This window comes from Chelonia mydas, chromosome 2, assembly GCF_015237465.2.
Source record: "Chelonia mydas isolate rCheMyd1 chromosome 2, rCheMyd1.pri.v2, whole genome shotgun sequence".
In the NCBI taxonomy this organism is placed as follows: domain Eukaryota; kingdom Metazoa; phylum Chordata; order Testudines; family Cheloniidae; genus Chelonia; species Chelonia mydas.
In genome coordinates, this window is record NC_057850.1 from 4202069 (window position 1) to 5345749 (window position 1143681).

General features: G+C 49.4%; 16 protein-coding genes and 4 long non-coding RNA genes across 44 annotated transcripts; 9 read left to right on the forward strand and 11 right to left on the reverse strand.

Moving 5' to 3' along the window:
* Positions 1–35363: 35363 nt before the first annotated feature.
* On the reverse strand, positions 35364–37722 carry LOC122464198. 2 transcript variants are annotated; one of them, XR_006288138.1, is made up of 2 exons: positions 37301–37722; positions 35364–35711 (listed from the first exon to the last, which is right to left on the reverse strand). It is a non-coding gene; the product is annotated as an uncharacterized LOC122464198 (long non-coding RNA). The 2 variants fall into 2 exon arrangements; XR_006288139.1 differs by having other exon boundaries at positions 35364–35714.
* A 14415-nt stretch (positions 37723–52137) lies between these two features.
* GFUS (GDP-L-fucose synthase) lies at positions 52138–68712 on the forward strand. Of its 2 annotated transcripts, none has more exons than XM_037891874.2 (11): positions 52138–52341; positions 55224–55386; positions 58320–58434; positions 60124–60252; positions 61613–61686; positions 62086–62219; positions 65016–65080; positions 66001–66067; positions 66422–66501; positions 67217–67316; positions 67858–68712. In XM_037891874.2, the coding sequence occupies exons 2-11, from the start codon at positions 55235–55237 to the stop codon at positions 67911–67913; spliced, it is 972 nt and encodes a 323-aa protein (XP_037747802.1). In that variant the 5' UTR covers positions 52138–52341; positions 55224–55234; the 3' UTR covers positions 67914–68712. The 2 variants fall into 2 exon arrangements, with proteins under 2 accessions (XP_037747802.1, XP_043394901.1); XM_043538966.1 differs by having other exon boundaries at positions 52264–52375; positions 55223–55386.
* A 1238-nt stretch (positions 68713–69950) lies between these two features.
* Positions 69951–95066, reverse strand: LOC102943563 (protein brambleberry). 3 transcript variants are annotated; one of them, XR_006288329.1, is made up of 14 exons: positions 94235–94430; positions 92236–92505; positions 90785–90913; positions 87216–87401; positions 86746–86968; positions 85553–85669; positions 83349–83528; positions 82256–82462; positions 81435–81597; positions 79775–79839; positions 79490–79680; positions 78652–78743; positions 72393–72879; positions 69951–69962 (listed from the first exon to the last, which is right to left on the reverse strand). XR_006288329.1 is itself a non-coding variant. In XM_037891873.2 (13 exons), exons 2-13 carry the CDS (start codon positions 92482–92484, stop codon positions 72744–72746), a joined length of 1938 nt encoding a protein of 645 aa, XP_037747801.1. In that variant the 5' UTR covers positions 92485–92505; positions 94985–95066; the 3' UTR covers positions 72112–72743. The 3 variants fall into 3 exon arrangements, 2 of the variants coding, with proteins under 2 accessions (XP_037747801.1, XP_043394900.1); XM_037891873.2 differs by lacking the exons at positions 69951–69962; positions 94235–94430 and adding an exon at positions 94985–95066 and having other exon boundaries at positions 72112–72879; XM_043538965.1 differs by lacking the exon at positions 69951–69962 and having other exon boundaries at positions 72112–72879; positions 94235–94977.
* A 75-nt stretch (positions 95067–95141) lies between these two features.
* Positions 95142–104094, forward strand: PYCR3 (pyrroline-5-carboxylate reductase 3). 2 transcript variants are annotated; one of them, XM_037891875.2, is made up of 6 exons: positions 95143–95286; positions 96152–96216; positions 96680–96859; positions 98404–98616; positions 99278–99370; positions 100884–104094. In XM_037891875.2, the coding sequence occupies exons 1-6, from the start codon at positions 95202–95204 to the stop codon at positions 101064–101066; spliced, it is 819 nt and encodes a 272-aa protein (XP_037747803.1). In that variant the 5' UTR covers positions 95143–95201; the 3' UTR covers positions 101067–104094. The 2 variants fall into 2 exon arrangements, with proteins under 2 accessions (XP_043394902.1, XP_037747803.1); XM_043538967.1 differs by lacking the exon at positions 100884–104094 and having other exon boundaries at positions 95142–95286; positions 99126–99370.
* Positions 104095–114132: 10038 nt separating this feature from the next.
* TIGD5 (tigger transposable element derived 5) lies at positions 114133–117979 on the reverse strand. Its single transcript, XM_037891877.2, has one exon. The coding sequence runs from the start codon at positions 117823–117825 to the stop codon at positions 115600–115602; it is 2226 nt and encodes a 741-aa protein (XP_037747805.1). The 5' UTR covers positions 117826–117979; the 3' UTR covers positions 114133–115599.
* Positions 117980–118261: 282 nt separating this feature from the next.
* EEF1D (eukaryotic translation elongation factor 1 delta) lies at positions 118262–156573 on the forward strand. 7 transcript variants are annotated; one of them, XM_037891881.2, is made up of 10 exons: positions 118349–118414; positions 120232–120283; positions 132291–132414; positions 134500–134571; positions 147492–147563; positions 151935–152034; positions 152328–152431; positions 153692–153961; positions 155227–155421; positions 156476–156573. In XM_037891881.2, the coding sequence occupies exons 2-10, from the start codon at positions 120258–120260 to the stop codon at positions 156512–156514; spliced, it is 1002 nt and encodes a 333-aa protein (XP_037747809.1). In that variant the 5' UTR covers positions 118349–118414; positions 120232–120257; the 3' UTR covers positions 156515–156573. The 7 variants fall into 7 exon arrangements, with proteins under 7 accessions (XP_037747810.1, XP_037747809.1, XP_043394906.1 ...); XM_043538970.1 differs by lacking the exon at positions 147492–147563 and having other exon boundaries at positions 118355–118414; XM_027825760.2 differs by lacking the exons at positions 118349–118414; positions 120232–120283 and adding an exon at positions 126995–128262.
* A 4225-nt stretch (positions 156574–160798) lies between these two features.
* LOC122464376 lies at positions 160799–164564 on the reverse strand. Its single transcript, XR_006288331.1, has 3 exons — positions 164342–164564; positions 163613–163741; positions 160799–161667 (listed from the first exon to the last, which is right to left on the reverse strand). It is a non-coding gene; the product is annotated as an uncharacterized LOC122464376 (long non-coding RNA).
* A 56-nt stretch (positions 164565–164620) lies between these two features.
* Positions 164621–191486, forward strand: NAPRT (nicotinate phosphoribosyltransferase). Of its 6 annotated transcripts, none has more exons than XM_043538972.1 (14): positions 164621–164897; positions 171275–171402; positions 173314–173396; positions 174263–174393; positions 174506–174621; positions 175103–175296; positions 175844–175984; positions 176892–176976; positions 178467–178547; positions 179990–180092; positions 181220–181377; positions 182727–182837; positions 183697–183752; positions 189929–191486. In XM_043538972.1, exons 1-14 carry the CDS (start codon positions 164687–164689, stop codon positions 190053–190055), a joined length of 1725 nt encoding a protein of 574 aa, XP_043394907.1. In that variant the 5' UTR covers positions 164621–164686; the 3' UTR covers positions 190056–191486. The 6 variants fall into 6 exon arrangements, with proteins under 6 accessions (XP_043394907.1, XP_043394908.1, XP_037747812.1 ...); XM_043538973.1 differs by having other exon boundaries at positions 182730–182837; positions 189929–191482; XM_037891884.2 differs by lacking the exon at positions 189929–191486 and having other exon boundaries at positions 183697–184190.
* A 1531-nt stretch (positions 191487–193017) lies between these two features.
* Positions 193018–194189, reverse strand: LOC114020798 (heat shock protein 30C-like). The gene has a single exon (XM_037891888.2). The coding sequence runs from the start codon at positions 194066–194068 to the stop codon at positions 193406–193408; it is 663 nt and encodes a 220-aa protein (XP_037747816.1). The 5' UTR covers positions 194069–194189; the 3' UTR covers positions 193018–193405.
* A 7006-nt stretch (positions 194190–201195) lies between these two features.
* LOC119565539 (heat shock protein 30C-like) lies at positions 201196–202201 on the reverse strand. The gene has a single exon (XM_037891893.2). It carries the CDS (start codon positions 202109–202111, stop codon positions 201449–201451), a length of 663 nt encoding a protein of 220 aa, XP_037747821.1. The 5' UTR covers positions 202112–202201; the 3' UTR covers positions 201196–201448.
* LOC119565537 (heat shock protein 30C-like) lies at positions 201196–218739 on the reverse strand. 2 transcript variants are annotated; one of them, XM_037891890.2, is made up of 2 exons: positions 213427–214196; positions 201196–201359 (listed from the first exon to the last, which is right to left on the reverse strand). In XM_037891890.2, exon 1 carries the CDS (start codon positions 214176–214178, stop codon positions 213516–213518), a length of 663 nt encoding a protein of 220 aa, XP_037747818.1. In that variant the 5' UTR covers positions 214179–214196; the 3' UTR covers positions 201196–201359; positions 213427–213515. The 2 variants fall into 2 exon arrangements, with proteins under 2 accessions (XP_037747818.1, XP_037747819.1); XM_037891891.2 differs by lacking the exon at positions 201196–201359 and adding an exon at positions 218458–218739 and having other exon boundaries at positions 213245–214003.
* LOC102945149 (heat shock protein 30C) lies at positions 202979–204008 on the forward strand. Its single transcript, XM_007052857.4, has one exon. It carries the CDS (start codon positions 203073–203075, stop codon positions 203733–203735), a length of 663 nt encoding a protein of 220 aa, XP_007052919.3. The 5' UTR covers positions 202979–203072; the 3' UTR covers positions 203736–204008.
* An 815-nt stretch (positions 218740–219554) lies between the features above and the next one.
* Positions 219555–222694, forward strand: LOC119565538 (heat shock protein 30C-like). Its single transcript, XM_037891892.2, has one exon. It carries the CDS (start codon positions 219590–219592, stop codon positions 220250–220252), a length of 663 nt encoding a protein of 220 aa, XP_037747820.1. The 5' UTR covers positions 219555–219589; the 3' UTR covers positions 220253–222694.
* A 245-nt stretch (positions 222695–222939) lies between these two features.
* On the reverse strand, positions 222940–246298 carry LOC102946483 (ubiquitin carboxyl-terminal hydrolase CYLD). 3 transcript variants are annotated; one of them, XM_037891883.2, is made up of 15 exons: positions 246137–246298; positions 242399–242893; positions 241502–241783; positions 241199–241274; positions 239707–239915; positions 238179–238332; positions 236712–236847; positions 233349–233459; positions 231424–231515; positions 230124–230190; positions 228763–228895; positions 228316–228424; positions 227964–228082; positions 227133–227352; positions 222940–226561 (listed from the first exon to the last, which is right to left on the reverse strand). In XM_037891883.2, exons 2-15 carry the CDS (start codon positions 242873–242875, stop codon positions 226377–226379), a joined length of 2370 nt encoding a protein of 789 aa, XP_037747811.1. In that variant the 5' UTR covers positions 242876–242893; positions 246137–246298; the 3' UTR covers positions 222940–226376. The 3 variants fall into 3 exon arrangements, with proteins under 3 accessions (XP_037747811.1, XP_043394903.1, XP_043394904.1); XM_043538968.1 differs by having other exon boundaries at positions 246141–246288; XM_043538969.1 differs by lacking the exon at positions 246137–246298 and adding an exon at positions 244320–244341.
* A 1385-nt stretch (positions 246299–247683) lies between these two features.
* On the reverse strand, positions 247684–334989 carry LOC102946940 (1-phosphatidylinositol 4,5-bisphosphate phosphodiesterase gamma-1). Its single transcript, XM_037891894.2, has 32 exons — positions 333533–334989; positions 289479–289628; positions 288464–288557; positions 288014–288061; positions 281332–281416; positions 280088–280168; positions 279612–279646; positions 278725–278797; positions 277561–277662; positions 276645–276763; positions 275664–275749; positions 274491–274611; positions 273633–273801; positions 272987–273106; positions 270819–270926; positions 269987–270174; positions 268110–268310; positions 267037–267156; positions 266034–266217; positions 265161–265238; positions 263659–263762; positions 262031–262127; positions 260586–260652; positions 258889–259052; positions 258134–258230; positions 257450–257674; positions 256636–256784; positions 255223–255337; positions 254183–254344; positions 253668–253756; positions 251810–251994; positions 247684–251457 (listed from the first exon to the last, which is right to left on the reverse strand). The coding sequence occupies exons 1-32, from the start codon at positions 333750–333752 to the stop codon at positions 251406–251408; spliced, it is 3888 nt and encodes a 1295-aa protein (XP_037747822.1). The 5' UTR covers positions 333753–334989; the 3' UTR covers positions 247684–251405.
* A 14799-nt stretch (positions 334990–349788) lies between these two features.
* On the forward strand, positions 349789–371689 carry MROH6 (maestro heat like repeat family member 6). The gene is made up of 14 exons (XM_027827984.3): positions 349789–350556; positions 351367–351516; positions 352117–352271; positions 353150–353294; positions 356681–356868; positions 361988–362125; positions 362249–362363; positions 363194–363337; positions 365239–365418; positions 367716–367871; positions 368471–368590; positions 369886–369988; positions 370969–371034; positions 371332–371689. Exons 1-14 carry the CDS (start codon positions 349789–349791, stop codon positions 371559–371561), a joined length of 2658 nt encoding a protein of 885 aa, XP_027683785.3. The 3' UTR covers positions 371562–371689.
* Positions 371690–373795: 2106 nt separating this feature from the next.
* LOC122464377 lies at positions 373796–381333 on the reverse strand. 2 transcript variants are annotated; one of them, XR_006288333.1, is made up of 5 exons: positions 381210–381333; positions 376246–376295; positions 375825–375881; positions 375496–375610; positions 373796–373962 (listed from the first exon to the last, which is right to left on the reverse strand). It is a non-coding gene; the product is annotated as an uncharacterized LOC122464377 (long non-coding RNA). The 2 variants fall into 2 exon arrangements; XR_006288334.1 differs by lacking the exon at positions 381210–381333 and having other exon boundaries at positions 376246–376408.
* A 4274-nt stretch (positions 381334–385607) lies between these two features.
* On the forward strand, positions 385608–726032 carry ZC3H3 (zinc finger CCCH-type containing 3). 5 transcript variants are annotated; one of them, XM_043538978.1, is made up of 13 exons: positions 385731–385808; positions 387645–387747; positions 388842–390279; positions 391155–391348; positions 509475–509631; positions 588201–588394; positions 610972–611056; positions 613798–613953; positions 618400–618469; positions 629436–629567; positions 673773–673957; positions 680273–680475; positions 719090–726032. In XM_043538978.1, exons 2-13 carry the CDS (start codon positions 387726–387728, stop codon positions 719119–719121), a joined length of 2868 nt encoding a protein of 955 aa, XP_043394913.1. In that variant the 5' UTR covers positions 385731–385808; positions 387645–387725; the 3' UTR covers positions 719122–726032. The 5 variants fall into 5 exon arrangements, 4 of the variants coding, with proteins under 4 accessions (XP_043394912.1, XP_043394913.1, XP_037747825.1 ...); XM_037891897.2 differs by having other exon boundaries at positions 385748–385808; positions 387724–387747; XM_043538977.1 differs by lacking the exon at positions 387645–387747 and having other exon boundaries at positions 385608–385808.
* Positions 726033–763590: 37558 nt separating this feature from the next.
* Positions 763591–767024, forward strand: MAFA (MAF bZIP transcription factor A). Its single transcript, XM_043538980.1, has one exon. The coding sequence runs from the start codon at positions 764069–764071 to the stop codon at positions 764954–764956; it is 888 nt and encodes a 295-aa protein (XP_043394915.1). The 5' UTR covers positions 763591–764068; the 3' UTR covers positions 764957–767024.
* Positions 767025–954519: 187495 nt separating this feature from the next.
* On the reverse strand, positions 954520–956003 carry LOC122464199. The gene is made up of 3 exons (XR_006288140.1): positions 955972–956003; positions 954690–954747; positions 954520–954559 (listed from the first exon to the last, which is right to left on the reverse strand). It is a non-coding gene; the product is annotated as an uncharacterized LOC122464199 (long non-coding RNA).
* Between the last annotated feature and the right edge of the window lie 187678 nt (positions 956004–1143681).

Below are 1143681 nucleotides of genomic sequence, written 5' to 3' on the forward strand. Positions count from 1 at the left end.
AGCCAGGATGGTCAGAGGTGGTGTCCCTGGACTCTGTTTTCCAGAAGCTGGTAGGGTTGCCAGCTCTCCAGGATTGTCCTGGAGTCTCCAGGAATTAAAGATTAATATTCAATTAAATATTATGTCATGTGAAAAAACCTCCAGGAGTACATCCAGCCAGAACTGGCAACCCTAGAAGCTGGGAATGGGTGATGGGGGAACGATCACTTGATGAATACCTGTTCTGTTCATTACCTCTGAAGCACCTGGCATTGGCCACTGTCTGAAGACGGGATCCTGGGCTAGATCGACTTTTGGTCAGACCCAGTATGGCCATTCTTATGTAAAGCAGTCTCTGATTTGACAGTTCTACAGTCTATACAAGACAGATAACAGATGGTATAAAGACACAAAGTTACTTGCACAAAATCACAGTAGCAGAGCCATGAACAGAACCTATGTCTCCTGACGCCCTGTCCAACATGCTAGCTGCTAGATCACCCTGTAATTTGTTAAATTTCTTATTTAATGAGTTCTAGATTTTATCTACAACATAGCTATTTATCTAATCAATTTCACTTATTATCTTTAATCAATCTAGTTTTGTCTAATCCAGTCAACTTTTTATCTACTATTTCCAGTCGATTTTATCTAGTGAATTTCTCATTTATTGTTTTTATTTTTGAGAATGACAGTCTTTATTATTAATATTGATTATGAATATTTTATGTTTCAAGAGCATTCATCCCAAAAGGTCCAAAAACACATCACAAATTACACATATGCAGAACCACTGAAACACAGCCATCTCTGGGCAGAGGGCTTCAGCCAACTGACACAGCTCCTACCACACACTGAGTGCCAAATTAGTACATTTACTATTAATATTAAATTGCAATCTCCTTGGGGCAGAAACCAGTTTTCTATGGCCCTTCTGCAGATACATATACCCGTGACTAGATGCATGTGATTAGTCCCACTGAATACATTGGGAATATCTGTATGATCAAAGTTACCCCTGAGTGTAACTATTTGCAGAATTGGAGTCCCTGCCCCCTATCTTGCAAACACTTAAGAATATGCAAAAGATTATTTATGTGAGTAGTCCCAGTTTAATCAATTAGACTACTCACGTGAGTAAAGTTACGCACATGCTTAAATGTTTGTAGGATCAGTGAGTATGTTTGTAAACTGCATAATACAACTGTGTTCCTGCTTCATTCAGGGCCTTTGGGTACTAGCACAACATAACGTGCCACAGCATCAGGAGAGGAGAAATTTTAGCCAAAGAACCGAGACAAACACTCTGCTTTTACATAAAATGCTACGGACTTTTTGATGGTCACCCCGGTGACACCTTGTATTTGTTTCAGGTCTCATGCAAAGATGTGCCCATGAGCAGAGAAAGGTGGCCTGATGGAGACAGCAGAGGTCAAGCTTTGTAAAATTTGTGAGACAAGGATCACTTTGGGCTGCGTGTTTCCTCTGTAGGCTACTCCCAGGCCAAGCTCTTCTTTACCCTGTGGCCTCTTTAGACCCATCCTATAAACACATTTTATTTGGGGTTCACTTTGCCTTTGGAGAAACTGCATCACCTCTAACTGGACTCAGGAGCAGACCAAGCAGCTTCCCAGGGCTTTTAAACCACACTGGTTCTTTGGCAGTAAAAAGAGGACTTTAGCTACTAAGCTGAGAATGGCAGGATTTCCACACATACTCACAGTTACCTCCAGTGAATTATCTCAAAGCCCTGTTCAACAATAGTGAGTTCAGCCTCTCAATGGTAGGTCACTAAAATTAGCCCTATTTTACAGATGGCATAGAGAGCAAAACTGAGACCGGATCCCAGATTACCTCAGTCCCAGGGGTGTGCATTAACCAACCATCCTTCCTCCCTATTATCTATGCCACTTGAGATCAGACACATGTATTCCAGGGAAGAAAGTTCCTGTTCTAATAGCACAGCTGTGTTCCTGCCCCAGCCTGGAGTCCCCTCCTGCACCCTGAACCCTTCCTTTCTGGCCCCACCCCAGAGCCCGCACCCCCAGTTGGAGCTCTTACCCCCTCCTGCACCCCAGCCCCCTACCCCCTGCCCCAGCACAGTGAAAGTGAGTGAGGCTGGGGGAGAGCAAGCTGGGGGAGAGGGAGGGGGACTGGAGTGAATGGGGGCGGGGCCTCAGAGAAGGGGTGGGGCACGGTGTTCAGTTTTGTGTAATTACAAAGTTGGCAACCCTAGTTAGGTCACCGTAGATACATTGCTCAGGGGATGTGGATTTTTCACACACTTGAGCAATGTAGCTATACTAACCTCACTTTTAAGTGTAACCGAGGTCTAAGGCCCCTTCACACTGCTCTGTGTCTGTGTGTGAGAATTTCATTTGCACTGCCAGATCGGTGCAAAGGGGCCTTAGCCTAAATGAGAATTAGGCCCATTATCATTATAAAGACTGTTTGTTAATGAACAGAGAAGAGGATAAAAACATTTGTTTTCTCTTTGAGTGAATCTATCTTTGTTCTTAAGGCAAGAGCAGAAATTTCACTAGCAAAACAGCGGAGGAAAAGATACAATACCTTGCAAAGGTCATTATTGTGTTAGTAACCAATGTGATTCAGTCTACGTGCCTTTCAAACCAATGACAGATCAGATTTAGCAAAAAAACACAATGAAAAACAGCACAGAGGCCCCAATTCAGCAAAGCTCTTGAGCACATGCTTAGGTCCATAGGTATTCAGGAAAGCATCTAAACAAATGCTTAACTTTAAGCACATGCTTAAATTCTCATTGAAGCCAATGCTTATGTGATTTCCTGCATTGTGATGCTTTTCTGAATCAGGACCAGAGCAAAGAACCTATAACATATGTCTGCTGGGGCTTTAAACCTAGAGCAGAGAGTTTGGGAATTAAATTACAAAGGAGAAAGGAGTAGGGGGAAATGTTATCAGGGAGACATCGGGACCAGCAGCACAGCAGGGAAAGTTAAAAATCCTATTAACCAGCTGTTCTGGGATACAGGTTCAGGAAGGGGAAAGGCACTGAAACCAAATCAGGTGACAATATAATTACTGGGGAGGGAAACATTCATGCTCTTTATTAGCCTAAAGATGATGTAAGTGAATCTCTAAATGCAAATGAGGAGCTAGAGGATGAGCTATTACCCCTCCTGACAGGTACTGCCAGCCACTAACTAAACACAAGGCTCTCTTAGGACTCAGTTTAAAAATGACAGAGGAGGAGTATTGTATATGTAGCTACTTAACCGTCAGGACTTAGTTAAGGAGCCTCACTGCAGTTGCAGTTGCCATTTTGTGACGCAAAGCTGGTGCAGCTTGTTACAAAGGAGACACACACACTGTGCTCCCTCCAGAGACTTTACTTCTGTTCTTTCCTATAGTGCTCTTTTTCCCTTACTATAAATGAAAAATAATTCAGACTGAATGTATACTGAGTTGTTGTTCTTTGTGTCTGGAAAACATAATATCTGTTTTAGTTTGGGACCAGGGGCCACCTGGGGTATCTAGAAAAACCCAGGATGCAGAGAAAGTCCAGCATTTTTATTCAGTGCACAAGCACTAATCTCAGTCTGAGCCTGCTCAGCCTTCTGGAAACAGTTAGTTCACACTGGGCGGTGTTCACAGCATCAGTACAGACCCTGATCCAACCACAAGAGAAGTCAATGCGAGTCCTCCTGTTGACATCAGAAGGCTTTGGATTGGGCCTAAAGTCATTTCCATACTGGTAGCTTGACACTTAGCTTCCCGGGGTCCAGGGATGGTAGGTGCTAGCAGAAAGAGGCGACGTTTTAGGAGGGATTTGAGGAGGAAAGCGATGCTGCTGCCTGGTGCACGGTGGGAGGCATGTTACAGGCAGAGGGGTGGCAGGAGAAAAGCTGCCGTCATCCATTGGAGATGGAGACCAGAGGAACAATGTGGAGAGTTGCACTGCCAGAGCAGGGCACAGGGCACCAGATGGGGCACAGTGGAGATGTGGGCAGGGCAGAGGGGTGAAGCCTAGAGGAGGCACCTGAATGAGATGGACAGGGAGACAGGAAGTTAGTGCAGGCACTGAAGGGGGGAGTCAGGGGGAAGAGATGGTTTTAGCAGCCGCACATCAGTTGAACTCAATGGGAACAGTGTGAGAGCCAGGGGGAGGTCACCGCAGTTGAAGCCAGAGGTGAGCAGGACAGGGACCAAGGTGTCTGCAGTGTGGAGGGAGAGAGGGGTTTGGAGATAAGGCCCTGGAACGTTCACCTCTCACCGATCTCAGGCCTGCTAGCTGACCAGGAGCATGGCAGGACCCCAGGACTCCATCCTAGCCCTTGCTCAGGTATTTGACAGCTAATTCACCCTTTAGCTGCCAGATCAAAACATTGTGCAAAGTGGATCGCTAGTACCAATATTAGCAACAATGCAAGCCCAGCTGGTGTCACTACCACCCACTGCCAGGATCAGAAAGAATGTCCTTGCGGGGGCATGCAGGCTCCGTGGGACGGAGAGCAGAATGCTATGGCCAGCACGGCATGCGTCAGCTGCTCCAGTTCTCTGTGGCCTGCACTTGGCACCGTCATTTACACCAGTGCACAGTGGGTGCTGCAGTTCTTCCATTCTCATTTGGTAGCTGTAACCAGGGTGCTCTGTCCCCTTTAAGGGCAGGGGGGACCTGGAGCTAGACAACCCTGTAACAAGGGGCGACTGGGACCAAGCTGGGAATGGGAAAGAGAGGTGGGGCTGGGGGAGGGGAGAGGGGAAGTGCATGAGTCATGTGACTACTGGGGATTATAAGACAGTGCTCTTGGCTCAGGCAGAGGGAACCCAAAGAAACCTGCTGGGAGAATGCCCTGTGATAGACCTGTGATGGTAGGTTGGGGAAGCCCACCAGGATTCAAGCATGGCTTCAAGAAGGGTTATGGAGACTGTGATGGGGTGTTCACCCCACACTGGAGAGGGAGGAGTTGATGGAGGACTCATGGGCCTGCCACACCCTGTCCCAGAAAGCAGCAGGGGAGGGGAGTCTTCCCAGTGGCCTCGGGAGGCTGTGCAGGAAGGAGCCAACCGGAGGAGGCTTCATGGAGCAGACAATCAAGGCCCAGCAAGGTCACATAAAAGGAGCTGCAGGGCAGAGCAGAGGTCAGTTGCTGCTGGGAACTAAAGGGGTGAGGATGGAGCTTGATAAGTTTATGGAGGGGATGGTAGGCCAGGACTGCCTACAATGGCATGTGGCCCATCAGCGACTGCCGGTAGCAAAAATCCCCAAAGGCTAGAGACAGGACACTAGATGGGGAGGGCTCTGAGTTACTACAGAGAATTCTTTCCCAGGTATCTGCCTGGTGGGTCTTGCCCACATGCTCAGGGTCTAACTGATCACCATATTTGGGGTCAGGAAGGAATTTTATCCTGGGTCAGATTGGCAGAGACCCTGGGGGGGGTTTGCCTTCCACTGCAGCATGGGGCCCGAGTCATTTGCAGGTTTAAACTAGTGTGAATGGTGGATTATCTGTAAGTTTAAAGTCTTTAAATCATGATTTGAGGATGTCAGTAACTCAGCCAGACGTTAGAAGTCTATTGCAGGAGGGGTGAATGAGATTCTGTGGCCTGCAATGTGCAGGAGGTCAGACTAGATGATCATGATGGTCCCTTCTGACCTTAAAGTCTATGAGTCTATGACTGTATCTCTAGCAGCCTGAGACACCTGTGACACCTTGGACCTAGCAACTGCTGACAGGGACTGGGGGAGCAAGAGTGAGCTCCTGGCTGGCTGCTGGGACTTGCTGGCTGAGGCTGCAGAGAAGTGGCCCAGGGAATTGAAGCAGCAGAGATGGAAGTTAAAGAGGTGCAGCAGGAGTCCCTGGAGTAGTGGGTGGGCCCGGGTCTCCCCCCACCATTCGCCACTGGGGAAGTGGCTTGACTGGTGGACAGTGATACCTAACCCCAGAAGGGGAAACACAGATGGTGACAGGGCCGGAAGGCCAAGTCATAGAATCATAGAAGATTAGGGTTGAAGAGACCTCAGGAAGTCATCTAGTCCAACCCCCTGCTCAAAGCCGGACCAACACCAACTAAATCATCCCAGCCAGGGCTGTGTCAAGCTGGGCCTTAAAAACCTCTAAGGATGGAGGTTCTACCACCTCCCTAGGTAACCCATTCCAGTGCTTCACCACCCTCCTAGGGAAATAGTGTTTCCTAATATCCTACCTAGACCTCCCCCACTGCAACTTGAGACCATTGCTCCTTGTTCTGTCATCTGCCACCACTGAGAACAGCCGAGCTCCATCCTCTTTGGAACCCCCTTTCAGGTAGTTGAAGGCTGCTATCAAATCCCCCCTCACTCTTCTCTTCCGCAGACTAAACAAGCCCAGTTCCCTCAACCTCTCCTCATTAGTCATGTGCCCCAGCCCCCTGATCATTTTCATTGCCCTCCACTGGACTCCCTCCAATTTGTCCACATCCTTTCTGTAGTGGGGGGCCCAGAACTGGATGCAATACTCCAGATGTGGCCTCACCAGTGCCGAATAGAGGGGAATAATCACTTCCCACCATCTGCTGGCAATGCTCCTACTAATGTAGCCCAATATGCCGTTAGCCTTCTTGGCAACAAGGGCACACTGCTGACTCACATCCAGCTTCTCTTCCACTGTAATCCCCAGGTCCTTTTCTGCAGAACGGCCTCTTAACCAGTCGGTCCCCAGCCTGTAGCGGTGCATGGGATTCTTCCATACTAAGTGCAGGATTCTGCACTTGTCTTTGTTGAACCTCATCAGATTTTGTTTGGCCCAATCCTCTAATTTGTCTAGGTTACTCTGGACCCTATCCCTACCCTCCAGCATATCTACCTCTCTCCCCAGCTTAGTGTCATCTGCAAACTTGCTGAGGGTGCAATCATCCCATCATCTAGATCATTAATAAAGATGTTGAACAAAACCGGCCCCAGGACCGACCCTTGGGGCACTCCGCTTGATACTGGCTGCCAACTAGACATGGAGCCGTTGATCACTACCTGTTGAGCCTGACGATCTAGCCAGTTTTCCATCCACCTTATAGTCCATTCATCCAATCCATACTTCTTTAACTTGCTGGCAAGAATACAGTGGGAGACCATATCAAAAGCTTTGCTAAAGTCAAGATATATCATGTCCGCTGCTTTCCCCATAACCACAGAGCCAGTTATCTCATCATAGAAGACAATCAGGTTGGTCAGGCATGACCTGCCCTTGGTGAATCCATGTTGACTGTTTCTGATCACCTTCCTTGCCTCCAAATGTTTCAAAATGGTTTCCTTGAGGACCTACTCCATGATTTTTCCAGGGACTGCGGTGAGGCTGACTGGTTTGTAATTCTCTGGGTTCTCCTTCTTCCCTTTTTAAAATATGGGCACTATATTTGCCTTTTTCCAATTGTCTGGGACCTCCCCCGATCGCCACAAGTTCTCAAAGATTGCAGAGCCATTGGTCATAATCACATCAGCCAATTCCCTCAGTACCCTCGGATGCATTAGATCTGGACCCATGGACTTGTGCATGTTCAGCTTTTCTAAATAGTCCTTAACCTGTTTTTTCATGTCCTGTGTTGCCCAGGACAGCAGTGTGGGAGCTGACCTTGTCACGAAGAGGATGCTGTGGTACTTGGACTGAGGTGGGTCTGCAGGCGGAGAAGACTATGGAAGAGGCACCAGCTGGCAGAGCTAATCCCTTTGATGGCCAGCAGGTGGCGCTGCTGTGGTGAGCGGGCCCCGTGACAGAGACCCTGCCCCAAGGGAAGGAATCTAAGCCCAGGAGCTGGGTCTATGAAAAAGACCAGGAGGGACTTCTTCCTAGAGAGGCCCTGGATCTGGAGCAGGACTAGCAGAGCTCTGCTGCTCAGAAGGAAGTGGGGGAACCAAGAGAAAGCCAGGGACTGAGGAAAGAAGGGTTTGAGCCTGGAAGTGCCAGAGGAACTGTGAGCTCATTTGGTGGGGATTCAACAGATTTGTCCCCCAAAAGGGGCAATGTTCCTGTAAAACTCCTGGGTGCATGTGAGTGCATTGGAGAACCAAGAGAAGAAGAGGTGGGATGGGGTGACTGCAGTGCCCAGCCATGGAGTAATGTCCTCTTGGACCGCACGCTGTCACCATAGCACTTGGTGCATGTGTAAGTGACGACACAAGGTGCAGGGCAATGGAGAATCTATCCCCTGGGCTTTCTCTGCTATGAAAACGTGACCTTCAGTGGCCAAACAGGTCAACATTAGCCTCTTAGTAGGAAACCCAGAAATAATCTATAGGATAAATACCTGGATGAGCCCAAAGGCAATTTCCCCTGGGCCAGTGTGGGTAGGAACTGTGTTAAACTCCTCTCCATCGGAAACTGCCCTCTCTGCATCAAACAATAAGATAGAAAGAAATATGGCTCCAAAATGCAGGTGTTAAATTACAGCTGACCTTAAATAATGTCTCCTAAGCAAAGCAGATGTGTTGGTTTAAGTCAGTAGTGCCTGACCTATGCAGCACTTAAGCTTCTTGGAGCCTAAGAGGGTCACACCTAATTTGCATGTAATTTTCTTTAACTGTAACTCCACTTGGGATTTTTCTTGAAATCTGCTTTGAGGGTGACAGAGTGAGGTGTATTAGTGAGGACCTGGCACCGCTCTTCTCCAAAACCAGCTCCTTGATGTCAGGCTCTGCCTTCGCGATGGCCATGTGCATTATAGATTGAAGGTGCAGGTCTCTCCATATTTGGATTTGTGATGGGAAAGGGCCAGTTACAGAGGCAAACCCTCCCAAAGAGGCTTCGCTAATAGCTGAGACGGTGACTCGGGAGAACTGTCACTTCTTGGCAGGCTGGTATAGAAATTCAATACATCTTGCCAAGGAAACTTGCATCGGGAGATTGTTGTCAGTCAGTTCCTGGTGAACTTCAGCCTTGGCTTTGGAGGGCGGAGGGGGATCAGCTGAAACTGAGAATCTAAATGGCTTTGTTCATGCCAAAGTCTCCAGGTGGAGTCCTGCAGGGAGTGGGGAGCCCCGCCGAGCTGTCTGCAAAGCTCATTCTGCAACTTGCAGCTGCCGCTGTAACTCCTGCCTATCTAGCACACAGACATACTCTTTTCCCTCCTTCCTATCTCCTTTTGCTGGTACTGTGCCCCTCCAGGAACATACTGAAGCTGAGGGAAGCCCAATGGTCAGGAGACCAGAGCCTGAGATAAGCTGACCCTTATTATGAGGGGTATCCTTCACCGGACACCCAAACTTGCCTTTGCCCCATCCCCCCACAGATCTGCTGTGACTGAGCTTGGTTTGCAATGGTAGCGAGGGTTCATCCTACGGGCTCAGTGTTTTCATAATATCAGAGTGCAGGCTTATCAGTGCAGTGACTGTCCGCTGCCCCATAACCACCTTCTCCCAAACCCTAACCCACTAGCCACCATGTCCCCAGGAAAAGAGATGGGCTTTGCCGTGTGTTGGGAAGGCGGACAAATCCGAGCTCTGGCAGCCCATGGGTAGGCAAAGCGAGTTTAAAAGGCAAAAGCCCCTTATGGAAGACATGCTACCAGCAGTTCCCTCTCTTAAATTGAGGGAGCTCCAGATCAAATGCCCCCACTGATCACATCTGTCCCAGGATCACATGGAAGAGAGGCATCTCGGGGAACCTGATGTCGAACTCTTTAGGGCCTAACTGGTCAAAATGGACACCTTGAATTCCAGTTAGCAGCATGCAGGCAGCCAATGAAGATCCCCAGAGCATGGGACCAGTTGTGTGATGGTCTTGGCTTGACATGTCACTGAGTAAGTGAGCATTCCGCACTTGCTTCAGTTTCTAAGTGGCCCCATGCAGCACTCAAAGGTCAAGGTGACAAGGGGTGGGCAACGGTAGCAAGACCCACATCATAATCCCTCCCCCCTTGCCAGCTTTAGATGGAACAAAGCGACTTGCCCATGGGTCTATCTGTGTCGTATCTTCCCAGACTATATAAAATGTTTCCACCAGGAATGCTGACCCTCTGAGAGAGAGAGGCGATGGGAAAGAGGAGTTAGGTTCAGGGAATCCATCCAGTCTCAGGGTCCCTGGGGTTTCATCTGGGATCTTTGCCCTACTGCTCTGAGATCTTGGAAAATTAAAGAAATGCCATCCATTTAGTTTGATCCCCAAACTGTGGCTTTATTTCAAACAGGGATAAAAACCATGAGAGGAATCAAATTCTTGGCCATAATTTTGAAACCGTAAATGTTGTGCCACCGCCCATCTTCTGATGCATGGGAAATGTCTGCCCCAATCGTAAGAAGATCTGTGGATCCTGGATCGGTCTCATTAGCCACCTGCAGATCCACCAGCAATAACTGGCTATCATTTTATGGAAGACCATCATCCTCTAACTCCGAGGGGTCGCCGACGACAACAAATCCTCCATCATCCTGATGCAGGCAGGCTTGCAGAACCTGCCACTGCTCCCCTCCATTCTCCAGAATGCAACAGCCTTCTCACTGTCTGTCCCTTCTCATCAACTCCATTCTGTGTCGAGTCTCAGCAGGGAACATCATTCCTCCCTTGGTTTATCTCTTCATTTTGCTCTCCTCCTGCTCTTGTTAATGAACTCTGTAACAGTTCTGACTCCGATCATTGAACCAACCTCTGGATGTCTGCTGACAGCTGGCTGGTCACATGGTGCTGGCTCCTCCTCCTGTCTTCCAGTTGCTACATCAGATGAAAGACAGTGAAAAATTAATTGCATACTTTCCTAGTGTTACTTTTCCATGTCTCCAAAGTGTGCAGTTGCTGCAGGGAGGTTCTGCACTGGTAGTCGGTGGGATGCTGGACCCTGTGATTGCAAACGGGAGGGGAGGTGGGTCCACAAGACATCCTTTTGCTAAGACGTGGTCCATACTATGGAGAAGTTAGAGATGTTCTCAAGCCTCTTGTGATGCAGTTTGTTTGGTGACAAAACCTTGGTCATATAGGACTTACAGCTTGCAAACTGCAGCCACTCAGAACTTCACAATGACAGCAGAAGCCTCAGACTCCAAAAGTATAGCCCCTGCCACTTGAACAAAGGAGAATCTTCTTTAAGTTCTAGCAGTATAAGGCATATGCCACACAGCTGAGCAGTTCTGATTCCATCCAGAAGAGGGCAATGTTTTATATACATACACTCCCCGTCCCGTCATTAAAGTGTGAAAGAGGCTTTCCAAATAAGGTGTTCTGAATCATAAAGTGACAGACTAAACCATTATGGCCAATCCCAAATATTCAAAAATTGTGAGTCAGGCCCCAAAATCATGAGATTTAAAAAATAAAATGTGGATTCTTTTTATTAACCTTCTGCTTACAGAGCTTTTCAGGGGTACCTGGGTCATGTTTTCAAGCTTTTCTCTGCTACCAGGAGGGCTAGAAATTCCTTTTCATTTTAAATTGAAGCTGGGACTCTCAGCTAATCACTTGACTCCAAGAGCTGGGTCTTTTAGTAGAACATCAAATAGTGTGAGACTCACAGTGAAGTTGCAAGAGCCGGCCACACAGTAAACAGAAATGTGAACTGAGCAACTGGGTTATATACAAGCAGCAAGAGACTGTTGAAATGCTGAAAATTATGGTGGATTTTAAAGTTCTCTGTTCAATCATTTAAATATAATATGTATAGGTATCCATGCAGCGTCCCTTTACACTCCATTGTTTGTCAGTTATGTGCCCAGGGAAGAAAGTGATTGTTCCCAGAAAACAAGTTGTGTTTTGTTTTCTCCACATAAATATTGCATTGCAAGAGTGAATTACTGAGTCTCATAAGCAAACTGTTATCGCTGGCAGGTTTGGATGGCACTTGCATCGGGAAAGACATGCGAGAGAAGTGGCTGGGTTTGAAGGAATCTGTTTTTTCATTGTAGGAAGGAAGGAAGCAGGCACCTGTCACTTTGAATGGTCTGTAAAGCACTAGGCACGCCTGTGGGGCTGGTTAAATCAGCATGGGGATTTGCCTTCGTTCCCTGGGACAACAGGATTTTAAATCCGACAGACTGGGTCCAAGAAGGCAACTACCCCAGGGCCTCAACAGAATCCAAGCTGCGGATCAGCTGTGGATACCCTGCAGGGAATCAGCGTCTTGGGAACCTTTGGTGGGGGGGAAGAGCAAGTGAAGGACACAGCTACAGAAACAAACCCTCCCACCCCAAATAAGAACACACACATCTGCAAAGAAAATGGGTCTCGAAGTCCTCCTCCCTCTCTGCACATGCCTCAGCCCTTTGCTCAGGAAATCGGGTTCCCAGGGTGGGAAGCGGGGCGTGGTGTTAGAGCATCGCTCAGGACCCTGCTTGGTGCTGCAGAGGAGAGCTCTTCAGCAGGCTGTGCAGGGGCTGTGCCCGCGTACCCAGCTTTGGGGTTCATTTTGCTTCAAGGGAAGCCACTGCAACTTTTCAACCAGCCTTGCTAAGCAGAGTGGAAGATCTTAGGGAGGCAGCAAGGTCCAGCAGATGGAGCGTTGGAGTGGGACTCAGGGAAGCTGAGATCTAGTCCCAGCTCCACCACTGGCTTTCCATGTGACTGTGGGCTAGTCACATTGCTACTCTGTGCCTCAGTTTCTCTGATAGGAAAACAGAAATAGATTCCAAGGCCAGATGGGAGCATTGTGATCATGGAGTCTGAGCTTCTGTATATAACCGAGCCTACCCCCCCTTGTTTGGTGATTCGAGAGCTAGGAATAAAATGGCATTATATAAGGGCTTATTAGTGGCAGGGGTTTTAAACCCCACCCTGCTACTGATGGGTGGGAGTTGTTGTTGATCTGCTAATATTATACCCAGGGCTAAGGGATTTTCATAACTCCATCTTTACCTAAGGAAGGCTAGGGTTATGACAATGGGAAAGGCAGATAAAGTTCTGCATGTTAGAGAACTAGTCAGCCTGTGGCACCAGTGAGGGCTCTGAATTTCCTGGGGGTGGAGAAATCACCATTAGTGACTCTGTTTTGTCGGGCATGGGGATTTCCTGAACCTGTTCAGACCCCAGGAAGTCCTCAGTTTGAGTTCAGGTAAAGGTTCTGGGAGGTCGTGTATCCCGGCTGGTTTGCCCGTAGCTGCTGTATCTATTACCGGCTTGCCTGAAATGAGAAGCACCATGAGCAGTGAGCCATGGGCTGGCTCCTTCCCTGAACCAGACCTGCCAGTTGAGCCCTGCCGAGAGTGACAGAGTCCGTTATTTTTATTTCAGGGCCATGTCCTTCCAGGCTGCCTTCCCCTGCAGAGCAGAGGATATGGATTTCCCATGAAAAGAGGGATCTTCACAGCGCCTTGATGCCCTCCTCCAGTTTCAGCCATTTGACAGTCAAACTTTGGAGCTCATGTTTTTTAATTTAAGGATAACTCACAGGGATGCTACTGGCCCTGACTTGCCCCTATAAATCACCCCGAAGCAGCCTGGCTTTGTGAAGCATGGAATGGTATGTGCTACAGATCATAATTCTTTGGCCTTTGCTGAGACACTTTCACAGCAGGGGGAATCTTAAAGCTCTTAATGAAGAATAATTAACTTAGTCTCTTTGAAAACCCCAGCCCAAGGGAGTTGGGCACTCAACCCCTACTGAGGGGCGGAGATCAGGGCCAGAATGTTCAGCACCAGAATAAGTCGCCAGATTTACATGCTGGGTGCTGAATTCTTTGGCCAGTTTGGTCTCGCCTATTTAAGGGGCAAGGACCCAGGTGAGAACAGGGTCGTGACAAGCTTTTGCCGAGCGCACAAAGAGCCACCCAGCTTTAGAGAGGGAGGAAGAAGTGTAGGGTAGGGGTTAGAGCATGAGTGAGGGCATTCTCAGACCCCTCCCCCTACGTTCTTGTGCCCAGTCAACTGTCCCACCCCCTGTGCTGTTCGGGAAAGAGGTTATTAACCCTGTATTTATTTCCCTCTTTTGAAAGTGGGAAAGAAATGTCTGGAAGAAGGTGACAGGTTGCAGCTGTCAGCGATTTCTATCCCAGTCAGACATAAAGCAAGGCTGGCTCTGGTCACTCCCACAGCCCGGCATCTCTCTCCCTGGGAGGGATCGGGATCGTTGCTTTCTTCCCAGAGAAGATCACTCACTCACTTCCAGGATTTTCTCTCGTTTGAATGTCTGGGATGCTTCTGGTGCGCCAGCTAGAGGTGAGTTAAATAAGCTGCATATCCTCCCTTCCAATGGGGCAGGTGAGAGTTATCCCCATTTACAGATGGGGAAGAAGAGGCATGGGGGGAAGCCTATCGAAGGTCACACTAGATATCTGTGGCAGTTCCTGGACTAGAACCAGCAGCTCCTCACCTGGACTAGAGCCAGCAGCTCTAGTGCTCAGGCTACGAGACAACACAGCCTCCCTGCCAGGAGGGATGGAAGTTGGATCCACAAGTAGCCAAGCGACAGCACAATCTCCATTAGCCACGTATCTCGCTGTTGCGTCTCAGAGCCGTGAGCCCTTACATCAGAAACATCTCCCCTTCCAGAGGCTTGCAGGCTGCGGACTGGGACTCCGACTGCAGCTACATCTCTGAGTGATGTCCTCTGGGAACTTTGAAACGAATCACCCTGTCTTTAAACCTGTGACTAATGCGAGATGCCAGCGCCTTCTGCCCACAGATATAAGGTGTCTTTGTTGTCATGGAAACAGGCTCCAAAGCGGGGGGGGGAGGCGCTTTTTAATTTTTATTGCTGTATAAAGGCTTAAACACTTTTTTGATTCTCCCAGCCAAGAGATCGGGGCTTTCCTCACCCCGCCATGGAGGTGTGTTTGCAAAAGTATCTGCAGCACCATCACCAAAAAAGCCCACCGAAATTAAAAATCTCTCCTCTTTCTTTGCTGCATCGGAGGATGGAAATGCCAAGCATTGGGTGAGGAGAGCTCCTCACCTCATTCTGTCAGCAGCTCTTCAAGATCAGACCAGGCGGGACCTTGGAGGACTGGAGCTGGCTGCTGGCACGGACATCCAGGCCCTTCTCCTTGCTGTTCTTGCAACCCTGACCAGATCCCCCATGGCTTAGAGCTGGGGAGGAGCAGGAATATGGATCTGGTCTCCCAGCTGCCTGGAAAGGATATCATTAGAGAGCATGGGCTTAGCCAGCCTGGCACGGTGCAAATCTGCAAATTAAAGACTCAGTTCATGTCTATCTCTCCATGGACCCGGCTTCTGTTTTTATTCAAATGGGTTTTCTGCTTCCTGCTGCACAAAAGCTCTCCCTGGCTCATTCGCTTCAAGGCCAAATGGAGGTGAAGCACAGCTGGGAAAAGATGTAAGACCAGCATACGCAGTCACCCGGGCGAGCGAGACCGCGCACGCCAGGGTGAGCAGGTGGAACGGTGCATGCGCAGGCTTGACTGGGGTGGGGACCCACACCCAGGAGTCTGAGCAGGCTGTCCCACACGTGTGCAGGCGGGGGTTGTTCCACGTGCACCAGGCTGATTGGCCAAATGGGGGGTGAGCAGAAGTGACTTTTTTCCAACCTGCAGCTGCTGGTGGGATCCTGTCCTCTCCTCCCTGCTGCAGACCCAGGCACTGTGATTACCACTGGTATTATGGTACATGTGGAGGGCCCATCTGAGATCAGGGCCCCATTGTGCTAGGTGATGTACATGCATGTAGCACGTATACCCCTGTAACCCTTCTGCCCGTCAGAGTTGGCAGCAACAAGGGCCAGGTTCGGTATCTAGGGGTTCCACTCCAATAACACAATGGAAAACCAGCTCAAGCCCCACCCAGTGACCTGGGACAAATATATACCACCCCCGCTGGGCACCTCCAAGAGGCAATACTTCCCCTCTCGCAAGCACAGAGTCAGAGTGTAGCAAAAAGCCTTTTAATAACAGAGAGAAACAATGTGGCACTATGTTGGGGAAACACCACCAACAGGATTCATAACACAACCCATGAGCAAAAAACCCACCCCAAGCAAATTGGGCCGTGTCCTTTCCCTTTGGTTCTTGAGTCCAGCAACCCAACAGTCCCCCAAAGTCCCAAAAGTCCAACAACCCAAAAGTCTCTGTCTCTGGTCAGTGCAGCGCTTGTCATTGCAGCCCTAGAGTTCGAAAGTTTGTCTGCAGAGTTTTACCTCCCAGCCTGGGTGGAAATGTGGGGGTTAAGGGGCACCTTACATGGTCCAAAGCCAACTGTCCCGCCTCTCTGTGAGGTTTCACTCCGCTCTGCACCACCAGCCGTCCCACGAATTGCTCTGCTCCGCCAGCCGCTCCACCAGCTGTCCCACAAACTGCTCCGCCAGCTGTCCCGTGAGCCGCTCCACAATATATCTTCAGGCCCCCCCACTACTTAACACAGCACTCAGTGATTTCAGCTTTTAGTAATTTTAGCTCTTTAATGATTTCACCTTGTAGTAGGGGAGCCTCAGTGCTAGTGCTCCATTGACCCAAAGTGAATTCAGCTCAGCAGCCTGTAACTAGACGCCTAATGGAATCAAAACTAGCTCTGATATCCCACAGTGGAGGGAGGAGAAGGGGCAATTAGCATTTAGGGCCATCACCATGGCTAAGATCTCAGTCTTTTGGCTCAGATCAAGTGTAAGTAGTCTCTTGGCCTATCTAAGGCTGTGATCAAGTGTCTTGATGTTTTTGGTATTTTGGCCTCAAGATGAAAACCTTTTCTGTGTCTCTTAGACCTTGTAGTGAAAAAATTATCTAAGTTATACCGTCCCCAGCCTTTCTCAATTCACTGGGTTTTGGAAACCATGACCCTTGCCTAGCAAGTGCTGCTTAGTTGATGGCGAGTCCCTCCATCATAACAAAAGGCCAAGTACAGTTCCACTGTCCTTCATTCACATAATCAGGATAATAACAGTTTATTTCAGACCATGAGGGGGATGGGCAAATCTTACTTTTTGACTTTGCAGGGGTGAAAAGCATGGCTGGGTGAATGTTTTAGTGAATGAATCTGCACCAGGTTAACGCATCAAAGATCTGAGTTTGTGGTGGGGATGAACCACTTCCCAGTGGGCTGAGCATGGATATAGGCACCAAGCTACCCTCCCCCATCTTACACACAGACACACACACACAAAAGAGATCACTTGATTACTGTCTATAAGTAGCTATGAGGGGAACAAATATTTGATAATGGGCTTTTCAGTCTAGCAGAGAAAGGTCTAACACCATCAAGTGGCTGGTGGTTGAAGCTAGATAAATTCAGCCTGGAAATAAGGCATGAATTTTGACAGTGAGAGTAATTAACCAATGGGACAATTTATTAAGGGTCGTGTGGAATTCTCCATCACTGGTCATTTTAAAATCCAGATGGGCTGTGTTTCTAACAGCTCTGCTCTAGGAATTACTTGGGGGCAGGTCTCTGGCCTGTGTTACACAGGGGGTCAGACTAGATCAGAGGTGGGCAAACTATGGCTCGCGGGCCACATCCGGCCTGCAGGACCCTCCTGCCCAGCCCCTGAGCTCCTGGCCGGGGAGGCTCGCCCTCGGCCCCTCCCCCACTGTTCCTCCTCCCCCGCAGCCTCAGCTCACTGTGCTGCCGGCTCAATGCTCTGGGCTGGGGGGCTGCAGAACCGCAGCCTCACCCGGTGCTCTGGGCTGTGCGGTGCATGGCTGGCTCCAGCCGGGCGGTTCAGGTGTAGCGCCGCCAGCCACCGGTGCCCCAGGCAGCGTGGTAAGGGGGCAGGGAGTGGGGGGGGGGTTGGATAGAGGGCAGGGGAGTTCAGGGGAGGGTGGGGGGGTGGATAGGGGTTGGGGTGGTCAGAGGGCGGGGAACAGGGGGGTTGAATGGGGGCAGGGGTCCCGGGGGGGCAGTCAGGAATGAGAGGAGGGGTTGGATGGGGCGGCAGGGGACAGGCAGCGGCGGGGGGTCCAGGGGCAGTCAGGGGACAGGGAGTGGTGGACGGGGCAGGAGTCCCAGGAGGGCCATCAGGGGACAGGGAGGGGTGGATGGGGTAGGAGTCCTGGCGGGGCCATCAGGGGGCGAGAAGCAGGGGGGGTCGGGAGCCGAGCCACGCCTGGCTGTTTGGGTAGGCACAGACTCCCCTAACCAGCCCTCCATACAATTTTGGAAACCCAGTGTGGCCCTCAGGCCAAAAAATTTGCCCGCCCTGGACTAGATGGTCACAATGGCCCCATTCTGGCCTTGGAATCTGTGAATCGCAAACACACACTGTAGTCAATCGAAACAGGGGAAGGCAGGAGGATTCCCGAGCTAAAAACATTTAGTGGCCGCGAAACAAATTCCCCGCCCTGGAGGAAGAAGCAGACACCTAGGCCAATGGTCCAATTCCTTTTTACGAGCTTTTCCCCTCTACGTAATACAAACAAGTTAATAACATCCCAAAGAAACCCAGTCAATCATTCAGGAAACCCACTGGCATCTGTATCAGCAGATTATACTTAGAGCTCCGAGTACAGGGCAACCCATCTATCTTCAGACTCCCGTAGCAGTGAGATCCCAGTAATCCTGTCCTGGGAGCCACACTGGATTTCCTTTTAGGAAAGACCACGAGGAGTCCCTGTGATACCTTAGAGACTAACAAATTTATCTGGGCATTAGGAAAGTAGATTCTTAGCTACCTGGGATTCAGGAAACCATCAGATGCCCAGAGAGCATCAGATGCCCTCTCACATAGCTGCTCCTCAGGCCAGAGTTCTTAGGACAGAGGACCCCAAACTGTGGGGTGCACCCCCTGTTTAGGGGGGTGAGGCTGGGGCCTGGGCCACCCCTCACGGAGGGTGAAGAGGGAGTGCCCCCCTGCTCCGCTTTTGTCCTGGCCCTGGCTGCTGGCTTCGCTTTGGCTGCCGGCCCCGCGCCCAGGGTCCTGGCTGCTGGCCTCGGCCCCTGGTCGAGACTCCGCTCCTGGCCCAGCCCCTGCCCCCAGCTGTGGCCCCAGCCTCGGCCTCTTTACCCTGTCTGCGTCCCCCCTTCCCGGAGCTGTGACCCCACTCCCGGCCCTGACTCCGGGTGGAGGGGGGGAGGGAAGGGGGCGCAGACAGGGGTAAGGAGGGGTGTGAGGTAAAAAGTTTGGGGACCGCTGTCTTAGGGACAGGGATGGTAACATAGATAATAATTCATAATAATAATAATACAGCACCTAGCACAATAGGGCCTCTAGGTCCTCTGGTAACATAAATAAGCATAACAATGTTGTAAGCTGCTGTTGCAAGATGAATGGATGAGTCCAGGCTCTTAACCCTTGCAACGCCATGGACAAGTATGCAGCAGCCCCCTGTTAACTGGTCTCTTAAACCGGCACCCCTCCTGTCCTGACCTTGTCTTTCAGCCGTAAACGCTTCACCCAACCCCCTCCTCCCACCTCTCAAACCCTCCCCTGCCCAAATGTTCCCCAACTCCCCATCCCAGCTCTCAAACCTTCCCCTCACTTCAGCCAACCCCTGTCCCAGCTGTGTTCCCCCACCCCCCACCAACTCCTTATCAATTCCTCTCCAGCTGGTATATCCTGCCACTGCTGTCTGCAGAGAGCTCACAGCCTCCAACCCTGCTCCCTCCCTGAACATTCCCAGGGACCCTGACCTGAAAGGCAGGTGGTTGAACTTGTGCAGACTTTGCTAACTGATTTTTAAACCCCCTCCTCCCCCCATTCCACCTCAGTCCTGTCCTCGCCTGTGGAGTTCACAGTGCCCGAACGCTTCCCCCTCCAGAGCCAAAGATCCCAGGGATTTCCTTGTTGCTTTCAAGTTTGGGTCCAAAGCGGATGCTGGAGCAGGAATGCAAGAAATTCACGGTAACCCCCTTCTGCACCCCGGCCTGGCTCAGCAGCAGGCTGCGACTGACAGGGCCAGACACTGGTGCTCTGTGCAGGAGGGTTTGGAGGGATCAGAGGGAGACAGCCAGGGAAGGGAGCTAATTTGTGTATTTCAAATGTTGCTGCATTGGAAGCTCTTACTTATCTGTGGCACCTTCACACAGTAACTAGTGGTTTGGGAGATTCTTGTCGATTTCCTGGTTTTAGAGGAAACCCATGTGTGCTTCAGAGCCAACAGAGCTGGGGTGCTCCCCATGGAGTCATAGTAACTACAGGGATTTTACATTTATATGGCAGCTTTCCACCTGAAGGACCTCAAACAAACTGTGCAACAGATTCAAGAGAACCCTGCACTGCTGCCCAAATCTCACATCCACACCCCCTTCATGTGAGCTATGGGGAACCCAAATCACTCACTTTCTCTCACACACGTACCCCCTTAGTGCGAGCACTGGAGAACCCATGCTGGGAGGTAGCACCTTGCAGGATTGGATTGTTCTGAGCAGCTGCACACAGTCCCTAGAGAAAGCTGCATGGGAGTGGAAGGTGCGCACAGAGGTCAGGATAGGGGATATTATCATATGTGTGTTGCACGAGTCCACTAAACTCCCATAGTCCTGTCCCAGCATGCAATGGGCTCAGCATAGTGATGCATGCTGTGATAGGCAGTGTGTTGTTTGGTTGCTGGTCAGACATGTGCAAGGGATGGCCCCAGGAGGCCATGGGATCCACCCAGGAATTAATCGGGTTCTGGCATTTCTAAGGCCTTATCTCCCTCCCGGAGAAATTTGCACTGGTTTCACTGCAAGTGTGATGTTCATTCAGTTTAAACTAGGCTGCGTTCAGTTGCATTTAAGATGATTACAACTGGCTTGAGCTAAATCAAAATAAGCTACTTTTAAACCAAAATAGGTGCGTCTACACAGATAGCCCTGGTTTAGCTAAACCAATGGATACAGTCAACTGAAAGAGAGAATCCCACATGCGTTCCCCACTCTCCACCTCTTCATGCTTCCAAGGGGGGATTTTGGTTTGGTTTTTAGGAAAGGACCTTATTACTAGGCAAAGGCATTATCCTCTGAAACTTACGTGACTCCAGCTGTGAACAGATGCTCTCAGGAATTTGAACTCCAGCTGGGCAAGAGGCATTCTGGTATGTTTCTTTTAATGAATATTTCAGTGCTGCTGAAAGCCCTGGTGACCAAACTCTTCTGTTTAGCCACAGCACTCACCTGTTTTGCAGGAGTTTCCCTGCAAGACAAGGAATTGAAAGAAAGAGCAGAGCCTAACTGTGGGTGATTTTGTGGGGATCGCAGAAAAGGGAGCTAGGGGAGTTTAGTCTCCATGGATTTAATCTGTCCTTGCCTTTCTGCAATTGCCAACAGGGGTACCAGTGGCGATGGGTGTTTACCAGTCTGTTGATTGAGACCCATCATGTCATTCCACCTGCACCACCAAACAGCCATCAGGTAGTGAATTGAGGTTGCAATTACTGTGGGCTGGATTTGAATGCTTGACTTGCAAGGAAAAGGCTCTAACACCCAGTCTCTCCTTCTTAAGCCATCCAGTCGCGCACATGCCCTTCTGAACTCCACCTGGACACGCGCACGATCCAGAAGCTCTGGAGTCTTGTTTCGTGTGGCTAGGCATTCGGTCCTTCACACAGAGAGTTACGGGAAGAAGGGAAGGGATCAATTGTTTATGTTTTCATCAGTTGGCTGGACTTCCTCCAAGAGTCCAGCCTAGCAGAGGGACCAGTTCCTACAACACAGCAAGGGTGACAGTAGCAGCAAAGCCAGTGACCCTTCCTGGGCTGGATGTTACCTCCACATTTTGTGAAGAAGCAACAGGTTGATTTGAGAACGCCAGTGTCACAGGGACTCAGAGGCATCCACAGAGAGTGATTAAACTCAGGTACTTGGAAACTTGGAGATCCAGTGAGCATAATAGATGAACAGCTCTGTAGCACAAGGTAGTGGGGTTCAGTGGGCGGAGCACAGAGTTGGCAGTCAGGAGACTAGGGTGACCAGATGTATAGGGACAGTCCCGATTTTGGGGTCTTTTTCTTATATAGGCTCCTATTACCCCCCACCCCGTCCCAATTTTTCCACATTTGCTGTCTGGTCACCCTACAGGAGACTTCTGTTCCCCAACTTTGCCAAGTGCCCATGTTTTGCTGTGTGACCTTGGGGAAGTCACGTGATTATCTAGCCTAAGTCTTTATTACTATGGCTTCTAAACACGGATTGCTCTGTGCCTCAATTTCCCCATCTGTAAAATAGAGATAATATTATAATGAACTACGGTCTGCATGTGTGTGAGAGAGTGCACAACAGTGCCATCTACTGGACAGAATCAGAGCTGTTCTACTATATGTCATAGGCTTATAATGCTACTACCTAACAGAGATTCTCCTTTGGCTAAAGAGGCAAGCCGCAAAGTCCCGGTGCTTCTGTAGCAGTAGGATTTGGGTCCTTTGCTGTGGAGTTCAGAGAAGTCCAGCTGCACAGCTACGTGATAACTTTAACAGTCCTAGACAGTTCCTTGCAGGCTACAGAGCTCATGCCCCTTTGTTAAGGGTATTGGGCTCCTCAGCTGAACGTGCAAAGCATATGATGACCAGGGTGTTGTTCTACCCCACGGGCTACTCTTCACACCATCAGCAATGAGATGGAGCCTCAGAGATGTGTGCCGGGAGTGCTTCCAGAGAATGCCTCTTGCGTTTTACTTGCCATTGTGTAAGGTTACATGTTTTTCATTTAAATTGTCTTCTGTTTATATTTCATATGCCAACAGAAGTCATATCATTAGCATGGCTGTTGCGATCTGTTTTTCTGATGAGATGTACAAATTAGCCTTTACCCACTTATGGTCATTAAAGATCCCAGGACATTATTTTGCAAGAGTAGGGGTGTCTGGACGGAATATTTGCCTTCTGCTCCCCTCCATTCCTCCTTCAGTTTCAGCTGGAGACAACGTTCTCCTTTTCATCTTGTACTAAACTGCTGTGGAATGTTGTTGTGTGCTGTTAAACAGCTGCTATGTTCCATCCGAGAGGTGGCTGCATTTCAGTGGGTGAAATGATTCTTGTCTCTATAGGGTCTGATCCAAAGCCCATTGAAATCAATGGGAGTCAGGGAGTTTGCCTCAGCTCATAATTTGTCAGGCACTTGCGGGATGGACAAATGTGAGATCAGGCCTGACTATGATTGAATCATTGTATTACATTAGGGTAAAGTTAAAGTGATGATCCATAGAGCTAGGCTTCTGAAGGTCTACTCCTTTCTAAGTCAACTCCCCTAGTGTCCTGCCATTGCTTTGATTGGCAACTCGTTCACGAATTACCATATTTAAGTCCAATGCTGTGACTACCCAATTACCATCACGCTACGTAAGGCTGTCCAGCTCTGCCGTTTGCCAAAGGCTTTAATTACCGGACCTCTCCCTTCGCTGTTCTGGTTACGTGAGCTCTCGAGCATTCAGCCCAGTGCTTCAGGAGCAGAAGTCGAGTCAAGGAAAGGACTGCTTCGCAGCCAACCACATGGCTAAGGGCTATGTGATCCAGACTGAAAAGCAAACCGTAGTTGGATGGACATGGCCCAAATCCACGGGGGAGGACCCGGGTTGGATTGCACAGTGGGGAATGCTTCCCTGCAGCAATTTCTGTTTTTACTTGTCTATTTGCAGGCAGGCGGGTGCAGTCAGGTGCCGGTGAACTGGGCTGGGTTGACAGCTTGGAGACTTGCAGCAGGGCAAGCTTGCCTCCGCGCGTCAGGGCTTCCTGGAGAGCCCCCTATTAAGGTTGAAGGGCTGGCTCGTTCTCCCCCAGGGCCTCTCTGATGACACTGCTGCTGGATAATTGCTGTTTGTCAATGATAGAAACCCCACTTGGCAGTTCTGGCTCTGGTGAGTTGCTGTTTTGATACTTGCCTGGCCTTGTTGCCAAAGCAACCACGCATGGAACGTCTCCTCACAGCACCTCTGTGAGGTGGGGTAGGGCTGATGTCCTGACTTCACTCCTGGGCACTGAGACACCAAGGGACTAGGGGTCAGGCCCAAGGTCACTCAAGGAGTCTGTAGCAGAGCTGGGAATGGAAGGCAGGTCTCCCAGCTCCCACTCCTATCTGCTTGATCATCCTTCTTGCTCCATTTATTCTGATCCTTTCTCAAAGTGAGCCTGGAAAGTAGTGAGGGCTCATCTCTGTCTTCCAGAGCCCTCACCTGTGGAACCCGCCCCCCAGCCTCAGTCTCTCCCCCCCGATCCTATCCATGCCCTAGATGACATCACCAATACAGCTTCACCCCAAATAGCACCATGTCCTTCTCACCCCCTACCCCAGGGCCTGGAGGGGATCAGTGACTGGAGAATCATAGAATCATAGAATATCAGGGTTGGAAGGGACCTCAGGAGGTCATCTAGTCCAACCCCCTGCTCAAAGCAGGACCAATCCCCAATTAAATCATCCCAGCCAGGGCTTTGTCAAGCCTGACCTTAAAAACTTCTAAGGAAGGAGATTCTACCACCTCCCTAGGTAACACATTCCAGTGTTTCACCACCCTCTTGGTGAAAAAGTTTTTCCTAATATCCAACCTAAACCTCCCCCACTGCAACTTGAGACCATTACTCCTTGTCCTGTCCTCTTCTACCACTGAGAATAGTCTAGAACCATCCTCTCTGGAACCACCTCTCAGGTAGTTGAAAGTAGCTATCAAATCCCCCCTCATTTTTCTCTTCTGCAGACTAAACAATCCCAGTTCCCTCAGCCTCTCCTCATAAGTCATGTGTTCCAGACCCCTAATCATTTTTGTTGCCCTTCACTGGACTCTCTCCAATTTATCCACATCCTTCTTGTAGTGTGGGGCCCAAAACTGGACACAGTACTCCAGATGAGGCCTCACCAATGTCGAATAGAGGGGAACGATCACGTCCCTCGATCTGCTCGCTATGCCCCTACTTATACATCCCAAAATGCCATTGGCCTTCTGGGCAACAAGGGCACACTGCTGACTCATATCCAGCTTCTCGTCCACTGTCACCCCTAGGTCCTTTTCCGCAGAACTGCTGCCTAGCCATTCGGTCCCTAGTCTGTAGCTGTGCATTGGGTTCTTCCGTCCTAAGTGCAGGACCCTGCACTTATCCTTATTGAACCTCATCAGATTTCTTTTGGCCCAATCCTCCAATTTGTCTAGGTCCCTCTGTATCTACCACTCCTCCTAGTTTAGTATCATCCGCAAATTTGCTGAGGGTGCAATCCACACCATCCTCCAGATCATTTATGAAGATATTGAACAAAACCGGCCCCAGGACCGACCCCTCGGGCACTCCACTTCATACTGGCTGCCAACTAGACATGGAGCCATTGATCACTACCCGTTGAGCCCCGACAATCTAGCCAACTTTCTACCCACCTTATAGTGCATTCATCCAGCCCATACTTCTTTAACTTGCTGACAAGAATACTGTGGGAGACCGTGTCAAAAGCTTTGCTAAAGTCAAGAAACAATACATCCACTGCTTTCCCTTCATCCACAGAACCAGTAATCTCATCGTAGAAGGCGATTAGATTAGTCAGGCATGACCTTCCCTTGGTGAATCCATGCTGACTGTTCCTGATCACTTTCCTCTCATGTAAGTGCTTCAGGATTGATTCTTTGAGGACCTGCTCCATGATTTTTCCAGGGACTGAGGTGAGGCTGACTGGCCTGTAGTTCCCAGGATCCTCCTTCTTCCCTTTTTTAAAGATGGGCACTACATTAGCCTTTTTCCAGTCATCTGGGACTTCCCCCGTTCGCCATGAGTTTTCAAAGATAATGGCCAATGGCTCTGCAATCACAGCCGCCAATTCCGTTAGCAGTCTCGGATGCAACTCGTCCGGCCCCATGGACTTGTTCACGTCCAGCTTTTCTAAATAGTCCCTAACCACCTCTTTCTCCACTGAGGGCTGGCCATCTACTCCCCATGCTGTGATGCCCAGCGCAGCAGTCTGGGAGCTGTCCTTGTTAGTGAAGAAGAGGCAAAAAAAAGCATTGAGTACATTAGCTTTTTCCACATCCTCTGTCACTAGATTGCCTCCCTCATTCAGTAAGGGGCCCACACTTTCCTTGGCTGTCTTCTTGTTGCCAACATACCTGAAGAAACCCTTCTTGTTACTCTTGACATCTCTTGCTAGCTGCAGCTCCAGGTGCGATTTGGCCCTCCTGATTTCATTCCTACATGCCCGAGCAATATTTTTATACTCATCCCTGGTCATATGTCCAACCTTCCACTTCTTGTAAGCTTCTTTTTTATGTTTAAGATCCGCTAGGATTTCACCGTTAAGCCAAGCTGGTCGCCTGCCATATTTACTATTCTTTCGACTCATCGGGATGGTTTGTCCCTGTAACCTCAACAGGGATTCCTTGAAATACAGCCAGCTTTCCTGGACTCCTTTCCCCTTCATGTTAGTCCCCCAGGGGATCCTACCCATCCGCTCCCTGAGGGAGTCGAAGTCTGCTTTCCTGAAGTCCAGGGTCCGTATCCTGCTGCTTACCTTTCTTCCCTGCATCAGAATCCTGAACTCAACCAACTCATGGTCACTGCCCCCCAGATTCCCATCCACTTTTGCTTCCCCCACTAATTCTTCCCGGTTTGTGAGCAGCAGGTCAAGAAAAGCTCCCCTCCTAGTTGGCTCATCTAGCACTTGCACCAGGAAATTGTCCCCTACGCTTTCCAAAAACTTCCTGGATTGTCTATGCACCGCTGTATTGCTCTCTCAGCAGATATCAGGAAAATTAAAGTCACCCATGAGAACCAGGGCGTGCGATCTAGTAGCTTCTGCGAGTTGCCAGAAGAAAGCCTCATCCGCCTCATCCCCCTGGTCCGGTGATCTATAGCAGACTCCCACCACTACATCACTCTTGTTGCTCACACTTCTAAACTTAATCCAGAGACACTCAGGTTTTTCTGCAGTTTCGTACCGGAGCTCTGAGCATTCATACTGCTCCCTTACATACAGTGCCACTCCCCCACCTTTTCTGCCCTGCCTGTCCTTCCTGAACAGTTTATAACCATAAAGAAGCTGAACCCCAGCCAGGGTTCCCCAGCCCCCGAAACTCGGCTGCCTTTCCCCCAGACTTTGCAGCCCTTGCAGGCCCTTCAGAGCGCTGGGCCCCATTGAAGCCCATACTTGTGCGTAACAGGCAACGAAAGGGCAAAAGAAGGGAATTAGTTAAGGCAGGAGGAAGGATGCTCTGGGTGCCTGACAAGTTCCACCAAGCTCCTCTCTGCTCCCCAGCCTGGTGAACCTTACTCTCAAAGGAAACGCCTTCAGAGGAGGTTGCTATGGGGAGAAAGACAGGAGGGGTGGCAAAGGGACCCGCTCAGACACAGGAATCCCCACTGAGTCAGGTCTGTGCTTCCAAACAGCAGAGCTCAGATCTCCTAGAGCCGCTAGGGTTACCAACTTTGTAATATATATAAAAACCTGTCACCCCAGCAGGAGTGCCAGAACCTCCCCGCGCACCTCTTCCCTCGGGGCTCACCCCTGCCCTGCCCCTTCCCCTGAGGCCCCGCCCCTGATCCACCCCTTCTTCCTGAGGCCCCACCCCCTGTTCACTCCTTTTTTCCTCTCCCCCATTCCTGCGTGGGTTGGGAGGGACTCGCCTGCAGAGCCTGGGGCTGGGAGCTGCAGCCGCCCGATGCAGGTCGGTGGTGGCCTTGGCTGAGTACGGACTGGTGTGGGTGATGACCCGGCACCTCCCCGCCTCCCCCGCCTGCAGTAACTGGACTTTGAGTTTCCAGTCAGTAGATCTGACACCATCAGGTCTCCTTTTCGACTGGACTTTCTGCTCAAAAACCAGACACCTGGTCACCCTAAGAGCTCCCTTGTTACAAAGCAGCAGGGCTGGGGATGTCCTGACACCGCTGCTAATGGGGCTTCCCCTGCTGAGAAGTCAGTTACATTTCAGCATGAAGCATGCCAGGCAGAGATAGGAAAGCCTGGGCCCACCCCCTCTGAGCCAGCCGAGTGCTTTCCTCGGGGCTTTGTCCCCTCTAAATTTCTGTTCTCAGGCAACACACAGTGTCTGCCGCATCCCCTGGGAGGCTAGAGATAACCCTACACCTCCAGATTAGGCTTCATACCGTGCATGTCTACATAACACGGTAATTCAATTTATAGGCCACAACCTCCCCTGAAGGCCTTTCATTAGAAGGGGATCTCTGGAAAGGCAGCATACAGTTATTTCATTCAGACTCCAAACCCTGCACAGATCCTTCCCCCATGACTTTGCCCTTTCCTCAGTAGGCCCTGGCTGGCTCAGGGCTCTCACCTCTCCATGACTAGTTTGTCCCTGTCCCATGGCAGTGACGGCCCAAAGCTGAAGCCATCTTGCCGGGCGTTGCAGAGGGCAGCAGTGACTAGAAGGTAGGCATATCCTGAGAGCAGGGCCTGGCGGGAGCAGATGAGGTGCCAGAGAAGCCTGCTTCAGAGGAATTATTGCTACTATCACCCTAGCGGGCGCCCCGCCCTTCTCTCTGTCTGTTGTACCGTGAGCTCAGCCGGCTGATGTGGGCAGTGTACCGTCTCCTGGCCATTCCTGGGACACGCAGGAGCCTCTGGAAAGCAGAGTTCTTGCTTCGCCATCCCATTAGCTTTAGCACAGCAATGGCCGGCGCACCTTTTTGAAAATGGCTAGTGGTTTTGGGGAGCCCCTTTAAGGTGCCTTAAGACAGACCCTTTAAAGGGACCCAAAGCTCAGCCCAGACTCCAGGACTCCTGAATCCCAGCCCACCTCTAAGCACTAGCAACTGCTTCAGTGAGCCTGTGTCTGGATGAGACAGGGACTCATCCAGGCAGGCACTGACCCAAATTTTGCTTTTGGGGAGCATCGCAGGGTGACGCTGGCCCTTTAAGAGGAAGCAGGGCCGTGCACCTGTGACCCGTCAGCTGACCCCAGTTGAGCTTTAAAAGGGGGAGCTGGGCTAAGCGAGACACCCCGGTCAGGCTGAGAGCTGGTTTGGAAAGGGGGCAGAGACAGGACATAGGGATCTCACTGCCTGGGAACAGGGAGCTCTCCTGAGCTAGGACTGCCAGCGTCCCCTGGCAGGGGAGGCAAAAGGAACCTGAGAACAAAAGGGGGAAAGCCCCTGGGAGCTGCAGCTCAGGGTGGGCTGAGGAACTGTGATTTGGTGATTTGACCTAAGTTTGGGCAATAAAACTGCCTAAAGGCGACTGTGCGTGGGTGACTGGGGAGAAGCAAGCCCCAGCTTGTTGTTATACCAGTTTAAATCCAGAGTAACTCCAGTGACATTTACACCAATCTAAGAGCAGAGTTTGGCCCATTGACTGGCCAGTGTGAGTAGGCAGGTCCCAAACACTAGATCATGTGTAGCCTTAAGTCCCAGCTAGGCGCAGTCCCTACAGAAAGATGACATTGCTGAGAACAGTGTCAAGTCTCTGGGCGGCAAGCACCATGAGCTCAGAAACGTGGCCCGGCTGGGTCCCGGTTGAGGGTGTTTATTAATCTTGTTGTCCCTGTTCTCCAGCCCCTGACGAGAGGATTTCTCTGGATGGGTCTCTAGCCAGGGCTAAGCCAGTCCCTGCCCCCAGGCCCCGTTGTCAATGGCAGTCAGTGACAGAGATGCAAAGGAATGTGTGCGAGCTATGGGACGAGAGGGGCTAGAGGATCACCCTCTTTCCCTCTTCCTTCCCTCCCTCCCCCCACACAGACATCAGTGGCCTTTGTGCAAACAAGAATGGCTCCTTTGAAGGGTGGGCGGCTCCTCTCTGGGCTCCATTGTACCGTGCTAATAAGATGCACTTCCCACTTATCAGCCCCCACAGAGAACTGGGCTCAGCCATTCAGGGCTGGGACCTGACCTTTCCCATCCCAGCAACCTGCTCCCTGCAGCCGAGGGCCCACAGGTCTCTCTGCTGCTTAGCAAAGGTTGAGCCATCCAGCGGCGTGCTGCCTGCTAGACAAGCGTGCTCCCCCTGAGTGAGCTGTCCCCTCATGCCTCCAGCAGTTATGGTGGAGTCACGCCACCCTTTTATTTGGTAAAACAAATTAAGTGAGATTAGGGCAGATGCAAGGAGCCAGTTCACCAGGGAAGCTCCACAAGCGAGGTACAGCATTGGTCTAGTAGTTAATGCACAGTGCTGGGACTTTGGAGATCTGCTCTGCCACTGATTCACTCTGTGCTCTTAAGAAGGTCATTTAGCCTCAGTTTCCCCATCTGAGAAGCAATAATTTAATAAATCTGCAGCCACCTACCGTCACAGTCATCACTTTGCTACAACCATGGCTGCTCAGAAATCCACAACAAAAACAAGACCAGAATTCAGATCCTCCTGCTCCAGAAGTACAGCCCCACTCCCACCTGAGCTAAAGGAGAATCTTCATTAGCAGTACAGGGCACAAAATCTTGCACTCCTAATTCCGTCCAGTTGGAGGGCAGTGGTGTTCATATTAAATAGCCAACACATTCCTTACCTGCAGCCTGAGGCACAACTTCAAACCGCTGCGTATTAACAGGCTAGCGTGAGGCCTTCTAGCCCAGCTCTGTCTACGTGGCAGGGCCGGTGGTAGGGAAAATGGCTGCCTGGGCAAACTTGTATTTTGCCCCCCCCCCCCCCCCATTGCCTCTGGGCTTTGTAGGCTCCCCAGGCTCCCGAGCCTCCTGTGCCCCTCACCCCTGCATCCCCCTGCTGCACCCCTAGCCCCTGCACTGCCCCCTTTCCCCACATGGGGAAAGTAACCTGGATGCACAGAGCCCTGATGTTGCTCCTCACTCCCCCCTCCACAGCCCCCGGGGGGGGCACAGAGGAATGTTGAGGGGGGGAGGATCAGTATCTGTGCATCACCGCTGGCCCCCCTCCCCTAGGAGAAGTCTGGGTGCCCCCCTCCCTGCAGCGGTCCCTGGCCAGCCAGGAGCAGTTTCGAACTCTACACCAGCAGTGCTCACTTCTGTGCTGCTGCACGGCGCCCCCTTGACCATGACGCCCCGGGCAACTGCCCAGGTGGTCCCCCCCCCCCCAAGGCCGGCCCGCCTAGGTGGCTTGCTTCAAAACGCTGCATAAGACACCCCCAAGGAGGCCCCGATCCTGATTTCGGCCTTTGGCTGCTGCTGCAATGCAAATAACAATGGGCAGTGCTAAGACTTGGTGTGCCAGCTCCCGTTACTGGCTTCCCTCGAACACAGGTCCCTCCTGAGCTCCGGGAACATTGCACACACACACAAGGATCTCACTGTGGCTTGTGCGTTACAGGCCCCCTGCTGTGCTGAGCTGCAGAGGATGCGAGTCTGTTACAGCCCCCGGCTAGAGAGCCAGGCTCTTTAGCTCAAGCTGTAGCCACTCGAATGCTTAGCTCTGGAGGTCCCCAGAGTGTTGGTCAGGATTGTAGCTGTCTCACACGTACCGGATTGTTAGGAGGCGGTTTTCCCTCACACAACCTCTGGGCTCTGGACAAGCTTCAGTTTCTTTTTGGCACCCAAAATCCATAGAAAGGGAAGTCTTGTGGTTAAGGGGCAGGAATAGAATTTAGGAGATTTGGATTCTAGTCTTGGCACATGAGCTTTTAATAGGACCTTGGGCATGTCACTTAATTGCTCTCTGCCTCAGTTTCCCCATCTGTAAAATAAGGGTACCAGGGTCATGAAAGGATTGTGAGTCTACATCCATTGAGATTTGAGGCATGCAGATGGAAGGTGCCATGGACAGGCAAAGTACCATCCTTCTGTAACAGTGACATTCACCCCAGTGTGCGGGTTCTGCTCTATCTCAGTCTCACTTAAACCAGCAGTGGGATTGAAGCAGGGGATGGATTTTGTGCTGGTCCTCTGCTGAGGGATGAATTCCACGCCACATGGGCTGAACATGGTAGATTCCAGACTAGAGCTCGTCAAAACGTTTTCAGGCGGAAGAGTTTTCTAATGGCTAACGCTGATTCGACTAAATCGAAACATTGTGTGGGAACTTACATGGAGTTTGTCAAAATGTCAGTGAAAAATTATTGAAACATTTAATATATTCAAAGTCAAAATAAAAAGTGCTTTGACCTTATTGAAACAAAACATTCTGATAGTCATTTCGATATTTCCTACACAATTTTTTGGAAATGTCATTTTTTGGGTAAATTTCGACTTTTCGTTCTGATTCAGGACAAGGGGAAGCTTTGAAGTGTCGGAATTCCCTGAAGAACAGAAATTCCAAGATTTGACTCACCCTGCTGCAAATGTTTCCAGATTTAGCCATTTTTGTTGCCCCTTTTGCCATTCAAAAAGGTTGAATATTGGGTGTGCTACTGGGAGAGATTTAGCAACAGACCTGTACTCAGTCATACTGAAATTGTTCTGATAGCCGTGGGTCACAGCGTGTGTTTGCTGGCAGGAGACGGAGTGGTGCCAGTGACCTTCCGGCGCGTGGGAGTCCTGCCCAATACAACTTGAGCTACTGTGTGATTAATGGATTCAGGGTGCTCCCCAGCCGAGTAATTATGTTCAATGAGGATCTGTCAATACAATTTGCTATCCAGTGTCACTTTACACCAAGTATAATGGGATGTGGTCCCCATGTAAATTGAGTGTCACAGGAAATACCCGCACGTAGTGTTGGAGAATGAAAAATACAGAGGAACAAACAGCAGCTGAGCTGATAGAGGCTGAGGGGGTCAGGCCACGGTAACTCCAAAAGGGCAGGCAGGATGGCTGCTAATGAATCTTGGTCGGATCCTGCACGCCTTCTGGAAGGTGCACAGGACTCTCAGTTCCAGCATCTCACAGAATCAAGCCCTTAAATAGTTAGCTGAGCTTCTGTCGGCCCAAGGTGTGAGCAGCATGTCACAGGGTCTGGACTCTCCTATTGTTTGTATTTTGATAGCGCCTAGATAATCCAAGATCAGGGGCTCATGGTGCTGCAGACACATGGTGAGAGATGTTCTTGCCCCAAAGAGCTAACAGTTTCAATAGACAAGAAGGACGAAGGAAGTTTCATCACCCCCATTTTACAGACGGGGATCTGAAGCACATACCAATTAAGTGGCTTGACCAAGGTCACACAGGGAGTCTGTGGCAGAGCAAAGGATTTAACCCAGGTCTCCTAATTCCCATTCCCGAGCTTTAACCACCAGGCCTATCTTTCCACATTCCTTGTTCCCCTCCTATCCGTATGCCGGAGAAGAATCCTCTACTAAAGGTCTGTCAGTTGCTGCTCAGGCCAGATGCTGTTCTCGGTTACACAGGTGTCAATCCGGAATGATCTCTTCATTGACTTGACTGCAGTTACTCTAGATTTGTTAGACTGGGCAAACAATTAGAGAGTGTCCTGTGGGGAACAACACCGCCTGTGCCCCTGGGTGGATGGACTGGGTGAGCTAACAGGCCTTTGCCATCTCTAGGTTCTGTGATTCCAAGGCCCACTGGGCAGCTCCATGGGCCAAGCATGAGCCCCTGTATGCCAGTGAGCTCAGTGAAGTGTTAAAGGGACAGCAGCCGTAAAGCAGGCAGGGATCAGGGATAGAGCGCAGCAGAGAAAGAGGTCCCGGTCCCTGTCAAGTCCATGGGAATCTGTCCATTGACTTGAATGGGAGTTTGATCAGGCCCTTAATGAATTTGCCTGCTTAATCACTTGGCTTCCATCCCTTTGTTCCTCTCTTCCCCCTCACTGCTTCTTGCTTCAAGGCTTTGCACTGACATCCTGGGTAGTGTGCTGTGCTGGAGGAAGGTGCCAGACTGGCATCCCTGGAGACCAACCTCTTCTACTGAGCCACAAAACGGGCTCGGGTAGCAACACCACTGTCAGCCCTCTCCCAGAGAGCCCCCAGAGTTCAAGACCAGAAGGGGCCGATGTGACCATCACAGGCCAGAGAACTTCCCCAAAAGAATCCCTAGAGCAGAGCTGTTAGAAAACAGCCAGTGATGGAGAATCCACCACGACCCTTGGGAGATCATTCCAATGGTTAATTACTCTCTTTCCTGGTCCAGAGGGGCTGCTTCTTTGGGTGACAAAGGATTTCTTCCTCCATGGCCCATTCAATCATTGGCCTCTCTGTGGAAACTCCTGTAGCACTGTAGGGCAGCGGAGAGATGGAAGAGCCCTTGTAATACTGCAGGGCAGCGTGGAGCTGGGGAGCAGAGCACATGGGGAGACAGAGGAGCAAGGGAGCTTGTGTGACACTGCAGGGCAGAGCTGAGGACTGAGGACAGAGTCCAAACAGAGATGGGGATGGAAGTGGAAGAGGATCAACTGAGGGAACGGACAAGTAAGGTAGGAGGGGAAGGAAGAAAGGCCAGTCACAGAAACCCAGTCAAGGCTATGCTGCGGAGGGGGAAGATAGAGGCACGAGAGGCAGAGTGACCCAATGGATAGCACACTGGCTGGGACTCAGGAAACCTGGGTTCTATTCCTAGCTCTGCCACTGGGTAACCTTGGGCAAGTCACTGCCCCTCCTTGTGCCTCAGTTTCTCCATCAGTTAAATAGGGATAATGAGACTGCCCTCTGTTGTAAAATGCTATGAGATCTACTGATGAGAAGAGCTAGGCATTATTACTACTCTGCAAGATGTATCAGATGCTCACAGCAGCTTCTCTTTCCCTCCACCACCTTGTCCCTTTTCCAGGCTCCAGCCCAAACAGCCTCGTTCATTCTTTGCTGGCATTTCTTAGCTGAACAATGACATCCTCTTTTCAATTTCAGCAATGCCAGGGACGAGCTGCCTCTGAGAACACGGGCCTGTGCTCTGCTCCTGCGGCACCTGCTCCCCAGGGGTTCTGCCCAGCTCTCTAAGGGCAAAGGATCTCCAGAAAGCAAAAAGCAAAGCCCTGGCTGTTCTCTCTTGGCATTTGTTGTTGGGGAGGAGATCTGATGTTTTTTTCTCTCTCTCACGAATTGGGGATTGGAAATTGCGCTGGCCCAAGGTCTGGGGTTTACTATATTCAGCTCTGGAGCGGTCCTGAAGGATCCAGACTAGACGGAGGATTCAGTGACTGTTTTAACATTGTGTATCCTGCCAACCACCAATGCTAGACACGCACACGTTACACCATCTGAATGGGAATCTCAGCTTTCCTGCTTAAACCTGTCGTAGGCGCAGACATAGCCTGACATATCAGGCCTCAAAGTCATGCCATTTTGATTAGCATTTTTTTCTTTTCTGTTTCTGAGATGATTTCAGTAGCTGTGGTCTTGACAGCACACAAACTGTTTTTGTTTTAAAGAAAGAAATGCTTCATGCCATCTCCTGGAATCTCACCGTTGGGATTGTATATAGCATTAATCTCTGACCCGAGGGGTGAAATCTCAGCCCCAATGAAATCAATGGCAAAACTCCTATTGACTTCAGTGGGGCCAGACTTTCATCCTAACAGTACATGGGCAAAATCAAGATGCAATTAAAGTGGAGGGGGAGGCCAATCAAGATAGTACTCAGAATGACATGATTCTTGAGATCTGATAGCTCATGACACGCTCCGGATAGGAACCCTGGTGGGACCGGTACAAGCATCTTCAGGACCAGTAAACTTTTCCCAAGCTCTGGTCAGGGACTAGTGATCAGAGAAAAAAGGAAAACCCCAGCATCAATACACAAAGCACAAAACATACTAAGGTTGGCGGTAATTGGATACATCGGGGTGTTTAAGCCCTAATACTAAAATATATTTCTCATTAATCTGAAATGTTGCTCTATCAGAATATGATCATTTCCCCTAATGAAGCCATCTCCATAATTGAATAGAAGTGCTTTGTATACATGCAATAAAAGGCAATTAGCATGAAATCGTAACAGTCAAATCAAGTAATTAAGCTACAGGGCTAAAAGCGACAGTAAAAAAAGTTCCTTTCCATTTTTATTGATCCACTCTCCAACCGTAGCTCTAGTGCAAGGTCATGAAGAGGAATCCTAAAAATTGCTTACAGACTTGCCAAGCAGAGAATGGATTCTTACTTTAATGATCCCATCTGTACGGGATGCGATACCTCCCTTTTGCTGGAAATGCTATTATGCATTGACGTTCTCTTCTTTTTTCCCACCCCTCATTTATTGATGTTCGTGGGATGCCTGACTGTTGTTTCATCTGCTGAAGAATGACTGGAGAATGCCTTAGGACAATTAATTATTCTATGCTGATATAAAGAGAGATCGAGCCTGACTCTCTCTTCAGTTACACTGGTGTAAATCAGGAGCAGTGTTAGCGTAGTCAGTAAGATTATACCAGTGTCAAGCTGAAACTTCAATGGGCTTTGGATCAGACCCAGAGTAAAAAGCAGATCAGACTCACAGTAACGAATGCTGCAGTTTAAGGTTGCAAAATGAATTTGGTCATTATTTAATATTGGAATGTAACACTCTAGTCAATACAGCAGATGGTCCATACAGAGGATAATGGCCTGCAGCAGCTATCAGCTAACTCCTTTAGCTCAAGTGGTACAGGCCTGTGCATTTGGTGCTGAAGCTGAAAGGTTCAGTCCTTGTGGATGTCCCAGGACAGGATTGTTACACTCACAAAGTACCGCATGGGAGTATAATGAGCACAGCTACAGTCTCTGCTCCACAGAGTTTACACCCTAAGTAGGATACTATGATGTGACAGAGTGAGAGACCTCTAGGCTGGATCATTGCAATAAGAACATAAGAATAGCCACACTGGGTCAGATCAATGGTCCATCTAGACCAGTATCCTGTTTTCTGACAATGGCCAGTGCCAGATACCAGCATCCCCTGGCAATGAGTTACACAGGTTGAATTTCATCTGCCATTTTCTGCCCAATCACTCAGTTTTGTGAGATCCCTTTGTAACTCTTTGCAGTTAGCTTTGGACTTAACAACCTTGAGTAGTTTTGTATCGTCTGCAAACTCTGCCACTTCACTGTTTATCCTTTTTCCAGATCATTAATGAATATGTTGAACAGCACTGGCCCTAGTACGTACCCACAAGAACTAGGGGTCACCCAATGACATTAACAGGCAGCAGGTTTAAAACAAACAGAAGTACTTCTTGACACAATGCACAGTCCAACCTGTGGAATTCCTTGCCCAGGGATGTTGTGAAGGTCAAAACTATAACTCCGTTCAAAAAGGAATTAGATAAGTTCATGGAGGATAGGTCCATCAATGACTATTAGCCAAGATGGGAAGGGATGCAACCCTATGCTCTGGGTGTCCCTAAATCTGACGGGACAACAGAGGATAGATCGCTGGCTAATTGCCAAGTTCTGTTCATTTCCTTTGAAGCACCTGGCACTATCCACTGTCGGAATACAGGATACTGAGTCAGATGGGCCATTGGTCTGACCCAATATGGCCGTTCTTATGACCTTTCTGTTTATCTCTCTCCACTGTGAAAACTGACCATTTATTCCTACCCTTTGTTTCCTATCTTTAATCAGTTACTGATCCGTGAGAGGACCTTCCCTCTTATCCCATGACTGCTTACTTTCCTCAACAGTCTTTGATGAGTGATCATCTCAAAGGCTGTCTAGAAGTCCAAGTACCCTATATCCACTGGATCACCCTTGTCCACATGTCTGTTGACCCCCTCAAAGAATTCTAGTAGATTGGTGAGGCATGATTTCCCTTTACAAAAGCCATGTTGACTCTTCCCCAGCAAATCATGTTCATCTATGTGTCGGATAATAGCCTGTTGTCATGGGATGCTCCACTCACCGCTTGTCTGGCACCTCCTCCTGGTCACTCTGATTAGCTCTTGAGGTAGACTCCCCCATCCGCAGTTTGCTGTCGCTGTCTCTCTCACTGGTCTAAAGCTCCACCCTGTGGCTAGGTCATTCAGGGGTCACCCTTCTGGGGTACAGTCCATCAGCAATCCTAGGCAGTCTTCCCATTCACTGCCCCAGTTTGATGCCACACCCTTGGTGGCTGGCAGAAGAACCCGGGCCCACCCTCTTCTCTGTATTCCAATCCAGGGACCCTCAGCTCAGCAGTTCCAGGCTTCCTCTCTCTACCCTCACTGTTCCTTCCCTGGACTGCTTCCTATCACTCTGGTTCCCTTCCTGGCTCTGGGTGTACCAGCTCCATACCCTCTTCTCAAGGAGTACCTGCTTGCTGTCTTACTGTCTGTCTGCAGTCTTTCCGAGCACCCTCATTAGGAGCCCACTACCTGGCTTTATAGGCCCCATCTGTTCCTGCACAGCTGGGCCTGCTCACAATCACTCAGTTCCCTGCTTCCCAGCTCCTCCAGGTGCACCCTGCGGAGTTGATTGGCCTGCCTGACTGCCTTAACTGCTTCCAATCTTGTGTGGGATGGACACCCCACCACACCTGTTGTGACCACGGAAGCTCTGAGATAACTCATGCTGGTGCAGAACTAGGCAGCCTGCTTGCTAAGCACCCCAGGACCCTGATCCTGTGCTCGTTGGTGTCAATGGCAAAATTCCCAGTGACTCTGGAGGTGCAGGAGTGGAGTTTGATATTTACAGAAGAGGACACATCACCTTGGTGATCCAGCCCCCATATTGGCTCCCCGCTGAACCCCAGGTCAAACTCAAGGTGATGGTCCTGCTTTGCAAAGCCTCCTGCGAGCTGGGACCAAGCTACCCAAAGAATTCCTTCTCCTCCCATGGACTCCTAAGGACAGGGGAGCCGTCCACCGAGGGAGTGATTGCTGGGCACAGAGCTTTCCTGGGGAGCGGCATAACAAGCTATGGACCGGCCAGGGGGGTCTGAGGGTGCCTGGGCAGAGGTGCCTTGTCAGGGTTCTCTCCCCACTCTGAACACTGGGGTACAGATGTGGGGACCCGCATGAAAGACCCCCTAAGCTTATTTCTACCAGCTTAGGTTAAAACGTCCCCAAGGCACAAATTCTTTGCCCTTGGAGGGTATGCTGCCACCACCAAGTGATTTAACAAAGAATCAGGGAAAGGACCACTGGGAGTTCCTATTCCCCCAAAATATGCCCCCAAGCCCTTACACCCCATTCCTGGGGAGGCTTGAGAATAATATCCTAACCAACTGGTTACAAAGTGATCACAGACCCAAACCCCTGGGTCTTAGGACAATAGAGAAATCAGTCAGGTTCTTAAAAGAAGGATTTTATTTGAAAAAAAAAAAAAAAGGTAAAGATCACCTCTGTAAAATCAGGATGGAAAATAACTTTACAGGGCAACAAAGGATTCAGAAACACAGCAGAACTTCCTCTAGGCTTAATTTCAAAGTTACAAAAAACAGGAATAAACCTCCCTCCAGCAAAGGAAAAATTCACAAGCAGAACAAAAGATAATCTAACACACCTTGCCTGGCTTTTACTTACAATTTTTGTCATATGAGAGACTTTTAGGATGGTTTATAAGGAGAAGGAGTTTTCTGACCTGATGCTTCGCTGCTTCCCAAGAGAACACACAAAACAAAGCCTCTCCCCCAAGATTTGAAAGTATCTTCTTTCCCCATTGGTCCTTTTGGTCAGGTGCCAACCAGGTTATTTGAGCTTCTTAACCCCTTACAGGTAAGGAGGAATTCTAGGCTACCCTTAGCTGTATGGTTATGACATGCCTCATGCTGAGTCTCACCACCACCAGGGCCTTGTGGGATAGGGATGGTTGCTCTCTCCTCTCAGGTAAGGGAGTGGGCAGTGCCACACGCCACTGTCTCCAGCCATTGCCTGCCTCTTGTGTTTGCATTGACGGTGACATCACGGGTGTCTTGGGTCATGATGCACCGCATGTTTAAATTCAAACAGAAGCAGCATCACTGGGGAGCCAGCAGTTGTGTCTTTTGGCGTTTACACAACAAATGTCGCATGACGGAACCACAGGGACACAGCGGGTCCCAAATAACCATGCTTATTAGCTGTATGCAATATGCCAGGTGTAGCTACATAGATTCTGGTGTCCTGCCGGCTTTCCTTAACATAGAACACAGGGAGTGCCACTAGAAGCTCCCAAACTCTTTCAAGGGATACTGCCCAATTCCTGTAAGCTACCGGACCCCATTCCTGTACCTCCTGGCCATGCTCTTCTTCAGGAGAGGGCCCCCCCAGGTGGATCTAACATTCTGTCAGTCTCTGGGCCCCCTTCCAGCCAGGCTCAGATCCACAGAAGTGTGTGTAGGCCTTGATTCAGCTGAGCCCTTAAACACGTGGTTAACTACAGCATGTGTATTCCTATTTAACGAAGCACAGAGTCAGTAAGTTAAGCGCATGTTTAAGTGCTTTGCTGAATCGGGGCCTTAATCTGCCACTGCTCGGATAGGTTGGTGAGGGTGGAGGGGTGATGCTGGCAGATCAGGTGCCAGCTCCGGCCAAGGTCCTCACGTTTCAATTGAGCCCTGACAAATACAGAGCTGGAGTCAGTCTGGCTCTGCTGTGTGTTAGTATTGTTAAAACAGGTATTGGAATTATGAGAGTGTTCAGTGTTTAGCCTTTATGGATTGCTTGTGAGTTGCTGCTGGCATTAATCTCACTTATAACATCTGTGTCCCTTATTGCAAGAGAATATTTGCACGGTTATATGATGAGCATCTGTGACTGGGTAAATCACCAGAGAGGAGATTGCGATTAATTAGTGTGAAGGGCTGATCTTCAGCAAAAAGTGGTACACCCTTCCCAACAGGAAAGGGCCATCCACACCAGAGGACCAAAGACTTTTGTTACTCTTCTGCCTCCTGCATGAAGATGAGTCATGCAACAGACTCCGCTCATCAACCCAGCTTTGCAGCCCAAAGCATGTGGGAAGAAGAGAATAAAACCCCTAACAAGAAGGAACTGGATCTCTATGCTGCTTGGACTCTGGTGGGCAGAGTGTTTCTAGGCATAAGTTAGACATCCCCAATGCTTAGCCTGGGTTAGCCCTACAGGACATATAGCTCTTGCTGATTATAGAAGCTTCTGTTATCTTTTGAAAGTTAAGATTGTAACTCATTTGTGTATTTATGGTTACCTGCTTTAACCTTGTCAATAACTCTCTGGTTTCCTTTTCCTATTTAATAAATCTTTAGATAGTTTATTATAAGATTGGCTACAAGTGTGGTCTTTGGTGTGAGATCTAGGGTGCACCTGACCTGGGGTGACTGGTCCTTTGGGACTGGGAGTAACCTAACATGGCTGCTACTCTGAAACCTAAATATAGCTGTGGTCCTTGGGATAAAGGACCAACTATCACAAAGGTAGGTTCACCTGGGTGATGAGATAAATCAGATCATCCAAGGAGACTGTCTGTGACTCCATAGTTAGGCTTTTGTAGTGCCTGAGGAATTCACACTAGATAACTGGTTGGTGAAATCTTCGTATTGAGCTCACGGCCAATGTGGGGTTTGTGCCCTGGTTCCTAACAGTCTGCCCTGAGGTTGGGCCTCACGCTCTTGAGTCACTGCAGGCAGTGTTACAGGGGCGTAGTGCCCTGGGACATTTCCCCATAGCCCCGAGGCCAGACTGAACTGGAGCATAACTCCAGTTTTATAGTGGTTACAGCAAAAGGAGAATCAGAAATGTGGAGTCCTGGCTCAAAGTATAGAAGGGCCAGTGCTGCACCTTCTTAGGGCTCATACGAATTTATCAGGCCAGATTCTAACCTCAAATCCAGAGTAACTTCATTGAGATCAGTGAGGTTAATTCAAATTTACACCACTGGGTAAGTAACCCCATTTAAACATACCCTGTGCACGAGAACGCTCACGCCTTAGCCACTCTCTTCTTTCACTCTAGAGAGTTCACGTTCTCAGTTTCCAGGGGAACTTGTGACAGGAATAATGCAGAGGGAGCTGTTTCTCAATCTCCCGTCCCTCCCCCATCTCCCTATCATGGATTCCCCTCTGGGCAGCCGTGCCACAGATGAAATGGAGGATAGACTGAGCAGTTATGTCGCTGGTGGCCTCTGGAGCAAAAGGGTTGCGTATCTTGCAAAGAGCCTCCACGTTTGCTGGGTTCTCTTTACGTTTACTCCATTAATTAAGGGACAGGAGTTTGTCCCGGGGGGTCCATCTGTTAGCCCAGCTCAGCCTCCCACTTGACTCTTTTGATTGCAATGGCCTGCAGTGCTAATGGTTCCTGGAAAGTCTGACGCTGCCCGTAGCAAAGACATCACTCAGCTGCCCCACACCAGCTGGAGCTTGTGAAGGTGAACAAGTGACAGCAGAGACAGCGAGAGGGACAGGAGGGGACAGGCTCCTCCCCATCAATTCTGCCACCCGTTTTCAGCAGCAAAACACTGGGAGCCCATGTTGGGATGGGACAAGGAATTGCAGCCAAAATACCTGTTGCTTGAAGTTGCTCTCCTATGGTTCCATCCAGGACCAGGTCATGATCTCAGTTACACCTGGAGTGACGCCAGAATCTGGGCCAGGTCATGATCCCAGTTACACCCAGAGTGACTCCAGAGTCTGGGCCAGGTCATGATCCCAATCACACCCGGAGTGACGCCAGAGTTGGGGCCAATTCATGATTCCAATCAAATGTGGCATAACTCTGGATTAGGGCCAGGTCATGATCTCAATCACAGCTGGTGTGATGCCGCTGAAGTCACTGAACAATAATGAATTAACTCTCAGAACAACACTGTAAGATAGCTCAGTATTATTATCCTTATTTTGCAGGTGAAGTCCTGAGAGATTGATGGAATCATAGAATGACAGGGTTAGAAGGGAACGCAAGGGACATCTAGTCTAACCCCCTGCCAAAATGCAGGATTTGTTGAGTCTGACCCATCCAAGGCAGATGACTATCCAGCCTCCTTTCGAAAATCTCCAGCGAAGGAGCTTCCATGACCTCCCTAGGCGTCTGTTCCGCTGTCCTCCTGTTCTTGCCATTAGGAAGTTTTTCCTGAGATTTCATCTAAATCTGCTGTGCTGGAGTTTGAACCCACGGCCTCTTGTCGTGCCCCCTGTGGCAAGAGAGAACAACTTTTCTCCATCGTTTTTATGGCAGCCTTTCAAGTATTAGAAGACCGCTATCATGTCCCCCCTTAATCTCCTTTCTTCCAAACTAAACATAACCAATTCCTTCAGCCTTTGCTCATCTGGCTTGTGTTCCAGCCCTTTGATCATCTTTGTCACCAGTTTCTCTACATCCTTTCTGTACATTGGTGACCACAATTGGACACAGTTCTCCAGCTGAAGTCTAATCGGTGCCGAGTAGGGCGGTACTGTCACCTCCCGTGGCTTGTATGCTGTGCCTCTGTTAATGCAACCTAAAATGGAATTTGCTTTTTTTTGCAACAGCATCTCATTGCTGACTCATGTTGAGGTTGTGTTCCACCACAACGCCCAGATCCTCCTCAGCGGTGCTGCTGCCAAGCCAGTTATCCCCCATTCTGTATTTGTGCATTTGGGTTTTCTTCCCTAAGTGTAGCACCTTACATTCGTCTTTGTTGAATTTCATGTTGTTGTCTAGCCCAGTTCTTCAATTTATCAAGATCCCTTTGAATTTTAGCTCCATCCTCCTAAGTGTTTGCAACTCTGCCCCCACCAGCTTTGTGTCATCTGCTAATGTGATCACTATGCTCTCTGTTCCTATATCCAGGTCATTAATAAAGATGTTAAATAACACGGACCCAGAACAGATCCCTGTGGAACCCCACATGAGACCTCCCTCCAATCTGACATCATCCCATTAATAGTTACTCTTTGTTTGCGGTTGTTTAACCAAATATGTATCTACTTAATGGTAGCTCTGTCGAGCCTGCATTTCTCGAGCTTACTTATCAGAATGTCATGGGGGACTGTGTCCAAAGCCTTGCTGAAGTCCACGTATATTATAGCCACCACATTCCCCCATCCACCAAACCAGTTACCCTGTCAAAGAAGGAAATCAAGCTGGCTTGGTATGATTTGTTCTTGGTAAATCCATGCTGGCTCCTAGTGATTAAACCTTCATCCTCCAGGTATTTGCACATTGAACGTTTTATACATTGCTCTAATAGATTCCCAGGGATCAAGGTCAGCATGGGTGGCGCGTATAATAGGCAGGGGAAGGCTGTGTCTCCCCAAACAGCCCCATGTGGCCCTATCCACACTCCGCCCCGAGACCCCCATCTGCTTGCCACTAGTTGGCCTCAGCCCAGGCAGGCTGCTCCTCTTCCAGGAAGCCTGCTGGAGCTGGAGCTGGAGCTGGAGCTGGAGCTGGAGCAGGGCTGGGGGCACTGGGGCCATGCTGCCTGGTGCTCTGGGCCTGTGGAGAAGGGGAGAGCTGCACGCTGCCCACCTGGGGCTCTGGGGCTGGGGGGGTACTGTGTGCCATCTGCCTGCCACCCCAGCACTCCAGGGCTGGAGGTGCTTGGGCAGCCCAGGGCTGGGGGGGGGGGGGGGGGCTGGCAGCCTTGGGGGGTGGGCTGAGGGCTTCGGTGGGGGAAGGGGGTCAAGAAGGGTGGGGCCTCAGGTGGAAGGGGTGGGCCGGGCAGGGGCTAGCTTCCCTGAGCTTGTGGTTCACCTACCGCCCCTGGAGCTCAGGCTGACTGACTGACTGATTGATTTGCCCATAGTCACACAGGGAGTCTGTGGCAAAGCAGGGATTTGAATCCAGATCCCCCGAATCCCTCTTCTCTGCCTTAATCACCTGACCCCTACAGAGAGCAAAATAACCCTGCACCAGCTTTTGTAAAGTTGTGTGGTGGATGCTGAGTGCTGGATAAGCGCCAAGTATTATTAATTATTATGACAACATTGTGGTTAGTTCTGGGCTCCACATTAATAGAAAGATCTGGGCTGAGTTTGTCTCTTTCTAGCAAAATAAAGACACACACGTATTTTTCCAATTTTGGAAAGGGTCAGAGCCTCTCACCCCAGCCTTCCTCTCTTGCTGCTACCAACGCCCTTGTGACTCAGCCACTACTCAGAGCACAGGGCCTGGCTCTCCACCCCGTCTGCAGCTTGGGTCCTTATTGACTCTGGCGCAAAGAATGCCAGCCACTCCGATCTTGGCACTGTAGGGCTGACCCCAGGTGCAGGGCCGCAGAGGATCGAGCTCCTCCAGTGAAAGAGGAGAGATGGAAGACGGGGGCCTGATTCCGACCTCACTTACGCTGGTGTGACTCCACTGACCTCTGTGGAGCTACTCCTGATTTACACCAATGCATGTGAAAGGAGAATCCGGCCCAGCCCGTTGGCATTGCAAGCAGAGGTACTGCACTGGGGGGGGGGGGGGAACGGGGTGGGGGAGGGATGTGCCACTGCATTCCCTCACTCACTGCTGTTTGAAGCCAGGGAGGGGGACAGGGAGAAGTTGGGAATGACATTGCTTCTCTAATTCCCCCTCCCCAAATGAAATGTGCAACTTTCTCTTCAGTTCTCACCTGGGAGAAGGAGGAGGGGGATAAGAAGGGGTGAAAAGCCACAGATCCACTTACCCCTGACAACAATGGGGACTCCTGCTCTCTTTGTGGGTAGGGAAGAGATGGGGAATTTCAGATCCCGCTCTCCCTTCACCTTGTCTTTTTACATGGTCCAGCTTTGCTTAGCAGATATCCCATTGGGAAAACACCAGCTTTGAGACTTTCTGAAGCCTTCCCTAGCCCCGCTGAATCCATCCCCCCCCCCGGCCACTACATTTTAAATCTCAGATTAAGTGTATTAAAGATGGTTAAATCTTGTCTCAATAGAATCCGTTGTTAAGGAGCTCAGATAAGCCCCAGTGTTATGTGAGGAGGGGAATAAATGGGATGGGGAGAGGGTAGAATTTTCTCCCTCTCCCCCAGCCCCCACAGTGACTTGTTAAATGGATTAAGGCGGAGAAGTCATGTTGAAATTAAAAGCACTGGCATCTCCTGAGCCATGCAGCCAGCCCACTGGAATATCACTAGGGTCAGCGCCGCATCTCCTCTGCCCCCGCCGGGTAAACTACCATGCTGCAGTGCGATAGGAAGACACATCCACACAGTGCCATTTACATAAGATACGTCAGAACGGCCACACTGGGGCGGACCAATGGTCCGTCTAGCCCAGTTTCCTGTCTTCCAACAGTGGCCGGTGCCAGATGCTTCAGGGGGAACGAACAGAACAGGGCAATTATTGAGTGATCCATCCCCTGTTGTGCGGTCCCAGATTCTGGCAGCGAGAAGTTGAGGGACACCCAGAGCTTGGGGTTGCATCCCTGACCCTCTTGGCTAATAGCCAGGGATGGACCTATCTTCCATGAATTGTACCCAGTTATACTTTAGGCCTTCACAACATCCCCTGCCAGTGAGTTCCACCGGCTGACTGTGCTTTGTGTGAAGAAATACTCCCTTCTCTTTGTTTTAAACCTGCTGCCTGTTAATTTCATTGGGTGACCCCCTGGTTCTTGTGTTATGTGAAGGGGTAAATAACACTTCCTTAGTCACTGTCTCTACACTAGTCATGATTTTATAGACATCTATCATATCCCCCCCTTAGTCGTCTCTTTTCCAAGGCGAAGAGTCCCAGTCTTATTAATCTCTCCTTATACGGAAGCTGTTCCATGCCCCTAATCATTTTTGTTGCCCTTCGCTGTACCTTTTCTAATTCTAATATACCTTCTTCTGAAACAGGATGACCAGAATGGCACGCAGTGTTCAAGGTGTGGGTGTACCATGGATTTATATAGTGACATTCTGATATTTTCTGTCTTACTAGCTATGTCTTTCCTAATGGTCCCTAACATGGTTAGCTTTTTTCGACTGCTGCTGCACATTGATTGTGTCTGCTGCTCTTTACATAACAAACATAATATGCAGGTTATTAACAGGAGTAGGCTCTTATCCGCTATGCAGGCCAGTCATCAAAGAGGGACACAGTGCATTTGGTCAGTGTGTTAGGCTATGTCTACACTGCAGCTGGGAAGGAGCCTCCCAGCCTGGGTAGACAAACTTGCACTAGCAGGGCTCCAGCTAGCGCCAGTGGCATACAAGCTAGCAGGCTCAAAATAGCCACATGGACATTCCAGGTAGGCCTGAGATGCCGAGACGGGGTCGAGTGAGCTCGAGACCCTGAGCCAGCCCGTCCACATGGCTATTTCTAGCGTGCCAACCTGAACTCTGCTGGCGTGTGTCTGGCTATCTGGACTGGGAGACTTGCTCCCAGCTGCAATGTCGCCCTTCCCCTATAGGCCAACTGCAAACCGAACTGTGGCTTCCACCCTAACTCCCTCTGCTCAGTTGCTCCAAGGTCCCAGGCATGTCCAGAGCCTGCAGGAACAGTACATTCTCCTGGCTGGAGCTATTGTGACCCACACACCCAAGGGCGGGGGGACAATCTCTCCCTCTGAGCCTGGAGCTAGGGGAGGGGAACTTCAAAGGGCCCGGTCTTTATTCCCTTGGTTGTGCAACACCCTCTCCAGCCTTTGCCAGCCAGTCAATCTGCCTGAGCCCTGGGAAAGTTGCCAAAATGCCCAGCACAGCTGCTTAGCAGGAGCCAAGGAGGGAGCTGCAGTGAGTCTGTGACAGGGACTGTCCAGGACTGTGCTCAGCACCCCAGGTGAACTGGGCCACCTGGCGGCATTGATGGAGCCCTGGCTATTCTCATTTGGGGAAGAGGAAGCAGATACCCTCCATCACTACTCATGCCTTGTATCATAGGGCAGCCCCGCATGGAGCGCCCCACTTTGGCAGGCCATGACACTGCAGGCAGGCCTGCCTCAGTGTCCCCAGAAATAGTCCAAAGAGTCTTTCTTAGTGCAAATAGCCCTGGTGGGGTTAATTTATTACCAAAGGAAGCCCCATAACAAATCCCAACACCACCGTCCTGAATTCCCCCAGCAACATCCAGCCCTGGCATCTCCCGCCAGGCGGCAGCTCTCCAAAGCAGTCCTGACGACCCTCGCAGACCCCAGCCACCCAAGCCCTTCCAACTAGAGGGCAATCTCGCTCTTCCCAGCAGAGAGGCTGCGGTGATGGGGTGCCTGCGGGGGTGTCCATCCCTCACTCCCCCAACACGCTCTCCGGCCTGGGGCGTGTCAGCAGATAAGCCCGTCTGCTGCTCTCCTGCCTCCCCAGCCCTTGGCCCCAGTTTGGGGACATCAGCCAGCAAACCCCACTTGCCTTCCACCTTCTTCTTCTTTCCAGGATGTCCTACAGTCCCCTGTTAGCTCTCACCTGCCCGATCTGGTCTAACTCCCTCTCACTAGGCCACTCCCTGAGCCTTTATCACTCCCAGGTGCTGCCCCGACCTCTTAACGGGATAAAAGGGAGAATCTGCTCGGGCCCAGAGGGCCAGCCACCCTGTGACAGGGCATTTTGGTGTAGCCACAACCTGGCTTGGAGCCGTTAGACCATCCATTGTGACACTGGACTCTGTGCAATCTCATCAGGGAGCTGCTGGGCTGGGAGTTATGAACTGTCCTAGGGTTTTAATGGACTTGAGGCCCTGTTGGGTGGATCCTCTGCTCTGCCAGCTCTCTGGGGCCAGGGGAGCTGGAACAATGTGAATCGTCGGGGTGCTGAGAGCCATTGAGCCAAACTGTAAACCCTGGATATGATGGAAATCACTTCCATGGGGGTCATGGACCAGAAATAATGGTTGCTGCCGGCCTCCCACCCGAGAGCTACCAAAACTACGTGTCAACCTCTGGCCAGCTGGCCGCACACTGAGACGACGGGCTCCTGGGCTGTACTGGACCTGGATGAGCGCAGTGGCTGGTGCTGGAAGCTGTATGCGAATGTGGGGTTTGAACCCTGAATTGACCTACATGAATTGGTCAGTGACGTCCAGTCTGCAAACAGGGAATGAGTCGGTGGCAAGGAAATACAGCCCACAGGCACTGTGGGAAGGCACTGGAGGACGAGCAGCTCTCGAATCGCGCTAGCTTGTGTCCGCACTGCAGAGCATGTGGGTTAGCAGCTGATGAGTTATGCTTGCTTGGGCTTTCGCCTGTACCACGGGTCGTGGCACCAATATGAGTTACGAGCACCGCCACACTTGAGGAGGGGGTTTTGTGTATCTCCACACCCCGCAGGAGAGGAGGGGCTCCGCGCCAAAGAGGCTGTGTTCTCTTTTACCTCTGTGAGATCCAATGCAAAGCACGGGCAGGCTCAGAGAAGGGTCCCCACCCCCACCCCGTATCTGGCAGGACAGCTCGGCTCTCCACATCAGCCCTGGAACAGTCCTGTCAAATTTAGCAGCCCCGTCACAGCCGTGAGCAGCGTGGAAGGGTCTGTGCGGGGCTGACACGGGACGGCGAGAGGCTGAGGAGCAACATGAGCTGTCAGGACAATGTGATGAGTCTGCAGCACAGACAAACGGCTTATGACGGTGCCCCACAGGCATGCCCGCTCAGCCTCCAGAGCTGCCCACGTTCTCACGCAACCAGACGCCCGGTGAAGTCAGGGGGAGTTTTGCTTATGCAAAATCGAAGTCAGGGCTGGAGGATCTGGCCTTCAAATAAAGCAGCGGCAGTGGTTCTGCCAGCCAGGCTCTCTGGGACCTGCCCCACGCAGTGCTCCATACACTCACCTTCATCCCAATTCCAGGGGCCGCTCCCAGCTGCTGATTTCACAGAGAAGCAAGAAGGATCCACGCAGAGAAATCAGCTTCACCCTGCCCTTCTCTAGGGCCTTTTAGCCAAACATCTCAAAGCACTTTCCAAACATGAATGATGGGGGGAGGGGCTAACCACCCCCTGGGGGGATTATAATGCCCATCTGAGAATAGGGATAATTCTGTCAGCTGTTATTAACTTGGATGGGATTCAAACTAGTAGCCTAGAGGTGAAAGGCTCTGTAGTTTAGCTCCTCCTCACACCACTGCTCTAATGGGGTGTCACCACTAGGAAAAAGGGTGGCAGTGGGGGGGGGGGTTGTCACATGATCACTGACACTTAGTGATTAATGTGGTAAAAGCACAGGGCGGCCAAGGAAGCTTGCAGTGTTCGCACATGTTAGTGTGGGGCAGGTGGGGTTTATTTCGACCCACTGAAACTACAGCCCAACTTAGAATCATAGAATATCAGGGTTGGAAGGGACCTCAGGAGGCCATCTAGTCCAACCCCCTGCTCAAAGCCGGACCAATCCCCAATTAAATCATCCCAGCTAGGGCTTTGTCAAGCCTGACCTTAAAAACTTTTAAGGAAGGAGATTCCACCACCTCCCTAGGTAACGCATTCCAGTGTTTCACCACCCTCCTAGTGAAAAAGTTTTTCCTAATATCCAACATAAACCTCCCCCACTGCAACTTGAGACCATTACTCCTCGTTCTGTCATCTGCTACCACTGAGAATAGTCTAGAACCATCCTCTTTTGAACCCCCTTTCAGGTAGTTGAAAGCAGCTATCAAATCCCACCTCATTCTTTTCTTCCGTAGACTAAACATCCCCAGTTCCCTCAGCCTCTCCTCATAACTCATCTGTTCCAGTCCCCTAATCATTTTTGTTGCCCTCTGCTGGACTCTTTCCAATTTTTCCACATCCTTCTTGTAGTGTGGGGCCCAAAACTGGACACAGTACTCCAGATGAGGCCTCACCAATGTCGAATAGAGGGGAACGATTACGTCCCTCGATCTGCTGGCAATGCCCCTACTTATACATCCCAAAATGCCATTGGCCTTCTTGGCAACAAGGGCACACTGTTGACTCATATCCAGCTTCTCGTCCACTGTAACCCCTAGGTCCTTGTCCACATTAGAATTTGACCGCATTAGTTACTATGACTCAGCTACTATGTCTCTTTGGGGGAAGAGTTAAGGTTGGGTGGATCCGGACAACAGGCCTCAGCCCTGAGCTGAGGAGGAATTTGGGTCTCGATGGCCCCTTCAGTTCCTGGCCTTTCTGCTGAGATAGGAGGTGACCTAGTGAAAAGCACCCCCACAGTGACCTCCCACCTCTGATCTGGCAAAGCCTCCCGCACACCCATGTCACCTGATTCCTTCTCAGCTGCCTCTCAGCTCCCAATCCCCCCAGCCTCCCAGTGACAAGCACCCCCAAGCCCTGCCTGAGCTCTGACAATCACACACATCACCTGAGACTGGTGTGCCATGCAAGGCTTCCTGTAGTCCCCGAGTGATAAATGCACCTGATCTGACCTCAGCCCCGGGGACAAGTGCCCCCTAAGCCAAGCCCTCTACCCAGATGTCAAAACCCTCCATCCCCTGCCCTGGGGCGACATGAAGAAGGATGCTTCTGGTTTTTCTGTTATGGCTCGGGCCACCTTGTGCAAGCAAGGAGAGTGGGCCTGTGCGTGCATGCGTGTGTCACCAAGATGCTCAGCTGGTGTAACATTCCATGAAACAGCGCCCAGTGAAATTCCAGAACCTTCCGCCAAAGGGCAGCTGGCTCGGGCTGTTCTCTGCCTCTCTGCTGACATCTCGCGTCCAGCGTGAAACGCTGCACGCATGATTGAGAGATCAGGGTTGTTCCTTGGGTACAGCCACTGCAGTTTGTTTCCTGGGGTGCGGGCAATGTTCGAGGGTGAGCAGAAAGGCCTTCTTGGGGTAAGAGTGCCAGGGTGCTCTGGCCAAAGCTGGCTCTGCGTGCAGATCAGAATACAGAAGGCAGGACCGTATTTGCTTCCAGTAACACAAGTCCCCACTGCGGGAGATAAAGAGACAGCATTAACTTAAAACAAAAATCCTCCTTTGGTCTGAAAATCCTTTACCTCCTGTAGTTCCAAACAACTCCCCTAAGACTGCAATGGCTGAAAGGGGCTGAAGAGAAACCTCTGCGTTTTCGGCTGGATGACTGTGCACCAACTGGCCGCACTTTGTGTAGAGCCCTTGTCACTGAGTTCCCCAGGAGACACTGACAGTCAGTTCCCCCCTGCTGTTTGTGTGCCTCTCCAACAGCAAAGGGTGGGGGGGAGAATTAGCCGTAGGAAAATAAAAGACAATAATGCCTAGATCTGCTCTAGCGCTTTGCATCAGTCGATAGCAAAGTGCTTTACAAAGGAGGTCAGCAGCCTTAGCGCTGTTCTTGTGGTTATACAACTATAAAAACTGGCAGCGGGCTCGGGGGAAGATGCGGGGACTGAAATGACTGTAACCGGTTTTTTAAAAAATTCACGAGATTTCCAGTTGACAATGGCCCTCTAAAGAACCAGCTGGCCTGACAGCTCATCCAGTTCGAAGCTGGGGAGTACACACCCAGCCTTAATGAACACGTGCGATTCCATTCAGGAAAGGAGAGCAACACCTCTGCTTGTGCATGTGCACACACACGGCACGTACAAGCGCGCGCACACACATACGCAGGTCCGGCATGGGGGCCAGCGCTTCACACAGACACAGGTCCGACCTATTCCATCCTGCAGGGGGCAGTGTTCTGCAGACACATTTTGTGTGGGCCCAGCTTCTGATCTCAGCTAGACTGGGGTAAATCTGAAATAAACCCACTTTTTAACAGGGCTCCTTGAGACTTACCGGGATATAACTTTGCGCAGAATCTCGATCACGGGCCCCCCGCCCCCGGCTGTCTGTCTGTCCTCTGCCCCCACCTCCCGGCTGTCTGTCTGTCCCACTCCCCCCGCACCCGGCTGTCTGTCTGTCCTCTGCCCCGCCCCCCGGCTGTCTGTCTGTCTGTTCCACTCTCCCCACCCCTGGCTGTCTGTCTGTCTGTCCTCTGCCCCCGCCCCCCCGCTGTCTGTCTCTCTGTCCCACTGCCCCCGCCTGTCTGTCTGTCTGTCCTCTGCCCCCGCCCCCGGCTGTCTGTCCGTCCTCCTCCCCCGCCCCCCAGCTGTCTGTCTGTCTGTCTGTCTGGCAGGCGGGGCCCGGACTCCATTTCCCAGCGAGCCCCGCGGGCTGCGACCTGCGAGCAACCCGGACTCGGCGCTGGCGGAAGCGGAAGCGGAGCCGGGTCCGGGAGGGAGCGGCCGGCCGGCGCGGGACAGGTGGGAGCCGGGGAGCCCCGGGGCGGGGGGCCCCTGGCTTGGGGGGAGCAGGGGGTGGAGGAAGGGGGGCCCCTGGCTTGGGGGGTGGAGGGGGGCCCGGTATGGGGGGTGGAGGAAGGGGGGCCCCTGCTTGGGGGGAGTAGGGGTGGGGGTGGAGGGGAGCCCTTGGCTTGGGGGGAAGGGGGCCCCTGGCTTGGGGGGAGCAGGGGGTGGAGGGAGGGGGGCCCCTGGCTTGGGGGGAAGGGGGCCCCTGGCTTGGGGGGAGCAGGGGTGAAGGGAGGGGGGCCCCTGGCTTGGGGGGAGTAGGGGTGGGGGGAGGGGGGGCCCTTTATGGCCTACAAAGCAGATGGGGGACCCCAGGGCATCTGCAGGGCTGCTCCGCATGGCTGCTGCTGCTCCTCTCCGGGGCCGAGCGTTTCACTGCAGAGGGGGGCTGCTTCCAGGCCGTTACCGATCCCCAATAGGTGCCAGCATTTCATGCGGGCACAGGGTCTAATCCCGTTCCCCAGGGGTTATGGGGGTTTGGTGGCTGATTTCAGCATGAGTAGGATCAGGGTCATGCCATGGGAGCAGGGGTGGGGTAAAACCCACGCACCAATTAATCAGCGCTTGCACAGTGCGACCAGCACTTAATACACTGAAGTTATCAATCCTGCTCTTGACTCTCCTGTGACCTCAGCTAAGTCACTCCATTTCTGTGCCGACGCTTCCCCATCCGTAAAACAGGGATCATAGTACTGTCACCTGTCCGCTGAGAGGTAGCCGCTGTGGGGACCTTGCTAGCCAGCTTCCGGTGGAGGAGAAATCAGTGATCAGTGGGGTGGGGGGGTCTGAGGGCAGGTCTATACTTAAAACCCTTCATCGTGCGCCTGTGTAGCACTTCAGTGAAGGCGCTACTATGCCGACAGAGGGCTTCTCCCGTTGGTGTTGTTAATCCACCTCCCCGAGGGGAGAAGCCCTCCCATTGACGTGGTGTTGTCCTAACCCAGTATAACTGCATCTCTCAATGAAAAATCCATACCCCCCTGCGTGACGTAAGTTTGTAGTGTAGACCTGGCCTCAGTATGTTTGTAACTTGTTTGCGCTCTGTGCACCAGTCCTGAAACAGAGGTGGTCCCAAATGGCATGCAGTCAATCATCTCTTCCAGAAATGTCAGCCCAGATGCCTGTGCCCAGTTTCCAGAAAGCAACTCTACTCCGAGAAATGACTCTGATAGATTCAGGCAGAGAGCAAACTCTCTTGCTATTTGCAACAGCTCCCCCAAATTGAGATGCCATCACAAAGCTAACAACAGTACAACATTTCTTGAAAGACTGAACACTAAGAAAAATAACTTGTAACAGTGCTATTGGTAAAAAGAAAAGGAGGACTTGTGGCACCTTAGAGACTAACCAATTTATTTGAGCATAAGCTTTTGTGAGCTACAGCTCACTTCATCGGATGCATTCAGTGACTCCTGCCATAACTATATTAATTTGCCTCATGGGGGTCGGGGGGGGAGTATGATGCGTAGTTCTTTCACATTCGCAATGCATGTTAAAATTCTTGAAACGGAAGTGCTGGGGAAGGGGCAAGCTGTGATTGATTAATTAGAGATCCTGTGTCTGATTTATTTCTGTCCCTTCATGCAGCTTGAATAGTGAAACTGTCCAGTGTCACTTTCTTTTTTGTGTTCAGGACTCTGCAGGGGCAGATATAAATTCAAGAAAACCCTCTCCCATAAACTTTTTTTGAGAATCTCTTAAAACATTTCTTTTCATACTGGGCTTTAACAGCACTCTCTGCCCAAACAAAACCTACATGCGAGGCCCTAGTAAGACACTGTCAGGATGTTTCAGTGATGCCCTCAACTTGAAGTGTGTCTGGTTTATTAAAAAAACAATTTAAGGAACACTGATAACCTGAGGTTTTTTTTAACCATTTTTAAAAAAATCAGTGCTTTTTTAAAACACTCTTTAACTAGCATGTACAAAATATTTTTTTAGTTGCTTAAATATATTGCAAGGTTTTTTCTGCTTCTCTGATAATATTCGTAAGGGTCTTTTGGAAGGGTCTGGGACCAACATCACCGGAGCCTTGTTTCCTCTGCACACACCTGCTTGCTGCCTCTTACGTTTCAGCTTTGCTGTTGGTGGTAAGGTAAACAGCCTCTTGCAAACTGCTGCTAAACGCACAAAGGAAACAAACTAGAAAAAAGTCTCCCATTGCTTTAAGTTCTAGTGATCGTAGGGGTTACTTGCAACAATAGGAGGGAGATGTTTTCAGGCTGTGACTTCTCAGTGGATGATGTCCCTTTAGTTCCCATAGAACTATCTCTGAGTCTTGTGCTTTTATTAAAGAGGCCTTGAAAAATTATTAAAACTTGTGCTTCAAAACAGCGGAAGTTCCTCCTGCATGTGACCCATTGGCTGGCGTGGGGGAAGGTGGCAGTTCCTTGTTCCATCCTTAACATCAAATAGGTCACTTGTTTCAGTCGTGTGGGGAGTCTTGTAATAGCCTGAGACCCAGCAACTCCAAACAGCCACTGGATGGCAGTGGAGTGACGGAGAGGACACACGTTAGCCAGATCTCTGCCCCACTAACTGTGGTGCAGCTGCCTTGCAGCATCTGTGTTTTCCACTGCCCTCTTGACCTACTCAGGACCCTAGTTTGCCCATCGCCTTCCAAGTGGGGGCTTGATGACCTCTCTGGTGACATGGAGGAAGTGGAAAGCCAGGTTTGCTAACCCTGCCAGAATCTCTGCCCCTGTTCAGCTCACACATGCCCCTGGCTTCTGCAGTTGCATCTGGCCAGGAAGGTTTGCAGCATGAATCTCAGCACCGATCTGGTGCAATGCTTCTGAGATGATTTGGGATTAATTGCCTTTTCTCCCGCCCTGCAGATTTTGTAGCCATGGCGGAGCCGGCAGGAACGAAGCCAAAGCGCATCCTGGTAACCGGTGGCACTGGACTGGTGGGGAGAGCCATTGAGAAGGTGGTCGCTGATGGAGAGGGCAGGCCAGATGAGGAATGGATCTTTGTGTGCTCCAAGGATGCTGACTTAACGTGAGTCCTTAAGAACATAAGAATGGCCACACTGGGTCAGACCAAAGGTCCATTTGGCCCAGTATCCTGTCTTCCGACAGCAGCCAATGCCAGGTGCCCCAGAGGGAATGAACAGAACAGGGAATCCTCAAGTGATCCATCCTGTCGCCCATTCCCAGCTTCTGGCAAACAGAGGGTAGGGACACCATCCCTGCCCATCCTGGCTACTAGTCATTGCTGGACCTATCTTCCATGAACTTATCTAGTTCCTTTTTGGACCCTGTTATAGTCTTGGCCTTCACAACATCCTCTGGCGAAGAGTTCCACAGGTTGACTGTGCATTGTGTGAAGAAATACTGCCTTTGGTTTGTTTTAAACCTGCTGTCTGTTAATTTCATTTGGTGACCCCTAGTTCTTGTGTTATGAGGAGTAAATTACACTTCCTTATTTACTTTCTCCACACCACTCATGATTTTATAGACCTCTATCATATCTCCCCTTAGTCGTCTCTTTTCCAAGCTGAAAAGTCCCAGTCTTATTACTCTCTCCTCCTACAGAAGCCATTCCATACCCCTAATAATTTTGGTTGCCCTTTTCTGAACCTTTTCCAATTCCAATATATCTCCAATATCCTTGCTGCACTGGACTCTTCTTTGCTTGTTCGTTGTTGTCTGAAATGTCCCTATCCATTTTGGGTGGCTTGCAGGGGGAGTGCTCTCACACTAGTCTTTGGAGAGCAGGGTTCAAATCCTCGGCAGACAAGTGAAAATGATGTGTGTGGCATGGAGGACTGTGCCTCGTCTCAGGCCCTGTTACAAAACTCCCACATGGGTCTGGAATGACAGGCGGGCTCTTCTCCAGAGACGCTGAGGAACGGAGCTAGCAATGGGTGCTGCTGGTGAGGAGCATTGGCAGAGCTGTGTGTGAAGCCTTAGTGCTGGAATAGCAGGAAGGTGCTGTACGTTAGGGTGGAGGGGGCCTGGCACAACTGCGTGGCCAGAACCTGACTTAAGCTGATGCTGTCAGCCCCTTACTTTCTTTCTTCCCACTAAAGGTGTGTCTACACAGCAAAAGCTGGCCACGAGCTAGGCTACCTGAGCTAGCAAGCTGCGTACGTACCTAGGGTCAATGCTGGGTTTGCACTCAGCATGCTATGCTGTCTTCGCTGCTATAGTTACCCACTCGAGCTGGATTCCAGCTAGCTCGGGTCGGCTAGCCAACGTGCAGCTTCTGCTGTGTAGACGTCCCCTAAGTGTGGAGGGTAGGAAAACCATGTTCACTTCTGTTTAAACTGGCTTTTGGAGTCGTTGAGACAGCCCCAGAATGAGCCCATTGCGGCTGCCTCGCGTGTGTTAGCGCCAGCTTTGCTCCGGGACGCCCACTCCCCTCCCCCCACGCAGCGTCGTGAGACGAAAGCGAACTGGATGCGTATTCAAAAGTCTGACGTCAGATTAACTGGAGGTGGCCGGCCACACGCTGCGTGCGGCTCAGAGGGTCTGCTGGAGGCCTGGGCCGTGGGGTTGATCAGGGAGCAGCCCTGTTCCAGAAGAAGTCAGGCGGAGGGCAGGGTATGAGTGTTTCTATTTCATGGGCCTCGGGTATAGTGCGCTGGAGACCCTGAGTGTGTTCAGGGTCTGGGCAATGTTGATCCTCACATAGACTGAGGTCAGGAGTATTGTGCCTTTAAAAATGAAAATGGTGCGAGTGCGGGGTGCTGTAGGACCATGCCGGGGCTAGGCTCAGCACGGGCGCTCCCTCGAATGGCTAAGGAGACCTGTCCTTTGGGTCTGTCCGCTGTCTTTGCTCTTGAATCCTCCATCTGCTGGCTTCCTGTCGGCATGCTGTTTTCACTCCTGCAGCTGCCACGTCATTCGGTGCAGCCTGTTGTATCACCAGGTAAGAAGCCTGGCCAATCCCAGCCAAGGAAAGTTAAACGATACCCTCTCTTTGGCAATTCAGTCCTTGCTGTCACCGGCTCCAATCACATTCCCCCAAGTATGCCATGCACCTGAGCCCCGCCCCCTTTCCAGCTGAGAGTCAGCCAGTCCGAGTGACTGAAAAGGTCCTGTCTGGTCCATCCAGGGCTTTCATCCAGTCTGGTGTTAGTGATAGGCAGCGGTGTCGTAGCCATGTTGGTCCCAGGATATTACTCTACACTGAGCTTTTCTTCAGGTCTCTCTCTCCAGCAGAAGTTGGTCCAATAAAAGATATTCCCTCTCCCCTGTGTCTCTCTAATCGTTTTAGTGGTGGCATCACTGAATTGTCAAACCCTCATGAGGCATGAAGACTCATTGTCCTTGTGCTGCAGGTTTGTCTGACGCTCCTTGTGCTAACAGGAGTGGCATTTAATCAGTAGCAAGATCAGTTCACTGCCTCCTGGGAGCCAGGAACTCTTTGAGTTCTAACTCGCCCTGACGCCGACTCCGTCTTTGGCCTTGGGCAAGTCACCATCACCTTTCTGTGCCTCACTTTCTCTGACTGTACAACGCACTGCCTAGGGGTGCTGTGAGGGCCCGTTAGTTACCTGTGTAAAATGCTTCGAGGATAAAAAGAGCTGTGTAACTGACATGCGATGGTGTGTGTTAGAGAAATGGCAGGCAGCAAAGGCCTATGAGATCAAAGCTCACCTCTGCCGGGATAGGTACAAAACACTCCACAATGGTTAGGCAGCTGCTGTGTTGTGTCTCCTGCTTACCCCGCTAATCTGGGACTCGGGAGATCTGGGTTTGCGGCAGAGCAGGGAATTGGACTCCCTATGTCACCTAGGGGAAGTCACTGTGTGCCTGTTTCCCATCTGTAATATGGGGATAATAGCACTGCCCTGCCTCCCAGGGGTTGTGAGGATAAATACATCAAAGGTGCTCAGATACTGTGGTCATGGGGGTCAGATAGGTACGTAGGATGACTAGAATGTGCCCCTGAGGGTTCTGTTTGTTGTTTCCTCTCCCCTGTAGGAATGCTGCTGAGACCAGAGCCCTGTATGAGAAACACAGACCCACCCACGTGATCCACTTGGCAGCCTTGGTGGGAGGCCTCTTCAAAAACATCAAATACAACCTGGATTTCTGGGTAAGGGGCCAGGGTGGCAAATGCAAAGGTGGAATGTCTGGTCCAGCGGGCCGTCACTCTCGCTGCACCATGCTGTGTGGTCCCCCTTTGCCCTTCCTTCAAGGACTTGGGAGCGCTTTGCAGACATTCATGAATTAACCCTCGCCGCACCCCCTGCCTCCAGGCTGTAGGCTAGGCCACCTTAATTGTAGGGACACTGAGGCACCGAGACATGACTTCCCTGGGTCACATGTGGAGTGTGTGGCAGGGCCAGAAATAAAGTCCAGGCCAGTCAGGTTTATTAAATGGGTGGATGAAGTCATTAACCCCTTGGGTGCTGGGCCTTCTGACACTGCAGGTGGGACTCCTCTTGCTGGGTTACCAAGACGTGTGATTACAGTGTATGGGCCCGTGTGAGTGCTGCTGAACTGGGAACCACTTGCCCACCGGGGCTCTTGTGGGGCTAATGAACTGTCCCCAGCACTAGCCCTGCATCCAGAGATTAACCCCCGGGCCTTGGCTGGGATGATTCTCTCCCCAGGCGCTGGTGAGTGACTCTCTAATATGACAGGTTTCAGAGTAACAGCCGTGTTAGTCTGTATTCGCAAAAAGAAAAGGAGGACTTGTGGCACCTTAGAGACTAACCAATTTATTTGAGCATGAGCTTTCGTGAGCTGCAGCATCTGATGCATCCGATGAAGTGAGCTGTACTCCTTTTCTCTAATGTGAAGGGGTGCAGCTTATTAGCAGCTGGTGTTGGACCCCTGCCCCTCTTCCTGAATCACATGCACACCAGGTCAACCTAGCCTGGTTAGATTTCTCGGGGCTGGCCCATGTGGTTCAGCAGCCGGCAGTCATCTTACCTGTAATACAGACGAACAATCCATGGTGACTACAAGTCCCAGCATGCAATGCTCCTCCTTGAGCTGAGCGGTCTTCACTTAGCGCCAGCTGGAACGTTGCATTCTGGGATGTGTAGTCTTCACATGGTGGCTGCCATCTGCTCCTTCCTACGCACAGTAAGTGCAGTCCTTCAGCACCTGGCAAGTTGCTGATGCAGCCCTGGGCTGGATAACGTGTGGCCCTCCTGGCTCGCTGCTCTGTGTGCGCGTCTCCTCCTTGTCTGGTCTCCCTTCACCTGGCTGTGGATCAGAATGGGGAAAGGAAGGGCTGGTCTGTTTCCCGCCCAGCCCAGTAAGTGCCGTGGCTGCGCCTGGGGATGAGCTGGGGAGCGACGGCATGAAAGGGCTGTGCAGATAACAGGTCTGCATAGAGAAGGGGGCCTGAAAGCCCCATTGCACCAACACGAGCAGCTGAACTCCTTGCGTGGGGGGCAGTGAAAGCCCTCTGGCAGGAGCTGAGGGTTGGGGAGTGGGGCCCTCGCTGTGTCCAGAGCTGACACTGCCGTGAGAGAGGTGGAATGCAAGGTAAAGTCCAGACCTGAGTGGTTAGAGCTGATCCCACTCCTGACTCCAGAGACAAGCTTGGGGTCTCCCCCAAGGACTGTCCCTTCAGCCCTCGACCGTTCAACTCTGGTACCACCAGTGAGACTAGCCTGGGAGCTCCACGGCGACCCGTCCCCCGTCCTGAGCCTGCGATGGTCAGAGTCGGGGCAGGTTCTCGACATGCTGGAAGGCCCGGGTGGGTCGTGCAGTAACTGATCCGAATATAACGGGACTCCTGACTCCCTGCTGGACATCTTTTCCCCAGCGGAGAAACGTGCACATCAACGACAACGTCCTTCACTCAGCGTATGAATTCGGGGTGCAGAAAGTCGTCTCCTGCCTTTCCACCTGCATCTTCCCGGACAAGACCAGCTATCCTATCAACGAGACCATGGTAAGGGGCGGCCTTCGGGCAGGGCATGCAGCACCCTGCCTTACAACTTCCGTTGCTCACTCAGCTTCACCTTTGCTCCGCCCAGAGCTGCGGGTTAAGCACAGTAACATCGGTTAAGTTACTGTGCACCTTGGGAAGGGGAGATGGTTGGGGGCTGCCTCGGTGCAGCAGGTGGACAGCCTATTGTGATACCAGTTACGCTGATCTGAGAGAGTGACAGCTGGTCGTCTTGGCTCTGGTCTTCTTTCCCATCCTGGTTGGCTGACTCGGTGGGTGATGGGGAGAGCAGAGCCGACCCCTCCGGCTAACGTCCTGCATGGGCTGGGGATTCCAGCCGCTCTCTGGTGCAGGCTCATGCCGTAACCAGTCAGGTTGGCCCAGTACCTGCATCCTAGTTCTCTGCACCGCTGTGGGGGCCGTCCCTCACTCATTGCACTGATGTGCATGTGGGGTCGGGCAGAGTGGGGAGCGCCTGCCTTGCTCGACAGCCATCCCTCCAGCCAAACAAGGAGCAGGATTGTCCGGTCCAGTGCAAGCCCCGTCCCGTCCTCCTTGGGCAGAAACAGGCGGGCAGCCCTGCAGCACGGGCTCACGAGGAATAAGGGGACCTTCAGGGGACATATTGGATTCCTGCCATCTCTGCCCGCCTGTGGCTTGACTGTGATGCGAGCTGAGCCCAGGGCTGGCAGGTGGTAACAGCTCCTCCATGAGCAGATTGAAGTGCTTCAGGATGCTGCTCTCCTGCTCCGAACGCGGGGTATGTCTAGGCTGCACAGCTAATCTGGGCTCTTACCTGGGTTCTAGCCTTAACACCAGCCCCCTCCTTCCCACTGTCCACATACAGAAAGCTCTGGCCTGGCCTTGGGGGTGCTTTAAACCTGGGCTAGCTGACCCAGCTGGGGGTATAGTATAAGTCAGAGCCCAGGATCTGGGCTGGAACCCACCTACGCTGCAGTGAGGATGTAGGCTAAATCACAAGTGCCGATAGTCCTCCAGTGCTGACAGTCCCTTCCTGAAGGACAGATAAGTTCTCTTGCAACTGACCCGATGGATGGGGGAAAGAATCCTAGAGCGTCTCGGCACAAAGAACCATGGGATACGGCCCCCGAACACACACAGGCAAGTGCAGAGACAGTGAGGACATGTGGGCACAGGAAGAGCTTTGCTGTGTGGATGCTCGCACTCAGGTTAGGCTAACCCAGGTGTCGAGCACCCGGCTTAACTGTGCAGTGCAGACATAACTTCCTTTATTCTCCCTACGCCTCCTTCCCCTTGGGGCCAGGCAGCGGAGGTTGAAACCCCATTTTCACCAGGCTGACGATACTTTTCCCAACCGTGCTGTCTACTGTGTTTTCCCCAGATTCACAATGGGCCCCCGCACAGCTCCAACTTTGGGTACTCGTATGCCAAGAGAATGATTGACGTTCAGAACAGGTATGATCCATCCCCTCCTCTCTCCTCCCCTCCCCGCCCAAGCTGTATGGCTCAGGGGAGGGATTTACACAGTCCGTACATCTTGTAAAGACCTTTGTGATCCCTGGATGAAGGACTGTATAAATATTATCACTGTCACTGTAGGATAATTCCTTCCCCTTGTGCGCTCTGACCTCACCTGGCACAAGGAGTGAGAGGCTGGGGGTGGATGGAACTTGCAGGGGCCGCAGGGGGGTTGGCAAGCCCCAGTTCATTTCCCTAAGTCCTGCTGGAAGAACAGGGTTAGGCCGTGATACACGGAAGGGGGACAGTGACTTGTGCTCACAGCCCTCAGCTGCACGGAACATGCCCCTGAGCTAGTCACTCACTTACCCTGGCCCTCTCTCCCCCTTCTCCCAGGGGGTATTTCGAACAGCACGGCTGCCGATTCACCGCCGTGATCCCCACCAATGTCTTCGGACCTCACGATAACTACAACATCGAGGACGGGCATGTCCTTCCGGGACTGATCCATAAGGTGTACCTGGCAAAGAGTAAGTGCGGAGCCTTCATTCAGCTCTCAGCTTCATAGTCCAGCCAACAGGGTTTTGTTGCTCGGGCAATATGGGCAGCACAGATGGTTCCTGCTGTGGGGAGGGAAGTCGTGTCTTTTTTGCTCCTAATGAACCTGACATTCTTCGCATCCGATCCCTAAACTGTTTGAAAGTGTTGCTGTGTGCTGTTACACAAGTGCCATGTTCCACCCCAGAGCGGACTGCATTTCTGCAGTGGGTGAATGGATCCTCGTGTGTCCCTTCCTTCTTCAAATGTGGGTTACCTGGCTAATGTTAATGAAGCGCTTTAAGATGCATAGCTGAAGGGGCTACTGTAAATTATTTGGTTTGTAAAATGCTTTTCTCTTTCTGATCTTCGCCTGGCTGTCTTGTGTGCCAGTGAGGTTGCTGAGGTGACAGTGTTTCATATCTGCAGATACGTTGATTAGGTACCATTTAGCGCTGGGCTAAGAGGATGGTCGGAGTTTGGTCCATCCAGAATGTTTCTGTATCTCTCAGCGTAGAGGATTGCCATACTGAATTTATGTATGCAAAGCAGTAATGTCCAGGGAGTTTCGGGTCCTCGTTTAGGAAGGGAGTTGCCCCACGAGATGATCAGGGCTCGATAGATCATGGGGCTCATTTCCTCATGAAAGCATTAGGCATTTAGGAAGCATAAGTTGCCCTTGGCTGCAGTTGTAAGTGGTGACGATGTACCTTTCTGTAGAGCTCCACAAGCCCACATACATCACCATTGAAATGCAGGCACCTCTGGGATGGAGGACAGCAGCCAAGTGGAGAACACCCAACTGTGAATGGGAAACGGAGGGGAATTTTATCTAGGACGCTAGGGCAGATCCCTCCTGTATGTGCCATGATTTCATTAATGGACACACACAAAGAGGACCTCAGGTCATGTCTCAAAGACATGTATATACACAGACAGCAAACTGCATGGAACTGATCCTCAGGTAGGGAAGGGCAGGAAATGGGAGGGAAACCCATTGGCACCCAGAATGGTCTGCATCCAGGCTGCAGTGTCACGGTTTGTGGAGTCCATTGGGACCCTGTGGGTTTTTTCTACTGTACAGTACAACTAAACCCCTCTGCCTCTAACGAGCCATGGATGGCTCCAGGCAGCTGTAGCTGCAGGGCTGCCAACAGGGTTTTCTGCTATAGTTGTTGGATGGTAAGTTCCTGAGAGCCATGATGGTTGGATTCCTCACTTGGATCTTGGTTGGGCATTGCCCCTCCGTGCAGGAGTGAAACTAGCAAGTGATTTCTGTGCAGAGTCGGGGAAGGGGTCCAGGCTCAAATCTCAGCCAATGAGGAAACAGAGAAGGACCATTCCGACTCCATAGTGTGACGGGTTCCCCCTCGGGGTGCCACTTGGAACTGGGGTACCACTGAGCTGCCTGACCCACCAGCCTTGGTTCCCCTTACTCTGTGCTGTTGTGACAGGCTCCCAAGCCCCCACCAATGCACACAGGTAGGGACACACCCAGCTGCAGAAACACACACACATGCTGAGATCAGCTCTGTATGGGAAGGCTCAGCTAAGGGATTGCCCAGCACTCAAGGGGATAAACCCAAAATTGGGCTGTCTTGGGCTGCACAGAAAATTATACAGCATAAGATCATAAAATTTGCCCCCTCCCTCAATGTGGAGGAAGATATGCAACAGCTTTTTACTACCACCTCCCCCCCAGTTACGAATTCCATAAAGTGGTTTTAGAGAAAACAAAACCAAGTTTATTAACTACAAAAGGTAGATTTAAGTGATTATAAGGGATAGCAAACAGAGCAAACAGATCAAAGCAGATTACCTAGCAAATAAAACAAACATGCAATAAAATACTAAAGAAACTGGTTACAAGAAATAATTTCTCACCCTAAATGTTGTTTGAGGCAGATTCCAGAGATCCTTGAAGGCCAGATGCACTTGCTTGCTTACAACTTCAAATATTTCATTCACAAGCTAGACAATCTTCCAGCCTGGGCTCAGTCCTTCTCCCCTCATTCAGTCTTTTCTTAGATGTTTACAGCTGTCATCATGGACTGGGATTCAGCCAAGAGGGAACCATGATTATGTCACTCCCTTGCCTTAAATAGGTTTTCCATATGGCAGGAATCCTTTGTCTTCCAGGGTGATTCCCACCCCCGGTCAGTGGAAAAATACTGGTGTGATTCATGGAGTCCTGCATCAGGTGGCTTGCTCACATGACCTTGCAGCCATAACTCAGAGTTGGTTTGGAGCATCCCCAGGAAGAACTTCTCTGTGGGTGATAAACATCTTCTGAGACCTCGTGTTCTCTCTAATGGCCCTTCCTCATAGCAAGCTATCTAGACTGATAGCATTCTGTCTGGTGGGTGTTCTCCAGGTGTAAACACACTTGTAATTGATACATAGTCAATATTCCTAACTTCAGATACAGAAATGATACATAGTCAGTAAATCGGAACCTTTCCAATGACATCTCATGATCCATCTCGCATAAAATACATCATGGATATGCTATAATTATATCACAATATCTCTGAAGAATATAGGGCGTAGTATCACACATGGCTACTTACAGCCCTTTGTGTCAAGCTGGAGCATGGAGTGCTGGGACCTGTAGTCTCCAGGGGCTGTACCTCACTTTAGAGAGGAGGGCTGTGGTGTAAAGCTACCCCGGGCCAGCCCTGGCTCTCTCTTGCACGAGGGTGTTTGGACGGGGAGGGCGGGGGTGGAACCTGTGGCCTGTGCTGCGGTTGGAACATCCACTAATGGCCATTCTCTTGATTGTCCCACAGAAAATGGCACGGCTCTCACTGTCTGGGGGACGGGAAAGCCCAGGAGACAATTCATCTACTCTCTGGTAGGCACGGCCTTCACGGAGTCCAGCCCGTTTGGACTGGGCCCTGAGTTTCCTGGGGCCCAGAGCAGATTTCAGACATCCTGACCCCATGGCTGGGAGCACGGGTTGCCTGGCCCTGGGAGGCTGCAGCAATGCGCAGGGCTGTGAATGAGGGTGCTGGCCTCTGGTGGGATGGGTCCCCCAGTTCCACGTCCGGGAGTGGGAGGAGGTAGGTGTGTTCTGATGGGGCAGGGGTGGGTGGACTTGCTGGCAGAGGGGGCTCTGAAGCCATACAACCCTTTGCAGCCACACGCTAGAACCCTGGCCTGGGTGCGCTGTTAGCTCCCTGCGCTCAGGGATTGCCTGTTGCCGTGATACAAGCCACATACAGCTGCTAAGATGAGCAAGTGGTTCTGACAAATAACGAGCAATAAACTCAGGACAGGTCCCAGACTGCACGTCCAGCCCTGTGCACTAGCTGGGGAGAGGGGATCAGATTGGCCCTGCCTTGGCAGCATGCGGGAGCGTCCTCCCAGGAGCTGGGCCTTGATGGAGGCATCCCTTTCAGAGGTATCATGGTTCTGACTGTTAGCATGGCTGTGTCTACTGGAATGACAGTTTGTTCCTGCCAGGCCAGGGCTGGGGTCCCTTTAAAGGCCATTTGTGGCAAGGCCTGGAGGGATAGTTGCAGAGAGAGGGGGCTGGCAGCTGGGGGAGCGGGAGATTGGAGCTGTTCCTGCTTTGCCCTGCTGAGTTGGAGGCGAAGGGGGCAGCAGCCCGGCAGTAGCAGGCTCAGCTTCCTGGCAAACAGCCCCCATACAACATCCCCGGCCTTCAGCAACGAGGAGCTTGTGTCTGTGCCCTGAGCTGGGATCCTGTGGCTCCCGGGAGGGGAAAGGGAGGAGGCAGAGGGTTTGAGAGCTGCTCCTTTGTGCCCACAGGACCTGGCACGGCTCTTCCTCTGGGTCCTACGGGAGTATGACGAGGTGGAGCCCATCATCCTGTCAGGTAAGGTGTCCCCTCGCCCCTGCCATCTCTCTCCCTCTGACGGTGTCATGACTCTGGCCCTTTTGCCAGATGCCCTCAGCTCTTATTGCAGCGCTGGGAGGGAAAGTCCCATGTCCCCACTGCTCCCTGGGCCATCCCATCTGCTTCTGTAGCAGGGTCAGTGCAGGATACCCCTCTCTGCAGTGCCCCCCACAGGCCGATCTAGAATCCACAGTGGTGGCATGAGGCGGCTGCAGGCTCTGATCCCCCACCCTCGTTTCTCTCTGGGGCGGGCGGCGACGGGGCTTCCCTGAGCGTTGTGGCTGGCACCAGGGGCCGAAGAGCGGCATAGCCTCACCCTGGCTCTCTGTTTAGTTGGAGAAGAGGACGAGGTGTCTATCAGGGAAGCCGCGGAGAGCGTCGTGGAAGCCATGGACTTCAAGGGAGAACTCATTGTATCCTTTTACAAATGTCTGCTCTGATGCCCTGCCTCCCTGAGCTGTGCCCGGCTCACAGGGTCCTGGCCTGGCACCCATTCCCCACACTTGCGTGCACCCTAGGGAGGGGGAGAATTGTCGCATCCGAACATCTAAGGCTTAATTCCCAGCCGATCCAGTGCAAGATTATTCCCTGCTGCACGTTCTCCAGTGCTTGGTCTGGTCCAGGGTTAAGTGGCTCAAGTGATGGTATTCGCACCACTTCCTGTGGCTCGTTCTCTGGCTGGAGAGCTTGTTCCATGGATGTTCGATCTGTGCTTGGAAGTTGGGGCCAACAAGGTCTCTGCGATCTGATGGTGACCTGGGGTCTCCTTGGAGACAGTGTCTTCCATTCTTTGTGCAGCTGAGAGGGTGAACGTAGCTGCTGCTTGCACTGGACGTTCCAGGTGGTGCTATGGGCCCCCTTTGTTAGTCAGCCTCTTCCCTGCAAACAATGGGCACGAGGGATCTCCCTCCTGTGGGCTCTCTCTCCGCTCACCCCTGCGCCTGGCTGTTCAGGTTAAGGTCCAGCTGCAAACCTTACAGAAAGAGACAGGTACAGTAGATGTTTGATACCAAGGCCCCAGCTCTCGTCCTGCCTGGCTGCTACCAGTAGGGGCCGCCCTGGAGTAATGTTAGGTTTGAACTCGGTGGAATTCCTGTTTGTTTTCCCTTACCCCCCCACTGTGTCCAGTTTGACACGACGAAATCCGATGGCCAGTTCAAGAAAACAGCCAGCAATGGCAAGCTGAGGCGGTGCCTGCCCGACTTCCAGTTCACGCCGTTCAAACAAGGTAAGACTCGAAGGCCGCGCTGCTCAGGAGTCGCTCTGGCTCTCCTGCCCCTCGGCGGGAACATCCACCGCACTGCATCGGCTGCCCGTGTCTGATCTCACCTCTGCCCTCCAAAGGAGTCGGGTCGGATTTGTGGGGAAGGCTCCCTCCCTCCCTCCCGCGGGTGCCGGGAACTCGGTCCCACAGCCTCAGGCATCACCGTGGTGCATGCACCAAGAACTCGAATGCAGCGAGTGTCTAAAGGGAGGCTGTGAGAAACCCATGGGAGCAGAGGCAGCAGCTCTGGTTGTAGGGGCAGGATAGTGCAGTGATTGAAGCACTGGCCTTGGGGGCTCGGATCTGTGGGTTCTGTTCCCAGCTCTGAGACAGCGTGTGACTTTAGATGAGTCACTTCATCTCCCTGGTCCATTTCCTCCTCCTCTTGCATGGCAACAATGATTCTTCCGCTCCTCCTAGCTCAGTAAGCAGTGGCACAGCATTAACTGGAGGGAGTGAGCTGCCGCTGTATGGGGATCTAACTGCCTTCCCCCTTCCCCTCCAGCTGTGAAGGAAACTTGCGACTGGTTCAACGTGCACTACGACATCGCCCGGAAGTGACCAGCGCACCAAAGCCATTGTGATGATTGGCCAGCACTGCCCCGGAGGTTCCTCTGAGACTCAGGGTTTTCCTTTGCTGGAGCAGAGGAGGGGACGCGTGAGGGCATTCGGGGCTGTGAAATGATGGTGGAGATAGATACAGCTTTTCCAAAGTAGAATTTGAGAGTGGGGTGGGGAGATCCTAAATGGCCAAATCACAGATAAGCTCAGCAAACGTGAGTGAGAAATACCCTGTCTTTCTCTGTGACACAGGACTCACACTACTAGTCATCTCAGCCAGCCAGGGGCGTAGAACTTCATGGGGTGGAATGGGGAGAAACTCTCTGTTCAGGGATCAAAGTGAATCTTGGTTAAAAGGTTCCAAAAATGCAAAGAATGAGGCTACTCCCCCCCGCCCCCCATGCTTCCAACATTCCTCTCTGTGGTTATATATATCTTAGGAACTGCAGAGCCCCTCAGGTCCAGATCTAGCTTAGGTCAAAAGGAGTTTAGTAAGGGAAGTCTTGCCTAGTCAGAACCCCCTGGGCCTTCCCCCAAAGGCGCTGCCCTGGGAGAGACTGGAGGGTTGGACCTTCCTGTTGAGGTACCTGGAAGTTTACACGCTGCCTCTGCATCATTGACTGAATATTTTTTAAAATAGACAGAGCCCCCTCTCCGTCAAACCTCATCACTGTTCTCGCTGGATCCCTTTCCCTTGCCCGTGCTGATGCCACCTCCTGTTAAGCTGTAATTGGTCAGGCTGCCAATCAAGTGTAAAGCCGTCTATAGTTAGGTTCAGAATAAATCAGAGCTGACTTTCCCCTTGTGTTTATGCTCCCGTAAAAACAAGCTGCGCGGCGTTAATCCTGAACCCAAGCCTGGGCAGCCCAGGGACGTTCCCAGCGTTCCCGGGACGCTCCCTCTCTTGCTGCCAGGGGCTGGTGCTGCTCGGCTGTGGGGGCCGTTCATCAGCATCAGAAATCTTGCCTTCACCCCCCCAGGGTTAGACTGTCAGCGGGGGGCTCTCCTGCAGTGTGCCGGTGGGGGGAAGAGAAGTTTTGCTAGCCAGAGCAGGTGTAGCCATGCCCCTGTAACTACTGTGGTCTCCGATGTTTGGGAGAAGTCAGATGGGAAGGTCTGCAGGCTTTCTAGGGTATCCCCTTCGTGAATTTGTCCCCAAGAGGTTCTGGTGCTTCGTCTTATTTTAAATCAGGTGATGGGGCTTCCAGTGCTCTTCAGCAGAGCAACGAGAGTGAGGACAAGGTCTATTACAGCTGCTACTAACTGTCTTCTGTGAAGGTGCTCCCATCACCTACCCTGTGAGACAACATGCAGTCTCCTGGACTCAGGCAGGAAGCTTTCCTGGGAGATGCCACCACACTTGGCCATGAGTGTCTGCATCCGAGCAAGGGCTGGCTTGAGTGGTGCCCATGTTCCGCTCTCCTAGGCCAACTGCTTTCCCCAAACATATTTCCCCAGGGCCTCTTTTAGAAAGGGAACAGGCCCAGAGGTGGAGCTCTTAAACTATGAAACATTCACTCTCCAGCTAGTTACAGCCTTTCTGTCTACACCAGGAATTCATGGACTGTTCTAACACCTAGGTACAGGCAGGCTTTTTTCGGGGGGAGGGTATTGCCTTTGAGCAGGCAGGCACTAAACCAAGGCACCAGTAAGTTTAGCATTAGACACACTCCTACCCCTGGGCTCTTCCAGTGGCTTTCAGTACGAAGCATATTTGACAGCACAGAGATGTATCAAGAGGCCGGCTCAGCTGCTGGGGCTTTCCTCCCTCCCCTTTGCAAGGGACAGAAGCAGCAGCCTATTGGTTTGCTGTTACCCCTGCACTGGCCCAAGTCGTGCACAAAGCAAGCAAGGATGAGCTAGCAGGAAAAACCTCTTCCATGCCTGCTTTTTAGTTCAGTCTCTTCAGGGATGTTTGCAGGGGGTCACCCAGGAGATAACTAAAGTTGGGCACAGGCCAGGCTTTCTCACAAATGTTTCTGGGGACCTCAATGTGCAGCCACCAACTCTTGCTGGTGGCTGTTCTGACAAACCCCTCTCTTTCCCTGCCTCCCACAGCCCTTCATCATGAGCCTGCCCTGCAGGGGGTCAGGAACTCGCTGGCCACTTGTGGGGTCCCAGGCTCCCTGTGCCCTGGCTGGGTGGGAGCAGTGGAGCTGCCCTGGGGAATGCCCCAGGAACCGCATGGTGCGGCCACCTCTGGTGCCAGGCACAGCAGCCCTACAAGTCTCCAGCGGCGCTTCCTGGAGCCAACAAGGTGGCTGCAGGGTGCTGATCCCTGCCGGTGGGGCCAACGCAGACACCAAGGCAGAGCATCTCTCGCTGCTCTTGGTAACAGCTATTCAGGAGTAACAGCTGGGTGCTTCAAGGAGGGGCTTTGCCCCTCCCCCCCAAAATCTCTACCCATGCTTTAGAGGTGTCATGGCCACAAAAATTAAAATCTGCTAGTGGCCGCATTTGAGAAATACTGGGCTAGAGAATTCGAACAGGTGCCTGTTGAGGGAACAAGAGGTCCCATAGCCCAGCTTTAGCATTGCTGACTGTCCCTATTCTCAGGGCTAGCTAGCATCTTCCCAGCCCCCAGGCTTCACTGCTGTTTGGCTGGAGATATGGGTCACACCAGAGCTCTGCAACCCTGTTCTCCTACCACCCACTGACCAGCATCACCATTACTTTTAACTAGCCAAAGTGCCAGCACATTGGAACAGGGCACAGAGCTTTGGACAGGTGGGTTAGGAAACAGCCACAAGCCTGTTTCCCTCTCCCCCAGGTCAGGTTTCCTACTACCCCCCTAGTGCAGTAAATGAGGTCTAGCCAGGCCTACTTTAATTTAGAACTGACCTACTGGGTAAAGGTTCATGGATTGTCCTACTAGCCTGTCATATAAATTGTTTGAGAAATATTTAAGGAGACAGAGGGAATTAATTTAAACCAGTAGATTCTACAGCTGTGACTCTAGGATTATGTTAAGATCATGGCAGATAAACAAGGTGCAGTGGCCAAAAATCAATGGACTAAATTTGTGTTGGAAATAGGCCTATTTGGCAAACGAAACCATGAGGGGATGGGCTATTCCACCCACCACTCCCTTTTGGGGCCCTTAAATGAAAATACTTGTTTTGTGTATATGGGGGGGAGAGAATAGGCAAGAGGAAGCTGACCACTGACAGGCAGAAGAGGAGGAAAAGCATCAACTAGCTTCAAGGATGCCACCCCCACCAGCTCCTAGGACCCACCAGGACTCTGTTAGGCCTTTGTTGTCCTAGTCCCAAGAGATGTCCTGACGCAACAAGGCCAGAGCAAGGGACCCAGAGGACATCAGCACTGGCACCAGCTTTGGCTAACTCCCAACCACCACCTGAGAGGTGAGGGTCTGTCATCCACCCCCCCCCCCCTTTTTTTCTTCCCCAGCTTGTTTTCTTCTTTCCTATCCCTTTCCTTTTGCCTTCTGTCTAGTAAGAATCTGGCTCAGCCAGCCAAGAGTCTTTAACAACACTGCTGGAAGCCTGACCAGCAGCAGACAGCTAAAAGGAGTGCCCGAAGCAGCCTGAGAGTGGTGTAAGTTTGCAAGGTCTCCTAGTGGCTACTAAAGCCCCAAGCCCTGCCTTGTTTTTTCAGCAGTAAGATTGCAAATAGTAGTTAGCACTGGAGACAGCAGCTGCTTTTTCGGTCTTTGCTGCTCCTTCCTCCCCCCCTTGCGGGTCATCGTCTTGTTGTGGCTTCTAGGAAGGGAGATCGGACTTTACCAGCAGCGATAACTTCCCTTTGACCCCAAAGAACAGTTATTGGCATCTTTCGTACCATCTCAAAGACTGACCAAGGGAGCATGGGGCGATGCTTCGTTCTAAAGCCTCGCTCAAGCTAACGGAAGGGGAACAAGGGCTGGCATGGAAATGAAAGCCTGACTTCGTATTTTACATTTCAAGCCCTTGAACTGTTTCCTTCTGGATCTGTAGCAAAGAGTTAAAAGGATGGTTAGTGGTGGGTTTGCCATGGTGCTAAGCAGGCTGAGGTCTCTGTATACCAAGCTGCACACCTTGGCTAATACTGTTTAATGTTGGACGGTCAGGGTCATGTCAACACGTTTATTCCATCTAAATTAATACAACCCTATCCCCCTTTAGCCAGAGGGTGGAGCCCCTGCCCACAGCCCAGGAGCTCTCAGGTTTCTTTTGAGACAGACATGGAAATCCCAGCAGTAGATCAACGTTGTTTATTAAACCAATGTGCAAACAGCAGATTTCCATATAAAACTTGGCTACCAACATGGCCCCAGGCATCTCTACTGACAAGAGGCTTGTCCCAGTGGTGCTGAGGGAGCTGGAGTCTGTTCTACTCGCTCAGCTAAGCCTGGATGAGCGTCTCAATGGCAGGCAGCGGTGGAGCAGGCCAGAACCACCCTGCTGGAGCAGCTGTGGCCACTAGACAAGCCAACTTGACTTGTAAGCAGAGTCCACTGGCTCCTGAGTCAGTGTGAACACAGAAGCTCCTCATCTCCTGCAGTTTTCATGGGATCCCCAACTTTCGCCAGGGGCTGAAGCATTTGAGGTGGTGAAAGCAGGGTGGTCTATTTAAAATGGGGCTTTCCTCAAAGAGAGCCAATGAGACCCTAGAAAAGCTGCCAGGCAGGGGGCTGCTGGCCCTCGGCAGCCATAGTCCCTCCATTCAAACGTACACATTAAAATCAAAGGCAGTGTTTAAAATAACGCCCCAGAATGGCTGTCGCTGAGACAAGGGGTGGTGTCTCAGCTGCACTCCAGGTCCCTGGCCAACCACCCAAGGTCTAGACTAACCTAGCGGGTGCACAGGCTAGACGGAGAGCCCCAAGGCTCAGCTGGTGTAGGATACTTGTCCGGATATGTGAACGTGGCAAAACTCCTGTCCGGGAACGGCCTTCTTCCTGCATGGCTGCCTGGCCTTGGTGATGCCCTGACACAGGAGTCGCGGAGACATCGAAGAGGTGGACCTGAAAGGATGGTGAGACAGGCTGATTAGACCTGCAGGTCTAGAGCCTTGTGGCTCAAGTGTGGGGTCAGGTCAGGCAACCACCAGGCTCTCACCAGCAGCAGGGGGTACCCCAGGGCTAAGGGGCAGGGGGGGAAGATATCTCTGGGCAGCAGGCTGGGTTTGTTGGTAGTTCCAATGGAGAGCATGTTAAGTTGCTGAAACAGCCACCCTAGGCCAAGTCACCTACAGGTGATCAATGCTTTCAACCCCTCCCTGCTCTCCTGCATCTGACTCCTCCTTGTCCTCATTTACCATCCCCCACAGTTCCTCCCCATCAGCCTTGCTCCTGGCTCTCACTTCCTCCCCTCAGTCTCCCACACTCATCCTCTGGCCCTTCAGCTCCCATGCTGACAACACCCCGCTTACTGCACATTTCCTCGCCCTGATCTCTTCATTCCACCTGCAGCCCTGCGTCCGCTCTCCCACTTGCCCAAGGGCTGTTCACTTAAGAATGCAAGAGCCACCATAGAGCAGCCAATGGTCTGTCTAACCCTGTATCCAGTCGTCTGACTGTGGCCAATACCAGGTGCCCCAGAGGGAAGGAACAGAACTGGGCAATCATCAAGTGATCCATCCCCGGTCATCCACTCCCAGCTTCTGGCTGTCAGAGGCTTAGGGAGAGACTAGTTGCGTCCCTGACTGTCTTGGCTAATAGCCATTAATGGACCCTATCCTCCATGAACTTATCTAGTTCTTTTTTGAACCCTGTTATACATTTGGTGTTCACAACCTCCCCAGGCAGTGAGTTCCACAGGTTGACTGTGTGTTGTGTGAAGCAATACTTCCTTTTCTTTGTTTTAAACCTGCTGCCTATTAATTTCATTGGGTGACCCCTGGTTCTTGTGTTATGGGAAGGGGTCAATAACACTTCCTTAGTCACTTTCTCTACACCAGTCATGATTTTATTAAACTGTGTCATACTCACCTTAGTTGTCTCTTTTCCAAGCTGACAAATCCCAGTCTAACTTCTTCATCTAGTCTTTTTAATCTCTCTCTCACATCTCTCTGTAGCTAAGCTCCCCCATCACCGGGTCTCTTTCAGCACCACCCATCAGCCCCCTCCCTCACGTCCAGTCACGTGGCCTTTTTGTGCCTTCCAGCCCCGCAGTGTTGATGACATCTCATCTGCTCTAAGCCCTCCCCTCTCTTTCTCCCATTCATGTAGTAGCTGGTTCTGTCCATGCCTCCACTCTCCTCCACCCATGACTCTTCTCCCCCACACCTCTCCTACCCCCAGGTCTGTCCCACCAACCCTCAGGCCTGGCTCACCCCCAGCATCCACAGCAGAGTGTCTCTGGCTGGTGGAAATCCCACGACCAGGCTGACTTCCTCCACTGCGGATTCACTCTCTCCTCCTTCGGTTCTGCCATTTATGTAGACAGACTCCTCCACTTCTCAGACGACACGGAATCCCACGCCCACAGTACCAGCTGCATTTCACCACCTTTGACCCAAACCTTCCCTCGCCTGCCACTTCCACTGTACTCCTCCTGCCCAGGATCGTGCCAAATTCTTCCAAGAGAAAACTGAAACAGATGTGACCTTCCCCCTCCCTTCCCCTCCCACATCAGACAGTGTCCCACTCTCCTCCTCTAACCTCTCCACTCATCACCCCAGTGACCTTATCCCATCTCCTGATCTCCCTCCTGCCCACTCCCCTCCTTTCCATCTCCTCCCCCCACAGTACAAACATGCTCTAGCTTCTCCCATTTAAAAAAAAAAAAAAATCCCACTTGCCTGTCCAACTACTTCCCCATCTCCCTTTCATTTCTAAGCTCATTGAATGCACAGTCTAGTATCGCTGTCTGGGGTTCCTCTCTTCCAATTCCACCCTACACCCCACCCTCTCCAATCCAGCTTCTGCCCCTTACACTCCACTGAAACCTCTCTCACCAGAGTCTCTCCTCACCTCTTCCTAGCCTGAGTTCAGAACCAGCACTCCATCCTCATCCTCCTTGACCCATCAGTCACCTTTGCCATGATACTCTTGTTGAAATCTTGTCCTTCTATGACTTCCTACCTCTCAATTGCTTCTTTCGTGTGTCTTTTAGAGCATCCTGCTCATTCCTGTTCTAACTTGCTGTGAGGTTCCACAGGAGTCTGTGGTCCCCTTCTCTTCTCCCTTTACACCCTGTCAACGGGTAGTCTCATCTGCAAACAAATTCAACTACCATTCTTCTGCTAGTGACTCTCAGATCTACCTCCACTCGAGATCTGGCCAGATTACAATCTCCACCCGGCTCTGACGTCTCTTCATGGATGGAATCAAACAATATCAGGCTGGAGAGGCCCTCAAGTACTGCACTGAGGGAGGACCAAGTAAATGGAGACCATCCCTGACAGGTGTTTGTCCAACCTGGTCTTAAAAAGCTCCAGTGATGGTGATTCCACAACCTCCAATGGAAGCCTGTTCCAGCGCTGAACTCCCCTTACACAGTTGGAAAGTTTTTCCTAATATCTAATCAGATGAATGTCTAGCCATCAACTCTGGCTCAATATTGCTAAACCAGAGCTCATAATCTTGCCTTAACCCCCATCCCAAGCCCTCCCCGATCACTGTGGACAACCCCACCATCCTGCCCATCACTCAAGCCCGTAACCTGGGTGGCATATCTAGGTCCTCGCATCCAGGTGGTGTCTAAATCTTGTCAATTATTTCTGCACAACATTTCTAAGATCCGGCCTTTCCCATCCGTCCACACAGCTAGAACTGTCCTCCAGGCTGTCATCTCGATTACTGCAGAATACTTCTCTCCGGCCTTGACAAATACAGTTTTGCCCCGCTCATACCCAGGCAGAACGCTGCTGCAAAGATCATTCTCCTAGCCCATCACTTTGACCATGACACCTGTCTCTTTGGATCCCTCCACTGGCTCCCTAGTCTCCATTGTATCAAACCCAAGCTGCTAGTCTTCACGTTCACCGCACCCTATCATCTCTTTCAGTATCAAAATGCCAACATCAGCTTCCATCACCCTCTTGCTAGATTTTCAAACCAACAACTTTGTGCTTTCTCCCATGTTGCCCCTCGCTCTTGGGAGGAGCTTCCGCAAGCGCCGCAAAGCCACCTCATTATCTTGTCAAAACTCTCCTTTGCAGTGACGTCAGAAAACTTGACAACGAGGTAGTTGGAGCACAGAGACCACTGCCCATCATGCTGACAAATGTAGTCTCATGGCGTCCTTGTACTCCCCTGTTGGTCTGTCTCTAGCCACTAAAGCCAGGGACCACTTAGCAAAGTCAGGGCATCAGAAGCAAATGGCTTCAAGATTAGGAGAGATAATGGAGCATTTAGTCCCTAGAGGGAGTGGCCCAGTTTGTGCCACCTGGAAAGCAAACCATACTCCTGGGGGAATGCTGCGTCACGGTGCGTGTGCAGAATTCATGGCCCCCGCAGATTTCTTTGCTTCCCTGTAGAAAAATGGCTTCTGACAGAGAAAGAAAGGGAAGCCACAAGAGCAGTCATGCGCCCCCTCCCCGGCAGTGCAGGCAGATTGGTTTGGACAGTCAGCGCAGCTGGTAGGGACGTAAATCACCGTGTGTGTGTGTGTCCCCGTCCCTCTGTCCCTCTTGCTTGCTATTGCGGCACACTCGGCATGGAGGGGCAGGGCTTTGGGGTGTTTCTGAAGAGGTAGGCCTGGGGCAGGCTGTTCCCTCAGGCAGAGCAGAATGCAGCAGCCTGCCTGCGTAGTGAATTGTTTCCGGTGTTCAGTGAATTCCCCCAGGAGTATAAAGCAGGTACAAACATTTTAAGGCTCCTCTGCCTTGCCAGAGTGGTGTAAAGGAGCCTTATTGTAAAGGACAGTATGGCCTTATAATTGCTTATGGTGCTTTAGTGATCATAGGATCATAGAATATCAGGGTTGGAAGGGACCTCAGGAGGTCATCTAGTCCAGCCCCGTGCTCAAAGCAGGACCGATCCCCAATTAAATCATCCCAGCCAGGGTTTTGTCAAGCCTGACCTTAAAAACTTCTAAGGAAGGAGATTCTACCACCTCCCTAGGTAACGCATTCCAGTGTTTCACCACCCTCCTAGTGAAAAAGTTTTTCCTAATATCCAACCTAAACCTCCCCCACTGCAACTTGAGACCATTACTCCTTGTTCTGTCATCTGCTACCACTGAGAACAGTCTAGATCCATCCTCTTTGGAACCCCCCATTCAGGTAGTTGAAAACAGCTATCAAATCCCCCCTCATTCTTCTCTTCCGCAGACTAAACAATCCCTCAGCCTCTCCTCATAAGTCATGTGCTCCAACCCCCTAATCATTTTTGTTGCCCTCCGCTGGACTCTTTCCAATTTTTCCACATCCTTGAAGTGTGGGGCCCAAAACTGGACACAGTACTCCAGATGAGGCCTCACCAATGTCGAATAGAGGGGAACGATCACGTCCCTCGATCTGCTGGCAATGCCCCTACTTATATATCCCAAAATGCCATTGGCCTTCTTGGCAACAAGGACACACTGCTGACTCATATCCAGCTTCTCATCCACTATAACCCTAGGTCCTTTTCTGCAGAACTGCTGCCGAGCCATTTGGTCCCTAGTCTGTAGCGGTGCATTGGATTCTTCCGTCTTAAGTGCAGGACTCTGCAATTGTCCTTATTGAACCTCATCAGATTTCTTTTGGCCCAATCCTCTAATTTGTCTGGGGCCCTCTGTATCCTGTCCCTACCCTCCAGCATGTCTACCTCTCCTCCCAGTTTAGTGTTATCTGCAAATTTGCTGAGGGTGCAATCCACACCATCCTCCAGATCATTAATAAAGATATTGAACAAAACTGGTCCCAGGACTGACCCTTGGGGCACTCCACTTGATACCGGCTGCCAACTAGACATAGAGCCATTGATCACTACCCATTGAGCCTGACGATCTACCCAACTTTCTATCCACCTTATAGTCCATTCATCCAGCCCATACTTCATTAACTTGCTGGCAAGAATACTGTGGGAGACTATGTCAAAAGCTTTGCTAAAGTCAAGGAATTACACGTCCACTGCTTTCCCCTCATCCACTGAGCCAGTTATCTTGTCATAGAAGGCAATTAGATTAGTCAGGCATGACTAATGATTAGAACTGGTCTAAATTTTTGGACTGAAAAAATTTTCTATCAAAATGTGCTCCATGAACTGTGTGCTGCTGACCTTCCTGGAGATGCTCAGTAGCCACTATAAATTGTGCGTTTGAGTCCCCAGCCCTCACTTGCTCTTCAGTTGCCTATGATGTAACACTGAGCATATGGCTGCGTATATTTGTTGACTAATAATTAGAAGTAAAGGATCAATACTTGCTATGTTACTATTAGAGGGGGGTTGGTGGTTTCCTCCAATGCTCCCCACTCCCCATCCATTGTACTGTAGTTTAAATAAATTGCCAAAATAATTGAAACCAGCTTGATTATATAGTGTTATTTTGACAACAAATATGCAGAATTTTAAACTATTGCGTGCAGAACTTTTTGGCACAGAATTCCCCCAGGAGGAAAGCCAGCAGCCATGGGACAATGGTGGCCCAGAACGTGCCTGCAGCCTTCCTCTCCTCCGACCACATAGGTCAGGCCACCCTCGCCCTTGACATCAGTCACCCCGTGTCTTAGAGGCAGGGCCGGTTACCAGCAGGAACAACCCAGCCCAAAAGCGTCCCTTGGAGATGCCAGCGGGGATCAGGGAAGCGTTGCACAGAAGGAATCCGTCGGGGCCTGTTCCGAGAGGGGAGCAGCGCTCTATACTCACATGTCGCTCGCCATGGACGGGTCCGGGCTACAGGACCTGAAGTCAGAAAAGGGCTCGAATGTGGGGCCCAAGTGGCGCCTCTCCAGTGTGGCCTGTTTGGGAAAGAGGGAGCCACGTGTCGCACGGATGAGGATGAAGACAAGGTCCCCGGCAGCAAGAGAGAACCAGGATCAGCTGCAGGCCCAATGCCAGGGCCAACCCGTTTCTGCTGAGGATCTGAACCACCAGCTGTTGCTCTTGCTTCTAGAGCAGCGAGTCCCTGCAGGGAAGCGCGCCCAGGGGCTGTGGCTCAGAATTAACGGCCCAGCAAGAGGCTGCAGCACCATGCAGGGTGGATTTAAGGCCCTTTGGCGGTAGCTGCAGGTCTGATCCATCACAAGCCTCAAGGCCTGGCTGTTGGGGGCAATGCGGGGGTCCCCTGGAATCTGCCTGTCCCCGAGCTCCACCTGCCTGTCCCCGAGCCCCACGGCGGGCAGCCCCGGCCCTGCCCCCACACTCCTACCAGCCTTTCCCCGAGCCCCACGGCGGGCAGCGCTGTTCCCAGGGCAGCCCCAGCCCTGTTCCCACTCCTATCGGCCTCTCCCCGAGCCCCACGGCGGGCAGCCCCTGCCCTGCCCCCACACTCCTACCGGCCTCTCCCCGAACCCCACGGCAGGCAGTCCTGGCCCTGCCCCCACACTCCTACCGGCCTCTCCCCGAGCCCCACGGCGGGCAGCCCCTGCCCTGCCCCCACACTCCTACCGGCCTCTCCCCGAGCCCCAAGGCGGGCAGCCCCGGCCCTGCCCCTGCACAGCTGCCCATGGCCCACACCGGGCAGTGCCAGCTTCCCACCACTTACCCGCCTCTCCAACACCTCGTGCCTGGTGGTGCGGCTCAGACTGATGCGGCGCAAGTTCCCGACGGGGACGGAGGGAGCCGGCGGAGCAGCAGATCCCTGCTGTACCTTCCAGCCTGCAGGGGGCAGCGGCACGCCCCCATCACGAAATGGGTTTCCGGTCAGCGGGGACACCCGCCCCAGGCAGGAGTCATCTGGAACACATAAATGGCTATCACAGCTGACACACTGACCAGTTCCCTCCAGGTTCCCCAGACACCCTCCATACAGAACTCTCCTCTCCCTTACCCTGCAGGTAGCTCATCTCCTCCAGCTTGTTCAGCTCCTCCCGCAAGAGGTGGATTTCACACTCCCTGCCAGGGGAAGGAAGCAAGGTTACAAGATTCCATCACAGCTGAAGTTTCACCCCAAGTCCTGCCCAGCTAAGCCCCTGCGCCATTCCCACCCTTCAGAGCACGAAGCTGCAGGGTGTCCTGGCCGGGGGCGCACGTCCCCTACACACCAGATGGCCTGTGCTCTCTCCGCACCAAGCATCTCTCTCACCCTCCTCATCTTCTTCTCGGTGAATCAATTTGTAAGTTTCAGAAGAGGTGTCCCGGGGTGCGTGTGCATTAGGTGACAGGACCCGGAGCAAGAGCAACGAAGAGCAGACTTGCCCCAGACACATGCCCACTCCCCAGCCCCTTCAGGCCACAGCTGGAAGAGTAGAGGTGGGCCTCCCACCTCCATGGCAGATTGATCCTGCCGGACCAGTGGGTGTAGAATGGGGGAGTGAGTTCCAGAGCCAGGGCGCCCCGCCCCGAGGAGAGGACACACTAGACCCAGATGTGCACAAGCATCCCAGCTGACCTCTGCTGGCCGGGCCACACACGGGAAGATCTGGTCCTCGGTACCTGTGGGGGCATCCAAACCGTACTAAACTTCCTACACCAGCACCTGCACCCTGAGCTGCATGCAGAAGGGGGACCCAAGGCACCCACTGGAGAGCTGGTGTGACATGCTTCATGCAGCTAACACAGCTGAGCATGGGCGTAACCTGGGGTCACCCTAGGACACAACTGGGAACCCCCATGCACAAGGGCTATTGCAGGGTGAGCTCTCTGCTGCCGCCCAGAGGCTATTTGGCACCAGTGCACCCCTTCTGCAGCCACCACGGTGACAGGTGTTCACTCCGTCCTGCTGCATGGGGCTGGGGATCGTGCTCCTGCCGGCTACGACAGACGCACTTAGCATGGCTGCGGCCAGCCTCTGTGCACTACGTTAGCCTGCGGGGCTGCAGACGTTGGGGCGCCACTGGTCAGTTTCCCAGTCTAACACAGACGGACCTGTGCAAATAGCAGTCCACGTGAAGCTGCTCATTGCTCTGCACCTTACAGGCCTGGGTGCTCCTGCTGCAGGGAACTCCTGGGTTCCACTCTCAGCGCTGCCACTGAGTCACTGCATGACCCGTGCCTCAGTTTCCCCATCTGAACAGCCAGAGGATGTGGTGTAAATCGTGACACAAACACACCAACCCCCACACTGCCCACAGACCCCCATGGCGGGCAGGGAGAGTGGAGGGTGAGATGCTATATAAATACCAGGCATTCTCACTACCAGCCTCTCCCTCTGGGGTTAGTTGTAACCTGAGTCAACGGACAGTCCCGTGCCTCATGTGAAAACAGGGCCACAAACCCTTCCTGGCACCCGACACCAGCATTGAAACAAGGCAGGCTCTCGAGAGCACATCGCTAACTAACTCGACTGTAGACGTGAATCCGGACACTCCACTAATGCGTGATCACAGTGTGTTTGAAGTGACCTTAGCAGAGACCCAAGGAGGGAAGGCTGTTATATGGGCACATCTGGCCGTGAACCTGTTGTCCCCTGCAGTATCCCCTACACGGCTCCAGATTTACCTTCGTTAGCCCCAGGTCCCCAGGTGCTGGTCCCACCTGCCCCCTCCTACCTGCCAGGGGTGGAGGTGATACGACAGTGGGGATCGTCCTTGAGCTCTGCTTCGGGGCTGCTGGCCCCCGCTGCCCTCTGGGGAGTCAGTGAGAGCGCCAGAGGCGGCTTCCGGCCCCTCGCGCTCCGGGCACAGCAGCACACGTGTGCCAGCAGCCAGTTACCTACAAAAACCATGAGCAAAGCCGGAGCTAGGGTCAAATTCAGAGCAGTGTCCGGCTTGCACAGAAGGTGAGCTGGGGGAGTGGACCGACGGACCTATGGATTCAATATTTTGTTGGAAGAAAATTTACCTGCTTAGAGCCAGGGGTCAGGGCACCGGGGGGCTAATTCTGGCACTACCATGGACTCCCTGTGGCTCTGCATCTCTGAAACGCGGAGGGTTCTGACCTACCTCGCAGGGGGCTGTGGGAGTTAGCACAGGCTGGTGGGAGGAGGAGATTAGATGGCAAATGTAACCCAAGCCGACAAGGTGGCTTTGTTCCCCTCTGGCGGCTGGACTACGCGAGCTTTACAGGTCAGTGGGTGGTTGAAATTGACGGACACCAGCGGCCGCAGGAGCGGTCATGGTCTAGCGCAGGGACAGCCTGATGACTCAGGCCTGTTTACCCAAGCGTGGCCAATGCCAGGGCAGGCTCTCCCTACACTCTGCGCCAATGTCCCCACCTAGTGAGCCCACTCCAGAGCGGGGCTCTGTCTCTGTGACCCATTCAGCCCTTGGCCTCCCTGCTGAGGCTACCCAGGGGTGGGCCTCCGGTGCCAGGTCGGGTCCTGGTTTCAGCGATACAGAGAAGCCAGAGAGGGGGAGCCGGCTGTGCTCACCGGCAACAACAAGCACCAGGAAAACCGTGAGTGACTTGAAGCCCAAGGAGGTGGCATGGTTGAGCTCCGAGAGCGCGTTGGCGACGACCAGGACCAGGAGCACGGCGCGGGGGAGGCCTGGGGTCTGCAGGAAGGTCATGAGCAGAGCCGAGAGCAGGAAGTAGCCGGCGTGCAGGACGCAGGTGCAGGCGGCGCCGAGGCTGACTCCTGCGAGACAGAGGGGGATGGGGAGACGGGCGAGCGGGCGCATTGCCTCATGACAGATCCATGCTCCAGGCTCAGACCAATGCCATCTCCCGGCTGGTTCCTGCCAGCGGCGTGGCCTGGGGAGAGACATCTCCTCCTTTCACTATTGCCCCAGTCTGGGTGGGGGGACACTACACCACCCAGCTTTGCCCAGGGTTTGGAGGCAGGGGGGTCACCACTAAGATAATTAACAAGGGGTAGGCGGCATCTGCCGGACCTGCCCGCGCAGCAACTTGCTCATTCTGTTACTACTCCCACCAGCCTCTGACGCCCACTCCCGTCGTATCGTCTCTAAGCTGGGACCCTCCCACACCAGGGGGCAAACGGCTCAGGCCATGCGACTGGACAGAGGGGAGTCTGCTCCTTTGCAAATGCCTTTCCCACCCTTCCCCGCGACACTTCTGAAACTCCCTCGCCCAAGGCCCACGCTCCCTGCACAGCAGACAACAGCCTGGCGGCTCTGTGCAGCCCCAGCTGGGGAGGAGAGCAGGAGACCAAGTCCAGGTCTCCAATCCAGGTCTCTGAGCAGAGGGAGGAGAAAGGCCCTATGCTGCCTTATACACTGGGCACATCCATCCAGCTGAGCAGTGGGCGGTCAGACACCCTTCGAAGCCCAGAGTCGGTGCTTGGTATCACAAATCTCCTCCCACTGAGCGCAGCTGCCTCTCCAGCACTCAAAGCTGGGATGTGGAGCCCACCCCGGCAGTGCTGCAAGCAGAGACCCAATCCCTTGGCAGGCCAGTTCTCAGCCCACAGCCACCGAGCAGCGTGTAGCCCAGTGAACGCGGATGGGAGGAGGCTGCTCAGCCCCTTGCTGCCCCGAGATGCACATTGCCCCCCCAGTCACCTGCCCAGCCAATGAATCTCTGGATGTGCAGGAGCCGGCCCTCCACACTGCTCTGCATGTGACCCACGGCGTAGAGCACCAGGCCCAGGCTCTGGTTCATCCTGTGCAGCTTCCCCATCAGCTCGTCGTAGTACAGGGCTGTCTGGTTCTGATAGGCCAGGAACAGCGCCTGGTTGGCCTCTGGGCAGAGAGGGGCAGAGAGGATTCAGAGCCAGCGTAGGATCCCTGCTGGAGCTGTGGGGCGGCAGCTGAGAATGGCGAGGAACTGTCGGTCGCGGGCGGACCTGCTGGGGAGAGGTGCAGTCCCCGCAGCAAAGGAGCATCACAAGCCGGAGGGGCCAGAGCAGGATGGCTAGGGTGAAACTGGGCTCTGATTCCCTCTAGGGGTGACAGCCTGGCGCAGAAAAAGCTTCGTATTGGGATAGTAATTTACAGTTTATTAGTTTGCTGAGTGAGTCTATGATGTTACTTTATAGTCTATTATCTTAGTCTATTCTTGTTCCTGCCAAATGTCTGGGTTTTTCCTTTATCGAGTTTAAAACGTAAGGGTCTGTCCCTTGTATGGTTTGCTTCTGCCTCTCCTCGCAGTAGGCACAGCCTAGCTGAGGCCCGGGGCACTGCAATTACTGGGGTTCGATCCCACATTGTGACAATTCCTGGAGGATCTGCCAGCACCTCCAGGAAACTGGGAGGGAGAACTGAGAATACAGGGTGGGTTCTGGAGAGATACAAGGCAGCACCGTTCACCAGCCTCCTCCGGAGTAGCTAGGCCAGCTGTTCTCAGCCGTGGAGGTGCTGGTCTCAAGCTGGATCAGGGCGAATTTGCAGGGACGAGACCGCCAACACACAGGACAGCTGCTAGTCAGGGTGCTCAGTGCGCTACTGGTAACACTCAGATATTACAGCAATAAGTGTGGTATAGGAACAGTATTGAGGGGTATAGTAGAGTGTATGAACTGGAAGTTTTGTTTTTTGTTTTTTTTTAAATGAAGAACCAGGAGGCAGGTCCCTCCTGCTTCAAGGGCAGAGAAGGCCATCCCCACAGCCCAGTTACTAGCTGCCAGGCCCTCTCTACTCCTCAGCCTGCTGCCGGTCTGGGGTTCTGTCCGCTGGCCCCGGCCAGGTGGGGTCCCAGCCGCCGGCCCCGGGTTCCGTCCGTCCACGCCAGCAGCGGGGTGAGTGGGGCCGGCAGCCGGGACCCTGGCTGGCAGCAGAGTGCCACTAAAAAACAGCTCGCATGCGGCCTTTGGCACGCATGCCGCAGGTTGCCAACCCCTGAGTTAGACCCTGAGCATGTGGGCAAGACCCACCAGGCAGACAGCTGGGAAGGAATTCTCTGTAGTAACTCAGAGCCCTCCCCATCAAGTGTCCCATCACCGACTGCTGGAGGTATTTGCTGCTAGCAGTCGCAGGTCGGCGACACGCCATTGCAGGCCGTCCCATCCTACCATCCCCTCCGTAAACGTATCGAGCGCAGCCCTGAAGCCAGTTAGGTTTTTTGCCCCCACTGCTCCTTTTGCCTTGTGTCTAATACGAGTCTGGCTTAGATGGACAAGACTGTATATTTTGCAACACTGCCGTAACACTGACCAGAAGGAGACAGCTAAAAGCAGTGCCCCGAAGAACCCGAGGTGGGTACAAGTTTGCCTGGCCTCTGAGGGGCTGATCAGACTGTGTGCTGGGCCTCTATTTCTCCGGCAGTGAGAGTTAACACCAGAGACAGAAGCTGCATTTTCTATCTTTGATGTTCTTTTCTCTCACCCTTGTGTGTGCTTGTCTTGGCTTTTAGGAAATGGGATCAGACTTTAACAACAACAGCTATAACACCCCTCCAGCCCAGCTAATGTCTCTTCGCCCCAGAAAGGATGGTTATCTAAGAGACTGTCCAACAAGGAGGGGATTTCCTTTTAAAAACCTCTCTCCAGATAAAGGGAAAGGGATGTTAAAATGAAAAGCTGACTTAGTAACTTACGTTGTTTTCCCTTCTTTTTTTGCATCTTGGTTAAAAGGATGCTTAAGGGTGGGTTTGCCCTGGGACCAAGCAGACTGAGGTCTCTGTGTACCAAACCCCGAATCTTGTTTAACACTGGGTCATGTTAACACCTTTGACCCTTGTCCCCATATATTCCAGCTAAATAATATAACAGCCCCACCCACGCTGGCCAGCCGAGGGAAGCCTGCCCAGCCAGCAGCAGTCACGGTACCTATTTTGGAGTAGACCTCCTGGGCTCGCCTTTGCATCTGGGTGAGGTCAGCGAGGATGGCTCTGTGTCCTTGCTGCAGCTCCAAGTCCTGGTCATCTAGGTGGCTGCTCACGTTCTCTGCAGGGGGAGATGGGGCAGAGCTCAGGCTCTGGCAGAAGCTCCTGTGAAGTCATTTCCCATGTTAAGTGTCTTGCACACCTGTGATCTATTCACCCACCGATGGTAAAAGCCTCTTAGCCTAGGTGAGTGAAGATGCTGCAGAGGAGGTCACTGTGCCTTGCTCTTCCAGTCAAATCAAAGTGCCTCCTTCCAAACCTAATGCCCGCATGAGACCTCTACATGTGCCAAGAGAAGGGGAGGGGAGGGCAGCAGGGAGAGGCGGGAGCCACACAGAGACTGCTGGAGGGTCAGACTGCCAGACAGCATCGTTCTCTCCCACAGGGGAGCTGGGCGTATTGGAGCAACTAGGACTTGTGGAGGTTCTTGCTCATCCCCGTTTTACAGCCAGGTTGACTGAGCCACCTAGAGATCCAGCAATTGGACTTGCCCAGAGGTCCATGGCTCAGGTGAGATCAGACATCGGGTCTGTTCATGGCTCCTGGTCCTTTGCTGTAGCTTCTTGGCTAGTTCAGGGAGGGGGAGGAGTAAAGACAAAGGGGGTGGATCCCCTCAGCTGGGAACATGGGTGGAAATTCCTTCTCCAGGGCTCACGAGTCAGGTTTAGCCACAGCAGGCCCAGTGGGGCCTGGCCTGGGGCCTTGAAACTAACGGACACCAGCATTGCCACAGGAGCATCAGACACTCTAGGTCAACGGTTCCTGAATTTGTTCATCCCTTTCCCTCCAGTGTCCCTCCACAATCATACTCCTGTGACTCTCCTTTTCTATCCCAGGTCCCCACCCCCTAGAATCACCCTCGTGACCCCGGCACCAGAATCTCCCTTGACCCTCTTCCTCTCCCATGCATCCTTTCCCCCAAGAACCACGCTCTCTTGACCTGCTTTTTCCAGTCTCATGACTCTCCTCCCCATAAGAATCACTCTTCCATGTAGCTGGGAACCTCCCCCCGCACCAAACTAGTAGTGGGATGGGAAGTCAAGCCCCTCCTCCGCCCGACAGCTGTTTGCAACCTCTGGAGAACCTCTGCTCTAGGGAGCCGGGGGATGCTCCATGCCCTTGTCTCCCTGTTCTCACCCATCCTCTTGGTGATGCCCTCAATGAGCTGAGCCACCTGCTGCTGCCCGCTGGCAATCAAGGCCTTCTCCTGAGTCAGCTGATCCAGGTTGCTGTGGATGGATGACTCCATCTGCTCCTGGCTGTCCTGCAGCTTCTCCTGCTGGAGCAGCAGCTCATGCTGGCTGCTCACCACCTTGTGCAGGGACTCTGCCGTCAGCTCTTTCAGTTCCTCCTGGCCGTCCTGTTAGCGAGACACTGACTCCATCAGCGAGGTACCAGTAGCAATGCAGAGACTGCAGTGGTGCATGCTAAGGGCGGAGAGAGACGACAGGTCCCAGCATGCCGTGCTTCAACGGTGCAGCATTGCATGCTGGGATCGGTAATCTCCCCCTCTGCATCAAAGACCATGGTGGCTGTGCCCTACATTGAGTCTGCCCTTTGCTCATTGGTTCAGACCTCTTTGGAGCCGCCCGCTCGTCACTACCCACCTTCAGAAGCCTCATGGCCTCCAGCTGATTCACGGCGGCGGAGACCAGGGTGTTGACCGTGTGCTCCGTCCGGCGCTTGAACTGCATCTGGCGGGTGGAGTAGCAGACAGCGCGGGCCCGGTTGCTGACGATGTGGTAGGCGTTCCAGGTGTCAGGGTCCATGTCGGCGGTGCATTCCGCGAGAGTCTGGTAAGAAAGACAGCCAAGCCGGATTAGGGTCAATAAGGCCACAGCAGAGGGCCCCTCCCAATGCCCCTCATCCCTCCTAGCCCAGAAACTGCATGGCAGTACTCCAGAGAAAGCAAGAGGTGACCTGATCATGGCGTATCAGTAACTTCACAGGGACTGAAGGCTTCTATAATCTGGCAGAGAAAGGCAGAACAAGAACTGAGGGCCGGGAGCTGAAGCCAGAAGAAGTCCAGTTGGAAAGAAGACCCGTTTTTAACAGTGAGGGTGATTAACCACTGGGAACAAGCTCCCCAGGGATGTGGCGGATCCTTCACCTCTTGGTCTCTTTGGATCCTGACCAGCTGCCTTTGTGGAAGAGACGTTTTAGCCACACCCACGCTGCTGGCCTCGATACAGGTGTAAATGGGTGTAGGTCTACGTGCTGGGACATGCAGAAACTCAGGCTGGATGATCAAATGGTCCCTTTTGGCTTCAATCAGGAAACTATGAGAAGCAGATTGTGATACGGCAAAGCTGTCCTGGGTCCCCACAAGCTAATAGCTTCTACAGCTCGGGACAGTTTAGGACTCAAACATAGGACCAAGGTGGGTGAATTACCTCACAAGCAAAACTGACCGGGGGAAGTCCCGGACGACTGGAAAAAGGCTAATGTAGTGCCCACCTTTAAAAAAGGGAAGAAGGAGGATCCTGGGAACTACAGGACAGTCAGCCTCACCTCAGTCCCTGGAAAAATCATGGAGCAGATCCTCAAGGAATCAATTCTGAAGCACTTAGAGGAGAGGAAAGCGATCAGGAACAGTCAGCATGGATCCACCAAGGGCAAGTCATGCCTGACTAATCTAATTGCCTTCTATGATGAGGTAACTGATTCTGCGGATGAGGGGAAAGCAGTGGACGTGTTGTTCCTTGACTTTAGCAAAGCATTTGACACTGTCTCCCACAGTATTCTTGCCAGCAAGCTAAAGAAGTATGGGCTGGATGAATGCACTATAAGGCGGGTAGAAAGTTGGCTAGATTGTCGGGCTCAACGGGTAGTGATCAATGGCTCCATGTCTAGTTGGCAGCTGGTATCAAGTGGAGTGCCCCAGGGATCGGTCCTGGGGCCGGTTTTGTTCAATATCTTCATAAATGATCTGGAGGATGGTGTGGATTGCACCCTCAGCAAGTTTGCAGATGACACTAAACTGGGAGGAGTGGTAGATTTGCTGGAGGGCAGGGATAGGATACAGAGGGACCTAGACAAATTGGAGGATTGGGCCAAAAGAAATCTGATGAGGTTCAACAAGGACAAGTGCAGAGTCCTGCACTTAGGACGGAAGAATCCAATGCACCGCTACAGACTAGGGACCGAATGGCTCGGCAGCAGTTCTGCAGAAAAGGACCTAGGGGTTACAGTGGACGAGAAGCTGCATATGAGTCAACAGTGTGCCCTTGTTGCCAAAAAGGCCAATGGCATTTTGGGATGTATAAGTAGGGGCATTGCCAGCAGATCGAGGGACGTGATTGTTCCCCTCTATTCGACATTGGTGAGGCCTCATCTGGAGTACTGTGTCCAGTTTTGGGCCCCACACTACAAGAAGGATGTGGAAAAATTGGAAAGTCCAGCGGAGGGCAACAAAAATGATTAGGGGACTGGAACACATGAGTTATGAGGAGAGGCTGAGGGAACTGGGGATGTTTAGTCTGTGGAAGAGAAGAATGAGGGGGGATTTGATAGCTGCTTTCAACTACCTGAAAGGGGGTTCCAAAGAGGATGGCTCTAGACTGTTCTCAGTGGTGACAGATGACAGAACAAGGAGTAATGGTCTCAAGTTGCGGTGGGGGAGATTTAGGTTGGATATTAGGAAAAACTTTTTCACTAGGAGGGTGGTGAAACACTGGAATGTGTTACCTAGGGAGGTGGTGGAATCTCCTTCCTTAGAAGTTTTTAAGATCAGGCTTGACAAAGCCCTGGCTGGGATGATTTAATTGGGGATTGGTCCTGCTTTGAGCAGGGGGTGGGACCAGATGACCTCCTGAGGTCCCTTCCAACCCTGATATTCTATGATCTGTTCTCACACAGCTGAAGCACTACTGTGTTAGACCAAAGTACCCTACCATGGTCAGTTCTCAAGGGCAGATAGATGCTAGATCTTAGGCAGCATGGCCCACTATACAAGGCATTGGACTGCGAATCAGGAGACCAGAAGTCTATTCTTGGCTTCACCACTGACTCAGCATGTGACTGTTCGCAAGTCACATCCCTGTGTGCCTCAGTTTCCCCTTCTTAAAACAGAGCGAGTTGCACTGACCCACCTTTGCAAAACGCTTAGAACACTACAGCTGAAGAGCGCTACGCAGGAGCTGCTCATCACAAACAGACTGACACAGCCCTGGCGTGGGCGCACCTGGGATATTGTGTTTGGTCCTGGACACCATGGGACTGAAAGAGACTGACACTGGAGGGAGTTGGGGAAAAAAGCAACCGAAGTGATCAAGGGCTGGAGGGAAAGGCTGGAATAAATAAGTACGCAGGGCTACGTAGCTAACGGATAGCGAGCCAGGCAGACGACAGGCCTCACGTTTGAAAGGCGAGCACCACAGCGGGAGAGGAATTACACAGGGCAATACCCACCTGTGAGACTGAGGAGGGGATGAGATAAGGAGGGGGAACACACAGGGGGATACTGCATAGCGAGCTCTCCGGGGCTATGGAACCCAAGGCAACTGGCAGGAGACCCATTTTGGGACACTGAAGCGGCTGACTGCACAAAACGCCCCAAGATCCCTCGTAGGAACCAGTCCTGCACTGGGTGCGAGATGGACCAGCCGGCCTACCGGGTCTTCACCTCTCACGCCCAAGAGGTTCTATCGTTGAAGCTACGCAAAGTGCTCTTGGCCTCGCTGTCCTAATATCCTGACTACACGCAATGAGCCAGCCGGGAACATGGACCAAGCTAGCTGTGCAGCCACCCCAGGGGAACAGCACCCCCAGCCTGTCACCGCCCATTTCAATAGCTCCATCTGTGCAGGGGGAGAAGATGTGTGGATCTAGGGGGGAGGGGAGAGGAAGATGATGGCTGGGCGGGGGCAGGAGATGTCAGCAATAGGATATGGAGGCCTCTCCTTTCATCCCCATGGAAACTTGGCTAAAGTCAGAGACGGCTGCAGGTCGTTCCCACCACGCGATGTCCATTTGCAGGCCTAGGGCGATGCGAGTCCCATTCCTGGTGGGCCACCCTGGTGTGAGATGGCTGCCTTGCCCAGGAGCCCGTGCTCCATGGCTTCCTTCACTCCCCAGGCCCGCGTGAGGAGAATCTCAGGCTGCCTGCGCCGGCTGCAATCCTCTCCCCAACCAGCATTGGAGGGTGTGAATTCAGAGCCGCCCCTCGCCGTCTTACCATGTCGGCAGTGCAGGGATAGGTCTTGCGCCCCTCCACGCTCGCTTGGCAGTTAAACAGGGACACCCCCAGCTTGGCCAGTTCCTCTTCCGACAGGTCCGTACAGGAGGAGTGGATCTGGGCAATAACCTGCCAGCAGCAACGCGGAGAGGAAGGAGCGCGTTAGGGCTTGTGGTTTCAGCAAGCTGGTGCCTCCTACCCCCCCAGCCCTTCCCAGGTGCAAGAGAAGGTAACTCATCATCTGCAGGTGACATGTGGCCTCTGCCACTAGATGTGCATTTTAAATCCTCACCCCCCAGCCCCACGATAGGAGAATCATGAATGCTTGGCAGTGACTCAATGAGGAGAGCTCAGTTCCTAGGGTTCACCCTTCCCCCCCCCACCTCCTCCTCCTCCTGCTGCTCTGGTTTCCTCCATGCCCCATGATTAGCTCGGCAGCACCCAGAGGCATGCTAGGCGCCCCACAACACAAGGGGACAATCCCAACCCCCCTGGGCCCCTCCTCACACGGCCCCTCCCTGTGAAAGCGCAGTCAAGCCAGCTGGTGCCCTTCTGTCTCTGCTCCCCTGGAGATGTCCCCAGCCCACGCCTCTTCACCGCTCAGTCCCCTCCTCCCCCGCCCCCCCCCCCGCAGCGGGCAGCTCCTCTCCCCCTATCTGAGAGCAGCTGTTTCCCCTCCCGCCAGGCCGGCTGCCCCTACCCACTTCTAGCTGCTCTGCAAATGTGGAAGAGCCTAGAAGCCTTCAGAAGCAGATTGACCAAGGAGCCTGCACCATGTGCCCCGCTGGCAGCCCCAGGCCAGCAGCAAGGGCTCTGCCCACGAACAGCTACACAGCACGGCACTGTTAATACACTGGACAGATAAACATGACGCGTCTCTCTCAGGCCTCCTGGCAGGGACGAGGGACGTGAACATGCCGAGGTCGTGTGGACTCGCTCCAGGGTTGGGGAGCGTTCCAGGGGTGGGGGTGGGGGTGGCCTGGAAGAACATCTGGAGAGGTTGGTTGGCAAAGCGGACAAGCAGGGTAACCCTCTTCACCGTCAAGGTTCCCCCTCCACCAGACGCCCTTTACAGGAAACGAGCCAGCTAACGAGGGGCGGGGCAGCTGAGGAGAGTTCCTACGGACACCGTACAATTTGTGGCCACATGGAACAGTGACACCATCAGTCTGACCACCCTTGCTTGGTTGTTGGCTCCCTCCTTCCCCCTCCCCCACTCCCTTTGACTGCTGCTCCGTTTAGGGCCTGATCATGCAAACATCTATGCACGGGGAGCAATCCCACTGAGTGCAAGGGCACGGCTCCTGCACACAGGGAAGCGCATGCAGGAGTGCTGGCAGGATCTGGACCTTGGATGGCAAGTGCTTTGGGGCACGGGCCATTCTCTCCTCCCTGTCTGGACAGCCCCAGCCCCTTTAGGGCCCTCCTGCAATGAAGAGATACAGTGACACCTTGTGGTGACAAGAGTCCAGTGGAGACAGATCCAGGTGCCTGGCCTCAGCCAGGAATCGCTCATCCCCCGTCGTCATCTCAAAGGGAGCATTAGAGAGACTCCTTGAGTCCGGAGCTGGTGTCAGGGGGACGGGGTCTCTTCCTGGAGCTGCTCCCTGCCTCAACCAGCCAAAAAATCCAGAGGAGGGAGCGAAAAGGAGGGAGAGGAGGGTAGGAAGGAAGAGAGCCCGGCGGTCCAAGGGCAGCATCTTGGGGCACGGAGGGGGATCCTGCAGGGAGAGAACAGAGAGAGTTTGAACTGAGAGGAGTCTGGGGAGCCCCAGCCGTTGAGTAGCAGCTCCACATCCAAGCCCCCTGCATCCCTCACCACTCCCCGACCTCAGAGAGCTCAGCCTGGCTCGGTTAGGAGGCCACTACACGGCAGGACCTGCACAGAGCAATGGTAAATGGCACGGTATTGAGCTGCAGAGCGGGGCCCATCCAGGAGCTGGCGTGGGACTGGCCCTAACATCTTCCACAAGCGCCAGAAGAGGGGAGCGAACAGCACAGGCCTGATGTTACGATGACAACAGCTATGCTGCTGGTGTGCCGAGGCCGCGGCCTGCCACGCCGACCGCATTGTCTCGCTGTTGCCTTGTACTCCCCTGTCTGTACCCATCTGCAATCTTGTCTCATGCTTAGATCGGAAGCTCTTTGGGGGCAGGGATGTGTGCTAGGGGCTGCCACAAACACAGACAATGCCACATCTGGGGTTCCTAGGTGCTGCAACAATACAAATAAATAACAGAGATGTCTGTGACACTGAGTTGAGAGGTGCCCAGGGGCTTACGGTTCCTCCCTGATTTCTTCCTGTGTATGTCCTAGGGGCATCTGGGAGAGGAAGATTAATGGTCAGATAGCTAGAACTAACACAGAGGGTCTGGGGCTCATGGAAACTAACAGCCCCACCCTGCTAAAGTCCCACGTTGGTACATGCTGGGATCTAGAGTCTCCACAGGCCACACGACTGCATGCACCCGCCCCGGTCTCTCCGTTATACAGAACGTTATGCTCCTAAATGCTGCTGGCAATGTGGCCCTCAGTGAGGTAACATTCGGATACATTCTCCAGATTTTCCTACAGCTGGTTTTAAGCAAACTGAGCCAGGCTGCGAGGGCAGGAGCCTCGGGGAGCTAGCGATGATGGTGCCGCTGCGTACCTGTTATTGCGGCTCTCATTTCACAGATTGGATTGTAACATTAAAGATGCTAAAGCCACCCAGGAGCAATGGAGATCGGCTCCCAGGCTGCACGCTCTTCCCTATCCAAGATATACTTTTAATGAGAAAACTTCTCCTTCTTGGTAGGCTCTGTGCCTCAACTAATTCCCTTAACATTTAACGCCTTTGGATTCTTTTTATCCAAGAGCAGTACACTTCCGGAGGCGGCTCCATGCATTTAACATTGGTCCTGTACAACAGGAGACTCTGGCAAAGATGCAGCCAACCAAGGCAATCTTATCACACAGGCCCTCCACCCCTGAGTAGGGAGCAAAGCCCGTGGTATCAAGTTGTGACATCTACAGAAAGGCATGTTAGGAAAGGATCAGACATATCAATACGCAGGTTAAACCAGATTAAATTAATGAGCCTGTTGAAGTAGCTAATTATTTTCTAACCTCCCCCTCCCCCCAATCTCTGTTGGTTTCACATCCTTTCAGGTCAGAAGTTACCACGTTAGTGTGTAAATTGAAAAGGAGTACTTGTGGCACCTTAGAGACTAACCAGTTTATTTGAGCATAAGCTTTTGTGAGCTACAGCTCACTTCATCGGAAGCTCATGCTCAAATAAACTGGTTAGTCTCTAAGGTGCCACAAGTACTCCTTTTCTTTTTACGAATACAGACTAACACGGCTGTTACTCTGAAACCTGTGAAGTGTGTAAATTGTAGCTCAATGGGTCCTGCTGTCTAAGGATCTCAAAGCACATCCAAGATTAGCGGATTTGTCCTCACAACCCACCTGAGAGGATTGAAGTACTAGCCCCATTGCCCAGAAAGGGAAACAGAGGCCACTCAGGCTCGGGGAGAGACCTTCGAACAGGGCCCAGGAGCCCCGACTCCCAGTCCCCGGCTTTGGCCACGCGACCTGGGGTCTCGGGGGTCTTTGAACAGCGAGGTGACAGAGCTTTTAGGGGAAGAGACTGGCCGCGGAACGAAGCTGCTCTTCGGATTCAGAAGCCGGGACGCCGGCCACAGCCCCGGCCTGAGCCAGCGGCTGCAGGACCAGAGGACCCTTTCTAGGCGGGTGGCAGCAGGGCCGGGGGCGGGGTGGCAGCAGGGCCCGGGGCGGGGTGGCAGCAGGGCGCTCTGGGCGCTAATCCCGGGGCGGCAGCTGCTGCCTCTGTATGGCTGGGGGGCGGGGGGGGAGACCCCGAAGGGCTCCTGCCTGGCACGGGCCAGAGAGCCCCAGGGCCAGTCCCCCGCTCACGGCTGGGGCTTAAATACAGGCCTGCCCCGGTGTGACGTGAAGACTCCATGGGGGGGGGGATCTGCCCCCCGCTTTGCACCCCCCTCCCCAGCATGGGGAGAAGGACCCCGCCCTGGGGGGAGCGCTGGGAGAGGGACTGGGCTGGGGAGAGATGGGGGCGGGGCTGCCACCTCCCCCCCCATTAGCATGTGCACCCCCCCCCATCGCTGCCGACGTGGGGAGGAAAAGGGGGGCAGGCCCCGCCCCCATCGGGACCCCACGTGGGCTAGCCCCGACACTCACCTGACGCCGCCCCCTTAGAGAAGCCGCGCTCTGCCTCCCGGGACCCCTATGAAACCGGCGCCCGATGACATCACGCCCGGCGCGGCCAATCGCGAGGCGGAGGCGGGGTCAGGCCGCGCCCCGCCCGGCGGCGGGGCGGGGTGGTGCGGGGGAGGCAGACGGAGCCCCGCCCCACGTGCCTGGGCGGGGGCTGCGCGCGTGCGGGAGGCGGCCCGGGATGGAGGCGCGCGGGGAGCTGCGGGTCGGGTTCGTGGGGGCCGGGCGCATGGCCCAAGGGGTGGCGCAGGGCGCGGTGCGCGCAGGTAGGGCGCGGGGGGCGGCGCCGGCGGGAGAGGGGTGGGACTGCCCCCCCCTCCCCGCCAGCCCCCCCATGCTAGGGCCCCCTCCCCGCCACTCCATGCGGGGTCCCCGTGTCATCAGCCCCTGCCCCACTGCAGAGGGCCTCCCCCGCACGAGCCGTCCCTGGGTAGCCCGGTGCCTCGCCCCAGAGGTGGCTGCATCTCAGCCCTGGGGTCCCTGCATCCGCGACGGATCCCTGCGTGAGCGGCTGCCGGGCCCAGCCCTGTGTTCCAGAGCCCCGTGCCGGCCGTGGCCACGTCCCTCGGCAGGCCCCCGCTGCACCCCTCCTGCCGGGGGTGGCTGCGCGAACGGTTCCGGGATCGCTGCCCGCCGTGCCCAGCATCAGCACCCCTGCGAGGGGCGTCTCTGCGCAGGCCGGTTACTCCCCGGCGCTGGGATCCGATCCCTGGGGAGCGAGGGCCTGGCAGAGCTGCCTGGTTGTTCCCCTGGTGCTTGCCGCAGAGGTGTCGCTTGTACCAGGTCTGCTGACACCAGTGCCCTCACGCGGTAAAAGTAAGTTCCCTGCAATCCCCTGGCATCGCTGCCCACAGAGCACGCGGCCCCTGGTTGCCCAAGCGTGGCAAGCTCCGCCAGCAGCCATTAGCCTCTCCTCCGGCCTCTTAGCGCTTCACAGCTGTGGGGAATCTCACGCTTGCTGGCGGGCGCACCACCCCTTGGGCTGGTTTCGTGCCCCAGCCCGGTCTGGGTGACGGTTCCAAGGTTCAACCAGGTTTGTCTTGGTCTCTCGTCTGAGTGTGTTGGAGGCAACGCAGGGTTGTCTTGATGCATCTTAATGCAGCTGAGTCCCTCTTTTTTCTGTGTTTTAAGGAAAAGTCAAAGCTGCTAACATCTTGGCCAGCGCGCCGTCTGACAGGAACTTGGGCGCCTTCCAGGTGAGCGAGGGCAGGCTGCGTGCGAAACGTTGAGTCTCTCTTCCATGGGGCTGGAAGAGCTAATAGTGTCTTGATGTCTGGAAATGGGAGGCAAACGCAGTAGCAGGGCTTGATGCCAGTGTTGTGATCCCATCAGATCCTGCAAGCTACTAAATTCCTGTGAAGAGCACCCGGGTGCCCTGGGAAATGGGGCTGGTGAATTAGCTGCGGGGGGCTTTTCCCTTTGCGTCGATGCTCAGCCCGGGACCCCAGCCTTGCAGTTTAAAGTGCATGCCAGTAGCGGATGAAATGATCCTCAAATGGCCCTTCCCCCCCTCACAGGGCTGAGTTTCAGTGTCACAAACCGTGTTAAGAGCAGGCGGGTGCTGAATGCTGCCGTTGGGCTGGTGAATTCCAGCCTGTCCCGCTCTGCCGGCCGGCCCTGTCCAGGCCTTTAACGGTGCCCCATCTCCTTGGGTGGCAGGATTTGGGCTGCAGGACGACACACTGCAACAGTGAGGTGCTGCAGCACTGTACCCTGGTCTTCCTAGCCACCAAGCCTCACCTGCTTCCTGGAGTCCTGCAGGAGATTTCTCCTGCCATTACCCGGGACCACATTATCGTGTCGGTGGCCGCTGGAGTCACCCTTCAGGCCCTGCAACAGGTGAGTGTCTGACGGTCCCTCTTGCCCCCTCCCACCCCCCATTAAACTGTGAGGCAGCTGGCTGGGTGAGTGTCCGGGGTATGCACTTACGCGTGTGAAGGGTTTATATTTGCTTTTATACAATGGCCTGGATAAGAGGGAAAATGCCTGTAGCTAAAGAGAAAAGGAGTACTTGTGGCACCTTAGAGACTAACAAATTTATTTGATCATAAGCTTTCGTGAGCTACAGCTCACTTCATTGGATGCATTCAGTGGAAAAGCATCCCCTGTATGCATTCGATGAAGTGAGCCATAGCTCACGAAAGCTTATGCTCAAATAAATTTGTTAGTCTCTAAGGTGCCACAAATCCTCCTTTTCTTTTTGCGGATAGAGACTAACACGGCTGCTACTCTGAAACCTGTAGGTAAAGAGCTTTCCAAATCCATGCAGCTCTCCAGTGAGTCTGGTGTGTATACAGCCAGGGCCAGAATGTGTGTGGGGGCAAGGGAGGGAGTTGCAGGGGGCATCCATCCCTTAAGGATAGCTACCCTCTCCATCCCAGAGAGGCAGGGGGGGTAGCAAGGGCGGTCCCAGTATTTTCACCTAGCCTGCTCTACTCTTCCCCTTCTGCCATGCATGGACTATTGTTCTTGGAAGGGCGGTGCTTGCTACTTCCAGGTGTAATCCAATCCATTGAGGTGTATGGGGCAGTGCACACCTCTCAGAGCTATTGTCCCAGGCTCTCTGCAGACTCAGGCAGCCATCCCTGTACCTGATATGCCCAGGTAATGTTTTCAAGCTTCCCTTTGCAGTCAAGAGAGCTAGAGACTTTTATTTTTTTAAGTGAAAGCTGAAAATGTGAGATAATCCCATGATTCCAGGAGCTGGGGCCCAGGACATGGGCCTGTCATGCCTATGCCTTAATCCAGCCCTGCCAGGCTGCCATGTCCTGGTTGCCAGCAAGCAGGTCAGTTTGTGCCAATCTCAGCAGAGGAGCCAAAGCCCTGGAGCTCAGCAAAGGCATACGCCAGCCTGCTTGGTGGGATGCGCTAGCCAACAAGCGTAATCCCTGGTGGCTCTGTGTTCCTTGTCATCAATCAGCTGACACACAGACCCCCACCCGGGCTCAGCAAACCCTCCTTCCTAAGTTGCTGTCAATGGTTTTTTCCCCACCCACCTCCGCTCCTCCCTGTACGATGTAAAATGATTGCCACAAACTGAGTATTATCCCCTGTGCCCCTCTATCCTGACCTGCAGCCCCCGTGTTATCCCAGTCCTGGACCACACAGACACACAAACTCCTTTGCCGCTGCCCCTCAATCCTGACCTGCAGCCCCTCGGCGATCTCAGTCCTGGCTTTCCCTGGCAATCATGCTGAGTTCCTGAGCTGCCTGGTGGGTTTCCCACACTGGAAGGGCTGGGTTAACCCTGCCAGGCTCATGTCCCCTGTGACCTAAGGCACATACTACGCCCTGCGTGGGGACCACTGGGCTGTCTCCCAGCCCCTGTCCCCACCAGCAGCAGTGTTCTCCTGGTTGACTGTCACGACCATCTCTCCCTGCAGCTTCTCCCTGCTGGGACCAAGGTGCTGCGGGTCATGCCCAACCTGCCCTGCATGGTGCAGGAGGGGGCAGTGGTGTTTGCCCGGGGGAGCTGTGCTGGGGAGCAGGAGGCCGCCCTGCTGAAGAGCCTGCTGTCCGCCTGCGGGCTGTGTGAAGAAACGCCCGAGTCCTACATCGATATCCACACGGGCGTGAGTGGCAGCGGGGTAGCCTACGTAAGTGCCCTTGCGCTGGGGCCAGCGTTTCTTAATGCTGCCCTCCAGCCCCAGGTATTTCCCGGTTAATCCTCTGCCAGGGCAGGGTTGTTCCCTCCACGCTGGCCTTTCTGCAGCTGAATACAGTGACTCCCAAGCATTGCTCGGGGTTATCAGTCCTGATGCTTGAGGCTTCTCCAGTAGGCACCCTGGGCTCCCCTTTCTCCCTGAACAACGAATCCCTGGTGCCCCTCCCCCCCCCATCTCCTGCTGAGCAGTGTGTGCTCATGCCCATGATAGACCCTCGGCTGCCTCTAAACCATGTGATCTTAGAGTGGGGCAGCTTGTGCCCCTAGTGGGTTAGACAGCACACAGGGGTCCGGGGCTGCTATTGCTGAGCTTAGTCTAGTAACTGGTGCTGTTGCCCATAGAGACTTGGGAATCAGTGGTCTAATGGAGACCAGTTGGAGACCTTAGTCCCTTGCCTGTAACTTGCTTATCGCCCTTCATGGGCGTCTGATTTCTGCCAGGATCCGGATGGTGGCCAGCAGCTTTTGGAAGGGTCTGCTGGCTCAGCACTGCCAGGCTGGCTCCTGTATTGGGATGCCTCCGTGTCCCGTCCTCCGAAAGCAACAGCAGTATGATCTAGCTGTTCCCTGAATGTCGCCTTTCCCTGCTCCAGGTTTACTTGTTTGCTGAAGCCCTGGCGGAAGGTGCTGTGAAGATGGGCATGCCCAGTGCCTTGGCTAATAAAATTGCAGCCCAGACACTGCTGGTAAGTTTGGACTTTTCTCTCAGTCTTCAGATTCCCCTGCTTAACCCACCCCTTAATTGTCCCGTATTCCAGACCTGCCCCCTCCACCAGTCCCCAGTGCACCTTTCTTCTGACCTGCAGTTCCCCCGTCTATTCCAGTCCTGGGTTCCCCAATGCAGCCTGCAGCACCCTCTGCTACTGCCCATACGGCAAGTGCCCAGAAAAAGCCCTCAGTCTTAGGGAAAACTCCTGCATCTCCCCTGTGCCTTGTGACTCCATCTGCCTTTCCAGTAATTCCTTAACTGTTGCTGTCTTGTCGCACCTTGGTTCCTACCTTCTTAGCTTCTCTGACGGACTCTGCCATTTGAGCTGTGCTGTGATCAGCCAAGTGTGTTAGGGCTCCTCTGGGACCCGTAGGGGCCTTGCTGGTTGAGAATCCTGAGTTCCACCAGTTGCAGTCAGTGCAAAAGATTCCTGGGGACTCATACAGGACGCGATGGGGCTGAACTGGAAGAAGCAAAGCCTCTTCGGCAGTCCTAGCATGGCCACCAGAGGGAGGAGGTGGCTGCAGCTGCACCAGACACACCTAGGAAGAGTCAGTAACTGCCCCCAAAGTCCTTCCAGTCAGAGAAACCGAAACCATGGGAGCAGGATACAGCAAAGAGGTAGGATTGGTGTCATGCACAGACTGGGGAAGAGGGCACCTGGGGCCAGCTGCTCCTTAATCTGTGCATTACCAGCTGGCCAATTTCTTGTAGGCATCATACGCTCCAAGGCCAGAAGGGACCATTATCTAGCCTGACCTTGTGTTTAACGCAGGCCAGAGACCTGCCCCCAAATAATTCCTAGCACAGAGCTGTTAGAAACACAGCCCATCTGGATTTAAAAACTGCCAGTGATGGAGAATCCACCAAGACCCTTGGTAAATTGTTCCAATGGCCAATTACCTTAATTGTTAAAAAAATATGACTTTATTTCTAGTCTGAATTTGTCTAGCTTTAACTTCCAGCCATTGGATGGTGTTAGACTTTCCTCTGATAGACAGATGAGCCCATTATCAAATATTCGTTCCCCATGTAGGTACTTCTAGACTGTGATCAAGTCACCCCTTAACTTGTTCTTCATTTAGCTAAATAGACTGACCTCTGTCAGTCTATCAGTGTAAGGAAGCAGGTCATGAATTTGCAATGGGGTACATTAGCTGCATTACTCTGAAGAGAGTTTGACCTGGTTCCCCTTAACTCTTGTATTAATGGCATTCACACCATGTATAACAACCGGAGGCAGCGCTGTCTAGCGATCAGAGCAAGGTGCCCAGGTTGGGGGTTGGGAGACCTGGGTTCTGTTGCAGTGGAAGTGAGCCAGTAGAAGAGTGGGGAAGTTGCTTGCGTCCCTTCCTGGGAAGGGAGCAGTTTGGATGGAGCATGGTCTCCCTCCCCCAGCTTCCCAGATCAGAGGGCAGGGACACTTACAGAACGCTAAGGCACCGCCCCCTGCCCACCCCGCTCTCCTCTGAGCCCGCCTCCTCTTGCAGGGAGCAGCAAAGATGATCCTGGAGACAGGGGAGCACCCGGCCAAGCTGCGCAGCGACGTCTGCACGCCTGGCGGCACCACCATCCACGCCCTGCACGAGCTGGAGAAGGGGGCGCTGCGGGCCACCGTCATGAACGCTGTGGAGGTCGCGACCGTGCGGGCTCGCGAGCTGGGCAAGAGATAGGGGCCCAGCCGGGCGGGGTGTTCCGGAGCGCCTGGCCTTTCTGAGCCACAGAGTTGCCGCCCACATGCGAATCTCTATCCCGTGATGGAAGGAAGTTTCCCAGGTTGTGCAGTGGATGTAGATCCCATTCTTCCCTCCCTAGGTGCCTCTCCCTGCCTGGGGGATTCCCAGCTCCAGGTCACCAGTGATCTCCTCTAGCCCCAGTCCCTCCCCACAGGGCCTGGCTTCCCCACATGTGAGGCAGGGTCCCGTCGTGTTCCTGGCAGTCCCCCGACGGGCAAGTCAGAAGGGAGGGGCTTGACCAGCCCTGCCCCGGCCATGGGGACTTCACATTCATATCCATTCCATACGCATTGGCTGCTCTCTCCGGATGGTGTGTCCCTAATAAATAACGACAACAGCAGGACGTGGGAACTGCTGTCCCTGAGTCGTGGCTTCTGCTCTCCTTTGTTTAGAGACGGTGCCCGTCTTCCGAAGGCAGCCTTGGCGCCAGACTCGCTGTCTGCACGCTGCTGTTGGGGAAACCGTCCCAACCGGTAAAGTGCAGCCTTCCCGTCTGCCACCTGGTTCCCCGGTGACGATCCGATCCGCCCAGCGTCTCACGTGCTGGTGTCTCTGGTCTGGTGGGGGACGGCGTGAGCAGAAGCCTGTTTATAGGATGCTCTTCCTGGGCTGCTGGCTCATGGAGCCTTGATGCAGCCTGCAGCTTCCCTCCCACTTTAGCAGGGAGGTGCAGGTCCCAGCAGCCCCTGCTCCCTCTCAGTGCCTGGGTGAGGGGGGAATTCCCTGTATTCCTGACTGTTTTCACTGGTGGGTAGGAAATAGGTAGCAGCAGGGGCCTGGGAGAGACTTCAAGCTCCAGCTGCCTGTTAGCGGCTGCCCCAGCAGTCCCAGGAGAGCCCCAGCTGGCATGCGGCATAGGAAGCCATGCGTGCCAGCAGCAGGCGGTGAAATAGAGCTGTACTGTGCCCTCCAAGGGTCTGCTGATCTCTTGGCTCCTCTGCAAACTAAAGGGTTAATGGTGAAGTCATCACCACCTGCTCTAGTCCATGCAGGCTGGCCCCTGGCCTGCGGGCAAGCAGCAGTGGGCAAAGTCCTGGCAGGGCTGGGCAAAGCAGAATGCACTGCAAGAGGAGAAGAAGCTGTTCATGGCTGTAGGTTGTGTTAACCCTCCTCCTGCTGGAGCATTTTCAGTAAGGGGGGTTGGCACAAATCCGCCATGCACCGTAGCTCCTCCACTCTGCTGCAGGGCCAAATCCATCACTACGCACTGTCCTTGGCTTACTGTCAAATCAAAGTCAGGTAGCCCCCACAGCTAAATGCTCGGTGAAACCTGCTATTGACAGAAGCAGGGAGGGAGGCGGGTAACTGGGTCTTCTGGCAGCTAGAAGCGGAAAAGGGAATTTATTTCCTCCCTCCTTTGGGCAGCAGTGACAGTCGGGTAGGGCATCAAAGTTTATCTTCCCAGGCCAGCAAACCTGGACCAACAGCTGCGCTGCCCTATTGTCAGCCACTCCGTCTGGCAACAGTACCTTGTCTGGATGTGTGATAAAATGCCCAGCAGTGAAAGAGTTAACGATGACATGCAGAGGTACCTGTCGGGCTGTGTTCCGGCTCCACTCCCACCAAAACCTGCCTACCTGCTCCCTCAGAGAATGCACCCCGCGTGCTTTGGCCATCACAAGCTGATGCACGGAGGGCTTTTCCCTCCGTGGCTCTCAAAGGCTGGGTGGCATGATTGTCCCTATTCTACAGCTGGGGAAACCGAGGCACGGGACGGCAAAGTGACACAAGCCAGGTCGGTATCAGAGCGTAGAGCTCCGATCTCCTGAGTGCTCTGCCTCATCTGGGACTTGAGGCCTGCCACCCCACCCCTGCCTGGTGAGCTGGTCCCAGCAGGGAGCTAAGAGCCCCTCTCATATTAATGCAGGGGAACCCACAGCAGGGCAGCGAAGATCCTTCCTGGACTGTGACCCCCGTTTGCTCTGGTGTGGGGTGGGTAGGTGATGCCAGCTCTAAGCCGAGTGGTGAGCTGCAAACAGAAACCAGCTGTGCAGCAAGTGCGTTTGCCCTCGGCAATCTCTGACTGGCTGCGCTCCCAGCCCCTCAGTGCATGCCTCAGGGTCTGAGTCCGCTGTGCCCCTAGCACACCGCATGGCCCAGGGGAGGAGGATGTGGGTGCCCCTTTTCCAAATGGCTCTGAAATGTGTTGCCTGCCCGGCTTCCCCCCGCACTGCTCCCTCCAGGATCTGTCAGCCAAGCTCCTGGTCCTGGGACTCCAGCTATGTAATGCACCTTGGCAGGTAGGTGCTGTGGCAGGTGGCATCATGCAATATTCATATGGCTTTGGAGAATGACACAGATGTGGCCCGGGCCTCCATTTAGGGGCCTGAATAGATGTCCCTGCAAGGCTAGTTCCCATCTCATGTGCCATCCCCCACTCTGTTGGGCTTGCTCTCAGCCATGCAGCCAGCCGGCTCTGTTCCACCCCCGTTTGCAGCCCTTCAGGCCTGTGCAGGCAGCTCCTGTGCAGGACTCTGAATTGGCTTCAGGTTGAAATAATGAGCAGAGTGAGGGAAAGGAATAAAGGATACAGGAGGTAGGATGCAGAGAACAACACCACAGGTGCTTGTGGGGCTGGAGGGACCGTCTCAGGAGGAGATGGGAATCTGTATAGGGCAGGATCTAAAGCCCACTGAAGTCAATAGGAATCTTTCCATTGGCTTTTGTCAGCTTTGTATTGGGCCACCGAGAGGGGGAATTGCAGGAAGTTTGATTTTTTGGGGTCAGAGCAACACCTCCAGAGTAAGAATGGTGGGGGAGGGGATGAGGATCTATCCCCCTACATCCATCCTCCCCCTCCCATGAGGTTGCACCTGGAGCTGGTCAGGAAATGAAATGTTTTTCATCTTTGTTAACATTTTTTCGAAGTGATTTTCAGGTTTTCATTGAAAAACAGGGTCATTTGGGGATATTGTCTGATTCCCCCCCCCCCAAAAAATAAAATAAAAACTTCATTGAAAACCAACGTTTCCTGCAGAAATTTATTTTATGAAAAGGTCATTTTAAGCCAACACCCCAACCCTGTACCTTATGAATGGAAACAGTTGCTCAGTGCTGGCTGGCTGCATTTCAGGAGAGAGGGGGAGTGGTGAATGGGCTGTGGAGCTGAAGTTTTGTCATTCGGAGGGTCGTGAGCATGGCAGTATTTGATAGTCTTCTGTCTTTGCTGTGTGGTTAAAGAGGGCATCAGGCCAATGAGGTGCCTATCTCATGGTATTTATAAGGAGGTTTGGAAGGGTTCGATTTGTATCGGTAAATATCATTAATTATCAATTTCACCAAACACATAGTTTCTGTCCATTATCAACATTTACTGACAGGCAAAGTTAAAAAAAAAAAAAAAATACTGCCCGAGACTTTATTCGAATTTGAGTCATGGATATTTCCTTTGAATATTTTACCATGCGGTGTTCACAATTTGGGTTTTAACAGTTATGCAGATCTCGCTCTTTGAAGCTCAACATCTACTCTAATTAAATAATTATTGTCTGAGCCCCCTTTGAAACCTGCCCCCACTGATTTCCCACGAATGTGAAAATTTAAATAGATAAAAATTGGGGGAAAAATGCTTAAAAAACTAAACATTGATATGGCCTGTTGAAATTGTAAAAAACCCAGAAGGCTTGAATTCTGCCAAGCTTAGTTGGAAGGCACTTGATCACTGGGGTTGCTAGGTTCTAGTCTCCAGCATTCATTTCTCTGACCCTTGGGGAAAGTTCTTAATTTTTTCGTCTTTAAAACTAAAAAAGTCAAAAGCTTCCCCCTCCCCCATTAAAAACACACACTGACTATTTGAGGAAAGGCAGAAGGATGGGCTGGTGCATGAAGTGCTAGGCTGGGACTTGAGAGATCTGGGTTCAATCCTTTGCTCTGCCATAGCCTCCCTGTGTAATTCATGGCAAATCTGCTCCAGTCCCCATTTGTCAAATGGGGAGAACATGCCTCGTTTTCCCACCCTTCATCTGGCTTGTCTATTTAGATTGTGGGCTCTTCAGGGCAGGGACTTTCTCATTGTGTGTCTGTGCAGCTCCTCACAGGGGTCAAGACTGAATTTCTGTTCTGCACAAAAATTCTTTGACCTCATGAACAAGTTTTTGTTCCAAATTGGAACAGAATCTCAAAAACATGACATTTCCTAGGGAAAAGGACAGTCTGAATTTTTTTCATTTTGCTGCAAAATCAAACTGTGTTGGTTCAGTATCTTTCCGAATGAACTGGAGCAGCCAGCTGACTGGACTCCAGGGGATAGGTCTGGGTCCATAGCTGCAGAAAGGGTGGCCTAGAACTCTGAGGGCCCTGGTGCCAACTGGAGCACCCACTTTTCCTGCTCGGTGGCAGGGACCCTGGAAGCCCTGCAGTCCACCAGATGAGCGGGTTGGAGACCAGGCAGGTGCTTGCCGGAACCCTGCCTGTTGGTTCACTGGAAGTACATCAGCCCACTACATCTCTGCAAAATTGGCATTTTCCAACAAAACTCCTCACCAGCTCTACTCCTAGCAGGATGGGGCCCTGATCTCAGCTGGAATCCTTTTGCCCTGGAAATAATGAGAGGGCTTCTGAATTAAGGAGGAAGTGATGTCTGGTTGCAAAGTGCTGAGATGAAATCAGGGGGATCAGCAGTAAATGGTAACTGTGGATTCTATAGCAAGTAGGGGCTGGAGAGCAGCTTGCAGGCCAAACTCAGCTGGGTCAGAGGAAGAATGCATTCCTTTCTAATTAGCAAAAAGAAAAGGAGGACTTGTGGCACCTTAGAGACTAACCAATTTATTTGAGCATAAGCTTTCGTGAGCTACAGCTCACTTCACTGGATACATTCAGTGGAAAATACAGTGAGGAGATTTAATACCAGCAACCACACAACAGAACCACTAACCCAGGAACCTATTCTTGCAACAAAGCCCGATGCCAGCTGTGCCCACATATCTATTCGGGAACACCATCATAGGCCTAATCACATCAGCCACACTATCAGAGGCTCGTTCACCTGCACATCTACCAATGTGATATATGCCATCATATGCCAGCAATGCTCCTCTGCCATGTACATTGGTCAAACTGGACAGTCTCGACTTAAAAGAATAAATGGACACAAATCAGATGTCAAGAATTATAACATTCATAAACCAGTTGGAGAACACTTCCTTCTCTCTGGTCACTCCATTTCTGACCTAAAAGTGGCTATTCTTCAAAAAGACTTCAAAACAGACTCCAACAAGAGACTGCTGAATTGGAATTAATTTGCAAATTGGATACAATTAACTTAGGTTTGAATAGAGACTGGGAGTGGTTTAGTCATTACACAAAGTAAAACTATTTCCCCTTGTTTATTCCCCCCCCCCTCCCGCCCCTCCTCAGACTTCTTGTTAACTGCTGGAAATGGCCCACCTTGATTATCACTACAAAAGGTTTTCTCCCCCCTCCCCCCCCAACTCTCCTGCTGGTAATAGCTCATCTGAGGTGATCACTCTCCTTACAGTGTGCATGATAAACACCCATTTTTTCATGTTCTCTGTGTATATAAATCTCCTCACTGTATTTTCCACTGAATGCATCCGATGAAGTGAGCTCTGGCTCACAAAAGCTCATGCTCAAATAAATTGGTTAGTCTCTAAGGTGCCACAAGTCCTCCTTTTCTTTTTGCAGATACAGACTAACAGGGCTGCTACTCTGAAACCTTTCTAATTAGCGTTGCCCTGGAGATCCTTGGACACAGGGAGGTAGCTGGTGCTTTAAGGCCCTCTCTTGTTCTGCACTAGACTGAATGTCCTCCAGTGAGAGGCATCGGAAAGCACCAGGGTGCAGGGAGGAGAGGGGGGCAGTGAATGGAACTCCAGCCCAAAGCAAGCACAGAAAGTCTTTCATTTCATAAGCAAACGCTGTGCAGCAGCCTTTGGCTCACACGCTATAAATAGATATAATTGCATATTCCCCTTCTTGGCTTGCAGGCAGGCCAGCGGTTAGAATGAGTTCGATATTGATATTCCAGCCCAGGGGCTGAACGAAAACTCACCCACCTAAAGAAAAATAGTCTCATGAGCACATAAAATCCTGAGGTTTGCGGGGGCGGGGAATCAGCTGCTGTGATTATTTACATTTCCCTTTTAAGGCACCAATCTAATGGATTGGTTCATGGCACGTGCTACCCAGGACTTTGTAATGTCGCAGAGGCAAGTGTCTTTCGGAGGGGAACGGCTCTGGTTCCTGGTGAGATCCATAAGCACCTTCTGCTAAGGGGAAGCGGTTTGATTATTAAGAGTGACACAATCACCCCAGGTTTGAATAGATCTGTTCTCCACATTCCTAGCAGCCCCTTTTTGCTGAACCAAGGACCTTTCTTTTGCAGCATTTAAGGCCAGAGGGGACCCTCGAGTCTGACCCCTATTAAATGTTTATGTCGTTCCCCCTGTATTGACCCCAATAACTTAGGTCTGACTAAAGCATTTCAGTCCTGGGAAGCCTAAACTGAGGCCTGCCGCAGGCAGAGAACAGGAGAGACCAAGGCGGCGTCAGGGCCTGAAACTGATCAACTTCACCACGAATTCTGGTGGGACCTGCTGCTGCTGTTCACGGTGCTGCACGTGACACAGACGTGTGTAGACACATGCTGCAGTTCAGTCACAACTTTTTGGGCTCACTAGCACTCGCTGACACGGGAGGGAAAGAATCATTCCCTCAACATCAGCAATCGCTGGGGGACCTGTTCTGGCCTGCATTCTACAAGAGGTTGGACCTGATAGACATACTGGGCCCTCAGACTCTGAATCAAGAGAGCTCCTGCCCATTATGATCATCTGGTTTCCAGTGCAGAAGGGCTAAACCAGGGGCGGGCAAACTTTTTGGCCTGAGGGCCACATCGGGTTTCCAGAATTGTATGGAAGGCCGGTTAGGAGAGGCTGTGCCTCCCTAAACAGCCAGGTATGGCCCGGCCCCCTATCCGATCCCCACTGCTTTTTGCCCCCTGATGGCCCCCCCCGGGACCCCTGCCCCATCCACCCCTCCTTGTCCCCTGCCGTCCCATCCAATCCCTTCTCATTCCTGACTGCCGCCTCCCCCCCAGCCCCCTGGGACCCCTGCCCCATCCAACTCCCCCTTCTCCCTGACTGCCCCCGCTGCCCTATCCAACCCCTGTCCTTCCTGATTGCCCCCCCAGGACCCTTGCCCCCATCCAACCCCCCTGTTCCCCACCCTCTGACCTCCCTGACCCCTATCCACACTCCCACCCCGACCACCACCCTGAACTCCCCTGTTCCCTGCCCCCTCACCACGCTACCTGGAGCACCGCTGGCTGGTGGTGTTACATTCGCGCTGCCCAGAACACCAGGACAAGCAGCCGTGCCGCCTGGCTGGAGCTAGCCGCGCAGCACAGAGCACCGGGTCAGGCCACGGCTCTGCAGCTGCGCTGCCCGGCAAGAGCTCGCAGCCCCGCTGCCCAGAGCATTGTGCCGGTGGCACAGTGAGCTGAGACTGCGGGGGCGGGGGAACAGCAGGGCAGGTGATGGGGCCTAGCTCAGGGGCCGGACTGGATATGGCCCGTGAGCCGGTTTGCCCACCTCTGGGCTAAACTACCTGGCTGATTTTCCTGCTCACACCCACATTCTCTGTGCTCCACCCACATCCTTGCTGAAGTAGCTTAGTGTCATCCCCATTTTACAATGGGGAAACTGAGGCAGAGAAGGGCAGTCACTTGCTGAAGCTTGTGGGTTCCTCATCAGCGCCTCCCAAATCTATGTTTCTGGCAGTGCAGCAAGTCCCCTGGCTGTGAAAGTGGCATTGAACAGAGTAGGAAGAAAGAAAAGGGGCCTTTCCTGGAAATGAGGTGTATCTTCCAGGGTCTCCCCAGCAAACAACACAGACACGTTTTCCTACTGGGAAGCAGAGAGATTGGCTGCCATTCCCTTGCTCTAATCATTAGATCAGACAACACTGCCTCCTAAAGCCATGAACGCAAGAGTTCAGACCCCTGCCCCCCACTAGCCTACACTCCCTACCAGAGTTTGGTGGAGAACCCAGCAGTCCAGTGTCCCCCCACCACTTAACTCTTCTACATTTCTCCCCTGCCCCCCGCCATAGCCACAGTGATAGGATTAGAACCCCGGTGTCCTGACTCCCAGTCCCAGACTGGACAACTCCCCATTCTACCAGATCACTAAATTTGGATTCTGACAATCCAGTCTCTCCCTAGGCAGAATATTCCTAGCTATATAATTCTGAACTTTGGTGTTCCACAGGGTGAAATACGGGACATAAATGAGAGGCCTTCCCATTCCATGTCTGGGGAAGGGAGAAGTTATTCTTGGGGATGGAGCTAAACTGTATTTCAACCGTATTACTTCACGATAGACCCATACCAAGAGCTTCAAGGTTCTCATGACTGGAATTGCAACACACGTCCTTTACATTTCAGCCTCTGAGAATTATTCTTCACCATCAACTAGCTGGTTGAAGCAGCAGCCCCTAGTCACACTGGATGAACCTCCCAGTGGGTAACAAACAAATTAGAACTAAATCTGTTTGCCACTAAGTTACTCCTCCAGAGACTGCCAATATCCAAAGCACTCGGTGGCAAAGTTTTGAGATGTCAGTGTTACCCAACAGCCCTTATTACTACAACAATAACTTTGATTGGGACCCAACACAGCACTGACACACCAAGTCTGTAATACCGACAGCCTGAAAAAGTAGCTCTGAGATTGTGACAATGCACCTCTATGGATGTTTTTCTAAAAGCTCTGCCCTAGGAATTATTCTGGGGGAGTTCCCTGGCCTGTGACATGCAGGAGGTCAGGCTAGATGATCACCATGGTCCCTTCTGGCCTTGGAATCTATGACTCATCATTGTGCCAATGGTGAGATGGCAACCACATTTAAAAGAGTGGAGAAGCAGCACAAGTTAAAACAAATTGATGCGTGCAGGTGCAAGGTTATGTGACAACAGGATAGGTTTCAGAGTAACAGCCGTGTTAGTCTGTATTCGCAAAAAGAAAAGGAGTACTTGTGGCACCTTAGAGACTAACCAATTTATTTGAGCATAAGCTTTCCTGAGCTACAGCAGCTGTAGCTCACGAAAGCTTATGCTCAAATAAATTGGTTAGTCTCTAAGGTGCCACAAGTACTCCTTTTCTATCAACAGGATAGTAAATAACCAGGTGTGAATATTCACTCATCCCCTCCAGTGACTGAATCTGTACAATTAACTATTTTGCTGCTCATCATCCTAACAGAAACAGCCAAGTTCTCTGGAATTGTGGAAGTAACGTGGGGAGAATACCATCCCTTTTTCCTCTCTTCTCACCCCCTCTCCCCCATGCACAATACAAGGATTTTTTTCATGCTGGGAGACAAAAGCGTGCCTGGGAGATACAGACCCTAAACCCCGTTTATGGGGCAGTAGCTCCTTGGACAGCCTGAAGCATCCACACAGAAGAGCAGACACCCAGGCCAGAAGCAACCCAAGCAGCGATTCCCAAAAGGTGACACACTGAAATATGCCAGGATATTGGTGTATGTGAGTGGGTGAGAGAGAGGACAAGGAGGTCATCATGGATTTATGAAGTGTTGTTTCTGTGCAGCTCACAAGCTGTCCCTCAGTATAACAGAATTTTTGAAAAAACACCTTTCACTTGACTGATGGCTTTATTAATTCCCACAGACCAGGATTGGAAGCAGTAACTAATAGGCTCTGTTGGGACTGGCAGAAAAGATACAGGTCAGAATGAGATTGCTACAGTCAGCCATACTGGGTCTTTGTGGGGGGTTTTTGGGGTGGGGGAGGAAGCAGGGAAGAGACTTTTACAGCAGCTAGTACTGCAAAGCATAGCTGGCCACCCAAAGAGAAGCCTCACGATCAAGGATTTCAAAACAAGTAGGTTCCCAGGTGAAACATACAAGGCCTGACGTTTACCAGTATTTATTTATGTTTCTTAAAAAACAGTAGAAAGTTTCCAGATTGTTGCCTATCTAGAAAGTACATGACTTCACCAACATGCTAAAATGAGCTCCAAATAATTTTTCTATAATCCCTAATTGTGAACATACATACATGGCTTATCGGTGTGATGGTATAGCATGTACCTCCCTTACTTCATCACCTGTTTGTCACCTTCATTCATGTCAGCAAATATTTAGATTGTGGGATCTATGGGGCAGCGATAGCACCTTCTCAGGTCTCCTCTGAGCCACCTGGCAGCTAAAAAACAACCACAATACACCCATTTTCTCCACTCTTATTCAGGTGGTATTAATCATCTCTGGGGTAAGTCACATGACCATGCGGATTTCCTCCACTACAGATTCACTCTCTTCCTTTAATTCTGCCAGCTTTTTCATTTCTCCTCCCTCACACCTGTAGCCCCAACTCATTTTGCTACTTTTGACTCCCTCCTGCCCCTCTCACATCAGATCGTCCAGATTTCTTTAATAAGATCTGACATCACCTTCCAATCTGATCCTTACCTTTCCATCTGGCTTCCGCCCTCTAAACTCCAGTGAGACAGAGCTCTCTTCCAGGCCAAAATCACACTTTTACTCGATCTTCATCATCCCAAGCCTCTCAAAGCCTAGGTACCATTGATTACTCCTAACTTCTTAAATCTTCTCTTCCAGTGGATTTTGCAGCTCCTCTGATGGTTGCTTCACCTTTCAGCTTGCTGCTTTAGCAACCCCTAGTTTCCATACAGATACGTCCCACTTTCCCAAACTTTGCCCAACTGGGACTAATGCTGGCAGCTTGCTGGAAAGCTGAGGGATGAACCTAAGTTACATAAAAAGAGCATTTTACAGCCACTGTTGTTTTTAAGAGGTTCAACCCAAAGACTACCTGACCCAGCATGCAATATTCCATCTTGCCAAGCTCTGAGCTACACTTTGCTCACACCAACTAAAAATTTTAGGGTGGGGTCTTTCCTTTCCACTAGCAATGTGGAAACAAAGGAAATCAGTTCCTTTCCCTGAAACAGTCCATCTGAGTCCCAAGTGTTCACTGTATTTTCCTAATAATCTTTTCCTGGTTCCCTTAATGACACTGATCAGACTGAGGGGAGGGGGTACTTTTAAAATGAGCTTTTAGCAAAATGTTTATAAAAAACGAAGTTAAATCCTTACTGATTTAAGGAAATCTGTTCCAGTTACATTATTTTTTGAACCAGGTACAACTTACTTTTTTGCTGTGTTTACTCCTGATTTTTGTAGTTAAAGGCTCATCCTTTAACAGATCACTTTTCCGATAAACATCCTACACCTCTTAGCCATACACATATAAAGCAGCTCATGAGAGCTGGTGTCTACTGTCACATGCATCATCAACAGATTTGCCAAATAAATTCCAGCTCTGGAATCTTTATTCCTTGTGATTATGCAAAGTAAGAAAAAACCCTGCTTGACTTTCAGATCCTGAGGGAGTCAATGGCACCGGTACTTATAAAATACATCTTTTTACTTGATAATTGAGTCCATTTTATCTGGAGTCACTGAAAGACAAACAGGGATCCCACCGAGGCCGTTTGTGTAGTCACTTTTCTCTTAGCCACACTAATTTCAAAAATAAAGGAAATTAGTAACTGCAAAGTTTAGCCAGCCTGCCACAGGGTCAACAGCGTGACTCAAGTCCTTCACCTTCTTCCATCTTCCTAACAGTCCAGTCCTTTGGAACCAGAAGCTGTAGCTGGTTCATAATTTTAAGGCTTAAGTGGAATCTTTCCCCCATCCCTAAGTGACGTATGCAGCTCCACATGAGAAATCATCGTCTCACAGAATTCCAACTCTCCTTCAAAGAGTGACATTTTAAATCTTCATAGAGATTCACAGACATTTTAGGCCAAAAGGGACTAGATCACCTAGTCTGACCTCCAGTATAAGAGAGGCCATATAATTTCACCACATTACCTCTGTATTGAGCCAAAGACTTGTGTCTGACTAAAGGATATCTTTCAGCAATATACAAATTGCTGACCTATATTCAAGTGATATAGGTAGCTTAGGGCTAAAATTTAAGTTTTGTTAAAAAAATTACAAAACGTAATAGAAATGATTTTTAAATAATCAAAATAAGTAAATCAGTGGAAGTAATTATGTAACTTAAAACTTTCCTATAGTATTCACAACTCAAACACTGCCATACACTTGTGACAGTGAGAAAACTGAAAATAGTCTGATCAATTTCATATGCTGGCTCTGAAGACAGTGCAAATTGAACAGCAAAAATAAAGATAGATATTTTTAAAAAGTCCATATGGCTCCAGTAATCTAAGTGTTTAACATTACTGTAGTGGAATTTACCTTTATATTTTTGAAAAGACAGTTTCCTTGTAACATGAACCCTGCTGTCAGTTTTGTGCTAGTTTTTGTGTCTATTGTTTCCTAAATTAACTATCTTTCATTCGCTAGCAGGCAGTCTTTACCTGTCCCTAATAAAGATACTCCAAAGCAGAAGCTGGAATTCCAGTTTTAAAGGATACTATTCAGAGCTGATTATCCAAATGGAGAAAACCAGGTTTATAAGGCAACTGTATCAATTTATTCACTCTTCTTGGTCTCACGCTATGAGATTTTATTTTGTAAACAAGTCTCAGTATTAGTTCATGGGCTCAGAAGCAAGAGTTGAACTACAAGTCAGGAGATTCTTTTTCAGAGCAGCCAGTGTTTTTTTTTGTTTGTTTGTTTTTTTACAGGTAACTGGATGACTTTGCCTATTGAAACAAATTTAGGAGAATCACATACAGTTAATGCAATTTCAAGGGTTAAATCAAAAGCTTAATTGCCACATCATTTGAAGAAGACAAGTCACATTAAAATCTATTTTGCTTCACTATACATCCTGCTAAGGGGACGATTTACCAAACCCCCCTCTCCCCGCCCCCCCCAAGTGGAACAGAAATTGATTAGATCTTCATAGACTCTGAAGTTATGAGATGGAAAAGATGGCTAAGTATCCATCCCCACCTGCCACAATGCAGGACTGTTCAACTATTTTTTATTTTTGCTAAATAGCCAGACTAAACGTTTTTGTTTTTGTTTTAAATCAGGCCAAAAAAAAAAAAAAAAAGATTCCGATTAGACTCTCATGCCTCTATTTTTTAATATAAATGTTGTGGGCCCCTCCAATTCCTGCCTCACTCCAGCTGCAGGACGGGTTACCAGCTGCCTCACTATAACAGCCTCTACAGAGGCAAAACCAAGAATCTTCTGCCTGCAGAACGTCCCACTGCTGAAGGGAATTTCGTTATCTTCCTAGTCACCAGGCTTAACTGTTTTGCTATAAGAAGATTGCAAAAAAAGGTATTTGAATTTTTAAATAGTCTAAAGGATCCAGGGTTTAAGGGCTATGGCAGCCCTTGTGCACATAAAGTAGCCATGGAGGTTACATTAGCTCACCAGCTCTCGGGGTGGCCTGTAGCTTATTAAGAGTACCCCCCGCCGAGAGCGTACCACTTCTAATCCAGTGCATGTAAAACCCACCCCAGTTTTAAACCCACCCTAGTTTAACAAAAAACCAGTTAGCAAATGGGAAAGGTATGAATGACCAGGCCCCCTCCAGAGTGTAACATTAGTTCTTACAAAAAGATACCGAAGCACGTGGCTGCCAGTTTACATCCTAGTAGCAGCTACAGTCCATTGATGATACGGGTCTGGACAGTGAGGCTGCTGCTGCCACCCGGATTCACTTCCACAGAACTCTGCGTGTGAGACAGCAGCCAAGCTATCCGTTTAGCTTCGTTCCTTGCCCAGCACTTGTTTTCCTCTTTACAACTTGAGAAGAGCCTCTCTAGGCGGTGTATAGACATGCATGGCCCCCTTCCCCTCACAGCAGGATTCTTACTGCCGACCATCTCACAGCTCCGCCATCTTCATCAGTCCCACCCGTGTGAGGGAGAATCCCCTCCTCTCAGTCAAGCTAGGGGGCAGCGTGCCTTCTCTGTCCCACTGATGTCCAGTCCCTCGCCTCAGCCCTTCTCGGGGATGTTGGTTAGTTTCCCCTCAATCCCAGGAGGATGGGGATAAGCCCCTTCCTTGCAGTGACACTGGATACAGAGATTGGTCCCCCTGCCTCTGCCCCATGGGCTGGGGGATCTGCTGATGTCAGGGGTAAGGATTACCCCTCCAGTGATGTTGCTGGGAATTATCCCCCTACGTTCCATGAGTAGGGAATAGCACCTCCCAATGATGTTTTGAGTGAGGACTAGCCCTCAAGTGATGGCATTTTGTGGGGGGTTAGCCCCCCCTTATTAGCCCCAGGAAGTAGGCTTACCCCTCAGTGACATTACAGGGGGGTAGCTCCAGGGGGAGGGACATCTGAGCCCCATGAGGTATTAGACCCCACTCCCTAGCAACGATGGGTGGGGGGGTTAGGTCCCCCATTGTCAGTCCCGTTGCAGAGTGGGGTTAGTCCCCCTCCATCCCATGGGAGTTTGGTGGGGCTACCCCTCCAAAGATGCAGCAGTAGGTGGCTGACCAGCTCCAGTCCCCCTCGCACCCTCTATGAGTCTGAGCTACCCCCTTGGTGCAGCCGCTGGGCCATACTAATGAGGGAGCGGAGCTGCACCAACTTGAGTGGTCCCACCTGTCGGGGGTCCTGGGTCTCCAGCCAGCGCAGCGCTGTCTCCAAGCCCCTGATGGCTTCCCGGGCCGTGGGCAGTGGGGGATCCCCTCCCTCTTCCACTCCACTGCCTCCCACACCTCCGGCACCCACCCCTGCTGCTTCCTCCTCCTCATCCCCCCCACAGCCTCCAGGTCCTTCATCCCCACTATCCCCTTCCCCATCCTCCCCCTCCATGCCTGGCGCCGCATCATCCAGGTGCAGCCAGTCGGCCACCTCCTCAGGTGCCAGGCGTTTGTAGGCCAGAGCAGCCAGGTGGGTGAGGTCACTGAAGACCTTGCTGTCCCCACCGCCTCCATCCCCACCCAGCGGTTCCCCCTGTTCCTCCTCCCCAGGCTGGGGCTCAAAGGCAGCACGCAGCCCCAGCAGCCAGCACTTCTCGATGGAGCCAGCAGGGATGAGGTCCCAGGAGAGGCCAGCCAGGTAGAGCATGTCCTTGAGCAGGAAGGAGCGCACAAAGTCCAGGGGGCCACTCCCGCCTCCGGCTGGGCTGGGCCCCCCTGCTGGGCCGCCTCCCCCACTGGCCACGCAGGACACGGCCAATCGCAGCAGCTCCCGCTTGTAGAGCTGCTTGAAGGCGGACACCACGCCTTGCTCCAGCGGGGCTGGGATCCGGCCTCCCCCTCCAGCCGAGCTGCCCCCTGCTGCAGCCTTGGAGAGGAAGAGGGCTCGGATGGAGCCATCCGGGGTCTGTAGCTGGGGTGGCTCCTCTGGGCCAGCACCGGAGGGTGGCGGGGGGCTGCTGAGGAGCAGCACCGCCTTCTGCTGGAGGCAGCTGCGGCGCAGATAACGCTTGACTCCTGGCACAAAGTCTTCAAAGAACCAGGCCCGGAGGAGGGCAGGTCCGAGCCGGGCCTCAGGACTGTAGCGGTAGCAGGCTGGGAACTTGTCCTGGTTGTGGTGCCGGAGACTGGGTGGGTCTGGGAGCCCCCCGACCACCAGCGGTTTCAGTTTGTGCGAGCCAGTCAGGTTGGCAGCCAGCAGCACGGTGACGCACTCCTTCACCACCAGCCTCCGGCGGGGGGGAGGCTGCAGGCGGGGGGAATGGGCCCGCAGCTCCCCAGCCTGGCCCGGGAGCAGTTTCCAGTAGAGTCCGGTTACATTGGCGTTGTAGATCTGCTCGTCCCCATAGCCTCCCCCGTCCGAAGGTGCCGTGGCAGCTGGAGGAGGAGGAGGCGGGGGCAGGAGCAGCGAAGGGTCCGGGAAGGCGGAAGAGGGGGCCCCAGGCTCCAGCTCAGCCTTGAGCGGCGGGGTCCCCGGAGCGGCGGGATCCCCGCCTCCGCCTTCGCCGTAGATGCGCTGGCTGGAGATGCCGTGCCGTTTCTGCCAGCGCCAGAACCAGCCATGGCTGGCCTTGAAGGTGCACTCGGGCCCGTAGATCTGGCGGGCGAAGGCCTCGGCCTGGGCTTGGATGATGGGCCCCGAGAGCGGCACGCCGTGCTGCCGCAGGGTGAGGAACCAGGTGTAGACGGCCCGGTCGATCTCCTCCTCGTTGGCCAGGCGCATCTTCTTGCGCTGGGTGCCCACCTCGCCGCCCAGCTGGTCCAGGAACCAGCGCAGCTTGTGCTCGTCCTTGAGCCAGCCGCGCAGCGTGCCGCCGGGCACCCCGAAGTCCCGGCACACCGAGGCCTGCCGCTCGCCCTTCTTCACCCGCTCGATGGCCTGCAGCTTGTCCTTGATGGAGTAGGCGCGGCGGAAGGCCATCTTCACCGACAGCCCCCCGGGGCCCCGGCTGGGGGGCCCCCCGCCCCGCCGGCACCGCGCCGCCGCCCCGGGCTCGCCCAGCTCCAGGCACACCGGGGACGGCTCCCTGCTGCCCGGCTCCTCCAGCTCCAGCGGGCTCCGTCCGCCCGGCTGCCCCGGAGGCCCCCGGCGGCTCGGCTCCTCCAGCCCCGGCGAGGCCCTGCTGCTGCTGCCCGGCCGCCCCCGGGGCCGCCGGGAGCCCGTCCCGTCCGGGGAGCGCCTCCTCCGCGGCGGCTCCCGCAGGCCCAGCGCCGGGGGGTCCCCGGCGGCCGGGGGCAGCGGCGCGTCCCGCCCGCAGGCCATGCGGGGGGCTGCCTGCGGCCGCTCAGCGCGCTCGCCGGGCCGAGCCGCGGCTGGATCCATGGCGGGGCCCGGCGCCGGGGCCGCGGCCGCCGGCCGCCATAAACCCGCCCGGCCCTGGACCGTCCCGGGGAGACGGAGGGGCCCGGCCCGAGGGGGGGGGGCGCGTTATAACCGGGGGCGGGGGCGGGGAGCCAAGGTCTTTTGTCTCCTCTCTGGCCCCAGAGAGCCGATAGGGCGGGCCGGTGGCCACAGCGCATGCGCCGTCGCTGCTCCTCCCCCCCCCGAGGTGGAACGTCCTGCCCTCGCCCCCCCCTCCCGTTGGACTCTTCCACCTGTGGTAGGCTGTAATTCCTACAGCCGGCCCTCGCTGGAATGTTCTATTGTCGCAAGAGGGGGTGTCCAATCCCTCGGCCTTTTCCATTCCCCTCCACAGAACGGGCCATCCCCCTCACAGCAAAGAGCCACCCCTCAGCCGGACTGTTCCACTCCCACAGCCCCCTCGGCCGTGCCCCCCCCCCCAGCGCCGCCGCCCGCCGGCTCCCCCTCCCTCTAGCCACTGTTGGTAGGCGCCGCGACCCAGAATCCCCCGCGCGGCCAGCGCCGCTTCCTTTCCGCTGATTGAGGCCGAGTAGAGCTGAGGGCCCGCCGCGTGAGTACGGAGCCCCGCAGGGGCCGGGCGGGCGCGCGCGGAGGGGCCTGGAGTCACGGCCGGGCCGGGCCGGGCTAACACCCCGGGAGGGAGCTGAGGGCAGGGGGAGGCCCCGCACCGCGCGGGAGGGGGTGGGACTGAGGTGGGTTCCCCGACACCCCTCCCCCCCCCTGCCCCCCGTGAGCAGCCCCGTGCTCCCCTCATGGGCAGGGAGCTCGCGGGAGGGGGCTGCTGGCCGGGGGGCGGGGACCTCCCCCGTGGCTGCTGGTGGTTTGGGGGGGGCCTTCATCTGCATCCCTCTGTCCCCCCCCCCCCCCCCCGAGGATCCGCTCCTCCCCGCGAGCAGCCCCCGCTCCTCTCTCGGGCAGGGAGCCCTGCGGCGGGCAGGTGGTGCTGGTGGTGGGGGCAGGGTCTCTGTGCTTCCCCCAAGGAGAGTCCTCGCCTGCCCTGCTCCGTCGTCCTGCCCGTCCTCTGCGCCTCTCCTCGCCAGGGAGCCCTGCGGTGGTGCCCGGGGGGGAGGGGGGGACAGCGAGTGGCGGCAGGGACGGTCTCTCGCAGAAGAATCGCTTTTTCCCCATGCCTGTGCGGTGAGCAAGCTCCTGGGGGGGATCGTACCTGAGCCCCCCAAGACTCCTTCCCCCACCAGTATGAGCGTGTGCTTCCCTCACAGCTGATGAGTCGGCTGTGGATGCAGGTGGTGCCAAGGAAGGATTATAGGTGGGTCCTCCAAAGAATCCTCCCCTGCACCCCCACTGTGAGCATCACCCTATTTGGCCGGTGCTCCCCTCACAACCAGGGAGCTCTTTCTTGTGTGCCGGCAGCCCAAAGGTGAGGGGTGGGTGAACTCTGTGGTGCTGACTCACTTTTCAGCAGCTCTCTCTGGTAACTTCTGCTGGCACTTGAGGCTCTCTGCACTGAAAAACCAAAGGGGAAATATCTGATGGGTCCGCTTATCTGGGAACTTTAGCTCCCTGATGATAGGCCTATTTGTCATGAAGTATCCTTGAGCACTCCCTAAGAAAGGGCCCGATGCAGCAAGCTGCTGATCATCCCCAGCTTCCTCTTAGCTCTGTAACAGCTCAGGCTGTCCTGAACCTTTCAGGATTATGCTCCTGTTCTTGCGTTTTCTGTTGCTGTGTAGCAATCTGACTCCATAATCTCTGATTTAATGCTGATTTATTCTGGTCACAACCACAGTTATTACCTAGAGAGTCGTATGCTTTGTTGTGTTTGTAGTCTGAGTGCATTGCACGCATAAGGGGCTTCTTACAGTCTCCATTCCTTGCATAAGCTCCTTGTGTTCCGTTCTCCAATTCCTCCTCTTTCACAGATTCCTGGCATGCTCCCCCCCCCCCCCCAAATGCTGCTATGAACCGGCTTGTTGATCTGCACACAATTAGATGTGGTTAAAATTGCAGGTTCTGCTAACTAAATGCAGGGGGTTGTGTGTGTCCCCTCTACCCCCTTCTGGCTTTCTGATTTGCACCAAAATGGCTAGGGTTCTGCCCATTGGTGCCTAGAACATTCCATGACATATTGGAATTGATTGGATGCAGCATTCAAAAGTCTATCCTGTTACAGACCAGGAGAAATACCATTGAGTTGCTTGCCTTGGCCAGATGTTCCTTATTACCTTCTCTGGTTATGCACCCTATGCCTCCTTGCTCACTTCTCCTTTTCTTTTAGGTACATATTCTTTTCCCTGCCTGGCTTTCCTCCTTTCCCCCCTCGCTATTCTGTTCATTCTCCGATACTAGTTGATATATTTTTCTTATTAAACTTATTTCTTATCCTTTCCCAACTCTGATTTTCTGCAGCACTACACACTTGTCTGGAGGACCAAATGGAGCCTTTCTTTCCCAGTGACAGGTACCTCCAGACTTGCTTTTCTGTACCTATTAGCTGAGTAACTTTAGGTGCTGCTTATTGGTTGCTAATCACCTGGGGCAGATGTCAAGGTTTCAAGGAATCATAGTTGGGAGGTCCCAACTGTCATTTTGTTGGCTGACTGGCAATCCTTTTGCTCAGTTATGTCCTGAAACGCTCCGTAATCTCCCCACAAAAAGTACTGCAGGTAGCTGGATTGGTAATTTCTTTAGTGAGATCAAATGCTTAAAGTGATTCTTACTTATGTGCACATAATTGAACTAACTACCAAATTTCTCTTTCCACTCTGGGTTTTCACTTGTAGTTGACATTTATTTTCCTTGCTGTTGCTGGGATTAGCTTTCAGTAGATTCTGTTGGGGGATGGAAGTGACATGTGAGATATTGCGTGAGTACTCTATAAATAATCCCTGTTGGCTTTGTCTAGATCAGTAATGCCAAATGGTATAAACAGATTTACATCCAGAATGATGACCTGTAGATGTGGAGAACTGCAAAAAAATATTACAGAACCCATGCAGTGGGAACCACCTCATCATAAAGTTGCATTTTGTAAAGAATCAGAATGACAATTTTCATATTATGTGGCAATGAAGCTATTTGGTATTTGCCTTCTATTTCATTATCGATGGGCTCTACTGTAGGGAGTTACAGTGAACTCATTGGTAATCTTGCACTGTTTAAGATTGTGGATTTTGAAAAGCAGCTGACGTTTCCCTCCAGAAACAACAGCTGCTGTGGAAAAAGTGTTCCGTTAATTAAAAAGAAAAAAAAAAAAAACTTAAAGGAATAATACACTTAAAAAGCTTAAGCCCAAATCTTATTTTGGGTTTTATGAAACATTGATATAAATGTTTTCATCACGTTTTTAACTACGCATTCCTCTGTATCATTGGAAATCCAATGTGACAGCCTTATTTTAGTTTGTGAGAGCGAAAAAGTAGTGATAAGCAGAAACTGAAAATGAAGCTGACCAACTAGGCATTTTCAATTAGAAATTGTTGAAACTTAGAGGGCTTTTAGATGGTTGTTAGTGTTGCTTATGGGAAGTTTTCACTGCATTGTCCTGTGTAACTTTACATTGGGTGAGGGAGGTTGATGACTATGTACTGATCAACACAAATAATACCATTGCCTTTTTGATGTTTTAAGCCTTACAAAATAGCTGGTACACTTTGTGCTGCCATTTAAGTTGCTGCCTGTTATGTTTCAGTGGCATGGATAATACAAAGGCCAGTATCCAACCTGTGCAGGAAGAACACATGTTGTTGCACTTTTCTTGTCTAGTCTGCACATGTATTTTTATAATCATAGAAACATTTTGTACATAGTACTAGTAGTTCCTAGAATAGTTACGATGAATGAAATGCATAAGAAATGAATAACCATATTCAATTTAGGGAGCACGATAAAGACTTATAAGATGATTGTACTTTGCATATAAGTATAGAGTAGCGTTCTTCACTTCTCTGATTTTTACTATTGACGTACTCAGGAATAGAAACTGTTGCAGAGATTATTCATAAAGCACAGTAAGATTATTTTTTAGTTGTAAAGCTTAGTGCTCGTGAAAGTGAAATGAATAGCTCCGGGCAGAGTTGTTACAAAGCACCTACCAGTGCTCTTCCGAGTTGCCTTGGCTACTTAAGGTTACCTCCAGAAGCTAACACATATTAAATCAATAATGGTTTTGTCTACACTAGGGTTTTAACTTGTTAAAATACTTCCCCTAATGTAGATGTGATATTTTTGTTAAATCAGGTAATTGCATTTGAAACTGTCCTATGTGTATAATTGTGCAATTTACATTGGCAATTGTACACTTACATTATTTAAAAATCTGACTTTTAAAAGGTCATAAGCGATGTCTATAGTACAGCATAATTGGCATATTTTAGATCACCTAGGGCTGTGAATAAACCACCCCCCTGAGAGACGTACGTTACACCGACATAAGCACCGGTGTGGACAGCACTATGCTGATGGGAGATTTCTCTCCCGTAGGCTTAGAGCCGTTAGAGAGCTTACAGTGGTGGTAAGCTCTCTAGTGTAGCCGTAACCATAATTGGGTTTAAGAATTAACACTCTGTTGAGATAAAAGGGAACTGACTGTATCTCAGAACTGTTTCGGGATGTTTGTAGACTCTTAATTGGCTGCATGCAGTTCCCATTTGGAAGATTTTCTTTGCACTAGCATTTTATATGTTAAGAATAAATTTTATAAGCTTTATTTCTGCTAAGTTGATCATGCCCGGGGGGCTGATAAATATCTTAAGCAGGCTGTACGTGGCCCACAGGCTGGGTGTTTGAAGGAATTAACTTTTAAAACGTCATGTTTAACAGACATCGAAATATGTATCTTTTCTGTCTCAAAACCACTCTTGACTAAAAAGGAGACCTGTTAAATTCTTAGGGGGACTAGACTTCTTCCAGAAATTGTTTGTACAATCTTTTAATAAACTTCTGCTACAGGCTTGTCTTTTTTTTTAAAAAAAAAAATCCTTGAGTTAACTGCCAGTTAACTCTAGCTAGTTAACATCTCTAAAGGCTATTCTGAATACTCAGCAAACATTTGCAGTTTACCCAAGGCTGATCCCTATACACTGAGGTAACAACTCTAGTGTGTAGTAATTGTATTTTTAGTGTTGACTAGTTAAAAACACATACAGTTGGGTTTTAGATGTATATGTACATTGTTCTATTTAGTTAGTTCTAGACTCATTAGTATTAAACAGCCACAACTTCTCAGTAAATGGTACTGTTAATAATTTCTTTTGAAAGTTAAAATATTTTCTACAAGTAGTATCCTACCTGCTATATGACGTGTTTAACTGTGCTCTCACTAGTTCTGCATCTCACTTTTCCTAACTTTATTTCTTAATGCTGTCATAGGAACTAAAAAAAAGTAAGTACTTACAGGTCAATATCTTGTCACTTCTGCTTTCTTTTTTTTTTTTCAATAAAATCACTGGATTTGCATGTACTGGTGCTGGGATTTTGTTCACCTCGGTTATAAACAGGTCACTGTCAATTTAAGTTTTCTGTCTTCTAATAGAAATGACAATGTGCTTATAGGAATTTACCATTCACCAGTACAACAGTTCATTTTGGTTTCACTTCTTTGGAGAGGAAGATCTCACATCTGGTTTTACATGAGAACACACATCCTGTAATAGTAATAGAGTCCTAAGTACCCTTATTAAATACATAATGCACAGGTACCCCCATATATGCACATCACAATGACTGCTATTCATTGATTAATCAGAGAGGTCATTTGAGGAGTTGCAAGAAACTGTCACTAATTATGTTAAACTGGATTTAAGTAATCTCCCATTTTATCTGCTATGCAGTTGCTTTCTTATAGAATCATAGAATATCAGGGTTGGAAGGGACCTCAGGAGGTCATCTAGTCCAACCCCCTGCTCAAAGCAGGACCAATCCCCAATTTTTGCCCCAGATCCCTAAATGGCCCCCTCAAGGATTGAACTCACAACCCTGGGTTTAGCAGGCCAATGCTCAAACCACTGAGCTATCCCTCCCCCCTAATGTCAGACCTCAATTATAGTAATGCAGACTAAATGTTAAACATGTAATAGCAGAATATTAAGAGCGAAGACTATCTCCCCTCTTCTCTGAAGTAGTTGAGAATTGTAACCAGAAGGTGACCTTTAGATGCAGAGCAAGCACTTTCCTGCCACGGATTCACCGGATACAATCACATGTGACTTTTTAAATGGAAGGCTTTATCTGTTCACTTCTAGCCTATATTTTGTTCTTGGTATGATTTAAGAAAATCCAATCCAATGAGCAACCCCCTTCCATTAATCTAAAACACCTCGTACAAATAGTCATACCCGAAGTTCCCACTTCAGTGTCCTTATTGAGCTATTTCAGTCAATACATTAGAAGTTCAGGTTTATAGACATAACTGTCCTATCCATCTTAGGCGCATGCTGATCTAAGTAAGCATGCACTTTCCCTGCACTTCCACATTTTGTACACTTAAGATGGTCAAAACTAGGTGAACAGTATAATAAAATTATACAACCTTTGCAACATTGTAGTTTAATTTTGAATAACACGATGAAGTGAGCTGTAGCTCACAAAAGCTTATGCTCAAATAAATTTGTTAGTCTCTAAGGTGCCACAAGTCCTCCTTTTCTTTTTGTGATTATAGACTAACACGGCTGCTACTCTGAAACGTGCTTTAAGTAATCACTGGCTGTGAAAAGTCCTAATCCTATTCCTTCTTCAGTCCTAATCCTTTTCAGTATCATCATCCCTTTTCCTCCCCCACCTACTGCTCAGTAACCCAAATTCAGGTTATTTCTTCCTCTGTGGAGGATGCTATTTTTCTGTGGATACAAGGGAAGGAAGCTCCTGTGCGAAACAGTTCCTCAGTGTAAATGGCCAAACACTCCATTCCCTTTAAAAGATTTCTTGTAGTAGGTATTGCTATTCAACATTTGTCTTGTGGGGTAGAGACTGCTCCCTTTTTCTCTGAGTACAAAGGTTAACATGTACAATATTTCTAAGTCAGAAATCTGACACTAAAATAAGTGTGGGGCTATCATGCTTTTACAATGAAAGAGTGAAATGTGGTCATCTTTACATTCTAGAGTACTTTGTGCACCCAATTAACATTTTAGTCATTTTTATGCAACTAGCATGTGTTCTGACTTTGACCTATAATCTGATGTCATCATTGCCTGCTTGGTCACAATGCCAAGGAAGCTGTGACAGCATCGCTTATCCTGAGGGCCAGATCATAGAGTTGCTGCTTTATCCCCACATCGCCATGCACTTAATGGGGCGCTTTGACTTTGAAAGTAATAAGTAGGATTAATTCTCTCTATCTTGGAAACTGGTGGCTTAATGTAATAAGTGTTTTATTAATGTCCATAGGGTAAAGCAGGGTTTCCAGTTTCGATATTTTAATCAAGAGAAATATATTGTTTGTTTCAGTTGGACAAGAGTTGTTCGGTGTCTTCTGTAGCTGATGAAAAGTATCAATTTTTATTTGTAAGCAAAAAAAAAAAAGGGTTCCCTTTAGAAATTGTGATTTTAATACTGTATTTAGATTATAGATATTTTAAAAATATCTTAATGTTAAAATTCCCAAAATAATAAGTGTAAGTTTAAAATGGCAAAGGCACTTATATTTGAAAATACTTTCACCTTTACTTGTCTGCCAAGTCCTGAGATAGGAATTCTGATTTTTTCCCCAACTGTTGGTATCGCCATCTGTACCAATGGAATGCTGGAAAATGTTCAGTTTTAAATGATTCTGATTTGATCACCTGTTGCAGAGTGACACAGAATCTTGAAACTGAGACTGGCAGGTAAGCAAAGAGGGCAGGTAAACAAAAAACTGCAGCTACTTAATTTTAAATTGGATTTGTGCGTTTACTCTTTTACTATCTTGAAACTTGGTAGCTAACCATTACCTGAATTTCTGAGCACTGCTGTAAATCTTGCAGTTAGGAAAATCTCTCCAATATCATGTTTGATAATTTTGATATACTGGAAGCTAAATTTGACTTCATAGTGGATTATAAACAATATTTAAAGCACAAGACTCTCACTCCAAACAAATGCAACATTTGTTCCACTTCCTTTGTATGGGATATTTCAGTTGATTTAAATGTGAAACAATAGCATTTAACAAAGTCTAGCTTAAAGTTATAGGTAGATCTTTCTAAAACTGCTGTGTTTAAAATAAGCTTGTCACATATAATGAAGGTTAAGATATATGAACCCTGAGATACCCTCTTAAAATCTCTTGTCCTTTCCATTTGGCAGGAATTGGTTTTTAACTGAAATCCAATGAGTGTCAAAGTTTGTTGGCTCAAAATATATTTGAGATATTCATGGTTTCCAAGAAAGCCAGGAGCCCGTTACTAACACATAACCTTACTCCAACCTAATAACAGGTGCACATGCCTTCAGTTAAACGAAGCCAAATTCATTTTCAAGAGCGTATTTTATGAAAAAATGCGTAAGCATCCCCTATCTCAGCTAACTTTGTGCAGCTCTGGGAATAGTTTCCTTTGCTCCCTCTGCTGGTTTTATAGCAGTGAAGTACAATACAGCATGTCCTATATTGGCAGTGGCTACAAAAGATCTTCATGAGTAGGGAATTTTTTTTTTTAAACAAGTTTTCCAAAAATACCGGTTTAAGGATATCTAGTTATAACACATTGTTGGTGTTTAACAGACGATGATTTGGAAAATCCCTCCACTATACCATAAAACTTTGAAAAGGATTCAAGTTTGGCCTACACTGCTGACAGCTGTACCTTACAGTGTAAAATGTGAACTACATGTAGAGCCCTGTGGCTTTAGTTCTTGAGGACTTAATGCAGGTATGACCAGAGGAAATGTGAACATGGAAGCAGATAACTTAATTAAAAAGGTGCTTTACAGAGAAATAGATCAATTTTGAACTTGCATTAAACATGTGGACAATTTAATGCCTTCTCACTGAAATGTGTAAACAATGAAATGGAAATTGAATTAAACGCCCAAAGCACCATTTCTTAATATATTAATCGTGACTGAGTGGTGGGTTTTTATGTAATCTTTGCAATGCTTAAGATATGGCTAAAATCTAATGTATGCCATTGGCTTCTTTAGTTATGTTGCAACTACATTACTGTGCTTATCTTTTAATGCTGCCACTATTTGGAAGATGAGGACAAGGAAGCTCCCGTATCCACTAGAAAAGGTCTGGTTGGACAAGCACCTTTATGATGAAGCAGAGAGGCTCCATTATGAAAGAGAAGCCACGTTGGCAGCCTCAGCGTCTGAAAAGTGCCAAGAGTTGGAGGCAATGAACAGCCATGATGATCCTGTCGAGGGCGACTTGAAAGACATGAAAAGAGTGAGAAATGGGAAGAAGCAAAAGAAAAGGAAGCGCTCTCCAAAAACCAAGAGTTTGGTCTCCAAGGTAGATTTCGTCCTGACTGGTTTATTAGCTGATCGCGTGTGGTTTGACAAACCTTTCTTCGATCACGCTGAAAACATGTTCAGAAAGAAACTTGCAGATGACCTGACCCAGAAGGCCCCTGAGACTGAACTGGTTGCTGAGCAGCCAGCATTAGTGTCCTGGTCAGAAGAAGCTGTCCCAGGTGTTCATAAGCCAAGGAAGAACCTAGCAGTCTTGCACTGCACCCATGCAAGTCTGATTGCTTGTCACCATGTCATCCAGAATGTCTGGGTCAACAAGTTCAACTTTGATGATGCAGAGAAGGTGTTTGTTGAAAGGTCTCAATCTTTTGTTCATCCACACTTCCTCGATCTTCCATTGGTACGACGGAACAGTGACTATGGTGATGTTGATCAACGAACTCCAGATGAAGGGTATATAACAGCTCTACCTACTCCTGCAACCCCTGCTACACCACACCTGTCAACAGATGATGTGGTTCATTCTGGTGCATCTTTCATTACCAGTTTGCCCAGTCCTGCACACCAGACAATAAATGGCAAGCCTCAGATATTGAGCTTGCAGGCATTGATCTCGGAGGTGTGGCTGGAGAAACCTATTTATGATGATGCTGAGAAATGTTTCTACGAGAACATGACTGATGGGCATCCCCCAGGGAAGGTGAGGCCACAAGAGCGCAGCCGCCCAGAAGCCTCGAAGAGCAGCCGAAAGGACAAGAAGGGCCGCAGTCCCGGGAAACGAATGAATTCCCGACATGTGGAGTTCACCACCAACCCTTCCCTTTCTAAAGATGCCGAGCACCCTCCACCTACCTGGTATTTCCTGCACAAGGACAGTGAGCCTTTGTGGCTTAGTAAACCCACATACGACAGTGCTGAATCACGATACTATGCATCTGAGGCCCTGAAAATGTCGAGCAGACAAGATAATGCAAGGGTTCCAGAGCTCACGCTCGCAAAACAATCTCGACCTGCTTCTCGTGCCGCAAGCGTTCCCGCATCAGAAACTAAGTAGGAAAAGCTTATTCTGGGGTAACACTCAAACTCGAAAAATTGATGTTTCAGGATTGAGCTGAAATAATTTGCGTATGTAGAAGGCAAGCTCCCTGTGGGTCTTTAGTGCCAAACACAACACTGGCGCTGTAGACGTAACCTCCAATCATTGAGCCAAAGATCCTGTTTAACCTTAATCAGGCTTCGCTTTACCAGCAGGGTTATTGGGGGGCCCTCTTTTTTAAGGTAGCTCACTGTTACGATGAGTTGTAATTAATTCTCAAACACCCCTGGGACATCGGAAGTTAAGTTGTTGTCATTTTATAGCTGGAGCCAGGCAAGTTAGATAATTTGCTCAAGATCACAGAGAACTGAAGTCAAAGGAGGGGTTAGAACTCTTGACTTGGGAGTTCTGATTCCCAGTCCTGTGCTCAGGCCACCCATTTCTTGCACAGAGCCTTTAATCCCAAAGTGCTTTACCGGCAGAAAGGTGGAGGGGATGACCGTATCGTCTGAGCATTGCTTTGGGGGTGGCACAGGTGACTTAGCCCCTCATCATTCTGAGGTTCATAAACTGAGTTTTAGGCAGGTTTAGCAGTAGGCTTTTTTGTGTGGATTAGATCTTTAGAATGGATATCGTGTTTGCAGTGCATGAGTATTAAAGATCCCATTGCATCCTTCACAAGAGAAGGAATTTGTTCCAGTGTCTTTGACCAAAATTTCCCTAGAACTTGCTGTATGTAGGTTTTCCACTGGCTTCCACTGAGAAGTGGATGCTTTTTTGTGGCACTGTGTGTATTCAGTTTGTAGAGGAGCTTTGGGATCCTTTGGGATGAAAGGTGCCATTTGACTGTAAAAGAGGCCCAAAGTTTCAATCTGGAGACTGCAGGTGCTTCCTCTGAACAATTGAGGGAAGCTAGTTTTACTAATCTGATAAACCAGTTTGTCTAAAAGTGGGTGTTTAATCTGGGCGTGTAAGGGAAGGTGAACTAGATTATAACAAATCCAATGAACAAACATTGGAGCTGGGAAGGGAGATGAATTTTTAAAATGCAGAAAATATCCATAGTTATTGGCCCTGTGATTAGTCTAATTAGAACAGTCTAATTTTGTTTCAAGGCTGGAAATGTTTGAAAGCTGCCTGTCTTGGGTGAGTATAGAACAGCATTTTTGTTCCACTGTACATGAAACGATGCAGCTTGTATTTTCATTTTACATAATTGCATTCTACTTGCTGAACCCAAAACTTTTCTACCGTTCAGAGGCCACATTACCTTCTGAGCTGTAGCTCTTCTGTGGGCTTGTTTAAAGGCCAGTACTTAAGTGCTGCTTTGTAGCCCAGCAGTGGGAATTAGATGAACCTCAATAAATTGCACAGAGAATAGGTCTGTCTTTCTCCTCCCTTTGAGGAGACACTTGTGATCCCTTGAGTTTGAATTGCATTCTCTGTGGCCAGATGGAGGAAGGAGAATCTGTACCACACACACTCCCCATGAAATGAAGATTGCGTCAGTACAACATGTACAGTGTGTGATGGATATGTCCTGTGCATAATTAGGATTGTGTGTGGTAAACTGGCTGCATGTAGCCTTGTGTATATGGACAGCATTTCTGGCAGTCACTTGCAGGAATGATGTGAACATTGGGAAGGGGTTACAGAATTTGGAGAGGGTTTTGTAGCAGTCTCTCTTGATCCTTCTCTGCTTTTCTGAATGGGTCAGTATTGGTACTGAGATGTTTTTACAACTGTACAGTACAAAGCATTACTTAGTCAACCAGTGTTGAGATCTGGAGGTGTGTTTTGGAGGATTTGTAGGGCTTGCAAAGGTCTAGGCTTGTTCATGAAGTTATGGTCCTTGGCTTAGGGCATTTGAGTGGTGTAAACTTTTCCTAAAAGATCTTTAAATGTCCTTTACATAAGCTGATATTCCTTAGTTGCTCTGTTCCTGCTTACACGTCTCACAACAGGGCCTTGTCATTGCTGTTACTTCACTGAGATGCTCCTTTCTTGTCTCCTCTTACCCCTCAAACTGACCTTTTGTTCTAAGCTCCTGTACTGTGCCCTTGCTTTGAAATAACTGTATGTCCTCCATGTTAGGTTCTTGTAATAGCCCCATCCCCCAATACACCATGAAGTTAAATAGCCTTTGGAAGCTGTTTAACTGCATGCTCATGTTAAGTTAACCCCTTTGCCTCTGAATTCATTGTTACCACTTACAAAGTAGTAGGTTGACCTACTTTCATAGCCATTTTAGAACCCCTGTGCATTTTAGAACATCCCCCTTATCCCACACATGGGGTGGAATCTCATGATTTCTGACTAACACAATGCACAATGGGAAGGATATCTCCCCAATAGTGTAACAGTTTAATTTCTAAGTGACTACAGGGTCTTCTGAAAATACAGCCCTGCAGGTCCATCTTCGACCCCTCTGTATGCCATCTTCTGAAATACTCTGTGGTTCTTGACTTGAAAGGAGACACTATTTTAGTATCTCTGTTTTGTTTGTTTGTCATGCCATGTACTATTCAGGAGTTATCTAGGAAGACTGGGTAATCTGGTTCTGCAGCACACTCAGTGATATATTGCCCATCTAGAGGGTCTGAACTGCGCTAGCATTAACCATGTAAAATCATCTACTCCTGGGGGCATTCTGTGCCAAAAAATAAAAAATTATGCACACAATATTTTAAAATTCTGCAAATTTTATTTGTCAAAATAACTCTATACATAATCATGCCAGTTTCAATTATTTTGGTAGTTTATTTCAAAATATGTCAGCAAGCATATTTATAACAATATGGACACACAAAAATTCCCCCAGGAGAAGAGCGTTAAAGAAATCGCTATGACAACCCACTTCCTGTTTCTGTGCCCCCTTCCCCTCCACACCCAGAACATGGCCGTGGGGGGCAGACACCCACACCCCCCCCCCCCCCCCCCGAGCCCAGCTGCAGAGCCCCCCGCCCATCCAATACACCCGCACCCCTCCCAGAGCCCAGTTGTAGGGGCCCCCCTTTGCCCAGACACCCATCCTCCCCCCTCCTCAACCCCTCCCCCCCCCCCCCCAAAAAAACAAACAAACCTAAAAAACCAAACAAACCTGGGGATCCAAAGGGAGAAACATCCTGATGCTTGGTACCAGGCTTGCACAGAGTTTCCTGCGTGCCACCCTCTCCTTCCCCCAGGGCATGCTGGGAACTGCAGCTGCCAGGAATACTCTAGCTCCCTCTCCACCCAGCAGTGTCTTCTATGTGCAAGCTGGGCTCTGCTGAGTCCAGTGGCCCCTAGTGGTGACTAGCAACAATGCAGCCCATTTCTGTGGGGTAAAGGAAATTCTGCACGTACGCTGTTAATTTCTGCAAAATTCTGCATTGCGCAGTGGCACAGAATTCCCCCAGGAGTAAATTCTGGCTGGTTGGAGCAGAACAGTTCTGATACAGGTGTGGGCAGGGCTAGAACCATGTGCTCAACTTGCTCCTGTTTGAACATTGCTTCTTAACGTAGATGTAATATGGCTAAAACACTCTGTCCTCCACTCTGTGTTGTGTTACAAGCTATGTTAAGGAACTTAGTACTATTAGTTACTAAGGCTGGCTAGGCATATTTAAAAAAAAAAAAAAAAAGTCTCCGTACGTGAGCCAAAAGTTTTGCGATTCTGTCCAGTTTTTAAAGCTATTGTATTAATTGACCTGTGTGGATTTTTAGATGTCTTGACATTTTGATCTATATATCCTGGTGGAGCTGGCATTTACAGAGGGGAAGGTGCAGACTGTCCAACATTTACAGCTCCCACTTCATGCTGTGTTGCTAAATGCAGGTCAGATCAGGCAGGCAGGTGGGTGGATGATTAGAATGCCCTGCTTCCTTAATAGGATCCCATTTACTTAAAGCTTTTCACCAGAGAGGAAGAAAGATAAAGGGCAGAAAGCTACAACGTAGTCCTGTGGGGTGGGGGGGAATAAGTGCTGTTGCTGATGAACCTGATACAAGCAATTAACCTTAAATGTTCCTAGGTGCTCATAATGTCTCTTCTTATTTGCAGAAAAATGGCAGCTGAATTCCTTATGCATGAGAAGATCTGGTTTGATAAATTCAAGTATGACGATGCTGAGAAGAGATACTATGAACAGATGAATGGGCCAGTTGCCAGTCCTTCATGCCAACAGGTAATACATATCCTCAAGTAGCAAGGAAGTAGTTTTTGCTGTGTGCTACAGTCTAAGGAGCTCCCAGTACTGATAGCAGGTGAAAGAATGACCCTTCTCACCTGTAGGTAGTTAAGGTCTGGTAGTAATTCTCCTATTCTGGAGACCAATTTGTAAGAGATCCTCTCTTGGACTATCAGGTCCTGTCACCAAATTCCCTGTTTGGTTTTCAAAATGTTTCATGTGGGGACCACAAAGAATTGCTTCAGACCCCTCCAGTGTTCCACAGGCTATAGTTTAAGAACCACAGTGTTCAAAATATAGGGTGTATCTGAAGCTGATGTGCCCGTGTACAAGATGAGGGTCAGCTGTGTGAATGCGGGGAACACTGGATTATAGTTTACCTGGTCTTTTCTTAATCCTTCAGGTTACTTGCGCCCTACCTGCAGCAGGGCCACAAATAGGGTCTGTGACCTATCTGTGAGTAACTTTCTATCCCATTCACAAGCTCTGAGAACAAATGTTGAGGTAATATGGGAGGGTGGGAAGTTATGCTCGGGACTGACCTACCTGAGCTATTACGATATCTAGCAATTCCCTGTTTTCCTAGGGAGCCAGTGTTCAGGAGTGTCCTAGCTGCTTTTTTGCCAGGCACATCCTGGAGACCGAGTGCCTGATGGGAATAGAGCGGTGCTAACACTCCAGAGAGATTGTGACCCACATTCCCTTTCTGGCGTTCCTGTAATGTTAACAGGAGGGAATGCTGCAAATATTACTTGTCTGCACCAGAGCAGTGGTGGCTATGCTGGGGGAAGAGAAGGGAAAGCAAACTCCAGTTCCAGCATAAAGTACTCAGGGTGGCTCACACTTCCGTTCCTGAGGTATCTGCACCCCCACAACTGGAGTAAGATTGTAGGGAGCAGTGATGCTCCCTTCCTAAAATGTAGAGGACGGTTAACCGCATATGCATTTAATTTCATAGAAAGCGGCTTGAGAACTTAAATGGCTGTTTTGTGAGTGGCAGGGCCAAGCTTTTAAACAAAGGTCAATGCTTCAGTAGCTTCTAGGCATGTTCTGCTGAATTTCTGCTGGCTACGCTACCATAGCGGGTAGCACAAAGCTCTGTACAACATTTATTTGAAGGGCAGATGTTCCTACAGTAGGTCTAAAAAATTGGAAGTTTTAAGTAAAACATTAAAGCAAATTCTAAAGCACAACTGTGCTCTGTGTAGTAGAAAGGGGAATAATTAGAATATCACATGACACACAAAGAACTTCCAGTGAAGAAGGAAATTTTACCTGCCAGAAGTGGCCTGAAACTCAGCCGACTGAAACTCTTGGAGCTGTTTATTACAACGCTCCCTTCCTAATAAGGAAGTCTTCAGTAAACTTTTTTTAATTTGCATCAAATTTGGAAGTGCCATGCTAGTGTGGGATTATTTGGGGCTGACTGGTGCCCAGTGTGAAATGAGTTTTGGTGCTCAGTCCAGTTTCCAGTGGACAGGAGTCCGTGTCACAGAAATCTCAGCTATAATTGGTGCCCTTGTTGGTAGTCTCAGAGAGCCAAGGAATACTTGGACCCTGGAAACTGAACTCTCGCCCCAGGAGGTGGACCCTCCAGTTTGGGGATGTGGCACATAAATGTGGAAAAGCTAGCACTGCCACAGCCTGGGCTACACCCACTCTTTGAATAGAAGATTTCAGTCTGCAGGACTCTGCCGCTTCACACCAGCATGAAATTCACACACAATCTTTTAAGGAAATTAGCTGCCTAACCGGAGCTCCAGGGGCGCTCTAATGTGATCCTGATAACCTGCCTGAGCGATAGCTATGCCAGCCTGTCAGCGTACCAGAGTGGGGAGAAGCAAAACATTGAGGTCTCAAAACTCTGTAACTGGACACTGTTCTGGAGGCATAGCATGACATGACCAATACTAAGCTGCAGTCATTGCACTCCATGTCTCCAGCTGATGCTTCTTGAAAACCTGCCTCCAATACTCACTCAATCATTGCTAAAAAATCCAATCTTCCCCCTCTTAGCTGCCCACAGCAATTTCTCATGTCTCATTTTACAAAACATCTTGGTTCTTTCTGCGCTGTTTGCAGGAGAACGGAGCCAGCACGATCCTACGCGACATTGCCAGAGCCAGGGAGAATATCCAGAAATCGCTGGCCGGAGTGAGTACCCAAGCTCTCTCACCAGCTGGCTACTTGCAGTCCATTTTTAGCTATGGCGCATCTCACAGATCTCCTCCACTATGACTGATTCCTTAGATTGTGGGGCGGCTTATTTTAAGTTAGAGGAGACTGACAAGGTGTGCAGTGCTGTGTACCACCGGACTAGCTCCGTTTTATCAAGAACACCTGATATTACCAGAAATGCATGCTGTGTAACTGCTTACCTTAGCACAATGATTTTAAAATTAAAGGCCAATTGCACTGGGGCTAAAATTCAGTGGTGTCTTCAGGAGCTATGCATTTCTTACTTTTTCCCCCAGTGGAATGTTTGAGTTGGTTCCAACGATCTTAACTAACACACAACCAATTTAACCATAGTTAAAATACCCCCTGCTGAGCAGCACAGGGACAGCACGTATCTGTCAGCAGGGGCATGTTTGTATACTGGGGTACACTGAACTACCACCTTCACTTTCCTGTTGGCTTTCAGTTAGGGTATGTGCAAAGAAATGGCATCTTCCATCTACTGTTTCTAGGGTACTCGGCTTGGCTACTAGTTTTAACTCTGAACACTACTGCAATAGCTTGGTAATATCCCTTGCTGGAGCTTTTATTGCTGCTGATCCATAATCAGTTTGTCACAAAGCTGGCTATTTTAATCACGGTGATGGTTCAGAATGGAATTTAGCTCCTGTATTAAGAGGTGTTGTGCTGACTTATCGGGGGGAGGAAGGATAGTGACCAGGTTCTAAGATATCCAAGATATCCCTCCTGTTTTCTCATCTGTAAAATGGAGGTGATCGTGTCAACTACTCACAGGAAGGTTGTGAGGCCAAATCAATATTTGTAGAACATTGAGATCCTCAGAAGGAAGATGCATAACAAGTGCAAAACTAGAACTATTAGGTGTCTGGTCCTATGTACTGATGGCCCAGTAATTCCTCCTGAGGAAGGAACCTAGCTATTGACTTGGAATTCAAAATATGCCTGTTATAAGATGAGTAGTGACCCAGATATCTTGGGTAGATAAACAGGAATGAATGGAACTGCTTTTCCCTTGGTCCTCTCATTGGGCCTGCAGTTTTTGTTGTGTCAAGTTCAGCTGTATAGTTCTGTGTTAGAATAACTGAGATCACTTGCAGGAGTAAAGCTGCTCAGCACAGAATTGGTCACTTGGAATTTGATGCAAGGACAGCAGGCAGACTGGGAGAAAAAACAAGAGAAAAGGATTAGATTTGCTTTCTAAATTGGTCCTGAAAACAGGTCATAGGTTTTGGAAGTGAAGAGGGGAAACAACTGATGTTTTAAAAACCTACTCAGGAGGGCAGTGCTGGGAGTAAATCGTTGGATCGTTGATTGACGTGCTGCTGCTGACTGCTTTTCTTGTGATGCTGCAGTTGCTAACGGCATGGGCAAGCTGGGAAATCTGCATTGAAATAACCTGCAAATTTATAATCTTCCATAATCTGCTTGGGTTTTCACTATAAATCTTTATTCAAGTCTTCCATCATAGATTTAAGGTCTAAACATCCTGGACTATGGAGAGTTCAGCCAACAATCAAAGACAAGCTTTTCAGATAGTAATAGAAAGTGGAATGGACTTTGAAAGTGCTTCCTAATGGAGATCAGGCTCAATGTTGATTGTAAATCCTTTTTTCTCTCTTTCCCTCCATGCCCCCAGCTCGTAATAAGAACGAGGGCCTGGTGAGAGTGGGCGGGGAGGGGAGAGAAGGGGGAATCTTGAATCCAGAGTTGCCTCACAAATGGAGCTTGCAACTCTGTTCTGAAGGCAGGTTCTCCGTTTGGTGAATGTCCCCTTGTTTCCCAGAGGGCAGCCTCAGCCTGATGATCTTCACTTGTGCTACAATGGGAGTCCTGTTACAGAAGTCTATTTTATCTAATTGAGGCTTAGATGGGAGGGCATAGAGGAATTTAGGGTTGGGGCAGCCAAGCACCGTAGTCTCAGAGGTGGGGGAGTCAGGGCAAGAGGGCTAGGGAAGCCAAGGCAGCATCAGAACAAAAGTCTTCTGTGAAGATAATGTTGTAGTCTCTGTGGCTTAGAAGCCAAATAATTTGTTTGTATATTGACTTTCTCATATGCTGGGGCTTCCTGTAGTCTCAAGTCCTGTGTAGAAATTTCAACATGTTTGAGGTTTTTGAGAGTGAAAGATTCTAGGGACCTTACACTCCACGCATCTGAAGTAGTGGGTTTTCGACCACGAAAGCCCACACCCAAATAAATCTGCCAGCCTAAAGGTGCCACCAGACTCCCCGTCGTTTCAACAAAAGTGAGTAGGCAGAAAGTGCTATCAAATGCAGTTAATCTCTGGGAGGATTCCCAAAGGGATGGATTTTAAATCTGAGAATTGTGCAGTGGAGACTCTAAAGAGTATGAAATACATGTAGGACACCAGATTGATCTCAATTAATTATCATGCTTGAATTTGCAGTTAAAACTGCCTGAAGTGGGAAAACTCATTGCAGCCTTAACTAGGTAGCTGTTAAGGTGGCTTCATAATAACATAGCACACCCACAACCATTGTGTAACCCTTGAGATATGTGCACTGCTTATCCAAGCGCATGCATGGTATTAATGACCTCTCTGTCCCTCCTTGTTCATCATCTCTTGTTGATCTTGCCTGATATTGGCTTTGTTAGCTCTTTGTGGCAGACACTGCAATCTTAATTTTTCTTGTAAAGCACCATGTGCACCTGTAATGCAACATAATAAACCATCTGTGCTGGTGCACAGCTAGGAAGTATGAGCGGTTGGCTTCCGCTTCTTAGACACGCGGGAAGAGAGACAGGTCTGAAATACCAAATTCCCTAGCTTTCCGTTTCTAAAGGATCATTATAAATTATGGACAGTAACAATACAAGCACCAAAAGTAAACCTCTATCCCGATATAACGTGGGTTCGCATACAATGCGATAAAGCTCTGACATGCTGCTCTGAGCAGCGTGTTAAGGGTGCCGGGCTGTGTTGCTCCTTTTCCTGCTGCAGGTGAGTACGGGGGGCGTCCTTTCCCCAACCTCCCCGCACTCACCGGCGGCGGGAAGTGGAACAGCCCGGCCCCAACCCGCTCCACTCGGCCACCTCCCAGCTGCAATGCTCTGCTTTCTGCCGCAGGTGAGTACGGCAGGCGTCCTTTCCCCAACCTCCCCGCACTCACCGGCGGCGGGAAGTGGAGCAGCCCGGCCCCAGCCCACTCCACTCTGCCACCTCTCAGCCGCGGTGCTCTGCTTTCTGCTGCGGGTGAGTGCAGGACCTTTCCCCAACACTGCCTCCCCCCCCGCCCCCAACCGAGCAACACGGCTGGGGCTGGGGCAAGGGAAGCGGAGCAGGCTGGGGCAAGGGAAGCGGAGCAGGCTGGGGCCATGTCGCTCTGCTTCCCACCACAGGTGACTGCGGGGGGCATCCTTTCCCCGGCGGCGGGAAGCGGAGCGCTGCGGCTGGGAGGTGGCGGAGTGGAGCGGGCTGGGGCCGCATTGCTCCGCTTCCCGCCGCTGCCGGTGAGCGCCTGTTAGGGGGTGGGGATGGGGGGTGGACAGGGGTCGGAGCAGTCAGGGGACAGGGAACATGGGGGTTGGGTAGGGGGTGGGGTCCTGGGGGTGATGAGGGATGGGGGGGTCCCTGGAGGGGGTGGTCAGGGAACAACGAACAGTGGGGGGCAAAGCAAGTTCGATATAACGCGGTCTCAGCTATAATGCGGTGAGATTTTTTGTCTCCCGAGGACCGCGTTATATCGGGGTAGAGGTGTAGTTGTACAGAATAGCATAAATGTGTTACATTGCTTTATAGCCTGATACATGGATTTTGTTCTCATACCTCACAAAACAAACTGTTTTATACTAAATTTGTGGAATGACTTAGGAGGCCTGTTGGTTTTTGTGCTTAGTATCCGGGGTTTGGTTGGTGGTAAAGAGAGTCAAAGTATGGGAACTTCAGCTTGATAATGTGAAGATGGAGAGAACTGTTCTCTGGCTCTGACTAGAGATGGAAAGATGGAAGAATTTCATTTTTCTAGCTCTTTCCTGGTTGCATTTCATGGCTCTGTTGCAAATAGCAATACTGCAGTTTGACAGTCATTATCTAGAAATGTATAAATACGGTGCAGTGGACGGATTTGAGGATCTGAGGTAGTGGTTTGCATCTCCCAAAAAGAGATTTAAAAAAAAAAAGATGCCAGAAACATTTATTTGCACATACCTTTCATTCTGCTTTGCATGGACATGTGTGCTTTTATAATCACTCATTTCAGCCCATCTGTTTGATACTAATATTTTCTTATTATGTACCTTTCATTTGTACACAAAGAACAGCCTTACAGCTGGAATGCATTGAATCATCAATACTGTGTGTGAAATCGAAGGATTTTTTATTTATTTTGTGATGTGACATTAAAGTATATTGGAAGTCCAGAGACTAATGGAGTCTTTGATGCACTTGTTGTGCAAATGTGGGCGATTGTATACATGTATTCCCAGTATTCACATGGGCCTGGGAGACCAGAGACTGCTAGTGTCTTCAAATACACCCTACTGTTTTGCAAACCTTATTTCCCAAAGAGACAATGGAAGGGGCTTTATTATTTGTATTACAGTGGTGTCTAGAGGGCCGAATGAGATCAGGACCACAATGGGCTAAACAGTCTACAGACGTACAGTATGATGCAATTCCAGCCCTGAACAACTTTGTCTAAATAGTCAAGACAAAGGTATGGGAGTTTTCTCAGTTTTACAGATGGGAAACTGAGGTACAGAGGTGAAGCGACTTGCCTGAGGACACACAGGAAGTCTGACAGAGCAGGGAATTGAACCCAGTCTCTCTGTCCATACTGTAACCACAAAATCATTGTTTGTGGTTAAGGCATTGGACTGGGACTTAAAAGTTCTGGGTTCTATTCCCTGCTGTCCTACAGGCTTAGGCAAGTCACTTAACCTCTCTGTACTTGCATTCCCCATCTGTAAAATGGGGTTACTTAACACCCTTTTTTGAGGTAGGATGAGGATGTATTTAGAAATGTTTAAGGTATCCAGGTGATAGTGTTGAGTGTTGTAGGCAACCCTGTACAGCTGCTCTCGTGTGTGTAAGCTGGACTCTGTTCTTGCAGGCCAAGAACATGACCAAACCTTCCAGAGCTCAGTCCACTAGCATCTTCTCTGACATAGAATTAAATTAGGAAGACCACCTGGGTGTTAATTTGCATGAGGGTTTACCCCTAAATGGGGTTGGGTCTGCCTTCTTGGAAACTGTAGGAAAACGCGTGCACATTGAGTTCAGTGACAGCTGTAGCACAAACCTGCTGATAAGACCTAACATGTTGTTGATTAATTAGATGGTGATCCACTGGGGAAGTGGATTCCCCCCCCCCCCCCCGCCAAAAAAAAAAAAAAAGGTGTAGGTGTTCTGTTTACAGCTGTGGGGGTTGGGTCAGCTCCGTGCACTACTGTGATCAAAATTTCTTCACTCTGGGTTGGGCTGGGCTCATATAAAATGAATCTACAGTTCTGGATTTTAAACTATCCCAATTTCCTTTCTTTTCCACTAGTTGGTGCTCCTTTATCTGATTTGAAATATGTTTACAGAGACAAAATTTTAGGCACCTTCCAATCCCTTCCCATAATTCATCCCCCCTCAATTTTTAATGAATTATTAGGTATCTCAGAATAATATCTGGCAGCAAAATGCATATAGCGTAACTGCTGTCTAGGCCTTCCCCATCTAATTCCCCTTTATTATAACTTTTCACTCTTCCTGTACTCAGGTTAGTGTAGTGATAACTATTCATAAGCGGGCAGTTTTATGTTACATTGAAGACAGGCAGGGTAGATTCCTGTATTATGTACGTACTTCTCAGAGTAATACTGAGTAGGTCATTTGTTGTGAGATCCATAGTGCTGTTTTGGAAATGTGACAGTCGGGCCAGATGGCTACAGGAGAGTGATAGAAGGCAGATATATTAGCCCCAGGTTAAGCATGTCCCTTTTCCCTGGGTAAGGTAACAGGGAAGGTTCCAGAACAATCAGGAACTTTCTGGAAACAGTTAAGGCAGACAGGCTGATTAGAACACCTGCAGCCAATCAAGAAGCTGCTAGTCAATTAAGGCAGGCTAATCAGGGCACCTGGGTTTAAAAAAGAGCTTACTTCAGTTTGTGGTGCGTGTGAGGAGCTGGGAGCAAGAGGCGCAAGAAGATAAGAGTGAGAAGGTGTATTGCTGGAAGACTGAGAAGTTCAAGCATTATCAGACATCAGGAGGAAGGTCCTGTGGTGAGAATAAAGAAGGTGTTGGGAGGAGGCCATGGGGAAGTAGCCCTGGGAGTTGTAGCTGTCACACAGCTGTTCCAGGAGCCACTGTAGACAGCTGCAATCCACAGGGCCCTGGGCTGGAACCCAGAGTAGAGAGTGGGCCCGGGATCCCTCCATCCCCCCAACTCCCTACTTGATACCGGAGGAGTTGAACTGGACTGTGGGTTCCACCAGAGGGGAAGGTCTCTGGCCTGTTCCCCAATCCACTAGGTGGATCAGTAGAGACTGCGGGGATTGTTCTTCTTCCTTTCCCCATGCTGGCCAGTGATGAGGCTAACTGAGTGAACGACAGATTTGAGCCACAAAAGTGGCCAAACTGAGGGCTGCCGTGAACCTCTGAGGTGAGAAAATCCACCAATAAGCGCAGGACCCACCAAGGCAGAGGAGGAACTCTGTCACAGAAAGGAAGATCTAAGTTTCTGTGTATTCTGCCATGTGTGCATTGTTAAGGAAAAGTTAGCTAATTCGCAGCAGTTGTGTGCGTGTCCTACCAGGTGTAATTCGCAACAGCATTTGCCTTCTGTTTCCATTGCGTTTCGATTCTGCAGCTGCTTGAGGCTAGAAAGAAAGTGCTGCACTGTCCCTGCATTTTGTAATAGAGGGACGTCTTATTCAGGTTGGTGCTAGGTTTATCATTTTAAACTCCTAATTACAAAAGTATATTCTACTACAAATATCATCTGGAAATGGCCAGATGGTTGAGGCCTATGGTAAAGCTACAGGGCTAGATTCTACAGTCCTCGCTTCATAACTAGTGAAAACTCCCATGGATTTTTTACATGCCTACTTGAGGCTTTTCTAGGCAGGCTGAGATTTCTGCCTTGTGGGATTTTACTAGGCAGGCCGCTGTGCTGCTCTTAGCACTCTTAATTCAATGTACTATTAAAGCTAAGCACTTAACTCCGTTGAAATCAGGAGCTGAAAACTAGGATTCCCGTATAAAAGATATCCACATCTGTAAATATTGCAGGTAACATGGTCAAGTGACCAAGTCAGTGATGCTGTGGGAACCTTTATCTTTGAACGTCTAACTCTTTTTGCATTTGAATTCTCATCCTTAATAGAATCCATTACATTGCTTTTGCCAAGAGGAAATCCAATGCAATCTTTTAATCAAAAGTAAGAGAAAACCACTTGATAGCACAAAGTAATAAATGTACTTGACCATGCGTCCCTGAAAACCTGGAATGTCCCTGTTTTTAGGGCCTGTCCATCAGTTTTTCTGTTCCTGATCTTCGTAACCCTGCAGAATGACCACCTGACAGAACCATGGGCCAGCAGAGGGGCTTTTCCAGGCCTACCTGCTGCACTCCAGTTCTCATTTTCCCAGACTCCTACATTGAGGGGGCACATTTTCCCTTTTAAAAATATATCAGTTTAACATTAAATACAAAACTGTTAATCCAGCAACTTTGCAAATGTGAAACAGGAAGTGAACGTTAACTTGTTCAATTGCACAGCACTGTTTAATCACCTAACTAGATACCCAGGTTGCAGATGTAACTTTTCTTAGCCCACAACTCTCTTTGTGTGGCTTTAGTATTTATATTTGCAACCTTAATGTTGCCTCCATGCAAGTTTTAATTTCCTTGTTTGAGAGGAAAAAAGACTGTTGGAGCAAACTTACTCCAGCTCGGTAGAGCTGCACAGTTCCAGAACTGTTAAATGTACCCACGCTATAAATATAGAGAATACAACCTATGACGCAGTATAATACAAAATGTTTGCAACAGGCTTTAATGTCATTTAAATAATTGCTTAACTGTAATCGCAAACCTTCTTATAATCACTTCATGATCTTAGAATATTTTCCAAACTCTGACTGTTCCTCAGTGAGGACTATGTAAAGTTTGAAGTCCAGTTATTGATCAGTACAAACACTGTGAAACGTGAAATAGGTAAGTACTCCTCTTCCTCAAACCTCTCATACAACTGAATGACTTTCCCCAAAATGAGAGCGATGTCTTGGGATGAAGGTGAGCATAACAATTTTAGCAGAAATGTCCAGCTATCAGTAGTGAAATAGTTAGTAGGACTGTCAAGCGATTTAAAAAAATTAATCGCGATTAGTTGCACTGTTAATAATAGAATATCATTTATTTAAATATTTTGGGGTGTTTTCTACATTTTCAAATATATTGATTTCAGTTACAACACAATACAAAGTGTATAGTGCTCACTTTTTATTTTTTGATTAAATATTTGCACTGATAAAAACAAAAGAAAGTATTTTTCAATTCACTTCATACGAGTACTGTAGTGCAATCTTTATCATGAAAGTTGAACTTACAAATGTAGAATTATGTAAAAAAAACTTGCATTCAAAAATAAAACAATGTAAAACTTTAAAGTCTACAAGTCCACTCAGTCCTACTTCTTGTTCAGCCAATCGCTCAGACAATCAAGTTTGTTTATATTTTCAGAAATAATGCTGCCTGCTTCTTATTTACAATCTCACCTGAAAATGAGAACAGGCATTCGCATGGCATTGTTGTAGCTGGTGTTGCAAGATATTTACGTGCCAGATGCGCTAGAGAGTCATATGTCCCTTCATACTTCAACCACCATTCCAGTGGACATGCGTCCATGTTGATGACTGGTTCTGCTTGATAACAATCCAAAGCAGTGCAGACCAACTCATGTTCATTTTCATCCTCTGAGTCACATGCCACCAGCGGAAGGTTGATTTTCTTTTTTGGTTGTTCAGGTTCTAAGACTTCTGAAAGCATGTTCCACACCTCGTCCCTCTTGGATTTTGGAAGGTACTTGAGAGTCTTAAACCTTGGGTTGCATGGTCTAGCTATCTTTAGAAATCTCACATTGGTACCTTCTTTGCATTTTGTCAGATCTGCAGTTAAAATGTTCTTAAAACAAATGTGCTGGGTCATCATCCGAGACCGCTAGCACATGAAATATACGACAGAATGTGGGTAAAACAGAACAGGAGACATACAGTTCTCCTCCCCCAAGGAGTTCAGTCATAAATTTAATTAACACATTTTTTTAATGAGCATCATCAGCATGGTAGCATGTCCACTCCACTGTCAAGTGGAGTGCCCCAGGGGTCGGTCCTGGGGCCGGTTTTGTTCAATATCCTCATAAATGATCTGGAGGATGGTGTGGATTGCACTCTCAGCAAATTTGCGGATGATACTAAACTGGGAGGAGTGGTAGATACGCTGGAGGGGAGAGATAGGATACAGAAGGACCTAGACAAATTGGAGGATTGGGCCAAAAGAAATCTGATGAGGTTCAATAAGGATAAGTGCAGGGTCCTACACTTAGGATGGAAGAATCCAATGCACTGCTACAGACTAGGGACCGAATGGCTAGGCAGCAGTTCTGCGGAAAAGGACCTAGGGGTGACAGTGGACGAGAAGCTGGATATGAGTCAGCAGTGTGCCCTTGTTGCCAAGAAGGCCAATGGCATTTTGGGATGTATAAGTAGGGGCATAGCGAGCAGATCGAGGGACGTGATCGTTCCCCTCTATTCGACACTGGTGAGGCCTCATCTGGAGTACTGTGTCCAGTTTTGGGCCCCACGCTACAAGAAGGATGTGGATAAATTGGAGAGAGTCCAGCGAAGGGCAACAAAAATGATTAGGGGTCTGGAGCACATGACTTATGAGGAGAGGCTGAGGGAGCTGGGATTGTTTAGCCTGCAGAAGAGAAGAATGAGGGGGGATTTGATAGCTGCTTTCAACTACCTGAAAGGGGGTTCCAAAGAGGATGGCTCTAGACTGTTCTCAATGGTAGCAGATGACAGAACGAGGAGTAATGGTCTCAAGTTGCAATGGGGGAGGTTTAGATTGGATATTAGGAAAAACTTTTTCACTAAGAGGGTGGTGAAACACTGGAATGCGTTACCTAGGGAGGTGGTAGAATCTCCTTCCTTAGAGGTTTTTAAGGTCAGGCTTGACAAAGCCCTGGCTGGGATGATTTAACTGGGAATTGGTCCTGCTTCGAGCAGGGGGTTGGACTAGATGACCTTCTGGGGTCCCTTCCAACCCTGATATTCTATGATTCTATGATTCCTCTGGAATGGTGGCCGAAGCATTAAGGGGCATATGAATGTTTAGCATATCTGGCACATAAATACCTTGCAACGCCGGCTACAAAAGACCCATGCAAATACCAGTTCTGACTTTCAGGTGACATTGTAAATAAGAAGTGGGCAGCATTATCTCCTGTAATTGTAAACAAACTTATTTGTCTTAGCGATTGGCTAAATAAGAAGTAGGCCTGAGTGGACTTGTAGACTCTAAAGTTTTACATTGTTTTGTTTTTGAGTGAAGTTATGTAACACATAAACTACATATAAGTTTCACTTTCAGGAAAAAGAGATTGCGCTACAATACTTGTATGAGGTGAATTGAAAAATACTATCTTTGTCATTTTTACAATGCAAATATTTGTAATAAATATAGTAATATAAAGTGAGCACTGTACACTCTGTATTCTGTGTTTGTAATTGAAATCAATATATTTGAAAATGTAGAAAAACATCCAAAAATATTTAATAAATTTCAATTGGTATTCTAACAATGTGATGAAAACTGTAATTGTGATTTTTTTTTTTTAATTAATCATGCAAGTTAACTGGGATTAATTGACAGCCCTAATAGTTCGCAATGATGATATTTAAATTGCCATCTTTAGGTTTTAATTTTTAACCCCTTGAGGCAAATGGAGCAATTGACACATCTCTGAGCTGTTTCAGTTTGTATGCCTACTCAGGAAGACAACACTGTATTTGTTTGTATCTGGCTCCTGTCTTTAAGGTTCTCTTCATAAACATAAGGGATAGAAAAATCATCTTCTTCTTCTTTTTTTTTTAAACAGGAATGCATATCTGGAGCCAGAGGTGAATTTTGCCGTAAATTCCGTAGCCTCCAAATTGTGGGGTTGTGGGTCAATGAAAGCTGTTTTGCAAAGTAATAGTTTTGGATGCCACAAATAACATACATTAGCTTTCAAAAAAGAGAAAAGGGGTTAAATCCTTTATAATATCTGAAGAGTGAGTATGTTTTCAAAATGCCTCAAATTTATTTTGTTGAATTGGGGTATGTTTTAGACATTGGGCTTTGAAATTTTTAATTTTTTTTTCAAATTGTGAAAGGTCTTCCACGTTAACAAAGATATTGTACCCTCGTTTTAGCAGAACCAGCCAGGTTTATTCTTTAAAGTCTTAATGTACAGTTGTATCCTTTTTCTACATACAAACTATCTTAGATGTTAAATCCTCATCCTTGCCTAATCTTTGTTTTCTTGTGCCTATGACATGAGTGGAGGGGAAGAAAACGGGCTTACATAATGTATGGAAGAGACTACTGTCTTTATTCACTCATTTAATTAAATTAATTAGCTATATTTAGTTCTCAGACTTGTTGGTGTAAATAGAGCAGAAAGAGTTCTAACTGCTGAGGGTTTCAATGAGGTTTAGCCTTGCAAACCTCCTGGTTTACTGAGCTGGGATAGCAGTGGCCTTGTAAAGTGAGTCTGTACTAGGAAATGACCTGGTGCTAACTCTGGTTGTCCTGTGTTTGCTAGCAGTTAGTTTTCAACACCAATTTGGGAAGGTGGGGGAAGCCATTGCTGACTTTTGTCATGTGAACTATTTGCTGAGTAAAGACGCTGCTGTTTTTGCTCTCTGTAGGAGACGAATGAGTGTGGTCTACTGGATTTTGCTTCTGGCTAGGAGCTAGGAACTCCTGAGTTAATCCTGACTGCCGCTGATTGAGTCTGACTTTAAGGAAGTTAGTTAATTTATTTGGCTATGTCTATATGGCATTCAGGAGGTGTGATTGCAGTACATATAAGCATATCTGAGCTAGCTTCCTAAAAATGGCAGTGTAGCTGCAGTGCTCCAGGCTAGCTGTCAGAATACAATCCCACCTGGGTCCCAGGGTACGTACTCAGGCGGCTAGCCCATGCTGCCATGGCTTCACTGCTGTTCTTTGTGAGCAAGCGTGGGTATACCTGCATATGCTTCAGTCGTGCCTTCTGATTGCTTTGTTGACGTATCCTCTGTGTCTTGGTTTCCCATTTGTAAAATGGGGATACTTCTGTCGTACCAGAGTGCTAAGAGTTAATTAGTTGATTTTTACAATGCTTTGACCATAAAAAATGTTACATAATATAATGATATTTAGCACTTATATAGTGCGCTGTCTTTTATTATTTTGCAGATAGGGAAATTGGCCCAAATCACACTGCAAGTCAAGGTCAGGGCTGGTGATAGAATCCAGACCTCTTGATTCTTAGTCCTGTCATCAAGCGACTGTACCCTCCTGGAAAGTACTAGGATATGTAATTAGAAGCTGGCAATATTAATACCTGGCATATAAACTGAATTTTATCCCAGCAGTTCATGCCAAGGCTGACTAGGAAGCTTTAATATAGCGCTGTTTTCCCCCTGTTTAGCCGGTCAGTGGTTTTGGATATGGATTTTGTGAAGATATGGCTCACTGTTCTGATGAATCTGAATGGTTTTCCTGCATGCATATGCGATGCCTGCATTTGAATGCCCCATCCTAGCATGAGTGAAGTCCTTTCATTCCTTTTCATATTATATTTGTCCTGAATCCCCAAACCTTTCACCCTTTCCAGCGCAAGACAGTTCTGGATAGCCCCCAAGAAGCCCCACCTGTCCAATCCAAGAAAAAGTCAGGTCGCCCAACTGTAAGTCCTGTTGGGATGGGGGATAACTAACCAGTGGTTGTCTGTCTTTTGTGAATAAACTGGAGGCAGAAACAGCCCCCGTTTGGACAAAAGCTTCATGCTAAAGTGTATGAGCCCCAGGTGATTTGATGAATTCTTGCAATTCATTTGCCACCCAATGCTATGCCTGTCCATAGGAGCCTGTCCATAGGAGCCTGTCCATAGGCAGACTGTCAGAGTTCACAGTTAAAGTAGATAGGTCTTAAGGACTCAAAAGGTAGCCCTCCCACCTCTGAGCTAAAGGCCCTGGATTACAGATCTGTACCTAGATTTCAGAGCCTGTGCCTATCGCGAGTGGTTTGCCCTTTGGATGAGACTTGTGCCAGCTGGAAGCCACACTGCAGGGGTCCAGGAGTGGGGGTTTCTTCTAAGATCTGCCTATTAACCCAAAGCCTCGTGTCAGAACAGTAATCTTTAGCTGAGGGCTGAATCTGGTGTTCTCCATAGTGTGCTCCTGTGCTCCTCTTATAGCTGGAAGGGTTTGTTTGAAAGATAGATGATGTTCCTCTCTTCTTCCTGCTCCCTTCATGGCAGTCCCAGCCTTTGCTGACCCCCACCAAGCTTGGGAGCCAACCTGTAGCAGGGCAGCCACAAGACTGGTTTGTGCAACTTGAAAAAAACAATCTGCAGGAGTATCCCTGGTGTCCTGGACACAAGACCATGGAGAGCTAATGCAGAGCAGAACACATGGTTCTCATGTTACCTGAACCCCCTGGGCTACTATCTAATTCACTGCAGAGAACATAAGAATGGCCATACTGGGTCAGACCAATGGTCCATCTAGGACAATATCCGGTCTTCAGCCAGTGGCCAATGCCAGATGCTTCAAAGGGAATGAACAGAGCAGGGCATTCATCAAGTGACCCATCTCCTGTGGTCTAGTCCCAGCATCTGGTAGTCAGAGGCTTAGGGATCCCCAGAGCATGGGATTGCATCCCTGACCTTCTTGGCTAATAGCAGCCATTGATGGACCTATTCTCCATGAACTTTAGTTCTTTTTTGAAACCAGTTATAGTTTTGGCCTTCACAGCATCCCTTGGCAATGAGTTCCACAGGCTGATTGTTTGTTGTATGAAGAAGTATTTCCTTTTGTTTGTTTTAAACCTACTGCCTATTAATTTCACTGGGTGATCGCTGGTTCTTGTGCTACATGAAGGAGTAAATAACACTTCCTTATTTACTTTCTCCACACCATTCATGATTTTATAGATCTATGCCATATCCCTTCTTTCTTGTCTCTTTTCCACGCTGAACAGTCTGTCAGAAGCTGTTCCATACCCTTAATTTTTTTCTTGCCCTTCTCTGTGCTGCTTCTATTTCTAATACATCTTTTTTGAGATGTGGCGACCAGAACTGCACACGGTATTCAAGGTGTGGGTGTACAATGATTTATATAGTGACATGATGATACTTACTGTCTTCCTAGCTATCCCTTTCCTACTGGAACCTACATACTGTTAGCTTTTTTGACTGCCCCTGCACACTGAGCGGATGTTTTCAGAGAACTATCCACAATGACTCCAAGATCTTTCTTGAGTGGTAACAGCTAATTTATACATCATCGTTTTGTATGTATAGTTGGGATTTTGTTTTCCAATATGCATTACTTTGCATTTATTAACATTGAATCTCATCTGCCATTTTATTGCCCAGTCACCCAGTTTTGTGAGATCCCTTTGTAAGTCTTTGCAGTCTACTTTGGACTTAACTATCTTGAGTAGTTTTGTGTCATTGGCAAACTGTTTACCCCTTTTCCCAGATCATTCTGAATATTGACCAGTGCTGCTCTCAGTACAGATCCTTGGTGGACACCACTATTTACTTCTCTCCATTCTGAAAACTGACCATTTATTCCTATTCTTTGTTTCCAATCTTTTAACCAGTTAGTGATTCATGAGAGGATTGTCTCTTTATGCTATGATTGCTTAGTTTGCTTAAGAGCCTTTGGTGAGGGACCTTCTCAAAGGCTTTGTGAAAGTCCAAGTACACTATATCCACTGGATCATCCTTGTCCACATATTTTTTTTGACCCCCTCAAAGAATTCTAGTAGATGGAGGCAGGATTTCCCTTTACAAAAGCTGTGTTTGTTTTCCCAACAAATCCTGTGATGGGTTGGGCCACAGAGACCCCCTTGGGACTGCCACCTGATGTGCTGAGACTACCTCTGAGCCCGTTTTCCCTGGCAGCTTGGGACTTCAGTGCCTTGTCTTGGTGAGCCAGACATGCCAGCCTGCTACAAACGCAGACCCAGGTCTGAACCACATCCCTCACAAGTTGCAAACTTAACAGAAAACAGCTTAAGAAGTGCTCCTGTCTCTAGCACCCAGTTCCCAATGGGATCCAAACCCCAAATAAATCCGTTTTACTCTGTATAAAGCTTATACAGGGTAAACTCATAAATTGTTTGCCCTCTAACACTGATAGCGAGAGATGCACAGCTGTTTGCTCCCCCAGGAATTAATTACTTTGGGTCAATTAATAAACAAAAAAGTGATTTTATTAAGTATAAAAAGTAGGATTTAAGTGGTTCCAAGTAATAACAGACAGAACAAAGTTAATTACCAAGCAAAATAAAACAAACCTGCAAGTCTAAGACTAATACAGTAGGAAACTAAATGCAGGTAAATCTCACCCTCAGAGATGTTCCAATAAGCTTCTTTCACAGACTAGACTCCTTCCTAGTCTGGGTCCAGCAATCACTCACACCCCCGTAGTTACTGTCCTTTGTTCCAGTTTCTTTCAGGCATCTCTTTGGGGTGGAGAGGCTGTCTTTTTGAGCTAGCTGAAGACAAAATGGAGGGGTTTCCAGGGCCTTTTATATTCTTTCTCTTGTGGACAGAAACTTCTTTGTTCTCCTGTGCAAAATCGCAGCAACAAGATGGAGTCTGTAGCCACCTGGGCAAGTCACATGTCTATGAATGATTCAGCTTTTTGCAGGCCGACACCATTGTTTACATGTTAGTTTGAACGTTCCCAGGAAAGCTCAGGTATAGATTGGCATCTCCCAAAGTCCATTGTCAGTTAAGTGTTTCTTGATTGGGCACTTACTGAGAATAGTCCTTTCTCAAGAAGCTGGCCAAATGCTTCACGGAGGCTACTTAGAATCAAACAAATAAAATACCAATATTCATAACTTCAAATACAAAAATGATACACACATACAGACAGCATAATCACAACCAGCAAACCACAACCTTTCCATAGACGCCCCACTTGGCCTTCTCTGTACAAAACCTGGTGCAACCATAGAACCCTGCTTGCAACAATGATCTATACGGTCACAGTTTGTCAATAACGTCACATCCTGTTCATGTATGTGTCTGATAATTCTGTTCTTCACTATAGTTTCAACCAGTTTGCCTGGTACTGAAGTTAGGCTTAATGGCCTGCAACTGTCACGATTACCTCTGGAGCCTTTTTTTAAAAACCAGCATCACATTAGTTATCCTCCAGTCATCTGGTACAGAAGCAGATTTAGATGATAGGTTACGTACCACAGTTAATAGTTCTGAGGGAATTCAGATATGAAACTGCAGAGCCCTTGGGTGAATCCCATCTGATCCAGCTGACCAATTACTGTTTTATTTATCAGTTTGTGCCAAAACTTCCTCTATTGACACCTGAATCTGGGAAAGTTTTCAGATTTATCGTCTAAAAACAATGGCTCAGGTATGGGAATCTCCCTCACATCCTCTGCAATGAAGACGATGCAGTAATTCATTTAGCTTCTCCACAATGGCCTTGTCTTCCTTCAGTTCTCCTTTAGCCCCTTGATTGTTGGGTGGCCCCACTGATTGTTTGGCAGGCTTCCTGCTTCTGAAAAAAATTGTTTGCTGTTAGTTTGAGACTTTTGCTAGTTCTGTGTTCTAGTCCTGCCTTCACCACTGATTTACTGAATGACCTCAGCCAAGTCATCTCAGCCATCTCTACCTCAGTTTCCTTATCTGTAATTTGAAGCTCTTTACTTCCTTAGCAGGGGTAATGTTTGTAAATTTTTTGAAGTGCACTAGAGAAGCTTTGCAAGATGCTAGAGATGCAAATATTAAGGTAGCCCACAGTTCGGGACAGTAGACATGTGGTGGTCTTCTGAACCTGCCAGCTCTACCAGAAATTCTTTCAGTGGCAAATGAATTATATTCTAATTTTTGTGTTTAACGTTTGCTTTAAAAGGCTTGCGATCAAAAGTATTCTTTCGTAGATAGCCTGTAAAATCTCTTCTCCTTTTTCCCAGTGTTGTCTCTGCCTTCCTGCTTTAGAGAGGCAGCGTGTCTGTCTTAGTCTTAGAACTGAGTGAACAGACTAGTTTTTCATCTTTGTTTCCCTTGTTGCAGAGTGCAAGCACGACCTCTTCTGCTGGGCCTGCTGGTGACCAAAATGAGCTCCTCACCAGAATAGCTAACCTGGAGGTGGAGAACCAAAATCTCCGCAGTGGTAAGTGAGAGATCTCCAGCAATAAAACACATTGGACTTAGGCAGCTAATAGTAGGCACATCTTGCTGACTACTCAGTGTAATGTTATGAAGCCTTATGAATTGTGTGTATTTTGTTGGTGGTTTTGTTAACATTGGAGCAAGGATGTGTCTCGAGTTGGGATAGATGCAGTTTGCTTGGTAGCCTGCCTTGAGTGAAATCAGACTCATCCTGACCCAACCAAAGAATAATTGCTGCATCTTCTGCCATGTGTTGAACCAGTAAGATGAGAGAGTTCTTTCTCCCTCTTCTAGTTGTTGTAGATCTTCAGCTGGCCATCTCCAAGCTGGAAACTCGCCTGAACACACTAGAAAAATCCTCCACCTCTCACCATCCCTCAGCAACGCCACCAACCCAGGTAATTGACTCCTCAAGGTGCCAGGTCAGTTTAGAATACTTCATGCCACCTACTAAGGAGAAAAGCGATCTCACTTCATCTGTAGCTCACGAAAGCTTATGCTCAAATAAATTTGTTAGTCTCTAAGGTGCCACAAGTACTCCTTTTCTTTCTCCACAAGTGCTAGCCAAGGCCTCTTTAGCAGAGCCTTCTAGAGCTGCTCTTTCTTCCTCATATCAGCCCAAGTGCAGATGCAGAGCACGGATTCTCCTGCTTTAGGTCCAGTGAAGAGGATATGTGATGGGCCAGATCCTCAGCCCAGTCTTGTCAACTGTTGGAAATAAGCCATCCTGATTATCACTACAGAAGGTTTTTTTTGCTCCTGCTGATAATAGCTCTTCTTAACTGATCACTCTCGTTATAGCTGGTATGGCAACACCCATTTTTTCATGTTCTCTGTGTGTGTATGTATATATCTATCTATCTATCTTCCTACTGTATTTTCCACTGCATGCATCCGATGAAGTGGGTTTTAGCCCATGAAAGCTTATGCTCAAATACATTTGTTAGTCTCTAAGGTGCCACAAGTACTCCTTGTTCTTTTTTGCCCCTGTGTATTCTATTCTATAAAGACTCTTATCAGTATCTAAGGGTATGTCTACACAGCCAAGGAAAACCCGTGGCTGGATTGTGCCAGATGACTCTGGTTTGTGCTTCACAGCAATGAAACAGCCCCACAAACCAGAGTCATCTGGCACAATCCAGCCACGGGTTTTTCTTGGCTGTGTAGACGTATCCTTAGCCTGAGCCCCATGAGCCCGAGTCGGCTGGCACAGACCAGCCAGGGGCTTTTCTTGGCTGTGTGGACATACCCTTAAAGCCCCTTCCAATAGGGCACTGAGGAGAGTGAGATTAACCTACGTAACGTGCTTCATTCTCTCTCCCTCCCTTGCTTACAGGAAGAATTGTTTGTGCGCTGGAGCGATTTGTTTTGGGGGTTATTTTTAAGTGTACATGTTGCTATGCTGCTTAGAGAAGGCAACATGTAGATGTATGCCTGGCATTTAGGCTCTTTTAGATATGCTGGGCCCTGGGCTATTGAGTGCCTTGAAGAGAAGGACCAAGCTCCTGGCTGCATGACTTTGAGCTCTTGCCTTTGGATAGTGGCGTAATCCTGTTTTGGCAAGTCAGGTCACAACTGCGACGGGGGGTGGAGTTTGCTGCCTTGTTTTACACTTGGATTTATTTTCTCTCTTTTTTTTGCCCATTGCTTCCGTGAAGCATGTCACCCCAATGAAGAAGGTGGAATCACCTGCTGCTCCCCCAAAGAAAGTAGAACTCCCTTGTGCTCCACCTGCAAAGAAAGTAGAACCATCTGAGGCTGACGACGAAGATGAGGATGACGACATTGACTTATTTGGCAGTGGTGATGAAGAGGAAGACCAGGAGGCTGCCAAAGTTCGGGAAGAGCGACTACGCCAGTATGCGGAGAAGAAGTCTAAAAAGCCTGGCCTCATTGCCAAGTCTTCCATCCTTCTGGATGTCAAGCCTGTAAGCAGTTTAAGCTATTCCTTACCCAACTGTTGTTTTGGCTCTAAAGTGGGGTGCCTGTACTGAGATTATGGTTGTAAAATTGCAAGAGTGTGTGGGTTACATCTAATTGGCAGACTGCAGCTGCCCCATGTAGATCTGGTCCACAAATTACAGAACCTATCAGCATGCAGTTGTTTGGATTGGCATTGAGCATTGCATGATGGGAGCAGTGAGCTGTTCTGCTCCATATTAAAGATGGCAGTTGCAGACGTTCTATGGGCTGCAGCTTGACCACCCCTGGTTTGGAAGATCTTTCTTCTCTTGGGGCTTGTTTACGCGGACAGTTAGAGTGTGGGAAGCTGGGGTGTAAATCTGTAGCTCTCTAGCCTGCTGTGAGCTATCTGGGCGGGTGGGCCCTGCTACCACACACTAAAAGTTCCATAGTGCGCTTGCACATACGGCTGTTTCAGACTTAGTGTGGGGCAGGCTAGAGTATTTGTACGTTCACATCCGGGCTTGCCACTCACAACATCTCTGTGTGGACAAGCCCTTGAAAAAATATGTACCTTTTAGAGCATGAATATAGGGAATAAAAGCCTGAAATACAAGCACCGATTAATAATCAGTAAAGCGCAAACTCTCTCAAGAGCACAAGGAAACAAAAGTGTACAGGATTACCCAACACTTGGGGCTAACTAGATAAGTGCTAAGTAGTAGTTTTACCAATTATCCAGGGCTTAGAGTTAGTTCCTGAAGCTGAAACCCTGAGATGGAAGAAGTAACATGTCACTCCAAGAACACTTCCCCCTAGGTATGCAGAATCCAGACCATCTGCAGTAACTTGGTCTCGCTTCATGCAGAGTCAAACTTGAGAGATGATTCCTCTGGGAAAGGCTTCTTTCGTCAAAGAAAGGACTCCTTAACAGAGACAGATGGCAAAACTGGACGGAAAGAGCTGAATACTGGAGCATCACTGACTAGCATGCTACCTAGCAAATTGGCATGGTACAAGTAGAATTAATGATTTTGTCAGTCTTGTTCTCTGCTAGTATGGAAGAGTTCTGTCTCGCATCTCCTTGCTGCTTTCCTGATCGCAGCCCTATATGACAGTGTGTTAAACCCCTTGTTGCTGACTTTTATGTCTGGAATTGGAATACGTACCACGTTGATCCAGTTCAGCTTGCATGGTTGAGGATTGCAGAGTCCACAGTCCTGATGGACAGTTCCACAGCCTAATATTAATGTAGGTAAACCTACTGAGTTCCCTTTTTGTGCTTTGTTAGTGGGACGATGAAACTGACATGGCAAAGATGGAGGAGTGCGTCCGGTCCATTCAGATGGACGGCCTGGTGTGGGGAGCCTCCAAGTTGGTTCCAGTGGGCTATGGTATTAAGAAGCTCCAGATCCAGTGCGTAGTGGAGGATGACAAGGTTGGAACAGACATACTGGAGGAGGAGATCACCAAGTTTGAAGACTACGTAAGTCCTCCACTTGTGCCCTGCAGTACTTTCAAATATTTGGGCCCTTAAACCCACACCCCAGATTTTGATCCACTTCATGTGTTGGCAGCCTACTGTATATTCAGATTCTGCATCATCTAAACTTTCAAGGGTGGGAGAGGCCTTGACATGGAGTTTTTAGTCCCCATGTTTGTGAAGATAACCTTGAAAACATGAAGAGTATAAGGATGCTGTTCCAGAGCCTGCAGACAGCCTGAAGCCATAGCTTTGAGGTGTGACCCTCCCTTGCCCTTGTACTCATTGGGGTGTCTAGCTCCTGGTGCTTAGTGTGTTGATGGTTCAGGGACAGCAATTCACCATTTTGTTGATTGTTTTAGCAGATGGGATGGGACATGAATGTGGGGTGGAGTGAAGTCTACGGCAGAGGTGGAATTGGAGCTGCTTGGGTGGGGAAGAGAGAAGACCTACAAGGATGGGGACAGGGAGAAACAAAGGGCAGAAATAGTGGCAATCCTGAAGGCTAGTTTTTTCCCACTGAGTGGTGCTGAAGGTGATAAGGCGCACTGACAAATATTAACATAGTTAATTTACTATGTAAAGGCTGTCTCCTACCTTTGATCTGTGCAAACTACCCTTTCACATCCGTGGGAGGTTGCTGTGGATTCAGGGAAGTATGTAGTCTTAAAACTCTATCCTAGCCCATGGACCATAATTAAAAATGGAACTTATCCCCTTTCTACAGGGTGAGTTTGAAACCAGTTTTAATTTGTAAGCTCTTTGGGGTGGGAACTTTTTCTTGCCATTCGTACAGTCCCTAGCACAATGGGGTTCTGATCCTGATTGCCATTAATATTTATATAAGCCCCTAATCTTAAAATATGACCACTCACAGGACTAATTTTTGACTGATAAAAAATGGTCTTTTAATAAAGGATTGTGCTTTATAAACTTGGGGCTGGTTAGGGCAAACTTCTTCTGTAAAGAGACCGTCCCAGGAAGTGTGTTTTCTGCGCGTCTTAAATCCCTGGAACGTGTTGTCTGATCTTTAAGAGCATTTTTTGCCCTATTTCAGGTGCAGAGTGTCGACATAGCGGCTTTCAACAAGATCTAAGAGTGAACGTTTATCCTTTCTGGAACGGTAACTAATAAAAGGTCAAGATTTTGAGTGCAGATGGTGTGCGGTGTCTTTCCTTACAATGTGTGCCAGTTGCACAGGGGATCAGAAGGTGGTAGCCAACATCCCAGGAGTCTCTTGTGCATATTGCTTACAAAACTGCAAAATAGGGGAAAGCCAACTATCATCCCCAATGTCATTGACAGGCTGGTATCCCAAGGGGTCCTATAAAATAGCCCAGTGTGAACAGCCACAAATACATCATACATGGCTGTATTTCATGCTTCCACTTCACCCAAGCAGGGGTTAGGACCCCATTGTTTCCCTTACACTTAAACCCGGTGTACAAACATTAGGTTACTATGTAAGGCTTGTAATTTGTATCTTCCTGAAGAATCTAGATTTATAACTGTTAAATATTGTGCTGAGCCTTGGCCATGAAACGGTGAAGGGTTTTTAGGGTTTCATTTATTTAGAGCTGCTAAAAACAGCTCTAAGTTCAGAAGTGATGCTGGCTTGTTAAGTAACTTTAAAAAGTGGCTGCCTTTATTCACATTAGCTGCTTTAATCATGTTTTTTTAAATCAAATCATCTTTAACATGAAACTGTCCCTTGAATGTCCCTGCCACCTGCAGGGGTCAGGAAGGCACACCTCCCCTTATTTCCTTCCTCTGAAGCATCAGGGATGGCCACAGCTGGAGATGGGACATTGGGCAGGGAAGGCCAGGGCTCTGAAGTGGCACTGAGCACTCTCTCGCCTGGGTGCATGGCTGACTGGTTCTTGCTCACTTGCTCAGGGTCTAACTGATTGCCACATATGGGGTTGGGAAAGAATTACCCCTGGTCGGACTGGCAGCAACTTAGGGGTTTTTCACCTTCTTCTGCAGCATGTGGGTGTGGGTCACTTGCCAGGATTATCTGGGTATATCTCATTTAATCATTGCCCTGCCATTGCGAGGACCTTGGGCACTGGTGTACCTCGGTTCCTCTTATTCTTTGCCTGTGGCACATAAGTCTAGTCTCCTGTGGGTTTTGGTCTAGTTTCGGTTGTTGTGGTTAGTGTGTAGGTGCTGAGTGGTGTTGGTGGCCTGTGAGGTACCAGAGATCTGACTAGATGACCTAGACCAACGATCCTTTCTGGCCTTACACTCCGAGTATGACTCTAATTGGGGCTGTGTGTGATGTGAGGAGCAGAGACTCGGGTATCTGGGGGCTGACTGTCTTAGTGTCTGCATGGAAACTTTTTAAAGACACCCTAATAGAGGCTCAACTTAAATGTGTACCCCAAATTAAAGAACATAATAAGAGAACCAAAAAAGTGGCTAAACAACAAAGTAAAAGAAACAGTGAGAGGCAAAAAGGCATTCTTTAAAAAGTGGAAGTTAAATCCTAGTGAGGAAAATAGAAAGGAGCATAAACTAGCAAATTAAGTGTAAAAATATAATTAGGAAGGCCAAAAAAGAATTTGAAGAACGGTTAGCCAAAGACTCAAAGTAATAGCAAAAAAAAATTTAAGTACATCAGAAGCAGGAAGCCTGCTAAACAACCAGTGGGGTCACTGGACGATCGAGATGCTAAAGGAGCACTCAAGGACAATAAAGCCACTGCAGAGAAACTAAATGAATTCTTTGCATCTCTGCTTTCTGTACATCTTAATTCTCTTCACGGCTGAGGATGTGAGGGAGATTCCCAAACCCGAGACATTCTTTTTAGGTGACAAATCTGAGGAACTGTCCCAGATTGAGGTGTCATTAGAGGTGGTTTTGGAACAAATTGATAAACTAAACAGTAATACGTCACCAGGATCAGATGGTATTCACCCAAGAATTCTGAAGGAACTCAAATGTGAATTTGCAGAACTACTAACTGTAGTCTGTAACCTATCATTTAAATCAGCTTCTGTATCAAATGACTGGAGGAGAGCTAATGTGATGACAATTTTATAAAAAGGGCTCCAGAGGTGATCCCGGCAATTACAGGCTGGTAAGTCTGACTTCAGTACCGGGCAAACAGATTGAAACTATAGTAAAGAACAAAATTGTCAGTCACAGATGAACGTAATTTGTTGGGGAAGAGTCAACATGGTTTTTGTAAAGGGAAATCATGCCTCACCAATCTACTAGAATTCTTTGCGGGGGTCAACAAGCATGTGGACAAGGAGGATCCAGTGGATATAGTGTACCTAGATTTTCAGAAAGCCTTTGACAAGGTCCCTCACCAAAAGCTCTTAAGCAAAGTAAGCTGTCATGGACTGGCAACTGGTTAAAAGATAGGAAACAAAGGGTAGGAATAAATGGTCAGTTTTCAGAATGGAGAGAGGTAAATAGTGGTGTCTTCCAGGGGTCTGTACTGGGACCAGTCCTATTCAATACATTCATAAATGATCTGCAAAAAGGGATAAACAGTGAGGTGGCAAAATTTGCAGATGATACTAAACAACTCAAGATAGTTAAATCCCAAGATGACTGAGGAGGACTACAGAAGGATCTCTCAAAACTGGGTGACCGGACAACAAAATGGCAGATAAAATTCAATGCTGATAAATGCAAAGTAATGCATGTTGGAAAACACAATCCCAACTATACATATAAAATGATGGGGTCTAAATTAGCTGTTACCATTCAAGAAAGAGATCTTGGAGTCACTGTGGATAGTTCTCTGAAAACATCCAATCAATGTGCAGCAGCAGTGAAAAAAGCAAACAATGTTGTGCATCATTAAGAAAGGGATAGATAAGACAGAAAATTATCATATTGCCTCTATATAAATCCATGGTATGCTCAAATCTTGAATACTGCATGCAGATGTGGTCACCCCATATCACAAAAGATATACTGGACTTGGAAAAGGTTCAGAAAAAGGCAAAAAAAAAAATATCGGGTATGGAACGGCTTCCGTATGACTAAGGATATCATTGAGGTCTATAAAATCACGACTAGTGCAGAGAAAGTAAAAGAGGAAGTCTTATTTATTCATAACACAAGAACTGGGGGCCACCAAATGAAAGTATTTCTTCGTACAATGCACAATCAACCTGTGGAATGCTTTGCCAGAGGATGTTGTCAAGGCCAAGACTATAACAGGTTTCAAAAAAGAACTAGATAAAATTCATGGAGGATAGGTCCATCAATGGCTATTAGCCAGGATGGGCAGGGATGGTGTCCCTAGCCTGTTTTCCAGAAGCTGGGAATGGGTGACACGGGATGGATCACTTGATGATGACCTGTTCTGTTCATTCCCTCTGGGACACCTGGCATTGGCCGCTGTCAGAAGACAGGATATGAGGCTAGATGGACCTTTGATCTGACCTAGAATGGCCATTCTTATTGAGAAGTAATTTTATCAATTGAAATAGTTAGCCTAACCTATAAGCAGTGCTGGTATATTAAAAAAAAACTTCTTAAAGCCTTCTCTTGGGACATCCTCATAATTCCTATGCAGTTAATTTACACCTGTACCGACACAGCAGAACCAAAAGGATTTTGTAGAAATGTAGGTCTGGAAGGGACCTCGATAGATCATCTAGTCCAGTCCCCTGCACTGAGCCAGGACTAAGTATTATCTAGACCATCCCTGACAGGTGTTTAACTGATTCTTTAAAAACTTCCACTGATGGAGATTCCACAACCTCCCTAGGTAACTTGTTCCAGTGCTTAACTTCCCTTACAGTGAGGAAGGTTTTTTCCTAATGTCTAATCTAAGTCTCCCTTGCAGCAGCTTAAGCCTATTACTTCTTGTCCTGTCCTCCATAATTAAGGAGAACAATTTGTCACCGCTCTCTTTATAACAGCCGTTTATGTAAAGACTTATGTCCCCTCTCCATTTTCTCTCTTCCAGACTAGACAAACCCAATATTTTCAGTCTCTCCTCATAGAGTTTTCTAGACCTTTAATCATTTTTGTTGCTCGTCTCTGGACTTTTTCCATTTGTTCACATCTTTCCCAAAGTGTGGTGCTCAGAACTAGATGCAATACTCAAGCTGAGGCCTTACCAGGGCTGAGTAGAGCGGAAGAATTACTTCTCATGTCTTGCTTATAACACTCCTGCTAATACATCCCAGAATGATGTTTGCTTTTTTTTGCAACAGTGTTACATGGATTCATATATAGTTGATGATCCACTGTAACCCTCCGATCTTTTTCTGCCGTACTCCTTCTTACGCAGTCATTTCCCATTTTATATCTGTGCAACTGATTGTTCCTTCCTAAGCATAGTACTTTGCATTTCTCCATACTGAATTTCATCCTACTTACTTCAGACCATTTCTCCAGTTTAAGACCATTTTGAATTCTAATCCTGTTCTCCAACGCGCTTGCAACCCCTCCCAGCTTGGTATCGTCCGCAAACTTCATAAATGTAGTTTCTCTGTTACCTAAATGAGCACGTCCTGTTGAGCTTGCCATGGAGGTGTGTCGGGCTCTTGGGACATTTTATAGCTGCTGTATTTAATGAAGGGCCCCATCCTGACAGGTGCCAAACACCTGCATCTATTGATTTCAGTGTGGGTGGGAATGGGGGTGTTCAACACCTCTTGGCTTCATGTTTGTTTTTGCTGGAGAGCTTGTGTATTTGAAAGCAAAGTTCGCTGCGGAGGGCAGCTTCGGGAAGGGTGTCTGGATGCTCTTGTCTCTTTTACTTCGGGATGCAATTCTGCACTGAAATCCAGTTGTGGAAACCGATCTGACCAATGATGGATACATCTGTGTTACTCAGCAGGTATCATCATGATCCACTGAATGAATGACAGTCTTACTCAATGCTCCTATCGAGCTCTGGCACAGGAGTTGCAGGGAAAACTCAGAGAAGAGACATAGGTGCAGGGAGAGCTCTGGGAAGCAGCAGAGGTGGGGGCTAATATATAGGATGGGGTCAGAATGCAGTGAAGATAAGAGGCAGGTATACTTCAGTCGATGGGTCTCAGTTCCTGCAGGGCCTCGTGGTGACTGTAAACTCTCCCTTGCAGGGACTCCTCTGGTGCTTTTATATCCAAGTGATACTTCTCAAACGTAAAGGCAGATACACTCCATCTTCTGAAACAAAGCTCTGTGCGCTTATAACATTTGCGGATGACGCCAAGCTGAGAAGTGCTGCAAGCACTTTGGAGGGTAAGATGAGAATTCAAAATTAGCTTGACAAATTGGAGAAGTGATCTGAAATCAACCAGATGAAATTCAATGAAGACAAGTGCAAAGTACTTCACTTAGGAAGGAAAATCAAATGTGCAACTACACAATGGGGAATAACTGGCTCGGCGGTAGCACTGCTGAAAAGGAGCTGGGGGTTGTAATGGATCACAACCTGACTACACATCAACATGTGATCCAGTGGCGGAAAAGGCTAATATGCTGGGGCATAGTAAGAGGAGGGTTGTATGTAAGACAGGGGCGGTAACTGTCCCGCTCTGCTCAGTACCGATGAGGCCTCAGCTGGAGTACAGTGTCTAATTCTGAGCAGCACACTTTAAGAAAGAGGTGGACAAATTGGAGAGTCCGGAGGAGAGCGACAAAAATGATCAAAGGTTTAGAAAACCTGAACGGTGAAGAAAGGGTAAAAAACTGGGCACGTTTAGTCTGGAGAAAAAATGACTGGGGTGGGGGCCTGATAATAGTCTTCAAATGCATTCAGGGCTGTTCTACAGAGGGTGGGGATCAATTGCTCTCTATGGCCACTGAAGGTCGGACCACAAGTAATGAGCTTAATCTGCAGCAAGGAAGATTTAGGTTAGATATTAGGGAAAAAATTCTAACAATGAGGGTAATTAATCTCCCATGACTTCCAGTGAAGGATGTGGGGGATCCCTGTTGGATGTTTTAAGAACCGGTTGGACAAACACCCGTCAGGATTAATCTAGGTGTATTTGGTCCTGCCTCAGCACTGCGGGGCGGGACTTGGCTTCTCAACATCCCTCCCAGCTCTGCATTTCTAAGTTTCTATGAAGCTGAAACTAGACAAACTCGGACTGGAAATAAGGCGTAAATGTTTAACAGGTCAGCTGAGGAAAAACCTTACTCAGGGTCAGGGTGGACTCTCCACTGAAAATTTTTAAATCACAATTGCATGTTTTTGTAAAAGATACTTCTGTTCAAACAGGCGTTAGTTCAGGGAAGTCTTAACGGCCTGGTATGCAGGAGGCTGGGCTACTAGATGATCTCAGGTTTCAGTGTAGCAGCCGTGTTAGTCTGTATTCGCAAAAAGAAAAGGAGGACTTGTGGCACCTTAGAGACTAACCAATTTATCTGAGCATAAGCTTTCGTGAGCTACAGCTCACTTCATCCATCAATTAATGGACCTATCCTCTGTGAACTCATCTAATTCCTTTCTTGAAGTATAAACGGGTTCAGAATAGAACTGGGTAAGTTCAGGGAAGATAGGTCCATCAAAACCTATTAGCCAAGATGGTCCGGGATGCAACCTCATGCACTGGGTGTCAATACACCAACTGGCAGAAGCTGGGACTGGATGACAGAATGGATAACTAGAAATTACCCTGTTCTGTTCATTCCCTCTGAAGTATCTGGCACCAGCTGCAGTCAGAAGACCGGATACTGGGCTAATTGGACCATTGGTCTAACCCATTATGGCCATTCTTATGTTCAATGGTCTCTTCTAGCCCTATGTGTGAAGATCTGTTGAACAGTGAGGCATGTACGCCTAACAGAGGATTGCTTTTTGAATGGTATGATCCTGTAAAGCTTGTTTTTTACCCTGGTTGGGAATTTACAAAGGAAAACATTTGTCTGAAAAGACTGAAACCTCAGAAATAGCAGTTTTAAGAATCCGCAGATACTAGCTAAATAAAATTAATAAACTTGATCCATTCTGATTAAACAAGAAAATCTAGTATGTATGACTAGGAAACAAAGAAGGTATAGATTTCTTGTGCTGTATTTAGTAGAACTTTCGCTAGTTTTGCCCTTTGTTCTTGCTAGTATCTCAGAAGAATTATATACCTGTACAAAGGTGAGCAGTAAGTTCACAGCTGCTATAAGCAGGAGCCACTCTACTAACTTCAATAGTTATATATAGCAGTGAATTCAGTCTCTCATATCTCTTGTACTCCCTATATTGCATAAGGCAGTTCACTTGTTTCCTCACCTGTACAATGCAGATAATATTTACCAGGCCCTGGGGAACAGAGGACTTGAATTTCAAAGCTTAGGAACAAAGTACAGGTGGCAGCTGTTAGTCAGGTTGCTTAATGCACGCCTGGAAGGCACCCTGATCCTACAGTGAAGAATGTGGTGTAAGAACTTCTCAGTTATAACAGGAGCATAAGTCCTGTGCACTGTGCCTGGCAAGATGCGGTTTGAGCCTAATGTGAGGGAAGCACCTGGGCCCAGATTCCTAAAAGTATTTAGGCTTAGGGTTGCCAACTGTGTAATATTTAAAAACCAGACCCTCCAGCAAGAGTGCTGGAACCTCCCCTTCCCTGCCCCTTCCCCCCAGGCCTCACCCCTCCCCTGCCTCTTCCCCAGAGGCCCTGCTCCTGCCCCTTCTCCCGGAGGCCCGGCCGGGCCCCACCTTCACTCCTCTTCCCCCCCCCTCCCCGTCCCCCGCCTCTCTCTGCACAGACCGGGAGGGACTTGCCTGCGGAGCTGGGAGCTGCAGCCACCTGATGCAGGCAGGAGGCAGCCCTGGCTGAGCAGGGGCTGCTGCGGGTGATGGCCCAGTGCCTCCCCGCCTCTCCCACCCACCGTAACCGGACTCCCGGCGTCCGGTCGGTAGATCTGACCGGACACTGTCGGGCTTTCCAGTAGAAAACCGGGCACCTGGTCACCCTATTTAGGCTCCACCGATTTCCAGGGAAGTCTGCAGCCCAAATACCTTTAGGGCCCCGATCCCCGAGCCAAGCCTTAGCAGGGTGGGCACCGAATCCCTGCGTAGCCCTGCCGCCGGCCTGGGGGAGCAGGTCGCTGCGGCCAAGCCCAGCTGGGAAGGGTGACACAGCATCGTGGCCCAGGCCCCTGGGAGGGGCCGCCCCGCGGCGGGCAAAGGGCGAGCTGCCCCGGGCCCCGGTGGCCCGCAAGCGCCCCACGGGCCCCGCCCGCTCCCGGGGCCCCGCTCGGACTACAACTCCCAGGCGCCCGTGCGGGCGGCGGGGGCTCCCATTGGCTGCAGGCGCCCCTCTGCCCCCACGTGACGCCCCAGGCTTGCGGGCCCGGGCGCGGGATGGAGCCGGGGCGGCGGGGCTCGCTGGCGCTGCTCACCGACCTCTACCAGTTCACCATGGCCTACGGCTACTGGCGGGCCGGGCGGCAGCGGGAGCCGGCCGAGTTCGAGCTCTTCTTCCGCCGCTGCCCCTGCCGGGGCGGCTTCGCCCTGAGCGCGGGGCTGGGCGAGTGCCTGGCCTTCCTGCGGGGCTTCCGCCTCCGCGAGCCAGGTAGGGGCAGGGGCAGGGGCAGGGCCAGGGAGTGTGGGGGGCAGGGCCAGGGAGCGTGTGGGGGCAGGCGGGGGGGGGGCAGGGCCAGGGAGCGTGTGGGGGCAGGCGGGGGGGGGGGGGCAGGGCCAGGGAGCGTGTGGGGGCAGGCGGGGGGGGGGCAGGGCCAGGGAGTGGGGGCAGGGAGCGTGGGGGGGCAGTGTCAGGGAACTTGGGGGCCAGGGGCAGGGAGCGTGGGGGGGCAGGAGGGCAGGGCCAAGGAGTGGGGGGGGCAGGGAGCGGGGGGGGGCAGTGTCAGGGAACTTGGGGGGCAGGGCCAGGGAGCATGTGCGGGCAGGCGAGGGGGGAGGCAGGGCCAGGGAGCGTGTGGGGGCAGGCGTGTGGGGGCAGGCAGGGCCAGGGAGCGTGTGGGGGCAGGCGGGGGGGGGCAGGGCCAGGGCCAGGGAGCGTGTGGGGGCAGGCGGGGGGGGGCGGGGCCAGGGAGCGTGTGGGGGCAGGGCCAGGGAGCGTGTGGGGGCAGGCGGGGCGGCGACAGTGCCAGGGAGCGTGGGGGGGCAGGCGGGGCGGCGACAGTGCCAGGGAGCGTGGGGGGTAGGCAGGATAGGGGGCAGTGCCAGGGAGTGTGGGGGGCAGGTGGGGTGGCGACAGTGCCAGGGAGTGTGGGGGGTAGGCAGGATAGGGGGCAGTGCCACGGAATGTGGGGGCAGGTGGGGTGGTGGCAGTGCCAGGGAGTGTGGGGGGTAGGCAGGATAGGGGGCAGTGCCAGGGAGTGTGGGGGGTAGGCAGGATAGGGGGCAGTGCCAGGGAATGTGGGGGGCAGGTGCGGTGGGGACAGTGTCAGGGAGCGTGGGGGGCAGGTGGGGTGGGAGCAGTGCTAGGGAGCATTGTGGGAGGGCGCTGTCGGGGATCATTGGTGGCAGTGCCGGGGAGCTTTGGGTGGGGTATGCAGGGTGGGGCAGTGGCAGGGAGCCCGGGGAGCAGGCAGGCCAGGGGTCGCTGCCAGGGAGCAGCAGGGGCAGAGCTGATGCTAGGCATAAGTAGACTAAGACTTAGGGCCCTGGGCAGCATAAGGCAGCACTTTATTTGCTTTTTTAGTATGTGTTGTGGGGGGCCCAAAAATTATTTGTGCTTAGGACCCCCAGTGGGCTAACAGCACCTCTGAGTAGGGGCAGGGCCAGGTAGCGGGCAGGCGGAGGAGGGGGTGTTAGTGCAAGGAAGTTCTAGGGACTGGACATCAGTGCCCGAGAGTTGTAGGGGCAGGGCCAGTGGCCGGCAAGGTTTGGGTCAGTGCCAAGGAGCAAAAGGGGCAGTGCCGGGGCCTTGGAGCAGGCAGGGGATGGGTGGGGCAGGGAAGCGTTGGGGGCAGGTGGGGGATGGGTGGCTTAGGGAAGTGTTAGGAGCTGGACGTCCGTGCTGGGGGATTGGTTCTAGGGGAAATGGCTGGGACAGGTTTTGCCTCAGGTGGTGGGTGGGCCACAAACCCCCTGGGCTTCCAGCTGTGTGGCACAAACCGGGGTCACAGCCCTTGCGTTCCCCTCCCCTACCTCTACCGGGAGGAGGGCATTACTAGAGACACTGTACCATGTCTCCGAGTGTTGCTTGCCCAGGGAGTGGGGGAGCATGGGGCCCTCTGTCTAGGTTTTTATAAGGCCACTCCTCCCTGTCATGTGTCAGTGCCACCTTCCTACGCTGCCCACCCTGTAAACTGCCCCTTCCCTGATTCTGAGGCCAGGTCTGCGCTGTGGCACGGCTACGGTGCGTAGCTGTGCTGGCATAATCCCATTGTGCAGAGACAGACTGCAGCAACAGAAGGGGTTTTTCCGTCAGTGTAGGAACTCCACCTCCCCGAGTGACTGGAGTCAGGTCAACAGAAGCAGCAAACCTGCATTGCTCAGGAGCGGGATTTTTCCCACCCCTGAGCGCCAACCTGTGTAGACCAGATCTCAGTGTTCACTAACTCTCTAACTCCTCACAGCCCAGATTGCTTTCTTTGCCAGCTCCCTCTGTCTCTAAGCTGTGCTATTATCATCATTTATCACAGTAACGCCAGGACAGGGCTTTATTGCAAAGAGCATCCCATGAACATGTAGCCAGTGACAGTCCATGCTTCTATAAAAACAGGGCCTCGTGGGGGATAAGACAAACAGGGGAATGAGGAGGGGAGAGGGTGAAATCCCAGCTTCATTCCTGGCTGATAGCAAATCTCCCCTGGATTTCAGCGAGGCCAGGATTTCACCCACGGTGTTTGCACAATTAATAGCCAGTCAGTAGCAGTAATCACAACTCTGTCTTTGTTTGACTTGGGTTATCACTTGTTAAATATTATCCCACCTTGCAGCTTTGACCTTCCTGTGTGGCTTCCTCTCCCTCTTCAGCTGTCCCCAATCAAGGGACTTCACAAATAAACAGCTGATTTATTTCCTTTTTGTGCTTGTGAAAACTTTACCCAAACCTTCTCCTAATTCATCTCCCCCGCCCGCTGTCCAGTCCAAATCACCTTATGTTCTGCATTGCAGAGTTACAAAATGATGAGTTATAAAAACACGACTTGTGTGTGATTTCAAGCCTCTTCTGTTCTAGGCACTGTAAGCCGGGGCCTGTTTCTGCCTTTGAATAGTTGCACGTTCATCGCGCTCTCATTTCTTTCCACTTTAAATTCACGCTGGAGGAAGCCGCCGTCAGTGTGTGTTCCTGAGGTTTGCAATGGCTATGCAGCTGTGACGTGGGACAGTGGCTGCGTCCCAATGGCCTTTCTGTTCTGCTGGGAATTCGTCCTGTCGCTTGTTGCATCCATCCTCCCATGGTTCCCAGCTGAGCCCTCGGGGTACAGCAGTTAGAAGCGTTGTTTGCTCGCTGTAGAAACTGAAGGTTTCCATGGGTGCGTAGGGCACCGTAAACCCCGTAGTGCAGGAATCTTTTAGGATTATGAAGGAAGTAAATGTTTTTGGCAGACAAAGCAATTTCTGTACCCAGAGTGGTGTGATGGGAGCATCATTTCTGCATGGGATAGTGGTCAGATTGGTATGGACAGAGCCCAGGTCTGGGAAGCAGGAGCTCCTGAGTTCCTCTGTTCTAGTATTGTGGTATATCAGAACCGAACACCTCCTCTGCCACTGACTAATTCAATCACCTTGGGCTAGTCACTTAACATTTCTGTGCCTTGGTTTCCTCTTCTTCACCTCCCAGCATATCTTTACCTCCCAGCAGGAGTTGGATTGAGACTGTCCTGATAGTGGCTGATACTAGCACTACTCAAATGGCTCCATGAGTGTCTGCAGAATTTAAGCTTTAATTGTTTAAAATAATACTAACAACAATATTTCTAGCTCTGGGGCTGGAGAAGAAAACCTCCTGAAAGTGCTGCAGTGCTATGTTGTTGCATTTACAAGAGAGACTGAAATGAAAGCTCTGAGAGGTGTGAACTGCTCCATTCAGAGCAATGTCCTGTTAACTCTGAAGTGATTTCAATGTTAGCATTGCTAACTAGTACACTGCTGGTCATTTTATTTGAAACATCCAGTTACTTGGGGTTATGTGTGGAGTTTGGATAGAGAGCACAGCTTCACCCATCTGACTCCTGCTATACAGATGTTAGGATTAGTTAATGTTTATACAGTACTTGGAAGATGTGGGCTATGCACTGGCTAGCAGTTAGAATCAGCACTGACCAAATGTGTGTCATGGGGCCTATATTGCTAACAGCAAATGGAGCTTCTCTGTAGCTGAGAGGGGTCTGTGCTGTTGGAGCAGAAGGACCTGACTGGTCTCTCTGCTGTTACCATGACATTCCAAGTAGCCATGGCTGCAGCAGAGGACAGCCGTGAATCCCCGCCTGGCCACAGATGTGTTAAGGCATCAGTAACTCCATCACAAGAGGCATCGGTTCTTGCCTTTATTTGTAGTTCCGTGTCCCGTTTTGGACACCTCGCCAGCTGGACAAGGGGGAAGCACCAGAGGCGGTTATTGCTCCGGTCAGGATTTATATGTCAGGAGATTCGGCTCATTTAGCCTGGGAAGATGAGTTGGAGAGGGCAGGCAGGACTGGTAATGACAGGCAGTGACTTTCTCCTCCAGGCAGGTGGTTCAAATCCGCTCCTGGTTGGTAGTGACCCAGCGCTGTTACCCCTCAGATGGCTGTTTGGCCTCTGAGTTCACATCACAGAAATCACTGTTACAGTCTGCCTCCTCCTTAGCCTTGGAGGACAAACGCTTATCGCACCCATAGACCTGTGGTGCTGAGGAGGAGATCAGTGAGTTGGAGGGAACCAGCTGCCAGTGTCAGGGACAGAAAGGACTTTAGATACCAGGGCTGGCGCCGTTCACCAGCAATACAGCCATGCCACGTTCTGTAGTCAGAGAGGGACTAGGCGCTGCGTTTGAGCCTAGTGACGCTGGCAGTGGGGTTCCTTGTTACCCTGACCCGTAGTGGGAACAAGGTTGCTCCGAATGAAATGGCAGGTCGACTTAGATCCGAGCTTGACGTGAATTTTGCAGCCGGGGGCCAAGGTGCAGAGCCAGCAAAGGTCTCTGAAAGATGGTGGCTCGGTTTGTAGGACCCCAGCTTTAGACACATACAAAGGACGTCCTTGTGGCGCTGGGTCTGCACTGGGACTAGGGCGCAGAGCTGATGGCAAATCCTCCGACGAAAAAGGCCAATTTATCAAAATGCTGATTTCCATCAGAAACCTGCCAGCTCGCCCTCCCGGCTCCCTGTGCTGAGTGTGGGGGGACTGGAAGCCATGGCTTGCTGGCAGCTCCTCTCCCCAGAGGCCAGAGCACCCCTCCGCATCCCTACATCTATTAGACCAGTCCTTTGTACTTCACCTGTAAACAACATCATTCTCCCCACCACATTGTTCACCGCTCAAGGTTAATTTCCTCTCCTGAAATCCCCTCTGTCTCTTCGATAGCGTTTGACTCAGTGTGTAAACAGACTTCCCTTGTAAGGGTCAGCCGGGGAGATGTCTCCCACCTCCTGTCTGGTGGGACCTGTCTTAAGGCATGTACTTCTGTGTGACCTGCCTTTAACTACAAGGCTCTAAGACAGGGGTGGGCAAACTTTCTGGCCTGAGGCAAGCCCCGGACCCCACTCCCCAGCAGGAGCTCGAGGGCCGGATTAAAACATCTGGAGGTCTGGTTGTGGCCCCTGGGCCATAGTTTGCCCACCCCTGCTCTAAGAACATGATTTCCAATGTCTATGTCTAGCTCCTTGCATATTATCCACACACGCATCTGGCAAGGATTGTGATGACCAGTGTGAGACACAGGCTTTTAGTGGAGACCTTACCCGATGCTTGTTGGTGAACTAGGGTGTAAACACCAGACCAAGAGGATTGCTGTAACCCTTATGTACCCCTGTGCCCTCTGCCAGCTGGCTTCATGAGGTCCTTGGTTCAGAGGGAGGGTTGCTTAGTGGTTAGTGCACAGGACTGGGAGTCAAGTACTCCTGGCTCTGTCGCTGATCCCCTGAGTTATCCTGGTCAAGTCATGTCCCTGCCCCATGCCTCAGTTTCCCCAGGATTCTGCCCTTCCTTCCAGCGTGGTTGTAGAGGAGTTAGAGATCCTGGGAGGGAAGTGGCTACAGAAATGCAAAGAGTTTATTCACCTGCATAAAAAGCTCCATGGCTCCTGAGCGCTTTCCGCTGGCAGATAAAGCTGATTACAGTTAAACCCGAGTCTCTCTCGTTTGGGGTTTCGGTGACCCTATGTATCTCCGGTCAGATGCAGCCATTGTGGGGTTTATACTTTCCACCGAAGCAGCTGGTGCTGGCTGCTGTTGGAGACAAGCTAGTGAGCTAGCTGGAGCCCTGCCCTGCTCTGCTCTGGCCATTCCTCTGCGGTCACTGGGCATTATGTCCATCCTCCCCGCCATGGTCTGCTCACTGAGGCCCTGCATTGGGATCAGAATTGCACTGCCCGCAGCCAGGGCCGTCATTGCTGGCAGGGTGCCATCGCGGCTGCTCTGACCAGCTGCTCAGTCCCATGATCTCGGTCCCGTCTGCTCCCGAGGGGCGCTTGGTCTTATCTGTGGAGCTGGGACCGGCGGTGTGAACTCTCCTCTCCAGTCGTTCCTCAGCCCAGCAGCAGGACTTGGGCCCATGGCTCCCCAGGCGAGAGCCCAGTGGAGCTTGTCTGTGCTATGCTATCCTGCCTTGGAGCTGCAGTGGGGTGGTTCTCGCAGGGCAGATGGAACTGTAGAGGGCTAGTGAACAACATGAGGGTTGGGAAAAAATTCCCTGCCTGCCCTCAGGGAGACCTTGGTAGTGACGTCATCTAAACCCACAGCCCCACCTGCCACCGGGACAGCTCTCCCAGGGCGTGAGGGATGCTCTTCCCACCTCCGCGCTGGGGCTGAACGGCGATCTCTGGCTGCTTTCCAGAAATCGAATACCTGCAGTCGGTCCTGCCCAGCACCACGGAGAAGGCTTTCTTCGATTACCTGCGCACCATGGACGCCTCCGAAGTCACCGTCTCCTCTGCACCGGAGGGCTCCGTCGTCTTCGCCACGGTGGGCATTAGTCGCAGCGGCAGCGCCATTCAGTGTAAAGCAATGGCACGGACGCAGGCTGAGAACCCTCCGGCGGTCTTTGCCCCAAGTGAATTATTCCTGAGTCAGGGCGCCCTGGTGGATAGAGCATTGGACTGAAATTAGAGAGATCTGTATCTCTGGCTCTTACTGGCTCTTCCACGGGCCTGCTTGGGCAAGCCACATGACCCCTCTGTACCTCAGTTTCCCTATCTGTGCAATGGGGATAATGATACTGACATCCTTTGTAAAGCACTTTAAGATCTACTGGTAAAAGGTGTGATATACAAGCTGGTTACTATTGTTGTATAATGTGGGTGGCTCAACCAATGCATTTCACCTGGCTTCTCTTCCACTCCCATCTCTCACCTGTATGTTTGATTATTCACCCAGGGCTCAGAGCTGAGAACAGAACCCAGGAGTCCTGATTCCAAATCCTGTGGTTCTGCTATGAGACTGTCCTGCCCCTTTGTGCTGGAATGGCAGTGTCCTCCGCCATGGGCGGGGTGTGGATGCAGCCGCTGTTTGAATGTCTCAGTCTATAGGCACGTGTGCATTGCACCAGTGGAAAAGAGTGAGAGCTGGTGCAATGAGAGTTCAATCAAATTCTGGCTGCGTTCGCTGAAACCGGCTTGACTTTGGGTTTAGTTCACACTGGTTTCTTCAAGACCAGATGGATGAACTTGTCCTGCAAACTAAGGCGTGCACTGAACGGAGTGTTCTTAGATAAATAAAGCAAGACTCTTTTAATAAGACTCTGGTATATCTGCTCTGACGAATGCTTTGTAGGAAAGGAAGGAGCTAGTCTGGAGAAGATGGAGGCTTCTGAAAAGAGTCAGAGAAAGGTCCCTAGAAGGAGGAGCTACAGAAAGAGAAGGGAAATACAGAATGATTGATGGACTAGCCCTTATATAGCTATGTAGGAATATTCAAGGTGGGAGCTGAGCCTGGTAGTTAAAGGTCTCCAGACTTTGTTCGGCAGGAGCTGAGGACTGAACGTTAGTGAGAGGAGACGGAGTTACCCCAGGTCACAGAAAGGCATCTCTGCACCTTAAGAGGATTATGCAGGCCATCTGAGGATGTCCACCAGTTCCTGGAGAGCCCAGGATTCAGACTTGTGCACCTAGTACTGAAGATCAGTTCAAGGGAGAACTGAGTAAAACCAGACTTAATAAGTTGGGGGGGGGGCTTCCTTTGTCTCCAGCCAGATGTTTCCCCTTGTACTGGAACTCTGTCTGATAGAGAGGAGACCCCCAAGGCTCCTGAAGTCTTAGAAGCCCAGCCGGAGTAATGTCTAAGAATTCATTGACCTTTGTAAAGGGCTTTCTGATTGACAGACAAAAAGTTCTCTATAAGAGCTGGTATATCCAGCTAAGGATCCTCTACAGCTAAAATCTGAAAGCCCCTACAGGAGAAATGCTGGAGAAATTCCAAGGTGATCGCAGCCGCAGGGGCTTGTGTGGGCCAGCAGGGGCCGGGGTGGGCGTCAGGGAGGCTGCAGCGATTGAGGTGGGTGAGTCGAGGGGAAAGGCTGGAGACATTGATGGCAAGGGGTGGGAGGGATTAGGGAGGAGCCAAAGATGTGGGGCTGTGCCAGGGTGACTGAGGATGGTGGTGGAGTCAGCTGTGCTAGAGAAGGGGGGAGGCCTTGTGTGACACAGCCCAGTCCTAGCCCGGGATGGGGCCCGTTGCTTGGAACCCAGTGGCTTGCGGGGCATCGCTACGGTGGCTTTGCCGGCATGACGAAGACGCGGCTACGAGTCCCGTGAGAGCGTCGGCCAGATGTGGGGGCCGGGTGTGGCTTTGAAGCACCGGGCCGGGGGGCAGGGTGGGGGTGAGGAAAGCAGATGAGCTGGGGTGAACCCCCCCTCTCCCACGGCTCTTCCCCTGCAGGTTCCGCTCTTGCAAGTGAAGGGGCCGCTGCTGGTGGTGCAGCTCCTGGAGACCACGCTGCTGTGTCTGGTCAACTACGCCAGGTGAGCGGCTCCGGGACACGCAGCTTTGTGGGTGCAGCATCCCCGGGGCAGCACCTGCTCGTTTGCGGTAGGGTCCCCAGGGCCCTGGGGCGATGCACTGGGTGGGGGCCTGGGGTGGCATGTGCTGCGTTGGGGGCACTGGGGCAGCATGTGCTGAGTGAGGCTTTGGGGGCACTGGGGCAGCATGTGCTGAGTGAGGCTTTCAGGGCCTGTGGGGCAGCATGCGCTGGGTGGGTCTGTAGGGTCCCCTGGGGCAGCACGCACTCGGTGGGGGCTGTAGGGGCCCCGGGGTGGCACATCCTGGGTAGGGGGCACTGGGGCTATAGGGCCCTGGGGCAGCATGTGCTGGGTGATAGATGAAGGGTTCCAGCTGCTTTTGAACGTTTCCTGCCCCCCACAAGGGCAGCACGTGTGTCTGTGTGCTGGTTCCTGGCTGCGTCTCTGCTCTTCCCTCTCCCGTTGGCTGTGGTGCTCCAGAGTCTCCCACGTGTCCTTCAGGTCTCCTCATCCATCTCACCCTCCCTGCCCCTGACCTCTGGAGCCGTGTCCCTCTCCCCCACAGCACCCTCCTCGTCCTGACCCCCCGGGGGGCTGCCTAGTGCTTCAAGCACATATGGCTCCACATTACTCCCCCCGTAACTAAAATCCTTAAATCTGATCCGTCCGCAGCTCCGGTCTGGGCCCTCTGGCTCCCACGTGTTCTAGTCAAACTGATCCACCCTCTGAGGCTCCCAGCACGTGTCCCTGCATCATCTGCCCCTGTCGTCAAGGAGCTCATGGGCATGGGGCCTGGCCCTTCCTGTGCCTTGCTTGGTGTCCAGCTGGGGTTGGTATTCAGGGAATATTTGGGGTTTTTCCTTTTCCAGCCTTGTGGCCACCAACGCTGCCCGGTTCCGGATGCTAGCTGGCCCAGACAAGAAGCTGCTGGAGTTGGGGCTGCGACGTGCCCAAGGCCCGGATGGGGGCCTTTCTGCATCCAAGTACTCCTACATAGGGGGTGAGCTTAGCCCAGGCGTGTCAGCTCCTCGCGGCAGGGCATTCCCTATCCCCTTCGCTCCCGTTTGGTCTGCGTTCCCCTCGCCCACGTGCCCCCGATCTCTCCATTCCAGGCTTTGATTGGACCAGCAACGTGCTGGCAGGGAAGCTGTACGGGGTTCCAGTGCGGGGAACTGTGGCCCATTCCTACATCATGTCCTTCACGTCGCTGATGGAGGTGCAGCCCCGGGTTCGTGTCCCTGCCCGGGAGGAGGGGGGATTTGTTTAATAACTTTGCACGGCATTGAGAGGGGGCGGAACCAAGCACCGCAATAGATGCTGGGGTGATGGGCATGTTATCGGTGCCTAGCACCGTGAACCATCCCACTGCCTCCTTGCAGCATTGCATGCTGGGACTTATAGTCTCCCTGGGGCCCCACCTGTGGATTTCAAAACCGACAGTGGTCACAGTCTTTCTAGCTTCACACAGATGAGGAGCACCCCATGGTCTCCCGGCAGCGGCCACCAGCCCCCTCAGTTTGGTCACTTTGACATAGCTGAATGGCCTTTGTGAATCATCATTGCCTACGTTTAGGAATTATCTCTACTGAGTTTGTGCTTCAGAGCCAGCAGGGGGCTGAGGAATCCCGAGATGTGTTTTTATAGGCCCTACCGAAAGCAGCCATTTTAGATTGGTGATTGGTACCATGGAGGTGCTGTTTCCCATGCAGACCCTGAAGCCCCTGGATGGAGATGAGCCGGTGGATTTCCTGCCCCTTGCTGAGTTGTGGCTGCAGCGGGTGTGCCAGATGCTGCAAGTCCCCCAGGACAGGGTGAACCGCGGGGAGCTGGCTGCCTTCGTGTCGTACGCCATCGCCTTTCCCCACAACTTCCAGGGGCTGGTGGACACTTACTCCATCATGGGGTGAGGAGGCGAGGGGTGGCAGTGGCCTTTTCTGAGCATGCTCCATGCTTCATGATTGTTGCACGGCACCTGGATTCCACGGTGACCGGTGTAAGTGTTGTCCCGTTGACTGCGGGAGCAGAGATGGCGAACGGGCTCAGGTTGGGTCCCAAGGGGCAGGGGGAAGCAATGGCAGGGCAGCTGTTTAGATGCAGGATCTCTGAGACGATGTCTTAGAGCGCATTGCGGTCTCCTAGAGAACCCAGCTAGGACCCAGCCCGTGTGTTCTGTCTCTTCTGCGTGGTGTGCTGTCCTCCATTCCCACATGCTGGGGATAAGACAGCTCTGATGATGCTGCAGAGCCTCTGGTACTGGCTGCCCCGGGGAGTCCCTCTCTCCTGTTCTCTTCTTTGTCCTTGCCTTGATCTGGATGTGGAACCTCGAATCGCCTCCTGCCCCTGACCCAAACACAGCCTGCTTGGCCCATCTCTGCCACTCCATGTCGCAGAGAGTAGGGTTCCCAGGCCTTTCTTCCAGCCGGACCCATCCTCCTCCTTGCTGTTGGCAGGAGTGGCATCCCAAACTTCTGTGCCGTGGCGCTGGCGTTGAACCAGCTGGGATACCGCGCGATAGGGATTCGCGTGGACAGCGGCGATCTCGGCAAGCAGGCGAGGGAGATTCGCCAGGTGCTCCGGACCTGTAGTGCCAAGTGAGTGCCATGCTGCTAAGCAGACGCTATTACCCTTCTGCTGGGAACTCCCTTGCAAGGCTGAGAGACAGAGCCCTTTACATAGACTCTGCACGAGGGCCTCTTGTGTGGGGGCAGTTACTGACCCTGGATGATGGCCCCTCCGTACTCACCATGTGTAAGAGTCAGATGAGTAGTCAGATCTTACCCAACCAAAAGGAGTGAATCTCTGTGGCTGGCTGCCACTGTGTCACTTCACTCAGATATGGAACTGCTCCCATCTGTCTGTCTGTCCGCTGGGCTGGATTTTCAAGAATTGGACCCCCCCCACTGCCTTACCGCTCCCAGCCCAGCTGTAGTTTATAAGCGCTGCACGGCAGAGACAGCGCCATTCTCTCATGTTTTAAAAGCATCCAGGAGATTCGGATATGACCAAACCTAGTAATAAAGGATGATGATGATGATGATGGCACTGCAGAAGCAAGGCAGCTGGATTCCCTTATGGCTTATGTTTCGGTATGAATTGTTCACTGATTCCCGGTCCCGGAGTCAGGTTCTCCATCCTCGTTGGAACCCCATGAGAGACAATGGGGTTGCACAGATGTCACTGAAAGCAAAATTTGGCCTGCAGCTTCTTTGTGATCAGTGGTGCTGCACAAACCAGAAAGAGCCCAGCTTGACTCTCAGATCCCAGGGGCAGTTTCCAGGGTGCCCAGGGGTGGGGGGTGGGCACTTTTATAAACTGAGCAAACTGTCCAGATTTCTGGCTGGGCTGAGAGCCACGAGAGCCACGTTGTCATCCACCCTCCAGGATTCAGATCTAGCAAAGCTTCAACCACCCTGTGCTGTAGGCTCAACCCCGCTGGGGCACCTGTCCCTTGTAAGAATCCTGCAGCTGTTTTTAGCAACTCACTTCCATTGTGTCCAGCTTCCAGGTTCCCTGGTTTGCAGCCATCCCCATTGCTGTGAGCAATGACATCAGTGAAAGGAGCCTGGAGGAGTTAATGCAGGAGGTGAGATGGACTCAGCTGGTGCCAGGGTTTCAGCTGTGGTAGGAGGGGCTCATCAGTTGTTGGCACAGTTCACAGCGCCCCCGGGTGGAATGAATTTGGCAGCTGCTAATGTGTGCTGTTCTATCTTAGTCATGCCCTTTAACCTATCTGCACCCCACTTGAGAGCCGGTCCCAGTACTAACCTGCCTCTTGGAGGTGGTGTTTCAAGCTACAGCTTGTTTGTGAAACTGTCTAGGGGCTTGTCTACACATGAAAATTAATCCAGACTAAGGCAGGGGTGTGAATTTAAGTGGATTAACTATTCTTGATTAACTCCATGTGTAGTTGCTCTTATTCTGAATTAATTTAATCCATTTGATAAATGGATTAATATAATGTGGAATAAAGTGCTTGGAATAAGAGCATGCCCATGTGGTGGTAATCAGGAATAGCTATTCTGGAATAACTGTGTGTGTAGATAAGCCTGAGGAGTGAAGAGAATGAATCTGCTGCCTTCAGACATGGGGGAACGGGAGGGTTCTTAGCAGGGCAGATAGAGAAGCACCTGGTTACCTACAGGCAGACAAGCCCTTAATCTGCATGTTCCCATGAGCTGTCCAGGTGGGCATGTGCTGCTCCCTGATTGCGACCAGCCTGTGGCCTTCCCCACCCTTAGGGAAGAACTTGTAGCTATGCAAGGTAAGAGAGATTAATCAGGCCTTGTGGTTCAGGGATCAGCAGATTGCAGGACGTTCCCCATTGGCCAGCAGCGGCTTTGGGGTGGGAGTCTGCAATCCTCTGGAGCTTCAGGCTTTGCCACTGTCCACGACTACCAGGCTAGTGGCCCAAGGCTCTGCTCCCAAATGGGAAACGCTATTCCTGCCTGTACCCTTCTGGGAACCCAATGGGGAGCCTTCTGGGGCCAGAAATACCATGTTCCTATTCAATGACCATGTTCCCAAAGATGGGGAACAGCCAGAGACCCTGTGATCACAGAAGGGAGGGCAGAGGTGGCTGGTCCAGGACTTGGGCAGGAAGATGATGGGGGTCCTGTCCCCTTCATATGGGGGGTTTTCCTCAGCTGGGACCTTCTCGCTATGGGGTGCTACCTTTGTGAGCCGTGTCCCAGCTCCATGCCAGCCAGTGGAGGGAGGCTCTTCATACAGCACAAGGGAGAAAGAATTGTCCAGTGGTTAGAGCGGGCGGATGTCCAGGTCTCCTGGGTTTGACTCCCAGCTCTGCCACTGACTCACTGTGTGGCCTTTAGCACTGAACTCCCCTTTCCCAGGGGGTGTTGTGGGGCTTGGCTGATGTCCGTAAAGGACGCGGGATCCTCAGAGGGAAGGTGCTAGCAAGGGGAGAGGTTGTAATCTCTTCAGGGCAAGTTAGTACAGCACCTGGCGCAGTGGGGTCCTGGGCCAGGCAGGACTGGGGCTGCTAGACACTGCTGCGATGCAGTCAACGAGTAATAAGGGTAATACCAACTCCTTGTCATCTGTCTCCTCTTCTAGGGGAATGAAATTGACATGATCGGAATTGGGACCAACGTGGTGACGTGCCCACTGCAGCCCTCACTGGGCTGTGTTTACAAGGTAACCTTCTTGCTGGGATGGTCCAACAGGAGCTCATCCACAGGTCTATTACTCTTCCGTTCTCCCCTGCCCCCCAACTGAGCAGAATCCTAGCCCTCCTGGAGTTCAGTGCAAACCTAGCAATTGCACCAACCTGCAGCTTCTTGACGAAACTGGCAACAATGATGTACTAGCCGTTAAGGCTGCAATGCCTGTCTGGGTTTATTGTGTGATCGAGGGGGTGTTGATGTTTTCTCAAATAGCTTGACTCCTCTTCCACTTTCGTTAATAGGGAATGGAAAGAGGCTGCGTGGCCTAGAGGTTAGAAAAGGGAACCGGGCTTCAGAGCGGGGCTCTTGTCCTAGTTTTACCATTGGCTCGCTGTATGCAAAATGTGATCGTGTCAGCTGCTGTAAAGTCTTTGAGATGTTTGGATGGAAAGCTCTGTGTGAGGGCACATCGTTGTGATTCGCTGGAATTATTTTGGTGGACATCCTGTTGACACGACTGAAGAGAGACTGCCACGTTAAAAATCATGGGCCTGATTCTCCTCTCATTTACATGGGTATGAATCCGGAGTAAGGACCATAGTGCATAGGTCTGAAAGGTTCCTCTGATCACTGAGCCTGGCTCCCTGCTATCACAGGCAACCCCCCCAGATCATCCCATTCACAAATTTATCAATCTCCATCTTAAAACCGGTTAGGGTCTTGGCCCCGTTTCTCCTATTGGCAGGCTGTTCCAAAGCCTCACTCCTCTGAAGATTAGAAACTTTCTTTTCATTTCCAGCCTCAGTTTATTCATAGTGAGTTTATGCCCAAGGCAGTAGAGTTATGTTAGGGTAAACTGAGAAAAGAAACAGGCATATATATATATATATATATATATAGTGTGTGTGTGTGTATACACTGTTTGATTCTGTATTGCACTGGACTTGGGCAGTGAAACTGGATTCGTCAGTTTCACTATTGGAGCATCCCGCACAAGCCCTGAAGGCTGCAATGCCCAATGGCAGATGTGCTGTAGGGGAAGGCTTAAATACAAAAAAAAACCCCACAATTTCCATTTTAAAACAATAATTTCACGAGAATGTTTGTTGTTAGTAGAATTTGTAAAATTGCAGTTTTTAACTAACCCTCAATTTTGGGGCCGGAACTCTGCGTCTGATACATTTGTATGTTTATGTAAATCACCTCCCAGAAACGAAGGGGGGAGCTGATTCCTTAAGAAACAGTAGGCTTGCTGCATTGGGCTGAGGCCGGATGGAACTCATGACACAGACCTTTGGCTAGAATGGAGGGCTGTCTCCAGGGGGCACAGGGATTCTAGCCACAGGTGCAGCTACTTGCCGGAGTCTCAGGACGATCCCTGGGCACTGGTTTGAGCTGCTGCTTGCCGTAGAGTGAGATCTCCTACGCGATAGGCACGGAGGACCCTTTCATCTTTGCGCCTTCCTCCTGTAGCTGGTGAAGGTGAACGGCCGCCCCAAGCTGAAGCTGACTGAGGACGAAGAGAAGATGACCATCCCAGGGAGCAAGGTGGTCTACAGACTCTATGATGCCACTGGTGAGACACCGACCCAGCGCTCGCCCTGCAAAATGAGAGCAACATCCTGAGACTACAGACCTGGCTGTGCGAAGGCTGGTCCCCCAGAGACCTGAGACACCGTGTCTTAAACATACACAGCTCACACGCCCAAGTCCTGGCTCCGGATTTGGGGGGCAGGATTGGAGCTGGGACAGGTGGCCATTGCTTGGAGTCCCTGGTTTGAGTCTGGCTCAGGGCAGTAGTGACGCCCGTTACCACATGGAACCAAATTGGCAACTAATGAAAAGTTTAAAACGCCCCATCAACCATGCTAGCCCCCTTGCTGGCAGTCCCAGCAGAATGCCCAGGATCGACTGGCCCTTCCCCCTGGATGTGGGTCCTTCCTGCTCAGGACTGAGAATACAGTGCTGCAGGGAAGCCTGCCTTGCTAGCCAGGCTGTGCCTGCTCTGTGGACTAAGAACAGCAGCCTCCAGGGACGTCCGGTCCCGAGCCCAGCATTTCCCTGTCGCAGCCCAGATCGAACCTAAACGCCTGCCTGTTTCCCTCTGGCCTTGTGTCTGGGGCTGGGGTCCTAGGGGAATTCTGCTGAGCTGGGATTTCTCCTGCCACTGGGAAGGCTCCACCTCAGCAGGCCAGGGTAAAGTCCTCTGGCTACTCACCAGCCCAGGCTGCTGAAGTGGAGCCCCTCCTCTCTCCCTGCCCCCTGGGCTGAGCATCCCCTGGCCTTGCAGTTTGCTCAGCTTCTAAAAGCACCAGGTGTTCCCGGAGCCTGTGGCTGAGGACAGCTGTAGGTGTCAGGATCCCCAGAGGCTCGTCCGGAAAAGCTGCTGTTCCCAGCTCCTGGGACCGTTGACCTTTGCAGCAATGTGACCCCCTCCCCTCCCTACCTGAATGAGGAGATCCTGCAACATCCCCTGCTTACAACCTCTCTCCCCACCCCGCTCCCCACGGCTCAGCTGTGCACCCTCTCACCCGCCAGGGAGCTAGTCTGAGTGTCAAGCGGGGGGCACCGGCTGATGAAGCCACGGTCTTGGTCTGGATCTAAACTGGCACAGCTCCCCTACGAGGGATAGCATTGCTCTGAACCCCAGCGTGCGCACACCCCTCCCCCGGGCAGCTAATGTCTGCCTCCAATTCCTGGCAGGTCTTGCCTTTATGGATCTCATGGCATTGGAGGAGGAGCCCCCAGCCGGGGCGGGGCAGGAGGTGGCTGTCCGCCTGCTGGGGAGGAGTGAAGAGGCCAGGAGGGTGACTCCCATGGCTGTGGAGATCCTGCACCGCACTTACTTTAAAGACGGACAGGTAAGAAGAGGCGTGCTCCCCTCCCTCCTTGCAAGCCGCCATGCTGCTGCAGCCTTGGCCACGTTGCAAGCTGTTCTCTTGGCCTAGCTGATTTCTTGGCTCCCCTGCCGCCAGGACCCTTCCAGCTGTGATCCCATTGACTCTCCGGTGCTAAGCAGGCTGCAGCACAGGCCAGTACTTGAATGAGAAACCTCTAGGGAAGTATTCGAGTACTGCAGGGTCGGTGGCGCTGTTCCCTTCAAATCAGTACTGCCCCAGCAAGATACTAGGGGATGCTGTATCATCTGTCATGGGGGGAGAAAATCAACATCCTGTCTGCTTGGCACAAATTGCAGGAGTCAAGGGGTTAAACCTGGATGTTCACATTACCTTCACCTAGACCCGTCCCCACTCCATTTTCAACTGAGTGTAATAATCGCTTCCTGTCCTACGCTGTTGGGTAGTGTTGCTTTGCGCAGTCGGACAGCTGCTACCTTCCACCCTAGAAGTGGCTGCTTTTGGATGGGAAGCTGTCTACAGAGTTCCTACAGAGTGTAAACATCCGAATAGGCCTTTGGGAGTTGTCTGGATGAAAGGGATAGTGCGGGAAAGTCAACAGCTCAGTCAACCCTCCTCCTGGTTCTGGAGCTGCGTCTCTGGCAGCACCCAGGCTGTTCCCAGCGGGAAGTGGTTCTGCCGATCAGGAATCGGGTGCCCTGGGGAACTGCGAATATGTTTGAATCTGGCGTGTCTTCGTTTTCTGGCTGTAGAGAGCCTTGCAGGCAAACTGAGTTGAACAGCCCCTACTGGAGCTGTGCGTAGGGCATTCTTCACAGTAGATCCCATGCTCTGGTTTGAAAGGCAGCACGTGTTTGGGGGAAGGCAGGTGACCTCCTTGCCTTTGTGGGAGGACAGCAGCCAGTCAAAAGTGGCTCAGTGGGATGCCCCAGCTAGGACTTTCTCATGCACAGCTTAGGGGGTTGGTTCATGACTCACTTTCAGCAGCATCCATGTTGTCGGTAGGTTTAGTCCTGGATTCTCTCTTCTGCTCTGCCTCTGGCTTGCTGCGTGACCTTGGACAAGTCTCTTCCCTTCTCTGTGCCTCAGTTTCCCCCCTACGTGGGGATAATACCTTCTTGGGGGGGAGGGGCTTTGAGAATTAATGTGTACGAGGCGCTTTACGCTTACCACCTCTTATCCTGCCTTTGCAGTGTCGTAACATTAAATCTTAGATGTGGGGAGAAGCAAACCCCAGCTCTGAACTCCCGCAGACTCAGACTCATCTTGGATCCAGGCCCCTGTTCTGCTCAGACCCAGCTCTTGCTTTTAATACAAACCTTTGACCTTCTGTCCTCCTCCCCCCTTCCAAGCAGGTTTGCCAGGCTCTTCCCAGCCTGCTGGAAGTCAAGAGCCATGCGCAAGCCTCTTTGAGCTTGCTCAGCCCTGCGCACAAGAGACTCCAGGACCCAGAGCCTTACCAGGTACGTGAGCCAACTTGGTGTGCACAGGCCATCTCCAACAGCAAGGCATTCTTGATCTGAGCTCTTCCACCTCGACCGGGGATCACGCCTTGCAGGGGCAGGCCTGATCAGTACTTGGCTGGGAGACTTCCAAGGAGCACCCAGGGGCTCCAGGTGGTCCTCTTCCTTCTGAACCCTGCTGTCTGTGCAATGCTCGGGAGGGCTACGCTTCAGGGAGCGACATGAATGGCTGAGTCGATGTTCTCCCCCGTGTCAGTGCTCTCTGTAGTGCCCTCTTGCAGCACTAGGGGGCGGTGTGCTGCAGGAAGGAGTAGGATGCTGTCCCCTCTCTTTGCAGCACTAGGGGGCGGTGTGCCTCTGTGTGGCATCTTTCAGAGGGGATGTAAATCAGGTCCTGACAACCTGTGATCATTGAAGACCCCCTGGCACTTTTTGTGGGAGTTAATCCTGGACTCCTGGCTGCATTCTCCATTCTGTCTCCCTAAACACCCTTTGCAGTTTCAGCTCATGCAGGATTTCTTCTGCACGTAATGCTGCACAGCACTGCTATATGCTGTTAAATGGCTTTCCCGTTCCACTGCAGAGGTGGCTGCATGTCGCTGGTGGATGAAGTGTTTCCTGGCTAGAGTGTGTTCATTGCTTTGTGATGAGAGACGCCCGTTCTGATTATATACCCGACCTTTTCCTTCTGTTCTTCTTCTCTGCCCATCGTCTGGGGTCTCTGGCAAGTCGGGAGCCTTCATCGCAATCACACAAGGCTCCGTCCCTCGCAGCCTGTGATGGGACAATAAGAGAACAAGAGCGGCATCTTTCATCAAACACGCTGACTGGCTTCCTCCCGTCTCCCCTCTGTTTGCAGGTTGCTGTGACTGAGAAGCTGTACTTTCTCCTCAGTGACCTGCGCCGATCCAGCCGGTGAGCTGCCCTGCCTCCATCCTCCCGTCCAGCAGCAAACTGCACCTGTGCAAAGCCCAGGAGTCCGGTGCTGCAAGCCTGAATTAACCTGCACAAAGACCTGGGCGCTCTTAGGGCCTGGGTGTTTCTATTTAATTGTCTAATCCTTTTTGAATGATGATTTTGCTGTAGCTACAGGGCAGTCCAGCTCCATCACGTATGGCAAACGTATCCCCAAACAGGGCCTGTGCAGACGGGAAGGAGATTTTTCTGATCCGATTTGAAATGCAAGGGGAGGCGTTGATGGAGGAAGACATCCAGCAAGGCTGTGCCTAGTTTTACTCTAGTAACGGTGTGGCTTAAGCGTTGGGATCTGCAGCTGTCCTCTGATGCCATTCTTCCACGGTCTCTACTGTATGTTTTGGGAAGTCGTATCTCCTTATGTTGTCCCTCCCAGAGTTTTCTGTGAAAACGGCATTTTCCTCAATGGGCCTGATAGCTGTGTGGCTTCGGAGTCACACTTTCTGACTTCAGTGCCTACAATAAGGGGGTGTTTGTAGTGCAGAGCCATCCCAGCTATGGGAGAATGAGCTGGAGTCCATTCTGGGCTCATGCATCATGACCAGAGTTGTTTAAGAAACAGCAGATTCATCCTAAGCAGAATCAAGCTCTCATCACAGACACATTGATTAGGAAATTCTCTGCTTAAAGTCTAGGGCTATTAATTCTCTTTAGCTTATAGCTAATTTGTGGGATCACAGTAATTGCATCGGACCAGGACTCGTTCTGTATCCTGTCAAATGGTGGCCAGTGCCAGCTGCTTCAGAGGAAGGTACAAGAAACCCTATGGGCTGCATCTAAACGGGAAATGTATGACTAATCATGAAATGAGCTGTGGCCAGGGGGCTCCCAGTGGGGTTCTGCACAGAGCTCCTTGCGGGAGCAGCAGTTTAATCTTCAGTTGTAAATTTAAGAATACAAACTGACCTCTTACAGATGGATCTTTGAGTATGAACCAAACCCATTATTTCCCACAATTCCACTTTGCCTGCAGATGCCAGGGGAGGTCTCGCAGGGTCTTCAGAAACACAAGTACAGTGTAAACGGCATAGGGGCAAGTGATTGGAGCCCCACAGTCTGCTTTGTGGAGCTTTCATGAAATGTAGCAAAAGTTTTCACGAAATCTCTCTCTTAACATGTGATGGAAACGCTTCCCCTGCAGCAACTGACAAACCATTAAATGTTTGGATTGCAAAGGCCCCGCTGTGTGCTTGGTGCTGCATAAAACAAGGAGAGATGTGGCCCCTGCTCTGAAGAACGTACCCAAAGTTAGTGTGTGAAAGCTACAGTGTGAAACCAAAAAGAGAGAGAAATGAGCCTGTCATAAATATAAAGGGAAGGGTAAACCCCTTTAAAATCCCTCCTGGCCAGAGGAAAAATCCTCTCACCTGTAAAGGGTTAAGAAGCTAAAGGTAACCTCGCTGGCACCTGACCAAAATGACCAATGAGGAGACAAGATACTTTCAAAAGCTGGGAGGAGGGAGAGAAACAAAGGGTCTGTGTCTGTCGGTAAGCTGCTTTTGCCGGGGATAGAACAGGAATGGAGTCTTAGAACTTTTAGTAAGTAATCTAGCTAGGTATGTGTTAGATTATGATTTCTTTAAATGGCTGAGAAAAGAACTGTGCTGAATAGAATGACTATTTCTGTCTGTGTGTCTTTTTTGTAACTTAAGGGTTTGCCTAGAGGGATTCTCTGTTTTGAATCTAATTACCCTGTAAGGTATCTACCATCCTGATTTTACAGAGGTGATTCTTTTATTTCTATTTACTACTATTTCTATTAAAAGTCTTCTTGTAAGAAAACTGAATGCTTTTTCATTGTTCTCAGATCCAAGGGTTTGGGTCTGTGGTCACCTGTGCAAATTGGTGAGGATTTTTACCAAACCTTTCCCAGGAACTGGGGTGCAAGGGTTGGGAGGATTTTGGGGGGAAAGATGTGTCCAAACTACGTTTCCCAGTAAACCCAGTTAGAGTTTGGTGGTGGCAGTGGATATTCCAAGGACAAAGGATAAAATTAATTTGTACCTTGGGGAAGTTTTAACCTAAACTGGTAAAAATAAGCTTAGGAGGTTTTCATGCAGGTCCCCACATCTGTACCCTTGAGTTCAGAGTGGGGGAGGAACCTTGACAGAGCCGGTTCGCTTGTTTTCACTGTCCAGGTTGAGAGAAGTACAAAAAGGTAAAAGAATTTTTAATTGTGAGGGTAACTGACCATTAAGGATGGGGTGGATTCTGTGTTACTTGGAGTCTTTAAATCAAGGCTGAATGGCTTTCTAGAAGAACAGCTCTAGCTCAACCAAAAGGTAGGGGCTGGCTGCAGGAATCACTGCATCAGGGTCTGTGACCTGTGCTATGCAAGAGGTCAGACTAGATGATCATAGTGGCCTCTTCTGGCCTTGAAATCTATGAATCTCTGAACATTTCTTTAAATTTTAATCGTCTCAGGTGCGTTTAGTAGCTCAGAAGTTGGTTTGTTTTCAGAATCATATTTGTAACCTGACTCTTGTATTGAAAACTTATTCCCAACTTTCTGGGGCAGTGTCTGTTCAACAGCAGAGATCAAACTTAGTGTCTTCGTCGGTTCCCTAGAACGTTCACACATGTTCTGGGTGAAGAGTTTCTTCTTTAGAAAAGAAAAGAAAACACCACTTGCCTTGAACCGAATAAATGTTAAAAATAAAAGGTACCATTCAGTGAACCCGCGTTCCCCAAAACATCTCTTTGCAGCGTCCAGTCCCTCCCCTGGGACCTTGACAGAAATTAAGTCTCCTGTCTTCAAGGAGACAGAACACACACACACACACACACTAGCCTTTTGGCTCACTGAGGACACGCTCTTTACCTTAATACACAGCACTGAGGTGGTTTATAGTGAAACTAAGAATAAGTTTGTATTAATAAAGAACAATGATTGGAGTGATACTGAGCGAGGGAAAGAGACAGGCCTGGTTTCAAACCAAACAAAAACAGCTGCTTTCTAGGCACTAAACCTTAACTTTAGCAAGTTACAATCTTTGCCATTTTGTCACTTACATGAAGCTTCCTGCCTCTCAGACTAGAGCAGGGGTCTCCAACCTTTTTACACCCAAGATCACTTTTTGAATTTAAGGGCAATCCAGGATCTACCCCGCCCCTTCCCCAAGGACCTGCCCCTTCCCTAAAGCCCTGTCCCTCTCACTCTATCCCCCCCTCTCTGTCGCTCGCTCTCCCCCACCCTCACTCACTTTCACTGGCTGGGGTTGGGGTTTGGGAGGGACTGAGGGGTTTGCAGTGTGGGAGGCGGCTCTGGGCTGGGGTGGGGGTGCAAGCTCTGGGAGGGAGTTTTGGTGCAGGAGGGGGCTCTGGGCTGGGGCAGAGTGTTGGAGTGCAGGAGGAGCATGCTGGCTCTGGGGGGGGGGTCAGGGCTGGGGGGTAGGTGCAGGAGGGGATATGGGGTGTGGCCTCCTGCCGGGCAGCATTTACCTCCGGTGGCTCCTGGTTGGTGGTGTAGTGTGGCTGCCGCTAAGGCAGGCTCCCTGCCTACCCCAGCCCCATGCTGCTCCTGGAAGAGGCCAACACACCCCTGGAGGCAGGGGCATGTGGCTCTGTGTGCTGTCCCTCTCTGTAAGCACCGCCCCTGCAGCTCCCATTGGCCACAGCTCCCTGTTCCCAGCCAATAGGAGCTGTGGGGGTGGTGCTTGCAGGCAGGAGTAGTGCATGGAGGGAGACCCCCCTGCTCCTGGGGGCCGTGCTGGCTGCTTCTGGGAGCAGCGTGGGGCCGGGGCAGGCAGGGAGCCTGTCTTAGCAGCAGCCATGCTGCACCTCCAGAGAACGCAATCGACTGGGAGATCCTCTAGGATCAACCACCACTGGGCTAGAGGGTCCAGCATTCACAGAAACAGAGGGTGCTGACCCCTATATCCCTGAGGGTATGTCTATACTTGGGCACATGAGGCTTGGGCTAAGAGGCTGTTTAACTGTGGTGTAGACGTTTGGTCTGGAGCCTGAGCTCTGGGACCCTCCCTGCTTGCAGGGCCCCAGTTGGAGCCTGAATGTCTACACTACAATTAAACAGCCCCTTAGCCTGTTGAATGGCCATGTAGACATTCCCTAAGCGATGGCTAATGAAGGGTCTTCTCCCCTTATAGTCTGGTAGCCCTTTGAAATGTAGTCGGTTGAAGCGTATCCCCGGACAAAGTTAGTCTCTTTCGGTTGGTTTGATCATGGTGTTTACTGTAGACCAGGGGTTCTCAAACCCAGGGTCGGGACCCCTCAGGGGCTTGTGAGGTTATTACATGGGGGGGGGGGGGTCGCAAGCTGTCACCCTCCACCCCAACCCCGGCTTTGTGTCCAGCATTTATAATGGTGTTAAATGTATTAAAAAGTGTGTTTAGTTGATAAGGGGGGGGTCTCACTCAGCGGCTTGCTGTGTGAAAGGGGTCACCAGTACAATTGTTTGAGAACGGCTGCTGTAGATGTACTTTCCGTGTCTCTGGCTTATGAACTTGACCCTGGCAGACTTGTACAGCCACATTCCCTTGTCTAGGACAAACCTGTTTGTTCGTGCTACTCAGACTGCTCCGTCGGACCACGTGTTAGGAACCTGTTTCCAGCACACGTACATACCTCTTTACACACAGCTGCTGGAACTAGGGGTGCTGGGGGTGCAGCAGCGCCCTCTGGCTTGAAGTGGTTTCCATCGTATCCAGGGTTTACAGTTTGGCTCAGTGGCTGTCAGCCCCCCCATCACACAGTGGTTCTAATGACCAACATGTCGCCACTTCTCATATGACACCTTATGAGGCACGGTTTGGCTAAATATTCTGACAACACTGTGTTGGGTGAGCCCTTTGCCACTTGGCTGTTAGGGTCACAGGTTCCTGTTTGACTCTTCACTGTTTACAACACACTCAGCCACTGGAAAGTAAAATCTCTTTCCTTATTGTGTTTTGCCTCCTCCTGCTCCATGTGGGGTGGAGGTGGCCACTGCGGGTTCTATGCTTGGGGAGCTGTTGTGGGTGCGCCTGCACCTCATGTGGATGAGACCGGCGGTCCGTTGGGGCCATGTGTGCACCCCAGACCACATGCTCTTGAAGAAGGGCAGAAAGGGTGGAACGGCCTAGCCCTCCCTCTGTTCTCTCTTATCGCCCATGGCAGTGAGCTAGAACTTGGGGAGCGTCCGATCCACTGGTACTTCCACGTAGCCTTCAACCTGCCCCCTTTCCCTCAGGAAGTGCCTCAGATTCACAGTGAGGCCCAACCCTTACCCTTACCAGAACAGGGTCCTGCCCTTCAGATACTGCGTGGCATGGAAAGTATTCGAATGGCTAGGCAGCAGTTCTGCGGAAAAGGACCTAGGGGTGACAGTGGACGAGAAGCTGGATATGAGTCAGCAGTGTGCCCTTGTTGCCAAGAAGGCCAATGGCATTTTGGGATGTATAAGTAGGGGCATAGCGAGCAGATCGAGGGACGTGATCGTTCCCCTCTATTCGACACTGGTGAGGCCTCATCTGGAGTACTGTGTCCAGTTTTGGGCCCCACGCTACAAGAAGGATGTGGATAAATTGGAGAGAGTCCAGCGAAGGGCAACAAAAATGATTAGGGGTCTAGAGCACATGACTTATGAGGAGAGGCTGAGGGAGCTGGGATTGTTTAGTCTGCAGAAGAGAAGAATGAGGGGGGATTTGATAGCTGCTTTCAACTACCTGAAAGGGGGTTCCAAAGAGGATGGCTCTAGACTGTTCTCAATGGTAGCAGATGACAGAACGAGGAGTAATGGTCTCAAGTTGCAATGGGGGAGGTTTAGATTGGATATTAGGAAAAACTTTTTCACTAAGAGGGTGGTGAAACACTGGAATGCGTTACCTAGGGAGGTGGTAGAATCTCCTTCCTTAGAGGTTTTTAAGGTCAGGCTTGACAAAGCCCTGGCTGGGATGATTTAACTGGGAATTGGTCCTGCTTCGAGCAGGGGGTTGGACTAGATGACCTTCTGGGGTCCCTTCCAACCCTGATATTCTATGATTCTATTCACCAAATGCCTGGTTGTGCATGTAAGGAGGTAGAAAATCCATCTCTAGGTGACTTGCTGCTCAGAGGCAGGTCCCAGCCGGAGACCACAACTAATCTAGCCTATGTTCTCTCCCTCTTCTCCTAAGCAGGGCTCATCATGATCCACCCCTGATCGGCAGGAGCATACCTCCCAGAGGCCAGGTTCTAGCCTCTCCAATCGATGGCGAATTACCGAAAATTAAATCCAGCAACAGTGTGTGCGTGTCTGGGATTTAGGCCGCATGCTGGTGTGTCCATACGTGACACCGCTTGCCAGACCACATGTGGCTCTTACTGTGTGCTTCCCATGCACGTCACACGGACAAGAGCATCAGAGGCCCACCTCAAACCCTGTGAAAGCTCATGTAGTGGCTAGAGCCAGTGAACGTACAAAAGGGAGGCCGTTCTTATCCCCGCCTTCCGTGCTGACCCTTGTCACAGACCCCACAGGTACTGGTTGGGATGCCCATCGAAACCAGCATTTTAACTCTCAAGGTCCATCATGTAGCAATATCGGCATGTCACACGCTCACATAGCCAAATTCTATCTTCTCACATCCGATGGGATCAAAGTTCCTCAAGAACCTCTTCCGTACCTATCTGCTGGTTAGAGCCCCAGCCCCCAGGGGCCCTCAATACTGTCCTAAAGCTCACGGAGCCCCTTCTGAACCACTGTCAGAGTGCTCCATGCACCACCTGGACATCAGGACTGCCTTGCTGGCTGTCGTTACCTCTGCACGGAGAGTTTGTCAGCTCCACGATCTCATAACCAGGCTACTTTATGCATCCTTCCAAGGTGGTGGTGAGACCTCACTCCACATTCAGCTCCAGGGTGGTCTCAGAATTCCACCTCAACCGAGCAATTACCCTGCCTGCCAAACTTGAAGCTGCATTCAGCGCTAGGAGAAAAGAAGCTATATACTTTGAACATGGCAAGAGTTTGCTCTCTTTGCTTAACTACACCACTCCCTTCTTCAGGCTGTCTACCTGCCTCTTTGTGGCCATTTCTGGCCAAGCCATCTCATCACAGAGCCTCTCTAAGTCGATCTCACGGGGCATTTCCCCTGCTATTGGATAGTTGCCAAGCCTCCCCCTCCGAGTGACAAGATCTGCTCCATCAGCAGCATCTTTTGCCTGCATCAGGCATGGGCCAGTCTCTGCTAGCCGCACTGTGGAGCACCTCACTGCCTTTTGTTCAATGTTATGCTGTAGACGTGGTAGCCAAGGTCAGGAGAGCAGTACTTTGATCCCTGTGTGACTGACAGCTGAAACGCCTCCCTCCCACCATCCAGCGAGGGTGCTACTTTCCAGGCACCTAGATCAGAATCCACACTGCAACAGGGAACTGCTACTTGCCCCACAGCAACTGTGGTTCTCTGGGATGTCATAGTCCATGTGGCTCCCCCAACCCGGCCTCCATTTGGAGACCTTGGCAACACGGGATTTGAATTGTGAAGGAACGGAGGGAGGTCTGTCCACCCCGTCTTTCTGCCCTCTTGTGGGAGCAGGAGGAGGCACAGAGGGCATGTGTGGCCTGGATGGACACCGCTATCACACTCAGTGGCGGATTAGCCACTGGGCCAACAGGACCTGGGCCCAGGGACCCCAGCCAATTGGGGGGCCCTGGAAAAATGGGCACGCCCTGACCTGCTCCACCCGCCCGGCGCTCCTGTTGGGGAGGGGTCGGGGTGCCGGGGATTGTCCCTCTCTACCTGCCTGCCACTCCTGCCAGGAAGCGGGGTCTGGGTCCTGAGGCCAGTGTTCCTGCTGGGGATCAGGGGAAACCCCTATGCCCTAACCCCGCTCCCCGGCAGGAGTGGGGGCGGGGAGGGGCCCTCACTCAGATCTCAGGCCTGTAGCCATCACCTTTCTCTGGGAGGGCAATCACGCTCCTCTCCCTCCACACCAGGACTTTTGGCTGTAATTTCCTCTTGCAACTCACTGTGATCAACTGAGCAAGGCATAGTTCAGCACTTGATGTCCTGTCCCCGCCGGGGCTAGGACCGGGTGATCCTGTGCCCAGCCAGGCTTCATAAAGGAAAGGATTTATTCAGAACGAAAACATAAAGAGAGAGCCTGCCTGTCTTAGCATGTGTCACCCGTCTTCTGCAGGGAGCCCCTGGCAGAGGTCCGTCCCTCAGCCTTTCAGCAGAGCCTGACCCCTTGGCTAAAGTCTCATGTCACTGCTTGGACCAAGTGAGAATAACCCCCCACCCGCCTCAACCCCGCTATCATAGGTTGCCCACTTGATACAATTCTCCAAACTCTGTCTGCTGGGCCTCTTGAACCCAGTCCAAACCAGCATATACAATTCACCCAGGGGCTGGCACTTCTGCTGCCTGGTGACCCATCTAGCCATCTGTGGTAAGTATCGTCTAGTGCTGTTAGTTCCTGCTGGTTCATCCACTCCACCCACCCCTCCATGTCATGCTTTGTCTCCTTTCAAGAAAGAAGTTAACCCTTTCCGACCCAGCAGGTAACAGACAACGAAAGGGGAAACTGAGTCAGGCCCCTGAAAATACGTTCATGAAAATGAATGAGACGTTTCCCAGTTCGGCACAAGAGCTGTTCAGAAACACCCCTAGCTGATGAGCATCAGGCTCACGAACCCCCCGTGTACAGTGGGATTTGCAACGCCCACGCCATCTCAAAGAGCCACCGTTGCTGTAGGGTAAGTGACCTTTCCAGCCACTACCAGATGGGGTTATACTGGGACAGCCGAAAAAATTCCACCCCTTCCTTCCCTCATGCTGCCCTCTTGATGCACCTGGCCTCAGGGCGGCGGGATGCGAGAGGTAGGTTGCACGGGGGGAAGAGTGAGGAAGCCCCGTATACTCCCTGCTCTCGCCCCTTCTCTGAGCCAATTTCTTAAGCTCCTAGCAGTAGGGCTCCTGCTTCGCTCCCTGTAGTTATTTCCCTTTACACTCCAGGGCACAGCCCGCGGGTGGAGGAGGCAGCTGAAGAAGGATGCAGAACAGTAACTCCTCTTTGCTTCTCAAACCCTCTCTCACCAACTGTTCCGCTAAGTCACACCCTCTGCTGCGAGAGGCTGCGCCAGCAGCCCTTGCCCCTGCTCCCGTGAGCTACGGAATGGAGCTGTCCTCCATCATGGGCAATATCGAACAGGTCACTGCCTCTCCCGCCCCCACCCAAGCCCATGGTGTTCAGTTTGGAAGTTGGACTGAACGGGGTGACAATAGAAGAGGCCGAAGAGATGGGTTTATTTGCAGCAGTTACACAGACAAACAGCACCCAGCAACCCAACTGCTATTTACAGTTCTGAAATTAATATTTTTCACAGTAACGACTAGTAATGTTATGAATGTCAGACACCAATGATGAGCAACCAGGGAGGGTTTCACAGTCATGTCTTACAGAGTGAATCATATGGAGTAAATCACACGTGCTGGACCTAGGGGTACAGCTGCACCCCCTGGCGTGAAGGGGTTTCCAGCGTGTACAGGGGGTTATAGTTTGATTCAATGGCTCTTAATACCACCACTATACAAACTGTTCCAGCACTGCTGGAGTAAACTGTGAAAGGCCTGGCCGGTAAGTCCCAGAGTTAGGAGACTTTGATGTTGGTTTCAGGAATCTCTGGGGCTGGTCCCCTCAGTCTCTCCTCCTGTCTCCACCTCGCTGCTCCCCGGCTCCTTTCCCTCCGCGGCCAGGTTCCCGTCTCCTGCCTTCACCCCCGGGCAGACGCTGATGGGAACGGCTCTCCCTTCGGCAGCTGGCAGGGCCAGAGGCGGCGCCTCGATGCAGAGCTGCCCGTCCTGGGACAGGGAGCAGAGCAGGGCCTGCACGTCCACGGCTTCCGGCAGGAGCGTTTCTCGGCGGATCTCTCTGTACTCGTGGGAGCGGACTCCAGCCCCCGACTCCGTTTTCTTCTCCTGCTTCCCCGTCACCGTCAGCTTCCTCCCGGCCAGTCTCACCATCAGCTCAGCTGGGGAGAAGCCGCTCACGTCCAGGGAGAGCTGGTACTTCTCCTTCCCCGGCGCCCGGGCCCCGGGCTCCTTCCCAGCACCCTCGGCCAGGGACCGGCCGCTCTGCCTTGGCGTCGCCCTCCCCTGGCCTCCCCCGCGGAGAAGGGGATGAGCCAGCAGGAGGGAGGGTCTCATTCGCTCCATCTCCTCCAGGGGCGTCGGCAGGTCCCCCACCAGCTGGCCCCAGAGGCTGGGGGGACCCGGCCCCACGAGGCTGGACACGGGGCCACAGCTCGGCCACAGCCACACTGGGAGCGGGAGCATCCTGCCGGGGCCTGGCGCCGCTGGGCCGAGCTCAGCTGCCGGGACGCTGCTGCTGCTGGAGCCGCCTGGGCCGGGCTCCCTGCCGGGCTGCTGCTGCCTGGCTCCGGCGGCCCCAGCGCCGCCCTTTATACCGCGCCGGGCGCTTCGGGAACCTGCCGGTCCGGCTGGGGGCGGGGCCTGGCTCTGCTCGGGCGGGGCGGGGCTGGGGGCGGGGCGTGGCGTGGCTCTGCTCGGGCGGGGCGGGGCTGGGGGCGGGGCGTGGCTCTGCTCGGGCGGGGCGGGGTTGGGGGCGGGGCCTGGCTCTGCTCGGGCGGGGCTGCCGGGCTGGGCTTTGCTGGATCCTTCCCGATCCCGCTGGGGCAGGGAGGGGGCGGGCGGGTCTCAGCGCCGGGGCAGAGGCTGGAGCCGGGGGGTGGCAGAGGCTGCAGACGGGGCGGGGGGGGGGGGCTGTTACATATTTAGTTTCGTTTCAGGAATTGTCAGGGTTTCACTGACGCTCCCCCAGCGATTGATGGGGAAGGAGGGACCCATTCCGTGACCCGCACTCACGGGAGAGATCGGAGTGACTCCCCTGGGGCTGCTGGTGTGAACAGGTCCCGGACGCAGCCCGCCTTTGGGACCGGAGACGAGTCTCTGTTATTGTGTATTACACGTGCGCTGGGGGGGCGTTTGCCAATCTCACGTGTCTGCGCCACAAATCAGCTGTCCCCCCCCCGCCCAGGGAACGGGCACCTCGGCCGTACCGCCCGGCCAAGCTTGTGCCCCGGCGCTGAGACCCGCCCGCCCCCTCCCTGCCGCAGCGGGATCGGGAAGGATCCAGCAAAGCGCAGCCCGGCAGCCCCGCCCTCAGCCCCGCCCCGCCCGAGCAGAGCCAGGCCCCCCCCCAGCCGGACCGGCAGGTTCCCGCAGCGCCCGGCGGAGGGAAAGGAGCCGGGGAGCAGCGAGGTGGAGACAGGAGGAGAGACTGAGGGGACCAGCCCCAGAGATTCCTGAAACCAGCCACCGGCTCCAGTAGCCCTGGGACTCTGGTCCAGCTGATTCCACTCAGCGCAGCTGGAGCAGCCCTTGGTCTGGGTGTGAAGGTTTCAGGGCCCATTCTTGGGCTGCCCGCAACTGTTCTATGCTCTACGTGTCTCTCTGTAGGACCAGGGACTGTGGGATGCTCTGTGACTCTGCTCTTGTTTTGTATCAGCGCTTTGGGCTTTTGTACAACTTTTATCGCTCTCCTGAATTACAAGTAAAGGTTTTTATTTTAACTACAAACTTGTGTCGTGTGATGGGCTCGACTGCCTTGAGTCTATGTTTGACCTGTAGAAATATACCCCCCCGTTTCTGCCAGGCCTGTTCCCGTCCCTGTTTCTAGCCCTTGCTTTCATCTCAAGGGGGTGGACCCAGACCCTGCTGAGGGTTGAGAGGTGTTGGTTGTAGGGTCCAGTCTGAGGCAGGAGAATCACAGTTGTGACAAAAATCCAGTCACTGTTCTGAAGGAAGGTGTCCGTAGGGTGACCGGACAGCAACTGTGAAAAAAGGGACAGGGTGGGGGATAATAGGCGCCTAGATAAGAAAGTCCCCCAAAACAGGACTGTCCCTATAAAAATGGGACAGCTGGTCACCCTTGGTGTGGGTAACTGGGTGGGGACTGGGCACCAGAGACCAGGGCCCTGATCCTTAACGGTACTTGAAGGGGCTTCTCTACCTCTTTAAGCTCTAAGGCCCCTATTTGCACATCTCTAACATTTTCAAAGCAACCCCTCAGCTGCCTCCCCACCCTGTACAACCCTATGGGATTTCAAATTAAAGAGTTTGTTGTTTTTTTTTTAAAAAAGGGGAAGTACACAGTGTGATGCCTGGCTGTCAGTGTCTTTGACTATTGTGTCAGACTCTGGAAATAGACCAGCTCAGTTCTCAGCCTTGAGAGAGAAACCATTTTCTCTTTAAAACAGTGGGGGAAACATGACCCTGGCGCGGGTTCAGAGGTGCTGCCTGTAGGGTCCCAGTCTGATATAATCGAAAACTGGTGACTTAGGTCACTGTTCTGAGAGGGTCAGGCCAGTGGTGCTCAAACTTTTCCAGTCGCTCCCCCTATTCCCAGAAATGGAATCTGTCCACAGCCCCCCTCCCTTACTGAACAGCCAAGGTTTCCTCAGCAGTGGAGCTTCGGCTGAAGGGGGAGCTGGGCTGGGGGCAGAGGGGAACGAGGGCAGAGCTGGGTCTGGAGGCGGAGCTGGTCTGGGGACGGAGCAGGGTTGGAAGTGTGATGCTCCCTCCCTGCCCCCCAGGCTGATTTCAGCCATGCTCTGTGCCCCCTCAAAATGTTCCTCCATCCCCCCTTAGGGGGATGTACCCCACACTTTGAGAGCCAGTGACTTAGCAGTTGGGAACTTGGTCAGGGAGGGGACTAGGAACCAACTAGCTGTTTCTAGCACCCCACCCTGCAATTTGCCAGGTGCCCGCAAGGGGGCAGACCTTGGGGGGCACAGACGAATAATTGTGATGGGAGTAAAATATAAAAGCAACCTCTGCAAACCTCAGTGCCCAGGACAGTCAAGGGGGAGCCAAAACTAGACAAAACGTGGCCTTGTCGCTTATCAGCGAATCCTACGGGAAGGGGCCTGTTTGGCAGGGCCAGCTGCCCATCTTGCTGCCCCATTGGGAAGCCCAGCTTGTTCCTTCGCTCCCAGGCACACAGGGCCTTTCTAGGAGGCTGCGGCAGAGGAATGCCCTGGGTGCGCCAGGAGGGTGGCTCGGAACCTTTCCAGACTACTGGCCCCCTTTTAGGTATCACCTCACTTAAAAACGACTCGCTTACAAAACGGGACATAGAAATACGACAGTGTCACAGCAGACTAGTACTGAAAAATGGATTATGTTCTTCTTTTGACCATATCATCATAAAATAAATTACTGGAATGTAAATTTTGTACTTATATTTCAGTGTACAGTACACACAGCCGTGGGTTCCGGAAGAGCACGGCCAACAGGCCATGGCCCTCCCAGGTTTCGCCATGGGCCTGGCCTCCGTCCCCTGACCAGCCCAGAAGCTGAAGCCTGGCATGCGTAAGAGCGGCCCAGGGACACCGGGAAGCTGTGGACCTGCCACCTGCCTGGGGTAGGGGGGGCCCAAAAGCACCCCCCAGCCTGTGTCCCTGCCCTCCAGCCCCCCACCCAGCATAGATGGAGCGTCTGCAGCTCCCCACAGCTGCCCAGGTGGCTCTTACCCTGGCCCGGCTGCTGCTTTTTGACCCTTGAGGCCCCACCCCCAGGCCAGGGCAGAAGCTGGAGCTGGGTCGGGGTAATAGTCATGCAGGCAACTATGGGGAGCCACAGACTCTCCACCTGCCCTGGATGGCAGGCCAGGAACACAAGCCGGGGACTGCTCTCAGCAATGGGTTGAACTGGTCAATGAAATAATGAGGAGATGAAGGATGCCTCCCACGGCTTCCCTGTTGGGGGTTCTTTAAAGGAGATTTTGAAAAATTCTCACGTTCGTTTTCCATGAGCCCAGGACAGAAGGCACAGAGCAGAGCAAAGGATTTTCTTTCAGAGAGGAAAGACAGCAGCAGGCCTTGCTCTTGCCTCAGGCTGAGGCAGATTACGGGTTTGTGGGGCCCTGGGCCAGAGCAAGTGGGGTCCCCACCCACCTCCAGCACTCCTGCCAGGGAGTAGGGGAAGTCCCCGTACTCCAACCCTGCTCCCTGGCAGGAGAGCCAGGCAGGTTGAGCAGGGCAAACCCCCACACCCTGACCACACTCCCCAGCAGGTGCGCCAGGTGGAGCCCCAATTGGCCGGGGCTCCTGAGCACTGGCCCAGTTGCTAATCCGCACTAGTTTCAAGAACTTTGTAGTTTAACTGTGAGTTCTGGAATTGATCATGGCATCACAACATCCAGCCCTCAGTGGCATAGCACAGTGGTTTGAGCATTGGCCTGCTAAACCCAGGGTTGTGAGTTCACTCCTTGAGGGGGCTGTTAAGTTGATCTGGGGCAAAATATGGGGATTGGTCCTGCTTTGAGCAGGGGGTTGGACTAGATGATCTCCTGAGCTCCCTTCCAACCCTGATATTCTGTGATCCCTGATTGTCAGTACTGAGGGGATTCAGGCACCATCCTAGGAGATTCTGTTCCCAGGTTACTGAATATTCCACATCTTACCCAAATATACAGTCTATACAAGTGCCTCAAAGTCCAAGCCACTTTGCTAGTGGCTGGTGGGGGTGAGGGGCGGGGGAAGAACAACCCAAGCCCACCCTCTGCTCCAGGTCCCAGCGCAGGGACCCTATAGGTAGCAGCCATCCACAATGTCCCTCTAAATTAACTGTGCTGCTACTGCTCTAATTACCTGGGCCACTTCCCCATGGCTCACGCACATTCTTCACCCTTACACCAGGGCCAGCCTGGAACAACAGCCACTCTCCTCCAGCTCTAGCAAGGAACTGAACTGGTCCTGGCCCTGCAGCTCTTCTTATACTGACCTGCTGGGCCCTGATTAGCTGCTTCCCACACAGCCGCTCTAGGCAACTTGGAGGACCTCTCTACTGCCCTTTTCTGGGAAAATAAAATATCCACTGGCTCCCTAGATAGCTTTGAGGAGCAGTGGGCGCTGTCCGGGGTTCTCTGCTCCGTGTCCCCCGCTGGATCCCTGGGATTGAACCTGTGACCTCCACCCCTTGCCCTGTTATTTCTTAGTTGTCCCCCCTGTTTAGTTGTATCCAGGATCCACCGGTCCCTCCCACAAGGCTGGGAGAGGAGCCTTTAGCCACAGGCGGGCTTTCACCCACCCGCCTCCCAGACATTCAATAAGGCCCTTTTCTGGGGCAGGGTGTGGCAGTGTTATGCTTATAAACACACGGGATCTTTTTCAGAGAATATGCCGCATTTATTGAAGATACAACGTTTAGCATATGCATTCAAATCACACACACTGTCCCGCCAGTCGATGTTATAGTTCCCAGTCCAGAGCCCGGATCAATCTAGTGGCCAGCTAGGTTGATCACGGGTAGGTAGGAGTCAGGTTCTGTCGGTTGCGACAGGATGCTCTGGGGAAGTCTTGGCAGGACAAGCCCAAAGTTTCATGGAAAAGCACCCTGTTTATATAGTGATTTTCCTTCACTGGGACCAAGGAGTTTTGCACTGTCATGCTGTAATCAATTGTCCTTTGACGAGTGCTTGTTTTCTTAAGTTGTTCTTCTCATCCTTTATCTTGTTCTTTCATCGAGTTTTTCAGGGAGTTATCCCACGCTGGTTTTGATCACAGCTATCTTGTCCCCATTGATGGCTGCCTGCCCCATCTTTTAGAGTCACCAATCTGCCCTCTTCTGACATCTCAATAGGGGCTTGTTGCAATCTCCTGGCGCCCTTACGTCTGCCCTCGGTTCCTACCTAGGACGTCTGGTCCGGTGATGGCCTTCACACTTATCTTCTAACACACACATTCCTCATTCACACACAAAACAGGATTGCTTTACACAACCCATTTGAACAGGAACATCAAATTGCAATGCAGGAGAAAACAATCATTCCATTCTTTCACTTATTTCAAAGTGCTAATCCTACAAGAAAATGGTGACCCTAAAGGTCTGTCACTGCCTTGAAATCAGCTCCAGACCCAGATTCTGGCTGATGCATCTTTACCAATGGCCCATTAGGCCATTCCATTCTGCTTTCAGAAAGGCTGGCTGGCAGGATATGATCAAATCATACCCTAACACATTTAATACATGCTACATTATTATTTTTTATCCTTCATTCTAAATTATACAAAATACAAACATAAAATCCTACTACTACTCCTACACAAGGCCTCCAGCAGGGGGCCTCAGAGCCTAGTCCACCCCATCACAACCTCCAAAAGGAGAGATTTTTTAGTATGATTTAATTACCTTATTTTCTACAGTTACTCAGTTTGAGTTTTGCTTTCTAGTCCTTCCTTGGGTTTTCAGCAATCAACTTCCAACTTTAGAAGGAGTGTGTCTGGGTGTTTGCCAAGAACCCGAGCAAGCCAGCGTCTCTCTAGAAAGCAAGTGCCTCTGCCCCAGCTCCCGCCCCGAACCTTTGTATCACAGTTTCAATGTTGGACAGTGAAGGAGTTTATAACACCTTTAACGCTGGGGGCCCCTGCAATCGATACAACAGCACCAAGACCATGCATCGCGTGGGGAGTGGGAGGTGCCGAAGGAAGGGCTTGTCCGCAGCCAGACAGTTGAAACTGTCAACCGGATGGGCAGGGACAGAACAGGGGTTTAGGTGTCTGAGCAGCTGACTTGGTACCCCTGGCTGATGGGCCAGAAATCAGTGCCTCCCCCAACTCAGGAGCCTCAGCCTCAAACCCTCTCCTGCAGTAAGGCACCTATGCCAGGTTAGCCACCTAGGTCGCCCATGTCCTACTGGCCGCACCCACGTCTCTCTCTGTGTCGCATGATTCCTCTTGTAAGTGTCAATCCTTCCAGCCCTTCCCTAAGGAGTGGGGCTCCCCTTGGACAGAAGGGCTTGTCCATCTGCTGGGTCAGAAAGAAGGGCCCAAGTCACTGGAAACTCAGGCTATTAATCTAGAAGGCCTTTCTGTCCCTGTTGGTCTCTGGAGAATTCACTTTGAACCAGCCCTTGTGAGTCTCTCCAGGTGGTGCGACGGCTCTGGAGCTATCACAGTTTGAGTGAATTTTCCCCCAATAACCCCGCACTGTTCTTAGTTCCCGGTGGGCTGTGGTCACCCTGCCCCATGAAACTATAGTACAGACAGTCCCTGGCCCACAGCGATGTGATGTAAACTTCATACAATCAGAGATCCCAAGACTACTGCACGGCATTGCCACTTATGTCACAGCTGTTTACAGGAGTACGTGCCTCTGGGCCTGGTGTTCGGTTCCTAGTCCCCTCCCGAATCAGGCACACCCCCACTCCCACTCAGTCTCAGAATGCCCGCCCTTTATCACAGCTGTTCTGCTCTTATCTTAGACCCGCACCCTACAATCAGCAACTCTCAACCCTCAAAACCATCATGTTCCCTCACTTCTAGATTGACAGGGGCCTCTGCAGAGACACATGAGAACTGACCTGGGACAATGGCAGTTTATTGCCAAAGGTGAAACATGAAATAGTGAATCAAGCAGACAGATCTCATCAGACAGCACTGTTTGTATTTACTAGAAAGATTTAATTTTCAAATTCAAGACAAGTATTCTATCAAAAAAAAAAAAAAAGCACAGAGCCATAGAGCATCCCACAGTCACTTCTTACACTAGAGACACACTGACAGCACAGACTAGATTCTGACAGCCCAGGAATGGGCTCCGAAACCTTCACACCCAGACCAAGGGCTGCTCCAGCTGGGCTGAGTGGAATCAGATGGACCAGAATCCCAGGGCTACTGGAGTCGGTGGCTGGTTTCAGGAATCTCTGGGGCTCGACCCCTCAGTCTCTCCTCCTGTCTCCACCTCGCTGCTCCCCGGCTCCTTTCCCTCCGCCGCCAGGTTCCCTTCTCCTGCCTTCACCCCCGGGCAGACGCTGATGGGAACGGCTCTCCCTTCGGCAGCTGGCAGGGCCAGAGGCGGCGCCTCGATGCAGAGCTGCCCGTCCTGGGACAGGGAGCAGAGCAGGGCCTGCACGTCCACGGCTTCCGGCAGGAGCGTTTCTCGGCGGATCTCTCTGTACTCGTGGGAGCGGACTCCAGCCCCCGACTCCGTTTTCTTCTCCTGCTTCCCCGTCACCGTCAGCTTCCTCCCGGCCAGTCTCACCATCAGCTCAGCTGGGGAGAAGCCGCTCACGTCCAGGGAGAGCTGGTACTTCTCCTTCCCCGGCGCCCGGGCCCCGGGCTCCTTCCCCGCACCCTCGGCCAGGGACCGGCCGCTCTGCCTTGGCGTCGCCCTCCCCTGGCCTCCCCCGCGGAGAAGGGGATGAGCCAGCAGGAGGGAGGGTCTCATTCGCTCCATCTCCTCCAGGGGCGTCGGCAGGTCCCCCACCAGCTGGCCCCAGAGGCTGGGGGGACCCGGCCCCACGAGGCTGGACACGGGGCCACAGTTCCGCCACAGCCACACTGGGAGCGGGAGCATCCTGCCCGGGCCTGGAGCCGCTGGGCCGAGCTCAGCTGCCGGGACGCTGCTGCTGCTGGAGCCGCCTGGGCCGGGCTCCCTGCCGGGCTGCTGCTGCCTGGCTCCGGCGGCCCCAGCGCCGCCCTTTATACAGCGCCGGGCGCTTCGGGAACCTGCCGGTCCGGCTGGGGGGGGCCTGGCTCTGCTCGGGCGGGGCGGGGCTGGGGGCGGGGCTGCCGGGCTGGGCTTTGCTGGATCCTTCCCGATCCCGCTGGGGCAGGGAGGGGGCGGGCGGGTCTCAGCGCCGGGGCAGAGGCTTGGCCGGGCGGTGCCGCCGAGGTGCCCGTTCCCTGGCCAGTGTCTGGGCGGGGGGGGGGAACACAGTTGATTTGTGGCGCACACACGTGATATTGGCAAACGCCCCCCCCAGCGCACGTGTAATAAACAATAACAGAGACTCGTCTCCGGTCCCAAAGGCGGGCTGCGTCCGGAACCTGTTCACACCAGCAGCCCCAGGGGAGTCACTCCGATCTCTCCCGTGAGTGCGGGTCACGGAATGGGTCCCTCCTTCCCCATCAATCGCTGGGGGAGCGTTAGTGAAACCCTGACAATTCCTGAAACGAAACTAAATATGTAACACTCCCCCCCCCCCCGCCCCGTCTGCAGCCTCTGCCACCCCCCGGCTCCAGCCTCTGCCCCCGGCGCTGAGACCCGGCCGCCCCCTCCCTGCCCCAGCGGGATCGGGAAGGGTCCAGCAAAGCCCAGCCCGGCAGCTCCGCCCCCAGCCCCGCCCGAGCAGAGCCAGGCCCCGCCCCCAGCCGGACCGGCAGGTTCCCGAAGCGCCCGGCGCGGTATAAAGGGCGGCGCTGGGGCCGCCGGAGCCAGGCAGCAGCAGCCCGGCAGGGAGCCCGGCACAGGCGGCTCCAGCAGCAGGAGCGTCCCGGCAGCTGAGCTCGGCCCAGCGGCGCCAGGCCCGGGCAGGATGCTCCCGCTCCCAGTGTGGCTGTGGCCGAGCTGTGGCCCCGTGTCCAGCCTCGTGGGGCCGGGTCCCCCCAGCCTCTGGGGCCAGCTGGTGGGGGACCTGCCGACGCCCCTGGAGGAGATGGAGCGAATGAGACCCTCCCTCCTGCTGGCTCATCCCCTTCTCCGCGGGGGAGGCCAGGGGAGGGCGACGCCAAGGCAGAGCGGCCGGTCCCTGGCCGAGGGTGCGGGGAAGGAGCCCGGGGCCCGGGCGCCGGGGAAGGAGAAGTACCAGCTCTCCCTGGACGTGAGCGGCTTCTCCCCAGCTGAGCTGATGGTGAGACTGGCCGGGAGGAAGCTGACGGTGACGGGGAAGCAGGAGAAGAAAACGGAGTCGGAGGCTGGAGTCCGCTCCCACGAGTACAGAGAGATCCGCCGAGAAACGCTCCTGCCGGAAGCCGTGGACGTGCAGGCCCTGCTCTGCTCCCTGTCCCAGGACGGGCAGCTCTGCATCGAGGCGCCGCCTCTGGCCCTGCCAGCTGCCGAAGGGAGAGCCGTTCCCATCAGCGTCTGCCCGGGGGTGAAGGCAGGAGACGGGAACCTGGCCGCGGAGGGAAAGGAGCCGGGGAGCAGCGAGGTGGAGACAGGAGGAGAGACTGAGGGGACCAGCCCCAGAGATTCCTGAAACCAGCCACCGACTCCAGTAGCCCTGGGACTCTGGTCCATCTGATTCCACTCAGCCCAGCTGGAGCAGCCCTTGGTCGGGGTGTGAATGTTTGTGAGTCCATTCCTGGGCTGTAAGAATCTAGTCTGTGCTGTCAGTGTGTCTCTGTGTAAGAAGTGACTGTGGGATGCTCCATGGCTCTGTGCTTTTTTTTATTTTGATAGAATACTTGTCTTGAATTTGATAATTTAAATCTCAACCTTTCTAGTAAATACAAACGGTGCTGTCTGACGAGCTCTGTCTGCTTGATTCACTATTTCATGTTTCACCTTTGGCAATCAACTGCCATTGTCCCAGGTCAGTTCTCGTGTGTCTCTGCAGAGGCCCCTGTCAATCTAGAAGTGAGGGAACATGATGGTTTTGAGGGTTGAGAGTTGTTGATTGTAGGGTGCGGGTTAAGACAAGAGCAGAACAGCTGTGATAAAGGTCTGGCATTCTGAGAGTGACTGGGGGTGTGCCTGATTCGGGAGGGGACTAGGAACCGAACACCAGGCCCAGAGGCACGTACTCCCGTAAACGGCTGTGACATATATGGTAAGGCCCTGCAGTAATCTTGGGATCTCTGATTGTATGAATCACAGAATCATAGAATATCAGGGTTGGAAGGGACCTCAGGAGGTCATCTAGTCCAACCCCCTGCTGAAAGCAGGACCAATCCCCAATCAAATCATCCCAGTCAGGGCTTTGTCAAGCCTGACCTTAAAAACTTCCAAGGAAGGGAGATTCCACCACCTCCCTAGGTAACGCATTCCAGTGTTTCACCACCCTCCTAGTGAAAAAGGTTTTCCGATATCCAACCTAAATCTCTCCCACTGCAACTTGAGACCATTACTCCTTGTCCTGTCATCCGCTACCTCTGAGAATAGTCTCGATCCATCCCCTTTGGAACCACCTTTCAGGTAGTTGAAAGCAGCTATCAAATCCCCCCTCATTCTTCTCTTCTACAGACTAAACAATCCCAGTTCCCTCAGCCTCTCCTCATAAGTCATGTGTTCCAGTCCCCTAATTATTTTTGTTGCCCTTCGCTGGACTCTCCAATTTTTCCACATCCTTCCTGTAGTGTGGGGCCCAAAACTGGACACAGTACTCCAGATGAGGCCTCACCAATGTCGAATAGAGGGGAACGATCACGTCCCTCGATCTGCTGGCAATGCCCCTACTTATACGTCCCAAAATGCCATTGGCCTTCTTGGCAACAAGGGCACACTGTTGACTATATCTAGCTTCTCGTCCACTGTCACCCCTAGGTCCTTTTCTGCAGAACTGCTGCCTAGCGATTCGGTCCCTAGTCTGTAGCGGTGCATTGGATTCTTCCGTCCTAAGTGCAGGACTCTGCACTTGTCCTTGTTGAACCTCATCAGATTTCTTTTGGCCCAATCCTCTAATTTGTCTAGGTCTCTCTGTATCCTATCCCTACCCTCCAGCCTATCTACCTCTCCTCCCAGTTTAGTGTCGTCTGCAAACTTGCTGAGGGTGCAATCCACACCATCCTCCAGATCATTTATAAAGATATTGAACAAAACCGGCCCCAGGACCGAGCCTTGGGGCACTCCGTTTGATACTGGCTGCCAACTAGACATGGAGCCATTGATCACTAACCGTTGAGCCTGACAATTTAGCCAACTTTCTACCCACCTTATAGTGCATTCATCCAGCCCATACTTCTTTAACTTGCTGGCAAGAATACTGTGGGAGACCGTGTCAAAAGCTTTGCTAAAGTCAAGGAACAACACGTCCACTGCTTTCCCTTCATCCACAGAGCCAGTTATCTCGTCATAGAAGGCAATTAGATTAGTCAGGCATGACTTGCCCTTGGTGAATCCATGCTGACTGTTCCTGATCACTTTCCTCTCCTCTAAGTGCTTCCGAATTCATTCCTTGAGGACCTGCTCCATGATTTTTCCAGGGAGTGAGGTGAGGCTGACTGGCCTGTAGTTCCCAGGAGCCTCCTTCTTCCCTTTTTTAAAGATGGGCACTACATTAGCCTTTTTCCAGTCGTCCGGGACTTCCCCCGATCGCCATGAGTTTTCAAAGATAATGGCCAATGGCTCCGCAATCACAGCCGCCAACTCCTTTAGCACTCTCGGATGCAGCGCATCCGGCCCCATGGACTTGTGCACATCCAGCTTTTCTAAATAGTCCCGAACCACTTCTTTCTCCACAGAGAGCTGGTCACCTCCTCCCCATGCTGTGCTGCTCAGTGCAGTAGTCTGGGAGCTGACCTTGTTCGTGAAGACAGAGGCAACAAAACATTGAGTACATTAGCTTTTTCCACATCCTCTGTCACTAGGTTGCCTCCCTCATTCAGTAAGGGGCCCACACTTTCCTTGACTTGCTTCTTGTTGCCGACATACCTGAAGAAACCCTTCTTGTTACTCTTAACATCTCTTGCTAGCTGCAACTCTAGATGTGATTTGGCCTTCCTGATTTCACTCCTGCATGCCCGAGCAATATTTTTATACTCATCCCTGGTCATTTGTCCAATCTTCCACTTCTTGGAAGCTTCTTTTTTGTGTTTAAGATCAGCAAGGATTTCACTGTTAAGCCAAGCTGGTGGCCTGCCATATTTACTATTCTTTCTACACATCGGGATGGTTTGTCCCTCTAACCTCAATAAGGATTCTTTAAAATAAAGCCAGCTCTCCTGGACTCCTTTCCCCCTCATGTTATTCTCCAGGGGATCTTGCCCATCAGTTCCTTGAGGGAGTTTAAGTCTGCTTTTCTGAAGTCCAGGGTCCGTATTCTGCTGCTTTCCTTTCCTCCTTGTGTCAGGATCCTGAACTCGACCATCTTATGGTCACTGCCTCCCAGGTTCCCATCCACTTTTGCTTCCCCTACTAATTCTTCCCGGTTTCTGAGAAGCAGGTCAAGAAGAGCTCTGCCCCTAGTTGGTTCCTCCAGCACTTGCACAGGAAATTGTCCCCTACATTTTCCAAAAACTTCCTGGATTGTCTGTGCACCGGTGTATTGCTCTCCCAGCAGAGATCAGGGTGATTGAAGTCTCCCATGAGAACCAGGGCATGCGATCTAGTAGCTTCTGCGAGTTGCCGGAAGAAAGCCTCGTCCACCTCATCCCCCTGGTCCGGTGGTCTATAGCAGACTCCCACCACGACATCACCCTTGGTGCTCACACTTCTAAACTTAATCCAGAGACTCTCAGGTTTTTCTGCAGTTTCATACCAGAGCTCTGAGCAGTCATACTGCTCCCTTACATACAGTGCAACTCCCCCAGCTTTTCTGCCCTGCCTGTCCTTCCTGAACAGCTTATATCCATCCCTGACGGTACTCCAGTCATGTGAGTTATCCCACCAAGACTCTGTTATTCCAATCACATCATAATTCCTTGACTTTGCCAGGACCTCCAGTTCTCCCTGCTTGTTTCCCAGGCTTTCTGCATTTGTGTATAGGCACTTGAGATAACCCGCTGATCGCCCCTCTTTCTCAGTATGAGGCAGGAGCCCTCCCCTCTCACACGCTCCTGCTCGTGCTTTCTCCCGGTGTCCCACTTCCCCACTTACCTCAGGGCTTTGGTCTCCTTCTCCCGGTGAACCTAGTTTAAAGCCCTCCTCACTAGGTTAGCCAGCCTGCTTGAGAAGATGCTCTTCCCTCTCTTTGTTAGGTGGAGCCCGTCTCTGCCCAGCACTCCTCCTTCGTGGAACACCATCCCATGGTCGAAGAATCCAAAGCCTTCTCTCTGACACCACCTGCGTAGCCATTCGTTGACTTCCACGATTCTACGGTCTCTACCCGGGCCTTTTCCTTCCACGGGGAGGATGGACGAGAAGACCACTTGCACCTCAAACTCCTTTATCCTTCTTCCCAGAGCCACGTAGTCCGCAGCGATCCGCTCAAGGTCATTCTTGGCAGTATCATTGGTGCCCACGTGGAGAAGCAGGAAGGGGTAGCGATCCGAGGGCTTGATGAGTCTCGGCAGTCTCTCCGTCACATCGCGAATCTTAGCTCCTGGCAAGCAGCAGACTTCTCGGTTTTCCCGGTCGGGGTGGCAGATAGATGACTTGGTCCCCCTGAGGAGAGAGTCCCCGACCACCACCACCCGCCTCCTTCTCTTGGGAGCGGTGGTCGTGGAACCCCCCAACCCTAGGACAGTGCATCTCATGTTTACATCACATCGCTGTGGGCCAGGGACTGTCTGTACTTTAGTTCCATGGGGCAGAGTGCCCACAGCCCACCGGGAACTAAGAACAGTGAGGGGTGATTGGGGAAATTCACTCAGACTGTGACAGTTCCAGAGCGGTCCCACCACCTGGAGAGACTTACATGGGCTGGTTCAAAGTGAATTCTCCAGAGACCAACAGGGACAGAAAGGCCTTCTGGATAAATAGCCTGAGTTTCCAGTGACTTGGGCCCTTCTTTCTGACCCAGCAGACGGACAAGCCCTTCTGTCCAAGGGGAGCCCCACTCCTTAGGGAAGGGCTGGAAGGATTGACACTTATAGGAGGAATCATGCGACACAGAGAGAGACGTGGGTGCGGCCAGTAGGACATGGGCGACCTAGGTGGCTAACCTGGCATAGGTGCCTTACTGGAGGAGAGGGTTTGAGGCTGAGGCTCCTGAGTTGGGGGAGGCACTGATTTCTGGCCCATCAGCCAGGGGTACCAAGTCAGCTGCTCAGACACCTAAACCCCTGTTCTGTCCCTGCCCATCCGGTTGACAGTTTCAACTGTCTGGCTGCGGACAAGCCCTTCCTTCGGCACCTCCCACTCCCCACGCGATGCATGGTCTTGGTGCTGTTGTATCGATTGCAGGGGCCCCCAGCGTTAAAGGTGTTATAAACTCCTTCACTGTGCAACATTGAAACTGTGATACAAAGGTTCGGGGCGGGAGCTGGGGCAGAGGCACTTGCTTTCTAGAGAGACGCTGGCTTGCTCGGGTTCTTGGCAAACACCCAGACACACTCCTTCTAAAGTTGGAAGTTGATTGCTGAAAACCCAAGGAAGGACTAGAAAGCAAAACTCAAACTGAGTAACTGTAGAAAATAAGGTAATTAAATCATACTAAAAATCTCTCCTTTTGGAGGTTGTGATGGGGTGGACTAGGCTCTGAGGCCCCCTGCTGGAGGCCTTGTGTAGGAGTTGTAGTAGGATTTTATGTTTGTATTTTGTATAATTTAGAATGAAGGATAAAAAATAATAATGTAGCATGTATTAAATGTGTTAGGGTATGATTTGATCATATCCTGCCAGCCAGCCTTTCTGAAAGCAGAATGGAATGGTCTAATGGGCCATTGGTAAAGATGCATCAGCCAGAATCTGGGTCTGGAGCTGATTTCAAGGCAGTGACAGACCTTTAGTGTCACCATTTTCTTGTAGGCTTAGCACTTTGAAATAAGTAAAGAATGGAATGATTGTTTTCTCCTGCATTGCAATTTGATGTTCCTGTTCAAATGGGTTGTGTAAATCAATCCTGTTTTGTGTGTGAATGAGGAATCCGTGTGTTAGAAGATAAGTGTGAAGGCCATCACCGGACCAGACATCCTAGGTAGGAACCGAGGGCAGACGTAAGGGCGCCAGGAGATTGCAACAAGCCCTATTGAGATGTGAGAAGAGGGCAGATTGGTGACTCTAAAAGATGTGGCAGGCACCCATCAATGGGGACAAGATAGCTGTGATCAAAACCAGCGTGGGATAACTCCCTGAAAAACTCAATGAAAGAACAAGATAAAGGATGAGAAGAAGAACAACTTAAGAAAACAAGCACTCGCAAAGGACAATTGATTACAGCAGGACAGTGAAAACTCCTTGGTCCCAGTGAAGGAAAATCACTATATAAACAGGGTGCTTTTCCATGAAACTTTGGGCTTGTCCTGCCAAGACTTCCCCGGAGCATCGTGTCGCAACCGACAGAACCTGGCTCCTACCTACCCATGATCAACCTAGCTGGCCACTAGATTGATCTGGGCTCTGGACTGGGAACTATAACATCGACTGGCGGGACAGTGTGTGTGATTTGAATGTATGTGCTAAACGTTGTATCTTCAATAAATGCGGCATATTCTCTGAAAAAGATCCCGTGTGCTTATAAGCATAACACTGCCACACCCTGCCCTAGAAAAGGGCCTTATTGAATGTCTGGGAGGCGGGTGGGTGAAAGCTCCGCCTGTGGCTAAAGGCCCCTCTCCCAGCCTTGTGGGAGGGACCGGTGGATCCTGGATGCAACTAAACAGGGGGGACAACTAAGAAATAACAGGGCAAGGGGTGGAGGTCACAGGTTCAATCCCAGGGATCCAGCGGGGCCCATGGAGCAGAGAATGCCGGACAGCGCCCACTGCTCCTCAAAGCTATCTAGGGAGCCAGTGGATATTTTGTTTTCCCAGAAAAGGGCAGTAGAGAGGTCCTCGAAGCTGCCTAGAGCGGCTGTGTGGGAAGCAGCCAATCAGGGCCCAGCAGGTCACTATAAGAAGAGCTGCAGGGCCAGAGCTAGTTCAGTTCCTTGTTAGAGCTGGAGGAGAGTGGCTGTTGTTCCAGGCTGGGACTTGACAAGGCCCTGGCCCTGAGGTAAGGGTGAAGAATGTGCGTGAGCCATGGGGAAGTGGCCCAGGTAATTAGAGCAGCAGCACAGTTAATTTAGAGGGACATTGTGGATGGCTGCTACCTATAGGGTCCCTGCGCTGGGACCTGGAGCAGAGGGTGGGCTTGGGTTGTTCTTCCCCCGCCCCTCACCCCCACCAGCCACTGGCAAAGTGGCTTGGACTTTGAGGCACTTGTATAGACTGTAAGCGTATATTTGGGTAAGATGTGGAATATTCAGTAACCTGGGAACAAAATCTCCTAGGATGGTGCCTGAATCCCCTCAGTACTGACAATCAGGGATCCCCACTGAGGGCTGGATATCGTGATGCCATGATCAATTCCAGAACTCACAGTGGAAGTACAAAGTTCTTGAAACTAGTGTCGAATTAGCCACTGGGCCAGTGCCGAGGAGCCCTGGCCAACCGGGGTTCCCTCTGCCCATCCGGTGCACCTGCTGGGGAGTGTGGTCAGGGTGTGGGGGTTTGCCCTGCTCTGCCTCCTGCCTGGCTCTCCTGCCAGGGAGCAGCGTTGGAGTACAGGGACTTCCCCTACTCCCTGGCAGGAGCTGGTGGTGGGGGGGGACCCCACTTGCTCTGGCCCAGGGCCCCACAAACCCCTAATCTGCCTCTGCCTGAGGCAAGATCAAGGCCTGCTGCTGTCTTTCCTCTCCGAAAGAAAATCCTTTGCTCTGCTCTGTGCCTTCTGTCCTGGGCTCATGGAAAACGAACGTGAGAATTTTTCAAAATCTCCTTTAAAAAACCCCCAACAGGGAAGCCGTGGGAGGCATCCTTCATCTCCTCATTATTTCATTGACCAGTTCAACCCATTGCCGAGAGCAGTCCCCGGCTTGTGTCCCTGGCCTGCCATCCAGGGCAGGTGGAGAGTCTGTGGCTCCCCATAGTTGCCTGCATGACTATTACCCTGACCCAGCTCCAGCTTCTGTCCTGGCCTGGGGGTGGGGCCTCAAGGGTCAAAAAGCAGCAGCCGGGCCAGGGTAAGAACCACCTCTGCAGCTGTAGGGAGCTGCAGATGCTCCATCTATGCTGGGTGGGGGGCCTGGAGGGCAGGGACACAGGCTGGGGGGTGCTTTTGGGCCCCCCCTACCTCAGGCAGGTGGCAGGTCCACAGCTTCTCGGGGTCCCTGGGCCTGCCTTACCCATGCCAGGCTTCAGCTTCTGGGCTGGTCCAGGGACGGGGCCAGGCCCATGGCGAAACCTGGGAGGGCCACGGCCTGTTGGCCGTGCTCTTCCGGAACCCACGGCTGTGTGTACTGTACACAGAAATGTAAGTACAAAATTTACATTCCAGTAGATTTATTTTATGATGATATGGTCAAAAGGAACTTAATCCATTTTTCAGTACTAGTCTGCTGTGACACTTCCGTATTTCTATGTCCCGTTTTCTAAGCGAGTCGTTTTTAAGTGAGGTGATACCTAAAAGGGGGCCAGTAGTCTGGAAAGGTTCCGAGCCACCCTCCTGGCACACCCAGGTCATTCTGCTGCTGCAGTCTCCTAGAAAGGCCCTGTGTGCCTGGGAGCGAAGGAACAAGCTGGGCTTCCCAATGGGGCAGCAAGATGGGCAGCTGGCCCTGCCAAACAGGCCCCTTCCTGTAGGATTTGCTGATAAGCGACAAGGCCACGTTTTGTCTAGTTTTGGCTCCCCCTCGACTGTCCTGGGCACGGAGGTTTGCAGAGGTTGCTTTTATATTTTACTCCCATCAAAATTATTCGTCTGTGCCGCCCAGGGCCTGCCCCCTTGCGGGCACTTGGCAAATTGCAGGGTGGGGTGCTAGAAACAGCTAGTTGGTTCCTAGTCCCCTCCCTGACCAAGTTCCCAACTGCTAAGTCACTGGCTCTCAAAGTGTGGGGTGCATCCCCCTAAGGGGGGAAGGAGGAACATTTGAGGGGGCACAGAGCATGGCTGGAGCCAGCCTGGGGGGCAGGGAGGGAGTGTCACACTTCCAACCCTGCTCCGCCTCCAGACCCAGCTCTGCCCTCGTTCCCCTCTGCCCCCAGCCCAGCTCTGACCCCAGCTCCCCCTTCAGCCCAAGCTCCACTGCTAAGGAAACCTTGGCTGTTCAGTAAGGGAGGGGGGCTGTGGACAGATTCCATTTCTGGGAATAGGGGGAGCGACTGGAAAAGTTTGAGCACCACTGGCCTGACCCTCTCAGAACAGTGACCTAAGTCACGAGTTTTCGATTATATCAGACTGGGACCGTACAGGCAGCACCTCTGAACCCGCGCCAGGGTCATGTTTCCCCCACTGTTTTAAAGAGAAAATGGTTTCTCTCTCAAGGCTGAGAACTGACCTGGTCTATTTCCAGAGTCTGACACAAAATAGTCAAAGACACTGACAGCCAGGCATCACACTGTGTACTTCCCCTTTAAAAAAAAACCAAACATCTCTTTAATTTGAAATCCCATAGGGTCGTACAGGGTGGGGAGGCAGCTGAGGGGTTGGTTTGAAAATGTTAGAGATGTGCAAATAGGGGCCTTAGAGCTTAAGAGGTAGAGAAGCCCCTTCAAGTACCGTTAAGGATCAGGGCCCTGGTCTCTGGTGCCCAGTCCCCACCCAGTTACCCACACCAAAGGTGACCAGATGTCCCATTTTTATACGGACAGTCCTGTTTTGGGGGACTTTCTTATCTAGGCGCCTATTATCCCCCACCCCGTCCCTTTTTTCACAGTTGCTGTCCAGTCACCCTACGGACACCTTCCTTCAGAACAGTGACTGGATTTTTGTCACAACTGTGATTCTCCTGCCTCAGACTGGAGCCTACAACCAACACCTCTCAACCCTCAGCAGGGTCCTGGTCCACCCCCTTGAGATGAAAGCAAGGGCTAGAAACAGGGACGGGAACAGGCCTGGCAGAAACGGGGGGGTATATTTCTACAGGTCAAACATAGACTCAAGGCAGTCGAGCCCATCACACGACACAAGTTTGTAGTTAAAATAAAAACCTTTACTTTGTAGTTCAGGAGAGGGATAAAAGCTGTACAAAAGCCCAAAGCGCTGATACAAAACAAGAGCAGAGTCACAGAGCATCCCACAGTCCCTGCTCCTACAGAGAGACACGTAGAGCATAGAACAGTTGCGGGGAGCCCAAGAATGGGCCCTGAAACCTTCACACCCAGACCAAGGGCTGCTCCAGCTGCGCTGAGTGGAATCAGCTGGACCAGAGTCCCAGGGCTACTGGAGCCGGTGGCTGGTTTCAGGAATCTCTGGGGCTGGACCCCTCAGTCTCTCCTCCTGTCTCCACCTCGCTGCTCCCCGGCTCCTTTCCCTCCGCCGCCAGGTTCCCTTCTCCTGCCTTCACCCCCGGGCAGACGCTGATGGGAACGGCTCTCCCTTCGGCAGCTGGCAGGGCCAGAGGCGGCGCCTCGATGCAGAGCTGCCCGTCCTGGGACAGGGAGCAGAGCAGGGCCTGCACGTCCACGGCTTCCGGCAGGAGCGTTTCTCGGCGGATCTCTCTGTACTCGTGGGAGCGGACTCCAGCCCCCGACTCCGTTTTCTTCTCCTGCTTCCCCGTCACCGTCAGCTTCCTCCCGGCCAGTCTCACCATCAGCTCAGCTGGGGAGAAGCCGCTCACGTCCAGGGAGAGCTGGTACTTCTCCTTCCCCGGCGCCCGGGCCCCGGGCTCCTTCCCCGCACCCTCGGCCAGGGACCGGCCGCTCTGCCTTGGCGTCGCCCTCCCCTGGCCTCCCCCGCGGAGAAGGGGATGAGCCAGCAGGAGGGAGGGTCTCATTCGCTCCATCTCCTCCAGGGGCGTCGGCAGGTCCCCCACCAGCTGGCCCCAGAGGCTGGGGGGACCCGGCCCCACGAGGCTGGACACGGGGCCACAGCTCGGCCACAGCCACACTGGGAGCGGGAGCATCCTGCCCGGACCTGGAGCCGCTGGGCCGAGCTCAGCTGCCGGGACGCTGCTGCTGCTGGAGCCGCCTGGGCCGGGCTCCCTGCCGGGCTGCTGCTGCCTGGCTCCGGCGGCCCCAGCGCCGCCCTTTATACCGCGCCGGGCGCTTCGGGAACCTGCCGGTCCGGCTGGGGGCGGGGCCTGGCTCTGCTCGGGCGGGGCGGGGCTGGGGGCGGGGCCTGGCTCTGCTCGGGCGGGGCGGGGCTGGGGGCGGGGCTTTTCTGGATCCTTCCCGATCCCGCTGGGGCAGGGAGGGGGCGGGCGCGTCTCAGCGCCGGGGCAGAGGCTTGGCCGGGCGGTGCCGCCGAGGTGACCGTTCCCTGGCCGGTGTCTGGGCGGGGGGGGGACAGTTGATTTGTGGCGCAGACACGTGAGATTGGCAAACGCCCCCCCAGCGCACGTGTAATACACAATAACAGAGACTCGTCTCCGGTCCCAAAGGCGGGCTGCGTCCGGGACCTGTTCACACCAGCAGCCCCAGGGGAGTCACTCCGATCTCTCCCGTGAGTGCGGGTCACGGAATGGGTCCCCTCCTTCCCCATCAATCGCTGGGGGAGCGTTAGTGAAACCCTGACAATTCCTGAAACGAAACTAAATATGTAACAGCCCCCCCGCCCCGTGTGCAGCCTCTGCCACCGCCCCGGCTCCAGCCTCTGCCACCCCCCCGGCTCCAGCCTCTGCCACGCCCCCACCCTCGGCTCCAGCCTCTGCCCCCGGCGCTGAGACCCGCCCGCCCCTTCCCTGCCCCAGCGGGATCGGGAAGGATCCAGCAAAGCCCAGCCCGGCAGCTCCGCCCCCAGCCCCGCCCCGCCCGAGCAGAGCCAGGCCCCGCCCCCAGCCCCGCCCCGCCCGAGCAGAGCCAGGCCCGCCCCCAGCCCCGCCCCGCCCGAGCAGAGCCACGCCCCGCCCCCAGCCGGACCGGCAGGTTCCCGAGCAGAGGGTGGGCTTGGGTTGTTCTTCCCCCGCCCCTCACCCCCACCAGCCACTGGCAAAGTGGCTTGGACTTTAAGGCACTTGTATAGACTGTAAGCGTATATTTGGGTAAGATGTGGAATATTCAATAACCTGGGAACAGGATCTCCTAGGATGGTGCCTGAATCCCCTCAGTACTGACAATCAGGGATCACAGAATATCAGGGTTGGAAGGGAGCTCAGGAGATCATCTAGTCCAACCGCCTGCTCAAAGCAGGACCAGTCCCCATATTTTGCCCCAGATCAACTTAACAGCCCCCTTAAGGAGCGAACTCACAACCCTGGGTTTAGCAGGCCAATGCTCAAATCACTGCGCTATGCCACTGAGGGCTGGATGTTGTGATGCCGTGATCAATTCCAGAACTCACAGTTGAACTACAAAGTTCTTGAAACTAGTGCGGATTAGCAGCTGGGCCAGTGCCGAGGAGCCCTGGCCAATTGGGGCTCCCCCTGCCCACCTGGCGCACCTGCTGGGGAGTGTGGTCAAGGTGTGGGGGTTTGCCCTGCTCTGCCTGCCTGGCTCTCCTGCCAGGGAGCAGGGTTGGAGTACGGGGGCTTCCCCTACTCCCTGGCAGGAGCGCTGGAGGTGGGGGGGGACCCCACTTGCTCTGGCCCAGGGCCCCACAAACCCCTAATCTGCCTCAGCCTGAGGCAAGAGCAAGGCCTGCTGCTGTCTTTCCTCTCCGAAAGAAAATCCTTTGCTCTGCTCTGTGCCTTCTGTCCTGGGCTCATGGAAAACGAACGTGAGAATTTTTCAAAATCTCCTTTAAAGAACCCCCAACAGGGAAGCTGTGGGAGGCATCCTTCATCTCCTCATTATTTCATTGACCAGTTCAACCCATTGCCGAGAGCAGTCCCCGGCTTGTGTCCCTGGCCTGCCATCCAGGGCAGGTGGAGAGTCTGTGGCTCCCCATAGTTGCCTGCATGACTATTACCCCGACCCACCTCCAGCTTCTGCCCTCGCCCGGGGGTGGGGCCTCAAGGGTGAAAAAGCAGCAGCCGGGCCAGGGTAAGAGCCACCTGGGCAGCTGTGGGGAGCTGCAGACGCTCCATCTATGCTGGGTGGGGGGCCTGGAGGGCAGGGACACAGGCTGGGGGCTGCTTTCGGGCCCCCCCCATACCCCAGGCATGTGGCAGGTCCACAGCTTCCCAGGGTCCCTGGGCCGCTCTTACCCATGCCGGGCTCCAGCTTCTGGGCTGGTCAGGGGTTGGGGCCAGGCCCATGGCGAAACCTGGGAGGGCCATGGCCTGTTGGCCGTGCTCTTCCGGAACCCACGGCTGTGTGTACTGTACACTGAAATGTAAGTACAAAATTTACGTTCCAGTAGATTTATTTTATGATGATATGGTCAAAAGGAACATAACCCATTTTTCAGTACTAGTCTGCTGTGACACTTCCGTATTTCTATGTCCCGTTTTCTAAGCGAGACGTTTTTAAGTGAGGTGATACCTGAAAGGGGGCCAGTAGTCTGGAAAGGTTCCGAGCCACCGTCCTGGCGCACCCAGGGCATTCCTCTGCCGCAGCCTCCTAGAAAGGCCCTGTGTGCCTGGGAGCGAAGGAACAAGCTGGGCTTCCCAATGGGGCAGCAAGATGGGCAGCTGGCCCTGCCAAACAGGCCCCTTCCCGTAGGATTCGCTGATAAGCGACAAGGCCACGTTTTGTCTAGTTCTGGCTCCCCCTCGACTGTCCTGGGCACGGAGGTTTGCAGAGGTTGCTTTTATATTTTACTCCCATCAAAATTATTCGTCTGTGCCCCCCAGGGCCTGCCCCCTTGCGGGCACCTGGCAAATTGCAGGGTGGGGTGCTAGAAACAGCTAGTTGGTTCCTAGTCCCCTCCCTGACCAAGTTCCCAACTGCTAAGTCACTGGCTCTCAAAGTGTGGGGTGCATCCCCCTAAGGGGGGATGGAGGAACATTTGAGGGGGCACAGAGCATGCCTGAAGTCAGCCTGGGGGGCAGGGAGGGAGCGTCACACTTCCAACCCTGCTCCGTCCCCAGACGAGCTCCGCCTCCAGACCCAGCTCTGCCCTCGTTCCCCTCTGCCCCCAGCCCAGCTCCGACCCCAGCTCCCCCTTCAGCCCAAGCTCCACTGCTGAGGAAACCTTGGCTGTTCAGTAAGGGAGGGGGGCTGTGGACAGATTCCATTTCTGGGAATAGGGGGAGCGACTGGAAAAGTTTGAGCACCACTGGCCTGACCCTCTCAGAACAGTGACCTGACTTAAGTCACGAGTTTTCGATTATATCAGACTGGGACCCTACAGGCAGCACCTCTGAACCCACGCCAGGGTCATGTTTCCCCCACTGTTTTAAAGAGAAAATGGTTTCTCTCTCAAGGCTGAGAACTGAGCTGGTCTATTTTCAGAGTCTGACACAAAAAAGTCAAAGACACTGACAGCCAGGCATCACACTGTGTACTTCCCCTTTAAAACTCTTTTTAATTTGAAATCCGATAGGGTCGTACAGGGTGGGGAGGCAGCTGAGGGGTTGGTTTGAAAATGTTAGAGATGTGCAAATAGGGGCCTTAGAGCTTAAAGAGGTAGAGAAGCCCCTTCAAGTACCGTTAAGGATCAGGGCCCTGGTCTCTGGTGCCCAGTCCCCACCCAGTTACCCACACCAAGGGTGACCAGCTGTCCCATTTTTATAGGGACAGTCCTGTTTTGGGGGACTTTCTTATCTAGGCACCTATTATCCCCCACCCTGTCCCTTTTTTCACAGTTGCTGTCCGGTCACCCTACGGACACCTTCCTTCAGAACAGTGACTGGATTTTTGTCACAACTGTGATTCTCCTGCCTCAGACTGGAGCCTACAACCAACACCTCTCAACCCTCAGCAGGGTCCTGGTCCACCCCCTTGAGATGAAAGCAAGGGCTAGAAACAGGGACGGGAACAGGCCTGGCAGAAACGGGGGGGTATATTTCTACAGGTCAAACATAGACTCAAGGCAGTCGAGCCCATCGCAGGACACAAGTTTGTAGTTAAAATAAAAACCTTTACTTTGTAGTTCAGGAGAGGGATAAAAGCTGTACAAAAGCCCAAAGTGCTGATACAAAACAAGAGCAGAGTCACAGAGCATCCCACAGTCCCTGCTCCTACAGAGAGACACGTAGAGCATAGAACAGTTGCTGGCAGCCCAAGAATGGGCTCCGAAACCTTCACACCCAGACCAAGGGCTGCTCCAGCTGCGCTGAGTGGAATCAGATGGACCAGAGTCCCAGGGCTACTGGAGCTACAGGGACCGGCCACTCTCCCTTGGCGTCACCCTCCCCTGGCCTCCCCCGCGGAGAAGGGGATGAGCCAGCAGGAGGGAGGGTCTCATTCGCTCCATCTCCTCCAGGGGCGTCGGCAGGTCCCCCACCAGCTGGCCCCAGAGGCTGGGGGGACCCGGCCCCACGAGGCTGGACACGGGGCCGCAGCTCCGCCACAGCCACACTGGGAGCGGGAGCATCCTGCCGGGGCCTGGCGCCGCTGGGCCGAGCTCAGCTGCCGGGACGCTGCTGCTGCTGGAGCCGCCTGGGCCGGGCTCCCTGCCGGGACGCTGCTGCCTGGCTCCGGCGGCCCCAGCGCCGCCCTTTATACCGCGCCGGGCGCTTCGGGAACCTGCCGGTCCGGCTGGGGGGGGCCTGGCTCTGCTCGGGCGGGGCGGGGCTGGGGGCGGGGCTGCCGGGCTGGGCTTTGCTGGACCCTTCCCGATCCCGCTGGGGCAGGGAGGGGGCGGCCGGGTCTCAGCGCCGGGGGCAGAGGCTGGAGCCGGGGGGTGGCAGAGGCTGCAGACGGGGCGGGGGGGGGCTGTTACATATTTAGTTTCGTTTCAGGAATTGTCAGGGTTTCACTAACGCTCCCCCAGCGATTGATGGGGAAGGAGGGGACCCATTCCGTGACCCGCACTCACGGGAGAGATCGGAGTGACTCCCCTGGGGCTGCTGGTGTGAACAGGTCCCGGACGCAGCCCGCCTTTGGGACCGGAGACGAGTCTCTGTTATTGTGTATTACACGTGCGCTGGGGGGGCGTTTGCCAATCTCACGTGTCTGCGCCACAAATCAACTGTCCCCCCCCGCCCAGACACCGGCCAGGGAACGGTCACCTCGGCGGCACCGCCCGGCCAAGCCTCTGCCCCGGCGCTGAGACCCGCCCGCCCCCTCCCTGCCCCAGCGGGATCGGGAAGGATCCAGCAAAGCCCAGCCCGGCAGCCCCGCCCCCAGCCCCGCCCCGCCCGAGCAGAGCCAGGCCCCGCCCCCAGCCGGACCGGCAGGTTCCCGAAGCGCCCGGCGCGGTATAAAGGGCGGCGCTGGGGCCGCCGGAGCCAGGCAGCAGCAGCCCGGCAGGGAGCCCGGTCCAGGCGGCTCCAGCAGCAGCAGCGTCCCGGCAGCTGAGCTCGGCCCAGCGGCTCCAGGCCCGGGCAGGATGCTCCCGCTCCCAGTGTGGCTGTGGCCGAGCTGTGGCCCCGTGTCCAGCCTCGTGGGGCCGGGTCCCCCCAGCCTCTGGGGCCAGCTGGTGGGGGACCTGCCGACGCCCCTGGAGGAGATGGAGCGAATGAGACCCTCCCTCCTGCTGGCTCATCCCCTTCTCCGCGGGGGAGGCCGGGGGAGGGCGACGCCAAGGCAGAGCGGCCGGTCCCTGGCCGAGGGTGCGGGGAAGGAGCCCGGGGCCCGGGCGCCGGGGAAGGAGAAGTACCAGCTCTCCCTGGACGTGAGCGGCTTCTCCCCAGCTGAGCTGATGGTGAGACTGGCCGGGAGGAAGCTGACGGTGACGGGGAAGCAGGAGAAGAAAACGGAGTCGGGGGCTGGAGTCCGCTCCCACGAGTACAGAGAGATCCGCCGAGAAACGCTCCTGCCGGAAGCCGTGGACGTGCAGGCCCTGCTCTGCTCCCTGTCCCAGGACGGGCAGCTCTGCATCGAGGCGCCGCCTCTGGCCCTGCCAGCTGCCGAAGGGAGAGCCGTTCCCATCAGCGTCTGCCCGGGGGTGAAGGCAGGAGAAGGGAACCTGGCGGCGGAGGGAAACGAGCCGGGGAGCAGCGAGGTGGAGACAGGAGGAGAGACTGAGGGGACCAGCCCCAGAGATTCCTGAAAGCAGCCACAGACTCCAGTAGCCCTGGGACTCTGGTCCATTGACTTTACTCAGCCCAGCTAGTGAGGCCGTTGTAATAGATGTGAATACGTCTGAGCCTGTTCCTGGGCTTTGTCTCTACTCTGCTCACTAACAATTTGTGTGTCTGAGGAAGGTGTCAGTTGCTCTGTGACTGCATGCAGCTGTAGAGCACAGTTGGTGTTCAGAATTTTTTACCTTGTTACTTTGATAACTAAACTCTTTTTACTATAAATACATGGTGGTGCCTGAATTCTGTTTTTCGTGTGATCTCTTCCTACTTTTGCACGTGGTTCAATTTTTCCCTATGATGTAGAATTCATTTTCAACCTAACTTCCAAACAGCAGGGAGCAGGATGCGAGACCTGGTCAGGTGTTAAGAGCCATGGGTTGGATGGGCTGGCTAGAGGAGCAAGTCAGGCCTCTCTCTTCTCCAAGAGGCTGCCAGGGAGCAGAATATTTGCTTGGGGGGGCGGGTGTGGATTGGGAAACAAATAACTATATTTGTAAAGCACACATGGCCTGCCTCCTCCACCGGAGAGCCCGGGGCCTTGCACTGCAGAAGGAAATAACTGTGATGGGGCTGGAGTAGAAGTACATGCTCTAGGTTTTGTTTTGTGTACAGCAGCTGCACACTGCCACAGTATAAGTCAGACATGTTTTCAGAGCAGGGAAGGAGGGAATGGCAGTATAGCGGCAGCCAATGGTGCCCTGCCCCAGGAGTTCTCAGCCATGGGGTCCTGCTTCGCTATCTGGATAGAGAGGCCCAGAGAAGGGCAAGAACTCCATTGCTACAGCTCTGCAGTGAAGTAGTTTTTAAAAAGTGCTTTTTAAAATTGGGAGAGAAGGGCAGAGAGTTGTGGAGGAAGGAGTTGTCAATGGTGAAGCAAGCTTGGGGCAGGGCCGTCTGCCAGCCACAAGGCTGTCTGTCCAGGCTGGAAGGCCCCTTCCCTACTGGGAGGCCAGATTCTCCAGCTCTCCAAGCACACTGTAGGCCTGATACAGATAACAGCAGCTGGGATGAAAACAATGGTGTCAGTTTAAGAAACCCCCCAGAGCCTGCCATGTTCCTACAGGGTGTTGATCCAAACCACTCCCAGCTTTGCCCTTGTGGAGTCTTATGCTAGCAGCATGTGGATCTGTGTGGCCTGGATGGATCCCCTCTCAAGCCTCTCTTCCCAGACCCGAGCCTCTTGGTGAAAGCAGTTTAAAAGGCAAGGGTAAGAGTTTATATGAAGGGGACACGGGCTGGTCCTTGGCAAAGGAAAGGGTTACAGATCTAGTAAGTCAGGTGCAATGGTTTGCAAGTGGAGAGACAAAGCTGGCCTTTGAAAAGCTGTCTGGCCCTTTAGAGCCCTAATAGGGAGTGGATTGGCCCAGGTGCAGAACTAACCCAGCACCACCTCTCTCCATCCCCTTTACCAGTAGGCCTGCTTCCCCTTACAAGCCCTCTCCCCTCTCTGCTGCTGGAAGCCTTAGAAGAGCCTCTCAAACAGATGAAGAGCTTTAGGCCCCTACTGGCCACACCCCATGTAGATCTGCTCCTGGGCTTGATGCAAGGAAGCCAATACCAGCCACTGCTGCATCCCTATGTCAGGAAGTGGGGGTGGAGGGAAGGCTAACCAACTGAACCAGGTTGGGGGTTGAGGCCTGGCTGGCAGAAGGGGGTCTCTAAAGAGGAGTCAGAGCAGTGGTACGGCAGCAATCGGGGATCCCTGCAGGGGATGAACCTCACAGCCCACAGTGGTGCTCCCTGCTATCCAGCACGGCCGAAGACCCACCAGCAGGACAGCTACTGGAATGGAGCTGGGGGAAAGCAGGAGGAAAGAAAAGGGTTCCAGCAGGGGTAGTGTTGACATTGGGGGTAGGAGGGGGCAGAAGCAGCAGCAGCATGAGGTCCAGGCTCAGGCTGTAATGCAAGAAGGGACCCTCAAGTAGAAGGGCCAATGAATCCAAGAACAGTCCTAGCACTAACCCACTCCTGGAGCCCAGCTGGTTGGGATCGCCCTGCAGAGGCGCAGAGAGTGAGGGGTCTGAGAAGCAAAGCTATCGGAGAGCAGGAGCCAGAACAATTAGGGGAGGGGCTACCACCTGGAGAACTGGTCTAGGATTCCCCTGAGATTTGTTCTAAGCACCAGCACGTGTAGGCTCACCAGCTAGTGGGGAATCTCAGCTTTTCCTGACCAGGTCCTCCATCCTGCCCCACTCAGTCTCCTCAAGCCTCCTGTCCCTTCACCAGCCCTATATTTTCCTTCCCTTTTCCTCAGTCTTCTACACCCCTTCCTTGTCCACTATCTCCTCCTGCTTCCCAATCCCTGACCCCTCTGAACCCTTAGATACAGCCAGTTTGCTCAGGGTTATTCACAAAGACCAGGGTGGCTGTTAGTCTGGGGAGTTTGACACATAAATGGCTCCTAGCTCCGTACTGTCAGATGCCCACACTTCGCTTGGGAGCCTAGTTTCCTGAATCACCCGAACACTATAGGAGTGGACGGGGGAGCGGAGAGGGAAAAGCAACCCCCACTATGACAGAGAGCTCCTGCTCTGACTCTAGCTGTGCTCCCACCAATAGGGGACAATATGACCCCCTTAGCCCCACTCTGGGAAAGCGGCTGATTGAAGAACAAGCACACCAGCACTCAAGCCAATGGCTCTATTTGAAGACATAGTCAAATTGAACTGGTATAATTAATTGCATTGCCTGAAAAAAATCAGACCCAGTATTCTTCTCCCCAAATCAGTTTAAGGCAAAGTTACAGCAACCACTAAAAGAAGAGGCATACACATCAATCATCAAAGAACAGAAACAAATCTGTAAAATATACAGAGGTTTAAACAGTACAGAAAACATCAACCAAGCAATATACTAGAACGGGAGCACTGAGGGAGGCCAATGCACATTATTCCTATCTGACTTATCAGGCATCAGAGCAGCGACTGGGTTATTCCAAGTGAAGTCAATCTGATACCCGGAGTCTGGACTTTCCCAGTGTTACGAGCTAGTGTGACATGTCACAAATCATGCAGCATCCATAGGCAAAAATGAATGGCTTCCACTTGTTCTGGCACTAAAACCTTTCCACCTTTAGTTTTTAGGATACTGCATTGACTTACTGATGGACGTTCCTAATGCACAATGAATGGAGGGAAATCCGACTGGATTTGTGCATCCCACTAACTCTTGTCCTGATCAGAGAAATTCATTTCAAAAGTGCTGAAAGCTGCTTTGGTATTTTTGCAATATGCATGGGGGGGGGGGGGGGAGAAAACCGTGGAAACTCTACAGAGCTTAAGGATGTGCCCTGGATCAGCTCTTTTAGAAAGCATGGCTTGCTCTGTCCCCTGTGCAGGATCTATATCACGTCAAGAAGGCACTTCTGACAATTAAAAAAAGGTGTCTTATGCTTAGAAATATAAAGAGAAACAAATCACATAAATATCCGAAGTAAAAATCATCCGATAGTCACCATTTACATTGTAAAATCCCAGAAGAGCTAACTCGCACCCTAAGAAACCACAGGATGGCTCCTTGAGACACAGAACCCCAGCACACGATATACCTGAGAAAAGAGGCCAGAGCTGTTAAGAAATGCCATATGGAAATTGGGCCAGAACAGTTCCTCATGGCTTTGAAAGAGAGCAGACAAAGAGGTTTCTACTGCTCTATAGTTAACAGGGCATTAATCAGAGCAAGTTTACATTAGAGAGCGGGAGAACCCAGCAACCAACACTTTAAGGAAGTTTGATCTTCCTGCCAGAGACATAACTGCAGTGAACAAGAAGGATAAAAGTGAGGAGGTGGGTTGGCTAAAGGAATCCCATTGCTGAGGGAGCCCTGTGGCCCAAAGCTCTCCTGACTTCCTCAGACAGAAGCACCGAATTAGCCATGGTGGAGCTGGGAGCAAGTGGAGGAACTTGAAGTTCATACAAGACCAGCTAAGAGGCAAGAGAAGCACAGGGCACCTGGAGAACACATCCCTGATATGTTAACAGAAACCAGCTATACGGGAGAAGATATTTGGGGCCGGGGTCTGCTGGAGGCTTTCACACCTCCTGTACTCCTGGAGCCCATGTGCTGTACAACACTAAACTAACACTATTACTGTTACCTTAGAAACCGCAAAAGCTTCGCTCCCAGGCATGGGGCAAACATAGGATCTAACACGGATTTAAATAGCAGGTGATGCTGAGAGGGGCAGAGCACCCACAAACCCCATGGCGATGGGAATTATAGGTGCTCAGCACTGGTCAGGATCAGCCCCTAAGGATGAAAACTTCAAAATCAAGGGTGATGTTTTTGAGTCGAGAAGGGGCATCAGCCTCACTCTGAATTTCCTGGCTTGCGTCAGTCACTCTCAGGTTTCTGTGCTTGTTTGGAAAGCCAGCTAAGATAACAGCATTTGCTGTCGTTCTCAAGGCCTTTTGGCAAATCCAAGCTCGTTATGTGGATAATTTTCCCAACAGCTGAAAGGGGCCCTCCACATGGAAACAGAAGAATGTGCTCAAACTGGCATATTAACTCAACAGGCTTTTATCAGCTAACACTCATATTTAGCACTGCACTGGTTAACAACAGAGTGGCAAGAGATGGGCCAAATGCAACCCATTGTGCAATGAACCATGACTTCCCCCATCTGTGCCCAGCTTGACCCACACAGACAGGTTACTCAGATCAAGATAGTGTTACATGCTGTGAATTGCAGCTGCCACGCCACATGTATAAGAGGGCAGCTGCAATCAGCTACCTGTTCTACACCCCTTCGGGGCACCCCTCAGCTTCTTGACAAGTTGTCCATGTGGACTTTGGTTGGGCGAAGTTTCGGCAACCTGGTTCATAGCACAGGCTCTCCTAGGGGCCTCCTACCAGCATTAGGTGAACACAAACTTTGCTGCAGGCTCAGTACCAAATTTGCAAAGGTTAACTTTGCTGTTTTAAAAAAGTTAAAAGCCAACAACGGCCCCCATAAAGATTCTTACCTTTAGTCCTGTTACGGGCAGAAAACCTGAACGTGTTCACTTTTAAAAAGCATTTTTGCTGGGAGGTTTGTTTGGTTCTCGCTGTTCCACATGGATCTCTGGAAACCAGAGCAATGAGTTTTAAAATGATGAGCTCCAGCAAGAAAGCCACACACCGAGCAATCACACAGCCGTTGGGGGAGGACATTCCTATGCTGGTTTTGACTGTATCTGTCCCAGTTTTGTTCTTAAAATTATATTTTTGTTCAAAGTGCCGCTTGAAGTAGCGACACAAAGCTTCAAGTCAAACCATGTCTAAAAAGAGGGGACTTCCAACAAAAAGTGCTACGGCTGTTAAGCAGCATGTCAGAGACATTACTGCTGAACAGGGGGAGTAAAGGAACACAAGGGAGTTATAAATAAGGAAGTGCAGGTCTGCGACCAGGGAATGGGGATGTTCAAAACAGCCCGTTACCGGGACCTCAGCATCATAGTCACATACCCCAGAATTTAGTGCAGATCTGAGCACAATTCCCTTCCTGAGATGTTTGACTCCTGACCATCTAGGAGGCACTTTTGCATTTACATTCAGGAAGCCCATGAGCTGAGATGTCACCCAGAGGCCTCGTGCAGTTCTCTTAAGCTCTATTGAAAATCTGAGAGTCACAACTCATGCCTTGACTTGGGCTTCTTGATTCCTGAGCTTTGGGGAAGAGTTAACTGGGACAAGGGAAGGCTGGAGGGGTTCTGGTGGGCCCAGAGCTGTAGAGAGGGTCTGGAGAAGGAAGGATGATGGAAATCTGAGGAGTGGGCAGGGGAATGGGATGAAGGTGAAGTTCTCTCACTCAGGATATGTGAAAGTGTAAACAGTGGTTCAGAGTGTGGATCTGCAGAAGGTCCAAACTGTCACTCGACTAAAGCCAGCCACAGGCTTTCCACCACTGAATGCTGCTCTTATCAAGAGTCTGACGCTCGAGTTCGGAAGAGGTTAGCAGAGGCAAAACTGAAAGGTCACTTGACCTGGACTCTGGCTGGGTTTTCTCAATTAGCAGCTGCAGGCAGCTACAGTCTGGTTTGAACCAAGCCCCCACTTCCAGTGTCTCACGGCTCCGCACGGGAGTAGCTGGGTCTCTCCCAGCCCAGGCTGGTGTCATTTGTAAAGTGCCATCTTCTTGCTCTGGTACATGTACATGTAGGCATCACAGAAGAGGCGTTTGGCCACGCCTTCCATGTCCCGGGGCTGCTCCATAGCCAGTGCTGCCACTGGCAGCTGCAAGTATTTGGCAACTTCAGGGCACAGCGTTACAATGGGAATGTTGAAGCCATTCTCATCACCTGAATATGAGAGAGAGAGGGGGGAGGGGGGGGTGAGCCCAAGTCTCAGTTCCCAGGGGACAGGTGTCTACAGCACAAAGGAAAACTAGAGCAAGTGGCATTAACTGGGCCCCCAGTTGGCAGTGTCAGCAGAGAGGCCAAGGACTGATTAGGCGAAGGACTGTCTTTGCACGCCTAGAAAAAGAGTCCCTCTAGCTGAGGTTTGAAGCGCACTGGTGGCCAGTGGTGGGGCAGCGTGCTTGGCCACTACCTGTTCTACAGTTACACAGAGGGTGTCAGCCTCCTGAGCTGTCAAGCCAGCACCATTCACCAGCGCTAAGCTCCCTGTAAAACGGTACGTTCATTTGCAATGCTGCGTAGGGAGTAGTTTTACGTATTACTGAAGTGACACCTTTCCATGCTTCCCAGCAGACAGACCCAATGGAGTTTGGACACAGGCCTCCTATTTTACATTACAGATCTGTGGAAAAATTACTCAAAACCGTTGTGCGCTGGGACTGCAATTCCTGAATGGGGTCATCCAGGTGCAAAGGGCCGGCCAGCCTCCACTTCGAGCGGAGCCCCTGCTCACCGTGCCTGTCAGCCATGCTGTCGAAGAACAGCCAGTTCTCTTTCTCCGGCCCGTACTTCACAAAGGAGACATAGTGACTGGTCTCTATGCAGAGCACTGCGAAGAGCTCCATCCTCTCCCGTGGGATTCGGGGGCTGTCCATGGGGCTCCTGCCCTGAAACTCCTCAGGGATATGCAGTTTTGTCGGCCTGTGTGCTTTGCGCCGGTAATGAGAATGAGCCTGGGGACAGACAACAGGGGGCACTGGCGAGTCAGCAGGGCTACCGCAACTTTATATACACCTACCCTAAAGGGAAAGAGGAGGTGTCTGGGGACAGGCTGGCATTCGGTCACCAATTCGTTCTGAGGTCACCTGCTTTCCGCTCAGTTCCTCAGCTGGGTCTTTCCCATGTGCCAGGAGACTGCAGCATGCTGCCTGCCACAGTCTTGATTATTACCACTCTTCAGCCCCACTGACACACACCGCAGCAGGCCGTGTTCTCCATCTGAGCATATCCTGACAGACCCAGCTACTAATCCTGGGCAGCGCTCGGATGGGGACCTCTAAGGAGAAGCGAGGGTGCTGCAGGAAGTGGAAAGGCTCTTCCCTCAGAGCCTGCCCAGAATCAGGGCCCCAGCGTGGTAAAACACATGGATGAGGGGCCATGTATGTGCAAGTTCATGATCCTGCGGCAACTACCCTGCGCGACTGATCCAGTCAGCACTGCTGGTCTGCCTAGGAAGGAGCCTCCCACCTGACTGGCTGCAGAGAACACAAGGGAAGCCAGAGGTTTCAGTCTGTGATCTGCCTCCTGGGGAATCAGTAAACACATGGAGGGGGAAACTGGATACCTGTCTGCAGCAGGACTTGCAGTACTGCTTCATCCCGGTAACTGCAAACATCTTGTCTTTGAAGCACTCGGAACACTCCTGGGTGGCTATGTCCCCGCACACAAAGCACTCCCGGGGACCTGCAGTGAGAACACAAATGTCAGCAGTAGTTGTGTGACAGGAAGTCAGTATGCTCTGGCCCCTGCGCCTGCCATGCAAGTCCCGCTCTGTGCGGAAGAATCACATCACAGTCCTGCCCTTACTGTACCACTTACACTCTAGCTAGGCCAGCCTCGCCACCTGGATCCAAACGAGCCTGCCTTGGTGCCCACGTGCAAGACAGCCCCCGAATCACCAGTGTCCAGGAACTTACTGTCAAGCAGCAGGTCGGTGATGTCCAGCTCCAGGGAGGGAATGATTTTGCTGAACATTTTATATTCCTTCCCGAACCGTGGCATTTGGATAATGAAACAGGAGGGGATCTGGACAAAAAAAAAGCAAGTCACCAAACACGGGGAGACGACGCCTTGCCCTGCCCACACAATCCCCTCTAGGACCTGCTCCCCAGCCCGGCAGCTGGATGACACGTTCTCCACAGCCCACTATCCGTGAAGTGTCCATACCCCCTTTCATATCCTCCACTGCACCCCTCCAGTTCTGGTGGTGTGCTGGGGGGCTCTGCTGCATTCTGATCCTAGGCATAAATCCGCTAACCAGCCTTGCTGTGGAGATAGGCCGTAAAACATTCTAACAAGCAGTCGTGTGCACGGGGCAGGGAATGAAGGCGGACGTGAAAGACGAAAGGGGTCGCTGCACTCACCTCCACTAGCTTGAGATTGGAAGACAGGAAGGAATGTTCCACTAACTGCTGCACATTGGGCACGACCAGCTCCTCTTGCTTGTCTATGAATATCTGGTAACAGTAACACTCCTGCTCCTTCTGGCCTCCAGACCTAGGAGCAACGTTCCAGAGTCAGGGCCCTGGGGCTGCCTCTCCGCACTATCTATGTACCCTTGGTGCCCTGGACGGCAGAGCTCTAACAGGACACAGCCTTTGTGTTTCTAGGACAGCCTCCAACCCTGGCACCAAGAGGCTCCCAGATCTAGCTTTCAAAAAACTAAGCATTTGTCATCTGGAAACATCCAACAAATGCCGTGGGTGACAGATACCGACGAAGCATCATTCTCACTTGCATTCTGCTCTTCTGCGATGGGTGGGCCAGACACACTTTTTTCCCCTTTAATTTAAAAAAGAAGACACTGATTTTCTTGTAAGTCAGCTGCTTTACAGTGTGACCAGAAGATTCCTATATCCGAGTTATAAGGTGCCCGTTTTGTGATCCAGCAGCTTGGAAAACTGCAAAGCAAAGCTTGCTGCATTTCCAAGGCAACTAATAGTGAAAGATCCTCCAGGATCCTTGTGCTCCCCTGAAGCAACAATGCTGGAACAGTGTAGAAAGGATTCCTATTAAGCAGCCCCTAGCAGGAGGGTTGGAGTGAAGTGAGACAGGCTTCTTTGTATGCACTGCTTTTCATGGAGTAGCTCCATGATACAAGCCACTGCACATTCCTCCACGGGGAACCCAGAAAGCTGGCAACCAGGTCTAAACTTCTGAACAATGCAGGTATTTTTGGGAGTCCTCACACTAAGCAAATCTCCTCTTTGTAGAGTCCCCACAAAACAGGGCTTCTGAGACTAAACTCAGTGGATTCCCCGTTTGGAAGCTCTAGGCTCTCAGCGAACTTGACAGTCCGGAAACACGAGACCCTTCAGAGGTATCTGTGATACTAGTCCACAGCCAACCTATTGAAGACTAGGAAGACAAGCCCTGTGTTTCTCATGCCACCATTGACCTTATCCAGGGATTACTCTATACATTTCATCACTCCCTGAAGGTGGCACATCTGGGAATTATTTATAATTCTCATCTTCCAGATACAGCCTTCCTGGAATATGACCACAGTGTGATGGGCAGGTAGGGATTCAGGGTCACAACAGAGAATAGATGGGCACAAAGTAGTGACACACTTTTCCATCTCCTTCATGAACAAGGGAAATTCACCGATCCTCTCCAGTCAGGCCTTATCTAACGGACCAAGTCACCTCCTTCCCTCCCAGTTCTCAGATGTGGGCAGCACAGTCCACTGCATCAGTAAGATCACAGAGAGATGACAACTTACTGCAGTTTCAGGAGTGGCTCTATTCCCAGGATGTGATGCATGATGAGATTGAGAAACTCCTCGGGATCTGAAAGTTGAGAGAAATCACAGATCAGGCCAAAGCAACACACTTCCCTGTCCCACCTCCTCCAGAAAGGGAAAAGCACTGTCAAATACGAGCTGGTGTTCCTCACAATGAGCTGCTTCTCTCTCACTCCAGGTATGGCGCTGGTCTGATTAGGAGCTGAAAACACTTGGTTAGTTTCATAGTTTGAAAGTTCTATGGTCAGTGTAAATACCGAAAGAACCTTCCATAGAGAGATAGGGGAGAAGGAGAGCCCAGAAGCCTAGTAAAAGGACACATTTCTCTTAACACCTTCACTGCTGAATGATTTCTTAGCTATATTGAGGGAAAAATCACATTCATGCATTGCAGGTACATTTACTCCATTCATCTGCACTCAAACAGCCTGGGGAGAAAGATCTCGATGGATGTTTACTGCCAGCACCAAATGCATTAATGGACACTGAAACCAGAGACAATGCTGGAAACTGGAAGAAGAGCAAAAGTCTGGGCTGTCTCTGGGCCAAGATACAAGAAAATATCAAACAGATCAAACTAAAATACTGTTCAGTAAATGACAGGACATGAGAGCAGAAGATTTAATATAACTTCTACTTTTTAATATTTATACAGCCATGATGGTAGCATCAATAATTTCAATAATCCTTTGGCATTCTGCAGCCCCTTTCTTCTGCATATCTTAAAACACTTTACAAATATCATCTCTGAGACAAGCAAGAGACATAAGGCTGTCTACCTCTGGATGGGAATGTGGTAACTGTTCAAACATACGTAACAATTAAGAACAACAAATGAAGATGAAGAATCTGTATCCGACTAAATCTGCAGAGGAATTTAGGCGAGCAAAATGTAATGATGAGACGTGGAATCTGGCAAAGACAACGTGGTTAACACCCCTTGTCAGGCCTACAGAGTTTAACGCCAGACTGCAAATACCAATGGGTCAGACAGAAACCCCCCTTGGGCAAATTCTGCTTTGGTGGTGGTTTCTTCTGAGCAACAGGCCAGCAAGAAGGGACCTAGCAATTCCAATCTTTCCATCATACTTGGGGAACTCTCCTGCATGACCAAACCTAAGCTGACACGTCTGAGGAATTCTCCAGGTAGCAGAACGTTTATTTAAAAACAAGTGTTCTGGGGGAAGACAGGAAACTAGCTTGCAGGGTTGCCTGACTGGGAAAAGGGGAAGATAAGACAGACCACTCTGATATAAGACATCTGCAGAGAGCACATTACCTTTCTCAGACGTGGCAAAGCTCGAGCACTGGCCCTTCTCCGTCAACTGCTGCCTTAGATGCATCACGCTATTAGCGGCAACAAAGCCATTCCTGGGAATGAGGGGAAGCTGGGGATGAGCTCTTTGTGCATTGGCAAACTTACATCTCAGGGCAGAAAATACAGCAAGTGAAGCATGGAGCCCACCTGCCAAAATCCAAGTAAAGATGCACCCTCCCGAAAGGCAAGAAGTTAGCACCAGAGGCCCGACCACAAGCAGCGCTGAACAAACTACACTGCTGTCCCATAAGCACCGGGGGAGGAAAGGGATGGACCAAATATCCTTGATGAAGGCCAGTGGATACTCACTACCCACCATGAGGTTATGTCTCAGTCACCAGCCTTACAGCCTGGCAGTGCACAGGTAACCCTTTGGAGCCTTTCAGTATTTCTGTGAGCCAGCTGTTTAAGTAACATGGATTACTTGCTCCCTGGAGACTTTGCTCCCTTATCAGAATCACTCCCAGCCCTAAGAGCAAGAAATCGGGGCCAAAGATTAAATCAAAGTCCTTCATGTGACAGTGCAGGGCTTGTCTCTTGGCCCAGCCTTTAATTATAAATTTCTTTCCCTCTCCCACAACACCTCGACTGAGAACTCTGAACCCCAGGGATCCCTTCTTTAACCCTCTCACTTTCAACCATGAATCATGACAGCCTCCCTTCTGGCTAAGGAGAGTAGGATGAGGCTTGTCAACACCACTCCCAAGTTCTCTATTCACCCCTCCAGAGCCTTCTCCTGCCAGGGACTCTGCAGCATTCCCAGGACTGAACTCTAGTGAGACTTAGATCCACCTCCGGAGGCCCTGAGGCCAGCAGGCTAAGGAACCAGTTGTAATGGCCCGTTCAGCCATTCCTCTGAAATGGGACATTACTATCTACATGGCTGGCTCCATTCTGTACATATGGAGTCATGATGCTCCAGTACACAACACACCAGCATTTAGCAAAGGAAATCCACAATCTCAGCATTCGCTGGGTTAATATGAGTGGGAAGGAAGAGCAGAAGAACTTTAGAGTTGGCCAAGAGATATGAATCTCTAGGATACTCCTTGTCTGAGTAGCATCTGAACCACGGCTGTCAAGCGATTAAAAAAATTAATTGCAATTAATCACACTGTTAAATAATAGAATACCATTTAAATATTTTTGAATGTTTTCTACATTTTCAAATATATTAATTTCAATTACAACACAGAATACAAAGTGTACAGTGGTCACTTTATATTTATTTTTGATTAAATATTTTGTAAAAAAAACAAATAGTATTTTCAATTCACCTCATACAAGTACTGTAGTACAAACTCTATCATGAAAGTGCAACTTACAAATGTAGATTTTTTTTGTTGTGTTACATAACTGAACTCAAAAACAAAACAATGTAAAACTTTAGAGCCTATAAGTCCACTCAGTCCTACTTCTTGTTCAGCCAATCACTCAGACAAACAAGTTTGTTTACAGTTGCAGGAGATAATGCTGTCCGCTTGTTTACAATGTCACCTGAAAGTGAGACCAGGTGTTCGCATGGCACTGTTGTAGCCGGTGGCGCAAGATATTTGTGTGTCAGATGTGCTAAAGACTTTGTATTCTGCGTTATAATTGAAATCAATATATTTGAAAATGTAGAAAAACATCCAAAGGTATTTAATAAATTTCAATTGGTATTCTATTGTTTAACAGTGTGATTAAAATCGCAATTTCTTTTGTCGTGATTAATTTTTGTAATTGTGATTATTTTTTTGGGTTAATCATACGAGTTAATTCCCATTAATCGACAGCCCTAATCTGAACCGTGACGGACCCAATTCTGGCTGGAAGGAGGTGGTAGCAGCATGGAGTTTACAGAAGAGAGACTTGCTGCTTCCAGTGGTCCTACATATAGTACTCACCGTCGGAGGGGATTCACAATCTCATCCCGGAGGATCTTCTGGACGTGCCCCTCGGGCGGGAGGGAGGGCTTGAAGAGCATGGAGTCCAGCACAGAAGTGCAGGAGAAGAGGCTGGGAAGAGAGAGTGGTTGGTAACAGTGAGATCAGGTAATAATGCAGTGGTTTTTGTTTTAAAACAGGGGTTGCACTAGATGACCTCCTGAGGTCCCTTCCAACCCTGATATTCTATGAAATGAAACACAGGATAGAGATGGACAGATTTAAGGGAGAAAGAGAGAGAGATTTACAGTGTCACAGATGCCAAGACCCGAAGGGTCCAGTGAGATCATCTCATCTGACCTCCTCTATAGCGAGGCTCAGCAGAATTTTGTCAAAATTATAAAGAAATAAAAAATAAAAAATAAAAATAAACATTGATATTTATATTTTTATCAACTTGAATTTTCAGTTGGAGGAAATAATGGGGGGGGGCGGGGGGGCGCCAGACAATTATTTAGTGACAGTAGACATTGAGATTCAAGAAGTTAAAGCTAAAGTTATAACCATTAAAACACAAATTATCAACATCACATGGCAAAACACACATAGTAGGTATCCTTAAATCAAACTCTAATAAGTTCTCAAGCGCATTTGTCTTACTTTGCCTATCAGTAAATTTCAATGAACATCAATGGAAATATTTTTTTGTTGGGGTGTGCGGTGAAATGGACGTTTATACCAACATTAACCAATAAATATCTAGTCCTTCCAAGCCTATCATAACACAGGTCATAGAACTTCCCCAAAATAATTCCTACAGCAGATCTTTAAAAACAAAAACAAACAAAAAAACAGCCAATCTTGATTTAAAAATTGCCAGTGATGGAGAATCCACTATGACCCTTGGAATACTGTTCCAATGGAGTGGTTAATTACCCTCACTGTTAAAAATTTACACCTCTGATGTGTCTAGTTTCAACTTACAGCCATTGGTTTCACGTTAGACCTTGCTCTGCTAGACTGAAGAGCCCATTACCAAGTATTTGTTCCTCATGTACGTACTTATAGACTGTGATCAAGTCACCTCTCACCATTCTCTTTGTTAAGCTACACAGATTGAGCTCCATCAATTTAACACTATAAGGCATATTTTCTAATCCTTTAATCATTCTCATGACTCTTCTCTCTAAACCATCTCCAATTTATCCACATCTTTCTTGAGCTGTGGATACCAGAACTGGACCCATGATTCCAGCACCGGTCGCACCGGTGCTAAATTCGAGATTCCCCCATTTATGCATCCAAGGATCTCAGGCCTGTTTGGCCACAGCGTTGCACTGGGAGCGCATGTTCAGCTGATTATTTGCCATCACCCCCAAATCTTTTTCAGAGTCACTGCTTCCCAGAGTCCTCCATCCTGTAAGTATGGCCTACAGTCTTTGTTTTTAGATGTACAGCTTGACATTTATCCATATTAAAATGCATATCGTTTGCTTGTGCCCAAGTTTACCAAAGAATGTAGTTCGCTCGATATCAATGACTGTTCCTCTTCATTATTTACCACTCCCCCAATTTTTGTGTCATCTGCAAACTTTATCAGTGGTGATTTTATACTTTCTTCCAGGTCATTGATAAAACAGTTAAATTAGCGTAAGACCAAGAACCAGTCCCTACAGGATCCCACTAGAAACACACCCACACGATGATGATTCCCCTTTTACAAACACATTTTGAGACCTATCAATTAGCGGGATTTTAATCCATTGAATGTGTGCCATCTTAATTTGATATCGTTCAAGTTTTTTTTAATCAAAATGCCTTGCAATACCAATTCAAATGCCTTAGAGAAGTGCGTTACATCAATACTATTACCTTTATCAACCCAACTTGTAATCTCATCAAAAAAAGATACCAAGTTAGTTTGACAGCATCTATTTTCTATAAACGCATATTGATTGACATTAATTATGCTACCCTCCTTTAATTCTTTGTTAATTGAGTCCTGTATCAGCTGCTCCATTATCTTGCCTGGGATCAATGTCGGACTGAGAGGCCTATAATTACGTGGGTCATCCCATTACCCTTTTAAAACACTGGCACATTAGCTTTTTTTTAGTCTTCTGGAACTTCCCCAGTGTTCCAAAACTTATTGAAAATCAACATTAACAGTTGAGCAAGCTCCCCAGGCAGCTCTTTTAAAACTCTTGGATCCAAGTTCTCTGGACCTGCTTATTTTAAAAACTCCAACTTCAGTAGCTGCTGTTTGACATCTTCCCACGATACCAGTGGAATGGAAAGAGTGTCATCAACATCATATGACTGTGTCATCTGTTTTTTCCTCAATACAAAGCAAAATATTTATTGAACACTTCTGCCTTTTTTTGCATTAGTATTGATAATTCTACCATTTTCAGCGAGTAATGGACCAATATAATTGTTAGGATTCTTTTAGTTCCTAACATACTTAAAAAACTCCTTAACTCTGCTGGCCATACATTTCTCCTTGTGTCTCTTTACACTGCCTTTTTCCTCAGTTGTGGCTTTTTCAGTACCTAGTAAAATCTTCTTAAACTCCTCTCAATTATCATTCACATATTTCTGATTAAATTTTTCCTCCTGGCTGATGTGACTCATAACTGTGTTCAGCTTTGTGAAATTTGTCCTTTTAAAGCACCAAACATAAATATTACTGGTCTGAACTTCATTCCACTTGGACATTATAAACGCGATCAAGTCATGATCACTTTGTACCTAAGCTACTATTAATTTTTAGATGTAAGGGATGGAAAGAGAGAATGCGTGAAAGTGGGCAGCGTGAAATGAGAAAGTTTTCCATCAATTGTGGATGAGTGAAATCCTGTGGTTTGACAAATTTAGGAACATTTGTAGCTAGGCAGGGTGAGAATCAAATCTTATTCTTCAAGGCTAAAACTGACTGCTTTTGGGGATCACTAAGGGATTTTTTCCCCCACATACAGCACTGTACCATCAGGTAAGTGCATTACTGGAGGTTTCTCTGAAGTATCAGTTTCTGGCCTTTACCTGAGATGACATACCAGACTTGAGAGGACCAGTAATATAATCTAATGTGGCAACCTATGATTTTTCATTACACACAAATGGTGTGTGCTTAGCATCTAAGAACTTTCTCCTTCAGGATATTGGGAGTTGGGACCTGTCATCTCCAGACTGCATCTCTGTATTAAAGAGCAATTGCATTCTACTCTTTGTGCAAATTACGTGTAATCCCTGTGCTCCTGGTGAGCTGCCTGATTCGATGCTCAGTAAGGACCATCATCCCTGGATTACGGACCTCATTTAACAGAGGGAGATGGTCAAGAGAGGCCATTTGGCATGAGGTTAAAGGAGAGTAGTGCCTCCTACCTGAAAAGAGCAGCATCCATGTAGCAGGAGTTGCAGTGGCCTTGAATCCCTCTCATGCGCCCTTGTAAAACATGCACGGCTGTGCCATTCCTGAGAGGAGGAAAATTAGCCAGAACCTGAGGATTATTCATCTGACCTGCAACAGAAATAACAGAAACTGCTACTTTTAGCATCCCCTTGCACTTGGGACAGCTTTGCCCTCCTGGTCCTTTCCTGTAGGGCTAGCCCACCGATAAAGGTCACAACCCACTCTGTTTGTTCTGTACCGTACCCCCCATGCAGTTAGACCGTAACCTCTTTGGGATGGGGACTTGATTGTTTGGCACACTTACCCACTATAATCTGCTGCCAGAGCACAGACCCATAACCTCAGCATGAGAGGGAACCTCTGGGAAATTTGCTGATCACTCGTTTAGCCGCTAGACTTTTTAACCACCACACATTCCCTGCCATCCACACCACCACTACTATCCTCAGCATCATGTCAGCAAGCGCCTGACGCTGAAAGGGCCCACGGTGGAGAGAGCTAGTTTCCTGACACCGAGCTGAACGTAAGCTTGAGATAATGGGATCTCTGTATAAAGCATTCCTAGAAAATCTTCTGCACTGGAAGCGTCCAACAACCAGCTGGAGGGATTCTCAGGGCTGCTGCTGGAAACCGAAGCTGGTAAATTAATGCCCATTCACCGCATTCCTGCCAGCGTGGCTTTGGTATGGATGAGCTGGTCTAACCATACTGGGGGAGGGAAGGAGTGCTGCTCGAGCTCAAGGAAAGCAGCAAATATGCAGATGCATGATCTGTACTTCCCTGCAGGGGCAGTTATTCTGTGGGGTCCACAGCTCTGTCCCAAAGATCTACACCCTCCTCTCCATGCCAGTGTGGTCATCCTACCATTCCAGGTGGCCCATAACTATTTCATTACAGCACAAATAACCTCCTGAAGGGCAGATCCAGCAGGTGACACAAGTGGCAAGGGGATATTAAAGCAACTTTAGCGTGACAACATCCCTGTGTAGTTGGCAAGTATCAGCCCCATTTTACAGAAAGGAAAAGTTAGGCAACAGAGAATTTAAGTGACTTGCCCAAGGTCACAGCAAGTCAGTGGCAAATGTCAGAACAGAACCGAGGAGTCCCAACTCCCAGTCCCCTGGCTGTACCACTAATAGCTGGAAAATGAGGAAACAGAAGGTGAAAGGAAGAAGGAGAGATGAGAAAGAGAAGGACAGAACAAAATGAGTCCTAGAGTCAGTTCTAATGGGGACGGGTGGGGGAATATAAAGTGCAGTAGATTTAGTTGTGCTAGGATATACGTCAGGGCTATTCTTTGGGAATGGAGGGGGGCACCTTGGACTCTCAGAATTATAATTTTACACAAAATGCTGGTTCTCAACACAGAGACTAGCAGAGATGACCCACATATGACCCTCCTGTCCTAGCCGGAGTCATCAGCTTCTAAGGGAACTCACTGGAAGTGCTGGGGTCCAGGAGGCCGCTGCTCACACACTGGAAGCGCATGTCGGGCTGGCATGACTGAAGCTTCACAAAGAGGCCGCGCTTTGGGGGGCAGTGGAAGTAGCGCGTGCCTAGCCATTCGCCATCTGTGACCCCCTTCTCTTCATCCTGTGAAAAGGACAGAAATCCATCCACCAGCAGTTCCAGGCCAGGCTTTCTAGGAATGAGTTAGATGAGCGGTTTCCAACCTGTGGTCCGTGGACTATGACTAAGGGGTCTGCAAAAGGTTACCTTTACCATAGAACACTGGTAATGACCCTGGGGGTCCACAGACTACGTCTAGGATTTCCAAAGGGATCTGCACCTCCTTTCGAAATTTTTTAGGGGTCTGCAAATGAAAAAAGGCTGAAAGCCGCTAAGTTAGACTAAGCGGCGCTTGAGAGCACAGCTATGGAAAAAGAAAAGGAGGACTTGTGGCACCTGAGAGACTAACCAATTTATTTCAGCATAAGCTTTTGTGAGCTACAGCTCACTTCAATTTATTTGAGCATAAGCATCCGATGAAGTGAGCTGTAGCTCACAAAAGCTTATGCTGAAATAAATTGGTTAGTCTCTAAGGTGCCACAAGTCCTCCTTTTCTTTTTGCGAATACAGACTAACGCGGCCACTGCTCTGAACTCTGTGGAAAAAGAGTAACAGCAACAATTTCACCACAAGGGGGCACGATCCACTGAAATGCTACATGTGACCAAACGCACCATTAAACAAATCACGCAGTCAAAGCTGCACATATCTGATGGCTGTGCTAGGGCTGACGTTAGGATGGGATTTCATGACCTGACAACTACATACAACTTTGTACTTATTTTGAGTCATTTTTTCATTTGGTTTAGTTACATTTTAGACCAGTGCATCTGATGAAGTGGGCGGTAGCCCACGAAAGCTGATGCTCAAATAAATGTGTTAGTCTCTAAGATGCCACAACTACTCCTGTTCTTTTTGCAGATACAGACTAACATGGCCACTACTCTGAAACCTGTCATTTTAGACCAGTGCATCCCTTTTGTCAGCACAGAATGAATTTCATGAATCCAAATCCCAACAGCTATTGTCCAAGGATCTCAAAGCACTTTGCAAATAACTAATGAAGCCTCACAACACCTCTGCAGGCAGGTGAGAATGATCCCATTTAACAGATGAGGAAAAAGATAGAGAGGAGACTTGACCAAGCTCATACAATGAGCCAACAGCATGGCTAGGAACAGAACTCAGGAGTCCTGGCTCCCAGGTCCATGCTCTCACCAATATACCCCCTCTCCCTCCACTAAGGAAAGTCTGCGTCCCAGTATCTATATTATCCCATCCACGATCCCAGCAAGAGAGGCCAGCTTAATCTACCCTGACTCTTTAATTAAGCAGTGTGAAATGTTAGCACCCTAACCTAGGGCATGCTGGGAAACAGACACGCTCATGACCCCCAAAAGACAGGCTAGTTCTGACCTTAGTACTCTTAGAGAACAGAAACATAATTTTGCTACTTACTAATTCAACTCCTGCCATTTTGTGCTCAATTTTGGGCATGTACCCCAACCAGCGGATGATTCCAGAGACTGGATTCCCCTTGTCTAAGGTGATCTGTACCATGGAGTTCACATCCAGGGATTGTTTTCTACTTTCCAATTCCTCTCCACTCTCGCTTCTCTCTCGCTTCATTTGTCTCTGAGATCCCAGGGCCATGTCTGGCTCAAATACTGAAAAATCACAATATACATAATAAAACGTGGGCAAGAGCTGTGGGGGTGTGTGTGTCAATCTTTGTTCATTCGAATAAGTGGCTGCCGAATATTTCACAGCGTTGTTTTCCTAACAACAATACAACCTAGGGTTTCTGTGCTTCTCAGACACGGATCTATGAGTATGCAGCTAAGAAGAACTGAAAGGGTAGAGAGGAACTGGAAGAGGTTCAGAGAAGTGCAATAAAAATGATCAAAGGTATGGAACAGCTTCCACACGAGTAGAGACTACAAAGATCAGGGCTGTTCAGCTTAGAAAAGAGATGCCTAAGGTGGAAGAGGACACAGGTCTATAAAATCATGACTGGTGAGGAGAAAATGACTAGAGGAGTGTTATTTATCCTTTCCAACATCACAAAAACCAGGGGTCACCTGAGGAAATTGATAGGAAGTAGGTTTAATACAAACAAGAGGAAGTACTTTTTCAGACAACATACAATTAACCTGTGAACTCATAGCCACAGGATACTGTGATGGTCAACAGTAAAACTAGGTTCAAAAAAAAGAATTAGATGAGTTAATGGAGGATAGGTCCATCAATGGCTATTAGCCAAGATAGCGCTTGGGGCTCCCCTACACCTCTGACTACCAAAAGCCGGGAGGGGAAGACGGGTGGCTCTCTCCAAAATTGCTGTTCTGTATGCTCCCCCTTAAACTCTGGTACTGGCCGCCATTTCAGACAGGGTACTGGGCTAGATGGATCACTGGTCTGACCCAGTATGGCCATTCTTATGAGAGTCAGGAAACTTGGGACTGATTCTCAGCCCAAACTAAGGTCCTTTTATACTGCTCTGGAGAATTCACTGCTTCCTTTTGGTAGTTTGTTCTAATGGTTAATCCCCTCACTGTTAATAATCCGTGTCTTATTTCTAATTTGAATTTGTCTGGCGTTAACTTCCAGACATTGGTTCTTGTTCTGTCTTTCTCCAATAGACAAAGAGCCCTTTAGTACCCTGTATTTTCTCCCCAGGAAGGTATTTATACGCTGTAATCAGGTAGCCTCTCTGTCTTCTTTTCAATAAACTAAATATACTAAGCTCTTTAAGCTTCTCATTGTCGGGCATTTTCTCCAGCCCTCAAATCATCCTTTTAAAAACGTAAAACTCTTCTGTTGTGTGTTAGGCTTGTCAGTCACATTGCAGAGAATGAGGTAAAAGAAAAAGAAAAAACCCAACCCAAAGCAAATCCCAATCCGCTGGGTTCTACACAGGTAGGGTGGCTGTATTTGTATGCTGCTTTACCTGGGGAGAGCAGCCCTTCCTTCACAACAGAGTCCATAGGGATGTCCCTGAAAACATCTGTTGGTCCTTCTTCTTCCTGTAAGTGACAATGCAAGAGAGGGTTACGTCAGCTACATGATCTGTAAGTGGTGGGGTGAGATGAGGAAAGTCTCCCACAGGAAACAATGATTTTGTTTGCCCTAGACAAAGACTTCCCTCCACAAAACCCTACAACAGCACCACGTGTGCAGGACCTTGATATGGCTCCTACCAGAAGGCAGGCTGCAAGGATAACAACGAAAAATGAAGGCAAGTTCCTCTTACCGGGCAAACTTTAACAAGCCACTGGGTTCCCTCCTTGTACACGTCCATAGCTATGCCTTGTCTGAAGACCTCATCCAGGTAGAAGCCAATTGTGTCCCCTGCTTTTACAGGAACAACCTTGTCCACATCCGGTTTGGGCTCCTCTCTCGCTGGGTCGCCGCCCAGCACCGGGATAAACCGGATTTTGTTAAGCGGCAGAAAGAGCCCATGGTTCTGCTTACACTTGAAATACTCAGAGACGTTATAGGTGCCATCAGTGTGGCCTCTGCCTTCACCATCACCCTGAAGAACCAGCAGAAAGGCACATTACATTCTGGGCAGCAACAAGTCAGAGAGAAGTCACCTGACCCTTGGCACGGTGACCTGTCCTCATGTCAGAAATGAGGTACCCTCCCAACCCAATACAAACAACAGAGCTGTTATAGGTTTCAGAGTAGCAGCCGTGTTAGTCTGTATTCACAAAAAGAAAAGGAGTACTTGTGGCACCTTAGAGACTAACCAATTTGATCAGAATATAGACCCACCCCCATTTTACAATGAGGAAGCTGAGTCACAGAGAGACAGGGAAGCCCGAGTCAGACAGGGAGTCTGGAACGGAGCGAGGAACGGAACCCAGGAGTTTTGATCCCAGGCACACTGCTGTTACCAGTGGAAATCAGTGCCTTGCTATTAGGATTCAGAGGCTAAACGTTCAGTGCAATATGATTAGAACTAGCACTTCCAGGGCAACAAGATTTGTTTTCCTGAACACGGGGTTTGATTATAAGATGCAACAGGGTGACAACGCCAGTCCACTGCCCTTGGCCAGACCCCCTTCCGTTGGGCTGAGACGCTGGGCCTATATAAAATTAACTGAGGGGGGGAGAAAGAGCCCCCCTTCCCCCTGAATCACCGTACCTGTAACTCCACCCCAAAGTAGGACGGACAGAGCGGGGAGGACAAAGGGCTCTTGTTGATCTTCCCAATGTAGCGGATGGTGCCAGTGAACTGTTGTTGGTTGAGATCTACCACCACCTGTTGACCCACTGTAGCCTTCACCGCTGCTTCAAGGCTACACCTGTCCAGGAAACAGTTCAAGCGCTCATTGAAGATGTTGATGGCCAGAAGGAAAACAGCTTCCTCCTCCTTCACAGGCTGAAGAATTTCTGGATTGATAGTGGTTATGGAATCGTCATCCAGCATGGTGACCCTCAAGTAACAAGTGGAAGTCGGGCCACAGGCGATACTGTGCAAATAATTCCTCTCTTTGAGGAAGCACATGCTCCCAGCCTGAAAGAGCTTGCTGCCATATGGAAAATCATCTGTCAAGATGTAATAAACATTTCCGTCCCCTTGTGAAGGTAGAGGGCTGCCTGGTAAAACTGTTGTAGTCATCTTCACTTCCACTCCGTCCTGAGAAGTTAGAGAAGCACAACAGGACAGCACAGGGCACATGATTATTATTATGTTTTATGGTAGCACCCTTATGTGCTAGCTGCTTTTCAAACACACAAGCAGAGACCGTGCCTGTCTTGAGGAGATCACAGACTAAGGGGAGACAGGCATCAAGAAAAGGGAACAACTACCCAGATTTTCTATACAAGATCCATACAGGCAGCCTAGCAAGGGTAGGAGTCTTGCAGATGAGTTCAGGGAAGTGAAAACTCGCCTGGGGGTGGGGGTGGGGGGTTGCGGAAGACGGTGATTGAGAGACTGACATAGGCAGATGAGAGTGAAAACGTTGGAGGAGTCAGGAGGGGGAAGGGGAGGCTACAGAAAGGTAAATAAGTAGAAAGGGGCAGAGCTATACAGAACCTGGAAGGTGACCAGGTATCGGGTTCATTTTCAAAAGGGTTAAAAATCATCATTCATAGTGTGGCAAATCTAGACATTAATGCCCTGGGTGAAAACCCACAGTGCCACAAGTAACAAGGGCTGGGGGATTCTGTGCAACAGCCCTGGTCAATACCCAAAACATCTGGCTGTTAGACAATGCTCCTCTGGTGCTCATGGAGGCCAGGACACCTGAACAGGTATTCTACCCAATGAACAATCCACGCCTGGTGAGACAGTTGTCCTGCCAGCTCCTGCACAAGCCTGCCAGTGTGGTTAACCTTGCCATTAAATATAGGAAGTAGATGGACACTACTGGTCACCAAAGGTCTCATCCAAGACTGTGAGAACTATGCTCACTCTAGGTGGTAACACAGAGCCATGCATCCAAATATTCTACATAAGTACACTTCCAAAGCAGCCTGGTATCATCATAGTCACAGCGATGCTTTGTGGGTGTATGAGGTGTCCAGAGTCTGTGATGCATGGAGTCTTAGTCAGGGACTCTGCATTTTAAAGATCTGGAGACCAATCACCTTGTTACACGAACAAGAAAAACCACGTGTCACATACAAGGTACTTTCTTCCATTTCAAATTAACACAACAAAATCTCACCGAGCTTTATACCCTGGCTAAAGGGACACCAACATGAAATCCAGCCAGGTTTAAAAAGTGAATTAAAAGTAGTTTCTGGTGCTGCGCTTGCCAACTCCCCCTGCTTAACGTGGCAGTTTTACAACACTTTTCCGTAAGTTCTCTCTCCAAGGGAAAACAGTAAGTCTGACTAATGAATGCACAAAAGAAAACTGAAAATAAAACATTTATTCCTTCTAATCTCTTTCAGTTACAGTAACCTCATGTGTTACTTGTAGTAATACTGGTAAAAACACATTCAGGCAGAGGTGCGATTTTTAAGTTTGGCTCCTTAAATAGTGCTGTCATTGTCGGGTGAAAACCCTACACGCATTTAGAAACAGCACTGAACTGCCTGGGTTAGTAACATACCAGATTCTTAAGACTGAAATGACGGTTAAGACTAACGTAGGACCTCTGCACTGGTGCAGCTCACAGTGACTTCAACAGGGCTCCAGGTGGGCACAGAGCAGAACCCCTTGCAGGGTCAAGACCCGACTTGGCACCATTGTCGGCTGTTTGCTGTGGGCACGCCGTATACTTTGGACGGTCAAACTGCACGGATGATTTCATGTTTGCTCCTAGTCTGTATCGCTCCCTACTTCCCAGCTCTGTTTGGAGGATTTGGATCCTGACACAGGCAGCTCAAGGTTTCCATATAAATACAGGATTTTCCAACTCCTTGTTGATGAGGTCTGGTAAATTCAGGGGCTTCCTTAAAACCAAACCCTGGCGGCTGGGCCTCAGCTACCTGACCTTTCACTTCTGCAGCACACAGAGCGCTGGGGGGTCAGGAGAAGGGGTGGCCCTAGTGCATTGGGAATGGGGTCCGGTGGCAGTTGGGGGATTCTCTCTGGGGGGTGTTCTGGGGGTGTCCCTACAGGGAAAGGGGTGCACCACAGACTGAGACTGTCTCTGTTAAAGTCACAAATGGGGGGAGGGGGTGTTCCTGACTGGAGAGGGAGGGGCCCCAGGCGGGGGTGTCCCAGAAGGGGGGGGCCCGGGGGGGAGGGGCCCCAGGCGGGGGTGTCCCAGAAGGGGGGGGCCCGGGGGGGAGGGGCCCCAGGCGGGGGTGTCCCAGAAGGGGGGGGCCCGGGGGGGAGGGGCCCCAGGCGGGGGTGTCCCAGAAGGGGGGGGCCCGGGGGGGAGGGGCCCCAGGCGGGGGTGTCCCAGAAGGGGGGGGCCCGGGGGGGAGGGGCCCCAGGCGGGGGTGTCCCAGAAGGGGGGGGCCCGGGGGGGAGGGGCCCCAGGCGGGGGTGTCCCAGAAGGGGGGGGCCCGGGGGGGAGGGGCCCCAGGCGGGGGTGTCCCAGAAGGGGGAGGCCCGGGGGGGAGGGGCCCCAGGCGGGGGTGTCCCAGAAGGGGGAGGCCCGGGGGGGGAGGGGCCCCAGGCGGGGGTGTCCCAGAAGGGGGAGGCCCGGGGGGGAGGGGCCCCCGGCGGGGGGGTCCCAGAAGGGGGAGGCCCGGGGGGGAGGGGCCCCAGGCGGGGGTGTCCCAGAAGGGGGAGGCCCGGGGGGGAGGGGCCCCAGGCGGGGGTGTCCCAGAAGGGGGAGGCCCGGGGGGGAGGGGCCCCAGGCGGGGGTGTCCCAGAAGGGGGAGGCCCGGGGGGGAGGGGCCCCAGGCGGGGGTGTCCCAGAAGGGGGAGGCCCGGGGGGGGAGGGGCCCCAGGCGGGGGTGTCCCAGAAGGGGGAGGCCCGGGGGGGAGGGGCCCCAGGCGGGGGTGTCCCAGAAGGGGGAGGCCCGGGGGGGAGGGGCCCCAGGCGGGGGTGTCCCAGAAGGGGGAGGCCCGGGGGGGAGGGGCCCCAGGCGGGGGTGTCCCAGAAGGGGGAGGCCCGGGGGGAAGGGGCCCCAGGCGGGGGTGTCCCAGAAGGGGGGGGCCCGGGGGGAGGGGCCCCAGGCGGGGGTGTCCCAGAAGGGGGGTCCCGGGGGGGAGGGGCCCCAGGCGGGGGTGTCCCAGAAGGGGGGGGCCCGGGGGGGAGGGGCCCCAGGCGGGGGTGTCCCAGAAGGGGGGGGCCCGGGGGGAGGGGCCCCAGGCGGGGGTGGCCCAGAGGAGGAGGAGGGGAGGGTCCGGGGGGGAGGGGCCCAGGCGGGGGGAGGGGGTCCTGGGGGGCGGGGAGGAGTTCAAGGCGCGGGGCTTCCCGCTCGGGACGGGGACGCTGGGGCCCGCCCGGAGCCGGCCGCCGCCTCTCACCTGCCGCGCGCGCGCGGGCGCCGGGGCCCTTCGCGGAGCGAGCCGGGGCCTCCCGCTGCCACGGCGCTTCCGTGTCTGGGGGCGGGCACCATCGAGTCCCGGGAGGCGCGGGACAGAGCGGCGGCCGCTCCCTCCCCGCACCGCGCCCCCTGTCGGGCCGGGCGCAGAGCCCGCCGGGCGGCACCCAACCGCCCAATCGGGATGAGGGGGCGGGACGTTGCGAACGCGGTTGTCCTATGAGAGGCGGGAGGGAGGAAACGGGACAGAGCAAGCGGCCCCCGCCCCGCTGCTGGGAGGCTTGCTGTGTGTCATAGCCCCGCCACTGCTGCTCCTGAGGGGGAGTCCCCACCAGCCTTCCGGGTGGGATTGCTGCACCTGGGGGGTGGGTGCACATGCTGCCCGGGCCTGGTGGGTGTCTGGCTGCGAAGGGTTGTGCATGGTGCTTCCTTGCCCTGGGGATCCCCAGCTGGGACACTTGTCCTGGTGGAGGGAGGGGTTAGCTTTGGTGGGGGTCAGGGAGGAGGGCACAGGACGGCTAGGGCAGCTGGGCTGGGGGGAGGGACAAGGAATCCCGCTTCCCGCTCTCATGTTGTCTTTTCTTTTTCCTTTACCTTGCTCTTTCCCTGCTCTGGCACTTGTCGTTTTCCCCCCTTTCCTCCTTCTCTCTCTCTCAGCCTCTCTCTGTTCTCCATCACACTCACCCGCTCTGTCCCCAGCCCGCTTGCTGCTCAGGGCTGGCCCCGTGTGCGTGTGCATTCAGTCAGCCCGCTGCCCATGCCACTGGCTCAGCCATGCGGGGGCTCCTTTGGGTGGCCCGTCTGCTGAGGTTTATGGGTTTATGCAAACCTCAGCATGGACACAGTGAGAGGTTCTGCAAACAGAACGAGGAGTACTTGTGGCACTCCTCGTTCTTTTTGCTGATACAGACTAACACGGCTACCACTCCGAAACCCACAAACAGAGTCATTCCTGGTCTGCAGGGACACATGAGCAGCCGAAGCACACTCAGACCCAGGCCAGGGAGCCAGGGGCTGGGTGAGGAGCTGACCATCCCTGTGATGTTTTCCCCATGGTTTTTAGATGAGTGGGGAGAGCACGGGTCACCCATGGAAAATGATGTAAGTTCCTAGTGGTGAGAGGATGGGATGGGGTCTGAGGAGTGAATCTTTCCCAGTGTCTGTCTTCAATATAGTCCTTTTCTCTTCCCTGTCTTCCACTTCTCTTCAGGGTCAGGGGTTGTGTCTAGTGGGACTGGTGCAGTTTCATTAATAACGTATAAAGAGGAGAGTAAGCGGCATGTTAACTGAATCCCCACAGGGGCCAGGAACAGAGCCAGGGCATCTTTCTCTCAGTCTGAGCAACCTGTCTGCTGGGATGGGATTTGAACCTGGAGCTGCCCCTTTTCCTTACAGATGAGGGAAACGATGGGCTGCACTTGGCCAATGTCCTGCTTTGAATCCAGAATTGAGAGCTAGCGGACAGAGACTGTAGAGGTCTCTGGGGTAAGTGGGGCAATGCGCCGACAGAAAACAAGACCAACCCCTGTGTGTATAAATATTGGCTAAATAGATTTATTTTCATACAAAGAATTCACGGCTCTCCCTGCAGTGACACCAGCAGGATGCCGGATCCCCCATAGAGACACCCTATCCTCCTGCATGAGACCTACAATAATATCCTGACCCGATGCCTGCCTGAAGCTGCTGCAAAGACCAGTCTTCCAGCTGCCGGCTCCCTTGTGCTTCTTTTATTAGCCACTCTTGGAAACGTCGGTACCTGCCCTAGTGCCAGCATCTCCTGGCACTTTCCAGGGGCTGACATACAGCTGTGCACCCCCAATATACCAGGGAAGGGGAACCAGCATCTGGCTTCCCCCCTTATCATCCACATGGGTCCAAAACAAATATCGAGTCAGATTCAGCCCTGGGGGAGGTGGGCACAACTCCATTGGCTTCAATGCTTACACCAAGGCTGCATCTGGCCCACTGAGGCACCTCAGGCATTTTCCTGGCATCCCCCCACTTATTATGTTACATTCACAACAATCCCAGAGCTGGGCAGACACGGGGCCCTTCTTCTTGGACCCCTGGGATGCTGAATCTCGGAGCTGAGAGGCTGGACAACCCCTCACAACACAGGCATGAATCCAAAGTGGTTTCCTGCTCTCCTCCTGTTATTTATCCCTTTGAGGCTCTGGCAGGCTGAGAAGTTCTGTCTGGGATTCCTCAGAAGGGGTTTCACGTGCCCCTTCACTGCTCTCAGATCAGAGGTACTGTTTTTAAAAAGAAGGGATTTATGTAGGAGCGATGAAATGGCAGGGATCTGTAGTGGCTGGGAGGGCAGGGGAATCTCAGCTGGGCGTTCGGTTTCTTTCCGGCTCCCTTCTGTAGCAGTGTATGGCACAGTGGATTGCACTGCCAGCAGGAGGGACTCAGGAGACTGGCATCTATGGTCAGCTCTGCCACTGACCTGCCGGGTGATCTCGAGCAAGTCACTTCATCGCTTTGTGCCTCAGTGTCCCCTCCCACCTTTTGCCTGCAATGTCTCTTTAGCAAGTGCTTAGGGGTAGGGACTGCCTGTAACTATGTGTTTGTGCAGCACCTAGCACAATGCAGCCCTGATATCAGCTATTGTCATACAAATAAAATAAAATAATAATAATATAGCACATTTCATCCTGAAGGATCCCAAAGTGCTCTATAGACTGATCCCTGAAATGCAGCCAGCTCTGGGGTGGGATGTGGCAGCTGTTTAACAGCACACAGCAACACCACACAACAGTGTTTAAAGAAGGGCGAGCAAGGATAAACTCTCTGACTGTAACTGCGCTGGGCATGCTAGATTGGCAGAATGTAGTTACCTGAGCTGGAGTTTCGTGCCTACCCTCCTCCTGCCTTTGTCCACCTCCGTCTCCTACTTTCTTCCATCCTGCGCCACATGCCTGGAACAACCTCCCCAGGATCATAGGCCGAGCTCCCTTTGCCTCCACCTTCCCCAAATGTGGCCTGCAAGCTCCAGTGACTGGGTCCCTTGAGTTTAGATTGTCAGCCCTGTGAGGAAGGGGGCTGGTGTCAGGTCAACCCTCCCCTTCCGCCCTCTATTTACGGCACCACAGATGGGATTTGTAATAACAACAACAAAGGAACGTGCCCAGGGCACTTAGTGACTGTGGGTGGTCAGGGCCTTGGTTTTACATCTGCTCTGAAAGGCGACTGTCCCCCGCCCCTGCAGAGTGCAGGTGGAGCTCTGCCCAGGCCTGACTCCCCTCCCTCACCCTGTGGGGTCTCTCAGGGGACAGTGCATCATTTCCACACGCCCTGATAATGAGGCTGGTCGTAGAACCCTCCCCCCGGTTTATACACACATTGAAAAAAGAAATTGCAGCTATTTCTCGAGATCCCCGCACAGTTCCTGGCTCTAAATCTTCCCTGTGCAGCTAAATGGCGTGGAAACCTCAGCACTGGCTCAGTGAGCATCTCCTACCTACTGGTATCCGCTGGAGATCCCAGCTGTTAGTACATGACACCCGAAGGGCGGGGCAGCCTGTGTTCCTGCCCTAGGCAGGGGCTCAGAAGTGGGTCTGAGTGAGCCGGGCTCCTGTCTGTGGTGCCTAATCCTCGTCATTGTGTGATCGCGCCCGCTGATAGTCCTTTCTCAGGCCAACTCAAACTTGCAGGGAGGCAGCACGATCGTTTGGACGCCTGGGTCTGAAGCCACTCACTTGTTGCGTGCCCCCTTCCTTTCTCTGTGCCTCGGTTTCTTGGTTGGTCCGGTGGGGTGAATGATACTGACTTGCCTCCCTGCTGGGGGTTGTGGAGATGTCCGGCAATGGGAAGATGGAAAGCCCTAGCGACGTGCAGAGTGCGGCTGGTTCTCAGTCCACTGATTCCTCATCCCCGTTCCCTGCATCGTTCTGCTCGACGAGCTAACGAGGCGATGGGCAGTGCATAATGCACAGGTGAAAAGCCCTTTCAGCTGCAATGACAAGAATGCCCTGACCTTTCAGCCCTTTCAGCTACACAAGGCAAGGCAGAACCAGGTGCGCCACTCACCAGCGTGGGGCTGGTCAGCTCCGCAGGCTCTGATCTGCTCCAGGAGGAGGGAATGATTCCCTCTGAACACTATCAACTCCAGCAAGGGGGAATGGGAATGTGCCTGTCTGACTGGTGTGGGGCTGGGAAGCCCCCACAGCTGTGTGGCTCCGGCTCTCGGCCATTCAGCCTGAGGCTTCCAGTGATACACTGGGGCCTCTGCCCCGCAATGTGTCCGGTTGACTGGTGGTAGCCTTTGGCTGCCACTTGGGAATGCCTGCAGGGAAATTTAGAGCTGTTTCTCTCGTTGCAGAGCAGGAGCCTGGGGGTCACAGCAGCTCCCCAGGCCCTGCAGGCTCAGGGAGAGCTGCAACACATCGGCAAGTGTCACCCCAACTCTAAAGGGTGGCGGAGCAAGGGATCGAGCACCAACCACCCAATAAATAAATAAATAGGGGGCAGGGTTTCCTCTAACCTTTGTGAGGGGCGACAGCCAGGCAGAGCACAGAGCAGAGCCCCTGCTACCCAGTCCAAGGGGCTCCACACACAGCTCTGCCGATGCCCCTCCATTATAACCTGCAGCCCCCGGGGCACATACAGCTCGGCCGATGCCCCTCGATCCTGCTCTGCAGTCACCCCCGGCTGCCCTTGGAACTCCCAGGGCGCCGGCGCGTGCGGTGGTTTCGTAATGCAGAGAAATGTCACCTAGGGACCCCACCTCAAACACAGACTGGTGAGCTATGAAAGGCTTCGAACCTACAGCTCCTGAGATGTCCCTCTCCCCTCCCCCCATTGGAAGTCTCATGGTGGTAAAAAAGAAAAAATTTAAACAGATGTTGAAGCAGATCAGACTGACTGGGGATAAGGTGGCTGATGGGAAGCCCTGCCCCGGGGGGCTGCTCGAATCCTCTTGAGAGGCATTGCGCCCCCTGGCATGTGACCCCTTTTCCAGCTCATTGAAAAGCTTGGTTATTACAACAGGAAAGGTGCTGACACAGCCCTGCACTCCCATCTTCAGAACCACTGCTAGTTCTCTCCAGGTCCTGCAAGTGCTGCAGTTCTAGCAGCCAATGTCTCTTTCCCCCAGGGCAGCTGACTGATGCAGGGTGATAGGCAGCGAGCCAGCTGGAAAGGTGGATTGTCGGGGGATGGCTGGTATCAGCGGCCAGATCTCCTGCGGGCAAGAATTTCCAGGCTCCCCAACAGAGGGCCCCAGCTGGGAGAGCCCCGCGGCTGGCTCAGTTGTGCTTGTTGGCCATCTGTCGATCTCTCTTCTTTTTCTCCATCAGCCTGGAGGGGGAAAGAATGTGTAAGGTGGCTTTGGACAGTTAGCCATGGCCCCCGGGAGAGGACAGCAGATGTCTGCAGGCTTCACAGCTGCTCTCTAAGGGATTGGGATTTGTCACTGCATGAGAGGACAGTTATGCTTGTCTTAGCAGAGGGAGGAGTGCATGTGTAATCACATTGCCCTCCAGTGGCTGGTCTACAGAGTGGATAAAGGACCTACTATTACTATAGCTAAGGGAGCGCTCCCTTAGCTGCGGGGGCAGCCGCCTGTGTTTTTGATGCTGAAGTAGCTGGGTTCTATCCCAGCTCCCCGGGGTGGGTGGATGGGGTTTATCTACGTGGGGTTGGGACTCACTTCCTGTTGCGCACTTCGGTCAGCTCCATCAGCCGCTCCTTGGCCGCCCGCAGCTCGTCCAGCCACTGCTGGTGGCGCAAGTCACAGTTGTTGCTATGCTCAAAGCTCGAGACCCGGTTGGAGAGCTCGCTGGCTCGGTCACGCAACTGCTGGATGGAGGAGTACAGGTTCTCCTCGTCTTCTTCCTGCGACAAGGAGATGCACAGAGAGGGGTACGTCAGGAGCTGAGCAACCAGCCTGCCCTCCCTGCCCCACCTCGAGAAACACACTCTCGTGAGGCAAGAGAGGCTGTGCCTCTGGGTAGCCCAGGGGCCAGGAGTCCACTAGCCCTCCAGAGCTAGACGGCTGGCTTCAGAATCACTTTCAATCACAAGCGGCATGAGTTTGCCAGCCTCAGCATAGTTTCTAATAGGGATCCATGTCCCAAACTGCCCCATCATTTAGTGACATGCATGCTCCTTCCCGGTCAATTAACCCAATGCTTTAATTAACCCTCACAGCCCACCCTGTGAGCTAGGACAGCAGTTGAACCATTCTCCCCATTTCACAGATGGGGTAACTGAGGCAGAGAGGGGAAGGGCCTTGTCCAAGGCCACAGGTAAGTGGGTGCCCAAGCAGTAAGCAGAACCCAGCAACTCTAACCACTATGTGACACTCTCCCCTGGGGACCTTCCATCTGCCCAGGACAGCTGAGCCCGACTGGCTGGCAGCACTGAGGAATGCAGACTGCTCAGCTCCTGCGTGGGAGTGAAAGTGCCTCACGCTCCTCCGCAGCGCCCTCTGCAGCCGGTGAGTGAGCAGTACCAAGCCACAAGGGGTATATCCAACTAGTGCAGTGTGGGCGCTCTTTAGTGCCTAGGCCGGCGGTTCTCAAACTGTGGACCGCCACCCCCATTTTAATGGGCTTGCCTGGGCTGGTTTAGATTTGTTGGGGCCCGGGGCCGAAGCTCGGGACCCATTGCCCGGGGCAAAAGCCAAAGCCAGAGGGCTTCAGTCTTGGGTAGTGGGTTACAGGTTACAGGCCCCTTCCTGGGGCTGAAGCCCTTGGGCTTTGGCTTTGGTCCCACCCAGGGCAGGGAGGCTCGGTCTTTGGCTTACCCCCACCCAGGGCAGGGGCGTTCAGCCAAGCTCAGGCTTCGGCCCCCCTCCTGGGGTTGTGTAGTAATTTTTGTTGTCGGAAGGGGGTCGTGGTGCAATGAAATTTGAGAACCCCTGGCCGAGGCCCTCAATCGCGGCATCCCTCCTTTGTCCAGCTACAGGCCACGTGGGCACCTTACCAGCAGCCACGTTCAGCTGGCACCCACCACACTCACATCACGATAGTGGTGCGGCCTCTGAAGACTACAGATCCCAGCAGGCAGAGTTCCTAGGGGAGCTGAGCCGGAAGCTGCATTGCATGCTGGGACTTGTGGTCTCCGTGGGCCACACCTCTGCAGGAAAGATGAGGCTACCCTGCTGAATGCTATAAGCCAGCCCTCCCCTGGCTGTTTGAGCTTCACCTTCAGTCAGCTGGCGTGGGCTGCTCAGATGCCCCAGCAGTGCCCTGAGCTCCCAAGGCCTGTCAGCAGGGGAAGGAGATGGGAGGGGTCCCTATGGTGCAGACATCACATCACTGTTTTCAGTTCTCCTAGCCAGTCCTTTCCTTCAGAGGCTGGCAGCTCTGCAGGGCGAGGCACGGAGCCCGGGGCAGGGGCAAGCTGGCTCTGCAGCGCTGTTCAGAGTCAGAGCTAGGGGGTTGGGTGAGAAGGGAGTTTCGGGAGCTGGCTAAAGACCAAAGGAGGAAAGTGACTTAAAGGCACCAGCTGATGCTGGGGGCAGGCAGCTCTGGGTGGGGTGAGTCGCGTCACAGGGCGCTCACCTTGGCGTTGATGATTTCGATGTGGATGAGCAGGGAGGAGAGCTCCAGGTCCTCAGTGTAGCTGTTCTTCAGGGGCACTGACCTGTAGCCTGCAGGCAGCAGCGGGGTGATAACAACCCAGTCAGCATGGCTCCATCCCAGCGCCCGCACTGCCCTCCCAACATGCCCGGGCACAGAGGAAAGCAGCCAGGACCGGCCTCTCGCTCACACGCACGCTCCCGTGCGCACGCAGATGTTCTTGCACACTCCCCTGCAAACCCGGCAAGCTCACACGTTGTCCTACCTGGGATCTCACAGCAACACACACATTTGGGAAGGGAGGAAGCTGGCAGGTTTGGGGCATCAGGGGGTTGCTGGTAAGGACAGAGCTGGGAGGGGTGGGCACTGCTAGCTGAACAGGGAGATGCCTGCAGGGTCCTGGGGTGAGGAAATCCCCATGCGGAGCTGGCTCTGGGGACAGGCCTACCTTGGGGAGGGAGCATGGAAAGGAGGGGCTGGCGGCAGGCAGCCTGTACCTGTCTTGAGGCCCTTGACGGGGAAGGTGGCCTGGGCCAGGAAGTTGGGATCACTGAACATGTCCTCCTCGTATACCACGAAGCGCAGGAAGGCAAACTCAGGGTTGTTGATGTCGAAGACGAACTGCTTGAAAAGCCACACGGGGTTCAGGCCATTATCAGCTGGGGGAAAAAGGGGGCGGTCAGTGCACAAGAAACACAAGCCTCTGAACGCCTTACGCCAGCAGAGAACAAAGGGGAGCGCCTGCCGTCTGGCAAGGCAAAGGAGTTGGCTGGTGCGGGGGTATGTGTGCCTGACACACGCCACTGGCACTTGCTGGAGACACGCTCCGAGGTGTGTGTCTGTAGGGACTCATCACCGCCCCCTTGTGGCAGGTGTCAGACCCATGCAAGGGTACACCGGCCCGGACGGACACATCACCGCTGCCTGCTGGAGTGCATGGGACCTGCTCAAAAGCAAATCAGTTCCATTACTCCCGGGGAGAACGATGTTACTAACAGATCCCCTGTTCTAGGATCACGCTGTCCCTGTAGATCCACCCTCTCCCAAGGGGAGCAGTTTAAGGGCAGATACACTGAGGGAGCACGGGCTGACATGGCTCCTTTTACAGACGCGCTCTCCAGCTCTGAGGGTTCACAGCCCCTTATTAGGGCAATTGCTACATCACACTTCCCGGGTCCACACAGCTGCTCCAGAGGGGCCGTTCATGGGGAGCTGCCCCTCGCCACCCCAACACATGGGCTTCCAGTACCCTGAGAGCTGCAGGGCATGAATTCTGCTGCCTCCTGTACCGAGGCTGACAAACGGGTCTGTGTATGGCATGCGGGAGGCTCAGGGCAATCTGTGGCAGAGCAAAGTCAGGCCCCTTGTATTCATGCTGCAATTAATGAACAGCCCCAGCCATGCAGGGAACCAGCTGAATTTCTGCGCAGGCCAGGTGGGGGATGAGCCTGTTAGGAGCATTCTGTTCTGCTAGAGGAGAGGGCCCAGTTCTGTTCTCTGCAATGCCTGTTCCCCGCCAGCCCCTCCAGCTCCTCACCTACGACATCCGTCTTGTTCTTGCTGCTGTCAAACTCCGAGCCGCAGACCTCCACCTCCACGAAGGGGCACACGATGCTCCTGCCGTTCTTGGGGAGATGCCGGGCGCCTAGGATCTGGGGTGAGGAGGTGGAGATGCCGGGAAGAGACGAGCGGACTGCAATGTTAGAACTGCTGCAGAATCCCAGCCAAGGGCGCCGGAACAGGGGGGGCCCGGGGGCCATGGCCCCATCACATTTGACCGGCCGTAAGGGTGAGAGACAGAGCGGGGACAGGGGGATGGAGAGGAGCGAATGGGAGGCGGAATCTTGGGGGGAAGAGGCAGCAGTGGGGTGGGGCCCCAGGGTGAAGGGGTGGCATGGGGGGAAGAGCCACAGTTCGGGCACCAGTTCCCCCCTCCCCCCCACTTTTAGGAAGCTTCCGCCACTCCTGATCCCAGCTCCTAGTTGCCTCATTTCTGACTCAATCTCTGTGCTGGGTTTCTGTAATGTTCATCTTTAGGGTATGATCCTCCTCACTAGGGATCCCCCATTCTGTCCTCAGGGGCGGCGCCGCTGTGACATTGTGTGTCCTAAATCATTATGCACCGGCAGGGGGCAGGCAGCGCACTCCCAGGGGATGGGAGCAGTACACACCCGCTCCGGCCTCAGGGGTTTTTCCAATGTCCCCGCACCACTCACTATTCTATTCTATTCTTGACAGGTTTTTATACCATGCTCCTCACAGTGGTGTCTAAGCGCCCGCTTATACTGCCACGTGATCCTGCATCTGTCACATCCCAGGCCTTGCTGCTTATCCCTGATTGGAATTCTTGGCAGCAGAAACACTCAGTCATGGAGCTGGGGGGCTAGTCCCAGACCCTGCTCACCCTGCCCACTAGCATCCTGAGTTCACCATCTTTTACTGACTCAACATAAAAAATGACTCACCCCACACAAGCAGGGAAGTAGAGTCTGTATATGTGTGTGTGTGTGTGTGTGTGACACAAGCAGGGAAGTAGAGTCTTATATATGGGGGAGGGCATTGCCCTCTACAGGATGGAACCACTGCTCAGCTGTGTGTCATAGGCTGTATACTGCTAACACCCAACAGAGATTCTCCTTGTGCTCAAGCACTGGGGCCTCCCGTGTTTCTGGAGCAGGCTCTAAGCTCCCTGCCTGTGAGGTTGGGAGGGGTCACAGTGAAATATGCCTCTCTGTCATCAGCGCCCGTGTCGACACTGCCCTCCGTTACCCCCATGCGGGCCTCCTGGCTGCAGTGGGGTTCTATGGGTGTGATGGAGATGAGGATTTGGCCCCCGGTATTAATATATGAAAGAGACAGATATTAAGTGACTGACGGGCCTGAGGCGACAGGTCCCAGGACTTGGGTCTCTTGGTCCTCCCCCCGAGTCCTAGGCTGGCCTCTCACTTGCCTGGAGCTGCACAGTGATGGGTTCCACAATCTTCAGGCTGCTCTTGTCAAAAGGGTCAAACAAGTCGTCCCTCATGATGTCTGGCTGCAGGACGTAACCACTGCGGGCTCCCAGCATGAACAAAGCCTGGTTCAACTGCATTGGTTTATCTGGAAGAAGCCCAAAGGCAGCAGCCAATCAGCATGCGGCAAGAGACAACGGAGCGTTCAAAGGGGCACAAACCAATCCGCACTCAGAGAGAGACAACGGAGCGTTCAAAGGGGCACAAACCAATCCGCGCGCGGAGAAAGGGACAGAGGACTAATCCAAGTGGCAATGACCAATGAGCTGGGGGAGAAGCCCCTGTGGGGCCAGGGGCAGCGTGGAGGCAGGAAGTCTCTGTGCGGCGTGGAGGCATGTGGGTGTTGTGCAGAAGGCCCTGCCCCCGGCAGCGCTGTTGGCTGGGAGAGCTAAACCCCCCACTTCTGTCACACAGAAGCAAACCCGTGCCTTGTGCCGTGATGGGAGACGGTGCTGGGATCTCCACAAACGGCACCTTGCAATGCGTACTCAGCCCTGCGTGGGAACAGCCTGTATAGGGGACGGAACCCCTGGGGTTGCTGGCAATTGTGTCAGGTTGGCTCTAGGTCACGTGACTGCAGGGTCTTCCTTAGGGAAGCCATTCAGCTGCGGATTGTCTCCCCAGGGAAGGGAGGGGAGCCCCATTGCTCAGGACATTCAAAGCTAGCTGGGCAAAGCACCTCATGCTATGTGAAAGGGAGCGGATCTGTGTCTGAACTGCCCCGTGCCCATGGGTACGGGGTTGAAGAGTTACCGGGGGTCTGGAAGTTAAGGGCTACCAGCTGGCTGCCGCAGATCCACATGGGCAGTGGGTCATAGTTCGAGGAGTCCAGGCGTTGGCCCTTGGGGTAGACGCGACTGAGCTGGCGTCGGTTGTACTGCAGGAACTTCTTGCCCTTGCTGCGGTTGGCATACTTCTCGGCCTTGGTCTCGGGGAAGGAGGACATGTCCCGGTAGCAAGCCTTGTCTGTGCCGATCTCTGCAAGGACAATAGGCAGGGTCAGCGGGTGGCCACTGGAGGCCCTCGCTAGGGAGGCATCAGGGTGCTCTGGAGCCTGGCACATCAGTGATGCCCACTGAGGACAGTTGTTCCCTAGGCTGGCAGTCCCCACCGTGAACTTTCCTCTGCCTGAACTCAGGGCTCAGCCTCCGCATGGGGCCACTGCCCACCTACCAGTGCACTTGCTATGGAGCTCGGCTGATCTGAATCCTGGAGGGGAGATGGGTGGCTGGTTGGAGGGGCCGGGGCTGGGGCTGGGCAGTTCTGTTGGGAACCGGAGCTGGCCAGGATGGCCGTGGGCTCAGCCAGGGCCTGGTGGGAGCAGCTGTTTGTATGGGTAGGAAGGATCTTCCCAGGGCCTGTTTGATTCCCATCAACACTGGCCACACCACTCGGAGGGCTCAGTCAGTGAGGCAGCAGCAGCAGCTGGGGCCTTACTCTCTTCATCGAATGGCACCGGGCGGCAGTAAACGACCAGCTCGGAGAGCTCCAGGGCGATCTTCTTCCTCCGCTCCATGATCTTCCCCTCTTGCATCTGCGCAAGGAAAGGCAGGCGCTCAGGTCACTGCCGAGAACGCAGAGAGGCCACGAAACCTGAGCCACTGATACGCCCCGCACAAATGGACTGGCAGAGCCTGTCTGTGAGGGCTGGGCACCACGTCCTCACCCGCGGCAAAGACGTTTCAGGGGAACCACCGAGTCCTGCAATGCAGCCCATGCTCACGCTCCCCGTCCAGACAGAGGTGCGCCCTCTGGAGACTACAGGTCCCAGCATTCTGTGCTCCATAAGGAACCATGCAGCCTTCCGCTGAGATTGCTTTGGAGGAATGCATGCTGGGAACTTTTTTTTCCCCAAGGGCTGCACCTCCATATTTGGGATGATGGTGGCTACAACCTCTTCATTTAATGGATCCCTTCAGTTGCCAGTGGGTCCCTGAATGGGCAAAGTCTGGGCATTACCCCTGAGCTTTAGTGCTCACTATATCTCAGACCCAAGCGGCAAGGTAAGCTAGAGCCTGAGGGAGTGGAGTTGCAGGGAGTGGGGAACGCTCTGCCTTCCTGGGCACCATGGCACCCACCACAGTGAGCCCCAGCCCCCACCGTTGTGAGACACATTGGACGTTCGTTAGGGTCATTCTAATGGTGACAATGAACGCCACCGGCGCTCAAAGCGCACGGCTCCTCTCACTCACCCTGGCGTCTGCGTTCTGTGTGGCCTCCCGGATCTTGGCCACCCAGTCGTTGAGTTCCTCCTGTGTGTCTGCAGCCACGTCCAGCGCCTGGGACGGGTGGGACATCTGCTGGGAATGGATGGTGAAGACAAATGGTTTGGAGCTCCTCCCGTCTTTGGAGATAACTATAAGGATATCAGAGGGGGCTTTACTTGGAGAGATTCCCAATGGACAGCTCTGTGGAGCAAAGGACCCCTCCAGGGTCCTGCTCTCCAACCTGCTGCACACAGGGGGGGGAGGGGGGAGGGGATCGGCTCCTTCCTCTGACACATCATCACCTCGGGCAGAGCGTCAGAACTGAGCGTGAAACCTGGTCCTCTATCGCCCTGTGCAGCCCTTGCCTACCCACGGCACTTGGGCCAGCTGTTTGAAGCAGGGTGTGATTCCTGACTCACCTCCTAGAGACGTCACTCACATCAGGGGAAACTGGGGAGGAAAGGGGGCGAAAGGCTCTGAGCTTGACCTCCCACTTATTCACACAAGCCAAGAGGGACACGGGAGGCTCTGCATCTCACAGCCTGTCTCAGGAGGTCCTGAGGTCCCTCAATGTCCTCTGACTTTCTTGGGGCCGAGGATGCTCGGCATCCCCAGGACTGGGCCCTAAAGCTCGGACAGTTCTCCTGAGAGGGCCACAGATCTGAGGCAACTTGCTCGAATCTACCTCCGAGGAAAGGGAGGCAGCAGTGCAGGGATGGGAACGGGCTGGGCCTTCAGCTCAGGCCGCTGTTAAGCTGTAGTAAAGGCCATTCAGCAAATCTGCCTCTGGGTTGGATTCAGCTCCCCACTAGGGTTTGCGGGTGCTCAGCACGGACCTCTCCTTGTGAGTCCCCTTCCTTCTAAGTCCCTTTGGCTACGGAGACCCTCAGATTTCTAGGACAAACGGGGGCCACGAGATAGCAGCTCCCTTGCAGGCCTTGGGCAGGGCCACAGCTGGGAGAGCCTCAGCCAGTCACACAGGAGCACAGGCTGGCAGCGAGCTCTTTCCCAGCAGTTCTGAAGTCACCGCCGACCGTCACAGAGATGCCTGCTACAAAGCTCTGGTGAGACAGGGACGCTCCAGAGCCTGCTCCTTGGGGCGCAGTAAAGGCATTGCCGACCTCCCTTTGGTCACTTTACACGGTACTCCGCAGCCCCGCTCACAGGAAACGCCCCAGAACTCACTACACTGAGGGATCCAAGGTAGGAATCCAGCCAGTAGGAAACGGGTTTAGACCCACCAGACCTCATTTAATAATAATGATAATACCCAGCTCCTATAGAAAATTCCACCCATCGCTCTCCATGCACTTTACAAAGGAGGTCAGTATCCCCATTGTACAGATGGGGAAACTGAGGCAAAGAGCAGGTGAACTGACTTGCCCAGGCCAGTTACAGAGCCAGGAATAGAACCCAGCTCTCCAGAGTTCCAGGCTGGTGCTCTATCCTCTAGACCACATTGCCTCCAGATGGGCAGTTGCAGGAATCACCCAGCCAGGTGCTCCAGGCAGGAGTAGCACCCATGCAGAAGGGGAATACTCCAAATGCTACTCCTTACAGCCCCTGTTAAAAGAGGCTTCTGTCTCCAGCAGTGTCTCATGGTTAAATACCCTCCCCCTCTTCCCCCGAAACGATACATTCCAGAACCTCTCACTCCACGGGCGACAGTTACAGACACTCACCTACATGGCAGGACGGTACGTCAATGAACCCTTTCAGGAAGTTCCCCAGGGGGCTGTTTTCTGCTGACTGGAAGAGAGGAAGGGACGGGGCAGAGAAAGGCCAGTTACCAAGAGAAATACAGAGAGACGGACAGACCACTGCTTTCTGCTTTCAGGCCACAGTCTCTGCCTTTCTCCTGCTGTATTTGCAATACCGAGCAGAAGGGCTGGAAAGCAGTAGTCACTAAAATTATGGAGGCAGGAGAGTTTCTGATCTAACCTCTCGTCTGAGTAGCTCTGAAGAGTCAGCTTTCTGGACTGAGGTTTTCCAGGATGGATCTCTAGACCCTGCCTAAGTTGGAGCAAAATCATTGCAGCTGTTTTTGAGGAAAGCAAAGGTGGGGAAATCCATTTCTCCTATTTATCAACCAGGTTTTAAACAGGGCTGTATTGGACAGATGGAGAGAGACACCAAGGCGGGAGAGGAATCATTTAGGACAGGGGCGGGCAAACTTTTTTTGAGGGCCACATCGGGTTTCCAAAATTGTATGGAGGGCCGGTTAGGGGAAGCTGTGCCTCCCCAAACAGCCAGGCATGGCCTGGCGCCCGCCCCCTCTCCGACCCCCCCTGCTTCTCGCCCCCTGACGGCCCCCCTGGGACTCCTGCCCCATCCACCCCTCCCTGTCCCCTGACTGCCCCCCGCCGCCCCATCCAACCCCGCTTCTCTTTCCTGACTGCCCCCCCAGAACCCCTGCCCCCATTCAACTCCCCTGTTCCCTGCCCTCTGACCGCCCCGATCCCTATCCACACCCCCGCCCCCTGACCACCACTCCGAACTCCCCTGCCCTCTGTCCAATCCCCCCCTGCTCCCTGCTACAGCCGTGCCGCCCAGAACACCAGGACAGGCAGCCCTGCTGCCCGGCTGGAGCCAGCCACTCCACCATGCAGCACAGAGCACCGGGTGAGGCCGCGGTTCTGCAGCTGCGCTGCCTGGCAAGAGCCAGCCGTGCAGTGAGCTGAGGCTGCGGGGGAGGGCGAACAGCAGGGGAGGGGCTGGGGGCTAGCCTCCCGGGCCACGAGCTCAGGGGCTGGGCAGGAGGGTCCCGCGGGGGCGTAGTTTGCCCATCTCTGAATTAGGGGGTTGTAGTTTGGAGTGGTGAGATGAACTTCAGAAGGAAAGAAGGCTGCTGGGATGGAGCACTGCATGCTGGGAGCTGTAGTTTCCTTGGGCCCTACTTGACGCCTAAAGGTGAGGGTGGTTAGAATTCTCAGCACCACTTGGGCTCCAGGGAAGTTGGCAACCTGGCCAGGTTTGGTGCCCCTGGCTTATTAGCAACAGGGGTGGCCTATTAGTTCTACTTGCTCACCCCCACAAAATTGACCCCTTGGTGTCCAGGACAGCCGAGCGGGTCCCTCAGATTGTGCTGGAAGGTGGGGAAAGGAGCCAGCATGGGGGCTAAACTCACAGCCTCATCCTGCTCCTGCACCAGCGTGTTCATGATCTCCTCCACGTAGTTGGCTGGGAACCACAGCTGCTTCTTGCCCCCGTAGTCTCCCCGCCACCTAGAAGGGGTAACAGGAACAAGGCAAGCAGACTGACTGAGGGGTACTAGGGATGTGAACACTGCACGCAATGTCAGGGGAACAGCTGGAACAGGGAAACAGAAAAGGAGCCATTAAAACACGTCTCAGCAACACGCACAAGGCATGCAATTCCTGTAACAGGAGCACAGCTGAAGCCGGGGTGATGTCTGCTGAGCTCCACTCTGCAGGAAGCCTGGGGCATAGACCAGGGCACAGAGCATCGCTGGAGGGTTTGGTTCCCTGGTAACTAGCCAGTTGTCCCATGGTTAGAGCAGAGACGTGGGAGTCAGGATTCCTGGGTTCCATTGCTGGTTCTGCTGGCGTGTCCTGGGCAAGTCATTTCCCCTGACTGCCTCACTTCTGCCATCTGCTATGACCTCTACCCAGGGCTGTGAGTCTTAACGAGCATTTAGGAGGGGCCAGAGAAGGGCAGAGATGTAACATGAGCGTGCGCTCTCGGGGCTGCCCTAAACTACACAGGTAGGTCGGCTCGACTCCATCACTCCATGCGGTGGAAAACATCACGCTCTGGGCGGTGTAATGAGGCCGACCGAAGCCCCAGCGCTGACACCAACTGGCGATGGAAGGATTCTTCTCCCGACCTAGCTACGGCCTCTCGGAACGGGGGATTAATGACAGCGGTGGAAGAGCCCCTCCCATCGCTGGGGCAAGTCTCTGCACTGCAGCTGTCCCACTGCAGCCCCTCTAGTGTGGACACAATCAGGCTCACGCTGAATCAGTCACGGGTGATGGGCCCGTGCAGCGGAAGCCCCAGGCTGGCCTCCCCTGGACCACCCTCCGCAGGGTGGCTCAGGGGACTGATCAGCCTGGAGCACGGCCCGTTAGCGTTTGTGCCAGTGGGGAGCGAAGAACCTAGAGGAGCTCGTTCCCGGTGAGGGCAGTGTAGCTCCACCACAAGATGTTCACAGCAGGCAGACGGTAAAGCTGTGCCTGGCTGGGCGGAGCACTGGGCATGTCAGGGATCAGGCGTCCCATCAGATGTCCGGACTGTAAGTGAGGAAGGAGGATTCCACCTTGCTGGTGGTGAGCATCTGGGGCCGCTCGTGGTATGTGGGGATGCACGACTGGTGTCCCTTCAGCTCTGGTAAAAGAACCCCTCCTCGGGGCCCAGCCCCTCAGGCCAGGACGCAGATGGCCCCCATGAGAAAAAGGGGGATCTCTCAATAGGCCCCCAATGTCAGTAATTTGGGTGGTGAGCTAGCTGGGACTGAGCCAGCAAGGAGATTCCTCTGCTCGTGAGCAGCTGGGTAAGTCCTTGTGAAAGGAGCGTCTCCTGAGAGCAATCAGACAAAGCGACATCAGACACCTTGGGTTATCCTGAGCCGTGGCCTTTCTTCTTGACTCCACCACACCCTGACCCCACCGCAATCTGATAAGGACGCCCTTTCTAGCCAGGGGACCCCTCCTCCAGGACAGCCGGGCAGTGTCAGGAGAGGAGTGGACCCCTGACCAGACATTTTGAAAGCGGCGACCGAGAGGGAGAACTCACCAGCCTCCATCCTGCTTGTCAACGTTGTGGATGATGGCCTGTTTGCAGAATGAGAGCTCGTCTTCCCGCTGGGCTTTGTAATCGTAGAGGGCCTTCACCGTACACTGGGGAGCAAAGCAGAGACATGCTAGTCTTAGCAGCTACGAGGCCAGCATTCCTGGGGAGGGAATGCTCCAGAAGAAAAACTGCAAAGGAATATAAAGTAGCTCCCCAGGCCTTGATCTCAGGTAACCGAGGACTCTCTCGCTATATATATCATGAGTGTTGATAAACAGTTTAGATGGGTGATAATGCAGCTGGAAGCAGCCATATTGTCAACCCAATCCCCTGTGTCCAGACAGAAGCATCAGTGCTGCTGGCAGAGACAGAGAACAGCAGATTTCCACAGCTCTTCTAGGGGTAAGTCAAAGGTTTTTCCACCGTCTCTGCAGACACGTTTGGGGGAAGAGAGGGACAAAGCCTGAGTGTGGGCAGAGTGGGTGCCTGTTGCTGGAGCTTCGAGAGTCTCTGCCAGCCGCTCTGACAGCATGACTGCCGTGGTACAGGTCAGCAGGCCTTGCTCCTTGTTGGGATAATCATCAAGGGCCTGACTTGCCACAGTTCCCATTGGGACTGCATAGGGAGTATGGGAGGCAGATTCAGGCCTTAAGGAGGCAGCCGCTCTGGCTTACAGAGCTGCCAACAGAGCAGGGTAGATTCTGGACCATCTCCAGGTCTTCTTACTTAGCTCCATGCAGTCTCCTGGTCTAATGCACAGACTGTGAGTAACTGTCATTTCCTGCGGCCATCTACGGCAGCAGACAAGTCCAATTCCTTTTCAAGGTTGCCAGACGGTTTTGATTATAACCAGAAAACAGCTCCCTTTGGGCTAATGCGTCCCGTGTTTGGTCTCGGCCCAAGGGTTCACTTGTTGGGAGGGGAAGTTTAAGGTGCAGTGGTGCCCTGAAAAGTGATTTGATAAGTGCCCCCGGGGGCTCCCATGTTTATTCTCTCACTGACATCAGATCTGGCCCGTGCTGCTGATAAATAAAGGGCTCGTTTTTCTAGCTACTAGTGCTGAAAACACTGCCCGGGATCTGAGAGTCAGGCTGGGTCATTCTGGTCCCTGCATCACCAACTAAAGAGTCTGCCGTCGGAGCTCAGCTGCTGTAACCGTTCTGAGGGGGAGCTGGAAGAGACCCTGCTCTCGCGCTCCCAGCCGGGCCAGCTCTGCAGGGCTCACCGGCGGAGAAGGGATTCAACATAAGCCTTTCAAGGGAATGCTGAGTGTCTGGCGCTTGGGTCGGCAGCCAGGGGTGGATGCCACAGGCACAACATGATGGGATGTGCAGGCTGCAGTTCCCAGCGTGGCTGGCTGACTGCTGGGGGTCCCGGGCACTTCTTGAACTGGCAGCAAGTCGGAACAAAGTATCACCCAGTTCCCAGGCAGCACGTGAATCCCTCTCCCCCTCCTCCCTGTGCCACGCAGACCTGGGGGGAGTCTCCGGCCCCTGCTCTCTTACCCTGGCCATTGGCATCTTGTTGGCCTCCACGTAGAAGTGAGGGGTTCGCACTTCATACAGGGCTCCATAGTCCAGCTCCTGCAAAGGACAGGCAGCAGTGGTAACATGGGAGGCAAGCCCACAGCTTCCCCCCTTCCCCCTCTCCTGGGGGGCAGTTCGAGGAACAGAGGAAGGGACCTGTGTGCATCCTCACTAGAAAAGAGGAGATTTGAATAGAGAGTTCCTTAATGGAGCTAGACAGTCGGCTGGGAGCTCCTCCTGTCATGGGATAGGGGCATTTCCTTTTGTACCCCTGGCCTACGTCAGGCGACTGGGGTCATAGAAACACAACCTCCCTAGTGCAGATACAGTATCATAGAATATCAGGGTTGGAAGGGACCTCAGGAGGTCAGCTAGTCCAACCCCCTGCTCAAAGCAGGACCAATCCCCAATTTTTGCCCCAGATCCCTAAATGGCCCCCTCAAGGATTGAACTCACAACCCGGGTCAGTACAGAAATATCTGTCTCTTGCCCACTCTCCTGTGTGTCACACCTTGATTACAATCTCCAAGGGCAGCGTGGCCCCTAGGATCGAGCCAGAGCACTGCATGCTGGGACACGTAGTCTGCACTTGCTGCACCTCTGCATAAGGATTAGAGCACCGGCAATCTGATAAGCCGCTCCCTGGGCAACTCGCCAATGCACCCCCTGAGCAAAGTTTAGGGACCCCAGATGCAGCCATGTTCAGCTTTTCCAAGATTCTGTGGGGCGGCCATAAAGCCCCCTCATATTCACTACACTGCCCAGCTGCATTGCCCCTCTTCCCCTGTACCCTGGTGCCCTGCCATTCTCCCCGATGCCCTCAATGGGGCTCCCCTGCCCCCCAGGACTCACGGCGGTGCCCATCTTCTCCAGCGTCTCCTCATTGATGGGGTAGCGGAGTTTCATCTTGCGGTAGAGCGGGTGCTTCTCGTAGTAGCTCACCAGATCCACCAGGCTCTCGAACTCGGCGGAGCTGCCCAGCATGAAGAGCCGTCCCTCCTGCTGGATGCGGCAATGCTTGATCTTGCCCTCTGCTCTGTTACCAACACACCCCAAAGGGCACGTGAGGAGGGGCTGGGCAGGGAGGTGGAGGAGGGGGGACTTGCCTTCTGTTTTCACAAACTGCCGAGGGGAATCGTTTCACCCACCCTGAAATGCAGCCACCTCTGGGGTGGACAGCAGCAATTGGGGAACAGCGCACAGCACAAGATGGCGTGACTGCCTCCTAGCAGCATGCTGTGTCATCAGTCAGTACTGATTCCGAGTGAGCAGCAGCCCCGGCACACCGGGTATGTCTACCCTGCAGTTGGACACACATGGCTGGCCCGTGCCAGCTGACTCAGGCGGGCAGGGCTGTTTAATTGCAGCATAGATGGTTGGGCTTGGGTTGGCACCCTGCGAGGTGGGAGGGTCCCAGAGCTCGGGCTCCAGCCCGAGACAGAATGTCTACACTGCAGTTAACAGCGCCTTAGCCTGCGCCCTCCGAGCCCAAGTCAGCTGGCAGGGGTCAGCCGTGGGTGTCTAACTGCAGTGTAGACAAACTCAGCCAGTCCTGAGGGAAGGGAAGAGGACCTCTAGTGACTCATCAATGCAACTTCCTGCAGCAGCAGCTTTCCTTGAAGGTCCCCGTCCTGGAACCCATCCAACCCAATTGTGCTCAGCTAATGAGACTGGAGAAAATCGTGTGCAAGCACATGGCAGGGCACGGGATGTGGAGGAGAGATGGCAACGGCTGAACGCTGTAGCCTTTGACTCCAGTGGGTTACAAGAGAAACAAGTCTGCTGCTTCTCAGCTCAGGCCCCAGTGATGGGTTTGGCCAACTGGCCAGCTAGACCCTAGGCAGCTCGCACTCACCTGAAGGAGATAGCATAGGAATTGGGCTCGCTGCGTTTGCGCAGCAGGAAGGCTCCGTCCCGGGGCACCCTCATCAGCATATGCTCGGCCTGCAGGCGGGACAGGCTGGCGTGGTACCACCTGGGTCAGGAAAGAACACACAGCAGGACCAATGCATCATCTGTACCCTGTGCCACGGCATTGACTCAGCAAGTGAGAGAGGAGCCGACTCCGTTCAATCTCCTAGAATGAGTCCATGTCCAGTGAACATGGGAATCCAGTTCTGGTTCTCCACCCTCCAGGGGTCCCAGGGACACGTCTGATCTCTTACCTGTATTAATGCACTGGCTGAGTGTCTAGCTGTGAGATCTGCTCACATGTGTGTATCTATTGCACTAGGAATCAGGTCTGCTCAAATGTGCGGCTGCACGCCCATGGATGTGTGAATCAGAGCTGGGCGACCACTAGGAATTGTGCTGCCTTGTAGTGGCCCCCAGCCAGGGAGGAGGGTAAAAGCTTTATTCCCCAAGCCTCTGGCAATCTCTCGCTGGCTGGAGCGGCAGCCGCCTGTGTTTTGGGACTCCCCATGCTGCCCGTGTGCTGTTCTGCCGGCGATCATAGTCTTGGCTATATGTGGCCTGAGATTATTTACACATGAAACCCCTGCTCCCCTTTGGTATCCCCAGGGAATGAGCCAGCTGAGGGTACATCTGGTTCCCTGGGGCCTGCGGGGGTCGCTTCCTCTACAAAAAAACGGCCACGGCTGGTGCTATAGGCCAGAATCTCCCCCCATTCAGGCCCCTGCCCCAGAGCTTGATGCGGTGTCTCACTGACACCCCATAACAGAATAGTTCCACTGGCCACAGCGCCTCGGTCAAAGAGGAAGTGCAGCCCCAGTGACACCTCATCTCCGGCAGGGGGTGCTGGATCCAGGCCAGACGGGTCAGCAGAGGGTGCTTGCTGGAGAAGAGGGGAGAGAAGCGAGGCGAAGAGGAGAGAGGCGCTGTGTGGAGAAGACCGAGGGCCGGAAGGCCAGGGAGAGGCAAGCGGAACAAGGAGGGGAGAGGGGAAGGGAGGAGAGGTGATGCGCTCACTCTTTGCTCTCGTGGGCGTTGGGCTGCGGCACGGGGTCCGTGAGCCTCATCTCAAACTCGTTGCACCGCAGCGGCACCTCGCGGTAGTGGCAGATCAGGCTGTAGAGGCTGTCGAACACCAGGTTGTCCGTCAAGTAGAACTTGGTGGTGCCGGCTTCCTGCCGGGAGTGGATGCGGCAGTGCTGGACTCGGCTGGACCGCCTGCAGCGGAGACAAAAAGAGGATCGGCAGGGGCAGGACCAAGAGCAAACCGTGTCTCTCAGCTGCTGCCCAAACCAGGCGCACAGTGGATGGTGGGGAAGGTCAACCCTCTGCACTAGTCCTGGGGGGGACAGCGGGGGCAGGAGATGACTGGACAGCAAGGAAACAGCCCGAGTCACAATGCGGGGTTTGGATCGAGCCTCCCAACATTCAGGGGTTGGATCTGGGCTTCGGTTCGGCCCGGTACAGAGACAGCAGCCAGCCAGCCGGGCGACCCATACAGGGATGTTGGAGCAATACATTGGGTTAGACGAGGAGTGGGCAAACTTTTTGGCCTGAGGGCCACATCAGGGTGTGAAACTGTATGGAGGGCCGGGTAGAAAAGGCTGTGCCTCCCCAAACAGCCTAGCCCCCATCCCCTATCTCCCCCCTCCCACTTCCTGCCCCGACTGCCCCCTCAGAACCTCTGACCCATCCAACCCCTCTGCTCTTGTCCCCTGACCACCCCCTCCTGGGACCCCATGTCCCAAACCGCCCCACCCGGGAGCCCACCCCCATCCAACCCCCCCGCTCCCTGTCCCCTGACTGCCCCAACCCCTATCCACACCCCTGCCCCGTGACAGGCCCCCTGGGATTCCCACGCCTATCCAACTGGCCCCTGCTCCCTATCCCCTAACTGCCCCCCCGGGACCCCCCCACCCCCTTACCATGCAGCCCAGAGCAGCAGGAGCTCGCAGCGCCGCTGCCCGGCTGGAGCCAGACGCATTGCCTGCATGGCGGCGTGACTGTGGGGGTGGGGGAACAGTAGGGGAGGGGCCGGGGGCTAGCCTCCCCGGCCTGGAGCTCAAGGGCCGGGCAGGATGGTCCCGCAGGCCGGATGTGGCCCGTGGGCCAAAGTTTGCCCACCTCTGGCTTAGACAGTGTGACCATGTTGCCCCCTAGTAGCTGGTGTCCACAACTAACCCAGCTGGCCGCTCACAGCTCATGGTGCTATTTTAAATCCAACAGCGGCAGGAGCGCGTGGTTTGGCCCTTTGCTCCTGGATGATGCATGTGGGAGCTGCAGGTATATGGCTGTGGTTTTTTACATTAGCTCAGGGCTTTGGGTCAGGCCCACCTCTCCCTCACTGGGGCTCTCCCACGTAGAATCTATAAAGGCCAGATCCCGAGGTCCTAACTCAGGCAAGAGCCTCTCTGACGTCAATGGGACTGCGGTCTGTGATCCTGAGCCGCACTGGGGCGCCATCACCATGCCCCGAGAAGCACCAATCATCAGCCATCGCGGTGCTGGGGAAGGATGTTGTGGACGGGCCTGAGAACCGCAGCCCTTGGTAGAGCCACAGAACAGGGAGAGCAGCAGGGCAAGCATCCCCTCCCCGACCCTGACCCTGACAGGCTGCCTCTGGGGAGCCCAGCCTCCAGGATCTATTCAGGTCTTGGCCTTGCTGCTAGGCTGCCAACAAGGGAGAGGATCAACGCCCCTTCTGGTGGCTCCCGAGACTAGTCCAGTAGGAACTGGCCCGAGGCCCACCAGCTTGTCATCAGATGGTAGCAGCTTTCCACTGCTACCACCTCGGACTGGAGGGAAACCGAGTCCCCGATGTGAGGGGATAACTGGTGCCGGAGGCAGAGGGGATCCTGTGCCCCGGTACGGAGGTCACCGCAGGAGGCTCCTACCAGAAGGAGAGGGTGTAGTCTCCCACAAAGGTCTCGCTCTCCCGCACCAGGAAGGTGCCGTCCTTCCCACCCGTCTCGGTGCAGTACTCATGCAGCAGCTTCTCGGCGATCTGGCGCCCGTCACGCCCCCCGCCCAGCTTCCCGTGAAACCACTTCTCGCTGAAGTGCAGCTCGTTGTTGTTAAACTCCTGAAGAGGCGCAGAGCCCGAGGACGAGACGGGCGGGGCGGGGAGAGACCAGAGAAATGCAGGGGAGAGAGACAGAAGGAAAGAGAGAGAGTGGGTTTGGTGTCATGTCCTTAATCACTTTGGCCACCTCTGGGGTGGAGCACAGCAGCAGTCTAACAGCGCACAGCAATGCTGCCCAACCGTTTAGGGCAGGTAGTAAAGGTTCTCATGTCCCACTGAACCGCCTGGAGATCTAGTCGGCAAAAGTTAATAGCCCCAGCCAGAATCTGAGCAGGACCCTGAGGTTAATACTCTGCCTTGTGAAAAGTGCAGTGTGATATTTAATGGCCAGAAGTAGTCAGGACCTTGGTTCTGCATCTCTTACAAAAACACACATCTGTGCCCCTAACACCATGGGTTTAGCACGATCGGGGAAGGGCACCCCTCTGCTGAGTAACTAATACTATCACTTGGGCTTTTCTTGGCCAGTTTCTCTCCAAGCATTGACCTGGTCTAACCCTCCTTAGCCGGTGAGCTGGGGCAGAAGCACAACCCAAAGGGGTACATGCAGCTGCAGGTACTTCGGTGGCTCTGTAGGTGAATCCTGAAGGTCGCTGAAGCACTGTCTTCCCCCCAATCTCCACCTTTCCTCCTCACAAACACACCTCTTTTTGTTCCACCTCTTCCTCATCCTCGTTGGACTGGTAGCGGGACGTCTCCTCGGAGTAATAGATCTTGTTGCTTGTCAGCACAAAGTAATGTGGGCTCCAGGTCTGCCAAGGAGAAAGAAGCATCAGAACCAGGCAGCAAGGAAGCCAGGGAATGGGTACAGGGCAGGGAGGTGTCCAAGGAAGTCAGCATCTGCCAGAGATCACAGCTGCTTGCATTGCAGGCATGTGAGTTCACCCCATGCTGCTTGCTGATGCCCCTGTAACACACTGCCAGAACGTGTGTTGTGTTTCCACTCCAGTGAGTAGTCCACTAGAGGATACCAGCCTATTACTGCTACTGGGTAATGGAGTCACTCCTTTAGCTTACATGGTGGAGGTCTGTGATGAAGATCCAGGATTCAAGACTTTGGAGGGGACGGGACTGTGACACCTCCTTCCCCACTGCTGGAATCCAAGCATTGGTATTCCAGCCTGCACCGTGAGGCCCAGTTCCTGGTTCCACGTGCAGTCTATAGACCAGGGGTCGGTAACCTTTCAGAAGTGGTGTTACTGGAGTCTTCATTGATTCACTTTAATTTAAGGTTTCGCGTGCCAGTCATACATTTTAACGTTTTTTAGGTCTCTCTATAAGTCTACATATTATATAACTAAACTATTGTCGTATGTAAAGTAAACAAGGTTTTCAAAATGTTTAAGAAGCTTCATTTAAAATTAAATTAAAATGCTGATCTTACACCGCCGGCCCGCTCATCCCGCTGCCAGCCTGGGGTTCCGTTCACCTCGGCCGGCAGCAGGCTGAGCGGGACCTGTGGCCGGGACCCCGGCTGGCAAGGGGCCGGTAGCCAGAAGCCCAGACCGGCAGGGGGCTGAGCGGGGCCGGCGGCCGGGACCCCAGACCAGCAGTGGGCTGAGTGGCTCAGCCCGCTGCCACTCTGGGGTTCCGTCTGCCGGCCCCGCTCAGCCTGGGTCCCGGCTGACAACCCCGCTCAGCCTGCTGCCGATCTGGGATCCCAGCCCTGCCCACACAGAGTGGGTAGCTACCTTCTCCCTGGTTCTAGCCCATTCTCTTCCTCTCTCTCTGCACTGAGCTGAGGGTGGGAGTGCACTGAGCACAGGGCTGGGGGTGAAGGAGCAGGCTGAGGGTTGGGGTGTAGGGTCTGGCCAGGAGCTAGAATGAGGGAGGGGGCTCAGGGTTGGGGCAGGAGGTTTGGGTGTGGAGCGCTTACCTGGGCAGCTCCCATTTGGTGCGAGGGTGCAGGTGGGAATGGGGGGGGGGTGCAGGAGCTCCCGTCTGGTGCTTAGGGTGGGGGTGGGAATCTGGGGGGTGCAAGAGTCAGGGCATGGGGGGGCTGGGTATGTGTGGGGGTGCAGAAGGCAGGGCAGGGGGCTGGGGGTATTTGAGGAGGGTGCAGGAGTCAGGGCAGAGGGCTGGGAGCATGTGAGGGGGGTGCAGGAGTCAGGGCATGGGGGGGCTGGTATGTGTTGGGGGTGCTGGAGTCAGGGCTGGGGTCGTGGGGGGATGCAGGGATCAGGGCAGGAGGCTGGGGTGTGTGTGGGGTGCAGGGGTCAGGGCAGAGGGCTGGGTGTGTGGGCTAGGGTCATGGGGGTGCTCCCAGCCCCCTGCCCAGAGTGGCTCACGGCAGGGGGCTGGAGGGGATATGCCCTGATTCCACCCCCTTTCCCCAACTCTTCTTCGCCTCCTCCCCAGAGCAGCAAGCATGCTGCGGCTCCACTTCTCCCCCTCCCGCTCAAGGGCCATCAGCTGATCGGCAGCAGGGAGGGAGAGGAGGAGGGGCAGGAACCCAGCACGCTGGGGGAAGAGGCAGGGGAGGGGGAACTTGCCTGCCCTGCAGCAGCAGCCGGCAGGACCAAGCTTCTTCACCCTGCTCCCGCGGGGGGCCGAGAAGAGTGGGCCGGGGCGGGCAGGATTTTTCATGGCACGCTGCTGCCTGCCAGGGTCCTGGCCTGGGTTCAACAGCGGGGTGAGCGGGGCTGGCAGCTGGGACCTGGCAGGCAGCAGCGTGCCATTAAAAATCGGCTCGCGTGCCGTCTTTGGCACGTGTGTCATAGGTTGCCGACCCCTCCTATAGACCCTTCCCTCTCCCACACGCTGTGGCTGTTAGCTCTGGAAAGACAGACCGAAGCCTGGGCGAGGCTCTTACATGGTCAATGGGGTCCTCAAGATACAGGATGCCGTTCTTGATGGAGTTGCTGATGTCATTCTCCGAGTAACTGGCCGTGGAGACCTCTTCGTAAAGGTTCCCTTCCACCAGCTTCTTGTGCTAGGGAGCGGGAGAGCAAACCAGAGAGAGGAGAACTCACACAGTTAGCCTCACCCTTGCCCTGTGCTACCAGCACCCGAGCCTATGCCCTGTCTGCCAGGTGGACGTGTAACATCGCTCAGTTGGGGCAGTGAAACGACTGGTCAGTTTCACTTCCTGTTTACAACTGGTTTCACTTCCTGGTTCTCCTCCTGCAATGCTGCTGCTGTTTGGGTTCAGGGTCCTGCAGGGAAAGGAGTCCGTTCTGGGAGCAAACATGACTTAAATGACTGTGAGTGGCCAGGACCTGTGGTTAGGTTTCATCTGGCAGAGAGATTCCCATCTTTGTACTTCAGAGCTGGAGGCGGAGAAAGCTCACCCCAGTATGTTCCTGTAACCCCCAAACTATAGGGCTCTCCCACTGTCCTAGCTACCCCTGCCTCTCCCAGTGCAAGGCTGCTTCATAGAGTTCTTGTATTGCCCCCCTCTGGACAGTATCAGAGAAGGGCTGGGGGAAGGGGAAGAGGACTGGCCCTAAGGGCTGCACCTTGATGAGGATTTTCTTCTTGAGCTGGGTGGGGGAAGGCAACTCATCGGCGTTGATGTCCACCGGCTTGGTGAGCAGCATGTCCCCAAAGACCTTCTTGAAGTGGGAGGCCATGTTCCTCTGCTGGACAATGCTGCAGTGGTCCTCGATGGAGAGGATGATGGGGAACCTGGTGCGGGGAAAGAGGGGGGGGAGGAAAGGCCAGATCATTCAGAATAGCAACCAAGGAAAGGCTCCAGATCACGCACCTGCTCCTAGTGTAGCCAGGGGCAAAACTAATGAGAGTAGGGCCCCAAAGGGGCTAACAGGAACTCAGAGATCCACGGGACAATCTGGTGGAGCCCTTGGTGCAGGGAAAACTGGATTTAGGGCAGAACCCTTGGAGCCAGGGAACACTCTCAGTAAATCAGGGTGTGACACACTCAACCTGGGAGTGTTCTGCAGGGAATGTATCCACGCCTTGGAATGGGCAGTGTGGCAGGGAACACACCCAGACCCAGCAACATGTTCTCACAATAAATACAGAACCAGTGAGTGCTGTCCAGGATAAAGAGGGACTATCTGGCCGCCACACATGGTTAAACAGGTTTCACTCAATAGTTACAGACTGTCTTAAGCCCTGAAGCAGGAGGTTTCCCCAGTCATTACCATTAACTATGAGAACTTTGGATATTCTTGTTATCCACATAAATGTCCAATCCCTTTTGTGAATTCTGCTAAGTTCTAGGTCTCAATGGCTTCCTGTGGCCATGAGTTCCACAGTCCCATTACATGTTGTGACAAGCTCCATGCCCTTTAGCAGTCCCTAAGCAGCAAAGAGGTGACAAAGCCCCTGTAGTGCAGTGGGGTGGCCCTTACTCAGAGGTCACGAAGGCATGTTCCTTGATGGTGTGCAGGACATCCAGGAATTTGATTTTGGAGGTGAGTGTGTGTCCATGGTAGATGATTGGCAGGTCATCTGGACCATCCCAACAGTCCACTAAGGGCAGAGATGGTTGAGTTGTTAACACTCCCCCCACACGCGTGATCATTTATCCCTGTACCCCACACACGTTCCTGAGGGACCATGTCCTAGCGTCCATCCTTTCCTGAACAGAGTGGAATGGACAGGACCACCCCTAGAGCCCATGGCCACTGCACGTCCATTGGTCCCAAGTGTCACTCTGGAGCTGGGCACACTTCATTGTTGTTCCAGAAGTCGCGCACTTCAGGGGTGGACAAAGGGGTGTAAAAGACACTGGTGTTCACCTCTGAGACGCCAGATAACAGCACATGCTGTTACCTCAGTTAGCAGGGTCAAATGGGACTGAGCTAGTGAAAAACGCTGTGGGGTTGGGTGAGGGTCTGCCGGCCATTGATATATGATATTGCATGGGTTCACCAGGTGGATTGAATGAGCCTCAGCTGAGGTCCCATTGGGTCGTAGATTCCAAGGCCAGAAGGGACCAATGCGACCGTCTGGTCTGACCTTCTGCATAGCACAGGCCAGAGAACCTCCACTGGGGTTTCCTGAATCTGGTGGATTTTAAACTTCTCCCCAGGTTGCCCCAGAGGATAATGATCCAAGCAAAACATTTCATGTTCCAGGGCACCGGAAGGATCCCAGTACAATTCACCAACTAAGAATTGCTGTAGCCACATCTGGGGTGAGACAGGGCAGCTGTTTGATAACTCGCTGCAGACCTACACCGAAGTGTAAGACAGAAAAGTGGGGGCAATTTAAAGGAACTACCCATCACAGGATGTGGCCAAGGCACTGGGCTCAGCCCCCTACATTTGTACCAAGTGCCGAGGGCGTTTTGTGGCTGGGGAGTGGTCAGGAACATGGTTTTAGAGATCCCCCAAAGGATGCTGACTCCAATATTGACTTGTGGGGGCAGGGGTGGCATCACCAGCACCGTTTCCTGCTGCGCCCCCCTGGGGTCCCTCACCCAGTCACTGAGCGGTACTCATGCTGCTCAGCTTATGCAGTTGGACTAGCTTACAGCCGCTGAGAGCAGCCCAGCCCCCGGCAGGGACCAGCTCACTCACACTCTATGCAGCGGCAGCCCATCCGGAGGCAGCGAGCGTAGGCTTCCAGCGAGGACTCACTGGAGAACTGGTCCCCAGTCAGATACCTGCAAGGAGAAGAAGAGGGCCTTGGAATCACCAGCAGCGCCTGGAGGAGGGCCTGGGGGTGGGCCTGGGCGGCCCGGAGGAAGAGGTTCAGCTGCAAATCATGTGGCTCCCAGTCCATCCGACCGCGTGCCAGGGGAGCTGCCTGGCAGGGCCTGAGCTGCGGAGCTGTTTCGGGGGCACCTCGCTCTGAACCCAGGGCCTGGATCCCATCAGATGTCAGTGTCGGCTGTCCCACGGAACCCCACTCCTGCCAGTGCCACCTGAGCTCGGGAGACCCAGCGGAGGTCGAAAGCCTCAGGGCCAGATCCCCCGCTGGTGTAAATGGGCAGAGCTCCATTGGAGTCAATGGGCCAGATCTTCAGCTGGTGTAAATGGATGTAGCTCCATTGAAGTCAATGGGCCAGATCCTCAGCTGGTGTAAATCAGCAGAGCTCCATTGGCATCAATGGGCCAGATCCCCAGCTGGTGTAAATGGGCAGAGCTTCAGTGGGCCAGATCCCCAGCCGGTGTAAATGGGCAGAGCTCTGTTGAAGCCCATGGAGTTATGCTGGTTGATACCAGGCGAGACTCTGGCCCATGTTTTCCAGTACCTGCTTACAAGGAAATGTCCAGGAATCCCATGTCCCGCATGGACAGGGAAGTGGAGCAATCCCTGCAGAACTCCCAGGGGAGGCTAAAGAGAAATCCTCCCCCTCCTCGTTCACTATTACATGCATGCCAGAGCCCTTCTGGAGCTCAAACACCAGATTGGTGGCTCCCCAATGTCTGCAGAATGGCTCCTAGGGCTGCGGTGGGAGGCACCCGTTCAGCTCAGAAACCAACAGGTTGTGCCGCTTTATCTTCGCCCCACTGCGCTGGGGGCCCTTCGTCGGTGGGCTGACCCCAAGCTCTTACGTGTTGTGGGAGGAGGAGATCCAGTAGTGGGACAGTGGGTAGTTCATCTCCTCTGGGACCACCCGCTCGTACTTGGCATCCATGACCTTGTTTTCCCTGGAGAACAGGTAGGTCAGAAACTGAGGACAGAAGGAAAGCTGGTTAGAGCAACACCAGGAGGGTCAGGCTCCAGGACACCGTGGGTCACCCCAGGCCAAGGGGAGAGATGGGCATGGGGCCAAAGCTCTAACAGGAATGGGGAAAGGGAGAGAAGTTGGTGGAGAAGAGCTGCCAGCAGCAGAGGGCGAGCTGGGGAACACGGTCCAGTGACTACAGCTAGAGATGGGCTTCCGATGCAGGGTCTGGAATGTGGACTTCTCCAAAATGTGGGGGGGGAGGGATTCACTCTTTCAGTACAACTGGCCTGTCTAAATACGTATAGTGCAATCACCTGGGGAATTCACTGCTGCACCTGCACACAGTCACCTGCTGGAGGTGGATTTGGGGGCCAATAATAAATCTGTAGCTGTGCCCCTTAGACAAGGATAATTAAAACTTCATGCTTCAGGGCACAAGGAGATCACCTGGAAGGGTCAGGAAGGAATATCAATCCCCAGATGTGCAGCACTGTACGTGAGCCAGATGGGTGGTTTATTGCTTCCTTTTAAGCCTCAGGCATTGGTCATTGATGGAGGCTGGGATAACAGTCTATAAGCCCCCTTGGTCTGATCTGGCATGGCCCATCCTGACCTCCAGTCTGAAGTGTACATTGTCTGTTATAAATACACCTACATCCATGTGCACCAATTCCACAAACCTGTAACTAATCTAGGGACTTTATCTGCCTGAGGTGGGAGTCTGAGCTCCGCTGGTGGGCGCTGGAGTTGCCAAGGGGACGGCTGATGCAGGAGGATGGGCTGGAGTACATATTCCCTACCTCATCCAGCTGGAAGAAGGGTTCTGCCATGTCACTGAAGGGGTCCCGGAGGTAGCCACACATGTACTCCCGCACCTTGCTGATGTCACTGGCCCACGGCTCCTAAGGCAGAGAACACAGAGGGCAGCGTTAGGGGAGGAACCGCACCGAAGGTTTAGAGGTGAAACCGTGATGGGAATCTCAGGTCTGCAAGATCGAGAGCCTTCAGACAGATGGAAGGTGAGTGGACTCAGGACCCAGGAGACTCACGACCTCTAGCTATGCACAGGGCAAGTACAGCACAAACTCCCACCCCCCACTACCGTGCCTCCACCCTCGTGTGCAGGGAATAGAGAGGAGTCCGGTGGCAATGGCCTGATTGTAATTATTCTCTTCACTAGATTTCAGATACAGGCAAACCTGGGGCGCGATTTGCTCCTTTTTCCTAACATGTTTTCATCTGACTTTCCTGTTGGAGCTTCACGGATTCCAAGGCCAGGTCTGCCCTTCCCTGTAACAAAGGGCACAGAATCGCCACCAGACATGCATCCAACCCATCACTTCTGGCTGGGCTGGAGCAGCTCTTCTAGACCGACCCACGATCTGCAGTTCAAGACTCCAAGTCGCAGAGTTGCCGAATGAAAAGGCAGAGGGGACCACACGATCTTCCAGGCTGACCTGACCTGTGATGGATTCTCCATCGCAGCCCAGCGTGAGCTGTTCTGATGGTTAATCACCCTGGCTGTTAAATACAGGCACCTTCTTTCTGGTCTGAGTTTGTCAGGCTTCAGCTTCCCCCACCCATCGAGGCTTTCTCTCTGTCCACAGTTGGAGCCTGGGCAGTGGCACAAACTGCCCTTCCCGGGAGACCACCATGGCCCCTTCACCCCAAGGCCTCTCTGCTGAGACTGACAACAGAGGATGCCAGCTTGCGTGGCGGGGGGTCTCATGGTCTATCAGGAAGAGGAGTGAGATCCACCAGTCGGACAGCCATTGGATGAGCATGACTTTAGGTTAGGAGTGGTCTGGACTGGCTTTGAGGTAGCCAGACGCTCTCTGGTTTCAGAACAGTGGCAGTCGTGAGAATTTCTGCTATCATCCACTGCATGCCAAGCTATGGCCTGGCAGAAGGGCTTGCAGTCCCTCAGGTACGACAGGGTATTGGACGTGTGCCTTAGCGGGTACCTTCTGGTCGTGCTGCAGGAATTTCTGGAAGTCGTACAATGTAATCTGGCACAGCTCTGCCCGGTCAACATTCCTGGAGAGGGGCAAGGAGCCGGTCAATGGGAGTGTGTGCAAGCCGGGTATGCCAGCCTCCCCCCACCAAACGACTCAGGCACTGGGTGTGTCTCCCCCATACAGATACCTAGTCCCCTTAGTCCCCTGACTATTCCAGCTCTTCCCCCCAATCCTCACGGAACCTGAGGTGGGTGAACCTGAGTTGCACCCACCTGCCCCTATTACTCCAGCCCAAGGCTCCCCTGATGCCCCTCAATCCCATCCCGCAGCCCCCTGCTACCCCAGCCCTGGGCTCCCCACATACAGCTCAGCCACTGCCCCTCAGTTCTAACCCGCAGCCCCCTGCTACCCCAGCCCTGGGCTCCCCATACATAGTGGTGGTGATGCACCTGAGTCCTGACCCGCAGCTCCCTCCCCAGACGCTGATCTCAGTGACACAGTATTAACCCGAGCACGCTAGTCATTGCCCTGGAGTAATTCTGGGTTTACATTACTGTGTCTGAGACCTGCCCGTTCTCTGGCGATCTAATAGGGTCAGAGTCATGTACCAGCCCACTGACATGGACTCCACCCCCGGGCTTGGCTTCACTGTCACCATCTCTGGGAGCAGGGACAAGCAGAGTGTGGGTGCCCAGCCTTGTGGCCCTGGGGGGTGGTGCCCAGTGTTCCCCTCTGTGTGCTGCGGTGGGAGCAGACAGGGTTGGACTTGTGAAGAGACCTCTTGGTTCTGAGTCTTGTTCTCACACACACACAGTGAACCAAGCTGGCTGGCGGGCCAGTGCCCCACCCGGGACTGGGGCGGGATCTGACAAGGAGGGATCTTTGGTACTCACCGCAAGGGGAAGGAGAGCTCCAGCTGCTCGATGATCTGGAATGCAAAGGGGGGACAGGGGCAGGTGAGCCAGTGGAGAAGGTGCCACCTGCAGGCTGGATGGGGACTGGAGGAGGAGGCTCAGGGGGACTTTGTCTAGAGTCTGGGAAAGCATCAGGCAAAAGGCATCTCAGAGCCTGTGGCGGGAATCTGAGCTGCTGCTGGGACCTGCCACACTGGCCACAGCCTCCCCTCACTGACTGACTCTAGATGGTCTTCCCCATCTCCTGTCTCTACAACAAAGCCCCCGCCCAGCCAGTTCTCGGGGGCTATCTCCTGTGACGTGACAGGTGCATTTAGGGTGCTTCAGAAACGTCCATTAATAGTGACAAGCAGCACCATGACCCCTCTCTGGCCTTCCTTACCCATCCCCGGGTCTGGGCCCAGCCGCAGGGTCACCCAGGTGGGGCAGAGTCACCGCGGGCCCCAACCTCTTACCGATTTCTGAGCATCGAACATTAGGTTTTTGTAGAAGTGAGTGAAGTGGGTGAAGGCCATGTCGCTCCTGGCTTCCACTTCCTGTCGGGAGGAAGGAGAGAGACAGAACCTGGTGAGAACAGAACTGGAGGGAGCAGACCTCCCAGAGCTGAAGGACCTAGGGAGACTTCAAGCCCCTGGTGCAGAAGATAGGGAAAAAAGGCCCCTGGCCGAAAGCACTGGCTCCAGTGGGATTCCCATGCTGTACTGCTCCAGCTGGGGGCATCTTGAGTCAAGTCCATGGGCCATGCAGAGCTCAGGGAGATCTACAATGTGGCCTGCAGCCACTGTCGGGCAGTCCATGGGGATTACACGTCCCGGTATGCAGTGCTACATTCTGAGCCAATGTCGTAATCCTGTCTCATGTCTAGAGATGGGCCGGCTGGATTATTTGGAGGGGAGGTTGGAATCTTGATCCAGAGTTTGTGCTTTGGGTCCCTCTCTCCTTACATGCTATACATGGTGAGTGGCAGAGAGAGGAGTACTGGGGCTTTGGATGGGGAATGAGCAGCAAATGCAAATGGCCAGCCCTAGGAATGGACTATGATCTTGTGTTTCCCTGTAAATGTCCCTTAGTAACAGGGAGTGCAGGAGGAAGGCACAGATAATCCAGTACAGGCTGGGAGCAGAAGGGCTTCCAGAGAGACCACTTGCCCAGGAGGCATCAGCTGCTCATTAATGTTCATTGACTGCAGACACCCCTCAAACACAAAATAGCAAAGGAAAGGGAATAAGAGAACGTAAGAACAGCCACACTGGGTCAGACCAAAGATCCATCTAGCTCAGTACCCTGTCTTCAGACACTGGCCAGTGCCAGGTGCCCCAGAGGGAATGAACAGAACAGGGAATCGTCAAGTGATCCATCCCGTCGCCCATTCCCAGCTTATGGCAAACAGAGACTCGGGAATGGGCAGGAGATAACCCTTCCAGGAAAAGCCAATGGGACTTTTGGCTTTGTTGACCCATCTTATCGAATTCTATAGCCGGGGAAAGTCCCTCTTCAATTCTATAGGGCAGTTCAACATCTCCCTCCCCACAGGAAGGGTCAATTCTATAGCACTTCAGAGTCATCTCTGTAGAACCTGGTTGGTTCTACAAATCTCTGCTGGCTTCCCCCCATCCGATTCTATAGGCCTTGTCTATAAAGGATGAGTCAGAAAAGGAGAGATAAAGGGAGGGAGGAGAGACCGTGGGAGTGTTCTTACCACTAGCTTGTCCCGCAGGAACCTCATGTTGGGCACCCGGTAGTTCACCTGGGGCAGCATGGCCTTCAGATCCTTCAACGTGATACTGCAAGACACACAAAGCAGGAGTCAGGCCTCAGAAAGGGACATGCGGGAGCCCAGCTTCTCATGCAGGCTCAGGGCCTCCAGCTGGTCCCATGGGCTCGGGGCCTTGAGCAATTTCACTCTTGCCCTCCTCCCAGATGAATCTTCAGGAAAGCAGGGGCCTGTTTCTGTGAGAAAGAAGAGGGGTCAAGAGCTGCAGCCACTCCAGCCCCCATGGCTGCAGAGGTGGTTCATTCAACCTGTGTCTCCCGCAGGGAACTGAATTCTCAGTTCACTGAGCAGTTAGACACGGGGCTGGCCTCCAGACTGAGATCGCACTCAGGTGGTTCCGAAATCGAATCACTTCAGGTTGTGAAAAGAAAAGGAGGAATTGTGGCACCTTAGAGACTAACAAATTTATTTGAGCATAAGCTTTCGTGAGCTACAGCTCACTTCATCGGGTGAAACTCCCTAGTGTGGACACACTGAAGTGGTGTGGTTTGCGTGGCTGCAGTCCATGTCACGTAGAACTGGCAGGTACGGAACAGGGTTTGTTCCTGAGCTAGCTGAACGCATGCAGAGCAGACATTTCGTTCAGGAACATGCACCGATTCCAAATGAGCCACTGTCAGAGGTGAAGTTCCAGGCACTGGAACTCAGAAATCAGTCAGACAGACTGGTCTGAGCAAACTTAGGGATCTCCCATAGCTCATTTAAAAATATGAGTTACTTAATCTCCTCCTACTAAGGAGGGACTAAGGTATTTGTATTAGAATGACACCATCTACTGAGGACAGAGAGGAGGGCAGTTCAGAAACCTGAGAACTAAGACTGATACCTGGAAAGCAGGTCTGGTGAACAGACCAGTTGGGAAGATATTCAATCCCTCTGTCTGATTTTGGGCCGCACAGTTATTTTGCATAGTGCTCTTAAAAATACCAGCAGCCAGAGGGTCCTTGCTGCGTACTTGCCATGAGGGTTGTAGCCATAGAATCATAGAATATCAGGGTTGGAAGAGACCTCAGAAGGTCATCTAGTCCAACCCCCTGCTCAAAACAGGACCAACCCCAACTAAATCATCCCAGCTAGGGCTTTGTCAAGCTGGGCTTTAAAAACCTCTCAGGATGGAGTTTCTACCACCTCCCTAGGTAACCCATTCCAGTGCTTCACCACCCTCCTAGGGAAACAGTGTTTCCTAATATCCAACCTAGACTTTCCCCACTGCAACTTGAGATCATTGCTCCTTGTTCTGTCATCTGCCACCACTGAGAACAGCCAAGCTCCATTCTCTTTGGAATCCGCCTTCAGGTAGGTGAAGGCTGCTATCAAATCCCCCCTCACTCTTCTCTTCTGCAGACTAAATAAGCCCAGTTCCCTCAGCCTCTCCTCATAAGTCATGTGCCCCAGCCCTCTAATCATTTTTGTTGCCCTCCGCTGGACTCTCTTCAATTTGTCCACATCCTTTCTGTAGTGGGGGGACCAAAACTGGATGGAATACTCCAGATGTGGCCTCACCAGTGCCGAATAGAAGGGAATAATCACTTCCCTCGATCTGCTGGCAATGCTCCTACTAATGCAGCCCAATATGCTGTTCGCCTTCTTGGCCACAGGGTCACACTCTTGACTCATATCCAGCTTCTCGTCCACTGTAATCCCCACGTCTTTTTCTGCAGAACTGCTGCTTAGCTAGTCAGTCCCCAGCCTGTAGTGGTGCATGGGATTCTTCCATCCTAAGTGCAGGACTCTGCACTTGTTCTTGTTGAACACATCAGATTTCTTTTGGCCCAATCCTCCAATTTGTCTACGTCACTCTGGACCCTATTCCTACCCTCCAGCATATCTACCTCTCCCCAGAGCTTAGTGTCATCCACGAACTTGCTGAGGGTGCAGTCCATCCCATCATCTAGATCATTAATGAAGATGTTAAACAAAACCGACCCCAGGACCGACCCCTGGGGCACTCCACTTAATACTGGCTGCAAACTAGACATTGAGCCGTTGATCACTACTCGTTGAGCCCAACGATCTAGCCAGCTTTCTATCCTCCTTATAGTCCATTCATCCGATCCATACTTCTTTAACTTGCTGGCAAGAATACTGTGGGAGACCGTATCAAAAGCTTTGCTAAAGTCAAGATATATCACATCCACCGCCTTCCCCATATCCACAGAGCCAGTTATCTCATCATACAAGGCAATCAGGTTGGTCGGGCATGACTTGCCCTTGGTGAATCCATGTTGATTGTTCCTGATCACCTTCCTCTCCCTCAAGTGCTTCAAAATGAATTCCTTGAGGACTTGCTTCATGATTTTTCCTGGGACTGAGGTGAGGCTGACTGGTCTGTAGTTTCTTGGATTCTCCTTCTTCCCTTTTTTAAAGATGGGCACTATATTTGCCTTTTTTCCAATCGTCTGGGACCTCCCCCGATGGCCACGAGTTTTCAAAGATAATGGCCAATGGCTCTGCAATCACATCCGCCAACTCCCTCAGCACCCTTGGATGCATTGCACCCGGCCCCATGGATTTGTGTATGTCCAGTGTTTCTAAATAGTCCTGAACCACTTCTTTCTCCACAGAGGGCTGGTCACCTCCTCCCCATGCTGTGCTGCCCAGTGCAGTAGTCTGGGAGCTGACCTTGTCTGTGAAGACTGAGGCAAAAAAAGCATTGAGTACTTCAGCTTTTTCCACATCATGTGTCACTAGGTTGCCTCCCTCATTCGGTAAGGGGCCCACACTTTCCCTGACCGTCTTCTTGTTGCTAACATACCTGTAGAAACACTTCTTGTTCCCCTTCCCATCCCTTGTTAGCTGCAACTCCAGTTGTATTTTGGCCTTTCTGATTTCACTCCTGCATGGCTGAGCAATATTTTTATACTCCTCCTTAGTCATCTGTCCAAGTTTCCACTTCTTGTAAGCTTCTTTTTTGGGTTTAAGCTCACCGAAGATTTCTCTGTTAAGCCAAGCTGGTCGCCTGCCATATTTGCTATTCTTTCGACACATTGGGATGGTTTGTTCCTGCGCCCTCAATAAGGCTTCTTTAAAATACAGCCAGCTCTCCTGGACTCCTTTCCCCCCCCATATTAGCCTCTCAGGGGATCCTGCCCATCAGTTCCCTGAGGGAGTCAAAGTCTGCTTTTCTGAAATCCAGGGTCTGTATTCTGCTGTTCTCCTTTCTTCCTTTTGTAAGGATCCTGAATTCGACCATCTCAGGGTCACTGCTGCCTAGGTTGCCACCCACTTATACTTCCCCTATCAATTCTTCCCTGTTTGTGAGCAGCAGGTCAAGAGGAGCACGGCCCCTATTTGGTTCCTCCAGCACGTGCACCAGGAAGTTGTCCCAACACTCTCCAAAAACTTCCTGGATTGTCTGTGCACCGCTGTATTGCTCTCCCAGCAGATGTCAGGGTGATTGAAGTCCCCTATAAGAACCAGGGCCTGTGATCTGGAAACTTCTGTTAGTTGTCCGAAGAAAGCCTCGTCTACCTCATCCTCGTGGTCTGTTGGTCTATAGCAGATACCCACCACAACATCATGCCATGAGAGAGCTCTTCTCTGAAAGACTAACATGTGTGTGACTTCAGCAAAAGAACCCCAAGTCAGCAAACCTTTAGAGATGGTGGGACCGGATCCCCAGCCAGTGTAAATCAAGGCAGCTTCACTGACTTCACACAGTCCCACCCACTCATGGTTACGTGTGCCAGTGTGTATTTGTCTGCAGAACAAGAAGGGGAAGTGGGCCCAGCCCAGTCCTTCCAGTCCCAGACCTTGCTGGGGATTTGGCTTGGAAGGGACGTGCGCAGAATCTAGCATGCTATTGTGCTTAGTTCTTCACTGGCTTTCTGTCATGCTTCTGGGGGCTAGGTAAGGGCTGAATGACTGCAAGAGCTGATAAAAACAACAAGGAGTCTGGTGGCACCTTAATAGGGTGACCAGACAGCAAGTGTGAAAAATTGGGACGGGGGTGGGGGATAATAGGAGCCTATATAAGAAAAAGACCCAAAGATCAGGACTGTCCCTATAAAATCGGGACATCTGGTCACCCTACACCTTAAAGACTAACAGATTTATTTGGGCATAAGCTTTCGTGGATAAAATACCACTTCTTCTTCTTCTTCAGATGCATCTGAAGAAGTGGTGTTTTACCCACCATTGGCCTGCTAAACCCAGGGTTGTGAGTTCAATCCTTGAGGGGGCCATTTAGGGATCGGGGCAAAAATTGGGGATTGGTCCGGCTTTGAGCAGGGGGTTGGACTAGATGACCTCCTGAGGTCCCTTCCAACCCTGATATTCTACGATTCTATGATAGTCTCTAAGGTGCCACAAGTTCTCCTTTTCTTCAAGCTATTTGGGTTTCAGCAGAACCCAAATGCACAGCCCTGTGTGGCTTGAATCTACAGTTACCCAAGTCAGACAGCAGGTGGCAGCATGTTCTATTCCACTCCTGCTCCCTCCTCTCCCCCACCCCTCCCCACCCCCTTCTGCACTTGCTAGCCTAGTCTACAGCTGCTCATTGTGTTCTCTGGGATTTGAGGGAGGGCCCTGGGTGTAGTTTAGTAGTTTAGTTCTGATCTACACCAGAAAGGGTTCGCTGGTATAGCTACACCGGCAAACCCTCCAAGCACAGACGCAGCTTAGACCAGCAAAAGAATTCTTCTCCCAGTAGAGATTATCTCAGATCCCTGAACAAAATAACCTGTCCCAGCAAAGGGATCCTTTTTTGGGGGGTATAACTGCATCTACCCTGGGGCTATTGCTGGTGCAGCTGTGTCAGGTAGGGGAGTGGTTTTTTTCACACTTCTCACCAACAGAGCTAGGCCAGCCAAACTTTTCCAAGTAGACCGGGCCTGAGACACCAAGAAGCACGTCACTTGATTCCGTGCTGGATGGGCCACAAGCCGTGACTTGGAGAGGTCCCTGGAAGGGCTGAGTACTGGTGTGTGACACCAGCGAAGGGAAGGCAGGCAGGAAAAGCTCAGCCGAGTTGCAGAGATGTGGGTCCTGATCCTGAGAAATGCCGAGTGCCGTCCCCGCACGGGGACTCCGATCAGAGTTGTGGGTGCTCTGAGAGTTCAAAGACCAATCACTGACTGGGATACGGGTGCTCAGCACTGTTCAGGATCAGACCCTAAGCATTGCTTTGCTTTGCTTCAGCTGGCCTCACTGAATTTAACGTGATCAACTTCAACCGCCTTCAGCTCCGCGGCCAGCCTCTGCGCTGTGCTCGGGAACGCAAGGTAGAGCGGCATGGGGTGGGGATAGCACAGGGGGACTCCTGCTGTGTCTCAGAGACTCAGCCGCACACCTTCCCAGCAGCCCTCCCAGGATCCCTGCCGTGGTATTAATACCGCTCTCATCTGGCACTTTGAATACGCTGTGCATCCCCCAGTGGTGTACAAATTCCAACCTGTCGAGCTGGGCTGCTGTGTAAGCCCATTGCTGGAGTACCCGAGTGCTTTGTAGGACAATCCCAGTGGGATAACAAAACATGCCTCATCAAATCATCTCAGTGGGATTCTGCCAAGTGCCTGGTGCAGGGAGGAGTCCCTGAAGACTCCCGCAGTGCCGTCTCTTTGGGGATAGTCCAGAAGGCCTTTCTCCCTTGCTGTGCTTCTGTTTCAGACTTGAATATAGCACTCAGGTCCCCAGGGAACAGACCCATGTTTTTGTAAAGCCGATTGCTCCTTCCACACTAGCCCCACTTCCTGTCCCATGTCCCATCATTTCCTGCCCAGGCCCCCTCCTCTTCCTGGATGGAACCCCTCACTTCCTGTCCGATGTCCTGTTTACACAGAGCTGGCATGCGGCAGGGCAAAGAGGTCTGCTGGGCCCCGACCCAGTAGCCGCGCCTTGTTAGCTAGCTGGACAGAAAGGGACCAAAATGCTGATTAAACAAAACATTTTAAATCCAGTTTTCTTTCCTCCTCCCTGCCCCCCCCCCCACCTCCCAACTCCCCATGGCTTCTCAAAGAGACACTGTCTCATTTCCATCTTCTCCGTTTAGTCCTGTTTGGCTCCAGATTCCTTGAGAGCCTGTTCCAGTGGGATCCTGGCCCTGGCCATGGCTCTGACAATGGGATCAAATTTCCCCCCTGCTTAAAGCCACAATATCTTACAACCTGAGCCTGTCAGACAACCAGCCCTCATCCTGCCAACTTAGCATGCTCCAAGCTCCCAGTCGAGCCAGTGGGAGTTCGGAGAGCACAAGGACTGCAGGATCAGGGCTTCCGCTGCTTTATCTCCTGAGGCTTTATCTGCCAGACTGTGGGGACTGGGTGATGGGAAAGGAGCAGGCACGGCAGGGCGGGGTGGTGGGCAGGGAGTGGCAGAGAGCTGGACAACTGGGCAAGGCCTCATTTTTCCAGCCACCATGAAATGTTTGTCTCCTCTCCCCATCCTCTGAAGAGCTCAAGCGTTTCTCAGCTCCCGAAGGGGGTCTGCCAGCCTCAGGCCCTATCAGGCCAGCTCCCTCCATCCTGCGCAGACCACCCTCCGGTGGCTGCCACAGAAAGTGTGGCAAACCCGGGCGAGAGGCAGATAGTCTCTGCAGTGACACCTGCTAGTATGAAAACGCCGAGGGTCATCAACCCTCCTGTTGTCCCTGCCTGTCCGCCTCACTCACCTGCCTTCTCTCGTCCTGTCCATCAAGTCAAACTGTTTCCGCAGCCACCTAGCAAGAGGATTGAGAAGAAACGGATCAGCCTGGAGCCGAGGGGTCCCAGCAGTGAGATGGCTAGGAGCACGGTGCAGTTAACGCACATGCTGGGGTGATGGGGTCTGGCCTCTTCTGGAGGGGATTATACCTCAGGAAGGCGTTTCATCCCCTCATCAGCACCCCAGCCAGCTCTGGGGCCCGCATTCGTTCAGTGCTCTCCAGGATTACTGGGCACCCCAAAATGGGGATGAAGAAAAACCAAACTAGCGACCCTGTGTGCTCTTCACTTCCCTGAGTCCCACCTCACTCTGCAGTGCCCAGGGGTGGCTCGGATCTCCCGGCCCACCCAACCAGACTCTGGAGTGACGGGACAGAGGGATCCCCAGCCCCCCCAGCAGCCCAGCTCCCTGCCCATACCTTTCAATCTGCAGCGGCGTCTGGGCTTTCTGAGTGTCCGTCACCAGCCAGTTCAGGCCCGTCATCCACAGGTTGACGTCTTCCTCACAGAAGGCTGAGGAGGGAGAAGAGCAGAGGCAGTGGGAAGAGCGGGGCTAAGGGAAGTTCCCTCTCTGCACTTACACTAGAGATGGGGCCGGGCTGCAATGGTCTGCTCCCGGGCTGACCTCTCCCCACAGCTCGGGGGTACGGGGATTGAGGGATCTGGCTGCTCCTCATCTCTAGCTGAGTTTAGACAATGCACCGAGATGGTGCCCTTCTTCGTACGGACAACAGCACCATTTCCATCCAGCTGGCTTCACCCTTGGCCAACTGGGCACAGGTACCGACTTCTATGTTTCACGGTGGGTGCTCCACACATGTGCTGCCCCGAGGCCCTGCCCCCCAGTCCGCCCCTCCCTGAGGCCCCGCCCTCATTCCGCCTCTTCCCGCCCCCACTCTGCCCCCTCCCCCAGACCCCCGCCCGCTCACTGCTCTCCGCTCTCCCCCTAGATCCTCCCAAACAGTCAGGGCTGGTGGGCGCTGAGCCCCCGCTATTTTTCCCCATCGGTGCTGGAGCCCCAGAGCACCCCTGGAGTTGGTGCCTGTGCCAATGGGCCAAATTCACCCTGAGAGTGGCATTCCATCAGGGATGGCCCTCGCTGCGAGTGGGGTCTGGGTGGGGGGCACTGTGTCAGGGAGGAGGGATGCTGGGAGAAAGGACTGCTGGAGGGAGATGGTGACAACCTGACCTGTCTTCTCCCTGCTAAGAGGCTTCATGGCCCTCTTCCCCCAGCCCGTGTGTCCACGTCCTCGTTTCCACCACAGCTGATTCCCACCCTCTCCCCTGGGCCAGGACAGAGCCTGGGTGGGTGGGAAAGCTGGTGAGGCCGCCTCATCCATGAAACCTTAACAGCCCTCGGAAGAAATGGGGAAGGGAAAGAATCAAGATTAGACCCTCCCTGCCCGTTGTCACCCTCCATCACCCAGCACTGACCAGCAACACTGAGTGTCCGGAGCCTGAAATCCGGGCCATACAGCATGATGAAACACATGGTGGAGTCCAGTTTCCGAGCATCTTCTGGATATCGTTCAAAATCCCGGGAATTCTTCCCTGGGCGGATCTCTTTTATCTCCCGAATGTCAACTAGAGAAGAAAGAGATGGACAACGTGACCCTTTCCCAGAAGCCCATCCTCGTTTTCACTCTTCCACGCCCAGAGCTGCGGCTGCTGTTGTGCAGTGTAGTGATTAATAATGACATATTCCGGCAGTACCTTTTAGCTGGATTGTATGCATGAAAATAACTCCGGGCCTCACTGAAATGCAGCCACCTCTGGGGTGGAACACAGCAGCTGCTTAACTGCATGCAGCAGCTTCAGACAGGACGTGAGGAAGAATCATGTTTCCAACCAAATGCTTAGGAGGAATTTGGGGAGGCAGAATGCATCCAGTCAGAGATACCATTTCTACTCTTGTGAAAAGTGCCATGTGATCAGTTATAACCCCAAGCAGCCAGGACTGCAAGCTTATCTGACGTGCGCTCAGTGGCACGGCACCCTCGAGCATGTCACTGGGGCTTTCGGGTCTATGCCATCTCAGAAGGAAGCCGGTTGTTGCATGACCACTTTCTGCAACACATAGGTTTTCCTTGTGGGTCAGCTCTGCAAGCAGATTCGCAGTGGAGCTCTGCAGCATTGTTTATGTATTTTGACAGGTTTCAGAGTAACAGCCGTGTTAGTCTGTATTCGCAAAAAGAAAAGGAGGACTTGGGGCACCTTAGAGACTAACCAATTTATTTGAGCATGAGCTTTCGTGAGCTACAGCTCACTTCATCGGATGCATACTTAGACCAGGAATGGAGTCTTAGAACTTTTAGTAAGTAATCTAGCTAGGTACGTGTTAGATTATGATTTCTTTAAATGGCTGAGAAAAGAACTGTGCTGAATAGAATAACTATTTCTGTCTGTGTATCTTTTTTGTAACTTAAGATTTTGCCTAGAGGGGTTCTCTATGTTTTGAATCTAATTACCCTGTAAGGTATCTACCATCCTGATTTTACAGGGGGGATTTCTTTATTTCTATTTACTTCTATTTTTATTAAAAGTCTTCTTGTAAGAAAACTGAATGCTTTTTCATTGTTCTCAGATCCAAGGGTTTGGGTCTGTGCATCCGATGAAGTGAGCTGTAGCTCACGAAAGCTCATGCTCAAATAAATTGGTTAGTCTCTAAGGTGCCACAAGTACTCCTTTTCTTTTTGTTTATGTATTGTGAGCCTTGGAAGGATTCTGGTTTTACTAGTCAATGTTGATTTCAATGCACACAGACAAACCAACAACAAATCTTTCCACTGATAATAACTGAAATTGACAGCTAGGCAAAGTACGAAAAATGCTGCGTGAGAACTTATTAGAGTTTGCTTTTAGGGTATTTGCTTTGTATGCTTTGACGTAAAGCGGCCAGTTTGTGTGTGAATGATTATACAGCTTTAATTTTTTGAATCTCAGCCTCTACCATCATGAACTAATTATTGTCTGACCTCCCCTATTGTGTGACCTATCCCGATAATTTCCCCCACTGTGAAAATTTATATTGATACAACTAAAACAATGCTTAAAAACCCTTAATTTTGTGCTGTTGTGAACAATTAAATTGATAAGCATTTTTAAAAATGCTTAAAAATGAATATTATCCCTCAAAAGGACATATTAAAAAATCAAATTCTGGCAAGCCCAGGTATTGTAAATATGTCTGTAAACAAACAAGAGAGCAGAGGGCACAGCCCCAGCGCTCAGAAGCAACCCTACAATAACAACCTAAGAGGAAAACAGTTTCAGGTTTCCAACGGGGCTGCAATTCAAAGACTAGAAAGTTATTTTAAAGAGTGCTGGGCAAAGGCCTGGTAACTTTATTTAGGCAAAGCTCTCTCTGAGGGCTGTGGGAGTTTTGCCTGAGTAAAGACTGAGGGGGAAATTCACCCCTGGTCGGCGGCCCAGAACAAAGCCTAGTCAAGTTCATACCCCATTAAGGCTGGAGAAGGAATCAAGCGGTGCCCTGCTGCACGGGCTCGCTTTCATTCGGCGAGAGAGGACATGTCAGTGTCCTCCCCATGCATATTTTGAACAGCTAAGCCACTGTGTATGACCGGGCTCTCCTTGCATGGTGGGATTCTCGAATGGTGAAAGCCACAAGAATGGAGTTTGCAGATCAACCAGTGTCACTGCTGGGGGAGCTGTGTACTGGCCAGACGTGTCTCAGCCATGGAGTCAGAATGAACCGAGCCCATGGGTATGTGACACAGCCCTGCCCAGGCAGGTGTATTATACCCATGTCTGGTCATTGTCTCGATATTGCACCCAAAGGGCTCCTGTGGGGTCTCTGCCAAAGCTAAGCACTAGCTGGTTCTCATGGGTATTGTGAGGTGTTTGCACAGGAAACCATTTTAGAGTCATGTAACATGTAGACTGTTATGCTCCCAAACTGCTGGAGGTAAAACATGCCATCCCAGGCGGGATGAGTCTCAGAGCTGAGTAACTGAACACTGAGAATAATCGACTAGTCCTGGGTTTGTGATCTGGATCAGGTGCAGGCTGGAGCATCTACAAGACGAAAGGAGCCCTGGACTCTGAATAGGGGACCTTCAGGGGTGAAATGAAGTTACCAAATTGCCTTGACTATGAAACAAGACAAAAGTCTGGGTCTGTGTAAGAGGAGAAAGGGCACGAGATGTTCTCCATTACAGAAGTGGCTCTGCCCGCAGGAAAGGCGGATCCCAGAGCTCAGGGCTGGACAAACGCAGCAAGGACTGACCATTGGGTGAGAAACACCTTCTCAGATGGCAAAGGAACCGCTTAATAAGTATGGGGTCTAGACTGTTTTATATTTTTCTTTTATCTGTCATCATATGTTGCCAAATCCTTATCAGGGGCAAAGGAAGCTCCCTAAAAGTCAGGAGGGCCACCGCTGCTTGAACCATGGCCCCCCCCCATGCTGCCCCTTCCCCCCAAGACCCCTTCCCTGCCGCCCCTTCCCCCAAGGCCCCTCCCACACGGCCCTTCCCCTGAGGCCCCGCCCCCTGCCGCCCCTTCCCCTGAGGCCCCTCCCACACAGCCCTTCCCCTGAGGCCCCACCCCCTACTGCCTCTTCCCCGAGGCCCCTCCATTGCTGCCCCTTCCCCTGAGGCCCCAAACCCTGCTGCTCCTTCCCACCAAGGCCCCGCCCTCACACCTCCTTTCCCCCCCAAGATCCCCACCCCCCACTCGCTCTTCTCCGCCCTCTCCCCCTGTCGCTTGCCTTTATGCCCGGTAAAAAGTGGGCGGGCATAGCCCCCTGGCCCTCCTGTTCCAGCACCCCATATCCTTATATTTGCTTTTATTTAAATCTTTATCTCAAGCTCAGGCAAATAAACTTCACTTTGGTTTTACTATAGACACGTCTAAGTGCCTTATGCTAAAGAGCGTGTTGAACGGAGGTGACCCCAGTGAATGGGGGGCGGGGGGTACGGCTTCCCCAGAGGCAGCAGCTCGTTGGGCAGTGTGGGTGTCCAGAAGCCCCGGGAGTGGGTACTCGAGTGTAACCAAGCAGGGTGTGTAAATTGCTAGGCTCTACTGGGGAAGAGTGGGGCTTGCGATAGCACTTGTGTTGCCAGCAGCCGGCCCATTCCCCTGGCACAGACCGGGCTCCCTCACGCCGTAAGCGGGTGGCTGACGATTCACCCCGGACACCTCGATTCACCCCCAGAAATGTCACAGGCATCTCAGATGGAGGGGAAAGCGGGCTAGTGCTTTACCAGCCTCATCAATAGGGAAACAAGAGGAAAGCTGCCCTACTCCACTCCCAGGCCCACTCTCGAATGCGGACAAGATCACCAGACCCCTGCCCACCGTTCAGTCTCTTTCCAAACAACATCCCGGGGGCCCCACTGCCAGGGCAGGTCTCCAGCCACTCAGAGCCCGTCAGCCGCTGATCTGCGGCCACCAGGTGCCTTCCAAAGGGATCGACTGGCATGGACAGAAGACACAAGGAGGCAGGGCTGAGAGCAGAGGTTGAGAAATAGATTCAGAGCCTGATCCAGGGCAGGGTGTATCCAACTGGGAAGTCAGAAGTGAATCCTCGGTTCCCTGGGAGTAGGGTGCAGACCTTTCTGCCATGGCTTTCACACACGCCACAAGCCTCCTGGCCATACCATGGAGAAGTGCTGTGATCGGCTGGGCTGAGCGCCGGGCAGGGGTTATGGAAACCCGCGGCCAGTCTCCACCATACGCACATTCACCTTCTCACCCCCTGCCATGCAAAACAGACTGGGAGTGTGGGAGGGACACTGGGCGAGGGGCAGGAGCCAGCGGGATTTTGGCTTATGGAGACACTGGGAAATGGGGCGAGAATGGGTGAGACGCTGCACAGGGGACTGGGCTGAGGTGGGGTCATACCAGGAACAGGGGTAGAAGTCACGGAGAGCTGATTGCTTCCTGCCCTGAACCTTGGGTCCCCATTTACACCTGGGCTGAGGGGGGTCAAAAGACTGGCACTCATGCTGCCAGTGTGAATGAGACACAGGGTGTGGGGCAGAGGGGACTGAAGCCCAGGACCATGGGTAGGGGGCAGAGGAGTCTGACAGGGATATGGGCACCCCTGTGTTGGGGGATGTGACAGAGGAGGCTGACAGGGGGTATGGGCACCCCTGTGTCGGGGGATGGGACGGAGGAGGCTGGCAGGTGTGCAGGCACTGGGAGCCCCTGTGCCAGGGCGATGGGAAAGAGGAGGCTGACGGGGGGGGGCAGGCACCTTTGTTCCAGGGGGATGGGATGGAGAAGGCTGACAGGGTTGCAGGCACTGGGCATCCCTATGCCCAGGGATGGGATGGAGGAGGCTGATGGGGTGGTGGGTACTGGGCACCCTGTGCTGGGTGGATGGGAAGGAGGAGGCTGACTAGGGGTGGAGGCACTGGGAGCCCTTGTGCCAGGGGATGGGATGGAGGAGGCTGATGACGGTGCGGGCACTGGGCACCCCTGTGCCGGGGGATGGGATGGAGGATGCTGGCAGGAGTGCGGGCATTGGGCACCCCTGTGCTAGGGGGATGGGACAGAGGAGGCTGATGGTGGTGCGGGCACTGGGCCCCCCCGCTGCAGGTGCCAGGAAGGAAGATGCCAGCCTTGGAGCCAGAGCAGCTCCTCCCAGCTCCATTGGCACTGGTGTCTCTCTCTGGCTGGTAAACAGCTCCCAGAGGTCAGGCCTCCTTCGCTAGCAGTCGGGTTACCCGGGTAACACCAGAACGCTGTCAGGAAACTGACAACGTCACCCGCATCGGCTGCCAAATCTGATGCTGGCAGCACAGCCGAGGCGAAGAAATCTGCCAGCGGGTCTGGAGAGGCACCAGGGTCCGCGGGGGCTGCACAGAGCTGGGGACCAGGGGTCTCAGGATGGGCTGGACAGAGCAGCCCCCTAGGGCACTGTGTCCTACCCCCCATGGAGATGCAGAGGTGGTTTCCCTGTGCAGAGTGCAAGGAGCTATGTCCTGGCTGGGTAACATGTGCCCACGTCTAACATGGTCAGACCCCTGCTTAGCTCTCCTGGAGGCATGCCAGGGTGTCAGCAGGGTTTACAGGGCCGGGGTGAGCTGTAGAAACCGTTCCCTCTGATAAGGCCAACGCCACCTTCCCTGCGATCCAGTCCGCTTCCCTCTCCCTGGATTGAGTGTCTGATCCCTTTCGCCAACTGCCCATGAAATAACTCCTTCCTCCGGTGCCCCCACACTGCTTTCCTACGCTCCTGGCAGCGACACCTTGCTCTGACGTCCCACTCATGTCAGACAGGTGGCCCAGAAGGACTGGCTGAGTGTCTGAGTGGGGACAGCAGGAATCCAGAGGCTCAGGTAGTGGATAAGAGAGCGGGGCGTGTGTATGTGGGAGACCTCAGCCCAACCTCCTGCCCTCTGCAGCCTCCATTCCTAGATCTCTAGATGGCCCCCTCTCTACAGACCTCAGAAGATTCCTCAGGGAGGTGAGGATAGGGTGAAATCAGGGTAGCTCTGGGAGGGAAGGTATCCTGGGGTACCCCCCTTCCCTTGGCATTCTGACATTTGCTGGAACAGAGAGCCCCCTTGTGAGGCCTCGAATGGAAAATCGGTTTTCCACTGACACTATTGATCGGCACTGGCAGAGGATCCAGCCGTGCCTCTGCAAGGAAACAGGTTAGAAGCTTCTTTCACAAAGGGAAAGCGCAGGTCTCCAGCAGCCCTGTGACAGGCTTCACTGAGCTCATCAGAGCTGGCAGGCCGCCACGGGGGTCACTCAATCTAATTCTAGTAACTCCTGAAACTGGACTTTGACCCACTGAATGTTGGCTGTGGGCACTAGGTCCCACCTAGGGGAGACCAACAGTAGGGATTGGCTCTCTCTCCTGCCGTCTGAGTTTGTGCTACACACGGGCAAAATGAATTGGGAGAATCTGGGAATTGCATTTAATGTCTCCTTGTTCAGAGACTCATAATTCAGGAAGCCCTGGTCTCGGTCGCTTCAAATTGTGCACAACAGCTCTACCACGAGCCCAGATCTGACCTGTCAGGTTTGAGGTCACTAGATCTTTTCTGTAGATTTTAGAGGTGGGAAGGCAAAACCGTCTTTATATCATGGAAACTCAGTTGCAGCCTTAATTATGGAGTGACTGTTGTTCCTCCCTAGTACACAGGGATCGCTTCGCCCACTGCTGAAATGCAGCCAGCTCTGGAGTGGAGCCCAGCAATTCCTGAGCAGCTCACAGGAACGCGATGCAACGGTTTAGGGCACGAAGGGAAGGAGAATCCCATACGCAGTAGGAACTGCACCGAAGTCGGCGGAATGTTGTTACCTGAGTTGGCCTGTGCACAGGACACCCAGCTTAGCACCTCCAGCCGCTTGCAGAAAGTGCCAGGGGATCTGTAATGGCCACCTCGCCCCTGAAAGGCATCATCTGACACCGGAGAGCTGGGGTCATCGCTGACTTGAAGAAGAGAGCGCCCCCTACTGAGTCACCCACCCCAATCCCTGCAGCACAGCATCCCTAGTACTGACTGATGGGGAAGAGCGCCCCCTCATGCATCACCATCACCCCTTCCTGCAAGGCAGCGTCCCCTGACACTGCGCTACCTTTGCTGTTTACGGAGTCACCGACACCTCTTCCTGCACATATAGGAATTTGACAGGGCACAGCCTTCCCTTCCCTTTGCCTCCATCGGCCCCCTTATTGCCACATAGGTCACCTTTGAACAAGGAAGTCACTCTCTCTGCTAATCAGTTTCACTTAGGATGACAACAGATGAAGTAAGCAGCAACGTGTGGGAGCAGATAGCCCTGCGTAATCTGCCCTTGCTGTGCCCTGCCCTGTGGTGGGACCAGGGGGATTCTCATTGGCATGTGACGTTCATCTCGATATCTCTGATTTCCCCCATCTGTTTCCTCTCCTCTGCCTTATCCAGCCCTCTTCCTCTTTCCCTGACCCCCTTGTTCTCACTCCTTTCCTCTCTCTTTTCTTATTTCGTATGGAGCTTTCTCTCGGTTATTTCTCCAGGCCTAGCCAGGGCAGGGGAAAAGTGCCACATTCACACACTTGGGGCATCAAGTCTCGTGCTTATCTGCAGAGCAGGTACAGCGCAGCCGGTGGCAAAGCCAAGCCTCCCCCCGCCCCCTGCTCTCCTAATGCATCCCCGCCCTGCCTCGATGGACCAACTCAAGGGCTGAGGGGGAAGTTCAGTCTCTGTGCTCCAGTCAAGTCTTGGCCTGTGGATGAGGTTGCTAAGAAAGGGGCTAATGAGTGCCAGTGGAGGTAGTGGGTTTTGCAATGCGTGTGCTTAGAATGGACTGAGACCAGCCAAACTCATTTCATACAGGCCAAGAAACAGCCAACGCTGCTGGCGACAACTTTCACCATGGGTTGAATCCGAACTGGTGACCTGGAGGTAAAAGGCCCATGCCCCTTTACAGCCCACAGGACACCCAGATTCACCCCAGCTTTCCCTGCTTTGTTTTTCAGATCTACTCTCCACGTACCCAAAGAATCCATCCCATAACCCTCTTCACATTGTTGTCCCACATACTAGCTGTCCCCTTCCAGGGCAGGAGGAGCGGGTAGGACTTCCTCAAAGTTGCTCCTTAATTGGCCAGAGGAGTCAACATCTTTCTGAGATGCCCAGACTGGGAGCGGTATCCCGGCTAGGCCACATCCTTCCCCTCGATATTACGACACCCTGGGTACATGGACATTGGAGTTGGCATTTCCAGTGTGGCTAGACACAAAAATAGGCACTGGGGTAGACACTAAAAATAGCCCTGTAGCCACGGCTGCATGGGCGGCGGGACAGGCTAGCTGCTGCAAGTATACAAGGTTTCAGATGGGGCGGGGCCCATGCAGATGCAGCTACCTTGGTATTTTTTAGCAACTTCTACCTGAGTTGGAAATGCCACCTCCAGCTTTGATGGGACCATATTCCATGCCATCCAAGGCCCCGTCACTGGCTCAGAGCTATAGAGGGAGTTAGTGACGCAGCTGGGATCAGAACTGCAGAGTTCCTGGCTGGTGGGATAACGAGGCAGCATGCAGAAATGCAAGGCAGCATCCCGTCCCCCTGCTCTGCGGAATAGGAGCTGACAGCACAGTCAGAAATGAATCCTGCAGCTTGCTGCCCTCGCTCTGTGCTTTTCCTCTCCGAGGAGACACCCAGACAGCCCATTTCCCCGACTCTATTCTGGGATGGTTCAGGAAACAACCGAACACAAACAAAGAGCAAGGCTTGGGGGAAAGGACGGGCTTGGCGAAAGAGGGTATAGAAACACATAGCGCAGCACACATGGAATATGGTCAGTTATTAAAAGAACTGAAACCAACCCTTCCTCCCTCATGATTTCTCCTGGGGGAGGGAGAGACAAAAGACCCCCAGGGGACAGATGTTAGTCATGTTGTGCAATGCACTTCTGGAAGGCCCTCAAAGGCTCTGTAACGTAAGAACCGGAACAGACTAGGCCGGAGTAGAATAGGATTGATTGATGAACTCAGGACTGGGAGAAAGGAAGGCCTTCGATGCTGAGGGGGAAAGATCCTTCACTGCTCTTCCGGCTGTATGGAATAGGAAAGAAACACTCCTCAACCTCAAGTGACCCTGGCCCAGAAAGAATAACAAAGAAAATACAGAAAACGTACAGCCTCTGAGAAATGATCAGTTCTAACTAGAACATGGTCCGGAGTTACTCTACAGTGGGTTGGTGGCTCTGTAAATCACCTTGCACACCCCTCAGCATGCCCAAAGGAGGACTTCATACTTGTCCACTCCGTAGTCTTTAGAGCCCCGGACGTGCACCCAAGTCTCCTGGCACTCCCCGTTCAGAGCTTTATTTCTCCTCGGTGCTGTAACAGCGCCTTGGTCATGGGACTCTGATTCTTTTCTGGGTCTAGCAGAGTGACATGCCTCCACATGAGGCAGGGAGTTCCACAGTGGCTTGAAAAGTACCTCCTTTCATCCTAGTTGCTGAGTTCTTGTAATGCTGGGATGGGATAAATAGAGGCCTCCAACCAGCTTTCTCTGCACTGTGCACTATCATAACAGCGCATCTCATAGCTCGTCTTATTTGCCTGCTCTCTCTAAAGAGGAATGCTCCTCTGGGCCAATCTGAGCTCATCTTTTAATTGAAGACATCTGCCCAAAGGTGGCAATTTAAAACCCCCGAGCCCTAACCACAGGGTGTTTCTCTCTCAGTGCACTCTTATTATCCTCTCTATATAAAGACACAGACCGTGGGTCAGTAGGGTGGGGTTTCCGTGCTGGGCTCTTTCTCAGCATTTCAGAGACAGCATTTCCAGCTGTTACTTTTGCAGAACTGGCTCAAAGGGGTGCCTCGTGGTGTGCCAGCCCAGGGTGGGTGCAGCCAGTAAGGGGCATTGATCGGTGCTGTAATGGTTGTACAAAGGCACGTGTTGGAAATTCTGTGCTCTAAGGACCTCTGTGTGCATGAAGCCCAGCCCTGTAAGATACACTGTTCTACCCTTCATTTGTGTCTGGTGCCAGTGGCTAAGAAAGATTGGTCTTTCGTGATTATACGTTCCATTCTGTTTGACACAGGCAATGACCAGGCACTCTAAACAGAGCAGGAATAGTAGAGATGGGGTCAGATCTCAGCACTGTCCCCAGGGGATTGCCAGCATTACAGACTGGCTGACCAGGGTGGGAGACTACCCAGAGCGCTGTGGTTGGGGGTGGGGGGTATCAGTGCTTAATTTGTGCTGGGCTTGCCAGGGCTGAGCCCCGGCACCTCTAGGCTTGGCAGTTCATAGCCCCGGCACCTCTGGGATGCAGGCCAGCAGCCGCCACTCTCCGGCCGCCATGGTCAAGAGGGGCGGGCCTGGGTGCAAGTCCATGGAAGGGAGCTCGGGGAAAAGGGTGGGGAGGCAGTGGGGCCTGGGGGTGATGGGGACCCCAGGGAGGCAGAAGGGGCCAGGGCAATGGAGGGTGGATGGGGAGGCAGCGGGGGCCAGGGACACCAAAATACAAGTTTGCCCAGGATGCCATTTTCCCTAAGGCTGGCCCGGTTACAGACACCATGACTGTCATTGACCTTATGGGCATGGCAGTTCTAATAATCTCCTGAAAACCCACTCCTTGAGGCCAGCCATTGGTTACGGCAGATCGACCACAGCTCCCCCTGCTGTAGATCACCTTTCTTCCATTGAAAGGAGATCGGAAGCTCTTTGGGGCTGAGGCCACGTCTAACGATGGGTTTGTAAAGCACTGTCCAACCCGGAGGCTGGCTACGAGAGTGAGGACAGAGAAGGGCGGGCTTGTGGTTCAGGCACTGGAACTCTGGCAATCTAGGTTCAATTCCCTGCCCTGCCACAGACTCGCTGTGTGACTATGAGCGTGTTACTTAATCTCCCAGTGCCTCAGTTCCCCATCTGACATCCCACAGATGCTGTTGGGCCAGCACCATGGCTGCATGTGGATTTGGCCACTGGGCAGGGGATTTACATGGGAAGACTGAAGAATTAAATGCTTTTGGCTTGGCCAAATGAACACAAAGGGGGATGGCGCTAACCACCTAGGAGAACAAGATCATGGACATGAAGCGAGAGCAAGTGTTCCGGATAGTCCAAGAGTGCGAGAACTGAATTAACCACAGTAAAATCTCACCTGGGTGGCAGGGAATGTTTTCTAGCAGTGAGATCTATTAAGCCAGTGGATCCCAAACCGTGGGCCTCAGAGCATTTGCTGATGGCCTGTAGAAAGCTGGCTGGTCCCCCGATGCTGGTTCCTCCTGTTTGTTTCCAGCTACTATGTCATAGTACAGAAAGCTAAAAATGTTACTTTCCCATCAGAGTTTGCTGCCGTTGCCACAGGGATGCTGGGCGATTGAGAGTGGGAGGAGAGGTGGTTTCCAGGAACATGAATGGGAGGTGAAGTGTCCTCATAATTGTGAATGGAAAGGGGGCTGCCCAGGAGGGAATCTCTCTATTAAGATGTGGCCCACCTGGTGGAAAGGTTTGCGAACCCCTGTGGTAGACAGGGGACGAGGCTGCCAAGGAAGGGGCGAAAGTCCCGCTGTTTGAGGCACTGAAGACTAGACTGGACAGGCAGCCGACGTGACCAAATGGGTCTTCACTCTCTCACTTCTTTGATTCTGGGCCTGTTGCTGGCGTAGCGGAACCTGATTCCAAGTGCTAGGGGTTGGTGCAGCTCAAGGCTGCGGCCCTTACTGGCAAAATCTTGTAACTTCCACTCTCCTTCTCCAGTGTCTCTTCAGAGTTCTCCCGGTGCCCTGCTCATGGCCTTGCCTTCTAGCAGGGGAGAAGGTGCAGCCCTGGCACACAGGAAGAGCGGTCAGAGGCTGTGGGTGACATTATGACAAGGGTGGGCAAGAGACGATAGGGGAAGAAAGCCCCCTCTCCTGGACACTCAATGCATCTCAGGCTGTGAAGGGTGCTTCCCAGAGGGGCCAGCCGGCATGGTGATGAACCTCGGAAGAGCCCTCAGGATGTGCGATAACTGCCACAGGAGGAAAACAACTTGGGGGCCCTTTGTCTGGCAAAGCCTGCCATTAACGAGAAACAATCAGCGCTACGTGGAAAGAGACAGCTAGCGCGGGGTTATTGTGCTGTAGGAGCGAGCAGGAAATGGGTCATTTCCCGGGGAATTTCCAGCAATGCTCCAGCTGGGTTTGTGACACAGTGGCAGGTATGGGGGCAGCTTGAGTGGGCAGGGGGCCAGGCCTGGGAGGGGTCAGGAATGGACTTCTCTATGTGTCACCGTGTTAGTTATCCAGAGCCTCAGCTTCCCAGCATCACGTGGGGATGTTCTTGTGTCCTCAGGGGTGTTTGTGTGTGGGTGTGACTGTGTCCGTGCCTTTGTGTGTGTACCTCCCTAACTGGGAGCGTGCCTGTGTGCATCTATGGGATTGTATGTATGTGTCTGGAGAGAGGAGCGAAAATCCTGAGCCCTGGAGTGCCCATGGGCAGCACCTGTATATGAGTGTGGATGTAGAGAGCAAGCAGGCTTCCCACAAGTCACCAGTGCAGCCCCTTCAGCCTCCCCAAACAGCCAGGCATGGCCCCACCCACACTCCACCCCCAGGGCCCCGCTTCGGCGGCACCGCTGGGCTCCAGAGGCTGGGGTCACGCCGCCCACCTTCCTGGGGCTGGGGAGGCTGCAGCGGTGCCCCCCGCTCTCCCTCCCCGCGCTCTGGGGCTGGAGGGCTTGCAGGCACTAGCCAGCCTGGAGGGGTGGGGGCGGCAGCCATGGTGGGGGGACTGTGGGTTCCGGGGCGCGTGGAAGGGGCGGGGCCTTGGGCAGAAGGGGTGGGGCTGAGGGGCTAGCCTCCCCCAGCCAGAGGTTCACGCACTGCCCATGCCCTTCAGCTGAGCAGTTCAGAGGTCCTTGCTCTAGATCTGGGATGGCCAAACTGCGGCTTGTGAGCCGCATGCAGCTCTTTTACAGTTAAAGTGTGACTTGTGGCGCCCCCCATGCTCTCCCCATTCTCCACCTACCAGACTGGTGGGGGAGGAAGCTCAGGGCTTCTGCCCTGCGGCGGGGTGGTGAGGCTAGGAGCTTCTGCCAGAGGCAACTGGTGCCTGCTGAGAGCAGGGGGCACAATTTAAAGGTTGCCCCCCCCAACAGCTTGAGTCACACACCCCCAGGCACACACATCCCCTCTTGCCCTCAGAGGCCCCTCCCTGCAGCTCCCAGGTGTTAGTTCTGCGTGGAGAGGCAGCGGCAAACAGCTGGGAGCTGCAAGGGGGCCGCTGCTTTAGCTCCACGGGGAGAGGCAGCAGCAAAAGTCGTGGCTCTCCCTGCAGCTCCCAGCTGTTTGCTGGTGCCTCTCCCCATGGCCACGGCTCCCAGCTTCACTGCTCCAGCAGCTGCTGTGCAGGGAGGGGGCCTGGCAGCATCATGTGTCAGAGCGGGTCCAGCAAACCCTGGCAAAAATCGGGGGGTGGGGAGGTGGCACGTGATCTCATGTGCCCCCCTATGTCACCTCCAGCTTCTTCCCAGGAGGGAGGGGGGGCTTGGGCTTTAGCCACACAGGGCATGTCTGCTGTGGCTCGGGGTGTTAGCAAGAGCGGGGCTAAAGCCCTGAGCCCCTCCAGGTACCTCCCACAGGGTGAAGCCCCGAGCCCCAGCAGGTGCGCCCTGGTTCTCGAACATCTGAAGATTGTTGTATGCGGTTCGGACGGTCCATAAGTTTGGCCACCCCTACTCTATATAGTCATGTTGGGTCATTTTGGGCTGTCCCAGCTTTTCTGTTCTACAGAGGAATGGGTCACCGGGAAGAAGGACAACTTCTTAAGCTGGTTCTTCCGACATCTGGAGACCAGCACAAATAAACACAAGGTGGGATGGGGAATTGGAACCTCCTATAAGGGAGAGAAGATGGTGGCCCGTCCAGCAGTTTAGTCATCATGTGCCTGGCCTGGTGGGGAGAGGATCAGTGAATCACACGTGGCAGATATTAGTCATGTTGCTTAATGCATGACTGGAAAGCATCAGAACCGAGACAACCTCTGCAAAAGGAAGAGAGGAGCGTCTCAGTGAAAATAGTAACAGATAGCAGATAATCAAAGGAGGGAGAGAATCAGAATGGGAGAGAGAGAGCTAGAGAAGGGTGAAGGAAAGCAGGATACAAAGTGCAAGCACCATTCTGGGACCTAACCCTGTCTCCGCTGCTCACACCTCTCCATCCACTGATGCAAAACTTCTTTGGAATGAAAGCCACACACGAGCAATTTCAAAGCAGCTTTTGTTCACTTTCAGGCCCCTTAAAGTGCACAGCACTGAACATCAGGGTACCTGCTGAGCATGGTTCCAGTGGGGCCATTGCTCACGCCCAGATCAAGCAGCAAAATCCCTGACACTAAACACAGCCGTTTGTACTTGACCGAGACTGGCTGCAAAACAAGACATGCTGTTCAGGACATCTGAAACTTGACCCCCACCCCCCACCCTCCGCAGACAATGGGGCCATTCGTGCTGCAGGTTCCTCTCTTGTGATCCTATTCTGCAGGCCTGCAAACCCAGCGTGCATCCCAGAGACCGCCTGGAAAGTGGGAATCCACCCACACATAGGCCAGGCAAGGCCAGTTCCCAGCGCAGGACAGCGACTTCCCACATTCCCTATCAGCACTATGCAGCAAAGATCCAAGGCAGAAATAACATGTGGCAGCTCTGGGTGGGGGATCATTTCAGGGGACAGTCGAGGACAGGCTGCGGGGGTGTCTACTTAAGGTGGGGGCACTAGAGATCTGAAAGCCCCCAGCTCATCACCAATGCATGGGCTTCTGGCTGGTCAGAAGACAAGTCCCTGCTTTAGAGAGGGGAAGAGGTGGGTGGAGATAGGAGAGATTGAGTGAACTAGGGAAGGGAAAGAGACTGCTGTTTTAGCAGTTTAAACCAAACTGCATTTTCCCCATGGAAAAGTCCTATGCGGTTGGACAGGCATGGAACCAAGAGGGTTCTAAAGAAATGTAACTGGATTTTGTTGACATTACTCTAAAATGCTATAGAACAGACGATTCCCACCTTTGGAGCCGTCCTGTGAGATTCCACAGAAGGAGTAGTATTTTCTGTTAAATTCATCAGGAGATTCCAAAACCCTGCCGAAAGGTTATAAGTGTCCATCCCCTTCCACAGGACCTTTCAATAAGGGTGGTGATCGATTTACCTATTTTCTCATACTGTGCCCATCACCATCTGTGTGCCTCCCAAACAGACAGCTCCTTCCTCCGCCCCACAAAGCCATCGGGATAGTCCCAAATCACCCTTAATTATTATTAATTTCATCAGGATTCAAGGAGAGTCATGGTAATAAAAGTGACTGTAAAACAGTGTTGATTGGGTTCCATATTCTCCAGCAGGGATTGCCAGATCAAACAGAACTGATGAACCAAACCAAGATCTGGAGGCTTCAGGATGGATGAGTGGGGACAGATCGGAAGAGCTGGAGATGGTTGCTCTTACAGTAGATTTAGATAAGAAGGGCTGCCAAGCGATTAAAAAAATTAATCACGATTAATCACTTGATTAATTGCACTGTTAATAATAGGATACCATTTTTTAAAATATTTTTGGATGTTTTCTACATTTTCAAATATATTGGTTTTAATGACAACACAGAATACAAAGTGTACAATGCTCACTTTATATTTATTTTTGATTACAAGTATTTGCACTGTAAAAAAACAAAACAAATAGTATTTTCAATTCACCTAATACAAGTACTGTAGAGCAATCGCTTTATCATGAAAGCTGAACTTACAAATGTAGAATTATGTACAAAAAAACTCTATTCAAAAATAAAACAACGTAAAACTTCAGAGCCTGCAAGTCCACTCAGTCCTACTTCTTATTCAGCCAATCACTAAGACAAACAAGTTTGTTTTCATTTTCAGGAGATAGTGCTGCCCGGCTTCTTGTTTACGATGTCACCTGAAAGTGAGAACAGGTGTTCGCATGGCACTTTTGTAGCCGGCGTTGCAGGATATTTACGTGCTAGATGTGCTAAAGATTCATATGTCCCTTCATGCTTCAACCACCATTCCAGGGGACATGCATCCATGTTGATGTCAGGTTCTGCTCAAAAACAATCCAAAGCAGTGCAGACCAATGCATGATCATTTTCATCATCTGAGTCAGATCCCACCAGCAGAAGGTTGATTTTCTTTTTTGGTGGTTCGGGTTCTGTAGTTTCCATATCAAAGTGTTGCTCTTTTAAGACTTCTGAAAGCATGCTCCACACCCCGTCCCTCTCAGATTTTGGAAGGCACTTCAGATTCTTAAACCTTGGGTTGGTTAGAAATCTCACATTGGTACCTTCTTTGCATTTTGTGAAATCTACAGTGAAAGTGTTCTTAAAACGAACATGTGCTGGGTCATCATCCGAGACTGCTAGAACATGAAATATATGGCAGAATGCGGGTAAAACACAGAGCAGGAGACATACAATTCTCCCCCAAGGAGTTCAGTCACAAATTTAATTAACGCATTATTTTTTTTACGAGTGTCATCAGCACGGAAGCATGTCCTCTGGAATGGTGGCTGAAGCATGAAGGGCCATAGGATTGTTTAGCATATCTGGCATGTAAATACCTTGCAATGCCGGCTACAAAAGTGCCATGCAAAAGCCTGTTCTCACTTTCTGGTGACATTGTAAATAAGAAGAGGGCAGCATTATCTCCTGTAAATGTAAACAAACTTGTTTGTCTTAGCGATTGGCTGAACAAGAAGTAGGACTGAGTGGACTTGTAGGCTCTGAAGTTTTACATAGTTTTGTTTTTGAGTGAAATTATGTAACAAAAAAAATCTACATTTGTAAATTGCACTTTCACGACAAAGAGATTGCAGTACAGTACTTGTGTGAGGTGAACTGAAAAATACTATTTCTTTTAGAGTTGTAGCCATGTTAGTCTATAACAGCAGAAACAACGAGGAGTCCTTGTGGCACCTTAGAGACTAACAAATTTATCTGGGCATAAGCTTTTGTGGACTAGAATCCACTTCATCAGATTCATGGAGTGGAAAATACGGGAGCAGGTATAAACACATGAAAAGATGAGAGTTGCCTTACCAAGTGTAAGGTCAGTCTAACGACACAATTCAATTAACAGTAGGATACCAAGGGAGAAAAAATAACTTTTGCAGTGGTAATGAGAGTGGCCCATTTCAAATGCCATCATGTGCCAGCAATGCCACTCTGCCATGTACATTGGCCAAACTGGACAGTCTCTACGCAAAAGAATAAATGGACACAAATCTGATATCAGGAATTATAACATTCAAAAACCAGTAGGAGAATGCTTCAATCTCCCTGGTCACTCAATAACAGACCTAAAAGTGGCAATTCTTCAACAAAAAAACTTCAAAAACAGACTCCAACGTGAAACTGCAGAACTGGAATTAATTTGCAAACTGGACACCATCAAATTAGGCCTGAATAAAGACTGGGAGTGGTTGGGTCATTACAAAACCTAAACCTAATTTCCCCCATACTAATTTCCCCCTCCTGTTACTCACACCTTCTTGTCAACTGTTTGAAATGCGCCACTCTCATTACCACTACAAAAGTTATTTTTCCTCCCTTGGTATCCTACTGTTAATTGAATTGTCTCATTAGATTGACCTCACATTTGATAAGGCAACTCCCATTTTATAATGTATTTATACCTCCTCCTGTATTTTCCACTCCATGAATCTGATGAAGTGGGTTCTAGCCCTCAAAAGCTTATGCCCAAATAAATTTGTTAGTCTCTAAGGTGCCACAAGGTCTCCTCGTTGTTTTTGCTATTTCTTTTGTTTATCATTTTTTCAGTGCAAATATTTGTAATAAAAAAAATACACTTTGATTTCAATTACAACACGGAATATAATGTATATGAAAATGTAGAAAAACATCCAAAATATTTAATAAATTTCAATTGGTATTCTATTGTTTAACAGTGCAATTAAAACTGCGATTAATCGCGATTAATTTTTTAAATTGCAATTAATTTTTTGAGTTAATTGCGTGAGTTAACTGCGATTAATGGACAGCCCTAATAATAAGCTCTTTCGAGCAAGGTAGGGTGCAAGCTTCTATTGTGTATCTTTGCTTTTCATCCTGTCCAGAACCCAGAAGTTCAGCAAGCCACAAGAATGCGTGTTCTACCTCTTCTCTGACCCTGTGTCTGTCTTCTCTATTTACAGTATACACTTTTTGGGACACAGACTGTCTCACATGGACTCTGTGTTTGCACAGTACCTAGCACAATGGGGCCCCATTCTTGGCTGGCCCTTAGGCACCGCAGTAATAAACATGGTTAATTAAAAGTGACTGAAAAACAATGAGATTGGGAGAGGCAGGTGGGGAAGTACACCACATACCTCTAAAATGTTTCAGTTCCAGTTTTGTGAGGGAGGTTTGGAGTGTGAGTGTGTTATTTTCGCTGCCTGTTCCTACTCCATAAAAGGGCATTCTTTGAGCATATGGTAGATCAAATTTCTATTCCACCCCCCACACACACTGGAAGTGACAACATGTGGCTCATGCCAATGCTGAGGTTTACTACCTTGGTTTAGCTAGAATCTGCTCATTCTAAGCTCTGTGCAGCGCACTTTCTGGTTTGCTATGGCATCTGCATCTGTGGTTTCTCCATTCCTGCCTAGATGAAGCACTGATGCTATTATTTGTAATCTGTCAAAATCCTGGTTTTTATTTTTAAATCCCAGGAAATTAGGAAAGAGCATCAAATTTACAAGGACAAGAAAGACTTGGCAACGTAGAGCCTTTCAAATTGCATTGTTACAAAGATGGTCTTGAAGACGTGGGAAATTAGCATGTTGAATTAGGTTTCAGAGTAACAGCCGTGTTAGTCTGTATTCGCAAAAAGAACAGGAGTACTTGTGGCACCTTAGAGACTAACCAGTTTATTTGAGCATGAGCTTTCGTGAGCTACAGCTCACTTCATCGGATGCAGTGATGAAGTGAGCTGTAGCTCACGAAAGCTTATGCTCAGATAAATTGGTTAGTCTCTAAGGTGCCACAAGTCCTCCTTTTCATGTTGAATTAGTGACATTCACTGATAGTATTAAATTGGGAGGAACTGCACACACCTGTGAGGACTAGCAAATAATAAAAGGGGACGTGGGCCCTGATTCTGCACCATTCAAGTCAATGGGAGCTTTGCCGTTGACTTCAGTGAGTACAGGATCAAGCCCACAGAGGTTTTTCAGTCTCTACCGTCTAGGATTTTATGACTCACAAACATGGGGGGAGTCTGAGATTTTTCCTTTAAAATGTGTTGAGTTTTAGTGCCCATGAACCTGGAACCTGACCCACAACCTCCCCTGCTATTTCGGCTGGGGCCCTCCCCTCACACACAGCCCTGCCAATGCACCTCTAGCCTGACCTACAGCCCCCCTGCTATTAGAGCTTAACTTAAGAGGTAGTTCAAAACACAGAGCTAGTCACTGAATAGCCCACCATCAGGAGCCATCGAGCTCACAACACACCATTGCTGAAAGCCAGCAGTTTATTTGTTTAGCCCCATACGAAGATCTTTGTGCTGCTAACACGGAGCCACCATGTCTCGCTGTTATGGAGCCAATGCACCAGGGAGAATGGAGAGGACCTAAACCTGTGGCTTGTTTGCCTTTTGGACGGGATGAGCTATCAATATGCGGAGTGTGTCCAAGAGAGAGACAGCCTAATGAGTACCCCATGTCAGCGTTGAGTTACATTCAGGGAAATCTGGAGACGTACAAGATTATTTTTCCTGTAAGAGACTCTCCAAAGGACACTGGTGATTTTGTGCAGTATTTGCAGCTCAAACTTTACTTGAAGTAACAAACAAAAATGGCTTTAGTATGAATCAAATGATTATTTCGTTAATTTGTAAAAAAAATCAAGGAACACAGGGTTTGCTCTCCTTTTTATTTTTTTACCTTAAACATTTGTTGTTGGGAACCCAAAATCGACCAGCCTTGTGCCAGTGTCATTGTCCGTGTGTTGTACATCCCCCTCAGTGTCTGATCCACAGAGGTTGTGATTCCGTGACAAATTCCTACCTAGGGGCTTTAGTTTGACAGCTCAGGTTGGAGAGGTTCATGCTTTAGGTCTGGAGGCACCAGATTCAATTCCTGGTGATGCTCGAAATGGCGGTTGTTATATTAGGGCATGATAACCAGAAACTGAAGGTACCACTGGATTTGTGTGGGAGAACCGCAGTGCTCACATGGATCTGATTGCAGGATTGGGGCTTAAAAGGGAATCAGATCAGCATTGCTTTCTAAGATGAATGATGTGGGGGAAATCTACAAACATCAAGAATGATGGAAAGTCGACTGGTTTTGTTTTTACGCTCATTTGAATTTAATAATCTAAGGTGATATTAGGATCCCAGGGAATTAACTGAAAAACTAAAAATCTATCACTTCCCCATCTTAGGTACTTATCTGAGCCCCATCTTTGGAGCATACAGTCATTAATGTATTTATCCTCACACACCCTTGTGAGGTGGGAAAGTGGAGACTAAGACCCAGATGCTCAAAGATATGTCAGTGCCTAAAACCCATAGAAATCAATGGGAGTTAGGTGCTCAAAAACCTTTGAGGAGCTGCCCCTAAGTGATTCGCCTAAGGTCACATAGGAAGCCTGTGGCGAAGCCGGGACTCAAATCCAGGCCCCAGACGTATCAGGCTAACACCTTAACCACTGGACTATCCTTGTGCATGGCACAGTCTCCTGCAGATTGTAGAACAGGACTGGAAGGGACCTCGCGGGGTCATCTAGTCCCATCGCCTGCACTCAAGGCAGGACTAAGTATTATCTAGACAGTGGTTCTCAACCTAGTTACCATGTGGGCCATATCCGATACTACCTGTATGGCCCTGAGGATGGACCGCAGAGGTGTCCTGATTGGGCCTTAAGCGGCCCACGAGCTGTGGGATGAGAACCACTGATCTAGACCATCCCTGACAGATGTCTAACCTGCTCTTAAAAATCTCCAGTGACAGAGATTCCACAACCTCCCTAGCCAATTTATTCCAGTGCTTAACCACTCTGACAGTTAGGAAGTTTTTCCTAATGTCCAACCTAAACCATCCTTCCTGCAATTTAAGCCCATTGCTTCTTGTCCTGTCCTCAGAGGTTAACAAGAACAATTTTTCTTCCTCCTCCTTGTACCAACCTTTTATGTATTTGAAAACTGTTATCGTGTCCCCACTCAATCTTTTCTTCTCCAGACTAAACAAACCCAGTTTTTTCAATCTTCCCTCATAGGTCATGTTTTCTAGACTTTTAATCATTTTTGTTGCTGCTCTCTGGACTTTCTCCAATTTGTCCACATCTTTCCTGAAATGTGGCGCCCAGAACTGAACACAATACTCCAGTTGAGGCCTAATCAGCGCGGAGTAGAGTGGAAGAATTACTTTTTGTGTCTTGCTTATAACGCTCCTGCTAATACATCCCAGAATGATGCTTGCTTTTTTTTGCAAACTGTTACACTGCTGATGTTGTCCAGTACAACGTTTCACAAAAATGATAAGGGAGTGAAGTGTTGGCTTATGAAGAAAGAGTAAGAGAAACAGTACGATAACTGAAGGGGAGAGAATTACAGTCCTGAAACATATGAGGGATGTAAGCACTAAAAAGAGGAAATACTCAGCATAATTAAAAGGGGTGTATCTAGGAGCAACAGGATGGAATCTAGGAAGGGAAATTGAGCTCGACTGAACATAATAAGAACATAACATAAGAACATAAGACCGGCCGTCCTGGGTCAGACCAAAGGTCCATCTAGCCCAGTATCCTGTCTTCCAACAGTGGCCAATGCCAGGTGGTTCAGAGGGAATGAACAGAACAGGTAATCACCAAGTGACCCATCCCCTGTTGCCCATTCTCAGCTTCTGGCAAACAAAGGCTAGGGACACCCTCCCTGCCCATTCTGGCTAATAGCCATTGATGGACCTATCCTCCATGAACTTATCTAGTTCTTTTTTGAACCCGGTAATAGTCTTGGCCTTCACAACACCCTCTGGCAAGGAGTTCCACAGGTTGATTGTGCCTTGTGTGAAGAAATACTTCCTTTTGTTTGTTTTAAACCTGCTGCCTATTCATTTCATTTGGTGGCCCCTAGTTCTTGTGTTGTGAGAAGGAGTAAATAACACTTCCCTATTTACTTTCTCCACACCAGTCCTGATTGTATAGACTTCTGTCATATTCCCCCTAAGTCATCTCTTTTCCAAGCTGAAAAGTCCTTTTAAATCTCTCCTCATACGGAAGCTGTTCTGGGACTGGGGCATATTATTTACACTACTGCCAACTCTCATGATAGTCTCACAAGTCTCACAATATTTGGTGGCTTTCCTGAAGCTCCAGCTCCTGGCGGCATGTGATGATGTGAGACTCCCAGCTTTCATGGTTTAAAATGCAGCTAGCAAGAGATGTCAAGAGTAACAAGAAGGGTTTCTTCAGGTATGTTGGCAACAAGAAGAAAGCCAAGGAAAGTGTGGGCCCCTTACTGAATGAGGGAGGCAACCTAGTGACAGAGGATGTGGAAAAAGCTAATGTACTCAATGCTTTTTTTGCCTCTGTTTTCACTAACAAGGTCAGCTCCCAGACTGCTGCGCTGGGCATCACAAAATGGGGAAGAGATGGCCAGCCCTCTGTAGAGATAGAGGTGGTTAGGGACTACTTAGAAAAGCTGGACGTGCACAAGTCCATGGGGCCGGACGAATTGCATCCGAGAGTGCTGAAGGAATTGGCGGCTGTGATTGCAGAGCCCTTGGCCATTATCTTTGAAAACTCGTGGCGAACGGGGGAAGTCCCGGATGACTGGAAAAAGGCTAATGTAGTGCCCATCTTTAAAAAAGGGAAGAAGGAGGATCCTGGGAACTACAGGCCAGTCAGCCTCACCTCAGTCCCGGGAAAAATCATGGAGCAGGTCCTCAAAGAATCAATCCTGAAGCACTTACACGAGAGGAAAGTGATCAGGAACAGTCAGCATGGATTCACCAAGGGAAGGTCATGCCTGACTAATCTAATCGCCTTTTATGATGAGATTACTGGTTCTGTGGATGAAGGGAAAGCAGTGGATGTATTGTTTCTTGACTTTAGCAAAGCTTTTGACACGGTCTCCCACAGCATTCTTGTCAGCAAGTTAAGGAAGTATGGGCTGGATGAATGCACTATAAGGTGGGTAGAAAGCTGGCTAGATTGTCGGGCTCAACGGGTAGTGATCAATGGCTCCATGTCTAGTTGGCAGCCGGTGTCAAGTGGAGTGCCCCAGGGGTCGGTCCTGGGGCCGGTTTTGTTCAATATCTTCATAAATGATCTGGAGGATGGTGTGGATTGCACTCTCAGCAAATTTGCGGATGATACTAAACTGGGAGGAGTGGTAGATACGCTGGAGGGGAGGGATAGGATACAGAAGGACCTAGACAAATTGGAGGATTGGGCCAAAAGAAATCTGATGAGGTTCAATAAGGATAAGTGCAGGGTCCTGCACTTAGGACGGAAGAACCCAATGCACCGCTACAGACTAGGGACCGAATGGCTAGGCAGCAGTTCTGCGGAAAAGGACCTAGGGGTGACAGTGGACGAGAAGCTGGATATGAGTCAGCAGTGTGCCCTTGTTGCCAAGAAGGCCAATGGCATTTTGGGATGTATAAGTAGGGGCATAGCGAGCAGATCGAGGGACGTGATCGTTCCCCTCTATTCGACACTGGTGAGGCCTCATCTGGAGTACTGTGTCCAGTTTTGGGCCCCACACTACAAGAAGGATGTGGATAAATTGGAGAGAGTCCAGCGAAGGGCAACAAAAATGATTAGGGGTCTAGAGCACATGACTTATGAGGAGAGGCTGAGGGAGCTGGGATTGTTTAGTCTGCAGAAGAGAAGAATGAGGGGGGATTTGATAGCTGCTTTCAACTACCTGAAAGGGGGTTCCAAAGAGGATGGCTCTAGACTGTTCTCAATGGTAGCAGATGACAGAACGAGGAGTAATGGTCTCAAGTTGCAATGGGGGAGGTTTAGATTGGATATTAGGAAAAACTTTTTCACTAAGAGGGTGGTGAAACACTGGAATGCGTTACCTAGGGAGGTGGTAGAATCTCCTTCCTTACAGGTTTTTAAGGTCAGGCTTGACAAAGCCCTGGCTGGGATGATTTAACTGGGACTTGGTCCTGCTTTGAGCAGGGGGTTGGACTAGATGACCTTCTGGGGTCCCTTCCAACCCTGATATTCTATGATTCTATGATTCTATGATAAGCAAGTTTCTAGCCCTCTTGGTTGTGTGAAAGGCTTGAAACTGTGACCCAAGTGTCCCCTGACGGTTCAGATCCCAGAGGACGAACACAAAGAGCAGTCCTTTTGTTTAATGTCACGATTTTTAAGCCAATCTCATGATTTTTTGGAGCCTGACTCCTAAGTTTTGAACTCAGCTTGGGGCTGACAGCCCTGTGATAGCTTTAGGAAAACTCCCCAATACCAGATCAAACCTTCTCACAGAGCCAATGTTTGGCTGTGGAACAGTCTCTCCAGCCCCAGCCCCTGTATCCTTTAAAACTGGACAAAATCCTGGGGATCAGACTGCAGGGCAAGGGGGATGAACTCAAACAAATTGCCGCAGTATGAATCAGTTAAGGCTGGTCTACACACAACACATCTACCACAGAACCACCAAGGCAAAGAAATGAAAACCTAAGCCACCTAACAGTACATACATAACCTCTTCTCGTCCACCCAGGGACACAGACTTCACAAATGGCCCAACCATCACACACTACAGACCACATGGCAGTGGGAGGAGGGAAGTTTGGAAAAGGAAGTGCTGGAAACCCTATGGGGGCACAGTTAAGGATGTACTGTCTGTTATTAAGTGTTTGTACACTGCCCAGCATGATCAGGTTTCAATCTCAAATGGGGCCTCTAGATCCTATCATAATAAGAAATAAATAATAATAAATAATGAGACAAGCTAGGTGTGAATAAACAGAGCTAGCCTCATCTCTTTTTCTGTACCCAGAGCTGCATATCCCCACAGTACGATACCATTCTCAATTTCCTGGAAACCAACATCTGCATTGGATTTTCAGAGATCATGTCAGAAATATGTCTCCAACTCCCCCCTATGTTGTCTCAAGGGTCCCAGCTATTAAAACATCCAGGAATCCAGTTCCAGCTGTAAACATCCCTTTCTCTTCTAATGGGATCCAGTACATTACAAAGAGTGCTTTAAATATATACACAACATGGCTTACATATGGGTGTAATATTGGACCAGCCATTGTAAAAGGCCTGACCTGCTGCTTTTATCAACCCCAAAAGGACCAGAGAGCTTCCTTTATCCATTAGGAGAAAACCTCAATGCAAAGCAGCCAGAAGTAATTGCTCTGACTGGAATCCTCTTCTCCCTGGGCACAGCTGTGGCTGGGCCTCTGTGGATGATATGAAAACCCTTGCTGCCTCAGCCTGAGACCTCCCCACTTGCAGAAGTTGGGTGACAGTGAGGATGCTGCTGAGAACCTAGCTGCACCTCCGTTCTGCATGGGAGGGGTGTGATCCATCTCCTTTCTATGCTCAGGGAATCCTTACTGAACATGAAATTAAAAATTTCCTCCTGGTTCAGGGAAATTAAAACACATCTCTGTTTTTCCTCCCAGATGTCCCTATTTATAGATATCAAAAGTTAGCAGGCATCTAAGTTCTAGTAATAATTAGCAAGACAATCCTAATTGCTAACATGAATAATTATTATTAAATGCTTACTGAAAATTTAAGCCCACGAAACCCACTGACTTTCCCTTGTTTGTCCTCGCCGTAATGTTCTCAGCAAACCCTAGCAGGCCTGTTACATCTGACCTTCTGTGCCTGATTTGAAACTGGCTGCTGTTAAAGAGACTGTCAGCAGGAGGAAGCCCAGCATTCCGGGTTTGTGTAAAAAAAGTTTCAGAGTAACAGCCATGTTAGTCTGTATTTGCAAAAAGAAAAGGAGTACTTGTGGCACCTTAGAGACTAACCAATTTATTTGAGCATAAGCTTTCGTGAGCTACAGCTCACTTCATCAGATGTATACTGTGGAAAGTACAGAAGACGTTTTTATACACACAAACCATGAAAAAATGGGTGATTATCACTACAAAAGGTTTTCTCTCCCCCCACCCCACTCTCCTGCTGGTAATAGCTTATGTAAAGTGATCACTCTCCTTACAATGTGTATGATAATCAAGGTGGGCCATTTCCAGCATTCAACCTTTTGTAGTGATAATCACCCATTTTTTCATGGTTTGTGTGTATAAAAACGTCTTCTGTACTTTCCACAGTATGCATCCGATGAAGTGAGCTGTAGCTCACGAAAGCTTATGCTCAAATAAATTGGTTAGTCTCTAAGGTGCCACAAGTACTCCTTTTCTTTTTGTAAAAAAAGTGGCTCACAAAACTGTCTGACTAGGAGTGTGATTGTGAATTAAAAGAATTAATTGAAATACAGTTTTTGGTTTTGTGTTTTTCTGGATTTAAGCATTATACTTGAAACAGCACTGAGCTATTGCAGGAGAACCAGAAAGTGAAACTGACTAGAAACAGACTAGAAACAAAGGTGAAACTGACTAGTGGAGTTTCACTGTCCCAGCTGATTGAAACAAACCACCAGCAGCAACAGGGAAAAAGCAAACTAGATTTAAAAAATCCTTCCTAGTTGAACAGTCTAACCTGCTGGTTCTCCAGCTTTTTCATTCTATGGGCTGTTGTGTAAGACAAGCAGATCCTGTAATGAGAGATCCTCTTGCACAGTCCGATTCCTTCCCAATAACCCAGTCCTGCACTGCTTGCTTCTCAACATGCTTCATCCTGTGACCTGCTGGGGTGGGCTCCACAATTTGGGAACTCTCTAAAATGCTCTAAAGTATTATTAGTTGGGGGTGGGAGGAGAATTACTTTAAATACATGATTTTAATCTTCCCAGTGGCCTGTTAACCAAACCAGCCTTTTTGAGACATTCTCCCACCACATCCTGCAAGACTGTTTCCAAGCAGAGATTCTAACCTGCCCTATTTTTAGCCAGGATTTTATGCTCCCGCTCCTCCACCCCCATTCTACCTCATCAAAAAAAGAAAGAAGAAAATCCTCTTGTTCCAATGTATTTCCGAAGAGTTGAAAGCCGCTTCCCTCTGCCCCACTCCAAATGTCCCTGTTCATAGCCTTCATGGATTGGTAACTACGCCTAGCTGATGTTAACTCATGGATCTATAGTTCCCTGGCTTGTCTGTCATGACCCATTCTTTCTCTAATACAGGGGACTGTTTTTGCCACTTCCCAACCCTCAGGAAAGTTCCTCCAACTCTTTTAAAAATGCTAGTGTGGCAGGGTGGGCTGTGAACCTCAAGCCCCAGCTCTGACCTGCTCCTGGGTCAGGTGATTGAGGGTCATGTGACTGCATGCTGGAAGTAGCACCTGCTATAAAAAGGGGCTTCCCCCCCACCCCATTCCTCTCTCTTAGCCTGAGAACGATCAGGACCTAATTCTCCACAGAGAGGAATAGAATCATAGAATATCAGGGTTGGAAGGGACCTCAGGAGGTCATCTAGTCCAACCCCCTGCTCAAAGCAGGACCAATCCCCAATTAAATCATCCCAGCCAGGGCTTTGTCAAGCCTGACCTTAAAAACTTCTAAGGAAGGAGATTCTACCACCTCCCTAGGTAACGCATTCCAGTGTTTCACCACCCTCCTGGTGAAAAAGTTTTTCCTAATATCCAACCTAAACCTCCCCCACTGCAACTTGAGACCATTACTCCTTGTCCTGTCCTCTTCTACCACTGAGAATAGTCTAGAACCATCCTCTCTGGAACCACCTCTCAGGTAGTTGAAAGCAGCTATCAAATCCCCCCTCATTCTTCTCTTCTGCAGACTAAACAATCCCAGTTCCATCAGCCTCTCCTCATAAGTCATGTGTTCCAGACCTCTAATCATTTTTGTTGCCCTTCGCTGGACTCTCTCCAATTTTTCCACATCCTTCTTGTAGTGTGGGGCCCAAAACTGGACACAGTACTCCAGATGAGGCCTCACCAGTGTCGAATAGAGGGGAACGATCACGTCCCTCGATCTGCTCGCTATGCCCCTACTTATACATCCCAAAATGCCATTGGCCTTCTTGGCAACAAGGGCACACTGCTGACTCATATCCAGCTTCTCGTCCACTGTCACCCCTAGGTCCTTTTCCGCAGAACTGCTGCCTAGCCATTCGGTCCCTAGTCTGTAGCGGTGGATTGGGTTCTTCCATCCTAAGTGCAGGACCCTGCACTTATCCTTATTGAACCTCATCAGATTTCTTTTGGCCCAATCCTCCAATTTGTCTAGGTCCCTCTGTATCCTATCCCTGCCCTCCAGCATATCTACCACTCCTCCTAGTTTAGTATCATCCGCAAATTTGCTGAGAGTGCAATCCACTCTCAGTAGAAGGACAGTTGCCCTGGGGAAGAGCAGCTGGAACGGGACTAGCAGAGCTCCCTGTGCAGATGAAGTTGGGCCAGGAATCCAGATGGGGCCCATTGAAGCAAGACCAGTGGGACACCTTCCTAGATAGAAGCTGGGAGCTGTGGACTGTGTTGTGCTTGGGGAGACCTAACCAGTAGCAGCAATAGGCCGTGCTTAATTTGTAAGGAAGGAGGTGCCGGGGCTCCATCAATTTGTTTACATTAATAATGGATGCAGCAAGCCCAGAGGTGCTGGGGCTATGAACTGCCAAGCCTAGAGGTGGCAGTTAAATTAAGCTCTGGGGCTAGGGAAGAAGCCTGTGAACCCAACAAGCTGGGTAGGAAGCAGTCCTGGGCTGGAGTGGGGTTTAGGGCCAGAATAGATGGCTGCTCCTCTGTATGAGGCTCAGGGCAGAGGATGGGACTGGGTTACCCTCCAGTGTCACTGGGAGGGAGCATAAACCCCAGTAACCAAGGGGAGAAGGAGGCTGAGTACTGAGAGGAACACCGAGCCCAAAGGGGACAGTGGAAAAGGCGAACAAAGCCCTGCAGCAGGGATGGGGCTCTTGGATCAGCAATCTCCATCTCTGGTGGGATCAGTTCCGTGACTAAGAATTTGGCCCATAATTCTGTGCAATACAGAACTCATTGTTTGTATAAAAAAAGCCAGTACTCTTGTTGAGAGGTTTCAGAGTGGTAGCCGTGTTAGTCTGTATCAGGAAAAACAACGAGGAGTCCTTGTGGCATCTTAGAGACTAACAAATTTATTTGGGCATAAGCTTTCATGGGCTAAAACCCACTTCATCAGATGCAGCAGAAAGTGGTGTTGGAATTCACTCCATGCATCTGATGAAGTGGGTTTTCGCCCATGAAAGCTTATGCCCAAATAAATTTGTTAGTCTCTAAGGTGCCACAAGTACTCTTGTTGTGCAACAATTTAACTCCTGGATTCCTGGCAGTGATGGAGGGGTGCTCAGTTGTGCGCAGCAGAAGTCCTCCTGGGAAATCCTCCAAGCTAACAGCAAGAGGTTAATTTCAGAGGTAACTGCTTTACAGTTAATTTCCTTGTAGGTTTAGCGCCCCACCATTGCTGCCCAGGAGAGTGTTTTTTATGGTGTCTTCTCACAGTTTATTGTGTCTCTTCTGTTTAAAAGGACATCATCAACCTGAAACTCTCGTTTTTTAAATGGGCTAGCAACAGGGCCCCCTTTAAATAGCGTGTCTGCAAGGTAAAAGTATGGAACCCTGAGGGATTTTCTCCGTGTATTTGTCCTGTCCAGGAGAGGGCTGGGCAATTCAGGACATACATTTCTGGGGAAAGCTCTGGATCTAGGGGGGTGCTGGAGTCACCCTGCGGCATAACCAAGGCTGGCACGAACCAAGGTGTGGCTGGCTGGCTGCAGCACACACACAGACATAGCTGGGAGTGACTTACATGCTGGAGACTGTTTGTGAGCCGTCCAGGCTGGAAGCTACAGCGGCAAGGCATTGTAAAGGGCACCCCAGGTTACAGGGGTGACACAGCTATGCAGTCTGGATTGTACCCTGGTACACATGCTTAGCCAAATTAACGCTAGAGTTGCCAACACCACTTTCTGCTGCACTCTGGATTTATTTAGGTCTCTCATCCAAGTGCCTACCAGATCTAGTCTTACTTAACTTGTGAAAGCAGGAAGACCCTAGGACCTGGTGGTACCTCCACTACTCTCGCTGAGCTTCTTATTCTCCAAGTTTCCTCGTGGTTGATGGCTGATTGCTTTGGGACAACTTAGGCACAGCTGAGGCTTGAAGCCCCAGACATGTGGAAGCACATGGACTCATTTATATTATAAGAAACAGCATGAGTTCCGTCTTGGTTAACTGACCATGTAATTAGTCTACAATAGCAAAGAGTCTTCTGCTTTAAAGCATGCCTTTATTTCCATACACAGCAGCGCTGCTATGCCTGCTTATCCAGTTAAAAAATTCATCAGGTGGCCTACAAGATGCCTCATTCATTCCTTTACAAGTTGATCACCATATTGATGGTAGATTTAAAAGTGCCAGGATGGGACTGAAAGGGGAGGGAACGAGATCTTGGCAACATCCATAAGAAATAAAACTATTTAAATAGCCCTGACTGTGCAAGCAGGAAGCCATTGTGACAACTAGAGAATTGAACTTTCCAACGATTAAATATACTCTGCACACAGCAGTGAGTCAGGGTAACCATAGTGAAATAAGCGTGATGGGGAGATTTGGAGCCCTAATCCCTTTCTCTGTAGCAGTGCCTGAGGACAGTCCTGCTTTATTTCCAACGGCATGCTTGGCTCTAAGGCATGGAGCTGGGACTAAATGCAAAGGGGAGCCAGCAAGGTCCCTACCCAGTTGTTCCAATTCCCTTTTTATAAACTAAAAATGATCTGGATTATACAAATTCACTTGGCTGAAGATGTACGACTGTTTCACCTGCTTTGGAATGGGAGACCTAAGCACACGGATCAGTGGCCTTGCAAGGTGTGTGCTTAGGTAGATAAATCGTGTTGGCTCCCTGAGCTACTCTGCCAAAACTTGATGCTGTAACTTCCTCATAACAGCAGACACTCCCTATGTCTCTCAACAGCAGGGCGGGACTATTTTTCCACTGTTGATGGTGAGGAAAGCACATCGTGATCTTAAAAAACGTTACCAAATCAGAAAGGGCACTGCCTCTCTACACTGATGTCACCATCCGTGGCCCCACAAAGTCATGAAACCTCCTCATTAGTCTCCTCCTGGCGCTGGCCAAGTCGGCCGTCCATCATACCAGGAGAAGGAAGCTGGATTGTGTACGGGGGGTGACGCTCAGTGACTGCGTGGTCTATTTCCAGTCCCTTGTACCGCCACACGTCCGAGCAGAATTCCTCTGGGTGGTGTCTGCTGACTCCCTAGATGCCTCTGAAGAGCAGTGGGTGCTGTCTGGGGTTCTCTGATTGGTGTCCCCCTCTGGATCCCTCATTATTACCCTCTGAACCCACTCCCTCCCCTGTTTTTTCATCTGCTGTCCCCCGCCATTACTTGTGGCCTAGCTAAGGGGGAGGGCCTTTAGCTATAGGTGGGCTTGGACCCACCATCCCCCTGGTTTCCACAATAACACTGATGCCAATAGTTCCTGTAAAATAGGACCCGAGCCATAAGCAAAATCAGTAGAAGTTCCACTGTCCATAGGGCAGTTACCTATTCTGTATGCAGGGAATAACATGCGGCTTCTTTCATCTCAAGCTCAAGTGTTCTGCAAACATTCCTTAAGCTGAGCAGATGCCCTGGGATTGCCATCTCTCTTAAGAGTGGTGAGATCTTCCCTTTTCTCCTGGGGTCATCTCATGGGAAGTTCACATGTCCCAGCGTCACTTTAGGGGCCAATGACAGGTCATCATGTAAGAGGAATTTGTTAAAATGATCAAGATGACAGCTGTCCCTGTGAGGCGCATTTTACTGCCCCCATTGTATAGATGGGAACATTGAGGCATAGAAAGGATAAGTGACTTGCCCACTGGTCACATGAAAGTCACTGGCAATGCTGGGAATTGAATCTGGGAAGCCTGATTCTGTACCTTCCTCTAATCACTAGACAACACTGCCCACATACAAGCAAGCAAACAGGGAAGGATCTTTACTGCGCACAGACAGACAGTAATCCCATTCTTTGTGTGGTAAGGGGATGCACATGTTTGTTTGAACAGGAGAGACAGGAGGTTACCAGCTACCAATTCAGAGAAGGGTACTGGATAGTTAATTTTCACCCGCATTTTCCAAGTAAAGTTGCTTAGGTCTGATAGTTGCTCATGGTCCAGGTAACAGCAGTGGGATATTGGAAGTTTGTGGTTAATCCGTTCCATATGGGTGAAACCTGTGCTACGAAGGGGCTTTCCAAATGCTCGTCAGAACAGAAATGGGCCTTTTATAGCATGGGCAGCAGTAGATTGCGCTAGGGTCCCTGTTTTTGACAACTGAAGCAACAGCATCAGTGTCGTAAATTACTGCTTCAGTGCTAGAACACAGTCAAGCTACCAACAGCTGGCCAAGCAGATGCAAGAGTCTCTACTTGGTACTTCTTTCCTGACATCTCACCTACATGGCAATCGAGAGAAGGCTGTTCGGAAGCCTGATATGCAGACTGTCTGATCATGTGACTAGTGTGGAGGGCTGGGATTCCGGAGGAGCTGGGTTCGACTCTGGACTCTGACACCAACTCGCTGTGTGACCTTGACTAAGTCTCTCACACCCTATGTGTAGGGGGGCTAACGCTTCTCACTCACCTCCCAGGAGGGCCATAAGGATCAGATGCAAAGTGCTTTGAGACCCTGAAAGGGAAGACACTCTTAGACAATGTCCACATTTATGGCAGCTTGCAGAATACCTACACTGCACTCCCCCAAAGTACGGGTATCAATAGCTGTGTAGACAGCGAGGCACTGTTTAGACAAGTAAAGACACGCCAGAACCTTAGAGTATATACCCTACATGGCTCTCCACGTCCCCAAACAGCGCCTCCATTGTCTATGCTGCTATTTTTAGCAGTCTAGTGTCCGGCTGCCTCCCTGCTGCTGGAGCCTTGCCCCGCCGCAGTGAAAGGCTCTGGCAGCAGGGAAAGGCTCTGGCAGCGGAAGACCGTGGGGAAAAGCTCTAGCATACCCTACACACTGCAACAAGTGTAGACAAGATCTTAATGACAGGCAAAGAATTATTCTGGAAAATCAAATGGAGCAGGCTGTGGTTCTTTCATGGCCTTGTTAGTCCCCAACTCACCCTCTTGCTCCCCATTTCAAAAGTTAGGGACTCACTGGTTTTAGTGATGGCAATTCCTTCCACATCTCCCAGCTGGAGGTGGGGGAAAAATTTGTATCAGACACTGAGGGCGTCATTCTGTGGGATAAAACCCATGGACAAAGAGGGGTTCTCAGACTGATTGGAAACAAGGCAGGACAGATTCAAAAAGCGAGACTGGGGTTAAAAAAAAAGCCAAGTGCTGGAGGAATCTGAAGGCTAAGGAGGGGTCAGCACAGTCTCTCCCAAGGGTCATGACTTAATGTTTGTAAAGTGCTCTGAAGATATAAAATACCATGTAAGTGCTAAGCTCTGTTAATGTTAGAGTCCTAATGTAACAGACGTGCTCACCTGGAAACAGAGATTCATAGAGTTTAAGGCCAGAAGGGACCATCAATTGACACCTACACCGAAAATACACTGTCAGCCTATATATAACCAAATGCTGTCACATCCTAACACACACTCAAACACCCAGGCTGTACATAGGCATACACCCATATAACCACACATGTCCTACGTATACATACCTCCCATGCACAACATATGATCTATAGTAGGGTTAATAAATTAGGTGACACTAACATAATGAGCAAGCTAATGAACACTGAACTAAAGTGGAGCCTCTATAGAAACACATCACAGAATCTATTTTCCCATGAATTCTTATGAGTTTCCTTTACAAATTCTACAGGTACTGACAAGCATAGATCCCATTATACCTGCACTAATGTTAATAATCTTATGTACACCACCCTCTATTCAGAAGGATCCTAACAGGCTTTAGAAGCTTTACATATTGGAATTAGTTCACCCCTCAAAGAAAGGGAGCCACCTCTGGGATGTAATATGGCATATATTTAACAACATACAGCACGGCCTCAACAGTTTGGGACAAGAAGCGAAGAACACCATCCTATTAAGACAAGAGCAATCTGGCCAGCACATTGCGGTCTGATACCAGATTAATCCACCGAGATAGTAAAATAAATCCCAGAAGAGATGGTCTCTGAGGCCTTTGGGCACTACTATTATTATAATGATGATTACACCATTACTCAGCCTGTTACAGAGCAGAGGCCTATTTACACGGGATGCAAGATCTTTAGGAGAGGCAATCTAGAATACATAAGAGTTCCCTAATGGAGGGGGAAAATGGTGGGCTGAATTCAAATGCATAACAAGCAGGACGTTCTCATTTTCCAAGGGTCTATGAACTACTGACATTCCCACCTGTTTCTTATCAACCTTCAAAATTCAGTGAAACCCTTACAGTAACAATCAGCAACTTCCTAGATTTCTAGAGAGGCTGAGTGGTCTAAAGGTCTGAGCAAAGCTCTGTTTCCCTGGAGCTTCTGGGTTTTATTCCAAGCTCTGCTACAGTCTTTCTGGGTAACCATGAGCAAGTCACTTAGACTCATATTTTCAAATGTATCCACTCATTTTGAGTGCCCAACTTGAGACACTTTAGGCCTGGTTTACAGAGGAGTAGTGCACCTGCAGTTAACATAACATCAGAACGGCCAGACTGGGTCAGACCAATGGTCCATCCAGCGCAGTATCCTGTCTTCCGACAGTGGCCAATGCCAGGTGCCCCAGAGGGAATGAACAGAACAGGCCATCATCAAGTGACCCATTCCCTGTCGTCCACTTCCAGCTTCTGGCAAACAAAGGCTAAAAGTTCCCATTGACTTTATTTAGGATTGTAGGTTTTCAGCATCTCTGAAAGTGAGACTCTTGGGGGGAAATCTTGGCTCCATTGAAGTCAAGGGCAAAACTCCCATTGACTTCAGTGGGGCCAGGATTTCACTCTACATGTCTCAAGTTGGGCACCCAAAATTATTGGACACTTTGAAAAGTTAAGGTCCAAGTCTTTCTGTACCTGTTTCACCATTAATAAACTTGGGTTATTATTACTTACGTACCACCTATGGCTGGTTTATGGGTGGATTAATTAGTGTTTGCACAGCACAGCACTTTGATCCGTTAAATGTTGCATCATTTTGTAAATATGCAATTGACCATTAACGCACATCTCTGCGCTCAAAAATCACCATAAAAAGGAATCCATATTTATCATCTCTCAGTGAGTCCAGAACAAATCCTATACATTTCCAAATAAAAAAATGTTTTTCTATCTACTGTCCTGTGATCTGAGTGTCAAGCTGGGTTCTTTTTGGTTCATGCATCATCAGTAGTGATAATGACTCTTCAGGCTAAATTTTGTCCTCACACCTGTGTAATTTCACTATTTTCAAATTATGCCTTCAGTTATACCTGTGCAACCCCATTGAAGGCAATAGGGTTATAAAGATATAACTAAGGGCAGGATATGAAAGCAACGAAGAGGCACAGTTGACCCTGCAACTGAAATGTAAACAATTCTGTTGATGATGCATGACTCCAGCTCCCTCTCCCAGAGCTGTGTTGGGTCTAAAGGGCTGATAGGAGTAAAAGTAGTAAACACTTAATTTTTGTCACTAAAGCAAGTAGCTCTGCCTTTGATATACCCAGGGGGAGCAGATCTGCTGCGTAAGGAGGGATCATTCTTCCACAGCCACTTTTCAGAGGATAACTGCATGTTAAAGGGACTCCATACCCAGTGGGGCTTTCCCTGTGGAGGGTTAGTGTTATCTCCATAACCATGTGCTGGTTTCCTGTGTAAAATCATGGCTGGCTGCAACCACTTCTCAAGAATAAGGGATGGGATTGGCCATTTAAAGCATGACAGAGGGAAAATACCTCCCTCTTCTGCCGCTGATGAAGTAGAGCCTGAGTAAGCAACACACGGGAGGCAGATGAACACATATTATCTTCTGGCAGGAGCCACACAATTCCCCTTAGCAGTAACACGCACTACGAGAGTGAATCCGCCCATGCTGAGCTGAGAGTATCCCCCCGCCCAGATGAGAGGGCAAGCAGAGTGGAAGGGACTAGAAAGAAGAAGGATGGGTTAAAGCACAGGGAAGGGCATAAACGAGGCAAAGCAGGAAAACACCGCCCGCTCACCCCTGTCAGCTCCATTATCATCAGGGGAATGGCAGCAGGGACGCCAAGGGCAATCAGAAAGGCAGAGATAACAGAGTGGCCGCATGTGCTCTGCAGGCTGTAAGAGCGTGGAGCTGCCAAGGGAGAGGCTGGGGATTGTGGTGGCTGAGTGAGACGAGAGAGCATGATAACTGCAGGGAACTTATTGAAAAAATAAATGGGAGGCAGGTGAAAAGAGGAGCCCACCCCTTTCACGCTGTCATCTGCTCGGGCACAATGTGCTAAACGGGGCTGGGCTTGGTCATGGCGCGGGTGGAAAACCTCCAAGGGACAAACTCGGGCCGCTGCAGGAAGTGGTGGGTTGCTGGCGGAATAGGTGATGCTCTTCCCCCGCACAGAACCAGCGCCCCGGGCTGGTGCTGGGAGACAGAGGGCTGCCGGATGAGACCTATTTAGGATGCGACGTAAACAAAGGCCACGACCATTTGTGATTATTCATGATCGCCTGGTGCTTTTTGTCAGGGAAGAAGGGTTAATCCTGGTGTCCTGGCCACCTCCCTGCGCAAGTAACTACATACTCCTGATCTAAATCCCCCTGCACTTCCATGCTCCTGATCTAAATCCCCCTGCACTTCCATGCTGCTGATCTAAATCCCCCTGCACTTCCATGCTCCTGATCTAAATCCCCTGCACTTCCATGCTCCTGATCTAAATCCCCCTGCACTTCCATGCTGCTGATCTAAATCCCCTGCACTTCCATGCTGCTGATCTAAATCCCCCTGCACTTCCATGCTCCTGATCTAAACCCCCTGCACTTCCATGCTCCTGATCTAAATCCCCCTGCACTTCCAGGCTCCTGATCTAAATCCCCTGCACTTCCATGCTCCTGATCTAAATCCCCCTGCACTTCCACGCTCCTGATCTAAATCCCCTGCACTTCCATGCTGCTGATCTAAATCCCCCTGCACTTCCACGCTCCTGATCTAAATCCCCTGCACTTCCATGCTGCTGATCTAAATCCCCCTGCACTTCCACGCTGCTGATCTAAATCCCCTGCACTTCCATGCTGCTGATCTAAATCCCCTGAACTTCCATGCTGCTGATCTAAATCCCCCTGCACTTCCATGCTGCTGATCTAAATCCCCTGAACTTCCATGCTCCTGATCTAAATCCCCCTGCACTTCCATGCTGCTGATCTAAATCCCCCTGCACTTCCACGCTGCTGATCTAAACCCCCTGCACTTCCATGCTGCTGATCTAAATCCCCCTGCACTTCCACGCTCCTGATCTAAATCCCCCTGCACTTCCATGCTGCTGATCTAAATCCCCTGCACTTCCACGCTGCTGATCTAAACCCCCTGCACTTCCATGCTGCTGATCTAAATCCCCTGAACTTCCATGCTGCTGATCTAAATCCCCCTGCACTTCCACGCTGCTGATCTAAATCCCCCTGCACTTCCACGCTGCTGATCTAAGCCCCCTGCACTTCCATGCTGCTGATCTAAATCCCCCTGCACTTCCATGCTGCTGATCTAAATCCCCTGCACTTCCATGCTGCTGATCTAAATCCCCCTGCACTTCCACGCTCCTGATCTAAACCCCCTGCACTTCCATGCTGCTGATCTAAACCCCCTGCACTTCCATGCTGCTGATCTAAATCCCCTGCACTTCCACGCTGCTGATCTAAACCCCCTGCACTTCCATGCTCCTGATCTAAATCCCCCTGCACTTCCATGCTGCTGATCTAAATCCCCCTGCACTTCCATGCTGCTGATCTAAATCCCCCTGCACTTCCACGCTGCTGATCTAAATCCCCTGCACTTCCATGCTCCTGATCTAAATCCCCCTGCACTTCCATGCTGCTGATCTAAATCCCCCTGCACTTCCACGCTGCTGATCTAAATCCCCTGCACTTCCATGCTCCTGATCTAAATCCCCTGCACTTCCATGCTCCTGATCTAAATCCCCCTGCACTTCCACGCTCCTGATCTAAATCCCCCTGCACTTCAACGCTCCTGATCTAAATCCCCTGCACTTCCACGCTGCTGATCTAAATCCCCTGCACTTCCAGGCTCCTTATCTAAATCCCCTGCACTTCCATGCTGCTGATCTAAACCCCCCTGCACTTCCAGGCTCCTGATCTAAATCCCCTGCACTTCCATGCTCCTGATCTAAATCCCCCTGCACTTCCACGCTGCTGATCTAAATCCCCTGCACTTCCATGCTCCTGATCTAAATCCCCCTGCACTTCCATGCTGCTGATCTAAATCCCCTGCACTTCCACGCTCCTGATCTAAATCCCCTGCACTTCCATGCTCCTGATCTAAATCCCTTGCACTTCCATGCTCCTGATCTAAATCCCCCTGCACTTCCACGCTCCTGATCTAAATCCCCCTGCACTTCCACGCTCCTGATCTAAACCCCCTGCACTTCCATGCTGCTGATCTAAATCCCCTGCACTTCCATGCTGCTGATCTAAATCCCCTGCACTTCCAGGCTCCTGATCTAAATCCCCTGCACTTCCATGCTCCTGATCTAAATCCCCCTGCACTTCCATGCTGCTGATCTAAATCCCCTGCACTTCCACGCTGCTGATCTAAATCCCCCTGCACTTCCATGCTGCTGATCTAAATCCCCCTGCACTTCCACGCTCCTGATCTAAACCCCCCTGCACTTCCACGCTCCTGATCTAAACCCCCTGCACTTCCATGCTCCTGATCTAAATCCCCCTGCACTTCCATGCTCCTGATCTAAATCCCCCTGCACTTCCATGCTGCTGATCTAAACCCCCTGCACTTCCACGCTCCTGATCTAAATCCCCCTGCACTTCCATGCTGCTGATCTAAATCCCCCTGCACTTCCATGCTGCTGATCTAAATCCCCTGCACTTCCATGCTGCTGATCTAAATCCCCCTGCACTTCCATGCTGCTGATCTAAATCCCCTGCACTTCCACGCTCCTGATCTAAATCCCCCTGCACTTCCACGCTCCTGATCTAAACCCCCTGCACTTCCACGCTCCTGACCTAAACCCCCTGCACTTCCATGCTGCTGATCTAAATCCCCTGAACTTCCACGCTCCTGATCTAAATCCCCTGCACTTCCATGCTCCTGATCTAAATCCCCCTGCACTTCCACGCTCCTGATCTAAACCCCCTGCACTTCCATGCTGCTGATCTAAATCCCCCTGCACTTCCATGCTGCTGATCTAAATCCCCCTGCACTTCCATGCTGCTGATCTAAATCCCCTGAACTTCCATGCTGCTGATCTAAACCCCCTGCACTTCCATGCTGCTGATCTAAATCCCCCTGCACTTCCATGCTCCTGATCTAAATCCCCTGCACTTCCATGCTCCTGATCTAAACCCCCCTGCACTTCCACGCTCCTGATCTAAACCCCCTGCACTTCCACGCTGCTGATCTAAATCCCCCTGCACTTCCACGCTCCTGATCTAAATCCCCCTGCACTTCCACGCTCCTGATCTAAACCCCCTGCACTTCCATGCTGCTGATCTAAATCCCCCTGCACTTCCATGCTGCTGATCTAAATCCCCCTGCACTTCCACACTCCTGATCCAAACCCCCTGCACTTCCACGCTCCTGATCAAAAATCCCCCTGCACTTCCATGCTCCTGATCTAAATCCCCCTGCACTTCCACGCTCCTGATCTAAACCCCCTGCACTTCCATGCTGCTGATCTAAATCCCCCTGCACTTCCATGCTGCTGATCTAAATCCCCCTGCACTTCCATGCTCCTGATCTAAACCCCCTGCACTTCCATGCTGCTGATCTAAATCCCCTGCACTTCCACGCTCCTGATCTAAACCCCCTGCACTTCCATGCTGCTGATCTAAATCCCCTGCACTTCCACGCTGCTGATCTAAATCCCCCTGCACTTCCACGCTGCTGATCTAAATCCCCCTGCACTTCCATGCTCCTGATCTAAATCCCCCTGCACTTCCATGCTCCTGATCTAAATCCCCTGCACTTCCATGCTCCTGATCTAAACCCCCTGCACTTCCATGCTGCTGATCTAAATCCCCCTGCACTTCCATGCTGCTGATCTAAATCCCCCTGCACTTCCACACTCCTGATCCAAACCCCCTGCACTTCCACGCTCCTGATCAAAAATCCCCCTGCACTTCCATGCTCCTGATCTAAATCCCCCTGCACTTCCACGCTCCTGATCTAAACCCCCTGCACTTCCATGCTGCTGATCTAAATCCCCCTGCACTTCCATGCTGCTGATCTAAATCCCCCTGCACTTCCATGCTCCTGATCTAAACCCCCTGCACTTCCATGCTGCTGATCTAAATCCCCTGCACTTCCACGCTCCTGATCTAAACCCCCTGCACTTCCATGCTGCTGATCTAAATCCCCTGCACTTCCACGCTGCTGATCTAAATCCCCCTGCACTTCCACGCTGCTGATCTAAATCCCCTGCACTTCCATGTTCCTGATCTAAATCCCCCTGCACTTCCATGCTGCTGATCTAAACCCCCCTGCACTTCCATGCTCCTGATCTAAATCCCCTGCACTTCCACGCTCCTGATCTAAACCCCCCTGCACTTCCATGTTCCTGATCTAAATCCCCTGCACTTCCATGCTCCTGATCTAAACCCCCTGCACTTCCATGCTGCTGATCTAAATCCCTTGCACTTCCATGCTCCTGATCTAAACCCCCCTGCACTTCCATGTTCCTGATCTAAATCCCCTGCACTTCCATGCTCCTGATCTAAACCCCCTGCACTTCCATGCTGCTGATCTAAATCCCCCTGCACTTCCATGCTGCTGATCTAAATCCCCTGCACTTCCATGCTGCTGATCTAAATCCCCCTGCACTTCCACGCTGCTGATCTAAATCCCCTGCACTTCCATGCTCCTGATCTAAATCCCCTGCACTTCCATGCTCCTGATCTAAATCCCCCTGCACTTCCACGCTGCTGATCTAAATCCCCTGCACTTCCATGCTCCTGATCTAAATCCCCTGCACTTCCATGCTCCTGATCTAAATCCCCCTGCACTTCCACGCTGCTGATCTAAATCCCCCTGCACTTCCATGCTGCTGATCTAAATCCCCTGCACTTCCATGCTGCTGATCTAAATCCCCCTGCACTTCCACGCTGCTGATCTAAATCCCCCTGCACTTCCATGCTGCTGATCTAAATCCCCTGCACTTCCATGCTGCTGATCTAAATCCCCTGCACTTCCATGCTCCTGATCTAAATCCCCCTGCACTTCCATGATCCTGATCTAAACCCCCTGCACTTCCATGATCCTGATCTAAATCCCCCTGCACTTCCACGCTGCTGATCTAAATCCCCCTGCACTTCCACGCTGCTGATCTAAATCCCCCTGCACTTCCATGCTGCTGATCTAAATCCCCCTGCACTTCCATGCTGCTGATCTAAACCCCCTGCACTTCCATGCTCCTGATCTAAACCCCCTGCACTTCCATGCTCCTGATCTAAATCCCCCTGCACTTCCATGCTGCTGATCTAAATCCCCCTGCACTTCCAGGCTCCTGATCTAAATCCCCTGCACTTCCATGCTGCTGATCTAAATCCCCCTGCACTTCCAGGCTCCTGATCTAAATCCCCTGCACTTCCACGCTGCTGATCTAAATCCCCCTGCACTTCCACGCTCCTGATCTAAATCCCCTGCACTTCCACGCTGCTGATCTAAATCCCCTGCACTTCCATGCTCCTGATCTAAATCCCCCTGCACTTCCATGCTGCTGATCTAAATCCCCTGCACTTCCACGCTCCTGATCTAAATCCCCTGCACTTCCACGCTGCTGATCTAAATCCCCTGAACTTCCACGCTGCTGATCTAAATCCCCCTGCACTTCCACGCTGCTGATCTAAATCCCCCTGCACTTCCATGCTCCTGATCTAAATCCCCCTGCACTTCCATCCTCCTGATCTAAATCCCCTGAACTTCCATGCTCCTGATCTAAATCCCCCTGCACTTCCATGCTGCTGATCTAAACCCCCTGCACTTCCATGCTCCTGATCTAAATCCCCCTGCACTTCCATGCTCCTGATCTAAATCCCCTGAACTTCCATGCTCCTGATCTAAATCCCCTGCACTTCCATGCTGCTGATCTAAATCCCCTGCACTTCCATGCTGCTGATCTAAATCCCCTGCACTTCCACGCTGCTGATCTAAATCCCCCTGCACTTCCATGCTCCTGATCTAAATCCCCTGAACTTCCATGCTCCTGATCTAAATCCCCCTGCACTTCCATGCTCCTGATCTAAATCCCCTGCACTTCCATGCTGCTGATCTAAATCCCCTGCACTTCCACGCTCCTGATCTAAATCCCCTGCACTTCCACGCTCCTGATCTAAATCCCCCTGCACTTCCATGCTCCTGATCTAAATCCCCTGAACTTCCATGCTCCTGATCTAAATCCCCCTGCACTTCCATGCTCCTGATCTAAATCCCCTGCACTTCCATGCTGCTGATCTAAATCCCCTGCACTTCCATGCTCCTGATCTAAATCCCCTGCACTTCCACGCTCCTGATCTAAACCCCCTGCACTTCCACGCTCCTGATCTAAATCCCCTGCACTTCCACGCTCCTGATCTAAATCCCCTGCACTTCCATGCTGCTGATCTAAACCCCCCTGCACTTCCACGCTCCTGATCTAAACCCGCCTGCACTTCCATGCTGCTGATCTAAATCCCCCTGCACTTCCACGCTCCTGATCTAAATCCCCTGCACTTCCACGCTCCTGATCTAAATCCCCCTGCACTTCCATGCTGCTGATCTAAATCCCCCTGCACTTCCATGCTCCTGATCTAAACCCGCCTGCACTTCCACGCTCCTGATCTAAATCCCCTGCACTTCCACGCTGCTGATCTAAATCCCCTGCACTTCCACGCTCCTGATCTAAATCCCCTGCACTTCCAAGCTCCTGATCTAAATCCCCCTGCACTTCCACGCTCCTGATCTAAATCCCCTGCACTTCCACGCTCCTGATCTAAACCCCCCTGCACTTCCACGCTCCTGATCTAAACCCCCCTGCACTTCCATGCTCCTGATCTAAATCCCCCTGCACTTCCACGCTGCTGATCTAAATCCCCTGCACTTCCATGCTCCTGATCTAAATCCCCCTGCACTTCCACGCTCCTGATCTAAATCCCCTGCACTTCCACGCTCCTGATCTAAACCCGCCTGCACGTCCACGCTGCTGATCTAAATCCCCCTGCACTTCCACGCTCCTGATCTAAATCCCCTGCACTTCCACGCTCCTGATCTAAACCCGCCTGCACTTCCATGCTGCGTTCTTCTTCCCTGGCTGTTGCGGCGAAACAGATGCCACATTCCGCTCCAGAGGTTGCTTTCCTCTGCGGCTAGCGAAACGATCCCTGGGCACATGGTTGAGACCTCCAGTAAAGTTAGTACCATTCCCCAGAATAAAGGTGCTGCGACCGATCATTAAACCGCCATCACCACGGCGATGGATAAAACACAACACACGAATAGCCCTGTTCAAAGAGCTTTACTACGGTTAACCCGTGAACCCTCTCAGCAGCCACCACCCCCATTTTACAGGCTCGGATCTAGAGACTGGCCCACAGCCATGCAGCAAGTCACTGGCCCAGCCCAGCCAGAACTAGAATAGGGGAGTTCCCAGGTTCCCAACCCACTAGGCCAGGCTGCCTCCCCACAGAGATTTACAAGCCAGCGCAGTCAGCTTGGATGTTCCTGCAATCTTGGACTGAGCTGCACCAAGCCCAGCTCCCCTAGTGAGAGGCATTTGTCAGCTTTAGAGACAGACATTTTCTTGGTTCACGCCGCGATGCGGAATATACTCACTGTCTCCTTCCACTTTCTCAGGCGTCCGGCTCCAAATGATCTGCCTGGTCTCCAGCTTCACCTGAAACGTCCTCCTCTCTGGCCTCTGGGACTTTTTTTGGTAGAACAAGGTCAGCACGGTCCCAATTTCCAAACTCCTGAGGATCCTCCCCATGTCCCCAACCTCCATCCTGGAGTCCTCCAAAAACCCATTGACACTGTTCACCCTGGACACTGACATCTTTACTGCATGGCCATCGCCTGGAGGAATCACAGAGCAGGATCTGTGTCATGCATGAAAGGAACGAGCCTTTGGGAAATGAAGCCAAGACCCTCAGAAACAAAATCTACCCTCTTATTTTCAATTCCTTTCCCCCAAATCACCCGAGACAAGGGCTTCCTTTGCTGCAGTGGCTGCTAGTGCTGGCTTCCACCACATATGCTGCAAAGAGCCAGGACTCTCCTCAGAGCTGTGGAAAGAGGAAGGGGGTGGGATTGAAGGATCCTGCAACCTTCTCTCTCTGCAACCCAGGAATGAGGCTTCCCTGCTATCATACAGCTGCAGCTGCAGCAGTCAAAGATCAGGCAGGCAGGAAGGCTTGATGGCTGCTTTTCAAATCAGAGCTATAAAAAATAATCCAACCAGGGCAGGTCCAGGAGGCTGAAATTACAGCAGCCCCTTTACACACACAAAACCCACACAATCCACGCATGGGAGCTGGAGCTGTTGGTGCTGCAGGGTGGCATGGAGGAAAAGCCCCTTGGAGAGCTCGGCGAGGCTGGGTTTTACTGTCAGCTGTGGAAGAGATGGAGGAAAGAAGCCCAGATGGTGCAAAGTAAAAAAGGCTGTCCAGCCAGATCCAGAGAATTCCCCCTCAGCCAGCAAGGAGCAACCTCCTCCAAACTGGGGGAGGGGAGGGCTGGAGTGGAGGAGGGACAGGCGGCCTCCTGATGGCTTTTCCTGCGGATCCTGGGGAGGAATGAAGAGGGGTTGGTCCACTAGATTTCTGGCGGGGAATCTGGAGGATGTGGGGTTCCCCCTGCTCCAGCAGATCACAGTCAGGAAGCCCGGGGGTTGCAGTTCTCCCCTCCGCCTGCAGATCCTGGCGAGGGAGTACTGGTGTGAATTCCTGGGGGCTGCTGCTCTGCTTCTGCTTGGGGATCAAGATGACAAGGGGGGGGGTGCTCCCCCCTTTTCCCTCTCTCCCTCTCTCTGCTGATTAATTTCAGGCTGGTGAAATGGACGCCCAGAGGAAACTGCAATCGCACATGGCCGGAAAGAGATCAGAAAGGAATTTAAAAAAAAAAAAATTGCAGGATCTTGGAGAAAGAAAAATAGAAGGAGAGAAAGAAAAGATGGTGGAGAGTGACATCTAGAGGCAGGAAGCACCTGCTTCCCTCTGGAGGGATGAGGGCAAGACGGGCTGGGAAGCAGCATGGGACATGCTGCTGTCCACACAGTTCTTACATCTGGAGAGTCTGACTTTGGTTTTTGTGGATGGGTGCTTTCGAAGAGGTGGGGGGGGGCCTCTGCCAGTTTTGGGGGGAGGCTATTTTCAGCATATTTATACACTTCTTCTATATTCTAGTTATTGAATATGAGTCTATCATTGGTATCTTAACTATTTAATCATTATTAAAATAGTGACCAACTATATAATTACATTATCATGAATTACAGCATATTAAAATCATTGCACTCACCTACAAGCTGTCTTCACTAGCCTCACAGTTTAACGATGTTACGTCTCTCTGTAGCTTTCTGGATGAAACTGTCAGCAATCTTATTTACATCTAGTTCCCTGGTAGGGTATTGATGCACGTTAAGGACAGCTACATTATTCAGTCGCGTTTGTCCCATTGATGACCGGAGATAATTTTTAAGTCTTCTGAGTTTGCAGAATGAGCGTTCCACAGTGCAGGATGATACAGGCAGAGTGAGAAGGATTCTTATAAATTTTCAGTACTTTTAAAGTATAATGCGCAAATGTTCATTCCCTTCAGACACTGGAGACTGTTACATTTTTCTATACAGCTATGTCCAAGAACATGTCATGGTGTAGTTTCCTTTGCCTCGTTTTTCTTTTGTGTTTTGTTTGCTCTCGCTGGTATCAAAACTAAGGGTAGCAGTTCCAGTGGTCGGATCGTCGACTGTTGCGGCAGATTCTCTTGTATTTGCTGAAGCACATGAGGTTCCTGAAGATTTTCCACGGTTGATTTTGAACACAAATGTATCCATCTTTCAGCCTGGCCATACTCACTTCCATTACCTAACTGTGTATTGCCATATGCTAGTTAGGGGGAACCATACATCCTGTCTCGGCCAGGACAGTCCCTTTTTTAAGCCCTGTCCCAGCGATCCCGACTTTTTTGGCAAAACTGGCGATTTGGACAAATGCCCAGTTTGCCAGAAAAGTAGGGTGCGACCCCTAGTGGGGCACGGAGGAATGTGCAGGGGTGGGGGGCAAGGGGCAACTCCAGTCCTGCGCAGGAGTGAGGGTTCTGGAGAGTGGATCGGGGGTGGGGTCAGGGGGTCTTGGTCTGGTCCCATGTGCAGTGGGTAGAGGGGGGCCTTGGGCTGGCCCTGCACACGGGAAGGGGAGGTCTCGGGTTGGTCCCACGTGGCAGGGGGGAAAGGGGAGCTTGGGCTGGTCCTGTGCCGTGGGGGTCTTCACGCCGGCTCCATGCATGGGCAGGCGGCAGGAGACCTCAGCCTGGCCCTGTGCACGGGTGGGGTGGGGGTGGGGGGCTCCTGCCGGCCTCATGGCAGGAGGCAGGGCTGGGGGGTGGTTGCATGCGGGGACAGGAGGCCTCAAGCTGTCCCCATGCTGTGTCCTGTTTTTCCTTTGGGAAAATATGGTTGCCCTAATATTAGTCTAGTAATTCTGCCTTCCAGTTTCACTGTGTGCCATGTAAGTGTTCCTGCCACCTACTGGTGCCATTGCAAAATGTCGGTTTAAGGCAAAGTAACTTCCAACGGACTTCTTTAATAACATTTATTCCATAAAAAAAACCCATTGTGGCTTGTGGGTGCTGAGCACCCCTTTTTTTGTCAGTGGGTGCTTGAGCCCCGGAGCACTCAGGGAGTCAGTGCCTAGGGGATGGAGGATGAAGTTTGTGGGGCATCATAGGGGGAACCTGATGGACTTTGACTACAAAGACACAATGAATTGCAATAACATTTGCACTGGTGGCATGGAAATACAGGCAAGGCCTTTCAATGCTGCTGGCTGTGCTATGCATGGTGTAGTAAGATTAATCAAGGGTCAGGGTGTCTAGGTCTCCTGTAGAAGTGTCTTTTTGTTATTATTTCAGTCTAAAGAAAGAAATAGTAAAACTGGGGCTGCACGGAGAGGCATGGAAGTGGGGTGGTGGTGAGAGACGGGGAGGGGATGGCATCCAGACTGGAGGAACACTGGAACAAGGCTTATCATCCTGGAGGGAACTGCCAAGTATTGCCCTGACAGGTGACTTTTCTCACCTGACTCCCTTTACCTCAGTGCTCTGAGAGCCACGGTGGGTGAGAAGGTGCAGAAGGAGGTTCTCTCCCACAACCCCTCAGAGTTGGAAAGGGCCAGAGGCAGCTGGAAGGTTTTGGGGGGGCTGAGGTGGAAGGAGGTGAAAGGGATACAGAGGAGAACGAGATGTTGGCAGGATCTGGTGGGTGTGGGGGCTATAGGGGGAAGAGGGAGCATGGGGAGGGTTTGGTGGGGGTGAATCTCGTTGGGAGTGCTGGGGAATGACACAGCCCAGAGCAGCCTCCCACATTCTCTCCTCCAAGTGTAGGGAGGAGAAGAGGAACCACTGGCTGCGAGCACTCCATGTGCCGCAGGTGGGAGCCGACTCTGCCCGGAAAACCTTGCAGCCCTTGGATTTGCATCGTGAAACCTGCAGTTTGTGCAGGCCGGGCCTCCGCATTACAGATCAGGGCTTGCCAAGATAAATGGTAGAACTCTAGGCTTTAACGATCATTGGCTCTTTAATGACCTAAATGGTCAGAGCCACAGTTTTACCTCTCAGCCACAAGACGGCCCTTCCTGGAGCACAGCACTCTCTGGGAGCTGGTCATTCCGTACTGACTCGCTGCGAGGATTTCCACCAACTTCACTGCTCCGGGCAGCACCTGGGGTTTTCTGCAGCGACCCCTCCTCCAAGCACTGACTGGGTTTTTCCTGATTAACGTGCACGGCAACACTGGGAAGCGAGGGAGGAAGCAGAGAGAAGAGGGCAGGAATGAATCTAGGAAACCTGGAAAGCCTCTTACCCCGAATTAAAGGGCACTTAGGCTATGTCTACACTACGGACCTTACAGCAGTACAGCTATGCCACGACAGCTGTGCCGCTGCAAGGTCTCCCATGCAGCCGCTCTCTGCCGGCGGGAGACAGCTCTCCCGCCGGCATAATTAAAGCACCCCCAACGAGCGGCGTTAGCTACGTCGGCAGGAGGGGCTCTCTTGCCGACACAGCGGTGTCCACACCAGCACTTTCGTTGATTAAACTTATGTCTGTCAGGGGGGTGTTTTTTTCACATCCCAACCGACAAAAGTTTTACCGACAAAAATGCTAGCGTAGACATACCCTTAATGTCAAGCAGCTCAGCAAAAAAGAACCCTCTGTGCACAGCTGCTTATTGGTCTGAATATAGCAAGTGTGGTCCTGGGAGATAAAACAGTTCACAAGAATTCTTCTCTGTCCCAGGTTGAATGCTGCATTGTGGTTGCTGCTAGCCCCCGTCACTCATATTTAACATCTACATTGATGAGCTGGAAGAAAAAGTCAAAAGCATGTTCATGAAATTCTATGATGAAAGCAAATGAGGAGGAGTTGCAAACATTGATGAGGACAGAAGCTGGGACTGAATGAAAGTCATAATCTTCAGGAGACCCAGCACATGGGGTTGCATCCCTGACCATCTTGGCTAATAGCCACTTATGGACCCTATCCTCCATGAACTTACCTAATTCTTTTTTGAACCCATTTATACTTTTGGCTTTCACAACATCCCTTAGCAACGAGTTCCACAGGCTGACTGTACGTTGTGTGAAAAAATACTTCCTTCTGTTTGTTTTAAACCTGCTGCCTGTTAATGTCATTGGGTGATCCCTAGTTCTTATGACAGGTTTCAGAGTAACAGCCGTGTTAGTCTGTATTCGCAAAAAGAAAAGGAGGGCTTGTGGCACCTTAGAGACTAACCAATTTATTTGAGCATAAGCTTTCGTGAGCTACAGCTCACTTCATCGGATGCATACTGTGGAAAATACAGAAGATGTTTTTATACACACAAACCATGAAAAAATGGGTGTTTATCACTACAAAAGGTTTTCTCTCCCCCCACCCCACTCTCCTGCTGGTAATAGCTTATCTAAAGTGATCATTCTCCTTACAATGTGTATGATAATCAAGTTGGGCCATTTCCAGCACAAATCCAGGTTTTCTCCCCCCCCCCCCCGCCACAAACCCACTGTCCTGTTGGTAATAGCTTATCTAAAGTGATCACTCTCCTTACATTGTGTATGATAATGAAGGTGGGCCATTCTTGTTAAACCCTGGATTTGTGCTGGAAATGGCCCACCTTGATTATCATACACATTGTAAGGAGAGTGATCATTTTAGATAAGTTATTACCAGCAGGAGAGTGGGGTGGGGGGAGAGAAAACCTTTTGTAGTGATAAACACCCATTTTTTCATGGTTTGTGTGTATAAAAACATCTTCTGTATTTTCCACAGTATGCATCCGATGAAGTGAGCTGTAGCTCACGAAAGCTTATGCTCAAATAAATTGGTTAGTCTCTAAGGTGCCACAAGTACTCCTTTTTTAGTTCTTATGTTAAGTGAAAGGGTAAACAACGCTTCTTTATTCACTTTCTCCACCCTATTTATGATTATATAGCCCCCTGTCATATCCCCCCTTAGTCGTCTCTTTTCCAAGCTGAACTGTCCCAGTCTTTTGAAACTCTCTTCATATGGATACTGCTTCATACCCTTAATTATTCTTGTTGCCTTTCTCTGTACCTTTTCCATTTCTAATATCTCTTTTTTTGCAACGGGGCGACCAGAACTGCATGCAGTATTCAAGGTGTAGATGTACCATGGATTATATAGTGATATTATGATATTTCATGTCTTATTACCTATCCCTTTCTTAATGGTTCCTAACTTTCTCTTAGCTTTTTTGACTGCCCCTGCACATCGATCAGATGTTTTCAGAGAATTATCAACAATTATTCCATTTAGACCTCATTATTTTGTATGTACAGTTGAGATTATGTTTTCCAATGTGCATTACTTCGCATTTATCATCATTGGATTTCATTTGCAATTTTATTGACCAGTTACTCAGTTTTGTGAGATCCCTTTGCAACTCTTCGCAGTCTGCTTCAGACTAAACTATCTTCAGTAATTTTGTATCATCTGCAAACTTTGTCAGCTCACTGTTTATCCCTTTCTCCAAATCATTTATGAATATGTTGAATAGCACTGGTTCCAGTACAGGACACTGGGGGACACCGCTATTTACTTCTCTACATTCTGAAAACTGAACATTTATTCCCACCCTTTGTTTTCTGTCTTTTAACCAGTTACTGATCCAAGAGAGGACCTTCCCTCTTACCTCATGACTGCTTGCTTTGCTTAACAGCCTTTGGTGAGGGCCTTGGCAAAGGTTTTCTAAAAGTCCAAGTACACTATACTCACTGGATCACCCTTGTCCACATGTTTGTTGACCCCCTCAAAGAATTCTAATAGATGGGAAATCATGCCTTACCATTTATAAAAGCCATGTTGACACTTCCCCCAGCAAATCATTTTCATCTATGACAGGTTTCAGAGTAGCAGCCGTGTTAGTCTGTATCGCAAAAAGAAAAGGAGGACTTGTGGCACCTTAGAGTCTAACAGATTTATTTGAGCATAAGCTTTCGTGAGCTACAGCTCACTTCATCAGATGCATGCAGTGGAAAATACAGTGGGGAGATCTGATAATTCTGTTCTTTACTATAGTTTCAACCAATTTGCCTGGTAGGGAGGTTAGCCTTACCAGCCTGTAATTGCCAGGACTGCCTCTGGAGCCTGTTTTAAAAATTGCTGTCACATTAGTTATCCTCCAGTCATTTGATATAGAAGCTGATTTAAGCATTAGGTTACAAACCACAGTTAGTAGTTCTGCATTTTCATATCTGAGTTCCTTCAGATATGAACCATCTTGTCCTGGTGACTTATTACAGTTTAATTTCTTCCAATATCTCCTCTAATGACACCTCAATCTGGGACAGTTCCTCAGATTTATTACCGAAAAAGACTGGTGAAGGTGTGGGAATCAAACTCACATCCTTTGCAGTGAAGACTGATGCAAAGAATTCATTTAGGTTCTCCACAATGGCCTTTTCTTCCTTGAGTGCTCCTTTAGCATCTGGATCATCCAGTGGCCTCATGGATTGTTTGTAGCCTTCCTACTTCTGATGTCCTTAAAAAAAACACCTGCTGTTAGTTTTTGTCTTTTGCTAGTTGCACTTCAAATTCTTTTTTGGTTTGCCTATTATACTTTTACATTTGACTTGCCAGAGTTTATGATCCTTTCTATTTTCCTCAGTAGGATTTGACTTCCAATTTTTAAAAGATCTCTTTTTGTCTCTAACCGCCTCTTTTAATCTGTTGTTTAGCCATGGTGTCATTTTTTGGTCCTCTTACTGTTTTTGTTTTTTTTTAATTTGGGGTATACATTTAATTTGAGCCTCTATTATGGTGTTTTACAGAAGTTTCCATATAGCATGCAGGCATTTCACTCCTATGACTGTTCCTTTTAATTTCTCCTCATTTTTGTGTAGATCCCCCTTTTGAAGTTAAATGCTATGGTGATTGGTTTCTTTGATATTTCCCCCCCTACAAGTATGTTAACTTTAATTACATTATAGTCACTATTACCGAGCTGTCCAGCTATATTCACCTCTTGGACCAGATCCTGTGTGTCACTTAGGACTAAATCAAGAACTGCCTCTTCCATTGTGGTTTCCAGGACTAGCTGCTTCAAGAAGCAGTTGTCACTTTGCCTGGTATGGGACACAGCTCAGAGCACCAATCTCAGGTCAGACTGCCAGGAAACAGGGCACATTCCCCATACTTGTGGTACATTCTCTCATAAAATTTCACCAAGTCAATAACAAATAAGTGCTTTCAAAATACTATATTAGTTATTATGAAGCCACAGACCGTCCCCTTCAAGCTCTCTAGCCCCTCATAGACAAACCAGACTTCTGTGATAAATTATTTTTAAAACCAATAATCACATATATTAGGTTCTTCCAGTAACAAAGAACCAGACACATAACCAAGGTCAAAATATACTTCAGATCTTACCCAAACACCACACTGGTAGCCAACCCTTTAGTAACTAAAACTAATTAATTTTTTATTAATATAAAAAAAAGGAAGAACATTATTAAGAGGTTAAAATGAATCACGTCCATTACAGCTGATGTCAGAGTCTGTAGATCAGGATGATAGCAGTGTGGTTCAATCTGCCAGTTTGTAATAAATCTCTGGTTCATCCAAAAGATTGGAGTCCAAATGCTAGCTTAGATGTGGAGTCTGTTGGAGTCCTTCTATGAATTTTTCAGGGCATCCCAAGTAATTCCTTGGGGATCGGTGTCCAATGGTTCAAACCTTCCCTTTTAAAGTTCAGCAGATCAGAGATGGCAGGATCCTGCTGGAGGTTTTTTCTTTTACAGCTGAAACAGACTGTCAAGTGTTTTGAGCACAGCATGTGTCTGAAGATTCCTCATTGTTGAGCCCACAACAACCCACCCTTTGAAGTTAACATTCTATTTCCTCCTGACCTATGCATACACATACCTATGCATAATCCAACTACACTGATTTGCATAAGGCAATTGCTGGTCATTTATTATAACAGGGACAGATAAGCTGAAGACAATATAGGTAATATTCATTAGATTCATGCAGTATATACACATCTTTGATCTTAAGGTTAATTAGAGTTACAGGATGTAGACAGGTTTCAGAGTAGCAGCCGTGTTAGCCTGTATTCACAAAAAGAAAAGGAGTACTTGTGGCACCTTAGAGACTAACCAATTTATTTGAGCATAAGCTTTCGTGAGCTACAGCTCACTTCCACAGCTACAGCTCACGAAAGCTAATGCTCAAATAAATGTGTTAGTCTCTAAGGTGCCACAAGTACTCCTTTTCTTTTTTGAGGATATAGACAGACATAAACATACACAGAGTTCTTCCTCGATTTCTTATCAAGGCAAATGAATGGGCCTAGCGTATTAACCCCTTTTAGCATCTCTTTGATGCCCACTCACAAGTGAATTGGCCCGATTACAATTGCAGTGCCTCTTGTCAAGCCTTTAAGGTTCATACACAGGTTATTTGGCCTGCTGATCCTAACTTGACTGCTGGTTTGGCAGCATGACAGTAGTCATTCATGGTGTCTAGACATTTTATACCTGCATGCCATCCCAAGGTGACATGTTCCCAGTCAATATGGGGATAGTTGAAATGACCCCATTATTACTGGGTTTTCTGTTTTTGTAGCCTATCTAATCTCCCTGAGCATTTTGCAGTCAGTATTATTTTCCCACTGCTGTACTCTTATTATTCAAGCACAGACTTTCTATCCAGAGAGAGTCTATTGTATCATTTGATTCATTTAAGATTTGTACCATATTTGACTTTATGCTTTCTTTCATATATAGGGCAATCCCCTCCCTCCCCCCAGCTCAACCTACTCTGTCACTCATATATTTTGTACCGTGGTATTACTGCGTCCCATTGATTATCATCATTCCACCAAGTTTCCGTGATGCCTATTATATCAATATCCTCATTTAATACAAGGCACTCAAGCTCGCCCATCTTACTATTTAGATTTCTTGCATTTGTATAGAAGTACTTATAAAATTTGTCAATATTTAGCTGTCTGCCTTCATGTGATGAATGGGACTCTCTTTTGTGTGACTGTTTCTCTTCAGTTCCTACCTGTACTTTATCAATTTCTATCCTCTCCTCTTTACTAGAATATAGAGTATCCCCGTTTATAAATCCTCCCCTAAGAGATGTGTCTGTCTGAACCATGTGCTCCTCTGCACCAGCCAGCTTTCCCCCAGCCCTTAGTTTAAAATCTCCTCTCTGACCTTTTAATTTTACATGCCAGCAATCTGGTTTTGTTTTGGTTTAGGTGGAGTCCATCCTTCCTGTATAGGCTCCTACTTTCCCGAAAGGTTTGTCAGTACCTAATAAATCTAAACCCCTCTTTAGAACACGCATTGAGACCCTGCAGTTCTGCCTGTCTTACTCACTCTGCAGGTGGAATTGAAAGTTTTTCAGAGATGCTATCATGGAGGTCCTGGCCTTAATCTCTTACCTAGCAGTCTAAATTTGGCCTCCAAGTCCTCTCTCCTACCTTTCCCTATGACAAGGGTACCTACGTGTACCATGACCACCAGCTTCTTCCCAGCACTGTACATAAATACATAGGCGCCGGCTTCCTCTGGGCCTGGGGGGTGCTCAACCCCTTTCTCTGCTCCAGGCCCCGCCCCCACCCTCCCCCTTCCCCCAAGCCCCGACCCCCATCCTGCCTTTTCCCGCCCCACCTCTTCCTGGCCTCTTCCGGCCCAGTTCCGCCCCCTCCCCGCTCCTCCCCCTCCCTCCCAGAGATCCTGCACACAGCAAAATAGCTGATTGCGGCAGGCGGGAGGTGCTGGGAGGGAGGGGATGTTGATTGGTGGGGCCGCCGGCGGGCAGGAGACGCTGGGGGGAGGGGATGGGGGGAGCTGACTGCCAGTAGGTGCTAAGCACCGGAGCACCCATGGAGTCGATGCATCCGATGAAGTGAGCTGTAGCTCATGAAAGCTCATGCTCAAATAAATTGGTTAGTCTCTAAGGTGCCACAAGTCCTCCTTTTCTTTTTGCGAATACAGACTAACACGGCTGTTACTCTGAAACCCATGGAGTCAGCGCCTATGCATAAATCTGCCCAGATGTCTCGAGAGGTCCGCAACCTTTGCAGCCGGCAGGCAAGTCACCATGCATTTCTCCTGGTCATCACCATTTATTGATATTTCTAATAATTGAATCCCTCATTACTATTACCTGTCTCTTCCTGCTAACAGGGTTTCCCTCTCCGGGAGAGGTATCCTCAGTGCGAGAGGATACCATCCATCACGTATATGTAAGACAATAGTTCCTCTCTAAACAGCTCAGCTGACACCACAACTGGATTATAACTTTAGTTTCTGGGTACCTTGTTGCTGGAAAGCTATTGACAAAATGCAGCAAATATGTAAGAACACAACAAAAATGATCAGAGGTCTGGGGAGACAGATTTATAAGGATGGACTAAAGATCTGATCTTGCAAGGCGCTGTGCACACTCCTGCAAGGATCTGAGCACCCTCAGGTCCCACTGAAATTAGTAGCATGCACTAGGTGTAAGTAACATACCCAGCCTCAGCACCACTAACTAAACAATAGCACAGAGTGCTCTTCCACACTGGCTAACAGTACTTGCATCTAGTGAGAATGTCATCTCCACACAAAAAGAACAGGAGGACTTGTGGCACCTTAGAGACTAACACATTTATTAGAGCATAAGCTTTCGTGAGCTACAGCTCACTTCACCGGATGCACAGAATGGGACATATAGTAAGACAGATATATATATACACATACAGATAAGTTGGAAATTACCATACAAACTGTGGGAGGCTAAATAGTTAAGATGAGCTATTATCAGCAGGAGAAAAAAACTTTTGTAGTGGTAATCAGGATGGCCCATTCAGAAAGTTGACAAGAAGGTGTGAGGATACTTAACTTAAGGAAATAGATTCAATATGTGTAATGACCCAGCCACTCCCAGTATCTATTCAAACCCAACTTAATGGTATCTAGTTTGCATATTAATTCAAGCTCAGCAGTTTCTCGTTGGAGTCTGTTTTTGAAGCTTTTCTATGGCAAAATTGCCACCTTTAGATCTTTTACTGAGTGGCCACAGAGGTTGAAGTGTTCTCCTATTGGTTTTTGAATGTTATGATTCCTGATGTCAGATTTGTGTCCATTTATTCTTTTGAGTAGAGACTGTCCGGTTTGGCCAATGTACATGGCAGAGGGGCATTGCTGGCACATGATGGCATATATTACATTGGTAGATGTGCAGGTGAACGAGCCCCTGATGACGTGGCTAATGTGATTAGGTCCTATGATGGTGTCACTTGAATAAATATGTGGACAGAGTTGGCATCGGGCTTTCTCCTATCTGATGGGGATGTATCCACCATTGGCAAGCTATGTGCATGGGGGGTAATGTCTTGCTTGTGAGCAGGTATAGTCATCGATTTTTAAGTGACTTTGCTGATAGTGGAAGGTACTAGACTGAATGCCCTGGAGTCTGACATTCTCTGTTTGTTACCCGAAGAGCTTTGTCACAGGTAATAGAGAGAAGGGAGACTTCAATAGGTATTAGTGTGATCTTTCTATTCTGACTCCAAGATACAGAAACCTCAGCCCCCCAAATCTTCCCCATATACTGCCCCTTGCAACAAATAGGCCTCTCTTTACTGAGTTACTCAGCAGAGATGTGAATGTGCATGGGTTTCAATTCTTCCTCTCTGCTTTACTTCCTCTTGGGCCCTGTTTTCAAAGAAGCCTCCAGTCCCCCATCAGCCTAGGACAGACATTCCCTTGCTCCTTTCCCCGGCACCTCTCCTTGTGACTTTGCAGGAGTTGGCTATCCCAGGCATCCCTGCATGTCCTTCACACTTGCAATGCCCACTTTAAGAGAACATTAGGCCACATTTGGCCTCTGGTTTGGGGTACCTCAGGTTTTGGGAGTCCTCTTGAGACACCCTGCACCACACCTGGAGATGTACTGAGCACTCAGAGGTGCACTTGAAGTCAGTGGGAGCTTTGGGTGTTCAGCACCTCTGTAAATCAGGGTCCAGGGGTCTCAAGTTGCTCATCCCAAAACTGAGATACCCAAAATCTGTGACCACCTTTGAAAATTAGGGCTCTGGACCTCTCCTGGCATTCATTAACAAAGAAACCTGTTCTGATGGTCTGACCCTCAGATAATCAGTGGCCCTTGAGAACATATCTCTGGTGTGACAGGGTCGGGCCGGATGGCTACAGGAGAGTAATAGAAGGCAGATATATTAGCCCCAGGTTAAGTAGGTCCCTTTTCCCTGGAACAATCAGGAACCTTCTGGAGAAAATTAAGGCAGGCTAATCAGGGCACCTGGGTTTAAAAAGGAGCTCACTTCAGTTTGTGGTGCACGTGTGAGAAGCTGGGAGCAAGAGGCACTAGGAGCTGAGAGTGAGAACACGGACTGTTGGAGGACTGAGGAGTACAAGCATTATCAGACACCAGGAGGAAGGTCCTATGGTGAGAATAAAGAAGGTGTTGGGAGGAGGCCATGGGGAAGTAGCCCAGGGAGTTGTAGCTGTCACACAGCTGTTCCAGGAGGCACTCTAGACAGCTGCATTCCACAGGGCTCTGGGCTGGAACCCGGAGTAGAGGGTGGGCCCGGGTTCCCCCCAAAATCTCCCAACTCGGGGTCAGACACAGGAGTCGTCGTACTGGACTGTGGGTTCAGAAAAATGGCCAAGCTGAGGGCTGCCGTGAAGCTCCAAGGCGAGCAAATCTGCCAATAAGTGCAAGACCCACCAAGGTAGAGGAGGAACTTTGTCACACTGGGCATTGTCATGGTAACCCCATTCACTGTGACTTGCTCCTGGCTCTAGAACTCTCGCATGGCTCCATCCCATCCCACCTCCTTCCTGCAGCTGCTTTACTGCAAAGGGGCCAATGAGCTGGCTGGGGCTTCCCCTGGTGGGATTCATGTTTCAGAGGGACGATCCAGCACACGTTCAGCATTGGACGCTCCTATTCACAGCTAGACAAGGTTCGTCATTTAATTTTTAATGGCAATGAGTCTCTTCCAAGCCACAGAGTTCCCCAAAGTAGCCATTGATGGTCTTATGGATGAGACCTACCCTCCGGAGAACGTACTGAACGGTTTAGGGAAGAATATTATCATGAGTAACTTTGCGTAAGAGCACTGAGTCCTGGCCCATGAGGGGTTAACTTTGGGAACATGGCCTAGAAGTTGTCCCTATTGACTTTATGAAGAATTGATGGAAATACTTATATTTTAAAAACTCCTAAAGGGTGGCACTGAAAAAAAGGGGGGCAAAAATCCAGATAATAAAGTACATCTCAGCCCCCTCCCTCCATCTTGGGCCAGTTAACATTAGACAGGACAATATGCACTAGAATGTCTAGGATAGGAGCGGTCTGGCCCCTTGAGGGTGGGAAGGATTCAGTGGAATCCGGTACGTCTTCTCCCTCTCTGATTTAGACTTTATTGGTACAGGGAGCAGAGATCCTATATGAGCTCATCTCGTTGCTCAGCTTTCGCAGAGGTGTAAGTAGTGGGATAACAAGGGCTGGGGGTGCAATCAGGGACTCAGAGGAAAGTCAGGGAACATAAGGACAGTTCCCTATTATTCAGGAGAGACAGAAAGAGGAGGCTGAATTCTCCAACCAGTAGCTGAAGGGCTGGGCTGTTTCCTCAGCTTAGCCTGTGTCCTTTCCAATGGTTGGTTTGGTTTTAACCTGGGAGCCCTCACACCTGAGGAAAAAGCCTGGTGAATAAAACTCACAGTGAACTCTTGTTATTGGACCCAGTGGCTTATAGCCATCTAAGCAACTGTTTGGGTGTGTGGACAGTGGAAAATAGGGAAATAAGATATTAGAATTGAGATATTAGTTGGGCCTAGTGGGAAAGTGGGAGGTAGACTGAGAGAGAGAGAGACCCCTGCTGTCAACTGTATGGAACCACACTACTCAAATGTGTGTCATAGGCCTTATTCTGCTAACAGCTAATGGGGGCTCTCCTTTAGCTCCAGTGGGGAGACGCTTTGCCCTTGCAGCAGGAGGGTCTGAATGGTAGCACTGCTCTTGCAGTGAATCTGTGAATGGCCACAGGACGCAACAGAGTGACAGCCAGGATGTCCTAGGTTGCTGGGTTGTTACAGGATATTCTGTGCAATGGAGGCATTGGCTAGCAGCAGCCAGCCATCCCCACATAGTGAGGACGAGCGTTGGTCTGGGTGCTGTGAGTGGCTGTCAGGTCATTTTGATGGGCAACAGGGCTACTTCTTAGGTGCTCTAGATAGAAAAGGAAAGTTATTATTATTAATTATTATTATATTTAAATGTACTGGGTTCTTTCCAAGGATCTAGAAAGACAGTTCCTGCCCCAAAGAACTCATAAAAAAAAGTTTAGATAGACAGATGGGGAGCTGCAGTACCATAGAGCACTGTTATTATTTATTGTCTGTATTGTAGTAGTGTTTATAGGCTTGAGGCAGGATCAGGGGCCCATTTTGTCAAGTGCTGGACAAACACAAAATAAGAGAGGGTCCTTGCTACAAATTTAAACAGAGAGCTTAAGAGCCCATGTAGGGGCAACAGGCAGAAAAAACACAAACCCTGCCACTCTCTCCTCCAGGGGATCATTTATTTGGTGGGGAACTTTCTATTTATTTTAGAGGCATAGTGGCCCGATTGATCAGGCACTGGACTGGCACTCAGGAGACCTGGTCTTGTCTGGGCCCTTGAGATGCTACGGTAATACAAACAATAACAATATTTATTTATTTTGGATGGTTCAGTGATAGAAATTGTGATTGTTCATAGGGATTATGTTACAAAACCCAAAGTGAAAGTGGTACTTGCACACCTGGAAGTGAAAGGATCCTGCCCTGGGTTTTTTTTATTTAGTGTGTGGTTTTACTCTGAAAAGTGACTGTAAAAACTGAGAGTTTAATCTGGTTCCTGCCTTTAAGTCTCTCCTCTCCACGGTGCCCAATTGTCACATCTTGAGAAGAGGAGAATGTCTCATCACACTTCTCAAATGTCCCTCATAGGAGGCGCATTACTCGTTTTAGTCCCAAAGCTACCCACTTTCCCTGCAAGTTTGTCACGCCCCTTCCTTATACTGTTGAAAATTATTTACCTAAGAAACAAAGAACCATTAAGATGTAGTTTACAGTCAGTTCTTTACACTAAAGGAAGGGATCGACCAGCATTTTCAATTTCCTGCATGAACCATTTTTAGTGTCCTTCATTCTGGGTCTTGGTCATACATTGTGTCTCACAATTCAGCCGTGGCAAGTTGAGATGTATGGGTCCCTGCCATTTGTTCTGCAATTCCTAAGGACGAATGGAAAATAATTAATGGCTCTTCCTGATTTAATTACAGTATGACTTCAGTTGCACGGCAAGACCCTCAAAAGAAGAGCAAACAGAAGTCTGGTAGTGTCTCTGAGATAATTATTGCTGGTGAGGGCATAAGCTCCTCTCCAAAGGTTGAGAAGAACCTCACCTTGCAGCAGGAGAAATCTCAAACAGTCCAGCTGGTTGCTGCCAGGAAGGGAACACAGTCTAGTCTGAAGAGAGAACTAAGCTCTTTGTGGGTTCAGGAGAAGTTTCAGGCTGTAAAAAAGCTAAAATCCTCTCCCTCTTCTCCTGAAATAGCCACTGCTCCTCCCTCAGTGAGAGATCTCTCAGCTGTGCTTGAAGAAATCCAGGTTATCAAGGGGACGTTGCAGGTACTTTCAGACTCATCAATGGAAATTAAAGCCAAGCTCTCCAAGGTACACAGTGAAATCTCACAGATCAACATGCTGATGGAGAAAAATGAATCAGGAATCAGCCAAATTGGAGACCAAGTAAAGATGCAAGTCAATAAATGGGAGGCCAGCTCGCCAGATATGAAGACACAGCTCTGTATTGCAGACAAACAGGATCTCACCCTACAGCAGGAGCAGCAGAGGTCTGTAACGCAGGAGTCCGGTGCTGCTGCAGGAGAAGTGGTGGAGCAACACATTGTCCAGAATCAATGGGACCTCACTCTTTGGCAAGGGAAGAGGAAACCTGAAACAGCAGGGCCCCTGATAACAGGAGACTGGACAAGCTCTCAAACTCAACAGGACTCCTCCGCACTACCGCAGGAGGAAGGCAATGGTCATGTATGAACGTTCACCATTTATTACAGCTTCCCTCCCACTTACATCTTGGCCACTCCACAAGCTAATCCCAAGCAACCCTGGCCTCTCTACCTATTTATGCCATCCAATCCAGGTCTCTGCATATTTAACCTACAGAATCTGTGTTTCTTTGTACACTTATCCTAAACAATCTGGCTCTCTCCACATATTTTTTCTACCTGATCGGGGCTTCTCTGAGCCATCATCCCACCCAGACCGGGCCTCTGGGCAGACTTAGCCCACTTGCCCAATGCTATTGTATGAAACAAGCTAGCAAAGGCTTAGGCCAACGCTTTCAAATGTTGGTGCCTAACGTTAGGCCTGTAAATCCATATGTAGACACCTACTTAAAAGGCCATAATCTCAGACATGCTGAAAACCCAACAGTCTTCACCGAATTCAATAGAGGCTGGGTTCTGTGCATCTCTGAAAACCAAACCAATTAGGTGTTTAAATATGATCTGAAGTGCCTAACTTTATTATTACTAGTATGTGTATTACTGTAGCACTTACAAGCCCTAGTCATGGACCCCACTGTGCTAGGCACAATATAAACAGAGAATAAAGACAGTCCCGGCCATCAAAGATCTCCTACCATCTAAGGAATCTACGTTTGAAAATTTTGTCCTGAGGAAACCTTGCAATCTGCTGGGAGATTCAAGTGACTTAACCTCTAAGGAGCCCTAGTGAGGGACTAGGCTGTGACCAGATTCCTCTTGCTTTTAGTCTCCCCAGTGCGGGCGGCATCTAGAACTGTACCGTCAATGAAAGACTTTATCCTGTTTATTTCAGAGCGGCAAAGAGCATACTAGTTTGGTCTCACTTACCGACCTGGTGCTGACAACTGTAGCCAGTCTGAAGGACTCTGACCATGCCAGTGAAGCAGCCACGACAACACTGGCTGCAATTCTGGAGGACCACGGGGCTGAGATGAAGGAGAAGGTAAGAGGGCAGGAGCTGTGAGAGGTGGAAATTGGAGTTCTCTATGCTGGGGGCAGTGAATGGACCTTCTTTGTGGGTTTGTATAGTGACTTTGCCATAATCTAACAGGTGTACCAAAACTGCTCGTGTTCTTAATCGTATCCACGTCTGTATTATTGCAGTATCCCTCTACTAGGCATTAAACTAATCATCTGTGTCTTCATTGCAATAGTGGGCTATGTGCTGCTGTATTAATGAGCTGCCAGTATGAACTTGTGAATCAAGTCTTCAGGAAAGATGCTCTCTGTCACAGTTCCTCCCAATCCAGGGCTCCTTCATACCTGTCCTGTCCTTCTTACTCTTCTCCAGGGCTTCATGCTCACTCCTTGGGTTATAATTCTGACAAATTTGTTATTATGGTCTCTGTACCTTTTTGCCCTGTGTATCACATCTGTCTGAGTTACAGTATAAGCTCCACAGAGCAGGGACCATGTCTCTCTATGTATTTCGTAAAGTCCCAAGTACACATGCCCTATAAATAATTATAGATATGATTAATGAAAATTCAGTTTCCACCACCAAGAAGAAGTGAATCTTTGAGTGCCTTTTCTTTTGCTCCAGGTGTCAGACATTGTGGATGGCATCTATCTCCAGATAAACAACATCCCAGAGGGCAGTGCCAGGCGGGCAGCTCTCAGGGTGGTGTGTTCATTGGCTGAGGAGTACCCAGAGGAAGTGGTCTCAAGCCTTCTGAGACACTCGCTCCCATGTGACAGGTAATTGCATTAATGCATAGCCCCTTTCTAGCGCCTTTCACATGAGGATCTCAAAGCACTCTACAAATTGTAAAAGCAGCAAAGAGTCCTGTGGCACCTTATAGACTAACAGACGTATTGGAGCATAAGCTTTTGTGGGTGAATACCCACTTTGCCGGATGCATGTAGAGGGATGCATTACAAATTGTAATGACTTGAGCCTCACAAAGCCTCTGTGAAGTAGGTCAGTACTGTCCCCATTTTACAGACTGGAAATTGAAGAGAGATGAAGTGACTTGCCTAAGGTCAGCCACTGGGAATAGGACCAAGGAATCCTGACTCTCACTCTCAGGATGCATGGGTGATGGGTGCTTGTTTGTGCTGGTGCCAGAGAAGAAGGAGGAAGGAAGCTCCTTTCTTTTCATAGTTAAACTCTGGGTCAACAAGACATAAACCGTGGCTCTAGGGGCACATGTGGGTCTTTGGGGCTCAACACATGGCTCTCATGAACTTGGTAGGTCTGAACAGAGCTCTGTCACAGTTTGATGGTGCAACACCTCCATTGGGTTTTGATATTACAGAACCAAACCCAGTCTGGTTCAGATCCAGGTCTATCATCCCTGCATTTCTTCCTGTTTCCTGATGGGACACATTCCAAGCAGATTCCCTCTGTCCTGTGGGCCTTCCCTGGGACCGTGTTTAGGATCCTGGCTTCATGTTAGGCTTCACAAGTGCAGTCAGACCCTGGAAAGGGAGTTCAGGAGAAACTTCTCCATGCAGAGGGGTGATTAATGAACACAGTGGAGTACAGATACCATGGTGACGGGGGCTATATACGTATCTAAACAGAGGAGAGTGCTGAAGGTCTGATCAGTGTGCCTACATTTCTGAATTTTCAGCAATGCTGCTGAGCTGTGGAAGGGCCTGTGCAGAAACCTAGAAATCAATGCCAAAGTTATGTGGCAGCTGCTCAGAGAGCTGAAACCCCGACTCCAGGAGAACAGCAGCAGCTCTGGTGATGGAGCCTCCCTCACTCCACTGGCTGTGAGTAATCAAACCAACTGGACTTCCCATTCTAGAGAAAGGGAGCAGCTCTGTATCCTCCATATTGAGCAGCAGTATGTCAGAGCACTGAGGGATGATGTTGATGACACATCTGGGGGGAACAGTGTATATGGGTTCCACATCTGCCTGATGACACTCTGAAAGTCTCTCTGTCTTTTGCACTTTACCTTCCACCAAGACTTTTTACCATGACCACACCCTTCTGACAGAAGACTGGATGAGGCTCATCTGGAGGAAAAGCAAGTTCTCAACCCATCAGAGGGGACAATGGCAGAGCAAAATGCAGCACCATCTGTTTCCCAGGGCAAAGCACTCTGCCTCCTCAGCCCCTTCTATGGAAGGCTAAATTTCCCGGTTGAAAGCGTGTCTAGGTGGGCTTAATGATAATCCTTCTTACTGGCAGGGCCCGGCTGCAATGACTCCATTTTGCCTTTGCAATTGGGAGACAGAGTTTAACTAGCTTGTTTATTGTAACTGTAAGTCAGGTAACAAAGCTTTTTCTTTGCCAAGATTATGAAGTAACATGTAGTAACTTGGGAAATGTGGTCTAAATGAAACTACTATAAGGTGGATGCACAACTGGTTGAAAGACTGTACCCACAAAGTAGTTACCAAGCGAGGAGGATGTATCTAGTGGGGTCCACAGGGGTCAGTCCTAGGTCTGGTACTAGTCAATATTTTTATTAATGACTTGGATAATGGAGTGAAGAGGATGCTTATAAAATTTGCAGATAACACCAAGGTGGGAGGGATTGCAAGCACTTTGGAAGACAGGATTAGAATTCAAAATGATCTTGACAAATTGGAGAATTGATCTGAAATCAACAAGATGAAATTTAATAAAGACAAAAGCAAAGTACTACACTTAGGAAGGAAAAATCAAATGCAAAACTACAAAATGGGAAACAATCGTTTAGGTGGTAATACTGCTGAAAATTATCTGGGGCTTATAGTGGATCACAAATTGTATATGAGTCAACAGTGTGATGCAGCTGGGAAAAAGGCTAATATTCTGGGGTGTTGTGACCCTAAGCACCCCTCTATTCACACCCTACACACTATGGTAATAATCTTTGTACAAAATATGGCTTGTGAGGTATCATTTGAAAACTAATAAGTCATTGATCATTAATATTCTTGTGTGATGTATGCACATGGTGTGTATTAAGAGTTATGGATGTATGCTGGAATTATTACTAATGTGTGTTTAAACCAGGCATGTCAGGGGGAGTTGGTAAACAGGTCTGCCTTAGACAAAGGAATGTGTATTTGCTTCTCTGACTAGCCCTTTCATCTGACTGAGACAATGAAGGTCCATTTTTATATACCAGGCAAACAAAACTATCAAGCAAAGAAGAGGGGGAGGAGACAGCATGGCATCTACACTCAGCTAGAGAGAGAAACTTGGTTTGGGTTTTACTTTTCAAAGAATACATTGCAAAGGTTTATTGGTCTATGAAGACAGGGGCTGAACCTAAAATGATAAGTAATTGAATCAACTGATGTTCTACAATATTACTGTATTATAATATAGAGTGAGGTATTTTCTGAAAGTTAATGGCACATGGGTGATTAATATCACTCTGAAATGTCTGTATTACACTGTATGAAGAAATATGGCTACTCAATGATATTATGCTTTAAAGTCTGTGGCCAAACAGGGAGAAACAGGTTCCGTCCCAGAAAGGAGAGAAGGTAGCTATCTATATAAATTAAACATGGTGGGATCAAAATAATGGAAGCCCCATTTACATCCAGAGGGATGGGAAGCCCCAGGAAGGGAAAAACAGCATGAGGGCATCCTGCCTCTGCAAACAAAGTCATTGAACTTTGGAAGATATGAGCAAAGACAGAAGCCATCTTTGGCATCCATCGCTGAACAGACACAAGAGAACAGAGCTCTTGCAAGTGAGAAGGATGGGTCTGTCAGCCCAGAGGTGGTTGAAATCTCTGAAAACTGAATAAAAGTGAGAAACCATCTTGAACAAAGCCTGCACCTTGCTAGATTAAGTTTTAGACTTTTAGATACATGTTTTCACTTGGATTTGCTTGTAACCCTTACTAAGTTTATTCCTTTTACCTGGCATCACTTAACCTCTATCCTCTTGTTAATAAATTTGTTTTATTTTTTTCTATAAACCAACTCAGTGCTGTGTTTACAGGGAAGGGTGTATTTTCCTCTGTAAAGTTAATAAGCTGTGACATGCTTTTGTGTCTTTAGAAGAACAAACTAATCTTTTCATGTCTGGACTGTCCAGGAGCGGGCTGGGCATTACAGAGCACACGGTTCTTGCCTTGCCTTTTGCAGTCTTTCTTCTTGGGCAGACAGGACATGGAGAGGAGGAGTCCTGCTTCCCTTCCTCTCCACCCTTAAATAGGATTTATATAAGGCAGGAATCCTTTGTTTCCCAAACTTGACCCCCTTTCCCTTACAGTGGCAAGTTACAAGAAATCCCATGTAATGTTTCAGTATCAGGTGACAGGACCACCTGACTCTGTTGGATCACAGCGGCCATGAGTCAGTGGCAGTATGGAGAATCCACAGGCAGGCCAAGCCTTTCACGGTCCATTGTCCTTGCTGATGGGCCATCTGCCCTGTCTGGCTTTTCCATTGTTGTACCTGAAGTGTTAGCAGTGGACGTCACCCAAAGTACCACAGTTGAAATACAGATACAAAGTCAATATTCCTAACTTCAGATACAGAAACGACACAGGCATACAAATTCATAGAATCATAGAATCTCAGGATTGGAAGGGACCTCAGGAGGTCATCTAGTCCGACCCCCTGCTCAAAGCAGGACCAATCCCCAATTTTTGCCCCAAATCCCTAAATGGCCCCCTCAAGGATTGAACTCACAACCCTGGGTTTAGCAGGCCAATGCTCAAACCCCTGAGCTATCCCTTCCCCCTTTGCATTCAGTAAATCATAACCTTTCCAATGATATCTCACATAAGCTATCTTGCATAAAGTATATCTCAGTTATGTCACACTCATATCATAAGTATATTTTCATAAAGAATATGGAAGAACACGTCACATGGGGATGAACTGTTCTCCATGTCCACAGAAGGTAGGTCAAGAAGTAATGGGCTTAATCTGCAGCAAGGTGAGCTACTAGCTTTCCAACTCTAAGATCTGGAATAGGGTTCCCAGGGAGGCTGTGGAATCCCCATCACTGGAGGTTTTTAAGAACAGGTTGGACAAGCACCTGTCAGAGGTGAGCTAGGTTTACTTGGTCCTGTCTGAGCAAGGGGGACTGGACTTGATGGCCTCTCCAGCTGCCTTCCAGACCAAACTTTCTATGATTCTATGTAGGGGAGACAGAGGATTTTAGAGTTAGATTTTTCTCTCTTACCTTCCTCAGGCAACCAGAGCCCTGTGTGAGATGCTTACTATCTATGTGTGCATTGGGGCAATGCGGGGCTTCTACCCTCAGCTATTCCTAGCTCTGCTGACTCAAGTTCACTACCTGGTGAGCCTGCCAGGCTACACTGAGGTCACCAGAAGGGAGTGCGGCCAGCAGAACAGGCTCACGACAGCCAGCCATGTGAGGTAATTATGGAAAAAAGCAGATGCTTATGAGGCAATAACCACATGGGTGGTTCCTTGTGGCAGGGCTTGGGCAGAACCTACTGAAGGCTCGGATGTGAACACAAATCACCCTCTCAAGGAGGGGTCATGTTGAAGGGGCTCTGGCTTAACTCAGATGGACACAAACCGAGTAAAAGTCTCTAGTTGCTCCCCTTCCATGCAGGACCGGCTCTAGGCACCAGCAAAGCAATCACGTGCTTGGGGTGGCACAATTCCAGGGGCGGCGTTCCGGCCATTCTTTTTTCTTTTTTTTTTTACTTGGGCAGTTGCTTGGGGCGGCAAATTTTTCGCAAGGGGAGGCAAAAAACCTAGAGCCGGCCCTGCTTCCATGTGACCTTACAAGCAGTAAACTCCAGAATTCAACAAACCATGCAGGGTAGCTCCTATGCTTCCTCCAAGCTTCCTTTCTTGGCTTCTGCCCAATAACAAACCCTTTTTTAAAGGTGATGAGCCTCAGCTGCATCTGAATGGCTCCCCAGCTTGTCAGGCCTCCCTGAGTTGCCTCTGAACCCTGGCTGGGACTAATCCTCCAAACCCCATGTCACTCGCTGGCTCAGCAGGGCCTCATCTGATAGACACCACTGGGATGGCTATGGCAGGGCTTTTGGATCCCCTTCAGGGTGGCACCAATACACCTGTAAGCCTGATGTGAGGTTGAGTCATCCCTGAACCAGAGCCTGATTAAGCCACATGCGGTGATGAGTCATTCCCATGCTAGGCTCCAGCCAATCCACAAGCCAGGAGCTGGGCTGGTGACTCTCAGGGCAGGTATATAAGCCTCACAGGAGACACGGCAGCTCAGTCTGCTCAATGTCACTTCATGGCTTGGAACTCTCCCCAGCCTGCTAGTTGTGACAGACAACGCAGGCCTTAGCCTGCTCCAGCCCTGCGCCAGCTCCAGGCCTGCCCTTCCTCTGGCCTAGCTCCCAGCCCTACGCTTGCCTTGTTCTGACTGCACTCTTGACTCCTGATTTCAGCTCTGGCTCCAGCTCCTGGCCCAACTGCCACCACGCTGAGCACTAGACCCCACTGCTACTACTCCAACCACTAGGTCTGACCATCCAGGTCTCAGTTTCTGACACCCTATAGGTGTTGTATTGCTGTACACTGCTCCTCTCCACCCACCAGGCAGGGCCCAGTTACGAAGGGAGCGGGTGTGTTTCTAACCTCATAACGACGCACAGACAACACTACAGGAAAATAAAGAGGCAGGGTTGCCGTGTATATTGAAGATGTATCCCTTGTGTACTCTTGTACTGAGGATGAGATAGAAGTGGGAGGCAGACCTGTTGAAAGTCTCTGAGTAAGGATCAAAGGGTAAAAACAAGGGTGATGTCATGGTAGCGGGCTACTATTGACCACCTCACCAGGAAGAAGAGACTGATGAGGCTTTTTTTAAACAACTAACAAAATCATCCAAAGCCCAGGACTTCAGCTACACAGACATCTATTGAGAAAATAACACAGCAGGGCACAGATTATCCAGTAAGTTCTTGGAATGCATTGGAGATAACTTTTTTGTACAGAAGGTGGATAAAGCTACTAGGGGAGAGGCTGTTCTAGATTTGATTTGGACAAATAGAGAGGAACTGGTTGAGAATTTGAAGGTGGAAGGCAGCTTGGGTGAAAGTGATCATGATAGAGTTCATGATGCAAAGGAATGGTAGGAGGAAAAACAGTAGAATAAAGACCGTGGACTTCAAGAAGGCAGATTTTAGCAAACTCAGAGAACTGACAGGTAAGATCCTGTGGGAAGCATGTCTAAGGGCTTGTCTTCACTACGGGGGTAAGCCAACCTAAGTTACACTACTCCAGCTATGTGAATAACGTAGCTGGAGTCAATGCAGCTTAGATTGATTTACCCCGCTGTCTTCACTAGACCTGCTAAATTGATCCCTGCTGCACCGATTGCAGCAGTGCCGATCTCCCCGTAGTGTAGACCAGCCCTAAGGGGAAAAAGGAGTTCAGGAGAGTTGGCAGTTTTTTTAAAGAAACATTATTAAGGGCACAAGAGAAAACTCTCCCAATGCACAGGAAAAATAGTAAGTATGGTAAGAAACAACACTGGCTTACCCAGGAAATCTTCGGTATCCTGAAACTCAAAAAACAGTCATACAAAAAGTGGAAACTAGATCAATGTACAAAGGATAAATGTAAAAAACCAACACAAGCATATAGGGACAACATTAGAAAGGCCAAGGCACAAAAAGAGATTAAACTAGCTAGGGAGATAAAGGGTAACAAGAAAACTTTTTGCAAATATGTTAGAAGCAAGAGGAAGACCGGGAAAGACAACAACAGAAAATGAAGCAATGACCAGAGTATTAAATGCCCTTTTTGCTTCAGTTTTCACCAAAAAGATTAGCAGTGATCGGATTACTAATGTAGTAAACATCAGTGTAAATGGGGTAGGATCTGAGGCTAAAATAGGGAAAGAACAAGTTAAGAATTACTTAGACAAGTTAGATGCCTTCAAGTTGGCAGGGCCTAATGAAATACATCCTAGACTACTTCAGGAACTGGCTAAAGAGATCTCTGAGCCATTAGTGATTATTTTTGAGGAACTGTGGAGGATGGGAGAGATCTCAGAGGACTGGAAAAGGGCAAATATAGTACTTCTCTATAAAAAAGAGAATAAGGACAACTCAGGGAATTATAGACCAGTTAGTTTAACTTCAGTATCCAGAAAGATAATGGAGCAAATAATCAAGCAATCAATTTGTAAGCACCTAGAAGATAATAAGGTGATAAGTAACAGTTAAAATGGATTTGTCAAGGACAAAGTATGTCAAACTGATCTAATATTCTTTGACAAGGTAACAAGTCTTGTGTATAAGGGGAAAGCAGTAGATGTGATGTATCTCAACTTTAATAAGGTTTTTGATACTCACATGACCTTCTCATAAACAAACTAGGGAAATACAGTCTAGACAACTTTACTATAAGGTGTGTGCACAAATGGTTGGAAAAACATACTCAGAGTAGTTATCAATGGTTCACTGTCAAACTGGAAGGGTATACTGAGTGGGATTTGTCCTGGGTTCAGTTCTATTCAATATCTTCATAAATGATTTGGATAATGGCAGAGAGTATACACTTTGAAGTTTGTGCATGATACCAAGCTGGGAGAGGTTGCAAGCACTTTGGAGGACAGGACTCGTATTCAAAATTATTTTGACCAACTAGAGAAATAGGATGGAATTCAATAAGGACAAATGTGAAGTATTATACTTAGGAAGAAATAATCAATTGCACAAATACAAAATGGGAAATGACTACCTAGGAAGGAGTACTACAGAAAAGGATCTGCGGGTTATAGTTGATCACAAACCAGATATGACTCAATAATGTAATACTCTTGCAAAAAAGCAAACGTTATTCGGGGATGTATTAGCAGGAGTGTTGTAAGCAAGACATGAGAAGTAATTCTTCCACTTAGCACTGATAAGGCCTCAACTGGAATATTGTGTCCAGTTCTGGCCACCATACTTTGGAAAAATGTGGACAAACTGGAGAAAGTCCAGAAGCGAGCAACAAAAATGATTAAAGGTCTAGAAAACATGACCTATGCAGAAAGATTGAAAAAAATGGGTTTGTTTAGTCTGGAAAAAGAGAAGATGGAGGGGGGATATGATAACAGTCTTCAAGGATGTAAAGTTGTTATAAAGAAGAGAGTAATTGTTTTCCTTATCCACAGAAGACAGGAAAAGAAGAAATGGTCTTAAATTTCAGCAACGGAGATTTAGGTTAGACATTAGGAAAAGCTTCCTAACTGTAAGGGTAGTTAAGCACTAGAACAAATTACGTAGGGAGGTTGAGGAAACTCCATCATTGGAGGTTTTTAAGAACAGGTTAGACAAACACCTGCCGGGGTGGTCTAGCAAACACTTAGTCTTGCCTCAGTGCAGGGGACTGGACTAGATGACCTACCAAGGCCCCTTCCAGTGTGTGGTGCCCAATTCACTGAAAAGTTCCTAAATCCCTCAGAACTCTTGGAAACCACACCCAATAAAGGCTTAGCAGAGTCGGATGAGTCTGTTACCCAGCTGCTATGCAAAGGGAATGCTGATAACTTATATCAGCTATCCACTGTGGGGCTCCTTTACCATTTCCTGACCTTACCAAAGCTCCTAAATACTCCAACATCTACACATTGTAGCTTAGATGGAAAGAGACCACTGGGCCCCATTCAGGGCCAAACACCTTTCTGTCTATAGTATTTGTCCCCTGAGCACTGTAACATCCTTCTTTCTTCCAGGTAATTCCTGAGATCTTCCCAGTGTAGGTTCCCTAATTACTTATGGGAGACATTAATCTCTCTTTTCACAGAGAAATTTGTCCTGCAATCGCACACCACCCTTACTCTTCTTTCAGCTCTCATCTACACCCTCTTGTTTTATAGACAGTTACCAGCTGTGTTATTAGCTACCTTCTGATTTCCCAACCCATCACCATATTTGATAGGCCCCACTGGAGATCAGAACCAAGTATTGGAGCAGAGAGCCCAGATAAACCAGCTCAGAGACTATTACTAAGATAATAATCATGCCATGGAAAGTTCCCAGGAGTTATAGGGGGGGACTCAGACAGAGAGGAGGCATTTAATAGCCATACGTTCCATCCATACACACACCCATGTGAACAGAAATTGGAGATGAGCTACAGTGTCACATCTAATCTACCCACTGTGGGCCAGTGCAGGATTATTTCCTGCAGTTGGTTCTGCAGGCTCATTTTAAATGTCTCAAACCAGGAAGCAATCCCACATTCCCCAGTGTGCCCCTGTGATATCTGTTTCAAACTTATTCTGTGATCTCCCTTCCTTTGCTATACATGCCACGCCTGCAGGGTGTTGATGTCTCAGATCTAGCCTGTCAGACTGCCTATGAGGTGATGGGAGTGTCTGTGTAGTGGGGTGAAGGTAGGATTGGGGTCTCAGTTATATCCCAGTATGCTGAATGGGTCAAAATAATCCCTTGTGTAACTCTGTAGAATTTGACCCTATGTATCTTGGTGCTTATAAACATGAACTGAGAGGGGTTGTTTTAATTCCATAACCCTGGTCTTTTTTTCAAAGTAGCTGTGCAGTGGAAGCTCTGAAGGTCCTGCTGATCCGAGATAGAAAAGAAATTGTATTGCCATGGATGGAGAAAGTGGGAGGCTGGGACCTTCTCTCAACTGCTGAGGGTTACCTGGAAGGGGTCCTTCTGCTGGCTAGGTAGGCAATGAAAGCTTCAAGTTCCTCTGGCTGCCCTGGGCTGATTCATGCTCAGGCTGCCATCTGTTGCAACTTTGTTACTATATATTCCTCCGATAATTATGTGTCTGATTTATATCACAGAGCCATGGTTACACATGCAAGCCACCATCTCTCTGGGCTTCTTGCCAATACCATCCCAAATCTCCGCATTGAGGATGAAGAGAAAACTTTGACAGCCATGGCCTTCTTCACTGGGGTAAGATGGGTTAATTGACATGCGCGGCTAGGCTTCTAGGGAGCAGTTTAGCTCCAGACTTCAGTAGCTCAGTGTTGAATGGGGAATTTGCATCAGCAACTTGGTCATCCTCTTATCTGTTCCTTGTCACTGATTCTGGTGGGAGAAGCATGATGAGAGATCCTATCTTCAATTGCAGAAGCATTAGTTTTGGATGGGCTAAACCATTGGGTGATACAGGGAAAGAATGAGAGATCACCAAGGATATTTCTCTCCAGGTTTCCTCACTAATTAGATGGCTTGTCTTTTCCCAGTTCTTTGGGACTGTCTGCACAGAACGGTCCCTCACCTAAAGCCATGAGATCTAGAGATACTCACTTTCCTGGACTTGTGGCACCTTAGAGACTAACAATAAGGTGCCACAAGTCCTCCTTTTCTTTTTGCGAATACAGACTAACACGGCTGTTACTCTGAAACCTGTCACTTTCCTGGATTTTTATTTTTAATTTACAGACCAATCCTACTTCTGAGTCCCTTGCCTGGGGACAGCTGTGAGAAAAGCCTATTCACACCTCATGAAATGCGAGTGAGGAGTGAACTGCATTCACACAGGAGTGGGCTGTGCATTGTAATATTTTGGTCTAATGTTTTAGTGTGCGAGTGCTGGTGGTTTGTGATATACAGGTCAAATTAGATGATCTGGTGGTCCCTTATGGCCTAAACCTCTATGACTCTAGGAGATTTTATAGCAGAATGCAGGGAATTTTGCCTCTGATATTCATCCAAAGAACACACCTGGAGAGAGAAATCTCTGTTTTCTGCTTGTAATGGACTCACTGTTTTGATTTTAGCTTCTCCGTAGCAAATCTGTGACCAAGCTATTGCCAAGACGAACTATTCTGGGTAGGCTGGAAGAGTGGCGGATAGATCCGAGACCCACTGTCCGCTGGCTAAGTCTGCATGGGCTTGGAAACATGGCACTTCACCAGCAGAAGGTAATAGCAATAAGAGGGACTTCTATAGGAGCTGCAGATACTCAGCTCCTCTGAATACCAGGCCTTACATGTCTGCAACTAGGCCCCCAAAATTAGAGGCTACTTCTGAAAGCATGTGTGTAAGTGAAAGAAGTATGGGCTGGATGAATGGACTATAAGGTGGATAGAAAGTTGGCTAGATTGTCGGGCTCAACGGGTAGTGATCAATGGCTCCATGTCTAGTTGGCAGCCGGTGTCAAGTGGAGTGCCCCAGGGGTCGGTCCTGGGGCCGGTTTTGTTCAATATCTTCATAAATGATCTGGAGGATGGTGTGGATTGCACTCTCAGCAAATTTGCGGATGATACTAAACTGGGAGGAGTGGTAGATACGCTGGAGGGGAGGGATAGGATACAGAGGGACCTAGACAAATTGGAGGATTGGGCCAAAAGAAACCTGATGCGGTTCAATAAGGATAAGTGCAGGGTCCTGCACTTAGGACGGAAGAACCCAATGCACAGCTACAGACTAGGGACCGAATGGTTAGGCAGCAGTTCTGCGGAAAAGGACCTAGGGGTTACAGTGGACGAGAAGCTGGATATGAGTCAGCAGTGTGCCCTTGTTGACAAGAAGGCCAATGGCATTTTGGGATGTATAAGTAGGGGCATAGTGAGCAGATCGAGGGACGTGATCGTTCCCCTCTATTCGACATTGGTGAGGCCTCATCTGGAGTACTGTGTCCAGTTTTGGGCCCCACACTACAAGAAGGACGTGGATAAATTGGAGAGAGTCCAGCGAAGGGCAACAAAAATGATTAGGGGTCTGGAACACATGACTTATGAGGAGAGGCTGAGGGAACTGGGATTGTTTAGTCTGCGGAAGAGAAGAATGAGGGGGGATTTGATAGCTGCTTTCAACTACCTGAGAGGTGGTTCCAGAGAGGATGGTTCTAGACTATTCTCAGTGGTAGAAGAGGACAGGACAAGGAGTAATGGTCTCAAGTTGCAGTGGGGGAGGTTTAGGTTGGATATTAGGAAAAACTTTTTCACTAAGAGGGTGGTGAAACACTGGAATGCGTTACCTAGGGAGGTGGTAGAATCTCCTTCCTTGGAAGTTTTTAAGGTCAGGCTTGACAAAGCCTTGGCTGGGATGATTTGATTGGGGATTGGTCCTGCTTTGAGCAGGGGGTTGGACTAGATGACCTCCTCAGGTCCCTTCCAAACCTGATATTCTATGATTCTATGATTCTATGACTTGCCCAGGCAAGTCAGTTGTGCAGCTAGGACTAGATCCCAGGAGTCCTGACTTGTTCCAGGCCTATTTCTAGACCATGCTGCCTTAGGTATAGAAGTGACAACTGTCATGTTCTGTGTGTATATAAATCTCCTCACTGTATTTTCCACTGAATGCATCCGATGAAGTGAGCTGTAGCTCACAAAAGCTTATGCTCAAATAAATTGGTTAGTCTCTAACGTGCCACAAGTACTCCTTTTCTTTTTTGCGAATACAGACTAACATGGCTGCTACTCTGAAAACTGAATAGTGAATTATCATTATTTTCAGTTATAAAACCAACTCCAGTAATACCAAAACAAGCCTGTCGTGAGCATAACAGAACCATGTAGCTGGTGTTGATGGCACTGACGCAAATCCTAGGTCTGCAGAAGTAGAACCAGAACTGCTGGATGGTTCAGGGCTGAGTGAGTGACATCTGGGAGTGCTTCACCAGGGGGTCAATAATGTTCCAGGAAGGTGACAAAGAGCTGTCAATACCCTGCATCCAGCTAACAGAAAGCGAGTCTCTGAATCCTGGGAGGGACCATGCTCCGAGCATCCTCTGTCTTCAGTCTGCTGGTTACATTGTGCAGTGACTGAGGCGTATGAGTCAGTATTCCATCTCTTCTGATGAGCTTCTTTTCTGCAGGTGAAACAGCTCCAGGCTCTCCTTCCTGCCATCCTGGTGGGTTTGAACGAGACACACGAGAGGCTTGTTGAGGAGGCCATCACTGCTCTGGGAAGCATTCTCAGACACCACAGGGACAGGGTGAACATCAGCTCCATCTGTGTTCGGATTGCGAAGACGCTTCGGCCCTTCCTGGATGACGTAAGGCAACGGGAAAAGGAAGGTTCCTATGTGTGTGGAGGAGGAGCTGGTTACTGCTCCCAGGGAAAAGCAGTACCCTTTGTGAGGGGACAACCTCCTTTTTTAATCCCTTCGATTCTTGGTTCCTCCTGCTTTCCCTGATCCCGAGCTCAGTTTTCGTTCAGTGGATCCTGTTGGGCCTTTATTAAGCAGCAGTACAGATCCACTTATAGCCATGCTTATTGGGGTCGGCTTTGGAATGCTCTGTCAGAGGTAAAGTTCATGTCCTGTCACAGTCAAGCTCAATAGGGCAATATCTAGTCTGTTACCCATCTGCAAAATGGAGTTACTGATATTTCCTGACCTCCCAGGGCACTGTGAGGTCATATTCTATATTGCTTGTGAGGTGCTCAAAAACTAGTGACGAACACCATAGAAAAGCCTGTGAATAAGTCATCAGTAGGGCAGATTCCGATGTTCTCTATTAGTCAGAGGTATACTCTCTGCTATAGGCATGATCTGCAGCTCACAATACTACAGAATTGATATTGGTCTCCAATTTCATCCTTTCCTCAGAGTAAAGCAGGCCTTCCTCATTACAGGAGGAAATGAATGCTCAGGGTTACAGCAAACCCAGACATTTAAACCTCAACCAGTCTATAGACAGGATTTTCCATCAGGCATTTGGCTCCCCATACAGGGTCTCCCATGACAATGGGGATTTCTGTCAATGGTTGATTGGGTGACTGAGAGTGAGTGTCTCTATTGATTCTGAACTAGAAGGACAGCTTGATTTCCCCGCAGCAATCTTTGGTGAACGAAGGACCCTGAGACCAGAAAGATATTATGGCAACACTATCTGGAGGTTTAAATTTTATCTGATACGCAAGCAGTATGCTGCAGAATATGGAAGATGTAATCCACTGGAAGATGCAGGATTATGATGTTCTATGTGTTATGCAGCAGGATGTGCTGCTGATTTAACAACACCCTCCCCACAATTAATTGTCAACTGAGTTTGGGCCCATGACCTTCTGTGCCACCGCACAAGTCTCTACCACTTGAGCAAATGGAGTAATTTAACTAGCTGGCAGCAGTAGTGGGTTCTTATCTTCTAGTGGCCAGACCACTAGAGAAGGACATGGCACAGACTCTGCCATTATGTTACAATGACACGGTGTTAGCAGTGTGTCATAAATATAAAGGGAAGGGTAACCACCTTTCTGTATACAGTGTTATAAAATCCCTCCTGGCCAGAGGCAACATCCTGTTACCTGTGAAGGGTTAAGAAGCTCAGCTAACCTGGCTGGCGCCTGACCCAAAGGACAAATAAGGGGACAAGATACTTTCAAATCTGGGGGGTGGAGAGGAGGCTTTTGTTTGTGCTCTTTGTTTACGGGTTGTTCTCTCTTGGGACTGAGAGAGGCAGACATAAATCCATCTTCTCCAACCCATCCTAATCCAAGTCTCCAGTATTGCAACCAGTATAGGTAAGCCAGGCAAGGCGGATTAGTTTATCTTTTGTTTTATGTGAATTTTCCCTGTGTTAAGAGGGAGGCTTATTCCTGTTTTCTGTAACTTTAAGGTTTTGCCCAGAGGGGGATCCTCAGTGTTTTGAATCTGAATACCCGGTAAAGTATTTTCCATCCTGATTTTACAGAGATGATTTCTACCATTCTTTTTTTTTTAATAAAATCCTTCTTTTAAGAACCTGACTGATTTTTCCATTGTTCCAAGATCCAGGGGTTTGGGTCTTTGATGATTTTGTAACAAATAGGTTAGGATATTATTCTCAAGCCTCCCCAGGAAAGGGGGTGTGTAGGGCTTGGGGGGATATTTTGGAGAAAGACATCTCCAAGTGGTCTCTTTCCCTGTTCTATGTTTAAAACACTTGGTGGTGGCAGCATACTGTTCAAGGACAAGGCAAAGTTTGTACCTTGGGGAAGTTTTTAACCTAAGCTGGTAAGAATAAGCTTAGGGAGTTTTTCATGTGGGTCCCTACATCTGTACCCTAGAGTTCAGAGTGGGGAAGGAACCCTGACACAGGGTATGCACCTCTTGTATAGAGATGCCTGAACCTTAGCGCAGAGAACCTCTAACACCTACATATGAAACTGTACTGGGAATGAACTGCCTGAATCCTCAATCCAATGAATTTCCTCAATCCTCCGCACTGTATAAAGAGCCATTCTTTCTCCATAGGCAGGCTATGCACGGTTATAAAGCCTCAGTCTGAGTCTGTAGTTTCCATTACACAGACACTGCTCTGTGCTGAAACAGCTTTCAGTGAGAGCTCCCTCTTTGTGTATTACTCACAGCCCAGAGACAAGGTGCGTTCTTCTGCCATTGGCCTGTTTGGGACCCTCTTAAGAGGTTTGAACCTAAAGTCTAAATCCATCATGCAGGAGCAAGTCCTCAGCAGCTTGGTGCCGTTGCTCCTCCTTTTGCATGACCAGGACCAGGAGGTGGTTGAGGTAAGACTTAGCGTCATTTCTCCAGCCCTCAGGAATGACAATTGTCAGGCTCTTCTGCCAGATTCCTCTCTAGAGCCATTTCCCACGGCACAATCTTTTCTGCTTTTTACCCTAATGTGTTTCCTGTACACATGAACCCAAATGTAAAAATACTGCTCCTCACAGACACTTCCGGTACCATTTTAGCCCATGCGAAGAATCAATGCCAGATGCCATTAACAGGAAGGCAGGGACATTAAGGCCACATTGCTGGGTGGCATCTACAAATGCACCTCTCAAAACTTGCATGCGCATCTGTCTGCAATTGCAAAACTCTATAAATCAGGTAATTGCAGCCTAAGCACCTCATTTGCATGAATGCATCTGCAAACATCTGCCCACCAAAAATGTGGGAGGAGACTGTAGGACCCCAGGGCCCTAGCTCTGGCTCTTTTTGTGGGATAGGAACAGAGAGACTACAAGGGTCAAGGAGGAGGCCATTAACCCTTTCCTTCCCTCTCCTACTTAGGGTAAGTTTTCTTTGTTGGCTTTCAGTGGCTATTGGACATGATCAACAGCATCTGTCCTTCTGACCTCCCTCTCTCCCCTTTGCCATGCAGAGCTGTGAGTGGACTTTAGCCCGATGTAATGACTTCCTGGGATGGAAATTGCTGGAGGAGATATTCACCATGGCCCATTATGACAATCAGCAGGCCTTGTGCAATGTCTGCAAGCACCTGGTCAGTGAACAGTGGGCTTTTATTTGGAATGGGATGATTTGGTGGTGGGGGGCATATGAGTTATCTAATAAATGGCACCATATTTAAAATGACTTGCATCTCCCCCAAGATCTCGCTTTGCAGGCTTGGTAACCCTCCTGTCCACACCCTGCTGCTGCTGTCTTAGATCACACTGGTGAACTGGAAAGCTTGAAAATCCTTGGTGTTTGTCTAAAAGTGATACCGTGAGCAATGCCCATAGGCAGTGGGAAGGGCACTTGGGGACAATGCAGTGGGAATAGGCAGGTGCCATCAGTGCTGGGGACAAGGCCATGGAGCACTCAGAGAGTGCTCGTGATGCTTTTTCCTGTTCAAAATCTCGCTGGCAGGAATTGTCTGCAGCAGAATCAGAGACATTAGAAACTGAACAGAGGCACTAGGTGACCCAGCCCCGTCTCCTGAAAATGGAGGAATGTCTGTGCTCCATCCAGTCTAGTTTTAAATATTTCAGGTGAATGGTCTTCCACTGCTGCCTTTGGGAGAGTCGTCTATCAATCATAGAATATCAGGGTTGGAAGGGACCTCAGGAGGTCATCTAGTCCAACCCCCTGCTCAAAGCAGGACCAATCCCCAATTTTTGCCCCAGATCCTTAAATGGCCCCCTCAAGGATTGAACTCACAACCCAGGGTTTAGCAGGCCAATGCTCAAACCACTGAGCTATCCCTCCACCCACTACCAGTGGGCTCCCATGTTCACTGAGGCCCCATAGGACCTCTTTTCCCTCCCCCTAATGCTGTTCTCTGGTGACTCCAGCAACATTCCAAGGGCTTGTCTACACTTGAAACACTACAGTGGCACAGCCATGCTGCTGTAGCACTTCCATGTAGACACTACCTATGCCGATGGGAAGGGGTCGCCTGTTGGAGTAAGTAATCCACCTCCCTGAGAGGCAGTAGCTAGGTGGGAAGAATTCTTCTATCAACCTAGCACTGTCCACACCGGGGATTACGTTGGTTTACCTATGCCGTTGATGGGTTTGAATTTTTCAGATTCTTGAGCAACGTGGCTGGGTCGACCTAACTTTTTAGCACAGACCAGGCTTGAGAGGAGTTTGCCTAGAAGGTGAAAGCTCTGGATTTGAAAGAATTAGCTGCTGGCACCAAAGTTGGATCAGTCTGTTAGCCCACTAGGATCCAGCCTGTGTCTCCTCTTATACCCTCCTCACCTTGTTGACCTAGATACAGTATTTCCCTTTCTTCTACTCCCCAGCCAAGCTCGCTCTAATATTCAGAGAGGTCTCCTCATTCCTCCCTAGGTTCAGCAATACTCAGGCAGAATCCATGAATTCCTGTTCCAGAGCCAGCACTATCTGAAGAGTAGCCAGGCTCCCGTGAGGAGGGCAGCCAGTATGTTCACAGGTAAACCAAACCACACACTTGACCTTTGTAAGCAACTTCTATCAAAGCCTTTTTCTGAGCTTCCTTTCCTCTTTCTTGGGGTTTATAAAGAACTATAGGAAGCAAGTTACAGCCCTTTCAAGCCCCATGCTTTCATCAGAATTCTTCTAAACCCCACACTATGCTATTCCTGGAATAACTGCTTTAGAACAATGCAAATACTAGAGCTGAGTTAATAATTCACAGCTAATTATTTATTAGGCACATTTTGCTTTTTTGATCTTTGACCACATAGTGAAATTCTGCAGAGTATTTTTGATTCAAAAGGATTTGCAAATAGCTTTAATGACTAATTCTTGGGCAGCTGATTGTGCAAACGGCAAGTGTTACAATTGAATATATATACTTCTTCACGCTGTAACTCACCAAACTAATGTAACTGTAACTTTGGGCTTGTCTCCACTTAAAATGCTACAGGAGTGAAGCTGCCTCACTGTAGAGCTTCAGTGTAGACACTGTCTGTGCTGATGGGAGGGATTTCCCATTGGCGTAGTTAACCCATCTGCCCGGGAGGCAGTAGCCAGGTCAATGGAAGAATTCAAGAAGTTATAATCAAGCATACAATTGGAAAATAGTTTGTGTCCATTAATTGAGCTACAATTTGCTTTCTGCTAGTATTTGCCCTAGCAAAGCTTGAGTGATCACAGAATGAGATCCTCTGACATTCACCAATACAACTGAAGGAAAATTCATTTTTGCATTTGACCAAATATTTGCCAGGGTATCCCCATTTGCCCACTTCTAGTAGGTATCCCCGCCTTTGCAAATCAGCCCTTTAGTCATGCTCCAGATTTGGGCCTCCTAGGAGCTTGTGAACTCATCTAACGACCTGATAGATGTTGTGAAAACTCCTCAATTTGGGGATAGGCCTAAGCAGTAGAAGCTCCCACTGGAGGTTGTGAGGAGAAGTGAGAGGCTAATTATTTTAACCATCTCTCTAGGGTTCATTGTTCATCACATGGATGCCTGCCGCATGAGTGGAGGAGATATGTCCTCACTGCTCAGTGGTAAGTGAGGATCCTGGCCTTTGAACCAAGCAAATTAATATACCTGAGTGTGCACATCTAACCAGTCATGTGTCTGTGCACGACTGTTTCAGGGTGTGTGTTTAACTAGAGTGTGTGCCTGTCTGTTTCTGGATGTTTGGGTAACAAATTTGCACATATAAGGTATTCCTCTAGGCACAGCTGTTTCTGATCACATGGGTAGCATATTTGTGTATCTAAGTTCATGGTCTCTGATTGCGTATTTGCATATCTCTATGGGTGATCACGGGTCAGTGCCTGACCTGCTCCTTGTTTCAGCTCTCAGTGATTCGCTGCTTGACCCTGAGCCCTCAGTCTGCAGTGTTGCCTCTGTCTCTATCCAGCAAGTGAAGCAAGTCTCTGAGAATCTGGCTGTGACAAGCGTCCTGATCTCACTGAGGAGGCTATTCTGCTGCGTGACCAGCCAAAACAGAGAGAAACCTCTGTATGAGGACAGCCCTTTTAAAAGAAAGAGATGGATGGAATTTCAAGATTCAAAGACTGTGTGAGAATTAATTAAAAAAAAGTAAGAATAAAACAAGAGACTCCTTACTGGAGACTTCCATGCCTCTGGTCCTGCATTGGGAAGCACACAAAAAGGAAAAAAATCCCACGCTCTCTGTAGAAGAACTTGTTCCTCCAGCATTAGAAAAAACTGGCAGAGCTCCTGAGAGGTGAACACAGATCTTGCCTCCAGGCAGAAAATTGGACTTATAGCTTTTCTCTCAACAAAGGAAAATAAATTTTGATGCAGTGTGTCGTTAACCTGTGGAATTCTCTGCCCCCGTAGGTCAGTGAGAAATACTATGGGGAGAGGTTGGGAAGGAGACTGTGCCAGTATGCTCTTCAACTAGGGTGTGCTTTAGCTGGACTTCAGATGTTACTATATATACACAAGCTCTTGGTTTTGCTCAGCTTGGAATCATCTTTGTTTAAAGGAGCACTGTGAAATGGAGTGAGGCCGTGTACAGCACAAATAAGGAAGTATCTTGGTTCAGTTTTAAAAGGCATCTTGTTCGGCCTGGACTAATAGAAAGGCTTAGTCCAGCTCTGGGCTATGTGGTCCCATTTGCTTCACAAGCTCAAGGAGAGAGGTTTGGCAAGAGAGGCACTCCCATAAGCATTCCCACTTGCAGACATACTCTTTAAAGAAAGAAAGATTCCCTGGTGGCTTTTTTCCTTTAGTAGACCACTGTAGTCTATTAATTTCTGGATTAATATATTGATTATGGATAGATTGGCTTTATATTAGATCAGAGTCACCTGGGTTAAAAGTTCAGCTTCCTACACAACTTGTTATGGACCGAGATGTAGGCAGTCTGGCCTAGTAGTCAGAGCACCAGTCAAGTCTAGCGGGTGGAGCAGGCATCCCAGTTGTGGAACAAAGCCAAGGGTCAGCACTAGAGTCAGCTGCCAGTTACCAGAGCCAGGGGTCAAGCCAGAGTCAGAACCAGGAATTGAAGCTGTGAATTCAGAGCTGAGATCAGATGCCAAATGCCAGAGACAAGGTCAAGCCAGAGTCAGAAGTTGGAGGATGGGGTCGGAGTCAGGACTGGTCATTGAGAATTGGAAGTGAGGTGTAAGGGCAGGAGGATAGACAAAGATGAAGCATAAAGCAGGAGGATGGTGGGAACAGGAGCGAAGGCAGGGGTGAGGCAGGAGGCAAGCAGGAATCATGAACAGGGTTGGTTGCATTGGACCCTGCTTGTGCCTGTATTCTGCAACCACAACAGAAAACCACCTTGTTGCTCAGACAAAATTCCTGTTCCTCCTTCTGTTTTAAATAGCATAGTTGGCCCAATCGGCGGAGCTGGATGATCTTCCAGTCAGAGTTCGTGTGGGTGGTGTCTTGGCTGGGGCAATAGTCTTACTAGCTTCGCAGCCCATCAGGTTTCAGTAGACATTGGGTGGAGGCCAGGGTGCAGCAGCTGTTTAGGGACTCCCAAGCCTGGGTTCAAGATCTGGGACATCACACAACTACAGTAGCAGGATTAGTCGCGTGAGCATCATCAGCTTCAGAGACTCCAGAAGCACATGAGGGACCATGACCACAACTGATGTACCTACAAGTTCTCAAGTATCCTTTTATTAAGAATTTTACTAAACAGATAAACTATATCAAAAATACTGCAATACAGCAGGAAAGAAAGGGGTAACACAGCATGTGTAGTCCTAATCCTGGCATCACTTACACTTCCTGGTAGGGACCCTGAGGTGTCAATCATTGTTGTCATCATCACCACCAGTGGCTGTCATCCTGGCTTCTCCTTCCCACAAGACAACACAGGCCAGGACTCAACTTTTATAGTACATTACTCTGACATCCCCTGTACTTTATGCTTATGCATAATGGTTTCAGCTCCTTTTCCTTATCTGTACATCCACACCCCACTAATTTCAGGGTGTCATGTTTTACATAGGCTAACTCCTTAGTTCCTCTTACATTCATTAACACTTGTCAGTGAGTTACTATGCGAGAGACAAGGTGGAAAGTACAAACTTTCAAGCTACACGCAGCTCTTCTTCCTGTCTGGACAAGGAAGCAGAGTGTCTGAGCTAAGCACAGGTTGAGACAGATTGTTAAGCAGAAGGGGTAACCTGGGTGGTGGTCACTTGAAATGAAGTGGGCCATTTGGGGTTAGGCTGTTATGCATAAGGAGTTTGAAGTGAGCCATTAAGGGCAGCAGGCAGTGTGGCGTGTTACAAATTGGTGCAATGAGCCATAAAATTAGTGTCCCTGTGAAGTCCATGGTTTTTGTTGTCTAGCAGAGTTATGACTTTATGTTCCCACTATTTTCTGAAGTCCCTCTTTGGATAGCTGCCATCTCAGTACTGACTTAGACCAACCTTGCTTCGTTGATGAGAGCTGAAGAACTCTCAAAGGCGTTGTCTTTTCTCCTTTAAGAACTTCTAAAAATAATCATCGTCACTGTGAATTACGGGAAGGTCACTAAAATGGCTTTGAACGCGCTCTCCCATTTCCTCCGAGTGTTTCCCTCCCAAACACATTTGTATAGGTCTGCGTGCAATGCCATCGCTAGCAGAGCGATGGCACTAAACTCAGGCAAGAATGAGGCCAAGAAGCAGGAATTAGAATAGAAAAGTGATGCTCATTTGATAAATGAAAGTGGCTCTTCCTGTAGGGTTACGCTGCAGCTTCTCTTCCTGTAACTGACATTTTTCTCTCCATTTTCTATATAACCCAAGAGACATCTCGCTCCCTCAGGCAGGTACTCCCGAGCCTTGCTGTTATCAGGAAAAATACAATTCTGAAGTTAATTTGCCCTTGGGAGTCCTATTTTTTTTTAGAGTAAGAAGAGCAGAAGTTTTCAGAACAGATACAACTTTTTTTTAGTAGTAAATAAACGTCAGGCTCTTCAGGGCTCCTCTCTCAGTCCGGGGACCAAGTACAGCATTGACTCACTGCAATGCTAATCAATAACAGGAGCTCCCCAGCCAAGATCAGGGCCCCATGGTGGGGCAATGCAAAGACAGTCCCCGTGTATAGTCAGAGACAAAGGGGGAAGATGAGAACTGAACCGTGAAGTGACTGGCCAAACGACACAAAGCAAGTTAGTGGTAGAATTGGAACTAGCATTCTAGTCTCCTGAGTCCCAGTCTAGTGCCCTATCCACTGGAACATGCTGCCTCCCAACAGCTTGCTGAATGGCCTGATGGCACTCTCAGGGTTGGACCCCTCTAACTGGTATTAATTTGTTCCTACAGGGAGTCCTAAGAGCTGGGTTCTATTCCGGGATCTACCACTGACTTGCTGCATGACCATAAACAAGTCACTTCACCTGTGTATGTCTCTGTCCATACCTGATCACTTCTTGCCTTGCCTGCGTCAACCTCCTCCTTTTCGCTGCCTTCCCCAGTTCTCACATCATATCCCCATATCTAGCATGTTGCTATCTTCCTTTCCTGTTCGTTGGCCCAGCCATATCTCACCTCCTCCTGAAGCTTTGAATTGGCTTCTGTCTCTTTCCTTATCATACCCCAATGCCTCATCCTCACTTTCATGCACAACTCCACCCCAGCCCAGCCTACATCTTGTCTCATCTCTTCCAGTACCTCTCTTAAATTGCACTCAGTGTTCTGCCAACATGTTGCACTTTGGCCCTCCCTTCAGTTCCTTCCCCAGACAGCTCTCTGCCAACACTGACACTGGTTCATTTCCTTGGAATCTCCTTCCTCGTCCCATGTACCATGCAGTCTCACTCTCCGCCTTCAAATCCATCCTCGCCACCTTCTTTATCTTACTAGTGTTTTATATTGAGCCAGCAGTTGTAGTTCTGAGCACTCTGAGTATTTAAAATATGTTCTTATCCTACTCTTCTTCTTAGCATATGCGCAACGTGCCTCAGGTGGCATGTGACCAAGATTCATCACCGAATTTGATCAACTGGTTGGATCATTACTAGCAACAGCTATCATAAATACCTTCTTCCATCTCTAGCTGGCCAGGAGACTGCATCCCATCCAGATAAGTGCAGGTTTGGCTCCAGTGACTCATGTATTCATATCTTCCAGGCTTGATTACTGTAACACATTGTACCTGGGAATGAAAACCATAGGCCTTGAAAAACCTCTGTCTCGTTCTGCATGCTGCAGTTCATTTCCTAGTCAATACAGGTCAACATGAGCTCCATTAGCCCTGCATTGCTCCAGTAGCTACCCTGGCCCCCATTGGGCTGCAGATCATATTCAAGGTGCTGGTTTTAATAATCAAAACACTCAGTAGGTTGGGCCCACATAGTGCAGGGAACTACCTTTCTCTCCATGACCAGGACCTTCCACCATAGCTGCTTTCTTCACGGACTGTGGATCTATGAATGACAATTGAGACTGGTCAGAGTGGGAGGCAGAGCCTTCTTAGTTGCCATAAATCTCCCTTTTACAGGAAATTAGAATGACCACAGATTCCAATACTCCCTTCAATCCCAGTGCAAGACACTTCTCTTAAGCAAGTCTTTCCCATGACATAAAGAAAACCTTTCTATCCTTCCAACTGCAAAAAGAAGTGCAACAACTAAAGACTTAAACAACGAGAAGTACTTGTGGCACCTTAGAGACGAACAAATTTATTTGGACATAAGCTTTTGTGGGCTAAAACCCACTTCATCAGATGCATGGAGTAGAAAATACAGTAGGAAGATATAACAGTACATGAAAAGATGGGAGTTGTCTTACCAAGTAGGGGGTGCCCCCCTGCCAGGTACATTGTCCAAACCGGACAGCCTCTATGCAAAAGAATAAATGGACACAAATCAGACATCAAGAATTATAACATTCAAAAACCAGTCGGAGAACACTTCAACCTCCCTGGACACTCAATAACAGACTTAAAAGTAGCAATTCTTCAACAAAAAACCTCAAAAACAGACTCCAATGAGAAACTGCAGAACTGGAATTAATTTGAAAACTGGACACCATCAAATTAGGCCTGAATAAAGACTGGGAGTGGATGGGTCGCTACAAAAACTAATTTCACCATGCTAATTTCCCCCTACTGTTACTCACATCTTCTTGTCATCTGTCTGAAATGAGCCACCCTGGTTATTACTACAAAAGTGATTTTGCGTCCTGTTGATAATAGCCCACTTTAATTGAATTGTCTCATTAGAACTGACACCCCTCACTTGGTAAGGCAACTCCCATCTTTTCATGTACTGTTATTTATATATCTTCCTACTATAGTTTCCACTCCATGCATCTGATGAAATGGGTTTTAGCCCACGAAAGCTTATGCCCACATAAATTTATTAGTCTCTAAGGTGCCACAAGTACTCCTTATTGTTTTTGCTGATACAGACTAACACGGCTACCACTCTGAAACTAAAGACTTAGACACCTGCTGGATTTTGGAAATATATATGGTGCACAGGCAATATAGTGATGCACATGGTATAAATACCTAAATAGATCTGGTCATTAATTGGCATTTGCTATGCAGTAAAACAATTATGCTCTTATTGCTATTAATATTAGGACTCTAGGTTGGTGGAAAACACCTGTTAGAGTGATGCTTATTATAAGTAATATTGAAAGGTAAAAGGTTCCTAGAAGATCCCTGTGCATTCTCCTTTGGAAGCCAAATTCTGTGAGCAGCCAGCAGGAAATGCTAGCTACTCCCACTCATACTATCATCAGTTCTCTGCAATCTGCTGGCTCAGCGCTTAACTAAGTTGAACATTTTAGCTCTTCTCAGCAAGTTTCCTGTAAGCCACCAAGAGACTCCTTACTAAACCAAAGCTGATAAAGCTATGATTTCAAATGTGTGAGTAACTTAATTGGGTCCTATTGCACGCTTGTCACTAGATACATAGTTCTAGTGACGTTTAAACCCATTAGAGGGATTAGCACAAGGTTTGTTCTAGGCAGAATGAGACAATTTAATTTCTCTTAAGTGTGCCATCCTCCCTGGGGCATGTTCTCACATACAGACTCCCTGCCAATCCAGCATCAAAATCTTGTATTTGCTTTTTACTGTTTCTTTAATTAAATTAGACTCACAAACAAGTGTCATGCAACTGCAGTGTAATTATCAAAGAACAAGTGTCAGGAATACTTTGTGGTTTACAAATGTGTTTTTTTAACACACGTCAAGCAAGACTGCTGAACATTTGGCATTTGGCACTAACTCAGCAAAGGGAAAAGGAGTTTATTTTAATGGTGCAGCATCCCTTGGGTCTGTACTTTGCCCTCAACAATAGGAGAAATCTGTAAGGTATACGCTATCTATCTTAGATACTTACATGACCCTTTAACAGAATTCACTCACTGCTAGGCACTCCCTCATGACCACATGTGGTGTCTCACCTCTCTTGCTGGCCTATTGCCCCTGGCACTGTGGAGGTTTCTCTGCCTGGTTATTTGGTCCACCACCTGGTTCACTGTCTTTAGCCCACCCCTTTTGGGGTCCCAGATGTCCTAACCAAGAAGTTGTCCCTTTCAACTTCAAAAAAGGGGAACTACCCAAAAATTAGGAGTCTAGTTAAACAGAAATTATAAGGAACAGTCACAAGAGTGAAATACCTGCACACTTCATGAAAATTTTAAAAATACCAGAATAGAGGCTCAAACTAAACATATACTCCAAATAATGAAAAATAGTGAGAGGACCAAAAAATGGCACCATGGCTAAGCAACAGAGTAAAGGAGGTGGTCAGAGACAAAAAGAGATCTTTTAAAAACTGGAAGTCAAATCCTGCTGGGGAAAATAGAAAGGAACATAAATTCTGGCAAGTCAGGTGTAGAAGTATAATCAGGTCTGCAAAAAATCTGAAAAGCAACTAGCAAAAGACAAACATTCTAACAGCAAAATTTTTTTTAAGTACATCAGAAGCAGGAAGCCCACCAATCAATCAGTGGGGTGACTGGACAACTGAGGTGCTAAAAGAGCATTCAAGGAAAACATGGCCATTATGGAGAAGATAAATGAATTATTTGCATCACTCTTCACTGCAGAGAATGTGAGGGAAATTCCCACACCTGAGCCATTCTTTTTAGGTGACAATCGGAGGAACTGTCCCAGATTGAAGTGTCATTAGAAGAGGTTTTGAAACAGATAAATTAAACCATAATAAGTCACCAGGACAAGATGGTATTCATAAGAACATAAGAACGGCCATACTGGGTCAGACCAAAGGTCCATCTAGCCCAGTATTTTGTCTTCCAACAGTGGCCAATGCCAGGTGCCCCAGAGGGAATGAACAGATCAGGGAATCATTGAGTGATCCATCCTCTGTTGCCTATTCCCAGCTTCTGGCAAACAGAGGCTAGAAACACCATCCCTGCCCATCCTGGCTAATAGCCATGAATGGACCTATCCTCCTTAAATTTATCCAGTTCTTTTTTGAAACCTGTCTTGGCCTTCACAACATCCTCTGGCAAAGTGTTCCACAGGTTGACTGTGCATTGTGTGAGGAACTACTTCCTTTTGTTTGTTTTAATCCTGCTGCCTATTAATTTCATTTGGTGACCCCTAGTCAATCATCCAGGAGTTCTGAAGGATGAAATTGCAGAACTAACTGTGATATGTAACCTCTCACTTAAATCAGCTTCCATATCAAATGACTGGAGGATAGCTAATGTGATGCCAATTTTTTAAAAAGGCTCCTGAGGTGATCCTGGCAATTACAGGGTGGTAAGCCTAACTTCAATACCAGGCAAATTGGTTGAAACTATAGTAAAGAACAGAATTATCAGACACATAGATGAACATGATATGTTGGGAAAGAGTCAATGTAGCATTTATAAACGGAAATCATGCCTCACTAATCTGTTAGAATTCTTTGAGGGTGCCAACAAGAATGTGGACAAGAGTGATCTAGTGGATATGGTGCACTTGGACTTTCAGAAAGTCTTTGACAAGGTCCCTCACCAAAAGGCTCTTAAGCAAAGTAAGGTGTGCTGAGATAAGAGGGAAGGTCCTATCATGGATCAGTAACTGGTTAAAAGATAGGAAACAAAGGGTAGGAATAATCAGTCAGTTTTCACAGTGGAGACAAGTAAATAGCTACGTCCCCCAGGGATCTGTACTAGCACGAGTGCTGTTCAACATATTCATAAATGATCTGGAAAAAGGGGTAAGCAGTTTGGTAGCAAAGTTTGCACACAATACTAAATTACTCAAGACAGTTAAATCCAAAATGGACTGCGAAGAGAAGTGAGTTGTAGCTCACGAACGCTTATGCTCAAATAAATTTGTTAGTCTCTAAGGTGCCACAAGTACTCCTTTTCTTTTTGCGGATACAGACTAACATGGCTGCTACTCTGAAACCTGTCACTGAAGTGGGTGACTGGTAAAGCTACGATTTAGTCACAGGTATTTTTAGTAAGTCATGGATAGATCACAGGTAATAAACAAAAAATCATGGCCCCTGACCTGTCCATGACTTGTACTATAAATACCCCTGACTAAATCTTATGGGCTCTGGGGGACTCCAGGAGGCTGCATGTGGTTGGGGGTCGGGGGAGCGCTCCGGCAGACACCATGACCTCTGTGAAAGACTCGCAGCCTTAGGTGACTGGGCAGTAAAATGGCAGATGAAATTCAGTGTTGATAAATACAAAGTAATGCACATTGGAAAATATAATCTCAACTATACATACAAAATGATGGCATCTAAATTAGCTGTTACCACTCAAGAGAGAGATCTTGGAGTCATTGTGGATAGTTCTCTGAAAACATCCATTCCATGTGCAGTGACGGTCAAAAAAGCAAACAGAATGTTAGAAACCATTAGGAAGGGGATTGATAATAAAAGACAGAAAAATATCATAATGCCTCTCTATATATCCATGGTATGCTCACACCTTGAATACTGCATACAGTTCTAGTCACCCCCTCTCAAAAAAGATACATTAGAATTGGAAAATGTACAGAGAAGGGCAACAAAAATGATATGGGGTCTGGAACAGCTTCCGTTTGAAGAGAGAATAAAAAGACTAGGACTGTTCAGCTTCAAAGAGAGACATACTAAATTGATATGATCGAGGTCTATAAAAATCATGAATGGTGTGGAGAAAGTGACTAAGGCAATGTTATTTATTCACATAACTCAAGAACCAGGGGTCACCCAATGTAATTAATAGGCAGCAGGTTTAAAACAACAAGGAGGTACTTCTTCACACAATGCACAGGCAATCTGTGGATACTCATTGCCAGGGTATATTGTGAAGGCCAAAAGTATAACTGGGTACAAAAAAGGGTTAGACAAGTTAATGGAGAATAGAGTCCATTAATAGCTAGTGCCCAAGATAGTCAGGGATGTAATCCCATGCTCAGGGTGCCCGGAAGCCAGAAGCTGGGACTGGACAACAGGGGATGGATCACTCGATAATTGCCCTGTTCTGTTCAGTCCCTCTAAAGCACCTGGCATTGGCCACTGTTGGAAGACAGGATACTGGGCTGGATGGACCATTGGTCTGGCCTGGTATGGCCATACTTACGTTCTTAAGAGTCCAAAACTCTCTCTTCAACGAAAACAAAAAGCCATGTCCCTTCTCGGACACTCTTCTTCAGCCAGTCCTCAGTTCATCCTGCTGCTCCTTGCTGAGCTCAACAACCTTTGTGCAGGGCTTGTAGGGGAACCCAGTCCCACCCTTGCAGCCCAGGGCCCTGTACTGCACAGCTAGATCGGCTCCCTTACCCATACTGCGGTCTTCCTGGGGGTCACTTCCGACTTTGTCTCGTTACTTCCCCTCTGGGTCTCCCAGGCACTTCCCCGGTTAGTCACGGCCTGAAGAGCTTTTCTTTTCCTGCTCTGTGCTATCCCACTGCTTACTCAGGGCCCTGCAGGAGCCTTCTTGTGCCCTACAGTCTCCTCCCACCAGCTCTTTCCCCAGACAGGCCCTACCAACACATAAACCCAGCTCCTTTCATACAGGAAGCTTCTGATTCCTCACAGGTGAGGCTTGTCCTATAATCAGGGCTGGCTTAGTCTCAGGCTCTCCACCCCACAGGCAAGCCACCCTGTTACATGCCCCCTTGCTGTAGTATTTGTACACCTCACACTCTAACATATTTATCTTCACAACACCCCTGGGAGGTAGGATGCTGCTATTATCCCGATTTTGCTGATAGGAAATTGAGACACAGAGGAATTGTTTCATATAGCTTCACAGAGGTAAAGGCCAGAAGGTACCATTAGATCATCTAGTCTGACCTCCTGTATAACACAGGCCAGAGAATTTCATCCTATTACTCCTGTATTGAACTCAGTACCTTGTGTTTCACTAAAGCATCTTCCAGAAAGGCAGTCAGTCTTGATATGAAACACACATTTACTGCGCAAAGCTATATCTGAGGTGGAGAAGGGACTCCCAACAGAGGGGATTCACAACCAGTGCAAACCCAGCCAACTCACTGACAGTTTGGGGTCACAGCACAGTGAATAAAGTTACTCAAGGGCTAATAAAGGGCTTTTTCAAATCTGATGGGTTGTTAACAGCAGACAACATTTTCTTTGAAGAAAATCCACATTCAACAACATACCAACACTGAGCGGTATGTTCACGTACCACAGGCTCTTCTACCTCTTCAAGTCAGGTGTTTTTTTTAACCTAGTTGACAAAGCCTATATGCTGTTCCTACCTTTCAGGGGAGGGCCCTAAAACTCTTTCCACTTGCCTCATTTGTTAAGCTGCAGAAATGTCTTTATTTAGTGACATTTGAATGCGTTACAATTAAAAGGTTAACATTTCCCACTGTCACTACCGTCAGTGGAGCTCTTGTATAGACTGGCTTCCTGTAGTTCAACTGCCATGTTATGCAACCTAACTCAAAGCGGGTCTACTCTGGAAAACTTCAGCCATAGCTTCAGCCGTCTGACGTACTGCTCCTTCAGTGTGTCCTTCAGAGGATCCTCCACATTCCACCCTCCAACTTTCTGCAGGGAAATTCCACAGGGCTCTGTCCTTGGTCCCTCTCTCTTCTCCCTCTACTCCTTAACTCTGGGCAGTCCCATTCAGAAACAGAAATTAAACTACCATCTTTATGCTGATGAGTCCCAGATCTACCTCTCTTCATCGGACCTGCCTTCTTCTGTCCAAACTAAAAGGTCAGCTGGTCTCTCTGGCATCTCCTCTTGGATGTCTAGCCATCACCCCATGTTTAACCTGGTTAAAAACAAAGCTCTTATTCCCAGCTCACCCCACTACTTCCCTTCTTGATCACTGTGAACACCACCACCATCCTGCCTGTCACTCAGGCCTGTAACCTGGGCATTATCTTCAACCTGAACATCTCTCCAGGTTTTCATATCCAGGCTATGTTTAATACTTGCTGATTCTTCTTTCATGACATCTTTAAGATGCGGCCTTGCCAAATGCAACCTTGCCTCACTCATAGCCATTCAGGACGCAGCTGCAATGATCATTTTCCTAGCTTGTCGCTCTGACCACGTCACTCCTCTCTGTACATCCTTCCTCTGGCTCCCCTTTCTCTACTGTATCAAATATAAGCTACTTGTCTTTACTTCAAGGCCCTTTGTGGCCTATCTGCAACTTCATTTCTCAGTCAGTATTGAAAGGTTTATTTCAGCTTTTGATCAGCCCAGGATGCCAGCCTCCATCCCCACTTGTTTGAAAATCTAACAAGCCCCTTCCTACTTTCACCTGTGCTTCCCCTCATGCTTGGGAGGAACTCCCCATAAACACAGGCACTGGGTTCTAATTTTCCCTGGGGGTGCTCAATGCCTACTCAACCCCAGACACCACCCCAATTCCACCCCTTCTCCCAAACGTCCACCCCTTCCCGCCCCTGCTCTACCTCTTCCCCCAAGGCCGCACCTCCACCCTGCCTATTCCTGCCCCAGTTCCTCCTCTTCCCCGCCCTGTTCTGCCCCTTACCTCCCAGTGCCTCCTGTACACCGCTGAACAGCTGTTCTGCGGCATGCAGGAGGTGCTGGGAGGGAGGAGGAGTAGTTGATCGGTGAAGGCCACAGGTGGATGAGAGTGGGGGGGAGGCATGGGAGCTTGGCTGCCGGTGGGTGCTAAGCACCCAGAGTACCAATGGCTTCAGCGCCTATGCCCGTAAACATCCATCAAGCTATGTCATTATCCACTTTCAAAACCCCCTTAAAACTCTCCTTTGTTGCGATGCCTGCAAAAAACTAAGATCACTAACTACTGTGTTGACCATTATTAGCCCGTTGTTTCTTTGTACTCCCCTATCTGTCTGCCTCCATCTATTGTCTCTTGTTTTACACTAAGATTGTAAGCTCTTTGGGGCAGGGATCATCTTTGTACAGCGTCTAGCACAGTGGGGCTCTGGTCCATGACTAGGGTTCCTGGACACTATGGTAATAAAAATATTAATAAGGGATTAGTTTATAAGAACCAATAGTCAAATTGGGAAATAAAATTTTGGTAATACTATCTATGTCCCAATTACCACAGTAACTGAGTGCTTCATAATCTTTAATGTATTTGTGTTCATAACATCTGGATGAGTTAGGGCAGGGCCATTCTCCGATTAATTTTTTTGAGTTAATCACGTGAGTTAACTGCAATTAATCAACAGTGCTAATACTTACCTAATTCATCATTTAGGGTCTGACCCAAAGCCCACTGAAATTAACATAACTCTTTCTACTGACCTCAGTGGGCTTTGAGTCAGGCTTCTAGTACTGAGGTTCTCAAACTGTGGTCCATAAAGCACCTGCTGTTGGTCTGTGGAAAGTTGTATGTTCATATGGTGCCAGATCCTCCTTATTTCTAGTTACTCAATTGCATTAAAAGACAGCTACAAATACATTAGATATTATCCTGTATTACTTTTCCATGTTAGCAATTCCCACTTGGCCAGTTTTTCTACTGCCTTAGCTTTTCTATTGGAGGGTGCTGGGTTGTTTTCTCTTTAAGTGTGCCAATCCCCTAACTATCAGGAGCAGGTGCACGTCACATGGCTGGAAGCACTACTGGTGCAGCAGATGGTGGTGATGGTTGTGGGTGCCTGAAAGGAGAAGAGGAGGCTGAGGGATGCCTGGTAGGGCAAGTGGGGGCCAGGGTGGTGGGGAAGAGGTGGATCAAGCTAGTGGTAGTTGGGTGCCTGGGATGAGTGGGGGAGGGTCAGGGGGTGGGAAAACACTTGGAAAGGGAAGAGGAGGGTCAGGGCTGTGGGGGTGGGTTGCCTGAGAGGGGAAGAGGAGAGTCAAAGCCATGGGACCGGGAGGATACCTGAGAAGAGTCAGGGTGGTGGTGGGGACACCTGGGAGCTGCCTGGAAGGGGAAGAGGAGAGTCAAGCCAATGGAGGTGGGGGGCCTAGGAGGGTCAGGGCAGTGAGGGGGGGGGATACCTGAGAAGAGTCAGGGTGGTGGTGAGGGCGCCTGGGAGGGGGAAGAGGAGGGTCAGGCCAATGGAGGTGGGAGGCCTAGCAGGGTCAGGAGAGTGTGGGGGAGGGGGGTTCCTGAGAAGAGTCAGGGTGGTGGTGAGGGCGCCAGAGAGGGGGAAGAGGAGGGTCAGGCCAATGGAGGTGGGGGGCCTAGGAAGGTCAGGGCAGTGTGTGTGGGGGGTAGATACCTGAGAAGAGTCAGGGTGGTGGTGAGGGTGCCTGGGAGGGGGAAGAGGAGGGTCAGGCCAATGGAGGTGGGGGGCCTAGGAGGGTCAGGGCAGTGTGTGTGCGGGGTAGATACCTGAGAAGAGTCAGGGTGGTGGTGAGGGGGAAGAGGAGAGTCAAGCCAATGGAGGTGGGGGGCCTAGGAGGGTCAGGGCAGTGTGTGTGGAGGGAGATACCTGAGAAGAGTCAGGGTGGTGGTGAGGGCGCCTGGGAGGGGGAAGAGGAGGGTCAGGCCAATGGAGGTGGGGGGCCTAGGAGGGTCAGGGCAGCGGCAGTCCGGGGAGGGGACACCAGGGACGGGCAGGGGAGGGTCATTCTGCTGGGGGAGGGGGATGGTCGGGGGGGGAGGATCAGGCCCCTGGGGGGCGTGGCCGGTTTTTCCGTCTCTCGGGGACGAGGGGCTGGCGCGGAGGGGGCAGCTGGAGCAGCGCGGGCCCGGCTGGAGGAGACCCGTAGGAGGGGTAAACTCTCCTCCCGTTCCCAGTTGCCAGGGGAACGGAAGGCAGCAGCCTCCGGCGTCACGTGATCAGGCTCCCTCACGTGACCGGTTAATGGACGTCGCGGCCTGGTGACGTTTCCAGAGGGAGGTGCTCCGGTGCCGCGGCGCAGAGCGATGACGTAGCAGGGGGCGGCCGGCGGCGGGGATGGAGGAGAAGGAGCAACTGCGGCGTCAGATCCGCCTGCTGCAGGGTGAGGGGCGCTCGGCCGCGACGGAACGGGTCCGAATCGCTGTGTCCTGAGGGCGGCCCCTCCCCATCCCCGCCGCGCCGTCCTCGCGGGCCCCTACCCCCCCCCACCCGGGCCCGATACTGCCGCTGCGCCACCCCCCCCACGGGTTCGTTACCGCCTCCGTCTGCTGCCGCGCCCCCCCCCCGGTTACCCCCCCCCCCAAGTCTGCCAGTGTTCCGCCCCCTGGTCCTGTCACTCCCTCCCTCCCCCCCCCGTCTGCTGCCGCACCCCCCCCCCCCCGGTTACCCCCCCCAAGTCTGCCAGTGTTCCGCCCCCGGTCCTGTCACTCCCTCCCCCCCCCCCCCCCGTCTGCTGCCGCGCCCCCCCCCTCCGGTTACCCCCCCCCCAAGTCTGCCAGTGTTCCGCCCCCTGGTCCTGTCACTCCCTCCCCCCCCCCCCGTCTGCTGCCGCGCCCCCCCCCTCCGGTTACCCCCCCCCCCCAAGTCTGCCAGTGTTCTGCCTCCTGGTCCTGTGAATCCCCCCCCCCGTCTGAGGCCGCCCCCCCCAAGTCTGCCAGTGTTCCGCCCCCTGGTCCTGTGACTCCCCCCCCCCCCCCCCGTCTGCTGCTGCGCACCCACCCCTGGTTACCCCCCCCAAGTCTGCCAGTGTTCCACCCCCTGGTCCTGTGACCCCTCCCCGTCTGCTGCTGCCCCCCCCGGTTACGCCCCCCCAAGGCTGCCAGTGTTCCGCCTCCTGGTCCTGTGACTTCCCCCCCACCCCCCGTCTGGCCGCCCCCACCCCCGGTTACCCCCCCCCCCCCAAGTCTGCCAGTGTTCTGCCCCCTGGTCCTGTGACTCTCTCCCCCCCCCCCCCCCGTCTGCTGCTGCGCCGCCCCCACCCCCGGTTCTCCCCCCCCCCCGTCTGCTGCTGCGCTGCCCCCACCCCAGGTTGCCCCCCCCCCCAAGTCTGCCAGTGTTCCGCCCCTTGGTCCTGTGACTACCCCCCCCCCCCGTCTGCTGCTGCGCCTCACCCCCACTGCGGTGTGAGGGGCCAAGCTACCCCCGATCGCTGAAGTAAAGGGAGGGAGCTGACTTGCTGCGAGGCTCTTTCTCCCCGAGCTTCTTGTCCCTGGTGCTGGGATTGGGTTGTGTGGCTCCTCAGTCTGAGCTGTGGGGCAAAGACTGGGCACCTTCCCTGCCTCCCTTGGGACCCCTAAAAGGCTCCTCCCAGTCTCTCGGGTCCTTCGCAGAGAAGCTGGGACCTGTTTGTGTGACCTTGTCTAGTTCCTGGTGAAAGACACCAGCTGAGATCTGGGGCCTGGGCTGAGGGATGCCTTGCTTTGTGGGTTGCAAGATGATTTTTCTAACTTTCAGTGCTAGAAACCCCATCTTGGGTTCTGGAAATTCACTTGTGCTCTCCCCTCTGTCAGAGCTCTTATCTTTGACTGAGGGTTTGTCTAGACAGTGGAAAAACCCCAAACCCTGTGGCAGTGAGTCTTCGTGCCCAGGTCAGCTGACTGGGGAACATACTACAGGGCTAAAAATAGCAATGTCAGTGTTCCCCCTTAGGCTCTGAAACCCAGTGAGGAGGAGGACTTGTGGCACCTTAGAGACTAACAAATTTATTAGGGCATAAGCTTTCGTGAGCTACAGCTCACTTTGCTCAAATAAATTTGTTAGTCTCTGAGGTGCCCCAAGTCCTTCTTTTTGCTGATACAGACCAACACGGCTGCTACTCTGAACCCAGTGAGGAGGGTGGGTCTCAGGGCCTGGGCTCCAGCCTGATCCTGAAAATCTGCACTGTTGTTTTTAGCCCCAGGCTCTGAGACGGTGCACCACCCGTTTTTTTTCTTTGCAGTGTAGACATACCAATACTGTCTGAGATGGACACAACCAGGTACACCTGATCTCATATGACTATTTTTGCACCACCACAGGCATGCATGGAGCTGTACACACAAGTAAGATGACTTGGTCCTTGCTCTGAGGATCTCGTAATGTTGTTAGATGCAATGCAGACGAAGTGTGGTTCTGGGGGGTGGAATGAAGAGCAGCCAAAAAAGTAATTGGATTTTGTGTTTTGATGTGTGTCTTGTTGCGGCTGGATTTTGAAATACATTTCAACATCAATGGAGCAGTTTGTGGGCAGGGAGTTTAGCTGACAGGTCAGCTTATGTTGCCTTTCTGCAGCTATATGGTCTAGTTTTTGGCAGCAGGAAAAACTTGTTTTCTTCATTAAAGCACATAGAGATCCCTGGAAAAAATGCAGGGCTCAGATATAGTCCTTTGTTAAGCCCTTTCATCTGAAGATCACAAAGTGCTTTATAAATATTGATATTTACCAAGCCTCGCAATCCCTCTCCCCCTGTAAGCATATTCATCCATATTATTGTTAACGGGGAAACTGAGGCACAGAGACATGCAAGTGAGTCACTTGGGCAAATCACTTCATTGTTAGTCAGTGGTGGAGCTGGGATTAGATCCCAAGCCTCCTGACTCGTAGTCTCTTGCTTTAATAATAAGTCTACCCTTCCTTTCCTAAACCAAATAATAAGCACCTCTATAGGGGACTGTATTGTGCTGTATATGAGCAGGATCAGATTAGGGTTGCTAGGCAATCTCCACTATAAAGGGGCTCGGAGATGCAATAGTGAGAGCTAAAAAGATACCTATAAAAGAAATAAGCAGGAAGTTTTCTCCCCTTCTTGTCTGTCCCCCCCTCCTACCACCACCCTTACCACAAGTGATCTACAGGAACAATGATCAGAGTAGTGGATTCAGGACTGGTGCATATAAGAGGAACTAAATGTGGAGAGAAAGTGGGATGATGCAGTATTCAATTGCTATGTAAAGATCCATAATAAGATATCTGTAATCATTACATAGCTCAGCTTTTCTTGCAGCATTAGTGATGATGTCTGAAAGCTACAGAGCATGAGAGCTCATGTAGAACAGGTGTTTTCAGTGCAATGTGAAGACAGTCAATTTGCAGAACTTGCTGTTGCAAGACTGTTGTGGAAGATGCAACTAACAGAGGTTGTTTTGCTTTCTTCAGGTCTCATAAATGACCATAAAAACATCCATGGAAATGCCCCAGTGCCCTCGCCCTCCAGGACTCCAAGGTGGAGAAATCCCAGGCAGACTGCCTTCAACAGTCAGGGAGCATTCTCTACAAGATATTCTCAGCAAGCTCCAAGGGATTTCCAGTCACATCAAGGTAACTCCTGGAGGAAAAAGTACTCCCTTGTAAACAGACCGCCTGCACCAACATATCATCCTGGAAGCAGTGCATCTGCTAACACACTTCAGGCTTTTGGGAGCCAAAGGAATAGCCAGCCTCCTGGGCCACAGGGAACAGGCTCGGAAAGGCAAGTGGGCTTAGCAGCAGGTGGTATAGTCATAGGAGTCAAACTGCCACAGAGAACTAGCTCAGCCTTGGACAATAGAAACGTTAGTGAGTTGGGATCCCAGCAGGGTTCCTCTATGGTAAAAGTAGCCATAGCTGCTCCAAAAGGAGCTGAAAAGGTTCATGAAAGTTCTAGCTTTCAAAGTGTTGCTCAAAAAGAGGACAAAGAAACGTCTCTCTCTGTCTCCCAGAGTTCATTGCGCCAGCATGCTGTTGCTGGAGGCAGAGATGATGCAAGCCCAGCATATCCAAAGGAACTGGGCAAACTTCGGACTGCGAAACTGGCTATAAGTGCCCCTGAGTTACATGATGTTATCTGTGAAAGTGCCGTAGCATTAAAATCCAAGCCTCAGCAGCCTTCAGCTCTTCTTGATCGAGAATCAGGCTGGCTGGTAGCCTGGAAGAAGCCAGTAGCACAGGTTCCAGCTCACTGTAGCTCAGAGCAAGTCACGGCAGGAAGAGATACTTTGAAGGAGCCAAAGACCCTTGGAAAATCTGAGGAGCGCACAAGCTCAGTTCAGGCTGTGACTTCAGAGGCTGGGATAAACCCAGCGAAGAACCAGTTTGCAATACCACACAAGCTACCCAGTTTCCAAAGAGCTGCCTCAACGCCAGTGTCCAGCAAAGCTTCTAAGTTCAGGAAAACTAACTATACGTGGGTAGCAAATCCTAGTAAATGGCCCTGTGCTGTAAAGAGATGGACCAGCCCTAGAGCTTCTGAAAGCACTAGGAAGCTTTCTGTGGGAGCAGAGAGAACTGCTAAGCCACTGCCAAAGGGGGACTTGGGAGCAAAGCAGAAGAAATCCGGAGTGCATTTGAAATTGGATGCCTCTCCTAGTAAGTACAAATGGAAAGCATCTAGCCTACAGCCACCTTCTTCAACTTCCAAGTCAGTATTCAAGTGGCAGTCTGAGGGACAAAAGGAGGCTGGAGTCTCCCAGGTTTCCAGAGCCAACTTTGGCCTTCAGACTGTAAGCAACGCATCCATTGGTCATGGTGGGTTGAAGTCCTCTTTCAACGATACTGCACTTTCCACTTATAAAGTGAAGAGCCGGACCAAAATCATCAGGAGAAAGGGGAGTTGCTGGTAAGTTACTAGTTGTGTGAAGTTCTGTAGCTGGTACTAACCTTCTTTGCACTTCACCTGGGGCCCGTTCCTACTTTCATTGAAGCCCATAGGAGTCTTGCCATTGATGTCAATGAGAGCAAATACTCAAATATTTACATTGTAAGCTCTTTGGAACAGGGACCCTCTTTGTGTTCTGTGTACAGCGCGTAGCCCAGTGGGGTCCTGGTCTGTGACTGGGCTTGCTAGGTGCTATCACAGGAAATTTTGGTTTCACCGATTTGTCCAGGACCACGCAATAAGCCAATGACAGAGCTTAGGTTAGAATATGGGGGTATCTGGCCCTTACTCCCATGTCCAAGCTTCTCTTTTCATCTGTCTTCTACTAATCTCCCCACTGTGCCTTGGCATCCTCTCCTGGAGAGAGGTGAGGATATCTCCACATGAGTGGTGCTGAGGAGATGGGGTTTGGGGGGTGAGGTGAGGAGAGTTTGAGGTCTGCTTGCTTATTTCTTTTGCCTGGCTTGGCCTGATCTTCTCAGCCCTCTTAAGAACCTCCTCCTCCAACAGCTATAGTAGGGGAGAGACTGGGAGTGATGGGGGATACCTAGATGTGAGTTGAGATGTCAGAGTGCAATCTCTCTTCATGCTTTCCCAGCAGTTGGTCATATTTGCCCTTTCACCTGGCATTTGCATTGCTCTTACCTAGAGAAGCGCCGTAGTTCAGTGGATAAGGTATCAAACAAGGAGTCAGGAGAACTGGGTTCTAATCCCAGCTGTGCTACAGTCTTGCTGCGTTGGTGGAGAAAGGAGAGCACAGATAGCTGGGGTTGGGGAGTTGCTGTTTAATACCTTTGTGATTAATTTTTAAACTCCCTGCATTGCATTCTTTGCAGTTCCCCAACAGATAAGAAGAGCAACTCCTTCACCACAATGCCCCTGAAAAGCCACTACTCTCTCAGGAAAAGAAACTCCCTGCGGGGAAGACCTGCACCATTGAAGAGAACCCTGCCCAAGGAGCTGGTGCAGATCACCAAGCACAGGCTATGCAGGCTGCCAGCCTCTAGAATGCACATCCCAGCCAAAGAAGGTAAGAGCTTGGACATGTGGTGATAGAGCTGGAATATTGCATGAGGGGGGACAGTTTTAGGAGTAGGTTCTTGGAAATAGGAAATGAGCTGCTCATTCCTCAGTGAAGTAAACCTGCTGATCACTGTTGTAGAGTCAGTGTTGAGAAGAAAAGACGGCATGGGACTTGAGGCCTTCACTCCATTTCAGGGCTTTCTCACCAGGTCCCACTTCTGTAGAGCCTTGCATTCCCCGACCTTGCCCCCATGTGTACCGTGAAACCTCCCATCAGGGCCACCTCTAATTGACAACCACTCTAAAGCTTCCCCTTGCTGTTAGGATGGTTTTGCTGTACTTTCAGTTAAAAACCAGCTTTTACTGGGCAAATGATTGTTTTCAGTAGTGTTGTGGATGGTGGCGTAAAGTAACTTTCACTGTGTATAGATCTGTGTGCAGCATTGAGTTATCTTCTCCATGTGTAGGATCAATTCCCTGTCTCTGAACGTATATGAACTGTTGATGGGCCCACGTTCCCCAGGGTTAAGATACCTTATTGGTGTGAAAAGAACCTGAATGGTGACTGGTCAATGTCTGTTCGTTTTGATTGTGTCCCTCTTGCTCCTTCACCACCATCACCTTGTCACTCTCTAGATCGGGAAAGGGCAAGGACTGTTCCATGGAAGATCTTGCAGTCTAAACAGACACTTGCAACACAGAGAACTCGCTCAATGGTCAGGAGAGTTCAAATATCGTTGGTCAGTATAGAGATGGCTTAACCTTTAAACCAATCATGTCTTTGAGTGGGCTAGAGTTTATAGGCTTCACAGAGAGAGAGTGTCTTTTGAAGAAGGTCTGAAAGCAGGAGGTGGCAGAAGCATTCTTTGTAAGATTGTATAATCCCTGTCTTTCCATTAGGGAAAAAACGGTGTGTGTCTCATGAGATGTTCATCTCAGCCAGGAAAAATCTACCTGATAACTGCATCATGGTTAGAAACTGTGCACATGACAGCTGCATCTCTGCAGGGGTAAAGCATGTATGTGTGAGTTGATTTAAACAATCTCAAAGGATTATTAAAGGAATTAAGGTTTAAGAAAGAAATGTTTGTGGAATGGAATACTGCCCCCTAGGTGGAGCAGCATTTAGCTGTAAAGCACCTCTTACCCTAGATCTAGCTGCTAGAGGATTTGACCTCCTGCACATGGACATCGTTGTCACATCTCTCTGTTTTGTAAGGTGGTGGTTCTCTGGTTTGATCACCTGCTGTGTGTGGTGAGATTTGGCAGTTAGTGGGGCAGGCTCTCTGTGTCATTTCTGGCCCGAAAGCTGTCTCCATGACCCTCCTTGCAGAGTAGGAGCTTTCAGATAACCCAGCCCACTGCAGCATTGGCGACTTGCCCGGGAGCCTGAGGGCTGCACCTAACTTGCATGAACATGGAACAGATGAGATCTAGTGGTTCCTGTACTGGACTGGAAGTTGGGAGGCCTGGTTCTGCAACTGACTTCTGTGTGGCCTTGGGCAAGTTGCTTAACATTTCTTTCAATTTTCTCCTCTGTAAAATTGGTTTAATGTCTACCAAAGGGGTGTGGAGGGTGGTTGTGTGAGTTTTGTTTATAAAGCACTTGAGAGCCTCACATGGAAACTACTATACAGCGGCAACCCTTGAAGACTCTTGCTTTCAACAAGTGTGGGTGGGAGGAGATGGGGTAGTGAGGAGTGTGCGCACTTAGCTAGTTGGGGTACAACAGCCTATGCTCTGGCTACAGGAATCAATCTCAAAATGGCTTAGGCCTGAATTTTCTGGAAAATGCATATGCAGTTGCCTAATTTGCATGTGGAATTACTAGGCTTACATGCACAATTGCAGTCACTGCACGTGCAAAAGAGCAGCTGCATGTCTAACTTGTCATTTGTGTGTGCAGATGCTGCTGATCTTAGACAAACAAAAAGACAGTGAACAGGGTAACACTTCAGGTGAGAGGATCAGGGGTTGTTGGTGAGGAGCTGGGAAGAGTGACTTTCTGCGGAAAGTGTGTGGTGTTTTTTTTTTTTATAATTTTTTTTTCTGGAGGAATTTGGAGATGTGGCGAGAGGTAGCTTTACAGCTGTGGTCGGGAAGAGTGTGCTAGGTATAGTTGGGAGAGGTTCTGGAGGTAGTGAGACCGCGTGATAAAAGGCACAATGCAGCGTGTGGGAGAGGAAGGCAAAGGGAAAGGAGATGTGCATTTAGGTGTACGATTGCATGTGTTGACCATCTGAGCATTTGTGATTGTCAGACACCTGAAAACCAAACCAGTCACTGTGCAGTGGCATTGAGGCTCAGTTTCTCTCCGTTCTCTGTCTAAATTCTATTGCACCTGGAGAGGCTTTTAGGTTGCTGGAGGCAGGGCACCACTCAAAGGCCCTACATGAAAGGCTTGGGTGGAAAAGATGGTTATGGTACATGGAAGCTGCAAATGGAACCGAAGGTCTCTCTCAACTCACATTGCACCTAGGAAATCAACTTAACAAAAACAGTTCAGCCACGAAGCCTCTTCAGAGATCATCCCCTGAGGGAGAAGGGAAGAAGGATGAGGAGAGGGCCCGGGGCTTTACTGCACGTCAGTGAGTGTTTCTGTGAGGGCACAAGTATTTGGTGAAGGCTAAGGGGAGACTAAGGCTATGTCTACACTACAACCTGTGTCGGCAAAACTGATGTCACTGAGGGGTGTGAATAGTCCACCCCCCGAGCGACGTAAGTTACACTGACATACGCGCTTGTGTGCACAGCGCTATCTTGGCAGGAGAGCTTTTCCCGCCGACGCAGCTTCTGCCGCTGGCAGAGGTGGGGTTTTTTATGCTGATGGGAGAGCTCTCTCTCCTGTTGGCATAGGGCGTCTTCACCAGATGCGCTGCAGCTGCGTTGGTACAGCTGCAGTGCTGTATGTATAGATATCCCCTCAAGCTGTCGACAGCACAAAGCAGCAAGGATCTAGGAAAAAATTAACGCTAAAGCTGGTAGCTGGATAGAGCAATGTAAAGACAGCTACTTCGTTCAAGTAGTGGGGTCTGCATGGACTCCTCAAACAGGGAGGCAGCTTGTGCTCTACTTGCTCTAGGGATATATACAGTGTTTAAGTCTCCTGAGTTGTTGATCTGTCACCTTTCACCAGCATGATGTTCTCAGTCTCACAAATTTAAAAATTCTTTACAATTCACCTCTTTTTTTTTTTTTTTTTTTAAAAAGAACATTCTGCTGCATCTGCTGAGGTGCTGGAACAAGTTTCTCTACTATAGAAGCTTTGAGGGGCACAGCAAGTTCAGTCTGTAGTAATACTTTGCACTTTAAGTGCTCTTTATCCACGGATCTCAAAGCACTTAGGAGGCGGGTACATGAGAAAACTGAGGCACAGAGAAGGGACATGACTTCATCGAGCTGCCTCAGTGGCAGAACGGGGACTAGAACCTCGCTCTCCTGACTCCCAGTTCTTTTGTTCTACCTGCTGGACATGAAGTTTTGTTGAGCCCTTCATTTCTGGAAACCTGGCTTCAAATTTCACAGTGGCTGATCTGCAAATGAAAATGAGCTTGGGGATCTCTCCGTACCTAGTAGATACTTGTCCATGTTGCAGAAGTACCACAAGAGGTGGCATTTTCTGCTTTGGAGAGGTCCAGGACCTCCCTGTCAAAGCTTGCACATCACCTACAAAGATGGTACCTAGTTCTAGCTGCTGGTATTGGTCCCCCCATGTAAATCTTACGTTCTTTGGCTTGTCAGATCATTCATGATGGCCCTGTTATTTCTAACTGTCTTTCTCCCAACTCTCCCCAGGGATTGTCCATGCATGTAGCATTTGTCCTTCGGATAGACCAGCACTGTGGCATTATCTTCTCATTAGTATGGCAAAATGGGGCTCTTTGTGTGTATCAGTTTTGGTCATGTCTGCCAGCTATGGAGGGTGGCTGTGGAGCCACCTTTGTAGCACATCTCCCTGTTTTTAGTCACTTTTCAGGGCAGAACTTCACTTTAAGTAGATGCTCATGAATACCCGTACAAATGCACCACAGTTTATTCCAAAAGCTGTCAGTCAAAGCCCATATAAGGATTTCACAGTTAGAAGTGAAAACTTACGTAAAATCCAGACTATAAAGACCAAATGGACTAAACCCTCCCAGTGCCCTGTGTCTCCTGAGGACCTGAAGAGCAACCACCAAAGACCCATGTATTTTGGAAATACATACATATTAAAATCCTAGAGTCCTGAACATAGATAAGTGTCATCAAGAAACAATTCTTCATCCTAAAGCACACAGGCTTTTGTGAATGTGTACAGTGGAGGCATATGCTGTGGTGGTGGTGACTCTGATCCATCCAGAGCGAGGGAAAATAGGGGGCTGTTCAGAAAATTAACCTGTAAGGTTCCTGTGGGGCTTGAGCTTTCCACAAAGTTCTGAAGTACATAAAAGGTTGGTACAAGGAGGAGGAAGAAAAATTGTTGTTCTTCACCTCTCAGGCTAGGACAAGCAGCAATGGGCCTAAATTGCAGCAAGGGAGGTTTAGGATGGACATTAGGAAGAACTTCCTAACTGTCAGGGTGATTAAGCACCTGAATAAATTGCCCAGGGAGGTTGTGGAATCTCCATCATTGGAGATGTTTAAGAGCGGGTTAGACAAACACCTGTCAGGGATGGTCTAGATAATATAGTCCTGCCATGAGTGCAGGAGACTGGACTAGACGACCTCTCGAGGTCCCTTCGAGTCCTATGATTCTATACCTGCTGCTTTACAGGATGAAGGAGAGAGTTCCCCACCTAGTTCATGAAACTGCTCCCGAACTTTCTTCACCAGGGAAGAATTACCATCCAGTAAAACACCAATCCTCTGTCCTTGAAACAGGGTTGCTAAGAGGTAATAGAATCTGTTCATTTTAGAGACGGAAAAGACTCACTGGGTCGTGTTACCCTGGGGCAAGTGCAGGGTTGCTCCCTGCAAGTACACTTTTTAGTGCTTTGCCCAGTCTTGTTTTAAATGTCCCACATGACAGGAGGTCAGACTAGATGATCACAGTGCTCCCTTCTGGCCTTGGAATCTATGATGTAACTTCCACCATTTTCCTTGGGAGGCATTTCCTCAGTTCTTCTCATTAGGAAGATCTTGCTCTTTTCAGACCGGTATCTCTTCTTGGGAGCATGCTTTACCGAAAAGGATAGTTCTAGGAGAGCTTGACTATGTACCTTACTCCCTGGAAATATTCTCCAGGCAATCAACATAGCAATATAGTCTGTAGAAGGATCCTTGTCCTCTCTTCTCCCTCACACCTACAGGCCAGCCTTCCCAACTAATGTTTCCAGCATAAGATAGCAGCAGCATACCAGTGTCTAACCTGGGAACTGCTACCAGAGACAATGTCAGCTTTTCATCTTTGTTGCATCTTTCATCTCCAAAAAGAAAAGGAGGACTTGTGGCACCTTAGAGACTAACCAATTTATTTCAGCATAAGCTCAGTGTATCCGATGAAGTGAGCTGTAGCTCACGAAAGCTTATGCTCAAATGAATTGGTTAGTCTCTAAGGTGCCACAAGTACTCCTTTTCTTTTTGCGGATACAGACTAACATGGCTGCTACTCTGAAACCTTTCATCTTCAAGGATCCCCAGTCACTTTACAGTCTCTCTAATCACCACAGCCACCTCTGAAGTGGCATGCAGCAGCTGTTGAGCAATATGCAGTAAGTTGACTTAACTGTTTAGCACAGGAAGTGAGGAAGAGTCCTGTAGCCAGGTGAAATTTCAAGTTAAATATTGGTAGAATGTAGTCACCTTAATTGGAATTTGGCTAGGACCCTAGGAGTAACAACCCTATTCTTATTAAAAGTGACATGAGATCTTTTAATGTTCACAAGCAGTTAGGGCTCTGGTTTCATGTCTCATCTGAAAATTGATGTCTCCAGTGACACACTGCCCCCTAGTCCTCTGCTGGGATATCTTGGAAATGAACTTAATGTGTTATGTCTATGTATCATAGAAACGTAGGGCTGGAAGAGACCTCAAGCGGTGACCAAGTCCAGCCCCCAGTGCTGTGGCAGGACCAAATGAACTGCTACCATCCTTGGCAAGTGTTTGTCGTTTTTTAAAAATAGGCTGGAGAGTGATGGGGATTCTACGACCTCCCTTGGCAGCTTACTCCAGAGCTTAACTACTCCTGTAGCTTTTTCCCCCTAATATCTTACCTAACCCTTCCTTCCTGCAGATTGAGCCTATTACTACTTGTCCAATCCTCAGTGGACATGGAGAACAATTGATCCACGTCCTCTTTTCAACAGCCCTTAATATTTGAAGATTGTTATCCGGTCCCCCCTCAAAGTATCTGGTTTTGTATTGTCTAGTCTTGCAGCTTTGAGTTGTGGAACTGCATAATTGCCTAATTCTGTTGGAGACCCTGTGAAGCACGCAGTGTTCAGAAACATATACAAGCTGTAAGTCTTCACCTTTTTGTACTTGTTCTTAAATCAACCACAAATTAATTCATAAAAAAGAATCTATACCACTACTTCCTTCAGCATGATAGAATTTCCTTTATAAGTATAACTGGGTCCAAAAAGTTCATGGAGAATAGGTCTGTCAGTGGCTATTAGCCAGGATGGTCAGGGATGCAAGCCCATGCTCCAGGTGCGTCTCAAACCCCAACAACGTGGGACTGGATGTCAGAGGATGGATTGCTCGAAATTGCCCTGTTCTGTTAATTTACTCTGGAGCACCAGGCACAGGCCAGTGTTGGAAGACAGTATATGGAGCTAGATGGTCCATTGGTCTGAGCCAATATGGCTGTTCTTGCATTCTTTCTTGGGCTGGAGTAGGAAGATCTATCAAGTACCAAGTCTGATTGATTAGTTTGTGAGAAAACAGCCTGAGGTGCGGTGGTTGCAGGTGATAGACATCGGACCTTTTATTAAGCTTTTTTGGTTTCTAATACTGGTAATTATCATTAGATGAACAAGCACGAATGTGGACATCTAATGCAGATAGCACCATTCGTGTTTCCCTAATGGGACAGCCGATGCCATGCTGTCCAGCAGTACAGGATGTGTTGTGTCTGACTGGGTTTGTGTACAGCCAGGGCACCATCCCACATCCTGAAATGAGAGTAAAGAAAATACGGTACTACTACTATCAGAATGGTCTCTAACTTGACTAGAGCAGCTCAGGTGCGGTTATTGCCCAGATTGTGCACCTGCCAGAATATATATTAAAAATTAAATGTATAATTGTCGGCATTGTCTAGTCTTCCTGTGGTCTAACAGTTATACAACAGGAGACTGGGAGTGAGGACTCCTGGGTTCTATACCTGACTCTGCCATAGACTTAGTGACTTTGGGCAAGTTATTTCACCTCTCTTGTGCATTAGCATCATAGGGATGATACTTGCCATGAAGAGTTTTATGAGGTTCTAAGAGGTTATTGGGTGAGAGGTGCTAAATCATTCCACTGTCATCCCAATACTCTCAGGCCGCTGGGTGTTGATGACTCTTTTGGTCGGGAGAACCAGACTTGGAGCCGTCTGTGACGGACCTGGACCACCCAGGTGCAATGGCTGTGTACTGACGTTAGGCAATTCCTTTCCTCTGACTTCCTTTCTCGTGCGGCTGACTACACAGCCTCTGAGCTGCAGTGTGAAACCCTGATTGAAGGCCAGGCAGGGAGACCATTTGGGCTCTGACCTGCATCTCATGCAGTTGCTGATCTGAGTAGGGCAATGGTGGCATCGCTGCACCTTCATAGTTTGTCTCAGGCTGAAGCTCAGTTCCAAAGCAGGCACACCTGTGAGTTGAGCCAGAAACCTCCCAGGATGCTTGCATGATTTTCATGGAAACCGTGAGATCACGTTTCAAGCACTGGAGACATGAACTGCAAGGGTGTTGAAATTTTGAGGAACAGTTTGTCTTGGGCTGGGTCTGACGGCTTGGTCAGGAATCCTGGGAAGAATGGTGTTGTCCATATACCACCAGGATTTCTAAATTCCCATTAGGAGCACAAGCTCATCTGCATGTCTTTCAGGTGGGGTGGTTCATGCACTTGGGTTCAGAGTCCGAAAGCATGGCCTGTACCCCCTTCTCCTTTCCCAGATTCACAGAGACCCTGATGGGCAGAGCTGTGTCAGAATTAGGCCCATGGAATTCTCCTGCCAGCTCTGTTACACAAGGAAGACTGGGTGCCTCCTCTTGAGGCTTGAGTAGCAGATCCTATGTCTCTATCAAAAAGCAACCTTATCCTCTCCCACCTCCAAATGCAAGTTCCTCAATGAAACCTATCAGGTCACTCCTTTCCTGAACAAGTTACACAGCTGTTGTCTGTATTTGACCCCCTAATTCTCCCTCTTCCCAAATAGGACCACTACCGATCTCATCCAATCGGACCCCAATTCAACCAGAACATCTGTCATGCACAGGTATAGGGATGGGGGGGGACTAATTCCTGCCTAGCCCCCTGCCACTGAGAGCAGGTAGTGAGTGTGGGTGAGCAGGCGCGCACACGTTAGCGAGGAAAGTCCATTTTATAGCATCTGGAAAGTCCACAATGAAACCCTGATACCTGATTCCTTCAGCAACTGATAAAATTGTAGGATTCCAAAATTGAAGTGTAAATGTCCCTTAATATTAGTATCACACGTCGTGTCTAGGGCATGATCCAGCTCTCATTGAATTTGTCAGGTCTTTTGTGTTTACTGGGAGGTGGATTTGGTCCCTAAACAGCAATGCACTATGCAGTGTACGTTAGCACCCAGCCTCATGTGTTGCAGGGAGGGAGCTGTAACAGTGTAGTGCAATTGGACGCATGGGCAGAATCGACTCTTACACACAGAGTTCTGTATACGCAGAAATCTCATTTGAGAGGTTGTGTGATGGAGTGTGGGATGCAGAGGTTAAAATTTGGTCCTGGATTGGTGTTTCCTCTAAGCATTGACTCAGTGGGATGTTGGTACAGTGCCTAGTGCAATGGGGTCCTGGTCCATGACGAGAGCTCCTAGGCTCTATAGTAATATAAATAATAATGATGCTTCTGTGGGACGAAGCAGTAATTAATTGCCTTGAATCCAGCATTTTCAATTTAAGAGCTAATGACGATGCAAGGGAGAAAATGGAACATTGTCACAGAATGATGTCGTCTTGCCATTAGATTATCCAAAATAGTCTTTAGCATAAATGCCACATCTGTTATAAATTAACTGTAATATATTAGTCTGAATGGAACATTTAACAAGTGCTCAGTAATTAAGAAAATTCTCCAAATTTAAGTTGCGCTGGCAAGGTTAATACAGCCATGTTGCCTCTCTGGTATAGTTTATGGTCTGTTTATCCAGGTTTTTATAACACTCATCCCTGTGGCGGTATGTTTTCCAAGGCCAGAAAAGACCACTGTGATCATTTAGTCTGAGCTTCTGTATGGCGCAGGCCATAGAGCTTCCCAAGAATAATTCCTAGAGTAGATCTTTTAGAAAAAATCCAGTCTTGATTTTAAAATTGCCAGTGATGGAGAATTCTTCACAACCCTGGGTAAATTGTTCCAATAGTTAGTTAATCACTGTTAAAAATTTATACCTTATTTTCAGACTAAATTTGTCTAGTTTCAGATTTCAGCCATTGGATCATATTCATAACAAAGGGTAAAACATACCTATGAAGGAAAATAGGAAGAGAGACTATTCCATTTATGAAGTGTGGCAGAATTAATGTTTCTAGAGTAGTCTTAACTTCCTGGATTTTTTTTTTTTTTTTTTTTGGTGACCCTTCAGTGCTTAGTCTTGCACTTGTTCCATGAATGGTAGGGTGGTTTTTTACATTTAATTTCCTAGGGTTGGTTGGTTCGTTTGTTTTATTTAGGAAGAGGGGTGAAAAAAGAGAATCGGTAGATAATTGGCATGCTCTGATTACAAGGTTTTGTGGGGCTTGTAAATGCTTGCTTTGACCTGACTGGAAGCTGGATGAAGTTAATGGAGAGACTCCTGCTGAGTTCATTAGGTCTTGTGTTGGACCTTGACTGGCAGCACATCTGCTTTACTCTACAGCTGCTTTCTATAGATGGAAAGGGCTGTAAAAGTGCAAAAATGTTGTTAATATTGTCACTTCTTCTGTATTTTTAATACATGTTTTAAAAATTATGTATATGGTTTGCCTTGATTTGAAATGTTTTTTTAATTTGCACTATAACTTCCCAACATTATTTGTCTGTGAATAACTATGGGAGAGTGATCTTTGATCCAGTTCTGGCATGTGAATCACTAAGCAAACTCTCAGGTTTGTTTCAAGTGCAGAATTTTTGTACAAAGCAGAAGAAGCCCAACTTGATTTTTGGATCCTGGGTGGAATTTCCACCAGTCATAAACTGAAAAAAAGCATCTTTTGTCATCTGAGCTAAACTCATTGCATGTAGACACCACAGAGAGAAAATCATAATAATTATTTGTTTTAACATATTGCCTAGGAGCTCTGGTCATGGACCAGAACCCCATTGTGCTAAACGCTGTATAAACATCAAACAAAATGACTGTCCCTGCCGCAAAGAGTTTACAATCTAAGCATGAGACAACGGATGGATACAGACAGACAGGAGCACAAGGAAACAATGAGGCGATACTGGTCAGCCTGATGGCAGGGGACTCCCACAGTGTCTTTTTTTAAAAGTAAATTTCCTGCCATTTAGGACGCTTTGTAGCTATTACTGTCTCGGTTACAGAATGCCTCCGATGAAGTGAGCTGTAGCTCACGAAAGCTTATGCTCAAATAAATTTGTCAGTCTCTAAGGTGCCACAAGTCCTCCTTTTCTTTTTGAGATGTTTATCTTGTATCCGTGTTCCATTGCAGTGACTTTTTACAACAAACAGTTAAAATAGTAAAGTAGCAAACTGTATGTTGGTGCAGTCTGATACCGCAGCTCCTTGGAGTGCTGTTGACAAACTCTATTCTGATTGGCATAGATAAGACTTGTTTGGTCTTCAGCAAACTGGAAATCTGTTTATTCTAAAGAGGACAAGATGGTGCGGATTGTAATTTTATGAATATGCTGTTTTCAGACAGTCTTCATTTTTTAAAAAGTGACTTTTTTGTAAGATCTGACCGACAGACACATAATACATCCCCGCTACTACTGTACAAAGTGTTGTCAGCTGTACAGTGCAGTTCTAGAAGTATTCAGATACCCTCGGGCAAGCTAATGCCTCTCTACCAGGTAGTTTTAATTATGGGCACAATCCTGCCAGGGGCTGAGCAATCCCAACTCTAGTTGGCATCAGTGGCATTTGAGGGTGCTCAGCACCTTGCAGGATCAGGTCCTTCATGAGCTCTGTCCTTTAATGAAAGGAGGGTAAAAATAGTCCAGTGGTTCGAGTTGTGAACCTTTTCTCACCCCTGTAAAATCAATGCTGCTGCTTTAGTTAGTCGCTGCAGTTCTGATACCTTTGTGCAATGCTCCTTTCCCAATGGCATTCCACTCTGCTCAGGCATGCAGTGCAACTGCACAGTCGTCTTGTTTCTGTGGTTTATCCTCTATTAATAAATAGAATTAATCTTGTCAAATTAACATTGCTTTTCTGCTGGAGAAGTGGCAGCCATGTAAATGTCAAAGCGGGCTCCCATTTGTATATCAGCCACGACTTTCAACACTTCCTGGCAGACCCACATGTAGAGTGTGTGTGTGTGTGTATACACATCAAAACAGGATTATAAATTACAGGACTTGCTGGAAAGCAAGGTAGCTCTGCCTCTTTTTTTTTTTTTTTTTTTTTTTTGGCAAAGGCTCACGTGATGTCTCCCCCCTCTGACCTGCAGAGGGCAGTCTTGCCCCTTGTATTCTCCGTAGTCCACCTTTTTCTGGTAATTGATTGCCTAATTTCCTCTTTATGTGAAAGAAAGCAGATATCAAGTAATTTGCAGCAATAACCTGCTAATGCTGGGCCAGTATCAAAACTCCCATGTTCATTTCAAGTGGCAGATAAAACACTAATATATAATTATCCTTGCAAATTGGATTGTTTTAAATAACCAAAAGGCTATGGCCAGGAGAAAACTATCCCATTTCCCTTGAGTTACTATTGCAGCGTAATTGCTGCGTTCAATCAATTTCTCTGGCATTAGAAATTCCATCACAATCAACATTAAGCTTTATTCATTGTGATGGCTAAGAGCCGGGCCATTTCTCCTCTTTTCCTTAACTGGCAAAATTAATCAGGGAAAAGATTTTAAACATTTACCCGTGTGAAAGAGGTCAGCTCTGCCACTATATTGCTCAGCAGATAAGGGGGCTAATAAAAAGAAAATTGAATTACTAATGATCGCCCGGAACAGAGTATATAAAACCTGGCAATCGCCTGGTTCAGGAAAGAGGAGAATCAATTTTCTTCAGACAAGGTGCGCTCATTTTTTATTTTGGCGCATATTATCAGCAATTTAATTTGAAAGTGCATAAACAGGAGGAAACAGTTAGAAAATAATGAGCCTGAAGGTGTAAAATGCTGCAGGATATATGCTGTACACAATTTATTTGGTACAACAGATAATCACTTTAATTGAATTCAAAACTGCATTGTTCAGCAGCAGTGCAGTCTGCCTCTCTTGCTTGTGGGGATTACAGAATATTACAGAGATTCCAGTGAGAGGCTCTTCGGTGTCTCTTTCCCCTTTATAACGTCCCCTCCTAGGCAGGATTCCTCGTTGCCTGGGTTCGTTCACACATGGCCACAGCTACTTGGAGGTGTGATGTTTAAAAGCTGTGAGAAAATCCCCCTTGGGAACGCTGCTTAGGTAGCATTGTGAGCGAGTTTTTAAATAATAATGTGTCTGTCTTTTGCCATGATTGATAACTTAATGCAAACTCAGCATATAAAAAAGGTAGCCCATCGCTTCAACGCAGCGTACACCTATCCTCTTAGCAGGTTTTGTGTCAAGGAGCAACATGCTGAACTGATGATGTATGGATGTTGCTTGTATGGCTCTTACTGTTATTGCTGTCTGCTTAGATGGGGTGTGCATGTGGCTTACACCTGTCTCTTCCCATTGTACTTTACAGCCAGCATATGCACCTTGCTTCAAAATGGTTCATCTCTTCCCTTCCTTGGGCACCAAATGGTTAGGATCCCACATCTGCATGGTTAAGACAAATATTTATGCCTTGGAAAAGAAGCATCTGAAGGAGTTTATCTAATCTAATTTATGTATATTTTACAATAGTTTTATCCCCACACAATTAGCAGGAGCATTGCAGAATTTCATTCTTTACAGACAGTGATCTGTGGTAATGGGTTTGTTCTGCGAAATTTGAGTTAAATCTATTACTCAAGAGTCAGGCCAATTAACTTTCCCCAGGTCTGGTTCTCCCCATTCAGCTCTGCAAGTGCTGCTTGGTGCTGCTGACCTGCAGCACCTCCTGCTCCTCTAGTCCTGGTCTCTGAGCATAGAAGATCAGTTATGGCAAAGCGTTAAGGGATTTGCAGATGGAGAGAAATATCCTCAGTGGGACGAGCCTGAGATAATCGGGCTCATTTTGGTAGTGACATAATCCAAATCTCCTGAACTCAAAGGCTAATGTACCTCCTCTGCCCATAGTGAGTGATAATCCAACCTACATAAACTAGTTTTTATTTAGCAGCTTATGCGTGACACATGGGAAAGTGTAGCAAATATGGACGATGAGGAGATAATTTTGTTTTAAAAGGGTTATTAATGGACTTTCTCCAGCTAGATTGCAGGTCCTTGTGATTGCTACCCAAAAGCCTGTACTGTGAAAGGTGTCTCTTCAGCTGTGTCTAGGAGAATCATCTTTTACTCACTGTGTTCCTTTCATTTGGAGAGCAGCATGGAATTGTACTGGTGTGTGAATAATACTGTTACTCAGCATTTTGCATGTTCAGAGCACTTTACAGACATTAACTAAAGAATCCTTACAAGATTCCTGTGAGATGGATGTAGTAGGGGAAAATATTAACATTCCTGTTTTGCAAGTGGCAAGATAATGGGAGTCTTGAACGTGCCTAAGAGAGATGGAGAGCTAAAATAGCGACTTGCCCAAGGCAAAGAAGTCAGTGGCAAACCTGGGGTTAGAATAAGGGAATATCCTATGCTCAGCCCACTAGCTGTGCTGCCTTGTTGTGCTGCCAAGATCCCAGGATTTCAGGCCTCTCCCGTTCTAAAAATGCTCTGCTTCCCACGTATAGCTCTCTAAACTTCACAAACTAGAGAACCAGCTTGGTTGTCGGTGCGAACAAAACCATTCCTGTTACCAGCCTGTTCACAATGCTCTGTCAGCTATTACAAAAATTAAAACGGAGCTCTCTAAGAGTCATTAACCAAAAGAGAAAACATCTGTTTTTTTTAAAGGGACACTATCAAGTTTTTTGTAAAAGGAAAAAATAAATGTTTTGTTTTGACCTGATAACCATAAGAGTGGTTCTACACCTCGATTTAATTTTTAATGGAACTTAAATGTATTGGGAAAACAAATCCCTCTGCACTCTTTATCAACCCAAACAGTGTAGCACTGAGCTAGGGCATTAGAACAAGGGAGTGGGACTCCTAGAAACTGACTGTGGACAAAAGTGAAACTGCATCTGATGAAGTGAGCTGTAGCTCACGAAAGCTTATGCTCAAATTTGTTAGTCTCCAAGGTGTGCCACAAGTCCTCCTTTTCTTTTTGTCTAGTGTTCATTATCCAAGCACAGTGAAGTGCAAAATGTCAACCAGGTGTGAAGAGTGACTGACTGGTCAGTTTAAGGGTGGGATTTGGACGTGCACTCAATTGCCATTAATTATATTGGGAATTGGGTGTACATTTCTCTTGGGCAGCTTTGAAAACCTCAGCCTAGCTTTCTAAAATCTTCATACTGTAATGGAAAGTGGAATTAGTAACAAGTAGCTCTAACAGAGGATTTCTAACCCCTGTCCCTTTAACCCTTTATATTTCTTTATGTAACGCTTTTTTTTTCTGCTTTCTCTAATTTTTCTCCCCATCAATCTATAGTACAAATTTATTTTTTGTATGTTTTTTCTTGTGAGGTGACATCCCTGATCATGTTACCAATGAGCGAGGCTGGTGCGATGTCTCAGTAAAATGTTACCAATTAAGTCCAAGGTTATGAACTTTGCCCTCAAATGAGACCCTGGCAACACGTGTAAAACTAGCTGGGACCCCTATGAGTTCCTGATGTCTTTATTTGGTGTGGTCCATCATTAGTCTTGTCTGAGTGACTAGATGCTTCCTGGAGCTGCTCTGAAGAGTTCACAGGTTTGCTGTTTGAAACCAGCAGGGTTAATATCATTACCAGCCGTGCTGTCAGATGCTATGTAGATTGACCTTACTCATAAATCATTATGTTCTCAGATCTCTCCTCTGACTTTCACTGGCTTGTCCTTGGGTACAACTACAGTGCAACCCCTCCTCCCGCAACGTCAGCCAGTCTCAGAGCCTGGGTCTGCTGACTTGTGGGGTTTCACGCTCTGGGGCTAAAAATAGCAATGTAGACGTTCTAGCTCTGGCTGAAACCCAGGCTCTGGGACCTGATGAAGGGGGGGAGGTGCTGGCTAAGTGTTTGTCCCTTGCAGTAGTTGGTAAAAGTTCACATACTTGGCTGTACCCCCAGCACCAGTTACATCAGTATTAGTAACGGTTTTGGGTTTCCCTGGCATTTACAGGTGACTGTTCCTAAACTACAAACAGCCAGCAGCTGGGATGCTGTTTTGTGATAACTCTCTGAAATAACAGGTTTTTAGTTTTCTATTATTGGAAGCCTGTGTTCCTAAATGGGTGGATGTCACTGGGTCAACTGCATTTTCACCAGTGGTTAGATAATTTCAGGGAGTTAGGTGCCCAATTCCCATTGAATTTATTGGAATGTAGCCATCTGATTCCCTTGGGTTCCCTGGAAAATCCCAGCCTAAATCCTCTGAGCAGAAAAATTCACATGAGGTTGGGGTGAATGAGTGGGGCTGGACTTCATGTGAGTGGAGGAGGGAGAAAGAGGAAGTGTAAAAAGGTAACTTGCCCTTTATAGAGCGTTACTCCAGTTCATCCTTAATCCCCATGTATATTTTTCCTCCCCTTTGTTTTCTAGCTCAGTGGCTTTCTTCCACCGTTATTTCAGTGTGGGGAGTGCTCCTCTTCCTGGTGTCAAAGAATCCCCTGCCCCCTTTGCCACCCACAGAACTGCATGATTGGGATGAGTTTATATTCTATTAGTAGTAAGCAGGTCTCTGGTAAATGTGTTTATAGGTTAATGGGAAAAATATTTGGCTTTGGAGATGTATGACGTCCTTTTGTTGGCTGTGACCTTTGATATTTTGAAGCCCCTGAGGTAGGGGGAAGCTTTGCTAAGATTTTGATCCTTGCAGGCACTGCCCAGTGTGGAACCAAAATAGAAACCCTCCCCCCAAATCAAAATAGAGCACAAGCCCTTATCACACCAATATGTGCTTCTCGTTTGTCCTGCGTGGCTTGCATTGCACCACTTCTTAGCTAATGCCTGTAACTTGTAACTCTGCCAGGTGTTGGAATTGCCCAGTGTAATTCTGGTCATCAGTGGCAGCCAGACAAACACAGGGTGTCTTGCAGTTCTGTTTTAAAATGAAGTTTTGCAAATGTAATCCTGACTGGCAAAGTACTCTACTAATAAAATTAATCTACATTATAGCTTGCTCTGATAGCAAGAGAAGGCTACAAAGTCTGCTAGGGAAGCTGTTGTTAAAATAACTTTTACAAACACCCTGGAAGGTGAAATTTGCTCATCCACACCATCCAGTACATAATTATGTTTAACAAATACATTTGCAGACATTGAGAACTGTTCACAAACATGAACCATGGCTGAATTGTTCCTGCTGATTAATTCCTCCAGCTCTATTTGCCACTCTACATTGTGGAGAGTGTCTGAGCCTCACTGCCTGTCAGACCCCTTACGTAGTCTCTTCAGTGTTGCATTTGTCTTTAAAAGAACACTGGTCTAGTTGCCCTTTAAAATTTTATAGCTGTATATGTTTAAAAAACCAACAACAAAAAATCACACCGCTCCTTGTAGTTTGCAAACTAATCTCTCCCCTTCTTGTGTTTCCTTTACTATTTTCTTTCCCCTCTCCTTTTTGCTTCATCTTCCTGTTTCCTATCGATTGAAAACCAACATGTATGTTAGTATAACAGGCAAGATAATCAGTGATGTTGCATCTGGGTCCCTGATTACTACTGGCAACCTCAGTAACGAGGTGCATGACTGCACTTTACGGGTAATGTGTATGCTTCATGGATATTCTTCACAGCACTTGCAGAACTCTCCAAATCCCATCCCAACTGAAGTGGGCTTGTAAAACCTGGAAAGTTTTCCACGGGGCAGTGTGCTCTGTGCCCTCTTCCTTCCTCTTGTTCTCTAAAATGCTTCCTAAAATCTGTTTCTTTTGTAAACTCCCCTCCTGTGGTGATTTCCTCAGTGACCTGAGCTCTCTTGAGTTTCTTGCATATGAATCATTGGAGCAGTGTATTGTAACTGAGCTGGATTGTCAGCTCTTCAGGGAAGAACCTGCCCTTCATTTACTTGTATAAGGCTGTGTAGAATCTGTAGTGCTATATAAATAAAAAAATTCCTTGAGTATGTAACAGATGCACAAATGCACCTAGTGTGTGCTTCCTAAATACAGGAGTTATTGCATGCAACCTCACACACCATGTTATCCTACCTATTTTGAGGCTCTGTTTTATTTGAGGGGATAGAGAATCATAACATAACATATCTGGGTTGGAAGGGACCTCAGGAGGTCCTCTAGTTCAACCCCCTTCTCAAAGCAGGACCAATCCCCCATTTTTGCCCCAGATCCCTAAATGGCCCCCTCAAAGATTGAACTCACAACCCTGGGTTTAGCAGGCCAATGCTCAAACCACTGAGCTATCCCTCCCCCACAAATAAGTGTACTTCAGTTGTCCTTATGAACGGTGCTGCTACCTGTGAAAAGTCTGGTTTTAAGGGACTTTTTATCTGTTCTTATGCCAGTTAGTTCAAACAGACCTTCAAGTTTGCATCTGTGTCAGTTTCCCTACAACATTATATAGTATTGACTGGTGTTGAAGTGTGCTGTTGTCAGACTTTATTATCTCTGGTTTCAGAGTAACAGCCGTGTTAGTCTGTATTCGCAAAAAGAAAAGGAGGACTTGTGGCACCTTAGAGACTAACCAATTTATTTGAGCATGAGCTTTCGTGAGCTACAGCTCACTTCATCGAATGCATACTGTGGAAATTGCAGAAGACATTATATACACAGACACCATGAAACAATACCTCCTCCCACCCCACTCTTCTGCTGGTAATAGCTTATCTAAAGTGATCATCAAGTTGGGCCATTTCCAGCACAAATCCAGGTTTTCTCACCCTCCGCCCCCCCACAGACAAACTCACTCTCTTGTTGGTAATAGCCCATCCAAAGTGACCACTGTCTTCACAATGTGTATGATAATCAAGGTGGGCCATTTCCTGCAGAAATCCAGGTTCTCTCACCCCCCTCCAAAAACCACACACACAAACTCTCTCTCCTGCTGGTAATAGCCTATCCAAAGTGACCACTCTCCTTACAACCTGCATGAAAATCAAAGTAGGGCATTTCCAGCACAAATCCAGGTTTTCTCACTCCCCCACCCCCATACACACACAAACTCACTCTCCTGCTGGTAATAGCTCATCCGAAGTGACCAAACTGGACAGTCTCTACGTAAAAGAATAAATGGACACAAATCAGATGTCAAGAATTATAACATTCATAAACCAGTCGGAGAACACTTCAATCTCTCTGGTCACGCAATCAGAGACATGAAGGTCGCTATCTTACAACAAAAAAACTTCAAATCCAGAGTCCAGTGAGAAACTGCTGAATTGGAATTCATTTGCAAATTGGATACTATTAATTTAGGCTTAAATAGAGACTGGGAGTGGCTAAGTCATTATGCAAGGTAGCCTATTTCCCCTTGTTCCCCCCCCACCCCCCGACGTTCTGGTTAAACTTGGATTTATGCTGGAAGTGGCCCACCTTGATTGTCATGCACAGTGTGGGGAGAGTGGTCAGTTTGGATGAGCTATTGCCAGCAGGAGAGTGAGTTTGTGTGCGTGTGGTTGGGGGGTGGGGGTGAGAGAACCTGGATTTCTGCAGGAAATGGCCCACCTTGATTATCATGCTCATTGTAAAGACCGTGGTCACTTTGGATGGGCTATTACCAACAAGAGAGTGAGTTTGTCTGTGGGGGGGCGGAGGGTGAGAAAACCTGGATTTGTGCTGGAAATGGCCCAACTTGATGATCACTTTAGATAAGCTATTACCAGCAGGAGAGTGGGGTGGGAGGAGGTATTGTTTCATGGTGTCTGTGTATATAATGTCTTCTGCAATTTCCACAGTATGCATTCGATGAAGTGAGCTGTAGCTCACGAAAGCTCATGCTCAAATAAATTGGTTAGTCTCTAAGGTGCCACAAGTACTCCTTTTCTTTTTATTATCTCTGTGCTCTTGGGTCCCTCCTGAAAATGGAGCTGTCTTGTCTTGTGAGGCTCAGTGAATGGATAACTCAAACTAGCCAGGACCCATGTGGAGTATTTGTGGAAGCCCGTGCAAAAGGCAAAAGTGTAGATAGTTATTAGAAGATTCAAAGGGGCGACTAGCATACTGCCATCCTTGGATTTAAAAGCTGCTGCCGTTTGTAGGAGCATATGCACATGTTTTGTGGAGGTGCAGGAAAGCATCTGAGTTACGAACCAGGTCAAGAACATGCAACCACTAGCCAGCAAAAACTGTGGAAATAGCCCTCTCGGCAATTGGGCTGCTGTTTGCTGATGGCTATCACACCTGGGTTATCTGAATATAATGTGCAGCTTAACTCATTGCAATATGCGTCAGACAATCGCTTGCTATCTTCACCTCTGAGTTTTCCAGTTTGGTTGTCAGGCTGAAAGTAAGGCCCTCAGATCAAAGGGCCCAAATACTTTATGGCCGAGGTCCCCAAACTGTGGGGCGCACCCCCTTAAGGGGGTGCAGAGGAAAGTTTGAGGGGGGGGCGTAGCTGGGGCCTGGGCAGTCCCCATAGGGGCTTGGGAGGGAGCGCCACCCAGTTCTGCTGCTGGCCCTGTGCCCGGGGCCCCAGCTTGGGTTGCCAACCATCACAGTTTCGCCGGGAGTGTCCTGGAATCATCTCCCGGAGGCTACTGAAGCCAAACCAGGAGATTTTTAGATGCTGAAAGTTTGGCGGTGTAGTGGGGCTAAGGCAGGGTCCATGCCACTCCCGAAAGTGTCTGGCATGTCCCTGTGGCCCCTGGCAGGAAGTCTCTGTGCATTATCCCCGCCGCAAGCGCCGACTCCACAGTCCCATTGGCCGGGAACTGTGGCCAATGGGAGCTGCGGGGGCGGCGCTTGTGGGCGTGGGAAGCGCCCGGCGCCCCCCCCCCCCCCCCCCAAAGGGCTGCAGGGATGTGCCAGCCGCTTTCGGGAGTGGTGTGGAGCCAGTGTAGGCAGGGAGCCTGCCTTAGCCCTGCTGCACCGCCAACTGGGAGCTGCCTGAGGTAAGCGCCTCCTGTCCGGAGCCTGCACCCTGCACCCCCTCCTGCACCACAACACCCTGCCCCAGCCTGGAGCCCCCTCCTGCACCCAAACTCCCTCCCAGAATTTGCACCCCGTATTCCTTCTGCACCCCTGCCCCAGGCTCATTCTGGAGCCCCCTCCCACTCAGAGCCCCTTGGCATCACCCTCTAGCCCAGAGCATGCACCCCCTCCTGCACCCCAATCCACTGCCCCAGCCTGGTGAAAGTGAGGGAGGGTGGGGGAGTGTGAGCGATGGAGGGAGGGGGGATTGAGTGAGCGGGGCGGGGTCTTGGGGAAGGGGCGGGGCAAGGATGTTTGGGTTTGTGTGATTAGACATTTGGCAACCCTAGCCCCAGCCAAAGCTCCACTCCCACACCCAGCTGTGGGCCCAGCCTCGGCCCTCTTACCCTGTCCACGTCCCCTCCTCTCGGAGCTGCGGCCCTGTTTCCGGTCCCAATGGGGAAGGGGGTGCAGACAGAGCTAAGGAGGGGGCCTAAGGTAAAAAGTTTGGGGACCACTGCTCTATGGGATAATTTTGACTATTCCCCCCCCCCCCCCCCCCCCCCCAAGAACTGAGCAACTCCAAAAGTCAACCTCTCCCCAAATGATGATTCGCTTGGCTGGGTCTCCCCAGCGCCTGGTGAGCTTAATCTAGTGACAATGACTTGGAAATGCTTCCATTGCAGTGCAGCTGTTTGCTGAACTATTAGAAAAGAATTGTGCGTTGGGTACCAGCATCTGTGTTATCAGTGAGGAAAACCAAAAGGGTATTTGACATGGCAAGGATAGTTCCATCAGGAATATCAGTGTGTGTGAAATGGGATTTACACCACCATCTGAACATTAACGGGGGCATTTTACCATGCCCCCTCCTTTAGGCTTCTGCGATCCATCATTTCTTTGCTGCTGTGCTGTACTGGCTGTTACATTTTACTACACCAAACACTGTAAAAGGGCATTAGAGCAGTTAAATCTAGAGTCTTGCTTTCATAAGGAAAAAAGAAAATGCTGAATTAGGCAGTGGAAAAGGCAACCACAGCGATACTTTAATCTTGCATAAATTATGAAACGAGAGGCTAGCAATTTTATGTATTGTTAGAGTTGTCCTAATTAATTTTTTTTTTAGAACAATCAATGAGAAAAAACCAAAGTTTTGTTTTTTTTGTATGAATATAATATACTATTTACTTCCAAAATGGCAGCTGTTTTTTTCCTGACATGACTATTTTAATTTTATCCTACATAAGTTTGAGATTAATGCACTAGCTTTTCTAACCAAGTACAGTAGAACCTCAGAGTTATGAACACCAGAGTTATGAACTGATCAGTCAACCACACACCTCATTTGGAAGTTTGCAATTAGGCAACAGCAGAGACAGAAAAGAAAAGCAAATACAGTACAGTACTGTGTTTAAATGTAAACTACTCAAAGTTTAAAAAAAGATTTGACAAGGTAAGGAAACTCTCTGCGCTTGTTTCATTTAAATTAAAATGGTTAAAAGCAGCATTTTTCTTCTGCACAGTGTTACCCACACACTCTTAGGGAACCCACCTTTACCTAGTTCCTAGGACTCAAGGGGTAACCCCGTTGATTTAGGCACCCCCACCCTTTCCCAGTTCCTAGGGCTCTGGGCAAAAGGCACCTACCCTGACCCCGTTCCTAGGGCTCAGGGCCACCTTTACCCAGTTCCTAGTGCTCAGGGCATACTCTTCTACGGGTTTGTAGGATCTTTTCACCAGTGCAAGAGCCTTACACAGTAATATCCTTATCCTCTATTTATTAACAATCGCCAAACAGAATACACGTGCTAAGCATACAGTGTTGTACTTACCAATCCTGATCATGCAGGTGGACTTTCTCTGTTGATCAGGCAAGATCAGTCTCATCTGGGTTCTGGTTGCAGCATGTCACGGTCATGCAGAGGGTTCTTAACAGCTCTGATTTTAGGCTGTTATTGGGGGTGAGTTCTTCTTTCAGGTCTTTTCTTCTTCTTTTCCTTCCCATTTGGTCTCCTCCTTCGACCTCAGTCTATATTATGAAACTTGAGTCTTGCTTAGCTATACCATAACCAATAATTTTACTAAAAATATTACAAAATTCTTTGACCAATCCTAACATATTGCAAAATAATTCTTTACCCAGTCATATCCCACCACCTTAGTTGATTAAATCTTGTAAAATTAATTATGCAACAAACAGAAACAAAGACCCATACAGAAACCAGACAGATAAACAATGGAGAAGTGGGGACCATAAAAACAAAACAGTAATGAAGTAGATATTTCACGCCTACAACTGTTGATGAGTGATTCCTTGCCAGACAGATGCTGTCAAACAAAGTTTCCTTTAAACATCTTAAGATCTGTTTCTTTATCTGGTGATGGTGGGTTCTATTAAGACAGAATCTCCTTCTTAATAGCCCAATATTACATTGTTTTAATGTAATTTAGGCTTTAGCTACACTGGAAACTGAATGACAAAACTTTGGATCATTTGTCCCACGTTTACCGGGCCTGAGCCAACATCACGCCCGACTGAAGGGTGCTCCACATGGTAGAAGTGGGATACACCTTGCAGGAAGGAGAGGGGTGCAGGTCTACCTCTACCTGGATGACTTGTTGGTGAGAGGTCGATACAGGGAGTTAGTGGAACAGCATGTGCAGATCGTACAGTCCACTTTCAAGAGCCTGGGTCTCCTGATCAGCGAGCCGAAGTCCACGCTCTTGCCCATCCAGAGGATAGACTTCATAGGGGCGATCCTGGACATAAACCAGACAAGCCTCCCTTCCAGAAGGGTGCTTCTGGACCATCTCAACACTCATTTGAGGCCTGCTAGCATGCCCCACCACCACAGCAAGAAACTGCCTAAAACTCCTCGGGCATATGGTCTCTTATGTAGTACAGCATGCGTGCCTCAGACTCCGCCCTCTACGTCTGTGGCTGGCATTGCTGTATAATCCGGGGTGTCACCCATTAGACAGAGTGGTTACTCTTCCCCAGGCGATGCTCGACAGCCTGTGGTGGTGGCTAAATCAAGACATAGTATGTGCTGGAGTTCCCTTCACAAGGTCCACACTGTCGGTAGAGCTGGTGGGATGCCTCAGATATGGGGGGGGGAGCCCACCAGGGGCCCCTCAGGACACAAGTTCTGTGGGCACCAGAAGAGATACACCTGCACATCAATATCCGGGAACTAAGGGCAGTGCACCTTGCCTGCCAGGTGTTCTGCTGCAGGCTCCAGGGCAGGTCCGTGTCAGTCCTCATGGCCAACACCACGGCAATGTTTTATATAAACAAGCAAGGGGGAGCCCAATCATCTCCCCTTTGCCTCCAGGCATTGAAACTCTGGGATTACTGCTTAGCCCACCCCATTCACCTGGAAGCCGCTTATCTTCCAGGCTCGCAGAACAAGCTAGCAGATCACCTGAGTAGGTCATTCACCAGTCATCACGAGTGGTCTCTCTGACCGGGTGTCCTGGACCCTATTTTCCAGAGGTGAAGTTTTCCCCAGGTGAACCTGTTTGCGACCAGGAGCAACAGGAAATGTCCCCAGTTTTGCTCATACCTGGGGCACAGTCTGAGTTCTCTCTTGTATGCTTTCCAACTGCCATGGGGGGGGGGGGGGGCGGCAGTGGCAGACTCCTGTACGCTTTTCCCCTCACACCCCTCATCCAGAAAGTACTCCTCCATATCAAAAGAGACAAGGCACATCTAATTCTCATAGGGCCGGTATGGCCACACCAGCAATGCTTCACAACCCTGTAGTATCTCTCGATACATATCCCAGTTGATCTCCCAGTGTGGCCAGACCTGATCTGCCATGGCCACATGCGTCACCCGAACCTGGAGTCTCTGCATTTGATGGCCTGGCACCTTCGTGGCTGAACAAAATGGAGCTGGTCTGTTTGGCACGGTCCAAGAGATCCTTATGGGCAGTAGAAAGCGGTCAACTAGAACGGCCTACCTTGCAAAATGGGAGAGGTTCTCGCTCTGGTCTCTTCAGAAGGGGGTCTCCCCTGTGGAAGCCACACTCCCCTTTATCCTGGACTATCTGCTCCATCTGAAAGGGGAAGGTCTATCAGTGTCCTCTGTTAAAAGTTCATTTGGCAGCAGGATGAGCATTCCACACTTCAGTGAACGGCAGATCAGTTTTTTCCAACCCAATTAGCTCTCGGCCCTTAAAGGGCTTGGAGCACCTGTACCCACAGGTATGCCAACCTCTGCCCCCCTGGGATCTCCACTTGGTCCTATTGCGACTGATAGGGCCACTGTTCGAGCTGCTAGCAACATGTCCCTTGCTTTATTTGTCCTGGAAGACAGCCACCAGAAAGGCGATCTCCTTAGCTAGAAGAGTGACGGAGATCTGAGACCTCAGCCATCCTACACGGTCGTCTTCAAGGACAAAGTGCGGTTGTGGCCGCACACATCATTCCTTCTGAAAGTGGTCTTCCATTTCCACAATAGTCAGGACATCTTTCTCCCAGTCTTCTATCCTAAGCCTTACGCTTCCAAATATGAACAAAAGCTTCACTCTTCAGATGTTAGATGTGCTTTGGCCTCTTACATAGAAAGGACCAAACCCTTTGGAAAGTCCACCCAGTTATTTGTGGCTGTCCCTGAAAGGATGAAGGGCAGCTTGGTCTCAGCTCAAAGTCTTTCCTACTGGGTAAAGGCCTGTATCAGCACGTGCTCTGACCTGGCGAAAGTGCCCCCTCCCCCATGTTTAACAACGCACTCCACACGGTCACAGGCCTCATGAGTGGCATTCATGGCCCATGTTCCAGTGTAGACATCCGCAAGGCAGTGACCTGGTCGTCTATCCATACATTTACAGCACACTACGCCCTTACTCAGCAGGCGAGGAATGATGCAGCCTTCAGCGCAGCGGTCCTCCAGCCCGTGTCTCTCAGGAATTCCAACCCTACTGCCTAAGTGTTTGCTTAGGAGTCACCTGCATTGGAGTGGACATAAGCAAGCACTTGAAGAAAAACGGTTACTAGCCTTTCTGTAACTTGTTCTTCGAGATGTGTTGCTCATGTCCATTCCACAGCTCACCCTCCTGCTCCTCTGTCAGTTGCTGGCAAGAAGGAACTGAGGAGGGAGCGGCCTGGCAGTTGGCCACATACTACATCCATAGAGGTAGGGTGACCAGGTGTCCGGGTTTCTGACCGGAACACCTGGTCGAAAAGGGACTCTGGCAGCTCCGGTCAGCACTGCTGACGAGGCCGTTAAAAGTTCGGTCAGTGGGGCTGCCGTGCTACGGCAGGTTCGTCCCTGCCTGTTCTGGCTGGCACTGTGCTGCGCCTCAGAAGCGGCCAGCAGGTCCGGCTCCTAGGTGGAGGAGCCACAGGGCTCTACGTGCTGCCCCGAGCACCGTTTCCTCACTCCCATTGGCTGGGGGGCGGGGACAGTGCCTCCAGGCAGGAGTGGCGCCTCCTGGCTGCTCTTTCTAGGACCCGGACCTGCTGGCTGTTTTCCGGGGCACACACAGCATGGTGCTAGGACAGGCAGGCTGCCTGCTGTAGGCTCCTCCCGTCCCACCCCGCTGCACTGCTGACTGGAAGCTGCCCGAGGTAAGTCCACACCCCAGCCCTGAGCCCCCCCAGACCTGGAGCACCCTCCTGCACCCCAAACCCCTCATCACCAGCCCACCTCAGAGCCTTCACCCCCAGCCGGAGCCCTCACCCCCTCCTGCATCCCAACCCCCTTCCCAGCCCAGTGAAAGTGAGTGAGGGTCAGGGAGAGTGAGCCACTGAGGGAGGGGGAATGTAGTGGGTGGGGCCTCAGGGAAGGGGTGGGCTAGGATGTTTGGTTTTGTGCGACTAAAAGTTGGCAATCCTACATAGAAGCGCCTCTCCAGGGGGCACAGAGCCAATGTGACTGGTACCACTGGGGAAGAAGTCTTCCTGCAACGGTGTGAACGTCTGCACACAGGGTGGATTTGATTTAAATCATGATTTAAATCAGTATTCAGGAAGATTCGATTTAATCATGGATTTCTACCTAAAAGTGCATTCTTGTTGGTTGTTATAACCTTAATACATATTCTTCACAACTCAGAGGTAGAAGTAGGTTTCATTTTTAGAAGGTACACGCTATACATCTTTAAGTGATTTATTTTGAAAACTTTTCAGATGAGTTTTACAGCTATATCAGAAAATGAATGAATGTTTGGTTATTTACCAAAGGTAATTGAAGCAGATATTTATGAAGTCATCAGGAGGTGAACTATCTCCAGTTCAACAGGTTAATCATTAATATTTGGAGGATTTTCTTGCCATGCTGTATTGGACAAGAAAATTAACATCACCAGACAGACGTCTAAATTGTTTTATTTAACTAAAGCAACAACATTATGTATTCTGGATTTTTTTCTACAGCAAACATATAATATTTTAACAAGACAAATATATGAATTTTTGAATTTAGTTAAACATTCTAGTTTTTTAAAATCAGGTTTGTTTTTGTTAAAATTGTTTTTAACTAAAATAGTTTAATTAAATACTTAAAAAACCCTTGCAAAAATTAAATAGACTATGTCAGCCAGCTCAACATGAGAAACTTAAAATACTGGCTTCTGCAGCTAACTCAGTCATCTTCACCTTCGTTTTCCTGTTTGTTCATAATCTGGAAAAGAAAAACAAGCTTTCCTGCTTTTTCAAGTCCCAAATGATTTCTCAATTTGGAATGAATTACTCCAAAGGAAGAAAATATTCTTTCTACACCAGCAGAAGCCGCTACTGCTGTTAAAAGTGAGATGATCACTTCAGCAGTCTCTGAATCCAAGTGCTTAAGTGACTTCCACCAGTTCGCTGGTGTGACTTTCTTTAAAACATCATCAGCAAACGTATATTTCTTGAATGGTTCACCTTTAGCTCTGACGTTTATTACAGTGTTATTATGGAGGGACGATTGCTGGATGTCCATGTCATCGCCAACACCTCTTCTTCAGCAGTTAAGGTTTGACCCTGGTATTGAGTATTGAGAATATTTGCAAGAAAATGAGCTGGAGTTGGTGTTTGTCCCATTTTTGTTTTTTTAATGCTTCTAATTTAACTCTGTCATTGCATATTTCTTTTTTTAAGATCTGACTCCGTTCCTTCCAAATTTCAACAGCATCAGGAATAAAACTATTTCCCTACACTTTGTTCAAGGCTACAGTAATAGGCTTCAGGGTACTCAGCATGTGTTCAGCGTTTCTCTTAAGCCCAATACAGAGAACTTCGGCTGTGACAGTGCCATTTTTTTCACTATTTTTTTTCACTATTTTGTTCACAAACTGTCATCCGATTAGGCCAGTTCTTGTTATAGTGCTCAGAACAGTCCACTACGGAGTTCCATCGCACGTCTTGTGGGAGAGTGAGCTTGGTTCCTCCCACTTTTTTCAGAGCAGCTGCTGCAAAGTGGTTGTTACGGAAGTATTCTGCAATTTCAACAACATTAGCCTTTATTTCTGGAACACTAAAGTCTTTGGCTAAGAGGTACATCAAATGAGCACTGCAACCCTATGTTATTAGCTTGGGACTCTCTTCTAAATTTCTTCTCATCTTGGATACATTTGCAGCATTGTCTGTGACCAAGCTGCGTACTAGACATTTGAATTTTTTTTCACAGTTTGTTATAGCTTTTACTGCTACTTCTTGTACTTCCAGCAACCACACAACAGAACCACTAACCCAGGAACCTGTCCTTGCAACAAAGCCCGTTGCTAACTCTGTCCACATATCTATTCAGGGGTCACCATCATAGGGTCTAATCACATCAACCACACTATCAGAGGCTTGTTCACCTGCACATCTACCAATGCAATATATGCCATCATGTGCCAGCAATGCCCCTCTGCCATGTACATAGGCCAAACTGGACAGTCTCTACGTAAAAGAATAAATGGACACAAATCAGATGTCAAGAATTATAACATTCAAAAACCAGTCGGAGAATGCTTCAGTCTCTTTGGTCACTTGATTACAGACCTAAAAGTGGCAATTCTTCAACAAAAAAACTTCAAAAACAGACTCCAACAAGAGACTGCTGAATTGGAATTAGTTGTATCCAGTTTGCAAATTATTTTAGGCTTGAATAAAGACTGGGAGTGGATGTGTCATTACACAAAGTAAAACTATTACCACACCCCCCCCCGCTGTACCTCAGACGTTCTTGTCAACTGCTGGAAATGGCCCACCTTGATTATCACTACAAAAGGTTCCCCTCCCCCAGCTCTCCTGCTGGTAATAGCTCACCTTACCTGATCACTCTCGTTACAGTGTGTATGGTAACACTCATTGTTTCATGTTCTCTGTGTATATAAATCTCCCCACTATATTTTCCACTGAATGCATCCGATGAAGTGAGCTGTAGCTCATGAAAGCTTATGCTCCAATAAATTTGTTAGTCTCTAAGGTGCCACAAGTCCTCCTTTTCTTTTTAAGTATTCTGTGTGTGCATTTCCTGACGTATCAATTGTTTCTGTAAGGAAGACATTCCCTTCTTCTGTTGTCACACAAGCACATACAACAGGATCATTGTGGACATTGCTCCACCCATCAAGACTCAGGCTAACAATTTCACCCTCTAGACCTTTTGCACACTGCTCAATTTCTCTTTCATACACTTTATCCTGCAGTTTTGCCTGCGACATCTACTCTGTTGGGTGGACAGTATCCTGGTCTTAATGACTGAACCATTTTAATGAAGTGTGGGTTCTCAATCATATGGAAAGGAGAGTTTGTTGCATAAACAAACCAGGCAAATTTTTCGTCAATTACCTCTTTTTGTAATCTGCTGGTTCTTATCACAAACTTATCTATGGTTGTTTCTGGATGATGGAGATTTTTTTTTTTTTTTTTTTTTTTTTTGCTACAGGAGATGTATGTCACATAGCCACGGTATATGATGTGACTGAAACACTATCATTGGCAGATAACTCTGAAACCATAGAAAATGATGGTGATCTTGAAGATGAATAGTCTTTCAGAATCCTGTATGTTGAGGATGGATTCTCCTAAACAAAATAAATCAATGCAGTTATTTATTATTACCATACTGCTCATTTAGTATTACTCATTGCATTCACTGACTCAGTGCTCCTTTAAAGGTGAAATTGTAAAAGGAAGATCTGCCTATTTCAGCTCTTCATTTTTTTTATCACAACTGCATCTAAAATGATAGTACCATAGAGTAACAACTATATTTTTTTGCTCAAACATGAGAATTCAAGAATAGTCCAGGAGGAGGACAGGCAGTCTGTAAGACAGAAGTATGAAATAAAAAAGTTTACCAACCTGAAGATCCTGCATGTTCAGACATGTTCCTTTCTTCATCTTCAAGCAGCTTCCTCCTGAGAAGGAATACTTCTCATGATGTTTCATTTAGGCAACCAGGTCTTACATTTCTTTGTTGCACTGTTTGCATTTTGCATGCATGTCTGTCTTACCCACAGGTAGAGGAACTTCATTAAAATATTCCCAAACTGGGTCTCTCTTATGGCCTGCTACCAAGGTTTTCCCTTCTAGTGAGAGAATGGTATGGTAGATCTCATCAGTGAAGGCTACACTCAGACCTCAAGACTTCTGGAATATGCTGCTCAAACGTTTTACTTTTGTTTCTACTGCTGTCCCTCCCTTCTCACATTTATCTCCAGACTTCTTCTTCTTGTCCAGATCTGTTCCAACCCCAACAATCTTCTATTAATTGAACTTTTTGAAACTTTGCACTTTTTGATAGAGGTAAGGGATTGACTCTGTGTACCCAAATTTGCAGAGGGACAATAGGGTTGAGGTCTGTTGTTTCCTCTATATATTTATTTGTTTAAAAACATTTTTGCTGTTAACAAGCATGTTATCTCTGGAGACACAAATCCACAGTTTGAGAACTGCTAAACTAAGCATCTCTGATGATATCTTCTAGACTGAGCAGGAGTCCCACTGGGTAGATAGAAAGATTAACCTAAATAATCTATACAGAAGCCCCTGGAACCCCATAAGATTGGGTCCCTAATCCATGAACTATTGGAACTCATTTACAAAACTTTTCTTAAACATTATATGAATATATTGTCTCATACTATAGAATTAGAATTTATAATCCCTATTCCATGATGAGATATCTTTGAGATCTAATGTATCTTAATTAAAACTATCTTTAGATAGGTTTTTTCCTCAAAAAGCATTTTATTTAAAAAAAAAATCATTGATTTTTATCCACCCTGTGAACACATCTGTACTGAAATGGACATGAGCAACACATCTTGAAGAACAACAGTTTCGGAGAGGTTAACCTTTTTGAGTCATGAACAACCTCCATTCTTGACGTCTGTAACTCGGAGGTTCTATGTATAGTCTAAAGCAGAGGTGGGCAAACTACAGCCCGCGGGCCACATCCTGCCCGTGGGACTGTCCTGCCCAGCCCTTGAGCTCCCAGCTGGAGAGGCTAGCCCCTGGCCCCTTCCCTGCTGTTCCCCCTCTCCCGCAGCCACGCTGCCGTGCAGGCAGCGCTCTGCGTGGCGGGGCTGCGCACTCCTGCAGGGCAGCGCAGAGGTGTGTCTGGCTCCGGCCGGGTGGCGCGGCTGCCAGACATGCTGCTCTGAGTGGCATGGTAAGGGGGCTGGGACAGGGGGGTTGGATAAGGGGCAAGGGGTCCCGGGAGCAGTCGGGGACAGGGAACGGGGTTGGATAAGCATGGGAGTCCCAGGGGGCCTGTTGGGGAAGGGGTGTGGATAGGGGTTGGGGCAGTCAGGGAGCGGGGGGGTTGGATGGGGGTGGGAGTCCTGGGGGGGCCTGTCAGGGGCGGGGGGTCTCGGCAAGGGGCGGTCAGGGGACAAGGAGCGGGGGAGTTGGATGGGTGGAGGTTCTGAGGGGGGCAGTCAGGGGGCAGATGGGGGCGGGGGCCAGGCTGTTTGTGGAGGTGCAGCCCTCCATACTGTTTTGCAATCCCGATGTGGCCCTCGGGCCAAAAAGTTTGCCCACCCCTGGTCTAAATTGATAACTGAGAGGGGACATAGTAGTTCACAGACTAGAGATGTCCTGGAATCTCTGTTTGGTCTGGAGGTAAACTTTCCTGAAGTTCAGGGGTACTTCGTTGTTCTCGATCACACATATTTGAAGGATGGAAAATTCCAAAGATGGAGGGGAATTGTTTAGAGTGTTGCAAGAGGATATGAGTAATGGGGTAAAATTAAGGAAGAATATCTGGAATGACTGAGATCTGAGAATAATCTTCCAAAAGAAATGATAGGAGTCCTGTCCAGAAGTCTCAACTAGATGGAGTAGGTACCTTAGGGAATAATCCTGCATTGACTAGGGAAACATAGCCAAAAATAAAAGGAGTACTTGTGGCACCTTAGAGACTAACCAGTTTATTTGAGCATGCTCAAATAAACTGGTTAGTCTCTAAGGTGCCACAAGTACTCCTTTTATTTTTACGAATACAGACTAACACGGCTGTTACTCTGAAAATAGCCAAAAATGTCACTTTAATAGATTTTCTTTCTCTCACTCTCGTTTCTGTGCTTTCCAAAGACCTTGGTTCACACCTGACCTGGGTTAAAAATGAAAGAAATGTGGTATTTTAAAAACAGAGGGTGAAATCCCAGCCTTATTGAAATCAATGTGAGTCTTATCATTGACTTCAGTGGGGCTGGGATTTCACCCCTTCTTTCAAGAGGATATTCATTCATGTTTCAAAACTCATTACTCAGTCTGGCACTCATGCCAAAAGAGAGCCCCAGGATTGGCGTAGCCAGAGGGTTTGCAGGTCAGACTGAGGTGCACTGGAAAAGCTGTGCAAGAGGCAGCTTGCAGAGCACCCGTCTGTATTCTGTCATTACGGTTAACCTGAAAAAATGTGTCAAATTAACTCTCACCGTCAGTAAAGAAAGAAGCACAAAGGACATATTACACCTGTAGAAAATTGGAATATAAATCTCTATAAAATGGGACAGAAGGACTTATAGGTATGTAAATAACTTCTGGACAGCCATAGATGGTTTTTATTAACATCCTACAATGTAAACAATAAATAGAAAATCACAAGACAGAAGAGATGTCTTCCAGCATATAAAATGTTTGTATTTTTAGCATGCTTTTTTGTGTGCTTAAATAGGAATTTGGTGGTTTGGGATGGAATACTTTGTTGTTCCACAGTGACCACTCCAAGTCATTCTGGAGTGCTGTTGATTGATTCAGAATGTTGTTTTGTCGTGTCGTGTCATCCTTGCCAAGAAGAACAAGCATATGGGGCAATCCAGGGATGGAGAGGAGAAACAAAATGATCAGGGTTGTTATACCTCAAGTGTCATGTACACACACAGTGCTGTATACATAATGGCTCAAGCTTACCTAATAGTGGTAGAGTCAAGATCTTCTCTCCAGAGAGATGTGTGAAAAGGAGTGAATAATTTGGGGCACCACAGTGCAAGGAGCCTGTGGCTCAGGCTGGCAGAATGTTCCAAATTGGAAAAGTTGCGACGAGCTTTGCACTGAGTTCTGTGAAGAATACTCTCTTTATATCAAATATTTGAGCTCCAAAAACCGTCTTCTAGTAGCCCATGGAACTAGGGTATGCTATAAATTTGTTCACTCTTCAGCCTTAACTAAGGGAGACATGACCATCAAGTCTATAATCACAAAGGATTCTAGATTTTAAAAAAAACCCTCAACTGAATCCTGGGGAAATTGATACAAATTGGAAGCCAATACAATCTGCAAAGCATAGGTGTAATGTGTGCCTTATATGGTACTCTGTTTGTAAGCAGACAGCTGCATCTTGCATTGCTGTAGTTTGTGTGGCCTTCAAGGATCCAGATTTTGAGGGTGGGGGGCAGTGACTCTGCCCCCTGTCACCTCTTTTATTTCAGGGCAGGGGAGGGCGTGTGTGACATGCCATCACTTGCGCATCACACTGGTGAAGAAGCTTTGTTGAAAAGTGGCTTAAACTAGATAGTCTTGTTTATCATTTTACTGCCTCTGCCTGGCTGTCCTAGACAAACAGGTGTCACTGTACACAGTTAACCAACAGTCCTTTTCTGCATAGATAATGTGGAGAGTAAAGCTTGTTACACATGGAGCTATTCCTGATTAACTCCGTGTGTGGACACTCTTATTCTGGAATAACAGTGTCAGCATATAGAGTTAGGAACAGACAAGCAAAGGGGAGGGAGGCAAAGGCTGAAAGTGCAGAGCACTTGCCTTGAGTTTGTGTCTGCCTTCATTGCTGTTTATTGTGGCAAGATGAACAATGGAAGAACTTTATGTAGCACTTAATCTTGCAGTGACGAGCCGCAGGCTGTCAGGCCTGTTGCAGCTAGGGGAGCCGGTGTGTCAGTCTCTCATAGTTTTGTAATAGGGATAAAATCTCATCTCGTATATGTGGCTGGAAGCTCACTTTCCTGTTCTCTGTGTCTTCAGTGCTGCTGAATGATGCTTGACTGATAGCCCCAAAGACACAAGAGGTACAAAACAGGCAGGGGACCGTGAAAACTTCCCTCTGCTAATGTGTCTCAGTTCTATGCTAGAGGGGCCATTTCTAGTGGTCGGGGGATTGTCCTCCCGGCTCACTCAGGTCTTGGTTGTCTCTGTGTTTAATTTGTCAAAATTGTGCTATCTGTAATAGCAGCTCTTCTGGTTTGGATGCTGGGATTTATTTCACACACAGGCCGCCAGGTATATGTCAAACGGCATTCCTGGCTTTTCTGTCTTGAAAAAGCAAAGATTATCCTGGTGTATAGGAACAGTCCCTCCTCATGAGCCATACCCATGTGTGCTGCATTAGCCAGCCTATCTTCCGTCCTCTTAGCCTCTGCAATAGGCAGGGCACTAGGAGAGGCTGACAGAAGTGCTAGTGTAGACAAAGCCTTAATAAATTCTGAAGCTATTTAGCTGTTTGATCTGACTGAGTTATGTTTGAGCTGCTAAATATCCAGGGAAACATTCCAAAAATGATGTGGGGCTTGTCTACAGGAGCAACTAGACCTTGGCAAACTGGGGTGTGAATCCATCCCACAATAGCCTGCCATCCTCTAACTGTCCATGTGCACCCTGTTGGTGTGCATTAATAGTTCCTTTGGGTTCTTTGATCTAGTCCCTTTTGAAACAGGACTAGCTCAAAGCACTATAGTGAACTGGTAATGTGTGTCAGCAGCGTGCACACGGACAATTAATCTGTGGCAGGCTAGTGTGGGGTCAGTTCACACCCCAGCTTGCCACAGTCTAATTGTTCACTTAAGCTTTATCATTATGCTTAATTTGTAAAACGCCCTTTGGGGAGAACTTGGGATGAAAACCAGGCTATATAAAGAATCGTGTGGTACCTAAGGTGAAGGGGCGAGATAGGAGTTTATTGGTTTCAGAGGAGTAGCCATGTTAGTCTGTATCAGCAAAAACAACGAGGAGTCCTTGTGGCACCTTAGAGACTAACAAGTATATTTGGGCATAAGCTTTTGTGAGCTAAAACCCACTTCATCAGATGCATGGAGTGAAAAATACAGTAAGCAGTATACATATCACAGCACATGAAAAGATGGGAATTGCCTTAACAAGTGTGGGGGGGTCAGCTCTAATGAGGCCAATTCAATTAAGGTGGAAGTGGCCTATTCTGAACAGTTGACAAGAAGATGTGAGTATCGGCAGAGTGACCCATCCACTCCCAGTCTTTATTCAGGCCTAATTTGATGGTGTCCAGTTTGCAAATTAATTCCAGTTCTGCAGTTTCTTGTTGAAGTCTGTTTTTTGAAGTTTTTTGTTGAAGAATGCCACTTTTAGGTCTGTTGTTGAGTGTCCAGGGAGATTGAAGTGCTCTCCTACTGGTCTTTGAATGTTATTCTTGATCTCTGATTTGTGTCCATTTATTCTTTTGCATAGAGACTGTCCGGTTTGGCCAGTGTACATGGCAGAGGGGCATTGCTGGCACATGATGGCATATATCACATTGGTAGATGTGCAGGTGAATGAGCCCCCCTGATGGTGTGGCTGATGGGGTTAGGTCCTATGATGGTGTCCCTTGAATAGATATGTGGACAGAGTTGGCAACGGATGTTGCAGGGATTGGTTCCTGGGTTAGTGTTTTTGTTGTGTGATATGTAGTTGCTGGTGAGTATTTGTTTCAGGTTGGGAGGCTGTCTGTAAGCAAGGACTGGCCTGTCTCCAGAGGTCTGAGAGAGTGAGGGATCGTCCTTCAGGATAGGTTGTAGATCCTTGATGATGCGCTGGAGTGGTTTTAGTTGGAGGCTGTAGGTGACGGCTAGTGGTGTTCTGTTACTTTCTTTGTTGGGCCTGTCCTGTAGTAGGTGACTTCTGGGTACCCTTCTGGCTCTATTTATGGAATCCACAGGCTTCTGGGATGATACTGTTTCCTGTCTCCACAATCTTGCTGGAATCTTGCTTTGTCTTTCCAGTAAGCAGACTGTGGTGCTTTCTTGCCTTGGCTCAGTCCAGAGATTTGGTGGCTAGCTCCCTTGTCTTGGTGCTCTCATCGCTGCCAGTGTTAAGTCATCAGACTTGGCAGTGTCCAGCTGTAGGGTCAATTAATGCCTGTACTTCAAGACCTTTTTGAATGAAGCCCTCTAATTCCCTCCTGAGCACTGCAAATGGCAACATAGAATCATAGAATATCAGGGTTGGAAGGGACCCCAGAAGGTCATCTAGTCCAACCCCCTGCTCAAAGCAGGACCAAGTCCCAGTTAAATCATCCCAGCCAGGGCTTTGTCAAGCCTGACCTTAAAAACCTGTAAGGAAGGAGATTCTACCACCTCCCTAGGTAACGCATTCCAGTGTTTCACCACCCTCTTAGTGAAAAAGTTTTTCCTAATATCCAATCTAAACCTCCCCCATTGCAACTTGAGACCATTACTCCTCGTTCTGTCATCTGCTACCATTGAGAACAGTCTAGAGCCATCCTCTTTGGAACCCCCTTTCAGGTAGTTGAAAGCAGCTATCAAATCCCCCCTCATTCTTCTCTTCTGCAGACTAAACAATCCCAGCTCCCTCAGCCTCTCCTCATAAGTCATGTGCTCTAGACCCCTAATCATTTTTGTTGCCCTTCGCTGGACTCTTTCCAATTTATCCACATCCTTCTTGTAGTGTGGGGCCCAAAACTGGACACAGTACTCCAGATGAGGCCTCACCAGTGTCGAATAGAGGGGAACGATCACGTCCCTCGATCTGCTCGCTATGCCCCTACTTATACATCCCAAAGTGCCATTGGCCTTCTTGGCAACAAGGGCACACTGCTGACTCATATCCAGCTTCTCGTCTACTGTCACCCCTAGGTCCTTTTCCGCAGAACTGCTGCCTAGCCATTCGGTCCCTAGTCTGTAGCGGTGCATTGGATTCTTCCATCCTAAGTGCAGGACCCTGCACTTATCCTTATTGTATTGTATGTATAACATTGTATTGTATTGTATGTATAACATAAACAGGCAAAACCCTGTAATAAAATACAATGAAGAATATCACTATGAAATCAAGATGTTAAACCCCCACTAGTGACTAGCAGTAAATCTGAAGCCTGGGGCGTTCTTTTTTTTGTAATACATATTAAGGCGGGCAGCTTGTTTTATGTCATCTCTTCTCATGGGCTCTTATAGAACAGGGGTGGCCAAATGGTGGGTCGTTTACAGTTAGTGCGGCTCGCAGAGTGCCCCCATGGACCTCCCCATTCTCTGCCTACCAGACTGGGCAGGGGGGAGCTCAGGGCTTCTGCCCTGCGGTGGAGTGGTGGGATGAGGGACTTCTGCACTGCAGGGAGGGAAGTTTAAGGGCTTTAGCCCCACAGAGGGGTGTCAGGGCAGAAGCCCTGTGTCCCAGCAGACTACTTCTGGCTTTCAGAACTGCTGATTCTAGGCTCCTACTTTTTGTCTTAAAGACTTCTGGGCTGAGGGTCCTAAGCACATGCCCTTTCTTGCCATTACATACAAGAAAGTTGCCATGTTTTCTTTTCAGAACAGCGAGCATTGTGGGCAAACTTGCATTTGCTCAGGAGACTGTTGGTATCCTGCCAGAGAGACGTTACCCGTAATGTTTTCAAGAGTACCTAAGTGATGTAGGAACCCTAAACCTCATTGATTTTCAGTGGGACTTAAGTGCTTTTTAAAATTGTACCCTACAACTTCAGTGGCAATTTCTTGCCTCCTCATTCTGTCTTCAGTTGTGCAGATTTCACATTCCCAGAGATCCTAGAAAAGACGTCCATCCCTGTTCGGATGGGCAGCTGCAGGTGTCAATCCTTAACTTTAGTAATATCCGTCTCTTGGAGACGGAGACACATGTATTAAAAAAACTTACATAAGATTTTTGTCTGGCTGCTTACGGGGAACGTATGGCCTGTGCAAGGCACAGTCAGTCTGTGTTACTGAGTATGAACTCAAAGTCTCACTAGCAATATGCTAAGGAACAGGTTGTGTTCAGGAACATGTAGCACACAAGATTGTTCCTTTGAGAAGTGCAGTGCGGTGGTTACATGTGTATGTGACCACAGATTTTTCAGGCATTGTGGTAGGGTTTGCTGGGGAAGCTGGTCTTAAAGGGTTTTTATTGAACTATATATATTTATTGCATCTTGAGGACTCCAGGTCACTTTTTCTCAGTTTACAAGTAAAACTGTTTTTCTCTCCCTTAGCTACCAGCTTTGCAAATTCTCCCTGGGATCAGAAAGTCAAGCTGGGTTCTTTCTGGCTCATGCATCACAAGTAATAAAGGCCAAGATTTTCAAAAATGGGTGCCAAAAATTATGCGCTCCAGGCCATATTTAAACACCTACATAAATGTGGGCCTGATCCAAAGCCCATTGAAGGGCATGAGTCTTGCTGTAGACATCAGTGGGGTTTGGATCAGGCCGTTAGTAACCTGATTTTTCAAACATGCTGAGCATTCGGCAGCTCCCCGTGAAATCAGTGGGAGCTGCTGAGTGTGCAGTTCTTCTGAAAATCAGAGTCTAAAAAAATCTTAGCCAGAGAGTCTACAGATCAAATTCTGTGCTTGTTTATGACTGTACAACCCTGTTGCCTTCACGGGGGTTGCACAAATGTAACTAAGGGAAAATATGGACCTGCACTTAGAACTTGGCTAATCTTTCTTTTGATATGTGAACCAGTATAAACTTCAGCTCGCTCTCCTGTAGCTGTGTTGTCTCTGCTGAGCCAAACAGGAGTAAAATGAACTTTAAAAGAAGACTGAAATTGTTACTCTGATACTTGTGGACCAGACTAGTAAAGGAAGACGGGGCTGTTTTTATATGTAGTGTCTTTTCTGACCTCCGCTAAATCTTAAATCTGTGTTTATGCATGAATGGATGAGGACAGTTGTTCTTCTGGATATTCTGGGCCATATTTCTCTCACATAGGAATGGGAATGGCCCACTAGGTCATCCAGTTCTTTCCTCTGTCAAACGCAAGATTTTACCCTTCAGTGATTTGTCCAAGCTAATAATTAGATGCCTGGAGAGATTTGACTTTCCACATTTCCCTTAGAGATTTTTCTGTGGCATAACAGACCTCACAGTTGGGGAAATGTTTAATCCCATTATTCCCGGTCTTACACCCCTGCATGCCTTCCTCTTTCTCATTTGTGTTTATGTTCCTTAAATACTTGAAAATTATATCTCCCTTAATTGTGATTCAATACGGGTATTGCCTTCCACTGCATGAGTAGCCCTGGGCATTGAACAGCCCACACAGGGAGACTGCTACTTTGTTCCATGCTAAAATGAGATGGTGTAGGAGAGGGCTATGCCTATTGTGGCCTTATCCCAAAGGCAGCATGCTGATACTTTCTGCATACTACTGTCCCATGTTCTTGAGGAGGTCAGTGTGCATCCTGGGCTGCTTGGATGCCTAATGCTTTGCTTTTTTGTTGTTTTAAATATTCATGTGAGCAGAGTGGCTTGGTGACTTAATGAAGCCGTATGGTCTTCTGAGTCCAAAGCAAAAGTGGACTTGCCAATAGCTTGTATAAAACTTTTCATTAACCCAGTCAGTGGCCTCTAATATTGATACATTGTCCCCCTTTTTCAACATTAAAATGAATCCATGTGCAGTAACAGACATCAGTTGCAAACAAAAAATTTTCTCTTATCATACTGGTAGGATAAAGAATGCTCTTCATACATGCAAGATAAGTGACATTCACACAATAGACAAGGGGATTATACACAATACTGCTTACCTCATGTGTTCCTTAGTGCTTTTTGATGGGTTACTTAAGTGTGTACCTGAAGCTTAAATAAGAGTAATAAAAGGAAAGAGAGTGTCTCAGAGGAAGAGAAAGGAAAAATGAACAAGTTGGTATTCTGGATCTCTGGGGGGCAGATGTGATGTAAACTACCCCTTGGAAGATGAGATGAATGGGCTGTGTGCTATTATATCTTGTATAGTAAACTCCTTGGATAAAAATAATTCATCCACTTTGTTTCTGCAGAGGGTATCCGTCCTTCCAGCCAGCCATCCATCCAAGCGTTGAGGAGAGCTCAGTGTTGTAGGGTTCTCTCTTCGTTGTTTGTCTGGGCCTTGCCTAGCACAGTGGGGCTCGGATCCTTGATTGGGTTTTCTGGGTGCTACTGGGATACAAATAACAATCCCCTGTTTCACTTTAGATTCAGTCCTGCATGGTGCTGAACACTTCTATGAGGTTGCTTGCTGTCTTTCTGCTGAAGACGGTGGGAATTAAGGGTGCTCAGCACCTTGGTCTTGGAGAGGGCATGTCTTGATCGTTGCAAACTGCTTTGAAATCTCAGCTGCAAGGTGCTATAGAATTGCAGTGTATTAAGAGTAAAATAACATGCTGAAGGAATGTAACAATGTTTAAGAGATTGGCAACACTGCAAGAAATAAACAATCTGCTCCCCTGCATTAAGATCACTGGTGGGATGGGGGTCGGAAGTCCGACTCTCCTGCTATTAAAATAGACAGTAGATTCAGGAAATAGCACCTGACACATGGCCTGGAGAGCATAATTTGACGTGGCGGCTGAGTGAAAAATGCTGGATGCAATTTTTATTTTCAGTGCACTCAGACACAGGAAGTTTTAAAAACTTTTCTAGTAAAATAGAACGGGGTCAAGTGGGGATTCGTACAAGCCCTTGCATGAGTCATGCTCAGGGACAATAGAGAAATGCAAGCATTCCACTCCCATCTTGCACTCCCAAATCTGGGATTTCTGATGGCTTGGAGAGGTCCTCTATTTCACTTGGCAGTACTCTTCAATTTTAATACCTACTATGCCTTGAAGACTGAAGGATTGTCATTCAAATATGTCTCTAGTTGATTAAAACCAAACAGCCATAACTCCTGCTGGACCAAGTTTTATAGAAAATCCTGTGAATCACATCAGAGGAGTCTAGCACATTCTGACTAATGCAGTTACAGTTAAACTTTCCTCCAACCTAATTTTAAAGAATGGTAGCAAGCATTTCAGGTACTTGCATAACAGAAAAAACACTTGTGTATGGAGCAGTGGGCTGGGAGTCAGGAGACCTGGTTACTAACATTCCCAACTCTGCCACTGATTCAGTGTATGATATTGGGGCAAGTCAGTTTACCCCTTGGTGACTCAGTTTCCCCATCTGTAAAAGGAGAAGAATAAAGTAAAGTGCTCTGAGATCTGTGGATGAAAAAGCATATGTCAACAGCTTATGTTAATATTAACTTATTTTTTAAGTACAATATCAAGTCTCAGTTATCTAAATAATGGAAAGAATTGTTGTATACGTAGCTATTTGTATATTCAAAGCTTTTGCAATCTTACACTTCAAATGAGTGGGATGTTGGGGTGTGACTACTATGCTGGAAAAATGCGGGGATTGGATTTTTCTGGTATGGTGACCACCAGTTGATCTGGTTATCAGTGCTGGTATGTAAGTGGTTATAATTGGGCTGTAAAGTTAACATCCCATTAAGATAAGTGAGAGCAGTTCACATCTCTTAATGTTGATGCATTCTAGAAAATAGGGTGCTGATTAAATTGTTGAGACTTCACAACCAGGCAAAATAATTTATTTGAAAGAAAGGAGGAAAATTTAAAATGGAAGTGCAAGGGCCAAGCCAAAAGTTTAAAAACAAATATAAATGTTGTACCGCTTAAACTATTCGCGGATAGTCCAAGCAATTACCCCTGTGTGGATTTAGTTATAGCCTTATAAAGGTGCTTTATACCCATTCAGCTAATCCTGTATTGGAGGGGGAATCAACTATACTGGTGTAATGCGCCTTTATAACTGTGTCCACACTGCTGTCACTTTTGGTATTAAAAAAGACACTACACTTCTAATTGAAGTAGTTATACTGGTACAAAAACTGTGTATAGACCAGACCTAGGTGTAGGTTTTGCCTACATAGGAAAGCTTTTTGGGTATAACCTAAGGTGTGCCTTAACCAATATAATTATACCGTATTGTCGGTCCACCCCACAGTGTGTACGCTCATAAGTGGTTTAGCTTAAATCACTCTGGAAAGGGTTTAAGTGAAACCCCCAAAGCCACTCTTACATTGGACTGAGCCCCCCCACAACGGGGTTATACCTGTATAACTATGTCAGGATGACTGGTAAAACTTTCCCTTGTAGATAAAATCATAGAGCTTAGAGCAGGGGTTCTCAAACTTCATTGCACCATGCCCCCTTTCTGACAACAAAATGACTACACCCCCCCCCCAGGAGTGGGGACCGAAGCCTGAGTCCGCCCAAGCCTTGCCCCCCCCAGCAAAGCCAAAGCCCCGGGCCCTTGCAAGTCTAATGCCAGCCCTGGTGACCCCATTAAAAAGGGGTGGCTATCCGGCTTTGAAGTCCTGACCCATAGTTTGAGAACCACTGGCTTAGAGGAAAAATGCCTCTGGCTTTGTTTAAAATGTAATTAGCCCTGTATTTGATGAAAACTGTCTCCCAAGACCTTCAGCTACAAGCTTTCTGGTTTTCTCTGCCTGTGTTTAATTGCACTGTAGTAGTGCTGATATTGTGATAGGAACTTTTCAAACAGAAAAGAAGATGAAGGGGGCGGGGAGAGGAGAGGGAGATGTCATCTAGGTTACACACCTTTTTTAAAAAAATTCATCTCCCCATCCTCCCTTCACCATTCAACCCACATGTTTTCCCCAGAGCCTTTTGCCCTTTTCTCCCAATGTTTGGCTGCTTACCTCTGAATATATAAGCAATTCGCTATACCCAGGAAGTCTGTTTTCTCTGGGGATAATTTTCTACAATGTTTAAACACGCCCTCCTGATACTCTTTCCCAAAGATGGCGTACTTTGAGAATTCTACAAACATTTTTGGGATTATTTGTAAGAAAACTGTCCAGTTCATCTAATCCCGTCCATGCTCCTGAATAAGTAAGCGTGCTTTGCTAGCGCAATAGCACATCTGTGCTGTGCCTCTGGGAACTGTTACAGTTCATCTGATGCAGCTCGTGGTGAGCTGTTAAATCACAGCCATGTCTGAGGCCACCAGCCTAAGGTAGATGTAGCCCGTCTTCAAAATTGCCACGTGGAAGCAACTTGTACTGCTTGATTCCTCAACACAGTTTAAAAGTGGTACTATGGAGTGATTTAGATTTCAGAATACACAGCAGGAAAGGCGGGGAGCCCGAGAAGTCCCTGGACATCACAGGTTATTTTCCTGTGCCTCTAAATTGATTCTCTGCCAGATCAGTGAAGCCCTTGAGTTTTGCTTGAGGCTGGATGATTTTGAAGTAGCTTTCTTAGTCACCCTTTAAAATCTCTCTGCTTTCTTTTTGTTTTCCTTTCTCTGAGTTTGGGGAAACTTGCCTACCTGGCATGCTGGAGCAGTCCTAACTCTACTCCATGTTCATTGGTTATGGCAGGGGCGCTGGAACGGGGGGGCAGGGGGCCATGATCCCGTCACTTTTAAAAGTGGGAAGGCTATGATCGTGCACTTTTTACCAGCCAGAAGGGCAAGTGATGGAGGGGGTGGAGATGCGTGACTGGGGAGGGTGGGGTCTTGGGAAGGGGAGGTGCAAGGGCGGGGATTCAGGGGGGAGGGGCGGTGCATGACCTCAGGGAGCAGTACGGCATGGGGGGGCATGGCTGAGGTGCCTGTGGCGCCCTCCTCCCCACTTTTAGGGTGCTCCCACTGCTTGTGGGTTATGGCTTGAAATATTTCCTGGATGGGAGCATATTTGTATTTCTCTAGGATGATTATTTTATGTCTGGGATGCAGGCGTTGACAGGAGACATTCTTGAGCAGCCAAGAGTCCTGGCAGTGCAACCATGGGTCTGTTTTAGAAGTGCTAAATTTTTTTTCTTTCTTTCTTTCTTTTTTTTTTTTTTTTTTGAGCCTAAATCATGTTTTCCTGTCTTATTTTCCTGCAAACTTTGTAGAAATATTTCATTTGGACTATACAATTTATTTCAGTTTTATACTTTTTTTTTCATTTGAGTACTTTATTTACCATATAATGGGAAGTAATTTGATCTTAATAAAACCCTTCAAAACTCTCTACCCAGTTTGCTCCCTAATCGTAATGTTGACTGATTCAAGGAACTTGGTCGGCCCCATTCCCTTGTAGAAAAAGACAAGGGAAACAACCCAGCCTCGTGTTTTGTTTATGGAATTTTCTGTGGCTCTCATCACCGCAATATCTATGGGTGTCACAAATGGTAATACGCATACCCCCATAAGGTAGGGTGTGACAGAGCCTTCTGTTTCCTGAGCGCCCCCTTGTGGCCAGAAGTGGTTTTGCAGCACCTTGCCTCTGTTTCTCCTCTTCAGGACCCCCTGAGATGTCCTCCTCGGGGCTTTTCAGTGACTTTCACACCAAAACAGGCTGTCATGCCCTTTTGTCCACGTTTTTATTCAGTTCTCTGTTTTCCAAGTAGCAGACCAAAAACTGAAAATAACACCAGAGCCATTACCCTGCTGGGTCTTAGGCTGTGCCCTCAGGGAGTCTCTTTTCTAAAACTTACTGGTGGGTTTCCTCTCCCTGCCAGTCTCAGCAGCTCTTTTTCTCTTACTCTCAAAACAACCCCCCTCCATTGCAGCTTCCTGCTGCTTGTATAGTGGAATTGCCTAATCCAACCCAGGTGTGCCTCTTCAGTAATCAGGGTTGGCCAGCCCCAGGCCCTCCAGACTTGTAAGTGGCAAGCTGCTCTGTTACACAGGAAAGTATTATTTATTAATCAGTTAAGTATAATAAGGGATTATTTGCAATCTATACCTAAATACAAGAGGGCAATGCATTGCAAGCATTTCTACGCAATAGCCTGCACTTGATGCATATCCATATGCCAACACTTTCAAACAGCTAAGAAGAACTGAGGGGCGGCTGTTAAATTCCCAAAGTGGTGAACCCTTGTCATGGCTGAATGTTGTCTGTGCTTGCTTAATATGAATTAATTCACAGCCCTGCTCCCTAGAAATTGGAACCGTTTAAAGAATGTGATAAAATAAATGAACAGCCGTGCTGCTACATTGTGGTTGACTGTCTATTAGGATGTTATTACTATGAAGAAAATTGCTAAGATCCCATAATTATAGGTGGAGAAGTTGCAATAGTTATACTGAGGCTGCCGTATCCTTTCCATTACAGCCCCTTCTGCGGATGACTTTAATGATTCATGTTTGGTCTCTGCCTCGTGTTAATTGTTCATGGATTCATAGATTCCAAGGCCAGAAGGGAACATTGTGATCATCTAGTCTGAGGTCTTAGAACTTCCCAAAAATAGTTCCTAGAGCAGTTCTTTTAGAAAAACAGCCAAGCTTGATTTAAAAATTCAGTGGTGCAGAATCCACCACAACCCTTGGTAAATTGTCTCAGTGGTTAATTACCCTAACTGTCAAAAAATGACACCTTTATTTCCTGCCTGAAAACCATATTATTATTTCAGAGTAGCAGCCATGTTAGTCTGTATTCGCAAAAAGAAAAGGCGTACTTGTGGCACCTTAGTCTCTCAGGTGCCACAAGTACTCCTTTTCTTTTTGCGTATTATTGTTTAAGTTTGAGCTTTTTGCTTTGTAGCCTTAGATAATGGTCCTTGCTCCGAGGAGCTTCTGGCCTGGTTTTCATAGCTGTTGAGCACCTGTGGTGCCCCCTGAGGTCAATGGTATTGGAACCTAAATGAGACAGTTGACATAATGGGATGATGTGCCAAGGGTGGGGGGAAGCTATACCATAGCCCTAGGCACCCAGCTGACACAGTTGATGAGCACAGTTCAGATTGCACTGATATTCTGGGTCTGGCACTGTCCTGCCTGTGTGTATCAAATACACCTTATCAAAGGGGTGATGAAAGCAGAGGAAAGGCCAAGGGTTCCTTAATGCTGTCAGCCACCATTGGCGCCACGTGACAGCCATTTATTGCAAATCTCAGATACTGAAGGGGTTCTGTGTGCCATGTGGCCCAGTGCTGTTGCGATGTTGTGGTTGTTGAGCTGTCTTCCTCGCTGGGAAGCTCCCTCTGAACCAAGCACATTTCTCAGGAATGTGGGAATGTGGTAACTCCATTCCTTGAGAATACAATTTGAGCTATGACATAATCCCTGTAGCAAGTGAGGAGTCATTAGCAGGTTCTTTCTTACTGCAGTTGGCGGAGTGGAGCTGCACGTCTTTGGATTCTGCTCATTCCTTGGTATTTTCTCATGCTCTAAACACTAACAGGTGGCACCCTTCACCGAGGGGAATGGATGGGGGTAAATTATGTTTTAAATCATTCAGCACCTCAGAATGGCTTCCCATGTATATCTGAGCTATCAAGCCTATCTCCATAATTATGAATATATTCTTTATACGAGACCAGCCCTGAGAGCTGAACCTTGCACACTGAAGGGGGCAGATGAACTGTGTTCTAGAGCCGGTCAGATTACCAGTGCCTCGGGTTTGATCAGCTATCAGGAACCGTATCCCATGAAAAAGAGCAGAACAAATAGAAAGTGAACCCCCAATGCCCCAACTGGAATTACGCTAGGTTATTGGGTGATTTACAAAAATATCTGGATGTGCACACACAAGGGCTGTTTATAGCAGACTCTGGGAAGGGAAGGTTGGCAGAGACTAGTTTAATTGAAATTGACTATAGTTAGGTTGGGCCCCAAAGTTCATACTACTCAGAGTTCCAGTGATGGACCAGGTCCGCTAGTCAGAGTGTGTGGTCTGCTAGTGAGAGAAGGGAATGGAAGCTGAGACTCCGCGAATCCATTGCCCTCTTCTCACTGCCACTGACTTACTCTGTCACCTAGGGCAAGTTACTTCTTTGTGTCTCAGTTCATTCCTCTGAAAAATGGGGATAATTACCCTGATTGTTAGTGTGAGTTTAAGTGCTTTGGGATCCTCCCATGAGAGATGATACAGAAGGGCAAAGAACGATTAGTATGAAGAAGCAATGGGCACAGGGGATGCCATCATTGGCAGCAGACCCAAAGTTTTTAGTTCCTTAATTTGGAATTGGGAAGCAGGTGTCCCGCCATGGTGAACTCAGAGTTGTTTGGTAGTTAAAAATGTCTCTTTTCCAGGCCTCCCTACTCTTTGTTTCAAGGGGCAAAGTGGCTCTTAATGGCAGCAATTCTGCTATGGAGTAAAGTATACACGTAAGCTGCTAGGAACCTCGTGTGTTTATTCCCTGGTCCCAGAGTTTCTTGAGCTTCCCATTGCCTCTTGTACAGGAACAGAGAAGAGGAGCAGAATCAAAATAGCTCTTGTGAGGTTTATCAGTAAACCTCTAGGCATTATACTGGCTTTTACACCAGTGGCCATCTGAGAAGGTAGATGAGTTCCGTGGCAAAAGACTTGTAGTTATGTGAGAGCTTTGCTCTTATCTTATCCGACATCTGCACAAGCATTTCCCTTAAAGTCTGTGCACTGCTGTTGGCAACAGCTGTAGCGCTCATGTCAACTATCCACTGGATTTGTAACCCATGTTGCTGAACACTGCTTCGAACTGGTCGAGACAACACAACGGTTGAAACATCCGTAGCGTCTCCACACTAGCACTCCTGCTTTACTGTCACTGGTCGAGTTGAATCAGTGGTGGCGTAACAGTGGATTGCCAGACTCCCAGAATATGCTTGTGTGTAAGACCCACAGCATTGATCTAGATAAAACTGTGAATTAACTAGTCCATTATCCTTGCAGTTGTTGCATTATTAAGGAGGTGAGGGAGATTACCTAGTTACAGTCTTTGTGCGAGGCACTGTCCATAGAATAATCAGATCCTGGTCTGTGACTGAGGCTCCAGACCCAGACGCTACAGCACTACAAATACTGTAATATATAATATTTCTAAAGAATGAAATGAAAATTGTAACAAATGAGCTAAGATAGCTGAGGATTTCTGAAGAGCTGCTTCTTCTAAGGAGCAGGGCACTTCATCCCAGTAACTGGCTAGGTTCTCCGTTCGAGTTCTTCCATTATAAAATGCATCTAGAAACCTCAGAGCTCATCTAGAGCTGGGACACAGAACCAGACTATCACCGCCCATTCCTCTTACCTTCCTCACCCCCCCTCAAAGCACGAGAGTTGTTTCCAACCTGCAAAGCTTGGATCCAGATCTCTTCAGTCTTCTTCAGAGTTGGAGAGTGTTTAGAGCCAGGGTTTTGGTTCACTTCTAACTGATTACAGTAGGTGGGCTCTACTTCCAGAGTGTCAGTTGTTCACACTTGGGTTTTTCCTCCTTCTGTCCCACTGAATAGCCAAGCAGTTTGGGGTCCTACCTCCTTTTAATATAGTATGCTTAAATATGCCACATTGAAAGTTTTAATGAGTGTCTAGAATTGTGTTCATGTAATACCTTCCCTTCTGTCGCTTACCATAGCTGTATACTGGCATTTCCTTCCTGTGGATTAGGTCCTTTTGCTTTTCCCCAAGTTCTGCTTCTGGGATTTGCTGCTAAGCGGCATTATGGGACAGAATGTCATGTTTTGTGACAGAAGTGGAGGTCTTCTTTAGTGGAGGTCATTGTCTTTATTTGTTCTAGGATGCTTTTTGCCTGTCCACCTTTTAACTCCGCCATGGAAACACTTTGCCCCTTGAAACAAATGGAACTAGCTGTTATTCCATAGTTGTTAGGGGGTCTGTAAAACAACCAGTGTATTGTAAAACTGTTAATATTTTATGCCTAAAGCAGAAAGTGATAAATGTAACTTTCAAGGGTCTTATTTCTGCCTCGACTTCAAGTGACATTTATATGAATGAGGCCCCGCAGGTACTGCAGAGTGGAAAAAGCATCTTCTCTCGTGTAGGAAATAAGGATAGGAATAAATGGTAAATTTTCAGAGTGGAGAGGGGTAATTAGTGGTGTTTCCCAAGGGTCAGTCCTAGGACCAATCCTAGTCAACTTATTCATAAATGATATGGAGAAAGGGGTAAACAGTGAGGTGCCAAAGTTCGCAGATGATACTGAACTGCTCAAGATAGTGAAGACCAAAGCAGACTGTGAAGAACTTCAAAAAGATCTCACAAAACTAAGTGATTGGGCAACAAAATGGCAAATGAAATTTAATGTGGATAAATGTAAAGTAATGCACATGGGAAAAAATAACCCCAACTATACATACACTATGATGGGGGCTAATTTAGCTACAACTAATCAGGAGAAAGACCTTGGAGTCATCGTGGATAGTTCTCTGAAGACATCCATGCAGTGTGCAGTGGCAGTCAGAAAAGCAAATGGGATGTTAGGAATCATTAAAAAAGGGATAGAGAATAAGACGGAGAATATCCTATTTCCCTTATATAAATCCATGGTACGCCCACATCTTGAATACTGCGTACAGATCCCCTCATCTCAAAAAAGATATACTGGCATTAGAAAAGGTTCAGAAAAGGGCTACTAAAATGATTTGGGGTTTGGAACGGGTCCCATATGAGGAGAGATTAAAGAGGCTAGGATTTTTCAACTTGGAAAAGAGGAGACAAAGGGGGGATATGATAGAGGTCTATAAAATCATGAGTGTTGTGGAGAAAGTGAATAAGGGAAAGTTATTTGTTCCCATAATAAAGAACTAGGGGCCACCAAATGAACTTAATGGGCAGCAGGTTTAAAACAAATAAAAGGAAGTTCTTCACACAGCGCACAGTCAATCTATGGAACTCCTTGCCTGAGGAGGTTGTGAAGGCTAGGACTATAACAGAGTTTAAAAGAGAACTGGATAAATTCATGGAGATTAAGTCCATTAATGGCTATTAGCCAGGCTGGGTAAGGAATGGTGTCCCTAGCCTCTGTTTGTCAGAGGGTGGAGATGGATGGCAGGAGAGAGATCACTTGATCATTACCTGTTAAGTTCACTCCCTCTAGAGCACCTGGCATTGGCCACTGTCGGTAGACAGGGTACTGGGCTGGATGGACCTTTGGTCTGACCCAGTGCGGCCGTTCTTATGTGTACGGTGCAAAAACGTAATGAGCTCTTGGTTAGTAACATGTAACTCCCGGTGCTATAGAGTGTATGCTTCTTGGGCCAGAGCCTGTGCCTCCTTCTGCATTTGTTTGGTGCCTCATTGTGGACCCTGTCAGAAACAATATTAATGTTACAGTTTGCTTTGCCCTTATATAATGCTCTGTAGCCTAGCACACTGAACACAGGATTAGGAGTCAGGAGAAGTGGGTGTTAATCCAGTTCTGCCACTTGCTGAGTGTGTAACTTTGTGCGTCACATCGCCCCTTGGAGCCTCAGTTACCCCATTTGTAAATGATATAGGTAGTATTGCTTGAATTGTGTTAGGCGCTTCACAAAACTACATGCAGCCATGGTTCCTGCCCGGAAGAACTCCGTCTAAATATGAGATATTGAGCACCCGCCTTCGTTATGCTCTCTGAGATCTTCTTTATGAGTTGTTGTTGCTATTTACTTATTAATTAGACCAAATGATGTCGTACTGCCAAAAGGTGCTGGGGTAGCAGCGCTGGAGAGTAAAGTAGTCTGCTTATCCACAGAACAGGGGGAAGATAGGCAGGCACCGCGGGGAAAGGAAGGATGTTCCAGTGATTAGGATTCATAGATTCATAGATACTAAGGTCAGAAGGGACCATTATGATCATCTAGTCCGACCTCTCGCACAATTCAGGCCACAGAGTCTCACCCACCCACTCCTGCAAAAAACCTCTCACCTATGTCTAAGCTATTGAAGTCCTCAAATTGTGGTTTAAAGACTTCAAGGAGCAGAGAATCCTCCAGCAAGTGACCTGTGCCCCATGCTACAGAGGAAGGCGAAAAACCTCCAGGGCCCCTTCCAGTCTGCCCTGGATGAAAATTCCTTCCCGACCCCAAATATGGCGATCAGCTGAACCCTGAGAATATGGGCAAGATTCACCAGCTAGATACTACAGAAAATTCTTTCCTGGGTAACTCAGATCCCACTCCATCTAACATCCCATCACAGGCCATTAGGGTAAACGAATATTTAAAGATCAATTAATTACCAGCTTGGCATGTGGGAGACCCAGATTTAATTCCCTGCTCAGCCATAGAAGTCCTGTGTGACCATGGGCAAGTCACGTGGGGCCAGATATTTAAAGTTGAAATCAGTGGGAGTTAGGCACCTAGGCGCTTTCGTAAATCCTACTAGGCACCTACCTGCATCTTTAGGCACCTAAATATCTTTACAAATCTGCCCGTTGGTGTCTGTGGGCCTCAGTTCTCCATCTCTAACATGGGGATAACAGCTCTTGCAGAGCTCATAGCAGTGTGAGGAGGATAAAGACATTAATTATGAGTTGCTCAGGTAATGAGGGCCGTACAAGTTCTATAGATAGAAGCTTTCCTCACAATAGGGCTGCTGCCTGGCTGGGTTTTGGATTATCTTGCTGGTTAAAAGACGTAATGGGCTGTTTGTTTTTTCTCTTGGCACACATTAGAATGCTCTAAATTGACACCTCTGCCCTCTGGGTAAGGAAAGAAAAATGATAAAATAGTAGTGCACTGTGTTGTTTTGGTGTAACATGGTTCCCTTAAAATATTGTCGCAGTCAGAGTTGGTACTGGAACCACTTTTGGGCAGGGGGTGGCCAGTGCCCATTTTTTTGGGGTGGTGGTGGTGGCGGCCAGTGACCGGGTTTTCTAGGCCTGGAAGGTGGCAACCCTGTGAGTGCCTGAGCCAACTTGTTCTTTGAAGTGTTCCGGCGTTTGATTAGTTAATTCCAAAATCTGTGGCAAAATCACAGAATGTCGCTTCAGAGCAAACTGGCAAAGTAGCTGTTGTCCCATGCAATTGGTGCTGTTGAATAGCTGCTGCTTTCCCCCCTCAATAGTTTACAAAGCGTTTAGGGATCCTTTGGGATAAAAGGCACTTTCACCCTGAACCTCTTCAGATGTCCTCTACACACCTGCGGTGTTGGGGGAACTTCCACTGTCATGTGCCTTTTCTGCACCTTTGCTGATGTGCCTGTGTAAATGAAACTTCCCCCTTCTAAACTATAAGGACATTCCCTCTTGGGCCCTCACGTTTAAGGGGTCGGGTGGGCTGAGAGCCTGAGCTGCAGCCCGAGCAGCAGCACCCGTGCCCCTGTTTTAGGTATGCTCGCTGAAGCCCTGATAGCATGGGTCTGTTACCAAGCTGAGACGCTCCATCCCAGTTGCAGTGAAGACCTAACCAATGAGGCTACGGTCCCATACATCCCACCCCTGTCCTATAATGCACGTATAATGCAAGCGCGTATGTATTATATAAACAACAACAAAAACTCACCCCCAAATTAGAATAAACAGGAGGAAAAAAAAAAAACTTTTGGAGCTAAAAGAACATTTGGAGACTCACTATGCTAGTACGTCCAACCCCTTCTCTTCTCCCCCCCCCCCCCCCCCCCCCCAGTCTTTTTTCTCTATTTAGATTGTAAGCTTTTCAGAACAGGAAGTATCTCTTATTATGGGTTCATGTTTAGTACTATGGGGCCCCAGTTCTGGTCAGGGTCTCCGGTCACTATTTTTATAAATGTCTTGTCACTTGCGGTCTCTTCCATGGGGCTGAATTGTAATGAGTCCTGTGCTCGATCTTGAAATCTCTGAATGAACCAAGCAACAGAAACAAGGTGGGTGTGAAGAAGCCAGAATCTGTTTGCACACAACCGTCATGTTGTTCAGCAAAGATAATGAAGTGCATATAGAAATAACAGATGACACTTTCAATGGGGTTTTAGTAAAATCTACATTGACTGACTTGCGTGTAAACTTCTGGGTACTTGAGAAAATCAAACCACTTATTTAAGTGCCTAAGGAGCTTAACATTAAGTACCTGTTATTATTTATGTATTGTGGTAGTGCCCAGAGACTGCAGTTAGGGTTGGACCCCCATTGTGTTGGTGCTGTACGAACACAAAGTAGGATACAGTACTTGCCATGAAGAGTTGGCAATCTGACACGGCAAATGAGATCTGAAGGGTAGGGGATGAAGCTTACAATCGCATTGAGAAGCTTAATACACAGTTTTTCATATACATTTATCAATTAAGAAACTACATTTGTGTTAAGGCACTGCTGCTTTATTAAGCCTTTAATCAAGAGGTATATTTTACCAAATAGGTGAGTGTTTCATCCTCATTTTACAGGTGGGGGAACCGAGGCAGAGAGGTTACTTGCGGTCAAGCATGGAGTCAGGGTAGAGCCAAAATTAGAACTTGAATTCCTGGCTCGCAGTCCTGGGCTTTAAAACGCTGCTCTCTCTCTGGCTTTAATTTCACCTTTTGTTTAGGGTGAGGTTAGTTTTTTAAATGCTCAAACCAAAAAAATTTGCAGCAGCATAGCTAACGAACACAGACTTGTGTATTTGCAGATTGTGTGCAAAGAGTCAGGCAATTCCTACAGAGGATACTGTGGACTCTCTTTGTCAGTTTTATTAAGTGGTAGCACAACTGGCTATAGAAAACCAACCATCCAGTCCAACAAAAAACTACTCTCCGTAGTGGAGTAAAGAGTCCGTTTCCCACTGAAATGTACAGCTGAGTGGGCTGTTGATTTTGTTGAGAATTTTGGGTTCACAAGAAATTCAGGGCCAAACCTAGCATTACTTCGCCCCTCAGTGACTTCATTTTCCTTTGAAAGCACCATTCTCTCTGACTACTGCTAATCTGGGCTTTTATTCAGCTTTAATTCTCAGTCATCAGAGAAATCACTGAAAGTTTCTTTTATTTGCCTCCTGGAAGTGATTCCAGCCACTTCCTGAAGTGAAGTCCAAGTATTGCGGTTTGACCCACTTGACTTAGCCAGTGTGATAGAACAGTGTGTGGATTGTTGTGTGTAATTGCAAGTACTTACCTGGTAAGATGTGTATCAAGCACCCGATCAGTTTGTTGGGAACTTTTCAAGTCTGTCCAGCTGTGATCAATGAATTGGTTTGTTGAATGGAATAGTGGAAAATAAATGAGGAATGTCCAGAACCCCTGGTTCTTAAGGAGGTGTTTTGGGTGATGATGGGCTGTTAGATGTTACTTCTGGGAAGGTGACTTCTCTGAATTTTTAAAACATTTGAGCTAAAACCCTAAGTAAAAGCATCTGCACAGGGTGTCTGCTTTTCTGTCTCTTCCTTTTCCCATCTCTTGTGTCCATATAAAACAGCAAGTGTTTACAGCAAGAGTGATGAAAATTACCAAGTAACTGCCTGTGAGAAAGCTAGAGAATGGCAGCTGTGAGCAGGCCACTTCTCCCTCCCCGATCTCTGAGTAACCCTATCCCCTTCGCAATTTGCTTTTCAAACTTCCCATTTCTGTGCAACAAGCCAAAAAACCAAGGTGGGTTTATTTGGGGAGGAGAGAGGGGAGCAAGCAGTGTTGAAAGAGAAACCTTAGCTGCAGGTTTATTCTGGTGTGCAAGAGCTATCTTTACCCCTTTTGGCTCAAGAGAGCCAAAGCCCCTACAGAAGCATCCAGCTTGGCATCCCATTCATGACAGGCATGCTGGTCCTGGCTTGGCCTCCTTGCCGCAGCCTCCGTGAGATTCTCCCTCTGTACACAGGTGCCTTTCCAATTTTAAGATTTGGTTTGAGTGCATAGAATTGATGGAATTTGCAAATGAAAATGTCTCGTCAGATGCAATTACCATAAATTAGAAAGCACCCAATCACACACGGGGTTGCTGTTTTGTGTCTTCGGGTTTGGGGCTCTTGAGAACAGCAGGGAATCATGTTGCATTAAAAATGAGTTTAATGTCTGCCAGCTTCACTTGGTAATTTTGTTTTGTTTTAATAGCTGCACGTCCACATTATTATTGACTAGCCCCTCTGTGTGTACCCTACTGTCCTGAACTGTCCTGTGTATCAATCCTGTATGTGGTTTGAAGGACACTTAGCCATAGGAGTAACTGCATGGCTGTGTTATGTGAAATATGACAATGTTCTGCAGTGCCTTCCTTTTTCCTTTCACTGTAACCTCCATGAAACATGGATGGGTAAAATCCTGTCTCAGACTGGGCTCGCACTGTGGCTCACCTTTCTCCATGGATTCATAGGAATCCGAGATGGAGCAAGTCCTCTAATGTCCCATTCAGCCCATGCCCATTACAGGTACACTGGGCACAGCAGAGAACAGCCCTGCAACAGATCTCCACAGATTCGGGCTGGGCATGTGCTTGACTTCTGTCCTTAGGAGTTTTAAAAGTCCCTGCTCTGAGAGAGACAAGGTGGGTGAGGTAATATCTTCTATTGGACCAGCTTCTGTTGGTGAGAGAGACAAGCTTTTTGCTTCCACAGAGCTCTTCTGCTCTGGAAAAGGTACTCAGGCCTGATGTACACTAGGAATTTACTTTGGTATAGCTGTGTCGCTCAGGGGTGTGAAAAATCCAGACCTAATCCCTGGTGCAGAACAGCTCTGGGTTGACAATTCTCCTGTCACCGTAGCTACTGCATCTTGGGGAGGTGGAGTAGCTATGCTGAAAGGCAAAGCCCTCCTGGGCCTGGGTAGTGTCCTCACTGTAGTGCTTCAGCAGCATAGCTGCAGCCTTTGACGTGTAGATGAGCCCTCAGCAGAAAGCAAGGTGGGACAGATAAGGAGTTAACAAGCTGCAAGAGACCATTCAAGGTGAAGTGGACTGTTACGACACCTAGCTAGGATCGTAAGACAAAGGAGGATTAGTGGGTTACAGATTGTTGTAATGAGCCATAAATTTAGTGTCTTTATTAAGTCCGTCGTTTGTGGTGTCTAGCAGAATTATGAATTTACGTCCCCAGGCTCGTCTTCTGAAGGTGTTGTGCAGGTTTCCTGAGAGGGCAGATACAGAGTGATTGTTCTGTGAAAGGTGTTCGCTGTCGAGTGATAGGGCGTTTTTGTCTGTTATTGTTTTCCTGTGTGAGTCCATTCTAATAAACAGGTAGCAGAATGTCCCCTTTGGGGGAGTTAGCTGCCACCTAGTCTAAAAGCACCCTTTTTTGGTGGTGTTTGGGGGATTAGGTTAAGGGTCACTGCTCGCTTCTTTTGCAGCCACTTCATGGCTGACACGTAGCATCTAAGAGACCCATGTTAAGCCTTCCCTTTGAGTCAGGCAAGTACTTCCTCCATTGTATAGATGTAGAAACTGAGGCACCATACAGAAAAACTAAGTGACTTGCCTTATATCACCCACTAAGTCATAATGTGCAAGGCACTCAGATATCAGGATGATGAGTGCAATATAAACACCTAGATCAATAGCTGGTGACAGAACTGGGAAAAGAATCCAGGAATCTTGTTTCCCAGTCTCTGACTCTTGCTACTAGATTCACTCCCCCTCACATTTTCCTCAGCACCACTTTTCAATCAGTCACTTACACTTTGGTGCATCTCTTCCAATCCAGCCCTAACAGATGCCTTTTCCTTCTACACGCCCAATGCAAGGGCCTATTTGATAACTCTCTGCCAGGGTTTGTCTGCCGCAGTACATACAGTTCTGACTTACAAAAAGGTCTGCTTAAAGCCACTGTCTTTGCAATGTAGACGGTGTAGACGTTTCCTAAATGTATATTTTATCTAATGTTAAAAAGGCAGATATCCAAATACCATGAATACCTGTAAGTTTCAGCTTCTCCCTCGGCCTGATCCAGAGCACTTTGCAATTAATGAGGGGCTTTCCATTGACTTCAGTGGACATTGAATCAGGCCCTCTGGTTGCAGCCATCTGTAGTTTCTTCAACAGCAAACAGTTTTTCTTCAACACCAAACATATAATATTTTAACAAAACAAGCATATGTCCCTCCCTTCTCACATTTATCCCCAGACTACTTCTTCCCCTTGTCCAGATCTATTCCGTCCCCATCAATCTGCTATTTCTATTCATTGAACTTTTTGAAACTTTGCACTTTTAAAGAGAGGTAAGGGATTGACTCTCTGTACATATATTTGCAGAGGGACAATAGAGTTGAGGTTTGTTATTTCTCAGCTCTCTCTATATATTTATTTATTTAAAAACATTTTTGCTCTTAATAAGCATGTTACCGCTGGAGATACAAATCCACAGTTTGAGAACTGCAAAACTAAGCATCTCTGGTATCTTCTAGACTGAGCACGGAGTCCCATTGGGTAGATAGAAAGATTAACCTAAATAATCTATACAGAAGCCTGTGGAACCCTATAAGATCGGGTCGCTAAATAAGTCGGAGTCCCATGAACTATTGGAACTCATTTACGAAACTTTTCTTAAACATTACATGAATATATTGTCTCATCCTATAGAATTAGAATTTATAATCCCTGTTCCAAGATGAGATATCTTTGAGCTCTAATGTATCTTAATTAAAACTATCTTTAGATAGTTTTTTCCTCAAAAAGCATTTTATCAAAAAAATCCGATTTAAAAAAAAAAATCTGATTTTTATTTATTTATTTTAAATAATTGATTTTTGTCCACTCTGTCTGTGGAACGTAGGAACTGTCAGACTAGATCAGACCCCCATTTCATCTCTCCAGGATCCTGTCTCTGACAGTGGCCAGCACCACATGCTCAAGAGGAATGTGTAAGAACTCGGCAATAGGCAGATATGGGGTAATCTACTCCCCAACATTACGTCTTTTCCTGGTCTCCAGTAGTTCGTTAGGTTGAAGCCCTGAAACATGAAGTTTAATATCCCTCCTACAATGTTTATTGTCATAATTTATAACCGCTCTGGATTACCTTGGTTTTAGCAAAGCTATGGGGATTTAAAAACGTTACATCTCGTTTTGTGTCCCTTTTGCTGCTCTTTCCCAGCCTGTGGCTCCAGGAAATGCTCTGTATGGTTTGGGATTGAGGTGGGCGCTCTGCTAGTCTGACAGTCAATCTGTGAGTGATCTTGCTGCTTACCGTGGCAGCTTGTGACAGGCTGCAGCTTGTGGGGAAGCAAACAAATGTTTTTCTTTCAACTCCAGGGACTGTAAAGAGGCTGCAAAAATTCAGGTGTCTGATCAGCCACACTTGGTTAAGAAACCAATATTCTAGTATGCATGTGATTAACTAAAGCCAGTCTTATCTGTTTGTACCTCACCCTCGCCTCCCCGAGCTAAGCACAAAGGACACATGACCTCTTGTAGGACTAAATGCACTAAGAAGCCCTCAGTCCATCCAGTCATTTGGGAAGCTGAATGTTCCTAACCTTCCCCAAGTGCCATTGTAACTGGGTGTGTTTGAGACAGCCAGAAGGGAAAGGTAACTATTGCAACTTCCTCTTTCTCTCTTCTGACTCTCTGTGTTGAATGCTGCCCCTTACCAGCTGACATGCCCAAAGAGAAGCCACCATATCACCCCAGTCTCCAGCACTCTCGCTGATTCCTATTCATTGCAGGATCCAAAATTACCACCCTTGTTTTTCATAGCCCTCTGTGGACCCACTCCAGTTTGCCTCATACCTCTTCTCTCTCGCTTGTTTAGCATTAACTGGTGCTCTATTCCTTCTCACTATGGGGACAAGAGCCTTCACCTTGGCAGCTCCTTCAGTCAGGAGCAGCCTTTGTGTGTGTTATTTCTCTGCCTCATTGATTTTCCATCTGTTTTCACATCTCAGCTTCAAGCATCTCTTCTCCTTTGGCTCTTAATTTCTCTTTCCCTCCTCATCAGTTTTTTCTTTTAACTGTAGCTTTATTATTTAACCCAAAGCATTTTGGGATTGGGTTGGTGCAAAAACAGTGTGCGGGTATCTGAACTGATCACAAGAAATCCCCCAATAACTTCATCAAGGCCCTGATCCAAAGCCCCTTGAAATCAATGGGAGTCCTTCCAGTGATTTCAGTTAGCTCTGGATCAGGCCTTGATTGACTAATTATATCTCCTGACTGGGAATGTAGTTAAGCTGTAGAAACATCTACCAACTGCATGATATTTTCACACAGCCTGTTCCTTGCAGGAAACATAATTATTTATTAAGCTGAATAGTATTTTTTTTTTTCCTGTTTCAAATTCCCTGTTTCTTTTTTACCTTTTGTAAATGTATTCCAGGGGCGGGGAGGAGTCTGCAGTCTGGGGCAGTGAATGGCACTTGGCACTTTTCTCCTCTGTCTTGCCCTCTCCACTTCAGCAGTGAAATGATTAAATACTGGAGTTCAAGCATGGAGTAGTTCTTCTGGCACGTAGCTGCATTGTGCCTTCCTCTGGTATAGATGTTCCCTGATCAGTGTGTAACAGCAGCTTCACTCAATCCCCTAAAATGCCCTCTAGGGGGCATAACATGCCTGTATTTTTGCTAGGGCCTGGTGTATGCCTTGTAAAACAGGTTTGCAGTCACAGAGAGGAGGTTCCTCAGAGAGCGGCTGTAGGTAAATTAAACGAGGACCGAAAGAAACAGCAAATTATAAACATGCTTAGCAAGGAATAATGGCCTAACCAGAAACCCATGGCCTTTTGCCCATCAGTAGTACGTTGTATGACATTGCGACTCACAGTTTCCACTTCTTCTTTTGAGATGTTCTAACCCAGTGGCTCTCAATCTTTCCAGACTACTGGTCCCCTTTCAGGAGTCTGATTTGTCTTCTGTACCCCCATATTTCAGCTCACTTAAAAACTGCTTGCTTACTTTTGTATTTTTATGTCTGGTTTTGTATCACGACACACTATTATTGAAAAATTGCTTCCCTTCTTATTTTTACCGTATCATTATAAAATAAATCAATTGGAATATAAATATTATACTTACATTTCAGTGTATAGCATATAGCACAGTAGAAACAAGTCATTGTATGACATTTTAGTTTGTACTGACTTCACTAGTGCTTTTTATGAAGCCTGTTGTAAAACTAGGCAGATATCTAGATGAGCTGATGTATCCTGTGGAAGACCTCTGAGTACCCCCCAGGGGTACACGTATCCCTGGTTGAGAACCACTGTTCTAACCGACATTAATTTGACTTGTGACTTAAGATCTGTGGCTCATGAGGAAATTGAGATTGAAAGCAGCAATTAAATCAGTATTTTAGCAGTGCTGTAAGTAATTTGCTCCCTCTTCCTCCCTTGCCCTCACCAAAACAAGCTTATTTTCTGGAATGATTACAATTGGTTAAATGTTGTGAGGTGGGGAAAGATCAGTGTTTTAAACCTTAGACTTATGTATGCAGACAAAAAATAGTGGATGTAACAATCCTAAAGTTTGTGAGCCTGTGTGCAAGGAGTTTAACAGCTGCAATAACAAACAACATTGTGTATGCCACTTCAACCCATGACTTTGAAATGTGTGTGGCTGCCCCCATCTCTAACATAAAGGTCCCAGCAAGTAACACCCGACCTTGATCTGAGCTGTGTACACTGAAGTCAAAGTGGAGCATGGCATGCTGGTACTCGTAGTCTGTCTTCCTTTCCATGCAAATCGGGCGCAACCATCTGCTTCTGGTAAGCTGAGAACATGGTCCTGGATTGGCCAGTGCTTTTCTGATCCTTTGTTGGTGTTGAAATAGCTATAATGTCACACTGACAAATTTGGGATGTGTGGCGGAGTGAGGTTTTATTTTAAACATAGTTTTATTGCTTTTACAGTTAACACTGCTTGTTGTATAAAGCTACTATGCGTGGTGATAGTTGTGTGAGCCACATGCCTCCAAAGCTGCTGCAGATGTGTTGAAAACCTTTCTGAGTAAACCCTATTTTACAGTGCTCCCATAATTAGCTTCTGCCCTGGGATATCTGATCTTTGTGTTAGAGTTAGACTGTTTATTTTGGGGTTTGTTACATTTTGCATAATATACTGAATTCTGCTTAACTGATTCCTAAATATTCCAAACGGGGGTCACTTGTAATTCTTTCTTTATTACATTCTTAAAGCAAGCCCAACATTCTGAATCTCTGCAATCCAAATGGTGACATTTAAATTTTTTACTCCCTTCTTTCTGTTTCTGGGTTTAGGTATTTCTGGTTTGATCACTAGATCAGGCAGAGGAGAGGGAGCCAGAAAACCCGTGGCAAAATCTGAAATAGATCTCTTCAGTGGTTGAAGAACAAACTCAGGAAAAGGGTCTACTGTTTAACTGTACACATGCTAGTCAGTCAGGTTCTTAGTTGCTGTGTCTCCTCAGAGCTGCAAATCCTTGCATTCAGATGGCAAGCTATCTGTACGCTGGGATATTTAGCGGCTTTTACCAAGTTAGCTGGCTAGTGAAGGGCTGGCATTGTTCAGGCTTCTATCTAAATTTGTCTCTCTCTTAGCCAAACAAATACAGTTTCACACTGCAATTCCCATAAGCAAATCAATGGCGTACAGGGATAGTGTAGATAAACCTGTATGCACAGACATCTTGCTTTCGGTTTCTGTAATTACACAGCAGTAATGATGCTGCTGGAAAGAGCCCTGTTCTCTTTGTTACCCTTCTACACCTCATGCTGAAGGGTGACTGCAGAGCAATGATGAAATGTTAGGAAAGAACAGCATGGGAAGGGGATACACAGCCCCATCACCTCAAGGACACACATCTGGAGTAAAGCTCTCTCTGAAGGATACTGTGACTTCAAAAGCATGGGATTAAATTCTGATAGAATCAAATGCCCATAATTTTTACAAATCACTTCAACTGTGATTCTATATAACTATGTACAAATCCTGTAATTGGAGGGTTTTAAGAACAGGTTAGACAAACACGTGTCAGAGGAGAGTGAGCTGTGGAGAGAGAGAGAGGGGGGGAGGGAGGGAGTGGGGCGGGGCCTCGGGGAAGGGTCAGGGTAGGTCCTGGGTTGCCCTTAAATTCAAACAGTGGTCTTGGGCGTAAAAAGGTTGGAGACCACTGGTTTACATGATCCTGCCTCAGCACCGGGGTGTGTGTGTGTGTGTGTATTTGATGGTGCCTCGAGGTCCCTTCCAGTTCAACATTTCTGTGATTCTAAAATATATTAATGATTTTTTTCTCCTCTGCTGATATTTATAAGTGTCTTACCTACAGAAGAGAGTGGACAGGCTTGAGAACACCGTCCTAAATGTGGTTGGCCCCAACCGTTTTCCCCGGTCATAGCTTTCTGTGTGTACATGCCCGCCTGCTGCCTCTTCAGTTTCTGCTTTGCTCCTGTTCTTAGTAGTAATGTCTCCATACAGGGTCCTGAGAGCAATGTCTCATGCTAGTGGACCACACAGCAATTCCCCTGACTTTCAACAGAGCAATGAAACTGACTATAGGCAAAGTCCTGTGAAAGGCACAGAGTAAACAAACGGGGAAAAGATTTTAGGGGTTACTGGTAACAGTGGTTGGTACCAGAAGTTCACAGGGGAATGTGGTTGTCAAATCAGTGACAGTAAAATGTATTCTTCAACACTAGTTAAATTAGTTGGTATTTCTGCAATCAGTGACGCTTGCTTTAGGTGGGAAGCCAAGAACCTAGAATGGGGAAGGTCCCTTAATCAAGAAGGAGCGTAAGGGAGTTTAGAACGTAGACCTCTTTGGGTCATCTTTTGCATCATCCTGCCAGCGTGGGACTGTTCAGTATGTTCCCCAAGTGCTTTATTTGGGCCTATTTTTAAATAAGGGGAGATAGAGCATTGCATGCTGGGGTGGGGCCTCTCCTCCCTTCAGGCCCCCTCTGCATTAAAGAGAAAAAGGTGGGTATGATTTGCTGTGCTCTATGTAGATTATGTGCAGCCTTTGAGCCCTGTCAGACTGCCGGTTCAGCTTTCAGTTCAGCAACGCGTGGGCACCCCGTGAGAGCACTGTGTCTGTGTGTGGTACCGCTGTCTGTGTAGTAAATAATGCAGTGTGTCTGTGTAGCATAGCTGGTAAGTAAGACACTCGTCGGTTCACTACATTGTGAAGTAATGAAGTGGAAATGAACTCCCTGCCTGGAGAAGAGAGAGGGGAGGGGATTAACCTCCCGACAGTAGCACTCCGCTGCAGAGATTGATGGGATGTGCTGACGTCGGGCGCCAAACACGACCATCTCACTTTGCAGAGCAATTAATCTAAAGATTCAGTAATCTGTCATCCTCTCACACTCCCTAATAGGTGGCGGGAGTCTCACCAGAGCCGGGAAATTGTTGGGGTAGTTTGAGAAGGGCTTTGCATGGTGTTTTTTCTCCCGCCCGTTCCCTCCCCCTTCCTCTTGGCTTACGCAGCTGAGGAAGAGTTGGTGTTTGAAAATGTTAGAACATCCTTTCCTATCTGTACTCTGGGATGCCAGGATTCTAGATGAGAAGCGGTACGCCTGTGGTTTCATCACACTTTTTGTGTTAAGGGCCTGATTCAGGAAGCCACCTGAGCATCTGCTTTTTCATTCCTAGTCAGCAAAACACTTACTGTCTTCAGTGAGATTTTTAGAATGCGTTTAAGTGCTTTGCTAAATTGGAGTTTAAATGGGTAAAATGCTGGGTTTTTATTCCTGACTTTTTTTTGCCGCAAGCGCAACCATTGAGTGGGGTGGATAAGGAGACACGTTCTCCTCAACTGTTTACTATCCTGTTTGTCACTGTCAGTGTGTCTGCATGGCTAATGTTGTTCTTACTACTGATTCACCCAGCATAATGATGTGCCACTTGTAATCTCTGAATTCAAATATATGGAGGCAAGGTGATCACATTCCACCATGTGCTTGCTGCAGCCTTGGTTCTGTGTAGGAGGTTAGTGCAGTTATTGACTGAAAAACATGTATTTAATCTGGAGAAAGTGGTTTAGTGGTCATGACAGGGAAGGATCAACAGGTCTGCTGTGTGTGTAATGGGTAGGCATTTCTCTACAGCTCTGCCAGTGCATCTCAGCCCTGACCTACAGTATTGTTCCAGCTGCAGGCTTGCAGTCAGTTTTGTCCAAGCACCGCCCTTCTGAGCGGGAGCCCAATCTCGTATACTTGTCATGAACCTTATGAGTGTTGACTGTTCCTCTTGATTGATGATTGCCAAGCAGTTTAATAGTTTTATGCTGTGAAAGAGATTGAGATGAGGCACCACCAAAACTAAACAGAACCAAACCAACTGAAAACAAAAGAAAACCCTCCTTTTTACTGGTGACTGAATTTGGGTTATGAAACAGGGCCAGCAGAAGTGAGAGGCAGTGCATTAAATCACTGTGCTGGTGAGTCCCTACAGGCAGTCTTTTAAAACATCCGGTCCGTTGTTCTCCATGTAGACCATTAGGAGAAAGGTCTGAAGTGGTCTCTATAGAAGAAGGGTAGTTAAATAGTGCCATGATCCCTAGGTCCTATTCCTGGCTCTGCCACGGACCCCCTGTATGATCTTGGGTGCAAATCTTCACCTTTATAGAAACCTTTTAGAGTTTCCCCATCTCTCAAACAGAAACAGAGTATCAAGAAATAATGTATAGAAATAATTTTGAGATACTCTTATGAAAAGCATTATGGAAGGACAAAGTATTAGGCCATGTCTATGCTATGGATGCTACACTGTAATGCCATAGCGTAGACGCTTTCTACAGTGATGGAAGGGTTTTTTCCATCGCTGTAGGAACTCCGCTTCCCAGAGCTACAGTAGCTGGGTTGATGGAAACATTCTTCTGTTGAACTAGCTGCATCTATGCTGATGGTTAGGCTGTCCTAGCCATGGTGCTATGGGGTGTGAATTTTTCACATCCCTGAGCTCTGTCTGTATATTGACCCAATGCTTAAGTGTAGACCAGGCCGCTCTTCCCTGAGAGGCACACGAGGAGAGAAAATCCCAATCAAATTGACTTGGCTTTCTCCAGATGGGTAATGTCTCTTGTTTTTTTGGGTAGATGCATATTTGTGAATGGTTGGGGAGAACTAGTATGATAAGTTACTCATTTGCGGTGGCGAGAGTGGGGGTGGGGTGTTCCTGTGTGTTTTAATGTATTTGAACCTAGTGATAAAGATTTCAAAAGCAGGACAGTTTAAAAATTGGTCACAAAATTCAAATGTCACATTTGGACAGTCGAGAATAACAGCTACTTACCAAGCATACACAGGCTCTTCGGGCCAGGGTTTATTAGATTATAATGCCTAGGTTACACGTTAATGGATATTGCGTACTGCTATTGACAAGGAGTTTTGGACTGAGGGGCACACTCAATGCTATTGAGGGCAGGCTAGTACCTAGCTAGTTGCTGGGAGAACAGGAGCAGGAGAACTGAGATGTGGCCCTTGTCAGCCCTTAATAAAGGGACACTGCAGCCACTAGTACAGGCTGCTTGCACAGTTGCTACAAATCTGGAAGCACAAGTGGCATGACATGTTAATGTTCTAGTGTTTAACCCCTCCCAGCAGGAGAGGATGCCTTGGAGTATTAATAGCCGTAAAGTTTGTGAACTTACATGGCTGTATTGAAACCTAATGCCAACTACTTTCACACATGTTGCCCTGCAGGCGGACAGAATTATTTCAGAGAGGCACTGTAAGCTACAAAATACATGGCTGTTTCTCGGGCTAGGAGCCACGCTGCTGAATTAAAACCACAGATCCGTTATCTACATTGTTCTGTTCTCCCTCTGCCTTTGTTTAAAGCTTTATACAATAGGGAAAAAAATTGGACACTGCAATAAGGCAGGTGGCTGAACTTGTTGAATTCAGGTATTGGAGAAGATATCCCAGCATAGCAAAGAATGGACTCCTTCCTGTAGAACTTCCTCCATGAATCCCTGCTGTCCATCAGGCATTGTGCGGTCCAGACCCGGAGCGTTGGAAAGCAGTAGGGTACTTCGGGGCCAGTCCTTCCTTGCAGCCAGCAGGGGGCTCCGGTGTCATTCGGAACCCCCCCCCCCTTAATTTCCTCGGCCTACCCTTTGAATCCAAAGTTTCCTCCCTTTGAAGCTTCAGATCCTTAAGGAGCTGTCCCTCAATGCTGCCTTTTGGAGGCTTACCTCTGCCAGATGGGTGAGGAAGGTTATTTGCCTGCAATAGGAGTTCTCCAAATATACTATCTCCACATTCATCATTCATCCTCTCTGTGCACCACACAGTTTTGGGGGCTCCTCTGTGCAGGCCTCCAGGAAATCAAGGTGGGGAGGCTCCGAGAGCATTCTTTGAGTTGCCTTTGGAGCATTTTAGTTGGCCGGATTACAGCAGTAGACCCTCTAGCACCGCGGTAGTCCATTTTTTGGGGGGGTCAAGGTCCAAATTTCTTGATTAAGGTATAGTCAAGGTCCAGACTCCAGAGAAAATAATAAAAGATGATGATGATGATAATAAGTAAATAAAAAGATTTCAGGGTCTGGTTAAAAGCGTCTGGCCGTCCGGATTTGGCCTGCGGTCCGCCTCTTGACTACCCCTGCTCTAGCAGCTGTTTGGCTTTTAAGGGCTCTGTGTTGGTGTGTTTGCCCCAGTGTATGCCACTGTAAGTGATCAATGAAACTTGCGATAATGAAAAAATACTCAAAGGACAAGAGAGAGTGCAGAATTTAGTCGTGTGAATTCAGACAGGACACAGTCTTGCAAATGCTGATCATAGCAGGGTTCTTGATGCAAGCTGTGCCAGCTGCCTTAACCATAATAATATGGTTATGTCCTGCTAGTCCACTTCAAAGTACTATGCAAACTAAGTAATCCTACAGGGAGGGAAATATTACCCCAATTTTACAGATGGGAGAGAGGTTGTGACTCACCCAGGTCACACTGGGAATTGCTGCTAGAGCTGGGATTGGAACATGAGTTCCTAATTCCTGGGCCCATGCTTAGACAAGTAGATCACAGTGGCTCTTAGCAGCATGGATAACCTCGAAAGGAGTCCCTTCCAACCAAAGGAAGATTGGGTTTGTGTGTATGTGCAGTGTATAGCATTTACATTCTACAGTAATAAATGCTGCCAGATTAAAGCTTTTCCATAGGGTACCTCTTAAAAGAATATACTTTTAATATTTGCAATATGAAATATTAAAATTTACAGAATGTCTCAGTTGGGGCTGAACTTTCAGGAAATTGTTGCTGCCTGCTTTGTGTTGGCTTGTACTCTTAACGCCTTTTTAGAGAGAGAAACACACTGGAGAGGAGAGACAGCTTTTGTCCATGGTAAATATTTCTATTGTTTAATATCATATGTAGTGCAAATTACTGAACGTTGCATTAGAAATTGGTTCCTCGGTTGTTATAAATTTCCATGTAGCTAAATATTGATAATCTGCTTCAGCTTTATTGATATGCATTCTCCTAGACTGCTATGTTTTTCCACTTTTTATGGGCATGAAAATTCAAAGATGGTGTATTATTTTAAATAGCCTCCCAGTTTAGTTGTATTGTACACCCAGAATCAGCTGTGTTAATCATAAGTACATAAGAACATATGAATGGCCATACTGGGTCAGACCAATGGTCCATCCAGCCTAGTATCCTGTCTTCTGACAGTGGTATATGCTGGGTGCTTTAGGGGGAATGAACAGAACAGGTAATCCTCAAGTGATCCATCCCCTGTCACCCACTCCCAGCTTCTGGCAAACAGAGGCTAGGGACACTTCAGAGCATGGTTTTGCATCCCTGCCCATCCTAGCTAATAGCCACTAATGGACCTATCCTCCATGAATTTATCTAGTTCTTTTTTGAACCTTGTTATAGTCTTGGCCTTCACAACATCCTCTGGCAAGGAGTTCCACAGGTTGACAGTTCATTGTGTGAAGAAATACTTCTTTTTGTTTGTTTTAAACCCGCTGCCTATTAATTTCATTTAATTTCAAAATTCAGTGGGGAAGGGCTGAGCTATATTTGTCTGCCAGCTTTCAGTGTATGTTGTTAACACACTTTAAGGAAGGCAAGCTAGCATGGTACTCTTGAGATAGGTGGTGGGAGATGAGAGGCAATCAGACTTGTATCAGGAAGCAGAGTTGTAAATTCAGTAAGAAATAATCTAGTTATAACAAGGGCACCCATGTTTTGTCCACCTGAGGGCTGCTTTGACAACTGTCAGGAGCCTGAGGGCTATGTGTAACAGATCATGTGTTGGCCCTTGTCTTTAATACCTTGGTGCAGCCAGTGGAGATGATGGGTCCCATGGTGCAGTGCTCCATCTGGAGTTGGGTAGCCGTCCCCCACCCTGCTCTTCTGTATCTCCTCCCTGTTGTCTTGTGTGCCTTGCAGCAATGTGATCCTACCTGCTACTGTTGCTGGAAGGGCTGGTGAGAAAGTATGGGTGGCATCTGACTGCTGTAGGAATGGAAAGGATGGGGGATAGAGAGGGGGTTAGAAGTGGAGTTTCTCATGATCAATTCTCTCCTCCCCCGTCACATCAAGAAGTGACACTGCTTTTGTCAATTCTCAGGAGCAATAATACCGGATTCATTTCTCTCCCGCAAGGGGTGGTAGATATCTAGGGAACGCTCACAGGTGCTTCTGGGAGTTGTGCACATATATCAAAAGGAGGAGAGACCCTTGGAAGAATTTCTAAAAGTTTTTGCTGAGTTTGTAAGAAAAAACAACTTGATTGTATTTTCTCGAATATACTTAAAAGTATATAGTACTTTCAGGGGAGTTTAGATGGCCAGACTAGCTACCTGAGTTGGAATGTGGCCAGATATTAGGGCTGACGCCATTAACTTTGGCAAAAAGGTCTCTTGGATCCAGAATGTCCACAAGTGGTTGGTTTCAGAGTAACAGCTGTGTTAGTCTGTATTCGCAAAAAGAAAAGGAGTACTTGTGGCACCTTAGAGACTAACCAATTTATTTGAGCATGAGCTTTCGTGAGCTACAGCTCTCTCAAGTTTTACACCTCCAGAAGGTGGCACCTTCAGAAACCCAACACTTTCAATACCACTCTGTGGCATTGCTTTAGCGCAGACTCGGAAGCGCGCCACCTAATGTAGAAACGCCACTTCCTGCAGAACCCTGAAATCCCTTTCAGGTCTCCTATCCAAATACTGACCAAGCCTTGACATAACAAATCTGATTAGATCAGAAGTCAGAGCGGTATGGCTGCAGGCCATTTCTCTACAGTAGGGCTGTAGTGGAGAGAACCTACACTAATGGATTCTGATAACATTGCCATGGGAGCCAAACTGTTCTTTGTCTAGCTGCAATCTGGCATTAGTGTAGGGTCTCCACTTGCCAGGGAAGGGTTTTCATGTGGTGTTTTGTTGCCTTCTGCCTTGAATGAAATAACGCTGGTGAAGGACTTAAAATTAGCACTAGTTTTTCAGTTCTTAGGCGTGTAGAGAACCTGGATTTTACAATGAATTACTGCTGCTTCCTGTCTCCTGCATGTTACAGTCCCTGCAACTGCTGCACAGACTCTGAGCTGCTTTTCCTAGTGGCAGAGCAGTTGTTCCAAGCTATTTTTTTTCCAAAGCTCTGTGCCAACTTGGTAGATTTGTTATGATTGGTTCCTTTGTGTCAAAAGCTGGCTCCTGGTCTGAGGCCTGGGAATGTACAAGGATGGGGATGCTGCTCTGGTTTTTAATATACAACCCACTATTGCAAACTGTTCTTGCTGAAAGCTTCCCCCAAACTGCTGAGTCACGATAATGGTTTGATGGGATAACATCTCCTCCATTACCTTCTGTTCAGACCCTTGAGCCCCATTCACACGTGGGAAGGAGCTGTGATTCTTGGAAAGGAATGTAGTTGAAAGGAATCTTCAGGCAAAGACAGAGGATCCTTGCTGGAGGAGATGGAGAGTATTTCAGGTCTCTGGGGCAGTTTTAATGCTGCTTGAACTGCTTTCGGGCTAAAATCCTACCTGTTCTCCACGCCACACTATATTACAGTTGTCTTTGAAAACAGTTTTCAGGGTAACAGCCGTGTTAGTCTGTATTCGCAAAAAGAAAAGGAGTACTTGTGGCACCTTAGAGACTAACCAATTTATTTGAGCATAAGCTTCCATGAGCTACAGCTCACTTCATCGGATGAAGTGAGCTGTAGCTCACGAAAGCTCATGCTCAAATAAATTGGTTAGTCTCTAAGGTGCCACAAGTACTCCTTTTCTTTTTGAAAACAGTGTTGTTCTAAGACTGAGTCAAATCTAGACCCACCATAGTAGCTTATTGCTGTTTAAAAATCTGTCAAACAGTTTTCAGTGCTGTAGGAACTTTTCTTAACACCACCTCTCTCTCACAGGTAGAAGTGGGACTTCAGGAATCACATTTCTGGGTTAATTTCGTAAGCTCAGCCAAGACTTGCAAGTAACTGCGGCTTCCACACCTCGCTCTGCTGGGCCCATGGCTGTTCAGTGCTATACAGCCTAGCTAATGTGGCTGAAGGGTACAGTTGGTTAAATGCTTTTTAACTTAACTTCTCCAGCAGTGACATTGACGAAAGGTTATGTTACCCAACCAGGCTATCATTAAGTGTGTGTATAGGAGCTTGGGGGGGGTGGGGAACCTAAACCAAAATAGTTAGGCATCAGGCTGAAATCATTAATGCCTTTTGCCCACAGAGACTAATTAAGGAGAGCTGCAGCTGTTTTTGGAAGCGGTTTATGGAGATTACATAGTGAGCACATGCTGAAGGAGCTCCTAGAGTGTGAAACATTAGGAAATCTGTTTCATGCTGCCTTGGGTGCAGCCATTATACCCCAAAGAGCGGCTAGGAGGGGGACTGGCACTGGCACATGGGAGGGTGCTGGAGTGGTGCTGGAGTGGGATGAGGCTATTATGCGCCATTTACTTTGAAACCGCTGCTGCTGTGCCTGCAACAAGGCATGTAAGGTGGCCCTGTGGCTGCTCCTGGTTTTCGATATTAATAGACCATTAGCTAGTGTAACTAATAGGGAAGAATAATAGTACCCCCCAAAACCAAGAGGCTGTCTGTTTCATTTGCCCCGTGTAGTAAACATGGATGCCAGCCAAGTGCCTAGCAAGGGGATCCTAGCTCAGCTCAGAACATTGCTTTATTTTGTCATGTTACTGATTTCACATTATATTTGGTCATCTCCAGTATCCACCTTTTTAAAGAAGATAAAACAAACGTGTCTGTATTGCCTTTATCCCAGCACAGTAAGCTTTTCTCTTTTGGTAAATAACATACTCTCCCTCCACATGACTGCCTGCAGCTGCCACCATCAGCCTCAGTCTATATAACAAACTGAAGTGGAATTTACCAGTTGCAGCTTCACCGCCGCCCTGCGAGATCTTGTCGTGTAAAGGGAAAAGCTGTGCTTCCCATAGTTAGGACTCCCGGGTTCTGGTGCTGGCTCGGCTATTGAATTGCTCGATGACTTTGGTCGAATCACAGTGTCTGTTTCCCTGCCTGTGGATTGGACCTACAAGGGTGCTGAGGCTAAATCTGTGTAAAGAGCGCTGAGATTCTTGAAGGAAGAGCACTCTATCGGTGCTTTATTACTTTTCCTATATAGCAGCAGCAGTAGAAGACACGGGTGAGATTTAGAGAGGTGCCGCGAGAAGTGTGTGGAGTACTAGAGCTGTGTAGGTAAACAGCGTAGTTTCTAATTTGTCACTTTGTTTTACAGCTGAAGTCATGTATGTGCCGTGAGTATTCCACTGGGCATGCTTTGAAGCTGCTGAACTCCGTCTCTGTTGTCCTTTCTACGTCCGGATTCTGAGTGTGTTTGCACGCGGTGTTTCTCTTAAGATTTATTTTTCTAGGCAGTGTTGCTATAGAACATTAGAGCAGTGTTTGTCAAACAGGGGTCTGTGGACTTCTGGGGGTCCGTGAACCTCTGGGAGTCCGTGAGGGTACTCCAGGGGTCCACTGGCCCTGCTGATCAACTCTTCCCCCTTCCTTCCTCAACTCCTCCCCCTCCCTCCTAGTACCTCCTGCACACTGGGGAACAGCTGTTCAGCGGTGTGCAGGAGGTGTTGGAAGGGAGGGGGAGGAGCGGGGACGGGGCGCGCTTGTGGGGAGAGGGTGGAATCATGTCCAGGGCCGCCGGCCCCACTGATCAACTCCTCCCCCTCACTCCTAGTGCTCCCTGCACACCACAGAACAGCTGTTCCCTGGAATGCAGGAGGCAGTGGGAGGGAGGGGGAGGAGCGGGGACGGGGCGTGATCGGGGAGGGGGCGGAAAGAGGCGGGGAACAAGAGGGGTAGGGTTGGGGCGGGAAGAGGTGGGGTGAGGTCTTGAGGGAAGGGGTGGAGTGGGGATGGGACCTGGGGCTGAGCAAGTGGGCTTGAGGGGTCCACGAAAAATTTTAAATGAAAATGGGAATCCTTAAGTTGCTAAAGTTTGAGAACCACTGTCTTAGAGTAAGTCTACATGGCATTTTGGGGCAAGCCTCCCATCTTCGGGTTGACAGTTGTGGGTAGCAGGGCTCACGCTAGCACTCTAAAATTAGCTGTATAAACAGTGCTTTGAAGTTGTGGCTCTGAAGCATAGGGAGGGGGTGGGTTAGTAAAATTATTTTCATCTAAGTTGGATTTTCAGGCCTGTTGTTCTTGTGTGTGCATGTGCAGTTTGATCTAGAAAGATTTCTGCTCAGCTAGCCCAAGCACCAACCTTTACTTGAAATGTAATAGTTTGTATTGAGAATGATTGATTAGAAAGCTCAGCTGCTTAGTCTTTCAAGTTCATAGTTCCTTTCCCTTAGTTTTCTCCCCCTTCTCCCAGTAATGGCATAGTTGTAAAGTGACTTGGTGTTCACTGAGTTCTCAGTTGTTGACAGATAATACAGCCTTGGCTGGAATCCTGGGTCGGATCCCAGTTCTAACATCCATTAATGCAGTCCCCTACTATTGTTTTATAGTGCCTAAAATTCTGATAGGTGCTTCATAGAAGACTTTAAAAAAAAAAAAAAAAAGTCTCTCCTCCAAGGAGTTTATAATCTAAGTTTTTTTTAAGATGTGACACAATGAGAGAGAAATGAGGGTGGTTGTCTGGTGGTGTTTGCTGTGAACCCCCCTGACCCCAAAGCAAGTATGAATCCTACAGAGGAAAAGGGAAAGTATGGATCATATAACTTGTATTAAAAGCATTAACTACATGTTTCCCATCCTCGTTAACCTTATCTTCCTTCCTCCCATTCCTTGAGTTTGTTAATTTCACCCACTTACTGCATCTTGACACAAATGAGATTGTAAACTTTTCAGAGTGGGGAGCGCTATAGTACAGCACCTAGTGCTCAGAGGACTGGGGCCCCGTTGTGGTGTTGTAATAGCAATGACAGTAATGCTCTGCAGGCTTTCCTACAACATTCAGCCAATGCTTCTCGAGCGTCACCTGGAACGTGTTTTCCTAGTCTTGAACTCCCACAAAGGAGCCCAGAATTTGCCACCCCAGATCAGACTGTAGACCCATCTGGCATCTTATCCTAGCAGGAACCAATGGATAATTCTTATGATGATTAGCGTTACATTTATGCAGGAATTAACAACACTGAGAGAGTCAGACACAGGCTTCAGCTATTCCCACTCCTCTACTTGTCATATATGGAATCCCTGTAGCATTGAGGATTACTTTTATGGCTTGCGTGGGGAGTTCGCTATAAACATCTAGTTCTTTTTGTACCTAATCTCAGGGTTTTCCTGAGACTTTTTTTGTTTGTTTTTTAAACCTTTTAAACAAGAGGCCACTGAATCATGGAACGTCAGAGGAAACAAAACAGCGTCTCAGATCTCCTCACTTTATGCATTGTGCTACCCGACGTTTTCTGTTAATATCCTGCCTATTTTCTCTTTTGGAACATTGATCAATGAGGTGACCTTTATTGCAGTATTTGGTGCTATGTTGAGATGTATATTACAAAGTAATTTTCAAAGTACATTTCCCTTGAATTCTGGTACTGTCCAAAGAGGCGCTGAAGTACTAAAACCAATAGCAGATTGTTCTATAAGTAGCTTGCAAAGAGATACTCTTTCAGACTAACTTAAAAATAGATATGAATATTGTACAGAAGAGTTTCTCCAGCTATGGACCAAGTACTCAGCGGCTGTATATTTGGCTACTCCGCTGATGGAATAACTGGCAATTAATCAGAAATAGAAGAAAGAACACGAGGTGGAAAATAATCACAGAGTAGATTACGCAAGAAAGAGAGAATTGACACAGTGGAGTATTTTGTAATCTAATAATACTCAGTACTAATTATCTTCTAAAGGCTGCCCAAGCGTTCATTAATCCTGCCACAACCTGTGAGGATGAGTAGTAGTAGTAATCCATTTTTACTGGTGAGAACACCAGATAGAAGAAGTTAAGGCCCCAATTCAGCATGGTGCTTAAGTTTGTACCTAACTTATCACATGTTAAGTAGTTCTGTTGACTTCAGTCAGACTGATCCTATGCTTAAAATTAGGCATGTGCTTAAGTACCTTGCGGAATCAACACCAAAGTGATTTGCTCAACGCTATACCTTGAGTCAACATCAGAGATAGGATTAGAGTTTGGGGGTCCTGTGCCAAGTCCAATGAAACATGCAGCAGAAGATCTTATCCTTCAGTGCTAACGAGTGTAATTGCCTAAATAGAGGGCTAGAATCAGAATTACATGATGCAGGAAAAATGTTAACTGTGCAGCTGTATTTTTGATGTTGTGGATGAGCAGAACAGGCCAACTAAAAACCGGCTACAGTGAGCCTCTTGTGAGAGGACTATAGCTTTAACCAGAAACTTGGCTGCTGCCGGCCGATATTTATGAATTTTATATAAATTGTTCGGAGCACGATTTCACTGGCATCTCGGTATGATTAGAAAACAAAATTACAGAGCTTTAATCAAAAGCCTCCGCATTCCCAACCGGAACAGGATGCAGATGAGACAGACTTGCTTTAATAACTTGGTACCCCTTGGGGAGGAGAGCTGACCGCTCAAGCCAGCCATCTTAAATCTCCGGCATAGCTGTAGGGCCCTATCAAATTCACGGTCCATTTTCGTCAATTTCACGGTTGTAGGATTTTAAAAATAATAATTTCATGATTTTAGCTGTTTCGATCTGAAATTTCACAATGTTGTAGTTGTGGGGGGTCTTGTCCCAAAAAGGAGTTGTGGGAGGGTCACGAGGTTATTGTGAGTGTATGTGGGGGGGCCCTGCAGGTACGGCTACCCTTACTTCTGTGCTGTTGCTGGCAGCGGCGCTGCCTTCAGAGCTGGGCAGCCGGAGAGCGGCAGCTGCTGGCTGGGAGCCCGGCTCGGAAGGCAGAGCCGCCATCAGCAGCAGCACAGAAGTCAGGATGGCCTGGTACGGTGTTGCCACCCTTTTGCGCAGCTGCCTGCCGAGCTGGGCCCTCAGTCAGCAGCTGCTACTCTCTGGCTGCCCAGCTCTGAAGGCCGCGCAGAAGTAAGGGTGGCAATACTATGACCCCCCTAAAATAACCTTGTGACCCCCTTCAACTCCCTTTTGCGTGAGGACCGCCGGTTTAAAAAATGCTGGTTTCCCCTGTGAAATCCGTATACTATAGGGTAAAACACACACAACAGCAGATTGCACAGGGGGAGACCAGATTTCACAGTACGTGTTGTGTTTTTCATGGCTGTGAATTTGGTAGGGTCCTACATGCTGTATTCAACTAAAGTAACCCATGACGAGGCATCAGCCAAGCACGAAAGCTGACGCCATTGGAGAGTGTGGAAAGTAAGATGTGTATCTGAATGTTGTCTGTGTAGGGATAATTAAGGCCAGGTGAACTAATGAGCCCTAAGAGGGGATGATGGAAGCAAAAATAAAGAAGGGGGCTCTACTGAAAATCATGAGGTTATATCGCAGGGATCAGCAACCTTTGGCACGCAGCGCATCAGCGAAATCCGCTGACGGGCCAGGACAGTTTGTTTACCTGCAGCCGTCCGCAGGTTCGGACAATTGCAGCTTCCACTGGCCGCGGTTCGCTGTTCCAGGCCAATGGGGGCTGCGGGAGGCGGTGCGGACTGAGGGATGTGCTGGCCACTGCTTCCCGCAGCCCCCATTTGCCTGGAATGGTGAACTGCGGCCAGTGGGAGCTGCATCAGCCGAACCTGCGGACGCTTCAGGTAAACAAACCGTCCCGCCCGTCAGCGAATTTCTCTGATGGGCTGTGTGCCAAAGATTGCCGATCCCCGCTATATCACCTGGGGGAAGGCAATGGGAACCTGGAGAATTTGTCCTGTGGGGGTGGAAGGAAGTTATTTATAACAGAATTGTGTCTTGAAGGTGGTGGTTGGTGTCGTGGCTTTAACATTTTTTCCTGTATGACCATAAAACCTAGGACTAACATTGATGTGAGTGATACCATTTGATAGACGCACCAGGGAGCGATGTGGGCACTATATAAAATGGCATGCTGGTTGTAACGGCATTGTTATACATCCTTTGAAGGACAGCAGCTTGATGTGAAAAGATTTGCGGGGAATGGGGTGAAAGAGAGGAAGATTAGCAGATGTTTGGGGAACTTGCATGGTCTTTATGGGATTTTCCATTACATTCCCTGTGTGGAAGGGGAAGCCTTCAGATGGTGACTGAGCTTTTAGCAGAGTTTTTGTAGAGCATGTATAAATCTGATGTGTGCACCATTCTCTCAAGGCTCCACGGGCGGATTAGCAGGGCTGGATTTATAAAGTAATCAGTAGTGCTCCATTGCACTAGGTCCTGTGTAAACTTGTTGGTAAATATGGTCCCTGCCCTGAAGAGCTTATCTGAGATGCAGGGAGGGAGCATAACAAGCAATAAGAGGGCAGGAGGGTAAGGTTGACAATACCACCAGCCTGCAGGCATGTACAGGAGAAAGGAGCTAATTTTTGCAAGAGACTCTGAAGACGGAGAGGCCAGATTCACCCAAAACAAACTGTGCTGTGCACAGTTGCAGGAGAGGAAGATTGGTAATAGTAGCAGGTTGGTCTGACTGTGCAAAGTATCACTCTTGGAGCTTCTGTGGAGTTCTGCTCATCCGGGGTGTCAGCATCTTTGGAATCTGCATCTGCAGCCACGTTTTTCTTCTAGCTTTTCAAATGAAGTGTTGGTGCCTAAACTCCTAAGGGTGGGGTTTTTAGAAGCGCCTAAGAGCACTTTTTTCCATGGGCTTTAGGCACCTAATTCCTTTAAATGCTTTAGAAAATCCCAGCCTTAATCACTGATGGGGTTGTCATTACAGCTATCAGTGATTCCCTTCCTCTTTTTTTTTTTTCCGATTGGAGTTTAGACTTGCAAAAATTACAGCTGACGGCCAACAAACAGCCAGCCAAACCTTGGTGCTGAATCCCTCTGTGTTTAAATGGATTCTCAAGGACAAAGGCTCCAAAACCTCGAGTATGAAGTAGAGTAGTAGGAGTTTTATGTAAAATCCAAGCTGCTTGTCCTTGTTACTGGCTTTCTTGGTAGCATTTCTGCACTTTAATTTCTTTCCTGGGTTTTGAGTGTTCAAGACACTGAAAAGTTGACACCTTATGCTTCTGTTTGACCTCTGTAACATGGTCCAATGGCTGGAAGTTGAAGGTAGACAAATTCAGCCTAGAAATAAGATGTAAATTTTTAACAGTGAGGGTAATTAATCATTGGAACAATTTACCAAGGGTCATGGAGGATTCTCCATCATAGTTCATTTTAAAATCTAGATTGGCTGCTTTTTCTAAAAGATTTGCTCTAGGAATGGTTTGGGGAGTTGCTTTGTTCATGTTATGCGGGAGGTCAGACTCGATGATCATAATGGTCCCTTCTGGCCTTGAGATCTATGAATCTGTGAATGAAAACCTTTTCACTGAGCGCTGTCATGAAAAAATGACGAAAGATTGGCTTTAAGGGAAGCCTGTTCTAACTTAAAGTATCCCCCCCCCCCCAAAAGAACTCTGAGGGAGTATTTTCCCCAGTAGTATGAAATTGTTCAATATTTCTACTCCCAGTTTGCCCCTGTGCAAGGTTAACTTGGTTTGGGGGTGCGGTGGTCAGGAGAAGATGCCTGTTCTGAGATTTCATTCCCCTTTACCATTCTTTTTTCCCCCTCTTTTGGGGCTTGATTCTGCAAGGTGCTGAGCACTGTGGCCTGATCCAGTGAGGCACTTTAGTCTTACTGACTTCAACAGCTTACTTATGTGCCTCCCTTTAAGTGCATGCTTACTTGAGTACTTCTCTGGATTGGCTTAGGGAGCTCCACACCTTGAAGGATCTAGACATCAGTGGTGTGATCCAAATCCTGTTGAAGTCAGTGCAGAGACTCCCATTGACTGCAGTGGAGTTCAGATGAAGCCCAATATCCTTTGCTGTACTAAGGCTGAAGAAGGCTAGATGGGACTCACTCAGAGTCCACTACTATTGTTCCTACTCTGGCTAGCTGAGTTGTTGAAGATCGATGTGATGTGAGACTCCTGTATCTAAACATCCTGCCTCTGCAGTTGTTAGAATTCTTTCTGGTGCAGGGAGCAAGGAATCTATTTACGAAGTTTTATTCTGGGTCTTATTTGCTATTGCAGGCTTTTGAGTTGGCCTAGGAATCCAGCCAGTTGAGTATGCCTATGAGAAATGACAGTTGTTCCTTATGATTTGCCCACAATATATGTATTTACATTTATTCAGTCCTCCTTTTTCTTGAATTGCTTTAATCTCCTTCTTGCTGCTCCTTCTAGTTGCTTGCAGAGCCCTGGATACCATCCATGGAGGGCTGTGCTCTCCTTGCTCTGTCAGGAGCTCTTCCTCGAATCTAAAGAGTACTAGACACAGGTGGTAGGCTACTCTTCATTCCAGGCATCCCTTCCCTCAGTCACAAGAGCTTGCTTAAGCATCTCCTCTTTGGGCAAGCTGGCAAGGTAATGGAAAATGCAGTGTTGGTGGCAGTTGCTACTTGTATCGAAATCTGCCAGGAGGGAGTGCTGTAAACCTCTGTCTATTAGCTGGCTTGGAGGCTGTGTCCTTAAGAATTTACTTCTCATTTCATATTAGTCTCCCCTGCCTCTCCCATAAATAGGAGAGTTTATTAGATAGGTAGAGTGAAACAAGGAAATAGAGTTTAAGGCCGGAAGGGACCACGGGACAATCTTGTCTGATTTCCTGTAGATCACAGGCCACCACTACCACCCAGCACCCGCACACTAACCCCACCAATGGAAATGAGGCAAAAGGAAATGAGACCCACAGGAGACTAGACTATTATGTGCCACAGGCAGAGAACAGGAGGGACCGAGGTGCTTGAGGCCCCCATAATAGCAGGGCAATAATAAGTGAGACACACCCAGATAATCCTGACAAGTGACCCACACTCTGCAGAGGAAGGCAAAACCCCCCAAAGCTGCTGCTGGCTTGACCTGGGGGGAAAATTCCTTCCTGACTGTGACGGGGTTGGGACTCACCAACGCAGCGCCTCCCGCTGGCATGTCTAGGAATTAGCTCTGTCCTCTGCGGGGCGTCCTCTGCTGGTGGTGTCCCATCCATCATTAGCTCTGCTGCTTTGGGGACCCATGTTGCTCCCCGCTTGGCAGTGTCCTCTTCAGGACACTACACTCCGGCAGTTCCCAGTGCTCCGGTCTCTCCCCCTTCCGGGGGGTTTGGTGTTATCAGCAGTCTTTGATCTACACCAGCTCTAGTGGCCGACTGCAGCCTCAAAGTCTAGCCCCTTTGTCGCAGGAGCCAGCCACAGCCTGTATCAGGCCATACTCCTCATCAACCAGGTGTAGTGGAAGGGGGGAACCCAGGCCCACCCGCTACTCTGGGTCCTGACCCAGGGACCCCGTAGTGGCAGCTTCTCTGCCTTCCTTCTCTCCCCTTGTCAAACTATTGTCCCTGGGCCGCTTCCCCTTCAGCCCTGTGCACCTGCTCAGCCCTTTGTAGCAAGGCCTGCAGCCTGGGGTTTTCCTTGGCCGGAGCTCCCCAGCTCCTTCTGCCCTTCCCCAGCACTGCTCTGTCCAAGGTGCTACCTTTCCGCTCAGGAGCCAGTCCTCCTCCCTTGCCAGTCAGAGAGAGACTGCCCAGATCCCAAGCTGGGCAGCCTTTATATAGGACCTTGCCTGGTCCTGATTGGCTGCCCCTTCCCCCACCCTGATTGGCTCTCCCCATGCCTTGACTGATTGGCTGCTGGTTCGTGCAGCCTCTCTGGCCTAGTTCAGCTCTTTTCTCAGGTGGAGCCCCACCACACTGACCCACCCCACACAGGAGATCTGTTAGATCCTGAGCATGTGAGCAAGAGCCAGCCAGCCAAGCACCTAAGAGAGGATGCCCGGTGCCACCTCTGAGCCCTGCCCCACTCCTTGTCTAGTGTCTCATCTGTGGCCATCCCTGATGCTTCAGAGGAAGGAAATTAAAAAAAAAAAACAACCCTCTCAGAATACATTTCGAGGTGTGGGGGAATCCCTTCCTGACCCCTGTTGGTGGCTGGCTGAAACCCTGAAGCATGAGCTTTAGGAACATGACACAAACTGGAAGGGACCCCCAGGGCTGTTCAACCCTGCCTCCACCATCACAAGCATCCCCATCATACAATTGCACTCATAAATATGTCCAGCTCTCTCTCAAAACTAATTAAGTTGTTTGCCCCCACAGCTCCTACTGGGAGGCTGTTCCAGAACTTGATCCCTCTGATGGCTAAAATATAAAAATGATTCAGCCTAAAAAAAGCGGAGATATTTCACCTGGCAGGAGAAATTGGAAACACCAGCATTCAGTGGAAGGCAAAGGAGTGAGCAAGGGAAATAGTGATAAGAGGAGAGACCTGGGGTGAGTTTTAAATGTGCAACCCTGGGTAATTTCTCCCTCACTTATGTATTGGTATAACATCAGTAGTCTACATGTGGCACTGAGGAGGTCATATATAGAATATTATGTGTAGTTCTCTGCACTTCAGTACCAAAAAAGTCCTCAAAATGCTAAGAATTAAAAGTGCAACAAAAATGATTAAAATAATCAACTCTAGCTCTTATATAGCATTTTTCATCAGTAGATCTCAAAACGTGTTTCAAAGCAGGTAAGTACAGCCAGTCCTCGACTTTATGACGTTTGAGTTATGATCGGCACTTACAGTGTTTATAAATTGACCTCCTGTTTCGACTTTCCAACGTTGGTTTCGACTTTCCGATGCTCGATCCGACATTGTTCCTACGGGAAAATCGAGTTATGACATTTCAACTTAAGACGCAGTTTTCAGGAACCAATTGTGTCGTAAGTCTGAGAACTGCCTGTATCAGTTTACCCCCATTTTCAGATGGGAGACTAAGGCATGGTGAGGGGAAGTGATTTGCCCATGATCACCCAGCAGGACAGTGGTAGGGCTGGGAATAAAAGCCTTGTCTCCCTCATCCAGTCCAGCGCTCTGTCTGTAACAAGGCTGGAGATTTTATTTCATAAGGAAGGACTAAATGAGCTAAATATTAATCGTTTGTGTGAAGGGAGATTGAGGTTGAGAAGGGATGTAATGTTGTTTGAAGGGTACAATTACCAAGGGACTAGAGGAATTCTTTAGGGTGACTCAAGCGGGTATAGTGGTTTATTATTAATTTTTTTATTAGTTTTCATAAAGAAACAATAAAATACAAAAAGATACAGCTTGTATATGTTGCCAAATACTGCACAATTTACAGGATTTCCTCTCAAACTATGAGGTTACACATCTTTACAATTTGGCAAAGCTACAAGACCAGACAATAGCAAATTGGACAATATTACACAGATATAACATGTTAGGGTGGGGTCACTATATAGATCTAGATAGATTAAAAGGCAATGCACCAATCAGCAGAAAAGGAAGTGAAAAAGTGGAGAAGTCAGATGGAATGGAAGTCTGGCATTATTTGAGCTGTCTCAGCATTCTTTATCCAAGTGAATTAAGAAATGGGGTCCAGATTTCTTCAAATTCATGCCATTGCTGTCTATGTCGATAAGATAGTCTTTCTTTCACTGCTAACTCAGACAGGTCTGACTACCACTGCTCTCTTCTGGACAGAAGTCTACTCCTCCCCAATTAGCAAGTCATATGACTTCTTGTGTAACACAGGCCATAAAACTTCCCCAAAATAATTCCTAGAACAGATCTTTTTAGAAAAACCTGCAATCTTGATTTAAAAATCATCAGTGATGGAGAAACCACTACTATGCCTGGTAAATTGTTCCAGTGGTTAATTATCTTCACAATTAGAAATTTGTCTTAATTCAGATTTCAAGCTGACAGGCCTATAATTACCTAGGTCATACCATTTACCATTTTTAAAATTTGGCACAATGTTAGCTTTCTTCCAGTGTCCTGTGTGTCAAGACTTTTTAAAATCAAGATTAACAGTCCAGCAAGCTCCTTAGCCAGCTCTTTAAAAACTCTTGGATGCAACTTATCTGGACCTGCTGACTTTAAAATTTCTAGCTTTAGTAGATTCTGTTTATCCACCTCCAGAGATACCAGTGGAATGGAAAGGGTGAGACTGTATCATCTGTTCTCCCCCCCAACCCCCAATATATAACAAAAATATGTATTGACCAATTCTGTCTTTTCTGCATTATTATTGATAATTCTACCATTTCCATCTAGTAATGGACCAATACCATTGTCATGATTCTTCTTGTTCCTAATATATTTAAAAAACCCTCCTTATTGTCCTAAACTCTGCTGTCCATAAATTTCTCCATGTGCTTCTTGGCTGCCTTTATCAGTTGTCTACAATGCCTAACGTCTAATTTATATTCATTACTATCAATTTCCCCTTTTTTCCATTTGTTGTATATTTTAATTTTTTTACAGCTGCCTTCACTTTCCCTCTAAACTCAGGTGGGTTTTTTTTAACCAGCACAACCTTCTTCCTCAACTGTGGGATTGTGGCTTCAGGAGCATCTACAAAAGGTTTATTTGTCTCCAGGCACGGCCAATTTCTTTTTCAATAAAAATTTTGAAATTGGGATCTAATAAAAGTGAAGAATGGCCCCTCCCCCTTTTAGTTTGCCACCAAACGTTCCTTTTCCCTTCCTCATATTAACTAAACGTAGCTAATGGGAGGAATCGAACTGCTCCCACAAATTGTAAGTCACTGCCCCAGAGAACACAACAAACAATCCAGTTGAACAAGTGACTCTTCTTTATTAATGTCATACGTTACGTTCATGTACTTGGCATTTGAGCTTATAGAAGGTGTTAGGGTAGGGGAACGGGCTGAAGAAGTTGTAGGAGATTTAGGGCAAAGGGGGGTGGGGCAGCCAGGGAAAGATATTGGGGAAGTAGGATGGAGGGTAGACGTAGGGGGAGAGGAAAGCCGGGGATATTGGAAAGTGACAGGGTGACAAGGAGGAAGTAGGAGGTGATGGGGAGGGCAGGAATCATTGTCCACATAGTTCAATAACCTGCATTGGCCTTCTCTGCTCTGTTGGTGGCCACAGGGGTACAAATACCTTGCTCGTTTCAATGACATCTGTAGGGAGAAGAGCCATCTCTTGCGCTTCCAGCACATGGGACGTCAAGCGGCTGGGCAGTTAGACGTGGTGACACAGCCCAGTCTCCCACTGGCACCAATTTTAAAACAGTGGTATTGGAGCTCTCAAATTTCGACAGAGAAACAGGGGGCAGCACCACCTCCGGGTGGTCTCTTTAGTGTGCATGGGTGCTGAGCTAACACAAAGGTCTTTTACAGTCACAAACAAATAGTTCCCGTTGATCTGTCCAGTTAGGGATGTTGTCAAATGTTTCATTAGTTTCCCAACACAAATAGGAGCAAAGGCACCTAATATTGCTAATGCACAATTTAAATAAATCCTTTCCAAAGTCAGTTCTCTCCCATGTGATTGGTTTGGGATGAGGTGTTCCCTTGACTCCTCTGCTGGGGTACTTCACTTGCAGCCATTTGATGAGAATAGATATGCATGTCCCAAAAATTAACAAAGTATCACCTTGGAGCAGAAGAGAGAACCTAAGGTAAGTAAGGCAGACAAAAAGAAATGACAGGTTTCAGAGTAGCAGCCGTGTTAGACTGTCTCCGCAAAAAGAACAGGAGGACTTGTGGCACCTTAGAGACTAACAAATTTATTAGAGCATAAGCTTTCGTGGGCTACAGTCCATTTAATTAGATGCAGAGAATGAAACATATAGTAAGAAGATATACATACAAATACAGAGAAGGAGGAAGTTGCCGTACAAACTGTAAGAGGCTAATTAATCATCTTAATTAATTAGCCTCTTACAGTTTGTATGGTAACTGCCACCTTCTCTGTATGTGTGTATATATATATCTTCTTACTATATGTTCCATTCTATGCATCCGATGAAGTGGCCCACGAAAGCTTATGCTCTAATAAATTTGTTAGTCTCTAAGGTGCCACAAGTCCTCCTGTAAACAAATGAGAAGTAAACTTAGTCTAAAACAGAGCAGGTACTCAAGTCACTGTAGGCTACTTAAAAAGAAGTTCTACTTCTTGCGGCTTTTGGAACAGATACACTTCCTTACCAATCTTGACATGAAACTGAGTTGGATACTTATATAAAATGTTTGACAAGTTCCCTTATTCTTCTAAGGGTTGATCTCTTTTCAACCATATATTTTGCAGACTGTTGAAAAATCATTGCCTTTTTGTGGCATTCCCCAAAACATTTCTGTTTTTCACAAATTAGCTGCATTGTATTTTATTTTACAGTTAATCTGAGAAATTTGATAATCAGGGTGCAAGGTTTGGCATTTGAGGCTGGCTTAGGAGCCAGGGGGGACCTATGTGCTCTCTCAAACTCAAATTTAAAATCATCTGGCAGGCTGAGCACTTCTGAAAGGAGCTGGGGAACAATTGCTAGGGGGTCGCCTTTCTCTACTACTTGAGGTACTCCTATAATTCTCAGATTATTGTGGCAAAACCTTCCCTCGAGGTCTGTAACTTTAGGTTTAAGAGAAGAAAAGTCTTGAGTCCTCACCACACCTGGATAGAGTTAATTGATGTAACAGTCAGCTGTACCTTGGCTTTGAGATCTACTGTGTCTGCAGCAATTTTCTTCAGCCGGGCCATTATAGACAGTGTCCTCATCAGCAGCCATCTTATACAGGCAGTGGGGAGGCCTCCATTCTCCTTGATTTTTGGCTACTAGTAGAGCTCTCAATAGACAGAACTTTTTCTGCTGATCTTCCAGAGATTTGGGGTAACTGTACCTTTATTGGCGGGAAGGAGAGGGGTTGGTCGAGGCCCTGGATTAGAGCTGGAAATGGACATTAGCGGATGGGTCTGGAGCTCAAGGGATCTGCTCCACCATGTTGCACAGCTCCCCCTGGAGTCCTCAAGTGGATGTATTTAAGAATAATAGGGAAACATTTAGCCCTGGTCTACACTAGGGGAGGGGATCGATCTTAGTTACTTAACTTCAGCTACGTGAATAACGTAGCTGAAGTCGACATACTTAGATCAACTTACCGTGGTGTCTTCACCCTGGTGAGTCGACTGCTGCCGCTCCCCCATCAACTCCGCCTGTGCCTCTCGCGGAGCTGAAGTACAGGAGTCGATGGGAGAGCACTCGGGGGTCGATTTATCACGTCTAGACTAGACACGATAAATCGATCCCCACTGGATCAGTTGCTGCCCACCGATCCGGTGGGTAGTGTAGACATATCCTAAATCACAGAAAATTTTCCTGACATTGAGATTTGTTGACTGTGGAATCATCTCACCAAGGAAGTGGTAGAACCCCACTGCTTAGGTCATTGAAAAGCAAACTGAGAATAAGAGAAACAGAGGCTATTCCTACAATTTATTATTTGTACTGTGGTAGTGCCTAGGGGCCCTAACCATAGACCAGGGCACCATCACTGTGCTAAGTATTCTCTCTATAAAGCTTGTGCAGTGTTTATCATTTTTAAGTGCATAGTAGGAAGCTGATATCCATGGGGGCTTTTTTTCTGGGTGGGTGAATGGTGATTGTTTCTCCATTAGAAAAGTATATTTGATTTAATAACAAGCATGAGTTGTAAGCCCTTTCCTTGAGACTACAGAAAAACTCCTGTAGCACTGTCAATAAAAAGATTACTTGACAGCCTAGAAGAGAAAATGAGAATTTATCAAATATTACCACCACTGTCTAGAATTGCTTGTCAAACTTGGAGGCAAGATAAGTGAGATTTCTCGCTCCTCTCCTCCTTCCCCACACTGACTTCATTTGGTAATCCTGAGAAAGGTACAAGGGGAGCATTCTGCTCTCCTGTCACTCATGGTTTAGAAAATTAGGTGTTTATTGGAGGCAGAACCAGCATGGTGTTTCAATTGCAGAACAAGAATCGCTCCCTTCAGAGCGTGCTGTCAGGAAAAGAGCCACTGGATTGGACTGTGTGGATTTAAACCTAAACACAAAGTGCTCTCAATCGTATTGTAAAGATTGGATTATTGACTCCTTGGATAAAACAACATTCGCTGTCAGTTGGAAATGGAAATGTGTCCCTTCATTCTGCTAGCTCATGCTTCTCTTTGTTATCAGACTCAGGCAGGATGGGATGCTAATTGGTTACCAGCAGACTTTTTGGCTTGATCTTGCCTTCTTGCTGCATCTCTAACTTACCATTGGCTTCCATAGTTAGAAGCCATCAAGTAGAAGTTTGACCAGATGAGTGTCCTGTTCGTAATGTTATGCTAGCATGCTGTGGCTTGAAGAGGCTGGGGTCAAAAGTGTGTGCATAAGGAGTCTTGTATACTAGTTGCATGGTGCTTATTTAGTTTTTTAATAAGGGAGTAGTCTCAGGAATTAATGAAGATTGCCTTCTTGTATGGCTGCAGTCCTCTGGTCTTATTTTCAACATAACACAATACTATAAGGTCCATAATGTAAATGTTGCAAACACAGAATTTGACAACACCGAGGCTCAATAACATGGTTCTCATGATTTAAATTTTTTCCAAAGAGAACTGTTTGTTTGCATTCAAGCCTTGCCCTGCATTGTTTCCAGCTCAACACCGTAGCATTCTACCAGGCTTTGTCTACGCTAGCATGTTTAGGATTTGTAACTGTCCAGTGGAGCTGGTAGCATGGGCAGGACTTAGGTGTTTCTGCCTCTGTGTCCTCTAGTCTGTGGTAAACTTGGAGTTGCAATGGTTGTGGAATTGTGGGTCCTTATTTTCTTAGGGTAGAGAAGGCCCTCTGGGGTAAGGAAATCAGCATGGTACTGGCAAGAAACTAACTGGTCTGTAATGTCCAAATAGTGAAATACATAAAGTAAGCCACATGCACTGATCCTGGGCTGTTAATTTAGATGGAGACAATTTTCACTTTTAGTAACCTGAAGTAGTCATTATTTGGTATAGGTAAGTAAGGACATTTTATTTTAGAAATAAGTTTAACCTGATGATATCCATTATTTTTATGGAGCTGAAGAGAAGTAAATACAACCAGAGTGTATTGTTCCCGTGTACCACTCAATATTGCAGCGTATAGGTACACAGAACATTGCAGTGAAACCAGAGCCCTCAAATCCTGGATTTAATCCAGTTAAATCAATCTGGGAACATTTCCAGTGTGGAGGAGGTATAAATTGTCAGTAAAATTAACGGACTATGGGGGAGAGAGAGAAAGTTGGTGAGGTGATATCTTTTATTGGACCAGCTCCTGTTGGTGAGAGAGAAGCTTTCGTACTTACAGAGCTCTTCTTTAGCTCCATGTAGTCTCATCACTCTCACCAACAGAAATTGGTTCAATAAAATATACTATCTCCCCCACCTTGTCTCTCTGATATCCTGGGACCAACACTGCATCCAACTATGGGAGAGAGATGCAGAAATCTGAGTCTGATGTATTGAGGCCTGGCCATGGCATATGTGAGCTGTACTGAGCACCCAAGGGTGACACATTACATTCTAGGTTTTGTTCTTTTGTGGTACTGGATTCTTTTCCAACTTGAGACCTCCTTGAAACAGCAGAGTGCCTGCTGGGGTCTGTGAATCATTTTTCTCTGGTTGAGTAAAAGCTTCATGTTTTTCAATCCATCACTGCGTAGACATGGTTTTGGGACCCATTTTTGCCTGGATGCTCAAAGTGTCACCCTGCTGAAGAAAAGTGCCTGGATCACTCTGCCCACCAGTGCAGTAAGACCAAGAGATGGGAGGATTTTTTGAAAACCAAGGTGTTTATTAAAATGTCACAAGAAAAAAAAACAACCTTGTACATACCAGCGATCCCAAGGTGGAAGTGTAGCACTCTGGACAATGTACCCCAAAGACAGACACAACATGGAAGGGTTTCTTCCTTTGTTCCCCATACAGGGGCTTTGTTGGAGTTTCAAAGCCATTACTGAGGGGAACAAACTCTTCAGGGTCTCTACCTGCTTTCCCGTTGACTTCCCTGTGAGTCAGCACCTACTCAGCTGTATTCCTTTCTCCACCTGGAACCAAGTGACTGGTATTTGATCTCCTTTTCCCCAGCATGTTTAGGAGTTTGTAAGGTGAGACAAGCCAGGTCTTTCCTCTCTCGGAGCCCTAAGTGGCTTACTCCGCCACTCTCAGTCTTGCAGAGCTAGCTCACTCTGTCCCACAAGCTCAGCCCTCCCATTTTCAGGTAAAAGGTTACACTTACACTGGGACCAGTTCTCTGGTCAACTCCCTTGAATCTGGGAACCCTCCATCCTCCTCATGCTGCAGTGGAGGACAGCTCTTATCCATTCTTGCAGAGCTCTACTCTAAGGGCCCTATCAAAACGCATGCTGGGAAAACTAGACAAGTTTATTCACAAAGCATTGTCTGGTTGCCTCCCAAGGTCTTTTCCTTGTCCCCAAGAGACAGCTTGACCTGTCACACAACTTCCAGTATGCTTTATTAAGAGCTATATACAATAGGCTGCTGAGCTCCAAAGAAGACTTAAGTCCTTGCTCCCATTGTGTCAGAAACCGTTATGGGGATGGTTGGGCTTAGAGGTCGGAGCCACAGGAGTTGGGGTCTAGTGGTTGGAGCCATGGGTCAGAGCTGGAATCAAGAGTCCAGTGCAGGGTTGGGGTGAGGCCAGAGTGAGAGCAGGACTAGGAACGGGGGGGGAGCAAGAGCAGGGCTGGAACAGGCTAAGGCTTGGGGAATCCGTTGCCACGATCAGACAGGAGAGCGTTCCAAGCGCTGGAGTGACAAGGAGCAGACTGAGCTGCCGTTCAGCCTGTGAGGCTTATGTACCTTCGTTGAGCATCACCAGACCTGTTCCTGGCTTGTGGATTGGCTGGAGCCTAGCACAGGAGTGACTCATCACCTTACGCAGCGCTGTAGGAGAGCACAGTTATTTTGACAAATGTTCCATCTTGGCCTGTGCTGGTAGTGGAGGGGATATAAGCTGCTTAGTCTGCTTTGTGCTCTGAAACGTGCAGCTTTCCGTGTTGGAATTCCTTCCTTACCTCTATTTTCATGTTTTCAGAGTAGCTCTCCTCCCACCATGGTTCAGTTTTCCTTTATATGATTGAGAATTCAGTGTATCCTCCGCAAACTGAAGTGGAGAGTTCGTATTGGACTAGATGTTTTCATTCTGGTGGAAGGATTTGTTTCTATGCGCTGTGAAACCAAAATTTAGTTCTCTGCAAGTAAAATGGAACGACTTTGAAATGACGACTGTAGAGCCCATGTTAAAGGGAAGCAGACAAGGTTAACAAGCATTTAAAATGAACTTAAGTCTCCAGCCCTTGGAGTATCTGGATCCGAGGCGTTGCCTGTATTTTTAGATGGGAAAGCAGAGTGCATAAAGGAGCCCTTTAAGTGTGGCAAAGATTGGATAGAGCCTGTCAATGTCCTCTCTAGCAGTTCTCATTGCTAAAATCAATGGGGGTGGGGGGGAGCCTTTGCGTCTGAATGGGGAAAGTCTGAAGGTTTGAGTTTAAAGTTAAAACTCTTCTCCTCCTCTCACACCTAAGGCTACATTCTGCCCTCTTCCGTTCATTCCCTTTGAAGCATCTGGCACGGCCACTGTCAGAAGACAGGCTACTGGGCTAGATGGACCATTGGTCTGACCCAGTGTGGGTCATTCTTATGTTCACATTAACCTTGCTTATGCTCCCCTTTTCTGAGCAATGTCCCCCAGTGCAGCTCCCTGGATGGAAGCAGTGGTGAGCGCTGAGGAAGTAGCTCGAGCAGCCACTGGCATGTTGGCCACCAAGACATCTAGATATGCTCTGGGCGGGTTAGAGAACCGAGATTACAATGTGGGTGCCGTGTACACTAACAGTACCACCAATGGGGGTGCATCAGTGGGAGGGTTTCCAAAAGGCTGCTAGTGCAGACACAGCCACTGTGGTGGCAGGAGGACGTGACTGTTGCAGCACTGGTTCTCAGCCAGGGGTCCTGGGCAGCAAGCAGGTTTCAGGGGGTCCACCAAGCAGGGCCAGTGTTAGACTTGCTAGGGTCCAGGGCAGACAGCCAAAGCACCACCGCATGGGGCGGAAGCCCGGGGCCGTGAGCCCCACCACCCAGGGCTGAAGCCGAAGCCTGAGCAATGTCGCTTCGCAGGGGCCCCTGTGGCATGGGGCGCCATGCAGTTGCCCCGCTTGCTACGCTCCAATGCTGGCCCCGGCTTTTAGATGCAGAAAACCAGTGACTGTGGCACAAGTGAGCGGTGGAGTTTCTATAGCATGCGGTGGGGGGGCTTAGAAGGGAAAAGGTTGAGAACCCCCATGTTACAGCATGGCCAGTAGAGATGCTGTGGCCGTGGCTTTCATTTTTGCTGCCTACTGTATAAGGCAGGGTTTAAACCTGGACTTGCTCTGGGGCTACACCAGTAGCTGCACAATGAGAGTTCGATTCCTTTATCCCCTTCTCCCCCAGCCCACCCTCCTCCTTCGATTCCTTTATCCCCTTCTCCGCCAGCCCACCCTCCTCCTTCGATTCCTTTATCCCCTTCTCCGCCAGCCCACCCTCCTTCTTAGATTCCTTTATCCCCTTCTCCGCCAGCCCACCCTCTTCCTACCTTTTTGTTTCTGGAGCGTTACTTTTTGGGCTTTCCACCCTTGATCTCTCCCAGCACTGTTTTCTCTGTACTCTGTGTGAACGTTTGATAACAGCACACTCTGTTCCTAGATTTACAGCGTAGGTTGTGCAGGTATTTAATGCCTTCTTCCTTCACAATGGAGCAGCCGAGACATTCAGTTCCTCCTCCTCTTGATGACCGTGTTTGGCTCAACGTTCAGGTTAGAACATCACTCCAGTGGAGCATCCATTCCCGTGATCACCTGGGGAAAGTGGAAGGAGCACATAGCTGATAAAAATGCCCTGAGCCAGCGTCTTCTGTGCAATACAGAACCCTGCAAATAGACTTTGTCCCTTTTTTCTGCAGGCCAGGAATACTTCGTGCTGAAATTTACCCAGGGAGCTGGAACTTCATGAGTTCTTTATGGTGACCATATGGGTTAGCTCCACCTTGCCTGCAAATCCAGAGCTCTCTAATGTATCCATATGTATCTTTCAAAGGAGCTCAATATGAGGATGTTAACTGTATGTTAAGCACTCATTGTGACGATCCTGCCATTGCCTTGATGACATGGAGTAAATTGATTGAGGGGGAGAACTCAGCTCCCTCTTAGTTTGTTCTTAGGATTCCCAACTTGGAAACTCTTTGAAAGCAACTTGGGTGCAGAGGGCTGGGATGGAAAAGTGTCTTTGGGGGAAGCTGTGCACTTTTTTGTCTCCCTTCCTATTCATTTTCGGCTTTGTAGAGCAATGGATAAAAGGGGGGGAAGAAAAAACCACAAAAAACCACCCACAATAATCTATAGCAACTGTCTCCCAGCAAACTACTCCCATTTCATACAGCTAGGTTAGGTGTCAGCATGCGATCGATGGCTCTCGTACAATAATTATAAAAACTAGTGGGTTGTGTTGCTTGAGTGAGTTTAAGAAGAGTAGGGTCTCAATCTTTCCTCTAATAGGGCTTTGACAGTCTGCAGTGCAGAGGCTTCGTCTTAGTCTGACAGTGTTGTCATTAAACACCAGGTAGTGTGGAACAACAGAGAACAAAGATTCTGAGCGCAAGGGAACATGCGGTTTTGACAGGAGTTATTTGTCATCACGAAGCTGCCCAAACTCTTCAGACTGCAATACGGACGGCTGCTTAAAGTGACTTATTGCCCCTGTCTGTGGCTGCAGTTGTGATTTGATAATCGGTAAATGTTTGTCAAAGATGAATTCCCTACCTGATTCAGTGCTGTGCTGGAAAAGCAAATGAAAAGCAGTGTGCAGGAAAACAGATTGGGTGGATTAAGGTGCAGGCAGATGATGACGACAAAAAACAGGTTTCCCAGCCAATCTGACCAACTTTCTTTGGGACATAAAGCTACCAAACTACAGGACTTCTGCTTCTCCCTGTTCACAGTAGGACAGACACACACACACACTCTCTCAACATGCTGTCTGGTGTGCTGGGGGAATTTTACCTGTTCAGAGGATGCCTTCTGATTTGCTTCAAGGTTTCCTGGATTTTTGATTGTTATATAAAAAAAAGAAAAAAAAAAACCCCAAAGTGTAAATGCAAATTAATTTTGCATATGACAAGTGTTTTTTTGTTTCCAAACGTGACAATTGGACAATACAGTTCTAACCTATATTTGATCTTGAGGTACCAGAGACCACTTGACAGCTAGATGGATGCATTCTCTTATGCTTAAGATGCATTACAGCATTGTCTCTCTCTTTTGGTGCCCTCCCATTCTTCCAGTGTGTGCAGTGGATATTTAAAAATTCTTTGGCAAGGAGCAAAGTCCTGATGTCTTTCAGTTTGCCTCATACTAGTCAAGGTTTGGACTCTGCGTTCCTTTTTAAGTATTTGTCTCTGCCAAGTGTGTTTGCATGTACACTGCCAGCAAATTTGTGGCAGAATTAGACCCCTTTTTGTTACTCTCCCTAGATACTGTCATAGCCAGTCCATAGCATCAATGTTTTTATTCAGAAATTCAGAGCGGGGAGGAGGGGGAGAATGAAAAGAACTTTGCAAACCTGCCCTCTTGTGATGTGGCTCGAACAGTGGCTGCAAAGTTTTCTTCCATTTGTAGGAGTTTATACAAGTTTTTCTGCTGATGCAGGCGTCCGTGCAGGGTCTTTTAAATAGCTTGGAAAGTTAAAGGCTGGGGAAAAAATATTCTGGCTTCCAATTTGATATGCGGTTTTGAGGGTGGGGAATCCCTAATGGATTCAAATTTTTGATCGTTATATAAAAAAAAGAAAAAAAAACCCCCAAAGTGTAAATGCAAATTAATTTTGCATATGACAAGTGTTTTTTTTGTTTCCAAACGTGACAATTGGCAGGGGGGAGAGACCTCTCCCCATGCCCCCACCCATGGCCAATCTCTAATGCAAGATCCATGAACCCATTTGATTATAGCCAGGGTTTTTCTAGTGTTTGAATTGGTGAAAATGATCAAGAGCAGGAAAAGTGGAGTGATTTATTAGACTCATAAAAATTCATACTTTGTTATTCCAGTCATCTTACATCTGACGCTTGTTAGAACGAGAACCCTGGCAGCTCCTGCCGGGTGAGTGGGGGAAGGGGGGCATTTATCAAGCTTCATTCTGCCTCGGCTGCCATCGCTGTTCTCATTTAGAGAAATGGACTGGATTCCTGGAAACACATTAATAATCATTCACTGAAGGAAGGGGGAACCCCCCCCTTGTTATAATAATAAGGGTTGTGTTTGAACAAGGCCCAATGCTCCAGAGACCCATTCACTCTCTTTAATGGGGGCTTTATTAGAGAAATGCGTGTTCCGTGTATTAACTGTGACCGCCTCTTCATAATCGCAGCAGAGGAGTGGAAAAAGCGCAATCGCTCCTTATCCGTCCATGAGACACTGGTTTATCTGATCCTTCCTGGTGCGTTGGTCCAGCGTATCCAGGAGACTTGGGACCTGTAGTTCTCCACTGGCAGTAGCAGCAGTAGAAGCTGCAGTGTAGGCAGGACTCAGCCATTTTTATCACTGTGTTGTCTAATTTCACACCATGCCATCTAAAGGGGTGGTAAAAATGGCTGCATCCTGTCACGTTACAGCTGCTACCAGTGGAGTTGGGATTATGGGTCCTCAATTTTTCCCCAGAGTGGGAATATGTGTGGTCTTCTCCCTTATTTGCAAAGAGAGGCAGTGAGGGAGTTTTAAGTGGGGTGCAAACAAGCAAAATGTGTATTAAAATGAAAATGTATACATCCAGGAACAAAGAATGTAGGCTGTACTTACAGGATGGAAGAGTCTATCTGGGAAATGGTGACTCTGAATAAAGATTTTGGGGTGGTGGATAATCAGAAGAACATGAGCTCCCCGTGTGATGCTGTAGCCAAAAGGGCTCATGTGATCTTTGGATGCATAAAGTGTGAAATCTTCAGTAGGAGTAGAGTTATTTTACCTCTCTATTTGGCACTTGGTGCGGCTGGAATACTGTGTCCAGTTCTGGGGTCCACAGTTTAAGAAGGATGCTGATAAATTGGAGAGGGTTCAGAGAAGAGCCCCCAGAACGATTCAATGATTAGAAAACCTGCTTTACAGCAGTCGAGTCAAGGAGCTCAATCTATGTATTTTAACAAAGAGAATGTTAAAAGGTGACTAGATCACAGTCTGTAAGTACCTACTTGGGGAACAAATATTTGATAAGTCTCTTCAGTTTAGCAGAGGAAGGTCTAACATGATTCAATGTCTGGAAGTTGAAGCAAGACAAATTCAGACTGTAAATAAGGCATACATTTTTAACAGTGAAGATAATTAAGCATTGGATCAATTTCCCACGGGTGGTGGTGGATTCTCCATCACTGGCAATTTTGTTTTTTCTAAAAGTTCTGCTCTAGGAATGATTTGGGAGCAGTTCTGTGGCTTGTGATGTACAGGAGATCAGACTAGATCACAATGGTCCTTTCTGGCCTTGGAATCTGTGACTCAGTAATGATGATTTTTGGTGCTTGAAAGGGCCATTTTGTCTCTTAGGGAAGTGGTTTCTCAACCAGGGGTACATGTACCCTTTGGGGTACACCGAGGTCTTCCAGGGGGTCCATCAACTCATCTAGATATTTGCCTAGTTTTACAAAAGGTTACATAAAAAGCACTAGCGAAGTCAGTACAAACTAAAATTTCATATAGACAAGCGATTTGTTTATACTGCTCTCTCTCTCTCTATACACTGAAATGGAAGTATAATATTTATATTCCAATTCATTTATTTTATAATTGTATGGTAAAAATGAGAAAGTAAATTTTGTATTTTTAGGTCTGGTTTGTAAGCAAGTAGTTTTTAAGTGAGGTGAAACCTGGGGGGTACGCAAGACAAATCAGGCTCCTGAAAAGGGGACAGTAGTCTGGAAAGGTTGAGAGCTACTGTTTTAGGGTATGTCTTCACTGCAATTGATGGTAGTTTACCGGGATTAGCTTTAATTTAGCTAGCACAGGTAACGATAGTAGCGAAGATGTGGCAGCACGGGCTTCCACATGAGCTAGCAACCTCTGTCCATACCAGGGTTCCTTGTGGGTACAAGCCTGTACTGCATCTTCATTCCTATTGTTACCCATCCTAGCTAGATTAAAGCTAGTGCAGATACGCTCTTGGTGTGCTACAGTCATCTCTTTGCTTCGCAGTGAACATACCCTTGGTTTCTGTTATATTTTTGATTCAGCTGTATTTTAGTTATCGGCACTAAAGTTTAACTCCACGAAATGTATGATTTAAAAAAAAACTAATTTTGTGTGAGAGTTGTTCACCGGACTTCCCTGCCCACCTTGCTGATATTGTTAGTGTTTGTATATTAATGCTATACTGTTAGTATTGAACTGAATCACAGCTCGAGAGTAAAGCCCAGACCTACTCAGGAGCTGATCTTGTTGGATCTCACAGGCTTAGCAGGGTGGTTCTTTGTTAATGCCTACATGGGAGCTTTCCCAAGAAAAGCTAGGTACGGTAGGAAGTAACATAGATGATTCAGAAGGTGGGACTCCTCTCTGAGTGCCTTTTGATCGGGTGCTTGGCATGAAGCTAGGGGATGTTCTTCTGGTGGAAATGCTTTTTTTTTAATGAGAAAAGCAATTAGAGTTCCTGATCACTTGCAGTCATTAAAGATTCCATGGCACTTTTGGGAAGGGTTAGGAGTCCTGCTGCAATTGGAATTCAGACAATCACATTCTCTCCTCTCTATAGTTTAATTGGATAAAAGTCTTTGCTCCTTGACCTAAACTGCTGTGTAGTGCTGTTGTGTGCTTCTGCATTCAAGTGACTTTATTTGTTTGTAAATCAGTTTTAAAGCACTGTGGCTTCCTTCTGCACTAACGTTAAATTGTTATTGCAAGAAATGTGCATTCCTGGTAACAGTGTGCTGTTAACAGGGCCTTTCTGAGGATAGCTTGCCTTACCACTGCTGCAGTGTTTGAGTGCACCTGTAGGTGAGTGACAGGAATACTTCCAGAATAACTGCCACTGGGACTGGAGAAGGGAACTCATCTAGGCTGTATGAACCAGAAGAGCAGTGGGAATGGATGAATAGAAGTGATGTGAAACTGTAAGCAAAGACACATGCACGGTGGATGGAGGCTTATAGAGTGCAATGTGTGATGTATAACGTGTTGATGATTGGTGTGTAATGGGCCACCAATCATCTGTAAAGATCTGTGTGTATTAAATCAGTGTTAGCCCTTTGAGGATCAGAAGACATACATCACGAATCTTCAGGAGTATGTGCAAGATTTACATGCCTAATTTAGTATGATGAAAAAATTTCCCAATGGTGCAGTCCAGTGACGTGGTGCTCAGATGACTAGAGGCATATTGATTATTATGCTAACGCAGCAGGTCTCCAACTTTTTCATTCTGCAACCTGCTTTATGGGTCAGATCCTTGGCTGGTGTATATAGGTGCAGATCCACCCAAGTCATGGAACTACACTGACTTACACCAGCTGAAGATTTGGCACTATGAGTCAGAGAGTTTAAGACAGAAGGGACCGCCAGATCATCTAGTCTGACCTCCTGGGTATCACTGGCTACCAGCACCCACACGCTAAACCCAACAGCTGAAATTGGACCAAAGTATTACAGCCCTCAGGAGACTAGACTGTCACGTGCCACAGCCAGAGAACAGGAAGGACTGAGGTGCCCGAGCTACAGGTTTTCAAGTCGGAAAGGTAGTAAACGTGCACTGTGAACTAACATAAGATGGGTGCTATTCTCAGTGTGTTCCATCTTTCCCCTTTCTAATGAGATACCATGCCCATGGGAGCACGTGGGCTATTACACACAGTTAGTTTGCTGAAATACCAGAACTGTGTTAGATCTCCGGTGGCAGTCAAACTTGAAATGGTAGATTCCATAGGCAGATGTCTATATTGTACTATACATGTAGACAGACACAGACAGATGGGGAAAGTTGATTGCAGAGGAGGCTGGATACATTAAACAGATGGGTGGATTAATCAGAAAGACAGATTAATTAAATCTCTTACTAACTTCCTCATAGTGAAAATGTACATACAGGTTCTTTCACTAAGATGGTCTGTAGCTTGCAGAAGAATGCAGTTGATTAGCTGGGTTAAACAACATAGTATGCTGATCTAGCAAGTGGAGCAGGACTAGTTCTTTCTGGGCAACCCATGTCTTGTTTTTGGCCTAATCTACTTAGAGTTGCATATTCTGAACACAAGTCTGTTGAGGTAGTTCTCGAATGTGCCATCCCTAGTGGTGTGTGCAAGGTAGGAATAAATCTGATCAGACATGGTGATACTATATAGTATACATTGCTGTGCTAAATGTTGTTGAAATATTCCAATTAAAGAATTTGGTAAGCACATTAAAAAGCCAGACTTAAACTCTCCTTCTCCCCACAGAACAAACGGGAGACTTATTGAAAGTACTTTCTGCACCGTAAAATTCCTTGAAAGAAAGCAGGAGTGTGGGGGAACCGGACTGAGGGGATTTGGTTGGTGGTTTGTCCCTGCTGAATTTTATACAAAGGGAACATGCAGTCCTGCTTGTTTTATGAAGATGTGGACTACCCACAGCCTCTTGTTAAGGTATTAGCAGCCCTTGGGCATGTCTACACTTAAGGTGGCACGATCGATCCACCGGGGGTCGACTTATCACGTCTAGTGAAGACGTGATAAATCGACTGCTGAGCGCTCTCCCGTCAACTCCGGTACTCCACCGGAGCGAGAAGCGTAGGCGGAGTTGACGGGGGGAGTGGCAGCAGTCGACCTACCACAGTGAAGACACCGTGGTAAGTAGCTCTAAGTACATCGACTTCAGCTAGGCTGTTTTCGTAGCTGAAGTTGCGTAACTTAGACCGACTTAGTTGGTGCGGCTCCCCACCTCCCAGTATAGACCAGGCCATAGATACCTTTGAATCTCTTTCTCCTGAACTATAAGCCCTCAGAGACAACAATGGACTGAAGGGGGAAAATAACTTGTGGGTTTATCCTTCACCAAGGACAAACCTGCCAGCATTGCTATTCAAACACTTGTTAGAGACTGCTGGTTGCTCAGGTTGCACTTGCTGTATTATTCTTTCAGGTAAGTTTCTTACTGTTCTGGTTCCATTGACGTCTGTTATTTCCCTCATTCAAACCACATTCCCTTTCCTTTTCCCACACTTTATACTGCTTCCTGTCAGCTTTTCTTCACAGACTGTTCTCTCTTCCTCAAAGTGCAGTCACTCCGCTTCTCTGGATCTGTTCCAGGCACCCATTCATCCATTCCTAATAGTCATGGAACTGCCTGGTTCCAATGTACCTGTTTAGTTCTTGGGGAGGCTGCTCCAAGCCTTTGGTTTGGAGTTTGAATAGTAGTAAGGAGAGAGAGACCATTGCTTGCTTGCTTTACACTGTACCAAGAGCTTTGTTACTGTCTAACGCGCTGTCTTGGTTTTTAATAGTGCAAATGCCGGCACTGTAATGACATTCTTTTTATTCTGCTCCCGAGCATTATTCTATTAGCCTGCATTAGCACTGTGATTCCTTATATTGATGACGAGATGTTTCAGTTATGGCTGCATTCTGCAGTGAATATTTGGGGTACAGTAGATGTGGAGTCGTTAGCTCTTGTGAGCAGGATAAACTCCAGAGCACCCCTATTTTATGTATCACTGCTTTTTTTTGTATAGTGTCCTTCATGCAAACATAATCACAACTATACATATAAAATGATGAGTCAAAATTAGCTGTTACCACTTAAGAAAGAGATCTTAAAAGTTATTATGGATAGTTCTCTGAAAACATCCACTCAATGTGCAGCAGCAGTCAAAAAAACAAACAAACAGGATGTTGGGAATCATTAAGAAAGGGATAGATAATAAGACAGAAAATATCATATTGCCTCTATATAAATCCATGGTACGCCCACACTTTGAATACTGCATGCACATCTGGTCGCCCCGTCTCAAAAAAGATATGTTGGAATTGGAAAAGTTACAGAAAAAGGCAACAAAAATTGTTAGGGGTCTGGAACAGCTTCCGTATGAGAAGAGATTAATAAGATTGGGGCTTTTCAGCTTGGAAAAGAGACAACTAAGGGGGGATATGATTGAGGTTTATAAAATCATGCCTGGTGTAGACAAAGTAAATAAGGAAGTGTTATTTACTCCTTCTCATAACACAAGAAGTAGGGGCCACCAAATAGATATCAGATTTAAAACAAACAAAAGGAAGTATTTCTTCACGCGGCGCACAGTCAACCTGTGGAACTGTTTGCTAGAGGGTGTTGTGAAGGCTGAAACTATAACAGGGTTAAAAAAACAAGAACTAGATAAGTTCATGGAAGATAAGTCCATCAATGGCTATTAGCCAGGATGGGCGGGGTGGTGTCCCTAGCTTCTCTTTGCCAGAAGCTGAGAATGGGGGATGAGGATGGATCACATGATGATTCCCTGTTCTGTTCATTCCCTCTGAATCACCTGGCACTGGCCACTGTTGGAAAACAGGATACTGGGCTAGATGGGCCATTGGTCTGACCCAGTTTGGCTGTTCTTATGCAAAGTGTCTCCTAAAGTTCGTCAGAGTTCAAGGGACATTGTCAACTCAATTTTATGAGTTAAAGCAATTTTAAGAAAAATTCTGCCTCCTGATAGAGCATTTGATGATACCACTCCTGCTTGTGTCCAGATCACTCTACAGAACTGTCTAGTTACTCTGACTTAAAAACACCCAAAACTCTTTAAAACAATAAAAGCCCTTTAAAAAACTTGACAATGATTAGGCTGCTGGTACGCGGAGATCACTGCTGACCAATATTATCTCATTGTTTATTTGTACTCCCCCATCTGTCTGTCTGTATCCATGTGTTGTCTTATCTTCTATGTAGCTTGTAAGCTAGTTAGACTTTTTGTTCTGTGTTCATGCAGCATTTAGCAAATAGTGGCCTGGTCTGTTACTGAGACTCCCTATGCACCACAGTACTACACATAATAAAATATGATTTAATGCTTATGTTGTCAAATGCACAAAGAGAACACTGAACAAACTGAGAATATGTTTAGTAACGACTTTCATTTCTAGTGAACTCAGGTGTTACTAGTATCTATAGTGGGTATAATAGTTTCAGACAGATATTTGACACACACCCCCTCCCCCAAGTTGATGCTAGTGAGAGAGAAGTAGAGAGACAAGGAGAAGAGGAGACTTTTTGTTTTCAGCTGGGAATTGAAATGGGGTGGAGGGCTGATGAAATGACTACAGGAAGATGGCAGGAGAATTCTGTGGAGGGTTTTTGCACCAACAGTGAGTGGAAAGAAACTAGAGAAACAGCAGGCCAGAGTTAGGCACGTAGTCAAGAGACGAGAAGAGCGATGTGGCAAACTAAGAAAGCTAAAAGGCTTTTTAAAATAAGACCGGTTTTCAACTGGATCCTGAAATGAGCAGAGAGTCAGGGGAAGTGAGCGATGTTGTCTGGAAAGATTAGAATCCTCACCGTTATCTGGTAAGAATTGCAATGAAATTTCATTCTGATGCCCTTTTATATTGGGATTTTACTCCACCACCACTGTCCTGTTCTAATTCCATGCTTCAAACCAATTTGTTGCCAAAAACATCTAAATGAAAAGCCCCTAATTGAAGCTGTTTTTGAGAAGTGTTATTGCTTAGTCTGTGCCCTGCAGCTAGGAAAATGCGATTATTTGTTCTCCAGTTTGTTTAAACTTGGCAATAAATACTTTAAAGCATGTTGCACTTATTTCAGGAAGATGGACATCATTACCAGTATGCTTTGAACTTGGGGAGGAAAAGGCAGGCAATCTTACTAGTATAAAAAAAAATGCAGTGTCTTAAAATTAAGATAATAGACTTTTCTTAAACAGCTCAGCAAGTCCTGAAAGTTAATTTTTCTCTCTACCGTCCCCAAAGCAAGGGGAGATAGGCCTTGCAAGGTGTGATACCATAGTCTTGTGTGTGTGTGTGTGTGTGTGTGTGTGTGATGGTAACAGATGTTATAGGACAGGCTTTGCACATCCTTGTTTGGAGCCAGGACTTTGCTTTAATTATCTTGCAACAGATCTGTATTTTACAAAGCTTCTGAAAGAATAAAATGTGCCCTTCTGTCCACTGCCTTGGCGGAATCTATTAGCACTTATCCTTAGATTTTCACCTCTTGCTCACTGGTTCATATCTAACCAGAGTTGGTAGCGAGCAATATAGTTTTGTTTTGCTTTTGGTGGAATATGAGAGATGAGTTAGCTGTTCTCAGCCCAGCTCCTTGTATGTGGTTGTCTGAAGAGCCATCACAATTGCCGCTGTCTGCTTAGAGATAGTGTTGTGTGGTTCTCCATTGTGTTCTCCTCCTAAAATTTCCAGTACAGTAGTTTTCCTGTGAGTTAGAAGGTGTTAGTAGCTCCAGCATTCTCAGGTCTTAATAACAGGTTTCAGAGTAACAGCCGTGTTAGTCTGTATTCGTAAAAAGAAAAGGAGTACTTGTGGCACCTTAGAGACTAACCAGTTTATTTGAGCATGAGCTTTCGTGAGCTACAGCTCACTTCATCGGATGCATAATGAAGTGAGCTGTAGCTCACGAAAGCTCATGCTCAAATAAACTGGTTAGTCTCTAAGGTGCCACAAGTACTCCTTTTCTTTTTAGGTCTTAATAAATTACTGCTTGATGAGCCATTGATAGCTTGGTTTGCCCCTGAACTTCGGGGAAAGGTTTCCCTGCCGCAAGGTGTCCTGGAGACAGAAATCCTGTTTCCTTTCTTTAAAAGCTCAGGAAATCCATTTGCAAAACTTAACTTATATTTGCTACTTAACAGCTAGATGCACTTCCTGTTAACGGTTTATGTGGATTTAATACCTTCACTACAAAAATTGGTATTTCTCTTGGAGCTTGCTAGACCCCAGTGCTGTCTTTCCATTGCATTGTCATTCCTGATAAGTTATGCTAGCTTCATCTGCCTGGGTCCATTCAACGTAAGGAATTAATGAAGCAGAATTGGTACTAATTCTCCAAATGTCTCCCTCTGAAACTGATTGCCTTGCTAGGCAAACGTTGGAGGGTATATGAAACCCAAAAAGACGTTTGAGTTGCAAAGCCAGTGCTGCTATTGTTCTTTGTGGATCTAGAGTCTGAACAACAATCCTGCTTCGGAGTCGCAGGTAAAGTACTTTTAATCATTTGGATTTATTTCCTATTAAACAGCAGTTTGTGATCTTAAACTATCGATTACACTCTGGCATAAGTAGCAGTCTCTCTTGAAAGAGCTCAGAACTGAATGAGTGTGAAAATTAAATTCCCTTCTTAAACCGAAAGATGGTCCTTTTAGAAGCAGATTCCAGTAGCAATATAATTAACCTCTCGCTGTGCCATTCTGTGTGAACATATTGAACATACTCAGTGATAATCATCCCATAATACTGGGTGTCTGCTTTCACACTGAATTCGTAACAGTATTACAGTAATCCCAAATCCTTTTGTTAGCTCCAGGGACTTGGCCAACTTGGTAACCAGAACAAAAGACATTTGAGCTCTGCAGCACAGCGCTTATATTTGCAGGTGTTTTTTGGGTAAAGTGAATCACCAAGAGAATTTGTAGTCGGTTGGGATAGGAGCTCTGATAACCTTGAATCAAGTTAATGTATCAATTAATCCCAGTTGTTAGGTTACATGTTATAATACGATCAACAACCCTTGAATGGTCCAACAAGGAATTTTATGGTTCTGACACCAAGTCTGGAAATGCAAGGACACTTCTAATGCCATAAGATGTAGTCCCATTATTGTGTGTACCGATTATGTTTGGCTTTTTAACTGTCAAAACCCCGTTTGCAATGGATTGAGGATGGGCGCCCCTCTCTTCTTTTGAGCTACTCGGGCTCAGCTTCTGCTATCTCCTTTTGTCTTTTTCCCTCTCTCCCTTGTCCCGCTTTTCTTTTCGTGTTTTTGTATTGTTCTTCTAGTTCTTTTCTCCATGGTTGCTTCCCTGTCCTGTTACTTCACACCCCAGAAGGCCACATGTTCCTGGGCATGGGATCTCCTGTGTGGCTTTGTGATGTGACCTTACATGTGGTCTGGGAGCTTCGTTGATCACTGTGGAAACAGAGACCAGAAAACTTGTGCCGGTGACTGCTGTCTGTGTCTTTTCACAGCCCGCTGCATTGCACGTCTGAGAAAGGAGCAGTCCATAGGAGACAGTGTGCCCCTTTAGTTCCATCCACCTATAACGTGGATAGCCAAGACACAATCCCACTGTACTTCATAAAAAGACAGGGTCAAATTATTTTATTGCGAGGCCTCAGCAGATACTTGGCTGCTCAAAAAGTAATGGATTGTGATCTTTATAAGGGCTCTTGCAGATCATACACGCACAGCACAGCTGTGGTACACCCCCCTATCGGGGGAGAATGGTGGCGCACACACAATAGAGTTACTCAGCAGTTCCCTGGTGCTGTTTGCAGCTCCTACCCCTTTTCAGCTCTCGAAGCTGTAATTTCTGAGAGCGCCAAACCTGTTCCCGAATCATGGCTTAAAAACAAAATTAACCCAGTGTCACTGGTGTCTGATAATGCAGTGCCTGCCCGTTACCACGAAAACATGAGCCAGGAACAGCTAGCAGCTATGCGTGGTTTTGTAGACCTCTCTCATCAATTTCAGCTGCAGCTGTTTAATGGAGAGCAGAATGATGTTTTTCATGTACTCCTATAAACCAGCAGGTCCTAAAGTCTGCGTTGTTTACACTTGAGAGAGAGAGAGTTCTAAATGAGAAAATATAGAAATGCCGTTTCTTTTTAAAAGTCCTTAGACTCTCAATTTCTATAATAGTTTAACGTTTTGAAACAAAGTAATTGTATAAAAAGCTTTAATGGATATTTTAAAGACAAATACTTCACTCTTTCCATCATTAAAGTGCTTCACCAACGTTAATCGCCACGGAAACGATAGCAAGGAGGGAGTTGAGGCTCTGGCCATTTTACAGTTGGGAAAACAAAGTCTATTAAGGTAGGTAAAGTGGAAATCCACCTCAGAGCTGGGACTAGAACTCCAGAGTTCCTAGCTCCCAGACCTGTGCTGGTACCACTGGAGCACGTCTCTTCAGAAGTGAAGTTATGCTGGATCATGCAACACCATGCTCCTGTAACAGGCGGTATCCAGGTTAACGTTATTAAACTGTAGCAGTGTTGTATCCTCACCTAGTGGGGATTTTCAGCTGATTTCTGCATTTTGCCATGTTGTTGCCAACCCAGGTCATTAGTTTAGACTTTTGGGGAACTGAAAACCAGTTGGTTAAGGAGGAAGTTACGTTTAATAGAGAGAGACAGATCTTGTTAAGCCAGTAATCCTCTGGTATCACTGGTAAATACTCTAGATAGCTGCAGAAGATCATTATCTTTTCTCTGAGTATGCAGTGTCTGTCTCTACCTATGTGGGTTTTCACTTATTCGGTGTTCGATCACGCACAAGCCAATGATGGAAGCACAGACGTTTAGAGCAGCAGGCCAGGTTGTTCTGAAGCTCCTTATGACCTTCCCTTGTATGCTCTGCCTTCCACGTAGGGAATAGCATGGGAGCTTAAATCTCACTCTTGCTTTCAGTTGCCCCAGTGAGGTAGGAAAATCCTGTTATCCCCCCAACTTACAGGGGGAACAGAGGCACAGAGAGACTAAGTGACTTGCTGAAGGTTGAAAAGAAGTCTGTGGTGGAGCAAGGAACTGAATCTGGCTTTCTTGAGTCCCAGGCTACCACCCTTGCCACTGGCCCATCCTGTCAGGCATGGGATGATACCAGCTTCAGCTGTAGTTGGTGAGTTGCCAGACGTCCCCAAGCTGAAAGTAGCCTCCAAAGGTAAACTCTTGGCACTTGCTGATAGGGCTATGCCAGTGATCGTTCATGCCCATACCAATGTGAGATGAGCAAAATACTCATTTGGCAATGGAGAAGTTGTCATTGGTATTTGGGAGGTTTTGGAGAGCTGGCAGTAAAGGTAAAGGTTCCTCCTGGCCTGAGGTTTTGTCAGGCAGATTTTCATCTGGAACAAATATCTCTAAAGTACGGTAATCTAATAAAGTTGAACAAGTGCCTATAAGAGTTCTGGCTTTTAAAGCACCAGAATATTGGCTGTCTCAGTCTGCATTTCCAACCTTCTCAGAAAGCAGGCCTATGCCTCCTCGTGAAACATTTGTCACCATTTTTCCAGGAGTACAGCTCAGCAATGGCAGATCATTTAAACATCACCTATCTGACATAATCTTACATTATGCAGTTCAAAGGATCAGTATCCCACTTGTGCCTCTCTGCGGGGTTCCTCATATATTATGCAAAATCAGTATAAATAACAATTTTCGATCGTAGTATTCACTGTGCAGAACAGTCTCTTATTCAATTTGTTGCACATCTGGGCAAATTGTTTGAGATCCCTTATGAGGCAATTCTTGACTAGATAGCAAATTCTGGAGGCATCTAAGCCTGAAGAGCTAAGTGCCTGTTTTGAAGATGCAGAGGGAGAGTCCCTTGCAGTCTGAGAGTTAGTAACAGGCTCTTCAATATTTAGGAAGTCTCCACCTTGCAGCTATGAGTAGTAAATTTCTCTCTGCCCGGCAATGCTCGTGTTGGACAGTTCATTTGTGCCCCCCATGCCTATACGGGTGCTGGAAAACGGAAAGGAGGAAAACTGTGAAAGATCCTTCCTTGTTCTTTGTTTTGTACCTCATATACTGAACAATGTTCAGCGCACTCGCCTTTGTGAATCGTTTTCTTTCAAGGCTGTCTGGTTGCAAAGCCTATAGAATTCTTCAGGTAATTTCAGGTTATAGAGGTAAGAGAGAGAGACTGTAGAGTCAATCCAGGTGTGTCTACACTGCAAAAAAAAAACCTTCAGCAGTGAGTCTGAGAAGCGTGGACGTACATTAACACAACATCCCTCTGACCAAGGATTGTTCCCTATAATATGTTCTCTGCTGCTTTGTCCTGTCTAATCTCTTGTGACCCAAGCAATAAGGCGTCCACTACTTCCCCATGGGACTATTCAGCTAAGAAATTGTTTCCTTGTATTCAGCTATAAAGTTTCCTTTGCTCAGTTTCATCCTGTTCCTCGTAGTAATAACCATTTGCACAACCATAAATAATTCCTCTTCTTGTGGTGGTCAGTTACCTTATCTCTGTTTAATCATTGCTTAGCCGAGTGGTATCTACTGGTTATTCATTTGCTCTCCTTTAATATAGCAAACTTTCAAGCCCTTTATATAATATTTTTGCTGCTGTTCTCTGAATTCCTTTCTGTGTATGTACATCTTTCTGGTATTGAGTTGCCCAGAGCTGAATGTAGGATTCAAGGCATGGCCTCACTGGGACCTTATAAAAAGGGACTATCGGTTGCTTGTTCTGCCTTTTTGCATGCAGCCTGAACTTTCATTAGCTCCTTTTGCTGCCAAATTGTGGAAAATCCTGCTGAGTCTTCTGCCTCAATAATGCAGAATTCTGCAGATCATTAACATTGCGTTTACCAGCTGTACAGTGTGGGACAACTTCTTAACCTGTTTTGCAGGTGTGCTTGCAAATGAGAATATATGTGATCTATGGATCTGTTGATAATGCAAGGCAAGCAGGTTCTACTTAAATGATTATGCAACAGCAGATGGTCAAGTGGGAGTTTCTAAGTAAATCTGGACTTGGGTACCCACTCTTCGTGCTTGAAAAGGAGATACAGCAGACACCTAGGAGTAAACTTAGTCTTGCCAAAGGTTTCCTTCTCCCTCACAGTCCTGTGCCAGATGCTATGTTACAGCAGCTAAAGAAAGGAACGATGTGTGCCCACTTTGGGCTCCACCTAAGACACCACAATTGTGATTGCTGTAAAGCAGGGTAACCTGGGAAATGTGTGCCCGAGACCCACCTGTGCCATTTAGGAAATCAGCCAGTGACTAATGGGGTTGGGATAGTTGGGAAGAGTTGGTACTTTATATATTGATGATTATTGGTGGTGGGGGGGCAAGGATTTGAAACATTAAAATTATATCTGATTGTATTGCTCTCCACCACATTTTATTAATCATTTATTGTCTTATGTTGTGGGCTGTTTGGTACAGAGAAAGTATCTTCAGATGTATTTGTACGGTGGCTAGCACAATGAGTCTTTTGGGTGCTACCATAAGATAATTATAAATAACTGTAGTAAGGAGAAAAAATGTCCAGCATGGAAAGGAACCTCAATTGCCTTCACTAGGAGGAGCGTGATAAGAAAGGTCTATTTTGGGTACCAGGGGAGCAGAGAACTCAGCCTGGGAGCAGCACTGAGGGAACAAACACAATGAATTTGAGGGCTCATCTGCACAGTAGGGTAATGCATTCTACAGGGGTTTGATTTCTAAAGCGCCCTAACGTGTGATGCATTAATTGGTCTGTGTAATTCCCGCTGGTGCTCACTGGTTTAGGGGTCGTAGGTTCCAATCTTGCTGGGGCCTGTGTAGCAGTCTCTGCTTAACACTCTCCTTCCTCGCCGGCTCAACACTTCTCAGCCTAAACCAACCTCCTCCCTGTGGTGAGGGGACCTGGAGCTGGGTTCCATAGCTCAAGGGGTTAGAACAGTGGTCTCGAAATACAGGGGTCGCAGGTTTGAATCTCACTAGGGCCTGAGTAGCAGTATCTGGTTCAGTTTCTCCTCGCTCCTTTAGTGCCCTTTAACTTAGTGCTGTTTGACACAATACTACATTAAAGTGTACCAGACTGGTCTGGGTGGACCAGTTCATGCGAAGCACATTAGAGGGCTTTAGAAATCACAGCCCCAGAGAGCACTTAAGTCCTGAGATGTGTTAGAGGAGCATAACAACGTTAACATTTCAGCAGCCCTAATTAGGATTTTGAAGTGGATAGTTCATTGAAATGAAGGAGGGTCTTGTGTGTCCCTACAGCTAGAGAAATAGATCCAGGTCTTATCTACACACAATGTGTGCACAAATTTACCTCAATCAGTGAACCTTCCTAGTGTGGATACTCTGAAATTGGTACAAAGCCTGGGCTACTTAGCTCTGTCGTTTAGGGGGGTGATTTTTACCCGTGTAGCTATGCTGGAAAAAGCCCTAGTGTGGGTGCAGTTATACTGGTATAACTCTGCTAATGCATCTTAGAGACTAAACAATTTATTTGAGCATGAGCTTTCATGAGCTACAGCTCACTGTGAACTGTAGCTCACGAAAGCTCATGCTCAAATAAATTGGTTAGTCTCTAAGGTGCCACAAGTCCTCCTGTTCTTTTTGCGAATACAGACTAACACGGCTGTTACTCTGAAACCTGCTTATGCATGTTGGGGGAAGATTCCCACACAAAGCTGCACTGATTTAACTAAATTGGTTTATATCACACATGGAGGCCTGCTCCACGCTTAAAACGGATACGAGCATTCCTGTGTTGGTTCTGGCTGTGATTCTGTGTGTTTTTTACCACCACAGTCTCAGTGTAATCTTAGCTCTTGTGGTTATCCCCCAGGTGACCTCTACAATACACATTCATATACATTCAGTAAAGATTTTCAATTTTTTCCTTCTTTGATTTGTGGCCCTGATCCTGCACTAAGGAATTCAGACAGAGCCAGGATCGGTATCTATGGTATATTATATTTGCTCCCCTTTAGTTTTCTTGTTAACAGGCTGCCTTTGAAACAGGTGGCTGTGTGGCTGAGCCACACTAGAATTATTGTTGGTTTCATCTGTCTCCGGCTTTTTCACTTGCCTGTCTTCCCTGATAGATTTGTAGAAGCCTGTTAGGCTAATGCGAACTCATCCTTCTTTCCAGCGATTCCCCTAAAGCCCTGAATGGCTGTAGACGTACCACCTTTGCCGTTCATTTTCTAATCCTGGCGTTCATTGCCCTCAGGGGCTCCCCTACCCTGAACTGAGTTCCAAGTAACGGAAAATAAACACTTAACTTCTGCTGTTGCCCATTTTCCACTGACTTTGGGGTTCAGTTTGGTGCCTACCCTTCCTGACTTTCTTGATGGCAGCTCCTGTGGCTTTCTCCCTGCAAGTCTTAATGGCCTCTTGTGACCCCACCAGGGGTCCACAGTCCCTCTCTGTTTCCAATGTGGATCCTCGTGACCCTCAGATGTCGGAGCATTTTACAGAGCCCTGCTGGCCCATTTCTTGGTCCTTGCATTTTTCCTTTACAAAGGAATTGAAATCAGTTGTCTCTGGGAAGCTCAGCTCCCACTCTTTATCCTTGCACTGTACCTTGCTCATTAGGGTACTTTATTCCTCTCACTTTTAGGAACATAGAATGTACCCTACCAGTTTAGATGATTAGCTAATCTATCCCAACAATGGCTGCTAGTTTACTGTCTTTCTCTACTTACCATGCTTGATTATTGCTACTCTGGGCATGTGCTAATGATATTCTATCTCTTGAGAAATAACATAGTCAACTGAACAAAGACCTGCAGAAATAAACAGCAAAGGGTGGTGAGTTGTCATCATCTGGTCATACATGCTGTCTTTCTGTCAGTACAGCTCCTGTGTGATTGTAGGCATAAGAAATTATGCAGCAGAGAATTTAGGAAGTTTTTCTGGCTCCTCAGCCCAACATTGAGCTCCAGCAGGCTATGGCATATTCTCCCCAAGGAAGAGATGGAAGCCTCATTATTTGGTTCCTTGAAAATTGTATTGGAGAAATTGCTGAAAAATGTAGAGGAGAATTCTGCTTTGGCTGGGAGACAGACTAGACTGGCTAATGTCTTTCCTGCTTCTGAGTTCTATGGTAGCTGTGGAGAAGTAAAATGTAAGTGATTGGAGCCTTTGAGATACAGGGTGCTATGTAAATAAGAGGGAGGTAGTCTTTTTCCATGTTCACCCAATTTGGCGAGGATGTAAGATCTCAAGATGAACCTGTGTCCATGAGAACGCATGGACATACAAATCCATTCTAAGAAATTCTGGTTTTAGGGAAACAATCCTGTTTTGTCACTTTGTATAAAAAAGTTAGACTGTCCTCTCACGTTGAATATTTATTTTCTCTGTTCAGTAATTTTGGGGGAGGAAAAATTAAAACAAATGAAAATTACTGATGGTTGAAGATGATGGAAGATGGATGAATACTAGCCTTGAGAATGATCCCATTGTTAAGATAAAGGACTTGGAGTTTGAGTTCTGTTCCTGGCTATACCACAGACTCCCTATGTGATGCTAGGAAAGGCTGTTTATTCTCTCTCTTCCCCCTTCCCCCCACATAGATTTCCCATCTGTAAAATGGGGATCATGCTTCCCTAGCTCTCATGAGTGTTGTGTGTCTGAATGAATGCACAGACCCACTTAGAATGTGCTGTGGAAGAGCAAAGTAGATTATCGTGAAGCTTAACCAGAGAGGTTTGCCACTTTGATGTTACAGCGTTCAAACGTCTTCCTAAAAGTCGAAAGAGTGGCACACTTTGGTTCTTTGACTCCATCAGCTCATAAGGAACCTTGGGAAGGATGCATACATAAGTATCGCTTTAAGACTTTTATGGCAATAAGGTGCCATTGTGAAGGTCAGCCATAAGGTGTTTAAGTTTCCACACCAGGTTTTTTCTTTCCTCTTCTCCTTGGGTGTGGTTGGTGTGAATTGTTCACGGGGGAGGCATGTCTCGGAGTAAAACCACCATCTCAGCAATGCACAGAGCACTTTGGTGTGCATGAGCCGTGAGCCCTGGCTGATAAATGGTGCTCATATCCCATTCAAATATGATGCAAGCAGTTTTTTTGTAGTTTGTCTTCCATTGCGGTAGTAAAGTTTTTAATTAGGAAAGCTAATGAGATCGATTAGTCATTAGAACTGACCTCTGGATCTCTGCAAGGAGCGTGCATGTGTGTGCTGGGCTGATAACGGGAGACGCTGGGGTATTGTTTGTAATAAAAGCGTAAAGTGTTTGATTTGAGTGAAATGTGCCACAGGGAATACATCATGCGGCGAAAAAAAATTACAACCCTGGGAGCCTGTAATGAAGGGAATTAAACCAACATCCTATCTAAATAACATGATTATCTACACAAAACCCCTCAGCTAGCAAGTAATAATAGAAAACGGAGCTGCTTCGGAGAGTCTCTTTCAGAACATGGTTAATGCCAGAGACTCGCGCACAGAAGAGCAGCTACTGTATAAATGCAACATCCAGTTACCGCTGTGGAATACAGTTTACCGGACGCCGGTCTGTCTGTGTTTTGGGAATGGTGGGGAGGGGGAACTGAAAGCCACAACAATTTGGGACCTCCATTTCTTACATCACTTGTAAGTGCAAGGCAGTGAGGGATGTTAAGTAGGCATTTGATTGGATGCCTGATTGATTAACAGCCACTAGAGCTTGTAAAGGTGCCAACCCCCCCCCCCCCCCCCCCAAAAAAAAAAAAAAAAAAACAACAACAAAAAACAAAAAAACAGTGGTGTAATGTATTTGACAAATTCCTAATTTAAATAATTGTATAAGGTCAGAACATAGGTAAAGAATCAGCTAATGTATCACATATGAAAGTAGCATGCTTAGGCAAATTCCTACAGGGATCTGTACATATTACACAGTAATACACAGTATTCTTGCCAGCAAGTTAAAAAAGTATGGATTTGGATGAATGGACTATAAGATGGATAGAAAGCTGGCTAGATTGTCGGGCTCAACAGGTAGTGATCAACGGCTCGATGTCTAGTTCGCAGGCAGTATCAAGCAGAGTGCCCTTGGGGCCGGTTTTGTTCAACATCTTTATTAATGATCTGGATGATGGGATAGATTTCACCCTCAGCAACTTCGTGGATGACACTAAAGTGGGGGGAGAGGTAGATACGCTGGAGGGTAGGGATAGGGTCCAGAGTGACCTAGACAAATTGGGGGATTGGGCCAAAAGAAATCTGATGCAGTTCAAGAAGGACAAGTGCAGAGTCCTGTACTTAGGATGGAAGAATCCCATGCACTGCTACAGGCTGGGGACCCAATGACTAAGCAGCAGTTCTGCAGAAAAGGACCTGGGGATTACAGTGGATGAGAAGCTGGGTATGAGTCAGCAATGTGCCCTTGTTGCCAAGAAGGCTAACAGCCTATTGGGCTGCATTAGTAGGAGCATTGCCAGCAGATCGAGGGACGTGATTATTCCTCTCTATTCGGCACTGGTGAGGCCACATCTGGAGTATTGTGTCCAGTTTTGGTCCCCCTACAACAGAAAGGATGTGGACAAATTGGAGAGAGTCCAGCAGAGGGCAATGAAAACGATCAAGGGGCTGGAGTACATGACTTATGAGGAGAGGCTGAGGGAACTGGGCTTGTTTAGTCTGCGGAAGAGAAGAGTGAGTTGGGATTTGATAGCAGCCTTCAACTACCTGAAGGGGGGTTCCAAAGAGGATGGAGCTCGGCTGTTCTCAGTGGTGGCAGATGACAGAACCAGGAGCAATGGTCTCAAGTTGCAATGTGGAAGATCTAGGTTGGATATTAGGAAACACTATTTTCCTAGGAGGGTGGTGAAGCACTGGAATGCGTTCCCTAGGGAGGTGGTGGAATCTCCATCCTTAGAGGGTTTTTAAGGCCCAGCTTAGCAAAGCCCTGGCTGGGATGATTTAGTTGGTGTTGGTCCTGCTTTGAGCAGGGGGTTGGACTAGATGACCTCCTGAGGTTTCTTCCAACCCTAATATTCTGTGATTCTACATGCAAGGAAACATGTGAAAGTTTAGAAATAGGATGTAGTCTAATGGTTGGCAAGGGGAAACAGGGAGCCAGGACTCCTGGGTTCTCTTCACATTTCTGCCACTGCTTTTCTGCATGACCTCTGTGTAAAATAGCTTCATGACTTTTAAGATCCATAAAAAGCTTTACTGAAATTTTAAGTATAGTCTTATTAAATCTATGGATATGAAATGTGTAGAGTGGGTCAGCCCAACCGTTATATTCCCCTTCTAAAGGGGGAGAGGCAGAACTGCTTTCCAGGGTGGACCTCTGCAATATTATAGATGCTTTGGCAGAAACATGTCCTCATATGAATTGTGAATGACTTTGTTTGAGGCCATGCAGAGAAGTGGAGTCATTTCTTTTTTTGTTCCAACTCTGGACTTTCTTCTAGAGCAGTGGTTCTCAAAGCTGGTCCGCTGCTTGTTCAGGGAAAGCCCCTGGCGGGCCGGACTGGTTTGTTTACCTGCCGCGTCCGCAGGTTCAGCTGAAGCCCTTGTCCCTTGCCCCACGCCGCTTCCCGCAGCCCCCATTGGCCTGGAGCGGTGAACCACGGCCAGTGGGAGCTGGAATCGGTCGAACCTATGGATGCGACAGGTAAACAAACCCGTCCGGCCCGCCGGGGCTTTCCCTAAACAAGCGGCGGACCGGCTTTGAGAACCACTTTTCTAGAGGATAGCAAAACATACGAAGGCCAGGTATCATTAGAGCTCTCTGTGAGGACTCTGGAGTTTGCGCCACTGCTTGGTCTGAAATAGGCCAGATGAGGGGATAGTTTAGATCTGTTAGATAGGGCTTGGGAGAAGATTGAGGGTATACTTCTTAGATAATGAAGGGGCTGAAAAGAGTTTTTATAGGTGGCTGAGTGCCTGTTGAATTGATCATGTTAATGTTGCTGAGATATTGTTAATGGTGCATTAGTGCATCCAGAGTCTTGGATAGGCATTTTTTAGTTATTATTTAAATCAAAACAAATAAATTAAATAGATGTTCCATGAACAAAACCATCTGACCTGGACATGGCTCAATAATATGATAAATTATAGTACAGTAGGTCTCAAAACGAGCTAGGTGTGCTGTACAGACACACAGGATGATGCAGTCACTGCTCTGGGGAGCTTACAATCGTTTTTAACAAGTCCACTGTGGGGAACCTTTGATAAACATACTGTTTAGATGAGAAACTGTTCAACTTCTGTTCTACATTTTCGGTCTATCCCCTTTCTCAGTCTTTAGTGCTAGGGACATTTGCAACACAACAGGATCTTTCTTTCATAGGTCTTGTCTACACTAGGGAAATTTTGTAACTGCGGGACTTTGCTGACACTAATTTAGCTACATCATGTCAGTTAGATCCACTGTGATCAAGGTGAGATGAGATAGTGCTGAAACCACCAATGGGACCTGTCTCCGCTAGCGCTCCCAAGATACCTAACATTGGTAGAACTGAACTGGTGTCTGCAATGATGGGAAACTTTTACTAAATGTCCCAAGTGTAGACAGGGCCTTAGATTTCCCCACTGTCTGCAGCCTGCTACTTCCTGTTCCATACTGGTTGTCTTTTAGAACTGGTTGATTTGGAAATGCTTGTCAAAATCATAGGCTTCTATGTGGGGAACAAGGGGCTGGAATATCTCGGAAACAGAGAACATTTTTTAATGTGAATAATTGTTAATTAAGAGAGAAGGAAGAGAAGTATTGGGAATATTTAATTTGATTTATAGATCCGTGGGGTTTGTTTTGTTTGTTTAAGCAGAGTTTTTTACTAAAAGGCACTGGCTTTAACTTCCTGGCTTTTGTGGGTATTTAATACTTAACATTAACTGAATGTACCCTTTTTGGTATTTAATATACTGTATAGCACTGCTACTTTTATTAATGCTGATAATTCCAGAAAGCATTATTTCTATAAGTTTCCTTACAGCAGAATCCTGTCATCCTGTAAAGCATTATAATGTGTTTTGTGCTGAGCCTATTTATTAACATTACAGTTCATAACATTATTTCAGTGCATTTATTATTAATTATTTACATTGTGGTAGCAAATAAGGGCCCCAATAAGGAATCCAGTCCCCTTTGTGCTCAGCACTGTACAAACATATACCAAAAAACTTAGTCTTTGGACCCAATATCCCTGTCCTTGCCAAAACGAGCTGGTTTGCATAAGAAGCTTAATCAGGCAGTCTTCTTAAAGGATTTCCTACTTGCATGCTTGAACCTCTGCATTTGCTGTATTTAAAAAGTATTGTTTGGTCTGATTTTAACAATTTGAAGTAGGGCTGTCGAGTGATTAAAAAAATTAATCGCGTGATTAAACAGTAATAGAATACCATTTATTTACATATTTTTGGATGTTTTCTACATTCAAATATATTTCAGTTACAACACAGAATATAAAGTGTAGTGCTCACTTTATATTTATTTTTGATTACAAATATTTGAACTGTAAAAAAACAAAAGAAATAGTATTTTTCAGTTCACCTAACACAAGTACTGTCGTGCAATCTCTTTATCATGAAAGTTGAACTTACAAATATAGAATTATGTACAAAAAATAACAGCATTCAAAAATAAAACAATGTAAAACTTTAGAACCTACAAGTCCACTCAGTCCTACTTCAGCCAATCGCTCAGACAACCAAGTTTGGTTACAATTTGCAGGAGATAATGCTGCCCACGTCTTGTTTACAGTGTCACCTGAAAGTGAGAACAGGCGTTCACATGGCACTGCTGTAGATGGTATCGCAAGATATTTATGTGCCAGATGCGCTAAAGATTCATATGTCCCTTCATGCTTCAACCACCATTCCAGAAGACATGCATCCATGCTGATGTCCGGTTCTGCTCGATAATGATCCAAAGCAGTAAGGACCGACGCATGTTCATTTTCATTATCTGAGTCAGATGCCACCTGCAGAAGGCTGATTTTCTTTTTTGGTGGTTCGTGTTCTGTAGTTTCCGCATCGGAGTGTTGCTCTTTTAAGACATCTGAAAGTATGCTCCACACCTCATCCCTCTCAGATTTTGGAAGGCACTTCAGATTCTTAAACCTTGGGTTGAGTGCTGTATCTATCCTTGGAAATCTCACATTGGTACCTTCTTTGCATTTTGTCAAATCTGCTGTGAAAGAGTTCTTAAAACTAACGTGCTGGGTCATCATCCGAGACTGCTATAACGTGAAATATACGACAGAATGTGGGTGAAACAGAACAGGAGACATACAATTCTCCCCCAAGGGGTTCAGTCACAGATTTAATTTATGCATATTTTTTTTAACGAGCGTCATCAGTATGGAAGCATGTCCTCTGGAATGGTGGCCGAAGCACGAAGGAGCATACAAATGTTTAGCATATCTGGCATATAAATACCTTGCAATGCTGGCTACAAAAGTGCCATGCAAATGCCTGTTCGGACTTTCTGGTGACATTGTAAATAAGAAGAGGGCAGCATTATCTCCTGTAAATGTAAACAAACTTGTTTGTCTTAGCGATTGGCTGAACAAGAAGTAGGACTGAGTGGACTTGTAGGCTCTGAAGTTTTACATTGTTTTGTTTTTGAGTGCAGTTATGTAACAAAAAAAATCTACATTTTTTAAGTTGCACTGTCACAACAAAGAGATTGCACTACAGTACTTGTACAAGGTGAATTGAAAAATACTGTTTATCATTTTACAGTGCAAATATTTGTAATAAAAAAAATATACATTTTGATTTCAATTACAATACAGAATACAATATATCTGAAAGTGTAGAAAATCATCTAAAATATTTAATACATTTCAATTGGTGTTCTGTTGTTTAACAGCGCAATTAAAACTGCGATTAATCGCTATTACTTTTTTGAGTTAATCGCGTGAGTTAACTACAATTAATCGACAGCCCTAATTTGAATATTTGTTTAATGTAAAACCTATAATATAACTGTAAAAGCTGAAGGTAGTGGAAGGGAAAATGATAGATTAAAATTATTGTCCTAATTGTATATGCTTCAGTATGGGAAATGTGCTTCCAGATTTGCCTTGATTTATTTACACTGAGCCCTTTTCACATTGTCACAACTGTATAGAATGATGACATTATTTATATAATGCCATGAGTGTGCATAACACTTAACAGGCAGAATTGAAGATCTCTCTAGTCCTAAATATTGCTCTCTTCGGTCAGTGGTGGTGTTTTTTCCACTATAATTTATGGGGAAAGTTGCTATCTTCATTTTTATTATTAAGATCTCCAGTGACATGTTGCACTATTGAGCTTTCTCTTGCCTCTCCCATGTGTTAAAGATTTTTTTACCGCTGTCTGAATTTGGGATGGGAGATTCATGCTGCGGACCCTATTCCCGCCCTCCAGATCCTAACAGAGGTACTGAGTTGCTGAATTTGAATTAAGTCTAGGACCCAGCTTCTGAATGAACTAGAAAAATGAGTACCTGTATTTTAGCTCTGATGCACAGGAGTTATTGCCATCACATTCTGAAAACCTGCTTTGCCTATGGTAGTACTTAGCACTGATGCGACTGCTGGAATATGCCTGTACGCGTGCAGTGGTAGCTCTGTGCCCCTATCACCCTTGTTATCACCACATACTAAATTTAGCTTGTGGGCTGCACTCATCCCACCTCTCCCAACAAGGGACACATTAGGCAAACACAAAAGTGGGGTCTGGTTTTTCCCTCTCCATCTGGCAATAATTTTAATTAGAAGATCTCCAAAAAACACAGCTGGCCCTTTAAATCAGTTATAAAACCAGAAGATTTAGTCTCAGCGTGTAGTGTCAGCTTTAATTATCTGGGCAGTTATAGCTGTATGTTATAAAAGTCAGGCAATTAGACGCATTCCTTAAAGCTGTGAAAAAAATTTGCTAACTATCAAGGAGAGGAGAAACAGAGTCAAACATATAACTGTTAATTGCATGAAGCATTCCGCATTAAAAACTGGCTTGTAGATCATCTTGCAAAATATTATGAAAATGATTAAATACATAAATCTAGTCAGAATGTAGATGTCAGGGATAAGGTGTGTTTTCTATAAATGTGTTTGAAATGTCTCAAAAGACCATTGTGCAGTAGGAAGGCTGGAATATTTGTACTCCTTAAGATGCAGTGGGGAAATGCCTGCTTCAGTCAATAGTGTGCAGAGATATAACCAAGGATGAAAATATCTTCTGCCTGTCAACTGTACTGATCACTTCTCCTCTCTCAAACTAGTCGTGTCGTTCACAGACTTCGTGTATTAATGGCCCACTGAAAGTTAAACCTCTTTGTCCAAAAGCATGAGCTAGACTATGTGAGCTTAATGAGGATTGACACAGTCAGTGCGTAGTGATTACAACAGACCATGTTGCATTTTGTCCAGTTTCTACCTGGCACAGAAAAACATGAACACCCCCATAATACATCTGAATGCTTGTGCCGTACATGTGCACGTGTGTGTATGTGCACACTTGGGGGGCATTACTTTCTGACTAAATTGGGGATCATAAGTAGCTGAAGTGCTAACTAGCTCTCCTTAGTCTTAGCTGGAAGCCACTCTTCTCTACGTAGTATGAACTAGTTATGTAGGTGGCTCTGCTCCTTCCCACCCGTAATCATATGCATCCTAAGGATGAGAACTTTTCAGGTTGTTCTTTTGCTTACTTTCTTCCAGGGTCCAGCTTGCACCTTGTAAGGAGCCCTGGGGCTAATAAAGTCGTACAGACTCGCTATAGGATAGTGAAGAAGAATGTGGCTTCGTCTCCAAGTTCGTCGTCATTCTTCAGCATTCCTGTTCCCAGCTGGAAGACAAGGCGACTTGTGACATCCAGGTAATGTTTCTGCCTATGCTAATCTATTAGGATGCTAATAGACTTCTGTTGTGAGATGCACAATATATAGTGGTTCACCAGGGAGATACTTCTCCCATTTCCTGTCTGGGAGAAGTTTGTCTCATGACATGCTACCTTGGAGTGACCTGCCTTTAACTACAAGGCCTAGAAAATATAATTTTCAGCATACGTACACAACTCCTCACACATTTTCGTACATACGTCTCTCAGTGATTAAATAACCAGTGTGACACAGGCTTTCAGTAGAGACCCTTACAATGACCCCTTTTGGTGAACCCATGGGATCCGTATACCCCATGTACCTCGGTGTCCTCTGTCAATTGGCATCAAGAGGTCTTGAGGTCACGCTGTCCCCCAGAGAACACGCCCTATTCTCCATACTAGTCTACAAATTACTCTTGCACTTCACGGAAGGCATCTACTGAGTCATGGACCCTCCTCCAATTCACCTTCCTTTTATGAACCAGATGTACCAACTCTTTGTGTTTAACTGTTCACAAACAGATCAAATACGGGTTCGTCCTGCTCTTTCCCCCTACCCCCGCGTTGCTTTTCCATCAAGATATCATCATGTGTTCATATTTTATCTTCTATATAGAATCCACAAATACCCACGACTGTCATTCCGCGATAGTAAATCACACAGTCAAACCAGTCCTTGTGCTACTTCTAGGCTGGCCCAATTAGTGTTTTGAAGAGGGGCTTGTACACTGTGTTCTTGCAAATACATTAGGCTAAAATCTCAGGGTATGTCTGTACTAGAAACGGTTCAGTGGCATAACTGTAGCGCTGTAGTGTAGACAGTTACTGCAGTGACGGAAGGATTTTCCCTTTACTGTACGTAATCCACCTTTCTGAGAGGTGATAGCTAGTTTGATGGAAGAATTGTTACACCAGCCTAGCAGTGTCTACACCAGGGCTTAAGTAGGCTTAACTCCATCGCAAAGAGCGTGAAACTTTTCACAGCCCTGAACAATGTAGTTAAGCTGACCCAACTTTGTAGTGTAAACCAGGCCTTAAATTTCTTTGCATTTCACAGGTTCATAATTTGTTGTTGGTAGTTACAGTGGTAGATATTTGCATGCAAATGAAGGTTTAGTCCTGATAGCTCATCTTCTGGTTGATTCTGCCCTGAAATCATAATATCGAATCTGTCAAGTTCTGATCAGTGTCATGGCTGTAGACACTGATACTGGCAGTAGCCTCACAGAGAGGGAGGAGAAAACCATTTAATCATAGCAGAGAGGACAGGACAAATAGTGGCCAAGGAAACTGTTCAGGATAAATTATTTTCAGGTTTGCGCCAGTGTTAAATGTAAATTGCTTACTAAATTAAGTCCAGATGCTTCATTGTTTTGGGATTAAACTGATCACTTCTGTTTGGCGCTGTCGCCACTAGCAAGGAGTTCTTTACTATGTTGTCCACTATAACTCTGTTATTCACATTGCAATTTGTCAGGTCATTTTGTGCATCTACAGGGGTTTTGTTTGCAATGCCTACATGACCCTAGAGCGAATGGTGATAAGCCAGGAAACTTGCCCCTAACCAAAGCCATTACATCCCCATCAGCCTGGAAGTTGCCCCCTTCCTATCTCGAGTTAGGTATATTTGAGAGTGTATCTTTTCGTCCTGAACAAGCAGTATTGACTGAATCTTGCTCTTTTATTTAAATCCATTAAGGGGAACCTACCTTGGTTGAAACAGTTGCTTCTTTCTTTATGTGGTACAGCCAGTCTTGTTAAAATGACCTTTCTCCCTGTTACTGCCCAGTTATCTGAAAGCCTGAGTGAAAGTTGATTTTTGTTTCTACTTTTTTTGTGACCATAAATGTTCTGTGAAGGGTCTGGACAAAACTGCCACTTCAGTGTTTCTGCACATAATGTTTCTCTAACTGGGGCCTGGAAAGAGGGTGGCACCCATCAGATTCCATAATTGTCCCAATTTTATCAACGGCGGTGCGGGGGATTTGCATCCTTTAAGCGCTACTTGTGGATTGGTCAGGGTTCTGAAATCACTTGCAGAGTCACTGGAACTTGGGGGTGTTGTGTGGTCCAGCGCTGTTTGTATGGAGCGCCGTTGTGTTGTGTCATGACATGGCATCGCTACAAAGCTTGATATGCGAATCTGACTCACGAGATCAACTCAGGATTAGGAGAGGCAACCCTAAAGAAAGAGGAAGATTACTTGTATTTGTACCAAACTTCGCAGGAGAAAAAAAGCTTCTGCTCTTTGGTAAGATGAGCCCTGTAAAACTTGAAATGGGTCAGTTTAATATCAGTGATGTTATTGAGGTGGGGCAAAACGAGGCTTAGAATGGGAAGCTAGCTTCAACCATAATGATAGAGAGACAAGTCCCTCCTCGATTTGATTCTGTTCAGGTTCTCATACCCTACTCATTACCATGCAATCTGAACATCTAATTGATTGAGCATCTGACTGAGAGGAGGGGACTTGTGGTTTAAAATGGGGGAGGAGCAGGGCTAGAGACAGTGATTAAGACCAGAGATCACAGAGTCACACCATCAGTCTTCCTCACCAGAGCAGTCATTTTATAGAGAAGTAATCTGATTGTTCCATTTTGATTGGATGAAAGCTTCCATTTGTAGAATCCTCTTATACTTATTAATCTTGGACTTCATTAAATTGTGTGGCTTAGATCTTATGGCTGTTTCATACAGATCTTAATAAAGTGCCATCAGCAAATTAAAACAATTATATTTTAAAGAAGTGATAAATCTCTGATTCAGTCTTGCTATTACCTTCGTTGCATGCGATCCATCATACGGACCGTCTGGTCAGGACATGGCAAACGCTTTTTCTGTAGTTCTGACATTTGTCTTATACTCCATTGTTCATAACGTTCTCCTGGATGTGGAACAAAAAAATGATCTAGTAGACTGTGAGCTACTGTCTAAGGGGGGGAGGAGGAGGGAAGAGCCAATGTTCGGGTTGTTAAAAACTGGACTGGATGAAGCACTGGAGAGAGACATCTCTAGCAGAGAGCCATCCTGCACTGTTCGGAGGAAGATTGAGATATGGATTAAGTAAGTGGATCTCGTCCATCTCTAGTTTCAATGGTCCAACGACCTCTTTTCAGTCACATTTCATCTTGCCCCACTATTAGAAAGTGGCTCATTTTGAAGGAGGTCTAATTCAGAACCACTGAAAAATCTGCCCGCTGCTGCCTTGTTTGCTAGTGATGTTGCAAGTGATGGTGACTGACGTTGTTTTTCTCTGCTTGGAATATACTCTCTCTGCCCCACCCGTTGTATGTTACTTCTCTTAGTGAATTGTTAGCTCTTTGGGGCAGAGACCATGTGTTTGTACAGCTCCTAGGTCGGTGGGGCCCCGATACTGACTTGGGGTGCTACTGTAACATATTAAATAACAGCTGAATACTAAATAATACAGCCCAACATGAGTACCACTGGTACTGGGAATGAGCCCAGCTTGAGGCAAAGGGATCTCAGGTGTGTTTGACGGCTGCTGCATAGCAGCAAGTGGGGGCCAAGGGGTGCTTATGCTAAGATAATGGCCAGCTTTTTGTGTTGGTGACAGTGGTTAGATTTAGCACATGCACGCAGTGCCCTCCTTCAGATGAATTTGCAGCTTGTTTGTCGAGTGGCTAAGCAGCAGTGATTTATTAGCCTTTTAGTTTTACCTTTTGATATGGTACTGAGAACTGCATTTTTTTTAATGTCCGCTTGGCACTGAGCCACAGTGCTGTAAAGTATAGTCCTAAATGTGGCACTGGGTGTACGTGGCCGCTGCACTTGCAGCACGTAGGGATGGGGAAGTTCCAGATATCAAAATCCAGATCGTTCAGGGCCTGCATGGGATGGGCATAGGCCCCTCACTTCTGCTGTAATCCTTTTGATTTATATGGCACTTTAATGGACTTCAAGTGGGGCCACATCTCTGACCCACCGAACACTCTGTAAAGCTTGACTCTGCAAAGAGTATTGCCATGCTGCTCCAGGGGAAACCACCCTGCAGTTTGCAGCACGGGGTGGGGTCTCTGGCATTCGCTCCATTGCAGGCAAATCCCATGAAGCAGTTGGCCAGAGACAGAAGACTAATGTGTCTCTCAGGATTGTGAGTGGGGACTGGGGTGTACTGCTGCTCGGCCACAGGCACCCAGTGCTAATTCCTCAGTGATTGGTTGCTTTCTTCCCTCACTGCTAGATTGCATTAAACTTCGCCCTGCCGCTGACTCTTCTGCAGGCGATAGATGGGAGTGTATTTTAAATTAATTTTACTGCACTTTTTGTAATATTTTTGTTTTAAATAGATTTATAAGCAACTTGGGGGCTATTTCTACAAATTTATGAAGATAATTTTCATGCTCTTGATAAGGTTAAATTTACACCTGCTATTTCCATATTAATTCACATTGCTAAGTGGATCTAATTTTCTTCCGTTCTTCTATCTAGTGAGCGTGGCCTTTCCTAATGCAATTTCCCCCTCACTAAATCACTGTGATCAGGAGTCATGATCGAGTTAAATTAACTTAAATTAATTTACTTAATAAGAGCTCCAGATCATTGTGAATGAGATTAAGATTTATTGATTCTCCTTTCACTCCTCCCCCTTATCTCTTCCTGCTTTGCAGGGGCAAGTTTTGGAAAGGCTGTGGTTTCTCTCTTAAATTTCATTTTTCCTGTCACATTTGGTTGTTGTGTGAATCATGCAGGGGCATCTTAACTCTGTCCAGGTCCTCCTCTGGCCATAGATGAGCTTGAAGAACTGGTGGTGATGTCAGGGACACTCTACACTCATAAGCCCTTATTAACAGATACTTGAGGTAACTAGTTCTTTGGGAAAAAGAAAAGGAGTACTTGTGGCACCTTAGAGACTAACAAATTTATTTGAGCATAAGCTTTTGTGCATCCGATGAAGTGAGCTGTAGCTCACGAAAGCTTATGCTCAAATAAATTTGTTAGTCTCTAAGGTGCCACAAGTACTTCTTTTCTTTTTGCGGATACAGACTAACACGGCTGCTACTTTGAAACTTGTCATTATGCTAGTTCTTTGGGGTAATTTGTTTGCCAGCTGCTCTGCTGCAGCTGCTTTCAGGGAGGTCCTGCTTTCACCCTGGTTCATAGCCTGATTGATACTCGGTGACTTGCCTGGGTGTGTCTGATTCTCCCCTGAGAATAACAGAAGACCGTTCAGCTTTTCCATACTTGTTCGGAGAAGCAGGGAGCCTTTCTCCTCATCTGAGGATGCAGCAGTATTGTAGAACCTACCAGAGAGGACACAGATTCCCTTGCTGGAGAGCGGGCCAGTGGAGTGTCAGGCAAGAGTGCACCTTGCTTGAGGCTGGTGGATAGAGATAACAATGCGGAAATGCTGCTTGTCATTAAAGACAGGACCTCTTTCCCTTGTCTACCCACCTTCTTCCCTGAAATAAGAAAAGGAGTGCTTGTGGCATCTTAGAGACTAACCAATTTATTTGAGCATAAGCTTTTGTGAGCTACAGATCACTTCATCAGATGCATTCAGTGGAAAATACAGTGAGGAGATTTATATACACACAGAACATGAAAAAATGGGTGTTTATCATGCACACTGTAAGGAGAGTGATCATTTAAGATGAGCTATTACCAGCAGGAGAGTAGGTGGGGAGAAAACCTTTTGTAGTGATAATCAAGGTGGGCCATTTCCAGCAGTTAACAAGAACGTCTGAGGAACAGTGCGGGGGGAATAAACAAGGGGAAATAGTTTTATTTTGTGTAATGACTCAACCACTCCCAGTCTCTATTCAAGCCTAAGTTAATTGTATCCAATTTGCAAATGAATTCCAATTCAGCAGTCTCTCGTTGGAGTCTGTTTTTGAAGTTTTTTTGTTGAAGAATAGCCACTTTTAGGTCAGAAATCGAGTGACCAGAGACATTGAAGTGTTCTCCGACTGGTTTATGAATGTTAAAATTCTTGACATCTGATTTGTGTCCATTTATTCTTTTACGTAGAGACTGTCCAGTTTGCCCAATGTACATGGCAGAGGGGCATTGCTGGCACATGATGGCATATATCACATTGGTAGATGTGCAGGTGAATGAGCCTCTGATAGTGTGGCTGATGTGATTAGGCCCTATGATGGTGTTCCCGAATAGATATGTGGACAGAGTTGGCAACGGGCTTTGTTGCAAGCATAAGTTCCTGGGTTAGTGGTTCTGTTGTGTGGTCTGTGGTTGCTGGTGAGTATTTGCTTCAGGTTGGGGACTGGCCTGTCTCCCAAGATTTGTGAGAGCGATGGGTCGTCCTTCAGGATAGGTTGTAGATCCTTGATGATGCGTTGGAGAGGTTTTAGTTGGGGGCTGAAGGTGACGGCTAGTGGCGTTCTGTTATTTTCTTTGTTGGGCCTGTCCTGTAGTAGGTGACTTCTGGGTACTCTTCTGGCTCTGTCAATCTGTTTCTTCACTTCAGCAGGTGGGTATTATAGTTGTAAGAATGCTTGACAGAGATCTTGTCAGTGTTTGTCTCTGTCTGAGGGGTTGGAGCAAATGCGGTTGTATCATAAAGCTTGGCTGTAGACAATGGATCGTGTGGTGTGGTCTGGGTGAAAGCTGGAGGCATGTAGGTAGGAATAGCGGTCAGTAGGTTTCCGGTATAGGGTGGTGTTTATGTGACCATCAGTTATTAGCATCATAGTGTCCAGGAAGTGGATCTCTTGTGTGGACTGGACCAGGCTGAAGTTGATGGTGGGATGGAAATTGTTGAAATCGTGGTGGAATTCCTCAAGGGCTTCTTTTCCATGGGTCCAGATGATGAAGATGTCATCAGTATAGCGCAAGTAGAGGACGGGCGTTAGGGGACGAGAGCTGAGGAAGCGTTGTTCTAAATCAGCCATAAAAATGTTGGCATACTGTGGGGCCATGCGGGTACCCATAGCAGTGCCGCTGATTTGAAGGTATACATTGTCCCCAAATGTGAAATAGTTATGGGTGAGGACAAAGTCACAAAGTTCAGCCACCAGGTTTGCCGTGACATTATCGGGGATACTGTTCCTGACGGCTTGTAGTCCATCTTTGTGTGGAATGTTGGTGTAGAGGGCTTCTACATCCATAGTGGCCAGGATGGTGTTTTCAGGAAGATCACCGATGGATTGTAGTTTCCTCAGGAAGTCAGTGGTGTCTCGAAGATAGCTGGGAGTGCTGGTAGCGTAGGGCCTGAGGAGGTAGTCTACATAGCCAGACGATCCTGCTGTCAGGGTGCCAATGCCTAAGATGATGGGGCGCCCAGGATTTCCAGGTTTATGGATCTTGGATAGCAGATAGAATACCCCAGGTTTATTTCTGAAACCTGAAATGAGGATCTTCTGTGCCTGTCTGGAGAAGAAACAACTGAGAGGAATCCGATAAGTCTTCAAATATGTTAAGGATTGTTAATCTGCAGCCAGGAGGATTTAGGTTAGATATTAGGAAAAACTTTCTAACTACACCTCTACTCTGATATAATGTGACCCGATATAACACGAATTCAGATATAACGCGGTAAAGCAGCGTTCTGGGGGGGCGCTGCATGCTCCGGTGGATCAAAGCAAGTTCGATATAATACGGTTTCACCTATAACGTGGTAAGATTTTTTGGCTCCCGAGGACAGCGTTCTATCGGGGTAGAGGTGTATTTGATAAAGGGCTCTTCAGTCTAGCAGAGGAAGGTCTAACATACTCCAATGGCTGGAAGTTGAAGCTAGACAAATTGAGCGTGGAAATAAGGTGTCGATTTTGAACAGTGAGGGCAACTAACCACTGCAACAATTTACTAAGGGCTGTGCTGGGTTCTCCATCATTGGTGGTTTTTCAATCAAGATATGCTCTATTTCAAACAGGAATTGTTTTGGAGATGTTCTAAGGCCCGTGTTATATGGGAGGTCAGACTTGCTGATCACAGTGGTCCCTTCTGGCCTTGGAAGCTATGAATCTATAACCTTAATCCTAGCCCACATGCAAAACATTTTTCTGCATACCTGAGCTGTAGTGGCTGCTTGTGCTAGGCACAGCAACTGATGAAGTGTGGAGCCATAATTATAATTATTATTGGAGTGCTCCATTATGCTGCTGACATTAATTTGTATTGCAGGAGTGCCCCGGAGCCTGTTAAGGAGCAGGGCTCCCATGCTCTGTACAGACACTGAACAAAAAGACAACTCCTGCCCCAAAGAACTTACACTGTAACTTATAAGACGAGACAACACATGGATACAGACGGGAGTACAAGAAAACAGACACATGCTATTGGTCAGCCTGACAGGCGGTGGTCGCAGCGCACCAGTTGCCCAACTCTTTTTTTGTAGGCATCGTATCAAAGAAAGTTTTTAGAAGTCCTTAAACTGGTGTTATAATAGAATACAGTTGTGGTTCTATATAGCTATGTACAATTCCGGTCATCGGAGGGTTTTAAGAACAGGTTAGACAAACACCTGTCAGGGATGGTCTAGGTTTACATGGTCCTGCCTCAGCGCCGGGGGATGGACTTGGTGACCTCTTGAGGTCCCTTCCAGCCCTATGTTTCTATGATTGTATAACTGTTTTTGCTATGTGCTGTCCACACACTTAAGGAAAAGTAGACCTTGTTCCAAAGAGCTTTCAGACTAGGCTACAACAGAACACAACAAGTGGGTGAAACAAGCAAATGGGAATTGGGGAGGGAGGTGGAGAAATGAGGTAGCTGTAAAACAAGCTTATCTTAGCACAGCGTTAGTCATGGCTTGCCTCCTGCCTAGCCTTTGTCAGCTGGTACTACCTTGTAGGTGTCAGGCAGGGTTTAGAACTCAGGACTTGGCAGGTAAGGGAAGGGGCACCTGCTTTGCAACTCTGTTCTTTACACATGTGTGTAATTTGTCTGCATATATGCCTGGTCACTAATTAGGGCACTCAAGCAGTTTACTTCGGAAAGCTTTGACGTTCACCTTGGAGAACAGTGTTAAAGAACCAGTGCTGCATGCAAAGAAATATAGCTCGGGAGAGAGAATATTTGCCAGCATAGGATTAAATGGTATTTCCCCCCCCCCCCCCGCAATTCCATTTTCTGAAGAAGAGCAGTATGGTCCAGTGGTCTGAGCACTGCTCTGGGCAACAGGAGCTTCAGACTTCTAGTCATGCCTTCTCACAGGCATTCCCTTTAGCCTACGAAAAGCCTTCACCTCAATGCTTCAGTTTACCTATCTATGAAATGGGGTTGATGATTGATACTGAGCTACCTTCCGGAGTGTTGAGGATTGATTAGTTGTTCTTTTGCCACAGTGGTTCATGAGTGTAAAGTGCTCTTAATATCCTAGGTGTCATTACCATTTCATTGCTGTCTGTCAGTATATTTGTGGGTAGATTTCTCTTAGTACCCAGCTGCCTTCTCCTGGGTGATTTATCCAGGGTTTGTGACATCATAATTCATTGTGACTGTGACTAATGAAGTCAGAGTCGTGCTTGAGAGATAAGGCACTCCTTCTCTAGGCACTCCTTCTCTCCGGTAGAGCGCCAGCCCCCTGGGATTGCAAGGGCTAAGTTTTAGATCTGCCAATGATATCCTCCTCCGTATCTTGTTTGGCTGTTTCTCTCAAGTGTCACTGTGCTTTCTTTATTCCACCCTGCCTGGGTGCTTGGGGTGCCCTTCTGAAATCTAGTCAGCCAGCTGCCTCCCTTTCTCTGTTCAGATCCCACATGTGCAGCTTTGCCTACAAAAAATGCATGTTTCCGCCTAGTCCTATCCTGTCTTAAACTGAGTAACCGTGTCATCTTTACGATGTATATCCTCCCCTTCTGGTGCATGTTGTGTCCTCTGGTGTCTGTAGGGTGACCAGTGCCCGGTTTTCAACCGGAAAGTCCGGCTGAAAAGGGGACCTGACAGTGTCCAGTCAGATTTACTGACTGGATACCCGAAGTCTGGTTACTGGAGGTGTGGAGGTGCTGAGTCATCCCTCACGGTATCCCCTACACATCCGGGGCCTCCTTCTACCTGCATTGGGCATCTGCAGCTCCCAGCCCCGGCTCCGCAGCAAGTCCCTCCCAACCCATGCAGGGAGAGGGAGGAGAGGGAAAGAGCAGCGAGCTATGGGGGAGGGGGAAAGAGGAGCGAACGGTGGGCAGGGCCTCAGGGGGAAGGGGCAGGGCAGAAGCGGGGCCTCGGTAATGCAAAATAATGTAGGCCGCCTGGTGTCTATGGGGCAGGGCAGTTCTGTGGCTGTGTGGCTTCATCAGTGACGCCACTGCTGTGCTCTGCTAGAAAAAGGTGGTGATCTTACTCCAGCTAATTTCTTGCAATCTCACCAAGTAGCAGCCTTAAAGGCTCACATATTTCCAGCATCACTCCTGTGCTCATTTGGATCTTGGCAGAGTGGGGTTTGTCCTTTGAGATTTTCCTCACCACTTGATCTACTTTTTGCTGACATTTCTCCAGTCCTGTTACGAGCTTCTTCAGAGGAGTGAGATAGTAGTTTGCCTTCTTGAAATTGTTGTTACCGCCCTATTTAAAAGGTCAGTTTATCCTTTGCTGTAATGAAAGTAAATGGCCATTCACGCTGCCATAGAGTGGTGAGCGGAACTGCAAGACACTGGAGATTAAACAGGTACAAAATCGTTGTTTTGTTGGGCGAGTTGTATTTCCCTCCCCCCCCCACCCCCCGTCACTGGGCCTGCATATTAACTCTTGGAATATTAGTTGCTAGCTCAACCCTCAAGCAACTGAGACTCAGGTGAGTTGAATTCTTGTGTTTCAAGACACTGGGACTCCTGCATTCTGTTGCGGTGTGTCTGCACTGCTTTCCCACGTTGATAGCTCTTTCTAATTTTTGCAGAATGGAGAACCACTAGGGGTCAGTGTTGCCTACTGAGTAGAGCACTGGACTGTCTCTCAGGAGACTTGGGTTCTATTTTTGGCTCTGCCACTGGCCTGCCGGGTGACCTTGGGCAAGTCACTTCCCCTCTCTGCCTCAGTTTTTTCAGCTGTAGAATGGGGATGACACCGCCCTCCTTTTAAAGTGCTTTGAGATCTGCTGATGAAAGGCGCTAGATCAGAGCATGAGTGGTGGTGGTGTCTTGCTTTGAACACAAAGGCCACGCCTCAGTTGCATGCTAATTTATGAACATTTTAGAACCTAAAACTCAATTCTCACATCCCTGTTATGTGCTTTTACTTGCCTTCCTTGATAGATAATATGCAGTGTCTTCTATAGTGCCATCTATCTGAGGATTTTGCTTTGCATTGCAAACGTTAGTGAATTTGTCCTTCCAAACCTTTCTTCAAGAAAGCTCAGGATTAGCACAATTTTATTGATGAGGAAACTGAGGCACAGAGGGGTTAAGTGAGTTGCCTAAGATCATGCAGTGCGTCTGTGACAGAGGTTAGGAGAAGAGCTCAACTTTCCCAACTACCAATCCAAGAGGTAAAATTTTCAAAAGCACCTAAGTGATTTAGGAGCCTAAATATCATTAAAAGTCAGTGGAACTTAAGCACCTGAGTCACTTGGGTAAAAGTCTCAAAAGCACGTAGGACCATTCTAGATTTCTGACTGCTTGTTGGCTGAGTTAATTTGCCATAAAAACCTGCAGTTGATTAGTTTTGTGTAAAGTTACAGAGAGAGGGCAGCTCCAGCGGCACCTCGTTGGACATGCTTTAGGCCCTGTCTTACTCTTTGTCATTAAAGGTAAGATTTTCCTGATGTTCATTGCCAGCACTGGGTTCCACTCTGATCCCCAAACTAGCATGGAATTACTGGTGAATTAGTCCCGGCACTCTTAGGAGATCACTGGTATATGGGATGCAGTATAATGAACTATTTATCGAGACACAAGTGACTGAGACAGTGTACTTTTAAAAATGTGTCTTCTGAAAGAAAAATTAAAAAAAAAATAGTTGGGGTGTTTGGAAGTGGGGAGAACCTTATAAAACATGTTGGGGGGGGCATGCAGTGGGTCCCAGGCCAGCTCTCACAGGGGGTGGGGAGGGAGCTTCCAGCTCTGTTCCTGCTCCACTCTGCCCTCATTCTCTCTCTGCCCCCATCCCTGGTTCCAGCCTCAACTCCACTTTCAGCCCAAGCTCTGCTGCTGTGCAGTAATGGAGGTGGGGCGCGGACGGATTCCGTTAATGGTAGCGGGGGCGTGACTGGAAGAGTTTCCACATCACTGTGCTAAAGGAATACACATTTTAAACACAAGTCAATGCATCTGTTAAGGATTCTAGAGTATTGTGGGAATTAATATATGAATTTACCACACATTGACAATTATTTTTGAGAACTTAGGCAAAACTGCAGAGGTAGCAAAAGAAAAGCAAATTTGGTCCTGAAAACGGAAAAGAAAAGTAATCTTGTCAGCTCGTGTCCCATAAATTTAACTTCTCTATGTAATAAAATTGAGACATCCAGTAAAATGAAGGGCTGTACGTTTAAAACTATAAAAGGTAATGCTTTTTAGCACAACACATACTTAACCTGTGGAACTCATTGACACAATATATTGAGTTTAAGATCTTACAAGATTTGAAAGAGGATTAAATGTTTGGATTTGAGACCATCAACGGTAATATTAAATGTATGTTTGAGAAATACACATCCTCCTGCTTCAGAGCCTAAGTAACCACTAAGGTGAGGGGGTTAAGAAGAAACCTCTCCCATCAGCAGCTTATTCTGGAATTGTCCATTATAGGGATTCTTAACCCCTTCGTCAGAAGCATCGGGTATTAGCTGTTGTCATAAACAATAATAATCTATGCAACATGGGTTTGATCCAGTCTGGAAATTCCTGTTCCTAAAATAATTGTATGGATGTCGAGTGTGAGACCCATTACGTGTCTAGAAGATAATGGAATTGGGACAAATAAGCAGCATTAGTTTATAAAGAATAGATCTTTAGAGGTAAACTTTGTTGCTCTTTTGGGTAGAATTACAAAACTTAATAAAGGCAGGGAAAGCAGTGGGTGGTAATATATTTGGATTTTAGTAAAGCCTTTGTTATTGAGACTGAGCAAATAATAATCTCAGTATTAACTAAAATTGGCTTAGCTACCAGTGTTATCATTTGACTTGAAAACTGGCAGAAGGACCATAAACAAAGGGGGATAAACTACAATGTACTCGTTGGAGTGGGTGTCAGGTGGGTGGGGTACCATAGGTTTCACCGGAACAGTGAGATGAAATTTCAACATATCCTGAATATCAGCCTACATTTCTGAAAATGAGATCTGTGAGGCCGGGGAATAATCTGTCTCAGGGATGTGGTGGAAGCCTCATCACATGGGACTTAACAGAACAGCAACAGATACGCTGTCTGGCCGAGTGTGCTGTGTTGGCTGCGAGGCAAGGGCATCCTGCACCGCAGGGGACGTCTCCATGTGTAACCTCTCTGTGGTGAACTGGTTGGCTCCACAGGAAAAAAAACCACATATTTCCAAAGGAATGCCTTAGGGGATGTTACTACATAAGAACATAAACACGGCCACACTGGGTCAGACCAAAGGTCCATCTAGCCCAGTATCCTCTCTTCCGACAGTGGCCAATGCCAGGTGCCCCAGAGGGAATGAACAGAACAGGGAATCATCAAGATTGCAGAGCCATTGGCCATTATCTTTGAAAACTCGTGGCTAACGGGGGAAGTCCCAGATGACTGGTAAAAGGCTAATGTAGTGCCAATCTTTAAAAAAGGGAAGGAGGAGGATCCTGGGAACTACAGACCAGTCAGCCTCACCTCAGTCCCCGGAAAAATCATGGAGCAGGTCCTCAAGGAATCAATCCTGAAGCACTTACACGAGAGGAAAGTGATCAGGAACAGTCAGCATTGATTCACCAAGGGTCGGTCATGCCTGACTAATCTAATAGCCTTCTATGATGAGATGACTGATTCTGTGGATGAAGGGAAAGCAGTGGATGTATTGTTTCTTGACTTTAGCAAAGCTTTTGACACGGTCTCCCACAGTATTCTTGTCAGCAAGTTAAAGAAGTATGGGCTGGATGAATGCACTATAAGGTGGGTAGAAAGTTGGCTAGATTGTCTGGCTCAACAGGTAGTGATCAATGGCTCCATGTCTAGTTGGCAGCCGGTGTCAAGTGGAGTGCCCCAGGGGTCGGTCCTGGGGCCGGTTTTGTTCAATATCTTCATAAATGATCTGGAGGATGGTGTGGATTGCACTCTCAGCAAATTTGCGGATGATACTAAACTGGGAGGAGTGGTAGATACGCTGGAGGGCAGGGATAGGATACAGAGGGACCTAGACAAATTGGAGGATTGGGCCAAAAGAAACCTGATGCGGTTCAATAAGGATAAGTGCAGGGTCCTGCACTTAGGACGGAAGAACCCAATGCACAGCTACAGACTAGGGACTGAATGGCTAGGCAGCAGTTCTGCGGAAAAGGACCTAGGGGTTACAGTGGATGAGAAGCTGGATATGAGTCAGCAGTGGGCCCTTGTTGCCAAGAAGGCCAATGGCATTTTGGGATGTATAAGTAGGGGCATAGTGAGCAGATCGAGGGACGTGATCGTTCCCCTCTATTCGACATTGGTGAGGCCTCATCTGGAGTACTGTGTCCAGTTTTGGGCCCCACACTACAAGAAGGACGTGGATAAATTGGAGAGAGTCCAGCGAAGGGCAACAAAGATGATTAGGGGTCTGGAACACATGAGTTATGAGGAGAGGCTGAGGGAACTGGGATTGTTTAGTCTACAGAAGAGAAGAATGAGGGGGGATTTGATAGCTGCTTTCAACTACCTGAGAGGTAGTTCCAGAGGGGATGGTTCTAGACTATTCTCAGTGGTAGAAGAGGACAGGACAAGGAGTAGTGGTCTCAAGTTGCAGTGGGGGAGGTTTAGGTTGGATATTAGGAAAAACTTTTTCACTAGGAGGGTGGTGAAACACTGGAATGCGTTACCTAGGGAGGTGGTAGAATCTCCTTCCTTGGAAGTTTTTAAGGTCAGGCTTGACAAAGCCGTGGCTGGGATGATTTGATTGGGGATTGGTCCTGCTTTGAGCAGGGGGTTGGACTAGATGACCTCCTGAGGTCCCTTCCAACCCTGATATTCTATGATTCTATGAAGTGATCCATCCCCTGTCGCCCATTCCCAGCTTCTGGCAAACAGAGGGTAGGGACACCGTCCCTGCCCATCCTGGCTAAGAGCCATTGATGGACTTATCCTCCATGAACTTATTGAGTTCTTTTTTGAGTCCTGTTATAGTGAGTTGTGTGAAGAAATACTTCCTTTTGTTTGTTTTAAACCTGCTGCCTATTAATTTAATTGGGTGACCCCTAGTTCTTGTGTCATAAGGAGGAGTAAATAACACTTCCTTATTTACTTTCTCTATACGAATCGTGATTTTACGGACTTCTATTATGTCTCCCCTCAGTCGTTAGTCAGGCATGTAGATGGAAGGAGAATGGATGGACCCTTTGCTTTGCCCCTTCTTCCCAAGTGTCAACAAGTGTGGTTGTGATGGTGCAGAAGCGGAAATAATATGCTATGAAAGTAGTAACGTAACAGATTACTTGTGTCCCTGAAGCAACGGGAGAAACAGAGAGGGAATTGTGAATGCAAGAGTCACAATCCCTTCCCTTTTAATGCCCACTACTCAGGGCAGATTGTGGCATAACGGTTGGCTTTGTCTTATGGTGCTCTTTCATACCAAGGTGAGAGATTTCATACGTAAGATGTTTGGGGCCCTGAATGCTGCACTCGTTGAAATGGTCTAAGAGCAGAGTACCCTTTGTTTATTTGTTTTATTAGTCCTAAGATTCTTTTTTTGTCTTGAGGGACCAATATATCCCTTTCTCTCTTTGCTTTTCCAACACCATTTTCTCAGATTCTGATTGCTTACATTCAGGGTCTTGGATACTGCTGGGAAAATGCTTATTTCATCGTCGTCTCTTGTCCAAGCTGAAAGGCCAAGTCTTATTAATCACTCCTCATATGGAAACTGTTCCATAGCCCTAGCTTACTGAGAACATAGTTTAATCCTGTTCTTCTTTGCCATGGCTGAATCCCCATCCTTCGTATGCATTGTTACTCTGGTATGTATATCACGTGGTTGGCTTGTAAACTGACTCGGTATCACAGGCTGAGAATTCCAATTTGTGATAAGCTTCGCGAATGGAATTAGGTGGAAGCATGTTCCTAAGTTCATTTTCTGTGCAAAATGTACCTTTTTGTGTAATGCGTTGGAAACGGTGGGATGGGGAGTTTCAGCTCATGTGTATGGCGTTCTGATTTGGATCAGTGTGGGTGATAAGGGCTCTGAGCTGCCATTACTGACAATTATGCATACAGCGTGCTCCAGCTGAAGTATCATTTTCTCTCCATTCACAATCAGAATGGCTCAAGAAATATCAAGAAGAAGAATCAGCTCGAGGCAGATAAATTACAAGTAATTATTTCTTTCTGTTGCTAGCTAGTTTCTGCTCTTGTGTATTTTCTCAAATGCACCTTCTGGAGAAGCTAGTTGAAGTGGCCCCTTGTCAGCAAACGTTTCTGTGAGCTATGCAGAGCACAGCATGGAAAAGAGATCCCTCTCAGTTTTTAAAACTTGCTGTTTGTTTAAACTGATGCTCTCTGCTATGTAAATACATCTGGCATCTCTTGTCCACACTGTCTCAGCTGCACAAAGATGCATGTTTAGCCACTGCACGGCAGGAAAGGAGAAGGGAAAGCTGAGAACATGTTTCCTCCTGGATTCTTGGGGGGAAGTTTCAAGCACTGCTCTATATTACTACCACTTTGTTACTTTAGAGAGGAACTTTAATCCTGATGCAATGAAACACTTTGATAAGGGGCGGATGCATTAAATCAAGCTGAATTTACAAGTCATGGGGTCAGTTCTCAGGGTCCTGGATTGCAGTCGCTGAGTGTGTGATTCTGGATCATAATGCACCATGGATAGATGGGATCGGTATTGCTCTGGTGTAGCAGAGTCAAATGTGCCATTTCCACAGTGGCAGAGAAAAGGTAGCGAAGTGTTAACATAGGCTGCTTCCATTGATAATCACAGAGCATGCTGGTGGGGAGGAAGCTTCGAATGAAGTTACATATATTGTGAGGTGACTTCTTCGTGTTTGTCCTCAGTAGAGGTCTGTCTCTTCCCCTTGGTCCTTGACAGCTCTCTGCCGTGTGCAAGCCTTTGCTTGAGCGGGAAGTGAAAGCCCAGACCAGCAAATCTGCCCCTGGACTCCCCTGTGCCAGTCCCCAGTGCTAACCAGCCCAGCACTGTGGCTAACAGGCTGGTTTTTTAAAGTGCGTGTGTCGTGTTTACTCGGCGACAGTGAAATGAGCAAGTTGAAGCTTCTTTTTTCTGAATTCTCCTGGGGTTTGTCAGTTTTAAACAAGATTATAACGTCTTTCATGTAGGTTTTTATTGCCTGTCTGAATGTTCAGAAGCTACTTCCAGGGAAGTTATCGAGAGGCTGAGCAGTGGATAACTTGGAATATTATTTTTATTGTACTTTATTAAATCCTTCCCAGCCATGAAACACCCCCTAGCCTTTGCTAATCTGAGATCCCCGTATAATTTCAGTGGGACAGAGCCAATCGCATCCCTGAATTCCTGGTGTCCACCAGGAAAAGCAGCAGCAGTGCTTGCATTTTATGATGATGAGTCGTCTACTAAGCATTTGACTTGGAAGAATTAGAGTGAATTGGGTTACTTTTAAAAAAAAGAACAGGAGGACTTGTGGCACCTTAGAGACTAACCAATTTATTTGAGCATAAGCTTTCGTGAACTACAGCTCACTTCATCGGATGCATAAAGTGGAAAATACTTTTGTGTGATTATCAACTGAGAGAGATGCGTATGGTTCTCTCCTTTCAGATATTCGTGCTGGCCTTTACCTTCCTTCTTGTCAGGTTTCAGAGTAGCAGCCGTGTTAGTCTGTATTCGCAAAAAGAAAAGGAGGACTTGTGGCACCTTAGAGACTAACCAATTTATTTGAGCATAAGCTTTCGTGAGCTACAGCTCACTTCATCGGATGCATACTGTGGAAAGTGTAGAAGATCTTGCTTTGTGTGTATATAAAAAGATCTTCTACACTTTCCACAGTATGCATCCGATGAAGTGAGCTGTAGCTCACGAAAGCTTATGCTCAAATAAATTGGTTAGTCTCTAAGGTGCCACAAGTACTCCTTTTCTTCCTTCTTGTGACTCCCCTCCTGACTTTGGTCTGTATTTGGACTGCAGAACCGTGTGATCAAAAGTTGGGGGACTAGGAGTTAATTTTATTTCATCAAGATATGCAGTTATTACCCCAGTTCTTATCCCCTCCTCTCTTTCTCCACCATCCCCCCACCCCAAAAGCTTTCAGTACATTAATCTGAAAGGGAGTTGAAATGTGACTAATGTCCTTAAAGTTCCTGTCAATTTTTTCTTCCTAAATTCATTTGACATGAAAGTGAGAAGTAAACAGAAACCCTGTGTTTAAGCAGATAACTTGGAAAGCCTTTTCCATCACATTTAAAAATGGCCATGTCATGGATTCTGTGAATTGGCGGGTTCTATTTTGTTTTATTTTTTTTTGTCTGGGTGGTAAATTTTCTTTTAATAATCTCTATGTGGTTTTATGAGGTTTAGGGATAAGATTTTTTTGAAGGGATGTTAAACCATTCTCAAAAATGACATCTCATTACAGTGAAATTCATCTGCTGAGATTGGAGACATTATAGGCCGGGGGAAACTATGGCTCCAGTTTAAAAATATGATTTTTTTTCTATAGGAAGTACTTTTTAATCTTTTTAAGGAGGATGGTATGAGAGACACAACCCCTTATTGTTTCTGAGAAGTTCTGACATCCGGCCTAACATAATCCATTTTCTGTTTGCTACTAGTTAGAGGCTTTAAAAAACAATGTAGACTCTTTTTGGCAAAGCTGTGCATTAATCTTTCATATGCACAGTGCTCCCTCTCCCCTAGAATGAGAGGCACTTGATAATGCTTCATCTCTTTTTTCCAAATGGAGCGGATATCTGGGTGGGCTTGACTTTCCCTAGCATGTTGCCAAGTGTTGGACTCCTGCACATTTACTGTGCAATGTGGGATGTTGAAATGGCAGCATGGGATCTTTCAGGCCACAAATATCCAATCTCAGGTGAAGTTTCCCTTGACCCACTCCCACCCCAGTTCCTGAAACAATCAGCTGTGAGCATTACCCACCATTGCACAGAGCAAATAGGGGGGACTGAGAGAAGAAAGGAATGTGCATCTTTTCCCCTGCGTTTACATATTTTGGATTGTTCCTATCCAAGAAAGAAGTGAGGGGCAACATGATTATCAGCGCTGGTTGAAATCCTAATTTCACAGAGGTACCCCCAGGCCTTGCATAAAACGCCTTCTTGCTCTCTCCTTAACACTGGTTTGTGATGATGCTTTGCCCTTGGGCTCCAGGCTGCTGGGATGCACGAATTCTGGTCTGTCTGGGGAGAGAAGAACCCACCCCCTGGTTTCCTCCTCCTCCTCCTCTAAGAGGCAGCCACACTAATTGAGCCCTACTTTGGAGGAACTAATGAAAACAAAATAAAAATGGGAGCCACAGGTTAACGGCCAGCTTTAAATGCACATGCTAATACTTCAGAATAATGGGATTTTCTTTTTTTAATTTTGGTTAATGGAGTGGTAGGTTTTTGAATTGATTTTATTAAAAACAAAACTGTCAGTTTCAAACCTGGGGAGGCAATTATGCGTTATTTAGTTGACCGGGTATTGTGTTAATCTTGGCTCATTCCTTCCATGTTCATCCTTCTCTAGAGCATTATATGCAGGGGAGAGGGGTTGGTGGAGGTGCTAAAGGACCAGGTCCTGGTTTGTAAAGCCTCCAAGAGAGAATTCGCTCCAGGCTTAAGAAAATGGAGATCTTGTGTGTGTATCGCTTACTGTGTCATATCTGTATGTTTCGGTTAGTGATGAAGAAGATGGACGACTTCAACTGCCTCAGCACGGGGAGGATTCACAGTTTTCTCTTAATTTAATGAGGCTAAAACTAATAGCCCAAGGCCTCCCATTCTGTAATGTATTTGTATGGGCCTGATGTTCAAATGTGAGTGCTTAAAAGTATGCGCCTAAATAAGTTGTCTGACTGTTTCCATGCTAGCCAATAGGACCTGCAGGTTTGCAGCTCCTCTGAAAATGAGGCATATTGTGCTGCTTAAATATGCATTCAGATCCCTAACATGGGGCACCCAGATCTGAAAATGTTCTGGCCTGTTTGTAGAGAGCTAGACAAAACTTAATACCCAGCTGCAGCCTGGCAGCCTGTCTTTTGGCTGAGTTGCATGATTATAAAGATGGAGAACATAGCTCCTCACACCTTTGAAACCAAAGTAGTGCCTTTTTGTTTGGTACTGGTTGGGCATAGCTTTAAACAGAGGCACTTAAAACCCAGCAAAACACAGTTGTCTCATCAATGAAAGATACACAAGAGGCAGTTTCCTCCACTAGGCTCTTTTCCAACTGGCTGAGCTTCCATTGAAACCATCTCTCCATGCAAAATCCCAGTCTAGCTCTGGCTTTCTTCTGCCGCAACACTCTGACCTTTCACTCTCTGGGTAGCAGGGAAGATGGAAATGAATGGAGAGACCCAACCAGTCTGTAATCTGGTTAATGCAGAACCCTCTGCTCTGTTGGCTGTTTCAGTTTCTTGTGTGAATGTTTGTTACTGTAAAAATCCACTACACACGTGTGTGTTTGTGGGATGGAGTGTTCTGAAGGTACAAGGGTGGCAGAGGAAGCAGCATGACTAGGTGGGCAGAATGACTAGGTTTGCCAACCCTCCAGGATTGGCCTGCAGTCACCCAGAATCGGCATCCATCTCCTGGTGACTACTGAAAGCAATTCAGGAGATTTTAATAGGATATTTTAAGAAAATGACATTACGTCATGTTGGGAAAAATAATCTCCCGGAATAGCTTCAGTCAGAGTTGGCAACCCTAGGAGTGACCTAGAAGACAGGCACTGGATTTGGAGATGGGAGATGTGGATTCTAGCTCTGCTGGGTGACCTCTGGCAACTCAATTCCCTGCTCTCTGCCTCAGTTTCCCCTCCCTCCACATCTGCATTGTCTGTTCAGAGTGTAGGCATGGACTGTCTCTTACTATGTGTATCTAGTACAGCATCTAGTACATTGGCTCCAGGTTGCAGGTGAGGCCTCTAGGTGCGATTGTAGCCCTTGCTTTCTCATCTGTTCATCTGGGGTTTTGTACCGTACTCACCAGCATGGCCAGCATCTCAGCTGCTGACGGTAGAAGCTGAACCAAGGCTTTGGTCCAACAATAAGGGATATACGTTACTCGGTAAAACCTTTTCTTCTGTACTTTTTTCAGACAAAGGTTTATTGTTTGCCTAGAATAGACATTTCTGTTTCAGTATTTGTATTAGATGTTTATAGGACACATGTAACGAGGTGAACTCATTACGTAAAGTGTATTAAGTACCCAATAATCACATGGTACATAGATCCAAAGAATTATGCAAACCTTTCAAATTGGACAGAATAAATCAGTACTACTGAAAGATCAGAGGCATGCGAATTAGACTTTCTGATTGACCATCTTCTGTGGTGGGCAAGAAAAGCAGTCTCATGTCTAATGCAGCCCCATTGCTGATTGATTGCATGTGAGAGGAAATTGTATGTGTATGGTAAAGTGGAGAAGAGAAGGTAACTAATGGCCTGTTGGACTGATTCATCTATCAAACAACTTCAGGTGAAAACCTTTCACCAGACTGTTAATGATTATGTAGTCGAGCAGGCTTGTCAATGGAGTGTTACGGAGTTCTGCACATATAGATGATGCTTGTGAGTTTAATTCTTGGTGACAGTGGATCTTACATGTTAGCATATGGGCCACTTGACCAACCAGACAAACGGAGAAAAGGAACAAAGAAAAACAGTAGCCTGAAAGTTTAAAAAAAGAGGTAGGAAAATCTCTCTCAATGCAATGCAGTTCAGTCCAGTGAAACTTTATTGGCGTGGCAAGCTATATGAGTGTTACTGAAGAGAAAAGCCAGACTGGGCAGGTGTCTGTGGGGGTGGGGTTTCATCATCTCTTCATTATTGTCCGTTCCTGATCCAGTTGTTACGAAGCACAGTGTCCTCTCTGCTGTGTCTCCTTTTTCTCCCAGGGTCAGGGTATGGCAGCTGTATCTTTATTGCGGTAGGTCTTTGTGAAAATACCCCCTCAAATAAGCATTCTAGTTTTGTAGGCTGAATGTGATTCTGTGCCGAAGATACTACACTGAGGCATTGGAAATACCTACATAGAATATGTTTAACAAGACATCCAGCAGGCAGATTCCAGGGAAATAACCATCAAACACAGAAGACAATCTATAGAATCTTCTTAAACAAGGAGATTTCCATAGGATATTAAAAATTGCTTTTCCTGAGGTGTAAACCTGCCTCTCCAAATTCCTGCCTATGCAGCCTGCCTGCATGAGCTCAGCTAGGAGAGTGTACTAGTCATCCTGGTCTGAACTTTTGAAATTGGCCTCTGTTTTTGGGCAGCCAACGTCAAATTCCAAGGGTTCTGTTTTCAGAGGTGCTGAGCTTCTGCAGCTCCCATTGGCTTCAGAACATAAGAACGGCCAGACTGGGCCAGACCAAAGGTCCATCCAGCCCCGTATCCTGTCTTCCGACAGCGTCCAATGTCAGGTGCCCCAGAAGGAATGAACAGAACAGGTCGTCATCAAGTGACCCATCCCCTGTCGCCCATTCCCAGCTTCTGGCAAGTGGAGTAAAGGGAGACTCTGCACCTCTGAAAATCAAGCTCATTGGGCACCCCAAAAGGGAGGCACCCATATTAGTGAGGAAGTTTTAAAAAGTTGGGGCTCATGCCCTTTGGAATAGGTCTGAAGCCAGGTCTACCCTACAAAATTAAGGTTGGTATGAGTATGTCACTCAGGGATGTGAAAAATTAGTTCCCCTGACCCATACCGCGGTTCACCCAGCACTGACGCGGCAGGAGAATTCTCCCGTCGACGTAGCTTCTCGGGGAGGTAGATTAACTATGCTGGTGGGAGAGGCCCTCCCGTTGGTGTAGGTTGGGTCTTCACTGAAGCGCTACGCTGGTGCAGGTGCGCTGTTTCAGCGTTTGAAGTGAAGACTTGCCCTGAAGAATCCTTGCAGACTCTCTGCGTATGCAGTGTGTGGATGACTTGGAGCTGGCCCTTGTCCTTATTCATTAGAGAGTCTCGCGGTAATACTGTGCCAAGGCTAGCGCACAAGTAAAACTGGTTAATTTAAATCATTAAAATCCCTATCTCCAGTATTAGGAAGGTGAGATTTGTAGATTTCCAGAGGAGCCTCTGTGAGAGATGATGGAAGCTCCAATCCTCTCCCCCAAACCAGGGTGTTTTCTAAGAGGCGATCTGCCATACAGATGACCTTTTGCATACACACTTAATTTCGTGGAGGGATGTTATATGCCTGTAACCGTCTGTACTTCTGTACCTTCTCATTAGTTTGTGATGCCACTGTTGCCATCCAAGGGTAGGAAAATAAGGCTGTTGAAAAGACTGTTTTCTTTCTTTTATGCTCCCCTGTCACTTACAATAGCTGCAGCCTGTCAATCTTATGGTGATAGCTCATTTTTACCAAGGATGTTGGTAAAACTGCCAGGCTGTTGCCTCACGTTCCATCTCTGGAAATCTTGTAGATTTTCTTTTTTAAATTTGAATAAATGTTCCTCCCTCTCTCCCTGATAATGGCAAATACCTGTAGGCGTAGGCTAGAATTCTTTTCCCTTCTATAAAATAGATTTTCCACCTCCGCTTCCCAGGTCACTAGGCTACTCTCTGTCCTTGTTCTGAGTTCTCCATCACACATGTGGTTTTCTGTAGCCACCTGTATCTGGGACAGATGGGAATTTGTGTTGCAGTATTGCCTAGAGACCTCACCTGAGAAAGGGGCCCCATTGTACTGGATGCCATACAGACACGCACAAAGCAATGGGCTATATCCTGGAGAGTTCACACTCAAAGTAGACAAGGCCAACGAAGTGCAGGAGAAAGGCAATATCATTATTCCAGTTTTTCAGATGGGAATCTGAGGCACAAAGGGGCTTGCCCGGGGTCACACAGGATCTGTGGCTGAGCCAGGAATTGCACCCAGAGTTCCTGAATCCTAATCCAGTGCCTTAATGACAAGACCATCCTCCCTCTTTTTGGTCCGCATCCAATCCCGGGGTGTTTTATTTTTAACACTGTGAGTTTATCACGGAGATCACGGAAGTCACCAGCAGCAGGAGTTTGGGCTGGGGTGCGGGCTTTGGGCAGCACTTGCCTCGGGGGCTCCCTGGAAGCGGGGACATGTCCCTCCCTCCATCAGCTCCTGGCTCTGTGTGCTGCTTCCGCTAGCAGGCGCCGCCCCCACAGCTCCCACTGGCCACGGTTTGGGACGATTTAGTTGGGGTTGGTCCTGCTTTGAGCAGGGGGTTGGACTAGATGACCTCCTGAGGTCTCTTCCAACCCTGATATTCTATGATTCTATGATTGCAAAATTGCACATGTACTTTGTATGTATTAAACACTTTTTTGAAAAGGAGTTTTTAATGTCTGGAAGCAGTTATATAAATATAACAATCCTACCCAACGGTATAAGAAGTTTGAGAATATTTTGTTTCAATCCTGGATATTTACAAAGTTAAGGGACATTTTATTTTAAATCTGATTTTTAACCTGACAATGACAGATGAATGAGTGATGTATTTAAGTTCTACTCCAGACTGGGAAATTAACAATGGCAAGTTTTTTTCGAGTGGTTTTTGCTACAATGCAGTAACTTCTCTGGCTTTCAGTTGATCAGTTCTAGAAGTTTGGCACCAGTTGCTGGCATTTAAGTTGGTAAAAAGTCCTAGCATACTGCAGTAAAACTAACACAGCTGAATGGCAGATCAGTGCCCTCCAACAATGACCCTAATCAATTTGTGTTAGCTACCAAATGCAGCTAAATAGTGGTACCTTCCTCTAAGCCCCACCACGGTCTGTTGCACTGAGCCATATCCAACTGTTGCTAGCATCTGGGCTGTACCTCGCTGCATTGCCAACATGTTACAGATGAGTGACGGGGGAAGTCTCAGGCCGCGAAAAAGAGCTAACCAGTTTCTGGGGGCAGTAAGGTCGGACCAGTTGGCAAGTACTTGGGCTTAATTTTCAACTGATTAATTCTTTCCAAGCTAGACAAACATTTAGTCCTCTTTCAGGCTCAAAGATGGATCCATCTGTTTCTTCCTGGCATGAGAAAAATGTTATAAAACCCCTGCAAATACTCCTGGATTTGTGGATGTAAAAGAGTGATTCTGAAATGGCCTAGGCCAGGAAACAAAATGAATGTCTCTCATCATAGGGGTACTGTGCTTCTTCTGACTGGTAGATTGGGTCGGTGCAAACCAAAAGCTTCTAAATTACATTGAAAACAAATTGAATGTAGAAGATGAAGGCTGATGGAGCATTTCTTCCCAGTTTGATTAATCAGGAGTCAAATGAAAGCAGAGTTATTTCAGAGGCTATTAAGGAAGAGAAGAATCTGGATTAAAAACCTTTTAGTGGGAAAAACCGTGTGACGGATGCTTTGAGGGATGGCGAGGTAGTTCTGGTAAGAATGGCAGATAATCCGTTCCTTTCTTGAGCAAACTCACTGAACTGTGGCAATGGTTATACACCAATAGCTCCTGCTCCCCACCAATATTCCAGACTGAGCCACAGGATGTGGACCGCTCTAGTAGTACTAACTTGATCTTGGAGGAGCTTGTGCCCTTTAATCTGGATTCTCATCCATGATGGTGTTTCCTGCGCACCCATTGGACCTGATACCAACGCACCTTATGAGTGAAGTCTCTAGTTCATGCCCTTTTGGCTGAGAATCTGAGTGGGTGTGAAATTCTCAAACTAGCTAAGACCCAAGTGGCCTAATTAATACTGAAATGAATTAAGACTAGAGAGAAAAGATCAAGTTAAAACAGAAATGGTTTGCATAGCATGTCTGACTGGACACTCTGCAAAAGCCCATCTTGTTAGGCCTAGTATAGGGTTAGCTCCAGTGAACAAAGAATACCTTGCATAATGACAGGTTTCAGAGTAGCAGCCGTGTTAGTCTGTATCCGCAAAAAGAAAAGGAGTACTTGTGGCACCTTAGAGACTAACAGATTTATTTGAGCATAAGCTTTCGTGCATCCGATGAAGTGAGCTGTAGCTCACGAAAGCTTATGCTCAAATAAATTGGTTAGTCTCTAAGGTGCCACAAGTCCTCCTTTTCTTTTTAAAGAATACCTTGAGTTTGTGGAGAATGCCTTTTCTCCTTTGACCCTTCCTGCCGAGCAGTCTGTCAGAGACCCATCCTTTGTGGCACCTGTTGTCCCCTGGCTTTACTGACCTCTCTCAGCCCTTGTACACATTTCAGATTTCATTGTGTCTGGCTTATTCTGATAGAACGCATTCTGCCAAAAGGAAGTGGTGTTTCCTGGGGTAGTCTGTCGGCAGATTAGCTCATGATTGTGCTAGTGCTCCGGATGTAAGCATGATATTGGTTACTGCTGTCCCATTCTGATTGCCCTCTGACATCTCCAAATAAGCATCCCCTCTTCTCCAAGGCTGTCTAGCTGTGGTGCTGGCCTTACTGACCATGTTTTGGCATGTTCATTATTTTGCCTGCGGAGGTGTCACCCTGTAAAGAGCTCAGTTTTCTTTTAAAGACACAAGGCATATAACATTCTGTAACTGATAGTTAACATTAATTCTAGCATTTCAGCATGAATGAATCACAGACAGCTTAACTGATCTGTAACAGTGAGTGGTGAGGGAGTAGCTTTCTTTAGGGTAGAAATCTAGTCATAGTCATTGGCTGTCCCTCGATATGAGGCTGATGTCTGCCGGGGGAAAAGTCATTGATGAGACTTAAGATTGCTGAGGACTCCGATCGGTGCTCTACAGGTTTTTCCACGTATGTGACAGGTGGTTGCTTGGAGAACGCACAACTTCTGGCTGGGACGCTGTACATGTTCCTTCCTCTGCTGTTTCTTAGCCTCTTGAGCAAGCTGATTCCCTTCAAAATGGGCTGAGGCTGGGTATATGATGCATGGTGTGATGCCATTGCAGTCTGTTGCCAGCCAGCTCTTTCCAATTCGTGGGGTCAGTGCCTCCCTTCTTAAGATGTACTTTCAGGGCGTCCTCGTACATTTCCTCGGTCTTCCGCATGGACAAATGGGCCGTTGTTCCCATTTCGTTTTCTTTCACCTGTCTCCTCCTCTGTTCTTAGATTGTGAGCACCTCCGTGCAGAGCATGCTTGCTTCAGTGTTTGGAAAGTATCTAACATAGTGAATGCTACTGTAAATGAATAATAGTAGGTTCTTTACACCAGGCACAGTGGCCTCAGGGCAGAAGGTCAGGATTTACAGTTTGATCCTATGTTTTAGGGCAAACAGTTTATGGCCTTTGGACCAGGAACACACACTTCAAGCTGGATTTTAACAAGTGTTGGGCTTTTCAATATGGAATATTTTTTCCAAGTAATTACTCGTACATTTCTGTATTATGAAAAAGAGAGGGGTTGGCAGTAAGGTGAGTCAGCTGGGAAACACAATAGAACTTTTGGATTTGTGGGGGGATATATTTGCCTCTTAATATCTGCTTAATACCAGAGTCCCAATAATCAAGAGGGAGCTTGTATTGCTCAATACACTGTGTCTCCATAGCCTAGCTGGAGTCTTGTGTGTGCTAATGAGCCTCTGGCTTGCCTTTTCCCCCCTCCTTGGGTTTTTTTGGAACAATGTAATCGGCTTTCTCAGTCACTGTGAATTTATTTACTTCAGCTGCTTCCGAGATGATCAGAATTAACTTGTTTAGTATTGAATAAGTACCACCTTGAGGTATCATAAAGATGTCTGGCTCAGTCATTTCAGGAGGTGTCTGTATCCGCTCCTTATGGCTGCACTCATCTGTGGTTTTTAATTCTTGCCTTGGCAAAGTATTTCATTTTTTTTAGATGCAAATTCTCTGTCTGACACACTAGAAGTTCTTGCCCTCTAGAGCAGTGTGGTGAAGCTTTGCAATTTGTGGTATGACTTAGAGGCCTTCTTTCCTACTAGAGGAAATCTCTCTGGCTTTTATGTTCGATTGTGTTACATCAAAGAAAGCCAATAAAGAAACTTGTACAACATATTGTATATGTCGCTAACCTCAGATACCACAAACCTCTAAACTGATAACAATCCTCTCGCATAAGGAGTAGTCCTTTTCTTAGTCACTTATCAAACAAACTTTATGGGTGGGGGGTGGGGGCAGGCATGGAGAGCAGCAACTGATTTACCTCTAAATAGCTATAGTCTTTTGTTTCCACTCTGACTACCCATCCGATGAAGTGAGCTGTAGCTCACGAAAACTTATGCTCAAATAAATTGGTTAGTCTCTAAGGTGCCACAAATACTCCTTTTCTTTTCATGTTAACAATGGGACTTGTCCTAGGATTAACAGCCAAAACTCTTAACCAGCCAGTATGTGGTGCTCATAGAGGGAAGGAGGCTGGAACTGGTGCCACCCACACAGATTCCACGATGCCATGGTCTCCACTGGCTTGGTAAATGGCATTTCCTTGAGGCAGGATCCCCAGCATGGCTGTGAAATATGCTGAGCGGGATGTCACAGATGGGGTAGTGGTCTGTCATTAATCAGTGATTCCTGAGTACTGGTATGTTGATTTGCATGAGATTTACAGAATCCAGGCTAAAGTTGGCACACTGTTTCATTTCCATTTGGCTAATAGCCGAACTTCAATGAGCTGGTGAGAGGCCTCCGTGAAGTAAGTTACTGTGGGACTGCCATGTATTGGAAGAACATCTGTGGTCAGCATCTTCTCTGCTCCCTTTGTTCTCCTGATATCTGACTGGGGCCCCCGGAGTGCTAGCTGACCACTGCAGCATCTGTGTCTTGCACTGTCCACCAGGCTTGTCTGAAGAAGGGATTTACAGATGGACATAGGAAGGTCTTAAAGGTCACAGCTGTTAAATATGGGAACGTGAAAAAAGGGCACAAGGGTTGAACTTGGCACAAGTGCAGGAGCTGCTTGTCCAAAAGCGTTGACAGTTTCCAAGCTCCAGACCATTTTGAGAACAAATAATTTCACTTGCCGTGGAACAACGCCTGAATTTCATAGTCATTTATCAAATTAAAAAGTAGTGAATTAAAATATAAGTAACTGAAAGAAGCTCTCGTCCTCTAGACCGGAAACAGAGAGGGGAGGGAGTCTTCAAGGGAGGGCCCTAAGGAAACTCCAATATTTTTTTCATCAAAATTTGTATGGATAAATATTTTATTATCTGTTACGCATGAGCAGGGCGCTCAGGGCTGTACAGGACATAAAAGAAGATAGTCCCTGCTTGAAATTTTAAATCATCTAATAATCTAAAGAGATCTTAAAATATTCCTTTTAAACCTATTTTTAAAAGACCGTATTAATAATTTGAGGAGGAAATGTGGAAATGCCAGCAGTTCTATGGCTTTGCATGGCTTGTCATTTGCTCTGTGGAGGCTGCATTCTTAAGTGAGATGGACAGTGTGTTGCTTTCTCAGGACAGGCAGGATTGTAAACCACCCTGTTATCCTTCTGCCTTAGCAAGAGGGATTTATTGGTGCTATACTGTGTTGTAGTTCCCCGCCTCCCCAGTCTGTTAGCCAGCCAGACAAATCCCTTAGGACTTTGCCAGTCTAACCCTGGCTGAACTTCAGTTCCCAAACTCTCCAGAAGCATCTTCCTGCATCATCCAGCCCCTGTCACTGATGCCCACAGATATACCAAGTCTGCTGTCTCCAGAGACACAGAATATACACTAGCTTGTTGGCTCAGCTGAGGATGCTCACCTCACTTTCCTATCACAGCCCTGCAATGAATTGGTAATAAAACACGAGTAAGTTTATGGATAAAGAACAGAGATTAGAGTGACACCAAGCAGAGATAATAGAAACAGAAAATGGTCACAAATAAAACAAAAGCATAACACGCTTCTGAGAGGCGACATATAACTGGAGAAGGCTCCAAGCTTTGTCTAAAGCAGTTTTCTTACCTACAGCTGCTTCTCAGCATCACCAACCCACATTGGCTGGGAATCCATCGCTCAGAGGCACAAAGAGCTCTAACTTCTTTATTCCCTCAGGGATGGATAACAAGATGTCCTTTTTCTCCTCCTTATATTCCCCAGAGTTCATTATCTTTGTCTCAAGTCAAGATGGCCCCCTGGGGTTCACACTGTGGTGTGTCCTCTGATGTGCTGATGCCATGTTGTTTCCTCATCCTCCTGATAACTGGTATTTGCCTCGGTTGCAAATGAACTGCCCATTGCCTCTGGCATCACCATTCTCAATTTACATTAGCGGCCCAGGCAAACTGGCAAATGAACATTCCTTTGTCTAGGACAAACTTGTTCCCAGTGTTGTAGCCATGTGGGTCCTAGGATATTAGAGAGATAAGGTGGGTGAGATGTAATATCTTTTACTGAAACACCTTCTGTTGGTGAATGAGACAGGCTTTTGAGTTTACACAGAGCTCTTCTTTGTGTCTGAGAAAGGTACTCAGAGTATCACCACTAAATACAAGGTAGAACAGATATGGAGTTTGTTGCAAGAGAGAAACACTTTGCCAAATGTATCCATTTCATCCTTGCCCATAACAATTTTACATTCAACAACAAACACTGTGTAAAAACCATGGGAACAGCCATGGGTACAAGGATGGCTCCCCAATATGCCAACCTCTTCATGGGCCACATCGAGGAAGAATTTCTGGATGAGTGCACCACGAAAGCAATGAAATACCCAAGATACGTTGATGATATTTTCATCTGGGGAGATGACCTAAACTCCCTTGTAGATTTCCATCACAACTTCAACAACCACCACCCATCCATCAAACTCTCTCTAGAGCGCTCCCACACCAGCATCAACTTCCTGGACACCACAGTTAGCTTCAATAATGGAACCCTACAGACAACTAGCATACAAGAAACCCACAGATCACCACCCTTACCTTCACAGATCCAGTAGCCACCCCAAACACACGAAGAAATCTGTTATCTACAGCTAAACCCTCGGATACCACATAATATGCTCTGAAGAGAAAGTCGAGGATGTACTCTTTAACGCAGTTAAAATTGCCTTTCCCAAACAAGGACACTCTACCAGAGAAGTAGATTACATCGTGGAAAGGGCCACCCAAATATTTTGAGAGAACCTGCTTCACTACAAGGGGAAAAAACCCTCCAACAGCACACCCCCTAGTTGTCACATACCACCCCACACTGGAACCTGTACAAGGTCTCATTAAGCAGTTACAACCCATGCTCCATTGGGATCTCATCCTGAAAGAAATTTTTCCCAAACCCCCTCTTCTGGCCTTCTAACAAGCCCCCAATCAAGCCAAGCTCATCATCAGAAGCAAGCTCTCCACAGATCAGGACCACCAACTCAAAGCAGCACCAGATCCTGCCAGAACAACAGATATAAAACCTGTAGATATATTTCCATTGCTGTGAGTATCAACACCCCCCACAGTACACCTTTCGAGATCCATGGATCCTACATGTGCCTATTGCGACATGTGGTGTATCTCATCCAGCGCACTAAATACTCCAGTAACAACTGTGCGGGTGAAACCAGACAATCACTGTGCTATCAAATGAACTTACATGGAAAAATAAGACAAAAACAGCATATCGCCCGTGGGTGAACGCTTTTCACAAAACAATCACTCCATATCTGACCTCTCAGTCCCTGTCCTCAGAGGAAACTTACATAACACTTTCAAAAGACGAGCTTGGGATCTTGAATTTCATAACTCTGCTAGACACCAAAAATCATGGATTAATAAAGTCACTGGATTTATGGCTCATTCCAACAATCTGTAATCCACGAAACCTATGACTGTTGTGGTGATAACTGCCAATTTCACCTTGAATAATCTTTTGCAATGTGTGTGAGCTCCTTATCTTTCCCACCTTGTATTTAGCTGTGACATGCTGAGTACCTTTTGCAGACCCGAGGAAGAGCTGTATATAAGCCCGAAAGCATATCTCTTTCACCAGTAGAAGTTGGTGCAATGAAAAATATTACCTCACTCACCTTATCTCTCTAGGACAAACATGTTTATCAGCTCTGTCCCCAAAACGTATTTTAAGAACATATTTTCAGCAAACATACATAACTCTTGACACACCATCTGTATATACATCACACAATGATGTTAATCACTAGAGTGTCACCAGCTTTCATTTGCTATTTCACATGACACTTCACGAAGAAATACTATGACAGCAATGCATTAGGTGTAGTGAGTATGTCAGGCGTGCTAGGTGTTAAGAAAAGTGTGGGCCCTCTGCCAATTGGCACTTGGGGTCACGGTCAGGAACACTTTTTCCTATTGATTTCAATGAGGAAACTGCTCAACAAACCCTAGACCCCTTCTGCCCATAAACCAGCCATCCAATTACATTTCAAACAGAACTACGCTTATCCACAAAAAAGGCTGATGTGCACTGCAATTTGCCCAAGCACAGCATTCAAAGTTAACCGCTGTCCTCACACAAGGCTAAGGGGGTTTGTTTCCACCCATTTTGAACTGCTCACAGAACAAACAGCAACTTCTGTGGAATGGTTCATTTAAAAAAAAAAAAAGCCCTTTCCATTGTTGTTGGTGAGATTGGATGGGTTTGAAGCTTTGCCTTAAAAGTGGACAAGAAGAATGAGAAGTCAGGAAAACAGCTGAAGATGTTTTGAGGCAAGGAGAATAAACGACCAGAAGAAACAAGACGTCTTGTTTCTTGGAAAAAGTCACAGTACAACATGGCAATTTTTCAGAGCACACAAACCCCTCTTCCCTTCAGTCACTAGTATCTCAGACCCTTCCGGAGAGAGAGGGAGTATTTTGTGGAACTTTGTATGTTGTTGTCTTTGTCAAAGAGACTAAGTTAGAGGTGCTGTGGGATCCATAAATTGAATTTCCTAGAGGTTTTGTGCATTTCAAAAGGGGAAATGTAATCGGGGACTTGGAGCTGGGCCTTCTGGATTCCATTACCAGCTGTGCCCAGCCACTAACCTGGGTGTCCTTCAGCAAATCACTTCACTTCTCTGTGTCTGTAAAGTAGGGTGAACATTTTCCTACTCCATGGAGGTGTTTGTAAATTGCTTTGAGTTTCATGAATCAAAGGTGCTGTAGAAATGTGTTTTATAATAACCTTGACCCTGGCACTGCATTTAATTTCCAGAGTGTTCAAAATAAAGGATCCAAACTTAAAAAAATAAATAAAATGGTCACACCATGGGAAACGTGATCAGACTCAGTTAAATGCTCTGTGTGTGTGTGTGTGTGTATTGAACAGGCAGTCACTGAACATAAGCACACCTTTATTGTTTATTTTTGTATTCCGGCAGCCCCTCCATATACTGGTTGCTGCCCATACACATATGAAGCTATTGTCCCGCTGCTAAGATCTCACAATCTAAGAATTTATTTCAGTGTGCAGCACTCCAGACGTGCTCCAGCTGCATTCTATACCATTGCGCATTAAAAATGGTGTGGTATTAGGACAAGCTTATGGATGACTTTTTTTTTCAAACTGTAGAAAACCACCATCCTGGGGTAACTGAAAGGCTTGACTAGACTCTTACCAAACCATCCAGAAAAAAAATAAATCCGTTTGGATTGAGAAACTTCAGCCCAATAAGTGTAACATTTCCTCTCTGGAAAGTTTAATCTGCAGTTGGAAGTAGGAGCTGGGCCTTTTCCTTGACCGTAATAGACATTGCAGATATAATAACGCCCAGAATATTGCAGAGGTTTGGATCTGAAAGAAATGCTTTGAATAGCCATCAAATCTTCATCTGCAGAATTCTAGCATCTGCACGCAACTAGGTAGGAATCAACTTACCCTGATTGGACACTGGAAATACAAAGGTCACACCATGAAAGTAATAGTGAACCTATACTGTGTTGAACTATAACCTGTGAAACGGCAGAGAACTTAGGAAGCCTAGGATGTGTGTCTGTCTGGCCTGATCTCCACTAGAAAATTAAGTCATCTTAACTGTGTCACTCAGGGGCGTGAATCCACACCCCTGAATGGCATAGATAAAGTGACCTAATCTCCAGCGTAGACAGCGCTAGGTCAATGGCAAAAATCTTCCATTGATCTAGCTACTGCGTCTTTGGGAGTTGTTTTTACCTACGCCAATGGGAGAAACCCTCCCCTCAGCACAGGTAGTGTCTACATTGAAGTGCTACAGTGGTGCCACTGTGGCATTTCCCATGTAGACAAGCCCAGAGTGTGTATCTGTGGAGCGGGGAGCCAAAGGAGTGTAGGCATGGGCAGTAATCCTGTCTGGTGGAAGCCTGTCTAGCTGTGCCCTTTCTTGTCTGAGGGGTTTGTTCTGAGTGGCTGGGGAAAGAGGTAACCATGCTGAGAAAGTGGAATGTGGGCTGGTGGGAGAAATCTCTGCCTGTATTTTTAAACTCTTGGCTCCTACTTTGCTTTTCTGTTGGCAGTGCTGAAGCAAGGCTTCCTCCGGCAGGTTTTTTAAAATTGTATTTTATGAGAATAGTCGGTTACGGCTCCCCAAGTGCTGTAAAAGTTAATGTGATAGTCTCTTTGCGCCTGTGCTCATTTTTATAATTTTTTATTTTATGAAACAGGACAGGGAGCTTAGTGACTTATTACTATTCATTTCGTTTCAATGCAGTAAATATTGATTCAGTTGGGAGTTTTCAATTTAAACCACTCGGCGATTATATAAAATATTACTAGCCTCTGAAATTATGCTTACCGATCTCTTTGGCTGCTCATTAAGGAAGGAGTGCAATTTTTAGATCCCTTTGCTTTCATCATTCTAATAAACGGGCTGAGCTCCAGTTTTGCACGGAAGGTGCTGTAGACTCAGCTAGTAGGGGCTTGACAGCATGGATGCAGCTCTTAATTTGGAACCACTTTCAAAGGGTTTTTTTATTTTTTACTTTGAGACATGTAGGTCCCCTCCTTCGATTCTTCAGCCGCGGTGGAGCATGTGAATGACAGCCAGGATAAATAGAGCTGACTTGCCATGGCACAGTTAGAAGTGAGATAACGTAGGCTTCTTCCTCCAGGATTTTGCAGGGTCCTGTTTACAGGTGTCAAGGGGAACAAGAGAGGAGACACAAAAAGAGAGAGAGAGAAATCTGACCGGCATAATTAGAAATTGTATAACGGCATCTTTAGCAGTGGAGTTATTGTTTGCTGCAGGCCACATACTGGCGATCAAAATTTTCATGACAAATCGCTACGTGAAACCAGTTCAATCAACTCCTGAAGTGCTGCTGCAATGTTGTGCTGAGGCTGTAGAAGTGTATCTAGCTGGGAAATGGAGTTAAATAAGCACTCAGAATATTTCTGAGATGACACCAGGGGCTGGTGTGCAGTCAGTGTGTGAGTGCTGTTTCCTGTGTGGTGGAGGGGTTCCTTGGAGTCCTATAGGACCTGACATTTCCACCTGTTTCACACCCCTTCCATCCTCCAGGTATCCTGGTGCACCCTCGTGGAAGAGCACAATGCTCTTCAGTGCCTCTCAGTATCACTCAACTGTTGAACCACATGAGGCCCTTGCATTCACACCCCGTCTAGTCTCACGCTGCTTCTGCAGCTCTCCTGTCCCTCATCGACCCAGTGAGCTAGTACTCTAAAAAACTGAACCAGAGTCATCTGCGGAGTATTGCGAAGGGCTGATTCCGTTTATTCCAGCTGTATGCTAATTTCCTCAAGGTAGAGACATTTGCCGTTTTTAATGGAATGTTTCCAAAGCACTTGTTCCTTTTAAAGTCTTCTGGAGCCTTCTGACTGTGCTTGGTTGTCTGGTGCTGGAGAAGAGATCAAGGTTCAGGGGTTGTTCCCTGACCAGTCTTCAGATCAGTGAGGAGGAGATTTAGGCCAGCACTTTCAAACGTGGGTGCCTAAAGTTAGGGCTGAGGCATGACACAAGGCTTTCTGAATATTTTTCTTAGCGTGGGGAAGCTAGATGGGACGAACTTTCTTCATAGCAATGCCTGCAAGGACCAGGTATGTGTGGAGTTCGGCATGCCTGACTAATCTAACTGCCTTCTGTGACGAGATAACTGGTTCTGTGGATGAAGGGAAAGCAGTGGACGTGTTGTTCCTTGACTTTAGCAAAGCTTTTGACACTGTCTCCCACGGTATTCTTGCCAGCAAGTTAAGGAAGTATGGGCTGGATGAATGCACTATAAGGTGGGTAGAAAGTTGGCTAGATTGTCAGGCTCAACGGGTAGTGATCAATGACTCCATGTCTAGTTGGCAGCCGGTATCAAGCGGAGTGCCCCAAGGGTCGGTCTTGGGGCCGGTTTTGTTCAATATCTTCATAAATGATCTGGAGGATGGTGTGGATTGCACCCTCAGCAAGTTTGCAGACGACACTAAACTGGGAGGAGTGGTAGATATGCTGGAGGGTAGAGATAGGATACAGAGGGACCTAAACAAATTGGAGGATTGGGCCAAAAGAAATCTGATGAGATTCAACAGGGACAAGTGCAGAGTCCTGCACTTAGGACGGAAGAATCCAATGCACCGCTACAGACTAGGGACCGAATGGCTAGGCAGCAGTTCTGCAGAAAAGGACCTAGGGGTTACAGTGGACGAGAAGCTAGATATGAGTCAGCAGTGGGCCCTTGTTGCCAAGAAGGCCAATGGCATTTTGGGATGTATAAGTAGGGGCATTGCCAGCAGATCGAGGGACGTGATCGTTCCCCTCTATTCGACACTGGTGAGGCCTCATCTGGAGTACTGTGTCCAGTTTTGGGCCCCACACTACAAGAAGGATGTGGAAAAATTGGAGAGAGTCCAGCGGAGGGCAACAAAAATGATTAGGGGACCGGAACACATGAGTTATGAGGAGAGGCTGAGGGAACTGGGGATGTTTAGTCTACAGAAGAGAAGAATGAGGGGGGATTTGATAGCTGCTTTCAACTACCTGAGAGGTGGTTCCAAAGAGGATGGATCTAGACTATTCTCAGTGGTAGCGGATGACAGGACAAGGAGTAATGGTCTCAAGTTGCAGTGGGGGAGATTTAGGTTGGATATCAGGAAAAACTTTTTCACTAGGAGGGTGGTGAAACACTGGAATGCGTTACCTACGGAGGTGGTGGAATCTCCTTCCTTAGAGGTTTTTAAGGTCAGGCTTGACAAAGCCCTGGCTGGGATGATTTAATTGGGGATCGGTCCTGCTTTGAGCAGGGGGTTGGACTAGATGACCTCCTGAGGTCCCTTCCAACCCTGATATTCTAATGGAAAAAGTGGCCTGCTCTTTGAGTTTATGGCACTTAAGTTCTTTACTATGTGGTCATCTCTAAACCTGTTTAAGAGATGTCAATACTTCCTGAATGACAATTGAGCCACCTGGGATATGGCAAAGCTATGATCATGTGATCCCTTGTTAAGCCAATCTGGATTCAGAATTATGTTTTTAGGTATAGATAATATGTGTGTATGTGCCCCTTATGTTCCTTTTTTCCACTGACCTTTTAACTAAAGTCATGTTTCTAACTTCCGTGTCAGATATTTACATTTTATAGTGTATATAAAATCTTGTGTGTTATGAATGTGAAAATCTAGGGAGCCGTGCCCCTTGTAAATTGTGCCTCTGGAATTCTTAATCACCGTTTCAAATGGTTCAGGTTGGGGCTTATGTATATCTTCACTGTGCTTGATTATGAAGTGCCAGTGTGGTGCTCATTTGAGATCCAGATTTCTGTTTCTCATACACAGATCTGTTGTGCTCACTGTTCATTATTGTGAATTACCAATCAGAAGTGCTGAATCATGGAACTGAGGGTTCTTGAAAACTTTATACATGTCAAAGGAATTAATTCTACATTATTTTAAGCTCCCTTCTCTATTTTCCATTCTGTCACTCATTTGATGTCTTTGCATTACATTTTAAATGCCATTGGCACAATATGGGTAATGTTAGATGCTGCTTGGGATAGAAAAGGTTTCTAGTGGCTGTTAGATCATCTTGATTTTACTTTGTCCCCCTTAATTTGCGCTTGGTTTTTTTTAAAGGATTTCAGAAGGAGCAGATCTGCATTTTAAAAAACCATTTAAATTTCTTGGACACTGATGGATTTGACCTGGACAATCATCCCTATAATATAGCAGTCAAGATTTGTCAGCCTTTTGATCTATCAGTTTGATAGCAAACACAGGAAGTGTTAATTGAGGAAGAAACCATCCGTCTGGGACAAAATATTTTGACAAAGGGCAGGGGGGAATTCAAATTGGTCTCCCATTCTCTGCTTCTTTTACATGCAACTAGGCATATTTGATGACCACAAGCCTTAGGGATGATCAATTGGATTTAGCCAGAGCTGCATTAATTGAATCAATATTAATGTGTGATTTAAAATATGTTGTCAATTGGTATAGAGTGTTTGGCTAAGAGTCCAGTGTGACAAATGAATTATGTTTCAGATTCTTTGAGGCAAGGACTTTCTTCACTTTGTGTTTTGCACAGCAGTGAACACACTGTTGGCATTTAACCAAAAATAAGTAATGAAATAGCTGAAAAGAGCCCAGAAGAGACTTTACCAAAAAATCCTGCAAAAAGATAGAACAGAACTTGTTATACACACTGCTATCTAGCCAACTTACATAATTAAACACGGTTTTAAATACCATTTTACTCTAGTTTTAAGGATAGTAGTAAACTATGTTTAAGGTAATCAATAGAATGTTAGACTACTTACATATTTTAAGCTTGCTGACCTAATCTTGACGAAAATAAGATTCACTTTCCGTGGCCCTACTTATCAATTCATTGGAAAGCAGTAGAGACCATTGCATTAAAAGTGACATACAAATCACTTTCCCCAAATTCCTTTGGTGTTAGCAGTGGGAGATAGGTGGGGTGAATTCAGAGCATATGTCTTGCAATTGATTTTCACTTCTTAATTTTTAACTGAGACTTTGCTGAATATGCCCCTGCCTCGAAGCAGGCTGCTTGATGAATATCGCTGAAGTGGAGTGAATCTTTTTAAAAATTATTTGAAGGTCATTTTAAGAAGCCTTTTTATGACGTTCCTCTTAAATACAGCCCATTCCTGTTCATCTGAATGGCCCAGGGGACAGCTGAAACTTTCGGAAGACAGGCTTTTGTTTTGAGCTGAGCTACAGGGCTCTGTGATGGGAGAGCAGAGCTGACTAGAGGTGCAGCTGTGGATACAGCTAGTTACATGCGCTGCCATTTGCCCTGGACATGGTGCAGAAGCCATGGAACACCACATTTGGGGTGGGTGCATTGCACTGGCGTAGCACAGAGTAGACACATTGCTGGAAATTGCTTTCTTAGTTTATCTGAATCCAAAGTGTCTGCAGAGGGGCGACACATTGTGGATTCGGAGAAGTAGCATTTTGGGATAAATGGAATTTGGATAACCACATTCTGGGAAAGATTAGCTCAAAATATTGAGGAACTTGAGGCGATGTTCAGGGAGTGGGTCGGGGAGAACGTGTGTGTGTGTGTGTGTGTGTGTGGGGAGAATGGTTCTGGTGAAAGGGACTGTATTAAGGACCCCTTGACCCACAGAACGGACTGTCACAGGCAATGGCAGTGGAATATGAGCAAGACACCTTAATAGATCTTTCCCATAGCTAACTCCAATGATAATGTAAGCTTGCTTCTTGCTCATCACTGTATTTCAGCCCTCGTCTGGTGGGAGGATAGATTCGGTCCTTGTGCCCACTGCTGAGGCTGCCTCTGATTGTCGGGTGGTGTATGTTGATTGGGTGCAGCCCACAAGGGACTGCGTTGAAATCACCAGCTTATGTGGCATAGGATAATGGACAACCACTAGGTGGATTCTCCTTTTGGTCACTAGTAGCAAGGGCTGGCTTGGATCAGAACTAGTAATCTAGGGGGGAAAGGCTGCCTGCGACCTGTTACCACTCCCACACCTCAGCCCACCTCATCGTTTCTGCTCATATTTTTGAAATAGCCTGGATGTGACTCTGGGTTCTCTAATAGCATACAGCCACATAAATGCCTGATGTCTCCTACAAACCATCACCATGCTCTACATTCTTAAGGCTTGAGAACACCCTCTCCAGTTTGCTCAGGGCACGTGGGAATTTTGGTCATGTGAGAGGCCAGAGAGTGTCCTGCCTCCTTCTGTGGAGAAGAAGGGGGAGGCAGGGAGTGTACAAGGTTGAAGTGATGAGGGGGAGGGATGAGGAAGGGAACAGAATGGCTGGAGAGTTAGCTCCTTTTGCAAGGAGGGCAGGGGAGGAGCAGGAGGAAGGAACAAAGTGACAGGATATTAAGGTGGGAAGACCAAGTGACTGGAGGACTAGGACTTGTGTGTCCAGGAGAGCAGCAGTGTGATCAGCAGCAGCAGAAGAGACTTGCAGTGAGGCAGGGGGCCAGACTCTATGAATTTGGTGGGGAGGATCCCAGAATTAATTGATTTTTATTCAGGGACATGATGGAGGGTGGAGATCCAGAATGGATTAAGTGGTGGGGTGTGAAGATGTGGCAATGTAAATTTAAATAGACATGGGTTCAGGGGTCATGACAGCACAGGTACTCAGCTGAATAATGTTCAAGCTCCGCATACAATGAGGATGAAATTGAATAGATCGTTACATATGGCATATAAAACACACTGGCACTGATGCCTCCTCAGCTAACTCACAAACTTATTTTAAGCGCACTGCCTTCACAGATGTGCTTTTTCCCATCAACATTCTCTTCATAACCATAGTGGGTTGGGTTTTTCAAAGGGGCCATTGGAAATTAGTGGGATTTGGGCACCTAACTTCTTTAGGTCCTTTTGAAAATCCCTGGTGCAGACTCTGAAGTCTTGCCATCTGATTAAGCCTTTTGGGATAGATACTATCACTGTGGGTGGTTCTGAGAGGTTTCTGTTGGTGATCTGTATGACCTGGCATTCTCTTCTAACTTTGTTTCTTTGACTTTTTAAAAGCCATGCCCCACTTAGGGCTATAAGAACATGAAAACATTTACCCATTATATCCTGAATTCTTTCTATCCCAGTCAGCTATTCTGAATTATTAGTAATAATAATTATGCATAGTCCTTTGTAACGTTCATCCATGGATCTGAAAGCACATTACCCAAATGGGTAAATATCATTAATGTCCAGGCCAGCTAGGACACCAGGGGGTATCTTCTATTTTTTTTCAAAAGTGCCCTAGAATCCCCATCTTCCAGTTCCAAACATCTCCTCGTAAGGCCAGTATCTCAGGGCTCATCTACCCTTGGAAATTTACTAAATAGCTATTCCAGAATAAGAGTGTCCACACAGGAATTTATACCTGTATAACTATTCCAGAATAGCTAGTCTGGTAAATTTCCACGGGTAGATGAGCCCTGAGACAGTGCAATGCTCCTGGCAGTTCCATTGTAGTGTCATGAGCCCTAGCCAGGAGCCCAGATCCTCAGCTAATATGTTGAGCTGTCTACTACATCTGTAGATATTCTGGTCACCCCTAATTTCATATAATCATTTAGGACATCAGGACATTCAAGGGATATTTTAAATTTTGTTGTAAAGATAAGTTCCTGGGCAGGCAGTCCAGCTTCTTCAGTGCTCATTCAAAACCCTGTAACGGTTTTCTCATATGTGAATGCATAGAGCATGTCTGTTGAGAGCGATCTGGCAGTTTTGTGCCGACCAGAGAGCTCCAGAAGCAATGAGGAAGGATCTCTGCTTGTAAGGGCTCAGTACAGTGTTGGAAAGGGGGCTTCTCAAAAATAGACTTTGTATTTTTTAAAAATTTCTTCTCTGATTTTGTTTTGCTGGGTGTTGGCTCTTTTTAATCTGTCAATTGCCAGCAGTGAGCTCACCAAAAGGCACCACGCAGTCGAGACTCGTATGACTAACATTTTCAGAGCAAGTGTCACCTGCTGCTGAGGGGATGAGTTAGTGATTTGCTGACAGGAGCCTGGAAGAGGCCCAAGCATCTATAGGAATGCCACATGTTGCATGACAATCAGGGGACATCACTGCTCAGATTGCATCGAACCTTTAATGACCACCAGTATGCAGCTGGGTCTGTAGTGATCTCCTCCATCTGAATGGGGAAAGCCCACCTGGGCCGGTTTTGGGTAGGATGCTCTGCCGCTGGGCCTTTGGGGGAAGCAGACTCTTTTTGTTGTTGTTAGTTCTTTGCTTTGTTTTATTTTTTTCTCCCAAGTCAGCAGGGTTCAGTGGTCTGGCCCTGCACACCACAAAGTGTAAGAAACCCCCACTTTAATTTGTGGTTAGATATCTGTTAAGATTGCATCCACTTCCCCAGTCAGCACTTAATTGGCAAGTCGCTTGATTTAACAGCGTGGGAGCCAGTACCGGAAAAATGGCTTGAATAAATCACTGCCTGACGCTAGAAAATAGATATAATCTCAACATTAACTACATTAATAGTAGCAGGAGCTGAATTAAGAAAGCCATAAAGTATAGGCAGGAGAGTATAAATTATAGCCATCTCACTGTCTCCTCAGTCTCCATTCTCCCTCCTCCTTCAGCCCCTCCTACACCTCAGCCCACCCATTCGCATGGGGTTGTGCCTTTACCAGCCCTGTTTTATGATGAAGGACCCAGGCTGATCTGCATAGAGAGGAGCGATCTTCTGAACTGCACCTTTACCAATTTGTGTCATCTGTTCTGGGGCACCACCAGACTTGGCCTAATCAGTTTTAGTGGCTAAATATTGATTTCAAAAGGATACAGAAAGGAAGGTAATTGCTCTGCTGTTGCAATAATGCATTTCATTTTCCCCCCTCCCTGGGCTGGTGGAGGCTGTGCTCTTTTATGACTCTCTGATCGCGTACATCTTTAACATGATTGTGGGGGGCTGGGGGGTGGGGAGAATGGAAGAGAGGGGAGAAGTGCACTGCTGTTTGCAAGATGCTTTCTAATGGCACAAAGGGCACTGGAGCCCTGGCTTGCATGCATGCAACTGGCCACATGTGGGGAAATGTGGTTTTTATTCCCTCAATGGGAGGTGATTTAGTTTTGCTTGATGGACTAAATTACGATAGATGCCTGAGTCTAGGAAGGTAAAGGAAACTAATTGAGTTACACCTTGATGGAGCTTAATTAATTTGTGTCTTGCAATTGCTTCATAACCTTTTTTGGGAGCACTCAGAACTGAGCCCAGAGAAGTTGGATTGTAGTGTAAAAGGAATGTTTGTGTTTCCTTATATGCAGTCTTGGCCTGTTTATATACAGCACTGTACAACTTTCTTTATACAACTTCTTGCATGCAAACTGCATCCCATAATGCTTATAGCATTGAAAGGGAAAAAAACCATGGTTTTGTGGTTGAGGCAAAGGACTGGGGTTCAGTTCTGCCACCAACTTCCTTGGTGACCCTGGGCAAGTCCTTTAAACTCTCTGGATCTAAATTTGCAATCCTGTAAAATGGGCATAACACTCCCTTAGTTCACAGTGGTATGAGAATAAAATTCATTAGTGTTTATGAGGTGCCCATACACCACATTAAAAAAACACCCTAAGAAAACCTATAAACAAACAATAAAAATAGCAGCGGGAGGGAGAAATCAAGAGATCTGGGCAAGGGAGAAAAAGTTATTTAATCCTCTGAGGTTTGAAAAAAATGGAAGCATATAATTGTTAGTGTCTAAGGTGCCACAAGTACTCCTCGTTCTTTTTGCTGATACAGACTAACACGGCTACCACTCTGAAATTGTAACCTTTGTGCCTCAGTTTCCTATCTGAAAAATCAAGGCTTGTATCCATAAGGGCTCTTGTGAGGATTAATGTTTCTACGGTGCTGTGAACATACAGAAAGCTAGATAAGCACCAACTATTCGTCTAGCAACTGGGCCAGGACCACCTAATTTATTACCCCTACTCTCGGGAAAAGTGTCACAGGATTTCTAATGACTGATAGTAGTCTGGACCTCACCCAAAAGAGGAATCCTAGTGAAGAACACAGGTAGCATCGCTGGGTCAGGATGCCTGGAAATCAAGCCAGAGGAGCAGGGGCAGGAAGCGCAAGGCACGCAGTCCAGAACAGGGTGGAGCCCACTTGGTTGGATAGCTTCCTGTTCCTGCTGCTGGCTTATGTAGGGTCAGCAGGCCAGTCAGCTGTTCCGGGACTCTGCCAATAGGACTGCAGGGGTAGAGCCTCAAACTGGAGCTGGGCTTCATGGGTCCCAGGTAAGCAAGCATCAGCAGGCTGCCAGATGGAGGGTTGGAGCATGGCTGCTGCAGACCTGGTTGGGCTCCAGGGGTTATGAAAACGGTGAACTTTTGAAACTCACTGATTTGGTATAAAAGGCTTCTAAATGCCCTCAACCTGCAATCTTGAGCTCTTCTAACTGAGGTGCTACTTGGAAAAAGCTCGGCTAATCTGGACTCTTTATACCAGACACGCATTTCCTTTCTCCCCTGGATAGTGGCACAGAAGGCAGTGGTGCCCATGTGAATTTCATGTCAGTGTGACTGCATGCTCCCCTGTCACCCTGGTGCGCACAAAGCACTCTTGCCATGTGACAGCTGTTTCTCTTCCCTGGGAGCTGGATTGAAGTGTTGCACCTGTTTCGTTAGGCAAGCCCTAAATACTGTCCTTCCTTTCCACTGCAGACTGAGGAAAAGCAAACACAAGGGGCCTTCTGGAGAAGACCTCATGCTAATGAGATTCAATGCAGTCTGGTGTGACAGATCTATTAAGCATTACCATAAATGATGCGGCGATTGTTAACTCTCTCTGAGGGATTTCTCTCTGGAGGCAGCCGTGACTGACTTGCAGCCCCTTTCTCCCTTCTCTCAATTGTTCATCCTCCAGCCTCAGCTCTTGTCCATGTGGGTTTGTTTTTCTGCATTCCCCAGGGTACTTCTCCTGTCGCCCCAATTTCAGTGCCCCATGCACCACTGACTGCCAGCTGACTGACTAATGGTCTCTCAGATGTGGCACTGGAGGTTGGCTTCTGGCAGATTTGATGGTGCTGCTAATTCAAATTCCTTAGAGACCTGCTCAAAGCAGTTGCACAGTCCAACCCCCTCTGACATGCACAACAAAGTTTCAACATATAAGAAATCGGCACACTTTTGCTTTGGTTGTGCAGCTCCCTTTATGAAGAGTTGCTTGGGTTTTTTCCTACCTTAAGGTTTTCAATGTAGTATCAAGGTGCTTTTTACCAGTAAATGTTTAATGATTGATCAGCCACTACTCGTAGTGCTATATGAAATTGAGTTTTTGTTTGTTTGTTTGGCGCTATCAAGGTCCGTGCAGGAAGAGTTACAATTTTAGGATTGATCTAAGAAGTAAAGTGTAGATTTGGATCCACGCTTTCCACGATATCAGGGGTGTTGGGATCTGGAGTTTTGCTTCAGGATCCTCTTTACATAAAATACTTAGCACTTTCTTCCTCACATATCTGCCATTATGTGGAATTTTATAACCGAAGATGTGGTTTAATTATGCTATAGATGTGGCTGTAACTGTAAATTAAAGCCTACTTTAACAAGACCTAATCTTTCCACCATCCATCATATCAGTGCACTGGGCTGGACACTACAATCATGAATTCCTTTAGTTTGTAAAGCTTTGCTGTGTGCTTTGTTTTTTAATCCAGTTGCTCTCATTCTCTTCCAGCAGGGGGAGACAGCTCTATATGAGTCATCCTCAGGGAAGGCTGAAGAATTAATTTAATTTTAATCACAGAATACCTGTGAATTTCAGGTTTGTTCAGGATTTTTGTATGTGTTTAAAACACACAATAGTTTAGCAGCACTGAGATGCTGAAAGCAGAGCGTAGGGGTTTTTTCATCTAGGGCGTGCTAAGCAGAATGCTTGTATGATCAGGTGGCCTCATTAGAACTATTTCCCTTAAATTGCGTGAGTACCTGATATAGCCCTAACACAGCAGGCTTTTGCAGACTTGTATTTCACAGGGAACTCAGTCCAGGGAACTCAGTCACTACATCACTTTGCCCCTGTAGTTTCTGTTGTCGCCAGAAAGCCCCTGATAAAATACATCCCTAAATCATTCAGAAGGATGAAGTTGTTTCTCTTTGTTTCTTTACCAGGGCTTTGTATATTAGTCATGTGTGAATGGTGGCTTTAGCAAAGAGTCATCTAAAGACCTTGGGAATGTATCAAATGCCTGTTCTGAATAGCCTGTACAACTGCAGCGTGTGCTTTTCAAGGTCCCCGATAAGGAGGCCTCAGAGTTTAGAGTTCCAGTAGAGAGAGGTACAAGGAAACATCCTGCTAGTTGATGTAGAAGTTGCAGGCACCCGTGAAGTCTTACCTTAAAGAGCAACCCCACTGGCAGAAATTATGCAGAAAGGTTCCCAATACAGCCAGTAAATGACTGATTCAGCTGCAACATGCCTATTGGCCACTTCTTCTCTGCAGGTTCTTGCTTTTGTGAGTGCTCTAATTTTTTTAATGGTTCTTGGAGGTGGTAGAAGCACTGGGGAATTAGAAACGGTCCCCTAAAGACTAACTGTTGGTTTGCTTGGGTTGATGCAGTCCGAAAAAAAAAAGCTTGAGTCCTGATCCGAAAATCCAAGTCTGCTATTTTCATGCTGGTTGGGATCAGCTGAATTATTCTCCTGACCCCATTGAAATGGATTGTGCGTGCATAAACAAACTTCATTATCTGCGACAACCACTGTCTAATGTATTGTGTTGCTTAATTAAGTTCAGAATTTTTAAAAAAGCGATTCTGTAAAAATACGAACCCCACTCCCTGAAAAAAAAACAAAACTGTGTGATCCAAGCAATGCCAAGATGAGTGCATTCCAGGAAATACCTCTGCCCTGTGGCACGTTGACTTGGCACTGATTCCTGCATTCACTTCAGAGCACTAGTCGGCTTTGAGATGTGTTCTGTAGTAATTGTGCCAGCCAATTTTCTGGAGTGATGCGGTATGTTAACTACATGATGCTTGTCTGCATTTTCAAATTTAGGAGCTAGCTTAGATTGTGAGTTCTTTGGGGCAGGGACTGTCTTGTTCCTCGTTTGTACAGCTTTGGCACAAGGGGGGACTGGTCCATGGCAGGGGCTCCTAGGTGCTCCCATAATACAAATAATATTTGAATTGAGACCCCATTCCTCTTTCCGCTGAAGTCAGTGGGAATCTTCACTTCATTCTCGTTGGGATGGCAAACATTTCCCTTATTCCTGTGTTCTGCTAATTGAGTTTTGTTCCCGTCATAGGGGACTATCCAGCATAACCTTTGGAAGCAGCTCTGCAGAGTTCCAATCTGAACTCTCTAACTTTAAGAGCAACCCCTATCTCTTTGTGGTTGGCTGGTTTGCAGCCTGCGTTGCAAAGTACCAATAGCTCCAGCTGAAATGGATTTTTAAAAGTGTCATATTATGGAGAATTTTACTTTCCATCTTGTTGTTTATTAGGCTCTTAAAGGGAAAGCTTGTAATGCATCCATTGATCGAAATACCAATTGAATAGATGTGAGCACATAAAATTGTCCCGACCCTTTAATAATGGAGCAATATCATTTGTAATGTAGGCAGTGCAATTAGTATTGCCAACCAATACACTACCCCTTGATGGGTGCCTTTGAATCATTTTTATACATTACAGCATATACAGAAACCAGGCAGGCTAACTTGCTGTAAGTATCTAGCCAACGAGTAATGAAGCCCTCGGAAGCGTGCAGTTCTCTTTCGAGGGTATTATATCTTTTTCTCTTTCTTTCCCTCTGAAGTGGAGCCTAAACTCCCTCTTTTTTTTTTAATCTTGGTTAGTGTAAAGGTAACAGTATAGGGTAAGGAGCCAGGAACAGTGTTAGACAGTATTGCACAAGCTTTCCCCAACCTAGCTCGGTACAATTTCAACTTTAGGCTTCCGTGTATCAGATGCTCAGATAGTACAGTGATGGATATGGTATAAGGACTGACTACGTATGAATTTGGAGAACTAAATCTGAGACAGAAGTGTGAGATTCCCAGGAGTTTAGGACATAGAAAGAGCAACTGTCCCAGCTTTCATGGGAAATCATATTAGTGTTTATAGAACACTTTGCATATCCAAAGTAGTCATCAAACTTTAATTAAAAATTGTACATTACTGCCTGATGTCAACACCAAAACTGATGTGATGTACAGAGCAAAGCAAAGTTTATGTGAAGACCTAGGAGAACCAGGCTGATAAAGTAGAGATAGTTACAATTTTCTGACCTGTGTGACAGCGAAAGAATAACTGAAGGTTGCAGCAGGTAAAAAGATAAGCTACAAGAGAGGCAGGATCCATTTTTCTTTAACCAAAGTGTATGCGTAAGTGGTTAAAGCACAGGACTAGGAGTCAGGAGATATGGGTTCTGTTTCTGGATTTACTGTATGTGACCTTGGGCAAAGTGCTATGGCATGTATTTTGAGAGAGACATGTTGGGTCTTACTGTAAGAAGTAGTGAACCCCCCAAACGCTAAACGAAGTCACTGGGAGCTGCAGGTGCTAAGCACCTCTGATAATGAGGACCCAAGAGGTCAGAAGTTGGGCACCCATATTTAATGGACAATTTGAAAATGTTGACCGTAACCTTTGTGTTTGTGTCGTGCCTATAGAATAGGGATAGTACTTACCCTGCCTCACAGAGGGGCTGAGGTTTAATTAATTAATGTTTGCCAATCGCTTTGCCATCCTTAGATGGAAGGTGCTATAGGAGAGCAAAGTGTTTGTGAGCAGGTATCTTTGCCAGCCTCCTCTAAAGCAAAGTCCTCACACTGAGTAGAGTTAAAAACTTACTGCTTACTGGGGTTTGACGGTATTAATTTCCTTGTTATTACAGTTCAGTCTCAAACCTCCTTCCCAGGCTTGCTCAACCCACACACTGGATCCTCTCTCATCAGGCAGTCACTCTCAACTACCTCCTATCTGAGTGTGGTAATGAGTCCCTTTTTAAATGAGTCAGCAGAGCACTCTTAACCCTTTCATAGCAGGATCAACACCTACCAGGAGGGTGTGGGTTGTAGGCAAAAACTGCTGGCCTGTTAAAATATTATTTAATTCTATTAATGAATACATTTAAGTTACATATTTTTTAGGTTATGGGGAGGATGGCATTCAAAATGAATTCACTTGTGGAGAAAATGAACGTGCTGAGTCATGTTAGGAAACTGGAGAAGAGGGGAAAACATTGATTTAGGGTATCGCTTTGTCTTTGGCTGATTATTTGGAGAACATTTGCAGCTGTTTCTCAAACATGGAATTATATGCAAGTCATCTGGATTGGTTACTTCAGGCATTATGACTGATACCTTTAAACATTTCCAAGATTACGGAACTGCCTTGGATGCAGTGTCAAAATAGGTTCCTGTCATAGCACTCTAGTTTATAGGATTTATCTTGCTGTTTAGGATTTTAAAAGGTAGTTTTCAATTAGGCTTTGCAAAGTGGAGAGTGTAGCTTGAACATAAAGATACGCATTGATGCAAAATTACATGAGCATCTGTTTTCCCACAAGGTATTGTTGAGCTGGTTTGGATGCATACTCCATCAAGGTGGTAATAATACTTAGCACTGACGTAGCACTTTACAAAAGGAGACTTACACCTGACAAAATCCCACGCTCATTTTACGTATTAGTAGGTTAGAAGGGAAGCAGCAAAATACAAATTCTGTTTTATGAGCCACCCCAGTTGGAACACATCCAGAGGACTGAAATACAGGCCTTGTCTACACTGGCAAGTTTCTGCGGTGTAACTCCTGAGGTGATCACACTGCCAAGCCACATAATGTGCAGAAACTCGCAGTTGAAGCACTGTAAAAAACCACACCAACAAGAGGCATACAGCTTTCTGCACCAGGGCTACAGCGCCGCGGTGCCAGTGTAGACACCCTGGTCGATTATAGCCCTGGGATTGGCCTCCGAGAGGTGTCCCACAATGCCTGTTTTCGCCCCTCTGGTCATCGGTTTGAACTCTACTGCCCTGCCCTCAGGTGACCAACCGTGAACCCCATCCCTTAAATTCCTTGGGAATTTTGAAAGTCCCCTTCCTGTTTGCTCGGTGACGTGTGCAGTGGTCAGACCGAAGAGGCAGAGCGCGCAGTACACAAACCGTTGAAAGGTGGCACCAAATGCGGACAGAAGCACAGGGATTGCTGGGATGCCAAGCAATGCATCCCGGGGCATTGGGACAGGACCCAGGATGGCCTGCGACCCCCTCCATCTTCCCACAACTCTTAGCGGCAGGAGAGGAAGAAATGCTTTGTGTGGGATAGCTGCCCAGAGAGCACGGCTCTGAATACTGCTGCAAGTGTCACAAGAGTGAACACGCTATTGCGCAGGCAGCTGAGAGTGTGAACACACAACAGTGGTTTCCCTTCAGCGCGCTCTGAGCAGCGCTGTACCTGCCGGCGATGTAACTCTGCCAGTGGAGACCCACCCATAGTTTACTAGCCTCTGGCATTAGTTGGTGGATAAATGTCATTTATGTGTCATTGTGGAAGAACGTAGACATTTCTTTGCTTTCACTTTTCTTCTGACTCAATACCACTAACCTGAGTGAGTTAACATGCTACTTAAAAAGAAACAAACTCCTACTCCCAAGTAGCAGATAGGTCCAAAGAGGCAGTTTATTGTGGTTCTCAGAGCAGACACTCACATGTAACAGTGTATTTCAGAAATGCTCAGAAGCCAATAGCGCCTGACTGCAGCTTGTGTCGGAAAAGATCCATTTCATGTAACCTGAAATAAATCATAATCAACTTCTGAGCTGAGCTAACGGGGGTAAAAGAAAGCTAATTAAAGGGGATGGTACTCCCCTGGCCTTGCTAACGTAATTACTGATCTGCTGTAGTGTTAGAACTTTGCCTTTGCAAAGCTACATATTAGGGAGTTGTCCTTATTTCCATTCTAAATCTTGGCTTAAGTAGTTGAATGGGACATTGTCATGGGTTTTAGGCTAAAAACTGACGTACCTTGAAAATGATTTAGTATAAACAGTCATACCTGCTGGAGTCTTTCCATCTTTTTCTCTCAATGACTATTGCAGTGGTGGAGAAGTTTTTTAAAGTGTTAAGACTTATAATTTATTAGAAGACTTAAACTGTGAACCATTTTAAAAAAACATTTCCCTGAGTCCAAACTGTGGGGTAAAAGAGTTCATGGACAGCAGAGAGCATGGATCCAAGGGTATTTTAAAGACCAGGAGTATAATTTTGAATTGGATCCTGAAATGAATGGGGAGTTAACGCAATGGTTTAAGGCTGGGGTGTGATCATACCTTTTTGTATGTGTGAGATGATGGAGCAGCTAGGTTCTGCACATGGGACTTTGGGAAGCTCCAGAGAAGGGGAATCGCTATAGTCCAAGCAAGAGGAGATGAAGGCATAGAGGAGAATTTAATCAAAAGGCCACAGCGTATCCAGCCAGGGTTGCAGACATGGAAGATGAGATTAAGCAGGAGCAAATAGCTGATGCAATATTAAATCTCTGCTGTTTAGTCTCTAGACATACAATAGCTTCCAAACTCTGGGTGAGGGGGACATGAGAATAAGCTCTTGGTGAGAGGGTCCATGAAGGGACGGATGTCTGTGAAGCTAAAGTTGCAGCAAGCAAGCTGTGTGCTGAGAAGGCAAGTAAAGTGTGAACATAAAGCATCTTGGGTCTGAGACGCTCTGATCACGAGGTGTTGAATAAACCAAGTTGTGCAAGATCACAGAGGAAAGCTGAAAATAAGAGGGTTGACATGATCCCCGTTACCCCTGAGGAAAGCAAGAGCCACAAGAAGATGCGTGATTGAGATCACAGCAGCTGTTTGCTTTCAAGAGCAATGATGAAATATTAATTACAGATAGAAATGGCATCCTGCAGAGAGCAATGGTGTTGTACGGATACGTTTGGCAGGGTATTGCAGGCCCCCTCCCATTTCAGGGGAGGCTCAGAGAAAGAACCTTTTTTTTTTTTTTAGTCCATTAAAGTTAGAAAGAATAGAAGAAGCACTGAGATACCATGGTGATGGGTTCTGTAGAAAACACTGAGAGACAAAATAGTCCTGAGACCTTGCCACCTAGAAAGGGCAACTGAAGAACTATTCAGTCTGGAGAGGAAGGCACATCTGCTGTCATTTTCTCTTTACACAGCATATGTAATTTGAAGGACCCACACAGCTGCGGTGAGGGGCAGGGTGCTCTAGCAGGGTTCTGCTGGTGGCCGCTGAAATACAGAAGACACCAAGGGCGGCTAGAGGGCTCATGAAGTATTAAAGGAATTCTGCTCTGAGCTAAGAAAGCTAAGGACGACTGGGGACTGCCCTTGGGACTGCGCTTTCACTAGGGTATCCGTCAGTCCCGCTCGGAGAGAGAGCCAAGAAATCCTCAGAGAAGTTCAGTAGGCTTTGTAGAACATTTTCTTTCGTTTTTCCTTGTCACAGGTAAATCTGCTAATGCTGCAGCACATGTTGAGGGGAAAATGATCGTGTATCTGAGACGTTTAAAGCTACTCGCTTGGGGGTGAAATTTACCTCTGTGGAGAGGGAGCAGCACAAGCCCTGAGCGTCATTGAAATCCCACTCAGTTCTCGTTTGAAAGGCTTAGGGAGGTACGTAGGCCTTGTTCTATTTGGTGCAAAGAATTATCTTAAACTAGCTCCATGGCTTAAACAACTGACAATCAGTAAATTATGCCCATCACTGGAGTTTGGTTGCCCAATTCAGGTTGTATTAGACAAGATCATTGCAATTAAATAACAGATATTCACAATGCTCTCAAATTAAGAGGAAAAACTCTCTTGTTATTAAACCCCTGTGTCAATATCCTTATAAAAGACTCTGCTCTGACTCTGACAGTGGTTTCTGTTTGCCTGAAAACTTACTGTAGAGCAGTATTCCATCGCAGAAATATTAACTCTGATACTTGGTTCTTTCACTTCCCTTTGCTGCAGCCTCTTGCAAAGATTGGGATTTAAGATTGCCTCAGGACAGGGTAGCACTGTTGACATACAGATGTGTTATTTTGACTTGCAAAGTCCTCGCTGATGGAGGAGTCCAGAGATGGTAGTTCTGGTCGGTTAGCAGGTGATGTCTGAGATTAGTATATCAAGTACACAGAATTCACAACCAGAAGTGTACAGCTCTCTGTTGGGTTCGCTTCCCTGTTGGCCTCTCACCTGCCTTCATGGGTTTGACTAGATAGGCAGCAGTCTCCTTCCCTAAGTGTCTTCCATTACCCACATTGCCTTAGTCTCTCCTTTCCCACTCATTGACAATGGTTAGGTAACTGGTGTTCTGAGACCACGGTTTATCACGCTGACCAGTATTGTCTCGTTGTTCTCCCCTGTCTGTCCGTCTGTCTGTAGCCACCTGTTGTCTCTTAGATTGTAAGCACTGTGAGGCAGGGACCGTCTTTTACATTAAATATTTTGACTTGTTCAGATACTATGATAATAGGGGCTGTACAAGTACCATAGACAGCAATAGATCCAACACCCTGTGGCATTTATGTGAGCATTATATCCCCACTTTACATAAGGGGAAACTGAGGCACAGAGGGGGTGACGTGACTTGCCTAAGGTCATAAAGCGAATGGCAGAGCTGAGAACAGAACTTGGGAGTCCTGACTCCCAGTCCAGAATTCTGTCCACTAGACAACATATACAGTTTTTTTTTAAAGCGTCTTCCAACAGATTTAATACATCTGTAAATCAGAAAGGGGCCTTTGTTTTGATCTTTAAGGCAATCTGGAGCATTCCTGTAAATTCCCCAAACATACAGTTCAATCTGCATGGGATGCAGCTGCGGGCACTCATAACAGGAAAATTGCAGGGATTGTCAAAGGCCTGTTGACACACAGCTGTCTTGCATAACAGTTGAAAATACAGGGGATATAAAAGAACCATGGTAGTGAGGAGGTTGAACATGACATGGGACATTAAAGGTTATCTGTTCCTTTCAATTTATTTTGCTGCTCAAGCTATTAAGCTCCCTTATACTCTCTGGCTATTATTGACCAATAAATGATACTGTGAACAGACACGCAGCCTTAGGTTAAAATCTTTCCGGAGCATGTCTGCTCATCCTTTTCCTACAGTGGAGAAGGAAAAGGGAATGTAACATAGGATGACAGGTCTTGCATGTGGTGAAATATTGTTCACCATGCTAAATTAGTAATCTCAGGCCTGATCTACACACATCATTGTGCAGGTTTAACTGAAGAGGTGATTTGTTTAAATTGGTTGATGGTTAAATCTGTGCAGCTTTGTGTATGGACACTATTAAATCAGTTTACACCGGGCTTACATAGAGAGAGCTTTAAAATTGATGTAGGCAAGCTAAAGTGGTTTAATTAAAACTGGTGCAAACTTGTGTGTAGACAAGACCTGTGTGACTTATTTGTAATAGGGCAACAGTAGTTCACATAAAGAGTCTGTTACCTAATCACCTGGCAAAGGTTCTTGGCATTTCTGTTTTGTGAGAGCCTAAAGGGCCCCATTGTCGGAAACCAGTGAATTTTGTTTTGCTGTAATCCCTGTACTCTCGCCTCAGGGAACCCTTGCACAGACTCATACAATTTGGTGCAATTGCCAGCTTTCTTTCAAAGCAGCCTAGGCTTGATTATGGGTTTTGGGTCCAGTGGTTAGAGCTGTGTGGGGAATGTTGTCACAGTGCTTACCTATACTGAGCTTGCTGGAAGCCACTTCTCTTACCCCAGACTTTGTTCCAGAGCCTTTCATAGTTTGGTTTTTAGAGGGGTTAAAAAGCACAAAGTTCCCCCCTGTGGATCCTCGCGTCTCTTTTTGGAGCTCTGCCCCCATTCAGAATGCTCAGCACTCCCCAGGCACATAGAGCTGATGCTGTATCCACCATCCTGCTTGTGGAGCATGACTGGAAGAGCCTCACTTTGGGGAATCTCAGTGCTTCTCCTTAACCAGGCCTAATGGACTCTGAGCACCAAGAGATATTGCTATGGGGGGAGGAGGGTATGTGAGATGGAACAGAGTAATATGAATAAGATTCACATGATGAGTATTTGGGTAGTGTAAAGTTGAAGTCAGCAATTCGCTGGGTGGGGCTAGTTATGATCAATACTTCGTAAATTCTCCCTTACTTGGACTAAACCATGTAAACCCAACTTGCTGTACTACCCCTCCCTGGCCACCCCCCAGATGGAGACTTCAGGAACCCTGCCAGCTTCTTAATCCCACCCTGGTATTTTCAAATGCTATTGAAATGTGACTAGCTGCTCATCAAGGGGCACATTCTGTCCCTCCCCCCGTGACTGTGGAGGGTCTCAGGTGCAGTGGGACACTGTGTCGTAATTGAAAACCATTTCACCTGGCTTCCCTGTGCAGCACTCTGTACACCATGCTTTTTGGCAGCCAGGGTCTATGCAGTCTTGTATAAGAAGGCATTTGTATTCCTCATGGTCAGTGGAGTTGCAAGCAAGCAAAATGACAGGTTTCAGAGTAGCAGCCGTGTTAGTCTGTATTCGCAAAAAGAAAAGGAGTACTTGTGGCACCTTAGAGACTAACCAATTTATTTGAGCATGAGCTTTCATGAGCTACAACTCACATCATCGGATGCATAAAAGTGGAAAATGCAGTGAGGATGTTTTTATACACACAGACCATGAAAAAATGGGTGTTTATTACTTCAAAAGGTTTTCTCTCCCCCGACCCCACTCTCCTGCTGGTAATAGCTTATCTAAAGTGATCACTCTCCTTACAATGTGTATGATAATCAAGGTGGGCCATTTCCAGTACAAATCCAGGGTTTAACAAGAACATCTGAGGAACGGGGGGGGGGGGGGAGACAGAAGGGGAAATAGGTTACCTTGCATAATGACTTCGCCACTCCCAGTCTCTATTCAAGCCTAAGTTAATTGTATCCAATTTGCAAATGAATTCCAATTCAGCAGTCTCTCGCTGGAGTCTGGTTTTGAAGTTTTTCTGTTGTAATATCGCAACTTTCATGTCTGTAATCGCGTGACCAGAGAGATTGAAGTGTTCTCTGACTGGTTTATGAATGTTATAATTCTTGACATCTGATTTGTGTCCATTTATTCTTTTACGTAGAGACTGTCCAGTTTGACCAATGTACATGGCAGAGGGGCATTGCTGGCACATGATGACATATATCACATTGGTAGATGTGCAGGTGAACGAGCCTCTGATAGCGTGGCTGATGTTATTAGGCCCTGTGATGGTGTCCCCTGAATAGATATGTGGGCACAGTTGGCAACGGGCTTTGTTGCAAGGATAGGTTCCTGGGTTAGTGGTTCTGTTGTGTGGTATGTGGTTGCTGGTGAGTATTCGCTTCAGGTTGGGGGGCTGTCTGTAGGCAAGGACTGGCCTGTCTCCCAAGATTTGTGAGAGTGTTGGGTCATCCTTCAGGATAGGTTGTAGATCCTTGATAATGCGTTGGAGGGGTTTTAGTTGGGGGCTGAAGGTGACGGCTAGTGGCGTTCTGTTATTTTCTTTGTTAGGCCTGTCCTGTAGTAGGTGACTTCTGGGAACTCTTCTGGCTCTATCAATCTGTTTCTTCACTTCCGCTGGTGGGTACTGTAGTTGTAAGAATGCTTGATAGAGATCTTGTCAGTGTTTGTCTCTGTCTGAGGGTTGGAGCAAATGCGGTTGTATCGTAGAGCTTGGCTGTAGACAATGGATCGTGTGGTGTGGTCTGGGTGAAAGCTGGAGGCATGTAGGTAGGAATAGCGGTCAGTAGGTTTCCGGTATAGGGTGGTGTTTATGTGACCATCATTTATTAGCACTGTAGTGTCCAGGAAGTGGATCTCTTGTGTGGACTGGACCAGGCTGAAGTTGATGGTGGGATGGAAATTGTTGAAATCATGGTGGAATTCCTCAAGGGCTTCTTTTCCATGGGTCCAGATGATGAAGATATCATCAATATAGCGCAAGTAGAGTAGGGGTATTAGGGGACGAGAGCTGAGGAAGCGTTGTTCTAAGTCAGCCATAAAAATGTTGGCATACTGTGGGGCCATGTGGGTACCCATAGCAGTGCCGCTGATTTGAAGGTATACATTGTCTCCAAATGTGAAATAGTTATAGGTGAGGTTCCTCAGACGTTCTTGTTAAGCCCTGGATTTGTGCTGGAAATGGCCCACCTTGATTATCATACACATTGTAAGGAGTGTGATCACTTTAGATAAGCTATTACCAGCAGAAGAGTGGGGTGGGGGGAGAGAGAACCTTTTGAAGTAATAAACACCCATTTTTTCATGGTCTGTGTGTATAAAAACATCCTCACTGCATTTTCCACTTTTATGCATCCGATGAAGTGAGCTGTAGCTCACGAAAGCTTATGCTCAAATAAATTGGTTAGTCCCCAAGCAAGCAAAAGGAATTGACCCCAAGGCCTCGATCAGGAGTGATTTGGGGTGTGTCCCCACAGTTACACAGTGAGCTCTTTGGGGAAGGGGCCCTGTCTTATCTCTGCTTTCTAAAATGCTTAGCATGCTTTAAGCACCGTGTGAGTGCTATGGCATGTAGCATCTCCACCACAAAATGGAAGAGGCGACTGGCACGCTCTCAGCCTGGGCTGGGCTTTTGAGGTCTCAGCACACAGCGATGCTGCCAACTGCAGTTTAAACTCTGCGTTGTGATTTTTCTCAGGAGCAATAGAGGAATTAAAGGGAAACGCTGTTGTGGAGCTGAAACGCATTCAAGAGAGAATTTGAAATAAATCCAGTGGGAACAAAGCAGCTGGATTATAGCTCACGGCCAGCAACCCAGGGGAAAAGGAAGAGCTTTAGTGGGGGGTGCAGCTGAATGTGACGTCCCTGCTTCCCCCCACAGTAAGACACTGCCATACAGGGGGGACACTGGATTGTGGGTCACGTTTTGTCATCATAGCCCATAGCTGTGCAGTATTTTTATTTCTTTTTTTAGACCAAGGTCCTTGGATTCAGTTGTTGCCATAATCTAGGTGCTGATGGGGCAAGTGACCTTCAAGCAGCATGCTGGCAGAGTGTGGATTGGTGAATTAGGCCGGGTACAGTGTTGTGCTCTTCACAGCTTTCTTGAACCTATCAGGAGATAAAGCTCCTGATGCAATGCAAGTTAACAGAGTGTAAATGCTTTTTAGAAAACCCCAGAGCCAGCAACCTCCATATGACTTCAGATATTTTCCTGGCTTCTTTCTCAAAGCTCTTAAGTATTGCAACATTTTGATGTAAACATGACAACCCCCATTCCCACCTCACCTGCTGGACACTCAAAGACATCAGAATCTTCAGTTTTGTGATCATGGTCCTTTCATCTGCAGTGAATATTGCTGCCTCAGCCAGGGGGTTTGTAACTTCATTTTGGGTGAATGAGTAAGAAAGAGGGAAGCTGTTTGGGATAATCATTTTGTTTATGTGGAAACAACTTTTAAACTAGGAAAGATTCAGAGATTTTTCAATCTGGGATTTTAAAATACAAATCTTCCCAGTCAGTTTAACATAAAACCTCACAGTAATTTTAATGTGACTTCGGAGTCTCTAACCCTGCATAACATATTAAATATCTGCATTTAGTGAAAGTCAGCAGAGATGTTCCAAAGCCCATCTAGTGGCCTTGTTCCTTCTATGGTGGGGCGGGGTTGCTTGATCCACCTAGGAATACTCTGTGTAAATGCCTGTATATAAATGGATTTATTGGCCTCTTTTTTCTTATTGGGATAAAGTGTGGTCCAGTAGCCCATTGAGCAGGAGAGCTGGGAGTTGGGATTCCTGTGTTCTAATTCAATCTCTGCAGCTGTTTGTCACCTAGTGCAATTTCTGTAACCTCTCTACGCTGTCTGTAAAATATGTCTAATGACATCAATCTACCTTGCAGTGGTGTTGTGACTTAACTATTTTGTGTGAGGCCCTTTGAGGTCTTCAGATGTAAAAATAGTGCAAAGTGCAGAGAACATAAGAACGGCCACACTGGGTTAGACCAAAGGTCCAAACAGCCCAGTATCTTGTCTTCCAATAGTGGCCAATGCCAGGTGCCCCAGAGGGAATGAACAGAGCAGGGAATCAAGTGATCCATCCCCTATTGCCCATTTCTGGCTTCTGGCAAACAGAGGCTAGGGACATCATCCCTGGCCATCCTGGCTAATAGCCATTGATGGACCTATCTTCCATGAACTTATCTAGTTTTTTTTTAACTTTGTTATCGTCTTGGCCTTCACAACATCCTCTTGCAAAGAGTTCCACAGGTTGACTGCGTTGTGTGGAAAAATACTTCCTTTTGTTTGTTTTAAACCTGCTGCCTACTAATTTCATTTGGTGACCCCTGGTTCTTATGTTATGAGAAGGAGTAAATGACACTTCTTTATTTACTTTCTCCACACTAATCATATTTTATAGACCTCTGTCATATCCCCCCTTAGTCATCTCTTTTCCAAGCTGAAAACTCCCAGTCTTATTAATCTCTCCTCATATGGCAGGAGGTTGGACTAGATGACCTCCTGAGGTCTCTTCCAACCCTCATCTTCTATGATTCTAGAGGCAATATGATATTTTCTGTTGTATTATCCCTTTCTTAATGATTCCCAACATTCTGTCCACTTTTTTGACTGCCACTGCACAGTGAGTGGATGTTTTCAGAGAACTAGCCACAGTGACTCTAAGATCTCTTTCTTGAGTGGTAACAGCTAATTTAGACTCCATCATTTTATATATATAGTTGGGATTATGTTTTCCAATGTGCATTACTTCGCATTTGTCAACACTGAATTTCATCTGCCATTTTGTTGCCCAGTCACCCAGTTTTGTGAGATCGTTTTGTAGCTCTTTGCAGTCTTCCTGGGACTTAACTATCTTGAGTAGTTTGGTATCATCTGCAAATTTTGCTACCTCACTGTTTACCCCTTTTCTCAGATCATTTATGAATATGTTGAATAGGACTGGTCTTGGTACAGACCCCTGGGGGACACGACTATTTACCGCTTTCCATTGTGAAAACTAACCTTTTATTCCTTCCCTTTATTTCCTATCTTTTAACCAGTTACTAGTCCATGAGAGAACCTTCCCTCTTATCCCATGACTGCTTACTTTGCTTAAGAGCCTTTGGTGAGGGACCTTGTCAAAGGCTTTCTGAAAATCTAAATACACTGTATCCACTGGATTCCCCTTGTCGACATGCTTGTTGACCCCCTCAAAGAAATCTAGTAGATTGGTGAGGCATGATTTCCCTTTATGAAATCCATGTTGATTCTTCCCCAACAAATTATGTTCATCTATATGTCTGACAATTTTGTTCTTTAGTTTCAACCAGTTTGCCCGGTACTGAAATCAGACTTACCGGCCTGTAATTGCCGGGATCACCTCTGGAGCCCTTTTTAAAAATTGGCATCACATTGCAGAACTACTAATTGGAGGATAGCTAATTTCACATTTGAGTTCCGTCAGAACTCTTGGATGAATACCATCTGGTCTTAGTGACTTATTACTGTTTAGTTTATCAATTTGTTCCAAAACCTTCTCTGATGACACCTCAATCTCGGACAGTTCTATAAGGTGCACTATAAGGTGGGTAGAAAGCTGGCTAGATTGTCAGGCTCAACGGGTAGTGATCAATGGCTCCATGTCTAGTTGGCAGCCGGTGTCAAGTGGAGTGCCCCAGGGGTCGGTCCTGGGGCCGGTTTTGTTCAATATCTTCATAAATGATCTGGAGGATGGTGTGGATTGCACTCTCAGCAAATTTGCGGATGATACTAAACTGGGAGGAGTGGTAGATACGCTGGAGGGGAGGGATAGGATACAGAAGGACCTAGACAAATTGGAGGATTGGGCCAAAAGAAATCTGATGAGGTTCAATAAGGATAAGTGCAGGGTCCTGCACTTAGGATGGAAGAATCCAATGCACCGCTACAGACTAGGGACCGAATGGCTAGGCAGCAGTTCTGCGGAAAAGGACCTAGGGGTGACAGTGGACGAGAAGCTGGATATGAGTCAGCAGTGTGCCCTTGTTGCCAAGACGGCCAATGGCATTTTGGGATGTATAAGTAGGGGCATAGCGAGCAGATCGAGGGACGTGATCGTTCCCCTCTATTCGACACTGGTGAGGCCTCATCTGGAGTACTGTGTCCAGTTTTGGGCCCCACACTACAAGAAGGATGTGGATAAATTGGAGAGAGTCCAGCGAAGGGCAACAAAAATGATTAGGGGTCTAGAGCACATGACTTATGAGGAGAGGCTGAGGGAGCTGGGATTGTTTAGTCTACAGAAGAGAAGAATGAGGGGGGATTTGATAGCTGCTTTCAACTACCTGAAAGGGGGTTCCAAAGAGGATGGCTCTAGACTGTTCTCAATGGTAGCAGATGACAGAACGAGGAGTAATGGTCTCAAGTTGCAATGGGGGAGGTTTAGATTGGATATTAGGAAAAACTTTTTCACTAAGAGGGTGGTGAAACACTGGAATGTGTTACCTAGGGAGGTGGTAGAATCTCCTTCCTTAGAGGTTTTTAAGGTCAGGCTTGACAAAGCCCTGGCTGGGATGATTTAACTGGGACTTGGTCCTGCTTCGAGCAGGGGGTTGGACTAGATGACCTTCTGGGGTCCCTTCCAACCCTGATATTCTATGATTCTATGATTCTATGAGTTCCTCAGATTTGTCACCTAAAAAGAATGGCTCAGGTTTGAGAATTTCTCTCATATCCTCAGCCATGAAGACCGATGCAAAGAATTCATTTAGTTTCTCTGCAATGGCCTTACCGTCCTAGAATCTCGATCATCCAGTGGCCCCACTGGTTGTTTAGCAGGCTTCCTATTTCTGATGTACTTAAAAAAAAATTTGCTATTACTTTTTGGGTCTTTGGCTAAATGTGCTTCAAATTCTTTTTTTGGCCTTCCTAATTATATTTTTATACTTCATTTGCCAGAGTTTATGCTCCTTTTTATTTTCCTCAGTAGGATTTAACTTCCACTTTTTAAAGGATGCCTTTTTGCCTCTCACTGCTTCTTTTGTTTTGTTTAGCCATGGTGGCACTTTTGTGGTTCTCTTACTATGTTTTTTAATTTGGGGTATACATTTAAGTTGAGCCTCTATTATGGTGTATTTAAAAAGTTTCCATGCAGCTTGCACAGGATTAGACTGCTGTACCTTTTAATTTCTCTTTACCTAACTTCTTCATTTGTGTGTAGTCTCCCTTTCTGAAATTAAATGCGACAGTGTTGGGCTGCTGTGGTGTTTTCCCCACCAAAGGGATGTTAAATGTAATTGTATTATGGTCACTATTACCAAGCAGTCCAGCTATATTCACCTTTTGGACCAGATCCTGTGCTGTGCTTATGACTAAATCAAGAATTGCCTCTCCACTTGTGGGTTCCAGGACTAGCTGCTCCAAGAAGCAATCATTTAAGGTGTCAGGAAACTTTATCTCTGCATCCCGTCCTGAGGTGACATGTACCCAATCAATATGGGGAGAATTATTTTATTACTTGGCTGTTTTCAGTTTTACCTGGTTGAGAAGAGAACTTCTCCAGCATGTAGGAAAAGGAGATGTCATATTTCATGTGGATAATGTGGAACCACCATCCTGCTGCCCAGCCCACTCCTCCCCAAATCTGCATTGCAGGTATAATGAAGTGTTTGTTATATAACAGTCAGCCATAAAAATGACCACGATAGTTTTGATTGCAAGATTAAGTAATAGTTTGAGCTGCGAAGAAGAAAACTCTTTAGATAACTTCAATAATAAGTATTGGCAAGGAGAACACAGGAAATCTATGAAAGGTTTTAAAAATATGAAAAAAAAATATTAGATGCTTCAAAGGCAATTTGTATTATTTACAGTTGATACCAGTGGTTCTGCTCTTGCAGCTGGAGTTCCCTGTTAGTGTTAAACCCCTCTACTGCTAGCAGCTGGGGATTGTATGTGCCTTAAAGGTGATGCTTGGAATAGATGCCATTGAAATGGGGGACCCACTTTTCTAGTCTCTGCCAGAGAGAGGCTTGAAGCTGAGGGCCTTACAGAAAAGGGTACAAGTCTGCTTTGGTAACGTGGGTGAGCAAAGCGTCTGTTGCAGAGTCTTCAGGAAAAAAAACAGTCGTTAGTCAAATGGCCATCGAGGGAAAACTTCCTGTTGAAATGCTGGTTTGCTCCACAGACAGCTGCTGAATAGACTTACCCTGTTATGCAGCAGCCAAGGGGATTTGGTGAGGGGCTGTGAGCCTTCTGAGCCATTTACGCTCTAAAAAGAGCTCCCTTTCCAATCCCTGTGAGGCTACGTGTGGTTAACAAGAAAGCAGCCAGCACTCCTGTGGGAGGGCTTTACGGACTACCCTCCCCAGCAGCTCCGCTCTTCTCTTTTCCGAAAGGAATTGTGTGCTGGGGACAGGTGCCAGATTGACAGCCATGAAGGCGAACCCCTCCAGAGTGGAATCAGCCTGGGCAGTAGTGGTGCCGGCTCCCCACATGCTGCTTCAATAGCCTCTGTTGGGGGAAACTAACCGTAAGGGTGAGAAGGGAGTTAGGGAAATGTGGCCCGTTCAGTCCTTGGCCTCCATACTGACGCTGCCAGTAAGGGTGCCCACTGAGATCACGGGTGTTTTATGGCAAAAATAAAGCCTAGATCTTCCAAACACTGAGGGCTGCTAGTCGGGGGTCCCCACCAAAACGTCAGTATCCCTGCCCCAAAACCTCTTGTTCTCAAAGCCTAGAAGCATTCTTCCTCTCTAAGCCGCCATCTCTCCATCTCTTTACTGTGCTCCCCAGTCACTGAAATCTACTCCTCTCCTGCTTTCAGACTTTCCTCTCCTCCCTGCACAGGGAACTTGGCATTGCAGGCCTACAGCATTCTCTCTGAAAGGTCCCTCGTGGAGACCAAGCCCTGTCTGGGAAGCCTCTACTGCTTCACACCAGTCGCCTTACCAGTCGCCTTACCATGCTTGTAGATGTGAGAGGTGAAAGGAAGCTAGCTAGGTATCAGCTAGCCCATCTCCAGGGGCTGCAGCAGGTTTGTTCTCGACTGTACAGCTCTAGGTGCATTTTCCGCTCTAGTTTTGGGTGCCTCGAACACACTGCAGCTTCCACCCTTTCCCTTGGGAGACTGTTGCACAGTCTGATCACTCTCACTCTGAGGAGGTTTTTCCTGTTGTTTGTTCTGATTTTCCCCGTCTTAATTTAATACAGTACCCCTAGTTATAGTCAAAGGACCATCCCTAAATAATTCACCTTCCTCCGACTCAAGGAATATTTCCAACACACCTCTGAACAACATACTAATCCATAGAGACCTCCCGACCAACACTACAAAAAGGAGGATTCTAGGTGGACTCCTCCTAAAGGTCGAGACAGCAGACTGGACTTCTACATAGAGTGCTTCCGCCGACGTGCACGGGCTGAAATTGTGAAAAAGCAGCATCACTTGCCCAACAACCTCAGCCGTGCAGAACACAATGCCATCCACAGCCTCAGAAAAAACTCTGACATCATAATCAAAAAGGCTGACAAAGGAGGTGCTGTTGTTATCATGAATAGTTTGGAATATGAACAAGAGGCTGCTCGGCAGCTCTCTGACACCACTTTCTACAAGCCATTACCCTCTGATCCCACTGAGAGTTACCAAAAGAAACTACAGCATGTGCTCAAGAAACTCCCTGAAAAAGCACAAGATCAAATCCGCACAGACACACCCCTGGAACCCTGACCTGGGATATTCTATCTACTACCCAAGATCCATAAACCTGGAAATCCTGGACGCCCCATCATCTCAGGCATTGGCACCCTGACAGCAGGATTGTCTGGCTGAGTAGACTCCCTCCTAAGGCCCTACGCTACCAGCACTCCCAGCTACCTTCTAGATGCCACTGACTTCCTGAGGAAACTACAATCCATCGGTGATCTTCCTGATAACGCCATCCTGGCCACTATGGATGTCGAAGCCTTCTACACCAACATTCCACACAAAGATGGACTACAAGCCATCAAGAACACTATCCCCGATAATGTCACGGCTAACCTGGTGGCTGAACTTTGTGACTTTGTCCTTACCCATAACTATTTTACATTTGAGGACAATGTATACCTTCAAATCAGCGGCATTGCTATGGGTACACACATGGCCCCACAGTATGCCAACATTTTTATGGCTGACTTAGAACAACGCTTCCTCAGCTCTCCTTCCCTAATACCCATACTCTACTTGCGCTATATTGATGATATCTTCATCATCTGGACCCATGGAAAAGAAGCCCTTGAGGAATTCCACCATGATTTCAACAATTTCCATCCCACCATCAACCTCAGCCTGGTCCAGTCCACACAAGAGATCCACTTCCTGGACACTACAGTGCTAATAAATGATGGTCACATAAACACCACCCTATACCGGAAACCTACTGACCGCTATTCCTACCTACATGCCTCCGGCTTTCACCCAGACGACACCACACGATCCATTGTCTACAGCCAAGCTCTACGATACAACTGCATTTGCTCCAACCCCTCGGACATAGACAAACACCTACAAGATCTCTATCAAGCATTCTTACAACTACAGTACCCACCTGCGGAAGTGAAGAAACAGATTGATAGAGCCAGAAGAGTTCCCAGAAGTCACCTACTACAGGACAGGCCTAACAAAGAAAATAACAGAACGCCACTAGCCGTCACCTTCAGCCCCCAACTAAAACCCCTCCAACGCATTATTAAGGATCTACAACCTATCCTGAAGGATGACCCAACACTCTCACAAATCTTGGGAGACAGGCCAGTCCTTGCCTACAGACAGCCCCCCAACCTGAAGCGAATACTCACCAGCAACCACATACCACACAACAGAACCACTAACCCAGGAACCTATCCTTGCAACAAAGCCCGTTGCCAACTGTGCCCACATATCTATTCAGGGGACACCATCACAGGGCCTAATAACATCAGCCACGCTATCAGAGGCTCGTTCACCTGCACATCTACCAATGTGATATATGTCATCATGTGCCAGTAATGCCCCTCTGCCATGTACATTGGTCAAACTGGACAGTCTCTACGTAAAAGAATAAATGGACACAAATCAGATGTCAAGAATTATAACATTCATAAACCAGTCGGAGAACACTTCAGTCTCTCTGGTCACGCGATTACAGACATGAAAGTTGCGATATTACAACAGAAAAACTTCAAAACCAGACTCCAGCGAGAGACTGCTGAATTGGAATTCATTTGCAAATTGGATACAATTAATTTAGGCTTGAATCGAGACTGGGAGTGGCGAAGTCATTATGCAAGGTAACCTATTTCCCCTTGTTTTTTCCTACCTCCCTCCCCCTGCCCTGTTCCTCAGACGTTCTTGTTAAACCCTGGATTTGTGCTGGAAATGGCCTACCTTGATTATCATACACATTGTAAGGAGAGTGATCACTTTAGGTAAGCTATTACCAGCAGGAGAGTGGGGTGGGGGGAGAGAAAACCTTTTGTAGTGTTAAACATCCATTTTTTCATGGTTTATATGTATAAAAATATCTTCTGTATTTTCCACAGTATGCATCCGATGAAGTGAGCTGTAGCTCACGAAAGCTTATGCTCAAATAAATTGGTTAGTCTTTAAGGTGCCACAAGTACTCCTTTTTTTTTTGCGAATACAGACTAACACAGCTGTTACTCTGAAACCTCCTTGGTGCTTGTACTCCTCCGTACCCCAAGAGGGGACCCATAAGAGTCATACAGAGAGTGAATGTCAGCTTCTGGTTCTGTCATGAGGCCTTTGTGTACATGCAGCCTGAAGCAGTAGAGGGCTAGAGGAAGAGCTGAACTCAGGGTTGGTTGGTTGGTTGGGGAGGAAATTCATAGATTCTAAGGCCAGAAGGGACCATTGTGGTCACTTAATCACACCTCCTGAATAACACCAACCATAGGACTGCCCCAAATAATTCCTAAAGCAGATCTTTCAGAAAACATCCATGCTTGACTTAAAAATTGCCAGGGATGGGGGATCTACCACAACCCTTGGTAAATTGTTCCAGTGGTTCATTACTTGCACCTTATTTCCCATCTGAATTTCTCTAGCTTCAACTTCCAGCCAATGGATCATGTTAGACCTTTCTTTCCTAGCCTGAAGAACCCATTATTAAGTATTTGTTTCCCATGTAAATACTAGCAGACTATGATCAAGTCACCCCTTAATTGTCTCTTTGTGAAGCTAAATAGATTGAGCTCCTTAAGTCTATCACTATAAGGCAGGTTTTCTAATCCTTTAATCTTTCTCATGGCTCTTCTCTGAACCCTCTCCAGTTTATCAGCATCCTTCTTGAATTGTGGGCACCAGAACTGAACAAAGTATTATATCAGCGGTCACACCAGTGCCAAATTCAGAAGTGAAATAACCTCTCTGCTCTTACTTGAGATTCCTCTGTTTATGCCTTAGCTCTTTTGTCTACAGTATCACACTGGGAGCTCATGTTCAGCTCATTATCCACCGTGACCTCCAAATCTTTTTCAGAGTCACTGCTTCCCGGGATAGAGTCCTTTATCCTGTAAGTATGGCCTACATTCTTTGTTCCTAGATGTATACATGTACATTTAGCCATACTAAAATGCGTATTTTTTGCTTGCACCCAGTTTGCCAAGCGATCCTGATCTCTGAATCAGTGACTTGTCCTCTTCATTATTTATCACTCCCCGCCTTGGTGTCATCTTCAAACCTTATCAGTGATGATTTTATGTTTTCTACCTGGTCACTCGTAAAAATGTTAAATAGCATAGGACCAAGAATCAATTCCTGTGAAAACCCACCAACTTGATGATGATTCCCCATTTACAATTACGTTTTGAGACCTATCACTTAGCCAGTTTTGAATCCATTTAATGTGTGCTGTATCATTCTAGTTTTTTTAATCAAAATGTTGTGTGGTACCAGGTCAAATGTCTTACAGAAGTCTAAGTACGTTACATCAATACTGTTACCTTTACCAACCAAACTTTTAATCTCATCTCATCAAAAAAAGATATCAAGTTAGTTTGATAGGATCTATTTTCCATAAACCCATGTTGATGTACATTAGGAACATTACTCTCCTTTAATTCTTTATTAATCAAGTCCTGTATCAACCATTCCATTATCTTGCCTTGGATGGATGTCAGGCTGACAGGCCTATAATTGCCTGGGTCATCCCATTTACGCTTTTTAAAAATTGGCACATCATTAGCTTTCTTCCAGTCTTCTAGAACTGCTGCAGTGCTCCAAGACCTATTGAAAATCAACATTAATGGTCCAGTGAGATTCTCAGCTTGCATCCAAGAGTTTTAAAAAAGCTGGCTATCTCAACATGCTGATTTTAAAATGTCTGACTTTAGGAGTTCTGTTTAACGTTCTTCTGAGATACTAGTAGAATGGAAAGAGTTGTCATCACCATATAGTGAGACTGTATCATCTGTTTTTTTCCTCAGATACAGAACAAAAATATTTATTGAACACTTCTACCTTTTCTTCGTTATTATTGATAATTCTACCGTTTAGTAATGGGCCAGTACTGTTGTCAGGATTCTTTTTGTTCCTAATATGTTTTTAAAAATTCCTTTTTATTATCCTTAACTCTGCTGGCCATAGAGTTCTCCTTGGGTTCCTTGGCTTCCCTTATCAACTTTCTACAATTCCTAGCGTCTGAGTTGTATTCTGATATATCAGCTTCCCCTAACTTCCATTTGTTGTTTTTATTGATTTATTTTTTTAATAGCTGCCTTCACTCCCACTATAAACCAGGTCATTTTGTTAACCAGCACAGCCTTCTTCCTCAATTGTGGGATTGTATATAGAGTATAGATGGGAGGGCCTTACGGGGAGGTGTCTGTGGCAGGGGAGCTCTGCTCTGAATGGATCTTGTAAGGTTTGTTGGAGCAGGATTCCTTTCATATGCAACTTACACACCAACCTAATTTAATTGGTGATGTTCGTTGAAAAAACCTAGGAATTTCCCAAACCAAGAACTGTTTTAAAAAAAAAAAGTAGTAGTGGTGGGCAGCAGAGTATGGCCGTGAGGAAAAGGCCGTATCCCTCGTCTGATCAGATATTTGGAAACGTTTTTTAAGGAGGAGGATTTTTGTAAAGAAAGTTTAACATTGTTTTTTGGGTCCAGCCTTAGCTCTTTTCAACCAAGTTTGTTTTGTTTGCGAGTAAATAGTTTGGACGGTTCATTGAGCCAAGCAATCTGATTAGCTGACCAGACTTTAGTGCTGCTTAATGCTGCATTGTCTTGCTGAGTCCTTTGCTTTCCTGCTAGCCCGGACTGACACCTGGATTTTTCTGGTCTGTTGGCAGAGAAAGTATATTTGCAAGAATTCAATCTTACAGAAAACAAGAGGAAAAACACAGACTCTTAAGTGTTTTAAGTAGAGAAAATGGAAGAAAGAAAATCAAACTTGGCCAAGTGTGTGATTTATGATCGGACAGACTAAAATCTCAGGTCGCTAGTGAAGTTATTACTGTTGAGTAGTCTGTGGATTTAATGGGGAAAGCCCAGACACAATCATTGCCTAACTCTCAAGGAATCAAATCTTTTCCTAGAGCAAGGCTTGGGCTCTGACTATTGTTAACACAGACTATGAGATTCTGCTTTTGAACCTCTCACAGCTATTGGTAGCTGATCTTTGACAGCTGCTACACTGTTTTTAAACATATATTTTTGTAGTGTTCCTCTACCACCTTTTTTCATTTAAAATTATATTTCTCTCCCCCCCCCCCCCCCCCCCCCCCGCCATCCTCCCCCAAACAGGAGTGGGGGAAAGGCAACCCTCAACCTTGTGTAGTCAAGGTTATGGCGATAAATTCTGTTGCATTGTCACTTCTATTCGGAGTAAATTGGCTGGCCGCTTTCGGGCTGAAGGGAAGATAATTTGCTGTAGTATTTCAAATGGATTAGAAATGGATTTGAAGGGAAAGTTCATGCCTCCCATTACAAAGGCTAGAAAGAAGACTATCTTAAGGCACTGTTCCCTCTCTGGCCTTCATTATCCACGCTTAATACCTTTCCTATTTTCCAGCGTTAATGAAATTTCCTGCCGGAGAAGGCCTGCTGGACGGATGGGAAAAGTCTTTAGATCTGAGGGCTTGTGTTGTAGAAAAGGAATTACAAGCCCCTCATGTTGAGGGCCGGTGTATTCTTCAGGTCCTTGGCCCAGCTATTATCTCATTAATTTTATCCTCTCTTCTCAATACAGTTAGTTTCTAAAGGCCATCCTTTCCATTAGGGTAACAATTGAGTAGAGTGCTGTGACACTGCTGCGAATTAAAAGCTACACGCTGTTTTTAGAGGCACCCTGCCCTTCTTTAGATGTGTCCTCCTTCCTTCACGCCCCCGCTCACCCCATGCTGCCCCTGTCTCTGCCTTTTGCTCAGACTTTTAGCCGGTGTGGCAAATGTCACTTTAAGCAGGTGGAGGAGAGACAAGCTGAATATTACTGCCAGAGTTAGATACCCATTTGGAAGACCAATGAATCCAGCTTAAATCTGTAGAGCCTACTTTAGGAAGGGAAGACGGCTTTTATAAAGGCATGATTGGGACAATTAAGTTCTAGGCAACGCCCTCTTCCTTCTATATGGGAATGGCTTATATGTGCTCAGCAAATTCACATAATTATTCTCTCTCTTCTCTGGTGCATGGCGCATAATGGATCTTTTCCAGTCAATTTCTGGATATCTTATGCCACCTGAAAATAAGATAGCTGGGACCAGAGCTGAGCATAGGTAGGCAGTGTCTGAGTTTCCCATTCCAATCTCTCACAGCGAGATTCAGGCCTCCTTGCAGATGAACCTGTGATCTTGGACAGCCCTCTGCTTAAGAAAAGACCTGATGGTGTAAAATTCTGTTGCAGACATGTGTCCACTAGAGACTAGATTGAATCCTCCAGACTCATTTGACCGGTACCCCAAGCCAAATGGAAACCTAGGATTCCTGAAGGTGAAAGGCGAAGGAATTAACCTCCTTGTGCAGCGTGAAATGCAGAAATTTAAAATAACTCCTGACATCTTTAGTGTAACCATAGGTTATCAGGGTTCCCATGCCTAGTACTCTATGTACAGTAAGGTGAATTCAGGCAGAGAATGTATTCAGTCTTCTGCTCTCCCACCCCCATCTCCATGTACAGTAGGTATTCTGTAGCATTCCCTGCACCAGTCTGGACTGTATCTTTTGCAAGCAGGGTGAAGACTGATAATAAAACTGCTGAAGCAGTAATGTAACTTCCTGGCGCCTTTCCCTCAGTCTTTCTGTCTCCAGCGGGGGAAACAGCTCTAAAGGTTATTGGAGCAGATTACAACTCCATTTAGGAGTTTTTCCCCCCATTAACTTTGACTTTTCTAGAAATAAACATTTTTCAGGTCGTAAGCCCTAGCTGGTAGGTGACCCGGTCTTCCTAGGGTCCTGGGGCTGTGGGCATAGGGGAGAGGTGGAAGCCGTGTTCAGAGAAGTCACTATTCAGAGTCTTCCTGGCACAGAGAGAATGGGAACAAAGGCAGAGATGATTCCATCAGTCACCGCTGTGGCACAAAGCTTCCCTGCACCAACAACACTGTCATGCCCTCAGGTTAGACTTTGACTGTGTGTATGTTGTCCCCACAATCTTCAGATGTGTGTCACCCACGTTGGTAGCACAATCTGTGGGTATGCAAACACAGCATGTACGTGTGTGTGTGTGTGTGTGTGTTCGGAGTGCTGCTGAGATTTCACTGCTAGGCACTTGGGAGGACCATGTTATATTCTGAAATGGAGGAGCTAAGATTGCAGTATAAAGGCCTCTCTGTCTGGCCTATCTGTTACTATGCCACTCCCACCCCACTCTAAGTGCAGCTCTGAGTCTCTAATCTCAGAAGAAAGATAAAGATTCCTGTAGCACTTTGAAATATTATTTGGTCCATTGGCTACGAAGTTTTAGTCAATTCCAGGATGTCTCAACCCCAGCAGAATCAGACATGCCCAGCTACCAGTCCCAGAGATTTTCTCCTAGCTGAATTTGAATGGGCCCCACACTTAGGCCTCAGTCCCACAAGGGGAACAATGCAAGCGCATGGTCTGCCTGTGTAGTTCTCCTTAAACATACCGAGCCTTCATCCTTTCAAATTTGTTCAATTTTTTCCCAAGATTCCAGCAATCTGGCTAGTGGTTCTGAAGGCAGAACGAGGAACAGTGCTGTTATCCTGTTCTGGGACGTCTCATGTGATGCGTGATTGTCTTTGGCCTGGTGTTCTCTTCAGAAGCCCTCCAGATGTCATTGTGGTGGAACATCTCCAGCTGGGGGAAGACACCTTAGATGGCCTGTCAGTGGTTCCGAAGCTTACATTCCAACCTCTGCCTGCTAGTTAAGAAGGGCAAACCACACTGAGGAACTCTCCAAACTGTGACACTATCCACAGCATTTAAGTAGGGTTGTTGCTCCCCAGATGCTAGCCTGGTTCCCTCGGACGTTCTGGGTGCTGACTACTGCTTTCTCTTTATAAAGAATTAAATATTTATAAACTGCAGTGGTTGCTATGAAAGAGTTAGTATTTGCCAGCAGGTACTGTGCAGTTTATTCTCTGCTCAGATACAAGGGAAACCTGTGCTGTTTTTCATGGAGTGGTAACTATTGGGCAAATGGTGTCTCTTGAACAGGGACCATAGTAGTTTGTAAACATTTAATAGCTTGTAACTCTGTGATAAAGAGAGAATCATTGTCCAGAATAGTCAGGGAAGCTGCTGGAACTCTGGGAGCAACAACTGGGCTTGGACTCGTTAGTAGCATGGTTTGAACTGCATTGAGCGCAAGCCCTTCGGTCTGCACAGGCCCTAAAACTGTCACTTAACCCAGCTTTAAATGAGCTCCACTTAAACGGAGCTTAGCCAGCCTGTGTGAATAGGGCCAAGTAGGGGACCGAAATCATGCTCTTGTCACTGAGACTGCATTTATTCTAGAGAATTGAACTGATGGGCTAAAAGTGCTTTAAACACAAACGGATCGCTGTGTGCACATTACCATGCAGACGGAAGTGCTGCAGCTCTTGGCTTTGTGTTTAGGATGTTTATCTTCCAAATACAGATGAGGTATAAACACTTCTTTTTTTCCTGACTTGAATGAATGTTTTGGGGGTAAAAGGATTTTACTCCCAGTGTAGCCAGGACTCTGTTCCCCTGTAGTTCTCTCTGACTCACCCATTTTGTACTGTGTGTAAGTGGATGTTAGTTTTTTAGACACCAAGCAGTGTACAGCACAGTTCAGTGATCGCTGATCTGCTAAATTAACTAAGTTACTTGTCAGAAAAGAAAGACGGGGGCCACCGAGATTAATACGCTTTCAGCATTCAGTTCCAACTCGCAGGAAGTGGCTTGGCTTATGTACATTTTTTTCAATGAGAATTACCTAGTGTCTTGACAGGGACAGCTTTCACTTCAGCAGTTTGCATACACACAATTTGCTGCTAACACAGGAGGAGAAAAATAAGCGTTCCTTTAAGCAAGCTTCTCTTAGTGTGCTTTGCAACATGATAGATGTAAGATATTAACACAGCAGCGTCTGTATGCCCTGAGCACTGCATCAGCTTCACTGAATTCCGTGCATCTCTGCTGGCAAGCCGGAGATGGAAATTTAAATGAGCATGTGGGGTTTTTTCTCCTACCAGAGACTAAAAGAAAATATTGGAAGTTCCTGTATCGGAGTAATTTTGTAATAGCCAGGCCTTGTGTCTCGATCAGTGATGTTTTATAGGCATTCTTCGATGTTTTATATGTAGAAATCGAAGTAAATAAATCCCATATCGCTAACCATTCCCACCATGCTGCTTGTATATAGGGATTATGGATACATCCCTGTCTCTCTGAGCAAGCAAATACTCTGTTTCTAACAACATACAGTCACAGAATTCCTTTTATAGTGTCAAGTATGTGTAGTTCTTAGTTTCTTGTAGGCAGATCTCTTGGGTGGAATTTTCTTGTAAGGATCTTTGCTATTATACCTGACTTCCAATTAAATTGTGGGAAAGCAGCTTAAGTACTTTCAAACAATATTTGCTCACTTGAAGATTCCTATATTTGATTAGTTTTTACACTTGAGTTTGGTTTTAGTTCAGGTGGAAGTAACGCCAAGTTCTGTTAAAAAGCTGTTTGTCTGTAATGGTTAGTTTTAATCACAGCTGTAGCATATTACAACTATCACGGCTAGTGAAACTATGCAGCATTTACCTTTTACCTAGCATACTTTATTTAAAGGAAACTAACTGCACCAATCACCTTAGGGTGGATAGCTTTAATGAGGCCTTTTCCAGGCATGCTTTCCAAAGAAGGGTTTACGGAGTCTCTGTATTTAGAACAATACTGAATGCAGGTGTCTGTATTAAGGATCTTCCTAGTAAAACCCTGCAATCTAATGCAAATAGAAGCAAAGAGCCCTCAAAGTACAACAGAGTAATTGACACGTTAAGTACAGGCCTGTCTATGCAAGCCATTGTGTAGCTCTGAAAGAGGCTTGTGCTCTTTGAAGGTGTGTGTTTTTATAGGTACATGAGAGATGCTTTGAGCATCTGTTGTGCTTTTCATAGAAGGATCTCAAAGCGCTTTACAAGCATTACAACATTTAAGCCACTCAGCCTTCTTGTTGGTACAGATGAGGGAAACTGAGGCACAGAGTTTAAATGATGTCTGCAAGGTCACATAGTTTGGGGCAGGAACGGGAACAGACCCTACATACTCCTTTCAATCCTTTAGCCCCCAAATCACCCTTCCCCTGTAAATTCAAACCTTCACTTTAGCTTTGAGTTTCCAGTGCCCCACGCAGAAGGTGTGTGACTTCAAAGAACCTGTGGTTTTGCAGTGAGGAAGTTAGTACACAAGCTACAAATGCCGTACAAATAGTATCTGGCTCTGAACTCATTTCATTTTGTGCAACATGGTTATCTTTAATATTTCCTGGATGTGGAAAGTAGGCAGCGAAAGTGGAGATGTAATGGAGATGCCATGACTCAAAATGTGTGTTGTTTTTTTTTATTCTGAGCCCCTGCAGTCTATAAATGAATACAAATCTGTCAGAGGCTGTGGTCCACAGCTCAAGACTAATGCAAAATGGGAACGTAAGAATGACTAGCATGTAGACCCACTTGACAATGCGTCTCTCCAGGTTAAAATATGGAGCTGTTCGAGTGAAGGATAGTGGAGGGGTGTAATTCAGGTGGTCTCTCTTGCCCAGGGAGTGTTGATAATGCTTTATGATTATGGAAACTTTTTATTGTGTGTTTAGCATAATGTACGATTTGTGTTAACGTAATAAGGTGTCCACCACTAAGGTATCAGGGTCCATTCTTAATGTATGTACACTAGAACTCAGTGCATCCTCTCACAGCATCTAGTTCAGTTCCCTTAGACCAGACCGAGGAGCTAACCAGCCGGGAGACTAATTTCCAAGGGGTGCTAATACTCATAATTTTGCTAGGGCCCACACAAATAGATGTGCCTTGAAGATCAATCTCTGGCTCTGATATGTCTGTGCTGTGAGTGAATTCGACAGCTGAAGCCCCACCGCTGGGAGGCCTTTACCGCAGGTCCTTGGAATTCCACTCTGGGAACCAACCAACAAAGCCTGGGGTATTTACCCCTGCAATGATGGGATTCAGGGGGAGGAGAGGTGGTGCCTGAGACAGGCACTATGTGCCTTTTAGAGGCTGATCAAGGTCTTGAATTACACCAGGAAGCGCATGGGATTAACATGCGATTAATATGCTGTGTCCTGTCTCCCCTGCCTAAAAGGAGGGTAGGTCCATCCTGCACTGGCTGACGCTTCCAAATGGCCCACCAGGAGAGTGCTACCTAGCACACGTTGCAGTGTAGTGTAGCTTGGAGATGAGGTTCACTCCTGCCAGGCCTTATGAATTTAAGGCTCTGCGTGGATCTCCTTGTGATGTCAGAGAGGTTTCCTGAGAACCAAACATTATGCACACCAAGCACCTCTGATCTCTAAAGAATCCTGTTTTCCACAGACCAGTGGAACTCGATCTCTCTAGAGAGAAAACTACTTTCACCGTGATTTTTGGTTTGGATGAGCCAAGAAAACAGGTTGGAACCAAGCTGACAAACCTCTGAAATGCAGAAGATAGGGGTTGTTTCCCATCTGCAGGCTGGTCACTAGGCCGTGACGTAGCATAGTCAGGCTTATTATAGGGGGTACTTAAATCGCCCCCTTTACCAACGTAATGGAGTGCCTCATCATCTTACTGCATCTATCTTCACAACACCACTGTAGGGTGGGGAAGCGCATTTATCCCCATTTTACACACAGGGAACTGAGGCAAAAAATGATTGTGACTTGTCCAAGGTCACATAGCAAGTCTGTGGTAGAGCAGGGTCTTGAACCCAGCTTTCCCAACTCTCAGGCTACTGCTCTGACCACTGGGCCGCTGTCCTCACTACGTCACAGATTTGCACATTAGGACGGCAGAGGTGAGAGGCTCCATGGAGAGAATGCAGGAGGAAATCAGGTGCAACTCTCTTTCATTCTGCATTGCGATCCAGTCCACGCACATCTGTCTGTTCAGTTAGAGATCCCACCACTGGGCTTGTGCTGTTTGTAGCCCCATTAGAAATGCTAACTTCACTGTACAAGAATGACAGGGAAGTTTCTTTCTCCATTTCATGTGAGTCCCCTTGCTATAAACACAGATTTTTAGATCTTTAATAAGGTGCACAAGTCCCAAAGGCACATTGACGGGCTTGCCAAAGAATCCGATTGCAGAATACCGCAGCATAACCATTCATTCTAAGGTTTCTCCTGCCCTGCATCTGTGGAAACTCGCAAGCAGATATGTACGGTTGGTAGCCAATGGCAACAGCCATATTAAATGAATAGACTGTCAAACTAAGCACTAATAAATGTAACTATTACATTTTACAATTCTCTCTTTCTTTGCAGCACATCTTCATTTAAAGGTAATGCTCCCAGGGTTTGCGTTCTGCTGATGGGATGCCAGGCCTTAATTTACAGATATTCTTCAGTAATGCGTGGTTTATGTACGTTCTGTTAATAGCATTATGAGCATAAATTGTACTAATACAAAATTAGAGCTGTAATTTGCATAAACAAATTACTGTGTGGATTAGTGGTAAATGGTTAAGAGGACTTGATATTTGAGTGGATTTGATTTGGCCACAACAGCTCTGTATGCATAACAGATATGTACAAAAATGAGGCACACGGCTTTACACAGATTGAAGGCAAGCTGCCATTACATAGGAAAAGTCAGTCTGTCAACTGGAAGGGTTTCCTGCAGTGAATGAGCACATGGAGGGTAGAGTTGGTACTAAGGTGTTAGTTTACAGCCTTTATCAGCTGCTGTTCATCTCATGCAGCTGTCAACAGGCCCTAGATTAATCATATTCCAGTGTCCTAAAAGCACCAGGGCCATGTGATTGTGCTACACCTTTGTCCCATTGACTGCTGGGAAGTAAGGGGTATCACTCCATTCTCATCCCTCCCACAAGAACCACATGTAAGGCCCTAAAGAGGTACTGAAGGGCCACAGTTTGTGGATCACTTTCCTACAGCTTTAGGGCTCCAGTAAGTTTGGGTAGACTCTGTTCAGCTGCAGTAGTGGGGCACAGTCCGGATGGTGTTTGTCCCACCTGACTGTGGATTTCCAGGCCTACGGCTGTTGCTAGCTACTTTTGATTGCAGATGGGTCTTGGGCTGCCAGCCCCGTCTGGGCTGCCCCAACCTTCCATCTGGCTAGGAAGGACATCCTTTCTTGGGGAGATTCTGCAGAGAGGGCATCCTCTCCGGCATTGGTGCAAAAAGGGGGCTCCTCAGAGAGAGCCAACTTGTGGCTTTAAATGAACCATTGAGCTTGGTTTTCCTGCCCTTGGCAGCTATGGATCTTCCATGAGCCAGGGCTAGGGACAGGATGTTCCAAACCACTGGGCAGCCGAGTGCTCCTGTGCCCAGTTTCACTGGGATGGCTGTGTCCACATGTATGTATTTTGGTAGCAGTAAAGTCGGCTCTATATTTAGAAGGCACACAGAAACCTCCTTGTGCTATATGCTGTCATGCACTAATAGCCATGTATACAGCCCAGGTTTTAGCTGTTCTTTGGGTTCAGCGTTGGAGGTCCACGGTATCGGTCAGCAATATTTAGGGCTAGTGAGCAGGGCTGGGTCAACCAAAGCCAGGGTGCCCTGGGAAGTCATTTGATGTCCCCTAGCCCCCCTCAGCCAGCTTCAAGACCCAGAGTTCTCCTCCCAGCAGCACTTCCCCAACCTTCTATTCCACCTTGGGGAGGACGGGGCTGCTCAGGCCTGTAGGGAAGAGGGAATGAAGGTGTACTGTGTCCTGAGCTGAGGAGCAGAAGGGCCTTAAAAGAAGTAGTCAATAGATGTTAAACAAGAGGAGTGGGGGAATCTATGATTTTCCTCCAGCTTGGGCTGTGAAACAGCAGGAGAAGAGAGCCCCTGATTCCTTTAGTTACTTAGAGCTCTCCATCATTATGGTAGTACGGAGCATGAGCAGGAAGGATCCAGCTCGCACAGCAAGTGGCCGTAGGTGGGGCTGGATCCTGTCCCCAGAAGACTCCCTGCATTGGTAGGTTTGTCCATGAAGTCTGAAGCAAAGTGAAGCTTCACTGGATAGCTTTATGGATGCAAAGCTCACCTCTTCTCCCATTTGTGGCATTTCATTGTCTTTGCAGATCTCTGGTATTAAACCAAATGCGCCAGTCAACCCTAGGCGGCAAATCCCAGCAGCTGCAACAGAGTTGGAGGAACAAAGGCTTTTGCTATATAGGAGGCGTGATGTACAGGGTATCAGCAAATAAACTGTCCAAAACCTCCAGCTCCCCGGTCAGGGGTGGCGACCTGAGTCACAAGCTCCACAGTAGAACAGGTAGGTGATGACAATGCCTCTGTGTTCTGTGCTGAGCATTTGCGTGTGTGTGTGTGAATTCCCGGTGAGACAAACTGAGCAACATATGTCCGCATTTACATCTCTCCAACTCCATCGTGTGGCACGTTACACTTCGCTTTTGTCCCCTGCTTGCTCATGAAGGGTCCCAGCCACCAAGGGGCCAGTAAAAACCAGAAATCAAAGTGGGAGAGAAGCAAACTAATGCAGCCACGCAGGCCACGGATACTGTGTCCTTTAGTCTGACTGGATGAGAAATATGTATGTTCTTGAACAGGGCTATGAGATGGTAAAAGCAAGGTGAAGCTTATGGAGACGTAACACCCCACTGTATTAAAGCTCGCCAGCCCAGCAGTGTTCCTGCAGCTGCTGCTTCTCCCCAGACACTCTTTCTGCTACTCTGTGAGACTATTTTAACTCTTCCCAAACACAGCAAAACCCTGCAGGAGTATGTGCCTGAACTATCGTTGCCACCCTCCCATAGCCTGCTTGACAGCCCTACCCATAGCTGCTTTACCAGACAAAGGGAAGACTGCCTGAACTCGGGTGAGATCCTGTCATTCTCCTAAACACCAGAGTTGCCGAGATACTACTCTGATGGGCACCCTATAGCTACCTAAGATAGTGCTGCCTGTAAATGGCTCATCCAGTTCAAAGGCATCTGTTGGGTTCACCAAATTAAACTTAATACTGAGGTAAGTAGATCAGCAGTGACTGTTAACTGCTTCTAGAGATATTTGTCCCAATAACATTGGTTTCACGTCTTCATCACTTTTGTTATAGAAGTGTCAGCTGTTGGTTACTGCTGGAGGTAAAATGACAAACCTAGATTGACCAGTATCCTAGTCTAGAATGGCCTGTGTGCCTATCCCAGTTGTATTTGACAGCTAGTCTTATGTACTTCTCTTAAGCAATCCAGGGCTTGAGGACCTGTTGTGCATTTTCCTCCATTTCTGTCTGTGCTCAGCAGGTGTTCGTTCTCTAACCACTGTCATAAAGAACAACAGGGATAATCTGGCTGTCTCTCTCGAGTATTTATGTGGCCCCATCACTGTAATAGCTGAGCCGCTCGCAGTCTATAATATATTTATCTTCACAACCTCACTGAGGTGTTGTGAAGTTCCCTTCTCATTGTACAGGCAGGGAACTGAGGCACAGAGACACTAAGGCTATGTCTACACTGGCGCTTTTGTCAGTTGGGGGTGTGAAAAAACACACAGCCCCGAACGACATAAGTTTCACCGACAAAAACACTGGTGTGGACAGCGCTATGTCGGCGGGAGATGCTCTCCTGCCTACATAGTTACTGCCGCTCATTGGAGGTGGTTGAATTATGCCGATGGGCGAGCGGCTGCACGGTAGACCTTACAGTGGCACAGCCAAGTCCAAAGCTAGTGCCCTAACTGCTGGATCATTCTGCCTTTCTAATTATAATAAAGCTCAGCTAAGTCAAGTGGTTGGTATGTAGCATTTTTTGGTGGGAGAGGGTTGAGTTTTGGAGAGATGGAGGGTGGATGTGTAAATTAACGTTACTGTACTTGGATCTGACTTGGTCCCCCCACTACTGAAGGGATATGGACAAATTGGAGAGAGTCCAGCAGAGGGCAACGAAAATGATTAGGGTGCTGGGGCACATGACTTATGAGGAGAGGCTGAGGGAACTGGGGTTATTTAGTCTGCGGAAGAGAAGAATGAGGGGGGATTTGATAGCAGCCTTCAACTATCTGAAAGGAGGTTCCAAAGAGGATGGAGCTCAGGTGTTCTCAGTGGTGGCAGATGACAGAACAAGGAGCAATGGTCTCAAGTTGCCGTGGGGGAGGTCTAGGTTGGATATTAGGAAACACTATTTCCCTAGGAGGGTGGTGAAGCAGTGGAATGCGTTCCCTAGGGAGGTGGTGGAATCTCCATCCTTAGAGGTTTTTAAGGCCTAGCTTAACAAAGCCCTGGCTGGGATGATTTAGTTGGTGTTGGTCCTGCTTTGAGGAGGGGGTTGGAGTAGATGACCTCCCGAGGTCTCTTCCAACCCTAATAGTCTATGATTCTATGACTTGATACAAAGGTGAGGGTTTAATTTTAAATATAATTTAAAACACTGGGAGATTGACAGGTTAAAAAGAGAGCTCAGGACATGTGAAAGACGATATAGTAAGCTTATTTGAAAGGCCTAGGCTACTGAGGGGAAGGACATCTCAACTGTCCAGATGCTGACTGGGATAACTAGAGTGGAATCAGTTAAAGGGGAAACGTTCCCAGACGATCGTATACAGTTCTGTTGCCTCGCATATTTGGGGGAACATCCCATCATTTTAGGAGGGTTTTTCCTCTCCCCTCTCTTGATCAATGGAAATAACCGAGGTATGATAAACAAGCTAGAAGTTGGTGAGCACCTGGGGCCTGCTGATTACAGTGTAAACAGAACTGAAATGCTTCTCTCACTGTATCTGAAAGTGGCATTTCGGCAGTGTGCCCACAACCCCCGACTTCACAGAAGTGCAGGATGAGGTGAAGGAAAATCTTTGGAATCGATTATTGTCCAAATTAACTCAGGAAAAAAATCAATCTACATCTAATTTCCCTCTTTTCCCCCCTTGAAAACAACCCAAAAGAGAGCAAAAGCCCAAGGCAAATGAAATATTTAAAAGGGACGCTGGCAGCCAGTGCGGTTAAACAAACCCATAAAGAACAGGATTAGAGAGTGAGTGAGAGAGAGAGCCTTGAATAGGCACAAAAATCCTGTCAGCAGAAGAACTGAGCAGCCTCTGAAAGTTTTTAAAAATGGGCAGAAATTAAGAGCAAATGGCAATATCTCAACAAAGAATAAACACCCTCCCCCACTTCCCCCAGCTTACATGCAGATGGTAAATGTGCGAGAGAGAAAATTGAGAGTGGGAAATTAGGGATAGGCTAGAAAAGTAACCACGGCGATGAGAAATGCTTACGGCCATATCATCTCCGTAGGTGAAGAGGGTGGAGATTTAGCTTAAACCAGGGATTAGCTTCCCAGGCCATGCCGATGGGAAATGAAGAAGTGTGCAGATAATGCCAGAGATGATGATATTGAGGAGGTCAGAGGGGTGGAAAGTTGATGAAGCATCGTTTCCAGGTAATCTGCCTTCTGAGAGCATTAAAAGAAGTCTGGCCAGCAGTTTGGGAAGGAAGCTTTAGCTGGCATTTTCACAACTTAGTCCTGTTCAGGACGGAGACCCACCCTGTGGCTGGCTACGCAGGCAGGTACTATACAGTGTCTTCCCTGTTGCTGTCTCTGCACCCACATGCACAGGTTCTTGTTTGTTTTAAAAGCATTTGATCCCACCTGTAAACTGTTGACCCATCGCTTTGCTACTGTGTGTGGGAAAAGGTATGGGGGAACTTCGCAAAGGGGAAAGCAGGTGGGCCAAACCACAGAGCGAGCCAGGTTAGCCGGCAAGGGTTGATACGAAGATTTTTGACATTTAGGGGATGTATTTTCTAAAATGCCAAATGGCTAAATCCCTTAATTCCCATTGACTTTCAATAGGAATTGGGAACCTAACTCTAAGTAGTTTAGAAAATCCCAGTCTCGAGCCCTGGCTTATGGTGGGAGATACCTAGATGCTTGGTTTTTAGTAGTGGTAGAAAGTATAATTCTAGGCAGCAGGGGGCAGTTAGTTTGTTGGATTATAAAGTGGCAGAAGGGCTGGAAACAGGAATACACTAAACTGGTACGTTCCATATGGAAGGAGGTTACCAGTGTTAGAGTAAAAGCTCTGCTCTGTTGTTGACCTGCTTGGAGATGGCTCCTGTGTATCTCTGAGGTTTGTGAGAGAGATGGAAGTAGGTGCAGTCGTAGCACCTACCACAGATACTCAGCACTTTGCGGTGGTGGCCCACAGTGGAGTCAGCTAAGCTTCCAAGGCCGCTTCTAATGTCGGCTTGAAGGGAAGGGCTGATTCAAAGCTGGGGGTGATTACTGTATTGGGGAAGTCCATCTGCCAGTTGGACCTGTCCTTTCTGCGATCCCAAATGAGCATGCAGTACAATAACAGCTGTGATGGGGAAAGGGAGCCCCAGCGAGCTGGAGGAGATCCTGGGCCAACGTTCTGTCTGGCTGACGGTGACTGTCCCTTAGTCTAGGTCCAGAATTCAGCCTGCCACAAAGGTCTGTGAAGAAGTGGTTTTCAAATTCTAAATACGTTCTTTTTAAGGCAGCCATCAAATGAAAGCAAAAAAAGTAATAATGTTCCATGGCCCCTCAATGAGAGTGGCTATTATTATAATACGCCTCCGGCTTCCTTGCCATCGCTCTGCTGCAAACCACAGACATTCAGTGCTTCACACTGAAGCTTCTTTGAGAATACAGCGTGGATCCTTCTGCTCCAAAAGCACAGGCCCTTGCCACTCAAGTTAAAGGAGAATCCTGATTAGCTGTGAGCAGTATAGAGCCTGTGACACACACAGCTGAGCAGTCTTGATGCTATCCAGCAGAGGGCAGCGGCATACACAGACACACTAGCCAATTCAGAATAATCTCCTTTGCTGCTGAAAATTAATACAGATTATAAGGTAAATGCGTAAGGCTATCCCTTTAATTATCACTCTCCTTAGGATGGCACTTCTTTATGGCTCTCTAAATACTTGGGGTCTCAGAAGAGTCTTGTGTCAGAAAGCGGAGTGTTTTGGAAGGACATAATTAACCTACCATTTTTATTCTTGGATGCGTTTTCCTTTAGACGGTGTTAGCACAAGCTTCTGATGAGCCTGTTTGTCCCGTCAATCTCAGCAAACAGTAACTAACGTAGTTCTGCTCAAGATGAACTAGGGCTCTCCACCCAGTAAGGCCAGTGTTCAGGATCCATTGTTTCTTCTGATGAACATCTGGAACAGCACAGGATGCGCTGAGAGATGCTCTACCTGTAGGTGTTTACAGGGTCAGTAACTGTTGCCGAAGAAACATGAAACCCTGAACTTGGGAGTTGCTAGGCAAGAGGTAAGGAAATGGCTTTCAAGTGCGTTAGTTTTTAAAGGTGACCTGTTGTAACTCTTTTGAAAAGAAAACAAGGGGTGGCTCAGGGACCGAAGTCAGAGGATGAAACCAGGCAGGCAGACTTTGTGCATCATCTGCTAAGGTTTTGCAAATATTTTTTTCTTCTAATTGAAATTAGATGAGGGTTTGCAAAGCCTTGCCATTATCTCACTATAATAAGAAAGGAATTAATGGACTTTGCCCTGGGTCTGGTCTGTGCTTCAATAGGTACCCTAGGACCTGTGTTGTCAGCCAGTTCAGTGAATGTTTGGGGGAGTGGGTGATCTCAGATTTGGGGGAACCCAACACTAATAAAGAGCCCTTAGTTTTGAATCCCTCCTGTTCTGAATGTCCCTCTGACCCCTGCCATTTGGGCCATTCAGTTTATACCCCTATAGCTCTGTCTCTGTGTGTGACCTCCTTTGGAATGTAGCCATATTTTCTCCTGCTCGGAAAGGGTGAATTCCATTGAATATCAGAATTCCTTCCTTCAGGACAGGTGGGGCTGTCAGACTGCAAAATCGTATTTATTTGTTGTGTATGAGACTCCACACATCCACGTAATCTTGATCTTGAGCACTTTAAAAAGTATATTTAAAAGAGAGCTTTTCAGTTCCCCTTCAGTGCAAAACATAGTGTATTTTGGACTAGCAAGGAGATGGGAAACACTCTTGACAATTTAATAGCTTGGAATTTACTTAAGGTGGGTTATAATTTTGCCTTGTGATTCTGCTCTTCGTCTGAATTTATTGGGTCAGTATTTTGTCTCCTTGAGTCACGGCTACAATTAGAGTTATGATAAAATTCTGACATGTCCCTACCCGCAAATCAGATGGGCCACTAATCTTGTGCTGTGCGCCAGATTAGCTTCTAGTGAGCAGACACTGAAATCTAAAGAGCAGAAGGGAAAGGAGTTACTTTGTGCGATATGCTCTGGGAGCGGGTGCCACAGATGTCACGTTCAAGGCAGTGGTTTCTCAATGTTTGCCACAGACAAGAAGCCAAATACTGAATTTCAGTAGCTAGTTAATGCTAAACAAACCAGACAGGCTACTGCTTTATCCAGGAGTCCCTCCCTTTGTACGCGCTGTTGCCACACTCCGATCCTTTCATTCCGTCATGTCATCTACCAGCACTATATGACAGCAACGGATAAGTGTTATTGAGTATGATTTAGTCCTCTTTGTTCAGACTGTCTTGTTATGTGCTCTGCCAATCTTTTCCCCCCAGGCAGCTGGACCGTTCCAATTCACTTTTGCTGTCCAGGCCAAATGCCTACTTTAACTGCTACAGCAGTTAAGAATTTGGACTTGGGGCTGCATCTATTCCAGCCCTATACAATCTCAATGGCCAATCACAAGGCTGCCAGAAGTGATAAAGCAAGTCATCTGTCTCCCTAAGTGAGAGGGAAACCAGGAGTTTTACTGCTGCTTGTCTGCAATCCACCTCATTACCATGAAGACGGAGAGTGGTAAACTTTGTGCCATGCACTTTTTGGGCAGGAGAGCAGAGGAGGGGTGGGTGAGTATGTGGGTTTCTTTATGCTGAAACCTGAACTGAATGCACACAGGCAAGAAAAGTATTGGTCTGCACAGCTAAAAACAGCCATTAGATTGCACCCTTCCATTAGAATGGATGCTGCTGAACCAGGGCCAGGTTTTGCTCTTACATCCATATGGTCATGCTGACTTCAGCGGAGGCTGCACAAAGGGAACCGAAAGCGGAGTTTGGTCCATTCCAATTAATGGCTACCAATAACGCCACGGCGTCTCACGCATACCTAGCTCACTGTTCCCTGTATGGTGGAGAGATGATGGCGGCAGTCACATCTGCACGGTGCTGGATTTTGTCCGCCTTTTCCCCTTGCATCCCTCTCTCAAAGGAGCATTACACTTCTAACAACTTTCAGGAATCCCTTGCAGTTTTTTTCAAAACCAGTGTGTTGAGGCTGGAAAGAAGAGCGACTGGTTCATGCATTATTGCTGTTAGTCAAAATATCTGTAATTGGAACATACATAATCATTTCTTTTGCTGATACAGAAGCCAGACTAGACCGTCACCTCTTCTCCCATAGTGGTGGTGGTTCTGCAGGCCTAGGTGGAGTGAAAGCTAATAAAAGCATGTTTTTGTGGGAAAGTCCTCAGCTCAAGTCTGTTAGTCAACAGAGCTGACCTCCTGGCTGTATGGAAAGTGCAGTTTTTATGATAGACCCTTATCTGACTGTAGTGGCATTTTAATGTTCTTTCTCAACACATGTGATTTTTCCTTTGAACTAAGATAGGATATGCCTATAAAGGGAGTGGATGCAATGCCTATGCTCAGTGTGTGTGTATGCACTTACCACACACTTTGCTTTCTTTTTTGTTTGCTTAGCAAAGTTCTCTTACGAGATCCATCTGCCTGCACAGATCAGAACATGGATATAACATGGTTAAACCATTGAGGTAAAAGGTTCCGGGGGGGAAAACATGCAAATAAAAATGCTGACCTGGTTACAGAGTCACTCTGCTACTCTGTGGCACCCAGTGCGTGTTGGAGCATGCCGATCAGAAACGAATGAACCTTTAACCTTGGGGTCTTCTTGACCATTAAATTTCATTTCATTAGTAGCCACCTCAAAGTGGTGGGTACAGAGATGATTTCAATGCTGCCTCTGAAACAAAGGAGTATGAACTGGGCAGCAGGTTAAAACAATATTCACCCACATATTTTGTGGCTAGATGTCTCTAATTGGACAGGCTGATAAGTTTTATTTGCTCACAAAGAACCTTGCCTCTGCTCTTTTCACATCTTACAAAACAAAATCGAGGCACTTAAGGAATTTCTATGTCCCATTGTGGAAATGGGGAAGAGGTCCTGGAAAAGGACCCTTGGTTTTTTTCATAAATTCTAAAGGAAAAAAGAGCAACCCCAGTACAAGATTGAAAGCAGCAGAAACAAAATTAAGATTTGACTTTGTCCGGAAAGCAGTCCTGACCCCAATCTATTAAAGAACTGCTCCTGGTTACAGTTAAAGCTGTTGGTAACATGATGGAATTGAAGGTGCACAGAGGCATCTGTGGCAGGCAAGCTGATTTCAGGCTCTCCTCCATGCACTGTTTAGTTTCTGGGTCTCATCCTTGTAAAGTCCCCCTGTCCATATTTACCCACTTGATGCCCTTTGTTAGATACGATTGAGTGAGTCCCCACCCATCCCTACTACAAATTCAGGAGGCGAACTGAAGCAATGGCCAGTGCTTGCAGTTTTGTTTAAAAGGCAGTTATAGGCAGAACATGATTAATGAGAAATGGCCCCCTTTGTTGAAGTTAATGCTAATTGAATAGAGCCTGAGTGAATATATGCAGTACATACATGAGAACATGAGGGAGTTTAGCGAAAGGAAGGAGTCGAGCAAAACAAGATGGTAGAGCTGTGATGGTTTTGGAGCACTCAGACTATACCCATTGGAGCACATATTAGCTATAGCAGCTTGAGGGCTGTACCTAATTTACCATTACCAGATTGCAGCCCCTTTCATCAGTAATACGGAAGGGCAGAGGATGGGGATTGCAGTCCCAGCATGCTGTGCTCCATTTCCATCTTGCTCAGATCAGGATGCAGATTTGCAAGCTGGGATGTTTAGTCATGGGCCTGACGTGTACTAAAGACACAGAAGTCAGTTGGCTGGATTTGGCCTCTGGGCCATGCCAGAATCCCCTCTTGGCCAACCATGCAAGATTTTAAACCCTACTTACTTCCTCTACAGATGTCTTGCAGAGTTTTCTAAAGGTGAACATTTGGCATAGATTTCCAAGCCTGGGAGTCAGAAGATAGGGTTTCTAGTCCTTCACATCTTCCCCCACAGCAAAACTACTATGAATGAACCAGGCTGTTTCTTTCATACCCTAAATGGTCCAAAATCATGAGTTGTTGTTTTTTGTTTTTAATTCATTCTTTTTATTTGCCTTTTGAATTTCAATCTTTTCTCTGTAATCACGAAGGCTAGAAAGTTATCTTTTTAATTTTAATGAAGGCTGAGATTCTACCATGATGAGGAGATTCCAAGAGCTGGAATTTAAGAAAAACAGGATATATCATGAGAGTCAGAATAAAATCACGAGAATTTGTCAACAAGGCAGTTTCTCCCACACTTTGGGAAAGAGGAGAGAGGGAAATGGTATTATTTGTAAATACTTGGATATGTTCCAATAGTACACAGGTGCTGGAGGAATACTAGACAGATTCCCAGCCCTTCCACTGGTTCGCTGCATCACATTGGGCCTGCCACTTCCCTTCTGTGGACCTCAGTTTCCCCAAACAGAAAAGGAGGATGACAATACTTCCCTCCCCCACAGTAGCATTAAGGAGTCAAGACTCATTACCATTTGCAGAGCGCTTTGAGATCCTCAGCTGGATGGTGCCAGAGGAGGACGACTAATAATAATAAACATGATTTCAAACCCAGCAGGGGAACTCCATACTCGGGTGAAAGGAAGGGGAAGAAAAAAAAAGCCCGAGCCAAGCTGTCAGCTTCCGTAGCAGGGAAGAATGCATTTGAAGAAAGTGCACTATCTGCTGGTTGTTTACCAACTAATTTTAGAAGTGCTGAGCGCCACAGAAATGCAATTTCCACATTTGCACAGATGATAAAGTGCTCAGCACCACAACCAAGCTGGTGATGTCACCGAGGGCTTGTGTGAACAATCCATTCTCTAGTTAGCTCCTTGGCTTTAGGCCAGCCCTTCGAGTTTAATTTGTTCAAAAAAATAAAAAAAGAAAGAAAGAAAGAAAAAGGTTTAAAAAGCTGAAGTGCTTTCGCCACAACATGCCCCCTTTTCTTTCTTCTTCTTAAGGTTTATTAGTTGCTGCTCTGACATGCAGAGACACTTTCCGCAAATGAATTGTGGGCCCTGTGTCTGCTACTGTTAAATATTGTCCTAGCCCCAATTGTGCCTTTTAGTGCAATACATGAATTTGTGCTCTTAATGATTTTCTGAGCCCAGGAGCGATGCCAGCACCTCAGTCACAGAGACAGAACAGTCGATCAGTGAGGTCATGATTCCTTGTTCTGATCCCATCTCAGATGCTGACTACCTCTGGTTTGGGGCAGTTTACTAACTTTTCTGCCTCCCTTTCTGTAAAATGGGGATAATACTTCCGGGGGTGGGGTGGGGGAGTATGGGAGGGCTAAATGGATGTAGAGTAAAGGTGAAATGTTTTTATTGTTAACTCTGAGCCATCTCACAAAAGAATTGTAGTCCAATATGATTTGCCTTTCAGTGCTAATCTGTCTCTAGTACCACAAGCTTAGGCACTCAGCCACCCTCAGGGGTGCAAGAAATGCCTAACTTGTAAGGGTGCAGTACTACAAGCTTTCTGCTGGCAGATCCCCTGGGGAAGTCAACGGGAACTCTGTGCATGGAGGCCTTTTCAGCTCTGGCCTTGAGCTGGTAATGTAAACAGGTGTCCACATCTCTTCCTAGCCACAGCCATTGTACGTACTGCATAGGCTCTCTCATACCTGGAGGAGGCTGGGTACTGGGAAGAAAGCAAGAAAATCCTTTAATTTCTTATACATTTCAGTTTTGGGGCAGAAGCCTGATGAATTGTGCTGATGTCGGAGTGAGGAAAGAGGCTTTGTTACAAGCTCCTAAGTACACTAGGAAGAGCTGAAAATAGTGAGACCCATTCACCCCCCAGTGATTTCACTTTGCAGAGCCTCAAGCAGACATCTTTGGCACCACTTCTGCTGGGCTCAGCCTTGCCTCCCAAACCTGCAGTTGTGCTTTGAATTGACCCCCAGAAGGGTTTAATCAGGGTTTGCTGACTCAGGGCTGAACCTGACTTGCCCTGATCTATGCTGAGTGGTAAATTGCGCTCAGCATCCTGCCAGCCAACTTGATGTCTCACCATCTTATTCCAGTATGATGAGATGTACTAGAGACAGTACCCTTATTGCAAGCTCTTGTGGGCAGAGACCTTGTCACCTAATTGTTTATAAAGCACATGCAATTTTGTAGTGCATCATAAATAATAATCTTATGGCTGGATGTGGCCCAATTTGGAGTTTGCCATGAAATCCTGAGCATTTTGGGTGGTTTGGGGTTCCTTGCAGAGATTTCCAGAGCCATAATATTAATAACCTAGAAACAAACAAGTGTTTCTTATTAACTTAATCTCAGGTGTGTTTCCATAATAACAAAATGCTCTGGGATGTGGTTCGTATCAAGGACATTCATGCTCCTCTTACGACTCTGTCTGCAGCTCACTTAGGTCAGCAAGGAGGAAAGTGTGGCTGCTTGGCTTTAATAGTACCTTCTACCTTGTTTTGTCATTACCTTGTAGGGAATGAGGCCTCTCGCTGTCTGGTGAGTAAAATAAATTACCTCAGCAGCTGCTAGTGCTGATTATCTGAAATGGTGGAACCCACTTAAATGAATAATAATTAAAGAAATAAATTTCCTCGGCACCAACCTAAAAACTTTTTGTTCAGCAATAAAGCCAGAGCACTCTGCAATGATTCGTTCGCTGCCCGAGAAGTAGGGCTGCCTGTGCAGTAGAAGAGAAAGCACAATGATAATGTGACCTATTAAAGGAATCATTGTGGTTAAAAGAATACTCTTCCTGGGTGCCAAGGTCATGCATTAAACAGGTTTAGCAGAACAAATTGCGTTTAATGGTGCAGAAGTGCCATACGGGGAATGGATGAAAGCTGCGCTGTTTGGTGGGAGCTCCATCAAAAGCCCTTTCCCTTTAGAAGTAGGCAAAATAATGGAAGCCTTGGAAAAACCCATTAAGGTAATCCAGGGAGAAGCCCATCAGAGGGAGCATCCGTCAGCTGTGATCACCTGTGCGGAGTGCTAATTGCTCCTGGTACGTTAATTTCACTTTCTTTTTGGGGATTTAAACAAATAAAATGGATTTTGTGCTGGTGAAACATTGTAGGAGAAAGCAACAGCCCTGGGCACCAAAGTCCTGTATCCACAGAACAGGCGTGGTGGGGCCCTTACTCTGGCCACCCTGCCTCCACTCTGACCTGGAGCATTCTGCCTCCAGAGCTGAGAGCTGAGTTCCGTCTGTGGCCCATTCACTCCTTGGTCTCTGCTGCAACTAAATGTGGCGACCAGCTGTGCTTTCTTAAAGTGCTTCTGCCAATCTTCTTTGGTACATGGGAATGTTCACTTTATATGGTACCCTCCTCCAGTGCTGGGCATCCCTGACTCAGTAAGTCCTCTATCTGCTCCTCTCTCTCAAGCTTTTTCTATGGAAAATCTGATTTCCCTGTATATAAAGCATTTGTGTATACAAAGTGTCCTTCACATCTTGGATGCTGGCATTCTTTCCTTCCTGAACAACTGGACTGATAATTAACCAAGCTAACACCGTGCAATAATTACAGCTAATATTGGTGCAAAGGAAAATATTCAATTTGCATCTAATTTATATATATATATAATATATGAATCACTTTCAAAGATTGTATATGGATCATAAAAACATTAAGATGACATCTAAATACCTCCCCCATTTTTAATCTATTGATTGCCCCGGACTCCTGAAGCGACATGTTAATTGACCTGCCATCTATTCTGATCTATTCGATATTGGTTCCTATACTGCACTCACCACCGTAGGATCTGAGTGCCTTCCAGTAGTGTAGCAATGTGACGACCTATCTGTCACGTGTTTTTTGTTCTCTTAGTCTTGCCCCAGGAGAAGCCGCATGTGCAGTGAAGTGTCTTGTTTTGGGGCTTGGTGTGGTGGGGTTTGTGATGGTTCTTTAGTTCCTGGGGGAGTTCATTCCACAGTTTCAGATCAGCCCCTCAGAAGGTTCTGCATGCAGCTCTCTAGCCAACACATTTTGTAAGACACTGAACATTTTCTCCCAGACAGCACTCAAGTGGCTATCTGTGAAATTATCAAGTGTCCCTACCAGGGGATATGGAGATGAGGGTAGTAGATGAAGGATCTCCTGATTGTTGATCAGCTTTATTTGTGTCCCAGTTGCTGTGATGACCTTAAGGGCAAAGGTTGGCATTGTTGTGATGGTGCTGGAGGAGAAACACTGCCTTGGAGCCCACTGGTTGTAAATACGTTTTGTGGTTGCAGAACAGCTTAAGCAGGGATAAATCCAGGCTTTTTTGTCCATTTAAAAAAATTACCAAAAAGTTCAGAGGAAGATGCTTTGTGATGGACCGTGTAGAAAATCCTTGAGTAGCTGGATTGATAGGACAAGGCTACTGTGCAGTTTGGCTGATGATTCATTCAAAGGATTGAAAGAAAAGCAGTTAGGCTCTCGACCCCGCTATTAATCATAGCTGTAATCATGCATTTAATGAACATGACAGCTCCTGTTCCCTCCGGAGAGACGCGCAGAGTCTCGCAGCTGGGTTAGGTACAACAATCACTTTTCAGCACACTTGCTGGATAACGCTGAGAACTGCCAGAGCAGGCAGTGTCAGGGACAGATGATGTATTAAGAGGAACGGCCTCTTTACACGGGCTGTGTATTTTCTTACAGATGATGTGCCTCAGATGGACAAAATCATTAATTTAAAAAAAAAAAAAAAGAAAAAGAAAAACAGTAGCCCCTTATGCAAGATATAAAATATCAAGCCCACTGCGGCTGTGCTGTGTGTAATCAGTTAAAAACTCCTTAATGTTTTCCACTGCATGCATCTGATGAAGTGAGCTGTAGTTCGTGAAAGCTTATGCTCAAATAAATTTGTTAGTCTCTAAGGTGCCACAAGTCCTCCTTTTCTTTTTGCGCATACAGACTAACACGGCGGCTACTCTGAAACCTATTTATATCGTTACATCAGGAGAGTTCCAGGTTATGGGGGAAGCAGAATCTGGCATGCATGACTTGCCATGCAGATCCAAGAGCAGTATTTACTCCTGGATTTGAAGTTAGACCAATTGTTGAATAAGTTCATGGCTCCCAACTTGCTGAGAGGCGCATGTCATTTAGAGAGAGGCCCAAATCAGAATCTGATCTTCTTCTTCTTCTTTATTTATTAATTTGTATAAATAATTACACCTGGGAGCCCTAGTCTTTTCACAGGATCTAAACCCATCACTACAGCTTTGTGTTCCTAAAACTTGAAGGAACCTGTTTCCCATCTCTGGTTCGAATACAGCTCAGTGTGCAGAAATTTTGCAAGGCCAACTCTGATTTCATCACACACACAATACTTTGGATGGGAAGGAGACATGTCAGATGTAGTCCAGTCTCTACCCTGTTTCTGTCATGCTCTGACCATCAGCACTAAGCCGCCTTTGGGTTTCTTCAAACCTCCACCCCCAACAGTGAGGAGGGTTTATGACTTCAGAATCTTTCAGAGACATCTGAGTAGGTGAGGGCGAGCTTTGTGTAATAGTTTGCACTGTGATCACCAGCATTAGCAGGTTCTTTTAGCAAGAGTAGTGAGAAGAATCAAGAAAGTAACGACTTGAGTCATTACCACTGTTTACTAAATTAACCCGGCCCCTGCTCCTTGCACCTGCTGTGTTGATGCCATTGGAGCGGCTGGAATGTGCGGTGCAGCGGATGGGCCTGTTCTGTGTATGCGCTGCAGCATTTGCAGTGACTATGGCTTACCTGGGGCACCCTTTCTGACAGAGCTTTGGGAGCCAGGAACTGCTGAGTTCTAATTCTTGGTCTTGCACTGCCTCCCCCTGTGGCCTTAGACAAGGTTCTTAACCTTTCTCCCTCAGTTTCCCCATCTGCAAAATAGGCATAATCTATCCCTTGCAGCAGTGTTGGTAGTGTCCATTAATAATGGAAGTGCTTTGAAGATGAAAAGTGTAGTGTAAATACTAAATATTAGCAGCCCAAACTTTGTGATTTTTTTTTTTAACTGCTTCACTTTTTGGTCGACTGACTTGAGACACCTTTAAAGGGCTTGATTTCCAGGGGGCAGGTGCTCAGGATTTGTCAGGCCCCTTTACAGTTGCGTAGACAGACACCTGCCAGGAGTGACCTAGGTATTCTTAATCCTCCCTCGGCACGAGGGGGTGGACTAGATCAGGGGTTTTCAACCTTTTTCTTTCTGAGACACCCCCAACATGCCTCAAAACTCCACGGCCCACCTGGGCCACAACAACTGGTTTTCTGCATATAAAAGCCAGGGCCGGGGTTAGGGGGTAGCAAGCAGGTCAATTGCCCAGTGCCCCACGCCACAGGGGAACCACAAGGCTAAGTTGTTCAGGCTTCTGCTACAGCCCCAGGTGGCAGGGCTCAGGGCCCCAGACTTCAGCCCCATGCAATGGGGCTTTGGCTTTCTGCCCTGGGCCCCAGCGAGTCGAACGGTGGTCCTGCTTGGTGGACCACTTGAAACCTGCTTGCGGCCCCCTAGGGGCACCTGGGCCTCTGGTTGAGAACCACTGGACTAGATGACCTCTTGAGGTCCCTTCCAGCCCAGCATTTCAGTGATTCTGTGATAAACTGAGCTCTAAAGTCATTAATCACATTTGAGAATCTGGGCCAGCGTTGTTGTCTAGATGGATCCACTTGCAGGATTGTGGCCACAGATTGTATCCCTGACGTGACCTTTTTTTTTTTTTTTTAAGATTTGCAAAATATGTTGCATGTGTTTTAAAATTCTTTTTGCACCAGGGAAACCCGTCAAAAAATTGAGATTGAAAACATTTGTCCTGGGTAAAAGCCCAATGTATTAAACCCACTTCCCGACTGATAATGTTAAAAGGCTAATACATAACGATGCAGTTTTTTTAACTGAGATTATTAAGTAAGCAATGGACCGTTTCCAAGTGTGTAAATATTGAGGCAATTTTAAAATAGTTTTCAGAGCAGGTCCAGTTTGGGTAAATAATTAGGCAGCTTTCTAAAACACAAGTAGCGCTGTGAAGCGATTTCTGTTCCAGCTGTTGGTCTGTTGATTTTTTGTTCGGTCAGTTAAAAATTCCAGCCCACGGTTTTCTAACTTTTGCAGTCGACAAGAATGCCTCTGGGTTGCTGTAACTCTGTGGTTAGGGTGTTAGTTATTTGTCGTAAAATCCCTTAAGGGAAAATATGCATTCTTCATGCATCGTAGCACATTCTTAATCCTTAGTCTCTTGACAGTTGTAAATGTCCATATACTGGTGTGGCTCCTTGCCAGACCGCATGTTAGAAGAGTACAAAAGTCGTGTAAATAGATTAGTCCATAGATAGATAGCATCAGTCCATAGATAGATAGATTTTTTGCATATAGACATTTAAAATCAGCGACATGGAAATTGGAAATTTCATAACTCTTGGCGAAGACTTGGTGGGTCAAATTACTTCAAACAGCAAGCTGGTTTGCAAGCACAGAAATTCATATGCAACTGACAGTCTACATTTGCATGCGATTACAGATGAGAATCAAAAAGAGGCATTTTATGCAGCATTCGAGAGACCACTTTGTCCAGTTCTGGTGTCCACACTTTAAAAAGGATGTTGAAAAACTGGAGAGGGCTCAGGGAAGAGCTACAAAAAATCCTTCGAGATCTGAAGAGCAGGCCTCAGGAGCACAATCTGCTTAGCTGATCGAAGAGAAGGTTACTAGGTGACTCTTGATCCCAGACTGTGAGCACCTATGCAGGGAGGAGGGAGCTGATGTCTACCAGACATCACAAGAGCATGTCGCTGGAAGACGAAGTTAGACAAATTTAAACGGGAGGTAATTTAACAGTCAAGGTCAAGAACCATTGGTTCAGCTTCTCAAAGAATGGGGTAGATTTTCCATGACTTGCAGTCTTTAAATCCAGATTGGGTGTCTTTTGAAAATATCTGCTCCAGCTCAACCAGGGGGAGGGATGGCTCAGTGGTTTGAGCATTGACCTGCTAAACCCAGGGTTATGAGTTCAATCCTTGAGGGGGCCATTTAGGGATCTGAGGCAAAAATTGGGGATTGGTCCTGCTTTGAGCAGGGGGTTGGACTAGATGACCTCCTGACGTCCCTTCTGACCCTGATATTCTATGAGTCTATAACTTATTCGGCTGCATGCAGGAATCACTGGGTGACGTTCTCTGGCCTGTGTTATGCAGGAAGTCAGACTAAAGCAGTGGTTCTCAACCTATTTACCATTGTGGGCTGCATATGCCACCCTCTATGGATTATGTGGGACACATCCACACAATATAGATACTACATGTGTGGCCATGAGGAGGTCAAATGGGCCGCTGCAGCTGTGGGCTGATTGGGCTACAAGTGGACCGCGGGCCACAGGTGGAGAACCAATGGACTAGATTCTGGCTTTAAAATATGTGACTCTAATGGTAGATCATGAAACTTATGTTCTAGTCCCAACTGTGTCTCTATGGCCGTTCACCTCATCTCCGTGCACCCCAGTATCCCCACCTATAAAATGAGATCATAAATCAATACCCACTCTCAGGATGTTTTGAGGTTCTTGTATGAAAGCATTCTGTAAGTGCCCTGTATTCTTCATTATTGGTGAGGAACATTCAAGGGGCTATTCTGTGTGTGGTTTCAGAGTAACAGCCGTGTTAGTCTGTATTCGCAAAAAGAAAAGGAGTACTTGTGGCACCTTAGAGACTAACCAATTTATTTGAGCATAAGCTTTTGTGAGCTACAGCTCACTTCATTGGATGCATACTGTGGAAAGTGTAGAAGATCTTTTTATACATACAAAGCATGAAAAAATGGGTGTTTACCACTACAAAAGGTTTTCTCTCCCCCCACCCCACTCTCCTGCTGCTAATAGCTTATGTAAAGTGATCACTCTCCTTACAATGTGTATGATAATCAAGTTGGGCCATTTCCAGCACAAATCCAGGTTTTCTCCCAAGCTTCCAGTAGGCTTATGTGGTTGCGCACAAAGGGAAGTGCTCAAATGTAGCATTATTCGTCCCACAAATGGTCCTTTCATTCCCCAAATAAGAGAACCCCCCAATTCCTTGGGCCTGGCTGGCAAAACTCAGCCTGAGCTGGATTTGTCCTCCTGTTTGATAAGCGTGATTTCACTTAAGAGCCCAGCAGCTGAACTGAGATCTGTTTTGCTTCTGAATAGCTGAAGGTCCCTAGGTGATTGTGTGCAATTCACATCCTTCCCTCTCACATAAAGGTGAGATTGAGAGAGACAAGAGGAGAGAGGCTCCGCAGATTGGCTGACAACAGGTGACGAAGAGCCTGGCAGCCTGACCTCTCCTTCCTACATCATTCCGTGGCCCAGGACACAAGTTCGTTCCACATCCTAGGTTTGTCACTTAACAGCTCAGTATATGGCATTGCACCACCAGGCCCAGTGCTTTGTCTGGTTGAATCCCATTTGTCTTTGTAAAGTCAGTTCTTACAATGTAAACTGTCTCCCTGCTAAGACAGGTTTCAGAGTAACAGCCGTGTTAGTCTGTATTCACAAAAAGAAAAGGAGTACTTATGGCACCTTAGAGACTAACCAATTTATTTGAGCATAAGCTTTCGTGAGCTACAGCTCACTTCATCGGATGCATACTGTGGAAAGTGTAGATGATCTTTTTATACACACAAAGCATGAAAAAATACCTCCCCCCACCCCACTCTCCTGTTGGTAATAGCTTATCTAAAGTGATCACTCTACTTACAATGTGTATGATAATCAAGGTGGGCCATTTCCAGTTTCCAGCACAAATCCAGGGTTTAACAAGAACGTCTTGGGGGGGGAGGGGGGGATAGGAAATAACAAGGGGAAATAGGTTACCTTGCATAATGACTTAGCCACTCCCAGTCTCTATTCAAGCCTAAGTTAATTGTATCCAATTTGCAAATGAATTCCAATTCAGCAGTCTCTCGCTGGAGTCTGGTTTTGAAGTTTTTTTCTTGTAATATCGCAACTTTCATGTCTGTAATCGCGTGACCAGAGAGATTGAAGTGTTCTCCGACTGGTTTATGAATGTTATAATTCTTGATATCTGATTTGTGTCCATTTATTAATAATTATTAATTATCAATTATTAATAAATGGACACAAATCAGATATCAAGAATTATAACATTCATAAACCAATCGGAGAACACTTCAATCTCTCTGGTCACGCGATTACAGACATGAAAGTTGCGATATTACAACAAAAAAACTTCAAAACCAGACTCCAGCGAGAGACTGCTGAATTGGAATTCATTTGCAAATTGGATACACTTAACTTAGGCTTGAATAGAGACTGGGAGTGGCTAAGTCATTATGCAAGGTAACCTATTTCCCATTTGTTTTTTCCTCCCCCCCCCCCCCCCCCCCCCGACGTTCTTGTTAAACCCTGGATTTGTGCTGGAAACTGGAAATGGCCCACCTTGATTATCATACACATTGTAAGTAGAGTGATCACTTTAGATAAGCTATTACCAACAGGAGAGCGGGGTGGGGGGAGGTATTTTTTCATGCTTTGTGTGTATAAAAAGATCTTCTACACTTTCCACAGTATGCATCCGATGAAGTGAGCTGTAGCTCACGAAAGCTCATGCTCAAATAAATTGGTTAGTCTCTAAGGTGCCACAAGTACTCCTTTTCTCCCTGCTAAGAGATGCTTGCATCCACAGCTGCTACATGTCGGCACTGGACTGTAGTTGCATGTCAGAACGATCCTTTCAGAGCTGGCCACTGTGTTTCCCCCAGCATCAGGTCTGTCAAGTCAAATGCTTGCCTGGTTGCTGGAAGCATCACAGTGTTTGCTGGTTGCAGATGGTCTGCTTTTCCCAATCTGGGGCTGGGGCTCGGCATGTGGCCTTGGTGGAATCAGACCAGTTGGACAGACCTGACTTGGATGGTTAGATTCAGGGTCTGGAAACCAGGACTCCTGAGTTTTATTCCTAGCTCTCCTGTTGACTCGCTGTGTAACCTTGAGGCAAGATATTTAACCCCTCTTTGCACCTCAGTTTTCCCCTTTTGTAAATAGGGATGATAATGTTTCCTAGTTTGAGGCCACAAAGCCCTTGCGATGGCTGGATCAAAGGTGCTATAGAAGTGCAGAGCAATAACACTTCATAAGCAGATAGTATTGTGCACGTGAGGAAAAGGGAAAGAAAAATGAAAGCTGTAAGTGGGCTCCTGACCACTCTTGGAGAGGAGAGACAAACAACCACAATACAAAACACTGGAGCATGTGATAGGGAATTGTCTGTGCTGACATCTGCTGTCTGAGCAGATAGATGCACTGGCTAATCTTTTCCACCTCTGACTTCTGCGATTCTATGAAACTATCACCAAAACCATAGTCATTGTTAAAGATCCTTTCTGCAAACGGGGCTCATGAAATCAAGAGATTGTTCCTCTTAAAAATGTGGTTTCTCCTTGTTACACCCCTACTGCATTTGGAACCAAGGGTAGGCCTTCATTGCAATTGAAGGTGTAATGATAGAGGCTTTAAAATATAGCTTTAATCTAGCTGGCGGAGGTAACGGCAGTAGTACAAGTGCCAGGGACTCTGGATACATAGTTGGGCAGCTAGCCCTCCCTGGGGTCCATGCCACCATGTCTTCACGCTAGCTAAATTAAATCTAACATGGGTAACACACTGTCACTGCAATTGTGCCTTCTGTTGCAGAGTAGGAGTACCCTAAGATACAGCACAAGCTCTAGCCACCGATTCAGCAAAGCACTCCAGCATGCTCTTAAAGTCCATCCTCCTTCAGCAAAGCATTTAAACGTCGGTGTAAAAGTAAGCAGTTGTTTAGTACTTTGCTGAATTCATGGCCCTAATCTTAGGATATGTCAACACTGCAATTAGACATCTGTGACAGGCCTGTGCCAGCTGACTCGGGGTCTCAAGGCTCAGGCTAAGGGGCTGTTAAATAGCGGTGTAGACGTCCGGGCTTGGACTGGAGCACAGGCTCTAGGACCCAGTGAGGTGCGAGGCTCCCAGAGCTACCACAATTAAACAGCCCCCAAGCTGGAGTCAGCTGGCACAAGCCAGCGGTGGGTTTTTAATTGCAGTGTAGACATACCCATGGCAGATTCCAAGTACTGCTCTCACTGAAATGTACAAGTAACTTCAAAAGGAATATGTGAGCTGTATTTATTCTGCTATAAGTGTCCCTTCTCCGGGGACTGCATTGCTGTGGCAGGGAATAAAGTACTATTCATTATGTAGGGTCAGCTCCATGCTAGTGTTTGTGCCATGTGCAGGCATTCAGGAGCCTCGCGCAGGGATCCCTATTAAGCTAGAAACGTTCAGAAGGCGTTTTATTTATTTATTCATTTTTAGTTAAACATGTATTTTTTTTTCCATTCCCTGAGAAGTGAAGGTTCTGCAAAATGCTAAACACCTTCTGCTCTTTAGGTTCAGTACAGATTTGCTCGAACTTTTTAGCACCTTTGCACTCCAACATGTTTTGGTTTTAGTACCTCTTTTCAAGCAAGTTAGTTTATGTGCATTTTTTAACACTGAAAACTATTTGAAAAGGTGCCTGGCTGTTCTTGTCAAAACTCCCACAGCGAGGCAGGCTCTGGGGAAGAGGGAAGGGGGAAACGAGCAGAAAGTAAAGTTTTTTTTTAAAAAAAAAAAAAAGAAAGATAGAAAGAAAAGATGCTAAATAAATGCAGCTGCAACTTAAGCGTCCGGTTCATATTCTGTTAGATTGCGGCAAAACCAAATCCAGTTGTCGGCAAATTGTATCAGTCTGTTAGCTGGCCAGATGTTTGCAGTGACTGACTGCTTTCGTTTTCGCCCCGTGGCTGGGATGTTTGATGCCTCTGATAGACAGGCATGTGACACCCGCTCCTGGATTGCGACTGCGCCAGCATTTGATTTGCACACAGAACAGATGGGGCTGTGCCGTCACCGGCGGGCCGAGTGACAGCTCGAGCGAAGGGAGAGCTCATTGACACGCTATCAGATCCCACTCGCTCACTCGGGAACACACTTGGGCTGGCAGGTGAGTGACTGAGCTGCACTCTTACCACCTGGAACTCCAAGATACGGGCCTTTTTTAATTTGATTTTAATTCCCTCTTTCATATGCCAGTCACGGGCAATTTAATTATGTGTGTACACGTACATGAGTCAGTCAGTCTGAACATGAGAGAGCGCGGGGCATCCCCACAGCTGCTACAACTGGGATTTGGAGGGTTCTGAAGCGGCACCAGGCATTCTGACTCTCAGGCGCTTGGCTGCCTGGTTCTTGCTCACACACTCAGGGCCGTGTGTGGGGTTAGGTCACTTGCTTGGATTTACCTGGGTACTTAATCATGGAGCTGCCATAGTGGGGCCCTCAGGCGCTGGTGCCCCTTACGCAGGCAGGGAGGGCTTACTAGATCAGGACTGTGTGTCCTTTATGAGTCGATTTGATACCCTACCCCCTCCTCAGAGGAAGATTTTGCAATGCTCCTTTGCACCAAGCTGAAGGTACAGAGTGTTTTTGCTCCAGTGCCAACCCAGCCCTCTCCCAGGTTCCTTGTTTCCTTCTTTCTTGCTGTAGAATCTCCTGAGGCACCAGAGCATCCAAGCCCACAAAGAGCGTATTCACCCCTGTGTGAACTTTACATGCCACCTCCTGTATGTTAATCAATAAGATATTGAGTGTCTCGTGAATTCCAGCGAAATTCTTGGCTCTGAGTGAATTGTAATGAGTATGTCTGTGTTTCTTTCTCTCTCTGAACAGCAAGGTTGGATTGTACAGCCAGCAGCCTCGGTTATTCTCCTCCCAGCTCTCTGCACAGATCAGCTACAAGCCGATACATTGCCAGGTCTGTACTCCCAAGAAAGAATGGCAAGATCCCCTTTCGCAGGGTGCCCATGATGTATGCACATATTGGTGCAAGAAGCCTGATATCCAGCTGTTTAACTGGCCATTTAGTCGATGGGGCTTCTGATTGCTAAGCTGCTGGTTTTCTCCTGCCGTCTGCTATGAGGTTGCAATAAATGAGACAAAATTACATGGTTTCTATTTTGGAAGCTTGCATGTTTTCTAGTGGCAGTGTCCTGTGCTGAGACCCAACTCCTGTCCTGGGCACAGAATGCAAAGTTACATGTCCACCCCCTCTGAATAACCCCTTTCACAATGACTTTCCTCTAGGTCCAGGTTGGGTGTTCTCATGGGACAGCTGTATCTCTGTCTTGAATATTTCAATAGTCATCATATAGTCAGAATATAGCAGTAGGGATATATTACCGACCAACTGACCAGGATGGTGATAGTGACTGTGAAATGCTCAGGGAGATTAGAGGAGCTATTAAAATAAAGAACTCAGTAATAATGTGGGATTTCAACTATCCCCATATTGATTGGGAACATGTCACCCGAGGATGGGATGTAGAGATAAAGTTTCTTGACACCTTAAATGACTGCTTCTTGGAGCAGCTAGTCCTGGTACCCACAAGAGGAGAGGCAATTCTTGGTTTAGTCCTGAGTGGAGCACAGGATCAGGTCCAAGAGGTGAATATAGCTGGACTGCTTGGTAATAGTGATCATAATGCAATTAAATTTAACATCCCTGTGGTGGGGAAAACACCATAGTAGCCCAACACTGTCACATTTAATTTCAGAAAGGGGAACTACACAAAAATGAGGAGGTTCGTTAAACAAAAATTAAAAGGTACAGCGCCCAAAGTGAAATCCCTGCAAGCTGCATGGAAACATTTTAAAGACACCATAATAGAGGCTCAACTTAAATGTATACCCCAAATTAAAAAACATAGTAAGAGAACCAAAAAAGAGCCACCGTGGCTAAGCAACGAAGTAATAGAAGCAGTGAGAGGCAAAAAGGCATCCTTTAAAAAGTGGAAGTTAAATCCTAGTGAGGAAAATAGAAAGGAATATAAACTGTTAGCCAGGATGGGCGGGGATGATGTTCCTAGCCTGTGTTTGTCAGAATCTGGGAATAGGCGACAGGGGATGGATCACTCAGTGATTCCCTGTTCTGTTCATTCCCTCTGGGGCACCTGGTTTTGGCCACTGCTGGAAGACAGGATACTGGACTAGATGGACCAGTGGTCTAACCCAGTGTGGCCGTTCTTATGTCCTGGCTGGCTATTGAATGCAGCCCAGTTTGCTTTAGCATTGTTGATGTCTACGCTCCCGCCTTTCCCTCCAGCTCCCTGAGGAAGGAGTTGGGTGGCTTTTCCAAGCCATGTTGCATGCGTTGGTGGAACCTGTTGATCAGGGTGCCAATACGTGGGCTGTTGCTGCCAGTGAACTGCAAGCCATCAGCCGTGGCAATCAGAAAGCAAAGTGTAAAGGGAATGAGATTGCCTGTTCTAGCCTCCTAATGCCCTCATGACCTCGGTTGTGTCTGTCTAGAAATCGGCATTTCTGATATCTCCATGAAAAGTCTGGTTGGCCCGGAGCCAGCGGTTTCCCTACCTGGCTCTGTGGGCTCCCCAGAAGCAGCGATATGTCCCTGCTGCTCCCAGGCGGAGGAATGGCGACGAGGGCTCCGTGCGCTGCCCCCACCCTGAGCACTGGCTCCGCAGCTCCCATTGGCCGGGAACCACGGCCAGTGGGAGCTGCGGGAGCAGTGCCTGCGGGCAGAGGCAGTGTGCAGAGCCGCCTGGCCATGCCTCCCACTAGGAGCAGCAGGGACGTGTCACAGCTTGTGAGGAGCAGCCCAAGGTGAGCACCACCCAGATCCTGCACCCTGAAACCCCTCCTGCACCCGAACTCCCTCCCAGAGCCTCCGCCCCACACCCCCCTCGCATGCCCCAGCCCTGAGCCCCCTCCCGCACCCAAACCCCTTCCCTCCATTGGTAAATATAATTCTTAGTTAACTGGAATTTTTGACTAACCTCCCCATTCCCCCAACATGCCGGATAACAAAGCTTTTCCTGTTCCTAGATATTTCTGTCTCCTCAGCTGGAAGTTTATTACGGGCTCCAACTGTCACAAAATGTGGGCTAAGTTGTTCATTGATATTTGGTGTTGCCATGTGCTCCTACAAGGAACAAGTAGGTCCCAATTCACTGGGGCCCTTAAATATGTGCCTAATTTTAAGCACATGAGAACTTGGTGGAACATCTCTCATGCTGAAAGTTAGGCATGTGCTGAAATACCCTCTAAATCGGGACCTTCATTATTGTTGACGTGCTGTGTGTTGTATAAGCACAGAGCATGACTAGCTGTGATCTGTGCTATGTAGTGTTTGTAAAAATGTGTTGTAGTTCTTCAAAGCTGCAGTCAGGTCTTCCCCTGTCCCAGATGCATCCTGTAACATGGACTTCATAGTGCAATTTTTTAAGAAACTCTGGGTAAAATTTTCAAAGCACCTAAGTGCCTTAGGAGCCAGCAGCTCATTGAAATTCAATGAGACTGAGGCTCCTACATGTTTAAATCACTTTTGAAAGTTGGATTGGGCTTCTGAGTCACATAGGTGCTTTTGAAACATTTACCCTAGACTCTTGTGTTTGATGGAAAGAAAACTTCCCTGGATGTTGTAAGGATGCTGCCTTGAAGTTCAGAATATTATCTAAATATCTTTCTCCCTCCATTTAGCCGAGCTGTTCAGCGGAGTTTAGCCATCATTCGTCAGGCCAAGCAGAAGAAAGTGAAGAAGGAGTATTGTATGTACTACAACCGCTTTGGCAAATGTAACCGTGGGGAGAGCTGTCCCTACATCCATGATCCGGAAAAAGTAGCTGTCTGCACCAGGTGGGCACATGGACACGTAACTTTTCTCGTCGCAAGCTCATACTTGTGTTTCATCTCGATATGGTTGGACACAGAACTCACCTGCAGTCAGTCCTTGCCTCTGTCACATGTTTAGTGAAACAGACCAAACAGTAGCAATGTTTTGAACTAACATAGCATTTTACATCCTCAAAGTGCATGTCATGCCAGTAAAATATTATTTGGACCGTGGCGTGTGTGTGTGTGTGTGTGTGTATGAGAGAGAGAGAGAGAGGGAGAGAGGGAGAGAGATTTGCTTTACTAAATGTAATGATGGCCTTAAATCCAGAGATTGCCTTTCATCCCAAAGGATGCCAGAACATTCTTTGGTAAGTTTTTTTAACAGGAACCACAAACGCACAGATTTCTGAGAATCATAGCAATGTTGGGTTGGAAGGGACCTCAAAAGGTCATCAAGTCCAGCCCCCTGTGCTGAGGCAGGGCCAAGTAAACCTAGACCGTCCCTGACAGGTGCTTGTCCAACCTGTTCTTAAAAACCTCCAGTGATGGTGATTCCACAACCTCCCATGGAAGCCTGTTCCAGAGCTTAATTATCCTTATAGTTAGAAAGTTTTTCCTAATATCGAACTTAAATCTCCCTTTCTGCAGATTAAACTGATTACTTCTTGTTCTACCTTCAGTGGACGTGGAGAGCAACTGATCACCTTCCTTTTTAGAACAGTCCTTAACATATTTGACGACTGTTATCAGGACCTCGCCTCACTCTTCTTTTTTCAAGATGAAACGCGCCCAGGTTTTTAACCTTTCTTCCTTAGGTCAGGGTTTCTAAACCCTTTTTTCATTCTTGTTGCTCTCCTCTGGACTCTCTCTGATATGTGCACATCTTTCTTGAAGTGTGTTTTCCAGAACTGGACACAGTACTCTAGCTGAAGCCTCCCCAGGGCCAAGTAGAGCAGGACAATTACTATCCACACTGACATGCCTGGTTTAAACGCACATCAGTAATAATTCCAGCATATATCCATAAGTCTTGATACGCACGAAGTACATACATCACGCAAGAATGTTAATGGTCCGTGACCTATTAGTTTTCAAATGATGCTTCACATGGCATGTTTTGTACAAAGATTATTAACATAGTGTGTAGGGTATGAATACAGGGGTGCATAGGGTCACAACCCTCCCAGAATGGTACTACCTTTTTCACAACTGCTTCACATTGCTGACTCACATTCAAGTTGTGATCTGATATGACCCCCAGATCTATTTCATTAGTACCACTGCCTAGCCAGTTATTCCCCATTTTATATTTGTGTATTTGATTTTTTCCTTCCTAAATGCAAAGTACTTTGCACTTGTCTTCAGTTAATTTCGTCTGGTTGATTTCGAACCACTTTTATAATTTGTCAGGGTTGTTTTGAATTCTAACCCTATACTCCAAAGTGTTTGAAACCCCTCCTAGATTGGTGTCATCCACACATTTTATAAGCGTACTCTTCACTCCATCATCCAAGTCATTATAGAAAAATCTTGAATAATACCAGGATCCCACTAGCTATTACCTGCAGGATCCCACTAGCTGTTACCCCCCACCCCCCAACAGTGAGCCATTGATAACTACTGTTTGAGTACAGTCTTTCAACCAGTTGTGCATCCACCTTTTTTAATTTCGTCTAATTTCCGTAATAATTAAGTTGTTTTACTATGGCAAAAGATCGAAGTAGTAACTCGTGTAGCCTGTCTAAGAATCAACATTAATGTTAAATCAACGTGAACACTGGCTAGCGTGAAGTTCTGTATCCCTTAAGTTTAATAGTAAAGCTTAGAACTTACTAACAAGCACTGATTCTTCTCACCTCTGTGAGGCCAAGTATTATCTCTGTTTGGTGGCTGGGGAAAGTGAGGCAGAGAGTAAATGATTTACCCAAGGCCACAGGGGGAGTAGTCCCACAAGGATAAGTTCTTTCACTAATCCTGTTCAACATGTACATGCCGCCACTAGGCGAACTGGACAGGTGACACGGATATCAGAGCAGTGTGGGGTTTTAGCTGCAGGACTTGTTAACCTGCACTTTAAACCTCAGGTACAGCTACAAAAGTCTATCCTCTTCTTCCCCTTCCCCTCCCATGTTTATTCTATGCCAATGGCTTTAAGAAGATTATTTAGCAGATCGATTATAAAACACCTCTCATTGGGAGCGTATCTAGAATTCAGTTAAGGAGCAAGAGCTTCTGGTTTGACATGTAACAGGTATGGGCTTCTCTGCCTCTCAGGTTAGGTTTTCCCCTTGATGGAGCATGTGAAGAAGTAAGATATATTTGGACTCTGTTGCAACCATCCTCCTCTCCAGCATGCTCCGTCTGCACAAGCCTGCTTTCAGCCCAGTCTGTTTTCCTGGAACCAAGAAGTTGCACATGCAAACATATTTCCTAGTGCCCCTCTCTGTGGGCTAGGCCCTCTGAACAAACCGCTCCTTGACTCTGAATCTTGAGGTGGGTTGTTCTGAAAATGCCTCTGAGATGGGAAAGAGACTGTGCTGCAGTCGTATATTGTTTTATAGCTAATTCCAGTTAACAGACAGTTAAAGTTGCTTCAGGACCCATCCACTGGCCCAGGCCTTTCCGAACAGGGGAACACCAAGCTAAGGGAAACGTTTCCAACCTTCCAGGCCACCTGGACATCTCGGTCAATGATCCACATGCAGACATCACTTCTGCTTCCAATGCTGACCTCCCCTGCTCATCACAAGAGCACCGACAGAGCTCGCTGCAGCTGTGTGCTCACACATCCAAAGCTGCCATAGATTGCTGCTGCTAAGGTTAGAGCAAAGGCTTGGCGTTAGAGGTTTGCTTTCTGTCACACGGTGGTGGTGCTGACTCCAGCCTTGCTTATTGTCCTACATGCTCCACCGAAAAAAACGATTTTACAAATGACTGATTAGACAAGTAGCATATTGCGGACCGGCGTTCCTCATGCCTCCTCCTGGGGCCCAATCCTGTGACATTCTTAAGGCACTCAGCACCTTGCAGGATGGAGCCCTGCGATTCTGGGTGCCAGCAAATGAGCCATGTGGTGTTACATGCTGGGCTAGCCTGTCTGAAATGAAGACATGAAACATTTTTTAAACCAGGGGTCTGTGGTGCACCTGTTTGATATTCCACTTCCAGCCTATGCCCGTACTGTGCTTGTTAAACATTTAAGCCATGGGCTGGGGAGTATCTTTCCCGGGGTTAGTCTGACTTTAATGGATTTACTGGAGGTTTTATATATTTTTTCCTCAAAACACACGCTGCAGTCTCCAGTAGGGCATGGCAACCCATTTCTGTTGTAAACTGTGTAATTTTGAATGCTGCTGAATACTGCGATGTTCCTCTCCAGAGGATGCCTTCTCCTGACATATCGTTTTGTAGCAACGTACCAGGAGTGGAGAGTAATAGCCAATGGATGCAGGGGATCATACCCCAAACTGTGCTTGTGTGGATCTTACTTACCACTGACCGGAGGAGTCATTCTCTGTGGCAACACTTGTGGAGCTTGTCATGCCAATAAAACCTCGTTGAATTGAGCTGAATTGTGTGTGTGGGTTGCAATCTGGAAAGTTCTGTGGGATGCGTCAGGTTGAGATGCTGTGTAACCAGGAAGGGATATTACTTTATTACGGAAAAGCATTGAAGACTGTTCCCAGCTCTAAGTTCCCAGCTTACTTGCGCCATTGCTGTAAAATGTTTGAAAAATGAACAGTTTTGATAAGTATCATTTCTTACCCAACTTAATGTTATGATATTATTTTTAAAAAGTCATTTTAAATCATTTTCCTTTAAGAAAATGCCTCTTCAGATCTTCACTCCTGAATGTGTCTATCTGAATTTAAAAGTCCGCTATCTCTGTGGTGTCTAAATACTGATTAATCAGAAGACGCTAAATGCCTACACATATTTTAGGGGGTTGCTTTCAGAATCTTGAGCTCCGATCTTCATCCAGAGTTCATATCTGATCCCCCTGTCTTTTGAATCCAGACCTTAAACACCCCTGAACGGGGGACCAGGCCTTCCTTTGTTTCTGTTCGGCATCGGGCACAATGAAGCCCCAGTGTGACTGGATCCTTTGGGCACTGCGAAGGTATAAATAATCCTCCTGATAACCACAGGGTTTCAAACACTGCATCTGAAGTTTGTAGCTCCAGTCCCTCTGGTTACTGATCAGTAACTTAGTTGTTTAGAAATCTTTCATGAAGCATCACTTGCTCTTTTAGGGGGAAAGATAAGTACCGGTTTGGTATGTGAAATGGGCTTTAATAGAAAATGTATGGAGCAGTTATGTAATGTTCACTTGAACTGTGCCTCAGGCTAATACAAGTATGAAATGGTGAGTCCGGGGGTATTCTCTGTGTTTAAAATAGCATGTTTCTGTGAACTGTTTGTAATACTCTGGATCTGTCTCTAAACCCCCTTCCGGTTCTTTGGCAGATTTCTCCGTGGCACATGCAAGAAGACTGATGGGACATGTTCATTTTCACACAAAGTTTCTAAAGATAAGGTCTGTATGGTTTTCTAATGAGCACATTCCTGCTTTATGAGAGAGTTGACCTAAGGAAGCAACGCTTCTGCTGGTTGTAGGGAAGTCTATGCTATAGAGTGTTTCAAATTGAGTTCATTTGCAGTTTGCTTGCCAAGCTGTTCAGGCTCATTACAGGGTCACAGCTTATAATGAGAGAAGAGTGTGCCTCTTAAACCAACTTGGCGAATCAGTATTTTAGTGCATTAAGCAGCGAATTTGAGACTAGAGCACCTGGGGCTGTTTGCAGTACTGGTAACGTGTCTGGTTAAGGGGTATTTAAGCACTTCAGATCAGAACACAAGCACACGGAGTCAGAGTGTTTGCCATCTCTTTAAGACCATGCTTCGTTCTAAATCGCTCCACAGCTGGGGTCAGACCAAGAGAATGTTGGAACGTACTGCAGTTAGGAGACATAAATTAACTTTTTTTTTTTTTAAGCTAGACAATGAAACTGTCTGGCAGAATGATTTTTAATTTCATCATTTTCACTCTGCTTGGAAGTGTTCGGAGCTCTTTCATTTTATTACACAGATTAAGGTTGAGAGATAATTAGATTTTATTTTAGCGATTATTGGCTGATAATTTAGCAGGTTAATTTTCATTCGCTGGATAGGACTTCACATTGGAAGTAACTTCTGAGGTCCCAATCCAGCAAAGCACGTAAGCACATGCCTAAATGAAAACCTGGGACTTAAGAATGTGCTTAACTTACATGCTTGGATTCTTTGTTGAGGAGAGAAGGACTTTGCCCCTATTAAGCACATACTTAAGTGGTTTGCTGAGTCAGGGCCTGCATGAATGGGAGAGAAGTTCTCAAGCCCTAGACAGAGAGTCAGAACAAAAACTAGGGGGGCTAATGTCCAAGCCAGAAGGGTTTATTCCCGAGAAACCCATGCTTCCACAGTAGAAGGGATCACAGTATCAGAAGCAGTTCAGTCTTCATGTTCCGCTCTCGTGGTGGAGGTGCAAGAGGCTTGGATGTGAAAGGGAAAAGGGACCTCCCCAAAAGTCCATAAATACTATGCTTCACCCCTCCATCATGTCACTCAGTGATTGGTCCAGCCCCGCTATGTGTAATTCTGGCAGGTAGTTTGCCTAAAGCAGCTTTAGTGCAACTTTCACTGCTGTGAGCCCGAGGCACGACAGGAATCAAAGCACCAGAGGGCTGTCGGATCAGGAAGCATTGCTTTTGTCGCTTGTCCCACAGATCATCCAAAGATACCGTCATAAATCACCCTGGAGATGCCACCTTCTGTTCTCTCCTTTCTCCATTCCCTATTGGTTAAATGTCTCTCTGTTCCAGTCATAGTCCGTCATGCCATTTATGTAATCAAAATGTATTACATAGAGCTTTAACTAACCCAGAGATACCTCCAAAGGTTTTAACCACCAGCCCCCCATGTGTAACCAGTGTTTGAAACAGAACCATTTTCGACAGCTCTCACCTTTGGATGCAGCTTACTTGTTTCTCTTTCGCTCTGGCTGTGGTTGATGGAGAGCTCCTAAGTTATCCTGAAGGCCACCTGACTCGCATTCTGAACTATTTGCCAAAGCGCCATGTGGGGCTTTTTGTGCATACAGCACTTATAAAGCAGTCTTTTACTCATCAGTATGTCAAATTGTATACAGTCTAGAGCAGGGGTTCTCAAACTGGGGGTCGGGACCCCTCAGGGGGTCGCATGGTTATTACATGGGTGGTTGTGAGCTGTCAGCCTCCACCCCAAACCCCACTTTGCCTCCAGCATTTATAATGGTGTTAAATATATAAACAAGTGTGTTTAATTTATAACGGGGGGGTCGCACTCAGAGGCTTGCTATGTGAAAGGGGTCATGAGTACAATAGTTTGAGAACCACTAGTCTAGAGAATGGAGATGGGGAACTTCTGTCCTCCCTGTCTCAGAACACAAGAAGAGATTTGATGACTTCAAAAGGTGGGGAATTCAGAACTCAGAAGCGATTTTTTTATACAGTGTGTAACTGGACTGTGGAAGGCATTGTTGAGACCAAGAACTTAACAAGATTCGGAAAGGGATTGGATGCTTATCTGGAGATCAATAACATCCATTGTTACGGTTAAAGCGAACAACCGTTCTGGAAGGATGTTACACTTCCTGCTTCAGAGCCTGACCCAATCTCCAAGTATTAGAGATCAGAAAGAGACCGAATGTGAGGGGAAGTTTATCCCACATTTGCTATTGCAGGGTCCTGACAGCTTCATTTGAAGTATCTGGTGCCGATTGCTATCAGAGACCAGGCAGTGGACTAGAGGGATCTGATCCCATCAGGCAGTGTATTAGCACTAGTGTATTGAGCAGAACTATACAGATCTGTAGTCATGCTTGTGTGTGTATATATCCTGCAGTGCCTAGCGGCATGTTGTGAAGGTAATTCTCATATCTAATCACACCGAAAATCTCTGCTACATGGTAAGCCTGCAGTTGTAACGTTTCTTAGCGCTTTCCCCCCTCCACTGCATGCCTGCCCTGACCGAGCGCTCGTCTCTGGGCTCTCAGGAGCACTGGGACAGTGAGGGTGAAAACCAGCAGCCACCTTATTCTTTTCTTTTCTTTTCTTTTCTTTTTTTAAGTGACTGTTGCAAGTGTTTCAGTGGAGTCCTGTGAACACCCCAGGGCAGCATTACTGAACATGTCCAATCTCAGAGAAACCCCTTCGGGTGAAACGGCTGGAAATGATCAGCCAGTTCCCCAGAGCCACTCTGTTCCCTCCACCCAATGTACACCCCCACCCAATCTTAACTGTGCCCCTAAAATAACAGTTTGACCTTTTGCTGCCTGTTTGCACATATTAAAGGGCAAAGGTGAGAATCTCCCATTCCCAGAGCAGGTAACACACCTCCGTGCCATACAGTCCCTCACCTCCAGTCCGTGTGCCTCTCATCCACTGCCCACTTCCCCATTCCTGCCCCTCCACGTGTCCCCCTCTGTCCTGCCCACTCACCCCCAATGCCTGCCTTGAGTCAGAAGCAGGTCAGATTTTATTTCTAAACACAGGATAAAATTATTGGACCTTTCTGGGTAGAGATGTGAAAATAGCTTGGGATGATGCTGTGTGGGCTCCAGGCTGCAGGAATGGGGTGGTGGGTGGGGGACGGGAAAAGAGAGAAAATACTGCATGGTCACTTTAAGATGCACACAATTCCGTGCAGGGCATTTTCCCTGCCCTGGCCTACTGAGAATCAGAACCTGGGCCGTCTTCAACCTGGCCCAACCTCCCCTCCCCCAGCAGCAACATAAAGCTTAAGCTGTGTCAGCTGGGAAAGTCCACAGTACTTACCTTACCCAGTCTCTTCCTCCTGGCTTCCTGACCACTTCCTCATCTTTCCGTGCTCCCCTCCCCTCCATCAGCATCCCTCTATTTCCTGTACAGGCCTGCCGTAGCCATCTCAGTTCCAGACAGCACTGGAGCTGGCTTATTCTCTCTGACCCCAGGGAAGGGACTGTGTCCTGTGTTCTTACAGATCCCAGCACAACCGGGCCCTGATCCTGAGCAGGGCTTTCGGGGGCCACCACAATCTAAAGCTTAAATGATGCTTAAAGTTAAGCATGTACCTAAGTGCCATCCTGAACGATGACGCTTTCCTGATTCAGGGCCTTAATATGCCCCTGGCCAAAGTCCTGTCCCTTTGTGTCTTCGTGCAGGGTGTCACAAACTCTTCCCTCCCCTCCTACTCCTGAGTGCTGGGCAGCTGGCATTTTTTGATTTAGAAATAAATAGTATTCAGGTGTTAGAGAGCGGAATGACTTGAAAGGGAGTTTGTGTGAGAAAAGGTGGCAAGATCATTCCCACAGAATAGTGCCCTGATAGAAGAACAGATTTGTAGGCTTCTGTTGGACTTTGTCCACCACCTGTAGGTTTCCTTTACTTGGGGTAGTTTACCCACCTGTGTTAGCAAAGCCTTCTCTACACCCAGAAGCAGTAACTGTCATAGCAGTGAGCCTTGGACATAGAGGAGTATCCAGCATGCAGGGTTTCCTGTACATCTGAAAAACCAATATTGTAAGTACATTTCCAGAAATGTCCATTGTGCTACCAAAGGGGGAAAGTGACTGTCCCCAGCATTAGTCTCCCTTAAACGGTTCAAAGGTCGCTGGTTGCCATCTTGTAGTTGGTGTGGGCTGGAAGAGAAACAGCCTTCTTTGCTGAGTTCAGAGCCCATTCACTGTGATTTATGGCTGCAGGGAGCAGGCTCCCCAAAGCAAGAGGCGACTCCGGCATTCACTTCTGTAGCTTCCTGTTAACCTGTGTGATTACTAGCAAAGGTGATGTTAGCCTCATTTATCAAATACAAACCCAAAGAAAGAGACAGGTGAATTCATTCAGCAAAGGAAGGAAAGTGGTTTTCTACTGCTTGGAGGCTTTGCTATAACCAGGCAGGGCAAATTCCACTTGCTCTTCAAATGAGCAATTTTGGGTGGTTATTTATTGTTTTAACTGTTGGAGCTGAGCTTTTGTTTGTTGATAATATGACTTTCTCTTGGCATTGTTAACTTCCAAGCAGGGTGTGGGTGAAGAGGTATTAGTCTCTATCCATATCAGATCAGGGGTTGATCACTGGGCAGATTCTTCTAGAGTAATTTGCCAGGAAATCAGTGTAAATCATCCTAAATTGTAGGGTAATAAGATTCTTTCCCCCTTGCCCCCCCCCCCCCCCCCCCCCCATCAGTCCACCCCTAAATGTCTGTGCTCTGAACATACACAACACTTGCTGGTACCCTCTGAAGCTGGATTGCTTGGTAAGCTTCTTCATAGTCATACCCTGCTTTAGCCAGCAGTTCCAGCCTTTACAGCTGTTTGTCTTGCCCTCTCCTGCGGGGATGGTGGTCCTCCAGCGCCCTTACAGAAAAGTACAGAGCCTCAGACAGGCTGGTGTATACCCAGTTTAGATTGTGCTGCTTAAATCATCTGTTTGCAGTGCCACTACATCCATTTTCCATCTTCACATGTTAAAGCCTCGCCTCGCCTCCCCGTTGTGCCACGTAGTTTGCGACTCTTACTGGTAGGCATTCATGGCTATTATAAAGAAATCACTAACCACTCTCAGCCACTGATGCTCCCAAATGCACCTAACCCACCAGCTCACATGGGGTAGTACGTCTCCTCTGATGCTTCCCCTTAGCATGAGTGAGCGTAAGAGCACAAGGACGAGGGCAGGTAATGTGGTTTACTGTAACTCAGGCTTGTCAGTGCTCCAAAATATCTGTCATTAATATTCATACGCAGGAGCGTGTGTCCGTAGAGGGAGCATGCCCTGGCGTTGTCTGTGCACAGAAGGTGTTTTTAACATGCCCAGTACTCTCGTGTTTGAGCACATGGATTTTATATCTCATTCTACCTCTATCTGCGTAAAGCTCACGTGGCTTTGCAGGAGAACAGGTGCACAAATCCAGGCTGCTTAAGCCCTTGAAAATCCACCAGTTTAGCAAACTGAGCGGAGCATTCCTTTATCTGCTGACATCTCCGGTGGCAGCTCTAGGTCAGCTTGTTCAGCGGATGCTGCTGTGCGTTGTAAGGAAGCGCCCGTTGGTCCTTTGCTGCAGCTGACCGGCTAGTCAATGGAAAAGTTACTGCAGCTTGGAACCCCCTAGTGGAACGTGCACATGGGCACGATATTCTCGGGACAGTGGAGCAGTTGCTCTGCTTGTATCCTTCATGTGGAAGGAGCTGTTCTGTTGAAAGCACCTTAGCGCATTGTTGGTTGTTTACCAGATAAGAAGCAGTCTAATGGCTGGGAATGGTGCATGGGATTTTGCAACTATTCCCTTTATTTTACTCTGATTTACCTTTTGTTTTTCTGAGTGGGAGCGAGAAGCTCAGGGCCCCACCAGAGGAGCCTTGCTCATTTTCACATGAGCCGTTGTCCCGTATTCGTCTGAGGTAACGTGAAATCTCCTTGGGGGCCTTACCCAGCGGTGGAAGAATGGGCTAGTGGTTAGGGCATGGGGCTGGGATTCAGGGTACCTGGGTTCAGTCTGTGGCTCTGGCACAGACTTCCTGTGTGACCTGGGGCAAATCACTTCATCTGCTTTATGCCTCTGTTCCCCCTCTGTAAAAGGGGGGCAACCTTCTGTACCCCAGAGGGGTGTAGCAAAAGTTGCTCCATTAATTATTGTGAGATGCTCTGATAATACGGCCGCAGAAATACCTAGAGAGTTAATTAGACCCTCTTTGCTGACTCGTCGTGTGGTGCACAGTGACAGGCCTCTGCAGAACAAATAACCAGAACCATTTTTATTAACCTTCTGCTCAAAATTTGTCCAGCCCTTTGTGCCTCATGGTGGGCAGGTGTGACACTTCAGGTCTATCCAGGGCTGGGAGGCGCATCACTACCACCTGCCCTTAGCGTGCGGAAGCCTTGTCTGTGCCTGCCTGTCAGGGGTCAACTCTCCAGCTCCACTAGCCACGGGCAATACAAGCACTCCCCTGTAGGCCTCACCAGCCCTGCCCTCTCTCTACTGGTTAGCAATTGGTGCACACCAACCTCTGAGCATCTCCCTGGAGCATCCAGCCCCTGGTGTGCTAGACCCTCACAGTGTTCACAGATTTGCTGCTTCAAAAGAAACAGTGCACCCCAGCTCACCAGTTCCACCTCAGATCACCGCTCCGCTTAACATGCAGCCCTTAGATATGTTTGTGATGGGTTGGACCCCCCACCCCGTCTGGGATGCCACCTGATATACTGGGGTTTCACTGAGCCTGCCTGCTCCACTAGCCTGGGCTCCCTCCCTGTTTTGCTGAATCAGGCTCTGCAGCCTCTGGACAGACGGACGGGGACACACACACACACTCACTCTCACACGCTCTCTCTCTCTGTCTCTCTCTCTCTGAGAAGACTCAGCTAGGAAATTGCCCAGCACTCAAGTGAAGCTTCCCTCTGGAAAGTACACCCAAAATAATAATGTCTTACGCCTTAGAGAAATCTATACACCGTAAGCTCATAAATTTGCCCACTCCCTCAATAAGAAGGAAGATATGCACAACTTCTTCCCCCTGCCCCATTATAAATTGCACAAACTGGCTTTTATAATAAACAAAAACAAGTTTATTAACTACAACAGGCAGATTTTACATGATTATAAGGGATAGTAGACAGAACAAAGCAGATTACTAGCAAATAAAACAAACCACTCATACTAAGCTTAAGATCTTAGAGACTGGTTTCAAGAAGTAATTTCTCACCCTAAATGTTGCTTTTGGGCAGGATGCAGAAATTTTTGAAGGTTAGCTACCCTGCTTGCAACTTAAATCTTCAGACACCATATTCACAGACCAGATCCCTTTTCCAGCCTGGGCTCAACTCTCCCACCCCCATGTCTTTGTTTCTCAGATCTTTCCAGCTGTCATCCTGGGTGGGGATTCAGTGAAGAGTGAACCAAGATCAACTTACTTCCCATCCTTAAATAGGATTTACATAAGGTGGGAACCTTTTGTTTCCCAGTCTTGACACCCCCCACCCCCAGTGGAAAATCACTAGAAGTCCAAGATGGTGTTTAGTACCAGGTGACATGACCACCTGACCTTGTAGTGTCAAAACAAAGTACCAGCTTCTCAGGAAGGAGAAAGATTAGTATCTTCAGAGTCTTATGGTTTCTTCCTAATGGCCCATCAAGGCTGATAGCCTGCTGTCTGTTGGGTGCTTCCCAAGTACACACACAGTTGTAATGATTACATAGTCAATATTCCTAACTTTAGATACAGAAATGATACATGCATACAAACTGGATAATCACATTCAGTAAGTCATAACCTTTCCAATGATATCTCTCATGATCCATCTTGCATAAAACATATCTAATTTATTTCATATTCATATCATAACTATGTTTCTATGAAAAATATGGAGCGTAACATCACAATGTTTATAGTGAAAACAGGTATACGTTTATTTAGCAAAGCACAGAGATTCAAGTGATACCAAGTAGACGTACTGGAAACAAATGGCTACATATGAAGTAAAATCATAACACACATTCTATAACCTAGATTTAGTTAACTAGCTACTCTCATGTCTTATAGAATAGTGCTCACCCTAAGTCCTTGCAGCCTTTTACAGCCAGGCTTGGTACAGATCCTTCTTCCGTGAGACAGACACACGGACAGCATGCCTCCTAAGTGAAGAACCCAACGTGTTCCTCTGCATCTCAAGATATACAAGTCCCATCCTTTGTCTTCATTCATAAACAGGGCACCTCCCTCCCCCACTGTTTTGTTTCCTCCTATAGATTTTCTCTCTTGTAGATTTCACAACTTATTGACTGGCACCTGGCTCAGTATGCAGATAGTCCTCCACTGGGAGGCAGATAATACACATATGACCAGACAGGGAGATCGGTGTCTGGCATCTCCTGCCGGAAAGGAACCTGTCCGAGATATGTCACCTCCTGGTGACGGGCCTTGACTCCATGATAGATAATTTTCATGATAAATACATAACTTCTAAAATCGTATCCGTACGTACATTTTGCAATGAGTATAATGGGCTACTGGCTCTCGGTAGAGACCTTTCTTGCCACCCTTTGGTGAACTATTATGTATATATCAGACCGAGGGGATCCCCTTTGAGGAGCAGGCATCCAGAACAAAGCCAGTTTGGTCAAGAGTGGATCTGAAACTGGTGTCGTGTTGTGGTGCTGTGTGGAGAAGCAGGCCTTGCCTCTTCCTGATGATTTAGGGAGAACAGTAAGTGTGACTGAATGGGTTTGAGAATGGAGGTTAGAGAGAGGCTAGGACTTGGGCAGAGGCATGCTGCTGTTACAACAGCTTTTCCCCTTGAGGAACTTGAAAAGAATCAGCATTTTTCTCCCTAATAGAGCTTCAAAACTCTGTTGTGAGCAATTTGGAAATTCACGTTGAGTTTCGGGTTCATTAGCTGCCAGCTCCAAAGCATGTACATATTCAAAGCTGTCTAATATGGAGGCCCCGCACCAGTGCCTTGAATTAATGTTATTGTTATTTGCGTGGACGTAGTGGGGTGCAAACAAGGTTAATTGAAATGAGAATGTGGCTTCCTCTTGATAATGGTTCAGGCTTGACAGCTAGGAGGAGTTTATTTTTGTATAAGAGCCGGCTTTATTATCCCTTTTTATTAGAGCTAATTTGGGTTCTATATCAAAAACTACATTAAAGGAATCATTTATGGTCACACCACCACCAACAAAAAAGATAGCCCTAGAGCCTTGTCCTTTATGTTAATGTCTGCAGTTAAAAGACAATTAAAAATAAACTCTTCCCTTTTGTTTTCTTTCCTTTATGCTTCCCCACCCCCACACCCCTCTGTGTTTCTCACTCAAATGAGCCCATTTAGTGAGAACCCTAATCTGTCCTTCAGGGAAATGGACTTTTCCATAGAACATCAGCTGCAGTTATTGCAGAATTGTAAATATTGGGTTGGGGATGTTTGAACCTGCAGGACTAAGATGATACCCGTGATTCAACTGAGGGATTGATATGCTGCCGTGCAGTAAGTAAATTTCGCATTTAGGTGAGCTGTGTGTGGGGGGTGGGGGCGGGGGTGATCAGGAATGAAGAGCAAAGCACGGGTGGGAGAACAAATGGACCATAACAGCAGCTTCGGAAACTGCACGTTGCTATCTGCGAATAGGGGATCGGCACAGATCCAAAGGGCTAAATTCTCTTCTGGGCAAAAGCCCAGATTTGTAACAGGCTAGTCAGTTTTGGAAGTTACATGCAGTAGCCGGTAGAGAAAAATCTGAAATATCACAGCAGGCTGGTAATTTGTTTTTAATTATAACAGCTGGCTGAAGGTAAAGTTTGTGGTTTGAGGCATGACCATAAGGATCCTTGATTTCTCACTGTTTCACTTTGCTTGTAGTATTGCAAAATGACTGGAAATAGTGACTTCTGGAATGTGTATTCTGTCTAGAGCTGCCTGCAGATCTAAGGCACCGGTTGTCTGACACACTTGTATATCATTGCAGAATGAGAGAGAGCCCCAGGGAAAGAATCAGACCAGTCCTTTTCCTTTCACTCTCCCCCATGGCATTCTGCTCCATGGTCACCTTTTAAAGTAAAGAAACATACACAATAGTGGTTATCCTCTTCCTTTTCTAGCCAAGACAGAGACTTCCAGTGGCCTAGGTCACCCCAGGTCGCACACCTAGGGAAAACCGTTCTGAAATCTGGGTTTGAAGCGAGACAGTTGCTGGTGAAAGAAAAATTAAAAATGTGTTAGAAGAGTGATTCTCAACCTTCTCCATCCTGAGACCCCTTGATGGGGCCCTTTCCTGTCTAGCCAAGCCCCTCGTTCCTGATCAAGGTGAGACGCCTCTGGTTCAACCCTCTGGGGGTCATGACCCTTGGGTTGAGAACCTCTGTATAGGACCAACCTGTCTGAGGTTCCTGAAGTTCCATCTCCAGGGAATGCCGGACTCAGTGCGTCCTGAAAATGAAGTTTAAGCCACGGACACTGAGACTTCTGCTCAAAAACATTGAAAGTGAAAGAATCTGGAGAGCAGCAACCTGCCTCTCTCCAATTCAAGGTTACTCAGGAGCTTTGGCAGCTTTATGGTGGGAAAGGAAGCTCAATCTGACACGGAGCCTGTGCCAGTAAGGCCCCACCAGTGACGTTTGAGTTTATTAGCGACTCCCCCATCACTTCACTGTGTTGTAAAGTGGCACTTTTCACCACGATTGAAATTTCATTAATTCCCCCCCATTCTGAGCTAGCCTGAAGGATGCTAAAGCAGTGTGTTTGCCCCCTGCATGTATACACTGGGACCATGTAATGTCAGAGAGTTCTGTTGCAAGAGACCGATAGAAGATCTAAAAATACCCCTGGGATCAGTGGCTGGCAAAAGGCATCTCTTTATTTTATGCGTGTCATGGTTTTATTTCAGTTCTGGGTTTTGGAATGGCTCCTAATCTACGTGGGAGGGGCAATAGTTTGATCATCTTCTACCCTTACAGATGCCAGTGTGCTCATACTTCCTGAAAGGAATCTGCAACAACAGTGACTGTCCCTACAGCCATGTCTACGTGTCCAGGAAAGCCGAAGTGTGCCAGGATTTCCTCAAAGGCTACTGCCCCCTGGGCAAAAAGGTAAATAGGTGACTAGCTCTCAGTGCCTCTTTCTCGGTTTCAGTTGACTGCCGTGATTGATACGTGGCTGCTGAGCCCCTGCAGGAGGGAAGGTAGGTGTATTGGTAACCCACAAGCTGTTTTTCACATTGGTTATGATGCCGAGGGGAGCAGTAGAGCTGAAAGCTGTGGAACACCTGGACATGATGAACAGCAGTCCTGTGCATTTCAAAAGGTTTATGGGCAGAAGGGCTTTGTCTCCTTACACACGAAGAAAAGAAGCAAAGGGGCTGCAGCGTGGTGCCATTGACGTATTCTCCTATCAGATCCCCCTGGGCGGGGTTCTGCAAAACTTCCAACACTTAGGGCTGTTTGTTGTCGGTGGTGTAGTATTACCGTTGCACCTAAGGGCCCAGCTGAGATCGGTGCTGCACTGTGCAAGGTGCTGTACGTATAGTAAGAGACCGTCCCTGCCCTGAAGAGCTGACAATCTCAGTAGATAAAACAGACAAGGGGTGGGAGAAAGGGAGGTTTTATTCCTTCGGTTACAGACAGGGAACCTAGGCATAGAGGTTCTGTGTGACTCGCCAAGGGCACCACAGGAGGTCTGTGGCAGAGGTGAGGACTGAAGCTCTGTCTCTTTGAGGCCACCCTTCCTCACTGAAAACTCAGTGTTGTGAAACATCATAGAACCTGGGAAATTTAACTTGCATTTCTAGCTATCTGTCTGCCAGTTTTGTCCTGGTGGCCAAAGCCATCCTATCCGGATGCCTCCCATGTTAATCAGATTGACATAGTGAGGTCCCTAAGGGGCATCATAGATATCTAGAGTGAATGTGCAAAGCTGTCCCCAAGCTTCTGACACTTCAGCTGATGACCCTATGCGTAGACCCTATGCATGGTCATCCTACAGAGAGACATGGAGAAGTCTCAGAAACTTCTGTCTAAAAAGGAGTGATTTGGGCATCATGCAATAGAAATAAAAGTTGAGCTTGGTCTGACATCTTTCCACTCTGAGACTTTCCACGGTGTCTCTGTGCTGCTTAAGGAGTATGCTACCCACAGGTCCAAAGTCTGCTTAATTTCTCAGTTACATAGAGCCTGCATCACATCTGTTCTCCACATGCTGTCCTTGGCAAGGCTGTGAAGATTTGCTTGGTAAAGCCAGAGCATAGCAGAAATGCCTGGCTTTGGGGATGGAAGTTGAGCTCCTCCCAAAACCTGCTCAAAGGGCTGGACTGGAGACGGTGTGAGTCAGTGAGATGCCCCGTCTGGTCTTCAGGGAAACCTGTGCTCGCAGGCAATGCACAGGAGAGTTCTGTGCCTGAATAGCTCCTCTTCACCCAAATTGTGCTGTTGGTTAGAATAGTCACCAGGAACTTCGGCTACTTCACAGTGTTACAGAGCTTTCTTTTCTTTGTGGACGTTACGTGGCTTGATTGAACGAAGTGAAAAAGGCAGTCAGTATTTCCCTTTCCCCACTGTGCCAAGACACATGGCTTTACATTTTTTTCTTGTACCATAGTTCTGTTCATTCTGCTGCTGCTTTGGATAAAAGCTGCAGTGATTTTCAGTGGGGTCTTTGCAATTACATGGCTCAGTTACACAAATCACTTTTTAAAAGGCATCTTACCTTGGCCTCCACTTTGTGCTAGCAAATAACCGAGTCCAATTTCGCAGGTGCTTGTGAAGCGCCATCAATGACACTGTATTTACTGTGTTAATTGCAGGCACGGATGCGGACACGAATACTTTTAACTTATGTTATTTGCAAATGAATTTGCACCTGCAAAATCGTATCAGCAGCTATTTACAGATGCAAAAATAGAAAGGAATTTAAGTCAGGTCTCTAGTATGAGAGTGACAGTGTAAAACTAACTAATTATTGTTAACAAAGTAATAATTATAAGATCATTCACAAATGCACGTGATCTTCAGTCTTACCTAAAGGTCTGCACTTTGATACATTTTGATTAATGGAAATAGAAATTAAAAATCAATCAGCGGACGCTGCAGAAAATAAAATGGTTGTGATAGAAGTGTCACAATTGAATGTGTGAATTTTAAACAGGGTGATCAAAGCTTTCTGAATAAGCTGTGATAAAACCAGTGAGCTCAGTATTCAATCCTCTGGAAGTTTAAAGTCTCCTGCCAGATAAGGGCTCTTATAGTCTAGGGCAGTGGTTCCCAAACTAGGGGCACCGCTTGTTCAGGGAAAGCCCCTGGCGGGCCGGTTTGTTTACCGGCCGTATCCGCAGGTTTGGCCGATTGTGGCTCCCACTGGCCGCGGTTTGCTGCTCCAGGCCAATGGGGGCTGCGGGAAGGGCGGCCGGCACATCCATCAGCATGCACCGATTCCCGCAGCCCCCATTGGCCCGGAGCGGTGAACCACAGCCAGTGGGAGCCACGATTGGCCGAACCTGCGGACACGGCGGGTAAACAAACTGGCTCAGCCCGCCAGGGGCTTTCCCTGAACAAGTGGCATCCCTAGTTTGAGAACCACTGGTCTAGGGGATCCCAAACGTTTCCGTAGTCTAACCCACTCTGCAATAGAGAGCATCTCTCGTGGACTCCAGCTCCTCCCATCCAACATCTCATAGGCCAGTGCCCACTTCCCGTCATCATCACATAATTTGTAAGAGACTCCCTCCCCTCTGATCCCATAACATTCCTCAGGCAACTTCTGCAGTTGTGGGATATTAATATCAGGGAAATATTGAATATGTCTATAATGCTCTTAAAGTGATATAGCAGCTGAAAATAAGGCAAGCCAGTACCATGTGACCAGCTAGGACTCTGAATAACTCATGGTCCATGGACCATGGCTTGGGAAGTACTGAAATAGACCAACATTCTCTCACACATTCTGTAACTATAAGGTATTAATTTGTTAAAAGGTTGTAGACTTCAAACTGATGCCACATTGAGGTAACATCATATCTGTGTGATCAAGAGATTCCTGTTTTCAGATTTCATTTTCAACATGGCTCACGGGTTTCCCGTTGGGTATTTAGCACTTTGGCCTGGAGGGGGCAGACAAACAAGGATGGACACTTGGACTCAAATAAGACCAGACCTGATCATTTGTCCAGAACTTGCCCCAAGCTGTTTTTGAAGTTCAGAATTATTCAGGGAACATCTTCCGTTTAGAATTTGGTATGCTTGTTTCTGCACTTGTTAGCTTCAGCTGGGACATGAAGTAGAAATACTGACATGCTAAGAGAAGAGGTCGTTTCTATGGTATTTCTGTCCTTGAAATTCTGATGAGAGCCTGATCTTGTGAAATTTCCAGCTGCATTTCTAGACCATAGATTTGCCACAGTTTGGGGAAACTTGAACCTCTGAACTATTTGAGGTTCAATGTTCGTTAGACGGAAAACAAATGTGTATTTCTGAGAGAGCCCTCTCATTTAGAACGTTGCCTGTGGCTGTTGAAGATTTGTTGGCGGGGAAAGGCAGGTTGGTTGTAAGGTGTCTCAATTCCTTTCCCTTCCATTCAGTCATATTGCTTGTCAAACAGGCGCTTTGTGGGATTGGAGAAATTTTCACAAGCTCCAGCCTTGTAGAACACTGCAGGGTGCCTCCCGCAGTACTAAACCCTTATGGCTTTCTAACTCAAGAGCTAGATGTATGGGTATCTGCTAGAGATCGCCTTTCTTTGTTTAAGGTTCCCTTCAATCTACTCGCATTAATTCTGTGGGCTTTGCTTCACCTTTTAATATAACTGTTTCCCTTTCACTTCCCATCTCTTACAGTTGTGGGGAGCAAGGATATGAACCGACATTTCTCGTCCTCTCATTCTCACCTCAGACCCTTTTAGGCAAGACCATGCTTTCCAAGGATGTTCTCATGTGAGAGCCCTCCCTGCTTCGGAAGCAGGAAGTCATAGTTCATAAAGAATTGGGCAGTTAATTTGCAAACAGAATAAACAATGTCTGGCTGGAAATGGCACAGATTTTGAAATACATCCAGCCCCCGCGTTGTTAAGCCCTTTCACTCTGAACCTGAACCGTTTGCCCGTTCTGTTGTAGCTTAAGCTACTGCGGTGGGTTTTCTGACAGTCCATTTCACCACTGTCTGCATTATGTCATTCTGTCCTGTAAAATCCTATGCTTATTCAGTTAGCTTCTGTTCGTCTAGGCTGCCAAGAAAAGTCCTCTACTCCTGTCCATGAAATTTCCCCATAATAATTAGGACATATTTTGTGAGCCTTTGGTAGAGAAAAGATGTCAGATAAGTGCCTCCAAAAGGGCTTTTTCTCCTGCCACGGCTGCTTTCGCTCATGAAAAAGGAGGTGTATGTGCTGTCAGGTATGATGTTCAGGGAGAAGCCACCTCTCCCAGTTAGAGAACCTGGACACCAGATTTAAACCTGACAGGAACTTTGTAAACAGTGCTTTGCACTGGCTCTTCGACTGAAAAACAAACGACTAATGAGGTGGTAATTTGTTGATATTGGATCTTCCAAACCTCAGGGCGCCAGCTCAGTAGGGTGACATTTTATTGAATTTCATAGGTACACATGGATACATGTTTGCCTAGGCACGGCTTTACACGCTTCTTGGTCTTAGAGGTTTTTCTCCCTGACATTTTAGGCTACTGTCCATTGGGGACTTAGCCATTGTACACTTGAGCATCTGCTGCTCTGCAGTGGAGCCTGAGGAGGCCTGTTTCATGTTTCCTGCCCCTTGGTCGAGGTTACAGCTCTCTCAGACAAGGCCACAATCCAGAGATTTGCTGCTCTGCTCTGAGATTGTTGTTTCTGCAGAAGTGGAGTCCAGCCCGACAGGGACGAAGGCTCCAGTAGATTTTCTCACAGGGCATAACCCCATACCTGTGGTTGTGGGTTTCTCTCTTGAGTGTGGGTAGAGAGACATTTTGTTGTTGGGAGTAGAGAGGCAGAGTTGGACCAACAGGTTCTCAGATCCTACAGTGAGGGGAGGGAGCCATTTAAGTACCTGTGTGGCCATCTATTTCCCCAGTAATGGAGCAGGCTCATGCACTGTCACACAGACCATGTGGCGGTTCGACTGTGACATAGGATTGTACCTGACGGATTTGCTAAAGCAGCATGAAATATACAGATTCCATAAGAGAGATAACTGCAAAGCAAGAACCATCAAAAGGGAGGAAGAAAAGCCAAAAGGAAAAGCTATAAAGTGAGCAGAATATCAGCAGCAGAGGAGAAAAATGCTAATAAATTAACCTTTTGCCTAATTACATTTTGTGGCAGTACAGGAGGGGGACTGGGCAAAGAGTAAATGTAAATAAAGTAATCTGGCAATCTCCCTCCAAACGCAGTACTAGCCATCCAGGCACTGTGTGTACAATTATTTTAAAATATTCCAATTTAAATGAAAATATAAAAGAGATATTTAGAATATTTATTCTATTAGTAAAAGTGCTTACCGCGTCACTTTTGGAGTGTCAGAAAAGCATTCTCCTACAGATGATGGATAGCAGCCTGTAATTATATATGGGGGGGAAGTTGCTGAGCATGCCATATTTAACTGGAGAGGAGTAATACCAGCTTGGGCCATTGAGGGTTAATTTTATTCTCTAAATAATATAAAAAGTGCTGAGTCTGTTTCTTTTGCTCGAAGAAGAAAGTCCTCAAATGGACCCGAGAGAGTTTATAATCTTCTACTGAATCAAGTACAAATGTTAACCTTGCTTCATAAAATGATGGCTTGTTAAAGATGCGCAGTCCCTTTTCTTTTGAATAATTTAGGACGGGAGTAAATCGCTTCTCATTCTGTGTCCGAGATGCAGCATCGCCCAGCCGTCTGCAATTTTACCTGTAAAAGGACAAGGCAAGGAAGTGGAGTTGGAGTTGATGTAGCATCATGTAAAAATAAACTTTAAAAAGGGTTTTCAGTGATTAGAAAATTAGCTGTTTGGGTAGTGCGGTTCTAAGCGGCTTCTCCTGCTCTTCCCTGCAGCCATGTGTACTGCACAGTGTTCCACTGAAGAAGTTCCACTTCTGATTTTTATGAGATGCCCATAAAAATGTCCATTCTTATTTATACTGTACTGCACGTTGTTTCCAGTGTCTCGTCATAAGTACTTCTCAGAATTTCTTCCAGAACACTCAGGATGATAAGCTCAGCTTTTGCTCATCTCCCAGGTTATAGCTTTGGGCCGCACACAGCGCACACGTGTATGAGCTTTTAATGAAAATTATGCCAGTTGTTTTACAGTACCTGTGCACTGTGACTTAAACAGCAACTGCTAAGAAATGAGATGGGATGAGGGAGCCCTAATCTTTCTTTCCCAAATTGCCAACATGTTTTCCCCTTTGTAGTAGTGTAACTTGTTGAGGTTAGAAGTCATCTGATCTGTTGAAGATGGAACAATTCTTATACAAATGTACACACCAGTCCTTAATAAGCCTTATACGCACCATTAATAATGTACAGGATGGAATTAGTAGTGAGTCTAGAACCTGGATCTCGGTGTCCTAACCAATTGCTCTGTCCTGGAGTTAACAAAGCAAAGGCATTAAGTCACGGTGGTGGAAAGACCCATGCTAGGGTATACATGTAACTTACTAAAGGGGAGCACAGAAACAAATATTGTGGTGGCTAAGCAGTCGGGGCAATATAATTGTACATACTTTTCTCTTCTGATTTCATGTGATAGGCAGGGGTGCTGGAACAATTTGTATAGTGGGCTTGCTGAGAGCCATTGAACCAAACTGTGAAGCCTGTATTTGATGGAAACCACTTCAAGTCAGGGGGTGCTATCGCACCCTCAGAAGCCCTAGTTCCAGCACCTATGGTGAGAGGAGCTCTTATATCTGATAGTACAATCAGCTGTAAACACGATGCTATATGTATCTTAACTATACGCTTTGAGATATTATTGAGACCCTCTCCATATTACCCTCTGTACCACCTTAGAAACTAGACCTCCTCTCTCCATGCCCCATCATGATAGCTGGCATCAGCTGAGTGATTCTTAGAGGTGTGCTCTTGAGAACTGGAGACCAGAGTCTGTATTTACCGGCCTTCTCAGCATGGCAAAAGCCATATCTTTTCGGTCAGCTACTTGTTTGACTATGGGTCATAGCTGCAGGAGGGTTTCCCTATGACAGGTTTCTGTGAAGCAGGGGGTTGGAGGTTGAGTGCTATTTCTCTCTATTGGGAACAATTAAATTAAACACAAAAGCAAGAAGCCAGATGCCAGAGTGCTGGGTGCCTGAAAATAATGGACTACGGTGAAGTTCTGCTAAGTCCTGATAGAGTGAAATGCCATTCAGAGCAGAATGCCAGTCTGTCAGTGTATTGCTTTGTGTAGAATGGACTCGGGAGAAAAGGTATGGTGACTGGAATAAAAAATATTGCACATGCATGTGTTTGAGGTCTTAAATCAAATCTTCATAGACAGACCTCAACACCCATGCTAAGCCCAGTTGACTTCAGTGAGACTCTACATGGGTGTAAATCAGGCTGAAGGATCAGGAACTAATGGGGGTCATGATAACAAAACATCATGAAAGCTTCTGTGGTCACTTCTGAGTTGTGTGCGGTTGCAAAAACAAATAGAAAAGGCTAGACGTTATAACTGACATGCATACAGAGAGCAGTTTTCGGGAATGATGGACTCAACATGGCTTTCCATGGGTCAGCCTGAAGGGAGAGTCTTTATTGGCTCGTGTGGTTACAAATGGTGAGTCTGTTAGGGCTGGGACTAGAACTCAGGAGTCTTAATTCCAAGTTCTCTAATCATTAAGCACCACACCCTCCTGTTCACTTTTCTTACTCTTTACTAGGCTTGGGGAATGAAGCTAGATTGATAACTTTCACTTCCTGTTTCTAGTCCATCTTACTTCCTGAATCCCATATACTAGCATGAGGCGACTGTATAAATTTGCCACACAGCAAGGGAATGTTGAAATTTAAAAATACAAATAGTATGAATTGAATTTTTGAAGTCATGAAAAAATGTCTAGTCATATAAAGTTTTGTAAAGCACTTCTTCTACCCTTAGAAACGTTGGCACTGAGCACAGGTCCGTATAATAGTAAAACGAACCCTCTCATTCTGGTGGCTGAAGGCAGTTATAGCTAAAACTGATCTGTGTATGTGACATGTGTAAGTACCGTAGTGCATGGTTCAGTGTGTGAATACTGATGTGTGTGTTGGCTTCATAAGAGCAGAAATGAATTTGTAAAACGTGTTGCCAGCTCTCACGATTTTATTGCAAATATTGCAGTATGTTGTGTGTTACTTAAAGCCCCAGCTCCTGTGAATATGTGAGAATCTAAGTTCCCTTTAAAAAAAAAAAAACCACCCCTGAAGTTTCTAGTCTTCGTAATTGTACAGAAAAATTTGAAAACATGAACCCTACAGGCTCAAACACTAGAAGGCAAATACAAAGAAGCCAGATTATTAAAAAAAAAAAAAAAAAAAAAAAACCAGCCTCATAAGTCAATCTCATGATTTTGTGGGGCCCTCTTATGATTTTTGAATGGTTGAGGTTGGCACTATGGCATCCGTTTGCTGCCATCCCTTCAGATGCATGTTCGTTCACTCTGCGTGCATCCTTCCTGAAATGTCTGCGTGCCTGCTGCCAAGCTTGGTGCTAAGCACAGTTGTGTGGCTAGACCGTGGAAACACTGGGTCTTCCTTTCTCTGTTTCCACACATGCCAGAATAAGTCTGTAATGTGGGGATAGAAGGGAATGACCGCTCTTTCTCACAGTTTGACACCCCCCCCCCATCCCGTAAAAAGCTAATTTACTCTCTGGGTAAACTATAGGGGGGTGGGCAAGAGTATGCAGATTGCTGGCTCCTGCTGGGGGTCTTGTACCAGTTCCAGCAGGGGTCTAATAGGTTTCTGCAATCCTACTTTAAACTGCCACTGTACCAGAGTCAGTACTCGTTTCCTTCCCTTGCTCCCCCCAGGACATGTGAAAAATAACTGAAATATGAGGCCTGTACTGTGTGGTCTTCCCTTCCATCTCTGCCTCTCATCTGTCACGGACAGTTTGCTGATAAAGTGCAGAAAGGTCAAAGTCTGCACAGCAGCTTAGTGGAGAGATTGTCTTGTGGATCCTTCCTGCCCACTCACCTCTGCAAATCTCCACCATTCACCATTGTGCGGATCACACACACACATCTCCCAGCCCATTCATGATTGTATAACTGCAGTCCTCATGTAACGCTATTGACAATTGTCCACCCTTGATACATGTACAAGGGCAGTTACTGCCATTCCAACCAGTTGTCATATACTTGGGAGTAAACCTCAACTGTAGCCTGACATATCAGCCTCCTCTGGAATACCTGAAAGTGGAGATCTCCTTCTGTACAGCCTTGATACGAAAACTATCAAGAACCGCCCAGCAAGCAGACCCTTCGGTCTTTCACACATCTGTATTGGCCCTGCTGTTTGCTCCAGCTGTGGCTGCTCTGTGGTTTGGGGCGCAGTTGCCGCATTCAGTTTGTTGACACAGCTGAATTTGGCAACCTGTATTATTAGTGGCTCCTTGAATTCTACACCAACCTCCAGTTTGTATGTGCTAGCTCCCAGAACTCCTCCAGACCTTTGAGGAGATGCAATTACTGTTAAATCTGCCTGGAGAGCTGTGACAGATGGAACCAACCTGCCACATTTCCTGTTGACCAATGCCGCATTCTTGGACAGGAAACAACATGCAGTGCCAGCTCGTAGATCTGCTCATATTCAAGGGAGGAATCCCACTCCTGCGGACAGAGGTGGGACACCATGGATGAGCTCTCCACCCCTTTGCTACAGCAGCTCATGTAGTCCTAGACAAGTGCGCTTCTTGCACTTCTGGCCCTTTCCCATGCATAGACAATCAGCCGTTCCAAGGAGCTGAAAACAGCCATTGTATAGATTGGAAGCATCCCTGGGAAAGAGTCTAACCCACTAAGTACATTCAGGAGTCCATCACTGCACTGCCTCCTTGTCCACTTAATTGTCGATCCTCAACCAGGCTCAACGGGCTCTGGCTCTTCCGAAGTTGCCACGACTATGCACTGGATTGGCCCAGTTTCCTCTCCATGCTGCTCCTATGGTGCAGCATTGCAGGCAATAACTCACATGGTGGCAGAGTGCCCAACTCGACATCTGGAGAGTGGATTACAACACCTAGCCTCCCTTGATACAGAGGCTGGCCTCTGGTTATGGAACCTGGACATCGAGCCTTGAAGTCTGCATGCAAGAAAAAGAATGTAACACTCACCAACTCCCTTACTCCAGGATTTGAGGATTTCCAGTGAGCTGCTCCTGGCAATTAGCACCATGTGAATCCACATCTGGACTGGAACTTTTTATGATGTGATAACGTTCCATGGTAACCTCTCTGCCATGGTTCACATTCTCTCCCATCATCAGGAATGTGCTGGCTTTCGCTGGCTCTCAGGAACATTGGAATTGCAACATCGCACCAGAGTTGATCCATCCAGTCATATATTGTCTCTATGACAGTTGCTTCTACCCAGTGCTTCAGAGAAAAATGACAGGGGAGCAGGAAACAATTGTTCCATGATCCCTTGACACGCTCAGGGCTGGAAAAGACCTCACAGGGCATGTCCAATCCATTGCATGTCATTCCTCAGAGATTTTCAAGCTATAGTCCGTATGTCATTCAGTCTGAACTTCATTGTGAAACTGCTTCTGTCTCAATGGAGAAGAGTCCATCACTCTGCAGGCAGAGATGCTTTCTGCTAGATACAGCCTGATCCCGGGCTTTCTTTAGAGTTTCCAGAGACTGTTTTAACGAAAGAAGCCAAAAGTCCTTCCCTGAGTGGTTTTGTGGGTTGTTGCATGTCAATTCAGCCATGATCAACCTGGGCACTGAGATGAGACCCAGATGAGAGAGGGCAGGAAACACACAGGGAACAGCTCAATGAGCTGGAGAGCTGAGAGCAGGAGGGCTGCAGACCACAAGGCTAATAAATGTATTAATAAAGGTACCCGAGGGAATAAGCAGCTCACATGCTGGTAAAGATCAATAAGAAGTGAGGCATAGCTAAAAAGCCAGAATAGTCGCTGCTTAATGCTGTCCCTTCATTACATCATAACCAAGCACCCTTGTTGCCTATATGTAGGCTTAGGGGTTGGGTGGGGAGGTTGCCACAAGAAGACCTCTCTCTTGAGAATATTAGCCAGTGGTGAAGGTGTGTGAAAGGCCCTGCTCTTCACCCACCCCCTCTGGGCGCCACCTAATCTCTTTATGAACATTTCTGTTGATAGGGCCTGAAAGCCTTCCCTCGGCAGCCGTTCTGGTGGAAGTGTGAATGTACAGGCTGTCCCATTATCTGAGCCCTTGACATGAACGTCTTCCTGGCCTCCAGCTCGAGTCTTGCATGTCAGGTTATGGCAGGCTAGTCAGGACGTCGGTATCCACTGCTGCCACTCCAGCAGGCACCATTATTATTCTAGCCTCGCATTGCTCTACATGCCTGGCACTGTGCAGCCATAGAGAGAGACTCCAGCCTTGATCAGAGGAACGTGCAGTCTACATTAAAACCAGACCGCGCTGTTCCAACAGATCTGTCTTAGGTGTTTATGGAGTGCTAGTCACTGTAGTGGTTAGATGCTGGTTTGTATGCTACATATACTGAGAACCATATCCTCAGCTGGTGTAAATCGGCATGGAAGGAACTATACTTACTTACACACGCCGAGGGTCTGGTCCTGCATGACTAATCTTAAGTGATATGTTTATAAATGTGTGTGTCTATGGACGAATGTGGCTGAGGTGAAAGTAACTCAGGACACTTACCGGTATGGCTCTGGCCCCCGGCAGGGGCAGGGCCATGAGCAGAAGGGGTGGAGTCCTTCCAGGCCGCCTGGCTTGCGCTGCCCGGGGCTCCCATGGCGATTTTAACGGGCCCGGGGCCCTGGACGCTGCTGCTGCGGTAGCAGCGTCCGGAGCCCTGGGCGCTTTTAAATCACCGGCCCCAGGGCAGCTGCTCCCTTTGCCGCTCCCCCCCACCCGCCTGTCGGCAGCCAAGGTGGGGGACAGGGGCAGGGATGTTAAAGCGCTGCAGGGTCCTTTGGCAAAGGACTGATGTTCCTGCCCCTTTTGCCTTCCGTGTCAGCAGCCCTGCTGGTATGCACCCTTCCAGCAGGGCCACCGACGGGGGGGAAGGGGCAACGACGTCAATGCTTTAAGGACCATGCTTTGCTGTGGCAGCGCTTTGAGGATCCTATAGGGCTGGGAGTTTGGATCCTGGGTGGTGCTTTTCTGTGGTCAGTCACCCCACCCCCCCACAGCACATCAGAGCAAAGACAAGTGGGTTAAATTTTGTCTCCCTCAACTGCTGCATTTGTAGAGCTGTTTTTATTAAGTAAGCTCTTCCCTGCCCCCTCCCACACCCCCACATGGTGTAGGTTAGCAAGTGTGGTGCATTAAATACCTATCTTCATATTGTTTTCATCAGCTGCTTTGAAGCCTGTGGGTGCGTTGTTCCCCGTCTGGAACTGCTAAACACTGAGACATGGTGAGATTAAACAGCCAGGCTACTGTGAAAACGCACGGGGAAGTACATTGGAATACATCATGGTGAAGTGGAGATCTGTGCGCTTTGTTGTTTGCTAGCTGCCCTTTCTGTCCAGAACAATAACGCTGTTTAAAATAGATTGCCACTGCTCACAGGTACTATTGGCAGAGCCAACCCTGAGGCCTGCCTGCAATTTCCACTGTGGTAGAAGATCCTAACTGGCAAACCGTGCTGGAGTTTGATGGAAATCTCCGAGCTCGTTCTTTCTTGCACCGGGCCTGTCTGGTAACTCTGTGCTGTCACACTAAACACAGGTTTGATTTCCATTGTGACCAGCAGAGACTGGAAGTATAGGGGTGAGACCCTGAGATAGTCAGAGGGCAGTGGAATAGCAAAGCTACTGCAAGTTGGTATTGAAATGCATTGGCAGAGCTGTATAAAGTGTCCAGGACAAAAGTAGTCTGAGTTCTGGCTGTCTGGATTGAGGCAGACCAGCTTGATAGACAAATGCAGCTCTTTGAAGCTTTTTATGCAGTCAGGTAACTTTAGGGCTTGGAAACCATACCTTGATTTACAGTACACCAGAAAAGTCCACAATCACCTTTTTAAAAAGGTCTAGTTTGAGTTTAGATCAGAGGCCAGCTACAAATGTTGGCATTTAAATTTAGAAATGTTGGGTTCTGAAAGGAGTCACCCAAGTGATGTGTCTCAAATTCCTAAACAGGATTTTGTTTACATAAAACTATAACAAATCACCATTGGCCGATAAAGTTTAGTTAACCAGTTCTTCCTAATTAGTCTGTTCAGGGAACTGCCGCTTCTAAAGAAAACCGTTGACATCCCCAGACGCAATGTTTTATGGTTTAGCAGCAAACTGCTTTATTCTCTGCACACAATTTCAATAGGTGACTTTCATTGTGGCTCAAACCTCATTCTCTTTTGTATCCATCTAGTTCCATTAAGTCTTAGCACAGTTTTCCTGTTTTATTGGAAATTTCAGAATCTTAATAACGTTTATCAGATGCATCTAACACACTAAATTTAAAATCGCTCCACTTCCAGGAAAATCAGCCCTTGCTTAATTAACTGCAACTACCAGTAATATGTCTTGACGGTGAATTTTTAAACAAATAACCACTGTTTGGCTCAAGATGGAGCACTGCATGCTGGGAACTCCAGTCTCTCTGGGCAGCATGATGAAGATGGTTGTGGGTTACATTGTCCCACCCCATTTTGATGTCCTCTGCTGTCAGCTAACTGGAAGCATTGTCTCTCTTTGGTCATTGTATTATAACTGTCAGCCAACAACGTTGTTGGATAGCGCTCCATTAGTATAAATTTCCTTTGTATTCACTCATCATTTCTGTGGCTTGCAGGTATTCCACTCTGTTCTATAATTTGTTGAGATTCCACAAGCTAAGCAGTGCTGTGCTTTATCATCATCTTCAATGGGAGATCATCAAGGAACAGCCATGTTCTTCAGGAAGTTGTGTTCCTTTTTCAATAGGTGGCTTTCCTTCCTCTGCATCGGTTCTGAGTTAATTCCTTAGCTTGCTGCTAGCACGCGCTCTGCTCCTGGCAGAGATCTTTTTCTTGAGACATAAAGCCAAGGCCCTGAGCATGTGTGCTCATTTAAGATCCCATGGTACTTTTTTGCAAGAACAGAGGAGTTCCTGGCCAAATTCCAGCTCTAATTACATTCTCCATCCCTAATTTCCTCCTGCAGTTTCATTTGGATACATTATTTTTCACTTCCTGTCCTAAAGTATTGTTATTGTTGGGCTCTGTTACACATCTGTCATATTCCATCTTGGAGATGGGTGAAGTCATCCCCATCTATTCCAAGAGCATCGGGAGACCTGTCTAATTATTGTTGGTAAAGCACTTTGAGATGCTTGGATGGTAGAAACTCCACAGGTATAATGAATAACAATGAATTACTATTAATTAATAAGCTGCTAATTAGAAATCTGTTTTAAATAATTGGTGGCTGCTGTTTCTTGCTGTTCTCTTTTACCACCAACTCTGATGACCCTTGTGGTGGTGTGCACCATTTAGGGTGACCAGACAGCAAATGTGAAAAATCCGGACAGGGGGTGGCAGGTAATAGGAGCATAAATAAGAAAAAGAGCCGAAAATCGGGACTGCCCCTATAAAATCAGGACATCTGGTCCACCTGGCACCATTCCTGATCGTCCCCACCCCCTGGAAGGCTATGCCAGCCCTAAGATCTCTGCCCCTGCCCTTTTGGTTAATGGGAAAGCTAGAGCTCTTCCCCTCCTCTCACCCTCTGCTATTTTAGAAGTAGGAGCATGCTCCCTAGCAGCAGAAGCCAGAGCTCTTCCCAGGAACTGTTTGCTTTCCCAGATGTTGTAGTTACTTCAGAGGGCTCTGACTGAGGCTTCAGGGTTTGGATGTGTTGGTAAAGTGGTAAGGAAAGTGCACCTGACTTTGCAGCAAGAGACGATGTAAGACCACCGTCTGATGTCTTGCTCCAGGTTAGTGCAAGCATTTTGACAGGCTGTGGCTTAGAGTCACAAACAAAACAATTGGGGAATGTGTTGGCTCTGTGTGTGTGTGTGTGTGTGTGCGCGCGCGCGTGCAAATATGCTTCCCTTAGGGAAGAGTTTGTGCTGTATATGTGGGACTACTTGACTTCCTGCTGGTGTGGGGATGGCAGTCATGTTCCTTTCCCTGTGGCACTTGGGATACTTGATGAGACCATAAACCTTAACTATCTAGTGAATCATTTGGCACATCCCTTTACGTTACACCTGCACCAGCTGTGGATCAACGTGCAACTGGGGATCAGTGAGGAGACTAGCTTTCCTGTAGGATCTTGCTGCCACTTACACCAAGAGGTTTGTAGATCTCTGGGCTGTAGCCTGGACTTCCTTAGTTGAAGTTCTTGCTAGCAGGTATGTCAGAGCTACCTAAAGCCGTGATGCTGAATTATGCCAAATTCAATTGAAAATAAGTCCCTTGGTGCTTGCGTATTACATGGGGCGTCTGAAGTGCTATTGTTGTTGTTAATGCAACAAGTCTTAGCAAAGTGTGTGCACAAAGAGGATTAAGTGCGGAGCTTCACCTGAATTTTGTGTTTGAACTGTCTGCCTCTTTTGAACCCTGGTGGCTAGGCATTCTGGGATCCATACCTCTGCGAGTTGCCTTTTCTATGGAGGTAATCTCTGTGATACACTTCCACAAGAGCGATTAGAACTGTAGCCTTAAAGGATACGTCTGCACTGCAATGAAACATCTGTGGCGCCGAGTCTCAGAGCCCAGGTCATTTGACTCAGGCTCTTGAGGCTCAGGCTGCAGGGCTTAAAAAGAAGTGTCTTGGATGACTGACCCCCGTGCTAAGGGTGAAGAGCCATTTAAGATTCAAAATAATCCTTTTCCCACCTATACCCGGTGATGTTGTCTCAAGTTGAGGACTGTCGTCAGAAGTGTTGAACATGGCTATAGAGATGTTACTTACACACACGAAAAGAATTGCTCCTCATTGTAAACTCTCTGCATTATTTTCTTCCCCTTGTTATTTCTTTAGGCCTTTGTTCCACACTTTGGGTCTTGGAGGGCTGGACATTAGTTTGTGATACAGCCAGTATGACTGCTCAGAAAGTGTACTAAAAGTGATCTGGGAATGCTTTGTCATACTGGGACCATCTCTAGAAGCTTGGTACTTGTGCCTGGGGTGAGGGTGAATAATTAATTTACTGGGAGAGATTTAGAATCATAGAATCATAGAATATCAGGGTTGGAAGGGACCTCAGGAGGTCATCTAGTCCAACCCCCTGCTCAAAGCAGGACCAATCCCCAATCAAATCATCCCAGCCAGGACTTTGTCAAGCCTGACCTTAAAAACTTCCAAGGAAGGAGATTCTACCACCTCCCTAGGTAACGCATTCCAGTGTTTCACCACCCTCCTAGTGAAAAAGTTTTTCCTAATATCCAACCTAAACCTCCCCCACTGCAACTTGAGACCATTACTCCTTGTCCTGTCCTCTTCTACCACTGAGAATAGTCTAGAACCATCCTCTCTGGAACCACCTCTCAGGTAGTTGAAAGCAGCTATCAAATCCCCCCTCATTCTTCTCTTCTGCAGACTAAACAAGCCCAGTTCCCTCAGCCTCTCCTCATAAGTCATGTGTTCCAGACCCCTAATCATTTTTGTTGCCCTTCGCTGGACTCTCTCCAATTTATCCACGTCCTTCTTGTAGTGTGGGGCCCAAAACTGGACACAGTACTCCAGATGAGGCCTCACCAATGTCGAATAGAGGGGAACGATCACGTCCCTCTGTCTGCTCGCTATGCCCCTACTTATACATTCCAAAATGCCATTGGCCTTCTTGGCAACAAGGGCACACTGCTGACTCATATCCAGCTTCTCGTCCACTGTAACCCCTAGGTCCTTTTCCGCAGAACTGCTGCCTAGCCATTCGGTCCCTGGTCTGTAGCTGTGCATTGGGTTCTTCCGTCCTAAGTGCAGGACCCTGCACTTATCCTTATTGAACCTCATCAGGTTTCTTTTGGCCCAATCCTCCAATTTGTCTAGGTCCCTCTGTATCCTATCCCTGCCCTCCAGCGTATCTACCACTCCTCCCAGTTTAGTATCATCTGCAAATTTGCTGAGAGTGCAATCCACACCATCCTCCAGATCATTTATGAAGATATTGAACAAAACCGGCCCCAGGACCGACCCCTGGGGCACTCCACTTGACACCGGCTGCCAACTAGACATGGAGCCATTGATCACTACCCATTGAGCCCGACAATCTAGCCAACTTTCTACCCACCTTATAGTGCATTCATCCAGCCCATACTTCTTTAACTTGCTGACAAGAATACTGTGGGAGACCGTGTCAAAAGCTTTGCTAAAGTCAAGAAACAATACATCCACTGCTTTCCCTTCATCCACAGAACCAGTAATCTCATCACAGAAGGCGATTAGATTAGTCAGGCATGACCTACCCTTGGTAAATCATGCTGACTGTTCCTGATCACTTTCCTCTCGTGTAAGTGCTTCGGGATTGATTCCTTGAGGACCTGCTCCATGATTTTTCCGGGGACTGAGGTGAGGCTGACTGGCCTGTAGTTCCCAGGATCCTCCTTCTTCCCTTTTTTAAAGATTGGCACTACATTAGCCTTTTTCCAGTCATCTGGGACTTCCCCCGTTCGCCACAAGTTTTCAAAGATAATGGCCAATGGCTCTGCAATCACATCCATTTGTACCAGATCGCTTTGCCTGTTCTTCATTAAGCCTAAACTTTTTTTTAAAATCAGTACGGTGAAGCTGCCAGATTGGCAGCTATGGGATCTGACATCCTTCCATTATTCACAGAACAGGTACACCCCAGACAAAAGCAGTGCAAGCAATGCCCCATTACGGACCGTCTCCCTGACTGCAACAGTCCACCTTGATGTGGGAGAGGAGAATTCAGTCCCTTCAATTCCATGCTGATCCTTATGTATGGCCCACCCTTCCTCTCTCATTTCTTCCTACCACATCTAAAGACCCGCTTTTGCAGCATCACCTATAGTGATCGCTTTAAAAAAAATGAAAAAATTGACCCACTAAAACGTGCATACCTGGTGAGCAACTAAGTCAGTGTATCTCTGTAACTCTTCCTGGCCACTCTCTTTCCTGCTATGAGCTTTTCCCTTCATGTCCATCACTGAGATTGTAAGATCTCTGTAGCATGTTCCTATTTCCTGTATGTTTCCCGTGATGCCCCGGATGCACTTGTAGGCCATATCCTTGTGTGTCTCTCTCCTAGCAATCAATCCATCAGCATACTGAGTGGCTATAAAAGAATAATTATTAGTCCTTGGCTTTTTTGCCGAGACTGCCACCAAAGGGACAAATTAATGCCCTAGTCCACTAGGAGCTGGACTAAGTCCCACTAGCTTGTAGGCCACGGTGCAGCTGTCAGAGGGAATAATGATTTTTGGTGATTAGGGGCCTGGGTTGGATTCTAGCCAGTGGCCAGGATCCAAGAGGCTCTGAATCCTATTATTATTATTAATCTTCTTGACCATCCAAACGTTAGAACTATTGTAAAAGCTCTCCATGAAGATGTGCTTTTAAATCATTTCCCTTTGATCTTGGGTAGGAAGCACTTCCCCTGAAAGTTGCAGTGAGTAGAGGAGTTGGGCTGATGACAAGTTATGCAGCTCTTACCAACAATTTATGAAGATTAGCAGTACTTTCCTAGGGATACCGTTGGAGGTTTGGGCCCTGCATTCGCAAGTTGTTCAGAAGTAACTGATGGATAGCACTTCCTTTGATAGCTCTTTTATAGTCCAGTGCAGCTGTATGAAAATCAATTACAAAGGCAACTTAATTTTGTTTATCTTTAATTTTGGCGTTGGTTAACAGATGTTTTCTGGGTACTATAGTAGCCAGCTTAATTTGTTTTTCCTACAATGTGTAGCAAATCTATTCAGTCAACGAACTGATTCGTAAGTAAATTCTATATTTTTTTTTTTAAAAGAAGGAATAGGGTGCTTAATGCTTACAAATGTCAGCTCTCAAGATCAAGAATGTTAATGATGCTGGGTTTGACTTGTCCACGTGTGCACCGGTTGGCTTACTATAGAGAGTGAATTATTCGGTGTTGTCCTGGGAACATAAGAGGGAAATGCACAGACTGTCACCTCTGGATGGGTTAAAATGCTTGTTTAGGACACAACACACAGAAAGAGCTTGGGGTTTCATCCTACTGGGGGTTTGTCCACCTCTTAGCCTTACGGCTACAATATTTGGCATAATTTAGACTGACTGGCTGTCTTCGCTCATGAGAGACTGAAAGTGTTGCAGCTCAGAACAGAGGTGCATTAGGAGAACTGCCACAGAGCTGAAATAGCGGAGGTTGAGCTGGGCAGGATTATGGGACACTGATAGAATTGTTGGAAGGGTGTACACAATCCCTGCTGGCACTAAGCTTAGCTCTTGTAAACTATGCCAGTCATTCCCTTTTGAGCACCAGATTGATTTTCAACTGTACAAAATTAAAACAACCACAACAATTGTATTACTGATGGTAAAGATAAACCTCAGTATTGGCAATGAAAGCTTTTAATTTAAAATGCCTAGTAAACTACATAAGAGTTTTAAAGACTAATCAGATTTCTTGCACATCCAATTCTGTCTTTGTATCTCTGCAGAAATGTTTGTGGTTTTCAGTTGAATCTTATTTTCCATATGTTGTAATGGTATAATGAGTGTTCCTATTGCTACTTTAATTGAACTGTAGTATCTTCTACAACATTCAGCTGCTTACATTAAAGATGTTGCTTATCGGGGCAAACTTGAACCACTTAATAGCTTGGGCTAGTTTGATAAAAACATTTCAACAGCAGTCTGTGATTTTTTTTTTTTCTCTTCCAGCATTGTAGTATCCCCCTAGGAAATGGTACTCCACACACACTGATAGAAACACTAAAATGTAGAAGTTCTGACTGTCTAAAAATACTTTTCATAGTAAGGATAGTCTCTGAATCACAGCTGCTTAGTAACTGGGGATGTACTAGTGTGACAAAGGGTTCTTGAGATCTACCTTAACTTCTTAGTATCTGTGGAGAGACGCATGTATTTTGTGCCGCTAGGTCTAAGGTTAATAATAATACTTCTGTAGCACTTTTGGTCAGTAGATTTCAAAACGCCTTGCAAAGGAGGTCGTATCACTCTGTTCAGTCTCCTTCCCATGCTTAATCTTTTGTGTCCCATCAGCTGTGTTGAACTAGATGAAAAGACATTGCAGAAAACATTGGCTGCATGACGCGTCACACCCACACACAACCACCGTCCCAGCGCTTTCACAGGCACTGCTTGACCAGTTCCTTGTGCCGCCTGAAAACCGGTATTTGGCTCCACCGGTGCAGTCTGGGATGGTTTCTTCCCACTGTGAGGAGGAAGCTGTAAGTGATGTAGCAGCAGCTGTTCAGCTCATCCTCCCAACTCCACCCCAAGCTACGTGCGTGGAAATGAATCCCTGCTCCCAACATGGATGCTGGGCGTTACTGATGGGAGTCCCAGAGTGCACTGGTACCACCACAATTGTAAGGCATGTTGGGCCAATGTACCAAAATTGCTCTGGCAGAAACAGTGTTGCTGAAGAGATGTATGCTGAATAAAGGGAGGCAACAAACCAGTTCATGCAATCATTCCCTTACCGGTTTTCTTGCTGAATATCACCAGTTACATCCCACCAGAGAGGGGGTTCACTTTGGCTGGTTTCTCCTTTCCGCCTTACATCCTTAGCATTCGTTGTACAGTACCAAACGTGTGCTGAGTGCTTTAGAATTAGGAGCGGATGTTGTCATCTTTGGTCATTTGTGTGCCTCTGTCCTTTTGGGGTTCTTTTTGTGTGTGTGTGTGTGTGTGTGTGTTCTGCTTAAAGTATAGGGGGACCCTTGGCAGGGGTATCTAGACAGCATGTTTGCTTGGGAACAGATAGAGTGACTCCCAAGTCCCTGAGTTCAAGGGACATCATGCAGTTTAGCCTCAGGGTCATCCATGTGCCACACACATTTGATATCTCCACGCTTACTGTTGAACTTTATTTAGAATCATGAAGCTGATGTTATAGAAAGAGTTGTTGACGCTAGAGGAAAGGGATTCCCCGGCACTTTGTTTCCTGTGTAAATAATTATTTGTGTCTCCCTCATTTTGGGTCTGTGTCACTCATTGCTTCTCACTTTTGGGCCTCGTCAGGCAGAGATCTGACTGGGAATAGGAATCGTTTTCTGGAAAGTGTCCCTGGCAGGCAAGCCATGGAGATGAAAAGCACTACAATAGAAAAAGCCGTCCTAGATCAATAGCAGCAATCCGATGCCCACGCCCCAAGCTGTACAGTGTGTTCTTCAGCAGCGAGACCGAGCTAGGGGACACTGTGCCCTGTAGATGCACTATTAGCACAAATATCGTACGTACGAGTCAGCAAAACACGGATGCTAAAGAGACTGGAGCAAGACGGAGGCAGAGCAATACGAGGGCCAACGGGAGGAAATAATCGAAAGTTTAGACTGAACATCAGGAAAGATTTATTGCCAGGGACACACTAGAATAGCAAACCAGATGAAAGCTCCATTGCTTTGGCCACCTACAGCTAGACTGGACAAAGCCCTGGAGAAGTGTGAGAAGTGCTGCTCCGTTCCCCAGGGAAAGCTGCGAGATGTCTTCCAGCTCCAGCTCCTCTTGCTCATTGGGATTTTTAAAATAGCACCAAAAGACTAACCGTGAGGATGAGGCAACTTCCCTGTGCCTATTGCAGCTTGGAAGTTCTTAAATATTATATGCTGTTTTATCACCAGAATATACCTACACGGAGCCCAGGGGCGCTCAAGGGTGAGTGGCAGCTTGACTGGAGTGTATTTGTCTTGTAAGTTTAACTCAGGACTCTTAGAGCTTCGCCAACATACGTTTGATGTGTACAACTTCAATGGACCATCTAATCCAACGAGCAAAAGATTCCCTGGGGCAAACAGAATGCTAAAGTACTCAGCAAAAGGAAGTATTTCTTCACACAACGCACAGTCAATCTGTGGAACTCTCTGCCAGAGGATGTTGTGAAGGCCAAGACTATAACAGGATTCAAAAAAGAGCTAGATACATTCATGGAGGATAGGTCCATCAGTGGCTATTAGCCAGGATGGGCAGGGATGGTGTCCCTGTCCTCTGTTTGCCAGAAGCTGGGAATGGGCAACAGGGGATGGAACACTTGATTCCCTGCTCTGTTCATTCCCTCTGGGACACCTGGCACTGGCCGCTGTCGGCAAACAGGATACTGGGCTAGATGAACCTTTGGTCTGACCCAGTATGACCATTCTTATGTTCAGTTACAGCACAGAATACAAAGTGTATATTATTTTTTATTACAAATATTTGCACTGTAAAAATGATAAAAGAAATAGTATTTTTAAATTCGCCTCATACAAGTACTGTAGTGCAATCACATTGTGGTGAAAGTGCAATTTACAAGTGTAGTTTTTTGTTACATAACTGCACTCAAAAACAAAACAAGGTAACATTTAGAGCCTACAAGTCCACTCAGTCGTACTTCTTGTTCAGCCAATCACTAAGACAAAAGGTTTGTTTACATTTACAGGATATAATGCTGCCCGCTTCTTATTTACAGCGTCACCAGAAAGTGAGAACAGGTGTTCGCATGGCGCTTTTGTAGCCAGCATTGCAAGGTATTTAAATGCCAGATATGCTAAACATTCATATGCCCCTTCATGCTTTGGCCACAATTCCAGAGGACATGCTTCCATGCTGATGACACTCGCTAAAAAAACAATGTGTTAATTAAATTTGTGACTGAACTCCTTGGGAGAGAATTGTATGTCTCCTGCTCTGTTTTACCCACATTCTGCCATATATTTCATGTTATAGCTGTCTCAGATGAGGAGTTGTTCATTTTAAGAACACTTTCACTGCAGATTTGACAAAACACAAAGAAGGTAGCAATGTGAGATTTTTAAAGATAGCACTCGACCCAAGTTCTAAGAACCTGAAGTGCCTTCCAAAATCTGAGAGGGACGAGGTGTGGAGCATGCTTTCCAAAGTCTTAAAAGAGCAACACTCTGATGCAGAAACTACAGAACCTGAACCACCAAAAAAGAAAATCAACCTTCTGCTGGTGGCATCTGACTCTGATGATGAAAATGAACATGCGTAGGGCCGTACTGCTTTGGATCGTTATCCAGCAGAACCCATCATCAGCATGGACGTGTGTCCCCTGGAACGATGGCTGAAGCATGAACGGACATATAAATCTTTAGCGCAACTGGCACGTAAATATCGTGCAACGCCAGCGACAACAGTGTCATGAAAATGCCTGTTCTCACTTTCAGGTGACATGGTAAACAAGAAGCCGGGCCAGCACTATCTCCTGCAAATGTAAACAAACTTGTTTGTCTTAGCGACTGGCTGAATAAGAAGTAGGACTGAGTGGACTTGCAGACTCTAAAATATTACATGGTTTTATTTTTGAATGCAGTTTTTTTTGTACATAATTCTACATTTGTAAGTTCAACTTTCATGATTAAGAGAGTGCACTACAGTACTTGTATGAGGTGATTTGAAAAATACTATTTGTTTTGTTTTTTTACAGTGCAAATACTTGTAATCAAAAATAAATGTAAAGTGAGCACGGTACACTTTGTATTCTGTGTTTTTCAAATACATTGATTTCAATTACAATGTAGAAAACATCCAAAAATATTGAAATAAATGGTATTCTATTATTGTTTAACAGAGCGATTAATCGTGATTAATTTTTTAAATCACTTGACAGCTCTAGCTGATTGTACAGAGATGCTGTGCAATGCAGCTGCCATTAACAATGGTTGTAGCTCAACATCTCTGGAAACTCAGGTCTGTTGTTTGGAAGTAACTATTTGGTTACTACTGGAATCCACGCAATCACCTAGGCCAGGGCTATGGAACTGGATTCTGTCACAGGTTAAAACACAGGCATGTGGACAGAGAGATGACCAGCGTCTGTATTATTACTTATTTGTATTAAGGTGGCACCTAAAGGCCCCAAGCAGGGATCGGGGTCCTGTTGTGCTAGGAGCTGTACAGACACTCTGTGTGTGTGTGTGTGTGTGTGTGTGTGTGTGTGTACGCACGCGCACACACACACACCCTTCCCCAAAGATCTGCTTGGGTTTCACATTTTTCTTTGGTTCCTTGTTTTTGTACTGACTTAAAAAAGACAAATCAGCCCCAAAGGTACCCTTAATATAAGGGTCAGATTTCAACAAAGCCAAAGAGTTGTGTTTATGTTGAAATGCCCTCAGTAATGTACTCCCGTTGTGCCCTAGTCTCGTAAAGCTCTCTGAGCTTGGGGTGGTCTTTCACCCTGTTAACACCGCCGAGGCTCAGCGGGGTGAGTTTCAGAGTTTCCCTTGCTTTGTACTGGGTTAAGTGGAGCCCTTCATAGTACTTTTCCCAGCACAAACCCAGCTCCACTGCCCTGTATTAGGTGTTTACATGGGTCCCAGTGGTAACTAATTAGTTGCTTTCAAAAAAAGGCAAATGAGGGTTGCGCTGTAAAATGGAAATGTTAAAGCATGCATCGCACCTTTACTCCTGCATCCTCAGGAGCTCAGCACTCAGAGTGCTGTAAATAGGTGTGGTTCTAAATAATGAAGGTAATTAACGCAGTCTGTTGTAGCTGGGCACCCAGGATAGCGCTGGCTGGGTGCTCTAACAGGGAGCCTTTAACATCTCCCAGGGGTTGGTCTTTCAGCTCCATGTCAGGAAGGAAGTATAAAATAGTGTCAAAAAACTAGGTTTTTGCTGTTTGCAGCTGAAGATGAAAAGGCACAAACAATGCTCCCTGTGTTGGATAAATTTCTCCATTATTATTCCACAGACTGTATGATGTTCAGATGTATTGTCTTCCAGATTTTAACGACAGGGAGCTGGAATTTTTAAGGCTGCTTCCATCTGCACCCAATTATAAAAAAGCCATCAAAAAAAAGCTATTTACTAGCTGTCAATTCAGAACGACTTCAGAAAGCAGCCCCTCCACCTCCAGTGATAGCTTCCCAGCAGCCACTTAGCACTAGGAAGTTGTGGGTAAGAGGTACATTAAAACAGCCTGACATCAATCCAGCCAGTTAATCCTGTAACTTGGAGATGGTTCTACCTGTAACAGCTCAGAAAAGCTTCAGGGGTGTTTGGTGTGGCTTTTAAAAGCACTTGAGGCACCCAGTTTTCGATTTAAAGACACAGGGAACTTTTATTATGGTAGCACTCAGTGTCTCCACTCAGGTTTGGGGTCCTATTGTGCCAGGCGCATTGTGCAAACATACAGGAAGATGTGATCCCTCCCACAAAGAGCATACGGTCTAGAGGCAGACGCAGGATGCGGGAACAGGACATAACCCATGAACAAAGTGGCCTAGTAATCAGGGCTTGGTACTCCATGGTTTGTGTAACACATTTTAGATACATTTATCCCAGACATCTTACTATGGAGTTGGGACAAGGAAAGGATTGTGGGGAGAAGAGAAGGGAGCGGGACACTGAATTGGAGGGAGGTGAAGAGGGAAATAGGGAGGGGAGGAGGAAGGTGTGGTTGGGCAGCTGAAGGGGCTGTAGAGGAAATAGGAGAGGGGTGGGAAGAAGCTGGTGATGCCACAGCCAACAAGGAAAGTAAATCTAGAGTCCACATTGCAGAGGTGGGGGAATCATGATGTCAGGCACCTGGGAAGGCTCCTCCTGGTTCCTGCTGGTGGAATCACTGTTCTGGGAGGGTCCCGGGGGCAGGTAGGCCATGGGGAAATGAGAAGCTGGGAGGCCCCAAATTCCCTGCTTAAACTAAAGCGAGGAACAAACGCTCACTGAAACCAAACATACCTTGCTTTGCTTCCCACACACTCCCCCTGCCTGTTAAAGGGCAGGACAGCTGGCCAGGCCGCTCAGATCCGTACTGCCTGGACACCTGGTTCCGTTGTGGCCCCTTTTGGGGAATATGCACAGGGAAACCCAAGGCTTAGCACAGGGTGCACAAAATCAATGCAACTAATACATCTCAGTCCTTGGGGACAGAGCAACTGGGACCCCGGGAACCTTGTGGGACTGTGTATTTCAGCCAGATCAGTTTTTTGGGTTTGAGGAGAGAATAACCAAAGCTATTACAAATGTAGGTGGCCGTGCTGCCCTTGTCTCTGTCCGACACCTCCCCACATGCGTATGCTGAGCAGTCGTGGCGTTCCGAGCCCACTACCAATGCCAAAGCACCCTGTGAGTAGATAGTGGCAGGGCCAGCTCAGCTATTTTGTCAGTATTGTGTTTATTTGTTTCAGCCATTTGTATGGCGACCATCACCGTTGCCTCTGGGCACATTGTACATGGGTTATATTAAGGCATCAGTCATTCCCATACATAAGCAGCTAATAATCGGTAAACCCCTCACCCCCATCCCATTGGCACAAAGAGTCTAAAATGGACAAATCAGGAAGGATATGGCCAAAGGTGAGGGAGGGGGGAAACTAAGCCAGTGGCTATGTGAGGATTTGGTCTAGAGGTCTTGAACTTCACCAAATTCCAGGAGGAAGGGGGTTCCCAGGAGAAATAAGAGCTGGCCATCAAGAGCAGCTGGCGCCCTCCAGTTTCTTCCTTGGCAGGGTTTGCTTCAATGCTCTGATGCAGGGCAGAGGAAGAAGCAGACGGTCTCCGAGGCAGCTGCGCTGTAGACGATTTAAGGCTGGGTCTGAGCTGATACCCCCCAGACAGTGGAAGTCTTCAGAGCAGGGGTGGGCAAACTACGGCCCGTCAGGGCTTTGGGTCCAGCCCGTGGGATTGCCACCCCCGTGGGGCCCGCGCCGCTCCTGGAAGTGGCCAGCTCCACCTCCCTGCAGCCCCTGGGGGAGGGGGGAGCAGAGGGCTCTGCACGCTGCCCTCGCCTGCAGGCACCACCCCCTGCAGCTCCCATTGGCCAGGAACAGGGAACTGCGGCCAATGGGAGCTTTGGGGGAGGTACCCACAGGTGAGGGCAGCGCACGGAGCCCTCTGCTCCCCCTCTCCCCCAGGGGCCACAGGGACGTGGTGCCAGCCACTTCCGGGAGCGGCGTGGGGCCAGGGCAGGCAGGCAGGGAGCCTGCCCTGTCCCCGCTGCCACCCTGGAGCTGCTCCAGGTAAGCCAGGCCGGAGCCTGCACCCCGAACCCCTCCTGCCCTTTGTCCCCCAACCCCCTGCCCTGATCCCCTCCCCTGAGCTCCCTCCCGCACTCCACACCTCTCCTCCGCCCCAACCCCTTGCCTTGAGCCCCTTCCTGCACACTGCATTCCCTCCCGCACCCCAACCTTTATGGGGAGGTCTCTGGTTTTTTGGAATCTCCACGTAACTCTTCTGAGAATGACCAGATCGTCTTCTCTTTTTATGGTACAACCTGCTAGTTGGCCAGGATCCCGCTGTGGGTATAATTAGTCGCACTGACAGGTGTAAGGGATCAGATGACCCAACGAATGAGGTTGCTCCCTTGCCATCCTAAACCCAGTCCTCCTCTTCACCTCAACTGACATGTGCGGGGCAGCAAGCAGGTTTACTGTAACCCAATCCTTATGTTTTATCTGGCTTTAATACCCCAGGCAAGAGCAGAACATCTCACATCGCTCTTCCCCTCCCAAAGGGGCTTCTTCATACCCCACCGTCCTCAGCTGGAAAGCGAGCAGGGCTTTGCTCTGCAGATCAGAGTGCACAGAACTTCAGCACAATCCCTGCCCCACTTCCCGGGCCTTCTCCCTGCCCTGTGGTCACAGGCTAAGCTGATTGACAGGTGCACGGAGAGAGGGCCAGAGCAGGCCTGCAATGCTGTGGAAAGGTGGCCAAGCATGGTGTCATAGCGTAGCACAGCCAAGCTAAGAATGGCTTGGAAAAATAATTAGAAACCTGAGCCCAGCACCCAACCTTGGAATTAGTTACATGCGGTTTGTTTTCTTTATAAAGTCTGTACTGGAAAAGGCGCCAATCAGCATACCCTATTGCAATTATTAGCGTAGAGATTTATAACTGGAGAGGCGGAGGGTTATTTGGGGTGGTGGGGATTTAACTTGCTAAAGTAAACATAGGGAGTTCCTTGGCCACAAAAGTCACCTTCCATTGGGGTTACTCCAGTAGGTGACAAAAGCCATGAGGTGTTGTTTGCAGATGGGAAGTGGAAGAGAAGGGGTGAGAGCCTTGCGAATATGCCAGGGCACAACGCCGTCACCTGTAGGTATTTTGAACTGTGTGCTGGCGTGCTGGGAAGAAATGTCCACATTTAGAGGCTGTTAAGAAGAACATTGTTCTTGATTCCCAGCAAATAGTGCGCCCCCAAGCCATTGAGCAGTGTGCTAAAATGACCTATATGTTAAGGCATATCTGGATCTGCCCCATGGGTCTGTGAGCTTTCCAGGTCTCGTCGCCTCCAGAAGACTGGACCCGGTCCGTACTTCACTGAGAGACCGCCAAGGAGAACCCAGGTGTGGCAGGAAGGAATTCAGTAGGTGGTGCTCTTCCCTCCTTCACCATTGAACAAATGCCCTGGCCTAGCACTGGCAAGACATAGAATGTGGTCCCAACCACTTGGCATCCTTAAAGATCCTATGGCATTCTTCACAAGCGCTGCGGGTTTGAACCCTGCTATCGTGCACATTCCAGCTTCGGTCATTGACGCTGCCATTTCAACTGCATCCTGTCGTTTTTCACATTCCCTCCCAAACTGTTCTGTGCTGCCACCCACATCCCACCGCCGAGGTGGCTGCCCTTCAGTGATAGGTAGAGATGGGCAAATAAGGGGGAGAGGGGTATAGCTGGGTTTAATTTGAAAAAAATAATGAAGTTTATCAGATTACTACTTTGATTTGGGGTGACCACATGGTCCAGTGGGTAGGATACTGGACTGGAGGCCTGAGGTCTGTTCTGAGCTCTGCTGCTAACCAGCTGTGTGACCTTACATAAGCCATGTCACTTGTCCGTGTTTCCGTTTCGCCTCCCACCCTCTGACTGCCGTGTCTTTTTGACTGTACACGCTTTGAGGTAGAGCCAGTCTGGCGCTGTGTGTCTGTACAGCGCCCAGCACAGCGGGGCCGCCCTCTCGGTGCTACTGTAATACAAGTGATTGTAATGATTAATTTACGAATATATTTGTAAATGGGGGAACACTGAATCATTTGAACGGTATGAAATTGACTGAATAAATGGAACAAATAATGTTCGATGAGTGGCAGCGATGTATGAAGTGAACGGATTCTGCTCTGTCTGTTACGAAGCAGTGGGATCCTTGGGGATGGAATGCACTGTATAAATGTGAGAGAGAGTGAATGTATCTCAGCTCTGCCGGATGTAGTGTTTTTCGCCTTCTGCAAAACAGCTGAAAGGCTGTTATTCATGGTAACGGCATAACATGGTTTCTGTGTGTGAAAATCCCTGCGGTGATCCTACAAAGAGTGAATGGGCAAGTGAGAACACAACACTTCATATGTATAAAGCACTACATGGGAATTTTGCCAAAGGAATCTCCTGGCTAACTCTCCACGTGCACTTCTTGGAAAACATACTGCATCCTTTACGGTGGTGAGATGGGGAGTAGAGGTCTTGCTTTCTTATGCCCTCTAGCTATTCCAGTCCAAGGTCTGCATGTTGGCGGAATGTGAATCTCTCAGAGCAAAGATATGATAGTGGCCAATGGCAAGTAACGCACTGGCTTGAAAGCAAAGCGTGGGTTTCACGGCGGCATCATCCCCAAAACATATGGAGAGCAAATGTATGGTAAATATTAGAGAGAGAACTCTCTGCTAGTGGGCGTGTACGGTAGAGCTGAATGAACCAACCGGTAAACTTTGGAGCATTCCCTCACGTAAGAGAGTGCCAACCAGCCAGGAAATGCTATGTCCATATGTGAACTAAAATAAAGGAAATAATTTCCCATTATCATCAGAGTCAAAACTGTTCACTCCTTAGCTCCAGTTCTGATATGTCCTGCGAGTTCCCTTTCTCTCTCTTTTGGTGGAGACGGAAAGCCCAAGTTCTGAACCTTTGCCATTGTTGAAGATCCTACGGTGTTTTGTGTAGGAGGAGGAATGTTAGCCCCGGAGTTCTGCCTAATGCCAACTCCAGTAATCTCATTCTCTCTACATCCACTGGCACGGCAGTTTCATTTTGATACAATATTCTTGGCTTCCTGTCATAGTCTGATATGTGGATGTTTAAACAGCCTCAGTGTTCCTATCAAGAACTGGTTGCATTTCACCAGTGGGCAAAATGACCTGTGTGTAGCATTTATTTTACTTACCTTCTAATAATGTTATGAGGTTGAATGTTAGTTTTGTAAAGCTCTTAGAAACCATCGTCTGAGACTGTCTACACGACACATCATGGGCAGCAGAACGGAGGGGATGTGTAGCAACTCGCCGCAGTGAAAAGCAAGCTGCGTCCACGCTGCTGTGTAGAGTTACGTGTGTCAGTGAAAGGCTCTGGTGGGGGCAGTGCAGAAAAGCTTCAGCAGGTCCCTGCTGCCAGAGCCTTTCACTGCACGGAGGAAACGCTCTGGCAGGGAAAGGCAGCTGGGAAGGGCTCAGCCTTTCCCTGTTGCAGGGAGGAAAGGCTGCAGAGCAGGACACTGCACTGCTAAAAACAGCAGTGTAGATGGGGGATTAGGGTGAGCAGAGAGCCATGTAGAGTGTGTACTCATGGCCATACCCACACCCCTATGGCGTGTCTTTACTTGCCTAAGCTGTCTCATTGGCCACATTGCTATTCACACCTGTGCTAGCAGCCCATGTGTGTATGTACTCGACATGCCCCCCAAAAGAAGCCTGCAGTGTAGACGTAGCTTGAAAGGTGTTGCAGAGGAAAAGAATTTATTCTGTAGCATTGGCTGGAGGGCACTGTCAACTGCTACAGAGGATGGTCAGGCACCCAGCCCTGCTCACCTTGATTTTCGATATAATCCATAGCTTTATTCCTAGGAGCATCCTTTCCAGGGGATGGGAGGTCAGGGTGTGGATGAACCATCCAGCCCTGCTGGATAAGCGCAGTGCCTGGGTACTTCTGGCACTGACATGGTCAAGAGCTGGCATTTAAATGGCTTCCACGTGAACACCCTAATGAGATGAATGGGAAATGGGAGGAATTAAACTGTGGGAAAGTCTCCCAGCAGGAGTAAAGGAAGCCCCACCATGGGACAATTAGTACAAGCCCGGAGGATGCACGGCAGGGAACAATCTTGCACTGGTTTCCTGGCTACGGACTAGATGAGCTAAGGCCTAAAGGGTTTTTTCCAGCTCTAATCTGCGTAAAGTTCATGCCCTCTCAGTGCTGCTGTTTCAGTCGGTTTGGCTGCAGGCTCAGCATTTTAACGGGGTGTCAGTGATGTCACTGTGGCTTTTGGCAACCAAAAGAGCGAGAGACTTTTTTAGTGAAACTTTAGATTCCAAGGAAATAGAGCAAAATCTGCAGGCAGCCCCAGATGATCCAGCGCTTCAGGATGCTGCATGAAAACGAGCTGGTGGAGCCTCACAACACGTCTGGACAGGCAGGGTTTTTATCCCTCATTTTAAAGCCAGGGAACCTGGGGCACAGTGATACTACGGGATTTGCCTAAGGCACATGGGGAGTCTGCCAGAGCTGGGATTGAAATACATGAGTTCTTGGTTTTGAAACCCCTGATCTATTCAATAGACCATTAGAACCCTATAATTTGTGGCTGAGCAGCACCCTCCACTGTGATCTATCAAGCAAAAGCCATTGCCTCCAGACTGAGTGCTTAAAAGTACATGACAAGAGAGAGACTAAACAGCTTTGCAGAACTGCAAGGAGACTGCTGATGAACAGAGCATAACAGGTGGGAAGGGATAGCAGGATTCAGAACCCAAGGAGCCCGTAATCTGGTGTCTAATGTCCCTTCATGCAGACAGTCCACCTTCAGCAAGACATAGACTGGAGCAAAGGCTTGCTAGTCTGTTGGTTAGTCGTCTTAGTAAATACCTCTGTATTTTTTCATCCCCGACCCCACTAGTTAGTAACCGCCTTACCTTACTTTACTTATCTCTTAGATTTCTCATAGGATGCACTCAGGGCAGGTTCATGGCTAATTTTGCTTCACTTTATTTTAAAGCACTACAAGGATTGACTTTCCTTTTCTTTCTTTTCACTGATCCACAATTGGCTGTTGTGTCCCAGCCTTCCCAATGCACTTTTGATATTCGCCTTTTCCATCGAATTCCAGCAGCCAAAGTCTCGGGAACTGTACCAGTTACAAAGAAATGTCCCAGGTCATTCGAAAGCTGGGCTTCCAACTCCAAGCTGGTTTTAAACCTTTGATTTCTAGCTCCAGGGGTTCAGGAGGTAGCAGCTGCTAAAATGTTGGCATTGAAGTTCTATAAGCCGAATGGAAGAGTTCCTCTTCGAGGGATGGTCCCTGTGTGTATTCCAAAGGTGGGTGTGGATTTTATATGTCCGGCATCCTGCCTCATACCATGACTAGTGTTGTTGCAAGCTTTCACCTGGGTGAAAGGATTTGTGTCTAGCCCTGGCAACACGTAGGATCTTGCTGCCCTGTCAGCCCAGCATTGGTCTCTCTAGTGCCGTGAGACTGAGGCTTGCGAGCCACAAGTGACTCTAGTTTAATGTGTCTCCTGCAGTTCTTTGCAGCATGTGATATTAAACCCCTGTGATTTAATTATGAACCAATCAGGAGGCTTTTACTAGGTTATTAATGATACTTGGTCATTTTGCTGTGAGAATAATATATGTATGTATAAAAACTAAGTATTTCCCCTGCCATGATTATATAGAACTCTAGTAAATGAAACACTAAATTCACACGACTGTGACTCTTTTGGGTAATGTTGATCACTAATGTGGCTGCGGAACCACTGAGGTCTGAGTTTCATGCTCTAGTGATTCTTTTCCAGCCCTAGTCCACTCTTTGAGTACAGCAAGTCCTGGAGCTCAGACCAGTGTAACTCCATGCTCCATTTTGCAGGGGGCCTGCTGCACTTTAAATGAACCACCAGGGTTATTTTTTCCTTTGTCAGAGAATCACTCTGAGGTAGAGTGAAAAACCACTAGAGCCATCTCTATGGATTTTACAGTGTCTGGGCTTGTAAAGTGGTTTGCTGCTGCTCTGCCTTATGTTGTTCCTGCAGGGTGTTCCCCTGGTTTTCATATTTTCAATTTCTGGCCATTTCTCCACTGTCGCTGATGTCTGTTTCATCCCAGATCCCCAGCTCTCCTGCTGTTTAACAATATCCTCTGCCTCTAGTTGATGACCTCTTTGGTTGCTTGTCAACTGCAGCAATCCCTGCTGGGTTGTAGAAACACAAAGCCCCTCTTCCCTTTCAGAGAGAGACACCCTTGATCTGTCACTGCTTGTACCTGTCAAATGGAGTGCTGAGTAATTCCAGAGGTCACCAGTGAGGATTGGCCTAATACCCCAAAGTCACTTGGAAAAAAAAGGCAGAAGCTTTGTTCTGTCCTACTGAGGGGCATGTTCACGTGCTAACACGGAAGGACCTCCTTAGAGAGAGCTCAAATGCAGTTCCATTCACGGAGAAGGGAAAAGGGCCTGAGGAGATTCCATTGAGTGCAATGTGCAGATTGTAATCCTGGTTGTGGGGAAGCCTTTTGCTACTCTATGGATCTGCCCCCACGAGAGGCGAGATCATATTTTGCTGTCGTTGCTAATGTGTTGTCAGCCATGGTGAGGACAGAAGGTGTTCTGGTGGAGCAAGGGAATGACTTCGCTATAAAAAGATATATAGGACTTCGCTGTAAGAGAAGAGGCTGTGTAAAGATATTTGAAATGCTGCTGTGTTGTGTATTATCTAGCTCAGGTTGCTAGTGTGTACTGTTGTTTAGTATGTGTTTGTGACTCCTGAGTGCACCTGGCTACTCAAAATGACAGCAAAAGAGAAGGTAATAAACCATGTTTGGAACCCAAAGGCAGAACGTAACATCAAATGGGTATAAGTAGCCCGTACAGTCAGTATTTCCGCATGGTGGGCATGAACAAAGCTTGGGTGGCTCAGAGAGACGTTCATGCTTTGCTTTCCTGTTGGCAGCATTAGAAGGCTTTTTCGATTAGCGCTGGCCAACTTTTCTGTTGACTCTTTGAATAAGTGAATATGTTAGCACAGAGTTTTGCTCAAAGGGAGGGATGTTTGCATGGAGAGGTGTAAATTAGGAAGATGTTAATCCACCTGACTGACTCGCCCAGCCCCCTATTTGGAAATGTCTGAAATGCTCTCTTCTTCCTTCCTGGGGCCTGTAAATTTCTCTCTCCCTCTGCTGCAGTTTGTTGTTTAACTCTGGAAACTGAGGGGGACAGCCTGTGTGAAACATGCTGTAAAATGCTGGAGTATTATCACTGTGGGACGCAGGGCTTGGGAAGGGGCATTGTCCCTGGGCTGAATAGGAGAAAGTGGTTTTTGTCCTATGTGATACAGCTGTAGTCGGACCAGTAAACATCAGTGGACTGTTGCCTTTCCACTTGGCCAGGGCTTTTGAACATGCATTCTTTCTCCCCCAAGTGCGCCCAAAGCTCAGCCCACCAGGTCCTCAAATGAACAACTCTGTGGTTGCCCTTTCCCTCCTAGTCAGGTCAGCTGTAAGTTATTGTTGGTGAACTCAGGTCTGGATACAGAGCCAAGCCAGTACTGGAGGACAGGTTATTTTCACAATGGTGTATTTTTCCTCTTATGATCTGTAACCATTTTGGACAGGTAACATACTTTTTAAAGTGGTTGTTTTAATGGCTTATCCGTATATAATCAGTTGTAATAATGCAAATCCTCAGTACAAATTCTGAAATAAAAGTTGCATTACATTGAATTCATCCTTCTTAAACATGGAACAGGTACAGAGAAGGGCTACTAGGATGATCCGAGGAATGGAAAACCTGTCTTATGAAAGGAGACTCAAAGAGCTTGTCTTGTTTCGCCTAACCAAAAGAAGGCTGAGAGGAGATATGATTGCTATCTATAAATATATGAGAGGGATAAATACCATGGAGGGAGAAGAATTATTTCAGCTCAGTACCAATGTGGACACAAGAACAAATGGATATAAACTGGCCATCAGGAAGTTTAGACTTGAAATTAGACGAAGGTTTCTAACCATCAGAGGAGTGAAGTTCTGGAACAGCCTTCCAAGCAAAGCAGTGGGGGCAAAAGACATATCTGGCTTCAAGACTAAGCTTGATAAGTTTATGGAGGAGATGATATGATGGGATAGCTTAATTTTGGCAATTAATTGATCTTCAATTATTAGCGGTAGATATGCCCAATGGCCTGTGATGGGATATTAGCTGGGGTGGGATCTGAGTTACTACAGAGAATTCTTTCCTGGGTGTCTGGCTGGTGAGTCTTGCCCACATGCTCAGGGTTTAGCTGATCACCATATTTGGGGTCGGGAAGGAATTTTTCCCCAGGGCAGATTGGCAGAGGCCTTCGGGGTTTTTTGTCTTCCTCTGCAGCGTGGGGCACGGGTCACTAGCTGGAGGATTCTCTGTACCTTGAAGTCTTTAAACCACGATTTGAGGACTTCAGTAGCCTAGGCATAAGTTAGGGGTTTGTTACAGGAGTGGGTGGGTGAGATTCTGTGGCCTGCGTTGTGCAGGAGGTCAGACTAGATGATCATAATGGTCCCTTCTGACCTTAAAGTCTATGATTCTATGATTGCTCTACAGTATTATGGTCACGTGCAGCCATCAGGTTTGTAGCCTTAGGGCTTCTCTAGTTCATGCTTTAGAATATCAGATTTCTTTATGACGGTGTCTGCATGGTTTGCTCACATAGTTACTGCAGCTGCATGTGCAGATGACCAGCTGGATGTCTAATTATTCATTTCCATGCTAGGTTATTGTCTCTGTGTGTGTAATTGCAATAATTGAACAGATTATGCCTGTGCATTTTTGTATGCACATACGGGAAAATGTAGCCCTAATGACATGAAGCACAACTAGGAATGTGCTAAAGAAACAATCTCTTCATACTGATGAACTGACTAACTATCATCCAGGATCTGATCTTCCGTTTTCATTGAGACAGTTCTGAATAACTAGATGCCTCAAATCTCCTTGATGCTTGTTGGTCTGGGTGCAGACCTGAGTACAGAGAAGATGGCACATTAGTCATGAGGTGTAGTTGCTTCGAAAGCAGACCATAGCAGGAATGGGTGCGGCTGTTCTTGGGTGGCTCTGTTCCTTTCTAAATGACCGTTCCCAGAGAGTGGTGTGAGGCAATTTTGCCTTATCCTCACCTGAGGTCCCACAAGGCTCCATCCTGTCTCCCTTCCTGTTCAATGGATATATGGAGCCAGTTTGGGGGCTGGTGAGGAGGAATGATCTGCAGTGCCCAGATACGCAGATGAGGCCCATTGCTACAGCCTGGTCTCTTCCAACCCAGCCAGTGCTAGCAAATGCCTTGCTCAGAGTCAGGGGGATGTTTTGGGGCATGGAGGTCAGTCTGGGAAAGATCCAAGTGATGCTGGGAGCTCAAGGGAGGAATTTTTCTAAGTGTCAATTTAAACGCTTCCCCACAAGTCCCCCAGTTGACACGTCCCGTGCAGGGCTGAAAACCCAGCACAATAAGAACTCTGAGCTAGTGAATTAGAGCTAGAAAATAAAACTGGCTGTACACAGAAAGGCAGGCTGCCCAGTCTCATTTCATTGTCCTAGCTGGAGGCACTGCAAAACCTGGGAGTTTTAATAGTAAACGGGGGTGTTTGTGATCTAAGGAGGGGGAATTGTTTGTTAGATATGATTGTCCCGGATCTTGCTAATCCGAAACGGCCACTGTATAAATCCATAGTGTGCCCACACGTTGAATACTGTGTCCAGTTCTGATTGCCCCATCGCAGAAAGGAAACAGTGGAACTGGAAAAGGTTCAGAGAAGGGCAACAAAGATGATCAAGGGTATGGACCAGCTTCCATACCAGGAGAGACTAAAAAGATTTGGGCTGTTTAGCTTAGAAAAGAGACAACAAAGGGGGATATGATGGAGGTCTATGAAATCATGAACGGTGTGGAGAAAGTAAATAGAGAAGTGTTGTTTACCCTTTCTCACAATGCAGAGTCCTGGAGTGACTCTTTGAGTGCTGGTCCTTATGTGTATTCCACTCGTGGGGTACGTATGCACCCAAGTCAGGAGATTTAACAGCCAGTGTCCATTGGCCCACACATGTGCAGTAGATCGCCTCATGCTCTCGAGTCAGGGTATAAACAGCAGTGGGGGTTGACACCCCTTCAGTTCCTTCTGACTGAGTCAGAGCCTAGTGGCCTCTCTCTTTCATCTTTCAGAGACTCTTCAAATAAAGGTGGTAAATAGTTATTTGTTTAACTTAGTATCATTATAGTTTTTAGTATAATTTAGTGTTGGTTTTTTTTTTACTTCCCCAGAGTAGGGAATCTTTCCCTGTGGTCTGGGACTATGGCCAGAGTCCTGGACTTCAGAAACTACATCTCCTGTCCCAGATCCTTTTCTGTCAAGTGAAGAACATTAACGGTGCCTCTGTTGTCTGGGTGAGACACGTTTCAGTGAAGTACAGCATCTATCGCTTCTCTCTACTGAGAACTCGTGAAGCCCATGAGCTTTGCTTTTGAAAATACTTAATAGAGAAGGCCATGAGGCGCCTCTCCAGTCCAGGCTAGGGAGACCTCTCTGTACGGTCTCATCCCACAAGTAGTGCCCCTCTGAGTGCATGCTTTGGAGCAGAGGCTTCAGTGCAGACTCTTCCTCCAGGGCTTCCCTTGAGAGCATGAGGCACTCATGGGCTGAAGGACAGATCCCTCTAAGAGACCTGCTCCTTACCTGAGACTATTGAAAGCAGGCGAGCCTGATGCTGAGAACCTAAGGAACAGGTCCTGCAAAAATAAAAAGTAAATTAAAAAAAAACAAAGTAGCCCTAGGCTGGAGGGTGAGGGTAAAGTGCGTAGAGGAAGGATTTGTTAGTTCTTTTGGTGATTTCAGTACTGAAGCATAAATGCCATCACCCACCAGTCCCATCCACAGGTGCAGGTCTGGACTCAGTGACACCAACATGTCCACCCAAAGAACACGCCACGACTCGGGGTGTGCTGGTAACATTTGTGCCAACCATTGGAACACCCTCCTGCCCCCAACAGGACGCACGGAGAGTTACACAGCACTGGAGGATATTTTCCTCCCCTGCCCGCAGTCTCCCCTCTTCTCTAGCCCAGCCTTCCTAAGGGACACTGCTACACCAGAAGATGATCCTACTTCGGCATCTCAGGGACCATCTCACTTACAACCATCAGACAGGATTGCTTCAGTACCAACAACTCTGCTGTTCCAACGGGAGCAATTTTCAGGTTCAGATGGATCTGACTAGTCGATCCCTCCTTCATACCCCCTGAAGAGAGCCAAGTCCAGACAGGCGATCCAGGACTCATGGTCATTACCCTCATGGACATGAGCTCCCTGGGGACCAATGGTTCTCCATTCCATGGAGTCCTCCTCAAATGGTTGGCCCCTCTTTCTGGCCCTTTTGGGGGCCATGGGATCCCTATACCAGATGTCCAGGACCCACTCAGTAATCTTTACCACTCGTCTCCTATGCATCAACAACTGGTTCCGTCAGTGTATGAGGAGGAGGATGTCGAACCGGAACCGCAGGTACTGATGGTTCTGACGGGAATCTCCTCTTCTCCAGATGATGCTGTCTCTCCTTCCCTATCCCCACCAAACAACCGTAGACAGCATCAGGACTTATTACAGAGTTGCTGGTGATCTCCAGATATCTCTGGAAGAAGTCCCAGACCCACAGCGCCGACTGCTGGACATTCTGCAGCCTCGGAGCCCAAGTAAGGTGGCTCTCCCAGTCAACGAGGCCCTATTGGAACAGTGAGCTTAGTGTGGTGCACCCCAGCATCCTGTGCCCCTACACCTACAAAGGCTGAGCGGCTCTGTGAAATGTCATTGCAGCAAAGGGGGCTGAATTTCTGTTCTCCCACTCTGCTCCCAACTCCTTGGTGGCACCGGCTGCTACGGAATGTAAGAGGTCTCAATACCTAAGGATCACCCCACCAGACAAGGGGTCCCAGAAACTGGATCTCTGGGAGAGAGAAGTTTTCTCCTCTGCGGGCTTGCAATTCCCCCTCGCCAATTACCAGGCCCTTCTCTCCAAATATGACTTTAATAACTATTGTAGGCTGACGGCCTGTTAAGACAAAACTTTTTTCTCTGATGATGGAACCCACTTCCTCTCCCTCTTAAAGGAGGGCAAGCTAGTGATGAAAACAGCTCTTCAGGCTGCAGTTGATACAGCAGATACAGCATCCAGGAACTTGGCCACTGGTATTGTTATGAGAAGGATTAATGGTTGCAATCCTCAGGCTTCCCCAGAGAGGTACAGAACATTATTCCAGATCTTCCCTTTGACAAGTCCAACCTCTTTAACAAGAAGACTGATGACTCTCTCCACTCATTAAAGGACTCAGGGTCTGCCTTCTGCTCCCTGGGCCCCAAGGAGGGTGCATAAGAGACAGACCTATAAACCAAGACCACCACCACCACCACCTCCTTCTCCTCATGCATCCTTCTACCAGCATCCTGCTGAGCCTCCTCATAAGCAACAGAGGCTCAGAGGCCTTGCGTTTTGGCCCCTTTACCACCACGACTGCAACCCATTTCCAGCCTGCTGCTGGGAGCCACTTTTGATGTTTTAGTCGAGTCCTGCTTACCCTCTCTGTGCCTATCACTCCGAGGTCATATGGCAGTGTGTACTTATGTGAGACCCTTTGCCAGGCTTCATCTGTGTTGCCTGCAGGCCTGGCTCAATTCTGTCTACTCACTCCACAAACACCACATCAACTCCAAGGTGACCATTCCCACCAGGATCATTGTCTCCTTGGCTTGGTGGTCCCCTGACAAGGTACAAGTGGGAGTTCCCTTCTCCTCTCCACTCCCAGTGCCACCATGGTAACAGAGGTGTCCCTTCTGGGGTGGAGTGCCTACCTCAACAGTCATACTGCACAGGGCACGTGGACCACGTAGGAGGCAGGCTACATATCGACATCCTGGAGCTGCAGGCAATCCCCTTCGCATGCAAGGCCTTCCTCCCACTCCTTGTCTCCCTTCACATCCAAGTGATGTCAGACAGTATCACTGCCGTGGTCTACACAAACAAACAGGGAGGAGCGAGATCTCCTTTGTCTGGAGGCAGCCGGGCTTTGAAACTGGTGCATCGGGCCCATCACCACCATCCAGGCAGCATACAGCGTGGTTATTCACAGCTACTTAGCAGGTGACCTCAGCCGCCACTTCTCAGCGGACCACGAGTGGGAAATCCATGACTCCGTTTGACTGACATCTTCACGCGGTGGGGCACACCTCTGTGGGACCGCCTTGCATCGCAAATGAACAAAAACCTCCCACTATGTTGCAGGGAAGCCATAGGCCACGACTCCCAAGGCGGCACTCTCCTACTCTCGTGAACAAGCGGTTTCGGTTATGCCTTTCCTCCCATCCCCCGGCTCCCACAGGTGCTGAGAAAGACATGTCATGACCGGGCCTGTGTCATGCTTCAAGTTCCTTGTTGGCCCAGGCAGTTTGGGTTCCCAGAGCTTCTGTCGGTGTCAGCCCACCCTCCAGTCAGGATCCACCCCTTCCCAGATCTCCTCACAAAGGACAGGGGCAGGGTCAAACACCCCAGTCAGAGGTCTCGTGCGCTGGTGTTTGGTGGGCGTTGGAAGTAGATTGCTCTTGTTCTCCTCTGTCCAGGCTATACTTACCCAGAGTAGGAAAGAATTGACCAGAACCTGTTGTTCGGCTAAATGAAAAAGCTTCTCCACCTGAATATAGCACAGTCAGCCTCAGTCAGTCCCTCAAGCATCCTGATTGTTTTAGATTACCTCCTGTCTCTAATCAGCTTGTTATGAGTCCGCCTCATAGCCACTCGTGCCTTCCTCCCTCCAGTAGACAGGCACTGTCTTCACCCACCCAACTATGACTCAGTTCATGAATGACCTCACCAAGGCCTTTCTACCAGTCGCTAAACCCACACCACTATGGGATCTTCATCTTGTGCTGTGAAAACTTACTAGGCCTCCATTTGAACCATTAGTCACATGTTCCACATCCCACCTATCCATAAAGGTGGCACTTCTAGTGGCCATCACTTCAGCTAGGAGGGTCAGCAAACTGGGAGCCGTCAGAGCAGCCCTCCCTTTCACAGTATTTCACAAGGACAAAAGTATCCCTTTGCCATCACCCTAAATTTCTACCCAAGGTTGTGTCCAAATTCCCCCTTAACCAGTGAATTTTGTTACTTGTCTTTTTCCCCAATCCCCACACTTCTCCCAAAGAGAAGGGACTTCACTCTCTCGACATCAGGAGTGCACCAGCCTTTTACCTGTAAAGAACCAAACCCATCAGAAGCTCTCCTTCGCTGCTGAAAGATCCCGTGGCCAAGCTGTCTTCTCTCAAAGAATTTGTATGTGATTTTCAGGCTGTATTATCGAGTGCTACAGGCTAGCTCACATCCTGTTTCCTGGTGGTATAACAGCCCACTCCACAAGAGCACAGGCCACCAGGGTAGCCTGCCTGCACGAACTCCTGCTGCAGGACATATGCAGCGCAGCCACCTGGGGCTCCATACACGTTTGCTAGACACTATGCACTGGTCCAGGTCTCTGCTGCGGATGCAGTGGTGGGAACTGCAACTGCAAGCATCTTTGCTGCCAGCCTCCTGGCACCCACTTCCAGTCTGAGTACTGCTTGCCAATCATCCACATGTGGAATACGCTTAGGGACCAGCACTTGAAGAAGAAATGGAGGTTACTGTGGTCCCTGTCTGTACTCCACTACCTGCTCTCCACCACCTTTGGATCTGGTTGGATTTGCAGTAAGAAGAGGAACTGAGAGGTTGTCGACCTGCACTGCCTCTTATACCCTTGCTTGGGATCACGAGATGTACTGTGCACATGCAGGCCACCGGATGCTGCTTGTTTAAAATCTCCAGACTCGGCATGTGACACGTATGTTTACCCCATGTGTGCAATACAGTTAGGAACCACACATCTCAAAGAACTTCCAGTTACGGTAAGTAACCTCCAGTCACCTGGTGAAATTAACAGGCACCAAAGCAGCAGATATAATACAAACAAGAGGAAATACTTTTTCACACAATACACAGTTAACCTGTGGAACTCATTGCCAAGGGATGTTGTAATGGCCAAAAGTGTAACTGCGTTCCAAAAATAATTAGCTAAGCTCATGGCGGAGAGGTCCATCAATGGCTATTAGCCAAGATGGTCAGGGAGGTAACCCCATGCTCTGCGGTGACCCTAAAACTCGGACTGCCAGCGGGGGAAGACAGGAGTGGATCGCTCCAAATTACCCTGTTGTGTATTCTCCCCTTGAAGCTCTGGCACTGGCCACTGTCAGAGGGAGGATACTGGGCAAGATGGATCATTGGTCTGACCCAGTGTGGCCGTTCTTATATGAAACACATGGACTGCATCTCTATTCCTGCAAATACTGGAGATAGTTCATGTTGTCCATGGGGCTTAGCCAGGCTCCTTGCACCAGGTTCTCTGCCTCTGGTGGCACAGAAAGCGCCACTACTCAGCACTCCCCACCTTATCCACTACCATCCCTGCTTGTAAAGCGTATTTGGGGCAGCAGTGAGCCAAACCTCCCTCTCCACACCCGTAGAGGATTAATATCTGGAGTTCTGCCCCCAGAATGAGACTAGCCTCTCAGGAGCTGCAGAAAATCTGCCATGGAAATCAGTCAGCTCCAGGAAACCCGATGTGCCTTCTCTTCTGGACAGCCTAGATTCGGCCTGAGACTTTCCACTTTTAGCATCTCAGCTCTAAATGGGGCCACAAACCCAGCTTTGTTCAACTTCCTGCTTGATTTTCTGATGGTATCAAGGTTCCTTACAGCAACATGTCTATCCAGGCCCTCATTTCGGACTGTATTCCTGATCTTTGATCTACCCACATTGCCTCAACCTCTCACTGCCCATCCCTTTGAACTATTCCTTGTATTTTCTTCTCCGTAAAGACGGGCTTCCAGGCCACAGTCTCCTTGGCCAGAAGTCTCTGAAATCGTTGCTCTTAGAAGGCGCAAGCCTTCCTGCAAGGACAAGATGCATATTCCCAAGGAATCCCTCAGCAGGTTAACTCTTCAGTACCTTCCAGTAAATCACTCTGCCTTTGTTTCCCCCAGAGCTTCAGCACCCAAATGAAAAGGGGTTGTATGTGCTAGATGTGAGAAGAACTGTTAAGATTCACCCTAGCAGAACTGTCCAGTAACTCATCTTCTTTATTTGTTTTCTTTCACTCCCAAATGCCTGTGCTTGAAAGCACCTGAAATGTCAGTAGCTAGAAGGATCAAGTGCTGCATCTCTAAAGCCTCTGTAGCTACAGACACTGATTTCATTACACAGTGCTTCTCAACCGTTGCTATGCTGGAACCCTTTTTTCCATTTTTTGAGTCCCCCCCCACCTCGCCTCCGGACTACCTCTGAAACCCACCTTCCATCTAGCTTGGATTCCCCTCCCATTTAGCGGTGTAGGAAGGGGCAGGAGAGGCAGTTTTGACACCTCCCCCCCTACTCCCCTGCAGTGAGGACCCTCCATAACAGATCAAAACCTCGCCAGCAGCCTTCTTTGGCAGGAAGGCGCTCCAGGCAACGGTCCCAAATGAGGTGAATTTTAAGGAGGGGGAACACTTACTCTTTCCTGCTGATCATTCCTTCCCTGGTCACTTTTCCTCGCTGGTCCCTGAATCCCAGATGTCCAGCTGAGAGGAGAGGTGATGATCCCAGGATGGAAAATTTGTCTATTAATTTCCTTTGTGGGACTGACGTCTTCCCCAGCTCACCCAACCCAAGTTAACTTCTTTGGGTCCCTCTATAATAGCCTCTTCCTGGGGAGAGCCTGATGGTCAAGAGTTTACAATTAGCTACGGATAAAGTTAAGGATTTCAATGACTAGGCATTTGGAACCCAGTGGACAAGTCTGAGCTGCCCACCAGATTTGCAGGAAAAGAGGGACAGCGCTATGTCTTGGCCTGAAGAAAGGAAATCATCAGGTAACTCATGTTCCATTTTCTTTAGTGATCTGTTGGTGCCACCTGAAGGAAACAGCCTTTATTAATTAGCATTCCTTGCAGATAGATTGCAAAGCGAGTAGTGACATTATGTTTGTTCACATCTCTGTATGTAGCTGCAGTGCCAGGATGTTTTTCACAGATTTGTGTAATTTTCTTTTCAGTGCAAGAAGAAACACACACTGGTGTGCCCAGACTTTTCCAAGACCGGCATCTGTCCGAAGGGCTCCCAGTGCAAACTCCAGCATCCCCAGAGAAAGCATCACCCCAGACAGCCCAGCACCGCAGGTGACTCCAGCCAGGGCAGGTCATCACCGAAGTGGAGGAGGCTGGGAGAGGAGGCAGTGAGGTAAGGGGAGTTAAAACACTCCTATTCTTTCTTTTGCATAAATCCCTTTTGTCTGTGGTTCGTAGAGGAACAATCAGGGCTCCTCTTCATCTGCACATGGTGTGATGCATTTACCCTGTAGTTTCAGGAATCTGGCTGTATCCTGTTTCTTTGGGGTTTTTTTGGCTAAGCTAATTTCCTGAATGTCGTCAATTCAGATTTGCTCTGGTGCCTGAAATTCAAGCTGCGCCTTTTGAGTTCTGACCATCACAGCCCAAACGTCAGGACACCCCTAGCCATTTTGTCAAAGGTACCACAAGACTTCAGAGGCTACCACTTGCTCTAACTCTGCCGGGCTGAGAGCAAAAAGCTTTGTTTGAGGGGCTGGGCTAGTGATTGTATGTCTAACGGTGCTGAAAGGCTTTATACCAGGTGTGTAACAGATTGGGGCTGCTGCTATGGCAACCTCGAGAGATCCTCTCAGCCAAGTCAAGTCAGTGCTTGGGCGGGAGACATCCAAGAAAGCTGCCCAGGAAACAGCTGCTGATTAGTAGCTCTGAGCTAGCACTGACCCCAACAGGCGGTGTGCTGCTAGAGTTACTGTCTTTCAGGAGAGAGGTAAAACTGGCCCCCAACCACCTGTAGTTAGGAAACGCCTGACCAGGGTTCAGGAGTATTGGCTCTGATGTCCTGGCTAATTATTTTCTGTCCACCTCTACTCTTGGAGTTCCAAGTGGAGGCTGTATGCTTTGCGTTCCTGTCCTCAATACGTAGCACCCCTGTGAGCTGGTACTGGCTCCCTCCCTGGAGTGGGGCTTTGTTTCATCAATGGGTGAAGTGCTCCCTGTGTGTCTGTGTAGTTTATATTCTGCAGTTTGGGCATATTGGCATCTTCGCCTGGAAGGTGCTCGAGAGATGTTCCGGCCCTGAGCAGAGGTGGCGAGTCTTGCCAAGCTATCCAGTACTTTCTTCATGTGTATCAGAGTCTCTGGGCTCCTGAAGTTCAAAACTGTCCCTGGTTTAGGACCCAAGCCAAGTTTGCACAGAGTTGTGCTGAAGTGGAAGACGTGTGTGTTAACTCAATGCCCCCACCATGCCACCCCTTTTACCACACACCCGTTGCAGCCCACTTCTTCCTGAAAGGCAGGGTGACCAGCTCAGCTTCACTTTCCTCTTGTCACCAGTGTGTCCGATGCACGTGGGTGTCCAGAAGTCCCTGCTCCTGCCGCGAAGGTGTCAAACACCAACTCTGTGCTGACGGCATCTCCCCACTGTCAAACAAGTTCACGCAGCAGGACAGCTGTGCCCTCTGAATCCGGGTCCGGTGCACTCTCACGTCTGGGCTCATTTCCACAAGTGTTTGGACAGCGTCTATTCTGCAGGCCTCTTCTCTCTCTGTGGGAAATCTCATGCTGTCAGACCAAACCCACTGCCACCTTTATTGTTTGGGACGAAGGAAAATGAGCTCTGCAGCCTGTTCCCAGTCCCTCGGACACGTCAGTCCTGTCGCAGAGCTGTCCAAGTTTGGCAGCGTTGGCAGCCCCCGCTCCAGAGCATTCCAGCGGGTTATTGTAGGTCAGGGCTGAAATGCAGCGGCCCGGCTGTATGGGCTGGAGCCATGCATCGTCTGGCTCTCTCCAGTGCTTGTAGTTCTCTGGTTTCAAATGCACTTAAATCACTCCATGTTAAATAAATAAATAAATAAATAGCATCACCCACACCCTGGGTCTGGATCGAAGAACTTGCCAAAAGAAGAGCAGTTTGACCTCTCTGATCTGGAGTGGGGATGAGTTGCTGTGTCCCTGCTGGAGCTCATCAGATATCTCCATAGTCTACAAGCGGGGCTATGGAGCGACAGGAACCACCCCATCCCCTGCCATGGGGGCCGAAGGTTGGTGGAATCTCAGGCCTTTCTTTGGTTCTCACCACATTAGTACTTGAGCACTTCCCCAAAATTAATGGATTTATTGACTTCCTCCTGGGAGGCAAGGAAATATTATTATCCAGATGGTGAAACTGAGGCACAGAAAGGGGAAGTGACTTCCACAGATTTCCTGCATGACCCTGGGTAAGAGATGGGAACTGACCTGAGAACTCCCAATTCTCATAACTACAAGATTGTCCTTCCTCTCTGAGGCTTGTTTGGCACTTCTGCCTGCTTGGGAAGTGGTAGGACTGTGACTCGAACCCAGCTTTCCTGTGTGCCAGTGCAGAACATGAGTGTTAGATCCTGATCACTCCACACTCTAAGTTAAGGCAAGGAAAAGACAACAATCAGAGATCTGGGGCAACTGCCTGCCTCCCTTCTACCCATGCAGAGGCAGCCGTTAGGGGAGGCCGAGGTGGAGAAGGACGTAGAAATATAATAGGTGTGCAGAATGTCTTTGCTGTTCTGCTTGGTACTTTGTTAATCACATCAGCAACTATCAGCATAAAATGACTATCTGATTCTTGTTGAGGTCATTGTCCTATGTGCCCTTGGGGGGGGTCTATTGATTATTCAATTTTAATAATGCTGTGTGGCTGCAAGCTACCTAACTGGGCAATCCACCAAGCCTGGCACCCAGAGGTTTCTCCAGTGTTGTTAACTCCCTGAATTGTAATAGAGAGGAGAATTATTAACACTTTGTCAGCCAGGGACTGGGCGATCGGTACAATGCTGAACACCTCCACCCCAATGCAGGAGCTCCAGAATCAGCCACAGCCAGGAAGCTGGCCTGGTTTTTGAATTACTCAGATGCAGGGAGTTGGCTGGCTGGTAGGCAGGCGTGGTGGCTAAAGCACTTGCGTTTCCTTGCAGGGGAAAAGGTTTGTGTTGAGATTGAGGACATCCGAGTTTGGGGGGGTCTTGTCTCTGTACCATCATTGGGTATGAATCCACATCACAATACCCATCCCACTGTTATGCACAGGTTAGCAGCCTTCACTCAGGAGATTGTTCCAATGTGAAGAATGAGCTTCTTACCTCTGTGGGAAATGGTCTGACAAGAACTGAGGTCAGCTATAGGCCAGCCTGAGGAAGCTTATATGGGCCTAGGGTGCAAGGGACAATATTGTTTCCTTGCATTCCTCCTCCGATCCGTCTGTATCCATCTCTGGTCTCATGCGTAGACTGTAAGCTCTTTGGGGCAGGGCCAGTCTTTCTATTCTGTCTGCACAGCGCCTGGCACAGTGGGCTCCTAGGCGCCTGTGGTAATACAAATAATAAGAGACAGAAGATTATCAGCAGTGGGACCCCAGCAGTGGAATACCTTCCCAGAGGAGACCAGATGGAGCCTGTCCCTGATCATGTTCAGGGCTAAGTGCAGGAGCTGCCTCTCTTCCAGAAGCAATGGCATCTTCCTAGGACTGACCCTCACTTAGGGACCTGGGACAGGAAAGTAGAGGGCAGAGCGAGAAGCAAACACAAGAAACAAACCATGCCAGGAACAAAGGAGGCTATGAGAATATTGCTATTAAGGCAAACTCAGCACTGATTAATCGCTGCGAGGTGATTATATAATGCCAACCAGACCCCGGTCTTCAGCGGGCAGGATCGAACCGGGGACCTCTGGAGCTTAGTGCATGAGCCTCTACAGCATGACTTAAAAGCTAACTGGCTGTTAGCTCAGGATGTACAGCAGACTCATTTTATCTCTCTCTCTCTCTGCGTGTGATCTCTGTGCCACTAGATGGGACAGAACACCACACCCAGGAGGTGTGTGGGTTACACTTAGATACCACAATATCTACACAACGTGTTACGGCTTCCTAGCTACATGTGCCCAGGGTGGGGCAAAGGGAAGGCTGGTTCAGTCAGGCTGCATACGGGCAGACATGTGTCTGGCTCATATAAGAACGGCCATACTGGGTCACACCAAAGGTCCAGCTAGCCCAGTATCCTGTCTTCCCACAGTGGCCAGTGCCAGATTCTTTAGAGGGAATGAACAGATCAGGCCAGTTTATCAAGTGATCCATCCCCTGTCATCCAGTCCCAGCTTCTGGCAGTCAGATGTTTAAGGACGCCCTGAACATGGGGTTGCGTCCCTGACCATCTTGGCCAATAGCCATTGATGAATCTAACCTCCCTGAACTTATCTAGTTCTTTTTTGAACCCAGTTATACTTTTGGCCTCCCCATGTCATCGTCTCAGCCATGGGATGGCCTTACTCATTCTCCTGGTGTTTCCGGGAAGGTGCCGACACAAGTACTGGGTGCAAAGTCAAAGTCCTAGCCCAGCCACTGCCAGGCAAGTGATCAGAGAGGGTTGTTCTTGCCTGCAGTGTTTGCTGTGAAATCTAGGGAGCGACTCCAGAAACAGCCGTGGGCGGCGGCTTTTTGTCAGTTAAGGTAGCGCTGGTGAAGATGTCAACCCAGGGTGCTGACTCTTCAGAACAGAAGGGGCAGCAGCCGTGCAGGCTTCTCTGTGTAGCTGTCTGGGGAGTCCAGCTTCTAGTGGGGACAGGGCAGTGTTCAGACTCAGTCATGCCTTAGCCTCTTGGCTAGCGCTGCCTACAATGGTGCCCTTCAATACCCAAACTGAATGGTGTCTTCTGTGTTAGGAATATCGGTCTCCACAGGCTGCTACTGAGTCTGCGATTGCACCCAGGGCTTAGGGATAAAGGACTCGACCCTGGGGCTGCCTAGCCCTGCATAACCAGTCATTTTAAGGGCAGAGCTAATAGACCTGACTAGAATAGAAGGGGTAGGGTGGTACAACACTAATTCCAGCTGCAGCCCTCTTGGCAGGATTTGCTTGATCCATCACTGTCAGCAGCCTGTCGTCTGGGCCCATCAGTGCTGTGGCTCCCAGCACTTCCTGGCTCCATCTCCGTTCGTATTTTTCTGTTGCCGTTTGCGTCACTCCTCTGGAATGTTTTGTTAACAACCTCCAGTAGGTACCTGGGAGCCGGCGGTGCAGTCCCTCCATGCGGAGGGGTGCTCAGCCGGGGAGAATCTTCCTATGCACAAACCCCACAACGTAGCTAAGCCGGGAGAGAGAGAAACGGGGATCAGCCCAGCACGCAGAGCCTGGGCAGGGAACCCTGCCTCCCTCCTCCTGTCCCTCCTGCACTGGGTGTGTGGCTCTCCCCACATCGGCATCCTGTGCCGAGGCAGTGTGGCCTCCTCTGTAGTGGTTCCTGGCCACGGGTCACTGACTAGTCTACCGTGGAAGTGATGGAAGCTCATTGCTTATGGACACTGACACTAGATGGGGGAAACCACTAGGAAGTGGATTATATGACACAACCCTGTACTGAGTCCTGGGGAAGGGACTAGGTGTATTTGGTGGTTTGCCCCTCTGTCATTCCAAGAGCCAGGATTCTGCAATCTCTGTTCTGTTCTATACAGGTTTTTATGCCATGCTCATTTCTCCCCTCTCTCCCCCCAAATCAGTCCTAGTCACCCGGCTGGAGACGGGCAGAGCTGAAAGCACCAGCACTCTCTGTATCCGGCCGTGAGACACATCACAGCAGTACAAGGCCCTTCCTTGTATGGTAGCACCTGGGAGTGAATGTGCAGAGGGCTCTGCGAAGCTATCTAGGGTGACACAGTAAGCTTGGAATGACGTCCAGCTCCCGGCCCCTGGACAAGTGAGGTGTAAAATATTTCCTTGCTCCTTTTAGGTGGGAATGCGAAATGCAGAGCTGGCCAGCGGGGAGGCAAGCTATGCATGGCTCTTTCCATCCCCTTTTCCTGGAAAGGCCAGCAGCAGCCTCTTCCCGAGAGAGAGAAGATGCTGGGTTCAGAGAAGCTTTAAACTGCTCCAGCTTTCTCCCCCGCCCTTTATTAGCACCCTCAGTATAGATGTCAAGCTAGATAAAATGTCCCATTAGCCATCTGTGCACTGAGCAGTGAATCAAGAACACTGACACAGCCAGACCTGTCCCTTACCTGGCTCACCCCCAGGCCTCATGCTCCAGCCCTGCTACCTTAGATCCACTCCCTTCTTGTTTGGCTCAGATCTGTGACCCAAACAAACGGAGGTGATCCTGGCCACAAGCTCAGCAGCACATATCCAAAGGGCGGAAATTCCTTCAGGGGAGAATGGGGATTTTCTGGGATGTAAATAGGAATAAGGGGATCTGGCCAGCCAAAAAGAAACTAGCAGTGGGATGGATCAGGCTGTGGGATCATCCTCCAGGTGAAGGGGCGGGCATGGCATCACTCAGGTCATTTCAAACTGGAGAAGGCAAAACCTTTGGAAGTAGACCATCTGCCTGGTAGCTAGAAGAGCTAATGAGTCTCTTCATCTCTATCGTCTGAGTCTTACCTCGCTAGAACCTATTTTAATGTTCTTGCTGATTCACATGGGATTCGCTGTTGTTTTCATACTTATATGGATGTGTTTTTTAGGAGGGATGCAGCCCACCTTCAGGATGATGGGGAGATTCCTGGACCCTCCAGCGCAGAGCAGGGTGTAAAGTTTCGGAGTGACACAGACACCCCAGCATGCAGCAGACTTCAGAAGCTCCCATCTTTCATCTCTCTCCAGTCACCTACCTCTCCAAGAGGGGTGACACACACCGCAGACAGAGACAAGACAGGGGAGGATACAGGTACAAGGCTGTTGTTCTGTGTTGCATTCTCACAAGCTCTGGGGCTCCCTGTGGTTCATCAGCCAAAGCCGAGAGAGAGCCATGTCCCAGTTGGCACTTCTCTAGCTGCCCCTGCCCTGGGCACAGTATGCCCCCAGGACGAGGGACGGCCCGGCTGGGTGAATTCACAAAGGGGAGAACTGGAGTAGAATTGGGATGGTGCAGTCACGCATCCCTTCAGGCTTGTTGCTTCAACTCTGTCAGTGCCCCTTAACCCTGGCTTCGGCTCCTCCTGCTTGTCTGCTCCTGGGACACACGCAGCTCTGCCAGTGCACTGCACTCCTGACCTGCAGCAGCCCCCAGGCTATTCGAAACCCAGGCCTTAGGGAGAAGCTACTATCAGCGTGCTAGTGTTTTGATGGGACCAAGAGTCCACTGGGCACCATCAAATAAATTTCACTTGAAGCCTGAGCCGGGGTTAGAACCCATGTGTCCAGAGATGAAAGGCACCTGTAACGCATTCCCCCACCACATTCCCTCAAACGGCATGCACTGAGCTTACCGCTGCGTCTGCAGCATGTCTGCTTTCTTAGGCCCCTCCCTCCCAAAATCTAGTCCCGTATGTTACCTTGAATGACGTCTCCAAACTGCAGTCCCAGCTCTGTGGTCACACCATAATAAGCTCCAGTCAAGCACCCTTCTGTTTTAACTCATCAGCTTCCAGTGTGTGCGAGGAGGAGAGACCAGGGTATATTCTCTCCAGAATTAGCATAGAGATCGAGTAGTTCAGAAAGTTACTTAGCCCTTTGCTGTCCCTTACAAATCTCCCAGCATTTACTACTGGGGCCAATGCCTGCTTTGTTAAGAGAAACAGCCCCTTGTTCAGTGTGCAAGCAAGCAGTAAAATAGGAGGTGAACAAACGGAGTCTCTTCTGGAGTTCCTGGGCCTGTATGAAATGACCAGGGTCTCAGTCCAGTTCCATGTGGAACACCATGCATAGCACTAAGATGAGCACCACTTCTTGTTCCCCTTGCCTCCCCCCTTCTCGGTCAAGGACTGACTGGATCCTGGGGACTACCCATCAGGAGTTGCGGGGCCCTTTCAGAGGTGAGGGCAGGGCAGTGTGCTATGCTGCTGCCCCAGGCTGTCCCTCACCTTTAGATAAACCCAAGACTCCAGTCTCCAGGGCCGTCAATCATGCATCTTTCAGCAGTGTGACATTGACTAAGAAACTTGAGAATAAAAACGGTGGTGGGTGGGGCTTTCAGCAGCAATTGATTCAAATGCCAAAATCAACTTGCTGACTAACACGAGGCAGCCCCGAGGCGGAGAGGAATGAGAGTTAAGGGTCACCCAGCTGCTGATATGGGAGCAATGTTGGCTGGCTCCTCAGTGAATCTTGTCCATTTCTCCTCTGCTAGAAGCCCGGCCATCATGGCATCGAGATTCAAGGTTGGGAGTGGGGTTACAGTATTTTCCCCTGCCCTCCTCCCGTTTCCTGGAAAAGGGCGGAACACACACATTTCTCTTGGAATAATTTCTACTTAGTGTGAACCTCTTCATTGAAAGGTTCTTTATTTAGACGCAGCCACATGCAGGGGCGCTGGAACAATTTTTATAGTGAGGGTGCTGAGAGCCATTGACCAAACGGTAAACCCTGGATATCAGGGTCGGCAACCTTTGGCATGCAGCCCATCACGGTAATCTGCTGGTGGACCGCAAGACGTTCTGTTTACATTGACCTCCGCAAGCACGGCCCCCCGCAGCTCCCAGTGGCCGAGGTTCACCATTCCCAGCCAAGGGGAGCTGGGGGAAGCGGCGCAGGCCGTGGGCATGTGTTGGGAGCTGCAGGGGGCCGTGCCTGCGGACAGTCAACATAAACAAAACATCTCGTGGCCCACCAGTGGATTGCCATGATGGGCCGTGTGCCAAAGATTGCCGACCCCTGCAGTATATAATGGAAACCATTTCAAGCAAGGGGGTGCATGATCACTACTAGTTCCAGCGCCTATTTCCACAGCTGGTCTGTTGTGCTATGTGATCAGGTGTGTGGTAGGTTAACGGAGGCGGAGAGACGCAAAAGGGAACCAGACTTCCCTCGAAGTGAAAGATGATGGTGATAATCCTAGGTCGAAATTGAGGGATGAGATCTCCATTAAATGCACCATCTGGGTGGGATCACTCCATTCAGAATGCAGTCAGCCCGTTCCCCTGGCTGGGATGCGATGTCTTGGAAACAGCAAAGCAGCCAGCTCTCCTGTGACTGGCAAAAGCTTCCCAAGTGAGGCAGGAGATTTTGCCTTTATATGTATATTTTTTTAATTCTCATTTTGTCTCCAGTAAGTCATTTGGAGCTATTCCTTACTCCTACTTAGTGCCCAGCTCCTCTTGAGAGATGAACCAAGTATGCTGTTTTTGGTGTGTGACACACACTGCAGTACTTCAGAAGAGGAGAGGTGATTGGGGAGGGCACAGGGGGCCGAAGATTCAAATGTCCATTTAGGACCCTAAAATTAGAACTGTCAAAACTTTGTTTTTAACTGAAAACTTTTTTCGCTGAAAAATGCCATTTTGTCAAAATCAAAGTGTTTTGCGAAGGTAGGCTGATTTCAGTGAAATGTTTGGGGGTTTTTCAAGAAAAAAAATCAAGTAAAAATAGTTTTTCATTTTGAACTAAAATCGAAAACTGAATCAAAACACATTTTTGTTTTAATTTTGAAAATTTTCATCAAAAATTAAAAATGACCACAAGCAAAAATGGAGGTAAACTTTCTGTGGTAATAAAATTGAATTCTTTTGACCATCTCTACCCAAAATGGGGAATGGCCTGCCTAATTATGGCACTTACCTGTCGGCACCCAGGTTTGAAAACAGCCCCCAGGGATGACACTGTGCTAACTCCGGGGCTACGGACGTTGTCTCCAAGAAGGTCCCTCAGTTTTCTAGCACTCTTTGAAGGTCCCTAGCGTGTGCCGTGTGTGTCAGATAATGAGAAGGGAGCAGAGCTGCAAAAGTGTTTCCACTGGGCAGCAAGAGGGAGAAGAGGGGCCCCAGAATGCAGCATAGGACATAAGCCAGGAGGCACCTTTTAACCTACTTATATTGCAAGTTCTTTGAGGTAGGGATTGTTTCTTCGTAGTGTGTGTTTGTACAGCACCTAGCACAATGGGGCTCTGGGTGCTTCTGCAATGCCAATACCAATTTAGCCTGCCTGGAATTACTTGGCTATTGTGTCAGGGTGCTGAGGGTCCCCTTTGGCATGCCGTCTGGGGGTGGGTGGGTGCGTGGGATAGACCTAACTCAGATGTCTTTTAATCTAGGAGGAAGCAGGGGTGTAAATTGTGTTCTGCCACGTTGGCTGCTTATGTGTCTCATTCCTGCACCTTTTTCTGTAGTATCTGATCTAGAAAATGAAACCAACATTTTCCAAAGCGGGTGCTTAAAGTTAGGTATCCAAGTCCGTGTACAGCGGTATCCTGATGTTCAGAGGCGCTGAGCCCCGCAGTCTCCTATTAAGTCGGTGGGAGTTGTGTGGTGCTCCAAAGCTTTGAAAATGAGGCCAGTAGGTTATAGCAAACTGGCCACATGCCCCAGTTAGATCCCAGAGCGGGGACAGCCTGAGAAGTCCCAGCAACACGCTGCGAACCCACCCAGTTCACTAAAACACCCACAAGGGAACTGAGTATTGAGCTGCCTCCTGAGGATGCTGGAGAACTCCACCCATTGGCTGCTGATGGAGAAAGCCCTCTGGAGGTCACCCACTCATACCTGCCTAAAACTCGGCACAGCCAGAAGGATTTATGGAGCCAGTCGTGCCAAATGCAGTGGCTGGACTGGATGGCCCAAGGCTTGGGTCTGTACGAAGAGAAGGGAGACAGGGAAACAAGGCATGCCAGGAGCACAAATCCATTTCTTTAACTTTTCCGCTCTGCTCCGTGTCATGCTTCTGCAGTGCCTTCTGTATCTCGTGTCTAATGGCAGTGAGATAACCCTGGGTCTGTGTGGGCAGAGGGACTGCAATGAGAGCCAGCTCACGAAAGGTCACGTGAGCCCTCTTCCAGCCTCCCATGCTGGAGAGAAACGTCTCTTCTGCTTAATGGAACTTTGGAGCTATGATCAGCCTGGCAGTAAAGTGTAAAACCCACTTCAAGGCTGGGAAGTTTCAAGGCATCTTGATGTCTGGGGGAAAAGAATTCCTGGGATTAGCAACATATTCCTTAGGTCACTGGTGAGCATGTGTGTTCGGAAGAATGGCTGCTTGGCTGCATGCTATTGAAATGCTAAGCAATGGGCGCGCAGGGCAGCCGGTGCCCTTTCAGCAAGGATCATTGCTGCTATAAAGGCTTCTCTACGCAACGTGGAGAGGAGTGCTTGGCTTCCCTTTTGAATCACAGTGATTTCTTCCCCCTCCTTCCTCCTCTTGGCCCCGTTTCAACTCCTTTTGATCTCAATGGCAGGGCGGTTGCTGTCTGCTGTGGGAAGTGCTGTTGAACCAGTGAGTTAATCTGGCTTTTTTATCTCTGCCGTGAAGATGGAGCAATTAATCCGCAGAAAGAAAGCTGTTGAAATGCCATGAATTGCACTTGTCAGCCTGGAGTAACTCAGCCTCTAGTGGGTCAAGGGAATGGGTGTCAGATGGAGGGTAAAGATGCAGTAGAGGAAAGGGCATCTGGGAGGGGAAAGAAGCATTTTTTTCTAACTCCTGGTTTTGGTCATCGTAGGAGGAGAGCGCACAGAGAAAAAGTAGCTGATGCTCTGGCTTGGCTTCTCGAGCGGAAGCACCATCCCCGTAGAATAAAGAGCTCACGCATGCTCTTGACATGGGTTATCTGGCCCCTTCCTCCTCTTTCCCTGTGTTCCCCCAACATTAGTGAAAGCGTTGGCTGTGACGGGCCGCACCGTGCCTTACGCATCGTTTCCCGCTTGCCTTCTCTGGAGACGAGGGAACAGCTTTCATAGCTCTGTCTGCCCCAGAGCCCCTGGAAATTGGCATCGCCCGCGTCAGGAGATGTGGTTGTGCTTGAGAGCCAGACGGGAGTTGCCAGAGCTGGAGGAGACAGGATGCGAGGGTAGGAGATCCAAGTGCAATAGGATGTAACTGGTAGCCCACTCTCCACATTCCTTTCGCTCTGAGGCAGACACCCGCCCCTCCTCCAGTTTCAGTGGGTCAGTCCCTTGCTGGAAGTGAGGCGCACAGGCTGGTGGGGCGGCTGGAGACTCCTTGGAGAAAGCGTGAGTGTTGGGGCTAACAGGTAATTGCAGATATATAGAAACCATTTTGAGAGGGAGTGTGTTCTCCTGCCGGAGGTGGAGTGATCGCCATGCCGTTGATCCATAAAGCACAGCGGCCTTGCTTGGCACATGGGCTGGGGAAGGAGGGGAGGGGCAGTCCTCTGGTTGTGATTGTCACCAAGGGACTGGGCGGGGGACTCCCCTCCATATTTGCTGCCCTATCCCTGCACTCCCGGAGCATGCATCCTGCAGTGAGAACTGCATTTCAAAGGTGATCTATGCACAGAAGGGCTCCTCAGCCAGTTACAATGGACCAGGTTTGCTGGCAGAAGAGATGCAACTTTTGTCATTGCAATATTGCAACAGATGCAACTTCAGTTCATTCACAGTGAGTGTATCCTCAGCAACCACTCAAGACCAGAAACTCCCACGTTTAATGGTGGATGGTTGTCTTGTCCAGGGGGAGCAGAACTGTGCTCTGTCCACACTTAGGAAACCCACCTCAGCTTGTCCGCGAAGATAAGAGGTTGCCCAGTAGAGTGTGTTGCCATGTATGTCTGATTATTAGATAAGTGGTGAACTGCATTTGTCATGCCGCTTTGGCCACCTTCCCTTCTCTTTACTCACTAATCCATCTCCCTGAGCCTTGTTCTAACATCCCTACAGCCTTGGGGAACTGCAGGCAGCCATCTGACACCAACAGCCCCCCAGTTCAACTGCTCTGGGAGGCAGGAATGGCAGTAGTTACTGATTAAAGGTCCAATATCTCTCAGCCCTGAAGGTCTAATCATGGGAACTTCACACTGCTGAAGAGGGGAGCTATAAACTGGCCATCAACAAGTTTAGGCTCAAAATTAGGCAAAGGTTTCCAACCATCCGAGGAGTGAAGTTCTGGACTGCCTTCCAAGGGGAGCAGTGGGGGACAAAATAATTGGCTTCAAGATTGAGCTTGATAAATGTCTGGAGGGGATGGTATGATGGGACTGCCTACAATGGCATGTAGCCAATCTGCGACTGCCAGTAGCAAAAATCCCCAACTGCTGGAGCTGGGACACTAGATGGGCAGAGCTCTGAGTTACTACAGAGAATTCTTTCCTAGGTATCTGCCTGGTAGGTTGTGCCCACAAGCTCAGGGTCTAACTGATATTTGGGGTTAGGAAGGAATTTTCCCCTGGGTTAGATTGGCAGAGACCCTGGGTTTTGTTTTTTTTTTGTCGTCTTCTGCTGCATGGGGTACGGGTCACTTGCAGGTTTAAACTAGTGTAAGTGGTGGAGTCTCTGTAACTTGAAATCTTTAAACCAGGATTTGAGGATGTCAGTAACTCAGCCCGAGGTTCTGGGCCTATTACAGGAGTGGGTGGGTGAGGTTCTGTGGCCTGGGATGTGCCAGAGGTCAGGCTAGATGATCATGATGGTCCCTTCTGGCCTTACAGCCTATGAGTCTGAGATTCTCAGCTGTCCAGTGGGATACTCAGCTCTTGCTTATTGCCCTCAAAGGTCACCAGATATAAAGCCAGGACATTTTTGTGTACAGAAAATTATTTCAGGCCATTTTTAAAGGAGCTTTAACCTTCTTAATTTATATCTTCCTGGTGACTTACTGGTAGATGGATCTAAGAAATTTTGTGTGTGTGTATCTATATCTGTATTTTAAAAATGTTTAGATACTTTGAAATGTAGGGAGGATTTTTCTAATAGGTGGCCTATGTGACACACACGGGGTGAGGAGAGTCAGAGAGACTTGATTGGTATGAATTCGGGATGACTGCTCGTTCGTAATGCAATGGTCTCAAACATGGGCTAATAAGATCTTTATCACACCACATAATCATAAAAAGAAAAGGAGGACTTGTGGCACCTTAGAGACTAACACATTTATTTGAGTATAAGCTCAATGCATCCGATGAAGTGAGCTGTAGCTCACGAAAGCTTATGCTCAAATAAATGTGTTAGTCTCTAAGGTGCCAGAAGTCCTCCTTTTCTTTTTGCGAATACAGACTGACACGGCTGCTACTCTGAAACACCTAATCATAGGTTCTCTATTAAATGTGTTTGCATCTATCTGTGTGTGCGCATCTATGGAACATCATTTGGTGCACGCTCTTTAAAAACCCTTCCGGCTGGAAAGATCGGAATGGAATTCCCCATTTTAAAGATTTTGAAGCTGCGACAGGGAAAGTTTCTGAAATCAGCTGAATTTTTCAGACTTGGAGAATTCTTAAGCACATCCGCTGCGTGTGGAAGATCTGTCGGTCTACGCAGCATACAAGAAAATAAAAGTATGTGTGTCTCTGCAGAAGCGAGTGGAGTTGGGAACAAGTCTATCCCCACTCTACGGTCAGCCCAGCAGGACTCTGCTGTGAGTGTGCAGTTAACTTGCCCAGCAGCTGTTGAACACCCAGATGAAAGTACTGTGTGTGTATTGGGTGTTTTGAGAGAAAGGACTGAAGGCTCATGTGCCTTCAGTCGTGTGGTTTATGACTTGAGCCCCAATCAATTTAATAGGAATGTGCATGCTCCAGGGTGGACAATATTATGCTTGTACTAAAAATCACAACTGTAAGAAAAACGTTGTCGCATTTCTTTTCAGCGCAGGGCCTTAGGCCATCAGATTGCAGGCTCTCTTCTCCTCTGCTCTCTCTCAGTTTTGCAGTTTAGGCTGGTAATGGCCCTTTGCACTTCTATACAGGCCTCCAATCAAGAATTTTGAAGTGCTTTACAAACTTCCATTCATGCACGTGCTCCCCTCCTCTGAGGCAGGTCAGCTTTGCTGTCCCCATCCCGCGAGCTGGGAAGCCTAGGCACAGAGAATTGACGTGATTTGCCCGTGGTCACACACGGAGCCAGCTGCAGAGACCGGAATAGAACCCACAAGGTCTTGGCTCCCAGTCAGCTGTTCTAATCCCTGGTCGCATTGCCTCCTTTGCAAGCCTTCCCAGGGAAAGGGTGGAAGCTCCATCTCGCGAATCACTTATGGTGGAGTGGAAGAAGTTCTGGAGTATGCTGGAGAGAATAAGCCCACACTGACAGGAGTAGGGAGATGAACTAGATATCTGCAGAAGTCCCTTAGGTGCTTTTGAAAACTCCACCCCATCCCTTTTCATGCCTTTTCCTGTGCACGCTCAGGGAAGGGTTTGGTGTGGTCCATGGCCCAGCATGGACTCAGTAACCTGTCCGTGTTAATACAGTCTCCGAAGTTAGAGACTGAACAGACCTCTGGGGATATCTGGTCCATTTTCCCAGTCCTCTCAACATGGGATTGTTCTCTCCAATGTACTCCAGACATGGGGAAAGGTGTCTTCTAAAACATGTCAGCTAACACATTCTAATACTCTAGTGTAGACATGGAAAGTGGTATTGAACTTGCATGAGCTGGTAGGGGTCGACCCTAGGTGTGGGGGGCTTAGGGTTTAGCCACAGCTTTCATGCTATTCTCGGCATGTCCAGTGTCATGTAGAACCCGTCGCCCCTGCAGCATCTCAGTGCCGTGACTGTCTGAGCCACGAGGCTGGCACAGAACGTGGGCTGACACATACCAAGAGCCTCTGCTTGATGGTGAACATCCCCGCTGGGTCTTACAGCTGCTAGTGACCTTAGCTCATCTAGCTCTGGGATGGACCTGCTCTCGGCTCCCCGGGAGTGGTGTTAATGGGGACCAGTGTGCCTTGCAGGACTGTGATATGAGGCTTTCCCCAGCAGCCTGCTCTGTGGAAGTGGGCCTCCTGCTCCGTTGCCCTGGACGCTGGCTGTAAGGTGTGCCCACTTATGGGGCATCATGTAGTGTTACGTACAGGCAAAGCACTCCTTCCTCCACCGTCTGTGCCGACGCAGTAGCAGATTAATGCAGGGTGCTATTTCCAGGCAGGGCTTCCTCAGCGTGGCCTTTGTGTAAATAACTCTTCCCCGCACAGTCTTGAGGCTGTGTGAAGGGGACGGCCTGGCTTTCACTGGGCAGCCTTCCCCTCCAGTGTGCGCCAGGGAGAAAGCTCCTTTCCAGCAGGAGCAGGGGGCACAGGGAGAGCAGCTGCCCCCTGGATTTAGTTGCAACATTCGTGTCCTTCACCTTGTTTTGTTCTTACAAAACTGGGGAAACATTTGTGTGGGGTGGGCGGGGGGGATAAATCTATCCCACCCTCCCCTCCTGGAAGTGTTTCCGGCGTGGGGATAAATTTAGCCACCCTCCCCTCCTGACAGTGTTTCCAGGTAATGTGCTTTTCCATATTTCACCTTCCAGTTAAATAGCCTGCGCTGGAGCTAACTGTCCTCCCTGCGCTAATTGTAACCAAGCGCACCAATGCAAACCATTCCAATCGAGTGCTAATTTAATTAGAAAGCACCCATTTTAGTTAATTTGTTCGAGAAGATCACTGAAAACTCCTGGAGAGAACAGATGTTCCCCTTTCCCCCGATGAACATTCAGGGGTTTGTAAATGGCTCCACTCAGCCTTGTTTAGGAGAGAAAAGAGGATTTTATAGCTGCAAACGACCCTTTCTGTAAACATTTTACAGCTCTCTGCACGTTTGAGTGACGATAAACCCCTAGCAACTCGGCGGGCTGCAAATCTGCGACCATACGGCTATCATTTTATTGTCATATTTCACGGTCGTAACGTTAATGGAAGATGCTCGCTACAGTCTTTTTTAATGGCTCCGCTGAGCACGCTCAAACACTTTTGCTTTGGAAAATTCATTGAGGTGCAGTGCTTCTATTTTTGTTTACAGCTTTCACTTTTGGAGGAATAACTTTGAAAACACGAATCCCCTCCATGCACACGCCTCCCTGCCATGTTCATATTTCCAAACCCAGTTCATATTTCCTGGCTCCCCCTGCTGCCAGGGTTACACACACGGGCGCTGCCTTCCTGGGTTAAATGTTCCCATTCCTCGCTGGACCAGCCACGTGTTCCCTTCACCTGCTGCCACAAGTGAGGAGTTGCAGTGGTGAAATCACGAGCAGCCAGGCTGTAGCAAGCGCAGTCTCTCCCCAAAAACTTTATAGACCTGCTAGAGATCAATAGCCCTGAATCAAGGAAGGTAGAGGAGGGGAATATGCCTGTCTCTCGTATTCATCGAGCCCCATCATGATGGAGTGTAAAATTTTAAGAGAGCAAAAATCTTTCTCTCAAAGTCACTATCTGTTGTTCAGTTGAGTGACTTTTTTATTTCTTCCTTCTCTCTCTCTCTCTCTCTCTCTTTTTTTCCTCATCTTGCACGAGAAATAATGTGATTATTTAAAAGACCACACACCTCCTAACCCTATAAGGCCATGCTGCACGTACAGCTCCAGGCAAGCAAATCGCCATTACTCTGGGTGCTCCGGGCACCCTCTTGTTGGTCATGTAGAAATGCTAATCAGGATTCCCTCTGCCTGCAGGCGTTCCTGAATGCCATACCCACCAGTGACTCTCCTCTCAGGTGGGCTTGCACATCCGGGGCTCTCGCCGTTTGCTCCACACTGGGTGGGACAGGCTGGCTGGGTGAGGCTGTGGTAGCAGAGGGTCAGCATTGAGACCCGGGCCTTGGTCTCCTGCTTCCTGCCAGGCAAGGCCTGGGCACGTTTTGGAGCCAGTGCTTTCACCCTGGGGAAGAATCTCACCTGTGTTCTCCTCTAATGACCCTCCCAGGCCACCATAGGAAATAGCATTTGGGAGTCTCTCTAATGCCACTTGGGAATATCTTTACCTCCCAAGAATATGGCACTTAGCCTGTCTTATCTCCCAAGCACTGCAGAGGCATTAACTCACCTCCCAACAGCCCCGGGAGGCAGGTATGCATCACCCCAATTTGCTTACCTTGCTTGAAAGTACAGCGCTAAGCACAATGGGTCCTGGTCCGTGACCGGGGTTCTTAAGCACTACAGTAATACAAGGAATAAAAGAATAGAATAGAATCATAGAATCATAGAATATCAGGGTTGGAAGGGACCCCAGAAGGTCATCTAGTCCAACCCCCTGCTCAAAGCAGGACCAAGTCCCAGTTAAATCATCCCAGCCAGGGCTTTGTCAAGCCTGACCTTAAAAACCTGTAAGGAAGGAGATTCTACCACCTCCCTAGGTAACGCATTCCAGTGTTTCACCACCCTCTTAGTGAAAAAGTTTTTCCTAATATCCAATCTAAACCTCCCCCATTGCAACTTGAGACCATTACTCCTCGTTCTGTCATCTGCTACCATTGAGAACAGTCTAGAGCCATCCTCTTTGGAACCCCCTTTCAGGTAGTTGAAAGCAGCTATCAAATCCCCCCTCATTCTTCTCTTCTGCAGACTAAACAATCCCAGCTCCCTCAGCCTCTCCTCATAAGTCATGTGCTCTAGACCCCTAATCATTTTTGTTGCCCTTCGCTGGACTCTTTCCAATTTATCCACATCCTTCTTGTAGTGTGGGGCCCAAAACTGGACACAGTACTCCAGATGAGGCCTCACCAGTGTCGAATAGAGGGGAACGATCACGTCCCTCGATCTGCTCGCTATGCCCCTACTTATACATCCCAAAATGCCATTGGCCTTCTTGGCAACAAGGGCACACTGCTGACTCATATCCAGCTTCTCGTCTACTGTCACCCCTAGGTCCTTTTCCGCAGAACTGCTGCCTAGCCATTCGGTCCCTAGTCTGTAGCGGTGCATTGGATTCTTCCATCCTAAGTGCAGGACCCTGCACTTATCCTTATTGAACCTCATCAGATTTCTTTTGGCCCAATCCTCCAATTTGTCTAGGTCCTTCTGTATCCTATCCCTCCCCTCCAGCGTATCTACCACTCCTCCCAGTTTAGTATCATCCGCAAATTTGCTGAGAGTGCAATCCACACCATCCTCCAGATCATTTATGAAGATATTGAACAAAACCGGCCCCAGGACCGACCCCTGGGGCACTCCACTTGACACTGGCTGCCAACTAGACATGGAGCCATTGATCACTACCCGTTGAGCCCGACAATCTAGCCAGCTTTCTACCCACCTTATAGTGCATTCATCCAGCCCATACTTCCTTAACTTGCTGACAAGAATGCTGTGGAACCATAGAATATCAGGGTCGGAAGGGACCTCAGGAGGTCATCTAGTCCAACCCCCTGCTCAAAGCAGGACCAATCCCCAACTAAATCATCCCAGCCAGGGCTTTAACAACAGGCTTTTAACAAGGCTTTAATAACAGGCTTAAGCTGAGCTGATACGACTCCCTTGAACCAGAGCAAAAGTGTTCACACTCGAGGAGTGGGCCCAGTGTAACACAGTTTCTAAACCAAGGTAGTTAAATCGTAGTTTTCTAATGTCAGCAGCAAGGTCTTAGAGGAAGCATTGTCCAATGGGTAAAGCACATGACTCAGGGCATGTCTACACTACAGCCCTAAGTCAACCTATGTTAAGTCTACTTATAGCCACCACAGTGATTACTGCAATGGCTGATGTCCATTCTACCGTCCTGGGTTAAAGACTCCACGGTTACGCACACAGGGTGCGTGTCCTCACCAGGGGTGCTTCCGCCGACGGTAGAGGGGCAGTGTGGGGGGCTGAGAGACAGGGCTCACAGCTCCCCGCTGGGAGCCCGGCTGCCCCCCAGGCTTCTCACTTCTCTGCTCCCGGCTGGGAGTGGGGAGCAGCCGCCCGGGTTTCTCTGCTCCCTGAGCTGGGAGCCTTGAGGTAGCAGCCTGGCTGGGAGTGGAGAGCCCGGGGCAGCTGGGCTTTAGCTGTCCAGCTTTCTTGTCAATTTCACAGCTCCAGCATGGAGCCATGAAATCGCTAAGACAGCTGACAGCCAATGTACCTAATGCAGTGTCTATCATCCTCACTACACCAGCATAAGAAGCCCTACGCCTCTCATGGGAGTGGAGTAGTTATGTCAGCATAGTAGGGCACTTACATCAGCGGGACAAGGCTGTCATTCGTACGCACATAATTAGGTTGACGTAAGCTGCCGTACGTCGACCTGTGTAGTGTAGACCAGGCCCGAGAGTCCAAAGATCTGAGCTCTCTTCACGCTATCACAAGCTTCTCTTGTGACCCTGGACACGTCACAGGGATACCAGGACTTAAAATCTAATTAGTTTTAAAAAATAAGTTCAGAGTAGTTTTGAGTCCTAACTTGGGGCTTTGTTCCACTACCCATCACTGGTATCTGAGCGCCTGTCCCTGAATCACTTTGCCAATTTTTGCATTTCGTGACCCTTTTTTTGTTGTTAAGAAGGGTGGGGTTTTGCCTGTTGCTGCATGAAAGCCACACAAACTGGGGCAGGCGTATGCATGAGATGAACTGACTATGCTGGGAGAAGAACAACCCTGACTGTACATAAAGTGTGGTCAAATTTACCAAATAAACACACTGCCAGGTCAGAGCAATAGCTGCCCTCAACTCTGCCATTGCAGTCATTTCAGGCCTGGTGTGTAACAACAAGAAGTTAAAATGTTCAGCTGGAAGGGTGGCTTTTAACATAAGTGACTCTAGCTGCTCTGTGACTCAGTTTCCCCTTTAAAATGGAAGGAGTACTTCGCTACATGGTAGGAATATTAAGGCTTAATTCTGTGGGTGCGGTGTGCTTAGAGACCCCTGGTTAGACAAGCGCATGTTGTTGTCTGTCTGTATCTCAGGTAGGTAAGAGCACCTTCAGTACGTGCATTAATTCGCTGCTTACCAGTGACCATGTACCCTTGGACATATCCCCTCCTTGCAGGGGGCTGCTGCTGCCCTTGACTCATGCTTTCCACCCTAGTCTGGGCTTCTGAGTCCACTGGCAGGGCTGGAGTCTTTGCAAAGAAACATATTTCTCTTACCTTGTTCTGAGTACTTGGCCTTTGTTAGGTGTCTCCTGACCCCCAGTTTGCGGTGGGATCTAACTTTGCCGGGAGCCTTCCAGGCACTAGCAGGAGTGTGTTCCCACTTCAGGAGAAGTCTGGAGTCTCTTGCAGCCAGAGCCGCTGGGCAGGCTGCCAGAGCCCTGTGTTTTTTCACCACGCTAACGCTGTTGCATCCCTTGTGCCATCTGCCTCCTGTAGCAGCCTAGGTGCTGGCAGAGGAGCAAGCTGGTACCCGTGGGCGCCCATGACTGAGATCTGCTGCAGCAGATGCTGCTAAGGGCCATAAAATGGAGAAGGGAGAAAGAGGGGGGGAACCCACCCAGCATCCCTTAGGGACCAGGTCCTGCTCCCATTAAAGGCAATGGAAATCTTGCTGTTGACGTGAAGTTGAACAGGATCAGATCCCAAGTATAAAGGGATGGGAAAAAATGTGACATGTCCCTTCATGGTTCCTGCCGTAAGCCTTCAATCACGCCGGCAGATGTGTCCGCAATGAACTGCGTGTCGGTACCCCACCATTGCACTCGCTCGGGGGCAGCTCCTTCTGCAGCTCAGCACTGCTCTGCAACCAGGTGGGCAAGTTGCTGTGCCAGGCCAGCCCCTGGGTGTGCTGCCCCTGTACCCCTGCCAGCCCCTACCCCCGCAGGGACACAGGGCTCTCTCCTTGGGCCGTTCATTCTCCTCAGGCGGGCTGATCAACGTCTGCAGCCCAGCGTCCAGACGGGCACAACCTGCGGAGAAGACGCCAAGATGGGTGGAGGAAAGCTAGAGTAAGGGCCTGTACCCTGTGTGGTCTACGAGCTCATTGTCTGTACTCACCTCCACCGCCCCAGTACTGCAGCAGTCTCTTCCCATCGGTGCTGGGGATATGGGCGTGGCCGGCTTTGGACCCAGCCGACACCGCTCTTTAGCAGATGTGACACTTCCAGTCACCTCCCCCCGTTGGAAGGAAGGAGGGACAGTCTGGTGCCTCAGCCCTTCGGACAGACCTGGGTTCTACTCCCAGCTTGGCCACTCACTTGCTGTGGTCACTCACTCTCCCTGCCTCTGTTTCCCCACCTGTAAAATTGGGCTAATACTCCCCTACCTTGTGGGGCTGTTGTGAGGCTTTCTGCAAAGCGCAATAAGGTCTGTGCATAGAATGTGCTCTGCAGCTGCAAGACGTCATGAGGGTGGTGGTGGTTTCTTATTTCAATAGCGCCTGAGACCCTGAGTTACGGACCAGGACCCAATCGTGCAGGTGCTGTACAGGCCCAGAACACAGGTGGTCTCTGCCCTCAAGAGCCTGTCTCTAATGAGGAGACACTGGATAAATGCATCCAATCGTGAGGTGCTCAGGTGCTGTGATAACAGGGGCCCTATAAGTACCCAGACCATCAGAAATTGCGTTCTCCCCATTAGCATCACAAGTCCCTGGGCCAGACAGTGCCAGGCTGGCCTGCTACACAGGGAATTTCAGTGGCAATACAGTAAAATTTGCCACGTATGCTCCTGAGTAGAAAGTTTGAGTCAGAGAATAAGACAGCTGGTCAAAGTGGCAGCAGATTGGACCAGTTTGTTTCTTCCCCAGCAAGGGGACGCTCCAAGTGCTGAGAGCTCAGTGTGCGCTTCAGACCCAGGCAGCTGCTTCACTTCCTGGAGAAGCCCTGGGCTCTGCCCGCCGTGCAGCTGGTCTGTAAGGAGGGGAAGCGAGCATGGCGCTGGGGAGGGGGCCCAGAGAGGGCAGAGGAAAGGGGTCACTGAGGGCAGTGGAGACCCATGCTGTAACTCCACTCCAGCATCTCTCGGGACCAGTGTGGGTTCCTGGGGATGGTCTTTTCCCCTTTCAGAAAAGGGAGTTGGGTGCATCACTGCTTCATCTGGAGTCTCCAGCGGGGTCACAGAATCACAAAGTTTAAGGCCAGAAGGGACCGTCAGATCATCTGGTCCGACCTCCTGTACATCACCGGCCATCAGCACCACCCCGCGCCCGCGCACTGAACCAACAACCAAAGTATTACAGCCGGCTGATCTCCCGCCCTTTCTGCCTTCGCCAGAGGCCACCTGACTGGCCAGGATGGCTTAGCGGCGTCCAGAGGCAGGGACTGAGCTTAGCAAGGAAACCACCCCAATCTTGGGGCCCACCACCCCCACCTGAGAACCTTCTTCAGGATCTTTCTGGTTACAAGCAAATTCCACTGTGGAGGACCCTTGAGCAGTCCCTGATCTCACTGTCTCCCTTAGCGTGTGCACTTCTGGACAGCCGGCCTCTGCGAAGGCCTTAGCTGGGCCGGCGGTGGTCAGTTGACCATAGCAGATTTCTCTTGCAATTGAACAAGTTTATCCTGTGAACCGCCCACAAGGTGGTGGTGGTGGTATGCTCGTGGGTGCCCCCCAGCTTTGCTTGCCCCAATTGCACTCCAGGGAATGAACCGCCATCGGATGTCTCATCTGGCTTCTATGGGCAAGTCCCAGGGAACCCAGGAAAATGTGTGTTCCATCAAGCATTCAGAACGAGCTAATTGGAAAGCATCAAAACTCCTTTCATAATTGAATTAACAAACCTCTAATATAATTGCTTTTCTAATGCAAAACCTATCGAGTTGCAGGTAGCGTGCACATGCTCCTTCCTGCGGCCAGGCGCTACATGTCAGTCTAATTGGTTTCTGTTCGGCACGCTGGGTTTGTTCAGGTCATCAGTGATTGCAGCCTTTAGTCCTGCCATCGGCAGGTGGATGAAGTGGTTTTTGGGGTGCCCACCAGTGTTCCTCAAAGTTTTAGGGGTTTAGCTGCTCTGAGTGATTTTCTTGGTTACTTTGGTTCTGGATGCTAACTCTGTGAAAAGAGCTGGATAATGGGGGCTCCCCTCTGTTGAAGAGAGACGTATTTGAGAGGAAGGAAGGAAGGAAGGCCTGATGGCTAACACACCGGGCTAGGACTCAGGAGAGTGGGGTTCAGTTCCCAGTTCTGCCACGGACTCCTTGTGTGACCTTGGACAAGTAACTTCCTCGATCTGTGCCTGAGTTCCCCAGCTGTGACATGGGAAGAGCAATACGGCCTTTCTCCCAGCCTTTGTCTTGCCTGCTTAGCTGGTGAGCTCCCCATGTGTCTGTACAGTGCATAGTGCAGATGGGCCCGGATCTCAACTGGGCTGTTGTCGTATAGTGCTGAGGCCTGGGTCTCACTGCACCTTTGCAGTTCTGGGAAAGTCCAGAAGCAAACAACTGCACTCACATTTGATTTCTTTGTTGCAAGGGACACTGAGTCGCTCACTTTAAATGAAACTTCCAGTCATAAACTAAATGCGAAAGGCATTTTGATTCCATATCGGTCTGAACCGGAGCCTTCATTTCTTATCCCACAGCATGACATTTGCAAATACGCTTGCTGATTTATTTTTTTGCGGGGATCTAATTGTCTGCAGTTTTCCAATCCTCTTGCCTTATTGATTTGCAGACAAGTTTCAGACCTGCCAAGTCTCGCTTATTTGCTGGGATTGAGACTCACTCCTTCCGGATTAATCTTCCACACGTGTTTAAAAGCCTTTTCCTCTTGTGATGGAGGGCCTGGCGATGAGACCTTTTAAAATCTCACCTGGGAGCTTTGGAAATCGCTCTTGCTCAGATTCTTACAGCTTGACAGCCCTGCAATTTCCCCACCTGAGTTATTTAGTCTCATAGTAATTAGAGATGAAAAGGATCTCTGAGATCATCAAATCCACTCCCCTTTCAGGGTAAAGTGTCGCCCCCTGGTAGAGGGTATGTCTGATATTAAATTAATACTATGCTTGATCCTAGACAAGAAGAATTAAAGTGACTTGCTGTGCACTGTGTCAAACAGAACATAAAAATACCCCCAGTATTGCGTTCTCTCTTAGATGTGGTACAAGGAAGGTACCTGTAGCTTGTAAGCTTCATATTTCATCACTGATAAATCGGGTGCGAAATTGCAGCTTTTGAGAACTGATTTGAACAGATGGATGATCAGTGTACTTTTGTGCTACCATAACCCACAAAACTGTATTTGTAGGCAGGCTCAAAACTCATTTGCTCTGGATTAAAGCCTCTTGCGTGAATCTGAATTAAAATGTTGGAGAAATTAGTTTAGTGCGTGGGGCTGGGGAGGCAAAGGATCTGGAACTGGGCGGACAGGTCTCAGCTCCATATGCCACAGGAGGTTGAGTGAAATAGGCTATGTCCCTGAGTAATCGATAGCTCCTGGGTGTTTGCTCTGTGGATGCTTTTTGTCAGATAACGGGGAGATAAGACAGGGTGCTCATCTGCCAGCTTTTCTGGTCACTGAGTCGCAAAACGGAGCCATTGTGTTTGTGAAAGAGTTGACAAGTAGAATTGAGAGGCTGTGAAGCATTCAGCCAATTCTGCAGCAGACATGTGCTCTCTCCTCTCCCTCCCCACTCAGAAAATGTTTTTAGGATACAGTCATTCTGCTGGGGATTACCCTCTGTGCTTGGTGTGACTGCCACAGTGAAGAAAGCTGTGTACGTGACAATGAATCCTGACCCAGCGGAGTGGTCCCATCTCGAGTTGGAGTGCCCAGAGTTCAGGGCTCCAGTTTAATTTGTGGTGGGTGTTTTTAAAAAAAACTGCAACTTAAACAAATTGCTTCTCTCATGTGTTAGATGTTAGTCTGTTTATAGAGCCCTAGAGTTTAAGGCCAGAAGGACCCACCAGATCATCCAGTCTGACCTCTTGTATCTCACAGGCCACCCACAGCACCTGGCACCCGCACACTAAACCCAGCAACCAATATCAGACCAAAGTATCACAGCCCCCGGGAGACTGGACTGCTCTGTCCTACAGGCAGAGAACAGGAGGGACTGAGGTGCACCAGTGCTCAAGGCCCCAGCAATGGCAGGGCAATGATTACATGAGATATACCCTGATAATCCTGGCGAGTGACACTGCACACTGTAGAGGATGGCGAACTCCCCGACTGGGTCCCTGCCAAAATTCCTCGCCGACCCCAGGTATGGTGATTAGCTAGAATTCTGAGCATATGAGCAAAAATCAGCCAGCCAAGCACCTGAGAAAGAGCATGCTCAGTGCCACCTTAGAGCACTGACCAAACCCCTCTCCATGTCCTGTCTTCAGCTGTGGCCATCTCTGATGCTTCAGAGGGAGGAGATTATATAAAACCCAACAGAATACAAAGGGGTGGGGGAATCCCTTCCTGGCCCCCGTAGTTGGCCAGCTGAAACCCTGAAGCATGAGCTTTTGGGAACAGAAGACACAAACTGGAAGTGAACCCCAAAGCTGCCAAGCCCTGCCCCTGACCATCACAAGCAATCCCATCGTACAATCACATTCATAAATTTGTCCAGCTTTCTCTTAAAACTAAGTAAGTTGTTTGCTCCTACTGGGAGGCTGCTCCAGAGCCTCCCTCCTCTGATGGTTAGAAACCACCTTCTAATTTCAAGCCTGAGTTTGTTCATGGCCAGTTTATCCCTATTTGTTCTTGTGCTGACTTTGTCCTTTAGCTTAAATAGCTCTTCACCTTCCATGGTATTTACTCCCCTGCTTGGGTATCAAATGCAAAAATCTAAAGTTAATGGCACATTAAGGTTGAGAAATCAAGTGCACAAGTCAGACAGATGTCTTTTGTGCTAACTTGGTTTCATTGCAAGACCTGTGTATTTTTGTGGCAGATGTTTAATATCACAAAGTAATACATTGTTTATATTTAACAATTAAACCATCAAAAGGAAATTCTTCCCACGTGCAGTGTGGCTAAATTGGGGTTGCCTTAAGAAAATCAAACTTATCATTTCTGACTTCTCAGTGTTGCATTAACAGTGGGTTTTATTGTCATTTAATCTACCTAGTTTTGACAAAAAAACGAAAGGAAGATTAAAGATCAGTGGAAAAGTGGATGACAAATTACGTGCAGATGTCCTGCACATGCCCAGCTCTGAACCACAGTAGCATAAAAGCTAGTAGAAAATATTGTAACAAACAAACCAATTTTAAACCTCCCTAACTTTTAAAATACTGAACAAGTTTTCTTCACATTTGACCTGTTTTCCTTCCCAAATGAGGACTCTGAAACAAGCCAGCTTTGACATTTCTGGCATGAGCTATTTGAATGACAGAGGAGCAGAAGTTTTAATCCTAACATGGTATTTTACTTTATGGTGTTTAACAAGTGTGTAATTCAGAAATGGCTGAACTGATTTAGCTCAAATCTTCCAAAACAAAGTGCACCTTTGGGCTGACCCCATGGATGGAAGCTTTTGACCCAAAAGCAATTTGTATGAGAGAGTTTTAAAAGCAACTGAAAATGGTGGGTGAGATCAGAACTCAGAACTCTGTCAACGACACCATTCGCTCCCCGTAAACGCAGTGACTGCCACCTGTGTATTTATCTCCGTGTACGAGGTATTGAGACTGTTCCTGTTTGTGTGCGATGATTTATAATCCTCTGCCTGCCTTAACTATATACAACAGTGTGTGAAATTGCTCCTGACGCCTTCTAACGCTCTTCGATGCAACTCTCATGTCTCATCATTCAGTGTAAAATCCTTTACTTTTCTACATTGGGGTTATGGGTATGGGGGCGTTGCCAGAAGCTGGGAATGGGCAACAGGGGATGGATCACTTGATGATTCCCTGTTCTGTTCATTCCCTCTGGGGCACCTGGCACTGGCCACTGTCGGAAGACAGGATACTGGACCTTTGGTCTGACCCAGTACGGCCGTTTTTATGCTTTTATGGAAAAGATTTTGCAGAAAACTCTTAATTTTCACTCTTCCACTTTTCTTTGCTCTTTTTATTTAAAAGGGCCTCAAGCCCTCTCTGATCGAAACTTTTCCTCAGCTGATTTGGCTCTGCGTTTCCCTTGAGAAAGTAAAGGCTAGTGCCTTGCCAAAATTCACCTTGCAGCTCCCTGCAAGTTACCCACAGGGTGGTTTGAAAAAGATGTTTCTATAATGGGAAAAGTGTGGGGGGAGGGGGTTACTTTCCTCACATTCGAAAATGGTTAAACCATTTTCATTAAAACTTCACGCGCGCACATGAAATGCCCCTTTTAAGGCAGAGCCCAATCCTGGAAAGTTTCAAGAAGTGCTGAGTGACTGTGAATAGAGGATCAAGTTGGAAACTCGTATGTCACCTTCTGCTGCCTTACAGAGTTCAATGCTGCTCTCACTACAATGTGAGATAATAATACAATAATAATGTGAGCCTTGGTTGGCTTACTCTGAGCTCTGACTGTTAATTAAAGTCATCTCATTAGCCAGCCTCTCCTTCAAGGAGGGGGAGTTGTTAAGAAGATTGCAAAGATCTTCTGTCTGGCTCACGATTGGCCAGGAAGACCTAAGGGAATGATGCATCAATGAAGAAGCCATGTTTCTATCTGGAACGTTGCAGTGACTGCAAGAGATTAGCAGGAGCAATTATTTTTCAGTGCATCTCTCTCTCTGTTTTATGCTGCCTCCCATCACCTTAGCCTCTGGGCACCTTCTACGTAAAATCATTAGCCATAGTGAAGTCCTTAGTGGATTTCATGGAGGCTTTGGCGCTTCTCTTTGTTGGGTGGCCTATGGCAGCACTTTGGTCTGTCAGGTGTCCCTGCTCATCAGGGGTCTTTAAATCTAGCATTGAGGACATCAGTAGCTCAGCCAGAGGGTCGGGGTCTATTGCAGGAGTGGGCGGGTGAGGGTCTGTGGCCTGCGTTGTGCAGGAGGTCGGACGATGATCAGGATGGTCCCTTCTGGCCTTAAAGACTGAGAGTCTGAGTCTTTCACAGAGCAGGAGGGGAGAGACATGGGTTTGAAAACACAGGACGATGGATTTACAGAAATTGGCCAAGGGACTCAGTAGCCGGTGTGGAATCCAAAGCTGCTGCCCACTTAGGTTTCTTTTTATTTGTAAATTGACTAGCTTCCGCGTTGGCAGTATCCCTGTAAATCTGCCCTCTCCCCATCTCACAATGTCCGTTTGAAGTGAATTTTGTTTAACTTTCCCTTTGGCTGCAGACGAAGACGCCCTTGTGAGCGTCTAAAGGATGTGTCTGAGGAAAGTACTTTTTTATTGAAATATATAATGGTGCCACCTGAAGTGTGATTTACTGCAGGGTCCACTTCTTGGACTTGATGATCTATTTCTATTAGATTTCTTTCTTTTGCTCACTTTCCCTTTAAGAGTGGCAAGTTTCTCTGTCTGCCTGACACCTTCTTAGGCTTAGGCAAAATAAATGTTGATTTTCATCAAAAGTAAGAGCATTGGAAGTACTAATTCTCCAGCGAGGCTGACAAGCTCAGCAAAAGCTGCTCAGGTTTCCACAAAGGGCTGGCGATCCAGCCCCGCTCTTCTCTTTGGAAGCAGTTCAATCATCATAATGAAAAAGGGGCTTCTTATCCTAGCTTTCGCTAACTAGAAATTATATACCTGGTTCCCGGAAGATAGATTGCATTGCTCCCGAAATACAGAGGGTGGTATAGAGTGAAGGCACGCACAATGCGGCACAAGATTGATCACACAATTTGCAGAATCTACCATGCACAAAAAAAGAGAATATATTTTTGTTTGCAGTTGTCGGGTCTCTCTGTCGCTGGGCAAAGGGGGAAAGATGTGGAAGAGGACAGAGGTAAAATTCAGCCCCTTTGTTGAGTTTTGACCAATGTGTTGTAGGATCACACAGAAATTAATTCCAACCCTGTCAACTGGTTGTTAAAAGAATGACTGTGGAGCCTGTTGTTCCAGTCAGGGCAGGCTTTCCATCCTCTGGATGTTCCCTTATTTGGCTGAATTCCCCATGAGCATTAGATTACATTGTATTTAAAAGCAATTGTTCATTTAGATGGGTTAGGGTTTTAAAAACTTTTTATTGCTTTGGAGATCATTAATATACTTCGGGTTTCTCAAAGTGGAAGCAAAACTTTTTCAATGGCCCCATGTGTCTCCTGGAGAGGAATCGGGAGACCCAGGTTCAAGTCCCTGCTTTGCCACAGACTGTCTGTGTGACCGTGGGCAAGACATAGGCCCAGAACCTCAAAGGTATTTGGGCGCCGAACTTCCAATCAGCTTCCCATGTGTACGATGTGGATAACAGCACTGTCCTGCCTCCCAGGGGTGTGGGGAGGAGAAATACATGAAAGATTATGAATTGCTTTGAGATCTACTGGTGAAAAGCTCTATAGAAGAGCAAGGGATTATTGTGTAATTTACCCCCTGACAGATTTGAAGCCTGTTTGACACTGATTCACATACAGGCTTGAGGGGAGGCCAGGGCTAGTACTTATAAGAAAAAGCCCTCTCCCCTATGGTCCTGGAGAGGTCTGAAATGTATTCGTGCAAAAACCTAAGCAATGAATGTGGCAAAGGGCCGCAGATACCCCAGAAGCTCTAAAGAGAGCACCTGGGTCCTACGGGGAACCTGCCTGTAGGTTTCAGTGGGGCTCCACGGAGGTGTTACAGGTCCACCTGCATGGATTAGATTGCAGGATCAGGGGGTAGGAAGGATGGCCAGTGGTTAGGGCAATAGCTGGGGACTTGAAGACTGGGGAATCAGTTTCCTGCTCTGCCACAGATTTGCTGGGTGACCTTGGGCAAGTCCCGGAACCTCTCTGTGCCTCAGTTCACCATCTGTACAATGGGGATAATAGTGGGGTGCTGTGAGGGTCAAATCCATTAATGACTGCGAGGTGCTCAGATGCTGTGGTGACGTGAGCCATGGAAGTATACACCTCAGGGCCTGACAGTGCGTTTGAAAAGTGGTAGATTGACCGTTCCGATGCTAACTCAACACCCGAGGATGGAGGTGATGCAGCTAGTTTAGGCGAATGGGGATGTGTTGGAAATGACTGGTCTTGCCATTCACTCAGCAGTCGTAGGCCTACGGTGCCTAGTCCAACTCACAGTAAAGTCAGTGGGAGCCTTTTCTTCTTCAAAGCACTGTGCCATGATTGAACCCTCACAGAATCCCTTTGAGGGAAGTAAATATTATCTCCCCTCCTGCTTCTTGTAGCTAGGTAAACTGAGGCAGGGAGATTAAGGGGTTTTTCTCAAGGCAATGGCTGGAGTCAGTGTCAGAACTTAGAAACTGGTTTCAACATAAAAACAGCTTCTCACTTGTCTTGAATTTTGTGTATTTTGAAGCATTAGTTGAGGCACTTGTGGATGCTAAGTTAATTATATACTAAAATTCATACAGGAAAGCACCAAGTAATCTTTAAAACCAAGTATATACAATATAGAACCGACCATAAACCCAGCCAAACTATTTAAAAATCAACACAACCATCTGGAAGCTAAATGTAGTCAACAAAAGTTTTGTGAAGATGTTTTCAAAAAATCTCTAAATTTCTCCGTCCGTTATATTTATCATTTAAATAGCTCTTTGCACGTTCAAAGTACTGTACTGGTATTAGCTAACAATGTCTCACAGCCCTGCTCTGAGGTAACTGAGTTGTTTAATATTATCCCCGTTTTCCTTTGAAACTGATCAAACGAAAAACTTGTATACACAGCGCATTGTTAACTCGTAGGACTCACTGCCGCAAGGTGTTAAAGTCCTGTTCTATTCAAGTGGGTGCTGGGGAAACTATAACAGAAGAAGAAATGTTTGGTTTCAGAGTAGCAGCCGTGTTAGTCTGTATTCGCAAAAAGAAAAGGAGTACTTGTGGCACCTTAGAGACTAACAAATTTATTTGAGCATAAGCTTTCGTGAGCTACAGCTCACTTCATCGGAGAAGAAATGGAAGTGAAGGCTGGAAAAGAGCCCTGAACAGGTGGGGACAGGGATGGAGAAGGGAAGAAAGGAAGGAAGAGTGAGTTAGACAAATAAAAGCCAACAAAGAGGGTATTTGGAGATCCATGGAAGGCTTCCAGCCATGTTGGTGGGATGATGTGTAGTACTGGGTGCCCTGGTCTCATGTCTTCCTCCTTTAGGGCCTAGGTTGCTCATTCCAGAAAACATTTACTCTCCCTTGTGTGCACTATGTAAAAAATGTCATGATTGGCTCAGAAGTACAGTGAACGAAACTCGCCACTGCTGCCAGGCCACTGTATGAGATGGAGGAGTCTACATGCAGGGGATTGGTAATTAAGCCTTTAACCTCGAGGTTGCAGGTTCAAATCTAGCTGTGTCCAGTTCTGACCAAAAGCAATTGCCAGGACTGAGCACCATTTCCGGCAGATCAGCATCCATGTGATGGAAACCACCATTACGATGCACACTTGGAGACACCTTGTTGGTCCTTCGTTCAAAGGTTGAATGGGTCATGGAGAGAGCTCCCCTTTGCCTCCTAGAGTGGGTTCAGACAGCTCCCTGCTGGGTTAGCGTGGGGCAGAGCACACATTACCTGTGTTATACCACTTCACCCTCCAGAGCCGCTAGTCTGATGCCTTTGCTGCCACCAAGGCGCTGTTGGGATAATCAGGTGCTTTATAACTGCCAAGGAGTTCTGTGACCCATTGGGAAGAGAGGAGCCACTGGACTGGAGGGCAAGTGGACTCGGAGACTGGATTAAAGCTTTCACCCCTTTCACTTTTGGAATTTCAGCAGCAGTAAACATCACTTGTCTCACCATGTGCCTCTTCAGTGCCCCTGCTGCCTGGGGAGACCAAGTAGAAATAATTTCACTCATCGTAGTGGTTTCTCTGATCTGACTAGTACTAATTGCAGCGGTGTAATCATGATTTAGCAATCATCTGAAGTGTTAAGGCTGGAAGCCACCTGCTCTTTGTTGGGATCACCTTGTACCTGCCCATGCTGGGCTAGTGGGAGCTGTTTACATTCTCAGCTGTGTCCTAAGTACAAAAAAAAGTTTGTCCCATGTCAAAGCTTCCCTGACTCTTGGATCCTTCCTGCTTTGCTTTGGAAAGTGTGAAAAGTATGTTAAAGGGGATGACAGGATCGCAGATCAGTAAAAATCTTAATACAATTTTTGTCCCTCCAAGATGACAAATGGTTTTTCCCAGTTGTTTTTTGGTTTTAAATTCCCTCTCCTCTGTTTGAGATTCATAATTAAGATCAAGCCGCACGTAGATAAGAATTTTAGCGATTAACATCCCATCAGAGCCTCTTGGGGGGAAGTGACAGGCGATTTTACAACATGCCTCTAAGAATTTCATAGCTCCTCATAAAAAATAAATACCCCCTCCCCGAATTTATGGCGGTGGGTCTGATGCTGGGTGCTGTCCTTCAGCAGAGGAAGGAAACATACAGCATGATTAAATACACCCCCCCTGCAGATGGCTAAGAAAACACAGCTGACAGGAATGGTAAATACATTCTCTTAAGGTAAGTATCCTCTATGGACTGACTCTCTCGAATCATGTGGTCTTCACTCAGTTTATTTTATTCTACACCATCTTCCGGCATAAACTAACCTGTCAATATTATCGGTCAGAAATATTGCCAGGCTAGTTTTGCAACAATAAATCTTAGTTTGTTTGTTTATTTATTTATTTAATGTCAAGCCTTGGATGGGGGGCGGGGGGTTGCCTCTGCTCTTCCCCTCAATTCCCCTCTCCCCAGCTCCCTCTCCACCACTAATTAGTCCATCTGAAGTGGATTGAGTCAGATGGCTTGACTGCAGCTCTCGTTGGAAGCTCCCGATTTTAGTCGTTCGTGGTGCAGATTCGCTGAGTTCTTGCAGACTCTGCTTTTGCCATCAGATGTTGCTTGCCTCCACCTTTCTTCCGCCCAGTAAGTGCAGTGCTTGTGAGTTTCACAGATGGGTTTCCATTCAATCAATGCTGTATGTTAATTGTTCTGTCTTACTCAAGCATTGGAAATGCGGACTTTGCAACCTACATGCCATTCTCCTCTTCACTCCCTCACTCCCTGACCATCCTTTTGTCTCCATACCCTGTCCGGTCCAGTCTTATTTGGGTTATCTAAAGTATTGGTAAGGAGGTTTCTGGTGGCTTGTCTTCCAACCAGGAGAGAGCAGACTTTGTGGTGTGGATGTTCATAGCTCAGGAAAGTGTAGGCAAGAAGTTTGATCTGGTAAATCAAATGCTTGGAAGCAAGTCTCCTGGGTTCTGTTCCCAGCACTATCGTTGACTCAGCGTGTGACCTTGGGCAAATCACTTCCCCTCCCTGTACCTGTGAAGCGGGGCTAATCGTCTATCTCCCAGAGAGAACCAGTGTTTGCAAGTCACACTGAGATCCTTGGATGGAAGATGCTACATAAGCACCAAAGTATTATCATTTTAGTCAAGTGCTTTTAGGGCCTTTCTGCAGTAGGGATAGACTGGAAAAGGTGCCCCTATGCAAGCATGTAAATGCCCCGGTATATGATACTGCCCTTGAGGAGGGGGGGTGGACCATGGGATTGGTTGTTTCTCTGCCACTGTGCCTTTAAAGCTGTCTTAGTCCACTAAGGTGACTAATTGCCGAGTCCCCAGTGACTGCTGTGCGTCCCTCTGATGTATGGGTGTTATATTAAGGGTGGAAAGGTGCTAAATGAGCCCTCTTTGTTTTACATAAATTAGCTCAAAAGTCATGAATCAATGCCACTGACACCCTGAGGATGTTTGGTTGCCAAGTTTAACAGGAAAGACAAATAAGACTTCCCCACCCTTGGCCACATGAGTCACTGGGGGGCCAAGTGGGCTGAGGCACCTGACGTGACCCGTAATCATCTTCCCCCCTCATCACATGAAATCTCAGCAGAGTCCAAGGGAGGAATCCCCTGAATGCAAGGCGGCATTTTAGTGGACGTTCCTCCAGGGGCTGTGACCACCGGTGCTCAGGTTAAGGTCTGTTGTGTTAATGGTATGGGGTCTCCCGCCCTTCTGCCCTTGGGGCTTGGAAACCTGAACCCCTGTAGCATCGGCATGCCAAGAAATTTAAACCTGCTACCCCTCCAGAGGGTGAGCTCCAGGGCTGGCAGCCATCTGCTCCCCTTGCCTATGGGATTCTTAGCTCACCACTCTCCTGCAGCCTTAACCGGTGCAGCATGCGGGCCCACACAAACCCAACCATCCCTTTCCAATTGTGCATTTGTCTAACGAAGCAGCAAATTCCTGATCACCCCAGAGACTCGCTTGACCACGTCCATCCCCGACTGTGTTCCTGTGGGAGGGCCATTTGTTTCTACACATTCAAAACCTCTTACTCTCTCGTTCCCCCCTCAGCTCGCCGGCGTGCACGCTGTAATGCTTTTTTAATCAGCATCCTGAGCGCTCTCTTGTGGCCTCCGGGTCCAGGCCTCCTGCCATATGCGGACGCTGTCAGCAGGAATGGCCAGCTGTACAGCCCAGCACCCATCGTGCTTGGGAACAGGGTGACTATATCCTACTGGCTTCCAGCAGAGAGGCCTGTGAGAGGAGCCTCATTCCTCGGGATTCCTAGAACTGCAGAATTCCAGCCAGCAGGCTGGAGCCGGTGTGTGCAGAGCTCAAGCGTTGCAACTTTGTGTCCCATCTGAAGAGCTCTTGGGGGTAGGGAAGGGAGTGGGGAGGGGTACAAGGAAAATGAGCTCAGGAGGGCCTGGGAGTCCTTCACTGTGGAAACGCTGCTCCGACAGGTTACGCTTAGCGCTAAAGCAGGGACTCCGGGAGCATGGCCTGCAACCTAAACGCAGCCTGCACCTGCCCTTCTCTTTAACACTCAGGGTTCAGCTCAGGATGGAGAGTTGCACAGCGTAACTGGTTTCTATGAGCTGCACCCACACACTGAAGGCAGGACAGCTGCAGCCTGCTCCGTTATGTGCATGGTAGGGTAGCACTTGCTTGGGCATTGGCTTTGATCTAATACTCCCCGTCTCTGGGGATGGCCCATATCTGCTTTGGTCTAAAATGGTCCTACCTCTCTGGTTCCAAGGGGACTTCCTTCACCAGGGCAGGGTGAAGAGGGGACTTTCCAGCAGGAGCCACCGATGGTATTGGCCCTCCTCCGCCCTGGGGGGCGGGTCTGTTACCCAGTACATTTTGGAGCTGTCTGAGCATTTCCTGGGCTGATGGCTGAGAGGCGCTGTGTCCCCATGGGAAAGTGCCCCATGGGCTGTGGCGCGAGGGCCACAAGGCAATCTTGTTTCCACTGTTAATGCACGGTACTGAGAGGTACTTAAGGAGATTTCAGCTGATCAGGAGGGATGGCCAAATGCTTTTAGGTGGTAATTCGCTCCAGGCATCAGAACACTTGGCTCTTCGGTCACTTCCCAAGTGGTCCAGGAAGTGTTGAGTGGCAGAGCCAAACTATCCCAGTGCACCGATGCAGGGTAATAGATGCCGTACAAAATGCAGAGGGCTCTGCCGAGCCCCTGACATGCGGAAGCTGGAAAATTTGGCCCAGCCTTCTGCACAGATCATCATTCTCCATTCCTGTCCCTGATCTCTCCCTCTCTTCCAGCTCAACAGCTGGTGGTCTCTTGCATCTGGCTGACTCGCAAGGGTTGCTGGCACCAGACCAAGAAGAGGCCACAGAACAGGGAAATGGCCTTTTGGAGGGGTGCCTGCGAATTGAGGCCTATATCCTGGCCAGCAGTGACTCTGATTGAAGGGTCATAGCGGACAAAGAATGGAACACGAGCTCCCAACACAATGCCGTAGCAAAGAGCTAATGCTACCCTGGGACCAGGGAGCGGAGCTTGTATACAGCGTTGGTGAGACCAGTGCTGGAGACTGCATCCAGTTTTGGTGTGCACATTTTTAAAAGGGTGATGAAAAATTGGAACGGGTGCAGAGAAGAGCCACAAAAAGGACTCGAGGGTTGGAAAAATGCTTTACTGTGAGAGACTTGGAGTTCAATCCGTTTAGCTGATCAAAAAGAAGATCAAGAGGTGATCTGATTACACGGGGAGAAAATACCAGGTACTAAAGGGCTCTTTAATTTTTCAGAGAAAGAACGAGTGGCTGGAAGCTGAAGCCAGACAGATTAAGTTAAATAAAATACAATTTTGAACAGCAAGGGTGATTAACCATTGGAACGAACCACCAAGGGAAGCAGTGGATTTTCTATCTCTGGGCTCTGTCCTTAGTCCCCTCTCCCTCTACACCTTGTCTCTGGGTAATTTCATCTGCAAACACAAATTCAACTACTGTCTCTATGCTGATGACTCGGATCTACTTCTCTGCTCCAGGCCTGCCACCTTCTGTACAAACTAGTCTCAGCCTCTCTTTGTCCATCTTGTAGATGTCTAGACGTGAGCCGAAGCTCAGTGTGGCTAAAGCAGACCTCCTAATCTGCCTCTCCGCCTCCCCACCCCCGCCCAAACCCAAGCCTCCCTGCTACCTACTTTCTTGACCACTGTGGTCAACAGCACCATCCTGCCTGTCACTCGGGCCCAGAACCTGGGCGTATCTTCGATTCTGACCCCTATGTAGGTCCAAACATCCACTCTCTGTCTAAGCCTTGCAGATTTGTTCTGCATAACATCTGTAAGGTCCAGCCTTTCCTATCCACCCACACAGAGAAAGCTCTTGTCCAAGCTCTCATTGTCTTGAGTCTCAGTTACTGCAACATCCTGTTCTCTGGCCTTGACGAAGACAACCTTGCCCCACTCCTATCGATTGAGAATATCCATTCTCCTAGCCCGTCGCTTGGACCATCCTTGAGCCCTTCTCTTTGCCTCCCTCCACCGGTGACTCCCCCTTCTCTAGCCCTTCAAACAAGCGGCTTGTCTTCACTTTCACTTCTTGGCCTGTGCCCACTCTACCTACCCTCTCAGTCAGTAGCGCACCGCCAACATCTATTGCCCAATTGCTAAATTTTCAAACAAGCCCTCTAGAGCTTTCTCCCACGTTGTCCCTGACACCTGGGAGGAACTTTCCGTAAACTTCTGCAAGGCCCCTTCACGGTTCACATCCCTCCTTAAAACTCTCCTTTGCTGTGATGCCACCAAGAATCATGACAACAGTTAAGCTGCTGGCATCCTGAGCCCACTGTCTCGCACCCTGTCCAATATTGGGTCATGGTTTCATTGTACTCCTCTGTCTGTCTCCATCTGTTGTCTCTTGTCTTATACTTAGATTGTCAGCTCTGTGGAGCAGGGGCTGTCTGTTTCTTCTGTGTTTGTCCAGAGCATGGCACAGTGGGTCAGGACCGTGACTCCTAGGTGCTACGACAGTACAAATGACAATGAATAATAATCTCCCGGTGTCTTTAAGGCAGGACTGGTTGCAGTTCTGGAAGAGATGCTTTAGCCAAATACAAGTAAATGGACTTAGTACAAGGGTGAAGTTCTGGGCCTGTGGTATCCAGGAGGTCAGATTAGCTGATCTAATGGTCTGTACTGGCCTTAAAATCTATGAATACCCATCAGAGCTGATGAAGATCAAAGGGTTCAGCAGCTGTGATGCCTCGGGACCAAACTCATCTCTCACAGCCCAGGGCAATGGTTGATTCATGTCTTCTAACCCAGTGTTTCTCAACCTAATACCAGGGACTGGCTGGCTGCCTTCCTAAACTGCATCAGGGAGATCTTCGGGGCCAGGGCTGTTCCATGGACCAGTCATTGAGACACACTGTTCTGGATGGAGCAGGACACGTGGACTCATATGGATCAGTTGGAAGGAATCAATCTAAATTGGGGGTTTCTCAAGCTTCATTGCACCGCGACCCCCTTCTGACAACAAAAATTACTACACGACCCCAAGAGGGGAACTGAAGCCTGAGCCTGCCCGAGCCCTGCCAAAGCCAGAGCCCCACCACCCCGGGTGGGAGGGACCAAAGACCAAGGGCTTCATCCCCAGGAAGGGACCTGTAACCTGAGCCCCGCCACCCAGGGCTGAAGCCCTCAGGCTTCGGCCCTGGGCAGTGGGGCTTGGGCTTCGGCCCCAGAAAATCTAATCCCAGCCCTGGTGACCCCATTAGAACGGAGTCCCGACCCACAGTTTGAGAGCCACTGATCTAGATACGTAATAGTGTTGCCCGATTTGCACAAACAATATCCCCAACGCCTGTATTGCATCCAAAGTGTCAGCCCGATGTTCTAGGGGCGCCGGAGTTCTATCGCTGAGTTGTCATTGCTGTCCACGAACTCCCGGAAACACCACCTCATCCCAGCTCTTTCTGCTGGTGAGCTCTTGTGTGCTGAGCTGTTCTCCCCTTTGCTGCGCAGCCGTGGTGTGCGGCTTTCGGCCGGGTGTTTCCTGGGCTCTGCCCTATAGCTGTGTTCCCACCTTCACTCGGGCGCTGGCAGTGTGTGGCTGGGGGCAGAGCAGCAGGATTTTCCCCAGGTTTCCGTCCCGGTTGTTGGAATTCAGCCAGGCCCTGTTTTCTGCACTGTATTGTGAATTCACAGCAGCTGGGTGTAGAACTGTCCCTGCCCCAAGCTGCCTTTGTTACACCACCCAGAACACCCTGGACTTAACTCTTTGCTCGCTGGTGCTCAGATGCAGCTTCCAGCCCCTGCCACCATGTAGTTCTCAGAGCACTCAGACAATGTTAGTCCCTCAGTTTGAAGGAGCCCCCCCTTTAATTCCTCTTTGGAGCATTTCTCCCCATGCTGGGGACTTGGCCAGCCCCTGACCTACTGCCCATTGCAACTTCTCGGGGACCCAGATCCCTGGGGGAGCTGGAACTGATGAATGCTTTGCTGCCCTGCTTGTCAGGGCTTGGTGATCCCATTGATCCTGGGGTGAGTAGGGCCAGGGAGTAGAACTGAGGGCGGGGTTGGGGAACCTGGGAGCATTTGTAGGGAGGTGAGTATGCGGGGGAGGGGATTCAGATAGGTGTGTATATGCAGGGGTAGGTGTGTGTACATGTGAGTGGGCACAGATAGGTGTGTGTATGGAGGTGTGGGAGTGTGTGTATGAGTGGGTGCAGATAGGTGTGAGTATGCGGGGGAGTGTGTGTGTACACGTGAGTGGGCGTAAATAGGTGTGCATATGCACATGTGTGAGTGGGTGCAGATAGGTGTGGGGTATGCATAAATGTGAGTGGGTGTAGATAAGTGTGCAAATGCAAGTGTGTGCATATGAGTGGGCGCAGATAGGTGTGTGTATGCGGAGGGGGTGTGAGTGGGTGCTGATAGGTGTGTGTATGCGGGGGGAGGTGTAAGAGTGGGTGCAGATAGGGGTGTGTATGCGGGGGGAGGTGTAAGAGTGGGTGCAGATAGGGGTGTGTATGCGGGGGGGGGTGTGTGAGTGGGTGCAGATAGGTGTGTGTGTGCATGTGTGTGAATGGGTGCAGATAGGTGTGGGGGTGTGCGTACATGTGAGTGGGTGCAGATAGGTATGTAACTGGGGGTGGGGAGGACACATTTAAAAAGTAGTTCAGAGCTCAGAGAGAGGGGAAAGCAGGAGGGACAGGAAATACAGCAGAGCAAATAAAGAAACCAATGTTAGCTCCTTGCATGCTGGACACTTAAGGAGGGTGTCTGTCCCCTAAGCCCAGGGCTGCATCCTAACCTGTATATAATGAGCAGAAAGGAGGGAAGCAGGCAGGGCAGATAAGGAAAAGAGGGAAGAGCACACGTTCAAACACTGCAGAAAATGACATGGGCGTTACAATGTGGAGAAAAACAGAAAGAAAAGCCCATCTCTGTTTGCAAAGTGTATGAACCAGCAAGCGGACTGGTAATGCACCGTTAAACAGAGCAGTACAAGGTGGAGACCTGTTGCTTCACCTGGGCTAGCAGGCTTAGTCCTGGGGCTAGCAAGTGCTGTCATTTGCATTCAGGCTGCTCCATCTTCCCCCTCCCCAGCAGTAGTACTCCATGGTAGCACAGAACTGAAGGCAGTTGCTTCTTGGAAGCTGGAGGATTTACACTCTGAGGAGCCCACAAAGTCACTCGTATAATGTCCTTATTGAGTTGTTAATAGATAATCGGCCGTGTCATGTCAGCCTACCCCTTGGCAAAGGTGAGCGTCAGCTGTTTGATATAGCAGCAGATTATTTGAAATGAGGTGGTGCCTTCTGGTGAGGTTGATTATCTTGTACCTAAAGTGTGGGTGTACTGGCCCTAGGCAATGATTGTGTGGTGAAGAGATAGAAGGGGAGGAGAGTTTGGAAGAAGTGGGACTAGCTACAATCGGTATCCACGTGGTGGCTTCTCGGTGAAATGTGCTCTCGAAAGCAGAGAACTTGTCTCCCCCTGAGTCCGAGCCGGGCTTTGAACGCTCCGAAATGGCCTGTCTCAGCCTGTGTGTTGAGCAGGTGAATGCATGTCTCTAAAGCTCTCTGAGATCCTCAGGGGGAAGGAGCGAGAGCAGCACAAAGTGTTATTGCAAGCCACTTTCCATCCCACTCCGTGGCTGGTATCTGCGGCTGGATAAAGTTCACTCTTTAATATCAGAATGCTTAATCTCCGATGATATTAAAGAAATTATTGGAGTCCTGGGGAAGTCCCTGTGTGGCTGGGAGCAGGGAGCTCTCTGGTTTAGACACGTGCTCTATCCCCGCAGGCAATTCGTAATTTCTGCGCAAGGAGCAGCTCTTTTCATCCTGTACTTTCAGAATAGAGCAGGCCCAGCAAAGTAACTGCACCTTTTGAACCCTTTGGAATCAGTGGGTGCAGGGCACTCTTGCCCTCAGTTGATAAATTCGCTGCATCAGGAAATCACAGCTGTTAACATAGCCACTCGGGGACTGAGTCTGTGTAGGTCAGAGGTATCTATATACATAGATTGGCTGATTGCTATAAGTAGGTAATGAATTTAAGGCAGAATCATCACTCTAATGAAAATGAATCATCCAAGCCTGGTTTCTGTAAACATCACACCTTCTTTGTGAGCCGGCCGAAGTGGGGTTTGGGAGCGGTATCTTACAGAAGACGGAATGTCGGATATTGACGTCAGCACTGGAATAGCAAGAGGGGAAGAGACATCCCTGAAGAATAAACATCTGATGAGAAGAGTCATAAATCTGAAGACTAAATTCCAACTCTTAAAAACTTGCATTAGGCTGGCGTTAAATTACGGCTGTGAAACGTAGACATTCAAACACTCCATAATAAACAAACTACAATCCTTCAAATGATGGTGTTACAGAAGAATTGTGAAAATATCCTAGATACACCACGTAGCCAGTGAAAAGGTCTTGGAGATGACTGGAACTAGGAAAACAGTAGTTAGCAATCTTACGTAAAGAAAGATTTGATTTGCAGGATACTTTTAAGAGGTCTGTGGGCGATGCATGTTTATGGGCACTGGAAGGGAAAGTTGGTGCAGAACAACACCAGGCAGAAAAAGAAGACCGTGAATGGGGGATGTGGTGTCCCACGTGGATCAAAAGGATTATTCATCCACAAAGAGATTAGCAGAGAGCTGGACAGCATGGGCTACCATGCTTGCAAACCTCCAGAAATGGAGATGCCACATAAGAAGAACAGTATCTTCCAGCCCATTGTGAAAGAACCAGAAATCAGCATTTCTCAGCGATGCTGTTTTCTGCAGCTTAGCCTTCCCATGAAGGACTCTTGTTACCATGAGGCGTGTGTAAATCCAGGGCAGTTTGGGAAGGACGACGTTTTCAGTAAGTAATGCAGGGACACAACCACATGGCTGCTTTTGATGTCAGTGGTGAGACAAGGTGGTTAAGGTTAAAGGAATAGTTCTCTAAAAAGCCTAGAGAGCTGTTGCCATTAAAAAAACAGATAATTCCAGCAGGTTCCTTGCCCCAGTATGATACACTCTTGTATATGGTATTAGCAATGCAGGGACATACTGCAATAAGGATTGGCCAGTCCTGACTTCCTAATGCAATTGCACTGTTTTAAATGGAGCTGAAAGATATTTTCAGACCTTAATTCTTTCTCCCCATTGATGCTGTCTGTTTGCTTTCTGCATGTCACTAAAGTTGTACGATGCAACTAGACTGGTCAGTTTCACTTTATTATCATGATTATTTATGTTCCAGGAGTGCCTAGAGGCCCGAATGGAGATCAGGACCCCATTGTGCTAGTTGCTGTACAGAGACAGTGAGACACTGCCCCAGACTGCTTACAGCCGAAATAGACGAGAGACAAAAGATGGGAGGGGAACTTGAGGCACAGAGAGGGGACGGTCACTCTGCAGGTCGGTGGCAGAGATAGGAATAGAATCCAGGTCTCCAGGGTCCCCATCAAGTTCACTATCCACTGAGCAACACTGTCTCCCCATTAAGAAATATTATAACTTGGTTTCTAGTTAGGTTAGCTTCCTAGCTCTCTCATGCAGTGAGAGCAAATACTGGTTTTAAACTGAAATGAGGAAATACCCTCCCCAAAAAACATTGCCATGTTCGTTAGATTTTTGCAACACCCGTGCAGCTCGTGCAGCCAGCCCAAGGGCACAGGGGAGTTGCAGAGAAGGAGCGTTGCTAGGATGCTCCGGGGAGCAGAGAACACATCTGATGAGAGGAGACTTAAAGAGCTTGGCGGAAATGTAGCAAAAGGAAGGCTGAGAGGAGACTTGATTGCTCTCTATAAATACATGGGTGGGGGGCGGGGGATGCTAAGGAGGAGGAAGGGCTATTTAAGATGAAGAACAATGTCGGCATAAGAGCAAATGCAAATAAACTGGGCATCAATACACTGAGGCTGCAAATTAGAAGGAAGCTTCTAACCCTCAGAATGAGGCTGTGGAGCAGCCTCCCAACACATGCAGTGGGGAGCAAATAACCGAACTGGTTGTAAGATGGAGCTTGGCAAATTTCTGACCAGGATGATCTGACAGGGTGGCCTGCGATAGCAGGGGACTGGATTCAGTGACCCAGCAGGTCCTTTCCAGTGCTCGGTTCTAATGACAGAAGCAGGATTAGAAACCAGATTCCTTCCCCTCTGTTCACACCACTGGCCCATGCCCTGTTCTCTCACTAGCCTCATAGCAGAGGCTCCTATTGTGGAAAATCTCATTTAATGATCCTGAGCTTGGCACTGCCAAGACAATCCCTGCCCCTGGCTGCTTACAGGTTAAGGCACTGCCGGGTAAGACCAGACGCATTGGGAGACCCAAGTTTAGGGTTATTTCAGTTTTCCAGTCTCTCTCCTTTCTCCTGATTTGAAGTTGGGTGGGGAGAGGTTTGCCCTGGGCTGGTGTTAGAAGTGAGCCTTTCGGGAAGGTTTGCATGAGGAGAGACTAGGAACCCAGTGTGCCGGGTTTGGGAGGTGGCTCATGGATGGAGACAGCATGGAGGAAGGCATGGCAATGGGAGTAGAAGGAAGCCAAGGGGTATGAGCAGTGGAGCAAGGGGAGCCCAAAAGATGAGCTCTAGGCCCAGGTGGGACTGAGTGGGACCCTGGGGGCTGGGCCGAGAGTGAAAATGGATGTGAACTCTCACTCCTTGCCCTGTCCCCAGTAACACTGCCTGCCTACCCCCACCTCCAGCTCAGTGAAAGAGGGTTAGTCACACTGGCTTAGCAGCAGCTGCTGCCCTGCAGCCCCGCTAAATGCCACTAATTTGTTTTGGGAGTCAACCGGATGGCATCTGCCCAAGGGTTGGAATTCTCCAGTGGTTCACAGCTGCCAAGAAATATGGGCTAGTGCCGTGTTGGGGGTGGGTGGGTGTGTAAGTAAAATACACACACAATTCCTAGTCAGAGCTGTAACATGGCCCTCAGTGCTCATCTAGGTGACCTTCCATTTAAGGATCCCGAAGCGCTTTGCAATCACTAGCGATGACAAGGGATGGAAATAGGATTTCCAGTGTACTGATGAGGAACCTGAGGCTCTAGAGGAAATAATGGTATTGTGTTAAGTGACGTGCCCAGGCTCATATGGCAAATGAGTAACAGAGCCAACAACAGTGCCCTGAGCTCTTACCCCTCGTCTTACCCACTAGACTGTCTAAAATGCACCCTGCATTGGCACAGCCCACAGGTAGGCAGTGTGCTCAAAGTATAGCTTCCCACGTATTAGCATTATGCTCTGCTCTGCCCAGCGCATCCATAGGCACTTTTCATAGCTCACATGAGAGACCCCGTTTTGGAAGCTGTGATTCAGTTCCCTGGCAAACAAATTGTAGGGTTGGCTAGTGGTGGGGGTCTGGTGGCCACTTCCTTCCATGCTGGGTGTCGCTGTGAGGCAGCTTGTTCAGCCAGGTGTATATTGCAGTGTGCTCAGAAGGTGAGATGGCCCCTGAGCTAGCAGCTTCCTGGCCCAGCGGAGGATTTGAAGATGAGGACAGGGAGCTCTCACTGTCCTTCAGTCTAGGCTAACCCCTATTCATCATAGAATCATAGAATATCAGGGTTGGAAGGGACCTCAGGAGGTCATCTAGTCCAACCCCCTGCTCAAAGCAGGACCAATCCCCATTTTTTGGCCCAGATCCCTAAATGGCCCCCTTAAGAATTGAACTCACAACCCTGGGTTTAGCAGGCCAATGCTCAAACCACTGAGCTATCCCTGCCCCTGTTCTTATCACAGCGCCATTGGGGGATGGAGATCATGGCCAGTGGCTGTGCTGAGATGATGATCCATTGGCCCCCTTGTAAGATCCCTTACTGTGCGTGGCCATGGAGGGAGCTCCCGCCCGGTGTCCAGGTGGTGCTCCCGGAATCCTATTCCCCCGTGCAGGTAGGGGCCTGGCCACGGATAAGGGAGCAGAGTTTGCCCCTCTAAGCCCCAATTATACGTCTAGCATGTGTGCATAGCTATCCTCTCCAGTGCTGTGACCCCTCTGCCCTTCCCACAATGCATCTGGGGCTCACCTCTAACCACTTCCTTTGCCATAGATTTATATTCCCAAACTGCCAGCTACTAACGTCACCATAACACTCACCTTCCGCTTTCTCCTTCTCCTTCCAGGGAAGCCACTGCAGATCAAGCCCAGGCTGTGAGGTCAGCTCCCTGGATTCAGCATCTCTCCGGCCTCCTCATGCACTGGTCCATCCAACAGTCCAGCAGCCGAACGCCTCAGGAAACGCAGCGGCCAGGCTAGGCCTGGCACCTACCTCAGGACAGCAAGACGGGAGGAGGCTTCCTCCTGATTTGTGTTCCTTTTCGATACGTTCATTTGGCCCGGAACCCGGTAACAGTAAATGTCCCAGGTTCCCCCAGCCCCGTCGCGCAGGGAGGCGGCTTTGTAAGCGTTTTAATTTTGGAATAAATGATCTTTTAATCTGGTTTATTTAAAACAACCCCCTTCCCAAGCCCCTGTTTAACTTCAGCTTGCCTGGTCATTCTTGAGTTAGCATGAATGAACTGTTGTGATCAGATTAGGCTAAGTGGGGCCCATTGATCATACCTGCAGCCCTTTGCACCCGGGTTCTTGGTGGTGTGTTTGGAGCTTTGCCGTTGCAGTAATTCTCCTCACAGAGATTTGAAGAAGGCACAGGGATTAAAGAAACCTAACTCTGTTTCTCTTTAGTGCCGGGAAGCCGCATTGCCCAGTTGGGTATATTTCAACAGTGCTGTCTGTTAGTGGGAAATTATACTGCATGATGAGAGGCTGGAGGACTTCAGCCAGCCAAGAACTGCAGCAATTGCCTAGAAATGAGGGTGTGCGCATCTTACAACCATCAGGATAGGAATTTGTTTTGTGGGTGAGGGGTGCGCAAGGGGGCTGTGGCTTCCTGTAGCCATGTGCTTAAGGGATATGTGTGACCCAAACAGAACAGCCACATGAGGTGAGCTCTGAAACCATTTCAGAGAAACAGTTATGCCTTTGTGCCAAAAAATATTGTGTGTTGGGGAGGGAGGGGGGAAGCATTTCTGAAATGGAAATGCAAGCCCCCTAATATCTAATGCACGCGGAGGAGTCTGTTTGCTAGTGATTTGTCTGCAGCTGACAGGGCCTAAGAAAACCCTGTGATCCTGCGGTGTGCGGTGGGGCTTTGCAGGGCGCTCACCTTCCCCCATCCCTGTACCCCTCCAAGAGGAGAGGAAACCGCAAGGAGATGCGGCAAGACTAAGAAGACAGAAGGTGAAGTCTGTAGTCAGTGTGGTGGTTTCCATGCCGCTGCTTTCAGTGAGCGCTGCCTTGTGATCCAGCTGCTTTTCCCATCTGTATCTGGTTCATGCAAAGAGGCGAGGAAAGCAGTCTGGTTAAGTATTCCAGGGGAAAAACGAGGCTTGTAAAAGCCAAGGATGACAGAGTATCTAGTCAGGAAAGAAAGAGGAACCGAGGACTCTGAATTAGACTTTTGTTAGTGGTGATTTCTCCTCTTCTCCACTGTGGTAATAGCAGGGTGCAAGGACACAGGTATTTATGGAACATGGGCCTCCCACAAAGGATTTAGTGCCCTTCTCAATGTGTGTTGAATTCCAGGTCGTTCAGTTCAGGTCCAGGGAAAATAACCTGTTTTCTTGGTTTAGAAGCCAGCATTCTCTAATGATCTCACAGGTTCATATAATGATTGTTTAGTGTGTCAGAGACGCTGTCTGCTTAGTTCCCAAATGTACAGGCCAAATGCCCACCTGGATAAATCCACTTCGGCCCCAAGAAGAGTTTGTAATATTCAGAGCTCCTTGGTTTCTTTATTTTTAACTGGTGTGTTTACTGTGGGTCAGACTCTAATGAAATGGAGCCCCAGTGCTGTGCTGAGAGATGAAATCAAGACAACCAGCATTTGGTTTAAATGTAGAGCTGACCCATACCACCCCCCAGAGCCAAACACATTTGCACCAGCTCTGCCTTTCTCATAGGGCTCCTATTCTGATATTGGCCTGAGCCGGACCCCTGGATCCAGATACCCCAAACTTGGGACCATTCCAAATCCAAAGTGTGATCTGGGTCTGACTTTCACTCTCTTTAAACAGGTCCAACCAAAGCCCAGCTTTGGGGCATTCAGAATCAGGATCCAGACTGAGCAGCCTCCACCTGTCTCTAGTTAAAACCAGACACATTTGCTAAAAAGAGTTCGCAACTTTTCAGCATGCGTAATGTGGATACTGAGTTGCTTGACGTTGACACATTTTGTCACGTATCCCTCTCGCCCCCCAGGAGATGACCTGGAGCTGGGATCCAGTTTGCATTAGTATAAAGGTACAGTTATCACATGCCGATGCCTTTTTCTCTCACGGTGTCCGATCGTCCAAAGTTCCTCCAGCAGCGTTAGTTACTCATCACGGTAGCATCTCTCGGTCACTTTGCATATCAAGCCAGCTGCCATGGAGTTTGATTGAAATTTTTGCGGTGAGCGGTGAAATTTCCCCCCTTCTGTGAATCTGCCTGGCTCATCTCCTCCCTTCACCACAGAGCAACAAGCTAATAAAAGATTGATTGTAACTATAATTGCAATCTGCCGAGGTCAGCATTTCCTCCCCGGCTCCTCGCTGCACTGAGGGACGGAGGGAGCATGAGGGGGGTCGTTAGCAAACACCCAGTTGATTGTGCTGTTTTTATTTTCCCCACTCCGTTTCTTTATCTCTGTGATTTAGCATCCTGTCGATGTGTGTTCCTGCAGAGTGGAGGAGTGCTGGCCGGGCAACTTACCGAGGGCGCGGCAAGAGGAGAACTGCAGGTGCAGTTTTTCTCTTTTTTTGTCTCCATCATTTTAAACTTTAGGGGGTGGAGGTGATTTTTAATGGGTGTCACTAAGTTTCCAAGGATAGTTCCAGAAATTCCTATCAAATCCAGACATTACCATCTGATCCAGCATGCAAAAAGCACTGAGAACCCCATAAGAAATCCCAGTGGCATAACCTAATCTGCAGTGAAGCCAAGGAGATCCATACAGGACATGTCACATCATGGGAGCGCTAGGACCTCAAGATCGAAAGCATCTACGGCAGCCAGGAAGATCCCCAGTAGGACTTCACACGCAGGGAATGGTCAGTGAGAACCTTGCTTCGGTGGGGTCCCCTGGAATTAGGTCAGAGGATAGTCTAAGCATTCGGTGATAGTGGACCTTAGGGCCAAATTTGTCTCTTGGTCACACTTATGCAAGACAATGAGGGCTGAATGGGAATATCTGAAGGCAAACTTTGGCCATCATTGCTGCTTGGGAGATAGAGGCTGGAGAAGTAAATATTATCAAGGCAAATTCATCTTATGACTAAGAGCCAGCCTCAGTTTCCCCATTAGACCTTCCTGACATGGGGAGATACAGAGGGTACAGGGCAAAGGAAAATCCTGAACTGAGAGGTCCTAGGAAAGCACCAAGAGGGCTTGTCTCCTTCCAAACTCCTCCCTCTTCTAGTAGGGTGTCCTAGTTAGTAGCTCGGTATCATTAAATGGAACTCTGGGGCAGGTGGTTTGGTTCTCATTCCTCAGACGGGCAGCCTCCGTCGACACACGCAATGGGAGGTTAGCGAAATCTCTCACCCTCGCGCCTGCCAAAAGCGTACGGGGACTGCTGTGTGTAAATAAAATACAGACACGCATATGTTCCGGCCGACTGCTACCCAACTGACCGCGTAGCCAGGGAGCCAACAGTGCTGCCCCGGCGTCACCAGTATGCCCCCCTGGAAACCCCTGGATTGCGAGGCATGCACAGGATTCGGTCAGCGTGTTTATCAGCGAACGGGAAGAAAGCAGAGTTTGCGTGTGAACTCGCAAATCCAGTAGCCAGGCACTTTTTATTTTCAAGGTCTTTTGGCAACATATTTCCCTGGGGGAGCTGTGCTCTCAGGTGCAGCATCCTCGGGTTCACAGTGACGGGAGAAGGGCCTGTAATGTATTCTCTTGGGGACAGTCAGCCGCCAGATGCTTCGCCCTCAGGTTTGCAGTGGTTGCAGAGGGGTCTGTAATGTCTGTGTGTCTTTCCACCAAGGTTTCAACTATTTTTTACCCCATTTTCTTGCAGGGGCGACAGAGATGCTAGGAGGCCGAGTGAAACTGAGGTCACGTAGTAAGTCAGTAGCTGGTTGAGGTTAGATCCAGGGAAGTTTCTTGCCTTGATATATATTTTATAGCCAAGCTGTTGTGTGTTCTGTACGGTAGAGGCTTCCTTGGCTCTGCTGGTGTTACAGGTCCCTGCTTGGACAGTTACAGGTCCCTGCTTGTCTCTGCTCTGCAGTGTTCTCCTTCCTTGACTTTATCAGGCAGAGATCATGGCTATCCTGGTCTGTACATGCCTGCCTGTGTTACCGCCATGCGATGTGTTACCTGTGAGTCAGCATCGCTGAGACGTAATGTTCAACCCCGCTGGTGCACCATCCAGGCTGAGCTAACACCCAGGGCCGCTGGCTATCTCATCCATTCATTTGCTCTGCTCCAGGGTAGGATGATGTAAGGTTAACAATCCTCTTTAGGGACAATGGGCTTGATCCTGCAAGGTTCTGAGCACCCTTGACTCCTGGTGATGGCAGCATGTGAGGAGGGTGCTCAGCCCTTCACAGGTGGTGCTCCCCACCTCCAGCACCAGGCCCATATTCTGCTCTAGCTCCCTGCCCCCATCTACGGCCGTGGGAATTTTGAGCCTGTTAGATTCCTTGGGGATCAATTCAGTTCAGGTGTTGGGGTGGGGACTGGCTCGTTCCTCTGCCAGGGCTTGGGATGGAGTTGATACCATGTAACCGTATCGTTTTGATTTGGTGCTTGATGTTAACGTCACCGTATTTACTTCCAGGGCAGGACAGATTCCTGTCGGGGGGAAATTATATATGCAGAGGCTTGGAAAGCTGTAGTAGCTCAGAGAGCTTCTGACTTTTCCAAGTACCAGCTGCCACTCTGAAACTTTCAGGAAGAAACGTCTCTTTAAGGGGGCTGAGGCTGGTTGTTTATAGGGTGTGAGTTACACTGCAGGATTTGTTCCAGGAGGGACTGACAGATAGTGTTTCGCTCAACTGCCCAGCGTATCAGCTCTCGGATCATGTACATTCACTGGCACGAAGTACAACCAAAGCTGCCATGTAACTAATTTCCAAACCCGAATGCTTTGGCACAAATCACTGCTATCTTCGTGGGCTCACTCTGTGCTCAGCAGAGGCAGGGAGGGAGCATGGTCCAGGGGTTAGGGTAGGTGACTGGGCATCAAGAGACTTGGGTTCTATTCCCAATTGTGACTTGGGCACATGACCCCTCAGTTTCCCCATTGTGATGTTACACACCTTTGTGAAACACGGTGACATCGACAGCACTAAATGCAACCGTTTGGGATTCTCAAAAATTCTGTGATTACTGTACAACTGCCACGTGGACCCCGCTGCGTCCTGCATCCTTCGTTGGAGCGAGACAACCCATCTAGGCATTGTCACACCCAGAGCCCTCGCACGAGGACACTTCCATCCGAGTGGTCAGTGAACCCAGCACCCTGCTGCTGCCTTGCCGTTGGTGCAGTCCTCTGGACAGTGGTGTCACTGCGCAGGATTTAAAAGGACAGATGAGAACGTTGGGCAGAAGATTCTTGAGTGCTTGACGGTTATACGTGAACCCACACTTAGTCATGCCATGTATTATAAGCCACCAAGAAGGGTCATGCTCAAAGGTTGCATGCGGATAACACAGCCCACCTAGCTCCAGCCCTCAAAAGCAAACGCCTGCTCCCTCCCTGGTGAACTGTGACACTGAAGTGAAAGCCAGAGATGACTCCAGCTTTCTGTGTTACCCAGGCAGGCAATGTGGAAATGACTTTGAATTTCCCCCTTAAAAAACAATGTCCTTCCTCCATGGGTATGTCTACGCAGCAACTAGACCCCCGTGGCTGGCTTGTGCCCGGCAACTTGGGCTTGGACTGAGGGGCTGTTTCACTGCTGTGTAGACATCTGGGCTCGGGCTGGAGCCTGGGCTGTAGGACCCAGAGCTCGGGCTTAATGAAACACCCCCACAGCCTGAGTCAGCTGGCACAGGCCAGCTGCGGGTTTTTCTTTGCTGCGTAGACATACCCCGTGAGAGCCACCTGGTGTTTCCTAGTTTGTTAAGGAGCACCAAGGTTGGGGGTAGGGCTGGTCCAGAAGATCTTTAGCAAATGGAGGGGAGCCGGTGGATTTCGGAGGGGCTAAATGATAGCTGAACTTACTTTGCGGTTGCCCGCTCTCCCCTTCCACACAGTCCGGTTGTAGGGTGGGCTGCTCCCTGGTGCATGGGTACATTCAGCACATAAATGAATGGGAGCAAACCTCAGATGTAAGCTCTGAAGGCTGCAGTCAACTCCCTGCCACTGCTCCTCATTCCGGTGCCAATGGGAAGCATCTTGGAGCATCCTCCGAATCAGGCAGCCCCAACAACTCCACTTCTCAGGCCGACTCCTCGGCTGGGGTACATCGGTACAGCTTAGACATGTTAACGCCAGCTGGGGATCCAGGTTTAATTGTGCTCGTAGTGTGTTTAAGCAGCCCAGCCTTATCGTACTGTTTTGTTTCAAGGGTGTTGGGGAAATTAGGCCAGGTCCAAGATCTTAGAAATGAAGTTCTGTAACCCCCTGAAAATGTGGACCCCGACTAGAGAAGCAATTACGTCTAACTGAACTAGCAGACATGGGAATGTAGTGCCACTCAATGTGAAGGGTTCTGCCCTCGATGTCAATATGCTATCTTACTGCTTGCAAAATCAAGAGGAGCCAGAGCACTGACTTGGGCAGCATAGGATTTAAGTTAGCAGTAACAGGCTTGTGAAGCGTGAGAATCTGTGTCCGTCACCACTAGGGTGATATTCCTTGGAAGAGCCATGAAACGGAGTATGTTCAAAACTACCTTTCGCTTTGTGGTCTCTATGCTCGTGCTGGGCTTTGTTTGGTGTGAAACTTTAGCTATGTGTTAAAGGAAGCTATTTTTAATAAAGAATAGTCACTGTTGATACTAAATGTCTTTTGTTAATTGGTGCTTTTTGATATTTAAATAAAGGTGAATGAAGAGTTTGTGCAACTAATTGCTGCTTTGTGGCTTTGCTCTTTCTCTGATGTGTGATCAAAAGTTTCTCCTTATTCCCAGCGTTACCAAGGTAGTACCTGGCTGAAAAATTTTCATCAAAACCTTTTCTTTTTTTTTTTATGAAGCAGAAATTTTTGTCAGAACCATTCCATTTGTTGAAATTTTTCAGGTTTTTATTGACAAACCAAAAACCTGAAAAACGTTTGGCCTTTGACAACTGAAATCCCAAAATGTTCAGTTTTGGGGGAGTTTTTGATAAAAACTAAAGTTCCATGAACATTTTTTGACAAAAATTTCTGCTTTGTACATTTTTAGCAGAAAATAAAACACAGTCACTTGCACAGCTGTAGTTAATGGTGTCTAAATATCTAATTTCCATGAGTGTTCAGAAAAGGAATGCATCCACAGAGTGCAGAGGACTTTATTGTATGTTTGCCTAGAAGAAGTAATATACACATACTGTATGTAGAGATTATAAAAATGTCTTGAAATTACCCACACACAGAAGGCATTTTCCTGGGGAGACGATGTGCCCATGGTAGGTAAACGCTTCTCCCTCCGAAGAGATTCCCTTTAAACTTTGTTGTTCTGAACCTGTTGACACCATTTATATTGCATTGGGCTCCCTCTCTGCCTCCTCTCTCTTCCTGACTTATTCTGGTTTAGTTTTTGTCTCCTGCGTGATTGCGGGGGAATTGTTAAATGGCAGCATGGTGACGTGGTCCAAACGCGGGACTGAGAGTCTTGAATACCTTAGTTCTACTTACCGCTCTGGCTCCGACTCAAGCATTATCTATATTGGGGGAACTCCTGGGTTAGGAAACATTAATTAAACCGTTTGAATCAGCACAGCGTAAAAGCCAGTTTTCAATGGTTCTTGGCTTCACAGATTTTAGGGCCAGAAGGGACCATTGGGATCATCGGGTCTGATCTCTTGCCCAGTGACTCCTGCATCAAGCCCCTTGTTTCTGTTTAAGCTGGAGAAGATCTTTTAGAAAGACGGCCAGTCTCAGTTAAAGACTCCCACGTGGGGGGAATCTACCACCTCCCTGGATAAGTTGCTCCAGTGTTACAAGTGTGTACCTCCTTTCTAGTCTGGATGTGTCTAGCTTCTGCTTCCAGCCCTTGGACCGTGTTATGTCTGTCTGCCAGATCAGATCACGATTTTCCCTTTTGGGGGACGACAGTTGTGTTAAAAATATATTCGCTGGTCATGGTTAACCTACCAGCTACCACATTTGAGCCTAAGTCTCAGCACCACCACCAGCTTTGACGTTTTTAAACACAACTGTTCTCATTCATGCTAAGGGCAAAATCATCTCTTTGTTTTGTCTGTCTTGGGTGGATCCTGTATGGTGCCGAGAACCCTCCAATTCCTTTTGATGTTTAATTAGCTGCCAAGCACTCTCCGGGATTGGGCCTTTCAAGGATAGAAACCTAGGGGATTCTGTACGGCCCCAGGTAATTTTGTGGTATTGTGTCATGGATGGCTCGTGAGCTGAGATTCCTACCTCTGTGTCACCCTGCGCAGTGCAGCTGGGAGGCTTGGATAGGCCCAGCTGGATCTATAAACACAGCTCAGAGGCAGCTTGAGCAGAAGGCACCGCTGGGAGCAGCAGTGAAGGCTCCTTAAGGAGCAGAGTAATGGGGATTAAGAATCATGCTGAAATAATTAAGCTAGGAAATTACTCACTCATTTAGTGCAGCCGTTCTACCGCCCCCGATGCCTCCACTCCTTTCCCAAGGAATGGTGTAATTTATTGCCGGCTGCCATTAAATAGATGCTTGGAGGTGATTAATTTCAGCGCGAGAGCAGGAGAACAGGCGAAGTCCTCCTTCGGGCAGTTGCTGGGCGCAGAGGATACCAGCTACTGGATGTTTCTTCTCACATTTCCCCCACTGAAAATCCTTGTCCCGTTCCAACTGGAGAGAGCCCCACTTGCTGGGTGTCCGCATGTGGAGATGACCCTGTGGCCTACAGCCCTTGCCAAGTGCAATGAGCTTTTACTTTGTATGGCTAATAAACTGCACTCCGAAGCCCTGAGTGGAGCTAAATACAGCAACCAGGTTGAAGATTCAGCGTCTGTCTATTCAGGTTATACCAAGCCCATCACCGAGGTATCTGGGCAACACAGAACTGAGCTGGCCGGGGAGATCCAGGTTTGGACAGAGGGGTAGTTCGTGAGGCCGAGAGAGCGGCAGAAGCTGCCGAGAAGGTTTCTGTGGTGATATTTCCACGGGGGCTTGTCCTGGCGGGGGGTGGCAGTGATGCATTGCCAAGCCGCAAGTTGGTCCCATACCGTTGAAACTGGTGTTTATGATGGAGATGCTGACGCGGTGCCAGGGGAGGTGGTAGCAATGGGAATGGTGGTGTGGACCCAAAAAAAAAAAAAATCTCACTGCAACTGAAGCAGTCATCGCAGGGAAAGATAGTATGTGTGTGCTTTTATTAACAATAATACTTAGCATTTCCACAGCGCCCTGCCTCCGTGGATCCCAAAGCACTTCACACATGTAAGCCTCTCACCCCCCATACGACTAGTATTCCTGTCCCCATTTTAAAGATGAGGAAATAGAGGCATAAGGAGGCTGAACTAATTCAGGGATCTGCTGTAATAGGGATCACTGTTATCAAGGAGGCCTCGATCAGAGCCCCATTGTGCAAGGCACTGTGCACACGTTAAGAAAAAGGAGGTCCCTTCCCCAAGGAGCTAACATTCTTGACGAGACCGCAAGAGGCTACGTCCAAGATGGGGATGGGGTATGTGGAAAGACCAGGTCCAAGCAGCAGTCTCTGCTCAATCATCTCTTCTATAGAGGCATTTCCGTGGTAGTTTACCACCATACCATGCAAGCGCTCCACAAACATGGATGGGTGATCAGAGTAAGTGACTTGTCCAAGGCCAACTAAAGTTCTGTGGCAGAGCTGGGAATGTCTCCCGGCCTCGGTGCTGGGCCTTAACCACAAGCCTGTCTGCAGGATGTTCGCCTAGTGTGTTATAGAGCAATGTGTATGTTAATGGGAAAATACTGTCCAGGAGCTTCTCATTAGTGACCATGGCCGGGACTCCTAGAACTTCCCTGCCAGAGGAACTGTTCTTTGTTAGCATAAGGAGTGTGATTTCCCTGCCCTTGGGACATCTGTACTGTGGGTGCCCAGCAGGATGGGAGGACCATGGGGACTGTACACCCCTTGCTGTTGTGGGTGGGGCGGTCCTTGAGTGCAGGCAGGGAGCCCGTTGGCTGGAGGAGGTGTGCATGGGAAGTTCACATTGCAGCTTCCTCTGCTCTAGGAATAGACAAAACAGCCTGTTTGCATGACCTCCTGCTGTCGATGGATGGAGAGCAGACCCCCATTCTCCTCCTCCCGGGCATCTCAGCGGTATTCAGCGCCGTTCATCGTGAGACACGGTTGTCTTGCCTAAGTGAGTTGGCTAGGGTCTAGGGTAATGCACTGAATTGGTCTGAGTCCTTCCTGGAGAGACGCCCCCAATGAGTAGTGATGGGAAACTGCACCCCCACAACTAGACCCCCTTACTGTGGAGTCACACAAAGATCAATTTTCAGAGTAACAGCCGTGTTAGACTGTATTCGCAAAAAGAAAAGGAGTACTTGTGGCACCTTAGAGACTAACCAATTTATTTGAGCATAAGCTTTCGTGAGCTACAGCTCACTTCATCGGATATAAAGATCAATGCCTCCCCAGCCCTAGTCAGTATCTGCATGCAGCCTCCAGGTGACCTGGTGAAATGACATGGGCTCCAGTGACACTGATATGCAGATGGCACGCAGCTCCACTTATCCTTCACTGCCTACGGCCACTCCACTGCCAGCAAGATGGCCCAGTGCTTGGACCAGACTGACTTGTGTGTGAGGAACGGCTGGCTGGCGCTGAACCCGAATGAGACCAAGGTGATGCTGGTGGGCAGAGGAAAGCACTTGGAGGAGTTTGCAGCCATGGTCTCTTGGGGTTGAAGGGACACACCCAGAACTGGTCAATTCAGTCCGTAGTCCAGGAGCACTGGATTCCTCGCCGACACTGAGCTCTCACACAGCTTCTGGGTATGGCTTCTGGCAGCATGAACAATGAATTAGATGTTGGGTAAACAGGGACCTATCAAGAGCCTGACATCCTCCATTAACCCACCACCACCACCCCCAGGATGGGGGGAGAACAATCCTAACAATGTGGCCATCATCACTCACCTAGCAGCATCTACAAGTAACACTTCCTACCCCGTCTGGTTGATTAGGAAACTCCACCCCATCCCACCTCAGTGAGATGCCTTTGTGCGTCCCATCTGGCCTGCCTCAGTGCAACAGAGCTGGCATGAAGCCATCAGCTCTTAGGAAAATCCAGCTGGTGCGGAACTCCGCAGAGCATTCCACAGCAACCGAGGGCTACAGTGAGCACATCACACCTGTCCTGCCCTGTCTACGCTGGCTTCCCATTGACTAGCAAGCCACATGCAAGGTCTCCGTCCTTATCTTCAAGGCACTCAATGGGCTGGGCCCAGCATATCTAAAGCTCTGCTCCTCAGGCCCAATGGGACTTTCTGCCATACGGATAAAGCTGGTCCGAGACTGTGGAATGAACTTCCCCAGGAACCAGGCTCATCACAAAAACCTCCCCCCTTCCGCTTCAAGCGCACGGCGCGTTTCTCTGCTCCCTGCTCTGTCGTACGACCACAGGGCAGTCTGGCCATGTAAAAACACCCCCCAAACTAAACCCTCCCAAAACAAAACTCTCGGCTGCACCCACTCTTCCCCCATCACAGGGCGGCAGCAGCCTTTGAGAAGAAAAAGGCCAGCACACCTGTCACTCACCAGCTGGATTTTAAGAGAAGGCACCTGGGCCCTGTCAGGGACTCAGCCAGGGAAGGGGAAGGGGAGCTCTGCTTGGGGGTGGCAGGTCGGCAGGTGAGAGCTGACAGAGACCGGGAGCTGTAGGATGTTCCTGGGGAAAAGCCGAAGGCAAGGAAGCAGCAGAAAGGATTTGCCGGCTGACCCCCATCTCAGGTCGCTCTGCTTGCTACAGGCCGCAGCTCCTCCTGGCTGTTCTGGGGACTAGCTCTCTTCCAGGCCCCACATCTCCCTGTCATCCTCTCTCACTCCAGGAGCTGCAGCTTCCTCTTCGTGACGTACCCCCTAATGACCTGGCTGGGGGGTATGGAGTCTCACTGGACCTGCTGTCCAGGCACTGACACGCCGTCAGTGGCTGGTGGGGGCACCTGGGCCCACCCACTACTCCAGATTCCAGTCCTGGGACCCTACGACATGCAGCCGAGGTCTGCTCAGTCCCCAGCCTTGCTGCTCTCTCCCGGGGCTGCTTCCTACTCACCTCCGATGGGCTTTCTCCTCCCTCTTCTGTTCTGGGTACGCCCTTCCCTCAGGACCCGGCTCTCAGGGTCCTACTCTTGCCCTGGGTTCCCTCCTTCCCTCTCCAATGCACAGACTCTCTGCGGCCATTTCTCTTGTCTGCTTCCTGGCTTTAGACTAGCCCAGCCTTTGCCTATGCAGCTGAGCCCCATCTTCCAATCAAGGGTTGCTTCTCCAGCCTAAACCCCTCACGTGGGGCCTATCTCACACATTGGCCCCTTTTGCGCTTCCTTCCCTCTGGTGGGCCGGGAGGTGAACACCCCATCACACCTCCGAGAGCCAGGGCCAGAGGGATGAAGACCAGGGGGCTGCCTGCTGACTTGGAGAACTGTAGTGGGCTGAAGGCAGGGGAGCAGCGGAGGGCCTGGAAGAGAGCTACTCCCTGACGCCTCCACACTGGAGAGCTGCAGCCAGAGGGCTGGAGAAGTCTGCGGGCTGGGGGAGGGAGGGATGCTCACCTGGTGAGGATGAACTCCCGGCAGAGAAGCTATGGGGGCTTCCAGGGGGAAGAGCAGGGTTGCACCCAAGCTGGAAGGCCTGTCCTAATGAAAGGTCAGGAGAGAGCTGGAGAGGAGCCAGGTGTGATGGAAGATGCTGGAGCAGGGTACGTGCCACAACGATGGACTAGAGGATTTTAAGGACTACGTTTGCTGGGTGAGAAATGAATTGTTTAGGACTTTTGTTGTGGAGTTTTTGAACTATGTTTTGGTAATAAGCCAGTCCCAAGGAGGGCATGAGTCAGGAAAGCTAGCGGGGAGTTACTGGCGACTCTGAAGGAAGCAAACTGAGGCAGATGCACTTGTCGTGCCGCAGCCTGCAGCAAGAGGGCGCTCCAGTCAGGGCTTCCCTAGGACATGCCCCAGGGAGAGGAGGAGAGAGAACGAACCACGTGTGACAGCTATCAGTCACTACGGTGACCGCACGTGGGAAGGTGCTCAGATCCCATGGTGACGCAGGCAGGATGAGAACCTGGCCGAGAGAGGTGGAGGCCGTCCATCTCCTGGCTGTCAAGCCAGCCCCTTCATCCAGCGCTGAAGTCACGGTAAGAACATCCCTGGCTCCCAAAGCCACGCAGGGAAACTGCCCAGCACCCCGCCCCTTTCCTAGAAGTGAAAAGTCACCTTAGGAGATAACTGCCACCTCTTGATCCCCGCTCCTCCTCTCATGCAGCCCACCCGGTGCAGGCAGGTTTCCCAGACTCCATCCGATGGCGGGTGAGGTCAGATCTTTCATTGGCCCAACCTCTGCTGGTGCAAGAGACAAGCTTTCAAGCTACACTGGGGTTAGGGAGGGCTGTGTTCCAGGGAGGGTGTTAGGTGTCCGGCACAAGCCTGGGTGACATTTCGGGACCTTCCTGACACCTTGCAGTCATCTAGAGATGCCCTGTGGGCAATGCTGCCTTGGGATGGATCCCACCCTCCTAGAGGCCCCTGGGTACGAAACCCGATGCCGCCCCTCGGGCTGGGAGATGGATTTCAGGCACATAAACAAGTTTGGGCACATTGGCTTGCCAGCCAAAGTACCAGCTGCAGCTGTTTGACACGCTCCCTCCACGGCAAGCTCTCCCCACCAGGCGAAAGGAGAGGCGAGGCGCTGGTGCTATCAGCAGCCTTAAGGCTCCTGGCAACAAGCTGGCCGTGGCAGGCCATTGCTGGGAGGAGGCGAGCGAGCCCATGCCCCTCAGGCAGGGCTGGGTGGAGAAGCAAAGGCAATAGGCAGTCAGCCCTCGTCGTCCTGGGCCACAGGCAGGTCAGAGGCCCCCTTCTTCCTCCTGTCTGCGTTTCCATCCTGCTAATGTCACTGTGGGCGGGTCACTTAGCCTCTCTGTGCCTCAGTTCCCCACCTGTGAGATGGAGATTGCAGCACTGCCCTGCATCACAGGGGAGTAGGGAAGGTTTCTCGGGCCTTTGGGGTCATGTCCTCTCTCTGGTTATAATCGTCTTCTCCAGTCTTCTCCAGTCGCCCTGGCTGCTACTGGGGGATTGTGCTGGGGCCAGGGGTCCCCAGGTCCCTCGCATCATGTCCCTCGCATCATCCTCATTCATTGTTTGCATTTGCGGGGGGCCTAGAGGCCCGTTTGGGACACCCCAGAGTGCTGGACAGACAGACCCAAAGACAGTCCTTGCACCAAAGAACGTGCAACTGAAACAGGGTCAAGAGGCAACAGGGGGGTGTAAACGGGGCGGGGGAAGATGACGGTGACTGCTGGAGATGTGTGGCTGCAGCGATTCTCAGCCAAGGGCCCCATTTAGAAGCGTGACAGTTTTGGGCCCCCATCTGCGTTCGGCCCAGCATAGGGGGAGAGGTGGCTCTGAAGATTGGAAGGGGGGCAGGGTGGTGGCTGTTCCAGTTGATCTGGGATTGGGAAGCACGTTTACATAGACAGAGGGGCCCAAAAGGGTTTGGGGAGAAGCAGCCGAGCAGGCCGCTGCCACTGACAAAGCCAAGGGGGCGGGTCACGCTGTGGTGAGACGAGATCGGATAAGTAGCGGGAGCTTACCAGGGCTGAGAGTTTGTTTGCTGCCTGGGAGATGGGGGAGTGATGGACCCCAGGAGGATGCAGTGAGCCTGGAAGATGCAGGGCGAGCCCCCATGTGCACACCCCTGCACCCTCCCTCCGTTCTCCCCTCGCAGGTGGAGAAACAACTGACTCATTTCCGTTCCCAGCCAATTAGCTTGTTCGGCGCACCACGTTCCTGGCGCTCGGTGCGGTGCACGAACCTGGGGAGAGATGAACCCTGCCCAGGCCTTTCCAGCCATTCGGGGAACTGTTTACGCTGAGATTCCCCCTTTCCAGGAAATCCTGGCGGGAGGACGCCTGCTCTGCTCATTACAAAGGGAATCCTCTCCCCACGTGTTCCAAGCTGCTCTCGGATGTGCCCTGCTGTGGCAAGGGCAATTTGGGGGTTTAGTGTCAGTTGGGATCTTGCTCTTAGAGGTGAAGGGCAGCAATGGGCTGGGAGCGGCCCGCCCTGTACCAGGGCTGGCATTCCCCCGGTTACGGCGCTAAGGCCAGCACCAGCTCAGGGTGCAGCCTGCAAAATGCCTCAAATGTGCGGAAGACCAGCCTGTGTGGGAGACCTGGCCACGAGGGGAGCATGGAGGGAGCTTAACGCGTCCCTGCTCGAGAGGACGCCTGGTTCCTGGGGTTAGCAGGAACTGAAAGGCAAAGCCCCTGTTTCTTTTGCAGGATGGCGGTATTTCTGGGGTGGAGCAGACTACCGCCCCCTGCAGCATTCGCCAGCTTTCTACGGCGTCCCCAGGCACTGTGCAAATCAGACCGTAAAACTCCAAAGCCCCTCAGCTGTTTTAGCGCAGGCCTGAGCAATTTCCCTTTGGGATAAGGATCTGGGTGGGCATTTTCAGGCCCAAAGGAATTGACTGTGGAGGGAGTTCTCGGCTCCGGGAAAAGGGAGTTGGAATGGAAAGCGTTTCTCTGCTTTTTCTAGTGGTCACAGTCTGACGCAGCCGCCGCTGGGGTGGAAGGGAGCCGCTGGCTCGCAGCACCTCTGCACGAGCGTTCAGGACAGGAAGTGAAGGGAAGCCCGGCATCCAGCGGGAACTTCAGCCTGGGAGTTAGGTAGGTGGGATGTAGGCAGGAAACCAGGGGGCTCGCTCTTGCCGACAGCGCCATGGGATAGTGAGTGTCTGAGGGGCGAGGATCTCGGCACCGGAGCGCAGGGCGTGTGGTGAAAGCCTGGCTTCCAGTCCCAGCTTTGCCACAGACCATAGAGTCCTAGAAGATCAGGGTGGGAAGAGACCTCAGGAGGTCATCTAGTCCCACCCCCTGCTCAAAGCAGGACCGATCCCCAATTAAATCATCCCAGCCAGGGCTTTGTCGAGCCTGACCTTAAAAACCTCTAAGGATGGAGATTCCACCACCTCCCTAGGTAATGCATTCCAGTGTTTCACCACCCTCCTAGGGAAAAAGTTTTCCACCCATCTGCTAAGCGGGTCTCTGAATCTCCCTGGGCCTCAGTTTCACCAGCTGTGGCATGGGGAATGTGTCCGTCTGAAGTAGGGTGAGCAGATGTCCCAATTTTATAGGGACAGTCCCGATATTTGGGGCTTTTTCTTATATAGAGGCCTATTACCCCCCACCCCCGTCCCGAATTTTCACACTTGCTACCCTACTCTGACGGAGGATTCTGAGGCTAAATTCATTACTGCCTGGGAGGCACATGGAGAGGGCTCGGGAAAAGCCAAGTATTCTTTTCGTAGGCACGGACTTGGAGGAAAGAGCGCCACCTGCTCTACCCCGTTACCACTCCCTGGCACCCCACTGGGGTTTGCTTTTGAGTCTCCCATCCAAACACTCACCCCTGCCTCGTGAGCAGGGCCTGACTGGCTCCCGCCCAGTCTCAGCCGTGCAGGGCATGGCTGGTGCATCCCCATTCCCCAGAGAAGCCGGCTGGGTTGCCCAGGGCAGGTATTGTGGTGAGTGAGGTGCTGTGGCTGGTTTCGTTGAAGACAGATTTAATGAGATGCCATCCCATTGTTTCCCCTTCTTTTGGCTGGCTCGATTTCTTGCCATGGGAGGCTCTGAGGAATCCTGTAAGTACCTGGGTCACTTTTCTCCCCTCTCCTAGTCTGCTCTCGATGTGCCTGGGGGGTGAGCCAACCCTCCTGCCTGGGGCCATAAGGGGTGGAGCTAGAATAGTTGAGACTGCTGGATTCTGTGCCCAGCTCCTGCTGCCAGCGTGGGATGTGAGTGACATGGGACAAGAACTATCCCATCACCGTGCCTCAGTTTCCCCAGCTGTACAAGGAGGGTAACACTTGCCCACCTCCTGAGCCCGTTGCATTATGACTGTAGAGCACTTTGAATAAAGGGCTATAGAAGATGGAAATCCCAGGTGTGACCCAAATCGAGCCAACTCCAGGAGGCGGGTGATGACTCTCCTGCTGTTAACCCGCTGATAGGCTGCTGTGGCAAGGGGCACTTGTGGGACCCTCACAGATGTAGCAGGAGGTGCAGGCTGGACTTTTATCCCTGAGTTAGAGTCACGTGGGTTATTCCCTTCTGCATGTGGACACCGCATCCAGCTGGCACCAGAGGCAGGTGTGTGAGAGAGAGAGAGAACAGCAGCTCCTCCGGTTCTTCCAATTCCGTGCACCTCTCTCTCGGGGAGCCGCAGTCCTTCGAGCCAAATTGTGTGGTGGGTTCGTGATCTGGGGGAATATCTTCGGGGGTGGGGAGAATTACACGCAGCCTCCCAAACTCGTGTCACTGGTGACCAGTTCCAGATGTTGAGGCAGCTGGCCAGAGGTTGAAAGGCGCTCATTGTTTGGCTGAAGTTGCCTGCGAAGCTTTTGAGAGAAATTGGGGGGGAAACAGTTAAATAAAAAATTCCCCAGCTGTTTGACTTCAGCGCCGGGTTTCCTGGACAGAGACATCTGTAAATCTGGGGGGAGCGCTGGTTCACACGGGTTTCTGATGGGAGGGGGCAGAAGAGTGTGGGGTGGGCTGGGAGCTAGGGGGGTTTCCGGGCTTGGGAACACAGCCCCTCCTTCCAGTTAGGCTGGGGTATGGAGCCATAGGTCTTTGGCTGCCATTAATTCAGATGGTTATTAATTGTATTCCAACGCATTGATAAAAGCCCCTGACTGATCATCTCATGACTGGGGACCTGTTTATCTCATGATCTGAATAAGCCAGGACAGACCCGGTGGGCGGACGAAGGGCGTGGGGCTGGGGCAAGAGTGGAGAGAGATTCACTCATAGTAATGTCCCGCGGATGTCGCTGGGGCTGGAAAACGCGGGTAAGAGGTTAGGGTGCGTGTGCCAGGCTGGACAGCCAGTGATTTCCCAGGGGATGGGTGGGAAGAAAAAATAGCCCCCTCTACGACGGATGGACCACATGTGTCTGAGCTGGGCTCGACCTCCATGGGCCGGGACACGCGCTCTGTGCCTGTCAGCACAAGACAGAGCATGCTCTTGCCACTGGATAGCTAATACCACCACACATGAGTCAGCTGAACTGCTCAGCTGTGTGTCATAAGCCCCATACTGCTAGAGGAAAGTCTTCTTGATTCTAATTTAATCCGATGGTAGTGCCATGGTCAGGTTACCCCATTGTGCTTGGCATACCCCAGATACAGAGCCTAGAGTAGCACCTGCTGGTGCTTTTGAAGCAGAAGGCTCTGACTTCTGTCCTGCTGGGAAGGTCTGAGTGGGTGTAGTGATAGCTGTGAGGGTCTGGACTTGTTGTCATGTTACAATCCCAGATGGGGAAACTGAGGCACGGAGCGACGGTGCATTTTGCTTGGGGAGACAGACCGAGTCAGTGGCACAACCAGCAAAAGAACCCAGGCGTCCTGACGCAGAGTGGGTCCTTGGTGCAGAACGGCTCCAAGAGTTAAATCCGCGCACTTGTTTGCCCCTCTAAAAGCGAGGGGATGATGCAAGCTCTCTGCCATCTCCGGGCCTCCAACTGGTTATGTCACTCTCCCTCCTGTGTGCAAACTTAGATAACCGCTTGGCTCCTGGTCCGGGGCGGGGGCAGAGGGGAGATGCACTGGCTCTGCAGCAAAGCGCCTATAAATACACTCCCACTCCCTGGGCCTAGAGTGACAGAGATCCTTGGAGCCCGGCCCAGCCCTAATCCTTTAATGTCTCATTTCCATCCAGGGAGGCAGCTGTTAATACAGCTCTGGGGAAGGTGCTGACGTGTGTTCCTGTCCCAGGGAAAGGAGCTGCTAATCTCCTTGTGTTACTGCAGCACAAGGAAGGGGATTCCAGGCCAGAAGGGTCCCAGCATCCTGGACACTGAGGGGAGGAGTGGAGGGAGGCGTTACTCTGGCTCAATTCCCCTTCCCTCCCTGCCAGGCCTTCCCTATCCCCGGACCCTACATCCCAGGGAAGCAGAATTAACCCATCCCTGGGAGCTTCTTCTCTCAACCCCTCGTGCGCCAGAGGGAAACTCTTGTTCAGGCCTGGCCACCACAGGGAAAGCAATGTGCAAATCCGAATCCAGCCCCAGCCCCCGTCTACGATGTTCCACCCAGGGGAGCTCACCTTTCATTAGAGCCTTTCGTGCCAAAGGGTCCCAACCCGCCGGAGGCATTTCAACTGGCAGACGAGTCGCTGTCTGTCCAGGGATGGCTTTTGATCGCTGCTGGAATGCAGCCACCTCTGGGGGGGAATGTAGCAGCTGTTCAACAGCACACCATGTGAAGAAGAAAAGTGTAGCCGCTTGAAACAGCCGGCGGAGTTTGGGTGGGGTGAGGTGTTACTTGGTCGGAAGGACACCCTCTGTTTAAGCACCGTAGGGTCTACGTTGCCAGCCAGCTGTCCGGAGCAGGCGTTGGTGTTGCATCTCAGATGCTCTGGTGACGGGGGGGGGGGGGCGCGGACTGCCCAGATAGATCTCGCCCAAAAGACGGCCCCAGCAGCCGTGCAGCACGAGCGAGCACCACGGGGAGGGGTTGTTTCCGCCTGACCTCTGCGAAAAGCGCTCCCCGGCCTACGGAATCGCCAGCACCAAGCCTTGCAGCACCTCGACGGTCCCCCATCCCAGCTATGGACGTGGCCAAGCCGGCTCAGTGGGGGCTGCAGGTGGAGGTCCAGCGGTGACTCCGGGTGTCTTCCAGCTCATCCCCGTGAGGACAGCTTCGTTGCCGGGGTCCCATGGGAGTTGCTGTGTCCAGCACCGCCATGGGTGGCCAGGCATGTGCTCCAGCCAGTGACACATGGCATTGGCCCGGCTGGGAAGACATTCGGGAGCCGTCGTTACGTAACGTGCTGGGGGGGAATTGAGAGGTCAGGATCCAGCACTCACCCCATGGTGTTTCCGGGATCAAGGAATTGGATGACTTCAGGTTTGTGTAGACCAGGGAAGCTTGCACCAATGTAACAAGGTCAATGTAATTCGGTTGGTGCAAACCCATCTGTCTTAGGTACATCTCTGGCCCCCTCTGCTGTAGTGTCCGAGCACCTCACATTCTTTAACGTGCTTATCCTCACAACGCACTCCTGTGGTAGCACTGCTCCATCAGCCGCATTTTAGAAGGGGAAACTGAGGCACGGAGCAGCTAAATGGTTTGCCCAAGATTTGCACAAGAAGTCTGCAGTGGAGCAGGTGCTTGAACCCAGGTCTCCCCAAGTCCCAGGCTAGCGCCATAATCGCTGGAGCATCCTTCCCTGCAGATCTCTATTGCAGACCTGCTTCTTGCCCTGGCTTGCCAGCTGAGCTGCGCTCCAGGGTGACGGTTCGTTGCAGTCCAGAGGGCGGGTGCCCCGTCTGCTCGTGGACTGAAGCTGTGTCCCGTGAAGTGGTTTCAAACCGCTCCATTGAAGGTGCCCAGTGACAAGTTTGGACCCATTATTTCCCCCTGCTCTAGCCCCGTGGACATGCTCCAGCTAACCCTATTTCTAGCCTGAGCAGCCAGCCCTCCCCCGACACCCTCCTTTACATCCAGCTGTTCCCCCTCCAGTCCTGGTTGCATCCCTCTCCCCCTCTCTAAAGGTAGCTGCTGAGGTTGAGCCCCGCCTGGCAGGAGAACTCCCCACGGCACGTTGCGCGGAACTACCCTGGCCTTGCGTGTGATGGACACTGACGCAGCCCGGGAGCCTTGGCTGCTGATGGAAAGAGGCAGCTACGTGACTAGGTCAGGTGCAGCATCCTGGACTGGCCCCACGCTCCCTGCTTAGGAAGACACAGGAGCAGGCCCTCGGCTAACCCCGCCAGTTCTCCACACGAAGGACATGGCTTGCTGCCTCTGCCTGGCAGGGAGTCTCCGGGCATGACCCAGCAGAGGGCCAGGACTGCAAGAGGGCACAATGGGTATCTGCATATCCGCGGCGTTCCTGGGCTGGCCTGATCTCCATCCCCAGCAGAGGAAGCAGACCTGAGTGCAAATCGTGGGCCAGGGAGCAGACTGGGCAGGGGAGGCAGTTTTGTTCCCTTTCAAAGGATCCCTGGAAATGTTTGTCTCAAATTTAAAAACAAAGTTTTGGGTCGTTTTCCCCTGGGGGTGGGGGGGGGCAGAGAAAAGGGAGCGGAAAATGTAGCAAAAAATGTTTTGGTTTCGAAAACCCCTCTGTTTTTCATTTCATTCTGTTGTGGGGGGGGGGGGGGGGAATCTTGATTTTTACAGGGAATGTTCATTTCCTTTGACAAGCCGTTTATTGTGTGAAACATTTTCAGCCGGCTCAGGGTTGTCCCCATCCTGTGAATCCGCGCCCTCTAGTGGCAGAGCTTCTCCTTTAGCCTGCACACCCATGTGTGTTTGGATCTGAAAGCCCCGAGTTCACAGGTCATGAGTCTTGGCTGGCGGGCCGGTCACCCGACTGCTACTCCTTCCTCCTGCTGTTTCTCCTCTGGCCCCTCATCCTGTAACTGGCACGAGCACGCTTCTGGGTTGCCCGCGAGCTTCTCCGAGTTGTCCTCACCCCAGGAAGCCTCTGCATGAGTCGCTGCTGGAATCTGAAGCTTGGGTTTTTCCTAACTAGCTTCTGGTGTCCCCTGCTTCGGTTATTTGGGGTCACCAGTTCCCCAAAACTTGGATGCTTCTGTGAGTCAGCCAAACATGGCCTGATGACCTCAGCACTGCAGCAGGCACTCTCTGATTCCAGCTGCTGCCACAAGGCCAGGAGAGCTTGTCTCTTTCCCAGGCCCAGCTTGAATGCCGAAGCCCTGGGCTCATGGGTACCAGAAAGGTGGAGTAAGGTGACAAACAGCCAGATTACAAGAGGCTGCAGCCACTGAGTGTGATGGAAATTGTTTTAGATTGACATTTACAATGATCTAAAGGCTGAAAGCAGCTTAAGGAAGCCTTTTGAAACTGATCGAATAAAGCCTTTGATTGGTTTAAGGTGGTCAAAGAGAGCTACGGGCTCTAGCTGTCTGAGCTAGCTAAAGAGTGCCCGGAGACGCCCGGCCAGCTGATCCTGCATGCTTAGAAATCTCCCCCACCTTTCTCTTATCCTGCTGCTCCCTGCAGTTCTTAAAGAACCTGTAAGGGACAGAGCAAAGTGTGACAAACTGACACCCAGCCCCGCGGGGAGGACGCACGTACCAGCCTGGGCGCTTGCCCAAGTCACCAGAGCTCACACCCCAACTCCTGAGAAACCGGCTGTGCTCTGCCACACTGTGTGTGTGTGTGTGTGTGTGTGGGGCACCGCTGCCCTCTGCTGGACAGAATGGCAGACCTGCCTGGGCAGGCGTGGCTGTGTAGGGGTGGGAGAGGGTTTGGAGTCCAGAGGTCCTATGTCTTCGTTGTCGTGCACCGCACAGTGCTTGCTCTCGCGCTCTCTCTCCAAGACACCTGGCTTCCATCCCTGGCTCTGCCGCTGACTCAATTCCTGACCCTGGACAAGTCACTTGGGGCCTCAGTCTCCTCATCTTTATAATGGGATTAACAATATCCACCTCCCGGGAGTAGGGCATTTGGGAGGGACTAATTCATTATGGTTTGCAAAGCCCTTTGAGATCTGTTTGCTGGGCAGCGCTAGTGAAGGGCAAAGAATTACTGGGTTGTCCTCCAGGGACGGGCCTCCAGGGGAACTAACCCGGACTGAGATTCTCCCTTAGCTCCAGTGGTGCGGGCCTGTGTGTGGAGAACAGAAGACTCTGATTTCTCTCTCTGCCGTTGGCCATGAAGGCCAGATGGCCATAGTGTGAAGAGCCGTGTAAGCTACTCTGTCCACTGAGTCAGTGAATCTAGGGGTCTCTAATGACCACCTGGTTTCATATCTCATCCAGCATCTCAGTGTCCTCAGATCACAGGCCCGGGCATGAGCTAACTGCTGACTCAGAGAAGAGTTCCCCGACTTCAGTCCCTGGGTTTCCCTGGAAGTCTCCCATCCAAACAGTGACTCAGTCTGATGGGCGGGGGGGGGTTGGCCAGTCTCTAGATTTTTTGCTGGGTTGGAAGCATTTGTTGACCTCTCTCCATAGGAGAAGCCGTTTTCTTTCTGCAGTGTCATTCGGTGAGCTCTGCCTACAGCCCCCGCCCCCTTTCCAGCAGTAGGCCAGTGACGTCAAAGCCCAGGACTGGCGAGTGCTTTCAAGTTGCATGGCACGTCGTTTGCTTGGCGTTGTGAGCTCGCTCCCACGTGGAGAGGTCCCAGCCTGTCAGGAACTCGGGGCAGCCATGTCAGGCAGCATCCCTGGAGACGCCCACTGCCTCTGATGGACGTTGCACTGCGACCTGGGCTCCGGCGGGGTGATGGACTGCGGGGAAGCAGTTTGGGGTGGTATTCCCTTAAGGGCGGTGTCCGTGTCCCGCCCGTGCACAGTGCTCAGGGATTGGTGGATCGTGTGTGTGGGCCAGCTGCAGGCAGGAGGGGACGTCCCGCCGACGCTCTGTTTTAAAGGGCGGTCGGCGAGTGGAAGAGATGGATGCTTGCGGGGTGAGGGGCCTGGGTACTGCAAACCAGGGGCCCCCACCTTGCTGTTGGAGATGTGACAATGGAGCCATCCTCGTGGAGGGTCTCTGGCCCTGGGGGCTCTTTGGTTGTTGGGTCTTGCGTTGGTCCCCTCTCCTGGGGGGGCACTGGGTGCAGCCTGCACCCCAATGGAGGGCTGGGGAAACGCTTTGCCCTGAGGGCACTTTAGGCAGGCCACATATGGGTCCTTGGGCGACCATGGTATTCACTGCAGAATTGAAAGGGTTGTAAGCGCTCCCCCGCCCCCCTCGGGGGGCACCCAAGGCCACAGAGGAGACAGTGTCAGAGCTGTGGGAGGAACTCGGGAGTTTAACTCTAGAGCAGCCCCCATTGCCCTGGCCCTGCTAGCATTCTCTGGCCGGGGCAGCCCGGGCACCCAGATGCCATCAGTGCCTGGGGCAGGGACTCTGCCTTTGGGGCCAGGGCAGGGTCTGACGGGGGGAGGAGGGCGGCTGAAAATGAGCCCACGTGAATGGCTGCCTGGGACCATCTGTGAGAGCCCCGGGAGCTTGCCCTCCCTCCTTCGCCCCCAGCCCACCAGGCGTGGGAGGGCACTGTCCTGTGTCTGAGCTCGGTGGTCCCCCCTGGAGGCGCCCAGCCAGTGCAGAGCTGCCAGGCAAGGATGGAGGCGTGGGCTGCCGGCTGGCTCAGGCAGAGAGGGAGGAAAGCGGGGATAGGCTGGGTTGGGCTGATGGCTCCTTGGGGCTAGGGCAGGCTGAGCGGGAGGAGGGGGATCAGGAACAAGCCTTGAGCCCCCTTCTGCCCGCCTTGAGATCCCGTCCACCTTTGTAACCTGTGGAGGTGCCCAGGTTTTCTTCCCCCCTTGAGCCCTGTGCCCTGCCGAGGTTCTCAGATCTCCATCTGTCAAGGAACCCACCCCTGCCCCTGCCCACAGAGCGCGTGCCAGGCTGCTGGGGCACCCCCTGGAGAGGAAGTCCCCCTCTGGCCTCCGCTGCTGGGGAGTTCCATTAAGTTGGAGGCTTTCAGACAAGGGCGGGAAGATGCTAAAATGTCTGAGGTCCATAGGCCACCATTCTGGAGCAGCTTCAAGCCACGTGTTTAGGGTGTAGGGACAAAGCCGCCCCTCATGTGCCCTTATCCCCCGCCTGGGTGTCCCCTGCACCACTCTTCCCAGCCGTCTCCTCCTCCCCACGGTGTCTGCCTCCCTCAGAGCTCCCCCATGGTGCTCCTCCGCCTCCAGTCATCCGCCCCCACGTAGGGCCACCACCTCCAACACAAAACACCAGCCGCTGCCCTCCTCCCCCACCAATGACAAGGGGCCTTGTGCCAACCAGGGAGCCTCAGGCCCAGCCCGCTTCCCACAGCCGTCACGGGAGCCCCCGACCATCCTCTGCCCAGAGCTGTCTTGGCTCTGTCCGACTTCCTTGTGCTAAGAGGAGCCGCCGCGGTTTTGGCCGGTGAGGGCCTGGCCCGCAGAGTGGGACCCAGGTGCCAGCTTTGCTTCCAGCAACTGGGGCAGGCTAGTGTGCTACACAGTCCCGTGGCCACCTTCACCCCCTTGCTAGGACTCGGACTTAACCTGTCAGCGTTGGGCGCTAAGCCTTGACGAACCTGGGGACTTGCGCGGCTCGGCCTGGCCTCCTACCAGAATGAGGTGTGCGCACAAGGCACCCCAAAAGGCAGCAGGGCAGCCAGGGATTTCAGCTGCCATCCGCCCTCCCTTGTCCCCATCGGGTGGAGGAGCTCGGGGCTGACCGCCGGCAGACGTCCTGCAGCATTTCCTCCAGCTGGTTCAGAGCACTGGGAAGATACAGGGGCACAGCCGCAGTGGGGTGCAGGCAAGCAGCTGTTAAATCACTGCCCAAGCCGCAGGGATCCTCGTTTTCTCCAGCCCCTTCCAACCTGAGCCCATGCGTGTTTCTTCGATGTCCTACCACCTGCTATGTAAATGGGCACACGGTTCCTGTGCTCAAGGGATGGGGCAAAGAGGAGGAGCGGTTACCAGGGGCTCCCCCACCCAGCACCATGGTCTGCCTGGCTGGAGGAGGGGATTCCAGATCCTGGGGAAATGTTTGTCCGAGTCGTGGCTTCTGTTGGGAAGGGAGCGTGAGATTACAGCAGAGACGTCTCCACCACTGAGTTCCCCCATCCAGAAGGTCTGCGGACTGGGCCTTGGGGGTTGTGTGTGAGGGAGGGGGGAAGCAGATGCATTGGGTTCATACCCCTGCTGCTCACTTCTGCGTGTGGACGTCAGACATGGACCCAAATCATGCAATGAGCTCGGTGTGTCTTTGACACGTTCACATTTGTCTGCATCATAGAATCATAGAATATCAGGGTTGGAAGGGACCTCAGGAGGTCATCTAGTCCAACCCCCTGCTCAAAGCAGGACCTATCCCCAATCAAATCATCCGAGCCAGGGCTTTGTCAAGCCTGACCTTAAAAACTTTTAAGGAAGGAGATTCCACCACCTCCCTAGGTAACGCATTCCAGTGTTTCACCACCCTCCTAGTGAAAAACTTTTTCCTACTATCCAACCTAAACCTCCCCCACTGCAACTTGAGACCATTACTCCTTGTCTTGTCCTCCTCTACCACTGAGAATAGTCTAGAACCATCCTCTCTGGAACCACCTCTCAGGTAGTTGAAAGCAGCTATCAAATCCCCCCTCATTCTTCTCTTCTGCAGACTAAACAATCCCAGTTCCCTCAGCCTCTCCTCATAAGTCATGTGTTCCAGACCCCTAATCATTTTTGTTGCCCTTCGCTGGACTCTCTCCAATTTATCCACATCCTTCTTGTAGTGTGGGGCCCAAAACTGGACACAGTACTCCAGATGAGGCCTCACCAATGTCGAATAGAGGGGAACGATCACGTCCCTCGATCTGCTGGCAATGCCCCTACTTATACATCCCAAAATGCCATTGGCCTTCTTGGCAACAAGGGCCCACTGCTGACTCATATCCAGCTTCTCGTCCACTGTAACCCCTAGGTCCTTTTCCACAGAACTGCTGCCTAGCCATTCGGTCCCTAGTCTGTAGCGGTGCATTGGGTTCTTCCGTCCTAAATGCAGGACCCTGCACTTATCCTTATTGAATCTCATCAGATTTCTTTTGGCCCAATCCTCCAATTTGTCTAGGTCCCTCTGTATCCTATCCCTGCCCTCCAGCCTATCTACCACTCCTCCCAGTTTAGTATCATCCGCAAATTTGCTGAGAGTGCAATCCACACCATCCTCCAGATCATTTGTGAAGATATTGAACAAAACCGGCCCCAGGACCGACCCCTGGGGCACTCCACTTGATACCGGCTGCCAACTAGACATGGAGCCATTGATCACTACCCATTGAGCCCAACAATCTAGCCAACTTTCTATCCACCTTATAGTCCATTCATCCAGCCCATACTTCTTTAACTTGCTGACAAGAATACTGTGGGAGACCGTGTCAAAAGCTTTGCTAAAGTCAAGAAACAATACATCCACTGCTTTCCCTTCACAAAACACTCGCATGGTGCGGCAGGACTGGCTGGTCCCGTCTTATCCTAAAACTATCCAACCCCATCTTCTCCTACATCCCATCCCATCCCTTATACAACCCCCATCTCCTCGTATCTGAGGACCTTCCAGAAGTGCATTAAGTGATGTGACTAGCCTCTGTCACCTGTGGTTTGTCCATCCATCCTTCCTTTCTCTGGGGGAAATTGCATGAGATTTAAAATTACATGTAAACTGCTCTGTGTTGTCATTAGCAAAGGCAGGTGGAACAGGTCTGCCTTGTACTTGGAACGAACGGAGAAGAGGTTTGTGCTGGTTTTTAGAGGCTGAGTACTGGAACAGCAAGGGGGAGAAATGCGGGCTTGGCAGAACTACCATTAAGTAGATACATACTGTAACTGGTTAAACAACCGCTTAGAGTAACTCTGAATGGAATAATGTCGGATTGAAAGGTCATCTCATGTGGGGCTCCACAGGGATCTGTTCTGGGTCCGGTGTTGTTTAACATCTTTATTAATGACCTGGATATAGGAATAGAGAGCACAGTGATCACATTTGACAGATGACACAAAGCTGGCGGGGGCAGGGTTGCAAACACTTTGGAGGACAGAGCTAAAATTCAAAGGGATCTTGATAAATTGAAGAACTGGGCTGAACAACAAAATGAAATTCAACAAAGACGAATGTAAGGTGCTACACCTACGGGAGAAAACCCAAATGCACAAATACAGAATGGGGGATAACTGGCTTGGCAGCAGCACCGCTGAGAAGGAGCTGGGCGTTGTGGTGGATCACAACCTCAACACGAGTCGGCAATGAGATGCTGTTGCAAAAAAGCAAATTCCATTTTAGGTTGCATTGCATGCAAGCCACGGGAGGTGACAGTACCGCGCTGCTCGGCACCGATTAGGCCTCAGCTGGAGAACTGTGTCCAGTTGTGGTCACCAATGTACAGAAAGGATGTAGAGAAACTGGAAAGGATCCAGAGATGAGACACAAAGATGATCAAAGGGCTGGAACACAAGCCGGATGAGCAAAGGCTGAAGGAACTGGGTGTGTTTAGTTTGGAAGAGAGGAGATTGCAGGGAGACATGATCGCGGTCTTCTAATACTTGAAAGGCTGCCATAAAAACGATGGAGAAAAGTTGTTCTTTCTTGCCACAGAGGGCAGGACAAGAGGCCGTGGGTTTGAACTCCAGCATAGCAGATTTAGATGAAATCTCAGGAAAAAATTCCTAACGGTAAGACAAGTAGGACAATGGAACAGATGCCTAGGGAGGGTGTGGAAGCGGGGAGGGACCGCTCAGTGGTTTGAGCATTGGCCTGCTAAACCCATGGTTGTGAGTTCAATCCTTGAGGGGGCCATTTAGGGATCTGGGGCAAAAACTGGGGATTGGTCCTGCTTTGAGCAGGGGGTTGGACTAGATGACCTCCTGAGGTCCCTTCCAACCCTGATATTCTATGATTCTATGGAGGTTTTCAAAAGGAGGCCGGAGCCGTCCTTCTGGGGTGGTTTAGCCACAACAAATCCTGCATCTTGGCAGGAGGTTTGACTAGATGATCCTTGAGGTTCCTTCTAACCCTATGGTTCTATGAGAATATGTGACCTGTTTCTTTAAATCTATAGCAGGAAGCTGGGCAGGCGGTGGCTGGAGAAGGTTCTAGGCAGAAGTTGTACAGAGATGTAGTTTTACTTAGTCTAATAAAGTTCCTTGTTTAGAATTAGAAAGTTACTCCTGTGATTTGTCACCACAGACATGGGGGGCTGCAGGCAGGACTGAGGCGCATTGGCAGAGCTGTGGGAGGGTGGATTCTGGCTGCAGTAGCGGGGAGGGGGGGTGCATGACGTCGGGACTGAGGCGCACCCGCAGAGCTGTGTGCGTTCGGTGTGGGGTGATTAGGACTGCAATGGCAGGGGGGTGCACGTCAGATCAGGATCGAGAGGCATCAGTGGAGCAGGGTGTGGGGAGCTCAGGATTGGAATAGCAGGTGGGTCTGGCTCAGGGTCAAGGGGCATTAGCAGAACTCTGGGGAGAATTTGCCCGGCACCAGCTGGCACCGTGCCTACCTCTAGCTAGTGCTCCGAGTTCCAGACATCCTTAGCAAAGACCGTTCTTTGTACTTGGAGCAGGGGTGAAGTGACGTGGGCTGGATGGATTCCAGCTCCGAATTCCTTAGGAGAAGCAAATTGGCTGGGAGTCCTTGAGCTCCTGACGCTCTGGTGTATCTGGGGTACTCCTGGCTGATGTTTTCTACTTGCCAGCTTTCCCCACTGCTGCACTGGTAGAATCATCAGTAGTGGGTGCGACACTGCAGCGTGATCTTGTCGGTGACTACGCAACGATCTGTCAACACGTCCAGATGTCTCCATTGCCTTCTCCGTGCACATATACGTGACTTATCTCCCTCCAGTGGGGGAGGAGAACATAAGCCCTAATAGCCATGTTACCGGTCTATAACAACTTTCATTTACGTGGCTCCTCTTCAGATCAAAGAATCCCTAATCACTTGGTCACCTTTACACATAGAATAATTGCCTTCCCACCACGCAAGTGCAGCCACCTCTGGGGTGGAACATGCTAGCCATTTTTGTAGAGGCCAGCAACGGCACAGGTCGGGACAAGAATTGAAGGAGAATCATAGGGCCAAACTGGGAAATTTGATCAAGGGTCTGGTACGTTCTGTTGACCTCAGTGATCCTTTCTGGCTTTTCCTGGATGAATCTGCAAAGCCATTCCTGGAATAACCACAGAATGAGACTTTTCCGACAGGACCAAGGACTGTGATAGGTCGTGGCCCCGATTCTGAAGTCTTTAATTGGGCAAAACTCCCCTGATGTCAGTGGGAGCTCAGCAGGACCGGGCCCTCTGTGCCTGTCTTTTGTTGACTGGGAGTTTTGCGGGCAGCTGGGTATGGGGTTAACCCTTGAAAAATCGGAGCTGCTTTGTTTCTGCAACATTTTCCTAGCTTGCAGTTTTTGTGGGGAGTGTGGAAAGTCGTCTTACAAAACCGGCTCGGTCTCAAAGCTCCAGGGGGCTGCTTTATTCGGTCGCCGCTGAGTGTATTTGGAAAGTAGGCACTGCCCAGTCACCCCCCAGGAGCACAAAGGAGAGAACGCTCCTACTGTTGTCCCGATCTGGGAAGGAAGGAGGGTGCGTCACCGCGCTGCACCTCTATGCAGCCCGCTAGCCAGGTAACGAGCTGGCCCCCCGTGACCTTCCCAGCGGAGGGCCGGTGCCTTTCACAAAGAGCGCAGCTCCTGGCGCGCCGTGCTCGGCGGGACTGCCCCGGTCTCTGCTGGTGGAACAGTCATTGCACATTCTAACGGCTGAGCTCGCCGACAGCTGTTGGAACCCAGACACAGGCAACTGAGGGTTAAAGGCTCCCAGGAGAAAGGGGGGAGGAGGAGGAGGGAGAGAGGTGGCGGCTGGGCCTTAGAGGGTTAATGCTCTCGGAGGAGAAAGCCCCTGAGTGACTGTCAGGTAACGCTCCAGCCCCCCAGCTCCTGGGGAAGGCAGCAGGCCTCCTGGGGTTTGGGCTGGGTGCCCCTCTGTTACTGAGAAGTGTCACAGGATCTGTCAGGCAATTTCCTGAGCATTGGAGAGTACTGCAGGCCGGCTACTGTGCCCCCTGCATGGGGGCCTGCAGGGGGGTGGATGGGCGCAGGTGCATTTCTGTCCCACAGGGCTGCGTTCAGGTCGTGTGCATGCTTGGTTGTGCAGAGGCAAGAGGGTGTAGGGGATGTGTGCACACACACACCCGGGTCTATATAAGCATGAGGGAAGTTGTGCAACCCTCCGGCCAGTGTGAGTTATGTGTCGCTACTGAATCCATAGAGGACGTGGGTCTGTTAAAACCCGCAGCTACGGAGCCTGGCTCTGCAGCTCGGTCTCTGGGGCTCCTGCTTTTATGCCTATGAAGTCCCCAGTGTGTCGGCCAAGATGGTGGATGTTTTCAAGCACCCAGGAACCACAAACCTGGCCAGAACACCTATGAATGACATTATAGGATTTAAAGGTACTGGGAGGGGATGTGACCAGAGATGAACAGGGATTTTACATGTACTGTCTCTGCATTGGACAGTGTCCAAGATTATGGCAGTAAGTTCAGGAGGAGGATGTGATGTTGCACTCCATACGTTGTATGGAAATATACTTATGAGTGTGAATATGATGCAACTGGAATATGCTTTATGCAAAAGGCCTCTTGTATGGTATCATAACAAAGGTTATAATCTACTGAATATATTCCTCCTATTTGTCTGCATGTATCCTTCTTGTATCTGAAGCTAGAAATATGAAGTATAACTCTGAGGTCCTATTGTAATTATGGAAAGGGTGGGCCATTAATGGTGGTTTAGAATCTTGATGGCTCCCATTGACTAGGACAATTGGTTGTAAATGGTTTATTTACCTGCAAGCCTTCCTGTGTACTGTGGGCCAACCCAGGAAAAATGGAGACTAGGAGTCTTACAGTGACCTGTGACCATGCCACATGATACTGGAATCCATCTTAATCCTTGTACTTTTCCATTGATGAGGCAGGGGTGGGGACAAGCACAGACAAAAGTTTCCTGCCTTGTGCCAAAGCTATAAAAGGGGGTGGAGCAGGACAAAAGGAGGCCAGTCATGAGAAAACCCCTGCTTACTACCTGAAATGTCTGCTGGAACTAACAAGGACTGTACCAGGGTAAAGGATTGGGCCCAGACTAAGAAGGAGTCTAGTCTGTGAAAGAAGCTTATTGGAACATCTCTGAAGGTGAAATATTACCTGTAATCAGTTTCTTAATGTAGTAGGCTTAGACTTGCGTGTTTTTGTTTTATTTTGCTTGGTGACTTACTTTGTTCTGTCTATTATTACTTGAAACCACTTAAATCCTACTTTTTATACTTAATAAAATCACTTTTGTTTATTAATAAACCCAGAGTAAGCTGTTAATACCTGGGAGAGCAAACGACTATGCATATCTTTCTATCAGTATTGTAGAGGGTGGACAATTTATGAATTTACCCTTTATAAGCTTTATACAGAGTAAAACTGATTTATTTGGGGTTTGGACCCCATTGGGAGCTGGGTGCCGGAGACAGGTAACCTGCTGAGCTGTTTTTAGTTAAAGTCTGCAGCTTTGGGGGCGTGGACCAATCACTAGGTCTGTGTTGCAGCAGGCTAGTGTCTGGCTCAACAAGGCAGGGTTCTGGAGTCCCAAGCTGGCAGGGAAAATGGGCTCAGAGGTCATTTCAGCACATCAGGTGACAGTGCCAAGGGGATCTCTGTGACAGAATCCGTCACAGTGACTGTCTCCATTGCACATGTGCTGCAGATTGCACGTGGGTGTGTGGCCATACTCACATGCCGGAGCGGGGCTGGGGTCCTTTGCATTTCCTCTCCTCTGTTAGAAATGTTTCCTGGTTCTGGCTACCTTTGGTGTCTCCTCAGCCTCTCGCTCTCCATGGCCAGGAGAGGGAACCTGCCCTGTTGGCTGTAGATGCACAGAGAAACCTGGAAATGGGTGGGAACACGGCATCTGCGGCAGGGATCTGAGCCCTTCAGATCGTGTTGCTGGTGGAAAGAGGGTGCTCTTTCAGTGGCAGGAGATTGGGGGTGCTCTGGAAGGGGCATTACACTCAGGGATGCCTGTTGCTGGAGCAGCAAGGTTTGGGGTCTGTCTGCACACACTTCTCCCAGCAGCTGCCATCCTGTTCTCCCATCCCCAGCTCTGCTGATGCCCCAAATAAATTAGGGTCTTGGAGCTGGTAGAGTTTGGGGCACCTTCTGATGAATGGTATCCCTTCCCTCAAACTCAGTCATCCTGGGCGATAGCCCAGTGCTTTAACACCCACCTTCCAGATGGGTAAACTGAGGCAGAATGCTGAGTGACTTGAATGAGACCACGATAGGCAGGCAGCGCCAGACTTGGGATTAGAACCCTGCTGTTGCTTAATCCATCGTGTGCTTAGTCCACTCAACCAGACTGCTGCGTTGACAGTCCGCCCTGAAAGCATTGTGGCTGGCAGCAGGTAGCCGGCTAAGAGCTTTGTAGCACTAAAAATAAGAACAGGGGATAGAGGTGAGAAAATTTCCCACAGGTCTAATGAGGATCAGTTAATTTCTATAAACTGGAGCTAATTTCCTAACCCCAAAAAGCCATCTCAGATCCTCCCTCTTATGGACAACCCCTGATAAATTCTGATACACAGCATTTCGCTCATCAATAACTGGCTGTTTTTCTCCTTTAAATGAGGAGGAAATGCCAGTTTCTTTGTTACAAATTGCCCCAGGTGTGAAGTGACTGAAATCTTCCTCCAATTCATCCTTCGGATGAGTGCAGGGCCCAACGCAAACAGGATTTAGGCAAAGGAGAGAGAGACCCTGACTCACTAGTGTTGTTTTATTTACTCAGAAACAAGTCTGGTCTTCGGTTTAAGGCCTGGGACTGCGGCTTGAGAGATCTGGGTTGGATTTCTGGCCCTGCCACTGGCTTTCTCTGTGACGTTGGGAACGTCGCTTCATCTTTCTGTGTCTCACTGTAAAATCCTTCCCTCCCTCACAGGATCCCTCCCTCACATTCATGCTTGTGAGATGCTCAGAGGCTGCAGTGAGGAGGGCCCCAAAGGACCCTGGATGTGCAGAGATTTGAAGGGACCCCATGGGAGGAGATCCCTGGCGAGGAGCTTTGGGGCCCAAGCCGATCCTTGCTAAGGGGAGCTGGGGCAGTGTCGTACTCGGGTGTGCCCTCAGAGTCCTGACCATTGTGGTCAGTCTGCATTGCTGATGCTCGATGGCCGTCCCGAGGAGCCGGAGCTGTACAAACCGGACGCTGAAAGCTGCTTCGGCAGCTCACGAGGGCTGAGCCCTATGGGTATGCCTGCACCAACACTGCATTAGAAACCTGGGGTTACAGTTGCTGGACCTGGGTCCCACAGCTGTGCCATCGTGTTCATACTGCACCACGCGGCCCTTGCGTCTTGGGGCTGCAGCTTGGCCTGCATCCACCCTGAAAAGTGGCAGGGCTTGGACCCGAGTCACAGCAGGACTCGGGCTCTGACCCAGCACCCCCCCCCCCCCCCACAGCAGGGTCCTAGTGCTTGCTGACCAGAGTCAGACTGATTTGTGTGTGGATGGAACAGGGGCTTCGGCTTGAAGCTGAGTTACAGCCCCTGTGCAGTGTAGACATACCCTTAGAGAGCTGAACTGATGTGTGCCTCTGAGGAACCGAACACACTTGGAGACCAAGAGCTACTCCTGGGCCAGGAACCCTTTCTTACGATGATTTCCTTGTATTCTGGATCATTGTTGCACTCGCCCGTGTTCACCCCTCTTGTCCACAAACGTTTGTGTAGATGGGATTGGTGTGCACGAGGGTGCTGCATGGGAAGACCCTGTGTTCCTGTGCAAATATGCAGGTGTAAGCAGGGTCTGAATGAATTCTCCCCTGACAGCTAGTTGGGGAGGGGGCGAGACATCAGGAGCAAACTGTATTTACATGAACACACCCAGTCTGGTGTTGGGTTACAAATCACAGTAGTATTGAATGCAGGGGTAGTGAAACGTTATCTGTGTTATCTTTATTGTATGAGGAAAGGGGAGCAGAGCTGTGCTGAGCGTGTCTCGATTGAGGTGGTCACCCTCAGGTGAAATGGACTCGCTAAGCCAGGGGCTCGAATGCCAGACCCCTGTGAAGGGAAGAGGGGTGGGGACAGCTGTCCCAGCTAGGAGGTGTGGACTCTCCATAAGGGTCCCAGGTCTGGTTTAACCTGTTCCTCCCCCACTGTTGAAAGATAGAAGCTAAATAGGCTCCATTAGGAGTCTTTTGTTATGTAAAGTGCTCACTAGAGCTGAAAACACTTGTGGTGAGACAGCATTTCTGTCCAGCCTGCATCACTAAGAGCTGACAGTCACTAAGAGTTGGGTGGACTCTTAAGAGACTGACCTGCAGAGGTCACAGCAGAGAGGCGGGTGGCAGAAGGTGTGAGCAGAATGAGTGGCTGGCGGGGTGGCCAGCAGAGAGGAACTGTGGCTGGAGGGGCGGCCAGGCGGTGAGCAGAATGAGCAGCTGGCGGGGTGGCCAGCAGAGAGGAACAGCAGTGGGCAGGGCGGCCAGGCAATGAGGAACAGTGGCGGGCGGGGTGGTCAGCCCAGAGGAACAGTGGTGGGCAGGGCGGCCAGGCGGCGATAAACCGTGGCTGGCAGGCTGGTCAGCAGAGAGGAACCGTGGTGGGCAGGGCGGCCAGGCGGCGAGGAACCGTGGCTGGCGGGGTGGCCAGCAGAGAGGAACTGTGGCTGGAGGGGCGGCCAGGCGGTGAGCAGAATGAGCAGCTGGCGGGGTGGCCAGCAGAGAGGAACAGCAGTGGGCGGGGTGGACAGGCAGCAAGGAACCGTGGCTGGCGGGTTGACCAGCGGAGAGGAACCATGGTGGGCAGGGTGGCCAGGCAGTGAGGAACCGTGGCGGGCGGGGTGGTCAGCCCAGAGGAACCGTGGTGGGCAGGGCGGCCAGGCGGCGAGGAACCGTGGCTCGCAGGGTGGTCAGCAGAGAGGAACAGCGGTGGGCAGGGCAGCCAGGCAGTGAGCAGAATGAGGGGCTGGCAGGGCGGTCAGGCAGCGAGGAACAGTGGCGGGCGGGGGGGGCGGCGGCCAGGAGGTGAGTGGAATGAGGGGTGGGTGGGGCGGCCAGGCGGCGAGGAACTGTGGTGGGCGGGTCGGCCAGGCAGCAAGCAGAATGGGGGCGGGCGGGGCGGCCAGGAAGCAAGGAACAGTGGCGGGCGGGGCGGCCAGGCGGTGAATAGAATGAGGGGCTGGCAGGGCGGCCAGGCGGCTAGGAACCATGGCTGGTGGGGTGGTCAGCTGAGAGGAACAGTGGCGGGCGGGGCGGCCAGGAACAGTGGCGGGCGGGGCGGCCAGGCGGCGAGGAACAGTGGCGGGCGGGGTGGCCAGGCGGCGAGCGGAATGAGGGGCGGGCGGGGCGGCCAGGCGGCGAGGGACAGTGGCGGGCGGGGCGGCCAGGCGGCGAGGAACAGTGGCGGGCAGGGCGGTGAGGGAGTGAGGAATAGTGGCGGGCAGGGCGGCCAGGCGCCCAGGAACAGTGGCGGGCGGGGCGGCCAGGCGGCGAGCAGAATGAGTGGCGGGCGGGGCGGCCAGGCGGCGAGGGACAGTGGCGGGCGGGGCGGCCAGGCGGCGAGGAACAGTGGCGGGCGGGGTGGCCAGGCGGCGAGGAACAGTGGCGGGCGGGGCGGCCAGCCAGAGCAAGTGCTCAGATGCCAGAGCGAGCAAGGTGCCTTCTTCCCCGGGTGGGAGGGGAACTCTCACAGATGCGTCTCTGAACCCTGGGACCTCGCTGACCAAGGACAACCACTGTGAGTGGGGTGCGGTGAGGGAGCAGACGGGGCACAGAAAAGGAACTTTGAGTTGGAGAACTCACCAGCGGCTCTGCCCCACGCATCGGGGGTGGGCATCCTGCTCACAGCTTTAGGTTTATGAATCCTGCTTGTGGCCTTTTCCCTAATTAATGTTGGGTGACTTCTCTGCTTTCATTAAAAGTTTCCTTTCTACACGCAGACTCTGTGCTTGCCAGAGGGGAAGTGTAGCCTCTCAGAGGCGCCCTGGGGGTGTGCGTAATTTTCCAGGTGGCCGCTCGAGCCGGTTCTGTGTTGTATCGTTGAAAAGGACCCCCTAGATGTTGAACCCGGCCCTGGTTGCTGCCGGCTCCACCTGGCAGAAGGGTTACGCGGACTTTGGTGCAGGCAGCTGGCTACCTGCTGCTGTTCCAGGAGCTTCACCAAAGCAGCGGCGCTGGGGCCGGTGCTGAGCCACGTGGGACCGGATCGCAGGCGGTTTTGGGGCTGCCAGAGGCAAAGCAGCGTCCGTCCCGGCAGAATGCTACATCTCTAAACAGCCACAAGATGGCAGTGCTGCCAGCCGCTCCGGCCACGTCAAAGGCCAATCCTGCCCGGTGCTGAATGCCCTTCAGTCCCACTGACTTCGATGGACGGTGTTGAGGGCTCGCAAGATTGGGCGGCGACTCTCTGCCACGTTTCCCACAATCCTTTGCTCCCTTCTCCCCTTTGAAGCTGGCACTTGTCCTCGGACTGCAGCTCGCGAAGGGTTAATTTAATAGCCAGAGGCTTAGCTGGGAATGAAGTACTTTGGGCAGAGTCTCTGAGGTGGAGGGGGGCCGGGGACATATTAGATTTTGGGCTCTGGATCTCCAGGCCGCGTAGAAAGGAGTCTCCGCTTTCTGGGTGGAACTGTTGACTTGGGGAGATTGGTTTTTGGTGAGGCTTCCCCTGGCTGGGAACGAATTATACCTGGGCCACGGGCTGCTGCAGCTGACGGGCAGACTGGCTCTGCTAGTGGGGCCAGCGTGACTCCTTTCACAGGCCTCTGCAGCTCTGCTCAGGCCAAAGCGAGCTGCAGAGCGGAGCGGCCCGGGGGGGGCTGCGTGGCGGCTTGCTCCAGGTGGCTGCGTGAGCGCGCTAAGCTGGGAGCTGAATGCTACTCTCATTGTGCCAGTGGGAATCGCCAGCTCCGCTGAAGTTACCTTGATGGTGCAGCTCAGAGCAAAACGGACCCTCTCTACCCTTCATTCTGGAAGGCCCTGGCCACCCTGTTATGTCTCAAGTTACCAGCAGCTCCTTAAACCCAGAGACTGAGCCTCGCTGGCGAGATATGTGCCAGTTGTCTCTGCACTGCCTGGGTATTCACACAGCGCTCACTGAGCTCCCAAAGTCACGTCCCAGGATGCACCGGGCTCTGGAAAACGCCAGGAGGGATTCTCTGGGGCGGTCACTTCTCGGGCTGTTGCAGAGTCCCAGCACACGCACTGCAGCTTTGCAGCCGCTGTAAGGGAAGCAGTGTGCCTTAGAGAGGGTTCAGGCCATTTACTCACACAGCTGGTATTTTGCCGCTGAGCTGCTTGTATCCTGCAAGAGCATTGTCTCTCCCGCGCAGGGCTGTTGAAAACAGCGATTTACTAGTAGCATGGACTATGCTCTTCTAGGTAACCGGCAGATGAAAAAGGTGGGGGCTGGCTATTTGTAATGGCTAGGGTGACCAGCCGTCTGTCCCGGTTTTTAGTTCTTTGTCCCGCGTCCCGACCCATGCGCAGCCGGGAGCCATTTGTCCCGATGCTGCGGCTTTGTCCGCTCTGGCCGATTGTTTTGTTTTTCTTTTGTTTTGTTTTTTGTTGCTTCAGCGACTCTGCTCCGGCTGCTTTTTTTTTCCCCTGCTTCCCCCATGTGTCCCGATATTTTGTCCGTTTCATCTGGTCACCCTAGTAATGGTGTGTGTGGGTATGAAAATCTAGCCCATACCCTTTGAAACAAAACAAATGTCCTTAGGCTTCCGACTTATTTAAACCTGAAGGCCCTTTAAAAATCAAATTCCCCTTTTTGCCACCTGTGCTATATTTTCTTTATTTCTTCGCCCTTCACGCAGCCTGTAGCAATGATCACTTTCACACTGGAGCTTCTAGTTTTGCTGATCCAATTGCCGGCTTCAGTGCTTAGAGGCTAAAGCAATGGGTAGGACGATGCGTGAGCCGTTTCTTTAAATCTGTCCCAGCGGGGCTGGGCAGGAAGGGCTGTGGGGTGAGCTCTAGGCAGAAGCCCTACAGGGAAGTGGAGTAGGAGCAGCTGAAGGAAAGGCACTGTTTTCCTTGTTCTAATCAAGTTCCTTGTTCAATGCTAGGTGAAAGTGACACTTTCTGTGGAATTAATTTTCAGAAGTGCCGAGCACTGTCAGTTCCTCTGGACTTCATAGATTACCAGGACGGAAGGGACCACTGTGATTGTGTCATCTGACCCCCTGCGTGACAAACCCAGAGAACTGTCCCCAAGTCATTCCTACAGCAGGTCTTTTAGAGAAATAGCCAGTCTGGATTTTAAAATGGTCAGTGATGGAGAATCCACCATCATGCTTGGTAAGCTGTTCCAATGGTTAATTACCCTCACTGTTAAAAATTTACATCTTATTTCCAGTCTCAATTTGTCTCGCTTCAACTTCCCGCCATTGGATCATGTTAGACCTTTTCTCTGCTAGACTGAAGAGCCCGTTATCAAATATCTGTTCCCTGTGTAGGTACTTACAGACTGTGATCAAGTCATCCCTTAACCTTCTCTTTGTTAAGCTACATAGATTGAGCTCCTTGTTGGGTCTATCACTATAAGGCAGGTTTTCTAATCCTGTAATCATGTTCGTGGCTTTTCTCTTAACGCTCTCCAATTTATCAACCTCCTCCTTCAATTGTGGGGACCAAAACTGGACACAGAATTCCAGCAGCAGTTGCATCAGCGCCGAATAAAGAGGTAAAGTGACCTCTCTGCTCCTACACAAGATTCCCATTTCCACATCCAAGGATTGCATTCGCTTTGTTGGCCACAGTGTCACACTGGGAGCTCATGTTCAGCTGATTGTCCACCACAGCCCCCAAGTCTTTTTCAGAGTCCCTGCTTCCCAAGATAAAGTCCCCCATCCTGATGGCCTGTGTCCTTTGTGTCCTATATATTTACACTGAGCCAGATTAAAATGCACATTGTTTGCTTGAGCCCAGTTTACCAAGCGATCCAGATTGCTCTGTATCAGTTACCTATGCTCTTCATTATTTACCTCTCCCTCCATTTTTGTGTCATCTGCAAACTTTATCAGGGACGGTTTTATGGTTTCTTTCAGGTCATTAACAAAAATGTTAAATAGCAGAGGACCAAGAGCCGGAGGATGATGACCCAGGTGCAATTACATTTTGAGACCTATCAGTTAGTCAGCTTTTAATCCATTTAGTGAATGTATTAATAGCCTATGCAGTACTCTTGATTCTGATTCCTCCTGCTGCCTTTTTACGTGCCCAAATACTGTAGCTAATGTTCCAAAGCTCCAATTAATAATGCTTCAATTGGAGCTGGGCATCCTCAGTGTTGTGTCTGTAGGTGCCGAACTACCCTAGAATTGTCCGTTTTTAAATGGCTTTTGAGATCTGTTCCGATTTGTAATTAGCGTGGGGTGGAACTTCATAGACTGGGCAGCTCCTGAGGGTGGATTTCTGGGGAAGGAGGCAGGCCTTTTTGGGACTCTGCTGCACCCCAGCTGCAAGAAGATCTTGTACTTTGATTGTGAACTATTTGGGGGCAGGGCTTGTCTTTTTGTTCTGTGTTTGTTTGTAAAGCGCCTAGCACAATGGGGTCCTGCTCTGTGACTGTGGCTCCTAGCTGCTATGGTTAAACAAATAATACATCACCATAATACAGCAGCTCGTAGCATTAATTGAAGAAAACCCATCCCTGCACCCACCCGCCTTTGCAGTTGCTAGAGAGGAGGAGAGGTTGGGTTTTTTGGAACCGATCCGAGGAGACGAGAGAACAAAGATCCTTCCTCCTGTACCTCACCCCAGCTGAGGTTGGGATCAGGCTTCTCGCAGGATCGCAACTCTGGCTCCCTGAGCCAACCGAGCGCCGCCTCCTTTGCTGAGCCAGCAGGAGCTGTGCAGAGCCTGTCTGAGCAGGAGGCCTTTTCTTTGCAGCTATCTCACTCTGTATCGAGGGGCGAGTGACAGCCGTGGGGCGGAGGTGCAGCTTCCTCTTGACTCCAGGCCAGCCCGTCTGGTGGGCTTAGGGGAGAGAGCCCTTACTTTTAAAGCCGTGTGAGTGTTCTTCCAGAACGCTTCTAAACAACACGGCCTGCAGCAGTGTGACCGCCCGCCAGGCTGTCTTGGGGCCGTTAAGGTAGGATACTGGAGTATGGTTTTAAACGGATACCGCTGAGACTGGGATCTTGCAAGGTTACTGGAGTGGCTGCATTGTTAGACTCTGCATGGATCGGACTGACTCTTGCCGGGCTTTCATGTCCCAGTGAAGCCTTAGGAACTGCCAGGCTGGGTCATCTAGTCCAGTATCCTGTCTCTGACACTGCCCAGCACTAGAGGCGTCAGAGGGATGTACGAGAAATGCCCCAGTGCACAGCTATGGACAGTGGAACAGACGCCTAGGGAGGGTGTGGAAGCTCCTTCACTGGACGTTTCCAAAAGGAGGCTGGAGCCGTCTGTCTGGGGTGGTTTAGACACAACAAATCCTGCATCTTGGCAGGGGGTTAGACTAGCTGACCCTTGCGGTCCCTTCTAACTTGATAAAGGAATTTTCCTCCTTATTCTCATCAGTTGGTGATTTGGTTTATATCCTAAAACTTGCAGATATCATTCCCTTACTTTTAATCTGACCTCATGTGACTATTCTCCAGTCCTTTGAATCCTGCTCAGCTCCTGACCTTGGTGATATCACGTAGCAGTGAGTTCCACTGGCTAACCATGCACTGCATGAAAAAGTGTTTCCTTGAAGCCATTTTAAATTTTCTGCCTTCAGTTTCCCCTTGCTCTTGTATCTGAAAGACTAAATAGGAGGAGTGCCCAATTCACCACTTTTCTCTCACTTATTATTCTGCAAACCTCTATTGTGGCCCTTCTTATTTGTTTCCTCTCTAAACTAATCTGTCCCCATCTTTTCAATCTCTTTTAATCGTCAATACCTTTAATATATTAATCCTTCAGTGTTCTTCCATCTGTAGATCTTAAAGCACTTTGTAAAGCTGGGTAAGTATCCCATTATTCCCATTGCATAGGAAGGGAAACTGAGGCACAGCAGTGCAGGGACTCTCACAGGGTTATGCAGCCAATGGGAAGCAGAACTGAAGTAGCACCCAGTTCTCCTCTTCTCTCCTCGCCAGCCATTCTGTCCCCCTGGTTTAAGAGCCCTCAATAGACCATCAGCCCCCTCTCCCACAGGCTCACCTGTGTAGCATGGATCATGGCTGGAGAATGTGTATGCTGCATAAACAGTCCAGAGGACCCTGCACCTTCCAGTAGTGATGCTGTCGTGTTCATGCCATCACTGTAACCTGGCTTGGGACACACTGTGCTGGGATAATTTTCCTCCCTCAGGGTGGGATCCTTCCCCTCAATTGTGGAGAAACTCTATAGTAAGGTCAGACCTGGGAGCTTCTGGTCATCTTCCCATTGACACGCTTCCAGCCCCAAACCCTCAGTGCAGGCCAAGGGCTTCCTCCCCAAGCATGGTGGCTGGGAGCAGAGTCCAGGCACGCTACTGACTGGCCTCTCTGACACCAGGACCCCACCCTGTTGCTTGTTCTGCAGGGCGGGCACATGCATGGAACAAACTGGCACTCTTCCTGGAGCAGCAACAGACAAGGTCTCTGGGCCTTCACGCTGGGGTTCTGCCCCTGATCCTGCCTCAGCTGGGTGGTGTGTGCAAAAATAGCTGAATCCCGACCTTGCCGGGGTGGCGGTGGCAAACGAACAGTGAATCACTCCACTTGGAAATCCTGCCGTTATCTCTGTGAACTGACACTGTTGAGGGAATGGGAACTGCGGGGCTGTGTTTTTCCCCCCAGCTAAATCTGGGGCTGTGGGATTTTGGCCAGTGGCTAGAGGATTTTTGGCACAAGATTTGGGGGCATGCCAGCCAGCAGCGCCCAGGAAGTGGGTTTGGTGCTGGCCCAGGGAACGTGGGATTGATGGAGAGACAATGAGCCCTGCAGCGGGCTGGGTTGTTAGACTCTAATTCATGCGAAATCTGACACTGCAGATATTTGAAATCAATAAGCCACGTTCTGGGTTTTTCCCTTCTCTTTTGAGGGAGGGTTTTTCCTTTTGCTTGGCCGAGCCCTGATAGGAAAGTTACAATTTGCTTAGAGCAAAGGCAGGGCATTTTAACTAGCTTACGACAACCCCAGCGACAGCCAGCACGTATGACAGTGAACTAACTACCCTCAGAGGGGGAAGCCTTTGGTTATTGCAGTTTGTCAGCCTGTATGTATTGGTTGTGGGATTTGAAGCAGGTGGATTGGAGGGGTGTGTGTGTGTGTGTGTGTGTCGGAAGGCAGGATTATAAGTATGCCTGGGTTGCTTGCTGCCCTTTGTGGTACTGGGAAAAAGTACAGTTTTGGGGTGTGTGTCAGTTAGTGTGACAGCTAGCGTGCATTGAAATGTGTCTTGGATGTGTACAATTTGCGTGTATTAAGATGTATGTGATTCATGCATGGCAGATATCTCCCAGTACACCTATGGAGCTAGATGCAATGTGTGTATTGAAGTTTGTGTTTTTATTGTACAGAGCTCCAGGAATGCAGATGGATGTGTGTGTGTGTGAGAGAGAGAGACAGACAGTAGTGGTGGGGGGGGATGCATTGCCCTGCTGTGTGCACCTTTGTTGTGGTGTGTGGTTTGCGTGTCATTATTACATCTCCATGGCTGTGTTGGGAGAATTGTGGGGTGTATCGGAGCAGTTGCCTTGTGGATTATAATTATTATGGGTAACGGCATCTCAAGCGTGGACAAGCTTGGGGTGTGCCTGCCTACTTGCGTATTTGTGTTGGGGGGAGTGCAGTGAGGCTGTATGTGTCTGGGGGGTGGGTGGAAGAGTTGCATTCACCTTTCCTGCCAGTGCACAGCAAGGGTAAAAAGTGCAAACCCAGTTTTACTGCTCTGGTAAAGGAGCAGAGCTGGCCCTGAAGGGCCAAGAAATCTGTCTTTACTGTCAAACTTATTTCTTCCCCTTGCCCCTGGGGCTGATGAATTCAAAGGGAGACAATTATTAGACTAGATCTGTGAGTTTTGCATACAGTAAAATAAAAATGCTGGGGTTTTGTGGCATACATTTAAGGCTCAACAAATTGTTCAGAGAATCTTCTTGTTCAATGAGCCCTGGGCTCTGGATTTGCTGTGAGAAGTAAAGGGTGGGGGGTGGTTTGGGCAGCAGCCATTTACCCTAGAGTAGTTTTAGAGTAACCGCTGTATTGAGCTGTAGCTCATGAAAGCTTATGCTCAAATAAATTGGTTAGTCTCTAAGGTGCCACAAGTCCTCCTTTTCTTTTTACACTAGATTCCTTGCTCTATTTATGCTATTCCCGTTCATGGCCACTGGAGGGACCTTGTCCCTGCCCCCCCTCCCCCTCCCTTACAGCTGTTCCCGCAGGAGACTGACAGCTGGCCCCAGGGTTGCTATAGGGATAGGCAAATTGCACTGGCTGTTATAGGTGGGGAGGCGGCTGCCCCCGCCCGGGGAGGCGGGGCCTGGCATTGCTCCCTATAAAAGGCAGAGTGCCCCATTCAGCACTTCAGTGCTTGCGAAGCGGGAGACGGGCCGGCGGTCGCGGGAGCTGCTGCAGCTGAGTGTGGGGCGCAGGGGGAAGGGGCCACAGGCGGAGGGACCCTCTGGGGCCATTGCCCAGCGTTGTGGCCGGGGGGGGGGGGCATTGCACTGAGCCGTCAGCCTCGGGGGGAGGGGGCCAGCGGAGCCCCGGGGAGGGGGGGTTTGCAGAGCAGAGTTCGGGGGGCTCTTTGCCGTTGGCAGCCGGCCGCCTGCCGAGCAAAGCCGGGGGCGAGAAGAGAGACAGAGAGAGGGGGGCGCAGCCAAGTCTGGGCAAGACCCACCGGCCGGGGACCAGGGGCAGCAGCGGCCCGCCCGCGCCCCTCCGATCCGGATTCTGGGGCAGCGCAACTTGCCTCTGAAGACCCCCCCCCCCCCCGCGCCCCCCCGGCTGGTGTCCGGCGCTTTCTCCCCTCGCCTTTCTCCCGGCGGCTCCCCCCGGCCCCCCATGCGCCGGGCGCGACTCTCCCCGCGGCGCCTTGGCTGAGGCTCTGAACTGCACAGAACCATCTCTTGCTTCACCCGCCCCCAGCCCGGTCCAGGCTCACGCCGGGGGCGAGGGGCTCCCAAGTTCGCAGGCGGGGCGATCCGGGGCGCCTCGGGCGGGCGCAGCCGAGCCCCCGCCGGGCAGGGCCAGCCCCGCGCCGCCGGTGCATGGACTGAGATGGCCTCCGAGCTGGCCATGAGCGGCGAGCTGCCCACCAGCCCGCTGGCCATCGAGTACGTCAACGACTTCGACCTGATGAAGTTCGAGGTGAAGAAGGAGCCGCCCGAGGCCGAGCGCTTCTGCCACCGCCTCCCGCCGGGCTCGCTCTCCTCCACCCCCATCAGCACCCCGTGCTCCTCGGTGCCTTCCTCGCCCAGCTTCTGCGCGCCCAGCCCCGGCGGCCCGGCGGGCCCCGGCGCCGCGCCGCACCCGGGCAGCGCCGGCAAGGCGCCGCTGGAGGATCTCTACTGGATGTCGGGCTACCAGCACCCGCTCAACCCGGAGGCGCTGAACCTCACCCCGGAGGACGCGGTGGAGGCGCTGATCGGCAACCCGCACCCGCTGCACGGCTACGAGGGCTTCCGCGGCCAGGGCTTCCCCGGCGAGGAGGCGGCCCCGGCCGGGCACCACCCGCACCACCACCACCCCCCGCACCACGCGGCGCACCCGCACCACCACCACGCGGCGCACCCGCACCACCACCTGCGGCTGGAGGAGCGCTTCTCGGACGAGCAGCTGGTCAGCATGTCGGTGCGGGAGCTGAACCGCCAGCTGCGGGGCTTCTCCAAGGAGGAGGTGATCCGCCTCAAGCAGAAGCGGCGCACGCTGAAGAACCGGGGCTACGCCCAGTCCTGCCGCTACAAGCGGGTCCAGCAGCGGCACATCCTGGAGAACGAGAAGTGCCAGCTGCAGGGCCAGGTGGAGCAGCTCAAGCAGGAGGTCTCCCGGCTGGCCAAGGAGCGGGACCTGTACAAAGAGAAGTACGAGAAGCTGGCCGGCCGCGGCTTCCCGCGGGAGCCGCCCCCCCAGGCTGCTCCCAAAGCCTCGGCCGAGTTCTTCATGTGAACGGGGGAAGTGTGGGGGGGGGGTCCTCGCCCTCCCCCTGCCCGCCTGCCCCCGGGACTCCGTGTACATAGCGGGGCCGGCTGCTGTACATAGACTCGTGTTTTTGTGTGTGTCTCCGGGCTGCCAACCAACCCGCCAAGCGGGCGCCCCGCTCCCAGTGCAGGGCAAGGACCCCGTCCCCCCAGCCCCCCGCTTGCGTCTCCTTCCTTCCCTCCCTCCCCGCCTGGGCTGCCCACGAGAGCCCCGGCCCTGCGGCCAGCGCGCCTCCGTTCCGGCCGCGCCCCGGGGTCCTGCCCGCTGCAGGAGCCGCGCGGGTTCCCCCAGCGCATCCTCCTGCGTTTGTACGGCCCCCGGGCAAGAGGGCCCGAGCTGGGACCGGGAGAGGCGAGGCAGCAAGGTGACAGCCGCCTCCAGACATGGTCACACGCTCACTCCTGAGTCTTAACCTTGTGATCACGAAAACTTTAAAAAACAAAAACAAAACAAAAACAAAGCCCACCCAGACCAGACCAAGCTTTGGCTGGAGGGAAAGACAAACTGAACAGTGAAAGACTCGAAGCAACAGGGAAGAAGGAAATAATGAGCAAACCTGCATTTTTTTTTCCCCCCTCCTGGAAAACTGGGTGACAAACCAAAATCGTTTTGGGAGAAAAAGTGCATCATAACGAAATCCTCCTATATACTCTTAATAATCATACTTATTAATAAAGCGGCGTCCAAGGAACTGTGCAACTTAACTGTGGTTCTTAGAAGACTTTTTAAGCAATCCTGCATGCAGGACATGTATGGTATTTCAATAATCTCCCCTTCTTTTCTACTAGAACAGATGAAGAAAAAGCATGATCCAGTTTTTTCCCCCCCTTGGTAATATTTTTTTGGTTTTGTTTCCCCCCCCCCCCAACGGTCAGTTTTTAGTTTGCAGCACTCTTGTTGGGTGCATCTTAAATAACAAATAGTCTTAAAATGTTTGCAAAGTGATGTTTTCTCTCTCAGTGGAACAGTGCAGCAAAACACTCACAAAAGGGACTGGAATATATATCTTGGGACTTCAGACTCCAAAAAAAGAGTTGAGTTTACCTGCTTTTTATCTCCTTTTCTTACTAATAATTCTTGTTGTTGTTTTAAAAAGGAAACCTGAGCCAGACTTAACTTATTTAAAGGTGTCCACTTGTACATATGTAGAATTTAGTTAGTTTTTTGCCTTTGTTTTTCTCTCTGAGACTATATTTTGCTTGGTGATTTAAGAAAAAAAAGCTTAAAAAAATCACAAGTCTTAACGAAAGTTTGTATGTAATAGCATGCAAATAATATAAGAATTGATTAATTTAATTATGTTGAAAAAGCCGAATGCACTATATACAGGAATCAATTGGATTAAATAATGCTGTTGTTTTATAGAGATTTAAAATGATCTATGCTGTTAAAAATAATTGGGGGGGGGGGGGGGGGGGAAAGGTAACATTCTAAGATGACCTGAAAGGCAATATAGTAATATATGGACTGCAATCAGTTGGCTGCTGTATCACTATGCACCAGATTTATTTATTAACCCCTGGGAAACCATATTATTTTAACCTTGATGATTTTAAAAAAGAAAAGAGAATGCACCTAATCTTGCAATTATGCTTTGTGTGAAAGTAAAACAAAATATACATAGCAGTTTGGGGTTTTTTAACAAGTTGCTTATTTAAAAAAAAGGAAATCTTAGGGAAAACTAAAAGTCTTAAAGACAAAGAAACCACGTGTGAACTTTGGGAACTGGTGCGTTTTAGGTGCTGCTTGTGCGAAGCATTTTAAATAACCAGTTTGTTTCAGTTTCTGATGGTTTTAACTCTGTTGCATCAAGATAGAACGTATATTCAGCTTCAGTTAAGCCTTTTTATATAAACTGCCGTTGAGCCATGTGGGCTGTTGCAACCTCAAAACCACCTATATCTTGTTTGTTTGTTTTTTGTTTTGTTTGTTCTTTGAATTGTGTTTCCTTTGTGTTCAGGCATCAATGCAAAAACTCATTTTAGCTTTCCTTGGCTACAGACGAACGAAAAATAAATCTCTTTAGACATGCCTATCTTTTTTTTGCCTTCCTAGTTTTTGTAGGGAGGGGAAATCATTTTAAATTTTTGCACTGGTGACCGTGGTGATTGTCTCTTTTGGATTAGATGTTTGAGGGAAATTAAAGCACACTCGTTTCTCTGCTTTGTGTACCAGAATGCAAGGTGATGGATTAATCCAAATGTGAGTTTGAGTTTAAATACAAAGGCAGGGAAATATATGCAACTGCAATCCCTGGAGTGAATGAATAGTTAGGAAATTATTTTAACTTTGTTTTGGTGGGCTCTAGATGAAACTGTGTAAACTCCCACTTTAAAAATTCGTTTTCCAGTGTAAAAAATTAGCACAAAAATTGATCTCTTTGGAAAGCATGGTAAACATTTTGAGGTTTTTTTTTTTTTTAAACAAACACATCAATATTTTGTCCATTTTGAAGATGCACTTTCTTCTTCTTCTGGGTGATGCTGAGCTTTCTAGTTTAAAGGACAGCACTTTAAAAATACAGTTTGGGTGGCTGGAGCAGCAAGATATTAATGGTAAAAAAATACTTTTAGGCTCATAATTTTTCTTCCCAAGTTTTCATCTATGGGGGGAAAAATGACAATATTTTAGTGCTATTTCTGGTACTTTTTCATTTCCAAAGATTTGGTTTGAAATAATATTAAAACCTCACCATTTATTAGTCTGATTTATTTTTTGTTTAAATGCTGACAATTTAAATTTTGAGAGAGCATTCCTTGGAATTAAGTGGTAGTTTTACTCTTTTCTTTTTCATTAGAAACACTTTATCTGAATCATTCAATATATGGGATATGCTTTATTTAAAAAGGACTATTAAATTGAGCATTTTTAAGTGCATGTTTTAGATCTCCATTTTAATTTTCAGAGTGCTGGGATTTAGAATGATAAAGGATTTGATCAGAAATTGGAGCATTTTTTCCGCACTTACCAGTGAAATCATTTTCTTTTTAAACAAATAATTATTTCCACACCAAATGAATGCTCTCAATAGCGCTTAATGCTGTGTCTCTCTCATGCCCGAATCAGTCCACTGAGTGCCTTTTATTTTAAATGGCAGTAAATGGTTTTATTTTCCCCTTTTGGATACTGTTTACGAATTTTTAATCTAAAAACAAAATTCTCCCCAAACTAATATTTTAAACTGCAATTTAAAAATAGAAGAATAAGCAGCGAATGGCTTTAAGTGACTTTAAAATGACTAGAAATCGAGTGGATTTAATTTGTGTGTTAAACATGCCTGTGGTGGCGATCCTCACGGGAGGGAATCTTTTGGGTGCCAATTAAAATCCTAGCACTAATTGGTTTTTTTTTTTTTTTTTTGGTTTGTGTGTACTCAACAAATGGGAAAAATGAGTGTTTCAAATATTTTTTTAAAAAAAACAGAAGGCTTCTACTTTGGCACAAACTCCCCCCCGCCTGCCCTCTGTCCCTTTTTCAGAGTCTGATTTTGAATCCCCCCCCCGCCCCCCCATTTCTCTGGGTCTGCTGGGCTTGCTTTAGACTTTGTGCCGCTCTCACTTCGCAGATGCAAAATGGATTGCTGGCTGGAGGCTTTGGTACCATTTCAGGGTGCAGGGTCGGAAAGCCGTTCCCCGAGGAGCGTCTCCTTGGCCCGGAGGAAGGAGGGTTTTTTGCTTGAGGGGAGCTGAGATGGACACTGGGCATCTGTTCGGCACCGCACCCGTTTTATTTAATGGGAAGGGGAAATGGCAATCGGAGCGACTCTGGGACTGAGGATGGAGGGTGATTCTGCAGCTGCCTGCCTGGCAGCTTTTATAGATCAGTTACAGAAGTTAAAGATGGAAAAGACCAATTAGCTCATCCAGTTCATTCTCTTGGCCAGGACAGGCTTGGTCTGTATTGTTCTTTCTTTTCCCTACTGCTTTGTCCAGCCTAGTTTATCTGTCCCAAGCGAGGGGGCATCCACATTGTCCCTGACAGACTATATCACAGCTGGATAGATTTCACTGTCCGGGAGTCTCTCTGAGTACTCGGCCTAAATTTCTCCCCTTGTTAATTTTCCTTCCGGTTTGATCCCCTCCCACTGTCCTAAATAATTGTGGGCATTTCTCTCCCCGAATCGTTCAGCTCCTTTTTAGGCAGATATTCGTTGCCTCATGATATGGACAGTTGGGTGAGATTCCTGACTTCTCAAAACACTTTTTTTATGTGGACTCGCAGGTGCCGTGTGTGTGTGTGTGTGTGAGAGAGAGTTGTGTGTCCGCTATGGACTAGATTGGAATCTCAAAATCCAGAGGTTTAATATCCAGAGAGAGAGAGATCCATATGCTGTATAGATCATAGAAGATTAGGGTTGGAAGAGACCTCAGGAGGTCATCTAGTCCAACCCCCTGCTCAAAGCAGGACCAATAGATGAGGGCCTGATCCTGTTTCTGCTCTGACATCCTGGGGAATTTTGCTATTGATTTCGGTGGAAGCAGGATTGGGCCCTGAACACATAGAAAGATGCTCTCTATGAAATGTAAGATTTCTGCAAAACCTGCCTTTGCAGGTTGAGCACACGAGGATCCCTGGCAAAGATGGGGGGAAGCGCGTGCGTCAGTCAGTCCAGCCCAGGTTTTTTTTTCTCTCTTCTTGGTGTCTTTTCACCGTGTGGTTCCGCGCCCCCCCCCCCCATGGGTAACCCCAATTTCCTTTTCGCCACACCCCACGGGGATTTGGACACTGTTAACGGCGCAGTTTCTCTCCAACGGGCAGAGCCTGGGTAGGGTTAATTTGTGCTGGATTTGGGTCAGTCGTTCGGATTTGATGAACGGCCACAAGTGTTAACAATGAGGAAGCCTTTTGGGAAGGAGACTGGCGCCCCTTCTTTTAAAGCAAGGGAACGGATGCCATCTTTTATCACTGAATTTCGTCTTGTAAATTGCACCACTTGCTGCTCCACCTGTTGTTTCGTTTTTTGTTTTGTTTCAGGGCCCTTCCCTGGTCGTGGCCCCCGAAGACTTTTTTAGTTTTTATTCAATTCTAGTTTAATTTCCCCATTTAATTGTGAGATGGTGACTACGGGTTGTCAGATCCCCAGCTTTTACTTAGTCTGTGCTGGGTCCCAAGCCCGTGCAGTAGACATCCCTCTTAATTCCCCTACATCTGCCCACCCTTAACCCCCACCTCTGCATTTTTCAGACAGCAGTCCCGGCCCAAGCCAGTGGGTGTTACTAAATAAGGAGAGCGGAAAAGTTGGTGAGGGAAAGGGTTTCCACCCTAGGAGAGGGGCCTCCCCCGCCCCCCACCATAATGACTTGAGACTCATTAGCTCGAAAGCAATAACTCTTTAGGCAAGTGACTGAAAATGAAGCTGCATGACAGCAGCCCGATTGGAGTAGATAGGACTTTAAAAGTGTCTCTCTAAAAACAAAGGCCAGGAAAGTTTTCGCACCCACAAAGAAGGGTCTTGTAATACTGCCTGTCTCTGGGCTAGATCGTCTTCTGGTGTATATTAGCATGGCTCCATTGTGGATCTGACCCTCTGTTTGGATTGTGTCCCATTTGTTCGTGTGTGTGTTTGTGTACATGGTCCTACGTCAATCATTTACACTTACCCCTTTGCACTCCACTGAGATCAGTTAACTTCACATTGGGCAATTTTTCTGTGGGTGCGTGTGCGCATATGATATTCATGCATTAATTAACTCCATGGATTCCCCATTACAATCCAGAGTACCAGTCGTTCAGCTGCCTACAGACCAGTCAATAGTCACTTAGTCTCGTTGCTTATTGAGTGAGATATCTTGTGCTCTGATAGGCCCAGGAACTGTGACTACTTCTTTGGCAGAAGGAATAGTTGGGTTGCTTTTTGGCTGTTCTTTAGCTTGATATCTATCGGCAAATATTTCTCCCCTCTGTGACATGCAATTAAGTATTAGCATGACTATCTTCACTCACCCATCCCACCCCTGCTCAAGTGCATGGCCCACAGTTGCAGAATAAAAGACCAAATACAACTGAATACAGTTCAATCCACTCTTGCTTGTGCTTCATTTCTGGGCTGAGCTTGGGACCATGCTCCGAGCCAGGCTTCCCAGATCATCAAGTGAAACCATGAGCCCTTAGAGTCTGAGTGAGCAGAGATCTTGACTTACACAGTGAATCCATTGTACCTTTTGGGTTAAAGTGTGACCAGTCCCTTTTCCGTGCCCCCAAGTCCGATGGACATTGGTGGCAGTCTCCCTGCTGTAGTGCGTGGTTCTCTGACAAACTCAAACAGCGGTTGGCGTTCGTCTATTCTGGCAAGCTGAGGGCTATCGGAATGGAACTGCGGGATGTGAAGTTAATAGATCTCAGCGGAGTGCTGCGGGGGAATGTAAATGATTTGTGTAAGGCGATGTGGCCTCATTTCGGAGAACAGGGTTTTGGAGAAAAGACTTTCTGAAAAGCGAGGTCTGATCCAGACACAGCGTCGGTGTGGGTCATGCCTACGCAGAGCACGGTAGCGACACAACTTGACTATATATGTGTGTATATGCCCCATATATTTATAGACACACGCCAAGCGGACTGGTACGCTAGTCTACTGAAATCTTCCGGTTTAATTTTCAGAGTCCAGCTCTGCCTGGCACATGGCATGGGGAGTGTGAACAGTTCCTGCCTCGTTCCTGGCACACAAAAGAGAGGCAGTTACATAAACAGTGGCATTTTCCACCCCGTCTCTCTGTGTATATTTGTGCGCTCTATTTATTTCTTATTAGTAAGGGGCAAAATCTGCGCCCCCTTATCCTTGAGAGTTGTGTTTGAATCTTTTTAGCTCTCCTCTGGAGTGCCCCTGTGTTCACTTGCTTTGTTTTTGACCTGCGTAATTTGTGGCCAAACCCACCTGAGGAAAACAGGAATAAAGCTCGAGGGAATGGAGCATATCGGGACAAGGCACAGTGAAATAGGAACTGCGTCGAGTCAGGTCAGAAACCCGGCTTGCTGGCCACGCTGTGATACAGGACAGCCCCGTGCAATACAAACTACGTTCATTCGCAGGGCAGAAACGCCTGGATTTTAGCTCATGATTAGGCTTCCTAGCTCTGAGTGCGCCCATCGTCACTCAGCCGGCTTGATTGCTGCTGCTTTTTGTCAGCGCCCTGACAAAATAATCTGTGGGAGTGGGCCCGACTCTGCTCCTGTTGAAATCAGTGAGAGTTTTTTGCCATTGATTTTGATGAGAGCAGAGCTGAGCCGAGTTGCATTTCCAAAGCAGCCCGAGATATTTGAGAAATACCCAGTGATTTCTCCATTCTGGGCCTTGTTTGTGCGTGGCCTGAGCTCTCAGGGCTGGGGAATGGGCACTGGCCTCCTGCTTCAGACTCTGGGAACCAGCGGGTCAGGGCTGAAATGTTTCTGCCCCTGTGTTGATGCCTGTTTTATTCACCAGCACTCAACTAACGCAGAAGCCTGTTGGGGGGGGGGGGTCTGATTCTTGCAGTTCTGCTGGGTGGTGGTGGAGGGAATGTGTCTAATAATTTTTAGCAATTTCCACCCCTAGATCTGAGACCACTTCACAGGGGTACCCACCGCTGCCCCATTTTACAGACGGTGAAACAGAGGCAAGAGAAGGTGAAGTGAGTTGTCTAAGGCAACATGGCAAGTCAGTGGTCAACCAGGAATAGAAGCAAGGCCTCCTGGCTCCCTGGTGAAATGGAACGGGAAAGTTTCAGCTCCCACCCAGTGCAATCTGCCTTTCAGCTGCTTTACAGAGAAGCTCCCTCGGAGACACTAGAGGGGTGCCATGATACACCAGTTCCCTGAAGCTTGCCCCCCACTTTACCGACCCACCCAACTGCCAAGACGGTTGTTGAAAAAGCGAGTCTAGATTCCAAGGCCAAAGGTGGTCATGTCATCTGACCCCCTGTGTAACACAGGTCCGAGAACTGCTCCCAGTCATTCCTAGAGCAGATCTTCGAGGGAAACAGCTAAGCTTGATTTAAAAATTTGTCGGTGACGGACAATCCACCATGTTCCAGTGGCTAATAACCCCACTCTCTGCTGGAAACAGCCCTTGGTTTTCACCCACCCAGGGACCCGCCTTCCCCAACTGTATCTAAGCTCCTCTTTAAGTTGCAGTCCTTTTTTGGCTGAGAGGTTTGTCCATGTATCCAAGACCCCCGTGACTGAGTTCCTGACAGTTTCCAGGGGCAGGCTTGGTGCGGGTGGAGGGGAGAGGAGGCGTGAGGGGAGATGACCAGTCCCCTTGCAGCAGCTGTGCCTTTTCGGTCTCTGGTTTATTTTTTTCCCGATGTTGTCCCTCAAACTTGCCTCCAAAAAAGGAAAGGGCGGTGAATGTGAACTGTCCAATGTGTGGGGCAGGGTGGGTGCCCTGTGGATTCCTCCCTGGCCTTGCATCCCAATCATGAGGAGAGCCCACCCTCGTAGCAAGAGTCGGGTTGTTAGCGCTGGGCTGTTTTGGAGTTGCCTTGCCGTGGATAGCTGCTGGTGAGCCAGCCTCAGACGGATTCAATCAGACAGAGCTTGACGGACGCCTGCTAGGCACCACCTCTCCCCTCTCCACCTCTCCCCTTCCCTAGCAGTTGGGGAGTGGGCCCTACGCTCTAGTCTTGTCTTGTTTTCAGTGGCTCAAGCAATGCCCCGACTCCGTTTTCTCCAAACCAGTTTGCCCAGCCCTAACCCCTCTCGCTCGCGGGCTGTCCCCTGGCCTCGCATGAGAAATCACCCTCCAGGATGCAATTCAAAACTGATCACAAGCGTCAGCCAAACCCCAAGCAACTGCCTGGTTTTGCGTAGACGAGCGGAACCCGTCAATGCTGCTGCAGCTTGAGCACTCCCTGTTTAAGCCCTGGGTTAATGTGGTGCCTTTGCTACAAAGTGCCATGTTGTCAAATGAATAATACAGGATCAAGAAATCATACGCCACCCTTTTTTCCCCATTAAACTTCAGCAAGTGGGCAAGTCTCTCGGGTTGCTGGTTTCCTTCAGAGTCTTAGGGTGAGAACTGAGACTTTCCCATAGATGTAGAGGGGCTTCCATGCCAATGACTTAATGACAGTGCTTAATTTGTAATGAAAGAGGTGCTGGGGCTCAAGCAATTTATTGACTTTCATAACTGACAGGGCAAGCCCAGAGATGCCGGGGCTATGAATTGCCAAGCCTAGGGGTGCTAGGACTATGAACTTCCAAGCCTAGAGGCACCGGGGCTCAGCCCTGGCATGACCCGGGGCAAATGAAGCACTGTTTAATGAACCGAGTGCAGATATGCTTTGGCGAAGGGGAGAGCGGTTGTGTCTGCAACATGATGCTTCCAAAATTCAAATCCCTCTGCTGTCTCTGCAGTTTTGTTGATTTTAACCACAGGGAGGTGGTTTGGGGCTGGCACAAGACTATTTAATGTCTTTTATTTGAAATTGCAAATGACAGTTTGACAGGTTTGAATCTCCCAATGCACAGAGTGACGCCAAGAAATGACCGAGTAGAATGAATAGCGACCACTTCCTCCCCTGCCCTCCCCCTCTCCGGAAGTGGAACAGTTCAGCTAAAAATTCTTTTGGCCCGAGTTGGGTCAGAGCATTACAGGTGGCAGATTCAGATCCACCTCCTCAATTTCTCTCTCCTTCGTAGACAGCGGATTCCTATTTCCTATGCTGTGTAATGTCAATAATAAATGGAGAGGAGGGTGAAATCACATCTATAAAGTGTGTGTGTGTGTGTGTGTGTCTGTCCCTCTCAAGACAAGCTAGAAAGTCACAAACCATGCTGGATGCTTCTCTTAAGGGTTGTAAATCTCATTTTGGGGTTAGAAAAACGCAGGGCTTCCGCTGCCTTCTCCAACGCCCCCCTGCCCAATTAAAGGCATTGTGCTAGTTCCCCCCCTTGCTGAAATCTGCTGAGCTTCCCTGCCCCCTGATATTAGTTGTGTATTTTGCGTGTAAGATCATCCCCCTTCAGCATTTTCTCCCTAGCTACAATATTATGACCAACTATTGTACAGTATTTTATACGCCTGCACGCAGACAATATGCTGGAAGAAGTCTCTTGGGTCGTTAAGGCTTTTTTTCTCTTCTCTCGCTTCCCCCCCCTCCCCCACCATCTATCGCCAAGTTTTCCATGTGTAAAAAAAGGCCTTGTGCCCAATGCACAAAACTGCTTGTGCAAATTGTCCTTGAAAACACCCCAACTATGTGAGCGATTTTCCAGGCACACAATGGTATGTGCAGTCTCAGCTTGCTCCCCAAGGCCTGTATTTACTGCTCCCTGCCCTCCCCAAACACACATGCCCACAATCTATAGAGCGGCTAGCGAGATGGCGCACACACATCTGTCCACCCGGAGCAGAGGGGGATTGGTTTGAGTGCGCCTCCTGCTTAATCCACCAACAGCCGCTGGTTCCCCCGAGTGACGCTGCCTGGGAGCTTGGTGCAGGCCACGGAGTGTGATTTGTCCTGCCCTATAGATCGTGTGGACCTAGCCTGACGTGGTCCAGTCGTGTAACAGTCTGCAGGGAGTTACCAGCCTCTCCCTCTCCCTGGCCATGCACCCAGCTCTCGCTGCCACTTCGCTTCCTTCTTCCCTCTCTAATTCCTGCCCGAGTCAGCTCCTGGGGGTTTGGCCAGCCTCCCCGTTGAAAATAGCCCCCTTAATAATCCAGCCCCAAGCCCGGCTCTTGGAATGGAACAATATTATTTTAAGCTCTCCTGGCTGTCGACAGGGGCCAGCCAAGATCCTGGCCTGGCTCAGCTCCAAGGCGGGGCAGGCTGCGCTCCAGTTTGCAGAGAATTCTCCTGCTGTCTGTGTCCCCCGCCCCCTCCTCGGGGAGGGGGACAGGGTGGGTGAGTTTTGCAGCCTCCTTGGCAGGTTGCACAGCCTTTGGCAGCTGCCGGAGTCCTGACGCGCCGGGGGAATTCTTCTGGCCTGAACAAGTGAGGCTGGGATCCTGCTCTCCGCACTCTCACCCCATGCAGGGAGCGGATTCTGGGCCCCGTTAGGGGTGGGGAGGGGAAGCATTCCGCTTAACCCTTGGAGCGCCGCTGTCTGGATTGGTCAGATGAGACCTTAAAAACGAATGTCCTGGAGCTCCATGGCTCTCTGTGTGGGCTTTCAAGGGCTTTCCCATGTCCTGGCCTGGATTTTCCCTCCCGCCCCCTCTCCCACTCAGCATGCTGGCCACCTGGCTGCTGCATTCCGCACGCAGGGCAGCTGCATTTCCCGGGTCCCCGGTGGCCCGGGGCTGCGGGCGGAAAGGTGCTGTAGAAACCATTCATGGAGGCCGCGTTGACCCCTGGGCTGTGAGCGCCAGCGGAAAGGCGAGTGTTCAGGTCACTCCTGGGGCCTTTATCTGCTTTGGGCGGGGATGGGGCAGGTGAATGACTCTGCCCCCGAGTTTGATTCCCAAGCAAGTGACGGTTCCAGGCCGGCATGTGTCGTTCCCATGAGGTCGCTCTCCCCAGGCTGGGTCTGAGCCAGGGGCTGCGAGCAGCAGCCCTTCAGAGCTCGGTTCCCAAGGGCTCCTTGCTGCTGGCTTGTAAGTTCCCTAGGGAGCCCTCTCCCTGGATAGTAGCAGTTTCCATGCCTTTGGCAGGGCTAAGAGTAGCTGTGACCTTCCTCATTGCCCTGGATCACACGCCTCCTGCCACCTAACCCCTCATCCCTCCTTGGGCAGTGTCTCCTTCCCAAACTCTTCCCTCACCCCCCTCCACTTCCCGAGCTAATCACTCTCCCCCGTCACTGTCCGCACAGGGGTAGTGCTGCAGGAACTGCAATGTCACCCCTGCCAAAGGGGGCTCAGTTTCCCCCGGTTGAAGCCGTCGTGTGGAAGGGGCGGTAGCCCCTCTGGTTTCCCTTCCTCTCATGCTTCTCTTTGGAAGAGCCCTAGGGGACTTTGGAGTTTGCAGCGTTCTTGTGCTTTGCACGTCTGCCTGCCGGGGCGCAGGTAGAGCAGTGGTGAGTGGTGTTGGCGGAGCAATGAGTTGGGGCATCTCTCTGACCTGGACCCTGAGAATGTTTCTCTGTCTTGTTATGGAGAGGGTGGAGTACCATCACAGCATGGCGTGCTCAATGCAGGAACAACGAGGAGTCCTTGTGGCACCTTAGAGACTAACCAATTTACTTAGGCATAAGCTTTTGTGGGCTAAAACCCACTTCATCAGATGCATGGAGTGGAAAATGCAGTAGCAGGTATATGTACACAGTACATGACAAGATGGGAGTTGCCTTACCAAGTGTGGGGTCAGTGCTAACGAGACAATTCAATTAACAGTAGGGTACCAAGGGAGGAAGAATCACTTTTGTAGTGGTAATGAGAGTGGCCCATTTCAAACAGTTGACAAGAAGGTCTGAGTAACAGTAGGGGGAAATTTAGTGTGGGGATAATTAGTTTTTGTTACGCAGGAGACACTCTGAACCCAGGTACCTCTGGCCTCAGGTGAAGAGTAAAATGAGCACCATTGACAAGCAGGGCCGGCTCCAGGCACCAGCGAACCAAGCAGGTGCCTGGGGTGGCAAATGTAAAGGGGCGGCAGGAGGTCGGGCTCTGGGGCGGCGGGAGTTCGGCAGCGGCTCCGTCAGAGTGCGTTTGGCGCTCGGCGGCGATTCGGCGGCCGCACCATCACTCCGCCTCCGTGTTCGGTGGCAAGGTTTTTTTTTTTTTTTTTTGCTGCTTGGGGTGGCAAAAACGCTGGAGCCAGCCCTGTTGACAAGGCACCCTGAACCTGGGAGCTAGAGCGCCACACGCAGACGGGGCCTGTGCAAATTCTTCCAGCGTAGCCTGCCTCCCTTCCAGCCCCGGGCTCCCCTCCCTACTCTGCCAAGGCTTCTTGAGCCTACCCTGTACCATCCCCTGCTATACCAGCCCAGGGCTCCCCCAACTCTGCCCAGTACCCTTGCTCTTGGTCTGCAGCCTACCCCCTGCTCCTCCAGTCCTGGAGGTTTTGTTGGAGAGAGACTGCCAGGCATGGGAAATTATTCCAAACTTGATGCTGTCTCTTAGGGGCTGGCCAAAAATCCCCTGGGGCCCAGATGGGGCGGCCCCATAAGTCCTTCCCTCTGGCAGCCACACTCCCTTGTTGAGCTGAGGACTCGTGTGGATTGAGGCTAGGACAGTAGCCCCTCCACACGTTGGATTCAGCATGGAGGACTAAGACGTTTTACCCTCGACAGGAGTGCTCTGCAGTTTTCCCTGCCTGTTTGCATCAGTCTGTTGTGTAGGCCAAGCCTGTTTTCATCCTCCCTCGGGCTGCAACTCGGAAGGATGCTTCTTAGGGCTTTGAACTCACGGCTTCAAAGGGAGAGAGATCAGGCCTTAGACTCATCCCAGCGGCTGGGTCATTTCAAGGATGGACGAAGCACTGGAGAAAGTGCCGTAGGGAACTCTCCTGCGGATGACTGATGACAAACGTGGCTTCTTCCATGGTAGGCTCTTCTAGTGCTTTCCAAGCTTTCATTAAGCCTCACCATAGGTATGGAGAGCAATTTTAAAGGGCAATTGTCAGCTTAAAATCACAGGCCAGATCCCCAGCTGGTGTAAAGGGACATAGCTCCACTGAAATCAATCCAGTGATGCCCACTCACGCCAGCTACGGATCTGCCCCCCAGACTGTGAATAAATGGATTGTTTCCCCTGTGTAACGGGCATCACCTTGTATTACTGAAGTGGAAAAGACTGTAAACGTTCAGTTTTATTTTTCACTGTGTCTGCCCTTTGCAGGTCTCTGCCTTTGGACAAGGGAGAGCAGTGACGTCAGTTTCACGCTGGTTTACAATCAGTTTCACTTCCTGGTTGGGAGTACTGCAGTTTATTTGTTTAAAACAACTGCTTTCAGAGCTGTGCTGAGGTGTGGACACTTTTGGGCTGGTCTTAGATTTTAGTATGAAATTAAATGGTTGTTGCACATAGGGAAGCGGGGACTTGGAGAGGTGACCTGACTCGTCCAAGGTCAGGCTGGAGGTAGGTCAGCGATCGAGCGGGGAGTAGACCCAGCTCTTCCGATTCCCACTCCTGCACTTCAACCCCAAGACCGACCCAGCCTTTCCTATTGGATCTGACTAGATGACGAAACAGAGCTTTCCCATCTCAAATGTCCGTGATGCTCTGAGATGGTGCGTCATGTGCATGCGCTAAATATATTGTTCTCTGTGTGCAGAACATGTCATCGCGCACGAATGATTAGAAAAATCATTGTAGATAACCAGATTTCACAAATAAGTGGACAACCAAGATAAAACAATCGATGATGCGCCACAAAATACACTTTGCTCATTCATATGCCAAGTGTAGCTTCCGTTTTAATTATTGAAACTAATATTCCCTAGTTATACTACTGAATGCACGGCAGTGTATTTTGCAGAAGTCATGACGTCTTAGCAACATGAGACCATCCTACGACACTCGGCTATTAAATTGTTCCCGAGAAGCAGGGAGAGGAGGCTGTTTGGGGAACGTGAATTATGGGACTTGTGAACTAGAGAAGACTGAATTAACACTAACAAAGTTTGATTGTACATTATAAAATTCTTTTAACTACTAACGGTGATGCGGTTGTTTATGAACTGAGTTATCCTGGTGTAATTCTGGAGTATAACTCCATTGGCTTCAGTGGAGTTTAAACCAGCATAACTGAGACCAGGAGCTGGCCAATGAGCGAGTAAGTAGTTGTGTATATAATCCTGAAATGCTGTTTCGATTATGTATTTTGCCCTACACGCTTTTTAAAATTTTCTCCAGTTTTTTGAATTCTGTTTTTGGTTAGATATCATTTTTACACATCCCTCACACACAGCCTGCCTCCTACCCCCCGCCCCTCATTATTTATATCTTAAAAAACAAACTGTCAGACACACGTGAGACATGTTGCTTTGTGGCTTGTCGAGAAACAAAGTTAATTTGATATTGATTGATCATGGGTTTGAGAGGGGTTTGTTTCATCAGCTTTCAGACAGACCTGTGGCAATCTGCAGGTCTCTCTCTCTCTCTCTCTTTCACTATATGCAAACCAATGTTTAGCAAAGCGCACCACTGTGTGTCCAAGGAGGGCATCAAACAGAATTACAATTAGGACCAGTTCTGCTGCACTAACCCAATAAGTTGTAAATCTGCAAATAGGCAATCCCTTCAAGAAAGATGTTTATGGAGAAAAGGGGCCACAAAATAAATGCAGGTGGTAGAAGATATTTGGTCAAAAGTTTTGTTTTTTTTTCATCAGCCTTCAAGGGAAACTCTCAAGGAGTCTAAATAAAAACAAAAGTTTGACACCTAAACAGTTTTTAAAGAATAAAACCCTCTTGACTTTTTTTAAAAAATGGTTGTTGGAGAGTAAGTTAAGTTATTTGTAGATGGGGCGAGAATTGAGCCTTCTTTGGCTGTCCTGTAACCTGGATCATCCCTTGGACCTAGGTGTCATGTGAAACTGACTAGAAACTGACCATGAAGTTGGACAGGCTAGCTTTTCTGTCCACACTGAGTAGGGTGACCAGATGTCCCGATTTTATAGGGACAGTCCCGATATTTGGGGCTTTGTCTTATATAGGTGCCTATTACCCCCTACCCCATGTCCTGATCTTTCACAGTTGCTCTCTGGTCACCCTAATACTGAGTGAAGACCAAAGGGTGGACAAAATACAACTGTAATGGGCTTTTTTGTAAGATTCTTTCTGTTTTAATAATCTCAGCTGAGTTTAGTAACCAATAGGGAATTTTCCTGGAAAGCTTTTTATTTTATTGTTGCTTTATGCACACAATAAACACAAATAAGTGCACTGTTTGCAACCCCAGACACTAAACAATCATGAACCTGGCCCTGCAAAATCACGGTATTGGCTAAAAAAGCATGACATTAAAAAACTCAGATTTTGAGTTATTTTCATTTACCTTCTTGTTTTGAAACCCTTAGGAAGCACTTGAGTCAAATTTTTCCTTCCCTAAAAAATGAAACTGTCACATATTCCCATGACTCCAGCAGCTGGGGCTTGCAGCCCTGTAATGGTTCCATTTGTTTATAATAATCTATATGTCCAATCTATTCCGCACCCATTGTCGTGGTACAATATTTTAGCATCTTGTCCAGTTGGGTGATCCTGAACAAGGAAGAAGAGTCCACACATGAAAATGGAAGATAAACGTGGAGACCAAAATGTTCAAAGGTAAGTGCCTGGAATGACTTCCTTCCTCTGTTTAGGTTGCAGGGACTGGCTCTTAAGCTATGTCTACCCGGCACCCTTCTTTAGGCAGCAGGTAGGAGAGTATGTACTTGGGTGGCCCCCCCGGTATAGGTTTAAGTAGCTCTGTGGATGGTGAGGCATGGCTGAGTAAGAACAGACATGCCTGAACAGACACTACTGGCCCAAGCCCTGCCTTCCCGTCTACACTCCTGTTTTTAGCCGGGTGGTGTCCTGCTGCAGAAAAAGCCTCTGGCAGCAGGGACAGGCTTCAGCAGTGGGGAATGCCTGCACAATGCAGCGTGGATGCAGCCTGCTTTTCACTGCCGTGTGTAGCTGCACGTATCCTACACGCCACCGGAAGTGGTGTGTGGTGTAGACGTAGCCTTCCTCTGTGTGCGCAGGGCTCAGTGTAACGGGGTCGCGATCTAGGTTGTGGGTTCGAGGCACGGCTGCAATGCAGATGATAATTAATAATGTGCCTGAGTACGAATTTACGTGCCTACCGTTAGCCATCTACATTTGATAACTGTGTGTTCAGAGCTGCTATTAATATATCGCCCAAAGTGCTTTACCGACCATGAATACAGGGTCCCTGCCCTGAAGGGCTTGCAAGTCTATTTTCTGTTTCCTGAAATGCCCCAATGTAGGTATGGGTTTGTTTTTAATTAGTGTAAAGTCTTGCTAGGCAGCTCTTGAAGAGTAATGTGTTCCAAAGGTATTTTTAACAAAGGGAATCTGGGTTTGCGTTTGTCCTGTAGGAATCCAGTATGCGACACGTGCACATGGTGTTTTGAATGCCCTCTAGTGGTAATATTAATTATACATTTCTCGGTACAGGAAATGGCCTTTTATAACTTATTTATCTGGAATCCATAGTGGAAAGATCGGGGGAGGGGGTGTAAATTTGGAGCTGGGAGGAATGAAACTGGTGCAAACTTTAAGGTCTCTCCCTTCCCTTAGAAAACAAAGAAAAACTTCCCAAATCCTACACGAGCAGAATATTATCACACTTGTAATTTAAAGCGATCTCTCTCCCCACATCCCAGCGAATGTTTAAAAAAAGGATCTTGTCTATGTGCACGCTACCGCCCACTCCTGGACGGAATCAGAACTGCTCAACTGCACGTGACCCTATCGAAGTCAATATGCACCGCGGTGTATTAGAGGGAAATTAGAAGGCTTAAAAATGGATTTCAAAGAGCTAATAGCTAAAGATGTAGAAACAAACATGCAATTCTTTAGGTATATCATAAACAGGAAGCCTGTGAAAGAATCCATGGGTCCATTGCATCGTCGGGGTCAAAGGGACTAATTAAGAAAAATAAGGCCATAGCTGAGAAATTAAATTATTTCTTTGCATCAGGATGTGGAGGGAGATATCTACCCAGATTTGCTCTTTCCTGGTAATAAACACGAGGGAATTTCAGAGATTGAGGTATCAGAAGAAAAAGAATTTGCTGGAGCAAATTTATAAGTTTAAAAACCAGGAAGTCACCAGGCCCACGTGGTCTGCTCAAGAGTTCTGAGGGAGCTGCGCTGCTAACAAAAATATGCACACACCCCTTAAAACCAGCCACTGCTCCTGAGGCGCGGAGAACCCGTCTGGTGTACCCGTACTGGGGAAAAAAGCCTGTAAGGGTGGTCCAGGGAATTGTAGACCAGCAAGCATCACAGCTATACCTGGGTGTGGTGCTGCAATCTCTCCTGCCCCAGGCGCTTCCTGACCTTACTTGGTGGGTCTTCCGGGGCTCGGTCTTCCAGAGATCAGTCCTCCAGACAAGTCACACAGGCTAAAACGGATGATCCCTTTCCAAGGTAATAAAAGCCTGGCTGAAAGTCTAAACAAACATCCAGACAAATGTTTCTTCTCTTCCTTTTGGCATAGCCTTCAGCCTGCTTTCTGGGCTCAGTTCTTGGCCCCTTCTGGGCTAACTCTGAGTCCTTCCCTGCCCTGTTACAGAGCACCTGAGCCCGGGCTGCCTTCCTGGGAGTCCCTCCCGCCCACAGTCCACCGCTCGCTGAAGTTCCCTGTGCTTTGCCCCTACTCCTGGGCCATGCAGAGTTCTTCTTGGCTCCTTAACTGAGCACTTCTCCCAGGGAGACTCTGACCTGGGAGACTCTTCCTCTGCCCAGGTTCTCACTGCCTCAGCTCTCCAGTCAGCAAGTTCAATCCCCTTCCAGGGTATCACAGAGTTCAACACAGGGTCAGCCCTCGCCAGGGTCTTCAGTCCGGTCTCTGGGCCCTTTAACACTCAGGCGTCTCACCAAGCTTTGTCATAGAATCATAGAAGATTAGGATTGGAAGAGACCTCAGGAGGTCATCTAGTCCAACCCCCTGCTCAAAGCAGGATCAAGGCCAATTAAATCATCCGGCCAGGGCTTTGTCAAGCCGGGCCTTAAAAGCCTCTAAAGGATGGAGATTCCCTAGGTAACCCATTCCTTGTCCACTTCTTGCAGCTGAGGGCACTTTGCCAGTGGTGGGTGGGGGAACCCGGGCCCCCCCAGTACTCCGGGTCCCAACCTAGGGATCCTGTAAATAGCAGCCCCATACTGCTTCCTTCGGTTTTCTGCTGCTGTTCCCTGGGTCCTTTCCCATGTCGCTTCTTTCTCCTCACCCTGACCTCAGGCCAGAAGTTCTCAAATCTTCCTCCTCCCTGCTGAATGCAACTTGCAAGTACCATCAGAACCCATCCTCTGGGTCTCTCCGTGAGTGTCTGTGGCCAGGCACAACCACGCTTCCTAGCTGCTCTGGTCGCGGTCACGAACTGACCGGCTCAGCCCCTGCAGCTCCGTTTATCTGAGCCTGCTGGGCTCTGATTGGCTGCTTCTATGCAGCCTCTCCAGTCGGGACTGTGGGACCCACCTTCACGGCTCCTTTCCTGCGGCAGGATGTGGTAGGACCCCGGGGCCTCCAGTGGGGGGGTCTCGCAGGGCCAGGTGCAGCCCAACACACCAGTCCTGTACTTTGCAGGGTTCTAACGAGCCGGTATCAATCCCTCAAAGGGGGCTGGATATCACTGTAGAGAGCTCATCCAGGACCTCTGCTCAGCGTGTGCCTGCGGCCGACAAAGCGAACCAGGATGCGAGGGTGCATAACGACTGAGATGGTGAAGAATATGGAGAATATTTGAATGGCTTTAGTGTGTACAGTAATAATGCTACTTACCTCTTACCAGTAGATAAGAGATCAGCTGCATCAGTAGCTCGCAGAGCCCTTTACACAGGAGGTGAGCATCCTTATCTCCATTGTACAGTTAGGGAAACCGAGGCATGGGGCGGTAGTGACTTGTCCATGATCCTCCAGCAGGCTAGTGGCTCAGCTGGAAATACTGAGTTCCAGGCCAGTGCTCTATCCACTAGACCACACTGCCTCTCGGTACTGGGCCCCCTATCTCAAGGGATATTACGGCATAAGAGCGGCCACACTGGGTCAGACCAAAGGTCCATCTAGCCCGGTATCCTGTCTTCCAACAGTGGCCAATGCCAGGTGTCCCAGAGGGAATGAACAGAACAGGGAATCACTGAGTGATCCATCCCCTGTCGCCCATTCCCAGCTTCTGGCAAACAGAGGCTAGAAACACCATCCCTGCCCATCCTGGCTAATAGCCATTGATAGATCTATCCTCCATGAACTTACCTAGTTCCTTTTTGAAAACTGTTAGTATCTTGGCCTTCACGACATCCTCTGGCAAGGAGTTCCAGAGGTTCACTGTGCGTTGTGTAAAGAAACACCTTTTGTTTGTTTTAAACCTGCTGCCTATTCATTTCATTGGGTGACCCCTAGTTCTTGTGTTATAAGAAGGAGTAAATAACATTTGCTTATTTACTTTCTCCACACCAGTCATGCACTAGAGGGCATTCAGAGAAGAGCAGTGAGAATGAACCAGGGCCTGGAAAAAACCTCCCATGAAGAGAGATTGGAAAGGTCGAAATTGTTACCTTAGAAAGGAGACTAATAAGGGGGGGGGGGGACAAAAGAATCATAGAATATTAGGGTTGGAAGAGAGCTCAGGAGGTCATCTACTCCAACCCCCTGCTCAAAGCAGGACCAACCCCAACTAAATCATCCCAGCCAGGGCTTTGTCAAGCCTGACCTTAAAAACCTCTAAGGAAGGAGATTCCACCACCTCCCTAGGGAACCCATTCCAGTGCTTCACCACCCTCCTAGTGAAATAGTGTTTCCTAATATCCAACCTAGACCTCCCAAACTGCAACTTGAGACCATTGCTCCTTGTTCTGTCTTCTGCTACCACTGAGAACAGTCTAGATCCATCCTCTTTGGAACCCCCTTTCAGGGAGTTGAAAGCAGCTATCAAATCCCCCCTCATTCTTCTCTTCCGCAGACTAAACAATCCCAGTTCCCTCAGCCTCTCCTCATAAGTCACGTGCTCCAGCCCCCTAATCATTGAGTCTATGAAATACTGAATGGTCTAGAGATGGGAGATGCTGCACTTTGGTTCTCCTTGGCTCATAACACAAGAACAGGAGACGTTCAATGAAATTAAAAGGTGGGAAATTCAAAGCCAAAAGACGGAAATACTTTTTCACACAGTGTGTGTTTAAACTATGGAACTCACTGCCACTAGAAGGCATTGAAGCCAAGAACTTAACAAGATGCAAGAAGGGATTGGACATTTATATGGAGATCAGGAATATCCAGAATTATAATTATTTATGATAAAATATTGTGAAAGAGATATTAAACCTCCTGTTTCAGGGCTTAAGTCAATCTCTGTATTAGGATGAGGAGACTTAATGTGGGGGGCAGATTACCCCACATCTGCTACTATGGGGTTCTTATTCCTTCCTCTGAAGCAGCTGGTGCAGGCCACTATCAGAGACTGAAGACTGGACTAGATGGGCTATCAGTCTGATCCGGTCTGGCAATTCACATGTCATAAGCCCTATACTGCTAACAGTTAAGGGGGATTTTCCTTTAGATCAGCTACTAGGGGCCTCCTGTGCTGTTGGGGCTGGAGGATCTGGCTCCCGTCTCTGCTGGCATGCTGTTCGGAGTTACCCCGGACTGCAGCAGAGTGAGCTATTGAAGCCTGAAATGAGCACAGAATAGCATTTTTGTTACCAGTTCATCTCAAGCAAACATCTTTGGGTTCCTTGAAGGAATGTGTCAAGCGTGTGTTTATCTTGCCATGGGCAAGGAGCCATTTTTCACATTCCCACCAGCTGCGTTAAATGCCCACGGTCGTTTCCTGCCCTATGTTCCCCCTGACCACGGCCGTGGGATTTTCTGAGCTCCAAACAGAGAAGTGTCCCTGTGCCAGAACCTTGCTTGAATCTCTACTGAGCTGGTGGGTCAAGGGGACCAAAGAAACCTGCATGTGATCTCCGGAGATGCGAGAGTTCCCGAGTAGAGTGGCTGAGGAAGAGCGGAACGGGACAGGCTGCCGATTGCTGATGAGGGCACTCTGCCATGGGGCTTCATACTCTCCAGGGGCAGCGGCAGCTTGCTGGGAGGAATCTATTGTTACAGCTCCCCTAAGCACCCGAGTCCCATTTGCAGCAGAATGTGCCGTCACTGTGTAGGGCGAGACCTACATGATCTGATCCAATCCGGTGCCTGTCCCACTGGCATGTCGCTGCAGTGTCTCCAGCTCTCGCGACTTTATCGTTCGTCTTGTGAGATCTGGTGTCTTTCTTAAAGCCCCAGCTCCTGGAGGAATGAGAATCTGGGCTTTCACTGGGACAAAGCGAAGTCAGTTTCAAGCCATTGTTGCAGGGGAGAGCTTGTGACCCCAGTGCCCCTGGAAGGTCCAAAAAAGAATCCGACATTTATTATTATTTTTTAAATCTCATGATTTTGAAGCCAATCTTGCAATTTTGGGGGCCTGTTTCATGATTTCTGAATGCTTGGCGTTGGTGATGTGGCAGTTGTAGCCATGCCCGGTACTCTCTCTCAGGATTTCCAGTTGATTGGGTACCCAGCATTTCCCTGTCCCCTCCTGCAAGAGGATCAGAGTGACCTGGAGAGCTGAGATCAGCAAGGGGAAACTCGGTGCCTAGACATGTAAAACCTTGCACTCCGCTAAGAGGAAACCAACAGCCCAGACACTGATGGGAGGGACTTAACAAGGCTGCTGCCCCACATCCGTTCTCCTCTTGTGTCTCCTAGTGTCAAAAGGGCCCTCCCCACCCACGCTCTCCTGCTGGTAATAGCTCACCTTACCTGATCACTCTCCTTACAGTGTGTATGGTAACACCCACTGTTTCATGTTCTCTGTGTATATAAATCTCCCCACTGTATTTTCCACGGCATGCATCCGCTGAAGTGAGCTGTAGCTCATGAAAGCTTATGCTCCAATAAATTGGTTAGTCTCTAAGGTGCCACAAGTCCTCCTTTTCTTTTTGTGGATACAGACTAACACGGCTGCTACTCTGACACCTGTTTCTCATCTGGCACCGTTGCCTCAAGGTAGGTGGGGCTCTGCCTCTGGGCGATTAGGAGCGGGAGGGGTCTGCACCAGGATCTCCAGTGACTGAAAGGCTGAGAGATGCTGGCCCTGTCGCCCAATCTTGGTGGCACTGGTGTAAATCCACAGGAACCACTTTGACTTTAGTGGGATCTGCCTGATTTATACCAGCATAACTGTGGACAGAACCTGCCCCACTGCTCTGGGAAGGTGAGCCTCTGAGTTCATTAGAAAGGGCTGAAGGTACCTTCAAACCACCTGTATTTGTGCCAGCTCAGGGGAGGGGCCTGGGCCTTCCTCTGGGTCTTTCTCCTGCTGATCACCACAGTCTGTGTTTGACTCGTGGGATGATGCACATTACAAAGGCTAAAAGGTTCTTGGTGCCAGGGCGTGAGTTCTGTACACGTGCCAGCTGCAGCTGCTGCTGGGTGCGACTGCTGCTGGGGTGAGGTGGAAGGGGAGAATTGGAACACGCCAGCCAGGCGCCAATGGTTCCCTGAGGCTTTCCTACAAACCGGGCAATGCTTTGCTGGCAGTTTTGACTGGGTTTTAGAGGCAAACCAATTTCTCTCCTATTATGCAGCAGCTTGTTCCAGGCCAGGATCCAGGATGACTAGAGCACAAGTCAAAAGAACTGGGGCTTTGATTCCAGTGGACGTGTCACTCGCGTGGAGCATTCCCCATGGGGGAGCTTTATTTTCGGTGATTTCCACCGTGGGTCCAGGGGAGTGGGGTGGAATGCCAGCTACATTGCTGGGGTTCAACTGCCCCATGCCAATGGCTCCTGCTAAGGGGGTTGGGGGTGCAGTTCAGCTGCCCATTCTCAGAGACCCCCCCCCCCCCAAGTAGCCTCCACCCAGCTGAGGTGCTGAAATTCACACCAGGCTGGCTGAGGTCGTGTGCATCACAAGGATCACACCCTGCCTAGGCTTGGTCACATGATCCTCCCCCACACACCTGGAGTTTGACCCAAGCCAGAACGCTTCGTTGCAGATTGTACCTGCTTATATCCAGGGGCCCCGTCCCTGCAGACCCCGAGAGGGGAGCCGAGCGGTTGCTCCCAGGTTCACGTGCAGCAGTGGGGAAGATTGCACCTGCCTCAAGGTGCTGATGGTGGCTGCAGGAAAAGGCATGTGACATCTGTACTTTGCAAAGCGGAGGAGGAGGTGCTGGTCAGGCGCCAGTGACTGCCCTGGTGCTGGAGGTGGGGAAGCAGGGGGTGAGGGTAGGGCAGGGATAGGGGGGTCTCTCTCAATCTCAGGGGGTTTGCTGCTGATACAGCTGACCATGATGTTGCCTTCTTGCACTGCCATCTATGTAAGAGCCCTCCACCTGCCCGGGGGCCAGAGATCCAGCAGGAACCAGGGGAAGATGATCCAGGGGCTGGAGGGCCTGATTGCAGCAGGGAGAGAGAGAGCTTGGTTGGCCTGGCTGCGCCCAGCGTCAGCAAGGGGAGGGGGCAGGACCAGGAGCAAGGGGGTGAGAATGAACAAAGGGGGATTTAGGTTGGGTCTCGGGGCAACCTCACTGACCACGAGAATCTGGGAGCATCAACGTCTTCCCGGCAAGAGCTTTCCCCTGCCGTTCAGCCCATGCTTCCTGTTGCTCATTCCCTCCCGTTGGCCCCAACTCCATTCAGACACTTCTGGCAATGACAGAAATTGGGGTCTCTGTAGGAGAGCAGTAAACGAGTTGAGTGTTCCTCAGCCGGTTCTTGGGGTGAGGTGGTTTGAAAGCAAACGGCATTTCCCTGCTAGGGCCGGCTCTGGAGTGACCCCTGCTGCAGCTCCATGCGCGTCCTCTGCTCTGCTCACATCCAGGCCTGGACCCATTGCCCGGGCATGGCACAAAGGGGCTGCGGTGCTGGAAGGAATGAGGCAAGATGGAAAGGCCAGGTCGAGACTGGTGGTGAGTAGTAAGGATCCCATGGGCCTTTGGCAAGTGTTCAGTGTTAGCTCTGGTGACCATCCTCCATTGGATCACCTGAGCTTCCCTTCCTGTCCTAAAGAGCTGGGTAGCCCTGATAAGCAGCTGCCCCATCCCACCCTAAGGATGGACAAAGTGAAGTGTATAGATAGAGAACAAAGCCTGGGCAGGATCTTCCCGGATGCAAGACACTATAGAAAGGTATTTGCTCCCTTTTCAGAAACGGGACCTTTTGTATACTACACTAGCCTGCATCTAGCCACCTAAACCCCTCACCTTCCCCTACAGGGTGACAGCGGGGCTAGAACTCAAATCCCCCACCTCAAAAGAACAGCTCCCTTCTCCTGGAGCTAGAGGAACCATCTCCATTTGCCACTAGCACTGTAGGGCCTATGACACACAGTTGAGCAGTTCTGATTCCATCCAGGAGAGGGCAGTGGTGCACCGTAGCTAGCTCCTTGCAACATTATCATCACGTCTGCCTCTGGAAAAGGAGGATGGGCAATTGGAGAGGGTGCAGAGAAGAGCCACAAAAATGATTCGGGGGCTGGAGAAAATGCCTGACAGCGAGAGACTTAAAGATGTTGAACTTATCGAAAGGCTAGAGAAGTGCCTCGATTATGGCGTATAAGTCCCTTCCTGGGCAGAAAAAAACCGGGTACCAAAGCACTCTTTAATCTAGTAGAGAAAGGCATAACAAGAACCATGAGTGGAAGCCAGGCAACTTCAAATTAGAAATAAGGCTCAATGTTTTACCAGTGAGGGTGATTCACCGTTGGAACAACCCCCCAAGGGCAGTGGTGGATTCTCTTTCTCTTGGTGTCTTCGGACCCAAATGGCTGCCTTTCTGGAAGGGATTAGTTAGCCAAACGCAAGTTCTTCTTCGGATGCTTGCTCAGGCCCATTCCAAGGAGGCGTGTGTGCCCCGCGTGCACAGTGGCTGGAAGGTTTCTCCACTATGGTACCAGTCGGGTCAGTCCAGGCACCCCCTGGGATTGCACCTTCATGGAGCCGCATATAGGGCTCTGCTGACCCCCCGCCTCTTCCGTTCCTTCTTACTGCCCATGACGGTCGTTGGCGGCTCTCTCTCTCGTTCTCGCCTCGAGCGATCCTTTAGTGGACTCTTCGTTTTAATCTGTAAATAGTTAAAAAGGTTGGCGGTAGTTTTTAGTGGTAGTCTAGTTCTTAATTACAATCCCCATCCCGGGGTTCCCTACTCCGTTCCCCTTCTTTTCCCTGAGACCGGGGCATGCCTCGGTCTCAAGGGTTTATGCTGGGTGGGGTTTGCCAGAAACCTATTAAAAAACAAACCAACCAACCGGACTAAAGGGCCTTCTGGTGTCGCCCTAAAGAGTTTCTTCGTGGCTCACGTCCTGCTTCCGAACACACTCTCACTTGGCAAAGGTGCCAGCCCCCGCACTGACAGCGCACTCCACGGGGATGCATTCGGCAGAGCAGCGCATCAATCCATGAATCGGGGAGCTCTGACCCCTCCTCCTAGGAACTGGTTGGGAGCCACCTACTTGAAATCAATATGAGCGAGCACTCGAAGAAGAAAAACCGGTGACCTGCCTCTCGTAACTGTTGTTCTTCGAGATGTGTTGCTCACGTCGGTTCCAAGACCCACCCGCCTCCCTCTGTGTCAGAGCAAAGCCGGTAAGAAGGAACTGAAGAGGTGGTGGGTCGGCAGGGCCCTTTATGCAGCGCCATGAAGGTGCGACACTAGGGGGCACCTGGATCGGCCCGACAGGTACCGCTAGGGGAAAAACCGCCCGGCGACTGCACACGCGGCACGCACACGCCTCCTTGGAATGGACCTGAGCAACACATAACTGGTTTGTATTGGCCTCGGTACAGGGGCAGCTGGGTGGAGGGTAAGGGCTGGTGTGCTACAGGGGGTCAGAGCAGAGGATGGAATGATCTCTCCTGGCCTTAACATCTCTGAATCTCTTGGGGTTTGTTGTACTGTCCATCACCGTGGTATCTGAGCATCTTGGGTGCCCTCCGTGCCTGATGCTCACTGCTCCCAGGAGCTGTGTGCTGTTGTTGAACCCCAAGGGTTTGTCGGGGGAGGGAGTTGGGAAAAGGGGGGGGGGTCTGTAGCATTTCCCCTCCCCCCAGTTTATTCAGCTAGCAGGAGCGTAGTCAGTAGCTCAGTGCAGCCTTGGCAGCTCTCTGGGAGCAGCCAGTTGTAATTTACACAAACAAAAATAAACTAATTGTCATGTGAAATTTACATAAAAGAAAAAAAGCCCAGCGTGACTGACAGTCCTTGAGACGTGTATAATATAAATAAACCCGCCCTGAGCACCCCCTGCTCCTCCTCCCCCCACCAGTGCTAATGGCCCTTCTACCCATCTCCTCTGGCCCTGCCCCAAGACGATATGCAATAGACTGAATAGCATGAGGGGTTAAGGGCGGAGTTTTAATGCACAAACCCTGTTTAATAGACTGTTAACAAACCGGTGGCGTGTGCCGAGCGAGATCCGGGCGTTAATACGCAACTCTGAGAACTTCACAGCCATGAACAAATTTAATCTTGCAGCCTCCCCCAGCTGTTGGGAGATAAACTCACTCCTTCTTTTGCAGAGGGGGAAACTGAGGCACAGAGGGGTGTCACTTATAGAACCAGGGTTAGAATCTACATCTCCTGCTGTAACCACTTAGACAATGGTGCTTTCTCTCTGACAGATGCTTTGGGAGTGGTGGCTTCCTGTCCAAGGACCAAGGGTTTGGCTTCCAACCTGGACTGAGTGCTTACGAAAGGTTGGAATGGGGTGGATGGTGCAGGTTCGAGTCAGGTACGCTACAAGGCAGGCCCTCTGTAATCTTCTCCCCCCATAGATAGTTCTGCTGATGCACCTCAGCCCTGACCCACAGCCCCCCTGCTCTTCTAGTGCTGGGCTCCTCCAGCCTGGGGCTTCTGGTGAACAGAGACCCCTCAGCATATCGCACTGCTGCAGACTTCTGGGATGGGAGCCAACGTCTCATAGGGAGTAGGCTGAGACCCGCAAACTCATTTCACAGCCCTAGCCTCCAGAAACAGCAGATCCGTGAATTAGCTCACTGGGTCCAAGCTTTGCAAAGTCAGGTGTGCCTGTGGGAGTGTTGGCATGTACCAACGGGCGGAGGACAGGTTTGTTGCTGCTTCTGGAACGCCATTCTCTTCCCTGCCGCTGCAATGGGGGGTGGGGGAGGTGGAGTGCTCACAGCTAGCGTGTGCTCACATCCACAGCAAGGGTCTCAGTTAGCGGCTGATTTGGCCATTAGAGTGCTGGTCAGTCTAGATCCCATAGGGTGTCCTCCTGGGAGATCGGCATCCCCTGCGGCCCCTCTGAGCTTTGCCCACCTGCTCCCCCGTCACCGCAGGCCCTGCTCCATTGATCTGGGTCCCAACCAATGCAGCCCGAGATCCACCTCCTCCTGCCCCAGTCCCATCCCCCATCCTCTCCCCTTCTACCAGGGCAGCTTTGGCCTGCTCTCTTCCCGCCCCACAGCTCACCTGTGTTGGCAGGGGCCATGGGGATTTTCTGTAGAGGACCTCGTCTGCCCTCGCGCCCAGACGCTAAACGAGCAGGCTCCCCAAGCTGTTAGCCTCACCTAAGTGGGGGTGGGCAGTTTCCAGCCAGGCCCAGAGGGCTCACAACCTGAAGACATCAATAGGAACAAAGATTGGGTCTGGAGCTGGCTGTATTTAGGGGGTCTGGAGGTGGGGGGAATCAGAGCGTCGGGGACACCAGCATGTTCACCCCCCGTCATTGGAAAGAAGGGAGAGGTGGGCAGGGATCTTTACATTCATCTCCGAGCAGAGGGTGCAAGTTCTTTCCCCTACCCCACGCCTGGTGGAAGATGGGACTGCCTAGAATTAAGAGCCCATCTGGTGGCCGGGATGTTTATTTGTAGTATCTTATTTGACCACTAGAGGTCTCTGTGTGCTGTAGAGAGCTCCAGACAAGGTGTGGTCACTGGTAAACAAAGGAGACAAAGCCGAGACTCGAGCTATGGGGAACCTACACTCCCATCTACCCCGCTGCTCTCATTTCTCACCGGTCCCCTTTCTGTCCTTCCCGTCTCAGTGCTTTTGTTCACACTGCGCCCCCTGCTGTGTCTGGCACTCCCTCCTCAGACTGGTTGTCTGGGCACCTTCTCTCTCACTCAGGTCCCACTTCCAAGCTCACCCCCTAGCACTGTTCGCAAACACTCCCCACCCTCAGAGAGAATGAGGCTGGTAGGGAGATGGGCTCAGCTAGAGGCTTCCTCTGGGTCTCCCCGTGCATCTGGCTTGGGCTGCGTCTGTCTGTTGCGCCTGGGGCCTCATTAGGGCAGGCTGTGATGCTTCCCGGGGGCACCCAGGTTTGAGAGGCACCTCACTTTCACCAGCCCTTAGCGTGAGGAAGCCTTGTCTGTGCCAGCCAGTGGTCAGCTCCCTGACTTCCCTGGCCACGGGCAACACAAGTGCTCGCAGGCTGTTCTGTTACTTTGCAGGTCAGCGATAGGCACGCTCCCACCCTCGGAAGGTCTGCCTGGATTGTCCGGCCCCTGGCGCACTGGGCACTCACAGCATTCACAGCTCTGCTGCTTCCAAAGAACCAGGGCTGCCCAGCCTACCCGTTCCAGCTCAGCTCCTCGCTCTGCTTACCACGCAGCACTAAGGTATGTTTACAGTGAAATCACACGTACGTTTATTTAACAAAACACAAGAGATTCAAGTAGTAGCAAGTACAAGTGTTGGAAACAAACTGTTACATATCATAAAATCCTAACCTGCCTGCTAGAGCCTAGACTTGCTTAACAAGATGCTCTCATGTCTAATAACGTGTCGCTCACCCAAGATCCCTGCAGTGGTTTACAGCCAGCCTTGGCTGTGACCCTCCTTTCATGAGACGCACAGGGTGCTAGTTTGCCTCCTAGGTGAAAGATCTAGTGTGTCACTTTGTTCTCCCAGAACAATTCTCTGTCTTTATTCATGTGCAGGGCACCACCCTGCCGACTTGCTTCCATAGATTTGCTTGCCTGCAGATTTGTCAATCTCTTAATCAGCAGCTGCCTCAGCGTGCAATCAGGCGTCCGTTGTGAGGCACGCCGTACACGCTGCCAGACCGGGAGCTGGGTGGTGGCTGCCTCCTGCCTGAAAGGGACAGTTCCTAGGTACGTCCCCTCTTGGTGACCTGCTTTAATCCCAAGTCTTTAAGAACATAATTTTCAGAATAGACACAGGACTCCTTACATAGTATCCACATGTACATTTGGCAATGATTATATCGACCCAAGGTAGAGACTACCTGTCTCAGTAAAGACCTCTCAGGCCACCCTTTGGTGAGCTATTATGCATGCATCAGACCCAGGGGATCCCTGTAAATCCCTGTGCATGCCCTGTGTCCTCTGCCAGTTGGCACCAACAAGTCTCTAGGTCACACGGCGACCATGTCTTCTGCGGAAGCCTTGCCTACTTGGCACAGGGTTTTTGCTACAACCTAAGGTAGGAATTTAAACCAGCATAGGTACACTGGTATAGGCCCCGTGTGGACACTCTTATACTGGAATAAAAGTGCCCACTCAGGCGTTAACCCGTACAGCTCTAGCAGTGTAACTGGTAAAACTGTCCCATGTAGACAAGGCCTGAGTCTGCCACAGGGTGGAGGGAGGAAGGGTGGCTGTGTGGTGGGAGCACCGGCTTGGAAGAGCTGGGCTCGGTTCTGGGCTCCGCCACAGGTTTGCTGTGTGGTCTTGGGTGAATCACTTATTCTCAGTGTCCTCATCTGTAATACGGGGATAACAGCACCTTCCTGGGGCGGAGTGAGGGGCTGACATACTGAGGCACTACGAGCACATGGTGCTGAATGAAGAAGGTTTACATTCAACCTCATCTTCCCATCTGCTAAGCAGGGAGCTGTGAGAGTTTGTAGAGAAGGCCTCCCACATTCAGGGGAGCAGGAGCCAAGACTCCTGGGTTCTACTCCCAGCTTTGCTCCGTACTTCAGTTTCCCTGTCTAAATAATGGGGATAACAGCACTGAGCCCCTTCCCAGGGATGCGGCTGCTGTTTTATTCGTGTTCCAGTAGCATCTGAAGGCCCTTACGGAGACTGGGTCCCCATTGTCCTAGGTGCTGCACAGATATGGAGTAAGAGACACCCCTGACCCCAGGCCGGCGCAGGACAAGAGGGGACGCAGAGGTGAGACTTTCCCAGGGTCGCACAGGAAGTCAGTGGCAGAGCCGGAAACAGAACGCCGGGACCCCGGTTTATGCCGGAGGCCAGACTAGCTGATCAGAATGACCCCTGGGTCTCTGAGGGCCAGCCCAGGGTCCCACCCCCTAGAACAGGCTAGGCGTCTGACCCAATGGCTGTGAAGTGCTTTGAGATCCTCCAGGGAAGGGGACAACAGCAGAAGCAATTACCAATCTGATACTCCGGGTACATTAAAACTGACGTAAGCCGGCCGGGCTGGGGGCGTCTATCGTCTCAGGGCTCTGTTTGTGCTAGAGGCTCAATAAGCTTTGACAAAGAATCATCTCATTCCTTTTATTAGCATTTCACTTTAAAAAACCCCCCAACTCTTTATTCCCCGCGAACGGAGGCAAGAAGCAGCACGTCAGCTTTCCGGCTTATTCCGTATTGATGGATTTAATTGTGGCCGACAATTAAATTTTATTGATAGGGATTCAAATCCAGGCAAAAAACCTTTAATGGAAAAGAAATGAGATGGGGGCCGGGGGGAACCCAACACCAACAAATCCCATCAGCTCTCATCAGGAAATAAGGAATGGGGGAGGAAAAGCCAGAGATAGATTTGTATTTTGGTCCCCCCGCCTGCCTTTAAAATATATTTCTGGCTGGTGAATCCCATGGCTGGTGGATTGCTGGACTTGGGGGCTTTCTGGGCTGCAATTAGCAATGGATATACAGCCGTCCACCATGTATTCAACAGAATCCAATGGACAGACCCCCTCCCCCAAAGAAGACCTCAATAATGACATCATGAAGCAAAGCCAGGCCCAGCCTGCCTACCAGAGTCGGGTTTGAGAGATTCCCTTGTGTTCCAGCTGCTGGGTGAGAAGCAGCCTTGGACCTGCACGGAATCCAAGCAAACCCAGACAGAAATCAAGGCACAGACAGAGTTCAGGTGGGCGGATCTGGCCCAGAGATTGGCAGAGCTGTGGTTAGCAGGAAGCCAGCCACATGTCACAGCTGCTGTAGCAAATAATTACTATCAAAAGCTCCTGGCTATGAGCAGATAGTGAATACCACGTTCGGCTCTCTGCAAGCTGGTTCAAACCCAGGGTAATGCCACGGGTAGCAGGAGAACTGTGTTTAGCTCAGCAAGAGACAGATTGGCCCAGTGGTTTGGTGGCTAACCTAGCACGTAAGAGACCCCAGTTCAGTTCTCTGCTTCATCAAAGACTCCTTGGGCAAGTCACTTAGAGGCTCTGTGCCCCAGATGCCCGATGAGGGCTGTGGAAGGCCCCAAGCTAGCTGAGGATTTATACTGCCCCTTTCATCCATGGGATCCCAGTGTTCTTTGCCGCCCGCGCTGCAATGCTGTTCCCTGTCTGCCTGCCCAGGGTTCAGCCCTTTGGACTCCCCACCCCTGTTGGGTGACCAAACAGCCGTGGCAGCAGCAAACACCCTGGGCAAGTCGCTGAGACGACTGCCCCGTCCTATCAGCCTCAGACCTGGCCACAGCGCACCATGCGTCCGTGGCCTCCAGGCTGCAGCTCACATCAGAGTTAGGAACAAAGCCACATGCCCTGAAGACGCAGCAGCTGGTGCAAATCACAGCTCCAACTGGTGCAAAGCTCAGGCATCCAGGGGACCATTAATGCATCACCCCAGGGCTCTGTGCTTTGAATCCCCATTGGATCCCCACCGGACAGAGAACAGTTCCAGGTCTCAGTACTGCTATTCAAAGCCCTCTGTGGACCGGTCCTAGTGACCCTCAGTCTCCTTCCCTTCATGACAGTGAGTTCTCTGTACAGCTGTGCTCCACTGGGACAGTGGAACTGTTGGCCCATGGGGAGGGGCTGAGTGCAGGAGAAAGAACTTTCCAATGAGACTGTGGAACTCATGGCCACAAGAGACCACAGGCCTCGCCGCATTCAGGACTAAATGCAAAACCCAGCTCTGAGACTTAGCCTTTCCTCAATGAGTTCTTCACGCTTTGTGCTCACTCTCCTGCACTCCTGCCTTGCGCTCTGTACATTCACCCTCTTGCATGCCCATCCAGAGACCTGTGCTGCTCACCAACCTGTAGATGTGCTATCCATGCCCACCTCTCACCCGCCCACCTGTAGGCACATGCCCACCCTCTTGGACGCCATTAACCCATCCAATGTGTTTTGGACACGACAGAGGGAAATTGTCGTCGTCGTTTCTTGTTTTAATTGCTTGGGAGGTGCCTGAATGCACCGGTGACAAAGTCATTACAATGGACAGTCAGGCCCAGTGATCTGTTTCTTTCCTCTGTGCCTGAGGCCTGGAATGCCAGCCTGGCCACGGGCACAGCCAGCCATAGACATTCTTGTTGATTGACTGTGTCACGGGTGAGCACTGACCTGTAAAACCGGGCTCCCGCGCTGACCAGCCGCCCTGGGTCCCGATGCCCCAGACGCTGGGCACGCTGCGTCAGTCTCTATTCGTGGCCATCTATTCGCCTGCTGCTGGCAGTGGATGGGCAGCGTCTCTCCAGCCCCGCGGGTGCCGGGACCGAGCGGCAGGATTCACCAACAGGAATGTCGGAAGGTGGAGTAGGGGTGCCAGCCAGAGGCAGGCGGGGGCGGACTCTGCAGTGGGAGTGGGTGGGGGGGCAGGGGGAAGCAGAATGGGCGTGACCCAAACAAAGGGCGCTCTGGGATCATCCTCCTGGGCAGGCCATGGGGAAGTGGCAGGAGGAGGGGTGCTGGGGTGTCTAAAGGGCGGCTAGCCCTTTTCCTGCTCTCCAGTCACTTGCTCTGGGGCCTCCTCCCTCCTTCTTAGGGTTCCAAGGCAAGCTGGAAAGAAGCAGCCACCTGGGGCTACTCAGGGTCCCCTTGGCAAGATGAGCCCTGAAACAGCTGCTTACAGACAGCCCGCGGGAGCGGCCACCAGCCACAGCGGGGGAGGCAGGGCCCCCCCTGCTGGCCTCTCGTATCTCCAGGGGCTCCTATGCCCAGGACCCCCTTCCTTGCCCATGGGCTCGCTGCTGGGGGCACCTACCCACTCATGATAGCTTGCGGACGTTGGGAGAGCTCGCAAGGGGGACGCACTTCCCTTCCCACTCTGAGCTTTGGGCCAGGCCAGGCTGTGTTCCTGCCCCCCACGGCCGCTGGCTCAGCGGTGGGGCTGGGTGCGGAGCCCAGTGCCTCAGGGGGAGACTGATTCACTGGGCCTGTTGATGGAAAATCCCCTCCAAAGCTTGTCCCATCCCCACCTCACCGGCCCCCTCCCCCCTCCACTGCCATCGCTCCCCCACTCCCCAGCCAGTTGCCGGCCAGCAAGTGTATTAGTGGATTTGCAGAAGGCTTTGGAGCTCAGCCTAATGCAGAGCTGGAGCCAACGGCCATTGCTCCAGGAGCCCAGGCTGCCAAGTACTAATAGGGCCGGTTGGTGCCATTCATCAGCATCGGTGATGGGGGAGGGGACTGGAGCATCGCACCAGAAGGAAGCATAGTACTACTGTAGCTTTGGCTGTAGCACCCTGAGGCCCCCGCCACGATCAGTGCCCCAGGGGTGCTAGGAGCTGTACATATAGCTCGTTTGAGACAGATCCCTACAAGTGAAGGTCTCTGTTCTGCAATGGGGCCTAAAATTTGAGGCACAGTGGGCTGATGAATGAACATGACAAGGGGAAGTGGTGGGAGGAGGGGGAAGAGGCGATGGGAGCAGGTGGGTTTGCACCGCGGGTAACTTGGATTTCTTAGCTTCCCTTAATCTTTGCCTTCCACCCCCAGAAAAAGTGGAATCTTCTTGGCGCTGCCTCGGCAGGTCGCTGAACGGGTTTTTCCTGTGATCACTGAAGAGCGAGCAGCAATTGTTCTGCCTCCCGGGATCCTCCCCTGCTGTCTCTGTTTGCAGCCTCTCATCACCGGGGTCTGGGCGCCACGTGCCGCGCACTCAGAAGCCTTTGTCATAACACTTTAAGTGAAATGTCGCAGGCATTTAATTTAGATTTACTCCGACAGGTTGTGTCCGTTAATTAAATATCAATTGATTGTTTGGAGAACACTTCCTTGGGTTTATCGTGTTTCTGTGAGACAAATCAAATTGCCATGTCATTAACTCACAGCTATGCAATCCATACATAATGATGGTCTTATTAATACAGTCAAGTTACAAGGAAGTTTTAGGCAATTAATATTTGTGGGCTGGTTTGTATCAAGTTAATTACGTCAGGGTTATGTTAACAATGTGGACATCTGATAAGCTGGGTAATTAACTTCTTTCTAGGTAACATCTTCCCTGATGCCAGTTAAATGTTGGCCCTGTCTTTGTGGCCGTGCTGGCTTTAATTACATGTGTATTACAGACAGATTTGTTTGTTACATGATAACTACATTCACTGGCTTATCATACCTGAGTGATCCTTGTATAAACAGCTGCCATGGTCCATCTCAGAGGTGGCTGCATTTCAGTGACAGGGGCATGATCTCTTTATAAACAGTTGCCAAGTTTCCTCTCAGAGGGGGCTGCCTTTCAGCAGCAGGTGAATAAGCCTCCTATTCATGTTCTGCTTAGGTTTTGGTGTAATAAAAAGCATCCAGAGTATAGTTTAAGAATGCCTAGATGCCCTGCTACAGTCAGGACCGTATTGTGCTAGGCACGGTGCTTACACATACTACGGACACACCTGCACTGAAAACGTGGCATCGGCGCAGTGTACTGTGGTAGCGCTTCCATGAAGACGCTCTACGCCGGTGGGAGAGCTCTCCTGTGGGCTTAGTTAAGTCACCTCCCCGAGAGGCAGTAGCCATGTCGGTGGGAGACGCTGTCCCACTGACAGCGCTGGCTACATGGGGGGTTTGGTTGGTGTAACTGCGTCGCTCAGGGGTGTGGACTTTTCACACTGCGGAGCGACATAGTTATTCCAATATAGGTCTGTTGTGTGGATCAGACCGAAGAGGGAGTTGGCACCATGAAGAGTTTACAATCTAACCAGGCAATACAGATTTGTTATCCCTATTTTACAGATGGGAAACCGGGGCCAGGTCCACACCACAGATCTACAGCGGTATAACTCCGTTGCTCAGTGGCGTGAAAAATCCACAGCCCCGAGTGACGCAGTTACGCTGACCTAAGCCTGGTTGTAGGTAGCGTTACCAATTTTGGTCGGACGTATTCCTGGAGGTTTCTGCACCTGACGTAATCAGGAATTAAAGATTAATCTTTAATTCCTGGAGACTCCTGGCCAATCCTGGACGACGAGGAGGGCTTCTCCTGTCCACATAGCTACCCTCCTTTCGTGGAGGTGGATTAACTATGCTGCCCTGGGACATGGGGTAGATTAAGCGTCTCGCCCAGGAAGTCTGTGGAAGGCCTGGGACTAGAACGCAGACCTCCTGCAACCCAGTCTGCATTTTAACCACAAGATCATCTTTCCTGACTGTTCAAATGATTTGTTTAAGTTAATTAGGTTTTTTTACATTAATAGCAACGTGCAGAAACTGACTTGACTGGGAGCTGTGGGGTTCAGCATCTCTCAGGGTCAACCCCACAGGATTTAGAGACAGGACATATCCCCATCTCACTCCTCTTCTCCGGCCTCAGGCAAAGTCCCTGTATGGCCCCTGGCTGGCCCATCCTGCCACGGCCCGCGCACGCAGGACTGCCTCCCGCAGTGTATTACCTAGAGTGCATCACGCAGTCTTGTTCCCAGTGCTCCCGGAGCTGGGATTCCATCCCTTCCCTTCCCAGGCTCAGAGATCTGACCGTCAAATGGTACCCCCTGATGTTCATCCTGGTCCTCCTGCCGCTACCCCTAAATGATCCCTCTGTCTCCGGACCATCCCGCTGTTTGGAGATGGGCTCTCATGTCCCCACAGCTCGTCGTTGCATTAGCTGTACTATGCAGCTTAGGGCCTGAACTAGACCCCCTTGGAAGCCAATGGAAAGACTCTCAGTCATATGGGCGGTGGGGCAGGGCCTTTGTTTAATCTTTCCCCATGGCCGTGCACTAGCTTTCCCCTCCCCATCCAATAGCTATGCTTCCCTCCCGGCGCGTTCTCTACCTTGCCCTTGTTTCTGACCTCCCCGCACCTTTAGTTTAGAGCTTGTGTTATTTCAGGCCCAGAAGTCGCCTCCCCATGGCAGGTTCAAACACCGAGGGGTCTGGGTGTGTGCCGGCTTCCTGCAGCACCCAAACACCGATCCTTGGAACGATTCATTTCTTTATTTTTGTTTAGCCCCTTAGGCAGCCACTGCCACCCTGCTCAGACCATGACCGCAACCAGATTGCATACATCAAGGTGTAATGTACTCATCAGCAAAGGGTCAGGAAGGAAACATCAATCCCCCTCTTTCCCCCCCAACCCGTGCAGCGTCACACACGATGGAGTATTTCCCGCCCAGCTTCCAAAGGCAGGGCGCTGACTGATAGCATATGGCAAACCCAATGGGCTGAATTATGTTCAGTTACAGCAGTGCAAATCCAGCATGAATCCAGTTCAACAGAGTTACTAAAAGCGTTTTAATCCACAGCACACTTTGGGGCTATATTCCTCTAAAGATTCCCCCTTCCCCAGGCTCCCTTTTTCTCCAGGCTCCTCTGGAATCAATGTCCCGCTTTGTGTCTGTGCACAGTGGGGTACCCCAATAACTTGAAGACCACTCCGCTTTAAACACAAACAAGAACAAGCTTTATTCCTGGGGTTGTATTAGTGCCCCCTCTATAGCTTTCTCCTCCCCATGACCTCCCCCCATCCCCCTGCTTCCTTCTGGCTCTATGTCCTGGTTTGTTAAAGGAGCCTCGCCTCACAAGCTGCTGTCCACAGATAGAAAAGGAGTACTTGTGGCACCTTAGAGACTAACCAATTTATTTGAGCATAAGCTTTCGTGAGCTACAGCTCACTTCATCGGATGCATACTGTGGAAAGTGTAGAAGATCTTTTTATACACACAAAGCATGAAAAAATACCTCCCCCCACCCCACTCTCCTGCTGGTAATAGCTTATCTAAAGTGATCACTCTCCTTACAATATGTATGATAATCAAGGTGGGCCATTTCCTGCACAAATCCAGGGTTTAACAAGAACGTCGGGGGGGGGGGGGGGGAATAGGAAAAAACAAGGGGAAATAGGTTACCTTGCATAATGACTTAGCCACTCCCAGTCTCTATTCAAGCCTAAGTTAATTGTATCCAATTTGCAAATGAATTCCAATTCAACAGTCTCTCGCTGGAGTCTGGTTTTGAAGTTTTTTGTTGTAATATCACAACTTTCATGTCTGTAATCGCGTGACCAGAGAGATAGAAGTGTTCTCCGACTGATTTATGAATGTTATAATTCTTGACATCTGATTTGTGTCCATTTATTCTTTTACGTAGAGACTGTCCAGTTTGACCAATGTACATGGCAGAGGGGCATTGCTGGCACATGATGGCATATATCAGAAACTACAGCATTTGCTCAAGAAACTCCCTGAAAAAGCACAAGATCAAATCCGCACAGACACACCCCTGGAACCCCGACCTGGGATATTCTATCTACTACCCAAGATCCATAAACCTGGAAATCCTGGGCGCCCCATCATCTCAGGCATTGGCACCCTGACAGCAGGATTGTCTGGCTATGTAGACTCCCTCCTCAGGCCCTACGCTACCAGCACTCCCAGCTACCTTCTAGATGCCACTGACTTCCTGAGGAAACTACAATCCATCGGTGATCTTCCTGATGACACCATCCTGGCCATTATGGATGTAGAAGCCCTCTACACCAACATTCCACACAAAGATGGACTACAAGCCGTCAAGAACACTATCCCCGATAATGTCATGGCTAACCTGGTGGCTGAACTTTGTGACTTTGTCCTTATCCATAACTATTTCACATTTGGAGACAATGTATACCTTCAAGTCAGCGGCACTGCTATGGGTACCCGCATGGCCCCACAGTATGCCAACATTTTTATGGCTGACTTAGAACAACGCTTCCTCAGCTCTCGTCCCCTAACGCCCCTACTCTACTTGCACTATATTGATGACATCTTCATCATCTGGACCCATGGAAAAGAAGCCCTTGAGGAATTCCACCATGATTTCAACAATTTCCATCCCACCATCAACCTCAGCCTGGTCCAGTCCACACAAGAGATCCACTTCCTGGACACTACAGTGCTAATAAACGATGGTCACATAAACACCACCCTATACCGGAAACCTACTGACCGCTATTCCTACCTACATGCCTCCGGCTTTCACCCAGACCACACCACACGATCCATTGTCTACAGCCAAGCTCTACGATACAACCGCATTTGCTCCAACCCTCAGACAGAGACAAACACCTACAAGATCTCTATCAAGCATTCTTACAACTACAATACCCACCTGCGGAAGTGAAGAAACAGATTGATAGAGCCAGAAGAGTTCCCAGAAGTCACCTACTACAGGAGAGGCCTAACAAAGAAAATAACAGAACGCCACTAGCCGTCACCTTCAGCCCCCAACTAAAACCCTTCCAACGCATTATTAAGGATCTACAACGTATCCTGAAGGATGACCCAACACTCTCACAAATCTTGGGAGACAGGCCAGTCCTTGCCTACAGACAGCCCCCCAACCTGAAGCAAATACTCACCAGCAACCACATACCACACAACAGAACCACTAACCCAGGAACCTATCCTTGCAACAAAGCCCGTTGCCAACTGTGCCCACATATCTATTCAGGGGACACCATCACAGGGCCTAATAACATCAGCCACACTATCAGAGGCTCGTTCACCTGCACATCCACCAATGTGATATATGCCATCATGTGCCAGCAATGCCCCTCTGCCATGTACATTGGTCAAACTGGACAGTCTCTACGTAAAAGAATAAATGGACACAAATCAGATGTCAAGAATTATAACATTCATAAACCAGTCGGAGAACACTTCTATCTCTCTGGTCACGCGATTACAGACATGAAAGTTGTGATATTACAACAAAAAAACTTCAAAACCAGACTCCAGCGAGAGACTGTTGAATTGGAATTCATTTGCAAATTGGATACAATTAACTTAGGCTTGAATAGAGACTGGGAGTGGCTAAGTCATTATGCAAGGTAACCTATTTCCCCTTGTTTTTTCCTACCCCTCCCCCCCGACGTTCTTGTTAAACCCTGGATTTGTGCAGGAAATGGCCCACCTTGATTATCATACATATTGTAAGGAGAGTGATCACTTTAGATAAGCTATTACCAGCAGGAGAGTGGGGTGGGGGGAGGTATTTTTTCATGCTTTGTGTGTATAAAAAGATCTTCTACACTTTCCACAATATGCATCAGATGAAGTGAGCTGTAGCTCACGAAAGCTTATGCTCAAATAAATTGGTTAGTCTCTAAGGTGCCACAAGTCCTCCTTTTCTTTTTGCGAATACAGACTAACACGGCTGTTACTCTGAAACCTGTCCCCAAATACTACATATGCCCCCCTCCAAACACTTAATTTTGCTACAACAACAAACTGTGCAATTGAAACCTTCAAAATTCCAGTAATTCCTTTGGATCTTACACTGCAAAGGCCTTCAGGAGCATAAAGGTCTATGCATCACCCTTGGGACATCAGCAGCTGGCGGAGGCAGGATTGGAAGCTGTCATAAATATAAAGGGAAGGGTAAACACCTTTAAATCTCTCCTGGCCAGAGGAAAAACCCTTTCACCTGTAAAGGGTTAAGAAGCTAAGATAACCTCGCTGGCACCTGACCAAAATGACCAATGAGGAGACAAGATACTTTCAAAGCTGGAGGTGGGGGCCGGGGGGAACAAAGGGTTCTCTCTGTCTGTGTGTTGTTTTTGCCCAGACCAGAGCAGGAATGCAGGTCAGAACTCCTGTAAAGGGTTAATAAGCAATCTAATTAGATATGCATCAGATTCTGTTTTGTTTAAATGGCTGATAAAATAAGCTGTGCTGAATGGAATGTAGATTCCTGTTTTGGTGTCTTTTTGTAACTTAAGGTTTTGCCTTGAAGGATTCTCTGTGTTTTGAATCTGATTACCCTGTAAGGTATTTACCATCCTGATTTTACAGAGGTGATTCTTTTACTTTTTCTTCAATTAAAATTCTTCTTTTAAGAACCTGATTGCTTTTTCCTTGTTCTTAAGATCCAAGGTTTGGGTCTGTGTTCACCTATGCAAATTGGTGAGGATTTTTATCAAGCTTTCCCCAGGAAAGGGGGTGTAGTGCTTGGGGGGATATTTTGGGGGGGAGACGTTTCCAAGTGGGCACTTCCCCTGTTATTTTTGTTAGACACTTTGGTGGTGGCAGCATAAAGGTTCAAGGACCAAAAGGTAAAAGTTCGTACCTTGGGGAAGTTTTAACCTAAGCTGGTAAGAATAAGCTTAGGGGGTCTTTCATGCAGGTCCCCACATCTGTACCCTAGAGTTCAGAGTGCGGAAGGAACCTTGACAGAAGCGAAACTGTAGCCATTACCGGACCAGGCAAAACCAGGGGCAGTGGGGATTTCCAGACCTGCTTCACCTGTGATGGGCTTCGTTACCTGGACTAAATGACTGAGATGCCAATGGGATCCGTTGTGCAAATTCGTATATTACTGCTTCTAGACGCAGCGTACCCTGCATTAGATTTGAAAGCTGTCATCCAAACTTGGACCAGCCTGTGGTCTGCGGACACATACCGGGTCTGTTGGCCCACCACCAGGTCTTCACCCTCGCCCTCTGGTTGTCAGCGGTGTAACGTTTGCAATGTGCCTGATCGTTCTGTACATTGTCGTGACTGTCCCGCAGGCCTGTGTTCCTGGGATCTTTAAGAAAGGGCCGCAATAAGTCTGTTAAGCCCAACTCTCGCCCCAGCATGAGCAAAGCCAGCAACTGACCTGTAGCTCTCTGGGGAGCAGCCCGGTGATGCGGTCGTACCGAGCAGAGAGCTTGCGGAAAGGACAAACCCTGGGACGGATGAGCCCAAATCCTGCTTTTCAATGTGAGATTAAATCTCACTACAGAACCATTAGCCTGAAGGCGGTAGCTGGGGGTACAGACAGGCCGGATCCCTTTATGTGATTGGAATTGGTTGAAACAAACTGAGGTCCATGATCAGTAATTATGGTGTGGGGATAACCCCACCTGGAGAGCCTCTCTTCTAGCCGATCACAAATGACTTGTGCTGTTGCTAACAGCTACCTCTGGAAAAAAAGATCGTAGGCTGCTACCAGAAACCACCGATGCTGGGGCAGGGGTTATTTCTCCACACACGTCTAGCTGTGTGGCCTGCCACGGTGCAGGCGGCGGTGGGTTAGGGATCATGGGTCCATTGGTTGGCTTGCAGGATTTATCGCTAAGTAAACAGCGTTCACAATTTCTGACCAATGCTTCAATTCCTGGCCACCATAGAGCGGTGCGACACCTCTGCTTCATACGGCCTTGCCCAAGGGGCCCTTCCTGGGTGGTGGCCAGCACCTCTGCCCGCACGGCCTCAGGACCCACCAGCTGGGAATCCCAAAATAGACCATGATCACCCCCTGGCGATCATTCATGTCGCACATGAAAATAAGCCCCAAGCTAGTCTGGACCAGTGTCTGGCCAACCCCAATGAACATATCTGAGCCCCCTTGGTAATACCACATCCTGGGGCAGTGCCGCGCACAATGACATGGGTGTGACAAGAGCGAAATCAGCCAAGGTGTTGTTATCCTCTTCCTGGCTCAGAACCCCCCTTTCTGTGGATTTGGCAGGTAAAGCCTGGGACAGGTGACAGACCACCTGATTGAGTTTACCCAGATGGCGCTGTGCTCAGACATTGTACTGGTGTAAGTGATCAGCCCATCTATGAATACGAAAGGGTCAGTGCCCTGACCCGGCTGGCGTTAACAGTGCGGTTAACACCGGGTGGTTGGTGCGTAATGTGAAAGTACGCCCATATATAATGAGGCCACCTTTCACATGCCCCCCCATATGTACACTACGGCCTCCCTTTGCCTTGCTGAGTATTTTTACTCAGTTGAGGAGGGCAGTTGGGAGGCAAACACCACTGGATGATCCAACCCCTGGAGGATTTGGGGGAGCGCAGCCCTGAGAGCCGGAGCTGAGCCAACACACGTGACAAAGTTGGCAACATGTGCCGGTGTGGGAGCTGATGTACTAAATTCTTTGAGCTGGCCCGCTGCCCAGGAACACGCTGGAGTCCAGTTCTAGCCCGCGGCACTGCAACAGGGCCCATCAGGATGCAGTGAGCTGAGCATCATCTTGTACAGAATAAACGTAATAGTCACTCCAAGAAACGCGAGGACTTCTGACTTGCCCATGGGGTCTGGCAGCTGAAGGATGGCATACATGTTGGATTGCAAAGGAGTGATTCCACTCGCCAACAGATGATGACCCACAAAATCCAGATCAAAAACATACGCCTCTGTGTTCAGCTTAGATGATGGTCCTTAAATTGGGTTAGTTCTGCATGGGGGGAAGCATCGTGGTCAGAAGAAGATGACCCGTGAATCAAATGCCATCTGGCTATATGGCCACCCCAGGAACACCGGCTAACAGTGAAGACTTTTTGGAAACAGCCAGAGGCCAATTATAAACCAAAAGGCATCCTTTGAAACCTGGGAATTGTATGGCAGCCATGTGGCTGAGAAAAGTAATGAGGTTCTGTGAGTAAAGGGCTAACGGTATCTGGAGATATCCCTGGTGTAGATCCAATTTAGTAAACACAGTTGAACCAAGACATTGTGCTGTCAGTTTCTCTACAATCGGCAGAGGATGGCAGTTGGGTCTGACGGCCTTGTTCACTTGGGGCAAGCCCACACAAAAGCATAGTTTGCCTTCTATCTTTTTTGCAACAGCAAGGTCTGACACCCACAGTGGGGAGTCAGTCGCTTCTATCATGTTCTCCTTGAGTAAGCGAGAAATCTCCGTGGATACGGCATCCTTGAATGCCAGGGGAGGGCTGCAGAATGGTTGTATAATTGGGGTGGCCGGTGGATCCACCCATGGATGATGCGTACAGTGATGGCAACAGTTGAGTCCAGAGGAGACCTCAGGGAGTACGTCTCTCCGCTCATTCCCCACAAGGTGGATTTCTGTGTTCTGTGAGCCTAATACTTTAAAGCCCAGTGCCTGGAACAGATCCTGCCTGAGAAGGTTGGCCCCAGAGTGGGCCATGTAAAATGGGAATGCTCCCACGTCTTGTTGATGATACATCATGGGGAGATCCACCATCCCCAGCAAAGCGAAGTTGGCATTGCCGTATCTGGATCGGGTGGACTGCGCTGGCCGCAAGGCGAAATAGGCAAAATTTCTATGGTAGGCGGTGTAGTTTATGAGTGAGACTCGTGCTCCAGTGTCCACCAGCAGTAGTATCTCGACACCTGCTAAATGGCATGGGTAGATTTTAAAACTCTCCCCGTGCCGTGTCACCGAGTTGATCCCCTCAGGCATGGAATCTTCCTCCATCCCCTGGTCTTTCAGGTAGGTGACGGCTGGGGCAGAGTGGCATCATCTGGCAAAACGGTGAAGTTTTCCACATTGCTGGTGCATTTGTCCCTGGACTGGACACTCCTGGAGCCCCTGATGGTGAGGGGCTCAGCCAGAGTTGCCACAGCTACTGATTGGGGGGATCCCCTCTGTCACCTACATGGGTACCTGAACTAGGCCAATCTCCTGAACTGGGGTGGCTGCAGTGGTGGATGGTGTGAAGGATGCTTCTGAAGAAGAGCAGCCTGTGGGGGGGTCTGGCTCTTAGGTTGCATGTTCAAATCAACAGCCCATTTCCACTGCCCTGTGGAGCGTCCGGGAATCTAGTTCCATCAGGAGGCGCCCCTGCAAGCTGGGACAGAGGCGGGAGGGAAGGGGATGAAATCCACTCCAGAAACTGATCCCGAGTCATCTCATCAGTTGGGGTTGCAAATTTTCACATAACTGCCAGTTCTCAGAGACTGGCTACAAACTGACAGACTGATTCCCTGGGGAGTTACGCTTGCCACCGAAAGGTCATACATTTGAGTACAGCCCTGGGCGTGGGGTGAAAGTGCCCTTACCGCCCCCGGTACGATGCACCTGTCTCCAGAGTGGAGAAGATCCAAAAGCCTTTGGTACCTAGCTTGTGGCATGCGTTGGCACACTGCAGGTGCCACCTCCAGACCAGCCACCACCAAGGACATATTGAATGCTGCGATCCATCTGGTCCATGGCAAGGGTGGTCCCGTGGTAGCATCAGGAATGGGGCAGATCTGGGCATAGAAGCTGGGAATTGTACGGCAGCCAGTGGGACCAGCCAATTGTACGGCAGGCACACTTGGGTCCAACATCCTTTCACCAATGTGGTATCCCAATAACTTGAAGACCGCTTAGGTTTAAATGCAAAGAAGAACAAACTTTTATTCCAGGGATGTAAGGGGGGGATATGATAGAGGTCTGTAAAATCATGAATGCTGTTGGAGAAATTGACTGAGGAAGTGTTATTTACCCCTTCACATAACACAAGAACTATGAGATTAATAGGCAGCAGGTTTAAAACAAACAAAAGGAAGTATTTCTTTATACGAAACACTATCAGCCTGTGGAACTCATTGCCAGAGGATGTTGTGAAGGCCAAGACTAAAGCAGGGTTCAAAAAAGAACTAGGTAAGTTCATGGAGGATAGGTCCATCAATGACTATCAGCCAGGATGCTCAGAGATGCAACCTCTGACTGCCAGATGCTGGGAGTGGATAACACGGATCACTCGTGATGGCATGTTCTGTCCATTCCCTCTGGGGCACCTGGCACTGGCCACTGTTGGAAGACAGGATACCAGGTAGATGGACCATTGGTTTGACCCAGTATGGCCGTTCTTATGTCTGCCACCGGGGCCTCTCCTCCTGGCTTCACTTCCTGGTTTCTTAAACGAGTAAGGTGACAAGACATCCCGATAAAATCGGGACTGTCTTGATATTTAGTTGTTTGTCCCGCGTCCCGACCAGTGTACGGTCAGGACGCTATTTGTCCCGATATTTTGCTTCGGCGGCACTCTGGCTTTTTTTTTCTTTTTTTTTTTTGGCTTCGGGAGGCAAAAAACCTAGAACCAGCCCTGGTGGGGGCGGGGGGTGAGCCTGTGGCTCCCCCCCATGTGTCCTGATATTTTGTTTTTGTCATCTGGTCACCCTATAAAGGAGCCAAACCTCATAAGCCGCAATTCCCAAATACAGCGTGTGCGTTTATGTGTGTGTGTACGTATGTCCCATGGGCCGCGGGGACTGGGAATTGCCACAGTGATCTCCCTAAGAATTGGGGGTGCAGCCACTTCTGTTTATTATGTTGGGTCAGGATCTCTGTTCCTAAAGCCAACGGTCAGCTCCAGTGGATGTGTGTGATTCTTCGCTGGCTCCCGCTGATGTCGATCAGGAATAGCTCCCCTGAGGCCAGCGTGAAACCAGCGTAAGCGAGAGGGGAGTCGGGCCCGTCAATCCCAGTCTCTCGGCTCTGCCAGCTCTGGTACTGGGGCACACTCGGTCTGGCGGAGCCTGTGTTCATCTGGTGCCCTCTGTGTGTGTCTCTCTCCCTCCCCGTGGAGGGTCATAAATAAAAGATTCGCCTTATGTACCTGGCCTGTTTGTCTTTGTGAAATATTCATTGGCTGCTGATTAAGTTTTAAGTAAGGGTCCAGCCATCCAGGTGGGCTCCAGCTGCTAGGAAAGAGATGGCACATGGAGTCTCTCCTCATCATGTCTGACCCCTCCCCTTCTGCTGTATGCCCTGGGGGCCAATGCAGCGGATATTGGGTAGGTTGCTGTGCCCAGGTTTGTAGACTCAAGTCCCATCTCCGTGCTGGTGGAGGGGTTGTTTCCATTCATCCCTCCCCGACCTGCTTAGATTGTCGGGAACAAACACTCTTGCATGTCTACAGGCAGCTTCTGCTACCAGCAAGCCATGGCCTGACCCTGGCTGCCAATTACTGCCAGCCGGGGTCACAGCCTGCCAGGGGAGTGAGCGAGCGGAGGGAGGGGAGTGGGTGCAGGGCTGTTCCTGGCTCTGCCACCGAGTGCCCTCACAGGTGGGACGCTGAGGATGGGAAAACGGGCCTGTGCCCTCTCGAGCTTTGTCCTGGTGGGTAGAGAGAGCCTGGATTTGCAGTTGGTGGGTTTCGACCTTGGACCGACGGGGACGGTCGAGTGTGGTCAGCCCTGGTTTTGGGGAGGGCTTGCTGGTGGATCAGCAAGGCGGATTGTGAGGAGAGGAGGGTGCTGAAGCCTGAAACGAGAGAGCTTTACTGGCAAGTGCTGCTCAGGCCTGTACGTAAATAGGGGTTAATGGGACAACCCCCCCCCCGAAACAATCTGACTAAAGATTGCCAGCCCTGCCAAGCTGCCGTGTTTCACTCGCTCGGTGCCTGTGATGTGCTCTGCCTGCGGCAGCCAACAATTCAGGCTCCTGAGGGCTGTGATACGTGGCTCTAATTCTGGTGGTTGGGCTGGGTGTAAGTTAGAGGCCTGGGGTACGCAGGAGGCCTGACTAGGTACTTGGGGAGCACAGGCGCTGACTCTGGGGGTGCTCCGGGGCTGGTGCACCCCTGGGGAATAAAACAGCGGGTGCTCAGCACCCACAGCCACAGCTGTTCTGCGGTGCTGCCGATCAGCTAGTTCGGGGCGCCGGCGAACAGCTGTTGGGCAGCTTGGGGAGAGGGGCTTGGGGGAGGGCGGAGACCAGGGAGCGGCAGGCAGAGTGGGGGCCTTGGGGAGGGGGGCGGAGTGAGTTTGGGGCCTTGGAGGAGGGGGTGGAGCAGGAGCAAGAAGAGGCGGAGCAAAGGGGGTGCCGTGGGGGAAGGGGCAGAGTGGGGGGCGGGGCCTCAGGCAGAGTGGGGGTGGAGCACCCCAAGGGGAAAGTAAAAGTTGGCACCTATGCTGGGGAGTCTCTGCAGGCCTTAGACGCGAGGCCTCTATCTCAGCCGATCTCCCGTCCTCCAGAGAGTTTCCCAGGAGGAGGGTAGACAAGACCTGAATTGCCGATGTGAAAAAACAAGCAGAGTGGAAAGAAAGCCCCCCAGTAGGGTTGCCAACTTTCCAGGATTGTCCTGCAGTCTCCAAGAATTAAAGTTTAATTTTTAATTAAAGATTAATGTCATGTGATGAAACCTCCAGAATATGTCCAACCAAAATTGGCAACCCTACGCCCCCAACCCTTTAATTCACGCCCAAACAGGCCGGTCTGGCCTTTCTAACCCACCACACAGTCTAAAAATGACCCAACCCCCAGTTATTTTTCGCATAACAAGTCTTGTTCGCTACAGAATAAAAGTCACTCAGTAAAATTTTCAGAAGTGCCTGAGGGCCGCATTCTCAGCGCTCCATAAGCGTCTTCAGCCAGCGACTGATTGCTTTCAATAGTCGTTAGAGGGTCTGGGCCCGAGTCCCAGTGACAAGCACTTCAAGTGGGACTTAGGGCACTTTTGAAGCATTTCCCCTTTGCCGGGCAGCCTGGGATTGATCTTTACATCAGTGAGGAAAAGACCCAGCCCACTGCCCTGCAATGCAGCAAATGAGCACTCACGGCGCTCGCATTGCTTCTTGCAGCGCTGTCTGCCTTCCTCATTGCGGTGCTATTATTACGATTTAATACTGAGAGGGCGGCAGCGCCCAACGGCCCCAAGCGGGAGCGAAGCCCCCGTTATGCTAAGAGCTTGTACAAAAACATGCTCCAAAGGGGGCGGGGGGGTGTGTGTGTGTGTGAATTCTGACAAAAACTGCCACTGGCTCTCCATGGTCCATGCGGAAGGGGCAAGGCTGCCGTTCGCCGTGGAGAGAGCCTCACACAGCGGGATGGATGCAGCCTGTGCCTCTGAACCGGCAGGGATCTGACCCCGGGGGAGTCGTGAGGGTTTTCAAGTCTCGCTGCTCAGAGCAGCCAGGAAAGGAAGGCCAAGGGGAAAAGTTTCAGCAGGGACAGTAACAGCAGGGAGCCGCGATCCATAGCACGGGCTTTTACCGAGGCGTCCCGGGACACCAAGAATGCCTGACTTGGCGTTGACAGGCCAGGTGGTAGCGTGGCAGAGGGGCTGGTCCGCGAGGTGGCTTTTCATAGTGCTGCTCCGGAGGTGAGTCATTCTGCAGCAGCTTAGACGCAGGTTAGGGTGCTGGTTTCTGGGGGTACATCTCAATTAAAAACCCGCAGCTGGCCCAGCTGGCTCGGGCTCGGGCTAAGGGGCTGTCCGGTTGTGGTGTAGATGTTCGGTCTTGAGCTGGAGCCCTGGCTCTAGGACTATGCTGCAATTATTACACAGCCCTTTGCCCTGAGTCAGCTGGCGCGGGACAGCCCTGGGTGTCTAATTGCAGTGTTGACAAACCCTCGGCGGCCTATGGCCCTGCTCCGGTGAGATACCGAGCGCCTGGCTGGTCGGGCACTCCCTCGACTCTAGGGTGACCCGGGTTTCGACCGGACTTTCTGGTCAAAAAGGGGTCCTGACAGTGTCAGGTCAGAACTACTGATCAGACACCCAAAGTCCGGTTACTGCAGGTGGGAGAGGCGGGGAGGTGCTGAGCCGGGGCCGCCTCCTACCTGCATCGGGCGGCTGCAGCTCCCAGCCCCAACTCCGCGGGCGAGTCCCTCCCGACCCACGCAGGGAGGGGGGAGAGGGAAAGAGCAGCGAGCTATGGGGGGAGGGGGAAAGAGGAGCGAACAGAGGTCGGGGCCTCAGGGGGAAGGGGCAGGGCAGAAGCAGGGAACAGGAGGGGAAGGAGAGGGTCCAGTGCCCGTTTTTTAAATATTACAAAGTTAGCCACCCTACTCAACTCCCATGGTGGTCCTGTGGGTCAGGCCCGAGGCTGGGCGTTAGGGGACCAGGGTTCTAGTTTTGATGCTGGTGTGATACAATGAATATCATCCCAGTTGACCTCAGTGGGAGCTGCCCTTAAATCACTGTATGGCTTCCCCGCTGAATGGCAGCCTGGCCTTGTGTGGTGTGGAGTAAGGGGCATATTAAGTGATGCCAGGGAGTAGGCTGCTGCCAGCAATGTGGCCTGTGGCTAGTCAGGCAGTTGGGGAAGGGCATGGCTGGGCCCCACAGAGCTCCTTTGGGAAACTGGGATTGACACTTTGCAGAGCCTGGTTCCTGCCAGCAGGGGTTGCCACATGAAGCCTGGGGGCTGGAACAAGCCAATTGGGAATGCCCCAGGGGAAGAGATGGGGAACTGGACTTGTCCCTAAATTGCACCCAGTCTTGTGCATTAGCCACAAGATCACCCTTTCTGTCCTAAATCACAAGACTGGGAGCCGGGATTCCTGGGTTCTATTCTTGCCTCCGATGCTGTCTTGAGCAAGTCACCTCCCCTCTCTTTGCCTCAGTTTCCCCACACCTGCCTCCCAAGGCTGCTGTGAGGCTCAAGTCATGAATTTTTTTGTTGTTTGTGACATGCCTTGAGCTCCCTGCATACAGGTTGCCAGTGAAGGACAAACGAGGAGGAGGAGGATGGTATTTTATTACGCTAGCTGGTATTACTGTAGATGTTATTGTTTATCACAGAAATAGCTAGTCTTTTGTTGGAAACTTGCTGAGCTGTTTTCCTGCAGCAGTGAGTTCCACAGGTTAGCTGTGTTGCACGAAGGAGCGTTTCCTGTTATCCATTCAAAAAGTGGCATCTAGGTGCCCAGCTACCACGGTGGTGAGTGGCCATATAAAACCCCGAGATAGCCCTTTTAAAGGGCGTCAGAGCAAGCTCTCAGCACTGAGACCCACAGCATGGCTCCGACTTGGGAGAAGTACGAGACCTGAAGCTGGCCTGGCGCTGAGGTGAAGCAACAACCCTTTCATGAGAGCGAGGGGCCTGGTCAACTGCGGGGCAGCAGGGGCCTCCTTTACATGGTGCCCTGCACTGTAGCAAGAGCTCTTCTTTCTCCCTGGCTTCCGAGCAGCGGAGGAAGAGGAGAAGTCGGCAGGCAGCAGGGCACCACTATGTGGCAAGTTATACTGAGGAGCAATATCTAAGCCTTGGGCTGTGATGGAGGTAAGAGCTGGGCTCAACAACCTTCTACAGGAGAGGGCTTCAGGGTGATGAGCTTAGAGAGAGGTCGCCTGGCATTCCGGTAGAATACACTTCCCTTCTTTTTTAAATTCCCTCATCCCGTCTTTATTTGTCCTCGTTCTGCTTCCTCCCTACACCTTTCTTTCTTTCTTTCTTTCTTTCTTTCTTTCTTTCTTTCTTTCTTTCTTTCTTTCTTTCTTTGCTCTGGGCTATTCCTCCATTTACCTTTTCTCATACCCCCCTTACCTTACCCCGCTGCTTCCCGTCCTGCCCTATTTCCCTCTCCCCTCCCCATCAGGCCCCTGCCCCCCTGGCAGAATCAGGTGTGGGCATGCACATCCAGTGGGGCCACCCTGTGTCACATCCTTCCTGAAGCCCACCAGGCCAGTGCCTGTGTTGCCTGCTTGCCCCATCAATATTTCAGGAGCTGAAGTGGCTTGTCTCTGGGGGCCGGGGCATTAGCTCAGGCTGAAGTAGCACTGGACAGGCAGCAGAGGGGAAAGAGTGAAAGCTGCTACATAAACAAGGCAAAGGCTGCCAAAAACACAAGGGCAGGCATGAAATATTCATCCCCGTCATGCTGCTGCCGCTCTGGAAGGCAAGTGTGGGGGCCCTGGTGAGGCAGCACCTCCCCGGCGCTGCACTCGAGCTCCCCCGGCCATCAAAAATGCACAGGCGGACCAAGCTGGGGCCGTAGTTAAACATGCATGATCCTATTTTTGGAACACCCGGCTCCATCTGTCGCCACAGCTCTCTCCCCGTCGAAACCTGCAGGAGATGACGAGGAGGGGAGATGGGGGACGTTTCGTAGCTTGCAGGGATGCTACAAGTTCAGCTACAACTGAATCCCCCCCCCCCATGTGACCTCCTCCATCGAAGTCAATGGGTTTGATGGGTGTAACTTTTTTCTCTCACTTTCTTTAAACATAGAATATCAGGGTTGGAAGGGACCTCAAGAGGTCATCTAATCCAACCCCCTGCTCAAAGCAGGACCAATCCCCAATTTTTGCCCCCAATCCCTAAATGGCCCCCTCAGGGATTGAACTCACAACCCTGGGTTTAGCAGGCCAATGCTCAAACCACTGAGCTATCTCTCCCCCTTTCTGGCATTGTTCACAGCTGATGAATTGCCAGTTGGTTATTTCATCGCGGGCGGCGGGGGGTGGGGGGGAGGTGTCTCTCTGATTTAATTAGAATGGAATAATAATAATGATGCTTGTTAGTATGAGGCTGCACAATGGTGGATTATTTTTAAATTGTCTCAGACTTGTGCTCTGGGATCTTGGCTTTCCTTTAAAAAAAGAAGTCTCCAGGCCTTGTGGTTAGAAAGAGTGCTGGCAAAACGTGAACTGAATGAAAAGTGTCAAGTGCCTGAGCCTGCCGCCCTCTCTGAAAGGTGTGATGTTAACTCTGAATCATAATGACTACACTTGAATAGAGTATAAGGCAAGAAGGGGCCATTGTTGTCATCTAGCCTGACCTCCTGTAGAACACAGGCCGTGGGACTTCCAGGAATTAATTCCTGTTTGACCTGCAGCAGATCTTTTACAAAAACAGCCAAGCTTGAGTAAAAAATTTCCAGTCATGGAGAATCCACCACGACCCTTGGTATATTGTTCCAGTGGTCAGGTGCCCTCACTGTTAAAAAAAAGTGCATCTTATTTCCAGTCTGAATATGTTCAGCCATTGGGTCTCATTATACTTGGCGTGCTAGCCTGAAGAACCGTCTGTTATCACGTTTTTGTTCCCCAAGGAGTTACTCATCACTTCACAAGTCACACTTGGGTGAGCCACGTGGTGCTCTGACTTTTCGCTATCATGTGGATGATTAACTAGGCTGAGCCCATGTCTCTGGGGTCAGTGGAATGCAGAATGCTTTGCTGATCTTAGGTCAGTCCTTTGCCCTATCCTCGTATGTTGCTCTTCTTTTTTGTTTGTGTGACCGTAGCACTTGGGCCCTGATCCCTGACTGAGGCCCCTCATTGCACTAGGCGATGTACACAACAGACGGGTCTGCGGCAAACAGAAGCAGGGAGCCCACAGTAGACATGAGCTGACTAGTGTAACATGCAGCAGTTGCGACATGCCAGCTGCGTAGCCAACTTGTGGTGGCATCTGCTTTGGCTTTTAAGTTTGATGCACCTACAGCTTACTCGTGACACCCAGGGGACTTTGCTCCTGCCCCCCACACACTGCAGAGCCGCATGCACAAACACAACTGCACATGACGTACTTGCAGCCATAGAAATGCAGTGCAAGCACAAATCCAGTGAGACAATGGGCAGGACAAGCTAGTGTAAAAAACAGTATCTGCTTTATACATGCACACGCATGCCGGCACACACACTAAGGACATGCATCCATGCACTCTCGCACACACACAGCACAGGTACATACACATACATGACGGACATACGTGTCTTCACCCACCATAGTCATGGATTCGTATATACATGCACTCACACGCTATAGACACAAGAATGCAGGTGCGCACATATGCACAAAACACATTCACACACATGCTATAGACATGTGGGTGCACACACACTGTCAGCCTCATGGACAGGCCTTTCTGCATGCACACAACCTGTAGACATGGATGCATGCTTACGAACCCACACACACGTGGACATTCCTCCCCCACCCCTATATACAGACACACATGCTAGAGAAAGGCTGTAGGCTCAGCGTTAGAGTTAGATTTCACATCCCTCCAAATCTGGGTGGTGTTGGGGTGTGGGGTTCTGGTCCAGGCTCCTCTCTGATATATATATACACACACACACACACAGAGGCACTGTTGGCTCGAGGTCTCCTTGCTGCGAGGAGAGGCCGGGAGTTGCAGAGTCAGCAGCCCGCACATCTGCAGCGAAGGATCCATGGTACGATGATATTAATCAGTGTTTTTCTATCGGACTTTGGCAGGCTCCCGATGCTCGCAGCTGTGGCTGCATCCTGGGAAATAAGCTCCAGCAGTGCAGTCAGCAAACTCCACCCCCTCCATCCCTAATCTCTACGCCCCCCCACCCCAAAAAAAACCTGCAGGCGCATTGCAGACTCCCAGCTGTTCCCAGCACCCCTGATTTGCAAGCATGCTGAATCTGTAGAGAAGAACTTTGCTTGTTGTCTCTCCCCCGTGCCCTGCTTTCCATCCACTCTAGCGCCTCCTGGCATTAATCGCCACCCGGGAGGATGCTGGCAGCTCTACCCTGAAACCGATCCAGTGGCTTAAACTAGCTTAATCCCCAATGGCAAGACCCTGAGGGTCACCCGCTGCCATTGTTGCAGTTCTGGGAGAGCCTTGCTAAACCAGGAGCGTGAGAGCAGCCCCACTGGGCTAAGCAGTACCCTCTCCAGTGATCAGGCTGCTGTGTCCTATCCCTGGGAGCCCCCAGCTTCAGTGGGGTGGGATGTGGGGTACAGGTGTGCCTCAGTGAATTCCTCATTCAGGGGCTTCTGTTGACCCGGCCCCCGGCGGGTGCAGAGCAATCTCAGCGGAGCTGGTCTCTGTTGAGTCTGAGGTTCAGGTGGGCCCAGACCCCGACACCAATGGAGATGGCGTCCTCTGCTTTGGGAGTGCACTGAGTGATGCCAGGAGAGATTCCCTGTTATTGTATGAGCTGATTGAGTGGTTGGCAGAGCCAGGGGCACAAAACCCTTCTCCAACCTATATTAGCAGGGGCAGGAAATCGGGCGCCAAGCAGCCCTGTTTTCTCCAGGGCGGTGCAGGGCATGCTGCTGAACCAGGCGAGCTGCACTATCCGCCGAATGACCGGTCACTGCACGAGTCTGTCCTCTGGCTGTTGCCCTAATTAAGTGGGTGTGTGGCTCACACGTGGCCTCCGGGGTCTCTGGTTCATGCTGATCTAATGTTTGTCCTTAGGGCGGCCGCCACCCCCGGCCAAGGCTGCAGCAGGCAAGTGAATGAATTAGTTGGAAGCTGCACGTGGCCAGTGCTCAGAGTAAATAATTTCAATAACGCGCAGTGCTAAGACAGCACCATCCAGCTGAGGATCACCATGCTCTTTACAGACCCTGAAGCAGCTCGCCTCACAAGATCCTTGCAGGGGGAGGCAGTATTCCTGGCAGAGGCTGCAGGGGGCCAGGGCCAGGACCTGTGGGTGGGAGATCTGGTTTCTAGTCCCAGCTCTGCCACTGGCTCAGCATGTGATGCTGGATAAGTCGTTTCCCCGCTCTGTGCCTCAGTTTCCCTAGCTGTAAAATGAGGACGATTGCAGAGCCCAACCTCTGTAAAGTGCTTTGAGATCCATGGAGTAAACCCCCTTGCCCCTGAGTGTATTGACAGCTGAATCTTACAAAAGGGCTTGTTGGGGCAGGAACCACTGTGTGTGTATGTGTGTGTGTGGGGGGCTGTCCCTATTTGAGTCTCCTAGGGGGTCTACAGCAATAACAATCATAACCCAGACCTCCGGCCTCACGTCCAGGGTGTCCCTGCATCCCAGTAACAGAACGACACGAATGGGAGTAAAACTGAGACTGTCCCCGAACGAGCATCCCAGTAGTGGGATCTGTGGGGCCGCGGAATAGACTCCTGAGAGAAAGAGCGGACGCCTCGGTGTTTGGGTCACTTAAAATGGGTCAGGCTACAACACAGAGCGATGCTGTGCAGGAAGATGGAGCCCGGCTGGGGCTGGGAGCAGCTGAGTGCGCAGGGTGGTAACGCAGGGGGGATGGATCCTGTATTGGGTTGGGGCAGGAGCGGGTGATACAGCACAGGGTGATGCATAGGAGGGGAGGTATCCTCCACGAGGCCTGGCATTGCCTCATAAGACTATCTAGGCCTCTCTGTTGTTCTAATCCCTGTGCTATTGTGGCCCGGCAGGACGGTGGCGTTTTGGTTTTGTGTTGGGCCTTTTCCTCTGGACACTGGCTCTCGGCGGGGGGGGCGAGTGCGGGGGGAGCGGTTACTCGGAGCAGGCTGCGGCTCGCTCCCAGTCCCGCGCCGTGTTGTGGAGTAAGCAGCACTCACTTATTCTCTTTGATTTTGCTCTTTTTGTTGTTGCTCTTTTTCATGTTTCCCCGGTGTCGGCAGTTTTCTCATGCCCCCCCTCCCGCCCCCTGCCTTACAATAGCAACCTGAAACCAGGAATCGTTTGGGTTGCAAAGGACCTTTAGTGGGTCGTTCCCTCCAGCCGCCTGCTCTGTGGCATCCTCCAGAGACTAACTCAGAGTTATTAAGCGTCCCTTCTTCCCGCAGCGACCCCTCCACACACACACACACGCACACACACACACACACTGGCCGTGCGAGCAATGGGCTTGGGACATTCCTGGGCTCCATGCTGGACAACGTATTAACCTACCCTCCTGCTCCCCCCCTTTGCTTTAGTAAATTCATTATTTTTAAATCTCTCTGCGTAAAAGCAAAGGGTGGACAGCCAACCTTCGGGGGCCTGGGGCTTGCTTCCAAATGGCAGGCAAGGGGCTAAAGGAATTCTGGCATTTTTGGGGCAGGGCGGGGTGTGTAATTCGGAGCACTGCGGCATTCTGGGAGGGGGTTGGGGGCAGAATTTGGAGCACTGCGGCATTCTGGGAGTGGGTTGGGGGCAGAATTCGGAGCACTGCGGCATTCTGGGACTGGGTTGGGGGCAGAATTCGGAGCACTGCGGCATTCTGGGAGTGGGTTGGGGGCAGAATTCGGAGCACTGCGGCATTCTGGGAGGAGGTTGGGGGCAGAATTCGGAGCACTGCGGCATTCTGGGAGTGGGTTGGGGGCAGAATTCGGAGCACTGCGGCATTCTGGGAGGAGGTTGGGGGCAGAATTCGGAGCACTGTGGCATTCTGGGAGGGGGTTGGGGGCAGAATTCGGAGCACTGCGGCATTCTGGGAGGAGGTTGGGGGCAGAATTCGGAGCACTGCGGCATTCTGGGAGGAGATTGGGGGCAGAATTCGGAGCACTGCGGCATTCTGGGAGGGGGTTGGGGGCAGAATTCGGAGCACTGCGGCATTCTGGGAGTGGGTTGGGGGCAGAATTCGGAGCACTGCGGCATTCTGGGAGGAGGTTGGGGGCAGAATTCGGAGCACTGCGGCATTCTGGGAGGGGGTTGGGGGCAGAATTCGGAGCACTGCGGCATTCTGGGAGGGGGTTGGGGAGAAATCGCCGTCTTTGTCCTATCACTGCAGGGGGACACTACTGGTTTCCATTCTGCTGGGGATCACGTCTAGCAGAGACTTTGGTTGTGCCCTTGCCCAGCCTTGTCAAACCTGTGTTGTGCCCTCTCCTGATAGTGCACAGGCTGCAGGAGGGATGGATCCTGCGACATCTTCTGCTCTCGTCCCATTGCTTGCACAGCTAGTGGAGAGAAGCAGCTGTCTGCCCCGTCTGGAGATGGGATACCAGCTCCTGGCAGCTCACTCTTTTCGACAGGTCAGCGTTTAGCTTTTCGGACCGGTCTCCCCGTGATGACCCATTCCGTTTCTGTGGCACCTTCCATCCAGTCCTCTCGGGGAGAGACGTAGGGTGACCAGATGTCCCGAGCTTATAGGGACAGTCCCGATTTTGCGGGCTTTTTCTTACCAATTTTGCCGCCCCAAGCAGTCGCTGCCGAATTGCCGCCACGGGACACGGACTGCTGCCCCACGCACCTGCTTGGGAAGCTGGTGCCTGGAGCCGGCCCTGATAGGGACCTATTACTCCCCACCCCCTGTCCCGATTTTTTACACTTGCTATCTGGTCACCCTAGGAGAGAGTTTCACAAGCCTTAGTGCATTAATTCCCCGCTAGGAGGCAGAGAATTATTGTGGTCCCCATTTTAGAGAGGAGACCTTGGCTTAGGCCCGGTGGCGTAGCCAGGTGGAGAAAACAGGTCGAGCGGAAATAAAAATCGGCACCACCCGCTTGTACTCACCCGGCGGCGGGTCAGGCAGTGCTCGGGGGCTTCGGCGTCGGGTCCTTCACACGCTCCGGTCTTCGGCGGCCCTGAAGGACCCCCCGCCGCTGAAATGCCGCCGAAGACCGGAGCGCGTGAAGGACCCGACGCCGAAGTGCCACTGAAGATCCGGAGCGCCGCCGGGTGAGTAAAAATTAAAATGGCACCACTTCTGCTCGCTGGGAGAGCGGCCGCTGCCCCGCTCCCCCCGTCGCTACGCTCTTAGGCCCAACAGGAGTTAGGCACCTAAACAGCTTTGAGGAACTGGACCTAAGTGACTGGCTCAAGTTCACAGGCTGAGACAGTGGAAGAGCCTAGAAAAGAACCCAGGAGTCCTGGTTCCCAGTGTCGGGCTGTAGTCGCTCAGTCAGAGTGGATGGGGGGTGTACGGAATTGCTGGTCATTTAGTCAAATGCCGCTATAGACCACTGCAGAGACTGGGTTTGCACTGTGCTTTCTTTGACTTGTACAGGGCATATGGGGCCTTTCAATGGGCTTTGGATCAGGCCCACAGAGAGTTGCCATTGACCTCAATGGGGCCAGGAGTTCATCCCGAATACTGACGCTCCACCCCTGAAGTCAGTGGGGATTTGACCAGAATGTGGAGCGAGGAAAGCCTTCGATACGTGTCCCCTTTTTCCTCTGTTGTCATCCCCACTCCCTCTGCTCTTCTAGCCCCCCCGTCTCCTCTCTGCCCCTCTACACCAGGGCTTGGCGCGGGAACCTCCTCTACTGCAGCTCCTGCTGTCTGGAACAGCTTCTCCCGGCCTCATGGAGCCTCCCTCGTACGCCAGATCTCGGCAACCACATTTCTCTGTCCTCGTCCAAAAACCCTGGGCCGGGACCCCAGTAATCATGAGACTGGCTGAAAAATCGTGAGCTATAGTGGGGAAAAAGGAATCAGGTGGTTTGGGTTTGTCTTCTGGTTTATGAACTTCCCTGGCACTCCCTCTGTGTGTCTGCGTGTGTGGGTATGTAAATTACAACCAAAATAAACACAAGATGTGCACACCCAGATGGGTCCCAGCCTCCACTGCAGCTGGTCCCTCGTGCTGCCCAGAGCCCTCCCCAGCTCTCCACTCTTCCTAGCAGGCTCCCCCAGCCTCCAGTCCCCTGGTATATAAGGCTCCTGCAGCTGTCCCCAGCATGCAGGGGAGGGGGCTGTCTCTGGACTCCTGCCTGCTGCCCCAGCTGCCCGTCTCTCGGGGCCAGAGGGGAAAACTGCAGGGAGGGTTTTCAGGCAGTAGTCCCAAGATGCCTGTTTGCTTGCGAGAGCTGCCTGAAATCACAACAATGTTGCAAGTGTTGGCAGCACTGTGTTGATTTCTCTCACCCCCCTGCGATTATTCACTATTCAGCTCCAGCTCCCTGGTATTTAATAGTGTAAGAGGCAGCGGGACGCTGCGTGGGTGAGAGACACCAGGCGGGATAAAGCTGGAGGGGAGAGGAGAAAGGAAGCAGGCAGGGCTCCCAACCTGCTATCTGGGGGACTTGGGCCCCTCTAAGAAATGCAGAGTGGCAGACAAGGCTAGAGCTGTTAGAAGAGCCCCGGCCCAGTTAAGCAGAGAGGCAGTGTGAGCTAGTGAGCAGGGCACTGGACTGGGAATCAAATAAGGGTGAGGCTGTTGTGAAAGCACTTGCATGTATGTAACTCCAGTGGGATATTGAGGTGGGCTTGCAAAAGAAAAGAACTGCAATGACTATAAAGAAAGTCTGAATGTTCTTCAAATAATTGTAAAGGTCCCCCCCCCTTATTTTTCACTTTAGGGCTTGTCTACAAAGGGGATTTATTCCAAAGCTTTTTGACATGTGTTGGGTAACGCACAGCATGCAAACCGCCCACGGTGTGCCTATCCTGTCTTTCAGTTTGCATTGTGTGTCTACACAGCAGTGCCTTGTGGCATGATAAGCGTGTGGCATTCTTGGAGGGTGTCCCATGGTCCTTTGCTTCCGGGCGGAGCAATGTGCACCCTGGGATTTTTTTTTTTTTTTTTTTTACTAGGAGTTGTGGGATCAAAGCAGAAACCAGTCAGGTTCAAACTTAAAAAAAAAAAAAATCCCATGTTCCCGCTGGCTCCGCCCCACGCTTCATTTGTGGGTGGAGACTGCGCTATTTTCGAATTGCTATTGGCCAGCATGGCTCCAGCAATGCTCTGCTCGGTACCCACCAAGACCCAAAGGCTGCTTGGGCTGTATTTCAGCACTCAGATCCGGACGAATTTGGCTTTTGACTTTGCCCGTCGCACCTCCGAGCAGATGCTGCGGCGTCCGCGGCAGGCGGAGACTCAGCGGTGATGGAAGCCGAACGAGGACAACGAAAAAGAGGAGGGCACTGACCGGTTGGTCTTGGAGGGCTGGTTCCTGGAGCAACCTCACAGGGTGCAGCACCGTGGATTGATGGCAAAGGATCATTCTCTGGGCCTGGGCCAGCAGAGAGAGACTTTTAGCACAGGCCGGGGGCTGCCTTTTTTGGGATATGTGCTGAACTGACCCTGGAGCTGCAGCGGTAACGTACCAACGTGTGGTGCCCCACGCCCATTGGAGAAGCAGGTCCCCACAATGGCCACCCCGGCAGGCTACTGGACCATAGACAACTGATTCAGCAGGGGGAGGCCAACTGTTGGGGCCATTGCCACGCCGGTGTGTGACGCCATGGAGCAGGTACCGTCTCACTGGCATGGGTGGTGGGTGAACAGGTCGTTGAGGGAGGCTAACCCCGGCCCCCTCCCCTCCTGCTCGAGGCCCCTTTCCTCTCCCTCCCCTTCTGCCCTCCCTCCCCTGCCGGAGCCCAGAGCACCTTCCCCCCCCAGCTCCAAGCGATCCCAGCGCCCCCAGCCCCAGGCGGGTGGTGTGGCCACAGCACCCCGAGCCCCAGAGTGCTGGGCAGGCAGTGCATAGGGGGGGCCACGCTGGGCTGTTTGGGGAGGCTCAGCCTCTCCCAGCCTATGATACCCGCTGCCCATGCTCCCCGGTTTGTAAAGCTGGGCGGCATTCAGGAAAGCACGGATGTCTTTGCACACGTGGGGTTCCGGGACTGTGCTGGGCTGCAAGCCGGAGTCCATGGGCCGCAGCAAGACGCAGGGTTTATAAAGAGAAAGGGGCATTTCTCCATGGTGCTCCGAGGGCAGGCTGACCACCGGGATGAGTTCACTGCAGAGTGCTCTGGAAGGGTTCCCGGCGCTATGATCTTTCAGAACTCACTTGTATTTGCATTACTGGAGAAGGGACTTTCGGTCCCCAGGATCGGGTGGACATTAATGGTGTGTGAAGATTGCTCTGGTTATTCTGGGAGGACCAGGCTCATGCCCTGCTTCCCTGGCTAATGCAGCCATTCACAGGCCGCTTGGACAGAAGACAGGAATTCTTTAACTACCGCCCTGGCAGGGCAGAGTGGCCGTGGCATGTGCGTCGGGCCATTTGAAAGGAAGGTGGTGCCGTTTGCGGAATAGGTCGGCGGCAGCAGGAGGAAACGCTTCGACCCGTCTCTTTGTGTGGGTAAGGGAGAAAACCTCGCCGACGGGCGGAAGGCTGAGGTGTACAGACTTGCTCAGTGGTTTGAGCAGCTGGGAAGGTGTCGCAAAGAAAACGGAAACAGCTGGGGGAGGAGTCTCAGGGCAGCTTCCTGTTCTGAGGGTGAGTCTCATGCCTACAAATGTGCGTGGAGAAGGGGTTGGGAGGCGGTGGCGATGGGACGCGGTTCTGTAAAACCCTGGGAATTATTTCCTTGGGATGAGATGGCTTGTCTATGCTACTGCTTAAGTCAATGTAACTTACCTCGCTCAAGGGTGTGAAAAAGTCCCCCCCCCGAGCAACACAAGTTACATTGACTTGAAGTGGGGTCCACACTGTGTTATGTCAGCAGGAGACACAACTACACAACTTCACCAGAGACGACAGCGGAGCAGCGGCATCGATGCAGCTGCACCGAGCAGCACAGTAGTGTAGACTCACCCTAAAGATTTTTCTGCATGAAACGCCGGTTCGAGGCCTCGTCTTGGATGATTTTTAAATGGGGTTTTATTACGAAACAGCAATCGATTCTGTAACAGAACAAAAATAAAGGTTTATGTGAGCCAGTGCTAAACCAACCATAGTTTATTGGGAAATACATTGGGGGAAAAAAGCCTATTAAGTAAGAGCTGTAAAAGAAACCTTTAAGTCAAACATCAGGGAAGCCAAAACTTAAAGTGCAACCGTGCAGGGCACAAATGTGCTGGGTGGGGGCTTAAAGTCACAGGCCAGGATACATCTTGGCTCTGTCTCTTTTTGTTTGCAGAGCTTTTGGGCCCGAGTGGCCTGGCTTGAATGTATCAGGGCTCAAATGTCTTTGCACACGGGGGGTTCTTAAACTGTCCTGGGCCACCTGCTGGAACCCATGGGCCTATCATCTGCCCCCGCCCCAGTAAGACACAGGATTTGAAAACACAAAGGGGCATTTCTCCACGGTGCTCCGAGGGCTGGCTAACCACCGGGATAAGGCCACTGCAGGGTGCTCTGGCAGGGGTCACGACACTAAGAGCTTTCAGGACTCAGTTGTATTTGCAGTAATGGAGAAGGGACTTTCTGCCCTTAGGATCACGGTGGGCTCAAAAAGAGCTGGGCTCCTGGTGCAATTTGTCTTTGTGCCCAGAGGTTGGCTCTGCAAAGGGGAAGGCTTCTGGGAGTGCCGGGGAGAACTGTCAGAGCAGGGAGGAATCGCTGGCGTCCCCAGTAACCCGTAGAGTCCGGGGTCTGGGTCCTCGAATAGTGCCTCCACCAGAGCTGCCTTGGTTTCCCTTTGGGACCCCGTGGTGAGCTCTGAGAACATCTCATTGCGAGTCTTCCATTTTGGCCCCCTCGGGCTGGCCAGCTGCTCTGCGGCTGGCAGAGCCCCTGCCCTCGGTGGTCCGGCCGCTGCAGGAGTTGTGGCTGGGGGAGCGTGGGAAAAACAGTCAATTATCGTTTGTATTCCAGACAGGGCACGATAGCATGTGTGTGTGGTTTGTGTGCAGTTCTGACTTTACCTCCCTGGGAGTCTTCCCGGTCCTGGGCAACTCAGAGCTGGTAAGTGGGGTGTGCATGGGAAAGGTGCTGGTTGCATTGCTGTTTGGCCTTCCTGCTGTGCTGTGCGGGTGGAATTATGTTCCTGGTTTTCCCTGGAAGCACTTCTGTGCTGTCGGTCGGAGGAGTAAGGGGGGTATCGGGGGGCGAGCTGGATAGTAATCCCATCTCCACCCCTCTCGGGCTGTCCTGACTCTCGGCTACTTTACACCGAGGAGGCAGTGTGCCCAGGAGGCAGAGAACGGCCTTATTCAAAAAGGCAAAGGGCAGAGATACTCTGTGAATCGATTCACCAAGGTGGTCCCCCCGGGGTGCTGCAGGAGTGCGAGCCGTTCCAGGGGCAATGACCACACGGTCATGCCCTATAATGTGTGAAGCAAAATCGAGCCATTTCTTAGTCTTCAGTTCTGCTTTATCTCCCCCACAGACGTGGTGAAAAGCAGAGTGACTGTCGGCTTCCGCAGTGATTGTCAGCTCTTTTCCTGAAAGACTGTGTGTTACGGGGCATTTTAACCTCCGTGGGGAGCAGCTGTGTTTGTACCTCTATGGGCATGCCATGCTGCCAACCAAACGCCTTTGCCTGCAACCGCTGCATCGATAAACTGCTGAGTTTTGCACAAACAGATGTTTTCATCCGTCAAATCTGCCGCGAGAGCTGGGCTGCTGGCCACCAATTGGCGATGGCAAACAGGTCCTGGGATGGAGGGTTGTTTACTGGGTAGGATAGATTAGGGAAGGGGAAAGGAAAATAGGTGGATGCGCATGAGCTCTCCAGGGTGTGGGCCATCTTGGGAACGAACAGTAGGGCCAAGCAGACAGTGTGGGCCGAGGGAGGGATGGAGACAGGTATTTACATCCACCAGAGGATCTGCCTTTTTGGTCCCAGCAGGGGTTGCTGGCTGGGACTTGGGCTTGGCTGATGCAGGGCAGGAATCAGGCTGGATTTCATCCTGGCCAGCATCCAGGTCCTCAGACCCAAAGAGACTGTGGCTGTCGGGGCACAGCTCTTCTCCAGCTTTGTCCTGCTCATCCTCTGATGGGTCTTGCCGGTCATCTTTGGGGGCAGGGAGGGAAGAGAGTCGACAGCAGGTTACACAAGCTTTCTGGGTTATGTACTTTTGCCAAATGCTGTTCAGTTCCTCAAAAAATGGACAGGTCACATGTTCCCTGCTGGCTGTTTACCTTGCATCCCTTGTTTTAATAAAGACCCTGCTTGCTCTTTTTCGGACTCTGCTCCCCCTCCGGGTCATGACCCCTCGTGGACATCTGCTGTGCAATGTCCGCAAACAGATCTTCGTGCTCAGAGCAGGCCACAAGAACTTCCCACACTGCTGCACTCCCCAGACGACAATGAGCTCCAGGGTCTCAGCACTGGCTAGCTCCAGGTGGCTGCCTGAGGCATGTTGTGGGGATTCTGACCTGCTGCTGCAGCAGTATCACAAGCATGCCGGTACGCTCAAATCCAGGAGCAAATGGCCAAAATCTGGCCTTGTACCAGGTTTTAAATAGGGGAGGGGTCGTCCTGGGATCTTGACACCAGAGCAGGGGAGGGCAGACAGGTCTGGAACGGTCGCCTGCAATGCAGTGTGGGGTCGCCACGGGAGAGGTGCAAAAAGTGGCGCACAGCACTTGCGTGCACCCCAACAATGCACCAGACTGCTTCAGCTCACAGCAAACTCAGTCCGCTTTGCAAGAGGACTCCGGAGTTCCCAGCAAACGTGGAGCTAATGCGCTGTGATGGATTGCCTCATGGGTACGTGGGCATTCTCAAACCAGATTCGCATGACTTGATCTGGTTTAAAACCCCTGTGTAGACCAGCCCTTAGACTGACAGGAATTTTTTCTGGAGAACTCAGACAATTGAATTGACTCTGAACGGAAGGGGTGAGCATTTTGAATCTTTAACTGTGAGGTTTTTTCTCCCAGCTGTCTGTTGGGTGTTTGTGTTAAATAGGGGTTGAGCAAACAACAACAACAAAAAGACTCTGAAATGGTATGAATAAAAATCATTGCCTCTTTCAATAAGGTTTCCAGGGCTTAGCAACTCTGATGCTATTACTGTCCCAGTTCAGCCATCAACCATAGAATCTTCCAGGAAGATCTGTGCAGAGAAGTCCTGAACATTTGATGTAATAACCGATCAGAAGAAATAATAGTTTTTTTAAAAAAAACCCCTCAGCAACAACAACAGCAAATCTTTCAGGCCATTTTATACATAATAAAGAAGCAACTAAAAGCAGAGACAAGTTCTTATGACCCATCGCAGCCTGTGTCTTCAAACACAGTCTTCTGGTTAAGAGCCAGGGTCACCCATCCCGCTCGGGAAGCGAATGCTTATATGCGTTCTGTGTCTAAAGAGTCTCTGGGGCTGTCAATCAGGCGTCTTTTGCCAGCTCTAAATTCACTTTGAGAAAAGCACTGTTTAAGCACACAAAGCAAAAATTGGTCTGGGTCCATAAAGCGAAGAGCTAAGCAAATGCAGCAACTGTCAAGGGAGGTCAAATCTGTTGCCTGTCAAGATTTCTTTGAAACGAATTTGATGTAACTCCTATTCGTGTAACATGCCCCGTGTTCAGGAGTAGGTCTGGGTCTGTTACATGCCCCTCTTTTGTGGAGCCTGTTTTGGAAACTCAAATCAGGCCAATTTCACGTCATGGTGAACATTTCGTAATAGCACTGAGCTGGTTATATACAGCGCTTCAGCTTGGGAGTTGCCCAAATTTGGCCATTTTTAATTGTTTTTTGCACTGATGGAGCTGCATGGGAACAGCCCCCAACTGCAGACATGGGGAGGAAGGATGGTCCAGTGGTTGGGGCATTAGCATGGTGTTGGGAGGTGCAGATACAATTCTCTGCTCTGCCAGAGACTTCCTGGGTGAACCTGGGCCAGTCCTTTAGTCTCTCTGTGCCTGGATGGTGGGGCTAAAAGCACTGTCCTGCCTCACAGGGACGTTAACAATTGTGATGTGTTCATGATACTGTGCTAATGGAAGCCAGACAAGCACCGAAGCTAGACAGATGCTGCGCTGGTGCAGAAAATGACTTACGCAGCAAGTTTCCCTGTTGTTTTCTGTCCCCCTCCTAATTGCAACTTAACAGCTGAGGAAACTGACGTCAGGGAAATGCAGTCTGGTTTATGTGGAGTGGATGCTACTGGATGGATTTTGGATGGGCAAAGTTTGGTGGGTTTTGGCCCCCTCACCCAGCTACATGGCAGGGTCCTCTGTTAGATCCACGCAGGGCTGAACCAAAGCCCTGGATTGAATACACGCAAACCTTGGGATGATTGGACTTGGATCCAGATCAAAACTGCCTGGCTGGGGTCCGTTTCTGGTGACTGCTTTCGGCGTCAGATCTCAGCTGTGGGGCGAGACCGGAGCCGCTTTGGGACTGGCTAGTGGCACGCTCCTGCGGCAAAACCATGTGGATCAGTGGGTCCGATCCTGTGTGGGACTGAGTGACTCCTTCTGGATGCCCAGCACCCCTCATTCCCAGAAAAGGATCATATACTTGGAGGGTGCAAGTGTGTGTGTGTGTGTGTAGGCAAGGCTTAACTCGAGAGTGCTTGATTGGGCCCCAGCAGCTCACTGCGTAGCCCCCAGCTCCTGCAGGACTCTTGGAAGGAGGTTTCCCGGGAGTGTCTCTAGGGGTACGTATGACAGTGCAGCAGCATATCAATGCCCGGCTGCAGGATTGTTCCGCACCCACCCGCCTCCTGCCTCTTCCATCAAATAATTAACATTGTTCTTGATGTTTTCTCCAAGCCCCCTTAACTGCTGCTTCACAGCCTCCCCCTTCCCTTGCCAAAATGACGCCCTGTCAAGGCTCTCACCAGCTGTTAAGAGTGAGGCGTTTAGAAATGAAAGAGCCCGAGTCAGCGAGCTCTATTAAAATCCATCGGGAAGCTGCTTATTGTAATAGGGATGCATCTTAATACAGGTTATTTCATGAAGCAGGCGAGAGAGACGGTATCTCCTACAGAGAGGGAGCGAGACTTAAAAACAATCTGTCTGCATTATCATCTCCAGAAGTCTTCAGGGGTCTTTCTCTTATTTCCAGTGACACGCACACATCGGCTGACAATCTGGAGGCAAACAAACTAAACCAAACAGAAATTAAATGGAGGAGTCTGATGAGGCTTTCGGAGCCAAACTTTCTTGCTTTTCCAAACCCAGTTTGCTTTCGAGGGACAATAAATGCTGAGTTGCCGGAAGTGAAGGCCCCGGACTCTGACCTGCCTTTTCCCCTCTCCTTAGATCTCATTGCAAAGTCCGTGCAATGCTTTTTGCAGGTTCTTTCTAAAGAGAATGTAATTCTCTGATGCGCTTGAAAGTTGTCACAGTCAGCAGAATAGCAGCCTCCGCAACCCTACAGTAACTGTCTGGCGCAGGTAGCCCTAGCCTTCACGAGCAGCCCTGCAATAACAGACCCGCGTGTGCAGGCCAGTGCCCATGAGCGACCCTACCATAAAAAATGGGTGTGTATGTGTATGACACAGTGCTCTTGGGAAGCCCAACAACAAGAAAGCAGCATGAGCAGCCCTACAGCAGCAAACTGGTGCGCTCCACTCGGCAATAAGAAAGCAGTGTGTGATGAAGGGAACCAAGTTTCAGCAAGTGAACACAGTTTAATTTCAAGTGTTCCAAGGGAACTGATAAGGGAACAGAGGATACGTCTACATAAACCCAGGGTAGCCAATCTCAGAGCCTGGGTCTACAGTTTGAGGCCCATGCTACGGCACTCAAAAGAGCAGAGTAGACATTCCCTCTCGGGCTAGAGCTCTTGGGCGCTGATGCCTGGTGAGAGCGGTGCGTCTCAGAGCCAGAGCAGGAACAGCTACCTGGCTGTAGCGTGAACCCGAGTCTGTAGACCTAGGCTCTGAGACTCATTGCTGCAGGTTTTTTTGTTTGTAAGCAGGGTCTGAATGAATGCTTCCCTGACAGGTAGCCGGAAGGGGAAGAGACTAGGGTGTGTTTATGTAAATACAGTTTGCTCCTGCTTTGTTTACATATTCGTCAGATACAGCTGTGTCAAAGGATCAACTTTGGCTGGTGTTGGGTACAAATGGCCTTAGTACTGAATGCAGGAGTAGTGAAATATGGTTACCAATGTTGTAATTATTGTAGGAATACAGGAAAGCAGGACTGTGCTTAACCTGTCCCAAATGAGGAGGGCCACCCTCAGTTGAAAGAACCTTGTTAAGTAAAGGATTGAATGTCACACCCCTATGAAAGTAAGTGGGGGGCGGGTGAGGGGAGGAGGAGGATTCCCATTCCCAGCCAGGAGGCTGCATACTCTCCAGGGCCTTCCTCTAGATGGGTTTAACTGGTTTCTCCATGCTGGCGGAGAAGCGCGATGAGTGGCCAGTAGCGTGGCTGGTGGAAAGGCGCGGTGAGCAGGTGGCCGGCAGAGCAGGGTGGCAAGCGAGGGCCCGAGCAGCGGTATTCTGGGCCAAGGTGTTCGAAGCACCGCAGGCCGGCAGAGGTACTTTGGAAAATGAGACCCACACGCAGCTAAGCAGCGAGTTATTGGCTTTATTGAAGGTTAGTGACACACCCGCAACGGGGACTCCAAGCGTTGCTGTCACGGAGGCGGAGAACCCAGCGCACCGGAGCTTTGCCTGGGACGAGTCCGACGAAGGGGCAACCAGCGAGCCATAATAAGCAGTGCACGGAAACAGCTCATGAATATATAATTAGGTACTTTCCTAAGGGGGCTTTCCGCTACCTGGCCACGGGCCATGCAAGGCAGACAAAACTGGCCTAAAACTGGTTAAAGTTGGTTCTCCATGTCCTACAGTGACCGGGCGGCCTCGAGAAAGCAGAAGTTCCCTAGCTAGGCCGTAACAAAGTCTTCCACAGTCCCTTACACTCCTCCCCTTGCTTTCTCGAGCGACGTCAGGGACCAGGCGGAAGCATAGTGGGTGGATCGCGCACAGCATTGGGACATTAAGCCGCGACCACAAAGGTAGCAAAAATACAAGCTAATAAGGCAAAAGAGGCCTATAAGGAGGCCTTGGACTAGATGTGCTGCCCACCCCCGTAAGGTGGAAAGCCAGGACCAAAGCCAGGCATCCCCTTGCTGCTGGTGGATGCCCTCTGCTAACTTCCGGAGGCGCAGTAAGTCGGCCTCAACGGAAGGCCCCGCATCGGTTACATTAAAACAGCACATGCCAGCAAACTCTTGGCACAGGTGGCCGTGGCTCAGGAATAAATAATCCACAGCCAGCCTGTTCTGTAGCATACCCTGGCGTACCTCGCCCAACCCATGTGAGAGGAGTGCGAGGACTGTAGAGGTCAGGTTGGTGGCTTTTGCCACGGTACAGGGAAGGTGCTCCACCGCATGATAATTGTGCACTACTAGCCCAGGAATACCAAGCAAGGAAAAGGCCAGGGCCGCGGCTTCGGCCTCGGAGAATAGGGTCACATCTGATTTACAGGTGGAATCAAGGGGGGTGGCATCCCTCCTGTGGCGGGCAGACACCTGTGGGGGATACGGAAAAATAAGGGGGGGCCACCCGACCAAGAGCGCAGGGGCTCCCAGAACTATTGGCTGGGATGTACCTCCCGTACCTGCGTCGCGCTTACATACCGGGGATGTCCAAACGCGAAGAGACCGAACTGGGTATCCACCGAGCGGCCCTGCAGGACGTCGATGCCCAGTATATACTCTCCGATCGCGGCTGCCAAGACCATGGCCCGAAACGGGGTGTCTTTCCCAGGGTGAGGGTGACAGTGACCTCAAATGCCAGAGTTTCCGCTCCTCCGAGGCCTTTTACCACAGCGGCTCGGCCCTGGGCCTGCGCGGAGTGCAAAATGGTGACTTCGGCGCCCGTGTCTATCAATGCTAGAACATGTTGGACGCCTCCCCGCAACCAGCTGCACAGGCGTGACCCCTGCAGCCTGTTGAAACTCCGGCCAATCCGCCGGGGCAGCCCACCCGGCCATAATCCGTGCTACCGGCCCCCAGCGCTCTGTCGGGGGCCATCCTGGTATGCGCTGTAGGGACAGCGAAGGCTTCCCCACCTCCCCTACCTTCGGCCAAAGTGGCATGGCTTCTCAGAGCGCCCTGCTCGCTGCGCCAAATGTTCTGGGCCAAGGTGTTCGAAGCACCGCAGGCCGGCAGAGGTACTCTGGAAAACGAGACCCACACGCAGCTAAGCAGCGAGTTATTGGCTTTATTGAAGGTTAGTGACACACCCGCAACGGGGACTCCAAGCGTTGCTGTCACGGAGGCGGAGAACCCAGCACACCGGAGCTTTGCCTGGGGTGGAGTCTGACGAAGGGGCAACGAGCGGCCATAATAAGCAGTGCACAGAAACAGCTCATGAATATATAATTAGGTACTTTCCTAAGGGGGCTTTCCGCTACCTGGCCACGGGCCATGCAAGGCAGACAAAACCAGCCTAAAACCGGTTAAAGTTGGTTCTCCGTGTCCTACAGTGACCGGGCGGCCTCGAGAAAGCAGAAGTTCCCTAGCTAGGCCGTAACAAAGTCTTCCGCAGTCCCTTACGAGCGGAGTAAGGTAGCTCTTTACCTCACCTGTGGGGGAGGTGAACTCTTCAGATGCACCTCTGAACTCTGGGTCTGCACTAACCAAGGACAGTAACTGAGAGTGGGGTGCAGAGAAGGGACGGGCATGTGAAAGGGACTTGTGGGTTGCTGGATTTAAGAACCTGAGGGGAAAAGGACACTGCCCAGCTTACTTGGGGGTGGGCCTTTTACTCATGGTTTGTGTTTATGAACTCTGTTTGCGGTGTTTTCCCAAATTAATGCCGAGTTACTTCCCTACTTTTATTAAAAGTTTCTTTTCTACACTAAGACTCTCACCAGCTGTGACATGGGGGAGAGGGGAAAGGAAGGTTTGGGAGGGTCGGGGGGTGGGGGGGCAGAGCATCATGGGCTGGTTGCTGATGAAATAATGGAGCGAGGTCTTTGAAAGCCCTTTGCAGGTGCACACTCAAAGGCATGACGGCTGTAGCGGGCGAGGATGAGGCGTCCGTGCGAGCCACCGCTCCATCCTAATTATTTCGTCAGGCGATGCAAGCTAAGAGGCATTCAAAATGCTTCCGTAGGGTGGCTAAGGGGCTGGGAAGCAGGGACGCTGCTAAGAGCTTTGTCTTTATTAATTCTTTATTATTTTGTTTCAAGCCAGGGCTGGGTTTGCAGAGGCAGCCGGGAGAGAACTTAAGTGAACTGAGCATGGGTGAAAGGTGCCAGATCGACGGTCACTGGAGGCAGGAGCTCTCTAGCCGTTCGCCAGGACAATCCAGCCCAGGCACCGGCAGGTGCGAGCTTCCCCGCAAACATGCTGAGGGCTTGGAGGGAGCATACGTAGGCCAAGAGGGGACTAGGTCCAGCTCTGTTCTCATCCAGCTCCTGGCCGCTCTGCTGGCAGTTGGTTTTGGGATGCTGTGTTTGCGCCGTGGCCTGACCCAAACCTTACTTACATGGATAGAAAGATTCCCACACGCTTTGTCTCGAGCCCTAGGAACTGAATGGAGACCCTGCCAATTCGTTCCACGTGTGCCCTCCACACCTGCTGATACTGGCTTTTGCTCCCTAGCACCAAACCGGGGCTGGACTTGAACCAGTGGCAAAAGCTTCTCCCTCCTCTTGACAATTCCCTGACCTGTCTGGTCTCCTGTCCATCCTTTCACATATACTCTTGAGACTGCTCTTGCATTCTGGTCCATTTGTCTGACCTCGTCTATCCTCATGAGCATATAACTAGCTGCTGACCCTTGAGGCTTTGCTTACGTCAAGGTCAAATGCTTGAAAGGAAGCCAATAGGCCATGTTTGAATATCATCTCTCTACAGCAGTGGCCCCAAACTGTGGGGCACTCACCCCTAGGGGGGAGTGGAGGAACCTTTGGGGGGGGAGGGTGCAGTGCGCCTGTGCCAGCACCCACGGGCAGCTGGGAGGGAACACCACCCAGCCCCACTACACCCCCTGCTCTGGTCCAGCCGCGGCCACCGCTCCAGGCCCAGCTCCCAGCCTCGCCCTGAGCCTTGGCCCCCGACTGGGGCTCTGCTCTTGGTCCAGGCCCCGGCCCCAGCCCTCAGCCCCTGGCTGTCGCTCCGTTCCTGGCCCTGACCCCAGACCCAGACTTGCCCCCAGCAGTAGCCCCAGCCTCGGGCCTCTTACCCCCTGGAATGTTTGGGGACAACTGCACTACAGAGCTGGGTACAAGATTTCTTTAGAGAGGCCATTTGCATGCCAAGGCCAGGAATTCCAGCCTCTTAGAATACTTTGACGGAAGTAAGGAATTAGAGGATAGAAGAAAAAAATCCTTTAGACTTTCAGAAGGATCTGGATAGAGTCCCTCACAAGGGGCTGCGCAGGAAACTTGGTAGTTGTGGAGTGCAGAGGTAAATTCCTGGATTAAAAGCTGGGGAAGAGAGAAGCAGCCGAGGAAGACTAAACAATCGATGCTCACTGTGGAACGAGTGGGATACGCCCGAGGTCTGCAGGAGGGCAGCTGCCGCTCGGTATATTTATGAATGATGGGGAGGAAGGAGTGAATTCATAATAGGGCCTTGCACTTCTTTACAAACATTAACGATCTAGGCTCCGATTCAGCCAAACACCAAAGCTCAAGGTTCACTCAAGCATGTGTTTAAGTCCACTCCTCTCTGGCACAGTACGCAAGTAACATATTTAAGTCTGAAAGTGGGGCCAGAGTCTCATTAGGGGACGCTCTGAGCCGGTCTGGAGCCAATTCTAAGGCGTGGCACCAGGGGGCACCTGACTGCCGAAGTTACGTTCTTTCGGATGCAAAATGAAAATGGAGATGGCGACTGTATTAAAGAACCCATTCCGTCAAGGCAAGCACACAGCGGCTGAGTTTGAAATGCCGAAAAGTGACGGGGCTTGCAGTGCATCCTTTGGGCGGACTGTTCCGTGACTCGATACCACCCCCTTGGAGGAAGATTTCCTCGGTATTTAACATTTTTAATTTCATCCTATTGTTCCGAGTTCCAACAGCTCAGAACATGCTCAATAATTCCTTGACATTTATACCCCAGAGGTGCTTGTAGGCTGTATCCTACAAGTATCTTCCTTCCTTTTGGTCTGTCGGCCCATCCGTCCTCACAGTAGTATCTCAGTGACTGTCTACACTCAGCTATTGCTTAGCCAAGGTAGGTTGTGTCTTTCTCATCAGAAGTGAGTCCCCCCGGCCCCAGACGATGGAAGGGGAGGGAGAACAGGTAGAGAGGGGTGGGTGGTTAGAAAGAGAGAGAGAGAGAGAGAGGAATTGGCACCCAAAGCAGCTTTGCAGAGCAGAGGAATTCCCATGCTGGAAATGTATCATGCAATTTCTTTTCCCCACTGCTGGGAGTTCAACCCCTGTTGGGATTTGCAGCAGGCAGCCTCCCCCAGGCTAGGAACAGGCTGAAATCTTACTCCCTTCCTCTCCCCGCTGGGATCTTTGGGGCCTTTATTTTTGAAAAATGTCTTGGCTTTGCTTCTAGGAAACGAGGGCCTGACTGTGGGCGAGGCGGAGATGGTAATGCATGGTCACCAGTGACAAACCGGTGACGGTCTCTGTTAGCCGGGCCGGGACAGAGGGGTGGATTTGGCATTTGGGGGCACAGAGGAAAAAGGGTTCCATGGGAGAAAAGAAGAAGCCTAATTACTCGTGCAGTAACCCAGAAGAGCCAAGCAGACTGGGGTGAGGTCCCAGCCAGGGATGCCCTTGGCTGAGTGGTAGGTGCTGCCCTGCACAGAAGCGCAGGACTTTGGCAGATGAGCAGAACAGGAAGAGCGAAGAGAAGCAGAATTATCTACACTGCAATTTTCTGTTGTATGGACTCATCCAATTAGGCCACTGACCTTACCATGGGCTAGCTGTGTTCATTAGCCTGCTCTATGTCCTCGGCTCCTTAGTTCTTTGAATACATTCGCTAAGGGCCTTATCCAAAGCTTAGTGGAGTCAATGGGAATCTTTCTACTGGCTTCCATAGGCTTTGGAGCCAAGCCTACGATTCACTGGTGGAAGAAACCCCCTCCCCCCACCCTCTGCCATTACCAAATGCCTCCAGCTCGGTGAAACTTGGATTTTTCAAAGGGCCCAAGAGAAGGGGACCCTGCTAGGTCCGAGATTGCAGGGCTGGAAGGGAGCTCTGTCGTCATCTGGACTGACCTCCTGTATAGCACACCCCAGAGAACTGCCCCCAAGTCATTCCTAGAGCAGAGCTTTTAGAAAAACCAGCCCATTTTGATTTAGACATTGCCAGTGATGGAGACTCCACCAGGACCAGTGGTTAATGACCCTCACTGGTAAAATGTTACACCTTCTTTCCAGTCTGAATCTGTCTGGCTTCAACTTCCAGCCATTGGCTCATGCTTTACCTGTCTCTGCTAGATCAAAGAGCCCATTATCAAATGTTTGTACCAATAGACTGTAATCAAGTTACCCCTTAGCCTTCTCTCTGCTGAGCTAAATAGATTGTGCTCCCTGAGTCTGTCACTATAAGGCAGGTTTTTTAATCCTTTAATCATTCTTGTGGCTCTTCTCTGAACCCTCTGCAATGTAACAACCTCCTTCCTCAATTGTGGGCACCAGAAGAGGATTTCAGCTACAGTCGCACCAGTGCCAGAAACAGAGATAAAAGAACCTCTCTGCTATACTCACGATTCCTGTTTATGCATTGCAGGATTGCATTCGCTCTTTTGGGCATAGCGTTGCAGTGGGAGCTCGTGTTCAGCTAATTATCCACCACAACCCACAAAGCTTTTTCAGTCACTGCTTCCCAGGGTAGGAGCCCCCGCTCCTGTGAGTGCAGCCTACATTCTTTGTTCCTTGCTGTATATATTTACAATTAGCTGGATTAACATGCATATTGTTTGTTTTTGCCCAGCTTCCCAAGCGATCCAGATTGCTCCATATCAGTGACCTGTCCTCTTCCTTGTTTATCACTCTGCCAATTTTCGTGTCATCTGCAATCGTGATCAGTGATGGTTTTATGTTTTCTGCCAGGGCATTGATAAAAAAAATTGAACAGTACAGGGCCAAGAACTGATCCCTGCAGGACTCCACTAGAGAAACATCCACTCAACGGTCATTCCCTGTTTACAATTACAGTTTGAGATCGATCAGTTAGCCAGCTTTTAATCCATTTAATGGGTGCCATGTTGATTTTATATCTTTCTAGTTTTTTAATTACAATGTCATGCAGTATCAAGCTGAACACCTTACAGAAATTTTAGTTTATGATGTCACTGTTATTACCTTTATCAATCAAACCCGCAATCTCATCAAAAAAGATGTTGTTAGTTTGTCAGGATCTATTTTCCATAAGCCCAGGTTTATTGGCATTAATTATATTATCCTAATTTAATTCTTTATTAATCTAGTCCTGTGTCAGATGCTCCCTTATCTTGCCCAGGATCGATGTGAGACTGACAAGCCTATAATTACCCAGGTATTCCTGTTTAGCCTTTTAAAATATTGGCACAGCATTAGGTTTTCTTCCATTTTTCTGGAACTTCCCCAGTGTTCCAAGATTTATTGAAAATCAACATTACCAGTCCAGTAAGCTCCTCGGACAGCTCTTTTAAAACTCTTGGGTTCCAGTTATCTGGACTTTCTGATTTAAAAATGTCTAACTTCAGTAGATCTTGCTATCAAAAAGTTATTCCTGATATTCAGCCCCAAATTTCTCTTGGCTTCTTATGAATCGTTCGCTAATTCACTGCTAAGTCTACTTAGCATAGGTATTAATGAAGAAATCTTGCCACACCCTTTCTGTTTTCTCCATGGGTACATTCAATTTTGTGTCTATTTTATGGCATTCAAAATGGAAGTTTCCTCCTGGGTTGCAACTTACTTCAAGGGGCATGTTGAGGTGGGGGCAGTTTCACTGGTGTTTAGATTACACAGAAACAAGCCATCTGGGTTCTGATCCAAGCTCTGTTATAGATGTTTATGAAACCCCTGTGTCCCAGTTTCCTCATCTATAAAATGGGAATAATACCGACCTGCCTCAAAGGCGACAGGGAAGGCTCGAGTTCAAATTAGCCACATTGTGCACTTGCCTGCAATATTCAACATTTGCAATTTTCCCTATTTTAATTATTCACATAAGCTGCCCGGTCAGGGAATGGAAATAAACCCATGTGATTCATCCAGTGTAGATTTCAGTATCAGAGTTCTGAAGAGTTTTGAGCTATTCATTAGGAGTAGGGAGGGAAGAGCCTTAGGTCTTTTTGGATTGTCAAGCCTGTAGATTCTACTTAGATTGTAAGCTCCAGGGGCAGGGACTGTTTCTTACTATGCATTTGCACTGCACCCAGCACAATGGGGCCTGGACTGCAATGAAGGCCTCCAAGTGCTACTTTAGTGATGATAAAGATATTGATGTGCAATTTTGGACAACAGAGTTGTGAATTTTACGATCTGTTCTCAAGCAGAAAAAGAAGTGAAATTTGCCACTTAGCAATGGAGCCACTGCGATCACTTCGACTGACCCATGGGGCGTCACAGAGGCCCAAAGAGCGGACGTGACTTGCCCAAGTCAGCAGCAGAGCTATGAAAGTACAACCCGAGAGATCTGTTTTCTAGCCCTAATGTTGGTGATTCCAGCCTCCTTCGAGTGCGTGGGGGTGTGATTAGGAAGGACGGAAAAGGCTGAGTCAGCGTATCTTGCTGTCCAGAGCAACAGGCAAAGTTTCAGAAATTCATCTCCAGCTTCTCGGAGCCTCATTTGTCCGGGAGCCTCATGGGGACTAATTTTCCTGGTGATTCCTAGACAGGTCTTTTCTGGGGCAGGAAAGCAGCTACAATGACCTTGCTCAAAATCTTTCAGGACTTTGGCTCTTGTTCCTGGTGGAACATGGAATGCAGAGGGGTGCCCGCATTGCAGCAAGAAATAAACAAACTAAAGGCAAGAGGGCAAAACTTTTTACACAAGAAATAAGGTTCTGTTTTAGCTCTGGGTAGACTTGCTATTTCTTCCAAACTGACTTTCTCATCCATCCCTCAGGGCAATCAGCATTTTTAGCTCTGATCTCTGATCCAGGACCAGTGGTTGGAAGAGTTTACTGATCCATCAAAGTTACCCTAGTCCTGGCAGGCCACAAGAAAGAAGACCTAAAAAAATCACGTCATTCTGATAACCACCTTATGTCCATTCTCACATAACTCTAGCAGCTGATGGCTCATAACCACTGAGGTGTCATATTGAGGGATCAAGGGCTTGTTTCCGCTGGGGATCTTTGCATCAGGGCAGTTACACCAGTGTGCAAATCCCTAGTGTAGATGTGATGCAGTGGGGTACAACGTGCCCAGCTTTGCTACCCGAGTGCAGCATGTTGACACTAGTGGCTTGCATTGGGGCTGCAGCATCAGTGTAAAATTCCTCACAGTAACAGCCAAAGGGATGTGGTACTTAGATCTTGTGCTGGGTGGTGAGTTGTGCCACTCTGTTTCAGGGAGCAGCCTGCTTTGTCTCTATCTGTTTTGGGGTCTTGTATGTTGTCGCTCTGAATTCTAACAAATCAAATAGTGTCACGTTGCAACCTTCCAGCAAGTGTATTTGATGTTTTTAGCTAACATCTCTGTGTGTATGACATGGATGTAACATATAGCACTTCCTGGAGGCATCTGCCCTGTGTGGGTAGGATGCCTCCATCTGCTCTTTCACCCTCTTTAAGCCAACCACTTTCTGCTGTAGTCCTAAAATGTTAACCCAATGACATGCTCCTCCCTTCCTCCCTCTCCCCCACCTGCTCTGCTTGTTTCTGGCAGCAGCCACCGATTCTCTTTCAGGTTAGCTCAGAGCTTAATTGAAAGCAACTGATGCTGTGCGTAAACTGCACACAAACACACAGAGGCCCAGGAGCCACTTTGAAGCTTGACTAGGGCTGGGTTACCTGCCGGCACGTTGAGGGGCCGATAGATAATTAAAGTGACAATCGATCAGGCAGGAACAGAGGGGGGAAAAGAGGAGGAGGATGAAGATGACGGTAAAGCTGATGATGAAGTCAAAACAGCCCAGAAGGGGGCTGCCTGTCCAGGCTGCTGGGTGGAGTGAGGCCTCTGGGCCCACTTCCCCATGTCTTCTAGAGGCTTAAAGTCCCTCGGAAATTATTTATGCTGCTACAAAAGCCGCGGCTGATAGACAAAGTGTTGTGCCGTTTAGAAGAGTGAAGGGGGAGAGGAAGACAGATGGACTAAAATTTCCGAACGCTCATGAAAGATTCAGGGGCGTCTCTTGTTAAATTTAATTGGGAGAAACCCGACTCGGCGTCTGCCTGCCTGGCTTGCTGGCTTTTACTTAAGAAGTCAACTGACAAGCTTGTCATGTGTGTTTTCTCGCCCTACCTCCCCCTCCTCCTCTTAACCCCCGCCACAGGCCTCGTTGTGAATCATTTGGGGAGTGTTCTCACCTGCCGTCGCCTGGGCTGGTTCTGCCATCATCTTTTGTATTATTAGCATTAAAGAGAGGAAGGGCGGGTGCATAGTTAGGGCACGGGAGTGGGACCGGGCAGATCTGGGTTCCGCTCCTTGTTCTGCTGTGGATTCCTATGCGTGATCTTGGGCATGCTGTTTAGGGTATGTCTGCACGCTGGAGCTGGAAGTGTAACTGCCGGCTCAGGTAGACATGCCCACTCTAGCTGACGGATGATGGAACACCTGTGAGTCTGTATCATTATCCCCAGTCCCATAAAGGGAAACTGAGGCACAGAGCGGGGCAGTGACTTTTCCAAGGTTGAACAGTGAGTCGGTGGTGCCTAGTCTCTTAGAGCAGTGTTCCTGGGGCCCCGGGGCAGGTTGGGAAGCCCTTCTCTGGGGGGGCATCATGACCTGTTCTGTGGGAGTAGTGCTTTCAACCAAGCCAAACCTGTTCCGTCTTGGGATGGCGAAGGAAACCGTGTGAATGTAAAACAGCAGTGAGGATTAGGTTGATTGGGGCTGCGGCTCTGGGGAACGTGCGAGTTGTGAAACTCTTCCGTGAGAATGCGGACGTGATACCTGCTGGTGTGGTTTTTGGAGTGCGCAATGCTCCCATTCCTGCGCAGGTGGGGCCAGATGTTCAAAACAACTCCGCACCCACCAGCGCGGCCAGGCTTTCCTCAGGGCGCCGCTGCCACTCGGGCACCTCGATATCTTTCCAACGTGTCCAGCGGTGCTGCCCTGGGAGCAGAGCGCGTCTGAAAATCGGGACACTCGGATGCAGACGGCATGTTACGTCCTCAGCTGCCGGGATCGAGGTGGAGTGTTGCATGCTGGGAGTGGTCGTCTCCCTGGGCCTCACCTCTCTGTTAATAGCAGGATGTCTGCAATCTGCTCCCTTTGATGCAAATCCGGAAAGTGGCAATGTACCAACAGGGCCCCCTCAGGACCAACCCTGATCTTCACCACCTTGTGCTCATCCCATGTCGGAGGGGCCACCGTGTTCAACTAGGCCTGTGGGAGGGCAGCCATTCCCAAGGGCTCCCGTGTCAGATCAGCAGCCAGGCCAGCGTCATGTTCACCTTCCACCTTCTGGGCAGACTCCATCATTTCAGTGGAAGTTAACGCGTCTCCCGAGAGCCCATGGCAGCCAGACCCCAGGGACTCAGCTCTCCGTGGCACTGATTTCTGGGCTTTGTATCTGGATGGTTCAGGCAGCCATGAAGAGCTGCTATTTGAATCTCATCCCCTGTTGCGTTGGGTGTGTCGGGGGAGGCTTTCCTCCCCAGCTCCCTACGGCGGGCAGGCTGGAGGGCTAAGGAGACAAGGACTCAAGTGACACAACCTTCTGGGGAGCTCCTCGTTTAGATGCACAGATGGCCATCGGCAGCGCAAACTGGAGATGGATGATGTATGTGGAAGCAGCTGGACGTGGCTGGTTAGGCAGCCAACCAAATGCTTTGCTCTTTGTCTTCCTGGTAGGGTGGAGGTGAGCGGGTTTCATCCACGGGACGAGCTACTCCTTGTTCCAAAACATTGCTCCCTCCTGCCCTTTCACCTGGGTAATTTACTCTCTGGCTTCAATGAGACTATCCATATGAGTATGGTTTTGCAGGATCAAGTTGACTGTCCATCCATCCATCCTCCCGTCTGTCCATCTGTCTGCCCATCCACCTCTCTGTCCATCCTCTCCCAGGCCCACCACTTTGGTATCTGAGCATAGTATTTCACTTCTCGCTCCACCCTAAGGAGCTGGCCGGTATGTAACTTGTCTCCACTGCCCTCTACTGGATGCAATTAGAACTGCTCAGTTGTGCCTCATAAGCCCCGTACTGCTAACAGCAATTCTCCTTTAGCTGAAGTGGTAAGAGCATTTTGGATCATGAGAGTCTGAGTTCTAATCCCCTTATCACTATGAAGTTCTGAGTAGCTGTGGCATGCAACACAGTGACAGGTGTGAGACCCTATGGCACTATGGATTCTTTGCGCTCTATGGCACCATACATGTAACAATCCCAAGCATTTGCTGACCAATCCTCACAGTCCCCGGTGAGGCATTATCACTGCCATTTCACAGAGGGAAAACTGAGGCACAGAGCGATCAAGTGACTCACCCAAGGTCACAAAGCAGGGAATAGAATCCAGTTTCCTGCTCCCTCCCCATCACAAGAGAACTCAGGCATGTGTAATAATGAAACGATTTCCATTTGTGGTTAAAGTATTTCCCTTGGGCGGAGCTGACTGAGTTAGGAGTTGCAGCTAATTTATCCCACGAACCTCTAGCCCCTTTATTTCAGCTTACAAATCACCTGGGAGCAGTCGGTGACTTTGACACATTTGTCTGTCACTGTTTGATGAATAATTTGTGCTCCCAGATTTTAGCTGATGGCTTTTCATGAAACTCACCCCAGTGCCAAGGGCAGGCACCAAGCTTGGGCCCCACTTACACCCTGGGGGGATTCAGTGCTTCCTGGGCCCTGCACTGGGGTGAATTTCACCCATCTACTTTATGCAGTTTTTCCTTTTCCTGTTTTTCTTGTCTTTCAATAAATTATGCATAATTCTTAAGGCCAAGAAGGGACCATTATGATAATCTAATCTGACCTGCATGACACAGGCAGAAAAACCTCACCCAGTGATTCCTGCATCAAGCCTATCAGTGCTAGCTGAGCTAGAATGCATGGTTTAGGAAGGGATATAGCCTTGATTTAAAGCCTCCAAGTGCAGGAAAACCCACCACATCCCTAGGTATGTCATCCCAGTGATTAATTGCCCTTGCTGTTAAAATTTTGCTCCTTACTCCTGGTTTGAATTCGTCTAGCTTCAGCTTCCAGACACTGGATCTTGTTAGGACTTTGTCTTCTACAAAACGAATCCCATAAAATGTACAGAATGTGTAGCATAGCCTGTAGGAACCTTAATTTTTCATTTCCGTCTTCTTTTAACTGTCTACTCTTAATGCTGCACTGGCATGGGTTTTTTGCATTTCATTTCCTTGGTTTTTTTAAAAGAGAAAACCGCCCTTACCGTTGCCTATTCTTGCAAATGCTAGCATGTCGAAGATCCCAATTAGTAGTGAAATGTTCCCTTGCTGATTGGGCAGATGAGATGAATGGATCCTATTGGTTTCCCAGAATTCTCTGCCATGCCCTGGGCTGGGCTGGTGGTAGATTGTAGGACTATACAATGAGATACTGACCTGTGACAATGTGAACTGTCACATGGGGCAGGGGGGCGAAATCCCAAGTAGCAGCGGAGTCCAAGTAACCAATCCTCTCAGAGGCTGCTGGGAGTGGAACAGGACTGGGGTCTATATCCACCAGACCCAGCTCATTCCAAGGAGGAACAGAAGTAATATTCATACCCAAGAAACGTGTATGCTGAAGGAGTGCCAAAGAGAAAACCAGCTCCAGAAATGGGCAGAAGGGGAGACAATCACCTTGGGGGAAAGATCCTGTGTTTGGGGAGAGTTGGGGGTGATCCGTGGACTTGTCTGAGTGGTCAGAGAGTTTACAAGGAAATGGGACTAAAAACTTTGGGTGTTGATGATAAACTGAACACTGTTACACCCCTTTTACAATTCCCTCTGGTGGCCACCCCCGTTTCTGTCTTGGGCAGGTCATCCTTCCCCATCAGGCAATAGCTTGGTGATATTTGGAGCTGTGGGATTTGGAGGGTCAAGTCACCTTCGTGATTGTCTGCTGAACCCTCCAGGGCTGGTGAGAATGCAGGTTCACCGATGAGCTCTGACAACTTAAACAGGAGGGCATGAGAAACAAGCCCTGTTGGTAGGAAACCAGAATGAAACTGGCAGGTGACAATGCTCTGCTACCTGAATGCAATGTATCAAGGGGTCCTTCTCTCCTGCCACTGCCTCGGCAAAGTCTAGTCCAAAAGGCCTATTTTGGGATTGCGTCGCCTCCTGATTGCCTCCTGTTCTGAGCAGATAGCATTTGACTTTGTGGAAATGAGCGGTTGAATCCAGGGCTGAGGATTCAGAAGCGGAATTGAAGCAAGAAGCAAGAAGCCATGGGGATGGGCTTGGGTTAAAAAAAAGAAGTATGGGGGGGGGGAAGAGAGAGAAATTTTCCTTCATTTGAAACTTTCTACTGATTTATACATAGATAGGCTCGGCAGAGCTCTTTTTTATATAATTTTGATGGAAAATATCAATGTTTATTTTTAAGCATTTAAATTTTGTTTACGTTTTCACAATTGCAGGAAATTATGGGGGGACCAGGTAATGGGGAGGCCAGACAATAATTATCTAATGACGGGAGAATAATTATCTATGAGGAGAGGCTGAGGGAACTGCGGATGTTTAGTCTGCAGAAGAGAAGAATGAGGGGGGATTTGATAGCTGCTTTCAACTACCTGAAAGAAGGTTCCAAAGAAGATGGAGCTTGGCTGTTCTCAGTGGTGGCAGATGAGAGAACAAGGAGTAATGGTCTCAAGTTGCAGTGGGGGAGATTTAGGTTGGATATTAGGAAAAACTTTTTCACTAGGAGGGTGGTGAAACACTGGAATGCGTCACCTAGGGAGGTGGTAGAATCTCCTTCCGTAGAAGTTTTTAAGGTCAGGCTTGACAAAGCCGTGGCTGGGATGATTGAATTGGGGATCGGTCCTGCTTTGAGCAGGGGATTGGACTAGATGACCTCCTGAGGTCCCTTCCAACCCTGATATTCTATGATTCTATGAGAAGCTGAGATTCAGCAAGTTAAAGCTTTATAACCATTAAAACACAAACTGTCAACACCCCATGTCAAAATATACAAAGTAAATGTCCTTACATCAACCTCTAAGAAGTTCTCAAGCAGCATGTTTCTTATGTTGTAAATTTTTGCTATCGGTGTCAATATTTTCCCATTGATTTGTGTGTGCCTGGTGAAATCTACGTTTCCTGCCATTTACCAATAAAACTTGAATCTTTCCAAGCCTATACACATTGTCAACATGAAACTTTCTTGTTTGGTTTGTTTCTCCTCCCCATCCTGCTCTCCCTTTTTACCCTCTTTTTTCATTAGAAAAGGAGTTGGGGAGGGAAAGGAACAAGAAATGGTAAAGGGGAATGGCCCCCCTCCAATCCCTAAACAACAAAATGTTCATTTTAATTCCAATAGAAATGAATTTGTTCATTTCAAACCGATTTGAAATGAAAATTTTCATACTGAATCGAAATGAAAAATGATGCTTTGACGGAAATTTAAAAACCTTGAACAACGGGAACATTTTTGTATGGTTCAAAAAGCGTTTTGGGTCCAAAAAAGTTGATAAATAAACTTCCACTTGGGTGGAATTTGGGCCATTCTTGGAGTCCAAGTAACCAATCCTCTCACAGGCTGCTGGGAGTGGAACAGGACTTCTTTTCAGGGCAGGTGCTGGCTCTCGCCGTGTGTTTGTGCAGAGCCTGGCACAATGGGGCCCAGAGCTTGGTTGGTGCTGCTAACACTCCTGCAACATGAATAATAAAAATCATAACTGTGGAACTGCACCCAGCAATGGAGACAGATGTGCAAGGATGGCTAGATAAGGCAGATCATTGTAACATCATAGACCTAACAGAATACTGCCATTTAATGCTGTTTTCAAAAGCTCGGTGGGAGCCCTCGGTATTGAACCTCAGACCTCCAGCACCAAAAGGGAGCCCCTCAACCACTTGCCTGAATGAGTAGTTTCTCTAGCTGGCTGCTGTAATAGACTCTTATATTCTGTGGACCAGCAACTAGAGAGGGTTGTGTAACATACACCAAACTGCATCACAATACTCTTATTTTTATGATGGTAGCAGTTCAAAGATCACTGCCCCATTGTGCTAGGTGTGGAACATAGGCATAGTAAGAGGCTGTCCCTGCCCTGAAGAACTCACAGTCCAAGGAGACAAGAAAGGCAAAGGCTGGGAGGGGAAACTGAAGCACAGAGAGGCAAAGTAACTTGCCCAAGGTCACACACCAGGTCAGTGGCAGAGTCAGAAATAGAACACAAGTCTCCTGAATCCCAGCCCTGTGCGCTATCCCTATGCTACCTTCCAGAACATTGCATAGGAAATTCGGAGGGAGTGAGGTGATGGAATCTACTCCCCAACCTGTGGGTAAGCCAGGGGATTGCAATCCATCCTATCTGCAGGCACTATTACAGTTTAGGGGCAGAGATAGCAGCTGCTGTCCCTCCATGGCCTCCCCTCCCCCCCCCGTGGGGATTTTGAGCCACTGGATCTGTGACCCTGTAGTTCGTCCCTTCCAAATCCCTCCTGCACGAGCCTTTAGGACCTGGCACAGAGCCCTATGCTGCAGCTCTCCTGGGGGGCAGGATGCCCCTGCCTGCACTGCCCCAGCCTCTTTTGCACATGCCCGCCTCAGGGGCCTCGGTACCAGTCCCCGTTCACCCCAAAGCCAGGGAAGGATGCAGTTATCTAAGGGGAGGGAATCCAAAAGCTTATCCAGCCACCAGCCTAATATCCAGTGGTGGGGACCCCCAAAACATGGCCCAGGGCCCCGAAAAGGGACCCAGCCGGCAGATGCCCTCAGGAGGAGAAATCACCCAAATGCAATAAATACTTGGCGCCCCAAAGACCCAGCCAGTGGTGAAGGGTCCAGGATCACGCAGGGGGTGGGCGACTGGTGACTCTCTTCTCTCAGCCCACCTGTCCTCATTGGCTTTACCCCCAGACGGGCTGCTTTCCTGACCTTTCCATGCAGACATGTTCCATGGTGCTTGAGAGGGGGCCAGGAGCTGGGTGAGGCTCCTGTGCGGTTGGTGGATGTCCCTGGGACGGGGCTGGGGAACTGTTTGCTGCAGACCATGCCAGGGGTGCGGGGCTGGGGGGGTGTTCAATGCACAGGTGGGGAGAGGGCAATGGGTGTCCATTCTCCTGTCTACACCTGGGTTTAAATCCAGGCTCAGTGTGACGACAAGGGGCTGGTCCCTGTTCTCCAGGACCTGTTTTATAATGCCATCCAAGACAAGGAGCCACTGCAGCATGAGCAGAGGAGGTCTGGAAAGGGAAGGGCAGGTTAGAGCTTGTGTTAGCTGGGAGAACTGCGGGGTGGGAAGGCAGGACTGGAAATAGGGAGGATTGAAAGTCAGCTGTGAGGTGTTATTGCGTGGAAGCTGAGACTATGCGCGGTTGTAGCATTGCGTAGAAAGCCGGGGTCTGAGTAGCAGAGGGGGCTGTGGGTCAGGATTGAGGGGCATCAGCAGAGCGGTGTGTATGGGGAGCCCAGACCTGTGCGCTGGGGCTGTATGGGGAGCCCAGGGCTAGGACAGCAGGTGGGGAAGGGCTGCAGATATAGCTCGAGGTCCATTCGCAGACAGACAGGGAAAGTCTCCCTGGCGAACACCTTCCTCTTCGTTTGGCACCCACCGTCTCCGTGCTGAATAAAGCAGCGGAAACGTTGTTCTGCCCACGTCTCCAGGAGGGCGTTTTTCCATCTGGCTCAGGTGTGACGTGGTGCTGTGGTTAGGCTGTATTATTTAGACAGCACCGTCGGTGAACGTGGTACATTACAGACGGAGAACAAGGGCCCTGCCCCAAGGAACTTCCTAGCTGAACAAGACAGCAAATCATAAAGAGATGGAGGGCAGCGAGACAGCAGAAAACAACAGGGGGAGGGGCTCTGCTCCAGGCAAGCAGTGCCTGGCTCTGAGTTTTCCTTCTGATGTGCACCAAGGTCTGGATGACACCATTGTCACTGGGTCTGTAAAGCGGTGGGGTTTGCAGGCTGGTCCAATTCCCTTCCTCCCTGCCTGCAGTTCACTGGGGCTAGGGTGACCAGATGTCCCGATTTGATAGGGACCGTCCCAATATTCGGGGCTTTGTCTTATACAGATGCCTATTTCCCTCCACCCCTGTCCTGAATGTTCACACTTGCTTTCTAGTCCCCCTAACTGGGGGTCTCAGTGCGTCACGGCCGCAGGTTAGGTGGTCTCTACCAGCACATTTATCGACAGAGCAGGGGGATGTGGCTGTAAAAGTGACGGGTGAAATCCCCACCCAATTGGCCATTGCCGTCAATAGGGCCAGGACGCCACTCCTGGCTGCCGTGGGGCTGTACACGGATGGGCGCTGGCAATGATCCACGTCCGCGGTGGCTCTTTGTGAATATCCGTCGTGAGCCGTTCAGGGCTGGGACTGTCGTGCACAATGCGTGTGCACAGCGCCCCGCACAATGAGGCCCTGATCTCAGCCGGGGCTTTGCGGTGCTACGATAATACAAATTCTGTCCCCGACCACCTCCCTGCAGCTGAGTTGCCCTTGCCCGGAGGTTGGTGGAAAGTGAATTCCACAGGCCCATGCGTGAGGATTCACGCAGACCAAGCGCTCGATTGGTACACATGACTACTAATGCCGCAGGCTCGCCCAGGGTTGGAAGGGACCTCAGGAGGTATCTAGTCCAACCCCCTGCTCAAAGCAGGACCAATCCCCAATTTTTGCCCCAGATCCTTAAATGGCCCCCTCAAGGATTGAACTCACAACCCTGGGTTTAGCAGGCCAATGCTCAAACCACTGAGCTATCCCTCCCTGCATAACTGGCCAATCACGGCTAACCAAGGCAGCTTAAATAGTGTCAACTGCAAAGTCCTCTTCCCACCCCAAATCATTAAATAACCTAAGGAATAAATTTGAGGCCATGGGGGTCAATCGGCTTGTGCATGTTGTGAGCAGAACCAGGACATGCTCTGCCAGGTGGATTATTGACTCGAAATTATTCACTTGGCTCTGGTTCTTGGTATGTTGTGCATATGGGTAAGAGAGGAGGATGGGCCCATGGACAGGGCGCTAGCCTAGGACTTGGAGTTGCTGCTCTGCCACAGACATCCTGTTTGAACATCGGCAAGTCACTTTGCCTCTCTGCCTCAGCTCCCCATCTGTACAGTGCCGTACCTGGCTGGGGGGTTGTGAGGAGACAGACATTAAAGTTGGGCTGGTTGAAGAAACTGTCAAAACTCTTCTTTGATGGAAAATTGGGTTTTCAATTCAACTTCGGTGAGTTGGTATTTGACTGCCCTTGTCTGTGACGGGCATTTGCTCCGTGCTTTCTGAAATGAATACAAAGATTTAAAATAAAGGTTTAACGCGAGGAATAGGAACAAACGGGAACCTGAGCTTTTAAAAACAGCTTGTGATACACTGGGGGTCGGCCTAGAGCTAATGGCCCCTTCTGGTCTTAAACTCTACGAATCTATAAACATTCAGCTTTTTCCCCCAAACACCCAAGTCTGCTCTGCACATGCTCCCTTGCTGCCAGTCTCCCGTCTGTGACGCAGAGCAGGGTTGAGTTGGGTTCGACATAAGGGTACAATGCACGGTTTTGTTCCTGGGCTAGCATTGGTGCAGGGGACTGGACTGGAAGCTGGGATTCTCGCCCTGCCTTTGCTGCTCAACTCCTTGTGTCAGGTCATTTCCCTTCCCCGTGCTGCACTTTGCCCATCTGTAAAATGGGGATATTAACACTGACCAACCTCCCAGGTGGGCTGCGAAGCCTAGTAAAGCAGTAGGAGTAAGGTGTTTTGAGATCTTAGGGTGAACTGTGCCATGTAAGTTACAAAGTGTTACGGCAGTCCTGGCTTGTTAAAATGCCTCCTGCGGGAAGGGGGAATCTCTCTGTTATTCTAGGAACTCAGCGCTGTTCAATGCAATTCACCTGGCTGGACCTGGAAACTGCCCACAGGAAAAGTGCAGTTTTACAGGGCCAGGACTCCCAATCAGTTCAGGCAGGGGGATGGTAAATTGGCTGCTTTGAGGATCCCGGGGGTGGTTTATAATTTCCTAGGACACAGGGGTTTTATGAGCAGAGCAGGGCAGATACCCATGTGAGCTCCACATCCAGGCAGAACAAACTGTGCTCTAATTTTGAATAGTTGGAAGGAGCTGTTAGGGCAGTCAGCAAGTCCCAGGCCAACATTCATTTGCAGAAGTTAGGAACATAGGAACTGCCAGACTGGATCAAACCCCAGGTCCACATAATCCAGTGTCCTGTCTCTGGCAGTGGCCGGCACCAGAGACATCAGAGGAAAGCACATAAAACCCTGCAGTTATCGGCTAACCTGCCCTGGGAACGGTTCTTTGTATTACCCATCAGCTCGGGGCTCACTCAGGCTTAAGGCTAAGATTATGTCACGGAAGTCACAGACCTCTGTGACATATTCCGCTTCAGTCCCCGGGGACGATGGGGCTGGAGCTGTCATCTGGCAGGGCTCCAGAGCTCTCAGCCACCACGGCTGGTGGGGGGACCCTGCAACCCCCAGCTGTTGGCCCCAGAGGTCCGAGCCATGGCGGGGGTCCCCTGCAGCTCTGAGGTGCTGTGGGTGGCAGGGGGGACCCCGGCACTCTCAGCCACTGTGGGCAGTGGGGGGACCTGGGATCTCCAAGCTGCCGCGGGCACCTGGAGGACCCTCGAGCTGGAACCTCCCCTCCTCATTTTTGTCACCGTTATTTTTAGTAAAAGTCAGGAACAGATCATGAGCTTCCGTGAATTTTTGTTTATTGCCCGTGACCTGTCTGTGACTTTTACTAAAAATAACTGTGACAAAATCTTAACCTTCCTTATGCTCTCTGGCCCCATTCTGAATAAAGGGTGTATTTCAGAAAGTTGCAAACTGTTACTGGGTGACTCTCAACGTGACAAACGGGTGAAACTGGAGAATAAATGATTCACTGCTACCTAGTTTTCTGGTTTAAATTCCTTAATATCTGAAGGGGATTTCTTAGATCCCAAGGCCAGAAGGGACAACTGTGATCAACTAGTCTGACCTCCTGCAAGACACAGCCCAGAGAACTGCCCCCAGATCATTCTTAGACCATACCATTTAGACAAACAGCCAGTCTTGATTTGAGATCCTCCACTCAAAGTGGGAAGAATGAGGATTAAAATTTTCTGCAGGGCCTCCAAACATACATACAGCAGAGCTGGTCAGCATGTTTTTGACAAAATGTTTTTCTCTCTCTCTCTCAAAAAAAAGGCAGATTTTTCGAAATGGAAACTTTCTGCGGCAAAAGGTCCGTTCTGACGCCTTTCTCGCTTTGAAATGGCTGCAATGTCCCGGTTTAACATTTTCAAAATGAAAAAAATTCAGGGTTATTTTGTCCAAAATAATGTTTTATTTAGAAATGGAAGTGGTGTAGCCATGTCAGTCCCAGGACATTAGAGAGACAAGGTGGGTGAGTTCAGATCTTTATCTAGTGGTGAGAGGGACAAGCGTTCGAGCCACACAGAGCTCGTCTTCAGATCTGGGAAATGTACTCAGAGTGCCACAGCTAAATACAAGGTGCGGGACAGATGGTTTATCACAGTGTTTCTCAAACGATTGTACTGGTGACCCCCTTTCACATAGCAAGCCTCTGAGTGTGACCCCCCCCCGTATAAATTAAACACACTTGTTTATATATTGAACACCATTATAAATGCTGGAGGCAAAGTGGGGTTTGGGGTGGAGGCTGACAGCTCGTGACCCCCCCATGTGATAACCTCGCGACCCCCCTGAGGGGTCCTGACCCCCAGTTTCAGAACCCCTGGTTTAGCATAAGGGTTAACGTATTTCAAGGGACCATTCACGGTGAAATGGACCATTAACACCCCTCCAGTCATAGGGAGGAAAGGAAGGAGAAGGAAAGGAAGGAAAAGAAGGAGAGAGGGAAAAAAAGATGAAGCTGGGGGTGGTTATGAGTGGGTTATAGATCACTGTAGTGAGCCATAAATCCAGTGTCTCTGGTCAGTCCGTGATTTTTAGAGTCTAGCAAAGTAATGAAAGCAAGCTCCCAGGCTCGTCTCCTGAAGGTCTTGTGCAGGTTTCCGTGGAGGATGAGGACTGTTCGGTCAGATATAGCGTGATCACTTCGGGACCAGTGCTCCTCCACAGGTCATGTCATGGGGTGTTTTTGTCTGTCATCATTTCCCTGTGTGAGTTCACTTGAGAGCCTAGCGACTGTCTGGTTTCACCACAGCGTTGTTTTGGGGGCAATTAGTGCACTGGCTGAGGTACACCACATGTTGTGATAGGCGTGTGTAGGACCCCCGGATCCTGAAAGATGCGTTGTGAGGGGGGCGTGCTGGCCATTGCAGCTGTGGAGGTATGTCTGCAGGTTTTGAATCTGTTGCTTTCGCAGGATCTGGTGCCGCTTTGAGTTGGTGGGGCCTGGTCCTTGAGTGGTCCCTTGAAAGGTGTGTTAACTCCTTATGCTAAACAACCTTGTATTTAGCTGTTACAATCTGAGTGCATTTTCCACACCTGAAGAAGAGCTCTGTGTAAGCTTGTTTCTTTCACCAACAGAAGCTGGTCCAATAAAAGATCTCACCCCACCCGCCTTGATTCTGTCTAAAATAAAAACAAAGCGTTTCAACTGACCTGACCCAAAATTTTGTTTGGATTTTCAGTTTGCAAAAATTTGAGATTTCCACTTTTTGTCTCAGTGCAGGATGGGGATTTTAAAAAAAAATCACATTTTCAGCTGAGAAAACCGGTTCCTGCTCAGCTCTAATATTCAGTTCCACTGACCACCCAAAGGCAGCTGCCTCTGGGGTGGAAGACAGCAGCTGTCGAACGGCACACAGCAACACCATGTCGCCGTTTAGGATGGGGAGTGAAGAAGAACCTGGTTGTGACGTTCCGCTCTGGTGTTATCTGGACCGGTGATCTGCTAGGTCCCTCCAATCCTTGACTCTGGGAGCCAGCCTGACCCTGCTCTGCTGTGAGAACCCCCACTCCTGGGCTGTTCACACACAGCCTCTGGCATGTAAGCTGCTCCCAGCAACCGAATGACACTAGCCAATATCTCCAGACCCAGACACAACCCTAGGAACCTCCGTCTTGCAGTGTCCAGTTATGCCCGCTGGACGCTGCAAGCCTATATAAGTTCAGCACTTTAACAAAGAAATTGATATGTAGCAGGCTTGTTATCCCAAGGGGAGTCTCTGACACACTTCAAACCAAACACACTGCTTCAGGTAGAATAAACAAACAGCTGTATTCACTATAAAGATAGATTTTAAGTGATTATAAGTCAAAGCATAAGAAGTCAGGTTTGGTCAAATGAAATAAAAGCAAAATGCATTCTAAGTTGATCTTAACACTTTCAGTGCCCTTACAAACTTGGATACTTTTCACCACAGGGTGCCTGGTTGCTCTTCAGCCAGGCTCTCCCCTTTGATCAGCACCTCAGTCGCTTGGTGTGGTGTCTGTAGATGTAGGTGGAAGAGAGAGAGAGAGAGCATGGCACATGTCTCTCCCTTTTATCATGTCCTTTCTTCCCCCTTGGCTTTGCCCTCCTCTCCTTCAGGGTCAGGTGGGCATTACCTCATCGCAGTTCCAAACTGACCAAAGGAAGGGGGGTGACTCCTTCGAGAGTCTAACAGATTCTTTTGTTGCTGCCTAGGCTAGCGCCCTTTGTTCCTATGAGGCTGGGCTGGGTTTGTCCCATACCTGCCCTGGTGAGGTGTGAATGGCCTCTCTGCTCTTGGAGAGCTTTTTCCTGGGCTTGTTTTAAGCCATGACGATACAGTTTCAGCCTCATAACTATATACATGAAATTATAACCTATAACCTCACTATAACATTACTGTAACAATTACTATAAAATCACTATAACAACCATGCTCAGTGCATTATGAGCCTTCCGAAGACACCTGACATGACCAACTATGCATTGGATACCACACAATCATTTTACAAGGATGAAGATGGGGGTGCTGGATGTTCCCCTGAGGAACAGAGCGCCACACTGCAGTGGGCAGTTTAAGATGGTGGAATATACTTACTGTGCCTCCAGCGTAATGCAGCCAAGACATGGGGCTCTTGGGAAAGCCTTGAGATCTCTTTAATGGCCACACACAGGTGGGACCTCAGCTTTAATATTGACAGGTTAATGGTCAATTTATTGTTTCAATGTTGTTTTATTGTGGGGGGGAGGGGTTTACTTGGAGAAGGAAGGGAAAGTTCGGGGAGCCCCCATTTCTCTTCTGCTTTTAGTCCCTGCTGCCTGAAAATCACTGTGTGTATAGCAGCCTTCTTAAGGCTGAGCCAGACTCTGCTTTGTCCAGCTGCCGCTCTAGTCGGCTAGTGGCTCTGGCCTGAGCCATCCCCTCTGCAGGGCATGAGCCCATGGCCTCCTCACTGCCCCAGCTAGGGTTGCAGTGATCTGCCCTGGGGCCGTATCAGCTCCTGCCTGCATGGTGATGCTGTATGCACAGCTGCCAGGTGGCGGGGCTGGGTCCTATTGCTGGAACTGGTTCCAGTCTCCTGAGTGAAATTCCAGCTTTGTGCCAGCCCGACGTACCATACTGCACTGTGGCTCTCCTCACTGACCAACGCAGCCCCACCTCAGACCCGCCACCCCTCTTCCCCCGGCCATAACTGGCTTTTCCTTTTAAGAATGTAGGAACTGGGGAAAGACTAATAGTCTGTGAGTCTGGGGTTCCTTCTCCAATGGTGGCCAGTGCTGGGTGCATCAGAGAGAGGGGTACCCATCCCGTATCCTGCTGCCAAGTGTTCCTTGTTGTGCTGTGTTATGGCATGGAGGGTCTTCCTGACCCCAGTTTCTCATCGGTGCCCTGGAGCCTACAGGTTGACGGGCCTTTTTCTCTGGAGTCACAGCAGATGCTTCTCTCGTTCATACAAGTGCCCATGGAACTGCACGTATTACCAGTCTGGTTGTTTCTGTAGGGCCGTGGAGGCAGTACCTAAGGGCACAGTTGCCTCCCCCACCTCAAGGAAAAGCAATGATGGAGGAGAAAATTCAGACTTCTCCCCCTGCTCCCCCTCCCAAGGTACAGGCTGCCTGGCTGCCCCCTCTGCCTGCACCTGCACCCAGAAGATTGCGCAGGGGTCAGCACATATCTCTGCACCAGCTGTGTCTGACACCCATTCCCTGTCTGGCACCGATGCAGCGGACCTGTACTGATGGGGGCTCCTGCGGCCAGTACTTGCCATGTGCCCTGCCCGTAAAGAGTCAGCGTTTAAGGTCGGAAGGAACCACCGGATCGAGTCTGTTTCCGGTAGATCACAGGCCATCAACACCACCCAGCACCCGCACACCAAGCCCAGCCACCAGAATTAGACCAAAGTATCACGGTCCTCAGGAGACCGAGCTATGGTGTGTCACAGGCAAGGAACAGAAGGGTAGGTCCTTCCTCACCACAGAGAGGAGAGCTCTAGGTGTATGACATCTCTGAGCGGCCGCTGTGGGGTGATGCCTGTTTCTCTTATGGCCTAGCCTGGTGCCCACCTGCTTATGCTATGTTCACACAGTCTAAGAAAGGGAGCAGAGCTGCCATAGGGCCATAAGACCACTCCCTTCTTCATACGGGCTGTCCCCTCCACACTTGATCTCAGGGGGCTAAACCAGGCCTGAGGTCTTTTCCTGTGCAGTGGCAGTGAGTTCTGCAGGTTAATTTATACATTGCATTAATGAAACCAACCAATCTCTCCCCCCAGCTCCTGCCCCTTCTTCTTCGCCATGGCTGGGACGCTTCTGAGTTGCTTTCTCCCGCATCTCATTGTTTCCTTGCGTTCCCGTTGTTTTCTCTGGGCTCGGCAGAGGCAGCTGTACCATTAAACCAGCCGCTTGAATTTCCCCCCTTCCCTCAAAGTAATTTTTTCTCACTTCCGCACAGCGTGTGGAGTGAATTTTAGCACCCGTAAACAGTTTGCGCTGCTGGCTCCCGGCTAATTGACTCTGACAGTTAGTGCAGTCAGCAGCTGAATGGTGTCACTGGGAATTAGACAGCCGTGATAGACTGCCAAGAGCAAATTACTTTGTCACTTCTCAGCTGACTCTGAAATGTGGGGCTTTTTTTTCCCTTCTTCTTTTTACTTTTGATTTTTTTGTTTTTTGTTTTTAGGATTTTTTTTTTTTTTTTTGCATGTGCGTTTGAAGCCCAGATAAACTGCACTTGATTTGTTTAAGGATTATTTTCTGTTGAAGACAACCTGGCACGCTGGGAATGAACCCCATCAGTTCTGTTTATGAAGCAGGTTCTGGAAGTGCTCTTTGAAAGAGGACCCTAGGGTACTGCAGGCAAGTGAATCTGAAAGTTCAGAGCACATGGGAAAGGCGATTATACACCACTCCTGCAGGTGACACACATTTCCATCTATGTACAGTATCCCTCTACCTACAGGATCTATCATTCGCCTGTCTACAGCATGTATCTATCACTCCTCTATCTGCCTACAACATGTATCTACTTGCGGGTTCATCTGACAAGTTCCTTTTGCTGTACACTATCTCGCTGTTGCATCCATTTGCCTGCTGTATGTAGCTAGCTATCAATCATTCAACTATGGTATCTATCTTGTATTTGCCCAGACTTCCTGCTATCTACTGACCTATCTCCCAGCCCACACTTCTGTCTACTACCTCATCTGTCTGTCTGACCATCTGTTTTTCAATCCGTTTGCCGACTTACGAGTCTGAGCCTGTACAGGGCTCCGCCGGGTGATGGGTGAGTGGTCGGTCCAGCTGAGGAAGGGGCTCAGGTCCCTCTCCGATCTTCAAAGGTAGTTAGACACCAACCTCCAACTGATTCCAATGGAAGTTAAGTGCCAAATACTTTTGAGGATCTGGGCTACGGTTCACAGCTCTGCTTTTTATGTGCCTGGATCCCGCATGCCTGGCCTGGGGGCATGTAGGGAATGGGGAGGCCCGTAGCCCAAATCACAGTTTGGTAAACTGTGTAAGTAAACACCGGGGACAGATCTATTCAGAGATTCTAAAGCCAGAAGGGTCCATTGTGATTGTCTTGTCTGATCTCCTTCCCAAAGCGGGCCACAGGACGTCTCTGAATTCAGGCCTGTATGCAGTAGAGCAGAGCTTTCAGAAAAACATCCCACCTTGACTTAAACATGCAAGTGATGGAGAATCCACCACGGCCTTGTTCCAATGGTTAATGACCCTCACTGTTAAAAATGTGTGCCTTATTTCTAGTCTGAATTGATCTAGCTTCAACTTCCAGCCATTGGATCTTGTTAGGCCTTTGTCTAAAAGACTGAGGGGCCCTTTTATTGAATGTCTCCATGTAGGTGCTTATAGTCTGTGATCAAATCACCCCTTAACCTTCTCTTTGTTAAGCTAAATAGCTTGAGCTCCTTATCCTGACTCCTGCTGGTTTTTGCCTTAGAGCAGCGGTTCTCAAACTGTGGGTTGGGACCTATAGTGGGGCAGTCACCCAGCTCCGGGTTAGAAGGGGTTAAAAGCCAGCCCTTGGAGAGGGCTGGGAGCCAATCAGAGAAGGCTGGGAGGCAGCCAATCCGGGCTAGGCTGAGCCTATAAAAGGGCTGCAGGGCCCAAAGGCAGTCAGTCTTTCTCCAGCTTTGGGGAGAGATGGATCTGGTTGCATGAAGGAGAAAAGGGTACTTTGATAGTGCTGTGCTGGGGAAGGGCAGGAGGAGCTGTGGAAGTTCCAGCCTGGCAAATCCCCAGGCAGACGCCTTGCTTTAAGGACCGGAGGAGGTACTAAGTCTGTGGGGAAGGAGGAAGAGGCAACAGGTCCAACCCCCTTGCCGATGATGAGTGGCCACTTCAGACTGTCGTTTGCCTCTGAGGGAAGGGGCTAGATGAAGCCTGGCAGTGGGTCACTGAGGTGACATGGGATTGGGGGTCCCCAGGGAGGGGAGGACCCTGAGTGTGGGAACACTACCATAAGCAGTACCCAAGAGAAGGGGCCTGGAGGGATGTGGGGCCTGAAGTACAAGTGGTGGAGACCAGGAAGCAGGTACCAGTAGAGAGACACTGGCTAGCAGGAGGCGCTCTGAAGATGGATGAGCTAATTCCTGGACTGACCAGCAGGAGGTGCTGTGGTGGGGAGCGCACGCTGTGCTACAGGACCCCAAAGTGGGTCGTGATCCCATTTTAACCCCACCACTTGGGGCTTAGACTTTGGTTTCAGGTGGAGGTGGTGGGGCTCAGGTTAAAGGCCCCACACCCGGGGTGGCAGGGCTTGGGTGGGCTCACACTTCAGTCCCCCACTCCTGGGGTCAAATAGTAATTTTTGTTGTCAGAAGGGGGTCCCAGTGCAATGAAGCTTGAGAACCCCTGCCTTAGAGCCACATTTAAAATGAATTAGCCTTGCCCTAACCCTCTTGATGTGTGCAGAAGTGGGGTGTGTGCGTGTGCAAATACATGTTGTGCATGTACAGCTTGGAGCACCTACATTTGAACACTTGTCCCTAAAAGAGCTGACTGGTATTGACTGCAGCAGCTGCCAGGTTAGGAGTGTGGTCTAATGGTTAGAGTAGGGAACTGGGATGCAATAAATGGCACAACTGGTATGAATGGTGAATTGTGGTCTAGTAGCGTTTAGCACCTGCTTGACACAGGTATGAGAGAGGAGAACAAGCCCAGTGTTTCTGTGTTAGTCCCAAATAAACAGTCGCCCTTGTTGCTGAGAGTTTATATTTTCTGGCAGGTAGAGTAGGATGTTGTTGCTTAGTTTCTAAACTAGCTCTCTATGTTCTGATCATTTTAAAGACATTGCAGGGAAAATTTCCTCCCCAAGGCATTGTCTAGACTAGGATTTAAAGGTACCTTTGGAGATTGCGTTAGCTAGCTTGATCTAACGCTCTCCAGAATTCTAGACAAAGCAAGTTGTACCAGGTGCAACGCTGGTTGAGTTAGCGTGCGTCCCTACGCTTTCAAATGGCCCCGCTTAGCACGTGCTGAAGTACAACTTGCCGTGTCTAGCGTTCTGGAAAGCGTCCGCTCGCTCGAGCTAGCTAACGCTATCTGAGTCGTGTTGTCACCGTGCACGTTTTTGCACCAGCCTCGTAAAGTTTGGTGTCGTTCTAGAAGGCCCAGTAGCTGGAGTCATATCATACGGGGAGAATGTCATTTAAACAGAGCAAATTTCTAGGGTTCCTGTTAGATGCACAGAGTTTAAGGCCAGGTCATCGAGCTTGACCTTCTGTATATCACAGGCCACCAACCCCACCCGGCACCCACTCACCAAACCCAAGGACCAGAATTAGACCAAAGTATTACAGCCCTTGGGAGACTGACCTATTGCATGCCGCAGGCAGAGCACAAGGTGCACCAATGCATGAAGCCCCTGCAGTGACTGGGAACTGATTACATGAGAGAAGTTGCAGAGAGAAGCTTGAAAATGGGACCCGAGTGGCCCCTAAAAGGCTCCGAAACCAGAAGAAAAATCAACAGAACCCAAGATTGATCATTATTTATTATTATGTGTACTGCAGTAGCAGCTGGGAGCCCAGTCATGGACCAGGGCCCTGTGGTGCTAGGTGCTGGACAAACACATTTGTAAAAAGCCCACAGGATTTCTAAGCCATTGCTGTGATTTTTGTGGATGTGGTTTGTGAGTTTTTTGACCACTTGGGGTTGGAAAAGCTGCTCCCATTCCCCTTGTGAATAAGACTACTTTCAACAAAGGCTAACCCTCCAGGGGCTTCCTGTCCCTATAGGAAATGCTGCCCATTTCCAGGCACCCTGAGGCCAGGACCCATTCTGGCACATGACCGGAACGTGAAGCGTCAAGAGGCAAGAGACATATTACAGTTGGGCCCCCGCCCCCATTCCCAGGGCGCAGGGGCGGAAACACCACCTGGAGACAGCGCTGATATGCAGGAAGTCAGTGGCCCTCTCCTTCCCCTCCTCCATGCAATAAACCTGAGTGTATTTAATCCTCAAAGTGCCTGGGCCCTTCTCCTGCCAGCCTCTGGCTCCGACACAAGCTGTGCATCAGCCGTGAGTAGCAATTCCTTTCAGATACACAAATAGATTGAACTGCAGTGAGGGAGAGTGTGTGTGTGTGTGTGGGGTGGGGGCAGATGTGAGCAGGGCCTGGGGGGCTGCCGAACTGTGTCAGGCCCTACAGATGCTCCACTGAAGGGTAACTGCAGAGCGAAGGGTCTGCCGGAGCCAGGAGATTTCCCCCTCCCGGCTCCTTCTGCTCAGCTTCCGCTTTGCTCCTTCCCAGGATCTCGCCCTGCTGGTGCACGAGGGTTTCTTCTCCAGGGCTGTCGCTGCCGCACCCTAACGTAACAGTCCCAGCCCGCCTGTGCGTCGCACCTTTTCTCTGGGGACCGTGAATTTCCTGGGGTATCTTTTCCCCAGGTTGGTGGTTGGGGGGCAGGAATTGTTGCGGTTCACTGGCACAAAAGGAGGGTGGCTGCAATTTGCTCTTTTTTTTTTTTAAATGCGAATTAGGGCTGACGCTTGGGCTCCTAGCAACCGCTCTGGTCACTGGGTGGGCGCCCCCAGATCAGGCTAAGTGTCCAGAGCCTCTAAGATGCACTAACGCCTCCCTGGTGGAAACCCCAGTAGACTCCATTGGAATCCTTTATGTAAGCGCGGGAATAGTCCCCCTAGTGTGGGGAACTTTCCTGGCTTCTGCACTACCCTGGTGAAGTGGGCTAGCGAAAGGATCTGAGTCCTCGCTCCCACTTCCTTTACCCAGTGGCCTCCCTGCCCTTGAGGACTCCCCTTCCCCTCTCCTGTCTGGCAGAGTCCTCGTAACCCCAACAAGGCTGGGCCCAGGATTCCTGGGGGGCTCGACCCCCAACCCTGCTGCAGTCACCTAAGACAGGGGCTAGCGTGTCCCCACTCTGGGGTGTACACTCTGCACTGGGCACTTCTCTGACCCACTGACCATTACATACAAGTTAAAGCAAATGCAAGTTATTTAATCAACAATTTTAAAAAAAATAAGGGGAAATGGGAAAGGGTGAAAGGAAACACATCAAGCTGCTCTGTGGCAGGGAACATCACAAACAGTGTCTCTGGGATGTCAGGGCAGTTCACAGTCTGTTCCTTGTAAGTCCCAGGCCTTCTTCTCGGGCCCTGGCTGTGCTGCAGGGATGCTGCGGGTTGGACACTTGCTCTGGTGGTGGCCACACGCTCTCAGGCTCTAGGTGGCAGGGCCCTTCTTCCCAGTGTCGCCCCCGCCCTGTCGGGGTTACCAATCCCCCTCCGAGTCTGGCCTGCAGAGCCTCCTGGCTGAGGCTCTCCCTGTGCTGGGCCCACTGCCTAGAGTCCCCCCTCGCTCTCCCCAGCTGCTCACGACAGCGGGCCCCGGACTGCTCCAGCTCCAGCTCCACTCTGCCGCAGCACGGCTGCTGCTCTGCCTCCAGCTCCCTGGGCTGCTTCTCTGGCCCCTCTGGCTCTGGTTGCTGCAGCTCTGCTCCCAGGACAGGTCTTCCTCTGCAGGCTGCTTCTGTGACTCTGCTCCCAGCACTGACCTGCTTCCTGGGCTGTTTTTCTGGCCCCTCTGGCTCTGGTTGCTGCAGCTCTGCTCCCAGGGCAGGTCTGCTCTCTCTGGGCTGTGCCTCTGGCTTTGGGGCTGCAGCTCTGCTCCCAGCACAGGGTCTGCTCTTTCTGGATCTGGCCCAGCTCTGCTCCCCAGCTCAGCTCTCTCCTTAGCTCGGCCCCACTTTGTCTCACCCAGGCAATTCCAGCTCACATGGGGGATGGGACCTTCCTGACTCCCTGATTAGCCTGCTCTCTCATTCAGGTTGCCCTGGAGCATTGGCCTCTCCCCCATTGTTCCTGGGGACTGTCAGTCTCGGGGACTGTCAGTCTCAGGTCCTGATTTCCCCATCGACCCTTCCCCCTTTTAGTACTGGGACCTAGCAACTAAAACACCCTCACTGAATGTTAGTAAAGGGGAAACAGTCCCCTTACATTTAGCAGGCCCGTCATGGCCACAGCATCTCTGATTTCACTGGCGGCCCAGTAGGCTTGGAACCGACAGATGATTGCACCGTTGCCTGCCCAAACCGGTGGACCTCTGCTGTCTAGAATCTACCTGGCTGACTGGAACCCATTGCAATTGTTCACTTGGAGTGTCTGGCTGGGACTCGGAACAGCTCTGCAGCAAGACCCCTTTCTCCTGACGTTTCACCCTCTCTTGGGCCTCTCTGCTGGCCTCCAGAGGCGCGTCTGACGGGCCTCAGGGTCGGTGGGAGCGTGGACCTGCAGAGATGTTGGCACAGGTCTCCTTGTTGCTACTGTTGCCTCCTCCTGAAGGAGTCTGCTAGCGATGGTGGAGAGGAAAGGAGATCCTGGGGTATCCTCACGAGGCTCACTGGGCAGGTGGGATGGAGCATTTTGTGGCTATACACCCAGTGGTCCCCAAACTTTTTACCTCATGCCCCCTCTTATCCTGTCCGTGCTCATACCCACCCCCCTTTCTCCCGAGCTGGGAGCGGGGCTGTGGCTCCAGGGGGGGGGGGGGAACGCAGACAGAGGTCGGGGGGACGCAGACAGAGGTAACAGAGTAACAGCTGTGTTAGTCTGTATTCGCAAAAAGAACAGGAGTACTTGTGGCACCTTAGAGACTAACCAATTTATTTGAGCATAAGCTTTCGTGAGCTACAGCTCACTTCAGCAGATGCATACTGTGGAAACTGCAGAAGACATTATATACACAGAGACCATGAAACAATACCTCCTCCCACCCCGCTCTCCTGCTGGCAATAGCTTATCTAAAGTGATCATCAGGTTGGGCCATTTCCAGCACAAATCCAGGTTTTCTCACCCTCCGCCCCCCCGCCCCACACAAACTCACTCTCCTGCTGGTAATAGCTCATCCAAAGTGACCACTCTCTTCACAATGTGTATGATAATCAAGGTGGGCCATTTCCTGCACAAATCCAGGTTCTCTCACCCCCTCGCCCCCCTCCAAAAACCACACACACAAACTCACTCTCCTGCTGGTAATAGCCTATCCAAAGTGACCACTCTCCTCACAATGTGCATGAAAATCAAGGTGGGCCATTCCAGCACAAATACAGGTTTTCTCACCCCCCCCCTTTTTTTTTTCCAAAAAAACACACACACACAAACTCACTCTCCTGCTGGTAATAGCTTATCCGAAGTGACCACTCTCCCTACAATGTGCATGATAAGGGGGCCGAGGCTGGGGCCACAGCTGGGGGCGGAGGTAGGACCAGAGCGGAGACCAGAGGCCAAGGCCGGCAGCCAGGGCTCTGGGTGCGGAGTCAGCAGCTGTGGCTGAGAGTGGCGCCCCGGCTGTGGGGTCAGCAGCCAGGACCCCGGGCATGGGGCCAGTGGCTGGGAGCAGATCCCTGGGCGCGGGGCCAAGAGCGGAGCTCTGGGTGCAGGGCCGGCAGCTGGGACCCTGGGCGTGGGGCTGGCAGCAGATCCCCAGACATGGGTCTGGGAGCGGAGCTGTGTGGTACTGCCTCCCGTGGGGGCTGGCCTGGGCCCCCCGAATGTTCCTCTGTGCTCCCCTGGGGGGGTGCGCCCCACAGATTGGGGACCTCTGCTGTATACTGTTGCCAAGGGAGATTAAGAACGTGGACTGGTTGAAATCAGTGTAGGAGCACTGACTTCAATGGACTTCATGCCAGTCGAGGATCTATCTGGGAGATTCTAGAAGTCCCCCTTTGGGGCATGAAAAGGGCATTTATGTTTGAACAGTCTTTGAAGAGATCAGATCCAAAATCCCAGCCCCCTCTGGTGAGTGGGCCATAAAGTGCCCACTGAAGGACAGAGTGACTTATCAAACACAGCTTCCGGAGTGGGGTGCTGTGATGTGATGCAGCAGGGAGGGGGGAGTGTTGACCTGGGAATGTGCCCTGGGGATGGGAGACCTGAGAGCCTGTCACCTGAGCCAGGAGGGGGAGGGGAAGGTGACACCTCTGCCCAGGAATGTGAACAGAGGCTGCAGCAGGGAGCCTGCTGGGGGGGTTTAGTTTCAGTTTGGGGCTGGGTGGAGGAACGCAGGGAACCCCAGGGCTGGGGTCTAAGCTCCCTGCTCCCCCAGAAGGACTTGACTGAGGGGTCCTGCTTGTACCCACAAGCTCTGTTTTGGACTGTGTTCCTGTTGTCCAATAAACCTTCTGTTTTACTGGCTGGCTGAGAGTCTCAGTGAATCGCAGGAAGAGGGGTGCAGGGCCTGGACTCCCCCAAACTCCGTGACAGGTGCCTTGTGTTTTCAGGTGTCCAGTTGGGAGACACTTCAGGCCTGATCCTCAGAGGCCTTGCACGCCTATACCTGTGGTGACAGTTAATGGGAGGTGTGGGTACTCAGCACTTCAGACTGTCAGGCTCAAGGGGTCTTAAAGCTGGGCCTCCAAACCCTGAGGCACCCAGAACTGACTGGGAAAAGATGGCGCGAAGCCCTAACCAGGAAAGACTCTGTCAGTCCCAGAACATGAAGGCAGGCCAAGCCGTGACTACCAAGGACTGTCATCTTGTACTCAGTTCCAAGGCTACAGCTCAGACTGGGTTTATTTGGCTACAAGTTGGTTCTAACCAGAAGGTTGTAGGTGTTTGGTTTTTTTCCTCTGGTTTCCCACGGGGTTTATCAGCTGTGTCCCCAGCCTGAGCAGACTTGGATGCCTTAGCACCCAGACAAGCAGCAGCAGAAATGCCACCTCCTCTGGAGTCGAGAGCAAACTGGGAGGAAATTCCCTGCGAAGGGAGGATGCTGCACAGCGCCGTCTTGCTGATGCTCACGGAGGGCCTCCGCTGAGCTGTGCTGTCTGTCCCCACAATGCCCTTCCCCGGGGCTCCTGCACGACCTGCTTCATCCCGTCGGCACCTCGTGACCGGGTTCATTTGGGGAGGTGAGGAGAACGTGACTGTGCTGTTCAGACAAGGACTCTCTTCTGGAAGGAAGGAAAAAGAGGGCGGAGGGTGACAAAGGCTGATCAAGCCAGGTCTGGAGAAGAAAGAGACCCAAGCAACCTCCTGTGGGAGACCCACTCAAGGGGAAACGTGGCTATAAGGCGCAAAGTCCACGTAGCTGCCCTTTCTATGCTGGCTGCTGTGTCAGCTGAGCATTTACTGTGTCCCGTTGGAGCTCTTGTGTTGACTCTCCCCACTTTGCTGGAATCTTACAGTGGGGGTACTGACTCCTGCTGATTGGCTGTGGTAGGCACCGGGCGGGGCCTGTTAACTTCGCCTTGTATATAAGGGAGTTGAGCCTGGCTCTTGGGTCATGCAGAAGCAGGGTCTGGCACAGGGAGGTCTCTGCAGGGATAGCCATGCTTAGACTGAGGTTAGTATTTTAATTGTTTGAATTACCACTAGCCAACGCATTGGAAAGAGGGTGAATTGGGACTAAAGACAGCGTGTTCAGGGCAGCGTGGGAAAGGCACCTACTAACACGAGGCACTTACAATATACCCATCACCAGCGTGTCCAGGAACCTGGAACACATCAAGAAGAGCATCATTTTAGTCCACAAATTTAAGCCACCTCTCCTGCTTGTTTGTCCTTTTTCTTTTATTCCATTTCCCCTCTGTTTTCTGTATCCTTTTTAAACAGTGCAGTGCTCTAAATGCACACGCATTAGAAAGTTTTGCAAGAATTTTTGTGGTCAGAAATTCATGTGTTTGCCTTTTTGAGAACTCTGCAGAATTCAAAGACTGAGGACCAGATTCCTCTCTCAGAGCAGCCACTATAAATCTGGGATGACTCCACTAAAGATTCCAGATTTACACTCATGGAAGTGAAATCAGAATTTAGCCCAGAGATCACACTGTGCACCCTCATAGAATGTTTGGAAATGTCAGCCCAGCCCTGCCCAGAAGCTGACCTTTCGGCCGTACACTCCAGCTGGTCAGCTGCCCAGATTTGACTTGCCTTGGGTGACCGGGTACTGTGGGCAAACTGAATTCCCTGAACCAATGTACCAGTCTGATGAGTTTCTAATGTTATGGATAGGGCCCTCCCAAATTCATGGTCCATTTTGGTCAATTTCACGGTCATAGGATTTTAAAAATTGTAAAAATCTGAAATTTCACAGTTTCGTAATTGTAGGGGTCCTGACCCCAAAAGGAGTTGTGTGTGGGGGGGGCCACAAGGTTATTGTAGGGGGGGTTGCGGTGCTGCTACCCTTACTTCTGCACGGCTGCTGGCGGCGACGCTGCCTTCAGAGCTGGGCAGCTGGAGAGCGGCAGCTGCTGACTGGGAGCCCAGCTCTGAAGGCAGAGCCGATACAATGCCACCCTTACTTCTGCCCTGCTGCCTGCAGAGCAGGGCCCTCAATCAGCAGCTGCCGCTCTCCAGCCACCCAGCTCGGAAGGCAGCAGTGCAGAATAAGGATGGCATGGTATGGTATTGCCACGCTTTCTTCTGTGCTGCTGCGGGGATGCTGCCTTCAGAGCTGGGCGCCCGGTCAAGAGTCGCTGCTCTCCAGCTGCCTGGCTCTGAAGGCAGTGTAGAAGTGAGGGTGGCAATATCGTGATCACCCTAGAATAACCTTGTGACCCCCCCGCAGCTCCCTTTTGGGTCAGGACCCCAAGTTTGAGAAATGCTGGTCTCCCCCATGAAATCTGGTCTTTTGTGTGCTTTTACCCTACTATACAGATTTCACAGCGGGAGACCAGGCTGCATGGTCCGTAATGCGTTTTTCATGGCCATGAATTTGATAGGTCCCTCGTTATGGATGGTGCCCAGCAAGATTTGCCCCACATTCATTCTTTCCCAGTGTGCCGAGCTGCATTTCAAGTGTGTAAAAGTCAGTGAACCCCTTGGGGTAGAGGCCTGGCAGAGTGGGGTTCCATTCCCAGCTCTGCCTCTGACTTGTTGTGTGACTTTGGCCAAATCACTTTCCCCGTTCCGTGACTCAGTTTCCCCGCCATTAAAACGGGGATAGTAATACCTGAATGAAGTGTGGTGAGGCTTAATTCGTTAGTGTTTGTAAAGTGCTTTGATAGTCTCAGATGGAAAAGGGCAGGGAAGGGAAAAGCATTAGCATTTGAATAGGGTGCCTCTGATGAAGCCAGGTGTAAAAGCGAGCTATGGCGCATCCTCGGGGGGCGGGGGGTGTTGCTCTACATGGAATTGCTCCCTGCAATAGGAGAAGCAGGGATGCTGTGATATCGTTGCATGCCAGAAGCCGTGTGTGGCTGGTAAATAATCACACTCTTCTTTCGCGCTTCATGTTAGTGCATTTTCAACACAGGGCCAAATTTTGCTCTTGCTCCCCTGATCCAATCCCCCCTGTATCGACGGTGTTGCATTGCTGTCACTCGGAGCAGCTCGCAGCGCTAATATCTGACATTTATGTACAGTAGCTACTGCCTTTCACCTCATTTGTGGGCTTGAGACTGTATGGGTGAGGCAGTTTGTGAGATGGTGTGCTTGTATTTTTGGGTGGGAGGCTGTGGGGTGGATTTGGGGTGATGCTCTGCGTGGTTGTGACAGGCTGCGTGGGAGAGTGTTTGTGAGCTGGTGAGTGTGTGTAGATGTTTGTGTGAGAATGGGCGCTGTGGTGTGTGTGTATTTGTGTGAGAATGTGCATTGCGGGGTGTCTGTGTGTGTGTATAGATGTTTGTGTGAGAATGTGTGTGTCCCAAACCCAGGTGGGAGGGCGCTCTCTCAGGAAGGTGCTGGAAGTCAGGGTCTTTGATGATGACAACACTACGGTGCGGTGAAGCGCTGTTGTTTGCGATCAGTGACGGCTGTGAATCTGCGTGCTGTGCACGGGGAAGTGCCTTTTGCCAAAGGGGTGGACGGGGGGAGAAGCAGCAGCGACCCAGGCAGGGTTCGCTCCCTTCCCCGGCCCTGCTCCCCCAGGCAAGGCTGGGTGGTGGGTCTGGGCAGCAGGGAAGCAGTGGGAGGGGAAGCCAAGGCAAAGAGAGGGCGACGGGGGCGGCTGACAGCTTGACACACATTTGCCAGCACAGCGCAGAGGCCCGTACGGTAATTACGAAGCCCTGTCAGGAGCGAGCCGGTGACAGGGACCTCGTTATGTGGCAGCTTCGCAGCGTCATGCGCCTCTGCCATGCTGCCTGCAAGACACAACACACACACACACACAACTCATTAGGCAAAAGAATCCCGTCCAGCAACGGGCGGGGGGACTGGCGCCAGCCGCCCTACACAGGCAAAGCACAGCGTATACACAGCCCCCCAACACTCACCCACCCACTGTGAAGTACCACCCACCCAGATACAATATACACCCCCCGGACCCAGCCGGACATTGTACAGTACAATCCCCAGCCGGACATTGTACTGTATACACCCTAGCACCCAAACACTTAAAGTACACCCCAAACCCCCATCCAGACACTGTACAGTATACATCCCCCAAACCCAGACACTGTACAATGCAATCCCCATCCAAATATTGTACAGTAAACATCCTCGCACCCTAACTCTGTACAGTACACCCCAAAACCCCCATCCAGAGACTGCGCAGTGTGCTCCCATCCAGACACTATACAGTATACACCCCCTCACGCAAACACTGTACATCCCCCACCACCCCCATTCAGATATTGTACAGTATGCACACCCCATATTCTAATGCTGTACTCAAGATCCCCCACAAACACTGTGCAGTACACCTCCCACCTCAATGTTATGCAGTACAAACATCCCCCATTGTACAGTATAGACACACTCCAACACTCCCCCAGCACTATACGGTGCGCACCCACCCAACTCCAGTTCAGTATGTCCACTCACCCCAACCCCCCCACCCCCAAGCACTGTACAACACACACACACACAAGCCTGATTCCCAAAGCAGCACAAGCCTCCACACACAGGCAAATGCTCAGTGTTTACGCAGTCCCACAACAACCACCCAGATGCTCTCCAGAAGATGCACACTGACCCCCAGCCTCTGACCGGTATGTACCTCCATATCTCACACACCACTACCCTCATATGTGGTATGGTATCGCCCCATCCCCAAACACACACACAAACTCAGATAGGTGTATGCTTCTTTCACCTAGGCACATTCTGAACTCTGATGGACATTAAATCGTGCCAGCGTCGCCACGCACAAGCATTCAAAAATAACGAGTCGGGCGCTGAAAAATTATGATTGGCGTCCAAATAATGGCATGTGATCGGCTTCAGTTCTCATGTCATCACCTGACTCCTGGGACGGGGGGTTTAAGAAAACCACCCACAATCAGGAGATTTGTGATTAAAATCACCAGCGAGCACCACATGAGGTCCTAATAATGTACAGTACCCTAACAACCAGGGTCTAATGATCTTTCCAATCTGTTCCATCCGGAAGTATTTCCAAGCTGCTGGCCATTGTCCATTAAGAACATAAGAACAGTCATACTGGGTCAGACCAAAGGTCCATCTAGCCCAGTATCCTGTTTTCCGACAGTGGCCAGAGGGAATGAACAGAACAGGCGATCATGAGTGATCCGTGTTATCCACTCCCAGCATCTGGCAGTCAGAGGTTGCACCTCTGAGCATCCCAGCTGGTAGCCATTGATGGACCTATCCTACATGAACTTACCTAGTTCTTTTTTGAACCCTGCTTTAGTCTTGGCCTTCACAACATCCTCTGGCAATGAGTTCCACAGGCTGATTGTGTTTTGTATAAAGAAATACTTCCTTTTGTTTGTTTTAAACCTGCTGCCTATTAATCTCATAGTTCTTGTGTTATGTGAAGGGGTAAATAACACTTCCTTGGTCAATTTCTCCAACAGAGGGAATGAACAGAACAGGGAATCATCAAGTGATCCATCCTGTTGCCCATTCCCAGCTTCTGGCAAACACAGGCTAGGGACACCATCCCTGCCCATCCTGGCTAATAGCCATTGACGCACCTGTCCTCCATGAATTTATCTAGTTCTTTTTTGAACCCTGTTATAGTCTTGGCCTTCACAACATCCTCTGGCAAGGAGTTCCACAGGTTGACTGTGCGTTGTGTGAAAAAAATACTTCCTTTTGTTTGTTTTAAAACTGCTGCCTATTAATTTCATTTGGTGACCCCTTGTTCTTGTGTTATGAGAAAGAGTAAATAACACTTCCTTATTTACTTTCTCCACACGTCTGTCATATATATCCCCCTTAGTCGTCTCTTTCCCAAGCTGAAAAGTCCCAATCTTATTAATCTCGCCTCATACAGAAGCCATTCCATACCCCTAATCGTTTTTGTTGCCCTTTTCTGAACCTTCTCCAATTCCAATAAATCTTTTTTGAGATGGGGCGATCACATCTGCACACAGTATTCAAGATGTGGGTGTACCATGGATTTATATCAAGGCAATCGGATATTTTCTGTCTTATTATCTACCCCTTTCTTGATGATTCCCAACATGCTGTTCACTTTTTTGACTGCCGCTGCACATTGAGTGGATGTTTTCAGAGAACTGTCCACAATGACGCCAAGATCTCTCTCTGGAGTGGTAACAGCTAATTTAGACCCCATCCTTTTGAACGTATAGTTGGGATTATGTTTTGCAATGCGCATTACTTTGAATTTATCATCATTGAATTTCATCTGCCATTTTGTTGTCCAGTCACCTAGTTCTGAGAGATCCTTTTGTAGCTCTTCGCAGTCTGCCTGGGACTTAACTATCTTGAGTGGTTTTGTATCATCTGCAAATTTTGCCACCTCTTTCTGCCTCTCCATTGGGCAGAACTGGACAGGACGCGCACACGCTCCCAGCACACAGACACCCAAATACAGTATGGGGCAGGGAGTATCGTCCGTGTCTATAATGGCGGTGTCAGCTATTCACTATTAACCTCTAGTCCAGAGGTCCCCAAACTGTGGGATGTGCCTCCCTAGGGGGGTGCGTAGGAACGTTTGAGGGGGTGTGGCGGGGCGGGGCTCCCACGGTGGAGCAGGGAGGGAGCACCACCCAGTCCTGCTCTGCTCCCAGCTGTGCTCTGGCCCTGCTCCCAGCCTCAGCCCCTGACTGTGGTCCGGCTGCAGGTCTGCACCCGATCCTGGCCCCAGACCTGCCTCCATCTGCGGCCCCAGCCTTGGCCCCCTTACCTCTGTCTGTATTCCTGGCTCCGGAAGGACGGGGGCGCAGACAGAGGTAAGGGGGGTGCAAGTCCCAACCCTGAAAAGTTTGGGGACCGTTGCTCTAGTCCTTAACACTGCTTCCCATCCTGTCTCGCCCACACTGGAGAAATGTACCGTGCCCCATAGCCCGTGTCCCCTTTGTGACCAGCTAGGCCCTCCTCACGTCTCCTCCCAGCAGGGCCCAGATCCTAAAGCACCAGCTGGACTGCAGCAGAGTGAACCGTGATGGTGCCTCAGTTGCCCCAGCCATAGGCCTTTCCATGCGGACTAGCCGAGACCGTTCAGCTAGCTCTCCCGCAACGCACTGTGGCCCTGTCGCTGGCAGCTGTCACTGCGACCACAGGGCTGGAGCCCTTTGCCCTCACTCACGCATCCAGGTCTGGAAGGGGGGGTTGCCTGCTGAGCCCCACCCTCTCTTCTCAGAGCCTGGGGTTCTCTGCTCAGTGCCCCCATTCCACCTGTGGCCCCCCATCTGTTTGGCCCCCACATTTGGCTGACCCTGGTTTCTTTTTTGGCCCCTGCCCTCTTGCGAGAGGGCGGCCATTGTTGTTCCCAAGGGCGGGAAGCCATTTTGGGGCCCGCCCTCCCATCACCAGAGGTCAGCTAGGCCGGTGAGTGCCACCAGCAGGGTGTGGTGGGGGGTGTGGGTTACAGAGCCTAATGCCCAGTGTAGACATGGTCTAAGCCTACCCCACTGAGTGAGGACAAATCTTGGCTTCAGCGGGATGGGACAGCAGGGGTTGTCCCAGCTGGAGTCAGGAGATCTAGCCCAGCTTTTCCCACCCATCACATCCCGATGCTGCCCTCCAGCCAATGCAAGCTGGACACTTCCCCTCCTTGCTGGAGCTGCGTCTGGTTCTGGGGAAGGCCCGGTCTGCCAGGCAGCACCCAGCCTGCGTCACAGCCAACAGTGGGAATACTTCATACAGGGGGCATAACAGGCACTTGAGTCATTATGTTAATGGGGACAGCAATGATAATACAAGCCTTTGTCTGAGGAGCCCATTACGAGCCGCACGCCTCTCGCTTGCTCGCTCGCTTCCCTTTGAGAACTCTATTGATTTAATTTCCTGGACGAGCCAAAAAGCCCAATAAAGGAAATTGTTCAATAATGAAAAATAGACAATTGGACTCCATTAAGTGGCAGAGCCGGTGGTGGATCTGAGCACATTAACGGTAGCCACCTTCCTGCCTCCGTTTGCAGCTGTGGGGAAAACAGGGCTGGGGAGGGTTAGTTCCAGGACATTCGGTCCCAGCTGTGGGGTTGCCACCTGTTTTCCCAGGCCAGTCCTGATTCTGGCAAGGCCGGTCCATGTCCCACCGTGAGGGAAATGCATCCTGAAATATCTTCAGGGTGGCTGCAGGAGCGCCGCGGTTGTTGGGTCGTAGCGGGATCGGTGCAACATCCCATGGCACAGAAAGCACGGAGTAGTGTGTTGCGGTGGGAGGGCGGAGCATCACGTCACAGCAGGGCTGTGCGGCGCACTGGGACCACACAATGCTGCCGTGCACATGGGACAGTGCAGCGCAATGGGTACATTGCATTGCGATGGCTCTCGACGTGACTCCGCATTGCAGCAGAACCAGGGATGCTGCGTTGCAGGGAGACCATACCTTTGCGAGGAGCCCATGCAACGTCCCCTCGCAGCGGGGCCATGCAGTGTGGCACCCCGGCAGGACCACGCAGCGCTGCGGGCACTGCAACTGGCCTGTGCGACCTCTCATTGTGGCAGGGTAAAGAAACGGCACATCGCAGTGGGGACATGCAGTATTGCACTGCAGCAAGATCAGCCAGTGTCCCACTGCAACAGGATAGCTAGATCCATCAGCCTCCTGATTCCCCAAGGACAGCCCCATGGGAGGGGTCAGTATGTTACTGATGTCCCTCCGGCACTGAGTGGGCTAGCAGACACTCCAGCAGCACCTGATCCACCTTTGGCTCTTTGGCACTTGCTCCCCGTCTGGTGGGGCAGGCCTGTTCATACCAAGCTGGAGTCTGATACCCTTTGTCCCCTAATGAACCTGTACCTGCTGCAGCTGTCCCCGGCTCCCTGCTAGGAGTTCCCCACTCCGGGCAGTGTAAATGGATCTCTCTGCTCCCTGTGGCTTTTGACCTTTCCTAGCACAGTCCGTGCTGGGCAGCCTGTGCCTCCAGGAATTCTGAGATGGATACAGCCCATCGGGGTGGGGGGAGCTCTCGGCAGCAAAAAGAACGGCCTTTTCCCCGTATGTTGTATCGAAGCCGGTTCAGATAGACAGGACGTGGCCAAGGCATTTGACGTAGCTCTCGGCTGATAAAAAATACAGCAAAAGCCCTGTGGAGATGCGGCACTGGAATGTTTTTTCCCTGCCTGCGGCGTGCACGGAAGACATCGGTTTGTTATTGCAGGGCTGATCCTGCGGCCTGGGCAGCACGTGCTTGTCAGGTCGGTCGGGAGCACGGAGCTGTGTGCCCTGATTTATGACTGTGGGGCTGGCTTGTGAGAATCGGGCTCCCCCTAGGTGCTTGTTGCTGAAGGCTGCTCTTGGGTGCTGTCTGGGCTGTTCGGGCAGGGCTGCTGCTGGATGCTGGTGGGTTTGTGTTGGCCAGGTGGCTGGCTCCCACTGCCGGCTGGTTTGCTGTGGGAGGGTGTTATGGGTGGAAGGAAGTTTGTTGGGGAAGGGTTGCTCTGAGCACCAGTTGGGTGGTTGTGGCAGGGTCGCTCACAGGTGCTAGATTTGTTTTCTTCCCCGCACCAAAGTGGGTGTTTCTGAGGAATAAAGGACTTGCCCACCGTTGCCAAAGAGAAACAGAAGCAAGGAGCGGAACTGTGTTGGGTCTAGTTGTGATGGTGGGCGGGGGAAGTCGCATGTCCCCTGTGGAGGGTGAGAAGAGAGCCGCTGGGGCTGTGTATTGTGTGTCTGTACTGTGCATACCCCTCTTCTCCTGGACGCTGTGTGCTGACAGACACCCCCAAACAACCCCGGCAACTCAGGGCCCCTGGCTCTGGCTCTCGCCAGGGAGGCCACCAGCCTGTGATTTCCTGGCTTGGCTGCAGTGACATGAAGGGGATACGAAGCCAAGCAGAGCTGGATGTATCTGGCTGGTGCCCTCGCAGGGGTGGTGGCCAGCAGTTTCTCACTGCCTCTGGGTGCTCCAAGCATTCAGGTGATGCCGTTTGGCGCTGGCTAGCCCTTTGTTAAAGTCTGTGAGCTTGCCCGAAGGGTGCTGCCAGCCCCCCACATATGGCAATCTGGCACCTTTCACCAACATTAATGGCACAGAGCCATGATGTTAGGGGTAAGAAATGCCCTCTCCCCCCCCCACCCCCTACTGCTGCCCCACACTGGGTTGGCATATCATCTTTCTTCTCCTGCCCTCTACTGGGCACTTCTCCAACACAATCTTTCCCTGAGCAGCCTAAGGGCTTTGCAAAGGTCCTTATCCCTCTTGCATATATGGGGAAACTGAGACACAGAGCCAGGAAGTGACTTGCCCAAAGGTCCTAAAATGAGCTAGTGTCAGTGTCGAGAACAGAATCCAGGTCTCTCAACTCCCAGTTGGCTGCACTAACCAGTAAACCACACTGCCTTTCTATTATTCTAGCTTTTCATGCGGGGCCCAATCCTGCACTCTGCTCACTCACAAGAAGTCTTGCCTTCTGTGACTGGTCCCATTGATTTTGAAGGGGGTATTCCCAGGAATAGGGAAATTTACTTGCATGAGTAAGATTTGAAAAATTAGCCCCTTTGTTCCTAGAATGAGTGTGCTTTGCCCTGGACTGCAAATACTCTAACGTGGGGCTAGGGAAACTTGCCAAGTTTGGCAACCTTCCAGATGAACTCTTGTGTTTGCAAAATTGGTTTGAGTTGGTGACACTTTCCCCTATGATTTCAATTCCAGAGGAGAGGGGATTCCCTTAAAGCGACAGAGCAAAGGAGAAATGTGTGGTGTTTAGATGTTGCATGATGGAGTCAACTATCCATACGAGCTAAAGGGGACATGGCTGAGCATTGGTCTGGGAGAGCAACACCTTGGAGTTTTCTAAGGGAGAGAATGTTGAAGTCTTGCAGCTTATGGGGGGAGGGATAGCTCAGTGGTTTGAGCATTGGCCTGCTAAATCCAGGGTTGTGAGTTCAATCCTTGAGGGGGCCATTTAGGGATCTGGGGCAAAAATTGGGGATTGGTCCTGCTTTGAGCAGAGGGACTAGATGACCTCCTGAGGTCCCTGCCAACCCTGATATTCTATGATCCTTATCTGTTAGGAGGCTGTGTGTGGGGCAGGTATGGATATGCGAGGGTGTGTGTGGTGTGCAGAGGGCTGTGTTTGTGTGAAAGTCAGACTGCACTGTGTGGGCATGTTTCTGCACAGGTTGAAATGTGTTTGTGTGGATATGGGTGTGCTTGGTTGTGGGCCTGAGGGTGTGTGTGCATGGGTGTTTGACGTGTGATTCTGTGTGTATTCGGGGACACTGGTATGTCTATGGGAGTAGTGGATGTTATAGGTGGGAGGTGTTTGGGTGTATGTGACTGGGTGTGTTTGTGGATGGAGGTGCTTGTGTGTTTGTGAGTCTGGGCAGTGTGTGTATGTGTCACCACATTTGTATTTTTTGTGAGGTGTGAGTGACTGCATCCTATTGTGTGCACGGTGGGAACATTTGTGTGTGAGACTGTGTGTTTTAGTTGTGTGGGTGTGTCTGTGTGATGCGGGTGTGCACAGGAACTACTTGTGTGTGTCTGTGTGCCTCTCTGAGAGTAGCGTGCATGTGTCCATGCTAGGGGGCTGTCTGTGTGGCATTTGTGTCTGTATGTATGGGGCTGTGTGTTCTGTTTGTGTGTGGTGTCTATGGTGTGTGTCTGCACTCTGTGCATGTGTTGTGTGTATGTCTGGTGTGTGAGGTGTTATGTCTGGTGTTTATGGTGTGTGTGTGTGTGCGTGCTCATTGTGTATCTGTGGTATATGTGTGTGTGTGTGCATGCTCTGTGTGTATCTGTGGTGAGTGTGCACACTCGGTGTCTTTCTGTGGTGTGTGTGTGCGCTCTGTGTGTGTCTGGTGTGTGTGTGCGCTCTGTGTGTGTCTGGTGTGTGTGTGCGCACTCTGTGTGTATCTATGGTGTGTGTGTGCGCGCTCTGTGTGTGAATCTATGGGGGGGTGTTCATGTGCGCTCTGTGTGTGTGTGTGTGCGCGCGCGCATGTGCTGGAGGCCTGTAGTGGCAGGGCCGAGCCCAGTGCTCTCTGACCAGCTCCCGGCCGGCCTGCCGGCCTGCCCTGGCTCTGCACTGCTCCCGGAAGCGGCCGGCATGTCCAGCCCCTAGGTAGAGGTGTGGCCAGGCGGCTCTGCGTGTTGCGCGCTGCCCGCGTTCGCAGGCGCCGCCCTCGCAGCTCTCATTGGCCATGCTTCCCGGACAATGGGAACTGTGGAGGTGGCGCTCAGGGTGGGGTCAGCACGCAGCGCTTCTCTGATTGCACCTGCACCTAGGAGCCGGACATGCCGGTCGCTTCCTGGAGCTGCATGGAGCCAGGGCAGGCAAGGAACCTGCCTTAGCCGTGCTCTGCCACCAACCGGACTTTTAACAGCCTGGTCAGCAGTGCTTTTCAGGATTCCTTTTCAACCGGGCGTTCCAGTCGAAAACCGGACGCCTCGTAACCCTAACGGGGTTGCAAAATCAAGCACTCAAAAGTAGATCTACGTGAATAATTAAGGAGGCCAAAAAACAAAATTGTTTTGGGTCAATCCGAAACAAAAAATTTTCAATTTTTTTCAGCGCACTTTAAAAGTAAACAAACAAAGCCAACCAAAACCAAACCAACCAACCAAAATCAAACTGACCAAAACCAAACCAAACCAAACCAACCAAAAAAGCCCAAATTCATTTTGGATAAAGCTACATTTTAAAAAAAATCTCAAACCAGTGCTCTTCTCAGAACGGGTGGGGCCTCATCTAGAGGCCTGTGACGTCCAGTTTTGGGTGCCATTTTTTAGGAAAGCTGTGATAAGTTGGAGAGAGTCCAGAGGAGAGCAACAGAAATGAGAAAAGCTTTAGAAAGCCTGCCTTATGGTTAAAAACAACCAGGCATGCTTAGTCATGAGAAAAGAAGACTTGTTAACTGTTTTCAAATATGTTCAGGGCTGTTAGAAAGAGGACAGTGATCAATTGTTCTCCATCACCACTGCAGATAGGACAAGAAGTGATGGGCTTAATCAGCAGCAAGGGAGATTTAGGTTAGATATTAGGAAAACCTTTCTAACTCTCAGTGTAGTTACGCTCCGGAATAGGCTTCCAAGTGAGGTGGTGGAATCCCTGTTATTGCAGGTCTTTAAGAACAGGTTAGACAAACACCTGTCGGAGATGAGCTAGGTTTACTTGGTCCTCCCCCGGCGCAGGGAGCTGGACTTGATGACCTCTCAAGGTCCCTTCCAGCCCGATGTTTCTGTGATTCAATGATTTTATTGACTTGATTTTTTTAAAAGTTTTTAATGTTTTTAAAAATAAGCTTGAAGTAAAATTCTAAACAAAGAGTCATTTAGAATAAAAAAAACAAGGGTTTTGTTTCCAAATTGGGAAAATGAAATGTTCCATTGTTTCAGAATTTGTATTAATTCTTTTCAACCTAACTCGCTGGGTGAAGGTGACTTGAATTTGCAAAACATTTTGATCAGCCCAAGTTTACAATTTGCAGTGAAAAAACGTTTAGTCTGAAAAACGTTAGCCAGCACCACTCCAAAGCCAGGCAATGTCAGAGTTCAGGCTGCCCATGCAGCCTTCACTCGGCCCCTTGTGTGCATGCATTATGACGCAGGCTTTAATTACATGATCACACACTGGCTGTTTCCACAGCGCCCTTGCCTCACGCAGTGTACACAATGGACTGCGCTCCGGGTTGTGTAGTGAAGAAGGCTGTTGGCTGTCGGACGTCTCCCTCGTTGGTTACAGAAGCTAGAAGGTGTGTGGTGGATGAGGTGGGGGATTGCAGGAAGAGAAAGGATGGATTTATGGTTAAGGCAGCTGAATGCTGCCCTGGAGAACTGGATTCTATCCCTGCCTCTGCCACAGAGCTCCTGTGGGAAGCTGGGCAGGTCACATCAGCCAAATGGTTCACAAACTGTGTGTTCCTCGCAGGGGTGCTGGAATGGGGGGGCCAGGGCGCTTCTTCAGCTCCTAGTTCCTCATTTTTATGGTAACCGCCAGGGGACACCTAGTGCAGACGGGCTGAGCACTCCCGGGGCAGCTGAAGTCCGGGGGAGCTGTGTGTTGAACAGATGCCGTGCTCTAAGGATGCCACCGACTCTGGAAACATTCAGGTCTAGATGCTGCAGGTTGGGCACCCAAAATCAGTGGACGCTATTGACATGTTTGGCCTTAATCTCTCTGGGCCTTAGTTCTCCATCTGTAAAATAATACCGCCAGATTTCCCAGGTGTGTTGTGAGGCTCAATTCATTAATGGTCAGGAAGCCCTGCGATCCCGGGAGGAGAGCACCACAGAAATGCCCAGGAGGCAGGGGCGCTGGAACAGTGCGGGCCAAGGGGGTCACGGTCCTCCCACTTTTGAAAGTGGATGGGACTGGCCCGGCCACTTTTCGCCACGGTCCCGGCCCCCTGCCCCTCCTCTTCCTGCCAAAGCCCCGCCCGGGGCGAGGGGACCTGAGAGCAGCCCCCAGCCTGTACCTGCCCAGGGTAGGTGGAGGCGGGTCCCCACAGCTTCCCACATGGCTCTGACCCGACCCGGCTCTAGCTTCCAGGGGGATGAGGCGGGGTAGGGGCTGGGATGAGGCGGGGGTGGGGCCTCGTGCCTCTCCCCCCACTATTAGGAAATCTCCATCGCCCCTACCGGGAGGAAATGAATAATTCTGGAGTCAGTGCAAGGTTTGCACAGTGTGGGGTAAACGAAGCCGTGGCTCCATGTCGAATGAGGAGGAGGAGAAGTATTGAACCTGTCTGCTGAATGAGGCAGGAAAGAACACAGGCTGTGAGCATGGAATTAATGACTGTATCATAGTGTATTGGGGCTGCCTGGGCCACCTGAATACTGGCATTTCCTTACCGGTGCATGCCTGACTTAGGAACCCGACGGCTCTTTGCACATAGGTCTTTGGATGTAATCGAATAGGAGCTGTCAGGGCAAATCCACAGGCTCCTGGAGCTTCAGATGAGATGGGCACTATCAGGTGAGCCTCTGGCCCAGGGGAGGAGGAGAAGGGAGGGGAATCCAGCAGCTTTCAGCCTTTTGTCTCTGGATAAATCACTCCGTGCGTTGTTGCTTCCCGTGCCCTCCCCCCCCGGCTCTCCCCCGCACACGTACTGTGTGCTGCTCTCTATCAGTCGGAGAGACAGTGAAGTGAGTGCAGGCCGGGGTCAAGTGTAATCATTTTTATAGAGCTGGGGATCAATAACCGTTTGAGATAAATGCTGCGTGTCAGAGTCCCCCCTCGGATCCCGGAAAGCCAGAGAAACACGACATGAAACAGCACTTACGATATTACAGCTGCGGGCGGATGCAGGGATGGAGCCCAGCCCCAGTGGCTTGGCTGTGCTGTCCAGGTACGCTGGATGCGAACGCTGACAGCACCTGCCTCCTGGGGATCTCAAAGCGCTTCACAGCTGTTTGTGACTTGTGCTGCAGCAGTGCCGAGAGGTCTGACTGAGATCAGACCCCGTCGGGCCGGGCGCTGCACAGACACGTCGTGAGAGACTGTCCCTGTCCCAAGGAGCTTTTGACCGCAATAGGCAAGGCCGACAAAGAACATTTTATTAACCCCATTGTACAGATGGATGTGACTCTCCCAAGGTCATGCAGGGATGTCTGAATCCAGATCCCCAGCATCTCAGTGTAGTGCCTTACTCACAAGACCATGCTTCTACCCTATCCCTCTGCATAGTACATAGATCGCATTTATCTTCATTTTTACAATCGGGGAAACTGAGTCACACGGCGATTAAGTGACTTGCCCAGGATCAACCAGCGAGTCAGTGGCAGGAAATGAACTTAGTCTCCAGACAAATCACTAAATCCTTCTCTCTCTTCGGCAAGTTAAATAACTCAAGAATAGCTTCAGAGATTCCAAGGCTAGATGGGACCATTGTGATCAACCTAACCTCCTGTATAACACAGCCCATCAAACTTCTCCCAAATAATTCCTAGAGCACAGGGCTGTAAATGCCGGTATTTCCTCCAAATGCCAGTTTTGTATGGTTCCCCTACAGGATGCAGTGTTTGCATCTTGCTCTTAGATGCTGGATAGCATTACTATGTGCTGTTAAATAGCTGCTGCGATCTACCCCAGAGATGGCTGCATTTCAGAGCGAGGGGAAAGTGATTCCTATATCACATCGCATGTAAAGTGCTTTGGGATGAGACACTATGTAAGTGTAAGATGACATCTCCATGGAAGATGTGCAAGCTTGTTACTAGCTTCAGTTGATACCAAGGTGAGCTGTACTGCATAGGGGACGAAGAGCTAAGTCTGATCCCAGCTGTGCGGCTTCCCCTGATTGACAGCAGATGAGTGAAATGGACAGTTCAGGCTCTTTACAGCCGAGAAATCCTTTATTTAATAATCACTGCTCATTATTCTTTGTATGGCGGGGGTGCCCAAAAACCCCAGGCAGGATCAGGCTCCGTTGCGCCAGGTGCCGCATAGACACAGCGTAGGAGCCAGTCCTTGTCTCAGAGAGTTTGCAATCTAACGAGACAGTGAGTGGATGTCTGTAAGTGCTGCGGGTGTCTGCTCTGCTCAGCGATCAGAGCGCTTGACTGACGCTTCACTTAGGCAGTCGCTGCTTAAGGCACAGTACTAATGTATCTTAATGGCTCCCTACAATGCTGGCTACAGGTATGTCCCCAAGGAGAACTGGAGGAGTTATGTCCTTTAGAGGCATCTGACATCATCTAGAGTTCCGGTTCGAAGACAGCCTAGATGTAGTTCCCAGCCAGTAAGCCGAAAAGGTAGAGGGCAGACAGGTAGCACTTGACCCAGTCTATCTCTCCATTTATCCAGACATCCATTTCTAGAGCGCCAGTTGATGCCTCTCTGCTGCTACAGGGGATGGCTGGATAATCCGAGGTGCACAACCGTGTATCATTACTTTACTAATTAACCGCTGGTTGTATGTGTATGATCCACTGCTGACAATCCGCTAAGGGAAGACATTTCAATCAGTAACAAGAAACGGCCCCGAAAGCCCCTCAAGACGGTTAAAATCATAACAAGCACGACACATACAAACCAAAACGTTCCCTCGAGTTATCTGCTCTCTATGTCTTCACCTCATCTCCTGAGAACCTCACTTCCACCCTGAGTCTTCTGGCATCTCCCCACCTCCCCCCACTTTCTGCCTCCTCGGCCCCCCTGCCCGTCCACCGTCATAAGGTAACTCTCTGGGCACTTTTAGACCGCAAAGGCCTTGAGGGAGGCACCGTAACATGTTACAAGGTACCAGGCACACACATGACTGCATGCACATGTAATGCTCTTGTGAAGCTTGTATCACATCCCCTTCCAGGTGTCCCCAAACTTTTTACGTCACTGTCTCCCCTTACCCCTGTCCGCGCCCCCTGCCCTGAGCTGCAGTTGGGAGCCGGGGCCAGGAGTGGGGCCAGGGCTAGAAGCAGAGCTGCAGTCAGGGCCGGAGGCTGAGGTAGGGTTGCCAACTTTCTAATCATACAAAACCGAACACCCCTGCCCTGTCCCTTCTCTGAGGCCCCACCCCTTCTCTGAGGCCACGCCCCCACTTGCTCCATCCCCTGCCTCTGTCACTCACTTCCCCAGCCTCACTCACTTTCACCGGGCTGGGCCAGGGGGTTGGGGTGTGTGTGGGGGTGAGGGCTCTGGATGGGGGTGGGGCCGGAGATGAGGAGTTTGGGCTGCAGGAGGAGGTGAGGGCTCCGGCTGGAGGTGTGGGCTCTGGGGTGGGACAGGGGATGAGGGGTTTGGGGCACAGGAAGAGACTACGGGCTGGCTGGGGTTGGAGGTGGGGGTGCGGGGTCCCGGCGGCACTTACCGCAGCTCCGAGGAAGCGGTCGCCCGGTCCCTGTGCCCCCACCCCACCCCCGTAGCTCCCATTGGTCACGGTTCCTGGCCAATGGGAGTGGCAGAGCCGGTACTCGGGGCAGGGGCAGTGCGCAGAGCCTCCCAGTCCCTGGCCACCCCAGCACCAAGGGGCTGCAAGAACCCAGTGGCCACTTCCGGGAGCCGTGCGGAGCTAGGGCAGGCCGGGAGCCTGCCTTAGCCCCGGGTCGCCACTGTGCCGCCAACTGGACTTTTAATGGCCTGGTCGGTGGTGCCGACCAGAGCTGCCCGGATCCCTTTTTGACTGGGCGTTCCGGTCGAAAACCGGACACCTGGCAACCCTGGGCTGAGGCTGGAGCTGGAGCTGCGGCTAGGCTGGGAGCCAGTGGCCGCAGCTGGAGGTGGGTCTGGGGCTGGGAGCAGAGCCGTGGCTGGGGGTCACGGCTGGGCCAGGGTTAGGGCTGGTAGCCGGGGCTGCAGCCAGACCAGAAGCCAGGGGCCAAGGCCGGGGCCACAGCTGGGAGTGGAGCTGGGAGCAGAGCTGCAGCCAGGAATCGGGGCCGTGGCTGGGGGTGGGGCTGGGAGCAGAGCTGGGGACAGAGTGGGGATGGGTGGCGTTCCCTCCCTGCCCCCTATGGAGGCTGGCCCAGGCCCTGCCACACTCCCCTGAACATTCCTCTGTGCCCCCCTAGGGGAGCACACCCCACAGTTTGGGGACCACTGATATAGAGGTTAATAGTCTACTACTGGAGTTATGCTTTTAGCTCAAGTGGTAGAGAGCTAGGTTTTGGGAGCCTGGATGCACAACTTGGTGTCAGCCCCAGGAGGTGTTACACACAGACTTCAAAGCCTGCTGGCTAGAGCCATCATTTATGGACAGCTGTCCATCCCGGCAGGACAAAGGGACTTTAGTTAATGCTAAATTTTAGTTAACCATTCTATGTAAAACTCCCCCCTCTTAACCCCTCTGAAACCATTTCACGCTCCAAGCACTACAGTACGAGCGACCTGACCTTATTCTGAACACCAGGGAGGTTTGGGGTAAGTTTTGCACCATCCAGGCTGTGTTATCGCTCCCTCTCAAGGGCCTGTGTAATTAACTGGGGCTCACATCCAGACAGACACCGTAGCTGTTAGTGAGGATTGAACCTTCAGCACCAAAAGTACAAGCCCTTCATACTGGAGACGAAGGATCCCCTCCCTTAGCTGGCAGTTGTACTCAATTAGCTGTTGGTAAGTAACAGGATCTTAGCCTCTCTGGGTCTGACCACTGGAGGGTGACATGATCACATGCACTGTCATCCGATGAAGTGAGCTGTAGCTCACGAAAGCTTATGCTCAAATCAATTGGTTAGTCTCTAAGGTGCCACAAGTACTCCTTTTCTTTTTGTATTATAACAGGGGTTACTATTTGTGCTCACAGCTGTAGTGAAGCAGGCACAGAACCCAGGAGTCCGGATGGCCAATTCCCTGTTGTAACCGGTAGGCCACACTCCCCTCTTTGCACTTTTCACCCTGAAGGGATCACAAAGGCTTTGCCAACTGTGTGTATGGCAGTCCAGGGGGAATGCAGCCACCTCTGGGGTAGGAAGCAGCTACTCTTTAAACAGGCCACGGCAGCACTCGGATCTTTAACACCCGCAAGCCTTCAGTGGCACGACTCTGCGGGCAGACAGCACAGCACCCTCTCGTGCCACCCTGCGCTCGGCGCTTGCTCGGAGGGAAGGGTGGCATCTTTTGAATCACAACCTCCTCTTCCCCATGCCCCCGCAGAACAAGCTGCCGTAAACCTAGTGCCCTGTCTTACCCTCACTGATGCCCTCTCCAGGGTGAAACCCTCTCCAGAGCAAGAGGCCTCACACATTGTCCCCAGGCAGCGGCTTCCCCAAACCTAGCAGCTCCCGCTGTCGGAAGCCAGGAGGCAGGGGATGGCCGGCATCGAATGGCATGGGGCTGCTTCACACCATCCTCTTCCCATGCCCGCTCGCAGGCAGAGCCCCGTTGGATGCAGTCGGAGGTGACATTTTCTCCCCTCCTGGGAAGGGGAGGATGGAAGAGTAAGTAAGTACAGCTGCATCTGTTTTAATCCTTGGCTCAGGGAGGATCCCGAGGCTCTAATGCTGCCTCGGATCCTGATTTCTGACTCTTGTTTAAACGCAGCTGCTCCCCTTCCGCCGCGTGCCCACTGACTCTGCACCAGCCCCGCTTGTTAGCTCTCCCTGGCCTGTGTGGGGGAAGAGGGTCCAGTCAGAGCTCTGCGGCTGAGTCCCTTGTAGCTTTGGCCCAGTCACTTGCCAGCTCTGTGCCTCAGTTTCCCCCTCTGTATAATGGGAAAATAACCCCCTTCTTATGTCCACTAAAGCACTTAGACACGGAAGAGGCACCCAGAACCTGGGCTGGAGGGTAGTGAAGTTGAATCCGTTTGTTCTCACACAGGTTTGACTGTGTCCCTCTGCCCCCATTTATTACCAACAGCTGGAAATAGCCAGGAGGTGATTACTACAATCTCCCTCATGTCTGCAGCGATGCACCCCTCCCCGGTCACCCAAGCCGGTGTGTATCCCAGATGGCTGGCCCTTGGCAGAGAGCAAGGTTTTGCAAGTACTTGCAAACTTTCTCTATCACTCAGCGAGTGCGTGAGATAGAACAGAGAAAGTCTCTCTGCTTTGGTCACCCTCGTGGCCAGGGGAGCAGCTGGAGAGAGTCTAATCCCCCTCCTAATACCTGGCTTTTGTCCTGTGGCACCATCACAAGCCTTAATGAAATCAGCCTCTTCCTCCCCCCTTTGGAAGTGGGCATTGCCAGCGTCAGCTTTACAGGTGAAGAAGCTGAGTTCCAGAGCAGGGCGTTGCTCAAGGTCACACAGCAGGTCCTTAGTGATGGAGCCTGGATAATCTGACTCCTAGACTGTCACTTTAACGATGACACCGGCAGGCTAGTGGGAGCCTTGGAGCCTGAAGCAAATGACCAGGTACAAGATGAGCTGTTACAAAACGTAGTATGAATAGAAGTTATTGCCAAACTGATCAAACCAAGGGTACAGCTATGCCAGTGTCCCCTCTCTGACAGCTGCACTGTCTACTTCAGAGGAAGGTGTAAAAAGACCTTTTTATGAATCCCATGCAATTCTTAGCCTTGGAGCTATCCAGTGGTAATGAGTTCCACTGGCTCCTTGTGTGTGCTGTGAAAAAAATATTTCCTTTGATCACTTTTGAATTTGCCGCTTTTAGATTTCAATGAACATCCCCTTGTTCTTGTGTGACGAGCCCTCAGCGAAAGCATTCCTCAAGACATAAACCATTTGCTGTCCTGTTGGAAATGTGACTGCAACTGTAGGCAGCTGGACAATGAAACGGATCAGATATGTCAGGTGAAATTGACCAGCTCAGTCTGAGAATCTTCATGTTGCTCTTAATATTCATGTGTGTTATTTGTATTGTGTCAGTGCCTAGAAGCCCCCTGGACTGTTGTGATAGGGGCTGTACAAATACAGGATGAAAAATTGATCCCTGCATCAAAGAGCTTACAGTGCAAGACATGAGACAGCACACACCATGCCTAGCTCTTAGCAGTGGCTCGCCAATCACTTTACAAAGGAGATCAGTTTCATTATCCCTACTTTACAGTTGGGGAAATTGAAGCACAAGGAGGGGACATGTCTTGCCCAAGGTCACCTAGCAGGCCAGTGGGAGGACCAGGAACAGAACCCAGATCTTCTGAGTCCCAATCCAGTGCTCTAGCCCTAGGCTGCACAGCTGGGGAGAGCCCAAAGTAGCAACAAGAAGGACAGGATCAGCACAGGTTACTACCCACCAGCTGCCCAGCCAGTGATGCTGCCTGAGAAATTCAGGGCAGGATAGAGTTAAAGACAGTCGATGGATTTTTTTTAAGGGATGGATAATTTTATGAGCTATGATACAGGACCACAGGAATCACCACAGTGTCTCAGACCAACGGCACCTTGTCCAATATCTTGTCTCCGAGAGTAGTATAAAAACCCTGTAATGGACACTTAGCCGATAACATGCCGGGGGGGGGGGCAGTTTCTTCCCAACCCCAGAAGGTTAGTGCTCTGCTTGTATCCTGAAGCAGAAGGGCTGAGATCCCTTATAAATACGTATCCAGCTAGTGGAGCTGCCGGCGATATTTTTATTCCCATCCCACTAAACTCTTGGCCTCAACGATATCTAGTGGCCGTGAGTCTCCCAGGCTAACCATACATTGTAGACAAGCTTTTCTCTTTTATCAGTTCTAAAATCTGTCACTATACCGTCCTCCGTTTCACTGCGTTCGGGAGCGGCAATGCACATGGGAACCTAAGCCGGCTTAGGGTCGGTCTTTCTGTGCACTGGTTTCCCTGCCTGCGAAATGGGGCTAACAAGCCTACCCCACGCGACGCTGTGAGGGTTGGTTCATTAGTGATAGCGCTGCTCATTGAAGCTACGTGAAGTGCCTCTGCACGAGGGCCAGAAGGTACTCTTGGTTACAGCAGTGTAAATCGGGACTAATGCTCTTGGCTTTCATGCTGTTACCCAGGTGTAACTGAGAGCAGAATTTAGCCCTAAGTGTTCTTGTTGTTATACAGACAAAGACAAGGGTAATCAAATATGAGGCTTCAGGGCACACCCTGCTTCCCTGCAAGGGTCAGGAGGGAATTTACCCCCATGTACAGGACAAGAGGAAGGCTGGCCTGGAGGTTAAGGCACTCAGGACACCTGACTTCTAGCCCCAGCACAGCCACAGGCTTCCTGCATGAATTTAGGTAAGTTCTGTGCCCACTCTGTATCCCTATTCCCCCTCTGTACCGTGGGGATGCTAACAGTTGTCTTTGCTAGGGCTCTCTGCAGCAGGGACTCTGTGTTATTTGTCTGGACAGTGCCTAGGCCACTGGGGGCTGTCTCACTGAATGGGGCCCTCCCACGTCCATCCTCTAAAGCTGCAGGTAAGGGTGGAACACTAGGACTCGAGGGGCAACGTGCTGATCCGGCAAGGCACCTCCTCTGCTCTTAAAGAGGGACCCCAACGACTCTACCTGATGGCTACTGAGGCTGCAAACCTCCCCCCCCCCCGGCAGTTCCCTTGGGCTCCGTCCCTCTCTGCAATGAGATGAGTGGGCTCTGTGCGAGCTGGGGGTGAAAGGGTTAAGTGCTGGCAAGGTTGCCCTTGCCCTCCTGGAGTAATGAATGAATATCATCGCTCAGTGAAGGCTGTACGCCCCCGGGAGTAGAGCCCAGCCCTCCTTCGGCTCTGCAGGGCAGCCAAGCCTGACGCCCCGTTGGTTCCCACTGGCATGAACAATGTTATTCTCCTCCGATGCAATTACCTTCATCTAATTAAAACCGAGGCGTGCGCCATCCCTCAATGACAAGGGGGAAGGGAAGGTTCGCTGGCTGCCCAGCCCCTCCAGCAAGGCTCCCCCGCCCTGCAAGCAGCAGCCCCCACAGTTCTTGCTGGAGGATCCTCCCTTGCCATGGTTTGATTAGGGGGATGCCGCTATCCAATGGGGCAGGCCAGAGGGTGGGGGGCAGCGTGGGGCTTGGGGAATAGCCTTGTGCCAACATGGTGGTGGTGATGCTGCAGGGGGCACCATGGGAGGGAAATGGGTGCGGGGGTGGGGCTGCTGAATGGATGGGGGGTGGTCATGCTGTGGATTTATTATCAGGGAAGACCCCATTGTCCCCTTCCCCTCCTCTCCCCGTGTTCCAGGCAGGTAGGAGTCAAAGGCCAGGGACTGGTTTAGTGAACACAGCAAGGCAGCTAATAGAGCCTTTTCCATCCCCCCCACCCCCCACTGCCCACCCCCTTAATAGCATCTCTCAGCTCCAGGAGCTCCTGATTGACTTTAAATGTAATTAAATTGTAAGAGTGCCGAGTGGCATAATTCAGAGAGATTTCATTGCCCATCAGAGAGCGCGAGGGAGCGGGAGACAGAGGGGTATTAATAATGCACTTTTTATTGGTGTGCAATTGAAATAGTTTCAGGGGATTTGAGGGAAGGAAAACACTGCTGGAAACGGGCTTTGACCAGGCCCGCGGGGTGCCAGGCACCCCGGCCCCAGCCCATAATTCTCTCGATGCCAAAGCTGCGGGCTCCAGGCGAGAGGAGGTGCCCGTTGGGAACTGACAGAGACAGTGGGCATGCATTATACTGGGTGGGACAGGTCACCGGGTCGGTGTTGTTTGCATGAGGCGGGGTACACTGAGCATGTGTGTGTGTGTGTGTGTGTGTAAGAGAGAAGGGGCAATGTCTGCATGGGTTTGTTTGGGGTGCATGCTGTGTGGGTGTTTATCCATGCCAGAGAGAGCTTGGTCCCATCCAATGCAGGGTGAGGGTGGGAGGAATGCAAGCAAAGGATGACTGGGCAGACTGGGAGAAGAGAGATTCTTAGCTCGGTGGGGCTGGCTGGTGGGGCACTGCAGTACAAGCCATGCCCCCAAGCAGTGGCGGATTATACAATGGGCCTGTGCCCAGGGCCCCCCAGCCAACTGGGCCCCCTGAAAAAATGGGCACCCCAGCAGAAATCCACTTCTGGGTGGTGGAAGCTTGGATCCTGGCAGAAGCCGGGGTGGGGGAAGCTTGGTGCCCTGGCCCCATCCCTGGCAGAAGCCACGGGGTGGCAGGAGAAACCGCTGTGTCTCTGACCCCGTCCCTGGCAGAAGCCGCAGGACGGGGGAAGCCCCCGTGCCCCAACCCCAGTCCCTGGCAGAAGTGCTGGGCGGGGTGGACCGGGGAGGCCCCAGTGCCCAGACCCCTGCTGCGACCCCGGGACTGGGGGAGCTCCCACTCCCCACTGCAGCCTCGGGGCCCTGGTAGGGGGGATAGAGCTTCTCCAGGCTTGGGGCCGCAGTGTGGGGAGGAAGAAAGGAGGCAAATGGGTTGCATGCCCACAGTGGGGGGGCAGAATGGGGCAGGACCTTGGGTGGAACAGGGGCGGGGCCATGGGGGAAGAGGCAGAACGGGGTGGGGCCGTGGGTGGGGCTGCGGGTGGGACCTCATGCGGAAGGTGTGGGGAGGCCCCCCCCCCCACTTGCTCTGGCTCAGGGCCCCAGGAAACCTTAATCCGCCTCTGCCTCCCTCAGACTGATAAATCCAGCCGGGTATAAAGCTGCCGGGTGCTTCTCCCCCCTGCTGGGCTGAGAGCGGTGCCTCTCTGGCTGGTTGGGCTCACCCTCTTGCCTCCGAGCAATCCAGCAGAGAGGGGGTGCTGGAGAAGGCCACTGGCTGCCCTGGGGTGTTGCAATCAGATGGAGAAGTGTCCTCCTCACAGCTCAGTCCCACTGGACCGGCCCTGCAGCTGGAGTAACTGGGAGCGGCCCCGTGCATGTGAGGATCTGGCCCAGGGCTGGAGGGCAATGGAGCCAAAAACTCTTCCATCGAGTTCCTCGGGGCTTTGACAACTTCCCCACGGGGGGCACTGCCCTGGCCTGTCTGCTGAGCTCATCTGTGGTCGCTGGTGCTTTCTCTGGGAAGACGGCTTGTGACTTCTGAATCCAATAGAGGCTCCTGTAGATTTCGCCTGGGTGTTAGGCCAAATTCATCCCTGACGGAAGTGAGTGGAGGGCCAACAGAACTGACCATGGCCTATTGCTCCTTGCATGCCATCCGGGGACCTCGAAGGACGCAGACTGTATCTATGGATCTGCTGGGTAAATGCTGCTTTATGCTGGGAATCTTACCTGGAGCGGAGTGAGTGCATGAGACGGAAGATACAGATTTACTGCCTGAGTGGTGCATCTTGTTGAGTCTCAATATATGATGGTGAGTGTTGATTTCTACTGCAGAAATGCCGGCAGGCCCTGGCCAAGATTGGGGCTCCATTGTGCTAGGCGCTGTACACAGTCCTTTTGTTCTGTGTTTCTATGGCACCTCATGCAGCAGAGTCCTGCCCCGTGACTAGGGCTCCTAGGTGCTACGACAATACGAATAATTAACAAGGAGAACAACAAAAGACCATCCCAGCTGTCAATTGCTTACAGCCCACATTGCTCACAGTGATAAAGGAAATATCATTATCCCCATTTGACAGATGGGGAAACTGAGGCACGGAGGGACTAAGTGACTTGCCCAGGGTCACACAGGGAGGCTGTAGCTGAACTGGGAACTGAACCCAGATCTCCTGAGTCCCAGCCCAGGGCCTTCTCTCTGATAAGCGCCTAGATTGAGCAATAGAGTTGCGAGCGTGTCCCCTTTACTGTATTATCAATGCCCTCTGTCAGGTAGGAAGTTACAGGCTCTGGACATGTTGGTGCTTTCTGTAACTTACCCCCATCCCAGGGGAAGGTTTCTCTGCTGAGTTCTCTGTGGTTAGGAGTTGGTCAATTGACATTTTGGGCCAGGGAGGTGCTCGGATCTGAACGGGACCCAGGATCCCAAAGGAGCAGGGGTCTGCTTCTCCATTTGGCTCAGATGCAGCCAGATTCCCTTGAAAGCAGCCGTGCTTGGGATGTTTCAGCCCAAGGTGAGGGGGAAACGCATCGGCGCCCCTGAGCATCTTGATCGTCTGCGCTGGGACAAAGGTAGGTGACAGTGAGGAACAGGGAGGAGGGCCGGTGACTTGCCCAGCTCACACAGTGAGATGGTGGCGGAGATGGGAAGAGGCCTGCAGTCTCCGGAGTGACAGCAGTCTCCAGATTCTAGCTACATGGGTTATTGTCCACACCCTTCCACTCTGATTCCACCTGGCCAGCTACGCAGCAGGTCCATCACCCAACACCCCACCAGTATGTGCTCCTATAGGCTGCTCCAACCCCCAGTAACGTCCAGGAGAGTCTTTCCTTGGTGTCAGCACACACTAGAGCAGGCCCTCGGGGTATGTTAGCCATTGATGGTGCTGTCATGGCCGAGGAGGAAGCGTTTCCTCCTTAGCCCCTGTCCTGAAGTGTTTATAGTTTTTTTTTTTTTTTTGCAGGGGGGGAGATGAATCAAAACGCTTGGGGTTGAAATTTCTCATGCTTGTTCTCAGCCTCCCTTTTATATTGAAGGGAGAGAAATGCGATAAAATTCCACTTGGCCTTGTGTGTGCGACAGCTGAGTGCACAGGGGCAGACTCCGTGGGTGCTCTGGGGCTGGAGCACCCACGGGGAAAAAATCGTGGGTGCTGAGCACCCACCAGCAGCCCCCCATCAGCTCCTCCCCTGCCCCCCAGTGCTTGCCGCCTGCTGGCAGGCCCCGCTGATCAGCGCCTCCCTCTCCCTCCTCACACCTCCGGCCCGCCACGGTCAGCTGTTTTGCGGCGTGCAGGAGGCTTTGGGGGGGAGGGGCAGGAGCGAGGGCACAGAGCGCTGGGGGTGGAACGGGGCAGGAAGAGGCAGGAAGGGGGTGGGGCGGGAAGGGGCAGGGCGGGGACATGGCCTTGGAGGAAGGGCTGGAGTCGGGGCAGGGCCTGGGGCAGAGCCTGCAGCCGAGTGCAAAAACTGTGAGCCGCGAAGATGGTTTTCAGAAGCTTTCTGTGCTTAGGAGATGTGTGAGGCAGTGTGGACAAATGGCTAAGCCAGCTGCCCGGAGTTAGAATCATAGAATCATAGAATATCAGGGTTGGAAGGGACCTCAGGAGGTCATCTAATCCAACCCCCTGCTCAAAGCAGGACCAATCCCCAATCAAATCATCCCAGCCAAGGCTTTGTCAAGCCTGACCTTAAAAACTTCCAAGGAAGGAGATTCCACCACCTCCCTAGGTAACGCATTCCAGTGTTTCACCACCCTCTTAGTGAAAAAGTTTTTCCTAATATCCAACCTAAACCTCCCCCACTGCAACTTGAGACCATTACTCCTTGTCCTGTCATCTTCTACCAGTGAGAATAGTCTAGAACCATCCTCTTTGGAACCACCTCTCAGGTAGTTGAAAGCAGTTATCAAATCCCCCCTCATTCTTCTCTTCTGCAGACTAAACAAGCTCAGTTCCCTCAGCCTCTCCTCATAAGTCATGTGTTCCAGACCTCTAATCATTTTTGTTGCCCTTCGCTGGACTCTCTCCAATTTTTCCACATCCTTCTTGTAGTGTGGGGCCCAAAACAGTACTCCAGATGAGGCCTCACCAATGTCGAATAGAGGGGAACGATCACGTCCCTCGATCTGCTGGCTATGCCCCTACTTATACATCCCAAAATGCCATTGGCCTTCTTGGCAACAAGGGCACGCTCTTGACTCATATCCAGCTTCTCGTCCACTGTCACCCCTAGGTCCGTTTCCGCAGATCTGCTGCCTAGCCATTCGGTGCCTAGTCTGTAGCGGTGCATTGGATTCTTCCGTCCTAAGTGCAGGACCCTGCACTTATCCTTGTTGAACCTCATCAGATTTTTTTTGGCCCAATCCTCCAATTTGTCTAGGTCCCTCTGTATCCTATCCCTACCTGCCACTGTATCTACCACTCCTCCTGGTTTAGTATCATCCGCAAATTTGCTGAGAGTGCAATCCACACCATCCTCCAGATCATTAATGAAGATATTGAACAAAACCGGCCCCAGGACCGACCCTTGGGGCACTCCACTTGATACCGGCTGCCAACTAGACATGGAGCCATTGATCATACCCTTTGAGCCCGATAATCTAGCCAACTTTCTACCCACCTTATAGTGCATTCATCCAGCCCATACTTCTTTAACTTGCTGACAAGAATACTGTGGGAGACCGTGTCAAAAGCTTTGCTAAAGTCAAGAAACAATACATCCACTGCTTTCCCTTCATCCAGGGAACCAGTAATCTCATCATAGAAGGCGATTAGATTAGTCAGGCATGACCTTCCCTTGGTGAATCCATGCTGACTGTTCCTGATCACTTTCCACTCGTGTAAGTGCTTCAGGATTGATTCCTTGAGGACCTGCTCCATGATTTTTCCGGGGACTGAGGTGAGGCTGACTGGCCTGTAGTTCCCAGAATCCTCCTTCTTCCCTTTTTTAAAGATGGGCACTACATTAGTCTTTTTCCAGTCGTCCGGGAACGTCCCCCGATCGCCATGAGTTTTCAAAGATAATGGCCAATGGCTCTGCAATCACAGCCGCCAACTCCTTTAGCACTCTCGGATGCAACGCATCCGGCCCCATGGACTTGTGCCCATCCAGCTTTTCTAAATAGTCCCGAACCACTTCTTTCTCCACAGAGGGCTGGCCACCTCCTCCCCATGCTGTGTTGCCCAGCGCAGCAGTCTGGGAGCTGACCTTGTTCGTGAAGACAGAGGCAAAAAAAGCATTGAGTACATTAGCTTTTTCCACATCCTCTGTTTCACTAGGTTGCCTCCCTCATTCAGTATGGGGCCCACACTTTCCTTTGCTTTCTTCTTGTTGCCAACATACCTGAAGAAACCCTTCTTGTTACTCTTAACATCTCTTGCTAGCTGCAGCTCCAGGTGCTATTTGGCCCTCCTGATTTCACTCCTACATGGCCGAGCAATATTTTTATACTCTTCCCTGGTCATATGTCCAATCTTCCACTTCTTGTAAGCTTCTTTTTTATGTTTAAGATCCGCAAGGATTTCACTGTTAAGCCAAGCTGGTCGCCTGCCATATTTACTATTCTTTCGACACATCAGGATGGTTTGTCCCTGTAACCTCAATAGGGATTCTTTGAAATACAGCCAGCTCTCCTGGACTCCTTTCCCCCTCATGTTATTCCCCCAGGGGATCCTACCCATCAGTTCCCTGAGGGAGTCGAAGTCTGCTTTCCTGAAGTCCAGGATCCGTATTCTGCTGCTTACCTTTCTTCCCTGTGTCAGGATCCTGAACTCGACCAACTCATGGTCACTGCCTCCCAGATTCCCGTCCACTTTTGCTTCCCCTACTAATTCTTCCCAGTTTGTGAGCAGCAGGTCAAGAAAAGCTCTCCCCCTAGTTGGCTCCTCCAGCACTTGCACCAGGAAATTGTCTCCTACATTTTCCAAAAAGTTCTGTTCCAAGATCTGCCACTGACCCGCTGGGTAACCTGGGGGCTGCCTCGGTCTGCGCCGCTGCTTCTCCTCCCACTCTGTGTCTGTTGAGATTGTGTTCGTACAGCACCTTGCACTGAGTCCAGTTCTGACCTCTGGGCACCACTGTAAGACAAAGAAAAATAGCAATTCAGAAATGGACCCTTTGAAAGACTCACCAGGCTGGTTTCCCTCTGGCTAAATGGTTCCGCTCGTGTTTGTTTGAATGGGGGCATGTTTTCCAGGAAGTGCCTTCACACCACCCCTGCAGACATCCACAAAGCCACCGCCGTCCTCCATCAGGTCTCTCCTTTAATACTCACTTCTGCCACAACGCCTACAAAACACCGGCCCGTGGTTTAGAACATAAGAGCAGCCACACTGGGTCAGACCAAAGGCCCATCGAGCCCAGTATCCTGTCTTCCGACAGCGGCCAATGCCAGGTGCCCCAGAGGGAATGAACAGAACAGGGAATCATCAAGTGATCCATCCCCTGTTGCCCATTCCCAGCTTCTGGCAAACAGCGGCTAGAGACACCATCCCTGCCCATCCTGGCTAATAGTTCTTTTTTGACTCCTGTTATAGTGTTGGCCTTCACAACATCCTTTGGCAAGGAGTTCCACAGGTTAACTGGTTATGTGTCTGCTGCTGATCCCCCAGCACCAAGATCCACCTCTTGGATCTCATGCCAGGCAGCACAGGTAGTAATGTCCTAGTTAAGATTTTGTGTCACTTTCCATTATAAGACCTTCTTTTTTGTTGCGTATAACTTTGCCAAGCTTAAATCACTGAGACTGAAATTTCCCCTGCTGGGTGTCTGCTGCAGGCTGAATTGCTCTGGAAAGTTTCCTCAAAAGCGGTTCTGCTGTGCCTCAGAACGAGGCCAGGAAAAAGAGATTGTTCTGCCCCTGTTAAAAACTCTTACAAACGTTTTGTTGAGACGCTCTGGCACCTCCGTGCTTGGAAGCGGGGATCTGAAATCTGGCAGGTGGGTGCGTTAGTGTCAGGCAGGTGCATTTTGCTGTTCCCGGAAAAAAATGCCCAAATGTATCCAAGTTAGGAGCTTCTGAAAATCTTTCTTTGCACTCGCTCAGCAGAGAGTTGTTGGAGTTTGGCAGCTAAAGTCCCAGCAGGATCTACCCACACTGAGCATGCTGCCTCCCTGGGATGCAGGGCCTGAGGTGGACTTCCCCTGTGATTGCTGCCCGCAGCTGCTGCTGGCCAGGGTGGCGCCAGGCACTGAAACTGAGAGCAAGGAGATTCTCCATTGCGCTCTCAATGTTTCACCTGCATGGAAGCGGTGAAGGAATCCCGACTGAAATGCAGAAGGGGGAGGAGCTGGGCCTGGGGGTGGGGAGAGACAGGGACAAAGAGAGCAGGAAGGAGACTGGGATGAAGAGCCGGGGTGGAGGGAAGCTGGGATGAGTAACCAAAGGAAGAGTGTGTCCAGGGCTGGGACTAGGAGCCTGGGGGCACTGGGATAGGGAGCTGAGGGTGGAGACTGGCACTGGGGTGTGATGCTGATGGGGGGTGGAGACTGGGACTGTAACTCCCCACCTCTCTCCAACCCCTTCCCCACTGGCTTGCAATGGGGAGTGCCCTGAGATGGGGGCTCACCTGGCGGAGCACGGAGGGTCCAGCTGCCTCCCACTCCCCTTCTTGATTGAGTAACATAAGGGCCCAGTCTCGTCCTGGGCTATCGGTTTGCTTCGGCGTGTGCGCCCTCAAGCAAGGCTGCACGGCACCCTATGGAGATGTCTCAGTGGTGCTGCAGAGGATCCTGGAGACGCACGGCAGGCTTTCGCTCAGAGAGCCATGCAAAACTCACCCCTGCCGGCACAACTTGGGAGGTGAAACACACCGCGACTCTCAGCAGGTGGGGCTGTGCGGGGGAACAACGGTGAACGGAGCGGTGTGGCTGGCAGCTGGAATGCCCAGCTCCAGGAATCGCACGACATCTGTGCCACACGCAAGATGTTGCCACCTAGCACCTGTATTCAAGATGTAGGTGACCTGCTGGTTGTGTGTATCACACGTCCCGCTCCGTGATTGATCCTACAGGCACATGCTGCGTGAAAATGTGGATCCGTGTCCTGGTGTTTCCGGCACTGGTGTAGTGCAAGCCTCCAGGGTGGAGGTGTACCAGTAGAGTAGGACAGGGCCTGCTCTGGTAAATGGCACAGCCCCTATTTTGTACTGGCACAATGCGTCTGCATTTGGGCTTGGGTTCCATGGATGCACTTAACACCAGGTCAAATTTCCCTAGTCTAGACAAGCCCTAGGCCACTGTATTTTGTGCCCATTTCACAGTAGCTCCCATCTCTCCCAACGAGGCAATAGTCCAGTCCAAACTTTAACGCTCAGAAGATCTGACGTAATTTCCCACATCTGTCTGAACGGATTACTTCACGGGTGTGCAGCGAGAGGCTTTGCTGCCTCAGCACCGGATTAGGCAAAGGCGCTGTTGGGTGAGAGACGCCAACCAGAGGACGCGCAGTAAGGTCTTGATGTGAAACGGTGATCCTGGGGACAGAGCGTCCCCAGCCACTGAGCTGGTGGCCTGGGGAGAAGTGACAACACACTCACACAACGCTTTTCCCAAGGGAAAAGGGCCAGGTTGGAGGTGATGGATTTAAACTAGAAACGAACCAGTGACTTTATAGTGAAGCATGGTCTGGTTGTGTGTCAGGAAAGTGAGGTGAATAATGAAGATGAATGAATCTGCCCATCCTGGAATCTCATATGGAAAAACCCTTTAGAATTACTAGGGATTAAACCAATCGGATTCTATCGATGTTTAATAAAACTGTATCAACCTTGCTTTAGAAGACTATAGACTTTAACAGAGAACAAGGATCCTTTCCACAGGTTTCTAGAAACAACCATATAATTTTATAATGGGGAGAGAATTTTCTATTGATCAATAAGGAACGGTCCATAAAATCTATACAAAGTGATTGTTTCCTGTTAAATTTTATAGAAGATAATAATAAAAAACCTGTTACCTAGTAATTTTTATGAGTAGCTCTCCAAGAGATTCACAAAGGAGGCAAATATACCCATTTCAGAGATGGAGAAGCAGAAGCACATGGGAAGGTGACATGCCCAAGGTCACCCAGCCGGCCAATGGCAGAACCAGAACCCTGGTTTCTGCTTAAAGCGCCAGCTCCCAGAATCCTCTGATGACATGGGAATCTCTGCGTTCGTTAAGAAAATGAAAAGTATGTTTCCAGCCTTCCTGCGGGCGTAGAAGATGTGACATGATCGCACTCTGAAGGCTCCAGAGCCGAAAGGCAAATGAAAAGATCTCCAAATATACGATGTTAAAAAGAAATCCCGTGATGTTCAAGCCCCCGCAAGACCTTTGTGGGCCTGACTTGTGACATTTGAATGCTCGGGGTTGGCAGGGTGTTTACATTTACCGTTACCTCCGAACTGGGCCATGGGGATTAGTGGAGCATATTGTATGGGTCGCCCATGGCTAGGTGGGTGGCACCTAATCTAATTTATTTACGATCAGATTTTTTAAAGGTATTTAGACACTCACCATCCACAGACAGATTAGGGGTTTGTGGGGCCGTGGGCCAGAGCAAGTGAGGGCCCCTTCCCACCCCTTCTGCCTGCAGCCTCCCGTACCTCCCCTCAGGCACTCCTGCTGTGGAAATGGGGTCAGGGCACAGGGGCTTGGCCCGCCCCCCCACCAGGCATTCCTGCCGGGGAGCTGGGTCAGGGTGCAGGGGCTTCCCCTGACTGCCTGGCAGGAGCGCCGGGCGGGCAGAGCGTGTCGGGGCACGGGGGAGCCCATTTTTCCGAGCGCCCCCCAATTGGCCAGGGCCCCTGGGCACAGTGGCCAATCTGCCACTGCCAACACCCACTGAAGTCAGTGTTAGACACTTGCATACCTTTAAAAAATCTGACCCTTAGACTTGCAGCAGCTTCTCCGCAGTCCTGTTTCGGGCTGATGGTTGCTCCTGCTGATAGCAGCAAAGGGTCCTTCTTATGATATTATTCCCACATCACTAGCCCCTGCTGGACTCAGGCTTTGAGACCGGTTAAGTTTTATTGAGCTGCACGTACCCCTCTCACTTGGCGGGAGCTTCACACCTAGGGAAGCAGTCGTTGCAAGAATGTGGATATGTCTATATTTTAGTTTGTAGCCATGGTTTAATCACAGGTTAATTATCACCTGCTGATGCCACTGTAGCAAAGACATATTTGCTTCTAGCTGAATTCCTGCTGTTTAGGGTTAAACACAAGTAGGAACAAACATTTGTATCCTGGAAACGTTTGCGTAGAGTCTTTAGTAGAAGTTACAAATTATGTTTGAGTAGATGTATGCCATAGGACTGAGAATCAGGACTCCTGGGATCTGTATTGTCTTAGGGTTTTATACCACTCCCAACTCTGCCAGGGACTCAACTCTGTGACCTTGGGCAAGTCCTGTCCCTGCTCTGTGCCTCAGTTTACTCATCTGTAAAATGGGGATACTTAACCTTCTTTTGTGCAGTGTTTTGAGATCCACAGGTGAAAAGACAATAGAAAGGCTCAGGGCTCCCATTATGGGGAACCTGCCATGCATGCAAGTGGGTGTGTTCTGTAAGCCTTTTAAAGACCTCATTTTCAGAGGCGACCTCTGAGTTTCCACACTCATTTTTGCACCCACAAAAAATTGTGATTGCAAACCATTTAGGGTAGATTTTGCAGTACTTGGACAGCCAGTCATCTGACTGGGTGCGCCGTGTGTACTTTTGTGTCTGGTGTATTGTCTGCTGCGAGTCCAGGCTGGGTGTTTCAGGGACGAGCCCTTGCTCTGAGTTAAAGGTCAGGTTCCAATAGACACTGTGATCCCTTTCATGTCCGAATACGCGCTGGGCCACAAGTAGGTGCGTGCCAGATCCAAGGGTGCGCTCGGGACCTTCTGAAAATCAGGGGCTAACTGCGCGTTGTGCAATCCTTGCTAAAGGATGAGTCAGGCCAGTGCTGAATTTGTAACGAAGGAGGTGCCAGGGCTCAAGCAATCTTTTTACATTCATAACTGATGCAGCAAGCCCAGAGATGCCGGGGCTATGAACTGCCAAGTCTAAAGGTGTCGGGGCTCAGCCCTGGCAAGCCCTGGCACAAATTAAGCACTCAATCAGGCTTATTACCTTAGTATCAAAGTGTAGCTAGAACACATCCACTGGAGCAATGAAACCTGCAGGGTGTCATGGTGGCTCCTAGATGCCCCCTTTCAAATTCTCCTCCCCTGTCTTACCTGCTTCCTTCAAGGGCTCATAAATGCACCCAGAGGAATTAGGTCCTATTTAGTCCCTGCTGTGGTCACCACGGCAGGATGGTTCCCCACTGCTTTGTGTCCCGTCCCCTTTAAAATCACGGAAGAGCCCCACCGATCTCAGACGTTTGCTGAGGCTGGCCCAGATTCTCAGCTGCTGTAAATCAACGAAACTTTATTGCCATCAGTAAAGCTTTCACCAGTGTCCACCAGCTGAGGCTGTGGCCCGTCGAGCCTCGTGCTGACTGGATCAGATGGGACAAAGCAAAGACCCATTCGAGGCACTAGGCAGAGACAGGAGGAGTTGGTCATTTCCTCGCCTGGCTACTGAAGGTCCCACAAACGGAGGGACCGGGCGAGGCAATGCCCGGTGTGCCAGGGGTCCCTCTGCATGGTTAGGCCCGGAGGAGCCCTGCTGGAGCTGCTGATTGGGCAAGCGGAGCTGGGGGAGTGGGGTGGGGGGAGCGGATTAAAATTCTGGTTTCTTCACGCTGGGTGAGAATGACACAGCCATTAGGCTGGGAGCCGCTCCTGGCCGCGGTGCTCTGCTGAATTAGCAGCATGTTTGAATGAGATAAAAGGGGCAGCTTACCCCCTCACGCTCGCTCCACTAATCCCACGACAGCTGTGAAATGAATAGCAGCAGATCCTCTTTACTCCCCTAACTGCCTATTTTACACTTGAGACCGATGCCAAACCTGGCCCACCGGGGCTTATTCCTCCTGAATTCCGAAGCTCATTCTTTGCAGAAGGCTTCACATCCCAGGCCTCCCTAAGAAACGAGGCTCTCAGATGAGTCCGGGGATCTGGAGAGGAATGCTGGATCCCATCGGAACTGGGCTATCTAGCTGCGATCTTACATGGGTGCCCATCACCACGGCATCTGGCCACCTACAGGTCAGAGAAAGAGCTATTACTGGAGGCCCCCTTTACAGCACTCACGCCATGGGGCTTCCACCACTTCCCTTCGAGAGACTGGGCCACAGTAGAACTGATCACGCCAAGAGGAAGTTGCTCCTTGGGATTCCCGCTGCATTTGCCTGGGCTCGGTTTCGTCGGATCATTGCTCCTCGCACGCTTGTAGCATCTCAGTGAAAGCAGCGTCACCCCCCTGGGAACCTGTGCGGGAGCTGTGGCAACGAATGCACAAGAGGTTGTCACACCCCCTCCCTTATACAGGACTGGCCTAGCCCAAGTCTGTAGCACTGTTGCCTTCAGCGAGTGGTCGTGTCTCAGCCCAGTTCCTAAAGGACAGGAGCCAGGGAGGCTGGACCTGGAGTCTCAATTCCCATGTCCCTGCTAGATGCATCCCTTCCAGCTCAGTTTGGAGGCACATAGGCTGGGAATGGTGGAGGAAACTTTCTCTGCTCCCCATCCTGTCCCTATTTGGTGGATGTAACAGCCCTTTACTCACCCACCTTCTTTCTCTCTCTCTCTCCATCCATCTCCAATGCACCCATCCATATCTATCGAGGCTTTCATATGGTCCTCCCGACCTCACCATAATATTTGAACACCTTGGTAGCTACCCTCCAGCTGAGGCCAAACTGGGCCAAAGGCGGGTTTGGTTGACTCGGAGCCCAGGTTTGCGCAGAGAGCTGGCGACCTGGCGCCCAGTCGGTGCCGGGCTTTAAGTGCGAAGCCACAGCCGCAGCTAGGTGAGAACCGGGCGTGATGAAAGAGTCACCCCTGGGCCTGGTGAGCGCGTCCCGGTGTGAGAGCCCAGCACGCTGCAGAAAGGGGAGGTCGGCGTGACGCCCAAGGGTTCCGTTCAGAGGCGCCGACTCCCGGGATGCTCCGGGGCTGGAGCCCCCACGGGGAAAAATTAAATAGCGAGTGCTCAGCACCCACCAGCCGCAGCTGTTTGGCGGCACCCCCATTAGCTGATTGGAGGCGCCGCCAAACAGCTGTTTGGCAGCTGGGACTGAGGGGTTTGGGGGAGGGTGGAGAGCAGCAAGCCGTGGAGGCCTCGGGGAGGGGGCAGGGCAGGGCCTTGGGGGAGGGGGCGGAGCAGGGGTGGGAAGAGGCGGACTGAGGGTGGGGCCTTAGGGGAGGGGGCGGAGCAGGGGTGGAAGAGGCGGAGTGAGGGAGGGGCCTTGTGGGAGGGGGCGGAGCAGGGGTGGGAAGAGGCGGAGTGAGGGCGGGGCCTTGGGGAGGGGCGGAGCAGGGGCGGGAAGAGGCGGCGGGGCCTCGGGGGAGGGAGTGGAGTGGGGGCAGGGCGGCAGGGCAGAGCAAGGGTGCATTGGCTGCATAGGGTGCACCTATGGTTCCATTCGCTTCTGAGCTTTCATCCAGCCCCTTTGCACCCTGCGCCAGACGCACGACCGTGCACAGACCCACCCCTCCCTTCCCCAGAAGAGCCCGTTCGGTGCCGTCACCCCCGCTGGCCCGCATGTCAGCGCTGACCCAGGCGATAGCGGTGCGCTTCACTTTATCCACCTCAGACGTCTCTATTAACAGGACAATGGAAGACTAAGCACTTTCCTTTATTCATTTACCCGCTGTCTGATAATATCATAGTGATGATAATTTTCCTTTAATGGGCCATTTGCTGTAATTATGATGCAGCGGGTGAGTAATTGTGTCGGACGCCCAATGCCGCCGTCGCAACTCTGCAAACTTAATGCGCTCCATTGTCTGCGAGGGGGGCAGCGGGAGCCGGCGCGGGAGAGAAAGCGTGACAGAGAGAGAGACAGACAGCGGGAAAACGTCCCGGCTCCCTCTCCCCCCTCCAACATTCCGTAGGTTAAATTCTTTCTTCTCACACTTACGCAGCTCCCAGGCCGTGGCGGAATTGGGCTCATTGTCTCTTCCTCTCTAAGCCTGTTTGTTCTAACTAGCCATCTAATGCCCCTTCCCTGTCGCCTCCTCTCTGTCTTACACATGGCCAAATTCTGCCTTCCTGTACGTGCCAACGATTCCTTACTGGGCACAATGCGCCGTTCTCCTGCACTCTCATTTACACTAGTGAAAACCCGGTGCAAACTGGGTTAGAATGGACCACAAGGGTCAGCTAGTCTGACTCCCAGCACGGGAACATTTGACCCTCCCTTTGCGATGGTGAAAATCGCTGCACAAGGGGCAGGCCCATGGAGCGTCCAGCCCATTGAATTCGGTGAGAGCTGTGTGCCTACAAGCGGCAGAATTATGATTGCTCTTGGATTGTTTGTACGACAGTAGCCCCCCCAGGGCACCAATCGGGGCACCGGACGCTGTACAGTCATGCAGGAGAATTCTCCTCCCTGCCCTAGACGGCTCATAATCTGGGTTGTGATAAAACACAGTGGGCCCGATTCATTGCAACCATTTGCTGCGCTGTGCCAAAGCGGGTGCAAAATGTTACCCAGTAGTGGGGCTTTACCCCCGGATCTGCAGCCTGTGTCTCTCCCATGCCTCTCTCCAGAGCTGGGTTTATTCCTTCCGGCATCGATAGCCTGAAAGAAAGAAGTAAGAAGGCAGCTGGGTGGGTGGCTAACGCTGCAGCACCCGTGACTGCTTCAGACTTCAGCCAACACACCTGTGCGTAGCCTCCAGCATAGGCGCTGATGCTGTGGGTGCTCCGGGGCTGGGTGCTCGGGGAGGGGGCAGAGTAGGGGCAGGAAGAGGCAGAGTGAGGGCAGGGCCTTGGGGGAGGGAGCAGAGCAGGGGCGGGGCCTCATGGGAGGGGGTAGATCAGGGGGTGGGGCCTCATGGGGGTGGAGCAGGGGGCGGGGCCTCTGGGAAGAGGGCAGAGCAAGGGCAGGGCCTTGGGGTGGAGCCGGGGTAGAGTACCCCCAGGGAAAAGTAGGAGTCTGCATCTATGGCCTTCAGCGTGTGCGCAGTTAAGGGGCTATTTTAAGGGGCTATTCACGTCATTAACACTGGGCGTGTCTGCAGCAGTCGTTCTCAGCCAGTTGGTTCTCAACACCAGGTGTTATGTGGGCCACATCCAATCCTACCTGTATGGCCCTGAGGGTGTCACATGGGTCACAGCTCTGTGTTGGTTAAGCCGCGAGCAGCCCATGGACCACAGGTGGAGAACCACTGGTCTGGAGGATTGGGGCCCCGGGTTGTCAAATGAAGCTAAGAGGGGAATTTAAACATTTCCCTTGTCTCTGTTCGTTGGCTTCCCTCACCCTTCCCTCTGCTTGTTTTTGCAGGAGAGTGACACGGGAAAGCAAACAATGAGAATTCCCTCCCCCGTCCCTTGATGGGTGCCGGGCTGAGCTCCTCGGCGATGCCTTTGGTGGGGAGGGATTCAATTTTTGAGTGTCCCAGACAAAACCCGGAGACTGGGAAACCCCCCATTTTGTTTAAATAACCAGAGAAAAGGCAGGATTGAGACAGGGCACTAGAGGGAGGAAGCAGAAATGGAAGGAAGGGGCGAGCAAGGTGGGATGCAGTAACTGAGCTACAGAGAGGCAGGGGGCTCCTTGGGTTCCTTCTCGGTCCTCCCGTGCGCCCTGCGTCAAGTTGCTTCACCTCTGGTTCTCCTATTTAGGGTGTAAGCTCTTGAAGGGATGGGTCTCTTAGCATGTGATGTACAGGGCCTAGCACATGGGGCCTTGATCTCAGCTGCGGCCTCTAGGTGCTCCTGGAATGCATGCACTAGTAATAAAAGACCTGACCAAAAAGCAACTTTTCGGCTAGTTTTTTAGGGAAAAGGCGGAGTCAAAGCTCGCTCCTTTCGATAGTTTTGGGCATGTTGTGGCTCCTTTTCACTCAGTGGCCCTGCTATTCAGAGGAAGTGCGTCTCTCTTCAGGGACCCGTTCAACATCACCTGGCTTTTACTGCCCTCCAGGAGCTCTGGGGAAGGGAGCTGAGGTTCATTCTGGCCCAGGCATTGCTAGTAGCGTTGCTACCTGGCTTCCAAACCCAGGGGCCAAATTCTACCCATGGTGACACCAGCACTAACTTGGGTGACCCCTGACACCGGCCACTTGGAGCTGCTTCGGGAGCTGGAAAGCTGCCCTAGCGTGGCAGAGGAAGACTCCCCTGTGAGCTGGTGTAAAGCCACTGTAGCCTGTCCCCTGCCACACATTTCTCCCCACCAACGGAGGAAGTAGTAAGGTGTGCTAGTGGCAGGAGGAAACAGAACAGAGCACAGGATCCTCAGCTGCTTCAGTGGTCGCTGGCATAACTTAGAGCAGCCTTTACGCTCTGGCCTGGCCAGGATGGAGTGGTGGCCACCTTTCCCCCGGCTCTGCTTAGCTGTGCTGGCCCCAGTTCATTGGGATGCACAGGTGTAACACAGGGCAGAATTCCGCCCACAGGATCTTTACCACTGGCAGGAGCCAGAAAGAGGCCAGCTTGACTCGCAGATCCCAGGGGGCTGGCGGTTAGGAAAACCATCCTTTTACTTCTGCAGCAATCAGATTTGCTCGGGAATCATTGCAAGGCCCTCCAACGCCATTTGTACAGGGCCCCCTTTCAGAACAGAACCAGCCTTTAAGGCGGAACTGAAATACCTGCCAAGCCTGGAGTTCAGGCTTCTGCGCTTCCCGTCTGTACCGGCGACCGTATCCGATACCTAGAGTGGGGGAGCTGCTGAGAACCAGCAGAGAAGCCCCGACCAGCACCAGGACCCATATCCGGCAGATATCCGGTGTGGCAGAGCCCAGGACTCAGCCTTCTGAGCTGGCTGCGCACCTAAGCCCTGTTTCATTCTCCAGGAGAGATGCTGAAAGATGGTTTCACTGAACAAGTGGGACTTTATTAAACCCCAGGCATTGCTCTGTCCATATGGCTGCACTGCTTCCAGCCCCATTCCCAGCGGGCCCTGCTCCCCGGTGTCCTATCAATAGCAGCCCTGCAAGGGAACATGGGCCACCCGATTCCAGTTCCGCTGATCATGAGACATCTTCCCTCTTTTACAAAAACAGTTTAGTATAAGCATTAAAAACAAATAAGCGCTGTCCAGCGCCCCACCCCAGCTTGCTTCGGCCAGAGATTGCTAGAAGGTAGCCCAGTTGGACTCTTGTCTTTACCACAGACTCAGCTGGTTACACAGGCTTTGAGATGGTTTGGTCTCCTCAACAGGTGACCACACCGGGAGTGACCTATCTCTGTCTCCCTGTCTCCTGTGTCTGGGTCTAGCAAATTATCTCTCTGTGGAGTCTTGTCCGGCCCTCTGGGGTTGGCCTCTGAGTGGTTCTGTCTCTCCGTTCTGGGATGATGTCCGTATCTCCACAGGCTCCTCTAGACGTTGTGTCTGCTGGCTTGTAAGAGCTTCTTGTTCTTTCATGTCACTCATTTCTCTTGCATAGTCACCTTGCATGACCTGGGTGTTCCTGCACCTCTCACGGCTCCACTCCGCCTTGTGTCTCTCTAATGGCTGAATCCTCACTGGAGTGCCTGTCTCCAGGGCCAGCAGGTCCTTGGCTGACCTGTTGTAGTGTAGTGCCTGTACTCTCTGACTGTTGGCCATGTCCCCTTGGTGGTACCTCCATCCTTCTGGCTGCAACACATCTCTCTCATTGTAGCAGGGTTTTGATCCTTCACCCTCCCAGTGCCTGTGCTGGACTGTTTGGCACTCCTTTGATGGGGTATTGCCATGGGCTGAAAATGCAAGGCAAATTGGGATCTGTTGTCAATGAATAAGGCTGTGAGGTTGTCATGGATTCTGGGACTTTCTGGGACTTTTGTGACTTCTGCAGCGGCTGGTTCGGCTGGCCAAGGTGCCCCATGGCTAGCCACACTGGCCACTGCTGGGGCAGTCTCGAGCCACCGCCCCCCCCAGAAGTTTGGGTGGGGAGCTCAAGGCTGGGGTGTGGGAGGGGGTGAGGGCTCTGGGAGGCACTTACCTCAGTGGGGGCTCCCTGGCAGTGACGACATCCCCATCCCTCAACTCCTTGGCAGAGCCACAGCCAGACGGCTCCGCGCGTTGCCTCCGCCCGCAGGCACCGCCCCCACAGCTCCCATTGACCATGGTTCCTAGCCAATGGAAGCTGCAGAGCTGGTGCTCAGGGCGGCGGCAGTGCGTGCAGCCATCTGGCCGTGCCTCCATCTAGGAGCTGAGGGATGGACATGTCTCCACTTCTGGAAGCTGGGTAGAGAGCCTTCCAGCCCCGCCATCCCTCCCCCCGACACCCGCACCAGCGTGCCACTGCCTGCTCCCCCGAGAGCACCCATGGCATCCCCGGGCTGTCTCCCCCCCACAAGATTTAGGGTATATAGTACAAGTCATGGACAGGTCACAGGCCATGAATTTTTGTTTACTGCCTGTGACTGTCCATGACTTTTACTAAAAATACCCATGACTAAAGCGTAGCCTTATTGATGAATACAGTGCCTGGAATGCTGTGTCATGCAAAATGGCCTTCAGTTTGCCAATCACTCACTTGCTTCTTGATGCACGCAGGGCATAAACCTCCCAAAAATTTGAATAGTTGTCCACTGTGGCCAAGTACTGGTTTTCCTCAAAGGTAAATAAGGCCGCTCCCACCTTGTGGGAGGGTAGGCAGCTCATGTGACAACAGCGTCTCTTTTTGCTGGTGGTTTTCACACAACTGGCAGGTGTCAGATAGCTGTCAATGCCCAGGTGTGAGGCATGTCTTTTTTGCATGACATCCTTATGTAATGAGGTGGGGACAACAGCTCCCTGGCCTGGAAATATGATTCTATTCTTGCGCGCTCAGTTCATCTTTAATTTGAAACTATGGTTCTGCTCCTACTAGTCCTTGGCTTTTGTCTTCTGGCCACCCTGGTAAGATTGATCTCTTGACAGCCTAGAGCTGGATGTCCTTTCCCCCAGCCGCTTTGATATCCATCAGCTTCACTGTTGAAACTAGAAGACAGTGCAACATGTTAATGGATTCTGTGTCCTGATCCACTTCCCCCAACTTGCTTATGCCAGGTATATATGTCCTGCTTAGGTGTCAGCTAACACTAACAATCATCCTGGAGAATATCTGATCTCTGTCTGGTAGGGCTGGAGGGGGATCAACATGCTCCGCAATCTCTTTGGAGAACTATGGGCTTGTCTGCCCAAACAATTGGTTCACGCCAAGCTGGGGCATGACAAGGAAACAGAAGAAGTTCCAAGAGGACTAGATCAAGGGACATTAATGGGGGTCAGCAGGGTGAGTATCACAGCCCAGCTGCGAACTAAATGTTTGTGTAGACAGGGCCTACGCAGGGGCTTTGCCATGGTTGTGGGCAGGGGGGAGGGATGGCTCAGTGGTTTGAGCATTGGCCTGCTAAACCCAAGGTTGTGAGTTCAATCCTTGAGGGGGCCATTTAGGGGGTTCTGGGGCAAAATTGGGATTGGTCCTGCTTTGAGCAGGGGGTTGGACTAGATAACCTCCTGAGGTCCCTTCCAACTCTGATATTCTGTGAATCTATGTTCCAGGTCTACACTGAAAACACTGCGCTGATGGAGCTGTGACGCTGTGGTGCTTTAATGAAGACTCTAAGAGCTGATGGGAGAGAGCACCCCCGTCGGTTAATCCAGCTTCCTGAGAGGCGTAGCTGTGTTGACGGGAGAAGCCCTCCTGCTGACGTAGCGTTGTCTACCTGGGGGGTTAGTCAGTATAACTACGTGTGGATTTTTCACACCCCTGAGTGATGCAGTTATACCGATATAGGTCTGTAGCGTAGACCAGACCTTAGCGGGTGAGCCACGTTTCGCTGATGAATCCCTCCACCCCAGATACCACAGCCAAAAGCTCCTTTTCTATTTGGGCGTGCCCCTGTTCGGTCTCTGACAGGGCTCTCCTGGCAGAAGCCACTCGCTGCCGCTGCAGAAGAGCAATGCCCAGTCGTCCCACCGCTGCATCACACTGGCTCTGCTGGCGCTCCAGGACAGGGGCATCCGTTATGATTTGTGTCAGTGTGTCCAAGGGTTGCTGTTGCGAACCTGCCCAGTTCCACCCAGCGCCCTACCTTGTGAGCTGCCACATGGGTTCCACAGCTGCAGCCAGGTGTGGAGAGAAAATCTGTCACTCCTTCGAAGCGCTGTACCCCTTTCACATCCCCTGGCGCAGGCATGTCTCTGATTGCCTTGGTCTTGTTGTCCCTCTGTTGCAAGCAGCTGTCCAATGTCCGTCAACTCGCGCTCTTTGAGTGGTATTTTTTTCTGCGTTCATTTTTAAGTTCATTTCCCTATATCACTGTAGTTTTCTGTCCCAGTTTCATTCAGCTTCTGCATCATTGCTCCCTTCACCTACAGTGAGGGTGTTATCTGCAGTAATTTTCATCCCAGGCTGCCAGCTGACAGGGATGAGGGCAGCAGGCCTAGTGGCGAGAGCAGGCAGCAGGCCTAGTAGCCAGAGTCAGAGCTGTGGTCAGTCACCAGAGCCAGGGGTCAAAACCGGGGGTCAGGAACTGAATACCAGAACCAGGGGGTCAAGCCAGGGTCAGAAGCCAGAGCCTGGGGTCAAAGCCAGAGATCAGGAACTAGAGTGAGCAGGGTAGCAGGCAAGGAGGGGCTCAAGGCAGGGGCAGGACGGAGGCAAGGCTGGGTGCAAGGTAGGCTCAGCAGGAACGGGCACAGTGGCGGGCTTGAAGGTTGAGAAGCCAGCAAGATGCTGCTGCTATTGGCTTAAGAGCCAGCCTGCTGGCCTTGGCAGCTACTCGGGTTGCATGGCTAATCAGGCAGCCGCTGCAGGCCAGCTGTAGTGATGAGGCGAGCTCTGCTGCAGGCCCTGATTCCTGACCCAGGCAGTCCTCCTAGTGCTTGGGTGAGTTTTCTCTGGAACAGCTCTGGTGCTGGTCTTATGCCCACTGGCATGCACGGCCATCTGTAGCCACCAAATGGTGATGCAAAGGTTGTCAACATGCTGGACTCTTTATCCAGGCTTATGCGCCAAAACCCATTCCTCACATCACAGACCTTAACGATTCTGGCTTTGGAAAGTTCTGGCAAGATGTCATCAGTTGTGGGCAGTGGATAGTGGCATCTTTTAAATGCCTTTGTCAGTTACTTTGGGTCTATGCAGATGCATAATTTGCCTGAAGGTTCTTTGCCATCATCATGATGCTTGCCCAGGCAGTAGTGGTCTCATCAGATGCTGCGATACCCCTTCTCTGCAAACTTTTGAGCTCCTGGCATACTGGATTACATAGCGCCACTGGAATTTTCCTTCGTGGTAAGCACACAACTTCCACTGTGGGGGTCTTCTTTCAATTGCAGCTTTCCTTTGAGGCATCCATCATCTTTGAAAACATCTTCATATGCTTTCAAAATTGTCTCCATTGTCTGTGGGTCACCCTGGAATAGAATTATAGAATCATAGAAATGTACGAATGGAAGGGACCTTGATAAGTCATCTAGTCTAGTGTCCTGCACAGAGGCAGGATTAAGTATGATCTGGACCATCCCTGACAGATGTTTCTCTAACCTATTCTTAAAAACCTCCAATGATGGACATTCCACAACCTCCCTTTGTAATTTGTTCCAGTTTTTAACTACCCTTACAGTTAGGAAGTGTTTCCTAATGTCTAACCTACATCTCCCTTGCTGCAGTTTAAGCTCATTGCTTCTTATCTTGTCCTCAGTGGATAAGGAGAATAGTGTATCACATTCCTCTTTGTAACAACCTTCTACATACCTGAAAACTCTTCTCATGTCCCCTCTCAGTTTTCTCTTTTCCAGACTAAACAAACCCAGTTTTTTCAGTCTTTCCGCATAGGTCATGTTTTCTACACCTTCAGTCATTTTTATTGCTCTCCTCTGGACTTTCTCCAATTTGTCCACATCTTTCCCAAAGCGTGGTGGCCAGAACTGGACACAGTGCACCAGCTGAGGCCTTATCAGTGCTGAGTAGGGAGAAAGAATGCCTTCTTGTGTCTTGCTTACAACGCTCCCGCTAATACAGCCCAGAATGATGTTCGCTTCTTTTGCAATAGATTGGGACTCACCCTCCACCTGTTGGACCTAGCTGTATTCTGCTGGGTCAGATCACTCCCTGGGGTAAGAAGACTGGGGTTCACAGGGCCTGGGAGCTAGTGAGCTCTACTTACTCCACGATGCACTTTGGAAGTGTATTAAGCTAAACCACCCGAGGGTGGCTCTTACAGAGCCCACATGGGGAGTCAGTGCGGCACAGCGAGGGTGCTTTAAATTCACTCCCGTTCTGCACACTAACGCCCCCGTATAGACAAGCCCTGCGACTGTGCTGTGCACCTCAGGAGTGGAGACTGGGGCCAGGTGTACACTACCGACCTACATCGGTACAACTCAGTGAGACCGACCTAACTCCCGGCGTAGACAGCGCTGTGTTGCCGGGAGAGCGTCTCCCATTGACGCAGCTCCCGCCTCTCAGGGCGGTGGGTTAACTACGCTGACGGGAGTCGGTCTCCCGTCGGTGTGGGAACATCTTCACTTAAGCGGCTACCCCAGTGCACTTTTTAAGTGCAGACCTGCCCCCTGTGTGTGGCCAGATGTGGGCGAGAGTAGGATAAGGAGTGCGGGGAGCCGGGAGCTGGGACAGCCTGAAGCGGATGGGCCGAAAGGGTCAGGCCTGGGGGGAGGGGTTTTCTGGAAAAACAGTAGGTGGTTATGTAATTAAAGAAGATATTGTCATGCATACGCACAAGGTGGCTCAGCTGAGGTTGCACAGGCAGCCTTAACTCTGGCCTGTCCTCGCGTTTGAAGGCATGACCTGGCAACTGCAGTAATGTTCTTCTAATGTAGCTTTCCTGTGCAATTTCTCGTTTTCTTTTTTTTTAAAGCGCAAAGTGAAAAACTAGAATTTGCATCACCACCATGGTTCGTCAGCGGGCTTGGAACCTTTAGATTCACCACACAGACCTCTGCCACTTAAACAAATGAAGTCACTGATAGCAGTAGTAGGTTGTCAACCTCTTTGCTGAGCAGCATTCGAGGGGGATGAGACACTCACTTTGCCAGTGGGGTTCACAGATATTTGCTGATGGCAGAGGGATCCGTGGATTCCATTCTCTGGAGGGGAGTGTGGTCTAGTGGGCGCAGACTCTTCGCCCCCCACCCCACCCGCCCTCCAACATTACCCTGTCCCAGTCCTGTCTCTTCCCCGCCCCTGGCTCCTCCCATTCTCCTTTCCTAGCCACTCCCAGTCTCTGCTTCTCCAGCGTCTTATTCCTTTGCTCAGCCAGTCCCATTTTGCCCCCTTCAGCTCCTTGTCCAATCTCTCTCTCCTCTCCATTCACTGGCTCTCAGTCCTAGTCTCCATCCCTGGGCTCCTCGACCAACCTCAGCCTCCTGCTAGTCCTTCTCAGGTCCCTTGCCCCAGCCTCGTTCTTCCCTGGCTACTTGTCCCAGGCTCTTTGCTTGGTTCTAACCCTGCACCCCAGTTTGTGTCCCTTCCAGCTACCTGGATCCCAGGCTCCTGGCCAAACAAGTCCCAGCCTCCCCCACCAGTTCCCAGTCAAAGTTTCTCTCCCTGCCCTGCAGTCCCAGTATCACCAAACTCCTTATCCCAGTCCATTCCTCCCCTCCCCGCGGTCCAGCTTTTGTCCCCTCTGTGTTTGAATCAGGCAGCTTCCTCCTCCAAGCAGGGGCCGTCAGTGAGAGCACAAGTGAGACAGGCTCCCTCCTCTGAGTTTTGTGCCCCGCCTGGAGCAGCCTTTACAGGGAAAGCTCGGCTTCCCCCACATAACCTGGGGCTGGAGCATGCTCAGACATGCTGTGATGACGGTACACAGGCAGTCCAGTCAGTGCTAGGAGCTGTGGAAGGCAGGGTCATGCTCAGTGAGGAAGGGCTCCTCACAGATTTTTGGCTGCCAAAAATCGAAGAAATTTCTACTGAGCATGTGTGAACTGCGATTTTTCAAAGACTTCTTATTTGTCCAGATCGGGGAGGATTTTCATGGGGACAGCAAAACACCCATCGCTAGCCAAAAAAGCTAACCATTTTCCAGCTCCTTCTCCACAGCATAGGGGCACTAGAGCTGTTCAAAGAAATGGTGGCCAGAATTTTTGAACATGGGCAAAACAAAGTCTTTTCCCCTTAGGCTTGTTCTAGGAAAGGGTTGGACCAGTTTGTCTGAAATTTTCTCAAATCGTGCAGCGTGAGGGAGACACCCGGCCTGAAAAATTTCAGCCCAGACGGTTAAAGTTTGGCAAAGTTACAAGCATGTGAAAACAGGGTCATTTCATGGGAAGTCTTGGCAACCTTAGTAATAGGGGGGTGCCACTCGTGGGCAATACAGCATGCTGTAGATATGCAGACAGTCGTCTCACTGACTTATATGGGTGCAGGATCTGACCTGGGATACATTCGATGTGTGTCTTTAGGGCTCAAGCTAACATTTTGGGAAGCTGTGGGTGTGCACCGAATGCAGGACTGGTTCCTTAGGTGTGCAGATAGTAAATAGGTTCATAGATTCATAGATATTAAGGTCAGAAGGGACCATTATGATCATCTAGTCTGACCTCCTGCACAACGCAGGCCACAGAATCTCACCCACCCACTCCTGCGATAAACCTCTCACCTATGTCTGAGCTATTGAAGTCCTCAAATCATGGTTTAAAGACTTCAAGGAGCAGAGAATCCTCCAGCAAGTGATCCGTGCCCCATGCTACAGAGGAAGGCGAAAAACCTCCAGGGCCTCTTCCAATCTGCCCTGGAGGAAAATTCCTTCCCAACCCCAAATATGGCAATCAGCTGAACCCTGAGAATATGGGCAAGATTCACCAGCCAGATACCCAGGAAAGAATTCTCTGTAGTAACTCAGATCCATGTTTCGCATAGCCAGCCTAGCGCCTAGCCACATTTGGGATTGTACACCTGGGGCATGGGTACAACATGCAGGATCCGTGTGCATCTGAGTAAAGCTAGATATTGTCCCTGGGGAACCATGCTGCAGACTGGATGCATGGCAGGCAGAATGTGCCATTGGGGAGTGCGAGACACCGGGCCCTCTTGCCACAGATTTTGCCTTCTGCCTAACCCAGTTCCCATATGGAAGGATTCCATTTGATTTTCTTCCATTATTATTTGTGTTTCAGGAGCAGCTCAAGGCCCTCCTGTGCCAGGTGCTGTACAGATGCGTGGTAAGAGACAGTCACTGTCCCAGAGAGTTTACAGGCTCAATGGACAAGACAAAAGGCAGATGAAAGGAAGTGTCTTTATCCCCATTTTATAAATGGGGACCAGAGAGGTTAAATGACTTGCCCAAGGTCATACAGGAAGCCTATGGCAGAGCCAGGAATCAAACCCAGCTTTCCTAAATTTCCGCCTGGTGCTTTAAGCACAAGACCATTCTTCCTTCTCGGCTGGGTTATAACCTCCTGAAAGTCCTGCAGTCTCTCAGTCACTGGGCAATGTCAGGGGAACATCTCCCATTGGTGCTGGAACTAGGGGTGAAAGTGTTCCAGCATCACTGACGTCTCCCTGCATCTAGGACAATATTGAAATTTGTGGGTCACTGCCACTGCTGAAGGAGCCTGAAGCAAATGACAGGATAAGGGGGAGAGGGGGTCCTGGCCTTCCTCTGACACTGGTTTTCTAACACAGTATCAAGGTCCTTCTGGAATGCATCTGATAATCCATTGGACTGATTCCCATGGCAACCTGTGCAAAGCAGTGTGGGACCTGTTCCAAAGGATTCTGGGATGTATGTGAGGAGGACGGACACAGAGTGTGGGAGTTGTGTTTTGATACGGGCTGAGAATCCCTGATTTAGAAGAAGTGCAACGGGGCAGCATTCAGCCTTCCCCAGGGACCTGGCAGTTCCACATGGTCATGGACGAAACATCTCCCAGGGGCTGGCTTTGGGAATCCACGAAGCCCACAGCCAAAGGGTGGCCAGTTCATGGGAGGGCCCCAGATTGTGAGACAACCCTGAGCAATGCATGGCACTGCGAGGTCTGCTTCAGTGTTTGCCCATTAACAGTCAATGGGCTAGCTCCGCCTATGGCTTAGCAGAACAAACATCAGGGCCTGTTCTTGGAATAAGACCCTGTTGCCACAGTGGTAGAGAAGACGCTTGACCCATGGTAGAACCTTGCATCAATGTGCTGTACAGACAGTGAGGGAAACTGAGGCACAGGGTGGCAGCTGTTTGCCCAAGTTCACACACACAGTGAGCCAGGTGTGCAGAGTCAAGAATACAACCTAGGAGCCCCAGTGCTCACTCCTGTCTCTAACCGCAAGACCATCCTCCAAGGCCTGGTAGTGATGGAGTATGAAGAACAGCTACTCCCCGCACCCTTTGGCCATGCCTGGAGGTAAGCAGCTGTGGCTGTGGGGGGAAAGAGAGAGGGAGTCTTGGTGGGTGTGGGGAGAAGAGGGAGGGAGATTAAGTAGAGGTGATGCCTACAGCATCCATGCTGGTGGCTCCATCACATCCTAGAGGTGGCCCATCTCCACCATACAGCTCAGCATTTTGGAGAAATTTCATTCCTTGGTGCCTAGACGCGGCGATGATGGCTCCTGGGTGCAATCAACAGAGAGGCAGATTATACAGAGGGGTCCGTAGAGGGATAGATAATAGCAAGAGTTACATGTAAGGATGGATAGTTAGGGGGGTACGTATGAGGGTAAATCGATTATTAGATGGAAAGATACATACAAGGTCAGTTAAATAGAGGGGTAAACACAGGAATAGGTAGATAATTAGAGGTGCGGCATAGATAGAGGGGTATGTATGTGGGTAGATCATTAGTGAGGTATGTATAGGAATGGGTAAACAGAAGGGTACATATGGCAATAGATGTTAGATAGTAGAGATAGGGATAGATAATTCCATAGGTGGGTACCTATGGGGATGGCTAGATAAATGGAGAGACAGACAGTGGGGATAGGGAGATCTATGAGGAGAGGCTGAGGGAACTGGGATTGTTTAGTCTGCGGAAGAGAAGAATGAGGGGGGATTTGGTAGCTGCTTTCAACTACCTGAGAGGTGGTTCCAGAGAGGATGGTTCTAGACTATTCTCAGTGGTAGAAGAGGACAGGACAAGGAGTAATGGTCTCAAGTTGCAGTGGGGGAGGTTTAGGTTGGATATTAGGAAAAACTTTTTCACTAAGAGGGTGGTGAAACACTGGAATGCGTTACCTAGGGAGGTGGTAGAATCTCCTTCCTTGGAAGTTTTTAAGGTCAGGCTTAACAAAGCCTTGGCTGGGATGATTTGATTGGGGATTGGTCCTGCTTTGAGCAGGGGGTTGGACTAGATGACCTCCTGAGGTCCCTTCCAACCCTGATATTCTATGATTCTATGATTCTATGATCTGGTGTGTCACACCGCTGCCCGTCACCATAGCGTCTGGGCGAGAGCAGCAAGTACAGAAGCTGTGTCTACCCTTTCTGGGGGATCCCTCCTCCTTTAGCCCCCAGAAGGGGAACATCACCTCTCGGTTTCTTTGCCTGATTGCAGGCTGAGAGAGGGAAATAATCATAATAAAAACCAAACCCAGCCCACCCTCCTGCATCTTATTTGAAACCCCCTTTATTGCTTGGCTGCCTCTCCCTGCCCACTCTGCCAATGTCTCTCCGTTTATGCAGTGGCTCTTAATGAGAATGAAGCGACTAATTTGATCATCCTCTATTTCTTTATAACCGAAGCCCACAGCTATGACAAGCCAGTAGAACTGAGCTAGTTCTACTGATTATTTTAATCTCATCATATGTCTTTTCTGGTCAATAAACTCCCTCTCAAATCAAATTGTTACTGAACATAACCTGACGCTAATGTCCATTGGACTCTGGGCTATAGCGGATAATGTAGTTTGTCATAATTAAGTGTACTGCCTAATTAATTGAGTGGTCAGGATGCTAATTAGCCAGGTTTATTGAGACTGGAGGAGTATGAAGGGCAATATAGTAGCTCATCAAAAGCACTGGGGTTGGAAATAAAGTACTTTTCCCCTTCCTCTCCCAAGTCAGGCAGCTGAATCTGCGGCCATGGACGCTGGATGGCACCTGGAGCGGCTTGTTGTGATTGCTTTTAAACATGTCTAAGGTTCTTTCGTCTTTGTTTCCAGTTATGGCCCAGCCCTCGGGTTGACCTGTCATTGCAAACCAGACCAAAGTTCTTTTCTCTCTTCAAACCGAGGCTAGTCATGGCATCTCTGTCCCCGTAGAAGGAGAGGGTGCTGAGACAAGCGATTGCACCAGGCGAAGGAGAATGGGCTTGGGGGTAAAATATTAGACTGGGAGTTTGAAGAGCTGGGTTTTATTCCTAGCTCTGCTACAGACTCCCCATGTGACCTTGGCAGCTCAGTTGATCTTTCTGTGTCTCTGTTCTCCATCTGTAAAATGCGAACAATAATTCTACTGTTCCTATTTGTAGAGTCAGGTTTTTAGAACAGGGATTGGTTCTTCCCATGTGCACGTACACGTTCGGGTGGGAGAGGCTATGCTAATGAGATAATGTAATGTAAGGATGGGTGAGGCACTGCTGAAGTTTGTAATATAAGCCTCTGAGCATGCCCAGTGTGATCTAGGAGATTCCAGAAGCCTAGATAGATACAGGCTGAGGTGAGTGCTTATGTGGTAGTGGAAGTTCTGTGCTTTCTCTCCAACCCTCCTGAGTGCTTAGTAAACAGGATAGGTCTTGTCTGGAGGTCTTGGAGACCAGAGCCCCAGCAACAGAGCTGGATTCAGTGTAGGGAGTAGAGGGCCTTGTGCTTTTTGAAGTGATCAGATAGTTTAACAGGAATCGTGGAATCCCAGACTAGTGAGGATGCAGTTGTGCATGGAAATAAGATCCTCCGCTGGACGGAGACGGAGTTATCCGTTAACGTTAGAAGAAAACTGACATAGTTAACCATAGAATATCAGGGTTGGAAGGGACCTTAGGAGGTCATCTAGTCCACCCCCCCTGCTCAAAGCAGGACCAGTCCCCAATTTTTCCCCCAGATCCCTAAATGGCCCCCTCAAGGATTGAACTCACAACCCTGGGTTTAGCAGGCCAAGGCTCAAACCACTGAGCTATCTGCTATGAACTATGCACCTTGTCTCAAAACCCAGGAGTAATCCCGCCGTGAGGTGCAACTGCAGAGAAGAATACTTTCACTTACACCTCTCACTTACATTGCGTGTGCTATCTGAACACATACAACCCTTGTGGTTTCCCCCCCCAAGGGTTTCACATTGTGTTTATGTTTGGAGGTTACTAATGCAATGGTTCCATTCATTTTGGGGCAGAGTAAAGGTTGCTGGGATGAAATGTGCATTATTTGCAACTGAATAAGACTGTTTATTCTGAGGCTGGCATAAACTGAACGACGTTCTCCGCTATTTATTTCAGGGCTTGGGTTGTGTAGATTGTTGTCTCTAAGGCTGTGTCTATGCTGCACAGTTAACCCGGGTGATTGGCGCCCAGGTCTGGGCACCTAGGTTAGCCTGGCCCACGTGTGAGCATCCCTGTTGCAAAGCCCTACCTGCATTACCGTGTTCTTACTGTCTCTGCACTCGCCGGTGTGTGTTTGGGGGTGTGACCCATGGTTCTGTGTGCTGAGATGCGCTAGGAATCTTTCCCTGTCAATTGCGGGAGAACTTGTCCGTCCTTCGGGGGGAATTGCGGGAAGGCAATGGAGGACTGTCAACACTTGAGTGATTTAGCCTGCGTCCTCACGGCCAAGTGGGTGCGTACCGGCCTGAGTTAAAGCAGAGCCCATGCTCTAACCCAGGTTTCTTAGCCTGTGGGTCACCACCCAGAACTGGGTCACTGGAATGTATCAAAGGGTTGCATGGGAAGCCTAGGGGGTGAGGGCAGGTCCCGTCCCAGGGAGGATGGCAGAACCCACACTCACCTTGCACTGGGTGCTCCTGCAGCTCTGGTCCTACAGCACCACTCTGGTTTGGTCCAGCTGTTCTTCCATCATGCTGATGTGGGTCCAGCTGGACCAAATGTCCCTGTGCACCAGGTCACATCATCTGGAGCAGGGTGCCCAGCACAGTCAGCCCTGCAGGACTGGAGCTGCAGGCTGAAACCCTGCTAAGAATCCAGATTAACTGTGCAGTGTAGCCATACCCTTAGAAATCTACCATAGGGGGTTGAGAAGCTTGCTTCAATAACTGATGATTGTTTCTTCTGGTCTGGGGCCAGATAGCTTATTTTTTTTTAAGTGCTTCTTGGTTGGCTCCAGGAAAGCTTAGACCACACTCCAGTATCTTACCACATCATTGCATTTTATTTGACCACAAACTAATGGCTAAGGCAAATACAAGAGTCAGGTGTCGAAATTCTACTTAGTTATACCTGTGCAACATCCTTTGCATTATCTGCATCATGGTAGGGCCTAGTAGCCAGGGCCCCACTGTGCCAGGCACTGCACAGACGATGATAGAGACAGTCCCTGCCATGACGAGCTTGCTTGACATCACTGGAGTACTAAGATAATTTGACCCCCCCCCCCGCCTCTAGATTTTTGCATGATGCCACTGGGCAAGAAGCACAGAATTTGGCCAAGCGTGACTTAAATCTGTTGCACAATATTATTAATAAAATTGGGCACCCAGTGCAAATCTTCTGCAAACGAACTTGCTTCACATGTGTGCATGCATGTATTTGCTTCTGTGCACATGGTAGCGAATGAATTTATGGGTGGCAATACCTATGCCAACAGAGACATATTGCAGAACTTTCAAAGAAACAAATGTTGAGTTCATAATTGTGAATATTCTCACTGGAAGGCTGATTGTCCGATAAAGGAGCAGACTGCTACGGCCAGTCAGAAGAGCGCACATACCAAATCCCATCAACCCTTTTTTGTCAATGAGCTACAGCTGGAGAATTCTTCACAGACACGAACTGGTGAAGGATCTTGGAATAACAAGTAAATCTAAGAAAACCGCAGTCTGTATGGTGGACAATTAGCAAACCAAAAATTGAGACAGAATTAATCAAGTCAATTATCAGGTTATGAACTTTTTGCCCAGCTCTACTAATTAGTAGCCTTGATGCTAATTGCTTAAGGAACATAGAAGAGACCAAGTCCTGCTCTTAGATACACTTGCGCCAGCCCATTGATCTCTGTTGGATTGGATGGGGGAATTTGGATCAATGCCTTTGACTTCAGTCTGTGCATGGAAGACACCTCAATGCTAGCCATTGACAGTCCCCAAGTCCCTAGCCTCCAATTCTCCTCTCTAAAAGACTGCTGTTGGACCAAATGATAGGTCACCATTGAGAATATGCTTCAACTATTAAAAATGGCCATCTTTGCACACAAGTTGCTTATACTGAATACAGCTGGGCAAAAATTTTCGGAAGAAGCATGTTTCTGTTGGAAAATGCTGACTCAACAAAATTGAAACATTTTTGAGGAAATATCAGTTTCATAGAGATTTTTCTGGGAAGTTATCAGAATGTTTGGATAAGGTCAAAGCATTTACTTTTGAGGTTTTCATTCTAAATATTATACAATATAATTAATATAACAAATGTCAAAACAATAAAGTCAAAACAAAATGTTTGAGTCTTACCAAAATTAAATATTTCACTACGGTCAAAAGGAAATATTTTTGGAATATTTTGTTTTGCAGAAAATCTGAACTTTTCGTCCCAACTGGGACTAAACTCAACTTTGAAGTCCCAGAATTTTGTGTGGGATGAAATTTCTGATCTTCAACTATCTCTATTACTATAAATATATTAATCAAACCATATATATATACACACACACACACACATCATCAACTTGTTTGTAATAGGTAAAATAGAACAAATACATTGCATATATATGAGTGTGTGTGTGTGTGTACGTGTACAATACAGGGTTTCTTGCATCATCTTCTAAAGCATTTGGTACTGCCCACTGTTGGGAATAGGATACTAGATTAAGTGGACCTGTGATCCAGATAGCAATTCCTGTGTTCTTAAGATCTTATGCCAGCTGGTGGATTGGCACCTCTTTGCCACACTCCTTGCTGGAGATTGGAACAACGTGGGGCTGGTCTCTGCCAGCTGATCGGCTGCTTTTCACCATGCATCAGACTGAGTATTGGAGCTCAGGCAGCTCCTTTGTGCTGCAAACAACAGGTGACAAACAGCTGATGGGAGCGCCTCACGCCCAGTAAGGCGCTTGCTCTGATTGGCTCTTGACAACATATAGATTAAAAATATCTCAGGGTGCTGAATGACTTAATTAAGAAAGTGCCAACAAAAAATTTCGAAAATAGCCCCCTTAAAGGGTTAATCATACCGACGCTGTTGATCTTTTATTCCCAGCATAGCTCCGGTTCCACACAAGCCAGAGGGGGAGAGGACAAGAGGGAATCAATTTACAGTCGGAATGTCCCATAAGAATCCATCCTCTTTCGGGGGGGGGGGCGGGGAGGGGCAGGGCTATTGTGTCAGGCCCGAGTAGGCCCTTAAAAACGGGAGGACTCCACGCGTTCTCCTCCGTCAGTACCCCAAGCCAAAACACATTTAAAGGCAGTGTGGGACCTGCCATCTTTCTCAAATCCATCTTCTCTCAAATCGCTGTATTACAACCAAACAGGATTTGTTCCACTGCAATTTGTCAAGATTGGACAAGGCCTCAAAGTTGGCAGAGACATATATTAAAGGTTTCTCAGGGACTGGAGCCAGAGAGGCAATTACCTTCCTGCACTCGGAGAGGAGGGAACACAGCTGCCATCTCAGCTCCTGTTACCGTTATGTAACGTGGGAGGGCTGGGGTCCCCCCCCACAACTCTCAATAAATAAAAATAAAATAGACGTGTCCCTCCCCCCTCTGCAGCCTGAAACTGGTGCAATCTGGCTCTGCAGGAAGGACAGCTGCAGCTTCCTGTTGGTTGCCGGCAATGCAGCTGCCTAGATTGGGCAGAGGTAACATGCCCTATGCACAGAGAAGCCGTGGGATAAGAGGCACCTGGAGCTGGATCCAAAGAATCATAGACTCAAAGAATATCAGGGCTGGAAGGGACCTCAGGAGGTCATCTAGTCTAACCCCCTGCTCAAAGCAGGACCAATCCCCAACTAAATCATCCCAGCCAGGGCTTTGTCAAGCTGGGCCTTAAAAACCTCTAAGGACGGAGATTCCACCACCTCCCTAGGTAACCCAATTCCAGTCCTTCACCACCCTCCTAGTGAAATAGTGTTTCCTAATATCCAACCTAGATCTCCCCCATTGCAACTTGAGACCATTGCTTCTTGTTCCGTCATCTGCCACCACTGAGAACAGCCGAGCTCCATCCTCTTTGGAACCCCGCTTCAGGTAGTTGAAGGCTGCTATCAAATCCTCCCTCACTCTTCTCTTATGCAGACTAAATAAGCCCAGTTCCCTCAGCCTCTCCTCGTAAGTTATGTGCCCCAGCCCCCTAATGATTTTCGTTGCCCTCCGCTGGACTCTCTCCAATTTGTCCACATCCCTTCTGTAGTGGGGGGCCCAAAACTGGATGCAATACTCCAGGTGTGGCCTCACGAGTGCTGAATAGAGGGGAATGATCATGTCCCTCAATCTGCTGGCAATGCTCCTACTAATACAGCCCAATATGCCATTGGCCTTCTTGGTAACAAAAACAAAAAAAGCTGTGGGAGCCTTTTTGTTGATTTCAATGGGCTTTGGATCAGGACTCTAAGGTGACCACTATTAACAAGGCAACACTGGCCAATAGTCACCTCCCAGTTACCCCAGTTCCTTCCTGTGGTGCCCCTGAGCCGACATTGCTAGATGGTAGCTGTTGACTTCTGCATGGTGATTGCTCTGGCACTGGCTTTTCTGGGAGTTAATACCCCGACCGAAAGGGGGGAGGAGATGAAACCACTGCAGTGCATTGAGACTTGTTCTTGTTACCTTGCTACCAATCCGCCAGCAGCAGGGATTGGACAAGGCTGGCTGGTTGAGGGGTCAGTCGGACCTTGCTGTTGCCCTGGGGGGTTGGGTTGCATGAGGAATGCAAAGTTTTCTCTTTAGAGACATGCATCCGAGGCCCCCAGCGTTCATAAAGCCCTACTTTTAGCAGGGGCAACAACAGCAACTTCCTTAGTGTAAGGGGACTGTTGCCCCCTTACTAACATTTGGGGGGGTGTTCTAGTTGCTAGCTCCCAGTACTAAAAGGGGGAAGGGTTGATGGGGAATCAGGACCCTGAGACTGACAGCCCCCAGGAACAATGGGGAGAGGCCAATGCTCCAGGTCAGCCTGAATGACAGGGCGGGCAGGCTAATCAGGGAGTCAGGAGGCCAGGGAGGTCCCGTCCTCCCTGTGAGCTGGATTTGCTTGGGTCAGACAGAGTGGGGCTGAGCTAAGGAGAAAGCCGGGGCCTGAGCTGAGCTGGGGAGCAGAGCTGGGCCAGAGCCAGAGGGGCCAGAAAAGGAGCCCAGGAAGCAGACCTGTCCTGGGAGCAGAGCTTCAGCAACCAGAACCAGAGGGGCCAAAGAGGCAGCCCAGGGAGCTGGAGGCAGAGCAGCAGCCGTGCAGAGACCGAGTGGTGGAGCTGGGGCTGGAGCAGTCTGGAGCTGGGTGCGGTGAGCAGCTGGGGAGACCGAGGGGGACCCTGGGCAGCGGGCCCAGCACAGGGAGACGCCTCAGCCAAGAGGCTCTGCAGGCCAGGCTTGGATCGTAACCCCGACAGGGCTGGGGCAACACAGGGCAGAAGGGTCCTACCACTTAGAGCCTGAGAGCGTGTGGCCACCACCAGAGCAAGTGTCCAACCCGCAGCATCCCTGCAGCACGGCCAGGGCCTGAGCAGGAGGCCTGGGACTTACAAGGAACAGGCTGTGAACTGCCCTGACATCCCAGGACACTGTTTGTGAAGTTCCCTGCCACAGAGCGGGGTGATGTGTTTCCTTTCACCCTTTCCCATTTCCCCTTATTCTTTTTAAAATTAATTGTTGATTAAATAACTTGCATTTGCTTTAACTTGTATGTAATGGTCAGTGGGTCAGAGAAGTGCCCAGTGCAGAGAGAGTACCCCGGAGTGGGGACGCCCTAGCCCCTGTCCTAGATGACCGCAGCAGGGTTGGGGGTCGAGCCCCCCAGGAATCCTGGGCCAGCCTTGTTGGGGTTACGAGGACTCTGCCAGACAGGAGAGGGGAAGGGGAGTCCTCAAGGGCAGGGAGGCCTCTAGGTAAAGGAAGTGAGAGCGAGGACTCAGATCCTTTCGCTAGCCCACTTCACTGGGGTAGTGCAGAAACCAGGAAAGTTCCCCACAATAACGTGACTATTTCCCCGCTTACATTAGCACTAAATCTTCTCAGACAGGCCATTAACGATCCCAGGGAGCCCCAGATAGGTGGGGCCCCGTCTACTGGAGAGCGTATGGATGTCTGTGAGATGCCATGCTAATGGCCCCCTAGTTTCAATGAGAGGGAGTGGTTCGCAGGCAGGGGCGGATTAAAACAGGGTACAGGATCTGGTCCCTGAGCTGGGTTGGATCCGAGGGGCAATGAGGTGGGAGAGGACGCTGGTCCAGAAAGGAGGGAGAGCAAGACAATGAGTCAATAGGGACACAAGCCCTCAGCAGCTCTGGGGGCTCACTAATGCTCCTAACAGGAGTGCCGAAGGAACTCCAATATGAAATTGCAGAAGTACTAACTATGGGGTGTAACCTATCGCTGAAATCAGCCTTTGCCCTGGATGACTGGCGGATACCTAATGTGACACCGATTTTTAAACAGGGGTCCAGAGGCGATCCTGACAATTACAGGCCGGCAAGCCTGACTTCCGTACCAGGAAAATGGGCTGAAACTATAGTAATGAGCAGAATAGTCAGACACGGAGATGAACACAATTTGTTGGGGAAAAGTCAACACGACTTTTGTAAAGGGAAGTCATGGCTCACCAATCTAGAAGAATTCTCTGAAGGTATCAACAAACATGTGGACCAGAGTGATCCAGTCAATAATAATGTACTTAGACTCTCAGAAAGCCATTGGCAAAGTCCCTCGCCAAAAGGAAAGTAAGCTGTCATGGGATAAGAGGGAAGGACCTCTTATGAATCAGTAACTGGTTAAAATAGGGGAAACAGGATAGGAATAGATGGTCAGTTTTCACAACAGACAGCAGTAAATAGCAGGGTCCCCCAAGGATCTGTATTGTGATCAGTGCTATTCAACATATTCCTAAATGATCTGGAGAAGGGGGTAAAGAGTGAGGTGGCAAAGTTTGCAGATGATGCAAAACTACTCAAGATAGTTAAGTCCATAACTAACTGTGAAGAGTTACAAAGTTTTCTCACAAAACTGGGTGACTGGGCAACAAAATCGCAGATGAAATTCAATGTTGATAAATGCAAAGTTATGCACAGTGGAAAACTCAATCCCAGCAATGCATACAAGATGATGAGGGTCTAAATTAGCTGTTACCACTTCAAGAAAGAGATCTTGGAGTCATTGTGGGTAGTTCTCTGAAAACATCCACTCAATGTGCCGCGGCAGTCAAAAAAGTGAACAGAATGTTAGGAACCATTGGAAAAGGGATAGACAAAAAGACAGAAAATATCATAATGTCACAATATAAATTCATGATACACCCGCATCTTGAATACTGCAGGCAGTTCTGGTTGCCCCATCTCAAAAAAGATACATTAGAAATAGGAAAGTTACAGAAAAGGGCAACAAAAATGATGAGGGGGATGGAACAGCTTCTGCATGAGGAGAGATTACAAAGACTGGGACTGTGCAGCGTGGAAAAGAGCTGATTGAGGGGGATATGAGGGAGGTCTATAAAATCATAAATGGGGTGGAGAAAGTGACTAAGGAAGTGTCATTTACCCCTTCACATAACACAAGAACCAGGTGTTACTCAGTGAAATTAATAGGCAGCAGGTTTAAAACGGACAAAAGGAAGTATTTCTTCACACAACGCACAGTCAACCTGTGGAACTCATTGCCAGGGAATGTTGTGAAGGCCAAGACTATAACTGGTGTGACAAACTTCCTGCTCTACCTTGGTGGGTCTTGCGCTTATTGGTGGATTTGCTCACCTCGGAGCTTCACGGCAGCCCTCAGTTTGGCCGTTTTTCTGAATTCACAGTCCATGTCTACTCCTCCTGTGTCTGACCCCGAGTTGGGAGGATTTGGGGGGAATCCGGGCCCCCCCTCTACTCCGGGTTCCAGCCCAGGGCCCTGTGGAACGCAGCTGTCTAGAGTGCCTCCTGGAACAGCTGTGCGACAGCTACAACTCCCTGGGCTACTTCCCCATGGCCTCCTCCCAACACCTTCTTTATCCTCACCATAGGACCTTCCTCCTGGTGTCTGATAATGCTTGCACACCTCAGTCCTCCAACAGTCCGCGTTCTCACTCTCAGCTCCTAGCGCCTCTTGCTCCCAGCTCCTCACACACACACCACAAACTGAAGTGAGCTCCTTTTTAAAACCCAGGTGCCCTGATTAGCCTGCCTTAATTGATTCTAGCAGCTTCTTGATTGGCTGCAGGTGTTCTAATCAGCCTGTCTTAATTGTCTCCAGAAGGTTCCTGATTGTTCTGGAATCTTCCCTGTTCACTGGGCGCGGCACTAGGTAACTCGAGGGGGTGGAAGACCACGAGTGTCGAGGAAGCCCTCCCGCTCTGGGCCTGGGCTAACCTGAACACCTCTCCCTCCTGAAAGCTGTTGTGTTATACCTTCTGATTGCGTTGTTTTGTTGCTAAGTTTTTCTTTATCCTTTTGTAATTCCTGTAATTGTTACAAATAAATTTCTTTTCTGTTTCAAAAAAAAAATCTTCCCTGTTCACTGGGCGCGGCACTAGGTAACTCGAGGGGGTGGAAGACCACGAGTGTCGAGGAAGCCCTCCCGCTCTGGGCCTGGGCTAACCTGAACACCTCTCCCTCCTGAAAGCTGTTGTGTTATATCTTTTGATTGCGTTGTTTTGTTGCTAAGTTTTTCTTTATCTTTTTGTAATTTCTGTAACTGATACAAATAAACTTCTTTTCTGTTTCAAAAAAAAAAAAAAAAAAAAAATCTTCCCTGTTCACTGGGCGCGGCACTAGGTAACTCGAGGGGGTGGAAGACCACGAGTGTCGAGGAAGCCCCCCCGCTCTGGGCCTGGGCTAGCCTGAACACCTCTCCCTCCTGAGAGCTGTTGTGTTATACCTTCTGATTGCGTTGTTTTGTTGCTAAGTTTTTCTTTATCTTTTTGTAATCTCTGTACCTGTTACAAATAAACTTCTTTTCTGTTTAAAAAAAAAAAAAAAAAAAAAAAAAAAAATCTTCCCTGTTCACTGGGCGCGGCACTAGGTAACTCGAGGGGGTGGAAGACCACGAGTGTCGAGGAAGCCCCCCCGCTCTAGGCCACCAGGTAACTCAGGAGGGTGGAAGACCACGAGTGTCGAGGAAGCCCCCCCGCTCTGGGCCTGGGCTAACCTGAACACCTCTCCCTCCTGAAAGCTGTTGTGTTATATCTTTTGATTGCGTTGTTTTGTTGCTAAGTTTTTCTTTATCTTTTTGTAATTTCTGTAACTGTTACAAATAAATTTCTTTTCTGTTTCAAAAAAAAAAAAAAAAAAAAAAAAAAATCTTCCCTGTTCACTGGGCGCGGCACTAGGTAACTCGAGGGGGTGGAAGACCACGAGTGTCGAGGAAGCCCCCCCGCTCTGGGCCTGGGCTAGCCTGAACACCTCTCCCTCCTGAAAGCTGTTGTGTTATACCTTCTGATTGCGTTGTTTTGTTGCTAAGTTTTTCTTTATTTTTTTTGTACTCTCTGTAACTGTTACAAATAAACTTCTTTTCTGCTTCAAAAAAAAAAAAATCTTCCCTGTTCACTGGGCGCGGCACTAGGTAACTCGAGGGGGTGGAAGACCACGAGTGTCGAGGAAGCCCCCCGGCTCTAGGCCACCAGGTAACTCAGGAGGGTGGAAGACCACGGGTGTCGAGAAGCCCCCCCGCTCTGGGCCCAGGCTAGCCTGAACACTTCTCCCTCCTGAAAGCTGCTGTGTTATACCTTCTGTTTGCGTTGTTTTGTTGCATACTTTGATTTGGTTCTTTGGTAATTCTCGTAATTGTCACAATAAAATTTTTTTTTTTCTGTTTCAAAAAAAAAAAAAAATCTTCCCTGTTACCTTACCCAGGGAAAAGGGACCTACTTAGCCTGGGGCTAATATATCTGCCTTCTGTTACTCTCCTATAGCCATCCTGCCCGGCTCTGTCACACTGGGTTCAAAAAGGAGTTATGTCAATTTATGGAAGATAGGTCCATCAATGCTTATTAGCCAAGATGGTCAAGGACTCAGCTCCATGTTCTGGGTGTCCCTAAACCACCAACTGCCAGAAGCTGGGACTGGACAGCATGGGATGGATCACCTGATAATTATCCTGTTCTGTTCATTCCCCCTGAAGCGTCTGCCACTGGTCTCTGCCAGCAGTCAGGATCCTGGGTTGAATGGACCATTGGTCTGAGCCAGGTCAGGCCGTTCTTACCCTGATACTAGAGAGCTGGAAGGGATTCCCCCACTCCAGTGTATTCTGGGTAGTTTTTTTATCTCCTTCCTCTGAAGCATCAGAGATGGCAGTGGCTGGAAATGGGACATTGGATGGGGTGGTGGGGTGGGGTGGGAGGGCCAGTGCTCTGAGGTGGCAGCGAGCATTTCCTCTCTCAGGTGCTTGGCTGGCTGGTTCTTGCTCACATGCTCAGGGTCTAACTGAGGGCCATTGTGAGGGTCAGGAAATAATTTTGCCCTCGGTCAGATTAGCAATGACCTTTGCGGGAGTTTCACCTTCCTCTGCAGAGTGTGGGTGCGGGTCACTTGCTAGGATTAGCTGGATGATCGGGTGGGGCCTTCTGGCCTTAAACTCTGACTCTATGACTGTTTTGGTTGGATCTAGGCCAATCCATCCCTGCTGGTAGGGCACTCTCTGGGAGGGGCCTGGGAATTATTCCGTTGACTTTAGTGGGTTTTGGATTGGGCTCCTAGAGAATATGATGGGTCCCACTGGAAATCTGTCCCAACTAATAAAACAAATCTTCAGTGGATGCCTTCCATAATTTGAAATAGATCTGGTAGAATTCTACATACTGCTCCCAACCCCCAGCCTTTTACCTTATATTGCTTGGATTATTACTATATTATTATTTATGTGTTGTAGTCACACCTCGGGACTGTTTGATGTAAATTACTGAGAGACAGAAAATTATTACCGCAAAAAGCTGCCATAACATCACTGGTTTATAATCAGTATTGGAAAGACTTGATCTTTATATGTTCATGATGAATTTCTGCTGGTAATAGTGAGGCTCATTTCCAAATGTTTTTGTTTTCCTATTTTTCTACGAAAGGGAAACTTAAGAAATAACCGTCCCTCGTGTCAGTAATGCTTATTGTTTTAAAATATAATGACTGTAGAAACTGAGTTTTCGAAAGGGACTCCTAACTACAGCTGGGATGAAAAAAGGGATCAGTAGAAATACATTCCTTTATTTTTGTTGGAAAAAATCTGATTTGAAATGTTTTGAGCGGATCTAGTGAATAACACTGAGAACCTGTTAATGAAAGACTCTTTCTTGCTGCAGGACAGGAGAGCGCAAGAGGTACCAGGACATCATTGTGTGTTTTTTGTTTTAATGACCTCACCTTTTATAGAACCTGCTGAGTGACATCATAACGGAGGAAGTTTGGGCTTATGCTTAAGGCAGTGCACTGGGACACATGAGATCTGGGTTTGATTGCTGGCTGTACCACAGACTCCCTGTATGACCTTGAGCAAGTCACTTAAGTGCTCCGTGCCTCAGTTTCCCTAATGAAAGATGGGCTAATAATGTTGCTTTTGTCTGTCTTGTATATTAAGGGTATGTCTACACTATGAAATTAGGTCGAATTTATAGAAGTCGTTTTTTTAGAAATCGTTTTTATATATTCGAGTGTGTGTGTCCCCACAGAAAATGCTCTAAGTGCATTAAGTGCATTAGCTCAGCGGAGTGCTTCCACAGTACCGAGGCAAGTGTGGACTTTCGGAGTGTTGCACTGTGGGTAGCTATCCCACAGTTCCCGCAGTCTCTGGAAATGAGATTCAAAAGTTCGCGGTTCTTTTCCTGTCTACCTGGCCAGTGCATCTGAGTTGAGAGCGCTGTCCAGAGCGGTCACAATGGAGCACTCTGGGATAGCTTCCGGAGGCAAATACCTTCGAATTGTGTCCACAGTACCCCAAATTTGACCCGGCAAGGCCGATTTAAGCGCTAATCCACTTGTCAAAGGTGGAGTAAGGAAATCGATTTTAAGAGCCCTTTAGGTCGAAAAAAAGGGCTTCATCGTGTGGCCGGGTGCAGGTTTACATTGATTTAACGCTACTAAATTCGACCTAAAGTCCTAGTGTAGACCAGGGCTTAGATTGCAAGCTCATTGGAGCAGGGACTGTCTTTCTCTATGTGTATGTACGTCACCTCGCATGATGGAGCCTTAATCTCTGTTAGGGCCTCTAGATGCTCTTGAGTTTATGAATCATAATTAGCAGTAGTATGTCCCACAGGGTGCCTGTACCATTATGTTTTTTTTAGGAGGTGCTCCAACGACCTTTGTGGCTTTTGTGCCTGGACTTGTCTCTAAAAGGTGAAATTAAGGGAGAGCATGACGAGCTCTCTCTCTCTCTCTCTCCCTCTCTCTCTCTCTCTCTCTCTCTCTCTATTTATAGTGACTCTTCCTGTAATTAACAGTCTCACTTTAGTAACTGCAGGAGGGGTGTGACTACACTCACGACACGCACGCCCCAAAACAAAGCCAGTTGGCTTAAATAAAGTTCAAGCTGTGACACTTCTCCTGACAACAGCCAGGAAGCTGGGAGCTACGGGTGATGCTGCGTGATCAGCCCCGCGTCACTGACTCAGGGATGCAGGGTCACGCTTAACTCTTCCTTCCTTGGGTGCGGCTGGAGTATATCATTTGCTGCCGTTAGAGGTGACCTGAGAAGAAAACGTTATCAATGATGGTCTGAATCCGAGGCTAAACTCATGCAGCAGAAACTCATGAAGGCCTCCAGGGCTGGCCTAATAACAGATTTTATTTAGTAACCCTTCATTAATCAGCCTCCCAACACCTTCGAGTGAGAAGACGTCATGGATTTATTATAATACGCAGGTTGTCGTAGTTGTAACTATGCCACACGTCACGGCGACGCAGGTCTTTGTGCTTCCACTGGGGTTCAAGGCAAACCTCCAAACGCTGTTAGCAGTATAGGGCTTCTGACATGCAGCTGAGCAGTTGTGATGTCATGCAGTAGAGGGCAGCGGTCCACATAGCCTCTGGACAATTCATTGCTCGGGCTGGCTGGGAAACAAGAATTTTGTTCTGCAAAAAATGTTGAGGTTTCAACATTTGTTTTCTTTCCCATGTGGAACAAAACCGAGACCTGTCGCCGTTTGTCATGGGAGGCCTATGATGACCACCGCCAAATAGCCAAGAGCCCAGTGGGTAGAGAACTCACCTGGGTTGTGGGAGGTGTAGGCTCGGGTTTCTGCTTCAGATCAGGAACTTGAACCTGGGTCTCCCACATAGGTCAGTACCCTACACACCAGGCTATTGGCTTTTCCGGGGTAAGTGGGGCTCTCCCACCTGGCAATTTCATTCTGCACCTCAGAAATCTTCCTGAAGAATCAGCATTTTCCAACAAAATAATGTTTCACTGAAAAATTCTTGACCAGCTCTATTCATGACGGTGTTGTTATCCCTATCTGACAGATAGGGAAACTGAGGCATGATGTGGCAAAATGACTTGCCCATGGTTGCAAAGAGAGTCAGTGACTGAACAGGGAATAGAACCCAGGAGTCCTGACTCCCATTCCACCCGGTCCCCTGGGTCCTTGGCAACTTCTGATGACATCACAACTGGAAATAAAACAGAGTCCTGAGCGGAACCTTTGCCCCAAACTGGGGCTGAACCCTTGTTTTCTGTCCCTGTGTTGTGTCTCTGAACTGCACCAAAGCAGAGGTGCTGAGATATTCAAGGAAGGCTCTGGTGGTGGGGCAGGACGCTGGAGTGGAGTCGCGCTCCTACTCCTCCCTGGAGAGTCCAAATTGTATTGGCAACAACGGAGACTCCCAGGCTAGGAATCCTTGTGGGATCGAAGGGTGGAGGTTGGTCAGTGGCTGCTGGGCTGGCTGGTGCGGCGTATACATGGGGAGTTGTGTGTGGGGAAGGAGGGGGCCGCAGTTGGAGTAGGGGTTATGAGGTGCTGACCCCTTGCACCATAGGGAAATCAGCAGCAGTTCCTTGTATGCTGCGTGGGGAGAATAGGGCCTAGTGAGCAGATTTGAGGGACTCTACCTACCCTCCTCTTAGTTACTCTTGCTGTACTCCTGGTGTGTGAGCACACCAGCTCCAGCTGCCCCCAGCTCCTCAGGCCCAGTGCAGAGGAGACGGGCGTAAGCTTCACACTGACAAGTGTGCATGCCTAAGTGACACTGGGGCTATGTCTGCACTCTGTCTGGGCGGTGTAATTCCCATCTTGGGGAGACGTAAACACATGAGCGCTGTACCAGCACGGGCAGTGGCTCAAGCAGATCTAGTGCATGTCAGTCTATCCACGCTGTGAATTACACCTCCCAGCTGCTGTGTAGACGTGTCCCCTGCAGTGGTGTAACATGCCTACGGAGGGGACCGTGAAAAGATGCCAGTCACACTCTCTGGCTGCCTTTCACTTGTTCTTTGTCTCAGTTGCCTTCTTTCTTTTTCCCTCTCTTGCTCAGTTTAGCTCTTCGCCTCAAAGCCCCTTCACTTTGCATTTCCTTGGTGATGGCTGGCCGTGGATGGATTAGGTCAGAGGGCCGGACAGACAGAGACATAATAATTTGCTCCACCACTCACTGGCTCCCTGTCTGCCCTCCCCAGTCCAGATCTGCTTGACTTCCTGAAAAGAGATGTCCACTGACCGTACGGCTGCTATGACCAGCACCTCACAATGCACATTTCAGGACCCTACGCATGCCTATCGCAACATGTGGCATATCTCATCCAGAGCACTAAATGTCCCAACAACAACTATATGGATGAAACCAGACAATCACTACGCTCGCTAATGAACTCACCCAGGATAAGGGATAAAAGACAAAACCACCTCATCACCTGTGGGGAACACTCTTCACAAAGCGATCACTCCATAGCTGACCTCTCAGTCCTCATCCTCAAAGGAAACCTGCACAACACCTTCCAGATATGAGCCTGGGAGCTTAAATTCATAACTTTGCTAGATACTAAAACTCATGGACTAAAGAGAGACACTGGATTTATGGCTTATTACAATGATTTATAAGCCACTTTAACCCCCTCAGCTTTTTTGTTCCTTCCCCCCATCATTGGAGAGGTGTTAACGGGCCACTTCACCTTGGGTAGTCCCTTGAAATATGTGTTTCCTACTTATGCTAAACAATCAACCTTGTATTTAGCTGTGACACTCTGAGTACCTTCCCCAGACCTGGAGAAGAGCTCAGCGTGAGCTCGAAAGCTGGCCTCTCTCCCCAGCGGAAGTTGGGCCCGTAAAAGCTATCACCTCACCCCCCCTTGTCTCCGTAAGGCTTCTGTCACTCTCGCTGCCAAAATCAAACTCCTTCCCTCATCAAATCCCTAATCAGCCGGAACGGCACTGTAAGCTGTGATAAATTAACTCCTCTCTGCTCCTTTTGCTGACCGCTGCCCTTCAATGATCTGGCCCCGTCTCTGACTCCGAGGGCAACAGCCTCTCTAATTATATTTCTCCTGCCTTCCAAATCCTCTCAGGCACCTGGACAGGAGCCGGTATTGAGAGGGTGGGAGGATTAGAGGGACCCAATCTCGCATTGCAGCACCAAATGGGAAACGCGTTGGAAGGAAGAGATGAGAGGAGACGTGTGCAGGTGTGGGGGGTGTGTGTGTGTGCAAGGATGGGGGGGTCTCTGTGTGAGGCATGGGGGGGGTCTATGCCGAGTGTGTGGGGGAGCGCAAGTGGATGGGGGTCATCTCTGTGAGTCACAGGTGGGTGCGTGTCTGGGACCACACGTGTGCGGCTGCATGTGTGTAGTGGTGCATGAGTGCTCCCGGGTGTGACATAGGTAGATGTGTGAGGTGGGGACATGTGTGAACATGGGTAGCAATGCATGTGTGTGCGTGTTTCAGATAGCTGTGGTGCATGTATGTGGGTGACGTGGGGGTTACACACATGCACACATATGTATGAATGGGCCCCAGAGCCAGAATTCCCTTGGCCCAGGGAAGCGGTCTCCCCCTGGACAGGGCCGAGGTCTGCTGGCAGCAGGGGCTTGCAGCACCTGTGGCCCATAGGCTTCCAATTCAGCTCCAGGACTGTCACTCAGCATCTTTCATCAGGGGAAGGAAAAGGATGGACTTGTGGCCAAGGCAACGGACTGGGATCCAGGAGAACTTGGTTCCTGCCCTGGCTTCCAGTGGGAGGTTGGACAAGCACATCAAACAGGGCCTTGCACCCGCAAAGTCACTCACAACGCACCCAAAGCAGATGGGGAGATGGGCTCACGCGAAGAATAGCCGTGTGGACTTTGCGGCACTGGCAGAGGCAGCATGAATCTGTCTCGACAGGCTGGGGGGTTTGCTCCCAGGGGCAGTGTGGGCAGGCCCTCAGCATCTGGGCTTGATTAACCTGTGTCCTCCCTGCAGAGTGGGTGGGTTGCCAGCCTGGACCGAGGCAAAACCCGGTGTCAAGCCAACATCCTCAGGTGTGTACGCCAGCCGGTGTTTAAAGCCCCTTCGAAGCCCAGGGAAGAGGTTTTTCTGTGTGGATGGGAAGGGGGCTGGGACACCACTGAGGTTCTAGGCCAGGTGAACGTTGCAGTGAAGACATACCCAGAGGGGACGACCACACTGCAAGAAAACACCCGCAGCCGGGCCACGTCAGCTGAGGCAGGGTTGCGGGGCTCAGGCTTCGGGGCTATGAAATTGCAGTGTGGCCATTCAGGCTTGGGCTCTTGCAGGGCCCTAGATCCTGATCCCAGCTGTCTACCCTGCAATTTTATAATCCTGCCGCGTGAGCCTGTCAGCTGTCCCAGGCTGGCCACAATTTACTATTGCAATGGCGGCAAAGAGTCCTGTGGCACCTTATAGACTAACAGACGTATTGGAACATGAGCTTTCGTGGGTGAATACCCACTTCGTCGGATACAGTTGCAATGCAGATACACCCAGAGAGGCTAACTCAGGTCCCTCATTCCAAAGGTGCCCGGGAGTTGGCTAATCTTGGGCTGGCTGGCACGAGGTCACTGAGACACTCACTTGAGGTCAGACACCTCGGCTGGGTGGTCGTGCAGGAGATGCAAATAGATTAAGGAGCGAGGGACTGCAATTAATTTGATTATGCATAAATAAACGCAGGGCTCTGGACTGGAACTAGCGTGGGGGATGGTTTAATCGAAGGGGGAAGACGAAGAGATGGGCTGATCATGCCATGGCGCTGGTCACCATAACTGTGATTTATTGCCCGTGTTGCCACAGAGTCAATTTGGGCTTAATTTCACTCCGCTGCTCGGGCCGCTCTTGCAGCGCTTCTGCCTCTAATGGAAATTGGATGACAGGAGACGCCTGCTGGCTTGGCATTAAGAGGCTAAAGGTTAATCCCAGCTGCTGCTTGGAGCCGAGGAGAGAGAGAGAGCAAAGCCCAGCGCCTCATAGTATTTAGGCACCTAACTCCCATGGGAGTGAGGCCCCAAAATGACTTTGAGGATTTGGGCCCAAGAGCTTTCTCTGGTGTTGCCGCTGCAGTGGGCTTGCTGTGCCCAAAGTTAAAGGTCTCTCCCCTTCTCTTTCAGCATCTAATAATAGGCTCCTTAGCGTGTTCCCTCCAGCTATCTCAAAACAGTGGGGAAACTGAGGCACAACTGGTACTCCCCTGAGCACCTGCTTGTGATTGTGGTTGTTCTTTTAAATGTTGACACCTGTCCCGCAGCATCCAGACTGGGACCCAGCAGCTCACTGCACCTCAGGTAATGGGCAGAGGTGTCAGGTGGTAGGCATCTAATGGTCTCAGCAAGCACAGGCTGAGCTCGAAGCCACGGCCTTGAGACCAGACTTCTTAGTGATTGTCACTGCCCACCGGAGCAGCGTGGCCTAGTGAATAGAGCAGTGGACTGGGACTCAGGAGACATGAGTTCTGTTTCCAGCTCTGCTACTAGCCTGCTTGGTGAATTTAGACAAGTCCTTCCCCTCCCCCCTCCTGCCTCAGTTTCCCCATTTGTAAAGTAGGGCGAATGATTGTTACCTCCTTTGAAAAGCACTTTGAGATCTGGTGATGAGACGAGGTAGGTGGCATTACTGGTAATGCGTCACTCTCACGTGAGGTACGTCTCCCCACCCCTGTCTGAGGTCAGATGGGTCGCCACGGCTCTGTCCGGGCTCAGGAGTTGGGTGTGCAGCTTAGGCTGGGGCTGGCTGAGGTGACTCACTGCTACCGCAGGTTGTGTGGAAGCAAATGGCACTGAGGGTGCTAAAAATACAGCGGCTGTGCATCATACCCAGGCGTGCCGGGCGGGGGCGGGGGGAGCTGGACTGATTCATGAGCCGGGACTGTACCTCTAACGCCAGCCTGCAGCCGACAACACCCACCACGACACCTACACCCCGGCACACATATGCCCACCCTCCTCTCTCTCACGCATCCGCCTGTACGTACCTCCACCCACCCGATCTTACACACACCTCCATGTAGTACACGGTCACCCACATACCGCACCCAGGTTCACTGCCCCTCCCTGCCACCCTCGCACACAAATACACCCCCCCACTAACACGCCGCCTCCATCCCACCTAGACAGTTATGTGAACACGCCCTCATAGGCCCAGGTAAATTCAATCCGACTGCCCCATACCAAGCTAAAGGAGACAGAACCACAGGTTTAAATCTATGCTCCCCAGCTCTCCTTCTGGCCTCTGCTTCCAAGCTCTCAACTTGCTGGACACTTCCGTTTGTGAATCGTTTTATCAGTGGCCCCCACCCCACAACATCCAAAACAGCTTCCTTTTTACTCTTTAGAAGACAGCTAGTAAGTTCCAACCCATAGAATTATTAGAATTATGAACAATAATTATTAGAATTATGAACTATAATAAAATAAAAATGCCGTCCCCTTTGCAGACTTGTTTAAGAGGCTGTTGGGGGAGCCGTCAGCCTCATTACTCATTCCACAAATGGGACCTGGTTTATTTTAAATGAAATTTTAAGTTTATTTTAAGTGAAATTCACATGCCCACACACGTATGCCAATGGAAGGGAAACTGATTAATACATTCTAAGGGCAGAAAGGAACCACTGTGATCATCTAGGCTCACCTCCTGTCTGACACAGACCAAGAACTGCCCCCAACTAATTCCTGTTTGAACTAGAGCAGATCATTTATAAAAACATCCAATCTTGATTTTAAAAATGGCCAGTGGTGGAGAATCCATGGTGACCGTTGCTATTTGTTTCAACGGTTAGTTACTCTCACCGTTAAAATTTTGCTCCTTATTTTCAATCTGAATTTGTCTGGCTTCAACTTCCAGCCATTGGATCATGTTATACCTCTCTCTGCTAGATCAAAAAGCCCATTATTACATGTTTGTTCCCCATGTAGGTATTTCTACACTGTAATCAAGTCACACCATAACCTTCTCTTTGATAAGATAAGTAGATTGAGCTCCTTGAGTCTGTCACTACAAGGCAGGTTTTCCAATTCTTTAATCATTCTCATGGCTCTTCTTTGAACCCTCCAATTTATCAAAGTCCATCTTGAATTGTGGATACATGTAGAAGCAGGAGCATGAAGGCACAGTGAGGCGTAAACCTTGCTAGGTGGTGCCTAAGAAGTAGACTTAAAAATACCCTGGGATCTTAATAAAAATGTAATACAGCATTAATCTAGCAGGAGTGGGAGCATTTTATATAGCTACGTTTGCATATCAGTCTCCATTCTACCTCCCCTCTATTTTTAATAACTCATACTCCTCTGAAATGTCCAGCTTTCAGGCTGAAATTTCCAGTCCTGGTCTCTGTTCAAAGATGGGAGACAGTTTAAGAAAAAATGACAGATATTTTTGAGCCCAAGGAGAGTGCAAACAAATCTACTTCCTCCTCGTTATTAAGAAATTTCTTGCCAACTTTTTCTTGAGCAGCTCCAGAGCTGAAACAACCAGATTCAGAAAGTTGAGGTACGGCATAAAACGAGCCCTCCTGGCGTGTTCCAGAAAAAAACTGGGCTTAATTTGAATGTGTTCTCAGCATGTGGTGTAAGGGCTGTATGTCTTGCACTATATTTTCCCTAAAGCTCTGGTCCTGCAGACATGCTTGTGAGTAACTTTGTGAATGTGGGTAGCGTGTACCTCAATGGGGCTAGTTACGTGCTTAAAGCAAACACTGGTATAAGTTCTGGCCGGACTGAAGTGGGGGAAATGCATGCATGAGTGGCATTGGGAGTAGTGCTTTGCATTTTGTAACACGCACAGGAGGGGTTGATGCATCCTAGGGGTTCATTAAGCGGAAGGGGCTGACTTCTAAGAGACCTGAACCAGGTCGTTTCAGATTGCAGAATTTTCCTGCCCTATTGCCAGGTTTTCTGCTAAGCCAACAGAACCTGGGAGGCTCAATGAGTGGAACACCTCCTTTTCTGCCTTGTTTTCATTTTGCCCCAGCTTGGCTGCTTTAAAGAAAACCGAAACACCTCGGAAATTCCACACAAAAACCTTTGTTAAGAAAACATTAAAGTTGCACTGCTAAGGTGCTCAAAAATGAGGAGATAGCAGCAGGCAGATGGCATGCACAAACCACAACGTTGACCTGCAAAGATAAAATAACTAAGGGGCTGATTCTTCCCAGTGCTGCAGTTTGTGTTGTCACTTACAGCTGTGCAAAGGAGGAGTAAGATGATGCCATTCTGACTGGTGGAGTACACAGACGCTAAGAATGTGTGCTCTACTTTGCTTTTTATGATAAGTATTAAGAAGACTTGAATACTTTTCAAAAAGTTTTTCACCTTGAAAATATAGGGATGATGAAGTCTTGTCTTCCCTGCTTTTGCTAAAGGTCTCCTTGGAGGAGCAGTAAGAAATCGCTCAGCCTTTAGTTTCAGGGGTGGGGGATATTGAGTCTTTACCGGAGAGAGCTTTCCCCCCGCTGTGTTTTGAGTTAAGTGAGCATTAATTAAACAAAGAGCTTGAAAAAATCTGAATGAAAACTTCTCGCTCTGCCAGTTGTTCAAGGTTCAGGCTCTTGTGGTTATAGCTGGTCAAAATTTGTCATTTTTTTTAAATTAAGAATGTCCTTTTTAAAAAATTGAAACCCCCCCCCCGCCAACAAATGTAATGAAACGTTCAGGTTTTTTAAATGAAAACTGAAAAACCTGGGAGTTCTTTTATTCTGATTGTTTCCCCCCAAATTTGACATTGAAAATGTTCAAAAATCTGTTGTTCTCAAAACAAAACCGTTTCCCAACAAATTTCATTTTTTTTACTTTGTTTTCCAAACAGTGCTTGGCCTAACCTTGCTGGATCTCTAGTCATCCACAGAGTCGTCCTGTAACAACAGGGTAGACAAATCTGGCACTGTACACAGAGATTCCTGAATAGGGGAGCATGGGCCAGAGACCAGAGCTGAGAGTCTGTGGATCACCTCGTTTCCAGCTGCTCCGTCCCATTAAAAGAAGCGGAAGTGAGGTAAACACTTTCCTAATGTACATTTCCCATGTATGCGATTGTTGCAGGGAGGTGATGCAACCACAGATGAGCGGGGCAGGTCTATTTGACAAACTCTGCTAAGAGATGAGGCACGCAATGAAAGGTTAAAAGACAAGGACTCGTATGGACTTCCTTATACTTTGTAAAGCTGCAGAAAAAGACAATTTCCCCCCTTTTGTTGGTCCCCTTTAAATCTGCACCTTTGCATGTGGCAGCATGATAAGCTCTTTAATTTCAAGATCAAATACTATTTGTCAGTGACTGCACTGTACTGTCATCTGATTTATTTTTTGTACAGTGTCATTGGCAGAGTTGTGAAAGTAACCTAGGAGTCCTGAGACCTATCCCCCCCAGTCTGACCATTCGATCACATTCCCCTCCCAGAGCCAGGAGTAGAACTCAGGCACCCTGGTTCCCAGCTCCCATTTATAACTGCTAAATCAGGGGTGGGCAAACTTTCTGGCTCAAGGGCCACATCTGGGTATGGAAATTATATGGTGGGCCATGAATGCTCATGAAATTGGGGGTTGGGGTGCAGGCTCCGGCTGGGGCTGCGGGCTCTGGGGTTTGGCCAGAAATGAGGAGTTTAGGGTGTGGGAAGGGGCTCCAGGCTGGGGCAGGGGGTTGGGATGTGGGGGGGGGGATGAGGGCTCTGGCTGGAGGTGCGGGCTCTGGGGTGGGGCTGGGGATGAGGGGTTGGGGGAGCAGGAGCGTGCTCCGGTCTGGGACTGAGGCGTTTGGAGGAGGCAGGGAGTTGGTGCGTGGGAGGAGGTCAGGGGTGCAGGCTTTGAGCGGCGCTTACCTCAAGCAGCTCTCAGAAGCAGCGGCATGACCCTCCAGCAGCTCCAATGCAGAGGCATGGCCAGGTGGCTCTGCTCGCTGCCCTGTCCGCAGGCTCCGCCCCTGCAGCTCCATTTGGCCATGGTTCCTGGCCAATGGGAGCTGCAGGGGCAACGCTTGGGGTGGGGGCAGCGTGCGGAGCCCCCTGGCTGCCCCTACGTGTAGGAGCAGGAGGGAGGACATGCCGCTGCTTCTGGGAGCTGTTCTGGGGCAAGCCTCTGACCCCGCTCCCACAACTGGAGAGCTGGATGTGGCCCCCAGGCCATACTTTGCCCACCCCTGTGCTAAATCAAATTCCCCTCCCAGAGCGGGGAATAGAACCCAGGCATCCTGAGTCCCAATCCCCAGTGCTAATCACTGCTAGACTCAGCCAATACTCCCTCTCCAGCAGCACACGTCCGCAGCCGCTGCCTTCCCACCATGCTAAACCCTTTTGGAACTAATGGGAGCAGTTGGCAGATTTTGTGTGCCTAATGGGCCACGGCCGGCTCGGGTAGTTAACCGTTCAAAAACTGCCTGGCACTACCAATCGCGTTATTCTATCAGGCAAGAGATTAAGGCTGCAATTAAAGAGAGACAGGGAATTCGCACGGTGACCAGCCATGAGGAGCCTGAATTTCCAGAAGGCCACTTAGGGACTGATTGAGACAGTAATGAGGTGGGAATCAGCCAGTAGCGGGCTTGCCCAGAGCCTGGGTGGCAGCAGGTGGCCCAATGGTCGGGTCAGGGAGATTTTCTGTACTCGGCTGAATTATTCCCCTGCTCCCGCCATGCGCTGACGGAGAAGGCCGTTTTCTAGCAACCTGAGAAGCCGGTGGGGCCGCACCCCTCAGCTCACCTGCCCTGGCACTGCCCTGAGGCAGGAGGGGGTGTCGGCAAGCCCCCGGAGGGCTGGAGTTGGAGGTGGGGAGGTGTGGGGTGGATGTCGTGGCAGCTGGATGGGGGCTGGGGAGGAGCATGGGGATAACTGTGGGTGTTGAGGATTGGAAGGGCGGGTGAGTCTCTGGGAAGCTGTGGGGGGTGTTGGTGGGGTGCATTGGCAGATGGGTAGGGGTTTGCCTGGGGGGCAGCTGGGGCTCTCTCTCCCCACTTTTTATCCTGCTGCCACCAGGACTATTCTGCCCTGGGGATAAACCCTGGGTCCCAGTCCCTAGGCTCCGGCACCCCCTTGCAGCAGTGGATGGCAACGCAGAGCCGCCAGGGGAGGATCTGAGGTGAGCAGCAAACTCCCACCCGCCTGGGGTGAGGCCTGGCATGGCGGGTGGGCCTCTCCCTTCCCCCTGACTCCGCTCCCTGCGGGATGCGTGCCCGTGGCAGGGGTGTGCAGAAAGGGGCACCTCGTTAGCATCTCAGTGTTGGGCAGGGCATGAATGAGTAAGAGGTGCTGGCGTCACTCTCGCCCCCGGGCCTGAGAGTTGGGGGTTTGACTCGGTCGCCGTGCCTTAGGCTCAGCCCCGTACCGACCCCGCAGGGCCGTGCGTCAGCAAGAGTGCAAGAAGGGTGACCCCCTTTCCAAACTGCAAAACCGGGACGTGTGCAGGAGCCCCGACGCCTTCCGTGGCCCCACCCCTGCTCCTCCTCTTCCCCCGAGGCCCTGCCCCCTGGCCAGGCTGGAAGCCAGAGCCAGGCACTGGTAAGAGGCATCCAGAGAGCCCGGGCTGCTGTGGGGAACCCTGGACCCTTGGCCTGCCCTGGGCAGAGGGTTGGGGTGCCCAAGAGCAGTCCCCAGCCTGTGTCCCCGTCCCTTGGGGCACACCGCCCAGGGCAGGTGGAGGGTCTGGGACTCGGGGCTCCCCACAGCTGCCCGGGTTCCCTGGGTGGCACTTACTACTGCCCGACTCTGGTTTCTGGCTTGGCCAGGGGGCAGGGCCTCAGGGGAAAGAGGGGGAGCAGGAGGTGGGGCCTTGTGGTGAGGGGGGGACTAAGACCCATCTCGGCCCCCCCACCCCCACCACTAGGAAGAGGCTGGCGCCGCCCCTGAGCCTCAGGCAGGCACGGAGCGACACCACAGGGAATCTGAGACAAATGCTGTCCCGAAGTCAGTCAGTCCAGGACTGGGACTTGAAATGTATATTTCGGGACTGTCCTGCCCAGTTAGGGATGGGTGGTCACCCTAAGTGCAAGGGACATGCATGGAACATGCAAATATGTCCTTCGCTTTCCCTAGATGCTTGGCATTCCTGGCACTGACCCCTACATAACTGATACTTGTCTCAGCCATGGGTGACCCTTGTCCTCTCGCTAGTAAGGGGTGGGGAAGACACCAGAGTGGGGCTGCCAGGCCTGCCTGTCTGTCTGTAACTCTCATCAAAATCCAAAGGGTCCAGGTTCAGTCGTTGCTGATGAGCCAACCGGGGCATTGTTAGTATTCCTTGGTCCGTCCAGTCATCTCCACCTATCACCATGGTATCGATGCATCCCAAGGATGAGATGAGATGGTAAAGCAGGGTCTCTGGATGACCATCTAGGAGGAAGGTGAAGCTCCACAACCCAGGGTCTAGAAACTGGGGGTTGGTTTGTTTGAAATGAAAGCGTGAATTCAGGAGGGGGGCATCGGAAAAGTATTTATCTGACCTTCTGGCTAGTACTGTCTCCCAGCTGACTGGAATTCCTCTCAGCTGAGCCCATCCTGTTTGATCCCTTCCAAAGGGGATCACTCAATATATTTTATTGACAAAGCCCCCCAAGAGTGTATTTATTTAGTCTAAAGGTGAGCACGCTGAACAGTTAAATAGCAGGGAATTTTAAAGCTGCATCCTGTCCTGTCCAGGGTCTGTCACTTTCCAAGGCCTCTTCGCTCTAGCAGACCCAAGTAGAACAAGATCCAGTGACGGAAGTTGAAGTGACACAAGTTCAGACGAGGAATGAGGTGTACATTTTTACCAGTGAGGGCAACTAACCATTGACACCATTTTAACAAGAAGTGTGTGTGTGTCGGGGGCGGGGAGTCTCTAGCAGCGGAAAAAGTTGTCAGTCCTGGGTGGCTGTTTTTCTAAACGATCTGCTCTCTTCAAACAGGAATTAATTCAGGAAGTGCAGTGGCCTGTGCTATGCAGGAAGTCAGACTAGAGGAGATGATCACAATGGCCCATCTTGGCTTTATAATCTATGAATTTACTATATGTACGTACAGCACTACCATAATGCACCTAATAATAGCACTCACTTTTGCAAAGCACTTTTTAGATCCTTTGACACAGGGCACTGTATAAGTGGGAGATGTTATTACCATAAATTACGATATTAACGTGTAGGCCTCTGCATGACAGGGAAACACAAAGGAGCGGAAATTCGGCTGTTCCTTCCCTTAGCTGCCAAGTCCTGAGTTCTGGCTTCTTTATTTTCTCTGTAAGCGTTGATGACACCTACCTGGCTCAGGGGTGGAGAATTAGCTTAGTTTTGCTGTCACATCGAAATACCCCCGTTTTCACACAAAGACGCACACAAAACTATGGTAAGGGAACGCTATTAAGGTTGCAAGGTCAGAAGTGAGGCAATGCCAGAATTAAAGCTGCCTGATGCAACCTTCATTTGGCCCCTTTGTGCACGTGTATATGATACAGTCTTTAACTAGACAGATACATACTATTTTTATGGGACCCGGCCTCTTTCTGTGCACAGGACAGGTCAGGGCTGTGCAGTGAAAGAGGCTCTTGTCTGTAAGATCCTGCTTCATTTGTTGCAGAAGTTGGAAGGTGGGTACAATTTGAAGCACTGGAAACAGGCAGGTCTAGGCCCAAAACTAAAGGCCCTCCCCCTCAACTGAGGGGAGAACTCACTAAGTCCAGGCTCTAGTCAGTTATGGGGTCAAGGAACCAGAAGGGGACACCAACCAGAGAACCCCAAACAAGACCCACCAGTCTTCAAATGCATCCAAGGAGTCAGTGGACGCAGGACATAGGAACCCTGCCTAGAGACATGACCAAACAAGGGACCAGAAATAGTTTCCACAGTCACAGAGCATCCCCCCCGTATAGATTCCTCCTCCTGGTGTGGTGGACAGCCATCTTGGCCAGTGCCAGGAAGAGGTTGACAAGGAAGTCCCGTGACTTTGTGGGACCATGGAGAGGGATGTGAATAGATCAGGAGACGTGGGGTAAAGTGCAGCCAGAACTTTAGGAGGAGGAAAAGGGCCAGGTATCAGGGAGTTTGTGAACTGTACCAGGTACACGCCATGGAGGAGCTGCCAACGAATACCCCCGGCAGGCTGTGGAACCAGCATGGAGTACGGGGGGCCCCACCCGGGTTCCTCACCCTCCTCAGGTGGCAGTAGGTCCTGCCACTTGGTGTCAGGGCAGGACATGAGGATGAGAAAGCCCATGGTGTGAAGCACGATCGCCTGCGTTTGGTCTCTGGGTGCGGTTCGGAGGCTGACTGGCTGGATGTGCAGCTGGCTCAGGTGATGTGCCGGGGTGGCCAGGGAGGCTTGTGGGGCAGGGCCTGATGACATGCTGTGGTGGGCCAGGAGGAAGGGGTGGGCGGGGAGCACCCTCCTGCAGGACCCACTCCAGGAAAGCAAGAGAAGCAGGAGGCAAAGCTGCCTTTACATTGTGGAGAACACGGCAGGGGACATGCAGGGTTGGCAGCCCCATGCAGTGGCCGAGTGCTGTGGGATCCGGTTGTGATGTTATTGACATGAACTGTGACCATATAGATCATTGTTGTAGCCAGGGTCCTTTGGTTGCACCAGGTCTTGTTCAGAGGAGGTCAAGTGGGGTGTCTATGGAAAGGTTTCAGAGTAACAGCTGTTTTAAAAAAAGAACACCCATTTTTTCATGGTTTGTGTGTATAAAAAGATCTTCTGTACTTTCCACAGTATGCATCCGATGAAGTGAGCTGTAGCTCACGAAAGCTTATGCTCAAATAAATTGGTTAGTCTCTAAGGTGCCACAAGTACTCCTTTTCTTTAGGGAAAGGTTGTAGTTTGCTGGTTATGATTATGCTGTCTGTATGTGTGTATCATTTTTTTATTTGAAGTTATGAATATTGGCTATGTACCTGTATCTCAATGTGTTTGATTCTAAGTAGCCTCAGTGAAGCATTTGGTCAGCTTCTTGAGAAAGGACTATTCTCAGTAAGTGCCCAATCAAGAAACACTTAACTGACAATGGACTTTGGGAGATGCCAATCCACATCTGAGCTTTCCTGGGAACGTTCAAACTAACATGGAAACAATGGCGTCGGCCTGCAAAAAGCTGAATCATTCATGGACATGTGACTTGCCTGGTGGCTACAGACTCCATCTTGTTGCTGTGATTTTGCACAGGAGAACAAAGGGGTTTCTGCCCACAAGAGAAAGAATATAAAAGACCCTGGAAACCCCTCCATTTTGTCTTCAGCTGGCTCAAAAGATAGCCTCTCCACCCCAAAGAGATGACTGAAAGAAACTGGAACAAAGGATAGTAACTACGGGGGTGTGAGTGATTGCTGGACCCAGACTAGGAAGGAGTCTAGTCTGTGAAAGAAGCTTATTGGAACATCTCTGAGGGTGAGATTTACCTGCATTTAGTTTCCTACTGTATTAGGTTTAGACTTGCGTGTTTTTGTTTTATTTTGCTTGATAATTTACTTTGTTCTGTCTGTTATTACTTGGAACCACTTAAATCCTACTATTTATACTTAATAAAATCATTTTTGCTTACTAATTAACCCAGAGTAAGTGATTAATACCTAGGGGAGCAAACAGCTGTGCATATCTCTCTATCAGTGTTATAGAGGGCGAACAATTTACGAGTTTACTCTGTATAAGCTATATACAGAGTAAAACAGATTTATTTGAGGTTTGGATCCCATTGGGAACTGGGTATGTGGGTGCTAGAGACAGGAGCACTTTCTAAGCCATTTTCAGTTAAGTCTGCAGCTTTGGGGCGCGTGGTTCAGACCCTGGATCTGTGTTGGAGCAGCCTGGTGTGTCTGGCTTAACAAGGCAGGGTTCTGGAGGCCCAAACTGGCAGAGAAAATGGTCTCAGAGGTAGTCTCAACATATCAGGTGACAGTAGGATGAAGTGAGCTGTAGCTCACGAAAGCTTATGCTCAAATAAATTTGTTAGTCTCTAAGGTGCCACAAGTACTCCTTTTCTTAGTCCCAAGGGAGTCTCTGTGACCTAACCCGTCACACTGGTCTTTACGATCATAGTTCAGGAGGTCTCTGAGTCTGGTGGCACAAGCCAGCATACAAAGGGGGAAGACAAAGAGTTGAAGAAAGGCAGGATTATTCCCTGCATTTTACCGAAGGCAAATCGAGGCACAGAGAGGTTAAGTGGCTTGTGAAAGGCCATACAGCCAGTCTGTGGCAGTGCCAGGCTTGGAACCCAGGAGTTCCTAGCTGCTTATTCAATGCTTAGCCCATCCAGTCCATGATGAGCCTCTGCAATGCTGTTTTGTGACTCCCCAGTAAGTCCCAGGAGAGCTCTTTACCCTTTCTACAGCAACAGGAAGTACGAGGTGGAGAGGGGTCTATTTTTCCTGTGGCAGCCACGGTGGAAGCACGTGAAGCCAAGTGACACAGCTCACGTTTGGGAGTGGGACTCCCGGCAGGGTGCAGAACGATCCCCAGGATGATATTGATCAATAAACCAACAATGCATTCCTTTGCCTGCCTGTCGATTGGCTAGATTGATGGATCCATCCTTCTTAATACAGAGGGAGGGCTGTCAGGCCCCAGATTTACAGCCCGGGGTGGGAGGGATGGGAGAGCCACATGGCTGCTTCATAAATCAGCCACAGGTTAGACCACTCAGCTCTTTCCTCCTTGGACTGGGCCGGTGGCTTTGTTAATTACACGAGTGAATCAGGGGAAGTGGATGGGGTTCAGAGTGCACCCCAGACTGAGGCCTAGGCTCCTGCGACTGAGGGCTAGGGGGCTGGGACAGGTGGTCTCCCATCTCCCCCTTCTAGCTGGTTGCTGACAAGAGCTGGGTGAAGCACATTCGCTGATTCCCCAGAGAGCAGCAGCAGTGGGTGTATTCAGCCATCTGGTCTCAGACTGTATTTGGGCACTGTGGTGGGGTGGTGCCCCACCCCCCAGGCAAGATAGGGCTACAACAGGCCAGAGCAGCTGCATGGAACGGCAGCCAATCACAGAGGGCCTGTGGGGGAGCCAATCGTTGCCGAGCAGAGGGCAGCCAATCAGGGCCAGGCTAGGCCCTATATAAAGGCTGCCCAGGCAAGAGGTAGTCAGTCTCTCCCAGGCCTTCAGAGGGTGAAGGGCTGTCTCCTGCATGAGGAGACTAGCACCAGGGACGGTGCGGCGGGGAAGCAGAAGGGAACTCCCGCCCAGTACCTGCCGGGATGCGGGCCCTGAGAAAAAGGGCCTAGCTGGTGCAAAGGGGCTGAAGGAGAAACAGCCCAGGGAGAGAGATAGACAAAGGGAGAGAAGGAGGGCAGGCAGGAAGGTTACTGCCAACGGATCCCTGGGTCGGGATCCAGAGTAGAGGGTGGGCCTGGGTCCCACCCTTGCACTTCCACCTGGCCATTAGGAGTGGCCATCATGGACTGCACCAGACCCCTGCCAAAAGGGGTTAGATTTTGGGGTGTGGTTGGCCATTGTGGCTGGGATGAAGAGAAGGACTAATAACACCAAACCCCTGGAAGGGGGTGAGACCGGAGCAGTGGGCACTGCCAGAGGGCAGCGTCCTGAAGAGGACACTGGGAGCAACACGGGTCAAGATGCCAATTGAGGGCGAGAGATGGACGGGACACCACCAGCAGAGGGTGTGCTGCATGAACTGAGCTAATTCCCAGAGTGAACAGCAGGAGGTGCTGCGGTGGTGAGTCCCAACCCTGTCACGGGCACCTATTTGCCCTGGCAGTTAGGCACCTGGTTGATACTCTGCTCCTGGCTGGGCACCCCCCTTGGACACTTAGCAAAGGTACCACCCCCTCCTGGCATCACTAGGGGAGGGATGACAAGATCCCTGTCACACACCGGGGTGTGGGTGGCCAGGCCTACTGGTCAGAGTCAGGAACCGAGCAGGGCAGGAGCAAGCATAGCTGCAGTTCTTAGTATTGAGCAGACACTGGCCTGCTGCTGAGGTTAGATCAGGACTAGTGAAGCCACTCAGCCAGGCAGGGAGTCTGGTTGACCACGGTGGTTAGCTGTAGGTCAACTGGCTGGTCCCCAACTCAGCCGCAGGCTGTGATTCCTGACAGCCTGAAAGGCTCTCTGCCCCCTGGATTCCTTTGTGGAGTTGCAAGTGGGGTGGCCTCTGGGGTCCTATCCCCTGACCCCAGTGAGGAGGTGGAGGGGAAGGTCCTCATTGTGGCCAGCTCCTGCCATTATTGATGTTTGCCTTCAAACCCCAGCTCCTGGAGTCATGTGTTCATGGGAGAATCTCCACTTTCGTGGAAACAAAAGAGCAAAGTTTCTCGCCCTGGCTGTTGCAGAGACAAGCTGGGCGATGCCCCCAGAAGGCTTAGAAAGCCAACAAAAAGAACCCATGTTTCATTTTTAAGCCAGTCTCATGGTTTTTTGAGTGACTGACTCTTGGTTTTTGATGCTGGGGTGCTGACGGCTGCTGCCTCAACTTCACCCATGTAGAAGCTGGTTGTCACCAGCTCCCCCAACTTCCAGAACAGCTGAGGGAGAAATCAGCTCGTACGGGACCTGCTCGGCTCCACAGGAATGTGAGCGAGAAGATGCTGGCTGAGGACCAGGATCCAGGGACCTTGGAAGGGCTGTGGAGAGCCTAACTGGCACCTGGATCTCTGACTCCTGGAGAGGATTGGTGGTGGGCTGGCTGCCGGGGGGTGGGTGGCTCTATTGAAGAGCAGAGGGTCCAGATAGGCTCCAAATTTGGTTCTCTAGGCCAGCTGGTGAGTTGACCCTATCAATAGGTCAGCTGAGGTGATCAGAGGCAGCCTGTAGGGCCTTCCTGGAGACTGTTGGGTTCAGATGAAAGGAACCTGTTCCAGGAAGAGTCCCACACTCCACATTGTGTGAGGATTTGGGGTCTCACATCCCCCTGGTGTGCCTACCAGCAGCCCCGATTTTATGAACCCAGGCTCCTGGGGCCTGATTGACCACAATGTGACATCTGGCTTCTGCAGGGTGTTTTGTACATGACTCCTAGTTTGCCCCGGTCACCCACTTGAAGCTTCCTGTTCCCCGCTCGGTGCCTCTGCCTCCCTATATGTGAAATGGGCATAATAAACTTTCGACCCTCTTAAGGGATTGGGAGGTAAAATTCACACGCTTTTCTAAAGTGCTTTGAGATCCTCCTGTGAAGGAGGCCACAGAAGCACAAATGTGTAGCCCACAGGTCCTCAGACTTCTTTTGCTGGGACACCCTTTGAAAATATTTCAGGCTGTGATGAACCCTCCAAACAGGTGACACCCCCTCCCCTTACTTCTGCTCTGCCGGTGGCAGCGCTGCCTTCAGAGCTGGGCGCCCGGCCAGCAGCCGCTGCTCTTGCAACCCCCCTACAATAGTCTTGCAACCCCCTTTTGGATCAGGACCCCCAGTTTGAGAACCACTGGTAGCCCTTAAGGCTCCCGTCCTCTTTCTAGGCATTGCTGTAATTCCATGCTACCAAGCACCTCAGACGTGTTTAGCCTATCACCACCACAGCGAGCAAGGGAAGTGTTATTATTATTCCCATCCCACAGATGGGGAACTGCAAGACTAAGGGCTTGTCTACATGGGGACAGTCAGGAAAATTAATCCAAATTAACTAAAGGAGTGAATTGAAACTGAATTAGTTAAACCACATGAAACCCATGTGGATGCTCTCATTCAAAATTAAAGTGGTCTTAATTCACTTTGAAAGTGAATTAAGTTCTCTGCAGCTCTTAAAGCAACAGCGAATGAAGGGCTTGTCTTCCTGGTGCAGCAGTGCACGCTAAAGGCCTGTGTAGACCCTCTGGTGTGCAGTACATGTTCTCTAGTGTGTGTTGACATCATTAACCTGTAGTGGGGAACTTTTAGTGCGCACCAGCAGGGTCTGTCTGCGCCAGTTTGTGCAGGGCACATTGGTGCCCTTTAGAATTCACATCCCTCGAGTGAGCATTGCTGCACCGGGTAGACAAGCCCTAAGACCACTTTGCTTCTGATTGAGGCATCTTCAGGGGGGTGGGAATGTGCTTTAATTTATGCATATTGACTTCACACCCTCCGCTAATGTGTCTTAACTTTCCTGAGTGTCCCCACATACACAAGCCCTAAGTGACTTGCCCAGGGTCACACAAGTAGCCTGTGGCAGAGCTGGGCATTCCCATAAAGAGCCTCTCCCACCAGACCATCCTTCCTCTCCTCTTTTCCTCCGTGGGAGGCTCCCATTGGCCACCTGAGTGCTTCTGCGCACGAGCAGAGACCCGGATTCAACACTCCTAGGCCATCTCTGCAGAGCCCTGGTGGCATGTGGTAGCATTTAGTCTGCTGCTGGCTTTCATCCACATCTGGATTTCTAGCAGGCCCGGAGGTGGACAAGGATCCCATATTTCAATGGTGCCTTTTGCAGAGAAGCCTCGCAAATGGATCCTAGCAACTGTGCGTGCGTGTGAGAGCATCATCTAGCCCAGCACAAAAATGGAGCCATCTCTGAGGAGGAATGTGGCGTCTTTAACAGCACACAGCAACGTGACACACAAGTTTACGCCAGGAGGTGGGAAAGACTATATTCCATTGGAACCACGGGGGGAATTTTAAGTATGAAATGGCCCAAGATTGGAATTTGGTCAGGGCACACCCTCTATTTTTGTGCAAAGTGTCGTGGGATGTTTAAGGACCACAAGGGGGCAGGAGTTCAGGTTTAGGGCTCACGTGAGGGCCATGTCTTCAGCATGGTGGTTGAATGTCGTAGCTTGGCTCTGAGTTACCTACATTCTCCTACAGGAGGGGATATCCATTCCCAGAGGCTGAGATCAGCCACTCCTTCCTGGGAGCTTGGACTCCGTTAGGATAATGTATGTACACCAATTAATTACACATGTACCGCTGCCCTCTACTGGACAGAACAAGAATGTCTCAAGCGTGTATATGTGATTCGTAGTATCTGAGCCTTGCCAGGGTGGGAAGTCTGAGTGGCGCTATTTCAGTGGAGTGGAGAGAAAGGGGCCCAGAGAGATACAAAGACTTGAGCAAAGTGTCACAGGAAGCCAGGAATTAAACCCACTTTCTTGAATCCCTCTTTAGTGCCTTCCTTCTCCTCGAAAGACAAATGTGTCACATGCTCTGTACTGCTTCTCCTTAATGGGGATTCTCCTCTAGTACCGAGAGCAGGGCTTGGGCTTTTGGAGTAGCGCTGCTCAGGAATTTTCTGACAATCGGTTTTTTGGTGGAAAATGCTGATTCATCCAAACTGAACCTGTTCATAAGAAAGGTCAGTTTTGATTAATCTCCTGGTTTTGTCAAAATAAGTTGGGGGGGGGGGGGGGGGGGCGAAGAGGATTGAAATGTTGGAAATATCCTGGTTTTTAACATTTCCAAAGAAGTTTCACGTCTTGATTCAAATTTTTTTTAAATTAGTTTATACTTAGAAAATGTAAATAGATCAAAATCTAAATGAAATGTTTGATTGACCTTGTCGAGGCTGAATCCCCACTCCGGCATTTCGAGTGCAGCCCACAAGGAGTCTAAAAGTTAATACTGGCCACTCCAGGCTTGTTTTAAACGCCCGCGGTTACAGCTTTTCTCTGACCTTGGCTTGGTAAACGCTGCCACCACCCAAATGCAAAAAACCCCCTTGGAACCCAGGAAGGAGCACTTGGGAATTCCTCCCTGGGGGTACCCTCAAGCCCCTTCACCCCCTCCTCTGCCTGGTGAGGAGCTGAGAAAGAAAACAAAGGAAATCAGCTGTTGCCACCAGGTAATCAAACAGCATCTGCACAAACCTCTTAGGACACCAAAAATCCAATCCTGTTCTTAAAGGTAAATTTGATTTAAAAACACAAAGGAAGAAAATACATCTAGAACTTAGGCTTTTGCTAGATTTTTAAAAGAGCAATTCTAAAAATTAAGCACCCAAAATAGCTTTCTTGGGGGTTCATTTTAAAGGTTACAAGCAAACAAAAGCATCTGGGGTTACCACAGAGGAGATTCACAAGCCAAAATAAAGCAATAAACCTGATCACGTCTATTTAAACATTCCCAATCCCAATGATTCCTCCTAGGTATGGAAGAGAATTTTTCATACCTGGTTCAAACCTTACACAGCGTTCCTGCCTACAGCATTGCTGCTCCCTGCAGCCCAGAGAGAATAGACAAAGGGAAAGTTTCTTTCCAAATTTTAAAATTTCTTGCCTTCCCATTGGCTCTTTTGGACAGGTGCCCACTTTCTTTTCTTTACCTGGGGGACTTTTTAACCCTTTACAGGTAAAGCAAATAGAGGACCGCTACCAAGAGGGATTTTACAGTTAACTGACTGGGTGTCCATCAAAGGGAGATACCCCTCCAAACTTCATTTATCACATGCCCCCCAGATCACAGATGGTGCTGGCCAGCCTGGTTCAGGTCAGGTCCACAGTGGCTGGGATTTCTTCCTGGAGGTTTAGGAAACAGAGGTAATAAGATACATGCACCTCCTAATTTTACTGATAATTACATGAAGAACTAAACAGTACTTTTACATTTCAAGGACTACAATGACTTAGAATGCAGGGACATTTTTACCTGGCTGATCCTGGGAAACCTTCCCGGGACAGTGCATCAGCCACTTTGTTAGAGGCTCCTGAAATGTGTTGTATCTCAAAATCAAAGTCTTGAAGAGCTAAAGTCCACCGAAGTTTTTTTTGTTAGTTTCTTTGACTGTGTGAAGTCACTTCAGTGCAGCAAGATCAGTTTGCAGGTGGAAACGCCATCCCCAAATGTGTGGGTGTAGCTTCTCCAGAGCGAACACAATGGCGTAACATTCTTTTTCTGAGACTGACCAGTGGCTTTCCCTCTCAGAAAGTTTTTTTGCTGAGAAACACGACAGGATGGAATTGCTGATCTGATTCTTCCTGCATGAAATCTGCTCCCACACCACGCTTGGAGGCATTTGTGGTTACAACGAACGGTTGGTCAAAGTTTGGGGCCCTAAGTACAGGGTCAGATGTAAGGGCCGCCTTAAGGTGGTTAAAGGCTTTCTGACACTTTTCAATCCACTGAACTGCATTTGAGTTTTTTTTTCTTTTTCCCCCTGATTAGCTTAGTCAGTGGGGTGGCAATTTGGCTGTAGTGTGGTACAAATCGTCGGTAATACCCGGCCAAGCCCAAAAAGGATTGGACCTGCTTCTTTGACTGAGGGACAGGCCAATTTTGGATAGCATTTAGCTTAGCCTGTAGGGGATTGATAGTTCCTTGACCCACCTGGCGTCCAAGTTACATTACCCTGTTTAGGCCTATTTGACACTTTTTGGCCTTAACAGTAAATCCTGCCTCCTTTATGCGCTGGAAGACTGCTTGGAGGTGTTCCAGGTGTTCTGCCCATGAATTTGAGAATATAGCCACATCGTCGAGGTAGGCGACTGCAAATTCCCCACATCCAGCCAGAAGGCTATCTACCAGTCTCTGGAAGGTGGCAGGTGCATTTCGCAGTCTGAAAGGGAGCACATTAAATTCATACAACCCTATATGGGTGCTGAAGGCTGACCTTTCCTTGGCTGGGTCATCTAGTGGCACTTGTCTGTACCCCTTAGTTAAGTCTAAGGTGGAGATGAACTGGGTATGTCTCAGTTTCTCCAATAGCTCATCTGTGTGTGGCTGTGGATAGCCTTCTGGGCAAGTTACAGCATTTAGCTTACGGCAGTCCACACAAAAGTAAATTTCCCCATCTGGTTTGGGAACCAGAACCACTGGAGATGCCCATGCACTGCCAGAGTTCTTGATAACATGTTCTTGATCTCCCTTTCTATTGCGGTTTTGGCTTGAGGAGCCATTTGGTAGGGTTGGGTTCTAATTGGGCGAGCATCACCTGTGTTAATGGAGTGGTACGCCTGTTCTGTCTAGCCTGGGATGGCTGAGAACATTGGCACGAAGCTGGTGCACAGCTCCTGGATTTGCTGTCACTGCTCACGCCCAAGGGTCATGGAAAGGCTCATCTCTTCCACATCACCGTTGCTTTTTCCTTCATAGTATTCTTCTTCAGCCCACTCAGCGTCATCTCTCTCCTGGGCTGTAAACTGGAGAACCTTGATTTCTCTGGAATAAAAAGGACTTAGAGAATTAACATGGTACACTTTTAGTTTTTAGGGTAGGGTCTGGGAACGCTATGTGTTAATTAACAGCTCCCAGGCACTCTTGGACCATAAATGGCCCCTCCCACGATGCTTCCGTCTTATTGGCCTGGAGCGCTTTCAGGACCATGACTTGGTCCTCTACTCTGAAGGCTTAGAGGAAATCCTGTAGGCTTTCTCGAGCAAGGGCTAGAGACTCTTTGAGAGCGTTTTGCAGGTTGGTTACAAAGTCCAAAATGTTAGTTGCTGGAGAAGATGTAACCTGCTCCCATTGCTGCTTCACCAACTGTAATGGTCCCTTAACTTTGTGTCCATAAATGAGTTCAAAGGGTGAAAATCCCAAAATGGGATGCGGTACAGCCCTGTAGGCAAAGAGCAACTGCTGCAACACTAGGTCCCAATCATTGGAGTGCTCATTCATGAATTTATGTATCATGGCCCCCAAAGTCCCATTAAACTCCTCCACTAGGCTGTGTGTTTGATGGTGGTAAGGGGTGGCAACCAAGTGGTTTACCCCATGAGCTTCCCAAAGATGTTTCATGGTCCCTGCCAGGAAGTTAGTTCCCAAATCTGTAAGGAGGCCAGAGGGCCAACCTACTCTGGCAAAAATGTCTGTCAATGCCTGGCTCACGCTCTTAGCCCTGGTGTTTAGAGCTACTGCTTCCGGCTATCGGGTGGCAAAATCCATGAAAGTCAGTATGTACTGCTTTCCTCTGGGTGTCTTCTTAGGGAAAGGACCCAGAATATCCACAGCTACTCGCTGAAATGGAACCTCAGTGATGGGGAGTGGCTGGAGAGGGGCTATGACCTGGTCTTGGGGCTTTCCCACCCTTTGGGACACCTCACAAGACCGGACACAGGTAGAAACATCCTTGCCCATTCCCTCCCAGTGGAAGGACTTCCCCAAATGGTCCTTGGTCCTGTTCACCCCAGCATGGCCACTAGGGTGATCATGGGCTAAGCTCAAGAGCTTTTCCCTATACTTAGTTGGAACTATCAACTGTCTCTGAGGAGGCCAGTCCTCCTTGTGCCCACCAGAAAGTTTCCTTGTATAAAAGTCCTCTTTCTACAACAAACTGGGACCGTTAGAAGAGCTGAGAGGTGGTGGGTTGTTCTGTGCTGCCATCCAAGCTCCCTTGATTCTCTCATCTGCTTCCTGCTCTGCCTGGAACTGCTCCCTTGATGCTGGAGACATTAGTTCCTCGCTGGGTTGTGGGCGTGGGCTTGGTCCCGCTGGAAGCGATGCAAGTAATGGGGTTGTTTCTGTTGACTGTGAACTTGTGACAGTGCTGCCCGTGGGAGCCAGATGAGGTCACTCAATCAGGGTGAACTGCAAACAGAACGGAGCAGACATCCACCAGACGCTGGTGGATATTCCAATATTTAGATTTACAAGCCAGCACAAAACAGCTTCTGTATTACCTCATTGGTTACTCAGAAGTCCAAATAATGCAGTAACCCAGCTTCAGGCCTCCATCCAGACACACATGTCAAATATGATGATGATTATTGAAAATCTTATCTCTTCATATAAAAGAAAAGGTTCTTCCAACCCCAAAGGGTCAGCCACACACCCAGGTCCAATTATAACTTAGATCTTACCCCAAATACATGCTTATAGCCAATCCTTATTAACTAAGCTAACATTTATTAAGAAAGAAGAGTGTTGGTTAAAAGATCAATATACATACAGACTTGAATTCAGTTCTTGAGGTTCAGATACATAGCTGAGATAAGCTTGTAGTTGCCAAAAGTCCTTTTAGAAATAGTCCATAGGTTATAGTCCAATATCCATATTCAGGGTGACTCCAGTCAGTGATTGGGGATCTCAATACTTATGGCTTAGGGTTTCCCCTTCTTGAAACCCAAAGCAGATCTGAGATGAAGAAGGATCGTGTCCCAAGGTTTTTATACATTTCCAGCAGCCTTTTGGCCTGAGAAAATAGGCTTAACTTATGGCTGCTACTCTGAAACCTTTCCTTCTCCTAAACATCATGGCAATTAGTAAAGGATAATTTCTCCATTAAACAGTTCAGCTACAGATTACCACCACCTTCAAAGAGACATATTGACAATAATACTATTTCACTCACGTGTCTTCCTAAATGTTAATACTCCTCTTTTGATCTTTTGTCTATGGCTGTAGCTTTGATTCAAACTTGTTTGCTTACATCACAAGACCTGAGCAAACATCTACCCTTCTATCTCTAACAACGCAGGCTTGCATTTCAAAGCTCTGTTCATTTACATATCTTCCTAACCAGTCTTTAAAGTTTGCCCATGGGTCAGGTCCGTCTGAGTTAATTAACTCTTTCTGGCCCTATGACAGGTTTCAGAGTAGCAGCCATGTTAGTCTGTATTTGCAAAAAGAAAAGGGGTACTTGTGGCACCTTAGGCTAACAAATTTATTTGAGCATAAGCTTTCGTGAGCTACAGCTCACTTCATCGGATGCATTCAGTGGCTGCATGCATCTGATGAAGTGAGTTGTAGCTCACGAAAGCTTATGCTCAAATAAATTTGTTAGTCTCTAAGGTGCCACAAGTCCTCCTTTTCTTTCTGGCCCTGTCACCTTTCAATGAGATATTATATTACACTCATAACATCACAGAACCGCTCTCCGTTGGTGCACTAGGTGGTATTTCAGGCTCCAGTTGGGCCTCTTGTACGGGTTTAACAGCTGATGCAGGTGCAGGCTCCCTTGACTCTGGTGGGGTTACAAGCATGGGCTCTGGTGCTGACTGGTGCTCCACCAGTTCCAATCCTTGGGTTGGTTCTGGCTGGGTCCCAGGAACTGGATCTACAACTGCTGCCATAGACTCTGGTTTGGGGTCTGGTTCCTCCATCTCTGGCTGAGTTCCTGTAGGAGGCTCAGGAATGGAGTTAGGTGTGGAGGCCTGTTTAGCCTGGCTGTAGGTGACCATCCCCACCCTTTCTGTTTGCCTCACATGGTTGGCTAAGTCTTCTCCCAGCAGCATGGGAATGGGATAATCATCATAGACTGCAAAAGTCCATATCCCTGACCAGCCCTTGTACTGGACAGGCAACTTGGCTGTAGGCAAATCAAAAGAGTTTGACTTGAAGGGTTGCACCATCACTTGGGCCTCTGGGTCAATGAATTGGGGGTCCACCAGGCATTGATGGATAGCTGACACCTGTGCTCCAGTGTCTCTCCATGCAGTAATCTTCCTCCTGCCCACACTCAGTTTCCCTTCACTCTGGGGGTATTTGCGAGGCATCTGGGCCTGAAGGCTCTTGCGGGGACCCCGGGGTGATGAGTTGCAGTCAGTTGGTGCTCTTGGGGCAGTTGGCCTTCACATGCCCCAGCTCATTATATTTGAAGCATTGCCCAGCTGACTGTGGGCTGGAGTGAGGTGGGTGGCTGGAGAGTGGGGTGGGGTGACGAGAGGGCATCTGGGGTCTCCCTGGCTGCGAGAAGGGCTCCCCCTTGAGAGGTGGGGCCTTGGGCTGACCCCGATGGTGGGGTGTTGTCTCGGGTTTCCCCTTCTGGTATCTGCTCAAACTGCTACTAGCTTTCTTCTTCTCCACCACCTCCACCCATTTGGTTCCAATCTCCCCCGCCTCGATTACAGTTGTGGGCTTCCCATCTAGGATGTACCTTTCTGTTTCCTCAGGAACACCCTCTAGGAATGGCTCCATTTGCATTAGGAGAGACCGATCTTCCCGAGATTTAACGCTTGGGCCTGATATCCAGACATCCCAATGTTTTACAATGTGGTCGGCATGTCGGGAAAATGCCAGGTCTGGTTTCCACCGTAGGGCTCTGAACTGCTGACAGGCCTGCTCAGGGGTTAGCCCCATCCAAATTCTGGCCTTTTGTTTAACGAGTTCATACTCATTCATGTGTTCTTTAGGCATTTCAGCTGCCACCTCGGCTAAGGGCCCACTGAGTTGGGGCCTCAGCTCTACCATGTACTGCTCTGTAGGGAGGCTGTATCCAAGGCAGGCCCTTTTGAAATTTTCTAAGAAGGCCTCGGTATCATCGCCTGCCTTGTATGTGGGGAATTTCTTGGAATGGGGAGTGGTACCTGGAGAAGGACTGTTAGGGTTAACAGATTGGTCCAGCTTAGGCTTTTCCAGCTCTAAGCGCTTCATCTCCATTTCCAAGCTCTTCGCCGCTCTCCTCTCCTCCACTTCCACCTCCAAGCGTTTCTCCTCTCTCCTCTCCTCTCCTCTCCTCTCCTCCCAAATGCATTGCCTCTAGGAAGAAATTCCTTTCTGCCTCAGTTCGAACTCTGCCTGGGTTAATGGAAGCCCTCCATCCTGGCACCAGGATCTCGGTTGCGGGAGGGCTGACCCTTCCCTCCTGGGAAGTCCCTGTTTCCCCCATCCCCTCCCTGCATTTCTGTCATGGAGCTGGATGTCTGGGCTTGATCTGGGTCTGTCTTCTCCATGGCATGCTGCTCTGGGAAGACTGGGCGCTCTAGGGTTTCCATGCCCGACCTCAACCTCATGCACAGGGCTGCCCTACTCTAGCTTAACTCTTTCGTTGCCACAAAGCTAGAAAAGAGGAAAAAATAAACTTCTCGTTGGACTCCCTGGCTTTGCAGGCTGATCCTTTGGCGGGTCTGTTCCCCCTCAAGCAGCAAAGAAAAGAGGAAAAAAACCCTCCCTGGCTTTCAAGTAGCCAAAAGGGAAAAATGTGTCCTTTTAAAATCCTGAAGTCTGTGCTTCCGGTTCAAAACAATCCCACCTCTCCCACCATGTCAAAGCTGAATCCCCACTCTGGAACTTTGAGTGCAGGAGGTGGGACCCGCAAGGATTCTTAAAAATTAATACTGGCCACTCCAGGCTTGTATTAAACTCCCAAGGTTACAGCTTTTCTCTGACCTTGGCTTCGTAAACGCTGCCACCACCCAAATGCAAAAAACCCCCTTGGACCCAGGAAGGAGCACTTGGGAATTCCTCCCTGTGGGCTGCCCTCAAGCCCTTTCACCCCGCCTCCCTCTGGGGAAGAGGTGAGAAAGAAAACAAAGGAAATCCATTGTTGCCACCAGCTGATCAAACAATATAGGCACAAAACTCTAAGGACACCAAAAATCCAATCCTGTTCTTAAAAAAGGTAAATTTTGTTAAAAACAAAAAGGAAGAAAATACATCTGGAACTTAGGCTTTTGCTAGATTTTTTTTTAAAAGCAATTCCAAAAATTAAGCACCCAAAATAGCTTTCTTGGGGGTTCAGCTTAAAGGTTACAAGCAAACAAAAGCCTCTGGGGTTAGCACAGAGGAGATCCACAAGCCAAAATCTAGAAATAAACCTGACCGCATCTATCTAAACATTCCCGAACCCAATGATTCCTCCTCGGTATGGAAGATAATTTTTCATACCTGGTTCAAACCTTACACAGCGTTCCTGCCTACAGCATTGCTGCTCCGTGTCCCTGCAGCCCAGAGAGAACAACACACAAAGTTTCTTTCCCAATTTTAAAAGTTCTACCTTCCTATTGGCTCTTTTGGTCAGGTCCCAACTCCTTTTCTTTTACCTGGGGGCCTTTTTAACCCTTTACAGGTAAAGCAAGCATAGAACAGCAACCAAGAGGGATTTTACAGCTAACTGGCTGGCTGGGTGTCCGTCAAAGGGAGCTACTCCCCCGCCCTTCATTTATCACAGACCTGATCGGGTATTTTTGTGGGTTTTCAAAAATGGCCAGGATATTACCTTCCTGTCCCGATTTGGGAAGATAATTTTTTTCCAAAATACTCACAGGCTGTCAAAACTGTTTCCCACCCAGCTCTGGATTTGAGTTCCCTCCCCATGGCTGCTGTGAAGTTCTGAGTGGCGGTAGAACACAGCAGAGCGACAATCCCGCAGCCCTCGCTGGCTACGGGCATGCTCGAATGCCTTTCACTTGCGCGTGACACCGTCAGGCGGGAGGTGCTCTGCCGCACTTGAGAAAGGGATGAATTTAGGCCTACAGACCCCCAGTGGGGAGGGGAGGGTAGGCGACTCTCCGATTTCGGACCGAGAAAGTGGGACATGGAAAGGTCAAGTGATGTCCTCACCCAGGGAGTGACCCCCAGCTGTTCCAGATCCCTGGCCTGTTCTTTTAGCCACAAGAGTGGATCTTCCTCTTTCAGCCGTCTGCACTGCCTAGCAGGGTTTAAAGTGCACCCGGCATCACTGATAGTGATGTGGGGCCTGGGAGACAGACAGGCTGTGGGCCAGAGGGGTGGGGATGGACAGGCAGATGTGATGTCCCTTTCATTGCTGTAGGAAATGGTAGGCTCCCCCCACCCCCCTTTTATTAGGCCACTTTAAGCACTCCTGCCTAGACTTCTCTCATCCCTACCCTGCGCTCGTGGGTGGTGCCTCTTGCGTTTTAATTCCGTTCACTTCCTGATCCTCCCTCCAGACAGACAGCTTCAGCACCGGGCTAGCCCAGGGAATGGGAGAATCCAAGCCCTGCCATATTTTCCCCCACTGATGGGGATGAAAGCAGAGGTATCGGGTTCCTGTCCTGCAGCCTTCTGGGAGGCGGGAGCCTTCAAATCGCATCCTGGTTCGTACATCACACGTGCCCCGGGTGCTGCCAGACTGAGATGGGCACTCAGTGCATCGTCGGAACTGGCGTGGTCCCCTCTGCTTCCTGTACCCCTGCACTGGATCTTGATTGCTGCCTAAGTGAATCGTAAACCTTTTAAAGTCATGGAGGATTAGCCCTGGCAGAAATCCCTGCCACATGGTTTTGACATTTCAATTTGATCTCCAGTCTTCTGGTGGACACGCTACGATTTCCATTCCAAGCCCCATGCCCAGCCAATCACACCAGTGGCTGGGCTGCCATGGAGACTTCCATTCAGGAACAATCATCTTTAACAAGAATTATTTGCCTTTCCCACTTTTCAGTCTGCTGTAAACCCTCTCTTTAGATCACTACAACACAGGGACAGTTTTGTTGCCAGATCTAGTCCGGTACCTTGCCTCTGATATGAACCGGGAGCAGCTGCTACAGAGGAAGGTGCAAGAAACCCTGTAGCAGGCAAATATGGAATAACCTGCCCGTTAGGTGAAGTTTCATAGGTTCACATGGCCAGATTCTCAGTGGGTGTAAATTAGCATAGACTCACTGAGGCCACCTAAGCCACACTGATTTACACCAGCTGGCCAGTAAAATCTGGCCAGTTGATTTTAAGGTTAGAAGGGGCCAGTGTGATTATGTGGCCTGGTGACTTGCATAACAGAGGCCACAGAATCTCACCCAGGTACTCCTGCATCTAGCTAGTAACTTGTGGCTGAACTGGTGTGTAACTTTTGCAAAGACAGTCGGCCATAATTTTCAGACTTCCAAGAACCCAACACATCTCTTGGGGGCTCTGTTCCCGTGGTTAATTGCCCTCCCCGTTAAAAACGTGCCTCTTCTAACCCATTAACATTTCTTTGACTTCTGCTTCCAGCCCCTGAAGCTTGTTTTGGCTTTGTTCATTTCTTCTGGACCTCTGGTCAGTTAGTGATTGGGTTATGTCCTGAAGCTTGAGGCTTTATAGCCTGTCTTCATGTTTATCCTAGGTAATGTAACGGCGGATGTCTGGTTTCCGTGAGTTCCACAGGGTAATTAAGTATTGTTTTGACACAAAAAGTCTTTCCTTTGGAACCAAGCATAAAGGGTACTCCAAATTTAGCCTTGGTATAAGCAGATGAAATTCCTACTGATTGCAACAGGAAATTGCACCTGCTTCGGCTGGAGCTGGGTGTGAACATTGTGTTCTATAGACAGGCATGTGGCTCCTTGGTTCCCTGGGCTGGGAGCACCTGGGAGTAGGAGAGGGTAATGAAGAAGGTTTGTCTGCACTACAGAACCTTGGTTGGCAGAGCCCCAGCTGGCAGAACCCCATGGTATGGTTTTTCTGCCGGCATCGCTACACCAACTCCCCAGGCAACGTTCGCTATGCGGCCAGAAGCTCTCTGCCGTTGGCATAGCCGTGCCTACGCAGGGCATTGGCTGGCATAGCTGTGTCGACGAGGCGTTGTGATTTGTTTTTCACGTTGCTGGCTGACAAAGCCGTGGCGGCAAAGCTTTGGAGAGCAGACTCAGCCTGCTTCTCACGTTTGAGTAACCTGAAGTGTCGGACCGAGACACAACGCTGTGACCTTTCTGGAAACCCTCTGCCTTCCCAGCTGCAGGGCAAGCAGAGGTGTAGTGTCCTGGAAAAAGCCCTTCTGGGCTTCCGAACACCTGTAGCAGAGCTAGTCCCTTGCAAATCTCCACTGATACAACCCCCAGCCATGGCGTGGCTGAGACCAGAGTCTTTGGCTTACTTAGGTCCTCCTAGTTTCACCACAGCTGAGCGGGGGGGAAAGTCATGGGTGGTGGTATTACCATCTAGGTCCTTCGGGGTCAGGATGGAGGCCCGGCATGGGGTGAAAAAACCTGCCTGTCCGCCTGCCACCACCTCTCACCGGCTCGAAATCCACACCATAACTCTGACCATAAAGGGAAGGAAATAACTACATATCAGTGTAGCAAAGTAGAGTCCCTAGACCTTTAGTAAGCCAAGCAGCCCCTCGCTTCCTTATTCACCCAAACTCCAGCTTTGCTGTTACACAAGCATCCCTTTCACAGAAGTGCTTTGGAGTCTGTCCTTAAAGCATTTATTATTCATTATATTTTGGCTAGTTTCTTGCTGGCTATGCCCAGTGCTCTACAATTCATGACAGGAAACAGAGTCCACACCCCAAATGGGTGACCAGCGAAAGGCAGACGTGATGATGCCTGGATGAACCCAGAAAAGTGGGAGGGAAATGGAGCAGTTGCAGTTGTTCTGGTTTGTTCTCCTTTGGCAAGGACGTAAGATGAGGATCTCGCATGTCGGGGATGGGCAACAAAAATAGCTGCTTCTCCTAGCTCTCAGCTTTGGGGTTGGGATCCTGAGATGGGCCGTGATAGTGTCTCCTCTCATTTGGGTGGTGGGGGAAAGTTTATGGCTCTTCGGTTTACACCGGAAACCTTCCAAATAGCTGCAGTAATCAGGTTACAGAGTACATAGCATCAGAGGATGTGCAGCTCCGGGGGATTTCATAAGAACGGCCATTCTGGGTCAGACCAAAGGTCCATCTAGCCCCGTAGCCTGTCTTCCAACAGTGGCCAATGCCAGGTACTCTAGAGGGACTAAACAGACAGTCAAGTGATTGAAGAAGGAAGAAACTGTGCCATCTAATCCACTCTTTAAAGATGAAATTATCCAACATATGGTCTAACCGAGCACCCAGCTCCAGACAGCTCTGTAGTGCTGTCCAGTCCATCAGTGGAGTATAGATGCCAATGGGCTGACTCTTTAGACCTTCTTTTTTGAAAGGCTTCTTTATTGCACTTAACACCGTCTCTCTCCACCTAGTGATCCAGCCAGGAATCACAACTCAGCATTTATGAACTAGCTGGAGTTTAGAATTGTTGTTCTGGTAATGCCCACAACGTGCCAGGTGCTGTACTAAACATAAAGGAAGGCATGGTCTATGCTCCAAAGGGCTGACATCTGTCCCACTACCTCACCATGAGTAGCTGGCATCATGGAAGAAATGGGTCTCAGGAGGGATTTGAATGCAGATAGGGTGGCTTTGGGGACCAGCTCAGCTGTGGTGGTCCATCTATAAGGGATGATGTGCTAGAAGCCCTGAAGGGAGCTGTGGGAGAAGCAGACCAATGGCTTGTCAAAGCAGTAGGCACTTTGAATAGTTGGCAGGTGATCCTTTGCCATTGAGTGCTTGCTGAGATCTTACAGAATAGGCTTCCATTTCAAGAACGAATGGGCAGAACGAAGGATGTTGAAAGGACAAGGGGTGGGGGGAGCTCAAGTATTCCTTACTCTCCACCCAGCAGGGCAGCATCAGACCAGCTCACAGACTGAAGAGTTCTCTCTCCTGGTTGAGCTGCTGGGGTTTGTCCTTTTAGGTCCCTGATCAGAGAGCTGTGTTTGAAGATGAAGGTCACAAGTTCCTCCATGTGCACGTGATGAGCTGGTCGTACAGCCACAGATCTTGCCTGGGATCTGGCCGAGACATCTCCATTTGCATCGCAGAGACGTGGCCATCCTAAACAGTGTTCATCCACCATCAGCTGTTTTCCCCCGCACCCTAGGAGGTGAAGGCGGCTGGGTCTGCAGAGGCGGTGCTTAGACAGGCAGGTTCTGGGATTTCAGTTTCAGCATGGAACTGTTTCATTGGTGCTCCCCTGTGGTGGATCTCAGACTGAGGGAGGCCTTTGGGGGATGATAGGAAGAACAAAGGGGTTCTGGGCTGGTGAATGGTTGTAGGAAGAAGGCTGAGGTGATGTGGAAGAGTCCTTCCTCTGCAGGGCTGCTCTCCCGGGGCAGGTCCTCACGTCATTCAGCAGCAGAGATGGCTCCTCACTTCAGAGGCTCTACCTGCTCCCCCAGGAGCAGCAGCCAATCCCACTTTCCTCATTTCCAGCCCCTTCAGGACCAAGTCGCTTCATTGGCAATGACATCTGACAACGTTGTGTGCCCTCATTGGCCAGGAACAATATGGCCAAATGGCCAAGATATGCAGGACTTTGATGGCCTCTGGAATGGGATCCCTCCTGATCTTCTTATGCCAAGTGCCATCCATTCATGGCTGAAATCCTGGCTGTCAGGCTCAGAAGATACCAGCTCTTGCCGAACTCACCCATCATCATTCTTTCTAGCAGTGCTGATGATGGGCAATGGGGATGGGAGGTCACCAACATTCCCCTCACTCCCCAGGTCCTTATCCAAGGAAATGTTATGGCGCACCGTGTTGGGTCCTTCCTGTTCAAGCGTCTGGCTTTTATTTTGTAATGAAGGAAGTGTGAGCCGATGAGACCTGGTGGGTCGGTTCAGCACAACGCTGTCCAGCGTGCAATGGAAGATACTAGAGACTTGGGATCCTATCAGTCGGATATGGGAAAGCTCCACGAAATCTCTGAGTCTGTCTGCTGCCTTGCTGGGGCAGGAGACCAGCCCCATCCTATTCTCACAGTCCTGGCCCTTTACCAGTCTGCTTGTCCTGCAGGAAAGGGCGTGTCTGTTCAACAGGAACTCAGAGTTAGACAATGGAGTGCACCCTGCAGGACTTGTGGAATTTAAAGGCCCAGGACTATAATTTTAGCCAAGAAGCTGTCTCTCTGAGTGTGTGTTATTTTTTTAAAGATGCTGCAGTTTCTCGCAGTCAAAGTTAGGAGCAGGAGGAAGGGCCTTTGTTTCTTTCTTTACTTTTGTTCTTAACAACCGTAGAGTGGTTTTTATGGCTCGTCATTGAATGAAGGTGGTCTTTCCCCTCCCTCTCCCTCTTTAAAATGGAAAAAAAAATAGAGAGAGAGATGAGTCTGTCAAGATATTAGATCTAACATCCACAAGCCACGTTCGCCTTGGCAGATGGCAGGGGAGATGATTGCTTAGCACTGCATGTTTGACATCTCACAGAAATAGCAAGGCTGGTGTGGTAGGCCTGTAGCCATTGTCAGCTGCTGTGGTACCTGTGCTGGAAGTGGGAGTCACATGCTCCGGTTCGCACCTCCCGATGCAAAAACACTCTCGGAAGTGACTCCTGGTGCATCTGTTTGCCCTCGCCACCCCCTCCCCATCTCTCTTCCCCCTCGGCCTCTGATGGCGGTTGGTGGGTTATGCTGTTGCTTTCTTGTCACCAGCTTGTGTGACAGGTGAGGTGACACAGAGTCTGCAGAGTTGTAAAGGAAGTTGCTCCGGGGCTTTGCCACACTGGGGAGGTGAGCTCGCTGTAGCGGAGGAGGGGGGGAGCAAGGTGGGAAAGCGTACAAACATCTGTTCGCTTCTCCACTTCTTAAAGGAAGAGGAGAGCAAGAGGAAGAATGGAAAAGGGGAAGGATGGTGTCTGGCCATCAAACTAGGCAAATTACCCCAGTCTGGGCTCCCAGGGGTTAATCTTCACCCGAGCAGGAGGATTCCCACTTATCTCCTCCAGATATTCTAATTAATTAATTAATCCAAGGGTCTGCTTTGTTCAGAAAGTTTAGGCACTCAATTGCTGCAATTGCATGCCCAACTGCAAGAGCTGTGCATTCAAATGACCAATTGGATGCACAGCTTGCCATTTGCACGTGCAATGGCTGCAGTTGCATGTGCAAATTCCCCCCACCCCCCACCCCGCAAGCCTCTGCTAACACGGGCTCTTAGTTATTGATCTGGCTCATTTAATTTTCCATTGTGTAGGGTGTGCCTATCACGTGCTTCAAGCCCTCTTGCAAGAAATAAATAAAAGAAAGCGATGACCCTGATCTGCTATCTGTCAACAACAGAAGAACCACTCCCCTTACTCTGCAAAAGCCAAAATGACCTTCAGGTGGCAATGCCCGCAAAGTGACTTGGTCCTGAAAGGGATGGAATTGAGGAGAGCAGGACTGGCCGCAATTCTTGCGGGAGCAGATAGAACTTGACTTTCCAGTCTCTGAGGTGAGGAGACATCTGACCACATAACTTGCTGCTGGAGGGAAAGGTTAGAAAAAGAGGCAGGGACAAATTCAGAGGTGAGTCTGGGTTTAGAAAGAGTTTGTGTTTACATACACACTTAGGAGCCAGAAGAAGGTTAAGTTACACCTAATATGTTTGAGCATAAGGGAGTGGAACTTATTCCAGCTTGCTCATTGCCTCTGCATCTGGCCCATAGTCTTTTCAAGGTCATAGTCTTAAAGGTCATAAATCTCTCACTCAGGCAGACCAAGAGTGGAGGAAGCAAGTGGCCGAGTCACAAGTGGCCCCAATGACAACACCCCATTGTCAACCAACAGATGTGCCAATTTAGTGACACTTGGTGTGAGAGTCTCCGCTACGGAGCAAACGTTTGAGGACAGAGAGGACCTAAGCCATGAAGAGTTGTATAAACCAACACCTTGGACTGCATCCAGGAGTCAACTGGAAGCTCATAGAGTATGTAGAGAAGCCGTGCAATACGCTCCCTGTGAGAAATGGCCCTAAGCAGTGGGTAGCCACAGTCTTCACCAACTGAAGCCTGAATATGGTCTTCAAGTGCCAGCCAAGTCGTGCTTGTAGGATTGATCATCACCAGATGAGTGTGACATCTCAGAAGAAGAGTAAAAGTGTCTCTTCTAACCAAATCCTGTGAGGGGCTTGGCTGGAGGTCAGAGGGCACGGAGGAGCTTTCACTGGCTCAGATCTAGCCCCAGGTTGGCAGTGGCACCATGTGAAATCAGCAGGTGGAGCTCAGTGCAGTTCCTTGTGGATGGGTGTCCATGCTGCACAGCCCTCCTCTATAGTGGGCACTAATCAGCCCTTCAGCAGGCTGACCAGGCCCATGGAGACTGAACTGGGCATTCGCACCGAGCCAGGAGCAAGGTGCATTGGTCTGGAAGGATCTTGCACTTCTGCTGCGTATATTGCTTCTGTGGCCAAACAGAGCATTTTGTCACCAGGGCTGAACCCCCAGCACTTGTCAACTGCTTGAAACGGCCTGAAAAAAACAACTTCAGATTTGTCTTTGTCACGCCGGGTGAGTTTCCTTTAAGGTGGTTGTATCATCCAGTGAGCTGATCCCTGCCAAGTCCTTTTATGCACGTAGTGCCCTGCCTTCAAAACAGTTCGCCTTTCGAGGGTGCTTTGATCCAGTGGAAATCATTGTGACACGAGTGCCCCCTGAAGCAATCGGAAAGTTGCTGACTCTCTGGAGAGTGATGGGGGAGAAGGAGGGAGGTCCTGCGTCTTAGGGCTTGCAGCAGGCATCCTGTGCTTCTCTGGCTCCAAATCTTACGCCTGGGTGCCCCCTCAGATCCTTCTGCGCTTGGTGATACTGCCCAACACCTCTGAGCAATCTGATTGGTGGCCAGTGCTCTAACGGGGCTAGAGCAATCTACTGTGTGTGAAGCCTGGAACAGTTGTAGATGGTATTTTGCTTGGCCACCTCTTCATCCCACAGCCAGAAAAATGAAACCCAGCTCCATCATAAGCACTTTGTTTTGGAATAAACCATTGGAGGCACTGGTCCCCAGCCTGACTCAGGAGACAGTCTCCTGTCCATAGGGATGGTGGCCCTGCCTAACAGTTTGCCAGGCTTACCTGCACAGGTTGGCATGAGTTGTGATGATGCTAGCCAGTCATTGATGTCTGCAGCCAAGGTCAGAGAGAGGAAAGATGGTCTTGTGGTCACAGCACTGTGCGGGGACTCTGAGATCGCATCCAGTCCCTGCCTCTGCCACACACGTACTATGTGATCTGGGAGCAGTTACTTCATCTCTGTGACTCAGTCCCCCTGCCTGTGCCATGGCTCTGTTTAGGTTGTAATCCCTGTGAAGCAGGGCCCAGGGCTACAACTCTCCTGAGCCCAGCACAGGCGGGCCCTGATCTGTCGGTGGGGTTGTCATGTAATAATCACAATGTGAAACCCATCCGGGCATACAGCTGTGGCGTTACAGACCGTAGTCTAGTGACTAGCATGTATGTGTACCACCTCCCGCAAGCGACCGGCAGAAGATATCCTTGCTTTTTGTCCTGCTGCTGCAGCCAAAGGAGATGCCCACTGGGCTCAAGAGGTCGAAGACCATTTCTGGAGCTGTGGTTCATGGTCTTTCTCCTTCTCATGTCTCATCTTTGCGGTCTAATCGGCAGCCACATCATCTGTAGCTACGACTATGTTGTAAAACTGAAAACCATCTCGGCGGATGGGGCCGTGCTGTGGCAAAGCTGAGGGTCATCCACCACTCCCTGGCCATTACACTAAGGGCTACCTTGAGAACCTCGGCCCATATCAGCTGCCTCAGTGCCACACAGGGAGAGGGGCAAGCTCTCAGATCAGGCAGGACTGAAACCATTTAGGGTGTTGTAGATTTCAAACTAAACCTTTAAATTGCAGCCAGAAACTTACTGGCAGCCAGCTATGTGCATCACTGACTGTCCTCTACCTGATGAGACCATGGAAATTAGCTAGTCCCAATATCTGTGTCCTTTAGCTTTGCAGTAGTTACGACACATGCACGGGGGTTGTTGTCACTGCTGATGGTAAAGTATGGGGCATAGACCCCTGAAGTATTTTATAAAAGTCCATTTCTAAGCCAGAAAATCTAACATCCCTAAATGCCAGTGGTAGCTCTTTTCTGCCTGGGTAAGCATTTGTGACCTTTAGGTATTATTTACAAATAACACCTTTGCCATGGGTAGAATATCTCCCCTACCCTTCGGCTGAAGTGTCAACATGCAGTACATTGCTGGTTGGTTGACATGAGGCCATTGTAAGGTGCATGGAGATAGAAACCAGTCACCAGGCTCCTCCAAACCGCCTGGTGGCTTTCTGCCAAGTAGACTTTCTGAGCAGGAGGCAAATGACAAGAATTCCTTTTCTCCGCCTTTCTGCCTCTTTCTCTGTTTATCGAGTCCTTGGAAAAGTTCCTATAAGGCTTTAGTTTGTGTACCTTTTCAATAATGGGAGCCACATCTCAAGGGCATTACTTTGAAGTAACTCTTCCAAAGAATCAGATTTTATAGAAGTCACACCTCCTGGGATTTAATTTACTCTCTGGCCTCAAAATTTCTTTGAAACCCCTTCCTTATATCTTCCACAGGTTGGTCAAAACCACCGCTATAAAACCAAGAGGTCATCTAATAAAGGGCTGGATGGTCCCAGAGACCCCTCCAATCCTCATCCATACAGTATTGGGAAGCTGCAGGTGCGTTTGTCAACCCAAAAGGAATGCAGGTCCCCGGGGCCATTACAAACATGGTGAGCTTCTGGGCATCCTCACTTCTGGGCCTGTGGGATAAGCTTTGCCTTGATCAAGTACAGTAAATCATTTGTTTCCCCAGGAGCCATCGAGTATTCTTCGGATTCTGTGTAGCGGAAATCAGGCTGGTATTGTTTTACAGATTGGTGTGTGGTTTTTTTCACATCACTAGGCAGTCCCAATGTCCCATCCTAGGCATGCATCCGATGAAGTGGGATTTAGCCCATGAAAGCTTATGCTCAAATAAATTTGTTAGTCTCTAAGGTGCCACAAGTCCTCCTGTTCTTTTTGCGGATACAGACTAACATGGCTGCTACTCTGAAACTGTGGACTCTGTCCTTTTACTGTGCACTCTGATGCTCACCAGGCTGGGAATAGTCCTCGGTAGGGTGAACAGAAGCAATATCAGCTAGTTTTATGCCCATTTTCAAATCAGTGGTATTTTTTTTATGCCTGGCCCATCCTGAGCCAAAGTCACATGCTCTTCTCTCGGCATTTTGCAGACCTTTCCCAGCTGCTTCAGTGTCAAGTGAGAGACAGGACAAGAGAGAGGCCAGGCCATAGAACAATTTCCTATCGTAGTTCTTTGGTGACGCTGGCTGTGTTAGTAGGTGTTTGCACAGCTGCCTGAATGGTCCTGCCCTGAATGTCCCAGTGAGTCCCACCGGTAAGGACCACATTTTCCATGCAGGTCATCCCCTTAAAGACCTGAATTAACTATTCTAGAATAACCAGTTCAAATAACCCTCAGGCTTCCACTCCTGGCTCAGTCTGCATGCAGAAACCTGCATTCTAGATGGGGCTTGCAGTGCACCAGGATTACATCGCCCTCCTTACTTGCGCTCAGACTAGAAAAATAATTCCCCCATGTCCACAAATTGAACTGGTCAGACACTGCACTTGTTTGCGCTTGAGCCTACATGCGGCATCAGTGGTCTATGTACAGGAGCATGGGCCAGAGATTGTCTCTTGCACACCCTTTAAGTAAAAAGGAACTTTCATTCCATTAAACCCAATTCCAGGCCTTTTCTGCGGCTAACTGCTTGCCAGGGATGGGGCCAGTACTTCACCCAGGGTCCCAGAGGATGTACTGTCACTGGGCAGACTGAATCTAGCTTCGCTTGCAAGGAGTCTTGGCCACGTTCACCGCCAGCAAGTCAAGGTTTGCCGTTCCACCCAGAAGGTCAGTAAGTGTCCCAGCTGCACGGAGGGTAGATCCTTTTCTCCTCCAGCCTCGACAGAGCAGCCTCCCCTGGACACTGTGCTCAGCGTGGCCTTGTCTTTATTTTAGCTAGGCAGCCTTCTGCTAATGGTGTTTCTCCAGTGAGCTGGGCAATCTGTCCCTGCACCGAAGGCTGGTTGTCTGTTGTCAACTCTCTGGGGTGGGAGTTGGCGTTCTCCTCTTAATCACTGACCAGCGCTGTGGATGGGATTGTTTTGGTGGTGTTGCTCCCTCTCCAGTGGCCAGGGCCACTACTTATCTCCTGGTGCCTGTTTCCAGCACTTCCTTCTGCATCTTACTGTGCTGGGTGTTCCGGTGCCACAGAGGTAAGAGGGAATGCAGCCATTTCTTTGGGTTGCACAGTAACCACTCCGTCTTTCCCAGGGGGACCCCTGAATCCTCTCACCACGGCCCTCCGGCCAGCAGCCAGCTCTTCCAAGCCATTATTAATTGTCCTCCCACTTCTGAACCTGTGAATTTTCCCTGCTGCCTCTTTCCCCTTCCTACAGGGTGGTGATTGCTTTGGCTCTCTGCCTTATGCTGCTGCACGGGATGGGCCCGAATGCCCCGTCTGCACTCAACGCCCCATCTCACTACAGTAGGCCAGGTTCATCCGTCCAAGCAAGGTCTTCATCATCGCTGACTCGGGATCTTCCCGACGTGGCCTGGCTGCAGCCCAGATATAATCGCGCCATAGCCCTGTCATGGTTGCCTGAAAGAATTGGCTCTGGATGGCGCTCCCGCCTGGTATGGCCCAGACAGAGAGGGTTTGCAATTGTAGAGGCACTGGGCAAACTAAAAAACCCAAAGGGGGTTTCTTGAGCCACTCTGGTCAGATGCTGCTATAAAGCTAAGCACGCTTTTCTCCACAGCGTGGCCTGAAAACCTGCCCCAGGAGGTCGAGCCTGGCCCGTGTTCTCCCGGGCGGTTTCAATCCCAGGTTCTGTGATCTCTCTCTCTCTCGATCTGGTGCTGGAGGCTACCATAGCCGAGACAATCCCCGTGACCTGCTTCTCTGATTCGTCCAGCTCCTGAAGAAGCACTGGCTGCCTGAGTCATTGCGTTGGGTGTCTTAAAGCTACAGCTTCCGACGACTTAACACCAGCTGCTTCGTTTCCATTTGTGGCTGCCTGAGGAAGCGTTGCCAGCACCTCCCCGGGTCCTGTGTAGCTCTGGAGCTGGAACTGTGCGGTCTTTGGTGCAGGGGACCTAGCCAGGCAACTGGTGAGTGGTGCCGGCCAGGTAGGTTTGCAGCAGACAGCTCGGGCCGAGGGCCATTCCAGCTCAGTGGTGCACTCCTTCTCTGAGATCGAAGCCACGTGTGTGATCCGAGCTTTCCTCCCGTTGCTGGCCTCACCTGTTCGGTTTCTTTGCATAGAACTTCCGCCGTAAGCTGACACAGTCTCCCGCAGTACGCAACAGGGAGGTCTCCTGACCCTCTGTAGTTATCCTGTTGTTTGCTTAAAGCAGACTCGTCCTGTAAGACGGACGAGCTCTCATCGGTGATCGTCTCGGAGGGAGGAATAAATCAGCGCAGGGACGCTCTCTGGGGCCGCAGAACAGAGCCAAAAGAGCAGTATTGGCCTGGCTTTGGCCTTGAGGTAGCATGTGGATGAGGCAGGGTCTGCTCAGGGCATGGTGAGGCCCCTTGTCTGGGCAGTGTGCGGGCAGCTCGTTCTGCCGCTGCCCCTGTTCTGCCGTAGAGGCCTCCGGTCTCCCAAGCTCTCCGTTGAGCACGTCTCATGAGAACAGCTCTAAGCTGCTGGGTGACGCCTGCTGCCTCCCAGACATGTCTCCATTAGGATAAAAGACGGGTGTGTTCATACCCTAGTAAAGACAGGGCAAGTGGTATTTTGACACAGGCTAGCTGGTAGGTACCAAACCATGGGTGAACCCGGGGTCGGCCCCTACCAGCTAACACCCATTAAACTACAACGTGTCCTTTCTTTTCTAGGGTTTTAACACGTAAAACACACCTTTATCCCAGTGTGGACATACCCGGGAGGTCGAGCAGACATGGGCTTGGCATGCCTGCACCCAGGGAAATACAGTACACCAAGACTAGGGAAAAATGCGAGTTGAAATGGGGACAAAGAGGTGGCATTCGTTGCCCGTGGAGAAGGGGCACGCAGAAGGTCTGCTGCAGCGGCAGGTGCTGGGGTGGAGCTGATGTCGTCTGCCAGAGATGAGCAATTTGCTGATGCTGCCTGCAAAGCAGAGGCCAGCTGGCTGGCCATCTGAGGGGGGTTTGTGTGCCCACCAGTGGAGGCAGGAGGGCCGTTGCATAGTCAGCCATCCCTTCCTTGAGTGCTGAGTTCAGGCCAGGGCTTAGGGAGACCTTGTGAGGTGACGCCAGCCAGCACCGGGTGTGTTTCGTCTCTCTGTGGGCTGGAGGGCCAGAGAAAGCCACGGGCTGTGTCTGTTTCCAGCAGCCTCCCTAAAGAATCCCCTGGCCATCCATTACACCTGAGTCCTCTCCTCTGCTGAGATTGGCACTCGCTGGAAATGTCCCCTTCTGTTTCCAAGGTCCCGAGGGGAATTCGTGTCTGTGCTTGAAGTCGCAGGGCCTGGCTCCCAATTTTGCGCTGCCGGGCAGGAAGGCGTGGGGCTATTGCGATACCCTGAACTGCCTGGTTTCCTCGAGAGCAGAGTGCAAAGCAATAAAACCCCGAGCCCCCTAACCCTGGGGAAGCTGCTGTCTGCAGCCAGACTCTAGGGATAGCCTCTGCCTTTATAATGGGCTGAGGGGTGAATGAACGCCGCTGGAATGCAGGAAGCTCAGGCCCCGTTCTACGCCGCGAGTTCTGGAGCCAGCTCAGGCCATATCTGGGTCACGTTCGGGTCTAAGACTGCTGAAGGGTCTGAACGAGCCCAACGGTCCCCCGGCTGCCCTCTGAGCCCAGTGGAGCCCAGGGCGGCTCTCTGGCCGTTTGGGTGCTGTGTCCGATGCGTTCGGGCCTCCATCAGAGCTGTTGCCTTGGCAATGGGCAGCGTGTGTGTGTGGGGGAGGCTCCCGCCTGTCCGTCGCTGGGATATGGGGGGTGTGTGTGTGTGTGTGTGTGTGTGTGTGTGTCTGGGGCAATCTATTGAATCATGGCTCACAGCAACAGAAAGGTGAGTCTCCACCAGTGCCCTGGCCCTGGAATGCCAGGGCCCGATCCTGAGAGCAGCTGAGCGCCCTCTTCTGTGGGTGGCAGGGTGGGTTCTGCATTGCATGCGACCCGTGTTTAAAGGGGGTCGCTTCCCAGCCAGTCATCCTTTTCCCAGTTTGTGCCCTTCCTCCATTAGTGCATTCCTCAGCTGCTTCACCCTAGACAGCAAACTCCCCGGCTTCCGCCCCATTATCTTAATGGGGGTCACCATGCCCCTTCCGGGGGTCGCCATGACAACACTTCTTTGCTAGCCATCCTGAAGAGGCTAATGCGATGGCTTGGTCCCTTATCCAGCCAGCCCCCTGCCCCCCACTCTTTAGAGCCGTATACAAGGGCTACAGCTCCCATGGTCTTTTATATTTCATCTTTTTTCCTCCTTGCCTTCTCTGAGTTGTTGCCAATTAAGGGGAAGCAATTTGATGGTGTCATCAGCCCGGTGCCAGCAGGCAGACCTGTGCGGGTGCAAAGGGAGAAAGGAATAATAATAAAAATAACAATAATAGGGAGGGGGAGGGGGAAAAGCACCTCTTCCATCTCTCTTTTCACAAGGTGAAGAATCAAAAAGTCATTTGATGCATAATTGATTGCTTTGGAGTGACTCGCAAACTGCTGAGGAACCTTGATACTCTGGGTAATAAGCAAATGGAAAACACAGGGACTTTCTGACCGCAGGGTTGAGTAGCAGGGGCTGGGGAGGGCGGGGGGGGGGGAAGGGGGGAGACGAGGGAGAAGAAGTGAGAAATAAATAATAAACCCCCCCAAACCTGCAGCGGCAACCACAAAAAAAGAGATTAAAAACATTATTTTAATGAGCATCAAGAACAAGGGAGTTGGAGATGCATGAGCTGAGGCCAAAACAACAAATTAGCAAACAAAAAGGGAAACAAAACTAAAAGAGGCTTTTTTTTAAAAATCTTTTTGCATAAGAAAAGCAAAAAAGTGCTGAGTACGCAGGGAGGGGGCCGCTTCTCCCCCTCCCCACCCCTGCCTCTCTGGAGCTCACGGACAGGGATGCTTTTGCTGTCAACTGCTGCTAAATGCTCCCTAGGTCTTCCCTGTCACCCCGCCCGCTTTGCACTCAGGGGGACCAGCTGTCCCGATTTTATAGGGACACTCCTGATATTTGGGGCTTTGTCTTATATAGGCGCCTATTACTCCCCACCCCCTGTCCCGATTTTTCACTCTTTTCACTTTTTCACAGTTGCTCTCTGGTCGCCGTATTTGCACTGCTCATGTGGCATGATTCGGAGTACCCCCAACTTCCACTAACCTTGCTCCCTTTCCAGGCCTCAAAGGGAGCCTTCATCCCAGACACATGTGTCTGTTGCTGTTTGGCAGATGATGTCAGAGTCAGAGACATCCCAACGAGAGATACAGCACCCACTTTTAACAGTCGGGGGGGTAACCGTTGGAAATAACCACCAAGGGAAGTGGTGGAGTCTCATCGTCTCTTGATGTCTTCAGATCCAGACCAGCTGCCTTCCTGGGAGAGATGCTTTAGCCAAACACAAGTTATTGGGTCAGGACAGAGGTAACTGGGTGAAAATCACAAGTTCACCGGTCTCAAAGCCAGAAGGAACCACCCAGTCTGACCTCCTGTATGGCACAGGCCAGAGAACTGCCCCAAAATACTTCCTGGAGCGGATCTTTTGGAAAAACTGCCAATCTTAGTTTAAGAGTTGCCAGAAATGGAGAACCCACCAAGATCTTTGGTAAATTGATTCAATGCTTAATTACCCTCACTGGTCAAAATGTATATCTTGTTTCCTGTCTTCAGCTCCCAGCCCTTTGATCGTGTTAGACTTATAATTGTTCCACATGTAGATACTTTGAGACTGTGATCAAGTCACCCCTTAACCCTCTCTTTGTGCAGCTAAACAGATCGAGCTCCTTGAGTCTACTGCAATAAGCCATGTTTTCTAACCCTTTATTCATTCTTGTGGCTCTTCTCTGAGCCCTCTCCGATTTGCTAACCCCCTTTGTGAGCAGCGGGCACCAGAACTGGACACAGGAATCCAGCAGCAGTCGCACCAGCGCCAAATACAGGGGAGAATTCTCTGGCCTGGGTCATGCAGCACGTCACACGAGGTGATCTGCTGGTCCCTTCTGGTCTTAAAAGCTTTGAAGCTGTGTGGGTCTGAGGCACAGAAAAGGCCTCTCTGGGGATGCCTACACTGCAGCTGGGAGCCAGCCTTCCAGCCCAGGAAGACAGACTTGCACGAGCTGGGCTCAAACTAGCATGCTAAAAATAGCTGTGCGGACACAGCGGCGTGGGCTGCAGCTCATGTGCTCCAGCCCCCCAAACCTCTAGGCTTGAAAGCCCAAGTCACAACGTCCACACTGCTACTTTTTTAGCACGCTAGCTTGAGCTGCACTCGTGCGAGTCTGTCTATCTTGGCTGGGCGTTGCAGGGTAGACGTACCCCCAGGACCCATCTGGTCCTGAGATCAGTGCAGGATTATCTCCATGATGGCATGCTCTGAGAGCCCCTGTCACCTCTCCCTGCTAGCAAATATTACCTGGGTATCCAGCCTCCCATTGTATTTGCCCAGTTTCATCGTATTTCCTCTCTGGCCCAATTCAATCATAGAATCATAGAATATCAGAGTTGGAAGGGACCTCTGGAGGTCATCTAGTCCAACACCCTGCCCAGAGCAGGACCAATCCCCAACTAAATCATCCCTGCCAGGGCTTTGTCAAGCCTGACCTTAAAAACTTCTAAGGAAGGGGATTCCATCACCTCCCTAGGTAACGCATTCCAGTGTTTCACCACCCTCCTAGTGAAAAAGTTTTTCCTAATATCCAACCTAAGTCTCCCCCACTGCAACTTGAGACCATTATTCCTTGTCCTGTCCTCTTCTACCACCGAGAATAGTCTAGAACCATCCTCTCTGGAACCACCTCTCAGGTAGTTGAAAGCAGCTATCAAATCCCCCCTTATTCTTCTCTTCTGCAGACTAAACAATCCCAGTTCCCTCAGCCTCTCCTCATAAGTCATGTGTTCCAGACCCCTAATCATTTTTGTTGCCCTTTGCTGGATTCTCTCCAATTTATCCACATCCTTCTTGTAGAGTGGGGCCCAAAACTGGACACAGTACTCCAGATGAGGCCTCACCAATGTTGAATAGAGGGGAACGATCATGTCCCTCGATCTGCTGGCAATGCCCCTACTTATACACCCCAAAATGCCATTGGCCTTCTTGGCAACAAGGGCACACTGTTGACTCATATCCAGCTTCTCATCCACTGTCATCCCTAGGTCCTTCTCTGCAGAACTGCTGCCTAGCCATTCGGTACCTAGTCTGTAGCAGTGCATGGGATTCTTCCGACCTAAGTGCAGGACTCTGCACTTGTCCTTGTTGAACCTCATCAGATTTCTTTTGGCCCAATCCTCCAATTTGTCTGATCCCTCTGTATCCTATCCCTCCCCTCCAGCGTATCTACCACTCCTCCCAGTTTAGTGTCATCCGCAAACTTGCTGAAGGTGCAATCCACGCCATCCTCCAGATCATTAATGAAGATATTGAACAAAACCGGCCCCAGGACCGACCCTTGGGGCACTCCGCTAGATACTGGCTGCCAACTAGACATGGAGCCATTGATCACTACCCGTTGAGCCTGACAATCTAGCCAACTTTCTACCCACCTTGTAGTGCATCCATCCAGCCCATACTTCTTTAACTTGCTGCGTTTATCCTTGCCTCCTCTCCCTTCACCTGTAGGGGCACCAGTCATCAGAGACTTTAGACAGACCTATGATGTCACATTGCTGGCCCGATGCAATGCTGTCCCCTCCTGTGTATTTTCTGCAACCCAGAGTCACACGGCAGAACATTTACTCCCTCGAGAAGCCCCATGTGAGTCAATGAGGCTACTTTGCGTGACTAATTTCTGCTCACAGGTTGCAGTATTGGGCTCTTCAGCCTCCCTGCCATTTTGACTGGGCACCATATTTTTCCCTCCCGGCCCTGATCTTTTGTGCAGCATTGCTATGTGGCTTATAACAGCGCATGTGCATCACCCAGAAGTGGTTGCATTTAAAGTAATGCCTGGACATACCAAGCATTTTGCAATCCCGCAGGGCACGTCCAAGAAGCCCAATCTCCCCGCTGCAGTTGGTGTGATGGCTTGTGTTAATTACAGCTCACCGCTCAGAATTCTTATCAGGCAATCAGCTGGCTGGTTTTTCCTGCTTCTTTGCAGTCTCTTATGTTGGTGACTGGATAGTGGCCCGTTACTAAATCCCATTAACCCAGCAGGAGGCTGGCTGAGCCTTTGCAAAAGCTACCAACCGCATCGCGCAATTCAGCCGGCGCTCAGAGCACCAGTGCACATCTGTCAAGATGGGTGGGTAATTTGTCCTAGGAATTGAGCCTCTTTTCTTGTTTGTCCATAGCCTGGGCCCAGGGTGTCATTTCCTCCGTCGTGTTTGTCATTTGGAACCATATGCTACGTCACTGCCATGGCATGGACAAGAGCAGCTCGGGATCATTTCCCATCCAAAGTTCCAGCTGGTTGGCCGGGCTGAGTGGGCTGGACGGAGGCTGAGCAGGATTCAATTTGTCTGTTTTTTATAATATCGATCTTTATTTTGAAACTTTTTTTTTTTTCAGTTTTCATCAACTTACATGCGCACAGTTGCGCAACGTTCTGGGTGTGAAGCATTCCCTGCCCACCCCGATTTTTATCTAGTTAAATGTTCACAGTTGCGGGAAATTTATGGGGGTTGCCAGACAATGGGTGTGTGTGTGTCTGATAATTATTTAATGACCGTGGACATTGAGATTCAGAAAGTTAAAGTTTTATAACCATTAAAACATGACCACGTGTCAAAATATACAAAGTAAAATCTATAAATCAAATTCTAATAAGTTTCAAACAATATTGTTTGGTCTTTGCCAATCTGTAAATTTCTATTATTGTCAATGGAAATATTTTTTTCATTGCGGGGGGTCTGTGTGTGTGGTGCTATCCATAAATGTGTGTGTGTGTGTGTGGTGCTATCCATAAATGTTGATTTCAATCTTCTAACCTAGAGGTGCCCAAACTTTTCCTCCCACACCTCCCCTTACCAGTAATGTGTCCGTGCCTCCCCGGCCCAGGCTGGGAGCGGAGTCAGGGGTGGGCCAAGGGCTGGAGCTGCAGACAGGGCCAGGAGCCATGGCTGGGGCCAAGAGCCAGGGGCCAGAGCTGCGTCCCGGGGCTGGAGCCGCGTCTGGGATTGGAGTCGTGTCTGGGATTGGGGTCACAGCCAGGGCCAGGGGCTGGGAGCGGAGCTGGAGCCACAGCTGCAGCCAGGGGCTGGGCTGTGGATAGGGCCAGAGGAGAGCTGGGGCCAGGGTAGGGCAGGATGGGATGGCACTCCCATCGGGGCTGGCCAGGGCCCCACTGCCTCCTGCCAGATGTTCCTCTGTGCTTTCCCCTAGAAGGGTACACCCCATAATTTAGGGACCACTGTTCTAACGTCTAACCCTTGCAAGCCTCGGTATAAGGCATATTACTCCTTCCTCATAGGTCACATGGCATCCTTCTCGTCTCTGGTTGGATGAACATAACTCCTTGTCTCAGATGTCTGATATGAATGCTCCAACTCTGAATTCAAATTGTGCTTATGGAAAAGTCCTGTAGCATTTAATAGGGATTCCAAAGAACTGCAGTAGGGTTCTAAAGGTAATGTATCGAATTCAATGGAGAATGAGATCCTTTCTGTAGGGTTTATTTTTAAACCAGCCTACAGAATTCAACAGCAGAGATATAATTCACTATTTCATTCTATAGGATGTTACAAAGAAAATGATCTTTCTCTATTAAATTCTACAGGGCTTTCCCAGTTGGGTTTCTGTTCAAAGGCACACAGGAATTACCATATGAGAACACAGCAGTGCTCCATGTAGTCTAGGCACCTCTCTTTGACTGTGGACATCAACAGCTGAAAGTACAAGAAATCCCATAATGGAACAAAATGGAAGAACCTGCCAATAGATGTTTCTTCCTAAACCTATCAGTTAGAGGTTGGCTTATATGCTGAAGCATTCAGGTCTATTTCCCTATTTTTTTTAATCCTATCTAATAACATCTAGCTGTTAGAGTGCTTTTCATCAGTAGATCTCAAAGTGTTTTACAAAGGAGATCAGTATCACGGGTTCTTTCATGGGTTCTAGCTCTGGTTGTTGCTAGCGGTGTTCTTGCATGGGCTCTAGCACCACCGGTTAGCAGGGTCCTCTCCTGGGTTCTAGCTCTGGTTGTTGCTAACTGGGTTCTTGCATGGGTTCTAGCACCACCGGTTAGCAGGGTTCTCTCATGGGTTCTAGCTCTGGTTGTTGCTAACTGGGTTCTTGCATGGGTTGTAGCACTGCTGGTTAGCAGGGTTCTCTCATGGGTTCTAGCTCTGGTTGTTGCTAACTGGGTTCTTGCATGGGTTGTAGCACTGCTGGTTAGCAGGGTTCTCTCATGGGTTCTAGCTCTGGTTGTTGCTAACTGGGTTCTTGCATGGGTTGTAGCACCGCCGGTTAGCAAGGTTCTCTCATGGGTTCTAGCTCTGGTTGTTGCTAACTGGGTTCTTGCATGGGTTGTAGCACTGCTGGTTAGCAGGGTTCTCTCATGGGTTCTAGCTCTGGTTGTTGCTAACTGGGTTCTTGCATGGGTTGTAGCACCACCGGTTAGCAGGGTTCTCTCATGGGTTCTAGCTCTGGTTGTTGCTAACTGGGTTCTAGCTCAGTTTTTAGGTCCCTTGGGGATGGGGAGGGCTTTTTTCTGCAGGACTGTGCAAGGCAAATGGTGCTAAAGAAAGAGAAAATGAGCAAGCGAGTGAGTGTGCGGACTGCCTTGAGAATGCACCTCTTCTTCCTGCCAGTCTGGATGAATGGCTGGCCACCTGGGAATCCTGAAAGAATAGCTGTCCATCACACAGATTACTTTTGCTAACGGTGGTGCTATTTCCACCACTGCTGATGTGTGCCTGGCAGGCTCTCCGGGTCTCTAGCAATTTCTTCCTTTATAAAGTGGAGCTCTCAGCCATGGAAGGGACAACTGCCTTTGGGAGCCCTCTCCCCTACATCCTGCAGCTGCGAGACCTCTCTGGCTGAGTTGTGGTGGAGGGAGGGCAGGGGCTTTTCCCTACACATTACACGGCTGCATGCACCGTACGGCTGATTCAGCTGGGGGGGCATCAGGTGTGCGCTTTGCAGATTGGCAGACCGTCCTTTGGGTCTCCTTCTTAGTTAGGCCAGCACTGGCACGTGGTGGCAGCTCTGATGCTTCCAGGAGCCAGGGCAGTGGACTATCCTAATAACCAGTCTGTGAGACAGAGAAGTGAGGGGGTGGGGCAAAGGGCCTTCCCCCTCCCTTATAAGCTGTGGAGGTTCTCTTCCCAGCTTGGTCACTGCCCTCCTGTGTGCCTCTGCTCTCAGAGCCTCAGTTTCCCCTCCCATGTTTTTTCTGTCTTACTTATTTAGAGGGTGGGACTGCTTCTTATTGTGTTGGCCCAGAGCCTTGCTCAAGAGAGCCCTGATCTGTGGGCACTATGGCAAGAGAAATAAGGCTCCTAATAACATGCCCTCTCTGTGGGCGTATGGGAGCGTGCATGCGTTCTCAGGTCTATGCACTCAGGGGCTCGGTGGGACTCGCTGTCTCTGCTCCCCCATGCCGGGCGCTAACCACCGAACCTTTATGCTGCATCCCAGCTGTTCTTCCCTGCCCCTCCCTGCTCTTTATGACCCCTCACCTCCCTCCGTCCTTTATGTGTAAAATCAGCTCTGTGGGACGGGGAATCTCAGTTGTGACTTTCAGACGTGACGAGTGATTTTTGGGGTGGAGATCGCGCAGAAGGTTCTGATTCTCAGTGGGTGGATGCTCAGCACTTTTGGGAAAATCAGGCCTCTTTAAGGTTGCACCCTTCCTCCCCCCCAAAAAAGCTGAATTACTCCACATCACTAGGCAGCTTGGGAACCCTTAGCTCGGCTCATCTTTGGGCTGTATGGGGAGTGCCTGGCCTGCTCCTGGCTGCCATTAATCACGACAGTCTCATGGGGTGCCTTCCTGCCCACCGTGCTACACACCCCATCTAGGGACCCATCTCATCTACCACTACCCTGCAGAAGCTGGTTCACTGTGCAGAACAATGCCACCTAGGAGCGTAGGACGGCCGGCGATGAAGAATCCTGCATCCAGCTGAACGTATGGGGGGTAGGGGGGGCTTTTTTTTGGCCGTATGCCAATGGGAACAGCAAAGGGTGCAAGAGGGCCAGTCCTGTAGGGTTAATACTACTACAGAAAATACCCTGGTGATATTTAATGACCAGAACAGGCCGAAGTCTCGGCTTCACAGCTTGCTGCAAACACAACACTAAAGCACGAGCAGTGTGCGATAATAATGCTTCGCTAGAGCTTTTCATCCGTGGATCTCAAAGCACTTTTTAAAAAAGGGGGTTGGCTTATTATCCCCATAACTGAGGTAGAGACGGGTGAAGTTACTTGTCTAAGGTCACCCAGCAGGGCAGCGGCAGAGCCAGGAAAAGAGCCCACGTCTCTGAAGTGCCAGGCCACTTCATTATTCACTGTAGCCCACATTGCCTAACCACTGACAGGACTTGAATCATTGCATGCCGGGCTGGACTGTCCATTGCGCTACACATGGGTTCGGATCCAGGGCTGTTTACAGCAGAAGCCAGTGTATTTGGCCTTCCGGCCCCTCACCGTCCCATCCCATTTGGAGCAATGGTTGGGCTGTGTGTCCCGGTTCCATGCTACCCCTCACCCACCCATCCCCGCTAGTCTGTGAACGTGGCTAACTTGAATCCGTGCCTGTGAACCAAACCTAACAGGAGCAGAAGCTGTCAGGAAAGGAGTTTGTGCGAGATCTATTGAACTGGCAGAGCTCTGGGAGGAGAGGCGAGCGCGAGCAGACATACAAGCACTCGACAAGACAGATGCACGGGAAAACCAGCCCTCTGCTCCACAGACAAGGAGAACAGCAGGCAAGTCACAAGCAGCCAGACAGGGAGGCGGGCACGGAAGGAGGCAGGGATGCCGGAAGAGATTAGTGACGGAGCTGCACAGGTACCGGGAGAAGGCAGAGGCACTGCTGGAAGGCTGGGGGTGCTGGAGCCCAGGGGGACACCGCATGGGGTGCAGGCCCCCAGAAGTACTCCATGAGGGGCGCAGGAGCCAATGCAGGTGCTGCATGGGGCGCAGACTCCCGCACACAGGCTGCATGGGGCACGGGCTCCATTCCCAGGGCTACTGAAGTGAGCTCTACAGTAGAAGCCCTGGCACGGTGCCCCAGGGCACCTTGTGAGAGTTTATGTAGCTGTATCAGAGCTAAAAAGCAACCTATTCTCTCTATCACTCCATGCTTCAGTTTAAGCCTGTGAAAGTAATCAGTGGGACAGGCCTAACTGTCTTGCTGGCATGGGGCTGGCAGGTGTAAGTAGGGGAGTGTGGTTTAGTGGTTAGAGGAGGGAGACCGGGACTCAGGAGCTGGTGTTGGGCAAGTCACTTGGGTCTCCGTCTCCCCCGCCAGTGCTAAAAGGGCTGTAACAAATCCAAGGCCACCCCAGAAGTGCCCCAGGGGTTGCTCTGGCACCCACAATTGCCACTTGGCAATTCACCGCCAGACTGGGTGTAGCACTCAGCTCCTTCAATGCATGGTACTTGAGAGAAAGGAGAATCTCTATTAGTTCTTAGCAGTACAGGGCCTATGGCACACAGTTGAGCAATTCTGATTCCATCCAGTAGAGGGCAGTAGGGTGCAAATACACATAGAGTAGCTAGCTACTGTGTGTGCGCACCACTGCCTCCCCCACATGGGGTGTGTGTGGGACAACAATGAATCTATGTAAAGCGCTTTGAGCTCCTTACTTTTAAGGTGCTACTGCCAGGCAACGTATTAGCGCAGGCACATTTGGTACTTGCTGGCTTATCGCTGCGGGACTCTGCTCATTCTGTGAGCCACTTCCCCGCATCCCATCTCATCTCAACACCTTCCCATTGCGGTCACAGCCTGTTTCGGGGGGCTGCATGCACTGAGTTTGTTGAGGGCTCAGCCCAGTTCCCAGGGGGCTGGCGTCTGCAACCCAAAAGCCACCTCACCCAATTGGCTGCCGCGTTGTAGTCCTCAGCCAACAGGTGGCCCCGTCCAGGTGGGTACGAAAGCTCGTGGCCAGAGGAACAGCAGGTGTGTTTGTGTTTCTGTGTGTGTGGGGGGGCGGGGGGGGCTTGCACTGCAGCTCTGCTGTGAATAGCGTGTACAGAAGACTAGGCCTAAGGTCCCTTTGAGTGTGGGCCTGTACCGAGCTGAAAGGGTTGCTTTGACCCTTGGTCCGCCTCCTTCCTCTGGAGCTCCCGGACCCCGGCATCTGCAAGGTGCTTAATATGCCCCCCCCCCGCCCCCCCGCCTCCGTGGCTCTGTTTAAAGTGCACTGGTATCGCACAGAGCAAACTGACTCTATAAAATGTAACCAACGGTGATTCTGTGGCAGAAAAGGCCATCCATCTGCAGGGCTGTCGGTCTGGCACATGTCAACAGCGGGCCCCTGACAAAGAAAATATATCAGATGGGACTGGCAGGTGGAAGATGGGGACCTGGAAAGCGTCTTTGTGGTGGCATTTTTAGTGCCAAAACACGGGTGGGTTGTGTTTGTGTGTGTGTGTCTGTGCCTTTGCATGTGTGTATTTGCACGTGCCCCTGAGGGCGTGTGTGTGTGTCTATGTAACTATGGCGGGGGGTGTGTGTTTATTTCCAGCCCCCAGCTCTGGTTTGACCCCCCTCTTCTTTACCAGGTTTCAGGCTGGACTGAAGTTCGACGTAGGAGCACTAGACGAGGCCCTTGCGTGATTTGAGGACACGGAACCATTTTCCAACAGATCACAAACGGGTCCCACGCTCCCTCGGGGGAGGCCAGACACAGGGGCTAGTCTCCCCACTCAGGACCGGAGGCAGATGGAGGCGAAGTGAAGACGCTGTGCTGTAGCAAACCCTGCGAGGGAGAACGGACTTGCCCCAGGTCACGCAGTAAGTCAGGAACAGCTGAAAACAGGTCACCTGACACAGTGTCCTTTGCTTTGACCATTGCGCCACACTGCCTCGCTGTGGCTGGGTGATCCCGAGGGAAATGGGGGCTCACCCCTAAATGGTGCTGCTTGGATGGACCACTGACAGCAGGGTGGGATTGTTGGTCTCAGTGCAGGTGGAGCAGCAGGCCCCAGTTGAAATGGCCCGGCGCTTGCGGATCTCCATCCTGGGGGTGGGCAGCTGCGGCGGGGAGGGGGTGTCTGCTTATTTACCGCTCTACTCAATAGGGACCATTCGTAATTTAGAGCTCCCTGCCTCCCGCCACATCCACCCGCCACCCCTCTGTGGGATTCCTAACTGCCAGGAAGAGCTTGTTAATATTCCAACAGCTCCAATCTGCTTCTAAACGAAGGCCGCCCTTAATGGGGGTTTTATAATTGGACCCGAGCTCCGCTCCATGCGACCTTGTCAAATCCGCGTGCGCCCGCGCCTCGGCGGAGGAGAAATCAAACGCCAGCCCCCCTTTGAAAGGGAAGCGCGAGGAGGGAAGCTGTCAATAGGATCAAGCCGGCCGTGGCCATGAAAAGCTTGGCAGATCCACACTCAGGGCTGTTCAAGGGGGATTGTGGGTAACCGGAGGGTCGATACGTTGAGATGAAGGCGAGATGACAGCCCCCGAGGCTGGCAGGGTTGGAAACGAGAACACGCAGGAGCCCAAACCTGCAGTGAGACACTTGCAACTTTTCCCTTATTCCCTTTGACAAGACAATGGGTTCCCCCCCCCCCCCCGCCCTTGTTTTTTAATGCAGGGACGTATTTCTCAAAGGATGAAATAACCTGCAGTAGGGAGGGAGGAAGGGGGGGGGGGAGGAACAGAATATAGACAAGATCCAGTCCTAGTTCTGACGGGAGCGAGTGCGACTTGGCTCCCCCGGGGAGGGGTGGCCGAAAGGGTCCCTCGGTGCTCCTGGGCTGGAGTTACAGGAAAGCACCGGCTCCCTGCAGGGAGGTCAGCAGGACAGGGCTGAGCGCCACAGAGGAGTGAGGGGGAGTCAGGGAGATCCCATAACGCTGCAGGGCGGAGCTGGGGGAGCAAAGCCCGGGGGAGCTGGGGGAGATCCCATAACGCTGCAGGGCGGAGCTGGGGGAGCAAAGCCCGGGGGAGCTGGGGGAGATCCCATAACGCTGCAGGACGGAGCTGGGGGAGCAAAGCCCGGGGGAGCTGGGGGAGATCCCATAACGCTGCAGGGCGGAGCTGGGGGAGCAAAGCCCGGGGCAGCTGGGGGAGATCCCATAACGCTGCAGGGCGGAGCTGGGGGAGCAAAGCCTGGGGGAGATCCCATAACGCTGCAGGGCGGAGATGGGGGAGCAGAGCCCGGGGGCAAGCCGTGGAGCTCTAGGGTGACCACCCGTCCCAAAGTGGGCGGGACAGTCCCGAAATGCAGAGTTCAAGTCCCAGTCCTGGGCTGAATGACTCCGGGACAGCATTTGGCCCATATCCCCTGTGGCGCTGCTCTGCACCTGCCCCTGGCTCATGGGGGGTGCCAGCCTCTTCCTGGTGCGGGGTGGGGTAGGCTGAGGTAGGCCTTAGCCAGCCCCTTTCCATGAGGCCCCGCCCCCTGCTCCTCCTCTTCTCCTAAGGCCCCGCCCTCTGCACCTCTTCTCCCCCCCCAGGCCCGGCCCCCTACTCCTCCTCTCCCCCTAAGGCCCCGCCCCTTGGCCAACCAGAGGTGGGCCATGGTAAGAGCTGGCCAGGGAGCCTGGGCCGCTGTGGGGAGCCCCGGACCCTCCACGTGCCCTGAGTGGTGCACCCCAGGCAGTTAGCAGTTCTGATTCCCTCCAGCAGTGGGCAGTGGCCATCATACGTATCAACAGCCCCAACACTGCATAGTCTTATTTGCAGCCTTTATAAGGTGCCCATCATTGTGGTATCTGGGCGCACTCTATGTAGGTTAGCCCAGTACCAAAGACAATCCTCCACCAAAACAGGGGGCTGTGCTGCCCGGCCCCCCACAGCAACGTGGGGGCGATGCTGGCTGTGTGGGCATGAGAAAAAGGGGAGACTGTGGGTCCACTGAATCTTGTGGTGGTGTCCGGGGGGGCTAGGAGAACTGGGGGTGCTTTGGAAGGTGTGGGGGGATCTGTGAGGGCCAGAAGGGAGATCTGGGTTATGCTATAGAATGTTTCTTGTGGCCCGTTTGGAGAAGGGTTGGGGGGATGGAGAGCGGGTCCCTGCCCCTCGGGTGGTCGGGGTGGCCAGCAGAGGGTTGTGGGGAGAGAGGGTCCCTGGCCCCAGGGTGTGGGGGAGGCTGGGTAGGGTTTTTGGGGGGCCGATGAGGAACATTATAATGGTGCAGGGCAGATGGGAGGGGGAATCACAGTCAAGGGACACATCAGCTGCTCTTTTTTGACCCATCGCCCATAGGTGCTGGAACTAGGGGTGCTGGGGCTGCCGCACCCCCTGGCTTGAGGCGGTTTCCATCATATCCAGGGTTTACAGCTTGGTTCAATGGCTCTCAGCCCCCACCCCCACCCCCACCCCGATACACATTGCTCCAGCACCCCCGCCATCGCCCTGGGATGTGAGTCCCAGCCAGGGGTGACGCTGGCCCTGCTGCACGGAGCCGACGGAGTGTCCTGCTGCAGCGGTGTTGTGGAGACTGACCGCACAGGTGCCGAATTTCAGCTTTCCCAGGGGGTGCTCCACCCCCGCTCGGCCCCGAGGCCCCGCCCCCACTGCGACCCTCCCCCCCAAGCTCCACCCTCTTTCCGCCTCTTCCCACTCCCATCCCTCCTCTTTCTGCTCTGCCCCTCCCCAAGCACGCCCACCCTCGCTCCACCTTTTCCCGCTCCTCCCCCTCATCCCTGCGCCTCCCGCCCACCACCGAACAGCTGATCGGCGGCAGGTGGGAGGTGCTGGTGGAGAGGGGGAGGAGCTGATTGGCAAGACCTCCAGGGGGTACTGAGCACCCACTGTTTTTTTTTTCTGTGGGTGCTCCAGCCCCAGAGCACCCATGGATTCGGCACCTATGACTGACTATCCTGGGCAGCTCCCATGTCCATGTGGATGACGACTTGCGTGGTTGGACCAGAATCTCGTGGCCCCAATGGGACTCTCCCAGGCCACCCCGGCCATATACCTGGCCATGCCCCGGATCTTGGGTTTGGGTTGGGAGTGGCAGGGAGAGGAAGGAGAGATGGTGCCCTCCTCACATACCTGCTGTTACCAGCTCTGCTCGGAGGCTGGGGCCGGGAGCTCTTGCTCACGTGCTGTGGGCTCTGCAAGAGGTCCAGGGACTGAGCTGTCGATTAGATTCACCTCTCCCCTGTTTGAGAGAAGCAGTGGGTGGGTGCTGGGGCCGTCCTGGGGAAGGTGAGATGTCAACATCCCTTGGGGAAGCGAGTGTCAGGCTCTGTCTCGAGGCGGCATCTCTCACGGCCGACAGCCTCTCTGGCTTGAAGTTCACGTTTCCGGGGCACGTTACCGAGAAGGTGAGAATGAGGCAACCCCAGTATCTCAAGTCTCCTGGCCCCTGATCACCTGGGCTTTGGGCCTGCGTAGAATACACAGCCCACATTGGTTGCGTTGGCCAATGAGTTTCTCCTGGCTGACGGTTGAAGGGCCGGCACCCGTGCAAATTATTGTAGGTCTGTCACCTGCCTGCCATCCTGTTGACCACGCTGTAGACAGGAGCAGACGGCTCCGCTCCTTTCCTTCTGCGAGATTATCCCAGGGGATAGTCTGAGGGCACTGTGAGCTCCAGGGGGTGCTATTCTGTCCCCACTCATTTGTCATGGGGACATCAGGGAGGCTAGCGAGAGCATGGGTCATGCCGGCTTCTGTTCCCTGATGGTTTGGGAGGGGCTTTGGCTGGTGCAATGGCCGGACTTTCCCAACGTTTAATGGGGGAAGGTGAGCAGGTGAGACCCCTCCCAGGTAAACAGGGCCCGTGCTCTTATTGACTGGGGGAAACAATCGATAGTTGCAGTGGAAATGACGTCAGCACCCCAGTGGGCTGGGTCTGCTCCCCTTTTACTTACCAGCCTGGCAAGCTCAACATCCAAGAGATTTTACCAGTTGTTGCGCTTGGCAAGGAGTTTGTGTCCTTTGTGGCAGGGGAACCCCACATGGGTCTCCTTGCCTTGGTCACCTCACGGCTGGGTTGCCGCAAAGCTCTCTGCCATGCAGGGGCCTATGTCTCCAGACCATTCAGTGGCCTGCTTGTTGAGTCTGACAAGTTACATCTGAGTGTCTTGACCTCTGCCGGCTGCCAGCTGATTTCAGGGTGAAGTTTCAGGGGGTGGGTGGGATCTATAAAGCCCTGCACGCTTTAGGGCCTGCTGAGCGGGTTCTTGGTGATGGGTCCTTTGCTTTGCGATGTGCTTTCCGGGCTGGCCTGCCTGAGCCCATGTCTGGTGGTGTAGTGCGCCTAGAGAACCTGAGAGATGCATAGGAAAAAACAGTAAGCAAAATAGAAAGAGAAAATGTATATAATATACAGCTTCTACACACACATTTTTATTATTATTAGTGTCTTCACCTAGAAGCTCCAAGTAGTATGTAGAGGGCTGTATATTGATACACACACAACAACAATACTCAAAAACCTAGCTGGGAAGCAGTTGTGGTTGCTACACGCATAACATGACTGACCCAAGATTACATATAATAATAGGTAGCTCTTACAGGGTTTTCCAGATCAGTATCAGAATGCCCATTTTACACATGGGGAAACTGAGTCACAGAGCAGTGAAACAGCAGAGCCAGGACTAGAACCCAGTTCTCCTGAGGGGGAGGCTAGTGCTCTATACCCGAGGCATCTCTGCTTTGCTGTTCCCACAACCACTGTGCACCACAGATCCAGCACTGTGATCTCAAACCCCTCCACTGTCCCGCCCCACCCCACCCCCCTTTTTACAGAACTACCCCTGCCCGGCACTATCAATTGGGGATGGAGGCTGTTGTGTTGGGATGGAGGCTTCAGGGCTCTGCTGCTGGAACAATCACAATGTAGCCTTGATTCTTTTAATCTGAACGCGTAACTGAGCGTGTTTCTACGCAGCCAAAGAAAAGACTATGCTCACCCAGCTGAACAGAACCGTGAAGAGGGGGCCCCTCGGCTTTTAACCCGGGTTAGCAGCTCCAGACCTCCTTTTGCAGCCTGGACGTGCCCTCGGCGTCAGTGACCTGAGGGGCTTAGCAGCGGCCACAGACGGGAGGGTGGGTTTAGTGTGAGCTTCCCCTCCAGCCTGGTCTGCCTATGGCAGTCACTCCCCTAGTCCAGTCCTGGGATGCCAGACCTCCACCTTAACGGGCTTGTTATTTCTTTCCACCCTGATTGGCCACCAGGCCGCGACTCCCTATGTCTCCGCGGCCGTTAGCCTGGGCGATTGGCACCTGGGTCTGAGCTGCCGGGTGTGAGCAGCCGCAGAGCAAAGCCCTGCTCGAGTGGCTCTGTCCTGATTGGTGCTGCGCTCGCCCGGGTGTGTCGCTAGGTCTTCCAGGGTCATAGCCAGAGCTCTGTGTGCTTCAGGGAGCTGAGCCTTTCCCAGCAAATTGTGATAAACCTTGTCTGTCCTTGTGGGCGCCTAGAGGGAATTGTGGGAAGGCCTGGGAGGACTGTCCGGAGTCCTCACTGCAAAATGGCCGGGTTAATGTGGGGTATTGAGGACTGTGTGGGAATTGCAAGCTATTGCTTTAAGGGGGGTTCCTGGTCTTGCTTGCAGGCGAGAGGGCTCTGTAGCACATTTTGGCCTGCGAGCAATCAGTCTGAAAAGAGCCAGCTTAAAGCAAGGAGGGGGGCAGTTTTGTCTCTGCCTTCGGGAGCAGCCTGCTTCGTCTCCCTCTGGTTGTGGGTCTTGTGTGTTATCGTTCTGAATTCGGAGAATTCAAGTCATGTTACGTTGCCACCTTCCAGCCAGAGTAATTATGTTTTTACCTTACTTCTCTCTGTGTGCGTCTGAACAAAACCATAAACCACCTGAATGTAAGCAGAGCGCAGGGACGAACCCACAGCGGCAGTTGGGCCAGCAAGCCCAGGTTGAAAGCACAACTTAACACAGGTGAGAGGGTTTTGTGTGTGGGCAGGAAAGGAGTTAGGGACAACACCTGAGCAAGAGTCTGGATTAATGCTACAGTGAAGACAGACTGCAAGCAGCACCCTCTGTGGTTTGAGCCCTGGGTCTCTCCTGATGGCCAGCTGTGGGAAGTGCCTGGTGCTTCTGTGATGGGCAAAAACTGGGTTGGGGGGCAGTGTGAGAGAGCAGAGGGGCACCCGCCCCTTTCCCCTTGGTGTGCTAGCATAGCCAGCAGCCCCTTTCGGGGCTGTCCAGGCCAGGATTTGGGGAGACCCTGGGTAGTGACACCAGCAGCCCCAGTACGTGAGCTCTGCAGCTCCCGCTCCCGTCGTCGGAAAGTCCGGTGCTCTCCAGGCAGCCGATGCAGGTTAGCACCTTCCTCTCCCCACCTGACGCCCTGGTTTCAGCTGAACGGTTAGAAATTCTGACCCGCGGCCTGTGAGATCCCCCCTCGGTTCGTCCTGCTGCTGGAAAAGCTGCAGCTTCAGCAAAGCAGCAGCTTGTGTCAGTGTCTAGCAGCGGCTGGTTAAGTTCGTTAATCGCATCTGTGGATCCCCCAGGGAGATCTGTCCCAAACCTTTGAGGGTGGAAGGCTCCTTGGGATTCTGCAGACGCATGCTCGGCTTCCAGCAGGCGGCTTCGGCCAGGAGAATGCGAGGGGGGCAGGGCCTATGGCTGGCGGACAGAACAACTTCAAACAATAATCAAAACCATGTTCAACATTAATTCCTGCTCCTTTTCAGAGCTGTGAGGCAGAGGCAGCATGGTCCAGTGGGTAGAGCACTTGGCCAGCCTACAGATGCCATGGGCTCTGTTCCAGGCTCTGCCCCTGACCTGCTCTGTGCCCCTGGGCAAGTCACTTCCCTGGTTGGTGCCTCAGTTTCCCCTCCCACCCTTCGTCTCTCATCTCTTTAGACTACAAGCTCTTTAGGGCAGGGGCTGTTTCTCACTGTGTGTTTGGACAACCCCTGGCACAGTGGGACTCTGCTATCCTTTGGGAACTCAAGGTACGACAGAAAAATGTCAAAGGCCCGAGGGGTTAAAGGCTGCACTTCCCTTTGTGTGGCTGCAGGATCAAATCTCACCCCATGCGGCTGGTGTTGGATAGCACTTACCACATGAAAGCAGGTTGTGGGGGCCACTTGTGGAATGAGTTGGTTGGGTCTCAGCGCAGACCCTATTGGCCGACAGTCACCAGCAGGACATGCTCCCCCCACCCACAGAGCAAGCATAGCACCGGCTGCCCTGTGCTCCCCGGTGGGAGCTCGTGTAGAGGAAACACGCTGATTATACACCACGGCCATGTCACTTTTTGGCTTCTCTGCTGACGAGGCCAAAACACAGGGTCAAATTATACCCATGGTTTTATGAGCTGGACACCTCGCCCCAAGGAGCCGGGCTGAGACCCCCACAACTCGTTTCACATAAGGCCACCTGCCATCTGTTAGATGGTTGCAGTGAGTCTCCATACACCTTGACCAGATTGCCATTGCTCCCCCAGACATGTGAGTCTCTCCTGCTACCCAGCCCCTTGAGCCATTAGCCACCCTCCTGCAGGAACATGATTCTAGCAGCACAACTGAGCAGGAGCTCGGGGACCTGGGTCAGCTGCATGGGTGGGTCGATAGGGGTGACCTGGTTTGGAAGGAAGAACCTGAGCGCAGATCCCAGGTCAAATATGCCAGAGCTCTGTGCTGGCGCAGCAACCCCAAAGAGCTCGTCTCCCTCAATGACGCAGGTTCTCATGTCTCTACTCCCTGGCCCCTCGTGGAGTCAGTTACAGCTGCGGGTGTAAAACACCAGTATTCTGCTCTGCTAAAGATTCCTACTCCAGTGTAAAGGACTGCACAAGGGGCCAGGCAGCGGGAGAACTGGCCCGGTAGTGCTTCGCGTGCCCCGAGCGGTCATTCTGATTCTAATACTGCTTAGCCCAGGAAATGCCAGTTGGATTGTGCTTCCCAGACCCCTTAGCAGGACGTTGGGCGTCTCAAGGAAGAGAGAAAGTAAAGCCCAGTGGTCTCTGTCCTTCCTCGTGTACACAACGCCCCGTCAATCTGTGGAACTCATTGCCAGGGGATGTTGTGAAGGCCAAAAGTATAACATCAGAAAAGAATGAGATACATTCATGGAGGACAGGTCCATCAGTGGCTAGTAGCCAAGAAGGTCAGGGATGCAATCCAATGCTCGGGGGCCCCTAAACCTCTGACTGCCAGAAGCTGGGAGTGGACAACAAGGGATGGATCACTTGATAAAATTGCCCTGTTCTGTTCACTACCTCTGAAGCACCTGGCACTGGCCACTGTTGGACGACAGGACACTGGGCTAGATGCACCACTGGTCTGCCCCAGTGTGGCCGTTCTTATATTCGAAAGCAGGATCCCAGGGCACGCTGCCTGGAGTGTAGGCGCTTCTGTATAAGAGCAAATTGTAACTGGTTCCATCTGAGCTGCTCCACTCTGAGCAGTGACTCTCCTGACATTGGGGGTGACCACCCTCACCCTCTCCCTCTCCCAGATCCAGCAGGCTTAGCTTACATGTCGTAAGCCAGTTCTCCTAGCTGCTGACAGTGGAAAGCCCCCTGGGACCTGAAGCACCACCTGACACCTTTCTGCCCTTCGCCGCCTCACCAGAGAGAAAGATTCTGCCGTGCCAGGTTCTGTGGCCGATATGCAATGCGGATTCGGCTGCCATACCTACACTGGGGCCCCACCAATCTCTCTCTCTGCATCAGACCTGCTCCCTGCTGTCCCTTCCTGCCTTTCTGGGGATCTCCCCGAGTTCTCATCTCGGAGGGGTCTCCCTCAGCTCAAGCCCAGCTCGCTCGGAACTGAGCTCCCAGCCTCACTCCATTGCTGCGGACAGCGTCCACGACCCTCCCCATCACTCAGACTTTGGATTCATCTGTGACTCCCTCCGCTTTGTCCCCATGCACAGCCAGGCTGTGACTCTTCCCTCCGCTTTGCTTCCTAAATCTGGCCCTTCCTTCGGGTCTGGGTCATCGTCTCCTCTGATCACTGCCCTCACCAATTCCTATAGGGAGCTTCTCAGCAGATCCCCTTGCGAGGCTGTGGGGAAAGCGGGGAGTGGAGAGGCCAGGGTGGAAGGATCCCCGCCTCGAGCGGCCTGCCCCCAGGACTGCCGTGTCGCTGCGCGGTGCAGTACTGCAGCCATTGAGTTGGGTGAGGAGGTGGCTCCTGGTTACTCCTCAGCCGGGAGGTCGTGCTTGAATCTTGCCGCAGCCCAGAGGTCCAAGCGGCAAAGGCCGTGTCGTCTCGCATGTTGTGCATGATGTCACCCACACGCGCCCCTGTCCACTGAGCTGACACCAGGAACGGCTCACGTCCAGCCCCCGGGACAAGCTGTCTGCTCACCGGAGGTGACAGGCTGTCTCAGGGGGCCTGTCCCCAGGGATGGAAGCAAAGCGTCCCAGGGCACCTGAAGGTTGGATGCAAATGCTCACACGTACACCACCTCCAAACGTCCCGACGCGCACCCTCGCCCCAGCCGCTTCTTGGAGCCACCCAGCTCCTGGCTATCAGCTGAGCTTGGGCAGCCTGGAAGAGCCATGGACGGAACATGAACCCATGGCAATCCCAGCATGCATCCCTCCGCGCCGGTCTCGCCTTCGCTGGGCTTCCGCATTTTGTCTTTTGCTCCTCTCTCATTCCCCTCACTCCTTCCTCTTTCACTTGCCCACCTCTCTCCCCTATTCTCTCTCGCTCCTTTCTTCTTCTCTCCTTTTTTTCTCCACTTTTCCACTCTCCTCTTCCCCCTCTTTCCTCTCTTCTTCCCCCCTGCAGCTGGCTATGCTGTGTGCAAACACACACACACACCAGCTAGTAATGCAGTCCTTTGGAGCTGCTTCGCATTGATCATTAGAGGCAGCAGGTTAATGGGACCCCCACTGAAGAACTTTTTGTGTTATTTTGCCCTGATGTGCCTGTGCGAACACCTGGCCCCCAGCCTCACCGTGGAAGATTGGAAATGCACCTGCCACAGACCTTGCCATGGCACATTTTCGGATCCCCGCTGTGTCTTCTTTCCAATAAGAAGAAAGGCCTGTCAGCATTAAGCAAATCAGGCGCATCTCACCTCCCCCGAGCGGTGTGTCACACATGAATATCTGAGGGCTCTTCCCCCCCCCACTCCATTCCCATTTCTGTCCTCTTGGTTTTTAATGAAAGAAAAGTTTAATGCGCTCACCAAGAGGGTGAGAAATATCCATAAAACTCCAGTTTAAACCTCTTTAACCCATTCTGCCGCTCTCCCTTTAAACTTTGCAGTGCTCCCTTTTTACTGCTTAATAGGAAGACGGTTGGATTTTTTTTCCAGGCAGCCGGAGCGGGAGGAGGAGGAGAAGGAAGTGCTGCTGAATACACACGATCATGGTGCAAACGGTGCCTCTCTGAGGCTTTAATGGAATGGAAATGTGGAGGTGAAGCACAGGAATAGCAAATGAATCCCCTGTGCTGGGTGCAGGCTTCAAGGGGCTTTCTCCTCGATCAACTGTACCATTGCACGTCACCTCCCCAGGCCGCAAGCCATCGCTGGAGTGGCTACTGCACAGGGCCAGTGCGTGGGGGGTAGGCTTCATGAAACAAATGGGGACCAAGAAAGCGTGATGATGTCCCTCCTGCCCAGGTGAGCAATCAGCAGGGATTGAACATGGTACCTCCCCACCCACAATATGGCAGCATGATCTTCTCCAGCTTGAGTTAAGGGGTTAAGTCGGCTAGCTAGGAACGGCAGCAATGACTGGCCACTAGAGGGAGACAAAGCCGCACAGTGGACAAAGGCACTGTGACTTAAGACGGTACGGGAGGTTAGACGGGGCTGTGGTTTGGGAAGGGGCAGTAGCACTCCGGGCTCTGCTCCAGAGACACAGGAGCTAGAAGAGACTTTTTGTAACATTTATCAGGGCGTCTATCTCCACCATTCAGTCCTCCGGCCATTAGATGGCGACGAAACGGCAGACACTCGAGTGGTCTCATTCCATCCAAAGGCTCGGTGATTCGTATGTGCACACACCTAGACCTGGTTCTCTCCACTAGGTGGCAGTGGTGACATGTACACAGCAGCAGAGCCCGGGGTGAAACGGGCAGGATATGTCTAGTAAACATTTCAGACCAAATGAAATTTGTTCATTTCATTCAAAATTTTCCAGGGTGTTTTCTTTTCTTTTCTGTTTTTTTAAATGAAAATTTTTAAATTGAAATTCTTCATAAATTTCACTTGGTTTCAGTGGAGACACGAGTGGAGTGGTTTTCAGTGGAGAAAAACAACTTTCTTTCACTGTTGCAATCACCCTGTGAGGCACAGCGGTGCTATTATCCCCATTGTACAGGTGAGAAACTGAGGCACAGAAAGACTACGTGAGTCACCCAAGGTCACACAGGAAGCCTGTGCCACAGCAGGGCATTGATCTCAGGTCTCTGGCTAGCTCCCAGACCACTGTACCATCCAGGCTCACTGATCTGTAGGGACAGAGCTGAGAGAAAAGTTAGTGATCAGGGCTTGTGCTCCTTGGGCAGCTGGCTCCATGTGCGAAAAGTACTTGGAGGAGAAAGTCCTGCCTCCTGGGATACTGAGGCCTAAAACAAGAGCTCCGTAGAGCAAATGATTCAGCCACTAGATGTTTCTGGGGACTTCAGTTATTTGACCGGGTGTGCTCCCTGGCAAACAGGGGAGACAAAGCAGAGACTCAAGCTGTGTAGAAGCCTATTTGAGTCCCAGGTTGTAGACCTTTCTTTAATAAATACCTCTGCTGAAGATGGACTGTGATTCTATATCTGGTGACACTCAGTGCCCGCCTATGGTTAAGGCCTTCTATCTTGGCTCAGCTACCCCTTTGTCCTGCTCCTCCACCCCCATATTGGTTCCTTCACTCATCTGGTAACAACCTCCTCTCTGTCCTTTCCCATAATCTCACCAAAGAGGGCACAAGAGCCTTCTCCTGCGCAGCCCCTGCTATCCAGAACAGCCTCTCTCCTTGACGCTCCGCCTGTTTCTAAAGCTCAGCTATGAACCCACAGTCCTTGTTCCCCCTCGCTTGTGCCTCTTCGCATCACTTTTCTGCTGCTGCCACTTTTCTTCCCCCACTGCGGAGTGCTGAAGGATTGAGTGTGGATAGTTTATGTCACCTCTTTATCTGTTCCCATATTGTCCCTGAGCTGATCCCGGTGTTCGCAGACTTATTTGCATGTGTGTGACTGAAGTTCTTCTGTGAGCCAGCCATATTTGAAATGTCAGCAGTGTTGGTTGGACACACAAGTCACATGGTATTGCTTTTGTTCCCTGATTGGGCCCGTGTGACTCAGAATCGGGTCTTCCGAACAATAACTGGTGATCACCAAGTCAAATGTCCCTTTCCATGAATATTGGTTCAGAATGACTTTCGTGTGACTCTTCCTGCCAGGGAGTTTGCTGACGAGCGCAGATCCCTTGCGGCAGAGACCTGACAGAACTCAGCTGGAATGACAAACTGTAACTGTACCGAGCTATAAAGGGCCTCTGTTGAGGCTGCTGGACACAGACGGCTCATGCGGGTCTCTCTAGCTCCCAGTCTGTTCAGACTGGTGTGACCACTGTGGGTCTCTCGATAAATCCTGGCCCAGATTAGGCAGACTGCTGATGATACTACATCTGAATCAGCGGTTCTTAATTTGGGGGCTTATGACCAGGAGGGAGGGGGGTCCTGGCTAGATCCCAGCTGGATGAGAGGAGGATCTCTGGGGGTTTCCCTGTTGTTGAGAACCACTGAGTTAAACGATTGGTGGAATCCATGATGACAAGGCAATGAACGCAGTGGAAGGGAATTCGTTTAGATATCTGAGCCCCTAGTCACAGATAGGTTATTGTATTATTTGTCTAGCTCTGGCTTTGGGCTGCTAGTTTGTTTGAGGGGGGGCTAGCTACAATGGGAATTGTACAGTACAGAAGGACTGTGGACAGCCTTCTGGACTGAGAGCCAGAAAGCCTTTCACTGGGGTCTGGAGAAGAGGTTGATTCTCATGAATCAATAGTGGGGGATTTTTCCCTTCATGAGTCTGGAATTACCTGTTTGAGTCATTTATCTTCCTTGCCAGTTAATGCTCAATTGATCCACGGCTCTAATTGACTGCACTTGCAACCAGCGAGACAGAGAGAGGTAGGATTGGGATAAACTAGGCTATTTCCTGGCTAGGCACAAGGGAATTAGGCCGGGGAAAGGAGAGACCTCAGGGACGTGATGGCTTCCGGTTTCTAGCCAAATAGCGTCTCTGTCCCAGCTGCAGACTGCAGTGTGTTCAGGCAGGCTCCGTAATGCCTCGTCGTTCTTCTCTGCATGCCATTGGCCATGCCTCTCCCACTCGGCCTGGCAGCCCGTCTCAGAGTGAAACTGACAACACAGCTCACCCCAGCTGGTGCTTTCTGGTTTCCACTGGAAATCCTGAGTCTCCTCCGCGAGACATGTGGCACATGGATGTTGAGCACAATTGATCTTTGTATGGCAGAGTTTGTTTAGCTCTGTAACTGCTATGGGTTTGTACGCTCTGTATTGCACCTTCAAATCTCTGTGGATGCAGGCAGCTGTGTCTTGTGTTCAGCTCAGTGCAGACTGTCACAAACAACACATATATGCAGCTCTCTCCTGAAGACTTTACATTAGTACTTTCTTGTCCTCTTCTTTGAAATTAAGAGTCATTCTCATTGGAAGGATCTGTTTGTTTTTTTCCCATATGGAAAAACAATGTATAGCGTCCCTCATACAAAATGCGCACAGGTCCCTTCCCAGCTGTAATGCTGTATGGAATCATCAATCTTCTTAGAACGGGAGACGCTACAATTACAGGTACATAACTGGATTTCACACAGCTTGAATTCCAGCTTTGTCTCCCTTGTTTACCAGGGACCACATTCTGTCTGGAATGCTATACAGCACACAGAGACATCTAGTGGCAGAATAATATACCACAGGTAAAGATGAAAGTACAACAGCCTGAGCACACAATCACCGACAATGCAAGCTTTTCCCTAGCTGCCTCCATATCAGCCTTGGGGAAGTTCAGCCTCTATGGTCCTCTATGGCAAGAGGCTAGATATCTTATGGACGCCCACCTACGAGGAACTAGACTGGAACAACCAACCTATTCCACGTAGGCCACTAAACAGTCATCAGCTAGCACCAACTCTTTGACTCACCTCTGGTCTGGACCGGTGGAGGCTATGATGTAGATGTGAAAGGCTCCATCTTCCAGTCACATCAGCCTGAGCTACCCAGTTCCTTTCTCCTTCCTGGCCACCATGTCTGCTGGATGTTCGTGGGGTACCTCCATGGGGCTGTTTGGCCTCTATTTCCAGGAAATTTACAAGCTATTTCTCAAGGCAGCCCAAGTTATATCTGCAAGACACATGAGGTTCAGTCAAGTTCAACATTTCCTTGGCTCTTGGAAAAGAGGCAGCCTCGAAACTCATGTAGTGCAATTGTCCTATTAGAGGAGATCAATGGCCCTTGAGGTCTGGTATCCTGCCCCGAGAATAGCCAGCGTCTTAGAGGTAGGTGTGACCACCACTTCCTTGTGCCATGCAGTGACACGGGATCACGTTTCTTCCTGACTCCATCGGGACAGCGTATGTTGCATGAGGACTGGTAGCCCTAGTCACTCTCATTTTCTCCAAGTGCAACAGCCCCTGCTGTCCTGATTCATATAAATGCCCAATACCCTCTTAACTCTGACAGTGTTACCGGCCCCAACAGCCTCCAGCTGCAGTGAGGGTCATCATACATAGGATTCAAAATCTTGCCTTGTATCTTTTTCAGATTGCTTCTCACTCTAATGACCAAGGTCTGCTGTGGCCAGATTATGGATGAGGCTAAAGAGGAGAATCCTCCATACCCTCTCTTAGGGTTGCCAGGTGTCCAGTGTTCGGCCCGAACGTCCAGTCGAAAAGGGACCCTGGTGGCTCCGGTTGGCACTGCAGACCGGGCCGTTAAAAGTCCAGTCGGCAGTGCAGCAGGGGCCTTGGGCTAAGGCAGGCTCCTACCTGCTGTAGCTCTATGCAGTTCCTGGAAGCGGCCGCCAGGTCCCTGCGACCCCTAGGCGCATGGGCAGCCAGGGAGGCTCTGCGCATTGCCCTCGCCCCGAGTGCCGGCTCCGCAGCTCCCATTGGCCAGGAACAGTGACCATTGGGAGCTGTGGGGGAGTGCCTGCAGACACGAGGGCAACGTGCGGAGCCTCATTGGCCGCCTATGCACCTAGGGGCTGCAGGGACCTGGCGGCTGCTTCTTGGGAGCCACGGTGAGCGCCACCAGGACCCCGCACCCCTCCTGCACCCCGACCCCTTGCCCCAGCCCGGGGCCCTCTCCTGCACCCAAACTCCCTCCTGGAGCCCACACCTCCAGCCAGAGCCCTCACCCCTCCTGCACCTCAACCCCCTACTCCAGCCCGGTGAAAGTAAGTGAGGGTGGGGGAGGGTGAGGAGCAATGGAGGATGCAGGGATGGAGCAAGTGTGGGGCCGGGCCTCGGAGAAGGGCCAGGGCAGGGGTGTTCGGTTTTGTGAGATTAGAAAGTTGGCAACCCTACCTTCTCTGTCCCACATGTTATGAGAGAGGCCCGTGATACAGGACCAAATACACTTCTTTACAAACCAAATAAGGCTCGTCTTTAAACCTCTTCTCATATGGGAACTTTCCCACCTCCTTGATGGCTCTAATCCGTTCGGTTCTCCTGGGCTCTGAGCCATTTCTTGTTCTTCTGCCCTCTGGGGTGGCTCCTTAGCGGGAGCCTCTCCGGTGATCTTGACGGAGTGATGCCAGTTCGCACTAGCTCTGGCGCTGACTGTGTCTTTTCCCAAATGAAGTGACCCAAACCTGAGCTCTCTCCATCCTTTCTTCCCGCAGCCACTTCTAGCGGAGCAGAGCCAGGCTCTGTACTGAGCCTGATGCAGCCCAACCCGGACAGGATCGCAGACATCCACCCACCTCCCATCCCTTCCCGTCCCACTGCCATTAGCCAGCACTGGCCCTTTGCCATCTGTCCCTGATGCAAAGGGATAGTGGAGGCAGCTTTATAAAGGGGTCTCATGGTGATGGAAATGCAAGGAGGACATGTAAAACAGGGGTGCAGCCGTTTGGGGATTGCCTGGCTGGCTCTAAAATATCCCTCTGTATCCCTCTGAGATGGATGCCCATTTTATGCCACCTGGGCGCAACCCAGTCTATCCAAGATCAGCGGCTGGTTTAATCGTTTGCAGCTTCAGGCTTTGATTCTCTTGTAAGATTTTGGCTCCCAGAAGTGAGAGATGGAGAAGGCTGGTTAGCTCTGGCCCAGGCGAGCCGCCCTGCCCGTGCAGGAGTGCACTCTCCTGTACATTCCCTGCAGCTCAGCATTCATAATAGTCACATAGGGCCAGATCCAGAGGTATTTAGGCGCCTAACTCCCATTGGTTTCACTGGAAGTTAGGAGCCTGCATAGCTTTGTGGATCTGGGTCTTAGTGCCTTCCACTCAATGAGATTAATAAACAATAAGGAGTTTAACCTCACAACCCCTCATGAAGGTAGGGAAGTATCATTGGGCCACTTTAGAGATAGGGAAACTGAGGCACATAAAGAATTAAGTGATTGCCCAAGATCATATGGCAAGTGTGTGCCAGAGGCAGGAAGAGAACCCATCTCGCCTGGTGCTTTATTCCACAACAGCAGCTTCTCTCAAGTCTCTTCCTGGCTGTACCACTGACTTGCCAAGTGGCCCTTTCATTCATCAATTCCCCACTTGGTGCCTCAGTTTCCCCATCTATAAGATGGTGATGATGACACTTTGTCAAATCCTTTTCACTCTAAGGATGAAAAATGCTGCTCCAGAGGCCAGTATTAAGGGCAGCTCTGGGGAGAGTCTGTCCCCAGCTCCTCCGTTCTCCTAACGGGGTCCGAAGGCAGCCAGGTCTCACGCCAGGTCAGGCTGTATGGACCAACCCTGTGAATGGCACCCAGCAGTAGATGGAAAGCCAGTGCCGGTCATGGATGAGCTTATGCTCTGCAACTCGAGCGGAGTGGAATGTGGGCTGGGGGGGGAGCGGACCAAATTTTTCCCAACTTCACCAAAGTTTTGGCTGCCGGGTATGGCTAGTGTTGGGTGAAGGCTTATCATCTGATTGGACCTGATTCTTCCATCCGTTGCTGGTGTGGGTTGCGGACCATTCCTCTAGGGCACACAGCTCTGCCACACAAGCCAGGGCAAGCGAATACTGGGTCTCTCCCTCCCCCAAGACGGAATAACCCAAGTGTTGCCTGTCGTGTCAATAGCTCCCATCCCATCCACACATCCAGACTGAGCCCCGCTGCAAACATTAGCATGACGTGGGCTTGGGATGCTCTCGGGGAATTTTAGGACAGTGATAATCCTGGTCTCCTGCATTTCTCGCTGTTTAAAGGGAGGTGGTCAACCAGTTGTACCGACACCCGGCATAACAAGCAGCTCTCAGGTGTGTTCTACCTGGATGTACAAACAGCTCTCAGGGGTGTTCTACCTGGATGTACGGGCAGCTTATAGGTCTAGGGACACAATTTTCCCTTTGGACACAACAGATCCCAGAGATATAGTCTGACAAGCCCTGCACCAGAAGGGGAGCAGCAGGGGCAAAAAACCTATCTGGCTTCAAGACTGAGCTTGATAAGTTTGTGGAGGGGAGGGTATGATGAGGTTGCCTACAATGGCATGTAGCCGATCTGTGACGGTTAGCAGCAAATATCTCAATGGCTGGTGATGGGACACTGAATGGGCAGGGCTCTCTCTGAGTTACAACAGAGAATTTTCCCCTAGGTCAGATTGGCAGAGACCCTGGAGGGTTTTCACCTTCCTCTGCAGCACGGGGCATGGGTCACTGGTAAGTTTAAAGTAGCATAAACGGTGGATTCTCTGTAACTTGAAGTCTTTAAATTGTGATTTGAGGATGTCAGTAACAGCCAGTGGCTAGCGGTCTATTACAGGAGTGGGTGGGTGAGGTTCTGTGGCCTGCAGTGTGCAGGTGGTCAGACTGGATGATCATGATGGTCCCTTCTGGCCTTAAAGTCCATGGGAACAGAATATCCTGAACACCCGGACTTTCGTATTCATTAAGACTATAATTGCGCACTTCATTCTCTGCGAAATGCCCCCAGCTCTTCAGGAGTGCACCGGGACTGAGGGAAAATCCTGACACATTAAACCGCAGGTGGAAGCGGAGAACACCGCAGGTAACTTTCCATATGTGAATTTCACTAGGAAACGGGGGGTAACGCCTCCGTTCTCGCCGCTGGCCGAGGCACTACGCGGGGAGAGCATTTCCGGTGCCATCGGAGGCTGAAGGAAATGCGGCATAAATTGAGAAAAGGGCACTGTTCAGCAGCCAATCAGAATCACCAGCCGAGCATCCTTTGCAAACAGAGACTATTAAACATCCAGAGAGTAGGACGGAGGAGAACTACAGGATATAATGAGTGGAGGACTCTGGGACTGCAAGATTCAGGAACCAGAAAGCTAGGAGAACTAGAAAATGTGAAATACAGACTGTAAAGGGAACAGAGGAAACTCTTAAGATACTGGGAAATGGACCACCTTTGGCTGTGTTCTGTCCAGAACGGGTTGCAGGGAATTCGGGGCGGATCCTTTTCTGACACTCAGAGCCCGGAAGTGTTGAGTTCTGTATCTGAGTCACTTAGTAACGGGCCTGAAGCAAAACCTTTGATTCCAAGGCCACCCAGACTTTGCAGCTCTGGCCCATCCCAAGTGTCAACCAGCTGTAGGCTCAGACCCCCCGAATCTGTACAGAGCTGGGGACTATTTCTGTGAGCGGCCCAAACTGGAACGCTCAATCCGGCCCCCACAAATTTCTGAAAAGTGTGGATCCAAATCCAGCAGAGAAGTTGGTGGCAGCTCCGGTTCCAATGAGAGTGAAGGAGGGTGATGATGTCCTGGTGCGTTCCACAGCCAAATTGTTGGATCTGGGACTTTAACAGGTTGTTCCTCTTGCTGCTCCTTCCTAGGGTCCAATTCTCCCCCTGCCCCCACCGAAATCGTACCTCATTCCTCACTCAGGCCCACTGATTTAAAATAATAATTAATAATCCCTATCTCTAGGTAGCCCTTTTTGATCAGTAGATCTCAAAGCACTTTACAAAGGAGGGCCATCTGGGTATATTCACGGGGTCCCTGATGCACAGAGCGGTGAAGGTCACCCAGCAGCAGATCTGAGAAGAGAAACCCAGTCACCTGAGTCCCAGTCCAGTGCTCTACCCACTAGTCCTCACTGCCTTCCCTCACAGGAACTGCTGAGGCCTCCGGTGCTACTCACGAGGGGCAAGCGTGTCAAACTCCGGCCCCAGGCGATGACAGCTCCAGGAGGACTAGGTTAACCCGCGGGCTCTCCTGCAATCAGCCTGAGGTGTGGGGGGGCTGGAAGAACTGGATGCGGGCTGCAGCGACAGGGCTGTTATAAATAGACAGGTAGATGAGATACTCCTAGTGTGGATTTGTCTAAGAGAAGGCCCCATTTGCCTGGGGCACATCCAGGATTCACTGAGGAAGGGCGTCTGTGCATTTCCTTTGGGTTAGCATTGAACCCAGGTCTGTCCTGACCAGGGGAAGGCGGCTCGGAGACCCGTGTGAAAAGAATCAGGGCAGATCTCTCTCTGGGCCCTAGCAGACAGGTGGCCACATCACAAAGCTCGCCTGGCATTAATTAGGCCACATTCTCCAGCTCCCCTGTAAACCCAGCTTAACTGGCCCAATGAGCTGTGCGACTGGCTGCTTTGCATCACCGAGCTGCTGGTGCCTCTGGCCCCTGGGTGACAGACTCCGTGGGGAGGCCAGGAGTGAGGGGGCCATGGAGGGTGGGCTCCCCTCTGCCCCTTGAGTTAGCTGCTTCAGAACAGCTTGGCAGGGCAGCATGCCCAGCCCGGGGACCTGCCCGGAGGACGTTGGGCTCCGGGGATCTTTCCCCAGCTCTGATGGACCCAAGAACAAGCTGCTTCCAAGAGCCAAGGGTGGATTGTAGTTCCCTGCTGGAGCCGAGAGAGTCGCCGACGGTCGGGCAGGGGCGGAGGGATCCCACGAGGGCCGAATCGGCCTGGAACTAAGAAACCACGAACCAGCCAACATTGCCATTTCCCAAGTGATGCCCGAGAGGTGAATGGAGCCAGTGACTCCTTTGACAACAAACCACAGCCAACCATGGGGCCCTCCTGTCCCTCTCAGGACCCTGCCCCCTTGCACTTGCTCTGCCCTAGGGCCCAGTATCCCTCTACCCTCTCTCTGTCCCCGGGTGGCGGTGACCCCATGAGTGAACCCTAATGGCCTGCCCGACAGGGGAAACACCTCGTCAGTATGGCCGCGCCGGCAGGGGAGGAAAGGAATAGTGAATGAAGGCCCCCAGCCTGCTCCAGAGAGCCTTGGCCATGGGAGGGGGAGTGGAGCCGGTTGAGTAGCTCCTGAAAAGGGCTTAATGTGTCTAAAAGTGGAAGGTTTCACGTCCGATCCTTGTCAATGGCAGCAGGGCTAATCGGCCGGATGTCATTTCCCGGGGAAGGAAGGGCCCCAGCAGCGGGCAAGTCACTTTGCTCCCAGGGGCTGCCGGCTTTCAGAGGCTTTTATTGCTGGTGCTCGGCAGCTCACAAGAGAGGCACGCTGTCATTAGGGTGACATTGACAGGATCCAAAGATTAGCTTGGAAGGCGACGGACTGACCCGTCTCTGTCAAGCTCGGAGCCGTATGTGTGTGGGGGTGGGGGGAGAAATGCAAGATTCCCCCACCGCCCCCAACACACACCAGATAAATTATTTTGGGGAGACAGGAAGGCAGGCAGTCGGGGGAGGTAAGGGGGCCGGGTCGGGGGGACACGGATTTCCATCCCATTATGATATATAGAAAGTGGCATTGTCAATGCGCTCAACACACATCAGCTAATTCATCCTCACAAGCCCCTGGGAGATTATCCGCTTGGGGAAACTGAGGCACAGAGACACTCACTGGCTTCCCCACAGTCCTGGAGGGAGTTGGTGTCAGAGCCGGGAATGGAACTGAGGAGTTCCTAACCTTTTGGCTGACCAAGCCAGTGGTTGCTTTATCTAGCCATGCCTCCCTTCTCTCTCTGTAACGCAGTTAATTTTAAGGATGTCAAAGCAGGTCAGAGAAAAGCAGAATCAACCCAGATGCAAACCAACCACCTGAGAGATGCGAGTAAATGCTGATTGCCTTTCCTGGGTCCCCCTGCAATGGTCCCCTCTGCCTCTGCCCTTCGAGGCTCTGTCTAGTGCCAGGAGCAGAAGAAGGTGAAGTCTGATGAGAAAACCTGCTTTACCTAGTGTGAATTAGGGATCCCCCCTCCACCCATCCCCCACTCATGCTCCAGTATCTGGATCTTGGTCTGACACGCCGCAAAGTTCCTGAGCTCGGAAATGGGGTTTAGGATAGTGTCCCAATCGGCTGAATGAGGCTAGGGTTATCAAGACAGCAACACAGAATTATGGGCAGAGAAGGTGATTTTGCACTTCCTGTCCCACACGACAGAGCAGCGGTGCATGCTGTCAAAGAGTGGCCACGTTCCACCCCAGAAGTGGCTGCATTTCAGTACAGGGCTGATGGGTGATGTGCTCCCTGAATGGCACACACTATGCTCAGGTAGCTACTAGGGTGAAAATTGCGACAGAAACACAAAGAAAATACTCATTGCCATCCAGGACTTCACACCTGTCTCTTGCTGCTGCATGCTGGCAAACTTAGGTCCTACCGCTCCCAAAATGCAAGTGACTCTCCCTTACTGGGCTAGAGCCTATGACATGCAGGCAAGCACTTCTGATTCCACCCAGGAGAAGGCAGCAGTCTTCCCTCTGTGTGCCCATGTTCCTTAGCTTCGCGGCAGTCTTGCTGGGACCAGCGCTTTGAACTCGGCAACGCCCAAGCGCCCTGCGTCTGCGACTCGCCCCTGGCGGTCGCAAACTCCATTGGCTCCTGGCAGTGGCCTCTCCTCGCTGTGTGTTCACAACCGGGGTACCTCCCGCAGACGGCTGTGTTACTCATGCGTCCAGCCGAATTGTTAAAGAAAAAGAAAGGTGTAATTTCTCTGCCCTCCCTGCAGGTTCTCAACCCCTGTCCAGACTGCCGGGATGGGACGCAAAGAGGGGAATCAAGTCCCATTTCCAGGTGGACTCAGCATGGGGAGACGGTGAAATTTAAGACTGCGATGTTGTGCGAGGCTGGTGTGTCTGCGTCCCCTTCGGAGCAGGCCCGGAAGTAGGGAGAACCTGGGAGGTGACACGAGGCAGCCCGGGTGGTGCTAAACAGGCCGCTGGAGGGTCAGAGAGAACCGCAGGGTCTTTCTGCGTCCAGCTGCCTCAGCACAGAAACCCCCCTCTCTGTGTCTTTAGCTTCCTGAGCAACGCAGAAGGAGCTGCCCACTGTCACCACAACCGCGCCATCATCCTGGCACAGGCGCAGAAAGGACTAGCGACCCCACACCTGGCCAACACCTGTTCCCAGTGAAGTCCATGACAAAAGTCTGATTGACTTCAATGGGACCATCACCTGGCTCCTTCCCTGTAAGGTTCTGTCACCTCTTGGCACCAATGGGCAGGTGGCACAGGGGGGAGCCCAGGTGTTGACAGGGATCCCCCACGTCAGATATATGTGTGATAGTTCATCAAAGGGTGGTGTGACATTATGCCCCATATTCTTCATAGTAATATTATTGTGATATGAGTATGGCATAATTCTGATGTATTTTGTGCAAGACAAGGCATGTGACATACCATTGGAAAGGTTATGATTTACTGGCTATGATTATCTTATTTGTGTGAATGTATCATTGTTGTATCTGGAGTTAGGAATATCGACTCTGTATCTATTACAAATGTGTTTACACCTGGGGAACGCCCAGGCTATGTCTACACTGGCAACTGAATGACAAAACTTTTGTCATTCAGAGGTGTTAAACCTCCCCCACCCCGAAAGACAAAAGTTTTGCCACGGCAAGTGCCAGTGTGAAGTGTGCGTTGCCGGCAGGAGCGCTCTCCTGCCGACAACGCGAACACCGCTCGTTGGGGGTGGGAGTATTTTGTTGGCGAAAGAGCCGACAAACAGTGGCTAGACTCCCTGACTTTTAGCGACACGGCTGTGTCGACACGGCCATGTTGCTAAAACGCTGGGTAGTGTAGACAAAGCCTCAGTCTAGATGGCTGTCAGGGAAAGGCGCATTTAAGTCAGTGGACCAGTAGGGAGAACAATAGGCTTTAGAAGAAGCTAATCTCTCACTGGGGAGCCTTCCTGAGGATGCTACAAACAGTCTCCAAGTCATGGCTGCTATGACACTATAGGGGCATGTGACCAGATCACCTGGTACTGGCCTCCATCATAGAATACCAGTGTTTTTCCACTGACCGGGTGTGGGAACCAGGCTTTGTGAAAGGGTTCCCGCCATATGCAAAAGCTATTTAAGGCAGGGGAGTGACATCATCGTGGTTCTTCACTGACTCCTCACTCAAAGAGACACTTGGAAACACTTGAGAAACAAAGACTGAACTGGGGGGAAGTGCTGGACCCAGGCTAGAGGGATTTCTAGTCTGGGAAAGGAATACCTGGCATTTTAAGCTGTAAGCCTGCACAGCTCGCCCCTCAAGAACTTGCAGCCTGGTTGGATCCTCATTTAGGGTGAAGATCTGCTATTCATATCCAATCTCTTTAGTATATTAAGCTGAGGTTGCATTTCTGTTTATCTGCTAGATCACCTGCTCTGATCTCTTTGCTATCACTTAAAATCTATCTTTTGTAGTTAATAAACTTATTTTTGCTTTATCTAAAACCAGTGAGTTGGTGTGAAGTGTGGGGGAGTCATACCTGGGGCAAAAAGCTATTGTAGATTTCCTCTCTGCATTGAGGGAGAGGGCGAATGTTATGAGTGTACGCTGCACAGATCTCGGTGCAGCGCAAGACGGCATAATTCTGGATTTACACTCCAGAGGGGGGTGCGTGCCTTAGGAACTGGGAGGTTCCCTAGCTGAAACCTTCCCATGCAGAGTTGATCTCAGCATCTGTATGTGCTGCGCTGGGTGTGTCCCCACCTGTGTGTGTGTGCTGGAGAGGGCTTGAGGGCCTGTCACAGCAGTGCAGTGTAAAGGGAGCCCAGGCTGGTGGGTCAGGCAGGCTCAGTGGTGCCCCAGTTCCAGGTGGCACCCCGGGGGGAACCCGTCACGTGAGGAATCTACCAAGAGCCAGTCGCTCACTGGACAGCAGGCTCGCTGCGAAATGCATGGAAGGATGATATGTAAGGAGTTACGTATCTATACTGAACATTCTGTTCTCAAGACCTTAGCGTGAAGGTAGGTCACCAGGAGGGGACGTACCTCGGAAATGTTCCTTTCCAGCAGGAAGCACCAGATACCTAGCTCCCTGTCTGGCCATTTGTGTCTTGTCTGCCTCACAACAGAGGCCTGGCGTGCCCAAGAATTTACACCCCACCAAGTGGGGAGGAAGTCACTGTGTACCAAAGCTGTCAGCTTGCATTTCAAATAAAAGTCCCTATGTCTCTAGCCTGCTGAGTGTGGAGAAAAGCTTAAAAATGTGGCCTCTAAAAGGCTCATGAGCCAGAAGAAAAATTAGAAGGTCCCAAGAGTTAGTATTTTTTAAAAGCTCATCTTTTAAACCCAATTTCACAACTCAGGGCTGTGCGGGGCGGGGCACTCAGTGGTGTGTGCCCCAAGTACTGAGGTACACACAAGAATTATGACGTGATTGGAATAACAGAGACTTGGTGGGACAACTCACATGACTGGAGTACTGTCATGGATGGATATAAGCTGTTCAGGAAGGACAGGCAGGGCAGAAAAGGTGGGGGAGTAGCACTGTATGTAAGGGAGCAGTATGACAGCTCAGAGCTCCGGTACGAAACTGCAGAAAAACCTGAGAGTCTCTGGATTAAGTTTAGAAGCGTGAGCAACAAGGGTGATGTCGTGGTGGGGGTCTGCTATAGACCACCGGACCAGGGGGATGAGGTGGACGAAGCTTTCTTCCGGCAACTCACAGAAGTTACTAGATCGCACGCCCTGGTTCTCATGGGAGACTTCAATCATCCTGATATCTGCTGGGAGAGCAATACAGCGGTGCACAGACGATCCAGGAAGTTTTTGGAAAGTGTAGGGGACAATTTCCTGGTGCAAGTGCTGGAGGAACCAACTAGGGGCAGAGCTCTTCTTGACCTGCTGCTCAGAAACTCGGAAGAATTAGTAGGAGAAGCAAAAGTGGATGGGAACCTGGGAGGGAATGACCATGAGATGGTCGAGTTCAGGATCCTGACACAAGGAAGAAAGGAGAGCAGCAGAATACAGACCCTGGACTTCAGAAAAGCAGACTTTGACTCCCTCAGGGAACTGATGGGCAGGATCCCCTGGGACAATAACATGAGAGGGAAAGGAGTCCAGGAGAGCTGGCTGTATTTTAAAGAATCCTTATTGAGATTACAGGGACAAACCATCCAGATGTGTAGAAAGAACAGTAAATATGGCAGGTGACCAGCTTGGCTTCACAGTGAAATCCTTGCTGATCTTAAACACAAAAAAGAAGCTTACAAGAAGTGAAAGATTGGACAAATGACCAGGGAAGAGTATAAAAATATTGCTCTGGGATGCAGGAGTGAAATCAGGAAGGCCAAATCATACCTGGAGTTGCAGCTAGCAAGAGATGTTAAGAGAAACAAGAAGGGTTTCTTCAGGTATTTTAGCAACAAGAAGAAAGTCAAGGAAAGTCTGAGCCCCTTACTGAATGAGGGAGGCAACCTAGTGACAGAGGATGTGGAAAAAGCTAATGTACTCAATGCTTTTTTTGCCTCCGTCTTCATGAACAAGGTCAGCTCCCAGACTACTGCACTGGGCAGCACAGCATGGGGAGGAGGTGACCAGCCCTCTGTGAAGAAAGAAGTGGTTCGGGACTATTTAGAAAAGCTGGACGTGCACAAGTCCATGGGGCAGGATGCGCTGCATCCGAGAGTGCTAAAGGAGTTGGCGGATGTGATTGCAGAGCCATTGGCCATTATCTTTGAAAACTCATGGCGACTGGGGGAGGTCCCGGACGACAGGAAAAAGGCTAATGTAGTGCCCATCTTTAAAAAAGGGAAGAAGGAGGATCCTGGGAACTACAGGCCAGTCAGCCTCACCTCAGTCCCTGGAAAAATCATGGAGCAGGTCCTCAAGGAATCAATTCTGAAGCACTTAGAGGAGAGGAAAGTGATCAGGAACAGTCAGCATGGATCCACCAAGGGCAAGTCATGCCTGACTAATCTAATTGCCTTCTGTGACGAGATAACTGGCTCTGTGGATGAGGGGAAAGCAGTGGACGTGTTGTTCCTTGATTTTAGCAAAGCTTTTGACACGGTCTCCCACAGTATTCTTGCCAGCAACTTGAAGAAGTATGGGCTGGATGAATGCACTATAAGGTGGATAGAAAGTTGGCTAGATTGTTGGGCTCAACAGGTAGCGATCAATGGCTGCATGTCTCGTTGGCAGCCGGTATCAAGTGGAGTGCCCCAAGGGTCGGTCCTGGGGCCGGTTTTGTTCAATATCTTCATTAATGATCTGGAGGATGGTGTGGATTGCACCCTCAGCAAGTTTGCAGATGACACTAAACTGGGAGGAGAGGTAGATACGCTGGAGGGTAGGGATAGGATACAGAGGGACCTAGACAAATTAGAGGATTGGGCCAAAAGAAATCTGATGAGGTTCAACAAGGACAAGTGCAGAGTCCTGTACTTAGGAAGGAAGAATCCCATGCACTGCTACAGACTAGGGACTGAGTGGCTAGGCAGCAGTTCTGCAGAAAAGGACCTAGGGGTTACAGTGGACGAGAAGCTGGATATGAGTCAACAGTGTGCCCTTGTTGCCAAGAAGGCCAATGGCATTTTGGGGTGTATAGGTAGGGGCATTGCCAGCAGATCGAGGGATGTGATTGTTCCCATCTATTCGACATTGGTGAGGCCTCATCTGGAGTACTGTGTCCAGTTTTGGGCCCCACACTACAAGAAGGATGTGGAAAAACTGGAAAACGTCCAGCGGAGGGCAACAAAAATGATTAGGGGACTGAACACATGAGTTATGAGGAGAGGCTGAGGGAACTGGGATTGTTTAGTCTGCAGAAGAGAAGAATGAGGGGGGATTTGTTAGCTGCTTTCAACTACCTGAAAGGGGGTTCCAAAGAGGATGGCTCTAGACTGTTCTCAATGGTAGCAGATGATAGAACAAGGAGTAATGGTCTCAAGTTGCAGTCGGGGAGGTTTAGGTTGGATATTAGGAAAAACTTTTTCACTAGGAGGGTGGTGAAGCACTGGAATGCGTTACCTAGGGAGGTGGTGGAATCTCCTTCCTTGGAAGTTTTTAAGGTCAGGCTTGACAAAGCCCTGGCTGGGATGATTTCGTTGGGGATTGGTCCTGCTTTGAGCCGGGGGTGGGACTAGATGACCTCCTGAGGTCCCTTCCAACCCTGATATTCTATGGTTCTATGATTAATGATTTATGAGCGCGCAGGATGCAAAGGAGGCAGACAATGCTCCCAAATCTGACCGCTCCCAGCTTTGCCCTCACTTTGCTCTGGAGCAAACGACTGTGCAAGGTACAGGGCCGAGGGCCGAGAGAAGGGGGCCCCGGCGGTACGTTTGTGTGCCTGGAGGGGCGTACGTGGGAGATTGTGGACGCACGTGTGTTGCTTTGGGTACCTCTGGACTGCCGCCGGGGATGTGACCAGCCGCTCGTGTACTCTAGCTAACCCGCTAAAAACAGCAGTGGCCCAGGCTTCAGCGGGAGTTGTACAAGCCCGCCCGACCCCACTGGGTACGTGCTCGCTTGTTCAGCCTGCGCTGTGTCCTCACTTCTGTTCTTAGCCAGCTAGTGCGGGTATATCCCCCACCACCCTCGGCCCTCTGTGACGGGCAGGGAGTTGTGTGCACGCCCAGCTGGGCGCGTGCCCGGGCGTGTGTTACCCTGAGTGCGTGTGCGGTGTTGCAGTGAGGGGCTGCTTGTGTGCGTGTGATGCTGGGAGATGCATTTGTGTGTGCAATCGCCTGCACTCGCTTTCCTAGTGGCGGAAATTTCATGGCTCTGCACCCTTCCTGCACCTCTGGTGAAATCTCACGTTTGCTTGTGGAGGGTGGCTGCACCCCCCTCCCCCCCGCCCCAGGACTGTCCCACCGGACCCAGATTCCATCACTGGCGAGTGTGCATCGCTGGGGTGTGAAATGGCAGCGAATTCACCCTGCCTGGAGTGTCTCAAAGATTCCTTTGCTTTGTAGTTCGTGTTGGGGGCAGGAAGGGGGGAGATGTGCATAGCCCCAGATCAATAGCAGTCCTGGGGCAAGATTCAAGAAATGAATGACCGTGCCAGCCAGGGCATCTGTTACCCCAGTCTGCGGAGTCCGAACAACACAACACCACTTCATTTCGCATAGTCAGAAGGGATTTAAGGGGCAGAGGTGTGGGAGAAGGGGCGTTTTCAGTAGGGGTTCAAGACAAGCTGAAGAGCTCACAAGATGGAGGGAAACCGGCTGTCAGACAGAAGAGGCTGCAGGGGAGAAGGCTCTTGCGTCAGCGCTGTGCAAAGGAAGACGGAAGCTAGATGCATGTAGGGGTGAGGATCCTGTCTGCTGTGGATGTGTGTGGCTGTGGGGAGGAGGGGTTGGGAGGAAAGGAGAGCGGCCACGTGGAGCAGGGTGATGCAATCCGCAGGGGGAGAAGGGAGGAGGACGTTTGTGCTTTGTCCCTTCCCAAGAGCCGGTGACTGGAGTCTCCCATGAGGACCAGCATCCCCTGTGCTGAGCTAAGGAGCAGGACTCACAACAACCCAACAGCTCCTTCCAGGCTGTGATGGATGAGTTTGCACCTCTGCCTGGCTTCCCGTAACTGCCTCCCATTAGGTAGCACTGGCCAGCTGGCCTCCCCGGTGGCTTAGTGAGGGAGGGGCAGCGCCGGCTGGGGCAGGGATGGTGGGGGTTTGTGTGTACGGTGGTGGGGCCGCGGGGTTGGGGGTGGATGCAGCTGATTTTAGCGAAGGGAGATCGGAGATTCAGCTGCCTTGGAGAAAGCATCCAGGACGCTTTATTGCCCAGCGGCCCAGGCAGGAGCCTCCTGGAGATTCTGAGGCACATAAGTAACTGCAGTGGGTGATCGCTTAATAATTCAAGATATGCAGCGTTTGGACAGCCTCCCAGAGCTCCGGCCAGAATGGGAGAGCGAGGCACAGAGAAACGAAATCTCCCCGCCTTACAGGAAATCTGTCCCTGCGGAACTTCCACCCAGACACAGGGATAGACCGTGGGACTTGGCTGGGATCTATTCCACTGCTCTAGCAATTGGACAAGGGGACAGATTACCAGGCTCCGCCACCAGCTCATTCTGTGACCGTGGCAAGTCACGGCCCTGCTCTGTGCCTCAGTTTCCCCATCTCTAAAATAAAAATAACGCTACTGACCGACCTCAGGGAAGTGCTTTGAGATCAATGGGGGAAAAGTGCTAGGGAAGGGCTAAGCACTCAGGATAGCCTAAGCTGGGATGTTCACTGGGAGATTTCCCAGCCCCTGGGAAAAGTGCTTTGCAAACGATATTGGAACTGGTGAGGCACACAAGGTGTTGGGGGGACTCAGGGAGTCTGCTCAGTTCCTACCATGCCTGTTGTCAGGGGTATGCCCTGTGCAACGTGTGCAGCAGTTTTAATTGCCAAGGTCAGAGAAGGTGATATGCAGATCCTCTTTTGTGCCTCAATTGACCTTCAATGTCACGCCGGCCGGTCTCTCTCATGCATGCCCCACCTGATGTGTTGGAGCTTCGGTCTGCCAGGCCCAGATCCTCAAAGGTATTTAAGCACCTAAGTCCCATTGAAATCAATGGGTTTCAAGTGCCTACCTGCCTTCAAAAATCCCCCAAATGCCTAAATACCTTTAAAAACCTGGCCCTAGCTCCTTTAACAGTGAGCAAGTTGCAGGCTGTTTTAGGTGCTGGTGACAACCACTGCTGGGAAACATTTCTCTCTCTGTTCTTGTACATTAACTAGGGATTATGATGGGGGGGGGTTATTAATTTCATTTTGGGGAGGGGGTATTTTTAGCAACTTTTGAGTTCTAAGTAGATGTCCAAAATTGAGGTTTGAGCAGGGGGAAGGTGGGGGGGGGGGCTTTCTCTTCGTCTATACTGTACTGAGTAACGTAGATTATATATTATACACATTATTCATCGCGATAGTACATCCTCTAACGACTGCTTCTAGTAACGGCCCTCGAGCGCTTTAATGTAGCATTGTTCAAACAGTACTATGTTCAATTGCATGCAGCAACCTTCCGTGGGCACCAGCAGGGTCTACACAGACCAGTGAATGCACCGCTCATTAGAAATCGCATCCCTGTAGTCTGTATTACAGCTCTGTGTAGACAAGCCCTTAGATGCAAATAACCATTGCAGTGATGTTCTGGTGTTTACTGGATAAACACCAATTTCTTTCTTTCTTTCTTTCTTTCTTTCTTTCTTTCTTTCTTTCTTTCTTTCTTTCTTTCTTTCTTCCTTTCTTTCTTTCTTTCTTTCTATGTTTTATCAGTGCTAATCGGTTAAAACCTTAAATCAGAAGCCCTGTGATTAACAACATTTCAAAACAAAACCCAGAAATTACACTCGCAATCAGTACAGTACACGGGTATGAAAGAAAACATCCAAACCCTCCACATCCTAAGAACTAAAAGGTCCACTTGGCATCACAGACCCCCATACCAACTGCCAGTTTGCCAAACTCAATTGCTTTTTCTCAGCCATTTCTAGCCACGGAGTGAATGCACAGATAGTTTGAGCGAGCATTTCAGGTGAGTCATCTTGTGCCTAGAAATAGCCCGGACAGCAGGTAAATATAGACTGACCGCACTAACAACTGCCAGGCGCTCAAAGAAAATACACAGCCAGTGTCTGTCCTTCCTTACTGAGGTAGATGCTGAATCCTCTAGTGCCTGGAAAAGGCCAAAAGCCAATTGTGCGCAAGTCTGGCCGTGCACCAGTGGAATTCTCCGTTTTGAGGTCAGCACATCCCAGATGGGAAGCACTAAAGAAGCAAAATAGTAGAAACATGTTCCATATTCTCCTCTAATCCAAAGCAGCCTTCCCAGGGGCAGCCTTTGTCTACTAGGTGTTTCCCTTGCAGGTTACCTCTGACATATAATTTACTATGAAATACCTGCCACTGTATAACCCTGGGTTTGAGGAAAACTCTATTATTTTGAAGATGGTTCAACAGTTCCCCACTGAGACAATCTTCTGGGCAATTCAATCTCTCTCGCTCGCTCTGCCTCCACGTACATTTCACCTCTGACAGTCCCCGTCTGAGGTTCCCTGCCTCTGCTGAACAGATCCCAGTGACCTCCATGATCTCTCCCAAACACAGGGCTCTTAGGAAGGCCTCTCCTCTCCCCCGCTGCCTTGGAACAGGGCTGCTGCTCATTGGCTGTTCACGGGGCTTAATTTGTAATGAAAGAGGTGCCGGGCCTCAAGCACTTAGGTGCTGGGGCTCAAGCAGTTTTTTGACATTCATAACTGATGCAGCAAGCCCAGAGGTGCCGGGGCTATGAACTGCCAAGCCCAGAGGTGCCGGGGCTATGAACTGCCAAGCCCAGAGGTGCCGGGGCTCAGCCCTGGCACAAATTAAGCACTGGCTCTTCACCCTAACTATAAGAGAGCCTGCTGCTGGATCTGCTGAGGTCAGTGGCAAAACTTCCACTGACTTCATGTGGAGCAACCCAGAGTGTATTTCCATTGGACCATATGAACTGGAACCATAAACTCACTGAACATTAAATCCCACCAAATGAGGGTAAATCCATCCTTATCATCGTATCCACTCATTATACTCCACACCTGAACATAGCCATTATATGAACAACATACTCCCATATCTCAATGTCTGTACTTTGACCCGTTAAACTTTTACCCCCAATCGGGGAGACTGCAGATTATGTATTCCTTACGCCACCCGTTCCTAAACCGAATTTCACACCCCTTGATAATCTGTACCTTATTCCCTGATAACCAGAAACATCTAGGCTCAAACTCTGTCCCGTTTTCTTTTTACTTCAACATCATCTTAATAAAATTATTAAATCTGTTCCTGTGCCAGGACCGGGAGACTGAGCCATCCTAGGGAAGGTTTGCTTTGGAAGAAGAAAGAGAGCCAAACGCTGATCTCAGTTATGCTGGGGTAAATCGGGAGTAACTCCATCAAAGTTGGGGATACTTTAGACTTACCCCTGTGTAGCAGAGACAAGAATCAGGCCCTGGGGAGTTATCCTTCTTCTCACAGTCAGCATTCAGTCCAAAGAGCCCTTCAGCCTGGCCCCAATTCAGTAAGAGGGTAACTAGTCAATGGAGCTGTTCACATGATTGTCTGTATTAGCGCCTTGCTGGGCCGAAAGCTGTTTCCAGGGGGACTGGTTATTAAAATAATCCATCCCGCTAAAACACGCTCCTGGTAAAAGATCAGCTGGTGACGTAGCCGCTGACGGAATTGTAACAGGAGCTAACCATGGGCCCACAAGAAAATTGCAACAGTTTTGGGTTTTCCCTGCACTGGTGTTTTTACGCCATGTACATTTCCTGTGGCAACGTTCCGTTAAAGGGACAGTGGCCAAAAAAATTAGGTCAGGTTTCGAAACAACGCCTGACTCTGATCTCATGTGTCCTGGTGTAAATCAGGAGTAAGGCCATTGAAATCCATGGAGTTACTCTGGATTTAACACAGATGTGAGAGCAGAATTAATTCACAACGGCTGCGTTAGGGCTGCCTATGAAGCACATCCCAGGCCTGGGGGACTAGCTCTCAGCCCGGCTCCATCATGTCCCTGTGCTGGGACTTGCCAGCGGTGGTAGCATAGGAGTTCTGACATCAGCACCAGGCTGTTTCTGCAGCCAGGGGGACTCACTCGCATTCACACCCAGTCTTGCGGTTCCTGTAGCGGGAAGGGGCGGAATCAGCCCCCAGACTGTGAAATTGACCAGTCCAGGACCTGATCCCACTCCCAGTTACACCGGTATAAAATCAGGAGAAATCCCACTGAATTGAATTACACCAGTGTAAAACTGGTATAAAGTGAGAGCAGATTCAGCCTCTCCTTGTCCAAAGTGCAACAAGAAAACAAACATCCTAAATGTGGGAAAGCAAATCTGCCTATGAAAATCCTTCTCTGTGGACTCAGTGTCAGTGTTATTGGTCACGGGGGGGGGGGGGGGGGGGTTCCCCACTCCATTTCTTAACAGAGGGCTGCATGGAAGCCTCCCTTTGCTCCAATCCAAACTGAAGTGTAAAGGGGTCAACTTGATTTCTTTTAGTGACTAATTTCACAACAATGCCAGTTCCAGACAGCTCCCATTCAGCAGCATGGGCTAGAGTCTCAGCTGTATAAACTAGCATCACTCATGCTGATTTACACCTGCTGAAGCTCCGGCCCATTGCCTCTCGAATGCAGACTGGCTCCTGATGCTACCCTAGGGCAGGCCTGCAACCCACCACCCTCAGCACAGGACTCTCCTGCACAGGAACAACGTAGTCATTCCCTCACTGCCTGGATTTTTGCAGGCGGAAAGGACACAATTCCCTTCTTTCCACACTGCCCCATAGTACGAAAGCGAGAGGACACAGGATCAAAATTACAAGTAGGTAAATGCAGAACAAATAGCAGGTGAGACCAATACAAGGTTAGGCAATTCTCTGCCTTGTGGGGAAGGGTCACATAGACAAAGACAGAGGCTGGAGTTTATGAAGTGCTGGGTAATTTTATGATCCTTCTAAACTACTCTAAATGAATAGAAGCATAATCCATGCTCATGCTTCATGGCACAGACTGAAGATTTGCAAGGGTCAGGAGAGAATGCCGGTCACCTAATATAGACAGCATTGCAAAATGAGCCAGATGCACAATAAGGGGATTTTTGCCTTCTTCCCAAACTTGAGGTACAGGCTGGCGTGGGATGCAGGAGGAGCAGACGGATCCGGGACGGCATGTCCTATCTTCCTATGACGAGGAAAGCATGGCATTAACTCCCAAAGCCCTGGTGGCCTGGGGAGAGCTGAGTGGCACAGGCTGCCTTCAGCTGACTCCACTGGCTGACAGCTCCACTTTATTTATGGGCCTGATCGCAGGCGACACATGAGCTGATTTATTAACTCCGCTCTCCTGCTACTCAGAGCCTTGTAGATAAATGGTAGCGCTGGAGGCAAGCGCTAAAACTCAGCTAACATTAAAATGAAGGATCTGCTGCTCCCTCTGCCCCAGTCCCGGGGGCAGGATGCGCTTTTGGTTGGTTTCTCTTTGCGGATCTGGCTGTCGCTTGCAGGCCTGGGCAGAGTGTTACACCAGGCAAGGCACGGGGAGGGGAAGGCGGGTGTCTCCTGGAGGATGCTGAGTCAGCACCGATCCTTCCTGCGGGCAGCTCCCCTGCTGCTTGTGGGAAGGTCGGGTCAAGCCAGGTGATTGCCTGTCACTTTCACACAGCTCGGAAAGGAAGAGCTGCCAAACAGGCTCTCCCTGTCTGTGCCCGGGGAGGGGGGTGGCACTGCGGCTGGGCTCCGGGCTGGCTGGACAGTCCAAATCCTGTTTGTTTTACGTCTGACCTTTGCCACTCAGGTTTGTTGCAGCTGAGCAGGAAGGGAGGCAGTTAGGAGCCCAAGCTTGCCTCCAGGTCAACGGGTGTAAATCTGGAGTCATTCCATCAAATGCAGGAGGAGTCATGCTCCATGGAGTTATACTGGCACAGCGGGAGCAGAATCTGACCCTGTGAGGAGTTTCTCTGTGTGTGTCGTTAGGTAGGTAGGTATGCACATTAAAGGGCCTGATTAGTCTCACACGTACACGGGTGAAAATCAGGAGTGATGACGCTCAGGGCAATGGTGTTACACTGGTGTAAATTGGTGCAAGAGGAGAATCAGAGCCATTAAGCCTGATTCTCCGCCTCCTTGCACTGGGTCGTCAGTTTGCTCTGGTGCAAAGCGTGCGTAGAGGGTCCCCTCCTCCCTCGAGGTTGTTCCAGACTCTCCCACCCAGTGGAGAAGCAAGAGTCTTTCCAGATCAAAAGGGCCATGTGTCCGCATGGGGGAGCATCCCAGAGCCACAAATCTGCCCTGTTTTGCACTTGCAAGAAGCTAGAGGAAAATCCTCAACTAGGCACTGTTACTTAGTCCGAATGTAACGACCGGGGGGAAGAAAGGATGAGCTTCCTAACAGCCAGAAACAGAATCGCCACCTCTGCGTAGCAGAACCATGTGTAAGTGCGGGAATAATCCCGCTCTTGTGGGGAACTTTCCTGGCTTCTGCACTACCCCGGTGAAGTGGGCTAGCGAAAGGATCTGAGTCCTCGCTCCCACTTCCTTTACCCAGTGGCCTCCCTGCCCTTGAGGACTCCCCTTCCCCTCTCCTGTCTGGCAGAGTCCTCGTAACCCCAACAAGGCTGGGCCCAGGATTCCTGGGGGGCTCGACCCCCAACCCTGCTGCGGTCACCTAGGACAGGGGCTAGGGTGTTCCCACTCCGGGGTACTCTCTCTGCACTGGGCACTTCTCTGACCCACTGATCATTACATACAATTTGAAGCAAATGCAAGTTATTTAATCAACCATTAATTTTAAAAAGAATAAGGGGAAATGGGAAAGGTTAAAGGAAACACACCAACCCACTCTGTGGCAGGGAACTTCACAAACAGTGTCTCTGGGATGTCAGGGCAGTTGACAGTCTGTTCCTTGTAAGTCCCAGGCCTTCTTCTCCGGCCCTGGCTGTGCTGCAGGGATGCTGCGCGTTGGACACTTGCTCTGGTGGTGGCCACATGCTCACAGGCTGTAGGTGGCAGGGCCCTTCTTCCCAGTGTCGCCCCCGCCCTGTCGGGGTTACAATCCCCCTCCGAGTCTGGCCTGCAGAGCCTCCTGGCTGAGGCGTCTCCCAGTGCTGGGCCCACTGCCCAGAGTCCCCCCTCGGTCTCCCCAGCTGCTCACCACACCCGGCCCCGGACTGCTCCAGCTCCAGCTCCACTCTGCCGCAGCACGGCTGCTGCTCTGCCTCCAGCTCCCTGGGCTGCTTCTCTGGCCCCTCTGGCTTTGGGGCTGCAGCTCTGCTCCCAGGACAGGCCTGCTCTGCAGGCTGCTTCTGTGACTCTGCTCCCAGCACTGACCTGCTTCGTGGGCTGCTTTTCTGTCCCCTCTGGCTCTGGTTGCTGCAGAGGGGGGCGAAGGTGTCTACATGACAGGCCTTGCAAGACAGATCTCAGCTTTCCCACAGTGACCCTGGGCACATCATTTAATCCCCCATGACTCAGTTTCCCAAGAAAATGGGGAATACTGGAAAATGGGGATACTTCCGACTTCCCTCAGAGGGGGAGCTGGCCGGAGTAGTGAATTCAGACCTGGTTTGCAGTGTAGTCAAAGGGAGTTCTGGGTGCTCAGCACGTCTGCAAGTCAGGCCTTTAATGTTTATAAAGTGCTGCCCGTCCGATGGCAAATGGAAAGCATCCCAGCCGGACACGGAGATGGATAGATCTGATCCTGCAGATGGATCAGAGGGAGGGAGGGGATCGATAATGCAGATCGGGAGAGAGCTGGACAGCGAGAATAAGCCCAGCGTTGTAAATGAACACTGTGCTTCTCCCCAGGCATGGCTGGTATCTCCAGCCACTCGGCCTGTCTGGGGCCTTTAACAATACAGAGCCATCAGATCAGGACCTGAGTCAGCTGCCAGGGCTCTTTCTGTGTGCACTGACCGAGTACTGGACGGACGCTGCTTTAATGACGGCATGACGGGCCGGATTGTGCGTGCTCAGGCAGCCGGGGCAGTTGTCTCCTCCTTATGTGACAAGGACCTGTGGCGAAAGGAGCTTCCCTGCTTCATGCCCCTTCCTGTGCAGGCTACAGCCAGCCACCAGAGCTACAGGATCAAATATTCATCACTATATACATGTAGCTGGAATTATTTTTGCCAACGTGCATTACTTTGCATTTATCAATGTGCCGTTTTGTTGCCCAGTCACTCAGTTTTGTGAGATTCCCCCTGTAACTCTTACTCACATGCTCAGGGTCGAACTGGTCACCATATCTGGGCTTGGGAAGGAGTTTTCCCCCGGGTCAGATTGTCAGAGACCCTGGAGGTTTTTTGCATTTCTCTGTAGCCTGGGACATGGGTCAACTGCAGGTTTAAACTAGTGTAAATGGTGGATTCTCTGTAACTTGAAGTCTTTAAACCAGGATTTGAGGATATCAGTAACTCAGCCAGTGGTTAGGGGTCTTGTACAGTCATGGGTGGGTGAGGTTCTGTGGCCTGCGATGAGCAGGAGATCAGACTAGAACAGCGGTTCTCAAACTATGGGTCGGGACCCCAAAGTGGATCATGACCCCATTTTAAAGGGGTCGCCGGGGCTGGCATCAGACTTGCTGGGCCCTGGGGCCAAAGCCAAAAGCCAAAGCCCCACCGCCCAGGGCTGAAGCCGAAGCCCGAGGGCTTCAGCCCTGGGTGGTGAGGCTCAGATTACAGGCCTCCCACCTGGGGCTGAAGGCCTTGAGCTTCTGCTTTGCCCCACCTCCGCACCCAGGGCAGCGGGGTTCAGGCCTCGGTCCCCCTGCTGGGGTCGTGTAGTAATTTTTGTTGTCAGAAGCGGGTCGTGGTACAATGAAGTTTGAGAACTCCTGGACTAGAAGATCATGATGGTCCCTTCTGACCTTAAAGTCTATGAGTATATGACCACCAGCCTCATGGCAGGACAGCGACCAGAATACGCGTGAGGAGCATCTTGTCTTAACTCCTTCACTGCTGGACTCTCCACCACACCTGTTGCCATCCCATCATCCAGTCACGTTCCCCAGAGATCCAAGGTCTGGCCATCGTAGGGCTATCAGGAAAGCGCAGCGGGTGAATTCCACCAGGTTATGTCTAGAGTAGTGTTTCTCAAGCTGTTTGATACCAGGGACCGGCTTACTTGCCTTCCTAAACTGCGTTAGGGAGATCTCCGGGACCGGCGCTGGTCCACGGACCGGTCATTGAGAAAGCTGATCGAGACCGTTCAGCAGCCGGGCAGGTAGGTATGTTTTACTCCAGCAGCTGCAGCATATTCAGCAGTGTTACATGCCATGAACCTGGACAGCTGGGCAAATATAATCCGCATGTAGACATGCTCAGAAAGGCTGTAACCAGTGTGGAGATGGTGGCAGTGTTTTGTTCTCAGCAGATGTCTGAACAGCTGGCTGACTGGTGCTGAGCAGCGATGGGGTCTACTGAGAAACAGGTAATCTGAGAGATCTGCCACCTTGGGCAAGACCCATCCCTTCTCTGCGATAACCTCCAAAGAAGACACAGACAAAATATTATAATCGGTACAAAAGAATCCTTGGCATTGATGCCGTCTTAATTTTGATCAGCTCAGCCTTCCAAAATCAGGAGAGTTTAACCTTAACTCTGCCCCCTGGTTCTTGAGCCTTAAAGGCTGGTCCTTCTGGCGTTCCCACTATAATGTGTTTGTTAATTAATTAATTCTGCAGTAAGGGCAGAAAGATCCTTCCCATACACAAACATCATTCTGCCAAACCCGGAAATTGACAAACGTTCTTTCCCCCCTTTCCTTCCATTCTCCCCCTCCCCATCTCATTTCCTCCTGAGCTGAATAAATCTGTCTGACTGACAGATGCCTTCTGACAAGCTGAACAGCTAAAAATCACAGGTCAATAGGGCTATAATTAGGAGAATTGAGCCCTGTCAAGCCCGGACTGATATTTATCTGAAATCAATGGCCAATAGGGTGGAAAGAATGAAGATTTGGGAGTGTTTGCTTTGGAGTTGTCAGGGTTCTTTGCACCATGTCTGAGCACGGACCCTCTGGGCGGGGGCTTTCCTGCTGGCTGAAAGGGGGAAGGATTATTGCATTAGCCACAGAGATCTGCCTCTGTCACTCGCCCTCGGAGCACCAGGACCCCGGTGACCTCTCTGGTCATGCAGGAGCCAATGAATCAGCCCAAGATGGAACTGCAGTGGTCTCCTCTGACAGAGGAACGAGGCTGCAGGGTTTGACACATGCACACCCTGTGATCCCAGCAGGGGAATTAGCCTGGCGCTCTCATTCCTCGCTGGGGTTGGATTATCAAAGGCATATTTACAATCACAGTTATGTTAACTAGTGAGAGATCTGAACCGAGACCTCAGCTTCCCGCGGCTGGAGCCCGCATGGAACTTCCTGGCTCCTGGCCACAGCCAACACAGCAGCCTGAGGCCAAGTCTAATTTAAACAGCAACCAGATCCCAGTAATAATAATAATTCACTGAACATTAATATTGAGACTGACTCACTGCTCATTACATTAGTAGCAAACGTTTGGTATTTATTAGGAGTGGTAGAGTTGAGTGACTTTTTTCAGACCAAACTTCTTCTTGTTGTTGCACATTCTAGGGTACCAGGATGTTTCGTGAATTTGTGTCATTTTCACTGAGTTGTTTCAGTTGAAAGAAAACTTCCAGAAATTGAAATGTTTCATTTCAACCTTTTCACAACAAAACGTTTCAATTTTTTCCAGTTCAAAATGACTTTTTGTTTCAAAATTTCCCTTAAAAAAAAAAAAACCCCTAAAAATATTTTTAAAGGTTTGAAATTTAAAGAAAACTTCTTGTTCAACCTCAAACAATCCCCTGCAACACACCGATTTTTCGGAATTGCCAGTGACCTGAAAAGTCTGTTATTCACTCAGCTCTATGTATTGATCGAAATAATTATGAATATATCCTGGATGTGCTTGGAGCATGGTAGTGCTGGCAGACTCTGACGAAGCCCTGAGCCTAGTTGTGCTGGACTCTGAACAGTCACATAGTAAGAGACAGTCCCGCCCTGAAAAGCTTACAGCTAAGCACCAACAATGTGCTTGTCTCCGTACAAGGTTCACAAGTACACACACGCCAACTTTCCAATGTGGAGGGTGCTGAACCCCCGGCTCTGCCCTAGGCCCCACCCTCACCCCCATCCCGCCTCTTCCCGCCCCATTCTACCTCCTCTACCTACCTCCTCCCCGTCCCCCCCGAGCCTCCTGCATGCTGCAAAACAGCTGATTGTGGCAGCGGGAGGGCGGGGGAGGCACTGATCAACGCAGCCTGTCAGTAGGCAGGAGGTGCTGGGAGAAAAGGGGAGCTGATGGGGGGTTTCTGGTGGGTGGTCAGGCCCCACCATTTTTTCCCCCGGGGTACTCTGGCCCCGCAGCACCCACGGAGTCGACATCTATGTAAGTACAGATTGTCCCTGCTCTGGAGAGATTACAGGGATGGAAGGGAGACTAGCCCGTTGTTTATTGTACTAACTTGGGAACAGGGGGCTCAAGTCCTAGTTCTGCCTCAAGTTTCCTGTGGGGCCTTGCGTGAGTCACTGGTGGTGGTATTGACATTGACTTCAAGGGGGACAAGCTTTCACCCTTAGGTTTTCTGGCCCAGATCCAATCAATGGGGGAGTTAGGAACCCAAATCCCTCTGTGGATCCAGGTGTCAATTCCTGTACTATGGAGACAGGGGTGTTGTGAGCATAAATCCATGGGGGGTTGTGAGGTGCTCAGATAGGACACTGATGGGGCCAGGTAAGTGCCAGAGATAGACTCAGGGCGGGGGGGTTGGGGGTCACTTGAATGACAATGGTGCATTTTTCCAGTTGCAGGGATCTCAGGAGAGAAGCTATCCCGACAGAACAGAAGGGGCTCGGTTCTGTGTCTAGGCACTCCAGTTCAGCAGAGCATTTAAGCACCTACTTAAGGCCTTTGTTGAACCGGGGCCTACATGACTAGCTATGGATTTTAGGTGACTGACTTAAGCACTCAGTTTTGCAGATGCTGGCCCTTATGTTTTCCCACAGACACCAGGCGAGAAGGAGCATAAAGACTTCAGAGAGTTAGGTATGAAGCACCAAGTTTCTAACTGTAGGAATTAAATTCCATTTAAACAGCCAGTCAGTGAGAGGAAATCTCTTTGTGTTTCGAGCCCACCTGACTCAACGTCACACTGTGACTTTGGTAACCAGCAGAGTCTAAATCCAGGACCTTCAGGGGCAAAGCACAGACCTTCATCACTTGAGTTGAGGGAGCTCCATTCTTGGCAGCGGCAGGAGGCTGTAATCTCTGTATGAACCAGACAGAGGGCAATGTGACCCATGCTATACAAAAAGTGTTAAATAGAGCTCTGTGGGAAAAAGTTGGTCAGTTTCAGAAATGGTTTGTGAACCAAAAATCTGAGAAAAAAAATCATTTCGGGTCAATTGAAACATTTTGTTTTGACTTTGCCCACTTTATTTTTGGATACATTGTTTCAAATCGCATTAGCTGAAATTTCAAAATGAAAAGTCGTTTCAAACCAGAAAACCCGGAATGTTTTCATTTGACAATGTTGAAATGGGACCTTCCAACAAGTTCCTAGGGCTTTTTTCCTTTTCACAAAGGTTTCGAGTCGAGAAATACCCCGAAACTCACCCTTTCCGTGAACACTTCAGGAATTTTTTTGACTAGACGTTATTCATTGGAAAATGCCGAAGCCTCTGAAACCACCCAGCTCCAGTGTTAACCTTACACAGGTAGATACATCCCAGCCCTCTGCTTAGCGTATTCGGGAGGAAAGGCCGCTACATTGCTGCTATTCCTAATGACACCTCCACGCATCATGTACACAGCATCAGACATCCTGCTGCCTCCTGACCTCGCGCAGTATCAGTCCCAGTCGCACATTGCTATCCCTCTCCTCTCCTCCGACCTGAAGTTCAACTTGCTCCTGGATACCCCCTAGACCTCAGTGTCCTCTGCCTTGCAGATCTACGGGACGGGAGAAACTGGGAGAGGCGGAGGAATTGGCAGGGTCCCCCTGAGGGATGCTGCTCGGTATGGTTCTAATTTATTGCTTCTGTAATTGGGGTTAATTAGTGGTGACCAAATTTATCTCCTCTCTTCTCATTAATCCCAAACAAAAAAGAATCCTGTTTGCAATCAATTAATGTTTAATTATGGCACAATAGTTGCTGTGGGAGATCAAAGCCCTGCTTACTTGAGGCCCACACGGGGCTGGGGGAAGGATGCAGCCATGGAAGGATGGGTAGAGAACAGAATGACTCCAGTCTGGGACTGAGCTCCCATGTGCATTGGTGAAAGGTGGCCACCACCGGATGGGAAAACAAACAAACGGGAGATATTTGGGTGAGCCTCATTCCTGGAAGGAACCCCAGAAGCTTTGTGGGTCCAGCTGGCTGGAAAACGAGTGTTTCATGAAACAATTTGAAATGTGTTTTCATTCCCATGCTGGACAGAATCAGGCAGAGAAGGGCTTCGAAGCTCTGACCACAGACTATTGGGGTCTCTCTCCTTCACTCTTCACCTACCTCATCCTGGACCTGAAACAACTTCTGATGAACTTGGCAGCAGAGGGCAAGCTCAATGGGGGTTAAACTGCCATTGTCCTGGGTTCAAATCCTATGCCAAGTCATCACTGAAGATGTATGTATTGGGTTTTTCATCCCGGCACCCTGTGGACATCCTGGAGTGGGAGGAAACAGGACTGGAATAGCAACAGCAGCACTGAGGGCAGCATAAAGCCTAGAAATAGTTCTGTGAGCTTAACCAGACCTACAGAACCCGGCTTGGTCTCCCACTGCCAGCCTGCGTCTCATTCTCCGGGCAGGTGGTGGTGATGGTAACAGGTGATGGCTCCTTGTCCCCGAAGGCCTTCTCCTGCAGAGTCCCTCAGGGACCGATCCTGTCTCCCCTCCTGTTCCCAAAAGCACGTGGAGAGCTAGCGAGATCCTCTGTTGCCAACAATAAGCCAGTGACACCCCGAAGAATTATCTCATTCTCTATAGATGCAACCAGCACCATCCCATGGATGCTGGAATGCCGACAGAAGATCAGCCCCTGGATGAAGTGCAGCTGCTTAAACTCAGCCTGGCCAAGACCAAGGCCATGCTGGTCACAAGGGGAAAATGCTAACAGGGACTAGCTGGGTCCCTGATCCCCTCTCATCAGAATGGTGCAAAGCCTTGGGTCCTGTTTGACTCTCCACTGAGCCGAGGTGACTGAGTGGCAGCCAGCAGTGGTGAAAAATGCTTTCTTCCACCTTCAGTTTGCTCAGGAATTTCACCCCTTGCTCCTAGGTAAGGCCCTTGCCCACACTGATCCATGCATTCACCACCTCCAGACTGGTTTACCATACCCCATTGTGATCAAGGCTGAAGGTGGAAGCAATACAGAAGCTCCATCTTGTGCAGAATGCGGCAGTCTGAGCTCCAGTTCCTGCCCGGGCAGTTCCCGGCGTACTCTTTAGGGCTTGCTCCTCAACTTCAAAGCCATCAAGAGGTCAGGATCCAGCTACATCAGTGAAAGAACTTCACTCATGAGCCGCTGTGGTGCTTAAAGTCTAGGAAGACGTGCATGGAAGCTAGAGAGAACTCACTCTCCGTCCAGGGGGTTCGGCTGTGGTATGACTCTCTAGAGGAGATTAGACGGATACAGCCTGACCACTTTTTGCAGCAAGATCTGCCTCCTTTCTAAAGCTTTTCCTCCGTAGCCGGCATGATGAAGATGATCGTAAGATAACACAGGCAGAGCCGCTGATACCCAGGGAAGGGAGAAAAACAAAGACTCTGTGAAGTCCATGGGGGACCTCGTTATGTAGCTCTAATATACCTGGGAAAGCCTTAGATGTTACAGGATAGAAGCTTGTGTTCTTTGGCTAAATGCGCAGTGAGGTGACCACAGCTGGAGACTAGTTGTTCACTTCTGGGCGCCTTGATCCCAGAAGTTTGACTGAAAGGACTTCAGAGAAGGGCCAGCCAAACAATAGAGGGATTGAGTGGTGCAGAAAGGTCAAGAGAAGAGAGCAGGCTGACTGAGTCAGGGGCAGTGGGAGGGAGCGAGTGAAGAGGAAAGTGAGGCATGGGGTGCAGCAGAAAGGGGGAGGCAGGCATGGGAAGATCATAGAATCATAGAATCATAGAATATCAGGGTTGGAAGGGACCTCAAGAGGTCATCTAGTCCAACCCCCTGCTCAAAGCAGGACCAATCCCCAATTAAATCATCCCAGCCAGGACTTTGTCAAGCCTGACCTTAAAAACTTCTAAGGAAGGAGATTCTACCACCTCCCTAGGTAACGCATTCCAGTGTTTCACCACCCTCTTAGTGAAAAAGTTTTTCCTAATATCCAACCTAAACCTCCCCCACTGCAACTTGAGACCATTACTCCTTGTCCTGTCCTCTTCTACCACTGAGAACAGTCTAGAACCATCCTCTCTGGAACCACCTCTCAGGTAGTTGAAAGTAGCTATCAAATCCCCCCTCATTCTTCTCTTCTGCAGACTAAACAATCCCAGTTCCCTCAGCCTCTCCTCATAAGTCATGCGTTCCAGACCCCTAATCATTTTTGTTGCCCTTCGCTGGACTCTCTCCAATTTATCCACATCCTTCTTGTAGTGTGGGGCCCAAAACTGGACACAGTACTCCAGATGAGGCCTCACCAATGTTGAATAGAGGGGAACGATCACGTCCCTCGATCTGCTGGCTATGCCCCTACTTATACATCCCAAAATGCCATTGGCCTTCTTGGCAACAAGGGCACACTGCTGACTCATATCCAGCTTCTCGTCCACTGTCACCCCTAGGTCCTTTTCCGCAGAACTGCTGCCTAGCCATTCGGTCCCTAGTCTGTAGCGGTGCATTGGGTTCTTCCATCCTAAGTGCAGGACCCTGCACTTATCCTTATTGAACCTCATCAGATTTCTTTTGGCCCAATCCTCCAATTTGTCTAGGTCCCTCTGTATCCTATCCCTGCCCTCCAGCGTATCTACCACTCCTCCAAGTTTAGTATCATCCGCAAATTTGCTGAGGGTGCAATCCACACCATCCTCCAGATCATTTATGAAGATATTGAACAAAACCGGCCCCAGGACCGACCCCTGGGGCACTCCACTTGACACTGGCTGCCAACTAGACATGGAGCCATTGATCACTACCCGTTGAGCCCGACAATCTAGCCAACTTTCTACCCACCTTATAGTGCATTCATCCAGCCCATACTTCTTTAACTTGCTGACAAGAATAAGATAACTCACTCCTTTCTGAAGATGACCTGGCTTCTGGGACAGGCGATTGCAATTCACTCTACCAGGTTCCTGAGACATCTCAGCCCGGCCCTGCTCAGTACTGGATCCGCTCCAGGTTCTGGCACTGATCTACAAAGCATTTAGTGAGCCAGAGCCCTGCTACCTCCAGGACCCATCTCCTTCCAGGACCCACCTTGACGATCTCAGCCATGTGGCACATGGTGCCTCGCAGAGCCCTGGCACAGGCTCGGAGGACCAAGAGGTGATGCCTTCTCAACAGCAAGCCCTGAGTTCTAGTTTCCACAAGAGAGAAGAGCCCCCTCCTTGCCATCTTCCGCTCACTCTGCAAGACACAGCTTCTCCCCAAATACCCGAGCCAGAAAGAACACCCGGACAGATGAGCCAGGCCTGGGGTTCAGAAGGGATAGCCAAGTCCTTGTACAGTGCCCATACAGTGCCCGTACAATGCCAAGATACACCAACAGATGCTATAGATAGGCACACACGCAGGTATGGGGCAGGGTGCATGGGGCAAAGGGTGGAGCTTATGGGGAGAAGGGCTGTGGAAGAGGATGTCAGGGCATTCGGAGAGGGAGGAGACCAGGCAGGCATGGGCAGGATGGGAGAGGGAACTGATCTGATTTGCAGAGTGCTGGGCTCCCCAGTGAGTGGCACTCGTCCTGCCCCCTCATTTACCCAGGGGAATTTATGCTTGGTTAATGCCGTGAGTATTAAATAAACTCCCCGCCTGGCCTGTCCGCCTCCCTCCCTGCTCTTTAGGTGCCATCAATCTGCGGGATTATTGAGCACAGTTTCGTAGTTAGTGGTGTGTTGAAAATGCTCCAGTCTTGCCTTTATCCCTTTCAGATCAGCTCCTCAGAGCAGAATCTGTCAAGGAAAGTAATGGGAGAGGCAGCTTTGATCTATGGGCTGCTTGCTTCTGGATCAATCCTGCTCTTCCCTCTCTGGGAGCACAGCACAAAGAGATGGTGGAGCGCAGGGCTGGGGGGGGCGGAGACCCCTGGGCACAGCATGGCCTCCCTGGTACCAGAGGGCTCATTGAAACCTCCCTCTGTGACAAAATTATTTCCCCCGGGGGAAGGATTTAAGCCTCCCTGGGACAAACTGTTTTATATTTTCTTTTCTGACTTTAATCGTTTATAATACACATGGGATCAAACCTCAGAATAGGGATCCGTACTGGGACTTCAGATTCTTCAAAAGTTTGCTGAGGTTTGTTAACTATTATTATTATCTTAGTAGCCCCTAGAGACCTCAACGTGGATGTCATTGTGCTGGGGGGCGGGGGCCCTACTAGAATAATAAAATAAAATAATATAATAATAGTTAATAAACTTCAGCAAATGTTGGAGGAATCTGAAATCCCAGTATGGGATCCGTATTCTATGGTTTGATCCCCATTACTTACGAACACCTTAGTAAGCCAGCAGTTAGGTCAGAGCCTGCGGTTTGGTTTGAACCCCATTACTAAGTAATCTCTTACATTTCCAGAGTAGGCATCACGCTGAAGGATGCCAAACTGCTTTAAAAGGATACACATTGAGATCATCGCACCCAGTGCTGAAATGCAGCCACCTCTGGGGTGGAATGCAGCAGCAGTTTCACAGCATACAGCAATGCTACAGAACTGGATGGGAAGTGACGCAGAATCTTGTATCCAATTAGACTACAGAGGAAATATGGATCAGTGTAATAGCCCAGACTGGAATTTGGCCAGAACACCAGGGTTAACACTTCTAGTATTATAAACCGTGCTTTGGGATCTTTAATACTCCCCCCTTCCCATTAAGGAATCTGGCTCGACATTTCTGTTGAGGGATGTCACATTCACCATCAGACTGGCACTTAGCACCATGCGGGGGCACCGATTCGACCTAATCTAGCTCTCCCCTACCTCGATGTGTATACCAGGCTTAGCACCAAAGTCGTTAGCGACGCAGAGGGGTGAGCACTGCCTACCGAGTCTCCAACCCCCTTTTCATTTTCTGCTTAAACAGCCATTGATTCCTCCTGGAAAATGCTGAAGACCATTTTACTTCCAAACAACTCTCTCCATCTGTCAGATGTTTTCTGCTCCTCGTCCCTGTGACACACGGGGGGCTTTTTTTTTTTAAAAAAAACCTGCTAAGGATGGTGGCATGAATCATGGTCTTTGCAACTTCAGATTCCTTCGATTCCTGCTGCTCGGCCCCTTAATCGGTTCTAATTCGCTATCTGTAATCCCTCCCCATTGATCACCACAGAAACGACGTCTACTCTTAAAACACTACAGTGACACAGCAGTAGTGCTTCAGTGTAGACGCGCACTGCAGTGACAGAAGGAGTTCGCCTGTCCCTGTTGTTAATCCACCTCCCCTTGCGGTGGTAGCTAGGTCAATGGAAGAATTCTTTCTTCAGCCTAGCACTGTTTACACCAAGGGTTAGGTCGGCTTCATTATGTCTCTCAGGGGGGCTGGATTCTTCACACACCCGAGAGACGTAGCTCTGCCGATATAAGTTTTCAGTGTAGACCAGCCCACAGATTGTGATTTCACATAATACACTTCAGCATGGGGGTAGGAATGGGCAAGCCAGGTTTGGACGGAATACAAACAGATCTGAACTTTGATTCAATGCTCAAACCTAACCTGAATGAACCGCTACAGACTAGGGACCGAATGGCTAGGCAGCAGTTCTGCAGAAAAGGACCTAGGGGTTACAGTGGACGAGAAGCTGGATATGAGTCAACAGTGTGCCCTTGTTGCCAAGAAGCCCAATGGCATTTTGGGATGGATACGTAGGGGCATTGCCAGCAGATCGAGGGACGTGATCGTTCCCCTCTATTCGGCATTGGTGAGGCCTCATCTGGAGTACTGTGTCCAGTTTTGGGCCCCACACTACAAGAAGGATGTGGAAAAATTGGAAAGAGTCCAGAGGAGGGCAACAAAAATGATTAGGGGACTGGAACACATGACTTATGAGGAGAGGCTGAGGGAACTGGGGATGTTTAGTCTACGGAAGAGAAGAATGAGGGGGGATTTGATAGCTGCTTTCAACTACCTGAAAGGGGGTTCCAAAGAGGATGGCTCTAGACTGTTCTCAGTGGTAGCTGATGACAGAACAAGGAGTAATGGTCTCAAGTTGCAGTGGGGGAGGTTTAGGTTGGGTATCAGGAAAAACTTTTTCACTAGGAGGGTGGTGAAACACTGGAATGCGTTACCTAGGGAGGTGGTGGAAACTCCTTCCTTAAAAGTTTTTAAGGTCAGGCTTGACAAAGCCGTGGCTGGGATGATTTAATTGGGGATTGGTCCTGCTTTGAGCAGGGGGTTGGACTAGATGACCTCCTGAGGTCCCTTCCAACCCTGATATTCTATGATTCTATTCTATGATTCCATGATTCACACACACACACAGACACCCAGTCCCTGCTCTGCGATAGGCCTCGAGTGTGACCTGGGACACATAGGCGCTGACTCCGTGGGTGCTCCGGGGCTGGAGGACCCACGGGGAAAAATCAGTGGGTCGGGGAGGAGGTGGGGAAGAGTTAGGGCTGGGGCAGGGATTTGGGGAAGGAGTTGGATTAGGGGCAGGGAGGGGGTGGAGTTGGGGCGGGGACTTTGGGGAAGGGGTTGAAATGGGGGCAGGGCAGGGGAAGGGCCTCATGGAAGGGGTGGAGTCGGGGTGGGGCCCGGGGCAGAGCGGGGGCTTGAGCACCCACCGGCGGGAACAGAAGTCGGCGCCTATGCTGGGACACGTCACTTGGGAACAAAGGGACTCGGGGGGAAATATATTGTCCTGCCTGCTGGGGTGTTGTGGGGATAAAAGTCTTAACGACTGGGAGGAGCTCAGATACGACGGTGATGGGTGCCAGATAGGTACCACAGATAGATCTCAACAACATAGTCATTCAGAACTTCATACGGTGGTGGTGAGGCTAGAACTCAGATCCTCTGACTCCAAAAGGTACAGGCTCCGGCTGCTTGACCTGCAGAAGACTCTCCCTTTGTGGTTAGCAGCATAGGGTCCATCGCACCCAGCTGAGCACTTCTGATTCCATCCAGTAAAGGGCGCTGGTGCATATACAAAGGGCTCCTCTTGACAAATGCCTCGCCGTATCCCCAGGCCGAGAGACTGGGGGGTTCACTGGCGCAAGCTTTGGGGACACGCGCCTCTGATCCCCTTTTCTGGGTCCGCCATTGCTGGTTAGGTTCTGAGGCCGAATACAGAATGCAGCCGCAGCAGCACGGGAAGCGTCTGAGGTGGAAGCTGAACAGGGGAAGGTTTCCTTGTCCCACTGCTTGTTTTATTCTTTATTTTTCCACTGGGAAAAAAAAATCCACCAGGGTCCCAGCGGCCAGGGAACCTTCCCATCCAGCGTTCGCCCCCTCCCCCTCTAGCAGCTCACCCCTGTGGGGTAGGGGTGTCCCCCTGCACCTCTCAGACCCCTGAGCTGCACCCCTGCTAGACACTTTAGCATGGGGGGGAGGTACAAATATCTCCCTTCCCTCCCAGACACCCCACCACCTCGGACTGCTTCTCCCCATAATCACCTCAGCCCATGGGGTGGGGGGGGGGTCTTCCCATCCCCCTTCCCTCAGGCACCTGTGGACCCCCCTCCCAGAGACCTTAGGTTATGTCTACACTGCATTGTAAACCCAGCTCTATGGGACCTGGGCTTGTGGACCCAAAGTTTCCAAGCTGAGCTCGCACGGCCACACTGCATCGTAAACCCGTGAGGGTGGAGGATCCCAGAGCCCAGGCTCTTGCCTGAGCAGCTACACTGCCACTTTATAGCCCACGTCAGCTGATCCAGGCCAGCCGTGGATGTTTATTGTAGTGCAGACATTCCCTCAGTGTCTCCCTGCCCCTCTGCTTGGTCACCTCAGTGCCCAGGACTTTCCCTGCCCATCCCCTCCCTCCCTGTTAGACGGGGGCGGGGAGGACGGGACGGACATTTGCTTACCATCCTCACTCCTCCCCGTCAACTCAGCGGCCGTGGGGAGGGGCCTCCCAGAACACCCTGGCCAAGTTCCTCAGGGTTTGGTGGAGCCACCTGGAGACCCTGCCTCCTCCTTGGTACGTCTTGGAGTTTTGTCTGGGAGTGGGAGCAGCAGCTAACTTCAGAAAGCTCAGTGGACCTCAGAAAGGGAGACTCCAGCCCGCCAGGGAAAGATCTGTATGGGGCCTGGGGCATCAGGGAAGAATATTCAGCGCCACGGCTGAGAGGCTGGGGAGCTCTACAGAAGAGACCTGGAGCATTTGCTTCTGCGAAGGGTACTTCCCTAGTCCCTGACACAGAACTTACTTTCTTTCCTCTCTCTCTTTGCTTCTGGCTCTGTGTCTATGGCCCGCCTCTCACGCACCCCTGTTTTATAGCAGCGCATTTCCACTGGCTTCAGTGCAGTTACTCCTAACTTACCCTCATATATATAGGGGCCCGACCAAATTCACTGTCCATTTTGGTCAATTTCACGGTCCTAGGATTTTTAAAATGTCATGGTTTCAGATATTTAAATCTGAAATTTCATGGTGTTGTAATGCTGGGGGGTCCTGACCCAAAAGCAGGCTTGGGGCGGGGCAGTTGCAAGGCTATTGCAGGGGGGTCGCAGTGTTGCCGGCCTTACTTCTGTGCGGCTGCTGGTGGTGGCTCTGCCTTCAGAGCTGGGCTCCTGGCCAGCAGCCGCCGCTCTCCGGCCACCCGGCTCTGTGAAATCTGGGCTCCCCCTACAAGAGCCAGATTTCATGGGGGAGATCAGATTTCACAGTCTGTGACATATTTTTCATGGCTGTGAATTTGGTAGGGCCCTACTCATATACATGAGATCAGAATCAGTCTTTGTCTCTCTGCTTTTGCCCGAGTGCAGTTCACTTCACTGCATCTCACTTCTCTGCCTTCCCCCCCTACCCCTGACAGTCTCCTTCTCTTGTAGATCAGAACCGCGCAAGAAGATTTTATTCTCCTGGCTCTTACTTTCAGGCGGACACAGGATACCTACCTACGCACACGCGCATGTTAATAGCGATCAGATCGCTCTGTGAAAGCAAACCGCTGACCAGGCAAAAATGAAAAATAAACCAGAAAAAAAACTAAGAAAGCTCCTTCTTCTTCCAGTAATTCCCAGCGCGAGGTGTCAGCCCTGGTTTCTGAAAGCTGCACGCAGCAGAAGGCAGGGTACTGCTGGCAGTGCTAATGATGTTACCGCCATCCGGCGATTAGGTTAGGAGATCCTCCGGGACTGGCCTGCGAGGTGATGGACTGAAAGCAGAACGGGAACTAAATTGCATTTCATTTCAATTTGGCCATAAATTTGATGATTTCGTCAGAGGAGGAGGTGGGGGAGAGGGGGAAAGCGATTGCTCGGGGTGGGGAGGGTAGAGAAGAGGTGCCGGGAGAGAGCACGACACAAGAAATTACATCGTTCTAATTTGTACCATTGTAGATTATTAATCAGAAGTGTCAAAGTCTTCAGGGAAGGGCTGTATATTACCTGCTCTCCATAGACTATTCACTGATGTAATAAGGGCTGGGAATATAGGCTATTGACTCACCCTGAGATTTATCGGACGGTATGGGGCCAATCAGGCCAGAGGCACATCAGGCAGCCTTTGGTCTCTGTCCCAGTTTTCATGGGACGCTCCCTATTGTGCTAGAGTTCTGTGTCTTATGTGTGAGGTCTCTAGGACATTAGACACATCCCAAAATACCTCTGGGGGCCAAATGATCTCATTGCGATGCAACTGTCACCTTACGATGTGGTGACGTCGCTCATTGCCTTGCTGATCATGAGGTGATCACGTCTTGCCGTGATAGACCATTAACTGCATCACGACTTTCTGACCTGGACAGTTGGGGGCTCGTATTGATGTTTGCGTCACAACATGATATGGTGACACCTTTGTTTCCAACATCATGTCACGCGGAGATGTCTTGGCATAGTGTGCTGGGGTTTCCATTCTTATCATTGCCACATGGTCACTACCGGGCATGGCGTGTTGAGGTTTCCGCCCCGATGTTGCACCATGGTGGCGTCCTGGCATGGTGACTTGTTTTTCATTGCGATGCGATGCAGTGACGAACCGAGGGATTGATGTTTGCATTGTGACGAGGAGAGGTGTAGTCTCAGTGCGAAGTGTAAGGAGTTGTGTCATGAGGGCCTGGGGCCGGTTTAGATGATGGGATGGATTGCACCCTCAGCAAGTTCGCAGATGACACTAAGCTGGGGGGAGAGGTAGATACGCTGGAGGGTGGGATAGGGTCCAAAGTGACCGAGACAAATTGGAGGATTGGGCCAAAAGAAATCTGATGAGGTTCAACAAGGACAAGTTGCAGAGTCCTGCACTTAGGACAGAAAAATCCCATGCACCACTACAGGCTGGGGACCGACTGGCTAAGCAGCAGTTCTGCAGAAAAGGACCCGGGGATTACAGTGGATAAGAAGATGGATATGAGTCAGCAGTGTGCCCTAATTGACAAGAAGGCTAAAGGCATATTGGGCTGCATTAGTAGGAGCATTGCCAGGAGATCGAGGGAAGTGATTACTCCCCTCTATTCAGCACTGGTGAGGCCACACCTGGAGTATTGCATCCAGTTTTGGTCCCCCCGCTACAGAAGGGATGTGGACAAATTGGAGAGAGTCCAACGGAGGGCAACAAAAATGATCAGGGGGCTGGGGCACATGACTTACGAGGAGAGGCTGAGGGAACTGGGCTTATTTAGTCTGCAGAAGAGAAGAGTGAGGGGGGATTTGACAGCAACCTTCAACGACCTGAAGGGCGGTTCCAAAGAGGATGGAGCTCGGCTGATCTCAGTGGTGGCAGATAACAGAACAAGAAGCAATGGTCTCAAGTTGCAGTGGGGGAGGTCTAGGTTGGATGTTAGGAAACACTATTTCACTAGAAGGGGGGTGAAGCACTGGAATGGGTTACCTAGGGAGGTGGTGTAATCTCCATCCTTAGAGGTTTTTAAGGCCCGGCTTGACAAAGCCCTGGCTGGGATGATTTAGTTGGGGTTGGTCCTGCTTTGAGCAGGAGGTTGGACTAGATGACCTCCTGAGGTCTCTTCCAACCCTAACATTCTAGGATTCTTTGATTCTGCATTATAACATAGTAATGTCCCGTCATGGGGGCGGGGTGTGTGTATGTGTCTTGGGGCTATTGATGTCACCATGCAGTGCCATCGTGTCCCAGTATGTTAATATTTGTGCCCTTTTCCCATAACACAGAGATCACCATGCTATGACTAGTGATGGGCGAACCTCAAACAAGCCAGGGCTCAGGTGTGATTAGAACCCTCCAAGCAGGCTCTGTCTCCTCCCTGGGACTGACACGCCCTCCACCCCCAAGACTCTTTGATGGTCTTCAAGGGGGGATCTGAGGCTCTCCTGCCTCCTCTTTTGGTGTGGGTGGTCTGAGCCCACTTCCTCCCCGACCACGTCTCCCGGGATTGGCCACCGCCCTCTTCTCACCCCCTCCAGCAGCTCCTTTCCAATAGAGGAAACCCCAAAACCCTTCTTGCCCCATCCCCTATTCATCGAGGCTGTTCTCCATGCCCCTAGCCTCGACGCCATGCCGTAGCCTTGGGGATCTCCCTGTTGGGCCCCACCACCGCCGTGTTCAGCTGCTAGCCCCCCCAGAGAGATGCGCTCTAATCTGCACAGCTGTCAACGGCCCACAGGGGCCATTAGGGCAGCCAAGGAGCACTGGGGCATAGGCACCCCCGAGCCACATCCACTCCCAGCTGACCACCACCCTCCCCCACGCCTGGCAGGAGAGAGACAGGTGGTATCGGAGGAGCTGCTATCAGAGTTCTACACCAGTGAATATCTCCTTATGTAGGGGGGGGTCTGATCTGCCGAGTTGAGGGCTGCTTTGCACTGGTGCAGCGGTGAAAAGGGTCTGGAGTTCGGCGCATGCTTGGGGCCAAAGCTTTGAAACTCAGGTTTGAGAGAGATTCTCTCTAAATCTTAACCGTGTCAGAGGATCCTGGACTCCTGCTGAGGCAGAAACCCCGAGGCATCTGACTATCAACATATTGCTAAAGGTTGGCCTAAAGTTTGTGATCATCATTCGCACGTGGAGCTAGAAGGATTCCACCAGCAGCTGGGGAAATTCCACCCCCAAATAACCCTCCAGACATCTCACTGGTCAGTTATATGGGCCACTGCCTCAGAAGGTGCACACAACTGGGGTGACTGCCTGCCCAGGCCGGGATGAAATATGTGAGCCTCAGCTCACGTTCCCCTAGATCCAACCCAGGTCCGCCTCCATTCATGGAAAATACCACGTGCATCAACATGGCCAGACCCATTTTCAGAAGCCACAAGCCCCCACTAATCCACAAATCTAGTTTGAAACCATTTGGGGGAGGGGGGAAAGGGGAGACCGTTAGTGTAATTTCAACATGTTCAAAATGAGAGATTAGAAGTGTTAAGAAAATAATGACCAGGAGGTACATGAAAAAATATGCAAAAATCTATTTCTCTTGTGCAATAATTTACTTTTAGATGTGCAATAAAGGTTTTATATGCCCAATAATTTACTTTTACATGTGCATTTACATGCACATTTACTTTTATATTTTTTTACATATGCAATAATTTACTTTTATATGCAATAACTGACCAATTAAAACCCTGGATACGCCCCACACCACCAGCCTATAGGAGCTGCTTTGATCTATCCTGAAACCTCATGTTGTTGGCTCTGATTAGCCAGTAGTGCAACAAACTGTAATTTGATAGGCTGATTGGATGAAAGTAACATCACAAATGTGTGATTATTCTCTTTTATAGGAACAACCACACTGGGTCAGACCAAAGGTCCATCTAGCCCAGTATCCTGTCTTCCAACAGTGGCCAATGCCAGGTGTCCCAGAGGGAATGAACAGAACAGGGAATCATCAAGTGATCCATTCCCTGTCGCCCATTCCCAGCTTCTGGCAAACAGAGGCCAGGGACACCATCCCTCCCCATCCTGGCTAATAGCCATTGATGGACCTATGCTCCATGAACTTATCCAGTTCTTTTTTGAACCCTGTTATAGTCTTGGCCTTCACAACATCCACTGGCAAGGAGTTCCACAGGTTGACTGTGCATTGTGTGAAGAAATACTTCCTTTTGATTGTTTTAAACCTGCTGCCGATTAATTTCATTTGGTGACCCCTAGTTCTTGTGTTATGAGAAGAAGTAAATAACACTTCCTTATTTACTTTCTCCACACCAGTCATGATTTTATAGACCTCGATCATATCCCCCCTTAGTCGTCTCTTTTCCAAGCTGAAAAGTCCCAGTCTTTTTAGCCTCTCCTCATATGAAAGCTGTACCATACCCTTAGTCATTTTTGTTGCCCTTCTCTGTACCTTTTCCGATTCTAAAATATCTTTTTTGAGGTGGGATGATCAGAACTGCCCACAGTATTCAAGGTGTGGGAGTACCATGGATTTATATAGAGGCAGTATGATATTTTCTGTCTTATTATCTACCCCTTTCCTAACGGCTTCTAACATTGTTAGCTTGTTTGACTGCCGCTGCACATTGAGTGCATGTTTTCAGAGAACTATCCACGATGACTCCACATCTCTTTCTTGAGTGTAACAACTAATTTAGACCCCATCATTTTATATGTATAGTTGGGATTATGTTTTGCAATGTGCATTACTTTGCATTTATCAACATTGAATTTCATCTGCCATTTTGTTGCCCAAACACCCAGTTTTGTGAGATCCCTTTGGAACTCTTCACAATCTGCTTTGGACTTAACTATCTTGAGTAGTTTTGTATCATCTGCAAATTTGCCACCCCACTGTTTACCCCTTTTTCCAGATCATTTATGTTGAATAGGACTGGGCCCAGTACAGAGCCCTGGGGGACACCACTATTTACCTCTTTCCATTCTGAAAACTGACCTTTTATTCCTACCCTTTGTTTCCTATCAGTCAGTTACTGATCCATGAGAGGACTGTTCCTTTTACCCCAGGACAGCTTACTTTGCTTAAGAGCCTTTGGTGAGGGACCTTGTCAAAGGCTTTCTGAAAATCTAAGTACACTATATCTAGTGTATCACCCTTGTCCAAATGTTTGTTGACCCCCTCAAAGAATTCAAATTGTTCTTGTTTACACCAGCATAAATCAGGAGTAACCCAATTGAATGAAATGAATTTACACTGTTGTAAATCTGGTTCAAGTGAGATCAGACTCAGGTCCCTGCATTCAAGCTAAATTACTGAAGACTTCACAACCGAGTATGCAACGTACCTGACTTTGTAGAAAATGGTTCTCATTAGTGTGTGTGTGGAATGTACACACCATATCTTCAGAGTGTTACTGTATACAGGTTTCAGAGTAACAGCCGTGTTAGTCTGTATTCGCAAAAAGAAAAGGAGTACTTGTGGCACCTTAGAGACTAACCAATTTATTTGAGCATGAGCTTTCATGAGCTACAGCTCACTTCATCCAATGAAGTGAGCTGTAGCTCACGAAAGCTCATGCTCAAATAAATTGGTTAGTCTCTAAGGTGCCACAAGTACTCCTTTTCTTTTTACTGTATACAGTAATCTTTGGAAAAGTAGCAAATTTTCATTCCAACTTCTAGAACTGCCTGCTGCAGAGAGAGACTTCAGTCTCCCAGTGAAGTAATAACACAACTACTTCTCAGGGATAGGGGGTTAAGCGAGGACAGTCAATCGAAAATAAGCCCTGGTGTCAGACCAACAATACTTAAGTCTGACCTGCGCTATTGTTCTAGTCCAATGCTCAGGATTATGAGGGCTTCTCTGCTTGCTGTCCTGGGGTATTGTGAAGCGTTCTTGTGCATTTTGTGCACTACGCTAGAAACCCTCACGTGAGGACGGAGCTATCACCCAGACACCTGTTGCAATGACTGGGCCTACAAATTTACCCTAACAGTGAGCAGTGAAAGTTCATAAAATGTCACAACAACCTAGAACAACAAATGCTGGTGGGAAACGGTGCAAAAGGGTGACAAGGACTGAATTCGTTCAAATAAAAGACTGACCGATCTAGCTACAGGACCGTGCTAAGATCTAATAAACAAGAGCAGTATGGGACTGGAAATCAATGGTGTGTGTTGGGAATTAGGCCTAAAAGGTGAACAAAATAATGAGGGATGGGCAGTTCCACCCCTCCTGCCCTTTTGGGGTCCTCAAAAAGAGACTGGCGTTGGGGGAGAATTAGTGGACTCAGACACTGACCGACAGAAAGAAGAGAAGAGATGAGTTTTTCCATGCTGGCTGCCAACCCCAGCATCTTCTGGGTCCCTGGAGTTACTATGATGTTGGGCCTTCATTGTCCTGATCCCGAGCAATGTCCTGAGCAGACTGGGCCAGACAGAGAAACCCTGATGACATCGTCACTTCCACGTGCTTTGGCTAAATCCCAACCACCACCTGGGATGTGAGACTTGGTTACACACCTCCCCCGCTATCCCCCATGTGTCCTTTTCCTCCCCCACCTTATTTCTCCTCTTTCCTGGTTCCTTCTGCCTAATAACCATCTGGGTTAGCCGGCCAACACTGCGTATTTGCAACCCTGCTGTAAGCTGTGTTCAGAGTGGCAGCTAAAAGCAATGCCCGGCAGCACCTAATGCTGGTACCAGTTTGCCAGCGCTCAGAGCGGCTGAGCAGACCGTGTGCCATGCCTGTGTGTCTCTAGCTGTGAGGTAGCAAGCGAGACTTCCTGGAGCCGGAGGTGCACTGGGGTCTGGCCAGGGGGCAGAGAGGAGCAGGGGAGTGGGGCCAGGGGGCAGAGAGGAGCCCTGAGCCAGCTGGCCAGCAGGCCAAGAGGAGCAATTGGTGGGCGGGGGGGAGCGGAGTCTCGGGGCGCAGTGCAAGCAGAGCAGGCTGGGGCCCCTTCTGAGCGTGGGCCCGGCTCCATGGAGCCACTGGCACCGTTGTAAACCCGGCACTGATCGGACTTTCGCAATAGTTCCATTCCAGCTCAGCTAACGTCTTCTCTTTTCCCCAAAACAGTTATTACCACCTAAGAGACTGTCCAGCAAGGGGCTTGCTTCCTCCTAAAGACTCCCCACAGCTAAAGGGAAAGGGAGCAGGGGATGGTGCTAAAGTGTAAACTCTTAAGTAAGGCTTTCATGTCAAATGCTTTAACTGATTTTCCTTCTTTTCTGTATTTTTAAGGAAAGGTTACAAAGATCTCTAATGCCGTGGTTCTAAGCGGGCTGAGGTCTCCGTGTACCAAACCCCTAACTTGGTTTAAAAATTGTTTAATGTTGGACAGTTTCTGCATCATGTGACCCATTTGATTCTTTGGGCCCCTATATTCCATGTAAGTTGATACAATACAATTCACAGGAGCAACAGGGAGTGGAGGGCGAGCTAGCTGCCTTGTCCAAGGGCTTGTCTGTACCCAAGAGTCGTACCACTTCAACTGTTCTCGTATGGCGTGAAGGCAGTGATACTGGGGTGAAGTGCTTTATTCTGGTTATTCCCATAGGAGGAGGGAGATATGCTATTCTGACATAAAGATCCTTTATATCACACATCACCTGCCTATGTTAAGCAAGACCCTGTTTGGCGTTTTGGGTGTTTATTATTGCCGGCTGCCTGATCCATGCAAATAATGGAAAAATAGCCCGTTGTCTCCATTAAATCAGATCAGGTAGTCTTCATTGGTCTATCAGCGAGAAACTGGTGGAAGACAGTGAACAATGTCCACGGCGTTACGATTGGCTTCGAGGACAGAGCAGTTGTGAGCTGGAGTCATTCACAGGTCAGCTTTTGTACTTCAGGGGGAAAGAAACCCCAAACCCTGCTGCATGTCAACTGTTTCTGAATGGCCAAAATTTTGTCATTTAGTAATGAGTCATAAAACTCTTGCAGACTCACTAGAGAGCTAGGTGATAAGCAAGGGGGATGGGGAATCAGGAAGTCCTGAATTCTAATCCTGGTTCTGCCCCTTAAGCCTTTCATTGCCCCGCGTGGTCCCTCAGTTTCCCGAGCTGTGAAATGAGGGTAATAGTGTTGCCATCCCACTGAGGGTGGTGAGGGTTGTGTAGTTAATGCCGTGACAGCACTTTAAAGATGTCCAGTGCCATTCCGGTGTTCTGTAGTATGCTAAGAATGAATAGCAGAAATAACAGTTGGCTCCTCCTCCAGCAGGAGTGACTGCAATGGGTCCCACGGCAGAGGTCAGCAGTGGCTTCTCCCATCCCATCTTTGGCCCCCAGGAAAGGAGAGTCGAACAACCCGGTGGAGGAAGGAATCCAGCACGTCGCTGTTCACAGCTGGGTTGTCTCACATGAGATCACTACATTTAATAGGACACTGTCCCACTGAATATTTTGAAATGGACTAATTTAATAAAATTCCCGTTTCTGATGAGCCCCCCTCTAAATCGTACACACTGGTTTAAAGAAAAACTGAACAAACCCCAAACATTAAAAAAAAAAAAAAAAAACCCTGCCCGGGGGGTGGGGGAAGGGTCGGGTCCTGATATCCTTCTGTAACCTTGACACTGCAGAGCTAGCCGCAATGTCATGGGGTTCACCCACCACCGGGGCACCTCCTCCTAGCTGCTCCTGGCATTAGCTCTTTCCAGGTCAGACACTCCCTCCTGACCTGTAGTCACACACCCTGACACTTCCGCCTTGGCCCTCCAACCTGGTCACTACAGTCCTCCCCTTCTGGGGTAGCAAAGTCCTATGGGACGACTGTCCCAAACGCTCTTCTGTTCCCCTGCCCAGTCCGTGGCACTTCTCCCCAGGCACCGGTAGGGGAAGCCGGGCCTACCCTCCCTTGCCCTTTGGGTTCTAGTAACGGGACCCAATGTCTAGCAAGTGTGCTCTGCTTTCTCTCAGATCCTGTTGTTCTATCCCTAGATTCCTTCCTACGGTGTCTAGCTTCCCTTCTACCCCTCTGCCCAAACGCCCTCCTTCCAGGGAGTCATGGCAGACTACTCCAGCTCCTTTCTACTGGCAACTTCCTAGTTTTATACCAGCCCTGTCTGTTCCTTCTCAGCTGGGTTCCATCACCCATCAGCCTGTCAAGCCCTGGCTCTCTCTCAGGTGCAGCCTATCAGGCTAATTCACCTACTTTGATTTGCTCTGCCTTCTGTGGGGTGAACACCCCACGACAAGCAACTGTCTCCCCTTTCTGGGCTCTGAGAGCAGTCTTCAGCTGTTTGGCCTCATGCCCTTACTGGTCTTGAGGTGGAATCTCTCAGTTCTCTGGCTCTTAGACATTCATCTCCCAGGGTCTTTCAGTCAACTTAAGCATAAATCACCAGCAATTATCCACCTCCCTGCCGAGGGGAAAGTGACGACAGGCGTAGAACTGTCATGCACAAAGCTGACTGGGAAACGTTGTTTTTTTTCCCTTGCAAAAAATTGACAAGCCCCAATAGTTCTCATTTTCCTTGAAAAAAAATGGTCTTTGACATTTGGCGGGGGTAGGGGGTGGGGTGAGGGGGTGGCATCAAAAAAACAAACCCAGAAATTGAGCTGAAAAAAATCTGTTTTTCAGTTTTCAGATCTTCTATGAAAACCCCAACATTTCAAATGGAAATGGATTTTTTTGGGGAGCGTTCCCTTTGTGTCCAAACAGCCATTTCAGGTGCCCCTTTTCCAAGGACAAGTTTTCATGTGCACAAAGTTAAACACTGAAAAAAACAGAGATTTTTTCCCCTCTCTAATGTCTTCCAGTTAGCGCGATCTCAAACATTACTCGTGGCTATAGCAGGCACAGAACTTTCAGCGCTGGAAAGCTGATCTTCTAGGTGATGCTGTCGAACAAAAACAACAAAGGTGCTTGGTAACCGCTGTTGTTTTACACTTCAAGACAATACAGTGGTTCCAAGTACAATAACAATGGCCAATAGCAAACAACCAAACCTCACTCAATGTACTGATGGGCTAAGGAAGGTCATAGGGCAGCAAAAGATAACTGACAACACAATGGACAAAGGGTTTGCAGGCCACATTGCTGTCCCACTGTATCCCTTATTGCTATTGACTGGGCTACTGAAGTGGGCAGTTGAAGGGGAAGTCAGACTAGTAAGCAGGAAGAAAGGAGAGAGAGAAGCAGGGGAAGGAATAGACAGGCAGAGGGAGGAGAAGAAAGTGGACATGCAGAGGTATAGATGTTTGGAGAGAGGTGATGTAGTTACGTGTCGATCTATCTGGGTACTTATAGGTGAGGCTTTAATCACAGATATTTTTCATAAAAGTCATGGACAGGTCACGGGCAAGAAACAAAAAATCACCGCCAGTGACCTGTCCATGACTTATACCATATATACCCCTGATTGAATCATGGCGGGGTGGGAGTCACTGCCAGGGGGAGCCCCAGGGGACCTGCTGCTGGGCCAGGGGGAAGGGAGCCCTGGGACCAGCCGCTGCTCCAGCCACCCCAGGATTGCTGTGGGGAGCCACAGAGCCGCAGCAGCTCCCGCCGCCCCTGGGACAGCTACTCAGGCGGTCCCTGGGGCCAGCTGCTTGGGTGGCCTTGGGGTCAGCCACACTGGCCACTGAAGAAGTCACAGAAGTCGCAGAAATTCATGGAATCCGTGACTTCTATGACCTCCGTGACAAACACTTACAGGGCCCTTAGCACCATTGTATCTGAGCACCTTCTAAAGAATCAGGCAGAGATTTATAAATGGGATGAGGTACCCCGATCCCATTGATTTAGGTACCCAGATCCCCATCTCATCATCAAGCAGGTTTGCTTCTAGCGGCTTCCTGCAGGGGTTGGTTCTTGGCCCTGCACTATTCAACATTTTTATCAATGGCCTGGAAGAAAACAAAATAATCACTGATCAAGTTTGCAGATGACACAAAGATGGGTAGAGTGGAAAGTAATGAAGAATACAGGTCACCACTATAGAGTAATCTGGATCACTCAGTAACTTGGGCGCAAGCAAAGAATTTGTGTTTCAGTTTGGCCAAATGTAATGTCCTACGTCTAGGAACACAGACCGTTGGCCACACTTACAGGATGAGGGATTCTATCCTGGGAAGCAGCGACTCTGAAAAGGACTTGGGGGTCAGGGTGGGTAATCAGCAGGACATGAGCCCCCAATGCGATGCTGTGGCCGAAAGGGCTAATGCGATCCTTGGAATAAACAGGGGCGTATCTAGTAGGAGTAGGGACAGTATATTACCTCTGTGCTTGGCACTGGTGAGATCACTACTGGAATACCATGTCCAGTTCTGCGGTCCACAGTTCAAGAAGGACATTGATAAAATTGGAGAGGGGTCAGAGAAGAGCCACAAGAGTTATTAAAGGAGGGGAAAACCTGCAGAAAGCTGAGGACAGGTAAGTGCATAGTGATTTCCACTGAAAACCAGAAGTGGGAAATGGTTTGTTTTGGTAGAGTTGTGTATGAGCCCTAGCCTGTACTATTTGGTTCTCTACAGATACATATACCTCCCTTCATCACTCTGGTACCCAAGAGCCTTCCAGCGGTGCAGAAGTAACATGACCAAGATTTGTCATGCATGGTTCATTCTCTCTCACACACCCTTCCCGGGTGGAAATTGCATGAGCAGTGAAAAGTTTTGTTTCGGTTGTTTTTTTAATAAATGATCTGTCCAGGCTGCTCTGTGTTTCTGTTCGAGAAGGCAGGTCGAAGAAGAGCAACTTGCGCTTGGAGCAGAAGGTGGCAAGGTTTGGGATGGCTCTTCATTTCTACAGGAGTTCGTTCCACAGTCCCGGACCAGCCCCAGAACGGCTCCATCTCCTGCACAGGTGAGCTTTATAGGATCATAGAACCGCAAGGGTCAACTAGTCTAACCCCCTGCCAAGATGCAGGATTTGTTGTGTCTAAACCATCCCAAACAGACAGCGCTCCACCCTCCTTTTGAAAACCTCCAATGAAGGAGCTTCCACGACCTCCCTAGGCATCTGTTCCATTGTCCTACACTGTTCTTACCATTAGGGAGTTTTCCCTGAGACTTCGTCTAAATCTGCTCTGCTGTAGTTTGAACCCATGGCCTCTTGTCCTCCCATCTGTGGCAAGAGAGAACGGCTCTTTTACCCTGTTTGTAGAATAGTTCCATTGTACTTGAGAAAAGCTGTTGGCCATGATCTGCATCCCAGAGCTTTAGATGCTTTTGGACATCCAGGGCCCAGGCCACGGAGCATCTTGAAGATAAGGACCAAGACCTTGAACATGACTTAATATTCTACAGGAAGCCAGTGCGGAGAGCAGAGGATGGGTCTGATGTCCCCAAGGTAGCGCACACTGCTGCATGCACTCTGTGGGACTACACACCGTCGTCTATTATTGTCGGGGGGTTCCCAGGTGTGGGGCCGAACACACTGGGTTGTTACTGTTCAGTTGCGTATGGCCCTGGACTGCGCCTACTGGTACGCTATTGTCGGAGCAATCATCAGGCTTCCAGTGCTTGCACACATTGATTAGTTACCGGCCTGTTTGATATGCACTCAGCATTTATAGGCTTCTTCCCCTCTTGCACTCCATAAACTGCAACACCAAATGTCGCCGCTCACTTGAGACTTTCTGTTTTATTTGGGCTGAGAAATCCACTTAAACCTTTTTAATTTGTCTTGTTTAGATATGGGTATAATTTTGCTTTTATTTTATGGGCACCCGGTTCATTTTACTTCCTGTAAATCCTCCCTTTAGTTACTAGGGCTTCTGGGAAGTTGTAAATTCTCCCACCTCTCTTCTTCATAGAGTTTACGTTGTTTTACAGTTTCATTAATAGGTTCTCTCTCAGCTAGGTTGATGAAAGTTATTGACCTAATCATAACCTATTAATTATGACAGTAAATCCCACTCTTGGAAATGTTTTACTGAGCAAATGTTACTTGGAAAATCGGCAGGTTAGACTGGAGTTCCAAGAACTTTAAATCTAACCTTCACGGCTCCAGCCATGCCGCTAAGAATACTGCTGGGGACCTAGCCTAAGTGGTATCGGTAACAGCTACGGATTATAAATAATGGGCACAGAAAAACATGTCACTCTGCAGGGCCTATATTCTGTTTATAGACTGGGCCGATATTCTTGGGATAAGTGAGTAGCCAAACTAGGCTGAGTTTAGCAACCGTGCGAAGAACTGCGTTGGCACTAACTCCCCAGGAGTGAGGTTTGAAAGTCATCTCTAGGGTGTAGAACCTGCCTAAATCCTAGTTATAAATGCCTTGGACCGGTTGGAGATCCACCTCTTCTGGCGGTAAGGTACGTATGCTGGGCCAGATTCTTTGCTGGTGTCAGTGACCATGTTGAGTCATGCATAGGGCCAGCTCTGTAGCTGGTGTATGTTTCTGTTGTGTGTACGTGTGTCTGTGTGTACACGCACATGCAGGCCACTGCCCTCTGCTGGATGGAATATAGGCTCATATTTTTACAGGTTCCATTTGGCTGCTGAGTGCGGCAGGGCAGGTGTACCCCCAGCGAGACAGAAATTCAACAAGAGTTCAGAGTTAAGCAGCTGTCACATACCTGGGTTTACAAGCTTATTTACAGGTCAGCTGAAAAAACATGAGCCCTTGCTACTCACACTCCTGGAGCTAAAGCAGTAACCCTGCTCATTGTAAATAGCCGGCTGTTACACGCACGGGGGCAGCCACTAGAGGGAGACACTCCCCATATTAAACAAGCTCCTTCAAGCATCTGAGTGAAATCCCAGTGCTGTTTTGTCAGGACCCTGTGGCCATATATGCTCCTCGGTCATCAGCTGGGATTGAACCTGGGGTCCAAAGCAAAACCTGGGACCCCTACACTAAAGCCTGCACATTGCCCAGCCAAAGTGAGGCACGCAGTGAAGTCTCAGGCTGCACTCCTGTACCGCTGCACGGCATTCTGCGACCCTCAAAGCAAACCATACAACGCCAAACCCAGCCCCATGCCCCAGGCTCCAGAGATCCCCGCCCTGGCTCCTTCTCAGCAAACCCAGCGAGTCTGGTTTTCCTCCCAAAAGCTCCTCAGCGGGTATAAAACAGGATCATTCTATGAAGTCAATGGAGCTGTGCTGATTTACAGCATCTGAGATGCCAGCCCCTGGACTTTAGACAGCACAGGTGAGCTCCTGGGTCTTAGTGCAAGATGCTAGATTACTCCTTGGTAATCACTGCCATGTGCAGATCTCACTCTCACACAAAACCAGGCTCAGTTTCCGCTACAGTAGTTCATCCTCTTCCTTTCTCCCTCATGCAGGGTGCTTTGCAGACTCAGGGGGTTGTGCAAAGATGGGCTGGGGTGAGAGTAAAAGAGGCCCCAGGGAAAAATTATGCAGCTGGGGAGAGAGCCCATGGGATGCACATCATCCCCATGAGGTGAGAGGGACAACAGATCATTCCCTCCACTCCCTTGTGCTTGGGAATCCTGTCAGACTGAGCATACGTAGCTGGTTGTGATGTGTGACATGAACGCCAACCAGGATGGTACACCTGGGACTTCCAAAATATTAGTGGAATATGGCAAACAGCAATGCACATCTGTTCAAAATGCTTCACCAGGGAACACGCTCCATGGCATACATTTCCACTGAACATCTGTATTTGGCATCTGAAAACAACTGGGTGAAAGTCACTGTGTTTACGAGGCAGTCAGAACCCCACCGGAAAAGGCATCCCGAAGTGCGCTACGTTTTCCTTAAGGATGCTGCACAGAGAGAAGTCATGTGTCTTTCAGAATAATTATATGCCATTGTTACCTATGTTGCAATCACGCCTAGAGAGTCACGCCAGCTAAGATGAGGGCCGCCTTGCACGGGGCACGGTATGTACGCTTAGTAAGAGACAGTCCCTGCCAGGAAGAATTGTTTATCTAAATAGACAAGACAGACCAATGTGTAGGAAAGGGAAGTACTCCTAGCACATCAGTCCTTTTTTGGTTTCAGCGGCGCATATTAGGATGGAAGACCAACAAATCACAAAGTGCATTTACCAAGGAACACTGCTACACGATCAATGATCACATGGTTGCAAAAAGTTCTGGTGACATGAGAAGATCAGTAATGTCAGACAGAGCATCCAGACCAGACTATCTTAAGCGCCTCGCTAGAGATCGATCCAGGTCATGTTTGATCGGCAAGGGAATTACATGTGTTTGGGATTCGCCGTGATGGTGATTATGACTGTTCCCACTTACAGCTGGAGAACTGAGGGTCAGTGACTTATCAAAGGCCACACAAGATCCAGACTGAACTCCCAATATATTGAATCACAGGGCATGGCGTTAGCCATATGGCAATCTTACCTCTCAGTTACCCTTATAAGTTCATAGGTATAGACAACTGGGGACTTTAGAACCCCTGCCTCCCTAATAATTAGGGATTACATTAATCAATAAAGGAAACACTGCATTTGGGACAGAGGCCTGTTTATCTCACACTATTTCTAAGTGGACAAATTTAGTCATGATACAAAATTATTCATTAACGAGTTATTTCCTAAAACAAATAAAAAGAACGAGATACAAATCTGAAAAAGTTCCACACAATGATCTTTGCTCAGGGATTCTTGCAATGAATTCTGGAACATACGTTAGTCATCAGTTTTGTCCTTGTGTATGTGCAAACACACACCCCAGTAGAACCTTGTGGATCAAAGCCATGTGTTAATATGACTCAGAGCACTAAAACTATGCTCACTTACAGCGTTGGTGGCTAGTCCCACCATAATCATTTTGATCAATCTCACCACTTTGGAAAACAGCGAATGTTCAGTTTGGCTGAACGAACTGAGATATTCTGAATTGACTTCCATGATCAGTAAGGTGACAGTTGGTTTGCAACAGATGATGCTGAATAGTCAGTTAATCAAGGTTGACATTGATACCCTACACCGAAGCACTTCTGGAACGTGTGTTTATTACATTTGGAGTTATGAGAGTTTCAATGATTTTGAACAGTTTTGTAGCCTTTCTATTCAAATCTCAATTGATTTTACAATGTCCAGTAACCAATTACTTCAAAGTGAATGTACGAATAAATTTCTTTGCTGCATTTGGGTAGCTAGGTTCACCCATCCCTGTTCACATTTTCTTGGGAACGTCTCTTTCTTGGAAGTCAGGCATTCTGACTGTCTCCAGCATGAAACTTTTCTGGTGGATTTGCTCTCAGAATAAATTGTAGCTTTCACCTGATCGGCTGGCCTGAAGAGAAAAATGTCTCATTTTCCTAAGAGACTGGCCTTTTGTTGCTGAAATGTCTGTCCCTTCCAGAGTTTTAGACAAATTGTCTACCATGTTTAGAACTTTTCCACCTAGTTCAGTACCGAAGAGGAAGTTCCGATTTTCCATGTGAGCTCTTTGCACTCTCTGCAACCTCTCAAGTTGCCCATAGTACAAGGTAGCACTCAGAAACTGACGCCAGTGCTTCTGCACAGTCTCCGTCTTGCTGGACAGAGGATGTGGATGCCTGGTAGATGTCCTTAACTCTTCATACTTTATTTCCTTAATGTAGAATGTCGTGTGGGTGATTTTTAAACGAATTTTGTGATTCTGTAAACAGATTCAGGAGGATCTCTTAGGACTGTATGATTTTTAATAATGCCCTGACATGCCAAAGTCAAAGCATGTCCGTAGCAATGACTATATGCAGCTTGTTGTTCCTCCGGTTGCAATCTGGTTGCTACACCTGATACTAACCCTGCCATATTGGTGGTACCATAATAGCACCGTCCGTGACTGTTGTTGACCCTCAGATTCAGGTGCAATAATGTACCTTTAATTACTGCTGTGACTACCTCCACGGATCCACAGACTGTATTGTACAATCCAACGCAGCCGTCGCACCCACTCGTGTCATTAACCACGTTCCACAGGCTTACTACCACTTACTCTTTGTTGGCGAAGTGTCTTTTATCTACCATAACTATATGCCACTTTCCAGAAATTGTCTTCAAAATATTCTTCATGGTTTTAAGCGCTGCGATTTCCAGGATCTCATTCTGAATAACTGGACTTCTTAAATTGTCCTTCTTAAGGCCTGGCTTGACAAAGCCCTGGCTGGGATGATTTAGTTGGGGTTGGTCCTGCTTTGAGCAGGGAGTTGGACTAGATGACCCGCTGAGGTCTCTTCCAACCCTGATATTCTATGGTTCTATGAATTGCCTTCACGCTTTCTCAGCCACGGTGAAATAACCCGGCCATATTCTGCCTGCAAACGAAGCAGCTGAATAAAGTTGCAGTCAACCTCTCCACTTGGGCCTCTTCTCAGTTTGTTCAGTGTAATGGCCTGAGAGTGCACGTCCGTGTCCGGTAAGATAATGTGCATGGAATATTTTCATTAGGATCACCCTGTTATCATCTGAGAGTGCTGAATTACCATGTCACCAGCGTTCTTTGTGGTCTTGGAAGAATATCAACTGCTGCGTGGAGACACAAGAAGTGTGGGTGCTTCTCAAATCTACCATGAGTCTTTTTCCAATCAGAGAATTCTGACTGTGTGAAAACTTCACTTGGGTACTTAGTCAAAAGTCATTTGCTCTCAAAAGCTGTACAAAAAGCTGTACAACGATAGTAACAAAGGACGCGGTCACGCGCTTCGGAATGATGGAGCCATTGGAAATCAAACCAGAATGGGCCTCATTTTCTAAAGTTTTGCCCAGAGAAAGATTTAAGTCGTGGTTGATGATGGTGTCTCAGAAATGTGAACAGGATCAGGCAACTGGCATTTGGTTCCAACAGCAGGCAATAATGGTGGAGACAGCTTGGTACTACCACCAGCAATCGCTGAGCCACGTCCTGTTGGACGTGTAGTTTGCTCCTTTTGAACCAGCCATGTTTTAAGGGATTTCATTTTAGCACCTTGTAAACACACATTTCATTTTTGTCCTTCGCTCAGTCATGACTCACTCAGTAAGGATGGGGTAGGATTGCAGAATTAAAACACACACACACACACACGCACACACACTAATCTTCTGCAAATGGAAACCTTTAGCTGGCCTCTTGTTATTATGTAGTCTCCGTATTAGTACCGGGCAAATTAATTGAAACAATAGTAAAGAATAAAATTGTCAGACACGTAGAAGAACATAAATTGTTGGACAAAAGTCAACATGGTTTCTGTAAAGGGAAATCATATCTTACTAATCTATTAAAGTTCTTTTGGGGGGTCAAAAAACATGTGGACAAGAGGGATCCAGTGGACATAGTGTACTTAGGTTTCCAGAAAGCCTTTGACAAGGTCCCTCACCAAAGGCTCTTACGTAAATTAAGTTGTCATGGGATAAGAGGGAAGATCCTTTCATGGATTGAGAGCTGGTTAAAAGACAGGGAACAAAGGGTAGGAATAAATGGTAAATTTTCAGAATGGAGACGGGTAACTAGTGGTGTTCCCCAAGGGTCAGTCCTAGGACCAATCCTATTCAACTTATTTATAAATGATCTGGAGAAAGGGGTAAACAGTGAGGTGCCAAAGTTTGCAGATGATACTAAACTGCTCAAGATAGTTAAGACCAAAGCAGACTGTGAAGAACTTCAAAAAGATCTCACAAAACCAAGTGATTGGGCAACAAAATGGCAAATGAAATTTAATGTGGAGTAATGCACATTGGAAAAAATAACCCCAACTATACATAGAATATGATGGGGGTTAATTTAGCTACAACTAATCCGGAAAAAGATCTTGGAGTCATCGTGGATACTTCCCTGAAGACATCCACGCAGTATGCAGGGGCAGTCAAAAAGCAAACAGGATGTTAGGAATCCTTAAGAAAGGGATAGCGAATAAGACAGAGAATATCTTATTGCCCTTATATAAATCCATGGTACGACCACATCTTGAATACTGCGTACAGATGTGGTCCCCTCATCTCAAAATGATATACTGGCATTAGAAAAGGTTCAGAAAAGGGCAACTAAAATTATTAGGGGTTTGGAACGGGTCCCATATGAGGAGAGATTAAAGAGGCTAGAACTTTTCAGCTTGGAAAAGAGGACACTAAGGGGGGAATATGATAGAGGTCTATAAAATCATGAGTGGTGTGGAGAAAGTGAATAAGGAAAAGTTACTTACTTGTTCCCATAATATAAGAACTAGGGGCCACCAAATGAAAGTAATGGGCAGGAGGTTTAAAACAAATAAAAGGAAGTTCTTCTTCACACAGCGCACAGTCAACCTGTGGAACTCCTTGCCTGAGGAGGTTGTGAGGGTTAGGACTATAACAGGGTTTAAAAGAGAACTGGATAAATTCATGGAGGCTAACTCCATTAATGGCTATTAGCCAGGCTGGGTAAGGAATGGTGTCCCTAGCCTCTGTTTGTCAGAGGGTGGAGATGGATGGCAGGAGAGAGATCACTTGATCATTACCGGTTAGGTTTACTCCCTCTGGGGCACCTGGCATTGGCCACTGTCGGTAGACAGGATACTGGGCTGGATGGACCTTTGGTCTGACCCAGTGTGGCCGCTTATGTTGTTCTTATGTTATTTGTGTAATGGTTTGCAGGGTGGCAGAATGAGGAAAGGGAACCACTGAACCTAATCTGTTGATTACACTGGAAAACGATTACTTTTACGTTTTGCTTGTGCAACACCCAGGATTCGTCTCTCACTGACGAGGAAAAGGTAACAAACCGGTCGGCCCACCGCTTGGGAACCTGAGCAGCTGCAGCGGGGAGGCAGAAGCATTAAGGGGGACTCGTCAGCCATTCAGAGTCCAAGAAATTCGATACTTTATCCCAGATTCTGCCGTGAATTAAAAAAACTCCATGATTTTCACAGGGCCTTATCAATCAGATGGTAGCTGAAGGCCCTTCTCCTCCCCACCCCACCTCCCCCACCCCTGACATGATGGGACTGGGGTCAAAGGCTGCAAAAGGACAGCCAAAGAATCATGGGCTTCATGGTATCCGGACTTCCTCCTCTCTCTGTGAAAAGAGCACATGGAACTCATGCAGGGGGTTGGGGGCAGGAAGGAAGAAAAGAACCAATCAGAAGGCTCTGGGAGTCAGCGTCAGAGGAGTGGCAGCTGACTGGACCTATCCCAGGTCTCCCTAGAGAGAGAAGAAATAAGAAGTCCTTGTGCACGGAAAGAAAGAGGCTCAGTGGCCTTCAAAGAGCAGGAAGGAAACAGCCAGCCTGGCTGCAGAAGGAGGAGGGAAGTACAGACAGGAGAGCCTCACCTCGGCACACAGAATTCCCCTTCGCAAGAAGGGCAGACCCTGCTTGCCCAGCCATCTCCCTGCTCGGGAAGAAAGGAGCCCGAGCCTGCTGCACGAGAGACCTTCAGCCCTGCCCCAGCTGATATCCTGGGGAAAGAAAGGGCCTTCATGCCGCTGGGCCCATCAGAGGCCTGAGCTGTCAAGGGACTGGCTGTGCTGCAATAATTAGGTCGCGTAAAGATGTCATTCAACAATCATGTTATTTTTATTAAACCATTCGCACTCCCCAATAAAAAATGTTGTCTAAGCCCCTGTAGTTTCCCAACCACCAGCTCTTTGGAGCTTTTAGCAGGGGCTATGGTTTTTGGCCTGGGAATTCTCATCCTTTTCTTTTTAGGCATTAAGTGAAACATGCTCATTCAGAAGGATCTCCGCCTTGTTTAATGCCAAGGGCAGAATTTTGTCCCTAGGCTCCAGAGGTATTTTAGGTCCATAGTTAGCGATGAGGGAGGAGGGTGAGGGAACTGCAGAGCCCTTCCAGAAGTCCCCAGAAGTAGGATGCACCGGATGTCCAGCTGATGAGTTCAAAGCCAGGAGGCCAAGATGGATCGATATGAAAGTGAGGCTCTAGTAATGAACAGGGCCGACACCTCTCGAGAATGAAACCCTATATCTGGAGAGCAAGTCCTGTGTTGGCAGCATTAGTGCAAGCTTCCTCACTGAAGGCTTTGCCAATATGCTTCAGCCCTTTCTGTTGAGCCAGCCACCAAAGGCCAGTTCGATCTACCTGTCCTGCTGGCTTTTGTCTTGGACTGACACCTGAGAGGCACATTTCCCATCAGCCTCCCAAGAGCTGTGAGACAACAGGGCCAGATCACCTCTTGCTGTTGCATTACAATAACATGAGGCATTACAATAACGTGCAGCGAGTCCGTCCTACAGCCCAGACTGGTGGTAAGATGGCAACCACCCTTCTGAACTGAGCCAAAAAGGGGATTCACCTAGCAAGCTCTTGCACTGGGTTGGGTCTCTGCAGGCCAGAGTGAATGGGTGGAAACTGATGCCATCATCCTTCCTTGACCCATGTCTTCCTTCTCTGCCCATCATTTGACCAGCCCTGTGAACTTGTCCACTGTGACCAAGGTGAGTGCTGGTCTGGGACCTGATGCCATGGACACATATGGCTGAAACCTCCTCCCTCTGGCTCTCCACCTGGGTCTGCTGCTGCCCGGTTCTGCATACGCTAAGCGTGAGCTTCCAGAAGCGGAGCCCCGCTCAGCTCAGCCTGGTGCCGGGATGGTGGAGGGAGACGAAATCGGAGCTGCCCGGGATTGGGTTACAAGGATGGCTTTCTTTTCAGATTAATAATTCAGGAGTCTCCTATGATTGAAAGATTACATCATTTCCCACCACCTCGACACTCCCACGGCTCTGCCTGTCCTCTCTCCTTTATCCACCTTCTCAGCCGCCAAACAGAATTAGAACTGGAGCTTTCAGCAGCAGTTCACCCCCTCAGCCTGTTCCTCAGAGGACCAGCCATAAATTCAAAGTAGTTCTCAGCCTGTGGGCCCTAGCCCAGCCCACAAAGCAGAGGGCAGGGGTCTCTTGCAGTCATCCATGGAGTGAGAGAAAGGTCATGAGATTGTTCCCATTTTCTCTCTCAGTGCATTTGATCAGCCACTTATGTTCCTCCTCAGACAGAAGGACTGGTCCATAAGCCTCTCATTGTCTCCTCCGGAGCCACCCAGGGCCAGGTGCAAAGGATTCTGGGGCACAAGTGGGGAAAGGCTGTAAGAGACTGAATGTGAGGAGAATCCAGAGACCTCTGACTTTGAGGGAGCTAAGGAGGCGAGTCCTGAACCAGAGAGGATTGGGGGCTTCCAGAAACTTTGGAGTGGCACTAGCAATCATCGTTAGTGGCGGTGGAGAGCCTAAGAGGGAATACCCACATGAGGAAATAAGGAAACAGATCAACAGAGCCAGACGTGTACCCAGAAGCCTCCTGCTGCAAGACAAGCCCAAGAAAGAAACCAACAGAACTCCACTGGCCATCACATACAGTCCTCAGCTAAAACCTCTCCAACGCATCATCACTGATCTACATCCCATCCTGGACAATAATCCCTCACTTTCACAGGCCTTGGGAGGCAGGCCAGTCCTTGCCCACAGACAACCCGCCAACCTGAAGCATATTCTCAATAGCAACTACACACCGCACCATAGTAATTCTAACTCAGGAACCAATCCATGCCACAAAACTCAATGCCAACTCTGCCCACATATCTACACCAGCAACACCATCACAGGACCTAACCAGATCAGCCACACCATCACCAGTTCATTCACCTGCACGTCCACCAATGTAATATACGCCATCATGTGCCAGCAATGCCCCTCTGCCATGTACATCGGCCAAACTAGACAGTCCCTACGTAAAAGGATAAATGGACACAAATTAGATATTAGGAATGGCAATGTACAAAAACCTGTAGGAGAACACTTCAGCCTCACTGGACACACAATAGCAGATTTAAAGGTAGCCATCCTGCAGCAAAAAAACTTCAGGACCAGACTTCAAAGAGAAACTGATGAGCTTCAGTTCATTTGCAAATTTGACACCATCAGCTCAGGATTAAACAAAGACGGTGACTGGCTCGCCAACTACAAAAGCCATTTCTCCTTCCTTGGTGTTCACACCTCAGCTGCTAGAAGAGGGCCTCATCCTCCCTGATTGAGCTAACCTCATTATCCCTGGCCTGATTCTTACTTGCATATTTATACCTGCCTCTGGAAATTTCCACTACATGCATCCAATGAAGTGTGTATTCATCCACGAAAGATCATGCTCCGATACGTCTGTTAGTCTATAAGGTGCCACAGGACTCTTTGCCGCTTTTACAGATCCAGACTAACACGGCGACCCCTCTGAAGCTAAGAGGGAAAGAGTTGCTGGCATTGGTGTTTCCAGAAGCAATCGAGAATCCAGGAGGAGCCCTCGGTTGTGACTCTTATTAATGGAGGAGCCCTCTAGATCCTTTCCTCCTACCAACCAGTATCACCTTGCCCCCATCTGGGCTAAGCATTGTGCAATTCACTCTCCTCCAAGACCATATCTCAGCCAGGCTCCAGTAAAGTCAGGAGACAACCCCACCCATGGCAGACCCGTCAGATGGGGGATTCCCAGGTCCCAGCCACGTGCGTCTTCACGAACACCAACCCTCTGCCTTCGAGGGACAGAGCCAACCCCTGGAACACACACCACACTTCACAATAGCACCAACACTGTTATCTAACCCAGGAGCAGACGCAGGTCAGGATCTCTAGCAGGAGCCACACCGACTTCCTCGCCCTCCGCCAAGCCTAGCTAGACACACACAGACCCTCTGCCCTGTGCCAGTGCTGCTCTCCCACCACTCGGGTTAATCTAAGCTGTCGGAGCACTCTGCTGCTGGGGTGCATTGGGAGCTCAGGTGGGCGGGTCGTGCAGTGTGGGCTCGGCTGTCCCGTCAGCCCCAGTGCATCAGCTGGCTTCCCTCCGAGTAGCTGTTAGTTCAGACTCTGCTGCCCTGGGGTCTCTGTGCCCCATCTCAGATCAGTCCTGCTGCCTCTCAGCTCTTCGTCCTCCCTCCAAATCTTCCCCAGGCTTGTGCCCTAACCCGCTCCCCATCTGCTCATTGGCTCAAACCCTCCCAGGGGGTCCCTGGTTAATCCTATGCCCCCGTTTTCGGTTAGCACCGCCCCATTCCCCAGCTGATGCAGCGTAGTGGGGAGGGAGGAAAGGAGGAAGAAAGGAAGGGAGAGGGGGAAGGGTCTCTCGACCCAGTGCCACAGAAAGGAGGCTTAACTTCATTAGCATGCGGATGGCAACGCAGTCCCAAAGCGATTCCTACTTCCCCTGCCAGCTGAAAGGAGGGGAGGGGTGCAAAACAGAACCCAGCAGCAGCTGAGCCATAACCCAGCCTCACCCTCTGAGATCTCCCCGGAGGCTGAAGAGGAGCGACTCACAAGAGTCATCTCACCTTTCCTTGTCAGGGTGAACAAAATCCCATGGTCACTGGAGGCAGAGGCTACTGAGGGACCTAGATACCAATGTGGTAGGAATATCATGGATAGATCAATAAATCCCAGGACATCAGCTTTTGAGCATCCCAAGGAAGAAGCCAACAACCAATGAGACCAGACTACATACCACACCCTGGCCAGAAACCAGATTGAAAAGATTTAGGGATTCCAAGGACTTTAGAAACAGACATGTTTGTCCAGACACCACCTTCTCACTAGCTTCACCCCAAAAAGGGCACGTCATAACCACTGCGAGAATGAGCGAGATCACCAACGTCAAGGGGTGGTTTCTTGAGGGAGGCCCCATTGATCACTTAAAAGAGAGATGCTGGCACCCTGCCTTCTCTTAATGAGATGCTAACCTCCTACTGAGCCAGAGACCCAACATCTCCAGGCTTGGTACCAGGGGCATGGGTCTAACTTGCAGAGAGCAGGTCAGAGCCCCCGTTCCCCACCCTTCGAGAACCTCAGGGTGAAATTCACCCATGTAGAGGGCTGGCTCAGGGACCCTTAAAGCATAAGAACATAAGAACACTATAGAGCCCCACTTATGCCCTATTTTAAAGGTCTACGGAGAACTGAAGTTGATTGGTCGTCTGCTGCTCCTCCCTACCAGGGTGGGTTATCTCAAGTGCTTATATACGAATGCATAAAGCCTTGGAAACAAGCAGGGAGAACTGGAGGTCCTGGTGATGTCAAGGAATTATGACGTGATTGGAATAACAGAGACTTGGTGGGATAACTCACATGACTGGAGTACTGTCATGGATGGTTATAAACTGTTCAGGAAGGACAGGCAGGGCAGAAAAGGTGGGGGAGTAGCACTGTATGTAAGGGAGCAGTATGAATGCTCAGAGCTTCAGTACGAAACTGCAGAAAAACCTGAGTGTCTATGGATTAGGTTTAGAAGTGTGAGCAACAAGAGTGATGTCGTGGTGGGAGTCTGCTATAGACCACCGGACCAGGGGGATGAGGTGGACGAGGCTTTCTTCCAGCAACTGGCAGAAGCTACTAGATTGCACGCCCTGGTTCTCATGGGTGACTTTAATTTTCCTGATATCTGCTGGGAGAGCAATACAGCGGTGCACAGACAATCCAGGAAGTTTTTGGAAAGCGTAGGGGACAATTTCCTGGTGCAAGTGCTAGAGGAGCCAACTAGGGGGGAGCTTTTCTTGACCTGCTGCTCACAAACCGGAAAGAATTAGTGGGGGAAGCAAAAGTGGACGGGAATCTGGGGGGCAGTGACCATGAGTTGGTCGAGTTCAGGATCCTGACGCAGGGAAGAAAGGTTCGCACCAGGATACGGACCCTGGACTTCAGGAAAGCAGACTTCGACTCCCTCAGGGAACGGATGGGTAGGATCCCCTGGGGGACTAACATGAAGGGGAAAGGAGTCCAGGAGAGCTGGCTGTATTTCAAGGAATCCCTGTTGAGGTTACAGGGACAAACCATCCCGATGAGTCGAAAGAATAGTAAATATGGCAGGCGACCAGCTTGGCTTAACGGTGAAATCCTAGCAGATCTTAAACATAAAAAAGAAGCTTACAAGAAGTGGAAGGTTGGACATATGACCAGGGATGAGTATAAAAATATTGCTCGGGCATGTAGGAATGAAATCAGGAGGGCCAAATCGCACCTGGAGCTGCAGCTAGCAAGAGATATCAAGAGTAACAAGAAGGGTTTCTTCAGGTATGTTGGCAACAAGAAGAAAGCCAAAGAAAGTGTGGGCCCCTTACTGAATGAGGGAGGCAACCTAGTGACAGAGGATGTGGAAAAAGCTAATGTACTCAATGCTTTTTTTGCCTCTGTCTTCACGAACAAGGTCAGCTCCCAGACTGCTGCGCTGGGCATCACAACGTGGGGACTAGATGGCCAGCCCTCAGTGGAGAAAGAAGTGGTTAGGGACTATTTAGAAAAGCTGGACGTGCACAAGTCCATGGGGCCGGACGAGTTCCATCTGAGAGTGCTAAAGGAATTGGCGGATGTGATTGCAGAGCCATTGGCCATTATCTTTGAAAACTCGTGGCGAACGGGGGAAGTCCCGGATGACTGGAAAAAGGCTAATGTAGTGCCCATCTTTAAAAAAGGGAAGAAGGAGGATCCTGGGAACTACAGGCCAGTCAGCCTCACCTCAGTCCCCGGAACAATCATGGAGCAGGTCCTCAAGGAATCAATCCTGAAGCACTTACACGAGAGGAAAGTGATCAGGAACAGTCAGCATGGATTCACCAAGGGTAGGTCATGCCTGACTAATCTAATCACCTTCTATGATGAGATTACTGATTCTGTGGATGAAGGGAAAGCAGTGGATGTATTGTTTCTTGACTTTAGCAAAGCTTTTGACACGGTCTCCCACAGTATTCTTGTCAGCAAGTTAAAGAAGTATGGGCTGGATGAATGCACTATAAGGTGGGTAGAAAGTTGGCTAGATTGTCGGGCTCAACGGGTAGTGATCAATGGCTCCATGTCTAGTTGGCAGCCGGTGTCAAGTGGAGTGCCCCAGGGGTCGGTCCTGGGGCCGGTTTTGTTCAATATCTTCATAAATGATCTGGAGGATGGTGTGGATTGCACTCTCAGCAAATTTGCGGATGATACTAAACTGGGAGGAGTGGTAGATACGCTGGAGGGCAGGGATAGGATACAGAAGGACCTAGACAAATTGGAGGATTGGGCCAAAAGAAACCTGATGAGGTTCAATAAGGATAAGTGCAGGGTCCTGCACTTAGGACGGAAGAACCCAATGCACCGCTACAGACTAGGGACCGAATGGCTAATCAGCAGTTCTGCGGAAAAGGACCTAGGGGTGACAGTGGACGAGAAGCTGGATATGAGTCAGCAGTGTGCCCTTGTTGCCAAGAAGGCCAATGGCATTTTGGGATGTATAAGTAGGGGCATAGCCAGCAGATAGAGGGACTTGATCGTTCCCCTCTATTCGACATTGGTGAGGCCTCATCTGGAGTACTGTGTCCAGTTTTGGGCCCCACACTACAAGAAGGATGTGGATAAATTGGAGAGAGTCCAGCGAAGGGCAACAAAAATGATTAGGGGTCTGGAACACATGACTTATGAGGAGAGGCTGAGGGAACTGGGAATGTTTAGTCTACGGAAGAGAAGAATGAGGGGGGATTTGATAGCTGCTTTCAACTACCTGAGAGGTGGTTCCAGAGAGGATGGTTCTAGACTATTCTCAGTGGTAGAAGAGGACAGGACAAGGAGTAATGGTCTCAAGTTGCAGTGGGGGAGGTTTAGGTTGGATATTAGGAAAAACTTTTTCACTAGGAGGGTGGTGAAACACTGGAATGCGTTACCTAGGGAGGTGGTAGAATCTCCTTCCTTGGAAGTTTTTAAGGTCAGGCTTGACAAAGCCCTGGCTGGGATGATTTGATTGGGGATTGGTCCTGCTTTGAGCAAGGGGTTGGACTAGATGACCTCCTGAGGTCCCTTCCAACCCTGATATTCTATGATTCTATGAATGTATTGATTTGGACTTTGGGGAGTGAATATTTTACTACAGGGTGAAATTCACCTGTAATAGTACTTTCAGTCACCAAAGTCCAAATCGATGTCCCGGCATCCTCTGAAACATCTAAGAACAAAGGCCCAGATCCACAAAGGTATTTAGGAGCCTAAATTCCATTAGTGGACCAAAAAGTCTGGACCAAAGAGTCCAGTTTCCCTCTCATCTATACCCCTTTCACACTGGTTTACTCCTGGCTTCTGGGGAGCTACTCCTGTTTTGTACTAGTATAAATGAGAGCAGAATAAAGCCCAGGGTGTTTCCATCACCCAGGCATTGTTCTACTGTACATTTGATTCCCCATCCAGCAAACTTGCCGGCCGTCTCTTGGCCTGGGGATCTTGAAATGTTAACCTAAAAAGCCGTGGGCTTAGCTGTCTGATTTATCCCTCTCCTAACCTTGACTTTATTTCATGGTGACGATTCTAACTGCTAATGTTACGTTACTAGTTTAGCTGGCTGATTTATCCCCCTCACCTTGCACATTACTTCATGGTGCGGGTTTTAAATGTTAATTTTAACAATAAAAATTTTACGCCCCTGGTGCTTGGTGCGTGTGTGCACTAGCATGGGTACATTATTTCTTCAGATGGGGGTTTTAAAAGCTAATGTCATAATGCTAGTTTAATTGTCTGATTTATAGGTCGTAACAGTCAGCGGCTGAAGCCGCGCATGGATGAAGGGAATTTTATGAGCCTGGCTGTTTGGAACCATGCAACAAGAGCCCAGATGGGCACCGGGCCCCCAGACTACAACGTGCCACTTTCATAACAACACTTAACTCTTATACAGGACAGTGCTTTTCATTTACAGATTTCAAAGAACCATGGTCCCGACTTTAGAGGGGAGGAAACCAAGGCACGGCATGAGGAAATGATTTGCCCGTGATCACACAACAGGCCCCTAGCAGAACAAAGAATAGAACCCAAGTACCCTGATGCCCTACCCACTGGGCTGTGCTGCCAACCTGAGGCACTTCTTTCAGTCTGTGTCCTCGTGCCACCTTGTGCCTGGCTGAGCTGCATTGTGCCAACACGTGTCCCCCTTTGCCAGGCTCCGGGTTTATTCGATGAGCCAGCATGGGCACAGAGGAACTATCAGGGACTAGGAAAGCACTTCCTTGCAGCTATTAAAACTACCCATGCAAATAGTGTTGAGGGAGAATACATAACGTCCCCTCTTTGGTTCAGCTTCCTTGGGAGACTGAGCGAAGGTGACAGCGAGGGATAATTCTGTGGCACCTTCCATCCTGGAGAATTCAAAACCACTTTTCAAGCCATGCAAATGAACCCCGTCATTTGGAACTCACCACTGGAATGCAGCCACCTCTGGAGTGGAACACTGTAGCTTTCCAACAGCACAAGGCCAGCTGGATTCCCAAGCACTCAGGAAGGTGTTCCTTTGACCTGGGAGCAGGAGGGGACTGCAGGAGATCGTGGCAGATCTTGGCCCAATGGGTCTCTATTGTTCTTTTGTTCTAATGTGCAGCGTCGTACAGTGCCAGTGAGGTGGGAGGCCGGTAACTTTCAGTTAGAGTGGATTTAGAGCACATGAAAGCGAGGGACTGACAGCACTCGATTGCACAAAGCATAAATGTAACAGATGCTAAATGAGCTTTCCCCCCACATAGCGTCCAAATCTCGCGGCACCTCCTGTTATTCCAATAATTTCTGCGGATGCAACTCCATCCTGGCTTGCAGCTCCCCCTGCTGCTCCACTCCTGCCCACCCCTTCTCCCCACCAGCTTTGCCACCACTGCTCGATCTGTGAATTAACTGCACTTGGGATCGGAAACACCCCAGAGCTTTGCCCTCATCCCCAGCAACTCTGCCTCTGCTCTCACTCCTGGCCTGCAGCATCTTCCTGATCTCCGGTGCTCCTGGGCCTTGCCTGAGCGGAGATTCCTCACTTTCCCCCTGCCTTTTCCAGTGGTTTTGCTGCGGGGGCAACCCAATGAAATGACACTAGATTTGCTTTTGCTGGAAACCCAGGAGCCAAGATCCAGACCCCGATTTCCACAGCTGAAGCCCAAGTGCACCAACCAGCCCTGATATTAGCAGCCCCTGATGGCCCATCTCATGGACCCGTGGGCCTTCATTCAACTTTTTCCCCCCACAACAAGCGGCATGCAGCGAGTGGCTCCTGTGACATGGGAAACACTTCAGCCAGATGTCACTCGGCATGTCCGTGCTGGCTGGCTTCCATCCTCCACCCACCCACTGGTGCCCACGAGTGAGGAGCACACAGGGCCGAGGCATGTGTGGGATGTGAGGGGCACATGCTTGCCGAGCCTCACTTGCTAACGACAAATGTGCGAGCGTGGGAACGGCACCCTTGGCACCCCCAGGGCATACCGAGGTTTACGAGACATGGAGGGCAGGGCAGAGGCCTCTCGGGACCATCAGACGCCACTCGGGAGGCTGGGAGTGGCTAGCAGAGGTGGGTGTGTGTATGGATAGACCACCCCACAATGCAGTACAAGAGAGATGCAAAGCCAGATACAGCACCTGGTAGGGCAATCCATTGTATTATATGGGAGGGCTGGACAGCCTACCAAGTCCTTTCTAGCTCTGTGATCACCGGTGCTGGAGTAGGCAGGTATCTCTCCTTTCTTTGTCTCATTGCTAAAGCACTCAGGGAGCTGTATGAAACCTTTCCTTCTGCATAGGGAACAGATGTTCATGGACCTTCCAACATCAGCTGAACGGCAGAGAGCGGGGCCCAAGCCTAACAGGCCAAACTGAAACCCTTGATCCAAATACCTCTGAACTGTACCGTACATGGGCTGATCTGATGCTAAATCAGAGCCCCACCATATCTGTGCTTCCCCAGCACAAGGTGGTGAGTGGCTGTAACTAGCACTGCTGGATAGAGTTGGGTGGAAAACATAGGATTTAGGAAAAAAATTCCCTTGCCGAATCGGGACAGAAAGTCCAAATTTTGAAAATTTTTGCAAAGCAAATATTTGAAAAGATGTTTGGTTTGGGTCATTACAAATGTGTTTTTTTAAATTTTGTGCTTGAATTAACTTAATTTTCCAAACAAAAACCCATGTCCCCATGGGAACCCCCACCCCCGTTTTTTGTTTTGAAAAAGCCAAAGTGGGATGTTCCCACACTTAGAAAACCAAGTCTATGTTTTTTTGTGCTCGCAGCTGAGTCTACACCACAATAAGTGTTGGTTTAGATGAATCCGCATTATTTAATGGAAATGTTCGGTCAAAACTTTCCCAGCCAGCGCTGTGCTTCACTGCTCTCTCTGCTGTGCTCATAGAGTATTGCTCTTTCATTGGCTAAAAAAGGGTGATGGTCTCAAACTCATTAGCTGACCATTGACTGTGGGAGACTGTTTCACTCAAAAGTCTAAAGCAGCTGCTGAAGTGCCTGTCACTGAATCTACAGCTTTCTGCACTCTGTAACCAGGGAATGGTCTCCCATCAGCCAGGCAAAATTCACTCCAGGTTTCCCAGCTGTGCCCAACACAGATGCTGGGCTGAGATGAGGGAGGTGCCCTTCTCTGCCTCTGCCATAGAAATGGCAATTCTATATGGTCAGTGTTGGGAACTGGCAACCCCAGGGAGGCTTAGACCTTCACTTGTCCGTCAGCGAAAAGGGCATTTCTACAGGGGACAGCGCTGCACACTTTAACTTCTCAGCTGCTGCTGACTGTGCCAGCTACCCACAGACAAACTGCCCCTGCTGTGGTGTGCTGCATGCCAGATATGTCCAGGTAGAACATCCCTGAGGTGCTACCTAGTAGATCTGACCAGGAAGAAGTGACCTTACTAAAATCAGGTACTGTTGTCCTGCTAACCATATCAGATACATCCCAGTGGAACAGATCTGCTGTGCCAGAAGCATGCCCCCCTGCTCTTAGCAGGCTATCAATGGAGGAGTGGAGCCTAGCAAGTGTGTGAACAGACCAGCACTCAAAAGGTGAAGAGGCCTAAGGCTCTGTCCCTGAGAAATATGGTCAGTAATGGTAAGGGTTGCAAGAAAGACAAAATCAAAGTCCAGTCAAACCTCCCACCTTGTTCGGTTTTATGGGCTCTGAAATGTTGCCTATCTGGCCCCAATGTATTCTGCTCTTTTTTAATTGAAACGGACGGAGGGTATTGACTAGCTATCAAAATTCATATCTATGCAGCATTTCATTTCCAGCGGCCTCAGCACTCTGCCGCCACCTTCCCATTATTCCCCATCGTTTCTGTATCAAGGCAACTGTCACTTCGATAAATGGCCGCTAATGGCGGGCAGCGATGGTGACAGTGGTGGGGTCATAGGCAGGTGGGGAACCAAAAGCTTTCACAGCATGATTGAAAACTTCACTGTTAAAAAAAAAAGTTTTTCAAGGGATTTTTTTTTAATAACTGGAAGGTTTAATTAATTGCTTGACTATTAAGACTAATATAATTTTGATGATGTAACCTATCTTTTCTGCCATTGATTTTGAGTCAGGCTTCCTTTCAAATCTTCTGCTTGGTATTTTTGGTGCTGGGATGTATTGTTATTTATTCAATTGAATTTCCATTCTCTTTTCTTCATAAGCCAGAAGACCCCCAAAAGACAGAAGGAAATTAGCATTCTTGTCATTTATGCAATTGGATTTTCACTAATGCTCGTTTTTCTCTCTCTTTCTTTTGGCTGACATTTATGATGGATAGAAGAGAAAGAAATCCCTATGATTGTTTATTCAATTGAATTTTCACTTTCTCCTGTAGGTTGGACAGAGGTAAGGTGGGGGATTTCATAATATGAAGAAAAGAAAAGCAAAAAAAAAGAAAAGAAAAGAAAGAAATTGCAGCAAAAAAGGGTTATTTGTCCATGATGCTTACCTTATCGTAAATAGTCAAAGATCAGAGGAAGCAAACCTGTGTGTCAGTGTATCGTGTCACATATTTATCCGCGTACTTACCTATGCCCCATTTGTGAGCGCAATTGTGTGTCTCTCTGTGTGGCGGTACTCGAGTGTGTCCGAGTGGTCTATGCGCTGGTTGGTGCTTGTGTCACTGTGATGTGTGTTTGGCTGTCTGTGAGGGTGTTTGTGTGTTTGTGCTATGCGGGGTGTGTCTGTGTCCGTGTGTCTGTGCATTGGCTTATGTATGCAAGTGTGGCTGTGTTCGTGTGTGCGAATCTGTGGATGTCAGTGTATTTGTGCGTCTGTGTGAATGTATCCATGTATACTGCAATCACAGGGTGTGCTTGCAGCTTGATTAGTCATCCCTGAGCTAGCTTTAATCTGGCTAGTTTGGGTCCCAGAGCAGTGACGCTGAATTTACCCTTTTCTGAGGGTCAGGCAAGGCTATATTCAGTCCTGGTCCAGGGACAGGTGTATGGTGCTGATACCTTGTGACCCATCAGGCTCTTTGAAGAAGGCTTTGTGAACTATCAGACAGAGGAAGGTCTGACAGACGGACCGGCGGGAAGGCTCAAACAGGTGGGCCTGAGGGAGGAGAGAGGCGGCACATGGCGGATAACAACAGGAAGACTGTTCTAGTGATAGAGGCAAAACGGTAGGGAGCACAAAATCAACAGTGAGAGGAGACAAAGGATCAAGCAAGGAGAGGGCATCAGGAGGTGCTTAGCGGTGGGAAAGAGAGATGTAGTGTGGGAGAGATGCCATCGGGCATTGAAGGTGTGGACAAGCAGCATGATTTTGATGTGGTGAGGCAGGACATCGATAGAGCCATCCGAGGAAAGGATGGGAATGTGGTTGGCCTGGCAAGAGAGGAAGATGACTTTAGCACCAGCCTTTGGGGGTCAGGGTGGAGTGGGGAGAGGTGAGAAGCGGAGAGGCCAGAGAGGAGAGGGTTTTGTGGACTAGAGGAGAGAATACTGGGCTGGGACTCAGGCCAGAGGGGTTTTATTCTTGGCTCTGTCACTGGCCTGCTGGGAGATCTTGGCCAAGTCACTTCACTGCTCTGTGCCTCAGTTTCCCCATCTGTAAAATAGGGATAATACCAAGCTGCTCTATAAAGTGTTTTGATGTCTATTAGGAAGAGGTAGGTATTATAAATTGAGAGATGGACAAACAGAGGGATTCACTAGTGTTTAACTTCCAGTCAGACATTTCAGTGGTCTTATCCTAGGGACACATCTGAATCCACAGCACCTCCTCAAGAGCAGCAATCCACAAGGGGACAAGCTGGCATCCTGATGGGGGATGTGAACCCACCCTCATGGGAGGGGGACAAGCGTCTTACTCACCAAGCCATGACAATGTCCTTACTGCTCAGCTGTGAAACCCCTGGGGGCATTGGGAGACTGTCCCTCTATAGGCCTGAGTGTGACTCAGACCACTTCAAATCAGCTTTCCTTCACTCACACAGCATCCAAAGCAATTCACATTAAGAGCAAGCCATTCATGCGGTAGAAAGAACCATCACCCACAGTCAGGCCCATAGAATCATAGAATATCAGGGCTGGAAGGGACCTCAGGAGGTCATCTAGTCCAACCCCCTGCTCAAAGCAGGACCAATCCCCAATTTTTGCCCCAGATCCCTAAATGGCCCCCTCAAGGATTGAACTCAAAATCCTGGGTTTAGCAGGCCAATGCTCAAACCACTGAGCGATCCCTGCCCCCGAAGGTGCTGTTATGCAGCGGCATCCAGTTCAACTCACTGTCACAAAGACCTGCCCAATCACCATGTGGGGTAAAGAGCTTGTCACTCTGGCAAAGTGGGCAGACGTCAAGAGCTATCGAAGGCCCCTCTTGCTGTCAGATCTGCTCTGGAAGCTATCTCCAATAGTTCCCAGACTTGACTCACCAAGATCTGCCAATGCCTCCTTGCTGCTAACATCAATCATTTCTGAATTTCCCTTGGCATCAGTCACAACGATAAAAATAATATTTTAGATGGAGATAGCAGAGTTACTGCAAAGGTATGAAGCGCTTTAGAAATTAAAAACTGGAGACACTTCACCCAGTGCAGCCGGGTCTGAGGTGGGGCTGGCATCTGCTTAGCAGGGCAGTGAAAACACTGAGTAAGAGTTTAGGATAGGAAGTAAAGAAGAATGTGGCATCAGATTGAAAGTGGAACAGGGGGAGTTTCATAAGGCAGCAGGTCATTAATGAAACTGGTGTTTGGTTAGAGACATTCTGTGGACGTTCCCTCTTCTTGCTAAAAATGCGATGGGATTTTAGTGACCACCAAGGTCAGGGCTTTGGCTTAATATCTCTTCTGAAAGAAAGTGACCCTAGCACTCCACTCGGGCCAACCAACACACGAATCTGGATGGATGGATATTGGCTTGGAGGGGAGAGTACCCACCGAGTCACCCACACCATTCCCTGCAGTACAACACCCCTTAGCAACATGCTGGGGCTCTAGGGTCAGTACTGACGCACGGGGACAAGTGTCACCTACAGAATCAATAACCTCTGTATTCCTGCAACACCAGAGGTTTTTTTGGCAGTCCCCTTCCGTCTTTGCTCAGCTTGGGAAAGCCGATGCGATCACAGCCCAGGTGATATGGCAACAGGCAAATAGATTCACTGGTTACATTGCACTTTCAGATGCCCTTGCAGTTGGACTTTATTGTCAGGGAAGTGACGTGCTTTCACGAACTTGTCAGCGGCTAACGCTGGCACAAGATGTTCAGGATGCCCTTACTACTGGGCCCCGCTCTCTCCCGACATTCCCTGCTTGGAGCAGCCAGGCTGGATAAGAGGTGAAGGAATCTGATTTGGCTCCAGCCCTCCAGAGCCCTGCTGGAGGCTAAGTGAGGTTAATCACTGAACACGCCAGTAAGGTATTGAGGGAAGAGGGAGGGGGAAACAACTCCAGCACTGATCCAATAATGATAAATGACTGGAGATGGGGTATCTGATTTCTTCTCTCTGGTGGTCTCCAGAATAACAGCTTCCAGGCCTACGGGTTAACTGTTCATTAAAGGAAAACGCCACTGATTATCTCTCATATCTTAAAGAGTTTGCTAAATAAAGATACGCTATATAATAACATGCAGCAGGCGGGACCCTCAGCTCTTGTAAAGGGGCATTGCTCCATTGAGGTCAACAGAGCTACGCAGCTTTACAGCAGGCGAGGGTCTGGCAAAAACGTACAAACCCATATACACCACAGCCTTAGAAACAAGAAGCCAACAAAACATAAGGGTTTATGGGGCGTCATACCACGGGCATGGCCCGTTAGCTAAATGATTCATACAAAGCGATGGCCACGATTCAGGCGCACTGTGCTATGTTATGTTTCTCCCAATTGAAACCATTTGGTGAATCAGGATGGAGTTGAGCGTTGCTGGCAGAAATCCAAAATGGGGTAAGTTTTGCCTGGTTAAGAAACTTGGGGACAGTTAGAGAACAGGACAGTTGGCCAGAAAATCCTTTTTCCTCATGAGAAACAGGATTCCAGGGGATCTTCATTGGAATGATTTTGGTTGAATGACTTCTGTTGTCTGATGGGAAGTTTCAAATGGATTCAAACCAGAACATGGTTTGTTTCAAACCAGCATTCTGAAAGCAAGGGGCAGCGGGTGCTTGGCTTCGGCTTCCAGTGTCGTTTCGTTTCAGTTTTTCTAAAGAACAAAACAACATTTGAAGTCTAACCTCCCTGAAAATCGTTATTTCGTATCAACATTTCAACCCAAAATGGCCTTTTTGTTTGGCTCCCTTTACCCTGGAAAGCCACAACGACATCGCAAGACAAAACAAAATGAAAATGTTGATTCAAAACCAACGGGTGCATTTTGACATTTCTCAGCTGAAAATTAAAATTTCTCATCAGAACTGACATTTTTCTCCATGCCGTGGGAAAACTTTCCACCGCAGGAATTTTGACCAGCTCGACAGACAAGCCAGAGCGGAGAGTAGCACTAGATGGCTGGGGAACAGAGAGACACAAGAACGGCAAGGGAATTTGCATTTGGTTTGGTGTTAGGGATAGAGGACTGGAAAGGACCTTCTGGGTAGAGCTGGGTGAACAATTGATTTTTTAGTTCAGCAAGCAAACCGAAAAAATCAGGGAAAATATTCCGTTCTGAAATGTTTGGAATCTGCTGACAAATGGGGCCCAGAGGGAGATGGAGAGATAAAGAAAGACAGACTTTCCCTCCCTCCCCTTCCCTTTAGCTTACTGGTTAGGGCACTTGCGTGGGATGTGGGAAACCCAGATCTGAATCAGGACCCTGAATTTAGATGTTCTCCTCTCCTCCATGGTCCTAGATGAGTGCTCTAAACCACTAGGCTATTTCTGGGATTGAGCACTCTCAATCTCTCCTGCTCAAAGTCTTCCACTTTGTATAAATACTTAAATATCCATTGGGCCAAAGAGAGAGAACAACTCTCTAGCCGGGTGATTAAGGCACTCATCCGGGAGGTAGCAGATTTGGATTCAAATCCCTCTTCCGAATCAGACGAGAGAAGATTTCAATCCTGTTACGGGGTAAGCAGCTCCCCCATTTAAATCGACAAAGATGGCAGTAAAAGGAGTGCCAGCGTTTTTGCCATCTCTGCATTAAGATAGATGCGTGTGATGGAATTCAGGCCAGCGAGGCAGGACAGGAATCAGCATCAGTCAGCAATAAATACCAGCAGGACTGAGAGAACAGGCAGAGATTAGAAGAGAAAGTATGTCCATAATTGTGCACTCCAAATGCCATTTCACTAGCGGCCACAGATAAGCCCGCTTGGTCCTCCCGACAATCACGATCCGCAGGGTTTGGACGCCGCCCAGACTGTACTGCGGGTGAGAAAGACACATCAAATGCATAAAAAAATAATGCACTCAGGCAGGTGCAGCAGAGTTAGAGCCCTTTGTCCCCAGACAGTCGTGCCCCCCAACCCCGGCACTTCCAGCCCAGTCTCCAGCCAGGATCCATCCTCCCTGTCCCCAGCTCCTGGGGTATTACCGCAAGTCTCAGAATCTTGGGTGGCTTCCATAAAGCCCCAGCTCTTGGAGTCATGGGATTAAACAAGAGAATCTCAGCTTTCATTTCAACAACAACAGCTAAATTTCTAGCCCTCGTGGTCGTGGAGAAAAGCTTGAAAATGTGACCACAGCGGCTCAACAACCTGAAGGCGCATACAGAGAATCCAATGGATATTCATTTTTAAAAGTCCGGTTATTTTTTTAGCCAAGCTCGTGATTTTTGATCACTTGACACTGGCCATACTGAATCTGACCTACACATGAAGGTTGTCTCCACTACATGCCTGGGGTGTGATTCCTCTGCACGCATGCATTTACACACGCTAGCTTGATTAGCAGCTTAGCCGTGCCAAGTACGTACCCACCAGTTTCAGGCAGGTTTGTACTTGGCACGGCTAGGCTGTGACTCCTGCTCCTGCGGCTACGCTGCTATCTATACATGTGCTAGCTCAATGCGAGCTATGCAAGCACATGTACACAGGAGGGGGATCACACCCAAAGCTCACAGCGTAAAGCTAGCCACAGACTATCTTAGGTACTTACCTGCCCCACCCCCTTACCACAGGATCTGAGCACCTCACAATCTTTATCCTCACAGCACCCTTGTGAGGCAGGGCAGTGCTACCATCAGCGACGAGGAACTGCGGCACAGAGAGGCGACGTGACTTGCCCAAGGCCCCACAGAAAGTCTGTGGCAGAGCAGGGAATTGACCTCACATCTCCAGTGTGCCAGGGTAGCTCCTAGAGACTGAACCACCCTTCCTCAGATAATCACATGCTGCACTGAAAACACGTTCTGCAGGTCGGATGGGGACTGTACAACTTACCTTCACCACCCAGCCTAGTACGGGCCAGATGTCAACCTTGTTCAACTGGAAATCTCAAACAGGAACAATAATTTCCTTCTCTTCTTTAAATAATTCTTGCCCTGCTTCTGCTAGTGGGAGAGGCATAAAGCACCAGATATCTGAGCCCCAGCCCCGCCGTAGCTAAGCTACAGGAAATCAGCCTTGCTAACGCGAAACTACTGCGTATAAAAGCATGCAGCAAACCAGCCTCAGTGGAGGAAATTCGCTGAGATCCAGTGATTGGGGAACCTCAGGAGGTGTGGATGTGGATCTGAAGGCTTGGGTGCTTTTCTGGACTATCTGAAGCTACGGAGCCCTTTGTCCCCACACAGCCTCTCCCCTGCCTTCCCCCCCAAGATACAGTCTTGGAAACTTCAAATCCCACCTCCACCTGCCTTGCCGGGGGGTTCCAGTAAGTGACACAGAATTCCTGCAGGACAGATGAGATTTTCAGGAATGTAGCGTGGTGAGATTTTCAAAGGGAAATACTGGGAACTCTGTCATGGAGATGAAGGAGATACACAGACAATAGGGTTTTTGGGGGGGAGAAGACATCAAAGGCTGCCCACTCCTCCTTGTCAGCTAGACAACTTCCCTCCCTCTCCTTCCCCACCAACCTGGCGGTCAGTTTGTATGTGCGGGAGAAGACTGACTCAATGTCTCAGGCAGAAGGGAGGATGCTTTCAGAACAGTTTGCTGGTCATATTAACAGTTTACCTCAGTGGTTCTCAACCAGGGGTTACATGTACCCCTGGGGGTACACAGAGGTCTTCCACGGGGTGCATCAACTCATTGAGATATTTGCCTAGCTTTACAACAGGCTCTATAGAAAGCATTAGCAAAGTCAGTACAAACTAAAATTTTATACAGACAATGACTTGTTTATACTGCGTTATATGCCATACACTGAAATGGAAGTACAAGATTTATATTCCAGTTGCTTTATTTTACAATTGTATGGTAAAAAGGAGAAAGTAAGGCCATTTGTCAGTAACAGTGGGCTGGGACACTCTTCTATTTTTATGTCTGGTTTTGTAAGCAAGTAGTTTATAAGCGAGGTGTAATTTGGGGGTATGCAAGACAAATCAGACTCCTGAAAGGGGGGCAGTAGACTGGAAAGGATGAGAGCCACTGGTTTACCTGACCACTGGCTCCTTCAGGCAACTGCAGGGGTTCCCCAAAATTCTGTCCCAGGTGCAGAATCCTGAACAGGAGGACAGAACCTGAGAACGAGGGCAAGGCAGAAATATCAGGTGCCTTTTTCCACATAGCCAACCCTAGCTGGAAACATCCCAGGCAGGTCTTGAGAGAGATTCTCCTCCCCCGTCACTTCCACCTGGTCTTGCCTTCTTGTAGGAGAAATCAGGAGCCTCCAGTGTTTCTGGCCGTTGGAAAGCCCACTCCCTACTCCAGTGTTTCCATGGGGGCCGCCGGGCATAGGCAGTGCTTGTCATGAAGGATGGGCCTAAATACCCTTAATCTTCACCCTGTTGCCCAGCCAGCTCATGGAGATCTCCATTTGAGTCATACCCCCTGTAAACACTTGCAAAAGGTTGGTACGGAATCCCAAAGGCACAAGGTCCTGGAAGAATATCAGGGACTTCCTATTTTTTCGGGCTGATTCACAGCGAAAGCACAAGCTGCAACCACCCTCTCTGCGAAAACACATCAAAATGGCTCCTGCTGACCCTCCTGGAGATCTGAGGAAAGCTCAGCCAGTCAGGGAATGGGAAGATATACCAGGTGACTTCAAGTCTTTGTCTTCCAACAGGTGCCCAGTCCTGCCTGGAAAGTGAGAATTCACAACAGTGCGTGGAAAGCTGCCTCTGCATTTTCATGGAAGCTGAGACCGTGAAAAGAAATATTTCCCCACAAATGCTATCACGGATGGAAACCCTGCTGATGTGGGACTCCGTGAGTTCACAGACGCCCCATATTTCACATAGGAGTGTCCCAAAATCTCCTAGGCGAGAAGGAATCAAGGGGGTTCATCAGACATATGAAACATCCAAAACCTTCCTTTGGTTTTTCTGGAACTTGGCATCTGTGTACAGGCTGGTGATGGATTCCCTGAACTGGGTGCTGAGGTCTCCCCACATTCTTATGGTGGTTCCCACCATGGCCTGCCTCTCAATGTGAAGGTCTCTGTAAAACCCAGGGTCAGATCCTCAACGGGTGCAAAACAGCACAGCTCCACTGAAGTCCATGCTGATTTATACCCACTAACTGGGGAGCTGGGCCAGAGATGTAATGCTGGTAAGTGAAGTGCAGCTAATTCCATCGACAAAACCAGGAATAGTTTATTAAGCCCACCAACACTGCAATTCATCAGCCACTCTGTGGCTATCTCAGGAGAAAGGCCAAGCAATGCTTGGGCCACAGAGACTTAACTTCCCTCTTGCTCCTGGAGCTGAGAGTACAGGGTCCTATTGGTAAGGAGATTGCATTGCTACCCTATGGACTGTCCTTGTTTAGTGCATAGAGAGAGGACTTCGCTCTCCAAAGCTGCCAATGACCCCCTGATCTACTGTCATCCTTGTTTATTCATTTGCTGCCCCCCATTCTCAGTTAACTTCTGGGTTTTGTAGCCTCTACCTCATTTGGGGGGTGGGCCTTTCATTGCTTTGTTGGGCTTCACCCACCATCCCAGAATGTAAATAGGTTGCTACCTCTCACCAACACTAAATTCACTCCAAATAAATCACACTAAAACCAACCCCTGATATCCACTACATCCTACACAGCCAACAAATATTCTACAGGAAAAGCCCCAAACTCTGCAGCTTACAGCAATCTTGTGGCAGTATTTGGGGTTGTTACTCTACAAATGCACTACAGAGAGCTGGTCAAAAAATTTGGATACAACAGGTTTCTGTCGGAAAATGCATATTTGTTACAATTGCAACATTTTGCGAGAACGTGTCAATTTCAATGAAGTTTTTGACAGAACAATGTTGAAACAAACCATTTTGACTTTCAAAATGAAACATTAAGGAAATGAAACGAGACTTTATCATTTCATTCCATTTTGGCTTACACTTTATATTATAATAGGAATTCGAATATTGTAGTTAAATATATATTATATATAATATTCAACCTCTTATAATATTTCAGCATTGTCTAATTAAGACATTTATTGAAAGGAAATATTTTAACATCAGAACAAAACAATCTGACATTATCAAAATTAAATTTTTCAGTGTTCCCAAATCAAAATCTTTGGGAATTTCCATTTGTGAGAAAGTTCACCTTTTTGTTCCGATTCAGAAGGAAAACAAATGATGGGCTGTCGGAATTCACCCCAGGATGGAAATTCCATTTTCCAGCCAGCTAGTGCTATACATTTAGTGATGCTTGGCTAAGGGGCACCTCTGAGATACCTTCTTTAAGCAGCCACTTCGAGATAACCCCAGGTTCCTGTGCAGATTTGCTCAATCTTGAGTTAAAGACCTACTTCTACTACACAAATGACTTTTTCCAAGGTCTCTTGAGACATGTTTCACTCCGTGTGTGTGTCTGTGTGTGTGTGTCTGTGTCTGTGTGTGTGAGAGAGAGAAGGCCTGATTATTCTCTTGCAGTGTGCATTAAAAGAGATTCCACTGAAGTCAATAGAATTAAACTGATGTAAAAGGAGAATCAGGTCTTATCTGTACAAATAACAATATATTATAGTTATTACAATACATTAATTATTATTATATGTACTAAGAAAAGGAGGACTTGTGGCACTTTAGAGACTAACAGATTTAGTCTCTAAGGTGCCACAAGTCCTCCTTTTCTTTTTGCGGATACAGACTAACACGGCTGCTACTCTGAAACCTGTTATTATATGTACTGTATCTGCTTAGCACTGACTATCTTCTCTGTACAGTACATAAAGAGAGTCCCTTCTCTGAAGGGCTAACATTCAAAGACCCCATTCTTACAAACACGTAAGATTGTGTGTAACTTTGATCGCGAGAATAACCCCATTGAACTCAATGGAACTGACTGCATGAGTAAAAAGTTATGTTTGCAAAATCGGAATGTAACGACAGATTCATAGAATGCTGGATTCAATGAAAACTCCAGTGCTGAGAATGACTTAGTGACGGGTTTTTAAAAAAAATATAGACTTATTCTTGCAGGCATTTATTGCATTATTATATAAAATACAGACCATCTCTTCAGCTGGTGGATATTATCCCAGAAGCTCCATTAAAGCCAATGGAGTGACAGCGATCTAACACCAGCTGAGGATCTAGAATGTCTGTGATATAATATACTTTACATATTCATTTGGTGTGTAACTAGCTAATGTTTTACATACACACAATACTACACACCCACCCACCCAACTATATAGGTCTGATCCACATTTACACTAAAGCTCCCATTACATTGCTCTGGCAGCACAGAGGGGCTTCCAAGTGGGTGTGATTACAATTTACACTGCTGGAGCACTGGAAGCAGCGTGAGGGGACCTTGCTGTGAATGAGTATCGGCCTATAGATGTGCCAAGTGGGTCTGTAAAATGCGACCAAAGCAGAATTCTCCACTCACTTACAGAGCGGTAGCGTTTTACAACGATTTTTTTTACAAGGCACCGCTGTAAATGACTGCACAAAGCATAAATAAGGCAGGGGAGACTCAGGGTCGGAATAGACACAGCACACACCTATCTCTACATCTAGATCTAGGGCGTGATTCTGATCTCAGTTACACCACTGTAAACAGGAGTAAATCCACTGAGTGTTACAGAATCAAGCCAATATACTGTACCCCACCCGTCCGTCTAACTCCAGGTGGCAAACGCCTAGAGATGTATACGAGGGAGCCGAGCCCGAATTTTAAATCACAGTTTAGATCATGTCAGGCCCCTGTATTATACACTGAGATTTCACAGCATTTGTGCCTGGTATAAAAAAGACATTATCCCTTTAAGATTCAAACTCCCTAATAAGTTTCATTTAAGGGAGCGAGCCAGCCGCAGGAGCTTTTACACAGATGTCCGCAGTCCCGGCTTCTCCATCCAGCCCAGCGTCCCTGTTGATGCTCTGATCAATTACTCATCAAATCTTAATGTACGCTTTAACTCAAGTGTGGCATCTTAATCAGAGCGATGACTGCAGAGTGTCAGGCCCATCGACTCAGCCAGGATCGGACAAATGAGCCCATCGACTGGCTGGCAGCGGAGGGAGTTCTCCCCAGCCTGGCCTGGTGTCAGGGCGCCTTCTAGTGGTTGCATGGGAAGAGGACGCACACACAGGATGCATTCCGCAGAGAGGCTTTTCTTTTCTAAAAAAAAAAAACAAAAACAAACCCATCCCTCCTTTAGATTCAGAGTGTCCAGGGCTACATGGTGGCCAGGGGCAAGCTGGTTTCAGGGCCTCCTGTTCAAAGCCTGGCACCCAGGTCACACAAGTGAAATGAGTTTGATGGGTGTTTTGGTGAGGCTGGCAAATTGCCATCCAGAGCGAGACCCAAGAGGCCAGCCCAGGCTGAGGGGAGGCTCAGGGGCAGCAGGGGATTGGACTAGCAGGGGGTACTACAGGGCAAGACTGAAAAGCACTGGCAGGACTGTGTGGGAGCTAAGGCCTCAAACAGCATTGGGGAAGCTGCGAGCCAAGATTCATTGGCAGCACAGTGTTTCTTGAAGGAGGTGAGAGTATTTTGGGTCTGGCCTGCAGCTTGCTAAATGAGTTAACAGCCCTGGTAGCCTAAGGGGCCTCTCCATGAAAACCATACGGTCAGCAGCAGGGTAACTGCAGAGTAGCTGGATAACGTGCGCAAAGCATTTTGTGCTGTAGAAGTGCTAAGTATTATTATTCTAACAGAGGTAGAGCCTAGGAGTGCTGGTCTTGGACCATTGTGCTAGGGGCTGTACAAACACAGACCAACCAGATCGTCCCTTTCTCTTTCCATAAGCCTGAAAAGACTCAGAGCTGGGTGGCCGAAGAGTTGATAAAAATATGGGGGCTTCTCTCCCACCTGCTCATCCCTCCAGAGGTCACAAAAGAGTCCCTGACAGCAGAAGATGGAGCAGCAGCCACTGGATTTGCCAGGAGATCTCACACCAAAAAAGTGGCATCCATTTAAGCAACCTGGTGAAATTTTTCTCACCACTCCAGGGGGCTGCAGAGGAAGCCCCTATAGCTCAGGCTAGGACATTTCTCCAAGTGGTGAGCATTGACTCATAGACTTTAAGGCCAGAAGGGACTGTCACCATCATGACCATCTAGTCTCACCTTCTGCACATGGCAGGCCGCAGAACCTCACCCACCGCCCCATTCCTGTAATAGGCCCTTAGCCTCTGACTGAGTTATTAACGTCCTCAAATTTGATTTAAAGACGTCATGTTACAGAGAATCCACCATTTACACTAGTTTAAACCTGCAAGTGACCCATGCCCCATGCTGCAGAGGAAGGCAAAAAAAAAAAAAAAAAAGCCAGGGTCTCTGACAGTCTGGCCTGGGGGAAAATTCCTTCCTGAGCCCAGATATGATGATGAATTAGACCCTGACCATGTGGGCGAGACCCACCAGTCAGACACCTGGGAAAGAATTCTCTGTAGTTCCTCAGAGCCCTCCCCACCTACTGTCCCATCTCCAGCCCTTGGAGATATTTGCTAGTAGCAGTCACAGATGGGCCACGTGCCATTGAAGGCAGTCTCATCAGACCATCCCATAAACTTATCAAGCTCAGCCTTGAAACAATTTAGATGTTTTGTCCCCACTTCTTGCAGGGATCTGCTGCTTTTCCAAGGCAGGAGAAGGAAAATGAAGAGCATTTAGCACAGCTTCATGGATAAATTTGTACAGCCGTGTGTGTAATCCGAGAAAAACAGATTTTGTGATATGAGACACATTTGGGTTTTATTCGTAGTCAAGAGCAGTGTGAATTGGGTGATTATTATCAGCACTGCAATAGTGGCTAGAGGCTACAAATAAGACCAGGGCTGCATTGCAGGGAGGAGGGATAGCTCAGTGGTTTGAGCATTGCCTTACTAAATCTAGGGTTGTGAGTTCAACCCTTGAGGGGGCCATTTAGGGATCTGGGGCAAAAATTGGGGATTGGTCCTGCTTTGAGCAGGGGGTTAGACTAGATGATCTCCTTAGGTCCCTTCCAACTCTGGTATTCTATGATTGTGCTGGGCACTGTACAGACCCATTGTAACAGCTGGTCCCTGCCCCAGAGAGTTTACAATCTCCATACAGAAAAAAGACAGACAGGAAATATCCCTGTCTCTATCCAGGCATGGAGAGATGAAGTGACTCCCTGAAAGCTATCCAGGGAGCCTTTGGCAGAAGCAGTCCTAGGTTACTGCCTTAACCCCAGGGCCACCTTTCCTCTTGCAAAGCTGCCTTAAAAGTCAAATGTATGAATTTAATAAAAGATAGTCCTGTCTGTGGAATGCAAAAGGACCGTGGAAAGGGGCAGATCCAGCATTGCCAGTGCATGTGATTTGATCATGCTTTTTGCAACATCAGTTGTTTTATTAAAGCCCCAGCGCCTCATGCAATTGTGGGGAGATGTCAGTTGTCATTAGAAAAAAAAAGTTTCTAGTCCTTACGGTTGCAGAGAAAAGCATGAAAATGTGAGCCTCGAAGGCTCAAACACCGCCAGCAAGCAAATGAACCCCAAAATGTATTAAATTTGAAAACTCTTGGCTTTAAGCAACTTATGGTTTTTTGGGGTCTGACTCCTGATGTTTGAACTGTTGATCAGGTTCTGCATGGCTGCAGAAAAGTTGAAGTTGGGTTAAACACACCCCGAACGATAGACGTATACAGAACCCATGAAATTCATGAGATAGAGTCAGGTTTTAAGTGAGCAGGCCCAGAATGAGCAGTCAATTGATGTGGCATCATTACCGGAAAACCTGAACACTGGTCCCCACTCCACAGGTTTGCAAAGATTATCTGCTAACGAAGCCTATTGCATCATCAACGAGACTTCTAAAGGCCAAGTTCTAGGCCTCTGGTGGGAAGGACAGCGTGTTGATCTTGCATCAAGAGCTCTCTAGAGAAAGCTGCAAGAACCACATCCAGAAAAAAAGAGAGATGCTGGGGGTGGTGCTGGGTTGTCTTAAGTCCCACCAACAATGAGAGGAAAGAACTGGAACTGATTACAAACCACTTGAAAGTTTAAGAAACCTGGGTCAGATTCTTCACTGCTTTGCATCGTGGGTCATTGTTGATAATGTGCAAAATGTTGCATTTGATAGTCACTTTTCACAGATATAAAGGATGACCCCAGGCACAAAGCACAGCAACTGGGCTCCCTGTCTTTAGCCCAGTGCATAATGCTGAAGTTGCAAAGATCTGACCTCTATAAATCAGATAAGGCAATTACACTCTTAGCAGGGCAGTAAACAGACCAACACCACCTGAAAGTGACAGTGATCCGTGGTGTAATTTGTCCTTGTGCATAAGACCAGCATAACACCTAGCTGTTAGGTGTCCCACATAAGCCCTGTTTTGAAGGATATGCCAGTAGAGATGATTATATTTACTGCTTCCAAATGACCAGCATTCACAACTGAAACACAGAGACTCGTCTTTGCATAAATTGAAATGAGCAGGTTAATTAGGCAGGCCCAAGGAAAGTGACCTCAACCTGAGATCACATTAGCCAACTAGTGAAGACAAAATTTCGCTTAAAGATTGAAGAACTGCTTGTTCCAGCAGCGCTGAGAAAAGAAATCCACTAAAATCTGTAGCAGGCCTCCAAATGCTGGAGAACGTAAGCAAAGGGCGAGAGATCATGGGCCTTATTTGCATACACACGAATGTCTCTTCACTTCACCCCCACCCACACCTTTATATGGCCCGTCAGGGTGGTGTAAAGGAGCCTTAGTATAAATGAGAATCAGGTGCATTTTGACCCAGAGTTCATGGTGACCGATGTAATTGTTTGAGCCCACAAACAAAGCAGTCGGCCTCGTCATTGAAATCAGAGAGGGAGGTCAGTGTTTGACTTACACAAAGAAACCTATTTCATTAGAGCTGGTCAAAAGTTTTTTTAAAGTGAAAGGCAGCCTATTTAAAAAAAAATTTGGGGGTGGGGGGGACTGACAATGTGGTCATAATATTTTGCTTCTTGACAGAGTTGTCCCTTTTAAAATAAATTTTGCCTTGGCCCCTCCTTTTTTGGTAAACATCATCAGAATTGTTCATCCACCAATTTTTGGGAAACAAAACCTTTTAATTGCCATTCCAACCAAGGTTTCCATTTAAAAACAGGGGGGGAGGGGAGGATGTGTAAAAAAATAATCAAAAAATGGGTCCATTCTTCTCCAAGAAAAATGACTGGAATTTCAAAAAATTTTCTTGGAACTAATTTTCATTTTGCATCCAGCTCTTGCCTTTAGTTTCCTACCCAGGAATGATAAGGGGTGATAGCGCTACCCTTACTCACAGGGGGGTTGGAAGGATAAATAGACTAGAGATTGCTGGACTCTCAGATGCTACAGTGATAGGGCCTAAGTACCTTAGATACAAAATTACTCTGAATTCCTGGAGATTTCAAAGCCGACGAACTCCATATGAATGAGGACTGTCTCTCTCAAATCACAACATGCAAGATTGGGAATAGCAGAGGTGGTGATTACTAACAACGGACCTCGGTTCTCAAGGAATGTAGTCAAAATCCCCAGTCGTGGAAAGACTGGGAGTGCTTTCAGAGAGTGAAAAATCTCTGAAAGGAAAGCCAAGCATTAATCCGAAGAGCCGTGTCTAACCTTATTGGATCTTAGAAATACACCATTGGGATGACTGGTTGCTAATGGGCGGCTGGATTGCTGCTGTAGAATCTGCCATCGTGTCTTTGCCAAAAACTCCTCATTATCCCCCTGTTAAAAAGAGGGAAGGAGGAGGGATGGGGAAGGAGCGACCCCCAGCTTATGAGAGGCCAACCCAAAGAGTTGTGATCTCTCCGGTCATGTAGCATCCATCGAGCCAGGGGCATCAGTACAGGGGTAGCCAAGGGGCCATGGCCCTCCCACTTTTTACTAGCCATAAAGGCAAGCGACGGGATGAAGCAGGCAGAGAGGAGCAAGCGGGGAGCAGGGTCTTGCTGGAAGGGGCATTGCGAAGGCGGGGCCTCTGGGAAAGGGGTGGGGCAGGGCCACGGTTCAGGCAACCATGGCCCCCCCACGTTTAGGGAGCTTCCACCACTCTTGCATTGAGCTCTTTCTGGCAAACAGGTTCTCAGAGAAGGCCTAGATCCCACTCAGTAGGAGGTATGCATGGAGAGGAATGCCTCTGAGTCACTGCAGAAAGCTAAATTTCCTTTTGCTATAGACCTGCCTGCAGGGTAGATGCTTTGAGAGGCAATATATGGTAAAGGCACTCACATTCCTAGGCTTATATGGACGGGGTGGTCCAAAACCCTTTTGAGAAGGATCTTCAAAGCAATAGAAGGGTTGGAAATCAGTGGGTGTAACAGGCACGGGCCTAGTTCTGCTCCCTGCCTAGAACTTGCATGTGATGACTTCTGACACTTCCCCCTTCCACTATCCTGTACCAGAGGAGTCCACAGTCCGAGGCTCTTTCCACTCCCTGTCTGTGTGTTCATCCATGATAACAGGCAAGCATGGTTAGTGTCCCATGGCTGGGAGCATAACAAGAGTGAGGTGGGAGACATGAAAGCGAGAAGGAGATGCTTGTGTTTTATGCAGAAGATAAATCTGCAAGGCTCGCAGAAACCTCATCCAAGTGTCAGGTAAGGAAGACGAGGTTGGCTGCAGTGTTTTGGTTGGGACTGGAGGTGGGGAGATGAGAAGGCTCCAGCAGTCTGGCACTGAAGGTATTACATTACCTAGCACTTCTTCTGTCCAGACTGGTTTGTCTAGCCATCCCTATCAGGAACCATAGCTGAAAGAAAAAGCAGGTGTTGGATCTCCAGCACAGGTCTAAAAAGGGAAAGCCAGGTCCTCAGCTGGTGTAAATTAACATAACCGTCCCGATGTCAGTGGAGCTATGCTGGTTTATACAGGCTGAGGATCTGGCTCCTAGAGTGGGCATGGAAATAAGCATCACTCTTGCTGGGACACACTCGTGTTTCTTCTCCAGTCCTAGGCCTCTGCAGTTTCAACGGATCTCTTTTCTGTCTTCTAGGCAGAGAAGGGCCTGACCCAAATCCTCGGATCCAAATGCTCCCCAGCTGCCTGATGTTCCAGATCCAAACACTTTGGCTTTTGCCTTTCTCAAGCCCTGAGTAAGTTCTCTGTCCAACCCGTGGCTCTCCGCGTAGAAGCTGTCCTTCTGAACAACCCCACCCCCTTTACAAACATACAGAGACCATTTTAGTCACCTGTGAAATGCAGCCACTTCTGGGATGGAACCCAGCAGCTGTTGAGGAAAGTCTAGTCATGTCTCTGCCGCACTAGATTTGATTCCGCTCCAGACTTCCTGTGTAACCTGGGGCACGTTACTTAACCTCTGTTTTCTGAGAGGTAAAACTGGGTAAGTCTTGCATCATAGGGGCAATGTGAGTGTAAATTAATTAATGCCTGCAAGAGTGCTTTACAGCTGTTTTCTGCATACTTCACCCTTACATTATTAGGGGTCTGATTCTCCTATTTACCCAAGGTTCTTCTATGGCTTCTGTAGTGGTGTGGCCATTTCCTGCTTTGCAAATGCCTCCTTGTGGCCAGAAGGCTGTCTATGGCCCCCTGCCTCTCCTACGGGCAGGCATTCCAAATCACAGATGAGATGGGCAAGCCATGTCACCAGAATGTCAGATGTGCGACTGCCAAGAAGATCTTTTATGGCGAGCTAAAAGATGGAAAGCGCTCTTGGGGAGGTCAGAAGAAATACTTCAAGCATTCCCTCAAGTTATCCTTGGGGCATTTCAACACTGGGAAGATCTCGCTCAGGATCGTTCTACCTGGTGAAGCTTCACTGTAGTGAGGGGGCATGGCCTCCCTCTGAGATTGGCTGTCCCGCCCTGCCACTCAGTCCTACACTCATCCATACTGGAGATACAGTCTATGAGCAGAAGAGAACTTCTGAGGCAGAGCAGAAGCGTCAGGAACATAAATCTTGCAACAGCAGCACATCCGCTGTTAATCAAGCGACCCGTAGCAGCATCTCCTGTTCAAAGCTCAAATTGGCCTAATCAGCCACTTATGTGTTCACAGAAACCAAACCAACCAGTGGTGTCATAGTCATCTTCTAACTCGAAGGACGAGCAACAAGAGCCTCTGTAGCCATCCCATCTCTTCAGGGGCCCTTTAAGAACAACCCCCAGAAGGGATTCAATTTAATTAGTCCTCAGGGGCACATGACCCCTCCAGGCCCCAACCCTAGTTGAGCAACAAAGACTTTCAAAACGAAACACCAACTCATGAAGTCTTCATCCCAGTTTCAGCTGGGCACAGCCCCCTCCTCCCTTAGGGTCTGTGGCTGCTTCCGAGTACCACCTGCCTGGAGTTGGTCCTTCTCCACTGGCCTTTCCAGGCAGAGCTTTGCAGTTTCTCCCACACTCTGTGGTAGAGAAGCTAAATGAATACTTTGCATCCATCTTCACAGCTGAGGATGTGAGGAAGATTCCTAAACCTGAGTCATTCTTTTTAGGTGACAAATCTGAGGAACTGTCCCAGACTGAGGTGTCAGAGGAGATTTAGGAAGAAATTGATAAATTTAACAGTAATAAGGTCACCAGAACCAGATGGGATTCACCCAAGTGTTCTGAAGGAACTACTAATGGTGGGATGTAACCTATTGCTGAAAGCAGCCTCTGTACCATAGGACAGGTGGATAGCTAATGTGATTGTAACCCTTCTGCCCATCAGAGTTGGCAGCAACAAGGGCCGGGTTCAGTATCTAGGGGTTCCATTCCAATAACACAATGCAAAACCGGCTTGAGTCCCCACCCAGTGACCTGGGACAAATATATACCACCCCTGCTGGGTGCCTCCAAGAGGCAATACTTCCCCTCTTGCAAGCACAGAGTCTGAGTGTAACAAAAGCCTTTTAATAACAGAGAGAAACAATGGGGCATTATGTTGGGGAACCACCACCAACAGGATTCATAACACAACCCATGAGCAAAAATCCACCCCAAGCAAATTGGGGCGTGACCTTTCCCTTGGGTTTTTGAGTCCAGCAACCCAAAGTCCCAAAAGTCCAACAACCCAAAAGTCTCTGTCCCTGGTCAGTGCAGTGCCAGAGTTTGAAAGTTTATCTGTGGAGTTTTACCTCCCAACCTGGGTGGAGATGGGGGGGTTAAGGGGCACTTTACATGGTCCAAAGCCGATTTGCCCCACCTCTCCGTGGGGCTCTGCTCCGCTCCACCAGCCATCCCATGAATCGCTCCACTCTGGCAGCACCCCCATGAGCCGCTCCAGCTGTCCCATAAACTGCTCTGCAATATATCTTCAGGCCCCCCCCACTACTTTACACAACACTCAGTGATTTCAGCTCTTCATAATTGTAGCTCTTTTGTGATTTCAGCTTGTAGTAAAGGAGCCTCAGCGCTGGTACACCATTGGCTCAAAGTGAATTCAGCTCAACAGCCTGTAACTAGACTCCTAATGGAATCAAAATTAGCTCTGATACTCTACAGTGGAGAGAGGAAGAAGTGCAATTAGCATGTAAGACCCTCACCAGGGAGCCCATATCACCAGGTATTAATACATATCCCCAACCTCTCTCCATTCATTGAGTTTTGGAACCCATGTCCCTTGCCTAGCGAGTGCTACTTAGTTGGAGAGACCCTCCATCATAACAAAAGGCCCAGTACAATTCCACTGTCCTTGATTCACATAATCAGGACAACAACTTATTCTGCCTGCCCCAATAACAAAAACTGGGGATCCCACAGCAGCCAAAGTGACCATTTGGGCAGCTATGGGCTCATGCTAGGTGGGGTGGGTGTGCCTATGCAAATGAGATCAGCCCCTGGAGTTCTTTTCCACAACTTGCCACAACTCACCACCAGATGTCAGGGTGGAGCTCATCCTGACTCTGCTTACATGATGCCAGTTTTTTTAAAAAGACTCTAGAGGCGATCCTGGCAATTACAGACCTGTAAGCCTAATTTCAGTACCAGTACCAGTCAAATTGGTTGAAACTATAGGAAAGAACAGAATTATCAGACACACAGATAAACATGAAACGTTAGGGAAGAGTCAACACAGCTTCTGTAAAAGGAAATCATGCCTCATTAATCTACTAGAATTCTTTGAGTATGTCCTCAAGCATATGAACAAGGGAGATCTAGTGGATATAGTGCACTTGGACTTTCAGAAAGCCTTTGACAAGGTCTCTTACCAAAGGCTCGGTAGCAAAGTAAGGAGTTATGGGATAAAAGGGAAGGTCCTCTCATAGATCAATAAGTGGTTAAAACATAGGAAACAAAGGGTAGGAACAAACAGTGTAGAGAGGTAAATTGCAGGGTCCCCCAAAGATCTGTTCTGGGACCAGTGCTGTTCAACATATCCATAAATGATCTGGAAAAAGGGGTAAACGGTGAGGTGGCAAAGTTTGCAGACCACACAAAATTACTCAAGATAGTTAAGTCCAAAGCAGACTACAGAGAGTTACAAAGATCTCACAAAACTGGGTGACTGGGCAACAAAATGGCAGATGAAATTCAGGGTTGATAAATGCAAACTAATGCACACTGGAAGACATAATCCCAACTATACATACAAAGGATGGGGTCTGAATTAGCTGTTACCACTCAAGAAAGAGCTCTTGGAGTCATTGTGGATAGTTCTCTGAAATCATCCACTCAATATGCAGCCACAGTCAAAAAAAGCAAACAGAATGTTAGGAACCATTAGGAAAGGGATAGATAAGACAGAAAATATTATAATGCCACTATATAAATCCATGGTACACCCACACCTTGAATACTAGAGGCAGTTCTGGTCACCCCATCTCAAAAAAAAGATATTAGAATTGGAAAATTCAGAGAAGGGCAACAAAAATGATGAGGGGTCTGGAACAGCTTCCGTATGAGGAGAGAATAAGAAGATTGGGACTGTTGATCTTGGAAAAGAGGTGACTGAAGAGGGATCTGAGAGAAGTCTATAAAATCTTGACTGGGATAGAGAAAGTGACTAAGGACATGTTATTTACTCCTTCTCATAACACAAGAGCCAGGGGTCACCAATGACATTAACAGGCAGCAGGTTTAAAACAGAAGGAAATATTTCTTCACACAACTCAGTCACCCTGTGGAATGCGTTGCCAGGGGATGTTGTGAAGGCCAAAAGAATAAGTGGGTTCAAAAAAAGAACTAGATAGATTTCTGGAGGATAGGTCCATCAATGGCTATGAGCCAAGATGGCCAGGGACGCAACCCTATGTTCTGGATATCTCTAAACCTCTGACTGCCAGAAGATGGAACAGGATGACAAGGGATGGATCCCTTGATACATTACACTGTTCTCTCCATTCCCTCTGAAGCATCTGGCACGTTGGAAGCCACTGGAAATAATATTTGCAAATTCATGGATGACAGGCGAGGTCCCGGAAGACTGGAGAAGGGCTAACATAGTGCCCATCGTTAAAAAGGGGGGAGCCGGGAAACTATAGACCAGTCAGCCTGCCCTTGCCACCTGGGAAGCTATTAGCTGAATGTATAAAACACTGAGTTTGCAAACACCTGGAGGATGAAGGGTTAATCACTAGCAGCCAGCATGGATTTACCAAGAACAAACACGCCAAACCAACTTGATTTCCTTCTTTGACAGGGTAACTGGTTGGTGGATAGGAGAAATGCAGTGGACATAAAATACCTGGACTTTAGCAAGCCTTTTGACTTACAGTCCCCCATGACATTCTGATAAGTAAGCTGGAGAAGTGCAGGATCAGCAGAACTACCAGTAAGTGGATATACATTTGGTTAAACAAGCACAAACAAAGAGTAACTCTGAATGGGATGATGTCAGATTGGAGGGAGGTCTCAAGTGAGGTTCCACGGGGATCTGTTCTGGATCTGTTGGACATTTTTATTAATGACCTGGATATAGGAACAGAGCATAGTGATCACATCTGCAGATGACATAAAGCTGCTGGGGGCAGGGTTGCAAACACTTTGGAGGATGGAGCTAAAATTCAGAGGGATCTTGATAAATTGGAGAACTGGGCTATAGACAACAAAATGAAATTCAACAAAGACAAATGTAAGGTGCTACACATAGGGAAGAAAACCCAAATGCACAAATACAGAATGGGGGATAACTGGCTTGGCAGCAGTACGGCTGAGAAGGATCTGGGCGTTGTGGTGGATCACAACCTCAACACGAGTCAGCAATGAGATGCTGTTGCAAAAAAAAAAAAAAAAAAGCAAATGCAATTTTAGGTTGCATTAATGGAGGCACAGCATGCAAGTCACGGGAGGTGACAGTACCATGCTACTCGGCACTAGTTAGGCCTCCTCTGGAGTGCTGTGTCCAATTTGGTCACTGCTGTATAGAAAGGATGTAGAGAAACTGGAAAGGATCCAGAGGCGAGTGACAAAGATGATCAAAGGGATGGAATGCAAGCCAGATGAGCAAATGGGACGTTGTTTGCAGTGAGATTTGCACAGCTTTGTTTCCCCCAACCCCGCTGCAATCCAGCCAGGAATTCACTGACAATGACAGACTGCTGGCACTCACACATACACACACAAGCGTGCATGTGTGCACACACACACACACACGAACACTCAAACCGGCACAATTAACAGAACAGTTTTTAATTGGCAATTACACTTCCATTAGCTGGATCTGGCAACTCATTTGCTCCATCAGAAAAGCCCTGAGGCAGGAAAGCTTGGTGGCTGGCAGATCCCGACCCCTGCACTGGAGTCTCTGATGAAGAGGCTGCAGATAGGAGCTGTGATTTTCCAGGCGATGTGTGAGTGTGATGGTGAAGAGCTATCCTTCTAAACACCCTTTGACTGCCCAGCTCAGGGGTCTGCTTTCTAACAGCATCACAAAGAAAATTTCTCAGCTGATCAGACTGTGGGGGTGCAGGGGCGAGAGCCAATGACCTGAACAGGCTCCTAAGTACATTATCCCTGTAAAGTGCCACACAAATGTGAAACAAGAATGCATCATTCCAATCCAGAGATGGAAAGCAGGTGTGGCTGGCAATCACGCTCAGGTTTAAAGGACGAGGCAGTGGTTTTAGGATGCTGAGCGTCAGCTGCAGCATCAGTGGTTCTGCTGGTTTTATATAGATTCAGAGATACCAGGGTCAGAAAGGACCATTGTAATCATCTAGTCTGGCCTCCTCTATAACACAGGCCAGACAACTGCCCCCAGTGATGGAGAATCCAACACAACCCTTGGTAAGTTGTTCCAATGGATAATTATCCTCACTGCCTTGTTTCCAATCTGAATTTGTCTAGCTTTAACTTCTGGCCATTGGATTGTGTTAGACCTTTCTCTGCCAGACTGAAGAGCTCATTATTAAATGCTTGTGTTCCATGTAGGCCCTTACAGACTGTGATCAAGTCACCTCTTAACCTTCTCTTTGTTAAGCTAAATAGATTGAGCTCCTTGAGTCTATCACTATAAGCCATGTTTTCTAATCCTTTAATCATTCTTGTGACTCTTCTCTGAACCTTCTCCAATTTGTCAACACCCTTCTTGAATTGTGGGCACCAGAACTGGACACAGGATTCCAGCAGTGGTTGCATGAGTGCCAAATAGAATCCTAGAATCCGAGAAGATTAGGGTTGAAGAGAGCTCAGGAGGTCATCTAGTCCAACCCCCTGCTCAAAGCAGGACCAACCCCAACTAAATCATCCCAGCCAGGGCTTTGTCAAGCCAGGCCCTAAAAACCTCTAAGGATGGAGATTCCACCACCTCCCTAGGTAATCCATTCCAGTGCTTGACCACCCTCCTAGTGAAATAGTATTTCCTAATATCCAACCTAGACCTCCCCCACTGCAACTTGAGACCATTGCTCCTTGTTCTGTCATCTGCCACCACTGAGAACTAGCGCCACCCTCTTTGGAGCCCCCCTTCAGGTAGTTGAAGGCTGCTATCAAATCCTCCCTCACTCCTCTCTTCTGCAGACTAAATAACCCCCGTTCCCTCAGCCTCTCCTCGTAAATCACGTGCCCCAGCCCCCTGATCATTTTTGTTGCCTTCCACTGGACTCTCTCCAATTTGGCCACATCCTTTCTGTAGTGGGGGGGCCCAAAACTGGACTCAATACTCCAGATGTGGCCTCACCAGTGCCAAATAGAGGGGAATAATCACTTCCCTCGGCCTGCTGGCAATGCTCCTACTAACACAGCCCAATAGGCTGTTCGCCTTCTTTGTATCATCTGCAAACTTGACCACTGCTGACTCTTATCCAGTTTCTCATCCACTGTAATCCCCAGGTCCTTTTCTGCAGAACTGCCTCTTAGACAGTCGGTCCCCAGCTTGTAGCGGTGCATGGGATTCTTCCGTCCTAAGTGCAGGACTCTGCACTTGTCCCTGTTGAACCTCATCAGATTTCTTTCGGCCCAATCCTCCAATTTGACTAGGTAATACAGAAGTAAAATAACCTCTCTGCTCCTACTGGAGATTCCCTTGTTTATGCATCCCAGCATCTCATTCGCCCTTCTGGCCACAGCATCGCACTGGGAGCTCCTGTTCAGCTGATTATCCACCACACCCCACAAATCTTTTTCAGTCTCTGCTTCCTAAGTTGGAGTCCCTGTAAGGGAGTGGACTCACCCCTGCGGCACCTCCTGCTGGTCTTGGTCGGGAATTAGCTCACCAGGCTCCAGAGCACCCTCTGCAAATCGGTGATCCGCCTTACGGCTGGCTCCGCATCCCTCCCAGACCCGGTGCCCCTTGTCTCTTGGATGGCTGCCCCCTGGCAGTACACCCACTGACTCTCAGGATCCCCCCCTCCACCCCAGGGGAACCCACACCCAGTATCCCCACCTCACGTCAGTGCAAGGCTACTGCCAGCCACCAACTAGCCCCTTGTATCAGGGGCAGACTGCAGTGTAAAAGCCACTCATCACTGGCAAGGAGGGGTTTGGACCTGCTGCCCCAGCCTACCCATGGGCTGCCCCCTTTGCAACCCCAGTACCTGCCTGGCCTTCTACTAGGCCGCAGCCTGGGATTTTCCAGGCCAGAGCTCTGCAGCTCCCTTGGCCTTTCCCCAGCCCTGCTCCAATCTAGGTACTCTCTGCTCCCTGCAGCCAGGTCCCTCCCTCTCCAAAGGCGAGAGAGAGAGTGTGTCAGCTCCTCGCTCACTGCCTACTTATAAGGCCACCTGAGCCCTAATTGGGGCGTGGCCCCAGCTGCAGCTGCTTCCCCAATCAGCCTAGGCTTCTTGTTCCCAGCCCCAGCCCTCTCCTGTTCTAAGCCCCTCAGGGCCAGAGCGGGTGTCTACCCCACTACAGTCCCCCATCCTGTAACCATGGCCCGCATGCTTTGTCCCTAGATGCATACATTTACATTTAGTTATATTCAAACACATATTGTTTGCTTCAGCCCAGTTTATCAAGCGATCCAGATTGCTCTGTATCAGTGACCTATGCTCTTCCTTATTTACCACTCCCTCCGTTTTTGTATCATCTGCAAACTTGACCAGTGGTGATTTTATGATTTCTTCCAGATCATTGACAAAAATGTTAAACAGCGCAAGGTCAAGAGCTGACCCCTGTGGGACCCCATTAGAAACACATTTGCTGGATGATGATTCCTCATTTACAATTACATTTTGAGGCCTTACAGAAGTCTAAGTACGTTACATCAACACTATTACCCTTATCAACCAAGTCTGTAATCTCATCAAAAAAGGATATCAAGTTAATTTGACAGGATCTATTTTCCATAAACCTATATTGATTGGCATTAATTATATTACCCTCCTTTAATTCTTTATTAATCAAGTCCAATATCAGATGCTCCATTATCTTGCCTGGGATCAATGTCAGACTGACAGGTCTATAATTACTTGGTCATCCCATTTACCCTATTTAAATCCTGGTGCAACATTAGATTTCTTTCAGTCCTCTGGAACTTCCCCAGTGTTCCAAATGTTATTGAAAATCAACATTAATGGTCCAAGGAGTTCCTCAGCCAGCTCTTTTAAAACTCTTGGATGAAAATTATCTGGACCTGCTGATTTTAAAATGTTCTAGCTTTAGTAGCTGCTACTTACATCCTCCTGAGATACTAGTGGAATGGAAAGAATATCATCATCATATGATGAGGCTACATGATCTGTTTTTTTCTCCCAAATACATAACAGAAATATTTCTTGAACATGTCTGCCTTTTCTGCATTACTGTTGATAATTCAACCATTTGGGGGTTCTTTTTGTTCCTAATATACTTTAAAAAATTCCTTTTTATTGTCCTTAACTCTGCTGGCCATAGATTTTTGCCTTGTGTGCTTTTGCTTCCCTTATCCGTTTTCTGTTGTTAATAGCCTCTAATTTAGATTTTATTACCATCAACGTCCCCATTTATTTTTATAGATGCCGTCACTTCCATATATATATATATATGGAAGTGAAGGCATCTATAAAAATAAATACACCTCTACCCCGATATAACACAACCTGATATAACACGAATTTGGATATAACGCAGTAAAGCAGCGCTTTGGGGGGTGGGGCTGCGTGCTCCGGTGGATCGGCGCATCAGCGTGTCTGGCTCCGACACGCTGCTCTGAACGGTGTGTTAAGGGTGCTAGGCCGGCGCTGAGGGGTTGGATAAGTGGCAGAGGGGCGGTCAGGGACAGGGATGGTTCAGAGGTTCTGGGGGCGGGGAGGTCAGGGGATGGGGAACGGGGGCGTTGGGTAGGGCATGGGAATCCCGGGGGGCCTGTCAGGGGGCGGAGGTGTGGATGGGGTCGGAGCAGTCAGGGGACAGGGAGCAGAGGGGTTGAGTAGGGGGTGGGGTCCTGGGGGTGATTAGGGACGGGGGGGTCTCTGAAGGGGGTAGTCAGGGGGTGGGAAGTGACTATTAATAAGGGAAATGCTCAAGGCCAAAGCAAGTTCAATATAACGCGGTTTCACCTACAACGCGGTAAGATTTTTTGGCTCCCGAGGACCGCGCTATATCGGGGTAGAGGTGTATGGGCATATATATACATTTTTATAGATGCCTTCACTTCTTCACATGCCAAGTTGTTTTTTTAACCAATAGGCCCTTCTTCCTTTATTGTGGGATTATTTCTTTTTGGGCATCTAAACAGCTAAAACTCTTGTCAAGGCTCTTATCATCTTGTGTCTCAATTACTGCAACATCCTTTTCTGTGGCCTTGACAAACACAATCCTTCCTCACTCATATCCATTGAAAATGCTGCATGAAAAGCTTGACAAGTTAGGCTGCTGGAGCGCTGAGCCTGTGGCTGGTCATCGTGATAATTATTGGCTGTTTCCTTGTACCTCCCCATTGGTCTGTCTGTATCCATCTGCTGTCTCCTTTCTTAAGTTGTAAGCTTTCTGGGGCCGGGGTCATCTTTCGGTTCTGTGTTTGCACAGCACCTGACACAATGGGGCCCTGCTCCATATCCAGGGTCCTAGGTGCTACCACAATACAAATAAACAAATAATAAATAATAATTTTCAGACCTAACTGAATACATCTGGGGAGCAAGAAGTGCACTTTAATACCTCATTCAATAAATCTAAGGGACTCTTGAGCTGCCTTACATCCAAGATACACAATTGTATGTTTCTAAACTTCTGAGAATATAATAATATGCAGATACTATTGACTTCTGCTGAGGTCAGTGTCAAGATGTATTGACCTGAGACAGGCATATTGACCTGAGAGGAAGCTGAGGTCAATACATGGCCCTCAAGGGACCATGCATTTTGATATTGACCCACCAACCAGAAGTCGATAAATGAATGGTTAATATAAACATTGTTTTACAAGAATTAATTCACAGTGACATGGGTTTGCATGCAATTTTCAGTGCGAACTGTGGAGAGAAATATTGCTTGACATGTCTGAACAATCTGAGCTCGTATCTGATTATGGAGAGTAAAGCAATTGCTGGGGTGGGGAAAGAGATTGGATCTGATTATAATTTAATCTCTGGGCAGTAATGGAACAGTTTATTCTTAGCAGGCATGGGATTATGATGACAGTTTAGCCTGTGCCGGGCAGGAAAATATTTAAGAGGCAAGGGGAGAAAGATCACACAAGATGGCAGCTTGTGTGCAAAAATGATGGTGCTATGGTTTGTGTGCGGGGCTTGATCCAAAGCTCAGGGAAGTCAATGGGTATCGCTGTCGATTTCACTGGGCTGTAGATCAAGCCATTGGCATACACCACCGTATCTGTAAAGCTATGCAATTAATGGTGAAGAGAATAAAACAATGCAGAAGTGAGAATCTAAAACACGCTTTAGTACATTCCATTTGGAAATTTTCACCTGGCTCCTACTGATGTATGCCTGGCTTGAGAAGAGTCATTAGACATGGGTGAGGTCTCATTTCCTGGAAGACAGGATTAGGGACGTGAAAGGATCAGCAGGCTGGAAACAGAATGTCTGTACTAGCTAAACGAAGGGGGAAATTTACAATGGACAGGATAACAATGGATACGCAGGAACGTAATGATGAGGCAAAGAGTACATTGTACATGGACAGAGCGTGGACTGTGCATGCTGCAGGGAGATTGGTTCACACAAAGTAACCGAGCCAATCCCAGACCATGCGGTGCAATGTGTAAATATCTCTCTAAAGGAAGAGAGCTGCTGCGTAACTTTGGATGTGTAGCACACCCTATATCCACCCCCGACGCTTGAAACTGATCAACTCAGCATAGCTTTGCTGTGTGCCAAAAAAAGAACCTGAGTGACAAGACTGTAGTCGGACTGAATTTTTGGGGAACTGAATGGAAGAGGGGTTCCCCAAAAACTGGTTCCAGTTGGCCCACTAGGCTTGGAACAGGACAAAGGATCTATAGACATGTTTGTTCCTGGGGCTATTGTTATTGTTAAGAGTACCAGCACATAGCTGTTATATAGTGTTTCTTAGCAGTAGATCTCAATGCGCTTTACCAAGGAGGTCAGTATCACTCTCCCCATTTTGCAGAGGGGAAACCTGAGGCATGGGGCAGTGACGTGACGTGATGCACCCACTAGCTAGTGGCAGAGCAGAAATAGAACCAGGCCGCCTGAGTTCCAGTCAGGTGCCCTGTGTATTAGGCAACACTTCCTCCTTTAATTAAACATTTATACTATGGTAGCCCCGTGGTCTGAGCACCAGACCTGGGCAACAGGAACCTCTAATCTCATATCTGACACTGACTCCCTCTCTGGCTTTGGGAGCGTGTGTCACGTAACTTCTGTGACTCAGTTTCCCTGTCTGTAAAATGGGGACAATAAGACTTACTGTCCTAATGCACAGGGATGTTGTGAGAATCGACACACTGGAGTTTGTAAAGTGCTTTTGAGAAGGGAACGTCACTGTATGATTATTGCTGTTCACAGCTCGGGGTTCAGGAGAAGTGGAAGCTATTGCTCCCAGGACCCGCACAGCACAATCCGCACCGTTACCTTATCCCTATTCCGGGGAGAGCAGCTATTCACCTGAGAGGATAGTTGGGTCCCTGTGGCCCCTGGAGGCCTTGACCTCTAATCAGGCTGCTGAAAAATGCGCCAGGTAGCAGCAACGCAGACGGCAGTTTTCATGGTGTGGACACCATGGGAATTGGACAAAGACCTGTGCGGGCCTGATCCAAAGCTCCCTGACATCCACATCTGCCTTTCCATTGAGTTCAATGGGCTTTGGGTCAGCCTCCAACTCCTTTCATATCAGCCATGCCACAGTACTCACACATTAGCAGCTTTCAGCCACCACCTGAACTGGATTTGTCCTGGCGGGAACCTCCATAGCCAGCCAGCTGCACCATCGGCCAAGTGCCATGCTGGACGTGGTCTTAGCTTGGGACACGGGACGTATCAAGTGATGTAAGTGACCGTGTATGTATCGGGACTGTGCCAATCTGCAGAGCAGAGCCAAGCTGAACCTGTCAGCCCCAGCCCTAAATCATTTCCCAGCTCGAACTTCTTTCCAAATATTTAAACCATTCCAATTGTTTAAATTGCTGGGCGTAGTTAAGAGCGACTTAAATTATTAAAGCCCTTAATGTTTCTTTTTTTTAATACACATTTTGCAGCAGTCAGGCCAGCAATGTCAGATGAGTGATTGATGGATTCACTAGCCCTCTCTACCACTCATCACTCTGCCTACGTGCATCGGAACCACAATTCCCTCTGAAACCAGAAGGGTGGACAGACCTGCTAATGAGGGTTCTGCCCATCTCCTAGTCTTTTGCCTCTTCCTCTCCGCAGGCCTCCTCTCCAGGGATCAGGCACTTCTCGACTGTATGCCTGGCCTTTAGCCAAGGCCCTGGAGAAGCTGGAGTCCACCTTGGCCCCAGTTGTGACTCCAGAGGGGCTCATCAGCTGTTGACTGGGAGGGTCAAGTCCGTATTCCCCAAGTCTCATCTCTGACTGAAGCAGAGTTGCCCAGTCCCTGTAGAAACAGGTCCACCTCAGAGACAGCAGCATGATCATATCTTCAACCCATTGCACCAGTTCCCATGGGTAGCCCCTCGTGAAAGGAATTGGTGCAATGATTTAATAGACCAGTGCAAAGGTTGTGAGGGAAGCAGTTGTGAACAGCTGCATCTGGACTCATGGTGTGAAAACAAAGCCCTGGCCTACAGCTAACTCTAACCTGGGTCATTGCACTCAACCTTATTCCTGCTCATTAGTTGCTCTGGGTCTGGTTCATCATTGCCTTGCGCAGGAGTGGTGCAAGTGCATGTCAGCCACTCCTGAATCACAACTGCCCACTTGCCCATGCCCCCTTTGCACCGGCGTCAATAATTATGTGAGGAGAATCAGGCTCCCATCGGGTCTATGAAGTGCCCTACTTGCTTTCCAGCATGCAAGGTCTGAGATTCCCAGCTCAGAGGTCCCCTGGGTGAACAAGGTGGTCGGACGAGGCAGGACTGGTGGGCAGACGGAACACAGGTGACTCTCTGAAAACACCTATGTAGTAGTCAGAGGAGGAAGGCATCCGAAACAGGAGCACATTCTACCACCTGGGGTGGGGGTCGCTAGTTATATGAAAGGATTTTGGTTTTGTTTCTTGCACTGGGTCTCTTGCACTCCATAAACCTCAGGCCAAGTCCTGAAGCCACTGCTGTCACTGTTGCTACTGGATAGCACCCACAGAGCACAAGGTGGCTCATAGACAGAGAGGAGGATGGAATGCTTTCCCCAAAAATCAAACAGTCCAGAGGGCTGGGAATCAGGTGTGACTGTATGTGGAAGCTATGCTCATTGCAGTACCAACACTGGGAACAGAAATTTGAAAGTAGGACTTTTCAGTCTAGCAGACAAAGTTCTAACAAGGTTCAAGGGCTAGAAGCTAAAGCTAGACAAATTCAGACTAGAAATAAGGTGTACATTTTTAACAGTGAGGGTAATTAACCATTGGACCAATTTACCAAGGGTTGTGGTGGATTCTCCATCACTGGAAACTTGTAAATCAAGATTGGCTGTTTTTCTAGAAGATCTGTTCTAGTTCCACCAGGAATTAATTCAGGGAAGGCTTATAGCCTATGTTATACAGAAGGTCAGACTAGATGCTCATAATGGTCCCTTCTGGCCTGGGAATCTAGGAATTTCTGGTCCTCTCCTTACCAGCCAGATATTGGCACGTCGCAGAGGGTTCATAAAGGAATACTGAAGAGGACTGAGAGATTGATTTACAGGGGGAGATGAAAAGAGCTGAATGCATACAGCACGGCTGAGCAGTGACCAAGAGGCGACATGACATCTGAAGGGCGTAAACAGCAAGCAGCATTGTCTTTGCAGGAAGTGCCCTGAGTCTGTTTAACCGCACACTTCACTCTGATGTAACAGGATAGTTCCTGCTGTTAAAGAAATGCCACTTGATCAGTATCAGTATATTTGTGGAGGTCTAATAGCTTGAATAACTGCAGATTACAAGGAACAGCTCTGATCAGTCACTCACCGGTCCCCAAGCCCTGGTGACACTAGCCAGTGTTCAGCTTGCCTGGAACCCTGAGAACCAACACAACATTACGCTCACCACCCAGCTGCTTTTGGGTTTTGCTTCTGAAATGGTCAATGTCCTCAAAGAAGTAAGACAGGTGCTGGGGCAATGTCAAGCTGGTTGAAAACAGGCAGCAGGTTTAAAACAACCATAGGGAAGTCCTTCTTCACACAACGCACAGGCACCCTGTGGAACTCATTGCCAGGGATGTTGTGAAGGCCAGAACTATAACGGGGTTCAAAAAAAGAATTAGATACGTTCATGGAGGATCGATCCACCAGTGGCTATTAGCCAAGATGGTCAGGGATGCAACCCCATGCTCTGGGTGCCCCTAAACATCTGATGGCAAGAAGCTGGGACTGGATGAGAGAGGATGGATCATTTGATAAATTGCTCTGTTCTGTTCATTCCTTCTGAAGCATCTGGCAGCGGGCACTGTCAGAAACTAGGATACAGGGCTAGACGGACCATTGGTCTGACCCACTGGGGCCATTCTTATGTTCTTAAGCCCAGCCATGAGTCTTCACAGGGCGTGACTGAAACTAGCAGAGAGTGGGTCTTTGGCTATTATATTCTATTTTACCTAGGCTCTTACGCCATGCTCATCACTTCTCCTAGGGTGTGATTCAGTACCCAGTGAAGAGAATCGGGGTCTTTTCATTGACTTCAATGGAAGTTAAATCAGCTTCCTAGTGGCTGGTCTACACAAGAGGACAAGGGCCATCAACGAGTCATTCCTCTAGCTGAAAGCAGTAGAGGCTTGTGATTTTAGTGCTGAAGGTCCTGAGTTTAAACCTCTCTGATGGCCCAGGTGGGGTCAGTTATGTGAAGATGCCGTCTGGTATAACCATGTAGATTGTAAGCTCCTTGGGGCAGGGACTATCTCTTCATTGTGTATACAGTAATTACAGGGTGGGGCGATGACAGCTGATAGAGCAGTGGGCTGTGCTGGGGTTCTGCCATGCTAATAGGACACTCTGGGGTACTTTATTGCCATATGAGGGGTGCTCATTGCCCCTGGAAATCAGGCCCATGGTGTCTCACTTTCCCTTGCCGTCCTTAGCCTGACCCTCAGCTTTAAAGAGAAGCCACCGGCCTGCGATCTGCTCCTGCCCATGCTCCTCTCTGCCAGGTCCCGGATTACATATCCGCAGAAGCCGAGACACGAGTAACTTAAGAATCGTCTCTAATGGAGACGGAGCTGCCCTTATCGGCTCTTATCAGATGCAGGCTAGGGTGTGAAATATAACCCCCTGCTCGCTGCCGGCTCCTGCTGGCCCCTTGCGCCCGCCGTGGGATGGGACATGTGTTGGATGGCGAGCGGGATCTTGCTGACAGATACAAGAGCCAAGGTCATCTGGATTAGGAGCTGTCTCTGACTTTTTAAAGGACCGGGACCTGCAGCAAGATAGCTCCCACAGATTCATCTCATGCATAGCAGAGAGGTCCAGTCACTGCTGGCCCGGGCCCCAGTCAGTCCGGTGACCTTTCCCAGGAGACACCCAGGTCACCATTGGCTTTAGCTGGGCCACTGATAACAGGGTGGCCTGCCCCTTTAAAGGCCAGGGGCTTAGGGGCCAGCAAGCTCTGTGTGATTATCAGAGCCAGCTTGGAAGGGCTAAGAGACTCCTTAGTTAGAAGAAGCAAGTGGGTTTCTGGAGCTGGCCCTGGAGCGAGGTGGGGAGGAGAGGGCTGCTGGGCCCTGTGCTGACCTACCCTGAGGAACGACCTTCGCTGGTCAGAACCGACATATACACCAATCTGATCAAGTCCATCCAGCAGAGAGCAGCTGTGCGTGCATCAAGCCACCCACACACCGGCACAAGCCTCGCCCCCTGGGTCTGACTTGTATTAGAAGGTGGTGTGCTCTAGTGAACTGAGCGCAGGCTAGGGAACCCAACACTCTTGCTGTCTGCTGCTGATTCCCTCTATGTCCTTGGGCAAATCACTTACCTTCTCTTTGCCTCAGTTTCCCCTTCTGCAAAATGGGGATCACACCCACTCACAGGGGCGCTGTGAAGACTAATTCGCTGTTTGTAAAACCCTATATTACTGCTAAGTATTTATTTCTATTATCCAAGTGGCCCACGTCCCGGACTTTTGCATCCCTCATGTACCTACAAGTAAACACACAACACCACCTGATGAGCCAAAGCCCACCGAAGGCCACAGAAAGGGTCCCATGAATGGCAAAGGGCTTGGGATCAGGCCCTGAGAAAGGAGGATTAAAATCCGACACTCTCCAAGCCTGTGTCTGAAACAACTGAACCTTTCGTGGGGATTAAAAAAAAAAGATGATTAACTTCCACTCCCTCCATGATGACTGATATCGTTTTCCCGCTGCGTCTTGGAGCTTCCCGCTTCCGGAGGAGAAAGGAACCAGAGGTGCTGAACTTCCACGAGGAACCTCCTGCCTGACCGGCAGGAAGCACTGATGATAACATCTGTCCTTCGAACCCTTCCAGGCTGACGGCAGAGCTGGGGGAGTGCCTGTCCTGAGCGTACCTCCAACCCTTTGCCCAGCTTCTTTAAGAATCAATGCTGGGCTGGGCGGGGCTGCCACAGCACCATGGACAGAGCAGAGAGGAGAGAAAAACCTTGCAAGCAGAGTGGGGAAGATGGCAGTGGTACTTCCTGGGGAGGAGAGGGTTCCCTTTAGCCTGTCCTGGGCCTCAGAATTTAAGCTGCATAAAAGGTAAGAAATGTCATTTTCCCCCTTGTGCCATGTTTCCTCGCTAGCCACAACAGAGAGAACAAGCAAGATGCTCGAGCTTACTGTCCAGCTGGGAGGCAGTAGGGCCGATGCCTGAGAAATCCAGCTCAGGGGTGTTCATCAGTGTCAGAGAAATGCACTGGCTCATATACCATGAAATCCTGTGGAAGGTCTGTCTGTCTATCCCCAGTCAGTACAGAGCCATGTAGCTGTCTAATAGTCGTTAGCTGCTTAGCTCTTCAGGGCAGGGACTGTTTCTTACTAAGTGTTTGTACAGTGCCTGGCACAATGGGGTCTTTACACGGCTGGACTACTGGGGATTATTGAAATACCAGTAATAAAGAATATGCTACCCAACTACCTACCTGCCTGTCAGTGTCACCATATAGTACACAGCCGTCTGTCTGTCAGTGTCACCATATGGTACACAGCCTCTGTCTTCTGTCAGTGTCACCATACAGTCATCTACCTACCGGTCTATGTCACCATACAGTACACAGCCATCTGCCTACCTGTCTGTCTGTGTCACCACACAGCACAAGCCATGCACGTATCTGTCTAATCCAACACATCTACCTACCGTATCATAGATCACCAGGGTATCTAGGGCATTGGGGCTGCATAAAGTGCCAGCCCATGGTGCATTTGCCCTTAGGCCTGTAATTAAAAATCTCCCTTTTCCTCCCAGTGCCATCCCGAGAGCTCAGCCTTCCGCAGCCAGCTTCGCAGCCAGTTCCCTCCTTAACCGCTCCAGGGGCTCCCTGCTTTTCTCCTCTCTCCTCCCTGCCATAGACAGGGCACGGGAAGCGGGAGCCATGGTTGGGGGGGGAAGGAGTCCAAAGTATATAAACAACCAAGTTCCTGAGAGCGACCAGGCTGACCTCGATAACAGGCTTTGCCATTAGCACAGCCCAGCTGGCGGGGGAAGCTGCATTGCCAGCATCTGTCGACCCCTGGCGCAGCACGGGTATCTCAGTTAATGGTCACTGTGGGGAGAAAGGGAGGGGCTGCCCAACCCCCGCATCCTTCCTCGAATGGAACATTAGCTAAACAAACGCGCTCCCAAACTGCTGAAATGCAGGCAAATAATGACACCGGAGCAGGAGCTGGGTATTAAAAATTCATGGCGACAAAGATTAAAACTTTTCCCTTCGTCACGCCGAGGCGGCACCAGGCAAATGCAACCCAATGAGACCCGCCGTGTGCTCCGGGCACAGGGCGAGGTGGAGAGGAGCGTCACGTGCCGGCAGGGAGAGAGCTGCATTGCAGTCCCCGCTGAGACGTCCGAGGGGGAGCCGGTGGGTATTTCATTGCGGTTTTTAAAAGAGCTTTGCAGTGGGGCCAGAGCGATAGGCCGGGTGACAGAGGCTTTCTGCCCATCCATGGGGTGGGATAGCGTTTGCAGCATGGCGTGAGTGACCCACATGCACGCTGCTCTGCCGATCTCCTTTGCGAGTCAGAAGGGAGTTCAGGCTCCAGGGCCCGTTTGATCCTTGGTTCTCTGCTCAGGAGACCAAAGGAGCCGCTTAGTGCTGCTTGTGTTTACTAGGACCTGGACTGAGGCCTAGCAAACTCAGTTCACACAACCCACCCAGCAGCCCTTGGATGGCAACTTAAAGGTACTTAATGGGCTAGCTGGGGTACTGAAGGAACGAGCTGAAGCACTCTCGGAACCATTCCCAGTTACCTTTGAGAACTCGTGGAGGACGGGGGAGGTCCCAGAGGACTGGGGAAGTGCACATACAGTATCCATCCGTAAAAAGAGGACCTGGGGAATCACAGACCAGACAGCTTAACTAGTTACGCTCTGGAATAGGCTTCCAAAGGAGGTCGTGGAATCCCCACCATTGGAGGGTTTTAAGAACTGGTTGGACAAACGGCCTAGGTTTACTCGGTCCTGCCTCGGCACCAGGGGATGGATTTGATGGCCTCTCGAGGTCCCTTCCCGCCCCACATTGCTGTGAGTCTATCTTTCAGTTACGGTGGATCTGGGCTTGCTAAGCCAGTCTGGATTCAAAGTGGCAAAGTAGAGGCTTTTCTTTACCCCATGACCCTTGCCAACTCGCCAGCTCAGGGGCGGGCCGGGCTGTCCGTGGTGGTTATGGAGCCCAAAAAGGGGATGATTTTGACTCCGGTGCGTGCCGAGGATTCTGCTGAATAGGGAGGGGGAGACATTGCGTGCACAGAATGACTGCTCCCCTCCACAGATGGGGAGCTAGAGCCTTAAGCCATGTAGGCCCAGGTCCTCAAAGCTATTTGAGTGTCTAACTCCCACTGATTTCAGTGGGCGCTAGGAATCTAAATAACCTGTACTCTCTGCTAGTGCCGCTAACACTAACACTGGAGCTCCAGGAACAGCAGCATTTAGCGGCCTCACCAACACAACACCGCAGCGCTGACGTCACGGGGCACAAGTAGCCCATATAAGAGCTTAATGGGGATTCATGTGCAGTGAGTCTGAATTGCAGCCTGGCCCTATGACATCTCCCAAGCACTGCCATGGCTGATCTGAACAGAGTAATGCCACGGGAGTTACTTCCTGGGGCCGAGTGGCAATCTCAGGGGCCCGAGTTGCAGAGTAAGGGACTACTCATTGAGTAAAGGTGATGCAAACAGTCTATGGAGAGTCGTCCCTTGTAGCACCATCTGTCACTAAACATGAAATTCTGGCGGTTGTGTCACCCGCTGTTTTAATGCACTCTGTTTACTTAATGACTCCTGCCATCCTATTAATGCGATTATTGGTAATAAGCAACAGCTGTAGAGAATGATAAGCTTAATGATCTATTGCTGTTTGCAGTGCCTTGCTGAAAATGTACTGAAGATCGCCGTTTGATTTTTAATAGATAACCGCTCTAAGTAATTGATTAATCATAAACTTGCAGTCTGCAAGAGCCAGGGATAATTTTATGGCACCTAAAAACCCCGGGGTGATGTAATAACTAGCAAACAAAAGGCAAATAAAGGCGGGAAAATGTTTTATCACTTTATGTCTCATGAAATTATGTTCATAAGATTATTGATAAGCAAGGTAGCAACTTAAAAATAGGCAACAAATATTATCCGTGAACCAGAGGTGCTCAGCTAATATGTTACAGGATGGATGGACAGATAAAGGATTGGTTTAGGAGGAATACTGAAATGTACTTGGTCTCTGTACCCTGGTTAAACAATGACTAAGCCCACTGCAAACAATGGAAAGACCGTTGGCTTTGGATCAGGCCCCAGTGAGGACATGAGAACGGACGACACATATCTCGTTGGCATAAACATCAAGCACAGGAGGAAATATTTAGTGGGATACACAGGGGTATAGGTAGGAAGGACAGGATGAAATTGAGAGAGGGGAAATGTAGGCTGAATATGCAGAGATCCTTGTTGACTGTGAGCTGCACCACACCGGGCCCGACAATCACTTCTCCAAGGGCAGGGATCGGAGCCCCCACCCCGTACGTGGGACTTTTAAAACTAGACCGGATAAAGCACTGGAAAATGTTGCCTAGGCAACAACCCTGCTCTGGTGCCCATCCCACAGCCTGGATGGGCTAATGGGCCTTCTCCATCTCTAACCTTTAAGGCTCTGTGTACATGCAAACCACCAGCTGTGGAGAGTGACCTCCGCTATTTACCCACAGAACCATATCAGCACAGACTCTGGCAATGAAAGACCCCCCAGCAGTGTCCTACCGAGGCCGCCGGCTCTAATTCCCCACAGACATAAAGAGGAACGAAGCCATACTTGTGGCTACTTAGAACAGTGGCGAATTTAGCCCTCCATCTCCATAGCCCGGGCAGTCGTTAGCCTTTCTGCTGAGATGGCAACCAAGCATGTTGAGAACACCGTGATCGCCCATCTGCCTCCAGGAACTGATCCGTGTCACACTGACCTTCAAACAGACAGTGGCCCAGGTTCTCCATTGCCCTGAGCCCTGGGCAGTCATTTATAGTCTATCGTTCTGATGTGGTAACTTCATACACCCGCTTTGCACAGCTGTACATCAGTACACAAGGGGTAGGGCAGTGGAAATTCCAGCTCAGTAACTTCTGGTTACTACTGATTCCAACCCGGGCTGGAGAACAGCCACCAACCTAGCTTGAAGGTCCTTTTAATGCAGTGAGTCTCAACCTTTTGATTGATGCAGTGATTAATGCAGTGATTCCCAACTCCTGGCCCCCTTTCAGGAGTCTGATTTGTCTTGTGTACCCCCAAGTTTCACCTCACTTAAAAACTACTTGCTTACAAAACCAGACATAAAAATACAAAAGTGTCACAGCCCACTAGTACTGAAAAATTGCTGACTTTCTCCTTTTTTACCATATCATTATAAAATAAATCAGTTGGAATATAAATATTGTACTTACATTTCAGTGTATAGTACCTACAGCAGTATAAACAAGTCATTGGCTGACATTTTAGTTTATACTGACTTAGCTAGTGCTTTGCATGTAGCCTGTTGTAAAACTGGGCAAATCTCTAGCTGAATTAATGTACCCCTTGGAAGACCTGTGCGTACCCCCAGGGGTACACGTCCCCCTGGTTGAGAACCACTGCCTTAACAATCACTTAATCCAATGCTATTCTGTAGCTGGCAACCACTCAGAAAAAACGACTGGCTATCATGTGCGGACACTCCTAGAAAGGGCGTCGTGGATTATTTTATTTTTAACGTAATCGCATGAGGGACCTGAACCGCAGCCTCTGAACAGAACAGCCCTGAACTTTGGATCCAGGACCAGAACTTTGCTATTCAGGCAACTGATTAATGCTGAATGAGTTGATTGAAGGAGTCCCAGTTAATCCTTGGATAGGGACCATGGGCCTGATCCTCAGCTGGTGTAAACAGACTTTGATTTCAATTGATTTGGGATCAGTGGAGCTATGTCCATTTACACCAGCTGGAGATCTGGCCCTGCATTCAGTGCATGCTGCAACAGGTATAAAGAAGCTGGGATGTTTGACTGAAGAAGCCCTGGTGAAGGGAGAGATTGCTGAAATGTTGGTTGACAGTCACTTCAATTCCCAGATAAATACGGCCTGAACGTACAGCCGCTGTCCTGCGAAGTGTGACAAGACGTGCTCTCCTGTTCACACATCATAAAGGCCGGCGGCTTCAGAAGTTACCTGCTCATCTGTATGGTATTATAGTCCACTGGGGGGGGGCGGGGGTCTGTGGGTGGCCAATCTGCCCCACTACATCTCTGGGAGGTCGCCTGCTGTGGGGAATCAGCGGGGCGACGGGAGACATGAGTGCGGGTCTGTGATCAGGGCCGAACAACAAACACAGTTACGGAGCCCAGCCCATGGTCAGCAAAGAGTCTCTGGCTCCGGCCGGCCCGCAGGCTGGGCAGCAAACGGTCGGGCCTCCTAGCTCTGGCGGAGGGCTGACAAGCGCAGGCGTCTTGCCTAAGCGAGGGGGAGGCGGCCCCCCACGGGGGGGGAGGGATGCAGGCCCACCCACTCCACTGCATCCCGGCCTAGGGCTCTAGCAGTGACAGAGCGGTCTGCCACGGGTCCGCGAGATCCTGACCGCAAATCGCGGACTCGCTCGCTGTCAGCGTCGCAGCCAGACAGGGGTCGGCTACCCCTGGGCCACTTCCCAACTCCCCCTCGGGGGTACCTGGCTCTGGAGAGGCCTCTGCCAGGGCTTGCAGCTCCTCCGTGCTCAGGTCTGTAAATGGCCCTGGCGGTCCTGGCCAGTCCTTGGGGTCTGCAGCAGCCTCCCAGCTCGGGAGCTCGCAGGAGGTGTCTGGCTCCTCCGGCGGCTGGATCCCAGCTGAGTTCTCCGGCCCGCCTTTTATACTTCTGGTCCCGCCCACTGACTTCTGGCAGGTGGGTTGAGCGTGATGTGGCTCCGCCCACCAGGGTTCAATGAGGGGCTCCTCCCCCTCTGTGGGCAGCCACTCCGCCTCATGAGAGGTATGAGGAAGCCACTGATGTGTATCTTAGGGGGAAGCTGTGTGCTATTGGGTTTTTATTATTATTATTATTATTATTTTATTAATAATGCATATTATTTAGTGGCACAATGATTTGCACCGCTCCAGGAATTCCCTCCCCTGCCCCCGCTGTTAGATGCCTCCCTCAAGCATTATGGGATGCAGTAGGAAAGATTCTATGTAAAATGAAGGCAGCAAAGATTGTCACCACGCAGCGCCGATTCTACTTGCCAGACTCTCGGCAATTGTGTAGCCGGCTGGTGTTTTAAATTGCTCCCCAACTTGCCGAATGAAGGAGAAGGGAGCAGCATATTCTGCTCTCGGTTCCCTGGGAGTAACTCCACCACCCTCTGTACAGTTATTCCGGATTTACTTCAAGAGGCGACATTGAGCCTGTCAGTTTGCCCGTGTAGTATCAAACCCACTCTAGCCCACACTGCATTAGGGGGTCAATCACCAGTCGAGGAACATTTTAATTGGATCTGGGCCTGATTGAAAATCCTGGACCCAAGTACTTCTGAATGCCAGAATCTAGCTTATGAATCCAGATCCACATTCTGCAGCTTTTCCCTGCCTCCATAACGGGAATGCATGCCTAGGACAGACAGACTCCTCACGTGTGTGTGTGTAGATAGATCCAGCCTCTCCGCTAGAGGTGGGTGAATCTGAAAAGGTTCAGAATTTGGTTTCCACTTGGATAAGTAACTCCAAAGTCTTGAATGCTTCTCCAGCCTTTGTCCCAGCCATCCGGGCCTCTTCGCTCTGCACTCTTGGGCTGGAAATCTAACAAGCAGGAGCTCCTCCCATGAGATCTCCCCTTCCACTTCCCTTTGGGCCGGATGTTCGCAGCTCACAGCAAGAAGATAAAGCAAATCTAACTTTTGGAGTGGCCCCGAATGTTCGTTTCAAGGCACAGGGAGAAGATTCAGGTTCTATTTGGGCCAGCTCACTCTTTGCCTGTCCAGCTGGAGTTGCCATGAGAGCCTCATTCAGCCCTACGGTGGAAAAGGACCTTGAAGGGTCTTTAAAACACATTCCCCACTCGTAAGGGGCCTCTACACAAACAGGGGCAATGGAGGAAGAAGAGGAAGAGTTAAGGGGGGGGAAGGGGGGGGGAGAAGGGCTCGGATTACAGTAAAAATAATAGATACATCAACTCACAGGAGGGCAGCCTGTGGCAGAGTCTTTAGCACCAGTTTATTTATCACTCTTTTCTCCAGGCGCTGACAGGCCTGTCAGGATGGGGTGGGCGAAGGAGGACATGACTGGGTTTGATGGATGAGGTACACAGAGGGAAGGAGCCCCTCCAGCACCCTGGCTGTACGCCTGAGGGACGTGGTGGGGAAGAGGCATGACTGAAAGGGATGAAACCGTCCTTCAGCTGTGAATTTACCAAAGAGCCACATGGATAAATAATACCGGGCCCACGGAAACGCCATAGGGGGTGCTACCCCTCTTCCTGCCTGCCGTGCTAACTGTGAACGCCCCCGGGCTCAAAGAGAGACCCCAGGGGTGGGCTCAGCAGAGGAGGCCACGCCACACTTCACAGGGGCATCTCCCATTAACAGCAATGCTTGGCGCTTGCACCCGATGGCTTTTCCTCTTCTAAGTTCTTTGCAGAGATGATCGAGTGGGTCCCCATGCTCCAGCCCCTCTATGAGGCAAGCAACCTGGGGAGGCGGGGAGGCAGAGAGGTTAAGGGTCTGATTTGCAGAGGCCGAGCACCCACATCTTTCAGGAGCTGTGAGCAAGGCTGCCCATGTCAGAGCCAGCAGGAGAACCCAGGAGTTCCTGGCTCTTGTGCTCAGCCCACTAGACAGCACTGCCTCTCTGTAGCCCTGTCTCCTTCTACTGCTCGTTAATTAACAAAATTATCCTTTTTCTTCTTTATTACTTCTGCTGCAGTAGCACCCAGAGCATCCAATGCATTGCAGCCCTATCATGCTGCACACGTATTGGAAGACACACTCCCCAGCCCCAGGGAATGTACAGACTACAATGCTGAAGCACCTGGTACCACCTGCCAAAGTGCTTAACAAATTGCATGGAGGAATGGCTTCATCTGCCACTAAAAGGCACCCATCTCTGGGGTGGAGCATGGTGGTTGTAGTTGAACCCCATACAACCCTTTCAGAAGAGAAACAAAGAAGAAAATAGCATCCCACTGCAACCACAGGGGTAACGTGTGTTGCTGACAATTAATTACTCCCATTGAAATGTGGCCAGTTCAAGTGGCAAGGGCCGCGGTTTTAAAATCCCATAGCTGAACCTGGGGATCTCACGTCTCCTCTCTCCCTGTCTTCATCTCTGCCTTTGGTCACCAACCTTTGCGCAAAGGGTCAGGTTGACTGAACTGGGAAATATGGGACCTGATACCATTCACAGTTGAGGAATGCTGGAGAAACTGGGGATTTGCTGAATTTGCTACCTTCCTGAGCCAGCACGTGTGTGTGCATCTATACCCACACATACACACACGCAAACACAGAGTGAGAGCCATTAGGGAGTCAGCATTTGCCAACACTCCCCAGCCACCTAGTGGTTTCTGTGATCCCTCAGTTATTTCCTGTTCTACATTTAGGGAATACTTTGGGGTCTCTCAGATATCAGCCTGTGGCCGGTGAGTGCTGGCCAAGATTGACTGCCTAGTGATGACCCCTGGACATGGATCCAATAGGAACATTGCTTGCCTGCTTTGTGCAATCCTGGATTGACTTGCTGTACGTTTACACACAATGGGCCAGATCCACAAGTGTAAATCTGTGTCACTCAATTGCCTTCAGTGGAGCTGTGGAGAGATTCACACCAGCTGAGAGTCTGGCCCAGGTGGTATAAGACTCAAGTCAGTCCCAGGATACCCATCACGCAAAGACAGCTACTAATCATGGATTCTCCACCGCTTTGACATGTTTTCACAGATGGATTCCCTTTGCAGACACCACTGGCCATGGTGTATCGTGGCCATTAGTCCAGAGGATGCAGCAACCTTGTGATAAAACCAGTAGGAACCTCATCGCTCAGGGAGTTCCTTTCTTTTCGGGGAAAATGCCCCATTCCCTGGCACCTCTTCCCGCAAAGATCTGGCATTTGCAGTATGTGGGTGTATTCCCCTTCCCGTCACTGGAAACAAAGCAAATCGATGGCGGCCTTTAGAGGAATTAAAAATGACAGAGGTTCCTTTAAACCTCCCATTAAAGGAGGAGCCATCTGGAGCCCGGCTGCCTTTTTCTTTTTTTCGGCAGGATGCGAGGAAGCTCTCAGAACAGAGAGGATTTCAATAATTGCCTTCCGATTCCGCCCCAGATACGGTACCCTATCCCCAAAGCGCAGGCCCAGCATGGCTGCACTTCATCTGAAACTCCAAGGGAAGCAGTTTAACAAGAAGCTGCATTGATATTCAAATAGATTATCATGCAGGCAAATGGAGGTAGCGCTAAAGCCAGCCGTGTGTGAAAGAGCAACTAATGGATTAGTATTTATGGTAGAGTATAATCCCCATTTTAGGATACTGTATCTGGAATGGACATATCAACCTCTTCTTTCCCACCCCCCTCCCCACGCCTTCTTGTCTCTCTTCCTCCTCCTCCTCCTCCTCCTCTCCCGACAGGATACAGAAGCATTCTGGCACCGCTGAGCTTGGCAAAATTGATGACAAGACTTTAGGATCCATTAGAAAAACAAATTCTTAAACAGTGTCTTCTAAAATCAATCCCTTTTACCTTTAGTGGGATTTATCGCTCTCCCCCTCCTTCTGATTGCAAAGATTCATGGCTCCTAAGAAGAGAAAACAATCCAAATGACCCCAATGACTGGCCAAGCGGAACTCTGGGGGCACTAACCAGTTGCAGCCCCAATGGAGAAGACAAACAATGGGGCTAAATGGGTCCAGTGGTTGGGGCACTAACCTAAGACCTAGGTTCTATTCCCTGTTCTGCCACCAACTTGTTATGTGTTTGGAAACTGTCGAAATGTTCCAGTCTGTTGGGTTTGCTTTGTTTGCAAATTTAAGTTAATTTATAGTTACAAAATAAAATAAAAGATTTCTATAAACCCAAACCAAAATTTACCCCACCCAGATTTTTAGCTTGCAAAAATTGCCAAGATTTCCAGATGCAGGATGGGACAAAATTTCCAAATCTTGACAGTTTTCCCAAGATGGGAAAATCATGTTCTGCCAAGCTCTAGTTTTTCAAACCTGTGGGGAAAGACAGCAACCAGCTATTTCTTATCTTACAAGACCAGGAAAGGTTTAAAACAATCGGCGACAGGAGGAATAGTTTTGGGTGGTACGGTGAGGTACCATGATGAATGCAAGCAAAGGAAAATGTATCCAGCCTCTTAGGAAACCTTTCCAAACAAGGGGAGCTGTGGGAGAGTGGAATGATCTCCCAAGGGAAGTGTCCCATACTTTGGAAAATCTATAATTTGGCTGGACATAAGCATCATACAAAAAAGTCCTGCAATGGCAAGGAGATAAACAGCGGCTGCTGGCCGGGTGCCCAGCTCTGAAGGCAGAGCGGAGAGCTGCGGCTGCTGGCTGGCACCCAGCTCTGAAGGCAGAGCGGAGAGCAGCGGCTGCTGGCTGGGTGCCCAGCTCTGAAGGCAGAGGGGAGAGCAGCGGCTGCTGGTGGGGCGCCCAGCTCTGAAGGCAGAGTGGAGAGCAGCGGCTGCTGGCCAGGCACCCAGCTCTGAAGGCAGAGCGGAGAGCAGCGGCTGCTGGCCGGGTGCCCAGCTCTGAAGGCAGAGGGGAGAGCAGCGGCTGCTGGCTGGCACCCAGCTCTGAAGGCAGAGGGGAGAGCAGCGGCTGCTGGCTGGGCACCCAGCTCTGAAGGCAGAGGGGAGAGCAGCGGCTGCTGCCTGGTTCCCAGCTCTGAAGGCAGAGGGGAGAGCAGCGGCTGCTGGCTGGCACCCAGCTCTGAAGGCAGAGGGGAGAGCAGCGGCTGCTGGCTGGGTGCCCAGCTCTGAAGGCAGAGGGGAGAGCAGGGGCTGCTGGCTGGCACCCAGCTCTGAAGGCAGAGAGGAGAGCAGCGGCTGCTGGCTGGCACCCAGCTCTGAAGGCAGAGGGGAAAGCAGCGGCTGCTGGCTGGGCGCCCAGCTCTGAAGGCAGAGGGGAGAGCAGCGGCTGCTGGCTGGCACCCAGCTCTGAAGGCAGAGCGGAGAGCAGCGGCTGCTGGCTGGTTCCCAGCTCTGAAGGCAGAGTGGAGAGCAGCAGCTGCTGGCTGGCGCCCAGCTCTGAAGGCAGAGGGGAGAGCAGCGGCTGCTGGCTGGGCACCCAGCTCTGAAGGCAGAGGGGAGAGCAGCGGCTGGTGGCCGGGTGCCCAGCTCCGAAGGCAGATGGGAGAGAAGCAGCTGCTGGCTGGCACCCAGCTCCGAAGGCAGAGGGGAGAGCAGCGGCTGCTGGCTGGCAACCAGCTCTGAAGGCAGAGGGGAGAGCAGCAGCTGCTGTCTGGCACCCAGCTCTGAAGGCAGAGCGGAGAGCAGCAGCTGCTGGCTGGTTCCCAGCTCTGAAGGCAGAGAGGAGAGCAGCGGCTGCTGGCCGGGTGCCCAGCTCCAAAGGCAGAGGAGAGAGCAGCAGTTGCTGGCTGGTTCCCAGCTCTGAAGGCAGAGGGGAGAGCAGCAGCTGGTGGCCGGGAGCCCAGCTCTGAAGGCAGAGGGGAGAGCAGCGGCTGCTGGCCAGGCACCCAGCTCTGAAGGCAGAGGAGAGAGCAGCAGTTGCTGGCTGGTTCCCAGCTCTGAAGGCAGAGGGGAGAGCAGCGGCTGCTGGCTGGCACCCAGCTCTGAAGGCAGAGGGGAGAGCAGTGGCTGGTGGCCAGGTGCCCAGCTCTAAAGGCAGAGCGGAGAGCAGCGGCTGCTGGCTGGGCACCCAGCTCTGAAGGCAGAGGGGAGAGCAGCGGCTGGTGGCCAGGTGCCCAGCTCTGAAGGCAGAGGGGAGAGCAGCGGCTGTTGGCCAGGCACCCAGCTCTGAAGGCAGAGCGGAGAGCAGCGGCTGCTGGCTGGCACCCAGCTCTGAAGGCAGAGCGGAGAGCAGCGGCTGCTGGCTGGCACCCAGCTCTGAAGGCAGAGCGGAGAGCAGCGGCTGCTGGCTGGCACCCAGCTCTGAAGGCAGAGTGGAGAGCAGCAGCTGCTGGCCGGGTGCCCAGCTCCGAAGGAAGAGCGGAGAGCAGCGGCTGCTGGCTGGCACCCAGCTCTGAAGGCAGAGCGGAGAGCAGCGGCTGCTGGCCAGGCACCCAGCTCTGAAGGCAGAGGGGAGAGCAGCGGCTGCTGGCCAGGCACCCAGCTCTGAAGGCAGAGGGGAGAGCAGCGGCTGCTGGCTGGGCACCCAGCTCTGAAGGCAGAGGGGAGAGCAGCTGCTGGTGGCCGGGCACCCAGCTCCGAAGGCAGAGCGGAGAGCAGCGGCTGCTGGCCGGGTGCCCAGCTCTGAAGGCAGAGGGGAGAGCAGTGGCTGCTGGCTGGCTGCCCAGCTCTGAAGGCAGAGGGGAAAGCAGCGGCTGCTGGCTGGCACCCAGCTCTGAAGGCAGAGGTGAGAGCAGCGGCTGCTGGCCGGGTGCCCAGCTCCAAAGGCAGAGGAGAGAGCAGCAGTTGCTGGCTGGTTCCCAGCTCTGAAGGCAGAGGGGAGAGCAGCAGCTGGTGGCCGGGAGCCCAGCTCTGAAGGCAGAGGGGAGAGCAGCGGCTGCTGGCCAGGCACCCAGCTCTGAATGCAGAGGGGAGAGCAGCGGCTGCTGGCCGGGCGCCCAGCTCTGAAGGCAGAGCGGAGAGCAGCGGCTGCTGGCCAGGCACCCAGCTCTGAAGGCAGAGGGGAGAGCAGCGGCTGCTGGCTGGCACCCAGCTCTGAAGGCAGAGTGGAGAGCAGCGGCTGCTGGCTGGCACCCAGCTCCGAAGGCAGAGCGGAGAGCAGTGGCTGCTGGCCGGGTGCCCAGCTCTGAAGGCAGAGGGGAGAGCAGTGGCTGCTGGCCAGGCACCCAGCTCTGAATGCAGAGGGGAGAGCAGCGGCTGCTGGCCGGGTGCCCAGCTCTGAAGGCAGAGCGGAGAGCAGTGGCTGCTGGCTGGCACCCAGCTCTGAAGGCGGAGGGGAGAGCAGTGGCTGCTGGCTGGCACCCAGCTCTGAAGGCAGAGGGGAGAGCAGCTGCTGGTGGCCGGGCACCCAGCTCCGAAGGCAGAGCGGAGAGCAGCGGCTGCTGGCCGGGTGCCCAGCTCTGAAGGCAGAGGGGAGAGCAGTGGCTGCTGGCTGGCACCCAGCTCTGAAGGCAGAGGGGAAAGCAGCGGCTGCTGGCTGGCACCCAGCTCTGAAGGCAGAGGGGAGAGCAGCGGCTGCTGGCCGGGTGCCCAGCTCCAAAGGCAGAGGAGAGAGCAGCAGTTGCTGGCTGGTTCCCAGCTCCGAAGGCAGAGCGGAGAGCAGCGGCTGCTGGCCGGGTGCCCAGCTCTGAAGGCAGAGGGGAGAGCAGTGGCTGCTGGCTGGCACCCAGCTCTGAAGGCAGAGGGGAAAGCAGCGGCTGCTGGCTGGCACCCAGCTCTGAAGGCAGAGGGGAGAGCAGCGGCTGCTGGCTGGGCACCCAGCTCTGAAGGCAGAGGGGAGAGCAGCTGCTGGTGGCCGGGCACCCAGCTCCGAAGGCAGAGCGGAGAGCAGCGGCTGCTGGCCGGGTGCCCAGCTCTGAAGGCAGAGGGGAGAGCAGCGGCTGCTGGCCAGGCACCCAGCTCTGAATGCAGAGGGGAGAGCAGCGGCTGCTGGCCGGGTGCCCAGCTCTGAAGGCAGAGCGGAGAGCAGCGGCTGCTGGCCGGGCACCCAACTCCGAAGGCAGTGGGGAGAGCAGCGGCTCCTGGCCGGGCACCCAGCTCCGAAAGCAACGTCGTGCCAGCAGCAGCACAGAAGTAAGGGTGGCAATGTGAAAAGTGATATTCATCAATATCACTTTTCACAGAAGATTTAGTGCACCATTGCCACTCTTCTGTGCTGTTGCTGCTACGCCGTGGGTGACAGCCAGAGGCCCACCACCTCCAGGTGAGGAATTGGGAATGGTTGGGAGGAAGGATAACGTGAGCCCAGGTGGCAAGGCTCTGGCTGTCCCATTTATCCCCGCTTCCCGGGTGTGCATGGCCCTTCTGCATGAGCCCCAGCCACACAGGGCAGACAGCCAGCACTCTTCAAAAAAAATATCTCTCAGCTCATGCTCCCCTTGACACATTCCTGCGCCTCCCTTGGGAGACCCACCCCACAGTTTCAGAACCACAGCTGTATAGCAAACTGAGTCCTGAGTGCTTTGGGAGTTGGAAGTGAGGTAACCACTTGTTTCTCTCCCGTGGATGATCAGCAAAGCAGCTCAAACGTCACATGGTGCCATCCTCTCCCAAGCACATGGTGCTAAAGGGGTTCTCTTGTCATGTGTCATATTGATTAAGACTGCAGAACAGGTAGAGCCCCGGGGCAATCTTCCCTCCCACCCCCTGCTATTGTGCCTCAACCCTGAGCTAAAGGGACAAGAGGCGAGGTCAGGCTCAGTTGGTGCCTTGCGGTGCCCAGGTGGTCTCCTACCTAACTACTAACCCACTCAAGGTCTTCTTAGCTTGGAAGATCTCACTGAAAGACTGCTTACAACCCGAGGAGAGGAAGGTAAATGAGACAATGAGAAGGAACGGGGGACGGAAAGCTGAGAGAAAGTTTAGTGTCAATCCCAGGGGAGGTGTATAAAAACGCTTGTTCTGTCATTTAGAAGAATGGCAGTGTTATGATAGAACTGATTATGAATATTCCTAAAGAGGAAAATCAAACACCGGTTCCAAGAACTGAGAAATCTGCCTCCCCGTGCCGAGTAAATCACTCCTCGGGTATTCACTGTGCGTGCGGGGCAGGGCAGGTTGTTATTTCTAATTCCCTTCAAAAGGAGCTGCAGGCCAAGAGCGTCCCAGAGAACAGGGCTTCCCATACTGGATCAGCAGCGGCCCCATCTAGTCCAGCATCCAGATGCTAGGAAGGAACACAAAACCCATCCACTTCCATAATGCACCTAACCATGCAATGCTGTATGTAAGGGGAGGGTGAGATTATTACCTGATCCCAGCAAGATGGCAGCTTTTGTCCTGAAGCATGTCGTTAGATCCCTCTGCCATTACCCCATCACTACCAGCTCGACTCCAGACAGACCACGTGGCTTGTAACTTGCTGCTCTATGTGTCTCTCTTCATAAATGAAGAGGGACATGCTCAAGATGTACAAAACAGTGTACAGAAGGTAGATCAGAGACAAACCTCTTCACCCTGTCTCAGTAAATCAGGAACAAAGGGACAGCTAATGGAACTGAATGGCAGCAAATTAAAAACCGATCAAAGAACATTTTTTTCACTCGATGCACAACGAGCCTGTGGAACTCCCTGCCACAAGATATTAAAGGGGTCAAGAACATAGAAACGGATTCATGTTCACATGGATAACAAGACTATGCAGAGTTAGAATAGCAAGGGTTACAAATCAAAACAACAGGAGTTCTGGTAGGGTTATAAATCCTCATCCTCCAGGGTATAACTAATGGGGGTCAGGAAGAAACAGTCCATGGGGGCAGATTATCCCGTAACTGCCTACTATGGAGTTTCTTGTTCCTTCCTCTCAGACATGAGGTGCTGGCCACTGCCAGAGACAGGACACTAGACTGCATGGTCTGCTCCGGTCTGGCCATTCTTATTTCCTGTCATAAAAGAAAGAACCTTTTAACTGATGCTCTTTCCTTCACGTGTGCATATGCTAAGCCAGCAGTGTTAGGTGGCAGGGCAGCTCAGAGGTCTGCCACACACAAAGCCTATCTCACCTCTCTGTGATTGTGATTTGTGGCTTGCAGCCTTCTGTGCCTTGCTCCTCTGTGACCTCCCGCAAGACACACCCACTGCAGCCTTGGCTTCTTCTGGGGGGGTTCCCTGCCCTGCCCTGCCCTGCCCGCCATCTGTGCTTTCCTCTCCTCTTTCCAGATCTCCCCTACTACAATCCCTTCCTTTTCTCGCATAACTGACTCTCTCCAGGTAGTGTTTGGGGGCGCTGTGATTGAAGGATACAGTAAAACTGCGCTGGTAACCTCCGCCTCAGCTCATGGGCCACCTGTAGCTACATCAGCCTGCAACAGTTAGGAGCTGGGCGAGTTAAAGAAGACTAAAATCCCAACCTCCCTGTCAAGTGCCTGGGTTTGTGATGTCATCAGCCTACTGCCTGGGCACTTGTGATGTCATCAACCCGCCAACATCATCACTCCCTGGGTGTTCCAGGGAAAACCCACAGAGCCCAGATGTGCATTTCTAATGTCACAAACAAAGCCGGGGGGAATTAAAATCTTCCGTGTCTTCTTTCTACAGTAGCAAGGCACAAAAGGCAATCTTCCCCGCCCCCACCTCCCCGTGCAGGTCTCCTTTAACATCTCACCTTAAGGGTCAAGTTTCAAATACAGGATTTAAGCTACGAGCAGGGTTTTTGCTTAGAGGTGGGATTGTGAGGTGAAAGATAGCCAGGAGGAAGTATTTTCCATTTGAGGTTAAAAAAACCCACATGTCCTGATAAAAATATTGGCGATTTTTATTACCTTTTAGATTTTATTTCTACAGCAGTCTCTCTTAATGAGGTCAGTCTGCGTGGCACCAGGTACCCATTCTAAACTGAGTGGTTGACTGTCAGGTTCTGAGATTAGGGGGCGTCGAGGGGGCCCCCTAGCCTGTTCTGAGACACAAGAGCCTTATATCACAGTAACCAACAGTGTAAAAATTGACTCCGTTTGCACATTTTTAACTGTATTTGAAATCGACGAAATGCATAATGCTAAGAAGGGATGGATCTGCCGGGATGGGAGGAGAGTGGGGTGGAAGCAGTACAAAAGTATACGCTTTTCTAGAGGGGGGGAAATATGTTTTAAATATAGATATATAATTTTGGGTTTGATTTTCCATATCCAATTTCAAAATGTGTTGTCTGTTTCCTATACACCAGTGGTTCTCAACCAGGGGTACATTTACCCCTGGGGGTACACAGAGCTCTTCCAGGAGGTACATCAACTCATCTAGATGTTTGCCTAGTTTTACAACAGGCTACATAAAAAGCACTGGCAAAGTCAGTAGAAACTAAAATTTCATCACGACAATGATTTTTTTATACTCTTCTATACACTAGATCAGCAGTTCTCAACTGTGGGTGAGTTCATTTTAATGGGGTCGCCAGGGCCAACGTTAGACTCCCTGGGGCCTGGGGCAGAAAGCCGAAGGCTGAGTTTTTAAGTGAGGTGCAAAGTGGGGTACGCAAGACGAATCAGACTCCTGAAGGGGGTACAGGAGTCTGGAAAGACTGAGAACCACTGCTCTACACAGTATTTTAGGAATAAATAATATGCCGATCGGTGTGGAAGACAGAAATGGGAACAGAATGGACCCCCCCCAATCCAACTTTGAAAGTTCAGCTCCAGATCTGTAGCGTCCTGGATGATGGAGTAGAGACAGGGCTCAGGGCTAGTGACTATAAAAAGGATTCTTTAGGTAGGCTGCTGGACACCAAATCCCTATGGTCGTCTCTGATTCCCTGATTAATACCTACAACCTGTGCTCTTCGTGACACCTTAAAAGGGTGTCCCTGGGTATGTCTACACTGCAGTAAAACACCTGTGGCAGGCCCATGTCAGCTGACATGGGTTCCTGAGGCTTGGGCTGCTGGGCTATAAAATTGCAGTGCAGACATTCACGCTCGGGCTGGAGGGTCTCAGAGCCCGGAGTCCATCATGAGTCTGAATGTCTACACTGCAATTTTTAGCCCCACAGCCCTGCAAGGCCAGGTCTACACTACAGACCTATATCGATATAAAAGCGGGAGAGCTTTTCCCGTCGACAGAGCTACCCCCTCCCAGGATGGTGGATTGACTCTCCTGTTGGCGTAGGAGCATTTTCACTAAAGCGCTGTGTGTGAAGACAAGACCCAAGTCAGCTGACCTGGGCGCTGAGACTCAGTGCCGCCGGTTTTATCGCCGTGTAGACATAATGACAAAGTCCTGGCTTGGCCTATACAATCATAAAGGGACTGGGGACAGCACTACAAGAGCAAGACCTGGACTTCACAGTTTCAATAGCGAGCCAAGACAAAACCCTAGAACCCAACACTAGTGAGATTCTGAAATGGGTAAGGTTGGACTCCAAATCCGCATTTTACTGTTCGGCCCCCGTCTAATAGGAATACAGTTGATGGTGTATTTCACAGGAGAGAGAGTGCACTGAGCGAATGATCAATTTTTCAGTTCAGTGGCTGAATTGAAAAATAATTTTAAGAATGCAGTTAGTTTCAAACTGAAACTCAATGTTTTTGGGGTTGGGGGGATTCCCTCACCAAATCAACTCTCACTCACACACAAAATTTCACTCAGGTCGAATGAACCATTTTGAATGACGGTTCGAACCGACATTTCATTATGAAAATGTCTTTTCAAAATGAGAGGTCTACGGGGTTCGTTTTGAAAATGTCAAAACAAACCATTTCGGACATTTCTGAAATGTTCTCTTCTGGGTTTTGGGTTTTTTTCAGCCAAAACTATTATTTGCCAAATTTGATCTAAACTGGTGAATCGTTTCAGTGCCCCCCAAAATGCATTTTTCAACAAATTTACTCTTTGCTGAAAAAAATTCTCCCCGCTCTCTTTTCCCCCCCGATATATAATCAGCTCTTAAGATGATTAAAGTGAACGTGGGCCTGGTTAGACAGACAGCAGTGGGTCAAGCTGTACGCTCAGAACAAGAGCCAGATATGCAGAAGTTCAGGGAGGTCTCCAAATACATTTGCAAGCATGCATTCCTTCACAAACAGCTAACAGACGAGATCCACCTACTGAAGAATTTGTTCTAATTCTTTCCCCTTCTGACCCACTTTACAGGGTGGAAATTGATAATACCAGCCCAGATCTGCAAAGGCACAAATCAGGACTTGGGTATCCATACGAGTAGCTCTGGCCCACAGTTGCATGAAGATAGCTGGAGGGTGTATGTCACGGCAGGGTATGTGATGTAAAGGTTTGCCTGGCATTAATGTGAAATAGCCACATGTCTCACGAATGGCGAGCTGTGCAAATTATCCCAATCCACTGGCAATAAAACCTTTGGCCTGCACCATACAACCATGAATCCTTTACCTGCCATACATTCCCTGGAAAAGTCTGTGTCTGAGAGCAAGAGGACGTGAGAACCAGATAGATTGAGAGGCATACCGTTTGGTAGAGAGATTAATAGAGAGATATATTTAGGATAAGCAAGTAGCAAAAGAGAGACAGATAGTATCTGTCTCAGATATAGATCTATGTCTGTATTCTATCTGTAGCTAGAACTATATCTAGCTATATCATCCATTTATATATAACTAATGTGAGAGACACACATACAGGGAAACAGGGAGCAATAAACACTACAGGGGTGAATGCTCGAGAAAACCCCCAAACGCCCCCCCTAACGCCGCCGTCTACCTCTCTCTCTCCAGAAAGACCAACTTCTATGCCCAGATTTCACTCCCAGTTACCCCACTCAACCTGGTATAATTCTACTGAAGTCCATAGGCTCATTCCAGACGTACAAAGGAGCTCAGAAGTTGGGCTGGAGAGTTTGAAGAGGTGGAATTGCTGTCTGGGAATATTTTATGCCCCCCCCCCCCGACACCGAGCCTCACCGTTGCATTTCTGTAATATCCTAATCGCAGCCCCCCCCCCCCCCCGGGGGATTTCACAGCAAACTGCTTAACTTGCTGCTTCCAGGTCCAGCCCCCCCCTCCACCTCCCCCCTCCACGGAGACCAGTCATTTATTGGCAGCAGAATCGATTACTGAGCGAAACCCACGGGCTAGCTTCCTCCTCCTCCTCCCTCTCCCACTTTCCTTCCTCTGTCTCCGTCTCTTTCCCTCTCTTCCCGAGAGCAACACCTCCCCATTCTCTCTGCAACCACCCCCCCCCCCCCCCGCCCACATTGAGCTCCGGTGAGCCAGGCCAATTCATCACCCTGTCAGGCCTGTGTGACAGCCCTTCATAAACGCACCACAATGAGCCTAAATCGGCATCGGAGCAGCCCTCAGACCAGCCAATTTAGCAAAGCAGCCAACATCTGAGAGGCTGAATCCCAGCGAGCCGGAGATTGAAATTGGGAAATTGGTTCTACTCCTCTCCAGTAGTTCAGGGTTTTTTTTTAAATATACCTATATATTCCCTTCCTCTCCAGATATACATTTAAGGTAATTCTCTCCCACTTAAATCTCCAGCACTTATTACACACGGATGGCGAGGCCCAGCCGCGCGCTCTCGCTCTCTCTCGCAGTAGATTATTACAGGGTCTTATTGGTAAACTTGCACGGTCTGCAAAAACACGCCGGACTCAGCAGATTGAGTCTGGATGCAGGCCTGGGCCGCCGGCTGCCACGCTGCGCTGACTCCCCAGCTGTCGGCCGAGGGCTCGGGCAGCTGGGTAGCATTTTGCCAGTCTGTCCTCTGGCTGGTCCTTCTGGGCGCCCGGAATCCTGCAAGGTTGCGCTTTTCGCTCCCTTTAGCACAGCGGGTGTGGCCAGCCCTGCCAGGTCCAGGCGGTGACTTGTGTTTGGGATGCAGGGCAGTGAACTAAGGTGCTTCTTCCGTGGGAGAAGACTAGGTGGCACGTAGGGTTTGGAACGAGCTGCTGCCCCTTTCGCCTCCAGGCTGCCAGACTGGAAGCAGCCTAAGTTGGTAGTGATGGAACTGCACCATGGCTGGGAGGGAAACGTTACTTGGGTTGTAAGCTCTGCCAGGTAGGGACCTCCTCTCGGTGATGTTTGCGCAGCACCTACCACAGCGGGGCCCTGGCCTTTTGGCACGACAACTAATTAATACCGTCAGGTAGCTGTTTGGTGGCCTACGTGAAATGAGGCGGCAGGTCTCTGCCCAGCTCAGTTCCTAGTAGACAGGTGTGCTTGGTGAAGTGTCAGAGCCTGTGTCCACACAGCACACTAAGCCTGGGTCTGTGGGATCTGGGCTTGTGAACCTGAGTTTACAATTGCTGGACCCGGGTCTCGCAGCCGTGCTAATGCTTCAACACAGCCCTTCTGACTCAGGTTTGCAGCATGAGCTGTGTCCACACTGCAAAATGACAGGGCTGGGACCTGACTCACAGCAGGACTTGCGCTCTGACCCCTCCCCACCAGGGTCGTAGGACCGGAGTCCTGAGTGCTGGCTGACCCGAGTCACACTGATCTGTGTGTGGACAGAAGTGGGGCTTGGCCTCACACCTGAGTCAGAGCATGAGGGCAGTGTGCAGTACAGAGATACCCGGAGAGGCCAGGGATGGAATGGGCCATGGAAGATGCAGCTTGTTCTCACTCTGTGCTAGGAAGGCTGCAGCAGTCTAGGTGAGCTCTCGCTGCTGTTCCCCAGCTCACGAGACAGATGACCTGAAGGCTCCCGGGCTATCAACCCGGCGCCTTCAGTGCTGTTAGTTTCCCATCTTGTTCAATGCTCAGGTCGTTGTGGATACTCCTGGGAATGCCATGAAATTACTGAGATGGTCATAAGGTAACGAGAGTCAATTAGACTCAAGGCTGAGGTAAATGGACAGTGCCAATGGTACGTCATCAAATGCACCAGGCTCACAAGCTTTTCCAGAGGGTACCAGCTCAGCACTAGCCCCACAAAGCCGCACGCAGGGGCTGGCTCGTGGCGACACTGTTCGGATATGTGGGCACGACAGGCATGTTCAGCTCCAATGCCCGACAAATAACTGAACAGTGAGTCAATCGGTCATCGCAAGAGGCTAATAAAGCAATGGCGAATCAGCCCCATGGTGTGCTCAAACCCAAGCCAGCCTCAGCCCTTGCTTTGGCTGGAGACGTTTGGTGGAGAAGGGAACAGGGTGGAGGGGAACAGCATGGGCAGTGATTGATTTCTGCTCTGACTGGGACTTTTCAGCTCGGAAAAGAGACGGCGAAGGGGGGATATGATAGAGATCTATAAAATCATGACTGGTGTGGAGAAAGTAAATAAGGAAGTGTTATTTACTCCTTCTCACAACATAAAAACTAGGGATCACCAAATGAATTTAATAGGCAGCAGATTTAAAACAAACAAAAGCAAGTATTTTTTCACACAACACACAGTCACGCAGTGGAACTCCTTGTCAGAGGATGTTGTGAAGGTCAAGACTATAACAGGGTTCAAAAAGGAACTAGATAAGTTCATGGAGGATAGGTCCAGCAATGGCTATTAGGATGGGCAAAAACATGTTCTGTTTGACAGGTGCAACAAGGGATGGATCATTTGATGATTACCTGTTCTGTTCATTCCCTCCGAAGCATCTGGCATTGGCCACTGTCAGAAGACAAGATACTGGAAGACTGGATGGACCATTGGTCTGACCCAGTGTGGCTGTTCTTATGAAGATAGCATGGAAACGATTGTGGGAGATGCAGATGAACGAGGTGTCAGAGCCAGCACCATTGACAGAGTGGGGGATAGGGAAGGCAAGATGATAAGAGAGAAGAGGGGGCGAGCCAAGAGGGGCAGAGCTATGTAGGGTTGGGAAGGTGATTATGAGCAGCGACTTTGATGGACCTTCCCTTCCTCCCCAGGTTCTGCATGTCCCATCCTGCCTTGCCAGCTGGCTGTTGGGACCAGTCCCTGCCTCAAGCCTGCTGCAGGGCTCCATTAGCAGGGTGTCCCACCCGGTGCTCCAGCTTCAGGGCCTCTCACGCTGGGTTGGCCTGGCTTGGAGCAGATCTGTGCGCAAGGGCCAGGTCGGGGGGAAGTCTAGGGGGCACACACCTGCCTGGGGGAAGGCATTCTTCTTTACAGGCTTCTGAAGGGCCAAGAGAGAGGAACGTTCAGGAGGGGGGCACAGAGCCCTGGGAGAGGCACGCGTCCGGATCCTCATGGTGTCGTCTCTCAGCAAAGGCAGTTGGACCTGCGGCTGAGCCAAAATGGCTGCCGCATTCGCCTCCATCCACAGCCCGCAGTGAGTGCTCAGATGGGCTAGCCAGCCCCAGCACTAGGGACGGGCAAAGCAGGTCTGCACAGGAGGAGCTGCAGCAGGTGGAGAGAGGCCCAGGCAGGGAGCCAGCTGTGCACGGTGCAGTTCGTGGCTTGCACCACAGCCCTTTGAAGACCCCACCGCTTCAATGACACTTTGGGATTAAGGGCCAGATCCTCAACTGGTGCAAATCATCTTCTCTCTCCTGGGGGTCAATTTACCCCAGCCCCCAACCTTTTAAGATCTTCCTAGGAGAGGCGTGATGTCAGTGCAAAATATGATGGGTCTCCACCTTGCACATAAAAGTCACGGGGAGCTTTGACTTGCGGTTCAACAGGTGTGTCTCCACCGTAGCTGGGAGCAAGGCTCACCCCCAGGTCCACTCTAGCCCCAGCTTAGAATCTCAGCCCTGCCAGGAGCTTGGGAGCCCAAGTGCCAGCCTGTGTCCCCACCCCAAAGCACCATCTCCCCAGCTATTTTGTGGACCTAGGCGCTGTGTAGACAGACCCCATGAATGCAAGAGTAGGTTCTATTACACGCTCCCACAGAGACCAACACCATGGAGGTCTCCCATCTACAGACCAATCTACCCCAATGCTGCTTAGCTGAGAAGAGTAGCAAAGAGCTCCTTCTGGCTTGCACCACCAGGCCTGCTCCCAGCTGGCTGCAGTGTACCAAGGAGTGGCCATGTCTCTCTACGGGAACCCATACAGTTCGACCCTGAAACAGTTCCCCTCCCCCACCCCCCCGAAGTTACTTCATTCACTTTCGTGCCATTTCGCCCATTAGCATACAAGCTTCTTCTGATTGAGTTGGGGGTTGGTCCTGCTTTGAGCAGGGGGTTGGACTAGATGACCTCCTGAGGTCCCTTCCAACCCTGATATTCTATGATTCTTTCTGGCAGCTGCTCCCCGGCAATCACTCGTCCCCGCAGATTGTTAAGAGGCAGGGAATTAATTGTTGCAAGTCACTAAAAAAGGATCCTTCTCTGCAGAAAATTATCACCAGGTTCTACAGAAATGTTAACGCTGGCGGCCGTAAAACAAACGGGGAGCTACAGGACCAGCTACCAGGGCAGGCAGGGCCGGGAGTTATCATCCCACACTGGACTGTGGCGGGAGGGAACTTTCCAACGTTCTCAAGCAGAGGAAATTGCACCTCGATCGGACGTTCTTTCAGCTGCATGGATCTCTCGCTGCCCCTGAGTAACTGACGACTGGAGCAGGAATGAGGGATGAGACTTTCTTGGTAGGGCCGCCCTGGCATTAAGACAGCATAAATGTTTTTTTCATTATGAACACTGGGATGTCTCTCCCTCTGTCTACCTCCACCTATAGACCCAAGCATGCTGAGCTGCCTGTCTCATCCTTCCATCCAAGCACACTGCTGTCGCACAGGGCCACGGTGCCGAACAGGTAGGTAAGGTTCTTATAATTCAACCTGGACACTGATTATTTAAAAGCTTGGTTGAAATGGACAGACATGGATACCGTGTTGGAGAAAGACATGTAGGGCATCTAATTCCCAGTGGAATGGGAGCTGGAGATAGGGGTTGATCTGCTGGGCCCACTCATGTGACATGGGTCTGAGGCGCCAAATACCTCTGTCACATAGCAGGGGGTCATTATCCACCCACTCCAGTGGCTGCCCTTGCAATGAGGAGAGGTGCTAAACTGATAACGTTGGAGCCTGAAGCTTTTGGTCTGTCCCCAGAAGAAGGACAGCGCAGAGAGCTGCCGCGTATATCAGATCCGGGCTTGTCTATGTGAACAATTTGTTCGTGCCAAGCTGGAGCGTAAATCTACCTCACGCTGTATGGCCCCAGCTGCCGTGCACGAGCGCTTCCATGGCGCGCTTTGGTCTGTCTCGCGTCCAAACAGCAGCGGGCCAAAGCATGCTCCGGACCTTTCAGTCCACGGGGGGGCTAGTGTGAGGTAGATTCACATCCCAGCTCGCCTCAGGCTAACTGCTCATATACACAAGACAGACCATCTCTAGGGTTGAAAACGGAGTTTAGCTGGTCTTCGCGGCCCATACAAGCCCTGGCCTGTCTCACTGGCACTGAGCGGTATCTCGGTGGGTCCTGTGGATACACACCCGCTGGGTTCTAGACTCTTCCCCTGTAACAGAGTGGGAATTTTTCATAATATTTTGTATGAATGTGTGTGCCTCAGTTTCCCCGATGCGGGAAACTATGTGGTGGGAAAAAGTTGTTTACTTTTTGCAGAGACCCAGAGATCCAGGTGAAACTGGTGCCTAGCTGCCTTGAGCCTGGACCCCCCTGCCCATGGAGAGTCTGAGAAGACAATGGTCACTCCAAGTGTCCGGACATTTGGAACCTAGCAACTAACCAGCATGGATGGCCCACCCTCTGCAGGAAGCCAGCCATGTGTGACCATCTGGGGAACAAAGGGCTAAGGAGGAGGGACAGGTGCCAATGTTTGCCCAGGAACAAGGACAAAGGACTGAGGACGGGCCCAGTGGGGTTGTTACGTGTGGGCTGCTGGAAGCAGGAGATGCTCCTGGACTGGGGCTAAAAAAGGGGTCAGAGGGCTCTGGACTGACCCAGCTGGTCCACGCTGTAACTTTCTGTTCTCTGTGTTAACTAAGGACTTTCTACGCTGTGTTCCAGACATCTAATAAACCCTCCTGCTTTTACAACGCCGGCTGGAGTCACTCCGGTTTAAGGAAGGTGGGGGTGTATTGCTCCCTTTGCGTGTGCAAGTCTCTCACTCAGGTGGACGCGCTGCAGGGAGCTCGCAGCGTGAAGCGGGGGTGCGAGGGAGGCTCTGCGGTTCAGTCCCAGGAGGCGGTGAAGCCCCGTGGCTTACCCTCGTGAAAAAGCGTGACCCTAAGGGGGGCCGTCACACTGAAGGGGTCCACCGAGGGACCATTACAGAGCCATTCAAGAGCACCGGAGCTGCGGATCCGTGACAGCCCCCAGCTCACTCATTTAGATAGGCTGCTCCACGGCCTTTCACGCAGTCCTGACCTTTGATGGCTACCGATCAAAGCTGGAGTCGCACCTGTGATTGAGGGGCTAACGATTCCACACCCTTTCCAGAGCCGCTTCAGGGGTTCCCTTGAACGAGCCGTCTGCTGGGAGAGAGGGACACAGGACTGAGCGCGGCTGTGTCTTGGTGACAAGCGTGTGTTACGAGAGCGTCCTTTGAAGGCCCGTTTGCTGAGGGACACGGTGCAGGGATGCCCGGCATGTTCAGCATTTGATTCCTCTCCCCCCCGTCCCAGAAATCAGTGACACGCGGCTGTTTTCAGAAACCAAAGAGAACCCCAGTGTGGAAGCACAAATAATGCAAAACCCCATCAAGCAAACAAGAATGAGTCAGGGCGACGGGAAGTTCGGAGAAGTCCTGGTCTCCGATCCAAGGCCGCTCCGAGCAGGACAGCAGCTGCAATGGCTCTCAAAGCCCAGGCAGCCAGACCTGCAAGAAACCACACAGGGATGCAGCTGCAGCCGATCATATGAGAACAATCAACGAGGCAAACTCTCTGCTCACTCTGGACTTCTCCAGACAAGACAGAGCCGAACTCGCAGGGTATTTCTTCTGGTATATGCCCAGGTTCCTCAGCCGCAGGTAGCAATCCACGCAGACCTGATCCCCATCCTCCTCTCTCTCCTCCCCCCACTTGTACTTAGTCATCAATATGCACAGCCGTTTACAATCCAGAGAGAGACCCAGCCCGTGCCCCAGAGGGGCTGCCGTCTAAAGTAAGAGGAGATCAAACAAAGACACAGCCTGCCTCCACTCTCATTACAGAAGATGCTCCACTCATGTATAATGGAGAAATTCCCATTATACGTTGGTCAGTTTCATTTTCTGGCTTGCATGCACCAGCGCAGTGCTCTCATGTAGGGAGGAGGTTAAAAACGTTCTTGCCAGTCGCTCTTTCCTGCTGTTTCTTTAAATCCACAGCAGGAAAGGAGGCAGAGGAGGAAGGGCCTAGTCAGAAGATCTACCTTGAAGCAGAGAAAGAAACTCCAGGGAGAACATTGTTTTCCTGATTAATAAAGTTCCCTGTTCAGTGTTAGAAGACAGTGAGTCTCCATCAACCTCTACCATGAGCACCTGACATTGTCAATCAACCTTGATAGAGCAAAGGCTAAAAAGTTCACATCAGAACTTCCCTGGCTTTTCATAGAATATCAGGGTTGGAAGGGACCTCAGAAGGTCATCTAGTTCAACCCCCTGCTCAAAGCAGGACCAATCCCCAATTTTTGCCCCAGATCCCTAAATGGCCCCCTCAAGGATTGAACTCACAACCCTAGGTTTAGCAGGCCAATGCTATCCCTCCCCAGAACACTTAGCGCTTTTAAACTAACACTCATTTTTATTTTTATTTTTTTGGTAAGGCTCTGGGGGGTTTAAAACCTCTGTAAAATAAACCCCAAACAGCCCTCTGCACGTCCCAATGAGTGATGCCGCTAGTCAGTTTGTATTTACTCAGGATGCAATTGGACCGTGTTAAGTCTAAATGACACCTATAGTCATTACCGGAGTGATGGTCTGCTTAGTAAAGAAGTTGATTATAAAAAGCATTTATTGAGGTTTATCTGCTTCTGTGTGACCTGAGCGGCTATCGATTATTTACAAGTTAACCCTCATTAAATATGGTTTTAATAAGTAATTGGTGGCTAATCATCATACAATCGGCATCTTTTTAAAGATACATTAAACATGTAGGGATGAGAAGCCACTTGAATTGCGCTCTGCCCCATCTGCAATTCCTCGAAGAGGAGAATTAGCCCTGTGTTTGACCCACCCTCCGGAGCACCTCTTACCTCCCCCTGCCCCCACCCCAATCTATTATAAATTACCTGTGATTCTCCTTTATGGTGTCCCTCTATAATGAGCTAGGCTAGGCTCAGGAAAGTGACTAGAAACAGGATCTTCCTCACTCAGTGTGTAACACCTGAATCCCACAGACAGTTTCATAGATTCATAGATTTTTAGGTCAGAAGGGACCATTATGATCATCTAGTCTGACCTCCTGAAGAACGCAGCCACAGTTCTACCTGCCCGGCCTGCAGTAACACTGAGGTCCTGTAATACTCTTACTTGCTGGTAGGAACTCTGCGGTGCAATTCTAAGGATCCAGGATTGAGGCTAATGAAATGCTACGGGTACAGTATCAGCTCCTAATTTCACCGATACAGCCCAGCTTCTGCCATGAATCCAGTATGGGAGAGTGAGCAATTTGCTATTCTGCCTGATGATTTGGCAACAAAATCCACAACTAAGTGCCTGCGTGATGGGGCAAAAAGGATCCATCTGGATCATTAGATGCCAGGTGGAGCTGGCAGAGGAAGGTAGTTGGGGGAAGTCATCCTTTGTTTTGAGATAAGAATCTTGTGGCATTACGGTGGGATTTAACTTTGATTCCTCGCTCTGCTATTGAGTCTTTATGTGGCCTTGGTCAAATCCCTTAGTCTTGCCAGGTATGTCCACACTGCTAAAAGGCACCCACCGCAGCAGCTCTCAAATCCCGGGTCTACAGACTTGGGCTCAAGCGATGGCACTAAAAATACAGCGTAGACGTTCCTGCTTGTACTGGAGTTCGGGTTCTGAAACCTGGAACATTTCCACTGCCATTTTTAGCGTGAGTCTGAGTCTGTCATCCTGGGCTCAGACTCACAGCCGTGGGTGTTCCCCCCTCCCCCCCCCACAGTGTAGACGTACAGTCTGTGCCTTGGTTCTCCCGTCTGTAAAATGGGGCTAGTGATCCTTCCCTTCTCCCACCCACTGTCAGATTACAGAGGGGTAGCCGTGTTAGTCTGTATCAGCAAAAACAACGAGGAGTCCTTGTGGCACCTTAGAGACTAACAAATTTATTAGCGCATAAGCTTTCATGGGCTAAAACCCACTTCATCAGATGCACGGAGTGGAAAATACAGTAAGCAGGTGTAAATATACAGCACATGAAAAGATGGGAGTTGCCTTACCAAGTGGGGGGTCAGTGCTAACGAGGCCAATTCAATCAAGCTGGATGAGGCCTATTCCGAACAGTTGACAAGAACGGGTGAATATCAACAGAGGGAAAATTACTTTTTGTAGTGCTAACAAGGCCAATTCAATCAGGGTGAATGTGGCCCATTCCCAACAATTGACAAGAAGGTGTGAGTATCAACAGAGGGAAAAGTACTTTTTGTAGTGACCCGGCCACTCCCAGTCTTTATTCAGGCCTAATTTGATGGAGTCAAGTTTACAAATTAATTCCAGTTCTGCAGTTTCTCACTGAAGTCTGGTTTTGATGATTTTTTGTTGAAGAATTGCCACTTTTAAGTCTGTTATTGAGTGTCCAGGGAGACTGAAGTGTTCTCCGACTGGTTTTTGAATGTTATGATTCCTGATGTCAGATTTGTGTCCATTTATTCTTTTGTGTAGAGACTGTCCGGTTTGGCCAATGTACATGGCAGAGGGGCATTGCTGGCACATGATGGCATATATCACATTGGTAGATGTGCAGGTGAACGAGCCCCTGATGGTGTGGCTGATGTGGTTAGGTCCTATGATGGTGTCCCCTGAATAGATATGCGGACAGAGTTGGCAACGGAGTTTGTTGCAGGGATTGGTTCCTGGGTTAGTCTTTTTGTTGTGTGTTGTGTAGTAGCTACTACAGGACAGGCCCAGCAAGGAAAGTAACAGAACGCCACTACCCATCACCTACAGCCCCCAACTAAAACCTCTCCAGCGCATCATCAAGGATCCACAACCTATCCTGAAGGACGACCCATCACTCTCACAGATCTTGGGAGACAGGTCAGTCCTCGCTTACAGACAGCCCCCCAACCTGAAACAAATACTCACCAGCATCTCCCTTACGCCTGGCCACAGCTGGTCCTCTAGGCACCCGAGCAATACAAATCAACCGAGCAGATTTCAGCTAGGATGCTGGGGAGCCAATGCAGCTGGAAACCTGGGCGTGCTATTTTTGCAGATTCACTCCTTGATGTTACACTTCAATCAGATTTTTTAAAAATACCCATCAGCCCTTTACAAAGGCGGAGCTGGGAGATTCATCCCCATCCCCCCGGTACGAGGGGCAGAATGAGCAGTAGCAGGATGAAACTGAGCAGAGGGAAATTGCCTCTCATGCGTCAGCTCCCCTCCCCCCACAATCTCTCAAGGGGAGGCTGTTGATCAGACGTGTTTGAAAATTTAAAACATCTTTCACCTGGCTAGGCACCCCTCAGCTTGGCCAGCAGCAGCGAGGCAGACTACCCTGGGATTGCTAGGAGCTACGCGTCTGGGTTGTGGGTTTTATTTCCAACTCTGCTGCTGACCAGCTGTGAGACCCTGAACAATTGCCAGTTGACCGCTCTCTGCCTCAGTTTCCCCACCTGTAGGTACTTACAGAGCCTACTTTGCTTGGGAGACTTGATTCACTGAGTCTTGTCAAGATCTTTGGGTGGCAGGTGCTGAGACAGGGTGGGGTCCAGTGGATGGGGTAGGGCACTGGACTGGGACTCGGGGGAGGCGGGTTCTATGCCTGCCTTGGTTGTGTGACCCTGGGCAAATCCCGAGCCCTGCCTGTGTCTGTTGCTTCCCCCCTCCCCTTGTCTATTTCAGCTGGGACAGGGGTTGTCTCCCAGTGTGTGTGTGTCCAGGTCCCCTTCATTCTCTCAGCTCTGCCTAAACAACTTTAACCCCTTCTTCCTCTCTGGCCTAGCACCTCCCACCCCTGAGGAGTTTTCTGTCTTCAGGCCTTTCCTCCCTGCACCCACTTCCTTCTCTGCCAGAGAGCTGGACAATCCGCCGCTGCCCAAAACGACTCCTGGAACCAGCCCCTGGCCCTTCAGCCTCTTCCTGTCCCCTGAGCGGGCCTAGATGGTTTGGACTTTGGCCACACTCACAGGGCCCGGCTGGCCAACAGAGCCTCGCTTGCCTTGAAAATGGAGCTGGTGCACACGCGTGCCAAGAGAGGGGAGTCTGTGTGCACACATGTGTGTGAGGGTAGCAGAGTCCACATGCACACCCGTGAGACATCTGTGCGAGTGTAGGCTTGTGTGTGAAAGCGGGGAGGCAGGTCTATGTGCACGCACACAGGAGACATCTGTGTGACTGTACGCTCATGCGCACGTGTGTGTGGGGACGAAGGTCTCTGTCCATGCACAGGCATGAGGGGAGGAAGGTCTGTGTCCATGCAACTGTGCTAGTGTGAGCTTGTCTGCGTGTGTGTGTGAGGGGATGAACGCTGTTTGCACAAGCATGGGGCATGTGCCTGTGTGTGCACACATGAGGAGGTGTGTAAGGTGTGAGCCGGACATGTCTGTGAGCCTAGGAGAGAGAGAAAATGTGTGCAGACCAAGCTGGGAAATGCACACGTATGGGTGTGTGTGTGAGTGTGCTGAACATGTCTGTGTAAGCCTCAGTGACAGCGTGTGTGTGCGTGAGGGGCCGAGCACATGAGTGGTGTGCCTGTTGCCTGGCAGAACCTGGATGGACGGGCACTCGTGACTCACTCCCTCCCATGCATCCACTGGCATCGTTTGAAGGCGCGGGGGGCGGGGGAAGCAAAGATATTTTAGCCAGGCAAGTTATGGATGGATGACACCTATTCCCTCTTTTTATCTTCCTAACAGATTGTGCCTGGTGCTGGTGACTTATCGAGCTGTCGGGGGAGCATTTCAGGACAGAATTATATGGGAGAGGGAAAAGATTTTTACCAAATTAATGAAAAAATCAATCCTGCCTCAAAAATCCATTAATGGTCATAATGCACTGGTTACAGATAGAGAAATACCGCAGGATCCAGTAGCGCCTGGGAAAGAGGTACTCTCACGCCTTACTCCCATCTGTGAGCTCGCGGAGGGGCTGGAGCAGGTGCCCCAGGGTGCAGGAGAGCGCAGGTGTTCCTCCCATTCACCTGCTCTCCTTGTGACTTCACGTCATTCACTTTGGCATGCATGCATGAGAAGGCGGGTGTACTTGTATGGAATAATAAATAACAGCACGCAGCTCTGATACAGCGCTTTTCATTTATAGGTCACAAAGTGCTTTGCAGGGGAGAGCAGGCTCATTATCCCCACCTGTAAAATGGGGGAAACTGAGGCACAGCGCAGGGCAGTGACCTGTCCAGTGTCACCCAGCACGTCAGGGGTAGAGCAAGGAAACAAAGCCCAGGTCTTCAGAGTGTCAGTCTGGTACTCGATCCACTAGGCAACATTGCCTCTGTGTGTGTATACACACACACACACGTGATCTGGGTGTGCACACACGCTTGAATGTGGACAGCTCCCTCCCTTTGCAGTGCATGTGGAAGGGCTCAGGCACCACAGTGATGGGAACCGGCTACGGACCTGAACGGACCCCGATCAAGTCCAACGTCTTGCCATTGCTCCACAGTGGGAAGGAAAGGCTCCCTGTGTGCCTGGCTCATCTCCTGGTCGTAGAAGCCTGAAATGGAGAAGACCCCTAGGCTGCAGGCGGTGTGGCCCAGCAGCTCTTGCCAACGATGGGAGGGGTGAGAGACATGGGCGGGCTGAATACAGACCAGCCTGTCCCCAGAGCACATGGGCATTCACACCCCGTCGTTTGCTGAACTATGACTTGGCTTCCTCATTGAAAGAAGCTACCTATCGTCTGGGTGATTCCAGAGAGAATTATCTCGTTACTGCCTCAGAAAGTGTTCACACCCACCTAATTAATATCCCGTGATCAGCAGTTGGTGGAATTGAACTCAAGGAGCAGAGCCTCAGAACCAGAGCTGGGACGTGGGTCTAAACAGGACCCTCCCTCCAGGGAAAGCGGCTCAGCTGCTCTCATTTCCGGTCCAAACGGCCCCCTGCTGGCGGGTTATGCTCTTCCGGCACAATTTCAGCCCCGCGTCTGGGGAATGACGCCACCTCAGAAGGCAAAAAAGACCCAGAACAAGAGATCTACCCCTGCACCCAGCTTCGAGAATCTCATCTGAAAGGCTTTGCTCCAGCAATATCCCTATTCCGCATTTACACTGTCGCCGCGCAGAGAGGCCAGGAGATCAGGACCTGACTGTGATGGACTCACCAACGAGGCGGAGGCTCAGACTCATAGACTGTAAGGTCAGGAGGGACCATCGGGATCATCTGGTCTGACCTCCTGCACATGGCAGGCCACAGCCCCTCACCCGCCCACTCCTGGAACGGCTCCCGAACCTCTGGCTGAGTCACTGACGTCCTCAAATCCTGGTTTACAGACTTCAAGTTACCAAGAATCCACCATTCACACTTGTTTAAACCTGCAAGTGACCCATGCTAACCACAGGACCATCCTGTTATTATCTCCAGCCTCCTTACTCTGGCCAGGGCAGGTTTGTTCCCCACTGTATATTTTCAAGGGCTTTGCCTAGTCCACTTGTGGGTCAAGCAATGAGGCTTCCCCCTTTTCCCTTGCCCGTAAATCCCCCTCCACACACCCATCTGAATCTCTCCACAGCTCCCCCTCTTCCACAGAATCCAGATCAAGCTTCTTCATAACTCTCCCCTGCCAGCCTCTCTCCCACTCGTGTCTCGCACCCACGTTTGGAATGGTTGGCTAGTGAGCGCACGCAGCAGCCGTGCAAGCTGCCTTTCCGCCAATCACTGCATCTCCGGCCTGCCCTGGAATCCATAGCGATGGAAGGACCCCTGTGAGATAGCCCCCTGGAACACCCATCTTCTCCCCAAACCAACCTCCATGCCCTCCCTTTCCACCCTCTCCAGCCGCGCACCATTAATAATTCGGTGGCCGGCCTTTCAAACTCACTAGGAACTGGAGGATGATTGGCAGCCCCATTACTATCTATGGAGGTTTCCCCCCACCCCGAACAGTTCACCGCACCCCACCCCAGCGCCCCGCCGAGAGCTACGAGCCAGACCTGCATTATGAGGCGAGTGACTTATCGAGCTGTCAGGGGGAGAGTTTTAAGACAGAATTATATGGGAGAGGGAAAAGATTTTTACCAAATTAATGAAAAATCAATCCGGCCTCAAAAATCCATTAATGGTCATAATGCACTGGTTACAGATTGAGAAATACTGCAGGATCCAATAGTGCCTGTTAAATAGATCTCCGCAATGGAGCGTCTGGGATATAACTCATTCATTAGACTGCGTATGTTTACTTTTTAAAGTGACACCAATCTGTGTCCCTTCAGGACTCAGCGCAGCCGAGTCTCGGAGCGCCCGGCTCCTGGACTCTTCCAGGCTGGGCTCAGCTTCTCAGAAATCGATCTTCCTTTGCCTCATCTTCCCTCCCTCGGACCTATTGCTGCAGATGAGTTTTAGCTTTGCTCCAACCCCCACAGCTCTGCTGATGTCCCTTAATCCAGCCCAGCCCCCCACTGCCATTCCAGTCCTGCCCCCTCGGGGCTTTGCCAATGTACCTCACCCTCTGACCTGCAGCCCCCCCCCCCATTCCAGTCTTGTCCCCTCGCAGCTTTGCCAATGCACCTCACACCCTGACCTGAAGCCCCCCCTACCATTCCAGTCCTGTCCCCTCACAGCTTTGCCAATGTACCTCACCCCTGACCTGCAGCCCCATCCCATTCCAGTCCTGTCTCCTCCTGGCTTTGCCAATGCACCTCACACCCTGATCTGCAGCCCCCCCTCCCCACCATTCCAGTCCTGTCCCCTCACAGCTTTGCCAATGCACCTCACACCCTAACCTGCAACCCCGCCCCCCCGCCACCACCATTCCAGTCCTGCCCCCTTGCGGCTTTGCCAATGCATCTCACCCCCTGACCTGCAGCCCCCTTTCTGTTCCAGTCCTGTCCCCTCCAAGCTTTGCCAATGTACCTCACACCCTCACCTGCAGGACCTGCCCCCCCATTTCAGTCCTGTCCCCTCGCGGCTTTGCTGATCCATCCCAGTTCTGACCGGCGGTGCCTTCTGCTTTCCTGGCCCACCCCTCCACCACAGCTGTGCGGATTCTGCTTGGCGCTGACCACAACACCCTCCCTCTATTCCAGTATCAGGTCCCTACGCAGCACTTGGCCAATATCCTTCACTATCCCACTGTGCCCATTATCTCAGTCCTGAGTCGCCAGGCAATGCCGCCCAACGACCTCGAGCCTGAGCACAGCCCCGCCCGGTATCCCAGCCCGGCCTCATCACGCAGCTCTGCCAACGTCCTTCAGTCCTGGCTCGCAGCAGCCCCTGCCGTTCCAGTCCGACGCCCTTGCTGTGCAAGGAGTGAACCGCGCACGTGACCGCAGCTGGCACACTGACATGCCACGTAGTCGGCAGCCTGCGTGGCACATGCTGGTGGATCTCAGGCAGTTCCTACCGGCCCAGCACCCTCAATGGAAAGCTATCACCACAGTTGCCACTTCTTGGTCACCCTTGTCGGTGGTCTGAGCCGAGGCCAAGCACAGAATGGACGCTGAGGGTTAGCTTTTCTGTCATCCCTAGATGTGCTTGCTCCATGGCAGGGGGCAAAGTGACCTCCCTCGAGGATGTAGCTTATGGCTGAGCCGATCTCCTCTGGGCACGCTAGCATCTGTGCTGGGGACTGGTGCACAGGGCAGATGCTACTGCTGTTCTGGCTACATCTGGCTGTACATGTTCCTGGTTTGCATTCCAGGATCTGGGGACTTTTGAGCCTAGGACCTACCTGAAGCACTCAGGAAGGGCCGTGTTTCTGTTGAACTGCCAGTCACTGACTTTCCAAGGACTTTGCGTTGGAGTTGAGCAAACTCCTTCTTTGGGTTAGAATCATAGAATCATAGAATATTATGGTTGGAAGGGACCTCAGGAGGTCATCTAGTCCAACCCCCTGCTCGAAGCAGGACCAACCACAACTAAATCATCCCAGCCAGGGATTTGTCAAGCTGGGCCTTAAAAACCTCTAAGGATGGAGATTCCACCACCTCCCTAGGGAACCCATTCCAGTGCTTCACCACCCTCCTAGGGAAATAGTGTTTCCTAATATCCAACCTAGACCTCCCCCACTGCAACTTGAGACCATTGCTCCTTGTTCTGTCATCTGCTACCACTGAGAACAGCCGAGCTCCATCCTCTTTGGAACCCCCCTTCAGGTAGTTGAAGGCTGCTATCAAATCCTCCCTCATTCTTCTCTTATGCAGACTAAATAACCCCAGTTCCCTCAGCCTCTCCTTGTAAGTTATGTGCCCCAGCCCCCTAATGATTTTCGTTGCCCTCCGCTGGACTCTCTCCAATTTGTCCACATCCCTTCTGTAGTGGGTGGACCAAAACTGGATGGAATACTCCAGATGAGGCCTCACCAGTGCCGAATAGAGGGGAATAATCACTTCCCTTAATCTGCTGGAAATGCTCCTACTCATACAGCCCAATATGCCGTTGGCCTTCTTGGCACCAAGGGCACACTGCTGACTCATATCCAACTTCTCGTCCACTGTAATCCCCAGGTCCTTTTCTGCAGAACGGCCGCCTAGCCAGTTGGTCCCCAGCCTGTAGCGGTGCATGGGATTTCTTCCTTCCTAAGTACAGGACTCTGCACTTGTCCTTGTTGAACCTCATCAGATTTCTTTTGGCACAATCCCCCAATTTGTCTAGGTCACTCTGGACCCTATCCCCACCCTCCAGCATATCTACCTCTCCCCCCAGTTTAGTGTCATCTGCAAAGTTGGTCTTGAAAAGTCAGAGTGTTGGTTCTGGGGAGAAGTCCAATCACCAGAACCGTGGTAACTCTTGATGGTTTGCCAGAGATGGGCACCACGCATCCATATATTGGATCTAGTCTTTGGGGTGGCTCTGAATTTAGTTGGGGGAGGGGTGGAAAGTGATCTGAAGATATGGTGGCCCAGGTACAGACCCCTCTGGCAATCCAGCCCCTGATATTTTGGTGCATCCTCGGTCAACCCCAGGAGAACCTCATCGTGAAAAAAAAATCCACCCACCCAACGGGAGGGTTTGCTGGGGGCTAGACAACACCCAGTGAACATGGATGTAAGTGAGGAAAGACTCAGACCCGGGGATGAAAGAAGGGGTCTTGCACACCACTGTGGATTTGCATGTAGGGCCCAGGGAAGTCCAGGGGGAGTGCTTCCGCTGATTTCAATGGACTTTGGGTCAGGCTGTAAGGTATCTAAAGATTTGCAGCCGTGTCTGTGTGCATCACAGATGCAGCAGGCAAAGCTAGTTCTATACCAGCCTTGCAAAATTTGATGTGGTCCAGCAGCAGAATATTGTGGCTGGGGTAACACATCTCCATGGTGATTTTGCAAGGCTTTGATAGTCCAATCCCATTGATCCTGCTTTTACACGAGTGCAATGCCAGGGGCTGCCATGGAGCAACTCCTGATTTATGCTAGTTTGAGCGAGTTCAGGATCAGGATCTGGCATGTTTAGATACTAGGCCTGGATCTAGTCAGATACACATATCGACCCTGCTAAATGTCATAATGCACCAGGGTTTTGTTTCCTTTAAATCTTTTAAAAAGCAATAAAAGAGCTCGGAATACTCCAAGCGCCAAACATCTAGCAAAGTGACAGGTTGTCAAAGCTGACTCACCGAGAAACCCTGGGCCCAGCAAATTTTAAGCAGGAAAATTTATTCCTGAGTCGCTCATCGCTCCGAGTGAAAAATGGCCAGTGCTCCTCTTTTGCATGAAGTCTTGAAACCACCGCGGTGCTCAAACGAGCGGATCGGCCTGAAACAGAATCATTCATCATCCGGAACAGGCAGCCACAAGCACTGCCACCACCACAAAAGAATGAAGTTGTGGATTGTCTCCAGGCTCGAATGATCCTGCCCGTTAATACAACGTGACAGACCGGAGAGCGAGCTGGCCCTTTTCCCTGCCCCAGCCAGCAAACAGCTCGGTGAAATCTAACACTGGCCCCTGCGAGGAATGCTATGCCAGCTGGCACGGGCTGAGAGTGCTGTGCTGATGCGAGTCTTTGCATGCTTGGTCTTAGCTGGCTCCAACATCCACTGGAGTAAATCTTTCTGTCGCGTGTTGGATCGGGCCCCGGGTGCACGTTTACAGACGCTGCTGATGCTGCAACAGGTGACAGCCGTGTCCGGACTAGAAAACTAAGCAGGGTTAGGCTTGGGTGGGGGTGCTTAGGAGCTGCAGTGGGTGGCTCAGAAGGTGGCTCTATTCCATCCAAGTTAGCAGAGCTTGAATGAACCTTGCAATATTGCCCGTGTAGAACAGTCAACAGTATCCTCCCCTCCCCATTTATACAACGGGATGAATAAGTAAGGAAATAATTATTCATTGTTCACCTTCTCTGGCCCAGTGAACCAGTGCCCTACATGGAGGCTCCCAG

What these genes read in the sequence shown, in the direction of transcription:
- NAPRT (XM_043538972.1), top strand. Translation starts at nt 164,687, where the DNA reads ATGGAGCCGGGGCGGCGGGGCTCGCTGGCGCTGCTCACCGACCTCTAC. An exon ending in CAAGTACTCCTACATAGGGG is followed by an intron (nt 174,394 to 174,505) that starts GTGAGCTTAGCC and finishes TCTCCATTCCAG; the next exon opens with GCTTTGATTGGACCAGCAAC. An exon ending in GACACTTACTCCATCATGGG is followed by an intron (nt 175,297 to 175,843) that starts GTGAGGAGGCGA and finishes TGCTGTTGGCAG; the next exon opens with GAGTGGCATCCCAAACTTCT.
- LOC102945149 (XM_007052857.4), top strand. Translation starts at nt 203,073, where the DNA reads ATGCTCCCGCTCCCAGTGTGGCTGTGGCCGAGCTGTGGCCCCGTGTCC.
- LOC102946940 (XM_037891894.2), bottom strand. Translation starts at nt 333,752, where the DNA reads ATGTCAGTGTCCAGGGTGAACAGTGTCAATGGGTTTTTGGAGGACTCC. An exon ending in AGAAGAAAATCCTCATCAAG is followed by an intron (nt 273,107 to 273,632) that starts GTGCAGCCCTTA and finishes CCCGCTCCCTAG; the next exon opens with CACAAGAAGCTGGTGGAAGG. An exon ending in TGGAGAAGATGGGCACCGCC is followed by an intron (nt 265,239 to 266,033) that starts GTGAGTCCTGGG and finishes TGTCCTTTGCAG; the next exon opens with GAGCTGGACTATGGAGCCCT.
- ZC3H3 (XM_037891897.2), top strand. Translation starts at nt 385,763, where the DNA reads ATGGAGGAGAAGGAGCAACTGCGGCGTCAGATCCGCCTGCTGCAGG. An exon ending in ACAAGCCGATACATTGCCAG is followed by an intron (nt 611,057 to 613,797) that starts GTCTGTACTCCC and finishes CCCTCCATTTAG; the next exon opens with CCGAGCTGTTCAGCGGAGTT. An exon ending in AAAGTAGCTGTCTGCACCAG is followed by an intron (nt 613,954 to 618,399) that starts GTGGGCACATGG and finishes GTTCTTTGGCAG; the next exon opens with ATTTCTCCGTGGCACATGCA.
- MAFA (XM_043538980.1), top strand. Translation starts at nt 764,069, where the DNA reads ATGGCCTCCGAGCTGGCCATGAGCGGCGAGCTGCCCACCAGCCCGCTG.
- LOC119565539 (XM_037891893.2), bottom strand. Translation starts at nt 202,111, where the DNA reads ATGCTCCCGCTCCCAGTGTGGCTGTGGCGGAACTGTGGCCCCGTGTCC.
- LOC119565537 (XM_037891890.2), bottom strand. Translation starts at nt 214,178, where the DNA reads ATGCTCCCGCTCCCAGTGTGGCTGTGGCCGAGCTGTGGCCCCGTGTCC.
- PYCR3 (XM_037891875.2), top strand. Translation starts at nt 95,202, where the DNA reads ATGGAGGCGCGCGGGGAGCTGCGGGTCGGGTTCGTGGGGGCCGGGCGC. An exon ending in GCAGGGCGCGGTGCGCGCAG is followed by an intron (nt 95,287 to 96,151) that starts GTAGGGCGCGGG and finishes CTGTGTTTTAAG; the next exon opens with GAAAAGTCAAAGCTGCTAAC. An exon ending in CCCTTCAGGCCCTGCAACAG is followed by an intron (nt 96,860 to 98,403) that starts GTGAGTGTCTGA and finishes CTCTCCCTGCAG; the next exon opens with CTTCTCCCTGCTGGGACCAA.
- TIGD5 (XM_037891877.2), bottom strand. Translation starts at nt 117,825, where the DNA reads ATGGATCCAGCCGCGGCTCGGCCCGGCGAGCGCGCTGAGCGGCCGCAG.
- EEF1D (XM_027825760.2), top strand. Translation starts at nt 126,995, where the DNA reads ATGAGGACAAGGAAGCTCCCGTATCCACTAGAAAAGGTCTGGTTGGAC. An exon ending in GTTCCCGCATCAGAAACTAA is followed by an intron (nt 128,263 to 132,290) that starts GTAGGAAAAGCT and finishes TCTTATTTGCAG; the next exon opens with AAAAATGGCAGCTGAATTCC. An exon ending in TCCTTCTGGATGTCAAGCCT is followed by an intron (nt 153,962 to 155,226) that starts GTAAGCAGTTTA and finishes GTGCTTTGTTAG; the next exon opens with TGGGACGATGAAACTGACAT.
- LOC119565538 (XM_037891892.2), top strand. Translation starts at nt 219,590, where the DNA reads ATGCTCCCGCTCCCAGTGTGGCTGTGGCCGAGCTGTGGCCCCGTGTCC.
- LOC114020798 (XM_037891888.2), bottom strand. Translation starts at nt 194,068, where the DNA reads ATGCTCCCGCTCCCAGTGTGGCTGTGGCCGAGCTGTGGCCCCGTGTCC.
- GFUS (XM_037891874.2), top strand. Translation starts at nt 55,235, where the DNA reads ATGGCGGAGCCGGCAGGAACGAAGCCAAAGCGCATCCTGGTAACCGGT. An exon ending in GACAATTCATCTACTCTCTG is followed by an intron (nt 65,081 to 66,000) that starts GTAGGCACGGCC and finishes TTGTGCCCACAG; the next exon opens with GACCTGGCACGGCTCTTCCT. An exon ending in GGAGCCCATCATCCTGTCAG is followed by an intron (nt 66,068 to 66,421) that starts GTAAGGTGTCCC and finishes CTCTCTGTTTAG; the next exon opens with TTGGAGAAGAGGACGAGGTG.
- LOC102946483 (XM_037891883.2), bottom strand. Translation starts at nt 242,875, where the DNA reads ATGACTACAACAGTTTTACCAGGCAGCCCTCTACCTTCACAAGGGGAC. An exon ending in GGAAGGGCTGCTCTCCCCAG is followed by an intron (nt 239,916 to 241,198) that starts GTAAAGCAGCAT and finishes GTGATTTTTCAG; the next exon opens with TATTTGAGCCAGACATGGCC. An exon ending in GCAAGTCCTGCTGCAGACAG is followed by an intron (nt 227,353 to 227,963) that starts GTATCCAGTTTC and finishes GTCTGTCCCCAG; the next exon opens with GCTCATTCTCATTACCGGCG.
- LOC102943563 (XM_043538965.1), bottom strand. Translation starts at nt 94,261, where the DNA reads ATGGGGCTAGTACTTCAATCCTCTCAG. An exon ending in GGAGATGAGCTACCTGCAGG is followed by an intron (nt 79,681 to 79,774) that starts GTAAGGGAGAGG and finishes TATGTGTTCCAG; the next exon opens with ATGACTCCTGCCTGGGGCGG. An exon ending in CCGTCCATGGCGAGCGACAT is followed by an intron (nt 72,880 to 78,651) that starts GTGAGTATAGAG and finishes CCATCCTTTCAG; the next exon opens with GTCCACCTCTTCGATGTCTC.
- MROH6 (XM_027827984.3), top strand. Translation starts at nt 349,789, where the DNA reads ATGACTTCAGTTGCACGGCAAGACCCTCAAAAGAAGAGCAAACAGAAG. An exon ending in GGGGTCCTTCTGCTGGCTAG is followed by an intron (nt 362,126 to 362,248) that starts GTAGGCAATGAA and finishes TTTATATCACAG; the next exon opens with AGCCATGGTTACACATGCAA. An exon ending in TTCGGCCCTTCCTGGATGAC is followed by an intron (nt 365,419 to 367,715) that starts GTAAGGCAACGG and finishes TATTACTCACAG; the next exon opens with CCCAGAGACAAGGTGCGTTC.